This window comes from Schistocerca americana, chromosome 7 (genome assembly GCF_021461395.2).
Source record: "Schistocerca americana isolate TAMUIC-IGC-003095 chromosome 7, iqSchAmer2.1, whole genome shotgun sequence".
Classification (NCBI taxonomy): domain Eukaryota; kingdom Metazoa; phylum Arthropoda; class Insecta; order Orthoptera; family Acrididae; genus Schistocerca; species Schistocerca americana.
Window position 1 is genome coordinate 374,082,327 of NC_060125.1, and position 899,275 is coordinate 374,981,601.

General features: G+C 42.8%; 4 protein-coding genes and 1 long non-coding RNA gene across 13 annotated transcripts; 2 read left to right on the forward strand and 3 right to left on the reverse strand.

The window, feature by feature from the left end:
* The first annotated feature begins 32,041 nt into the window (after nt 1-32,041).
* Nucleotides 32,042-33,047, forward strand: LOC124622064. Its single transcript, XR_006980596.1, has 2 exons — nt 32,042-32,307; nt 32,583-33,047. It is a non-coding gene; the product is annotated as an uncharacterized LOC124622064 (long non-coding RNA).
* A 914-nt stretch (nt 33,048-33,961) lies between these two features.
* Nucleotides 33,962-39,861, reverse strand: LOC124622062 (protein cereblon). The gene is made up of 2 exons (XM_047147636.1): nt 38,223-39,861; nt 33,962-34,084 (listed from the first exon to the last, which is right to left on the reverse strand). The coding sequence occupies exons 1-2, from the start codon at nt 39,458-39,460 to the stop codon at nt 34,018-34,020; spliced, it is 1,305 nt and encodes a 434-aa protein (XP_047003592.1). The 5' UTR covers nt 39,461-39,861; the 3' UTR covers nt 33,962-34,017.
* Nucleotides 39,862-40,150: 289 nt separating this feature from the next.
* LOC124623161 (protein kinase C and casein kinase substrate in neurons protein 1-like) lies at nt 40,151-568,314 on the forward strand. Of its 9 annotated transcripts, XM_047148959.1 has the most exons (11): nt 40,151-40,366; nt 272,488-272,571; nt 524,246-524,489; nt 540,165-540,313; nt 540,400-540,588; nt 541,621-541,847; nt 542,291-542,411; nt 543,800-543,904; nt 558,569-558,717; nt 564,664-564,818; nt 567,181-568,314. In XM_047148959.1, the coding sequence occupies exons 3-11, from the start codon at nt 524,276-524,278 to the stop codon at nt 567,291-567,293; spliced, it is 1,422 nt and encodes a 473-aa protein (XP_047004915.1). In that variant the 5' UTR covers nt 40,151-40,366; nt 272,488-272,571; nt 524,246-524,275; the 3' UTR covers nt 567,294-568,314. The 9 variants fall into 9 exon arrangements, with proteins under 9 accessions (XP_047004915.1, XP_047004914.1, XP_047004908.1 ...); XM_047148958.1 differs by lacking the exon at nt 272,488-272,571; XM_047148952.1 differs by lacking the exons at nt 40,151-40,366; nt 272,488-272,571 and adding an exon at nt 276,582-276,899.
* Nucleotides 568,315-603,344: 35,030 nt separating this feature from the next.
* LOC124622165 (thioredoxin-like protein 4A) lies at nt 603,345-618,309 on the reverse strand. The gene is made up of 3 exons (XM_047147808.1): nt 617,992-618,309; nt 613,414-613,550; nt 603,345-603,757 (listed from the first exon to the last, which is right to left on the reverse strand). Exons 1-3 carry the CDS (start codon nt 618,067-618,069, stop codon nt 603,544-603,546), a joined length of 429 nt encoding a protein of 142 aa, XP_047003764.1. The 5' UTR covers nt 618,070-618,309; the 3' UTR covers nt 603,345-603,543.
* A 57,278-nt stretch (nt 618,310-675,587) lies between these two features.
* On the reverse strand, nt 675,588-860,659 carry LOC124622951 (nose resistant to fluoxetine protein 6-like). The gene is made up of 12 exons (XM_047148741.1): nt 860,594-860,659; nt 857,185-857,408; nt 848,125-848,216; nt 841,176-841,363; nt 826,805-826,974; nt 786,069-786,237; nt 768,657-768,850; nt 757,254-757,401; nt 730,375-730,564; nt 722,593-722,735; nt 692,116-692,224; nt 675,588-676,671 (listed from the first exon to the last, which is right to left on the reverse strand). Exons 1-12 carry the CDS (start codon nt 860,657-860,659, stop codon nt 676,259-676,261), a joined length of 2,106 nt encoding a protein of 701 aa, XP_047004697.1. The 3' UTR covers nt 675,588-676,258.
* Between the last annotated feature and the right edge of the window lie 38,616 nt (nt 860,660-899,275).

An 899,275-nucleotide genomic window follows, 5' to 3' on the forward strand; every position in this document is an offset into this window, starting at 1 on the left:
AGGCAAAAGTCAGAACTTCATCCATTTCTAACATAAAACTATTTTGATTCTTCCGATCCTGCTACTTTTGTCATGTTTTACAACAGAATCATGAACTACTTCCTTTCCCTCTGACTATGCCAGATTCACTTCTAGCTCAGTCATGGTACATGCTTGGTATATATAAACCAACTGCATGACTGTGCTTGTGCTTCCATAACAGCTACTTGATGGATGCATGTCATGGGAGATTGGGAGGCATATGAGGATAAAGCTCTGCAATGGGGCAAACTTCTGGCATTATGAGTCACAGATCAATTTCAGCTGACAAACAGTTTGCTGTGGGCAATGCATGACCTAATATTTCAGTAAAGCCCACTGGGATCAGTAGGAGTTGGTCATATAGTGTTGCTTTTAAGCCCAAATCATAACACAAAATTGATCCTGTTGCCTTTTTAATAGTGTGGACGTTAGCAAAATAAAATAAGAAATGAGCAATAAACAAATAATCACAAGGTAGGGTTAATATGTGGAAAGGATGCTGTAGGTTAGTGATGTTGTCTAAACCAGTTTTAGAATTTTAACAGAAGTATACATGTGAATGGTGACCTAGCATCAAGTTAGTAAATCAGCTGAACAATATTCAAAGTGGCAAAGCAAAATGTAGTTACATAGTTCAGGCAGAATGTTTACAGACACATTAGTGCATAAGTACGTGGCATCACAGTGCTCTAAGGTGCTGCAGCAACGGTCTCCTTTCCTGTGCTGCAATCTCTCATCTCTGAGTATCCTTCCTTGTCTTACTTTCTTTCTCATGGTGGCAGCCTTTGATGTCAACCTGGCTCTTCTCTAGGTTGTGGTATCCTTTCTCAGAATATTCAGTCATTTACTTTACATCATATTTTTGCTGAAGTAATTTTTGGTCCACTTCTAGGTTTGACCATCATTTTCCAATTTTTTTTCTATAGTTTGGACCAGCTGTAGAAGAACATCTTAAAATAGTACCTGCTGAGTGCAGTGTTAAACGTCATCTGCATACAATACCTGTGTAGACTCTTGCATGCACTTCAAAGTCAACGAGGTAGCCTTTCACACGTGTTGAAGTAGTTAAGTAAGCTTTCAGTTGATCTCTGTGACAACACAGGGATCACACTTCTGCACCTGAACTGCTGGGTTCCCATACATGCCAAGGAGTAGATGCCCATATTCCTGGGCGCATTGGGACTCCAGCCATGGCCTTTAATGTGGAGGGTGGCATCAGGGAGGATGTGTCACAAATATAACACATCAAATCAAACCAAAACAATGGTTGTTATGATCTGGATGTTTCATCAGACAGGTCTAGACATTTCAGTGTGGACAGTTACAAGCCTCTTTGTTTTCTTACCCTAGATACTCCAGGGGAAGAAGAAGAAGGACATCTGTGAGCAAAACAATTTCTCCAGTACTCAGCATGTACTCTAACTGATAGAGATTTTTTTAATGCTACAAAGCTGTCATTTTTTATGAAACATATTGAAGATAAATTTGTAGATGAGTCTTTGGATAACACACACAATGGATCGCTAATGATTATAGCCTCCTCTGCTGCACAGTCTACAGCTCCTCAGGCATGTTACTGTCTACGTGACATACCAGTGACCATTGCACAACACAAAAGTTTGAATATCGTCCAATGAATGGTCTTACAATCCATAAGATGAGGAAGAACAGCTAATCTTGAACAGTGAAGTGTACATTTTGTCTGAAGCATCCATAAAGGTCCAAATGATTATCAAGCACATAAGACACCTTTATCTTAACCTTTGAAGGGAATGTATCCTGTAAAAAGTTTTGTTGTTGTTGTGTTCAGTGCAGAGACTGATCTGATGCAGCTCTCCATGCTACTCTATCCTGTGCAAGCTTCTTCATCTCCGAGTAACTACTGCAACCTACAGCCTTCTGAATCTGTTTAGTGTATTCATACCTTGGTCTTCCTGTATGATTCTTACCCTCTGTTCCCTCCAATACTAAACTGATGATCCCTTGATGCCTCAGAATGTATCCTACAAACCGATCCCTTCTTCTAGTCAAGTTGTGCCACAAACTTCTCTTCTCCCCAATCCTATTCAATACCTCCTCATTAGTTATGTGATCTACCCATCTAATCTTCAGCATTCTTCTGTAGCACCACATTTCGAAAGCTTCTATTCTGTATATGTGGTACAAATCTTCAATACGGTGCCACTTGAAATCTCCAAACACTTCAACTACCTTAGTTATGCAAGCACCCTCTGTATGAGCACAAACAGTTTGTCCACATTCAAATTCACTTACCTCTGACTGTGAGACACTTGCAATGTATTGAGCACATCACACAGGTGCAATTTGCAGTCAAATACAGGGTGTTCAAAAATAAAAGTTGAATGCTTTGGGAGGTGATAGCACTCATTGAAACAAGAAAACTAAGTGCAATAAATATAGGTCCGGGAATACATACTTTCTTAGAGAAGTCCAGTAAACATGACTACAGTAAAATTGTTCATTTTATCCATTGTTGTTGTTGTGTTCAGTGCAGAGACTGATCTGATGCAGCTCTCCATGCTACTCTATCCTGTGCAAGCTTCTTCATCTCCCAGTACCTACTGCAGCCTACATCCTTCTGAATCTGCTTAGTGTATTCATCTCTTGGTCTCCCTCTACGATTTTTACCCTCCACACTGCCCTCCAATACTAAATTGGTGATCCCTTGATGTCTCAGAACATGTCCTACCAACCGATCCCTTTTTCTAGTCAAGTTGTGCCACAAATTTCTCTTCTCCCCAATTCTATTCAGTACCTCCTCATTAGTTACACGATCTGCCCATCTGATTTTCAGCATTCTTCTGTAGCACCACATTTCGAAAGCTTCTATTCTCTTCTTGTCTAAACTATTTATTGTCTGTGTCTCACTTCCATACATGGCTACACTAAATACAAATACTTAAATCTATACTCGATGTTAACAAATTTCTCTTCTTCAGAAACGCTTTCCTTGCCATTGCCAGTCTACATTTTATATCCTCTGTACTTCAACCATCAGCAGTTATTTTGCTCCCCAAATAGCAAAGCTCACCCACTACTTTAAGTGTCTCACTTCCTAATCTAATTCCCTCATCATCATCTGATTTAATTCAACTACATCCCATTATCCTTGTTTTGCTTTTGTTGGTGTTCATTTATATCCTTCTTTCAGGACACTGTCCATTCCATTCAACTGCTCTTCCAGGTCCTTTGCTGTCTCTGACAGAATTACTATGTCAGCGGCAAACCTCAAAGCTTTTATTTCTTCTCCATGGATTTTAATTCCTACATCAAATTTTTCATTTTTTTCCTTTACTGCTTGATCAATATACAGATTGAATAACATTGGAGATAGGCTACAACCCTGTCTCACTCCGTTCCTTACCACTGCTTCCCTTTCGTGCCCCTCGACTCTTATGACTTCCATGTGGTGTCTGTACATATTGTAAATAGCCTTTTGCTCCCGGTATTTGATCCCTGCCACCTTCAGAATTTGAAAGAGAGTATTCCAGTCAACATTGTCGAAAGCTTTCTCTAAGTCTACAAATGCTAGAAACATAGGTTTCCCTTTCCTTAATCTATCTTCTAAGATAAGTCGTAGGGCCAGTACTGCCTCATGTGCTCCAACATTTCTATGGAATCCAAACCGATCTTCCCCAACGTCGGTTTCTACTAGTTTTTCCATTCATCTGTAAAGAATTTGTGTTAGTATTTTGCAGCCATGACGTATTAAACTGATAGTTCGATAATTTTCAGACCTTGCTTTCTTTGGGATTGGAATTATTATGTTCTTCTTCAAGTCTGTACCACATTTGAAAACTGTTTTCCTCTAAAAGTTACTCAAATTAGACAGAAGTATATAATAAAACCGTGGATTATACAAGGAATGTATTCTGTCGACCAAGAATAGCTCCAATGCTGATGATTTAGCTAAATACAAGGAATACTGTAAAATATTAAAAAAAGTAATTCAGACATCTAAACAAATCCATTACGAGAAGAAGATAGCAATGTCAGGGAACAAAATAAAAACAATATGGGATATAGTGAAAGAGGAAAACAGAAAGGAACAGGAGCAAATAGCACTAAGGGTAGATGACACATTAGTAACCGATGGGCATAGTGTGGCAAATCTATTGAACAAGTACTTTATATCCATTACTGATAGAATGGGATTGTCACGATCAGTAAATAATGCCCTCGAATATCTGAAACTAGCCTTTACAAATAGCTTCAGGTACATGAATATATCATGCACTTCACCAAAAGAAATAATTTCCATAATAAAATCTTTAAAAACAAAGTATTCTAGTGGTTACAATGAAATATCAACAAAGTTAATTAAGGCATGTTCTTGTGAGTTTAGTACAATTCTGAGTTACTTGTGTAACCAGTCATTATAACTGGGACATTTGCTGACTGGCTAAAATACGCAGATGGTAAGCCTCCATTCAAGAAAGGGGATAAAGAGATACAGACTGATTTCATTTTTGCCAGCATTCTCAAAAACGTTAGAAAAAGTAATGTACAGGCAGCTTCTCAACCATCTAACCACAAATAACATATTATCAAGAACACAGTTTGGATTTCTGAAGGATTCTGATATCGAGAAGGCTATTTACACCTACAGTGAAAATGTACTTAATTCATTAAATAACAAGTTACAAGCAGCAGGTATTTTCTGTGATTTGTCAAAGGCATTTGATTGTGTGAACCACAACATCGTTTTAAATAAATCAGAATTCTATGGTGTCACGGGCAGTGCTGCTAAATGGTTCAAGTCATACCTCGCTAACAGGAAACAAAGGGTGTCAGTGCAAGGGACTAGTGAATTAAGTCGTAAGTCATCAGTCATCATCAGAATGGGAAGAAATTACATGTGGTGTCCCACAAGGATCCATCTTAGGGCCATTGCTTTTTCTTGTGTACATTAATGATCTCTCATCAGTTGCACTGCCAGAAGCAGAGTTCATTTTGTTTGCAGATGACACAAGTATTTCAATAAATAGTGTGTCGAGTGTAGTTCTAGAAATATCTGCTAATGATATTTTCATGGATATTAATAAATGGTTTAAAGCCAACTCACTGACATTAAACTTCGAAAAGACTCACTATATGCAATTCAGAACCTGTTAGAAGTTTCCACCCAGCATATGCATAAAGCATGAAGAAGAGCAGATAGAAGAGGTTGACAGTCTTAAATTCCTGGGATTACAACTTGATAATAAATTCAGTTGGGAGGAGCACACCACAGAACTGCAGAAACGCCTTAACAAATCTGTATTTGCAATTCGAGTGTTAACAGACGTAAGCGACATAAAAACGAAAAAGCTTGCATACTTTGCCTACTTTCATTCCATAATGTCATATGGTATAATATCTTGGGGTAACTCTTCAAGTAAAACAAAAGTTTTCAGAGTCCAAAAGCATGTAATACGTATTATTTGTGGAGTAAAATCACGGACGTCCTGTAGAAACCTCTTCAAAGAACTGGGTATACCAACTACTGCCTCTCAGTATATTTACTCCTTAATGAAATCTGTCCTAAATAATATATCTCTTTTTTCAACAAACAGCTCAGTTCATACATACCATACCAGGAACAAAAATGATCTGCACGAGGACTTAAAAGCACTTACTTTAGTTCAAAAAGGAACACTCATCTTCAATAATTTGCCAGCAAACATAAAAAATTTAAATAAAGATCAGTTTAAAAGGAGCCTGAAAGACTTACTAGTGGCCTACTCCTTCTACTCCATTGACGAATTTTTTAATAGAAACAAATGATGTATTGTATATATATTCATACTATTCTACTCCATTGACAAATTTTTTAATAGAAACAAATGATGTATATATATATTAATACTATTAGTATTGTTATTTCAGCTTTTCATAAAAGAAAAAAAAATTGACATGTTCCACATCCACGAGGATCTCCTCAGCACGGATCTATGGAACGAAAAACTAATCTAATCTAATCTTGCATGTCTCATACATTTTGCTCACCAGATAGTAGAGTTTTGTCAGGGCTGGCTCTCCCAAGTCTATTGGTAGATCTAATGGAATGTTGTCTACTGCTGGGGCCTTGTTTCTACTTAGATCTTTCAGTGCTCTGACAAACTCTTCATGCAATATCATATCCCCCATTTCATCTTCATCTACATCATCTTCCATTTCCATAATATTACCCTCAAGTACATCGCCCTCTGTATACTCCTTCTGCCTTCCCTTTGCTTACTACTGGTTTTCCATCTAGGCTCTTGATATTCATACAAGTGGTTCTCTTTTCTCCAAAAGTCTCTTTAATTTTCCTATAGGCTGTATCTATTTTACACATAGTAAGATATGCCTCTACATCCGGCATTTGCCCTGTAGCCATCCCTACTTAGCCGTCTTGCACACACTGTCGATCTCTTTTCTAAGGCGTTTGTTTCCTTTTTGCCTGCTTTCATTTACTGTATTGTTATATTTTCTCCTTTCACCAATTAAATTCAGTATCTCTTCATTACCCAAGGATTTCTAGTAGCCCTCATCTTTTTATGTATTCGATCCTCTGCTGCCTTCACTATTTCATCTCTCAAAGCTGCCCATTCTTCTTCTGCTGTATTTGTTTCCCCCGTTCTTGTCAATTGTTCCCTAATGTTCTCTCTGAAACACTCTACAACCTCTGGTTCTTTCAGTTTATCCAAGTCCCATCTCCTTAAATTACCACCTTTTCGTGTTTCTTCAGTTTTAAACTACAGTTCATAACCACTAGATTGTGATCAGAATCCACATCTGTCCCTGGAAATGTCTTAAAATTTAAAACCTGGTTCCAAAATCTCTGTCTTAACCAGTATATAATATATCTGAAACCTTCCAGTGTCTCCAGGCCTCTTCCATGTATACAACCTTCTTTCATGATTCTTAAAGCAAGCGTTGGCTATGATAAAGTTATGCTCTGTGCAAAATTCTACCAGGCGGCTTCCTCTTTCATTCCTTACCCCCAATCCATATTCACTTACAACTTTTCCTTCTCTTCCTTTTCGTACAGTCAAACTCCAGTCCCTCATGATTGTTAAATTTTCATCTGCCTTCACTATCTGAATAATGTCTTTTATCTCATCATACATTTCTTCAATCTCTTCATCATCTATGGAGCTAGTTGTCACGTAACTTGTACTGCTGTGGTAGGCATGGGCTTTGTGTCTATCTTTGCTACATTAACGCATTCACTATGCTGTCCATAGTAGCTTGCCTATGCTCCTATTTTTTTATTCATTATTAAATCTACTCCTGCATTATTCCTGTTTGATTTTGTATTTGTAACTATGTATTCACTTGACCAGAAGTCTTGTTCCTCCTGCCACCAAACTTCACTAATTCCCACTATCTGACATTCCACGCTCAGATCCCTAGAATGCCAAGATTTCTTTCTCCTGATAACGACGTCGACCTTAGTAGTCCCCGCCTGGAGATCTGAATGGGTGACTATTTTACCTCCAGAATATTTTACCCAAGAGGACGCTATCATCATTTAACCATACAGTAAAGCTGCAGCCCTCAGGGAAAATTACGGCTGTTGTTTCCCCTTGCTTTTAGCTATTTACAGTACCAGCACAACGAGGCCAATTTGGTTAATGCTACAAGACCAGATCAATCAATCATCTAGACTGTTGACATGCAACTACTGAAAAGACTGCTGCCCCTCTTCAGGAACCACACATTTGTCTGGACTCTCAACAGATACCCATCCGTTGTGGTTGTACCTACGGTACCGCTATCTGTATCATGATGCACGAAAGCCTCCCCACCAACGGCAAGGTCCATGGTTCATGCAAGGAGGGGAAAAAGTTATAACAGGTGTGATATGAAACCTTACGTCCCACCACCAGTGAGGTGATCCCAAAGCTTAAGCTTTGGTTTTATGTCCTCCCTCTGCATGGTGCACCCAAAATGTGACATTTATGCGTGATCTCTCCACAAAGGTAGTCCCTGTGAACAACCATCTTCATGTGTCAATTGCACAGAACACCATCCTCCACATTCACCGGTTTGCCTAGTCTTCAAGAAAGAAAAGAAAATACAAGAATATGTACCTATTGACTGGCTGTTTTACACTGAGGTACAATAATATATGAGTGCCTTCATCCTGTTGATAAGATGATCAACTACTGTATGTGAAAGTTATAGCTATTACCACCACTACCTCAATTTTTTCCAAAGGAGTTCTTCCACCAACCTGCTCTCTTGTTTTTGTGGCAGCATCTTGGAGAACCATTTCCCGCACCCAGCCGGAAAAGAAGTGTCCTCCTCCAGTGTCTACCAGTGACAAGGCTTGCTCGTGAGACTACTCTAGCTGAAACCTCGCAGATCAAAGGCCCAACCCCAGACAATAGTGGAATGAAACATGGTCTTTAGGTCCAGGAGTTTCCTGCTTTTCATCCATCCTCACACACTTGCAAGTATCTCAGCCACCAAAGGTTGCAAAGGGAGACAAGGCTACTCCAGTGACCGTGGAGGTGCTACATCCCTCCAAACATTCGAATTCTGAACCAATCCTCATTGCTGTGGTTTCATCCCAATTGGTGACTGGCAGTGATCCTAGTGGGTGACCAGTCCTCCTGGCCCCTTCACACCTAACACGACACCCATAACATGATTGTCCTGAAATTACTCCCTTTATCAGAAAAGTTACGGGACAATTTTTTTTTTAATTTCTGAGTTCGCAATAACAAAAAGGAACAAATTTTAGTTTTAATGTTACCTGGTATGTGTGCATCCTTGAAATGACCTTGGACATGTTTCCGCACAGACTCATTAGGTGGCAGGGCCTTGCTTAGCAACACACGCTTTGGGTTCTCGGTGCATTAGCTACAGTGAAACAGTTGCTAATTGTCAGCAAAGAGTGAAGTTCTACATAAGCTCAGGAAAACCCCTCATGAAACGTGAACTACGACTAAGCAAGCACATGTAGACGAGACACTTTCAAGAAGTCATTTTTTGAGTGGTTTGAAAGGTTTCGTGAAGGCAGAGATTCGTGCAAGATGATACCAGAGCTGGTTGCCTGTCTACAACACATTCTAATGTAAATGTGGAGTGTGTAAGGCACAGTGTGCGATTTGTGCTTTTACCAGTGTGTGTGTGTGGGGGGGGGGATGTCTTAGGGGGTTAGTATAAATACATATGTTACTAGCTTGGACCATGGCGTTACCCATGGTCAGACAGTTATTTAAAAATAGATGTTAATGCCGAAACTCACTATTCACGCGTATGCACTATCAGAAAAGCCATCCCTTGTTATATCTTTAAAAGTAAATTATAGGTAAAGCTTATTTACAAAATCATCTACGGCGGGCATTCAAAAAGTAGAGGCACATTTGTGAAAAGCTGTACTTATTCTGAAAACTGAAACATGCGTTATTTTTCTACGTAAACTCCCTGGAGTTCAATGCAGTTTTCCCGACGTTTTACGAGGTTTTTTTTTTTTTTTTTTTTTTTATTTCATCAGAAAATACGTTTTTCGGTTGCATCTGTAACCAATTTTGCACGGCAGCAATGACGTCTTCATCACTTTCAAATCTTCTTCCCTGTAGTGTTTCCGTTAAGGGTCCAAACATGTGAAAATCACTTGGAGCCAGGTCTGTACTGTATGGTGGATGTTCCAGCACCTCAAATCTCAACTCCTTTATTGCGTCGGCTGTCCGTTTGGCAGAATGTGGGCGAGCGTTATCTTGCTGCAGGATGACACTTCTTCACAGTTTTCCACGACATTTGGATCTGATTGCAGGTTTTAGTTTCGTACGCAACACGTCACATCCACCATACAATACAGACCTGGCTCTAAAGCCTCATTTGCACTGGGGCGACATCTTGCAACATTGTGGCATGCCACGGAAATGTGGCGTGCGTTGTCTTGTAGCATGCTACAAAAGGCAACATCTTGCGGTGTATGTTGCATACGGCAGGTTAATTTATACCAAAGCAACAGAATTTGTGCCACACGTGTGTCAGTCTTGCAGTATAAAGGATGATAAAGTATCGCAGCGGTGGCCTACTTGGTGCTTGCACTTGCAGCTAACAACGGAGATGAAAACCAAAGGAAAAGAAAATGATGATGGAAGAGAAGAGTATTTAAAGAAGGTCCACAAAATAGTATCCTAGGAACTGGAAGCAACGATGGTACGTTATTTAGTAATGTGTGCTTTCGTCCCAGGTGCGTCAGTCCGCACCATACCGTTGCCAAAAGGTGGCCTAACGGTAAATGTTCGCACAGGTACCTGGCCGGTCACCATCCTGTGTCAGGGCCCGGGGTGGGACTTTCAGCACCCAGCTCACCCAACTCTGCGATACGACTGCTGTGGTATGACTGCCACACAACTTGCCTCGCAAGCTCGCAAGTAAACGGATGACGCACCTTAGATGAAAGCAACAATGACAACATGAGAATGATGATTTAGTTCTAAATGTTTTGAAGTGCTTAACTACTACATAACACTTTTTCAAAATTAATAAGCAAACATATTAATAGTAAGACTGTATAAAAAACTTTCAGTGTTCGGCTCCACAAATTTAAATTATATGTAAAGTTTTACTCCAGTGCGTGGGAAATAAACATCCCAGGTTGGGATGCATAAACTAAAACCAGAGGAGGGGATGGTCTGATGCAGAGGGGGGGGAAATCCCCCCCCCCCAATCCCTCCCTGCAAATCGGACACTGGTAAGGCAGCTATTGCAAGATGACCATCATGTAACTGTGCATGCGATATCAGAAGAACTTAATTTGAATCCTGATGTGTCTCATAAGATTTTACGTGAAGATTTAGGGAAACAGAAATTTAAGGTCAAACTCTTCCCTCACACACTAACAGATGAACAGAAAAAGGAAAGACAAAGAGTTTCTGCTGAACTACTGAATGGAGCCAGACATGATCCCACATTTCTGTCAATGATTATTGCTGAGGATGAAAGTTGGTATTACCAGTATGACACGCATGTGAAGCATCAGAGTGCTGAATGACAGAGTCTTGTATCACCAGCCTTGAAAAAAGTCCAATGACAATTAGTAAAGGATTAGGTCACCATGAGTGTGTTCCTCCAGCTCAAACAGTGAACCAAACTCTATACATCAAAGAGTTGAAATGTTTGTGACAAGCAGCTTGATGCTGCAGCTCTGATTTGTGACATTCTCAGTGATTCTTAGTGCATGACAATGCAAAAACCCTCTACTGCTTTATCTGTTAGCAAGCATCTGGCCAGAAATTCTGATATTGCCATCCCACATCCGGCATATTCACCCAACCTCTCACCTTACGATTTTTTCTTGTTTCCGCAAGTGAAAAGGTGACTGAAAGGAAAGTTTTATCAAGATACCGTGGTCATACAATAGGCTGCTTACAAGCATTGCAGTTGAAAATTTCTGTGCTTGTTCTAAATTGTCATGGAACTTTTCTAACAAAGCGTTGGATATTACGTTCACCTGCTTGAGCTGCAATACCATAATTCCTCCTCGTCTGCAGTTTGTGTTGCTCTACAAGAAACGCACTTCACTGGTGATCGTTTTGCAACACTGCATGGTTGTCATGCATTCTGTTAGAACTGTGCTGGCCCCAAGAGAACATCTGGAGGTGTATGTACATTGGTTGCACAGATATTGTCAGGGAGCGGATTCCCCTTCAAAACACCTTGGAAGCAATAGCAATGCAATTGCAAACGGCCTCAGAGATCACCAATTGTAATGTTTATTTACCTCAAGGCAGACCACGTACTTACATTGCATTGACCATGGTAGTCCAACTATCCCCTCCCCCCTTTTCTCCTACTTGGGGACTAAAGTGTACACCACCCCTTGTAAGGGAGTAGCATTTCATCTGGTAGGGGCATTTTAATTGATCAGCTTCTTACCGACCATGATCTGTGTTGCCCCAGTGATGATGCTCCTACCCATTTCAATGCTATCCATGGCCCATTTTCAGCTTTCGACCTAATGATCGCTTGTCAGCTGAATATTGACTGTGTGCAAAACCTTAACACGCTCTGCTTCCTTGCCCACATGTCGGCAGGCAAATCAAGCAGCTCTCTTTCGTATGTACTAGGCTCTGGCCCATTGCCACTTCGACTGTGGTTGGCAGGATTGTGATCCATTGGAACCATCTGCTGTGGAGTGTGACTGGCCACTGGTGCCTTTCAGACTAGGCTTGTACACAGTCTCCTTGTCAAAACAGCGATCTTCCCTCCTCATTTCTGACGGTACCAACTCTTGTTCAGCTTTGCAGTTACTATTCTCAATTGCCTTCTCAATCCCAAGTCGGGATATGCGGGTGCAACTAAGGCTTCTGCTCACTCAGAGATAGAACAACATCTGATAGCTGCTGCCCCCTCTAATAAACTCTACACTCTCAGAGAGACTACTGCTGCATGACACTCTTCCTCCCAGAAGGAATCCACCATCGTATGTTGCATCTCTGTCTGTCATACTAGATTAACCCATAGTTTCATTTTATGTAATGAGCCACCCACACATTGTGGCTGTGGAGCCTTACTGAATATTGGTCATATCATAGTGGAATGTCCGCACCTCCTGGCTCACTGTGCTAAGCGTGATCTTATGTATTCTTTGCCTCTCATGTTGGTGGACGTCTCACAGACAACTGAATTGGTTTCCACGACTGGTTTTTATTCTCAGATATAACAGTATAAACTATCTTTGGTGTGGGACACATGGTTGGTGTTGGAGTTGGAGTTAGGGGAACCTAAAGCCACATGCTGGACAAAGAGACCCTCGATCCTACCTCCTTTGCTTGCTGCCTCTGTCCTCCCTCCTTCCTGTCCTCTGTTTTAATTGTGTTTAGGCAGTCTGTCTCTTTTTCAGCTGCACTCCGTTTTCAGTTTAGGAGTAGCAATCTGTTGATTAGTGGGTGCTATCCTCCTCTTCAATGCTTTGCATGTGATGGACTGGAGGTGGGACAGTGGTAGAAGAGCCTGCTCTGCTCACAAGTGGAGCCTGAGGGGATGCCCATGTGTAGCCTGAAATATTTCTCTTACCTTGTTGTAGTATTTATGGTCCAACTAAAGTCCATTACATTTTTAACCTTTTCCCATTTACTTTTATGGATCTCTTGAAGCCATTCTATACTCTGTACCTGTCTTTGCCTTTGATCAGGTTGGTCAGGGTCTGAAATGGAATTTCCATCATCACAACTGAGTCCTGGTAGATCACTTGTCTGCTTCATCCTACATATGAATCAAATTCGTATACTTTTACTTACTCATAAATCATTTGTTTAGCCCCGGTATCAGTATTGTCTTCAGTGCCTTGCTTTTACCACTCGCACATACTTCCCTCATCAGAGCACAGCTGCATGAATGAATCCTTGACCGAGGAACTGATGATCTTGCTGTTAAGTCCCTTATCCCTAATCAACCAGCCAATCAGTATAAGAGCAGAATAAGTACATGAAGCCATACAATTAATTCATGAGAAACAAGTAGCAAAATTTTAAAAGTTTACTCATGAAATCTCTCTAACATCACAGTGAAATCTAAAGTTCATTATCACGAATGTTATCAGAAGTTTCACATTGAAATCATACAATGCAGCAAAAATGCTTGAGTTCATAGCTGGACAGTTAAATAACAAAATTGGGGGGTTGCCCATAGAACAATCAGTTACAGAAAGCAGTCAGATTCAAAGTCCCAAAATATTTCCAAGTGTTTGACCACCAACATATTCCCAGTTCCCCCTAACACAGTCTGAAACCCAGTCCGCCCAAATCCCACACAGTGATGAGCACCTGACCACCACAATCCTTTCTCTGTTGTGCTTGCTTCTTTAAAAACTCAGTCACATGACCACTACACTATTCAACATGATTGCCATTCAGGAAATTTAAACGTAAATTGCACATATTAGAACATACAATCAATACTCTGGGTGAATTTGTGACCACATAGTGGAACATTTTATATAAATTTTATAATAATGAATAACTTTATGAAATTCTTGCTACATCCAATGCTACAGCCCGACCCTAGCACAAAACACAAACTAAAATACATTATAACTATGGAATTATAGTTGACAAAACATAGGAATGAGTTGGATAAGGAACTGGTGGTAGTCATGTTTCCCCACTGCCTAATTTGTTTAACTGTAATAGTAACTTGTCATAAATGCTGTCATCATCAGCTTACTCATATGACATATCATCAGCCTAAATTGCATATCTGGTTCATTTGATATAATTTCTATAAACTTTAATGATTATAATTGTTACTAACTTTTTAAATTTTATGTTTACAGACAAGTTTTAATTTGCAATGAGCTTGTCTCACTGCTGTGACTCATGAGTGTGTTTAATATCCTCGTAGTATGTCTACAAGACATTTTGTGTATTTTCAGTGATTACTATCATTTTTACTCTATTTTGTAAGTCACTGGGGCCACCACCTTAGCTCACTTAGTTAGCATGCCTCCATCTTCCTGCTCACTCAAGATTTTCCTAACTGCTGATTAATCACAACTGCTGCCACACTAATCTCCTCACCGTGGCCATGCGAGCTTTCCAAGTTGCTCGCCCACCTGGCCACTGTGGCCTGCTTCTGCATTGGGAAGCTGTGGCTGCTGCTCTTGTCAGCTGTCAGCCACCCCATCAAATGTACTCGCAACCACAATTATTTTTGCAAATTAGTCACTCGTAATGTCACAGCCAGCCTGTTATGCTACATCTGAGCTGACACTGGATGGATTACAGCTATATACACGCTTTTTCTCTTCATTCCTATAACTGAAGGTATTGATTGGAAAATGCAACAGAAAAAGTTGGCTAGTCACTGTCAGGGTCTCATTGACTAATTAGATTAGTCACCCGGGTACCATTTCAAAAATTTAATTGTAGTAACTAAGTTCGACAATTTATGAAACCCTGAAATTATAAAAATGAAAAATCACTGTTGGCAGCTTGTGCTGTTATGCTGCAGCCTGTTCTGTTATTCAAATTATTGACACAATCAATTTACACTACACATACAAATAACTCCCAGCATTGAGTTGTGATCCAAAGCTGATTTACGATGACTTTGACCCTAATTTATGGGATAGCTGACTCAACTGAAACTCTCCTCTTCTCGGGCAATCTTCTATAATACAAGTGCCTCCAAGTAAACATGCCATCTTTGGCTGAACACAAACATCACTGGCTGATTTCAGAAATTTACAGGTTTGTTGTATTTCTTATAGGGTTTAACAATAATGATCTCCAATTAGACTGTCTCCTTGGTCCTTGGAATTTATCATCATTGGGGGTTGTGTAAATGATTATTAAAAAAAAAAAAAACTAACCAAGCTGGCAGTTACATATCAAACGATCACTCTGTAACATTCTTGAAAACTGGGTTCCATCGGAACCCATTAGTCATCTGCACATCTTGGATGACAAAGTAGTGCCCACCAGTGTGACTGTGCCCAAGCTCTCTGTGCCAACACAGCTCTGCCTCCTTGCCCACAAAAAATGCTTCTGATGGTTTAATTTCTCTGTTATTTAAATTAACAGAAGCACATCTGGTGTCACTAGAAATGTCATGTTCCCATCTACTAATTTTTTCAGGTTGTAAGTTTTTAAATCAGATGTATTAACTTTGGAAAATACTTCATAGGCATGGTACCTGTGGACTTGAGGAAACCCCTTTACATTTCATTATGCAGTAAACTTTAAGTAGATTGTATTGAAAGATCACAGTTCCATGACTGCTGAATACTGCTTAGTACTCAAATATCAGTCAACATTTCTTTTACATGTTCCATTTTTCTGCATACTCTCCATCGCCTTCTGTGACCTTATGCCGGTATTGTGTAGGAGCATTTACTTCCTGTTGATAAAAGCTCTTGTCTTGTGTTTGTAGCCATTTTTTCACTTCATGAATGATGCTGTCATCATCTTCCAAGTGTGTCCCACATAGAGAACCCTTAGGTGGCCCAAACACATGGAAGTCTGAGGGTACCAGGCATGAGCTATACCATGGATTAGGCAATGATGTCCAACTCAATTTGGCAATGTATTCTTGAGTTCTGAGACTTGTGTGTGGATGTGCTCTGTGGATTCTCATCAGACTGAAGACTTCAGACACTGTCCTCAAGTTTGTTCATATTCTTTACACATCCATCTGAATCAATGGTAACACATCCATGAGAATTACATCATCACTATCCCAAAAAATGACTGTCAGAAGAGGGACTTCCTTTAATTTCATCTTTTTTACTAATTGTGGGTGGTGTCACTCACTCCTCTGAATATCTCTTTGTTTCTGGCTCAAAATGATGCATTCATGTTTTGTCACATGTAACACTCTATGACAGAAAGGCCTCTCCATTGGCCTGATGTTGCTCCAACAGCTCAGGTGAAAAGGCTTTTCTTTAAATCTATGGTCCATTGTGTGCATTTGTGGATCCCAAATCGAGCACACCTTAGAATATCCATGAGTCTCGATCATTGCATTCACTGTTCCAATGGAGCCAGTTGTCGAGTTGCAATGCGCTGATCTGCACAAATGATTCAACATGTCAGGAGCAGTGGCTGTAATAGGACATCACAGCTCTGTACTTGTTGATGCTTTAATTCTCTTTACCCTACACCCAACGGTACCATCAACTGCATCATTATCATACATGGCACACAAATATTTATCGATTTGCACCACAGTTTATTTTTCTGTCACCAAGAATTCAGTTACGTCACATTGCTTCTTACAAGTATTTTGCTTTCACACCACTCTGTGGTACATTACTGCTCTACCATCTGTCTGAATTGTTTGACACTTTTTTCCTCTTCTCTCTTCACTACTTCATCTCTCAAAGCTGTCCATTCACCCTCTGTCATATTCATTTCACCTATTTCAGTTAACTGTTGATTAAAACTCGCACTAAAACTCGACCACCTCTGATTTGTTTGACTTATCCAGGCCCCCTCCCCTAAATTTCTTACATTACTACAATTTCTTCACTTTCAATCTGCGTTTCATAACCAGCAAATTATGATCAGATTTCACATCTGGTCCTGAAAATGTTGTGCAATTTAAAATCCATTTTCGAATATCTATCTGAAACCTTTCAGTACTTCTAGGTTGCTTCCATATATGCTACCTTGTTACATGATTCTTACATGAAGGTTATGCAATAGTTAAATTGTTCTCGGCACAAAATTCTGCAAGGCAACTTCCCCTTATATTCTTGCCCCCCAGTCTATATTAGCCTGCTAGCCTGCTATTTTTACTTCTCATTTTCCTATCATCAAATTCCAGTTACCCATCACGATTACATTTTCATATCTCCCCTCCCCCCCCCCCCCCCCCACCCGCTCAACAAACTGAAGAAACTTCTTTTGCGGAGCTAGTAGGCATATATACAGGGGTTGGCCAAAAATATGGAAACACCAAAAACACAGCACTTTAAAGTGCCTAATACTTCATAGGAAACCTGTTGGCTTTCAAAACAGCTTCTAGACATCTCAGAATGTATCAATAAGGGTCCTCTTTGGTTTTCAGGGGAACCTTATACTTGTCTTCTTGCAAAATATTGGCAAGTTAAGGTAACAACAATGGAGGTGAACAGCAATCACACATCACTCTCTTCAAAGTAGACCACAAAGGCTCAATAATATTGAGACCATGTGATAGTGTTGGCCAGAGGAAGTGCAACACATGCTCACAAAACCAGTCCTGGACAATGCAAGCTGTGCGAATATGAGCTGTTGCCTCAGAATACAGAATCACCATTGGGGACAAACTTTGTACCATGCAATGTATCTAATCACCCAAAAAGGTCATGTAGTCCTTGGCAGTAATACAACCTGGGAGAATAACCATGGGGCCCATGGAATACAATGATATGGCTGGCCAAACCATCACTAAACCCCCACTCTGTTTCAGTCTTGGGACATAACCTCAGCCAGAAATTGGAAACGTTGTGAAACGAGATTCATCCTGCTAGATGACTTTCTTTCATTACTTAATAGTCCAGGTTCTGTGACTTTGCCACTACGATTTCCTATCATGGCCATTTTCATTACTGATAAGTGGTTTCAGAATTCCAACTTGTCCTTCAGTTCCCCATATGGAGCTCCCTTTGTGTTTTGGTGCTAACAGATTCACAGGTGTGATATTCAGTTCTACAGTGACTTTTGCGTCCTCTTACCATTTGTCACAGTCCTCTTCAATGACCATCTGTCATGATCACTCAACACATTCTTTTGTCCATGTTCCGACTTAGCAATGGTGTTTCTCTGTATGCTGTATAAATCTTCAACAGTATGCCTCTTGAAACACTAAACACATTGAAACTTTCTGGCAGATTAAAACCGTGTGCCGGACCGAGACTCGAACTCAGGACCTTTGCCTTTCGCAGCTCTACCAACTGAGCTACCCAAGCACGACTCACGCCCCGTCCTCACAGCTTTACTTCTGCCAGTATCTCGTCTCCTACCTTCCAAACTTTACAGAAGCTCTCCTACGAACCTTGCAGAACTAGCAATCCTGAAAGAAAGGATATTGCAGAGACATGGCTTAGCCACAGCCTGTGGGATGTTTCCAGAATGAGATTTTCACTCTGCAGCAGAGTGTGCACTGATATGAAACTTCCTGGCAGATTAAAACTGTGTGCTGGACTGAGACTCGAACTCGGGACCTTTGCCTGTTGCGAGCGAGTGCTCTACCATCTGAACTACCCAAGCGTGACTCATGCCCTATCCTCACAGCTTCACTTCTGCCAGTACCTTGTCTCCTACTTTCCAAACCTTATAGAAGCTCTCCTGCAAACCTTGCAGAACTAGCACTCCTGAAAGAAAGAATACTGCGGAGACATGGCTTAGCCACGGCCTAGGGGATGTTTCCAGATTGGCAATAGCAAAGGTCCCGAGTTCGAGACTCAGTCCCACACATAGTTTTAATCTGCCAGGAAGTTTCACATCAGCGCACACTCTGCTGCAGAGTGAAAATCTCATTCTGGAAACGTCCCACAGGCTGTGGCTGAGCCATGTCTCCGCAATATCCTTTCTTTCAGGTGTGCTAGTTCTGCAAGGTTCACAGGAGAGCTTCTGTAAAGTTTAGATGGTAGAAGACGAGATACTGGCAAAAGTAAAGCTGTGAGGACGGGGCATGAGTCGTGCTTGGGTAGCTCAGTTGGAAGAGCACTTGCCCGCGAAAGGCAAAGGTCCCGAGTTCGAGTCTCGGTCCGGCACACAGTATTAATCTGCCAGGAAGTTTCGTATCAGCGCACACTCCACTGCAGAGTGAAAATCTCATTCTATCAAACACATTGCCTCCCTCGATTACAGGAGCACTCAACATACGAGCACCAACAGTTTGACCACAACTGAATTCTTTTGGGTCTGACATAATACACTTGCAATTACACAAAAGACTTTTCCGACCACGACTGATACTTGCAACATACTGAGGACTTTGCACAGTTGCTATTGATGATCACATACAACAGCACAGCCTGCAGGCTTGGCTACATCTGTATTTATATTCAAGCATGCATTCCTTGCAGTGTTTCCTTATTTTTGTCCAACCTCTGTGCATTTATTGTAGTGATGGGTCTTGGCTTTATGTCTGTCTTGGCAACAACAACTTGTTTGATTTGCCACATTCCTGTTTTCATATTCTTTATTATACCTACTCCTGAATTACTTTTATTTGATTTTGTGTATCTGTTGGACTATAGATGTAGATGATAAGTTCACCGTATTTTAGATATTGTACTACTGCATTCTGAAATAGCCTTGATTTTACATACAGTATATATTTATAGCAGGAATGCAAGTGGCTGAATCAGGCATTAGAGTTTTATGCCTGTTTAAGGTGAATACTACATTAAATGTTTAAGGAAAGAAGTCTCCAACGAATGAACACAGGTACTACAAAAAAAAAAAAAAAAAAAAAAAAAAAAAAAAAAAAAAAAAAGTTAAGACAAGTTATTAAACATTCCAAAAGGATTCCAAAAGGATGTATAAAAACTATATTCATGTTGTAGCAAATAAAATAAAAGTTATGTGGAGCTCATCAGATAGGGAATGAGTGATAATAAAATAAGTGAAAACGGCAATAAGAAAATCTTTGGTCCAGCCAAAATTTGTACAATAATGAATAATGGAATTCCGTCCATGAAGACTGAATCAAAATGCAATCTTGCAAAACCCCAAAGTTTATTACTAATATAACCAGATAAATAGTAAAAACTATCAAGGAACTGAATGTGCATTCATCCAGCATTGATGGTATACTTTGCCGGTCATAAAGAAACGCATAAAAAATTTAGTGGCTCATCTAACACGTTTGTGTAAATTTGGTCAGAATTGCTGAAAACATCTAAGGTCATCCAGATTCACTCAATGAAAGAGAAACATAATTTGTGTACTTCCTACCCAGTTAATTTGATATCCAGTTTTTCAGAAGTGTTAGAAAGAGCAAAAAATTGGCAAAATTCATTAACAAAAGAACAAATTAATAATGAAAGAACTAAAGACAATCTTTCACTGTTTCACTGAAATATAGAGCAGTTGACAGGCACCTAGATAAGACTGTATGTATGTATGTGTGTGTGTGTGTGTGTGTGTGTGTGTGTGTGTGTGTGTGTGTGTGTGTGTGTGTTTGTTTTTCATTTATTTGTTAACGTCAGTTATTTCTTAAGGAGAATGCTGTTTGAAAGCTCAGTAGTTTTTTTTTATGCGCCTGTTGACTGCTCAGTGTGTCAGCTTCACCGTGAGTTGTTGCCTTTAGTCCTTCCATTATTCATATTTCACCCAAAGCTTTCCAGTACCATAACAAGGACGGTCTACAAATTTGCATCATGGCTGCATTCCAAGAAATCGTTACAGGATCATTTAGTAATCGTGAAAGCGTTACGGAGATGATAGATAAACTCCAGTGGAAGACTCTGCAAGAGAGACACTCAGTAGCTCGGTACGGGCTTTTGTTGAAGTTTTGAGAAAATACCTTCACCGAGGAGTCAAGCAGTATATTGCTCCCTCCTACGTATATCTCGCGAAGAGACCATGAGGATAAAATCAGAGAGATTAGAGCCCACACAGAGGGGTACCGACAATCTTTCTTTCCACGAAAAGTATGAGACTGGAATAGAAGGGAGAACCGATAGAGGTACTCAAGGTACCCTCTGTCACACACCGTCAGGTGGTGTGCGGAGTATGGATGTAGATACTGCTAAATAAGAATGTATATACAGTGTTCTTCAGTTTGTAGTAGCATGAGGCAAGTAACAGAAACATTCCTTGGCATAACAAAAGCATTTATCCAGGTGCACTTGTTGATCAAACAGTTCACGGGTGTACTCATGTTTTGTAGTGTCCGATGGGCACAATATTTCAGCAATCAGACCTGTTGCCATCATCAAGTGCACTGACAAACAGCTGAGAGTGTGTGGCTGATTTATATCCCTCCCCCCTCCTCTAGCCATTCCCTACATGGCCCATGCCCGAAGGTGTGTGTTGGTGTTTGGGGATGCAATGGTGTTGTCATCTGTGGCAGCATGGGTGTAGTTGCTCTGGACACCAGATTGGTATGTTTGCAGAGTGTCTTCTTAATTAGACCCAGTACTGGTTTCCAAGTCTTACTGAGATTATAGCCACAGTCCTAATTGATGAGATTTCCCTGGTGCGAATTTGAATGGTCTCTCTAACAATGCTGTCCTAGTACTTTGAAGTCTGTGCTGAAATCCTGGTACTTTCGTATTTCATCCCCTGATACGCAGATAAACAGTGCTCTGTGACCATCAACTTGTTTGGCTACAATAGTTGAGTGTGTCGCTGGTGTTCTCGGCATCGATTTTTGATAGCGCGCACTGTTTTTCCCATGTATGTCTTGCCACATTGGCGAGGAATCCGATATACCCCAGCCTTCCAGAAACCAAGGTCATCTTTGACACTTCCCAATAATGCCAGTGTTTTATTGAGTGGCCATATGACTGTTTTTACTCAGTATTTTTACTGTATGTTCTAATTTTTCCTGATAATGCATCAGCGTATCGTATAAAGGCAGTGGCAACCTTTTCCGTATACACAGGTAGTAGTGTTGCGGTGGGGTGGAGAGTGTGCCTAATCTGCCATTCTGAGTAACTGAATTTTCAAAACACATTTCTGGGGGTTCCTGTTCCTGGAGGCAGGCTACCTGCATCTAAGATGGTGTGCACCTTGTGTACTAGTGTTTTTAGTACTCTATTCTTCTGTGCCAGGTGTTCACAGCTGTCTGCATGCAAATACAGGCCAGTGTGCATTTTCTTGCAATACACACCATACCCCAGAGAGCCGTCAGCTCTTGTCTTGACCATGACATCTAAGACTGCTAGTCTTCCTCCTGCTTTGGTCTTCATAGCAAATATTAAGATGGAATGTATGGGGATCAGGTGTGCAAGGAGGTCAAGGAATTTGACCATTCCGTGAACCCAGATGGCGAATGTTCCATCCACATAATGGAAAATCAAGAGGGTTGGCGTTTGGATGACATCACGGCTTCTTCCTGAAGTAGTCCATATACAACCACAGGCGAGAGTGCGCTGCCTGTAGTGACTCCATCCATTTCTTCGTAGCATTCCCCACTAACCAAAAACTGATGGCAGTCAGGACATGCATGAAAAGGTCAATAATCTTCCTGTCAAATTTCTGACCAGTGAGTTCTAGTGATTCTCGTGGATGCATCCTGTTGTATAGCAAAATAACATCAAAGCTGAGTCCTTCAGTCTGAAGTTATTGAGGCATTTCATAAAATCCACGGGATGTGATGCTGGCATTTACCCACATAAGGGCTTGGTATTTCTGTCAGAAGTTTTGCCAGCAAGTATTAGAAATCCTGATATAGCTGACAATGAGCAGTCTTGGCAGCACTAGTCCTTGTGGTAACTATTTTTTGATGACCTACTCTGATAAATCTGAGTCCTTGAGGATCATCATGGTCTTGTACTCCACCCTGGTGGGATCAGTGTCGATCTTCGTGTAGAAGTTGTCATCAACTGACATGTTCTGCATCTTCTCAGTGTGGGCTTTGTGGAGGAGAACAACATTAATGTTGCATTTGTCAGCAGGGAAGACAACAATCTCAGAGCACACACTCAGGTCCTGAAAGCCTACACTCTCTTTGCTGCTAATGGTTACCTGTGTAAGCTTGGTCTTCATCAGCACATGATAAGTTTCACAACATACTTCTTCATCAGCTTCAGGCAGTAGTCACACTGCAACCTGTTCAACTGCACTGACCATGTCCTCGACCAGTGAGAACTTGGGAGTGGGAGCAAAATTAAATCCCATCTCCAGAACTGAAGCTGAATTGCCACTCAGTTGCATTTTAGTAAGATTCACAACAGCCTTGCATGGAGTCTCCAGTGATGATCTGCCAACAAAATGTAAAAATTTTGATGTTTTATGTCCTGTAGCCTTCCTATGTGCTGAATCAGCTGCCACCTGGGTAATGCCATGACCAGTCCCAGGTCCATAAGTTGCATCCCATTAAGTCAGCAATCACAGAGCACTGTGTGTCTGAGAATAAAGAGATGGAATACAAACATACCAGACTTTAGCACAAACTTGGAAATAGTAGACAGTGTCATTAGAGAGGCCATTTAAATTCATACCAAGGACAATCTCATCGGCCAGGACTGCAAGGACAATCTCATCGACCAGGATTGCAAGGACAATCTCATCAACCAGGACTGTGGCTATAAACTCAGCAAGACCTTGGAACCAGCACTGGGTCTAATTAAGAAGATATGAAGCAAATACAGTAATCTGGTGGGTGGAGTAACAACACCAGCACTACCACAGGGGTCGGCTGCATTGTCTCTGCAGCTGTCGATGCCCTCAGTTGCAGACCACACAGAAAACAGCTCACAGATGAGGAGGTATATAAAATTGGCTGCGCACTCCTCAGAGCTCAGTTTGTCAGCACACCTGACAAAGACAACATGTCTGATTGCCAGATATTGTGGCCCTTGGACACTATGAAGCTGCAGTATATCTGTGGACTGTGCCATTTAATATTGTTAACCATACCATTTTTTGGGGAAACTTGAAAATTTAAGGCAAAAGGGATGATTGAGTAAATACTGTTATTTTACAATATGCAATGCCTTTCTAGAGAAGTGCAAGTTTTGCGGAACAGTCATTTAAAGTTCAAAAACGAGCAATAGGGGTATTGAAAGGGATTACTGACAGCATATTGTGGAAGAACATTTTTAAAGAATTTAAAGTTATGACTCCCTCAAGATTAAAAAGAACGTGACAAAAAAGGTGAAGTACCAAGAAGAAGAGGAGGAAAACAAAATGAAACTTCACAGCTTGAGAGGGTATGTTATTTTATTTTTGCGATTACAAAAACGAGTCAAATTTACCAAGGAGGAGGCAGTATGCACCAACTTATTGGTATGACATTGCACACCCATCTGGCCTGATGAATGCACTGATTAATGTCATAAAGCCATTTTATCATCTCCTGAGATAAGCTGGCTCACAACTGTTGTAACTGATCCTTGATATCCTAGGCATTGGCACTGGGAAGGAGTTGATGTCCAAGCTGCTCCTACATTGTTCTATCACTGGCAGACTGTGAATCTTTCTGGCCACAGGTCTACCTAAAAATCATGCAGACAGTCCATAGAAGCAAGTGCCATGTGTGGGTGAGCATTGTCCCACTGAAAAATGTCACCATGATGCCTTTGCATGAGAAGTAACACATGAGGAGGCAGGATGTCTGCGATGTACCATTGTGCCATCAGAGAACTCTCAATCACTACCAGCATTGACCTGAAGTCATACATGATGATTCCTCACACCATGATGCCAGGATTAACAGTACCGTGCCCTCCAAAACAATGTGAGAATGGGGCCTCTGCACAAGCTGCCACCATACTTGCCGCAATGATCATCTGGCGTAGTGCAGAATTGCAGTTCATTGCTAAGTATAATGTGATGCTATTCATCAGCTGTCCATGCTTCCTAGGCACAGCACCATGCCAAATGCAGCTGTTTGTGTAGTAGTGTTAACATCAGTCTATGCATGGGACAGTAATTCTCTAGTCTGGCAGCTGTTAGTCCCGAAAAAAAAAAAAACTTGCAGCATGAAACAAAATGTCTCGGGGGGTCCATTATTAGTGAGATGGCAGGTGCAGATGTGAAGGGGTATTGTGATGTGCTTGGTACATAGTGTGGTGATCGTTCCTTATGGTGGTCAGACATAATAAACTAGAACCTCAACAACAAGTATGCCTGCCCTCACTTTTCATACAGTCCAACAGTGGGCCTCTATCACATCTGAATTATTGTGGTCTGGGGTGTCCATTTTAATAAAAATCTGAAAAAGACTAATACGAGTGTCCTGGTAGTATGGATGAGTGGGTTTTAGGGCAGCACATTCACAATTAAAGTAACGAAGGATAGCAAAATATATTATTCAGCTTTGGTAAAACTGGTTACAACAATTCTAGGATGCAGGTTTAGCCCATCTGTCCTACATTGACTACAGTTCATTGAACACAAACTCAATAATATTCTCTGAACTAAGACAAAACAAAATTAATTTTCCTTCTTGATGACCTACCAGGAGTTGCAGTGTGGTGTGGTTTATCAGCATTTGATTTGATTGGACCTTTCTTTTTAGAGCATACAGTGACTGATGAAAATTACCTGAACTTACTACAGAAATATGCCATGCCATGCAGTGAAGAGATGTTTTGAGATGGAGAAAGGTATTTCCAGCAGGATGGAACCCCTATGCCATCGCGATGTAATGGCCTATCTTGATAAACTTCTACAGGACAAATAGATAGGACATAGGGGCAGTATCAAGTACCCTCCATTCTCTCCAGATTTAATTCCTAGGGATTTCTTTTCTATTGGGACATGTGAAGCACACTGTTTATAGAAGAAGATGAGGTACAGTTAATGAGTTCAAAGTAGTCATTGAAAATGAATGTAACAAAATACCAGTTGCAACAATTAGGAACATGTTGCTTTCCATCAGTCAGCATTATCAGCTGTGTCTGGACGATAATGGCCAATAATCTGAATGGCTGATTTCTGCATTTGTTCATATTATTTTGAAATTTTTCCATGTCTTAATAAATATTAGTGTTACAGTCGTAAAAATTGTGTGTACATTTTTTTGGAACGCCCTGTATTGTGCTCACATAGATTGCCAATGAAACAGTACAGAGACCATTATATTTATAATTAATAATTATGCCAACTGGCCTTTTGTACTGAAAAGTAACACAGAATATCATTGATTATGGGTTAATAGCATTAATTACAACATTATGGTATTAGCTGGTCCAACACATGTTCTATTTGGGATAGATCTGGGAATCTTGCTGGTCGCAAGAGTACCTCAACATAATGCATACAGTTCATACACACATGTCCCATGTGTGGATGACCATTGCCCTGTTGAAAAATGATATCATAGTACTGTCACATGAAAGGTAACATATACAGATGCAAGATACCACGTATCGACACCAACCCACGGGCGTCAAAGTTGGCGAAGGAATTGCAAGTTTCCATCAGACACCAACAGCAGTCATGCGGATCCGGTGGACCCAGTGGTGCACTCTCACTGAACCCTTCCTCCAGCGGCTCCATGCCACGAGTGCCCTCTGCCATAGGACAGCCAGCAGCAGCCAAACAGCTGACTCGCACTTGGAGACTCATCACTACATGATGCTATGCAGACATCGCCTAGTTAGGCTCTGACACCATCATTCCTGATCAGAGAGCCTCATAAGTTAAGTAACTGTATAGTGTGTTAACTTGTTCACTAATAATTTCTGATCCTGTTCAGCTTTCCTGCAATGACTGTTGCTGCAACACTCTGTAACCCACCTCTCCTTAGCATTGTGTGTGAAGTCATACACAACACATGATGTATCATTGTACTGTCGGAAATCCCTGTCGCTACCACCTTGACCTGAAGTCACACCCAATGGCTCAACACATCATGATGCCAAATGTAACGATGCTGTGCCTCTCCAAAAACATTAGAAAAATGAGGCTTCTATCCAGGTCACTGCCATATGCACTGATGATGGTCATCTGGCATAGTGCAGAACTGCAGTTCATCACCAAAGACAACATGACACCAGTCTTCAACAGTCCATGCTTCCAAGTTATGACATCATTCCAAATGCAGCCATTTGTTTTGTGGGAGCTGCTAGTCTCCAAACAGTGGTTTAGGGAGTTGCAGGGAGTTCATTACTTGTTCTTGGATGGCAGGCACAGAGGTAATGGGATTACAATATGCTTGGTATACTGTACAGTGATCCTCCCTTGTAGCGACCGGAGTTGGGTATCTGGATTTCTCGATTAATGGTGGTCTTCTGGATATTCAACTGAGTTGTTGTTTCTGTTTTATGTATAGTACAATATTTTGATAACTGATCCAGTCATCAGAATATTTTGCATAAAATGCTAGTGGGAATTCAGTTGAATGCCAAGAAGACCATCATTAACTACTCACGCCAAAAAAATCTGAGAGATGATATGTTGCTTGATTCAAACGGATTCTCAGAATTTTAAGAGCAAACCTCTCTATAATTCAAATGAGTGTTATGTAGTGTCTGTCACTGGAGTTTGATACACTCTGCAATTACTGAATGAATCCATGATAAAATTTGCTGCATTTTGAATATTTTCTATCACCCGTATAAGTACCAACTGGTAAGGGTGCCAGACTAATGAGCAATGCTCAAGAATCATCTAAATGAGCGTTTTGTATGGTACCTTACTTGTGGATTAATTAAGTTTCCTAGGGACCTGCTCTTTAAATTAACCTATATCTGGTGTTTGCCTTTTCTACAACTATGTGTGTGTGATCAGTTTGCTTTAATCAGTACAGATACATACTCCTACATATTTTACAGTTATGACAGTTTCCAGAGATTGACTGCCATTTGTGTCATCAAACAACAAAACATCATTCAGCTCATTCATATATAAGATGTTACAGTGATTTATATCGAGCATGAACTGTCAATCCCTAGCTCAGTGTTGATCCTCTGCTGGTCTTCCCGATTTCACTTTCTTTTTCTGGTTTTGTGGTTTTCGTATAGACAGTAGTATCTTCTGCTAACAACTTCACATGGCTTCCAGTTTTTTCCTCAAAGATTATTTATGTATGTAATAAACAATAGTGGCTATAAGTCACCTGTGGGGTGTTCACATGTGATGATTTCTTCCAATTACAAACAGCATCCTGAGTTATATCTGTTATGAAGTGCTAAATACAATCCAAAGTTAGTCTAATATTTCATAAGTTCATATTTTGTACTGATGTCAGTGCGGATAACGTACTTTATAGCTATGAAAAATAATTTTTCTGAGTACATTTTAGAATGTAGTTAAAAGGAAGGTAGAATAGAAATTTATCAAATTTTGTTTTCATTTATTTTTAATGCATTCATGTATCATATTCTGTAGATTTTTGTGGAATTTAGATATTTAAGGGTGTGAGGCAGCTTTCTAATACATGCTATTATCTGTCTGGTTTTGTGAGACATTGCTACTAATATGGGTGGTTTTGGAAATTTCTTTCTAAATTCAGTTTAAATAATGTTGAGGACTTCACATTGGTTCCTGTGTATACTTCATGCCAATGTTGTTTCTGTTCTCTTGAAAAACTTTGCACTTTTATTTTTGATCGAAGTCCTTTGTAGGCATGTAGTTTACATATATTTTCCACACTTGATTTTACTGCTTTTATTTGGCACAAATGATTTGAGAGACTAACATTTTTTACACCTATATCACACTTTTTCTCAAATAATAATAATAATAATAATAATAATAACAATAACAATAAGTATTCAACAGCAAATAATTCAATACAATCCTTAGAAATATATAGTTTCAGGACATCATACAGCTTATTCTTCTGAATATATTAGTTCACAAATTACAGACTAAAGATTTGTGTGTCATAATAAATATACAAATAACAGTGTTACAAATATTTTTATCATCACCAGATCACCTGTGAATTACATTAATGGCCATTAAAATTGTCGGCCGGGGTGGCCGAGCAGTTCTAGGCGCTACAGTCTGGAACCGCGCGACCGCTACGGTCGCAGGTTCGAATCCTGCCTCGAGCATGGATGTGTGTGATGTCCTTAGGTTAGTTAGGTTTAAGTAGTTCTAAGTTCTAGGTGACTGATGACCTCAGATGTTAAGTCCCATAGTGCTCAGAGCCATTTTGAACCATTAAAATTGCCACACCAAGAAGAAATGCAGATGATAAATGGGTATTCATTGGACAACTATATTATACTAGAACTGACATGTGATTACATTTTCATGCAGTTTGGGTGCATGGAGCCTGAGAAATCAGTACCCGGAACAACCACCTCTGGCCTTAATAACGGCCGTGATACGCCTGGGCATTGAGTCAAACAGAGCTTGGATGACGTGTACAAGTACAGCTGCCCGTGCAGCTTCAACACGATACCACAGTTCATCAAGAGTAGTGTGACTGGCATATTGTGATGAGCCAGTTGCTCGGTCACCATTGACCAGACGTTTTCAATTGGTCAGAGATCTGGAGAATGTGCTGGCCAGGGCAGCAGTTGAACATTTTGTGTATCCAGAAAGGCCCATACAGGACCTGAAACATGCGGTCATGCATTATGCTGCTGAAATATAGGGTTTCGCATGGATCGAATGAAGGGTAGAGCCAAAGGTCGTAACATATCTGAAATGTAACGTCCACTGTTCAAAGTGCCGTCAATGCGAACAAGGGGTGACTGAGACGTGTAACCAGTGGCACTCCATACCATCATGCCAGTTGATATGCCAGTATGGTGATGACGAATATATGCTTCCAATGTGCGTTCACCACGATGTCATCAAACACGGATACGACCATCATGATGTTGTGAACAGAACCTGGATTCATCCGAAAAAAATGACGTTTTGCCATTCGTGCACCTAGGTTCATCGTTGAGTACACCATCGCAGGCGGTCCTGTGTGTGATGCAGTGTCAAGGGTAACCGCAGCCATGGTCTCCGAGCTGATAGTCCATGCTGCTGCAAACGTCGTGTAACTGTTCGTGCAGATGGTTGTTGTCTTGCAAACGTCCCCATCTGTTGACTCAGGGATCGAGACATGGCTGCATGATCCTTTACAGCCATGCGGATAAGATGCCTGTCATCTCGACTGCTAGTGATACGAGGCCGTTGGGATCCAGCACGGTGTTCCGTATCACCCTCCTGAACCCACCGATTCCATATTCTGCTAACAGTCATTGTATCTCGACCAACACGAGCAGCAGTGTCGCGATACGATAAACCACAATCGTGATAGGCTACAATCCGACCTTTATCAAAGTTGGAAACATGATGGTAAGCATTTCTCCTCCTTACACAAGGCATCACGAGGCAACGTCAGTCAACTGCTGTTTGTGTACGAGAAATCGGTTGGAAACTTTCCTCATGTAGGTGTCGCCACCGGTGCCAGCCTTGTGTGAATGCTCTGAAAAGCTAATCATTTACATATCATGGCATCTTCTTCCTGTCAGTTAAATTTTGGCACCTGTAGCACATTATCTTCGTGGTGTAGCAATTTTAATGGCCAGTAGTGTACTTAAAACTATGAGATTGACATACTCACAAAGCACTTTTCATAAAGATGGGCTCATCCAGGGAAAAAACTGATTTTGAATTAAAATTCTTTTTAGCTGGTCTTTTGATTTGCTAGTACGAAGACTGTGAGACTTTTTAGTAGGGCATTGGCTAGCTTCAACCCAGCATGAAATGCATTTTTTCCATACCAGTATAAAACTATTCTGTGGCTGTTAACATGGTAACTGATTTTTTTTGTCTTGTATCATGCTGGTGTAGGTTTGGATTAATTGTTTTCACAAGCAATATTTTTAATGTGTATACATCTATAATGGGAAGCACACCTAATTTTGGAAACAGGTTCCGTCAGGATTCTCTTGGATTGACACCAAAAATAATTCTGATAATTTTTTTTCTGTAGTGTTAATAATGTGCTTAGGTTGGTTTGTGTTGTTGCTCCCCATGTTTCTACCACATAGTTTAAATTTGATGAGAACAATGAATGAAAGAAGTTTTTAGTACACATATATCCTTACAATATAGGTTAATCCTGCTTATGGCAAGTATGTTTTTAGACAGTTTGCAGGCTAAGGAATCTATGTGCATGTCCCATTTGAGTGTGTCCTGGATCACAGTTCCTGAGAATTTTGTCCATTTTTCCTTTTTTACAATGCCATTTCCTATGGACAATTTCATACCACATTCTATTTGTTTCCTGGTGCTAAATTCCATTACTGCAGTCTTTGAAGCACTTGTATTTAGAATACACTTTTACACAGCACCTCCAGATGTCATAGGCTTTATGTTTGCACACAATTGATGTATCGTCTGCATACAATATTTTTTTGGAGAGGAGAACAGTATTGTGTATAATTAACATAAATCAAGAAAAGAAGGGGTTCAAAGAAGGAATCTTGAGACACTCCACCTCTGATATTAGTAATTTTGCATTTGAAAGACCCACTGTTTGTTTTAAGCAACATAAATTGTTTCCTGTTGCTCATATATGATTTTATTAACTCATAGGCAGTTCCTTTTATACCCAGGTTCTATAGCTTATCAAATAATACGGTGATGCTGACACAATCAAATGTTTCTTTCTAGAGCAAGGAACTCCAATAACATATTCCTTGTCCTCTATGGCAGCTATTATTTCGTCTTTTAATTGCGGCAATTGCAGTTGACTTGTTTCTCATAAAACCATTCTGATTTTCAAATATTAGACTGTGTTGACTCAGAAATGTCATTAGTCTAGTATAAATAACTTCGTCAATTTCCTCAGAAAATGCAAGTAAGACTGAGTTAGGGCAGTAGTTTTGTTTTAGATTCATTACCTTCCTTCTAAATTGGGGTTACTTGTGCTATCTTTAGATTGCCTGGGAAACTACCTGGTGCAGTTACATCATTTACTGATGTGGTCATGGCACCAGATTTGTTGTGCACGCAACTATTTAATGTGCTGATAGACAATCTATTGTAACCTGCTGACTGTGTATTTTTTAGTGACCTTACTGTGTGTTTTATTTCTTTGGTGTTTGTTGGGGTCAAGTATATTCTTTGTTTGACTGGAGTATCCTTATATCCATAAAGAAGATTGTTGAAATGGTTACTGATGGATTTTCCAACAGAAGAAAAGTACTCATTATAAACATTTGTGATCTCATATTGACATTTGATGATTTTCTTTTTGTAGTTTATGGTAAGATCACTAGTTGAAGTGTCCTTACAATCACTAAACCTATTTATAAATTTCCAAACAGCTAAGCCATCGTTAGGGTTTCTTAACATTGTGTCTACGTATTTACTTTTAGTTTCTAAGAGCAGATCTTTGTAATAATTGTGATAGTTCCTAAGTTCTGCCTTTCGTATATTATTATTTCCATTCTTAGCATTGCACATAGGAAAGAAAACTAAGTTTTTCTCTTACTGTTTCCACTTCATGATTTATCCAGTTATTTTTTGTATTTTTTGCAGTAATTTGCTGGCAAGGTCATTTCTGGGCATGAAACACTGAAGCAATAATAAAAATCAGATGCAAACTCAATGAAAGTAATGCAGTTCTTTTCACATCATTGTAAGCTTTCTAGCATACTGTTGAGATCTGTAACATTGTCATGATCGGTGTTTTTTTTGGTCATGTATTGTTTCTTTTTGCTGCTGACATGAAGATTTTCAGTTTCTGTCAGTACTGTACACCATGGTGGTCAGAAATGGCAAGCTTCAGAACTCGTGCATTGTACATAAAGTGAGACACATTAGTTATAATGTTGTCAGTGTATGATTTGACACTGTTGACCTCTCTAGAGGGCTCATTTATCAGAAAAGCTAAGTTAAATTGAGCTAGTATTAGCATTAGTTTTTTAGAGCTGGAGTCAATGAACAAGAATTCAGTGTTTATATCTCCAATTAGTGCGATATTAAAAGCCATTTTTATTGCGATGTTTACTGTCTATTTCGACAAGCAGGTGATTAAGAACATTGAAGCAAATGTCTAGGCTACCAAATGGAGGTATGCATAGGGCTCTTTCCCCCAAATGTAGTTAACTGCTGCAAGTTCTGTTAACTATCTGTGCTTAGATATATAATAGTCACTAACTCTCACCACAACGATAATTACCCCACCACCATCTTTCTCTTTTCTGCTGAAGGCAGAGCAAATGTCATAGAGTGTGGCTGACATACGCTAATCAGCTCATCTGTGTAGTGTTCACTTATAACTTTATAACTAAAACATCAGGGTTATTCCTGCAGTGGTAGCCAATTTATTGTGGTTGTTGCCAATACTTTGAAAGTTCTGTTGAATTAATTTGAATCTAAGTTTGAATTGCTGAACACTGGTTGGAAGTGTCACTCTACCAGATTTCTTGTTTTCAAGACTGTGAAAATTTTGCTGTATGATATTAGAGCCGAGTTTCTGCTGCTGGACAATATAGGATGATTTAGGGCTACCAGGCTCTCCAGCAAGCTGTAAAATTATCCCTGGCAATGTTAATTTTCATTGTGATAAGAGCATGAAAGGTTGCCAAAATAGACTATCCCATCATTCGTCAGCAATGACCTGCAGATGACAGTAAGTCGAGTTGCCAAAAATTAATGCGTACTCAGTTATTGAACATGACATAACACTTGAGTAGATTTTAAATGTCAAATTATCATATTTTTCATCCACTTTTTGCTCACTGTGTTCCTGCTATCCACTGATAAAGTTAAAGCTGTTTAATATTCATCCTGAATCCAGATATCATGATAATTTATAGAAGGGATGACTAATAAGGTACTCTTTTACTTTAGTTTTGAATATTTGTGGATTTCCAGATCTTTGCCTGATGTCTGCTGGTAATCTGTTATAGAGTTTTGCAATACAAAGTGTGCAGATTTTTGTACAGAAATTACTCACACATATATTTAATTACAGCATACTATGGCGAGTCTTTCTCTGTCCCTTTCCTCCATGAGTCAGTATTGCAGATTGCTGACTGAAAAGAAAAGATTGTGATAGTACATACAGATAAGAATATAATACAATAAAAGGCTATTGTGAGAAACTTCTGCACAAAATATGTTTCGCAAATTAAGGTTTTCAATATGTATTTTAAAATCTCACTTTTTTGCTTGACTTTTCTGGAAATGGAACATGCAGTATAGTGCTTGCATATACGTGCAATGATTATCATTCCTATGAGCATATGTTCTGTTATGTATCAAGAAGGTAACTTTTTTAGCTGATATTTATTGCTACATCATAAAAGACTACAAAACTAACACTGAATGAATGCTCAAAGACTGCAGATCACCTCCAATAAAGAACTCTTCAACTTGAAGGTGAGATTGAACAACACTATCACCATGGCTATTAACCCACTATGAGGATGCGACAAATAAAAGTTTGGAAATGAAAGCAAAGATTACGTACAAATTACATATACAGGTCTGTTTTGCCTTTATTTAAATTAAATCATACACTAATTATTCATCACAGTATTAAATAGTTTAATCTTTTCCTTCCATAGTATTCCGACCATTTACAATAGTCTGACCAACATACATAGCTTTACAGCAACTGCTAAATTACAGGTGAATAATTCTACACTGGCAGTAAAAATATTCTGTACAGTCTTCAAGCTACATCAGGATATTTATGTTGTATACTGAATAATTAGTATATTGCTCTGAAGCTTTGTGAAAGTTGACTGAATACAATTACTGGACAACAGTACTAATAAAAAAATGGTCACATATTTATCAAACATATCAGATGAATTCAGTTGCACGTAAGGTAAACACTCCCATACTTCACCACCCCCTTAGTTGTATTTGCCCAGCTCAGAAATATAAGTAGCAACATGACTGAATTTGATATAATACATATAATGCTATGACAGTCAACTGTAACTATAGTTTCATATTCATGCATTAAAACTTGTGATCAGGATAAGTATCAAATCCCTTTCAAAAGATATTACATTGGTAGCATCTATACAATATATATTTATTTCTGTTTAACAAATACTGTACATATGTGCTTTTAAAAAAGAATACAACCATTCAATCAGTCTGTTCTTTCATACTGTTAGACCTAACACTTTCTTTAAGTCTGAGAACTTTCTTCAAATGGCATATTTAAAAGAGTAAGGTAGTGATTCTTGACAGTTTTCTAAGAACAGAAAGTATAATTTTCAACCTCAAATTAGGATGCTTGTTAGTTTTTATCTCAGGATCCTTAGACAACATTTGTTTGATGATTTTTCTAACATTTTATCAGCATGACAGGCTGCCATTGTCAAAGATTCTCCCTCCAGTGCTGGTAGTGATCACCAGCAATGGAGGATGAATATATTACAATGCCAGCCACTCATGCTGTTAAAATGTTAGAAAAAACATTAAACAAATGTTGATCGAAGAATCTGAGACAAAAGCCAACAGAAATTATAAAAAAAAAGTAGTCACAAAATCTTCAACAATTTTGTGCTCTATAAGGATGTTAGTCATTTACAGCTCAAAACAGAACAAAGTTATAATCAATAGCTCTTTAACTTATTTAAACAACAGAAAATCTGGGATGGAATAATGACAATATTATGAAAAGAATAGTCGCTACTCACCACATAGCGTAGACTTTTTTGTTTTTCCTATCTGCAACTTAGCATCCCTTCTATGTGGTGAGTGGAAACTGCCCTTTTCATAATATTACCTTAATTAAGTTAGATTCACATTCTTAACAAAGAAAACACTAGTCATGGTCAGGAAGCACTCGTACGAACATTTCTTTATTGATGGACAAATAGTCTTCTTGAACAGATAAAAGTTATACCCACAACTAGTATTCAAATGTGCACAAACTACTGTCAGCTTTATGTGCCATTTTTAGTTTTAAATTTTTATTGCTATGTGATACTCTGCTTTCAATTTTGTGGTAAAAATCTTTGTAGTCTGGAACATCTGATGTGCATCAGCAAATACAGAAAGTGGTAGATCTTACAATCTTACTTTGTTCGGTCACAATGACTTGGAACTATTGGGTTGCTCACTAATTGCAGATTATTTTTATTCAACAAAGCTGACATACAGAATTACACAGTACAATGACCTGAAGCTACTGAACTTCTTGAATCAGAAAAAATATGTAAATCTAATTCACAAATCTAAGACCCTCAGTAACCCTGTCACACATTTCAAATTTTCCCAGTAACCACTTCACTGCAGGCAAAATATAACAATTTATGTATAAACTATAGAAGTCAACTCTGAATTTTCAATTTATTTACAGTATCACAGTAGTTACCAAAAATGATGCTCTATACCTAAGAAATGATAAATTAAATTGAGATTATCAAAGTTATTTTGCACAGGAAAAACTATTAATGTATGTCCAGAAGGCATTTGAAACTCTTATGTTCAAGTCACAATTTCAAACTTAAAAGGAATACCAGGATGTCACATGAGTCAAAGCACAATTTGTTGACACTATAATAGCATTCTCAGAAATATGTTTCTACGTAGCGTTACATACATATTGGAAGTATCACATCATTGTGCCCTCCGCCATTATTAAATAATTCTGAGTCACTTACTCGTATCTTCTATAAAGGGTTACACATTTTGTTTTATTGCTATTTTCATGCTGAATTTGGCTATGTTATGGCCAGTTAGCATATATGACAAGCCTTCCAAAAGTCTATAAGTCTTCATAGGTTTACAGCTTAAGACATACAGATGATTCCAACAAACATTATGTAGGAATCTTATCAGGCATCAGATATGAGAATATTTTTAAAACTTCATCACTGTTGACACCATGTCATTTTAGAGCCACTTTGTTGTGCTTTCCATATGCCTTTAAATTCGTTTGTCATATTATTCCTTTGTTTGTTTTTAGTTACTAGTAATTCAGTCACTTTTACCTTGTTATGGACTTCCAATAGTTATTTCTGCCTTTTTGCACCAAAATTTGATTTTTTTAAAAAATATTCACTTTCTTTAATGACATTCAAATAACCCCCACCCTCTCTGTTTGAAAGTGTTCCAAAAAGAACAGCAAAATTTAAAAACTTCTCATTTCATCATAATTTCTGTTAATCATTTTCAATATTTTAAATCTTTTACCTGAGTGACGACCCGTCATTTTTATAATTTGACTTTTCTTTAAAAGCTTCCCCTATCTATCACTACAATGTAATAATTTTGAAAATATGGAAATATTGTGCACAGTCTGCACAGAGCAGCTTATTTGACGTGTGTTACTGTTTTACATGAAACAGTAATACTTCACAAGACAAATAATGCTCTTCTCTCTCTCTCTGAGTAAATCAGTCAATTTTATCTGTGAAGAATGTTGGAGATTGTTGTCTTTCACCAAAATATTATGGGATTTTGCTTGCTGGTCAATTAGCAACTATCATTGTCTACAAAGCACTACTGAAATTATAGTTTTGGAGGAAGGGGGAGGGACAGGGAGAGAGAAACAAATTTCTCCAGTGGAATCAGAACTAAATATAAGGTATGCGATCACTTTTAATGTTCTGTACTTGAAAAGCATTTAAAACAAAAGCATTTTATCTTTTTAATGTGGCTCTAAAATATATTACAGTAAACCTCTGATTAAAGTCAAAGATAAATGCTACAGACAAATATGCCTTGCAGCTTCATTCATACTGAATTTTGGTCAATGTTCTTCCTGCTTTGTGATACATTGGAATGAATTTGCAAAAAAAATGTAATGATGAATATTTCCAATTCCAACATCCTTCAACTACTAATCACGTTTTCTACTTAACAACCAATAATGATCCCAATCTTCTTAGTACATAAATGAGCAGAAAGAATAAATAGCATTCTGCTAATATTGATATTCAAAATTCTGGACTACAACACACATACATACAAAAATATACTAAATGTGCTTTCTTCATTCCTTATAACAGTCTTTAGTAATCTCACTATCTTAATCAGGTCACTGTACTTCCCTTCTCACTACTTTATACAACTTTCCAAGTATTTTACATAAATATCCAAAACAAATTTATATATTTGCAGCCAGCCATAATGAGATAAATATACACAATGCAAGAGTATACATTAATACATTAAACAAGTCTAAATTAGTTTTCTGCTTACATGACAAGCATTGTTTCATCATCATCATCTTGTGGTGACAATTTTGGTGCAAGTGACCTGCGACATAAGCACCAGAATGTATCTGGTTTTAGACCTTTTTTCACTGCAGTAAATTTCCACCCCATGTGTTTATGGCATTGCCTACATTGAGCTATTGTCCACCCATAACCTGGGAACCATGAATATTCAGTATCTGGCTCCTCACTCAAAAGCTCTAACCCTTGTACTTTATACAGTGTCATAGTCTCATGTACATAGCCACCAGGATTTACATACGTACCCTGAGGGCCTTCAACAGACATGGGAAATACGTCACGTTTTCTGGCAACTATTGTGCCACAATCACTGCAACAAAATAGTTTACACCTTTCTAATATACAAAGTTCAAGTCGAAGACGTTGAACAGCTGAATTAATGCTTAGCAGCCTAAGCCTCTGTTCATCAACAATAGGCAAGTTTTGTGCCACCCAGAAAGATAATTCTACGGGATCCTTTGGAATCGCTACATTACTTCTTCCACTGCTTACATGCTGCAAGTGATGCATTATTCTTGGTATCAAATATTCTGTCTGGTACTGCATATACACCCAAATTGGCCAACGTGTTTGTACAGCATCTCGAGCATTTAAACAGGACCACTGCTGCAGATTTTTGAATTGTCTCAGGCGATTCAGTGAAAGGTGTTTAATTTCCTTCAAAGGGTCAGGCAAAATAACTTCTGGTAATATTTTAACCTTTGCTATTATATTCCCATCGACTTGTCGATTTGACTCAATCACCCGAAACCTTTGCCTCCCCTTTGCCTTGATACGGAAACCGAAGTCAGACTCCTCATCCTGGAATTCGTATATTTCCGCTGTTGTCCCAACATTCGCTATCGTCGCAGGAGATGAATTTACATACTTTATACAAATTACGCCAAATATTCGATCAGTGTTGATACTTCGCCGTAGCATACTGACTGTTGGTGGGTAAAAAACTGTAAGTGGTAGAGTCTGTCCTGGCACCAAGACAACTCCAGGCTGAGGAAGAATTGGGATTGTCTGCAACGAACCATCATCTAATACAATTCTTCCTCTCACTTCTTCGAGGTCTCCCAGATAGGTATGTTTCGCAGGCAAGGCGGTATCAAACTTCTGTTGAATGTCGTCGTCCTTAGTATCACCTTCATCTTCACTGCTTGAATCATTATTGTTTACCGGAACCATCGCACCTGACGCCTCTCCACCCCCTTCCATTGCAATCAAACACCGTAACGTCACACAAACATCAACCTTAACACAGACGCTACTATAATAAGCAAGCCGAAGATTGTATATCTATAAACATGGCCAGGATCGCCAATGCATGAAAATCATGTTTCTCGATTATAAGCGACATTGGTGACATTTATAGCGTTTTTAGTATTTTTTGCCTTTGACCATAATTAATCATTAAATATTTAGCATTTCACAAGTTGACCGCTTTTTCAAATATCATCATCATAACCATTTATTGGTCCATTCTGCCCCATTACATACTTTCCATTATGCATTTAATAACATAACCTAGTACAACGTATTTCCAAGAGGATAATAACAAAGAGCTAAATAAAAACACCAGATTTAATAACTTTCCATTCGCCACCACAGACGCAGTACTGTTCTCGCAACGATACTAAACAGAGATAACTTTGTTTACTTTAACAGAGGCAAATCTAGTAACAGTCATCGTTGCCTAGATAGCCAACTAGCTAAAATATGACTTATTATGTGTTATAAATTGATAAAAGAGCTACTGTGTTTTTGCGTAATTTTTTCTTATCTTCATCACCAAGATAACGTAGCAGAGAAATTTTTTTATGGAGGTAAATTCAGGGAGCGTCTTCGTAACGATTCGGGCGACATCGGATGTTTACGTGATTTAGCCACACCCATACAGGGATGCTTGAGCGGTATAGTTCGTGTGTTTAGCAGCGTGACGCGAGCGAAGTGTAGGACAGGCGTCAAATTATTCTGTCCAGAAGGTGTGTTTTGATATCAGGTCTTTTTTATTTTTGCGTTAAAGTGCGCGCTAGGATATTACGTACGCGAGGTTCGCGTGTGCATGTGTATATGTGTCGGAATACTTGATCTCCATTGGAATAGCAGAGCTGATATTTACAGGTAAGGTGCAAGATACTAGCAGTATCTTCGTAATTCGTGAAGTGTTATAAACTGTATCGCAGCATGGGTTAGTATTCATTGCTGCAAGCATGCAACTATGAGTATTCACCCGTGTGTCAAATAAGTTCAAGTTTTTGTTCGAAATTACAAGTATTACTGTTATTGTTTTGTGCTTTCGCTTATAGGTGCCAGTTACGGACCTGAAATTTTTGCGATATTTTATTCACTGTAGCGCAACTTTACATGCAGTATGTTTGTGATACCTTTTGGGTTACAACAACGCACCTATCTAGACTAGTAATAATGTAAAACAATAGGATAATCGTATTAGAAATTTTCATTCCGTTGTGCAAAACGTACCCGTGAGTTTGGACTAGAAGAACAAAATGATCTGACATTTTGTTTAACTGTGCCTTAAACCATCTGCTAATTGGAAATAACGTTAATCTTTCTGACATAGTGATCTGATGAGTGAAGTTTATAAACTTACCGGCACTTGCCCTTTATGGAGTATCAAGAAAGCAATCTTGGAGCACACACAGTTATTTATCGTCGGATAAAGTGTTCGGATATCACTAAGAAATATTTGCCCTAAAACATAATAGTTCACCTACGTACTTCGGTTGGTTGCATATCTGCTTAATGATCTGCCTGTCCTGTTTTGTTCTTAAACCGGCATAATTTGTTTTTAAATTGGTTTGTGGAAGTTACTGTGTGCCATTCGCCAATTTGATAAGTGCCTAACGAACTAAAACGTTTGTAGAATTCTTGTCAGATGGAAATCTGCGTGTAATTCCTCAGCTCGTAGATGACGCTGTCTGTTGCAGCGTTTCGTAGTGTCTAAACAAGACAGGCCAAAAAACAATAGGTTGCCTCTAGAATCTTTAAAGTTTCGTAGATGTCAGTTATTACTAAAATTCGCACGGACATCACATTACCCCAGAATGGTAGCACTAGAGCATGCATAAAGTAACCCGTGTTTAGTAAGTTTTTTTGTAAAGACGCGTCTACATGCTACTGGCTCCCCTATCTTCGTGCTTCACGGTTTAGAATTGCAGTGGTAGGAGCAAATACGACCTCTCGCCCAGTACAAACAAATTTGTTGCGTATGCGGGAAAATCACGTTAATTTTATTTACACACTACGTTGGGTGTCAGGTCATTAACATATGATTATTACAGTTCTTATTTATTATCCATGTGTAAGCATACAAATGCAATTGTCATTTTGTTTACATACGCCAATAAATGTACAGGTATGTACGTAATGAGGATGATACGATGTGATGCATAACATATTATCTTCCAAAACAAACATCGCAAATTCATTATATGCTGTATACAGAAACAACATAAATTAACCAACATTTTATCAAAGAGACCATTTTTGGGACCCATTTTAAATTCTTCTGTTGAATAAAGTGTCATTTGTCTCATCCGTGTTTCTGCGTGAACTGCTTGTGTCGCACCATATGCCTGTGCTGGCAACAAGTTAAAATAACTAGGTGTTATTAAGTGTCCTGGATTTTCTGAAATCGGAGGTTGGGATGTCAGTCTGCTGTTCGTTTGACTCTACTCCACAGATGTTTCCAATAGCGGGACATTTCCTGCGCGCATTGACGTGTTTTTTAATGCGTCTGATGAGGAACCGGTATATTTGAATCAGCTAAGAAGAACGGAACAGCGTAAAAATCTTATGATCTTGTGTGCCTGAATATGAATTGTTCACATCGTACATACTTACGTACATAAACATTTTGAACACCTTGTTTCCGTCCCATTTTGACTGGAGACTTCATAGATGGTGCATTCTGGTTTCTATGACTTAGTTGATATTTAAAGGTAATAAATATTGCTAATCGAACTATGGCAAGAAACTAAATCAGTTAAAGTGCCCCGCCTTCACTGCAAAAGTCGAAAGGTCTTTGTGCGATCTGCCTTCGTTTCTATGCTTCCATTAACTGCAGCCGATACGAAAGAATGCGTTGGTCAGTTTGGAGAACTGTCATGCCGCAACAACTAAATTTTGTAGGTGATAAAAAATCTTATTACGGTAAATCTCAGATAATTGCTGATTGTCCACTCGCAGAAGTGTACGAGAACCTGTGGCTTGAAGGTTTGAGGTAGAGCCCTTCATTTCTTTTCTGTAAGATACACATGAGTCGATAACGTGACAGCGGTAATTCAAAAGAAGTTTGAAACAGCGGTGTATGACCACTCTTAGAAAATGATTTTGCTGAGTGCAACAAATTTCATATGAACCACCGACCGCTGGATTTCTAGTGGCTGGGGGACTGCGAATGAACTATGATACGTTTGAATGACTTTGTTACGTAGCAGCTGCCTCACGGATTATAGCAATGGAATACAGTGAAATATAACTCAACGTAAACGTGAAACAACCAATAAAATTTCGTTTGACATGTTTTGGCGATTGTAAGTAGACAACAGTACACTGTACTGACCCATCGCGACCTTTTTTTTGCGACGGCTTCGACCATCTGATAAAACAATGTGCCATGCCCGTTTGTAGTTAATCAACATAGTTTTCTCCTGTATGTAAACAGGAAACAGTGATTTAAGTGACCTACGTGGATTTTCGTTTTTATTAGACTGTTGTATAGAAGTAATCTTTTGCTTTACTTTGTTAAACTATAATATTTCACAAGATGGATTCATTTGGAACAGGTGTGGATGGACATTCTATTTGAACAGAAGATCGTTGTACCTGTATATTGCGTTCGACGATTTTAGAGTTTCGTTGATGGCTTTGTCTGTTCCTGATTCCATTCTCTCATCTGTCCACACAAAATAGGTACTATTTGCTATTGCCTTAAATATTGAAATTCGCAAAGGCGATAATAGTTTTTAAACAGGTAGCGAAGGGAAGAATAAGTGGATTTCCATTTCCACATATTGGTTGCATTCCTACTGATCTACGTTTGTGCACAGAGACCAAGACTTGGTCAAACTGCTATGCATATTTGAGTTCATAGGTAAAGCTCAGAGACGAAAACTGTGTTAAGTACTAAGAAAAGAAAAATCCAAGAACCGTTGGGGAATCGGTCACTGGAAAGCTATTATCGTATAATGGTTCAAATGGCTCTGAGCACTATGGGACTTAACTTCTGAAGTCATCATCCCCTAGAACTTAGAACTACTTGAACCTAACTAACCTATGGACATCACACACATCCATGCCAGAGGCAGGATTCGAACCTGCGACCGTAGCGGTCGCGCGGCTCCAGACTGTAGCGCCTAGAACCGCTCGGCCACCTCGGCCGCCTATATTATAGTGACGGATAAATAAAACTTCGTTTAACATTGGATGGTGCTACAGACATTTCACGTTCGAAAAGCCGTCGTTATATCCATTTTCAGTGTTAACAAATTCTGAGGTAGGTTACTTCAATTGCTGCTTCCAAATCAGTTTTGTAATCTGGAGTGTAAGGTAGCGTGTGATTCTAAAGATAAGCGAACCTGCAGTGAGTCCGTATGTACTAAGAACATCAGTGTTAGATCGAAAATTGTTAGACATATGTAGTACAAGTGGCATTGCTTGTAAAGGAATACCAGATTTTCGGATTTTAACAAGGTTTAAATTCCAGCTGTCAATTTGATGAATGCTTCTTCATAGGAAGCGGCAAAACTGCAACTCTCTCTCTCTCTCTCTCTCTCTCTCTCTATTGCAGTAAACCTTACAAAATTTCTAACACCTTTTAGGATTTTCAGCTGATAGCTGTGTATAACGAATCGGCAGTCCCTGGTAACCTGTTTGTGTGTTTCAGTGTTGACGTGATAGGTAACTGTCAAAGTACGTATTGTCACGCAGAACAAAACAATAGATCTCAAAAACGTCAAGAGTTGCAAATCTTCTGGGGCGGAACTTGATGATAATATTCTGGCCATTAAGACTTCATTGAAAATGAAAATTAACTGTGTAGTGGCGCAGAGTGGACGGTAGAATAAGTTACAATTTATCGGGAGATAATGACTGATATTGCTGCGATTCAACTATACAAAGGAAGTTGTCAGCAGGATCTCGATAACCAAAGTTCATCATACGATCCGCATAAAATCCATAGGCATCATACACCTGCCTTGTAGACAAGCTACACATGGTAAATTCAGCATGAGTAATCATTAAAGTCGAGTGTCGTTAACTCTGCAATTTGGTAAAACACAGTAATCAAATTATCCTGTAAGGGAGTATTGTAAACGGTTACACTGAGCCAGTCTCCTCGAATTCTCTCTTAAGTATTTTGATCCATTTCTAAACTCGTGTGATGTGAGTGTATAAATCGTTTCCTGCATAAATAATTCGTAAAAGGGCTAAGAATAGTCATCACCATTAGGTTTACATCTACATCCATACTCCGCAAGCCACCTGACGGTGTGTGGCGGAGGGTACCTTGAGTACCTCTATCGGTTCTCCCTTCTATTCCAGTCTCGTATTGTTCGTGGAAAGGATTGTCGGTATGCCTCTGTGTGGGCTCTAATCTCTCTGATTTTATCCTCATGGTCTCTTCGCGAGATATACGTAGGAGGGAACAATATACTGCTTGACTCTTCGGTGAAGGTATGTTCTCGAAACTTTGACAAAAGCCCGTACCGAGCTACTGAGCGTCTCTCCTGCAGAGTCTTCCACTGTAGTTTATCTATCATCTCCGTAACGCTTTCGCGATTACTAAATGATCCTGTAACGAAGCGCGCTGCTCTCCGTTGGATCTTCTCTATATCTTCTATCAACCCTATCTGGTACGGATCCCACACTGCTGAGCAGTATTCAAGCAGTGGGCGAACAAGCGTACTGTAACCTACTTCCTTTGTTTTCGGATTGCATTTCCTTAGGATTCTCCCAATGAATCTGTCTGGCATCTGCTTTACCGACGATCAACATTATATGATCATTCCATTTTAAATCACTCCTAATGCGTACTCCCAGATAATTTATGGTATTAACTGCTTCCAGTTGCTGACCTGCTATTTTGTAGCTAAATGATAAAGGATCTATCTTTCTGTGTATTCGCAGCACATTACACTTGTCTACATTGAGATTCAATTGCCATTCCCTGCACCATGCGTCAATTCGCTGCAGATCCTCCTGCATTTCAGTACAATTTTCCATTGTTATAACCTCTCGATGCACCACAGCATCATCCGCAAAAAGCCTCAGTGAACTTCCGATGTCATCCACAAGGTCATTTATGTATATTGTGAATAGCAACGGCCCTATGACACTCCCCTGCGGCACACCTGAAATCACTCTTACTTCGGAAGACTTCTCTCCATTGAGAATGACATGCTGCGTCCTGTTATCTAGGAACTCCTCAATCCAATCACACAATTGGTCTGATAGTCCATATGCTCTTACTTTGTTCATTAAACGACTGTGGGGAACTGTATCGAACACCTTGCGGAAGTCAAGAAACACGGCATCTACCTGTGAACCCGTGTCTATGGCCCTCTGAGTCTCGTGGACGAATAGCGCGAGCTGGGTTTCACATGACCGTCTTTTTCGAAACCCATGCTGATTCCTACAGAGTAGATTTCTAGTCTCCAGAAAAGTCATTATACTCGAACACAATACGTGTTCCAAAATTCTACAACTGATCGACGTTAGAGATATAGGTCTATAGTTCTGCACATCTGCTCGACGTCCCTTCTTGAAAACGGGGATGACCTGTGCCCTTTTCCAATCCTTCGGAACGCTACGCTCTTCTAGAGACCTACGGTACACCGCTGCAAGAAGGGGGGCAAGTTCCTTCGCGTACTCTGTGTAAAATTGAACTGGTATCCCATCAGGTCCAGAGCCCTTTCCTCTTTTGAGCGATTTTAATTGTTTCTCTATCCCTCTGTCGTCTATTTCGATATCTGCCATTTTGTCATCTGTGCGACAATCTAGAGAAGGAACTACAGTGCAATCTTCCTCTGTGAAACAACTTTGGAAAAAGACATTTAGTATTTCGGCCTTTAGTCTGTCATCCTCTGTTTCAGTACCATTTTGGTCACAGAGTGTCTGGACACTTTGTTTCGATCCACCTACCGCTTTGACGCTTTACGTAGTGATATACATGAAAACAGATTCACTGCAAGCATTACCAAGCAGTTTTTCCTGTGGGCTATCGAAAGGCCTTTAAAACGCCAAATATAACCTGTATTGAGTAACAAAAGCGCCAACAAGTAAGATAAATTACTATATCTGCGTTACGTGCTATGAAACCCTCTTACTGCGTGCGTGGGCGTTTCCTTTTTTAGGGAAAAAGAAACAGCCCGTAGTATTGCCCTTAACATCGGAATGCTGAAGCTGCGCTTATAAATCAAATGCTTCCGGCGGAATTTATATTTCTGCTTTTTTTTTTGTGACATTTAGATTCACCGTGCAGATTGTTTCAGTCTGTTATCTACCTCAGTGGCGCAGCAGTAGAAACGCTGTTTATGAAGCAAGCGAATCATGAGGAGGAATTCTCGGGTGAAAAGGATGTTTCGCGACTGTGAAACTAGTCCAGTATTTAAACAGAGATGTTTAGAATCGAAAAGAATCAACAGTTCTTTACTTCACACAATACGATGCAGCTAACAGACCTCACCGGCGAAACAAATTTTATTCAGATCTTGTAAATATTTGTAGGTGGGGTGTTGGCCAAGTTATAGCGGACAAACCGACGAATTTTCTGACTTTTACATACCAACTATTTTTTTAAAATAGAACGATGTTGCATTTGAAAGAGCCTTCGAACGGAGGACGTCGACGGCATAACATGGTTTCAATTTGAATTCGTGTATAGCAGATGCTTATACACCAGTTTGAAATACTAAATGGCACAACGATTTCCTCTCTTTTTTCGAAGGGAACTCCAAACTCATAACGCCGGGCAGAGCGCTTGTATTTCACGAATGTAGGTGAAGTGAGAATTGATATACTTCAATTTCGAATAGTATGAAGGCCCGAAACTAGACTAAAATGAGTATTCAGCACATTCTTACTTCCTACTACTGTCTAATAAACATGGACTCTAAATTGCATACCTTAGGAGCTATGAGCACTTGTTCGTTTTTTCTATCGTGAAACACATCTCTTCTACTGAACAAGTACGTTTGTTGTTGTGGTCTTCAGTCCAGAGACTGGTTTGATGCAGCTCTCCATGCTACTCTATCCTGTGCTAGCTTCTACATCTCCCAGTACCTACTACACCCTACATCCTTCTGAATCTGCTTAGTGTATTCATCTCTTGGTCTCCCTCTACGATTTTTACCCTCTACGCTGCCCTCCAATACTAAATTGGTGATCCCTTGATGCCTGAGAATGTCATACCAACCGATCCCTTCTTCTAGTCAAGTTGTGCCACACATTTCTCTTCTACCCAATTCTATTCAATACCTCCTTATTGGTAATGTGATCTACCCATCTAATCTTCAGCATTCTTCTGTAGCACCACATTTCGAAAGCTTCTATTCTCTCTTTTTGTCTAAACTGTTTATTTTCCATGTTTCACGCCGGCCGAAGTGGCCGAGCGGTTCTAGGCGCTACAGTCTGGAACCGCGCGACCGCTACGGTCGCAGGTTCGAATCCTGCCTCGGGCATGGATGTGTGTGATGTCCTTAGGTTAGTTAGGTTTAAGTAGTTCTAAGTTCTAGGGGACTGATGACCACAGCAGTTAAGTCCCATAGTGCTCAGAGCCATTTGAACCATTTTTTTCCATGTTTCACTTCCATACATTGCTACACTCCATACAAATACTTTCAGGAACGACTTCCTGACACTTATATTTATGCTTGATGTTAACAAATTTCTCTTCTTCAGAAACGCTTTCCTTGCCATTGCCAGTCTACATTTTATATCCTCTGTACTTCGACCATCATCAGTTATTTTGCTCCCCAAATAGCAAAACTCATTTACTACTTTAAGCGTCTCGTTTCTTAATCTAATTCCGGCAGCATCACCCGATTTAATTCGACTAGAGTCCATTATCCTCGTTTTGCTTTTGTTGATGTTCATCTTATATTCTCCTTTCAAGATACTGTCCATTCTGTTCAGTTGCTCTTCCAGATCCTTTGCTGTCTCTGACAGAATTACAATGTCATCGGCGAACCTTAAAGTTTTTATTTCTTCTCCATGGATTTTAATTCCACCCTCGAATTTTTCTTTTGTTGCCTTTACTGCTTGATCAATATACAAATTGAATAGCATCGAGGAGAGGCTACAACCCTGTCTCACTCCCTTCCCAACCACTGCTTCCCTTTCATGTCCCTCGACTCTTATAACTGCCATCTGGTTTCTGTACAAATTGCAAGTAGCCTTTCGCTCCCTGTATTTTACCCCTGCCGCCTTCAGAACTTAAAAGAGATTATTCCAGTCAACATTGTCAAAAGCTTTCTCGAAGTCTACAAATGCTAAAAATGTAGGTTTGCCTTTCCTTAATTTATTTTTTAAGATAAGTCGTAGGGTTAGTATTGCCTTACGTGTTCCAACATTTCTACGGAATCCAAACTGATCTTCCCCAAGGTCGGCTTCTACCAGTTTTTCTAGACATTTTTTCATGTTTTAGTCCATACTGCCTTCTAATAAAACATGAAAAACAAAGAGACTGCAGTAGAAGAGATCCACTGTCCGAGGTATCAGAGCTTTTTAACTTCAGACTGGGTCATTTACGGACCACGGTCGGTTACTTCCGATTGGTACATAATCCTTCGCCATCAACCCTGAAAGTATTTTCATCATCACGGAATCACTCTGTAGATTCTGTATCCACTAAATCGTTAAAATAACGCGGATTGGCGGTATCCTCCTTCGGGACATTTCAACTGACTGCGAATTGACAATTTGAGGAAGTTTGTTTTTTTAGCTACTGCAACTTCCATTTAGCGTTGTATGATAGAAGAGACGTGGATTAATGCGCTCAAAAGGTGAGGGGACAGAGTCTGTGTCAAACTTCTACTATGATGAGATGTGTGTGGAAGCATGCTGCGGCGTGGATTGCAAATTTGTAGCCAGGACGTTATCCCAAGAGGACTCTTGGCAGAGCTCCCGAAGCTGATTTGCCATTTCCTCTTCAAGACCACAGTAACAGATCTGTGCTCACCGATCGTGCATAGTACCGCTCTCGCTATGTTGCGTCAGAAGAGCAGCTAAAGGTATTTGGAATTATGACTTACGCTGATTTAAGGGTAGTTAGAACGGAAAAAAATTTCACATTTTTGGATTTTTATCTCATTATAAAATTTGCAATTATCCAAATATAATGATTACATATATAATCACTTATAAACTCACGTGGGAAGTATTTTATTTTATTTTTTAAATATAATCTACACTGGTTGGAATCAAGATCTAATAAAATCAGTAATTTTTTATATAGAAGGCTGGAATGTGTTGATCTTGTCCAGAAGAGGCTGGGTACCAAGTTGAGGAAGTTGAAAAAAAGTCTGACAGACAAGAAACTTTCTGATGGTAAAAATATAAGAAGCAGACAAAATGACTGATGAACTACAGCAGTATTATGGGATGGCCATTAGAAACAATAACGAGGATTTGTTGAAAATGAAGCAGGCAGTATGGGCTACCTTCTTACAAAGACTGTCAACTGATGAAAAACCAGTACACTACCTTTGCCCTTCTGGACCTGATTCATGGTGCAATTACTGCAATAGCCAGTACTCAAACAGTTCATACAGCCATAAACATTCCATCCCAGCAGCAGTCATGGATATCATAAAACCTATTTACAGAGACCTAGCAAATCCTGACTTATTGAAGAAGTGTCTGCATGGTCAGATTCAAAATCCCAATGAGTCGTTCAAGAATCTTACATGGATTGACTTACCAAAAAGTGTTTTTGTTGGAATGAAGATTCTAAAGTGGGGTGAGGGGTGGGGGATCAGGATGCTGTTATTGCTTTTAATGATGGCAACATTGGTAGGGTGAAAGTGCTACAGCATATGGGAATTAATCGTGGAGCAAACTGCACCAAAGAACTTGAATGGATGGACAAGGTTCGCATTGATAGAGCAGAGTATGCAGCACAGTTGTCCTGAAAGAAGAGAAAAACTTGGAAAAAGATCAAGAGGATGATATACAATATGGTGCAGGGTGCTTCTGAGTGATTAAAAATAAAAAAATAAACATATATATTGAGTGAGTTTCAGTCTTTTGAAACTTTAGAAGCTGACCCTGAAAATTTACGTTTTCTGTTGCTTTTTTCCCTAAATCTCAGAAACCACTTCGAGTATTCAGATTTGCAAGGAGTGATAACATATATGTATCCTGAGTCTACTGAACTAAAATAACGTAACGTTATGTATAATTAAAATTATTTAGGATAACGCACAAAAAGTACACAAAATTTTAACCGTGTAATTAAAAAATTGTATTTCCGAAATCAGTGGCTGAAATGCAATTATTGTAGTTCAGTAGACTCAGAACATACAGTTTAATGTCTTGCAAAAGTTTCATGTGAATGGCTACAGTGGTTCCTGAAATAAAGTACAGGGGAGCCAAGTCACTAAATGTAACATTGTCGGGATAGGGCGTTCCAACTCCCCTTATGGGATAATTTATACATCTGACAGCTCCTTATGTAAGTTGAGACGTTTGCAGTTTCGTTTAGTTTCGCAAGATGCGCATCCAAGAAGACTGTCTTGGGAATCATGACCCCTCCAATGGATAATTTATCAAAACTATTAATATTTTTACATACTGACGTATGTTTCCAAATTTTTGACCAACTAATGGAGAATAACATAGCATGAACTTACGGTTGTCGAATATGGCAAGGAATTCTACTTTTTATCTATTTCGCTTGGTGCTAGCCCATGTGGATGGACTTTCATTGTGATCAGCTGCAGAGAACCCTCTAGCTAGCTAAAGGCGCCGGTGCGCTGCAACGAACAAATCTGACATGTTTTTGATTCCAAGGAAGTTGCCTAAGGCAAGACGGAAAGGAAAGGATCTTCCAGTACAGAAAAAAAAAAACTAGTGACCGCTGCCAAATCTTAGTGCAAGAGACGACAAAATTCTCTCTTATAGTCACTTCATCGCTTTATAGCTGGCGATTTATCTGGCAGCAGTAGGTATTTTATAGTCTGCTAGATCAAAGAAGACCAACTAATAAGAGCATTGCGCCTCTAATGTAAACACGTCCTTCTTTAACGTGATTATTCTTAGCACAGGTCAATAATGTCTCCGCTCTGTCAGGTCGGCCTCTATGGTGCAGTAGAATAGAAGCAATTGGAGGAACTTTATCACGCGCGCGTGTGTGTCCTAAAAGAAAAACCCTCATAAGTGGGTACATAAATACACGTCGCAGTCATTCAGAAGATTTGGGAACAATTTTAGATTACATTATGCAAAAGAAAAATTCTAGACGTAAGGTGAATTACTCGGGGTATCCGGAAGCCCAGAATGTGGCTCTGACCAGTTCCTTCTTGGAGCACGGATTGTCTTTTGTCATGTGCAAAAGAGTGTACTAGTCGCAGAGATGAAAGTGTTAAATTTATTTATAAACTGAGACTAGCTAGCAAGCTGCAAAATTTGGATGAAGGCGAAAATGCAGTAGAAAAATTATGGACAAATTAAAAGATGGGTTCACGGTTCAGCATATGAAGCGCTGAATCAGCAAGTGAAGAAATAAAACGAAGCCTAGAGAGGTGGACAGAAAACGTGGGGAATAGATAAAAGTGAAGAAGAAAATATAAAACAGTTGGCTGAGGACGACAGACATGGAGGATAGAAATAAGCATGTGGCAATAAACAGGGAAGTTAAAAGAGAAATTATTAATAGGAAAAATGAGATGTGGGAAAGGAAATTTGGGCATATAGAAGTATGTATGGGAGGGGGGTGGAGAGGAGGACTACTAACAGAAGCCTGGAAAATGTGTAGAATTTAAGAATAGATGTGAAGGACAAAAATAAGTTATTGGCATTAAAACAAGGGAAATCAAGACAGTGCTTATGGAAGACAGAACCGGATATACGGACATAGAACTGGATTTGAATAACGAATAATTTGTGGTGAAATGAGAACCCAGTAACAGCTACAGAAGTAGGAAGATCTGTGGCAGAAATAGAAAACTGGACCGGGAAACATTCTAATAGAATTAGTGAAGTATGTTTCGAATGTGTTATGGAAAAATTTTAGTAAATTGTTCAATGCACGCATATCAAAGAGAGGAGAAGTGCGCAAGGAATGGGATTCGGCATATCTAAATCCTGTTTGTAAGAAATGTAATAGAAGGTATTTGGAAATTATCGCAGAGTCAAGTGTTACACTCTGTTTAGATTGTGTGGCAGGGTTCTAAAAGACAGGATAGAGATGATGATGATGATGATGATGATCATGGCCGTTGAAGAGCAAAATGAATTCCAGAAGGAAAGACCTTGTAATAACATTTTTACTTTCAGACCAACGGCAAAGAGACTCTCGAGGAAGCATATGACACCGTACCGTTGAAGAAAATGAAGCCGTGAGGGGGACTGGGCTCGAAAAGACATACCATAAGTATATGTAACCTGTAAAAGTTCGCAGAGTACGTAATCAAAGTGGGAGATAAAGTTTCGTCACAGCTTTTCAAAATTAGAAAAGGAGTGAAGCACAGATTCTTATCATCTCCATCATGGATTAAAATACCCATTCAGAAAGCCTTAGGTTTGTGGAGTAGTAAATGTATAGGAATGGGTATTCCGGTTACAGTGGTTTATTGTATGTACTCGAAGCTCTTCGCAGATGATCAGGTAGGAGTGTCTAATGAAGAGGAAGATACCAACTTTACGCTAAGAAAATTATTAAAATAGTATGATACGCTGTAGTGACAGAAGTCACGATATGCATATGTACAGATGGCGGTACTATAGCGTATACAAGGTATAAAAGGGCAGTGTATTGGTGAAGCTATCATTTGTACCCGGATGATTCATGTGAAAAGTTTCCAATGGCCGCACAGACTTCGAATGCGGAGTGTAGTTGGAGCTAGACGCATGGGATGTACCATTTTGGAAATTGTTAGGGAATTCAGTATTCCAAGATGCTCAGTGTCAGGAGTGTGCCGGGAACTTCAAATTTCAGGCATTACCTCTCACCAGGGACAACACAGTGGCTGACGGTATTCACTTAATGACCGAGAACAATGATATTTGTGTAGAGTTGTTTGCGCTGACAGTAAAGCAACACTGCGCGAAATAACCACAGAAATCAATGTGGGATGTACGACGAACGTACCGTTAGGACAGCGCAGTGAAACGTGGCGTTAAAGGGTTATGGCAGCAGACAACTGACGCGAGTTCCTTTACTGAAAGCACGAGTTCGCTTGCAGCAGCTCTCCTGGACTCATGACCATATCGGTTGGACACTAGACGGTCTACAGTGTCCAACGGGCCCGTTGGACACTGCAGACCGGCTGTATACCCGTGGATATTTTGATTAGAAAATGGAAAAGAAGGCTGTAGACATGGAAGAAGCCTGGAGATACTGACAGGTTTCAGATAGATTATATAATGGTAAGACAGAGATTTAGAAACAAAGTTTTAAATTGTAAGACATTCCCAGGGGCAGATGTGGACTCTGACCACAGTCTATTGGTTATGGCCTGTACATTAAAACTGAAGAAACTGCAAAAAGGTGGGAATTTAAGGAGATGGGACCTGGATAAACTGACTAAACCAGAGGTTGTACAGAGTTTCAGGGAGAGCATAAGGGAACAATTGACAGGAATGGGGGAAAGAAATACAGTAGAAGAAGAATGGGTAGCTCTGAGGGATGAAGTAGTGAAGGCAGCAGAGGATCAAGTAGGTAAAAAGACGAGGGCTAGTAGAAATCCTTGGGTAACAGAAGAAATATTGAATTTAATTGATGAAAGGAGGAAATATAAAAATGCAGTAAGTGAAGCAGGCAAAAAGGAATACAAACGTCTCAAAAATGAGATCGACAGGAAGTGCAAAATGGCTAAGCAGGGATGGCTAGAGGACAAATGTAAGGATGTAGAGGCTTATCTCACTAGGGGTAAGATAGATACTGCCTACAGAAAAAATTAAAGAGACCCTTGGAGAAAAGAGAACCACTTGCATGAATATCAAGAGCTCAGATGGAACCCCAGTTCTAAGCAAAGAAGGGAAAGCAGAAAAGTGGAAGGAGTATATAGAGGGTCTATACAAGGGCGATGTACTTGAGGACAATATTATGGAAATGGATGAGGATGTAGATGAAGATGAAATGGGAGATGCGATACTGCGTGAAGAGTTTGACAGAGCACTGAAAGACCTGAGTCGAAACAGGGCCCCCGGAGTAGACAACATTCCATTGGAACTACTGACGGCCTTGGGAGAGCCAGTCCTGACAAAACTCTACCATCTGGTGAGCAAGATGTATGAAACAGGCGAAATACCATCAGACTTCAAGTAGAATATAATAATTCCAATCCCAAAGAAAGCAGGTGTTGACAGACGTGAAAATTACCGAACTATCAGTTTAATAAGTCACAGCTGCAAAATACTAACGCGAATTCTTTACAGACGAATGGAAAAACTAGTAGAAGCCGACCTCGGGGAAGATCGGTTTGGATTCCCTAGAAATGTTGGAACACGTGAGGCAATACTGACCCTACGACTAATCTTAGAAGCTAGATTAAGGAAGGGCAAACCTACGTTTCTAGCATTTGTAGACTTAGAGAAAGCTTTTGACAGTGTTGACTGGAATACTCTTTCAAATTCTGAAGGTGGCAGGGGTAAAATACAGGGAGCGAAATGCTATTTACAATTTGTATAGAAACCAAATGGCAGTTATGAGTCGAGGGGCATGAAAGGGAAGCAGTGGTTGGGAAGGGAGTGAGACAGGGTTGTAGCCTCTCCCCGATGTTATTCAATCTGTATATTGAGCAAGCAGTAAAGGAAACAAAAGAAAAATTCGGAGTAGGTATTAAAATCCATGGAGAAGAAATAAAAACTTTGAGGTTCGCCGATGACATTGTAATTCTGTCAGACACAGCAAAGGACTTGCAAGAGCAGTTGAACGGAATGGATAGGATCTTGAAAGGAGGATATAAGATGAACATCAACAAAAGCAAAACGACGATAATGGAATGTAGTCGAATTAAGTCGGGTGATGCTTAGGGAATTAGATTAGGAAATGAGACACTTAAAGTAGTAAAGGAGTTTTGCTATTTGGGGAGCAAAATAACTGATGATGGTCGAAGTAGAGAGGATATAAAATGTAGGCTGGCAATGGCAAGGAAAGCGTTTCTGAAGAAGAGAAATTTGTTAACATCGAGGATAGATTTAAGTGTCAGGAAGTCGTTTCTGAAAGTATTTGTATGGAGTGTAGCCATGTATGGAAGTGAAACATGGACGATAAATAGTTTGGACAAGGAGAGAATAGAAGCTTTCGAAATGTGATGCTACAGAAGAATGCTGAAGATTAGATGGGTAGATCAGATAACTAATCAGGAAGTATTGAATAGGATTTGGGAGAAGAGAAGTTTGTGGCACAACTTGACCAGAAGAAGGGACCGGTTGGTAGGACATGTTCTGAGGCATCAAGGGATCACCAATTTAGTATTGGAGGGTAGCGTGGAGGGTAAAAATCGTAGAGGGAGACCAAGAGATGAATACACTAAGCAGATTCAGAAGGATGTAGGTTGCAGTAGGTACTGGGAGATGAAGAAGCTTGCACAGGATAGGGTAGCATGGAGAGCTGCATCAAATCAGTCTCAGGACTGAAGACAACAACAACAACAACAACAAAATCAACATGTTTGGCTACTTGGAGACCATTCATGGACTTCATGTTGCCAAACATGTCACAGGGCCACAGTTGTTCGCGATTGGCTTGAAAATCATTCTGGACAATTCAAGCGAATGATTTGGCCTCTCGGATCACCTGATAGGAATCATATCGAATATTCATGGGACATAATCGGAAGGTGAGTTGGTGCACAAAATCGTGCACCAGCGACACTTTGCCGGCCGGAGTGGCCGAGCGGTTAAAGGCGCTACAGTCTGGAACCGCGCGACCGCTACGGCCGCAGGCTCGAATCCTGCCTCGGGCATGGATGTGTGTGATGATGTCCTTAGTTTAGTTAGGTTTAAGTAGTTCTAAGTTCTAGGGGACTGCTGACCACAGCTGTTAAGTCCCATCGTGCTCAGAGCCATTTGAACCATTTTTGAACCAGCGACACTTTCGCAAATATGGACAGCTGTATTTCTGCAGGGAATTTCCAAGGATTTGTTGAGTCCATGCTACGTTGAGTTGCTGCACTTATCGGGCAGGAGGAGATCAGACTTGATATTAGGAGGTATCCTGTTACCTCAGTGTAAGTGGGGGATTGAAAGCAAACTTCCAAAAGACTGAATACCTATGCAGTGGAGAAAATGCAGGAAGCACAATAGTAGATAACCAATACATAAACACACGTAAAAAATTTAAATATTTCAGTAGCATCCTTTCGGAAGAGACAAGTATTGGGGAAGCAGCAATCCAGAAGCTAAACCCTCTGTTATGGTCTTCTAAGATAAATTGGAAAGTAAGGAATATCCTCTACACCAACTTTTGGATGTGAATCCTGGGTGTTTACTGGAAAAATAAAAACAAATTGAGTTTTGTGGAAATGGACTTTCTCAAAAAATTGTGTTGAATATCTCGGCGAGACCACGCAAGAAATAAGGGAAATGACCCAGGCTCAGGAATGTATCAGAGATATAAGAATAGATATGGTGTGAACATTTAATGCGAATTACAGGTGGTAAAAGAAGTCTTGGTATATCACCCTCAGGAAAGAAATAGAAGAGGAAGATCGAAGGTGTCCTGTTTAGGTAGGGTGAAGGAAGCTATGGGGAAAGAGAAATAGAAGACAAGGAAGCGTGGGAAGACAGAAAAGATGGTGATGGATATGTGGGATGTGGCGAGAGTAGCGGGAAGACCACTGTGTGTGTGTGTGTGTGTGTGTGTGTGTGTGAGAGAGAGAGAGAGAGAGAGAGAGAGAGAGAGAGAGAGAGATATATCGATATCGATATCGATCGAAGCTCACCTGACTGCTCTTGTTACCAGATTTGCTCCATGTAATGTTATTTTTATACAATGATCAGCCAGAACATAATGACCACCCGACCTACTATCGATATAAACACGTCCGTGTGTGGAATGAGTGAGGTGCCATATCCATCCGAGTTTGACTGACAGGAGATTGTGATGGCCCAGAGGCGTGACTTGTCGGGTGTTCGAAGAGTGGTGTGATGTGTTCAAAACGTGGTGAAACCAAGGTGAAACCACATCTAGACATCGTGGGGTTGGGGGCCACCCTCATTACAGATGTCGGACGTCGTAGGCTGGACAGAATGGTAAAACAGGACAGGTGGCAAACTGTGGGGGAACTAACATCAGACTTTAATGGGGGCAAAGTATTCGTGTGCCTAAACACACAGTTCTCCAAGAGCACTTCGAACGATGGGCCTCTCAGCCAATGATTCATGCATGTGCCATTGTTAACTCCACGACATAGGCAGCTACGACCGAAGTGGGCACATGACTATCGACTCTGGATGTTGGCACAGTGGCAGAGCATTGTATGGAGTCATGAATTCCTGATACCTTTTTCTTCATGTGAATGGGAGGACACAAATCCATCGGCTTCCAGGAGAACAGCTCCTTGACACCTGTACTGCATGGCAGAGATAAACTGGCGACAGCTCCATTATGCTCTAGGGAACATTCACAAGGGCATCCATCGGTCCAGTGAAGCTTGTGCAAGGCACCATGTTGGCCAACGAGTATTGTACACTGGGTGCGGACCACGTACACCCCTTCATGACGGTCATGTTCTCGACGGAAGTCACATGTTTCAACGAGATAATGCGCCACAGAACAAAGCCAGGAGTGTGATGGAGTGGTTCAAGTAACACTGTGGCGAGTTCCTGTGGATCTGATGGATCCACCCAACTCGTCATATCTGAACCCAATCGGACACGTCTGGGATGTGATGAACGTGGTGTCACAGCTCATCGCCCCCCTACCAGAATTTTCGGGAATTAGTTGACTTGCGTGTGTAGATGTGGTGCCAACTCCTTCAGCGACCTATCAAGGCCTCACTACTTCCATGCCATGACACATCGCTGCTGTTATCCTTGCTGTTAGATAGAGGGTCATAATGTTCTGGCTGATCAGTGTAATTATCTCGATAAGTCGTTTTTCTGTGAAGTGGGACGCTTCATATAGGGGATGAAATGAAATTAATGACTGGATTGAGGATTTCTTGGTGCCCCTGGGAAGTGTGTTGGGACCCTATGTGTTGGTTGTGTACATTAATGGCTTGTCAGATAATAGTGACCTCAGACTTTTCACTGATGATGTAGATACTTGTAATGAAGTATTCTCTCAAAAATATTGTACCTAACATTGTTAGATATTTATAAGATATTTTCAAAATGATGTAACGATTTGCAACTCAATTTAAATGCACAGAAAAACAAAACTATACAATTCATGTTTGTATAAAAAAAACCTACTATTCTGTGATTATATCATCAGTGAGTCACAGTTAGACTTCAACTATTACAAATAAGTGGTTGGTTTGTATGGTCATGAAGTAAAAGATCTCACAGGCTAAGTCATAGATAAAGCAGGTTGCAGACTTTGACTCATTGCTAGGATATCGGGAAAATGCAGTCAGTTTACAAAGAGGGTTACTTACAAAACATTTGTGCAACCCATCCTAGAATGTTTCTCAAGAGACTACAAATGAACATTGGATGTATACAAACAAAGGCTATACAAATAGTTAAAGGTCTGTTTGACCCAGTGCTGCAAGAAGTTATAGACATAATGAGATTTTCACTCTGCAGCGAAGAGTGCGCTGATACGAAACTTCCTGACAGATTAAAACTGTATGCCGCGAAAGGCAAAGGTCCCGAGTTCCAGTCTCGGTCCGGCATACAGTTTTAATCTGTCAGGAAGTTTCAGTAATGGGCATATTTGTTTTTTAGTAAAAAATCTTTATTTATCAGTTTCATCTTTGCCCCGTTCAGATTAGAACTCAAGATATAATTCACTTGGCCCAGCGCATTCACCAATCGTGGAAGTACTTCTGTGACTCACTTTCCTTCAGCGATTATGTTTTCGTCTCATCAGTGTTGGCGAAACGATGTCCTTTTATGGTTTTCTTCAGCCTTGGGAATAGAAAGAAGTCTCTAGAGGGGGGGCATGGATGGCAAATACGATGGCTCCCATGTTGTAACTGTTTTGTTTTTTGCCAAAAAATCAAGAATAAGCATTGACATGTGAGTGGGAGCAGTCATAATGGAATTTCCATGAATGGTTTTGCCACAATAATGGTCGTTACCTGCGGATTGCTTCACACACAGCACATTACTCCCAGGCACTATCTCTTTTGACCGTATGACCATAAGGCAGGAACTCATGATGGATTATCCCGTTGCAATCGACGAAAACAATGAGAAGAACCTTGTCCTGTGGTCGAACGTTGACTTTTTTTTTCTTCGATCTTGGCTTTTCAGGCAGTTTACATTGGGACAACTGGACCCTGGTTTCGACGTCATATCCGTATACCCATGTTTCATCACTTGCTATAACCTTAGAAATTCTGGGTCATTGTAGATTTCTACGATAATGATAGACGCTGAAGATGCGAATTAAAATTTGTGCCATGCCTGGAACTTGAACCCGGGGCTCCGTGCTTATTAGGCAGGTGTACTAGCACCACTACAGCAGTATAGCTAACACAGCTGCAGGGACCTCCCTAGTCCAATGCCCTCCCTAACAGAAACTTCACACAGTCAGCTTATTTTCACCTTTTCAGCAGTTCATAAGTGATTTCTATGTGACGTTGTTTTTGGTCGAAATTCAAAAATTTCGGAAGAAACTTAACAGATATTTCGCGCCCAAAACATCTGAAAAAACTGCTTGGCACGAGCTAAAGGATTTGCTGACATCATTAGCAACCTCTCTGATGGTGGTTCGGCGATTTTACGGAACGATTTTATTTACTACTGCCTCTATTTCGTCAGTAATAGATGTGCTGGGGCATCTAGGGCGGTATTCATCTTCAACGTCTTTTTAAATTTCTTCGGAAAGTTTATACTACACGAAAACTCTTTTCTTACTTATAGCAGATCCGCCAAAAGCCACAGTCAACATTTCGAATGTGGTGCTGAGCTTCATTCCATTTTCAAGCAAAATTTAATGCAAATTCTTTGATCCATCTACTTCGAAAGTAAAAATTCGCCGAACACTCTAAAACAAGTATAACATTTTCGACTGTTGACAGTAAACTACACATTTAAAACGGCTGAAAATACAAACATACAAAGGAACATGTGTACCAACAAGATAAAAAGAAATTGTAAATCGAATGTATAAAGCCTACGAATTTCAAAATTTCCCCTTTCTTTTGGATCATACCTCACACTGTTTCCAAAAACAGAATTACGTGAGGAATCCACGAAAGTACTGCAATTCCTTACATATAGCCCCGTAGGGACCGCGAAGACAAGATTTATTATAGCGCACGCATATGCTTGTAAGCAGTCATTCTTCGCGCGCTCAGTCGCGAATTGAATGGAAAAATCCTAATAACTGGCGCAGTAGGAAGTGCCCTGTGCCATGCACTTCATGTAATCTGTTCTGAGAAGGCACTTGGGGGGAAAAAACTAATTATGTAATTTCCAAGGATGAAAAGTACATTGAGGATGTCATGGCGAATGATGATGATAGGAAATGAATATGACATCTTGCAAAAATTTTCTAGCGAATAATGCATCTACATCTACACGACTACTCCGCAATTCACAATTAAGGAGGCAACCGAACCACATTGACTATTTATCCACTCTCGAATAGCACTTAGGGAAAAACGAACACACACACATCTTGCCGCTGAGCTCTGTTTTCCATCTTTTCTTTTTTTCGGTTCTTTCCTTTTCTTTTCTCCAGGCGACTATTTCTCCCAACACAGGTGAGGGTCGAGACAGTTGGTGATTGAAATAACGTCGCAACGAAAAGCGCTTCTGTTTTAATAATTGCCACCTCAACGTGCCATATCAGTGGCACTTCTCACCGTATTTCGCGATAATATAGAATGAGCTGCCCTTCTTTGAACCTTTTCGATGACCGTCAATCCTATCTGGCGAGGACCCCATACTGTACAGCAGTACTCTAGCAGAAGACGGACAAACGTAGTGTATTCAGTCTCGCTAGTCGATTTGTTGCATCGTCAAGGGTGCTGGGAGAAAGAAAAAAAAACTTTGGTTCGCCTTCCCGACAACAATATCCGTGTGATAGTTCGAGTTTAAGTTGTTCATAATTGTTACCCTTGAGTATTTAATTAAAATGACAACCTTTAGCGCTGCAGTCATAGACTGTGCCGCTGATCCCGGCGGAGGTTCGAGTCCTCCCTCGGGCATGGGTGTGTGTGTTTGTCCTTAGGATAATTTAGGTTAAGTAGTGTGTAAGCTTAGGGGCTGATGGCCTCAGCAGTTAAGTCGTATAAGATTTCACACACATTTGAACATTTTTTTGCCTTTAAATTTGAGTGACCGAAATTTAATAGATTTCTATTCGCACCCATGTGGATGCCCTCAGACAGTATGGGGTCCTCACCAAATAGGATTGACGAAGGTCATCGATAAGGTTCAAAGAAGGGCAGCTCATTCTATATTATCGCGAAATACGGTGAGAAGTGTCACGGATATGACATGCTGATGTCTTGTCGGAATCGTTTTGAAATTGCTTCTGATCTTCTGGTGACTTTACTAGACGGTAAGCGATAGCATCACCTAGAAACAGTCGAAGGGGGCTGTTTAGATTATTTCGTAAGTCGTTTGGATAAACTAGGAATAGCAGAGGGCCTGTAACACTTCCTTGGGAAACGCCAGATATCACTTTTGTTTACTCGATGACTTTCCGTCTATTACTACGAACTAGTGACTTATCTGACAGGAAATCACGAATCCAGTCGCCTAACTGAGACGATACTCCATGGCATGCAATTCGATTAGAAACCACTTGCGAGCAACATTGCCAAAAGCCTTCTGAAAATGTAGATCTAGGGAGTCAATTTGAGATGCCCTGTCAACGGCACTCGCTACTTTGTGAGAATAAACTGATAGTTATTTTACAAGAACGATATTTTCTGAATTTGTGCTGGCTGTGTCAGTAGATAATTTTTTTCCACGTAGTTCACTGTGTTCGAACACAATATTTATTCTAAAATCCTACTGCAAACTGATGTCAGTGACATGGGTCAGTAGTTCATTGGACTACTTCTGTTTTCTTTCTTGTGTGTTGCGGCATGCGCAACGTTTCAGTATTTAGGTACAGCCGAGCGAGCGGTGATTGCTTAAGTGTAGAGTCAGTACATCAGCATGCTCCGAAAGGAACCTAATGGGTGTAGGTTTTGGATTTATTGACTTAAGGTATCTACTTCTAATTAACTCAAATTGGCAGCTGAACTTGATTCGAATTCTAGAATATTTTCTTTGGCGAAGGAATTTCCGTAAACGGTGTTTAGTAACTCCGGTTTAGGGGCACTATCATCGGTAACACACCATCCATCGCTATCGCGCAGTGAAGGCATTGATTGTGTCTTTCTGCTGACGTACAGGCTGTTAAGTAAGATCGTGGTCGGGTTAATCAGTAGAAAAATCTATTTGACAACAAACTAAAACGTACGTACATCATACATGGAAAAAAAGAAAAATGCAATTGCAATTAATAACACTCTATCACCCGCATCGGCGATAATTTCTTGGTGTCTCCGAGGCAGTTTTGAAACGAGGTTTCCCGCGTATGCACGTGGAAGAGACCTCTAAATGCGTCGAATTTGAGTCGCGAAGTGTAGATCCTTTTTCCTTGCAGCTTCTTTTGAATGCAATAGCATACATTTGCAATAAGACTAGCACCAGACGATTGTGAGGGCCAGTCCAGTACCTGCACATCTCTCTCTCTCTCTCTCTCTCTCTCTCTCTCTCTCTCTCTCTCTCTCTTTCTTTTTTTTTTTTTTTTTTTTTTTTTCGTTGCAAAGCGTGCTACGGTGCTTCGGATCGTTGTCCTGCTGTATCCAGTCTTCATTTATGTCAACGAACCAATGTTTGGCAATCAGCATCAAACATCTTTGATAAACCGGACTCCACTCGTTTCTCTTCGTTTGTATCTCAGCCAGGAATTCTAAGTTAACAAATGCTTTACGGACATTGCATGAAGGACAAATGTGCCCACTGTTGGCATGTGAAAAAGAACTAAGGCCATACCTTCTGCCATTTGTGTGTAAAGCCGTCAGTACTGTTACTTAACAGACTGTACGTCGCAGACGAACATAGGCGTTCGCTAGGGAGGGCAAGAGGAGGCACTTGCGCCCCCCACCTCCACCACTCTGAGTCCGAAGTACAGGATTTTTATTCGTAAATGAAGTGTATAATCATGAGTGTTCTGGGATATAATAAATTTGTCAGTCACCAATGAAATGTTGTTGTTATGGTTTAAAACGCCTCGAAATTGAACAACTCATTTATATGATAAAACATGACAATTTCAGAACCTTCTCCCCTTTACTCGAAGATCTTTTGCGAAAGTTCGTCATACGAACAAAATCTCTTTGGATTTCTACCAGATTTTGAGACAGTTTCGTTGTGGAAACTATTCATATCAACAGCATCTCGCATTGAAGTTCGCGCAAAATTTCGAACTAGTGTAAAACCCCGCGAAACTGGGAGATTTTGCGTTGCCGTAAATCTGGCACGCATGCGAATAGGGATTTGTCTGCAAGGAGATAATTTTTTTAGCTACATATTTTCCAAACTGCGGATGTAATCGTAACTCGCGGTTTATATAAATCGCGAAAACACAGTAAGGTATCATATTTCACTTACACTGTGTAAAAACTATTATGTACTTGGGGTACAACTCTCACCAGGCATGGGTGCCATCAAAGTGATATCGCCGTCTAAAACGTCTGTTTGGCCACATTCTCTTTCAAAGCACTCTGGTTGTGCTTTGAAATCCACCTGTGGTGTCGGTAAACGAGCACACAGCTACATTGCGGGTGATAATGGGAATACCCTGATATCTCTTACGTCACTAAATTCCCGAGTATTGGCTGTGTGTGTGTGTGTGTGTGTGTGTGTGTGTGTGTGTGTGTGTGTGTGTGTGTGTGTGTAGAGAGAGGAGTGGTATAATGGAAGTAATACGAGCAGGTATTTGGAACTGTAATTACACCGGATGCCTGTGGTCGGAACAAATGCGTTTGTGAGGTGACTCGTAACGGGCTCCTCGCTGTCGCGTGTTTGCAATCGAGGATTGCGTGCGTGTTTGTTCTTCATGCGACGGAGGCGTCGAGCGCGGGGGACAAAGAGAATAACGGGAGGGAAGGGAACGAAAGAAAGGTGTGTAACGTAATAACGTGCGCGTTGGGCCGACTAAAGCAATTGGGCCGGTGTTAAACAAAGCGCGCTCTGCTATCCGACGCTTATGTGGTCGCCTAACTGCATTCGCCACCCGCTAGGTGGCGACTGGCGCCACCGAATAACTTCTCTGCTGTCACCGCAGTCAGATAGCACCACGCCGAGGCGTTTGCTGTATAATGCAATCTCTCATGTAACGGAAGATTACATTTAAGAGAAAGAGCCACTGAAGATTTTTCTCACCTTTCTTCTTTCAAGCCTCTATATAATCTTTTATCTACCGAGAAGTAGGAGGAGAAGTTTTTTTCTGACAATTGACTCTGTTAATTACGTTTTGTAATATAGTGTAACTTGTTTACACTTAAAATGCATCGCCTAATGATAAAGATATGTCCAGAATGAACTTTTCACTCTGCAGCGAAGTACGCCCAGATATGGAACTTTCTGGCAGATTAAAACTCTGTGCCGGACCGAAACACGAACTCGGTATGTTCGCCTTTTGCGGATAATTGCATTATCAGTCCGTTACAGTTTCAATCCTCCATGAAGATCCAACAAAGATTTACTTCTGGTTCTGTATGTCTACTAGTCTAGATTGTCCTGTCGGGTTTCACTGGGACACACTGAATTTATTTATTTATTTACTTACATTTATTAGTTTCGCCATTGATTTTCTAGTTTGCAATAAAGTTTTAAATGTACTTGAGTTTTGTACAGGGGCCGCTTTTGCAAATCACGGCACCATGTGTCTTCTTCGGTTTGGCTATATTAAATTGTAAATCGAGGTAAAAACTTGATAGTGGAGCCCTCCTCCATCTCGAGCGTTTGAAAGAGGACGTCAAAAATTTAAAAAAAAAGATTTGTCATATATACGTCCATTTTGTAGAGCACATATTTCTGAAGTGTTCGATATATAAAAAACATCTATGTTCGAGTAAATGTAGGACATGTTATGTGGTATTAAGTGTGCCAAAGTGCAGTGCCACGCCTCTACACACAGCAGTCTTCTATCGCGCATCACTTCGCTCTGTGGAATTCAAACGTGTATATTTTGTAATAGAAGCCATCAAACTTATATTCAGGACAGTGGATATTAAAGTTTCCTGTGCTGCCTCTCCTGCTCCCAGTCGGCCGGTTTTGACATCCTACCGCCCTTCTTTTAAAAAAAGAAAAAATATTAATACTGGGTGGGATTATTTGTGACCGGGAGAATAAGAACTCTCCAGAAAATTTGCACTCTTTATTGCCTGTTAACTGATAACTTCCTCTTTTGTGTGACATAAAATTAAATGTTGGAAACATAAAACCAGTAAAGACAAGTGACAAGCAAGACGGTACACGTTTCTTCAATCCTTAGGTCCCAGCATTTTTTTTTCTCTCTAATCCTGCTACAGCTTTTTAATCGGCGTGCTTTTCTTTCTGCGAAAGAATCTATTACCCCATCAAAGTTCGTCAAACGTTTTGCGACATGAAAAATCATAATGTCGTTGTCTAATAGTGAAAAAACTGTTAATACGAATAGTACCCAGGACTGGAGTGGTTTATCGATTTGATTACGACTATTTTGTCACTGTCTGCTAAATAGAACGAAATAGGTCTTTCTAATTGCAGCAATTGTAACACACGACAAATAAAAGAGACTGTTTTGACACAAATGGTCAGTTTTATCCACCTGATTTACATAAATAACACGACAGAATATAATTTACGAAGTACCAATATCAAATGTCTATTAGGTCCGTTACAAGCAAAAAGTTTTATGTTAGGAAATAGTTTCACATTTCATTCGGAAGCTGCAGTTCCTCAAGAATGAGATCAAAAAGAAGTAGTAGTAGTAGTAGTAAGAAATTTTTATTGTTTGGAATCGTCGTATTCTTCCATATAACTTGTTCGATGTCCCCGTTTCTTCTCCTTCCTCGTTCTAATAAACAATCTTGTCGTCATTAATTCTGTAACTGTTTTTGCCATTGTCAAAACTTATTCTCCGGTTAACTTCACTAACCCTGCCTGAATCACCGGTTCATTTATCCGGCGTTTATTCTCCGCTTAGGCGTCATTACGTGTTCGTACAACACGTTTTCCGCGCCATTCCTAGAATAGAACTTCGCGGTTCCTAACCGGGAACTGTGCAACAGGCCCTTCGTAGTGTAGCGCTTTGGCAAAAATTTACTGTACCGTAACAATTTCATTTTCTTTTATACACCGAGAAGATCTAATGACTAATCGACGGACCAACGTGCGCTGGATGCAAGGCGCTATGTGAAACAAGGTTTTTTCCCTTGAAGAATATGAAATTGCCGCCCGGGGTAGATAATCCCTCTCCCTCTCCCGATCCTGACCTCGATATGTGCAAAGTCGTAGTCTTGCATCCTCGTGCTTACAAGACCAATCCTGGACATACGAGTACAGTAATTGTTAATTGAAATAATATAAAGGTCCTCAGTTTTATTTGCATTCGTCTGGATACCTTTTTCAGTTACACTGCATCATTGAATACTTTATAACACTTTCATGTCTCAGTCACAGAAAACTGAATACTAAAACATGGATCAGGGAAATTCCAAAGTAAAAATAACTGAACACAATCCAACCGCGTCGACAAAATTTAGAATACTGTTCAGGTATACTTTGAGTGTTGTGGTGCCAAGCTATCCGTGATCTCCAGTGGCCCATTACAGATTAATTGCATTTCGTTTGACTTCTTATACATACTCATCTTTGTATATGTATGCCACTGGAAACATCTAGACAACAGTGCAAATGTCGACTGCGTGCACAGTGTGCCGTTTTGTTGGGAAACAAACTTGTTTCATTCGCTTACAGGTCTAGCTGTTGCCACCATACATGTCCACTTTACTTTTCGCCCTCAAAAGCTTGTTTTCAGTACCGCTCGATTGTGTGCGTGTTTTTCCGCGGCAGTAATTCTGGAACACCTGTATTAATTTCAAGCGTAGTACTTATGTTGCTTACTGTCTGTACAGAATGTCATAGGACTAGAACAACCCTAGTACTCACAGCGTTTGGTGTAGAGGAGGGGTCAGGGTGACGTCTGAGCATTGCTCTGAAAATGCTAGAGGAATTTCCATCAGCCTTAGTGCACGGTAGTCAGAAATACTGTATTGGTGTGGTTGGGAGGGAGATCACATGTGAAAATAATCGAAAATTGCCTATATTAATGCCGAATCCGTAGGTTTAGGTGTTGCTAAGACGATTCCGTTCCTTTTATAGTAACGTCGGATAATCTTATAGCGGTGGTGATAATTTCAGCATAAGAATTTTCTTCGTTTTGCAACGTTCCATAATGGGCGAAGAAGCAGGAATCATCGGCCATTCCGTAGTGGTAGTGGTAACCACCCCGATACACCTTTAGTGATTTGGGAGGCCCAAGCTAAATCGCATATCGCTATGGTTTGATCAGGTGAACAATCCTGTGTCCTTTTTACAAGAAAATCTGTAGTGCTTCCAAGTTCCTCGTAGTCAGCTGCGACACTCTTTCAATTCGAGATTGGAAAACGTGTGTCAGAATGACATTGACTCCAACAAACTATACAATATGCATATGAAGTGCTCGGAGAGCGAAGAACGTGTCGTACGCGAAAACGTTCTACACAGATTGTATTTAGTGTCGGGGGGAAAAAAAGGCGTAAAACAGTTCTGTTCGTAGTTCCATTGTGTTTGTCACAGCTGGCTTTTTTTTTCCCCGTCTCTCTACGCTGTGGTAACAGGGAGAGCTTGGTTTATCTACAAGTGTTACTAAATTTGGGAATTACTACGAGCGTTGTCACTTCGTGAAGAGTACTATAAGGTACTACGAAGTATAGTGCTTCCAGAACGAAATTTTCATTCTGCAACAGTGTGCGCGCTGATGTGAAACTTCTTGGCAGATTAAACTGTGTGCCGCACCGAGACTCGAACTCGGGACCTTTGCTTTTCGCGTGCAAGCGCTCTACCATCTGAGCTACCGAAGCACGATTCACGCCCCCACGGCTTCAGTTCCGCCTGTACCTCGTCTCATACCTTCCAAACTTTCCCGCGAAGGACAAAGGTTCCGAGTTCGAGTCTCTGGTCCGGCACACAGTTTTATTTTACCAGGAAGTTCAGTATTGCTCTATCCGCATGTACAGTCGGCGGGATAAAAAAAGCCATTCATGATGAAAAATACCTGAATATGGAGATTACCGTGGTTTTTTTTCCGACTCTCACACCAGAGGCCGCACAGTATGTGCTTAAAGGGCAGACTCTCAATGAACCCTTGTGCAGAGATGACGCGGATTGAAGCGCATTCAACGCGTTCGGCCCGGATTGCACCGCTTGGCTTTAGCTGTTCGCTGTGTTGCCCACGACAGTCGTGTCACAGAATCTGGTTAGGACTGGAAAGCCACTGCACTTGTATCAATCCTATGCGTCCGGTTTGGAACCAGTAGAAGTATTTTCATTTCGTAAAGTGGAAATATCCACGGTGGTTGAGGTGTTGGGGGGGAAGACATGAGACTGTTCACGTTATTCAGTACATTGTGACACACAAGCTGGAGTGAATGCAGCAAAGAGGATATGTGGCCACAGCGTTCAATCATTGTAAGACACTTGCATGCCTGTCGGAATAAGGATAATACAGTGCGTTTCGAAACGATTCATCCGAATTCTCGGGCTGCATCTGTGAATTTGAACGTACATGTGGAGCTAGAAAGTTCTTGTTCTCACAAAATCCGGTTTACAGAGGCTATATCTTGTACGTGCATACACAGACAACATTTGGATACATTTTACGGGAAACCTCATTATACAAGCTACACTGTATACCAGGCCGAGGTACTACTATTGCTGTTACGTGTGTGGTGTCTGTTGTTGCGGACATGTCCGAAAGAATAGACACCAGATGTACAGTATTCCGCGGCCGTATATATACATGATGAAAGAGGAATACGGACGTCAGCCACATGAGGACACGAAAATAATTCAGTGTAGACAACCGAAAATTTCTGCCGAACCCCGATTTCTTGCTTTACGCGAGCGGTCGCCTTAAGCGTTTCAGCTATCCATGTACACTTCCCGTCCATCCCAAATTCCCAACTTGGTGCACACTACTTCCGTAGCGGACCCCAGTCCACCATCCTCACTGCTTGCAGCGTTTAGCATGATTCCTGCGAAAAGTGGGACCTAGGGTGCACCCACACTGAAGATATCGTGAAATGCCGTGAAGGCATATCCATTGCTATTGTACGACGGGGGACCCAAAAGAACCAGAATTTTTATAGAACTCTACATTCAAAGTACTTTGATGCCCTTCAAAGTACTGTTCAGGCGCATTAATGCACTTGTCCCAACGGTTTTGCTACTGCTGAAAACTGTTGTGGAACTCTCGAGGCAGAATGTTGTTCAAAGCCATTAGCGTGTTTTCTTTGACATCATCCACATTATCGAATCGCTTTCGTTTCAGACTTCGCTTCATCCGTGGAAACAAACAAACAAAATCAGATCGGATGGATGAGGCGCAAGCACCATGTTGTTTTTTGCTGTGAACTGTCGGACCGTATGAGTTGTGTGGGTTGAAGCATTGTCATGGTGGAGAAACGCGTTCCTATTTCTCCGCGGTTCTGGCCGTTTCTGTCGCACACTCCCGTAATCTTCGTAACTCGCCCATATAAAAATTTTGGTTCATTGTTCGTCCTGGAGGAACAAATTTGTACCCAAACAACGATGTCATGCTACCGGGCCGCAATTGTTCGCAAATGGTCGAAAGAACATTCTGGACAATTCGAGCTAATGATTTGGCCACCCAGATACCATCGAACGCTTATGAGACATAACTGAGAGGTCTGTACATAAAATCCTGCACCAGGAACACTTTCGAAGCCATGGTTGGTTATAGAGACAGTATGGCACAAAATTTCTGCAGGGGTCTTGCAACGACTAGTCGAGCCTATGTCACGTCGATCTGCGGCACTACGCCGGGGAGGAGGTGGTCCGACACGATATTAGAATGTATCCCGTGTGTATCAGTGTAAATGTTGATTGTTGTGTGTGAGCCATAGCAGACTGGTATGGCCCTAGCTGCTGCCTTGTAAACTGTCTGCTGCTAGTGTCATCCAGTGTCGCGTTCTCCACGTCGTTGTGAAGAGTGTTTTCCCAGAGCGCTGGCCGCCAGAGCCCGTCGGCGCGACGTTTCTGCCCCCGCCTAAAGGCGCCGCCAGCCTCGCGAGCCTCCCACGCCGCCCGCGCGGCCACAATCAATAGCCGCCGCTGCCACAGCCCGGGACGCGGCGCGACACGTGCACGCGACGCCCACGCTGTTTACTGCCCCACCTCCCAGCCCCCCTCACTGCCACTAATTGATCGCATTAAAAAATCCACCCGGTTCGCGCTCCCCCACTCGTGGCTGTCTATTTGTCTGCCAGTAATTCAGATACAGTTAGTAAATTCCAATCCCAAAGCAAGCAGTTGTTGACAGACGTGAAAATTACCGAACTATCAGTTTAATAAGCCACGGCTGCAAAATACTAACACGAATCCTTTACAGACGAATGGAAAAACTGGTAGAAGGCAACCTTGGGGGAGGTCAGTTTGGATTCCGTACAAATGTTGGAACAAGTGAGGCCATACGGAACCTACGACTTATCTCAGAAAATAGATTAAGGAAAGGCAAACCTACGTTTCTAACATTTGTAGACTTACAGAAAGCTTTTTACAATGTAGACTGGAATACTCGCTTTCAACTTCTGAAGATGGCAGGGGTAAAATACAGGAAGCGAAAGGCTGTTTACAATTTGTACAAACACCAGATGGCAGTTACAAGAGTCGAGGGGCATGAAAGGGAAGCAGTGGTTGGGAAGGGAGTGAGACAGAGTTGTAGCCTATTCCCCATGTATATTGAGCAAGCAGTAAAGGAAACAAAAGAAAAATTCGGAGTACGAATTAAAATCAATGGAGAAGAAATAAAAATTTTAAGGTTCGCCAATGGCATTGTAATTCTGTCAGAGACAGCAAAGAATCTGGAAGAGCAGCTGAACAGAATGGACAGTGTCTTGCAAGGAGGATATAAGATGAACATCAACAAAAGCAAAACGAGGATAATGGACTGTAGTCGAATTAAATCGGGTGATGCCGCTGGAATTAAGTTAGGAAATGAGACGCTTAAAGTAGTAAATGAGATTTGCTATTTGGGGAGCAAAATAACTGATGATGGTCGAAGCAGAGAGGATATAAAATGTAGACTGGCAATGGCAAGGAAAGCATTTCTGAAGAAGAGAAATTTGTTAACATCGAGTATAGATTTAAGTGTCAGGAAGTCGTTTCTGAAAGTATTTATATGGAGTGTAGCCATGTATGGATGTGCAACATGGACGATAAATAGTTTAGATGGTTGGTTGGTTTTTTTGGGGAAGGAGACCAGACAGCGTGGTCATCGGTCTCATCGGATTAGGGAAGGATGGGGTAGGAAGTCGGCCGTGCCCTTTCAGAGGAACCATCCCGGCATTTGCCTGGAGTGATTTAGGGAAATCACGGAAAACCTAAATCAGGATGGCCGGACGCGGGATTGAACCGTCGTCCTCCCGAATGCGAGTCCAGTGTCTTACCACTGCGCCACCTCGCTCGGTAATAGTTTAGACAAGAAGAGAATAGATGCGTTCGAAATGTGGTGCTACAGAAGAATGCTGAAGATCAAATGGGTAGATCACACAACTAATGAGGAGGTACTGAATAGAATTGGGTAGAAGAAAAATTTGTGGCACAACTTGACTAGAAGAAGGGATCTGTTAGTAGGACATATTCTGATGCATCAAGGGATCACCAATTTAGTATTGGGGGGCAGCGTGGAGGGTAAAAATCGTAGAGGGAGACAAAGAGATGAATACAATAAGCAGATTCAGAAGGATGTAGGTTGCAGTACGTAATGGGAGATGAAGAAGCTTGGACAGGATAGTGCAGCATGGAGAGTTGCATCAAATCAGTCTCTGGACTGAAGACGACGACAACAACAACAACAGTTAGTATCGTCACCACGTTCCTTCTTTCTATTATATATATATATATATATATATATATATATATATATATATATATAGAAAGAAGGAACGTGGTGACGATACTAACTGTTGTTGTTGTCGTATATATATGCTTGAGGGGTAGTCGTAAAGTTTATCACCTCGAAAAAAAGTTATGTAATTATTTTTTTTTCGTTTATCAAGTACTTGTCTGCACTCCAGATAACCATTGAAGCCACTGCGGCACAGTACCGTAGCACGTCGTTAGTGTGTGCGAAACAAAATGAGTCAGCCTGATGTTAAATTGTTTGTCGTCGTCTTGCGGTCTTGTCACGTCTCACAGCTAGTTTATTCTCGTCAAACCTTTCATCTCTGAATAACAACCACTAAAAAAAACATAACTGAACTCCGCCCGAACAGGCCATGAAAGCCCAGCGGTACCGACCGGCCGCCCTGTCATCCTCATCCGCCGGCGTTACTGGATTGAGGATATGGAGGGGCATGTGTTAAACACACCGCTCTCCCGGGCACATGTCAGTTTACGAGACCGGATAACAACCAATGGGGATGGGCAAAAATATCGTCACATCAAATTTCTATATTTTTCATGATAATTTAGATACATCCCACTGATAACTAAATTATCGATATTTAGATTAATAGATATTAAATGTTGGATTTCGGAAACGATATTTTTTTTTATTGTCTGTGTTTCCTTGACTCGTAGACACTATAGTTCTCATTGGCAGATTTCTTGCCCATTACAGCTACTACCAGTCTTTCCAATTAACAGTAAATGTCTTATAATGGGCTTAATTTAATTTCTTATTCAATACTACAGAGGAACACCAGATTTTAACATGATTGTATCTATACTGCATATTCATGAAAGGTTGTTGCTTCCGTATGCCATTTGTACCATTGCAAAGGATAGACACGCGGCGTACAATACGTTGCTTGAGGATGGTGGAAATCACCACTCCCTGCTCCCAACTATGAAGCAGAATGTACGCTGCTCTTACCCCGATATTTTTTTTTATTGTCTGTGTTTCCTTGACTCGTAGACACTATAGTTCTCATTGGCAGATTTCTTGCCCATTACAGCTACTACCAGTCTTTCCAATTAACAGTAAATGTCTTATAATGGGCTTAATTTAATTTCTTATTCAATACTACAGAGGAACACCAGATTTTAACATGATTGTATCTATACTGCATATTCATGAAAGGTTGTTGCTTCCGTATGCCATTTGTACCATTGCAAAGGATAGACACGCGGCGTACAATACGTTGCTTGAGGATGGTGGAAATCACCACTCCCTGCTCCCAACTATGAAGCAGAATGTACGCTGCTCTTACCCCTGAGTGCCTGGATCAAGAAAAGATACAAGCACTGTAAAAGTTACACAAGATACCGTACAAAGTCGCACATCACTGCACTCATATTTAGTGGAAAATGAACTCTTGTTTGAAATGTTTACGGTAAGTGCAATATTTCATGCGCGGAACACGTATAAGTGTTTCACTCCCGAGATTTCTGTCCCCTATGGAGGGGCCAAAAAACCGTTTTTTTTTTGTTTTTTTCCGAAAATGCCGATGGCTTTTGTGTGAACATCGATATATGTATTAAAAACTGTCCATCCCTGATTACTGCAACCTACAGCATTTGAACCTGCTTACTGCATTCGTACCTAGGTCTCCGTGTTTAATTTATAATCTAACTTCCTTCCACCTCCAGCTTAACTATTCCGTGATGCGCCAGCATACCTCCTGTCAACCTATCCATTCTTTTAGCAAAGTCGATTCTAATACCAGCATTGTACTTTCTATGTATCTTAAGCTAATTCTTTTTCTGCATTCGAAGGTGAAAGATGGTGCATCTGTTAATGCCGATTTCGTGAAATATACGGTAACAAAGCACTCTCATCACGCAGTGATAGATGCTGCAAACGCATGCAATGTGGTTAAACGAGTCTGAATGACAGAAAACCTAATAAAAGAACCAGGGATCGCAAGAGAAGATGGCAGCCTCAGTGTTTCAACATCTTTTATGACATTTGAAAAATAACAAAGTTCGCTGCCAGCTGGGTTCTGTGACTGTTCTCACTAATTTAGAAAAGCCATTGAACCGTGACAGTAGCGGAAATGTGCTCTGTGTTAGGCCAATCCAGATGACTTCTGTAGCCGCCTAATCACCATAAACGTGTGCTGTGTGTCTCACTGTCACCCGTAGGCAGAGGACCAAAACTTGACGTGAAATGTTTGAATTTGCCACAGTCGGGAAATATGAAGACCCAACCATCATCGGACAAAGTGATTCTGAGCTTTTTGGTGGCTGTCGTGGTGTGGTCCTTGCAGATTACGCCCAAAAAGGCACTCTGGTAAAAGAGTATAGTATTGCAATCTTCTAATGATGTTATGAAAGGCGTTTTGGATCAAGAATCACAGGGAACACTCGGAGACATTTGTTGCTCAGCTCAACGCCCCAGGCTATTCCGCACAGAACGTCACTCGTGCTGAGTCTTTGGACCGTCAGATTTTGTCCCACTTCCCGTATTCTCCTGACACGGTACCCAATAGCGTCTTCCTTGTTTAACAGATGAAGAAACGATGGCGTGGCAGGTATTTCCTGAAAGACGACGACGTGAAATTCGAGGTGATACGTCTTTTTAGCAGCAAAATGCAGTGCCTTGCTTAATCCTAATATTTCATGCACGGTTAGAGATCCCGAGAGCTAATCATTTCGGTAAGTAATGAAAGATATGACAAAAGTTGCTGACTCGTTTCTGGTGTTAAGAATAACTAAACGGGCCCTCATCCCAGAGTCTGGTTTGATTCCCCCAGCCTTTCGGTTGACTAACCCTGCTCAGCTTAACGTAGACTCCGAAACAATGTGCAGCAGCGTGGTGAAAAACAACCTGATAACAAGTTCAGAGCAGTTAGGAAATGTCGAATCGTGTAAAATTTTCTAGATCAGCATAGGTCTGAAATCCACCTCTGTGAAGCCGTAACCAAGAAACATCACGGAAACGTGGTGGATAGCAATTTGAGGTTCTACGTAGCAGGAACTACTACGCTCAGCTAATTTAATTAGTATCTGCCCACTTTAGTCTAACATTCTTTATTTGCTTAGTTGAAAGTAGATATAACTGAGATTATTATCCCTAATTTTTTCATTGAAATTCGACCTACAAATTGAATAAAAAAAAGTAAAACAGTAAGTTGTGTTATGTGCCATGCCCACTTTTCCATTGGCATTTGCGAAAGTATGGAGTGAGATACGTATACTAGTTAGGAGATGGAGACTCTAGTGCTTTCAAGAATGTAGTTGAAAGTCAGCCCTACGGAAAAGATTGCACTATTGAAAAACCGGAGCACGTAGGCCATATTCAGAGGAGGATGTGTGGACGACTCTGAAGACTTGATGAAGACAGTAAAGTCAAGCTACTGGAGGATGGGAAGCCACTTGGAGGTAAAAATAGACTAACAAAGAAGAGAACTGTCAGCCAGTAAGTCTGTTATGGTGCTGCAATTAGAATTAACCTCACAGATTTAGATAGTATGAGAAAGTCAGTGCGGGGCTTTCAGTTTCATTACTTGTCGACAAATTTCTGAAAAGCAAGGAAAGTGGGGAAGTTAACAGCCAAAAAATAACCTTCCTTGTGAGCTCGCAGTGACCATTAAACCAACTTTTCGATCACTGTCTTCACGAGAACTGCTATAAAAATGTCTGTACGGCAAAACGCAGAACTCAAATGAAAGTTTCTTTGCTCGTATTTGGAAGAGACGCCCAAAGACTGTGTTTGTTATGATTTGATAGTGAAGATTTCTGCTTCGGAATATGCAGCAGTGGTTTGTCGGGAATGTGGCAAGGCTTGACATCCTCAGCAAGCTGGGCTTTTCACCTGTAGTCTTCACTGAGCATATACTGCGAATCATCGATCAGCAACGAATCGCGAAAGCGGAGACTTCAGCACTGAATATAGAAAAAAAATGCTTGGCAGAAGAGATAAGAGCTGATGATGAGGAGGAGGAGGAGGAGGAGGAGGAGGAATGTTGGAACAGATATGGGGAGTTTTAACTAAGGTATGATTAAAACTTTTTAAAAAATTTCATCCAAAATTTAAAACGATTTTTCTGCAACTTAAGGTTTTCGCCTTTCAGAAACCCACACATCAGAAATTACTGGAAGGTTTTCGCTGAAATTTGGCACATACATTCTTTTATATGGAAGTAATTTTTAATGGAACAAAATTTTAATCTAGACATTATAAACAGTCTTATGGTTGATAATATATGGAAAATTTGCCATTTTAAATTTGCCATTAAAATGTTCAAATCCAAAATATCACAGAAAATAATAGAAGTAATTTACCAAAAAGTTATTGCACCTACTTGTACAAATGGCGTCCAAAAATGTTTTGCACTGTCGCCTAATTTTTTTTTTATTTTGTGAAGGAGGAGAATGAAATTCTTTGTTAACTTACTTGGAACATTTAGCTATACATTGAGCCTACTCAATGTAGCCTCAGTCAGCTGTGACGCATCTGGCCCAACGTTCTTTCCATGATGTAAATGTACTTTGGTAAAATTCTGGGGATTGACTTTTCCACCATCGCTTGACACAGTAAATAAGATCTTTCTCACTATCAAATGTTTTACCGCGCAGGGGGCCCTTCAGATGAGCAAAGAGGAGCCAAGTGCGGACTGTAGGGAGGGTGACGAACAATTTTCCAACCCATTTTCCTGATTTTTCTCCTGCGTCATTAGGGCTGTATGGGGTTTGGCATTGTCATGGTGTAGTCTGATGAGCTGATCCTGTTATCACACTACCCAATGACAAACGAGTCATTTCAGCAAGTTTTCGTGTCGTCACACATCTTGTCATTTTGGATAATTTGATCAATGGTCTCGTTATATACTCATTGCAGTCGATGGTTTACCGCATCGTGGATTGTCCAGTAGAGAGAAATCTCCTTCTATAAACCTCTGCAACCACCGCTGGATACTGCTGCGATCCACTTTGTCCTCCCCACAAACAGGGAGCAACTTCCTGTGAATCGATGTGGCAGAGTCATCGCCGGTCTTGAAGAGGAACTCTATCACCGACCGTTATCGCAACCTGACATATACTTCACGGTCCATTATGGCTCACCTGTAAATAAAAGAAAATACTTTTATATATACCAACTTACAGCTAAATGTTCAAAGCCTATGTTCACAAAAAATTCCATTTTCCTCCTGAAAAAAATAAAAATTAGAGACGACTGTGCAAAACTTTTTGAACGCTCTTTGTACATTTATTAGTGTAGACTATTTTAGCATACAAAAAAATTTGCCAAAATTGTGCGGAAAAAATGAAAAAGTGAACTTTATTCAAAATTCTCTCAGAGCATTAAAATTTTATTAAAGATTCTGTAAAAATTATTTAAAGTATATTGGATCCCTATACATAAGAGTACAAAATTTCAGTAAGGTTGAACAAAAAATGACAGAAATACGAAGTTACAGAGATATCAGTGTAAGACTGCCACCGTCTCCCCTTAAAGTCCACAAACTCAAGCGCGCTTGTCACTCATTGGCTGTCGTCTTTATACGTCGGTAGTTTCAGAATTCAGACGTGTAATATTATATCTGGAAAATTCTATTAAGTTCGACGCTCCTTACCCTTTTCTGACCTTATTATGAAGTCATTTTCCTGTATAAAGTTACTTTTCTCTCACTTCGCACGCATGTTAGTATTGGCACCAAATACTTTTCATCATTCGCTATACTGTGGTTTGCAGTGTGTAGATGTAGAAGCACTTCCTGATTATTTCCTGACGATGGCTTAGCCTCAGATTCAAGCTATGTAGCGCTTTTGAAAGCTACTTGGCTAAATAAAGATAATTTCTGTATTCTCTGTAATTATCTAGATAATCGCATTTCTGTTCAGGCTATAAAATTGTCAGATACGTTGGCGGCCTTAATGTCTACTCACTGTTGAAGGGGTCCAGCAAAGATTTTCCTTCACATACGCTAATTGTTCGATAAATCTAACACGATGCACACGTCCTTAATTTGGACTATAACCACAGAGGAATAAATTACGCGCAATACCTATATTTACATCTAAGTCTACACGCTATACTCCGCAAGCCACCTTATGGCCTGTGGCGGAGGGTACTTTGTGTACCAGTGTCAGTGTCCCTCCATCCCCCTTTCCTGTTCCAGTCGCGAATGGTTCGCGGGAAGAACCATTGCCGGTAGCCTCCGTGTGTGCTGGAATATCTCTGATTTTATCTTCACGGTCCTTTCGCGAGGTATATACACTCGTGGAAATGGAAAAAAGAACACCGGTGTGTCAGACCCACCATACTTGCTCCGGACACTGCGAGAGGGCTGTACAAGCAATGATCACACGCACGGCACAGCGGACACACCAGGAACCGCGGTGTTGGCCGTCGAATGGCGCTAGCTGCGCAGCATTTGTGCACCGCCGCCGTCAGTGTCAGCCAGTTTGCCGTGGCATACGGAGCTCCATCGCAGTCTTCAACACTGGTAGCATGCCGCGACAGCGTGAACGTGAACCGTATGTGCAGTTGACGGACTTTGAGCGAGGGCGTATAGTGGGCATGCGGGAGGCCGGGTGGACGTACCGCCGAATTGCTCAACACGTGGGGCGTCAGGTCTCAACAGTACATCGATGTTGTCGCCAGTGGTCGGCGGAAGGTGCACGTGCCCGTCGACCTGGGACCGGACCGCAGCGACGCACGGATGCACGCCAAGACCGTAGGATCCTACGCAGTGCCGTAGGGGACCGCACCGCCACTTCCCAGCAAATTAGGGACACTGTTGCTCCTGGAGTATCGGCGAGGACCATTCGCAACCGTCTCCATGAAGCTGGGCTACGGTCCCGCACACCGTTAGGCCGTCTTCCGCTCACGCCCCAACATCGTGCAGCCCGCCTCCAGTGGTGTCGCGACAGGCGTGAATGGAGGGACGAATGGAGACGTGTCGTCTTCAGCGATGAGAGTCGCTTCTGCCTTGGTGCCAATGATGGTCGTATGCGTGTTTGGCGCCGTGCAGGTGAGCGCCACAATCAGGACTGCATACGACCGAGGCACACAGGGCCAACACCCGGCATCATGGTGTGGGGAGCGATCTCCTACACTGGCCGTACACCACTGGTGATCGTCGAGGGGACACTGAATAGTGCACGGTACATCCAAACCGTCATCGAACCCATCGTTCTGCTATTCCTAGACCGGCAAAGGAACTTGCTGTTCCAACAGGACAATGCACGTCCGCATGTATCCCGTGCCACCCAACCTGCTCTAGAAGGTGTAAGTCAACTACCCTGGCCAGCAAGATCTCCGGATCTGTCCTCCGTTGAGTATGTTTGGGACTGGATGAAGCGTCGTCTCACGCGGTCTGCACGTCCAGCACGAACGCTGGTCCAACTGAGGCGCCAGGTGGAAATGGCATGGCAAGCCGTTCCACAGGACTACATCCAGCATCTCTACGATCGTCTCCATGGGAGAATAGCAGCCTGCATTGCTGCGAAAGGTGGATATACACTGTACTAGTGCCGACATTGTGCATGCTCTGTTGCCTGTGTCTATGTGCCTGTGGTTTTGTCAGTGTGATCATGTGATGTATCTGACCCCAGGAATGTGTCAATAAAGTTTCCCCTTCCTGGGACAATGAATTCACGGTGTTCTTATTTCAATTTCCAGGAGTGTATAGGAGGAAGCGATATATTAGTTGACTCTTCTAGTAACGTATCCTCTCTGAACTTTAACAATAGTCACATTGTGGTAGAGAACGCCTCTTTTGCAGCGTCTCCCACGGGAGTTGGTTGGTTTTTCCTGAATGAAATTGTAACGAAATGCGCTGCTCTTCTTTGGCTCCTTTCTATTTCCTGTCTAGTAGGAGTGCCGTGCTGACGAGCGGTAGTCAAGTGTTGCCCCAATGAAGATTTTGTAAGCTACCTCCTTTGTTGACGGACTCCCATTTCCTGAGGCTTCTTCCAATGAATCGTAGTCCGGCATCTTGTCTGTCCTACGATTAGTTTTTATGTAATCGTCCAGGTATCCGATTTCGTTTCGCAGGATTTCGTTTCGCAGTGAGATAAAGATGGAAAATGACTTTGTAACGGAGATAATTTTTGTAACATTAGTTGAGGCTCTAATCCGTGATGGTGGGAAATAATTCTTCTACGTTACAAAGCACCGACTGATTCGTATTGTCGTATAAGCTTATTTGTCAATTTCCTTATTGCTGTCAGACATTTCCATTGGTCTGCGCAGCAGGAAACAAAAGTTTGTTGCATTTAAGAAGAGATTTTTGTAATCATTATGTTGGCATCACTAGCGAAGGGCTTCTGGAGGTCACAAGAACTGCGTTGTTGCTGTCAAGGCTGTGAGTTGCACCATACTGTGAATGTATCAGTAGACTATACACAAGTAAATTACTTGCCCTTTGTCGTACAATTTTGTTTCGTCTTAGATTATTTAGCGATTTATTATGTCGTTATCGGCTGTATATAATTGTAATGGTGATGCAGCTTACGATTTAACATAACTTTGTTTAATAGGAATCAGAACCGGACATTTCGTAAGGTGCTGCGAACTTCTAGTAATTTCTATGTAGGAATCGTAGAGAAAGTTATCTTATTACGAAGATAATGTAGCTAACACAGCGGACTTAAATTTCCTGGTATCATTATAAAGATTCAATTACCGGTTTCCGTATAAAAGTGTATGAATTGGAGAAGTGCATTTTGTCTCTAAAATAACGTTCCAATTGTACGAGATAAGTTCAAAGTTATTCTGTTCGCTGGATCAGATTATGGATTTCCTCCCTGAAATGCATTTGGCGAATTTAAATAGCGTAAAATTTCAACGAAAAAAGGAATGCAAGTTTAAAGATTTCTCTTATCCTATTCCTCTTCTGCGAACACTTCGTTTTCATTTTTACTCACGGCACACCACCTCAAACCTAGTCCGCAAATATGTGCTCACCAACACGAAGTAACATCCGTTGTAATATATTTGAACGTACTAACACTTCCTACTTCGTAATTTACTGGCGCGAATTTTTGAACCATTGACGTTTAGAATCTTTGATACTAAATATTTGTTTTTGTGTTTCAACTGTTACTTCTTTTAACACAATTTTCCTCTTTGCAAGAATCAAACTTGATTTTGTACCTAGCCATGGCATCAAAATGTAAGTTTTCGACAAAATAGTAATTCAGTAATCACTTAGTAACGTTAATATATGCGGATAATTCGGAGAAAATCAGTAACAGCATTGAAGGCTGCCAGCGTCTAAGTAACACTACGGAAACTTCGTCAGTATCTTGGGGGTGCCTACTGAAAGGAGCCAAATCTGAAATAGTACTTAATGCTTTATATGAATGTCGTGTTAACATCTGCTCCCTAATGTTATTCAACAGATTTTTACGGCTGATATCCAAAGTTTAAAGTGGTTTAATGCTTGTAAAAACGGTATCTTTAAGTACTTCGTAGCACACCAAAATAACTTATCCATGTTTCCCCTCATAATTATTCAGTTGAATCACTGCTTAGTTTTAAACTTTTATGCCCTACATGTTTGTCACGATGGCTTACTTATATCCACTGAACAATTTTTAACATGCTTTCAAAGACTGCTGACGTTACAAACTTAATGTCTTTGTAGTTGGAAATCCTACGGTAATGTAGTGTAATTCGTTGTAAATCATGCAATCTGGGTACATACTCCATGCTCATTGCAAAGAATGATTGAATAAACGCTAGAAACTAACAATATTACAATTTAATTCCTAAGTTCAACTGATGAATCAAATTAAAAAAAAAAACAAATGGAGATTATGCTTCTGTAGGTGATGTAAATTTTTATTTATCTTGAGGCGCAGCCTCCGCCGTCCCCCCTCCCCCCTTCCCCCCCCCCCCCACCAGTTCGTAGGAGGGTTTTTTTTTTTTTTTTTTTTTTTTTTTTAATTGAGTGAGAGAGTAATTGAAATTTGGGAACACTGCTTGCCATATTCTCATACACATCAGCCCAAAAATACACTTCAAGTAATAACGGGTACTGCCCGTTCGTTTCCTGTGTTGCTACATACCACTAGTTTTTCCTAATCTCAGTTAACCAGAGACCTCTGAATGTTGGAAATGCTACTTCCTCGTATTCCTCAGAATCCACTGCCGGCTGCAAACCTTCGTAATTTCTCTTCTGTTTATAAGAGGAACACTTAAGGGTGAAATATTGTGTTCTCGGGATCCAGCACTCTTAAATGAATGTTTCATTCTCCATGGGAGCGAGAACTGTTTTGAAACGTTTAGACAACTTCTCACTGAACAGAGACTCGAACCAACCACGAACTTTGCTTTTTTTTCACGAGCGTTGGTCAAAAAAGATACGCAGGAGCGCATCGACTTAGTTCAGAAAGTAGGAGAGAGACCTTGAATACACAGATCCTCGTGTCTGTAAACTTGAGCAGACCTAAAATATTTTAGTATCGGCGTCATAGAGAAGCAGCATGTATCGGGGAAACTTCTCATGGTACGGAGTGCAACACAGTCACACGTCAATGAACAGTGGGTCCCACCCTTGTGCGACAAATGTGCAATGTCGTGTTTCCGTGTAAAGATAAAGTGGGGGGCCTGTTGCTGATACGTGGCGTACTATTATGCGGAATGAACCGAAGTTTTAAGTGTTTAACTAGCTTCGCACGTGTAGCACTAACCTAACAAGGGAAACTCCCCATTGCATCCCCTTAGATTGAGTGGTAAGATGGCCCCAGTGGATAGCCCGTCCAAAACTGAACACAGATCAAGCATGAAAACGGGAAGATGTACTGAACTGTGAAAAAGAAGCAAAGTAGAAACAGTGAACAGTCCAGGAATAAGAAGTGCAATAAGGAGCAGCTTCGAACAGGAACGGCATCGTGGCTAAGTGGTCATAGTGTTGGACTGCCAAGCGGGTGAGCCGTGTTCGAAACTCTCACGTGCCACTTATTTATTTAATTTCACAACATAATGAAATCTCCGAACGATCACTGAAATGTTCGCTTTCTTTCTGTAATCTTGGCAGTTGCCATACTGTATATTGGCTATAGAATGTGAGTCATGTGGTGAGAATACGTTACCGTCGCAATAAATGTGTTGAGTAGTGAGAGCAGGCCAGATCTAATATAGACGTCTCACAGAAATGAAAACAACAAATAAACGGGTGTCAACTATGTTACAACAAAGGAATTCAAGATTTAAGACTTCCAAAACCGAACGTAAGTTCGAAAACGTTAAAAACATATGATTTGACAGAGCGAAGAGAAACTGTGTTATTGTGAAACTGTTGCGTTCATTTTTGTTGCAGTTTATGTGACAAACTATTATGTTTTCATCATTTCCTTGGGAGTGATCACATTCACAGCCATACCAACACCTAAATCAGGCAAGGAGACTTATCTCATTCACTTAAGAGTCTTACAAATTAGGTGCGTCGATAAGAGATTCCTATCATATGACACACGTACTGTCACTAACGCCTTGTATGACAAACTAGACGTGTTTTCCGGTGGAGTCGGGTGACTTGTCATCAGATGTTTGGGGTTCCCATTAGAAAGGCACTCCCTTTCGGCAGCTACTGGTGTAACTGCGCAGAATCAACTGTCATTATAGGTCCCTGCCTCACACCTCGCTGTTGCAAACGCACGTTACACCAAGACACAGAATCTAATTTGAATAAAGAGAATATAAGATGGCTAGAGTTGCTGCCTCTGGATCACGAGGTCCCGGGTTAGATTCCCGGCCATGTTGGGGATTTTCTCTGTCCTGGGACTGGGCGTTTGTGTTGTCCTCATCATTATCATCATTTGTGGCAGTGGCTAGACTGGACTGTGATAAAAAAATTGGACTGTGTAATAATCGGGTCTTGTACGGGCGCTGATGACCGCGCAGTTGAGCGCCACACAAACCAAACATCAAAAACACGCGCGTGTTTGAGGTTTGAACGCGGCTCGCCCGCGTGGCAATCCAACATCGTAACCACGACGACCTAAGCTGCTCTACGTACATTGCACTTCTTGTTCTTGGACCGTTCACTGTTTTTACTTTGCTTTTTCGTCAGAGTCCAGTACACCTCCTTCCTGTTTTTGTGCTTTATCTGCCTTCAGTTTTTGACGGGCTTTCCTCTGGGCCTTCTTACTACTAAATCTGAGGGAGGGGGGAGTTTCCCTTGTAAGTATCTACTGCCCAACGACTTCTTTATAATAGGTGGTGCTAGACACAAATCTTCTCCGTTAATCGGTCTATATATTAGTGAAAACAGTATCAAAATCGCTACAGTACTGCCGGCCGTTTGTGGCCGAGCGGTTCCTGGCGCTTCAGTCTGGAACCGCGCCACCGCTACGGTCGCAGGTTCGAATCCTGCCTCGGGCATGGACGTGTGTGATGTCCTTAAGTAGTTCTAAGTTCTAGGGGACTGATGACCTCAGATGTTAAGTCCCATAGTGCTCAGAGCCATTTTTTTTAGCTACAGTAGTTCCTGAGATTAGTATTCACATGTATACAGGAAAATGCGACGGAGGGCTTCAAAATATATATAGAAGAGCACACCCAAGTATTACTTGAATAAAATAACACTACAGGAGGATCTCGAATATCAAGACTACAATGGAATGCTGTGCATTTTCATTGCTACAGCACGTAACTATGGCTAAACGTAGGCAAACCTATGACAAAAGTGAATTGGTGATCAGTTCTGTGTACACGATTGGCGCAAAGAGTTCAGCAGGTCCACTATAAGTGTACTGTGTCAAGAGGTAGTTACACTAACTGCTGATCTATTTGAAAGTTCTATAGATATAATTTTGAACATGCACGTATGTACTATGTACAGAGTAAAACGTAAAGATTTGTAACCTATCATACTCGTACTTACGTATCGCATTGTCGCACTTCACCTCCACAGAGGTGTGACCTCTCTTAGCTAGCCGATTAAGGCGGTACCTGCAGTTTAAATACATTTTATAGTGTTTAGGGTAGACAAAGCTTCTGAAGGACAAGTCATCCAAATGTCACAACAGTAACAAATTAGAGGACTTTCTGAGGATCGAACGTTAAAGATTCCGGATAACATGTAAGCAACCAAACCACCTATCGAAAACTATTTTCTTTTTGTGCAGGAAGTAAAGAATAATAATTACGAACACTTCTTTTCTACACCTTTTCTCCTTTAACGCATATGTTCGGAAGGAGCAGCTGTCTATCGTCCGTTAAGTAATACCTGTTAGTAACTGCGCGATCGCTAAGTATGGAGACTACCACAATCTTCCCCAATCGGTTTAATGTCTCATTGGCGGCAGCTACTTTCCTGCGCGGCCGATATGGATATCAGTCTGTCAAGAGCTTGGGACTTTGACACGCAAGGAGATTACTGATTGATTTCACATTTTTGAAATTCCTTGTCAAGCCGGTGCTGTTCTGACATTGTAGTTGCGCAGGAAAGTTCGTAAATAACCTCCAGTGATTATAACCCTAAGGCACCAGGAACGCCGTTCACATCTATCACATCAACGCGATTATCTTAATAAAGTATGAAATGTTGGTACCAAATGGGCTCGTAGTATTGGACGGATATATAATTCTTGAACTTGATTTTGAACGTATCATCTGGGGTCATTCAGTCGACTTCATTTGATGAAACTCTGCGGTTTAAGATGTCGGCTGACGCTGCTGTATTGTTAAAGGAAATGGTATTCACTGCCTTCTAAAAAGCTACAGGTCTTTGGTGCAGCTCACATTTGTTTCAGAGATTTACAAGACGACTTTACAGACTGACTCACTTTTTCTTTCTTTTTTACACCTAGAAGCGAAATCTGGCGCTGTGTATCGCATGGATACCATATTTTACGGACTATTAGACGCCCTTTTTGTGGTGTCACCGCCAGACACCACACTTGCTAGGTGGTAGCCTTTAAATCGGCCGTGGTCCGTTAGTATACGTCGGACCCGCGTGTCGCCACTATCGGTGATTGCAGACCGAGCGCCGCCACATGGCAGGTCTAGAGAGACTCCCTAGCACTCGCCCCAGTTGTACAGTCGACTTTGCTAACGCTGATTCACTATCTACATACGCTCTCAATTGCAGAGACGACAGTTTAGTATAGCCTTCAGCTAGTCATTTGCTACGACCTAGCAAGGCGCCATATTCAGTAACTATGAATGTATTCTGAACAGATAATACTGTGAATCATGTATCGTCAAGAGCGACGTTCATCATTAATGGATTAAAGTTAAGTATCAAACTAATTACGTCCGCTTTCTCAATTCTGATTCCTTGTCATGTTCCAGACCTCACGTCAGTATAGTTCTTCCCCCCCTCACGTAAGCTTGCGTGAGCTAAAACGCGTATATTTCGGCCTCTACTAGTAACACGGTGTTGGCTCTTCTGCCAACACAACACTTTTTTCTTCGAAAAATTGCCACCAAGATTCAAGTGCGTCTTATACTCGAAATTAATACAAAAATGTCCAGTGCATGATTTAAAATCCCCCCAGTCTTAAAAATGGCCATATATTCGATGCCACAGGAAACCTGTTTCTGTGTGACACCGATGTGACGAATGTGAGTAGCGGGGATTGACAAGTTTGCTAAAATTTTTTTCCCCCCCCGCACAGCCATCACAAACCCACAACACTATCTAGCATGCGTCATAGCAGTCTTCAGTGCCAGTCAAGTTGACTTTTAAGTGATTCATGTTGTCGGTAACAGTACAATAGTATTGTTTGTAGCTAGTTTCGTAATGTAACGACATAAAATGTATTCATATGATGCGGACTACAAATTGAAAGTGACAGCATATGCAGAAAATCAAGGAAACAGCAGTTGAGCGGTATTTCATGCCATCACCATAAAAAAAAAATAGTTCGCAATTGGTGGGCTAGTAAAGAAGAACTGAAAAATGAAGACTTTTTTTTATAAATGTTCAAATAGAGGACTGTTAGTCTTGCAGCCGGATGTAGTACCTCAGGTTGTATCAAGTTGAATGAACCGAACCGACAGTTGCCTGTGGTGGCTCGCGGCCTTGACCGCCGTTCGACATGTAACACCTGCAGGTGCTCAGGGCCGATCAAGCGAACCTGAAAATAGCGTACCGCCCACTAACGCAGCTGCATTGTCAGGGTCGGCGCCCGCTCTGGGGACTGCTCGGCCCAAACGAGTCACTGCATTACTCACTCGGGGCGCCCAGCATTGAGTCTCGATTTTTTAGTTATTTAATTTTTTTGGCATTTGGCGTACATGCTATGTAGCTGGGACCGTTTTACAGCAGTAGTACTAAATTCTTCTTTTTCTCCTCAACCCGAAAGTTGATGGGCTTGTTCACATTTCCTCCCTTCTTGACGCTAGTCTGTTGATGCTCTCGAATCTTCAGCCGCCTTTAATTTTATCCATGAGCTTGCTTCTCGGTCGTTACCTCTATCTTCTTCCCTCTACCATTCCTTCAGTCGGGAAAGCTAACGTGGATGAATTGCGAACTAGGTGGCTAACATGTTTCTCCTTCTAGTAGTGTCTGTATGGACGTTTCTTGTCCTTCCTACCCGCCTCTAAACTTCATTATGGACCGTAACAGTCCAACGGTTTTTCAACATGCTCCTCCAACAAATCACTCCCAAAGATTGCAGTTTTTCTTTTGTTTTTTGTTTTTCGCCGTACTTCGCTTCAAAGTTTCTGCATGCAAATACTATCTTCTCCTGCACTTCAGGTATTAGGCATTTGCCTATTGGGGTCCCATTTCTTCCATGGTCTTCCCAGACTTCCTCTGCCGACTAGGAGTATAATTTCTGACTTTGTAATGTAGTCTGCAGTAGTTCATTCTGTTGAGATTTTCACTCCATTTTCTTCTGTTGTCTTCAGTTTTGTTTCTAGAGTTAAACATATTTAATCTTTGTACTCTGGTACAGCTTTTCACAGACCTAACAAATATCTTTTCACCTGTCTGGATCTTCCTTCCTTATCGTTTGTAAACAGCGTTGCCAGGTGCTCGGTTTTTTACCGAACTGTTCGGTATTTCAGCCCCGTGTTCGGTACCGACGTTTGAGTGGTTCAGTGTTTTTAGATGTCTCTCCGTTTCACTAATTCATTATTGATTTGCGAAATTACCGAAAGGTAATGCAGCAACGCTTATCTTAACAGAATCTTGAGTCACATAAATCATTTATGGTCTGACGTTAGAAAAAAATTGAGTGTCGATATGTTAAAAGCAGAATTATGCATTCGTTGTAATTTGAAGTTTGCAAAATGCAAGCTTATTACCAAAAAAATAAAGGCAACAGAAATTTGTCGAAAGCTGAATCTAAGAATTATAAAAAATAATTTTAATGTGTACTGTTTTATTGTTTTCCTTTGGCTCAACAAATCCTTTCGCCAGGTAGTGATAGATAATTCTGTCAATTTAATCTGGCTACCCTATTTGTAAATGACCCACGCTTAACTTCCGTAGAGCACTGTGGGATGGCAATTATTGTTTCGGAAGCGCGTGTATATTGTTTACCATATTTTACTACCGTCTCGTCTGTATCTTCGTCGTAATCTTATATCACATTCCGATAATTAGAATGGCTGACCTGTTCTACTACTGTATGGTTCACCAGTATCTTTGTTTTTGTGGGGCCCTTTCAAATGAAAGCAGTTGTGTTTTCTTTGTGGATGTAATCGTATTGAACTTTTAACTTTTTTTGCGTAGAAGGTAAATTCCTTTTTGCATATCATTCTTTTTCTTAAAATTATGGCGTCATCTGCATGTAAAACACAATTCAGATTAGTCTCTTTGTCTATTCTGGTACCTGCAGGAAACTTAGCTTTCTATTATTAAAAAGCGCGGGTGAAATGCTGCGCCCTTTCTGACCCGTCTGATAGTGATGAAAGGTGCTGTCGCCTCTTTATAAGGTGTATTACATGGAGTGGATACCCTCTCTTCCAAATCATGCTTCACTGTTCTTCCTTTATGAATTGTACTAAAGGCTTTTTCCAATCCGAGTGTTCAAAGAGATACTATGTAATATCAGCAATGTTCTTTTCTGTATAGGTGAGTCTTTTGCCTGGGATATTCTAGCTTTAGCGTTGTGCTTCTAACATTCTTTTGTATTGCACCTTTCGAGGTACCTGAAGATTGTCACTTGCGCCATCTTTTCGCCTTCAAGATGCACGAATGGGTTGTTTCTCATCTCTTGTGCATTTCGATTTTTGTTTTGCTTCTATTAATCTCCATCTCGCACATGGCTGTTAAGATATGGGTCATCTTGTAAATAGCTTTCTGTAGCTCCTTCATTTCTGTCAAGTAAAGCAGTCTTCAAAGCGGATCGATATTCTCCATTAATTAGTATTCTGTTGCTGCTTGTTTTAGGAATTCCTTCTGGTTGCAATATCTAAAAGTTCCAGTGACTATTTTGCAAGTTTCTTCAGTTTCTGATGCGACGATAGTTATGACACTAGTAGGACGCTAGTGTTGAGTTTGTTTAGTCTCTTGCGCACAGTTACCTGCTGATTCTCGTACCGCTCATACAAAAAAAAAAATGAAAATCATATCAAATCTCTTGTTGAGTCGCACGAGCAAATTAATCTCTAACGCCCGTCCTGTGGTGTGGTGGTGGTGGTGGTGGTGGTGGTGATCCGCGACATTGGTTATCAGGGTTCTTAAGTGTCCTCGGGAGGTGACTGGGGAGGTTTCCGTTATGGAAACGCATCCTTATCAGAGTGTTTAGATATCCTCTGCCGCATGTCCAAACCAAAAACCACAATCTTCTATAGTGCGCACCTTCTGTAGTGCGCAGTATGGATGTGGTCGGCTGTTCTGAAATAAAGGATGTGTAACTGCCCGTTGTGCGCTGCATCGTTTGCAAACAGGTCGGAGCACTAGTCCTGTTGGAGGCCTTGATGTGCTGTAATCCCGTGAAAATTCGTATCGCTATAACGCATACTCTTCTGTATTGTGTTTGTAAGAACAACACTGTTGTCCCTCCGTATTGCTAAGTTGTTTGTATTGATACTACGCTTAATGAAACAAATATGATCTTCTTTAGTCCTAGCGGCGTGAACTACAGAACTTGCACGAGTACCACTGCAACTGTGCTAGACACTGGACTAATTTGAGATATTGCGTGCGTCCGTTCTGCTGAGAGATTAAACGAAACAAGACGCTACCCGCATGTGATTGACATGAAATTTTAAACCCATCATTGGAGATTTTAATTGAATTTACCCAGTGAATTTACACGATCTCATGAATTGGTGACTCAAGTTTTTAGAGTCTCCACAGCAAAAAGTTGTCTACCAGAAACTGTCCCCGAATATGAAGCGGCATTTCCACTGCTTCCAAGAGCAAAGAATTTGTTGGTGTAAAAGGCATCGCGGCTGTGGCACACGCAGCGGCACTACATTTTCTCTAATTCACTGAATCTAGAACGTTGTTCGCTTCTCTGCCCACACTGGCGGAATTCGTGTACTTAGTTACGCCATTTCACGCGTGTTGCCTTTGACACTTAAATGATCCAAATGACAAGACGACGATTAAGGCGTTGGACGCAAGCCTAATATAAAAGAGATTGCGAGAATAACTGTGCTTGCACAAATTGAATGTCTGAGACAGCGCTTGTCTTCATAACTTGACGACGGTTTCATAGTCCAGATTTTGAAATTCTGACGAATAATGAAATATCTGGGAAGGCATTTCTATTGAACTGGAATTGCTACTACTGTTCGTGTTGTGCAAACCGGAGATTCAGGTCCATGCGTATCATACTTGTCTCGTTTCACAAGTTGTTTTATTTCAGGTGCTAACAGACGCTTGTAGAGGATAGGTTGAACGACTTAAGGATTATCTAAATTTCAGCGACTAACATTCCGTCTAAAATCAGTCTTTCACAGTATCGAATACTTCTTTTCCTGTGTTATCTACCTTGCAAATACCGTTAAGGCCACAAGGAATTATTCTGCGATAAAATAGTTACTGCTGTTGTCTGTTTTTACGGTACCGAATGCAAATACAGACAAAGTTTGACTTAGTTACAGCGAAATCTGTGCCAGTAGACATTGAGAAACGAGGTGCTGACGTGACTCTAGCATACTCAGTAATAGATAGTAAAGAGCTGTAGCTTGCTTTAGACTTCACCTGAATCACGAGAAACGAAGAGTTAAGAGGAGTGACATAGATTCCATACCACCCAAACTACTTTTAGCAAGTCTTGAGGAAGTTATCAAATCCTTCAACTACATGAAACGGGTGTTAGTGTACTATATGCTTCTTGTACAAACAACTAATGGGAGAATTTAATAGACTACTTTTCTACGTAAGCCGGAAAATGAAATACAATAAGACTAAAGTTATGTGAAAGCAACATATCGAAAAGAAAAAGTAATGATTCATTGAGTCCAGTTGATAAGTAATCGTAATTATGGCAGCTGAAGACAAAAGGATGGACGGGAAAGAAAATAAGCAGAACAGCAAAAATGGTCTGGATTGTGTTCGTTAAAGTAAATAATATTCCAAACTAATCTCCTGATACGTGTGAAAAAGATTGCTATTAAATGGATTATCAATTTTGATTTCATGGCTGAGGCTTGAGGATTTTTAACGGAAAAGATTCAAAAATTGAGGGTTGCTCAGTGAGCTGTAGATGGATATGTGTTGGAAATGAGCCGGAGGGACACGAAAATGTATGGTAGTGAGCATGACAAAGGCAAGTGAATGGATGGTCAATAGAGCCAGCAAATTTGCTGGATTCCAAAAGATAAAACGGAGGAAGCTACCAAATGCAATGCGGAGAGATGATGATAGAAAACGCTGATGTGTGTACCTTAAGTTCGCATTGCTTTTAGAAGTCTGGAGGAAGTCTTTTATCCAGCAGCGGACTGCGGACTTCAAATCGCCGGGGAGGATGGGGATGTATAGTACGCTTCTTAGTTCTCTTTTTTATCTTACTTTCATTTCATGTAAGACCTCTGGAAACGAAAGCGAACCACGTCAGCATAAAAACATTCTGCGAGCACTGATACTAACGAGCATTCCGGTATCGCCTCTTCTGGTGTAAAAAAATGCCAGCAGTGTCTCGTTATACGAAGAATGACACAGTCCCGTGGTTTTCTGTATTTGACCAGTCAACATTGAATCAACAACACAACAAACAAACAAGAAATTATCTCCAAACATACACTAGCGCGGTAGCCGATTACGAGAAACGTTTACTTTGATCTGTGCCGACATGTCAAGGATAGCAGTTTGTGCGTTTACAACTGGTTGCCCGCATGTCTCGTGCATGCTAGGACACAAAACCAATGTTTGAAAATTTCTGTGATGCTTTTTCCCAGCATCACATTTAAAGTAGCCTGGAAAGCTGATTGTTGTTATACCATCGTAATGCAGTTTATTGAAGTACTGGTATTTAATGGAAATACTAGATGTATAGTGTTTCTCAGTTGAAATGGGCACGAGAATGTACACAGTTGTGCAGAATAAACATTCACTAATAACGATAGTTACATCCGTCTTCTCGTCTTTCGAATGGAAGAACTGGAAAATTTCTAATAAACATTTTGCAAATATTGTTACACGTGAAAGTCTGTGACAGGTGAAAATTGTGGACCCGATCAGTACTCGGTACGGGATCTCATTTTGCAACGCGTTTCACTATAAGTGGAGAGAGAGAGAGAGAGAGAGAGAGAGAGAGAGAGAGAGAGAGAGAGAGAGAGAGTTGTTTTGAGAAAACTAGAGCTGATTTGACTTCAAATATAAGAAACTGTCAGTTTGTCTTCGAAAGATCGAACAATATATTAATTAGTATCAGCTGTTCCAACCAAAACTGTAGATAATATTTCTGCAGTTTACACTCACAGATTCATTCTGTACTATATGTTTTCAGTCCGTCTCCCGTAATCCCCATATGTCCTCCCTGCAAGTTGAGTAATTTAGTGTGGTTTTCACCTCTCTTTGTGTGGGACAGCTATGAGATGTACACACACACACACACACACACACACACACACACACACACACACACACACACACACGCCCGAGGGAGGACTCGAACCTCCGCCGGGACCAGCCGCACAGTGCATGACTGCAGTGCCTTAGACCGCTCGGCTAATCCAATACAGAACACATTAAAGAACTGGTAATTACACAGTACATCATAAGCTATCGAAAACAGTTCAGAAACATCATAAAGAAACACAGACTTCAACAAAAACACACCGAAAAAAGAACAGGAAGTAAATATTCGGAAGAGCGCAAGAGAAACACAGCGAGCGTATGAAGAGAATTTGCGAAGAACGAAGAAAAAAAAAAATCATGACTACTCAAGTTCGCCAACGTCTACATGATTACTTTGCAATTCTCAATGAAGTGCCCGGCACAGGGTTCATCGAACCATCTGCAAGCTGTTGTTCCACTCTCGAACGACGCGCGGGTAAACTTATTTAAATCTCTGTCGGCCCCTCCCGCCGGGGGTTCGAGTCCTCCCTCGGGCATGGGGAGGGGGGGGGGTGTTGTTCTTAGCAAAAGTTACTTTAAGTGGCGTATAAGACTAGGGACCGAAGACCTAAGCAGTTTGAGCAGTTTGTCCCTTAGGAATTCACACCCATTTGAACATTTGAAATATCTGTGAGAGTTCTGACTTGTTTTGTAATGACGATCATTTTTTCGTGTGTAGGTGGGCGCCAACAGAATCACTTGCTTCAGTCATGCAGGGAAAATTATATATATACCAATAATGAGAATTTGGTGGCAAAGATACCGACGTGAGTTCCCTATCATGCTCCTCAAATCACTGTAGCGCGGTTCGACCTTCTGACAAGGACATTTCCTTTGCTGGAAGATGCAGTTGCCGTTGGCGAAGACCCCAAGCGTGAAGGAATACAGATGGCGTGGAATAATTTCACGTATAGTCCACACCTGTCATGGTGCACTCCGTTACTACCTTAGATCCTATGGAAGCCCAGGTAAAGTTCCCCGATAGTATAATACTGCTCCCATCATTGCGTCCCCAGCGTGGTGCATTTTTCGAGCAGCCGTTCGCTTGGATGACGGCTTATCCGCACTCGACTATCGGTTTAGTGAAACAAAAAACGTGATCCATCCTAGCCGACGATCCGTTTCCATTGCGCCCTGGTCCAGAGTCAATGATCCGGTGCCCAGTGCAGTCGCAATTGACAGCATCGTCGGGTCAGCTCGGGAATACGTAGCGGCCGTGTGTTGCGGAGTCCTATGTTCAACGCAGTGTGCCGAACGGCATCCTTCGTAACACTTGCGCTTGCACCAACATTGTACTCAGTCGTCAAACCTGACACAGATTGCCGCCTGCGCTGTATTACGGAGTGGGAAAGCGCCCTACGGCCAAGTCCAGCACCTTGTCTGCTATTCGTGATTTCACTGTCCTTCAACCACTTTCCATAGATGATTACGACAGGAGCACGAGAGCAGCCGGCCAGCACCGCCGTTTCTGGGATGCTCGTTCTCATGCGCCGTGCGATAACGAGCTGCCTGTTGTCGAAGTTGCTTATGAATATGTCAGTGGATTTGCGGCCCGTATCGTCGCTCGTTTCTGTTACGCTTACATTCTTCCCTTACCACTTCGCGTGCCTGCAACGCCACGAGGTGGCATTCCGTCTCGCGGTGGGCAGTGATCATAGTGATTTGGCTCATCATCGTACAGGGTGTTCTTAATTAAAGTTCCAGTTTCAAAATGCTGTAGAAAGAGAGAGAGACTGCTCAGAATGATGTGAGATTAGACAAGCGTGTTATTGACGTAGGGAGAAACGTCATGGAAAGAGAATGAAACGAACATTGTACCAACAAATGGCGCTATAAGCGTCTTAACGTAATTGGGGGACGGCTACAAATGACCGACGAATAGCAATACGACGACTGTGGTTTGAGCTGTACATTATACCATCCGTGCTGTTCAATGTGCTTGACCGCACAGGTTCCGCAGTCAATTGTGCTGAAGCGAAAAATCGTGTAACAAGCAAAGTGACATCGGTGAGACTGGCGCAAGAAATGTTCAATATGCTGTCCACAGTTTTCTGCTATAAACTGTAATCAACAAACAGCAAGTCCCAAAAGAGATCGGAATGTCTGGGGGTGGGGGGCCACGTTCAGAGTGCGTTGCACAACGCGTGCCTTGAATTCAGCAACGTTCGTCCTGAACACATCTTTCAGATAAGCCCACAGCCAGAAGTCACACGGATTAAGATCAGTTGATCTAGACGACCAGGCTGTATAGAAATGACGATTCATAATTCAGAGATTTCCGAAGTGCCTCCGCAACAGCCACTTCACTGGCTGTGCAATGTGCGGAGGAGCGCCGTCTTGCATAAAAATGATCCCACCCTACACACCCACGCTGTTGAAGGGTTCGACTGACGTTGGCGCGCAGAAGACTGTCGGAGCGTTCACCAGTGACGGTACAGGTAACAGGACCGGCAGGACTCGTTCCTCGGATAAATACGGCCCTACGATAAGCTATGCACCACGCAGGTTGATACGCGTGCGGATTTTCCGTTGCCCATATTCTGCAATTCTGCGTATTGACATGTCCTTGGAAATGTACTTCGTCTGTCCACAGAATATTCCATGGCCGTTCATAATCCACTTCGATGCGAGCAAGAAATTTCAGGGCGAAAGTTTGCCGTGCTAGCAGGTCAGCAGGAAGCAACCCCTGAACACGTATGATTTTGTACGGATATCGGTGCAGGTTGTTTCGTAGGATTTTATGCACCTTGCTCTCAGGAACGTCCAAAGTTCGGGCAATTCTCCGTACTTTGCATGTTTGCACACCACCGCTCGACCCCCGCGGCGATGCTGTGGCCACATCTTCGATATACGTCAGATCAACTGTTTTCCTCCCTCTGCCACAGTGTGCTTCAAAAGAATCTGTATTTTCCAATTTTGTAATAATTTCCTCCAAACCCTTAGCAGACATCGGACCAACGCCTTTGTGTGCGGAACTTCTACGGAGCTACTGGCGCATTGTCACCGTTATTACAAAAGAGCTTCATTTCAGCATCGCCGGCCGCGGTGGTCTAGCGGTTCTAGGCGCTTCAGTCCGGAACCGCGCGGCTGCTACGGTCGCAGGTTCGAATCCTGCCTCGGGCATGGATGTGTGTGATGTCCTTAGGTTAGTTAGGTTTAAGTAGTTCTAAGTTCTAGGGGACTGATGACCACAGATGTTAAGTCCCATAGTGCTCAGAGCCAGCCATTTCAGCATCGCGCGATCCTTCATGGAGACAATCATGTTAGGTGTCTCGGTCGCAGACTGAGGAAGAACCGTGCCGCGCGTCTGTTTGTGTGCATATTCGAACGCTCACAACACCATCCATTGGTAAAATTTTCGTTACAATTTTTTTGCTCCATGACTGTTCCCCAGCGCCAAGAATACCAATTATATGCCTTTCATATTTAACATCATTCTGAGCAGTGTTTCTCTTTCTGCAACGTTTCGAAATTGGGATCGAGCGAGGTTGCGTAGTGGTTAGCACATTCTACTCGCATTCAAGACGACGACGGTTCAAACTCGCGTCCTGCCATCCTGATGCAGGTTTTCCGTGATTTCCCTAAATCGCTTCAGGCAAATGCTGGTGTGGTTTCTTTGAAAGGGCACTGCTGCCTTCCTTCCCCATCCCTCCTAGAGTCCCCTCCCCAGAATCAACCAACCAGCCGAACTGGAACTTTAATTATGGACACCCTGTATTTAGGCCTAAGCAGCAATCCACTAGTTCCACGGCGGAAGTTAATAAATACCGAAATTAGCAACTTACTGCCCTACTTTATTTGCGCATCGATCTCTAGGGGGAAAAAATAAGTGTCCATATGTCTCAAAATGCACCGTGTCTTGTGCGTCATATTACAAATCTTATGGCGCTATATTCAATCTTAAAGCGGCCATAGAACTTTCAGTGCAATTTACTGCTTGTGTTACCTCTGCCAGTGTTTTGATGATTGTGAAATATGCAAGTAGTACCCTAGCTTGGAGTCAGTGTTGTGTAAGTCCTCCCATAACTGGCTGCGTAAGTCAGTTCAGAGGTTGCGGAATGATTTTTCACTCGTGTTGGCTGATACGAAACTTCCTGACAGATAAAAACTGTGTGTCGAATGAAATCTCGGACCCGGGACCTTTGCCTCTGGGTTCGACTCTCTGCCCGGCTCACAGTTTTAACCTGCCCGGAAGTTTAAGTTCAAAGGTTGGTAAAGACAACCTCAAAGCACTTCCAGTAGGACTATCCCTAGTAACACACTGCTTTGTTCAAACTAACTTCCATATTGAGGAGAGCTTTTCCTTCGAGGGGAAAGAGAGCAATGAAAGGTCTCTTGACAAAGCAGGCAAAGCGTTAAGCAGTACGTCACGGCGACAGCTTGCAGAATATTCGCCTTTCTTCTCAGTGCCCAATATTTCTCCATTATTTCTGATCTTCTTTTCCTCTCTTCTTCGAGATGATGATGATGATGTGTGTGGGTTTTTGTGTGGACTGGTCTTGGAACCTTATATTTTCATGTTTAGTAATTAATTTAGCTGGTCGAACGATCATGATTTTTCTGAAATGTTTAGTTCTACTAGATCTACCAGTGGGGCTTTGCTTTGCGGTTGCGGAAAAAGTGAAAGCTTTGTTTGGTTAATCTGTTAGTTTATTTTGAAAAGATGCCCATAAAAATTTCTTTCTCGCATTACATCCGAAAAATTTTCGATTTTCTTGCAGAGATTTTCTTCTCATTTGATGTATGCTATCTTATCATTTTGGAATTCTTTGTCCTATGATTTTCCTTAAAATTTTTTAAACTTTATTTCAAGTTTCTCCATTTGACCTTTGAGAGGTTTGTTTACTGTTTCTGCTGCATACGGTGCTTATTCGCCTTTGATATCTATTCAAATGCTTTTCCTCAATAAAATATTTTAACTGTAACCTCCTATGTCATTAAATTATCGTCCGGACTGTCAGATAACAAAAGTGATAAGGGACCAGTAGCACAAATACAACTACCATGGGATACCAGAAGTGTCAGCTTACAGTGATAAGGAAAACTTTGCTTTTTAATACACGTTTAACGCTGTCAGTCTTGCGTAAGAATTTTACTGTGTGAAATCACTGCGGTTTGCATATTGCGTTATGTTGCTCTATATGTGAAGGTGTTGGTAGAGAATGTGGATTATGATACAAGAATTTGGTGCATACGAAAGTTCTACAAAAACACATTTTTCGAAATTTAGTGCCAAGTATTTATTATGTGCCCGAAAATGTTTGGCACTATGGTAATACGTTTATGCAGTTGTTAAATTTATGTCTTGGTGGTATTAAGTCAACATTAATCTTAAGGTTCCCTTGTACTGGCTGTGTAAGTTATTTCAAAGGCCACAGGGATGCAAAGCCATGCCTAGTAAACCTCTGCAAGCAAACCTTCGGGTTGAGGAACGCTTTTACCTTTAGTGTGGTTACTTCATAAATATCGACGAAACAGAAACGAACTTTGTTTCCTTCCCTAGGGTACTGAAGGAAACGCTTAAAAATGTTGCAAAGCGCTTTCAGTTCCATCAAAGAACTATTTCCACAAATGATTAACAAATAAGCAGGTTGAGCCACCATATTTAAACACAGTATTGTATTTTCTTTGTTTCGAGGGAAAGTCTCAGCCTATTTTGAATAGGGAAGATCAGATGATTACCCCCACAGTTAATGACTGTCAGCTATCGTGGTCGTGGTCGAGGATGGACCGGTTCTGCATTTCCCACTGTTAACATGGATTAGTAGCCAAACATTTCAGGCAACACATTCTCTTTTGTGAATCTCGAAGAAAAACGGTTGTTCAGGCTGCGTCCGTTCAAGATAAGTGAATTTGATCCAATAAAGTTCCCCAGATCCTAGCGAAACCCTTTCCTTACCTTGGCGCTGGGAGGGCGGGAAAAAAAAGATGGCGCAGAGCCCATAGCATTAACGAAATGAGGGGCACCTATTCAGCAGTGTGTAATCAGTTCGTTGCATTAACACAATTATTATTTTTACATGCATATATTATATGAAGCTAACATCAGGTAAAACTTTGCTCTGCTAATTCAAGCAGCGACAGGTGCTACACACTGAATGAAGTTTTCTCCACAAAGTAATAAACATTGTTCCATAGCTTTTTTTAGTAAATGACCTCACGTAACACCTTATGCTGCTGTTCAGTGTACTTGTTATTGTACTACCGGTTTCCGTCAAAGACATTTATGGAACACATGTTTACGCAAATGATGGATGCAAGAAAAGTCAGATGAAAAGGATTTTCGAAAACTGTAATAAAAAAAACAAGCAAGCTTTAGTTTTTTGTTTACAGTAAGAGTTGCATACATACATCAAAAACACAACTTCAAAAGTATAATATTTATAAACAGTGTATAGTCGTGGAAAGGTAGATAAATAGTGTGTCAGTTATAATGTATGTGACTCGTGCTGTTAGCAAAAATCTGTTAGTAGTGTCTGTATTCCTACTACAGTTTCCAAACATTCTTTTCATCTGAAATTTTCCTGTACCCATAGTATGTGTACTACAGTTTCTGGATAATTGTTTTTGACAAAAGCCGGTCGCACAATAAACAATAAATTGAACAGCAGCTTATAATACATGGTCTCCTTCCTAGAATATGATAAACGTTATTCAAGGCACTAGAACTATACATCAGAATTCACTTTCATTAACTTCATTCGTTTAGCAAGGAAAAACGCTATATAGACAAGAAGGTAGTTAATTTATTAAATGACATCATGCTATAGTTAATCTGTAACTCGCATGATGAGCTATTAGTTTTGGCTTTTGTGCCATTTTCTAGCTAAGATTTGATGTCATACCATGAAAGAGAAATAAGTTAAAAATGACATTCTTGCAGGACCACGTCACTGTTGATAATAATACAGCGTGAGTCAGGTGGCGAGGTACATGCTTTGAGGGGCGATAGCATTAGTGATTCTGAACAAAAGACATATGTTCTGTTCTTCCGAGGAAACTAATGAAAAAATTGGGGAATAAGACGCGTGCTGGTGATAAGTAAATGAAACATTGTGACAAAATATTTTGTTTAACTGTGTACACTTCCTCACAAACATGTTCAAAAAGTCCACCGCCAACTGCAATGCATTTTGCACCTCTTGTAGACACCCACTTTGTTGTCGGTCAGAGCTTATTCGTACGGTCCTTTACTTTTAACACATGCATCTAAAATACGAGCAGAGGTTCCACGTAGTAAGGAATGCCTTTGCTGTTGTTTCCGTCGAAATGTCCGTAATAGAAATAGCATCAGCCCAACGGTGTAAAAGTCAACTGCTGTGGAGATACATGGGAACCCTACTGCTGGAAGCAGCAGGCACACTTAAGTCTACGTGCGTGTGTGTGTGGTTTCAGGAAAATGACCTGTGGTCCGTAAAGACAAAACTACGTAGCCTAACGTCGCTTTAGTTGTATTCCCAAGTGAGTGCTGGTGAAGGACCTGACACCCGTGATTTTTCAAGCACCTGCATGTGGATACGGTTGAAAAAGCGGATATGTTCATTTGAAGCTTTTTGATCAGGATCACCAATACTGTCGCCCCTCAAAGCTTGTACTTTTCCTCCTGACTCCCCCTGTGTAGCCAGTGGTTGTTACCAATGACATGAGTAGTCTTACCCGGATGCAGGTTAAAGTTAGTCAACGGGTGCTACTGACTTACCAACGTATTCAAGAAAAGATGGCATGGACGATATTCGTTTCAATAGACAATGCCGTTACATAGCACCAAGTCTTGTGTTTGAAAATGGACAAAAGCTGAAACTGTAGCAGCTCATTAGAACAGTTACAGTTGAAAGTGAAAGTGACGTCGTTGTAGAAATCCACTCCTGCTACTGGCGCAACAGGTTGCTGGTGGCAGCTGCAGCATTGACAGCAAATGGCGTAAACCTGGATTAGGAATACCCCATCTGAAGTGAGGCATCTTATTGACTCTCCACAGAGACCCAAGGGCTTTGATCTCCCACAGAATGAGTGCAAGACAAAAACCATCCGAGCAAGACACGGTGTGGGTGCATACTACTTGTAAAAATGGGGGTGACCAGTCCAATCTGAGCTGTCATTGTGGAGAACCGAGCAAGTCCATCCGGCATATTCTCTAGGAGTGTAAATAGAGAGCCTGCCTGGGTGATCCAAATGACTTTGTCGTGGCCACATCAATCCTTGACTGGGTAAAGGAATTGTACACTAGCATATGACAACTGTTCGATAGTTTAACGTATCATTTGTATTTGTTTTGTGTTTTATTATTTTATTTTTATTGTAGTTCATGTGTAGTGATATATAATAAACAAATAACATTTAAAAAAAATTAACGACTTACTTTAAAAGCTTCGATTTTTCCTTACAGTGAACATGTGTGACAAAAGTCATGGAATACTTCCTAATGTCGTATCAGACATGGACTGAACAAAGCGTTAGAAGTCCACTGCAGAAATATTGAGCGATGCTGCCCCAAAATCCGTCCATAATAGCGGAAGTGTTGTCAGTGCAGAATTTTGTGCACTAACTGACCTTTCGATGATGTCCCAAAAATGATCGATTCGATTCATGTCGGGCGGTCTTGGTGTCCATATCATTGCTCGAATTGTCCCGAATGTTCTTCAAACTAATCGTGAACAATTGTGGCCCGGTGACATGGCGTATTGTCATACATAAAAATTCCAACGTTGTTTGGGACCATGTAGCCGAACATAACCATTTCGCCAATGATCGATTCAGTTAGACCAGAGGACCCAGTCCATTCCGTGTAAACACAGCAATTACGGACCCATTATTACTCTCTCCTTGCACAGTGCCTTGTTGACGTGGCTCCGTGGGGTGTGCGCCACATTCGAGCCTTTACAGCAGCTCTTACCAAATGGAAAAGGGGACTCATGTGACCGGGCCAAGGTTTTTCAGTCGTCCAGGGTCGGATATGGTGACGACCCCAGGAGAGGCGCTGCAAGCGATGCTGTTAGCAAAAGCACTCGCCTCGGTCGTCAGCTGCTGTAGCCCCGTAACGCCAAATTTCGCCGCACTGTCCAACGGATAAGTTCACCCTACGACCCACATTGATACCTGCGGTTATTTCACATAGTGTCGCTTGTCTGTTACCACTGGCAACTTACGTAAACGCCGCTGCTCTCGGTCGTTAAGTGAAGGTCGTCAGCCACAGTGTTGTGTGTGGTGAGAGGTGATCCCTGAAATTTGGTATGCTTGGAATACTCTTAACACTGTGGATTTCAGAATATTGAATTCTCAAACAATTTCCGAAGTAGAATATCCCATGTATGTAGCTCCAACTACCATTCCGCGTTCATAGTCTGTTAGTCCCCGTAATTCGGTCATAATCACACAGGAAACCGTTTCCTATGAATCACTTGAGTACAGATGACAGTTCGCCAATGCGCTGCCTTTTTATACGTTGTGTACGCTTTATTACCGCCATGTGCATATCGCTATCCCATGACTTTCGTCTCCTCAGTGTTAAGTCCTCTAATACTGTAATCTTGTGTTCTGTGTCTCTTTCCATTAAGATGGTTATCAACCCGCTGAGGTGTTGACGCAGTAACGTGCGAAGTGTCCCAGATTGTGAAGGCCAGTGTTCTGTGGACTCCGTGCCAGGTCGCTTAGAGTCAGTTCTGCCGGTCAGCAGCGATGTGGTTTTAGAGTAGTTAGCCACGCTTATCTAGGCACTGTGGGCAGGATTAGCGTTTCCCACTCATTACATTTTACACAAGCAAGTAAAGTACGTTCCCTAAAATTTCGGGCGTGCAGCCGCATAAATTCAGCTTCACTTCTAATATTTCGGCTGAACAGATCTACAGAGTGAGCCGAGGTGACTGGCTTTTTCACTACTGAGTCCCAGAAAGATGAAGTCGAGGCTAAAATTTCGACGCTGTATGGTGTATGATAATGTCGAAATTTTGACCTCGACTTCATCTTTATGGGACTCAGTAGTGAAAGAAGCAAATGAAATTCGGTTTCCGACGAATGTAATTGATAGAGATAGCGGCTTCATCTTGGACAAATCATGGAATCCGGCAATTTCTGTAATTAAATCACAAAGACGTCGCGACGGTGCGGCTCTCGGTGGCAAATCTATATCACCGTGTGGAGCGACTGCGCAGCCATACATCTAATTTCCATTCATATGTTACACCTCTTTGCCGCCCTTGAATGTCTCTGGCGCCTTGTGTATCTTTGGCCGCATACGCAGTTGTTCGGTCCTCAGGTTGAAAAGGACGGAGCAAGTGCAGGAGCGTCAGTCACCTCGGCTCACTCTGAAGGTGGCTGGACGGTATTCAGCCGAAATATTAGAAGAAGAAGCTGAATTTGTGCAGTTGGACGCCCGAAATTTTATGGAACAGTCTTTGCGCCGCGAAAACACGGAAATGCACATAAAGAAAAGTACGATTGGATTTTGCCTCCAGCATGAACGAAGGATTCCCAAGTTTAGTTTCGCCGCGGTGTCTAGTAAATTGTCCTAAATAAAATACAGTGTGAGCAAGCTACAGAGAGAGAGAGAGAGAGAGAGAGAGAGAGAGAGAGAGAGAGAGAGAGAGTATTCAAACTGGAAACAGAAGTTTCTTTCTTCAGTAACGTGAAATGATGGTTCCCCCTCCTCCTGATAATCAAAATATTTCTCGAAACGTGCTATCGGAGAGTGCAAAAAGAAAATCATTGCGATCAACTCCGGAAATAAAGTTTCATTGTAACAGATCGTAAGAATAGCTTCCAAGTTTTCGGGTGTCGGTGGAGTGGGTGGAAACACGGTAACAGTGAGCAGTTTGCGTGGCGTTTTTAATTTAGGGGAAACAGTAGCGCCGCGAAGTAATCTGTGGACGACGCCGGCGGCGGCTGCCGTGGTGGTGACGGGCGGCGGGGCGGCGCTGCGTAGCGCCAGCGCATACGCCTACGCCGACCGCTGATGACGGCGGAAATTGCAGCGGCCGTGCGCGGAAATGAAGCGCAGGATTGCAGCACGGCTCACCTGAAAATCGCGTTTCTAGGTCACTCCCAGCGCCGTGCTCTGCCACCTCGCGGTAGCTTGCCGCAGGTCGCTTAGAGCTCCCATCGAATGCTATAAAATAGTGGTCAGGAAGTCTTTCCGGCAGGGTGTCGCCACTTCCGGGGCCTAAGTCTCCTAAGGAGACGCTGGCCACAGCTGCCGATTATCGGTGAGCGTCAACATACTAGTCGCGGTCCACTGTCACTTCTGTGTCGGAGTCTCGTGTTCGGAACAGTCGACGTCGGAGTTCGTGACATGGGATCTGTGTGGGACTCTAGAAAATTTGGAAATGGTGTTCATACATGCTATACCCACAATTTAAGTTTCCCAGAAATTAAAAATTTTTGATTTAGAAACGTTGCCGGTATTCTTGGGGGGGAGGGGGGAAGCGCCTTTCGTCACCCCCCCCCCTACCCCGGCAAAAAAAAACAACTTGTTAACTGGTGCATTGCCCCAGTGGTATTTTTTTCTGCATCTCTTGACGGTACATTCATCACGGAAAACACAAAGGAATAGAACGGACCAGCATACCACACGAAATTCTTACATGAAAGATCCAAAATGTTCTTCGTTAGCGCTGATATATGAAACTTCGTAGCAGAATGAGATTTTCACTCTGAAGCGGAGTGTGCGTTGATATGAAACTTCCTGGCAGATTAAATTTGTGTGCCGGACCGAGACTCGAACTCGGGACCTTTGCCTTTCGCGGGCAAATGTTCTACCATCTGAGCTACCCAAGCACGACTCGCGCACCGTCCCCACAGCTTTACTTCTGCCAGTACCTCGTCTCCTACCTTCCAAACTTTACAGAAGCTCTCCTGCGAACGTTGCAGAACTAGCACTTCCGCAAGAAAGGATATTGCGGAGACCTGGCTTAGTCACAGTCTGGAGGATGAAGGCAAAGGTCCCGAGTTCGAGTCTTGGTCCGGCGCACAGTTTTAATCTACCAGGAAGTTTCAAACTTCGTATCAGATTAAAACTGCGAGCCGGAATCTGATCTATTGGATCAGATTCAAATCTGGAACGTTTTCTTTGCGCAGCAATTGTCCTACAGACTCAGCTACCTAGCAATAGCTCACGATCCGCCCTAGCATATTTACTTCACCAGTACCACATCTCCTGCCTTCGAAACTTCACAGATATTCTCTTGCGAAATTGCGGGTTAGCACTCGAATTGGAAGAAAATATATCGCAGAGATATGGCTTTGCCACAGCCTGGGGGATATTTCCAGAATGAATCTTTCAACCTGGGGCGGAGTGTGCGCTGGTGGGAAACTTCCTGGCGGATTAAAAGTGAGTTCCAGATTGAGACTCGAACTCGGGTCCTTTGCCTTTCGCGGGCAAATGCTCTACCAACTGAGCTACCCAAGCCCGACTCACGACCCGTCCTCACACTTTTACTTCCGCCAGTACATCATCTCCTACCTTCTAAACTTCACTGAAGATCTCATGCATACATTGCGGACTCCTGGAAGAAAAGTTTGCAACTCCCGGAAGGTACGCAAGAGAACTCCAGTGATATTTGGCAGTTAGGAGATGAGGTATTGGCGATAGTAAAGCTTTGAGGGTAGGTCGTGGGTCGTGCTCGGTTAGATCAGTCGTTAGGGCACTTAACTGCAGAAAGCAAAGGTCACAGATTCAAATTCCGGTCCGGCACAAAGTTTTAATCTACAAGAAATTTCAAATTAATGCACACTCCACTGCAGAGTGAAAGGTCATTGTGAACGTGTCAACACAAGCAGTAATGTGTCTTGCATGTCAACATTATCTTCGCTGAAATGGAACAGAAAATACTGTCGTTGAAACTAAGAATTATTGCTTAACCAGACGTAACGAAGAGGACATTTTGAAGATTTCGTTTAAGAACGACTTTCATGTAGTGTAAGAGTACGTTCAGTTAGCATGTTTCTCACGATTAACGTATTATGAGCATTTTGCCCGTTATGCTTGGGTCCACAGCAAACATAGATTATAAAGAGCGAGGATTCTTCTGAATTATTATTCGAATAAGAGGCTTATTCGTCACTATTGGTGAATTTGTCTTACATTGTTTCTAAGTATACATTTACATAATTTTTTGATAATACAAATATCTTAGCAGTTCGTACATGAAGTGAAAAAGAGAGAAAAATGCAAAGGCGTACTTCACACTTCGTCGATCCAGCTGACTGTTCGAGGGCGTGGTGAAAAGTAATGCCTCAGAGTTTTTTCTTCATGGCTACATATGTATGTTAAACATATTTCTCAAAACGGGAGATCAGTTTGTTGATATCGTCGTTGCAGAATGTTTGACTTAGTTGACGGAGCCGCAGCTTCACCTCTGCCTGCAACGCTACATCACTATCAAATTGAAGCCTTCGAAAGTATTTGTTTAATTTTGGAAACAGATGAAAATCAGATGGGGCCAAGTCGGTACTGTATGGAAGATGATCGATGACAGCGAATCCAAGGCGTCAGATGTCATAGTACTCGTGTGAGGTCTAGCATTGTCATGAAGAAGAGGGGGCTCCATGTGTGGACGAGTTCTTCGAAACCGAAACTTGATTACAGCACGCGGTTTCTCGGGCACCGACGTAGTTACGTTACACACCGCCATATTACACGCTTTAACTCGGAGCCCTCCCTCGGCAGAGGGCTGCAAATGTGTAGGCATGAAGAATAAAGATGTAGAATCTTAATAACATTTAATTTTAAAAGCTTTAGGAGGTTTCACATAAAAAATTTGGGACATTACTTTTCAGCACGTCCTCGAAATTCCTGTTGCAGAACATAATTCCAGCTAACTGTACTCTCACCTGTCGCCAAACGAACTGTACAGCACAAATAAATATCTACGTGTGTTCGTTTCTAATTCTGTCACGACAGCGTCCACGTCCCATCAGTTAACTATTTTTTTGAAAAGGTAGTCTTTGTATTAATGTGCGGCATTCTGGCGAACGATCATTTTCTGAGTTGCCTGTACTGCCACGTAGCTGAGCTGCTGCTTGGAAATCTTATCGTTTACTTTGGATGACGCCGCGTTCCAGGTGTTGGTCGTAGCGGCTGAGAAGGCAGCCGCTCCTACGGGATGAGTCACACAGATCCTGTTGCGGCAACTCCCGTCTACGTGAGCTAGCAGCACGCAACGCCATAGCTCACGTTCTTGAGACCAATCTTTCCTGCTTTGTATGTCATGCCCACACATGTAAAGCAACGGACACACTTACAGAATAACAGTGCTGCTTCATTTCGCCTTGAAGTTTAGTGATGGATTCTAGTTTCTGTGTTTGAAGTTACTGTTGATTACGTTTATTAATTACTAGCTGTTCCCGGCCATGCGTTGCTGTGGCTCAGTCTAGTTTAGTGGAAAAGAAAGACAAGAGAAAGCACACATTTGTACTATGTATGGGTATACGTCCTAATCTCCTCCTGCTCCCTATCCCCCTTTCTCTGTCCATCACCTCTTCCCCCCTCTCTATCATCCCCCCCCCCTTTCCGCTGCCCATTGCCTCCCTCCCTCTTCCTATGTCCATTTCCTCCCGCACCTCTGCCCATCTCATCTTCCCCCCCCCCCCCTCTGACCTTGAACCTTGTTTATTGTTATTGCAAATCCAGGGTATGTAGTAGAATTCTAATCATAAGACGATAAGTCATAATTTACCTGTTTGCAAAGGGCGTATATATAGACAATATCACGACTGACACATCATTGCCCAACCCAAACCGCTAAGGATAGAAACTTGACATATGAAGAAGTTGTGGACCTTATGCTATAAGTGTCGTTTAAGAAGGGATTTATTCGAACCCTAAGCGGGGCAGTAGGGAATGAAGGTAATTTTTTTTTAATGCCGCTATTAAGGCAGTTTTGATACTAGACCTACGAAAATTGGTAATTGGTTTCTCGGTCAGAAGTAAAGAAATGCGGTTTTCATCATTTTTGGAAATTTAACCTTATGGGGGTGAAATGTGCATGAACGATTTTTGAAAATATGACTGTTAATGAATTACTAAAAAATTTTTGAAGTTCCATCTATGAATGTTAGTATTTGACTTCTCAGTTATAAATAAAAGAATTTGTACTGTACTTTATTTGGGAATTGAACCCCTGTCGTGGTGCAAGGGGGATGAAAGTTTTTATGGAATCATTTCATTGTGCAAGCAGTTTTGAAGCTAACTGTGAGAAAATTTGTATTTGACTTCTCTGTTAGAAATAAAGCGCACACGTCACTGTTTCTGGAAATGCAACCCCTAAGGGAACGCAGCAGGGGATGAAAATTTTTAAGATACTATTTCGCTACATTAAAAAAGCTTTAAAGCTAAATTTATGAAAATTGGTATTTAACTTCTCGTTTGGATACAAGGAAATGTTTGTTATGGGATGAAAGTTGCTATGGAAATATCTCCACAAGAACGCAGAAGGAATGATTAACAAAAACTTAAGACTCCAGCTACCAGAATCAATTTTTGGTCAGAAGCACATTCGGAAAAGACCATGCTTATATGGACTTAATTAGCGTGAAAAGCTTGGTAGATGTTACAATGTGGGGACAACATAAAATGCAATTAAATAAAAACAAAAACAAAAAATCTGTGCTGGCTATACTGTCGACGCGAGCGGAGCAGCTGGCGCTGAGCCACTAACGTCATTGAAAAGAGTCGTCAGGCGCATTTTCTCCAGTATTTCGGCAGATATTTAAAATTTTGTTTTTCGGACGTGAAGGTGGTGTCAGCCCAAACAAATACTGCTCAGCATATGTTTCATGCGATCCCCAACATCGACAGAATGCGTCTGTTTTCTGTTTGAAACAAAATGTCTTTTAAATCGGAATTTTAGATGTCCGTTATATCGCCACCAGATTAGTTTTGTTGCGATATTCGTTCTACCGATATGTATTAACATGGACAGTAAAACACGATGAGTAACCGGTACTCCAACAGCAACAGAGCAGCACGCTTGTTCGTGTCAACAGCAGTCAGCGCGGGCCAGAGCGGTGCTGTCGCTGCTAGAGTACTCGTTATTCCTCTTCTTTTACTGTGCCTTTTCATAGATATTGGTAAAAGAATATCGCACTAGATCAGTTTCAGGGTGCTCAGTGGAATGGGCCCGAAAAATAACGTGACTGGCCTAAGAAGCCGAAAGCCAGTTCTTAACGAACTATTAAATAAATATTATTGTGCAACATTAATAGTGTGTGTTCAAGTTATCAAAAATCATTTTGTTCATAACGGGAAACAAACCAATGATTTCCGTGGGCACAGGGCGTCGGATGAAAGACGCGATGAGCACTATTTGTTTCGGCTGACTCCAGCTACGCGGTGCAAGAACTAAATTGCAAATATCTGCTCAAACACAAGAGAAAACGGCGCCTGACAACTCTTAGGAGATACAACCTGTAAATATGGCACCTATGTACGTCCTAATGTTCGTTAAGAGTAGTGTGTTAAAATTTGAATCCAATCGATCAAGAACTTTGTTTGGGTTAAACTTTCCCCTTTTCTGTATTATGTATTTATATATTTATATCTTATACATATATTTAAAAGTAGGTATATAAAAAAACACGCGCGTATCAAAGTGCAACGTTGTCAAAATTTCGAAGCAGGGGGTAAAAACATTATCAAATTTAAGAATTTTTACAAACGAACACTTACATTTTTTTATTTATTTAGATAAGATGATAACACCTGTGTAGCCTCTGCATTAATAATATGCAGGATAGTCACAAAAGTTTATCCTCGTCTCGAAATAGTCTCTGTGATGGAGTTAGTCCGTCGTTAGGAGTTAGTCCGTCGTTACATGTTCACCCTTCACTGCAACACATTTCTCCCGCAAGTCTGCATTTTTGTGGTTTAGGAAAGGTTTCATCTCGATATCGGCTCGTCGGCAATCTGGAAATGCCTATCACGCAGTGGTTTCTTCATCAGGGGAAATTGAAAAAAAATACTGTGTGTATGTCGGGAGGACAAGTGGATGGGTCAAAATTTGATAGCCCAAAGAAGTGTCCGTTGAATGAGCTGGTGCTTTGTGGAGAAGCAAAAGCAGTGCCTCGAGCAGCTTCTGGCACAGCTTCTTACTGTCACCTTCCCGTAACCTCGTGAGAAGATTGCGGTAGTATGCCCCTGTGACAGTTTGGCTTCTTACGACCATAATATGATGGCATCACCCCGGGGCAGTAGGAAAAAAAGAAAAAAAACAGCATCAGCTTGCTCGATGACGGTTTCGTCCTCGCCTCTTTTACCGCGTTGTTGCCCTACACTTTCACCGCTCAAGGTTTATTAGAGCGTTCTTCCCATTCAGATGCACAACTCGAATTACCGCACGTTACACCATTTCCTGTACGAGCTGCGCCGTTTTTTTACGACCCCTGTAACGGCGTGCTACGGGACTGTGGCGCAGGGATGCTTATGTGTACTAGGACTGCATACATGTATCTGCAAACAAACAAAATATTAATTATAAAGAATGTAACAACCAATTGCGGAAACACAATTTATTTATCTTGTTGCAAATCGATTTCGAGTGATATCAGTCATCATCGGTGCTAAAACAAATACGAGAGACAGGACGTAAACAACTGCTTTAACAAACGAAGTAATTGACAATAAAACATAGTTACATCAATTGCAACATATACAGATGTCTGAAATTAAAATTCAAAGTCATGACATACAATTTTTCTAAACGATACATGGCGTGTATCGATAAATCGTAGCCCCTCCAAAATAATGAATCAGGAAGTCTCTAGCTAAGAAACTAAACAAGAATAACAATTAATTCAGTTTATTACATAGAAATCAGCATTACATCTGATTCTAATGATGACTTCTCGGTATAAAACAATAATATTCACGAAGTCATATCGCGATTGCTAAAATGTTAATTTTTAGATAGATAGCGCTATAGAAGGGTATGCGTTTGCATCTATGGCCGAAATTGAAAGGATATTGATGGTAAAAATCTGCAGGCAAGTCTTCAGACAGAAGCTTGAAAACTAGCTGAGCTACGGATATTCCGAGCGGCAAGCAGTGAGTAGATGCCTTAAAAGAAATGAGTCCCCTCTCCATTTCTGATTTCAGGCGGTTAACTAGTAAAATGTTTTCTAACATTTGGTGTTGAAAAACGGGGTTCTGCATTCTCTGTTCTCTTTCTGTGATCAATGAGATGGTTTCTCAAGAGCACAGCCGTCTCTCTATTTCCTAATTTATTTTCATTAGCTAGTCCTGGTGGCTCTTACATTGTGTTAAACGTTCGGTTTCTGCTGTGCTGAAGTTAGACTGCGTCTCCCACTCACGAAGGTGGCTTGACAGCGGGTTCTCACTCCACATTTCGATCTTTATCTCCCGGCGATGTGGTGTATTTCGAAGAAAACCCAATTTTCTTCATTTTGCTCAAAAAAAAGCGTCTTTCCGTACCTTGCGAAAAACGTCTTTTCTCCTTCTTCCACATTCGAGTTACAAGACCGTTTTTGCTGGTGTCCCAGTGGAAGATGCTATAGCTACTTCAGTGACAGATGCCCTGTGGCGTCTCCTCAAAGGAAAGATAATCAGCCAGGTGGCGTTGATCGGTATGGCTCAGTGGTCCATTTCGTGAACACACTGAGGATTGGCCACTGCCGTCGGCTTGGGTGACATAATCGTGACTGCTCGCTTGCAGCTCAACTTAATGTTTCCAGAGTGGCCTCTTATTTAGACTGAAACCTGCGGTATAGCGTAAGAACGTAAACTATCTTGATTAGCTACTTGCAATCACAAGTACTGATGCACATTGTTGGCGGGGATTAATTGTTCTGATATGATTGGTCTTTTTAACTCTCGTTTTATGTTAATTACGGGACAGTGTTGGGAAAATAGGTCGCGTAAGACGACTATGCTTTGTATTAATAAGCTTCTACGAACATTTCTGCCGCGTATCTTGTTCCGTTGTTGTCACTACCCATCATTCACCTCCATCATTCATCCTGCACAGCACTATCTAGTTCTCAGTGCACGACACTAAAAATTTCACATAGTTCCTTAACTAAAGCGCAATTTGCCCACAGGCATTGAGAAAACGTATCACTAATTGTAATTATCGCGTGGCATGACTCTATATTTTCACAATGTAACGCAACAGGGCTCTCACTCACAGAGGATTTATGTATACTGCGCTCGGAGCCACCAATGAGATTGTAAACGAAATTGCGAAGAACTTCTTGCCGATATGTGTGTGGCCAGATTCTTGAACCACAAGGAAGAAAACGTTGTGAACTGCCGGGTTCTCTGCCTAGCTAAAACTGTATATGGCAGTACATGTCGCTAAAAGCTGTTGCCATGTACTTTGCAGGAGAGGTCGCAATAAGGAAATCCTTCATATTTGGCTGAAAAGCAAGTGGAGATAAGATATCGGTTATCAGAGTTGCCAAGGGCATGCATGCATTCCTAACTACAGAAATCATGTTAATAAGGACTTACAGGAAAGTACATTGTGTCAACTTACACGTGGACAAAAGCGATATAATAAAATAAACAACTTCAACTTTGAAGAAGAAAAACTGTAAAAAATTCACTGCTGCTTGATTTTTTACGAAATAGCTGAAGTTTACTTTGCTGCTTCCAGCTCAATATCTACCTGAGTGCACTGATAAAAAATTATCTAAAAAAAGCAGAAGCCTGTTCACGATGAATATTCCTATTCGTCATGCAGCAAACAGGAGTATTTAATCCCTTAATGTTGTTTTATTCGAAAATTGTAGGGATTCACACGGGAACTACAATTAAATAAATATTTCTTACGAAAGAAACTGTCATAACTGTCGTAAATTTGAAGATCTTACTAGAGCCTCATTTAGTTAGCGAAAAACAAAATGGGCCGCGCGGTTAGAGACGCCATATCACTGATTGCGCGCCCTCTTCCGCCAGAGGTTAGAGTCCTCCCTCGGGCATGGGTGTGTGTGTTGTTCTTAGCATACGTTAGTTTAAGTAGTGTGTAAGTCTAGGGACCGATGACCTCAGCAGTTTGGTCCCATAGAAATTCACTCACATTTGAACATTTTGAAAAACAAAATGGGGAAAACATAAAAACCTAAAGATCACGACGCAAATATTTGTCGAACTTTCGTAGATGAATTGAAACGCGTTCTCTAACCTGTGACAAGACGAGAAGGAATGCAGATTTTGACGCGACAGAAAAAAGCTGAAAACGCCTGTTACACTTTGGCTGCCATTACCAACTTACGGAACGCGAAAAATTTGGTAGACTTCAGGTCTCGTCGTTTGACGGAACACTATTTCTACTGCTTTTAAACAGGACATCACGTAAATCAAAGGGCTCGATCGTTCTACATTGTTGCAATTGGCATGTAGTTGCTAAAAGGAAGGGCAAGGTTTTCAGGGCCGACAGGCAAAATACACTGTTTGGAATCCAGACGCCTTTCGGCTTTCACACATTAATATTTCCGCAAAAGATGATGTCTCATTTTATAAATTGAACCTTATGTAGTTCAGTTGCTCTTTATTGTGTAATTATCCTATATAATTTTTTGCATTGCCGTGAGATGTCCTCGTATTCCACGATTCGTTTCTGGTCTGTATTTCCAGTAATAGCAACGTTTATGAGGCTCACTTGTGTTGGAAGAGACTTCAGACTCATTCCCACTGCGCTATCTAAAACACAGTGTGAAGGCTAAAAGCTACGTAACAGAGATACGCATCTTCAGCAAAGAGGAATACCAACATAAAATATATCTACGTAACTCTGCAAGAGAATTTAAATTAATGGATTTTTAATGTGGGATTTGTCTAGAGCTTAAGACTGTGCCAGTATTCTTCGTATACAAGAGCAGCATTCTAATTGGGCGTCACGTGAAACTACTTCCACCCATCTCCCTTCTGATTCTCGGTTCTTCTGTTGGTGTAAACCTTAAACGAGAAAATTTCTGCTAAAACATGTGGTAATCAAATCAGCAATTCATAAAGGCTTTGCTTTATAATATAAATTTGCTCTTAAAACTTACTCTCGTGACTAGACAGTCGATGTGGATTGACTATCATAGTGAAAGTCAAGACTTCTACCTTCATTTTAGAGCCCTTTCGTCCATCGATTCTCAGCCAGTAATTCACTGGATCGAATGAAGAAGGAAGTGCCGTGCAGCACGCATGTTGGTATTCAGGCCTAGTTCCCGTGCTAACGGCACTGTGCTGGTTTCGCGCTAAACATCAGCTCTGTTTCAGCGAGCCTGCAGTGGACAGCCGGCCGCGGTGGTCTCGCGGTTCTAGACAGCCGGCACGGTAGCTCAGCGTGTTTGCTCAGAGGGTTACGTGCCCTCTGTAATAAAAAAACTGAGTCAATCGATCAACAACGAACATAAATGGATGTCTTACGGTGTCCGCCCCGAGCAGACACAACGAACAAAACCGAACAAAATGAGATAAAAAAAAAGGCGCGCAGTCCGGAACCGTGCGACTGCTACGGTCGCAGGTTCGAATCCTGCCTCGGGCATGGATGTGTGTGATGTCCTTAGGTTAGTTAGGTTTAAGTAGTTCTAAGTTCTAGGGGACTGATGACCACAGCAGTTGAGTCCCATAGTGCTCAGAGCCATTTGAACCATTTTGCAGTGGACAAGGATATCGGCACGAGCAGTTTGGGGCTAGCCACCCATGCATGTTGAAGACAAAGTCATCTACGTCGGTCGGGCAAGGGAAATGGTAGCAGTAGATAAGTTTTATTGAAAGATCGTAAGTGATGGAGGGAAACAAAGGACCTGAAAGAAGAAAACTGGTCAGTAAACTGACCCTCTCTCTTCTTTACAAGCGAGAAAGGCGCGGTGACTTCAACGTTGCCACCACTTCGGCGAAAGTATGGCGGTACAGCCTAGATACATAGGACTCTGTTGCGAAGAAACAGTGAGCGCTATGCTGGGTGACCATCCAGGTTCTGCAGGTTAAGGTAACAACCTGAAGTCGTTGTTGTTACCTTCAGTCCTAAGAATGGTTTGATGCGTCTCTCTATTCAACTGTATGCAATGCAAGCCTCTTCGTCTCTGAATCACTACTGCAAACTACGTCCATCTGAATCTGCGTACTGTATTCTTTTGGTCTCCCTCACCGGTTTTTACCCGTCACAAATCCCTCCAATAATAAATTGGTGATCGGTTGATGTCTCAGAATGTGTCCTATCAACCATTCCCTTCACCTAATGTGAATCGCTTGGCTAACGAAGTAATTTCAGGTGGGTGATTAACAATATAAATGAAAACGCTCTAAGTAAGGAGATCAATATAAATATGGTAGCAGTAGTATATTTTAACTAGCGGGAATACGTACGTGCTCTTGAGTTTCGATTGAAAATTCCTTCACGTTTCCAAGAAACTGAGAGGAATTTTACTAAAAGGCTTGGCTTCATAAGCGTAAATTTTGTATATGAAAAAAATCTTTCCCAAGTGGTAGAAATGCATAATCGGGTAATCAGCAATAATAAAGTATTTTCACCTAAAAAAAAGTGTTCACCTTAGACGCAAACTGGTACTGAATTGAGTGAAGCTCATGAAGGATCTGCACCAACACTACAGATAATGGATAAATTCTTCTCCGAAAAATCAGCCGAGTAATGTCTTCTGGCGAAGATCACTAGTAAGAAACGGGTGAAATGTCGCCACAAAACGAAGATATTACTAGACCGGTTTTCCGAGAAAAATTCGTCAGTGCAGTTGACTGAGCAATCGTGTTCATTCAAACGCTGCAGGTTTGCAACTTTTCAGAAGAAGATCAGTTTGTAAAGTGCATGGGATCGTGACGGAAGACAATAGCATTAAGTGTATTGACATATTTGGGATTGCAGGCGTAAGAACGAAGTTCTACTTAGTTAAAAACACAGTGTCCGATGCTACTACGTTTGTTGACTCAAGACAAACACAGTCGAACGACGTTTAAAAAAATTATTGTAGAAGTTGAAGCGTAAGTTCGAAGGTCTTGAAACAAAATGGTTTCGATGAAGATTTAGTGACCCATCTAAATTATTATTTTCTAAATAATCGCTGTTACGATAAAATCTAATATATAACAGATTATCATCACCCATTTGACATTCACTGATGGACAAAAGTCCTCTCTAGACATTACCATGCAGTGCGATCTTCAGTGATACGAAACCCTTTTCTTCCTGCGTATCACTTAGCCTCACACCTTCCATTACCATGTCTTCTCGATCTTTTGTTAATTCTTGGAACCCAGAAAAGAACTCCCTGTAGTCAGCTACCGCCCAGCTTCCTGGCTACTGTCGAACCCTCATACATGCTTTTTTTGTATCATCACTGTAATAGTTAAGCCTTCCAATCTTTTCTGTTCCGTAATTCATATATTTGTATTACTGCATCTCCCAGTGATTTGCAACTCTCGTCTCTCCATTGAGCAACGAACCACCCTCAAATACTGAATGGTCTTCATGTGAAGACCTCGTCTCGCCGTCAGAGTAAACACTGATCATCAAACTGTTTATTAGCGTTCAGTTTCATACACATTAAGAACTACGTTCTGAAAACATATTTAGGGTACCAACTGCAGTCTAGGCCATTTTTACTCTCATATTTATTTCCTTTCCTCTATATCAAACAGTAGTGGTCATCACTCGTCATCGGCGATAAATTCTAATAGAAAGTGTAGTCTTGTACCGCAAGGGAGCAAGGGAGAGGGTGTTGGTATGGGTGGCCCGTATCCTCTTTCTACAACACAAATGCACACGGGAATTAATACAGTTCTGTATTTACATGAACAGGAAGTTTTACTTAACTTGAATAGAGTCCATTTTTTGTGGTACAGGCACATCAGTAATAGTTCTAAAACTTCCTGGCAGATTAAAACTGTGTGCCCGACCGAGACTCGAACTCGGGACCTTTGCCTTTCGCGGGCAAGTGCTCTACCAGCTGAGCTATCCAAGCACGACTCACGCCCGGTAGTCACAGCTTTACTTCTGCCAGTACCTCGTCTCCTACCTTCCAAACTTTACAGAAGCTCTCCTGCGAACCATGCAGAACTAGCACTCCTGAAAGAAAGGATATTGCGGAGACATGGCTTGGCCACAGCCTGGGGGATGTTTCCAGAATGAGATTTTCACTCTGCAGCGGAGTGCTAGTTCTGCATGGTTCGCAGGAGAGCTTCTGTAAAGTTTGGAAGGTAGGAGACGAGATACTGGCAGAAGTAAAGCTGTGAGTACCGGGCGTGAGTCGTGCTTCGGTAGCTCAGATGCTAGAGCACTTGCCCGCGAAAGGCAAAGGTCCCGAGTTCGAGTCTTGGTCGGGCACACAGTTTTAATCTGCCAGGAAGTTTCATATCAGCGCACACTCCGCGGCAGAGTGAAAATCTCATTCTGGAAGTAATAGTCCTCTTGCAGACTGATGTAAAGTATTAGTTACAGTTGCTAATCTGGTCGCTATGTACTGTCATAACCTGTGATGAACAAAACCTGGTCTGCGAGTAAACTGACAGACGCCAAACTGGATGAGTGAGTGAGTGAGTGAGTGAGTGAGTCCCTTCGGTCAGCGGCGGCGGCGGCGGCCTAAATACATGCTGTCGAGAGGGCGTTGGCGGCATGTTGCATATGGGCGTGTCTCTGGCCTCTCTCGTGATAGGCACGCTTGATCCAGCGTCTACTAATCGATCTTCGCGCATCATCTTTGCCGACCGGTGTGCTGGCGACAGCCTATGCCAGAACAGAAATCCTTTTTTCGGGTTCGAAAAATTGAAAAGAATGCTAAGAACAATTACTGTGAATGAAGGAATATTTTCAGATAATAAAACTCCAGCGCAAGTAAAATTCTTACGAACTCGAGAAGGCAACACACTCTCAATCGATTTTCGCGAAAGGTAACTGGCATTGTTATAGTGAAAGGTCTGTGGTTAGTAACTGTTAGATTGGAACAACTCTCTAAGAAAGCAGATTCCGTGTACAATAATTTATTAGTATGAAAATAAACATTAGACCATGGAAGCAACTCAAACAAAAGTGGAGAGCTGAATGAAGCTGGAGCTTGACTTAACATATAGAAAAAGGACTATTACAAATAAACAAAAGTAGACATCCCGTTGAGACATTATTTATTGGTGTAGTGAAAAACATAGAAAATGCTTCAGTTTGTGTTGTTTGAACATCATCTAAGTATTATAAATGATTTGTCACTTTAAAAATAGGAGTGTTGAATTTACATTTTAGTGTTTAATTACGTCCTAAACTTTATTCAGGGTATTGAATGACATATGATCTCATTCAGAGGTAACAGTCTCAAAAAGGTTGGGAACCACTGGCCTGAAATAGGGTGGTCTGCCCCGAACTGGTAGTTTCTCAAGGCGAATGTTTCCCACAGGATAGCTCGCATTTCCTCATACACCATGCGAAACAAACTCCGAAATTATCGGCAGGCAACAGCACTACACAAGCGTTAAAGGAAAATGGCCAGTTGCAGCGCCTACTCGCTGCTCTAGAGGGTGATTGGTCCTAAGCCGTAAAGTTCAAATAATGTGGTGGTACATCTGGGGGCGGTCGAAGTAGGAATGGCGGTTATCGCTGAAACAACCGGTTTTCGGTTGTGTCGCTTTCTTTTTTTGTGTTAAAACTGCTCAAAATAACCGGTTGCTGAAATAACATATTTTCGGTTTTTAATTTCTGTTATTTTCTGTAATAAGCCTATAAATCGAACAAAAATTGAAAAATTCTGACTGTCAGTTTCGAGATACATAGAATCAAAATCTTAAATTAAATAGGCAAATACAAAAACGCAGCCTGTCCACAGTTCGCTGCTTTCCTCGAAAAGTGACAAGTGGCTGAGTACTACGAAAAATCACCAGTACTCCATTTAATTTTTTAAAATTGCGCGCAAAAATTATATTGTAATCGGCGATCACACCAATATTAGACTGTTACGATTAGTCGGTGCTAAAAAGCGAAAACTGAGCTTCTAAAACTGTGTTTTTCGTGTTAATTTGTTCGTTTTCAAGAGCTACAAGCAGATAAACGCATATTATGTAGATACAGGCAGCAGAAGAGATTTGTATTGAATACTAGGAATGAAAAGTTGTTAAATTTTTAAAAATTTATTACTGTTATCATGATTTCCTTCTTTTATTGTTTCATAGAAATGACATAAGTCTTTTCTTTTAAAGCAACTAAAGCATTGTACTTCATTGTTACGTCACTTCGTAGAAATATTTCCAGACTCGGGTTGGTACCATTCTCCAATACAACGGCTGTCCGACGAGGATAGCGAGAAACTACCGTATAAACCAGGTGGGGGCTACTCTTGCACACTGCACGTACACAAGTATCTTAATCCACGACACATGGCAACAGGTGTCTGTCTCAGTAATGCAGTACCAATTCTTGAACTATATCTTTTTGTCGGTTGTGTTACGGAGATAGCACTGACCGCTTTTCCCATTTTCTATAGTAATGGAATATTTCAAACCAATGCAAATTTTACCAATGAGAATTACTCCTTTTTTAAAAAAATCTTTTTTTTAAAAAAAAAAGAAAAATCGTAGCTGTTGCTATGGCTAATAGACATGTTTTTTTCTCGGTTTTTAGAAAAAATAAGGTAAGCTATTTATAAACGAGACCAAACAAATACCGAAAAATACCGATTGTTAAGAACTGAAAACCGGTGTCGGTTTTTCCAATCTCTAGGGCGAAGTCGGGGAGTCGGGCGGCAGCCCTGTTGGGGTGCAGCAGTAGTTGTGAGCCTCCTGGGGCGGAGATGGTGTAGTGGTGGGTGTTTCGGAATTGTGTACTCAGGGACGAGTAAAGGTTTTCTCTCTGTGTGGAAAGTTTCGAAAGTGTTCGGAAGTGCGTTCCCGTGTGCTTGCGTGGGAACCGTTTTAAGTCAGCTCTCTATTTTCAAGGCGGATATTGCTGTTTAGCGCGCTTACGCGGACTGTTCAGGGAGAGGTCGCCTAGCAGAGAGTGAAGCATCTAGCTAGCTGAAGGTGTTATCTAACGAACGATGCTGAATTGGCGACGGTTATTAGATGATGATGATGATAAATTGCCCTTGACTCCAATGGAAATTTCGACTTTAAACTGCGATCCTGTGTTGTTCACAGAGAAGATGGTAGGAACAGTTCGGTGACGGTGTAGTGAGTGATGTCAGCCTTTGTTGTCAAATCCAGTGCTGGGATCTGGGAGCTTCCATAAATTAGACCTGACTGCTACAGGACATTGATGAGTGGTGCAGAAGAAGTGACTGTTTTAACCCTATTTCAGGGGGCAAAGTGGGGCTCGCGAATCTTACTTAGATTGGTAGTATTTATGTAGCAATTAATAGAAATTATCTAGATCCGTCAAGAAGCGATTCGGAGGATGTCTACGGAGCAGCACGTCCCGCGATTTGTCTCGCGCACAGCACAGCGCGAAGTCTTCGTTGACTCTCGACGCGGCTCCGGGTGTTACTTCATCAGGCGGTACAAGAGTAACGAGACATCGGACAAGGAGGAACGTTTCCAAGTATATTGGATCGTTAAGATTGTGAGGTAAAACACAAGTAACTATGATTACTCTGCGGAAATCCACTGTTGCAACAAGACATTGGGCCTGCTCAGGCATCACTAGATGGTTTCGATAAAACTATGGAAACACCGCGAGAAATGCAAGCGTGGACACAAATGAAGTTGCTAATAAAGCCTACAGGTTGTGCTGTTGTATTTGACCACGAAGGGCACCTGTGCAATGCGTAATATGTTGCAAGTGTGAGTCGTGGCCAGACTAATGTTTAGGGTAGATGTGAATGCATTGTGCTGGAGCCAAGAGCATTCTCACGTGGGCAAGTTGTTGTGCTCGTATGGTGGATGCTTCCGTAACAAAATCAGCCGAAGTATTTGGTGTTTCAAGGGTTACCGTATCGAACATTCATACCGCTTACAGGGAAAGCGGAAAGACGTAATTCGCTAAGTTACAACGCGGATGAAAATGTGGATTGAGTGATCGTGACGGACGGTCATTGAAGAGAATTAGGACGAAAAATAAAGAGTACGGCAGTTACAAAAGTCACTGCTGAACTGAATGTTGCACTCGCGAACCATGTCAGCACCAAAACAACACGAAGGGAGCTCCATAAGCAGGAAATTACGTGGGGTGCTGGAATTCCAAAACCCCTCGTCTGTGATGCAAATGCCCGCAACAGGAAAACGTGCCGAAGCTATTGTATAAAACCTGAACTAAGGAGCTGTGGAAGAATGTCATTTGGTCGGGTGAGTCCTTGTTTCACACTGTTTGAAACTTCTGGCCGAGTTTACGCCCCATGAGTGAAACATGGCGGCGGGTTCGGCGATGATTTGGCCAGCCATATTGTGGTATCCCGTGGACGGTATAATGAAATTGCTTATTTATTTTTATTTACTAATAAAGTAGCATGAAAATGCTACTATTCACAGTGAATGAAAATTTAGTACAAAAATGCGGAAATCAAGCATAAAATCGAATAACTTTAATCCTTAGAAATATAAAAGAGTGAGATGTGTTCAGTTTAACAGTAACTCGCTTCTCATTTCTGTATCAAATTTTGTCCTACGGTCAGTAATTAAAAGTACAAAATGTTTTCTGTTAAATTATCATTCAGTATTTGTTACGTAACATTTCCGTTTGGTGACAAGTATAGGACTTAAATAATAGTAAAATCAATTGCAATCAGTGTGATTCGAACCGGCGACGTTAAGATTGACAAGACTTTTCACTCTACACACTCAGTTGCCAGTGATTACGTCAATCTTAGACAGATATTATTTTGTGTTTGACGGAGCTTGGAAATCTAATCTTAAAAGACAATTTTTGAAGGTTTTCTTAGAACTGCGTCGTAGTGCTTTAGGAAATTGGCGTCTGGGCACTTACCTCGAAATCTGCAAAGTCTTCTTGTAAGAAAAACTTGGGTTGTCCAGCAGCGACTGAACAGCGCTCGAGCGTGGCTGTAACAAACTGACGGACGCGGATCAGCACAGGCGAGGCATGGGTGGACAAGTTTTTTGCGATATGACTAGTCTTAGATGAATAATTAAATTTGAACTTCGCACTAGAATGATAAAGTTCCGCTTGGAAAAAAAAAAAAAAAAAAAAAAAACATTGTGTTTGTAGCGAAGCGTAACATGAAGCGCAGTATTTTTGTGTTGGCTGATTCAATTTACACTGATGAACCAAAACATGACTACGCTGATAACCTCGCCGTTGAGCGCCGCGCGCGCGTGCACACACACACACACACACACACACACACACACACAAAAACGCTATGACCACCTACTTATAAGCGTTTTGGTCTACCTCCACAACGCAGTTCAGCAGTGATTATGCATGGCTTCGATTCAATATGTACTTCATAGGTCTCCAGAGGTTTGTGGCACCAGATACCTTTGCGCAGGCCACACATTCGGGTAATTTACGGGCGGTTGGTTTGTGGGTTAGGAGCTGGCGCCCGATAGCGCCCCAGCTGGATTCCATCGGATTCAGATAAGCCGAATTTGGTGGCCAAGACATCAACGTGAGTTCACTGCCATGTTCTTCAGACCATTGCAGCACGATTCTGACCTTGTGACAGGGACAGTTATCCTGCTGGAAGATACCACCGCTGTTGGGGGAAGACATCAAGCATAAGTGGTTACAGGTGGTCACTAATAATATTCACGTAGGCCTCAGCTATCATCTTGCCTTCGATTAATACCCTGGAACCCACAGAGACACAGAGGTAAATGCCCCCCCCCCCCCCCCACCGCCATAACGGAATACTGCTCTCTCTCTCTCTCTCTCTCTCTCTCTCTCTCTCTCTCTCTGACCTGCGTCCGTGGAGCACTGCATGTTTCGAGCAGCCGTTCGCTTGGATGACGCAACGACCATGGATCTGATTTAACAATAAGTGGGATTCATCCGACTAGGCGACGCGATTCCATTGATCCACGGTCCAATCTGGATGATCTCGTGCCCACTTTAATGACAACTGATAATGATGCTTGGTCAACATTGGAACACGTGGGGGTCGTCTGCTGCGAAACACCCATGTTCAACACTGTGTGCTGTCCAATGTGCAAAACACTTGGGCATTCCTCTGTCGTCAGATCTGCCACAGGTCGCCGCCTATCTTGCTTTAGAGAGCGGGCAGGCCTCCGATCTTCATGTTCTGTGATGACGTATGGACGCCAAACTTCTTGTCGCCTACTCATGGGTTCAGCATTCTTCAACTACTTTCCATAGGTGCTCCCGACAGTAGCACTCAAACAATCGACTAGCTTTGTCCCAGCCGCTGGGGCCACAAAAATCTGACTTTTGTCACGGCCACTTACATCGGCAGAATTTCCGCATTTGCGCCACTTACAGTCGCTAGAATGATTCCCCATTCGTCTGTGCCCCGCTCATATACTTCTCAAACCGCGTCACGTGTCCTCAGCTTCACCAGGGAGCATACAACTTCGCGATGGGAGTGGTCATAATGTTTGGCTCATCTGTGTGCACGTAGTAAAAACAATATTGGAAATATCTACCGAATTGTCAGAGAAAATGCGTTTGACAACTCTCAGGAGAGACATGCGGTGTCTAGCAATGCGGCTTATTCATGTCTTCATGTTGAAGACATGCGTGCTGCAGGTAGGCCTCGGTGGAATTGGGAAACATAAGGCACGGAACGTATTTCCTGTTATCTTACAAATGTGCAGGAAAGCAATTGTTACATCTTCGATTTTATAATTGCCGCGGCGTTTGTATATACAGTCTTTGGAAAATGACTGTAATTTACGAGGAGTGTGACAAAAGTATTGAGACCGATAGCTGTGCAAGCTATATGGCAACACGGTGTTTATCTGCTTGTGTAGACCAGCGTGTTCATCCCTTCCAGGAGCTCGGTCAGAGTTTCAGCTCCTACAGCTGTCACATGATTTTTGAAAGCGCCATCAGTGAAGTTGCGTTTTTGTGCTGTGTGTTACGAAAGTGGAACAGCGGAATTTAGAGCAAAGTTACACCACCAAATTTTGTGTTGAACTTGGGGAATCCGTGAGTGTAACCTCTGAAAAGTTGAAACTGGTCTACGGGGAAAATTCCTTATGGAGAGCACAAGGTTTTCGCGGCACAAATAATTTTTGGAAGGCCCGAGAACACCTTGGAGTTAAACCTCGTTCAGGGAGACAAACTTCAAAACCGACGAAAACCTCGAAGGTCTGAGTGCTCTCGTGAGATCAGACGGACGTGTTAACAATTAGAATGACGGGTGACCCGTTAACTGTAAACATTTTCACAGTACATCAAATTTTGTCCCAAGTTTTGCACTTGTGAAAGGTTTGTGCCAAGATGATGCCGAAAAACCTGACAGCTGAGCAGAAGGACAACCGAAGAAACCTGCACTTTAATCTTATTGAGAGGGTTGCCAATGACGACGAGTGGTTCAGATTATGAATCCTGGATTTTTTAGTATGATCCTGAGACAAAACGGCAAAGTGAGGAGTGGTACACCGAGACATCTCCTCGACCGAGAAAACCTCGAATGAGCAGACCGAAGATCAAAACAATGTTGTTTTGCTTTTTCGGCAGTAAGGGGTATCGTACATAAAGAATTTTTTTTTCGGAACAAACTGTCAACCAAGTGTTCTACATAGATGTCCTTGAAAGGCTCATGAAAAGGGCGAATAGAGTGAGATCGGACATTGCAGATAAGTGGATGCTGCATCATGACAACGCTGAATGTGACACGGGCACTTCCATCAAGGCATTTTTTACTTTAAAAGGCGTTCCTATTGTTCCACAGCCACACTGTCCTGCTACCAAGACTGGGAACAAAGCTTACACCTGTGTGCAGCTGCTGAAGGGAGCTACTTTGAAGGGGATAATATTGTTGTTTGAAAAAAATTAAAACTTTTATCAGACACCCCGTAGCCAGTCAGGTCAGTCACAAAATGGAGCACAGTTACTCATAGAAAGAAACCGCGGCTGGACATTGCCGCGACGCCTTTGTGCTAGCGGCTTCTGTGTGGAGGGTGCGGGCCAGCAGTTACTGCTACCACCCCTGTGCGGACGCTCCAGACATCAACTGCAGGTGGCGGCCGTCACTTCCACTGCACGGCGTACAGTGGCAAGATGTATGGCGTCCTCAACGAGACCTGACAGCGAGGGAGCGACACACACACACACACACACAACCACACACACACACACACACACAGAGAGAGAGAGAGAGAGAGAGAGAGAGAGAGAGAGAGAGTGGGGGGGGGGCTGTCAAGCTTATAGTTTATGGAGAGTGCACTAGTCGCAGTTAGTGTAGTTGTATACGGCCGCTAGTGTTGGAACAGTACCACGATATTTATTTATTTATTTATTTTTTCGGTATGGAAGGTCCAGGCTTACAACGGAACTCTAGGCACTGGCCTCGTTAATATATTCTTCATATATCCAGCATTTTTGGAGGTCAGTGCCCCGAGATCCGATTCGTACAGCTGCATGGTGCAATTAAAAAGCTTCGAAAATTAAGATTTCCGAGCGCTTTCAAAGTAGAAAACATCTTTAGGTTGATAATATAATCGTAGTAGTTAAGAGCGCAGCCTAAATTGTTGCAGTTCGTATCTTACTAGCAGCAGCTTTACTTATTTTTTATTGGTTTAGTCGCGAAGTTCATACTGCTTCTACATAATTTTAATAAACACAACAGATAGACATAACAGAGACGTTAGTCGTCAGTTACATATTCTCCTTCACTGTATGCAATAGTCTGCCACCTCTGGGGTAAATTCACGATTTCGCGACTGGTTTTGAGGCGAAGAACTCGTGAGCCATATTAGGAGCGCATTTTCATCCGGAAAGTAAGTTCTCTGAAGATTTTTCGATAGAGAGCGGAAAAGGTGAAAATCCGAGGGCGCAATGTCAGGTGAGTAAGGTGGGTGCGGAATGACTTCCCAACCCAACTCCTGTACAGTGGTTTTTTTGTCAGTCTAGCAGAAAGCGGACTAGCGTTATCGTGGAGTATCATCACTTCACGCAGTCTTCCTGGTCGTTGTTCTTGGACTGCGTCTTCAAGACGTCTCAGTTGTTGACAATTTAGCTCAACAGTGATACTTACATTCCGAGGAAGCAACTGTTAGTACACCACATCGTTGCTGTTCCACCAGATGCGTAACAGTCTTTGGTGGATCGCACAGGTCTTCTTACGGGCTGTTGATGCTTTATTTGGGTTTAACCATTTCTTTGTTTTCCTTGTTTTAGCATAAAGACACCATTTCTCGTCGCCAGTAACGGTACAGAATAGGAATGGTTGGTGGTGTTCACGAGCCAGTTAATAAGGAGAAAGCGGGATGCACATGTGTCCACTTCCTTCGACATTTTGGCCTAAAGCATGCGATACCCCCACATTCGATTTTTGAACCTTCCCCATTGCATCAAAATGTCGTACGATCGTGGAGTGATCGGTTCATCACATTTGCCAGTTATCGAGTACACTGACGTGGGTCATTGCGTATTAAGACGATAATCATCCTCCTCGAAACGAGAAAACTATTTTCTTGTCTTGCTCTGTGGAGTGGCAATAAGCCCACTCACTGCGCAAATGTTTCTGGGTGCGTCCCCTCTATTTAACTCAAAACAGAAGAATACGTCGGAAATGTTCCGATTTCTCCGCTTGGCAACGTCGGAAATGTTCCGATTTCTTCACGGCTCCAGTCACTATCTCCAAATGACAGTATGTAAATTTAAATAGCAACAGTGAACTACAAATGGCTCTAAGCACTATGGGACTTAACATCTGAGGTCATCAGTCCCCTAGACTTAGAACTACTTACACCTAACTAAACTAAGGACATAATACACATCCATGCCCGAGGCAGGATTCTAACCTGCGACCGTAGCAGAAGCGCGGTTCCGAACTGAAGCGCCTAGAACCGCTCGGTCACAGTGAACTATAAATTAAAAATGACAATCGATAAATAAACACACAGCAACTGGAATACCAACAAATGGAAATTTTAAGTAGCAAATAGTGAACGATAATTTGTAATAATAAAATTTACTACCGTCGTGTCTGTCTGCTTGAACATGTTAATCTCCAAAGCTACTTGACGAATTTTCGTGAGGTTCTCACAGGTAACTTGAGCGTTGCGTAGGGCAGCGTGTAGGCGTTATTTCATCAAGATCAGAATATGGAAAAAAAGATAACGCTTTAATGTTTCATGTAAAATTGTCTGCTCAGCGTAGTAGTTTAGATGTTAAATCATCATGGCTCAGTACAATAAAGAACCAGTAGATCGTGCTGTTAGTTTTTTATATATATAAAACTCAGTGACAGATGCATTTTCTCAAGTTAACGTCAGTGGCAGAATTAATCATCACAGTCTTATCTGTATGAGTACAACGTAACAGCGAATTTACTTGGCTAGGATATACGGATTTACTGATTTCGTTTTATGTATTAAAAACTTGACGACATAGCTGTGCGTCTTCCGAGAGGTTTTATTTATATTATTTGCTAGGAATAACGAATTTGCTCAGTTCACTTTCTGATTTGGGTCCCTAATCATTAAATTTTGATTTCGTTTGGTTTTCGAAAAAATGCCTAGAAAACAGTGTAGTCTTCTTGAATAAACCAGAATGGCTCAAGACTGAGGAGTATACGGTTTCAAGAATCCAGTGAAGATCGTGAGGCGAGACTCCGTATGACTCGAGAAAATAAAGTTCTAACCAGCTCTTTGGAAACGCCTTCCGAAAGGGTGGCGTGAAGTGACTCTGATCGAAAGCGTCTTGCGTTATCTCGCTTCTCAGAACCCTTAACTCATAGAGGCTTGAAGTTACATCACTCTAACGTTATATCATAGAAATTCTGAGAGAAAGTGGTGTTTGCGAACGAGTTTTTATATCACGAATCCCACTTATCCCCTAACAATTTTCAATTTCGCTTTAAACTCTACAGTTCCCAGTGAGATTGTCATGCCACGACCATCAACAAAGCACAACGCCAGACGCTGCGTGTTGAGTGCGCGGTTGTTAGTTGCTTTTCGCACAGTCAGATCTACGTTGCTCTTTCCCTTGTTAGTAAAGCAAACAAGCAAACAGGTTATGCCCCAATCATATTACCTCAAACATTATGTACAGAAAAGCTTTGCAACTCATAAAATAAATTCCACACGTCTGAAGCCTCAGGTAGGCTATAGATAAGTACCCGTGCAACGCCTGGTTTCTCAGCTAGTTCCTAGTTCTTTAATAAAAGTGACGATTTCTCTTTTTAACTACTGATTGTGTGAAAGTAAATTGCCGTGTGATACAGATATGCGAAATGCCTTTCTATTAATATAATTTCTAGAAATTTTAAACGAAAATTTGTATTTTTTGTTCCACATTTTTGCACCAAATTTTCGCGCGAATGTTAGTTCAAAATAAAAAGAAGTCATTGTTACAAAACTTATGATTCAAATTTGTTAAGTAACACTTTAACTTATTAATGAATGTGGAATTCAAATAAAAAAAAATTTATACTCCTGGCGAGATTGGAACTAGCGGGTTTATGACTACATTTCTACTACGCAACGCATTCACCTGCCGGCCAAATTCTTTAATAAGCACTAAATATTTTGTAATTAAAAATACTGTGAAATCTTATAATTTTCAAAGACAATATTTTTTCATCATACTGATTTAGGAAATCGATGTCGGGGTAGCGACAAGTATGACGAAAATCGAATGGGACCATTTGGTAGTGTTCCCCATGCTAGATCATTCCAATATAATTTAGGGTATGTTTTGGTTGTGTCTGTGCTAGGTCGGTGTTCGCGATGGTTGCAGGTTAAGATACTGCGACAATAGTGTAATTGAGAGCTTTTGCCATGGCACGTGCTCACAGAAACTTGAGAATTAAGGCGATATCGTTTGTTACTCAGTTGCTCCGTCTAGATGATGCGCGATACGTTTAGTTCAAGGCGTCGCACTCATTGTCCGTTAGACGGCAGTTTCAATAGGGTATTCAGTCTATACGACGACACTTCTGTCAACACTGCTGTCAGAATTTTCAAACGGATACGATCTGCACATTTTGTTTTGCATTCATCTGGTCAGTGTGAAGTTTTACGTGCAAGATCGATAAAAATATGAGATAATTTAGTTGTTAATTGTATTTCGTTTGAAAAACTGAGCTGCTGCACAATTAAGCACTGATTTCGACGAAGTCGCACAGGCTTAGCAGAGACTTTGAAGATGATTTGTTTCTATAGTAAAGAGCGTAATCATATTCGTAGAAGCAGTGAAGATAAGAGAGCAGTCCTGCTGCCCAGATTGTCGGTATGCGGAAAACAGTGAAAGATTGACAGTATGTTAGCGTTATTGGTAGAGCCGATCATACCATTTAAGTAAACAGACCCGGAGTAAGCTGGGGGCGGTTCCCGCTGGAATAATTTCAAGCTATCAGTAATAAAATTATATAGGTATTTGCGTCCTTTAATGTCAGATGAAAGAAGTGCCAAAGTCATTGTTCTTGGATTTTGATGAAGTATTTCTTGCTGATCTGAAACGAAAGCCCTGGGTTTACTTTCATATCTCTTACTGTTTCTCAGCAGTGTAGTGCTGCAATTACGAAGACTGATGTAAGTCATTTCTTTCACTCATCGTCTTATTTAACTTCCGTCGGTTCCACATAGAGCTGAAAAGCTCTATAACGAACGAAGGTTCGGAAATGTCACCAGATATAGCGTTAAAAAAGTTAAAACGGACGCTGGAATGTAGAATAAATTTCGATGATTTTTTAAGTTTTGATTTGATTTTACTGATAAATTTGAAAAATACGAGGGTCATTCGGAAAGCAAAGAACTTTACTTTGTAGAGAAATTTGTATTTGATATAATTAAACGAAACTGTATTTTACATATAATTTGAAACCAAGTTACTTTTCTGCTTAGTCACAGTTCAAATTTAGGAGCGTGCCATATTGTTTCACCGGCTTTTCTATGCTTCTGCATACTCAGTTGCCACCACGTTGTTGCTCCACTGAGTAACGGCTTCTTTAAGTTCATCATCACTTCCGTAGCGCTGTCCACACAAAAATCTTTCAATTTTATGAATTAGTGAGAATCACCTGGGGCTAAGTGCGGACTATGTGACGGATGTTGAAACATTTCCCACTGAAACCACTCCTGTCTCATTACCGCTGCATACGGACGAGTATTAGCGTGATGGAGGATCACTCCACTGGTCAGCATTAAACGCCACTACCTTTTAATGGCGCGGCGAAGTCGTTGAGGCGTCTGACAAGAGGCCGCTGTTGTCCATTAATAGTGAAACGCTTATGTTCTTGGATTTTTGTTTCAATCTTTGCTTTGAGTTCGTCAGTCACTACCGATGGCTGGCCGGAGCGATCTCAGCTGTGCACATTCTTCTGTCCGCCATAGAACGTGATACACTACTTGTGAACTGAACTGACGCCTCGTTCATCACATTACCGTAAACCTTATTTATCTGTCCATAAATTTCGATAGGTCGGACTTCCCGCGCGTTTAAAAAGCGGATATAACTGCGCACCTCACACTTGGCGGGATCGTCAATTTTGTCACACATTTTAAGGTCTCACAGATAAGCAGTATTGGATAGTAGCTGCCGCCAAACAGAAGCGGATGATTACCAGTGCTAGTGGTCGATCGGCCGTGGTGGTGAGCGGACTCGGTCCCGTGTCACAATTATTTTCCGAATGTTGTTATTACCGAAGGGACTAGCAAGTTTCAGCTTGGGACGAATACCAGAATGATCAGCATAATATTTTAGTACTTAATATTGCAGGCCATTCATTATCACACTTCGCCGCTTTCGCTTCCACTCTGAATGTACTTGAGTTCACCTCATTCATGAGATCATTCATTCGAGCCACGAGTTTCTCACAACCCCTCTCCCAAAAAAACTGCCAAGGTCCATAGTAACGAACGAGTCTGATGCGTGTGCCATCTCTAATTGTAAGTATGAGTATGTAAACTGAACGCGTAGAGTTATCATACACGGATGAAACGGACGTGAAAAAGTATGCGCGCACTGGGTGCAGATATTGATAGGATCGTGGCCGTCCAAAACATAATGGTGGGTAAAAGTGTGAAATATTTTATGGTGGTCCTCTCGTTTCGAATGGCCTATTAAAGTAGCATAACGGTATGACACCTGGCTCATAGTTGTAAGACGGCATAAGTTTTCCGTGATTTCTCCCAAAATAGCTTAAGGTGAATACCGAGATGAATTTTTCGTGCTCAGTCTCTAATGACCTCGACGTCGACTAGACATTAGGGTCTCCGTTCATTTTTTTCGCTTCCAATAAACCGGTAGGCTCTGTAGACTGTTCACTGCATGCTGTTTGGTACAAGTATTCATTTTTGTGAAGTAGTAGTTACTTATAGGTCATGTAATGGTACCACGTAGGCCACTTGCTAGCAATTATCTTCCTCATAGTCTGCAGGTATCAATGTCGCGAACATTTGTGTTTCGTATGGCTCAGATCGCTCTTGAAATAACATTGAATGCAATCTGCATGATATTTTGACGACACTAATATAAGCATTAATATAAATGTCATACGGACGGGTGTACTCAGACGCGAATGATACAAATGGTTGGTCATGCGTAGTGTGGCCTCCACCCCCCCCCTCTCTCTCTCTCTCTCTCTCTCTCTCTCTCTCCCTCCCTCCCCACCCTTCCAAAGAAAAAGCACTGTACTAATCACAGAGTAAACAACTTATTATGATTACATTGAAATGTTTTGTATGTTTTGTTTTGTTATTAAAACCCTAGGCATCTGTGTCACCTTAAATGTGGAGGTGACGGCTAAATAAATTACTTTTTGCATCTGTTACGTAAAGGGTGGGGGCGGGGGAGACGGTGAAGAACTATGTCCCCCGAGATCCGAACCCTGGAGCCGCACCTGGGTTTACCAACAATTGGGAGTAGCCGTGTTTGTCTTTGGGGCAATCCACAGCCGAGCCCCTACGGGTAGGTACCAGCGGGAAGATGCAGGTGCGGTGCTGTTACGCAAAGCGTGACACAGCGAGAGGACGACTACTTACCGGTCTATTTTAGGGCATTCGGTCACACCAGTCGTGCTGTGCTGCACAACACTAATGCTGCAACTACGCGAGTTGTTTGTCGCAGCTAATGTTAATTTACAGTGAAGCTAAAAATCTCGTTTGACCAGTTTGCTCTAGCACGTAATCTGTGCGCCTCAGAAGGAACACAGTCCTCAAACCTGCAGTGCAAACTTTCTGCCAATATCCACATGTGCACGTTACGCCACAACGTGTCGTAAACGAGATAGCGTCCGATGCAATAGTTTATCAGGTGGTTAAGTGCTTTGCCAAAAAGCGAAATGGTAAAAACTCGATTGTGTCGGAATTACCGCTTAACGTCGTTACTGTGGAAACAAATCGCAAACCGTGAGTATTTGCTGCGTTCAATTGCAAACTGCTTAAATGTGTAGTAGAAACAAGCGTAAATTCATCACAAGCCTTCCAAATTAACGCTTGTTTCGTTATGAGCACAAACAAAAATTCTCGGATAGGTACATCTTACGCGTACTTCCGTGAGCGCCAACGTTCCCTCTAAGCCTAGGTTTGGCCAGTGAACACAGCATTTTGTTGACTATTAGCGAGTTTCGTTCCTTTAGGATCGCAGTTGAAAAAACAGAAAATCATAGATGTTAACTGTGCGTACGAGGGGAGTGAGTTTGGGGGATTTGATGATTGTGGCGATGGGCGATGCAACGTGAATTCCTTCGTTGTGAAATGCACGTCTTCTACTCCAGAAAGTCTTCCTTTTCCTTCGTCACGTGAAATTGAATCGTTCTTTGTCAGAGATAGCCAGACAATGAACAATACGTTGGTGACTAAACGCTGTTTTCGAATGGCCTGTCGTGACGTAGAAACAACTGTCCTCCCCGCACGTAACGAAGAAAGAATGGGCTGCGGCAAAGTGTCTCGGAAAAGTTTGATTTGCATAAAAAAATATGGCGGTGGCAGTTGTTGGTGCCTCTTAACTATGGACATTAACACTAGCTTCAAAAATTTCATATATTTGGTAGCGTTCAAGTTTTCTTTTATCTGTACATTTGCAGTGTTTAACAGTACTGTAGTTGCTGTTCACTGACACATTTTGCAGAACTTTGTTTAACAAATTTTGAACGCTTACACGGCTTCTGCATCAAACTGATACGTGGGCCCGATGATTTGGGTGATGCGTAAATAATGCAGTGTACGTATCTCCTCGATTCGTTTACATTCCCAACTGTAATTATTATCAGTGGTCGTGTACTATTTTAGCGCATTATAATTCTGGTTTTGGAACGTCTGAACTCTTGACGTCCTCGACATGTCAGTAACAGTAATGGGAACATTGAAGATAATTTATAAAATTAGCCAAAAGCACGATTCCAGTGTTGTGTTTCCAGAAACTGATTGTGTGTTAACAGTTCCCGATACCTTTTCTGTGTGTCTACCACACGATTAGCTATGCTTTCGAAGATATCTGCGATGTGTGACATCTGAACGTCAAGAATATGTGGTACTAGAAGGTTATTTACGAGTCTTGTCAGTATCAGACAGACGAGAGACTGTCACCCTGTCTAAAATAGTAAAACGTCATCGCGCACATCATGGAATTGCGGTAGACGAACAAATTGACACACTGTTGTGGGTCGTACTACGCGTATTCTACATAGACACAAAGCAAACTGGACTAATCGCGTGGCTAAGGCACTACTGTATTTGTCGTGGCGTATAAATGTGCGACTGCTCTACGGTATCAAACTAAGTCCTTATCGTCTGATGAGTTCGGTCAACATAGATCTACATATATACTCAACTAACTACTGCACAGTGCTTCGCGGAGGATGCGTAGTGCCACTAAATTTAATGCTTGGTGTCAGTGCATACAAATCACAAAAATTTTGTGCCAGGATATTAGATCCGAAACATACACCTCCCTACACAGAAGTAGAAACCGTGCTAACTGAAACTTTAGATAGTGCAGGAAAGTGTTATAAAAAGGAAGAAAGATGTTTGACCACCGCAGGAGCATATGCGTGTATATAATAAGCCACCAAAAATATTGACATGCCAGTATGCGTTTTGTCAGTGAATACACCGAATGTTTCTGTTTTGTGTAGTGAGGCATATGTTCCGTACCTAATGAAGACCCAGGCAAATAAGCAAATTACGATAACAGTATTAGTAGCGTAAATAATATTTAAATGATTTTATGGCTTCAAGCCTGACGGTGAGCACTAGCAACTCAAAACGCGTTACTAATGCTTTAATGTCAAAAGAACACAGAGAGATGGGACCTGGATTAGGCCAAAGAATCAGAGGATGTCGAGAGTTCGTTGGAGAGTATGAGGCAACAATTGACAAACAAAGGAAAGGTATAAGTCTACAATACAAAACTAATGGGTAACCTGGAGATACGAATTAGTGAAGGTAGCAGAGGATCAAATCAGCAAAAAGAGTCTAGTAGAAATCTGTGGATAAGATAAGAGATGTTGAATTTAACTGACGAAAAGTAATGTATAAAAATGTAGCAAACGAAGTAGATACAGATACTGAAAAAATTAGATTGACAGAAAATACTGAATGGCTAAGCAATGATAGCTAGAGGGCAAATACAGGATTCTAGAAGCATACACGAGCAGAGGAAAGATAAGTGTTATTTATATGAAACTTTTGGAAAAAATTGGAGTAGCTTTATGAACAATTTATACATCAGATAACAACACAGTCCTATGCAGATAAAGGAAGGCTGGTACGCAAGCTATGAGACAGGAGAAGTACGCTTGGGCGTCATGAAGAAGGTGACAAGTCCTTCCATCCGCATCAGACGGTATTAATCTGCGACTTTCGAGCAAGTCTCCTCGGCATTTTCAAGCGGTGACTGTCCTGAGGTTGCTGCTGCCGTCCTTGTATAGCGGAGCCACCGCCTGTGACATCACTGGTGATCAGCCCAGCGCCATATAAGGTAATGTTTTAATCTCGCAACCGGTGGATAAACTTAAACGTTCCAATGACTGGGTCCCAAGTAGCGTGAATTGCAGACCGCTGTCTTTATTAATTTATGGGTTTGCAGAGAATTCTATCTCGAACGCTTCTTTTCTGAAACTATCCCAGAAGCCATTCAGTTTTTTAATAATAGATGTTCCGTGGAATGCAATTAATGTCCGTTTGCAGAGCATGCTCTGCTACCGCTGATTTATCACGATACCGTAGACGGAAACACCTCTCATGTCCTGTATGCCGTTGTTCAGCAATGCGCACCGTCTGTCCACAGCCACACGGTACGCTGTAGATCCCTCTCGTTCTTTCTCGGCTTCATGTGTTGAATTTTTGCTAGGGGCCTGAAGACTGAATCGGCTTTATGCCTCTGTACGAGAAGGCTAATCTTTCGTGTTACTGTGCTACAGAACACCAAAAATGCAAACTTCTTCGTGTCGTCCTGATATTATTCTTGATATCTACATCTGCATCTATACCCTGCAAATCACTGAAGTCCGTGGCGGAGCGTACGTCCCACGGTACCAATTCATAGTGGTATTTCCCGTTCCATTCAAGTGTGGAGCACGGGAATAACGATTGTTTAAATGCCTCTGTGCGTGCTGCTGTAATTTATCTAATCTTATGCTCAATAAAACCTTGGGAGCGGTATGTAGGGGGATGTAGTATAGCTGATGTTGCGTCCCTTTCTATATTAGCGGGCCAGAGATGAACACTGCAGCTTCAGTGAATCTCCCAAAAATTACATGAAATGTGGATCACAACAAATGCATATCTGCATGGGGCGGCGGTGCGTACAGTAAGGAGGCAGACCAGATGTTTCGGAAGTCAGTTACGTCGGTGATCCAATGGCACTCATGATGGGCCATAGTTGGTGTGTCCTCCTAATGAACGTCTAGAAGAATAGAAACTTTTGAAATGTGGTGCTACAGAAGAACGCTTAAGATTAGTTGGATGTGACGCATCTGCTCACGCAAGATTACTAAAATTTGGTTTTAAGTAGAAACTGAAATTAATCACTGGAAAGAAATCTGTTAAATTAACTGGGGCAGACGATCATTGTTGATGGTGGATGCATTTTGGGTAGTGGCCAAATTGACTTCTAGAAAAATGCAGTAAAATTTAGAGAAGGTTACATCTTTTAACACGACCATCAATTTTGCGGGACCGATATCTGTTATTTACGGGCGAAATGGAATTAGCTTGGAGACTGTGGCCAGATCATTGAAAGTTTCTCGCTTGCATTCAAGTTTGCAAAACGCTTCGTGATGATGGGCAGTTAATTTCAGGAACGCTGTAGCAAGCTGCAAGTGAATAAAATGCACAAAACTAATTGTATTCGGCCATTGCGTCTGCACGCCACGATCCGTTAAGGTCGTATTGGTTGTTGGCTGTAACAACAAAACATTAAGACATTTTATGTATCTTGTATCTATTAGGAACACTGTTACAGTGAGAACTCATGAGACTTAAATAATTTACATAAATTTAATTGCAAATGGTTCTCAAGCTAATACATGACATATAATAAATCAGATTTATCTGCACAAAAGAGAGATTAGTTACTGATATGCAAGGATCGCAGCTATAGTGCGTCCTGTCAGTATAAAAGCTAACACACGAGAGATAGATAAGAGAGAGAGAGAGAGAGAGAGAGAGAGAGAGAGAGAGAGAGAGATTCTAGCAGGAATGCTCTTCACTGACTTTCTAAAACAAAAAAGTAATATAATCGATCGCAGTGAGCTGCATGCTGACTGCCGCTATGCCTTTGAAACATTATTTACGAAATAACAATTACATTTCACAAAATTGACATAAGTTATTTAGATTTGAAGTTAGTTACAGAAAATAAATGAATAGGTTCGCATTTTTGTGCTTTTTTTGCGGCATTAAATTTACTTAAAATGACCTGGGTTTGTCCATTTAATGCTTCAGATGGAACGAATAACTAATGAAGAAGAATTGAACTGAATTCGAGGAAAAAGAAATTTGTGGCACAACCTGACTGAGAGAGAGGCTGGGGTGAAAGAACTCCGCCAGAGGCATCAAGGAATCGTCAGTTTGATAATGGTGAGAATCATTGTGGGTGGGGATGTAAAATTTGTAGCTATGCAGGGATTAGGAGGCTTGCACAGGATAGACCAACCTGGAAAGCTGTATTAAACTAGTCGTCAGACTGAACAGCACAGCAACGAGATTGATTATCTATGAAGTGTGTGAGTGGTTGCGGTGCGTATATACAGGGTATTACAGATGATTGAAGCGATTTCATAAATTCACTGTAGCTCCATTCATTGACATATGGTCACGACACACTACAGATACGTAGAAAAACTCATAAAGTTTTGTTCGGCTGAAGCCGCGCTTCATGTTTCTGCCGCCAGAGCGCTCGAGAGCGCAGTGAGACAAAATGGCGACAGGAGCCGAGAAGCGTATGTCGTGCTTGAAATGCACTCACATCAGTCAGTCATAACAGTGCAACGACACTTCAGGACGAAGTTCAACAAAGATCCACCAACTGCTAACTCCATTCGGCGATGGTATGCGCAGTTTAAAGCTTCTGGATGCCTCTGTAAGAGGAAATCAACGGGTCGGCCTGCAGTGAGCGAAGAAACGGTTGAACGCGTAGCCCACGGAAGTCGACGAATAAAGCAAGCAGGGAGCTAAACGTACCACAGCCGACGGTTTGGAAAATTTTGCGGAAAAGGCTAAAGCAGAAGCCTTACCGTTTACAATTGCTACAAGCCCTGACACCCGATGACAAAGTCAAACGCTTTGAATTTTCGGCGCGGTTGCAACAGCTCACGGAAGAGGATGCGTTCAGTGCGAAACTTGTTTTCAGTGATGAAGCAACATTTTTTCTTAATGGTGAAGTGAACAGACACAATGTGCGAATCTGGGCGGTAGAGAATCCTCACGCATTCGTGCAGCAAATTCGCAATTCACCAAAAGTTAACGTGTTTTGTGCAATCTCACGGTTTAAAGTTTACGGCCCCTTTTTCTTCTGCGAAAAAAACGTTACAGGACACGTGTGTCCGGACATGCTGGAAAATTGGCTCATGCCACAACTGGAGACCGACAGCGCCAACTTCATCTTTCAACAGGATGGTGCTCCACCGCACTTCCATCATGATGTTCGGCATTTCTTAAACAGGAGATTGGAAAACCGATGGATCGGTCGTGGTGGAGATCATGACCAGCAATTCATGTCATGGCCTCCACGTTCTCCCGACTTAACCCCATGTGATTTCTTTCTGTGGGGTTATGTGAAAGATTCAGTGTTTAAACCTCCTCTACCAAGAAACGTGCCAGAACTGCGAGCTCGCATCAACGATACTTTCGAACTCATTGATGGGGACATGCTGCGCCGAGTGTGGGAGGAACTTGATTATCGGCTTGATGTCTGCCGAATCACTAAAGGGGCACATATCGAACATTTGTGAATGCCTAAAAAAACTTTTTGAGTTTTAGTATGTGTGTGCAAAGCATTGTGAAAATATCTCAAATAATAAAGTTATTGTTGAGCTGTGAAATCGCTTCAATAATTTGTAATAACCCTTTACATCTGTTAATAAACGACACATTTTAAAACGATGATAATGTCACATTTCAGTTAATGCAGTAGAGGCATCGTTGGAGAAAACTTGAACGGTGATCGTGGCAATGCTGTTCGGATTCCGACGGTAGAGGCTAGCGGCACGGGCTTTCCTGTAGGATTCGCAGCCTCTGAATGGAATGGCGCGCTTTGCTCGGACTCGCGCCGCGAGCAGATCATGGGCTGGGACGGGCAGCTGGTCGGCCTTGACCCGGCCCCGCGGCGTCCGCACGGCCAGTGGACACCGGGTGGCGCCTCGCCGCCACAGAAGGGGCCCTCAAGGTGACGTCGCGCACCACCGGACTCATTACAAGCCTCTGCATCACACCTGCGTGTCGTCTTACTTCTGCAGCGTCCACGCAAATTTAATAATTAATTTACAGCAGCATTTACCATTGCTCCAATATCCTCATGAAGTTTAACTTCACCACCACAAAGCGAGCAAGACAGTTTCAGAAAGAACTTGAGCAAAGATTTACAGATCAATAATGACATTGCCCACAATATCATTACCTCTATCATTGTCGAGCGCTTCTAATGTTACTTTTCTTTTGGATACACTAGGGCTTGTGGTCACTTCAGAAACATTCTCGTTTCCTTCACTGTTAGCACACGTGTTTCGTAATATCACAAATGGAGATTCAAATCTCACATACCTGTTACCGCAAATGTGCGTTCCTTAAACGTACTTGTACACTTAGTCATTTTATTTACGTATAAAGTAGCAATGTAAGCATACTACATGCTACCATCTCTGATTAAGCCTTTGCTCATAGCTACATTGTCACGACTGAGTAGCATAAGATACATAGCGTGTTAGTGTCTCGCAGGGCTCGAGAGTAGTTTCTTATAGTGCATGCTTCAGTCTCGTTATTTATCAGGGTTTCCTCGCCCTTTTTCAGAGTGTCACCAGAAAATATTCCAGTTTGTAATTTCAGGCACATTGAAAACGAGTTGGAAGAGCCTATTAAAAAGGTGGGAATGAATGAGCGTGAGGTCTAATCCTGATCCGCTCGCCTTCCAGCGGTCTCGCCGCCCTCTGGCGGGTTCGTACTAGGCCACCAAAGGACACCAGCCTTTGTAGCATCTTTCCTTTTCCCTTCCGTACTGCACATCTATCCTCTTGCTATTCTTTTTCCCCTCCCTTGGGGAACATGTCTTGAGTGTTTTGGGAATGTTTCGCACTGTCCATAGCTGGCATACGAACCATCTCACCACTGTTTTTCGTTCCTTTTTCCTTTCTTCTTTTACTTTCTCCTATCCTTCCTCCGCTTCTTCGTTTGAGGCTCCTCTTCTTTCTTTTTGCTCCCTGTGCGCTCCTGAAAGTTAGCCCAAGTGTCTGATACAGGGTGTTCAGAAAAGGGCTCCCTGACTTCAAAATTAAATATCTCGAAAACAAAGATCGATAGAGGAATGCAGTAAACGGTTTGTTTATTGTGAAAGCTGTAAGAAGTTTATACAGCAGTTTGAAATAATAGTTACAAAAGCTACTAAGAGATGGCGCTGTACGCTGTATAGCTCATATCAGCATACATAAGTGAAATAATCGTATGAAAACAATCTTTGCAAACAATCACATCACAATGTTTTCAAAATGTTCACCATTGGCACTACAGAGGTGGCGCAAACGAAGAATGAAATTCGCCATCACATTTCGTAGTGTCTCAACCGAAATGGATTCACATGCCACAGAGATCGCCGATTCAAGCTCGTCCAGCGTGGCGGGATGCTTCGGGTAGACCATGTCTTTCACTGTGCCCCACAAAAAAAGTCACAGGGAGTCAAATCCGTCGAATATGGAGGCCAATCCATGCCTGCACCAATAAATTTGGGATATTCCAAAGCAGTGACTCGATTCCCGAAGTATTCCTCTAGAAAGCGAAACACTTGTTCGGTCCGATGTAGTCGGGCTCCATCTTGCATAAACCATTCAGTACCTGGTCGATCCTCTAACGCTTGCTGTGTGGCGACAAATTGTTCCAAAATTGCAACGTAACGTGCACCAGTGACCGTTTCTCGAATGAAAAAAGGGCCAGTAATGCCTCTGCTGCATACTGCAGCCCACACAGTAACTTTAGAAGAATACAGGGGTTTCGCTTCACACCAATATGGCTTTTCGGAACCCCAAAATCGCCAGTTCTGCTTATTCACGTATCCATTCAGATGGAAGTGTGCTTCATCTGTAAACCAGATGCAGCCAACATCAAATTCTTCACTATCAATCATTGTGAGCATCTGATTAGCAAAGGCAACCCTTTGTTGCACAGCTCGTACGGGTATGGCCTGGTGCGTTTGAATTTTGAATGGAAACATGTGTAGGCTCTTTCTCAGTATTTTCTGCGTGCTGGAACGCTTCAAACCAGTCTCAGATGCAATTCTACGGACGGATGACATTGGATTTCGCTGAATAATTCCAGAAACTGTGGCGATATTTTCAGGCGTAACTGCGGTTTGCTTGCGGCCAACATGCCCCACTAGATCATCAGTTACGCTGCCTGTTCGTTGAAATTTTGCGAAGAGCGTACGGATGGTTTTCGCATCGGGTCCTTTTGGAACATTAAGTCGTGTTTGAAAACTTTGCCTTGTTGCCGTAGGACTCTCTTCTAACCTGTGGTACTCTAGCACCAGAAAAACGCGTTGTTCAATGGAGTACATGGTTTTAATCTCTTCCTTCGGTACGCTAACCTCCTTTCACGTTTCAATAGTGGAACTGATCGCTCTGGGCTTCGGATCACTATTTATACTAGGCACTACGTATGGCGATTACAGCGCCATCTGTTAGCAGCTTTTGTAACGATTATTTCAAACTGTTGTATAAACTTCTTACAGCTTTCACAATAAACATACCGTTTACTGCATTCCTCTATCGATCTTTGTTTTCGAGATATTTCATTTTGAAATCAGGGAGTCCTTTTCTGGACACCCTGTACGTGACAGGTGACTGGGTAACCCGTAATTCCCAGCCCCGGGCCGACTGGTAGGTTTCGCACACACCCCTGGTACAGGCCAAGACGATCAGTTCCAAGGTACTGTAAATCCGTTTATTATTCAGAAAGGTGTTGATGCAATTGCTGGCCCTGTGAAATCCTGCTCCAGTTCACGGAAAGGCACTTTGCCTTTGGAGACTACTTCTGGAAAGCATATACCGGTAAATAAAAGTTTCCGAAGATAATTAGCTTATGACCTTGTACAGCATTTTCAGATGGTTGCTTTCACATTACTCAACACGTATGTAAGACTCTATAGACATTCCGTTTAAACTGCAGCTTCAGAGTTATGAGTTGTCACTGATCTTACTGCGGTTGCTACAGTCAGTGTACTTTCAAACCAGTATTCTGAGTTACCGATTTTTTTTCACAAACACTGCGATTAAACAACGAAATTGTGTGGAAATATTTAGCAGAGTGCTGCAGCTGGTATTACCAACTACGTGGCTGGAACGTAATACGAGGGCCGTTCAGAAAGTAACCTCCGGTTGATTTAAAAAAATACACCAAGTTAAATAAAAAATATTTTAATATATACATCTTACAACTACATCTTTGCACTATTTTTCTACATAGTCTCCATAGCGATTGAGGCACTTATCGTATCTCTTCACAAGCTTTGAAATTCCTTCTGCATAAAAATCACCCGCTTGTGCCTGGAGCCAGCCTGTGACCGCATCTTTGAGCTCTTCGTCGTCATCAAACCGCTGTGACCCGAGCCATTTCTTCAAATGCATGAAGAGGTGATAATCACTTGGCGCCAGGTCTGGGCTGTAAGGTGGATGCTTGATAACGTCCCACTTGAAGGAGTCAAGAAGGGCCGTTGTTGTGCGAGCAGAGTGAGGACGGGCGTTATCGTGCAAAAAAACGATACCGGAAGTCAGCATACCACGGCGTTTGTTCTGTATAGCCCGTCGTAACTTTTTTATTGTTTCACAGTACACGTCTTGATTAATGGTCGTACCACGTTCCATGAATTCAACCAACAACACCCCTTTGGCATCCCAAAACACCGTTGCCATCAGTTTTCTGGCAGAAAAATCTTGCGAGGCTTTTCTTGGTTTGGTAGGCGAATTTGAATGTGGCCACATCCTTGATTGTTCTTTTGTCTCAGGGTTCACGTACTTAATCCAGGTTTCGTTACCGGTCACGATTCTGTTTAACAATGGTTCTCCTTCGTCCTCATAACGTGACAGAAAGTCTAATGCAGAGGCCATTCTTTGAGTTTTGTGGTGGTCGGTAAGAATTTTGGGCACCCATCGTGCACAGAACTTACGGTAACCCAATCTTCCTGTCACTATCTCGTACAAGAGAGTCTTAGAAATTTGTGGAAAACCAGTAGACAACTCCGACATTGAGAAACGTCGATTTTCACGAACTTTTGCATCAACTGCCTGAACGAGTTCGTCAGTCACCAATGATGGTCTACCACTCCTCTCTTCATCATGAACGTTTTCTCGTCCACTTTTAAATAAACGTACCCATTCACGGACAACTCCTTCACTCATGACTCTTGGTCCGTACACGGCACAAAGCTCACGATGAATAGCTGCTGCAGAATATCCTTTGGCTGTAAAAAACCTTATGACAGCACGCACTTCACATTTGGCGGGGTTTTCTATTGCAGCACACATTTCAAACTGCCGCAAAAACTAAACTAGCGCAGGTACGTCGTTCACTCGACCACGGCTTGATGCCGACTGACCTGTTGAGTGCGTGAACGCACAGATGGCGTCGCTACTCCCCCCACAACCCGCACTGTGACCAATCGGAGGTTACTTTCTGAACCGCCCTCGTATAAATGCTAGAGTAATCACACAATTTCGATTAATTCGCCGCTTCACGTATGTTAATGAATCGTCTTGTAGAAATTCTATCTTTACACAAACGAAACGATTCTGTACGCGTTGCTTATGAGCTATTTATCATGGCGTGTTGGAGGGTGAAAATTTTTTGACCTTGGTCTGCTTCATCAAGCTCCGCTGGATAACATAGTGAGTCTGCTATAGTATTTGTGGTGAACATCTTCTGCACATGACATAAGTAGTGTAATGATAGTATGGCATTGATGGCCGGGAGTCCCCACCTGCAGAGTCCAGCCGCCGAGTTGCAAGTCTTTTCAGTTGACGCCATATTGGACGAGTTCGGTGTCGATGATGATGGAAAGGTGATGAGGACAACACAACACCAACTTCCCGAGCGGAGCAAGTGTCCGACCCAGTCGGGAATCGAACCCGTGCTCACTGCATGATAGTCAGACGCGTTGACCACTCAGCTAAGTAGGTGGACGTCGGAGGCAATATTCGGAAGCGATACGAACAGGAACTATCACGTAGAAGCAGTATTACAGATAGCGAATTGAAGACTTGAATTATTTGGAAGGATTCTGGGGAAAAAGGGATATATATGTAAATATTACGGCATACAAGGGGCTGGTACGATCCATTCTAGAGTATTTTTCCAGAATTTGGGGGCCTTACCTGGCAGACATTACAGAATTCAGAGTCGCAAGACTAGGATCGTAACATGACGGTACAGCCCACGCGAAAGTTAACATAAATGCTCGGGGAATGTATGTGGCTATCTCTGGAAGAAAAACACGTAATTCTCGTGAAACTTTGTTGGGTATAATGAGGGGAAATGTATTTGAAGCAGACAGTGCGACGATTCCGCCGTCACCGTCATATATCTCGCGAAGTGATAATGGGAATAAGATAACAGCGGTTAGGGCACGTACAGCGCCATTTATATCACATGGTACGCTCTGCTTACGTTTAACAAGAAGATTGATTCAGAGGTTTAAATTGGTTAAGGCCTTTAAGCAGCCTTCTGCTACGCTCCTCCCAACTGAGTTTGTTATCTAGTGGTAATTCCCTACCTCGTCGAACTGTGCGTAAGTTACAATTCACTTGACGTCAACGACTACGTGGTCGTAATCCCTGTATTATGCTACCTAAAGAACTAAACACCGAAACCGAAGCTGATGTGGGTTGACTTGAGATTTTCAGAGTGGTCATCAGAAGTCGATTTGCAAATTACTTCAGCCAAGTCCCTTCACGGATGATCTTGCACAGTTAGCACAGGCACATACAGAGCTCCTAAGGCCGTACGTCCTCTCTCGCCCGCGAGGCTTCATTTATCACCTGCTCATCACGTGGCGGCGTGACCTCGGCAGCCGGCGCTAAAGCGTCTGCAATTGTTCTCCTGCCCGTGCGCTGTCTGCATTGAGGCGTCGTGCCGTCGCTCTTGAGACTAATACTGGATGTACCGCTACTAGCTCTTATCTCTGTCGAGTAACGTTGGATGAGCTACGAAGTCCAACATTTTCATTTATTAAAATCGTTGAGTATCGACAAAAAGTTCCACTAAAGTTGTCGCGACAAATTCGGATAAAATCCCGAACTTTCGATGAGTGCCTCAATCATCGTCTTCATAGGCCATATCTGACGACAGTGATGCAGGTAGTCATCGGAAGTCTGAGATTTTATCCAAATTTGACGTAAGTTTACCGATAATTATTTATCCAAGAATTGCGTCACGAAAGCCTTCGTAGTCATTTTTGCCTGTTCTCCATATGGATCAGACATAAAAGCTGAGATCTATAAAAGGACACACAGCGTAATACCTCCTACCTAAGCACTTGGAGTTGCATAATTACCTTAGATTTTTGCAAAAGTTTCACAGCCAACATTTGCAGTCGTTATATAACTGAACTCTTTGGAAGAAGAGGTTTCTGATGACTATAAAAAAGACAACGTTCCATTAAAAAGCATACGTGTTTAAATATCTAAGTAGATAAAAATAAGGCAAAACTGATGCTAGTTGTGTACTATCACTTTCGGAAACAAAGTTTCGATGTCTAGAACCTATTGCGTAATACTTTGACTGCCAAAGTTTCATATTTCACTTTGCATATTGCATAGACAGATGGGTAAAGCGTAACGTAAACATCTTTGGACTGTAGATACCATTTGACAAATATGAAATGGAAGAGCACGTAAGGACGGTAACAAGAAACGCGAATGATAGACTTCGGTTATTGAGACAATTTTCGGAAAGTTTGGTTAATGTGTAAAGTAGACCGCGTATAGAATACTAGTGCGATCCATTCTTGAGTACTGTTCGAATGTTTGGGATCCACACCATGTCGGATTAAAGGAAGAAATCGAAGCAGTTCAGAGGCGGACTGCCAGATTTGTTACCAGTAGGTTCGGTAACAAACGAAGATTACGGAGGTGCTTCGTGAACTCAACTGGGAATCCCTGGACGGAAGGCGATTTGTTTTTCGCGCAACACTTTTGAGAAAGTGTAGAGAATCTACAATTGAGGTTGACTGCAGAACGACTCTGCTGCCGCCAAAGTACGTTTCGTGTAAGGACCACGAAGAGAAGAGCATGGAGACACACATACATTGTTTTTCCCTCGCTGTGTTTGCGAGTGGAACAGGAAAGAAAATGATTAGTAACGGTATAAGACAGCCTCCGCCAAGTGCCATACGGTGGCTTGTGGGGTGTGTATGCAGATGTAGATACAACTTCTGCGTCCTTTAGAATTACGATTGCAGTCTGTGCAGGGTGGAAGGGCATTTCTCCACTGAAAATCAACAACGGGAGGGACAGGATTCATCTCGGTACTATCAGGGAAGTTCCCACCTTTGCACAGCTTTTTATCGTCAGGCACCTAAATAACCCAGAAATATTACGTGCGCGAATGAAACCTATTCAGCGTGAATACACAACGCCAGTCCGTACGTCCGTGAATAAGCAGCATCGAAATTAAGTTAGGTAAGCACTTAACCCGCTTTCTTTGGCTTCCTGAGCCGATTCCTCGTCGCGACATATATACCTCACTGCGGTTTCCACTTCAAGTAAACAAACAAAATGTCTTGTCTCTTCATTAAACTACGATAGCGTCAGTATAAAGACGGGCATTAGGGGTCATGATGTCTTTATAGCGACTGTGGTTCCGAGAGTTAATAAATCAGTCAAGAGGGCTAGGAGATTGTTTCTGCTAGAAAGAGCAGATAAGCAGTTGTTGGCATTTCAATTAGGCAATGAACTGCAGTCATTTAGTTCCAGAATGATGGCTATAGAAGAATTATGGACAAAGTTTAAACAGATTTTAAATCATGCTCTGGACGAGTATGTGCCTAGTAATTGGATTAAGGACGGAAAAGACCCACTGTGGTTTCATAACGAAATACGGATAATGCCGAGAAAGCAAAGGCTGTTGCACTCTCGGTTCAAAAGAGGACGCGCAAATGGCGACGGGCAAAGATTTAGAAGAGATACGTGGGTCTGTGAAAAGATGTATGCGCGAATTATACAACTACTACCACAGTCATACCTTGACTAAACATCTGGCGGAGAACCCGAAAAAATTCACGTCCTATGCATAATCGATAAGTGTGTCTAAGGCTTCCATTCAGCCACTCGTTGACCCGTCTGTTTCGGCAGTAGAAGATAGCAAAAGAAAGGCCGAAGTTATAATTCCACGTTTAAGAAATCGTTCACGCAGGATAATCGTACAAACGTACCGTCGTTTGACCACCGCACAGTGTCCTGTATGGAACAGAGTAATAATCATCCCTGGCGTAGAGAAACAACTGAAAGAGTTGCAAACAAGTAAACCGCCAGGTCCGGATCGAATCCCAATTCTGTTTTACAAAGAGTACGTCATCGACCCCTTATTTAGTTTGCATTTATTATGAATCTCTCGACCAGGGCAAAGTGCCAAGCGACTGGAAAAAAGCGCAGGAGATTCCTGTTTGTAAGGAAGTCACTATCCTGAACATTGGTTTGCTGCAGAATTGTAGAGCATATTCTAATAGCTTTAATGAATTTCCTAGCTCAAGCTCATGTCCACGAATCAGCACGGCCATACAAAGTATCGCTCGTGCGAAATCCAGCTTGCTCTTTTCTCACATGATGTACTGCGAACTATGGTAGAAGGGCAGTAGGCTGGTTCCATATCTCTGGATTTTCGAAAAGCATTTGACACGGTACCCCATTGCCGACTGTTAACGAAGGTATGTGCATACAGAATAGGCTCTCAGATACCTGACTGGCTCGAAGACTTCTTAAGTAAAAGAACCCAGTGAGTTGTCCTCGACGGCGAGTGTTCATCGGAGACAGGGTTAACATCAGGAGTGCCCCAGCGAAGTGCGAAAGGACCGCTGCAATTTTCTGCATACGTAAATGACCTGTCGGACAGAATAAGCAGCAGTCTGTGGCTGTTTGGCGATGATGCTGTGGTGTACGGAAAGGCGTTGTCATTGAGTGACTGTAGGAAGTTACAAGATGACTTAGACAAAAGTTATAGTTGATGTGATGAATGATAACTGGCTTTTAATGCAGAAAAACCTAAATTAACGCGGATGAGTAGGAAAAACAAGTACGTAATGTTCAGATACAGCATCTGTAGTGTCCTGCTTGACACAGTCACGTCGTTTAAATATCTGAACAAAACGTTGCGAAGCGATATGAAATGGAACGAGCTGTTCAGGATTGTGGTAGCGAAGGCGAATGGTCGATTTCGGTTTATTGGGAGAATTTTAGGAAAGTGTGGTTCATCTGTAAAGGAGACCGCATGTAGGACATTAGTACGGCCTATTGAGTACTGCTAGAGTGTTTGTGTTCCGCACCAGATCGGATTGAAAGAAGACATCGAAGAAATTCAGAGGCGAGCTGCTAGATTTGTTGCCGGTAGATTCGATCAGCAAGCAAGAGTTACGGATATGCCTCGGGAGCTCAAGTGTGAATCCCTGGAGGGAAGAAGACATTCATTTCGAAGGACACTATTGAGAAAGTTTGGAGAATCGGCATTTGAAGCTGACTGCAGAAAGATCTTGCTACCGCCAACATACATTTTGCTTAGGAACCACGAAGATAAGATACGAGAAATTAGGGTTAACATCCTCGCTCTATCTTCGAGTGGAACAGGAAAGGAAACAGCTAGTTGTGGTACGGGATACCGTTCGCCACGCACCGTATGGTGGCTTGCGGAGTATGTATTTAGATGTAAGAAGTGTGTGTATATAAGGGGGGCGTGGGGGACGTAACCCTAACGGTACCGCAAATCCAGCTGCAGTGTTGTGTTCGATAATAGACCCTATCATGGAAGACGGCATTTAGGGTAGTTTTATTAACCTCTTCTCACAAGGTGAGGTGGAAAGCACCCCGCCCGCCCTATTCGCCTTAGTGCGCATGTGCGATGTAGCTCAGGTCTTATCCCCATTTAGTGTTTCTTTCTAGCCCGTCACGCTCACAGTACTCGAGGATCACCTGGTCCGTGGTACGTAGTAAGCGAGTGGGATTCCACCCCCCCCCCCCTCTCTCTCTCTCTCTCTCTCTCTCTCTCTCTCTCTCTCTCTCTCTCTCTCTCTCTGTCTCTAAAAGTTTCTATGGGACCAAACTGCTGAGACCATCGGTCCCTAGGCTTACACGCTACTTAAACTAACGACCCCCGCCCCCTCGACCCCCCTCCCCCCCCCCCAAACACACACACACACACACACACACACACACACACACACACACACACACACACACACACACACGTGCGCGCGCGCACTAGTACCTCCGACGGGGGGGAGCCGCGCGAACCGTGGCAAGGCGCCTCAGGCTACGCGGCTACCCCGCGTGGCCCCGACGTTGTTGTTGGCAGGAGGTTATGTCAGCCAATTTCTGGTACTGACTTCAACAAATAAAACTGATGATACGTAATTGTAATACGTATGTTGTCAGCATTTGTAGAGCATTGCATCACTGTTTTGTGTATTTACTGTGTAAGTTAGACCGTATTTGACATTTCTTATACTTGACTTCTTGCTGAATAATATTCCTACTGAATACGCGTCTTTTATTTCGATTTTTATCTACTGCACTATAATTAGCGATTGTCCCCATTTTAAGGTACACGGATGAACCAAAACATTATGACCACCTGCTTAGTAATTTTTTTGTCCGTCTTTGGAATGCGATACAGCACTGATTCTGTATATCAGGGATCAGACAGTTCGTTGGCAGATTTGTGTGGGAATATAGTATTAGATGTCTGCGCACAGGCTATGTAATTTGCGTAAGCAATGGGCCGCTGATTTGTTTACTCGGTGATGGCCCCCGATAGCGACCTAGATGGGTTCCATAGGATTTACACCTGGCGAGTTTGGTCGCCGAGACAGCAACGTGACTTCACTAAAATGCTCGTCGGTTATGACATCAAGCACAAAGGGACGCAGGTGATTCGGAGATGTCACCGTGTCTTCGATTACTGCCACACGTCACATGCAAGCGCAGTAGAATGCCCCCAAAGCTTAATATTGCTACCACCAGCCTGCGTCCGTGACGCACTGCAAGTTTCGAACCACTGTTCACCTCAAGTCACGGCATTTGTGGAGACAAACATTGACCTACTGTTCAAAAATGTGGTTCAGCCGAAGAGCTGAAACGTTTCCATTGATCGACTGCCGAATCCCGTCGGTCCCGTGCCTACTGCCATAATAATTGACGATGTCATTTGTGTCAGTATGTGAACACGCAGGGGAGGTCTGCTGCGGAGCTCCATGTTCAAAAATGTACGATGAACGGTGAGCTCCGAAACACTTGTGCGTGCACGAGCATTGGACGTTTTCGGCAGAGATGCCACAGATTATCATATGTCCTACTTTAAAGAGTAGACAAGCCTCCGAACCCCACGCTCTATGAAGAGTTTTGTGCGGCTAGCCATTTAGTGCCTAGTGGTAGTTTCACTGTCCTACATCTTTATGTAGATGATCTCGACAATAACACGTGAACATTCGAATGTATGTTTTCAAGATACTCGTTCACAGGCTGTGCAACATAATAATCTGCCCGTTGTCAGACTCACTTAACTCGATGGATTTCCCCATTGTCCGTTAGGGTGATCCCCCGTCCGTGTCTTCCCCTCTTACATACTTCCGCTACCGCGCAACGTCACCAGGCGTCGTACGACGTCACGTGGTGCAGTGGTCATAACGTTTTGGCTGTCAGTATATATCCGTTTTGAAATATGTAGAAAATTGAACATTCAAACTGTCACTGCTTGTTCGTGTAGTGGGAAATGACTTGATTATAAAGATTTTGAAACAGAGCGTTAGTAATACACGGGATGTGCAACTTTGTTATTGTATACTCAGATAAATCAAATAAGAATTAAATGGTGTAAAGCAATGGCAGGGGGGAGGGGGGAGGGCGTTGTCTCTGACTCCTGGAAAGCCAGTTGTAATCGTAGTTTCAGAAGTCGTTTCCATTACCGTACTTGAGTTGCCACAGTAACAGACGCGATGGCGCAGCGAACGGCAAACTGCGCGAATGTTCCTGTTTGTTTCTGAAGGGTCCCATTTAGTAAGGGCTTAAAAATCTGTTGGTGGTGATCCGACCACATCTTTGTGGTAGTAAGATCAGAGAACATTATGTTTTTATTAATGAGTAAGTAAACTATCTGGGTTCTTTACTTATCCGTAAGTACTCGTTAAGGGCATCCACAATGTGAGATATGTGAATGCCAGGGGAGAGGGATGGAAAAATCTCATGGATATTACAACGGCCGCTAATGTATCGTATCACACATTCGCATTGCGGATGTATGTTTAGTTTCGGGTGACTAAACGCAATATACTAGGTTCTTATTAATCACCGTCTGTCTACTGATTAATCTTCGACCTGCCCCAGAATATTAAATACAGCAACAAAGAACTTTACTCCTTCCCCCTCTCAATAATTCTCCCTAAAAAAAGGAAGAAATAACGTACGATAAATATGGAATTCTGCATGTCGCATACTCAGTTATCGCTAAAACGAGAACGTTATGTACAAGACAGCAAACGAGATCGTAATTGCCTCGCCCAGGCGACTTCGCTTCTCATTCACTTGCCGTCTGAAACTTTCTCAATCTACCGCTCCAAGTTGAAATGAGTTTCTGCTTTGCTGACTTCACTCGTGGATCTGTAGAAGTATGTGAAGGAGATACGTGATACAAATTGAAGTAGAAACTCATTTCCAGTCTGAAAGATGAGAGATAGGAAGAAAAGTTTTCCTTACATCATTTCACACGTTCCCGCGCTAACATATATTTTAGGAGTGACGGACATACAGAAGTGCATACATGGTGAAGCAGAACACCACCGACAAACTTTCAGAGGTAGCCGTGTGGAGCAAAACAGTCTAGTAAATACGGTCTCTGAAATGCATACCTTAAGAGCTATGAGTACTTGCTCATCTTCGTTACTGGAAAACACCCTCTTCTTCTCAACAAGTGCTCATAGCTCTTAAGGCACGCGTTGTAGAGCCCATGTTTACTGGACGCTTTTTCCCTTGTTTTGGTCCATACTACGACCTCTGGGAGTGTATCAATAGAGTTCTGGCTCACACTGTATATCCTTCGAAAGAGCAAGTTACATGTAGAGCTGTTAGAGTAACTGAGTTTATGAGTTCAAAATCGTCAGGACAACTCAATTTTATTTATACTGTTTGAGACTTACCCGACGTATTAACTATCCACGAGGGTGGTTTTACTGCCCTATGTCGGTGGCTCGCCCTTAAAGTTTGGCAGGCTGCTCAAGAAACATCAAAGAAAACGTGTCTTCCGCCCTCAAGCGCGACTGAAAACTGTACTGGGTTTCGTCAAAGTCGACCTGGGTTTGAGGGGATGAGGAATGTATAAAATCCCGTGCCAATGTGAGAAATCATACTTCGACCAGATATGCCGCACTTTTAAGAATAGATCATAGACGTCACACCAGTCTGGGTCAGCCAGAAAAGTCTGCTGTGGCTGAACATCGTCTTGACACGGGACACAGCATGGACCACGGAGAGATAAAGATCCTGTCGTCAGCTTGCACGTGCTGGGACTCCCGTTATTATAATAGTAGTCGAAATACGTATACGTAACGGCCTGACTAATAGAGACACGGGATTTCAACTCAACAAGGCATGGAAACCAGCATCATCGGGCTCAGACCAAAGAATCCGAGTCAACACAGGCGGAGAATCGAAGCCCGCACACTTAAGTTTAAGGGGCCAACACTCTTCCTGCGCTTTTTCCGCTTCGCGCATGCGATGATCGTTGCCCTTTTCTCTGGCAAGGGGCACTGGATGTAGCCGTGCTCTGATTCGTTTACGACCCTGTTCGTGTGATTCACAGCTAAAAGTTAGTAAAAGATAGTGCCCTCATGCTAATTCTAAGACATTTAGAGTAAAAATTTCGGCTACATATGCCATTTTCCTACATAGTCACCACCATTCGTTGTGCAGTATCGCCAACGAGAAATAAATATTTGCATGCAGCACTCGCAAAAACATGAACAGCCTGACAGTCGTTGTGTTACAGCTTTAGCTACAACGACCGAGTTTGGAAAACGGGCGGTCACGTAATCAATCTTTCAAAGGCCCGAAGATAAGGAAGTATGACGGTGCTAAGTACGGAGTGGACGGTGGCAGCTGTACAGCCATAGTCGACAAACGACTGTGAAGTGCATGAGAGAGCGTATTTCCCATTGTATCAGTCACAAAGGCGTCTTCCTGTCCCGTTCACGTCTGGAACGCGGGTAGAATGATTGGTAGATGCCTCTTCACGCGCCGTAATTAGTGTATCCTTGATCTCGCGATTCCCACCGGAGTGATATCTAGGAAATTCGTAGATTCACCACATAAAGCCGGTTGTTGAAGCTTTGTAAGTAGGTTTTCTGGATATAGTTTACCTCTGTTTTTCTAGCGTCTGCTAGTTCAGTTCTTTCATCATAACACTCTCCCCCCTGGGTGAAACAAAACTGTAACCGTTCGCCCTACCCATCTTCATATACTTTCATTATCCCCTGATCGCCCTATTTGGCCCCACAAACTAGAGCAATATTCGAGTCTAGGTCGCACTAGTGTTTCGTAAACAATCTCATTTGCAGACTGATTATATTTCCGCTAGTATTCTCCGAATGAACAGAAAGCTGCTTTCTGCTTGGCGTATGACTGAGCCTATATGATTGTTCCGTTTCATCTCCCCACAGATTGTTACACCCAGGCCCAGGTATGAGTCGACAGAGGTTGGGTTGTTTTGGGGGAAGAGACCAAGCGGCGAGGTCATCGGTCTCATCGGTTTAGGGAAGGACGGGGAAGGAAGGGGAAAGCAGTCGGCCGTGCCCTTTCAAAGGAACCATCCCGGCATTTGCGTGGAGAGATTTAGGGAAATCACGGAAAACCTAAATCAGGATGGCTGGACGCGGGATTGAACCGTCGTCCTTTCGAATGCGATTTCAATGTGATAACCACTGCGCCACCTCACTCGGTAGTCGACAGACTCCGACTGTGATTCGTTTATATTGTAGTCGTTTGCATTCATTTTGTCAACTGGGCAATTTTTCATTTAAAGCAAGTTCCAATTTTTACGCCACTTTCGAATCTAATCAAGATCCGACCTAATATTTGTGCTATTTTCCGAAAGTTCTTCATTATAGACATTATATATGCGAAAAGTCTTAGGTTGCTATTAATATTGTCTGCAAGGTCATTTATACGTATACGACATGAATAGCAAGAGCCGCGCGGAGTGGCCGTTCGGTTTGAGGCGCCATGCACGGACTGCGCGACCCCTCCCGCCGGAGGTTAGAGTCCTCCCCCGGGCATTGGTGTGTGTGTTGTTCATAAAATAAGTTAGTTTAAGTAGTGTGTAAGTCTAGGGACCGATGGCCTCAGCAGTTTGGTCCCTTAGGAACTCACACACATTTGGACATATGAATAGCAAGAGTGCAAAAACGCTAGACTGGGGAACACATGAAACTGGTTCTAGAGAGAACTTTCTAGTCCGGAGCGCAGTGTGTGCTGATGCGAAAACTGTATGCCGTATCGGCACTCGAACCCAGTGCTTTACCGACTTAACTAGTAGCACGACCCACGGGCCAACACTCACAGCTTTACTTCCATCACCACCTCATCTCCTACTTTCCAAACTTCACAGAAGCTCTCCTACGAAACGTGCAGAATTGGTGCTCCTAGAAGCAAGTACATTGCGGAAACATGACTTAGCCACAGTGTGGGGAATGTTTCCAGAGTGAAGCAGTGAGAACGGGTCGTGAGGCGATCTTCGGTACCTCAGTCGGTAGACCACTCGCATACGAAAGGCAAAATCCTGGTCTGGCACAAAATTTTAATTTCCCGGTAAGTTTCGTATCAACGCACCCTCCGCTGTATAGTTAAAAAATTCGTTCTGGGAATTTTCCCTCGTTGTGGCTAAACCATGCCTCTGCAGTATCCTTTCTTCCAGGAGTGCTGGGTCTTGTAAGGTTCGAAGGAGTGCATTTGTGAAGTTTGGAAAGTAGGAGATAGACACTGGAGGAAGTAAACCTGTGACTACGGATCGTGAGTCGTGCTTGGGTAGCTCAGTCGTTGCAGAAATTGCCCGCGAAGGTCCCGGGTTCGAGTCTCTGTCCAGGACACAGTTTTAATTTGTCAGGAAGTTTACTTCTACTTCTATAGATGCCTCTCCATCGAAGATACGCTGCGTCCTCCCTACCAAGAAATTCCCAGTACAGTCACAAATTTTGCTTCATACCGCATACTGTCGATAATAAGCGAAGGTGTGTACGGTGCTGACTCACGATGTGTTCTCGGAAGTCAAGAAATACTGCCTCTACCTAACTGGATTGAAACATGGCATGCTAGGAAGTCCGATCACAGACACAAGAGAGCGACCGGAAATGTGTTGCCGAGCAGTGCACTAGCTTGGAAGCAGCACAGAGTGCAGTGCCGTGTCGACATACCGCGCGAGGCCTTGCGTGGGAGGCAGTCGCAGATGTTTTACCCATATAAGCCTCTCAACGAGATAGGCGCACGCCTGCGGGGCCGTCGCGACCCGTGTGTTTCTGCTACTTGGAGCGCAGTCCTGCGTTGGTGACAAAGTAGTTAAGAGACATACTGTTAGAGCTAATGGTGCAAAGCATGAAAACTCTGTATTATTGATGAAGCGGGCGATATTCGTGGTTTTTTTAAAACGTGTGTCGTAGTACCAGCTCCGGCTATTGCCCGACGTGCTAGCTACTCTTGCGAATTGTAGCACTATGCGACATTTTTTGGGAGGCAGAAAGCCTGAAGATATAGTTTTTTTTTAATATCTTTAATGTGTGGATAGATGCAGAAAAAGGTAAGCAGTAATCATTTTTGTTTAGCTATTCGCTAACGTTCAAGCGACAGCAGGCTTCTTGTAAGATTATACAGCGCTTCACTCACGACACAAGCGCTGTGCCCAGCATTCCGGCCGGCCGAGGTGGCCGAGCGGTTCTAGGCGCTACAGTCTGGAACCGCGCGACCGCTACGGCCGCAGGTTCGAATACTGCCTCGGGCATGGATGTGTGTGATGTCCTTAGGTTAGTTAGGTTTAAGTAGTTCTAAGTTCTAGGGGACTGATGACCTCAGAAGTTGAGTACCACAGTGCTCAGAGCCATTTGAACCGGCATTCCGCGTAACCAATGGCACTGCCGCACATGCTGTTCCTGCGCTTGTGGCAGAAGACGTATTGGTTTTGTGGCTATCTGCGTATCGGGAGACATGCGTAGAAAGATGTTCTTACAGTGATCAAAATGAATGTTGAATGTTGCTTTATTGTTAATACTGGGCATAATTGGAAGCAAAACTGATCTTGTTCTGTCAGGTACAGTCATAAGAAAACAAAAATAAAGATTACACATTGATAAACACAAAAAGCCTTACAAAAGATTTCCACTGCAAACACTAAAGTTTCTTATCACTGTTAACTTGCAAAACACATTGTTTATGAACCAGTTGGCCCTCCTCGTAGTTGGAGACACTTTTGAAAGCTGTTGGGCATATTGTTCACCAAATTGTCCAGATAAGCCTGTAGGATATTTCCCATTCCTGCACAGCGGCCTGTGATGCCTTTTAAAGTCTCCTATCGAACAGAACGATCGCAAGCCCCTAGCTTTAACATACTCAATGCATTCTCAGTTGAGTGAGATGTGGAGGCAGTTCCATCCGACTGAGTGTGTGCTCCATCAAGGTTTTCACGAGGTTGTGGCGATGGGAGCGTGCACTGTCGTCCATAAACGTGAATTCCGCTCCAATATATTCACCAAATGGTGCTACAATGCGTGCAGTAGTCATCCTGCCGTGTATTAGCACAAGGGGGATCCTGTGGTTATACATGATTCCACTCCAAAACATGGCTGAACCGCCTTGATAAGAGTGGCAGTCTACGATATAGTGTAAACGTTGTCCTCGTGCCTCCAAACACGAAAGTTATTATTATCAGGGCGGAGACTGATAACGGGTCTCAACAGAAAAGCGCGTTGTGTCCTATCGCTGTCTAATCCACAAAGAATGTTTCTTGCCAATGCGATACAAACCCTCTCCGAACACAATATAGAAGAGAACCATTGAGAGGTCTTCTGGTATTTAATCCCCGTGGACGTGTGACATTATGTTGACTGTTTCTGCTTGCTTTTATACGTTAATATCGGTCCTGCACGTGTTGCTTTTCTTCTGCGGCCTCTTCTTTGATAATTCTGAACTGATCCTGTCACTAGAAACTTGGTCCAGATTCTAGAGACATCGCTTTGACTCATAGGAACATTTGCTTCGAATACCTGTCTTCCTGCTGCTCCATTACAGTAACTATACCGCGCTGTTAATTGTACGTTATTACTGTCCAAGCGATATTGGAGCAACAACTCTCGTAATGATGCACGGCGCAAGTACAGCATTGTGTACAGGAGATACGGTTTCCATAGACTCCACATACTGCAGACTCGCGGTAGATACGTGAATTATTTCCGCTAGAATTACGTTACAAACAAACCTATCTACTAATATCACGAATTTCCGGATCATAACATTCAGTGTTAAAGTTTCGGCAATATGCAGCATTTATTTTGACCACTGCATATGGGTGGCCCAAACTAACACCTCTCCGATCCCTACCGTGCAAGAACTTCAGTGTACGAAACAGGTGTGGATGTTAGCAAAAAGTGCCTAATACATATCGCCAGTTGAAGCGCAAGATTCAGTTACGCCGTTGTAACTGACTAAAATTCTATCCGATTGCGAATTATGACGAATTTACGGCACTGCTTGCGAACTAACAGGTTCCTAAGAATAACTCACATTTATTCTGATTATTTCTCTACTCCGAATTAAATAAACTATTCAAAGTTAAACTCCAATAAACAATCAATGCAGAATATCATTTCAATAAATAACAGCCTACGAACCAGTCACAAATTGCTGTAATCCATGTAACGTATATTGTTCGTAAATCATGCGCGTATTGTACCCATTCATTCTTTGACTACCCTTTAGTTCAATATTAAATGCATTTCAAAGTGGCTTCAGTCAAAGATGGCCTGGCGCATTATTCTTTCCAGTATACAGTGCAGTAGTCAACAATGAACTGAAAGTACAATAGTGTGTTTTTCATAGTCGTGATTATTCGGTCATGGCGTGTCGAAACTCTCGGACGATAAGGATTTTAGCCATACCACTGCTGTTCGCGCGTCGGTACATTAGGATGCTGCCAGGCATAGATGTAACATTTTATGGCAGTATTAGCACGGGGCGTCACACTCACTTGTAGCCACCTTTCTTCACAGCAACCGTACTTACTAACGGCTCCTAATTTGACATTATATTTAAGTATCCAAATGAATAGCGATGGTCGCACTAAATGGACCGTCACAATTGTGGTAGATAGCGTGGCTTATCGTTTTCAGTTAGCAACTTTCTTGGCCTGCTTTCCAATAGTGCTCCTATGTCATTAAGCTCTTCAGACTTGTGTGCACACACCACCAACGCTTCTGTCAGTAATGCGTACTGTCCTTGAGATAAGAACTATCTTATCTTGCATCGTCCTACAACAAATAACCGTATGTCCTTTTGCTAGTTGCTAATTATCTGAAAAAGGATGCAGCATGCTATTCACACATCTATAAGAAATTACGGTTTGATGGAAAAAGATCGGTCCATTTGAGTTGCACTAATTCCACACCTCAACCAGTACTTATGAATTTTCAGAGCTCGGACATCAGTTACTGTGCGAATTCATTTACCCTGATAAAACTGCAGCTACTTTTCCTTAGAAAAGAAAAACGTCCAAGAGCTAGATGCAATACCGACATCGAGCAACAATATCCGGTTTGGCGGTTAATGTGTAAAGTTTGAATTCGTGCATTACTATGTGAGCTGTGTTAAATGGTACAACGATCGTTCTAGTGTTGGATACGTATTCTGAGAACAGTTTATTTTTGGTGTCAGATTTCTATTCTTAGTTGACAGGTATGCCACGAATGCAGGCAGTTTAACAAGGAGTGACTTGAGAGTTCAGGGTTTCGACGCGGTTACCTAAGTCTGCGTCGCCTTCGCCAGAATAGTGGAACATTGTCGTGTTAACATACCTCAGGTATACTCTGCGAAGACTCGCGACGAGATGGCTATTGGGCGTAGCTAAATAGATAAAAAACTAAATACGTTGAACGATAAGCTAGCTGACAACACAGTTCGTAATGCGTCTGACATATCATAAAATAGAATGATTATGAACTCAAATACGTGCAGCATTCCAGCGATCTCGTCTAGTTTCGTGGACGTCGTGGCTCTAAACCTAACATTGACCATTGTCTCATGTTAGTAGCGACAAAAAGTGATCAATACAGGTCGATCTCACTGTCATTAGCTACCGCGGCGCCCTGAGTTTTCACGAAGTGCACGTGTAGTATGTGTGTGCGGAGAACTACGGACTTCGACGAATCACATTTAACGTGGTTCCTGCTTAGTTCATATATAAAGGGCATTCAAATGAAAATTACACAGATGGGCAAAGTAAGTAAGCTGTTTATTATTTCAGAAGTAATTGTCACAACTGTTAATACTCTTATCCTACTGAGAGACAAGGCGGTCGATGCCTTCAACGAAAAATGTTTGCGGTTATCTACGGTATCACAATCATACCCAGGTGTGTACATCTTCGTCCAAAGCAAACTGACGGCCACAAATCGCATGGGCAGAAATGCGGCCTGGGTGGGGAACGTGTAAGCGCGTCCTAGCGAAGCTTGTACCGGTACAGCTTGTTTGGAACCACCTTGGCAACATGTGGTCGGGCATTATCCTGCAACAGAATGATGCCGTCCGGCAACTTTCCCAAATGTTTAGACTTCATGGCGCTCTTCAGTTTTTGCAAACTGTCCACGTACGGCTGTTCGTTAAATGTGTTCCAGGAAGTCAGTGAGCAGCGATCCCTTGCAGTCATAGAAAAAGGTCATCATGACTTTCCCGGAGTTTACATGTCTGCAGTTAGCGTGTTTGTTATTTCGTGTACAGTAGAGAAGTTCCTGTGGGAAGCACTTACACATCCTCCATGCAGTCCCGATCTCTTCCACCGAGCGAGGTGGCGCAGGGGTTAGCACACTGAACTCGCATTCGGGAGGTTGACGGTCCAAACACGCGTCCGACCATCCACATTTAGGTTTTCCGTGATTTCCCTAATTCGCTCCGGGAAAATTTCGGGATGGTTCCTTTGAAAGGACACGGCCAATTTCCGTCACCATTCTTGACACAATCCGAACTTTTGTCAGTCTCTAATGACCTCTATGTAGACGGAACATTAAACCTAATATTCCTTCCGATCTCGTCCCACGTGATTTCCGACCTCTGGAGCACTGAAGAAAGACGTTCGTGGCCGTCGATTTGCTTCGAACGAAGGGGTGCACACTTTGGTGCAATCATGGTTAATTAAGCGACCGCAAACATTTTTCCTTCAAGACATCGACCGCCTTTTGTCACAGTGGGATAAATGTATTAAGAGTTATGGTGATTACTTTTAGAATAATAAACAGTATACTTACTTTCTGTCCATCTGTCTCGTTTTCATTTGACTGCCCCTTATTATACACGCATACAGAGATAGTAACAATACACGTTGATGTACAAATTGATAATGTGAAACATATTTCGGATACGTGTATCACATGATGCTTTGTCGTAATTAACTGAGTGGTTAGTACTTGACTCGTTGTGGTGAGGATCGGCCACTGCAGTTTGTTGTTGTAGTTCTCCACTGTTGCTCCAAACTCTTGCTGACATGTCATTCACGAGACCGTGGCTTTTCCCGAATTCTCTTACAATTATTGTTCGTAAGAGACGAAGGCAGCCTAATAGAGACATAAAGAGCGACGGAAGCGGGATATGGTTTAAATGACAGATTGTGTATCGCCCTTTCGTTCCGTTGATAGACAACGTGAAATGTTACCGAAATCAGTTGGTTACTTTCACTTACTGAAAACTTTAAGCACTATTCTCTCATTTGAAAGTCAAATAAGCACAGTCTTATCGCATCCGCTGTCATAACGGCAAGTTTTGCATATCGCGCGTAAAGGACAAATCAGATTCTGGGCCGCAGCCTTCGGCGCCAAAGTGCAGGGCTCTGTGGGTGGTGCAGTAATTCTTTCCCTCAAATATCTGCCATCGACGTCGCTCGCATATCTCAAGCATAATGTTTACACACACACACACACACACACACACACACACACACACACACACACACACACACACACACACATTATATATAGGGTGGTCCATCTGAAGTTTCGGATGAGGTTATTTCGAAAAGTATACATCGGGTAAAAATAGTGGGTAAGACAAGTTCGTAAGCTGAAAGCCCCCGCTCGTTCGAGTGGGGCAGGGGGCAACTTGTTAAACCTTAAATGTAAACGCCCATTTTTTATTGCAGATTCGGATTCTCCATAAAAGGTAATAAAGTTTTGTCTGAAACATTTTTTGAACCATTGATAGATGGCGCTGAAATCGAGAAAAAAGTAAAATTGGGGAAGAACTCAGATTTATTTAGAATTATCCGAGAAAGACGCATCAAATCGATTCAAAATGTGCACCAAATCTTTCGTTACGCCAAATTAAGCTATTTTTGTACAAGATGTACTGTGTCCTACTTTAAGCGTTAGCCTGTGTCCGTGTGACATGATACGCATGATATTTATGTGCCTTCAAAATCCGCAAAACAGTTGATTTCGGTATTCCAGTTTGTCTCTGAATCGCACGACTACCCATTTCGGGATCCAGTTGAACACAGGCGGGATCGGTAAGGGTACGAGCGTCATTTTCATGGTATTCCTGATGACGAGGTGGATGGTGCATGTATCCATTTCGAGCTCGTTGAGTGCAATGTTTTCAATTGGATGTTGTCTGTTTGGGAAACGATCCGCATACAATTGCGCAGCTTCAGCGTAATTGTCAAGAAATTCACCTAAAATTAAAATCACATCAACAGTCTCTGTAGGAGGATAGTGAGCCATGTTTCGCTGAAGAATAATTTACTTTCGTCAGTTGATGTTTACCGTTCACAATCTGAAAGTGAAGTGACATCTGATCGCATTGCACCGACCTTTATATTGAGCCATAGTTCGCAGTTTGGTCACGGTAACGCCACAGCCCGGCGAGTAATGCAATTGTGAATAGTTCCCTAACGGGGTATTAATACCATTCCGCCTCCCTCCAACAAAAACCGTGGCGGCTAGGATACATTTTGTACAAAAAATAGCTTAATTTGGCGTAATGGAAGAATTGGTGCACATTATGTATAGATTTGATGCTTCCTTTTCGGATCATTCTCAATGAATGGGAGTTCTTCCCCAATTTTAATTTTTCTCAATTTCAGCGCCATCTGTCAATGGTTCAAAAAATGTTTCTGACAAAACTTGATTACTTTAAGGAGAGTCCGAATTTGCAATAAAAATGGGGTTTCCGTTTAAGATTTAAAAGTTGCCCCACCCAAGGGGGCGGCGGCTGGGGGTTACGTGTAGTAACATTTGATGTCCGCATTTGACCTTCCGAACTTGTCTGACCCACTATTTTTACCCGATGTATAGTTTCCGAGATAATCTCATCCGAAACTTCAGATGGACTATCCTGTATATATATACACTCTGATGTAATGGAATGTAATAAAGTAGCGATTATTGTGCGTGGCATCGAATCGACCAGGAGTCCATGGTAGGTTTCCGGCGTTACGTGGCACCAGATGTCTACGCACTGGTCATGGAACTTCCGTTAATTATGAGCCGGTGGTTTGTGGGCGCGGTACCGGCGTCCATATCGTCCCAAATGTGTAGGATCGGATTCAGGACAGCCGGCGTTGTTAGCCAAGACATCGTGAGTTCACTGTAATGTTTCTTTAACCTCTTTAGCACAATTTCGGCTTTGTGATAAGGAAAGTTGTACTTCTGGAAGATGGCACCGGTGAAGACATCATTCTAGAAGATATCCAAGTCGTCCGCAATAATGTTGACGTAGTCTATAGTTCTCATGCTGCTGTGGAAACCGAGGTGGATGTTCCCCATAGCACAGTACTGCCCTCATCGTCCACGCCCGTCCCCCAGTACATATTTCCTAAGCAACTGTTTGCCTGGATGACGGCATAGCCGGGCACGACTATAAGCCTGGTGTTGCAAGAAACATGGTTCATTAGACCAGACGATACATTTCTGTTGATCCACGGTCAACTCTCAATGAACCTGTGTAATCGTAGTTGGTGATGTTGTTGGGCCAACATAGAAAGATGAAGAGGTGCACGTCCAACAGTGTGCTGTGAATGATGTACTCCGAAATACTTGTGCCTGCACCGGCATTTTATTCTGTCGTCAGATATGTCGCTGATCGCCGCCGATCCTGCTTTACAGAGCGGCCAAGTCTCGAGCCACCACTTTCTGTGAGGAAACCCAGTCGCCCAACACCTTGTCGCCTATACTTGGTTTCACAGACCTTCAACTACTTCCCATAGATGCTCACGACAGCAGCACGTGAACAACCAAATAGCTTCGCCGTTTCAGATATGATCGTTCCCAGGCACCAGGCCATAACAATCCGCCCTTAGTCAAGTCGCTGCGTCAGTGGATTTCCCTTTTCGCGGCCGCTACCGTCGTTAGAATGATTCGCTTCTTCTCTGCTTACATACTGGGTGATCAAAAAGTCAGTATAAATTTAAAAACTGAATAAATCACCGAATAATATAGGTAGAGAGGTACAAATTGACACACATGCTTGCAATGACATGGGTTTTTATTAGAACCAAAAAATACAAACTTTCAAAAAATGTCCGACAGATGGTGCTTCATCTGATCAGAATAGGAATAATTAGCATAACAAAGTAAGACAAAGCAAAGATGATAATCTTTACAGGAAATGCTCAATATGTCCACCATCATTCCTCAACAATAGCTGTAGTCGAGAAATAATGTTGTGAACAGCACTGTAAAGAATGTCCGGAGTTCTGGTGAGGCATTGGCGTCGGATGTTGTCTTTCAGCATCCCTAGAGATGTCGATCGATCACGATACACTTGCGACTTCAGGTAACCCCAAAGCCAATAATCGCACGGACTGAGGTTTGGGGACCTGGGCGGCCAAGCATGACGAAAGTGACGGCTGATCACACGATCATCACCAAACGACGCGCGCAAGAGATCTTCCACGCGTCTAGCAATATGGGGCGGTTCTAATAAAACCCCATGTCATTCGATGCATGTGGGTCAATTTTTACCTCTCTCTCTACATTATTCCGTGGTTTATTAAGTTTTCAAATTTATACTGACTTTTTGATCACCTGGTACTTCCCTTATAGCGTCACATGCCTGTAATAACACCAGGTGGCATTCATCTCGCCAATCTCGCTGTGGGCAGTGGTCATACATACAGGGTGATACAGCTGACCCTACGCATGGGTTTTATGCAACCTGCAACACCTTCAAATACCCCACACAATATTTTCATATTATCTCGCTTACCTCGTGCAAACTATTAGTCCTATAGGAAAAATGAATGGGACATTTTTGTAAGAAATCTAATGTAGTTAAATTTGGTACTAGGATACGTAATCATTAGAGGCTGTAGTTTTCAAACTGGTTAAGAAAAACGTACGAAAGTGACCCCCAAACGCGTTTTTTTTTTTTTTTTTTTTTTTTTTTTTTTTTTTTTGAGAAATTGGAAAACCATGGGCCCTGGGGGAAAACATATCACTATACAAGATTAACTATATTAAATTTCCTACAAAATAGTTTTTCATTTTTCTGGTCGACTGATAGTTTGCAAGTAGAGAGCGAGAGAATATGATAATCTTGCGCATGGTTTTTTAAGGTATTGCGGGTTGCTTAAAATTCTCAGACAGCTGAGCCAACCTGCGTATGCATCGCACATAGAATCTTGGATATCTTGAAAGTCATAAGAGGTGCAGCGTTCTGTATTAGCGAACTTGACTTCTACGTAATTCAAAAAATGTTTCAAATGGCTGTGAGCACTATGGGACGTAACTTCTGAGGTAATCAGTCCCCTAGAACTTAGATCTACTTAAACCTAACTAACCTAAGGACATCACACACATCCATGCTCGAGCCAGAATTCGAACCTGATACCGTAGCGGTCGCGCGGTTCCAGATTGTAGCGCCTAGAACCGCTCGGCCACCCCGGCCGCCTCTACGTAGTTCACTAGCTGTATGTAGACGTTGTATCATTTTATCAAAGCATTCTAAACATGCTGAGACACTTGTATTATTTCAATTCAGCTGTGCTGTAGAGACTGGATACTAGTATGTAGACAAACTTCTTGAACTCGTTTTCGTACTTATTTAATTTAACCATGAGCCAATACTGGAATGTTTCTCCCTAGCTGTGGCATAGGCAGTAGTTATCACCCTTTATAGCATATGGTGGCAAACGTAAGTTTGTCCACCACCAGACTGTCCAACAAATTGGACCCAAAGAGACGGACTCCATTCCATGTATCCTTGAAATCATGTTATTCCATCAAATTTGTGGCAGTGATTGTAACATTGATTCATCAGGGTTCATCGTCAGAATCGATGTAGTGGGGAGTGCAAGATTCCTCTCATTGGAGGAGCCCAAATGTGACTCTGTATTTGAAATATAAATTCAGTTCTACTTAAGCAAATAAATATTTCAGGCTGAAATAAGAGGTAAAGAACGCACTAATGTTGACCACCAGGTTTCGATATTTTAAAAATTTGTGACTTAAAATAAAAGTTAAATGCTTAAGAGCTATAGATATTTGAAAGGGTTTGGTCGAGGTAAACGAAACAGTACTAGTGCTAGAAATGAATAAGGAAAAGTGGATGATGGCTTACTAATTTCGGCAGCAGCTCGACGTGTAGCTACATGGCTGCACCCCCGTCCCCCGCCTCTCTCATTTCTTGCAGCGGCGTAAGTTGCGGAGGTAATGGCTGGACATATTTTAGAAATCCCTTGTTCTTTGAGGGAATCTCCAGAGGCTATTACTAAGCACTTAATGTACAGTCATCAAGTCTGATGATGTTTCTCAATGTCTGGTAGGCTATCCAACGAATATTTCTTGTTTCTTAAGATGCTCGTGCCCGGGACTATCAGGTATTATTAGTGTGAAAACTTGGTGCACACGACTATCTAATGCGGCGTTCTGTGGCACGACGGCATAACTGATTTGAGATGTATAGGAATAATCATACTACATCTACGAAGTGTCACGCTGTTGCTTCAAAACCAGTCAGTAATTCGTACATACTACACTATCACGTCATACATTCTGAAACAACAATATTTTGTTTATATTTGACTGACATTTAGTTCATGCAAGAGAGCCTGAAATGAATAAAAACAGCTATTTAAAACGTTTGATGCTTTATATTTCTGTCATACTATATTACAGTTAAGCCGCTGTTCCTGATAACGCCTGATTGTTGACGATGTTGTCAGTGACATTTACCCTTGTCCTAATTATTTGTTTCTTCTCTTTCCAGGTATAAACGGTCTTCCTGTTGTCACGGAACGGCGCCCTTGGTTCGTAGTATATTACACGGAGAAGTTATTGATATGTTACTTACGTGTTAAATGTTTTTCATTACAGGTAGTTTAATGCAGCGTTTCTTCATCCTGTATTGTGAAATTGCTCGAATTAAACAAGTATCTGAAAAGCTGTAACGTATATCACAGAGACGAGAATAAGCTCGTAGAACGTTGTAATAGGCATATATGGTAATCTATTTATGTGCTCTTACTGTCGTGTACACCGGTGGAAACCTTCACGGGGAGGCGCTTCTCGGATACCAGGTCAAAGGGTGAACAACATGGAAACAAACTAGTTGTAGTACTGTGTGCACGTCGCGGAAACAAGTAAACTATGCACTGTAGCAGCTTCAGTTGAAGTGTTGCCTGTTGCACTATTTAACGTTCACTCGGTCAGTATGGAATCAGACCATCAGTTAACAGCGTGGAAGCCGCTTTTGTTTTGTGCACTCGTAGATATTCAGTTTTCTTTGGCAATAGCGCAATAAAATGTATACTGCAGTTAGCCATGATCGTCGAGGCGTCTCTCCATCGTGTCGAGAACACTAACACCATCCGGTTTATCATGTGGAGGGGTGAACGTCCGCGGAAATCGAAGTATCACGTAGAAACAATGCATTACCGCTGGGATGTCGTGCGTGGTCGCGGTAACGCCGTTAATTTGAAGTTCCATTGGTAGAACTCCGTGGTGTAATGGTATAGGTGATGTGCTGCATCTGTTCGCGACCATGTGCGCTCCTGTAGCGCCAGGAATGTCTTGCCTCTTCCTACGTTAGGATCACTGTTGGAATTATTTTATTAAATTGGATTCTGATTTAGAAAATTTATCAGCCGATAATATTGCTGCGCAGTGAAGCGAATGGGGTGGTGCACACACTGAAATTGTAGTCGTGCGTAGCAAGATTCACATCCCCGTCTTACCATTCTAATTCAGATTTTCCAGTTAACTTCAAGCGAATATTGTAAATTTCTCTACAACAAGAGTAAGGCATACACATTCTCTCCATTAGAACCTTCTAAACTACTTCTCTGTCGCTAATGATTTCGATGTCGACAGGTCGTTCCCTTCCTATCTATCCAGGTTTTAAATGCGTCTGTGAACTCTCATGTTCCATTCGTATTGTTAGACGTGTAGATACATTTGTGGGCGGAATGTCGAACGATACATGCTTACAGTGTCAGCGAATATTTCAATATCTTTGTATCTAACACTATTAGCCATACTCCATACAACACAAGACGAGAGTGAGTGACCAACTGGAACTACTTCACTCCTGTTACGGAAACTGCCGGCCATTTTTTTCAGATTGTAGTATTTCGGGTTAAACGAACCACTGACTGCTTTCAACCACACATCAGGCTAGCACTACGGACCAAGTTTTAACTGTTATTCTTTCAGAAAAATTAAAAAGGTATTGTTAATAACAACAAAAATTGAGAGATAAGTTACGTATCCGCTATTTCCGAATCGCCCCATAAAGTATGTACTATTCCAGAATGAGATTTTTACTCTGCAGCAGAGTGTGCGCTGATGTGAAACTTCCTGGCAGATTGGAACTGTGTGCCGGACCGAGACTCGAACTCGGGACCTTTGCCTTTCGCGGGCAAGTGCTCTACCATCTGAGCTACCGAAGCACGACTCACGCCCGGTCCTCACAGCTTTACTTCTGCCAGTATCTCGTCTCCTACCTTCGAAACTTTACAGAAGCTCTCCTGCGAACCTGCAGAACTAGCACTCCTGAAAGAAAGGATATTGCGCAGACATGGCTTAGCCACAGTCTGGGGGATGTTTCCAGAATGAGATTTTCACTCTGCAGCGGAGTGTGCGCTGATATGAAGTAAAGCTGTGAAGACCGGGCGTGAGTCGTGCTTGGGTAGCTCAGTTGGTAGAGCACTTGTCCGCGAATGGAAAAAATCTCATTCTGGAAACGAAGTAGTTGTTGACAACTTCGAACAGTCTTTTGAAAGAGTTACTTTCCTGTACAATACCAAACTACGTCAGTCAATATATTTAAATTTCATTTAATAAACTGAGGGACTAGTATCAGGAGCAGCCAAATGAGATTACGTACTTAAGTAGGTAGAAAATTGGCAGAATACTAAGGTATCTTTTCTGTTGATACGAAAACAAATCAACTGGTCGACGTTCAGAATAACAACAGTTAGGCTGAAGTTTCATACGCGGTGGATATGAGTTCCGGAGCTTTAGGAAAAATCAAGTGTTTTAAAGGGTGCATAAGGCTTCTCATTCTGACCATCCATATTAAGAGCAAGCAGTGTAGTAAAGAAAATACGTGAAGCTTAGACATTGTTTTTAGACTAACTGGGTGACAATGATACTCTCAATTTATACAATAGATTGTGAAAATAATAAAAGATTTTAATTTTAAAATTTTTGGGTCACTTTTCAGTTTTAATTGTAATGGATTAATTACAACATTTTGGTCTAATTTGTTATTATATTTTCTTGACTGTATCAAAGAACATAAAGCACACGATACTCTTTCTCTCCTAAATTTAATATTTTGATTTTTAGGTTTCCGTGGCTCAGTGGGTAAAATATTAATCCTTATAGGATCACTTTGTTGTCCGTCTGTTAAAATACTTTTTTTCTCGGGAACGGGTGGAGATACAAAGTCGCAGTTTGTGCCAAGTGTTGGGGTCTTAGGTCCCTTGGCGGTGTAAAAAAAAATTTGAGCTTTTGAGTCAATGAAATCAAAGTTACGGCAATTTATGTCATGTATTTTGATATTCGCAGACTCAGTCATCGGGACCTAGAGATGACTTATCTATATACATAATTAAGTTCGTACGGAACCCTCAGAGCGCGAGTACTACTCGCACTTCTGCGAATTTTGCCCTTTGCCCGGCATATTGCATGAACTGTTTTGAAGTTTTCAATGATAATATTGAAATTCATAAACAAACGATCAAAAATCGTGTCACTCATATTTATGTCCTACATTAACAGATAGTTTAAAATTTGGCGATGTTTTCACACTTCTGATCCAGAGGGTTTTGTCGTTGTAGTGACTGTAATTGTCAGAGGGCATTGGGATTCGAACGTGGTTGTAAATATGGGTGCGACTCCATCAGTAGCTCACTTTCTAGCTGGGCAGCACTCTCAGAGAATATGAAGACGGCTACTCGGTCCGTCGCTGAAATATTGTGCGCAGAAATGTAATTTTCGACTCTGATAAAAGGCCAACAACGTGTCACAAAGATGGATAAATATTTCTCAGATTTCTTTCCACTTCAGATTTGTTTTTGTACTCCGGCTTTCAGCGAATTCGTCTGTAATCGAGTTAACACTCGCACTAATAGGCCTTGTAGTACTTTGGTATTCAGTTGGCCTACTGGTCGAAGAGACGTCACTAAATTACGGAATCTTTATTCGTTACCAGAGATAATGTAAATGTATGTTATGGACGAATATTAATTGGTTACTGGAAGAGCCAACTACATTATTCGATGAAGGGATCTGAAATTTTCCTGTCCGATGGAGAAAATGTATTTGTAAAGGGAATAAGTAAGACGTTCCTTTTATATTGGTATGTATCATCAATAAAGCTGTGTTAGGATGTTCCGCTTTATATTTGAATGACCCATGTAGCAGTACACATTCCGTTAGGTGGTAAGTCTAAATCACTCCGCTTATTTGCCTTCAGCCTTTTTGCATGGACAAGAGCTCTCGATGCTGAGTTATCGTCTAACGGGATCAGTGTAATTGCTTCCGTATTTCCATCGCAGAGAAGCTTATAATAAGTTGTATGATTTAGTGACGTCTCTATGACAATTGCTACGACGATTAGATCCACTCATCTGTTGTGGTACAATCTGCCTAGTATACCAGAAATGAACGGATATTTGGAACGTTTGTACCAATGGCTTCAAATTAGGAGGGAGAGAAAGTGTGGGATGTGCCTTTCTCTGTCACAAATAAAAGCCTAAAAAATGTTTAAACTGCCGAAGGAAACATGGGTTTTTTCTGCGGAAGCAGGTGTACTAGAAGCCTTAAAATGTCGGCTCCCTTCAGGTTTATAAGATACTCATTTTATTCGATTCTGTTAAATTTTACGGTCCACATGGCTTAATAAGTAGAATTCAGATACCAGCAGCATCGCCTTGGCAATACAGCTAGCATGAAATCAAAGGCAGACGATAAAACTGCTGTGTATTAAATCTTACGGGTGGCATCATTAATACTGAAGAAGTCGATGTTCTTGCTAAAGAAGCGACAAAATCCCGAACTTTCATCGACCTCAAACTTTAGTCTTCTCAGTTACACCATTTGTCTACACAGAATGGCTTTCATAATCGCAGGACGACTGGAACTTGTCTCAGTTCTTCAGAAGATATTATGCCTGTGTTCAGCCTCTTTTTCCACGCCGACCCCGGTTCCGCGATAGTTGATATTCACTGTCTGACATATGCGATTCGACCACGAAAGTGTTCCGATGCGTCTCTGTCGCACTGGAACTACACCAAACCCCGTCCTGTGACTGTACTAACACTGCAAAATGTTATACAGTGAACATCCTCTTTGCTTGCCCAAAATGGGAATGGCATAGACAGTCTTTACTGCAACAATTAAGTCTGAAAGCAGTTTCCTAAGAGTGCCGCCATTCTATTATTTTTATTATTATTATTTATTTATTTAGTATTTCCGCATACTATAAAGAATATTTTAGATACTTACAAGCTGCCAAGGTATATTCGTAGCAAGAACGCAGGATTGGGAATTAGGTTAACAGTCGTTGCATGTTAATGTGTATTCTACGTGTATAGTTAATTCAGTTTAGGCTCTGAACATTTGTATTTCTATTGCTCCTAATCTTTCCATAGTAAATGCAAGATCAGTTAACGCTGTTAAACTACCGTTTTTCCTTTTTTTGCCGGAATCTCCAACACCTTTGTTAGATGTATATGCGTGTCTTCATATATATTTCTGTCACTACACCATTGATAATCGTTAATATTGTTATACGAGTATCTTCTTTTCCTTTAAATCACTAAAATCTATTGTAAAATATCTTAAACACATGTCAGTTAACAGCAGGCTTCTAAAACCCTTTGATGTACATGTATCACTATTATATCTTCAATTTATGGTGATTGTATGTCAGTTGCTTACCTTTTAGCTAGCTAAATGGCCATTTTGCTGCTGAAGGCCAAATAAATAAATGAAATATATAATTCCTTATCAAAGCTGGAATACGCCAAGGCGAAGGATTATCCCCACTATTGTTCAACCTAGTCCTGGACAAAGTAATGAGAGAATGTGAAAAAGAACTGAAATCCAAGTACACAGGGCACCAACACAAGTAGCACGATCGCGGGACAAGATATAAATCTAAAACCTAGCTTACGCACACTATCTGACCAAACTCTCGGAGCATCAGCAACCAGCCAAATAGAAATACTAAAGGAATGTGCAGAAAAAGTTGGCCTGCAAATGTCTTTTCAGAAGTCTGAATTACTCTGTTCAGAATTAAACATATAAAAATTAGACACAAAATACGATAAGGTAAACAGAGCTACACACTTAAAATATCCAGGTAAAATCCTCGAACCTGCAAGAGGAGAAAAGATAGCACAGAAGACTCGACTACAAAACATGAACAGAGGTTACGACAAAACGCAAGACATATATAAGAAATGCATGTTGATTCAAACAAAGATCACACCCTACAACACAGTTATCAAGCCTGAAATACTGTATCCAGTGAGACACTAACATTCCATACGAAAAGCGACATGGAAAGCATACTGAAAGAAGAATGCAAAATGATGAGAATATTCTCGGCCCAGAGCTAAAAGAATATGCGTACACAGATTACACTGTAGGAAGACCGTAGAGATTTTAATATTTTTTTGTGGTATTCAAAAAATTTAAAAACCTCTCTCACACCGGTATGTTAAGGGAATTTTCATTCACAAAGCAGGCTTATCACATTCACACAGTTCAGTACTGTTCTGTCCTGATTAAATTGAGCTTAACTTAAATTCCATAAGGCAGTGAAGCAATTTCGAAGTGTCGGTGCGACGAAAATTGTCAGTCGATCTCCTGAAAACATTTGTAATAATTATTAACTTTCGGTGACCACATGGGGAAGACCGGAGATCTGCTGGTAAGAGCGTGTTAGCCTATTTATTTGAAGTAACTGGATATCTTGAGCATACAAAACGCCAGGTTCGTCCAGTGTAAATCAGACGTTCCCCACTGATCCCGTGCAACACAGCGTAGTAAGCAGACACTGTCAATAATAATCAGTTAAATAATACGCGAACACACTTACTTTAGTTTAGTTCATGTATTAAATTCCTTCTCATACAGAATCTCATCAAGATGGCGACTAGCTCAACAATACATACATATACATCCTCCTCCTTTCACGGCTAATCGGCGAGCATTCTTCATTCTTTTCATAAGAGAAAACATAGATAGCAGAGAAGCTATTCCATGGAGTAAATGGACGCTCCAAGGAATAATAGGGCTTGAAATTACTTTGCATTGATAACCATCGTATATTAAAGTTTAGGAATCGGTAAGATGAGAAGAGATATTTCGAGATATGTACTGAGTTATATAATTTAAAAAATTTCTGAAAATATCGCGGAGAGACCGCTGCAAGAGACATTACAAGATGATTTCAAACATTGCAGCAGATGTAAGAAAAAGAAAGTTCTGCGGGCACATCAGCAGGCTGCCAACAACAACACTCACTAGCAGAACTGGTGCATACATACAGCTGGTCAGTTCAAGAAAACCGTGGACCGCGCGAGTCAAACTAGACGTAGAAAAAGCACAAATATATCTAGTTGAAGACAGAATCGTATACAGACACAAGGTACACAAGTGAAATGTTAGGTCAAGAAACCAGCAACAAAGTGGACTGAAGACAGACTATATGGAGAACAAATGAGAGAATCGCGGAAGATCAGAAACAGTGCTCAAATGAGTCAGAATGCTTTGCGGGGTCTCGACTCGAATAACATTATTATTAACTCCAGACGATGACAGAGGAACTCACTTAAAGCTTGAGTAACCAAAACAATGTGACACGGCAAAACATTGAGTGAGTGTCGCCGCGATAAGGGACGTTCACATATGATATAAAGATGTTCGGTCACTCGTTGCAACGCCCATCTCATTAGCAACCGGTTACGTACTCGTAGCGCAGCTGGTAAAGGCATCAAGCGGAGCTGTGCCGGTGACATCACTCTGGTTTGGGGCCAGGGCCAGCTGTGGCACCGAGAGGAGAAGCAGGGTAGCGCTGAGCGGCGCAGCGGGCGTCGGCATTTCCGACCGGTGATGCAAGCGAGGACTCTGCTCGCTCATTGTGAGTCCGCCGGCGGCTCCCAGGAGAGCTATTGGCAGGCGGCGGACGAGCAACAGGTTGGCCACCTGCCCCGGGGGAAAGTATGCACCTGCAGCCGCCTCAGCACGACGCGACCAGCGACTCTCCGCCCTCTCTGCCACGCTTGGGTGCCCGTGGCATAGCAGCAACGCACCAGTTCCGCAGACCAAGGCGGCGCGTTAAGCGAATTAGTGTCCGCTAATTTGCGTGTCCGTTCGGGAAGCGAAGAGGAAGCGTTGTAATATTCACCCTCTCTCATACTCTCACTCCCCCCCCCCCCCCCCAAGGAAATAAAACAAGGAAACAGTATAATTCTCCTTAATAGCGGCAACTATTTATTGACAGCCCGTACAAAATAGATACGTGTTTCAAAGTTTTACTGACCTTCACCAGCATTGTGTATAGCCCGTTGCCAGCGATGTGGAAGTCGTAGGATACTCTTAGCAGTGACAGTTGTGTTGACAGTTCGAGCGGAGCAGTCTATTGGCCGACGAATTTGTAGCAGATCTGAAGCGAATGCCGTGAAGTGTTTCCTTCATTTTAGAAATAGAGTTGAACTTACGAGGGCTTAAGTCAGGGGAGTGCAGTAGGTGGTACAGCACTTAGCAGCCCCATCAGTCAAACAAATCAGTAACAGCTTCGCTGTACCAGCTTGAGGATTTTCCTGCAACATGACGGTCAGATATATCAGAAAGTGTCTTCACTTCTGTCTCTATGCTGTTCATTTTTGGAACACAACCTACGACCAGCTGAGAGACAGCCTACCTTGGCCAGCGAGGTCGCCAGAATTCTCCACAATTGAGAGCATTTGGAGCTTCATAGGCACCGCCCTCCAGCCGTCTTGGGATTTTAAGGATCTAGTGCGTCAGCTGGACAGAATCAATGCCAAGCAGAACGACTAACTGCTTTCGTAAGTGCCGGAGGTGGACCTAACAAGCTCTTGGCTTGCTTAGTTTGTGAAGCTCCTTCTCTTCTATAAATCATACAATATTTCTGCAATTGTAATTATTTGTTCGTCTGTGCATGAGCATCGTATGTACTCACTCCCGTTCATTCATATACACTATGTGATCAAAAGTATGCGGACACCCCCAAAAACATAAGTTTCTCATATTAGGTTCATTGTGCTGCCACCTACTGCCAGGTACTTAATATCTGAGACTTCAGTAGTCATTAGACAGCGTGAGAGAACAGAATGGGAGGCTTCGCAGAACTCCCAGACTTCGAACGTGATCAGGTGTTTGGGTGTCACTTTTATCATACCTCTGCACGCGAGATTTCCACAATCCTAAACATCCCTAGGTCCACTGTTTCCGATGTGATACTGAAGTGGAAACATGAAGGGGCACGTACAAAATGTTTCAAATGTGTGTGAAATCTTATGGGACTTAACTGCTAAGGTCACCTGTCCCCAAGCTTCCACACTACTTAACCTAAATTATCCTAAGGACACACACACACACACACACACACACACACACACACACACACACACACACACACACACACACACACACACACCTCCGCCGGTACCAGCCGCGCAGACCATGACTGCACCGCCTCAGACCGCTCGGCTAATCCCGCGCGGCGGGCACGTACAGCACAAAACCGTACAGACCGACGTCGTCTGTTGACTGACAGAGACCGCCGGCTGTTGAAGGGGGTCGTAATGTGTAACAGGCAAACATATATCCAGACCACCACACAGGAATTCCAAACTGCATTAGGATCCACTGTAAGTACTATGACAGTTAGGCGGGAGGTGAGAAAACTTGGATTTCATGGTCGAGCGGCTGCTCATAAGCCACACATCACGTCGGTAAACGCCAAACGACGCCTCGTTTGGTGTAAGAAGCGTAAACATTGGACGATTGAACGGTGGGAAAACGTTGTCTGGAGTGACGAATCACGGTACACAATGTGGCGATCCGATGACAGGGTGTGGGTATGGCGAATGCCCAGTGAACGTCATTTGCCAGCGTGTGTAGTGGCAACAGTAAAATTGGTAGGTGGAGATGTTATGGTGTGGTCGTGTTTTTCATGGAGGGGGCTTGCACTTCATGTCGTTTCGCGTGGCACTATCACAGCACAGGCCTACATTGATGTTTTAAGCACCTTCTTGCTTCCCAATGTTGAACAGCAACTAGGGGATGGCGATTGCATCCTTCAACACTATCGAGCACCTGTTCATAATGCACGGCCTGTGACGGAGTGGTTACACGACAGTAAGATCCCTGTAATGATCTGGACTGCACAGAGTCGTGACCTGAATCCTATAGAACACCTTTCGGATCTTTTGGAACGCCGACTTCGTGCCTGGCATCACCGACCGACATCGATATCTCAGTGCAGCACTCCGTGAAGAATGGGCTGCCATCCCCCAGGAAACCTTCCAGCACCTAATTGAACGTATGTCTGTGAAAGTGGAAGCTGTCACCAAGGCTAAGGGTGGGCTAGCATCATATCGAATTTCAACATTACCGATGGAGGGCGCCACGAACTTGTAAGTCATTTTCAGTCAGGTGTCCGGATACTTTTTCTTTGACTGTATTTAAGTCGGCGTTGTTTCCAGCCAACGGTTGGCGCAGTGGAAATAACACGAAATTGAAATCGAAACCGAAACGTCGTGGCATCCAGTTCCTAAGCGGAAACTCCTTCTTTTTATCATTTTCAATTTCTACGTCAATTTGTCTGCATATAACCCGAAATAGTGTTCCGTTTATTGTATTTATTAATATTTTCATTAAGGGTATGAAAAGGAATTTTTGACCAATGTGATGAAACCCGACGTGCAAGAGAACAAATTGGTTCTGTTAATTGACTCGTGGGGAAGACAAACAAATCCATAATTATACAACGAGATCTTTCAAGGTGAAAAATATTTCCATCCTGCAATATCACAGTGATTGATCCAAACGCACTCCAGTAGTGCAACCCTGCGACGTCTGTTTTTATCGTCAGGTGAAGCCTTTGATCAAATATCTTCAAAACTGCTTTTGTCTCATCGAGAGAGAGAGAGAAGAAAATACCATTCCGAGAACACGGCATCAAAACACGTTCCATTGTACATCACGAGTTATTCTCGCCAATATTTGGCTAAATAATGCGTTACGCGTGGTTTGCTGTCACGAACCTCTTATGAATTTAAACGAAGTTTGTATTTCTATACAAACTTTAAAACAGCCACGTAACGGTAAAAAAAAGGAATCGGCGTTTATAAAAGTGTGCAACGTGCCGAGTCAGTCACAGCTTCCCTGTTTTTTACGATGGCTGTCACTCCAGTACGTGTAAATCATCTACTGTAGAATATTACAAATATCCAGTGTCAAATACGAAGTTCTCGTGTACGCCTTACAATCTCTTCCTGCAAATTTGTTTGCAATCTCAAATTTTCCTTTGCCTTTCATTTTTATGCTTTTTATGAAAATATTCATAAATGCTATATGGTGAGAACTATTTCGGTTTATTAGACGTGTAAGTAACGTACAAATTACAAAGGGCGGCCGCTGTGCTCGAGCGGTTGTAGGCGCTTCTGTCCGGAACACGGCTGTTACGGTCGCACTTTCGAATCCTGCCTGGGGCATGAATGTCTGTGATGTCCTTAGGTTAGTTAGGTTTAAGTAGTTCTAGGTCTAGGGGACTGATGACCTCAGATGTTAAGTCCGATAGTGCTTAGAGCCTTTTGAACTATTTGAACAAATTACAAAAGATGTTTCCGCATAGGTACTCGTTGCCACGACCCTCGAATTACCAGTCTGTACTCCTACCACCACGCCAACAACTGCCTGGAAACTCGTGCCTCCTCCGATCCGCTTCAAAAATGCTATTTTTTCTAAATGCTGGGCCATCTAGAGCTGTCACTTCTGTCACTTTAATTTCTGGCCAAGCCCTGGACTAAGTCAGCGATAACAGGCTAGGTCCGCTTTTTAGTTAACCCGTTCCACGGACATAACGGCTGCCGCGCTAGACTTGTTAGTTCGTGGCGTATAGTCGTTTAATACCTCGCTACGATCATTTGGCTTCCAGCAGCTGCAGTTCGAAACTGCAGTGAACTCTTAATTTAGTTCCTGTTTCAGAATACCTGAGAAGTTATTTCACGTAGATAGTACTGTAATCAGTACGCGAGATTTAGTCTCAAAAATTCTTGACAAACATTGTTACCAACCTTACAATCCAGGTGTTAGTGTAAATATACCTTAAACTTTCCCTGTTTAAGACTTTACAACACGGAAACTAATTACCGTACGGACCAAAATTGGTAGCGTTAATCTCAAAGACAGGGGAAGAGAAATAATGCAGAATCAGTCCAATTGAAACACTTTTAATGTGCTGCCACGGTACATCATACCATTAAAATCCGGACCATTACTGCTACAAATGAGGCTCAACATGGCACTCATCAGTGTCAAGAAGTCTGAAAGCTCAGGATTGCATTCTTTACCGCAGAACGAAGCATGTCCGTAGGTATGCTGGCCATCTCTCTTGATATGCTGCGCTTCAGATCAGCACATGTGTGTATGTTCCCCTGGTAAGCCCTGTCCTTCAGGCAGCCCCGTAATCAGAAATCACAGGTAGTGAGATCAGGTCATCGTGCCGGCCAATCATTTGGAAACGATCGGCTGATTATTCGATTGTTTCCAAATGTGTTTCGGAGAAGTAGGTGAACTCCACGAGTGATGTGTGGTGGGGCCCCATCTTGCATGAAAACAGTGGAGTTCAACGCGTCTCTCTCCTGTAGGGCGGGTGTGACATGCTGGTGAATCGTGTACCAGTAACGCTGGCCAGTCACACTTGGTCGTTCATCGCCAACCTGTTCAAAAAAGAATGGGCCAATGATGAACATAGCCGTGAAACCACACCATACCGTGCCAAGTTCACCAAACAGAGGAACATAATGCACATTGCCTAGGGGGTGAAGAGTTCCACACTCGACAATTGTGTGTGTTCATCTCAACCGTAGAGAAAAATGAGGATGGTCCAGGACTAGCCCTCATCAGTTTCAATCCTTGCGAGTAAGTGGCGAACGAAGTCAGCACTTCTTTGTGTGTCCTGTGGTGTAGGCTGCTATCCGATATGGATCTTGTACGGATACCATTTGAGAACGGTTCGAAGCACCTTCCGTACAGCGGATCACGGGATGTTCAACTGTCGTGACACAGCACGCGCACTGCCTGACGATCGAGAATTGCGCGCAGCATTGTCCGTCATAGCAACAGCGATTTCGTCAGTCACACCTGGGTGCAACCCGTCGTCGGCATCCTTCCAGAGCGACGCCCAGTTCTCCAGTGGATTCGAACGTCTTCATCGTGCTCCGCACAGCAGGTGGAGAAAGAGGACCCTTCCGTAATCGTTTCAGCCTGTGATATTCTCGAAGTGCAGCTGTAGCATTACTGTTGTTTCAATATGAGAGCTTCACCAATAATGCCCCGCTCGTTTTGTCCAAGCTCGTGGAAATCATGCACCCCATACTCTGGACATTAATGCAACCAAGTTTGGTACTCGTATGGTAATTAGTTTCCGTGTTTTAAGGTGTTAAATAGGGAAGTTTAATTAGAACCACCCAGTATTTTATTAATAAAACGCATCACCACTTTATCTTAACTGAATGAATCGTACTTTATCGACAGATAACTTCAGAAAGTTGGATTCTCCTCCGATGTGACTCATGAGGAAAAATGCTGCACAGGCAAAATAATGTTTCAAGACTACGCAGTTTTAACTCAGCAGTACTGCTTTAAAATCTGTATGAGTATGCTGGAATATAATGAAACAATACAAGCAAGAGGATCTTCTCACGAGACATATTTTCTTAAGTGCTACAACCATCTACTTAGCTAAACTCTGTACGTGTTCATCAAGTATTGCACTAAAAACCTTTAAAAGTGACACTTCCGCATTTGAAAGAGCTGCATATCCCGCTCTCTCCGCTTGCATATTATAAACCAAAATCCACATAACCAAGTCGTCATCAATAACTGTATCTCGGAAAATATTTGGGTATGGTATGCTTTTCACATGCGAGAGATGAACGGAATTTCCATTATCCTGAATAAATCACTTGCAATATATTTCATTTTCCCGATCTTCCCTGTTTGGTCACGCAATGACGTAAATGAGCGTATTCAAACTTACAGAATAATGTAGGAAGATGCGTAGACAGCGAGGCGACTGAGTAGGAACTGCATCTGTAAAATTACGGTGGGTGTTAAACTTCACACCTGTTACAGAGTAATAGCAGTGCCGTTTACAATGGTCAGCCAGGAATGTTTCCGCTAATGAGAGAGCGAAGGAGATCGTAACACTTGCAAATCAACGATTCCAACGTAAGTGTGTGAAGTTTAACACCCACCGTAATTCATCTTGCTTGTATTGCGCGCCTCTGCTTTATCAACTTTGTTGATGGATCCCTTGAACGAGTATGATACGTTCTTTTCATAAATTGTTCGAACTCATAGCCACTTACAGCCAATTCCGTAACAAGTACGGTGGTCCCGCCCCACCAGGCGTGGTAGGTCGGGCAACGGTAGGTGGCCGACGCCACTGTGTGGATGGGATTTACGTCAGTCCGTGCCCGAGCATTCTGCAGTGAACGTCGGTTGCGATTTAGCTGCTGTTTTAAGTTTCTGCTATTCTGTGATCAAACTTGTGCAGGTAAGTGTATTTGTTTTCAATTCATTGTTCTTTCTCTGTAAAATAATTATTTTCAACGTTAGTACACCCAAAATTTACCGTCCACGCTTGTTTTGAGACATTTCTGTAAAAATAGGCAAAATGTAGCCAAGACGGCGCCGATAGTTAGAAGACGCTACGCGTGGCGTTGGCCAGTTGTCGTTCCCCGAGCAACAACGCCTGGCGGGGCGATGGCACCGAACGTGTCAACGAACAACTTATACAGGGTGTTACAAAAAGGTGCGGCCAAACTTTCAGGAAACATTCCTCACTCAAAAAGAAAGAAAATATGTTATGTGGACATGTGTCCGGAAACGCTTACTTTCCATGTTAGAGCTCATTTTATTACTTCTCTTCAAATCACATTAATCATGGAATGGAAACACACAGCAACAGAACGTACCAGCGTGACTTCAAACACTTTGTTACAGGAAATGTTCAAAATGTCCTCCGTTAGCGAGGATACATGCATCCACCCTCCGTCGCATGGAATCCCTGATGCGCTGATGCAGCCCTGGAGAATGGCGTATTGTATCACAGCCGTCCACAATACGAGCACGAAGAGTCTCTACATTTGGTACCGGGGCTGCGTACACAAGAGCTTTCAAATGCCCCCATAAATGAAAGTCAAGAGGGTTGAGGTCAGGAGAGCGTGGAGGCCATGGAATTGGTCCCCCTCTACCAGTCGATCGGTCACCGAATCTGTTGTTGAGAAGCGTACGAACACTTCGACTGAAATGTGCAGGAGCTCCATCGTGCATGAAGCACATGTTGTGTCGTACTTGTAAAGGCACATGTTCTAGCAGCACAGGTAGAGTATCCCGTATGAAATCAGGATAACGTGCTCCATTGAGCGTAGGTGGAAGAACATGGGACCCAATCAAGACATCACCAACAATGCCTGCCCAAACGTTCACAGAAAATCTGTGTTGATGACATGATTGCGCAATTGCGTGCGGATTCTCGTTAGCCCACACATGTTGATTGTGAAAATTCACAATTTGATCACGTGAGAATGAAGCCTCATCCGTAAAGGGAACATTTGCACTGAAATGAGGATTGACACATTGTTGGATGAGCCATTCGCAGAAGTGTACCCGTGGAGGCCAGTCAGCTGCTCATAGTGCCTGCACACGCTGTACATGGTACGGAAACAATTGGTTCTCCCGTAGCACTCTCCATTCAGTGACGTGGTCAACGTTACCTTGTACAGCAGCAACTTCTCTGACGCTGACATTAGGGTTATCGTCAGCTGCACGAAGAATTGCCTCGTCCATTGCAGGTGTCCTCGTCGTTCTAGGTCTTCCCTAGTCGCGAGTCATAGGCTGGAATGTTCCGTGCTCCATAAGACGCCGATCATCAATTGCTTCGAACGTCCTCCTGTCGGGACACCTTCGTTCTGGAAATCTGTCTCGATACAAACGTACCGCGCCACGGCTATTGCCCCGTGCTAATCCATACATCAAATGGGCATCTGCCAACTCCGCATTTGTAAACATTGCACTGACTGCAAAACCACGTTCGTGATGAACACTAACCTGTTGATGCTACGTACTGATGTTCTTGATGCTAATAATGTAGAGCAATGAGTCGCATGTCAACACAAGCACCGAAGTCAACATTACCTTCCTTCAATTGGGCCAACTGGCATTGAATCGAGGAAGTACAGTACATACTGACGAAACTAAAATGAGCCCTAACATGGAAATTAAGCGTTTGCGGACACATGTCCACATAACATCTTTTCTTTATTTGTGTGTGAGGAATGTTTCCTGAAAGTTTGGCCGTACCTATTTGTAACACCCTGTATGCAGTTGTAAAGATGCGCCTGACTTCAACTACTGTTCAACAAAGCTTAAAAATGCTAACTAAAATCAACTGCCGTCGTAACATGCTGTTGAATGACGTCCAACACAGCTGTTGCGTAGTGTCGACAACAGATGGCAGTGGTGATGTCGACTGGCTGAGAGCTCAGGACGCCATGTTCTCTTTTTTGGTGTTATGTTTTAGTGTTATGTTTACTGTTGTAGTAGTGTGCGCGGTGCTATTGTTAACGGATTCGTAAGGTTCCCAATGCTTATTGTGGCGTAATTATTTACATATAGAAATACGGTTAAGTATTGGTGCACTTCTGCATCTCCTTTGTCGGTTCTTAACGTAGTTCAACATCAGAAAAAGAAATCTGGTACGTCGGATCCGTAGCGATAATTTTCGAAGTAATTTAAAGCCAGTTTTGGTGAACTAAATGTTGATGTAAGAGGAGGATTTATTGAGTGTAACTAATATGATTTACGTAATTATGAAAGACGATAAAGGGTAGTGCCGCTATGGATTGTAAAAACCGAAATGAAGATGGCTTCTTCTTGCTAATATTTAATAATAGCAATAGCTTCCTATCGTCCCTTTGTGAGAAATACTACACTTTGCTGGAATTGTGGAGCTTTACTATGGAAAATGTTGCTTCAGATGGATCGGTTAAGGCTCAACTTAATTGATATGTTAGCAAAACAACATTCATAATAGCTTTCTCTGTTTTTATCCCTCTCGATGTTCATCAGGTTTTGAGTCTAGATCTTCCAATAAAGTATAACTCAAAAGAAAGTTCGTTTTCAAGTACGTGGAGGACGGGAACTAGCTTTGTGACTTACTGAAATGTCCAGTCAAAATTACTCGTATTTGTGAAAAACAAATGCCACCTTCAGTAAGTTCCAAAGATCTTGTTTTTCACCATTATTCGAAGTTATTGCTTGATTAGCTATTGATGACATCAGTACCTGGTGTGCATTTATAGCAGTCAGAATAAAATACAGCTTCACTATTTCTGATACTTCAATTTAAAAAAAAGCAGAGTTCATGAGTAAACCAGCATAAAATTTCATAATGTTTACAGATTAACTTCTATTGGTTCAAATGACTCTGAGCACTATGGGACTTACCATCTGTGGTCATCAGTCCCCTAGAACTTAGAACTACTTAAACCTAACTAACCTAAGGACATCACACACATCCATGCCCGAGGCAGGATTCGAACCTGCGACCGTAGCGGTCACGCGGTTCCAGACTGAAGGGCCTAGAACCGCCCGGCCACACCGGCCGGCATAACTTTTATTATTTAGTGCATTAGTGACTAGTGCGTACAAATCACACACTAATTCTCGACTACATATAAGTTTGACAGAAGTACAGTGTTCCCTCTAAGAAATTCACAATCCACAATACACGTGATATTTAAAAGTAAAAAATTTCCGCTTACCCGAAATCTCTCAGGCGATGTTCCAGTTAATAAAGTTGAAACACAAATACGGACGGCAGTCATCTTAAGATGAACCTGCGCTTGAATGCGGTATGCATCATAAATAAAATATCTATTTGTGACTGCAGAGTGATATTTTTCCCTCCGTAGTTACTCTTAAGGCTATTAATGGTGCGAGCTGTAAACCGTTCCCGGCCGAAGTGGCCGTGCGGTTCTAGGCTCTGCAGTCTGGAACCGCGAGACCGCTACGGTCGCAGGTTCCAATCCTGCCTCGGGCATGGATGTGTGTGGTGTCCTTAGGTTACTTAGGTTTAACTAGTTCTAAGTTCTAGGGGACTAATTACCTCAGAAGTTGAGTCCCATAGTGCTCAGAACCATTTGAACCATTTTTTGCAAACCGTTGGAGTCAGGTAGTTCGACTCTCTTTATGTAGGGTGATGTGTAAAATGTTTTAATGACAACATCAAGCAAGACCGCTTTCGATTCATTTGTACCCCATTACTATTTAGTAGTTATACAACTTTAAACTAGACGTTTCGGCTCTGCCAAACATAATTCGGTTATACCATTAGGGGGATATTCGACCAAAGAGAGTATTGTTAAGAATTTTTTTTCCAGGTGACTTGCCTACTTCCCGCATTCTGCTCTTCTCGATATCTTCTATCACGTGTTCAGGAAAAAAAAAGAAACCGTTTCGCAATCCGCGATAACAAGATGATTGATGGATTAGCACGTGGCAACTGCGATGTCTGTCGTGCGTGTTGTCGAGGTAAAGGTGTCACTCGTCAGAGCTGTAGAGGAAGTACCAGTAGTACCGAGAAAAACCATTATTTTTCAATGCGAACGGTAGCAGATTGATGACAGATATTCTGTGGTATCGATAGCAACGATGCCACGGCATAGGTTCATAAGTTGGCACTACGAGACACCGACGACAGCGCACTCTAGCCGGAGCGGGAGAGCTCTACGAGCTCCATCCCAGATTCTGCTCATTTCATAAAGTGTAGACAGCCAGGAAACATAGCTTCAGCTTAGTTTGCTATTGAGACTTCGCATCAGTTACGATGAGTCTACGACGTCGCACCTACATGCTCATCACCGGAAGTTATGTAATATGTATGCATATGTTTATACACTAGTAAAGATGCTTTAACTGTATTTGCAGTAGCGACGTGTTGTACCTTTTCCTGCTCCTATTCACTTCCTACATTCGGCCTACCCTTCAGTTTACAGGAGCAGACCAACGCGCAGCCTTCCAGGCGGGTACAAAATATTCGTTTTGTACTCTGCAGAGACAGCGGCAAAACTTTCCGCAACTGCGTCCCTACGAAGATCAGATTTCATTGTCTATTCGCGCATATAAATTTGTGAGCCTTAATTGTAGCTGATCAGGAAAACACGAGACACCTTTAATTGACGCTTCAAAACCTTGATGTTTGCTTGTGAGCGCATATGACTTTGGGCCCCAAACCTATGATTCTTGTCCACTTTGGCTCCCTGTTTATTCTGAATGGGTTGAATATCTCATATGTTAATTGAAAAATAGTTAAATATGTTTCCAGGATAAACGTTTTACTGCTGTCTGTCGTCTTCTGTCTTCTGTCTGCTGTCTATATGTAGAAAATTTCCTACGGGGGGAGAGAAGGGTACGTGCAAGAAATTTCACTATACTGCTCAGATGACTGTAAATTGTCTTTTGTTTGTAACAAGACAGCAGTACCATTCTTCTAGGGCTGCCGGCCACATTGCGTGCAGAGTAGTGTTCAATGTCAAATTGGATATGACAGCCATAACGAATTAAAAGATATTCAGTTAGACTGTAAGTGGATCTGCTGAGCTAGGTGCCACTCAAGATTTTTACGGTCCGTGCGTGTAAAAGTCGGTGCATGTTCTTCGATCAATTAATAAAGGGGACATGACGGGGTGACCAGGCGTGGAGTCCTGAACGATGGCGTTGCAGACGGAGACGTAGTACAAGGTTATCTGATCTACCTTTTTGGGAGGACAGTGCAGAAGACGACTCGTTCATCGTCCCGCATACACTGTACTTCTCGCGTGAAAATGTTTCACGACATATAACTGTTGTCACTAGTCCGTGACATTTCGTGCACTATGACTTCGTGATAAGTGCTTCATGCAAAGACACGCAAACGGTTATCCACAGAATACCAATATTGATCAACCATCAGTGACCATTTTCATCGCGTGAAAGGAATAGATATCGTTGTTCAACGCTTGGGAGATAGGGATGGGAAAAGCCAATCGTTTAAAACCAATACCGGTATTTCGGGTCTGAATAATCGGTATTTTCCTATTTGTTGGGCTCGGTTATAGGAGGTGTTTTTCATTTTTTACAAATAACTGAGTAAAAACCGAAATGTCATAACAAAAACGCTAAAATTTTTCGTTTTTAAATAATCCTTTTTTTAAAAAAAGGAGTATTTTTTATTCGGAGAATCTGCGTTGGTTAGAAATATTGCGTTATTATAAAAATGGGAAAAGTGATCGGTGTTGTTTAAATAACAATGTCGACAGAAACGAGCAACGAACACATGGCGTAAGAATTGGTTCTGCATTGGTGAGACAGTAATATCTCTGTTGCCACGTGTCGTGCCCGAAGCTAAGCGTTAACGAGCAGGGGGCAATACTTACCTCCCCCCCCCCCCCCCACCTGGTTTGTACGGTGGTGGTCTCTCGCTGTCGTCGCTGGACATCAATTTTATTGCAGTATGGCACCAATCTTCATCTGGAAATACTTTTACGAAGTGGAGTAGCAATGAAGTAAAATGCTTCATTCCTTTTTAAAAGAGTAAAGATTTGTCTGTCATATCTGTGAAACAATTGAAAGGAATTATGGTAACAGTATTAAATTAAAAACTTAACAATTCGTGCATAGTATATAATACAAATAGGAAGTAACGTATCTGCTGCCTGTGTCTATATAATATGCCTTCAACAGCATGTAGCCAGTGAAACCGGACAAATTAACACGGAAAAACAGTTCTTCAGTCTCAGTTTTTTACTCTTGAGCACTGACTATTCGTAGTGCCCAAATAGTGGCATGATCCCCGAGCACAAAATGATTGTTGAGCAGAGTTTCAGAAAGTGAAGATCAATAAGAGAAGACTGGTGTATCCAAACACTTACCAGTTCTCGAGAAAAGCAGCGAATGGTGGAGGGATTAAGTTTTCTTTTATTTGCCTGTTTAATTTAATATTTCGATTCTGTGTCTTGAAATTGAGACAAAAGTTTTCAATCTTTGTTAGATTTCAGAAAATTGGCATGGAAAAAAACCGATATAACCGAAAACCGGTTGTTTCAACCATAAGCGCCACCCTAGTGGCAGATGCAAGCTATAATTAGAGGGTGACGTGCGAATCATTTTATTAATGAAGGACTTCTTCACGTTCGGTCAGCTGTTATCTGCAGATTGTTGGCACGCACCAGTCCTCAAACGCGTGAACAAATGCTGGTCATCCAGCGTTTGCCTGTGCTGACTCATCGGCACAGGCGCAAACTGTAACAGCTCTCGAACACACCACAAGTGTAGCGGCCTGTGAAACGAAGACACCAGCGCTCCCAGCCAGCAGGAACTCTGCTTCTGGCACTGATGCTGCCAGTAGTTACTTCATTACGCTCGAACGCTCACTACCTCATGACTTGTGCCCCCCCCCCCCCCCAACTTTGTTCTGCTACGGTTTGTCTCTCACTTCACTTGTCTAAACAGACGGGTGTTTAACTTTTATGATCACTCCCTTGAGTTCCACAATTTCCTAGAATCGTTCCAGATCAGTGTGAGGATTCAGGTCTTAGTAATTCACGGACTTTCCTGTTCCAACATCCTCATTGCACTAAAATAGTGTCGCGTGTTTACTATTCTCTGTTGTGACTGAACGTACAGTTTCATGGGTTACGTCGTATTGTAGCGTGTTCATACCAACCACGTCTCGCTGATGAGCTGCTCTAATCATTCTAAGCTATGTGTTAAAGAAATAGTACAGTGTGCCAAGTAGCTGTAAACTGCAGGAATTATCTGTATCACCTTATTCAGGAAGAAATGTTCGTTGATCTCGTGTGAGAGATATAAACGCGGATAACACCGTCGCAGTAAACGAGTTAATCTCTTCTGCTTGATTGTAACCGATGGACAGACGAAGGTGACATCAGTTCGAAACTATTTGGGCTTATCTTTTGGGCTTAGATATAGGATCTGACGTCTCATTGCACGAACTTGGTGGCGCAGTGGTTCGACTCAGTACTGGCGTTCGGAAGGATGCGGGTCGAATGACCATTTGTCCATCCAGGTGAAGGTTTCCCGATGTTCTTATGAATCGACTCGGCAAATGGCAGTCCAAATTTCCTTTCGAAATCTGAACTTTTGTCTATGTAATGCATTCGTCACCGAAGGGACGGTTAATCTTGATCTTTCTTCCTTTCACCTCCGAGAGCAGTTCTTGACAGTTAATCTATCTATACAGAGAGGAGAAGAAACTACATGGTTTTGTCAGAGTAGGGTAGACAACATGGAATAGAGTAAAATATTACAAGTAATGAGAGGTCCGAAATGCCCCGTTGTGGAGCAACGGACGTAAAGTTAAACTCTGTGGGCGACTAAAGGTGTTGGACAAAAATATGCAAACACAGTGAGAAATGCAGATGGTAACCAAGCGTCCAGCTGTTGTAGAGAATCATGAACGGCATCTGTACTATGTCCTCAGTGCGTTGCAGTTGTCAGACGTGGTCAGAACGGTGTTTTGTGTAGTTGTGAGTGCATTATATAGGAGCTGAGTGCATTCGGACATGAGAAAATGATTGGTGCTCGTATTGTGGGTGCAGGTAGTCGAGGAGTGTGGGATTTCAAGACGCACGATAATTTATAACGCACACAATAAAAACGTAAGATCATCACCAGCAAGTCACAATGCGCACGAAAGTGTGTGAGTGATCGTGACAGACTCTTATCGAAGAAGATTGTGGTAGCTGCAGAAGTCACTGTAGAACTGATTGCCGGACTCAAAAACGCCGTCAGCACCGAAGCAACACGAAGGGACCTCCTGAAGCAGGGAGCTGCATGCCGAGCTCGAATTCAAAGGTCACCCATCAGTGATGCAAATTCCCGAAACTGTAAAACTTGGCGCCGAACCCGGGCTACGGAACAGCGGAAGAAAATCGCTTGGTCGGATGCGTCTTCTTTCGCACTGTTTTCAACTTCTGGCCGATTTTACGTCTCAAGAGCGAACATGGCGGGATTTCGGTGATTAGGGCAGCCTTATCGTGGTATACAATGGACTCCATACTTACTCTGCAAGGTCATATTGCTGGCAAGGATTATGTGACCATTTTGGTTGGTCAGGTTCATACCGTGATACAGTGTTTGTCCACCAGTGATGATGCTGTGACAAAGACGAGAAAACCACTGTTCATACAGCTCGCATTGTTATTCATATTGAAGTAGCTGCCTTGTACTCACGTCTAGATTGATGTGACGTCCATATTGCGTCGTTGTAATTGTCACTGCTTTATTAAAATCGTAAAAGGTGTCAAGACGTTGAAATTAAATGTTAGTTACGACGTGACAGCAGTTCGACAGTTCCACTTTTACGATGGTATATGTTTACAAAGATAGTGCACATGAACAGCGATATTATTTTATTAACTAAAATTTGTTGCGATTATCTTTGGTTGTTGCAACTGTTACTTCCGATTCATCCATTTTCGTGTTTTAAAAGACCAATAAAGTTTTTAATGGCAGAACTTGTGTCTAAATTCTGTATGTTCGTTTAGTATTTTTGTTGGTATTTTCCCCTGTACATAAAAATTTGTAATGCTTCTAGAACGTTCACTGCAAAACCTTTTGGTATTCTGTGCAGAATCTTTAGTGCATTTTCGATCGTATCAGCAATGTGATTTAAATTTTTCAAATGTAGAAAGAAGTTCGACTGATAATATCCGCTCCCCCCCCCCCCCCCTCTCTCTCTCTCTCTCTCTCTCTCTCTCTCTCTCTGTGTCTCTAGTGTTCTTTATATCTCACGTTAAAAATTCTTCCTTTTTGGCAGCTGCAATAGCTTTTACATGGGCCAAACAGGAAGAAATTTCAAAGTGAGATATAAAGAACACACTAGAGAGAGCAAATATTATCAGTCGAGCTTCTTTCTACATTTGAAAAATCTGGATCACACTGGTGATACGATCGAAAATGCACTGCAGTTTCTGCACAGATTACCAAAAGGCTTTGCAATGAACGTTCTAGAGAAATTACAAATTTATATGTACACGAGAAAATACAAAAAATACTAAACGATCATAAAGAATTTAGACATAAGTACTGTCACTAAAAACTTTATTGAACTTCTAGGACCCGGAAATGGATAAATCGGAAGTAACGTATGCAACAACCAAAGAAAACCGTAACAAATTTTAGTTAATAGAATAATATCGCATTTCATCTGCACAATGTTTAGTGTCGTAAAAGTGGAATGTTGAACTGCTGTCACATCGTAACTAACATTTAATTTCAACCTCTTGACACTGTTTACGATCTTAATAAAACAGTGACAGTTACAAAACGGTCCACTAACGACGCAGCATGGACGTCACATCAATCTAGACAGCTACATGGCAGCCACTTTAATATGAATGACAATGGCATCCATACCTGTTCTCACCAAAATTATAATTGCAGGTACTTGAAAATGGCGATTTAGCTGAAACAGTCTGTCGTAAATAAAGGTTACGTTTTGTAAGCAGCTATTTGGTGTACCTACTGTAACAATCATGTCATTATTTGAAATTATACTTAAAGTTTGTTGGAAGTGGCTAAGTCTCTGACAGTTGCTAGCTGTAACACTTGTATCACTGTGTTAAACTTTTAACATAAAATCATGCCTCTTAATGAGAAGGTAATGACAGCATTCCAAAGAAAGCGGGTGCTGACAGGTATGTAAATTACCGAACTATCAGTTTAAAAAGTCGCGGCTGCAAAATACTAACACCAGTCCTTTACAGAAGAGTAGAAAAACTGGTAGAAGCCGATCTCGGCGAAGATCAGTTTGGATTTTGGAGAAACGTAGGAACACGCGAGGAGATTCTGATCCTACGACTTATCTTACAAGATAGGTTAAGGAAAGGCAAAGTTACATTCATAGCCTTCGTAGACAGAGAAAGCTTTTGACAATATTGACTGGAATACTCTGTCAAATTCGAAGGGTGACAGGAGTAAAATACAGGGAGCAAAAGGCTATTTACAATTTGTACAGAAACCAGATGTTGGTTACAAGAGTCGAGGGGTATGAAAGTGAAGCAGAGGTTGCGAAGGGAGTGAGACAGGGTTGCAGCCTATCCCCGATATTATTCAATCTGTATGTTGAGCAAGGAGTAAATGAAACAAAAGAAAAACGTAGTAACTTTGAGGTTTGCCGATCACCTAATTCTGTCAGACATTAAAGGGCACGGAAGAGCAGCTGAACGGAATGGACAGTGTCTTGAATGGAGGATATAATATGAACATCAACAAAAGCAAAACGAGAATAATGGAATGTAGTCGAATTAAATCAGATTATGCTGAGGGAATTAGATTAGGAGATGAGACACTTAAAGTAGTAAATGAGTTTTGTTATTTGGGAAGAAAAATAACTCATGATGGTCGAAGTAGGCAAAAAAAGCATTTCTGAAAAAAAATAACGTCGAGTATACTTTTAAGTGCCAGGAAGTTCTTTCTGAAAGTATTTGTATGGATTGTAGTCATGTATAGAAATGACATGGACGATTAACAGTTTAGACAAGAAGAGAATAGAAGCTTTTGAAATGTGGTGCTACAGAAGAATGCTGAAAATTAGGTGGGTAGATCACGTAACTAATGAGGAGGTACTAAATAGAATGGGGAAGAAGAGAAATTTGTGGTACAACTTGACAAAAAGAAGGGATCGGTTGGTAGGACACATCACCAGTTTAGTTGTGGAGGGAAGGGTGGGGAGGGGGTTAAAACTGGAGAGCGAGACGAAGATATGAATACAATAAGCAGATTCAGAGATATGTTGGTTGCAGTACTCGGAGTCGATGAAGCTTACACAGGATAGAGTAGCATGGAGAGCTGCATCAAACTAGTGTTTGGACTGAAGACCACAACAACAATGATAGCATTTTAAGGTTCTTAATTCCCTCAATAATTACGCGACATATGAAAATAAAGTTGTTGTCTTTGGAAGCCGTTAGAGAAGCAACCTGCAACTTTTACTGGATTCTGGGAGAGCAGTTTAGTAAGACCCAGTAATTGAATTTTCTCATATTGAGAATCATTCCGCTATGGCACCAGATGACTAACACGTGTGCCTTGGCTAACAGCACGAAATCGCCTGCAGCGCCTCCCCTCGGCTTGTGAGTATATCGAGTTGGACCCTAGCTGACTGGAAAACCGTGGCCTGGTCAGATGAGTCCCGATTTTAGTTGGTGAGAGATGAGGGTAGGGTTCGAAGGTGGCGCAGACCCCATGAAGACATGGAACCAATTTCTCAACAACGCACCGTGCAAGCCGGTGATGGATCCACAAAGGTATGAGCTGCGTTTACAAGAGGTGGGTTGGTTCCTTTGGTCCATCTGAACCGATCATTGACTGGAAGTGGTTATGTTCGGCTATTCAGCACCACTTGCAGCCATTCATAAACTTCATGTTCCCAAACAAAAATGCACTGTGTCACCGGGGTACAACTGTTCGCGGTTGGTTTGAAGAACATTTTGGACAGTTCGACTGAATGATTTGGCCACCCCGATAGCCCGACATGAAGCCCATCGAACATTTAAGGGGGTCAGTTCGTGCACAAAATCGTCCATCGGCTATTGACGCAGTGGTCCAATATTTCCGCAGAGGACTTCCAACGACTTGTTGAGTCACGTCGAGTTGCCGCACTGCGCCAGGCAAAAGGAGGCGCGACACGATATTTAGAGGTATTCCACGATTTTTGTCTCCTTAGTGTATAGTGTTATGTTGTTTTTCTCCACCCTGTATACCCATAATGCTATCGCAATAGCCATCTCAGAGCTGTGTACGGTCATGCTAAAATTGCTGTCCGAGATACATTGTGAAGGTATTCCAGAGCAATTGTGCAAACACTTGTATCAACGATAAGCTGCTCAGAGAATCTGAAACGCTGCATAGTGTGAAATGTAGGGTATAAGAGTATAAGGAAAAGCGGCCCGTGACAGAAAAAAACTCCTAATGTTACTCGAATCAAGTAATTATTTGTTGAAGGTACCATTACTTTTAAGACTTCGCAACCTTTGTGTGTGTGTGTGTGTGTGTGTGTGTGTGTGTGTGTGTGTGTGTGTGTTTTCGACGCTGACAGCTGCATTGGCTGTCGCAGATTGTTCAGAGACAAACGCAGAATATATTGGAGACATTTAAATCCCCCGGCTAAAAGCTCTGCCTGACTCAGGTGTTTGTCAGTGCCGTCTGAACATCAAACGCGGCGTTGGGAAGCGAGGCACATCTGCGGCTTGAAGGCCGCTCCCCTCCCGCTGTGAGATTTGCATGACAACTGTATAGCCTACTGGCGCTCGGTAAGGAAGCGAGCGGTGCGGCGTGAGACGCCTGCGGATGTTTCATCGGGCGTCGCCGACAGACAACACCTGTAGGGGGGGGAAGGGGTCTACGGAGGGGGCGTGAGCTCTGTGCTGCACATGCGTCGACAGCCTGTGTAACCTCTGTCTCGCCCGTTACGTCATCCTCCGAAGAAAATGCCACCCTTTACCGCCTCACTCTAGCTATATGACACCACGCATGCTTTTTAAGCCTTCGTGCAAGCTCAGATCTCTAACTAGAGAGGGGGATACATTTTTTAAAAGGCTCAAATAATAATAACTTTATAACTAGTCGTCAGTTAAGAGCAGAATTTTCAAACCCAGTGGTGTAAGCACTGTAGATCCTATTGATAGAGTTAAAATCCTCATAAAAAGCCATCAGTCTCCTAACTCGTTTGTTGCGGCCCGCTACGACTTCCTCTCCTGTTGTTGCTCCTCTGGTGTGTGAGTAGTCCAATGTGACTGGCGGTATGACGATCTGATGCCCATTGTCTTCACAATAAGACAGTAAGGTAACTCACCTGCTGATCTGCTGCCCCAGGACTGTAAAGGCGTCGGGCTTTTTCTCTCGGCGGGTGTTTCGTAGCCCAATTGAAAACTTCATTTAACAACAACGGGACAGGTAGGGGAGTTACAGCACAAGGTAGGCTGCAGTGAGAGAGATTAGGCATATATTTTTGCAATAAGACACACAAATGGGAGGTAGCCCTGTTACAAATTTTCTACCAAGTACTCTCTAATGTCAGAGATTTGGCACGAAGCCACCATGCTGTAGGACAAGGAATAATACATGAGACCACAGAAAATAGGCACCTTATGGTAATCGGTTATGCACCCAGTCGCAAGGGGTGGGGGGGGGGGTGGGGGGGGGGGAGAGGGGGGGGGGGGACTGGCTCAAAAAAAATTAACAAACCACAGTTATTCAAGGTGGATAAAATAGAACTGGGTGGAAAATATTTCATGATAAGCAAACCGACTTGAATAATTTGCAACGGGGGGTTGACGTAAGTTGGGTTGCCTACCTGAAGGTGGATGAAGTATTTTCCTGGGCCAGTTATATTTTATCCACCCTGTATATAACAAATTGGCAAACACAAGTGTGTCTACTTATGCATACCGTGCCCTCGCGACTGCCACTATGTCCAGATTTAAATTCCCAATTACCACCTGCAATATTAATGGGGCGGGTAGATCTAAAACAACGTTGATTAAGCCTTATAAGGTCAGATAAATGGAAATGGAAATGTCGTGTGGCTAGGGCCTCCCGTCGGGTAGATGAGAAGCTATTTCATTTAATAAGAACCGTAATTGGTACGAAGATTTTCAAAGTGGATTCATGTTCAAAAATTTGCACTACACTGGAAGCCCACCCATAATCATAGCCGAGGTCACTAATACACTCTTGCGCGGTGAAGTTTGACTGGGAAGCAGCTGATTCGAATCCCGATTGTTGACGAAGTATTTGTGTGGCAAAGGGAGTATCGATGATGGTTTAACGTTTCTGACAGCCAAACTGTAGGCTAGTGCCCTAAGTAAAATTCTGAATCTTCCTTCTGTGTCTCATGGCGAACGTGTGACACTGTGATGGGGCGTCAAGCTGGACTCAACCAGCGCTCTTCATGCTATTCGAGAACAAGAGTTTGCAGCTTTAATGTCAGTGATGAAATTCCATTATTATATGAACTGTGCAATTTCAGGTAATTATTATTTGTAGTATGAGTAGCTTAATTTCTTTTACCACTTAGTAATGCTTCCGATAGATTATCTGACGACAAACCGTTTTTGATTCGTTCAGAGAGAGAAAGATTGTAAATACATTTTGCTAGTTAGTGTGGGAATCGTAAAACATTATTTAATCAGCCGCAACGTTTGTCTGTACCTCATGGTTATAATTAATATCAGTCTTGTTTTATGATGAGTACTTGGCGCGAGTCTTGACAAGAAATCGGCAGGTGACTTCGAAACAGTTGATTCCGGTCTGGTGCCGCGCGATAAACTCTCCTCTGCTGGTCGAACTCTGCGCATGTGTATCTGCTTTCCATCTGTTGCCATATGCGTTCCATTTCATCCTGTCCTTGAAGGCTTAATGTCAGATTCTTTCAGAGGCGATACTACTCCTTTGATACGTATTATTTTGTGTGACTGAGTACGTGACTACGTGTGTCTACGTAATGTTAAATAAACAGTAATTATCTGTTATACAAGCAACAGAGGTGCGGTTTCTGCGACGGATTCTGTGCAAGACGAGACAGGATAAGGAATGAAACAATACGAAACACCCTACAGATCAAGCTCATAAAAGAAACAGTGGAGAGTATCAGGCTTAAATAATTCGGTCATTTTAAAATAATAGGACCAGAAAGACTTCAGAGAAGGAGCCGTAGTATGGGCAGAATCTGAATGATGACCAGTCGGAAGACCACGAACCAGACCGACATACCAAGTGAAGGATTATATGAACCGGAGAATACAGCAATGGGAGGATATGCTAAGTGATACACTGTGGGAGAAGAGATAAGCTTGGAAGAGACTCTGTGAACAACCTGCATAATCAGATACATTTCGAGGAGGAAGAGGAGGTGAAGGAAAAGAAATATAATATGCGAACTGTCAGATGGCATAGTATTAACGTTCGTATTTGAGAAAGATTTCCAAACTACTTTTATCACAGTACACTACTGTGCTTCTCAGATAGCGTTCTCCAGCAGTCAGTTCGTCTGCGTGATAGGCAGCCAGTGCGCTCATGTGGAGCTGCAAACTGTCATTGTACAGCGCATTTTTCATCGCCGCGTTGGAGTCCATAATTCTGGCGTGCCGGTTTATTGAGAAGAGCGCTGTTTGAAAGTCGTTCTTCCCAGAGATTGTTCCGCACTGTTTCATACTGATGTTTGATGTACTGTACAACTGCTTTCCAGATTTTCGGAATAGCTTACAAGCTTTGGGGTGTGTGTGTGTGTGTGTGGGTGTGTGTGTGTGTGTGTGTGTGTGTGTGTGTGTGTGTGTGTGACACGCTCTAACTGTCATTAGACGAACTAAATCTTATCACCGATCCTGTCAGTTCTTATCCTTGCCTTTATCCCAGTGCTGTCTCCGTGTTCATCGGCGCAAACAGGTCCGGAAACGTTGCATAACGCTATGCGTGCCTTTGGATGCTGTGTTCGCTTTACGTAAGTCTCACGGGTGACACGTCTTTCGCAGTCCTTTCTCCGCAGTCCCAACGACTCAAAAGGAGTGCGTCTTGTATTAGTACAGGAAGCTACAAGTCACATATGTACAGGCGTTCTGAAATTAAAAGCGGCGGTGAATTTCAATAAATGGCAGCAGAGCTTTGCTCAAGTGGAAGGCATGTGGTGTGCTACTGAGCAAATATAATATAATATAGGATGTAAACCGTCCGGAGTAGTCGATTCGACGCCTGATGTTCAAAAAGTTTTCGTTAGCACTATTTGCCCGACTAGGGCGTGTGATTCCTGATCGGCAGACTTTCCATCAGCGTCATGGGTTTAATTCCAGGCCTCTACTAACGGCCTCACAGACTAGGGTCCTGAGAGACTGTTCACACACACACACACACACACACACACACACACACACACACACACACACACACACACACACGCACACACACACACACGTTAACGCAACCTACACGAAACAGTTTAAGTTAAGGCATCTTGCACACAAATCGTCAACGAAAATAGCCTTGCACCGGGCCAAGAATTGCAGGATTTATGTACGTATCAGAGTGGAGCAAATCGTTTGGCCGTTGGATACCAAGCATACCACGACATGCGGATTACACAAGCAGATGTACTAGGAGAACCATGGAAGTCATAATGTACCCACTTGCTGCTGCTATTAGTATCTGTCGGATGAATGAGGAAGAAGCTGACGAGCCCTCTCTTTGATATATAAAAGGTGATCAACATGTGAAATGTCTTAACAGTACAGTGGCTGAGGAAGGAACATGGATTCCGCACCATCACGTTATTGCTAAAGTAGGTTTCCCATCCAGCGATACATGTTGGAAACATGTTGCTGGTCGGACGAGTCTCGTTTCAAATTGTATCGACCGGATGGACGTGTACAGGTATCGAGACAACCTCATGAATCCATAGACCCTGCATGTCAGCAGGGGACTATTCAAGCTAGCGGAGACTCTGTAATGGTTCGGGGCGTGTGCAGTTGGAGTGACATGGGACCCCTCATACATCTGTACACAGCTCTGACAGGTGACACGTACGTAAGCATCCTGTCTGATCAACTGCACCCATTCATGTCCATTGTGAATTCCGATGGACTTCGGCAATTCCAGGAGGACAATGCGACACCGCACAAGTCCAGAATTGCTACGCAGTGGCTCCAGGAACACTCTTCCGAGTTTAATCACTTCAGTTGCCCACCAAGCTCCCCAGACATGAACATTATTGTGCAAAGCTAGGTTGCCTTCCGACGTGCTGTTCAGAAGACATCTCCATCCCCTCGTACTCTTACGGATTTATGGACAGTCCTGCAGGATTCACTGTGTCAGTTCCCTCCAGCACTACTTCAGACATTAGTAGGTCCATGGCACGTCGTGTTGCGGGGGTCGTAACGATATTAGGCAGGTTTTTCAGTTTCTTTGGCTCTTAAGTGTAGGATGTATGTTGCCCAAATGGCTGCCAAAACTAGAATAGATAGTTGCTGCTCTACTGAGGCCTCCAGCAACCACTGCGTGACGTCATATCTGCCTACAATAGACGGCGAGCTCACTAGCATACCACAAGCAAAACTATATCCGTGTCTAACATGCTACTGGCATAAACCACTGTAGGTATTTGCTCGAAGATTCCTTGTAGCATCACAACTTCTTAGACTGTTTTATAATATTGTGATAACAAACCATCGCTTTTGCGAGAATTCTTCGTCATGAATAATGTGCAGTTAGGTTGTTGCGAGAATCTGTTTTCGTAATCCACGTGCAGACGTTACCCATATCTATGTAGTCATATGCATTATATGACAGTATTGCAGTTCGTAAATAACAAGACAGACGAAGAAGTAGGAACATTTTCATTTAAATTAGCAGCAGTCACAATTCAGTACACAATGGAGGAAATAGTTATTTGCATTTAATTCTACGTTCTTGTACACGTCGTCAGAAACTCAGCGTCACACTCCCATCTTATTCCAGTACAGACGTGTTACAATCTGTTCGTGTTCTGTTGACTCCTACGAAATTTTCTGCTTGCTCTTCTCAGACTATAAAAAAAGTTTTGCATACGATTCTGTAATATGTGATATATACGAACATCATTCTAACCTTAGATGTGCGAATTTCTCGGGGGGAGGGGGGATTCAATTTACAGTTACCTGTCTACAAAAGGCAATGTTTCGGATTAGATTACCGATCTGACACATACTTTTAACTGAACGTATGAGCGAACTTCACCATGGTAACAAAGATTTCGTGAAAGTTCCTTCATCCCTGCCTCGGATCTTCCGTGGTGCTACGTGAAGTCAGACTTGCCCAGATCCTCGTACTCTCGACGGTGTGCAGCATGAGAGAGAAATTAAGTGCCGATCGCTGTGGCCGAGCGGTTCTATTCGCTTTAGTCTGGAACCGCGTAATCACTACGGTCGCAGGTTGGAATCCTGCCTCGGGCATGGATGTGTGTGACGTCCTTAGGTTAATTAGGTTTAAGTAGTTCTAAGTTCTAGGGGACTGATGACCTCAGATGTTAAGTCCCATAGTGCTCAGAGCCATTTGCACCATTTGAACAAATTAAGTGGCGTACCTGTCAGTGGATTTGACGGGAAACGTTATTGGCGGACCTGGATTAATTCTCTGCTCTGCTACAATGTCAAATCTGTCTAAATAAAGGTTGCCAGACCAGCTTTGACGCTCGAGATTCCGCTAAAATTCTCACTTCTGCAGTGCTAAGTATTAAGAGCCCGTAGCTACAAACTACTCTCATTTCAGAAGTCCGGCCATTGGACTAGATCAGACATACCGCTAACAGTTCACGCACCGCCACTGACTAGCTCCTTGCAGCTTTTATCGATAATGTCCACCGCAACAAAACAAGAATACAGTTGAACGGCAGTAGGGAAAAAGTCACATAAGAGCGCTGCTCCCAAATTTCCTCGGAAACGAATACGTTTTAGCTCCATCGAAAACCTCGTATGTCCGTCTCATTCACTAAATAGCGCCGTCCAACTTTCTACTTCGCTCTATAACGTTTTTAGGCCTCTGCCCACTGAGCATCTGGACACACACTTAAGGAAAGTCTCCTAGACAACCGGAATGACTCTACGCGAAAGCGGTGTACGTCGACAGGAATGCACCTCAGATACTCAATTTTCCATTTTGCAGCTGATCACGAAGTGTAACCTTTTTCTGACTTCTGAAATGCACACTAGACAACAAAAAGAAAAAAAAGCGAGAGACGCATCACGAAAGAATTACCCAAATGGAACGGAAACCGGCAGAGTTGATACACACGTACAGACAAAAAAAATCACAGTTTCAGAAAAAGTGGACGATTTATTCAGGAGAGAAAGCTTTACAAATTGAGGAAGTCAATAACACATTGATCTACCTCTGTCCCTTACGCAAGCAGTTATTCGACTTTGCATTGATTGACAGTTATTGGATGTCCTCTTGCGGGATAAGTGCCAACTTCTGTCCAATTGGCGCGTTATATCGTCAAAATCTCGAGCTGCTTCTACCCAAACTTTCTCAGTTGGTTAAAGATGCGGCGACGTTTCTGGCCAAAGTAAAAACGACCAGCACCAAAATAGGCAGTAGAAACGGGCGGAACTTAAATTGGGTGAAATGTAAGACTATGATGGCTTGCCATGAAGGGCAACAAAATGTGGCGTAGAATATCTTCGACGTACCGCTGGCGTACAAATCAGGTTGGTATCCCAACGCCGTCTGGGACGTCTCCGGACAAGTCTCCGGCCAGGAATCTCATTTGCTAGAGTAAAATTCCATCATACGGCGAGAGTTTCCACTGCTTGTTTTCGTGCTTGCCAAAACCTACCTTGGCCAGCAAGGTCGCCGAATATCTCCCCGATTGAGAATGTTTGTAGTATTATGGGTAGTATCCTCTAACCGGCTGGAGATTCTGACGATCTAATTGCCAATTGGACAGGATTTGGCACTACATTCTTCAGGAGGATACCCAACAACTCCGCAATCAATGCCAAGCCTAATAACTGCTTGCATAAGGGCCAGAGGTGGACCAACGTTGTATTGACTTGCTCAGTTTCTGAAGCTCTTTCTCTAGGATAAATCATCCAGTTTTTCTAAATTGTAATCATTTGCTCGTCTGTACATGTACATCACATCTACCGATTTCCGTCGCATTTGGATAATTCCGTCGTGGTGTGTTTTTTTATTTTGAGTTATTTATTTTTTAAGTGTACGAAAAACATCACCTCCGCTCCAGAGGTAGCACGGTCTCTAAGCGAGCCCCTCCCTCCCAGATGGCTCGACAATCCGAGCTGCAGACAGCTTCACGAAACTGTTCCGTCATTCACGTCTTTCGGCCAGTCAAACTCAATAGCCCCGTTCAGTGTGTTTCATCGACTCTTCCCAGCTCGGAGTAATTACTCTCCTGCAAAATAGTCCTTGGTGCCATGGCTTTTCAAACGTTTATTTCCTAGTAGATATTAGGAAATCTGCAGTTCTTGGAACACCACTCACGCTTGAGTCAGCCTTTTAGGCCTCCATCACACTCGTGTAGGAGGATTTGATATAGAGCACTTCACTATCTCCAGGCTGGGGAATGGTCCCTGTCATCTTGGGAATACAGGGGTGGCGTTAACTCGTATATAGCGAGCGACACTAGCCGACGGATGCGCCTGGGTCTTCATTCGTTACATTCGTAATTGCCGCGCTGTCGCCACCCTCTTAGTTGATACCATTTCAAACAGCATAAATCGCAAAATACCTGTACGGCACAGTGGTGGGTAAGCAGCGTTATGAGAGCGTGTTTCATGTGTAGAAGCGAAGCGAACAGCCGGGAGATGAAAGTGTTGGGAGGCGGAAGAGGCGGGGCGTGCAGCGCACAGCTGTGCTGGGGACGCTGCCCTCAGAGGAGGTCAATTAGGAGCGGCGTCGGCGCATAATGGAGAGCCCGAGGCATCTGGCGTGCCGCCTGGCTGTCACCGTCTCGAATGATCTGCCACAGAAAGATCCCTCTCGTATCGCTTTTAAGGATGCGCCAGCCGTAGCCATTATATTTTATTTCACAGCTGACTTTAAGCGAGTAAAGTGACAACGAATTCTATAAATTGCGTTCTACATTTATCCGAGGATACTGTCCAACTGCTTTCGTGACGCCTTTTCTCCATGAATGGCCTTAAGACCTGACACGGAACATTCTAGCTACGTAAAGGCGCACATTCCCAGAGTGAATATGACGATCGTATTGCTATGTGACGTACTGATAAATAATGGTGAGTGCCCACCTCGATTTTATGCTGTATGTCGTTAAAGTTTGGAGAATGTATTGTCACTACAGTTATTAAATGAATTACGACTGATACGCTTCTCAAATTTTCTGACGAATGCTTTTCAAATGTTGTATTCCTTTGAATTGCAGTTTCTTGGATGTTCTGCAAAACCTGTATGCTAAGTACTGGCGTGAACAATTATTATTGTTATTAAAAAGTTTCATAAACATTGCACAACACAATAAAAAGTCCCTTTTTTTGAAACCCCATTATTCTCCTGTTACGACGCAAAAAAATTGAAATGTGACACGAAGGTATCTACAACCTTCCTCTGGAATGGTGCAAAAACGTGAGGCCGTGCAGTGTCATCTCGGGTTGGACAACGCGTCCACAGGCAAGGTGTCGACACATGCGAAGAAAAGGCCAGAGCTCAGATGTTTTATGTGTGGTTTCCACGCCATATATAGCACACACATAAGTACGAGACGAGTTTTGCAGTAGACTCAGGAGGAGCCGGTTTACAGGTGGGAGGCGCTGCTGGAAAAAATGTAATGTGAGAAACAAAAATAAATGACATGTTTAATAAGTAAAAGGGCTTTATTATTCAAATCTGAACATTAGCTCAATATGGCGTGTGTGAATTCAGCAACTGATGTGAGATACCTGCGAAAGGTGTTAAACAGCTGCCTATAATCAACTATCGCTAACTTTGAGATAAATCAGATAAGTGAAAATTCAATTTTACTTGTTCTCAATATTTTTAGTATGTGCAAAACACACGTTTTTTGAGATAAATTGCAGTCCGTTGTTAATTTTTCATCGATAGGTGAGAACTAGTAATGTTAAAAGGTGCAGTAAGCAAGGTAACAACGGTATTTGCCACACAGCGTGCTGACGCTTGAGCAATAAGGTACGAATTGCCCATCCATCCGCCAGGCGACATATTCATTTAAGGGCTAGTAAACAACGAGATATCGTGCTTAATGATCGATAACATCAACATATCGGAGGTGGAAGCCTTAGAAAACAACAATTGGATGGTAACACTAGCAATCCGGAGACCTACTCCCTCCCAAAACCCACCCAATAAAATGGCGGCACCTCGGCAAGAATAAGGGTTTTCAGGCGGATAGTTCTTGTTAGGAGTGCCTTCCAACATATTAAACGCTAGAAAATATGAGACTACTGTGGAAAAGTCTCTGCCTACTCTACAAATGAATGTGTCACCTCTGCCAACGTCAAAATAGTGGCTACGGTAGTCTGCCCCCGGTAGCTGAATGGTCAGCGCGACAGACTGTCAATCCTAAGGTTCGGTTCCCGGCTGGGTCAGAAATTTTCTCCGCTCAGGGACTGGGTGTTGTGTTGTCCTAATCATCATCATTTCATCCCCATCGACGCGCAAGTCGCCGAAGTGGCGTCAAACCGAAAGACTTGCACCAGACGAGCGGTCTACCCGACGGGAGGCCCTCGTCACACGCCATTATTATTATTATTAGTAGCGACGGTGACGTCAACGGCCAGAGCAGAGCTGAAGATATCCAGCACAGCTCAGGACGAAACGTTAGGAATGAAAAAGTTTCGTGCACCACGGTCATACGATCCGGAAGACATAGTAGCAGCTACGGCATCTGGCCGTGGAAGCCTGCATTGTATGAACATGAAGCAAGCCGCCATCCACTAGAATCAAAAGACAAATTGTAGATATAACAGACGAGCGACATCTTCAGATCAAACATACAATAACGTTTCAGGCCTATTTCTAATATATCACATCTCAATGAATATACCGACGGCTCGCGTCGTTCGCTAGACATTCAGTTTCCTGCAGTGAGCCAACAGAGATCTCCATGCGACGTATTCCTCTCAAGCTCTAGACCAGAGGTTCCCAAACTTTTGTTTGTCACGCCCCCCTTCTGCCGAAAAGAAAACTTCCGTGCCCCACCTAAAAAATATAGAGATTTTTATTATCAAGAAACTATTGAAAAATTTGTGATGGTGACGTCATGTAACATGGTGGGCTGTTAATGTATCTAGTTATTACGTCATCAGTCTAGTCTAGTGATTATAAGCCACTCCTAAAGTAAAGAAAGTCCTTGGTAAACAAGGAAAAATATTTGCGACCTTTGTAGATTAGTGGATGCGGGCCATTATTTTAAGTTGAGTGTAGCTTATTACTTTCACTCATTATCAAAAATAGTCACTCAGTCACGGTGTTAACGAACATCACTGATTTGTACGCCTATAGCGCTCCCCATTGTCATTGCGCATAGGTTGACATCTATGTCAACGCTGACAGTTACCGAACGGCGACAAACGCCCAGTTGAGAGAACCAGACAAAAAATAAAAAATAAGTTTTACGAAATAATTTTGCAGACTACACAGAACTTTAAAAAATATGAATAAAACAACTTCCTTACCTTGATTACATTCCCTTACTGCTCACCATTTCTTCACCAGTATACGATTTTAGATATTGAGATAGGATTGCGGGAAGTGGGACGCCAAACGATTGCATTTAGCACCATAATCTATCATTAATACCTGCACATTCATTTTTACTAAAATATCGATATTAAAAATAAATATTAGGTTTATACCGCTAACTCCACCCGCGCCCCTCTTGCAACATCATCACACACCCCCCCCCCCTCCCCCAAGGGGGCGCGCCCACCAGTTTGGGAACGTCTGCTCTAGACCCTCAAACGCTGCTGGCGGAACTCTCTCGCAGACAGATGATATCGTCACCACAATGTCATTTCCCTTATTGCTCCAGACGCGAGATAAGAGAACTTCTTTTTCTACTGAACCCCAACTACTTTTACCGTAGTGAAACAGATAGATTTAATAATGTCGACAGTAGTGGGAATAATAACGAGATTGCACACGCCGTGATGCCATGACGATGCGGATGAGAGCGCCCCATTTGTCCGGCGGCGTGTGCTGGCCGCTGGTGAACGTCGCGCCGTATGTCCGGGTCACTTGTTGCCGGAGCAAAGAAACCGGTCCCGCCAGCCGCCCAGGAGGGGACGGGACGGAGTGTTGGGTCGGCGACCCTCGCGCCGATGTATTGATCTGCGGGGTCGTGAGCCTAGATTTATCTCTGCAGATGCGCGCCCGTGCATAAGGCCCCGCTGGCCGCTCCAGCGGATCCTCTCCGCCGCCACGCGGGGGCGCGCGTCGGCGCGCAGTGCCGTAGGTTGTCTGCGATGAAAACGTCTCTACGTCAGTAAAAGGAAGCTTGGCAGCTCGAAAAGTACTGCATTAAACAGCACCACAGCAGGCTATTCGGGAGTTCTGTGCTACATGTAGGGCGGCACTTTTAGGATGGGTTTAACATGTTGTTGTTGTAGTCTTCAGTCCTAAGACTGGTTTGATGCAGCTCTCCATGCTACTCTATCCTGTGCAAGCTTCATCTCCCAGTACCTACTGCAACCTACATCCTTGTGTATCTGTTCAGTGTCTTCATCTCTTGGACTCCCTGTATGGTTTTTACCCTCCACGCTGCCCTCCAATACTAAATTGGTGATCCCTTGATGCCTCAGAATATGTCCTACCAACCGATCCCTTCTTCTAGTCAAGTTGTGCCACAAACTTCTCTTCTCCCCAATCCTATTCAATACCTTCTCATTAGTTATATGATCTACCCATGTAATCTTCAGCATTCTTCTGTAGCACCACATTTCAAAAGCTTCTATTCTCTTCTTGTCCAACCTGTGGTGTCACCGCCAGACACCACACTTGCTAGTTGGTAGTTTTAAATCGGCCGCGGTCCATTAGTACATGTCGGACCCGCGTGTCGCCACTGTGTGATCGCAGACCGAGCGCCACCACAAGGCAGGTCTCGAGATACGGACTAGCACTCGCCCCAGTTGTACGGACGACGTAGCTAGCGATGCATACTGACGAAGCCTCGCTCCTTTGCCCAGCAGATAGTTAGAATAGCCTTCAGCTAACTCCATGGCTACGACCTAGCAAGGCGCCATTAGTAACATTGCATGTATCTATGGAGTCTCACTTATATCGTCAATAGCGATGTACCAAGGATGGATTAAAGTTAAGTATTCCAGAAACTACGTACTTTTCTTTATAGCATTCATTACGTATCCTGTTACAGACCTATCTCTTGCCTGCGTGAACTAAACGCGTGCCTTTCGGCTACTTCCGTGGCGTGGCTGTCTTGCTACGCCACAACACAAACTAGTTATCGTCCATGTTTCACTTCCATACATCGCCACACTCCATACAAATACTTTCAGAAACGACTTCCTGACACTTAAATCTATACTCGATGTTAAAAAATTTCTCTTCTTCAGAAACGCTTTCCTTGCCATTGCCAGTCTACGTTTTATATTCTCTCTACTTCGACCATCATCAGTTATTTTGCTCTCCCGAATAGCAAACCTCCTTTACTACTTTAAGTGTTTCATTTCCTAATGTAATTCCCTCAGCATCACCCGACTTAATTCGACTACATTCCATTCCCCTCGTTTTGCTTTTGTTGATGTTCATCTTATATCCTCCTTTCAAGACACTGTCCATTCCGTTCAACTGCTCTTCCAAGTCCTTTGCTGTCACTGATAGAATTACAATTTCGTCGGCGAACCTCAAAGTTTTTATTTCTTCTCCACCTACTCCGAATTTTTGTTTTGTTTCCTCCACTGCTTGCTCAATATACAGATTGAATAACATAATAGACCATTTGTAAGTTTCGAACGAAATTATAGAACTGAGCAGTGAGTATCAACGGAAAATTTTCTCCTGTGTTTAATAGATTTTTTAAAAAATTACTGTATTTACCAAAATCTGTTCTGATAGTCCTGGAGAAAGAAGACATAGATTCAACCTGTTTTAGTGCGCTGAATGTGTAGTATGCACCCGAACTCCACCGAGAAAATGTCTGCATGTACATGATAACTCTGCAGTCCACTTCAGTGCTTGACAGAGACTGCATAGAATCACTTTGGAACTGTTTATCGACAATTCCACTCTCGAATAGCATGTGGAAAAATGAACGCTTAAATCTTTTCCCATGAGCTCTTATTTTACTGCGATGGCTATTTTTTCCTATGTAGGTGCGAGTCAACAAAATATTTTCGCAACCGGAGGAGAAAATTGTCAATTATTTCGTGAAAACTCGCTACAACGAAAAACGCCTGTCACCCCAGGTCGCGTGTCATATCCGAGCCCCCCCCCCCCCCCCCCCCCCAATTTCGCGGTGGTACTTCTTTGAAGCTTTTTGATGTCCTCCGTCAGTCCTGTATAGTAAGGATTCCATACCGCGCACCAATACCCCAGAAGAGGACGGACAAGCGTAGCGTAGGCAGTCTCTTTAGTGGTTTTGTGCTATGCCTATAAAACTGCAATTTTTGTTTCGTCTTCTCCACAACGTTTTCTATATTCTGATTCTAATTTACGATGTTTGTAACTGGAATCACTATATTTTTAATTAGACAACCTTAAAAGCAGAAACGCAAGACTCAGTGAAGCTGTGGGAAGTGCAACACTGACATGCCCACATTTAACGGACAACAGAAATAGACGAGCCCGGTACTTCACATTACCTACAACTACAACTGAACCACAAACGAAACACAGCCTCCCCTCATTCATGGGAGTAAACGACTGTAGCCACGAAAAATTCTGGCCAAAGCACGTTACTTGCAACACCATCAAAAAAGGCAGTGCATGATGGACACGATGGCATCACAGCCCAAATGATGCTTATTACTGACTCACTACTGCCCACTATAACAGATATCTTCAACCACTCCTTAGTCACAATCTTTTCCCTGAGGCCTGGAGCAGGGATTAGGTAAGCCATTGCCGGAAAGGGGCTCTGCCACAGCACCCTCTGATTACCGACCTATTTGCATCCTTCCTGCACTGTCCAAGGCCTTCAAATATACAGGGAAAGACAAAATATTGTGAACACCTTTACTTACTCGGGGGTGGTTTATTAATAAGGGGTTGGACCCTAATTTGTCCCGTAATACAGCTAAATATAGAGGATGTACAGGCTCCAGTGGAATGATATGCCACTTTTCGATCATAACCTCTTCTAACTCCTGCAGTGATGAGGCAGACGGAAATCTGCTCCGGAGTCTGCGCTCCAATACCGCCCACAAAGGGTCGATAATGTCCGATTCTGGGGACTGTGCTGGCCAGGGAAGATGCTGCAGATCAGTTGGATGCTCTTCATATCACGATTGTACTGTCTTGGCTGCGTGAATGGGTGCGTTATTGTCCTGAAATGTGGTATCATTGTTGGGGAACATCATGTGAATCATGGGGTACACCTGATAGCCTAAAATGTTCACATAATAGTTGGCTGTAACACGGTCTTATCGTTTTCCATCCTTGGTGATCTAAGTAATGACTGAAAGGCCTGAGAGAGGGTCTAGACCTCATTTTGTCATGTCCTGATACGAGGAATAATCTACCCATTACCCTTCTTATCCTTCCCACAGTGATATTCTGCCACCTTCTGAACCTATGCTGTAGTCATGTCCATCCCTACTCCACACCTCCTCCCAGCCCATTGCTTCATGGCTCATATCATTCCAGTAGATCCAAATGCAAGTCTTGTCCCATACATCCTCCCACCTCCAGTTCAGTTGCAGGTGTCTCTTATCCCATCAAAGGGAGGGCTACCTGTGAAAGCAGTCATGGAGCTTCTGTAAAACTCGATCCGACCACGGAACCTGACAGCAGTCTATTAATTCAAGTACTATACACGTCATTGAGACGTAACTTCACAGAAAGTTTCGAATGAAACTAGCTTCTCACGTTCGCTGCTAGCGACACGTCCTATATGGCCGTGGCAGCACCAGCTGTGCAATTCAGTACTGCATTTTTTCGTACGTTTTCCGCTAATGTGAAGCACTGAGTTTTCCTTTCGAGACCTTGAGGGCCTCATCAGTTTTCTGGTCATTTTCGCTATTAGCTGTGGACATTCTTTTGCGTATTAATAAAAAATGTAATAAAGCACACAGAAGCAAAACACATGGCGAAAATGAATCACAATAGTAGCGTTGGCGGCCGTGATTTCAGTTCGCAGAGCGATATTCCAGCGCCGAACAAAATAGAGGGCTCAACGAAACACTCTTACGTACATCCTAAAGGAATTCAATATGGGTTCGTTGCCCTTTAGCTTTGGATATAATGTGACAGTCAAACTTTGAGTAAGCAAGCACTTAAAACAGGGTGGACTCCTTTTCTACGCCTCTTCATATAAATGAACTGCAAACAAACAACTTCCACCGTGTCCACTTCTTACGATCGACCAACACTGATTGACGACCAGTAGTAACTGCGCCAATGCTCGTCATCTGAACCACTCCTGATTTCGGCCGTTGTTGCATCTGAACGTACTCTTAAAATACGAAGACACACACAAGAGTTTACACGATTCCCCTACAGATGACGCACACGACTTCGTACCTTTAGGCTGACTTCACGACTCCTGAAAAAGGCGGACCCTGGACTAGGCGGGATGAACGCTAGTGAAATGAAAGACTTTTCATTTCAAAGGCTTAGAAGCGAGGTATATATCCATCGCACGGGGGACCGTGAAAGAATACGTAATTACAAGTGTGTTTGTCTTTTATGGGACTACCTGGCAGTAGTGAAACTGATTTGTCGGATACATGCTAACAAACCATGTGGTTCGTTAGACAGTGTAGCGTGATGCGTGCACGTTAAACAGCCCCGGTGCGGTGAGACAATTTAGGTTTAAAAATTAATTATTCTTCCTTTACGCTGACTTCCGGATTTTAATGGAATGAAGCACCTCCCAACTTCCATTAGGAGGACAAGACAGCTCAGTGAAATATTAGTGTAAAGGAAAATATGAACACTGAAATTAGCAAAGGTACCGGATGCATCTGTCATCGAGGAACATGTATTTTCTGCATCTCTACGTCCATTATTCGCCAAGCAATCCTCTGTTGGTTTTTTATTTTTTTCAGACTGTATGTCATTGCTATTAGTCAAAACTGATAATACATAATCATTGTCTATTTTTCGTTTTTGACGAATTGGATGCTTAGTTTGAAAACCGCACGCCTGGCGTTCTTTCACTCTTCAGTTTATTTCTTGTACTGCCCATCCAGTCATTGTCTTCATGCACCCTAAATGTTGTAACAATTCGTTGATAATATGTACTGCTTGCTTTTAGATGAGGCGATCAAATTTTATTTCAATATTCATTAACATTGGTTTATGAGACTGCTTCCAAACTTCCACTATGTAAGTCGTGCTATCCAATTATATTTGCACTAGATGAAGCTACAAACTAACTTCAAATGTGAGAGCTCCTGTCACTGGAGAGTAATTTTTGTATTCTCGTGTAGGTATTAGTCTTTATTTTATTGGACAGTTATTACTCGCTCCCTATTAGCAGTGTCTGTCGACGTGGAGTTTAAAATACTCTTTGATTCTTTTCTGTATTTGACGCTGTCAGTGAAACTGAACCTAGGCGTTGTTTCATTTAGATTCGATTTTGGAAGGCATCCACATAATGGTGTATTCTTTTCTGTGTTTGACGCTGTCAGTGAAACTGAACTGAGGCGTTGTTTCATTTAGATTCGATTTTCGAAGGCATCCACATAATGGTGTAAAATCAGAATTTAACACAAAGACTACTTAATATTTTTTCACTTTATCTGAGCATCCGAGACAGAATAGGTGGAAGTCTTAAATCTTTGTAAGAGCACTTCGGGATTAAGAGACTTTTTCGAATAACCAATGTTGAGGTCTTTGTTTTCATGCGTAACTGTTGACTGTTCGTCGAATGAAAATTTTTTTTTTTTTTTTAATATTCTGAAATTGCAGGTTATGATATTTGCATTTGTTGTTGACCTCTCCAGGCATGACGCTTTACACGGACGATATAAATTTATTATTGTTCAAAGTATATCTACGGCAACACATTTCCGAGCCAAAAGCGTTTACAAAGGCCACATTAGCACCGCGAAAGCGAACTAGTGGAAGTGTCTGCAGCTCTTATACTTCTGCAAGCCGCGATAAGAAAGTGTAATTATTCCGGGGTTTATGCTTGCGTTATGCGAGCTGTTGGTAAACTAGTGTTCCTTGAACTCACAAGAATGTCTGAACACGATTCTGAATATCTTGCAAACGAAATTGACCGAGTAATGACTAGACCGATACCAAAGAGAGATTTTAAACTGGTTACAACTAGATTGGTGATAACCCTTAAGTTTCTCACTACCCGTGATTTATACAGACGTTTGACGTGTTTATTTTGAAGTGAACTTCTCATCAACGTGCCCGTTCGTACCAGAACTTTGCAAAACATTCGTGGAAGAAATGTAGTTATTAAGGTAAGTTGTAAATAACTTTCAAACGTATTATTTTTTTTTCATCCAAAGTCAATTTACTATCAAACCCACTTAAAGATGTCAACAGTTTCATCTGATAGCAACAGCTCGAATCATAAATACGGCAAAATTCTACATGCCTTTCCCACAAATAAAAGCTCCAGCTAGAATGTCGTCAAATGCTTTCGTTCGCTTATCAATTGATTGTTGTTCGTTATATTCGGCTGGTGATTGATCATAACTTTACATACTGTGGGACACCGTGTTAGGACAAGCAAGGCCGGTGTACGAGAGGTTAGTGCTGATGAACTCAAATCAGAACGAGTAAACGCGGTGAATCAACCCTATGGATTTTAAGGCTGGAGTATACGGATATAGTATTCACACATAACATATTTACGTAAAGAAATCAGGCCTTTTTCAATCGTGAGATAAAATTTTTTTCACTTCCACGTCCTGAGAACACAACAAACGTTTTTGAGCGGTCGGAACTTGTTAAGTCATATTGTTTCCTAAAACGATAACGACATTCAGGTAACCAATGACCTCGCATACGTTTCTCTGACCTAAATTACAGTATGCACTGAAGTTCTCAGAGCATGTATAAATAATCCAATATTAAGGAAATCCAGAGTTTACATTGCTTTTGAATTTTGATGTCTACAAAATCGTATAGAATTCTGGATAAAATGACAGTGTCCGTACACTACAGGAGTTGGATAAAAATATGGAAAACCATGCTTGGATCTAAATGCAGGTGCTAGCCAACCCTGCAGATTGCGCTGTTGTATCGGATCACGAACGGCACCTCCGCATGTCCTCAGTACGTTGGGAAGTGTCAGTCGTGGTCTGTGTACTGAGTGCATTATGTTGGGCAAATTGTTGGTGTCGTGTGGTGACTGTTTTAGTAACCAAGGGAGCCGGAGTACTTGATGTTCACAGAGGCACAGTGTCGAAGATTTATACAGCATACATGGAAAGAGGAAAATCTCCCATCCGCTAAGTCACAACGTGGAAAAAAAGTGTGTTGACTGACTGTGACAGACTGTCGTTGAAGAGGATTGTGACGAAAAATTAGGACGACGACAGCTGCAAAAGTCACTGCAGAACTGAATGTCTCACTCGCGAACCGTGTGAGCACTAAAACAACACGAACGTAGATCCATACGTAGGGAACTGCAAGGCGGGCTGGAATTCCAAAACCAGTTGTAAGTGATGCAAACGCAAGAAACTGGAAAACATGGCGCCGAAGCCACAGGAGCTGGACTATGAAGCAATGTAAAAATTCATTTGGTTGGATCACTTTCTGTCCACACTGTTTCCAACTTCTGGCCAAGTTTGCGACCCAAGAGTGAAACATGTGGGGTCAGTGATGGATATGGGCAGCCATGTTGCTGTATTCGAGGGCCCTAATGGTCACTGTAGAAGGATTATGTGACCATTTTGGCAGATCAGATACATCCCATAGTACAATATGTGTTCCTCGATGGTGATGTGTATTCGACTAGTTTTATGAGCGTGAGCATGAGGATGAACTGTCAGATCACCATGGCATCGACAGTCTTAATACCACAATATTAATGGGCCTTTCTGGTCTTCGTTGGAGAGAAGGGTGCCTGATCGCTATCCACCTCCATCATCTTTACCTGAAGTTTCCACTATTTTGCGGAAAGAATGGTGTAAGATTCTCTTGAAAACCATATAGGATCTTTATTTACCCAAAACAAGACGACGGGAAGCTGTTTCGATTTTCCTACACCGTATTAGGCGTGGTAATGTGTTTCTTGTGTTTCCATAATTTTTTCCAGTCTCTGTATTTCGCCGTCTTTCTTTAAAAGAAAGCTTTCACTCACGGAGGTGCGAACCATGAAAACGACTCTCAGAAATCACTGCCTTCTGCCTCTGGAGGTAAAAATGTCTGTAGAAGTTGTTCCACTCATCCAGATTTGACTGCATAGAGATTATATGCGTGTCTCTTACGGAACGCTCCTTAGTACGGGCGACGCGAAGATTACCGAGTACCATTTTACGAAGTGCTTCCTGACTCCTTGCAGGCTCCAACCACAGTCGTGGCTATCACATTCAAAGACACTTATGGAAAAGTTGGTCATCAGAAAAGAGTGATGCCAGCTCTGGAAGAGCGTGGTAAACAGCCGAGTTGTGATCAGCAGCTATATTCCACGGTGCTAATGAGAAAAGTTTCCCCCAGGCGCCAGGCTGCGCAGTCACGATGCAAGACGCCGGCCGGGTCCGTGCTACCAACGACGCATCTGCGTCGTACAGCCGCATCCATATACCGTAAAACACTGTAATCTGCGTCGCACAGCGTACCTCCCATAACAGGGGTTCTTCCCGCTCCATTTGCGTACGAAGCTTCTGTGCACATGGTTTGGAGCCGAGTGGAGGGTCTAAACCAGAGGCTCAGACGACTCTGCGACTATAATGGTTGCAAATTCATCGACCTCCGTTATTGGGTGGAGAACTGTAGGGCCCCCCTAGACACAGGTCAGGCGTGCACTACACACCGGAAGCAGCTACTAGGGTAGCAGAGTACGTGTGGCGTGCACACGGGGGTTTTTTAGGTTAGAGGGACCCCCCCCTTGGGCGAAACGATAAAATACCTGACGGCTTACCAGAGAGGACATTATCATCGTTGATAAAGAACGTCCGTCCTCAGAGACCAAAAACAGGAAAAGTTAACGTAATATTGGTAAACTGCAGGAGTATCCAGGGCAAGGTTCCTGAATTAGTATCTCTTATTGAAGGAAATAGTGCGCATATAGTATTAGGAACGGAAAGTTGGTTAAAACCGGAAGTGAACAGTAACGAAATCCTAGACACAGAATGGAATATATACCGCAAGGATAGGATAAACGCCAATGGTGGAGGAGTATTTATAGCAGTAAAGAATTCAATAATATCCAGTGAAGTTATTAGCGAATGCGAATGTGAAATAATCTGGGTTAAGTTAAGTATCAAAGGTGGGTCAGATATGATAGTCGGATGCTTCTATAGACCACCTGCATCAGCAACCGTAGTAGTTGAGCGCCTCAGAGAGAACCTGCAGAACGTCGTGAAGAAGTTTCGTGATCATACTATTGTAATAGGGGGAGACTTCAATCTACCAGGTATAGAATGGGATAGTCACACAATCAGAACTGGAGCCAGGGACAGAGACTCTTGTGACATTATCCTGACTGCCTTGTCCGAGAATTACTTCGAGCAGATAGTTAGAGAACCAACTCGTGAAGCTAACGTTTTAGACCTCATAGCAACAAATAGACCGGAACTTTTCGACTCCGTGAATGTAGAAGAGGGTATCAGTGATCATAAGTCAGTGGTTGCATCAATGACTACAAGTGTAATAAGAAATGCCAAGAAAGGAAGGAAAATATATTTGCTTAACAAGAGTGATAGGGCACAAATCGCAGAATATCTGAGTGACCACCATCAAACGTTCATTTCTGAGGAAGAGGATGTGGAACAAAAATGGAAAAAATTCAGAAACATCGTCCAGTACGCCTTAGATAAGTTCGTACCGACTAAGGTCCAAAGCGAGGGGAAAGATCCACCGTGGTATAACAACCATGTACGAAAGGTACTACGGAAACAAAGAAAGCTTCATCATAGGTTTAAGAGTAGTCGAATCATAGCTGATAAGGAAAAGCTGAACGAAGCGAAAAAGAGCGTAAAGAGAGCAATGAGAGAAGCATTCAACGAATTCGAACATAAAACATTGGCAAACAATCTAAACAAGAACCCTAAAAAGTTTTGGTCATACGTAAAATCGGTAAGCGGATCTAAATCCCCTATTCAGTCACTCGTTGACCACGATGGCACCGAAACAGAGGACGACCGAAGAAAGGCAGAAATACTGAATTCAGTGTTCCGAAACTGTTTCACTGCGGAAAATCGTAACACGGTCCCTGACTTCAGCCGTCGCACGGACGCCAAAATGGAAAATATTGAAATAAACGATATCGGAATTGAAAAACAACTGCTATCACTTAGTAGCGGAAAAACATCCGGACCAGACGAGATACCCTTAAGATTCTACAGTGATTATGCTAAAGAACTTGCCCCCTTTCTATCAGCAATTTATCGTAGATCGCTGGAAGAACGTAAAGTACCTAGCGACTGGAAGAAAGCGCAGGTCGTTCCCATTTTCAAGAAGGGTCATAAATCAGATGCGAATAATTATAGGCCTATTTCGCTTACGTCAATCTGTTGTAGAATAATGGAACATGTTTTGTGTTCTCGTATTATGACGTTCTTAGATAATACAAATCTCCTTCATCATAACCAACATGGATTCCGCAAACAGAGATCATGTGAAACTCAGCTCGCCCTATTTGCCCAAGAAATTCACAGTGCCGTAGACACTGGCGAGCAGATTGATGCCGTATTCCTGGACTTCAGGAAGGCATTTGATACGGTTCCGCACTTACGTTTAGTGAAAAAAATACGAGCTTACGGAATATCGGACCAGGTTTGTGATTGGATTCAGGATTTCCTAGAAGAAAGAACACAACATGTCATTCTTAACGGTTCAAAATCTGCAGATGTAGAGGTAATTTCGGGAGTACCGCAGGGAAGCGTGATAGGACCTTTATTGTTTACAATATACATAAATGACTTAGTTGACAACATCGGTAGCTCCGTGAGGCTATTTGCAGATGACACGGTTGTCTACAAGAAAGTAGCAACATCAGAAGACTCGTACGTACTCTAGGAGGACCTGCAGAGGATTAATGCATGGTGCGACAGCTGGCAGCTTTCCCTAAACGTAGATAAATGTAATATAATGCACATACATAGGAGCAGAAATCCATTCCAGTACGATTATGCCATAGGTGGTAAGTCATTGGAAGCGGTAACGACCGTAAAATACTTAGGAGTTACTATCCGGAGCGATCTGAAGTGGAATGATCACATAAAACAAATAGTGGGAAAAGCAGGCGCCAGGTTGAGATTCATAGGAAGAATTCTAAGAAAATGTGACTCATCGACGAAAGAAGTAGCTTACAAAACGCTTGTTCGTCCGATTCTTGAGTATTGCTCATCAGTATGGGACCCTTACCAGGTTGGATTAATAGAAGAGATAGACATGATCCAGCGAAAAGCAGCGCGATTCGTCATGGGGACATTTAGTCAGCGCGAGAGCGTTACGGAGATGCTGAACAAGCTCCAGTGGCGGACACTTCAAGAAAGGCGTTACGCAATACGGAGAGGTTTATTATCGAAATTACGAGAAAGCACATTCCGGGAAGTGATGGGCAACATATTACTACCGCCCACATATATCTCGCGTAATGATCACAACGAAAAGATCCGAGAAATTAGAGCAAATACGGAGACTTACAAGCAGTCGTTCTTTCCACGCACAATTCGTGAATGGAACAGGGAAGGGGGGATCAGATAGTGGTACAATAAGTACCCTCCGCCACACACCGTAAGGTGGCTCGCGGAGTATAGATGTAGATGTAGATGTAATTGATCTAAAGTTGTCTTCACGATTCCTACGTGAGCGATGCTAGAGGCTGTTATAAATTGCGAGGGTCATCTTTTAAAGTTGGTTCTTAAAACTTCCAAAAGTTTTTTACGTTATAGTTGACGCCTATCTTCAAGCGTCTGCCAGTTCAGATTTTTCAGCATTTCCGTGAGTCAAGCAATCCTATGTACTGTTAGGCCAAACCAAATTGCCGCTCGGTGCGGTGGCTGATGGGAGCGACCGTAAAGGCATTTTCCATTTACGGTCGTTAGCATCAGTCACTGCGCTGAGTATCAGCTTGCTTTGCCGTAACAGTTTATGTTCAGTATTCCCGGTTAGTCCTGTTGGGCATAGTTTCCGCACGCTGAGCAATATTCTAAGACTAAACGCGCAAATGTCTTGTAAGCTTCTCCTTCGTAGACTGCGTTTTCCCAGTATCCTACAAATCAGCAATGCCACCTGCTTTACGTACGACTGAGCATGTATGATCGTTCCAGTTTATATCCCTTCAAAGTGTTACAGCCAGGTATCTGTAAGCGTTAAGAGATTCCAATTCTAATTCTGACTGTGATATTGTAGTCAAAATTTTTGCATTTTGTGATGTGCAAAATCTTACATTTCAGGATATTTAAAGTACGTTGTCAGTCTTCGCACAAATTTGAAATCTTGTCAATATCTGACTGCTATGGTATGCTTCTGTTGCCGTTTTGCATGACGGTACACCGGAGCGACAGTCTGCAGAACCCCACCTTGGCTGTTCTGTGGCTGCATAATTCATCCAGAGCCGCATCAGAGTTGCAGTTGCGTAATAATGCGTGTCTGCCGCCGTAGCAAAAAGTTTATGCCTACAGTTTAATGTCGGCACTAGTAAAATTTGCACTTGGAAAAGGTACCTACTACCTCAGCGGTATTGTCAGGTCAGTCGGTGTATTTTATTCTGTAGAAATAAGGAGAGAGAAAGAATTACCTAGTTTTTCGTGCCAGTACTCTGTCCTCTTTTCTCAATTCCATACCTCATGTGACACCAAATTTGGTATAGGGCCGAGCAAATCACACGACGGACAGTAATATTACGGAACGGTAGACAAGAGAAATTGTGTGGTGTAGTAAGCCAACAGAGACTGTGCAGATATGAAGTCCGAAGATTGACAGGCTAAAGATGGGAAATGAAATGATTTTCACGTCGTATACAACTTCTCTACGTGTCTAGAGCATTGCAAGTCGTCTGAAAAACATCCTAGGCAACTTAGAGAGCCATTTCGTCAATTTAAAGGACCAGCGTGGATTTACGCAGAAGAGAGCGAAGAATATTCGTGAGTTTGTTTCATCTGCGTGAGAGAATTCGTATGTCTATAACAAAGGAGGAGCTACTTGCATCATATTGATATAAAGTCTACTGATGCTACAGACTCATTATAATCATTGTTACACATACACATTTGAAGCTTGGTTCCCAGAATCCAATTTAACGTACCAAAAGCATACCAGGCCATTTTCATTCTTCTGCTTATTTCTTCTCCTGTCTATAAAGTCACTGGCTTCAACTTTGCTTCAATGACATCATTGTTAGTATAATTGTAATCGATTTTCATAAATACTTCCAAATTTCCGTTGGTTTCTGAAGTCTATATCTACAATCGTGGGCATTTGCAGAATATTACCCAATAGCGGTAAAATGTAGATCTGCTATTTTTTGGTATAATCGAGTCTGTGTTTGAAAACTTATTGTGCCCCAAGAGGTAAATTTCACAGGAACTTCAAAAAAATATTGGATCTTAAGTGATTTACCTCACAATCAGAGAGAGAGAGAGAGAGAGAGAGAGAGAGAGAGAGAGAGAGAGAGAGAGAGAGAGAGAGAGAGAGGGGGGGGGGGGGGTATTGTAAATAAATTGTGACAGATAAAAGTAAATTTTTAGTTATAATCCAAATTTGTTTTCATAGCTAATACTTCTTGTGTTGTTTGCGTGACGTTCGACTAGATAAACGTAAAAAACCTCCCAAAACCACTCTTATATTGGCTGGTAGGATCGACATTTAACAGCCTGTGACCGAACCACAATAGCCTCGTGTCAGTTTATACAGGGTGCTTCAAAATGAATGTACAGGTTTTATCGCTTTGTAGCATTTATTATAACTTACAACTATAAATTGTACATCAAATGAAAGAGCAATTCAAACAGTTTTGTTTGCATACCTTTCCGCAAAGGGAAGAGTGTGGAATAACCAAGAGTAACTGAAGAACGCGTTGGGCGAGTGTGAGTCTTTCACGTGGAGACCCAAGAAAGCCCTTCGGACCCCCAGTTGCGCTCAATGCGGTGCAAACGTGTGAAGCGAGCAGGCAACCATTTCACACACGCACACACACACTCCTGCTTCTTACAGCCAACTGAGCGATTCTGAAAGGGGTCAAATTGTGGCCTTCTGAGTGGCGGGATTGTTCTTTCTGAGAATGGCCATATATTTGGGCGTGATGCGTCGGTTGTGCAACGATGCTGATATTAGTGCTCACGAGCATTTTCACACCCGTAGACGCGGCTATGGACGTCATCGCACCACATATGGCCGCCAGGATCGTTACATTGTTAGGGCAGCAGTGACAGCTCGTACAGCTATCACAGCACAGATAATAGGACTTGTGAGCCCAGACGTGTCAACACGAACTGTTGCGAACCAGTTGGTAGCAGTGGGACTACGAGCACACCCACTTCTAGCCCGTCTTTCACTTACGCCGCAGCATTGACCTGCACGGCTCGGCTAGTGCCGTCAGAGGACCACGAAGATGGAATGGCGCACCATGGTTTTCAGTGTTGAAAGATTCTGCTTGCATGCAAGTGATGGCCGGTAGCGCGTCCGACGCAGAACCAGCGCCCTGTACGTGCAGAATGTCGTTAGACCCGTTCTTTTGCCGATCTTACAACAGGAAGTTACAACAGGAAGGTGATGGGTTGTTCCAGCAGGATAGTGCTCGCACACACATTACCCGTGAGACTCAACATGCTTTGCAAAATGTGCAGCAACTTCCCTGGCCAGCACGATCTCCGCTCTTGTCTCCATCCAAGGACAGTATTCGCCATCTGTACGATCGGCTGGATGCCAGACTCAGTGCTACATTGCCGCCTGTGGAGGCTGTGCTCTTAGCAGGTTCCTGCCTAAGCTCCCTTCTCTTCCTCCTCCCCCCCCCCTCCCCCACCACGGAAAGGTTAGGAAAAAAAAGCCAAATATTTGCGACATGTAAGAACCTTTCGTGTTTTTAATCAGACTGAACTCACAAAATCGAACAAACTCACCTTGATAGAGAGCGCTCTTGTACGTAAATAACATCGAATATTGCGGAACATACTGTTGCAAACCGGTGCTGAAAAAAATATTTCAGTACAGCCGGACACGAAGCTGCTTCTTTCGATTTGTTAACTCCACTGTCTGTAACCACTACACCGCGGTGAACACACAGCTCCCAGTAGTGGCGCCTTTACTCTTAGGACCTCCTGAAGGCTTTGACCACCGATGTGTTATTAAATGACATTTAATTATAACGAATCGTACCAGGAGGGAAGTGTTAGAGATAGATCTTAAATGCGCCGTTGCGTTGAAATGACATACTTTCATAACATGGAGGCCATAATACGAAAACAACGAAATACGACTAAATTCAATGTAGCGGCTCCAACGTTCTTCAGTTGTCGACTGATAGGGAATTTCTAGGTCGCATCGACTTTCATGGACACTTGGTTTAGACGTCACTTCACCGTAAGATTAGAGTGGCACTAGTTTCTCCGACAACGCTCCTTTTCGTGTCTTAGTCACATTGTTATTTCAGGCATAGTGTTAATAACAGAAACAACAGGAACATTAATTCTTGAACGTTGTGTTTTACCTCTTTACGCTTTGCATTAGGATGGATAACTACTTTGGTTTGACTAGTGCTGAAGGATTATTCTTGGTCTTCTTTCGCAATACAATAAAACTGGAAACAGTTTTCCATAAGTTCAACCTGACCTCATTGTGGTAAGCGTCCTTAACATTTTGCGGCAATGGTTCAAGAAGTCAAGAAAGCGAGCTCGGTGGGTCTCATAAAATAAATACAATGACCTACTATTGCATTTCCTTAGTGAGGATTTTACAGTTCACTGGAAGCTATCTTTTGCAACTAATCGTGAATGTGCTTTATTGGCCTCAAGTTGTGAGCTGTCGAGCGCGCAGACGTTTAACTCCCGCACTATCTACTATCTCAGGAATACGCGTATTCCTAATGAACAGCGGCGAAAGTTAATGCCGTCTGGCGCACGCTGCATTTCCTTCCGCGCTGTCTGTAGCCACTTCTCCCACGCGGACTGCAAATAGGGCCCCCGGCCTCGGCCTGCGGTCTGATGTTGACACAGCGAGCCGAGCTTCTCTTCCGCTCGCTCCGTTGCCGTGCGCAGTGTTGTGGAGCTTTTGTTTACAGCCCGCGGGCCGCCGACGTAGACGATGTGCCGAATGGACTAAAAATGTGTGTATAGTGCAGCACTGGCGAACGAGTGGTATCAACCGCGCGGTAGGTTAATCCTCACCTCTGATAGGGGCACTACGACTTGCAGAGCCTCACGTACGCTTCTCTCGTAGATTCATTATCTCGCCCATCCGCAGACGCCAATGCGGCTCGGTAGTTTCTATGAGTAGTAGGCTAGCAGCTACAACGCGTAGTTCAGAAGATTGCGAGGGATGAGGCGGGATGTAAGGAAACAGCCTCCATCTCGCTCTTTTCTGCCGCGCAGCTACATGTAGCCAGTGGTATTAGGCGTTCGAAAAATATTTATATCCGGATCAGAGTAACAAAGAGACAGCATAGTTGTTTCCAGATCTACTGTACTAACAAACAACCAGAAAACGATAAGTTGCTCAAGTTCCTGAACTAAGGAGAACGATGCAGTGTTCCTTGGGACATGCATGCATGTCCGAAAGAACAGGTATTGCGGCGACTACAGCCATTATGAAACACATGAAATGTACTGTCAGTTGTAGCCGGCCGGTGTGGCCGTGCGGTTCTAGGCGCTTCAGTCTGGAACCGCGTGACCGCTTCGGTCGCAGGTTCGAATCCTGCCTCGGGCATGGATGTGTGTGATGTCCTTAGGTTAGTTAGGTTTAAGTAGTTCTAAGTTCTAGGGGACTGATGACCACAGATGTTAAGTCCCACAGTGCTCAGAGCCATTTGAACCATATTGTCATTTGTGAGTACGAACAACCACCAACTGTATAAGGGAATGAAAATTTGTGTCGGACTAGAACTCGAACCGGATTCTGTTTCCGCGAACGGTCGCGCCCTAACCGCTTTGGCTATCCATGCGCGAGTCACGGCCAGACACAGGCTTCCATATGTCGTCTCTCCTGGGACACAATTTGCATTCGTACACTCCTGTAATTCCCATACAGAGGAGGAGGACATTTTAATTGAATACAATATTGTAGTGCCTGTGTTGTTCAGAATTACTATGTAGTGTTCCTTCGGACATACACATTCTAATGTAAATAGATCGTCTCAGTGTCCTGCAGTCACCACTTATTAAATAGATTGATATGAATATTTTATTCAGAGCAATAAGTTTCTATGGAACTACTAAAACATTTTTTGTTACCAAGCACACTGCACCTTATTCACTTAAAACTTGTCAGGGGAGGCATTGTGTCTTCTGCTTCTCGCTCACGAACAGATATCACTTGCGTGTACTCTTGTATTTCATATGAATTTTACCCCTAACGCTGGTTTTCTTAGCCATTTTTCATTTACACAGTCAGTTGCAAAGGTAAAAATTATTGTATAACATCATATCCTCAAACGGAAGAAACTGACTACAATTCCTCCAGATACGTGAATGTAATGTAATGAGCGTGAATAGACGAAAATATTAAGCATCGTTGAACTGCAAGATCAGCAATCGTTCACCCACAACTGAGTACCTGAGTTTGTCTCCAAAGACCAACTCAGAGTGACTGTGCGCCTGACTGATCCTTTACAAAGTAATTTAACAGGAGAGATAGAGAGAGAAAGAGAGAGATCCATGCATGAATGAGAGGGATAACAACAAATTTTATCCAAACGCACGCAATTATTCATATACGCTACGAACCATTGTCACATACTACACAGGGACAGATGTCGAAACACTGTCTTGAAAACACGTAGACAGTTCTTCACTCTATCAGAGGACGTGGTGAGCCAACAATGCTGCTGCTATGTGAAGGACATTAAACCAGAAGTGCTATGTGAAGGACATTAAACCAGAAGGGACAGAAGCGCTCGGGTCTGCACGGAAGCTGTCTGGTCGCCATATGACAGCGGTTATCACGTGAGGAGGGGCGGTGGAAGAGGGGAAGGGAGGAGCGGCGGCGGTGGTAGAGGTGCAGGCAGTTCCTCCAGGACTGCAGCGGTCGGACTACTGCTTGTAGGAATCTGGTCACAAATTTCGAAGATTTTCGTATTTCAGGAGATATATTTTTATGTGACATTCCTACACCACCAGTTTTTCACAGTGTTCCTGATGTTAGTTACATCCAGTCGGCAGATATCCGCCGCAATTTTTTCCTTTGCCACATCATGCCTGGTACAGCTGTGGAACCAATTCGCCTGCAGTTTGACGTGAAAATAGAACCAACATGTGATACAGTCGGGACGTTAGTAGGACCTGAGCAACGGTTCGTGAGTCGTATATTTGATGTTTAGCTTAAAGAGGAAGGCTGGATACTGCACTATTTTCTTTATAGGATGGTAATAGAGATGATTTTCTGAAGCTTTCCTCCAACCCGTCACGATGAATCCTGTAATAGATTCTGAAGGAGGCAATGAAGGTAATGGTTTTACCTCCTCTCGACAACGTGGTAATTAGAGACGAAGCACAAGCTGGGATCGGAGAGGGATAGGGAAGGAAATCTCCACGTTCTTTTCAAAGGGACCATGCCAGCATTTGTAAAATTCCTAACTGAAATGACCGAAAACAGATACGTGTGAATGACCGGCTGGGTTTCTTGAACTGTCGTCCGGCCGTATGCAAGTCCATTGTCTTACCTCTGCACTGCTTCGCGCGGTGATTGTTGCGTTTCTGACATTCGTGATTGGCAATGAACCCGAGGAGTGGGCGCTGGAAAGTGCCCATCTACTCTCCAATACCACAAAATAATCCGCTGAGCGTCAGTTCCTTTCGTGACGATCGGATCAAGACTATCAGTGTGCCACGCCGTCACGCGATGGCCACTGCGGAGAGATTAAGGATTTCAACACGAGACAATGGCACGAAGTCTGCCGATCCTGAATTACGACTGGCCGTCCCGCCACTAGCCAATTCCTAGCATTCAAATGGTTCAAATGGCTCTAAGCACTATGGGACTTAACATCTGAGGTCATCAGTCCCCTAGACTTAAAACGATTTATACCTAACTAACCTAAGGACTTCTGTCACATCCATGTCCGAGGCAGGATTCGAACTTGCGACCGTAGCAGCAGCGCGGTTCCGGACTGAAGCGCCTAGAACCACTCGGTCACAGGTACCGGCCCTACCATTCATTAAGTGTTTCTTCGGGAGATGTAAATGTGCGTTCCACAGCACAAAGTAGAGGTACGTCGATAGGCAGCCCTTTCATGTATATAAGCTAACCGTACTGTGTGTTAGTTATCCCTTAAAAATTGGTCGCTCTGGAGCCATGTAGAAGTGGTACTCGACGGTCGAAGGCCATTACTGTGAAGTGAAGTGGTGTGTATGTGCTAGTCGATTGAAGGGGATCAGCGCAATAACATGAGTCGACGTGAAGGAATGGCTGGAAGGAGCTGTCCTGTTCGGACGTGTCTGTGACCACATGGTTGGTGTATCAGCACGCACTGTCCATTGTGTCCATAAAGTATGGTGTACTGCTCGCAGCCATGTAACGGCGCAACAACATTGGTCATAAAAAAATAATAAAAAAATTAACCGACAGGGGCTGGATACAAGTGTCACACATTGTCAGTGACATCCAGTTTCAGGCATGATTGGAATTGCTGCTGTCAGTGAATTCAGGTATTCTCAACCATTTCCGAACGAACGCTGCGAAAGGAAGTACCTGTAATGGACATTTGGAGTAGGATACCTCTCATAACGCCGTTGCTCACAGTGGCGCATCTTCAGTGAGCCAAACAACGCAGAAACTATACACTTGCTGACGGGCGGCATGTAGTGCGGTATGACGTATCGCGATTTTGGGTCTTTTCAAATGATGCGAGGCATGGAGCGCACCGACGGTCCTGTAAGGCCTGTTTATCCCTCAGTGTGTGGAGGGCGGACTTCAGACCGCAGGTGGCTCTGTGATGTTCTGGGAGTGTGTTTCGTACCACGACTTAGGTGCACTCATTCAGATCACCATCAGCATGCAGCGGGATATTCGTTTCAACATTCTCGATGCCCAAGTGTTGCCCTTCTCTGTAGATTCACGTGGTAGCTGTGTTGTCAACAATCCCGTCTTTCAGGACGACAGGAGTGTACACGGAGTAAAAGTCTTACAGAGGTTAGACAAAATGTTAAAACACTGCAAAAAATGCAAGCTTGAGCATAAATGCAGATGCTAGCGAAGTATGCAGATTGCGCTGTTGTATTTGACCACGACCAGCACCTGTCCAATATCCTAAATACGTTGCAGTTGTTAGTCGCGGTAGGAACACTATTCTGTTTAGTTGTAAGTGCATTATGTGTGAGCTAAGTGAGTTCGAACATGGACAAATTGTTGGTGCTTGTACGGTGCGTACTTCTGTAACCAAGGTACCCGAAGTTTTTGGTGTTTCTAGAGGCACTGTGTCGAAAATTCATGCCGCACACAGAGAAAGCGGAAGAACAACTTCCACTAAGTAATAATCCGGACGAAAGAGCGTTTTGGGTGAACAAGACACAAGCTCATTGAAGAGGATTGCGACGAAAAATAGGGAGATGATAGCCGGAAGGGCACCGGAGAACTGAATGTCACAATCGAAAACCCTATCATCACCAAAAAAATACGAAGGGAGCTCCATAACAAGGGAAGTATACGGCGAGCTGATAGTCGAAAATCAATCATGAGGGATGTAAATGCCCGTAACACGACATGGTGCCGAAACCATAAAGCCTGCACTATGGAGGAGTGGAAGAAAGTCATTTGCTCGTGTGAGTCTTATTGCAAACTGCTTCCTCCTCCTGGCCGAGTTTACGTCCCAAGAATGAAACGTAAGGAGGTTCGGTGATCATCTGGGCGCCATATCGTGGTATTCCATACGTTCCATGTTTACTCTGCAAGGTCGAATTACTGTCAAGGATTATGTGAACTTTTTGGCTAATCGTGTCGATCCCATAGTACAATGTTTGTTATTCAAATGGGATATATTCCAAGACGACAGGCCCCCTATTGACAAAGCTCACATCGTCCAGGACTGGTTTTTTGAGAACAAGGATGAATCATCGTATACCATGTGGCCACCACGCTCACCAGATCACAGCATTATTGTGGTTTTGTTCTCTACTTCGGAGAGAAGTAGACGATGATTATGCACATCCATCGTCGTTTCCTGCACTTGCAAACCATGTAGAACCTGTATCTATGCATTCCACGACGACTGGAAGGTGTTAAGAATACCAACGGTTTTCGTATGCCGTATTGGGCATGTTAACGTGTTAAGTTTGTCGTGTTTCCATACCTTCGTCCACCTCTCGTGTACGTCCTGGTTTGGCAAACATTCAGGCACCTCACCGCACTTCGCCTTGTCCGTTAAACAACCCGCTCTTAATCCCAAAGAAAATATGTGGAACTACGTGGAGAAATTTGTGGACTCCTTCCTTATCGAATCATGTTCATTATAGAGATTAAAAGGCGGTGTTACTCGGTATTTACGTTAGATATTCTTGAGGTGAGTGTGTACTTAATTTGGCAGTCCGCTGCAAAAAGAATGGATGACGTTCTTGTGTGAAGCATGTGAAGTAAAGTCCGCATGCGTAGTTACTCAGTACCGTCTAAATGTTCGTGTGCGACGCTTTGTGGCGCCCTGTATCCGTAAGCTCTCGGAATATTTACTCAGACATAAACGGCGTGGGCGGCGCGGCGCCTGTGACGTACATTCAGCATGGCTGCGGAAACACGGTGCGCGCAGGCGCGGCCGTCTCTCGTTACGAAACGACGCCATCCGCTTGCTCCAAAGCGTCTGACGTGCGAAACAAGGTCCATCACATTTCTTCAGCATATAACGAATGTAGATTAAGAATTCTGTTAGTGTGTAATTTCTCATTATACACTGACGGGGAAAAAATCAAAACATCAAAAAATAATTAATATAGAGTAATGAAATTGCGGGATTACATTTGTCTCGGTACCATATTTAAGTACTTGAAATTGCAATATCACAGGTTAATGGAAGCGCGAGATAGCCATTGCAGTTGTGAAATGTTGGTAGGACCTACGTTTGTAAACGGTCTAAGCGCTAGAATGTTCAGTGCAAGCATGTAAACGCGCATCCATTGTGTTGTACATGTGCTGGATGTCAGTTTGAGAGACTGAGTTCCATACCTGTTGCACTTGATCTGTCAGTACAGTGACGGTTAATGCTGTTCGTGGATGACGCTGGAGGTATCGTTCGATTATGTCCCATATGTCCTCGACTGGAAACAGATATGATGATCGGGCAGGGCAAGGCAACATATCGACAATCTGTAGAGCACGTTGGGTTACAACAGCGGTATGTGGGTGACCGTTATCCTGTTGGAAAACAACCTTGGAATGCAGTTCACGACTGACAGCACAACAGGTCGAATCACCGGACTGACGTACAGATTTGCAGTCAAGGTGCGTGGGATAACCACGAGAGTGCTCATGCTGTCATACGAAATCACACCCCAGATCACAGCTCGAGGTGTGGGTCCATTGTGTCTAGTACGCAGAAAACAGGTTGGGTGCAGGCCCTCAATTGGCCTCCTCCTCACTCACACACACACACACACACACACACACACACACACACACACACACCAATCACTGGCACCGAGGCAGAACCAGCTTCCATCAGGAAACCCAACGTACCTCCACCCTGCCCTCCAATGAGCTGTCGTTTGACAGCACTGAAGTCGTATGTGGCGGTGGTTCGGGTCAGTGGAATACTTGCTACAAGGCGCCTGGCTCGGAGCTGTTCTAGAAGTAACCGATTTGTAACAGTGCCACCTGAAGCTCAAATAGCTGCTGCAGTTGCTGTACGATGCGCCGGAGCCACACTCCGAACGCGATGTTCTTCCCTCTCAGTAGTACCACGTGGCCGTAGCCCGTACATTCTCGTGGCCCACCCTGCCAGCAATCATGTACAATGGCTGCACTCCTGCCAAGTCTTTCTGCAGTATCGCGGAAGGAACATCCAGCTTCTCGTAGCCCTATTACCTGATTTCATTCAAACTCAGTGAGTTGTTGATAATGACTTCTTTGTCGCCTTAAGGGCATTCTCGACTAACATCAGCTCGCTAGACCAATCTCAAAAGGCAACTAAGACTCAGGACCGTTACAGTGTGTATTTAAAGCAAACCTGATGTGCATCCTCTTGTGCGACTGGTTTGAAATTTGAATGGACGTCATCTTCGAGAAGTAGAATACGCCTACCAGCTTTCGTATTGTCGCACAACTCCTCCTTGGTGTTGCAGTTTTTTTGTTTTTTCGTCAGTGTAGTTCCACTGGACTGTACCAGTATCAATGTTTTATTTCCCACTTGAGAAGTAGTTCAGCGAATAATGTTTTATGATGGCGATCACGTGAGACTGAATTAGGAGAATCAATGTGATTCTGCAGAAAGCAATTTTCGCTACTGTGCCTGTTGCTTTATTGATTGAACACTTACTTTTCTGTTAGTCTTTTTACTTATTTATTTTTACCAATTCGTTTCGAATGTTGGAGCGCAATATTGGTCTGTAAGGGTACTGCTTTTTTCTGACGACCCATTAGAGTTACTGCGGGAAATCCAAAACAGTAGTGATTTTTCAACCCGACAGGCCTTCATTTATTTTGTTGAACGAAATACCGTAACTTAGACGATTATCGAGTGTCGGGATGGATCGAAATTGCTGACGCTTCAAGAGACGCTTGTGCATCACTCACTGTTGAAACTCGAGAGCGTATCGCACATTCCAAGAATCGCGCATGTTATTACTTCCTTAAACAAAAGGTCGAGACTGCCGTCAGTCTTCGGATAGAGGCCTAACACAAATTGTAACTCCGCGCATATTTTGACACTGTGTTACACCAAGAATTATCCATCGAGTACTGTCGAAACTGATTTAGCCACTGAAAGACCTTATGTGAAAGTTTATTGGGAGCAACTTTCATAATTAAGTAAATGCGCTGAAGTGAAATAAATAGCTCTTTATTTCTTATTCTTGTACCATTGATCCGCATTGGCGCAGGGCCGGCATGGTTATTAACGGATTTGACACGTTTAATTCAAGGAATGGCCAGATGTCTCTCCTTCCGCCGCTCCGTAACTCTCAGGAAAGAATAATTTATGTGCACCCCAACTGCCTGCGGGTAGTGTTATTCATGTGAAAGTGAGCGAAAGTTTTCTAAATGTTTACGAATTGTGAATCTCCAATGGATATCAGCCCGATATTAACCTAGCGGGATGACGGCGCACCTCCCCGTGCCGGAAGCAACGCTTTAACACGCATGGCTATCCGGGCGCGTCAATTGAAATGAGTAGATCGATGGAAATTAATTCGATGCAGTGAAATGGAATGATATCAGTATAAGACGGTAGATATTATGTTGAACCTGCAGAGTAATTAATATGCTGTAAAATCGAGAATTTGTACCAGACAAACTCGAACCCGACTTTTCTGCTTTTTAGAGCACTCATCCTCGCAACACACACTTATTGCCGCTGGTATTTCCACCTATGTATCCCAAACGCTAGTACCAAAGATTCTCCCACGGGGAACCACGAGGTGGATGAAGGGAGTCTGTGGAGGATCGGGGTGTACACTATCACAATGAATATGTAAGATACAAATGAATCAATAGGGATGAAATCATTGATAATGCAGTGACGTTAATTGATATCGGTACACACAGTTCAAATATGCTGAACCTTCTATATGATGATGATGTCGTGACATTGATTCCATTAATTTAATTTTATTGCTGTGTATACCTGTAGTAAGGTAACTATGGTTCTCCAACATATCCGTCCTCCCAATCGTGCTATTCCGACGTACTACGTAGGCAGTAATGTTCGTAAATGACGGGTGAAAACGTAAATACTTAAGACATCCGTGGCCGGTGTCAATGACATTACAATCTTTTCGAGATGTAGTGCCGCATCATCTTATAAAATACTAACATCACTAAAATAACTGACGTTTCGATCGTGTTAAAGCGGCGGCGTTCAGGCCAAAACTAATCACCTGCGGAGTGGGTTCTTCAATATATAGTGTCCCAGGATTGAATTGTCATCAGTATTCAGGAAATATAACAGGAACCATCATGTGAACCAAAAAAGTCTGTTAAACAGGGCTCTAAAATGTATACGTTAAGAGCAACAACAACTTGTTCATCGTCGCCAGTGTGAAACACATCTCGTCTACTGAACAAGTGCTGATAGTTCTCTAGGTATGCATCACAGAGCCTATATTTACTACACATTTTTTCTTTTGATTTCGACCTTATTACTACGTCTCAAAATAAAGAAATCAAAGCCGGCCGGAGTGGCTGTGCCGTTCTAGGCGCTACAGTCTGGAACCGAGCGACCGCTACGGTCGCAGGTTCGAATCCTGCCTCGGGCATGGATGTGTGTGATGTCCTTAGGTTAGTTAGGTTTAATTAGGTCTAAGTTCTAGGCGACTGATGACCTCAGAAGTTAAGTCGCATAGTGCTCAGAGCCATTTGAACCATTTGAAAGAAATCAAAGAGCTTGGAACTGAAGAGATTTGTTTCATAGTATCAAAGATGTACTGCCTGTAACTTTAAGGTTATACATTTAAGAGCCCATGTTCACTAGCCCATTTGGCTTCGACTGTTCATACCTATCACTGAATATTCCTTCTGCGACACACTGTATATTGCTGTATAAGACCCCCGCCTCAAATTTATTAGATTTATCCGGAGTAGACGGGGGGGGGGGGGGGGGGCGGCAAGATGGGAAACCAAGCCCCCTCCTGGATTTTTTAAATAAATATATTCAACGGATAACCATCAGTTTTCTGGGATACAATAAGTTTTTTGTGTCACAACTAAAATTTATTTCTTCTGGGATGATACATTCCGAAACTGACCATCTCGTCTGTCTGGAAAAAGCTATTTAAATTCTTACTCTCCCGGGAAAAAATTCTGCGGACGCTTCAGACGCCCCCCCCCCCCCCCCCCCACACACACACACACAGCAGTTGTTGCCTCTGTATTTGTGGTAATGTCTTCGTAATGAACGCCAACGTCGTCAAAATTTTCCTTCTGGTTACTCTTCCAATGTCCCACCGTTGAAGTTCCCGCAAAAAATTCTGCAAAAAAATTCAACAAATTTTCCTTTATTCATTCTACGCAGTGCATGTAAATTTTTGCCTTGTTTCCCTTTTATACCGTTTTACACTTGAAAGAAACTGGGCTGTAACGTACAACTTTGTGTCAACTTGTTAAATGACTTAGTGCAAGGATGCACATGCGAATGTTATAAATTTAATGACTGTCGTCGTTGATTGTTTCCACCATTAATTCCTGAATATCACACACAGTACAGCAGTGGTAGACAACCTAGTCCCCTCAGACCAATAGTGTGTGTGCCAGCTTTCACGGCGGGCGGTGGACGGTACGTTCGTAATATGCTGTAATTCTGATTCACGAATTTTGTAAAGTAAAGTCATTTCAGTGCTTTGTAAATTACCATTACCTTGAAGCCGGTGCGCGGTTAGAAAATGTCATTCAGAGTTGCTAAAGTGAGCGGTAGATAAAAAATTTTGACTTCTCCTGCCGTTAAGTGACTGCGGTGAAAATACGACCAGTGTGAGCCGGAGATTTTTATTAATGGGGACCGGATAAACGAGGTCCCACTGTAATTGGTAACCCACTACGGATCAGAGATCCCGTTATGACGGGCTGCGTTTGCCTGCAGGGCAGCGGCCTCGGCGGTCTCTGCGAGCGAAATGGACATGCTGACTAATCCCGAAGGGGTCTGTTCGGTTAATGTGGGGTCTCGGGACAGGTCAGCCCACTTCGGCAATGTTATTGTCCATAGACCATTGCCTCACAAACGCTGTTTTATGACACGGTGTACTGTCATGCTGATGAACGCAGTCGTCGCGACCGAAATGTTTCTCTATTGTATGCAGCGCACAAAAAATGGTTCAAATGGCTCTGAGCACTATGCGACTTAACGTCTGAGGTCATCAGTCCCCTAGAACTTAGAACTAATTAAACCAAACTAACCTAAGGACATCACACACATCCATGCCCGAGGCAGGATTCGAACCTGCGACCGTAGCGGTCGCTCGGTTGCAGACTGTACCGCCTAGAACGGCACGGCCACTCCGGCCGGCTTCAGCGCACATTGCTGTAAAATGTGTTCACGTCCTTCTGTGGTTAGCTGACCACACCCTAGACACGAAAAACACCCCCGTACTGTAAAATCACCTCGTCCGTATTTGACTGTTGACTCTACCTATGGTGGCAAGTAACGTTCTCCAGGTATTCGCCAAACCCAAACCTTCCTATCGGATTGCCACAGGCTATAGCATGATTCATTACAAAAAAAAAAAATGACTAGTTTTCAGTCAGCCTCCATCCAGTAGCGTCGTTCTTTATACCAGCTCAAGCACCGTTTGGCACTGAGTTCAGAAATGTGTGGCTTATGAAGAGCTGGTCGACCATTGCATCTCATTCTTTTTATTTTTTATTCAGTAGGCACAATCATTGTAATAGCTGGAATGCTGGCAGCACATTGCAACTAGAGTGAAACACTCTCCCGAATGTTTGATGGTCGCTGTCCGTCAGTACATGAGGTCTGTCTGATATTCCTGACTGTGGTTGTTCCTTCGCATTTCTGCTTCACAATAACATCAACAACAATCGGACTGGGCAGTTTTAGAAGGGTTGACATGTCAATGATGGATTTGTTACTGAGACGTCACGTTCGAAGTCACTGAGCTCTCCCGACAGTCGCAATCTAGTGTTACTGGCTTTCCACTGGCGGGTCAGCCTCTCGTGACATCTCATGGTCAGTCGCGCGTTACACGGGGGTGTTCGGATACTTTCGATCACATAGTGTTTATATCCGAAGATAGGCATTTACGTTTTAAGGTGTTTCCTAGAGCTGGGAGCGTTGTGTCACTGAACGTGGGAGCAGCAACAGCACGTGTCTGACCTTGGTGCGCTGCTGCCGCTGCCACGGACGCGAAGGAACCGGTCCCGCCGTCGCCATGGCGAGGCGCCGTGTCCAGCCGTAGCTGTAGCCGTAGCCACCCGGGGTCAAGAGCCACCGTGCAGCCATCAGTGGAGTACCGGCGAAACTGAGTAGCTGCCGCAGCGCCGCACCTCTGGCAACACAAACAGGCCGGCTCCTCCTGCCGGATGGATGGCGACCACTGTGGAATTTCTAGCGAGTAATGTACAAAATGCGACCGACAATCTGCCAGAGATTGTACGGAGTGTTTTGAGGAACACATGGGTGGTAAAGAACTCATTTCCGGAAGCAATCATATGACTCAGCCGCGAGTTTTTTGCTGGGTTTCTTTTTTCCAGATTTTTTGTAGGGTAAACTTGTCAGGTGTTCCTTCTGTTGTGTACGACTTCGTACACTACGGTATGGAGAGGTGAGCTGCAGAGTGGTGTAGCAACTGTCATCGTAGGAAAGCTGGACAGGAGTAGCAACGATTAGCGCACAAGTTAACACTGTGAACAGAAGATTTATTTTACTTGCGGTTTTCCAAGTGTACGAAGACTCATTACAGATAATGCTGCAAGAAATAGATTCCAGCTCTCAGTGTTAACGAGAAAGAGGCTTTCTGAACGAAAGTACAAACGATTATGTCGGCGCCGCGACTAGGCGGCGTTTGCGTAGCGTCACGTAGCGAAGAGGCTCAAAGTGCGAGTGGTCTCTGTGGCTGTCGCCGACCGTCCTACATAGCGGCGGCAGAGGGCGCTCGTGGTACGGAGCCACTGGAGGCGTAGCTCACCGGTCCCGCACCGTTGGGTCCATCGGATCCCGCACGATTGCGATCGGCGTCTGACGGAAACTTGCAATTCCGTTACCATCTTTGACGCCTGTGGAATGGTACTGGTACGTGATACCACACCTCCTATCTGAGGGTCAACCTTTATTTCATTGTACACGTGGCTGTCACTTCCGTGCTCCATGTTTCATTTCGTTCTATCTGTTACTTGCCGGCACTTTTTAGTACGCAGCAGGTCTGGCCACCGGGTTTTCTTGCGCCAGCGCCGAGGTGTGTGTGTGTGTGTGTGTGTGTGTGTGTGTGTGTGTGTGTTTGTTCTGGGAGCCTTCTGACTTCTCTAAAAGGGCGCGCACCATTGTGCGGAACTGCCCTCGTAAGTAAGGGAAGGCTGCGATCTGGTGAACCAGCTTCGTTTGATAGTCTTGCGGCAGATGCAGCGCCCGCTTGCGGCCCCTGTTTTGGACGCGCTGGAGCCGACCCACGTACTGTTCCGCGGCATTGCCTCAGACGACAGCTGCGTGATCAATGAGCGACGGCAGGAGCATTTCGTAAATGATGGTATCCCAAAACAAAAACACGGCAAGCTAATGTTGCCAAAGCAGAGAACAGGAAACAGGCTAAACTCGTGGTAGCTATAACAGGTCATGGGAGCTTTAAGAACTTACACACGATGGGTATAGAGACAGAAGTCCCTATATGTAAGTTATGCGGCGAGGGCCATGAGACTGCAACATACTAATCTTTCAGTAAGAAGCGTTGGAGACCAAAAGACAGAGTATTCGGGTCGTGAAGTCTTCAAGAAATGTTGTCTAATAAAGAAGTAGCAAAGGGCCTCCTACTACTTTTTGATACTCGTTGGCTTTACTAGAACCACAGGAAGTGAGACCGAGCAATAAACTCTGCTTCGGTGTGAGCGATAGTCGGCTAGCTTTGTTGTTTTCGTCTCCCTCTTCACATCACATGATGAACTAACACAAAGGCTTACCGACAATAATTCTTCCCACGTGCCATTCGCGAATGGAACAGGAAAAGGGGATGAGTCACTGATACCGTAACTACCCTCTGCCACACACCGTCAGGTGGCTTGCGGAGTGTTGATGTAGATGTATACCAACGTCTGGTGCGATTTTGATCGTGCACTGAGTACCAGGTACAGCTGGCGCAAGGGTCTCGTAGCCTCGCAGCAATCGCACCATGTCATGGTTCAAATGGCTCAGAGCACTATGGGACTTAACATCTGAGGTCATGAGTCCCCTAGAACTTAGAACTACTTAAACCTAACTAACCTAAGGACATCACACACATCCATGCCCGGGGCAGGATTCGAACCTGCGACCGTAGCGGTCGCGCGGGTCCAGACTGAAGTGCCTTTAACCGCGTGGCCACACTGGCCGGCTCGCACCATGTGAAGTCACTTTCTTACGCCCAAGTATTTCACTGTCTACAGCAACTCTGATATCACTGGGTCAAAAATGGCTCTGAGCACTATGGGACTTAACATCTCAGGTCATCAGTCCCCTACATTTAGAACTACTTAAACCTAACTAACCTAAGGACATCACACACATCCATGCCGAGGCAGGATTCGAACCTGTGACCGTAGCGGTCGCGTGGTTCCAGACTGAAGCGCCTAGAACCGCTCGACAACACCGGCCGGCGAACCTCACTGGGGGTGGGGCAACTGGGTCTGGGTACAGAGCGAAGATGATGGCACAGGTCTTCGCTCCGGATGTTTACTCGTAGTTATTGTACAGTAGTTCTGCACCAGTCGTCTGCGAATATTCTCTCATAGCCTCCCAAGATATTCACTTACCTCTTATATTAAATTTGAAATGAGCATGCCATCGATTATTATTATTATTATTATTGTTGTTGTTGTTGTTGTTTTAATTCACTCTTATTATCCATTCGCTCCAGACTGTCATTATTTTGACCTGCAGATGTAGCCTCCCGGAACTGGTAGATATGTTTCTGACTTCTGAAAAGGCTAAAGATGGCAACACAGCCTTCTTCCAGGTTTTCTGCATAAGTACACGTACGTCCTGTAAGCTGCCGCGCGGGGTAGATGCGCGGTCTTGGGCGCCTTGCCACGGTTCACGCGGCTTCCCCCGTCGGAGGTTCGAGTCCTCCCTAGGGTGTGTGTGTGTGTGTGTGTGTGGGGGGGGGGGGGTCCTTAGCGAAAGTTAGTTTAAGTTATATTAAATAGTGTGCAAGCCGGGGGATCGATGACTTAAGCAGTTTGGTACCGTAGGACCAAATTTCCAATTTACCGTAAGCTACCATAGACCATCACAGGTACTCCTGAACGGCAGTTGTTTTCCTAGTAGCTTTGGTCAGTTAAGATCGTAACTGCGTTACGTGTACTTTAGGTATGTTACATACTGTGCCTGTCAGGCATTATCTCATTGCAATCGCTTTGTTTGCGTATGCTATCAGTGTATTACTAGATTAGTTATCCTCCTGTCTCTTACTTCTGTAAGCGGCAGCTTAGTATTTCTAGCTAAATGGAAGTTGTCAATATATATTTAAGATTTTATTTGAAAGTTCTTGATTTATAAAATGAGCCAGAGATGTTGTAGCAAAAATTAAAAGTAACAATATAGATTTATCATACAGCACTAGGAAACGCTATTTCCTCAAAAAAGTAAAATTTAAAAAATGGAAAACAAAAATATATCGAACATCGCTTCAGTACTTCGTCGAGCTTATGTAAAACATGTTTCTGTTATTCTCACTTATCAGTAATAACAGGAAACTCTGGCCGATGATGATGATAGTGGTGGTAATCGTTCTGTTGAGAACAAAAACAATAATAATATAATTTTTTATGTTTGTACGTGTAAACTGTAATTGCATCAGAAGTAATTGTTTTGGTCACATAAAAGCGCAGTACTTACGCAATCACTATTTTTGTTACTTACCAGATGCAGTTTATATTTTCTCAGGCTTATGATATACAATGGACTAGCAGTAAACGATTTGCGGTTCTAATTACGAGGGTTGACTGAAAAGTGATACCTCCACCTTGGTAACTTTTCACAGTTGTCAGTATTGGAATACGGCAGGTACTGGCTTGTTTCGTAGCCTCTTCTCTACAGCTCCAGTTGGCTGGAAGCCTTAGCATTGAACGGTTGTGTTGTTACAGTGTATCTAAGCAACGTGCAGTCATTGAATTCATGACAGCAAAAGTTGTCACCGCAAAGGACATTACTCAGAGAATAAAAGTAGTTCATGGTGATTGTGTTGATGTGAGTACTGTGCGTCGTTGGGCGAGTAAGTTTAAAGATGTTGAGGCGGGAACATCTGACCTGCGTGACAAACTAAAGAGTTGGACGTCCTGTGACAGCAACCACCTAGTTTCACAAGCAAAATGTTGACAGATTGATTCAGGACGATCGTCGTATCACTCAGAAATTGCAAGCACAATCGGCATTTTACAAGAACGTGTGGGTCACATTATTGCTTTGCTTGGCTATCTGAAGATCTGTGCATGATGGGTACCCCGGATGCCTACTCCAAAAATGAGAGCGCACAGACTTGAAATTTGCCAGTAACTCCTCTCGCGTCACAAGAATGAAGACGCACAGTACTCACATTAACACAGTCACCATAAACTGCTTTCATTCTCTGATGAATCTCCTTTGGGGTGACACATTCTGCTGTCAAGAATTCAATGACTGCACGTTGCTTAAATCGCTTTGACCGACCGTCTGCGCAGAGTTCCGTACTTTACACTGCAACAATACAACCTTTCAATACTAAGACTTCCCACCAACTGGGGCTGTAGAAAAGAGGCTACTGAACAAGCTAGTACCTGCCGCATACCAATGCTGTCAACTGTTAAAGAGTTACGAAGGTGGAGGCATTACTTTTCAGTCCACCCTCGTAATTATATACAAAACAAACAAGCAAACAAAAAAGTCGTAAGCTCACAGTTTATCTCTTATACATTAATTTGTGTTTCTTCCTGTACCATCGTCACCAATACTACTGGTAATCCTACCATTTACTACGTCATTTATAAATTGTACCAAAAGACCAAAGCGTAGTTTCGGTGGAGCGCAAGTGTACTGTACATATGACATAATATTGGGTGTAAAATGTGTGAATTTATCAAAGTTTATCTTAAATATATTTATGAGTACACATTGCAACACTTAACACTCGTAGAAGGGCAACGTTTTAATATGATTTAACATTGTGGCGAAATAACATTCATCTGATAAACGAACTATATGACTAAATGACAACAACACGTAACACGACATATTTTGATGTCACGATGCTGCGGGAATGTTCTGCAGAAAATTTCATTAAATCACATTTAGTAGTTACGACAGATACTTGTAACCCACGAGAAGTGTCAGTAACGTTGAAAGGCCATGGTGAACTAAAATGTAATTCTGATTGGCCTTAGCCAGTTACGAAATTCGACTTCAGGTGGCGAAAATTTAGCCCAGGAGCAATCCCACTGTCAGGTCTGCGGCTACCGAACAGGTTAAAACGGTTTGCAAAATTTCAATATCCGCATATGCAGATTTAGTGCTTGCCGGTGCTGCACTCCTATCCGCGCGGGCTTCTGTGTGTTTATGGGAAACTGCAAACTGTATCTGCTAATACACACAGAAAATACGATTCTTAATGTTAATAATTTTGAAAGTGTTATTTCCAATACAGGTTGTTGTTGATGCTCTAAAACTACTTCATAAATGCAAGAAAATAATCATCCTGCAGTAGTTATTGCCAGTAAATAAACCTTTACGGTGCATTTTATGATAAGCGTCAAAACAATTATTTTTATAATACATACATACATTCCACATTTGGTGCATATCTCTTATCTTGGAATTGGAACTACGTTTGCAGCACCTTGAGGCATTCCTTGCCTCAACAAATTTTGGTAATTGGCCAACGTTGCAACCAATTAACGAAATCCCGTTTTACAACACAACTCTTCCTGTTGTTGGTTTTTTTTCTTTAACTGCATCTTCACTGTCAGAAATTCATTGTAGAAGTACGTCGTCCTATGATAGCTACTGTCACGACATCTTTTTATTGTTTACCAGTCAGTTTCCGTCCCAGTCAGATAATTCCGCATTACTATCATTAAGAGCAGCTTGTAATTTCTCATCAGTGGTTCGTGTATTGCTGTCTAGTAGAAATAACGGTTATTTCAAAATTCCATTATCGAAGACCAAATTAGCAAATGTGCATTATGACCTGAAGTGCTTAGGAGCACATTCAGAAAATAGATTATTTCATAGTAACGAAGAAAATTTGTGGAGATCTGAACTAATTCTCAACATCTAGAATAGTTTGCGAACGTTAGGTAAAAATACACATTATTAGTCTAATACTTCGGCATAATAATTATTTGCATTCCTTTTCATTTTGTAGAAGTAATCATTTTCTGCGTCCAACCAGGCTCTAAATTAACACACGAATCGTTCGTTGCAAGGTGCTGTGGCCTGGTTTTATAAATAAAAAGTGGAAGGTCCATACTGGCGGCCATCGCTCTATAAGTGGAAAAATACGCCTATTTACGCAGGAAAAAAAAATGGTGAACGGAGATCCACGTGTGTGTAACGAGGGAACGAAGAGGTTATGTCGCTGAAGAAATTTTCAAAGGCTTCTGGCAGTGCCACAGAAAAAGTATATAATTAAATAAAAAGTTTGGTCGGTAACATTATTATGTAGCAGTATACGTTAGAAATTACGTGCGTACGTTAGAAAATTCGCCACAGTGTTCTCTTTCACTTAGCGGAAACAGCACATCAGTATATCCAATCGCTCTTTATATCAAAGTTTGTTTTGGGTGGCCAGTCTTAACTTGGTACACCCTGTGGTGTTGAGTCGCAGGCCTAAGTGGCCTCTACTGTGACGAAAAGTATCAACGGAGCGACTCACTTTCCGCAGGAACGTGTGTTAATAACAGAATTTAGAGACGTTAGGACATAAGCACGGCGAAACCACAGAGAGCAGCATTATAATCCTGCTCAGCTCGTGTTTCACATTGATGAAGTTAAAGAAACATTATAGGGTGGTCATGTTGTTCCTCTTGCATCCTTTGAAGTACTACTTTGCGATCACCATGTTCATCTGTAGTTGCTCTGCTGTGGATGCTTTGTTTCCTACGCTTTTATCCATCTTTAATAATGACCTCGATGTCGGCACAATGTTGAACTACAGCACTCCTTTATTCCTTCCTTCGCCACGAGCACTCCGCAGTGTGTGGAGACCTGGTAAAGGCTAGTATCTGTCAGCGGTTGCGTCGCTGGCCACGTGACACTACAACGAGGAAGGCGGCGACAGTTCACTTCCGCGTGACGTGGCTGCTACCGGCTACTGGTGACAACAGCTGTACCGCCTCCAGGCCAGTGCGGAAGCGGCTGCCGTCATCGCGACAGAAGGGGCCACGTTCGTACCCGTTGTCAAGATGTATGTGCCCTGCCCAGACACCCGCAGCTGCTAGGTCTGTATCTCTACTCCGCAATCCACTGTACGGTGTGTGGCAGAGGGTACATAATTTATCCGAATCATTCCCTCCCCTTCCTGTGGTGGCACCGTACGTGCGTAGAAAATTTATCGGTACACGTCTTGAAACATTATCTGTAGTATTGTTCCTGATTATTGGATGCCATATTTAAAGTTTATAGTACCGTAAACCAGGTATACCGATTTTCAGATTGAATTGTGATTATCATGATTGTTTTTTTTTTTTATTTCTGTGATATTTATGTTGGTGAACATAGTGACCTGTATGAGAGGATTACATAGTAATTAGCATAATACATTTGTAAAATATGGAGGAAATAATGGAAATATTTGTGGATGGTCAAAGTTAGCGTGGATTTGGGAATGCATTGACCGGCCTATACTTGCACTCCAACTGTCAGCTGCCGTTTGATTTATGTTCAGTATTTCAAAAACACAACGAAACTTTATTTTTCGAAGGTCAAATATTTGATTTAAAACTTTAAGTGCTGTATTAAGCGTCATAAAAGAAAAAACCCTGGCACGATACATACATCAAACAGTATGATCTATCAACAAGATTGTAAATATAATGAAAGGTACTAGCATGGAATGCCACGCACGTAGCTCCAAAATTATTTGAGGTTAACACCTTAAAGTTCATGCATGTTAAATCTTAATCTTCGTTACAAAACATCCGCTGCAGCTACAACAACAGTTACCTGATCTTGATTTATCGAATCAATATTTGGCACTTGTGGCCACAAAAACTTCATTCCTTGTTTCTGAAGATACTTGACATTACTTGTTATACCTTAATCACTGCCTGAACCGCAACAGCTAGCAATTCAAGTAATATATACTGACAATTGTTCCTCTTTCTTGTAGGCTGCCGTACTTAATACAGGATACTTTTTTTATACCTCACTTTTTCTCGGCCTGGCTTCCAGTGCTGATGTCTGTTCTGTATTTGATGAACAGTCACAAAATACACGGGATAGCTCGTCCTGTGCCCGACATTTAAATGATATGACTTGTTTGCTTGCGTTAAAGGCCTCTTGTTCATTGCGATACATCTTAATAAAAATGTTGGACATGTTTCCGACAGAACCCCAGTTTTGAGAAAAGCTCCGAATTTCTGATTTCACAGAAATATGTGGTAAGGATCGTAAGCTGCTGCCTCTGGATCGCGGGGTCCCGGGTTCGATTCCTTGCCGGATTGGGGATTTTCTCTGCCCAGGGACTGGCTGTTTGTGTTGTCCTCATCATTTCGTCGTCGTCATCATCATCATCATTCGTGACAGTGGCTAGATTGGACTGTGTAAAAATTGGGACACACTACGGGCGCTGATGACCGCGCAGTTGAGCGCCCCACAAGCCAATCATTATTATTCGTCTATCATAAGCCTTATTTAGGCAGTTGTCCAAATAACTAGATAACATTAAAAGTAGCCTCACAATACAGTCACCCTCCTATTGTCTCTTGTAAAGAACTTGTCATACTTGGAAATAATAAACTGCGTGTTAAGAAGTCACGGTTAAGTTTGTCCCATTGTGCCTTATATGACGCCCGAATGTTGCGATTAGGTGTGACGTACGGTGCAAGTGTAGGCACGATACATGAACAGTCTGATACAGACGAGTGCGTAGTGAACGTGGAAGCATGACGCGAGTTAACCTACTTTGAACGTGAGATGATAGTCGGAACAACACACATGGAACACAGCATGTCGGGGTTTGAACAAGAATTTTGATTTCCAAACTAAATCTTGCAATACTTTGTATTATCGTGAAACAGAGAGGGAGTGCCACGGACACGATACGTGAATGGAGGTGGCAATCATTAAAACAAAGGCGTTTTTCGTTGCGGCCCGATCTTCTCACGAAATTTCAATCGCCAACTTTCTCTTCCGACTGTGAAAATATTTTATTGGCGCCCACCTGCGTAGTGAGAAATGATCATCATAAATAAATCAGAGCTCGCACAAAAAGATTTAAGTGCTAGTTTTTCCCATGCGCTTTTCGAGAGTGGAGCGATAGAGAAATAGGTGGTTCTATTGACCTCTGCCAGGCATTAATAAGTGTATTGCAGAGTAACCATGTAGATGTACCGCAGATAGTTTTTTCATATGCGTAGATAGTCACAGGAATATCACAGTTGTTAGACTACCGGACGGTACATTACCTCTTCAAAGCCATATGTGACGATTGATTGTCTGTGAGAATGACATCGCCACCGATTTGAATGTGGGGTGTCAGGAAAACATTTCCACCATAAATGTACGGAAACAAATGCACTGCAAAGGCTTCTGCAGCCAACGGCCGATATCACAAAATGGTTCAAATGGCTCTGAGCACTATGGGACTTAACATCTGAAGTCATCAGTTCTCCAGAACTTAGAACTACTTAAACCTAAGTAACCTAAGGACATCACACACATCCATGCCCGAGGCAGGATTCGAACCTGCGACCGTAGCGGTCGCGCGGTTCCAGACTGTAGCGCCTAGAACCGCTCGTCCACATCGGCCGGGCGCCGATATCACATCCACTGCCTTCCCCATGACTTCTGGCTGTTCAATGTAGTAGCATTCATAAATACAGTGTGTTCCAAGAATGTATACACTGTTTAATTGCTCATAACTTCCAGATTAATTGACGGAAACGTCTCATTTTGGATAGTTCAATAGTTTATTGTTCTGGCAGTCGCCACATAGGTGGTGGTAAGATTTGTTTCCAGTTACATGAGTAAACGTGGCTGGTGTAGGCCTGACACTCGATGAGAGGAAAGCAGATTTTAAGGGTTACATTAAGTACGAAAACATTAATGAAGTTCATCGCCAATGGCGCAATGAGTTTCAAATAGACCCACCGATATGTTTAAAAACTGCATGCATTCGAGAACAATTGAAGTCTAACGCTGTTTTACAGATGTACACAAACAACGATATGGACTACCTGTAACAGCAACAAGCCCAGCGAAGTCTCGTGCTGTGTTGCATCAGTTCGCTCGCTTATCACAGAAGTCTGTAAATCAATGTGTTCGTTAAAGCAGGGTGAGTCGCCGAAGTGTTCAAGCGCATGTTGAAGGCAGCAAAGTTTAAGAGCTACAGCCAGGGATTCCTACAGGCTATGAACGAGGACGACCCAGATTGTAGAATAGAGTACTGCGGGTGGTTTACTGACAATGAAATGCGTGCACAGATCATTGCGTGGTGTGGTGAGAAGCATTTTAAACTCAGTGATACAGTAAACTACCACAAGTGCGTCTACTGGACCACCGCAAATCCGCACACCAGCGGGGGCAAAGCCGTGAATTTACCGGGAGTGAATGTGTGATTTAGCTTATCTTACCGGGATCTCATTCGGTCTTTCTACTTTGACGACACAGTTACCGGCTAGGTGCACTTGAAGAAGCTTGAGACCTCCAGTATGGGGACGAAAGGTTTTACGTTCAACAGAATACGCCCCCCCCCCCCATAATGGTCTCAGGCGGTAGCTCAACGAAAATTACGCCCACGATCGATTTAATAGGCAGGACCGATGCTATCGAGTATCCACGAAGTTCTCCCGACTTTTATCTGTGGTAGTACAATCGACAAAAACCACATACACTGGATGGACATCAAGAATGCGTCGAACATTCCTGTGCAGATATCCAACTGGACACCTTCCAATCGGTAATTAGTGCACCATTTCTGTGGCATCGCCTCTGTGTGAATGTTAATGGTGGTCACTCGCATACCTACACTGATTTCAATAACTTAACCCCAAAGCTATATTTTCACCGAAAATGACACGTCTCCGTCATTTAATTTCGAAATTACGAGCAATTAAGCAGTATACTAGCACATTCGTTCGCAGCGACATGTACTGATAAAATACTCTCGAGCTTCCAGCCGCGTCAAGTGGTTCAAAATCCTCGAGCTTTCGGCCGAGTACTCCTCGGCCATTGTCAAGTGGTGACTGTCTTTTGGTTGTTGTTACCGTCTCTGTATAGCCGCGCTGCCTTCTGTGACGCCAGTGGTGCTTGCTCCTGCGTAATATAAGGTAATGTTTTCGTCGGGAGCAGAACCAAAAGATTGTCACCACTTGGCAGTCGCCGAGGAGCACTCGGTGAAAGCTCGACAGAGTTTTATCGTTTACCAACTTATACGTTTCTTTGGGCCACCCTGTATAACGGCCTATACTATCCATTTTGTAACCTTACTCATGTACAAATAGGAGTGAAGTCTGTCGCCGTGAGAATATTTAACAACCTCCTTCCTGAATTAAAACTTTTAGCAGACACTGAAAATGGTTTTAGAAACAGATTGAAATAATTTCTGCGTGGCAACTGCATGTACTCTGTTCATCTGTTTCTGAATCGATATGTGTGTTGTTCGCTTGCCGATATTAAACTTGATTAAGATGTTAGTGATAGTTACGTATAAGATGAGAATTTAACCATATTTTCACTGATACTGTGAACTTAGACACGCTTCCTATCATTGCGAGTATTCGCAAATGTAACCAAGGAACACGTACATAACTTATCTATTTCCAAGTGTTTGGTCATTACACGAGTTCCACTCCTGTTTTATAAGGTGGGCCTTCTAAATTTTTTAAGCGTACGCCTTTCTTGTAACGCCTCCAGCTGCAATTTTGTTGAGCACTTCTGACACACACTAATGGTCGCGAAAAGGCGACAAAAATTATTAGTTATCTGACTGGAATACGTTTGCTGTCACAATTTCACAGTGCGAGTGTTTGTAATCAGTTGAAGTAAAAAATTAGGTCGGTGTGGTGGGGAAACTAACGCTAACCTGCAGTGGAAAAGTTAGAGCAAAATAGAAGCATACTGCCCCAGTTGCATCTAGTCCCTAGACAGTGTGTGCCAGTTCCTTACAAACAATACGTCAGACGACCGCTTGATTCGATTATAAATTTTATGGCATTATTAGATATAGTGGCTTCATTTCTTGCATCTTTTAAAATTTGGGGCGCACCCGAGTTCTCGCTGTAACGATTTTATAGTGTTCACATTCTTAGCTTGTCGGCTAGATGGTGTAAAAACGAGAAGTAAATCCCATGGATTCCTTAGAGGCGCATGTTCACTAGGAGTGTGAAACTAAGCATTTAGTTTCCTGCCGATGATTGCAATCAACAGGAGAGAGGTTTTTCGAATGCAGGAGATACCAGATTTTCCTGTCTCTGGGGACGGTCGGGAAGCTTTTACCTTGTTCGTAGATCACACTGACGACAAATAGATTTTTGACATTCACTTCCTCGTGTCTTTCTTTTTTCGGCCCCTCCTACTCCGATCACCGTATCATTTGCGTTTTCAAAATATTAATGTTTCTCGCATTAATTGGCCAGTTTTTTTCGTAAGGAAATATATTTGGTAAGTAACAGAAAACAAACATTGCGCTGTACGGAAAGATAGAAGTATTTCTATTATTCATACTTGCTCCTCTTAAGTGCCAGCATTTCCCAAGCTTTCAAAAATAAAACATCAGCGAGAAAGTTAACGCCCTACAGTGCGAAAATAAACATCGAGTCACTGGCTGTTGTAGTCAAACTGAGCGCAGCAAATTCCATGACTACGAAAAGAGTCAGGGCAGTATGTCACGCAGAAGCCTAGGTTCATGTACTGCGCCGTTGGTTCAAATGGTCTGAGCACTATGGGACTCAACTTCTGAGGTCATCAGTCCCCTAGACTTAGAACTACTTAAACCTAAGGACATCACAAACAACCATGCCCGAGGCAGGATTCGAACCTGCGACCGTAGCAGCAGCGCGGTTCCGGACTGGAGCGCCTAGAACCGCTCGGCCACCACGGCCGGCACTGCGGCGTTGGAAACGTCACGTTAACAGGTGTCGTAACAGGCAGGAGATAGCGCGACCGACTTAACTTGTGTGCGTAAAGCAGTTCCTGAAACTCTGGCATATAAATCTAAAACTTCTGAATTGTGTGTTGTGTGTGTGTTGTGTGTGTGTGTGTGTGTGTGTGTGTGTGTGTGTGTGTGTGTGCACCAGAGAGAGAGCACGATAAAGCTTAACAGAGGACAGGGCGGTGTCATTTAGCGCTCAGTACGACTGTATTCCATAACAAAATTAACTTTTTCCAAAGCTTACGCTACATCAAACTTAGCAACCAGAATAGTGTCACTCTTGGGGATTGGATGGAATTGAAAAAAAAAGTCCTGTTACATCCATCTCACTGTGAAAATAATTTCGAAACATATATTATGAGTGTTAGCGGTTCCATAAGAATGCCGCACGCGACTGATTTATTTGCTCTTAGTTAGTTGTTGCATGATGTCGGGAAAATCAGGATGTAGGCCTGTGTACCCAATTTGCATGAAATAATTTAGTTAATTGAGCAGTTTTTCTGAGAAAATTTGTGGTAAGAGTCTATGGGACCAAACTGCTGAGAACATTGGTTCCTGGGCTGACACACTACTTAAGCTAAGTTAAACTAACTTACGCTGAGGACAAAAACACACACACACACACACACACACACACACACACACACACACACACACTCGAGCGCGTACGCATGCACGCACCACGCGCGTTCGAGGGCGAGCGCTCGATCCTCCGACGGGGGGGATCTGCGCGAACTGTGACAAGGCGCCTAAGACCGCGCGGCTATCCCGCGCGGCAATTTTTCCGAGAAAAGCCATGGACCTCAGCTGAAGTTGTTGCCCAGCCGAGGGTATTCCCGAATAAGTTAAAGGAGCATCTAGGGACAACGAACATTTTGCAGAAGAAACTTAAAGGTAACAAAAATTAGTGTCGCTTAAAAGGAATTATTGGGGATTTTCTCTGCCCGGGTGCTGGCTGTTTGTGTTCTTCTCATCATTCCATCATCATTCTCATTATTGGTGTCAGTGGCTAGAGTGGACTGTGGAAGAAAAAAAATTGGACTGTGAAGAAATTGGGACTTCGTACGGGCGCTGATGACCGCGCAGTTGAGCGCCCCACAAACGAAACAACATCGATGGCCCTAGTAGTCTGGTCCCTTCAGTCCCACAAACCAACCAAACATCATCATCATTAACTCGAAAGGAGACGAAGTCACAATATATTAATTTTGACCTAAATGTAAACTTCTGTGGTAGCAAACAGAAAGTTATCACTTTTGCATCCACATTCCTATTCCATAAGCAATTATACAGCGCGTGGCGGAGGACAGTTCTCACCAATATCAGCGATTTTCTGGTCTATTCCTTTCAAGGTACTGAGAGCGAAAAAATGAATGTCTGTGCGCCTCAGCGTACGCCCTAATCTCCCATATTTTATTCTCATTACCGCTAAGCAAGATACGCAATTGTGGCAACAGAACTATCGCACATTCACCCTCGATTTACTGAATTGGTGAACGTAGGTTCACAAGAAAATAGACTTTGTCGAGATGTTTCCAGTTGAATTCCTCGAGCATCATATTTTCATGTGGGCCATATCGATCTGTTGCAATCCTAGCAGTCCATCCCTGAATTCGATCTGTATCTTGTGTCATTCGTAGTTGATGAGAACTCCAAAAGCTGGAGCGGTGCTCTGGAACTGGGCAAATGAGTGTCTCAAATGCGATGTCCTTCACAGATGCACAACCCTCCCAACAAATCTGAGTCTTGCATTCACCTTTCCTAATACTGATTATCGTGGTCATCGTATTTAAGATCGCATGTTAGTACTGCCCCTAAATATTCAAGCGATCTGACATGCATCGAATGTTCGCCAGTATTGTAATGGAGGTCTTTCTGTTTATTATTGACATTACCTTGCATTTCCGCAAGTAGACGGTGACAGCCATGTGAAAGTGCTTCATATAAAAGACACAGAAGCGACCTTCTGTAAATTTCTGTTTCATGAAATGCTTTGAAATTATACAGTCCCGTGAAAGTTAGAATTTTGCTAGTAGCAGGGGAATAGGATGCATAGATCCTCCACGCCCGAGTAGTCACAATTCCTCATGTTGCTATTGCTTCTTTTTTGCATGACATAGAATTGAAATGACTGCAAAGCTAGACTATTGTGCCACGTGTGAAATTTGAATTACGGTCAACGATGAGATTTATCTGTGCAAAAGGACATAATGGGACTGATATTCGCCTTGAATTTTGCCATAGTTGGGAGTCTTCAGCACCAAATGACGATAACGACTTGTGTAGCACTTCCAGAAGATGGTTGTGTAAGTGAATAGCGGCAGGTCTATCGTTCAAGCAACAGAAGTTATCCAGCGTTTGATAAAACACTGATCTACTATGACGAGCTGAAATGCAATGCCTCCCAATTTTCGTATGTGAAAGCTCCTAAAGCTTTCTAAATAGAAAAGCTTTATTAACATTCTACATCTTTATTGTTGAAGTGTATATATTTATTTCTCAGAATAACCTCCCTCGCGATGAACACATTTCTCCCAACGAAGGACCGGTTTGTTCATACCGTCACAGTAGAAGGTTTGGTGACAGAGCCACAACCTCACCTCTGCTTGCTCCAATTCATCACCATCAAAGTGAGTCCTCGAAGGTGTTCTTCAAATTGGAAAGAGATGAAAATCGGATGGGGCCAAGTCGGGACTGTATGGAAGATGATAGATGACAATGAACCAAAGGCGTCGGATTGTTGCAGATGTCGCAGCACTCGTGTGGGATCTGGCATTGTTATGATGAAGGAAAGGGTGCCCCCATGTGTGGGCGAACTTTTCGAAGTCGAAACTCGATTACACTGCACTGTTTGTGAAGCACCGACTTACTTTCTGTCATCTTACACGCTACAATTCAGAGCCGTCTGACGGCAGAGAGCTGCAAATACGGGTATGTACACGTGAAGAATAAAGATTTTGAATGTTAATAAAGTCTGTATTATGGAAAATCTTTGACGTTTTACGTAAAAAGTTCGACAGCATTACTCAAAAGCACGCCCTGGTAGATTTTGTTCTTTCTTTAGTAAGTGACCGGGCGATATTACATGGCATTGTTATCGATGAACTAAATTACTCGAATGTATATGTACTCGTAAAATGGGTACTGAAGATATCGGCAAATCCATCGAAAAATAGAAACACTTCATCTGCGCATACGTTTTCGCCGATTCCCGAGGGAAACAGACGAATTTTATAAGCCATGGGTTTCTTACGGTCCTACAATGACGCTAATCGAAAATCTCCAAAGCCGAGAAAGTTCAAACACAGTATGTACGGCGAATCATGGTAACTGACGTGTTAAGCTTCTGGTGACGTGCATGGATATGAGAACATCACTAACATACTGGATCTGTTGTCGCTTTTCGAAAAGAATTGCCACATACGAAAGACAATGAAACTGCTGAAAGATATTGTCTTGATTCCCTGACCGACACTAGCAGCGCTGAGACGATTTGTAGCTTCATAGGAGTAATTTCATACGCCTTTCTTAACTGATTGAACTTGAGCTCAAGGACTGTCTTCTTTTCCCATACTTCGATAAATTGCATGCTTCTTCAGATATCTATGATAAGTAAACGTTGATAGCTTTAGTTTTGGATTGACTGAAATTCCGTGAAGCCGATTCTGCGGTCTCAAAAGTGCTTTATCACCGCTACACAACCTCGCGCTTTTTTATAACCGCACGTATACACGCGGAAATTCTTTAGATTCACTATGATACATCTGCAGATCTATAAATACTAGGTGGGAGGACATAGCAGTTTACTGCTCGAATGTTGTCTGCGCAAAATTTTCAGTTGCTTGTATACAGTGTACAGGCCACAAGACGCGACCGTAACAGGACGAATAATGTGCGTGTTGACGGGCCTGAAGTAGCGTCATGAAGCGGCGACAGGCTTGTTTGACTACATTGTCTGGGAAAATTTTCCGTTGGATCACTTTTTCGTTCCGCTAGCTCCGACGCTTACCCTGACAGTCTGGAAATATCTGTGATGGCAAGCGAATTTTGGAGTTTGTGTTTAGTGGCTGTCCTCGAGAAGACTCTTCTAGCAGGGTATTCCATGAAGATGACGACACAACGGAAGGTATTTTATGATTTTTGGAGAAAAGAATTGGGATGGAATTGAGGCTAAAATCCCATCCAAAGTGAGGTCGTTAGTGATAGAGCACAGACGGATTGGGCAAGAAGGGGAGAGGAAATAGATGACGTCCTTTTCAAAGAAACCGAACCATTTTTCATCATGGGAAAATCTAAATCAGTATGAACAAACGGAGATCTGAACCCCGCGTCTCCCGAATGCAGGTAAGTGTTTCAGCCACTGCGTCGCTTCTTAACTCGTGGTAATGAAGATGCCATTGGAAATGGGGGCATTCTTGGTCCAGTACTGAAGAGAATTTGCACCAGTCAGCCACTCCTTACCTCCTTAGCGAGAACAGGTATCTGCTGGTCCCTTAAACGACACAAAGTTAATAAGAGTATTTTGTGACGCCGAATGTGAAAGCTTTTTCATTTTGGTTTCGAATCGTGGCACCCAGAAAGTTGCTGAGGGTGATGATAGGTTAGGTAGAGGATAAAAGGTAGATAAGTTAATAATAATGTAATAACAATCTGAAGTGATTGATCTGACTTCATGACTGCCAACTATTACGGATTGTCCGTAATTATTACGGATTTATCACCTTAATTAAGTAGTTATGGGAAGTTACTAAAAATAACGGAAATAGACATTTTACAATTTCATGTTTCAAAACATTACATTTCGATAATTATATTCTGCTGTTTCGTAGACTGTAAGGATTTCCTTCCTAAGTACGTAGAAAACCTGTCTGCAATGGTTTCGTCACCTCGGGTCACTAAAGAAATGTTTATACAGAGTTCCAAACATGTTGTGCAACATTATTCGCTGGTAATATTGGACTGAAAATATTCGCAACAAGTTGTCAACATCTTGGCAACACAAAATCTGCGTTCCATGGCTGCGTCGCTACTGATCAAAGGAATATTGTTTCTGGCCTGTTACCAATAAATGCCGCTACGCATCGCTAATGTTTGTTTTACTCTCTGTCTGTAGTGTTGCGTGTTGTGTTTGCGTGTGTTCCTGTAAGAAGTGGAGTGAGCAAGAACAAAAATTACGAACATGTCACACGCTGTGAGGCAGAGGTGTGCGCCTCGGATGTTCGAAGTCATAGTTGTAAAAAAAAATATTAAACAGCAGCGTGACTCCATAAAAAAAAAAGATTGCGTGGCTCCGCACCAGCAGCAGTGGCGCAGATAAAAAACACGATTCATTATCTGATTGTGGAAAAATTCATAATCAGCAAGTTACGTGAACTGTCGCTATACGAAAGGCCGGCAACAACAACAGAAAGTTCGATCGTTTGTATGGAGCAGAAAAGAATATGCAAGGGACAGCAGTCAGCAGTAAACGGGGACCCACAAACGACGGAGAGGCTTCGTCCCGCCGTATCCCTCAGTGGTTTACAACCTCCACAGCAGTCCACTCACCCCACCGCCACCCCACGCCGAACCCAGAGTCATTGTGCGGTTCGGCCCCGGTGGAATCCCCCTCCCCCCGGAACGTCAAAACCGCCTTAAAAACCATCCATCCACAGGCTGGCCGGCACACCGTACCTCGACACTAAACCGCCGGGCGGGTTCGTGGGGGGGATCGGCACGCCTTCTCGCACGGGAAGCAGCGCGTTAGAGCGCGCGGCTAGCCGGGCGGGCGAGGCTGAAGTAGTTTTCGTTATAGAAGATGAAAATTTGGATTACGTTTAATATGAAAATAAAGATATGATCATTTAAATGTATCTAGTTCATTTAGGGTCGGAAAATGTCTGAAATACAGCTGTTAAAGCCAAAATGAGGCTTCTAATTTTTAAAATTTTCCCAGAGGAGGGGCACCTTTCGTATTTGCCATGTAATTACTGACAGTTTCTTCTCAAGATTGGCAGCCATGTGGCGTCATTGCTATTAACAGAAAAAAGTGGTGGAAATCAGGATTTACTATGGTGAGAAATTTCCAACTCTGAGTGCGAATTTAGGTATTTTGTGAAAGATTTATCTTAAAGAGTGTTTAGATATGTGCTCCGTGCCGCGCGGGCAACAGTAAGTCTTACAGGTGTCTAATAAATTACCTTCATTACTGTCTGCATTTGTGAGGAGGGATGGAACATTCACAGGTTTTCGATAAACATCCTCCATTTTCTGTTTTTGGCATCAAGGGTTTATCGCCGCTATTTTCAATGGACACACTTTTGTGGTTACGTGAGTGGCTAAACCAGCAGAAAGGCAGCCGAATCCCGCATAGACGACGACGGTAACATTGTTACACAATACAGAGACGTGCACCTAACTTGCGACGCACGAGAATGTCACACAATTGATAGTGTGTATAGCTGAGAACGTTTTGAACAGTTGATATACAGTAACAGTTCCACTTGACTGTAGCTGATGCTATCTGCAACAGATAACGTTGCATAAAAGAAAGAACATTAGTTATTAGGACTTTTATTTAACGTTGAATAACGAGTAAATTGTTTTTGTTCTACTGATTTTTATTTATTTCTAACTAGTTTTCTGCTTATTGGGCCATCTCCAGGAAACAAGTGACTAGCGTCCGCAAGGGACAGTAGCTCTTGGGTAATGTAAAATTATGAACAAAGATCCAATCCACCTGTACAGAATGTTTTGCACGAAACTTGTTTCTTTTTTTTCTTAATATTGCAATTTACACAAGTGTTTGAGAAACTCTGAAACTGAGCGCTTATTTACGTTGTGCACCAAACATGTTTTTTAATATTGTAAATAAAACAGTACGCAATGGATGTTATTAAACATAATAAATTACTAAAATACTCAATGTTACAGTATTACAGGTTATATTGTGTTTAGTATTACCCATTCCGTAAATTGTAAATTAAAATGTCAGAAAACATATTTGGTGCACAACATAAATGAAGAGTGCTCACTTTGACAACTAGTCAACCAATGTTACGACTTCACAAACATCAGCAATATTACACTATCACCTGTAATGCTGTAATATTGTGTAGTTCATTTATTTCGTTTAATATTGTCCGTTGCATAAAATGTTACTTACAATGTTAAAAAAACATGTTGGTGCACAATATAAATTATGAGTGCTCAGTTTGATAGTTTCTCAAACAGTTGTTCAGTTTACAATATTAAGGAAATAAACAAGTTTGGTGCAAAACATTCTGTACAGATGGATTGGATAACTGCTTACAATTTTTTGTTACTTACAACCTGGTGTCCCTTGAGGACGCTTGTCAGATGATCCCTGAGGATGGCTCAACAAGTCGAAGACTAGTCAGAAATAAAAAAAAAAAATCAATAAAACAAAAGTTATCTTGTTATCCAACCTTAAACATGGAATTGTTCTTCCAAGAAATGATGGAAGAATGCATAAATAAGGAAACTTTTATGTTTATAAAGATTTATTTATTTCTAGTTGGTGTGTATTTTCTCAGCACTATAATGAGGGTGCGCTACAGTACTAACGACGCACCATAACACCACAGCCTGTTAACAGATACGCAGCGTAGCAGCTGGTGCATCGTGCAGTCGGGCCGTGTTATCGGCTCGTGTTCCTACCAGCCCATATGCAGCCCACATTTTCGATATCGGCTACGGCAGTCACCGAGGGCGTGCGAGATTTACGAGCATCGCCCGCCCCCAGGCGACGAATCGGCACTGAGATTCGCACACGTGTACTGCAACGTCACATGCGTTTTTTCCCCTCTCGGCAGGCTCGCCACTACCCGCCGAGCCTCCGGTTTTAAAGACCGGTACATTTATTTTGTGTGAGCAAGCCAAATAATCCGCAGCAAAACAGCGGCGTGCGGCGTCCCTGTGTACGTCAGCTGCGTTTGTTTACCCGTCGCCATCCGCTCTGTGGCGCGCGCAGCCAGGCAGGCGTGTCAGAGCAAAAAGAACTCCCTTTGCCCACCAGCCAGTGTTCCCAGTTCATTCTGCCGTCAGATACGCAGTTCTGTAATCTCGCAAGCTTCTGATAAATTTATGCAATAGATGTTATTTTTTCTATGCAGGACCTCATGAACTCCGCGGCCGTCAACTCGTAGCATGAAAAACTGTAATAATCGACTCGCCCTCTTTAAAGTAGCCAGAGCTTTAAGAGATTCCCGCCCCCCTTTGAGCATAACATCCAGCATGCTATTTTTTCATTCATTTGGTCAATGGTGCTCATTTCTCTGACCCCCAAATACTTTATTATTAGCACTTTGAATCCAACAACATAAAAAAATTGATTTTAATGTAGTTTCACACAACTGGCCTTTGTTATTATAGTAAGAGAGGAGTACAAGAAGAAATTGGCAAAAAGTAAACAGTCAATTGTTTTAAAGTTGTGATTTGTCATTGGAACCATTCAGACATTCTGCTTTCAACCACCCTTCATTTCACGAGATACGTTTGAAAGCAATTTCGCATTTTCCCTAGACTCAATCCCACATCTCGAAACATTCGTGAATTGGTAATGCCTAGAACAAATTATAGTCCTAATTGACAAGCAAAATGGACCCAAAATTTAGTGAACTTATATTAAAAGTACATTGCGCTTCAGTGCCTTCATTTCGAAACAGTCATATACACACACAAACACACACACAAACACACACATTTACGCCTCAGCAACATTAGATATACTTAATTACTTACTTTCACAGTCAGTGAGCTCATTACGATAACTGCAAAGAATAACCACATGTCGAAATCTCACAATCACGTAGCACAATCTCCGCGCAGACTGTTGCTTTGAACTCTGTAAGTGACTGTTGAAATCCACTACGTTCGTAGAGATACCTCAGTGTTCCGTTACGTGTGTCTGTCTTGCAATAGCATCGTTGGTTTCATACGAAAGGCACAGGAACTTCAAAAAGAAATTAATCAAATGGTGGTTTCTCTAATACAAAATACAGAAGTTAATAAAAGGGTGCCTTGAAATTAAAAAAAAGGTTAGTCATTCATATGCAGGCTTCACCGTTGTACTTAACATGGTTATAATTACGTTATGGCTCTGGGGAGAAATACCTTGACAAGAAAATCATTGAAAAGTAGCTGTCGATAAAGATTTTTGTCGAACTGTTCTACTTATAATTCGAAGGATACAGATGGTATCACTGGAATTAAAAAATTATATTGCAACAGCTGAAGCACAAGTAAAAATTATGTAGGGGAAAAGTGAAATCGAGGCCGGGTCAGTTGGAGACGACATTCTATACTGTAGCGGTGTGTGTTTCGATACGTCTCAGGTTTACAGTAGCCCGCTGAAAGGACACCCTGTACAGAAAGCAACCTGTCTCTCCAAGGTGCGCACCGTCAGCAAGAACAATAATGCATGAAGCTCAGTATATTGTTTGTATTCGGAAGATCATTAGCTAAATTCTCGTTTGACCTAATTTTCATTGTGCTGTCACCGCGAGTCCCCTGAGATAATCTTAAGTATTTGCGTCTCAGACACTTTGTACGACAAACTTGTTCTCCTGCGTGGTGGAGGAGATATGTATCCCTTAATGCGTAAGAAAAATAAACTGTAAGACGTTCGATTATGTGTATAGTGGGAATCAAGCTGGGATTCTACTGGAACTGAAAGCTGTAAGGTGTGTTAGTTCAGCATACAAAAGGTTCTTATAAAGAGCTCACCTCGATCACTCTGCGAGCAGTTATGTCGTAAATATGAAACAATATACTAAGGCGGGCAGCTTGTGAACATTTGTTCTGGAATCTTTCGAAAAGCTTAGGAATACTCTCACACACCAAACTGCAGCAATTCACATATCTGTCTCTGTTATTGTGCCTTTGTGTACGCTTACTGCAGAAAAAAATCAACACGATTTCTATTCATTTATTTATTATAAACAGAACTATTATCCTTCTACATCTGCATCTCACGTACATACTCCGCAAGCTACCGTACGGTGCCCGGCGTAGGGTCCCCTGTACCACTACTAGCCGTTTCCTTTCCTGTTTCATTCGCAGATAGAGCGAGCGAAAAATGACTCCCTCTAGGTCTCCGTATGACTCCTAATTTCTCGTATCTAATCTTCGTGGTTCTAATGCGAAATGCATGTTGGCGGCAATAGAATCGTTCTGAGTCAACTGCAAATGCCGGTTACCTAAGTTTTCTCAATGGTGTCGCTTGAGATCGTCGTCTTCTCACCAGCGATTCCCATGTGGGTTCCCGAAGCATCTCCGTAATACTTGCGTTTTGTTCGAATCTATCGGTAACAAATCTAGCAGCCCTCCTCTGAATTGCCTGATGTCTTCTTTTAATCGGACAGGATGCGGCTCCCAAACAGTCGAGCAGCACTCAAGATTAGGTCGCACTAGCGTTTTATATGTGGTCTCATTTACAGATTAACCACGCTTCCCTAAAATACTCCCAATAAGCTGAAGTCGACCATTCGCCGTCCTTACCACAATCCTCACATGCACATGCTCGTTACATTTCACATCGCTTTGCAACGCTACGCCCAGGTATTTAAAGGACTTCATGTCAAACGGGACACTACAGATGCTGTGTCTGAACGTTAAGGGTTTGTTTTTCGTACTCATCTACTTTTAACGTACATTATTTCTGTATTTAGAGCCAGCCAGCTGCCATTCGTAGCACCAACTAGAAATTTTGTTTAAATCATCTTGTATCCAACGGTAACTCAACTTTGACACCTCCCCATATACTGTAGCTTCATCAGCAAACAAGCGCAGATTGCTGCCTACCGTGTCCGCCAGATCATTTATGTACATGGAAAACACTTCTCTGGGGCTCCTCTCATGAACACTGGCCGTCGAGGGCAACATACTGCGTTATGTTGCTTAATATGTCTTCTCTATTAAGAAGTCTTTGAACCACTCACGTACTTATGGACATATTTCGTATGTTCGTACCAGCGTTAATAGTCAGCGGTGGTGTACCATGTCATATGCTTTTAGGAAATCTAGGAATATGGAATCTGCATGTTGTCCTTCAGCCATAGTTCACAGAATAGCAAGTGAGAAAAGGGCAAGTGAATTTCACATCGTTATTATGCCATTCGTTTCATTTGGATACGATTAGTTTGTATTCCTTGGTCATGTTAGAAAGTAGTGGATTTTTTTGTTTTGCAAAGTGTTACTGCTGGTTTAGAAACTGTCTGTTTAGAGTAGGTACTGAATTACTTTTCTTTTACATCTCCTAATGACATTAGCCATTTTTTAATTCTGTGAGCAAAAGTTTGAACCAACATACGCTATTTCATTGGTGTTTGCCTCGAGGAGCTTTATTGTGATCTTTCTTTGACAACACCGGTTTATTCATAAGTGCATTTCACCAGAGTGCATTTTGTATTATCAATTTTCTCTCTAATACAATGTGATGGAGTTATTGAAATGTTTAGTACAATTAAAATCAAGAAACTGATGATACTAAAGAGAGATCCTTTGTCTGACACTGTTACTTTAGGATGCGTCAGCTATCACTATAAGAGCAGAAATAAGTTCACGCGCCACAGAAATAATACACGTAAAGACTGGTGCGCAGAGATCCTGGATTAAGTCTTAGAACAGCGGAAAGCTCTGTTTGACATGCTATAAAATACTTCATATTATTGTTAGTCTTCCTTTACGTGTCTCTAAATTTATGCAACAGTCATTGAGACTGTTGAAGTTCTGGAGTCCAGTTTGAGTGCCCTGAGTGTGTCCGTAATATTTTCTCTCTAATCACGTTGTAAACCTACCAATAATATTTATTTTTTAGTTTGTGTCTCATATTCTGTAAGTATCATAGTAAATCTCAGCATGTCATATTATCATCATCTCGTTTTCGATGCTATTGCAGTAGCAGTGTTTACAGACTAAATTATGAGGTTTAGGTTCCGCCTGATGAGGTGAAGGGTAAAATCTTCTTACTGCCCAATGTGTTTCATCACATTTGTCTCATCATCAGTGGATTATTGTTTATTCGGGTCTTTAGTCTCCAAGAGGCTAGGCTTTGTAGAGCCTTCTTCAAATGGTCGTAAAGCTTGTCATAATTTTGGGAAAACTATGAAACACAGTATGGCTATTTAAAAGGCAATTCAAGGCGGAGCCCAGCCCCGTAATGCGTCGCATTACTTACTCCTCATCTCAGGGGTTTTCCAACATTTGTTCATTTTTTAAAATCATCTCGCTAGATACTGATCATACAGCAAAAGTTCTCCATTTGTGCATTGTCAAATCTCTTGCGATATCTTTCATTGATGATGATATGTTATAGATTTTCATCTTTGTGGGACACTGTCTGAAGGTACTCTCATTGGACAGCTGCACCCGACTACTTCAGTTCGGAAAGTGACACTTGTGGAATATAGACACGCGGTGCTGTGAAATCATAAAGCACTAAATCTTCGTTGGTATTCCTGCTGAAGGCAAATTCATTATTGTTGCTTATTGCAGTGTGTATATGTCTCTGTGTGACCATCCTGTGAATATTTCTTTGCAGCCCTTGTACCGTATCTCTGAAGCTGTTCCATAGCTCCGCAGTGAGAGGCAGTTCCGCCGAGCTGCCGCTAGAGTAAAAACTTGCCTTATAAGATTCGCTGCGCCTGCGGTGTGCAAGAAACTTTGCGCAATAGCTTCGCTCATGGTCTGATTTACTGAGCGCTTTTCTATCCTTTATGTTGCAGGTGAGCGTACCATCCGCACATCCAGTGGCTAAAGCAGTTCAGCAGTGGCGTATGGGCTGCTTTCAGAAATTCAGACCTCCTGAATGCGGTAGGAAACAACACACGTTTCTAATGACGTCACTTCTGCGCTGAATAATGATACAGATTGCTCTGCAGCAAGACCTTTAAAGTTGCTGAGAAGTCATCTTTGAGGTTAGAGAACATAAGTTTTAAAATAAAGTTCAGAATTTGTAAATTCGGTTACTACTTTCCGTAAATAACGCATTAGCTTCGTTTATTCGTCTGTCTGCGGTAATAGAAATTAGACGCTTTCGGGGAAAATGAAATCCGGACGAAAAATTTTGGAAACGTAATTATTAGTCCATGAAGCACAGGTGGACGTAAACAGTGCAGACAGGAAGAGAATAGCTTTCGAATGCGATGTTACAGAACAATGATGAAAGCTAGATGAATGGATCGAGTAACTGATGTAGTGCTGAATGGAATCGCAGGGGAAAGAGCATTATGACACAGCTTGTCTAAAAGAAGGGTCAAGAAATATTTGATTAGGCAATGGAGAGAAATGTGGCAAGTTAAAATCGTAGACGGAGACCAAGACAGAAAGGAATGATATACTGGGTGCTTATATTAAAGTCCAGCTACTCACGGACGTCCAGCGTGGGTTGTAATTATCGTATGGCAGCCAAACGTGGTAGATACGCTAATGTGGGACCGATTTAAGCTGAAAAAATAGTTTTAATTTTGGCCAGCAGGTGCAAATCTGGCGCTGTCCAGCACCTCATCGACGTCTCCGATGCTCATTTCGAACAAATTGTGGAAGCTGCGATTAATGATAAAATTAACATTACGTCTCTCTCGCTTGCTTCTTCTTTTCTGCCCACGACCCGTTCCAAATTCATTGTATGTGGAAACATTTGTATACGTCTTTCTTGCGTTACAGCGCCAGATTTGCACTTGGCGCACAAAATTGGAAATAATTTTTTACAGCGTAAATTGGTTCCGCTAGAACACTAGAATATCTACAAAGTTTCATTGTCGCAGGATAATTACAGCCCACACTGGACCTCTGTGACTAGCTGCATTTTAATTATAACCACCCGGTAGGCTGCAGTAGCTGCGGCCGGCCGGAGTGGCCGAGCAGTTCTAGGCGCTACAGTCTGGAACCGCGCGACCGCTACGGTCGCAGGTTCGAATCCTGCCCCGGGCATGGATGTGTGTGATGTCCTTAGGTTAGTTAGGTTTAAGTAGTTCTAAGTTCTAGGGGACTGATGACCTCAGAAGTTAAGTCCCATAGTGCTCAGAGCTATAGTCAGTAGCTGCGCAGACATAAGACTTGGGCAAAATAGACTAGCGTGGAAAGCTGCATCAAACCGTATTCGGACTGAAGACGACGACGACGACGACAACAACAGACACACCGGTGCGTAGTTGTAAACAAAGTGCATGGTAGTTACACGGGCATTAAAGCATAAGTACAAATAGGAAGAGAGTCGAGGACGTCGGAATGCAGTTTAAATGCCTGTTACACCACACGAGATAGGCTTTATTGACAAAGCATCATGAGTATGAGTGGTGCTTTGTAATAATTGCATAGATAGTACACTGCTCTGCAAAACGTGATAACGAGGTAGGTAAAATTACATAACATACTAACAACTCAGTGGAAATGTGTGAAAATGCGTGTCAAAGCTGCCAGAGGTCTCCCAGTCGTGCACAGAAAACTGGACGTCAGATGGCGTGAGGTCAACATGATTAAACCGCCAAATAGGGTTGTCAGTGTAATACGAGGCAGTTCAGGAAACGGGAAAACACTGTGTGTCAGTCAGCGAGCGGTTACGGTGCACCATGGTGGTGGCCTTCATTACAACATGACCCAAAGACAATAGAGTATTTCGACGATATCATTCTGGAAAGAATCACTGCGAAGCTGGAAGAAAGGCTAAGTGCGACGTGTGTAGTTGGGAACTGCACACAGCATTATTTCACGTGAACGGGGAGCGTTCCCAATAACAGGCACTGCTTCCCGAAGGATAATGGGTGATCGACCACGGTCAACTGCAGCAGCAGTGACCCCTGCATTGTGCAACAGGCAAGAAGGGATCCACGTCAAACAGTGGGTTCCATTGCAGCTGCATCAACAAGACTGCAGGAGACCTATTCTCATGCTCCATAGTGGCGTGGCGAATGCATGAGGGTGGTGTCTTTACCCGACGACCTGTACATTGCGTTCCGTTGACACACGAACATTGGCGGCACGAAACTTCCTGGCAGATTAAAACTGTGTGCCGGACCAAGACTCGAACTCGGGACCTTTGCCTTTCGCGGGCATGTGCTCTGCCATCTGATCTATCCAAGCACGACTCACGCTCCGTCCTCACAGCTCTACTTCCGCCAGTGTGAGGACGGGGCGTGAGTCGTGTTTGGATAGCTCAGATGGGAGAGCACTTGACCGCGAAAGGCAAAGGTCCCGAGTTCGAGTCTTGGTCCGGCACACAGTTTTAATCTGCCAGGAAGCTTCATATCAGTGCACACTCCGCTGCAGAGCGAAAATCTCGTTATTGGCGGCACGGCTTGCGATGGTGCTGACTGGACGAATGAGGACTGAGGTCGCATGCTATTCTCGGATGAGAGCAGATTCAGTCCGAGAAGTGATTCTGGACGCACCCTCAGATGGCGAGCGTTGGGTTCGCGTAATGCACGCAGAAGCACTGTCGAATATGATCGTTTTCGTGGTCCAAGTGTTATGCTGTGGTAGGCGTAATATTGCTAGGGCAAGCTGACTTTCAGATCTTTGAATACGCTACGCTGGCCGGTCAACGTTACTGTCACATCGTACTCCTTCTCCACGTGTGTCTTCGGGGGAGCATTTGGTCATGACTACATTTTTATGGACTGTGCGCGACCGCATCTGACAGCACAGGTGGAGAAGCTCTTTGAGGTTTCGGTGAATGAATTGGCCTGTACATTCCCCCAATTTTAATCCCATCATTGAGTACGTCTGGTATACAGCACCAGCGACCATCCAGCAGTTTTCAACAGCGCTGGTAGATGAAGATAAGATCTTACCAGCTTTGTGGCTAGCAAGAGTGCACGCTGCAAAACATGTATTGTTGTTCGTGGTGATTACGTCTCCTACTGAAAAACATGTCCCGCCTTTTGCAATGTCCAAGGGACCATCATAAATCACAGTAAGTTCAAATGACATTTCTGTTGGTCTCACTGCGTGTTTCTTTCTGTTACCTTCTGTACTATGTCGCAGCAGTGTTTTCTACACTCACGTTCAGGGAAAAAAAGAAAAAAAAGAAAACCTTGAAGAACTAGAGATTGTGGACGTTCACATTCACAGGACATGTACATTTGGATGTTCTGCAGAAGTGGTTAGCATTTCAGTCACATCGGTTCAGCATGTATCCTCCTGCCTAGTAGGCACAGGGTCGCCCATGGGCTCTGATAACTTGTTCGATGCGTGATGGCATCGACGCATATAAGTCGCGAATGGCGTCGTGCAGTACAGCCATCCATGTTGCATTCACCTGGTTCCAAAGTTGATCTGTGGAGGTTGGCATTGGTTCACAGTGCTGCACCCGTCGTTTCACCATATCCCACACACTTTCGATTGGCGACACATCTGGTGACCTGGCGAGCCATGCCAGAGGTTGACATTCTCTGACATCAAGAAAGCATGTGTTCGTGCAGCAACATGTGGTCGTACATTGTCTTCCTGAGAAATTTCGATGGGGTGTTGTGCAGAAAGAATATGCCTACGGGTCGCAGGATGTCATTCAGTAGGTGACACTGGTCACAGTGCCCTGGACAAGCACCAACTGTGATTTGTGGTTGTACCGAATAGCACCCCAAACTATAAGGCGTTGAGTTCGCGCTGTATGACTTGTTCCAATGCTAACACTGTCATGCTGATCCCTGTCTGCGAGGAACCAAAATGTGGCCATCATTTTCAAACGGACAGAACTGGATTCGTTCGAAACTGTATCTGATGCCATTCCTGCCCCAAGTGACGTCGTTCCACAGATTGTTGCCGTCTAGCATCAAAGGTAGGCAGAGAAGTGGAAGATGCGCACCTAAGGCCGGTATTACACTATCAAATTTCTTTGTCCAATATCTTTGTCAAAGATATTTGATGGTGTAATAGGGACTTTGTCAAATGTCGTCCAATATTTGATCAAATCTAGGGCCTCGCTGTAGATTTGATCAAAGAAATCGCCTGTCTTCTGTTCACTGCAATGTGACATGTTATCACATGGAGCGCTAGCATCGCTGCATTCTGTCGTCTGTAGTGTTTTTATAAACATTGCCGGCAACTACAATTGGTGTGTGCCGACAACTACAAAATTAATAGAGATGTATGAAGCTGATGAAGGGCTTTACAGCGTGAGGCATCCTGAATACAAAAATAGATTAAGAAGATTGGAGACCTGACCTAACCTAACATAACCCTCTTACGTAGCAAGGAATCGGAGTGTTACAGTGAGCCTGTCTTCTGAAGATGTAGCAGTTCTTAAGTGAATATTGTGTTGTGCTTTGTGATATGAGGATACACCTCACAGAGCACATACAGAAATGTATGCTCATCCATTCTTAAGTAGTTGATGTACAACTTGACGTCTTCCACTGTAAGCTCACCTAACAAGTTTTGTTGAATGCTTTTATCGTGTCGTCGTAAAACCCACGGCTTCACCCAGATTAGATTAGTTTTTCGTTCCATAGATCCGTGCTGAGGACATCCTCGTGGATGTGGGACATGTCAATTTTTTTTAAGCTGAAATAACAATACTAATAGTATGAATAAATACATCATTTGTTTCCATTAAAAATTTCGTCAATGGAGTAGAAGGAGTTGGCCACTAGCAAGTCTTTCAGGTTTCTTTTAAACTGATCTTTATTTGTAACTAAAATTTTTATGTTTGCTGGCAAATTATTTAAGATGAGTGTTCCTGAGTAGTGGACCCTTTTTTGAACTAAAGTAGGAATGAAAGTAGGCAAAGTATGCAAGCTTCTTCATTTTTATGTTGCCTATGTCTGCTAACACTCGAATTGCAAATACAGGTTTGTTAAGGCGTTTCTGCAGTTCTGTGGTGTGCTCCTCCCAACTGAATTTGTTATCAAGTTGTAATCCCAGGAATTTAAGACTGTCAACCTTGTATGTATGGTTCCTTTTTTTCCCCCACTTCTTTTCCGCATGTGCACACGATGCAATTGCGGTACGTGCAACTGCTGCGGTTAATAACAAGTTGTTGTCAGCCATCTTGAACTTTGACGAAAAATTTGATGACAGTGTAATATCCCTTCTAGCGCTACGTCAAAGATCTTTGTCAAATATATTTGACGGAATATTTGATCACATCTTTGATCAAATCTTTGACAAAGAAATTTGATAGTGTAATACCGGCCTAACCCATGCCGTAATAATCGGCGACGGACTCTCACCCCTGATAGTGTACGATGTGTTACTCTCTCTTGCACCGTTCCACTGTTGAGCGAGAGCCAAGAGGACGCAGATCTGTCCTGCAATGCCATTCAGGTGAGGTGTCGATCTTTTCTGGGGGTGGTGTGGGTGATGCGACCTGACCAATCTCGACTTGTTGTACGGCCTTCCGTGAACCATTCTGCGCTCACCTGTTGCACTGCCAAAACACTTCGTCCCACACGAGTAGTAATTTCCCAGATGGATGCATCCATCACATTCTCTCATGCGAACAATGCGCCCTCGTTCAAACTCACTGATATGACGGTGCGGTTCGCGCATACGTCTGCGATGCATCCTGCACGTCTGCTCAAGTCACACTGATCCCTTACCTCCGGTTTATACCGACAGGGAGAGGCGAGGGCAAATTTTACCGGTAGGTGGTGTTGCGCCACAGTGTCGATGTTGCCTCGAACCCGCCAGCGGACGTGGTTCAAATGCTAATCATTTCTGCAGGACTTACTAATGTGTAAGTCCTGTGAATGTGAACTCCTATCTCTAGTCGTTCAAGGTGTTAACGAGAAAAACATAACATGAGTGTATGTATGCTCCAAGTTTCGGCGACGTATGTTACTTGGCAGTCATACATCATACGAAAGTTACCTTCGTCCACACGTTCTGAACAGAACACCAATGTACATTTTAACGTTTTGATTCTTAATGAGTCAGAGAATTTTTACTCTTGAATGGGATGTTTACGTTACTTAAGACCTTTATTAGTCCTTTTTGCATAATTTCAAGGCAACAGATGTACCAGCAGTTTTATCGTCCTCGAAACAAACTTATTATGTGAGAATAACGGTGTCTCTTTTGAGGAAAAAAGTGTTTCGGTATGCTATTGCACATAAGTGTCTTCTTCACCAAATTGTGCAAAAGAAATATTTTATAGCTGTACGAGCGCTACATCACTAAGTGGAATGCAATCAAGCTGGCTTCCGCCGCGCTAATTACGTTGCTCAAGTCTGCTGCAAAATGTCGTGACTCACTATGGCGGAGGAAAATAGCGGAGAAGTAATTGAATCGGGAGTTGGTGCGTTAAATGTGCAGAAGCAGGTTTCTCGGGCTAAACAATTAGTGCGCGGTGAGGCGAGGAGAGGCTGCGGAAGTTGGGAGAGACGGGTGGGCCGGCCGGATATTAAGTTGTCCGCCGCCTGTATTTGCCGGCGCTACGACCCACCTGTGGAAACACGCCCGGCGCAGTTGTCGTAGCAGGGCCGTTTTTACGCGATGCGGGGAGAAGGCAACGAGCGAGAACTCATAGCTGTCCTGTAAACTGGCCCATAAACAAACGACATCTACATGCGGAAGATGTCATCAAAGTTCGATGAGGCATTGCTTTTAATGGATATCGATTTCTGTTGAGCGATTGTGTATCAGGCGTGTACTAAAATGCTACGGACCAATAGCGAGATAGCTGTTAAGCAACAAACCGTTAATCAATCACTCCAAAATGTTAAGTAATTTGGAAAAGCAATGTATCTTCAGTATTCGGTCACATTCCCTTTGATAGTAACTACATTCCTCCATACAAATGAAAGGTGAGACAGTCTTTCCATTTTGGGAGCCACTAATCAACAATACCGGATTATTAGTGCAAATAATTTATGTTACACCCTTGTCCAACTGAATCAACATTATATCTTTAAAGACCTTAACCTCAGCGTGACCTGAAGTTTACTGTACCCCTGCCTTATCCACTGTAACGAATGCAGGGGGAGGCATACAGCCTTGTGCCACTGTAAGAATAAACGTGCTATATAAGTTTTGCACTTTTATCTTTATATACTTTCGCAACCATATCCAGCCGGCCGGTGTGGCCGAGCGGTTCTAGGTGCTACAGTCTGGAACCGCGCGACCGCTACGGTCGCAGGTTCGAATCCTGCCTCGGGCATGGATGTGTGTGATGTCCTTAAGTTAGTTAGGTTTAGGTAGTTCTAAATTCTAGGGGACTGATGACCTGAGAAGTTAAGTCCCATAGTGCCCAGAGCCATTTGAACCATTTTGAACCAGATCCATTGTGGACGGAAAATTACTTACAATATGGGTACCATATTTATAGGAGTGATGTTCAGACTGTCTGCTGCAGGATTTGCGTTGTTAGTAATGTTGGTGTCGTGACTTCCCGTTAGGCTTCGGTACAGGTACGATGCCGTAGGATTGAAACACAAGCATTAGCCCAATTAAATTAGACATTAAAATCGCAAAACATAATGTAGTTCAAATCCGGGAAGCAATTGTATTACTCCTTGACCGAAAGAAGTGATGGGAAAGTGAGTGCCACTTGTCTCTGAAAGTAAACGTTTCAAGCCCAAACCGAAGAGAAGCAGTAAGTCCACATACTGTCCAGCCACGTTCACATTCTTATTGGATGTGCTTTCATCGAGGGCGGTACGCATGATGTCGCCGTCGGCATCTTCTGTTGTCATCCTAGTTTCAATGTCCGCGAGGCCCTACGCAGAGCCCAACTGGTCAATTGGCGTCTCTTCTTGGAGTCGCTAGCTAACAGTTTCTCCTGGGGCATTTTGAAGAATCAAACACGATCTCGTTGCAAGAAAGGGCTGCAATCGTTTTGGAGTTTTAACTCTCCTCAAGCTGTTCATCAAATACCCCTGAAACGTTCCTGCCAAAGTTGTTTAATGTGTAGGTGATGTAAGTAGCAACGATTGCCCTAATATAATCGTTTCGGCGCCAGGTAGCCTTGTGGACTAAGTGTCCCCCATCCACCACTACAAATGTTCTGGCCTCAAGAGAGATGTTTTGGGAAAGTGGAGTAAAAGCGGCGTAGAAAATTGATTTCAACCCGTTACGCAACCCCTCTTCGTTGAACAATACAGTGGATAAGAGGCCAGTTAGAATTTAAAAATGCCCAATGACTTCACTGTCCAAGTGCTTAGTGAACAACATTCTTTCAAACAAGTTGAATGGATGCACGTCAACGCACTTTCGCTAAAGTTACCACTTTACGTTTGTTTTACAATTTATCTTCCCTATCAAGCATCCAGTTATTTTTCAGACCCTTTCAGTGGGTTTTCTGGAGACAGGTGACAATTTATTTCAGCACCTCCCACGATTCCACAGCTGAAGGATAGTATTTTGTCTGTGGATGGAAATGGAGGATGGTAATACATGTAATTCATGTAAAAATACAGTCCAATCTTTGAACATGATGCTACGCATTTTCCTTTCATTGAATCCCCAGTCAGTTATTAATAATGTTTATGATCAATTCTTCAAAAATTCAGTTTTCTAACATTTTGTGTTTATGTGATTTCAGGAGAACTGCTGCGCTTGGAAACTTTTTTTTTCTTTTTTTTCTGTAATGAAAGCCAAGAAAATTCGCTAAAATTTCAATTCTCGTGGCTTTTCTTGCAGGATGAAAGATTATGCCGATATTCAGACCAAAACATGAGCTAAACTTGAAAGTTTCATTTTCGGTAAAAAAAAAAATGAATATTTGAAATTCCGCATCTCAGAAACATTGACCGTATAGAGCTGCGGTTTGACTTAAATTTGCTGCCTATTTAAAATACCTTAAAATATTATTAAAGACAAACATCGGAAAACGCATAATTTGAATTAGAAGGCAGCAACTGAAAAACGTCCAAAAATTTACGCAGTTTTTCCACTATTATTCAGGGAGCATAGGTTTCTCGAGGCTGCAGACTTCGATTTGCCTTACCGTAATTGATCCTAATAACACATCAGGTTTTGCGATTTTAGCTTTTTTGTGTATGTTTTGAGTGGCCCAATCAGTGTGCATTAAAATTGCAGTTAGTCAACTTGGATCTGGCCAAGGCGAGCAGGGCTGTACCCGTAAAGCTGTTTTATCAAAACAGCAGCACTAGTGCTACTGCTCTCCGCGAATATCGACGCACTAAAGGAATACGGAGAGGTCCTCTTTTTCACCCTGGTTGAAGAAAATGATTCGGAAGGTCGAATTAACTGGCGATTTGGGAATTGTTCCTGGGAGTGGGCGATGGCCAGTTGTGCCACAAATTGTTGAAGAACGTACCGTTGCTATGGCTGAATTTTCCGGTCGAAATGTATTATCTTCAAGCAGTGATGGAACTGTGTCAAGACAGTTGAACATTCCATGGTCCACCGTTCGAAAAGTGCCGCAAACAGTTATGAAATGTTATCCGAACAGTTATGAAATGTCATCCGAACTAACTTCACATTACTCATCAACCTTTGTGACGTGACGTTTGTAAGTGGAACGTAAACATGCTATGCATTTAACAAATGTTAATCCTTCATGTGGAAATTAAAGTGTGTTTCTTTCATGGTTTATTCGTTGTTTCTCTTCACCGTGTCCTTAGAAATTTTTCCACATGGTTTGTGTCCTGCGATCTCTAGTTTTTCGTGAGGGTTCTCCCAATCAATAAAAGATCAATTATACCCTCCCCGCAGATTAAAAAATTAACGTTCTCTATTCGTAGTGTTAACAAAAGCAGTAATTTAATAACATGAAGTTCCAATCAGCCTGCATACCAGTACAGGTTTATGCATTTCATTAAGCTTAATTAGCTCTTTACTGGAAGTGTAGACCTTGCCGATGCATGCAACTACTAATTAATTTTCTGGCAGTCAAGTTCCATCTCGCCGTGTTTCATTCACGGTGTTCAGGTGAGGCGTGCACGGATAGCCTAACAGTAAAGGCGACCGCTCGCAATATGCGGCAAGTCCGCGTTTTTCGTCCCAGTCCGGCACAAATTTTCGCATGTCACTGGGTAGTACACCTATATCTGAAACAACTAAAGCCAAGTTATTCGCATTCACAGAATTTAAGTCGAAGTAGCTAAGGTGAATTTGAATGCCATAAGATGATGGCATGGAGTTCATCTAGACGTTGCTAGGCATCTACACTGTTCCCTCTATAAATTTTGACCAATAATAATTTTTTCCGTGATTTCAGTCTGATGTAACATTATTGGTATCCGCTGTAAAATAGGGTAGCCTGAGGTAAATGAATGCACCAGATATAAATTATATCCTTGAACGGTGGGAAAGAATAAGTTACTGCGAAATAACTCGAGTACTGTGAAAGATGAGAGAGAGAGAGAGAGAGAGAGAGAGAGAGAGAGAGAGAGAGAGAGAGAGGGGGGGGGGGGTTATGTTTCAATGGTTGCCATGTTCAGTCGCAGTCTGGAATTAAATTACAAACGATTGTAAAATTGATGCAAGTTGATAAATTGAGAAGAGGACAGTACGAACGAGGATATAATAGACCTTGCGTATCGTGAGAAATCACGTCCGTATCCAGTCGTGTAATTAAGAGAGAACACATTCCACTTTGGATTTAACAGCGACGGCGGACCGCCGCGGACGCATTGGCAACGATTTGTCCGAATTGAAAACTAAATCGATAGCGCTCTCCGTTGGGAAATAGAGGAAATGGCCTCGTTTGGTGATTGCGGAACTTGGCTAACCGGTACAGCGCCGCTGAGAGATTGACGAAACTTTGCAGCGAACTACTAACGGACGAGGCTGTTGCATACATTAACCCTGCGAGGAAACATTTCCGTCTTCGATAGCTGTAATACACTGTGTAGCGCTTTCGGTCATCGCTGTAACTTTGCCGATCGTCTCGTTCATATTGGCGTTCGTAACAAGAGGTGATGCACTGCTATTTATGCAATAATCACTTGGCTGGTATTCCGTAATGTCTGTCACCCCATCACGAACCACCCATGCCAAAGAATAACTTTTTTAAATCTTCTTATTTTGTATTTCTATTAGTGGAGTCTACATCACGCTTTTTTCGCCATCCACAACGATAATTGTCGCTAGTTGCTGTACCGTACCTACTTCAAAATGATGCATTCCCGCACAGTTACAATTCGGGATGCTGATCGCAGCTGCTACTTAGATTTATGAGCAATCCTCGCTATCCTCCTCTTACTCTCCAACCATTCCTGACCCTACTGAATCTGTGTGTTGTTATTGTTACGCGGACAGTATATCGCGGCAGTGGAGAACGACTGACGGAAGGGAGAGGAGCGGTGCGCGGTATAAGCCACGCCCCCCTCTCGAACGTCCGCGTTCTGTGCTTCCACGAAGGCAGAACTGACATAACTGTCATAAGGATCGCCGATTCCCTTCTTTGTGGTGAGAGTCGCATTCAGATACCTTTATGCACCAGGAGTAGCCTCTTAACACATTTCAAAATAATAAAAAGAAAGCAATCCACAACACAAAACAAATTGGAGTACACAAAGCATTTGGTAGTGGCTATAGCGCAATTGTTTGCTGCGGTTGGCAGTGGTGGTTCAGGCGTGACCTCTATCTTACGCAACCATAGTGTAAAACTCTCCCTACGTGAAACAGCCACGTTATAGTGTCCGCATAATATGGTCTTCAGTCGGAAGACTGGTTTGACGCAGCTCTCAACCCTGGTCTAGTCTGTGCAAGCTCTTCATATCCATCCACATGAATATCCATTTGAACCTGCTTACTATATTCATGCCTTCGTCTTCCTTTGCAGTTTTTATCCTCACAGTTCCTCTATTACCAAATTAAGGACACATCCCATCAACAGATCGCTTATTTTATTCAAATTGTGTCATAAATTTCTGTTCCCCGATTTGGATTAAGCACCTCTTTATTATTTATTCGACCTATCATCCAATTTTTAACATTTTTGTGGAGCACCATATTTTAAAAACTTCTATTATATATTGTGGGCAACGGCCTTGCCGCAGAGGATACAGCAGTTCCCGTCAGATCACCGAAGTTAAGCGCTGTCGGGTGTGGCTGGCACTTGGATGGGTGACCATCCGGACCGCCATGCGCTGTTAGTGTTTTTCGGGGTGCACTCAGCCTCGTGATGCCAATTGAGGAGCTACTTGACCGAATAGTAGCGGCTCCGGTCCCAGAAAACCATCGTAACGACCGGGAGAGCGGTATGCTTGACCACACGCCCCTCCTATCCGCATCCTCAGCTGATGATTACACGGCGGTCGAATGGTCCCGATGGGCCACTTGTGGCCTGAAGACGGAGTGCGTATTATATATTGCCCATGTTTGACTTACGTTCAAGGCTACACTCCAGGCAGATATTTCCAGAAATGGGTTTTCTTGCTATTGCCAGCATTCATTTTATATTCTGTCTAGTTTGGCCAACATTAGTTATTTTGCTGCCTAAATAGCAAAGTTCAGCTACTACTTTGAATGTGTCAATACTTAATCTAATTCCTACAGTATCGTCGGATTTAATCCTACTGTATTCCATTAACATTATTTTGTTTCTGTTGATAGCCGTCTTCCTTTACTGTTTGCTCAGTTAACGGAATAATAACGTCGGGGACAGACTACAACCCTGTCTCTCCGCCTTTTTTTGCAACATCATCCTGAGTAGGTCCACCTTGGATATTTGAATGGAGGAATATTTTATCTATGGAATATTTTACCCAAGAGGATGCTATCATCACTAAGCTATACAGTAGAGATGCATGCGAGAAAATAACGGCCTCCGTTTTTATCCTTGCTTTCAGCTGTTTGCGGTACCAACACTGCAAGATCAGGCAGTTGTCCCAGCAATTACTGAAAACGCTGCTGCCTCTCTTCAAAAACTACAGGTTAGTCTGGGCTCTCCGCCGATACAACCTCCATTGTGGTTGCACCCACGGTGCGACTACCTGTATCATGGAGACACGCAAGTCACCCTACGTCGGCAAGATCCACGGTTCATGGGAAACGTTAGGGTGGGTCGGTTGGTAATGAGAATATAGTCCCAATTGAAAATTTGTGCAAGACAGGAACTCGAACCCGGATATCGTGCTTATCTGGAAGATCCTCTTGATTATTGGGCTGTCTCATCAAGCCTTCAGGCCTGATTCAAACTTCCATTATCGCTGATACTTCCTTCTCTAAGTTCTGAACTCTACAGAGTTTGTCACACGGGATACGTGGTAATAGTAATATTGGGGGAACGGATTTGTTGGACACCTATGGCTTGCCCTCTTGTGCACATCATTAATATTAATAAAATCATTGTCACGGCATGTTCAAAGTAACTGACGGGAAGCGCTCTAATTACGGACCCTTTCCTGTTCCTAATCTGTATTAACGTTTTAGGAGACAATATGAACAACCCTTTAGACTGATTGCCGCCAAAAGTGGCAATTGACTCTAAACAGTGTCAGGCACTTCACCAAAAGGAAGCGGTTAAATATCGGTTACACGATAAAACATACAAAATTTATTGCCCATCAATTCAACTAAATTCCAAAGGATTATAATTACGAACTGCTTAAATTGGAACGATCACATAGAAAATGTCGCGGGCAACACGAACCAAAGACTGCGTTTTATTGGCAGAACACTTAAAAAATGCAACAGGTCTGATAAAGAGACTGTCTATACTACATTTGTCCGTCCTCTTCTGGAGTATCGTTGCACGGTGTGAGGTCCTTACCAGACAGGATTGACGAAGGACATCGAAATGTTTCCGAGACTGGAAGCTGTTTTGTATTATTGCAGGAAAGGAAAGAGTGTGTTACGGATATGATGCGCGAGTTGGGGTGGCATTCATTAAAACAAAGGTGTTTCTCGTTGTGGCGAGATCTTTCCACGAAATTTCAATCTCCAACTTCTTCCTCCGAATGCCAAAAATATTTTGGCAACACTCATCTACCTACGGAGAAATGGTGATCGTAATAAAATAAGAGAAATCAGACCTCGCACGGAAAGGTTTAAATGTTCCTTTTTCCACGTGCTATTTGAGAGTTAAACGCTAGAGAAGTGTTCTGAAATTGGTTTGATGAAACCTCCGGCATCACGTAAGTATGAATTGCAAAATAGTGATGTAAATGTACTATGAAGTTGTAATATGAGAGTAAAAAGTTTTCGGACCCATATCCGAATATATTTTATTTTTTTGCGTGTGAGGTATGTGTCCTGGAAGATGATCCGTACAATTTTGTACGTGCTATATATTACAGTCCTTAGAAAATTTTTCTAAAGTAAGATACCTCGTAATAAGCCAGTAGGAAGCAGACTCATTGTAGCCTAACAGATAGCCAGTCGTCAAACTGAACAATTACCACTATGTTTGACGTGGTTTGAAAATGACGTCATTAAAAGATTCACCGTGCCGAAACTGACTTTTCCATAATATTCGTTGTAAAACGATCCTTAGGTCTTGACAAGAAGTGGACGACACTGTTTTTGGTTTCAGTGGATATTTTATCAAATGTCTAACAGCGTGTTCACAGTCGCTTAGATTTTTTGCTTAAGATGCCCCAAAACGAAGTAATTGCGATGTGACACATTTGGTGATACGAAGCGCCACGAAACGTCTCCATTTCTGAAATGAGATGTTGGCAGAAAAGTTGATAACGATTTGCGGTGAAATTCATACACTGTATATGACAGTTCGGCGACCGTAAGTTGCAGCTGGTAAAACGCACGTATCCTTCCGGTTATTTGGGACATCCTTGTTGGTCAGGACGAATCTCTTTCCGGAATGCTGCCCAGCTCAGTCTTATTCGGAAGGAATGTCAGGTTTTAGATTGTTTTTCGGTTGTTTAATTCGTGACCAAAATAAATTTTTCATAAACAGCTTCTTCAGACTGGTTTCCAGTCATAAGTGGTTTGTTGTTAGGTTTAGTATTTTTGTTTTGCTGGTAGTCATTTCGAAGCCAATCTTTGCAGAGATAAGTTTTAGTTCAGGGATCATCCTCTGTAGCTTCTTTCAAATCTTGACTTACATTACACGAGTCATTGAGTTTTAATCCTCTGCTATTCCAGTCTAGTTTTTTGAATTCGTCCTGCAAAGCAAGTTGAACAGTTTCACAGAGATGGTTTCATCTTGGCGAACTCCTTTGCCAATTGGGCTCATACTGATACTGTCGTCATCCACTGTGATTGCCTTTGTTGCCGGCTCACAGAGGTATCTCAAGAGCTTTAACCTCGAATTTATTCTGGCACTTTCATGGGCTTCATGATGCCCCAAATCTCAACGGAGATGAATCCTGCTGTTATACTCAGTTGTTTCCTCAAGCGAAGGTGAATAGTCTGGATGTGATTCACACTTCCTTCCTGAAAACCCTCTTGCTGAACAGGTTAATGGAAATTCAGATCTCTTGCGAGCCGCTTTAATACAGTTTTAATTAAGAGTTTAAGATGTGATAACAAACTAAGTGGATAATATTTCTCAAACTTTTCCTTGTCTCTTTTTTTAAGAGTACCTGGTACAACGTCAGCCTTTTTCATTTTTCTGGTAATCTTCCAGAGTTAATGCACTTAATGATGAGTATCGCACACCTTCCAGCAGGTTACTTCCATCTCTTTCTAGCATTTAATTTATCATATTCTCCCCAGAGGTCTAGTTAAAACAGCTAAGAAACAGAAATGGCTCTGGAGAGGATATGATAACGAATATAATGGTAGTAGTAAAAATACATAATTTCGTGTCGAAATTTTTAAAACAATGCTGCCACAGCCTTAACTCCAAAAGCTAATAGAGCTAAGTGGTAGATTGATTAGGCAGTGCATTAATTTCAGAAAGAGATGGTTCGAATCGCGGTCTGCCAATTTCGGTTTAAGTTTTCAATTGTTTTCCTGAATTACTTGAGAGGAATAATTCCCCATTACATTACGTACTTCCACAACCGAGGTCGCTAAAGCACGGAGCATCGGTGGCAGTCGACTCGGAAGTAGCCGGTAGGAAACGTGATGACGGAAGAAATGTTCGGAGTATTCGTTAACTCCTGGTTACCAAACTTTGCGCCAATCTTGTGGATTAAATTCCAAACCTCTACATAGTGGCCCATGGAATGAGGGCACCTGATACTGTTGATAGTGATCCGTCCGTCGGATGGTGAAGTTCCCTGCGCCCACCATGTGTTGCTGTTCCAGAGGAGTAGGCTATGTGCCGGCGCTGGGTTTCACCCTCCCCTTTCTCACGTCATGATAAAACACATACGGTACATCACACTACACAGGCATTCATTACTGTTAGATGCACTCAACTGATTCACACACGACGGAGAAGGGAGCCGACGTTCTCGGAGGAAGAAAACACTTCCTAGTCAAGCGGTTGAACCAGCTTCTCGAGATCTGTCACCAGCAGTGCAGTACGACTCTTTCTTTTGCCTAAAACAAGGCCATTCATGTCCAGCGTAGACTGTACCCCATTTTAAGTGTTTCCGATATAGACACGGCTCTAAAACCGTCCTTCACAAACCGGTTTTTTTTATGGTCTGTACTCGGGAAGATCGTCTTCATACCCGTATTTTCGTGATTGGACGAGCGAAGTGGCGCTATGACTAATTCGTTCGCGGGAAGTCGTGATCCAATCCATGTGTAAAAGTCGTGATCCAATCCATGTGTAACCTCGCCACTACATACAGTTTGTTTCCCCTCCCACTTCTGATACGCCCTAGACTACCTGTACTGTGCGTGAGCGTGCGAGCTTATACGAGAAACGAGGAACCTGCACATTCCTATCATAGGCCGTGAATCGCTGCTGTGGAGATGAGGATCGCGCAGGCGCGGTGGGTCCTAGTATCTTTTCGTGGCGGTGAGCCTTGTCAGCCTGCCAACCCGGCGACCTCTGCGTGCGGTGCGGCCAGTAGCCCAGAGGGAGGCGTCACTGCTGGGTGCCGCTACTGCTCCGAGCCGCGAGTGCTGGGAAATGTGACGGACAGATCGAGCGCTTCAACGTAGGCGGCCGACGCGTATTTGTGAAGTGAAACAGGAACTCGTTTGGTGTTGGGTGCCGTTTCTGTGGATCATTGTGTTGTGTCACCTGACTTAATGGTTCGGACGGAGTGACGGGTTCCACAGAGGAGTTGGAGGGATTGTGTAAGGACGAGCCATGCCGCGATTTGGAGCCGGTGAAGCCAACCCTAGGATATCGGGCGGCGTGTCCTGCTGCTCGGTGCGTCGTTCGCAGCCATCAGTATGTACGACGCGGCGTGGTTCGTGCTGCAAGCGCCGTCCCACATCCGTAGCTAACACTGACGTAATTTTACGGCTTTGGTGATCACGTACCTGTGCTTCGCCTCGCATATGTATGCCACTAATTTCGTTTCCTGCTTTCTTTCTAAACGCTTTAAAATTCAAAGTGCTTTAAATTTCAAAGCTCTTTAAATTTCAAAGCCATAGCGAATGTTCCTCTTCCTGTATTGCACCGCTATTTAGTACACGGTGTACCGTGAGGATATACTGGGTTAGATGTCTATGTAATGTTAGTGAAGTCATCATAGACGTGTGCAAGGGTGCGGCAGTAGGGGGCACGTACCTCTTCCGGAACCTGGGGGTTTAGACTACATTACAAAATTCTCACGTGTTGCTACCGGTGATAGTCTGCGATTGAACCAGATCATGAATTTTGCATTTCCCACCGCGATGTGATATTTTGTACTTGTTTCAAGTTTGTTTACACGTTGAGGAATATTAATTTAGCAGTTTTTTTCATCCAGCAGTAGCTTCTCAATAATACTGATTTTTTTTTTTTTTTTTTCCTTAGTTCACATTTTTAATTTTCAACGAAAACCAAACATTATCGGTGTATTCATATTTTTTGTTGTTAGTAACGTGTTGAATATCGTGTATTTAATCACCGTAAAAAGTAATTTCAGATCTTTGAATCAGAATGATGATATTCATATTAATCATATAAAAGTACGTAGTCTGCATATGCCAGTGAAATATGCTTACCGTTTCAGTATTAAAGTAAGGTACCTAAGGAACTTTGAAGTACGATATGTTGTGCGCAATTCCTGTCAAATTGAATTTCTCAAACGCACCGAATCGGTGATACCAGAAACCGAAAATTTTAAAATTTTGTGTCGTCTTATATATATATTAACGCAGACGCGTAAATAAACCAAAATTTTACATTGTTAGTTGTTCAGCACAGGCTTCCAGTATGTGGAGCCAATGAGGCAAAACGAACCCGGAACGTATGCTGTAATGCCACACACGTAGGGTTTACTTCCGACAAGTACTCTCATATTGTTTACGATGACAACGGGCAACGGGAAGGCACGCATTCCGACGCTGAACCGGCAAGCAACAAAAGTGAAAGATTTTCGGCACATGTGTGTCCTCGGCGACTAGCACTCTTGTTTATTGGGTTTCTGGTGACACATTGAGCCCCCTGCATAAATAATAGGTGTGAGGGAAATGTATTAGCATGAAACAGAACAGATTAATACATAATTACGGTATTTTGGCAATTAATACAGAAATAGTAAATTTGCTTACAATCTGATAAAATCATTGCTGTGTATTTATGAATGTCTGTTATATATCTGTAGTATAAGTCGTTCTGGGTCGACGAGGAAGGAGTACAATGTGCTAAATATTAAAATACCATTTGATAAAAACAGTAGAGAGACTGAAGAGGGTAACTGATGTTTCAGATGCATTATTTGTATTGACCATAATGGAACGTCATGTGGAATATATAATGAATAATTATTGCCGTCTGCAACTGAGCGCGCGATGCCAAAGTGTTATTGGCGTCATCATGTCGTAGTGTCTGTCACTTGACGCTCTCTCTTCTAACGAGATGATTTATCTAATGCTGAGTATCTCCTCTCGTAGGTGCTTCTCTGTAGTTCTCGATATCATCTGAAATAACTTACTTCGCACAAGCGTCAGCTGTTCTGTTGTCTGTCATTCGTAAGTGCTTGTGATGAACAGATTGCTGTGTCATGTCCCCTTCTGGTCAACCGATATATATTGGTCACTATCAAGAAGACTGGATCGTTTGAGTGCCCCTTTCTCATGTTTTTAAGCGAGATGGTTGCATATTTAATAACGGACGTAATACTGATAAGTTTTTTCTGGTAATGAATGGGCATATGTTATAGCTGCCAAAAACTGCCCGCCCAACTGTACACTGTGCAGAGAACAGACGCTTGGATGTGTACGTAGTGACTGGCAGAAAAGCAGCTAGAACCACCGCTATTTCGAGTGTGTACTGGTGCCAGCAGCAGTTCACGTGGGCGGCGGTGGGTTCTGGCTTTGCACATGCGAAGACGGAACTCCAGGCGGGGCTGAATTAGTTGGGTGTTCCCCACACCGACGTGCTTGTTTCGTGGCTAAAATTTGCCGCCGCGTCATTAGAGCTAGAGGATTTCCCCGACTTAGCACATAATGCAAATGTATTCCATTCAGTCAATCGTAATGGTTACTTTTCCAACAAGGAAGGACTGTCAGACTATTAAATTTAGTAAGAGAGGTAGTCACAAAGACATTGGCTTATTGGGCAGGAATGAAGACGAGCTACAGAAGGCACTTTAGCGAATGAACCAGATTTTTGTAGAGAAGTGCGATATGACGATCAACAGAAGCTAAATAGAAATCATTAATTGCGCAAGAGGTGAAAATCGGAACGCAATGGTGCACATTGTAAGCGAAAAGGTGTCCCATACCTCGGAAGTTGTCGCACATAGGTTTCCAGAAGTACAATATATGTGAAAGCTTGAATAGCGTACGCAAAAGAGTCTCTTATCCAGAAATGAAAAATACTTTGTCTCCTTCATTGCCAGGAAACGATTCTTAACGAGCTTCGTTGGGACCATATGCTTGTATAGAACAGAAACTTGAACCCTGACCAAGACAGAAAGAAAAATAAAGCCAGACTCAGATGTGATGTTGGAAGGTAACATAATTGAAAGTTGGCAGTGTTGAATTGTTAATTTGTGTGCTGGCAATGTCTCGTTTCCCTCAAAATGTAAAAAAAAAAAAAAAAAAAAAAAAAAAAGCATGTTCAGTTGCGAGTTGCGCAATTTTTAGTTTGATAAATGCGTGCTTCCGCGAGGAAAATCACTTCATTGTCTTGGCTATGCAAATTACATACGACCTGCTTCACAATGAGTATATCATTCCTATTTTTCTTGAATTTCTATTAAGCCGTTCAGTAACAAGCTAAATTTGTTTCACGAAAAATAAGAAAACTTTCTAAATGTTCCCGTTTTCTAAAGTCATTGAAAGAAGGAAATGCCATTTGTTCTTTCACCTTAACCAGTGCCTGAATTAGATGTTTTAAAACTGAATTGTTGCCTACTTCACTTTAACGTATGAGCTGCTAGAAGATGATTTATGGATTTAACTTCCACACAGCAGACGAGACGGAATGTCTGTCATGTAGAAACCGAGCGAGGTGGAACAGCGCTTAGCGCACTGGGCTCGCAGTCTGGAGAACGGCAGTTCAAATCCCCGTCTAGCCATCCAGATATTGGTTTTTTATGGTTTCCCTAAATCGCCCTACGCAAATGCCTGAACTGAAAAGGGCACGGCCGATTTCCTTCCCCACCCTTTCGTAATCAGAACTTGTACTCCATCACTAACGACCGCACTGTCGATGAGACGTTAAACTCTACTACTCCTTCCCTTTTTGTGCTATATATAATTATGCTGATGGATGTGCCATAGTTTCACTGTAGCTTCCAGCGCCACGTGGTGCACCTTTCTATATGGAATCTGTTTAGTCCAAATTGGACATAACTGTTGCCCTCTTGAGTTCATGGAACAATTCCTAGATATTGTATACATTTCGTCCGCAACAATTATAACATAAAGCGCATCAAACGTTAAGTACCCAGGAACTAGTTTTTTCACTGCGTACTCAACAATAGAGTGCGACTGATAGCTTAATTTAGTTGCATCATGATGCCTGTGGTGAATAATAAAAGATAACTAGTTCACTGTCAAGTTGATGTGAGACTAGAATATGTGAAATAGTTTTTTAACTGAATTCTTTCGTCAGTAGCGCTTGAGAAAGAACTAGCTACTCTTGATGAATAGGCGCACTGTCAGAGGCAAACGGCGTCACGTTGGCAAAAAATATGCGCTGCCTGACAGTCATCCGCATGTCCGTGCGGAGCTATTGGATTTAACCCATCAAAAGTAACGGAGGCGATTTATCCGCCCCTACTGCTACCGCGGGTTTTTTACCGCGCCGTGTCTTTGTGTTGAAGGGGAGGGAAGAAAGATGCTCGTGGTATCATACCAACCCTCAGAACCTGCTTGCGCTGTAGACTGCAGCGACAGTTCCTTCTGCAACATGCACGTCACAAAACAGGACAGAAAATGTCAAAACTCTAGTAGAGGATGCTCTCAATTAATGGCATGGTGCATCTTTAGATGATCCTGCAGTTGTTAGAGACAGCATATTGCTTTCGTTTTGGCTATTTCGTTATCTCTCTCAGGGACATGATAAATTAAAGTCAATCTTTACGCAGCTGCTTTAGTGACTCTTTTGGCAGAAGTTGTTTTTCGACGAATGCAGCAGGGTGGGAGAGCAGTGCGTAGCCTAAATAGACGCTGTAAATATACTTTAAAAATTGCAACAAAAATGTTACAACAGTAGACTCAATTTAAGCAACTGAACCCTTTTTAGTAGAGTAACTTACTATCAAATGAGAGGAAAGCAATTTGCTGAAATTTGCTCCTGCTTTGACACCAAGTTTATGAAAAATTGCATTCTACATAGTGTAAAGTAGAACATTATACGTTGAATGTCTAATTATTATTCTTGCAGTAGTTCTTCCAAATGTCAGCTGCTGTGAACACGAAAAACTGTACAGATGGTCCATAACTGTCGATGCTTTACAATTACCAGGATACTACATTTAGTGTTAGCGTTCGAAACCAGCATGGAAATTAAATATCTTTCTAATTCTATCCCTGAACATAATAAATTCATAAACATTAAAAATTTGTATGATCTTACTTGTTAGTTGTACCCTCGCCACTATTAAATTTTATCAAAGTCGGTAACTATTCTCCTACCTAGTATGGCACGTATGATTGAATTCTTACAACCGAAAACCCAGGATACAATCTCGCTCCTATATCTTCGAATGCCATGTGGTGATGGTGCGACTAATAACCATATAAATCATCATCATCATCATCATAATCATTAATAGCATTAGCAGCAATCAAGGGTGCTATATTTCAGTGTACTCTGTTGAGAAGAAGCGGATTGACATTTTAGCTGCACTGAGAACCACATTTCCGAGCGTTGGTTGTTAACGTAAACTGTTCGTGAATAATATAGTAATCCACTACAGCGTAGAGTAAGAGATCTCTCACCTGATGGAGTGAAAGTGCACTATCCTTGGTCATATACAATAAGACAGTGAGAAAGTTGAATCACAAATTTTTCATACAAATGTAACTCCAGTTCAGACAGACACATACATGAATCAAGTCAAGACGTTGCAGGGAAAAGTGTGACAGACGCTCCCTCCAGCCACCAAGCCGGAGAACTCAACATGCCAGAGCATACAACTATAGTGAATGTAACTGCAGTGTTGGCTAAGAAGCGTCAGCGAAAGGACTCCAGATGTAATTGCTGGAAGGCTGAATGGTTACTGGGTGAGCGGCGTTGCGTGAGCGGTCACGGAGAACGGGTTATAATCGCGAACGAAGGCTTACAGAAAAAAAATTATAAGTTTTGTGCCCACTAGTTACATTTCACGCCAAGGAAATATTCCAGGTACTTTCTTAAGAAAGTATTCAAGAAAATGTCTCACAGTAGCTTTCCTCCCAACATACTGATGCGATGTCCAATGTGTACCTGGATGTTATTACGTTTATTCCTTGCAACATAGTGCTGAGATCAGATAACCGTGAATGGATATATCTAATGAAAGAGGCGAGAGCCTGCAACTCATTGCCGACGCATCGCCTGGTCTTGTGAGGCTCTGTATAGTCTAGAACTCAAACGTCCTGACCCTATTGTCGTCACATGCTTTCACTCATTGTCTGTGAGAGCTGGCGCAATAGGGCTATTCAACAGGCGTACTACATTGCCCCCAGTTACGTAATTATGATACCAAGCAGGAAGAGGTCGTCACCGTTAATAGGTTAACAAGAAGCCACATCGGACACCCAACAAAACGAAGCAAATGCTAAAGGATACCTTCTCGGGATTGAGTATGTTTCCACTCAAAGAGGACGTCTTGAATTTGTAGTGGAATGGGTAGGGTAACGACAAACAAGGAACAAAAACATAAGTCCAGAAAATTGTTATTCATTTCTCCTTCCAGGTAGCTTAAAGCTCATTGACAAATGAAGCTGGTAAATGAGTTTATAAATTCATTATTTATGTAAAAAAACAACGCCAGTGAACTAAGAAACTTAAATATTGGCCCTGATAGCCGAGCGTGTTTCCCGGACGGTGAGGTGAGCTGGCCCCGGACCGAATCCGCCCGTCTGAATTACGACGAGGCTCAGTGTGCCATCGAGCCTGGCTGTGGTTTTCAGGCGATTTCCCACAATCCCATAGATGAATACCAGGCCGGTATCCCTGTCTCGCTTAGACGATTCGCAAACATTTGGAAAACTTTCGCCCCATTTCACTTGACGCAGCCATTTGGGGGTATACACATAACGACCCGTGGAAAGGGGGAGGGGTGTAATGGGGTGCCGACAGGAAGAGCGTCCGCGGCTACCCCTTAAAGTAACCATGTCAAATCTGTTCATAAAAATGTCGATCGTGCGCCGATTTGGGACAAAGGCACAAGGAAAAGGAGAAGATACTAAGTAACTTGAATCCTACCCCACGCTGCATTAATATACTGATTGTATGTACTATTGTCTGAAGGCTTGCTTAGTGTATTATCACGGTTCAACCTTCTGTTTTAAGAAGGTAGTGTCGTGATATACCGCCAAGACGTGCTGATAAAATTTTTCTATCGAACAGGCAGTTTCGGTCCACCGACCAGCATGGGGTTCCTGTATACCAACGGAAAGAACTTACCTCTCAGTTCAGTTTTGTAACGCTCTTTTTTTTTGTTGGTATACTGGAATCCGTTGATGGTTTGCGGATCTAAACTGGTTGTTGTTGTTCAGTTAGAAAAATCAGCAGCAGCTTAAGAGGGTAAAACATGACCTCCTTCAACCGTCTGCAGTTGTTTCCTCCTCCCAGTGCCAGTAGTAAACTCTCTCTATTGGAAGGCAAAAAAACAAATTCTGGAAAACACCATTAGAGAATAATAGAGGGGCAGCTTAGTCGGTTTCCCCCATTGTGTCTTCTGACATATATCACTATTTATCCACGTTACTGGTGGGTGAACTCCGTCGCTATGGATGGAATTACTTGAAAAAAGCAGCAGCCAGTCAATTTTTATACAAGGTTGGTTATACCTACATCTAAATCTACATGTACCTGGTAGAGGGTTCGTGGAACCACCTTTAAACATCTCTACCCTTCCACTCTTCAACAGCGCACGGGAAAACGAACACACATCTTTTTTCCGTTCGAGCTCTGATTTCTCTTATTTCATTGTGATTATCATTTCTCCCTATGTAAGTGGGCGCCAACAATATATTTTTGTACTCTGAGGGGAAAGTTGATGATTGAAATTTCATGGGAAGGTCGTGTCGCAGCAGAAAATGGCTTTGTTTTAATGACTGTCACCACAATTCGTACATCGTATCTGTGGCACACTCTCCACTGTTTCGCGATAATACAAGACACGTTTCGGCCTTTCGCCCCTGTAGAGTTGGCGTGATACCATTATATGTTAATCAATAGAATTGTTTTATCAACTGCGTTATGAACCTTCGAGCTGCCTTGTGTCCTGTAGTTGGGAGCTGCTCCTTGCGCTGTACAGGCGCGGCACTCGGGTGGGTGGTGGGGGTAGGGTATTTCATGGGGAAGAGGGGGTTGGTGTGTGGTTGTCAGGATATTCAAGGCTTTCCAGTGGTTGCGTGTGGGGTTGCCAGTAATGTTTCAAGCAAGTAAATTTGCACATTCACATCTGCGGTCGATTACAAATCCGATACGGTTCGTGCGTCCACTTGCAGAACCGATAAAGCACTGGACGTTGAGTGAGGGAAGGCAAAAGGCCGTACTCTACTGAAATATAAATGAGTAACAGAATAACTGACTTCCCAAAAGTAGGCAGAAACGACTGAAAGAAACGGCGTTCACCTCATTGACGCGCTCTCGTGGGCATTTGTGGACAGACCTTTATTCATAATCGCAGTGCTTAGTGAAATACTGAGTGTACACTAAGATTGTATATTGTATAAACTATGACATTCTCAGAGTTATGGCAGATTGTTACTCTTACTGTTCTTAAGTTAATTGTGTGACACATCTGTTGTCTAGATTTTCAAATGAAATATTTTTAAGTGCAGAATTTCCGTAAATAATGATAATTTCGTGTGGCTCTATGGGCTGGAGGATATCTTTGAATTGGACGCCACTTTGGGAACTTGCGTGCCCCTAATGTAACCCAGTTATCCAACCGTGGAAAGGGGATCTGCAGTTTAACGTAGAATCCGAACCACGTTCTGTTTCTGGCGACTCCTCACGTCAAGATATGAAGGCTAGAACAAAACATAAACTGAAAAATCCGTGATCGTACGGAATTACGTAGCGCCACGTCTCTGCTTCAGGGTAAGCACTTCACTGCTAGGCCACCAAGGCCGACTTACATCCTTCTGAACTGCAATTTCTTGAACGTTATGCCAAAACTGTGTAAACAATTTCTGTTGTGTTAAAGCATTTTACATATTGGCTAGATAGCTCTGTGGCAAAGTCGCAGGCAACAAATCCAGAGGTTCTGGTTCAGTTCCCGTTCAAGCAGAAGATTCATATGTCACTTACGACTTCTTTCCCCAGTGACAGTGTATGTTGAGGGTGAGATAGTCCGGGCTGCATTGTGATTTGGAATCCACGGTGAACTGTAGATCTCCCTGTAGCTGGCGGGGTAAGTCAGTTCAGAGGTCGCAAGAAGGCAACAACTTACCACCTCCAACACGACCATGCTTAGTAAACCACTGTGATCTTCAAAACAATCTTTGGATTTTGTACTCAGCTGGCCGTAGTGCGTCGTATGTCGTATAAGGACATTATATATTATGCTGTGAGACCTAGACGCTGCTGTGTTCGATTGTATTGTTTATTAAAATAGGCGTATTTCGGCTTGATTGCCATACGGGTGGCATTGATGTCCATATGGCATCGCCGACTCAACTGTCAGTAGAGCTGTCAAGTATCGTCGTTATGAAATAAACTTTCATAATTCAACAACTTCACGAATAACTGCTCCAGCAAAAGTTTAACACCTGTTTTAGCTCCACCACTATCAAAGGAGCAAACTTACACAGTAATGTGACAGCAGAGAGACATCCATGTTAAATGGATATCAAGATCCCCTGATATAAACTGAAGATGGCAAACACGCCGAAATATGGCTATTGTAATAAAGAATACAATCGAACACAGCAGCGTCTTGGTCTCATAGCGTGATATATAATCATTCGATTGATGACTGCTTTGCTTCACTTACTATTTTTATAAAAGTGTTAGGCATCTATGGCACATTGAAAATGGGGGTGACGGCACGGTGGGGGGGGGGGGGGGGGGGGGGGAGGAGGATTGGGGGGATAGGAAGAGAGATAACTGTGCCGCCCCCCCCCCCTTCTTCAGGCAGCTTCAGCATTCAACTATGAAAACTTTTGAAGGAGTTATCAGTATTACGCCAATTGAAGGTGAGTGATAATCCGAAACATGTCTTGGTATATAAAAATCCGCTGGGTACTGTATTTCTTAAATTAATTCGAGTGAAGAAAGCCCAGCGTGCCCTAGCATTTTTACGAGTGTAATTCCCATGGGCCTGACGGGGTAATTAGCCTGCATGTGCGATGCATTTGTAGTCGAGGCTGAGAGCTGCCAATGGAAGCCTTCAGTCAGTGTGCTGCGAACGTAGCGAGCGCCACCGCCGTGCAGAGCCAGGCACTAATTCGTAGCGAACAGCGTCAGTCACAGGCAGCTAACTCCACGCCGGTTTCATAGATGGAGCGCAGAGCGTCTGTAGCCGTAGTTGCTACGCTGAGATCCCTAGGATCGCGGTGTACAACGTTCTTCCGATTCGTAAGTGGCTAACGATAAGTGGTAAATTTGTCAGCAACTCAATATCGATGGTGAAGATACCAGGTCTGTTCCTGCAGTTGTCAACAGGTGACCCCTCTCTCCCCAATGAGCAAGAGCACGTGGCACAGGTACGAGCTATAGTTTTTCCCGATTCTGTTACTGTTACGGCAATTTGAGGCTGTTCGCGAGTCGGCCGAGCTGCATTGGAATGTACTGCATCGGCCATTGTATCACGGTGCCCGTAGTGAGTGCAGGCAACCTGTTAGCTTTATTGCCTGCAGACGCCGTTCCGTATCTGATGCGGCCGGCTCAGGCTGTTAGCAGACTTGCGCTAAATGCTTAAAGGTGATGCACCAGAAGGACGCTGCGTCTCGCCGACGTGCACATTACTCCGGCTTCAACTGGAAGCACAATGATAAAAGTGAAGCGTCCATAAATTCTTAAAAGCTAGCGTAAACCTAGCTTCGCAAAAATTTTTGCTGCTCCTAAAATGAAGACAGAAATTTTGTTGTTTGGCCGTGGATGCTGTCGGTTTTATCTCCACTGGGAACGAAGTAGCCCGGAAATATTAATACATCTGAACTATTCGAGATACAGGAACGTGTCTGTCAGTAAGCAGTAATGGGGAAAGGGGCAAGTGTATTGCTACACTGCACTCGAAACTAACTTCATGTGCTGAGACAGTAAAATAACGACGGTGATCGAAATGAGACAGCGAACTTTATTAATGCAAATCGATAGGTGTTGAAAAGAAGCTAGTAACACGTAGAACTTGTTAATGTTTTCTGCCAAACATTTGCCGATAGGAGTTCGAAGTTGCTGTACTGGGGATGTGTAGTGCCGGCACAGCACAGCTTCCCATGCCCCACAAAATAAACATTACATAGCTAATTTGAACCTCGACTGTGCCGAGTGCTTAGGTTTCACAAATGGCACATACCACGACTGTGTGTAATTAATCGTGAAAAGTAAGTTTCGTATATCAAAACATGCCATTCGTTATGTATAGACTACCCTTACAGTATATTTCCCTTTTAAAGACGAAAACAATGCATCTAATCTCTCAATACATAAACCTGCCATTGTGAATCATAGAGCAAATTACTCACTTACTTTATTTAGGTCTATATGGAGCTACCAATGCCGCTTCTGATTGTTCATCTAAACAATCCAATAATGATTTTGGAAATGCGGTTCTAGCTGCAGGATTTGCTCTTCCACAGTCGACCTTCACCTCCATGTAAATGCACATCTGTGTTTGAAACGTGTTCGAGCTGTCATGTTTCGTCGAGTTCATTTATTTATTTATTTAATGACGACAAATCTGGACGGAAACACCGAAGAAATTTCGCATCTCATATTGAACTGAAGAAAAACACCCATCGGTTCTGACTAGATAGGAAATCGGAACAGCTAATTTACATAGATCATTTGTCTAAACATAACGACAATCGGAAAAGCGATCTCTCAGCGGACGGGTAAAGTCGATACAGGCCTTAACATGTGAAAACGACAGCGATTAACGTTTCCCGCAATTCAGTTTTCGTCATCCCTCACTTGTTTCGAATGTAAACAAAGCAACGGTCTCTGGTCGGAAACATTGCGGTGTTAGGTGATCGGTTTCAGAGATAGGTGGAAACCCAGGGTGGAGTGTGCTATATGGTTTGCACGACTAGTTATTCCTCGCAATACGGCAATTTAAACGTAAAGCTCTAACAGATTGCTTTCTTATGGTATCCGTCATCCCGCCGCGCGGTCTTGGGTGCCCTCTACGGTTTGCGCGGCTCCCCCCCCCCCCCCCTCCCCCCCACGAGCTTCGAGACCACCCTCGGGGGCATGGGTGTGTGGGTGTGGGTGTTATCCTTAGCTTAAGTTAGTTTAAGTAGTGTGTAAGCCTACGGACCGATGACCTCAGCAGTTTGGTTCCATAGGAACTTATCACAAATTTCCACCACCACCTGTCATCCATCTTGTACTTTGCAGCTGTAACAGAACATTTCGTGGAATATCAGCTATCCTCTGGGTTGGAATATCAAGGAATCTTCGCTTAACCACGTTTCAGATTAAAATGTCAGCAATGGTGTCTGGAGAAGCAGCCAGTGTATTGACTTAGGTTACATCATCTTGCGTTGTTTGTTTCTTATAAACGAAATTTTTGTTAGGCACTCAGTGCGATGAATAACTTTCGTACATTTTTCCGTTATCTTATTTGTATGAAGTGAGTACGTATTCAACAAAGTTAATGTCCGTCTACTTTTTGATGGATTCTGGATCTTGATGGCAAGTTAGCCATAATAGACAAAATGATAAATCATAGTCTAATGTTAATAGGGACAAGAGTTAAGTAGTTAATGTCACAGTAGGAACCTGCAAATTATCGTTTGACGTGAGGTGTGTAAGACAATGGATGTAAACTGTAAATTTCTCTCTACATTTACCAACTGTTTCGTAATACAAATTTAGCAATGGCGTAACAAAGAAATTTTTGATATTAAAAACCATTAAAAGATCACGTTGCTGAAGGGAGAACAATGCAGAATGATAAGTACAGATGTGCAACTGCTTGCATATAATGAAAACTATTTTTTATTGAGTAGAAAATAAAAAGCCTTACACCTTTTGTCAGAATTTATTATGAAAATGAAATTAAATCTCCATGGTGAATAGTTAGAAAGGATAAAATAAGCCTGTCAATAAACAAAATGGTGCCGTCCTTATTAAAGATGACAGAATAATGAGTGATACACAGGTAGCAAGCCTCCTGACTAATCCCTTCTTAAAATTGATATAACCAGCTCGATAGAGAGCTACATATGCGAAAAATGTGCTACAAGCGTTCGCTTAGTTTGTGCTACTCTGACTACAGCTGGGGGAATGAGGAAAATAATTGACTCTCCTTGCACTGAACGATGCATGTAATTCTTCACTTTTACAAGATACCTTTCCAGACAATGTATGCCATTGTTGGAGCCCTCTTTAAGATGGGTTTTCAGACTGGTATTAATAAGTAACTGTGCATTTCATTATCGACTTCTTCTTCAAAAACATATCCGCAAATGATATTCTGAGTTACTGTTTGCGTTCCAGAAAGCTATCTGGATTGAACATATTGTATACTATTTCGCCGCTATGTACTGATATATGGCTCACAAAATGTCACCAACCGTAATTCTTTTGTGGTTTGTGTAAGGCAAAATGACAGTGCGTTTCTGAGAACCGGGTGTGTGTGTTTCAAGATCCAGAGAGTGATTCACTTCATATTTCACTGAATGCAACGGTCATGTTAGACGATTTACACCCAAATAGGTGGCACTTCAGAGAGAGCGCGTGTGTGTGTGTGTGTGTGTGTGTGTGTGTGTGTGTGTGTGTGTGTGTTACTACTTGTTACAGAGGTCAGTATTGAGAGTCTTCCTTTTGTTATGTACAAATAGCTTTCCATCGTACGCTACTAAAACAAATTAGCGACCACCATAAAAAGCCCAATTGAGAAGCAACAAGTGAAACGAAGTGATCGTATGGCATTGTTGCCCGGCAGTGCTTCGGCCGCTTAGTGCAAGTTTTTCTAGTTGACGCCACGTTTGCGACTTGCGCGTCGATGATGATGATGATGATGATGATGATAATACGACAGCCATTCATCGAGTGGAGATAATCCACGGCTCGGCCAGGAATTGAAAGCGGGACTTCAGGATATGGTGTGCAACGATAACCAGCAGACCACGAGCTACGGACGCATCAGAAGGAACGATAAACGAAACGATGAGAAATATGTTAGTTTGCGGTAAACAGCCTGTTACTCAAATTAAAACCGTTCATTCTGTTCTGTACATCACATGATCTATTATCAGTAGCTACAGTGCACAGGGGACACTAGAAATGTAAAACCTCAAAATTAATTGATGTGGTTATTGAATTTGAAGTGACATAGTATAGTTATAATAAAATGTGACATTTGCTCTGCGTCTTATTGTTGATTTTGGTGATTTAAGCATAAGAAGCAACACTAGGAACAAAACTGGCTTCCACTATTAAGAATGGAAGCTTACCCTTGCCTGGAAAGGAGCAAAGTAAAAAGCCATAAAAGTACAAAATTATTGAGACTTTCGTGCCCCCCTTGTTGATATAGTGCCTGTTGGCTCCTGTCTCTGGTACTTTCCTCTGGTCACTGCCTCTGTGGTCCTGCTTTTGTTACCTGCAACGGTCATTTGCTGCAGCGCGGAAATCCAGGATCCGTTCATCTTTACGGAGTTTCTTGTTGAAGCTATTGTCGTATTTGTGGATCTGTATGGCTTCTCTGAACTAGCCGGGCGTGGTAGTTCTTCTCCACAGCAAGAAATTCCGTGTCGACGAAGTATCTTTTGTGGTCGGTTTCACACGACGCATCCTCCACCACGGTCGATTTCTTCAATTATCCCACCTTGCAGTATTGTTTATTTTCGGGGATCCTGGCCATGTTTGCGCAATATACGGCCGATTCTGTCCGTCACCGCGGGTATGTGCGCCAGGAATATCGTACCTGACATTTCTCTTCCGACGTGTCGCATCGCCTAGTGTTACATTCTGTGACACTTTTTATGCAACTGATGAAGTAGCCGCTGTTCCTCAGAACGCATTGTAGGTGTTTGCATATTGTGCTAGAAGTGCAGCGGCTCACATATTCGTCTTGCGCACGTTACGAGCGTATTAACCATCACTCTTTTTGTGGCTCGGGTGGTGGTCTGACAGTTTGTGCAGGTATCTGTCAGTGTGTGTCGATTTTCAGCACACCCTGTGTCTCAGGTTCTCATAGTTTCTTGTAACCATCACATCTAGAAACGGAAGCTGTTGGTTCTTTTCTACCTCCTTGGTAAATTTTATGTAGGCATGGAGACTGTCCGGTGGTCTAAGGAAGTCACCGAGCTGTTGCTCACCATGGCTCCATAAGACGAAGGTGTCGTCAGTGCACCCGGGACACCACCTTAGCTTTACAAGGTGCAAAGTCCATTCTAAATCCCCCCCCCCCCCCCACACACACACACAGACACAGAGAGAGAGAGAGAGAGAGAGAGAGAGAGAGAGAGAGAGAGAGAGCGCTAGCTTAGCGTGACATGGACTTGGCAGGTGCGCACCGCAGCCGTAGCCTTGACTTCCATCCGGGAAGTCTGGAGAGCTGCTCTTGCCCGTGAAGTGTTGCCGCTCTGCTGGCGCCGTCTGCTGTTCGCTTTTCGTACATATGTTGCAGGAACAAGGCACAGTTCCAGAGTGACATGCGACTTTTCCACGTACCGAAATAGACTGATTTTTACTCGTAATTTTTATACTGTGGTGGCCGCCTTCAACAACAAGCTGCTCCTTTGTTACGCGAGCGCAATCTTCTGCAGTTGCTGACTTAGGTTGCTGTATAACGAAACATTTCTTAATTAGGCCAGTGTCGGAACCCTGTCTGTATGCAGTAACGAGTATTCCCGCACACTCGAAGTACCCTTTTGTTACTGACTGGAACTTTTTTTTTGGGGGGTGGGGGGGCGCAGTTCTTACCAGACTGGGACCGAATCAGGGGTTTTGGTATTCCTCCGTTTTCGTTACTCCTAACTGTCTCGGAGTAACGGAACCGTTTCATTACTCGCCTATCTTCTTTCTGCACGTTCGTTCCGTATCGGCAGAGACTTATTTCTCCAGTTTATTATTCTCGACCGAGGAATTAGTTAGTGGCGCGGGGTACCTAATACGTTTTATCACTCGCCTTGTTTCCATTTCATCGCACGCAACTCGTGTCCGACTCTGGTGGAGTCGGCAGTATTCTTAATCCAATTCCTTCTTTCCCCACGATGAACGGGGGTTTTAACAAGGCTACTCAAAGTGGCCGAACCACTGCCGTCCATCTACCTTTCGTATCTTGCTACAGCAGAAGCCAGCCGCCGTGAGGGAGAACGCCATGTCAGCCTATGGTGGCTCCCTTACGGCAGAGGCGTGGCGATTCAGTTTAGTATTAGGTCTACTTTGTTATGACGAAGTCTTTGACTAATGCAAAAAAGGGTTTAACGTCCATTCGACATCGAGATCATTAGAAACCGAGCACAAGCTCGTCTAGAATGAGGAAGCAAAAAGACTGTGCCCTTTCACATTAACCCTCCAGACATTTGCCTGAAGTGATTTAGGGAAATCACGGAGAACCTAAATCTGGATGGCTGGACGCGGATTTTAACCGTCTTACTTCCTAATGTGAGTTCATTGTGCAAACAACTGCGGCACCTCGCTCGGTCAACTGTTGCAACTTCAGGTGTTAACATTAATGTCGTCAGAGTCATAGTGATTGCTCATAAGGATGTAAAAGAGAGAAATCCGTCGAGAGAAGACGTCTCACTCAAATGGCGCATTCATGACGACGGTCGTTCGCACAACTTGATAACTTGGAGGGGGGGGGGGATTAATACAGGGTGATTCAGTTGCCTCTACCAGGTCGTCTTATGCAGCCCATACTCTTGTATCCGGCCGTCGAAAACTACGCGCGAGGTTTTCGTATTCTCTCGCTTTCGACATACAAACTGTTCGTCCTACAGAAAAAATGAATCACCCATTTTTGCGGGAAATTTAATGTAATTAAATTGTGTATTGGGATATGTTCTCGCTTGAGCCCACTGTTTTCGAGTTATTCAAGAAAAACACGCAAAAGTGACCTTCAAACGCTTCTCCGCCACCACTCTCGTCCCTCAGCAGTAAGGTTTTCTAGTATGTTGATCGTATAACTGTACAAAAATTTCAGACTATTCGAATTGTTCCCGATATACTTTTTTTGGTCTCGTATTGATTAGCCACCAGAACGGCCGGCTGTTTCGTTAACATTATTAATTTACACGTACTCACCAGGGTAAAGGAAGGAAAAAGACTTTCGCAAACGTTACTTCAAAGCTAATTACATTGACAATTACATCCAGACTTAACCCTTCGAAGCACAGTAGTTTCGTAATCAGAAGGCTTGACGAATACAAGGATGTAATTATTTTTATGCTGTTAAAATTCACAAAATTGTTAGGTAAAATTTACACAAAAGTCAGTTTTACAATTTGTATGTGCTCGAGTGAGCCGGTGGCGTATTAAGTCCTGGCAGTGAAGGCGATAAAGATCGGACGTGGGAAATAGTTCATGCAGTCGCAAATTTTTGAACACCGGTAGGAGGGAGTGCCATAAACAACATACTATAAATCCTGACCGATGAGGCAAGCGTGGCAGTGAGGGTGCGTTTGAAATTCACTTTGTACGTTTTTCTTGAATAACTCAAAAACTACGAGCCCTGCCAAAAACGTATCCTGGTACAAAGTCTAACTACATTTAATTTCCTACAGAAAGATCATGTTCATTTTTCTATAGGACTAATAGTTAGCGCGTACCAAGCGAGGAAATATGAAAATCTCGCGCCTGGTTTATGAAGGCAAGATACAACATTGCGGGTTGCACAGAACTACATCGGTAGGGGCAGCTGATTTATTCTGTATGTGATCAGTAAAGACGTTCAGAAACGAATAACTAATATTTTGTAACGGATATGTGTGTCAGTAATACCGAATACGCACGGCACGAAATGTAATCGTTAGTTTTACAGCCCAGGTGACTAATGACTTTCCATTCCCCTCGAAATCCTTTGGTCTGTTGCCAGTGACATGGCAGCGGGAACGGAAGCAGGTGTAACGAGAAGTATCGGGCAGACCACAGTTACGAATAAATGTGGCCACATAACGAGTAGACACTGTTTCTGGACTTCATTGTCGACTAGAAATTGTCAGGATTGGCTACGCACAACGTTTCGAAGCATTCTCACTGTACCTTCATTGTAAATCAGTTTTGTCGGTTAAACTCCGGTTTTCAAGGTCCCCCATGTGCAGAAGTCTAGGGATGTCAGGTGTTAAGGAACTGTTGTCATTGTACCTATTTATGTTTTCCCGCTGGCAGCAAAACTAACCCAGCCTGACGTTGTTCCTGTGGCCCTTGTGTTTGCACAAGTCTCTGCACACTTACCTACCACGCAGGAATAGTAAGTATATTTTATTGTGTTGCAAAGATGCAAACAGTAATTGAACGTTACTTTATCCGTGTGAATGGTAATTCAGTTACGCGGCCGTAGTTCTAAAAGTACTTGAAAGAGTACGTGTAATTGCACGGACTCGCACGTATAAGAGGTGAACACCACAGCGAATTTAAACTACGGTTGCTGCTACATTTTAGCATGTATTGTTTCTTCGTTTGCACGGAGTTGACAGACTGGCGTAGCATAAAGCGGAGGGGCGAACGGTGTTCCCTTCTTGCGGCCACGGCTGACATTTTAATGGGAATATATGTCAATGAACATGTTGTAAATGTGTGTGGCGTTAAGCACCTTGTTTAATAGCTGTCGAGCCGCAATCAAACTTGCTACCCACAATCCCTTACTGTCAGGCAACAATCGCTGTGAGGGCAAGAACCGCCTACCTATCATAGTTCAGAAGATATGACGTCATAAACTGTGAGATGCGTGAAAACATGCCGCATCATGCATGGAGTTTCAATGCATTTATTCTTTAATACTTAGGCAGTCCTACAGTCGAATTACCACGAGGAAGTCTCCGACACCTTGCAAATCTTCTTACAGCTGTCAACTGCGAAGCACAAACGGCTGTAGGCGAAAAAGATAGCCACGTGTAGAGCTATGAGGAGGCATTGCCATAGACACATTTAGACTCGCGAGGCAGCTACTCCCAACGTACAAGAACTGTCAGGAATCATGTTTCTTAATTTGGATACCGTATTTCATCGTGTGACTGTTTGATAATTTCAAAGATGTAGTACCGAATACATGTAAATGAAATTTTTTAGATACTTCACTACAAGTACAGTTCATTTTTTGCTTTCGTTTCCAATAGAAAATCGACATAATGAGTACCTGGGCAATGCCGGATTTGTCAGCTACTAGCATTTAAAGTCTATATGAATTATTGTTACGTACATATTATGGTGCTCTGCAGCTCGCACAAAACTGAGGAACTAAATGATGACTCTGTGGACACTGACTGCATAGGATTATTATTATTATTATTATTATTATTATTATTAATATGCCGGGACGGTATCCAGTCACATACCTACCGTCAGCTACTTACTGGAAGCATCGTTACATAACACGAACAATCTTCGATACATGTACTACAAACAGTTGTATTTCTTTCGTAGTACATACCTCCTGTCGCTACAGACAAAAACTGGCCAAAATACACGAACATTAGAACAATAACTGAGGACAGATAGAGGTTATGGCTGAATGCTTACACCGATAGCGTAAGATTTAAAAAAATACATTTTACGCAACCACTGTCACCTAGTCATTACGAAATTCATGATGATGATAATTTGTGTTTACGGAGCTCGACTTGCTAGTAATTAGCCCTAATATGTAAAATATACTCCATAAAACAGGAAGTTAGTCAAGATACCAACTTATGCAATTTTACATTTGTAGCTTAAAGGGTAAAGCCTTGAGTCATGTTTAAATTTTAAATTCTAGAAAATTCTGAAATGACGACTCGGATAGACATGGCTGGATGAAAACTAAGAGAAACTGAATCAACCACTGTGATAATTTTACGAGGATCATGCCGAGCCATAGATTTGCACGTAAAGCCAAGTCGGGACCGAACAAAGCCCTTATAAAACAGCCGACGAGAAGGATCATACAGGTTCTTCAAACTAAGGACTACCCTTGGTTTTACTCTGCATGAAAGCGCTGCAAAAATTAATGAAATTCAGAAAGTTGTTTCAAGTCTCTTTATTAATCGTCAGTGTAATATTTCTGTTGTTTTGACCTTTTAGCTGAAGCAATGAGTCCCGCGGTTAAATATCAAGAGCTCCTGGCACCAGCGTGGTGAGTCAGACTTTACCAAGTACTGCTCTAATGTGGTTCGCCGGGTTTGTTAACTGCTTGGTTTCATACATCCGTAACCACGTAGATTTTCGTGTATAACGCAGTGCGTTTCAAAATGATTAATCCGATTACACAAGACTATATCTACTGCATGATTGAAAACAGAAATTTGTGGTAGATTTTAATTTACGCATAGGACTACAAAGTTTTTCATTTTCAAAAGAACCTATCCTGAAAGGGACAGATACCTCACATACTTTCGCGAGCATGCCGGGAGTAATTGTACTCAATGCTATTGCTACGCGGCGTCGCAGTTCTGGGGAAGGGGTATCTCGTATATGGAGTCTTTGGCAAAGCAGCAAAAAATTTGTCGCATACGGTTAGATCAGGCGACCTTGGAGCCCAGTGGTGCATTCAGAGATCTTTATGCTCCTTACGCCTGATACACCGTTAAGGCAGCTCATTGTTAAATCAGTCCGTACATTCGTAAGGGAATTGTAGCTATTCAAACGGATACAGAGCTATCTGCACCAGGGAGGCCCCTGCTGGCAGCCACATGAGCTGGCAGCTTACAGTGGTCGCCACTGTAAACTTTTAGTCTCGATGCACACACCAACTAAACGAAACTATCCGGACACACCTATACAGGGTGAACACTAACAAAATCGGCAAACTGCAGGGACGGGTTCCTGACTGGAAATGAAGGAAGAAAGGCCCTATTAACATGTTTGGAAATGCATAGTTGCCGAGGTAGATGGCGTTAACGAATGTAAGTTGGCTGTGACCACGTGCGGTGTGTTCCTTGTGTGTTGCAGGCAGTGTGATTGGTGCAGCGGACTGTAAGTAGTGGAATGGTCCGGTGTTCTTGTTCGCTTACGGCCAAGCAGGTGGAAACGGTCGAGAGGCAGCACTGCTATACCATAACAAGTATCCTCAGGCACCAACCACATCACAAAACACTTCAAGCCCCTTTTGGACGTTTGTGTGATCAGGGTCCTTTCAGATAGACGAACGTGCAGGTAGGCGGCAGACTGTGTGTACACCAGATTTGGACGACCGTACTGCCTCTCGACCGTTTCCATCTGCTTAACTGTACACAAACACCATCTCTGCTTTTTCCCGACGTGAATACCGGTCCGTTCTGCTGCTTACAGTGAGTGGCGTCAATCACGCGGCCTGCAACACACAAGGAACACTCGGCACGTGGTCAGAGGAACCTCCATTCATCAGTGCCATCTACCGCAGCAACGATGCACTTCCGGACACACGTTCATTGGACCTTTTTCCCTCCATTTCCAGTTAGGAATCCGTCGCTGCATGTTATCGGTTTTGGTAATGTCCACTCTGTATAATGTGGAATTGACCCCCGTATGCCAGGAGAGGCGGATCTACCAGTATAAAAGTAGGCGGGAGGAGTATTGTATTGTCAGTAGACAAGCGGTAACAGCAGAATGGTCGGTCACGAGAGCTCGGTGACTTCGAGCGCGGCTGGTCCCGGCGAGTCCTCCCTCGGGCGTGTGGGCGCGCGCGGCCGTGTGTGTGTGTGTGTGTGTGTGTGTGTGTGTGTGTGTGTCCTTAGGATAATTTAGGTTAAGTAGTGTGTAAGCTTAGGGACTGATGACCTTCACAGTTAAGTCCCATAAGATTTCACACACATTTGAACATGTGAACATTTGACTTCGAGCGAGGACTAGTGATTGGACGTGAAGTGAGTAACGTATCCAGGAGGGACATTTCAACCCTTCTAAAGCTGTCCAATTCAGCTATTTACGACGTGATTCGTGAAAGACGGAGGAACAACCACAGCTAAACTATGACCAGGGCAGACCTTACGTACTGACGGGTGGGGACCATGCAGCATCGTAGAGCGTGCCTGTAAAAATAAAATGAAAAACACATGAAGCCAGTGGAGGGATCAGTCGTGAGCTCCAAAATGCTACCAGCAGTCTAGCTAGCACAGTGACCGTGCGTAGGGATTTAAAAAGAATGGGATGCAGTGATCGAGCAGGTCTTCGTTAGCAACACATGCCTGTAGTCAAAGCTAAGCGACGCTTGAGGTGGAGCCACTGGACACAGGATGACTGTGAGTGATCCGCAGCGATCAGTCATGATATGGCGTTTTTAGTGGGTAGAGTTTGGTCCCATATTGCTCATAAGAAAATTCTAAATCCGGAAGGATATGAAAATATTTTACATCATTGTATACTGCGTACGGTAGAGGAACAGTTTCGAGGCGATGATTGTATCAGCGTGACAATGCCCCTGTCATAAAGCAGCATCTCTGAGGCAATGGGTTGTAGACGATAACATTACTAAAATGGACTGATCTACCTAGACGCCCAAACTGAATCCAATGCAGCGCATTTCGGACGAGTTAGAACGTAGACTTTGCTCCAGACCCCAGCGTCCAAAATCACTACCGTCCCAGCAGTCGGCTGTTGAGGAAGAATAACCTGCCATTCCTCCACACCTCATTTAAAGTGTTCCCTCATGTAGAAGAAATAGTGTAGTGAAATCGGTTAAATCTTTTGGAAACACCTCGTAGTATCGGCTGCTAGTCTTCAGCAACACATATGCCGAAAGCCCATTTTGAGCACACTTCCAGTCTGATTCCTTGTCGACACTAAATGAAACATGTTTGGAGTTAACGCACCCGTTATCTGAATGATTTCACCGTAACCTCCTCTGGTACACTACCATATTCTCGAAATGCTGTGAATATGAAATGTCTGACTTCCTCTTTCGAAAAAAAAGAAAAAAATCGACTTCCACCTCAGTAGCATGCTTCAGAAACTCTGTCAATTCTTAAAAAGCCTGATTGATCGTTACTCTCCCAAAAATTTTCTTTGCTTAAGGACACTAAAGTTTTACTAAGCTTTGGTCAATGAGACACGTTACTGTTTATGAGATTCAACGTCACACTATTAGTAGTGATGTCAGAGACACTAGATGATCCATGTACTGCCGTTTGAGGATATCTACAATTGGTTTTTCTTCATACGTATAGTGTCATTGCTTTAAATTATCTTTTTGCTCGTATGTTCTTCACCCACTCACTGTCTAGCTGTAGCAGACGATCATTAACAGATTTTGACAACTTCATGCTCCTGTAAAGTAGCCGAACTAACGTGTTCTCAGAGACAGCAGAGCGCTTTTTGTGCATCTCTACAATTCGGCTGCTTCTTGTGTCTGTCGAGCGTTATAAAATTCGTCCATTATCAGTAGTGTTGAGTAAATACTTGTAAACTGAGTTTAATAGGTGCGGAGAACATCTTTCACGTACTTCTGAGATAACGCACATGGAAAGGGGTCATATTTAGTGACGGCTGTGTTGAGAACAACATGTGTCTAATAGGGAATAGCTGTGCGGCTTCCAGCCGATGAAGTCTTCAAACAGCCACAAGAAACACAGCTTACGTGGGTGATGTGTTAATTCCGCAAACTGCCGTAAATCGGCGGAACTGATGGCCACCAGTGAAATAGGCAACTAAAAATAAAACGACGGTGGCCAAAAATAAGCGACTCGTGTTGACACACCAGAGTCGGATGCAGGGCTCCGCTACTAGATTGCTTACTCATCGGTCGCATTGTTTACGCAGCCTTTCATTACGGAACTCGGTCGCTGCTTACCCCTACGATAGAAAGCGCTAGCCTTAGTCTGGCTGGTTAATGACTTAGAATACCGTGAGGTGGTCAGAGTTGATTGCCACTAACTCCACTGCTTTGCTTGAGCTGAAAAAGAGAGGAACTGCCTATCACGTAATCGAAAATACACCACGACAAATATCTAGTAAGAGAACATTCCTCGTCCTTAGATGTGTTATGGGAACATCGTAGTTCTGTTGAGCAAGGGAGTCAGTAGCTGTTAATTGTTGGATTCGTAGAGGTGACCTAAAAACTATGATTTTGGACGGGATATTGCATCAGCTCTACAAAACCACTGACAGCTAACGCATATCTCACAAATAATTGGGTAATTATATCTCCGCGTGAATAACGGTCTCTGAAAAGTAATGACTCCAAATTTTTTGTTCTGTTGAGACATTAGTTGTCATGCAGGTTTTACTCAGTCTGCTTTCCCGTTCGCGGAAGGATGTAGCAATCCTCTGCCGCTGGAGGACCTAGAATTGTAACGTGTAACATGGCGGCGTGTAACGTAACTATGTCGGTGCATGAGAAACAGCTTGCTATAGTCTAGTTTCTGACCGAAGAGTTCGTCCACACGTGGGCCACCCTTCCTTCAGCGTCATAATGGTAGACAACACGTCAACGCTGCGACACCTGCAACAATCAGACGCCCTAAGTTCACTGTCATCGATCATGCTCCATACAGAGCCGATTTGGCACGCCGGCCGCGGTGGCCGTGCGGTTCTAGGCGCTCCAGTCCGGAGCCGCGCTGTTGCTACGGTCGCAGGTTCGAATCCTGCCTCGGGCATGGGTGTATGTGATGTCCTTAGGTTAGTTAGGTTTAAGTAGTTCTAAGTTCTAGGGGACTGATGACCACAGCAGTTGAGTCCCATAGTGCTCAGAGCCGAGCCGATTTGGCACCATCCGATTTTCACACGTTTCCAGAACTTAAAGAAACTTCGGCTCAGATAGTTAATGCGGTGCAAGCAGAGGTGAGACTGTGACTCCGTCAACGAAGTCAAGCACTCTACAGTGACAGTATCAACAAATTGGTCTCTTGTTGGAAGAAATGTGCTTGTTGCCAGGGTGACTACGTTGAGAAATAATATCTAGACATGAAGAGTAAAGATGTAGATTGTTGACAACGTTTGTTTCCACGAAATTTCGGAGGCATTACTTTTCAGCACCCTCTCGTAGCTTTATCTCCGTACAGTTCAATGTATCGTAAAGACTTTGTTCAAACCGAACAGTAATTTTCTGCATGGAAACTAAGAGGCCAAAAGCTTGTTTGGATTTCATTCAAAACCCTGATTTGGTCCGATTGTACATCTACTTCATAATTTTCTTACTATAGCTCACATCATTTCCAAAGAGGCAACATTGATACGTTACGTTGATATTACATATTGGCTGCCGTTTTGATACACGTGCTTTAAACCCTCCCCCCTTCCACCACACTGAAGGGGGAAGTATGCTTGCAAAAGTGGACGCTTTGATGAAACTAAAGTTAGCCCAATACTATACTAGAAGGCATTATAATAGGATATGAGAGCTCAAGCGAACTGATACAGGAATTGCATAAACACATCGGTATGTGCCATCATCCTTGTGTATATGTTAATTTGATTAACGTGTTTTAACACACCGATCAAATGGCATTTAGAAATGCGCAAATTCAGATAGTTTGAGCTGTTACATACGGTGTCGCAGTTGAACAATTTACCTCCCTTAGCCAGAGCTTAGGGCATACTTCGCTTGGCTATGACAACAGGAGCAGTGTGCCGCTTGGTGGCGGGTGACTACTGTGCACTGGTTTGAAAGGCACACTCTTAGTTAGGTTTAAGTAGTTCTGAGTTGTAGGGGACTTATGACCACAGCAGTTGAGTCCCATAGTGCTCAGAGCCATTTGAACCACTTTTTTTTTTTTTTTTCATCAAATAGGGCCCAATTTCGACCGAAAATTGCGGTGTGTGTGTGTGTGTGTGTGTGTGTGTGTGTGTGTGTGTGTGTGTGTGTGTATAAAGAGGAGCCGTTACCGACTTTTGGTTACTCGTACCGAATGTCCTGCTTCAGTTCCTTTCATTATTTACCACTCTTGCTTTTAATTTTGACGATTTCGTGAATAGAATGGTGAGTTTATAATGTTTTCCTAGTTCTTATATTCATTGATCTCCTTTCTTCCATATTGATGGGAAGGTACCACGGCGTCAGGTGCAAAACATTGACGTGACTTTGTTTACTTTAGAGAATAATAAGAAATTAAAGACTTCAAATCATCTTCGCGGAAACAAGTCAGTCTAACAATCTGTTAATTTTACACACCATCGACTTCGAAGCTACACAGATACATCTTCAGGCGTCTTAATGAGATGCACTTACCAACACGTACGCGTTCACTCTACTTTGTCAGATATCGGTACCGAGTCTCCAAAACGAGCAATTCTGCTCTATATCCCTCAGGCTTGACGAAGAACTGTATTGTTGCATAGGTTTGTTGTCTACATTCACAGTAGCACCTGCTTAGCTGAAAAGTACAAGAAAAGTGTACTTTGGTATGGCCCCTTCAAGATCTTCGTCGTGGTGGCGATGTTTAGCGTGGAGTAAGGTCAGCAATGCCGGCACGTGTGGCGGTAAAAAATTCCCGCGCTGTTGTCAGCCTACCTCTCCCCCGCTGTTCCTCACCCGGCTGAGCGTTGCGCTCGATACGGCGTGGGCGTCGGTCTGAGGGGATGCTCCGACAATACGCGCGCCGAGGGCTTCGTGACCCAGTTCGCTTCTGAGGAGGGGAGCGGGGAGAAGCGAGGCAAAGCGAGCAAAAAGTCGATGCGATGCTGTCCCGCCATCCCCTCTGCTCAAGTGTCAGGCTGCGAGAAGTCGCGGCAGCGAAAACACGTCGCCAGTATAAATCGTTACGACAAGTACGGCATTCAGCGGCCGAGGTATGTTTATACGTTGGCAGCGCCTGTTGTCGCCAGGTAGCAGGAGAGAATTTCGACGTGTCAACCTCCGTGTACCGTGACGCTTCAGGAACGTTGTGTTGTTCGGAAACGCGTCATGTCCCCCACCCCACCCTGCCTCTTTCCCCTTTGTTTACGTTGAAAATGTTTCTCACGAAAGCGTTTAACGAGGAAAGTTGGTTAACACGAAACAATGCTGCGGCCCGACAAAATAAAGAATTTCATACTTTTTTCCGCTTTTGACACGAAACAAAAATCTGTTAACAACTAAAAGATATCGCTTCTCGGACGAGGAAAATATTTGCTTTCTGCAGTCGCGACGTCACTCAGTTTCTCTCTTTTTTGTTAAACCGAGCAAAGTAAACAGTAGTTATGTTACCGCTTGTCCCTGTGTGTTGCCACTGTAGAAAAAATCGAAACACTTCAGTTTTCGAATCGGCTATAGGTGTGTCAGTCAGTGAACTGTGTAGGTACAGCGCCAGGTATGTCAGACGAAAACAACTTGGCGATCGTTCAGAGTTCGGAACAACACATCGAGGTAGCCTACGACGGCGAATTTGACAATTTAATCAACACTGCAGTTCCTCTCCCCGCTACATCAGCTGTGCAGGACCTCATGATAAGCACAAAAGCGATTCAGATGCGCTTTCGAGCGGTGAAATGAATATGATACACGGTACTGAACAGCTTGTTGAAGCCGTGATGCTGGAAAAGACTCCGCTAAAAAATTTTAAACCCCAGCAATATACTATTTTAAACTTTTAATATAGTTTGTACCTAAAAGAGTAATGTAACAGGAAATCGAATTACTTTGTCTTAATCTGATGATACCGAAAATGAAATACTTTCTCATATTCTGGCATGCATCAATTATCCTATTCGTATAGATAAGAAAAAATTCAATCTTTCGCAACTGAACGTTTTCATGTTAGATATCATCAGTCGTCTATAATGTAAAAAAAAAAAAATTATTTAATTACGGTAGGAGATCTGTGGTGATTCGTGACACCTCATATCTAATTGTTTAAAAATATATGGTTGTATTTTTACGCTTACATTCATTTTTATGTTCTATCCATGTGTTCTCTTGTATCTACTTGAAGCACATAGTTGCCCAGTGCACATCTTCCTGCTCACATGCTGTAGGACTGACTGAGGGACCATGGCAGCTTTAGGATGTGAAACTAGAGTGCGGTGTTTCGAGGGAGGGTGGATAGTGGGTCACTGTAGAGTTAAACATGAAATTCCTGCAGCATGAAAAAATGGTTCAGTTCCCCTCAGTTTCCTGTCGAACGGTATTCACTGTATTTAGAAAACTGGTGTGCGTAAAATGATACACTCAAACATAATGTGGGGATCTTGGGAATACTATGAGATTTAATAACGTTACGCAGAAATACAGGCAGTGATTTTTTTCACCTCGCGGCATGCCCCAACGGAAAGTGTTCCATTTTGGCACGAAGTACTGTCCACCATCCACTGCACAGTGGCTTGCTGGGTATATAAATGTAGGTCTAGAGAGGTAGTGGTTAGACTAACATTCCGTGTCTGTTACCGGGGAGCATGTGTAATTTTCTCTGAAGTTGCCTTTTGGAAACTATTTTCGCATTTCGATACTAGCCCAAGATGACCAGTGTGCTCTGTATAGTTACTGAAACAATATTGACCTAAAAGAAAAAGACAAGGAGGCGTGCGACAATCGATAGGCCTTCATACAGGAGAAAAAGCGAACCTTTTCCGCGTTTAACGTCCCAGTTCAAAATGATGCCCCCACTCACTGAAATTTCGAGGGGTGCACCGACTCACCGACCGAGAGAGGCACAGACATTAGAGGATAGGTAGGCAGAAAGCTCGTTTCTTTTAAGGAAGGGGAGGGGGCGGGGTGTTATAAATGTATTTACTTCCTTACATAGTCCTCTGTTAAGCCGATGTACTTTGAGTAACATCTTTCCAGTCACTAGATTCCGTCTCTAAAAGAGATTCTGTCAAGTCTGCGGCAGGCTCGTCTTAGGCTACTATTGAACTAAAAAATTATCCAGCCACGACTTTCTGCAAATGCGCGTACTGTATCCCAGCCTTAGTCTCGCTTCACTATGTCGATTTCCCCCCCCCCCCCCCCCGCTTTTTTTCTCCCCCTTTGGCTGTCTGTATTTGTTTCCCATAATTTTCGTAAACCGATTAAGTCGGATGCTAGGATGGTTCCTTTGATAAGGTAATGTCCACTTTCCATTCCCATCCGTTCCTAATGCAAGCTCGTGGTCCGTCTCTAATGATGTCTCCTCGACAATACCTTAAACTATAAACTTCCTTTTTTATCCTTAATTCCATTCAGTACCTCGTGGTCTACTCACCTGATTTTCATTATTATTCTATAGCACCACATTTAAAAAACTTCTATTTTAATCTTGTCCAACTGGTTTTTTCTCCACGTGCCACTTACGTACAAGGCTACAATCAGGTAAATACTTTCAGATTTACGACCCAGCTCTTGAATTTGTATTAAATATTAAAATATCTCTCTTTTGAAGAAAATGATGTCCTGCTGTTACAAGTCTGCCTTTTATATTCTGTGTATTTCAGCCATAGTAAAGTATTTTGCTCCGCAAATAGCAAAACTCGTCTACCGTTTTCAGAGTCTCATTGCCTAATATTAATTCCCGCAGCATTGTCCGATTCAGTTAAGACTACATTCCTTTACTACTGGTTTACTTTTGTTGATGTTCATCTTTAACCGCCTTTTCAAGATCCTGCCCATTCTTTTGTTAAAAGAAAATACGCACTGTCCGTGAAAAGTGTTCTTTTATGTTTTTTATATGTTATATTACACAATTACATGAGCATGTTAAATGCCGCACTGGTTTCGGTCTGCCAATGGTGATGTCCATACTGTCATTAGATAAAAAGAAAAAAAAGAGACGAATAGTTACAGAATCTAGAGAACCTGCCAAGTTACACTCCTGGAAATGGAAAAAAGAACACATTGACACCGGTGTGTCAGACCCACCATACTTGCTCCGGACACTGCGAGAGGGCTGTACAAGCAATGATCACACGCACGGCACAGCGGACACACCAGGAACCGCGGTGTTGGCCGTCGAATGGCGCTAGTTGCGCAGCATTTGTGCACCGCCGCCGTCAGTGTCAGCCAGTTTGCCGTGGCATACGGAGCTCCATCGCAGTCTTTAACACTGGTAGCATGCCGCGACAGCGTGGACGTGAACCGTATGTGCAGTTGACGGACTTTGAGCGAGGGCGTATAGTGGGCATGCGGGAGGCCGGGTGGACGTACCGCCGAATTGCTCAACACGTGGGGCGTGAGGTCTCCACAGTACATCGATGTTGTCGCCAGTGGTCGGCGGAAGGTGCACGTGCCCGTCGACCTGGGACCGGACCGCAGCGACGCACGGATGCACGCCAAGACCGTAGGATTCTACCCAGTGCCGTGGGGGACCGCACCGCCACTTCTAAGCAAATTAGGGACACTGTTGCTCCTGGGGTATCGGCGAGGACCATTCGCAACCGTCTCCATGAAGCTGGGCTACGGTCCCGCACACCGTTAGGCCGTCTTCCGCTCACGCCCCAACATCGTGCAGCCCGCCTCCAGTGGTGTCGCGACAGGCGTGAATGGAGGGACGAATGGAGACGTGTCGTCTTCAGCGATGAGAGTCGCTTCTGCCTTGGTGCCAATGATGGTCGTATGCGTGTTTAGCGCCGTGCAGGTGAGCGCCACAATCAGGACTGCATACGACCGAGGCACACAGGGCCAACACCCGGTATCATGGTGTGGGGAGCGATCTCCTACACTGGCCGTACACCACTGGTGATCGTCGAGGGGACACTGAATAGTGCACGGTACATCCAAACCGTCATCGAACCCACCGTTCTACCATTCCTAGACCGGCAAGGGAACTTGCTGTTCCAACAGGACAACGCACGTCCGCATGTATCCCGTGCCACCCAACGTGCTCTAGAAGGTGTAAGTCAACTTTCCTGGCCAGCAAGATCTCCGGATCTGTCCCCCACTGAGCATGTTTGGGACTGGATGAAGCGTCGTCTCACGCGGTCTGCACGTCCAGCACGAACGCTGGTCCAACTGAGGCGCCAGGTGGAAATGGCATGGCAAGCCGTTCCACAGGACTACATCCAGCATCTCTACGATCGTCTCCATGGGAGAATAGCAGCCTGCATTGCTGCGAAAGGTGGATATACACTGTACTAGTGCCGACATTGTGCATGCTCTGTTGCCTGTGTCTATGTGCCTGTGGTTCTGTCAGTGTGATCATGTGATGTATCTGACCCCAGGAATGTGTCAGTAAAGTTTCCCCTTCCTGGGACAATGAATTCACGGTGTTCTTATTTCAATTTCCAGGAGTGTAGTTTCCTTCATAATGATAAAAAAGCTGATGCCTAAATCTACATGTTGTAGACCGCGTTTTACTTTTTATCCGTCATGTCAATATGGCGAAGGCCATGTAATTTTTAGTTCAGGACCTCCATTTCTCTGTGGCATATTTTATAGACCTATCTCCACGTCCCTGTTTTTAGCTGTCGATCGGGATTGACGATTAACGTGTAATCGTTTTTAACTCTCTTCTTTTTCTCCGTGTTCTACAGTTCTGACGTGGGCACGTATTACCCTAATTGTTTTTGCGCCCTAAAACAAAACAAAACAATAATCCATACGCAGAAAACGGTAGTTTAACGTTTCCTTTGCATTTTCAGCAGGTGTGAAGACGACACTAGGTAAGGTGAGGTTTTATAGGCAGAGGGGAAATCCTCTGTCTGTTAGAGCACGTCTGTATTCCCCAAAGGAATAGCTGCTTCGGCAGATTTTGTAGTTACATTCATTAGATAAATTGTTGAGGCTTCGTGGCCACTTGGCGTATTGCCTATTGTCTGATGTCACGAGATAGCCGGTCGCCGTTTGTCTAATGATTTTTGCTGCCGTTTGATTCTCAGATTCACCTTCTGTGGGTAGTGATGGAAACACGTCACTTTCATTTTAAACAATTCTATCCTTTTTCTGTCATTACGTGGGTAGATTTTATAGGTTACACAATGATTCTGTATCGAAACGTTTTTTCTATTGACAGTCTGAAGGCAGCCACTGGCTGGTCGGAACCAGTTACAGCATTGTGGATGTTGTCATTGTGACGTATAAAGTGTAAAAACATAAAGGAACACTGTCCATTCCGTTCAATTGTCCTTCCATGTCCTTTGTCACATCTTACAGAATTGCATTGTCATCTGTAACCCATAAAGTTTTTCTCTCTTCTCCTTGCTCTTTAATTCCCTTGGTTTCCTTCACAGCCTGCCCACTGTACAGAGTGAATGCTGTGGTGGTCAGTTACCGCGTCCCATCATGGAAGAACCGGGTTAATGCGACTCAGTCGGGAGACAGTGGTGCTGCGAGGGTGCCGGCCTGTGGCGCGCAGTGACGTGCTAAGCAGCGGCCGGCTCACCCGTCCCGTTCACATCCGCTGGATAAGCTAGAGACTCACACACAAAGCCCCTGGCGGCGCGGCGCGCTGATGGGCGGACGGATCGAACCACAGGCACAGCAGCGTGCCGTCACCGTCAGCTATTTCGGAGGCGAGGTCGTTCAGAGACACGGCCACAGCTGGCTTTCTGGGTCGATGGGGACGCTCCCGTAATCACCGGCGCAAAATACGGCCAGCGCCGCGACTGCGTGTTGCTTATATCATCTTGGTAGGGCCTAGAGATGGGCAAACTGAAACACGTAACTGTTTCGAAACAAATGAAACAGTACTATGTAATGTTTCGATACGCTGTTTCGAAACAGTGAAACAGTTTGTATTTAGTAATCTAATAATCCTACACATTTTATCATCTTGAATGTGTAGTGTTTAAGTATGTCCGTATAAACACAAATCAGGAGCGAGAGCGCTAATCATATTGCGGAAAGTATGAAACTATCACTTAGGCGTATAGGCATTTCGTATTTCCTGCAGCAAATGCACTGGTTTCGTGTCGTGTAACTTTCATACTTTTCAGTTGGCTGAGGACAGCCATAGCTGAAGACAGAAGAACCACCACGAACGGAACTGGAGGTGGGAGCAAACTGCAGAAACTACGGATATGCTACTGGGATTCCCACATTCCGTTAGTATGGGTAATATACCCATCCTGCTAATTTCCATGCACACAAAGGAATCGTTGTGGATAATAGGCACATTGACTATAGACTCACAAATAATTCGAATAAATAATAAAATATAACAGAAAAAATTTTTGTTTTTCAAGGTGTTTCGAACCGTTACTATAAATTCACCATGCTCCCCAGCCCTTCCCGTTCACCATTACACTATAAGTGATACGTCAAACAGATTCCTTGCAATTATACCTACATCAAATTGATGTACGTGTCTAATAACTGTCACTCTACGCCTTCTTTATTCAAAATGTTGTAGGTTTACTTGTGTCTCTTAATATGATTACTGTACATGAACAGAGAAGCGTATGTTATAAAAAAAAGTGTAATTTAACTGAATGATTTTCACATATTTATTATTTTGAATGTGAATAGTATGCGTTGTTTTATTATTTGGTTAGTGTTTGTAAAGCAGATGTTACGCAATTTCGGAATAGGACAGTCAGCTAGAAACGAAGCTTTATTTTCGGATATCTTCAGCTTCACGCTATTGCCTGTCAAAAAGATTTCGACACTCTTGAAAGTGTTTCATGAAGTGGTATGTTGTTTTTCAGTACCTGTGCCGGCCCGAATCTCGTCCGACACAGAGCGGAATGAAACATCACTGTTTCGATACAATTAGTCCGTTCCAAGCACAGGTGGACTGAAACAGCCTTACTTTGAAACGATACAGTTTCTGTGTCTGGCTCGAGATCGAATCTGGTCCGGTTATCCGAGACAGGGGCGGAATGAAACACTGAAACAGTTCCACGTATCGATACACTGTATCGAAACATAGAAACAGTGGCCAAGTCTAGTAGGGCCACTTCGGTGCGCCCCAGACAGCGGAATGAAAAGCGCCTGTGTCTGCGTAACCATGACGATGAAACATCGCGTCACAGCTCATTTAATATTAAAAAATAAAGATTCCTGCGTGCGCTGTCACGCACAAGCTCGATGCGCCTATGCCATATGTAGTCACACAAAATAATCTAGAATTAATAGATGGGCATCTTGAGGTAGCAGCATGCTGCCGAAAAGTGTCTACCAAACTTGACTGAAGCAACAAAGATTATTTTATAAAATTCGTAAGGCACTCCCACACCTCTTCCACTACCATATAATCATTTCCGCTGTTGCTGCCCTGCTGTAGATCCCATACATATTACGTCAGCAATACATTAAGCCTTCGAAATAGGGAAATAACAAGTAACTATAAAGAATCAGTTTGTTTTACTACTTCCACAACTCGTAGCCGGGACGACGACGATTGAAATTCGTCTCTGACCATCTAGATTTATTCATTATATCCTTCCTAGATGACGAACTGCATCTGTGATTCAAACTGGCGGTTTATAAAGGTATAATACAAGATGTGGGTATAAAATAACGGAACTATTTCTGTATAAAAGTTATTTCAAAAACATATGTATTTAGTTATTGTCACCCTCAATATATTCCCCTCCTCAATCCCTACAACGCACCAAGCGAATTTTCCGTCGGTGGAAACACTACAGGAAGCTTTCCTCTATGAGCTTTTTGATGACGCGTGCCGCATTTTCTTTCACTGATTCAACGATCTCAAATCTTGTTCCTTTTAATGCAAATTTGACCTTGGACAATAGGTAAGTCACACAGTGCTAGGTCAGGCGAATACATTGGGTGGTCTAACACTGGGCTGATGCAATTCTCTAGAAAACCTCCTGATCGACAATGCAGTACAAGCCGGGCGTTGTCTTGATGCAGAATCCATGCCTTGTTCTTCCACAATTCGGGTCTTTTTTCCCCCCTTATTTTCTCACGGATTAGAGCAAGAACTTCAAGTTAGTAATGTTAGTTTAGGAATCAAATGAGTATGAAAAAACTATCATCGCTTCGAATATTGATTTCCTCATCCGAGCTTTTTTCGCTCACCATGGAGTTGGCACTTCCAGCAAATCATTGGCGCTTAGTTTCCGGATCATAAATGGAAAAAGCAAGATTCGTCTCACGTTATCACTTTCAAAGAAATTAAGATCTTTTAATGGTATTCAGAGTGTCAGTGCAAACATTTTCACAAGGTCATTTTTGTTCGATCTTGAGAATTTTCGCCACTCTCACTTTTCTCATGTAAAAATTGGTTATGTAGAATTTGCCGGATGCATTCTTTAATACTTCGTACAGTTTCAGCAATGGATTGAATACTCAACCGAGAGTCAGATCGAATCAGATTACCTACTTCATCGATATTTACATCCGTTTTTGATGTTGAAGGCTGTTCGAGCGCCAGTCAGCTTCAACGTCTTTTCGGCCATCCTGGAAACGCTTGAACCACTCGAAAACTGGCATATGTGATAAGTCTTCTCCATACACATTGTTTAGTAAAAAATAGGTTTCAGTATCGAAGTAGAGGGCATAAAATGTAGACTGCCAATGGCAAGGAAAGCGTTTTTGATGAAGAGAAATTCGTTAACATCGAGTTTAGATTAAAGTGTCAGAAAGTCATTTCCGAAAGTATTTGTATTTAGTGTAGCCATGTTTGGGAGTGAAACATGGATGATAAATAGTTTCGACAAGAAGAGAATAGAAACTTTCGAAATGTGTTGCTACAGAAGAATGCTGAAGATTAGATGGGTAGATCACATAACTAAAGAGGAGGTACTGAAGACAATTGGGGAGAAGAGGAGTTTGTGGCACAACTTGGCTAGAAGAAGGGATCGGTTGGTAGGACACTTTCTGAGGAATCAAGGGATCACCAATTTAGTGTTGGAGAGAAGTGTGAAGGGTAAAAATCGTAGAGGGAGAACGAGAGATGAATACAGGTTGCAGATTCTGAAGGATGTAGGCTGCAGTAGTTACTCGGAGATGATGAAGCTTGCACAGGATAGAGTAGCATGGAGAGCTGCATCAAACCAGTCTCTGGACTGAAGAAGAAGAAGAAGAAGAAGGAGACAGGTTTCAGTAGCAGTTTTTTTAAGTTTCATGTTAAACGTCTTAATAATTTATTGTTCTATTATCACACACATTATTTTTTGGCAAAACAAAATGACAACTCTTACGCAAACGAAGGCCACGGCTACACTGATATATTTACTATCAGAGATGCAGCATTCGACTCAGAAGCTTTCACGCATCACAGCTATTGGTCATTCATCTCCGGCGCATGCCTATTTACTCTGTGACAGTATCAGTCCCATTATTTTATAGCCACACCATATGTTCAACCAGTCGCTTTTCGAATTGGTTTGCTTTACTATACCATTGACACATGGCAGACAACCAAGAGTTTACTCGTGTTTCGCGCCATCCGTCACGGACGGGTCTCGAGGTATCTCGATTTGTACAAGATTTCTGTAGATTTTTTCTGCTGTGATATATTTTAACTGCTTCGTATGTTTAGGCTTTTGCACCAGTAGTCAGTGCATCAGACTTGATTGCTTTCATGTATTTTCTGATTGTATTTTGATATTTCATGTCGTTATTATTTTTGTATTGAAGAAAATGGAAGGAAACGAACGAACGTGAAGTACTTTCGGAAATTTCTGACGACGATTATTCAGATGTTGCTAGTGAGAATGAAGGTGCGGATGAATGTTTCTTATGATTCTGAGAACGATTCCAATGAGTGACGTCATTAGACTTTTACATACGATGGCAGTATTTTCAAGTGTTTTAGGCAATAATGATAAACGATGAAGATGATTCTGTTCTTGTGAATGATTCGCTGGGTCATAATGTTAAGTAGTTTTGGAACCACTGCAGTCTTATCGTCAGCTGGAGGTATTAGATGAACATTCCAGTATTTAGGTGCACTTGTTTTACACTAAAACACACGGTGTAAATTCAAAGAGTATGAGGATGATATATATTACGCTTATCCTTATCGCAATCTTTGACGTCAGATGCTTTAAATTATGGAATAAAAAAAATGGACGCGAGTGAACTTTGCAAGTATCAGGTTATCTATTCGTTGGAAAGATACATGTCACATGGATAAAAAAAGCTGCAGATAAACAAAGGCAGTGAAATATAATGAAGAGTTACTAGCGAATTAACATGCGTACACGGTGTGGCCCCAGTTCCGGTAGGACTGATTGTGTGAAATTCCAAACTGCAGTGCTGCCTTAGGGCGAGTTGCGGCATTATGATCCTTGACGTTGCAACAACAGCGTAGAAGGTCGAAGAGCTAGTGTCGCTGCAGCAGGCGTCCTGGCCGCGAATGTAATGGCAGTACGTGTGTGACACTCGTCGGCAAATGGCGGAGAAGCGAGCCATCGTAAAGTTTTTGATTTGTGGGAGAGAATTCGTCGAATTCGACCCAAATAGCGAGACAGGTTCATGGTCGCGCCTCCACGGCGACGCCCCAGTCCACAAAGCGAAGCTAGTGGGCGAGTTTTTGGTCAGCAGACGAGTAACAGCACTGGACCGCTTTGCCGTAATCGCCGGATTTGGCTTCAGCCAACTTCTAGTTGTTCCCCAAATTGAAGTTGGCAATAAAATGACACCACTACGACGCAGTCAAGGACATACATAAAGACTGCAGTGCAGTACTAAATGCGGTTCAAAAAATGGACTACATTGGCTATTCTGAAGCAGTTCTAAAACGATTTCAGCTGATTATTGATTCAGGGTAAGACTATCTTGAATAAATAGTGGTTTTGTGAACATAATTCACGACTTTTTATTTATCATTGCCACAGTCTTAACGAAACTGGGATAACCAGTAGGTTGCATGGAAAGATGCAGCTGTGTACATTGTGATCTTGCAGTTACTCGAAAAATATCTAATGGTACAATAAATCGTACCACATTCAAAAAGTGACTGGTTGCATATCGTTTTTACATAAACCATACTCTAGACTTAATTTTTCCGTGTAATGCAAATACAGGGGTGATTACTTTCAAAAGGACACGACCGATTTCAATGCCTAGTCTGTGTTTGTGATCCGTCTCAATTGACGTCATCGTCAACGGGACGTTAAACTTCATCTTCCTTGTCCCATCCTTCCTAAATCAGATTAGAAGAGTTTCAGCACTTGGTCCTTCGCAGACACCACTGCCACTGTCAATCGCGTTGGAACATTAGCTTAGCAAATGAGAAACTAAAAGTGGCATATGTGTTTTGCTCTTTGGGCAGCAAAATAACTGACAATGACCCGAGTGGAGAGTAAATAAAATGCCGACTGGCAGCCGCAAAAAGGCGGTAATAAAGAGCAAAACTTTTTTACGTCTGATATAAATTTAAGTGTTAGGACGTCTTTCCTGCAGATACTTGTATTGAGTGTAGTCTTACACGGAAGTTACATATGGATATTTCCGACAAGAACAGAGTTTAAGCTTTTGAAATGTGCTGCTGCAGAACAACGCTGAAGGTTAGATAGACTGGTGGATCGAACAACGAATGAGATGGTACTTAATCGAATTGGGGGAGAGAATTTATGGCGCGACTTAACTCAAAGAAGATTGGTGGATAGGAAAAATGCTACAGAATCGTCAATTCGGTAATGTAAGGAGGGGAGGGGGCTGGGGGGAGGGAGGAGAATCATTGCAGATCGATATCGAGCCTTGACAATCACTACTACTTCTTTATGAAAGCCACGTAGTCATTTCTCAGTGTTTTAGGAATATTTTAGTATTTTACAGGATGAGGTTACTTTATTTAAAAATTTCATATTTATATATTACATCACTGGAGAAGAGCTGCTGCATTAGTTGTTAATCAGAGCTGATTAACTGTCGTATGAAATCAGTTTGTTGGTTTGCTTACAGTTTACATTCACATTAAGGGTTATTTCGAACGTGGGAATGATAGGGGAATGAACCATCGTTGAGTCTCGTGTGAATTTCGCAAGTTATAAATGTTTGTTTGCCGTAATTGTGTAGAACCAGGGCTTCGAGGAAATGTTCGGCTGTATCTGTCCATAATATTTCCCTTCACTGTACATCATAGCCGGCCAGTGTGGCTGAGCGGTTCTAGGCGCTTCAGTCTGGAACCGCGAGACCGCTACGGTCGCAGGTTCGAATCCTGCCTCGGGCATGGATGTGTGTGATGTCCTTAGGTTAATTCGGTTTAAGTAGTTCTAAGTTCTAGGGGACTGATGACCTCAGCTGTTAAGTCCCATAGTGCTCAGAGCCATGTGTGTGAACATCATAGACCGATTTTCGCATTCCCATTGGTTTATACGTCTTCAGTATAATGTACTGTTCCTCTGTTGGCGGCAGTAGAAAGTTCTAAATACGTCGTTTTGAACAACACTCTTCGCTTATTCATCGACGATTTCATTGTATTTAATGTTAGCGTGTCCCATAATCAACATAATATTTATCGTCATCCCAAGATTTTAGTTCTCCTTGTTGGTCTTCTTGATAAACAGGAAGAGTTTTCTTGAGATGAACAGGCGTCTGCATATGTTGGAGCAAGTTTTTACAATCGGTTAAAATCAAAATGTTTTTTACTGAGATTTTCTGCAAGTAATACAGAACTACATTTATAGCTGCATCTACTCTGGAAAAACTAGAAGTCTCACTGGAAACAAAATCAGTAACTTGTAAGCACTGTTCTGACGCATGAACAAGCATTTGACTCTACCTCTGCTTTTGGAGCCATAACTACATCTCTCGAAATACTCCGGGAAGAGATAAACAATGTCAGTTTTTACCAAAAGCTCTGCTCTGAAGAACAATTTCGTTAGAAATTAGAAAACTTTGGCAGATGAAGTTATTTCTTCATCCTGGTAATCGAAATTAGGCTTTGTTCTAGTTTTTTGGAAATACGGGAGAAACTGATTTAAATGTACGCCTGTAAATAATTCTGTTTCCAGTTTTTTTCAGTATTTATTCTCTCTTCATTCATTTTCGATTATATAATCCTAGAGTTCCTATATTAGAGGGTTGCCAATTTTGCTCAGTGTCTGAGGAGGAATACGTCTATCATCAATTTCCTTCGTAAGGCCTTAGGCATTTTTGCAGCTTCCTCTGACAGTGCATTTGTTGGTGTGGAACGCGTAGCTCCTAGCCAAGCTCTGATGTAGCTAAAGATAATTTTTTCTAGTTTCGAAATTTACTAAATTTGCTACGTTCAAAAAGATGTACACACTGAGGTGACGAAAGTCATGGGATATACAGATGGCGGTAGTATCGCGTGCACAAGGTATAAAAGGACAGTGCATTGGCGAAACTGTCATTTGTACTCCCGTGATTCATATGAAAAGGTTCCCGACATGATTGTGGCCGCACGACGGGGATTAAGACTTCAGGAGCATGAGACATTCCATTTCGGAAATCGTTAGGGAATTCAATATTCCGAGACAAAGTGTCAAGAGTGTGCCGAGAATACAATATTTCGGGCATTACCTCCCACCACGACGTCGTAGTGGCCGACGGCCTTCAGTTAACGACCGAGAGCAGCGGCATTTACGTGGAGTAGCCAGTGCCAACAGACAAGCAACACTGCCTGAAACAAGTGCAGGAATCAGTTGGGAACGTACGACGAACGTATGTATTACGACAATGCGGGGAAATTTGGCATTAATGGATAATAACAGCAGACCGACGCTTGCTAAAAGCACGGCATGCTCTGCAGCGCCTCGCCTGTGCTCGTAACCTTACTGGTTGCCTCCTACACGACTGGAACACAGTGGCCTCGTGAGATAAGTCCCTATTTCAGTTGTTAAGAGCTGATGGTAGGGTTAGAGCGTGGCGCAGACCCCACGAAGCCATGTACCCAATTTGTCAACGAGGCACTGCGCAAGCTGGTGGTGGCTCCATAATGGTGTGGGCTGTTTCATATGGAATGAACTGGGGTCCTGGTTTTGTTCGGCTACTTGGAGATCATTTGCAGCCGCTGATGGACATACTGTTCCCAAACAACGATGGAATTTTTATGGATGAGAATGCGCCCTGCCACCGGGCACAGTGGTTCGCCGTTGTTTTGAAGAACATTTGAACATTCGAGCGGATGGTTTGACCACCCAAATCGCCCGACATGAATCGCATCGAATATTTATGAGACAAAATAGAGAGGTCAGTTCGTGCACACAATCCTGCACCGCAACAACGCAATTATGGACGGCTACAGAGGCAGCATGGCTAAATATTTGTGCAGAGGACTTCCAACGACTTGAGTACATGCCACGTCGAGTTGCTGCACTCCGCCGGGCAGAAGGAGGGCCGACACGATTTTAGGAGGTATGCCATGACTTTGGTCACCTCAGTGTAGGTTGCAATAGTTACGCAGAGTAAGAGGCTTGCAGGTGATAGCTTGGAGAGTTGCGTCAAACCAGCCGTCGAATTGGTGCTTGGTGACTTGGTTGACATACAGGCGCAGCGTGCGGCGATTTTATTTGCTGTTGCCGCAGCTCTGTGTGACATGGCACGGCACGCTCGGGTGCCGAGTGGCGTTGGTTCACGCTCTGACGCGTCGCGAGGACATGCACCGTTTTGTGTAGCGTGCTCTTCCGCGCCAGCTTCCGCGTGTGCAGGCGAAAATACAACTGGTATTTGTTGTGACATCGACGCGAATACACTGCTCAAAGTAGTACGTACACTGAAATTCGAACCGCTGCCTTCTGGAACACACGAGTCACTTTTTGCAAATTGGTAGTGCCCGTAATCAAATACTAACTGGTTTAGTTTCACTGTTAGCTGTTATTCTGAGAACTGGCAGTCGTCTACGAGTTAGAAGTAACAAAGGCGTGCCCGACTTCGTCGCCATATTTTCTCCGGTCATGACTTGCTATCGAATGCAAATTGACCGCTGAATAGCATCGAATAAGAAAGTAAATAATATGTTGCCTGCCACTTGTTCACTTGCTACTTTGAATTCTTGCGTGACCCCGAAGAGAGTTTCCGTGATCCGCCAGTGCATTTTCCAGGCAATTTCAGGATCGGAATATCGTGTCCCAGCAGTAATCTCATAGGTATCAGGTGCATATTGGCACGCGAAAAGCAGGCGCAATAGGATGCAGGTACGGCCCAGCAAGTATATTGCACAAAAGACGGAACACTATATTTTTACACAAACACAACGAGAGGTGAATTCTCTCACACTGTCGTATGCCATACAGATGTGTCTCGCTGTAAGTCAGAATTTTTTCGTTGTGAAAGTGTAGGAGAAAATTAATCCGCACCGCACCTTTATGTAGTATTCTCGATGTTTCTCTGCAAGTGATGCAAATGATGAAGAGGTTACATAGTAATTTTCAGCCTGCTGCCTATTTTCGTGCACGAGTATGTGGAGTGTAAACACTCGCTTGTATGTTACGTGGTGTTAGGGAGATGACATAACTATGCAAGAGTGACGGCAGCTCGTAGAGACTTATCTAAAAGTTCTTATCTTTCTGTTTTCTCGTATAGTAAACAAGCAGACAGGTAGAAAATCTGCGCTCGCAGGATACTGTTTGTGTGAGCTGAGACTTCACCTCGTTGCTTCGCGAGGCGTTCTGCAGTCTCTTCCATTCGTGTTCATTGAAAAAGTGTAGTTCTTTCTTCTAAATCGTCAATCAGCAGCTTTTGCGTAATTTTGTCCGTAGTTGAGCCGTCTTGTCTTTTTGTATCGTGTCCGAAAATATTTTTATGGTAGATCATATACAAACATCAAAAGTTTTCGTGTAGGTCTTCATATGTAACGTAGATTCGTTTCCGTAAAGAGTCTACAGATTTCCCAGAGTTTGTGGAAAAAGCGGTACAATTTTAATCGCTATTCTAAAAATGCGGTTTTAGAGGTTTTATTTATAGGCATTTAACGATAATTTTAATGCTCTTTCATGAAATGAAAAGAAATAAGTGACACTGTAGCGTATTTTAAATTTAGTGTTAGATACTGCCACCACATGATGTCATGCTACTGGAAAGCGAAAATCAAAGTGTTGGACGAAACTCCATAGAATAGCAGAGAGAGAGAGAGAGAGAGAGAGAGAGAGAGAGAGACTATTGACGTGTCCGCGCTTACACGGTGAGAACAGCTAAATTTCTACGTCGAATTTTGTCTGTGCCAAACGCGGCGCATTTTCTTTCCAGAAAAATTGCCCCTTTTATCAAACAATCTCTATCTCCAGTGAAGGATGCAAGTTCGCTGCAGTGGTGAAATCTGCTTAATGATCATGAAGACGCTGTCCAAACAGAATCATCTGCGTTAATGAGAAACTACTCGAAGTAGCGATTATCCTCACGTGTTGCAAAAATAGGTGTGACATACTGATGAAATCAGTTCTACGAATTTAACAATAGTGATTAGCGGCGCTAGACTACAGTAGACATTACGCGGCCGCATCCAGCTCCTCTAGGTGTGTGTGAACTGTAGAGATCATAAACGGAGCGAGTACGTCTAATATTCCGGTTCCATACTTCAGAAATCAAGGCGCTGCTGTTACATCGGTGTTAAATGGAAAGAAGACAAGGTTTTCTGGTCAGATTAACATAGCAGAAAATGGTATAACGGGAGTAGGATTCGTTATGAGTAGGAAGGTAGGGCAGAGAGTGAGTTACTGTGACCAGTTCAGTGACAGGGTTATTCTCATTATAATCGACAGCAAACCAGCACCGACAACGAAAGTTCAAATATGCATTCCGATGTCGCAAGCTGAAGTTCAAATACAGTACGTAAAGGGAGACGAAAATCTAATAGTCATGAGGGGTAGAATGCACTTGCAGGGGATGGAGTAGAAGAAAAGGCTACAGGAAAATATGGACTCGGTTGTGGGAATGAGAGTGGAGGAAGATTTGAGTTCTGCAGTAAATTTCAGATGGTAACAGCGAATACTCTGTTCAAGAATCACAAGAGCGGGAGGTACACTTGGAAAAGGCCGGGAGATATGGGAAGATTTAAATTAGATTACATCATGGTCAGACAGAGATTCTGAGATCAGATATTCGATTGTGAGGCGTTTCCAAGGACAGATATAGACTCAGATCACAATTTAGTAGTGATGGAGAGTAGGCTGAAGTTTAAGAGACGAGTCAGGAAGAATCAGTGCACAAAGAAATGGTATAAGGAGGGACTAAGGAATGCAGAACAAACGCTTTTAGTTCTCTGAGACTATAGACACTGCCATAATGAGTATCTCGGTAGGCAGTTCAGTTAAAGAGGAATGGACATCGCTAAAAATGGCATGATTGAAGCTGGAAAGAAAAACATTGGTACAAAGAAAATAACTGCGAAGAAACCATGGGTAACAGAAGAAATACTTCAGTTGATGGATAAAAGAAGAAAGTACAAAAATGTTCAGGGAAAATCAGGAATACAGAAGTAAAAGTCACTTGGAATGAAATAAATAGGAAGTGGAGGAAAGATAAGGCCAAATGGCTGCAGGAAAAATGTGAAGACATCGACAAAGAAATGATTATCGGATCTGACTCAGCATATAAAAAAGTCAAAACAAGCTTCGATGAAATCAAAATCAACATTAAGACTGCAATAGGAATTCCACTGTTAAATGCAGGAAGAGAGCGGATAGGTGCAAAGAGTACATTGAAGGCCTCTATGGGGGGGGGGGGGGGGAGGGAAGATTTGTCGGATTTGATAGGAGGAGAAACAAAAGAGACAGAGGATCAAGTATTAAAATCAGATTTAAAACAGTTTTGGAAGACTTAATATCAAATAAGGCAGAAGGGATAGATAACATTCCACCAGAATCTCTAAATCAACAAGTGGCAACAAAACGACTATTCACGTTGGTGTGTAGAATGTATGAGTGTGGCAATACGCCATCTGAGCTTCCGAAAAGTATCATCCACTCTGTTCCGAAGATTGCAAGAGCTGGCAAGTGCGAGAATTATGGCACATTCACAAACGCTTGTGTAAAATCTATGGAGCCTTTCCTGGCGACAGAAGTACATTTAGTCGCTGGGCACGTAGGGTGAGTCATCAGAAGGCGGTTCGGCGGAGTTCCATGATTTGCAGCGGTCGGGGAGACCATTCGCGGCTCTCACACCTGATGTGTTGCTGCTATCCCCATCGGACTTCCACTTCTTTGGGCCATTAAAGGACGCCATTCGTGGAAGACAATTTGAGGAAGATGAGAGGCAATTTACACAGTGAAGCACTGGCTGCGCCACCAGAACGAAGTTTGGTACCGTCAGGGCATACACCCTCTTGTTTGGCGCTGGAAGAAGGCCATAGAACGGGATGGAGATTCCGTTGAAAAATTGGGTGTGTAGATAAAACACCATTTTTTCGTTTGTGTGATTGTCAGTATGTTCAATAAAGAATTGTTGAAGAAAAAAAATGCGGTGCGTTACATTCTGGGCAACTCTCGTAGTTTACGGTGAACGTTTGCAAGGCTGCTGATGTAACTAAACTGGTGTGACTGGTGGTTTAATTCAGCCAATGAAACTAAAAATCTGTTGAGTGAGTAGGCGTGGGTAGTGCTGTGTAGCTTAGTGTCGTATAGTCGTATAGTCCAAAATTATAAAATTTGTGATCACCAGTGCTGCGTAGTAATAGAACAGTACCGTGTGCCTTCCAGATTCCGAATGAACCGATATCTGTGTACCAGATGGCCAAATTGTTGTATGTAGATTTTTTTATGTTTACTTTTTTAGTTGCTATTTTTCTTATGTAGAAATTCTGTTAATACTTTCCCCTTAAACAGCATAATGCTGAGTCATTATTAAAAAATTTGCGATTATGTTAAAATATTACGTACAATATTCATGCCAATTCATGTGCAACATTTGGTCTGTTCTTCTGTACAGATAACAGACTAAAAGAAAATAAATAAATAACTAGTCTTCTAATGATGCACTAGTCATTTTGACAGTAAGTCGGTGTCAATTCGATAATGTCATAAAAATATTTATTCGCTTTCACTAGGGGTAAGATAGATACCGCCTACAGGAAAATTAAAGAGACCTTTGGAGATAAGAGAACGACTTGTATGAATATCAAGAGCTCAGATGGAAACCCAGTTCTAAGCAAAGAAGGGAAAGCAGAAAGGTGGAAGGAGTATATAGAGGGTCTATACAAGGGCGATGTACTTAAGGACAATATTATGGAAATGGAAGAGGAGGTAGATGAAGATGAAATGGGAGATAAGATACTGCGTGAAGAGTTTGACAGAGCACTGAAAGACCTGAGTCGAAACAAGGCCCCCGGAGTAGACAATATTCCATTGGAACTACTGACGGCCGTGGGAGAGCCAGTCCTGACAAAACTCTATCATCTGGTGAGCAAGATGTATGAAACAGGCGAAATACCCTCAGATTTCAAGAAGAATATAATAATTCCAATCCCAAAGAAAGCAGGTGTTGACAGATGTGAAAATTACCGAACTATCAGCTTAATAAGTCACAGCTGCAAAATACTAACACGAATTCTTTACAGACGAATGGAAAAACTAGTAGAAGCCAACCTCGGGGAAGATCAGTTTGGATTCCGTAGAAACACTGGAACACGTGAGGCAATACTGACCTTACGACTTATCTTAGAAGAAAGATTAAGGAAAGGCAAATCTACGTTTCTAGCATTTGTAGACTTAGAGAAAGCTTTTGACAATGTTGACTGGAATACTCTCTTTCAAATTCTAAAGGTGGCAGGGGTAAAATACAGGGAGCGAAAGGCTATTTACAATTTGTACAGAAACCAGATGGCAGTTATAAGAGTCGAGGGACATGAAAGGGTAGCAGTGGTTGGGAAGGGAGTAAGACAGGGTTGTAGCCTCTCCCCGATGTTGTTCAATCTGTATATTGAGCAAGCAATAAAGGAAACAAAAGAAAAATTCGGAGTAGGTATTAAAATTCATGGAGAAGAAATAAAAACTTTGAGGTTCGCCGATGACATTGTAATTCTGTCGGAGACAGCAAAGGACTTGGAAGAGCAGTTGAATGGAATGGACAGTGTCTTGAAAGGAGGATATAAGATGAACATCAACAAAAACAAAACAAGGATAATGGAATGTAGTCTAATTAAGTCGGGTGATGCTGAGGGAATTAGATTAGGAAATGAGACACTTAAAGTAGTAAAGGAGTTTTGCTATTTGGGGAGCAAAATAACTGATGATGGTCGAAGTAGAGAGGATATAAAATGTAGGCTGGCAATGGCAAGGAAAGCGTTTCTGAAGAAGAGAAATTTGTTAACATCCAGTATAGATTTAAGTGTCAGGAAGTCATTTCTGAAAGTATTCGTATGGAGTGTAGCCATGTATGGAAGTGAAACATGGACGATAAATAATTTGGACAAGAAGAGAATAGAAGCTTTCGAAATGTGGTGCTACAGAAGAATGCTGAAGATTAGATGGGTAGATCACATAACTAATGAGGAAGTATTGAATAGGATTGGGGAGAAGAGAAGTTTGTGGCACAACTTGACCAGAAGAAGGGATCGGTTGGTAGGACATATTCTGAGGCATCAAGGGATCACCAATTTAGTATTGGAGGGTAGCGTGGAGGGTAAAAATCGTAGAGGGAGACCAAGAGATGAATACACTAAGCAGATTCAGAAGGATGTAGGTTGCAGTAGGTACTGGGAGATGAAAAAGCTTGCACAGGATAGAGTAGCATGGAGAGCTGCATCAAACCAGTCTCAGGACTGAAGACCACAACAACAACAATTATTCTTCATATCAGATTTCCAAATACATAGCCGATCGCTCATACTTTTGCACCTATAGAAACATCACATTTGAAAATTTCTTTCGGAAACTTCAGTGTAGTACATGGAATCCATACCAAGCTGAGTCGCTGAACGTCTTGTTTTGTCGCCTCTTTTGCTCTCCAGTCGTGAGGCATATACACAATGGCTTGACAATTCGCAGTTGTGACGCAGAGTTCTGTGACGTGTGCTGGAACATGTAGCAGTGAGTGCGCCCTCGAGAAGCGTCCATCATCTCGGCTTCCAGAGACGTGAGTCCCGCTGCCCTGGAGCACTCCTGGCTCGGTACTCAGCGCCCTCGCGTCTCCACCCTTTGTGCTACAGTCTCATTTGTCACGTCTCCGCCACCGCGCCGAGAAGACGTTTCGCCTTGTCAGCACGGCGCCTCTCCCTCGTCCAGAACGTGCTTCAGAAGCTCACACTGGCGTTATGAATACACCTTTCGTTCCACGTTGCGGGTTTGAAGGCAACGTAGCTCCTCAGGCAATTAAACATGACTGATACTTCTTAGTATGCTGTGCTTGACTTCCATGGATGTGCTACGCTAGACGACTTGGAAACGTTAATCTTGCGATTTATTGTCTGGTATACAGTAGCTTTTGCACAGCAGTCTTAAGCCATTGGAACAGAAATATACAAATGGACAAAAGTTTTGAATCACCCCAATATTTCGTGCAGGTGTGTTGCTATTGTGACTGTTCCTGTACGGATTGGAAGCTCACCTCTGACGGTGTTTGTAAACGTGCGGAGTTACCATGAACGCTACCTACAGGTAGAACGCCGTACTCGAATGGACTGCAGCATTTCAGTCGAAAGTACTCCCAGTAGGGGTGCATTAAGACACGTCTGTGGAACAGTTGAGTGAGCAGCCGTCATGCCACGAAGGACAGTCTTGGCCAATGATTGGGTTCACATCATATTAGGCGCAGAAGGCTCGTCAACGAGGAAGCTGCATGACGTGTGCACCGGAGTCAGTGATGTGGAGTGGGCGTGGAATGAGTTCCAATTGACAGGTAGTATTTAGGACTTAGTACCCCAAAATGCGACCGCTTTCGACAGGTGTACAGGATGATAGGTATCTACGATTTCTGGGGTAGAGGAACCGTGGGATGTGTGCTCCAGAACTGAATTCGGTAATTCGGCTTTCGAAGAGGCTACAGTACGTCACGTGTCTCATCAAACTATTGCATGATGCGAATCTCCATTCTCGACGACCATGGCGAACACCACGTCGTACACATCGCCATGGACTCTGTTACAGATGGGCAAGGAATAATGCAGAATGGGCACCTCAGGATTGGCGTCAGGTATTGTTTGCGGACAAAACGTGCATGTGTTTTGACCGATAAAATCAGACGCCATTTTTGTTCCTTTTGAACTTTTTATATATTGTATTTTTGAGGAAACTTAAGAAAACGATTAAAAAACTGCCAAGTTGTCTTGCAGTCCTGTGTCGATGGTCAACCAGGTGATGCACATTGTAGCAGAAAAGGGGAAGTCGCTCAAGAAAATGTAATTCTGGCTCTTCCAAGAAGTATATACAGAAAGAATTGTAAATTCATCATTTCAAACTTTGTTATGCCTTTGTCTAATGAAACGTAACCATCACATTAACGTTTAGAATTTCGCCACAAAAATTAGGTGAATTGTAGTACTCACTATCAAAATTACTGAAACGATATGCTAGGTCGAACAAAAATTCGAATTTCAGTATCTCGCGTAAGTTTTGACCGAATATAACAATTGAAAATGTTGTCGTAGTCTGTTGATGAAGAGATGTAACGTTACGTTAAACGCTTAACTCAGTAAGACAAGTATTAGTTACAAACTGCATGTATGCCTCGAGTTAGTGTAACTATTGGCGCAAATACGAGAACCGTTGTTTGAGAATGAGAGCACTTGGCAACTTCTAACTAAATTTTTCTCATAATTTCAAACCCTTACGAAACACACTGTCACAGAACCCGCCCCCCCCCCTCCCTCTTCACAAACAAACAAACGAACAAAATGATGAAAGGAGAAAAGTTTAGCGCTTACTAAATTTTCGTAGTTCATGCAGTCAAATTAAAATGCAAATTACCCAGCTTATATTCATCCATTGTCCCATAATGAGGGAAATTAGCCATTTCACACGAACTTCAAACATAATTTTTTTTCTCGTTTATATGCTTGAAGAAACAAATATTTAACACATTAAACATTAACTCATTTATAAAATAGTCAGACGTTTGAAGCTGTTTCATTCACAGGGGATCGATTGGTTAAAGAACCGTGGGTTTATTGGTGTGTGCCACTTTGATGTTGGTTTCAAAGCCCTGCACGGCAATGATAGAGGCTGTGTGTGATCTAAAGCAGGGTTCCACAAACCGTGTTCCGCGGGACACTGGCTTTCCGCGGAAAGTGAATAAGTGATCCACGAAAAAATATTACTAACATGGTTTTTTTCCGACATTTTGATGACACTAATTATTTTCTTAACTTTACTAAGGTTCCTGTGTTATTAGTTATGATCTAAAATTGAAGTAATCAATGAATAAAACAAGTTTTTCTAATTTAAAAAATATATATATTTATCTTCCGTCACGAGGACAGTTTGGGAACCCTGATTATTTCCCCCACCGATGTGATACATTTTCACAGGGTGTGTAGAACAAGATTGCGACGTCAATATTTGTAAACAGGAACAGAACTCAAAAACACGTTTTCGAGAAAATCGTGTTGAACATTCTAGGTGTGCTTTATATACTCGTACGATCGCTAGTATTCAAGTAGTCTGGAGCCGAGCGAGTAAGGGCGCGGTTTCATATCGCGAGGTCTCTTGATCGGAACTCGCTGTAGGTACCTGCTCTTTTCATTCCAACGTAATACCGAAACTGACTTATTATTTTCATAATCTTTAACCTGAAAAAAGAAAAAAATATTTGGTAAGGAGATTTGAAACAGATGATTCACAAGAACTTTCGATCAAATCACCACGCTAATTTTATTTATGTTATTGTTTCTACACTTGTGACATTATAATGTGTAACCTAGAGAGCACTGCACGAATCAGGATGATTGTAGAACCTTCGAAAATAATACTTAGTGCACGTACAGCGTATGCAATGAATGGCGAAATTTTGCATGTGCATGGTTCTTCCAGTGTGTCTATTGCAAAATAAACATTCATAAATGGGTCTGGGTCGCCACACAATTTCGTGATTTTGTGACGTACCACCAAAACCTGTTGTTAGAATTACGTGTGTAAGAAAAAAAGAAAAAGAAGAAAGTGGTGCCGATTCGATCGAAAGACCGCGCACTTACGACATACTGCGGTTACTCCTTGTGCGGTAGCTACCATTCAAGGCAAGAAACCACGCCTACATCTTTCAAACTCGATTTTCCCGAAGGAGGTTGACAGCTGCGTCTTTCGTTTACATACGTTGAAGTCCTGCCTTACACACACTGTCAGTGTGAATCAAATCGGTGGGGGAAGTTCGCACGCTCTCGTTGCGAGTCCTCGACAGTGCCTTCGTGACGTCACAGTATGCGGCCCGTGACGTCAGCGGGTAGCGGGCGGATAGCCGGCCGGCGCTGCTGCTCGTCGGCTCGCAGTCTGGGCTGGGCTGGTGTGGTGTGGTCTGCTGGGCGGCGCAATGGGCCGCTTCCTCTTTGCACAATGGCAGCCAGCCTTGGCAGCTAATAACTCCCGCGCCGCCGGCCGCAGCTTCGACAATGGCGACCGCCTCGCGGCGTCCCGTTTCTGTCTGAAAGCGTCCTTTTTATTACTGTCCGCCCCCGCCGGGAGGAGGAGAATGGAGCAGCTTGTTGTCACGCTATCGGCGTCTGCGGCGCCTCTGTGTGCTTCCAGCTGTTGGAGCTGGAATTGGCGAACTATCCTTGTGCTCCCACAGTATCTACGCCCTTGTCCGACAGGCTTGTCGAGTTAAGAACTCTGCGACGCCAGCGCTACACCGGTTTACCACGCGTGATATTTCAGCCTTGTTGTCCCGTGAACCGGCCCACTCGCCTGATTATAGAAAGAATTCACGTCAACAGTTTAAGTAGCGATCGGAAGCACAGTACAGCCTGGAATTTTCCAAGTAAACCAAATGTTACTAAAGGCAAAGACGTGTAAATGCGAGATACATCATTGGAAAGGGAACGAACTGTGTGTTACTAACCGGACAGTGTGTCTCGTTAGTGCAGTTTTATATGCATGTGTGGACACACATGACAAATGGGTGGAGGGGTCCGTTTTCAATTTTGCATTTTCTCTGTCTCTCGCCCGCACTCCCCTCGGCCTCCATCCCCACAAAAAGTCTTCAGCTCCACTTTTAAGATGTCACGGATGGCTAGGATTTTTTACATAAGTGGTTAGTACAGTGGTTCTGTTGAGGGAGGGAGGGGTAACGTCGTGACCTCATGAGACTCCCCTCTCTGATCCATCTCTCTACTAACCATATAGCAGCACACAAAGCGCCCAACATTTATATTTTATTAGTTAACGTAGCTGTGATACAACAGTTTTGAAGAAACCTCAGTTTGTACACTGCCTGTTATCTTTAATCGCTAAACTTGTACCCTAACGTCAAAAGTTGTTTTATAAAATCCTTTTTGGAATTAGTTACCATGAGTTTTTGCCACAATAACCTGTTTTTTCTGTCATTAATCACTAACCTGCATTCATTTTCAATGTTATAGTTGTCTACAGCCACACTTAACATGTTTTGGCAGGACAGTTAACGAACTTATGACTTGTATCACCTGACGAAGCAGCATAGGCTTTGAAGTATCTTGTGAAGTAAGAAATGATACAGAGCTGTGGTTATTTTTCTTCTTAATTATCAGTTCAAATCAAGTTTTGTGTAAGCAGCACTGTGTGAAATGAAGCTGCGATGCTTGCAGTGTTAACCGGGATTGTGTTCTTTCAAGAATAGGAAAAAAATTAAGGATAGGTTGGGAAACCTGAAAAATGTGAGCTTGGTGTCCTGTGCCACAGCCCACTTGTTAAAGGGGCTGATGACCTAGTAGTTTGGTCCCTTTAAACAACCAATCAATCAAGCAAGCTACCAACCATCCATCCATGTTACCATTGTTAATGTGTCACTAGAAATGAAGCATGTGGTGTCCTTTAATTAAACTTCTCATTCAACCGATCTGTATTCCCGTTGAGACAGTCCACTGATAATAGTATTTAAGGCTTAATAGAGTTTAAAAAAACGGCATCAATACAGCACATCTTTACTGACAGTGGTGTTGTTGTGTCTAGGCAAGACAGCCTAGACACAATGCGAGGAAGCCGAAAGGCACGCGCTAAGCTAAAGTAAGATGGCGTGAGGTCTGAAACAGGATACGTAATGAATACTATAAAGAAAAGTACGTAGCTGCTGGAATACTTAACTTTAATCCATCCTTGTGGTACATCTGGAGATTGTGGCGATACAAGTGAGACTCTTTAGATACATGCAATGTTACTAATGGCGCCTTGCTAGGTCGTAGCCATTGACTTAGCTGAAGGCTATTCTAACTATCTGCTCTGCAAATGAGCGAGGCTTCGTCAGTGTGCATCGCTAGCTACGTCGTCCGTACAACTGGGGCGAGTGCTAGTACGTCTTTCTAGACCTGCCGTGTGGTGGCGCTCGGTCTGCTATCACTGAAAGTGACGACACGCGGGTCCGACATGTACTAATGGACCGCGGCCGATTTAAAGCTACCACCTAGCAAGTGTGGTGTCTGGCGGTGACACCACAGGTGTACTCTAGAATCTGCCGGCCGAAAGGTTTGTAAGCTACTTCTCTGGTGGGCAAATCACATTTCCGTAAGATTCTTCCAATGAATCTCAGCCTGACATTTGACACAGTAATAAGAGTCTCAAGGCGCGTGCCTTGATTCGGCGGCCTTGATAGCGGACTAACGCGCTCACTGTGGCGGTATTTACCTCACCACAGCGTCGTGCTCTCAAGTCTTTGTACGAGCTCTCCTGGTTAAGCCGTCACATGTCATTGTGGCACACAGGAGAGAGCGGTGGCGTTAAAGTGTCAGCTGATGAGAGGCACGCGGTATCGACCGCTCCCGCTTTGCCGTGCCCTTGGGCTGCACGCTGCACCGTCTCAGGGTCTGAGGAGGGCCCCGAGTCAGCAACGTGCTGGAGAGGCCGCGCGCACAACTGGCGGGGCGATGCAAATCGCGGCGCTGAACTTTGGGCAAGGCTCCGCCCACGTTTTCGGTGGTGGCCCGCCGGCTTCCACGGGCTGCATATGTAAGTGGGGCCACAAGGTTACGCGGTCAGTTACCCAACAAAGGCGCCGTCGTGAACTCTGTACGGGACACACCGTTTGCTGTGACACGACAGTTGCACCAGTGCCAAGAACTAAAGTAGATGATTTCAGCACGTAAAGTTGCAACACGGCTAGTATGTGGAAATCATTAAAACGCTTAGCTGTGAGTTGGTTTTACCTTGGATCGACGAGTGGTTCGATTTGTAATGCAAACTATGGAATAAAGTACTCGGTGTTTTCTGTCGTCTACATATTTTCTTCGAAAACTGTCATGATGACTCCTTTAAATTGTTGCAAAATCTACTGAAAGAATTTCATCTTGACTGACTGACAAACTGCGGTAGACTAACTTCACTAACACGGACCCTTGTACAGACGTGTAACAATCTTGAATGTTACATGAATTGTTGATATAATTAAGTTTATAGTGATAATGAAAAATTAAATGTTCACAAAAGTATGTAAACAAGTTCCAAATAGGTAACACAAACATTTGACATAATGTTTTATCACATAGTAATTGCTTCTAGATACAAATTCGTGAAATTTTTCTGTGCAAACAATGACATAAGAAACAGAAATTGTAAATAAGTCAATTATTCGTTTTGTTGCTTTCCTTTACAAACGTTCCATTGTTGAAGACTTTCTCATTCATAATATACAGGGTGCATCAAAAGATGTAATAGTCACCTGGAACGGTCATCGAAAATTTATTTTCCGTTCCACAATATTAAATCTGTGAAAGTGGAGAGATTAATGTCCAGTGTGAAAAGTAAACGTTCTTTCTTTCTGTTTAATGTTCAAAAGGGTTGCCTTCAGCATCAGTACATTTCACATTCGTGCATTATATGGTAATGACAAGTTTTATTACGAACAAGACCATGTTGCTTTAAAACGGTTTCCAGATACGTCTAGGGCATAAATTTGCGTATTTTATACATAAATTACATCAACGAATTTCTGTCTTCGAGGATTTGAAACTGCTGAGTTACTCAACTGAAATACTTATACACGAATTTTCAAAATGGTTCAAATGGCTCTGAGCACTACGGGACTTAACATCTGAGGTCATCAGTCCCCTAGACTTAGAACTACTTAAACCTAACTGACGTAAGGACATCACACACATCCATGCACGAGACAGGATTCGAGCCTGCGACCGTAGCGGTCGCGCGGTTCCAGACTGAAGCGCCTAGAACCGCTCGGGCACACCGGCCGGCACGAAGCTTCACTCTGTGTAATTTTGCAATTATGCATGTGAAATGAGATGAACATTTTGCTTATGTGGATCATTAAATTACTTTAAATGATATTAAACAACGATTAATATGTGTAACGCAGAGATGCACTGTCGTAAATGTACGTCACTAAAATAAAATTACTGTGTATCTGGTACTTCACTTGAAAAGCGTACCTCCTTACTGATCTATTCAGCAATATCTTGCCATCATCAAATGCCGCTCTTTCAGTTATGCTTTATTTTGTATAACTGCTTATGCCATAAGTGCGTTGTTTTTGTTGTTTCTCTAGTGCGAGCACTTCTCGCATGTCGGTCCCGATCGTAAACAAATTAGAACCTGGCCGCCGTGGTGGGGTGAGAGGGATCAAATGGCGCCAGTCTTTCGCAGGTGTGCCAGACTGTGTCAGTGATTTTTTTATTCAACGTAAGCAGAAGTGACACACCTACATGAAGTCCGCCCATAGCTTCCGATGGTGTGGGAGTCTAACTCGAACCGCTCGATGGATCTACATTAATCTCTTCAGCTACGGTTAGGTGGCGATGTTGCTGTGTCTGGTGCTGTACATGCCAGGTGTTGAAATTGATATTCTTACCACACTACCGAAGAGACTTCGTCGCCTGATCTTACACACACACACACACACACACACACACACACACACACACACAGGCGCGACGCACCTATGTTACTCATGCAAAATAATTTAAATAATTCAGATTTAATAGATGGGCACCTAGAGGAGCAAACTTGACCCAAACAACAATGAGATTTGTTTACAAAATTCGTAATGACACTCGCACATGCCGCCCAGTACCATCTAACCATTTCCGCTACAGGTATTCTACTGTAAGTCCCATATTATGTCACCAAAATATGATACATAACGCAGTGGCTCCTTTTTATGAAAGCTGCTTTGAAAATTTCCCAAATAAGTGCAGTCCATCGCGTCGCAGGTATAAGTCTGTTTATAGTAGGATGTATTGGACATACGAGAGATGAAAAAATGTTGGTTAAATTATGTTGCGGTTACTGCAGTGTTGTGATACTTTCTCAGACTGTGCCATAACCCTCCGATGTACTGCTGGAAAGTATAACACAGTAAACAGCCTTTTAAACGAAGGTATTTGCGATTATGGTGCATCTAATGGTTACATAAATCTACACTTATCTACCAGAGGGATTTTCTGCAAACTGCTAACCACCTTCAGCGCAACTGCTCCAATAGAACTCTCTGCTGTCCTGAGATGTTCGTGACAACCGATTATCCAGGTTATAGGCCTCACATCTGTCTCTGGGAAGCCTTACTGGCACTACTAGCAGTAAGGGAACGCAGCGGCAGCATTAGCGTGCCGAAGCAAGATTTTTGCTATCAATAGAAAAGACGAATGGACGAGACTGTCGAACGTTCCTGGTCTGCCACTCGACTTTGGCAAGGAGCCAACACTGTGAAGCCTGTGCACCATCTAACTGCCAACGTCGTATGTATTCAGTTGCTTTTACGATGTGTGTTCGAAGTAGTGGTTCAACGTTCTGGAAGGGGTATGTATTCAGCATCACTTCAAGAGTTAAAAATTACATAAACAGTTGTCTCACTTAAAACGTAGTGCATTAACAAAGCCCGATTTCTCTATTTCTTGCTGATTTTCTTCTTCATGTAATAAAAAAGCATGAGAGGTGTGGCACAGAAACGTACTGCAACAAACATAGCCAGTCTGTTGATAGGACCGGATGGCTGTAATTAAAGTACAGCTAATCACAGTGTGTCCACCTCATACACAGTGTGTTCAATATGAGCACCGGAGACGCCGACGAGATGCTGTACAGCGCCAGATTTGCACCTGGTGACCAAAATCGGAACTTTCTTTTAGTGTTAATTGGTTCCACATTAACGCAGAAGCATATCTACAAGGTTTCGTTAACATATAATGAATAAAGCGCGCACTGAACCTCTGAGTGTAGCTGCACTTTAATTATTACCACCTGTATTAGTAGCATTTTCACAGACGATCCAGTTATCTAAAGGCTAACATCTATCCAATGAAGGAAGCAGTAATACAAATTATCAGCTTGTTGCAAAGACAATACTGTAAAGAGATGCAGTGCTGTCCACCCGATAAAAAGTAATTACCGTAATACCCTTCAATTTCTGGATTTATAAACCAGCCTGTCATACAGAAACTGAGCCTTAACAGTATACATAGATACGAAATGGAAGCACCACAGTTACTAACTTATTGATAAAGTAAATATTAGCCTTCGATGCTTTGATAGGATACTTGGGGTTGGCAGTTTGGTTACAGTAGAGATGGCACATATAACTTGGTACCACCCGACTTGAAAGTTGCTCGAGTGCATGGGAACCATATTAGGTGGGATTGTCTGAGAACCAGGTGCATAAACAAAGAAGGGCAATGAGGATGGCACAGACTCTCTGTAACGGAAAATATGTGAGGGGCGTTCTTTTCTCACCCGATTTGGGTTGAAGAAAAAAAAATGTAGAATATTCCCCCTTCAGCCCCTATAGTTCCATGAAGTTCCTTTAGGTGGCGTCGCTATACGTAGCGTAGAAAATGGCGTCTCTAACGGAGATGTATTCCAAGCAGAGAGCTGTTATTGAGTTTCTTTTTCGCGAAAACCAGAGCATCGCATACATTCATAGACCCTTGCTGAACATCAGCAATGAACAAAAGCACTCGGAGTCGCTGGGCTAGGCGTCTGTTATCATCGCAATAAGGTCGTGCAAAACTGTCCGATCTGCCGCGTGCTCACAGCTGTGAGTACTGCCATCTTGGATCATAGGGACATTCTCATTCGAGATGATCCACGAATCACAAACATCTCGCTGCGCAACTGGACTTGTCCGTTGGTAAAGCTGACAACTCGTCCACTACTCAAAGGTACGTGCCTGCTGGGTTCCTCGCCGGCTAACAGAACACCGTAAAGAGCTTCCATTTGATTGGTCCAATGAAGGATGCGCTCCGCGACAAGCAGTATGTGGATGAGGAGGAAGTTATTGATGCAGCAAGACGTTGGCTCCGACGCCGGCCAGTATAGTAGTACCATGCGGGCATACGGGCCCTCCCAGAAGGTGGCGTAAGGCCGTTGCATTGATCGGAGATTATGTTGAAAAACAGAGTTTTGTAGCCAAAAGAGTGATGAATAATATGGTGTTTTGGAACCGCAGTGGCCGAGCGGTTCTAGGCGCTTCAGTCCGGAACCGCGCGACTGCTACGGTCGCAGGTTCGAATCCTGCCTCGGGCATGGATGTGTGTGATGTCCTTAGGTTAGTTAGGTTTAAGTAGTTCTAAGTTCTAGGGGACTGATGACCTCAGATGTTAAGTCTCATAGTGCTCAGAGCTATTTGAACAATTTTTTGGAATCTTCAATAAAACCAACTCGCTTTCAGAAAAAGTGTTGCTACTTATTGAATGGTGTGTGTGTGTGTGTGTGTGTGTGTGTGTGTGTGTGTGTGTGTGTGTGTGTGTGTGTTTTAGTTACTCCTTCACGTACAAGCGACTGGACAGATTTGTATGAAATATGCGTTTGAGAATAAGAACACTTAGTTACTTGTAACAAACTTTATACATAATGTCAAACCTTTAGCAAACTTCTTTTCCTGACAACCCCCACAAAATGATGAAATGAAAAATTTTTATCGCTTGCTACATTTTCGATGATCCTATAATAAAACTGCCGCATGAAGTATGACGTTTTAATGTATTAGTTCTTCACTACGAACTCAATTCGCAGCACTCTTTCGCAGACAGTATCCACATATGCAGCTAAATATGCCTAGAAAAAATGTAATTGTACGACCCATAATTCAAGAGATCATACATCATAAACATTGAGCTGAGTGAAAATGAAATGTGCGTAAGCGAGCGAAGGCACGGGTAAAAGGTTTATCCTAAACCTGTGAAACGATTTCAATCAAATTAGGTACACATTTTAGTTACGATCTTTACATGGGGCGCGGGAGTATGAGAAGGGGAGGGGGGATGAGAACCACCAGTCTCCTAAAGGGGTGAGGGTGAGAACATGGAAACAGGAGGAGGGAGGTGGAGATGTATAGAGAGAGGGGGTGGGGCAAGAGGAGCTGTACAGAGACAGGAGTAAGGAGAAGATGAACTAATACAAAACTGGAATAGATACATACCTGGGTACTTTTTTTAATAGCTATTAACCACCGTTAACGGGTAGGGCGCGGCTGGTATATACAGGGTGGTCAGAAACAGTCTGAAAAGATTGCAAGGGCGTTGCAGGGTAGGTTGTGATGAGAAATAATTGTTAAGAAAAAAATTCGATAGGCTGCGCCGTTTCCGATTTATTTTGCATTGAAGTTAGCGAATCAGGTCGTCGCACGCGCAACTTCAATCAGCCTGCCAGAGATAGTGTCGCCAATCTCGGTCTTAGTTTGGTTTCCACAAACCGAACAAACATAGCTTTTGCTTACGTAGCATAAACTTACCACTTCCGGAAAAGGTATATTGTAACTGGTAATGAGCATTTGAACAAATAGTAACTCCACAGATGTCTGTGCATGGCCACGTCCAGCGCGTGCAAGTGCTTGAATTTGCGCGGCCAACTAGGTGACTAACTCCAGTGCTATATAACTGGGAAACGGCGCAACATAAAGAATATTTTCCTTAACATTTATGTCCCAGCGCAACCTCCCTTACAACACCCTTAGGGGAAGCCTTTTTTTCTTTTTTGACTCCCCCTCACACTTCGGTGAAATGTGGTGGGCCCCCGCCTTTCCCCCCCTCCCTCACCCCCCTCCCACGTGAAGTTTACCCATTAGGCTGGCAAAAATATGTAAAAATGAATTTGTTTTACACATTGGTTAAACAATATTAATGAAACCTTGTTCTGTTCAGTAAGTGCATCGGACAGTGGTTAAAGCCTGAATAGTTTTCGGATGGACGGACGAACGGACAGAGACAGACGGACAGACAGACAGAGAGATAGATGGACAAAAAGGCTAAACGAAAATAGTATTAGCTCTTTTGATGGGTCTCTAAAAATTGACCTTTTATCGGGATATTGCGTGTATTAAATGCCACATTAAACCTCTACTTACTTTCCAGATGAGAGAGAACGTTGTTTGTACCTTTCTTTGAACCGTATGATTACATAGGTTGTTAGTATCTTGATTTGTATGATCACTAAGAGAACAGTATGATTGATAGTGGAGTAGATAACGATGAGCTTCGGCTCCCTTCCATAAGTGGTTAAACTACTTGCTCGCACGTGTTTCGACTTGTCGACATTCCTCTTACCATAAGCATTTTGAAAGTTGTAATAGAGATTTATGTTGAACACAATAACATTGGCTTTGTGTTGGTTTCAAAATATCACGGCTGACTCACTGACACGCCGTGATTTGGACCGACTTGACAGAGAACTTTCCGAATGAAAACTGACATTTGTGCGGCATTTGTTTCAACTCTGGGAATCCCGGGTATGCGCAATGTAAAGCATACAGTTCTGTTCAGAGAGGGCATCAATACTGGTGGGCACTTTAAAATTGTCCATTATATAATGTGTGTATTCTGATTTTAAAAAAATGATGTGAGATCTTCATTGCCTATCCCCCTTTTAAATGAGATTTGGTGACATTCTGGCGAACCTCCCCGCCCCCTATATTGAGCTGACGTAATTAGTGGACGTCCCCATACAAGCGTTTCAAACTGTTTCTGACCAACCTGAGTATATAATGCATGAGTGGCAGACACTCGAAGGGCACCGTGTATCTCTCAACTTTCTTACAAAACTTTAAGAAACGTCCTTCAGAGCATAAACAGAGCGTGCTCTACATCTACGTATAGACGCATTACCAGCAGTCATTCATCGGAAGCCCCATTCGTGGACAGAACGGGAAGAAACCTTAATAAATGCAATAAAAGTACTCTTTTACGTACGTTTCAATTATTTGCAGAGAATAGATGCAAATCTGAAAGTGACACAGCAGTTGGACTATTTCTCCCGTTCCAACACGTGCACGCACTGCTTTTGTAGACGAACGTGCTCCATGTAGCTCTGTTGTGAACCACCATTTCCACTGAGTTCTTATGTTCTGTAGGAGAAAGCGTGGTTTGTGTCAGACATGGCCCAAGCGAGGCGCTTGAATCTTTTATAACAATCGAACGCGGGCGCGCGCTCGGGCCTACCTTCGTAGTGCCGTATCGGGCGGGGTATAGGTCCCCGGAGCAAGACGTTGCACAAGTAGGTCACCCCTCGCCGTCCCAACAGCTGTGCGTGAATAACACACTACCCCCAAGTCCCTGCTGCTTCAACTGCTGCTGCTGCTGCTGCCACCGCCGTCTACAGGGGATGGCGACAACTACTTTTTTAAGTATCAGGAGCGGCGGTGAATCGCCCTCCTTCCACATTGTGGCGCGCTCTGAAACCGCGCTTTGCTCACGCAGTATTCACGTCCAGTACCTGACTTGGCTTCTATATTGTCTTGTTCTATCATATTCATCTGGAATCAGGACACCTCTGCTATGTTCTGCCCTCAAAATTTTTAGTCAGACATACTCTTGTTCCGTTGTGGCTTACAGATCACCATTGCTTTTTGATTTTCTTCTGAGGTGAGTCATCTGTTTTTTGTTACAAGTAGAACATGCGAGCCACCATATAGTATGGCGTTAAACATCGTGTTTGGTGGGCTTTCTTTCTGTTTGAGTACGTGGTATGAATATAAGCTGAGGATCTCTGGAAAAGTAAAATAAGAATTAAGTTAGGGTATCTCCGCCAAAAGTATAAATCCGAAACACCGGTAAAGTAAATGGAAAAACTACCAACAATCGTCATTTTTTTAAATTGCTTCATTTCAGCAGTTTATTTTGTACTTAACTTAGTACGTTCCGGAAAAAGGTCTTGTGTGAAATGAAGCTGGAATAACAGTGAAAGACAAGCAAAACTTTTCGTATGGTAGCTAGTTTTAGAGGTGCACTGAATTCCCATTCCTTTCTAGGCACTGAAAGATATAGATGGGCAGCGAATTTAGAAATTAAATTAGACATTATGTCTCTCCTTATACTTGATCTCTGACTTTGTGTGAGGGGTGCAAAAATTTCAAGCGAATACTACCACGAAATCACCCTCTTTTCAGTGTGTTAATACACATGAAAAACGACGTCGTATTTTCAGCTTTAATTAACATGACAGAAATTATTGTTGTTATATGAATGTAAAATATATTACAAAAACTACCGCTCCAAAATGTGTTGTTGTCAGCGTCAGACGATCTTCAAAGCGCTCCATTTTTGCTTCTGCTATTCATGTATGTAGTTGGGGATGCCGCAAGTTTCTGCCTCAGATAGCAGTAGGTATGATCTGCATCAATATCATGAGATAGTACTTTGTAAGTCACAGTCCGGTTACGTAAAGCAACGAATCGATGGAAGGCACTCGTGTTCTCGGTATACTGTCTGCGTCAGTTCGTTAAATATGTAAGTCGTTTCCTCGAACTCGTTTCATCCGGCGCAAATCATAATTGCTACCACATTCATGGACCTACGTATCATGGATGTGATTCCACTGGTGCCTGTGTTCCCCCCCCCTTTTTTTTAATATTAACATCTATATAAGACCATCATTACTGTATAGACACCCACGACAGATCTTATCCACGTAAGAGTGTAAGCGGATGGTTCGAGGTTTCTTATCTCTGCTGAAAATATAGTAAACCGTTCTTAACACATGGATCTTAAGCCCAAACATCACGCAAGGCGCATTGCAAATAAAGTGCTTCGTGTACACAATTTCGAGAGGAAGCGAGCAACACAATTAACCACGCTCCACGCTGCTCCTGCACAGTATCTGTACTTCAACAACGCTGCACAGGTGTAGGCCGTCCTAAATAGTGTTCTTAAAATTACCGTCAAGGAGTTACACAAGTTTTCGTGGGCGACTGCGGGTCAAGGGCCGGTGGGCCGGCCGCTGCGTAACTTGCAGAACGGTCGCGCCAGGTGAGTAACCCTTCCAACACTGGGAGTCGCACCGTTAGAGCGCGTCCTACGGTCGGATGCCGGCGCCTGCCCACTCCCGGATTTGGACCGGTAGCGCAGCCACTCATTTAGTCCCGCCTGGATTCGCACACAGCGGTCAACACGTTGCCCCAGAGGGAATCTGTTGTTACAATTTCACTGTGCGTGACAAAAATATTCACACACTCTACTGTCGTAAGTATGTTCAGCACATGACCCGTCTAGTAATTAGTATTTTGTATGCCTAGTTCAGTCGCAGTAGCGTGTTTCATTCAGGCAAGTTATTCATAAATGCGATGACTGACGAGGTGACGTAGTGGTTATAAAGCCAGTGGGTTCTGGCTCGGGAAGAGTTGGGTTTAAAGCCCTTTCCAGTCTTCTAGATTTAGGTTTTCTATAGCTTATCTAGTCGATTAAGGCGAATGTTTGCATTGAAAAAGTAAGAGCTTATTCTTTTCCAGCCTTAATAATATACGGAGTGAGTAGGGAAGAAAGGAAGGAAGGAAGGAAAGGAAGGAAGGAAGGAAGGAAGGAAGGAAGCAGGAGAAGATTTTACCGTTCCGTCGGACACATTTGTCCTAATGCATTTGGGGAAACACCCAAAATCCTAAAACAGGCTGGCTGGAAACGGAACTGAAAACACCTCCTCCCGTATAAGAGTTCGGTATCCTAACCACGTGTTGTACAGTGTGCCTAATAATGGTTTGACTATTTCACATTTGAATAAAACACAAACTAATCGCAAAACAAAGAAAATTTTACACAAGATACGGAATTTCTTCAACTTTGCTTAAGAAACACTACATTCGACGAATGACAACCATTCGCTGCTACTCAATAATAGAGGTGTTTTCCCAGTTTTTGAACAAATATTCATAACAGCTAGAGGAATTCTGGAAATTTCATTGTGAATTCTATCTTATAACTGTTGATAGCTTCTCGGCCGGTGGGAGTGCACTCTCGCCCTCAAATAACCTACACGTAAAAGTTCGGCGCGGTTGAATCAGGCGAGCGAGGCGGCCAATCGACACAGGCGCGTTTGGAAACTATGCGGTTACCAGTCGGTTCACGGAGAACTTGCAAGGCCTTGTTGGATGTGTGACATGTCGCGCTGTCTTGTTACAACCTAGTTTTCGTAACGAATGACAACAGCTTGCCTGTAAACTGCTACGTACACGTTCGATGTTCTCGGGAGTTCGGATGGTTTTCCGAGGGCCGATTGACTTTCAATTCGAGCGACTAGAAGTTGCACTGAAGTTTCTTACACAGTCCACTATTGTTCCACGTGCAGGAATTGGCACAAAAAATGGCTCAAGTGGCTCTGAGCACTATGGGACTTGACCTCAGAAGTTTTCAGTCCCCTAGAACTTAGAACTACTTAAACCTAACTAAGCTAAGGACATCACACACATCCATGCCCGAGGCAGGTTTCGAACCTGCGACCGTAGCGGTCGCGCGGTTCCAGACTGTAGCGCCTAGAACTGCTCGGTCACCCCGGCCGGCCGCAGGAATTGGATATCGCGGCTATGTCTCGATATGCTAACAAAAGGCGCTGTACACGCGCACGCCAGTCCCTGTAACTCCACGGCGAACGCTCGACATCGCTTCGACCAGTGCGACATGATTACTGATGTGTGTATGGGATGAAACTTACTGTCTGCACTACTAACAGACGGCGCCACCGTCGCTGTATCTTGTTTTCAGCGCGCGTTATTGAAATTTGAAACCGTCGAAACATTGTGAAATGCCCTATATTAACCATCTGTCGGGTCTCCGCTCGAGTACAATTGATTACTCATGCTACCCACTGCGCCTGTACGGCTGTCTCAAATAGTTGCATTAAATACAGTCGCTAGATTAATGTAACACTAAGAGTCTTGTGAAAGAGAAACTGCGCACATTAATCGAAGCACACATGCTCTACACCAGAGGGCATTTATTCGGTCATGCTTGCAGGGTTGGAGAGCATATTTTTACCATGAATCGATCGCATAGCTGCGAGGGTAGCAACACACAACAGGTTATTTGCGCTGTTGACGGGAAAGAAATTATAAACGTAAGAATCCTTGTATGTAAAACTGCATATATTCTTAATTTATTTCGGTGCACGAGTTACTGTGGCGGAAATGCACAAACCTGTAATGTTCGGATATAGTATTACTGGTATCCTACTGGATACTGTAAAGTCTTTTAAATACCTGGGCGTAACGTTGCAACGTGATAAGAGATGGAACAAGCAAGTGAGAACTGTGGTAGGGAAGGCGAATGGTCGACTTCGGTTTATTGGGAGAATTTGAGGAAAGAGTGGCTCACCTTTAAAGCAGACCGCATATAGGACGCTGGTGCGACATATTCTTGAGTCGAGATACACTATTGATGAAATTCAGAGAACTGGCATTAGAAGCTGACTTCCGAACGATTCCATTGCCGTCAGCACAGCGCGTACGGACCATGAGCGTAAGATACGAGAAATTAGGGCTCATTCGGAGGAATATAGGTAATCGTTTTTCCCTCGCTGTTTGCTAGTGGAACAGGAAAGGAAATGACGAGTAGTGGTACAGGATACCCCTCCTTCACGCACCGTACGGTGACTTGTGGGGTACCCATGTAGAGATCCCGATTAGTGTGGGAGAAAGAAAAGGAGCAGTTGCGCGAGAGTTCTCGTACGCACTGAGAGCTCACCTCCATTACTGCAACATAGTTCGCTCTGGCGGCAATGACCTCAGCACGGACCCGGCGTCGGAAACAGAGGTCCTTCCTTCACGGAGACGGCTGCAGGGCGCGCCTCTTCTCTGACACACTCCGCCCACGAGTGGGCTCTTCTCCTACCCCGAGAACCTTCCTTCCGCGGTTGGCTTCAGTGTCTCTACTGCACTGGCTTCTCCGAGTTGCCAACACAATTAATGCCGTAATCACGCTCCTCCCACAGGAAAGAAAGATAAATTTGCCTTTAAATTTCCTGGCAAAGGCAGTTTCGCACGAGGCGTGAGACCTACAGTATACGTGTCTTCTCCACTGAATTTGAACTTAACCGCCCCGTTCTCACTTCCTGTCCCAAGAACTGGCCATGTTACGGCATTCGCCAAACACCCGACCGTGAGCCATGTGTCGATAATACGTACAATGCTACTACTTTGCCACGCCTCTCGCTCTCATCGGCAGTTTGAAAAAAATATATTTATAAATATAACACTGCATCAGTATTACACGTCCAGCTGTGGTGACGAATCAAATGGCAAATGGTTCAAATGACTCTGAGCACTATGGGACTTAACATCTGAGATCATCAGTCCCCTAGAAATTAGAACTACTTAAACCTAACTAACCTAAGGACATCACACACATCCATGCCCGAGACAGGATTCGAACCTGCGACCGCAGCGGTCGCGCGGTTCCAGACTGAAGGGTGACAAATCAAAATATTGATATCACTACAAACCTTGCTGGTCAAGTCACACACGAAGCCGTCTCAGTAAGACATTTAATCCTTTAAAAAGGGAGAGTCTGACATGTGCGCCACCGATTTTGATAAAGTTTTAGGAGGACGATCCATGTTGAAAATGAAGAGGGACGTGTTTCGGCTTTTTGCTAGTCACTCCCCAGTTTTTGAGAAAATAAAGATCCAAGTTGATGACGGTAAATCATATTTACACTGCTATACCTCGAAAGATCGTCTTAAAACATTTTGTTAGTATGATATGGGGTCCAAAGTTAATAATGTTAGAGTTATTAACGTTTTTGTGTTTTCATGCTGTAGCTACGGTATCCATGATTCTAAGCAAGTAGCAGAGCGAGCTCGGCGATAGAGCGGTCATATAATGTATCGATAGTTACATCGTGCTACATAGTACAAAAATACACATAAGCTACTTTATTCTGTAATCCTGACTGTCTATTCGTAAGTGTTGTCGCAGTCAGAGGGCTGAAACTTGGCACGGGAATAGGCAAAAACAAAAATATTTCTCGTACAATGCGCAAAACCGCAATCTCTCCGCATTGTTATATTCGTGGAAAACATATCTGATACACGTCGTTATAAACAAATCTATCATATATCAATTTGGATCCGTACCATGCGTATAGAAGCATATCTCGAAAGATAGACGCGGATGGCTAGTTGTGGACCAAGGCATGAATTTTGATAGGGCGGATACTACCTTGTAATTTTCTCCTCTGCTGTGATGTCGCCTTTCTGGCAGTATCGCTTTAATGGCGAGGGTTCGTTGAGCGTCATCTACGACAGTCCTCTCGTATGGCGTCATGTATCACGATGAAAATAAATATCAGTACATTATATATACTTGTGTAACTATCAGTCACACCTCCCAATGTTTTACTTAAAAAATGCAAAAAAGCTGTTCCCATTAGCAGAATATTATCAGATAGCCCGAAAAAAAAATGTATGGTAGTCTATCGCATCGACCGCTCGGTCGCCGAAGTCGCTCTGCTTAGACACTTTGAATGACAGCAACTTAGCTACAACATGAAAACAGAAAAACGTTGACAACTCGACACGTTGACTTTGCACTCGCCATGTTATATTAATAAAAATGTTTTTAGACGGTCTTTCGTTGTATAGCATTGAAAATACGATTTTCCGTCATCAACTTTGACCACGATTTTTTCACTGACTATAGAGTGTACAGCAAAAAGCCGAAACACGTATCTCTCCATTTTCAATATAGAATGTCTTTGCAAAACATGATCAAAATTCGTGACCCACATGTCAGGCCCTCCTTTAGTTCCATTCGACTAAACCACTCATTCACAGGCACAATGCCTGAGCGAGATGGCGCTGTTATGGAAACACTGAAGCCCTATATGAAATGAGCTCTATTCAAATCCATGTATGTCCACATTGTGTTATGTTTCCTGTGATTTCCTCGATTCACTTAAGCCGAAAGCCAGGGCGCTACGTTACAGCCTATTTCCTTCACTATCCAAGCTTCTGTTCTGACTTTAGTGGCTATACCGTCGACGGAATGTTAAACGCTTCCATCCTGTCATCTTTTTGTACAGGGCGAGAGAAGAGAAATGGCCCTGCCCTTTTCAGTGGAAACGAATCTGAATCCATCGCGCCACTTTGTTCGCTCAGTGCATTTAAGAATGACATAGCTGAGTGAAACACATTACTCCATTTCAGCTAGAGAAATGCGATGCTTATCAATTGAAGACAAAAAACGTTAACGAGTTCAGTTTCAACAGTAAAACAGAAGGTACAGTGAAAAGTAGAGACGTCGCTGACTCGACATCTCTGAATGTGCTGTCGACTCTCGAACTCTAAAAGTTATTGTATCAGTTAATCACTTTCCTCACACCATCTTGTTTTATTTACACATTGCACTAAATCTTACGATTTCTGTTTGACCCACAGTATCCTTGTGGAACCATTTTAATTAAGGGCCATGAACATTCAATTTTAATCTGACGAAAGTCTAATGCTAGATACTTATCTCATCACAAGCTTCCTCTACCAGCGCTGACTCGTTGTAACATTGAATAGGACGCTCTCAGACCACCGCTAGCACTTCTTCATGTACCTGCTTGTACAAAGCATCTACATGGATACTCGTATCAGAATACTCCTAATGATACGTTATTTCCGTCATCCATGTTAACCTTATAATGTACTGCTGGATTTGTCTGTAGACCTAGCCTTCAGCCATATTGTACCTATTCTGTTATACAGGCTCAGTCAAAAAGAACTTTACAAACTTAGACTGATATAGACATTTAATAAGATGACACCTCCACCTGTCTTGTAAGTCATTTTGTAGCAAACCACCTCAAGTTCGATTCAGCCACCAGGAGCACCACCTCAGTGCAAGTTAAAATGGCTCCTTTCACCGGAGTGGGGCGTGCTCTCTGTGTGTTTTGTTTACATGAAACGAACTATGCAACAACAGTTCGGCTAAGTATCGTACCGAAAACGTTCAAGAACTTCCAAGCAGACCTACAGTTTACTCTTGTCACAAGAACTTTGTTGAGACGGGTTGTTCATTGTGAGATGATAAATCACCAGGTATCCAGCGTGTTGATGATTGTCGAACAGGTTAGGAAGAGCTTTGCCCGCAACGCGATGTGCGTCTTGTGAGACTGGCTTCCACAAAAGACTGTTTGACGAGTACTGCGTAGACATTTATAATTGAAACCATACAGATTCACAGTGGCACAGCACATTAGTCATTCAGATAAGATTGCTCGTGGGGAATTCCGTGCGGAAATGTTACATCGAGTAGAAGACCACAAGACGTTACTGGTCACAGTAGTGTTCAGGGATGAGTCAACATTTCTTATCAGTGTCATGGCGAAAACCCACAACTGCAGTGTATGGGGCAGCGAAGCTTGGAAAACGTCTGTGACAGTCCCAAATTTAATGTGTTTTGTGCCCCCAGCAAATTGAAAGTCAAGGGCCCTTTCTTCTTCTTTGAGAAAACTGTCACTGGTATTGTGTATATGGATATACTTGAAAACTTTTCAATTCAACAGATAGATTAATATGATCGAGATGGTAGGGTTTTCCACCAGCAAGACGGTGCACCACCTCATTTCCTCACGAAGTTCGAGGTTTCCTTAATAATCGCCTCCGAGGACGGTGAACTGACTGTAAAGGGCAAATCGCATGGCCACCTCGCTCACCAGACTTGACACCGCTGGATTTTTTTTTTCTGAGGTTTCATTAAAAACAGTGTGTGTGTTCCTCCTGGATCAAAAAATTTAGCGGACTAGAAAAATCGAATCTACGCTGCCGTTGCAGAAGTTAAGCCCGATTTGCTACAACGAATGTGGGAAGAAATTTAATACTGGTGGGAATTTTTGTGCATCCCAAATAGTAGTCACATGAAGCAAAATGTGAGTGAACTGTGTTGTGTAAAACGTGAGGTTGTTTGCTACAAAACAATACATCTACCGATTCCGTAAGTTGTATCGATAAATTTCCGTATAATCATAAAGTGATGTGATGGTGATTGTTGCAAGCCTATCCGGTAATACTGTGAATTACATGACTGGGATAAAGACGAACAGGTAATTATAAAATAATATTGTAAATTACAAAATATAGTACTAATTGTCTGAGACAGATGTGTGTGAATATTTTCCTCGCACGCCTCCTGCTACATTTCTAGCGGCTGGGGCGTCGACGGGACGTCAAAACCTAACCATACTTTTTTCCTTCATAAAGCTGAATGGGCGACACGCAGGCTTTAAGCTCCAGTTACCTTGTTCTTACAAGTCTCTGATCATTCTGTTGTCATTTGCGATAGTAAACTTCCACATTATCGGTTTCGGTATATGTGAAAACTTCTAAACCAAAGGATGGCTGCGATCACTGCACGAAATTTGCTAGCATTTCATATCACGTAAAATACAGTGTTACATCAAACAGGATAATTTGATAGAACGATGTACCTACAATGTCTTTAGTGCGTGTTTGGTGCTAATTCACTTTCGTCAAGAAACAATTGTGCCAGATTAATCCAGTGAAACACGTTTTCTTAAAAGTTGTTACAACCAAAATCTAGCCACACTGCTAAGTAACGTAGAGAATAAGGAGGGGGGGGGGGGGGGGGGGGGAGGGAGAGAGAGAGAGAGAGAGAGAGAGAGAGAGAGAGAGAGAGAGCGCCGCTCCACACTCGCGCTTACATGGTGACAGTCACAAAACGTTGTGCCATCACCTCCTGTGTCTGCGGTGTTCTTAGGTCTGGGCGCGATCACTCATTAACCTTTTGACTACCACTTTTTTTTTTCAGAGTGAAAGACAGTAATGTATAGTAATTTTAATTAATAGCGTCGTCAGAAGTAGCAAAATGAAAAGACATACGTGCTGATGAATTAGTGAGCAAGACACAGCGGAAGGGAGTAAATCTGAAGATGTCCAGCGCAGCTCTGAACAAAACGTTAGGAATAGAGAAATTCCATCGACAACGACCATACAACATAGTTGATTAAGGAGGGTAGGACGTCAAATGGGCCGACTTGGAGCAGGAGAGGCACCACAGGACATTTTAATTTCCACTGTCTATACTTTTACAAGTAAATTCATAATACTTTGTCAGCACGACCAGGAAGGATTCAGGATTCACACTCACCTGGTCATGCTGACAAAGTATTATGAATTTACTTGTAAAAGTATAGACAGTGGAAATTAAAATGTCCTGTGGTGCCTCTCCTGCTCCAAGTCGACCCGTTTGACGTCCTGCCCCCCCCCCCCCCCTTTAAACAGCTGCTGATACATCCGGTCGTGAACTCTTTCCTTGTGTGGTCACAAAAATAATGCCCGCCATGTCGTTTACCCAAGCCGTGGGAGGGAAGGGAGAGGCAGGAGGAGAAATAGTCACTTATAGGTAGTGTCACAAGAGATGACTGCGTGCGCAAAAACTGAAAGACATACAGAAAACAGAGAAACATCAGTGGATAGAGTATCGCTCCTAGTTTGTAAATCATACTACAGGTGCGCGATATGTTCTTCGTTTGTGATGTGGCTGACGTCAATATGTGCGTGCAGTTCATTGACGCTGTTTGTACCGGAAGGCGCGACGGCAGCCCGCTTTGAAAATACGTTCATTGCTTTTGCTTCTGCAGGTGCGAAGGAGAATACGGGGGACAATACGGGGCAGAAGATTGGCAGTGAATCCTGAAGACAGCACAGCTCATAGGTACAATCTGTAATTATAAGAAATATGCAAACCAGTAGCAGGATTCCCTTTACCAGTGGAACGTTAATACATAGTAACAACATGCGGCAGTTTCCCCTCTGGTTCTCTGACAACCTATAGTGGAAATCATACGTCTTGTGGTAGTAAAAGGGTTATGCGGTGCTACGTTTTCTCAGCGTGATTGATTAGTGGTGTTTTTAGCCGAGTTGTTTCTATTTCGCACAGCCTTTTTGGTTGGAAACTAGACGTAGAGTATACACAACAGCACGACTCTAGCACCTGAAGATGACGACTGGATTGGTCGTCAAAATACTGGACATAAACGGAAACTACCCGGTCACACGCCTGGGAGTGCCCCCTCAATATGGTCCCATCTGGGATGTAGTATGCTCGAACATTTGAAGCTTATCGGTTTGGGACAGCGGGAAAATAGTACCACGACAGTCCGCGAAAACAAAATCTCTGTGACAGTTCGGATGAGTGGCAGGGCTGTTGTCGGATTTATATTAACAGCGACGTGCATGCAACGTTGCAAGGATTTTTGGTAAGAGGTCAGTTACCGTAGCTGCTGGGCACAGTCGATGTCTCCTGGGCCAAGCACCGCAGATCGAGCCTATAACATACCAACACCGTTATCAGAGTGGTCATTTTATCACAAAATCAGCCACCCAGTGTGAGATATGTTTGTGATCCGCGTTGTGAACTTCCATGTGGCAGTCGATTTTTAGCTGAGTAATTATTTCTAATAGAGCCAGTCTGACTTGCTGTGATAGAGAATACGAGATGATCTAGTGTGTCAAATACTGCAACATCTCGTTTGATTGTTCCGTGCTACATGTAGCTTGCGTAATTTTCGAACTATACTAGTTCTTAACGGATCGGCAGAAATCTCCGCACGCACAGAGGCTGAGAGGGAATTGTTTCAGATACACCAGATAAAGTGAAGAATGGGTGGTGGTGTTCTGGGAACGCGATCAAAGTACTGGGCGGAACTGGTATATTACCCTCGAGTCTCCCAGTCATTTTAGGTGGAAACTAGACATCGAGTTTACACAACAGCACGACACTAGCACCTGAAGATAACGCCTGGATCGACCGACAAAATATTGAGCATAAACGGAAACAACTCGGCCGCATGCCTGGGCGTACCTCCCTCCCAATATGGCCCCATTTGGGATGTGGTACGCTCAAACTTTTGAAGCGTATCGGTTTGGGACAGCGGGAAAATAGTCCCACGACGGTCCGCGAAAACAAAACCTCTGTGACAGTTCGGATGAGTGGCAGGGCTGTTGTCGGATTTATGTTAACAGCGACGTGCATGCAACGTTGCAAGGATTTTTGGTAAGAGGTCAGTTACCGTAGCTGCTGGGCACAGTCGATGTCTCCTGGGCCAACCGCCTCGGTATCGAGCCTGTAACATACCAAGGACGTCATCGGAGTTGTCATTTTATTACAAAATCAGCCACCCAGTGTGAGGTATGTTTGTGATTCGCGTTGTGAACTTCCCTGTGGCAGTCGATTTTTAGCTGATTAATTGTACCTAATAGAGCCAGTCTGACTTGCTGTGTTAGAGGATACGAGATGATCTAGTGTGTCAAATACTGCAACATCTGGTTTGATTGTTCCGTGCTACATGTAGCTTGCCTAATTTGCGAACTATACTAGTTCTTAACAGATCGGCAGGAATCTCCGTACGCACAGAGGCTACGAAGGAATAAATGTTTCAGATGCACCAGATAAAGTGAAGAATGCAGGTTGATTGTATTCTGGGAACGCGATCAAAGTACTGGGCGGAGCTGAGTGGCAGTGTGTTCAGGAGGCGCTGGTGTATTACCCACGAGGCGGCTCACGATCGCCATTCGCGGTAGAGCGGAGCGTGTCCGCCGGCTCCTCAATAGCCCCCAAGTGTCTTAAAAGGCGGCCGCAACAGCTCGCGGTGCGCCTCTCAACGACCTGCGGCGCGACCCAGTTGACCTTTCCACCCGGCGCGCCTCAACCGCTACACGCCGCAATATTCAGAACCAGATGGAAGACCCCTCGCGCTGCTATTACCCACAGGGCACCGTTACGATCTGAGGAGGTTGCGTATCTGACGTGTGAGCATCCTCGACAGCACAGAGCTGAGAATACAGAGTCGTTCAAAACTGAATGCTAGAAACATATGCAGGTGCAGGCAGAGGGGGGGGGGGGGGGGCTGCGTCTCTTCTAGCTCTTCACCACCACCACAGAAGAGTTATGGACGGTTCAAATTTTGAGTTCATTTTATGTAAACAATCGAGGATCTAAAGATGTTTTGTTGTGGACTTAATTTGAAAATGATAAAGATGCAATATGGTAACATACAGAGCTCTCAGTTATTGCTCGATGGAGTATGGCAGACGCCCAAATACTTAATAATCTGTGCATGTCTACTTATTTTTATTTTTATAACATTCCATTATATTCTATAGATAGTGGCAAGTCTTCGTTGCATTATACACGACCTTGACGTCGTAGCGCAAAACACTCATAAACTTTATCCATTTTGATAAAGTGGAACAGTGTAGACGATGGCATTCTGAGAACAAGCAGAGATTAATGTTAAAGCACTGCCATTGCAAATTAATTAATTCACCACACTCCATGTTTCAGAAGGCTACCTTCCATCATCATATGATGGACGATTATTTTACTCATTCAAAATCGTAACATCACCAGAGACAGTTTTTGAAAGGTATCCAGATTATGTACTAGGCTGCCCTAAGTTCTGTTCATACGCGGCCGCTGCAGGTTCCAAAAATTATCGCTGGTGACCCACGTAGATTGTGTTTATGGGAACTGGTCAGATGACGGAAGATGAGGATAGGCCGCTGAAACACTTAAGAGTGGTGAGTAAATTGATTCACAGAGGTACAGGGTGAACATTCCTTTTATCACTGCGAATTTTATTATGACCAGTCGTTGTCCGTCACAACGCTACGCTAAGCTGGTATTATTATTGTCCGTAGGCAGACAGGCTTCTGTGAGGAAAAAGTAAATCCTTTCCTTTTCCCTGGCCTCATCCTGTGTCCTGGCGGGGGAGGCATGTTAATCTCGTTTTGGCAGTTTCAGTGTGACCACGCCCCTCCCCCCTCCATCTCGGACGGAATTCGTGTGTATTCCCCATCTGTCATCGGTCTGCATCTAGCGTTATCCCATGTGAAAGTGTGAGAACATTTTCGAAATGTTGCGAATCGTGTAACTGAGATGGGACGTAGGTACCTGCTCGGAATTCACCATGTCGGATGTGACGAACCGCCTCAAAGCCACATCCAGATCAGCTGGCACATCGGCCGCGTCATAAATTCCTTGGACGGGTTCTGTCCGGGGCCGGCGCAAGTTTCAGGGCAGGTGGAGCGAAAAATAAATTCTTTTGTGTAGAATCACAGTAGCATGTGCCAGCAACTTACAGGGAGATGTCCCCAACGGTGGGGTCGACGTTTTGAAACTATCCACACAGTGATGTAGGTTAAGGACCCAGGCAGCCATTAACGCTGGTGGGACCTTATTTGCTAGTCATCGACGACACAAAATTTGGAATTTTGGGTGACTTCTATGCGGCTTTAAAAAAGAAATATTACTGACAGTGGTTGTAGCGTAATGGTTATAGGGCAAGACTGAAAAGCAAGAGGTTGTGAGTTTTAATCTATCCTGGTGCTTTGCGATATTGTAAGTTTTAAATCTTTATCGAAATGACTGATCATAATTTTTATTCAGTTAAGGGTTTAAAAGTAATATTTTAATTTCCGTTCCTTTGTCACATCATCTTAATCACCGTACTAACTTTTCCAGTCGTTCCCATTATTTCTTACTATAATTCCTTTTCCACTTGTAATCTTTGTGCATGAGACTTTAATTATTTCAGTGTATTAATATCGATTTAATTTCTTCCGTTTCATCATGAATTTCGTTTTACTTACAAACCCTTCTTTCGTTTAAATGTTCATCTACGTTATTTTGTTCATAGTGAAATAAGAATTCATGTTGCATATGTTTGTATGACGATTAGCATCCAAGAAAATGTACACTTTGGAACGAAAATTACTTTTTTGACGCTATTACACACATAAATAGATCCACTCATCATCTTAACTAGATTCACTCGTTTTTACTAGATTCACTCATTTGTTTTTTAGCTGACCTAGCAGCATTTGAAAATGTTTAAATATTATAATAGATGGATAAAAATAATTGAGCGATTAGCGATTAAATTCACATGCACGAAGATGCCAAGTGGGATGATGGGGATAAAAATTGAGAGGAATTGAAAAAGTTCGTACGTTGGTCAAAATGACATGACGGAAGGAACAGGAATTTAAAAGGCACACTTAAACACCTTCGCTAAGTAAAAGTAATATCGAAGTCATTTTGATAAAGGTGTAAAAATAAAAAAAAACTCAATCCACTAGGAGATTCGAATCCATAACGTCTTGTATATGAGCGTTGTGCTATAACGATTGCACTACCCAACCTGTCTCAATAACATTCCGTTTGTAAAGAAGTAGAGGAAACGACAAATTCAACTACTTTTTTTCCTCAATTACTCGCAAATGAGGGCCCGCCAGGCTGAATGGCTGCAAGTTGCGATACCTGGGACCTTTACGTAAAATATCGTATAGATGCAAAATGTTTGACACGTAGGACATCTGCAATTGAGAGGCATAATAATTAAGTTAAAGAGATCCGCTTTAGTTACACTAATTATTTATTCAAACCACGACCAGTTTCGGGAATTATAATCCCATTTTCAGGTGTACGAAATTATTGTAGTTGGTAACACGGGGTAGCCGGTGCAAAAGCTGCAATGACTGCATGTTGGCGGAAACTGTCTGCCGCTGGGCAGCGGTACGGTAGCAGCGCCAACCACTTCCGTTCCGACAGCACGTTACCTGTTAACAGTTACAATAATTTTGTACGCCTGAAGACTGCTTTTTAAAATCCTGAAACCGGTCGCGATCTGAATAAACAATTAGCACAGGTGAAGCGGATCGCTGTAAATTAAATACCGTATAGATGATTTCAGAAAGGCGATGCCACCGGTGGTAAAGACATCGTACAGGTGACAGTGTGTGTTCGCCGCGGGAGCATTGCCTTTTCAGAACGCTTGCCACCAACTCGTGGGGTCAGGCCAAACTCTGATAACGCTGACCTTCCGCGGTTGTTTACGTTCGGCTGCCGGCTGCGCGCGGGGTGGGTGGCGCTGTGGGTTATCTGGTAGTGTACCCATTCAGCTGGGACGGGTCGTAATTTTCCGCGAGCAGCGGCCGTAGTGGTGCGCGCTCACGTGCCCCGGCGGCTGCGTCGGCAATTAGCGTGCCAGTCAGAGGCGAGAGTCGGCGTTAGCGGCCGCTAAGTAATACGGCGAGTGGGCAGCGCGCCCCGTCCAAGGCCGCGGGCCGGACGAGCCGCGAGCGAGCCAGTGCGGGTGCGGGTTCTGCTGCGGCGAGGCTAGGCTGCGGGCCGGCCAATGGACGCCATGGGACGCTCGCTCTACAAGCTGGCGCGGCGCGCCGACACCGCGCTGCTCGACCAGGAGGACCACGACGAGGTGGGTGAGTGCGGGCTCTGGCGAGGTATGTCTGTGTGCCACAGGAACATATCGCAGCCGCTTCGGTGCGAGGTCCAAGTTAGCTCAGATGCTTAATTACTTAAAGGGGTTTTCAAACAGTGCTTTGCGGCGTTAGGGTAGTGCCGTGGCAGTAGTGTCATAAAAACAATAATTTGGCTTATTTTCTTTCTGACTAAAGGAACAACGCGTGCGCTATAGTCCGATAAAAATTACTTGATAGTTGACGACTATCACTTGCCGCTACAGTGTTGCCACATCCGCTGCCGACTACCACTCGCTCATGAGCGACACTCTCACACGCTGTTAATGTGTAACGCGAAGCAGTGTTGGAAGCGGCCGCCGCGAGGTACGACCGAAATGGGAGATGCTCTGTCGACAGGCGATTGTAAGCGACCAGTGGCTGAACTGTGACAGACGACGGGTTGTGTAGCCCAAACAACCACCTCGTGACCAGCACTATATTCGAGAAAACGACGATCAGTGACCTGCGCCAGAACCAGAATCACAATCGCTTTTTTTCGCGGAATTTAAGGCTTACTACCGTGAGCAAACTCAAGACAAAATTTCGTAATATGTCTGTCTGCCTAACTATCTTCTGCAGCAAAATTTTCAGTTTTAGCGGTAAAAGTACACGGCAATTTCTCGCTGCCATTGGTTTCCTGAGACTATCCTCATACTGGCTACATGGGATGCCGCGTTAACATCCGATGAGCAGTACTTGTTTGCACTGTGTTTCAAGTTATAGGCGACACAAGCAAATTCCAAACAAAAATTGAATGACAGGATGAAAAATAAGAGCAGTTAAAGTCAATACGATGATGAAAATGGCACAGCAAAATATTAGAAATAAAAAAAATTACGTGTTTCAGTTAACTGAATAAAAATACTAATCATAGTATTTTGATTAAATTTAGAAAAATAAAAAAAAACGCTGCATCTGTTGAAATTCCAACCCTTGATCTTCTACTCAAGTTTGTACGCTAACCACTTTCTTTCTTTACGTTATTCTTCTCTGCACTTGGTCGGGGCGGTCGTCATACGAGATCTGTTCTAGTTGATCGTTGAAAATTTCAGCCAAGGCTTTTTATATTATTGCAGAGGGCAGCCAGCCCGGCACCACCAGGCTGTGCCATTACACTGTACAACGCTAAGCTATTTATGACTCTGGTGTTCCAGTCGCTAAAAGTTAACTGCCAGTCTTCAAAAAATCCTCTTCATGCAATGTCGTGCGAAGCTCATTTAACGTAAGCCGATCTGTGTGATTGTGACAACTGTGTAAATGACGCTGTATCACGTCTTATGCGGAACGATCAAGTAGTGCTTGGTTAGTGCTGTGTGTGAACCCGCGCGCGCGTGTGCGCGTGTTTGCGTGTGCGTGTGCGCGCGTGTGCGTGTGCTTCTTTTGTTTCTTTGTTTTTTTTGTTTGTTTTTTGGTGTGGTTATCATGTGTGATGAAATAATAAATAAAATGGCCGCACCAAGGTTCGAGATCCACGCACATCAAAAAAAGAAAGCAATCTAGAAAAATAAGTTGATGTGAACTAATTATTGTGGCAATTTGGCAATGCCAGAAGTGTCAACTATCAAATAATTTCAATCAGACTATAGTAGTGATACACAGCGAGGCAGCAACTAACGGTTGTTACTGTGGCAGTGCTGTGGATGTCAGTCTAGTATTTTGGCACGAAAAGTTTGGTTGGCTTGGTTCAAATGGGTCTGAGCACTATGGGACTCAACTTCAGAGGTCATTAGTCCCCTAGAACTTAGAACTAGTTAAACCTAACTAAGCTAAGGACATCACACACATCCATGCCCGAGGCAGGATTCGAACCTGCGACCGTAGCGGTCTCGCGGTTGCAGACTGCAGCGCCTAGAACCGTACGCCACTTCGGCCGGAACCAAAAGTTTGATACTAAAGATAAAAGTTGTTTCCCTGCTCTTCATACGGTTTTAGAAGACAATGATTTCTAGGTAGTGGAGACGTCTGTTATTTGTGGATAATTTAACTGAATTCAATTATTACTTTCTGAAGTATTTTCCAGAAATAATTGAAAAACACAATTGCGTCAAAGATCCTTTGAGTAAAGAAGTTGCATCAGCACTTACCACCGAAGAACAAAACCAGTGTATTAATAATTTCTTCAGACCCCGCACTGAAATCGAAGTTAGTATCCTCGTCGTTGCATTGCATGAGTCTTGGAGCTTCGCGAAGCAGAGGTATTCGCAAGTAGGTAATAATGGCCTACGAGTTAAGATATTTTTTCTGAGCGTCCTACTTATGTGAAGTGGGCTTTTAGCATTGGCAGTCATCTACACGAAATATAGATTGCGAATGAATGTGGAGAAAGAGAAGAGTCACAATTTCCAATCTTGTGTGGACAGTTGAAGAACATGACAGTCTCATATCCTTTTAGAACACTTTATTGCGTAGATAGCAAGTTTTTTTATACAGACAACCTGTTATAGCCAGTTCATTGGCCATCTTCAGATGTGTAAAGGCTTACAACGAAATGCAGGTCAATACATCTTATCCAATCAAAAGATAGTGTAGTACAGTTACGTAGAATATATAACCTATTATTCGGTAATATCGGTGCTGTTAAGGAACTAATCGCATGTTCACGTACAGCACAAAAAATATAATAATTTACGGAACTGATCCGAAGTCGCAGTTGACCTTACGCCATTGTGCCAGATGCACTACCTACCCATAATCCCAGAACTTGCAACATATTCGACATTTTATAGAGTATTGAGAACTCTCACATAGCGCGGAAAAATTGCACAGAATCCCATGCGTTTAATCATGTTACATTTTCTGAGTAAATAACCAGTAAATTAACACGCCATCCTGCATGACATGGAAAACAATTGAAGTCGTCTCACCGACAGCAACAGGCAAAATAATTCCCGCAGATCATGTAGACCTCAAGTCATAGCTGTTGTCACCACTTACATAAAATCAATTAGTGGCCATTACACCATATGTAGTACACAAGAGTATAATAGTACTTAATGGAACTTGTTACTTACGTTTAAAGAGCACTCCGTCGTCAGGCCGCGAGTGGCCTACCGGGACCATCCGACCGCCGTGTCATCCTCATGGAGGATGCGTATAGGACGGGCGTGGGGTCAGCACACCGCTCTCCCGGTCGTTATGATGGTATTCTTGATCGAAGCCGCTACTATTCGGTCGAGTAGCTCCTCAGGTGGCATCACGAGGCTGAGTGCACCCCGAAAAATGGCAACAGCGCATGGCGGCCAGGATGGTCACCCATTCAAGTGCCGACCAAGCCTGGCAGCGCTTAACTTCGGTGATCTCACGGGAATCGGTGTATCCACTGCGGCAAGGCCGTTGCCGTTACTTACGTTTAAATACTTAAAATATAAACAGCACAGACATTTAAGGTACGAGATTCAAGCTCGTTTTAACAAATTTGTTACGTGGAAGCGTCAAGAGACAGAGCAGTAACAGTACAATAAATGTATATAAACAATCTGAGATCCTGTAATTAAATGGATAGGAACCTGTTGACAGCTACTGCATGACTCATCGACGAAAGAAGTAGCTTACAAAACGCTTGTTCGTCCGATTCTTGAGTATTGCTCATCAGTATGGGACCCTTACCAGGTTGGATTAATAGAAGAGATAGACATGATCCAGCGAAAAGCAGCGCGATTCGTCATGGGGACATTTAGTCAGCGCGAGAGCGTTACGGAGATGCTGAACAAGCTCCAGTGGCGGACACTTCAAGAAAGGCGTTACGCAATACGGAGAGGTTTATTATCGAAATTACGAGAGAGCACATTCCGGGAAGAGATGGGCAACATATTACTACCGCCCACATATATCTCGCGTAATGATCACAACGAAAAGATCCGAGAAATTAGAGCAAATACGGAGACTTACAAGCAGTCGTTCTTCCCACGCACAATTCGTGAATGGAACAGGGAAGGGGGGATCAGATAGTGGTACAATAAGTACCCTCCGCCACACACCGTAAGGTGGCTCGCGGAGTATAGATGTAGATGTAATATCCAAGAACTGACTAGATACATACGACATTTTACGAATGTAGAAATATATTTCTAAAGCACGTGATGGTACCCACAATATGCCGGAACACACTACGTCAATAAGGCAATCGATATTATTCGCATGTTCAGTACTATAATACACAACCAGAAGAAGGACGTGTTAAAGTCTTAATAAATTATAAGAAATAACTTCTTTATTAGCTTTTTTTGCAATTTAAGATTTACCCCTCATTTCGAGTAAGCTGACATTTGCGAAAAGACCTGCTGGTATTTATGTTCAGCCAAAAAGTTTGAAAAACGTTAACTTAGAACATCCACGCCTTCACATGTCATTTACAGCCGGAGTGATTTTGCAACATACAGCAAAGCCATGTCATCCACCTGATATAGAGTAGTTACTAAGTTGTACAAATGACAGATTGCGTGCCACAGGATATAGCGATACAAACTTAAGTCTCAGATGCCGATTAGTAGACACTTCAGTACAATGTTTTACATGCAATGGTTATGGTACAGTATCATCATCATTGAGTTGTCTGCCTTGCGGCAGGTTTTGACTGCATAGCCCTCCAAGCTTTTCTGTCTTCTAGGAATAGTTAGCGCCAGGATTTTACCTGGAACAATTGCAGGTGAGATCCTGGCGCTAAGGGCACGTCTGTCTTCTGCGTTCGTCTTCATTCTTTAACCTTCTGTTGCCTCTACTAGAAGGCAATATTTTCTTAGATTGTGGTCTATCCAGTATAGTTCCTTGTTCTTCACCGTCAGCAGCATCCTCCGTTCTTCTCCCACTCTCCTCAGTACTTCTTCATTCCTGACTTTATCAGTCCAGCTGATCTCCATTGTGCGCCCTATCCACATTTCACAAGCTTCAATTCTCTTCTCATCCTGCTTCCTCAAAGTCCATGTTTCTGCTCCATACAAGACCACGCTCCATATTAAGCACTTAACCAGTCGCTTCCTTAATTCCTTGTTGAAACAACTAGTTAGGAGTCTTCTCTGTTTTTGAAGTGCCTCTTTCGCCAGAACCATTCTCATTTTGATATCTTGTTGGCAATCCATGTCTTCTTTAGTCCAACTTCTCAAATAAATGCTCTTACCTGTTCTATGATTTCCGACCCCAACTTAATTTTCCTTCTCTTTAGGATTGTGACAGTGCCTATGGTTTTCTTTTTATGTATTTCATAACATATGCTGCACAGGCTTCATTCAGGTCATTTAGCATCTGAATCAGCTTCTCTTAATCTTCTGCGAGGATCGCCATGTCATCTGCAAATCTTATACATTCAGTGTTCCGCCCACCTATCCTGACGGTTCTTGTCCCATCCGAACAGCTTTCCAGTAAAGTATGGCGCCATATAAATATTTCTAAGAAGAAATTGCGAAAGATGCGTCATTGCGGCTGAATTGACGACGCCCGTCACTACACACTTCCCCAAATAAATGAATAATGTAGTTATGTGACCCTACGGTAACGTTGTCAGCTGTGTTACATACCTCTCAATTGAAGATTACGAATCGTATACTGAAATGAATTCTATGGAGATTACGCGACATCATACGACAAATTTTGGCAATATGTTAGGGGTAATGTTGCAATAAAATTGAAGATGGACATTCATTCTGCTACAAGAAATATTGAACAAAGATGAACGCCACGTACTAATTCAATTTGTATACTGGTTCGTGCAGAGGTCGTGGGAAGGCAACGGTGTACCTCATTTAACTGGACCATGTATAGGAAAACACTGTCGTCTCCAAACCGCGCAGTCTTCGTAAGTATTCTGCCTAATGTGCTTGACGAATTTAATTGCAAATATTGTCAAGTAGTAAACCTCTCAAATGTCGCTGAGATCGACTTTCCGTTGTGATCGTAAAAATTGGTGTCGATTACTATGTTCGTAATGATTGTTGATTCTTTACCATGTCGTACAACATTTCATCATTTTTTGTCATCTCGAGAGCGCCTTAATTCATCACGGACTTCCGTTTGTCAGTAAATTGGTTGCAGCTCCTTACAGGTACACCACCTCCCCATCCTCTCCCCGCCCCTATGCACAACTGCAACTTATCTACCTGAATGATACTGGTATGTGAAGAGATAGGCAAGTGCCATTCGCATCTACTGCGCCCGCGTATTACCGTCTCGTGCTCACAATACAAAGGCAACCATTGACGTACCCTGGTAGTTATCGCCCATGGATTATCCTGATGGCAACTTTTCATTGGTGCGGAAAGAAACCCGTAATGTTTGTACCACAAAAATTACCCTTCATCACACACTCCCCATATGCACAGGTTACTTGTAAATCTATTGATGCCAGACGATTTGTGGCGGGACTTCTTTCCCGTAAGAAAACAGTTACGCTTGGTAGATAGACTTGTATTTCATCAAGCGACCTATCTTTGATGCATAAGAAGTATGCACACTTCTATAGAGTATGTCGTACCCGCCATGTTCCTTCGTTCCACAGTCATAACATGTGTTCTTGGAATCTGTTGATAAAGCGTAGGCCACCCATTTAACACTTCTCATTATGCACATTTATGGAGACGCACCTATAATGATCATTATATGTTACGTTTAATAGACAGCGCGGATGTCACTATATAATTTTTACTTAACACGATGTTGGCTTGAGTGTGCTATATTCACGCTTTTACGTGTGTGTATACAAAAAGAATCTCCAACGTAAAGGTTGTAATGAAAATATGTGTATGGCATTTTTGGTCGGGGGATACCTTCTGGAGTGTTCGGCAGCTTGGTGCAAGTCTTCTTATTTGACGGCACTTACACACTCAGTCCCGAACGGAGAAAATTCCTTACCCGACAGTAAATCGAATTCGGGACCACGTGATCGAGAGCTGCAACGCTACCCACAAGACCACGATCTGCTGACAAAAGTTGTAATAATGTCTACTTGAAATCGTGTGGGTTCGAAAAGTTTAAATCTTCTTATGACACGCACAACCATCATATCAATATAATTCTTAGAATTATTACAATTTCATCTCTTTAATGACAATTGCTTCTCCTTACTTGGATTTATCTTCAAAGATATTCAGTACCTAACGTTATTAAATCTGAGGAAGAAAGCTTGTGGGTTCTGAACTATGGGTTTTTTTTTTCCTTCCTTTTTGGGCACTCGCAATCAATGCACTTTCTTACGGTGACCACAAATGGTTTTATGTATCTTTGCTCTATGAAATTCTTATTTGGTTGACAGTTATCGAGAATTCTGTTCAGTTTAGTTTTAGTATTGTAGACCGTTTAGAAATTTTCACGCCAGTACAGGTAAGATGATTGGTTGTTCACAAATGTGAGGTGTTTTAAGTGTGAAATCTGTAGTCTTACGGGGCAGGTTCACGGCTGGGATCTCTTTTATTGTACACAGTTGTCAGGTGTTTCTAAATGGGATACTGAGTCTGGTTCATGTTTTGTCAAGGAAATCACACAGAGACTCTAGTCAAAAAACATCGATAGGAAAAACATTTTTACCCCACTCAGAAAAATATTATTTGCCCCAAAGATCCGACTTGTTTGTAAATACTGTATCAGTCAGCGAATGAAATGAAATGGCTGGTGCTAGCTTGTTGAGGTCCTTGCGACGTGAATGACGAGCTGCAGTAAAATTCCTAGGAAAGACTCATTAGACTCCCGAACAAAATGAGTAAAGCAAAGACGATCGTCTTCTCAACGTGTTTCCACTTCTTGTGAGGTAACAGCATGTATGGTTGATGAGTTGCTTATATACAAGGTGTTCGAAAATTAAATGCCAAAACTTAAGAGATATGATGGTGGAGACAACAAACGTATTTCGTTTAGCAATCAGACGTCGGAAATCCATTTTGAGTGGGTATGGAGTCTCAAGGTCATTGGGTGTGATTGAGGACAATATATTATTAAATGTCGTTCATTGTTCTGCCACCGGTACAATAAGTGTTCAAAATGAGCACCATTAATTTCAATGCAGAGTCGGTACTGACGTAACAGGGTGCGTCCTGTGTTTAGCAGAAAATCTATGGCCGCTGCAAGAATTTGGCCCCCTAATGTGTCCTCAGAGTTCGAGAGGTAAAGACACTTCGGATTTAATGTAGTCCCAGAAAAAGAAGTGAAAATGTGCTCAGGGCATCTTGCAGGCAAATGTGCAAGGCTTCCCCGGCCAATCCAGTGATTGGCGATAGTACATTTTAGGCTGAATATACTGGTTCTGCAAAGTGCGCCGTGGCCCCCATGATGCATGAACCACATCCTCTTCCTGATACTTAGGGATGTGACCTGTAACCACGTTGGTAGGTGCTTTTGGAAGAACAGTTTGTACATTGGCCACCTGAATCAGGAAGACAATATGTAGGGCGCAAGCCCACTACACAGGCCCACATATTCCCTACAAAAAGTCTGTGATGACTTCACATAACTGTAGTACGTCGGTTTTCTCTACTCATGTATGCGAGTTGCGACAATTTTGCATGCCTTCCCCGAGTAAAATTAGCTTCGTCCGTAAACAGAAAAACTTCAGGAAACTAAAGGCCTTACTAGTTAACCTGTTGCAGAAATCAGCGTACGAACTGAAGCAGAGTTGGATCAGCATCTAGTCCAAGGCATTTACGCTAGTAGTACGAAAATTTCGAAGCAGCTATTCACACAACACTAAACTCTGGTGAATACCGAACGCGTTGGTAATTTCTTGTGTTCGTGCATCTGATCTGTTCTTAAAGCGTAAGGTCTTCCTGAAAGGTAAGTGTACGCACCGTCCTGGTAAACCTGCATTGGATCTGCGTACCATCAATGTGCCAGTATTGTCCAGTCGATCGTGGATTGCAGTAAATGTGCCATAACGCGGACATCTTAGTGCAGCGAAACGTTCGCGTTATATTTGCTGTCTTCGAGCATTGTCTTCATTTCACCGTAAACAAAGGGAATATGTCGCCACTTTCTCCATGTGCAGCGTCCAATATTATGTCCTGCGACCGTCAGGCGGACCCACGGTAATACATGCTGTTCATTGGCTCAAAGCAAACGTCATGACTTTCCAACACACACAGAAACGACTTTCGTCTAACGATGTGTGAGAAGGTACGCCACTGCCGTTCCCACATATTCTTTGCGCTCACTCAGTATGTTTTACAGACACCTAGTTGTTTACCGAAATGTAGTTGGTGTTGGTTCCGTTGTAGTACGTCAGTTTGGGCAGTTGCTATATTTGATTCTTCAAGTAAAGGTATGCAATGCGGGTTTCTCAAGGCACCACCACCACCTCCTCCTCCCCCTGCCCTTCCTCCTCCTCCTCCCCCACCCTCTCGTCACCGCCCTTTCGCGCCCAATTTCCCCGCCGGCCGTTATGGCCGAGCGGTTCTAGGCGCTTCAGTCTGGAACCGCGTGACCGCTACGGTCATACGTTCGAATCCTGCCTCGGCCATGGATGTGAGTGATGTCTTTAGGTTAGTTAAGTTTAAGTAGTTCTAAGTTCTAGGGGACTGATGACCTCAGATGTTAAGTCCCATAGTGCTGAGAGCCATTTGAACCATTTTTTGAACCAATTTCCCCACTCATCCCTCTGGGCCAGTCTGTCTACGTCTACGGGTAGGCATGTCAGAGGAAAGCTCACTGTCGTCTTCCGGCAACAAATCTGTCCATGTTCGTTCCCTACTGACGGCGAAGTCACGCCAGACACTCGACAGCAGATTACGTTTAGCCGAGTCGATAAGTTTTCGCTTTGACTGCGGCACAAATGCGGTAGAGACGAGGCAGCGAAGGCCTGCGTTAGGAGCGAAGGCTGTACGTGCGCCGATAAGGCCACGCGACTCGGCCGCAGTCACGCGCCGTGTTGAAGTGCGGTGTTTGCGGACGGTATTAGCACGCTGCCGAGATAAGCCAGGCCCTTCCTGCAAGGCGACTCGCTACTCTGCCGTTGCTCGGCCTGCGAATCTTCTCGTCAGCGCACTTACTTCGTATTCCAGTCGCGGCCATCCGAGCTTGTGGTGATGACGGAACAAGCGTTACTTTGACGAATTCTGGAAAAGAAAGTCATTAAGCACGAGTAATTTTCACTTACTCATTGTCCATATGAAGCTGCTGTAACGATTCTTCATTTGTTAAGAGACCCGTCTAGAATTTAGAAGAGCGTCACAGTTCTGTGGATAGTGTAAGCCCTCTAGAAGGAGAAAGACTTAAAACTTATTGTAAGTAAGAATATAAATTTTTGCCAACAGTTGCATATTGTCCGTAAAAAAAAAAGAGTACCCTTGTCGTAGCCAGTGGTGTCACTACTTGACTGCGAAGGCGGCGAATAGCAATTTACACGTAGGTCTTTGCCAGTATACGGAGTGTATCACCTAAAACTTGCACCGCAGATATTATGGAAATGAAAATTCTATTGATGTGCTGTTTTTCATAGAAAAGATTCGTAGTGAGGCCCTCGTATGTTTAGCCGATCAATAGCCATTTTTCGAACGGAAAAATGCCTATTGACATTAGTAACGTAAAAGTACGGTAAATTAGAATGTCATTGGTGTTTGTTGCAGGATTGTAGCGCGAGTAGTTTACGAGATATCGCATTCCGAAAAGTTCCTTACACACCTACACTTCTACAGTACCTGTGGAAGCACACACTAAAGCCGGCCGTTGTGGCCGAGCGGTTCTAGGCGCATAATTCCGGATCCGCGCTGCTGCTACGGTCGCAGGTTCGAATCCTGCCTCGGGCATGGATGTGTGTGATGTCCTTAGGTTAGTTAGGTTTAAGTAGTTCTAAGTCTAGGGGACTGATGACCTCAGATGTTAAGTCCCATAGTGCTTAGAGCCATTTGAGCCACACATTAAAGAACAGCACAAGTGCTTACACGAGTTATGTGGATTCTGACCGCAACGAGACAACTGACAATCATATGATGTCTTCAAAATGACAACCGGCAGCGGCAATACACGCTTCCGGTCTGGTATGGAACGACTGCTACACACGTACTAGCATTTCAGTGGAGATGTCCGAGCAGGCTGCAGTAATACGTCGTTGCGTATCATCGAGTCCTTGTGCACAGTATCTTTCAGCTTTCTCTCAGAAAGAAAGTTACCATGCGTCATATCAGGCAACGGCCGGCAAAAGTACGAATCCTGTGCGCCTAATCCAACGATTTGGAAATAATTAATGACTTCATGCTGTAGTGCCTCGTGCACTATGGGCTGGACAGCCATCATGTTGGTACCACAGGTTCCTCCTAGGCTACAGAGGAACGAACATCTTCTATGGTCTGCTAGGAGGCTGAGATACTTGTGCATGTTTAGTATTCCGTTCATGAAATATGGGCCTTTGAGCTAATGGGTCACTATGTCTCATCACACGTTTACACTCCATGGATGCTGGCGTCCCATCTGACGAAACCAACGGGGATTGTCAACAGACCAACAACGCATGTTTCGGCGGTTTACCTGCCAGTATTGGTTAAAGTGGCTTCATCACTGAACAAGATACATGACTTCTTTGATGGAGTATCCTATCTTATTGCTCATGTACCGAAGTTAACATGATTTTCACAATCGTTTCTATGCAGCTCTTGAAGAGAGATGTGATATGGATGGAACCAATGTCGGTGGAGAATGCGTAGGACACTTGCCTGACTCATGCCACTTGTGCGATTGCGCGAGCGCTCACGTGTGAATCAACCGCTACGGTAGCAAGAACATTAATTTCTCCTTCTGTCATCACTTGTTTCCTTCTATTATGTTGTCTAGATACTACACTACCACTTTCACGTAACTGGTTGAAGAGGTTTATAAATAACCATACAAGAATGAATTGCATTCTTCCTGCACTCTCCATACACCATGATCGTGTCGGCTTTTCCTGCATTGGTAAAACATATCGTCCACTCACGACCAACTGCTCGGAATGCCACACACTGACTAGAGTGTCACAGTGCACTCAAGGAATAAATAAGCACACTGTAAGCAAACATAATATCTGACCTAGCAAGTACGCAGGTTGAATGGCACAAACAAGTGTTGGTGTGGAAACTTTTCAGAATACGATATGTCTTAATCGAGCCGCACTAGAATCCTGATGCAAACACCACTGACATTCTGATCGGCCATACTGTCTCTGCTAATGTCAATATGCAATGTTACATTTAAAAAGTGTATGATTGCACAAAAAATGCACCTCCTGAGTATTGTTACAGTCTGTTGATCGGCTAACAATAAGAATCCCTGACTACCAAACCATTCCCCAAAATCAGCATCAATAGCATTTTTCATTTCCACAACATTTGCGGTCCAGGTTTTAGGTGATCCACCCTGTGTTATTTGCAGGTGTCCATCGTAGGTCCCGAGAGGCCACGCATGTTTAAAACTATCGATCTGTTTTGAACAGTATGATTTTATGGCAAGTTCTTGCTTAAGCGTCCCTTGATAACGTCTTCTTGTCAATAACTCCCGTTATGTACCCTTCCACTTAAATAATTTTTTTGATATCTTCATTTTCGGTGTAGTCCACTCGTGATACTCCAGCACTCCGTCTCCAGTAATCCATTTTCGTGGCCAGCGGTTGAACTTTTTCTCACTATTATTTCCCAAACTTGCCTCATATGTACATATGCTTTCTTCTGTTATTTCGTATGTACTCCATACTCCAAAGGGTTTTCAATCGTCGAATAACAAGTCATCCTTGTCCAATATTATTTTTAATATATTTTACAAAGTTTCCATTTACAAGTTCATTTATACTTGGTAGGTCAAAGAACAACGTTTAATACTAAAATTTCCAGCATCTAAATCATGCCGTTCGTCGCCCCTATTTGGATCACCTGGTCATCAGCGAATAAAGGGCAAAACACCATTTTATTGCTGGCCCACAACTTATTACGCCGTGTTATACACCTTTTGTAGGCGTACGCTTGTTAAATAGTGTTCACCCTTTTTATGTTTGTTGAAATGTTGTTGAACAGTCTGGAAGTTCATCTGCTTCGGCTAAATGTCAGTGTGAGCCAACATTACCCATCTCATGAAGTAGCCAGTGCTGTTTACTAAAAACCTGCACCATATTTAATTCGTTTTGGAATATCTAAGTTACTCTTCCCAGAAGTCTTCGTCGTGTCACGTAATGCACTTTAGTAGTAGTTTCAACCCACCACGGTTAAACTTTTTCTATTTATTTTCTAAAATTGCGCATCAAATTCAGGGTAGTAGTGGACCAAATTCTACGCTCAGTATAAGGAAAACGTTTAGTTACGCATAAATAAGCACACGACTATAAGTCTGGAAATATTATGAAGTCAACTAGCGAAGAGAAACTTGTTGCCGCAAAACTAAGCTGTATCAGCACATGATGGTCAAGTTCCATAGACAAGTCATTGTTGCATACAATGCTGTAGGGTCGGAGAGATGAGCGATTCATCGCAACTCATAATCAGCTGTCGAAGTTGTAGTTATTATTGAGCGGTATCGTGCGCATTGTATCTGAAGTTGCCGGTACACAACAGTCACACACATTAGGAGCGTTTTGTAAACCAGTTTATTATATAATAGAAAGCAAGTTAAAAGTAGTCTTCTCACAGGATTCGCGTTGTTCTCATGGACCTAGTCATTCGTTAGGTACACAAAAACACGGCGCTTCGCATCGACACTTCGCCACGTGTCATAAGATAAAACAGAAAACAGACATAAATCATACAAAATTCTTTCCTCCAGATCTTTCCTAACCCACTTTCTTAATTCATCAAACTAAGGTAGAGGCCTGACGGGTATAGTGGTGCTTGTGTGACAAAGTAGACACTGTAAACCAAAACGATACGCGATTTCAGTTGTCGTGGGTGTAGTCCAGTGAGTAACTGAAAGTACCTTGACACCTGTTACAGTTCTCCAGTGGTAACCTTGTACCACAGAAGCTTGCGTGCCAAGAACCACTTTTACTTTCAAACACTGTTAGACAGTGCCAGTTTCTGTTGTTGCGTTGCTTGGTATTAACTTTCCCACTGTTCGGTGCCCGCTCACTGCTAAGAATGTAAATTCTGTGTCTGCCGCTTACGCTAGGTTCATCGTTCGTTCCGTAAATTTCTCGCTGTTATACGTAGAAACGACCCATATCCGTAGCACGAGTTAACATTCCCGTTTAGCACCTTTTAAAATCTAACATACTTTCTGCTGTCGTAAAAATGTGGAGATACTATTAAAAGTCGAAGAGTGAGCAAGTGTTACCCAGTTGGAGACTGACGGCTGGGAGACGGAAAGTTATGCAATTGAGCAGAGCAGTGCAGGAACTGGTGCCGAGAGAAGTGTGCCACCGGCAGTTCGCTCAGTCCATCCCAGTGAATGCCATCGCACGCACGCTTACTTACGTGCAGCCTTTCTCCTCGGTTACTCTGCCCTCTGTTTCGCCACTGTTCCATCTTTCCAGCGCATGACATTTAAAGTGAACGCACACTGAAGTAGTTCCGCTGCATTCCCAGCTTGTATTCGGCTGCACGTGTCTGCGACTCTCATTTCTCCAGTACTCGGCCGTTGTGTACCTCCCTCGCAAAGCTCTCTTCAAACGCACGATTCAAGTAGCAAAACACAGGGAATTCGAATAAAGTCCATAATGAGTATCCTGAACACTCTGTGTCACTGATAAACATTTCACTTAATTGGACGGAGCAGGCAAATTAAGAGATTTAATTTTTGAGCAGTTGGAGACGATTTTGCCCTATATAGAGCAAAATCTGTAGGTTTTAATGGTGTACGTAAATTATAAATATGTCTTGCTGATGAAGATACACTCCTGGAAATGGAAAAAAGAACACATTGACACCGGTGTGTCAGACCCACCATACTTGCTCCGGACACTGCGAGAGGGCTGTACAAGCAATGATCACACGCACGGCACAGCGGACACACCAGGAACCGCGGTGTTGGCCGTCGAATGGCGCTAGCTGCGCAGCATTTGTGCACCGCCGCCGTCAGTGTCAGCCAGTTTGCCGTGGCATACGGAGCTCCATCGCAGTCTTTAACACTGGTAGCATGCCGCGACAGCGTGGACGTGAACCATATGTGCAGTTGAAGGACTTTGAGCGAGGGCGTATAGTGGGCATGCGGGAGGCCGGGTGGACGTACCGCCGAATTGCTCAACACGTGGGGCGTGAGGTCTCCACAGTACATCGATGTTGTCGCCAGTGGTCGGCGGAGGGTGCACGTGCCCGTCGACCTGGGACCGGACCGCAGCGACGCACGGATGCACGCCAAGACCGTAGGATCCTACGCAGTGCCGTAGGGGACCGCACCGCCACTTCCCAGCAAATTAGGGACACTGTTGCTCCTGGGGTATCGGCGAGGACCATTCGCAACCGTCTCCATGAAGCTGGGCTACGGTCCCGCACACCGTTAGGCCGTCTTCCGTTCACGCCCCAGGCGCGACAGGCGTGAATGGAGGGACGAATGGAGACGTGTCGTCTTCAGCGATGAGAGTCGCTTCTGCCTTGGTGCCAATGATGGTCGTATGCGTGTTTGGCGCCGCGCAGGTGAGCGCCACAATCAAGACTGCATACGACCGAGGCACACAGGGCCAACACCCGGCATCATGGTGTGGGGAGCGATCTCCTACACTGGCCGTACACCACTGGTGATCGTCGAGGGGACACTGAATAGTGCACGGTACATCCAAACCGTCATCGAACCCATCGTTCTACCATTCCTAGACCGGCAAGGGAACTTGCTGTTCCAACAGGACAATGCACGTCCGCATGTATCCCGTGCCACCCAACGTGCTCTAGAAGGTGTAAGTCAACTACCCTGGCCAGCAAGATCTCCGGATCTGTCCCCCATTGAGCATGTTTGGGACTGGATGAAGCGTCGTCTCACGCGGTCTGCACGTCCAGCACGAACGTTGGTCCAACTGAGGCGCCAGGTGGAAATGGCATGGCAAGCCGTTCCACAGGACTACATCCAGCATCTCTACGATCGTCTCCATGGGAGAATAGCAGCCTGCATTGCTGCGAAAGGTGGATATACACTGTACTAGTGCCGACATTGTGCATGCTCTGTTGCCTGTGTCTATGTGCCTGCGGTTCTGTCAGTGTGATCATGTGATGTATCTGACCCCAGGAATGTGTCAATAAAGTTTCCCCTTCCTGGGACAATGAATTCACGATGTTCTTATTTCAATTTCCAGGAGTGTATTTCAGAATTGGTGTGAATTGTAAGCCAAGGCACTTTCAATTATTTTCCAATTCAATTCAATTTTAAAACATTATGTACAAACCTGTAACAGTTAAGCTTTTTATTCTTGTAAATGTGCATTTCTGTATGCGTTTATTCAATTATGTGTACATTGTCACTATGTGTTGCCGATGGCTAAATTGAGTACACACTCAAAGGCAAAAAAAAAAAAAAACTTCTTGAAATCTCCTTTAGTGAAATTTTTAAGAATTTTTTAAGCAGGAAATTTTCCTTGGAGCGACAGCCGCCTTATTTACTTTAGTATGCTCGGTGTACATGTAAGGTGTGTCTCATTCAAAGTTTCGTATAAGGTTAAATAAACAGACGGAACAAGGCCTTCGGTAAGCAGTCCAACAGGGTTACCATTTTGTTATTTAATTAATGATAACTTCATCTAGCGACATAGTGAAGCAGATGCGTGAGTCGTTTATTAATATGTAGTGTCACTTCCACTGACGCATAAATATGCAAAACAGGACGGAGAAGTCGTTAAGTACGAAACTCTAGCACTGCCTTGTTTCCGAAATGTCCCCTTACCACTTCGTTTTCTTCTTCGTCTTCTCATTCTCCTCCTTCCTCTTAAAGTTTTAAAATAACATAGTTTTTACAAGAGTTCTTTGAAGGCATTACACACACACACACACACACACACACACACACACACACACACACACAGAACCTAGTTACCGTGCGTGTTTGCTGTACTGCCAGTGAAAAGTCATTTACTTGAGTTTCTTGTGTATGTTGATACATTAAGCAATGAGCGTTTCCACACACTAAATAGCTTCCTCTTTGTGTACTAAGACTTGTTAATCTTCAGTCCGCAGCAGTGTCATAAACTAAAAGTATGGCATCTAATTCTGAAAGCATGGGACAGGCAGTATGCCAACGCTACCAGTTACCACTCCAAGCAAGCTTAGGACATTAAGGATGCTGCCATATTAGCAGATGAAGAAATAGCCGCTCAACGGCCGTCACGATATACGACAGAAAGAAAGCTGTTAAAATGTTTATAAGGGACATGTATTTTTTTATTATCTAGTTATTTATTGTGTCGTTACCGTTTCTGCAAACAGCGAGTGTATTATAGACTTCCGTGTATCAGTGTCTTTGTCAGAGCGCCTCCCCATGAAGATGAGGCTTATAACTAGAGCGGACCGGGGAGAAAGGAAAGGGGGGGGGGTGCACCATACGAATGAACTAATGATTCTCCCTCTGTACTGACACTCTGTCGCCAATTTTACAGCTAAGAATCCCATTACCTTCTTTTAGAATTGTATACTGGCCAACTTGGAGGAAGCTCTGACAGACACTTCACCGTAGACGAACCATTTTTAAGATAAATGGACTGTAGTCATAAAGTTTTGCACCCTTCAAAATCAACAGTCACCATGTTCAGCATTATGAGAAAAATGTATTTTAAATCTCCCTAACGACTGGGCTTCAGTCCATCGTCATAACCCATGAAAGTAGAATAAACATAGTTTTCGGGAAAGAATAGTTGTTTACTGTTATAACCGTGGAGTGAAATTCCGGACATATCTTTTACAATAGAAGATTCACTATCTAGATGGCCGCGTGGTTTGAGGCGTCATGTCACGGACTGCGCGGCCCCTCCCGCCGCAGGTTCGAGTCCTCCCTCGGGCATGGGTGTGTGTTGTTCTTAACATAATTTAGTTTAAGTAGTGTGTATGTCTAGGGACCCATGACCGAAGCAGTTTAATCCCTTAGGAATTCACGCACATTTGAACTATCTAGATGAACTCGTGTGATAAGTTGATGTAATTTGGAAATAGATTTCGGTTTCCCACGCTTACTAATGTAGTCCACCGCCCTGCGCCTTACTTTGACGGACTGAAGCTGATCCTGATCAAAATCCGAAGTTCAAACGAAAACACAGTTTTTACGAGATTCTTTCACATATGACGAACACCACAGTCCCATTTTAATAAACTGACAACATCGTTAGCAGATCGGAATCAGGCCACAGAAATAGGAATTGCTAATTCCAGGGGGGCTGAAAGCGGACTGTGCACGTCTAAGAAGAAAAGATTAATTCAATGAATCTGTTAACAGCCTCTCTAATCAATTTGGAGCACTCGAAGATCAATAGTAGAGGCTATTAAAATGACATTCTACATTTGCTTATGTAAGTACGTATTATATATTTGTTTATGGAACACTGTGGAAAATTTCGTTTTAACATAGAGGGCTTTGTATTAATTTATTTGATTAGAAATGTGATTTGCTTATTTTCCATTTCCGCGTAAAAGTGTATATAAGAATAATGTGACAAAAACTTACATAAAGAATAAATAGCCATTGGTGCAGTGTCAACGTGTTCAAATCATGTTCCCTTTGACGCTGCAAATATACAGTAAATTATAATATCATATTGTTATTATCTGCTTCTGTTTCGTTTGTGAGATAACTGAGTGTAAGACGTTGTATTTGGTACAAGCGGTAACGGCTGCTATTGCAGACTTGCTTCCTTGCGAGGCATGTAATAATGATGAACTGGCCTCTCGTGAAGTCACTGCGAAATAGAGGCAACAAAGTTTCATGAAGTCCATTTCAAAAATACATCACGTTAGCATCCTGTCTCTTTGGATCATTTAAATGCCGATAGCGCACGGTTTCTATCGCAGAACCAGACCGTTGCCGTAAATCTTGGGACGGCGTTTCGGTGGGGCTGTACAGGTAATCAGGAAGCAGGACTGGTAAAAGGTGTTGGCTGGGTCAGAACTAACGAGGAATGAAGTATTAGAGCACGACAGACAGCTGTGACGCCGACGTAATGGTTATTAGCGATTAGCGAGCGGCCTGTAATTGGCAATCAGTCGGTATCGAAGTGTGTAATTAGCGACGTCACAGCACGGCTGGGCTCAGGCGGCAAGCATTTTGCTCGCGTCTTATCGTACCGTCGCAGTAACTGACCTGCCTAAAAGCTGAGCAATGTTCCGTAGGATTATTGGCGTCCTGTACGTGTTAAAACGGGATTTTTAGTGTGTTCATATTCAAAATAGAAAACTTCGTCTTCAGTTTAAAGAGCCCCACGTTCCGCTTTCGAGCAGTTCTATTGTTTTTGCCAGAGGCTGAGGCTATTTATTTTCTTCCTTTGTTTTACTTTTGTCCGTATTTTATGTCTACAGTCCAACTCGGAAATTCACTTAATGGTTAATGATGCCACTGTGGACATAAAAAACCTATTACTTTTGTTACTAACAGTCCTAACCAACATACCTGCTGCTCCCGCTGCTGCTAATTATCCATATCTAATGCGACAGTTATTACATCCGCTAATGTTGTCGTCGTCTCCAGTCCGAAGATTGGTTTTACACAATTCTCCACTCTAGCCTATCCCGCGCAAGCTTCATCATCTCCAAATCACTATTTGAATCTGCTTACGCTAACCCTTTCGAAATATTCGAAGTCTTTTGCGTCTCTGACATAATTACAATGTCATCATCAAATCTCAAAGATTTTATTTCTTCTTCCTCTAATTCGAGTTTCTTTACAAATTTTCCCGTAGTCTCATTTATTGCTTGTTAATTGTCCAGATTGAAAATGTTTCGAATACAACCCTGTCTTATTTCCTTCTCAACTACTGCTTCCCTTTCATGTCCTTAGATTCTTGTAATTACAGTTCAGTATCTTCATGATTTGTAGATAACCTTCGCTCTCGGCATTTTATCTCTGTTACCTTCATAATTTCAACATCGTCAAAAATTTTCTTCAAATTATGTCTCTTTTCTAAGGTAAGACTTAGAGCGAGTATTACCTCGCGTGCGTCCACATTTCTCCGAAATCGAAATTGATCTTCACCGAGGTCTGCTTCTAATGGTCTACCCATTCGTCTGTAAATAATTAGTGTCACTGTTTTGCGTCAATGACGTATTACACCCTGATGGTTTTCTAATATTCACAAACCCTTTCTGCTGTTACAATCATAGAAAAGTCTGTCCTTTCTGATAACCACTAGAGGTCAAAATTTCCAAACTAAGTAGCATCAAGGGTGTCGCGGGACTAGTAAATTCTGAATGTAAATGTCAAACAGATGGAAAAACTTCGTAATATATACGAAACATCCTCCTCTTCGTTCAGTGTAGCCATAGATTACATATTAAACGAGCGATCCTCATTTTAAATTCCATTACTTTCTGCATGTATCAATTGTGCCCTAGATGTACCTCTTCTGCTGATGTGTCCGCCTGCTTGGCTGGGTGGTAACGTGCTCGCCTCCCATGCAAGTGGGCCCGGGTTCGATTCCCGGCCGGGTTGAATATTTTCTCCGCTCGGGGACTGGGTGGTGTGTTGTCCTCATCATCATTTCATCACCACCACCCGGCGCGCAAGTCGTCCAGTGTGGCGTCGACTGAAATAAGTCTCCTGGCGAACGATGCCATACGCTCATTTCATTTCTGCTGATGTAATTAGGCGCTCGTTATCGGTCCATGCCTTAACAAGCTCTTCGGGTGGTGATAACGAGGAAATTGTACTCTTTCCCAACAGTATGTTTCATTCGTGGGACATCGTTATTTTACTTCTTTCCAAGTGATGTAAGTTACAGAAGTCATCAGAAATATATTAATTTATTGTCAGAAAGACACATTTGGCAGAGTATGAAACATCAGATGCAGACCAGCAGTCAAGCAACGAGTCCGAAGCTTCAGTACAGTAGGTACAGAACAACCGTCAAGTAGTGTGTCCCGAGCCTCCATTCCGCGCCATAACGCAGTTGCAAGAACATAAAAGTGAGGCTGTATAACGAAGAATACTCAAAACTGGGAGCTCAAGAAGCTAGTTATCTTGTTGCTGAGATTATTGCAAGAAATGAGTTACCTCATTACATTGTAAATTTGTCCTACATCCGAACTAATATGAGGCATTTGTAATGCTCGTCAAACCCACTGAATCACTGGATTCGTAATAGTATTGAAAAGTTTTATATTTATGAAGAGGTATTTAACGTATAATTCGACTGTACTTAAAATGAAAGGTAAACATAAATATTTGTTTAAAATATTTTTTACTGTAGAATATCTTTTATTGATATTAGTGGAACGGTGTCGCAATGCGGAATAGTTTGTAAAGCTCGGAAGTAGTGTTTGCATCAAAGAAGCAGATTCCTCACACTCTCCCAACGACATCCAGGTTCGTAGGTGCCCTGCGGCTCACTGGGCGTTAGGACAGAATCGGAATTAGATATCCATTTGTGTGCGGACAGCAGTCTCCTCCTGCACAAATTTCACATACGCTCCCTGATTGAAGGGGTATCCCCCCCCCCCCCTCCCAGCCCTCTAGGGTGTGTTGCTTTATCCGACGTGGATCTTCCGCGTTGCTTCCCGCGTCCAGCCCGATCTCTAGGATTCCTTTGGTGCGGAAACGTATTTCAACAGCGCTCCCGTTCTAGTAGTGACGTGGGTGCTGATTGTTTCATATGCTATGCCTTCCAAGTCTTTTTTGGTCATTGTGTCAGCAATTTTGTCTACGATCTGCTAAATTAACTCGCGGTGCAGAATATCCGTAACATATGGTGTTTCATGAATCAGTTGCGTCACCCTCTCCCCACCCCAGCAGCAGCCACGTCCACTTGCATACGAGGTCTGTGAAAAAAAATTCTAAAACACTAATCATTTCGTGCATTGGTGTCTTCGAGCGAAATGCAGTTGGCATCCCTGCACAAAATTATGTTTAATGTGTAATTGCCGGAAGTTTCATTGTTGTATATGTGTTAGTTATTGTTCAGTGCTGTACAGAGAACAACGTTGCGTAGCACAGTTTGCGAATTTCGAGGCCGCAGAGTTAGAGGAGCAACAAGTCTTCATTAAATTTTGCACGAAACTCAAGAAAGCCTTTATAAAGCATTCCGTTTCCAGACCACAAGTGGCCTATCGGGACCATCCGACCGCCGTGTCATCCTCAGGTGAGGATGCGGATAGGAGGAGCGTGTGGTCAGCACACTGCTCTCCAGGTCGTTATGATGGTTTTCTCTGACCGAGCTGCTACTATTCGGTGGAGTAGCTCCTCAATTGGTATCACGGGGTTGAGTGCACCCCGAAAAATGGCAACAGCGCATGGCGGCCCGAATGGTCACCCATCCAAGTGCCGTGCATGCCCGACAGCTGTTAACTTCGGTGATCTCACGGGACCCGGTGTATTCACTGCGGCAAGGCCGTTGCCCAAGAAACCATTTACGGACACACACCAAATGATGCAGGAAGCATACGGTGATCAGTGCTTAAGCCCCACTCGGTGTTATGAGTGGTTCACGCGGTTTAAAAATGGGCGGACGGAAAATAAAGATGACCGTCGTTGAGGACGCCCTTCAATGCTCATATCCGTTAACGAAACTGTGCGCGCCAGTCGAAGACTGGCTGTCCGAGATATTGCAGAAGAATGTAACATTTCAGTTGGATCATTTCATGAAATCCTGACACTTGGTATGCATCGTGTTGCCGCCAAGTTCGTCCCACGTCTCATGAGTCAAGACCAGAAAGAGCTTCACGTCGCAGTCTGCGAAGAACTGTTGGATCGCGCAAATGAGAAGGAGGTGTTACTTAAGTAAATCATAACTGGTGATGAGACGTGGGACTACGGTTACGATGTTGAGACTAAGGTTCAGTCTTGTCAGTGAGTTGGGAAAGGTACTCCAGGGCCGTAAAAAAAGCTCGTCCGGTCAAGTCAAATATCAAAGCTATGCTGATAGTTTTCTTTAACTTTGAAGGATTAGTTCATCACGAATTCGCGCAACGGGGACAAACTGTTAATCGATACTAACGGGACGTGTTGCGATGCTTGCGAAAAGATGTGAGAAGGAAAGGGCCTGAAATGTGGCGAGACAATTCATGGCTCTTGCATGACGATAACTCACCCGCACATTCATCCCAGTTGGTGCGTGACTATTGCACAAAAAAAACAAAATCACTGTGCTGCCTCATCTTCCGTACTCTTCAGGCGTGGCTCCTATGGACTTTTATTTCCAAAGTAGAAAACCTCGTTGAAAGGACGAAGATTTGCAATAATAGACGAGATACAAGAAAACTGGCAGACGGCGCTACGCGCGATTCAGCAAGAGGCGTACTAAGACTGCTTCCGGAAATGGAAACGGCGTTGGGAGCGATGTATCAATTGCAGAGGACAGTATTTCGAAGGAGAAGTAAAAGGTAAGCGTAGAAAAAATTTGTGGACAAAGGTCCGGAATTTTTTGAGCAGACCTCGTAAAGCATTCCAGCATAGTGTTTTCAAAAGTGCCTTCTCCAAAGACCTATTCGTTTGTGTCTTTCTTTTTCATTCGTTGTAATTTCGTGGTGTATATAACGTGACCTGTTCCGTTGTACTCTGTCGAGTAGTGGGTGCTCGTTAACGCCTTGACTATAATAAGGGGTTGGACAGTTGTGATTGGGATGGCCCCCGTCACATGTACGCCCACCTGCTGCCTTACCAATGTCTCTCATCTCGATTTTATTATTGTCGGTCCATCTAATATCCATTTAGTTTTCAGTCTTCTCACTTTCCGCTACGAATCTCCCAACTAGGGGGCAATCTTTGTTCTGTAACTGTCCCCGCCGTTAATCGGATTGCCAGGGGACCTATGTGGATGGGGTTTCTCTCGCCTTGAATGAGCCGTGGGTGGACTCCTCATCTACTCTCACCTGTGTACGGGTCCGTATATAATTCCTCAACTCCTACATCAGTATTGCCTTCAATGCCTTTATTTTGCCGCTGTTACTATCTCATCAGAATACTTTCCTTGCGGTCGCTGCCAGTCCAGATGAACTACCCCTGGACCTAGGGACTGATAACTTCGCTGTTCAGTCCATTAATCACCAACCAACCAACCGCGGTTCATTAGAAAATGGATGAGTTCTGTTAAAGAGTTCAGATACCGCAGCCCGAGTTTTGTTGTCTGTGCACTTATTTTTTGATATACATTTCGATGATTGTTACATTCTAAGTTAAGTCGGTCTATGCTTAGTCCCAGATCCCCAACATTTTGCAGACAATGTCCTTCAGATTGGGGTATCTGAGCGCATCTCACAGTCTGGACTCAAAGCTTCAATCTAAACATTCCATTCAAACTTCACACAAAGGATCTCTCGATGTTTGAGATGAGCAACTCAGAGCTAGTGAGTCGGAAGCCTTGGCTTCTCCCTGAGGTTTTTGTAACCATTAGCAAGTTAAATTGTTATTCTGTTCGGAATATGTTCTTGCACGACACTGCACAGAACTATCGTTGATCCGAATACTGCACAAGGCTACAACTGACTAAAAGCATTGAGAACTACACGCCGTGTCGTACGTGGAGTGTTTGCCAGAGGTCCAAGGGATAGAAGTATGGAGGAAGCAGTTCATACAATTCAGGATCTGAAAACACCTGTAAATGTATCATTTATCACGGCAGCGTTGGCGAACGCGTGTAACATAGTGATATCCACAGGCAGATGCTATCTTTCGTTTCTGCGTCAGACTGAAGAAAAGAAAGCTCGCACGAGGACAAGTGGCACTAATAAGGAATCTGAAGCGCAACACCTTTTGTTCAGAGGTTCATTAGCGCCGCTTACCCCGATGCGGACGGCATTTTCACGAAGTGGTGATGCTGCCAGCGATGAGAAGTGCGTCGGAATGTGCGGGAGAAAATGCGCCGCCGTCGACGCTGCTCTCGCCTCCTGGGAGAAACGCCGTTGACATGCGTCGGAGGACGCCGCGCCCGTCTCCTGGCCGACTGCGTAGAAAGCCGCCGGCGCTTTCTGCCGATTCTCGGCCAGCGCAGGCCTGCCTGTCTGACCATGCGGGGTAAATCAACTGTGTGCTGCTGCGAGTGAAGGTCGCACGACGGCTCGCCGCGCTCCAAAATGTTAACCCCTTAGCACCGGAATAACTTTCTAGGTGAAAGATAAGAATAACAAATTGTGGCGCTTTAGAGGTGCCCAAACCAATCACGAGAATGCAGCACTTACAGAAGCGTTGGTAGCTTCATGCTGAATGAGCTCCAACTAGCATTGGCGCTCAAAAACAGTTACCCTTCCAGGTATTATCAGAGCTTTCGTATGATGGGAATTCGCGGTTTTCGGCTTTAAGTGGTTAATGTAGATAAGTCACTAGATTCCGAGCGTGCAACCGCAGAAACCCTATTTCTTCACCTGATATTTCGGCCGTGCATTTTTTTTTTTTTTGCCATTTTTGAGTGTGCCTACAGACTGATGCTACAGTCCTCGCTCTATCCTTTCAAATCCGTGGCCGCACAACTGCGCATTCGGCCACAGATACACAAACGCCGCAATAGTAGTTCGGCGGCAAAGAGCGATGCATGAATTGAATCTGCAGCTAGCTGGTCGATCCGTGCAGGGATACCGATGTGTCATTATGACCTCTCGTGTAGCGACGCGTCGTCTTCACGAGCTTGCTAAAGTAAATGTCAGAACACATGCTTTGTCCCTGCTGAACTCTACATGCTGTATATTGAATAACGAATGTTTTGTACACACTCAGTCACAAAAACTGACAACTACCGGGAAAGTGGTGTGCTCACCACATCTCCCTCCATAACCGCTTTCGGTGACGCCTCTCGGCGGCCGGAGATGGCGCTCTTGTGTGCATGTGGTGTGCCTGCTCGTATATTGTTCCTTTTCTCTTTTCCTTTCTGAAGAAGGCTTTGGCCGAAAGCTCCATTTGTGAGGGAGAAAAGTGTGGGACGTAACCTAGACTCGAATATAGTTAACAGCTTTAGATGGACGCAGGCTGCAGGAATGCAGAAATGAATAGGCTTGCTGAGAAAACGAGAATAGGGAGATGCATCAAACAACCCTTTCGACCTGAAAACAACAGTACGACAGTTGCCAAACTGTCAGAACTTTAGCACAGGAAATAAATCAGTACCTCATGTGTTCCCACCATCACTCGGCACATTATTTCGTTCTGGTTCTGTAGGTCTAAAAGTCTCTTTCTCGCATCCCGGATGCGGCTGTTTAATTATAATTAACGCATGATGTTTTACCAACTGCGTAAGACCGCCACACACGTTACTGGAAGCTTGAAAGCAGTTCTCGTGCAAGCATTTTGCACAAGCCTATTTTCGCGTTCAAGTGATAAGTTTGTGCAACCATTTTAATAATTCAAACTGCTTGAGGATTTGGATTTCTTCGGTTATACAAGTTTGCACAAGTCTCTGCTTAAGTGTCTGTGCCAAATTTGTTTATGTAATAATCAGTTTCGAGTTAATTTTCATTGCTTTAGCTCGTCAGACCATCTCAAATAAGAAATAAATTGCTAGAAGATTTTATTCCAGCTTATGCAATGTTTTTGTCGAACGATTTGGATGCAGCATCTTCACCTTGACTCATAGTGCAGCATACGATTCTGGGAGGTTTTTTAGTTTCTTCCCGTCACTAGAAATCGCATAGTCACTGCCACTCTTACGTTAAGGTGTCGGAGCTTCTCTCATACCTGTATATTGCTTTCCAGTGAAGGAAATTACGAGTGACAAAGCGTTCTATCCTATCGTAGGTAGTTATGTCAGTATCGTGGATGTATCTTCTATTCACTGAATAAGTTAATTTGGAATTTAGTTCCTCGCTTCATTAGCCACTACTATCAAGTTTCAAGCTTTACCATTTTTTCTCTCTCTCTCTCTCTCTCTCTCTCTCTCTCTCTCTCTCTCTCTCTCTGTACATCTGTGTGGGAGCGAGCAAGATAGATACAAAATGTTTTCTTTTGTGTGGTTGCACTGACGTGTGTATCCTCCTTTAGATATGGGCAGACTAGTTTAGGAGTTCTCCTCTTTGCTGTAATGTCCATTAGGCTTTGCATAAGGATGCATGTTCCACCATATGCAGCTTGTTTAGAGACTTTGGAATGTGGTCCCGTAGGTTCGTATAGTAAGTTATTGTTCACGCCTCGATGGCCTCATTCTTTACGCTCGCTTCAACTGCATTAAAATATGGTACAGTTCAGTCTTTTCTGTGGTTTTGTGAAGTTACAGCAATATACCAGCAGTTAGTCCTGCACTAGTAACTCTGTGTAGCAAGCGCTATTGTCCCCGCCTTTCTTTCTCGTGTTTGCCCTTCTATCGCTCTTACCGCCTATACGGCCATGCTTTAATGAGGCCTGCTTGTTTCCATTCACAACTCTGATGGCCTACGTGTTGTACACAAAATTACTGGTTTTGCTCCACCGAGATGCGCAAGAAACACCTACGACACAAGCACTGCCACATACATGTGCAGCACTAATTGTGAATATGAAAGTTTTTTGTATTGTTTAAATTAAGTCTTGCAGTTAATGGGCTAAATTAAATATTCGGTGGTCATTAGTATTCAGTATTTCATCTTCTCTACTCGTGTCAAAAAATTTCTCAGTCTTCTATTACTTTTATGTAAGACATTAGAAACCACGTAGCATCGAGGTACTTCTACATCTACACCGATGAGCCAAAACATTATGACCACTTGCTTAATAGCTTGTTTATCCGTCTTTGGAACGAAATACACCACTGATTCTGCGTATTGGGGATCGGACAGTTTGTTTGAAGGTTTGTGGCGGTATCTGGCATTAGATGCCTACGCACAGGTCACGTAATTCGTGCAAATAACGGGCCGCTGATTTGTGTACGTGTTGATTGCGCCCGATAGGGACCTATATGGGTTCCACAGCATTTACATCAGGCGAATTTGGTCGCCGAGACATCAGCGTGAGTCCGCTATAATGCTCCTCAAATCATTGTAGCGCGGCTCTGGCTCAGAGACACGGACAGTGATAATGGTGAAAGATGATATCGCCGTCGGGGAAGACATCAAGCGTGAAGGGATGCAGGTGGTTCACAGCTGTCAGCGTATCTTAAGATTACTACCGCAGGTCCCATGCAAGCGCAGAAGAATGTCTCCCATAGCATAATACTGCTCCCAGAAGCCTGCTTCCGTGGCGCGCTGCACGTTTCATAGCCGCCGTTCACCTCGATGGCGACGTTTGTGGAGACGACCATCGACCTGGTGTAGTAAAAATGTGATTTACCCAAAGAGCCGACACGTTTAGATTGATCAACAGTAGAATCCAGGTGGTCGCGTGCCACTGCAATCGTAACTGACGATTTCGTTGGGTCAACATGTGAACATGTAGGAGTGGTCTGCTGCGGAGCTCCGTGTTCAACAATGTACAGCGGACGGTGTGCTCCGAAGCACTTGTACGTGCACCAGCATTGTCTCTTTCGGCAGAGATGACACAGATCACCGTCTATCCTACTTCACAAAGCAAACAGGCCTCCGAACCCCACGTTCTGTGAAGAGTCGTGGACGTCCAAGAATTTAGCGCCTAGTGGTAGTTTCACTGTTCTCATACTCTCTTCGTAGATGTTCACCAGTAGCACTCGAACATTAGACCAACTTCGCCGTTTTCGAGATACTCGTTCTCAGGCTCTGCGAAATAATAATGTGCCCTTTGTCAGAGTCGCTTATCTTAGTGGATTTCGCCATTTCCAGCCCATATTTTCGCTAGTGTTATTCCCCGTCCGCGTCTGCTCTGCTTACATACTTTTGTTACCGCGTCACGTGCCTGGAATGCCACCAGGCTGCATCCAAGGTCGCGGTGGGCATTAGTCATAATGTTTTGGCTTATTTGTGTACACACGTACATACTCAACAAGCCAACGTATTGTACATGATGGGGGGATACCTTATACCGATATTAGACATTTCCTTTCCCGTAGAGCGTAGGAAGAACGACTATCTTATTGGCCTCTGTAGGAGCATATGCCTCAGGACGAGCCCTGATTGCTCCTGCCTTTGTGGCCCTTCCGCGAAGTGAACGGTGGCGGCAGTGGAATCGTTCAGCAATCATCTTTCAACGCCGGTTTTTCAATTCCCGCAGGAGTTTACGGAACATTTCCTTAATATACGCGCGTTGTTCAGATCTAGCGGTAACAAATCTAGCAGCCCGCTTCTGAATTGCTTCGATTTTTTCCTTTAACCCGATCTGGTGGGGATTCCAAATACCAGCGGTACTCAAGACTGGTTCGCACTAGCGTTCTGTATGTGGTCTCCTTTAGAGGTGAACCAAGCGTTTCGAAAATTCTTCCACTAAACCGAAGTGGACCATTCACCTTCCCTACTACCGTTCTTACGTGCTCTTTCGATTTCATATCGCTTTGAAACGTTACATCTAGATATTTAATCTACGTGACCATGTCAAAGCAGCACAGCATTAATACTGTATTCGAACATTACGGGACTGTTGTTTTTTTATTATTTTTTATTTTTTTATTCACCTGCATTAACCTATATTTTCTAGATTTAGAACTACCTGTCATTCATCACACCAACTAGAAAATTTGTCCGTCGTCTTGTGTCCTATTACTTTCCCATACACGAGAGCGTCATCAGCAAACAGCCGCAGATTGTTGCCCATCCTGTCCGTCTGATCATTTATTACAGGTTGATAAATACAGCTGTGTTACTGATACGACGGCTAGTGGAAGCAGTTTTTAAACTGGGGCCCCGCGGCGCTTTCTTCCCATCACTGCGAAGACAAGACGTGTGGATGAGGTTTTCGACTCCAGAGAACATAGGACTAGTGGAAATTCAGCGTCAGCTCTGTGTAGCGTAAGGCCTGTACGTCAGGAGCGCTCAAATGTGAGCAAATTCTTTGAAGCGGTAACCATCACAATCCATAGTATACGCGTCTGCTGCTGCTGCTATGAGCGCGTGAGCGCTCTCTTAAGAAAATCTTACAGTCTGGCCCTCTTCGCCCCTTCTTCACAGTTCCTGGATTTGATGGTGACTGCCCAGACATAAATTTCTTAAAGTATTGCGACACAAATCTCAAAATAACTTGTCACGGCTCGTGAATTTTCCTGTGAACACGGCTATGCGCATTGCTTGAATGTAAAGAAAACTTGACAGGGCAAGGCTTTATTGGGATAATAGCTTTCTTTTGTTGTGCGCTAATCAGACTGGTTGCTCCATGAAGTCAGTGGATACTTTTGGTACGATTAACAGCAGTATCCGATCTTATGCCAGCAAGCAACACTCAGCAGTGCACTGCTGTCGTGAATGAATTAGGGACAGATCCAGAGGAAATATTTCGAGCACGAGGGAAAACCTAATGTGTGTCTAGCGCTGAGTGACTGTAAGGCAACCACGTTTGTTTTTCCGTAGTCACATGGGTAGGAGTGTGCTGGAGCGTCGCGCACAGGTTCACGCAGAACAGAGTTGAGTTTTCCTCAGCGCGACATGAGGCAAAGGCGAAAGTGATTTGGCGGTTTTAGTAAGTTTCATACGTAGCCCAGACGGAAAGGAGCTCAGACGTAATGAGGTATCTCGAACACAGTGTAGATTCCGAAAAAATCCTTAAATCGAAGCGCTATTTCTGATTAACTGTCAATACTTACTGGAAAGCAACCACACCTTGTACAATGTACGTATTCGTTAACTTACACAGCTGTGCAAAACTTAAGAACGATCTAGATAACATTACATAACATATTACCTTCCCGACAAAAATGAATGAAAGTGCGGGAGCATGTTGCCGGAGGTCTCCCAGTCGTGCACAGAAAGTTGAACGTCACATGGCGTGAGGTTACCGTGACGGCAGCGCCAAATGAGGCTGGTCCCGCAACACGAGACAGTTGAAGGAATGGGAAAAGACAGTCTGTGTCAATCAGCGAGCAGTTACGATGCTCTGTGGGGGTGCCTGGTTCGCTTCCCGACCGGGCTGGGGATTTTCTCTGCACAGGGCCTGGCTGTTTGTGTTGTCAACATCATTCGTGAAAGTGGCTAGATCGGACTGGGTAAAAAACTGTGTAAAAATTGGGACTTTGTATGGGCGCTGATGACGGCGAAGTTGAGCGCCCCACAAACGAAACATCATCATCTGTGGTGGTGTTCTTCATTAGAACAAGGCCTGGAGACAACATCTGAATAACTCGAGACGGGGAAGAATCAATGGGGAAGTGGTAGGAGGGCTAACTGTGACGAGTGTAGCCCATGAGTTTACTATTGCTCACAGCATTGTTTCGCGTGCATGAGAAGAGTTTCGAATCACAGACACTGCTGCCCGAAGGAAAGTAGATGGTCAACGATAGTTAACTTCAGCAGCAGATGACCGCTACATTGTGCAGCACGCAAGAATGGGCCAACGTCAGGCAGCAGATGCCATTGCGACCGCGTTTAACAAACAGGACGCAATCTCACGTTCCACAGTGGAACGGCGACTGCATGAGGTTAGTCTCCTCGCCTGACGACCAGTACGGTGCGTTCCGTTCACATTACACGTCGGTGGCACCGTTGACGACGGTGCAAAGAGTATAGGGACTGGACCGACGGGAAATGGTGTCTCATGCCCCTCTCGGATGAGAGCACATTCGATCTGAGTAGTGATTCTGGACGTACGCTCATACGGCAAGAGGTGGGAACACGTAATGCACGCAGTAACACTGTCGTTCTGGTGGTCCTGGTGTTACGTTGTGGAGAGACATAATTTTGCTTGGGTTTACTAATCTCAAATCTCTGAACAGGGTACACTGACCGATCAACGTTATTGTGAGACTGTAGGCCTTCTGCATGTGCGCCTTTTCAGGGGTGCGTACGTCTCTGACTTCATTTCTGTGGATGACAATGCGCGACCGTGTCAAAAGTGGAGCAGCTCTTGGAACGAGAGGATATTCGGCGAATGGACAGGCCACCCGTTCCCCGGACTTAAATCTCATCGATCACATATGGGAGATGCATTAGGGAGACTAACAGCAGTAGTCCACGCGCACCGACGACTGCCCAGCGGTTGTCAGTCGTGCTGGTCAAGAAATGGGACGCCTTACCACAACTATTCCTTACGTACCTTGTGGCTAGCAAGGGTACACGTTGCAGAGAATACATTTTGTCCTCCGTGATTTCACACCCTGTTAAGAACCATGTCACGCCTCCTGTTACGTCAAGGGACCATCATAAATCGCGATATCCTCAGTCCAATTATTGTCGTTGAATAGAAGTGATACGTTTGTTGTTCTCATTACGCATTTCTTACAGTTCCCTTCTGTACTGTACTGTACTGTACTATGGCAGCTCTTCCTACGCAGGTCCAAGTTTCGTAGACCTATGATACTTGGCAGTGACACATCATGCGAAAGTTCCTTTCGTCTTGCACACCAGCCAGTGTATTTCGCTCGCCCCTAGGGTTCCCTTAATGCCAGAGTGGCAAAAGCCGCTGCCATCGGCACTAAGCTGGAGCTGGCGCCAGAGGCTCCTCAGTTGTAAGATTTTTGGAGTGGACGCATGACAATTACTATCGGCCACTTGGGACGAAGGTGTACGAGGAGAAAAATGGGTGGAGAGAGCATCAAATGATAAGTCGAATGTTGGGAAAACTGTTATCGAACCAGACCTGGTCTCCCCCCCCCCCCCCCCCCCCTCCTCTGGAAGTAGTCATCCGATGTCAGAGGGGCCAGAGAGAGGGGAAGAGGAAAGTTCTCTGTGCGCATGCGCAATACGAATAACGAAGTCCTAGCTGCAAGCATCAGCCGTCTGGGTGTTAACAATAACAGCACTGAAACTTTCTGGAAGATTAAAACTGTGTGCCGAACCGAGACTCGAAGTCGGGACCTTTGCCTTTCGCGGGCAAGTCCTCTACCAACAGCACTGGTCAAATGAATCAATGATAGCGGTTCAGGCTATAGCGTAGTCACCAACTTACATGACTACAAGGCGCTGCGAGTTTGTCTTGGTGCGCGCTTACTATTTTGCATAACACAAATTTATAATCGCGGCATTCTTTATCGATGACCTTGCAACGCAGGCGCACACACGTCCGGCAGGTGGTTGGCTGTAGCTAGAGGATGCAGTGCTGCCAGACGCCAGCAAGTGCAGCAACGCGCGCCTGCAGCAGGGCAACTCGGCTCGGCTCCGCTCGGCTTTCACTGTCGTGTGAGTCAGCCGCTGTGGTATGAGGCCGGAAGCCGGGGCCAGTAATCGCCTGGGACTATCTGCGCGGCGCGCCACTGCCCGCCCAACCTAATTGCCCAGACGCTGCACCCTGGTCTATTTGGAGATCCCTCAGCTGGCATGTTTCTGCACAGAAAACGACTGCTTCTCTCTCTCTCTCTCTCTCTCTCTCTCTCTCTCTCTCTCTCTCGTTGTCACCTTTTAATTGTTTCCGAAATGGCCGAACGACTTTCACATTTTGTTGTGAGTAAAAGTCTGTCAACTGTGTTCAATATTTTTTATTTACGTACTCGTATTTCGGAGCGAATGATCAATCTTCAGAGTTTAAAGGTTTCAGTTGAGGGTTCTCGTCACGCCCTGGTGAAGCAGTCGCACCAGAGGGAAATTATACCCATACGTATTTCAAAAATATGTGTGTGTGTGTGTGTGTGTGTGTGTGTGTGTGTGTGTGTGTGTGTGTGTGTTTTCCTTCCACGTCTCCTAGTAAACCACTGGACCGGTTTCAACCAAACTTGGTACACATATACCGTACAGTCAGGTGACAATCGCTGTGGGGGTAAGAACCACCTACCTATCAAAGGTTTGGAGTTTGGGGTGAAAAAGTAGCGTAGCCCGCGACGCGTGAATTCCCAGGTTTTATTGGTCCATTATTTGAGAAAGAAAGAACTTAACTGAGTGAGGTGGCGCAGTGACTAGCACACTGGACTTGCATTTGGGAGGACGACGGTTCAATCCCGCGTCCGGCCATCCTGATTTAGGTTTTCCATGATTTCCCTCAACCGCTCCAGGCAAATACCCGGATGGTTCCTTTGAAAGGGTACGACCGACTTCCTTCCCCGTCCTTCCTTACTAACTGACATATTTTACAGACGGTATGTGTGTACTACTGAATGTAAGTGTAAAAGTACATCAGTATGACGTCATAATTAACAACGAGCTGCGTGAAAAACTGCCGCATCATGAATGATGTTTAAATTTATTATTTCTTTGCTACTAAATTTCATAGGCAGGATCAGTATCTTCCGATGAATGTACTAGTGTTTTATCATTGTAAGACGCATGGTTCAGCAGTAATGACGTCCTAAACATTAAGCACAGAGCCAGACGCTGCGTGATACGGGCGTGGACGCACAAGCTATAAACAAACACGTGGCCCGCGCCCGCTTTCTCCGCTAGTTGCTAAATAAACTAAAATTACTGTCGTTTAAGCAGCACAGGACGAACCAATCAAAGAAATTTTGCTCAAGAGTACATCTACTCCTCAAAATTGCCGGAAACGACAGCAGAGCAAATACAGACACGCTACGCAGTATTGCAATTTCATTTCATTATTCCGCTTCTGAATATTAGACCCCTGCATGGGAAAACAGCCTACATGCAACATTGATGTACGTCTGAATGAGGCTACGAGCGCTACACAGTGTATCTAGTAACAGGATGGTACAGATCATTCATGACACCTTACAGCGGATCCAACACCAGGGAAAGGAGGTGGTATTTTGCTGGGTACCAGCACACCTCTGGATTCAAGGAAACGATGCAACTGACAAAGCAGTCAAAGACGCGGGTCGGGATGGTGGTGTACTTCGATGTGCTGTCCCTGTGCACGCCGTCACCTCATTGTTTGATAGAAGAATCATACGTCGGTGGGAAACCGAATGGTTGGAAGTGACGGACAACAATGTGCGGTCAATCAAGTCGGTCAGGCAGCCTTGGCGGACTTGACGTCAACCATTCCGATACCGTTGAGCGCCCCATGTCAGGCATCATCATGAAGGTGTTATACTGGACAGAAAAGGCAAACCACTGAACGGGAGTGAATTTGATAGTGCCAGTAATGGTCCTCACAATCTCATTCAAATTATGAAGATGCTTGATGTGGGGCACTCAACGCCGCGCGGGATTAGCCGAGCGGTCGGGGCGCTACAGTCGTGACTGTGCGGCTGGTCCCAGCGGAGGTTCGAGTCCTCTCTCGGGTGTGTGTGTGTGTGTGTGTGTGTGTGTGTGTGTGTGTGTGTGTGTGTGTGTGTGTGTGTTTGTTTGTCCTTACACACTTTTATCCTTAGGGACTGATGACCTTAGCATTTAAATCCCATAAGATTTCACACACGTTTGAAGATTTTTTGCACTCAACGGCATGGTCATGAGCGCCATTAAGAGGTGTCAGCATGCCAGACTGGTGATTGCGTGTGCAACTGCTGCGAGTGGTTACGAATAGAACATTGCCCATTAACATTTTTTTTTTTATTTTTGCCGTCCAACGGGAAGATCCACCACTCTGTGTTCGTAGTGTACCACTTTCGGCCCAGCATTTTTAGCTATATGTGTTATATGCACTGTCGTAAGGAAAACTCTGAGATCTGCCCAACATCCTCGCCGACGCCGACATCATTGTACTTGGAATATTGAAATTTCGTGAAATGACGGACCTCATCTCGTAAGTGTTGGGAAAGGATTGTCAGCGTGCCCTGAATGGATAGCTCGCCCAAGCAGTTTAACATTTTTATGAACTGATTCCAAGTATCGTAGTTCATTGTATCATGAAGGCGTCTTTTACAATTGATAGGTGAATTTTAATGCGTTGTTAGCTACTCTTCCCGTGTGGACAGCAATCGATCGTAACCCCCCCCCCCCCCCATTAGCATGCTGACACCTCTTAATGACGCTCATGGCCATGCCGTTGACGTTGAGTGTCCCACATCAGGCATCGTCATAATTTGAATGAGATTGTGAGGACCATTATTGGCACTGTCAAACTTACTCTCGTTCAGCGGTTTGCCTGTTCTGTCCAGGATAACTCCTCAGAATGTCAGAAGAGAAGGTAGAAGGCTTCAAATTCTTAAGGAGACAGGGCCCCATTGGAACTCTGCTGTAAGCAGGACTTTACAGAATCCGCCAGCTGTACACCTGAAATCACGCAAGCCACTTTGGGTTGATCTCCGGTGTACAGACGTATTCGGTGTCACTGTGCCTTGGAGAGAATATTGTAATGTAGATACATCCCAGAATGCCCTCTTGTTTCAAAACCTGACGAAGAAGACCGCATAATTTGATGTTCTTCGTGGCGAGAAGTCGAGACTCGGCCGCATCCCAAAGAGGCAAGGGAGGTTTAGTCAAACCCTGACCACGTGTGATCACCGTGAAAGCACTGCGTCCATGTAACTGGTGGGTAGCAGGAACAGAGAATAAGATGTATCTCGTACATCTGCACACTCCTTGCTTTTAAAAGAGACTAACTGAAAAACAAACTAAATAGCTATAAAATATGTGGTGTCACCGCCAGACACCACACTTGCTAGGTGGTAGCCTTTAAATCGGCCGCGGTCCGTTAGTATACGTCGGACCCGCGTGTCGCCACTGTCGGTGATTGCAGACCGAGCGCCGCCACACGGCAGGTCTAGAGAGACTTCCAAGCACTCGCCCCAGTTGTACATCCGACTTTACTAGCGATGCTTCACTGACAAATTACGCTCTCATTTGCCGAGACGATAGTTAGCATAGTTTTCAGCTACGTCATTTGCTACGACCTAGAAAGACGCCATTATCATTTGCTATTCATCTTGTGATGCATGTACCGTCAGACCGATGTTCACAAATTATGGATTAAAGTTAAGTATTCCATAAGCTCCGTACTTTTTTTACTAGACTCGATTCCTTTAACTGTTGCAGACCTCACGCCAGCCTGCGTGAGCTTAAACTCGTGCCTTTCGGCTATCTCCTAGTGGCTTGGCTGTCTTGCCAAGTCACAACAAAATACCCACCAGAATTACGAAAATCTACTCTATTGTTAGTCCGTGGTGATGAATGAAGATTCCCGTAGTAATATTTTTCACGATACGCCATATGACTTTCCGGTTATTTTATAGTTCAATCTGACTAATACAGTCTCATTGTGATTGCTTCGTCAGGCCATGACGAAAAGCCTCTTAAACGTTTGAACCCTGAACATGAAACTTTCTCCCATAAACGTTCAACTGTCTGTGTGCCACATGCAACCATTATGGAGTGCAAGGTACTCATTGTGACTCCTCACGGCAAAACCGAGCAATTGAGATGAACGGAACACTTAATTATTGAGCCAGGGTGCTGTCTTTGCACTAGCGTATTTTCTCCGCAATGTACATGTCGATGCACAGCTGTGTAAACGGACTTCATCAGTAAGTCACTCATCATGGATTTAAAGAAAGAAAAGTAATCTTTAATCAGAAATTTTTCCTCCTTGTGCAGTATGCGGGCGACGCCGTACACAGTTTGTGAAATCGAAATTAATAATTCGGAAAGTATAGTCTGTAAGTGCGACGGTTTGGACAGAAGTGACTCGATTTTTATACAAAAGATAACATATTAATCTGAGTAATTACGTATTCACAGACAGGTGTCACTTTATTTAGTAGCGTCTGTAATTCTGTAGTAGACTCGAATTTGTGTGTGTGGGGGGGGGGGGGGGGGGCGGTATGCGTAACAGTTATTCTTGTTGTTTTCCAGTCCTGATGCCAGGCTTTGGGCCAACGTTCAGGATTAAATTCCAGACCTCTCCGAAGTGTCTCATAAAGTAAGGGCTTGTGGTACTGTTAATGTTGATCCTTTCATCGGATGGAGATGTTAAGAGAAGTAGGCTATGTGCTGCCGTAGTGTTTCTCCCTCTCCTTTTTCTTACAGCATACTACACACGATACACGGAACCATCACAGTCATTTTCACTCAGCTGTTAAACTTACGACATAGCTCTCACACACACATCGTGGAAGTGGGCCATTGTCCGAAAGAACAGATACCATCTTCATATAGATAAGGCTTACCGGCCAATGATCTTCAGTGCGGATGCACTCACATTGCTCGAAGTCTTACGGGAATCGGTAGACTGACTGCCGCGAGTAAAGAGTATAGTGGGCAGGGGCACTACAAATGTAATGTGTGGACAGTAAGTTGGAAATGTGGGTCTCACGGGGACCGTGCCAGAGATAAGCCCCTGCAGTCGCACTATCCTCTGTGTCCTCGGTGGCTCACTCGGATAGAACGTCTGCCATGTAAGCAGAAGATCCCGGGTTCGAGAACCGGTCGGGGCACACATTTTCAACTGTCCCCGTTGATATTTATTAACGCCTGTAAGCAGCTAATGGTCTGGACTTCATTGTAATTCACCCATTGTGGTGTCCCACCCAACAATGTTGTTAAAAGGTGCTGAACCTAATCTCGTCACAAACAAGAATCAGTAACGTTTAGAGTGCTTGTTGAGAATTTGGGTTCTGGTTATTTAAATGATAAAATACACAACAGAGGAACAGATGTAAACTACACTCTTAATCACTTCTTTGGCTTGAAAGTACGGAACGAATCCCTTCAATAGAAAAATTATGATAGATAGGAACTTGGTGACCCCATGAAGGTCGCAAAGTCGATGTTGATAAGAATTAGGAATGACAACGGAAAAAGTATTGACCAACTTGTTCCAGGCGTGAAATGAAACATGAATTTCTAAACTAACTATTAATCGCAATTACGTATATGGAATTTTTTTTTGTAGATACAGAAGAATATTGATTGTAAGCAGTTCTTGGAAGTGAACGTGGAGTGTTAGAAAGCTGGAAAACAATACAATCGCAGCGTTTGAAAACATTGGTAAGAAGAGGGAGACAGGTGTTTAAGACATCAAAAAATAGCATATGTGGAACTAGAGGAAGGAGTGGATGGTAACTGCTGTAGGGGAAACACAGACGGACATTTCGCCAACAAATAGATGAGGACGCTGGGTGCAATAGTTACTCGGAATTGAGAGGAATTCGGGAGCGCCGCATGAAACCAGTCAGAAGACTGACTGGGAGAGGGGGGGGGGGGGGGGCGTGGACGACGACGAATAATACAGGAGGCCATAACCGTATGAATTTTTTCTATCTTTTAGGGGAGGGCAGACTCCAAGCAAGGAAATACGTTAGCCGAGGAAGCCCGTTAAGCCGACAGGATGTGCCGTTCTAAGCCACTTCCTTCGAGATGGATAACTAACGGCACGTTACGAAATACGTTTCGTTAAACGTAGTAGGCTCGTGAAATTCAACAGAATTCAAGCGGAAAACTGATACAGGCATTGCATTTTTCTTCTCAGAGCTGCTCATAAAATTCATGAAGTCCGATTTCACAAATTTTCTGCCTACGAGTTCTGGACTTCCAGCAAAATCTAACAACGGACGACTTATGTTCTACTCATACACGACTTCTGCCGCACAGCCACCCTCCCCTCGCCCTTAACTGTTCAAGATAATCTATATTTATAAAAAAATACTCGCTTGTGTTTGTAAATAGAGTTGGATTAGCAAGTGCTGATAAAGTTTCAGGTAACCTTGTCGTCAATCGTCTCAAGGCTGTAAGAACGAACGACTGTGAGTGAAAAGAAAAGAGAAGAGAAAAAGAAAAGGCAAGCCTGCATCGGGCTGACACGATTGTAAATACACCGTAAGCTACATTTTAGCGTGAATATTTTCGTTAGAGAGATTTTAACGTTATTTAAGGGCGACTCAACCTACTGTTTTTTAATGTCAGTTAAGGCGTATTTTATAAAGGTATTTAATATGAATTTTATATTTAAATATTGAATTTAATATATAAATATTAATATTTGAATTTTCACTAAGTTTGATATTTAATTTGAAGCTCAGCTCCAGTGCGATTCTTAATTAAAAGTGGTTCAGTGGTAACGCTTTTAAATGCGTTTATTTTCTCGTATTTCAATATACGCGCTACTGACTGCAATCTATTTTGTGCTCAATACTTGACCATTGTTTCGTAAATCAGTATTTAATGTCCTCCAACTTGAGCTACAGCGCTCTACGCTACCTAATGTCGTTCTATTCAAAGGGTGTTAAGCATAGAATCTGGCAGCAGCTATGTACGCACTAAGGCATGAATTTCGATACTGTAGATGAGGTAGTCTCATACTCTCTCCCTCCCCCTGCCCTCTCCCAAATTAGACAGTGTGAGCCGTGTAACACCTTGTTGTTTTTATGGTCTTCAGTCCAAAGACTGGTTTGATGCAGCCCTTCATGCTACTATATCCGGTGTAAGCCTCTTCATCTTGGAATAACTACAGCAACCTACATCCTTCTGAATCTGCTTCTGCATTCATCTCTCGGCTTGACGTCTCAGAGTATTTCCTGTCAATCGACCCCTTCTTTTAGTCAAGTTGTGCCCGTTTAACCTTCACCATTCCTTTGTAGTACTACATTTCAGACCTAATACTTTGCACCACTTTTATTTCGTAGAACCTTCGTGACACCATTAAATGATGGCGTACAGAGGGCCACGTAATTTTATTGTGTGTTTAATCGTCGTAACAGTTGCATCACTCCCAAGGGTGAGGCCTGAGACACTCCCAACCGATTGGCTCATATTTGGCAAGGAGCTTGTGTATGACCTAAAATAAAAGACACCTAAGATATTTTCGCTTAACATCCCCAACCCTGGTTTTTGAGAAAACCACAGCAAATTTCAGAATCGTCGGGACCTATATATAATTGAAAATTGAGCGTTTTTCATCATTGTATATAGTGTCTGCGAAAGCGATTTTTCCTATAAATCGAGAGAGAAAACCATTACGATTGCCGCTTATGTACTTATACGGTAAACGCTATGCAACGAATACGTAGCGATCAAGGCACCTGGCTGGGGAACAGAGAACTGGTCCCATTTTCAAACGCATTCAGCAATATTTTGTTTGTATTTTTTTTTCGTATCGAAATTTGTAGGATGGGCTGGTTAATAAGGTAATCAATAAGGTGTAATAACAAGGTAGACAAAAGAATTGTCAAACGAATTCGATTAGTAAAGAATTAAAATTTTAAGCGTCGTTGTATGAAAAACAGTTCCGGGTAATAATGCTGCGAATTCGTCACGACCACAGACAACCGGCCGCACAGTGTTTATTTACATAGAGGCGTGGTACAGAAATTATTTGGAGTTTCAAATTTGCAATATGTTTAAGGAAACCCAGCGGTATTGCTCAACTACGCGGATGTAGCAGAGATTCGTACCGTAATTGTTGTTCAACTTTCAGCAACGATTTTTCAAATTGGAATTATAAACCAAGACTGTTTTCCGCCATATCTTCGAAAGGATAGGTGTATTTGCGCGATTGTTGCATTCATTCGATATTTTGATGGCGCAAGTATATTTGTTTCCGGTGTTTGTATGGCAGGTGCCTTCCATCCAAATGTTCGAAGGAAAGTGAGGACACACAAAGAGTAAAAGAGCCATTGTAAGGCAACCAGGATCACAATTTTAGTTCCTTACTAATCAAGAGTCGTTCGAGAAATCCGTTTACCTGTCTTATTATTTGTTACCGTCACATCATTAAAAGTTCTATACCTACCGATTTCGATATGCAAAGAGACACAAATAAAAAAACTGGAGACTGCATTTGTGAATCTAACAAATGTTCTCTCCTCCCCAGCAAGATGCATGTGTTGCTACACCAGCGGCGCTTCCGTTGAAGAGGCTTTTAGCGTTTGCCTTAAGGGTACGTTAGTGGCAGACGCAACAATTTATTTTCTCAATATGTAACGGACCCCACATATGGTGATGGAAAAGAGTCAGTTATTTATCGATACCGTCTATTTTGAGTCGATTATGAGTCATGAGTTTTAGGTGCGATTTTCTCAAAACCGAAGAGCGTTGAGCCAGAATTTCGTACAAGAAACCCCTTGAGTGCAAGGTTGCAACTTCAGTCTTTAGTAAGGCTGATTTGAAAGTGTTGTGTTAACTATTGTCACAGGAAAATTATTAGCTGTTAGTGACTCTCCATTGCATCAGGAGAGCGACCGAAAATCAGTGTACGGGAGTTGTAGATATCAAACTTCTGTGGGATGTACTTATTACACTTCACACAACAGAACATCGTTGACAGTCAAATGTTAAAAAGATTGACTTGTTCGGTGAATGACAGAATGGAAAAATGGCAGGCCACAGTGATCCGAAAGGTTCGTACGGTCAAGATCGAAGGCGAACACCTTTTAGTTTAACGGGGTGGTGAGAAATGATGGAATGTGATGGCATGCAACCGAATGCCAAACAGTCTGTCGTGGAGTTTATCGTGAAATTGGCTATTCTTTAAGACGTAGCTGCAGATAGCGATAATGTTTTATATTCACGAAAAAAAATCCAGAGGCTGAATTTGTCCAGTGGCTCTAGGTGGCATGAACTGCAATGTCACACACTCTGCGGGATGGGTAGTTCGCTATAGAGGAGTAAGAGTTTTATACGTAGGCCAGACTTAAGCAAAAGCATTTTATTTTGACCAGATATTGGCAAAAAGCAGTGCTCATACCATAGTTGTAATTCTCTTATGCCCATTTCCCCACTCTTGCTCGCTATGACGCGAATATTACCTGCTGCCCTTGCAAGATCATCACACGAGAAAGAATCGTACGGGGGAGAGCACCTCCAACTTCTCGCAGCACAATAAATAACTTTCCAGCTAATTTATCATCCAGTGTAACAGTCCGTATAATTGTATATGCCTGCGTTGACGCCTTGATGTTAGTTAATCTTGATACAACACTCTTGGTACCTCAAATTTCTAGGGTTCCTTTCATATTCATTTCCTCCTCAAATCCCGATTGGTCGGAGTTAAGAAACAAATTCCTTTCTAAACGATAGCCTAAGTTTGTTTACGTCATCTACAAATTTTCGGGGTGATTTCGTTGTTTGGTGTGCATCGTCAACATGACGCTTTGTTTGCAATTTCGTTAAGTCTTCCAGTTCTGTAGCATTGTTTGAGTTATGCAACCATCCACTGCTTACGTTGAAATCTCTGTAATCTTATGTCGCGCGAAATTTGATGTGCATAACGTAGTAGGTCACTATCAAACACATTCTGTAAATCGTTTCGAACATCCTTGAAATTCGCAAGCACGAGTTTCTGTAACAAGTGCGCCTTGTCCTCCCTTGAATATCCGTAGTTTCTCTTATGCACTACACGGCCATATTGCTGTGGACTTACTCAAAAACTGTTCATAATTGTTTCTTCAATCTACTGCGGATGATATTGCAGGTACGTAATTGTTTAATTCCCGCTCCTGGACAACGATTATCCTTCACACTTCGATCCGAAGACGGGATTTGTGGCGCTCTGTGCGACAAGAGGGGTGGACTACGTGACTCGATACCTATTCCAGTGTCTTTCACTTGTTAAGCACCGATCATTATTTTTATACTCCCCATGTACATTGCCCACACATTCGAGTGTATGCAAAACCACCCATTCCACTGACTCATGTTGCAGAAACGCTAATATTTGATCTGCCACTTTCTCCTCACTCTACGAAATTAATTCGGTTCCTTTCTGTCAACATCGACAACTGTTGGATGCAGAGTTCGTTTTTTTTTTAATTTTTAATTTGTTTTATCGTTGCCATTGCTCTCCTTTGTATCGACACCACTATAGCACGGTTGTGAGTTACTCGTCGATTAAGCAGTTAAAGGATGCGCCGTAGTCTCACGCTGTGCTCGCCGTTGAACGCATCTAGTCCCACCCCCCTGTTGTCATTAGCAGCCAATATTAGGTTGCATGGTAGACAATATGTAAGGCATCGAATGCCATAGACATCATTGGCCTTTTGCGACGTCGCACTCAAGAGGTTCCTTGTTACTCTTTAATTTTAGATGGTAGAAACTCGACTTGCCAAACATGAAACGAATCTGTTGGTCGTGTCTTGAGGTCTTCCCCTTCTGAGATATTGATGTAGTCATGGCTTTCTCGATGGGTATGTATACTTCTTTTAACTTTTCTAAACATTTTTGTATACGAAGATATTCCACTTCCTTTTACTCCGATTCACTTGGCTACAATTCTCCTTTTGAGTAAAATGATAGTGACTGCATTTATCATGATCGACATTAAGCGCAAACACTTTTGAAGCAAATAATTTTTCGACAAAGATTTTAAATTTTCGCAAATAACACCTTCTGTTCAGTTATTTGTCTTCTTAATACATTTTCACGTCATTAACGTAGTAACGGTAACTCTGATTGCTCGGACGTATTAGTGAAGACAATCAGGCGAGTAATTGAAATCATACGAAACGTTTTAGTTTTTATCTTTACAATACCAATCAACATCTTCTTAATAATAATCACAGGGCGCTGTCACAACGACGAGTCTTCTAGCTTGGCTTTGCCATCAGCTTGGCGCATATGGTAATAAGCTTCCAATGAGGGCGTACCTTGCTGTAGCAAATCCGCCGCCTTGACTCCAGCGCCCTCGAATCACTGTAACAGAATGAACAACAAGCACAGTAAACACTACTTTTGACGTAAACCGTATACATTCCAAATGCACTTATTTTCATTATCAAGACTAATAATTCTTAACTGTATTTTCTTTAACGTATATTACACAATTTATATATACATTATACTTAAATCGAAAGCGGCGCTGAAGGAAAGTGGTGCTGACAGTGAGGATGTTCTATAATCCCTCATGAATATCGGCGCAGTACATTGCTCCATTTAAGAAACCCACACTTGATTCGATATCTCGATTATTAGAAGAGGGCACGCTATTAAGCCTCTGCTTACCAAAATCTATGTAGCGTTGCTTACAGTGGGGCCTCTCGGGCCTGTGTTTAAATTGACACTATTTTGACCGCTTATGATATGAACGACTTTTGGGTTATAAATACTTCTGTAATAATTTTATTTATTTAAAGTTTACCGTTTAAAGATAAAGTTTTTATACTTTTACTGGAGGTTTTTAATCTGATTGCAAATTTGCGCGGGGTCTACAGACAATAGCAGAAGGTTTAGTGCACTGCTTTAGGTGTAATAAAATCGGCAGGTAGTTCACTTTTTTTTTTTTGTTTTTTTTTTTTTTTTTTTGGATAGTACCGACTAACGCCAATTTTGTGACAAAAAATAATAGGCTAAATCAAGAGATGTAAAACATCACAGGTGATATTATGTCCAGACTTTTCAAATTCGATCAGCAGCGTTTTCACAACATTCTCTTAAAGCCTTACTGCTCTAGTTTCTTCCTCCTTGCAGCAGTAGCTTGTTACACTGTCACCAATTGTCCAGAACTTTTTCCGTATCTAGGAGTTTTTCATAAGCTGTATTGTCAAAATGGGCACCTTGAAATGTGACCAGCTGTTCATCCACCGTCATGCACCATCCTGGAATGTAGGCATCCCTAAGGGTAATTTCCTATATCTCAGAAATTTTTCCGATTGTTTCAAATTTTTGACTTGACCTTTGTTCACGTCGGGCTGCTGCATTGTCACAGGGCAACACTCTCAGAATAGCACGTAAGCGATTGCGAGACACAATTTCATTGAACAGTGGTCGCCCATTATCTATACTCCAAAACTGACTAATATGTTCATTTGTTGACTTGCGAACTCCAGTCAGGATCAGAACACCAAGAAACTTTTTCATTGCATGCTTATCTACATCCACCCAATACTCGTAAACGATTCGACCTTCCTTTGTCAATGAGCATAAAACAAGTTTCTTCAGTATCACAGTTCTAATCGAATAACTTGTAGGTACCTGGTCCTTTTGCTCCGGCTACCAAAAATTCCAGCTTGAGGAGTTATAGCCATTACGAGAAAACAGGAGTCACACTCAACAGAATTTGCGCTAAATTATTGTCCTGTGTCTTCGTAAAAGGATTATTCATTATCTCATCCTCGTGTAGTTCTGGGTTTTCAGAGACATCTACTCATAATCATCATCTCTGGAAGATTCACATTAACTAGGTGGGTTTTCAGAATCAGAAGACTGCTCCAGCAATTCCCTTTTCTCCTCGTCTGATAGCCCTCTTCCTGGTTACATTTTTATTGTGTAGAACAGACAACTGTTATGAAATAAAGCACCAAAATAAACATGTGTTTAATACAAAGGAGGACTGTTGAACACTGAAAGAATAACAGCGCGAGTCAGCAGTGGAAAATGACACAACAACGCTGCGCAGACATAAATCTGGCTGTTGAAAAATTCCTGCGAGGCCCGTACGGGAGGAAACGTGCACCAACACTTTAACGCAAAGCCATAGGGAAATTTTTATAACTTTTTTCATAATTATGACTAACTTGGCAAATTAGGAGAAAATCATAAAATTTCATTAAAATAAAATATAAAGTTACTAATAGAGAAGATATTAAAAATCACAGTTGGGCCTCTGAAGCCCGATGGTAGGTTAAGTGGTAACATACAACAAAATTACGTGCCCCTGTGCCTACTATCATTTGTCGGGAATTCTGAACTGCTCACGATCAGTTTGGTAACAGTGAGCGAACCGTCAGACATTCCGCGCTTCAGATCGCGGCCACGGTGCCGGCCTTGCGGTCAAGTGCCGGCTGCGGGGTCAGCGACCCGCCCGTCGCCAAACTAGTTCTTGCCGCAGCGCCAGCGCTTACGTAATACTGGCCATGTGTTTGTCCTCAGGGCCACCAACACACAGCTTCCCCTATGAATGCGTCGCGTGGTAATTCTTCTATGGCCAGAGTTGCTGTGCTGCGATATCTCCCGATCCCGTGATCACTGGTTCGTATCACGGCGGCGGATGTGATTTGGTCGTTTTGTGGCCAGAACAGTGAACGAGACAGACGGGCGCTTGTGATGATGTCCAGATTAAACGCCAATTCCAGTAGCTGAATTCCCAACCTCCTGTCATAGATTCACGAGGGTGATCACTTCGTCGGACAGGAGCATAGATCCTGGAGGTCGTCTTAATAATTTTCACCTCTCCTTCCAATACCACCAACCGTAACACTATTCTCTACATGCACTCACGAACTGCTGTCCATGAATGGCCGGCCGGTGTGGCCGTGCGTTTCTAGGCGCTTCAGTCTGGAACCGCGTGACCGCTACGGTCGCAGGTTCGAATCCTGCCTGGGGCATGGATGTGTGTGATGTCCTTAGGTTAGTTAGGTTTAAGTAGTTCTAAGTTCTAGGGGACTGATGACCTCAGATGTTAAGTCCCATAGTGCTCAGAGCTTTTTTTTCATGAATGCAAGTAGTTCAGATCTAATGATGGAAAGGTGCTGGTGATGTGAATCGGGCTTGGGCGTTTAACTGCTGCCACAAGAACCTTCCCGCAAGCAGCGTTTCATTGACGGAGCACTTAGAATGTACAACAAATCGACTAATGAGACTACCGGCACTATGCTTGTACATCACCTTGCCTGGTATTGACAGAGTACAGCTCGTTTTGTATTATCGCGAAGTAGGAAAAAAGTTTCACGGCTAGATATGCGATTCGGTATGGCAATCATTAAAACAAAAGCGCTTTCACAAAATTTCAGTCAGCAACTTTCCCCTCCGAATACATAATATTTCGTTGAATCCAACATAAATGTAGGTAATGATCGTTGTTGTTGTTCTTGTTATTATTATTATTGTTGTTGTTGTTGTTGTTGTTGTTGTGGTCTTCAGTCCAGAGAGTGGTTTGATTCAGCTCTCCATGTTACTCTATCCTGTGCAACCTTCATCATCTCCCAGTACCTACTGCAGCCTACATCCTTCTGAGTCCGCTTAGTGTATTCATCTCTTGGTCTCCCTCTACGATTTTTACCCTCCACGCTGCCCTCTAATACTAAATTGGTGATCCCTTGATGCCTCAGAACATGACCTGCCAACCGATCCCTTCTTCTAGTTTAAAGTTGTCATACCGTAAATTTCTCTCCAATTCTATTCAATACCTCATTAGTTATGTGGTCTACCCATCTAAGATAATGCTCATAGAATTAAATAAATCAGAGCTCACACGAAAAAGATTAGGTTTTCATTTTTCCCATTTTCTATAGTGAACCTTACGTTTGTAAAGTCATCTAGGAACTGTGGATTCATTGTAGAGAAGGCCAGAAGCCATTGTCGTTCGTAACAACTTACTTTCAGGCCTGCTGATGGCCGAAGGCAAGCATGCGTTACGATAGAGTTCCAGATTAGAGTAAACACAAGTTAACAGACAGTAATGGGAAAGAATATTTCCTTTTTTCCCAATAGCCTCTCTTCTTACTTGTAAAATTTAGCGAGTGTAGGTGTCTGTAAAGAGAATAGAAGATTCAGTGGTTAAGAAAACTTTTCAACTTCGTGAAAGTCAATCGGTTATTTTCATCGGAGTAGGTGGAATGAACATAATATTAAATTAAAAACGCCTGTAATAGTCGAAAATAGAGACTACTGCATAGCTATTTTCCTTGTGTCACATCAGTTGTGTGGCTATTTTTCTTAAGAGGTACATGTTGGTGTGCTAAAAGTGTTGCAACTTTGACTAATCCACAATAACGATGAAAAGAACAACTAATTACTCCCGTCACGTTTTAAAACAATGTAAAACGCCTGAAGCTGTGTAGCTGATTTAGCGAAGGTGTAACACATGATCGAGTGTGCAAGATGGTGGCAGCGATCTAAATGTATACGAGTTATATGATAGGCGAGAAGAGGGCATACAACATTAACCTCAGATCGCTACTGTACGTGTAACTATCTATACTCCGCTGGCGATACTTCCTATACCATGTGAGCGTCCTTTTTTACCTCGTATCTCTCAAATTTTACCATCTTTTTTGCAAGATAAAGGGTGTTTCTTTGATAATACGAACTTTTCAGGTATGATGAAGAAGGATAAATGTGCCAATTTGAGGTAAGGGACAATGTCCGGAAACGAAGAAATCAAAAGTTGTAAGCGAAAACCTTTCTGATACCTCTGACGGCGGAATATATGTACCAGTATAGTTGCTACTAAGATTGTAAGGTAGGCGGCTTTCAGAGATGATAGTATGGATCAATGCTTGTAAAAGTGGGCTCTAAAATGCATATAAAGCAGTGGGCACCTGTTCAACGGAAAAGAAGATGAAAAAGTACTTCTAGCTCCTATGGTGCGTACCTCAGAGTCCGTAGACCATTTACTGGACACTTTTTTCGTATGTTAGTGCACATAAGCACTTCTGAAAGTTGCGTACCCTACAATCGTAGCAACAACAGAATCTGTACTTCTATTCCACTGTCAGAGGTGTCACAACGATTTTTCGCTTAAAAATTTCGACTTGGTCGGTTCCGAATCACGGTCCCTTACCTCAAATTGATACATTTACCCTTTTTGATCACCTTGGAATGTTTGTATCATCATCGCGTAATCGCACTGGATATGTAGGAGGAAGTGTGTTAGAAAAATGTGAAGAGTGTCAGTGGCAGCTGTAGAAATCTCTCTTTAAAACAAAATACGTCTTATCATTTTTGCCTATCCCTAAAGATTCTTAGGAGACAATGCTGTCATTAGAAATTCCTTGACAGGTATCGCAATTAATGCTTTCTTGCTCTGTGTTCGTTCAAGAGTACGGTAGAGACAGCAGCAGCGTCGAGAGGCTGCGTTCTGCCTGTAGCTAGCCGACCAGCTCGTTCCCCCTACCCCAGCTCGTTCCCCCACCCTTGACGCGCTGTGCCGTGGCTTATCTGGTGACGGCGCTGTTTGTCCCCACAGACCAGAGAATCCCATTTCCCAGATACCGCCATCCTGTCAGGGAGCGCAGGGGACGTCGACGTCGACGGAAACGGAACAAACAGCCGATCGCCCCGGAATGCGGCCGGGGGGATCGAACAGCGTGAGATACGCGCCCACAGGACCTGCCAGCGCTACGCCGCGACACTCCCCGGCCGACACGGCTACCCGTGCTTTACCTCACCAAAGGCCTCTATGGCGGAATCGGCTTCCAGGCAAGATAAACGGACATCTTCATCTTTTTTGCCTAGAGAGCCCTCATACCACCTGTGAGTCCCACTGCGGAGAGTGCTCACAAAATCTGCAACATCGTACTCAGCAAGCCCCTAATGGTTCGTGGTGAAGGATGCTTCTAGTACCATTAACTGATCCCTTCTGTCCTGTTCCACTCACTAATGACACGTGGGAAGAGTGATTGTCCGTTAGCCTCTGTATTGGCTCTAACGTCTCGAATTTTCTCATCGGAGTCGTTTCGCAAGACGTATAAGGGAGAAAGTAATGTCGTCTGACTCTTTCTAGAAGGTACTCTCTCGAAATTTCGGTAGTATGATGCACAACGCTTGTCTTGTGACGTCTCCCACTGGAGTTTGTTCAGCATTTCTGTAACTCTCTCGCGCAGAATAAACGATCCCGTGCATCGATCTTCATTAGATCTTCATTTCTATCGGGCCTACCTGGTAAGGGTCCCAGATTGATGAACAGTACTCAAGAATTAGCAGTAAATTTTCAGTGTATTCGGAATAAAGTTCCTGAATTTACTGCCCTCCAGGAAGCGTGTGACGCGCAAATTATTCTCGGGACTGGGACATGGCTGAACTCTGAGATAGGAAGTTCTGAAATATTTAGTCAGGGTTGGAACGTGTATCGGAAAGACAGATTAGACACCGTAGGAGGTGGTGTCTTCATTGCAGTTGACAAAAATATTGTGTCTACCGAGGTCGAAGTAGAGTGTGATTGTGAAGTTAAGACACGTTTGACAGGGCTAGGGGAAATAAAGTTAATTGCTGGGTGTTGTTACCGGCCACCAGGTTCCACCGTGACAGTTCTAGAATCATTCAAAGGGAGTCTACATTCTGTATCGCAGAATGTCGGAGGCGACTTCAACCTACCTAGTATAGACTCGGATGTATATGGATTCATTACAGATCAGACCTCATCGACGGTGTCAGTGTTAAGACAGGGATTAGTGATCATGATGTTGTCAAGAAGGCTAGGAGAGTATCCTTACTAGAAAGAGCAGATAAGCAGTTTTTAGCATCCCACTTAGTAAATGAATCGACTCCATTTACCTCCGGTACGATGGACGTGGAAGAATTATGGGCAAATTTTAAACACATTGTAAATCACGCATTGGAGAAGTATGTGCCGAAAAAGTGGGTTACGAACGGAAAAGACCCACCGTGGTTTAACAGCGCAATTCGGAGAATGCTCAGGAAGCAAAGACAGTTGCACTCGCGGTACAAGAAAGATCGGGAGAATGACGACAGGCAAAAGCTTGTAGAGATTCGTGCTGCTGTAAAAAGAGCGATGCGCGAAGCATTCAACTACTACCACCGCCATACCTTAGCAAAACATCTTGCTCAAAGCACAAGGAAATTCTGGTCTTACGTAAAATCGGTAAGCGGGTCGAAGGCTTCCATCCAGTCACTCACTGATCAGTCTGGCCTGACAACGGAAGACAGCGAAACGAAAGCTGAAATTTTAAATGTAGCATTTGAGAAATCTTTCACGCAGGAGGATCGTACAAACATACCGCCGTTTGAGTCTCGTACAGATTCCCGTATGGAGGACATACGATAGACATCCCTGGCGTTGTGAAGCAGCTGAATGGGTTGAAAATAAATAAATCGCCAGGTCCTGATGGGATTCCAATCCGGTTTTACAGGAGTACTCTACTGCATTGGCTCCTTACTTAGCTTGCATTTATCGCGAATCTCTTGCCCAACCTAAAGTCCCGAGCGACTGGAAAAAAGCGCGGGTGACGCCTGTATATAAGAAGGGTAAAAGGACGGATCCTCGAAATTACAGACCAATATACTTAACATCGGTTTATTGCAGGATTGTCAAACATATTCTCAGTTCGAACATAATGAATTTCCTGGAGACAGATAAGTTGCTGTCCATGCATCAGCACGGCTTTAGAAAGCATCGCTCCTGCGAAACGCAACTCGCCCTTTTTTCACATATCTTGTGAACCATGGATGAAGGGTATCAGACGGATGCCATATTCCTTGACTCCCGGAAAGTGTTTGACTCGGTGCCCCACTGCAGACTCCTGACTAAGGTACGAGCATATGGGATCGGTTCCCAAATATGTGAGTGGCTCGAAGACTTCTTAAGTAATAGAACCCAGTACGTTGTCCTCAATGGTGAGTGTTCATCGGAGGTGAGGGTATCATCTGAAGTGCCCCAGGGAAGTGTGGTAGGTCCGCGGTTGTTTTCTATCTATATAAATGATCTTTTGGATAGGGTGGATAGCTATGTGCGGCTGTTTGCTGATGATGCTGTGGTGTACAGGAAGGTGCCGTCGTTGAGTGACTGTAGGAGGGTACAAGACGACTTGGACAGGATTTGTGATTGGTGTAATGAATGGCAGCTAACTCTAAATATAGGTAAATGTAAATTAATGCAGATAAATAGGAAAAAGAATCCCGTAATGTTTGAATACTCCATTAGTAGTGTAGCGCTTGACACAGTCGCGTCGATTAAATATTTGGGCGTAACATTGCAGAGCGATATGAAGTGGGACAAGCATGTAATGGCAGTTGTGTGGAAGGCAGATAGTCGTCTTCGGTTCATTGGTAGAATTTTGGGAAGTTGTGGTTCATTTGTAAAGGAGACCACTTATAAAACACTAATACGACCTATTCTTGAGTACTGCTCGAGCGTTTGGGATCTCTATCAGGTCGGATTGAGGGAGGACATAGAAGCGGATTACATTTCCGTAAGGTTCTTCGTATTAATGTGTCTCGCATCTGCTTTTCCTACTGTTTGCTTTACGGTCATTCCACTTAAGGTTGCCCTGGACAGTTACCGATATTTTACGGTTGTTACTGCTTCCAGGAATTTGTCATAATGTCATAAATAGTGTAGTTCGTCATTTTTTCCATTTTCCGCCGTTCCTTAGTCGATTCAAAATTTGTTTTTTTGCCACATGCGTTTCGCTTCTTTTATTTGTGAAACATCTTAAGTGGCCTTGTACATATACGTATTTTCAACGCGGCATCCGTTCATGACAATGCACCCCTTGCCGTCCGGCGTAAAGAATGACGCACCGTTTGAAGAATACGCGGTGGTTGATGCACCTGCTGGCACGCATTGAAGACGCTACCCTGTAGGTTCTGCACACCGTAGATTAGCGTGGCGTGGACAAATTCCTTAAAGTGTCCCCATAACCAAAGTTCTAAGGGACTGAGGTCTGGGGGAAGAGCAGGCCTAGGTGTGAAAGCCAGCTCGCTGTGTACTTAATCGTGGTGACTTCAGCGCCTTGCGGCACACGGGAACAAGTGTAGTGGAGTACAACAATCGGAGCGAAACATGACAGCAGCTACGTCGGATTAGAACAGCTCTGCTACACACACCCAAATACGTACGTTTACTGAACAGCCTGTCACGTGCTCGTCACTGATTGGCCGTCCTTTTATGGTCTTAGCTCCCCAACGTTGAATTTCCCATTTATCGTTATTTGCAATATTTGCTCGATTCCGTATTCCATACCTTTTTGTGACGCTATTGCCAAGTTGTTGTTCAGAACCCTATACATCGTAAAAAAATTTCGCACCCCCCCCCCCCCCCCCCCAACAACCCGAACATTAATAACTATTTATATTTTTCTAATAGACAAAGGGGTTATAGAAAATTATCCTGTGAAGAGAACAAATTGTCTTTATAAAAATGTTATAAACTACACAAGATTTGTTGTGTAGGACATCAGCAACCGAGAGGTGCGATTAATTTAGAGAGATCTGCTTCAGTTGTACTAATGATTATTCAAACCGCGTCCAATTTCGGAATGTTAGAATCCCATCTTGAGGTTTATAAAATTGTTACATTTGTTAACACACATGTGATCGGGTCAGTCAGTGCAAGGGCCCCAAATCACTGCATCTTTGCGGAAACCGTCCGCCGTCGGGCAGCTTCACGGTATGAACGCAAAGATGGATTTTAACGTCCCGAAACCGGTCGTGGTTTGGATAATCATTAGGTCCAGGTGTTATAAGCTAGGTATCTACTTTATAATTTTATTAAATTTTTATCCAAAATATCTTCAGACAACACAAAAAATCATGTATCGACAGACGGTGGATTGAGAGTGGGATCAAGAAATACAGGACATTGTCCAGGAGGAACACTGATCCCTATTTGACGTCAAACTATCACCGAAAGCTGTTACATACTTCTTGCGAGCCTGGAGAATGGAGTACTGTGTGTCAATTTAAATTTAAGTCGTTTATCGTCCAACGCTCAACATTGCTATATAGTATGTTGTTTAGTTCGTAACCGGTTGTAAACTGTTGAAAACAGCTTCCTTTTGTAGACAGCGTTTCCAAGAAAGTAGTCGTGGCCTGTTTTGGCGCTTATCCAGCAGCAGACTGAAAACAACTGACTTTCACACACCTCATTTGTCTTACCGTTGCCCTAGAATTGCTTAGCGTCTTCTCTCCATACCCGTTACGAAGATCTCACTCAACTCCTGAGCAGCGTATATTTCGAAGCAGTACACATACAATAATAATTAACAGTTTAAAATAAACGGAAATTTGCATAGCCCAGGAAAGACAGAGGGGTGCATGTGGACGGTAGGGCAGGGAAGGATACATGTTAAAGAACGGTATAATACGAAACCATTATATCTCCACAGATAATGTGTAACGCGGGTGTATATGCGAGATAAGTTGATGTGTTATGCATACTCGTATAAATGGAATGTAGCGGTAATTAACTGCATTCACGTAGTTCAATTTTTGACTAAACATACTTCTTTGTTTAAGAAAGATACCAGTCATTTCTACGTTATTAGATTTATTTGTACTGTATTACAGTATTTACAGTTGCCTGTGGTTTCCAGCTTTGTTTGCTCTTCTTATAGTAGCGGTTTTTTTTACCTTATCTGTCTAGTATCCGAATCCAGGTTCCCCATCTTTCTTAACCTTTCTTGCTTGCTGGAGCCCCAAAGCTCTTGCTTTGGCTTCATGCTCAGCTGCACATCAATTCCATCGAAGTGTGATAGAAAAGTTTTACAGACGTCCTCTGGTCTTGGTCCACCTGCGCACATACCTTGGAAAAAGAAGAGACGTACTTGGGAAAAAGGGTGGGATCCATTTCCGGGTTGTGTGCCACTGTGAGCGAACTACAGATTTACACATTTGAAGTCTCAGCACATTCAGAATAACGTAATTTATCATAGGACAAGAGGATTCAAGAACATGAACGATGTTTCTCATTTGGCACAGCTGCCGCATAGCAAACCTAAAGCTGAGCCATCGCCGAAGTGAAATACGTCTAATGAGAATGTGGCGGGCCTTAAAGTTGACACGCGTCTAAAGCTGATGACTGAAAGGACCTTAAAAAAGAAAAAACACAGACGTTCGTTCTTCATTGCTCCCAAAATATTTTGGGTAGAGTTACCTGATGGACAGAATAGAAGTATCAAACGCGTAATGTTCTCAGTGGCATTATTACAAGGTTCTGCTGTACCTATTAAAGATCATCCTGAAAGGTTTAGTAGAGCGATACAGCTAACTTAAAAATGTAGAATAATTCGGTCATATCGAGAACAGTCCGAATACAGGCAACTCTCACAATCAGTCCCATAATACTCCGAATGTAACGAAACAGACAGAAGCAAACAATTAAATGTTGATGCAACAGAAATGAGAATCGTTTATGTCTACAGCTGTCACGTTAACGTACTTTCAACAGACGGATGGTCATAGTATAGGTAGGTTGAATACAATATAACGTATACCGGTATATTAATTTGCAATTCCATTATAAAGTGCACCAACAGTGATCATGTAGGTTTTGCTAAATGATCGATTGGCGTGTCAAACTAACTTCATAAAAATTCCATGACTTCAGTATTCCAAAGGAAATGCTCCAAATACAATACAGAAGCCCACATTCGTCATGATTTTTGCTGGAATGTGTAAAATGCTAATAAGGGTCCTTGTCGGAGCAAGAGAGAAATCCTCCAAAGTTTCATTTAAGCTTTGTAAAAGTAAGGTTCTAAATGACTTCCGGATGTTCCATAGGCGAGTGAATTGTGTGAGCATGCTTGTAGCAACTGGAAATTGAGAATGCTGCTTTCCAATTTCACTTCTTTGTAACTACCGTTAATGTGCCCTGTGCTCGAAGGAACAACGAACGGCATTGAAATTGTTTAGATTATGATTAATGTCGTATGCTGTCCTCAGTATCTCAAATAATTTTTATTTATCATCTTGAATTCTGTGACTGAACATGTGTAGACGCACAGTTTTTAATCTCTTCACTTTGGCACAAGACCCTACAAGAAAGCAATGCCGCGAGTTCACGGAGAAGTGCTATTTCCTCTTACAGTGGTTTTGTAATAGCAGTGGCGGATTCCAAAGCAGTCAACGCGTGAAACCCTGAAATGTTAATTGATGTATTGTGCTCAGGTATCAGCATACATTTATTTTCACAATTATCTTGCAAGATATTGCTGAACCACTGATACGTAACAGTTGGTAATAGTGTAATTGCAGTTTTCTGTAAGGTCCGTGTGAACAAGAGTTTTGAAATACTTACCGGGCGAGTTTCGTTTCATTGTCTTCCATTCATAATCTGCACCATGCAATAAATAAACGAAATTATTACTAGATTCAGACACAATTCATGAGCGGCCAGGAGGACCGCATCCGGATAAAAACTTTCTTCATTATTGTAAGATGAATGCCAGGATGATTTCTCCAACAAGGCCACAAGTTATTTCCTTCCCCGTTATTCTCCCTCCCTTCTTTAAATTTTGATGGTTTTTGCTCTTTAAAAACAAACCTAGAATAACGTACTAAAATAACAATAGTTCGAGCATAGCCCAGTGCAAGCCAATTTTAGTTTAGCATGATTACTGTGTACATTAATGTGAGTTAAGTATTAAGCCACACTGAGAACGGTTCAAAATAAATAAATCAGGTTTGGTTCATATTTGAGATACTTATGTAGGCGGAAAACATCGTTACATATCCGAAAGCCAGAATTAATATTCGGGACTCCTATGCAGGGTAACGTCAAAACTGTGTACATGAGAAACAAATTAGTATGATAGTAAAAAATGGAGGAAAGGAGAACATACACATAAGAGGAGTGGAATGGATATTATTACCAAAACCCGTAGCGTGACCGGGTGCAAGGAACATGGGTCTTAAATATGTTGTGTGCGAAAGGACAGACACCGTTTTGATCCTGCAGCCACTATGAATCAAGACACAAAGGAACTGAAGACATTCGCTGCCAATGGGCCTTGATCTGTATCAGTGGGGCAAGTTGAAAATATGTGCTGGATCGGGATTCGAAGCCGGGTCTCTTGCTTGCTTTGGAGATTCGCTGACCACTACCGGACACGGTGCTCGCCACAGCCTCATGGACTACCCTAGCACGCCTTCCACCAGACCCAAATTCTCAACTTATACCACACACTACAGATGTAGTGCCCCTGCTAATTAGCCTCATTACTCGCGGGATCTCGCTTATTCCCGTAAGAGTTTGAGCTCGTGTGTATCTGCTCTGAAGGGATCATTGGCCGTCATCGCAGTCATTAAACGTGTGGTGTATGTTCTTTCGATGTCGGCCAGTGATCCCTTCAGTGCAGATGCACACCAAGCGTCAACTCTTACGGGAATTGGCGAGATACTGCGCGTAATGAGGCTAATAAGTTTAGAAATTGGGTCTGACTGGAGGACTGCAAGGGTATTCCGTGCGGTTGTGGTGATCACTGTGTCCGGATGGCGTAGTGGTCAGAGCATCTGTCTGGTAAGCAGAAGACCTGTAAGAAATCAGTGCCCACTGGCAACTAATGTCTTTAATTCCTTTGCGTCTCGAACATGGGTGAGGATAGCGTGGATGCTTTCAAGGATTATAAATGACTGATATAAGCTATATATTAGAATGAATTATAATACAATTTACATTTACATAATAATGCGTTGTTGTAGTAACTTGAAATTGCTACCATGTTAACTCATACTTATTTTTCAGGTAAGCAATTGGCGCGTTCGCTCAGTCATGGTGCTTGGCGGGTGATGTGAAGCTGCTACTGTTGCTCCTATGCAGACAAGATCACGTGCAGACTCGACAGGTTCGGAATACGCCAGATCCTTCAGGTAACCCCAAAAGTACTAATCCACAGGATTCAGTTGCGGTGACCAAGCTGCAGTTCCTCCTCTCAATTCAGGGCTCACCAAATTCGTTTCGATGTGATGTACACCAGCAGCAGTGCGTACAGGAGCATCACCGCGCTGGACCTAGCAGTCATCGATAAAGGCACTTGTCCATATATTTACTTCCGTCTACCGTTGGTAGACAAGTACTTTTTTTTTTTTTTTTTTGAGCGGAGATTAGTCAGTAACCATACATAGCGGTTGTGGATTGTTTCCCTTGTTTATCACTATTATCAGTAAAAAGTATGAAAGATGGAAGTGAGGTATCGTCACGGTCTGTTGCAACAACTATCGCTCAAACGACAACCGAGGAGCAAAGTGATTCAGGTACAAATAAAGTACGAGCTTCTGGTTGAGTAGGTTCCTTCCTCACCTTGCTTAGCATTCTATGCTAGTCTGCGGACAAACAATTGTGCCCCTACTCGAGTACTCTTCAAAGAAACGTGGATTGTGGGGTTTGAAAGGACCAGACTACAGAGGCCATTGGTAGAAACGTGGTAACACATCATCATCGCCAACGTCAGACATCCGAGAAAGTGTGTATGGGACGCGTCTTATATTCGTTCTCTTGGCTTGCAATGAATTACGGTTGCGAATGTTGGTCCACACTAACAAAATAACACGACGTGTCATAATCCTATTCGGAAGTAGTTCTTGTTGTATTGGTCTAGCATTGCGCCCTTTGTCTTACTGCGCCGTAGGGCCATATGATTCCACAAAAATTTTTGCGCGCTTCCAGCTATGATACGGACTCCGGCCGAATCATGAACCAGTGTTGCACATCTCTTGGAGGCGATTAATCTTCTTTCCCAGTGGTGTGGGCAGAGCCGAATACCGTTAGTGAAGTGCACGACACACTTCGTTGAATCTAAGCAAAATCATACCTGTGTACGCATATGATTGTCCATAGAACGTATGATGCATGTGGCGGACGAGCTTTACTCAAATGGAGAGAGCACTTGCGGTTTAAACAACAATCTTATTCTGTCCCTTACATTTCACTTAGCCAATAATGGTAATTCTGTTCAATTTTGTATACTGTCCTTCAGTACCTCAAGTCGATGACTTTCGCACCTATGCTTCTGTCGTACTAGCCTGTCGCTTCGCTGTTTTGGCAAGACAAGCGAGAGGTATAGAAAAACGTCTGTATAGTTGGGGAAGGACCTTTTATGTTAAGCAAGGAAGGCCATAGAGTTCAAACTTTCGCGATTCTCGCACCGTGTTGAAAACTTGTTGCGGCTGCTCGGCAGAATAGCAGAAACCTGCCGTCAAATTGAGAAAGAGCGTGCAATAGCAGCGTTCGCCCGTAGCAGGCGATGTAGATAGGCGCTTCAGGCAATTTCTGTGGGGGAAAAGTCGCGACCGCAACCAGCGAAGGCAGACGCGCCCGGAGTTAAAGTAACGTACTTCGGCAGACTGCTACGGAGTGCATTACGCAGCGCTTCTTTACTGTAACCCAGTGATAAACTTGTAAGTAGATGATGTTTTTGTAATTCCTTCTAGAAGTATTCACCGATGTTAGCAAAATGCAAGTTGCCATGCCTAAATCAAAACAGTAAAGTACGAAATGTGTTAAGAATGTCAGTGTACTGTGATCATAATGGGCTCTTGTGATTGGCAACACTGATTGATTGGTAGACGGGGATCTCCTGACCAGAGTGAGCATCGGAGGAACACGTTAGCACGTAAACTCACGTTGCACGGTCCAGTTGCGTGAAAGATGGCGGTCAGAAATCCCGCCAAATGCGAGCCACGTGCGGAAGGAATAACACCTACCGAAATTTTTTCGCTAATCAAAACTGTTTACGGCGAAAGTGTGTTTGAAGTGAGTCATGGAGTTCAGTGGGGACAGAAAAAATGTTTGTGACGTACAAAGAAACGGAAGATCTTCTATTTTGACTGATGAGTTGGTGCAAAAAATCGAAGAAACTGTTCGTGAAGACCGCCGATTGACAGTGGATGAAATTTCTGCGACGTTTCCACAACTCTCCTGAACTCTCCTGAACTCTCTTATACGATACACTCACAGGAGCGCTGGGATGCTGGAAATCGTGCGCAAGATGGGTCCCAAAACAGGTGACAGAGCAGTACGAGAGAAACAGTGAGCTGCACCCGCGAGTTTCTTGAGCGGCTTTAATTGGAAGGTGAGGATTTTCTGAGCTGTTTCGTGACTGGAGATGAAACGTGGGTGGCTCATTACACGCCTGAAACGACCAGACAATCGTTACAGTGGCGTTACACCAATTCTTTATCTCCCAAAAAATTCAAAACCACATTTTCGAGCAAAAAAATCGTGACCTCAGTGTTGTGGGACCGAAAAGGAATAATTTTGGTCGAATTGCTGCCTCAGGGCGAGGGCGTCAATGCACAATAATATTGAGAGATCCCAAAAAAACTCAAAAGGAGCATTCACAACTAAAGGAGGGGAATGGTCACAAAAGGAGTGTGCTTGTTGCAAAACGTACGTCCACACACAGCCGTAGCCACCAAGGCGCTGTTGCACTCATTTGGTTGGGATGTTTCGGACCATTCCCCGTACTCCTCTGACTTGGCGCCCTCAGATTATCGTTTTTTCAGCAACTTGAAGGCACACATGAATGGAATGCAGTTTCCTATCGACGTTCAGGTGCAGAAAGAGGTTCTGAAGTGGGAGGAGGATGGGGGGGGGGGGGGGCGGGGGGCTGGCGAGAGAATTCTTTGAAGAGGACATGAAGATTCAATACACGCATTGAACGGGATGTTGATGATGCAAAAAAATAGTCAACAAGCATATCAATAATATTCTGTAATTTTTAAAATACTTTTTCTAAAAAATTTAGTACACTTACTTATTGAACGTGCCTCAAGTAGAAAGTGATTACAGACAATCTCAAATGCTCTATGCTAGCCCGGCTATATAAATGATTGATTAATGCTTCTGGTTCGGTTCCAAGTGTATCTCTACAGTGCAGAAACTAATTGGACCCTTATTTGTATGTGCCCACTGAGAGAATATGTGAGGGACACGAGTAAATTTACAGTCTGTCGTGGCATTCTGACCTTGCCTAGACTGTTCCAAGCGTCTCAAATTCAGTTACTAAATGTAAGTGCTGATCTTCAGTAAGATTGCCGATTGCAGACTCGGTACGGTTTCTCTCTAGCTATCTGTTTATCGATATGATTGGAGACAAAATTTACTCTTTCGTCCTGGCTTCTCATCCGCTTAAAAAAACTTGGAAGTTGACGCATGAAATTCATTTGGGTATCAGTTTCGTCGCAGACGTTTGCAGTTAGTGTTACAATTGTACACAGTACGACGTGACAGTCTGAACGGTCTCACTAAGGCAACTATTTGCGCAAATCTTCAGCCCTTGGAGGGAAAAGAAGTAGGTTAGAGATTGACCAGTCACGGATAATGATGAAAACTCTGGTTTTCCAACATTTCCCAATGCAATACAGACGTTGGATGAAGATCTCCATTTACCTTTTAAGTACTATTATTTCTCTATAGTCGCTTCCGTCTAGTTCAAGTTATGCATCTGACGTATTTGTCCTCTAATGCTTGCTGCTAAGTGATTGCCACTATGTATTCGATTCTTTTTCCGCAGTGTCATTGTCGCTTTCTACATCTCTAGACGCATTCTGTTTTCCAACATCGTTACGCACCACACCCAACGGAATTTTCCCTCTTTAATTCAAAATTATGAGTTGTGGTTATGAATGCATCCATTCTTCATCTTTTTATTATTCTACGCTCCGTAGTTCAGAGATATGTAAAAGGGACAAAGATGTTTGTAAAAAAAAAAAAAAAAAAAACTCTCCGAACGCAATGAAATTTTGTTCAACCGTCTTTCAGCCAGTGTTCTATAAACGCGGAGGATTATTGGTTATGCAGAAGCCTGGTACCCTTAATTTTTAAGCTTTGCGTAAGAGATTTGCTTCTCAGTATGAACGAGCTACACTAGCATCTGATTGCTTCGCCGCAACTTTATATTTTACTACTGCATTAATGCAAGATAACTCACAGTTATTGAAAGTCGCGTGTTCTCTTAAATATCATATTATTTATTATGGCTGTCACTAAATTTTTGCACATTACTTGTGTGTCCTTGTATTTGGATTTATTCTCGTTATGAGGGCAAATATATATTAACTTTGGGGCCGGTTGCCCTTCCTGTCGCTGCAGTGATGAGTTACATAACGGAGGGAAATCGTTTGCGCCACCTGTCAGAGTTGTGTAAACTTCTTCTATGTACGATCGTATTTTAACTCCTTGGAGGTATGTACCGTCTGTGCAACCAATTGAAGGCAGTTTGTTGCCATATGCGTTTCGCTTCATTTTAACTGTTTGTGGTATCGTATTTTCTTAGGCGAAAATTGAGAACCATCCCAGCATTCGCCTAAACGAGCGTGGGAAACCGCCTATAAATCACGCACAGGCTGACCGATGCATGAGCTACGGTCATTAACCGTTATATGGCTCGCTTTGGTTTGTCTTCCTGTCTCGCAAGCTAGCGCGTTGCGCTATACGATCAGGATCACTAGCGGATACTAAGCCTGTAAGAAAATTTTCATCATGAATGTAATGTAACGAACTAGCATCTCTGTGCATCCCGTCCGTATTTTCATATTTTGATAATAATTTGATTCAAGAAGGCAGTACGAAATTTGAGCTTCTCCTGGGTTTCTGAATGTTGAAGTTATTTCTGAGACAAGCAGCTGTAATTTGGACAGGTGGACAGCCTGTGAACTTCAAGAGACAAATGAAACGATGGATCGCAGCGCATGGCAGTTTTAAACATTCGGTGAAGGCGGCTGCGGCAGCCAGGAAACAGAAAGACAACGTATGAAAACTATAATTAATATGTATCTTCAGGCTGATAAGTTGTCACCATCGCCTGAGCGTGAAGAAGTAATTTGAACCTTGGTTCATAGTGCCATTGTCATCTCAGACGCTGGAAGCTCGAGAGCTAAGTTAGCCCATCTTGACGTTACCTTACGCCGGCAAGGATTTAGTGAGAGACATTTCAGAAGCGCGTCGCGGTATAAACCAACCGTGAATTGGCTGAGTGGTGAAAATACTGCGGCGTCCAAGTCTGCAACTTTTCTTGCTTTGCACGGGTAGTGTTTCCAGCTAGTATTATTTTGAGGAAACGCGGCGTGAAGTATGTTTTTTACCGCTATATAAAATCAGGGCTTTTTAAAGGTAGGTAAAGGATGATCTCGTTACTGTTGGGTTGGTTGGGGAAGGAGACCAGACAGCAAGGTCATCGGTCTCATCGGATTAGGGAAGGATGGGGAAGGAAGTCGGCCGTGCAAAGGAACCATCCCGGCATTTGCCTGGAGCCATTTAGGGAAATCACGGAAAACCTAAATCGATATGTACCGTATCCCTGTAGTTGTTGCATGTCGTACATTTGTCATACCGTTAGAGGCCGGTGTACAGAGCACAAGCATCACACGTATATACAACACCCCCCCCCCCCCCCCTCTCGGACCGACCGCTCCCTTCCTGCTGTTGATATTTCATTGCCGATAACGTCTGCGTGCGTCGACATTGGTTGGTTGGTGGCGCTAGTTTACAGTGTGTGCTGTATTTCTCAATACGCCGTCTTTTGGTCCCTAGCTGGCGGAGCCCAGTCCATCTAGTGTTCGAATTGCTATGCTTAGCGACCTGTCCATATATCGTCGGTTGTGGAGGACGTTGTGCGACTGCCGTCCGGTAAGGTATTTGACCAACAAGGCAGTACACGGTGAAACATAACCAGCTGCTTTATTTATTGATAATCGACGATCTTGATTGAGGTGTGTACTCATGTTTGTTGTTTTTTCCTCCACCTGTAGTATAATCTGCGTCTTTTAAACGTATCTCAAGCTGCCTTTGTCAAGTTAGTAAAATAAGTGATTTAGCCGAAGCAATCAAACTACGTTTAAAACTTGTTTGTCGCCTTACAAACTGATGACTGACACCGGTCTCGTGCCTGAAAACTGACGCCTTACCACTCCTATTCCGCTATCAACAATACCAAAGTTGCATTATACTGTTTGAATTGAAGTAATTGACAGTAAAATTAATATTTACAAAACTTGTTATGGAATCTAACTATACAGTTTATGAAAATGTTTTTGAAACGGTTATATCGTTTCGTTGATAATGTGGTGATCACTGGTTTGTTTCTGTTCCTAACACAAATCCTTCGTTTTTACAGTTAGCTGAATCACAATTGCTTTTTTTGCGTAGGAATTTTGTGAATGATAAAATCAGTGCAAACAGAAGTCCAGTTTATCATAATTGCTGTTCGGTTCAGTATCTTTACAGTCAATCGTAATTTGGTTGCGCTATATTAAAAGATGACCTAATTTCATCAATGCAGTAATCCAATAACGTTACAAGTTCTTTCATTAACACAACTTCACATAAACATTGCGACTTAGTATCACATACTTCGTAATTGTGGGAACTTTAGTTTTCATTGAATGCTATCCTATTCTGGTACATTACAGCTGCTACTCTTGCGGAAAAGTTCTTTTTTGTGGGCGTGGCAGCTCATGCCATTACATGTGCACGGAGGAATGAATGCTTTATTGATTAGCGAGCTGCAGTGCGCGTGCATTGGTGCGGCTTCTGCCAGCCCGTGCCGTAGTGTCAAGGCTGGAGCGCAGGCGTCCGTGGCCAGCTACTGGTCAAAGGCTTCCGGTAATGCTGTTACCAAAAGCACGCCGCTCAGCTGGGTCTCGTGTGGACTAAAGTACACAGGCGAATTACGAGCTCGGCGATGAGTGCCTGTTACTGCTGATTGTCGTGAGGGTACCCAGCCTTTCCGCGATGCATGGCTTTAATTAGAGAAGTGTTCCGTCAACTTTTTTTCCTAGTTGCCACTCCCTACGACGTTAATTTACATAGGAGTGACGCTTCTAATTAAGTCTGAGTCTCGCGTTGCAGGCCCCGCAGCTGGGCTGCACACCCAGGGAATGCCGGCGGCACTGCATAATGTCAGGCCTTGGCGGGTTGCTCGCGGACTCGACCTAGCCAGAGCTTCGCGTCTCCCTCTGGCTTGCGCCGATACCCGCTCTCGATGCGGGAAACAAACACGCGCGTAGTACACTAAAAAGCCAAAGAAACTGGTACATCAGCTTAATATCGTGTAGGGCCACCGCGAGCACGCAGAAGCAAAGCAGCACGACGTGGCATGGACTCGAATAATGTCTGAAGTGGTGCTGGAGGAAATTGACACCATGAATCCTGCAGAGCTGTCCATAAATCCGCAAGAGTACGAGAGGGTGGAGATATCGTCTGAATAGCACGTCGCAAAGCGTCCCACATGTGCTCAGTAAAGTTCGTGTCTGGGGCGTTCGGTGGCCAGCGGAAGTGTTCAAACTCAGAAGCGTGTTCCTGAAGCCACTGTAGCAATTTTGGACGTGTGGGGGTGTCAAATTGTCCTGCTGGAATTGCCCAAGTCCGTCGGAATGGACATGAATGGATGCAGGTGATCAGACAGGATGAACGAGTAGTACTTGGTGTCAGTCGTGCGACATGCCTGATGATGACATGGTTTGGAACCTCGAAACTGATTGCCTAATAAAACAATAGCAAAACAATGGCCGTCGGTTCAGTATTATTACATTTCATCGATCAGCCGCTGCACCACGTCCCTGAACGCAAGATGGAGTTCCATTTACTGAAACCTAAGGATCTCGAAAATTGCAAAGAATTCCACATTTTCGTTTCTTGCCTGAGAGGTGGGCTGTCAGATTGACCGGCTTTAGAAAACATTCCAGTGAGATAAAGGCACCCATTCGCAGGCTGACGGGACACACTGATTTTCAACAGTGCAAGGAAATGGAATTAGGCGAGGCAGAAAAGGAAAAGCCCTCCGTTAAAAAAAGGAGAACTGCAGACTGACCTTCCCAAAACGTATGTTGAAAGACTGAAACAAACGAGTTTTCCCCCCGCATACAAGCGTGGGCAGCCATAGTCGGCAGCCTTTGTGTTACATTCATAATGGTAATTGATATACTGATAATGTGCAGTGTTCTCTTGGATTTTACATAGTGTAAATTACGAAGTTGTGGAACTTCGTTGCTATAATAGTTCGAACATCAATTGCATCACAAGTGTTTCACAAATTTTGGGACGAGTACTTTTCAAATAATGTGCTTCTCTGAAATGAAATTTCGTTGATGATATTGTATACTGATGTATTAATATTGTTGTATTGCAACATTTTATATATTGTCGTCAAAATCTTGGCACGTTAAAAGTGGGGTAAGGTAGCGTTGTTTCTGTAATTTGACGGGGGGGGGGGGGGGGGAGGAGAGGTAGAGAGAGATAAATTTCTTTTTTGTAGAAAGCCGTCGGCCGCCGACGGATCCACAACCGCACACACTCTTGCATTCCTCGTCCGACTGAAAACGACTTCTACGCCTGTCTTTCTTCAGGTCGCCAAAGGTGTGGAACTCACACAGTGAAAGATCCGGGCTGTACGGAGGATGGTACGGTGTTTCCCAACCAAATCGCTGAGGCGTAGCCTTCGTTTTATTGGCAGTGTGAGGGCTGGTATTATCATACAAACAGGGTGATTCTGCCGGACAGCATTCCAACAGCCTGAGGGCAAACGGTAAAGCCAGCAGTGAAGACCTCCTTCGCCAAAGAATCCAGAGCTGTTCACTCAAGTTTCTGTAAGCCCATGTTGACCTTTTTGACTACAGAGGCCCTTTGCTCGTCGATTTCCTCGTGCCTGGAACCACAATCAGTGCACAGCGCTTTGAAGACACTGTGCAGAAACTGTGATGTGCCATAAAGTAAGAACAACCAGCAATGCTATCGGACATAATTGTCCTCTTAGCTGATGATAGCGCCCGCCTCCACATTTCCAGTCGAACGAAGGCTACGCTTCAGCGGTTTGGCAGGGAAACACTGTAGCATCCTCTTTGCAGCCCGGATCTTTCACCGTTTTCATGTCTTTGGCGTCCTGAAGTCGTCGGTTTCTGTCGGACAAGGAAGTACAAGCGTGGATGCGGTTGTGGATCCGTCAGCGGCCGACCGCGTTCTATGACACCGAAGTTGATCATGTCGTCCCCCAGTGGGATAAATGTCATAACGCCTATGGCGATTCTGAATGGAACCATTCCGTATTCTCGTTCTGGTAGGTGATTGGTTTTCATGTAGCTGCCTCTTATAAAACACACGTTGAAACTCACCCTACATGACGAACAAATTGTGACACACCCCAGAACTGAGCCTCGGATCCGCACCTAACTGTAATTCGGTGCTGACTTGCCTCGAAAACGTTGGAAAGTATGAGGAAATTGGAATGGGCTTGAAATTCAGGGAAATCTCGGATAATTCTGAGATATTGTTAGCAGACTTGCAGCGTTCCTTACATCTACCGAGTCCCATACTGAGATAATGAGTCTCGCCTCAGCTAGATCGTAAGCAAAAATTTACAATACTTTCTCACACTTGTACATGGTATTTACTCTAGACGCGCACGGATGGGGTACACACATTTCATCCCAGGGGAAGTGGTGGCGCCAGGAAGGGTAACCGGCCACCCAGTGTACTAAAATTACTTCTATCCATATAACTGTTCAGACCCCGTAGAGAAAACGGGATAAGGCGAGGAGGAGGAAGAAGAAGAAGAAATGTAGTCCAAATCTAATTAAAATGTCTTCCTTTCCCAAAAATATGGGTTTTTATTATAAAATAGTAAAAAATTGAGAATTACGCCGTAAATATAAGTTCATAAATAGAGGTATATCGTGTATTTTCCCTCTCGGTACCACCTTTTGGAAATATTGTAATCTAGTCTTGTACGTTATATTATCAAATTTTGAAAAAAAATTGCTTTTAATAATTCTTATACCAGATTCCGTAAATGTTTAAATTTTTCAGTAAAACTTTACGAAAAATTAAAGTGATAGTAGTCAATTCGACTTTTCACAACAAATGTCACATTAATATTTTCAAGTTCAGGGCCCTTCTTACTCATCTGTATTGCTTTAAGAAGTATGCTGTGCATAAAACTCAACGACAGTTACCGAACTTTGTGTTTTTAATTTTTTTGTGGTGGTTATAAAGTACCCTCCTTTCCGTGTACACACACCTGGAAAATGCATTGGTAATTGGTAAGATTGTACTGAAAGATGTTTTTCGGTTGTGAAACATACTTATACATCAGTACCTATTTAAAAATCATTCTGTTAATAAAAATTAATAACAATTAACGAAATTTGTATTTTTCAATTTTTTCGTGGTGGGCACAAAGTAACCCTCCCTCTTGGTGTTAGACGTTACGGAATATGCGTTAGTATTGCCAGAGTTAAGCATCGTCGGGTCCGCGTTAGTACTTGGATGAGGTGGTACCGTTGTCTCACGGACACGCAAGATGCTGAAGTGGCATCGAATAGAAAGAATTGCACAAGGCCGTTGAACCAAACTACTTTTATTATTATTATTATTATTTTTATTATTATATAACTGTGCGATTTCCCCTTGTGTAGCTTACTGGCAGAGATGTAGGTCGCACTTCATGAGGGGAATGCTTTTGTGGTGGTTAACAGGTCTGGAGAGGAACAGGTGACAAGATGAAGCTTTCAGTCGATACGGGGACATGGTCAGAACCCTCACTAAATATGTGTTGCGTGAGGATTACACGTATCCTGGTGAGAGTTTCCATCCAGCGCGCAAGTGTAACTTACAGTAAATCTTTCCTACATCGCTATGAGTAAACACACTTAAATTTGTGGTTTTGACATCGGTCTAACCATCTTCCCGGTGTTGTCTTAGTAAATCCCTTGCTCACATTGCTATGGTTGGTGCAGTCGCGTTTCGCCTGTTAGTGCCGTCATTACTGACTGGTTCGTCGTGGAGTCCACGGTCTCCCCCACAGACAGCAGGTGAAGTGATGTGACGTGACGTGTTGTGCGGCCGGGTTTTGGCAGAGCTGGGCTGGGGGGACGCGTGACTGGCGGCGTGAGCTCGTGACCGTGGAAAGCTGACGCCCGTCACTTTCCCCCGCAGCTGCTGCCTTCCGGGCCGGAGCGGTGCCAGCACGGCACAGACGCCGCGCCATCTCCGCCCCTGGCTGCGGCTGCAACTTCCTGCATGACGCACTCAGCCATTACCCACTGGCATCTGGTGTACACGGCGTGTAAGTGGTGCATTCGCCTTCATCCATCCCATAAAGATTGCTTTGAACACCACAGTGCTTTATTGTCCACGCTCCTGTTGGAGGTGGTATGCCCTTGCGATCTTCGTACTGACTTACCGTACACAGTTCTAAGAGGACCAGCAGTTTAACGTGGATTCCAGCTAAGGTAATAAGAGACGAAATCGTTAAATCTTCTAGAATCCTAGGATATAGTTTGATTTCAAACGTAATGCAGTATCTCAAACGCAATAGCCTGTTCCTTCCCAACCGGCGTGGGTTCGAAAACTGCAATCAAACTAAATCCAACTTCAGCTTTCTTCACGTGTTACGAAAGTCATGGATCAACGAAATTAGGTGGATGCAGTATTTCTGGACCCTGGGAAAGCATGTGACTTGGTGCAACATTAGTCTTTATTAACGAAAGTGCTGTTATACACGGTATCGAATAAAATTCGTGACTGGAATAAAGATTTTTTGGTTGGCAGGGCGCAGCATGTCATCTTGAACGGAGAGTAATCGGCAGAGGTAGTAACAGCAAGCATGCTCCAGGAAAATTTGTTGATCATGTTGCGTATTAATGACCCAGCGGAGAATATTAATAGTAACTTAAGACTTACAAGAAATGATGCATTTATCTCTAATGAAGTAATACCTAACTGTATAAATGTAAACAGTGTTTCGAGAAATTGGGCGGTAACATTTAATTTAAATCTGATTAATTACGTATTTCAAGTACATCGATTTTGATTAACTTATTTGAATGTCATTTTTTTGTAATAGTTCTACAGTAATGGCATATTTTTAAAATAGGAAATTGTCTACAAAATTTTATTCTTAAAGGTACGTCAATGAGTTGTTTATTTAACATGGTTTAGCATTCACTTATTTTCTAAGTGAGTTAACGAAACATCACTGTGAAACCTCTTAAACCTGAAAATTTAAAAAGTCCAAATTGTTTCAGTTTATGATACGAACATTTTTATTCTCAGTGTATGCAATAATGAAGTATAACAACCTCAGAAATTGACCTATGATTCAGCGCTATATAAAAGTAATGTTATTGACGTCTTACTGCAGCACGTAAACAATGTTAAGGATGGCCGTTAATATTTGTGCCATGTCACTGTTACGTAAATTCACGAAAAGAATAGTAATGAACACAACATTAAATTGCTTGCTTGCATAAAGAATTATTCACTTTTTCTAATTAGCAACAACTTTGAAACGCGTTTTCGTTCAGGAACACGTTTAGGATCTTTGGGTCGTAGTTATCCACATCACCCTCCGATTTATACAAAGCTTCGCTGAAAAGTATTTTTTTAGTATGAAACCTGCACGCGTTACTACTATTCGTAGCCATGTTCTTCGGAGTTGCCACTGTTTACATGCACACACTCTGACAAACTTGCCGTTAGTGAGAATCTCAAATTAGAGACAGAGCTACGATTTCTTAGTTTATCGTGGGCCTATCAAGTGATACAAATAAAACAAGTCAGGTACCATGTTTTACGTTTTACTTCCAGTAACTCTCTCTCATAGACTCTCCCCTACCGTTGTTAACTGTTGTGGTCTTCAAATATCCAGTCAGATCTTGATGATATTTCAAAGTGACGTAAAGATCTGCAACTTGGTTTAAATGTGCGCTTCACAAAACGAAAAAGAACGTAGTACCGTACTATCACATTATCAATGAGTCACAATTAGAATAAGCCAAGTTATACAAATATTTGTCTGCAACCATTTCTTGGAATATGAAATCGAGTTGTCACATGAGCTTAGTCATTTGTAAAGCGGGCAGCAGACTTAGATTCATCTTCAGAATATTGGAGACTCGCAATTAGTCTACAAAGGAAGAATATTGCTAAAGTTCTTGGGACCTCTACCAAACAAGACTAACAACGGATATTGAAAGTATAGAATGAAGGGTGACACAAATGATGTGAATTGGCAGACACTTGTAGATAGGAACAAACTATCACGAGAAAGCCTACGTACAAAAGTCAAGAACCAGTGTTCAGTGAATAGTCTAGAGATCCTCTTGAGCTCCCTAGATATCGTTCCTACAGAGACAATGAAGACAAGATCAGACTATTATCACGGGATGCACAGACGCTTTTAAGCATTCACTCTTCCCGTGCTCCAGAAGCGACCGAAACGGGAAGAAAACGTGACATGTGGTGCAATGCCGACTATCCTCCGGCGCATGCACTTCAGTGGTGTACGCAGTTTGTATATATGTCGGAAGCTTCCTGATGCTGTTCGCAGACGATGCTGTAGCGTTTTTGTAATTAAGTACGGGACGAGACAAGGCCGCGACCCCATCCTTTCTGCAGTTATCTGTGCTACAGCTGCAAGAAGGATGACGCAGTCTGGTACTGTTCGCGGACGGCTTGATCAAGGACGCGAGGAGAGCAGGTACCTTCGCACAGCTCATCGGTCGTCCTATGGAAGAGCGTTTTCCAATGTCCGCCCAGACTCAAATAGGGCGCAGTACCCTTCTAGCAAGGAGTCGCAGTTCATCTTGCAAAGTGACAGCCGACTTCTTATGGTTTGGCGAGGAGATGTGGTAACCTGTTTCGATGTTACATCTTTCGGTAAACACACGTGCCATTTCTCTTCGCCCTTTGCCTAAGGAATTATGTATAGGTGTCACTGCTGCTAGACCTCGCTATCCGGTTTGACCATTGTGATGAACTGTCAGAACGTAAAGAAGCAGGGCTAGGACAAAAAAAAGTCTCTCACTACGAGAAATAGTTCATAGTTATGTGAACTGTCTCGTTTCTCTTGTTAAGAAATATTGCTGAGAGGATTGTAGGCCTTAGTGGTCTAGCAGTTAGAGCGCTGGAAGTCCCGGATTCAGTCCCAGGTAGGGAGCCTTTTGCGGCTCAGAAACGGCTTCTGATTGGTCGATAATTACGTAATGCTGACGCAATGGTGCCAACTGCGCTGGTGGCGCCATCACTTCCACCGTAGCGTAAATATTGCGACGAATAGCTCTGGCTCTTCTCTGCATCGCTTCCAGGCATCGCAAAGTTTATATCCGTTGTAATGGTTGAAGATTTTCTCATTTATTCTTATTTATGCAGTGTCTTTAATTACAGAATCCTAGTATGTAGGAACCTGGGACAAAACTTTTGTTTCGTCCAACAGTATATTTTATGTTTGCGAGGCGGTGCTCGTTAGCTGTAGATATCTCCAGTTCTGGATTTTTAGTAGGCCGTTTATTTTCGGCACAGCGCTCGGAAACGGTACGAATGGACTGAGCACAAGTTATGTTGGAAATTCCAGAGATCCTGAGACAGAGTATGTCCTTAACGGGGCACAGCATCTCCTTTACCTTTTTCGGAGGTCAGAAAATAGAACAGATACTGCTTCTTAGGTCGATGCCTGAGTTGGTGGACGCAGCGCCGCAGGAGGGAAGGAATGCAATAGGTGGCTCAGCACGCGGATGTTCAGCATTTTCCCTTGTGAGTGCGGAATCAGTTACATCAGTGAGTCCACCCCCACCGTTTCCGACCATTGTGTAGAAAATCAGTGGCATATCAAAAATTGAGAACTGGAGAAATCTGCAGTTGCCGAACACAGCCTCACATAAAATTCTATTTGATGAAACGAAAGTTTTGTCCCAGGGTCCTACATGCTCGGATTCTGTAATTAAGGAGGTAGTAGGAATGGAAATGTGTGAGAATACATTGAACCGTGACAGCGGATGTAATATTTGCGTTTATGGTAGCGACCTCTCGAAGCAGTGAAGAGCCAGAGATATTTGTCACCATGTTTACGCTATGGCGGGAGCGGTGGCGCCAATAGCGTAGGCGTTTACAGCGTAACATATTTACCGACCAATCAGAAGCGTTTTTGGGCTGTATAAGGCCACCACAGCAGCAGTTTTGTCAGTCTGTTGCTCCTGACGAAGACGATGGAGGTAATAGACGAAAGCTCGAGGTTTTACCCTGAGTAGGCAAAAAGTCCGAGAAAATTTTATAGATGATTAGTTATTTCGTCCTTGGTGTGACAATAACCGGACTACTTATGAACGTAAGCTTATTGGATGTTAGTACCGCATGATTGTTAGAATCTCTCTCCCCCCCCATGTTTCGCGTTTTAGCGAAAGCAGTTTATCAGTTCAAATGAAGCGTCAGAGAGGCGGAATTACTGAACACCGGAAAGATTTTAATCGTGACGGCAGCTTTAAACAACCTACAGCATGGCTGCCTGCCTTCAGTGCTAACAAGACGCCACTAACGCCGCACCCTGCAGCAACTATAGTTGGAGTCACGAATGATGGCGGTCGAGTTTCAGTAGTGTTCTGGGCGCTCTATTCTGAATGCCGTAACTAACGCGAGCATTAAACATGATCGTAGGGAGCGAGAGACATAATTTGCAGGATATACTCTTCCTTAAAGAGGAAAGCATGCGCGTACTACAACTGTCGCTGGGAACCGTCAACATTGCCATTTCTGTCCGTGCCTCGACATGTGCGAACCGTCATCGTTCGTTGATCGGACTATTCTAGTGAACGCTACAACCTGTCGCGCAACGTCACTTAGTAGCCTGTCATAAACATCCACCGCGATAAATGCGGCAAGTACTGTCATGAAATTATCACACGTTTTGACAGTGCACCACAGTTCCTGGAAGGAGATCTCAGCAAGATGCCAGAAATACGTATTAGCCCAGAAGATTGTACAAGAAGTGTCGCGTTACCTTGACCCAAGAACTTTTTAACGTGGATCTGCGTCAATGCCAGCCGAGTACGTCACAATGTGCATGTCTTGAGGACAGGTGCACAGTCGCCATTTACCGGGCAGTGGTGATGTGGGTGCACTGCTGGCGAAGAAGTGAGTGCAGGCCGGGGAGCGCTCGCCGCCGCGTGACCTAGGCTGTCCGGTATGCGGCAGCGCCTCGGGCGCCCCCTGCTAACGTAACGGAACAGAACGGGGCGGCCCGGCCCGGCCCATCCCAGCCTGCACCTGCGACCTCACGGTTCCCTCTCCTCTCCTCTCCTCTGCTCTCTGGCGGGCTTCTGCCAAAATTTCACTCCACGCTCTCAGTTGCTCCAAGTCGCCGCGTTTACACAGGCAGCGAAAATGTGCATTTCGATCCCTACACACACACACACACACACACACACACACACACACACACACACCATCCTTTGGAGTCCAGTGTTTTCAAGAGCGCGATCTGATTCTCTGCTGGCACTGTGTTCAACACAGGCTCAACTGAAGCCTGCAGGCTTTTAGCTCAAGAGCTCACAGAAAAATTTACGAAAACAACACGCTCTCTCAAATATTACGTGCCAAAACGGACTTCTCGTCGATATCGCTTGGGGCACGTCTCAGACACGCCAGTAAAAGCGAGGATGAAGTGGCAGAAAAGTAGATGGATGAATAAAACTAATTTTCAGTTCAGATACATCCATCCATGACAATGTAGCCTGCCTTAAGTCAAAAATAAAATATGCGTGTAATCCTAGGGGACTTAACTGCTAAGGTTATCAGTCCCTAATCTTACACACTTCTTAACCTAAATTATCCTAAGGCCAAACACACCCATGCCCGAGGGAGAACTCGAACCTCCGCCAGGACCAGCCGCACAGTCCATGACTGCAGTGCCTTAGACCGCACGTAAGTCAAAAATAATACTGAGGTATCTGGCGACTGGAAACCCCTTTATTATCGCTGAACTATGGTTGCTGCATTTGTAAAAGCACAGTTTCTAAATTTTTGTGTGAACTTCTGGTTGATGTTTACAATAATACGATGCTAGATAGGAAAGTAACCGTCGATACAGCTCTGTCTCATTTTTATTTTTAGAGTTAGTCAAGGTTCTGATAGGTCACATTTGCTGTAAATATATTTCCTTCACTTAATATAACCAAACTGTGCAGAACAGTACTTATTCCTTAGTTGCGCCTGTAAGAACACACTTGTATTTCCATGGGACTTCAATTAAGTCAAGAGTAGCTGTAAACAAATTATGTATTCCCTCTTCAACGTAATACTTAACGACTAAAGCAAGGAAAAAAATCATTATACTGAAAATGAAATGCCTCTGCGATATGGCGTGGTCTGCAGTAATATGAACTTCAGCAGCTCCATACTCTAATGTATGTATGGAATATCTTGCGTTGCTTCGGATCATGCTGTCACTTCATTACTAATAAATGATTACAAGGAATTGCTGAAGACTGAAATGAGATTCCTTTCACAATGTTTAAAAACATTTTGCCTTTGTTCAGATTGTTTATATACTTACTTGAAGTCAGGGGCCATTTTTTTCTCCCATGACGCTAACTACTCATGTACGCGGAGTATTGAAGACGTGTGCTGTCGAACGAACGAAAGCAGAATGAAAGTACATTCACCTAACGTCAGTTGTTGAAGATGTTGGATGGTGACGGGGCAAGGGGCATGAGGCCAGTGACTTACATGGCTTGATTTTTCTGACAGACAGGTGGCTGACATGACAGTGAGCCATAAAGTGTTTCCAGACGCCGCTTGAGTGGGGGAGGGATGCATGTGTGTCTTCGTTGCCGTTTTGGAAACTGAGACTTCGCTCTGCTGATGGAATCTGCACCCACGCTACAATTCCACGTAATAGTCGAAGTGCACGGCAGGCTACCATACTGTAATCTGATTATTTACGAATTTTCTGAAGTTAAATGTCATGATGAGCCGGCCGCTGTGACCGAGCGGTTCTAGGCGCTTCAGTCTGGAACCGCACTGCTGCTACGGTCGCAGGTTCGAATCCTGCTTCGGGCATGGATGTGTGTAATGTCCTTAGGTTAGTTAGGTTTAAGTAGTTCTTAGTTCTAGGGGACTGATGACCTCAGACGTTAAGTCCCATAGTGCTTAGAGCCATTCGAACCATTTTTTTTGTCATGATGAATAATTTTTTTTTCACTGGACCCGAAAAGTGAAAATTTATTAGCTCTCATTTTGGAGATAGTCTTTCAGGATACAAACCACTACCATCAACACAAGCGAAATAAGGCGAGGAAACCGAAATAGAATTTCTGCTATATATGACGGGTTTATTACTGCTTGAGCACAAACGTACGGAGACATGTGAGAAGATATGAGTGCTCATTAAATCAGAGATAAAATAATGAAATTCAAGGACAGTTTAATACAGCACTGTCAGCGCATGACTGAATCGAGAATAGCTCAAACAACGTGACAAAACGAAGCAGTAGGTCGACGAAGACAAGGTCGCCTCTGGAAAACATGACACGATTCTGAAGTAGCCACAGAAGTCCTGAAGGCCTGACATCGATGATGCTGACGATTGATTATGAAGAAACTGACAATCACTACTATATTGTGATGGAGGATGAGGATATGGATGAGGATGTTGTGATGGAGCTGGCGGATGATGAGGAGGAGGATGTGGATGAGAATGTGAATGAGCATGATGATGATTTCAGTGGAGCTCAGATAAAGCTTCAGGAACTTCTTCGACTTTAGGTACAGTTTGAACTGTAGAACTTATACTGGAGTACGAAATTCTTGGTTTGTCTTTCGTGGAGGCTGCTTTGTTTATAGAGAAAATCATGCAAAACAAGTTATTAGTACGACTGATGGGATCCCTCCATATCATCGGCAATTCAGATGGCATACAGTATTCTTTCTCATTTGTGTATGCATTGAGACAGAACACACACACACACACACACACACACACACACACACACACACTGTACAGCTGACATGTAATACTCATTTTTGTAGTAGTTCCACATGTTACAGCGAAAATAAAAGGAATGTGCCGTTTATGTTGAAGGCGTACGAGAACTCTTCATGGAAGCAGGTGTCACTGAAAGTATAGCAGAAGCTATTTGCGGCATTATCCCTTGTACGAGACATTGCTGTTAGTAGCTTTCCAGGAGCGTGTCACAAGTTCCATGCGGTGGTTACATTTCCCATTAAAACAATGATATTTGCGTAGATCAGAATAGAGCTGATAAAGTTCGTGAAAATTCTTGACCAGTCGACACCTCTGATATACAGGGTGTTACAAAAAGGTACGGCCAAACTTTCAGGAAATATTCCTCACAGACAAAGAAAGAAAATATGTTATGTGGACATGTGTCCGGAAACGCTTACTTTCCATGTTAGAGCTCATTTTATTACTTCTCTTCAAATCACATTAATCATGGAATGGAAACACACAGCAACAGAGCGTACCAGCGTGACTTCAAACACTTTGTTACAGGAAATGTTCAAAATGTCCTCCGTTAGCGAGGATACATACATCCACCCTCCGTCGCATGAAATCCCTGATGCGCTGACGCAGCCCTGGAGAATGGCGTATTGTATCACAGCCGTCCACAACACGAGCACGAAGAGCCGCTACATTTGGTACCGGGGTTGCGTAGACAAGAGCTTTCAAATGCCCCCATAAATGAAAGTCAAGAGGGTTGAGGTCAGGAGAGCGTGAAGGCCATGGAATTGGTCCGCCTCTACCAATCCATCGGTCACCGAATCTGTTGTTGAGAAGCGTACGAACACTTCGACTGAAATGTGCAGGAGCTCCGTCATGCATGAACCACATGTTGTGTCGTACTTGTAAAGGCACATGTTCTAGCAGCACAGGTAGAGTATCCCGTATGAAATCAGGATAACTTGCTCCATTGAGCGTAGGTGGAAGAACATGGGACCCAATCAAGAAATCACTAACAATGCCTGCCCAAACGTTCACAGAAAATCTGTGTTGAGGACGTGATTGCACAACTGCGTGCGGAGTCTCGTCAGCCCACACATGTTGATTGTGAAAATTTACAATTTTATCACGTTGGAATGAAGCCTCACCCGTAACGAGAGCATTTGCACTGAAATGAGGAATGACACATTGTTGGATGAACCATTCACAGAAGTGTACCCGTGGAGGCCAATCAGCTGCTCATAGTGCCTGCACACGCTGTACATGGTACGGAAACAATTGGTTCTCCCGTAGCACTCTCCATACAGTGACGTGGTCAACGTTACCTTGTACAGCAGCAACTTCTCTGACGCTGACATTAGGGTTATCGTCAACTGCACGAAGAATTGCCTCGTCCATTGCAGGTGTCCTCGTCGTTCTAGGTCTTCCCCAGTCGCGAGTCATAGGCTGGAATGTTCCGTGCTCCCTAAGACGCCGATCAATTGCTTCGAACGTCTTCCTGTCGGGACACCTTCGTTCTGGAAATCTGTCTCGATACAAACGCGCCGCGCCACGGCTATTGCCCCGTGCTAATCCATACATCAAATGGGCATCTGCCAACTCCGCATTTGTAAACATTGCACTGACTGCAAAACCACGTTCGTGATGAACACTAACCTGTTGATGTTACGTGCTGATGTTCGTGATGCTAGTACTGTAGAGCAATGAGTCGCATGTCAACACAAGCACCGAAGTCAACATTACCTTCCTTCAATTGGCCCAACTAGCGGTGAATCGAGGAAGTACAGACATACTGACGAAACTAAAATGAGCTCTAATATGGAAATTAAGCGTTTCCGGACACATGTCCACATAACATCTTTTCTTTGTGTGTGAGGAACGTTTCCTGACAGTTTGGCCGTACCTTTTTGTAACACCCTGTATTTCTGGATAAGTGAATGTAAATAAGGACCACACTTTACGTCTAGTGTGTAGTTAAGCCGTCACGCTTAAGAAAAAAAGTATGTATTGAAGAACGTAAACAAGATTCACCAGATAGCTTAAAGCAGCGGCATCTAAGTAGCTCGAAACCTTGCACCAAATAAAGCAAACTCCTAGCACGATGCGTATCACATTCAGTCAGAAACACGCGACAATCGACATACCGAGATGGTTTATAGCAGGTACACGCAATACATAAGATTTTAGCAGAAAAGTTACCGTATTTAAGATTTGTGTATACGATTACGATGTGAGATCTGGTGGTGAACACATGCAGTAAAATAATGTGACGAAAGTTTTGCGAAGGCGACGAATACGTTATTGTACATTAGGAAGAGGGTAGCAGAGTCTTCAGATTAAAATCTGTCGTCAAAGGATTAAAAAAAAAAATGCAAACAGCGGCGGCCTGTTACACAACCGTCACGTCTTTGAGTGGAAAGGCATAACCGAAAGTTAAATTATCGCATAATAAGATGATATTTTTCAAGGAGAAAGTAAATGCTCACAGTTAAATTTTTGATGCAGCTTTACCTCTTGACTTGAGATCAGTTACGCGTAGTGATCATGTTCCATATTAGAACAGGTTTCCTGTCGAAACTTGTAGTACGGAGAGTAAATGTAGTCGCATGGTGTCATTTCTGGGAAGGGACAACGGTTTATTGAGAAAAACGTCAAGTCGTGGAACTCCCCGTAGCGAACAGGAAATCACATTGGGAATTATATTCTTTTGTTCCATACCGATTCTTAATTTTCATGTTTTTGTCGATCACGGTAAAACCCTTGAGAGAAACCATCTTTATTAGATCTCTGTCAGGTAAAAAACCTCGGTGTTAAGACCACTACCGACTGGACAGGACTTTTACTGTAAGCCAGCCCGACTAGACGCTAAACACTGAACAGAAAATAGCTCACCACTTTCCTGTTCGACTCGGTGCATTACTGGTTTGCTGACCTTCGCCTGCGGGACCCTCTCTTTCTAGCTGCACCGAGGCGTGTCTGTTCCACTATAGATTTACCACCACGATGTTGGCACGATTTATTGCAGTCGGTGTAATGCACCAGTCGCTGGTGACCGCTGGCAGGTGCCCACTTCCAGTTTTACCGCGGCGGGCGCTGCAGCAAGCCCCCCTGCCAGACAGCTGGGGGCAGCCGTGGCCATCCTTGCGTGCAGTGACCCGCTTTCCAGCGAACCACTCGACTGCGCAGGCAGAGGCCAGACGGAAAATCCGTTCCCTCTGTCCTTCGCAGTAGACGAAACCGTGGCGAGTCTGCAGTATTGGTTTTACTCACACGGCGGACCGTTAGAGGAGTCTCTCTCAGTATTTTGTGAAAGTAATACTAATTCGTGCTTTCGTAGAATTTCGCTTCTCATGTTATGAAAGGACTCTCTCATAAGCTGCGTCCTCGTCACTGTTCGACCATTCATTGAGCGTTCCACGGTTTGCCTCCTTGGTGAGCTTCGTATGCATACACAGGTGCCTTTTGGAACTTCGTCCGTTACTTTCCCGTTGGAAAGCGAAAGAATACCATACAAAAGGATATGGTACAGGAAGAATGTTTTCTTTTCCAAAATCTTTGCGACGAAAGGCCAGGAGTGATGGATCGCATCATGGGGAACAACTTTTGTTAGAGACAGAACGTTCGCTGATGCCGCCCTGCGGCGGTAGGTCTCGTTCAAGGCTCGTTCTCTCTCTCACAGGGCAGGCGAAGGCACTAAGCAGCGTTCGTCTGCAATGCGTTGCCTATCATGCAGCCATCTGCTATACGTGTGAGTCGGTAGTCCGATCAAAACTTAGGTTTCTGATTCCCTTTAAAATATCTTTTTGCTCGATTAGCCGAGCGGTCTAAGGCGCTGCAGTCATGCACTGTGCGGCTGGTCCCGGCGGAGGTTCGAGTCTTCCCTCGGGCATGGGTGTGGGTGTGTGTGTGTGGGGGGGGGGGGGGAGGGTGTTTGTCCTTAGGATAATGTAGTTTAAGTAGTGTGTAAGCTTAGGGACTGATGACCTTAGCAGTTATGTCCTTTAAGATTTCACACACACAAAATATCTTTTCCGCTTAGAGACTGTCACTCTTATGGTTTTCATGTTGAAAATCATTGTAGCAATTTGCTGGGATGGATAGTACGCTGCATACCTGGTTAGTGGAACTGATTTGGTGAAATCTCGTCGTCCCAGGGTCGGCTAATATTACAGGACGTATAGCGTCTTTGGGAAGCGACAGATTCAACATAAAGTACGGTGACGAAACATGTTTGTAGCGGAGAGTGTTGTATTTGGAATACTTTTCAGACTTTCGCCTCTATCTAGCCCTGTAATAAAATATTTCCCTACTCCATTTTGAAATGATAGTATTCACTTTGGGTGTTGCAATGTTTTTTTTGTTTTTGTTTTTTTTTTTTTTAATTACAATAAATATCCCGGAAAAGTAAAGTCATGCCGAACGTGAAAAACTGTTCGAAGGTACAATATGGTCATATACTTAATAACAAATGTTCTGTTCAAACTTAAGTGTTGCAATCGATAAAATCTTGTCGATGCTGTATTTAACATTTCGTGTGTTACATTATTACACTACTGCACGCCAAGAATTAGTAAGTGAAATCAGACTAAGATGTATTATCAAAAACCAATTGTAAGTTAAAAACATTTTGAAACAGAAGCTAGAGGTAATTAAAACAAACATCCGTTTTCAAAACGGGGAGAATGATTAAAATACTTACAAATATAGCGTGTCCTAAGATGAACCTTGTTTGGTTTAAAAGTCCAAGATGGTGCACGACCGATGATTTATGGCTTAACGGTCCACATGTTACGTAACTATACAGAATTTTACTCATCTTAAAACTGTCTAACTGAAAAATTAACAATTCGTTCCAAATAGTTTTATTATATTATACAACACTTAAATGTGTAGAACTATTAATATTTACAAATAGCGCACAAAACCCACTCTCATGCCTCTCAACAACAAAAGCAGTAGAAAAATGGTAGAAACGGCATATGGTGGTTTATAATGCACTTTCCTTCATGTGATTATAAAGACAGTCATTAGATTCGAACACAGACCAGGAAACGTAATGTGTTTCTGGGTGCACTGTCTTCCAGGTACAACTCTCTCATCTATTAATTTCAATCTGTGACGAAATGACAGTCGTTAGTCTACAATTTTTCCCATGATGCCCTTGCAGTTAAAAACAAGGACAGCCATGGAAGTGGGCAAAACAACATGTCTCTTGTGGAAGAAACACTCTTAGTAACACTGTAAGTCACAATGCGTCACAGTAAGCCTCCCTCGTCTTCTCCAGATAGCAGAGCAGAAGCATCACGAATGACAGGGACTTGTCCAACCATATCAGTGCGCCTGCTACATAGACGGTTTGAATGCTAGATGAATATCGTGCAGTATTTCGTTTTTGGCAGCAGCAAAAGTGTTGCAGCTGTGTCAAGCGAATGCAGATTATACATTTAGCAATCTGGAACGGCATGAACCAGCCACAAAATTTTCGCTGCTGCCTAAAACAAATTACTGCTCAGTACTCTACTTCATCAATGGGATGTTTGTTTTGGCATCTCCTGCGGTGTGTTGCGGTTACTGTGGTGTGCAGATTTCAGTGTGCATCGGGACATATACACACAGAAATCTCAGCCCCACAGTAACCGCAGCACATCGCTAAATCTACATCTACACGGATACTCTGCAAATCACTCTTAATCCCGGCAGAGGGTTTGTGGAACCGCTTTCACAGTAATTCCGTATTAATCTACTCTCGAACAGCGCGCGTAAAAAAACGAACACCTATATATTTCCGTGTGAGCTCTGATTTCCCTTATTTTTATTATGATGATTGTTTCTCTCTATGCGGGTTGGCGTCAGCAAAATATTTTCGAATTCTGGGGAGAAAATTGGTGATAAAAATTTCGTGAGAAGATCCCGCCGCAACGAGAAATACCTTTGCTTTGACGACGTCTATACCAAATCCTGTATCATGTCAATGACTCTCTCTCCCTTATTTCTCGATAATATAAAACGCGCTGCTCTTCTATGAACTTTCGTGATGTACTCCGTTAATACTGTCTAGTAAGGATCCCACGCCGTGTACAGTACTCTAAAAAGATGGTGGACAGGCGTAGTGTAGGCAGTCTGTTTAGAAGATCTGTTAAATTTTCTAAGTGATCTGCCAATAAAACGCAGTGTTTGGCTCGCCTTCCCCACAACATTTTCTGTGTGTACGTTCCAATTTAAGTTACTCGTAATTGTAATTCCTGGTATTTAGTTGAATTTACGGGATTTAAATTGGATTGATTTATCGTGCATTCGAAGGTTAATGGAGTCTTTTTAGCACTTATCTAGGTGATCTAACAGTTTCCATTACTCGGGGTGAGTTGCCAATTTTCGCACCTTACAGGTATCTTATCTGTATCGTTTTGCCGTTGGTTTTGATCTTCTGATGACTTTGCTAGACGATAAATGACAGCATCATCTGGAAGCAATCACACGGCTAAATCGTATGTATAGATAACAGCAGAGGGCCTATAAACTACCTTGGGGAACCCCAGAAACACTTCTGTTGTACTCGAAGAGTTTTCCTCAGTTACTACAAACTGTGACCTCTCTGACAGGAAATCACGAATCCAATCGCATAACTGAGACGATATTCTGTGAGCACGCAGTTAGATTCAAAGCCGCTTGTAAGGCACAGTATGAAATGCGTTCGGTAAATCTAAAAATATGTAATAAATTTGAAATCCCGTGTCAATATCACTCAGCACTTCGTGTGAGTAAAGTAAAGAGCTAGTTGTGTTTTCTAAATCCGTGTTGACTGTGTGTCAATATACCGTTCTCATCAATGTAATTCATAATGTTAGAATACAATGTGTGTTCCAAAATCCTGCTGCATATGGACGTATATGAGCCTGTAATTTAGTGGATTACTCCTGATACCTTTGAGTATAGGACTGACTTGTGCAGCTTTCCAGTCTTTGGGCGCAAATCTTCTGTCGAGTGAACGGTTGTATATGACTGATAAGTATGGAGTTGATGCATTAGCATGCTCTGAAAGGAACCTAATTGGTATACAGTCTGGACCAGCAGACTTGCTTTTATTAAGTGATTTAAGTTGATTTACTACTCCGAAGATATTTACTTCTACGTTACTCATGCTGGCAGCTGTTCTTGGTTCGAATTCTGGAATATTTACTTCGTCTTCTTTTGTGAAGGCATTTCGGAAGGCTGTTTGATTCGCTTTGCTGTAGGGCGCAAGAAACAACTGAGATCATACGCGCCCAAGTCAAAACCGTAGAATACGAACACAGAGAGGAGTTAAATGACTGCGCGCCAGACCCAAGGGACAGAATAGGAGACAGCTGAAAACCGGCACGTGGAAAACTGGAAGGCTGTGTTTAGTATCTCTGCTTTGGCAGCACTGCCTTCGATAGTATCTCCATTGCTATCACGCAGAGAAGGCATTGATTGTTTGTTCCCGCTAACATACTTCACGTACGACCAGAATCTCTTTGGATTTTCTCTCAGGTTTTGAGACTAAGTTTCGTTGTGGAAACTGTTATAAGCATCTCGCATTGAAGTCCGCGCTAAATTTCGTGCTTATGTAAAAGATCGCCGATCTTGGGATTTTGCGTCTGTTTAAATTTGGCATGTTTGTTCCGTTGTTTCTGAAACAGTATTCTAACCCGTTTTGTGCACCAAGGAGGATCAGTTCCGTCGTCTGTTAATTTATTTGGTATAAATCTCTCAATTGCTGCCGATACTATTTCTTTGAATTCATGCCACATCTGGTCTACATTTGTATTATTAATTTGGAAGGAATGGAGATTGTATCTTAGGAAGGCGTCAAGCGAATTTTAGCTGATTCTTTGAATGGTTTATTTAACTTTATTTTCGCAGGACTTGGCTAGAGGACCAAATCAAACAGCCCATTGATAAAGTGGAGTATTGTGCGGTGATTTGTTTTCGGCAGCAGCGGAAATGTTGCAGCTGTTTTATACCACTCCAGACGGCTGAAGGTATAACTAAATTTGCCCGACACATCTCCAACACTTCCACTGCTGTCGACAATGAATTACCGCATGATACTAAGCTAGAATTCAAGCCGGCTACCTGAGAGTGGGGCGCATTTGCGATTTCGCCTGAGGCGGGTAGTTGGCGCGTTGATGAGGTTGAACAAGATCCTACGTAGTCCCCTGCTATTCGATGCTTCTGCTGGATTATCCGTAAAAGCCGAGGGACGTTTATTCTGACACAAAGTGACATAATTTCTTCCATACAGCAAACGCTGTTTTGCTCACGTCTTTGGTTGTCTTTTTTAGCTGCATCGTGGAGGTAAAATTGTAGACGAATGATTGCCATTTGGTCTCCAAGTCAAATTAGTATTAGGTTGGTGCACAAATTCGTAGCGTTTTTGTTTTGAATGTTGATAAACCAGTTTCTATGGATTTATGTATCGATTTCCATTTTTTATATGTAGTTCATTGTTGCTGTTGAGTTTGCATGTTGTAATTTTGTCATTTGGAGATCATGAGTGGAGCTGTAGACGCTAGAAAATGGAGAGCCAAGTGGAGAAATCGTCTCTTTCCGGCATATTCTTCTGTTCGAGTTCAATAGAGGAGTGACAGCAGCGGAGGCAGATAGACTCATTTGCGCCGTGTATGGGGATAAGGCCATTGGACAGAACACGACAAGAAAATGGTTTTCTCTTTTTAACTAGGGTCGTTTTAACATTAGTAACTTTCCACCTTCAGGAAGACCTTCGGAGTTTGAGGAAGATGGTTTGAAAGCATTAATCCAAAATGTTCTACGCCATTGTACTCGAGAACTGGCAAATATGGTGGACTGTGATCATTCCACCATGGTGGGATATTTAGATGCACCGAGGAAGGTTCAAAAATCGGGTGTTGGTGTACCGTACGCTCTAAGCCGAAATCACAAAGATCAGTGGGTGGCCATATGCGCTTCTCGGTTTGCTCGTGATCCGTTGGCTCATGGACCCTTCCTATCCTGTATCGTTACTGATGACGATCAATGGCGTCTTCATGCTAACATAAAGAAAGGAATGGTTGAGCCTAAACAAATCAGCAACTCCCCGTACAAAGATCTGCACGCATCCACAGAAGATAATGTTGTGCATCTGGCGGAACAGCGACGGTGTGCCGTTCTGCGAATTGCTTGCCCGAGGTGTAACCATCACTGCTGACGTTTGTCAACAAATGAAATGTCTTGCAGACGCAGTCCAAGAACAACGACCAGGAAGACTGTGTGAAGTGATGGATGGGCTGCTCGACGACAACGCCCGCCCGCAATCTGCTAGACTGACAGGAAACGTTGGACAGAATTTGGGTTGGGAAGTCATTCCGCACCCACCTTATTCACCTAATCTTGCGCCCTCAGAGTTTCACCTTTTTCGCTCTGCGTCGAACAACCTTCAAGGAACTTCCTTTCCGGATGAAAATGTGCTCCGAATATTGCTCGATGAGTTCTCCGCCTCAAAACCTCGTGCTTTATATAGTCGCGGAATCTAAACGTTACCCCAGCGTTGGCAAACTGTTGTAAATAGTGAAGGATGCTACATTATTAATGACTATCTCTTAATGAACGTGTGGAAAAACGCTAGGAACTTATGCACCAACACAATAAAATTGTTTCGTCATCGTACACGATATTGGGCCTGAATTTTTGCCAAATGTAATCTGTTGATACAATGTGAAATACTAGCTCGTCTGCTTAGAAGTCAGGCTGTGTGATACCCACTAACTGTGTAAGATTTTAAGAACTACGGCCGATACAACCCATAAGTGTATGAAACAAAAACATCGCAAAAATTTCAGTTCTACACCTTTCTGCTACTCGAACGCTGCTGTTACTGTTTATTTATTAAAACAGATTGTCATTTTACAACACGAGTCATAATAGGCTATAGTTCTCCTATACTAAAAGATGAGGCACGATGGTCTAAGAATCAACTATGGGGCCTCCGTATCATTAGCCAGCAATACTGAATGCACTGAATGTACCAGAGATGTTGGGTTGCGTCTTGTACCGCTGTTCATAAGAACACGATTCGAATTTGTTCAGTAGTGGCTGTTGCTGGGTGGGTGGCCCACTTTCAGTTGACGAGAAACTGTCAGACCGAATTGGCGCAGTCACTGAGGCACTAAATCCTTATTCGGAACGAGCTCGGTTCAGATCACCGTCCGTACGTACTGGTTTAAATTTATGCGGTTTCGCTGAAGTCACTTCACTTTTGGTTCCTTCGACAAAGCGAGAGTTGGACAGTGGTCTCTAACCACTTCGACCCGCAATGGGACGTTGAACTCTGTGCGAAATTATACAGAAAGATAGTTCACGTGAAGGAAGAAAAATGAGGCAGCCCAAGGAGGATGTGGATCACCAAAATGTGCCGCGTCAAGGCCCCGATTTGCACTAAGACTCTCGTCGGGACCCGTTTTATTTCGGTGTCCGACTGGACTGTGTGCCACGACAGTGGTGTCCATGCATTCGCTTTTAATACTTGTTTATAGGAAATTCTTAAATGATTCAAAAGAAACTGCTTAAAACCCTCAAACACTGTTGTTTTAAATTATTATTTTCCGATTTGTTTCGACTGATACATATGAATAAAATGGTAGTTCACATAAGTCCAAGGATCATAGTTTGTAATATACAAGTGCCTCATATGATTTCAACAAACTGAACTACAATAATACCATTAAGCTTCATACAGTGGACTCCGGTGGTCTACCAGTACTTCTCATGTCAACGAACCGTCCTACCATGTCATGTTGATATGTGTCAATCTGATGACAATTTAAGACTGAAATTAGTTTTCAGCTATTTTAAGATGTCTATAGTAAAGAACGTGTGTTGTGGCAATTCACTATGAGCAGATGGTGATATCTTGTGTAGGCGACAGAGCATCAGAATCCAGTCGTTCACAATCTCAGGGCAAATTGGCACCAGCTGTACAGTCGAGCATTTGGTGCTCAGCTGTGAGAAATGTCGTTTTGCAAACTAACGTAGAAGGACCTCTTCAGTTGGAATTTCGGCTGAAAACTTAGAAGCCTGTTTCATTTGTAATTCTGAATGTTTCGGATGGAAGACTCGAAGAACTTGAGTGAAACCTGCTATTGAGATTCATCGATATTGGGACTGACTCTAGTCGCGAATGGACTTGTGCATTTATTTCCATAGTGTGTTGAGGTCTGTTAGACTGCCTTTAGCGTCCATCCGGTCCATTCACATGTAAAACGCAGTCTGTGGCAGGGATGTGACCTAAACTGATAGAGGATGCAGATAATTTCGACACGAGTCTTTACCGTCCATTAACCTTTCATGAAGTGCTTTGGATGCCACCTCTTTCAGCGTGCCTACGTAATTGTTGTGGTACTCGGAGGCAGTAACGTTCTTTGCTAACCTCATCATGGGCTACGCGCTATCTCGCAGGCACTTGTCTCGTGTCTAGAGAGAGGTGCTTAAAGTGAGAGGAGTAAACATTAACCACAACTCAGACAGGTATTCGTTGCAAAAGGTTGTCGGTTTACTGCTTTTATAGCGAAATGTTAAGGACTCATTTGATGTTTCATGTATTTCGTCATATCGAATAAAAGCTTTGTCATTATAACTGCTTGTAGTTGTTTTATTTCTTGTTCTGGTTTCCTTGGAATGTTTCAGGGTTCTGCGCTTAAAGGTATTATGACTATACAGCATTGATGCAGCCTATTCTTACATCATCACTGGAGGTGTTTAGGATGAACTAAACATCTTTTGTTGTGTGTCTCTGAAAGTGCAGCACCTAAATATTATATATGGATGGTAATCACCAGCTCTTCTTCGTTCGAGAAACTTCGCAAATTAGTGCAGAGCATATGTTAAATTGCCAGGTAACTGGACAATCAGAAAGATTGTCGGTAGCATTTATAGCTACAGTGATATGCGCAAAGCAGTTCCGTAAATGTACGATATTCTCGGGCTCTGATATGTTGTTCGTACTCATGTGCATTTGTGTTAAAGATATCGCAAAAATAAAAAGCAGGTTGTCTCTGTTGTAAGGTGGAGATCACTGAACTACTTGTCATAAAGTGTTAGTGATGGGCAGGTTTCGACCTTGAACTGTATTCTCAGGTAGTAATAAGTTCCAGCTAAATCGATCGCAACATAAAAGTACGAAATTCAATGAGATTGTTGGCGGACGGTGCCGCAACACAAAAAAATTGTAACGAAATGCAGGAAGACCCACAGAGAATAGTAGTTCAGGTTGGGGACATATAAATATAATGTATTGTAAATAAATAGAAAGACTCGTTATTGTGTGATAATACAGTTACCGAACAGTCACATTCATTTAATATCTGGAGCACACATGTTGAACGACCACGTAAAACTAATCCTCGAAAATCCTCTGTAAGTTCGTCTTTATACAGATGGCTGCAGGACCTCTGCTTTTCAATATAAAATGTCGAATCAAAACACCTTTCAGCCGTCTAAATTTCCAGTTATTTTATTTGAGCAACCAGTTTCGGCGTTGCATTACGCCAGCCTCAGGCCCCCTGACCGACTTGTAGGAAGATTCCCATATCTGGTCCACTCAAAATAGGGGCCGTACATTTTTGACACAGAGATCCCTTCGATCATCACTTGTGGACTGTTCACAGTTGCCTGTGGAACCGTGAACGTTCCCAGGCGCCCACTTCTACATCAGAAGCAAATCGACGGCCACAAATGTCTTTCTTAAGGGCTCCAAAAATATGGAAATCACGTGGGGAGAGATCGGATCTGGATGGAGTATGTGTGAGGGCTTTCCAGCGAAACTTCTACAGCGTAGATAAAGCTGCCGTGGTAATATGTGGGTGGGTATCATTCTCTTGCAGGATGATCCTGCTGTAGAGTCGACAAGAGCTGATCGCAGGGACAGCTGTGTCAAAAATCTACCGATACCAGTCACTGAATGCTAGCCCCCACTTTGACTGGAGCAAGGAAGGGGGTTGCCCGCATCTCGTGGTCGTGCGGTAGCGTTCTCGCTTCCCACGCACGGGTTCCCGGGTTCGATTCCCGGCGGGGTCAGGGATTTTCCCTGCCTCGTGATGGCTGGGTGTTGTGTGCTGTCCTTAGGTCACGGGATAGATAAGGATGGTTCTCTTTATTAGGAATGATAATATACAATAATGTCACCTTGGACTTTAATGTAATTTGCTAAAGTACCATCAATTTTGGCCCAAACATTGATTCTTTCATTAGCATTAACACGTCTTCTGTTCCTAGTATACAATGAAAACGGTTTATCAGTATGTACAACACCTGTTCCATAGTTCCTATCACCTTGTACACCAATTGAAAATTGTTGTTACATGCTAACCTCTAAAGAAACTTTTGGTAAAAAATATTTACATTTCTAAAATGAGCGATTATTGTCAAATATTTTACATTTGTTTGCATAAAGTACTGTGTATTGACATGTATCACTGAGTTGAAGCATTCTGTGTTATTTATTTACAATACGTCTTAAGGTTCTAGTTTTGTAGAACATTTGGGTATAAAATGGATGTATGCATTTGTTTACATACATTACATGGAGATATTGGATGTTTATGCAAGTAGCTGTAAGTCTACTATGGCAACGCACAGCTCGTCATCTGCAAACAGCCGAACATTATTTTTCTGTTCATTATGTATTTCCGACCGAGAATCACTACATATCGTGTCAGCGTGTGACTTATAGTTTTTGACGCTGTAGTGTTTTACTCTTGTTTGCGCCGAGGTAACACGCTTATTCTTTTCGCTTTTGTCGATATTTGTGCATTTCCTACAATTTGTTCCCCAAGCAGAAAGTTTTCGTCGCCGCTACGTGTTGTGGTGGCTGTGCAGTGTTAATTTGTTTTGCGGGCAGTTTGGCAGAGATGAGGCGCGCAGATTTGAAGTGTTGTTACAGGCCCGCGGTTTTTGCTCCAAGATAAAGGGAGGGAGAGGGGGGGGGGGGCAGAAGTGTGAATAGGCATGTAAAGTGAATGGTGTGCAGTATGGGGTGATATGAGTTTAATGTAGGAGGCTGATGATATGCCGTTTGGGGTGGGTGTTATTTATATACTTCTTCTGTTGTGACAATAATCGCTCATTTTACAAATGTAAATATTTTTTACCAAAAGTTTCTTTAGAGGTTAGCATGTAACAACAATTTTGCAGAAGAATAGTCAAATAAACGCACTGAAGATAGTATAAAAAGTGCAGGAAAAAATAAACACCCACTGAAGATGACGCAAGAAGTGCCGAAACGCGTCTGGGTGAAAACAAAACTACAAAGCTGTCTTGCATAAGGCGGAATTCCTCTTCAGTTTTCGTGGACAACTAGCTGTCAGTCACCTTGTTATTTTAATCCACCCATAGGTGTAGACGTGACGCTTTTACCGCTACTCGCGATGGGGGAACTAGAGCAGTGCGGGGAGGGTAGTAGGCAGGTGTCGCAACGGCACGCCACAGCGTGGCTAGCGAGCTGTGAGAGCCCACGTCCTTGGTGGCGCGTTGCTGCGTCCGGCGCGGCTGTCGGCCGGCTGGCTGGCTCAGTGGCGGCGCGCCATGGCTGCCTTCCGCTGCTGCTGTTGCTGCCGGCGCACTGCCACGGTAATACCGCTCACTGTACTGCACACTACTCTCCGCACTCACACACTCAACCTCTCTGCACCATCTCCTCTGCTCTCTGCACCATCCTCTCCGCACAAATAACTCTGTTACGCCTAAGTCTGCCAGCTGAGGACGAAAGGTTTTAATAGTTCGTGTTTTGGGCAAGGGGACGGGGGGGGGGGGGGGGGGGGGGGGTAGCGTCCAGAAATAAATTTGTAGACGACTTTGAGAGGGTAACTGTGTGAGGTCACTGTGGCTGCATCTCGATCTATGCGAGAGCGGATATACAGTATTCGGAGAAGTGGTACACATTGTGGTTGAGCGCACTTCTGGGCTCAACAACGTTCTGAGCGCCAGCGCAGGAGTAATTAAAAAGCAGAGCCTATTCATTCGGAGGGGTTGCGAACAGTTGGTCGGAGGAAACAGTCGATTAGTAGCCGAGTATTGTGTAGTGAATTTTACGGTCATGCGTCGGACGAAGTGTATTATTACACCGAAGCGCCAAAGAAACTGGTATAGACATGCATATTAAAATGTAGAGATATGTAAACAGGCAGAATACGGCGCTGTGTTCGGCAGCGCGTCTATAAAACAAGAAGTGTCCGGCGCAGTTGTGACAACGATTACTGCTGCTACAATGGTAGGTTTTCAAAAGTTGAGCGAGTCTGAAAGTGGTGCTATAGTCGGCACACGAGAGATGGGACACAGCATCTCCGAGGTAGCGATGAAGTGGGGATTTTCCCATATGACCATTTGACGAGTGTACCGCGAATATCAGGAATCCGGTAAAACATCAAATCTCGGACATCGCTGCGGCCCGAAAAAGATCCTACAAGAACTGGACCGACGAAGACTGAAGAGGATCGTTCAACGTGACAGAAGTGTAACCCTTCCGCAAATTGCTGAAGATTCCAGTGCTGGGTCATCAGCAAGTGTAAACGTACGAACCATTCAACGAAACATCATCGATGTGGGCTTTCGGAGGGCGAAGACTCATTCGTGTACCCTTGATGACTCCACGACACAAAGGTTTACGCCTCGCCTGGTTCCGTCAAGACCAACATTTGACTGTTGACGACTGGAAACAGGTTGCCTGGTCGGACGAGCCTCATTTCAAATTGTGTCGAGAGAATGACGTGTACAGGTATGGAGACAACCTCATGGACCTTGGATGTCGGAAGAGGACTGTTCAAGATGGTGGAGGCTCTATGATGGTTTGGGGCGTGTGCTGTTGGAGTGATATGGGACCACTGATACGTCTGGGTACGATTCTGACAGATGACACGTACGTAAGTATTCTGTCTGTTCGTATGCATCGATACGTCTCCATTGTGCATTCCAATGGACTGGGGCAATTCCAGCAGAACAGTGCGACACCCCACATGTCGAGAATTGCTACACTGCGGCTCCAGGAACACTCTTCTGAGTTTGAACATTTCCGCTGGCCACCAAACGCCCCAGACATTAACATTATGTAGCATGTCTGGGATGCCTTGCAATGTGCTGTTCAGAAGAGATCTCCACCCCGTCGTACTCTTACGGATTTATGGACAACCCTGCAGGATTAATGGTGTCTGTTCCATCCAGCACTACTGCAGACATTAGTCGAGTCCATGACACGTCGTGTTGCGGTACTTCTTTGTGCTCTCGGCTGTCCTACAGAATATTAGGCAGGTGTACCAGTTTCTTTGGCTCTTCAGTGTATAAGGGGCAATAAACTGAAAACGAGACAGGTGGATAAAAGTAAGTAAGCGTTTATTATTTCAAAAGTAATCGCCATTGAGAGACAAGACGGTTAGTGCCTTCACGGAGAAACGTTTGCAGTTGCTTACGGAACCACGATTGTGCCCAGGCGCCCACCTCTACATCAGAAGCAAATCGGCAGCCACGAATGTCTTTCTTCAGGGCTCCAAAAATGTGGAAATCGCATGGGGATAGGGACTGTATGGAGGATCTGTAAGGGCTTTCTAGCGAAATTTCTGCAGCGTGCTCGAAACAACTTTGACAAAATGTGGGCAGACAACATTCTGTTGTAGGATGATAGTGTTGTAGACATGAGTGTGAATAAAACAGCAACGGCTCCCTCTAAGACCCGCCACTTCGCCAACACCTTCGGCGCCACCCCCTCATCTTTGTTGAACATTTTAAAAATGTGTCTGTCATAGACTTCGACAACCATTCAGTTGAGTGGTGCCTCGCGGCTTCTCTAGTGCTCGGTGGCAAGCAGCCTCACTGAAGGGGTGTCGAAGGGGTTGCCTTGGTAATATTGCTACCCCTCCGTGAGGAGGGCGCGAAGCAAGGGGGATGAAAAAACATAAATACTCTTTGCTGCTTCGGATCACGATGAGATTTCATCACATAGTTTTGAAAGGTCCGTAGTGGTACCACCCTCTGTATACCAGAGCAAAAATTGCGTTCGAACTACACGCCATAGCGTTCAGATCACGTGGAGTGGGGCTACAGCCCCACGATGTCCCTAAACAAGGGGTGAATCGTCCGGGAGGTCGCTAACAGTGTCATAGGTTGTCGAGAACGTCGTCCTGTTTCTTATTGCACTGCGAACTATAGTTTCGACCGCTAAATGTTTGGGAACCAACACCTCTAGGACGCGCTGGTTTCACTGACGCCCTTTATATCGCGACCTGAGACGTTTTCGTGTCTGTTCTGAGCCGCGGTGTGTCTGAAATGTTTCCCTCGACCACCAATAAGAAAATAGCTTGACTTCAACTCTAGGTGTCGCAATTCTGACTTCCATGGCAGAAGCGTCAAAAGGAGGAGTAAAATGTTGGTTAAGAGGGGCGCGACGACCTTCCCATGAGGTAACACGCCCACGATGGCATTTGGGAGAGTTGATGTGTAATGTGGAGCCAGTGTCACTTTATTAGCCCGCCTTAAATCGCACTGAGCTTTTGAGAGCTGGCCTTTTATTTCGCGTGTGTCGACACCTTGCTGCTTGAAGCGTCGCCGAGCCCGAGGGTGACGTCGCAGGGCGCCACGCGTCTGCACTGTTACACAGAAACGTTGTAGGCACCTATGAGGCACAATTCAAACTTATGCTTCACAGTGGCAGATAATTACAGGGTTTCGAAAAAGTGATCAGGTTTTTTTGTGCGCAGGGTATATGATCGGACCAGATTTTCGCAAGACACACGAGTTACTAACAAATCTTGTTGTATCCTGCCTACTCATCAAATATGGGGTGCCTAGGAAACCTGCTTTCTCGGATCGCTAGACAACAATTCAAGCAGATCGTATTTGTTGTTGTTGTGGTCTTCAGTCCTGAGACTGGTTAGATGCAGCTCTCCCATGCTACTCTATCCTGTGCAAGCTTTTTCATCTCCCAGTACCTACTGCAACCTACATCCTTCTGAATCCAGATCGTATTACTGGGTTTTTATTACAATAAGATAAATCACAGTACTTAAGTTTTGAGAAATTATCAACGATGTGTCGCAAGCAAAGGGCGAAATGCAATATAATCAGTGTCTTTCAGTATAAAGAGTCCAGTACAAGTGAAGTAATACAGTGGATGCTCCTACCCAGGTCGCTGATATTCACGCTTCTGTAGAACGGGGCCGCGGCCAGTCGGCTGCAGCGCTTATGTTCTCTTCGTGTAGAGGACGCTGTCGTCGCGTTGTCGTCCTAGTGAGGGGTCGGTCCACGTGCAATTGCCTGGCGTCTTCTTCACAACCCTCTCTGGTCTAACGTTTCCCTCCGTCGTGACGGCGCTTGACTTTACGCCGTAACAAATCCACTGAAGGTGCCTTTTGAACAAAAGGCGAAACGAGCGTGGAACGTAAGTAAATATCATATTGCAGAAAGAAAAAGGTATTAGAATTTATAAAATGAATATTTATACAGGTAGTCCCAGGAGGAATGGTCAGCATTCAGGAACATGACAGGGTCGACCGTTTGAAGCAAAAAAGTCTGGTAAACATAGGTTCTAAAATGTATACCTAAAGAGCTATCAGTAGTTGTTCGTATCCGCTAATGCGAAACCCCGTCCCTTCCATTGAAGCTCTTAAGGTACGCGTTTTAGAGCCAATGTTTACTAGACCTTTTTGCTTCGAATGATGGCCCCTGTCACCTCCTAAAGACTGACCATTGCTCCTGGGACATCCTGTATACATGTTACGGTCAGTGGCAACGCCGACAGTCTTGGCGGACAATACGTTTGGCAGTCGGACAAATGAGGGTAAAGGCTGCATTGTTCCCTCCTTTGGAAAAAAAATAACATTGACGCTATGAGCACGTTGCACGTCGCGCTGTTCCAATGTGCACTGTTCGTATTTTGCTGTAGCTGTATTTTGATGAAATCATCATCACTGGGTAGAATTCTGGGTTCGTGTCGAGTCTCACAGACCAAGGTATTAAGTAGTAGTAGTTCATCTGTTAGAAAGTTATACATAATCTTAAACACTGTGGTGACACAATTTTACACATGCAAAATGAAAACCGTCAATAGTTCATGAACTGTGCAAAGCGGCGAGAAAGAGAATATAGGCTAGTGATCGTAAGCAAATGGCGAACATTTTTCCATGCGGTCAACCTGGATAACTGCAAAGAGAGAGGACCCAGTAGTATCACATTACAAATCAGTGCTGAATTTCTGGAAGCTCTTCACATCCAGCAAGCACACTGACAAAAAATGTTAATCGCCCAGAAGACGTAGTCGGATATCAGTATGACTTCGTAAACATTACCGTCGGTTATGTAAATTATTGGCATTTCTCTGTGAAGGGTAGAACGGCCAGCAGAGTGCATTAGTGTTATTTAGGTGTAGTATTGTTACGAAGCCTGGTAGGACACAAAGAGCGTGGACAGTGTCAGAGAGGAACTAATCACTGTGAGGGACGTGGAGATAAATCGTACTCGTTGGACAAAATATCATCAGTGGGTGACAGTGAAAAGAGTCTCATTGCCGCTCTCCATTTGTCGACTGATCGAATTGTGCAATGTCCAGATTTGAGGGGCATCGGATGTGACACAAGATCGATGTTGGACAGCAAGGAGACGTGAGACTAGGCATACTCGTCAAGGTTTCGGTCGACCACGTTTCAGCACCATAAGGGAGCATCGCTGTATTGTGTACCAAGGACGTCATACCCCTTCACATCTGCGTCTGCCATCTGAGAACAAATAACGAACTTCGTGGAACATCTCTGTCATCCACATCGTTGGTCGGAGACTGGCAACAGCCAATCCACGAATTAGCGTCCATTGCGTGGGCTGCTGTTTGCACTAACGGCTGCGTTTGGACTGGTTCCGTGACCGTGAAGCGTGGACTGCTGGTGAATACCGTCATATTGTGTTAAACGATGATTAGCGGTTCTGCACTGCTCTGGATGACAATCGTCGGCGACCTGTGGAGAGGTCCCCATTCTTCTAATGTTTTGGCGAGGCACATCGGTGTTGACTCATGTCGTCAGGACGCTGATGACCTTTTGTTTAGCACTCTCATCCATAAATCATTTTTATTCTGGCGTCATGGTGTACGGAGGCTAGCGGGTACGACTTTAGGTCACGGCTGCTAGTGATCCTGACGGCATAACGGCACGTCGCGGACATCTGTTACCTCTCAGGCGACAGTGTCTTTCAGCAGCATAATGCTCGTCGACACCCGTGACCAGCAAGATACCCTGATCTCTCACCAATAGAACATGGGTGCGACCAGCTCCGACGTCAACTCCGATTCACTGCCAGTATCCAGGATATCAAGGACGAATTAAAACAGTATGGGCCAATTTGTCTCGGGAGATGTTATAACTGCTTTATGACACGTTTCCCAACCGAATCATTGCATGCATTCAGGTCAGAGGGGATGCAACGTCATACGGAGAGGTGGGCTCATAGTCCCAAGTTCTTTATGTACTTGACTCGTTTTATGTCGACCGAAATTACATCACATACCCTCTCAACCCGGTGAAGTTTCGTTTTCTCCTCTCCTCCTAGATGCTCCGCTTTTTTGTTGTCAGACACTGTGTTTGTCGGTGATACCAAGAAGCTGTGTAAACGGGACGAAACTACTGATTCTGTAGTAGAGAAGGCGAGTGGAAGATCTGGTTTGTTAGGAAGGGTTTTGAAAAGTGCACTGCACGAGAAAAAGAAATCTGGTAGAAGGCGCAAGTACAGCTAATTGTAGAACATTCCTCAAGAAGTTGGATTTCTATCAGATAGGTAAGACAGCGTACGTTGAACGATTATAGAGTTGTGCTGCAGTGATTGCGACGGATCGTACAAACCCTTTTAAAGTAATACATCTGGTGGGGGTATTCGAATAAAAAATGGCTCTGAGCACTACGGGACTTAACTTCTAAGGTCATCAGTCCTCTAGAACTTAGAACTACTTAAACCTAGCCGGCCGGTGTGGCCGTGCGGTTAAAGGCGCTTCAGTCTGGAACCGCGTGACTGCTGCGGTCGCAGGTTCGAATCCTGTCTCGGGCCATTACTTAAACCTAACTAACCTAAGGACATCACACACATCCATGCCCGAGGCAGGATTCGAACCTGCGACCGTAGCAGTCGCGCAGATCCAGACTGTAGCGCTTAGAACCGCTTGGCCACCCCGGCCGGCTGTATTTGAATACCAGACCGTTAAGTCGTACTCGGAACCTTGCCTTCGTTGGTGGGCAGTCTCTGACCATCCAAGCACAACCCACGATCGGCTCTCACAGCTTCAGTTCCGCCAACCGGTCTCCACATCAACTTGAAAGATTCGTGCTGGAAGCGTGTGACTTTATCTAGAGTTGTCACATCGAACGATTGACATTTTATTGGGATGCGGTACGACGTAAAAAGAACGATACAGCGATAAATCCACGTGTCAATATTCTTAGAGAAACTCACCAGTCAAGTAGTGGAATATGTGGTAAATATCAGGTCGGAACAGTGTATTTACTCCTAAAGTGCCATGGGATGGGAACATTAAGTGATTACTGCTCTTTGCCGAGAGATGTTTACTTCTTTTGACAAAAATTTTCAGCTCCGATACTTCAACATGCGTCTTCCTGCGATTTGTCGAATGCTTCCAAAGTGCATCTGTCTTTCGTGCCTTTGCGTAACACCAGGTTTGTGTTTCGATACCCATAATGTTGGTGAAATATACTGCAAAAACAGAATGTACGTTTTAGTATCTCCTCAAAATCTCCTGTGCATACCACACGCAATACTATACCCTCCCTCCCAAACATGCCACTGTGATGCGTCGCCACTCGTGCTATGTAGGATTGCATCACATCACTGTCACTGTAATTGCGTTGTCATACGAATAATAAAATCTATTACACTGTTCTTTCACAGTCCGGTCCGTAACCCACTGTAGTGGAGTTAATAGTGTTCCTCCCCCCCCCCCCCCCCCCTCCCTTCATTTGCCGTTCAATTCGCGGATAGTACACGCCATACAAGTAAAGCCGTAATTTCTCTAATTGTATTGTAACGGTCACATACGAGTTGTTTTTGTTGTTTTCAGTTCGAAGACTGTGGTTTGATGCAGCTGTCCACACTAGTCTATCCTGTGCACACCTCTTCATCTTACAAGGGGAGGCCGCCAATTGTGAAATTCAGATTCGATTCATACTGCGCATAATAAAAGCTCATGGCCAGAGGTGTAATGTGGCAAAGCATCAAGATGCACTTCTCAGCCGTTGTCGAGAAAATCGACAGTTAAAAGAAACCGTTGCGGTGAAATACTCTCGACGATTAGTAAATTTCTACAGCGTCGTGGCGCAGCGGTAAGCGCTCGGGTTCATAATCCGAAGGTCGCCGGATCGAATCTCGCGCCATGCAATTTTTTTTATTATTAGTTTTTTGTAATTCAAATATATATATATATATATATATATATATATATATATATATATATATATATATATATATATAACTATTAATGAATTGCTTATGCATGTTGGTGAAGGCGGATCGCTCTCCAATTGTACCGCCTCCATTTTTACGTTTTTTTTTAACAGGGTGTACCAAAGCTCTCCCGTCCGCACTGATTTTCGACAATGCTATAAGTTGCGCTAGGGACCGCATCTACCTTCTTTCGAAGTAAGCAGGCAACTACGCTGTTATGCGGCGGCTCGTTTCGGCCCATTCAACATCTGTCATTCAAGTGTAACGAGCGAGTAACGGAGTTTATATTTCATACCTGCCACAGCAAATTTATGTTCGTGGGGTCTCTATTCTAATTCGAACGTTTGACTTACGCTATACGTATACGTTTCGGAATATCGTTTCTACGTCTTCCGTTAACTATGCGTGCTTAACATTATGAAGATAATTAATAACATTTGTGAAATACGACTTTGTTTGCGGAAAACATAATGATGTTCGAAGTCGCCAGTTTTTCCACGACAAACGACTTTCAACAACTTATTATATGCATAATTGTTGCAACTGATTGCCGGGAATTTTATATATATATATATATTTGAATTACAAAAAACTAATAATAAAAAAAATTGCATGGCGCGAGATTCCATCCGGCGACCTTCGGATTACGAACCCGAGCGCTTACCGCTGCGCCACGACGCTGTAGAAATTTACTAATCGTCGAGAGTATTTCACCGCAACGGTTTCTTTTAACTGTCGATTTTCTCGACAACGACTGAGAAGTGAATCTTGGTGCTTTGCCACATTACACCTCTGGCCATGAGCTTTTATTATGCGCAGTATGAATCGAATCTGAATTTCGCAATTGGCGGCCTCCCCTTGTTAGTATGATTGCTGGAAATTATATCTATTTGAACCTGCTAGTTGTGGTCTCCCTCTATAGTTTTTAACCCCACACTAACCTCCATTATCTTACTGAGAAGCGTTGTTAAAAAGCTGTTCGTACCCCTCATCACGAGCCGTGTGATGGAAGTATTTTAGGTACACAAGAATCACATAAAGACAAGCAATCATGATTAAATGTCTGGAAACCATTGAATAGACAGATCGCGCTCGCCATAAAATGTGAAGGTAGCGCAAGGGGAGTGTCAGAAGCTGGTTGTAAGTACCAATGGGCAGACAATGTGTGTCTTATCAATGAGTGGAAGCTGTTGTCAAATCGCGACGTCAAATATTAATGACGCAGTCTGTTCGAAAGGTAGCGGTGGCCATAATAGTGAAATTTAACAATGTAACTGCTATAATATTATAAACGAATTTGTGCCAAATAATACAGGGTGTTTCAAAATGAATATACGGGTTTTAAGGCTTTGTAGCATTTATTACATTTACCTTACAATTATAAATAGTTCATCAAATGAAAGAGCAACTATAACCGTTTTTCCTAAAAGTGTTCAATGTGAGCACCATCGTCACACATAGAGTCGATAGGCGAGTTTTTCCAATACCTTGACCACTTTGTCTACAGTAATTGTTGCAACAGTGTTGGTTCTGAAGTCGGATAGACCACCTGTTAGCGGAGACACATCCACATCATACTTTATAAACCCCAAAGGCAAAAATCGCATCGGTCCAGATCGTGTGTGAACATGAAGATCATATAAAACGAGCTCTCTCATCCAGCGCCTTTCGGCCAATCCAGCGGTCGGGTACAACGCCGTTTAATCAGTCGCGTGCTGGGCTATGCCAGTGATATGGCGCACCATTTTGCTGCTGAGGAACACCAGTTACAGTTGCTTCACCGAAAAAGTCGAGAGGAGTCTCGTTGCAACTGTACCATCTCGTAGGGATTTGCTTACCCCCAGATACACAAATTACGTGTGTTCACATTTCCATTTAGGTTAAATGTCGATTGACCACTGAAGACGACACGAACTGGAAAATCTTCATCTCATGCAGCAAAATTTCGTTTGCGAAGTTGGCACGTAAGCCGTAGTATGTAGGCTTTATAGCCTGTAACAACTGCGAACGACGACGACTAACTGATTTCTTGGGACTAGGCGTGATGGACTCTCACTCGTTCAAGATGTTTTTATTCGTTCTTGGTCGTTCCATACTCTTCCCTTTGCGCACGCGTATACAAACAAATCTGTTAGAGTTGCTCTTTCATTTGATGTGTTATTTATATTTATAAGTTGAATGTAATAAATGCTACAAATCCTTAAAACCAGTATATTCATTTTGAAACACCCTGTATATTGTCGAATCGACAGTGCAGCTTATTGAGAGACGTTGGCAACCTTTGATTTGTGACTGTCCTCTGAATAACTAGTTGAACTGGTCGGTAAATGTCGCCATACTTCGAATCGTAGTCATATTCGTTGGATTTGTCACGCACAATGAAACTGTCAGTTTCAACGTAAATATAGACCTAGCCTTTGCTGTAAACTGACACCATAACTTTCATTCCAAAGAATTATTAAGAATCTCGATGCTGTGACCACGGAAATTTAAGCAAACTCAGAATAACCTTCGAAAATATTGATTTCAGTTTCGCACCCATAATTGGTTCCTGAAACTATTTCCCAATAAATTTACGCGCGTCAACGTATGTGTCGCAAAGGTAAAGCTCCCTGGCTGGCACTGTTTTAGACTTTAGATACACCGAATTCAGAGGGACCTTTGTTGAAAAAGTTGTTACTCGATTAACAACTGCCGGCCGAAGTGGCCGAGCGGTTCTAGGCGCTACAGTTTGGAACCGCGCGACCGCTACGGTCGCAGGTTCGAATCCTGCCTCGTGCATGGATGTGTGTGTTGTCCTTAGGTTAGTTAGGTTTAAGTAGTTCTAAGTTCTAGGGGACTGATGACCTCAGCAGTTGAGTCCCATAGTGCTCCGAGCCATTTTTTGATTAACAACTGTAGGAAGTAATTCTGGAACCGTTCAGCGACGTAAGTGATGGAGGAAAGGTAGATGTAAGATTTACACGACATGATGGATGGAGGGGGGCACTGTGAATAAAATTAAAAACGACAAGTCGCGCTAATCCAGTGGCTCGGATTTTCAGATCGTGGCGGATAGCATTCAGCGTCACATTAACCTGCACAAGTTGTTCGGATTTGTGAAGAGGCGCTGAGATGACGACACCGTTGATAGCTAGGGAGAATTCGATGAAACAGGCAAACTGGACGAGGACCAATTTCCAATGTGGTACAAGGCAAGCAGCGGTTTCGCATGAAGCAGAATAGCACACTCGCCGGTGAACTTTCCGTCTGGTAAGCCAGATTTTACTACGCTCTCCGATCCCCCCCCCCCCCCCCCCCCCTCTCTCTCTCTCTCTCTCTCTCTCTCTCTCTCTCTCTCTCTCTCTCTCTCTCTCTCAGAGGAACCAGAAAGGTATGTAAATCTGCTGCGGTGTGCAGTATGAGAGGAAAGTAAGTAAAGAGACCATTGATTATTTTAGTGAAAAGTAGAGACGCGATCTCAAAATCATCTCCGTGGTGTTACTAGCAGCCGTAAATGGAAAGGTCAGCAGTGGTAAATGAGGCGAGTGAGTACTGAATGACCAAACGGCACTATGGAAAAATATTTACACATTAAATGATTTGTATGAACACAGCATTACAAAAAAAATCAGAACACCACTGTTTGGCAGTCTAAGGGACAAAATGTAATCACATCGCGAAATTGAATCAGAAGACGCTGGTCGGAATGTTTGTTTGGGTTAAGAAGGAAGAAAAATTGCCTTGCAAATGACACAGTGGCAGCCCATACAACTTATGAAAGAAGATCGTAAAGATTTGTATTCAGGTAGGCACAAACAAAAATATTGCTCTCCTACTAGTTAGTGCTTAAACACAATGTTCGTGTAATACTGAAAGAAGTAAGAGGTCAGTAGAAGAGAGCACATCTGTGGCGAAACATATCTACAAGAACAGTTAAAAATGTTTTCTAGATTGGGGTTGAGTTGATTTGGGGGGAAGAGACCAAACTGCGAGGTCATCGGCCTCATCAGATTAGGGAAGGATGGGGAAAGAAGTCGGCCGTGCCCTTTCAAAGGAACTATCCCGGAATTTGCCTGAAGCGATTTAGGGAAATCACGGAAAACCTAAATCAGGATGGCTGGACGCGGAATTGAACCGTCGTCCTCCCGAATGCGAGTCCAGTGTGCTAACCACTGCGCCACCTCGCTCGGTTATTTTCTAGACAAGAGTAGATTAGAACTAAGAGATTCATTAATATGATTATTAATGCGAATTACTTTGATTAACACAACGTTTTGGTAGCCTTGGTGAGAATGTTTCTAAAATTGTCGTGGCAGTGCACAGCACAATAATGCAATTACGAGAAAGATCTTAGTCACTGTCCTATTGAATTAGTTTTCCATGGAGATGAAGGATTCCTGAAACTAATACGACCGATAGAATTTCTCAATTTATCTAATCATCACGTATAAGAAGTTCCAGCTTTAAATACTGAAGTTACGGTTCACTCTCTCACTACTAAAAACAGATAGTATATTATTTCATATTTTTGCATAGCACTGTTGCGTTGTGGAAGTATTTCCATTGAAAGCCAGTACCTGTTTTTAAGTGATCTTCTGTCTGCAATTCTCTTTTCCCATCTTCCACCACCTTCTACCATGCCAGTCCGGCCTTCGTGGACTCCTCTTGTCTCGCTAACGTTTCCGTATCAGCTCCCAGCTCCCTTCCCTCTGGGGAGAGTGTACATCCTGCAAAAGATAGGGAACATGAATTTGATGTAACGCTTACTAAACTGGTTCTGTTTCAGTGCGTAAAGTGTAGAAGACAGGTATCCGCGGCGCACTAGGGCCTTTAAGCGCGGAGTTTCTGAGTTGGTTGCGCGCCTGCGGCATTGGCAGCCGCGTGCTGACTTGCAGATTCCTGATGACTGCGCCCTCCCCCGGCACACAATGCCCGCGGGGCGTTCACCTTGGCCCTGGTGGTCGTGCTGCTGGCACACGTCCGCTCCGTGGCCGGCCCGCCGGACCACCCGAGCAGTGATCCACTCGCACACCGGGCTCAAAGCAACAGGTTAATACACGTGGCACTGTTTACAAACAACTGCCACTGATTTTATTATATTTCCCTAGCGGAACACCCGTCGTCGTCGTCGTCGTCGTTGTTTGTTGTCGTTGTTGTGGTCTTCAGTCCTGAGACTGGTTTGATGCAGCTCTCCATGCTACTCTATCCTGTGCAAGCTTCTTCATCTCCCAGTACCTATTGCAACCTACATCCTTCTGAATCTGCTTGGTGTATTCATCTCTTGGTCTCCCTCTACGATTTTTACCCTCCACGCTGCCCTCCAATACTAAACTGGTAATCTCTTGATGCCTCAGGACATGTCCTACCAACCGATCCCTTCTTCTAGTCAAGTTGTGCCACAAACTCGTCTTCTCCCCAATTCTACTCAATACCTCCTGATAAGTTATGTGATCTACCCATCTAATCTTCAACATTCTTCTGTAGCACCACATTTCGAAAGCTTCTATTCTCTTCTTGTCTAAACTATTTATCGTCCATGTTTCACTTCCATACATGGCTACACTCCATACAAATACTTTCAGAAACGACTTCCTGACACCTAAATCTATACTCGATGTTAACAAATTTCTCTTCTTCAGAAACGCTTTCCTTGCCATTGCCAGTCTACGTTTTATATTCTCTCTACTTCGACCATCATCAGTTATTTTGCTCTCCCAAATAACAAAACTCCTTTACTACTTTAAGTGTTTCATTTCCTAATCTAATTCCCTCAGCATCACCCGACTTAATTCGACTACATTCCATTATCCTCGTTTTGCTTTTGTTGATGTTCATCTTATATCCTCCCTTCAAGACACTATCCATTCCGTTCAGCTGCTCTTCCAAGTCCTTTGCTGTCTCTGACAGAATTACAATGTCATCGGCGAATCTCAAAGTTTTTATTTCTTCTCCATGGATTTTAATTCCAACTCCGAATTTTTCTTTTGTTTCCTTTACTGCTTGCTCAATATACAGATTGAATAACATCGGGGAGAGACTACAACCCTGTCTCACTCCCTTCCCAACCACTGCTTGCCTTTCATACCCCTCGACTCTTATAACTGCCATCTGGTTTCTGTACAAATTGTAAATAGCCTTTCGCTGCCTGTATTTTACCCCTGCCACCTTTAGAATTTGAAAGAGAGTATTCCAGTCAAACATTCACCGGAAGAAAATATTTCACAGTATGGTTAATACTCATTGCTTCGATATCTCAATACGTAAATAAGAAACTGTGCATTTTTTACGGAGCGACGTACTTTGTCGATGATATAGAGATTTTAACAGCAGAACCATGACTATAACGTCTCCTCCCTCAGGTGTGTATCCCAGCTGAGGAAGACACTAGGCCGGCCGTTGTGGCCGAGCGGTTCTAGGCGTCACAGTCTGGAACCGCGCGACCGCTACGGTCGCAGGTTCGAATCCTGTTTCAGGCATGGATGTGTGTGATGTCCTTAGGTTAGTTAAGTTTAACTAGTTCTAAGTGCCAGGGGACTGACGACCTCAGATGTTAAGTCCCATAGTGCAGCGTAACAACAATCTCCAGAGGGTGGTCAGCGATACCCACAGTGACAGCGAAAATAGTGACCAGGAGGAGGAAGCAGAGATATGACAGTAAATAAGCATAAGGTGCTGGCAATCTAGCCAAGAAATCACCGTATGCTGTACATGGATAGGCACCTGAAGTAGTTAATACATAGGATTAGTAATAAGTAGGATAAGAAACATTACTTCTCTACTAATAACCATTGTGTGTGTGTGTGTGTGTGTGTGTGTGTGTGTGTGTGTGTGTGTGTGAGTGAGAGAGAGAGAGAGAGAGAGAGAGAGAGAGAGAGAGAGAGAGAGAGAGACTGGCGGTCAACGGCTCGAAGTATCCATTCCGAGGTATTCTCCGTCAGTCACATTCGGCGATGGGACTAACAAATCTCTCCTCTATCCTATCTTTTTTATATTCTTCTTAAAAAATAACAAAATTTTATTTATATGTCAACCTTAAATTATCGTTATTTTGAAAAGTATCATTCTTTGTAAATGTTGTAGATAAAACAAAAGAAAAGACAACTGTAAAAAGATGAAAAACGAAAATTATAATATGTACGACCTGTTTTAAACATCAGGTAACATGTCTATAATTTGGCAATAAATAAATAAATAATGCTCAGAGCCATTTAAACCATTTGTTAATTCCCGTCTTGCGGCCATAACCACATCGGAAACCTTTTCACATGAACCACCTGATACAAATGACATCCCCGCCAAAACTCGGCCCTTTTATACCTTGCATACGCGATACTACCGCCATCCGTATATGTGCATATCACTATCCTGTGACTTTAGTCGCCACTATGTAGTGTAAAATACCTAGTATAGTCCGTAGATTTGTAAATACCTTTTATTTACCTTATTTCGGCTAATGAAAGATAGGGGGAAGACCTTCTGATTCTCCCTGGTACACCCAAAAATTGCCATACCTTTACCGGTTTCAGTCGTGACTCATTGATAAATAGTAGTATTTGGATACTAGAAGTGGCTATTCTGTGGCCGTGAAAAGAGCCTACGTCGGAGGCACGTGTGTCAAAAAAACTTGCGTCTCAACAGTGACGGTGGAGCTGCGAATGTGACTGGGGGTGTCGGCAGGTAGGGAGCAGGCGGCGCGTCCCGGGTTCAAGGACGCCCGCTACGCGCCGCCTCCCGGAATGTCGGCCCGGCGCACCGCCGACACGCACGGCGGCGGCCGCGGCCGCAGCCGCCTAATGCCGCTCCCGGCCTCTTTCTTCACCTTCTCCTCCTCCTCTTCTAACGGTTCTCGTCCAATCTCGGCGCGAAGCCGACGAGTTTTTTTCCGCGCTGTCCGATGGTTCGGGTCGATGCTTCTCCACACCGAGTAAAATATCTGTACGGGTGACCGCAGCAGGCGGCGCGTTTCTTTTCGCCGCCGTTTTCTTATTCGTGGTTAATACGTGGTTACGCCTACAGCACCGTATAGTATAAACATGTACAAGGTTTCAAAAACAAAGAGGCGAAAAAACTACGAATTCTGCAAAGAGAGCTATTCATTAATACACAGTAAACTCTGATTCGGAAAACCGACCATTTGAACCGGTTTTCCTATCGTGAAGTGGAACACCATCGTTCTGTACCGGACATCATTCGCGCCAAGCTTACTGATTTTAAGGAAGAAGTAAATATCAGTGAATGTACAGGTAATACGAGTAGACTAATGTTTAAACTGTCAAACATAAGGGAAAATTCAGACACACTAACTAACTTCATTAACATTAATTCCGATTACAAAAAGGATTAACCTACTCCAAAAAAGGTGCGATAACGAGTCATGAAAACGATGTACAAAAGAATCTCAACCAAAAATAAGGTCTTTCCTTTTGGGTGCTGCAGATCATTTCGTTATAGATCCAGGTAACAAATGGTTCAAATGGCTCTGAGCACTATGGGACTTAACATCTATGGTCATCAGTCCCCTAGAACCTAGAACTACTTAAACCTAACTAACCTAAGGACATCACACACGTCCATTCCCGAGGCAGGATTCGAACCTGCGACCGTAGCGGTCGCGCCTTTCCAGACTGAAGCGCCTAGAACCGCTCGGCCATAAAGGCCGGCTATCCAGGTAACACCAGTAAATAACTGGTAAAATTCGTACCATTCTACAGTAAATATAGCATTTACTCTTCCATAATAGTACAGGCTTTAATTTTTTTGAATACGTACTGTATGTAGTGTACGTATCAAGGTTGTTTAATTTACGTTTAAGTATATATTTGAAGTTTTTTAATACAATTGTGAATTACATTAAATGTTCTGAAATTAAATATATGTGCAGTGTTTCAGAACATACACTATATGTTATATTCCTGATTATATAAGGGCGTTTTGAAAGAAACGAGCCCGAGGCATAATTACAGAAACCAGTACCTGTATGTTAGAAGTATTGACCCTGGCTGTTGAGACACTTGCCCCACTATGACACAAGACGGTGAATGGCTGTCTCAGAAAATTCCCGGGGCTGCGATGTTAACCAGTTCCGTCGTCATCCGAGGTGAATCGTTTGCCCCTCCGAGCGCTTTTAAGGGGACCAAAAATGGCGTAATCACAGGGAGGGAGGTCCGGAATGTGTGGGGGGTGGCCGAGAACCTCCCATTTGAATTTCTGCAGGAGTGCCGCGACTGTGTTGGCCGTATGAGGCTTTGCATTGTCATAGAGCAGAATGACCCCACGGGTGAGATTGCCTGGTCGTCCACTGTTCTCCCGTGCTGCAGGAAGTGAATCAGGAGGGTCCTCTTTAAAAAGGCTCTGAGGGGCAAACTATTCACCTCGGACGACGACGTCCAGCTGTACGTGCGGAACTGGTTAACATCGCAGGCCTGGGAATTTTATGAGACAGCCATTCACCACCCTGTGTCACAGAGGGACAAGTGTCTCAACAGCCAGGGTCAATACTTCTAACATACAGGTACTGGTTTCTGTAATTACGCCTCCAGCTCGTTTTCTTCTGAACGCCCCTTACATGTTCAGATAACTGTTGTAGAAAAAATTTCTGTATTTAGGACTGGGACTGGACTCTGCCCCAATTATCCCAATTTATTGAGGTTTCCTGTAGATAAGTGGTAGTTACAAATTGAACACTTTCCATATAAATTTCATGACCTTTTCTTTAAATTTCTGCTTTTATTTTTTCAGTACTTGCTTTTTTGTGGCAGTAACCTTTATTGTAGACGTAGGATTAATGTAATAAATATAGAAGATACAAAACGAAAAGATTTGTCAAGAGTTTGTTTAGTAAGCGCGAGAGCGTCACGGAAAGTCGGAAGGTAAGAAATCACACGAGAGGCGTTGTCCGTTACAGAGAGCTTTACTCTTAAAATTCTGAGAGTGTACCTTTCGGGAAGTGGCAAGCTACATACTACTACCTCTGACGCACATCTCATGATCCGAAGGTGGCGGTAAATCAAGAAAAAAGATCTCGCACGGGTGAGTACAAACAAGAAAGCGAGTTATAATCGTAACACCGATGCCCTCGGACATACACTTAAATACAGCTTGCAAAGCATAGACGTTTGTGTGTGTACGCGGGGTATATAACCAGCAAAACATTTGGAGAAATGGGCTAAGGAAATCTTTTTCCTGTATTATTTGCCATACGGGCTTCCTAGTCGTTGTCTCATTTGAAAACAGACAGGTACCAAGAATTTGATGCAAGACGCACAGATGTTTGGAGAATTCTAGAAGAGCCCTGTATCCAGTACCTGGTCGAAAGAGCTGGCTAGAGTTTGTACAACACAAATTCGTAGGAAAAACACAGGAGCCAAAAAAGATATCAAGATTTTTGCTTGCAGTTAGTTCGAGCTATAGTAACAGCACCAAACTGCGAATGGAAACGAAGGAAATTTCGCCCAAGAAAACAAGTTGCAGTAAGTCAGTTCAGGAAGTCTAAAAAAAAAAAAAAAAAATGATCTCGCAAAGCTGAAAGGAGGCCCACGACAACAACATTACTAATAATAATAATAATGATAATAATAATAATAATAATAAAAATAATAATAATCATAAACTGTAAACAGCTGTGTAACACTATTCCTACTGAGCCAGTCGACTGATTTCAACCAAACTACGTACACGTATCACTTTCTATCTCAAAACATTTGCTCTTGGTGGGGGGGGGGGGGGGGGAGGAAAGATAAGAACCACCTTCCTAGCAAGGGGGTGGGGTGGGAGGAGGGTGAAAAGAAGTGTAGCCCGCGACTTTGTCGAGTGTTTGAGAACGAGACCATTACATGACTGGCAACAAACTTTACATATAATCACAAACTTTTACGAAGCGTTTTCTCGTTGACAGCCCCTCAAATGACGCAAGGAAAAAAAGTTTATAGCTTTTTACATGTTCACTGATCCTGTAGTAAAACTGCCGCATGAGGCACGACGTTTTGAGCTATTACTTCACTATTACTAAATCTATTCGTAACATATTTTGGACATAGTTTAACACATACTAGTGAATGTGCTCGCAAAATGTATACCAGGAGATAAATCGTAAAAAACTTCGAGTCTCCTGGAAACGAAACCACGGGGCGAATTTCGCTGGAGATGCAGGTGAACGACGTGTAAAAATATGTGTGAAATATATTAAATACGAGGTGCAGTCGGTAAACAAGATCCTATAGGTCTTGAAATGGAAACCACAGTGAAAAAAGTGTTTTATTGTCAAAAGTTTGTTATCCTTCCAGCTGTTTCTCTACATAGTGGCCGCTCCGACATCCGACATAGACATTTGTCGTAGCTTTGTACCAACTTCTCAACACCTTCGTCATAGAAGGCAGCCGCCTGCGCTTTCCGCTACTTATCTAGGCTGGTCTGCTGTTCGTTGTCTGTACTAAACTGTGGTCTTACAGCCAGCGGTTCATGTGAGTAGAGGTGAACATAAAGGGGGGCCTAATCCAGGCTGTATTCTGGGTGATCAGCTTCCCATCGAAAATGTTACAGCGACGTAGTCATTTTCTCTGCCAAGGGTTGTCATGAAAAAGAAAATGCATGACAGGTACGTTACGTGAGATTGCATGGAATCAGGCGGAACCTCGCAGCGGGCATACATGCTTGATGGAAGCCATTATTGTTATAAGCGTCTTTATGTACTCACTGAGTGCTTAGAGATGATATGAGCGACATGGCGCTATCTACGGGCAAAGCTTCGTCGGATTTCCCCTGTCGTTTCCATTTCGCGACCCATCGGACCTTACTTTCCGAATAGCCCTCGTATATTTGACATGTGCGTACACAGGCACAGCTACTGGTAAAAAGCTGCCCCTAAACCCCTGGATCGATTTCAACCAGGCTTAGTACAGACAAATTACTATCTGTGGAGGTAAAATCGAGCAACGTTCTGTTGTGGTTGGGGTGAGAAACTGGAGGCAGGAGGAGATGGATAGAAATAGGGAGAGAGGAGATGGTCAGACAGAGAGGGGGGGGGGGAGATTACATACAGAGGAGGAGGAAACGGACAGCAGAGAGGGGAAGGGGCAATGGGCAGAAAGTGAAAAATGAGGTGGAAGTGGAGATGGACAGAGGGTGGGGTAGGAGGAAATAAAGAGATGGATTGATAGAAAATTGAAATAAACGATGATAATAATAATAATAATAATAATAATAATAATAGTAATAATAATACCGTACATGACTTGCAGGCCTCTAGCTGAAATGGCTTGGAAGTTACAGAAAAACTAAATGTAATCTAATGACTGAATTGTTATATGTCCAGTGAGTAACAACTGTGGTGAGATTATTTGGGCAAACACAACTATACATGTATGAAGCTGTATTTTGATAGTAGGCGGACCCTGTTAATCCTGTCGACCTGGGGTATCAGAACACACCACTGTACATGAATGACAAATTTCTTAAAAATACGGTTTGGACATTGCTGGTAATTTCCGTAGTTTCGGCATGAGCTGTTTACCTAGACCACGTCATTTCCGTCATAGATGCGCTTTCGCTGATGAGATGGCCTAGTGGGGAGATGCAGCCACCTGCTACAGCAGACATTACCGGCCGCGGGTGCGACCTTGGAGAGCAGAGAAAGCCGGGACGCTGATGTCCCTGCGAGGCCGGGTCAGCGGTGATGACCCGCGCCATGGGAAAGCCGCCCTCCTCTCTCCTTATCTCCCACTGGTCCTGTTGCAGCGAACCTGATTCACCTCTGACTCCATTTAACAACGTTAAAAGTCTGCACGTTTGCAGATTTTTGGCAGCTCCTAGAAAATAAAAATCATCGTACATGTGGACCCCCAGTAAGTGAACGAACTTGTGGTACAGCTAACCTTCACTTCAAAAGACCTGTAAGTGTTCGTCCGCCCCGTGCGTCATATATTTTCCGCCCAAAAATACGGCCAATCCTTACCAATTTTGCGAGATTTCGAGGCTAACTCCGAAAGTTTCAGATAACGATGCAAGTTTCCGCTTTTATTATTATTTATACTTGTAACTTGCAAAATATTCTAATCCGGTGCGTCTTCACACTAACTCTGGCTGGTCTAGATTCGGTGTCGTGGCGGGCAACCAACGCGTTTGCATATCAGGACAATATTCGAACCGGAAAAGTGTCACATTTGAATGTGAAACATGCCTACAATCAGATGACAGACTACTCGTGTGGGCATTCGAACCTTATGACTCTTCGGAGTTAAGTAGGCACAGCCGCTAACCTCCCGTCATCTGTTGGTACCACTGATTATAGTTTCCTTTTCATGGACGGCAGTGTTCGTTCCTATAAGGGTCACTTGATGCACGAAACGTAACAAGGAGAGTGGTTCACCAAGCGCTCTGGATTTGAATATCATGACACGTGCCTGGGTGTTGCTTGCAGTTCTACGTGGAGGCATTCGTAGCAACGTGACATATTTTTCTTGTGGATGTATCGTACTCCTCGCATATTTTACTTGAAATATTTTGTTCTTATGTTGCTAAATGTGGAAAGCAAATGAAAACTGATGTACCAAACTGAGGTGTAACAATATTAGTTTTACATAGGACATCACAAAAAGACCTTCTAAATGACATAGTGCTGATAGCTTGCAAGAAAAGCTCGTTTACTTTCGTTACAACAGCACCGCTTCAATTCTAAAGGCCGACCGTTGTGGCCGTGCGGTTCTAGGCGCTTCAGTCTGGAACTGCGTGACCGCCACGGTCGCAGCTTCGAATCCTGCCTCGGGCATGGATGTGTGTGATGTCCTTAGGTTAGTTATGTTTAAGTAGTTCTAAGTTCTAGGGGACTGATCACCTCAGATGTTAAGTCCCACAGTGCTCAGAGCCATTTGAACCTTTTTTTTTTTTTTTTTTTCAATTCTAAACCAGTTATGAGTACAGGAATGTGAAAAGATTCGTTTAGGCTGTTGAGGAAGTCTGGGGAAAAAGGAATACTATTAACAGAAGATAGCTTGACAACTCTCGTTTTACTGATGACGATTTGGTTTTCCCAGTTAATATAGATATAACACAATAACAGAGTTCAATGAGCAAGTTTGAAAGTAGGCTTGAAAATCGTTTTAGAAACACTTAAAATATTGTAAAATGAACACATGGACAAAATCGCAAATAGACAATGACGATCTAGAAGCGATTTATGGATTGGTATTTAGCGCAGCTGAACAGAATGACTGGATGTGTAGTGAAACAAATAAATAGAACTTTAAGTAAAATTTTAAAACTGTTTGCAGTTAATTACGACCGTGATGAAGACAAAATTGAGGTGGGCGCAATGCGTAGCCAGGAAGATGGATGGTAGAGGGTCCGCCGAAACTCTTTGTTGCAGAAGAAACACATGAAAAGACTGCAACGTCGGTCTGATAAATGATGTATAGGGATATTAGGACACCTGCAGGAGCAACTTGGATGCGTATGGGCTGAGGTCATAATTCATATAGAATCCTGGAAATCTTTGTGCAGTAACGGATGATGATGATGATGATGATGATGATGATGATGATACATTTGCGTGGAAGAAGACTCATGATGGTGGGGGCGATGTTCAGTATCAAGGGTCTGACTTTCCAGCCGTCATTATGTTTAATCCGTCTATAGCGTGTATTTCGGGATGCGTAAAAAAAAAAAAGTTAGGCGTTGATTTCACTTCACGTCGAGGTTTACCAGTGACAGTGTAATTCTGTCAGAGCCAGCAAAGAACTTTGAATGGCAGCTGAATGGAATGGCAAGTGCCTTGAAAAAGAGTTTATAAGATGAACATCATCAATAGTAAAGCAAGGGTAATGCAATTTAGTAGAATAATATCAGCCGACGCTAAAAGGAATTAGGTTACAAAATGAGACACACAAAGTAGTATAAGAGTTTTGCTTTTTGGGCACGAAGGTAATTGATGTTAGCCGAAGTAGACAGAGATGAAATGGAGACTGGCTACAGCACGAAAAACATTTCTGAAAAAGAGGAATTTGTTTATTTGTAATACAAATTTGTATATTAGGAAGTCATTTATATAGGTATTTGTGTGGTATTCCTCGTCTGCCTAGAACCGTGTACAAGAACGAAATGCTCGGATTAAAAAAGAGTGTAAGATAGGGATGTAGTCTTTCGCCCCTACTGGTCAGTCTATACAGCGATCACGGAAATAAAAGAGAGGTTCAAGAGTGGATTAAAATTCTGGGTGAAAGAACTTCAGTGATAACATTCGCTGATGACATTGGTATCCTCAGTGAAATTGGGGGATAATTACATGATGCGTTGAATTGAATGGATAGTATAATGAGTTCAGAATATGGATTGAGAGTAATCCGGAAAAAGGCGAAGGAAATGAGACGTAGTAGAAATGAGAACAGCGAGAAACATACCAGAATTGAGAATCGTGAGACCTAGGCATCAAAATAACCCATGATGCACGGAGCAAGGAGGACATAAAATGGAGACTAGCACTGGCAAAAACGGTTCCTAGCCAAGAGAAGTCTACTAGTGTCAAACATAGGCCGTAATTTGAGAAAGAATGTATTCTCGAAATTTCGTTGCTCTACGTTAATTATTTTTTGGTGTTGCATTTTTTAAGTTAGTGTATTATGTACAGATGATACAATGAACAGCGTATGTCTGTTTACCTGCATCTGTATCTGTTTCCCTATTAGGAATCATATTTCCTTTCCAGTTCGTATGCACCCAACTCAGACCCTGTTTTGTTTTATCACAATTCTGTTCCACAATTCAGACCGTCGTTGCTAGCTTGTAAATTCATGTACATCCTCTCCTCACACGTCTGACGGTTCCATCAACGAAGCCATTTTGAAATCTGACAGCTGTTTACTGCATCTCACGATAGTGTTGCCATCACGCCTTAAATTCTTTCGTGCGGTATAGAGGGACTTGTCTGTGTTACAAGTCCACTTTCTGCGCGAAACGAATTTTCAGCACCGGTTTAGACAGTCAACGCTTTCCATTTTAGGACCACCAGGTGTGGAATCGTGTGAAAAGAACAAACACAGTAATGGCTCATATACCCAAAAAACCCGTATTTCGTCTCAACGTCTCAGTTGCTATTGTGAGATTAAAAGGTTGGCGCAGAATGCGGGTTGGATCAAACCGGTCAGAAGACCGTTGTTGTTGTGGTCTTCAGTCCAGAGGCTGGTTTGATGCGGCTCTCCGTGCTACTCTACCCTGTGCAAGCCTGTTCGTCTCCGAATAACTACTGCAACCTACATCCTTCTTAATCTGCTTAATGTCTTCATCTCTTGGTCTCTGTACGATTTTTACCCACCACGCTTCCGTCCAATACTAAATTGGTTATCCCTTGAGGCCTCAGAACGTGTCCAATAAACCGATCCCTTCTGCTAGTCAAGTTGTGCCACAAATTCCTTTTCTCGTAAATTCTGCTTAGTACCTCCTCACTAGTTACGTGATATACCCATCTAATCTCCAGCATTCTTCTGTAGGAGCACTTTTCGCACGCTTCTATTCTCCTCTTGTCTAAACTATGTATCTTCCATGTTTCACTGCCGTATATGACTACATTCCATACAAATACTTTCAGGAAAGACTTCCTGATACTTAAATCTGTACTCGATGTTAACGAATTCCTCTTCCCCAGAAACGTCCGACCATCATCAGTTATTTTGCTTCGCAAATACCAAAACTCATCTACTATTTTGTGTCTCATTTCCTAATCTAATTCACTCAGAATAACCTGATTTAATTCGACTACATTCCATTATCCTCGTTTTGCTCTTGTTGATGTTCATCTTACAACATCCTCTCAAGACACTGTCCATTCCAGTCAGCTGTTCTTCCAGGTCCTTTGCTGTCTCTGACACAATTACAATGTCGTCGACAAACCTCAAAGTTTTTATTTCTTCTCCATGGATTATCTTTCGTACGCCAAATTTTTGTTTCTTTTACTACTTGATCAGTGTACAGATTAAATAACGTGGGAGATAGGCTACAACCGTGTCTCATTGTATTCTCAATCACTACTTCCCTTTCGTGCCCCGCGACTCTTTATAATTGCCATCTGGTTTCTGTACAAATTGTAAATAGCTTTTCGCTCTCTGTATTTTAGCCCCGCCACCTTCAGAATTTGAAAGTATCCCAGTCAGCATTGTCAAAAGCTTCCTCTAAGTCGATAAACACTAGAAACGTAGCTTTGCCTTTCCTTAAGCTATCTTCTAAGATGAGTCGTATTGTCAGTTTTGCCTCGCGTGTTCGAGCATTTGTCCGGAATCGAAACTGATCTTCCCCCGAGGTCGGCGTCCACCAGTTTTTTCATTCGTCTGTAAAGAATTCGTGTTATGACAGAAAAGTAGCTGAAACACAAATATCCTGCAGAGTATTGAAAAAGAAAGCAGATACGTGTATGGTTTTGCTTCGGCGCTCTGTTTTTCTCCACTTTACCGGACGATCAGGTTGGGGCGCTGGAGAGCCAGGCGAGGCGGTCTCGTGAAGCGCGCCCTCGTGTGTGGAGCGGCGGAATGGGAGTGGGTGGGGGAAGACAGACGGAGCGCCTGCTGGGCGCAGTATGTAGGCCGAGGATCGGAGGAGAGGCGGAGAGAGAGGAGAGGTAACTCGCTTAACGCAAACAGCATTAGCCGCCGGCGGCGGCAGTCGCTGCGCGGACATGACGGTGGCTGGTGGTGTTGCCGGTGTTGGTGCTAGCGGCGACAGCCAGGCGCCCGCCTCGTCCCGACTCATGGGCTCGCTGCGCCGCTTCTCCACCTCCTCGCGCCACTCCGTAAGTCCAGCAGCTGCCTGGCGCCTTCGCAGGCCCCGACGCAGTGTTTAGGGGATGCCTTACGTTGTTTACGTTGCGTGTGAAAAGTCCCCAAACAGGTGACGCAGGCGGGCGTACCGTCCGTTCCTGCTTGTGAGTGATGGTTGCGACAGTGATTTGTGGTGGTTTGAATGTGCGCTCACGAGCGAGGACGTCCGAGTAAGGACCGTAACTTTCGTTGCCTTCTGTGTGCCTGTAATGCGGTAAGTATTGCAGTTGTCTACGGGGAGTTCGTGCGAATATCGCACAGCTGTTATATGTGATCCCATCATATCACTCGACTCCGTCTTAAGGACCATATCGCACGCCTCGCTACAATCGAGAAGATACCTACGTCTACACTCAGGCAGAAGATACTTCTTGGTCCCAGAATGAATTTTTCACTCCGTGGAGTGTCATGGTGTTTGGAAAGTAGGACACAGGCACCGACAGAAGTGAAGCTACGGGGATAGGACGTGATTCGTGTATGGATAGTTCAGTCTGCAAAAGGCAAGGTTTTGGGTTCGAACCCTGCCGGGAATTTCTAGGTAACTTGTTTCAGTCTGCTCCATTCACAGAAGAATCGTGGGATTATTTATGAAATGCCTTCGCACCACCCCTTATTTTTCTTCTTCTACTTTTTAAAGGGTCTTGCGTAATATACAACGGGATGGTGACTCCGCTCTGATAACGAGTTCTTCGAATTTAAAAAATTACGGCTTCTCGAGGTTATTAGAAGTAGAAAGTACGTCCCGACAGTTTTCTTCCAGACCGAATTTCCTGGCTTGTCGCGAATCGTTCCAAATTATTACTGTCGCTGATGCTTCCTATTATTACTTCCGTACATTGTTGCCACATTCCCGCTGGCTGTGCGGGGCCAGCAACATCGAGAGGAAAGATTTGGAGAGGAACGTGGCTTCCCCTGCCACAATGTACCAGCTGAGTTAAATTCGCCGAAATTGAATGAAATGCCATATTGTCGATGTGATTTATGAATCTGTCTGTCAGAAGTTTGAAATTGTCACGGCATTTTCAATAAGTCGCAAGTTAAGCGTTGCTGAACGGTTTACACTATAGTTTTTTCCCAGTTCTCTGGCAGTCAAACGAAGCCCGGCACGTGTTTTCTCTTTCAGTGAGCCTGTGATCTTTCTACTTCATATCCCACATTTTTAAATTTGACACGCTTCATTAGTGATTCATTAAGCCCGAAGGCAAATCGTGTGAAGTGTCGTTTGTCGTCCCTTAAACAATTATTGTACATAGTAGGTAGTCGCTAATTCTTGAACCAGGTTACAATTTAGTTACGTTTCGCTGATAACGCTTCCTCATAGATGGAAATCATCAGTTCCGAGGAGTCTAAAATTGCTACTCATATTATTAGCCAAGTCGCTAATAAATAACATTAAGAATATTACCCGTCAGTTGGCGAAACTTCACTGCGACCAGTAACACATTTACTTGCAGCGTTACGTGCTGCCTCCTGGCTGCGAAGAAGTCTGCGAAAGCGCCAACGGTGCTATATATCACGTATCGGTGTCGGTGGAGTTCTCAGTCTGGAACTTGTAGAAAGTGTAAACATATCAAATGTAGGCTAATTCGAACTATCACGATCTGTGTTTTGTAACCCATGCTGGTTCCCATGTAGAAACTAGTTGTATTTCAGCTAGGTCAGTTCTTCGAAAAATAACGTGCTTTACTGTTGTTCTACAGTTACAATCATTCCTACTGCCATCTTTGTACTACGGCGCGACTTTATGCATCAGCGGCCATACTAGACGACGTTGTTGTTGTTGTTGGTGGTGGTGGTGGTGGTGGTGGTGGTCTTCAGTGAAGACAGGTGTGTTGCAGCTGTCTGCACGTTAGTAAATCCCCGCGAGTATCTTCATCCCCCAGATATACTGCTGCAGCCTATATCCATTTGAACTGTAGTCAAGCTTGGTCTCCTGCTGCAATTCTTACTCCCTGCCCTTCCCTTGGTAACAAAATTCCTTGCTGCCTCAGTATGCTTAATACAGTTGTCATAAGGTCTGATGTGGTTCTTGTCGCAGGTGCTACTTCCTGTAAGGCGTTGGTTTCGTCTTTACGAAAGTATTGCGGACGTGTTTTCTTTCGTCTGTTACGCATCCTTGTTCCTGCTGCAAATGTTTCAGTCTAGATTTGAACGAAAGTTCATTTTCAAATTTCGAGCTAAGAAGAATGATAAAGTGAATTTAAATGTTTGCCTGTATTTCCAGTCACAGATGGTTTCGACAGCTGCAGTTGTGGCAGCCGAGAGAAGTGGACGCAATATGTGCTTTATTCGAATGTATGATGCTCATTAACTGGTTGGCTTATTTTTTAGTGTCAGTGAAACACTCACTCTTCGGAAGGGGAAACGGTGCAGTTATGAGAAAGCAACCTACCCGCATGCTGCTGTGGTTTTAAGTTCTCTCTCGTGTAAAGGTGAATCCCGTTGACAAGGAAGCACGGTCCCAAGTGACCCATGCGACATCTCTGTAGACATATAGGGGACCTCCCGTGTGAGTTTTGGAGGGAGAGAGGGCATTTTTCTGTCGGTGAAATGCGATAGTGAAACTGGAGTAGGCTAGTTTCGCCGTATGCGGGCTTTGACCTTGAGTGTTGGATTACGCGTGTGACTCCTGTCGCATGCACGCTGGCCACTGAGTAAAGTCCCGAGTTTCGTTGCACTGTGTTAAGTGTTTAGACTACAGAATAGTTCTAGTGGTTGGTTTCAGTGCCGTATGCAGCGCTGTAAACGGGAAATCACAAAATTTCATGAATTTTATAGTTTATTCTGCCTTCGGCTTTAAAGGCTGCCATTAATTTTTGAGGCGATTATCTTAATTTATTTTTCATCGTGTTCCTTGCTCTAGTAGCCATTGACAAGAGTTAATCGCAGCTGGTTTTTAGCTGCGCGGATGAAATCTCTCTGTATTCGGATAACATCTTATCTTGTTAGTGAGAATAACTGAACTCGTTGCCTATGTTTTTCTTTACGGGATAGAAAGGGAAGAGGCCAAATGATCTAAGTAATCATAACCTGTTTTTGTCCCTAATATGCGATCATCAGTTCTTTGCCTTGGTTCGCCCTTCAACCATCGGAATATTATCATGGGAACCAAGCCCACTGTTCGGTGACAAGCTACGTAGTGCTCGAGTGAATGAGTGACGTGAAAGTCATTCAGACACTAGATCCACACTCCTGAGGACCAGGGTTACAACCCTCATTCAGTCAATAACATTTTGGTTTTGTTTGCTGTGTGGTTTGCCTAGATCTCGTAAGGTGAACACCAAGATGAAGTTCTTTAAAACAAGGTAAATTTACTTCCCCAACATGAGTTCATACATAAGTCTCTTCTGATATCATCGTTGACAGTTCATTTTTTATACGCTAATCTTCCATCCTCAGACCATCTTTCGAAATAGGAACTGCTTCGTGTCCGATATGCATGGTGTAACGGAGACAGTGAATTCCATATCCATCGGGGGATTTTACACGATTCGTAATTTTTGGTATTTTCGCAGTTTTTCTGTACATGGCCGTCTGTTATGTTTGTGTAGAGGGATGCTGTTGTTCAACAGTGGAACTTCACTGCGACCAGTAAAATACATACTGAAGACAGTTACAATATGCAACGAGGTCATTGCTAACACATCCACGTGAAAACCTTAAGATGGCTGACACCTAGGTACATGTATAATATGGAACTTCAGAGCTCTGTATCTTTTAGAATAATTATTAGCATTCACAAAATCCAGATGTGTTTGATGGAATGTAGCAGAGCAACTTAATGACCACTGCTCGATGTTATTTAGTGCGATTAAAAATTATCTGGCCTTGGGGTACTCCGAGCCCGATTGTCCGTATCGGAGTTATCAGAGCCCATCGTTGGAGAGTAGATGACTCAGTTGTGACTAAACAATGGACTTCTCCGATCCGCAGTGAGTTTGTTCAGAACCATAGTGAGAATATAAAATGAAGGTAGAGAAAAGTTGGTCTTCGCTGAATTACCGAGGGAAATTTGAGATAGCTCAGATTTTAGATTCTGGAGAGCTTAAATTATTCTCTCTCTCTCTCTCTCTCTCTCTCTCTCTCTCTCTCTCTCTCTCTCTCTCACACACACACACACACACACCGTAGAAGTTTTTCGCTGTTGTCCTAAAGTTGCTGTCTAAGTGAATGCTCTGCAACTTTAATATTGCTTCTTGATGCCCTTTGCCTAAAAAGGCAGGAACGTTACCACGATAAATGGAAAAATTGAGTTTGTTATTCGTCGTCAGTTGAGCTTTACTGGTTTTGGAGAACGTTTGACACTCAAGGGTTTGGTACTAAACGAATCCGTTACCGTAGAAACATCTGAAACACAATCCTTCTGTTAGGGCTGTGTAATTCGCTTTGTACATTTCCTGGTGCGTCGTAAAGCGACGATAAAACTGGTTTCGAAGTTGTTCTCTTAAGTGATTAACTCTGTTACCAGATTTGGTACGAGAATGGCGCTTTCCTTCCAGAGCCTGAAGAGCATCGGAGCTTCAACTGAGACGCAGTAAAACGCCGTAACGCAGTTGAGTGAAGCAGTCGCAACTGTGACAAAAGAAAAAGCTGGCGGAAGTCTCAGGAGCGGTTGTGGGGCATCCCGGAATCCTGTCCAATGCCTCTACCTGCCACTGACGTCAGTTGAGGCAACTTGCACCTCAGCAGGCGCCAGACAGCGTTTTCTACGTTAATAAGTGCTCGGAGTGTGACGACGTTCATTATCGACTTCAAAATATATGTGCCCTATCGAATTAAAACGTGCATTAACAATGTCGTTCATTTCATTTGCCTCTTATTAGCGTTATAATACGCAGACGGGAATAGAAAATGTTACACGATACTCCAGTATTTCTCTGCATGTGAAATGTTTTGATTGAAATTTCATCCATGTGCGAGCTTGAAAAAAACCGTTCCTACAGATGAAGAAAGTGTGCGCACATGACGGCTGTTGGATGCGTGTACGTTACTGGAATGTTTGAGGGTGCAAATGTCAACACAGCATGCCCAGAGGACGTCCACATGTCTTCGGACTTTGCGAAAGATCTAATCATTGGCATGAGGGACGTGGAAGCACAATTCCGACGTATCTCTGACAGCTGTAGTGCAATGACTGCAGAACGAATGGTGCTCAGGTGGACTCAGGGCAACAGTCTGGCAAAAAGACCACAAAAAGATTGCGGGATCTTCGACTGGCTCTGACAGATTGACTGATGACAACAGTTGATATCCGCGCTGTGATTAAGTGTGTCACCTCGAACCGTCCGGAACAGAGTACTGGAAGCTGGGTTGAGGTCTTAAGTTGCTGACATCATACCACAGGCAACGGAGATCTGCATGGTGTAGAGCGAGAGCCAATTGGGATATTGAATGACATTGTGGTAGTCGGCAATTAGTCTTGCTTCTGTTTGTGGCGGTCCACATCGACACCAGTGTGTCCATGGATGACCTAGTGTAAGGTCACAAAAAGCAGCGGTTCTCGAGACCCATGCATCACCAACTGCTGTGATCATGGTGTGAGGAACTGTTGAATATGGGTGCAGGATTTATTTGGTAATGCTCGCCAGTATGTGGCAAGAATGATAAACCCTGTTGTGGGGTGTTACACCCTACATGACCAGTTTACCAAATCGCATTTTCCAGCGCAAGAACAAGTACCTCACCCCCTCCCACGGACACGCACAATGTCTTTCACACCGCCGTTCATGACCAAGGTACAAAATGGCATATTCCAGCTGCATGATGCAACACCCCACACTGCAGTTCACGCTCAGACACCTTGAGGAATTGTTGGATCCTTGACTAAACTGCACTGAACCCCGATTTGTCACCAACATAGTACACTCCTGGAAATGGAAAAAAGAACACATTGACACCGGTGTGTCAGACCCACCATACTTGCTCCGGACACTGCGAGAGGGCTGTACAAGCAATGATCACACGCACGGCACAGCGGACACACCAGGAACCGCGGTGTTGGCCGTCGAATGGCGCTGGCTGCGCAGCATTTGTGCACCGCCGCCGTCAGTGTCAGCCAGTTTTCCGTGGCATACGGAGCTCCATCGCAGTCTTTAACACTGGTAGCATGCCGCGACAGCGTGGACGTGAACCGTATGTGCAGTTGACGGACTTTGAGCGAGGGCGTATAGTGGGCATGCGGGAGGCCGGGTGGACGTACCGCCGAATTGCTCAACACGTGGGGCGTGAGGTCTCCACAGTACATCGATGTTGTCGCCAGTGGTCGCCGGAAGGTGCATGTGCCCGTCGACCTGGGACCGGACCGCAGCGACGCACGGATGCACGCCAAGACCGTAGGATCCTACGCAGTGCCGTAGGGGACCGCACCGCCACTTCCCAGCAAATTAGGGACACTGTTGCTCCTGGGGTATCGGCAAGGACCATTCGCAACCGTCTCCATGAAGCTGGGCTACGGTCCCGCACACCGTTAGGCCGTCTTCCGCTCACGCCCCAACATCGTGCAGCCCGCCTCCAGTGGTGTCGCGACAGGCGTGAATGGAGGGACGAATGGAGACGTGTCGTCTTCAGCGATGAGAGTCGCTTCTGCCTTGGTGCCAATGATGGTCGTATGCGTGTTTGGCGCCGTGCAGGTGAGCGCCACAATCAGGACTGCATACGACCGAGGCACACAGGGCCAAAACCCGGCATCATGGTGTGGGGAGCGATCTCCTACACTGGCCGTACACCACTGGTGATCGTCGAGGGGACACTGAATAGTGCACGGTACATCCAAACCGTCATCGAACCCATCGTTCTACCATTCCTAGACCGGAAAGGGAACTTGCTGTTCCAACAGGACAATGCACGTCCGCATGTATCCCGTGCCACACAACGTGCTCTAGAAGGTGTAAGTCAACTACCCTGGCCAGCAAGATCTCCGGATCTGTCCCCCATTGAGCATGTTTGGGACTGGATGAAGCGTCGTCTCACGCGGTCTGCACGTCCAGCACGAACGCTGGTCCAACTGAGGCCCCAGGTGGAAATGGCATGGCACGCCGTTCCACAGGACTACATCCAGCATCTCTACGATCGTCTCCATGGGAGAATAGCAGCCTGCATTGCTGCGAAAGGTGGATATACACTGTACTAGTGCCGACATTGTGCATGCTCTGTTGCCTGTGTCTATGTGCCTGTAGTTCTGTCAGTGTGATCATGTGATGTATCTGATCCCAGGAATGTGTCAATAAAGTTTCCCCTTCCTGGGACAATGAATTCACGGTGTTCTTATTTCAATTTCCAGGAGTGTATATCGGAACTGAGGAAGGCAAACTTTCGTATCAGCCTTCAATCAGCACTCTACACGAGCTGACATTGCAGGTGTTTCAGGCATGGCAAGAAATTCAGGATGAGGATGTTTCTTAGATCACAAGGAATACAAGGGTGTATTCGTGTTCTAGGTGATCATACCTCCTACTGATTACGACTGTCATTTCTGAATGGAATGAACATTAAATTATTTGATACACATTATGTGATGAACATTTCAACAAAGTTTGATAAGTGTGATGTAACACTTTCCGTGTCCGTCAGTGTGTCTTGTCCCGTTCGTTGCAATCCCAAGTAATTACCCTGCAGAGAAGCACGAAATCCCCTGTCAAAATATTATTTATCTCGAAAACTCGTACTATAACCCGTGAAAGCGTAGTGGACGAATAAGCATGATTTTAGAACTACTCTAGCTTCAGTATATTTGCAACGTATTTGTTTATTGTTGTGTATACATTATGCATATAATGCAAGACTAAAGGCAGCAAAGTGAAACTTGTTTTAATTCTCGCCTAATTCGTGCTTTTGCTCACACTTCATGCCGGCGCGGTTCTTCTACCTGTCTGTCGACGAGACGCACTTAATTTTTTCTGAGTACACACTTCCCTTCAAATCGGACAGTGTACTCTGTTCACCACATCTTGACAATGTTGGAAGCGCCTGTTGCCGTTCCTCCGTTCTTGCGAATTAAATTCTATTTTTAAAGCTCCGCCTCGTGCAAAACTCAAGATATTTTTTCCTTTTTTTTCCCAAACATGTTTAGACACCTGTGCTTCATCTTCAATGGAACTCGTTTTATTTTTCCAAAATATTACACAAAACTTCTGCTTGATTCTCTGTTTTACATCTAGAAATAATAACACATTCATTTTAGATTGTTGTGATCGTTCACCTGTAACTGCATTGGACTGGACATGTTGGTGTTTTTATGGCTTGACAACATGTCATAAGCAAAGTTTGCTTCGCATTGAGATGCGTATTTCGCTTGGTGGCGTTGCATTTGAATTTAGCAGGCTTGCCCATTTGAACCTTTCGTATTTGTAAATCAACCATAAAGAAACTCATTAACTGATGTTTTAACTTGTGGGCGTACAGTGATTTTAATCGAGTATTATTTAATGATGAAAAAGGGTTCAGTTGTGTAGATGATATCAATACGCAATGTAGTTCCAATTCTGAAACGCATCGGATAAAAAAAAAAAATAGCGACAGGAAGTGACGGTGGTAATTTGTTGTTGTCGTTAATACTTTTCTTAAAGGATTTCAAATTAAGGTATCGCCGGCCGTGGTGGCCGTGAGGTTCTAGGCGCTTCAGTCTGGAACCGCGGGACTGCTACGGTCGCGGGTTCGAATCCTGCCTCGGGCATGGATGTGTGTGATGCCCTTACGTTAGTTAGGTTTAAGTAGTTCTAAGTTCTAGGGGACTGATGACCTAAGATGTTAAGTCCCATAGTGCTCAGAGGCATTAAGGTAGCATATGTTTTGTTAGAAAAGATATTTCGAAACATAATTGTCAGTACTGTAGATCATTGAGAGAAGCTTTGTTGTTAGTGTTGTTGTTGTTGTCGCAAGTTACCATTGAAGATTCTTTACTAGGCACAAATTTTATTGCGACTGATGTTAGAGGAAAGAAATGTGTTCTATTCTGTACTCATTGCTGGAGGAATAAGCTGAGGAAAAAAATTATGGCGAGGATAAGAATAGATTAAAAAATGACCTACTTTACGGAACCCAATGATAATGACGGCAACAGATTAACCGATATTTCATACTGTAGTAATTTTCATATCTTCTTTCCGCTTCATATATATTTTCAATTTTTTTCTTTAAAACTTACTGCCATTTACGGCTTTGAATAATGGATTATACCAAGCAAAACCTAGAAGAGTTGGAACCATTAGGAATTTGTTTGCCCCAAGTTCGAAGATATGCGTAGTGAGCTGTGTGCTGCGGAAGGCAACTTCACTACTTCAACGCGTGCTTGTGCGGCCACTGAAAGAGCTACAAGAGAACTCATCGACGCGGCCCGAAGTTGTTTGCCTCGCGAGACGCAACGTTTTCTGTCGGCAGGAACGTGCTTGGAAGTTGGTCTGGCACCGATCCCGCCAGCCACTCATATTCGGCCCGCATAAGCAGGGCTGTTCACGAACAGACTGTCGATGGAATGTCAGACAACTTTCTCGGCTTGGCGTCTCCGTAGAAAGTGAACACAACTTTCTGTAAACTGTAGGGGTGGAAGACCGCCAAAGTACCTCTCTCTCTCTCTCTCTCTCTCTCTCTCTCTCTCTCTCTCTCTCTTCTTCTTCTTCTTTTGATAGCTGCGTGCATTCGCTAAAACAAGTCTTCTACCGCAGGCCATGCGCTTCAGACACTGGGCGCACGTTACGCAATGTGCGATATGTGCGTTGTAACTTTAATACTGGCAAATTTTTATTTACAACTTATACAACGTAGATATAGGTTTCAAAGTTCTACTGTCCTTCAGAATAGTGACCAGCATAGGATACCCTTATTGTGTTGATAGTTTGAGTGGAGCGATCCATTAGCCGACTCACCTGTGTAACAGTTCTGTAGCGAATGCCATCCAATTCAGGAATCAAGTTGAAGTCACCAGAACATTAGACCGTGGAATTTGGAGGTTGAAATAGCACTCCCCCCCACCTAGCTGAAAGAAAAAAGCAGCGACACATTCTTCTCGACCTAGTTGTCAGTTTGCAGGAAAGTGCTCGGGCACATAAGGCGCAAGTTCCGACTGATTTGTTCGATTGATGCGGCTGGGAAGTGCTGTACCACCGATTAAACTCTCCGGACTTAAGCGCTCGTGCCTTCAGTTTGATCCCTAAGATGAAGGAACTACTCCTTGGCATTCGCTTCAGAACTGTTACAGATTCATCGGGCAATAGACATCTCCACTCAAATATCAACACAACTAGCACTGCTGAGCATATAATATGACTTCCACATCACTGGCAATGCGTTATACACAATGCCGGTGACTACTGTGATAGACAGTAAAACTTTGATACATGTATCCATTTTCGATAAGTTGTGAATAAGTAGTTGCCACTATTAAAGTTCCAACCCTCGTAACTGCATCGCTGTAGACGAAGAAACGCTTACTGCACAGACCTGGAGGGAGTCTGTCTCTGTGTTGTCGTCGTCGTCGTCGTCGTCTTCAGTCCAAAAATTTGTTGCTGAACGCTTGTATATCCTGTGCAAACCTCTTAATTTCTGTAACTACTGCAAACTACAGCTATTTGAACCTGCTGTCTATAAAGAAATGGTTCCAATGGCTCTGAGCACTCTGGGACTTAACTTCTGAGGTCACCAGTCCCCTAGAACTTAGAATTACTTAAATCTAACTAACCTAAGGACATCATACACATCCATGCCTGAGGTAGGATTCGAACCTGCGACCGTAGCGGTCGCGCAGTTCCAGACTGTTGCGCCTAGAACCGCTCGGCCACCCTGCTGTCTTTAGTCAAGACGTGCTCTCTAGCTGTAACACATAAAAATGTAATTAACAAATACTGAATCATATTTTAATAAAAATAACACTTTTTATATTTAGTTATAGGTCATATGAAAATAAATTAAAATTTGATAAAGGCGTGTGAAATGCCGTTTCGTTAAATGAAAAAAATGTTTCATCAGTAATACTAAAAAATCACTAGAAACAAAGTATTTTATCATTTATTTGATGTTGCACATTTCTGTATAAAATTGTAATCTACTGTGAATACTCGAACTTCCGTACCAGTTTATTAAAAATACTGTGTTTCAGTAAATGTTAATGTTTCCATTTTGTAATAAATGTGGAATTTAAATGAAAGTAGAAAGAACAGACTACTAGCGAGGTTCAAACCAGCGGCTTGACGATTACAGTCCTACTGCTTTCTGCAGTTGATAAGCTATTAGTGTTTTATGCTTGGCAGCGCTCCGAAACATTGTAGAAACTTAAGAAGAGGGCCAGTCCCTAAGTTCCCTTTGTGTGAGATTATTTTCTTCGCGTCGCGGTAACCCTTCACAGTGCGTGCGACGGTATCATAGAAGCATGCGAAGGAGAAAAGAAATCCTCACGGAGCGTACTGGAGGAAGTCATACACACAGTCAATCTTCCACACAATATGATACGATATGTTACGGAAATGAAACTTGTTTTTTAAAGACCCTGCTTTGGACCGTCACTTCAGAGAGCTAAAAGGAAGTGTGATGCGATTCCACTCGCATGGAATTTGGCAGTGATATGGTGGGAGGCTGTACGTCTGTCTCTCGATCAGCATCTCTTCCAGCAAGGATTTTGCTCCTCAACTTTAATTACAAATTCTTAGATTTCTTGGAAGCTATCAAGCTTAATATGCATAAACAAAATGTCCTTATTTTCGAGAGTTCTTACAGCTCCACCAGGTTCGAAAGATCCTGCGGTATTATCATGGACCTAGGTTTTTTAAAAAAAGAAAAAAAACAGAAATGTGATGACCGAAACTCTTACTGAAGTTAATTGCGACTGCATCTCGATTAATATGCTGAAGCTCGTCACCCGGCGAGTCGCATTTTCTGATCCCTCCTTGTAAGCTCAGATCTGGACAAAAACTAACCCCTCCGCTCTCTCCAAAATCCCAGTAAAGGGGGAGTACCCCAGAATGCGTTCGGACAGAAACGTCCTCAGAAAATCACATGGAGCCTCCTTCGACTGCGGCGACTGTGATCTACCGGACCAGATTTCATAAGGTTGTCCGGAGATAACCTCTACCTATGTACGGTAATACAGAAAAGTAGGATAAACAGTCCTGTAATGTTCGAATAGCGTATTAGCTGTTTGCTTTGAAATTGCCACGTTGTAAATCGACGTGAAGTGAAACGAGCACGTAAGCTCGGTTGTGGGGAGGATGAATGGTCTACTTTCGTTTATGGGCATTACTCTAGAAAAGCGTCCGTTATGTATGAGGCAGACTGCTTAAATAACACTGGCGCGACCCATTCGTTAATATTGCTCGATTGTTGGGGATTCCCACCAGGTCGGATTTAAGGAAGACAGCTAAGCAAACCAGAGGCCTCCCTAGATTTGTTGACAGTAGTTCCGATCAACAAGTGAATATTATCGAAATGCTTCGTAAACTCAAATGAGAATCTCTGGAGGGAATAAGATGTTCCTTTCGCGAAACGCTGTTGCGAAAGAGAATTGGCATTTGCGATTGAAAGCAGAACGATTCTACTGCTGCCAACATACATCTCACGTAAGAACCGTAAAGCCAATTTAAGAGAGATGAGAGCTCGTATGGAAGCATACAAATTCGTTATTCCTCCGCTCCATTTGGTAGTGGAGCAGGAAAGGAAATGTCTAATAGTGATACGAGGTATGCTCCGCCATGCACTGCATGGTCGCTTACGTAGTGTGTGTGTGTGTGTGTGTGTGTGTGTGTGTAGCTGTAAATATCGGCGAGCGAAAGATACTTTATAATGGTGTCGGTGGAAATAAGTTGGGGGGAGGGCGGAAATTATCGATTGGAAGTAGTGCGACCTCTTCCTTCGTAGTCTCTTCATCGCTGGAATTTACAAGTGTTGAATGTAACGCCTTTGTGCCTGCCGCACGCGTTGAGAGCTCGGGCACGTAGCGTGGTTATTAAACGCAGCAGCCTCCGGGCAGAATTGTGAGGGAAGCGCTGGGCCCGGGAAGGCATGCCAGTTATTTGGGGCAAGGCACGCAGTAGCAGCAGCTGATGCGGCGCCGCCGGAACGCGGTCGGCCGCAGCAGTTTACGAGCCAGCATTTGGCCGCCGCTGCCGCCTGCTCTCCCGTAATGAATGTCCCGCAAGCACGTGGTCGCCAGCTGTCAAACAGCTGCAGTGACGCTCAAACGTGTCAGCAGCCACATAGTTGCAAACTGACGTATGAGGCTAATTACAAGGGGTGGTCAAAGTGCTTCAATTAAAAATCGAGCTGCAACGATGGAACTTGATGTTACATTTCCTCTACAGGGTATTTCTCAGTTCACGTTACACACTTGTAGAGGTTATAGAAATGACGTAGTAGATTAAGTTTTACTTAAGAACCCATGTCCGGAAACGGTTCAGTTCCATGCTACAAGGAAAACAAGATGTGCAGATTACATGCCTATTTACTGTGATATTACTGTTCGATATAACTACCACCTAGTTGGGTGCACACAGTGCATCTGCGCAGTAATTTCGCATAAACTCTGTCCAGAAAATGCGTGTTGTATGGTTAGTCACGTCTGCTGCAGCCATAATCCGTTCAGTCACATCTTCCTCCGACTGGACAGGGATCACTTAAACGATGCTCTTCATGTAGCCCAACAAAAAAAAGTCCAAAGGGGTTAAATCTGAGGATCTTCGTGACCAAGCATGTGGTTCACCTCGACCGATCCACCTGCTTCCGTAGACTACGTTCAGATGGTTTCGGACGCGATATGCAAAATGTACTGCTGCGCCATGATCCTGGAACCACAATTCGTGCCGAATATCCACAGGTACATCTTCCAAAAACTGACAGCGCTTGTTGCAGGAGTATCAAGTACCTGGCACCCGTTAGTTGTGGAGGAAGGATGTATGGTCAAATCACATGACCATCGAGATACCTGTTTAGACTGCGTTGCTGAAGATGCGCCGAAATCTTCGTGTACACGTGACTTTTGGGTTTTCTTGATCCCAAATGTGGCTATTTCGAGCATTCAAAACACCTTTCCTGTTGAAACACCCTTGTCGGTGCACAAAATTCGCCTTAGAAGTGAGTAAAATCCACATAACAGTGTACAAACCAAATACAGATATTGACACGGGGCACAGAATACGCAGACACCATGGCTTGTACATTTTGAGGATGATATGGATGAAGTTGATTTTCATGCAAGAACACGCTAGACAGACGAGTAAGACACATGCAAGTCACGTGCAGTGGCTCGAGTACTCGTCGATTGATTCCCTTCAACTTCATGGCGCACTTAGTCTTCCAGTACAACAGAGCGCCACCTTCTTGGAGCACTACAGTTTGCCCTATCGCTTGTGAATTTACCATCTTCCCGCAGGCGTTGTTCTACTCTAGCAAACATGGTATTAGATTGAGTCACACGATTTGGAAAGTACTCGTGGTACAGCCGTTGATCTTCTCTTTCATTACGGCGAGCTTCACCGTAAATTAACAACATGTCTGTGTACTCTGTGAACGTGTACTCAGGCATCCTGTTACTGTAGTACTAGTCACCATAATGTCAGCTGACGTATCACCATGGAGCATGAAAATACGGCAGACGGAAACAGGACATCACATGACATCGAGTCATCGTACCATTCATGAATGTGGGTAGCCAACGATAACAGGCGAACAGCGGAAGAAACATCTAGCGTGCGATTAAGTAGCTCTTATTTTCCTTTTAATATGGAAACGAACCGTTTCCAGATATGGGTTTCCTATGTAAAACTTCATCCACTACATCCCCTCTACAACCTCGAGAAGTGTGTAACGTGAATTGTGAAACACGATACATGTACAGGATAGTCAGAAACAGTTTGAAAAGGTTGTAAGGGTGTTGCAGGGTAGATTGTGCTGAGAAATAATTGTGCTGAGAAATAATTGTTCAGAAAAGATTCGACACGTTGTGCCGTTTACGAGTTTGGCGTTGAAGTTAGCCAATCGGACCGTTAGGCGCTCAAATTAAAATGGTCCGCCAGAACGCTGTAGCCAAACGAGTTCTTTGTTTGGTTTCCGAAAACCTAGTATGAGAGAGATACAAAAATTGGGACTTAGTGAGGATCGAACGCGAGCCAAAGGCCGAGCGGTCTTGTACAGTGTCATTTACGCTATGAGAACGAGTGACACTAATTGTATATGGCGGGCCGCTTTATTTGGCATGCGCAACGGCCTGCTTGAATAACTTCAATGCTAATTAATTCGGAAACGGCGCAACGTAAAGAATTTTTTTCTTGACAGTTGTTTCTGAACACAACCCTTCTTGCAGCACATTTACAACATTTTCAGACTGTTACTGAACATTCTGTTTTCACCCTTTAATGCGACACATCTTTACCAACGATGGATGACTTAGTGGGGACCTCGTTTGTAGAAGTCAGCAGTTTGGCTGTTCAGGGAACGCTTCACCTCGAAAGTCACCTTGTAGTCATTGTGGAAATGCGCGCCACGAAATCTTTACTTTCGAGGGGAGGTGTAAGAAGTCAGTTGGTGCCATTTCAGGGAACACAGGTATGAGGCAAAATTTGGTAGCCCAAAGAAGCAGCTTACGCGACTGCGTCCTGTGCGGAATGAGCTGGGGCGTTGTCGGCTGGTCTCCTTACGAGCATGGGCTGTCAGCACGACAACATGACAGTCTCTATACAACTTCATCGCTTTGTCCAATGACGGTGGGGTCTCCGCTTTTTTAGGCTGTTTTCGGCATGTCCACCCTTGTTATGTAGGATAAGATGACCACAGCCGATAGGAATATTACAGTTGACGATTGCGTTGAAAACTGCAATTTTTCGCTGGGGATGAGTCCGCATGTTTCCCGCTGTTTGCTTTGCTCCTTTTTGGGATCTTATAGTGAGACACCTAGAGCTCGTCCTTGGTGATTAGGTGGGTAAAGAAGTTATCTCTCATGTTCTGACACAGCCGCAGCGTTACAGCGGCGGCCTCGATTCGGCGTCTTCTTGAAAGTGTGAGACCAGTCGCAGACCGCAGCAGACGGCGATGTTTGTCTTACTTTGCCGACCGCGGTGGTCTAGCGGTTCTAGGCGCTCAGTCCGGAGCCGCGCGACTGCTACGGTCGCAGGTTCGAATCCTGCCTCGGGCATGGATGTGTGTGATGGCCTTAGGTTAGTTAGGTTTAAGTAGTTCTAAGTTATAGGGGACTGATGACCTGAGATGTTAAGTCCCATAGTGCTCAGAGCCATTTGAACCATTTTGTCTTACTTAGAATGTTGTGCTAGATGTTGGAAACAGATTCATGACTGATTTCAACTTTGTCCGTTACCGGATCGACTTCGAAAATCATTGTCTCTACTTCCCTTTGGACTCCCAGTTTTTCACAGAGAGACGGTCTGCCACTTCGTGCTTCGTTATTGTGTTGTTTGACTATACTGGAAGCGTGCTCGCCACCTAACCGTCACAAAATATTATAGTGCATTGCTGTCGTACGCTTCAGGCAACTCTGCATGGATTGTTGCAGCGTTGGTCCCTTTGAAATGCAGGACGCTAATTATTGTAGTCGACATGGCGCAAGAACCCTGACAGTTCGCAGCACCGTTGCCAGTTTTCAACTGCGAAAAGCTAAAGGTTACGGGAGACAACAGTAGCCGTCTACAGACATGTGACAACACTGTGGCGTTGTCAGAGAGATGTTTACAAAATCGCGTTGCGTTGTTGCTGAGAGAGGTCCGAGAAGCTGCCGCGCCCAGCTCACTGTTTTTTAACTGTCAGGGATCAGCTTACGCCGGCTCATCAATACACTATACCTCATTTTATCAACGGGCTGCAAATTTTGTTTTGGCGCCTCTAGTGTCGCGGGGACTGCGACTGTGTACAAAATAGTTTGGCCCTTAGCTTCGCGAACGGCGCGTTCGGGGAGGTACAGTGGTGGTGGTGGTGGTGGTGGTGGTGGAGGAGGAGGATCCGTTGCGAACGAGCACCGAGTGGTAGGGGCAGTTAAGGGGGGAAACCACGTTAGGAGGTAAAAAAAAAATCCGTTTTTCTTATTGCACAAATCGTTAGCTTAACTATCCAAAAATACGCTATCAGAATTTCAAAGCGAAGTTCTCATTTGTTTAGATTTTATGAGCGTAGAACGGAGTGCAGATCGGGTACAGCCTCGAGATTTATCAAGGGATGAATTACTGGAGAGATGTTTAGGTGGCCACACACACAAAATGCGAATGAAAGTTGTAATTCCACTATTTGGCGATTAGCTCGTAAACAGTTGCACTTGCAGTCGTTGAATTGGCATCATATTTAGCAGCGGGCTTATTCAGTGAAGGAAATTCGTCCCTTCTGATGGTCATGAACGAGGCAGGAATTGTAGTAGGCACGCAAAGTTTCAATTATGCTGAACAAATGGATAACCAGCGCGTGAGCCGGCAGAATCGACGTAGTTCATTGGAGTCGAAGGAAGGTCGGCAAGTTCGGAAAGCACTGCTGCAAGGTTTAAACGAAGCCTATGAGGGAGAAAAAGGATTACTGTATGGTGCTTGAATCGCAGGTTAATCGGTAAGCAGTTTACATTTTATTGTTAACTTCCTTGAATTTCTAGTTCCCGAGAATTTATTTTTCAAACGCGTTTATCTCGAAATGACTCCTTTTCACATTTGCGTGCAGCCTAACTCAAAAAGTATAGAACCGATCATTATGAAAATTGATAGGATGACTCTAAAAATTAAGAATTACATGAACCAACTTGTGAGATGATATAGTGATTTTTTAAGGATATTATTCTTGCATAATTAGAGGAAAAATCGAGAAAATCGAAGTAAATTGTTCCAACGCGTGCAAAATTTTTATTATTTTCACCTGCATTTGAGGTTCATATTCTAAGAAAATAAGTTATTAATGTAAAACCAAAACCTTTTTGATTTCAGATGAAAATCTGAATGGCTACATTGCACGCAATTAGAGAACCACACTCACGACATTCAGCTGACATCACAGCGTACCTTTGTTATTTTTGGCTGAAATTATTCAAAAAATTCACAAAAACTGTTCGAAATATGAATGAAATTATGTCAAAATTTGACTAAATTCTAATTAATTCTTCCCACCCAAAAAAATCCCAAAAAATGTGTCAAACGGTCTCCTAACGTGGTATCCCCCATTAAGGGGCAACAATATTGTCTAAGAATGGGTATTGACGGATTGTGCAATATATTGAAGATTGCAGAGCTTTAAAAGTATTGACTCCCACTCAGTGTATTGTACCGTCTAATGGTAGTTTCTGCCGAGACCGAGAGAGATTCAATACACTTGGAGCGCATTCTCGCAGTGAACTGAAAAAGGAGAACGACAAAACATGGGGGACTATTTTGGAGGACGTATATTAAGGCACCACGCGGTACATTGAGAAACGAAATTCTGACTGTTTAGAAAATGCCAAATACCTCGGTGTCAGCAATAACAGAAACAAGTGAAGATCATGGTCTCATGACAGTAGGCAGAAATGTTGATTTTACTTGTAGCAGTTTTCAAAATTGTCAGATGAGGTCAGTCAGCTATCCAGTGAGCAAACGTCTTTGAAACAGTTGTCACACTGTGGACAGACCACCGTCTAAGCTGTCAATCAGCAGTCAGTAAATAATTGTTTTATTTCGTTTGCATCCGTTGTTATAGTAGAGAAATGTATAGAAAACAGCCGAAGTGCACTATTAATTGTTCTTGTTGTTGTGGTCTTCAGTCCTGAGTCTGGTTTGATGCAGCTCTCCATGCTACTTTATCCTGCGCAAGCTTCTTCATCTCCCAGTACCTACTGCAATCTACATCCTTCTGAATCTGCTTAGTGTATTCATCTCTTGGTCTCCCTCTACTATTCTTACCCTCCACGCTGCCCTCTAATGCTAAATTTGTGATCCCTTGATGCCTCAAAACATGTCCTACCAACCGATCCCTTCTTCTAGTCAAGTTCTGCCACAAACTTCTCTTCTCCCCAATCCTATTCAATACCTCCTCATTAGTTATGTGATCTACCCATCTAATCTTCAGCATTCTTCTGTAGCACCACATATCGAAAGCTTCTATTCTCTTCTTGTCCATACTAGTTATCGTCCATGTTTCACTTCCATACATGGCTACACTCCATACAAATACTTTCAGAAACGACTTCCTGACGCTTAAATCTATACTCGATGTTAACAAATTTCTCTTCTTCAGAAACGATTTCCTTGCCAATGCCAGTCTACATTTTATATCCTCTCTACTTCGACCATCATCAGTTATTTTACTCCCTAAATAGCAAAATTCCTTTACTACTTTAAGTGTCTCATTTCCTAATCTAATTTCTTCAGCATCACCCGATTTAATTTGACTACATTCCATTATCCTCGTTTTGCTTTTGTTGATGTTCATCTTATATCCTCCTTTCAAGACATTGTCCATTCCGTTCAACTGCTCTTCCAAGTCCTTTGCTGTCTCTGACAGAATTACAATGTCATCGGCGAACTTCAAAGTTTTTACTTCTTCTCCATGAATTTTAATACCTACTCCGAATTTTTCTTTTGTTTCCTTTACTGCTTGCTCAATATACAGATTGAATAACATCGGGGAGAGGCTACAACCCTGTCTCACTCCTTTCCCAACTGCTGCTTCCCTTTCATGCCCCTCGACTCTTATAACTGCCATCTGGTTTCTGTACAAATTGTAAATAGCTTTTCGCTCCCTGTATTTTACCCCTGCTACCTTTAGAATGTGAAAGAGAGTATTCCAGTCAACATTGTCAAAAGCTTTCTCTAAGTCTACAAATGCTAGAAACGTAGGTTTGGCTTTTCTTAATCTTTCTTCTAAGATAAGTCGTAAGGTTAGTATTGCCTCACGTGTTCCAACATTTCTACGGAATCCAAACTGATCTTCCCCGAGGTCCGCTTCTACCAGTTTTTCCATTCGTCTGTAAAGAATTCGCGTTAGTATTTTGCAGCTGTGACTTATTAAACTGATAGTTCAGTAATTTTCACATCTGTCAACACCTGCTTTCTTTGGGATTGGAATTATTATATTCTTCTTGAAGTCTGAGGGTATTTCGCCTGTCTCATACATCTTGCTCACCAGATGGTAGAGTTTTGTCAGGACAGGCTCTCCCAAGGCCGTCAGTAGTTCTAATGGAATGTTGTCTACTCCCGGGGCCTTGTTTCGACTCAGGTCTTTCAGTGTCGTATCTCCCATTTCATCTTCATCTACATCCTCTTCCATTTCCATAATATTGTCCTCAAGTACATCGCCCTTGTATAAACCCTCTATATACTCCTTCGACCTTTCTGCCTTCCCTTCTTTGCTTAGAACTGGGTTGCCATCTGAGCTTTTGATATTCATACAAGTGGTTCTCTTCTCTCCAAAGGTCTCTTTAATTTTCCTGTAGGCAGTATCTATCTTACCCCTAGTGAGACAAGCCTCTACATCCTTACATTTGTCCTCTAGCCATCCCTGCTTAGCCATTTTGCAATTCCTGTTGATCTCATTTTTGAGACGTTTGTATTCCTTTTTGCCTGCTTCATTTACTGCATTTTTATATTTTCTCCTTTCATCAGTTAAATTCAATATTTCTTCTGTTACCCAAGGTTTTCTATTAGCCCTCGTCTTTTTACCTACTTGATCGTCTGCTGCTTTCACTACTTCATCTCTCAGAGCTACCCATTCTTCTTCTACTGTATTTCTTTCCCTCATTCCTCTCAATTGTTCCCTTATGCTCTCCCTGAAACTCTCTACAACCTCTCGTTCTTTCAGTTTGTCCAGGTCCCATCTCCTTAAATTCCCACCTTTTTGCAGTTTCTTCAGTTTCAATCTGCAGTTCATAACTAAGAGATTGTGGTCAGAATCCATATCTGCCCCTGGAAATGTCTTACAATTTAAAACCTGGTTCCTAAATCTCTGTCTTACCATTAAATAATCTATGTGATACCTTTTAGTATCTCCAGGATTCTTCCAGGTATACAACCTTCTCTTATGATTCTTGAACCAAGTGTTAGCTATGATTAAGTTATGCTCTGTGCAAAATTCTACAATGCGGCTTCCTCTTTCATTTCTTCCCCCCAATCCATATTCACCTACTATGTTTCCTTCTCTCCCTTTTCCTACTGACGAATTCCAGTCACCCATGACTATTAAATTTTCGTCTCCCTTCTCTACCTGAGTGATTTCTTTTATCTCGTCATAAATTTCATCAATTTCTTCATCATCTGCAGAGCTAGTTGGCATATAAACTTGTACTACTGTAGTAGGCATGGGCTTTGTGTCTATCTTGGCCACAATAATGCGTTCACTATGCTGTTTGTAGTAGCTAACCCGCACTCCTATTTTTTTATTCATTATTAAACCTACTCCTGCATTACCTCTATTTGATTTTGTATTTATAACCCTGTAATCACCTGACCAAAAGTCTTGTTCCTCCTGCCACCGAACTTCACTAATTCCCACTATATCTAACTTTAACCTATCCATTTCCCTTTTTAAATTTTCTAACCTACCTGCCCGATTAAGGGATCTGACATTCCACGCTTCGATCCATAGAACGCCAGTTTTCTTTCTCCTGATAACGACGTCATCTTGAGTAGTCCCCGCCCGGAGATCCGAATGGGGGACTATTTTACCTCCGGAATATTTTACCCAAGAGGACGCCATCATCATTTAACCATACAGTAAAGCTGCATGTCCTCGGGAAAAATTACGGCTGTAGTTTCCCCTTGCTTTCAGCCGTTCGCAGTACCAGCACAGCAAGGCCGTTTTGGTTAATGTTACAAGGCCAGATCAGTCAATCATCCAGACTGTTGCCCCCTGCAACTACTGAAAAGGCTGCTGCCCCTCTTCGGGAACCACATGTTTGTCTGGCCTCTCAACAGATACCCCTCCGTTGTGGTTGCACCTACGGTACGGCCATCTGTATCGCTGAGGCACGCAAGCCTCCCCACCAACGGCAAGGTCCATGGTTCATGGGTTCGTTAATTACACAGTGAAATTGTTCAACTTGTAGTTAGTTATCGTTGTAGTGTACGAATCTGTGCTGCGGTCAAAGGGCACTTGGTCAATTCAAATGTTCACTGCAAGCTTTTAAGGCTTATTTCGTCCATTCTGCGTAATTGCTGCTCGTGGTTTGCATGGAAAGCAGTTCAGTCGCAACACATAAAGAGTTCCATATCGCCGAGCGCCGACGTGTTCGCAACGAAGGCAGAGTTCTAACTGCCGCAACCCGGGCATAAATATTGGGCAGTAATATTGTGCTGTTTTTGGTCCCGCACTTCGCCGCAGTATGTTGGTACAATGCTGTTGCGCAGTAAACACTGAGCGGAAGCTTATCCAAAACGTAGGCCTATATCCTGCATAACTTTTAAAACACAGCTAGCGACTCTGCAGAATGATCGTATTAACAGATTATGCTAGTATTAATTCGACAAATACTGTAGTTGTTTTTTTATTTATAGTTTTTCACTAGAGTAGCGGAAAAGTAGTAGTAACATAAACGAAGGATCAACGAAAGCAAAACAAGAGAAACCACATGCTGCCGAGGAAATCGCATATTAAAAAAAAAAAAGTAAAGAATGTAACGTAGCTGTAGAGTGTCGCTTTCGATGGTACTGACAAAGAAAAAACAACACGAGTCGCATGGAAATTGCCCTTTTCGGAAATATTACAGAAAAATTAAGTACTCGAATTCTTCTCCATCTTCCACGTCTTTTGGAAGTTGTGAAGCCTTGGGAAGTACTTGTAGATAGCTATGCCTTCCTCTTCGGTGTTTATTCTCCGTACTGAGCGACTGTAATAGCCAGTGGTTCCTAGAACCCTCTCAACAAGCTTTAATGAGTTTTTTTGGTTCCTCAATTGCCTCTTCTGTCAAAAATTTAGTGGCATTGCAAATAATCGTACATGCATGATGATGATGATGATGATGATGATGATGATGATGATAACTTTCTTTACACCTATGGGGCGTAGAGATAAATGAGCCATGCTATGTGGTGAGGAAAAAAATGGTTCAAATGGGTCTGAGAACTATGGGACTCAACTTCTGAGGTCATCAGGCCCCTAGAACATAGAACTACTTAAACCTAACTAACCTAAGGACATCACACACATCCATGCCCGAGGCAGGATTCGAACCTGCGACCGTAGCGGTTGCGCGGTTCCAGACTGTGACGCCTAGATCTGCTCTGTAGTGAAGAGATAGCAAGCAAAGTGTGCAGGTTGGCAGGCGATCGTCACCTGAGGTACCCCTCTCTTCGGAACAGTAGGAGTTCAGCTAAAGCTCACGAAGATAATGCGTTTCTGCGCCTGTTTCAGGGTAATTTGCTCGAGCTCTAACAGCAAATAAACAAAACATTAATTAGCCAACTTTTTTTCCGACGTGATAATTAAAACTTTGAATACTTCTTGAACGTAGATGCAACGATGGGAAGAGTAGAAAACCGCAAACGACAGCCAACCGAACGTGTTGACAATCTTGGACGAGCTACCAGCGATGCTATTGGCGAGAGTGAGGACGAGTGTGAGCTACTCAGGAACTGACAGACATTATTCTTGAAAATCCGGCGGGTCTCGGGGGCGTAACTGTGTGTGGTAACATTCCTGCCAACAGTGTACCAAGCATTTCGTGAACTGAGACCAAGATGTACGGGTGGCCACTCCATGCACTGAATTGTTTACTGTGGAAGATATTAGTATACAAGCGAAGCCCTACCTAGTCCAGCGTTGTCTTTTAGGACACAGCCACCATTTATTACTCCAGCGTAAGGCTGTACAAAATTATCGAGAAGATATTGTACAGGATGAGGTAAATAAAAGTGGCCCGGAGAACAGAGTTCCAGGGTGCAACGAAACACAGCAGAGGAAGGGAAATACACTGCTAACCTGACTGTAGCAGATGTTGAAAGATACAACCATTCATCTTCTGGCTTTTTTTTGGGCCCTGATGAGCAAGTTCCTGAAAGCGGATCGTAGCTGGACTGTTCTCATCCACCGTGTACTGCTGCAGTTCTTGAAGATACACCGTAGACTTGAGGACTCCCCACATAAAGTAATCGCACACTGACAGTTTAGGTGACCTGGCTGTCCAGCTAGGTCCGCGACCAGACTGACCTGCGGTAACAACTCTGTCAGGCGTGAAGATTGTGCAAATGTGCTTCAAGGTTCAGCAGGTTGTATGGGCAATTGCTCCGTCGTGTTGGAAGCAGATATTTTTCTCCTCCGTTCTTGTACAATACTATCCACTTGTCCGGGCCACTTTTATTTGCCCCAGCCTGTATATGAAATTTCACGCTCATAGTTCAACGTGGAAAGACGATGCAGTACAGCTACCTAGTCCAGTTTAAAGGAATATGTTTTTACGAATGTTGTAATGGAGGATAGTGATTTTTGGCTCTCATCATAGCAAAATTTGTGCGATGTTAATTGGCAATCTTCATGCATGAAAAGGAGGAGTCCTACGCTCATGTGCGTCGGTGTGCATGTAGGTGTGATCAATGCCAAGGCGCGCCTCCTTATGTTCTGTGCTCATGTCGTTGGTAGCGTGCCATGTGAACAACCCATGTGTACTTGATACAACCCTTTTAGTGTCTTTAGCAGTGGGAGACCGTAGTTATAATAGTGTGACGGACCCTTTCCTAAAAGTGCATAATAAGGACTAGGTATCGGCGCCGGTCGTTGCTTCTCGTGATCTTTGGTTCACTTCCTCTATGGAACGCAAACCGTTAACCGGGAGGCCACCTCTATTTCTTTGTCCGGATCCAATGTGCCGGTGTCCATTCATTACAGATTTTCGCGTAAATCTTGTTCTCGTGCAATTCGAAGTTGGCCATTCCTTCTTACTGTGAAATGTGGAAATATCTGTTGCGTTCAGACGAATCGAGCGATCTGCAGTGCCAGTGGTCTGTATGTAGTTTGTGCAGCGCTGTTGTATGTGAACTTACTTGATTTTAACTGATATATCTTTATAGCAATTGCTTTTTGTGTGATTATAGTCAATTTACGTAAACACTTGAGAAAAACAATTGAGCCTGCAAGAATTGGAGGCAACCCTGTAAGAGCTATTTGTTCCGTCAATGGAATAAAACTGGAAAGTGCAGTAGTTATGCTTATGTGATCTTTGGTTTTACCAGCGTCAGTGCGTACCATTTATGAAGTTAATCAGTATTTGAGAATGACAACAATTAACAACTTTCGACAAACCTTACATACAATTTCCAACCTGTTTAGAAACTTTTTATCGCTGACACCCTCACCAAAATGATGAAAAGAAAAAAAGGTTAACGCTTACTATATTTTCGCTTTTCATGCAGTAAAATTGCAAAATCAAATATGGCTTATTTATTACTACACTACTAATGTTATTCAGAGCATATTTTGCAGACAGTCGTCACATACACCACTATATGTACCTGCAAAAATTATGGCATGTTATGACACACAGATAAGGAGGTATACTGTCATAAACATTGAGATGCATAAAAAAAGAGCTTTTCTTAAAAGGGTTCGAAAACTACCGAAATCGCACTGATACATTTCATGATCTGAATCAAGTAAAACCGACATAATTAGGGCTTTTCGTCTTCAACCATATATCTTTTACATGCTTCTCGTCAAATGTGTAACACATTACCTCATTCCTAAAGTAATCAGACGTTCGGAGAGGTGTTGTGCATTGGAGTTGTATTCTTTAAAGAACCGGAATGTCGGGAGGGGAGCGGTCACAGGATTAGATAACGCTCCCATATCAAAACTGTCATATTGTAGCTTTTTGAAAAGACGACAGACATCACGATGGCGTGAGTAGTCTTTGAACACCCAGCATTTGTGTCTGTTCACCGCTGTCTTAGGAAATGGTTGATCTTCTCTGTTTACACCGTAATCGCACGAAGTGTGTCCGAAGGCACTGATGGTATGGGTGCTCCGGGCTCCTGCTATTCGCTGCGCTCGGTGAATCTACAGGTGGAAGGACTACGACGTGATATGGGCGATTCCTTTGGCTGGCCACGTGATTAGTTCTCATCTTGCGGGTCAGGGTGGATGCTTATACAGTTAGACTCCCAGGCCCTATGCCACCTTCACATTTTTGTTTTGTGTTTTTGATGATTTTGAAGTGTTTTTAAAGTTTTCTAGAGGGTATGCAGTATTTTTTTCACCCCTATCTGTTCTTTCTCCTTTGAAATTCAGAAAAAAAAGCAGAAGTACGATAAACTCACCATTTGGCCCTTCGTTTCTTCGGCCTGCTCTGCTATATTGGATAATGAAAACTGGTTACTAAATAAATGCCAGAAAGCCTCCTCTTTACACACTATGATTATTATCTTCACGAGGAGGGGTCGTATTTGAATCAAACTGTTTGTAAATTAAACTTACGAAAAGTTTGATTCAAAATAGCTGTTAGGTTACACAGTTATTAGACATCCCGGAATTCACTCTCTCTCGTTCCGTAGTTGATTATGGTCGCATCCAGCAACTGTGGACGTAAACGTCCGATGATTTTGTGTGAAGTAATTGAGAGCGTTGATCGTCCAAATATTTTCCTCGCCCTTCAGTAATAAACTAGTGTGTATCAACGTTCTTCAGATCAACGTAAAATGTGCAGGTCCCACAAATTAAAATAGAAAGCTGTGAAAATAGCGGTATTTATTTGTATGTTAGATTTGCCTACGCGTTACCATATATTTGACAGACAGACAGACAAACAAGCAAGGAAACTCAGCGCCGTGTGTCTGTACACATGTTAGCCTTTTTTTTGTTGGGGGGGGGGGGGGGGGTTCGTACACAAAGTAGCAAGTAAAATGGACGTCGCCATGTCGCAGTGAGTAAATAAGGATGGGAACTGTGCCTGCCGACAGGTTTTGAACGGAGCTTCCGAAACAGGTGATGTGGGGAAACCCAAAATAATACACAGCCGAATAATTAATTTCAAACACAGTGAGTGCCCAAAGAGAGCTCCTGGTCCACATTCGAAGTAATTACCTATAGTTTCCAGAGAAACAGTGCTCTCTGCTGCAATTTCTCTTCAAAATAACCACTGCGTCCCCCCCCCCCCCCCCCCCCCAACAAACAAACACACACACACACACACACACACACTATTGAATGGATTAGAAATGGGATAGTTTTCAACACAGCTTTCTTAATTATACACTGAAGGTACGATGCAGGACGCGTAAATAAAAAGTTCACGATAGAAGCAAAATTGCAAGAAGAAACATATCAGTATTACATTTAGCCGACAACACCACGTCACTTCGCATCACACGTTAAAGTGGAATTTAATGTAGCGGAACAAAATTAATTACGGGTGTGCGTGACAAAGGTCTTACCATATGGGCCTCGACTACACACACCTAAGAACTGGAAGAATAGGAACAGTGTGGTACAAACATTTCGAAACTTATACATTCATTGGCTCAATTAAATATTTAGAAGACAGTATAGTCCGCTTATTTGCTGAATCCTCTGCGTCTTGGTTTCTTTATAATTTGCAAGTAATTTAAAAACTGTCGCTTTCTCTCTCAACGAAGCTGACAGTTCCACTCTTCAAGAAATTCTCATAAGGAAAGGCTCGTAGGACGTCTCTGTACGTTCTTATGTACGTGTTGTGTGGCGTTGTTCTCTTTCCTGGTATTGAAAAACATAAATAATTTCTCATGTTCAGTATTGGTCTCTCAGCAACCTCCGTAATGACACTAAAATAAATTCATCAATAAGATAAAGATCAAGAAGGCGTATAAACCACAAAGTTCACTATTGTAACACGAGTTAGCGTGGCAAGAATTCGCTAATTTGGGACGTTCCCAGACGACGCCACTGTCCCGTCAACGCCAAAACTTGCTTCGTATTAAACTTCGTGTCGTTCCGTTCTGTCGCCCGTTAGTGCGCCTGCCACGACTGCAATTCACTGTGGAATATTTAGACGTGACGTTCAGTGTGATTAGACTATCATTAATGGAATGTGAGGACGGACAACTTCGAAGATACGCACACAGAAGAATCCCCAAGAAAAACAACGCGATTTTAAACATAATGTAAAACTGAAGTCCTAATTCCTAAAATTATGCTTTTGATACTCATTGCTGCATGGGAGTCAAATGAGGACTTAAGGAACTGGGAAAGTTGTGGTTACAGAGGTACGTTATAGTAAACTGCAGAGTGAAGGTATGGAACGTAGGTGTGTCAGACGTTTCAAGAGAAACAAGCCTATTAATGTCACTACTAGTGGGGGACGAGTTGGTGAGATGTGGCAATAGATACATTTACATGCAGTTTACACATCCGGATGTCGAAAACCAAACTTCGAAAACCGTTTTTCGCTGTCGTGTCGACAGATTTAAGACCTGAATCGGTTTTGCTATTCCGGTCAAATACCTAATTTCCAATCGTCAGTTGTCTTACACGAATAGCCTCTCAAAATCAGCTGTTTCGTGTCACGATATATTCAATACGTTGGCTGTTTCCCTTCATTTAAATGTATGAGATGGTTAACTTCTTGCTCAGTCCAATATTTCTACTTCTCCATTGTTGTACAAAAATTCACTCCGTCCAGACTAGTCGACTTTTGTAAAAGTAAGACGGATACTAACAACCTAAACATGTTGCAAAAATATTGGATCGTTTATATAGACTGTGGAGGCTGCTACTACCACATTTCCAGAGTCAGTATTAGAATCCAATCTGAAGCTGTATTGGGAAATGTGTTTCCGAAAAACAGATTTGCGAACCACATGTAAACACAGTAAATGAAACTTGTCCGGGAGGAAGATACTGTAATGGAAGCATCGACTACTGACGATGTTTATTGGTGGCACAAGGGTGTGGAGAATTGCAGAAGCATAATTATTGAGCACCAATTATTGTAAAAAGGTTCATATAGCAAGAGAAGGAAAAGTGGTCTTGAATTAGTTAGTTTTCCTCTCTGCTTTAACTTCTTGATCGATACAGCTTGCCTTCGCCAGTATGGAGATGTACGTGCGGGGCGGCATCTTTTGGTTGCGCAGCTAGTCTGGGAAATCCCGGGCGCTTTCTAGCGCTGGAATCCAGAGAGCAGCCAGTGTGTGGAAGGGACGGGACTCCAGGCGGTCGTTATGGGACCTCGCACGCCGCATACTAACGACGGCGCAGGGGCGGGACCTTACAGCTCCACAGCGCGTTTAACAGCCGAAGCAGCTGCTGGTTCACAATCAGTGGCCACAAGTCTCCGCGCCTTCATCCGAGCCAAGTGCCGCTTTGTTAAAGACCCACAGCGCGCATCAGGGAGCCATCCTGATAGTTTCCGTGGCGTTCCTAAATAACTTCAGGTCGTTGCCGGGGTTGTCTCTTCAATAAAACTACGACCGCTTCTATACGCGTAAGCATGACCTTGTATTTCGTCTCTGATGAGCTTTTTCTCTCAAGAACAGAACATTGTCTTCTCCCAGTTTCCCCCCCCCCCCCCCCCCCCCCCCCCCCGGGGCTACGCCAAAAACTTGTGTAACAACGACACAGAACAAAAAATTGATCACGTCCAGTAAATATCACGGTGATCGAAATTTGTTCTGCACGTTGCCTAATGGTGTGTAGTGGAGGGTGCTATGTGTACTATTGTCCCCTCCCCTTCCCTGCGCCAGTCGCGAAAGGTGTGCTCAACTACTTTAGGTAAGCCTCCGTGTGAGACCAAAGACCTTTGAATTTATTTCATAGCCTTCTCGCGCGATTTTCATAAGAGGAAGCAATATGTTGGTTGATTCATCTAGAAACGTACACTCACGGAATTTTAAAAATAAGCCACAGCATAACGCGCACGCCTCTCGTATAGCATCTGCAATTGGAGTTGACGGAGCGTCTTCGTGACCCTTTCACGAGTACTAAAAGAACGTGGGACTAAACGCGCTACTCTTCTTTGCATATTTCCTCTATCAGTCCTGTATGGTGTTCGTGCTATACTGGCTGTATCAATACAACAATGGTTTTCTAAGCTGCCACCTTCGTGAGAATTCTTTCAATATTTCTGGCCTCTGCCCTTCCTAAGATTCTTTTAAGAAATACGGCAACCAGCTATTTTTATGTAATTTTATTTGTGCCTTTACGCGGTTCGGACTCACACCCGTCTTCAATCGGCATAATACGTATCTCAAGTACAATATAGGATTGTGGGTCATCCTTGATTCAAATCACTTGCGTTCTTTATTTATTTATTCCCAAACTAGTTTAAGCGACAATATGGTCATCATCAGTCGGTTCTTTAATTCTAAAACATGCAAAACATAGCACAGTCATAAACACTACAAAACAGTATTACATGTGTACTGTTTGGTTCCAAAAATTTTCTGTGAAAAGCACATTGGCGCCTTGATCGACAGTCCAGGTGCCATGTTGACGACTCCACTCTAGACATTACCTTCTGTGAAGAAGCGTCGGAGGCACACATACAGCAGGTCTCGGACAACAAAAGCTACTCTGCCGAAGCCTTCTGTACACCGTTTGCCTCGCTATATACGTAATACATCCAGTAGATGTTGCGAGGTGAGATACCAGTTGCCGTGCAATACTAAGGCACTACCGTCGTGCCCTTACAACCTAATAACGGTCGTCTTTTTGCCGTCACACGTGTTCGGCCCTGCCCTGGTCTTCGGAATACAGTTTCAGTCTCTCGAAACTGTCGCCATGTCCGTGAAACAACAGAATATTCACATTAAGCCATCGGGCCATATCGGTTTGGGAGTGTTCTGCTTCCATTCTTCCTGTGGCCCTTCACCGCAGAGAGTCTGTTACGCGTCTTGTCTGTGCCATACTGTACTGTCTGAAACTATGTACACAGTGTTTGTAGATGCGGGACCATTCGGCAAACACAGCCCCGTCTGACAAGTGCCCTGGTTGTCCGTTGACAGGAATGCCATCTTGCGTGAAGAACACAATCGCACCGACATCTGTTGAAAATTTGTATGATTACATCATGAATTAGACACTGGACAGGGAAATAGCGGGTTGTTGCTTTAATTTTGGACACCATTGTACGTGAGCAGACTGATCTCAGAAATACAGGCGCAGTTTTGTGGGTCTGTTAGACAGCCCTTCCTGGAAACAGAAATAAATGAGCATTTGGGAAACCGGATATATTTTTGGAACTGGACTATATCGTTTGCTTATTGGGTTTGCCAAAAAGGACCTGAAGAACTTGATGGTACGTTCATTGAAGGAAGTCTTGATTAACTTCGCTGGCCAACTAAAATGCACACAATTTAAATGTCGGATCATTGATTTTATGGAAACTATTACTCGTTAACTTGAGAAATGGATAGAATAATTCCATTTTTCTGAGGACTGAATAGTCTAAGTTATAATGGTTATGGGCGCGAGAGTTAATAACTACTTTCACACTTCTTCCCAAAAGTTTCCACTGTTCTCCTTTTTATATACAGCGACTGCTACCTGTTTTCCTGTAGAAGTCACCCACTCATACAATTATAGTTGGTGGTGACTTTAGTCTACCGTCGGTATGTTGGAAAAATTATACCTTTAAACCAGGCGGTAGTAATAAAACGTCATCCGAAATTGTACTGAATGCTTTCTCAGAAAATTATTTTGGACAATTAGTTCATAAAGCGTAAATGATTGCGAAAGCATACTTGACCTCTTAGCAACAACAAAAAAAAGGCTCTGAGCACTATGCGACTTAACTTCTGAGGTCATCAGTCGCCTAGAACTTAGAACTAATTAAACCTAACTAACTTAAGGACAGCACACAGATCCATTCCCGAGACAGGATTCGAACCTGCGACCGTAGCGGTCGCTCGGCTCCAGACTCTAGCGCCTAGAACCGCACGGCCACTGCGGCCGGCTTAGCAACAACATCCTGGACAAATAGTGAGTATCGTGACGAACACAGGGATTAGCGACCACAAGGCAGTTGCTGCTAGGCGAAATACCGTAACACCTACAACCATCAAAAAGAAACGGAAAGTATATCTATTTAAAAATCTGATAAAAATGCTCTTAATGCCTTTTTAAGAGACATTCTTCACTCCTTTCGATCTGATCAAGAGACTGCATCGACTGCAGTTAAGAGATATATACTACATAAATTAATGAGTGGTGGTACTGATCCCCCATGGTTCACAAAACGGGTCAGATCGCTGTTGCAGAAGCAACGAAAAAAGCATGTCATTTAAAAGAACGTAAAATCCCCAACGAAACTGTGTCTCGAAATCTGACAGAAAACCCAAACAGATTCTGGTCATACATAAAGCATACCAGTGGCAAGACGCAATCAATGCCTTCACGCCGCGATAAAAACGGTGAAGTCACTGATGACAGTGTCACCAAAGCAGAGTTATTAAACACGGTTTTCCGAAACTCCTTCACCAAAGCAGACGAAGTAAATATTCCTGAATCTCAATCAAGAACAACTGCTAAGATGAGAAATATAGAAGTAGATATCCTCGGTGTAGCAAAGCAGCTTAAATCACGTAATAAAGCCAAGGCCTCCGGCCCAGATTGTATACCAGTCCGGTTTCTCTCACATTATGCTGATAAAATAGCTACATATTTAGCAATTATATACAACCACTCGCTCACAGAAAGATCCGTACCTAAAGACTGGAAAATTGCTCAACTCACACCAATACCCAAAAAGGGAAGAAGGAGTAATCCGCTGAATTACAGGCCTATCTCACTAACGTCGATCAGAAGTAGGGTTTTGGAACATATACTGTATTCGAACATTATGAAGTACCTCGAAGAAAACGATTTATTGACACATAGTAAGCACGGATCCAGAAAATATCGTTCTTGTGAAACACAACTAGCTCTTTATACTCATGAAGTAATGAATGCTATCGACAGAGGATGTCAAATTGATTCCATATTTTTAGGGTTCCAGAAGGCTTTCAACACAGTTCCTCACAAGCGTCTTCTAACCAAGCTACGTGTCTACTGAATATCGCCTCAGTTGTGCGACGGGATTCGTGATCTCCTGTCAGAAAGATCACAATTCGTAGTAATAGACGGAAAGACATCGAGTAAAACAGGAGTAATATCCGGCGTTCCCCAAGGAAGGGTTATAGGCCCTCTATTGTTCCTGATCTATATTAACGACGTAGGAGACGATCTGAGTAGCCATCTTAGATTTTTTTCAGATGATGCTTTTATTTACTGTCTTGTTAAGTCCTCAAATGACCAAAACTAATTGGAAAATGCTTTAGATAATATATCTGTGTGGTGCGAAAAGTGACAATTGACCATGAATAAATAAGTGTTAAGTTATTCACGTGAGTGCTGAAAGAAATCCTCTAAATTTCGATTACGCAATAATTCACACAAATCTGAAGGGTATAAATTCAATTAAATACTGAGGGATTACAATTACAAATAACTTAAATTGGAACTATCACATAGATAATGTTGTGGGTAGAGCAAACCAAAGACAAAGATTCCTTTGCAGAACACTGAGAAGGTGTAACAGGTCTACTAAAGAGACTGCGTACACCATGCTTAGCCTGCCGATGTGGCCGAGCGGCTCTAGGCGCTTCAGTCCGGAACCGCGCTGTTGCTACGGTTGCAGGTTCGAATCCTGCCTCGGGCATGGATGTGTGTGATGTCCTTAGGTTTAAGTAGTTCTAAGTTCTGGAGAACTGATGACTTCAGATGTTAAGTCCCATAGTGCTCAGAGCCATTTCAGCCATTTGAACATCATGCTTGTCCGCCCTATCCTGGAGTATTGCTGTGCGGTGTGGGATCCGCATCAGGTGAGACTGACGGATGACGTTGATGAAGTTCAGGGAAGGGCAGCTCGTTTTGTACTATCGAGAAATAGGGGAGATAGTGGCACAGACATGATACGTGAATTGGAGTGGCAGTCATTAAAACAATGACGTTTTTCGTTGACGGGATCTTCTCATGAAATTTCAGGCACCTGTTTTCTCCTCCGATTGCGAAAACATTCTGTTGGCACCCACCTACATAGGGAGAAATGATCATCACGATAAAATAAGAGAAATCAGTGCTCGCATAGAAAATTTTAAGTGCTCGTTTTTCCCGCGCGCTGTTCGAAAGTGGAACGGTAGGGAGACAGTTTGTAGGTGGTTCATTGAACCCTCTGCCAGGTACTTCATTGTGAATAGCAGAGTAATCACGTAGACGTAAAAAGAAATACACATAGTGAAGAATGAACAAATTGACTGGAGACATTTATGGCAACTGTTGTATCGGAGGATGTGCAGCAGTAATCTCGGTTACTCCAGAGTTAGCAGGAAGTATTACCAGTTCGTGATTATGCAGCTGTCTTGCGGTCAGGATTCCACGCCTGAAGACAAGAGGTGAAAGTAAATTGAGCGAAAGAACGAACCTGCGGCGAGGAGAGTGCGTTGCTCCCGTAGTTGCTTGGCAGGAACTAAATTCGCGACGGAATGGGCGCGTGCAGTTCAATCGCACTAGAATCTTTTGAAAGTTTTGCTAATGTAATGAAAAATGAGTTTAGGAGTTTTCCGTCGACTGATAACACAGCAGTGAGTTGTTACTCGGTTTATCCGAGGGAGCGTGCGTGGACTTACTCCCGAAAATCACTGATGAGTCAGTATCGTTATTGTAAGTCAGTAGCATCCGTTGGGGAAGCGTATAATTATTTGAACAGTTATAAAGGCTGCTGTGGGCTGTCGTAACCTGAAAGATTAATTTGGAAAAGCAATGGGGCAATTGCAAGCTTCAGTGTGAAAGTGTAATAAGAGCTTGATTGGGTCTACGTATTGTTAGGAAGTGTTTCTTACGGAATGAGTAAAGTAAGTAAAATTGATTGTAGTGTTATCCTTTTAAAGCAATATTTACCGAGGAAATCTGAGGAATCTAAATATTTGTAAAGAGCCACGTTATCATTTTGGTAACATGTCAAATTTCGCGACGAAACATGTTCTATCTGTCGAACATCCCTTTCCCATGTCTGATCGCCGCAAATTAAACTGTTGAAAAGAAACATGAGCAAAATTGTTGGAGGTAGGTGTGTGTGTGTGTGTGTGTGTGTGTGTGTGTGTGTGTGTGTGTGTGTGTGCGCGCACATAGAGGGAGGCTCATAGTCTGAAATATAGGAAGTGATCTCATTCCTCAACAGATTCGTGACACACCTTACTTTTAAAATAATGCTCATCGAGTGCTAGTCGCTGGTATTAAATACGTAAATCAAAAGTTTTTTCAAAGTCCTTGCAAGAACGTTGTTGTACAGCAACCGCTTCGTAAAAGTTTAATTTCTTGAATTTAATTCATGGTAAGATAACAGCAGTGACTTAACTAGGGACGAAAAGCGGCATTAACGTGGGAGAGCAGGCATTTATGAGGCGTAGTGAAAAAGTACGGAATGTTCATCATAAAAAAATTATATATATTTCTTGAACAAAGTTTTTACTAGCGCGTTTAGTTTTCCCTTCAACCTACCTCATGTATACACGTTATAGCCATTCACTTCTGAGCACTTACCTTAAGAAATAATTATCAGCCAGCGCGAGCTCGACAAGGATGTGCTGTCGAAAATATTCCAAAGGAAATCGATTTGTTTGTTTGTTGCTGCATGAACTTCATGGCTCGCTGTGTAGATACCATGACGGATCGTATATTCCATCAGTTACACAGCTAACAATCATAATTAAAATAATTCATTCACAATTTGTGTACAGTGTTACTTGATAGTTTAACAATAATAGAAAGCATGACAGTTCTGTTAGTCTTTTGTACAGTTACTGCTTAATCGGAAAGATATACACGGACCAACTGGTGTAAGTAAAAGATAGTATGAGGAAAGAGACTGGAAAATAGAAAGAGATGTTAGTAGTTTCCATCACAAAAGCTGGAGGATATGGCCTGAGAACATACATATACAGCCCGCGGCCAGTTGCCGGCATTCTATGGCTGTTCCCACTAATGTTTGGTCTTGCAGATTTGGCTCAGGCTCTGAAGATATAGAACATTTGTTCCCCTAGCTGTTTGCAGATCTAATGTTAACAGAACTTAAATGATGTAGAATGGAATACAATATGTACTGGAGTTCCTTCGACTCCACATCAGCAGACGGCTCTCTGAACTGGTGCCATTCAAGATGGCTGGATTAAGGATAGTGACCTGTCAAAAAAATGCACAGTTTCCTGACCGGGATTGACATCGGTATTGCCCCTTGACTCGGCCAGGTATCAACCCTCCAGTTCATTAACTGGGAAATGCCGTCTACAGCGTGTTTCAAAAAAGTCCGGGAACAATTTAAAAAATCAATTGTAACCGAACGAGTAGCTTTACAAAGTAAAAATATACATTATTTGAAACAGTAAACTTGAAAGTTTTTTTTTCTCATTAAAAGTGTGACGTTTAGTTCCTTGTATAGTTGCTAGACGGTATGATAATAAAGATGACGCTTTCTGGAGCTGAGAAGGCTTTCTGTGGCTAGAACTTGACAAAATAAAGAGCGCATGGGATGTCCAATAAAAATTTAGGTTGAATTACGGGAAAGCAGCACCATCCAGAAAGGCAATCTACGGTAGTCATGTGAAGTTCGTTGAAATTGTGTGTTTGTTGAAAAGAAGTGAAGAGGTTGGCCACGTGTGAATGCAAATGACATTGAAAGAGTGAGATAAGGTTTCACAAGGAGTCCGACAAAATCTGCCTAGGGGTGAGTTGGGAAATATCAGCAACGACTGTGTAGCATGTTTTGCGTAAAACATTAAACGTGAAACCTTATAGACTATAGTGAGTGCAAAAGTTATATCCTAAAGAAAAAGACCAGCGATTCGAGTTGTGCATTGCATATCGAAGATGATGGTTTCGTGAATTCGATAATTTTTTTCAGATGAAGCGACATTTCGTAAAAATGGGAAAGCAAAAACGCACAATTGTAGGACTTGGGGAACCGAATACCCGCATAACATTGTTGAACACGAGCGAGATTCTCCGAAGGTGAGTGTTTTTTGTGCCATGTCTTATAAGAAACTTTATGGGCCGTTTTTTAATTTTTTCTTTTTTCTTGAAGAACGGGTTGATACTAGAGTCATGCCTTCGGATGTTACAGGACTGTTTAATGGCATTGTTGCAAATAGAATCAGAGAACTTTGTCTCTCATTTACATGGCGCACCTTCACATTTTCATCGCGATTTTAGGGCTTATCTGAGCAGTGCTACCGTTGGATTGGTCGTGGTGGAGCAACAGACAAATGTCTGCTAAAGTGGTCTCCTAGCTGCCCGAATATTACCCCATTGTGATTTATCTTTCATGGGATTTTGTAAAGGAGACTTGAGGAAGCAACAGCCACGGTCGCGGAAGACAGGTCGCCCCGTGTGTGGCAGGATTTTGATTTTCGCGTCGACGCCAGCCGTAATTGTTTTCCCATGTTGCCTAAAATCAGCAGTTGTTGATCGTTATAGAAAACTATAATCTTCCTTTTTCAACTCGAGTAAATACAGGCAGTGACGGTTGTTTCCATTCTTCGTTTGTATAAGATATCCACGTTTAATCGCCCTAAATAAATGTCTGCATCTTGTCGGTAGAGGTCCAAAACCTTGCGGCGCATGCCCTTCTTTTTACTGGTCGGCAAGGATTCCATATATCTTCATTGCGTGTAGTTTACAATTTCGTGCTTTTCTTCAATAATAGTGTAAATAGCGGTGCGTTCATGTGAGGAAATTCATCAGCCAGAATACCAGTCACGATCAGGTCGCATGTTTTGGCCCTTAGGTTGCGTAATGGCATAGGCCTGGACAGTGGTCATGACACTGCGCTCTTGCCATGCACATTCGAATAGCCGTTTGCCTCGACATCATTTGTAGTCCTCCTTTTACTCACCACTGTAGGCACACTAGCTGCTAGGCAGAGCTGATGAATTTGAGTAACTGTAGATCCTCTTGCAGATAAAAGTAGTTACTGCATGCTCTTCTCATCTACGATTTTGCGAAGCCATTTTTTTCGCTTTCACCCCTTCTCAGACTGCTGAATGAAAAGTGACTTGCCTTAGTGAACAATCAATAGATGGTGTTGCATTCGCACAACTTTATCTGTTGCCATTATAAACAAACTGCACGTAATCTTCTAATACCCGCCACCTCGTCTCAGAAGACCGCGTTTGTATAATAAAACGGATGCGACAAATTGTGACTCGTTTGTTGTCAGGGTACATACATGCAACCTCATCGAAGATGGTACGTAGTTCAGCCCTCTGCGCATCTTCGTATTACTGCAGTTAGGGACACAGTGTAGCACAACCCTGTGCTCTTTTGAAATGACGACGTAGACAGACGGCCACTCTTAAAATTTGGCCATCTTACGTATAGTGTTTTGTTCTCAGGGAAACAGGATTAATATTTCTGATGCAATTGTTTCAATCCGGCATCTACCATCCACCGTCCTCAATTCGTATCTATATTCCACATTTCTCTTCAGTACACAGTAAATTGTAATTTTCTGTATTAGATGCTAGATGTACTACAGTGACTTTGTTGTGCTTTCTTTTCTCGCGTTTACTGCTAAAGTTTTTAAGTATCGAAGGAGTGAGTGTCCATTCCCTATGTCAGTCTGTTCCCTGACAGTCCTCCTCAACGGTCTTTTACGAGGTGTTAAGGACTCATATCTCAAACTTCTGTATCTTGTTTTGCTTCCCCTGTTGTCTTTCTTCAAGCGACAGAGGGAAAGGATCGAAACAAAATTTCTTTTAGTGCTGTTTCTTGGTATTTGCCAGTTCACGCCGGCATGTACCACAGGTGGTTTACACTAGATCCCAATCGGATGGTACGTACTACCGGTGGCTCACACTTGACTCCACAAATTGCCAGCAAAACACTAACGTATGACGTATTACCTATCAGCCAGGTGCAACGAACAGCTGTGAATACAATTTTCGTATTACCCTAGTGTAAAAATAATTTTATATTTTGTATTATTAAAAAAAAAATGGTTCAAATGGCTCTGAGCACTATGGGACTTAACATCTATGGTCTCCCCTAGAACTTAGAACTACTTAAACCTAACCAACCTAAGGACAGCACACAACACCCAGTCATCACGAGGCAGAGAAAATCCCTGACCCCGCCGGGAATCGAACCCGGGAACCCGGGCGTGGGAAGCGAGAACGCTACCGCACGACCACGAGCTGCGGACTATTTTTTTAAAGAATGAACTTACAGCACTTTTAAAATAAACGGTCAGTATATTAAAATAGTAGCCCAGGGCATTTAAATAGGAACGCCGTCCCACGGCGAATAATAGGAAAAGCAGCGTCTTCAGAAGAAAGGAAGCATAAATACGCGCTCCGCCCCACAGCGAGAAATTAATTTCTCGCGCTAGCGTGACACGTTAAAGTAATCTTGTTCTATGTTAGTACTTTTTCTATTGAGTGCTACTAAAGTTTGTGAAATTACAGTTAATATTCTGTCAGAAATTATTATGCTCTAATATTGTACTACCTATATGCTTAAAGCTGGTGACTTGTTTGATTACCGAGCGAGGACGACGGTTCAAATCGCATCCGGCCATCCTGATTTAGGTTTTCCGAGATTTCCCTAAATCACTCCAGGCAAATGCCGGGATGGTTCCTTTGAAAGGGCACGGCCGACTTCCTTCCCTGATCCAATGAGACCGTGGACCTCGCGGTCTGGTCTCCTTCCCCAAACAACCCAACCACTTGTTTGATTCTCTCCACCCGCATTTAGTAACACTTAACTGCATACTGCGTTTTCAATTTTCTTCTTCTTTGTTTTCAGATGATAAGTTCCTGGAATATCTTATCCATGTCTTCTATGGCATTTTTGAAAACTATGGTCAAATTCTGCTAATACTGTTATATCGCCTGCAAATATAAGCAAGTTAATGCTAGTAGCATGCACAGTTAGTCGCCAACATATGTATCTTTACAGACAGGCACAAGATCCTGCAAAAGTTTCATATTGTGTAGAGAATGTCAGAAGAACGAAGCTTCGCAAAAAGGATACGTCAACTGGAGAATGCAGCTCTGCCTCCCTCTCTCCCTCCCCTTTCACGTACACACTGGCGGCAAACTGTATTGTTCGTAATGCGTCGTTAGCTGAATAGCATAAAGATGGGAGTGACGCTGTGTAATTTGCATAAGTGGGGTTTCCTGCCGGATGTTTCGAGCAGACACTGAGTCGTCAAGACCCCGACTGCATACTGGTTGGGCCAAGCATACATAACGAAAACACTGACACATTGTACTGGTTAGTGACACGGCCTCCTTGAGTTCTAATGTTTGATGAAACATTGATTGACTGTGGTAACCTGATAAGGCGAATTAAAAGCAAAATTAATTGTCTCACATTCTGTACGCTGTTTTTGAAGCGGATTTGTTAATAAGGGTTTGCGTGAGAAAAAAGTAAAACCGATGCCTTGCACCGTTGTCGTTCGGACTGGCCATTGGAATTGGTGTATTGCTAACGGTTCATAATGGTACACCAGAGTCGCCAATTGGGGCAACATACACACTAGTTTGGCTTTTGCAGTGCAGCGTAGTACTCGAGCGTAGAAGCCTTTTCCTGTGCAGCTGAAACACATTTTTGAGAAAGTTTAGTATCTCCGTGTTAATAGTAGTATTGTTGTCTCCAGCTAACTTGACATCGAAGAATTGTTAAAATCTTATCTTCTTCCAAACTATCCACACACAGCTTTTCGTGTAAACCTTTCCGCTCTTCATGTAATAAAAGGTCGCGCAAGTTAATTTATTGTAGTTGGCGAGTGTGTGTGTGTGTGTGTGTGTGTGTGTGTGTGTGTGTGTGTGTGTGTGTCACTAACTGTCCGTCCTTCCAGTCCTCACCCTTGAGTGAATGGTAACACATCGAGCGACCATTTGCTCCACTCAGTTAGTGCCAAAGGTGTGGCACTATGACACATACACATTGGCTAGAATTTTAGTTTTAACCGTAAACAATGAAAATAGACAAAATTAAAAATAGACGACAATAAAACGGTTCAATGAAGAGCTGTGTAACAGTGATAAAACATTTTATTAAAATGCACAAATACAGTGGAAATGAATTCAATGTCACTAAAAGAGTTATTTCGAACAGAAAGATTATAGAAATCGTAATGTATTGATTGAAATTCAAAAGCGTGAATGAATCTGGACACACAATACCGCGGTGAAAGTTTGTTGCGGATTGAAGGAAGGAAAAATTTCACGTGCCTTGGACAAATAAGTCTTATTTGGCGCATATCGGAAAAAAGGAACATCTTTAATAAGTTTTGTTTCAGAATGTGTATACAGGCACCTTAACGTTTTTGCGGATACCATTTCCGCGTTTTCGATATGGTTTCTTTTCCGGAACATTACTGCAGCCATAATTTCTAGGAATTTCAGTCCAGTCATCTAGGTAGTAGAACATAGCGCTCCGGCAGTAGACGGAAAGACGCTTTCCAAAACGACGAGCATATCGTGAAATTGCCAGGCGGAGAAAGTTTCGCTGTAATTGTTGGTGCTTAAAAGCCGGGCGACGGTAGGATTGATATCCGGGGAGCGATGTTACAAACTTTCCTTAGTAGAATGCGGTCCGTGGTGGAAGAAAACCCATTGGTGTATCTGTTACAAATCTATACGTTGGGGGCACTCTCTTCATTTATCAGTTGCCTGACAGGTTATACGCTAGTTTCATTATTGACATTTCAGTCGTCTTACTGCCACAATGTTCCCTTTGTGCTTTTACTTTTTTAAAGTATATCGTTTCACTACAAGGGTTTGAAGTTTTCGGTCGTTTTAAATGACGGGACTGAAGAACACGTGAGTTGAACTAATTCATAGTCGAAAATAGTCCTACTAGCAAGATATAAGTGAAGAAAAAGAGGCAAAGTAGACTTAGGTTAAAGTAAACAAGCCATTTATGTGCGAAGGCAATCATCCGCACAGAGTATCGCAGTTAGACAGTGAGGACAGATTTTTGCTGTATTGGCTTTACGACAATGATCGTGGCAGCGCGTGAAATAATTTAGAAACACGAGTAGTGGTTGGTTTTCATAAGGAGAGTCCTTCTGCAGAGTTTCGAGTAAGCTGCCCATGGTTGAATATTGAACGGCAACTTTGTTTAGATACTATCCTGTCACTAAGGATTTTTTATGGGCTGAGCCCTGATCAGAAAATGGAATGCTGTCGGTAGTAATAATAATTGGCGACTTTACTATACTATATTCCGATATGAGAGAGAGAGAGAGAGAGAGAGAGAGAGAGAGAGAGAGAGAGAGACTTCAGAATCAGGATTTAGCTATCAGGAGAGTGGAGTCGTTTAGAGAGAACACAAGAGGTTTCAGTTAAAGAATAACGTGGTCGACCTGGACCTAGACAGACTTGGAAGTGTCGGAAGATAACGAGCGTTAAGAGTGAACCGACCACCACTTCGGCTACTGATAGGTGTCCAATCCCTGAACGCGTGCCCTACGCAAATGAACAGGTTTTGTGAATGACGCCAGGAATAGAACCAACCTGTTTAGAGAGTTCGCGAAATGACGGTCGTGAGTTGTACCGTGTGTAAAAATGTTTGCACATTTAATAGAATAGATGAAATACGAAAATTCATTCCTTTACGTAAGGACCGCGACCAGCTTCTGCAGTAGCGGGCCGTTCGACATCCATGTTTGATAAAGGCCTCGCCTAGACTTCTCTATGCATCCCGGTAGCAAACGACGCGTATGCATGTTTTTTTACACGTTTTCTTCATAGTCTGGGCAGCAATCCTCCTTTTGTGATTAGTTTTCGCATTTAAAGTCCATGTCTCTTTGCCAAAACTAGAAACAGGTGATACACATCGATTGTAAACTGTTCTGTTCAGATGCATCAGACTCTTGATTTTAAACCTGTATTTAGTTTAACTAAAACGCTACAGGCCATTTTTCCGACTATCTGTGTGACTGCATTGTTATTCTGTACAAGTTTTGGTTCACTTTACTGTATTGTCTTACTGTAATTGGCTTCAAGCGTACTTTCGAACTCTGTCAGGTTGTTCCATTTGTTGTTGAATTTTAACTGCGGTAGAGATGAAGGTACATTGTCATTAATAAAATGGTGGTTGTTCAGAGACGTTCCACTAATTTGTATTCCGTCTTCCCTATTCAGTTTGGAAATACGAAAACACGCTCTCGTGCTTCTGAGAATAGTTTTGATGATACAGGATTTCCTCACTAGACTCAAACTTCAGTTCTAAATTTCTCATACTCCTGATGAAGCCGCATAGAAGCTGTAGCACTAACGCCGATCTGCATTTTGGTTTTGAAACATATTGTGTGTTTGAAAATTACGATTTACCTCAAAGAAAACTATTGACGCAGAGTCAACACAGATTCAAATGGTTCAAATGGCTCTGAGCACTATGGGACTTAACATCTGTGGTCATCAGTGCCCTAGAACTTAGAACTACTTAACCTAACTAACCTAAGGACATCACACACATCCATGCCCGAGGCAGGATTCGAACCTGCGACCGTAGCAGTCGCGCGGTTCCGGACTGCGCGCCTAGAACCGCTAGACCACCGCAGCCGGCAACACAGATTCAGGAAATATCCTTCTTGTGAAACGCAGCTTGCTCTTTATTCTCATGAAGTAATGAGTGCCATTGCCTAGGGATCTCAAATCCATTCCACATTTCTATATTTCCAAAAGGCTTTCGACACCGTCCATCGCAAGCGGCTTGTAATAAAATTGCGTGCCTGTCGCAGTTGTGCGATTGGATTCTTGATTTCCTTTCAGAAAGTTCGCAGTTCGTAATTCATCGAGTAGAAGTGATGTCTGGTGTTCTCTAAGGACCTCAGCTGTTCCCTGTTTATTTAGGTGACAATCTGATCAGCCCTCTTAGATTTTTTGCTGTCTAGTTAAGTTACCAGAAGATAAAAAACAATTGCAAAATTATTTAGACAAGAGGGGACGTGTGTGTGTGTGTGTGTGTGTGTGTGTGTGTGTGTGTGTGTGTGTGTCGCGGGGCGCGCGCTCTGGGTTAGCCTTTTATTTAATACAGGTTGTTTCACAGAATGACCTGATTCAAAATTCCATATTTGTTGATAAAAACGAAACACCACAACACATGGCATGAATTGAAAAACACACACATCATCTTAAAGCTTTCGCTACGACATTACAAATGCTGTGTGTGTCCACCAGCAGCAGCACGATCGTCATCTAGACGATAGCTAAATTCGTCATAAACTTTAAACAATGTACGGGTATATGCTTTTATAGAAGTCATGGTGGTTGTTATTCTGTTCTTCACTACTTCTACGTCTCGAGGTATAGGCGAGATGAACGCACTTTCCTTCACATACCTCACAAGAAAAATCACAGAGGGTCATGTCGGGCGATCTTCGAGGCTAAGAATGCAATTTAGTGTCTTGGGGGTTCCGTGCGCCCTATGCAGCGTTGAACTGTGATCTCCAAATGTTGCAGAATTGGCTCTTTTTCACAATTTCAAGAGGACTCCGATGACTTCATTTTCCAACAGAGTAGTGTTCCACTACACTGGTGCAACAACGTACCGGTAAGTCAGTTTCTCAGTGACACACTGCCTCAACGCTGGATAGGGCGCGCGGGACCCCGAGACACTGCCCCGCATTCTTGGCGTCAGAGACCGCCAGACATGACACCATGCGATTTTTCTTGTGTGGATGTATGAAGGAAAGTGTGTTTATCTCCCCTTTACCTCGTGACACAGAAGAAGTGAGGAACACAATAACAGCCGCCATGACTTCTGTAAATGCAAATATGTTGTGTAAAGTTCGCGGTGAATTTAGTTATCGTCTAGATATTGCTCGTGCTGATGCTGGACACGTATCATTTGTGACAGCATGGCTAAAACTAAGATTTTGCGAGTATTTTGCAATTCACCCCCTGTTTGTGACATTTTTATCAATAAATATGGAGCTTTGAAACACCCTGTAATACAGATGTTATGCGTCACAAAGGGTCAATGATGTAGCATTGGCACTAAAATAGTAATGATCAACAGGTCTTAACTGTTCCTTCGCGGCTCATTTTCTTACAAGGCTGGTCGCCTTGGGCACAACTGCTATTGATTTTCTGAGCCAAGTGTTGCCAGCTGCGAAGACGCAGACTGGGCGCCCCCAGTTGCTGGCAGCGACCGCCCACCGCTATTTCGGTAACCTGCGAAATGTTATACGAGCCAGCACGGCACGTGGGAGCCACCGTTCACGTGTCGCGGTGCATGCGCCACCGCGTGCTGACTACACTCTAACAAGTCAGCCGGTCTATAACCAGATACACACACTATGCTTCCACACCTCCCCTGTGCTTCAGGTTACTACACGTCACCCAACAAACACTACTACATAGCTACACTGGGATTTTGGTGCCACAGCATATATATATTTAACACTTGTTAATCAAAGAGATACAACCTGTTTTGTTTTCAGATTTTGTAAGCGAACTCAAATGCGTATTTTGAACCAGTTCCTTGGGATCACATAGCTGCAAGATGACATAATACGAAGGGAGTTCAATAAGTAATGAAATACACTTTTTTTAAAAGTAATTTGGTTTGATTCAGGATTCCAATACGCCATATTATTCTCCACTCCTTAGGCCACACAAAACTCTATTTTTCAATATAATCTCCGTTCAATGCGACGGCCTCAACGCCCTTTACTGGGAGAGGCTGTATGTAGGGAGGCCGGTCGACGTCGGAACCAACGCCTTGCTGCATCAGCAACCTAGCCATCATCCACGTACTGCTTCCCGCGGAGTGAATCTCTCACTGGAGTCGGAAGATGCGAGATCCGGGCTCTAGGGTGGACGGGGAAGAACAATCCATTGAAGTTTCGTCTGCTCTTTCGGATGCGCAGACTTATTTCAGGCCTTGTAATGAGGAGAAGCAGTTAGTTTGCATTTCTGTGGCGACAAACACCCTGACGTCGTTTCTTCAATTTCCTGAGGGCAGCACAGATGTGTTCGGCCGGCCGGCACGCGTCAGGTCGGACAGGTTTGCGGGACTTTGTTGCCATAATGACGGAAGCCTCGCCCGACGACTCAGCGTGTTTTTGTTCACTGCCCGGTCTCCCTAGACATTCTGCAAGGGCTTATGAATATTTGCTATGCTCTGGTTTTCCGCCGAAAGGAATTCAATGACAGCTCTCTGCCTGGAACCCACCTCCGTTACAGACGTCATTTTGAAGGCCACGAACAGCGCCGCGACCTATCGAAAATCAACGAAGCTATAGGGACTGACGTGGGAATACTCCACGTTGTCGCGCAACAAATTCCGCATTTTTTCAATCGGAATTATCTGACAAAAAAGTGTTGATTTAGTTATTGAATGCCCCATGTATCTCGTGGTTTCAACCTTTTTCGCCGGACTCTCCCACTACGCACCAATCCCCTTGCAGCGAGTCCTTCAGAATGACTAGTAATTGTAACGACTGTTGATGTGGAAGAGGGTGCCACTTCGGCCCTCCCTCTAAACGTGGACTATTAGTTCTACTAGAGTATTTCTCCTTTTCTAATTTGTTACCAGATCCCGATTTAGCTATTAAAACATTAAAAAAGAGGTGTTATTAAGTTAGTGATTAATGAAAATAATAAGTTACGGTTTTGTCACATGAAGCGTACGAACAGCCTTCCGTACATGAATAAGAGAGAGAGACCAGAAAATTAGTAAAAGAGTAACTTCCTATTCGCTGACTGTCTGAAGAGCAAGGCAGTTCCTCAAAACTAGCAAAATGTTATAACAGTTCTACTTCGCATGACAAGAGCCATAGTTAAAAAGACTTTAAGAGTGGATGCAGTGCAATGGGCTAATGTGAAATCGTGTACCTAATTATGGAATTGAACGACGAATGTTAATTTATGCTCTATCTGGGATTCATAGATGAGGAACTTTTGATTATTTCAGCCAAATCCGTACTAATGGCAGTCTACGTCTCCATATGCTCGACTACTCTGCATTTCCCACTTACGTGGCACGCAGGGGGTTCATCGAACCACTTTCGCATTATTTCCCTAGCGTTCCACACACGAACACTTAAATCCTCCCGTGCGAGCTCCGATTTCTCTTATTTTATTACGATGATCATTTCCCCCTATATAAGTGGGCGTCAACAAAATATTTTCGCATTCGGAGGTGAAAGCTGGAGATTGAAATTCCGTGGAAAGGAAATCGTCGCAATGAAAAACGCCTTTGGTTTAATGATTGCCACCCCAACTCGCACACTGGACTCGCATTCGGGAGGACGACGGTTCAATCCCGTCTCCGGCCATCCTGATTTAGGTTTTCCGTGATTTCCCTAAATCGTTTCAGGCAAATGCCGGGATGGTTCCGTTGAAAGGGCACGGCCGATTTCCTTCCCCATCCTTCCCTAACCCGAGCTTACGCTCCGTCTCTAATGACCTCGTTGTCGACGGGACGTTAAACACTAACCACCACCACCACCACCACCACCACCACCACCCCAACTCGCATATCATATATGCGACACTCTCTTCCCTACATGAAATGAACTCCACTTCTTTGAACTTTTTCGGTATCCTCCGCCAAACGTATGTGGTCCGCATTCCATACCGCGCAGCAACATTCCAATAGAAGACGGCCAAGCGGTGTGTATTGCATTCTTCTTAGTAGACCTGTTGTATCTTCTCAGTATTTTGTCAATAAAACTCGCTCGTTCCGCTGTGCATGTGACCCCCAAGTTAATCGACCGGCAAGCTCGCCATTAGTAACAGTAGACATCTTTTTTTGCATATGCCATACCGACAGCTAGCATTTTGCAACCATATTTGGAATGATTCTCCTTTTGATCTGCGGACTGTACTTACCTGCAAAATTGATGGTGCTTAGACACCAGTATTTAGATGTGGTTGAAGGACCATGCGAATTTCTTTCGCCATGTCCTCTGGTCACAGTTTCTATCGTTATTGAGATTAACCAGTATATTTTAAAATTGAAGCGCACAGTAATTGTATTATTAGATTCCGATTTTGCAAGGACACAAACCAGCGTTTCGATAATATCTATTTTCACATTTGTACCAAGGCCTATACTTTCACTTACTGTATTATTCAGCGGAGGTTTCGCATTTCATTGGATATCAATGGCTTAAAGGTTTCAGCTACGATCCGCACAATACTTTCTACAGATTTCCTGTAGTGAAAGAGTGCTTCGGTACTTACCTTGGGTACACAGCCTGCTAGTCTACGTACACTGAAGCAATCCCGCTCGTTAACACCTCATTGCAGAAAGAGTTCTACACAAGTCTTAAAAATTATCTCTAATAATATGAGATTGTAATGAGTTCGTTAATTGAAGCCAAACCCCCTCAAGTGTTGTCTCATTTAATGAATTGTGAAGTGCGTTGTTGGTATAATGAACAAAAAAAACCTTGTTTCGACTGTCACCTTCGTGTTGTTTAAATTATTTTGTACCAAGATTCTTTAAAAGAAAGTAATGTTGTCACAATGGAAGTTGAGCCTTCCACATAACTGTATGCGTGTTGCTACTTTACTGTTGTTTTATGGGATAGACGCCTGGAAACAACAGGAGATTAACTTTATAGCCGGCCGAAGTGGCCGCGCGGTTCTGGCGCTGCAGTCTGGAACCGCGAGACCGCTACGGTCGCAGGTTCGAATCCTGCCTCGGGCATGGATGTGTGTGATGTCCTTAGGTTAGTTAGGTTTAACTAGTTCTAAGTTCTAGGGGACTAATGACCTCAGCAGTTGAGTCCCATAGTGCTCAGAGCCATTTGCATTAACTTTATAGTATGCCGAAGTAAACTTTTACCGTCAATATCTGTATGTATCTGGACGGGCCAACCGCTGCTTTGGTATTCGATTATGAGGAAGGCCATTGTTTTGTTACTGTCAGCGTCTCCCCCCCCCCCATACATATAACTAGCCGTTACCACTGCTGTTAATGCTCAACAGGTGCTTAGGATTTTATTAACAATAACAAACATAATTTCGATATAATAATAAATCATTGTATACTACTAGGCGCGTTCAATAAGTAATGCAACATATTTTTTTCTGTAAGCAGGTTGGTTTTAGTCAGGATTTCGATACATCATATTATTCCCCACACTTCTGGCTATAAAAGCCTGTTTTTTTTTCTCTCTCCATATAATCTCCACTCAATGCGACGGCCGCAAGACATCTTATTGGGAGAGGCTGTATGCCCGCGTATTACCTCTACTGGTCGACGTCTTGCTACATCATCCACATACTACTTCCCGCGAAATGCATCTTTCATTGGGCCAAACAAATAGAAGTCGGACAGCGCGAGACCCGGGCTGTAGGGTGGAAAAAATGGTTCAAATGGCTCTGAGCACTATGGGACTTAACATCTATGGTCATCAGTCCCCTAGAACTTAGAACAGAACTACTTAAACCTAACTAACCTAAGGACATTACACAACACCCAGTCATCACGAGGCAGAGAAAATCCCTGACCCCGCCGGGAATCGAACCCGGGCGCGGGAAGCGAGAACGCTACCGCACGACCACGAGCTGCGGACTGTAGGGTGTATGAGGAAGAACAATCCAGTAAAGTTCGGTGATCTGGTCTCGGTGCGCATACCTGTGTGAGTCTTGCGGTGTGATGTAGTTCATTTGATTTTTGTAGTGACAAACACCCTGCTGTCGTTTTCTTCTGTTTCCTGAGACTAGTACAATACAGTTCAGAGTTGACTGTTGCACCACGAGGGAGTCCCAGAAGACCGTCGCTATGACGTCATCTACTAAGGGTAGGAACTCCCTCTTCAGAGGTAGGAGTGGTGGTGTGGCGCCACTCGGTGGATTGCCTTTTTTTGTGGTTCGTAGTGATGAACCCTCCTTTCGTCTTCTGTGACGATGTTGGACAAAAAATTGTCACGATCAGCCTCGTAACGTGCAAGCAATTCCACAGAGATGGTCCTTCGTTGCTCTTTATGGTCTTCAGTTAGACAGCGAGGAACCTAGCGGGTACGCAGCACTACCAACAGTTGTACAGCGAGGTGTTTTTGATTCGTGGATCACCTCGAATGAGTGTGTCCACACGTTCCAGCATTGCAGGAGTTACAGCTGTGTGCGGCCAGCACAAAGGTTTTCGCTACCTCGTTCCGATGATAACAGACGCCTCGTCCAGCGACTCGCCGTGCTTTTGTTCACTGCCAGGTCACCGTAGACGTTCTTCAAGCGCGTATGAATGTCTGCGATGCTCCGGTCTTCTGCCAAAAGAAATTCGATGACAGCTCTGTTTGGAACGCACCTCCGTTGCAGACGCCATTTTGAAGGCCTACGTATAGCAATGCGACCTATCGGAACATAATGAAACTACGGAGGCTGAAGGGGGAATATTCCACAATCGAAATTGGTCGAGGAAAAAACCTGTTGAAATACTTATCGAACGCTCCTCGTACATCGGTTCAAAGTAGCTTCAAAGAAACTACAGTTCAGAGAAATACTACATTTCAAAAGCATTAGTCCGAAAATTTGTGAACTACATTTGTCATGAGATTGATTTAAGAACTATAATAGCAACAAATTCTTTAAACTTTTACAGTGTCATAATTTACCCGACATAAAATAGAAGTGTGCACTGAACGTCGTCAGTATCCAACTCACCTGTAAGACTGTAAGCACACGTCTGCAGGCTATGGCCATGCGAGCGTGTAAATGCCGAGAATGTTATTTCTTTGTCGTTTCCAGGAAAGTTCGGGAAGTCAATCTATTTATAATTTCGTTTTCTTTCTGGGTGTGCTTTTCTTGTTTTTCTTTCCTTTCTTGTCTCACTCAGTTTCCTGTGGTTAGAAACTTCCTGGCATATTAAAACTGTGTGCCGGACCGAGTCTCGAACTCGGGACCTTTGCCTTTCGCGGGCAAGGGCGCTATCAGCGCAGACTCCGTTGCAAAGTGAAAATTTCATTGTGCAAACATCCCCCAGGTTGTGGCTAAGCCATTTCTCAGAAATATCCTTTCGTCCAGGAGTGCTAGTGCTGCAAGGTTCGCAGGAGAGCCTCTGTGAAGTTTGGAAGGTGAGAGACGAGGTACTGGCGGAAGTAAAACTGAGAGCGGGTCGTGGGTCGTGCTCGGATAGCTGTGGTGGTAGAGTACTTGCCCGCGAAAGGCAAAGGTCTCGACTTCGAGTCTTGGTCTAGCACACAGTTTTAATCTGCCAGGAAGTTTCTATCAGCGCACACACCGCTGCAGAGTGAAATTCTCATTCTGGAACCTTCCTGTGGTTTCTCTATTCTGCCTGTGGATTCGTGAACCCTGTCGGTGATGTTGTTGTTAGCCTGTCCCAGTTTGCTAGTACTGGTTGGACTGTTCTCTGTAGGCGGTCAGGCTGCAAGCGCATCCGTATGGGCAGTGGACTCGAGCAACAACAAATTATCCTGTTACACTTGTAGTTTTCCAAGGTGTCTACAAAAAGTATCTCCGCAGTGCCATATGATTGTTAGCCGAGCATGCCGTGCGATTGGGGGTCCCATATTTGTTAACGAAACAATAAACTCACAACGATACTGCAGTGATATTCTGTACCCATTCATAGGAGAAGTTGTGTTAAGTGAAATACTGAACGGTTATTTTCTACAAGATGGTGCAACCGTGCATACAGCTCGCGTTTCAATGTCACTACTTTCTGATGTTTTTGGTGATCGCATAATTTCACAGGGACTTTGGCCTCCACGATCGCCTGAACACCACCTGACTTTTTCTTCTGGGGTGCAGCGAAAGCAGCTGTCTATAAAAACCATACAAAATGCATCGAGTAATTGAAAACTGCAATATCCACTTTAACTGCTGCCGTTATATAAGAAATGTTACAGCTTGTGTTTGGAAACATGGTTAGACGAATTGAATTGCGTATTCAACAACAGGGGGACAACTCAACATTTCATGTGAAAATTTGTAAGTAAAAATGAATATTCAACAAACTGATAACTTGTATGTCACTGAGTTTCATTTTGGTATATTCACTAAGCCATACGGCACGCGCGGCTAACAATCATACGGCACCGCGGAGAGACTTTTTGAACACCCCGTACAACACCTCGTCTTTTTCCAGACTCTCAAGTTTTAATGTTCTCCGAAAGTTAGAGGAGAAATTTGGAAACTATATTTTGTCATAAATCAAACTACGAGGTGTGGCTAGAAAAAAACCGGACTAGTACTGGTGAAACAATAAAACGAATGCAATAAGGCTGAAAGTCGCGTGGCCTGTCACGTGACTCTCGCTCCGCCTACTGCTCGAGTTTCATCTGCCTCCTGCACTCAGTCTGCCCATGGCGTCTGTTTTAAGTAGTTGACGTTTTGTCTGTGCGTCGGAAAATGTTGAGTGTACAGGAAGAACAGCGTGTTAACATCAAATTTTGTTTCAAACTAGGAAAATCTGCAAGTGAAACGTTTGTAATGTTACAACAAGTGTACGGCGATGATTGTTTATCGCGAACACAAGTGTTTGAGTGGTTTAAACGATTAAAAGATGGCCGCGAAGACACCAGTGATGACACTCGCATTGGCAGACCATTGTCAGCAAAAACTGATGGAAACATTGAAAAAATCGCTAAACTTGTTCGACAAGATCGCCGTTTAACAATCAGAGCAGTGTCTGAGTTAACAGGAGTTGACAAGGAAAGTGTTAGGCAGATTCTTCATGAAAGTTTCAACATGAACAAAGTGTGTTCAAAAATGGTTCCAAAGTGTCTCACAATTGAACAGAAGGAACGCCGAAGAATGATTTGTTCTGACATCCTGGCAAACATTGAAAGTGATCCCACCTTCTTACAAAATGTTATTACTTGCGATGAATCGTGGTTTTTTTTACTTACGATCCCGAAACTAAACGCCAATCGATGCATTGGAAAACTCCTGGTTCTCCACGACAAAAAAAAGCACGAATGTCAAAATCGAAATTCAAGGCAATGATGATTGTTTTTTTTTTTTTTGACATCAAAGGGATTGTGCACATTGATTGGGTACCAGAGGGACAAACAGTGAATCAGCATTACTACATTAGCGTCCTGGCTACCCTACGTGAGCGATTACGGAGAAAACGGAACGATTTGTGGAGAAAAAAGTCATGGATCCTTCACCAAGACAATGCCCCAGCTCACAGTGCGTTGTCAGTGAAGACGTTTTTGGCAAAACACAACATTCCCATCTTAGATCATCCACCCTACTCGCCTGATTTGGCCCCCTGTGACTTTTTTCTTTTCCCTAAAGTCAAGTCAGCTTTGAAAGGAACTAGATTTGAGACTGTTGAAGCAGTAAAAGAAAAAGCGACGGAAGTAATGTATGGACTTACCGAAAATGATCTGCAGCATTGCTATGAACAGTGGAAAATTCGTATGGAGCGGTGTAGAGACCGAGGAGGAGAGTACATTGAAGGAGATAACATGAAATTGTAAATAATTGTAAATAAATGTTTTTACCAGCATCAGTCCGGTTTTTTTCTAGCCGCACCTCGTAAGTAAAATCTGCGTCTTTGGACGGCTGCTTCGGCTCGCGCAAGAGTGGCGGAGAGACAGAAAGCTGGGCTACAGCTGGCCGTTGGCGGTGTTGCAGGGAGCGGGGCTGAGAGGCGGCGCCGGCGCCATGTCCCACCACAGCGACGACAACATGCTGATCGCGGGCAGCGACTCCTTCTGGGAGCCCGTCAACTACAAGCGCACCACCCGCCGCATCGAGGACGGCTACCGGCTGTGCACGGACCTGGTCGCGCTCGTGCAGGAGCGCGCCGACATCGAGAAGGCCTACGCCAAGAGCCTGCGCGGCTGGGCCAAGAAGTGGAACGAGCTCATCGAAAAGGGTCAGTAGCGACAACTCGAAACCATTTGTGTGACCCGACTCTAATAAAATCGTCGGAGCTTCGCCGAGATCTGTCTGACTAAATTTACTTTGCTACGAACAGTGAGACTCTGAAAGGGCCAGTACCGGTTGCACACAACAGCACATTTCTGTAGAGCTGCTAGACTTTGCATGTGTCAGAGTGCCTGCGCAGACACCCAAAGTATTAAGATTTGTCCGTAATCATCACGGTTTCTAGTTTAAATTATGGTGTAACGGGGGCCCCTGCTAAAATTACGGAATTCGCTATTTGATTTGTTTTAATAATTCGACAACAGTGTTTCTCGTTGCAGCAGTGTGTGAACCACTTTTGTTTGCCTGATACAATATTTTAACGTAGCCTGGAAACTCCTTGTCATTAGCAATACAGAATATATATTTTATTAATGCAAGAATCGTGATTAAAGTTCAGTTTTTACTTATTTCAAAATTCCTTTCAGTGTACTTACCAATTATGCAATGTTCTTGACTGTTCTGCCCTTCGAAAATTGATCTTGTTTCACACTCCACTAACAGTTTGCTTTAAGGTAACATTTGCGCTTTATATTTCGAAAAACGAAACTTTGAAACCTAGTTTTTAAATTCCCAGTACGCTTTCTTCTCTTTCTTAATAGGGCTTAAAGGTCTAAATGTTTACGGTTCAAATGTTATAGCTATGCTTCAAATCGAGAAAGTCTTTTTAAAAACAATTCCGACATCTGGTCCTCCCCTCCACACCTCTCCAATTGTTGTTGTTGTTGTTGTTGTTGTTGTTGTGGTCTTCAGTCCTGAGACTGGTTTGATGCAGCTCTCCATGCTACTCTGTCCTGCGCAAGCTTCTTCATCTACCAGTACCTACTGCAACCTACATCCTTCTGAATCTGCTTGGTGTATTCATCTCTTGGTCTCCCTCTACGATTTTTACCCTCTACGCTGCCCTCCAATACTAAATTGGTGATCCCTTGATGCCTCAAAACATGTCCTACCAACCGATCCCTTCTTCTAGTCAAGTTGTGCCACAAACTTCTCTTCTCCCCAATCCTATTCAACACCTCCTCATTAGTTACGTGATCTACCCATCTAATCTTCAGCAATCTTCTGTAGCACCACATTTCGAAAGCTTCTATTCTCTTCTTGTCTAAACTATTTATCGTCCATGTTTCACTTCCATACATGGCTACACTCCATACAAATACTTTCAGAAACTACTTCCTGACACTTAAATCTATACTCGATGTTAACAAATTTCTCTTCTTCAGAAACGCTTTCCTTGCCATTGCCAGTCTACATTTTATATCCTCTCTACTTCGACCATCATCAGTTATTTTGCTCCCCAAATAGCAAAACTCCTTTACTACTTTAAGTGTCTAATTTCCTAATCTAATACCCTCAGCATCACCCAACTTAATTCGACTACACTCCATTATCCTCGTTTTGCTTTTGTTGATGTTCATCTTATATCCTCCTTTCAAGACAATGTCCATTCCGTTCAGCTGCTCTTCCAGGTACTTTGCTGTCTCTGACAGAATTACAATGTCATCGGCGAACCTCAAAGTTTTTATTTCTTCTCCATGGAAGTTACTTCCTACTCTGAATTTTTCTTTTGTTTCCTTTACTGCTTGCTCAATATACAGATTGAATAACATGGGGGATAGGCTACAACCCTGTCTCACTTCCTTCACAACCACTGCTTCCCTTTCATGCCCCTCAACTCTTATAACTGCCATTTGGTTTCTATACAAATTGTAAATAGCCTTTCGCTCCCTGTATTTTACGCCTGCCACCTTCAGAATTTGAAAGGGAGTATTCCAGTCAACATTGTCAAAAGCTTTCTCAAAGTCTGCAAATGCTAGAAACGTAGGTTTGCCTTTCCTTAATCTAGCTTCTAAGATAAGCCGTAGGGTCATTATTGCCTCATGTGTTCCAATGTTTCTACGGAATCCAAACTGATCTTCCCCAAGGTCGGTTTCTGCTAGTTTTTCCATTTGTCTGTAAAGAATTCGCGTTAGTATTTTGCAGCCGTGACTTATTAAACTGATAGTTCGGTAATTTTCACATCTGTCAACACCTGCTTTCTTTGGGATTGGAATTATTATATTCTTCTTGAAGTCTGAGGGTATTTCGCCTGTCTCATACATCTTGCTCACCAGATGGTAGAGTTTTGTCAGGACTGGCTCTCCCAAGGCTGTCATTAGTTCTAATGGAATGTTGTCTACTCCCGGGGCCTTGTTTCGACTCAGGTCTTTCAGTGCTCTGTCAAACTCTTCACGCAGTATCATATCTCTCATTTCATCTTCATCTACATCCTCTTCCATTTCCATAATATTGTCCTCAAGTACATCACCCTTGTATAGACCCTCTATATACTCCTTCCACCGTTCTGCTTTCCCTTCTTTGCTTAGAACTGGGTTTCCATCTGAACTCTTGATATTCATACAAGTGGTTCTCTTTTCTCCAAAGGTCTCTTAAATTTTCCTCTAGGCGGTATCTATCTTACTCCTAGTGAGATAAGCCTCTACATCCTTACATTTATCCTCTAGCCATCCCTGCTTAGCCATTTTGCACTTCCTGTTGATCTCATTTTTGAGATGTTTGTATTCCTTTTTGCCTGCTTCATTTACTGCGTTTTTATATTTTCTCCTTTCATCAATTAAATTCAATATTTCTTCTGTTACCCAAGGATTTCTACTAGCCCTCATCTTTTTACCTACTTGATCTTCTGCTGCCTTCACTACTTCAGCCCTCAAAGCTACCCATTCTTCTTCTACTGTATTTCTTTCCCCCATTCCTGTCAATTGTTCCCTTATGCTCTCCCTGAAACTCTGTACCACCTCTGGTTTAGTCAGTTTATCCAGGTCCCATCTCCTTAAATTCCCACCTTTTTGCAGTTTCTTCAGTTTTAATCTACAGTTCATAACCAATAGATTGTGGTCAGAGTCCACATCTGCCCCTGGAAATGTCTTACAATTTAAAACCTGGTTCCTAAATCTCTGTCTTACCATTATATAATCTATCTGAAATCTGTCAGTATCTCCAGGCTTCTTCCATGTATACAGCCTTCTTTTATGATTCTTGAACCAAGTGTTAGCTATGATTAAGTTATGCTCTGTGCAAAATTCTACCAGGCGGCTTCCTCTTTCATTTCTTAGCCCCAATCCATATTCACCTACTACGTTTCCTTCTCTCCCTTTTCCTACTACCCCTCTCCAATTATCGTGTCTGTATGATTGGTAGCTTATCTCCAAACTTGGCATATCTTTCTGTCTGATGCTGAGATACCAGATACTCTTCCCTAGACCTCGGTAGCCCTGAACTGTCTGTTCGACGCGCCTCACTTCCACCTTACCCCACTTTCATTCGCATTCTTGGCACTTCCACACACCTAGAATCCAGAACTACAAGTACAGAGAGAGAGTAGACTGCACATTCCCATCTCAGGCAACCAAATACCAATTAGAAACACTCCACAGCAGACCTTTAGCCCACCCTCCCAGTTAGGGACTGTCATTTCACATCCTGCTTGCAGCACCCTCATTTTACGTATAATCATGTGACCGGCCTCTATCTCTGAAGTGTTTCTGTTGGTAGTTTGTGTGTTCCCCTTGAGGGTACACTAATAACCGCTACTGACCACCTCCCATCACCAGCATTCAGCCAAGATTGTGTGTAGCATCACTGGTGCACCTCGCTTAAGGGGAGTTGGAGCAGGGCCCTATCCCGACAATGTTAAATTTAGTGACTTGGCTTCCCTGTACTTCACAAAATACCGTAGCCATTGACATGAAACTTTTACAGCACATGAAACAGTGTGTTCTGAGTCTACTGAACTACAATAATTGCATTTCTGCCACTGCTTCCTGAAATACAATTTTTGAAGTACACAGTTAAAATTTTGTGTACTTTTTTGTATGTTATTCTAAATAATTTTAATTATACCTAACATTATGTTCTTCTTTTAGTTCAGTAGACTCAGGATATGTATGTTATTACTCCCTGAAAATTTGAATACTCGAAGTGGTTTCTGAGATTTAGGTAAAAATGCAAAAGAAAATGTAATTTTTGCAGAAACAGCTTCTAAAGTTTCAAAAGACTGTAACTCACTTAACTTTTTTTTTTTTAAATTATTTTTAGTCACTCAGAAGCACCCATACTATATATATATCATCCTCTTGATCTTTTTCCAAATTTTTTCTTCTTTCTGGACTCCTTAGTGGCCAACTGTGCTGCATACTCTGCTGCGTACTGTGCTTTATCAATGCAAACCATATCCAACTGTTCAAGTTCTCTGATGCAGTTTGCACCAGGATTAATTCCCATATGCTGTAGCACTTTCACCCTACCAATGTTGCCATCATTAAAAGCAATGACAGTGTCACTGATCCCCACTTTAGTGTCTTCATTCCAACAAAGTCCGCCCCAATAGCTGAATGGTCACCGTGACGGACTGCTGTCCTAAGGGCCGCGGATTAGATTCCCTGCTGGGTCGGGGACTTTTCTCTGCTCGGGGACTGTGTGTTGTGTTGTCTTCACCATCATTTCATCCCCATCCGGCACGCAGGTCGCCCAGTGTGGCGTCAAATGTAATAAGACCTGCACGAAGGCAGCCGGACCTGCCCCGTAAGGGGCCTCCCGGCCAATGACGCCAAACGCTCATTAGGTGAGTCCATTAAGATTATTGAACGACTCATTGGGATTTTGAGTCTGACCTTGCAGACACTTCTTCAGTGATTCAGGGTTTGCCGGGTCTCTGTATATAGGTTTTATGATATCCATGACTGCTGCTGGGATGGAATGTTTATGGCTGTGTGAACTGTTTGAGTACTAGGCATTGCGGTAATTGCATCATGAATGAGGTCCAGGAGGGCAAAGGTGGTGTACTGGTTTTTCATTAGTTAACAGTCTGTGGAAGAAGGTAGCCCATTCTGCCTGCTTCATTTTCAACAAATCCTCAGTATTATTTCTAATGGGCATCCCATAATACTGCTGTAGTTCATCAATCATTTTGTCTGTCAGCCTACTTCTTATGGTTTTACCATCAGAAAGTTTCTTGTCTCTCAGACTTTGTTTCAACTTTGTAAACCTGGTGCCCATCCTATTCTGGACATGACCAATACAAACACGTAATTTAACCTTTATAACACAGGAATCCACAGCCTTCTATATAAAAAAAATTACCACTTTTATTAGATCTTGAAGTAATGCACATAAAAATTTTAACATTTTCAACCGGCGTAGATAATATTTTAAAAAATTAGAGAAAATACGTCCCATGTGAGTTTATAATTGATTATAAATAATCATTTTATTCGGAAAATTGCGAATTTTATAATGAGATAAAAATCCGAAAATTTGATTTTTTTTTTCTGTTCTAAATCCCCTTAAGCACGTAAACACATCAGAGTAGCCATTGAACCTTGCTTGTATACATCAGAAAATCCACTATTCCTCGATGCATCTCCTCGTCCTGCTATCCTATGAATCTACAAACTATGCATTCCTTCCCACAGACACATCATGCCGTAAGTATCAAGCACAACTAATTGCATACCCTTCCTTAAACTCAAGATATTTTATGTTCCCACCAGACACTTTGAAAGTATTCTACACTCAGTCTGTGCCATCCTCACATTGTATTCCTATGCTTTTACTATGCAATTTTTGTCCCATTACCGCAAATATTTTTCCACTCTGTCAATCAATTTGCATACTTTCACCACAGTAGGTACAATGCAGATCTTCGTTTAATACCTGATGTATTGACCATTAACAGTTGACTCGCCATTCCTCCTCCTTCACACATTTAGAATGTTTCTCTAAACTTGGTGCTGATGTGTCCTCCCCCCCCCCTTCCTCGAACATGCACTGGGGGTTTTCCCCACCTCAATTAACAATGTTGTTTGACCACAAGGGCATACACTTAGGTGCACCATTCATCCTTCCACACAACCTAGACACTACTTTCTGCAGGTTGCGCCCAGAGGAATTTCCCTTCCTTGTGTGCCCTAGGCTGGGGCATTTCCTTTGATAACATGCCCTGGGCTGGTGCATCTCCATCAGTCAGTTATGCCCCACTCTCCTTGCCGTCCACTCTTCCACCATCAAGATATTTCATACTAACTGCCACCCCCATCCATCTTACATGACTGAAGGCATATTGCAAATCTATGAAGGGTATTCAAAAGACAAGGTATGAAACAACACTGTCATTATGACTGGAGTCTTTATTCAAGAGATCCCACTGTTACCTTGTTCCCAGAATTCCTGTGGTGTCACAGGAGCCAGTCCTCCGTGTGGCCTTCAGTTCATTATATGAGTTGCAGCACTTCCCTTTGATGTGCGTTTTTAGCACATCAAACACATGGAAGTCGCAGGGTGATATGTCCAGGATGAAGGGCAAATGCTGAAGCTGCTCCCACTTGAACTTGGCCATTACATTGTGTGTGACCTTGAAGACTTGTGGACATGCATTAGTGTGGAACAGAATCGTTCCCTCTGTGAGCAGTCCCAGCTGTATGCTCGTGATAGACTTAGTGAAGGCTACAGCGTGTCTCACAGTACATGTAACTGTTAATGATTTTCTGTGATTGAGAAATTCAATGAGTACTGGACCTTAGACGTCAAAAAAGACTGTGAGCATCAACTTGTGTGCTGAAGGCACAGCTTTTAATGAAGCTTTTTACCTTTTCGTTTGAACACTGTTTATGAACCTCCGTAGCAGTGTTCTGATACCCATATCTGATATTGTGTAAGCTCGTGTGCAAGTGCCACTAAGTAAATTCTTGCCTGATTGTGCACTCTGTATTCTTTTGGATAATTTTATTTCAGAGGACTCGCTGGATTCACCTAGTACTGATACAGGTCCTATCTCTTGTTAACCAGCATTTGTGATTATTTTATGACTATAGACTAGCTTCTAATGTGTTTTCTAAAAATGGTTAGTTTTTACATAACTACTTCCTCAAATTCACTTGAGTAGTTTACTTCAGATGAAAGACTTTGTTATACTGATGGCAGAAAATGTAGTTTTCTTCAATTGTGATTCAAGTATACTAGTCATGGAACTTCTGGAATTTCATTCCACAAAACCAAATTCCTTCACTATTTCAGAGACCAAATAGTTCTTTTCTATGATCAAGTTTGAGTTGAAATTATTCAAATGTGCTGTTGAACAGTTCATCATAGAAATTGTTTTCAATACTGTTATATACTCCACACCCGAGATTTCTGTAGTGTTCCACTTGCGGAGCTTAAGTAATGAGTGAAATTGTGGAAGCTTTTAGATCTCAACATTAGATAAAATTTTTGAGTAATGGGCAGTCCATCAAAATCAGGCCTACCCTATTTATGAATCTTTAGATTTTATTAGATTTTGATTTCCACTTTTTCTTCACATGAACATTTTCTGTATGTTACCTTGTACAACATGATCGTCCATTGTAACCTCCAGCAGTTATAGTTCAGTCTAAAGTGTAGGTGAAGCAGTTCGTGTAATGATTTACAGTCAGTTTTTCAAAACTGCAACAGTATTTGTGCTATTAATTGTTGCTATACTAATGAGGCTGCCAGCGTCATTGTTCCAATAATCCAGTACACCCGTTAAACAACTTGCAACTTGCCTGAAAGAAAATGCTGTGGAATCCCCGAAAAAGGCATTTTCTGCCATAATATCAGTTCATATCAGCTAAAGAATTTCATCTACAGTACTCTGCAAAGAACTGTACGGCATGTGGCAGGGGGTACTTTGTGTACCCCAGTCTCTTCTCCCATCCTTCCTTTCCTGTTGCATTCACGAATGATCCATGAGAAGAAAGATTGTTGGTAAAGCTTACCTAAATTGTCTTTTCATGAAACAAACACAGAGGGAGGCAGTGTTTTGGTTGACTGCTGTGGAGATTAGATTAGATTAGATTAGATTAGTTTAGATTAGATTTACGTTCATTCCAATTGATCTGTAGTGAGGAGGTCCTCCAGGATGTAGAACATGTCAGAAATACAACAATACATGACAAATATTTACAACTAAAACAAGTAAGCTGATGTACCATTCCACAGGTCCCAAGTGGAATGATGATTTTTTTAATGAACACTATATGAAACACTCATTTTACAAATACTAATGCACTGAATTTAAAATAAAAAAAGTAATTTTATGTATTTATAAGGTAATACACATGCAATACAACTACTATAATACTTCTTTACAATGAACACATTACTGCATTGAAATGGTGCAGAAGTTACATTGTACACACACACACACACACACACACACACACACACACACACACACTTACAATGATCACATTAGTGCACTGAAATTGTGCAGAAGTTCACAGATGATGTGACTTACCGAACGAAAGTGCTGGCAGGTCGATAGACGCACAAACAAACACATGAAATTCAAGCTTTCGCAACAAACTGTTGCCTCATCAGGAAAGAGAGAAGGAGAGGGAAAGACGAAAGGAAGTGGGTTTTAAGGGAGAGGGTAAGGAGTCATTCCAATCCCGGGAGCGGAAGGACTTACCTTAGGGGGAAAAAAGGACGGGTATACGCACGCGCGCACGCACACACACACACACACACACACACACACACACACATCCATCCACACATATACAGACACAAGCAGACATATTTAAAGGCAAAGAGTTTGGGCAGAGATGTCAGTCGAGGCGGAAGTGCAGAGGCAAAGATGATGTTGAATGACAGGTGAGGTATGAGTGGCGGCAACTTGAAATTAGCGGAGATTGAGGCCTGGTGGATAACGGGAAGAGAGGATATATTGAAGAGCAAGTTCCCATCTCCGGAGTTCGGATAGGTTGGTGTTGGTGGGAAGTACCCAGATAACCCGGACGGTTTAACACTGTGCCAAGATGTGCTGGCCGTGCACCAAGGCATGTTTAGCCACAGGGTGATCCTCATTACCAACAAACACTGTCTGCCTGTGTCCATTCATGCGAATGGACAGTTTGTTGCTGGTCATTCCCACATAGAATGCATCACAGTGTAGGCAGGTCAGTTGGTAAATCACGTGGGTGCTTTCACATGTGGCTCTGCCTTTGATCGTGTACACCTTCCGGGTTACAGGACTGGAGTAGGTGGTGGTGGTGGTGGGAGGGTGCATGGGACAGGTTTTACAACGGGGGCGGTTACAAGGATAGGAGCCAGAGGGTGGGGAAGGTGGTTTGGGGATTTCATAGGGATGAACTAACAGGTTACGAAGGTGATGCATTCTATGTGGGAATGACCAGCAACAAACTGTCCATTCGCATGAATGGACACAGGCAGACAGTGTTTGTTGGTAATGAGGATCACCCTGTGGCTAAACATGCCTTGGTGCACGGCCAGCACATCTTGGCACAGTGTTAAACCGTCCGGGTTATCTGGGTACTTCCCACCAACACCAACCTATCCGAACTCCGGAGATGGGAACTTGCTCTTCAATATATCCTCTCTTCCTGTTATCCACCAGGCTTCAATCTCCACTAATTTCAAGTTGCCGCCACTCGTACCTCACCTGTCATTCAACATCATCTTTGCCTCTGCACTTCCGCCTCGACTGACATCTCTGCCCAAACTCTTTGTCTTTAAATATGTCTGCTTGTGTCTGTATATGTATGTATGGATGGATGTGTGTGTGTGTGTGTGTGTGTGTGTGTGTGTGTGTGTGTGTGTGTGTGTGTGTGTGTTTACCCGTCCTTTTTTCCCCCTAAGGTAAGTCTTTCCGCTCCCGGGATTGGAATGACTCCTTACCCTCTCCCTTAAAACCCACTTCCTTTCGTCTTTCCCTCTCCTTCCCTCTTTCCTGACGAAGCAACCATTTGTTGCGAAAGCTAGAATTTCATGTGTATGTTTGTGTTTGTTTGTGTGTCTATCGACCTGCCAGCGCTTTCGTTCGGTAAGTCACATCATCATTGTTTTTAGATATATTTTTCCCACGTGGAATGTTTAGCTGTTGGTTTGAAAAAGTGATATATTTTTAATGACAAATTTCATTAAGGAGTAAATATATTGGGAAGCAGTAGTTACTATCCCTAGTTCCCTAAACAGGCTTCTGCAGGAGGTTCTTGAGTTCACACCACATATAACTCTTACTGCACATTTTTGTGCCCGGAAAACTTTAGCTTGTCTTGATGAATTGCCCCAAAAAAATAATCCCATATGACATTATGGAATGAAAGTAAGCATAGTATGCCAGCTTTTTCATTTTTATATCCCCTATGTCTGACACAATTCGCATTGCAAATAGGGATTTGTTAAGATGCTTCAGAAGTTCTGTGGTGTGCTCCTCCCAGTTGAATTTATTATCAAGCTGTAATCCCAAGAATTTAACACTGTCCACTTCTTCTATCTTCTTGTCATTGTATGTTAGACATATACTTGTGGGACACCCCTTACAAGCAATGTATGCTTACAGAAAAGTAACAGTAAACCACACCATGACGTACAATGCCCTCTTTTACCGCTTGTCATTTGATTTCACTGAGGATCTCTGTGATGCTTACATGTTTATTAAATGAATCTGTAGTGAAACACACTGCTTTTCTTTGGTTGTATTTCCTCTGTCAATCCTATCTGATACGGATCTCAGAGTGCCAAACAATATTAAAGTACTGGTCAAACAAGGGTTTTGTAAATTGCATCCTTCATGGGTGGGCTACACTTCCTGAGGGTTCTTCCAATGAATGTGTCACATTTTTTTCCTTGGATTAGAGTGACATGGTCATTCCGCTATAATTGCTACTTACATATGCTCAAATATTCATGTGTGTGATTATTTCCAGTGATTCCTTGGCAATTATGTAGTGATACAACAATGGGTCTCTCCATTTATTTGTGCACAATAGGCTACATTTGTTTATGTTGACTGTTGAGGGTCAACTGTTAATCCCTGCATCAAATGTCAATCCTTGACAGGTTTTCCTGCTCTGTGCTAAAATTTTCTAGAATTAAGACTTCTCAGAATAAAACAGCACCATCTGAGAAACGTCACATAGAACATGCGACACTATCCACTAATTGATGTTGTAAAAAGTGATTGTCCTATAAAACACCTTGGGGTATGTCCAAAGTTACTTTTATGTCTGAAGACCTCTCTCCGTTAGAATGAAATGCCGTATTCTGTTTTCTAGGAACTCGTAACTGTGTATGCTCCTATTTTGTTAGTTGGGCAACAGTGTGGAACTGTCTTCAACAACTTCTGGAAGCCAGGAATGTAGCATCAACTTGGGTGCTGATACTGCATACTGGTAAAAATGATAGCCAATCAGTTGACTTTTCCATGAAGTGGGGAAGGGTAGAAACAAGGATGGTGATGTAATTCTCCATTGGTAATGAGGCCATTACAGGAAGAGAAAAAGTGAAGATTGGACAAGGGTGGGGAAGAAAGTTGACAATGGCTTTTCCTTTAAATGAGTTTCTTAAACCACATTAAACCTAAGTCAGGGTGGTGGTGGTGATGCCACAGATTTGAAGCTAGCATGTTGCAACTGAAAGTACAGTGCTCTAATCTCTGCACCACCTCATTCAGTTCTTGTTGTGAAGTTGTAAATTGTTTGGTACCAGTGCTCATAATAAGTGATAGGTTATGTTCCAGGCACCCATAAAAATGCTCAACAGAGGAACTTGTTCTGGTCACCATTCCAAAGACTTGTTTTGCTGGAGCTCTCCATGACCAGCCTATCCCTTCCAGATCTCTTCATTTGCCTGTGATTGTTGCAACCACATTCTCTTTGCTGTAGTGAAGCATTAGTCTTTCTGTTAATGTGTACAATGCCCCACCACCACTACTTTGTTACCCAAGTAACAGTGCCTTGATGCCTCAACAAGTCAGTACATCTCTTAGCAACATATCTTTTCCTTTACTTAAGTAGTGGCATAAAGTTCTTTTCTTTCCATTTTGATTCAATACCCTCATAATTAGCTACCTGATCTACCATCTCATCTCCAATATTCTTCTGTAGCACCACATTACAAAAACCTTATTCTCATCTGGTCTGTACTATTTATTGTCCATGTTTTGCTTCCATCTGAGGACACACACTCACAAATACTTCAGAGAAAATGATGAACACTTATGTTTATGTTGGAAGTTAACATATATCTCTTTTTAAAAATCACTCTTCTTGCTGTTGCCAATGTACATTTTATATCCTCTTTTTCTGCCATCATAAGTTATTTTGTTGCTCTAATAACAGAAACATGTCTACTAGTTTTAGTGGGTTAATTCATATTCTAATGCTCTCACCTTCATCTGATGTAATTTGGTTAAGTTTCATTACCCTGGTTTTGCTTTTGTTGTTCATTTTAAAATCTTCAGAGACAAGGACATCGTCAGAATTTTCCCTGGGAAGTGTGATAAAATGGTTTTGTAATTAACCTGTCAGCACCTTGCTTCTTTAGTATTGGGATTATTAAATTCTTTTTCAAGTCTTAACATACACATGCGTCTTATACCATGCTTACTAGGTTGAACAGTTTTGTCATGATTGGTTCTCCTTTGCTTTTTTTTATAATTCTGAGGAGATGTTGTGTATCCTAAGAGTCTTGTTTTTACTTAGATCTTTCGTTACTCGTTGGATTTTTCTTGCAGTCTTCTGCCCCATATGTTTTTTGTCTCCTCCATGCCCTGTTTCCATAATATTGTTGTAAATTTCATTTCTATTATGTAAACTTTCTCTATATTACTCCAGTCTTACAGCTTTCAATGCTTTGCTTTGGTTTGCATAATAGATTTATGCCAGAACTACAGTAGCCAAATAATCAATGATTATTTGTCAGCAATATTGCAGTGTAGTCTCTTGTCAACATTGAAGGCTCTGCCCAGTCCCATGTGTTCCCCACTTCCCTGTGCAAGACATACCCAACTAATATTGTTCAAACCACCAATTCATTATTTGATGAAGGAAGCAGTTACATACTGTGAGAACCTAACAAATTAGAAATGTATTATTATGGTAGGCAAGGTATTCCTTATAACTTTTCTCTCCTCGTAAGTTTCTCTCAACAGTTAATATGATGCTGATTCATTCCCCTCCCATTCTTGTTGTATCTGAACTATTACTCTACTAATAATGATGTCAATATCAGTAGATATAAAATTCTGATTTCTTTACCAAAATATTTAGGAGTAACTTCAGATGACTTCTGACATGTGAAAAACACAGAGTAATCGTCATACAAAGTGTTACATGAAATTAATTAGACACATGGAACTTAGGGCATAACATTATGTTGCTCTGCTACAAAATAAGCATGCCCTGTTCGTTGTGGTTATATCATGTTAAACAAGTAGATATCACCTTATTAGTTATTCAAGATCTTGTGATTAAGCCTACTACCTAGCATTCTTGGCACCCACAGACATTAGGCAACATAATCAACCCAGGTTATGAGATAGGCGTAGTAGCAGCGGATGTTCCCATCTCACTGAATGGGTGTGCCTAAGTTCATAAGAATGTGTTGTGTCAACACACAAATAAGAGTGGACAGCATGGAAGTCATCAAATAGTTGGATCAGTGTCAGATACCAGGAAATACAAGTCATCTTGTGAGATGACTCCTCAGGATTGCAAAGACCAACAAATGGGGACTCACTTGCTGAACAGCAAATTTTGTTTATATGACAGATCATGAAAGATGGAATTGACTCTACCTTACACAGTTGTGACCATTCCAGGTGTGGGCCTGATATACTCTAACAGATGCACACTTAAGTTTCTGAGACAAGACGTTGTTATTCTTCATCCTCTTTTTACCAGGTACCTTTCCTTGAGAAATATTTTGCAGCAGTTTATGTGTGTTCCCATTCCTCATTACATGGCTGAGATATTTTTCTGCATTTTGCTGTGTTTAGGACTTCATTCTCTGTCTTCATTTTCTGGACAATGTCATTAATAATTTTATCTTTCTGCGACACTCTTTAACATTCTTCTGTATGGCCACATCTCAAATGCCTCAAGTCTTTGTCAGAGTCCACGTAGCAGTTCCATAAAAAAGGATGGGAAATACGAAGCGCTACAGAAATCGTAATTTTGTTTCGTGTAAGAAGTGGTTGAACGTATTAATCATTTTACAAAATGTTGCTTTGGCTTTGTTGACAAGGACTTCTAATTTCTTTGGAGTTACCCCTTTAATTGGTTCCCAGATGAATGTGTTTGTTTACTTGTTCAGCAAGTTTTCCTTTACTGTTATGATCACAGGTTCAGTAGGTCTTCCTTGATTATGAGTGTTAATTGTGTTTTCCTTACAATGATTTATAAGCCATAATGCTCACTACTTTCCATTGATTTGGGATACAATATGTTGAAGACTACTTAGGCTGTTGGCAAATATTACAGTATCATTAACATAGTGGATATTTTTCAGCTTCTCATAATTGAAGTTGATACCTTCTTCGATATTTTCAAGGGCGTGTTTGAAGACATTTTCTGAATAGAGCTTAAATATTAGTGGCAACAAAATACAACCTTGTCTCAGCCCTTGGCATAACTTCAATGTGTCACTTTCTCATTTTCTACTCACACAGCATATGGATTCCAATATAGATTAATTTTGAGCCAGAGGTTTTTGTCATCCATTCCACTATTTTTTAACAACTCGGCCATCTTACATTGTATTCTACCAAACCTTTTGATAATCAGTAAAACAGGTATAGACTTCACAGTTCATTCACCTGCCTCGAGATGACTGGGTGTTTGTGTTGTCCTCATTATTTCATCATCATTCATCCATGTGGCGAGATTGGACTGAGCAAAGGTTGGGAATTTGTATGGGTGCTGTTGAGTGCCCCACAAACCAACCATCATCATCATCATCATCATCATCATCACAGTTCATGTCTCAACACCTCTGGAATAAGATCTGAATGCTGAAAAGAGCCTGTGGAGTACTGACAGCATTTCTGGAGCCAAATTGTGGAAGTGCCATTTGTTCTTCACAAAAAAAATTATTCACAAAATAATCTAAAATTACTTTCAGGAGATGGCTCAGTGACATCACTGTTCTGGAATCACAATGCGTAAAAATAAGCCAAGCTCTGATTGAAGCCAGTTTTGAGGAATGATTACACAAGTTATACGTTTTATTGAATAGTGTTGTCAACCATTCTATTGGTTCTTCCTCAAACATCTAAAGGAATTCAGGAGGCATCCCATCTGGTACTGCTGTTTTCCCATCTTTCATTGCCATTACTAGCAATCACCCTTCTTCCACGATAATATGTGGTCCTGTTTTTCCTGTGACTTGAGGTGAATCTGGTCTATTATCATGGAAAAGTTCTTCCACGGAGTTTCTCTAAATATGTATTTATTAATTTTTGTCAATGATCAGCTTATTATCATTAACTACACATGTAGATGAGGTTGCATTCTTGCATGGAGGTTCCCAGTCTTTTTTACTGTCATACAATCATTAAAGTTGTATTTACTTTGTAAAGTCTCAATACATGAGTGTTTTTGTTTCAATCTTCTTTTGCTTCCCTGATTTTCCCCTTCATAATTTTGTTTGGTCTTACACATTCACCTGGGGTTGATTTTCAGCTTTTACCTATTTTTGCCGTTACTGTTTTGTACTAACACTATATGATTATACAGTTTGATTTTTGGTGTTTAATTATATAGCTACTGACATGAGCAGATGAAAAAATTCATTGTTTCAGGCCCAGAGTATGGAACAACAGAGGCTGCGTGGAAGGGTGTCTTGGTTGAAGCAGAGAGACTGTGTGATTTGCATCTAAAGGTTAAGGACAATCTATGTAATGACGTTATGAATCAAGTGAAAACGTGGCAGAAAGATACCTACCACAAAGTAAGCATGATTCAAATAAATGTAACAAATCTCTTCATCATACAGCTAATGGAAATTTAATGATTTTTGTATTTTTTTTATTGCAGTCAATGATGCAGATAAAAGAAAAGAAGGAAATGGAGGATGCATTTAAGAAAGCTCAGAAACCATGGGCAAAATTGTTAGCTAAAGTAAACAGAGCCAAAAGCGACTACCATGTGGCATGCAAAACAGAGCGCTCTGCTTGTAACCAAGAAAGAAATGCTAATGCTGACAGCTCTTTGTCTCCTGATCAGGTCAGTGAGTTCATGTTGTTTAAAGTCAGCATGCATGCATGTGCGCAGGCACACGCACACACACCGCTAATTATGGATGGAGTAGTGGTGAAGAGCAATTCCGACCCTGTACTTTGTTTCACATCAAATTTGAGTGCTTATGATAAGTTGCTTTTGATGTTCGGGTGCCCAGTTCATAGGACATGCCATGTCCGATTTTGTGCAGGCCTGGGTTTTTCAGATGTCACAGTTTTAATTGTTTGTTGGAAGTACCTTGATTCAGGGGACAACCACCTAGTCAACAAAACTATGCCATTGGTTACTGTACATTGTAACAGAGGATAGATGGGGCACACTGTGAGAAACCATTCACCAATTTAGTGCTGGAAAATAACCACCAACCAGAACAACTTGTTCCCTTTATGGTATGGAAACTACTAGATAACACATTGCACAGAGATGAGCGTGCTCACTTGACTTGACTGGGCACTCAATGCATGAAAGCACCTAACTTGAATTGATTAGTCATGGTACAAACTGACAGCTGGACACAAATACATCAAAACCCACATAAAGTGATTCAGCTCATTATTTTTGTGTGGAGGATTTTCCATGGCATCAGACTGGGCACTTAGTGTCAGATATCGCCTCTCACTGGTGAACAATATAAGAGCCTAATTTCTGATTATTTGTAACATATTATTCGACTGCATGACCCAGAAGTATACTGAGTATTCATAGCCTAAGATGAAATAGTACATATTTAGTGAAGCGCCCTGAAAATGTTGGTGATGCTGTATATACTGCTCTTTTATGTACTTTTCCACCTGCAGATAGTGATGTAATGAAATAGAGTATCCAAACTATATGCTTGTCTTTATATAAGAAACTGCAAACTTGGTTAAGATGGATACTGTTCATTGTGATAGTGGAGTGTTGTCACTTTCCTTTTACATTAGATCTGATTTGCATTTATAGACCACAGTTTCTTAATATTATATACTTTGTTTTTTTGCCTATTATAAAATATCTTTAAACTGATTGTATTTACAGGTTAAAAAGATGCAGGACCGTGTGCAGAAGTCAAAAGAAGATGTACAAAAAGCAAAAGAGAAATACGAAGCAGCCCTTGATGAGATAAATTCTTACAATCCCAAATACATGGAGGACATGACTGTAGTCTTTGACAAATGTCAAGAAATGGAGGCTCAGCGATTGCAGTTCTTTAAACAAACGATGTTTTGTATTCATAAGTGTCTGAATGTTTCTCAGGATCCAGTGTAAGTAGCAAATATTCATGGGCTGTATTAGAATTCATGGAATTTGTATTGTTAGTAAATGTGTGGGTTTGGGGGGGGGGGGGGGTGTAGTGAATTAAATACGGGTAAGTTCACATTGCAAACAGGCAAACTCATCATTAATAATGGAGGAGTAAAGGTAACAACTTACTATAAGATTGAGGCATCAGTGCTCAATAGCCCCATAAATGAGTCTGAAATCCACTCAGGTATATGGTAAATTACTACCTTTGCTCCTTCCTTTATTTATATTCCACCAAGAACTTTCCGTTATCATATTTTCAAACTTGCATTAAGAATGATGAAGAAAGTTGGTTAGCTCTGATGCTGTTGTTGCTTTTGCGTACAAAGTTACTATACATTTTCTTGTTTCACAAATGGTATCTGTAGGTGGTAATGTTTTAACTACTATCACTTTTTTTCAGTTTGCCTCAAATATATGAAGAGTTTTACCACACAGTTAATAATGCAGATCATGAAAAGGACTTGAAGTGGTGGTCAAATACACATGGTGTGAATATGGCTATGAACTGGCCATATTTCGAGGTAGAACCTGCATGATAGTTACAATTATACGTACTGTATGAAAATATTACTGCTTCTTTCTTTTTCTGTTCATTGCTAGAATGTAGTGTGTAGTGCATTTTTACTTTACTCTGCCACTACAGCGAGGTTATTGACAGATTCTTCTCTTTCGTAGAAGAGAGAAAGGGTAATGTTATGTATTCAGATGAAAATGATTATTACTTTTCCACAATTCTTCAGTAACACTGCAAATCAGGAATTAATTCTTACATGCTGTTTGTATAAAATATTACATCAGGATGTTTTAATAATCAGCTGTGAGGACATGTCACGTGTCCTGGTTGGATAGCTCAGTTGTAGAGTACTTGCCCTCTAAATGCAAAGATCCCAAGTTTTATATTGCAAACTGTAGGAAAAGTCATAGCTGCATCTACTTTAAATATTTTTGTAGGTATCAATAATAAAACTTGTCATTACAGAACGACAGTTCGCAACAATATTATGCAAAGGATAGTTGCTACTCATCATATAACAGAGATGCTGAGTCACAGATAGGCACAACAAAAAGACTGTCACAAAATGAGCTTTCAGGCAAGGCCCTTGTCTAAAATACACAACAGACACACATACACACACTCATGCAGACACAACTTGCACATTTCTAATTTTACATATGATTGAGCATCCTAGAAACATAGCACATCTGTAATGTCCCTTAGAATTTACTGTATGTGGCACTCACCACCTATTTTTAGCCAGGCTTAATGATATTACGAGGCAAAAGAAATGGAGACTATTATTTAAAATGGAATCATTATGCTTGAGGGTAAAATTTTGCTATTAGTTTGGAAGCAAGGGGGTGGGTTCGAGTCAGTACATCTGCCTGTGATGGAAGTCTAATCTAGGCCACATTCTTTCTGGCCCATACCAAAGTTTTTGGTCATAGTTCGGTGGTAGATGGAGAAGGCAGGGAGGGAGCAGTTTATTCACGTGATATAATATACAAATTCATGACATTTAGCTTATGCAAGCAGCAAAAGCTGTAAAAGAATGCTGATGAATTAACTAATGCTTTTGGCAGTTTTCACAAATTTAAATTAATTTCTTTTATTTTGAGCTTTTCTGTCTGTATGTTTTTATAAATAACTCTATGTATATAAATGTGTACCAGAACTGATTCTGCAGTGATGTGATGTGTGTTGTTTTGCATGTAATCATAAAATGTTCAGTGCTTTCATTTGTGTGTTGCTGTATCAACAAACTGCTAAATGTTAAAAGTTTGTGTAGTTTCTTTACACACTATAAGTTAGTTGTTTATTTATTCAAACATTTTAGAGCATGCATTGCAATGGCATGCCATTAGTTTGTGTGTTTTGAAGCATGTTAGTGACCCTGCACGTGTTTCGCAGGAGTACACGGAGGAGTTCAGGGACATTGCAAAAGGCAAATCAAAGGCGGAGATCCCGATGGGAATCACACTCATCAACCAGAGGCCTGTTGGAGAAGACTTGCATGTAATAATTACGTTTTTTAGTTGTACAGAATGCTATAATTTGTAGCTTTGTTCTCTTAGTAATAATAGCAAAGAAAATTCCAGCAGAGGAAGCAAGTGTAGGTCTGTTCAAAACCTTCTTAACGGATTAGTAAGTATAGACCATGCAAGAGCTCTTTCTGTCATGTGTGTTCATTTTATGTTTGTTATCGCTATTATGAAGAAATTGTAATTTTCTGTAAATAACGTACACTTTGACGCAACAAGATGTGGTCTTTCATAGGAGCACAAAGATACACAAATTAAAAGATCTATCACTTCGACTGAAAGTTACCTACACCTAAAATTTTAAGTACCATAGTGTACCACTTGATGATGTGCAGTAGAGGGCGGATTTGAGCTCAGAAATATTGATGTGTGTTCCATTCAACATGCTAGTCAGACCTAGTGGTCTGCTGGTAAAGTTTGTCCCTGGAAACTGAAAGTTTACAGGATTGAACCTCAGTCAGACACCAGAATATTTTAGTCTGCTTTTAGTGTAAACGTCATCTCCGTCAGCGATGTGCGCATGCTTGAAACAATCCAGTAGTGCTTAATGAAATACTCATTTAAACTAATAGCTTGGTGGAAATGATGTCATTCTTTGAATTTATTGACACAGTGGTGTCAACAATCAAACTGTTTGAAGATGAATGATGTAAAGATCTGGACTAGAAATTCAGAAATGATCCCATTATAAAAGCAACCAAGCAGCTGATATTCCGGACTGCAAAAGAGTAAAACAATTTATCTGAAATGGGTTGGGAAGACAGTTCTATTTCAAGGTGAATCTATACTGTAGTGCTACTTATAAAAGATTAAAGTAAACTGTTAAAGATCAGTAAGTGACAGACACCCAGATATTACCATGACAGGGCATGCTAAAAGAAAAAAGAGGACAGTGTTGATTGCTTCTGAAGAAATATTGTGTCAAAAGTGATGCAGTTGCATTGAGATGGCATAGGAATCATTGGCTGAGCCTCCCCCATTCACTGTTCAAATTACTCACATAATATGTAGTATTATATCAAAACAGTGTGTTCAAAGTGCGATGTGTGACATGAAATTTTCTAAAACTGATTCTTCAACAGACAGTTTAAGTTACGAAATGTACACTGATGAGTCAAAACATTATGACCACTGCCCACCACAACACTGAATGCTGCATGGTGGTGCTGTGCGCGTGCGACGAGGTAAGGAAAGTATACACTGAAGCGCCAAAGAAACTGGTATAGGCATGCGTATTCAAATACAGATATACGTGAAAAGTCAGAATAGGGTGCTGCAATCAGCAGCGCCTATATAAAACGCTGTCTGACGCAGTTGCTGCTGTTACAATGGCAGGTTATCAAGATTGTTTGATCCCCCTGCGGGTCCGGGGTAAGAATAGGCGCGAGGTATTCCTGCTTGTCGTAAGAAGCGACTAAAAGGAGTTTCAACCGTTTCGGTCTTCCATGTGATGGTCCCCCTTGGGGTTTGACCTCCATTTTTCAAAATTCTACAGAAGTACGAGCCTTTTGGGGAAGGACACCTTACGTGGTGTACCACTGGTCCTAAGTGCACTAAGACCTTGGCACTCAGTATTGTATCGGCGTTGTAACCATACCCACTATTCCTCAAATTGGGCCTAAACGCCTGATGGGTTGTCCAAGTTACGCCCATAGTGCGTCTTCATCTGCACCAGCAATCATGATGGACTTTCCATGGCACCAGAAATCCAGCACGGTAGCCAGCCCGTTGTGGTGGGGTCGTCATGTACCCTCTAGGTTGTAGCCCCCTGACAACACAGGGATCGTACTGCCGATCCCTGAGCTGCACCCTCCCCACGTCGGCCAAGGAGTAGATGCCCGTCTCCTTGGGGCATCAGGACTCCCGGCAACGGTCATCCTGCCAGGTGGCCCTTGCTGAGGCTGTGTGGCGCCCGTGGGGAGAGCCCCTGGTCGGAGTGGGTGGTATCGGGGCGGACGTTTCGCAGATGAAACGTCAACACGTATCAGGTCGCTCTGCGGCCGAGTCTTTCAAATGAAAAGGTACCGTTTCTAGTTCTAGTTCTGGTTCTCCTGCCCTTTCCCCCTTGGCCACTCCATGGGAGGAGGGACAGGCCCGCCGGCTTGGGGCGAAGTACTTCCCCCGCTATTTGATCTGTTCTCGAACCGATGGGGGAACGTACGCCACCTCCAAGCCCATGTTCTTTGTTCAGCACATTGACATCCCAGTATCCATTGTCCCGCATCTGGCACTAAATAGGACGCAGGGGGTTATTTTTCATCGTGACCTCCTGCTACAATCTGATGAGGAGCTCAGGGCCAACCTGGAGCGCCGAGGCGTGCATTTCGTCCGGCGAGTCCAGCGCGGCCCCAAAGACCGTCGCATCGACACCGGGGCCTTTATCCTCGCCTTCGAGGGGGACGTTCTCCCGGAGAAGGTAAAGGTGATGTGCTACCGGTGCGACGTGCCACCTTACATCCCACCTCCTATGCGCTGTTTTCGGTGTTGGCGCTTTGGGCACATGTCGTCACAGTGTGAGGCTGAGCCCCTTTGTGGTGATTGTGGACGTCCTCTTCATGAGGAACATACATGTACCCCACCACCTCGGTGCATTAATTGTCCTAGCGTCCACTCGCCTAGATCCTCAGACTGCCCCGCATATCAGAAGGAGAAGAAGCTACAAGAACTCAAAACTTTGGATCGGCTCTCTTATTCTGAGGCCAGGAAGAAATATGACCGCCTCCATCCCGTGCCGTTGACCACTTCGTTTGCCTCAGTTGTGTCCACTCCTTCCGCGGTATCCTCACCCCTATCCTGTCCCCCCTCTGCCTCCTCCGCCCATCAGGGGGCTCTGCCTCCGCCTCCCAAATCCCCCCCTTCCAAATCCTCCTCCCCCGTGGCCCCCGCCACCTCTGCTCCAGGGGCCACCCTTCCTCCTCCTCCTCCTCTCCCCCCGCCACCTGAGAAGCAATCCTCTTCTCAGGCGTCCATCGGGGAAACGTTCCGGACCCCAGTTTCCGAGGTCCGGCGTTCCAAAACGGACCCCGCGCGTGGCACGTGAGGACCTTCTTCGGGTCCAGCCCACCATCCCTGTGCCTCCTCGGCCTTCCAAGAAGGCCTTCAAGAAGAAGTATCTCTCCCCCTCTCCACCCCGGCGCGTTTCGTCTGACGCTCCATCCGTGAGTCGCTGCTCCTGGCCGTCCTCAGTTTCGCCGGGACGCTCTGCTGCCAGGCGCTCAGCTGGCCTCTCGTCGGCAAATGATGCTGCCCCTCTTACACAACCAGGGACAGTGGCCACAGCTGGCGACGACTCGATGGAACCGGATCCGCCTCCTGCCGGTTGTAGCGTTGTTCCCTCGCAACCTGGCCCTCCGCGGCCGTCGAGGTGGCCAGCTCTTCCCCCGTCTCGTTCCCCCAACTTTTTGACTAGCGATGGCGTTGTTTCATTGGAACATAAGAGGTATTCGATCTAATCGGGAGGAATTACAACTGCTCCTCCGCCTGCACTGTCCGCTCGTCCTTGGTCTCCAGGAAACCAAGTTGCGCCCGACTGACCGTATTGCCTTTACTCACTATACCTCGGAGCGGTATGACCTCACCCCTGTGGACGGTATCCCAGCTCATGGTGGGGTCATGTTGCTCGTTCGGGATGACGTCTATTACCATCCCATCCCATTGACCACCCCACTCCAGGCAATAGCTGTCCGTATTAATCTCTCTGCTTTTACTTTTTCAGTTTGTACCATCTACACTCCACCGTCATCTGCTGTTAGTCGGGCTGACATGATGCACCTGATCGTTCAGCTTCCCCCACCGTTTTTATTCTTTGGCGACTTCAATGCCCATCATCCCCTTTGGGGCTCTCCTGCATCCTGTCAAAGAGGCTCACTCTTGGCGGATGTCTTCAACCATCTCAATCTTGTCTGCCTCAGTACCGGTGCCCCCACTTTCCTCTCGGACTCTACTCATACCTACTCCCACTTGGACCTCTCGATCTGTTCTACCACTCTTGCCCGTCGGTTCGAGTGGTATGTCCTTTCTGACACCTATTCGAGCGACCACTTCCCCTGTGTCATTCGTCTCCTGGATCACAACCCATCCCCACGTCCTTCGCGCTGGAACATACTGAAAGCTGACTGGGGACTTTACTCCTCCCTGGCGACCTTTCCGGACCACGATTTTCTCAGTTGTGACAGTCAGGTCGAATACCTCATGGCTGTTATCATCAATGCTGCCGAACGTTCCATTCCTCGTACTACCTCTTCTTCACGTCGCGTTTCCATCCCCTGGTGGAACGAGGCTTCTAGGGACGCTATCCGTGCTCGACGACGTGCTTTACGCACCTTTTGCCGCCATCCTACGTTGGCGAATTGTATTGAATACAAACGACTCCGAGCGCAATGCTGTAGAGTCATCAAAGACAGCAAAAAAGCTTGTTGGGCCTCTTTCACCAGCTCCTTTAACAGTTTTACTCCCTCTTCCGTTGTTTGGGGTGACCTGCGCCGGCTGTCGGGCATTAAGGCCAACTCCTCGGTACCTGGCCTGACCTCAGGTAATGAGGTCCTTGTTGATCCTGTGGCTGTCTCCAACGCCTTTGGCCGCTTTTTCGCAGAGGTTTCAAGCTCCGCCCATTACCACCCTGCCTTCCTTCCCAGGAAAGAGGCAAAAGAGGCTCGGCGACCTTCCTTCCACTCGCTGAATTTGGAAACTTATAATGCCCCCTTTACTATGCGGGAACTCGAACGTGCGCTTGCATTGTCCCGATCCTCTGCTCCGGGGCCAGATGCCATTCACGTTCAGATGCTGGCACACCTTTCTCCAGCGGGCAAAAGCTTCCTTCTTCGTACCTACAATCGCGTCTGGACCGAAGGTCAGGTCCCCATGCGTTGGCGTGACGCCGTCGTTGTTCCTATACCCAAACCCGGGAAGGATAGACACCTTCCTTCTAGTTACCGCCCCATTTCTCTTACAAGCTTTGTCTGTAAGGTGATGGAGCGCATGGTTAATGCTCGGTTAGTCTGGATTCTTGAATCTCGATGACTACTTACTAATGTCCAATGCGGCTTTCGTCGCCGCCGCTCCGCTGTTGACCATCCCATTGCGATCAATCCAATTATGGATTGTATTCCACCTAATGTCTCAGGCTCTCTCTTTGTCGATGACTTCACGATCTACTGCAGTGCCCAGAGAACTTGCCTCCTGGAGCGCTGCCTTCAGCATTGTCTAGACAGCCTCTACTCATGGAGCGTGGCAAATGGCTTCCGGTTCTCTGAAGAGAAGACGGTTTGTATCAACTTTTGGCGATATAAAGCGTTTCTTCTGCCATCCTTACATTTCGGTCCCGTTGTTCTCCCATTCGTCGAAACAACTAAGTTTCTAGGGCTCACGTTGGACAGGAAACTGTGTTGGTCTCCACATGTCTCTTATTTGGCGGCCTGTTGTACACGTTCCCTTAATGTCCTCAGAGTTCTTAGCGGTTCATCTTGGGGAGCGGATCGCACTGTCCTGCTTCGCTTGTATCGGTCCATTGTCCGATCGAAGCTGGATTATGAGAGCTTCGTCTACTCGTCCACTCGGCCATCCCTCTTACGCCGGCTCAACTCCATCCACCATCGGGGGATACGTCTTGCGACCGGAGCCTTCTACACTAGTCCTGTGGAGAGTCTTTATGCTGAAGCTGCCGAATTACCATTGACCTACCGGCGCGACGTACTGCTGTGTCGGTATGCCTGCCGGCTGTTGTCTATGCCCGACCACCCCTCTTACCAGTCCTTCTTTCTGCCCTGCTGCCCCCCGGAGTCCGCTTCCGTCACCTGCTTCGACAATTGGATTTTGCCCTCCCTACCACCTTCAGAGAGGGTGAGAGCCCGACACCACCTTGGCTCCAGGCTCCGGTTCATATTTATCTCGACCTCAGCTTACTCCCGAAGGAGGGTACTCCGGCTGCAGTGTATTGCTCACGGTTTGTCGAACTTTGTGCTCGACTTGCCGGTCACACCTTTATTTACACCGATGGCTCCAAAACTGACGATGGTGTCTGCTGTGCCTTTGTTGTCGGGGCCGCCACCTTTAAATACCGGCTCCTCGACCAATGTTTGAACTTTACGGCCGAGCTTTTTGCTCTCCATCAGGCCATTCAGTATGCCCGCCGCCACCGCCATTCTTCGTATGTACTTTGCTCTGACTCACTCAGTGCTCTTCAGAGCCTTGGAGCTCCCTATCCGGTCCATCCCCTGATTCAACGGATACAGCAGTCCCTCCATTCTTTCGCTGATAATGGTGGTTCTGTCAGCTTTCTGTGGGTTCCCGGACATGTAGGAGTGCCTGGGAATGAGGCTGCGGATGCTGCAGCCAAGGCTGCAGTCCTCCTGCCTCGGCCAGCCTCCCATTGTGTCCCGTCATCTGACGTTCGTGGCGGGTGTATGTAAGAGGCTTGTGTCGTTGTGGTGAGATGCTTGGTCATCCCTCCAAGGAAACAAGCTCCGGGCAGTAAAACCGCTCCCAACTGCTTGGACAACCTCCTGCCGACCATCTCGGCGAGAGGAGGTCCTTCTGACCAGGTTGCGGATTGGGCATTGCCGGTTTAGCCACCGCTACCTGCTCTCCGGTGACCCAGCCCCGCAGTGCCCTTGTGGTCAGGCATTAACAGTGCGCCATGTTTTATTGTCGTGTCCCCGTTTTAGTCAATTTCGTGTTGTCCTGTCCCTGCCGTCTACTTTACCAGATGTTTTAGCTGATGACGCTCGAGCAGCTGCTCGTATTCTGCGTTTTATAACTTTAACTGGCTTGTCCAAAGACATCTAACCTTTTTACTTATTTTATCTGCATCTTTGTCAGGTCCTTCTGGTGTCCCCCCCCCCCCCCCCCCCCATCCCCTTGAGTTTTACCGGATTCCATGTGCTCTAACAACAATGACTGGGCGCTAATGACCTCAGCAGTTGAGCGCCCTTAAACCCCACCAAAAAAAAGAAAAAAAAAGATTGTTTGAATGTGGTGTTATAGTTGGTGCAAGAGCAATGGGGCAAAGCATCTCGGAGGTAATGATGAAATGGGGATTTTCCCGTACAACCATTTCATGAGTGTACTGTGAATGTCAGGAATCAGGTAAAACATAAAATCTCTGACATTGATGCAGCTGGAAAAAGATCCTGCAAGAACTGGACCTACGACGACTGAAGAGAATCGTTCAGTGTGACAGAAGTGCAACCCTTCTGCAAATTGCTGCAGTCAGTGGTGGGCCATCAACAAGTGTCAGCGTTTGAACCATTCAATGAAACATCGTTGATATGGGCTTTCAGAGACGAAGGCCCACTTGTGTACCCTTGATGATTAGATGACGCAAAGCTTTACGTCTCGCTTGGGCCCATCAACACCATCATTGGACTGTTGATGACTGGAAGTATGTTGCCTGGTAGGACAAGCATCATTTCAAATTGTATCAGGCAGATGTACATGTACTGGCATGGAGACACCCTCATGAATTCATGGACCCCACATGTAAGCAGGGGGTGACATTTACGTAAATATCCTGTCTGGTCACCAGCATCCATTCATGTCCATTGTGCATCCTGACAGACTTAGGAAGTTCCGGCAGGACAATGCGACACCCCACAAGTCCAGAATTGCTACAGAGTGGCTCCAGGAACACTCTTCTGAGTTTAAGCACTTCCGCTGGCCACCAAACTCCCCATGCATGAACATTATTGAGCATATCTGGGATGCCTTGAAGTGTGCTGTTCAGAAGAGATCTCCACCCTCTTGTGCTCTTACAGACTTACGGACAGCTCTGCAGGATTCATGGTGTCAGTTCCCTCCAGCACTACTTCAGACACAAGTTGAGCCCATGCTATGTTTGTGTTCTAGCACTTCTGCATGGTTGCAGGGGTCCTTCATGGTATGCCGCGGGTGTACCAGTTTCTTTGGCTCTTCAGTGTATAAGTGGAGGAGAAATGAATGGAGAAGCACTTAAGTGATGATGTTCCTGCAAATGGGGAAATTCACTGAAACACTTTGGCATATTTCTATGGCCCAGTGGCTGCAAACTTGCTTCTCGGAATGTGCAAAGCTAGTCAGCTGCTCAAGAAATACTGTCATGAGCAAATTATGGAAACTGGCTGAAGGAGGGTGAAACCACAAGTAGGTGACAAGGCGAACATCGGTGCCCTATCACAGAATGTGGATGTTAGAAGCTTTGTCACTCTGTAAAGTGGGATAAAAGTCGATCTGTGACAAATCTGGTGACACACTACAGTGCTAGTGTATGCACAAGTATTTCAGAGCACACTGTTCAGCATGAATTTCTGCAGCAGATGACCCCTATGTGTTGCCATGTTGACCTGGTGATATTGTCAGTTAAAATTGCAATAGCTACAGGATCATTGAGATTGGAGGAGGAGGAGGAGGAGGAAGTTAGTGTTTAACGTCCCGTCGACAACGAGGTCATTAGAGACGGAGCACAAGCTCGAATTAGGGAAGGATGGGGAAGGAAATCGGCCGTGCCCTTTCAAAGGAACCATCCCAGCATTTGCCTGAAGTGATCTAGGGAAATCACGGAAAACCTAAATCAGGATGGCCGGACGCGGGATTGAACCGTCGTCCTCCCGAATGCGAGTCCAGTGTGCTAACCACTGCGCCACCTCGCTCGGTTCATTGAGATTGGACCGTGGATCAATAGGAACATATCATTTGTTTGGATGAATTATTTTTCTTGTTACATCAGGTCAGTGGTCATGTCTGGATACACCTTCATACAGGCTAATGTCAACTCTAAATCTGAGCGCACCAATGATGCAGGCTGGTGGCTAGGGGAGACATTCACCAGGGCTTCCATGGGACCTGTGGAAGTAATCAAAGGCACCATGACAGCTATGGCCTATGTGAACATTTTTGCAGAACACCTGCATCCATTGCTGTGTCTTCCCTGACAGTGATGGCATCTTCCATCAGGTTAAGTGTCCATGTAACAAGGCCAAAATTGTGTTGCAGTGGTTTGAGGAGCACCATGGGGAACTTGTGTTGATGTTGTGGCTACCAAATTTGCCCAGTAAGAACCCAGTGGAACACTTCTTCAGACTGTTGGGCACCAGCTTTGTGTCCCTACCAAGGACTTGTCGAATCCATGCCGCACAGAACTGCTGTATTGTATTCCAAAGGTGGACTTACATGCTGTTAAGTGGGGGTCGTATCATTTTGGCTCATCAGGGTATGTTTGTTTAAAAAACCAAATTATCCCTTTGTGTTTGCATCAAAAATTTCTGCTTCTGTAGTTATCTTACAAATTGCACATCATTCAAATTTTAAAATTTCATTAAAATGCTTTGATTAGATTTACAGTTTTAGAACTTGCATAATAGCTCTAAGCACAATGATGTATGTAAAACAAACTGGAGTGTTTCCAGTGAGCAGGAAATTGGGTACATGTTTTTCTCATACCTCACAAATTTAGAAAAGTGAAGAATGGAGTTCCACATCTAAACCCCTATAATGGTCCCTCGCAGTGCAGAGAGAGAGAGAGAGAGAGTGTGTGTGTGTGTGTGTGTGTGTGTGTGTGTGGGGGGGGGGGGGGGGGGGTTGTCTTTGTGTTGGACCTCATTGTCTTTGAAATGAATGACTGTTGGAGTAAATTTCTTTCACCTTGCATTTTTAGTTGTTGTTACTACTAAATTACACAAGTTTTGCTCTTATAGTAGTTTAGTTCAAAGATTAAGAACAACTATTTGGTATATTCAGTCCATTTTTAATAATGTAGATGAATCGAATATTTAATGGTTGCATGTATGTGGCAAAACTGTAGGCTGAAACATTTAATTTGGCTTTTTTGCTGTGATCACCATTTCAAGCATGCCACTCATTTTTCAGACTGCATGGTTATTACTTTGGGTTGTTCAAATAATTTATTGGCAAATAAGAAGCGGCACACTATGATAACTGCAATGTGCAAGGGTAGTATTTCAATTATGTGCTTTTTCTGGGTCCACAAAAATTTATCACAGAATTAAATTTTGGCAACAGGCAGTTTTGTTACATAGTTGACTGATTTGTAGGAATTATAATACAGAGGTCCAGAAACAGATCTTGGTGCGTGTTTATCCGCAAACGACAGTGCGGTGATAAATGAAGTAAGATTGTCATTTGAGTAATGCAAGGCCATATTGAAGTGGTTCTGGAAGTGTGAAAACATGACGGAGGTACAACGGCAATGTGTACAGAACTTTGCCATCATTTCAATTTTGCTCGGTAGTGTAGTCCATTGTTTTCTCAACAGATCTCGGTGCGTGTTTATCCGCAAACGACAGTGCAGTGATAAATGAAGTAAGATTGTCATTTGAGTAATGCAAGGCCATATTGAAGTGGTACTGGAAGTGTGAAAACATGACGGAGGTACAACGGCAATGTGTACAGAACTTTGCCACCAACACGTAAATGTCTCTGCTAAATTTGAAGCAGATGGTACTGTTCAGGACGTGCATAAGGAAAGGTATGGCCGATCAAAACATCACCAAGTCCAGCCTTCCAGTGCTGCTGTGTTGCAACATTTTGCTAGGTCACCTGAAAAATCTGTGAAGCAGGCTGCACGTAAAAGCGGAGTGAGCCGATCAAGTGTATGATGCATTCTGAAGGCTGCAAAGTGGAAAGTGTACCTTCCAAGATCACTGTAAGCTATGAATGAGGACGAGCTGGATGAAAGCTGGAGTACTGTGAATTGTTCGAAGTCATGTTTCGTGAGAATGAACAGTTTGCAGGGATGGTTATCTGGTCTGACGAGACATAATTCAAACTGAACAGTACTGTAAACCACCACAACTGCTTTTACTGGGCTCCTGAAAATCCTCGTGTTCACGTGGACAAACATGTTAATCTACTGTGTGCGATGTGGTCTGACATCACACAGTTTGATTGGCTTATTCTTCTTTGATGGTACTATAACAGGTGATGTTCATCTTCATATACGGCAAACATTGATTTTACCCGTCATCTGAGAGATGTTTGGAAATGAAAGATTTGACTTACAAAAAGATAGCACTCCGCCTCACTACCATAGAGATGTCGGAGCCTACTTGGATGAAAATGTAAAGTACCTGGATGCCGGATTGGTTGAAGAGGAGCTGTTGAGTACCCACCACAGTCTCCAGACCTTACACTTCTGGACATGTACCTTTGGGGACCCTGAAAAATAAAGTTCATCAACAGAAACCAGCAACACTGAATGAGCTATAAGAGACCATCAAGGTGCCCTATGCAGCTATCACACTGGCAACACTGACAGCCATAGTTCAGTCAATAGTTCAGTGGCATCGAAGTTGTTTGGCTGCTAATGGGGGCACTTAAACACACAAAATAACCTTCTCCCCATGCAAGAATTGTAACAGTGTATGATTTTTATTCCGTTAATATTGACTATCAAAGAGTGTGTACATTTTTCTGGGCCACTCTGTATTTGCTCAAATGCAGTAGTGTGTTTAGAACTGTGAAATGACAGAGGACTACCTACCTTCACTTACAGGCGATGGTGTAGAAAGAAAAATAAAGACACAATGCATGGAAACAGCATTCTGCAGCACACTTAGAGACAGCCTTAGTCAATAGGTACTGGAGGGGAGAGAAAATGGAGTGAGCAGTAGAGGTTTAAATTATGCCAGGGAACAGTTGCACTTTGATATACAGAAGAATAAATACAAAATTTACAGGAGCAGCTGAAAACTTGGTAGATAAACTCCAGCAGGTATACATGCCCCTTAGCCTGTAGCTGCTGTGAAACTGTCTTGTTATGGAACTGTTTTGCTTACCACAGCCTGTTAGACTATTACAGTGGGATTTCCTGTGTCTTGTCATTGACGCTAATTCCTGTGTATCTTGTAGTGTCTAAAAGCATGTTTAATAAGCAGGATTGGAAGCAAATCATCCACACCTAATCATACTATCACTTCTGTCAATCTCCAAGATAGAGGTACAATTAAATGTATCTGAAAGATACCCATTTGACACACATAAAGAGTTAATTCTTAACAACTAGACACAGACTTGGAATGACTGCTTTTCACTGGCAGCACTCTCTCAGTAGAGCCACTAAAGTGTGCCAGGTGGACCAGTTCAAAACTTCAACTTCACTACAGCCCCAGGATCGTGACTAAGGTATTAGAAGAGTGCTGCTTTTTCAAAGGCTGGTAGGCAACATTCTATGGCTCCAGGATATAGGTTTATCTTTTTGCAAAATATCAACACTTAATATAATTCACCAACAGTGAAGGAACTTTATTCTCAGTTAAAGTAGCTGCTTGTTATTGGAATTTTGTATTAATTCCCTTGTAATGGATTTTGGTGATCCAGTACATTCTGTACAGGGTCAAGGGTCCTGAAATAGAACATGAAACTGTGGTATTCGTTGGATTTTTGCTTACCAAATTCACCAAATGAGCTGCAGATCAGTTAACAAGTAGAAATTGCCCCGTGTGCAGCACAAGTAGTTGTAAGAAAATTTTCTCATATGATACACGATGACCATGTGTAATGACTTTTTCATTAATGAAGCAACAAACTCAAATCTTCCTTCCTTACAAGTTGATGAGTAAGCCATGAAACGGCTTTGGAGGTTTCTTGGTTGTAATTATTGTAAAATGCTTGTGTTACTGTTGAACTTAAAACAACTTAGCTTTGCTTGATTAACATTTTATTGTAAATAACCACTCTAAAACTGCTTTCATTAAAGTGTAATGCAGCATACCTGTGCTATCTTAATTTCCATAAAGTGACAGATAAAATGCTGCCTTAGAGCTAATACATAACATTTTGACAGACCATCTGTAAAATACAATCTGCTCTTTCCGTCTCACCTACCAGTAATTTATTATAATTGACCTAATGCTGCTAGTTTTAGTTATATGATGCCAATATGCTAATGGCTTATCTACAATCCCTTGATGCTAATAATAATAATAATAATAATAATAATAATAAAGCTACTACCTACACTAACAACTAACTGTAAGAGTTGAGCTGTAAATTAAACATAAGGAATGGAAAAGAATAAAAAGTACTATTAACATTTGTACAACACTAAACGTATAATAATGGTATTTTCAATTGTTCTGTTGAAAAAATCCTTCAAGCTGACTAGGAACATTTACAGTTAAATGAAACTCATTAATTTCAGTCACCTTGTGACACATTTCTTGATTCTTCATAAAAAGAGCTTTAGTGAAAAACAGTCAGGAGGTAGGGAATAAACCAGAATTGGTCATAATTCCATCTGTCGCTCTATGGATCCAGAACATTTTTATTAATTTTAATGCTGTAAATTTTCTATTAGCATTTGCAACTGTTATAGGTGCTGTTAAAAAAATAAGTAGGAGTATAAAAAATTTACCAAGTTGTTTGGGAAGGTACAGGACAAAACATTGTCTGAAGATTCATTTATTGGTACATGGTGTCTCTTGAACTCCTTAGTGTGAGGAACACAAGGTCATACACTGTCATAGCAGTGTTCTAACAGACATCAAACAATGGAAACTCCAGGTAGGAATATCAACAATGTAAGAAAAGACAGATTGCTACTAACCATAAAGAAAACATGTCAAGTTGCTGACACACAGTTAAGACACTTGCATAGGCACAATTAAGACTGTCACATAAAATTTCACTTTCAGCCACGGCCTTCATCAGTAAAAGAAAGTGTGTCTCTCTCTCTTACTGATGAAGGCTGGGACCGAAAGCTTTATGCGAGTGTCTTAATTGTGTCTGTCTGCACCTTGAAGTCTCTTCTTTACGGTAAGTAGCAATGTGCCTTTTCCTACATTAGTGCGCCAAGAGAGATGTTCATAATGTTACAAGGGCACTGTCGAGAGGCATGCCTCACTCTAGGGCATGGGTGTTGCTCCTATGGCCACAGAAGTAAAGCCTTTGTATTGTGCTGACCAGAAAGCAAAAACTAACAAATTAGGTTCTCTATCTGTGAACATTATTGGCAAAGTGGCTCCTTAGTTTGTCGGTTCAGTAGAGATGACTGGGGGGGGGGGGGGGGGGGTTACATGTGAAGGGTGTTAGGAAGCTCCAGATGACAATCAACAGGTGATTCTGTGCATGCATACACTGGCCTGTGCGTAAACAGTATCATGAACTTTGAATGGTGTTTGAGTCTTGTTGCAGCTATTACTCAGTTTATAGAAAGATATGTCGCAATGAAAGAAATAATAATTTTAGCAGCTTTGTGCTGTTTTTCTTTATAATTTTTAATGTATTACTTAGATTGAATTTGAGTAATGGCATTTTATGTCAAAAACTTTCTGCATTGGCATAGAGCACAAACAATATCATTTTATTTCTTGCTAGTGTTTAAATTTTTAGAATGTAAATGAATTTATGAAATGTAAATGAATATTCTAGTGTGAGAGGGAAAGAGCTTTCAAAAATTCGGTATCAGCCAAATGGCATAATGTAGAAAAAATACTTTGCAGTGTTAAGGCACATAGGTGTCATAATTTTTAAATAGCATCCTCAGTATAGGAATTGATTAAATTTGTTAATTATGTCTTGTCATCATATAGGAAAAGAAATAACAAACTCATTCTTAAATAATGGGGTACACAGTTTAACATGATAGTGTTTGGTGATTTGTTTAAATATGTGTAGGGATGTCTGTCATTGTCCTTTTTCTTTTGTTCAGGATTTCCCACCAGCTAATAACAAAGCTGCAAAGAAAGCAACAGGACGTGTGATTTCAACAGATGTTACAGCTGACAGTAAAGTGGAGAGTATAAGTACCTCAAAAGCCAAGGAGAAAGCTGATACTGCTAATAGGACGTCTTCTATTACGTAAGTAGCATAGAGAAACAAAAAAGCTGTGTCAGCTGTTCTTTGGCACTTTACTCCTATGTATATGTCTTTAATGTATGGGCAAATCCGTAAGGCACTAAAAGTGTTCCATGAAAACTTGTCAATGTTTAGAAGTACACGTTTATGTGGTCAGTAATTTATGTGCTTAGCTTCACGTTACAGTCTACGTCGGACCATATTATGGATGATTGGGCTGCCTTTCCTTTGACCCATTGCCTCCCCCCCCCCCCCCCCCCCTCCACCTGTCCCAGGGAGCTCGCATTACTTTCGTGACTACATGCTTGGCCAAAACAGGGCCCAGCCTTTGCAGTGCTGCTTCCTTTTCTGTGCTGTAAGTCCATCTGTTTGCTATACCTGCCTTACCATTGGATGGTGTCCTTGATGCTGAGCCTGCTTGGATTTGGTTTTTGGTTTTGGACACTCAGGTTTCCTACCTCTAGGGAACCTGCTGCACCTCAGTTGTATAAGGCTTACCCAAGCAAGTGGGGCTATGTTTGGGTGGATGTTTCATCCTCAGCTGCTCGTGGGAACACCCCGAACTGACTCAGAATTCCTACCACTGGTGACCGTAATGTTCCAGCAGTATCTTCAGATGGAAAAAATTATTACAATGCAGAGAGATAATGAACCCACAATGTTTCCTTCCTTGGCTATGCCATGGGAAGAGGGAGAATCCAGACATCTGGAAGCCCACACTTCACTGAATTCTTAGATTGAAGGGGAATGCTTTTACTGCTATGAAACCTTTATTTTTTGTCGAAAACATTGAAGGTAAATTTGGGTAAGTTGTCTCTAGGAAAAATGCTAAATGGTTTGTGATTAATTAAAACTTCCTCTGCCGCCCAATCTGCAGCTCTTTAGGGCATGTGATCGTCCAGGTGACACGTGTGTGATCACCGTTCCACACAAAACATTGAACATGGTCCAAGGAATCATCTCCCACGGAGAACTTACACTCCAAGCAGATGCAGAACTCTGAACTTGTCTCCAGCAGTGAGATGTAATTTTTTTCAGATACATACAGAAAGGCCCCAAGGATGATCATATGGATACAGGTGCCTTTGTCTTGGCCTTTGGAGGTCATGGTGTATTGGTGTGATGTGCAATTGTATATCCCACTGCCCATGAGGAGCTTCAGATGTTAATGCTTTGGGCATATGTCATCCTGCGGCAAATGTGGACAATCACTCCATGAAGGTAGTCTTTGTGAACGTCCACCTTTGTGAGTCCATTATGTGAACATCACCCTTCATATTCGCCAGTTTGCCTAGTTTACAGGAAAGAACAGAAGATCCAGGAATACCACATTTACTCGAATCTAAGCCGCACCTAAAAAATGAGACTCGAAATCAAGGAAAAAACATTTCCCGAATCTAAGCCGCACCTGAAATTTGAGACTTGAAATTCAAGGGGAGAGAAAAGTTTTAGGCCGCACCTCCAAATTGAAACAATGTTGGTCCATTGTAATATGAGACACAATTTAGGTCGAATGAATGACGATACAGCTACAGTAGTTTGGTTAGAGTCATAAGCTTAGCAGTTAAGCTTTACCAGGTAGCCATTGCTATGCGTCAGATGCTCCGTCTGTATTTATACGGGTACCCTTCCTTTTTCAAGTGCTCCGTCTGGTTTGAATCGATTGCTTATTTCTCTTTGATCTGATAAGTTCCATTCTCTTTGTTATAGGTGTTTACGTCACTGTAAGCTGAAAATGCGTTATTGTACTGTCTCGTGCATTGTTTGTCGCATTCTGATAATGTGTGTTTACGACCTGTCGCTTGCTTTTGTGTGCGCTACCGCCGCTTACAATAAAAAAAGAGAGGAATTGTCCCGTTAGCGAAACAATGGCAAGAGACTGCTATTTGTTGTTACTGACACTGCTGCTTTCTTTGATAATGATCAACAAGAACCAAATAATAGACTGCATATGATAGAAGATGTTCTGAATGAGAGTTTAGCTAAAATTTTTCTCCGTTTGAAAATCTTTGCAGACGCCTCTTTTGTACATTACATTCTGCACAGAAATTAGAGTCATCTTAGATTTAAAAATCTAGTCAATTGCTGTGCTTCATTTCTGACTGTATCGCTATTAGGCATAAGAATAATACGAATATAAACATGACATGATATGTATATTCTTCTGTGTTTGCTGTTGTCTCACACTAGTTTCGTAGTTTATTACGCTGACAGGATTTAAATGAGATAGCAGCAAACATGAAAGAATACATGGCAAAATGTTTATATTCGTATTATTCTTATGGTGAAGAGAATACTGCATGTGATTAGAGTTCATAAAAGTTTCTATTAGCAACCACCTCTTCTCACAGGTAGGAAAAAATTCAGAACGTAGAGTTGGCCGTATTGACAAACATCCCAAACAGTCTTGCCAGTCGGACCATAGAAATGCTGCTACATTCGAAGATGAACAATACGGAATTTGTATTTACTTCGTTGGATAATGTATGAAAATACAGTGGTCGAAACTCGGGGTGGAGAAAAAAAGCTCGTCTTCCACCTATTTTTAAATTTATTTACTGACGCAGGTTTTGGCCCCAGTATTTATCTTTGTGCCTGCGAAGCATGCCTGTGTAGCGCTACATATATTCAACGGCTGAAGTTGGTTATGGCGGCACCTACCAACATTTTTCAGAATTTCCACTTACTTTGCACTCGATTCTAAGCTGCAGGCGGTTTTTTGGATTACAAAAACCAGAAAAAAGTGCGGCTTAGATTCGAGTAAATACGGTACAAACACATCGACCACCTGTCAGGTACCAAAGCATGGAAAAAATAGGAAAGTGTACATCCTGTGGATACGATAATCACACTGACATCATGACCGTCACCTCATACCTCAACTTTTCCGAACAAGATCTCCCATCACACTCCTCTCATTTGGTTCCCAATAGGGAACCATTTCCTACACCCGGCCAGAGAAGAGTTCTCCTTCTTCAGCGTCTATCAGTAACAGGGTTCTCTTTCAGGACCCCTTCTCCTGACAAATACCAAACCAGAAGCCTGATGTCAAACAATGGCTGAAGGAGCCATCCACTCTTCATCTGCCCCATGCTCACTGTGAATAGCCCCTTAAACCAACCTTGCCCACCAAAGGTTATGGAGGAGGAGGAGGAGGAGGAGGAGAAGAAGAACTGGGACAAGGCTCCTCCTGTGCCTCCAGAGGCACCATATCTCCCCCCACCCCATACATTTGGCTTCTGAGCCAATGTTTGTGGTTGTGGTTCCATCCCCACTGGAGACTGGCAGTGATCCTGTGACTTGACCAGTCCTCCCCGCCCTTTCACACCTAACTTGGCCATCAGTCACTTGATCATTAAGGGCTTTTCTTTGCCTCAGCCATTACATTTGCCGCCCCTCTGTCGAATTTTATCGATGAGTTTGTGCAAGGCATCTCGGATATGATCATAGACACCACTGGAAATGCTATTCCACTTTCTACAGCTTAATGCTCTCTGCTTCCTTGCCCATACATCTTGGGTGCAGATCATGCTACTCTTACCTGTAAGTACTGAGCCACAGTTTCATCTTGACTGTACTGTGGTTGCCAGGTTTATGGCTCAGCAGCTCCTTCAACTTCAAACCGTTGGACCTAGCCCACCATCATAGTATACATCTGGCTACTGGTGCCTTTTGGGCTAGTCCTGTAGACAGTCTCCTTGCCACACATAAGATTTGTCAAGTGCCAGCTCATTATCTCCTATGCAGTCACTTCTGCCAAGATTTTTCCTCCCTGGACTGTACTGTACGTGTTTTCTTGTGCCTTCCTCCTTGGATGGTGCTCAGGTCTTGTATTAGGTCCAATCTCTTTCTAGGTCCTAAAGTCTTACTGCCATTCTCCCTCCCCTTCCTACCCCCACCCCCATGGCCTTTCAGCATCTGTTATGTCCAGTTTTTCAATTGTTCCCAATTTTACACTGACAGCTTTAAAACTGTGGATCAGGCAGGATATGCTTTTACATCTCCTTCCAGTGTGGAACTCCTGTCACTGCCGGGAATTTGTTGTGTATTTATGGCAGAGCTTACAGGTGTTAGCAGAGACCTCCGTTTTATTAAATGGGCCTCCCTTGACTGTTCTTTAACATTTACTGACTCGGTGAGCGGTCTCCAGGCTATCGAGCGATGCTATTCTTGCCACCCTATGGTCTCCGCTATTCATGCCATTCTCGCTGACCTTTGATGTGCTGCTTGTTCAGTTGTTTTACTCTACATACGGAGTATTGTGGGTTTCTGGAAGAATGAATTGGCTGACCATTTGGCTAGAGAATGACTTAATTTCTACTGATTCACTTTGCTGATCCGAGGTGCAGATTTGAGGGTGTGCATGAGATTTGTGCTTGCTCAGAAATGCAATGACATATGGTGGGCTACTGCCACATCTAATAAACTCCACACGGTCAAGGAGACTACAGCAGGATGGCACTCTTCCTCCCATTTCTGCTGGTGGAATGAATCCACAGTCATGTATCATCTCCACATTGGTCATACCAGGTTAACTCAAACTGCAACCAGTTGCTTTTTTGGAAACTTATGTATTCAATCTGTGAACCAGTTTTTGAACTTCTTCAGGCTCATCTTCAGATGGTTTTCCAGAAGTTACATGGCTATTTCAGGCATAATCCTGGGTGCTGGCTCTGAGACAAGATGATGAAACATGCTTTAATGCATCCCCATGAATATTGTTTATCTGTCGATTTGTATCCAACATTTAGTTTCATACTTCTGTCTACTTGTCACAGAGCCAGCACCCAACATTATGCTTGAAATAACTACGTAACTTCTGGAAAATAATCTGAAGATGAGGCTGAAAAGGTTCAGAAACTGGTTCATAGAATGAATAGATAACTATTTCAAAAAGTGACTGGTTGCAATTTTATGAATTTCCATTTAATAAACAGTCATGGGTTCTAAAACAACCATAATGCCTCTAATATGTGGGTGTTTAAACTGGTTCTGTTTTCTCCATGAAAGTGGTTTTTATTGTCAGTTATAAGATTTTAATCTACATCTGGAGCAGGGGCAGAGTGGTTGGGGATGGAACATATCCCGCTGTATGCTAGGTCTGGAGGATTTCAGACCCTCCCTCCTTGACTAGACTGCTCTTTTCATCCCTCTTTTACTCTGCTTTAATCACTTTTAGAATTGGTTTGCCTCTTTTTGCCACACCAATTGTCTGTTCTAGGTGCTTCATTCTGTTGAATAATGGGCGCTCTTGACAGTACTGGATTGCGGGTGGGGCAGCTGTGGATGGGACGTTTCCTGTCACATGCAGAGCCCCGGGGACAGCCACCTGCTGACTACCCTATCTCCTTCATCTTGCTTTTAGTATTGGCGGTACAAAAGATGTCCATTATGTTTTTAGTCTTCTCCCTTTTAATGTTATGAATCTACCAACTTGATCCGAAAACGTTCCTGGTGGATGTCTTTTCTTTTGGGTGCACCACTCTTGGGCCAACAGTTTTTTTGGTCCCTTGTCCCAACAATCAACTAACCATCAATCTATCCAGGAATTTCCATTGTTGACATTATATCATATCATTTAAAATCCTACTTGAATTCAGGTTGATGGATGAAAGTGCTGTTTCCTTTCATATTTCGGACTCTGTAAACATATTTTACTATTTGTATTCCGTATTCTGATGTAATAATTTTTGGAATGTGCTGAGTGATTCAAAAGAAGTGAAATTCCTAGCAGCATGATGTATTTTTACAGTTATACACAAGAAATATGGGATTTTTTAAAATAAGAAAAGGTATTAAAATTTCAGTTAGGAAATTTGTTGAGGAAATTTTACTGTAATGTAGTCTTGTACAGTGTTTAGTTATACCCAATTTGAACAGTGACAGTCAGCAGCTTTTTAATACACATCATTGAGAAGCAAGCAAATAGTATCTTTCTCCATATTACAGGAATGGCACAAGACAAGAAGCTAATCCATTTGAAGAAGATGAATGGGACGAAGATGCAGGGGAAGCCTTAGTTGACCATGGTGAACCTGGTGTTCCCGTGAGAGCGCTTTATGACTATGAAGGGGCAGAGTCAGATGAACTCAGCTTCAAACAAGGTAAAATAATGTTTCTTGAAATTTGCTGCTTCAGTTGATCATTAAGCCCATTTTTCATGAGAGACTATCTGGTCCAAATAGACTAATCAAAGTACGTGCACCTTTCATGCCTGCTGTGTGTGTGTGATATATTCTTCCCACGTGGAGTGTTTCCCTCTCTCTCTCTCTCTCTATATATATATATATATATATATATACATATATACAAAGATGATGTGACTTACCGAACGAAAGCACTGGCAAGTCGATAGACACACAAACATACACATGAAATTCAAGCTTTCGCAACAAACTGTTGCCTCATCAGGAAAGAGAGGAGGAGTGGGTTTTAAGGGAGAGGGTAAGGAGTCATTCCAATCCCGGGAGCGGAAGGACTTACCTTAGGGGGAAAAAAGGACGGGTATACACGCGCGCGCGCGCGCGCGCACACACACACACACACACACACACACACACACACACACACACACACACACGCACACGCGCGCACACACACACATATCCATCCACACATATACAGACACAAGCAGGAGTTTGGGCAGAGATGTCAGTCGAGGCGGAAGTGCAGAGGCAAAGATGATGTTGAATGACAGGTGAGGTATGAGTGGCGGCAACTTGAAATTAGCGGAGATTGAGGCCTGGTGGATAACGGGAAGAGAGGATATATTGAAGAGCAAGTTCCCATCTCCGGAGTTCGGATAGGTTGGTGTTGGTGGGAAGTACCCAGATAACCCGGACGGTTTAACACTGTGCCAAGATGTGCTGGCCGTGCACCAAGGCATGTTTAGCCACAGGGTGATCCTCATTACCAACAAACACTGTCTGCCTGTGTCCATTCATGCGAATGGACAGTTTGTTGCTGGTCATTCCCACATAGAATGCATCACAGTGTAGGCAGGTCAGTTGGTAAATCACGTGGGTGGTTTCACATGTGGCTCTGCCTTTGATCGTGTACACCTTCCGGGTTACAGGACTGGAGTAGGTGGTGGTGGTGGTGGGAGGGTGCATGGGACAGGTTTTACAACTGGGGCGGTTACAAGGATAGGAGCCAGAGGGTGGGGAAGGTGGTTTGGGGATTTCCATAGGGATGAACTAACAGGTTACGAAGGTGCTGTAAATCAGCAACCAACCACTTCGCGTATGTGTCTGTGACGTCATTATTCTCCTCAAGCTCGCTTCTGTTATAGAAACTAATTTTGTGCTTTCGTGTCTTCTTAATCATTATGTTGTTTGCTTTGTTTTCATAACAATTGCGAAGTTTCATAAGATGTCCATGATAGGATATCATCTGAGTAATAATTCAATGGTTAGTCCAAGTTTGAAGTCACAGAGCTGGCCTGATAAGATAGTGCATATGAAACTGATTGGTTAGCTCTGTGGCTAAGTGTAAGGGCATGAATACAAAGGTTTAAAGTTTGATAATCAGTCAGTAATATGACTTTTTATATAATTTTTTGCTTCTTCCATCTCTGTAAACATTTACAAAATACGTATTTTACTCTTTGCTGGAAAAGGGGGTTGGGGCAGCATGTTTAGACAGAAAGAGTGAAAGTGAGACCTCCATCCAGCATACCTAATTAAATTTGCTGACACTGAAAAATCCAGGATGTAATAACTATAATATTTTGAAGAGGATAGATAGTTACTCACCATATAGAGCAGTTATTGAATCACCCATAGGCACAACAGAATGACTGCATATATGAGAGCTTTTGGTCAAAAGGTTTTCTTTTAATGTAGAAAACACACAGACATTTACACAAGGAAAATGCACGCGCGATCACGTTCTCTGGCTGCTGAGACCAGACTCTGATTTTCTGTGGATTTCCTAATTCACCTGATGCAAATGTCTAGGAGCTTCCTTCAAAACAGCCATGTCCAATTTGTTTTATCAGTCTTGGCCGTAGAAGTCTACTTTCCACCTCTAATGGCCGTACCAATGTCAGGATGTTAAACTTGTGCCATTCTTCATTACATTCAGTACTTCTACCATGGATAAATGCAGAGTCTTGTTAAAAAGGCCATAAAAATATGTTTGGGGGAAGTTTGCATTATATGTTAGGAAAACTTCGAGGTTTTCCTGGTGGATACTGGAGGTAGGCTGTTACACCATTAAAAGCCACATTTTTCAATAAGTGACAGCCATACGTGTACAACAGCTACCTATAAAAATGTTATTATGCATTTATTTTATAGCTCTAAGAGTGTCTTTGTGATCTGAATACCTCAGCATATGTCTGTGTTTAGATTTGAGACATGGATCTGGGGAAATTTGGTCTGTAATTCATGTCCTTACTTCATGTGTCACGGTAAGATTCCGATTTTAATTCATAGTCTGTACTAAACTGTATTTTTTGCACAGGTGACGTGTTTGAAAAGCTCGAAGACGAAGATGAACAAGGATGGTGCAAAGGCCGTAAGGATGGCCGTGTAGGGCTGTACCCTGCTAACTACGTGGAACCTGTGGCGCAGTAGTGGCCAATACAGGATCTGCTGATGTGTAAGCTACTTGGCGATGTCTTCCTGCTGCTTGTCTGTCTCGGGCAGGTTGCATTTTCCCTCGCCACACTTCACAGCAAACTCTTACAACACAGACAGGATGTCAAGGTGCCACACGTTTAGGAAATGTGTTTGGTGCTGTTACTAGTGAAATGGCTTTGTGCCCGTAAATTTCTCAGCTCTTAAAAGAAATGGAGTGACCCCTTTCCCCTTCCCCAGAGATCCTGGCTTGTACAGTAAACATTAATGTGTCGTTATCAGTTAAAGGAGACATGATGTGAGTTTTACTGCACTACTGTGCATTCTAAACTGTGGACCAAAGTCTATGCTTTTCTGTGTATAAAACATACTAAGATGTATTTTATTGCAGTTTCATGATGATGTTTGTCTCAAATTTTTGATGATGTATAACACTAAATGATTATTTAAATTATCAGAATATTGTTTTTCTTTTAAAAACACAAGGCTTTTTGTGAGCATGAACTATTCCTTGGTTACTGGTGGTAAGCTGAAGTTACAGTATTTTGTGGTAATTTTTTTTTTTTTTTTTTTTTTTTTCCAGACTGTATTTGCGTTTTTATTATGCAACTTGTTTGTGTTCACACAAAGTTGTATAACATTTGCTCCTCCCTCCTCTCTTTCCCAAACCATTGTTCAATCTGTGAGTGACCCAAGTGCCAGCCACATACTATATAGTACATGCTACACTGCCTGGTGCAGAGAAAAAAATTAATCAAAATAATTTTAAGCAGCCATAATGGACATTTCTGTAAATATGTAACCAGTTACACCTTGGTAATGCCATTTGTAAAATAATGCATTCACAGATAAGGCTGTGCATCTTCAGCAGGTGTCAATCAAAGCGAGAACACTCATTCCTTCATTATATTCAGTGATTCTGTTATAGGCCTAAGACATTGTAGATTAACGAGTACAAGACTTGGTGTAAATAATGTAGACATGAATGTCATTAAACTGGATTCGTATGATAAAAGTATGTTTATTGTAATAAATTATATATAAATCATGTAAAAGATACGCTTTGTCTTGGGACACAAAATAGCTAAGGAAAAAACCTGTGGTTTGTAAATAATTTGCAACAGACTGCATCCACTTTACTTGCAATGAATACATTTTGTCAGTGGTTTTTTTTTTTTTTGTGTGTGTGTGTGTGTGTGTGTGTGTGTGTGTGTGTGTGTGTGTGTGTGTGAGAGAGAGAGAGAACACACACACACACACACACACACACACACACACACACACACACACACACACTTGCACCGTATTCATAATGGCAATGCACACGTCTTGAAGATAATCAATAAGAATTCTCGAAGTCATCCGGCACCCAGAACTCTGTAGAATTAAACAACAGGACAACAAATGGAGAAACCCAAGGCACGTTAAGACTTCCCTGTGAAAAACACAATATCAAAGTGAAGTGAGGGTGCTTCAGTCAGATAGAATGCCAAAATAAAACTGGCAGATCCTTAATTAATTAGAAGTAGGACAAGGCTGTTGACACCATAATTTAAGCAACTGTAACTGTTATATTGTTTTTGTATAACAGTAACCTTTAGATTAATATAAAGTGTTACCTTTATAAAGTAAAGCGATGTGCACTACACTGCTTTTGAACTTACACATGTTTTCATAAAGTGATTTTTAAAAAAATACCATTTCTGAAAACGGAAACCAATTTGATTATTTTACACAAAAATATTTAGCAATGAAGCTTATCTTATGTTCAGTAATCATATTTCTGTCCCTTTTGTGATACAAGTATTTATTTTGTATTGCATGTTTTCAAGCACAGTATGAGTTTGCACTTGCTACACCTTTAGCTTGTATCCTTGAAATTCTTGCCCAGTCGATTTCTTGCCTCTCTAAAAGCACATTTCACACTATTTGTTTCCACAAAAACGAATTCAGTTGACAGACTGAGTCTGACTGATCACAAAATTGTTAGTTATTTACTGATTTTGAGAATAGTGGCACTGATTTTTCTGAACATGACACTCTTGAAAATAATGCAACATGTGACTGATAATCGGAAGTCATTGAGGCCTTCCTCAGAACCCATATAGCAAGAAATTCTCGCGCTAACCCTTGGTCATCCATCCTCTGCAGGTGTGATATCTGGAGGAATACCACCCCTGTTTCTTCCTGAAATGATTTGACAACTACTCTTCTCTTATATAATCAGTATGACTATTGTCAAAATCATGAGAAGTCTGAACAATTTTGTTTGTGGTCAAACCAAGTCTTGGTATCTTGACAACTAAGCAAGCAAGGGGTGAAACATGACGGCGAATGTACATGCTCTTCTAGCAAGTCCGCACTGTCTAGTGACCAATACTTCAACTTCAGTTTCTGCTGAGAATCGAAACAAAGCTTTTGATGCTTGCATATTAATGTTAACAGAAAATAAAGATGAATTTTGTCAAGAAGTACAAACTGGTATGAACAAAATTATTATTATTTGTAAACTCCCAAGCAAGAGCTGAAAACTTTTTTAAAATAAAGGAATGAGACAATTTCTTTCAGTATTTTATCATCAATTACATGATTTTGCACATCATCTGAATTTTGTTAGTGTCAAGACCTGTTAAATGCAAACAAAATACATTGGCATTATGTGATCATGCAAGCTTTCTTGGCAAATTTCATTCAAAAAATCTTCGCAAGTTAGGAAGATTGTCTCAAAGAAAAATTTCAAGTTTCCTCTTCATCTTCAGGGGGAATAGGTGTGAATATGACGCCTAAAGAACTTGTCAAAATGTTACTTGATCCCTTAATATAAAACTTGAGTTATCTCAATATTATTCTAACAGAAAATTAAAACCCTGACTATACTAGGGCAACTGAATAAGAGACCTTAAAAAAAATAAAACCCCCACTTGTGCCTGTTTGAGCACTGAAGATAGTTAATTGTTTGGCCGCTAGAGAGCATATGGCCCTACATTTAGCCTGGCTGTTATGTTTCGTTTGAGGTGGTTTGCCACTAAATATTGTCTTTACTGGGTGGAGCTTTGAATACTTGACAAAAGAAGTGCACTTTTAGCCTCTCTTCTGTATGCTTCCAATAAAGGATGGCTGTAGTGGTCCCGAGTTTGATGACAGTTCATCAGTTGAGCAACAAGTGCTCACCAGCAGTATGAAATAAAAAAAACCAACTGTGCTCCAGCCAGCTCCACCAAGATTTATGTTCAAAGGAAACTGTTTTGAAATACTTGGTTAGACTTCATGGCTACATAGAAACTAAAAAAGTGAGTGCAAGTTTCTTGATATTTCAGCCAAAGTCCAGTGCACAAATATACTTGGGATTTTATTATTGGTGATCATCAAAATTTGGTCTTATGATTTTGAGCTTTAAAAGCTATCTTTACATGTCTATATGTAATATCATCCACTAATAAAAAATATTTTTTGGAACATAGTTTGAAAAAAAAATCAATACGTTAAAGGGTTAAAGACAATGTAACTTGATAAAATGGGAAGGATGTTTTAACAGCAAGTTATGGTATTATAGGAGTAATTAAAATGGAGATATTGGATGAGAACCTGAAATGTATATTACCTTCTTCGTGTAGGAACTAGAAAACAAAATTTATTCCTGAAATCATATGAAACTGAGTAGTGAATTCTGTACAATAACTGGGCTGAAATGATGTACTGTCGTACTTCTTCATCCTTGAAGAGTTCTGTAAAAAGTTGGGAAGTGCAAAGGGGTAACACCTGCACTTGCATTACGTGTGTTCGTCAGAATACAGACCTTACAGGTGTGGAAATGTTAAATGGTAGAACCCCATGCATATAGTTTTTAAAAATAACTGATTTACTCTTCTGACCTGGGCAGTATTAGCAAAGGAGCTATGATTCAAATGCTACAATAGATTATGTTTTACTGGAAGAAACTGTAGTGAATATGTGTTTTGCTGTGTTTGAGACTCCTGAAAATTCTAACTAAAAGAAAAGATCAAATAAAGGTAGAACGATATTCAGGGACTTAACTGATGAAGACAGGTAATAAAATTTTTGCATATTTACATGCTACTTGCTGGAGAAAAAAGTAAAGGAAAATGTGGTGCGGCAATATTTAAGGTATCCCATACAATCATTATTCTGCTTTCATTATATAATAATCTGCTGTAAAAATTTAATGGGCAAGCTGAAAGAGACTTCATGGGATAAAGAGATGTGTATGGATGGTCCTGCCTCACAATGGGTCTACAGAAAGAAGTGTGTAAGTGTGTCTAATCTTATGTGATCTAGATGGTGCTGCTGTACAATGCATAATGGCTTGCAAAGAAATATGAAGTGTGTGTATAATGAGTTAATGTAGATTAAGTCCATAAATCACAGCAGTCACCGTTCTTCATAACTGAGTCCACCAACTTTCACTAGAAAGTGTTTCAACACATTATAATCTGTTGGAGTAGAAGGAACACCGCCACAGGGAGCACCTCTCAAAGTGACTAATATAGAAATGCAGGAGTTTTTATTGTACCCATCACTGACTCTGCTCCCTATTTCTGTTTAATTGACTTTGTGACTGGTGAACTTGCATTATTTTTAATTGAGGACTTGAAATTCTCACAGTGAAAAATTCTTGGATTTACTGTTAAATCCAGTATTTCAAGGTACTGTTTGAAATACAAATAATGGAACGTAGGGATAGGAAACAAGAGTGCTTGTCTTGAGACACTAGAGACCTTCTCAATGAATTTCTCTGAAAGTCTGCATTGTGAGGCTCTCAGGAATATAAGCATGCTTTTGATGTCAGGACTCTATAGCACTCAGAGTTTTAATAAGAGTAGGTTTGGATTCTTAGGGATTGGTCCAATAGGCAGAATCAGGTGGTGCTGTGGCTTTCTATTCACAGGGAAAAGTGTATGTGGAATCTGGTAGTCGTGCAATATCACACGCACACCTGTCATTTAATTTGAGCCGTATCAATCATTTGGTGCGAGTAAGAAAAAAGCTGCACTAAATGCAATACATGTGGTGCTTATTAATAGTAATATGAAGGAAATGTTGGCCTGAGAAAATTTGGCAGATGTCCCAAAAATAGAAGAAAAAAAAGAATGTATTTTTCCTCGTAATATTAATTTCAAAAGTCGAAGTGCAATGGGAACCATTTGAAGAAGCAAAAAATGCTTCAAGAAAGGCATGCGTCATCTAGTGGCTATTGTATGTGATTACTTTTCCTGATCTATTGTTGTGATCACTGTTTTAATGTATTTGGAGATGTAGGTATTTCAGCTTGTTTAAGAGTCATGTAACTGTATTAACAAGAATGTGCACTTCAGATTGGACAGGCTGTAGTATTTTACTTTATATTGGCAAATGAAAAGCACAAACTGCGATAATAATGCAAACTGTGGTAGTATTACAGTAGCAATTTATTTGGCGAACTGTTTTTTGGCTCAAAAGATGGTCTTCAGCAATAACTCACCAAGGTCATCACAGGAAAAAATGCTTGTGAACAACATTTATTTCCAATGTGAAGTATGAAAAATTAATACAAATGAAAGATTGTCACAAATGAAATAAAACTTTAAACAGTTGCTCATTTTAGGAAAGCAATAAGCCTTCAGACCTTTATTATATCCTTTTAATTCCTATGGTCAAATTTTTGTGCTATCATTGTTCAACAGTAATGGTATCTGGTAACTTAATGTTCCAGCACTAAACCAATTTGCTGTAGCAGGTTGTGTGGAAATGTATTACTGTGATGGTGTTAATATACAAAGGAGGCTGAAAATTCATTGTGATTTGTGTCAGGAAAAATTGGCATAGAAACTGGAAAGCCCGCATAATGTCTCTTGTATCAGTGTCACAGATATAGGTACATATTTTCTCTGAAAAATGCCAGTGTAATCACATTAATATCAAGCAACTAATAACAGATAAACAGCAGCTACATAGTATAAATTAGGAGACAGTAGCATCTTTCTTCCTAATTTACCCATTTAATAGTAAATGTTACCATTGTTAATAGCATTAAGCAGTGTATTGGTAGCGTATTTGTAATACAACAGTATGCAGATTGTTCCTACGGTTTAATTATCTCTTAATGCATACCTTCTCAAACCACATCTATGAGAAGCATTTTTAACAGATTCAATCAAATCTGGTGTCTCTATTGCCAATATTTTGCCCAATAGTTCTGAAAGTGCATTCGTAATATTACTTTTGTTAGCAATATGACTGGTTTTAATGCAGGATTCTAAGGTGTTCCAAACATTTTGGCTTATGTTTATCAGAAGACTGTGTTGTTTTGGGATGTTGTATATGAAACACATTGTATTATTTGTGACACTATGCTTTTTATTACTGTTCTGCTGGAAGATAAAAATTGTTTCCATCTATAGTCCATACATGTGTAACAAAGGGTATTTCATGTGTCAGTTTTAAATCCAGTCTCCCCCTCCCCCCCTTCCCCTCTCCAGTACATGTCTGCCTTCAGTATATCAATATAGCATATTGCCAATGATTCTTTCAGTGGGATGCAACTTCCCAATTCTAGCTCAGTGTTCAATTCACTCACATACAAACAGTGACTCTCCTCTGTAGTTTATGGTATGGATTACTATGTATGTTTGTGGTTGCATCTCTGTATTTGCTAACACCCAAACCCATGGATGTCAGACACTCAGATTGGTACCAAACATTGTACGTCGATAGAGTATCAACCAAAACTCTGATTTAGTTTGTAATATGTGCTGCCATCCAGCAGAACGGGTGTAAACATTAATTAAAAACAATAGCAAAACTACCAGAGCACACAAAAAGCATATCTGTGAATAATTAATATGTGTAGCTTCCGTAAATGAGTTGGCAGAGCATTAGATCATCATACTAAGGGTCTCAGGTTCAAACCCCACTGATGGTAAATTCTTTTTTTTAACCGTTTCTGCTTGAACAGACTTTTTGGAGTTCGTAGAAATGTTCTTTGGGCAGTGCTTCGTTAGTTGAAAGTAACATACAGTTAGAGTACATATATATAGATAGGTGTGGTGTTCAGTCGGGCATGTGCAACAGAACTGACACCACTCATGATGAAGCAGCTAGTGCATTTGTAGTTCCACTGAATAAACAATGGGACAATAGTAGTAATAATAGTAATAGTAATAATAGACTGCAGGTGGCAGCCCTGTGTACTTTAGATGTGGGTGCTGTGACTAGAGTCTCATGTTTGTAGACACAGACAAATAGGTCTACAGTTGTTATCCAGTCTGCAAGCCACAAATACTGCTGTTGTGCGACTTGAATCCGTGGGACGTTATTAACATTCTCGATGAAGCGTTGCATACTGACTGTTGTGTGCTCACAACAACAGAAATAACTGAAGCGGAGAGAAAATATACAGCATTCCTACTGGCCATAATTGATGAATGGAGTGCATCAAATGTCACAGAAGAGGAAAAGATGAGCGCACACCATGTGGAGCAGAATTGTTTGTTTGTGAACTAGAGTCGATGTCTTTGATATCGTTGTTTGAAGGGTCCTCAAGAGATGGAAATGATGAAATACCACAGGAGGAGAAAAGGGTAATGTTTTACTCAAGAAACGAGAAAACTGAAATGCTCAAATATTGGCTTAATGTCAAAAAGCTGCTGAAGCCAACCCAAACATTTGTGCACACCGCACGATGTCTGCAATGAAAAACAGATTTTGCAGTGGATGTCCATGGCGCACATTGTTTGAATGGAAACAGCAGTGAGAGAGTGGAGAATTAAAGTTTGTGAAGGAGAAGTAAATACATATTACAATGCATGTGCTGGAGACCTTCAAACACTACCACCAAATTGTGGGAAAAAACAAAAGCAAGAGAGTTAAATTTCCCAAGGTTTGAAGCCAGTGACAATTCGGTCTGGTGCTGGAGGTGTAAAAACAATATTGTAAGCCTTAAAGTCAAATCTTTTGTTATAGTGAAAATTGACCACAACAGAAATGACATCCAGAAAACGGTGGAGGATTGGCAAAAAGCAACTCGTGCAGTCATGACAGCCTACACAGAGGCAAATATCTGCAACACTGACAAAAATGGATTCAACAAGGAGATGCCAGTGGGCCGCACTCTCGCAACTAGAGGTTTCTAAAGATATTTTAGGGGTTGTATAGTCTGTTCAAGCAACAACCCATACACAGTCATTCTATTGCTTCTACAAATAGGCAAACTTGCTCCAAAGCTGTTTGTTGTCCTCCAAGAGCCTCATTTTTGAGCACTGTACACGTCAGTCCATGTTCCCAGCACTAACTTTAATTGTCCACTCTCACTCATTTGGCAAAATGACCAAAGAACTGTTCAGGACGTTTCTACAAGAAGTGGTATTGGAACAAATCAATATAGAGAAACTTCTTCTAATACTGGATTCTTACGGGGCCCCACAGAGACGCTAGTGTTCTTTGTGACCTGCACGTGCAAAATAACCTATCAGAAGACAAGACCATTTCACATAATACTAGCAAACACAATCTCCCTTTGTCAACATCTTGATCTTCATTTCTTCAGAATGTACGAGCATATGATTCGTAATATATCTGATGCTGCTCGAGATTCTTCAGAAGAGATTAGTCTGCAACAATGGAATAATCTTCTTAAGCTGCAAACCCTCACCTACAATCAGTTGTGTTCGCCATATTTCTATAATTCCCACTGTTGTGGGTGGATAATGGCTGAACTCATTGATGAAACCAGACCCTTTGAAACTTCGACAAAGTTCTCAGACAAGTTTCCATTGTGCAACCTACAGGGTGGATGTGCAAATGTGGGATTCATCAAATGTGGTTTGTGTGCAAAAGTAATTTGCCTCAAACACTTGTTTGTATGCAGCCATTATTGTGAAGCCTTTCCAACTGGATGAAAGAGAGTGAGTGTGAGTGTAGGGGGTCATGTTTGCATTGATTTTTGAATGTTATGTATATTTTATTAAACCTATTATTTTGTTTATTATTACTACTATTGGTTTTATTGCTACTACTATGTCCACATGTGTGATGCAGTTGTTTCTTCATTTTTCTGTTCTGATTTTATATTCTGTGAAACTACAAATGTAATCTCTAGATTTATTACTTTCAAAGAAACAAAGCGAAACCAGTGCCAAAAGAAAATTTCTACAAACTACAAAAAGTCTTTTTACATGTCTAGAAAATATTCTCCAGTATAACAGTTTCATGCTTAAGCCATCAGTGCAGTTTAAACGCGAAATCTTTGGTATGCCAACTTAATGCTCTACCTTCTCACCCACGGAAGCTACAAGTGTTAATAATTCATAGATATGCTTTTCCTGTGCTCTGGTGGTTCTGGACAACACTGTCTGTGTCGGTTAGCTCGGAGGTAAGATACTGTTCAGAAATAGTAATGATTTCAATATTATTTGTGTACAAGTCAGTGCTGCAACTATACAGTGAGTAAATCTGTAGTCATTTTTGGCTGAACCCAACTTCAATGAAATGCTTCTGGATTGTAGATCAAATTGCGTTGCAAAATGTTGTACCAAGTTTTTGACTTTTGTATATTGCCTGGTGCCTGGGAGAGCAGAGTGTAGTGTAGTGTAGTAAAGTGAACTACCCAGAAGACAGGGTTGGTTTCTGTGTGACAGGTAGAATGGCCACCAGAGTGCATTGGTGTTGTTACCAAGCCTTGTAGGGTAAGAGTGTGAATAGCATCAGATGTTGAGTGATTGCTATAAAGGATCTGGAGATGCCTTAAACTCAGGTCAGATGGCATTAAGAGTTTGAAAGGCATGTCTTTGTTGTTGCCGTGGTCTTCAGTCCAGAGACTGGTTTGATGCAGCTCTCCATGCTACTCTATCCTGTGCGAGCTTCTTCATCTCCCCGTACCTACAGCAACCTACATCCTTCTGAATCTGCTTAGTGTATTCATCTCTTGGTCTCCATCTACGACTTTTACCCTCCATGCTTCCCTCCAACACTAAATTGGTGATCCCTTGATGCCTCAGAACATGTACTGTCAATTGATGCCTCCTCCTAGTCAAGTTGTGGAACAAATTTCTCTTCGCCCCCGTTCTATCAGTACCTCCGCATTAGTTATGTGATCTATCCATCTAATCTGCAGCATTCATCTGTAGCACCACATTTCAAAAGCTTCTATTCTCTTTTTGTCCAAACTATTTATCATCCATGTTTCACTTCCATACATGGCTACACTCCATACAAATACTTTCAGAAACGACTTCCTGACACTTAAATCAATATTCGTTGTTAACAAATTTCTCTTCTTCAGAAATGCTTTCCTTGCCATTGCCAGTCTACATTTTATATCCTGTCTACTTCAACCATCATCAGTTATTTTGCTCCCCAAATAGCAAAACTCCTTTACTACTTTAAGTGTCTCATTTCCTAATCTAATTCCCTCAGCATCACCCGATTTAATTCGATTGCATTCCATTATCCTCCTTTCAAGACACTGTCCATTCCGTTCAACTGCTCTTCCAAGTCCTTTGCTGTCTCTGACAGAATTACAATGTCATCAGCAAGCCTCAGTTTTTATTTCTTCTCCTTTAACTTTAATTCCTGGTCTGAATTTTTCTTTTGTTTCCTTTACTGCTTGCTCACTGGACAGATTGAATAACATCGGGGATAGGCTACAACCCTGTCTCACTCCCTTTCCAACCACTGCTCCCCTTTAATGCCCCTCGCCCTAGACTCTTATAATTGCCATTTGGTTTCTGTACAACTTGTATATATCCTTTCGCTCCCTGTATTTCACCCTTGCCTCCTTCAGAATTTGAAAGAGTGTATTCTAGTCAACATTGTCAAAAGCTTTCTCTATCTTCTAAGATAAGTTGTAGGGTCAGTATTGTGCCTCACATGTTCCAACATTTCTACGGAAACCAAACTGATCTTCCCCGAGGTCGGCTTCTACTAGTTTTTCCATTTGTCTGTAAAGAGTTCGTGTTAGTACTTTGCAGCTGTGACTTATTAAGCTGGCAGTTTGGTAATTTTCACATCTCTCAACACCTTCTTTCTTTGTGACTGGAATTATTATGTTCTTCTTCAAGTTGGAAGGTATTTTGCCTCCTGTCTCATACATCTTGCTCACCAGATGGTAGAGTTTTGCTTATTCGCTCATGGCACATATGTATGAACTGTGTGTGGATATTGAGGTACTCCCATGGTGAACAAAATCCCAGATTTGTTCTCAATACAACACAGGGATCAGCTTGCAGCCTACCTGTTTTACTTGTTTCAGTGTCCTATGGTAGCCAGTGCCTCTGTCAAAAATTGGCTGAAATTTTGATTGTCGTTGGATACTTTCAATGATACAGCCCACACAGAATTTTGAAGTTCAAACACTTTATTAACTCTTTAGTGTTGTCTGAGCCACTGTTTATGGTCAATTCAGGTCTTGTACACCTCAGTTTGGTGCAGATACATAGTTACACACTACTTCTGGCAATAGTTATATAGTTGCAGTCAGAGCACAGTAACCTGCGCCCCAGTATGACGGTTCATCTTTTTCAAGTGTGGTAACCAGTTGATCAACAAAAGACAACATAAATCATAATGAAGAAGTTCATACAAATTGAGGTGATGTAATAACCATAATTAACCATATGTGCACAGCAATACTTTGTTTTCATCAGTCAACACATTCATTGCAAGTTATTGTTAAAGTTTGGCACAGTCACTGACCTCAGACATAAATTCACCACAAAATGTTAATTAACTTCTGTCATTAAACAATTGTTGGAGGAAGTCTTGGATGCAAAATTCGAACCAAATGTGGTACATCTTTCAACTTGTAATCTGTACTACACCAAATGTGGCACATTTGTCCATATCAGCAAACTTCTCTGTTGGTAACTCACTGCAGACTGACTTCTTGTAGTGTTGTTAAGAGTGGCTTAAGAATAAACTTACTTTGAAAACTACATAATGCTTTAAAAAGTGGCTAGGTTGGAATTTACTGTTGATGAAATACAAGAACCAATACAATTTAAAAAATGTTTGCCAATTACAAATGTGTAGAAATACTTTGACATTATCTTTCTTCTTCAATGCCAGTCCCTTATTTCTATGAATATAATTCATATTGAAAATTAATGTAATTTGTAAGTAAGATATTTCAGTAAAATTCAGGCAACTGAAGTGTGTAATTAAAATCCAGAATCTCGCAGTAGTTACGGCAGAATTTATGGTGAAAGGTGGCAGCCTCTCTGAACATCAACTTCAACTAAAATGGAAGATAATTAATTTCAGGGATAATAAAATGCATTAGTTGGCTGGTCAATTTGAGGGAGGGGACGAAATAGCGAGGTCATTGAGATCATCGGTCCCATCGGATTAGGGAAGGAAGTTGGCCGTTACCTGAAGTGATTTAGGGAAGTCACAGAAAACCTAAACCGGGATGGCCAGATGTGGGTATGGACAGACCGTTGTCCTCCAGAATGCGAGTGAAATGTGCTAACCACTGCGTCACCTTGCTCGGTGCATTTGTTGAAAGTTGTAATACTTTACTTTAGAGTGGTATAGGTTATTATATTGAATGTGCATATTAGCTCATACAAAATCTGTGGAGTTCCGCTGTATGAATATTTTCAATTGACCATAATATCCTATTAATATGCTCTATAGCCAAACTAATTATGCTAATGGGTTCATAATACTCAAAAGATTGTTCCGAGTATAAAAGTTACACTAAACTACTGAACCTGAAAATAATTTGGTGCATGTCCTGATTTCCTCCTCCTCCCAGTCTGTTTTAGCAAAAAATGTATACTTTGTTTTAAAAATAGACTATATAGCCAGTGTCAGTCTGATTATTAGAGTAAGGTGTAAAAGTCTGAAGTAATTTAGTTAAGAACTTTGATCTTGTCTTTTCTACAGTAGTTGTATAGCTTATAGCTCAGGCTTATTTATGGATTCAGTTTTTTTTTTTTTTTGTTTTTTTGTTTTTTTTTTACTAGATATATCATACATGACTACTTCTTGGAAATTTAATGAATTTGAAAAAAAAAAATATTCAACTTACTGGATTAGAGAAACAGAACACATGGGGTACCCAACTTCCTAAGTTTCAGCTCTTACACTAACTCCGTCTCTAAACCAGCATGCAGGATATCAAGGTCCAGTTACCACAGTTATTGGCCAGCTTTTCCCAAGAGAGGTTGCAGTGGGTTTATGACACCCTTCCCAGCCAAATAAGTGCTCGCATCCAGGGTGCAATGTGATATGGACCAGTGGGCTCATACTGCCAGGTTATTTGTTTATATGATCACTGAAATAACTCCACATGCCCTTTCAGCCCTGGGTGCTAGAGAGGCTAGTGGGTGGGAGCTGTGTGTGTTTGTGTGACACGACAAAAAAAAAAAAAAAAAAAAGTTGTGACAAAGGGACAAGTTCACTGCAGCTTCAAGCATAATTTTAGGGTAAATATTAAGGAAGTACATTTGTTTTAATAATAAATTATGAAGTTAACAAGTGAACCACTGGTGTAGTATAATCATACAAAGTTTAAAATGAAAGCTGGTGACTTCAGTAACAACCCAACAAGCTGCTATTCCAATTAGAGGAGTCTAATAAACATTTATATCCAAATATGCCAGTACTATAAATCCCCCAGTTACATTTAGTGCAAAGGCAGTGAGATTTTCCTGGTATCTTTCCCTATCTGTAGTGGATGAGTACCCACTATTTACTACTTGTTACATTTATATTGATTAGTTACGTTAATGGCCATTAATAAAAATTGTATAAATCCATCGTGCAGCCACAAATATTACTCACTAAAACATGAAAATAAGGCATTCCTATGAAGGGACAGAAGGCCAATTATTCTTCAATGTAATTCTACAGATGGAAAATCCAGTATTGGCCAAACAGATTTTCATCAAAATACACAAGCACACCAACCAAACACTGGCTGTAAAAGGCCTTGACAGTCAGGAACTGAGGTCATGTATATGGTATTTCAGAAGTGTTGGTTAGTATTCAGGGATATGACGGGAATTATCATTTGAAACAAAAGAGTCAAGTAAACAAGTTCTCCAAAATGCATACCTTAAAAGTTATGAGCACTTCTTCATTACAAGAGTTGTGTTTCAAAGTAGTTAAGATGAACAAGTGGTCATAGCTCTTAAGGTATGCATTTTAGAGCACATATTTACTGGACTTTTTTCCTTGTTTTGGTACATACTACCACTTCCCAAAATATGGAAAGCAAATAGCTTGCAGTAAGAGATTTGTTTTACAGTACTGAAGAATAAGAACTGCTCATAGTGCTTAAGGTACGCATTTTAGAGCCCATGTTTACCTTTTTTCTGTGGAAGGTGTTCCAGCTCTCACTGGTGGCTATGGAGACCTAAAGTTGAGGGTCACCTCAGTGCTTCAGCTCCCAGTGTTGGGCATGCCACTGCTCAATGCCAAACTTGTTTTTTGGGTGGACTATCAGAGCCAGCAATGCCCACTTCTCAGGGAAGAACAGAAGTCGAACTGACAGTTGTGGGAAATTTGGAGAGATATCATGGCTGTGAGAAACTCAAAGCTGCATTATCTCACCAACATGAATCATCCTATAGGGTTTCAAAAAGTCAAAAGGCAGCCCCCTGCAATAGCCATCCACACCCTAGCCAAGTACTTCATGTCAGCAATGCAGAGGAGTGCTGTCTCCATCATCAACATCCTGACGCACCACCCAGTGTAAGCCTTGCAGATGTCACAAGCAATGCTAAAGGATGTGCCACACCAACCTATGGAGGAAGCAGGAAGCGCGCGCGCGCGCCCCCACCACACTCACACTCACTCTCACTCTCACTCTCACTCTCACTCTCACACTCTCTCTCTCTCTCTCTGCTGGCGCTGATCGACACCCTGCATGAGCTGGAGATGTGGTGCCTTACTCAAGCAGCAATGGTGGCAGAGCAGGAGCCTCAGGGAACAAGATACCACTTATGTTACAGCTGTGTGATATGGCAGCATCCCCAACTTGATCACACTGCTCCTGGTTGGAAACCTATTGCAGCTGATGTCTGTGATAAGGACTGAAGCACTGACGTGGAAGAAGCCAACTTGCCATCTGTCAACGGCTGTTGGATGAACTTACCCACATGCACAGTAACCTGGCTGACAAAAAAAAAAAACCATACCCCGTCTCAGATGTCACCCGTCACTCTTAAGCTCCACCTGCCTTTTTGTTCAATTGCAGTTCCTGTCAGTCATGTAAAGCCATTTTTGGACAGACTTCCTGTAACTCCCAAAGATGATGAGGATCGACCAAGGGCAGACCAGCTCTTCCTAAATTCAGGAGCAGATATCATGAGGCTGCAGTCTAGACTTAGAGGTCAAGGTGTCACCACCAACCAACCAAACAAACAAACCAGCCCTAGACACACCTACAATCTCAATAGACTTGTGTAATGTTAGCGAGTGCAAAGCCTGTGTTTATTTTCAGCTATGTGCCAATGTGCTGTGTAAGTGTAGCCATTACGTAGAGTGTGCAATTAACTGAACTTTGTTTCCATAAGACACACATCAGTACTACGAGGGGAGCAGTCAATAAGTAAGGCTACAAATAATTTTTCTTGGCCAATCCCAGTTGACAAACATGTGGAAATTATTGTGGGACATCGTGGAATATTCCTGCTTCAACGCCCACAGTTTAAGTTCTGTGGCATGATGCACAGCCTTCAAAATGTATGTAACAGATGCATTCCCAGCAGAGAGCTGTCATTGAGTTTCTTTTGGCAAAAAAAAAACCGTAGGTGCTTGCAGAATGTCTACGGAGACCTGGCAATGAACAAAACCTTGGTGAGTCATTGATTGAGGTGTCTGTTATCACAATAAGGTTGCAAAAACCTTTGTGCTGGCCACTCACAGCTGTGACTCCTGCAATGCTGGAATGTGTGGACACACTCATTCAAGGTGATCCACAAATCACAAACATCTTGCCGCACAACTGGACATCTCTGTTGTAGTGCTGACACCCTGATCCATTAGTTGTACTCAAAGCTGTGTGCCTTGCTGGTTTCCTCACCATCTAACAGGAGACAGTAAAGAACAGTGAAGGACCACCTGAATGCAATTGCTTCATGTTATGACGATTCTCTGTGAATATAGTCACAGTGGTTGAGACATGGACATCATCACTATGAACTACAAACAAAATGGCAATACATTGAGTTGCACCACACCACCTCTCCTTAGAAGAAAAAGTCCAAAGCCACACCCTTAGCCTGTAAAGTCATGGAGACTGTCTTCTGGGACTCTGAAGGGGTTATTCTGCTTGATGTCCTCCCTCACAGTGCAACAATCAACGCTGAAGTGTATTGTGTTACCCTCAGGTAAATGAAGGAATGACAACAGCGTGCTCATTGTCGTAAAAATGCAAAATGAATTACTTCTCCATGACAAAACATGGCTGGTCTCCTCCATCCTACAGCTTGGATCTCACATCTTCCATCTGTTTGGCCCCAATGAAGGGCGCACACTGGGCAAAGCAGTACGTGGATGACAGGGAGGTTATTGATGCAGCAACATGTGGCTTTGACATCTACGCATAGAGTAGGTACTGTGGGGCCATACATGCTCTCCCATCGAAAAGATTTTCTGTTGAAAAATAGGGTTTTGTAGTCAAAAAGAGTATTGAATAATATGGTGTATTGGAATCTTCAACACAACAAACCTGCTTTCCGAAAAACTGTGTTGCATTACTTGTCAAATACCCCTTGCATGTTCACTGTTTAACCTTAGTGGTTTGAAATACTTAACCATGTTCACCGTAATTCTAATTTTTGCTATGATAGTATATAACATCAACACTGTAGAAATAGTACTGCAGAAAAGAGGAGTGTTGTTTGAATCACAAGTATACATGGTAGTTTCAGCAAATAATGCTAAACTTGTTTAAGAACAATTTAAGTGAAATTCATTTCTGTTAGGAAGCAAATTGATGTATTGTTCAGTTAAGAATGACAGTAATTTGGAACTGGGAATGTCTTGATATACAGACCGGCTCTTCACCAACAAAATGCAGTCAGTCTACATTTGCTAATTATAAACAAAAGATCAACTGCGTCTGAAACATTTGTCACACACAACCTCAATCTAGCACAAATGCGCCTAGTCTGTTTGAGGGAGCATTATTTGTGCTGTATTTTGTACTTTAACCAGCAGAGGTCTATTGGACATTAATAACAACATATTACCTATTTAATACTAGTCCGGTAAGAATTTATCTTCTCTAATCAAATAAATAATTAAAAATGCAGAGAATTATTACTAATCACACAGTTCCTACTGAACAAATTTTAAAGGAATTTGTTGCATGTTTCCATGTAATTCATGGTGAGGTAAATGTTCCACAGCTTGCATTTTGTGACTGCTTACTAATATTTAAACAACTTATTGATAAGATTCACTGACATGCTAGAATTGATGCTTTTAAATTAAGAAAAGCCCTAGAAAATAATTCAAATGACTGAGCAGTGCGCTATTGCATCCAGACGTTCTAGCAGATCCCACTATTAAATAAATGTAAGCTAGATGCAACATATACTATTACACACACACACACACACACACACACACTAATGATTGAGGATATACTGTCACATAGAAGAAGGTGTAATTAGATGAATGACGAACACTAACTTCACTTAACGAAGGTTTACTCAGCACTTGCACATACAAGAGTGCGGAGTGAACTGCCTCTGGCCAGAGCACATACAGTATATATACAGCGACAGAACATTCCAGTACAACGATTCTTGACATTTGTGGATACTTCTAGAATGTACTCAAACTGAATATAGAAATTAAAATGTTTCAGTTCATGTGAGTTTTGAACTCACGAGCTTCCATGCAACAGTTTAGTATCATAACCACTACACCACAGTACTACTCATCTTCTTCTGGGATATTGCTCCCTCCTTAAGAGAATAGCGTCTGAGGGTTACATCATCCTAGTCTGGGAACAAGTTATTGGTCCTGCATACTCCGGCTCCAGATGACTGATTCTCGCCCTGGCGGTGATGATCTTAGAACTGCTTTTGCCGCTATGCTCTTCATCACCTTTCCGCTTGTTGCCTATCGCTGGAGCTTTGAATTTACCCTGGGTTGAAAGATCCTTATAGGATTTCATTCCAAGGACGTGGACCATATTTCTTTGTCTTGTCTTGGGGTTTGAAATCTTCAACTTCATAAGTAACATCAGACAACTGTCTTACAACCTTATAAGGTGCAAAGTAGTGCCTGAAGAGTTTCTCAGAGAGACCAACCTTCCGAACAGGAGTGAAGATCCAGACGAGGTCATCAGGCTGGTAGACAACAGGACAGTGGCTCGCGTCATACCTTCGGTAATCGTTTTCTTGAGCATGCAGCATGTGGAGTCGAGCTAACTGCCGAGCTTCCTCAGCTCTGGTTAACACTTGGCTATGATGTAGTCATCCACATCATCAGGATGTAACAGGAACACAGTGTCCATCATTGTCATTGCATCACGCCCATGCAGCAGGAAAAATTGCGTAAATCCTGTGGTGTCTTGTTTGGCAGTGTTGTAGCAAACGTCACAAAAGGTAGCACTTCATTCCAGTTGCTCTGCTCAACATTGACAAACATTGATAGCATGTCGGCCAAGGTCTTACTAAGGTGCTCAGTAAGCCCTTTAGCTTGCGGATGGTAAGCAGTCATCATGTGATGAGTAATGTTGCACTGACAGTTTCTCTCTGTAACAAGATTCGATTGACAAAGTTTCCCTCAATCTGTAATTAACGACCTCGGGGCACTGCGTTTTCCACGATGAATCTGGCTACCATGGATGCTTTGGCTGTTTTCATGGCTTTTGTAATGGCATAGCGTGTCATAATCAGTGCAAACAATAATCCATCTATTGCCACTATCAGATGTGGGAAATCATCTGAGGTCAATCCCAACACGCTGGAAAGGTGTTTTGGCTGGTGGAATTGGTATGAGTCGGCCAGGTGGTTTCTGAGGAACTGCCTTTCTCCTCTGGCACTCTCGACAGTGCGACACTTATTGCAGATCCTATCGTATGTCTTAATAAATCTTTAATGACTGGCCTCAGGTGTGTCATGGAATTTCTGTAGAACATCTAAGCACATGTGTTTAGGAATCACTGGTAGCCACCTCTTTCCAAACAAATCAAAGTTTTTCTTGCAAAGTAATCCATTAACTACCTTAAATTGTCCTTTCACATCCTCTGACCAATTTAAGGCAAGCATAATTTGAGATATCTTGATGTCCTTCTTCTGCTCAGCAGAGAGATCCTGGAGTGCAGCGAGACAGTCACTATCTTCATCTAAGTTTTGACGGTCTTGCACAGGTTTTCTTGAGCAACAGTCAGCATCTTGGTGTTTTCTTCCATTTTTGCACACTATGGTAGTACCATACTCTTGAAGACGTAGTGCCCACCTGGTGAGTCTTCGTGTTGGATCCTTAAGACTTGTCAGCCAACGAAGTGAATGATGGTCTGTAACAACTGTGAATGACCTTCCACTGAGATACTGTCGAAATTTGCACACGGCCCAGATCACATCCAGACATTCTTTCCGTAGTTGAGCAGTTTGTCTCCTCTTTTGTAAGTGTCCTAGAAGCAAAGGCTATAACCTCCTCTTTTCCATCTGAAATCTGCACCAGAACAGTGAAGTGGCCAGGCTTTGATACAAAAGTCTTTGATAAAACGACGGTAATAAGAACGTAATCCGAGGAAGCTTCTCACATCTCTAATACTTTTAGGAATAGGAAATTCCATCATAGATCTCCCCTTTTCTGGGTCTGGCTGCACACCTTTGTTTGATACAAGGTGTCCAAGTATTTTGATTTCTTTTGCTCCAAAGACACACTTTCTTGGATAAGGTTTTAGTCAGCCTTGCTGCAGACACTTAAGAATGGCCCTCAGTCTTTTTACGTGTTCATCAGACGTGTCTGAAAACTCTATAATGTCATCTAAATAACAAAGACACATCATCCACCATCTGTTCAAAAGTTGCTGGTGCATTACACACACCAAAAGGCATTACCTTACACTCATACAGGACCTCAGGGGTGATGAATGCAGTCTTCTCACAATCAGCCTCACCTACTTCAATTTGCCAGTATCCTGAGTACATATCCATGGCTGAGAAAAACTTAGCCCCCTTCAGACAATCTAGTGTATTGTCAGTTTGTGGAAGAGGGTAACCGTCCTTTTTAGTTACCTTATTAAGCTTCCTGTAATAACACAAAAGTGCCAACTGCCACCCTTCCTGATGAGGACCATTGGTGATGACCATGAGCTCTGCGAAGGCTGAATGATGTCATTCTTCATCATTTTCACTACCTTGTCACGAATTATTCGACGCTCTGTTGCTGACACACGGTATGCTCTCTGGCTTATTAGTTGGTCTCCAAGGCTAATACGATGCTTCATCATCGATTTGTCTAATTTGCTCTTCACCTCTCTGAGAATGGCAAGTAGCTTCTCCTGTTGTTCCTTAGTGAGATCTTGTCTCTTAGTGGTAGCGCTAATTTTGCCCACAGACTCTGCATAAGAGGTTTCTATCACACTCAGCGTTTGCTGCGCACATGTGTCTTGGAAGGATCTGCGGTTCTCGGCAATAGTTAACTATCCATAATTCACCGAATCCGTTCTTAAATGAGACGATAGAGGCTGGGATGACCAAGTTATTGTTCAGTGGTACGCTTTTACATTCCACTACAAGATCCATGGGTTGATGCATGGCATGACACATGACAGTTACCTTTCTAGTGCTGACTGCAGGAATGACCACTTCATCCGGATGCGTATCTTCCTGTCCACAGTATCTCATCTTGTCTACCATAATCTTCGAGCGACCACAATCTATAATTGCCTGAGAAGCTTTCAAAAAGTCCCATCCGAGAATGGCATGACCACATTCTTTTGACAATGAATTCTAAGGGCTGTGTATGGCCACTTATACCACACGAATGACCCGCCTTCCAGTAGGTTTTACATATTTCCCATTAGCCACCTTCAGCAGAGATGTTTTATTGTCGACGAATATGGTTTTCTGCAACTGGAGATGGTACTTCTCCGAAATGACTGAATACAATGCACCAGTGTCTACAAGAGCTTGGGCTGGTCGCCCATCCATCAGGATATCAACATAATTTCGTATCATTTTTGTAGTGATCGGCGGCAAAGGATTTTTCTCTTCAGCGGCCTCACCTCCAAGGAAGGTTGCACCCTTTGGTTTTCCAGGTTGTGGCAGTTATGTGATCGGCTGGATATTGTTAACGGCGATGGTGACCTACGTCATCCTGCACCCACAGCTTCTTGCTCATCTTCGTCATCCCAGAGTTGGCGTCGGCTAAGATCGGCCTGCTGTCTTCTGCCGTGGGCGTCACCAAATATCCGCCACCTTTCTTGACAACAGTGCACCATATTCCCAGTTGTCCGCAGTGGAAACACACTGGTTGGTTATCCTGGGTCCTCCAGACATCAGTCTTCCTTGGTGCCCAAACAGGAACGTAACTTCGCCTCTGTCTACATTTTCACCATTTTAAAGGGAAATGAAGGACGAGAGATTAGGTTCAATGTCTGTTCCACTTCCTCCCTTATGACCTCTTTAAGCGCCTATGTTTTTTTGCTCGCCATGCATTCCAAGCGCCTTTTGAACTTCCTCTCACTATCTGACGAACACTTGTTAAATCAGTTCCTTCCCCCATCACAGACATTGATACAACGTTTGGAAGCTGTTCAAACTTCGTGTGTAATTCTTTTTTGATGCATTGTCTCAATATAATAGCACGATTATGAAGTCTTCTGTCGAAACCACCTTCAGGAGTAGGGCTTGATACATTTCCTCAGCAACACCCTTCATGATATGTGCAACCTTATCTTTCTCCTCCATTCTAGGATCCACTATTTTACATGGCTCCGAGACATCTGGAATGTAGGATGCTGTCGTTTCTCCTGGGTGCTGTGTCCTGCACTTTATCTTCAGTCTTGCACTTCAGTATTCGCCGAAATACTTACGCATTTCCGCCTGGAATACTTCCCAGCTTGTGAACTTCTCCTCATTATCATACCATTGCTTGGCAGTGCCCTCCGAGTAGCAAAATATGTTAGCGAAACACACTGAGTGATCCTATTTGTTAAATTTGGCTATACACTCATACCACTTGTTTGGATCTTGACTGTTGTCGCCAGAGAACTTGGAAGAGTGTCTCACGTGGTGGCACACAGATGCTGTCATCGTAACATCATCATCTTTTGTCTCTAATAGACTGTGATCTGTTAAATATGACTTGAACTCTGGTTTCTCTCCATGTAAATGGTGGCTCTGTCGTAGCCTGAGGGGGGCCACTGTGTCGTCGATAATGTGCGCTATCCGAACCAGAACACGTACAGTATATATACAGCTACAGAACATTCCAGTACAATAATTCTTGACATTTGTGGATACTTCTAGAATGTACTCAGATTGAATATAGAAATTAAAATTGTACAGTCCAGGTGAGATCTGAACTCATGACCCTCCATTCAACAATTTAGTTTCTTAACCCCTACACCACAGTGCTACTCAGCTTCTTCTGCGACGATGTTAACTTATTTCTCAACACATTGCCAGATGGAATCAGTTTTGAAATGTGCAAGATGCATACTTATCCTGTGATACAGGAACTCCGGGATTATAGACTTATCAGTAAGCATTGAAGGTAGTTTGTGCCTCTGAATGAGCATGATCTGCCTATGCGTAACTGTCACAATAGTAATTATTTTTGAATAATCTTGAGAGATGACTGCCTAGAACTATAATCCATCTTTATCAGCAATTTCTTCAACAATATACCAACAGTGTAATTTACTCTTTCAATCCAACCCTCTATGTGACATTTGCACGCAAAAATTTCAATAATAAGAACAGGATTAATTTTAAATGCTACCCACTGTGATTTATCATGTGATCTGTTTTGTATGCCTTCTGTGACGTCAATGACTTTTCATGCAGCAAGTCACACATACTAACATATTCAATCCCTTCTCCATCTTGTTTCTTTGCGGATAATGACCATTATGGATTCAGGAAAAATGACTTAGCAGTGAGATTGTATTCAAGCAATGATGTTAAGTATTAATTATCATTATGGTGTTCTTAATACTCCTATTGATTTGTCTTGTGTCCATACAATCTGTTTTACACGAAGTCATTTTTAAAGCTTGCTTGCCAGTAACATCTGTTACTGTGTCTGCAAATGAAACAAACATTGCTATGTCTTCTGATGCCACAACTAGTACTACATATTTGTGACACTTAGATGGTCATCATGAACCATCTTTGGAAGCTCCTCTGCTCTGGGGGGGGGGGGGGGGGGGGGGGGGGGGGGGGGGGGAGGGGAGGGGGGAGGTGAGAGATTTGATTGTTACGTCCTAAAGGAATGCACGCAGCAACTCATACGTACACATGTACATAGCTGCCACCATCTGTGAACCACTGAGCAGGTACTTGCATCAGTAAAGGTGGATGCCCATCACAAAATGCCTAAACATCTGGGTCACTGGTTGCCTGCACATGGTAAACTGTTAGCGAAACAGCTATTTTATATCTGAATTAGCTGACGGATTGGACAAAATCTTATCCTTTCTTGACTTGTCATGATGAATGTGTAAATAATCAGGCTAGAGCAGCAGACGGCGATGGTGGGTTGGCACAGTGCACATTGTAACCTGTATTTGGAAATAAATAATTGAAAATCAATCAGTATTCACGTATTTCTGTTGTCCATAGACCCATGGGAAATCTGTTTGCGGACCAGGTCTGGAGGATAATGCCTGTCTGTGAAGGCCCTTAGACCTTCAGCATACTGGGTAAGGGAGTTGTTGTCACTGATGATATGCCATCCCCAGGCAGCCAGGCTATATGGGAGGGATTTTTTGTGCAGGAGAGATGGCAGCTGTTGATATGCATTAACTGTTGGTGGGTTTAACGTTGACAGAGGTGTTGGATGGAGCCATCAGAGAGGTGGTGGTAAACCTCCAAGAAGGTGGCAAGCAAAGTTAAGGAGGACCATGTGAAATGGATGAGAAAAGGTGTTGAGACTGTGGAGGAATGTGGTAGGGTGTGTTGGCCCCAAGTCCATATCATGAAAATTTGTCAATGAATCTGATTCAGACAAGGGGTTTTGGGAGAATAGATAGGTTTCCTCTATATTGTCCATGAACAGGTTGACATACGACGTTTCACAATCCGAACCGTCTGGATCCTCCTGTCCACCCCAGCTTTTCTGAACTGTGCAGATGGGAGCTATCCTTACAATACAGTCTCTGCTCCAAAACTCATCCTGGCCTGAACCTACAGTAACACTCTCTCCACACCCTCCATCGAAATGTTTCTGCTCTGCCCCCTGGGCGACTTAACAAGCTGCCACACAATGGAAGTTCACTAGCTGGAAATGGGTGATGTTTCCTCGATTATAACCAGGCATATTCTTCCAGACTCAGTGTTTGAATTTAACAGGTTGACAATTGATGTAACTGAATTCAGTACATCAGAAATATATGTAAAAAGATGAGACTGTGTTTTAAGTGGCACAAGGAAAGGTGGTGGCTGGGTGCCCCTTCATCATGTTTTGGCTCATTCTGTAGCACTTTTCACTGTCTTGGTCTTCCATTACCACTGAAACCTAGCAGTAGCTATCATAATTGTGCCGTGAAGCTAAATGTTGTAAGTTGTGGATTACATCAGCTCTCTCTCCCCCTCTCCTCTCCTCTCCTCTCCACAGCAGCCATGATGTGAACCACCTGTCTTTTGTGCCACTTTTAACTTGTTCAGTCACATCAAATGTCAATAGGAAGAAAACTGGATCATGTCAAGAACTGAGAATTGAGGTAAACTTTACTATGAAGAAATCCATTGGTCTTACAAGTTTTGATAGGGGCTACAAATTTACGGTGTAGAATCATGGAAAATGTAAAATTGGAGAATATAAAATCGAAGTTCTGCTGTATACATTGCTTCAACCTATCCCTTTCCCTTCTAACTTGTCTGACCCATAGACTGTCAGTCTCTTTTTTCCTGATGACATCCTCCTGAATAGTCCCCATTCAGAGATCCAAATGGGGGACTATTTTACCCAAGAGGATGTTATCCTTTAACCATACACTAGAGAAGAATGCCCTTTGGATAAATAACAGGTATAATTTCCTCTTACTTTTAGTTGTCTGAAGTACCAGCACAGCAGCGCCATGTTGGCTGACATTGCAAGGTCAGTTCAGTCAATCATCCAGACAGGAAGATAGGTAGGTATTTAAGTTACACAGTTAAAATTATTCTCAACCACTAACAGTTCATCTGCATTCACTATAGAGAATCCAACAATTCTGCTTTTTTGTTCAATGCCTTCAGTAGCTAGAATTACGTCCTGCGATGGGGCCATGCTGTTAGCTCTGTAAACCTTGGTTGTGATGTAGAATTGCTGATGTAATATTTTTCTTTTGGCCTTCTTGCTACTGAAACAAGATTGTCCATCCGTTAAGTCCATTTTTGCGATGTCTTCCAGTTATTATTGAGGGCAAAAGACTCATTAAGAAAGGTAATCACTACCATCACAGACTATCACTGTTTCAAAGGGCTCTTCTAGAAGCTGTACTTTTTGTTCTTCCAGCTTCAATGCTTTGTGCTCTAACACTGTTTTTGCTTTTTACTGTTTCATGTGAAATTTATACTTCTCTTATTTGATCACTGGAACTTCACTCGTGTACAAATGCTATCTTGTATCTTCTATTGGTCTCGTCTTGGGTCTACCGGGGAGGGGAGGGGGCAGGGGGGAGAGAGAGGGAGAGGGAGGGAGGGGGAGAGAGAGAGAGAGAGAGAGAGAGAGAGAGAGAGAGAGAGAGAGACTGATTACCAGAGGCATTACCAGACTATCACAAAGGTTTATGGAAGACATAGAAGCAGATCATCCTGGGATCTAAGTTTCCTGAAGCCTGTCTACTGATCAGAATGTGTGTCAAGAACTCGGCATCTTTTCAGAATATTTACTCATTTCGAATCTTTGTTTGCATTCCCCATTTCATTCTTTCACTTGCTTTAGTTTCCTTGTCTATAAACAGAACACACAACTGTAAATAATTTTCATAGACACAGCAGCATAAAACAAATTCATCTGTTTCAATGTTAATTGGAATGAGACTTATTTTTAAATTTTCCTCCATCCCAGATATTTAGCAACTTGTCTATTACTTTTCTCAGTTGAACAACATAAGAGTGCAAGACAACTGTAGAAAAAATACTTTGCTTGTTACTGATGTCATTTAGGCGAAGGTTTCTGCTGAACAATTGACAACAGCAGATGATAAAAATGGAGAGTGCAAATGGCTACAAAAACATGGAAATTTAGGAAAGATGTGAACACTATATATGTAAGCAATTTAGGTTTAAGCATCTTACTAAAAAGTGGCATTATTTTGCAGCTTATCACAGATCATGAACTACAGTTCGATTTACTTTCATTGAAGTTGGCAGATGTGGGGGGAAAAATGACAGAGGTACTTTTTCTGGAATAATGGAGGCTCTTGGACCCCAGAAGAGACCCATCCAAGTCTGTGGCCGAAGAACTACCCAAGGGGGATGGGTGTGTGTGTGTTGAGAGAGAATGCTGCCAAGAGGACATGGAGGGGAGATGGAAGTCACAGTGGAGAGAAGTGAGGCAGAGCCCAACCAGTAAACGCACTTGAAGGCGGGCAGGAGACAACACAAAGCCACAAAAAGAATAGAGTAGGAGGGGCGAGCAGGTGAGGAGTGGATAGTGATGGCACAGGAAACCAGGAGCTAGGACCGCCAAATCTAAAGGAGAGGGATCCCAGCATCAACCAGGAGACTATCAACAAGGGTACTGTTAAAGGCACCAGTGGCTAAAGGGACTACAATGGTGACCTGGGTCCAAGAGGAGCAGCATGGAAGGGACAGCTGGTCATGAACTTAACAACTATAGTCCGGTTGAGACAGAACTGATGCCCAGTAAAAGCGGAGAAGGGTCAAACGATCCATGCCACGAGAGGTGTGGGCAAGGAGGTGAACAACAAGGTGTCTGACATTGAGGCAGGGCTCTGGCTCAGGATGGACAGTAGCTTGGTGACAGAAATGCACTTGAGGGCAAAGAACAGAAAATTGTACAGGAGTGTATGTGGATGCGTGCTGTGTGGCTCCGTGGAGCTGTCGTTCCACAGAGGTCATGGTGTGGGAGCTAATCAAAAATTAGAAAGCATCCATATACAGAACAGGGATGACGGATGGTCCACTGGAGGCCCATTAGGAGCAATTAGAGAAAGGGCACTTAATACAGAGCCCCATGAAATGACTTTCTCCTAGGTCTGGTGAGAGCTGAAAACTGTGCCAACCCAGACAGTGAGCGACTGGTGGGACAGGAAACGGCGAATAAAAATTGGGAGGCAGCCCCTGAAGACCTCACTAATGGTATGTATGGAGGATGTGATGATGCCAAGATGTGTTGTAGGCCTTTTGAAGATAGAAGAATATTATGACAAGACAGTGGCATTGAAAAATGGCCTGCCAAACAGTGGTTTCCAATTGAAGCAGCACTGGTAATAAGATAAAAGGTTCCGAGATTCAAGGACCCAACTGAACTGACAAGCTACCATCCATTCTAGTAACTTGCAGGGACCAGTTGTCAGGCTGACTGGCCAGTAACTATCAAGGAACGATGGAACCTTGCCAGACATACTGTCTCTCCATTGAGAGGGCAAAATTGTCTTGGAGCCAAATATGATTAAACACCTGGAGGAGATACAATCATTGTGGAGAAGTGAGGTGTTGAAACAACTAGTTATGGGTGGAATCAGGGCCAGGGGTTGAATCGTGGGAAGAAGAGAGGGCCAGAAGAAGCTTCCATTCAGTACAAGGTTCATTGTAGGATTCCACCTGACAAGGGGTAAAACATAAGTGGGAAGTTTCAGCCCACTGTTTCCAGAGAAGGAAGGCAGCTGGATAGGAAGCTGATAGTGATGCCATCACAAAATGGGTTGCGAGGTGTTCCATGAGAACTGATGGATCTGTACAAAGGCCACCAGCAAGGGTAAGGCCATGAATGGAAGACCACCACTGACAACCTGGGAGGGTGAGGAGTAGCCCACACGTGACAGAGGGACAGAAGAATCTATAGAGGAGACTAAGTGTTCCCAACACACTCATTTACTCTGTCTGATTTAGTTACTGGCTTTGGAACATAGACGTTTAAGGGTAATAAGACTGGCAGACGACATGTGCCACTTCAGATTTTGCAAGGCGTGACAACAATTGTTGATAGCAGAGGCAATGGCCATGTTCCCCCACCGGGCTGTCTGACTGCGAATGGGTCCCATCAAGTGGGCAGCAGTGCAAATTACCATATTGGGCACATCACATATGACTTCATCAATACAACCTGACAGGTGGAAACAACTTGAGAGGTATATAGAGACCAATCAGCATGAAGGGAAGCCCAGAGGGATAACCTGGTCACCAGGAGACAGGAAGGGTACAAGAGAATCAACAGGAAGTGGTGACTATCACAGGTCATCATGTGGCAACCAGTGTAAGGAAGGAGAGGGGAAGAGAGTGAAAGAGCAATGGCAGAAAAACTGCCATATGCAGCACTAAAATGAGTAGGGAAAATGTCATTATGAAGGCACAGGCCATGGTCTGCAAGAAACTGGTCAATGAGGAGCCTCCAACAAGATGAAAAACACTCACTGCCTCACAGAGGATGATGGGCATTAAAATCTTGAAGGGCGAGAAAGTGTGGAGTGATTAAGCACCAGTAAAATGGATTCTGGTAGACAGACAAGCTGCCAAGAAACGGCAATAAGGGATTGCAACACTAGGAATTGATGGTAGTATCCATTACAGTTCCACTGGAGAATCACTGAGCAGGTATCCAAATGGGAGGTGAATCGGCTAGAGACAATCATGCCAGTGGGTCACCATCCTTTACCAATGATTACAGTGTGACATCTTTAAGAAAGATGTCAGACTCAAGTTGTGAGGCGGGGGTGGCACATCTGAGTGCACTACTACTTCTCCTCCTCCTCCTCCTCCTCCTCTTTCATAGGTTGAGGAAAGCAGGATGCAAAGGGAGAGCAGGCTTCTGTTGGATCTGGAACCAAAAGAACGGGCGGCCTTGAGGTGCACAGACTGTGTCCTGCGGTTGAGTAGTTGTAGCAAGCATCCAGCCAGAGAGCTGCAAGGGGGGGGGGGGGGGGGGGAAGGGGGGGGGGGAAGGAAGGAGGGTTGTCAGGTGTCCTGAGAAGGAGCTCAATCACCGACAGGCACTGAAGGAGTGCAGTTCTATGGCCGGGGAGGGGGAGAGGCGAGGGGGATGGGAGTGGTTGGTTGGTTGGTTGTTTGAGGTTAAAGGGACCAAACAGCAAGGTCATCAGTCCCTAGTTTCAAATAGACTCCATTCTGCTAACGGGACATCTCAGTATAGTCAGAAAAATAAAACGGATAAAGGGGAAACGTAAAAGGGCAGTCACGTTGTCATTAGTAAAAACAAATGAGGGAAGTTGGCAAGAGAACGAACCCAACACTATGCTGAAACAGCATAGGCAAGACCACCTGTGACTTAAAAGGTACAACTGCTATAATGCAGAAAGTACGTATGGGAATAGAAAAACTAACCAAGCCTTAAAAAGAAGGGGTAAAAACAGAGTAAAAGGGAAAGAAAAGAGGATTCCGGTCAGGGAGGTGAATCGGGAATCTCTGAACACTGCCTACAGTGGGAGACACCCAAACACTCACCGCCCTGCCCCAACACCAGAGGGAGATTAAAAACTTTAAAACTGAGAATAAAAACCACTCTCCCGGAGGAAACCTAGAACCAGAGAGACCATTCGGGAATTGTCAGCCAACATCAAAGGTAAAGTGTGGAGGAGTCTGTACTTAGCACGCAGAGCCAAAAGAAGGGGGCATTCAACCAAAATGTGGGCCACTGACTGGAAGGCTCCACAACCACATAGCGGGGGTGGCTCATCACGCAAAAGGAAACCATGGGTCAGCCTGGTATGGCCAATGCGGAGACGACACAGTGTGGTCGAGTCCTTGCGGGAGAGGCTAAAGGAAGAACGCCATGGGCCTGTATTCACCTTAATGGCACGAAGTTTATTAGACAGTGGAGTAGCCTCCCAAGAATTGGCCCATGACTGTGCAAAGTGGGATTTGATGTGAAGCCGTAAATCCGCTGCAGGAGGGGTTACAGAAAACGGGGGGTAAGTAACTGCTCCCCCAGCCAAACGATCAGCGAGCTCATTACCCGGGATACCCACATGGCCCGGGACCCATAAGAAGTCAATGGAACAAGCAGCACGGTGAAGATCAGCGAGATGGTCATGGATGGCAGAGACCAAGGGATGGCGCGAAAAACACCGGTCAATAGCAAGAAGGCCACTCATCGAGTCCGTACATAACAAAACGCGGTTGTGTTGGGATTGTTTAATAAAGGTAAGGGCCCGGGAAATTGCCATCAATTCCGCAGTAAACACCCCACATGTAGGTGGCAGCAGATGATTTTCCGTTCCAACAGAGGACGTGAAGGCATACCCAACATGATCAGCAGATTTAGAGCCATCAGTGTAAAAAATAACAGCATCCCGAAACTCCCATAAAATTTGGCGGAAAAAGGTACGGAACACCACCGGGGGGATGGAATCTTTCGGTCCGCGGCGGAGATCCATCCGAAGTCGAGGCCGAGGAACTAACCAAGGAGGGGTGGAGGGGAGGGAGCGAGGAAGACAGGACAAAGAAGGAAGCCGAAAATCACGGGTAAGAGACGCAAGGCGCAGCCCAACCGGTAAACCCGCCCGAGGGCGGGAGTCAGGCGGGCGACGTCCATGGTCTGGGAATAGGATAGAATAGGAAGGATGAGCGGGAGAAGAACGGGTAGTAAGGGCATAAGACACCAGAAGCTGGGACCGCCGAACAGAAAGGGGGGGGATCCCAGCTTCAACCAGGAGACTATCAACAGGGCTAGTAGGGAAGGCACCGGTGGCCAAACGGATACCACGATGGTGGACTGGATCCAGCACGTGCAGCGTGGAAGGAGCAGCTGAACCATAAACTTGACAACCATAGTCCAAACGTGACAGAACTAGAGCACGAGGGAACGGTCCGCACCCCAGGAGGAGTGGGCAAGGAAGCGAAGGACATTGAGTTTACGGAAACATCCTACCTTCAGGAGTCTGATATGGGGCAGCCAAGTGAGCTTGTTGTCGAAAAGAAGACCTAGGAAACGAAACTGTGGAACCACAGGCAATCTTTGTGCAGCGAGATAGAGCTCTGGATCAGGGTGGACCGTAGGACGGCGACAGAAGTGGACCACCCGCGATTTTAAAGGAGAGAATTGAAACCCGTGGGAGAGGGTCCATGCAGAGGCACGCCGTATAGCCACCTGGAGCTGCCGTTCTGCAGATGGCATCGAGGAGGAACTAACCCAAACGCAGAAATCATCCACATACAGGGCAGGGGCGACCAAGGGACCGACAGAGGCCACAAGTCCATCGATAGCAATGAGGAACAGGACACTCAAGACAGAACCCTGTGGGATGCCCGTCTCCTGGGTCCGTGGAGAACTAAAAGCAGTACGGATGGGAGTGGGGTAAGGCAGAGGGAGGAGGTGAAAGCATGAAACACAGGCGAAAGTAGAAGTCATCAACACAGCATTAGGTCTGTCAAATTTCTAACGAGCCTCAGTGTAAGAAATGCTCGTGGGACTTGTCTGTTGTACATCAGGAAGACACAAGAACCAGAAGCACCTCATGGGTGGTGGGACGTACAGCTTCACACCACACTAGTAACACCTAAGGTGCTGTTATTGTGGTTTTCCTTACGACCTTTCTGCACACACCAAGCAAAATGAACACCCCATCATTTCAGGTTTGCCCAGAGTTCATCAGTTCAAAGCATGAGGCCCCTATGAACAATAACTCCATGTACCATATTCAAAGACTGGTGAGGTGTAATGGTCACCAAGACATGGCCAAGATGATCACAAGCACAAAGAGCTGCAGACTGGGCAGCAGAAGAAATTTTAATCAACAGGGAACCCGATCACATCTTACCAAGAGACTGCACTTCACCAAACTTGTCTTTGATATTTTCCACAAAAAATAACAGTTTTCTGGCAGTGAATGTGCCCTCATCCATCCTAGTACAGACCAGTGAGCGGGGAAAGTGTTTCACCCCAAGCCAGTGAGCCTGGCCCTCCTCCTAGGGTCTAGCCAGGGAAAGGAAGGCCAAAAGGTCATAAGAAGCAGTGTTCATGACCCATTACCAATTGAGATGACAGTAGGACATGCATGAAGTTCAAAGCATCCACCCTGTTACCACTCACTCTGATCAGATGCTCTCCCCAAGGGCACCACCCAGCCACAGCAAGAGCCATCTGACATGGCAGCTGTTCCTGTGAGGTCTGATGCTCCGGAATGATAAGCAACCATTCATAGGCATAAATGAGGTGGTGACAGCTCAGGTAACAGAAATGTGATCCATGTGTTGTCAGGGGGCCCATCCAGATGGGTACAAACAGTTCCACCACATGCACTGGCTACACACGCTAGTGACCTAGCGGGGTTGAGGGGACTATGGCATAGAAGAAAAAGTGGTAGGAAGGGGTGAGATGAATCCACACTGTGGACACTAGGGAGGGAGTTCTTTCCCAAACAGCTCATACTAGGGAGAGTTTAGAAGTGAAGGTCAAACCATGAGAGGAAACAAACATGCCAAAAAGGCAAGGGGAACAAAGCTGCAAGGAATACAGGAAACCCAGTGGATAACCAGTTCGATGTAAGTAAGAATACCGAGACAGGGGAAGGAGTAAGGACAGGGAGGGAGAGGCACAAGGAAGGGAATGCAGCCCAGGAAGAATTGGCTGCAATAGTTCAGGGCCCTATATGCGCCATGCAGGAACTCTTCAAAGAACTGTGAGCCCTACGAGGGTAGCAGATACCCACAGCATGGTTGGACTGAACCTGTTAGTGTCTTCTACAATGTAAGTGCCCCAGGATGCACCCTGGGTGTTTGCCTCCTGACAGTTGACCTTTGTTTGAACGGTCAAGTCATGTCAGGTTGGATCCTGCATCTAGATTAAATGTAGCCTTACAATAAAACTGCACACCTTCACCAAAAGTAAAGGGCTGGTGTTGCCCCTTGCTTTCAGCTGCTTGCAATACCAACAGAGCAAGATCACATTCACTATTGTTACGAAGTCAGAACAGTCAATCATCCAGACTGCTTCCCTCTTCAGGAACCACAAGTTCAGTCTGATTCTTCACAGATACCCATCTTACCTTAAGGTACATCCACCTGTAAAATAGCAGACATCAGTATACAGGCATGCAGAGTTTTAGAAAAATTAACACTGTCAGTTGGAACAGTTGCGCACAGTGTATATGCAATAGTATGAGATTCAGTATCCTGACAAATGCAGTCAAATGTTATGGCATTTGAAGTCAGTAGTACAGTACACAACATGACCTCAGGTGGTAGAGAATGGGCTTTGTATAAGGCAGTCAGCTGTGTGATGCTAGTATGCCTGTACATATCTTTCCTGCTAATAGAAACCAGACAGCATTAGTGACAATGCGTATATGATAGGGACAGAATAAAAAAATCTGGGGGAAGAAGGAAATTATCTGAGGCATCAAAACAGATACTTTCAGGCACAGCAAGGAGGAACACAAACCATTACTTTTCTCAATTTGTTGCTAAATTATAGTCGCCAGTATCTGCCAGATGTGTATGACAAATCTTATGCAAGAAATGACTGTAGAAACCACCTCTAACACCCAAACACTTTGGACTTTGTTGAAAAACATGTTTCATGGACTTGAGAAGGATAAAGTGATGAGTAGTTTACTTTAGATGGTGTGGTTTGATTTCAGTATTACTGTCATGATCTGAGAACAGAGCAGCAGGGAGAATGAGCAGAAATTTAGGTGGTGGAAGTGTTATGATTTGGGCACTGTTCTGCTAAGAGTAAATGACCCATTGCTTGAGTGAATACTACAATAAACTCCAGCATGTATACTAAGTTGCTAGAGGCAGAATAGATTACAAATTATGATGTCCGTGTTGGCTGAAGTCTAATGTTGCAAGGAGATAATGGATTTGTGCTGGTTTCTGCACAACAGAAAAGTGCTTTGAAGAGAAAAATGTTGATATTGATGTCTTGCATGGCCTACACATGGCTGGGATCTGAACCATGTGGAAAACTTTTGGAGAATATGCACAAGGTCCGTTTCACAATGGAAGGCAATGTGAGGCCATATGCGAGTTGAAAAGAGCAATAAAAGAGCACGAAATTCACTGCAACAACTACAAACCCTAGCTAAATCAATTCTGAAGTTTTGAGGTAATTAGGAAGAACAGAGGTTGGACAACGTACTATCAATGCAATAACACAGCAGAGCAGTGAGTGCTTTTATACCAATTTCCATCCAGGAAATCTAACACCTTATTTTATTATTCATGGTATGAAAGAAACGAATTCCAACATGACTTTTGTGTCTTACCTGTATCTACTACTTTCATAATAAATTCAATACACCTATGCTTCTCAGGTATATTACTTTCGTAGGAACCCTGCCTTTACACAAATTTCTGCAACTATGAGGCACACAAGCAACCCCACCACAGCAAAGTCCATAGTTCACGGGGAATCTCATGTCAGTAGGACATAATGTAGTAGTTATGTGAAGGGTCCCACTTTTTGTTTAACATTCTGTTAAGAAAAGAATCACTAAGGTGACTACCAAGTTTCCAAAAATACATTTGCATCTTGTAACATATATTTTTGCATGCATTTTCAGTATTTTCCTCTAAATGACATGGTTTTCAGTAGGCACTAAGAGTTTTAAAAAGTAAATCCATTGCAAGGATGAGTACAGAATGCTGTTAACAACTGGTATCAAATGTATCTACTTTGCTCTTTAAAATTTGATGCAAACAGCACTCTGCAGAGAATTACAAGGATTTCCCATCTATGTCCCAATCGCATCTCCAGTAACTTGCAAATTAAAGCAATTTCAACTTTAATCGCAGATTTACTAGTGATTAAACTATGGCAAATGTAATGCACCTGAACTTGGCACTATATGTCTCTCTGAACAATGCCTGTTTACGTGAGGCTTGAGCAAATGGGATTGCATTACTACCTGCTAAATCTCATGTTAGTGTGAGTGGACAACATCCATTGTGTTTTACAGAAACTGCCTCCCCTGGCACCAACAGTGATTGTCACTGTTATGATGAGGGGAAAAATGTCAGCCTTTGAGGCATCAGAGTGGGTCAGCAATTGCACAAGCTTACTCCACAGGCTTCCCTATCACAATGCCTGGTGTTAAAGCAACTGAAACAGCCTCAAAACATGGTAACCCCACGTCTGAGAAGGTGGACACCTAGCTGGCTTTCTTGATGGGGCTGATACCTGAAAGAAGACTTATTACAATTTATCTAAATAGTACTGACTAATTGAGTCAATAGCCAATAGTCAACCCACTGCAGAATTGTTTCCGTTGTAATAAGTTTCTTTATCAATGCTTCGTCTACCATGATAAGTTGTATGTTCATGCGTCCTTTAACTTTGGAGTAGCAATTGATGAAACAAATATTTATTTTTGGAAGTTATTTATTCAAATGACAAAAAGGACTTATTACTGGCCACAAAGAATGCAAATTACTTCTGATATGATTGAACCCCTTCATATTCTACCAAACAATTACTAAACACATGATGATGGATGAAACGAAATATCTGATTTTTGCTTGCAAGGACACACATTGGAAGACAGGTGGGTTACTGAATAATATTGCCTTTACAAATGAACACTGATCTGATGAACTGGTACCAGTCTCCCAAGTTACAGTGATACAAAAAAGACATGTATTCCTTAATTTAAAAGCTTTTACCTCACGAACAGTTCATTCTCTCCTTGCCATGCTACTGCTGAACAGACTGTCTGCCTGAAGTTTAAGCACCCATGGTCAGGAGGGGGACACAAATTGGAAATTCCAAAATTATATATAATACTTACATAGATTTTATTGAACACAACAAATACACCTTTAAAACAAAGTGTGTAAGTAGAAATATAATGGTTTCCATTATAGTAAATAAAAAATACTTGCAGACACTGCAAGGCATCATCATCTCTATCACACACACTGAGAGTCAGCTGGTGTCATGTTCCACAGATCTTCTATACCACAGCACAAAGCAAAATTTAGTAACGGTATTTCGTTGAATAGTCTTTTGGTGACACTACAAGACCTCTCCCTTTCCTTGCACCACGATACACTGTTTCTATTATATCAATCATCTCCTGCTTATCTTCCAGTGGCCAATTTATTTTATTGTTGTTACCAGTGCCCAGATCAATCATTATATGTTTGTTCCGGAAGAAGAACATTACTGTACATGGATCATACAGTTCATACCTGCAAAAAAGAACAGGAGATCTCAGTTTGTCCATATCCTTTTACTTTTATCATGGAAATCAAGTTATCAGATGTACTATAAAATGTAGTGGTTATTATTAAATTAACCATTTGTAGTAATGTAATTCCACAGTCCTGATAAGTAACAATGCCTGTTATAAGGTCAGCAAATAAAAATCTATTTAAAATGTGAATCGTGGAAGGTGCTGAAACTTAAGCTCTCTGTGAATCACCATGTTGATAGAAAATGCCTTTGAGTACCTTATGACTTGTTTCATTTCCAAATAAGGCTGACATTCTATTTTTCTTTGTTTTTCACTACTAAATTGTGTGTGAATAATAATAATAATAATAATAATAAAGTTGTGGCCGCCACTGCACAAGGAAGGGTCTGCATTGTGCTACCACTGTGTTCAAATCTGTACTCCACAACGGCACTTTGTATGTTGCTGCACTCCACTGAGTCCCGTACTGCTTTAGTCTGCTATCTATGTCTTTGCTGGGCCACTACTTGCATAATGAACAGTTTTCAGATAGCAAAGTATACGACAGTTGATGTAAGAATGTGTGGTTTGAGGGTGAATACCTTTTGCCTCTTTACATAAAAAGCAAACCAGATAAGTATGGCATCAATTTGTGTGTGATGCTTCAACCAGATATGTACTAGAGGAGGAAGAGAATGCTGAAAGAAGCGGCACAGGAGTTAGGTGTTACGGTACTTCAGAGCAGACTACTGGTGAACTATTATACATCACCTGCAGGGTTTGAGTATCAGAGCACAAAACATAGGCACTTGCTTCCCAAACAGAAAAGCTCTTTCTATGTACAGTTGTAAAGCCAAGAATAAAAAAGACAGTTTTCAGATGGGAACATCTGCCCTGTTTAAAACAGAGAGTAACAAAGGATGTTTTATATTTTCAACATGCCACACTGCTTGCAGAACAGGGGGAACTATCAACTCACAAGGAGACGGGGGAAGGGCATGCGGCACTGACTAAATCAAAGCCAGGCGTGGTTCTGAATTAACGAAGTCACAAAACGTGAGTGTATAAATGAGACCAAATGACTGCTTATTATCCTTTCATAAGGATGCAGTTCAAACAATGGAAAATATTGATCTTTTACTTGTTTACAGTGAGCATAAAAAATGTGTTTGTATCTTGAATGGAATATTATCAAAAGAAAATTGTACCTCTCCTGTCTGACTCACTTAGATAATTCTTTTGCATAAAGAGAGAATATATGTGCAGAAATTCTATCCCAGGTCTTGGATCAAGCAAATTTAATGACTGACATTTTTCTGAGAAGATTCCACCAACAGAGAAACAAAACTGCACACAGCATGTGTTTGCAAAGTGTGTTGACGCCAGTACGAACCAGAAGATGGAAAAAATATTTTGGTGGTACCCAAATTGTGATGTTGCTCTTAGTATGCCCGAGTTTAATAGATGTCAATGTTCCAAATGAAACATCAAACAATTGTGGTATTGTAGTGGGACGAAACTGAAAAGCGTCACCCATCTACCAGTGTCAGCCCAGTTTGCAGGTGAATATAAGTTTAATTTAGTTTTGTTTATGTATTTGTCTTAATATTTGTAATAGCTGTGAATTATCTAAAAGTTTTGTATTTTTTTTTTTATGTTTCATGTACGGAGAGGGCGGCGCAACGAACGGAGACAGCATCTTCACTGCCGCGACCAGAGAGGAAATTGCTGGCCACTATACTTCGCGGGTCGACAGCCAAAGAGCAACAGAAGATCCTGGAACCGAGCTGTTGCATCGTGCTTCTAAAAATTAAAAATGAATTTTTTTGTACTCTTTTTGTACAACAATGACGTCGTAGAGAGCTTAATCTTATTGAAAAGTCAGTCCTAGTTTGTCAATGGTCAAGTTCACATCTGTATGTGTGGAAGCTAATAAAATAGTGGATGCTACTAAAGTTGAAACACGTGTTCTGAGGATTTATTTATGAAGAATTATGTGAACGGATTAATAATATATTTGACAATATTATTGAATTCTGACAGCGTTCATCAAAACTTTGAATCTCAAAGGTTTATTCAATGTGTGATTCTGACATCGATTAAATCAAGATAACGTGTGTCAATATAATTTCTGAGGAGAAACAAACGAAATTTAAATCGAAAAAGTTTACGAAAACCAATTGGCTCAAGTGATGTAATTCTTTGCATACGACTCAACTGATGTTTTACAGTTTCGTTCAAGAACCATTCTAGACAATTTAAAAAGAATATAAATCATTTTGAAGTGGGTTGTAACTGACGTAGGTGACGAAGTCTGCACATGGTCACATATCAAACGAAAATCGATTATAAAAAACTTACGTCGTTACACTACAGTATTCACAGTTAAAAAGCTTGGGAAAAAAAAAGAAAGGCAGTCAAGCTGCCCCATCCAGGATGACTGAGGCCAGTCTCAAATGCGTAACCATCATTTATCGTAGCACAAAACAAAGTATGATATAAAATGTTACTCATATGCTGACCTTTTTTCTTTCTGTGACTATGTAAAAAAATCATGTTTACTGTACCTCTCTCAAGTCTACCTGGGCTGCAGTGCTACGGCAATGTAACCTCTGAGGAAAGACTTGAGAAATACAATTTTGTTTATGGGCTCAATGTCTCAGTTACAAGGTGAACAATTTACCTTTGTTTCATTCCACTAAATATAATGCAGAAGTTTCGATACAGGAAGTTCCCAATTATCTGGGTTAATGGGGACCCAAGGCAGCTTGGATAACTGAAAACACGAATAACCAAAACTATTCATTTTTACCGGAAACTGATTTTAACTATATTTATAAAACATGGCTACATGTCACATCTGGAAGCCCACTGGAATTAGGTATGCATTACTTGCTTGTCATTATGCAACTGATCAATTCTTTCCAGTATCTCAGTGTGCATGATAATGAGTTCCTCAATCACCTTGTTTATATTCTCCTCTATCTAACCCACTTCATCACTTACCTACTTAAATTCTGGTTTGTAGGCATCACTATTTAAGTACTCAGATACATTTCTCATCTACATGTTCACACCCAGAAATTTGTTTCACAATATCAGTCAGAGGAGCAACATCAGACTCCTCACTACAACCTTAACATTGAATTTCAAGAACAACTATTCACAATTTTAAGAACTGCTGTACCATCTGTTTACTCCCTGTTATCTACAGTTTTAACTGAAGTCGCGACAAATTGCATCTATGCTCTTTTAAAAGATGCACAACCCATTTAACAAGCCGGATTCCCCTGTGTATCACAATTAACCCTAGTGTAAAGTAATTAGAAGAGCCAGTTAACATGAAATGCCACTATCCACAGCATTTACAGATTTTGAAAGACTTGATTTGAACTGTGAGTTATTCGTATCATGACATATTGCTGTGAAACTGATTTTGAATGAGTTTTTCAAAAGAAAATTACGAACGGATCTGAGATACAGAAAGGCCAATCAGTTTCACTAAGGTAAGAAAAATGCGAAGACATAACAGCAATAACAAGAATTCTGGAAGTTGTGGAAAGGACAAAGGCTCTGAAAAGGAAACTGGCATGACATATTGCACAAAGAAATGACAGAAGATGGCGAAAGATAGTACTATAATGGAGTCTCAGAGGAAAGACCCAGAATACAAGGCAGCCCATCAGACTGTTGGGTAAACTACTAAAGAAAGTCACAGTAGTCAACTGGCAGATGAAGGAGACAGAAACATCACGGAAAAAGCCACTCAATCTGTTAGCTTAAGTATAATGGGGACACCCCTGAATTAGTTTTAAGGCAGGCAAATTTACCTGAAGAACCTTAAGGAAGTCTAATGAACCCAGGAAGCTGCCCATCACACAAGAAATACTTGAGTTTTTCACTGGTCTGCAATCTTAACAAGTATGAATACTAGAAGGAGACCATGCTTTACAACTGATTTATTTAATCAATACACAAACATTACACAAAGCCCTAACAAACTCCATTCAGGGACACAATTGTGTTGAGTCTCTCTCCCAAAAATCACAAAACCTTAATTTTTCAGTACAGGACACACATTCCTTCATTAATGGACACAAGGAAAAAGTGGTGAAATTCAAGCACATAAATCTTTCTTGCCATGGATCACTTGCTAATTGAGTCTGATGCAGGATGTCTTCTCCAACACACTGTTCATGGTGGGTTGTTGAGTGCAGGTCTCCCAATGATTCAGAAAAGCATCATCTCCAAGATAAGATAAATAGTGTAAAAATGATTTATTTTGTGATTTGTGTGAGGAGCTATAACATAGTTTAACATGTATTATTGTAGCTCTGCCACAAGCCACACAGAATGCTGAAACTATCTCCAACAGAAACAAAGCTGCTGTGAAAGTTGATCTTTAAACAAATATCCCAACTACCCCTCAGCTGGAACTGTGTGGCAGTGAAACAAATGCAAATTGTTGCACTACTGTCTATGCTGCTATATATTTCTGTTATTCACTATAACTTTTTGCATCCTTAATGTTAAATATGACAAACTAGGCACCTGTAATAACGACCGAAAACATTTAAGCTTTTCTAGTAGTGTCATTATCTATAGTATCAAATACTTTGGATGCACTGCAAAATACAGGGTGTATGTAAAGTCCGGGAACACTTTCCATTATTTATTGCACAAGAACTACACATTGTACAGATGTCATATACTGCATTTTGAAGAGAAACTCTGAAAGCTTTTTTCTTTTTTTACAAACATTGGATACGTGAACTATGAGTGACCCAGCAGACTTCAATAAGGTAATCTAATTCTTGCCATACCTGTCCCAGCATGCAGTGTCGACTATGACAGTCGCTTCCCGTATCCTCTCCTGGAGCTCTGCTACATCACATGGTAGAGGCGGTAGATACACCAGATCTTTAAAGTGTCCCCACAGAAAAAAGTAACACAAGAGTGAGATCCGGTGATCGGGGAGGCCATTTCATGAACTCCCACACACAAAGCTCGCACCGCACCTGAATTCACCATGTTTGTGACTAGTGCTGACTATTGGAAAATTACCAAACTACGCTGTGGCAGTATATATGAAAAAACTTTCAGGGTTTTTCTTCATAATGACTTATGTATGATATCCGTACAATGTTTGGTTCTTGTGCAATAAATACACTCCTGGAAATTGAAATAAGAACACCGTGAATTCATTGTCCCAGGAAGGGGAAACTTTATTGACACATTCCTGGGGTCAGATACATCACATGATCACACTGACAGACCCACAGGCACATAGACACAGGCAACAGAGCATGCACAATGTCGGCACTAGTACAGTGTATATCCACCTTTCGCAGCAATGCAGGCTGCTATTCTCCCATGGAGACGATCGTACAGATGCTGGATGTAGTCCTGTGGAACGGCTTGCCATGCCATTTCCACCTAGCGCCTCAGTTGGACCAGCGTTCGTGCTGGACGTGCAGACCGCGTGAGACGACGCTTCATCCAGTCCCAAACATGCTCAATGGGGGACAGATCCGGAGATCTTGCTGGCCAGGGTAGTTGACTTACACCTTCTAGAGCACGTTGGGTGGCACGGGATACATGCGGACGTGCATTGTCCTGTTGGAACAGCAAGTTCCCTTGCCGATCTCGGAATGGTAGAACGATGGGTTCGATGACGGTTTGGATGTACTGTGCACTATTCAGTGTCCCCTCGACGATCACCAGTGGTGTACGGACAGTGTAGGAGATCGCTCCCCACACCATGATGCCGGGTGTTGGCCCTGTGTGCCTCGGTCGTATGCAGTCCTGATTGTGGCGCTCACCTGCACGGCGCCAAACACGCATACGACCATCATTGGCACCAAGGCAGAAGCGACTCTCATCGCTGAAGACGACACGTCTCCATTCGTCCCTCCATTCACGCCTGTCGCGACACCACTGGAGGCGGGCTGCACGATGTTGGGGCGTGAGCGGAAGACGGCCTAACGGTGTGCGGGACCGTAGCCCAGCTTCATGGAGACGGTTGCGAATGGTCCTCGCCGATACCCCAGGAGCAACAGTGTCCCTAATTTGCTGGGAAGTGGCGGTGCGGTCCCCTACGGCACTGCGTAGGATCCTACGGTCTTGGCGTGCATCCGTGCGTCGCTGCGGTCCGGTCCCAGGTCGACGGGCACGTGCACCTTCCGCCGACCACTGGCGACAACATCGATGTACTGTGGAGACCTCACGCCCCACGTGTTGAGCAATTCGGCGGTACGTCCACCCGGCCTCCCGCATGCCCACTATACGCCCTCGCTCAAAGTCCGTCAACTGCACATACGGTTCACGTCCACGCTGTCGCGGCATGCTACCAGTGTTAAAGACTGCGATGGAGCTCCGTATGCCACGGCAAACTGGCTGACACTGACGGCGGTGGTGCACAAATGCTGCGCAGCTAGCGCCATTCGACGGCCAACACCGCGGTTCCTGGTGTGTCCGCTGTGCCGTGCGTGTGATCATTGCTTGTACAGCCCTCTCGCAGTGTCCGGAGCAAGTATGGTGGGTCTGACACACCGGTGTCAATGTGTTCTTTTTTCCATTTGCAGGAGTGTAATTGGAAGTGTTCCCGGACTTTACATACACCCTGTATATCAGCTGGTGAGCTGCTTAAACGCGTAAATGGGATTTTCAGTCAAGCAATCCTGAAACTAAGTATGATGCACTGATTAAAAGTGACACTGCTATTTTGGTTATTACTTTCTTGAATATTTTGGAAAACCACCAATGCTGGAGTTCCTTGCTTTTTCTAGTCCTCTTTTAAATCAATAAAAGATATGATTACTTTCAGCAGTGGAATTCAATTTTCTTTACGGAAAGCTAGGCATTATACCTACCACACATTTTGATGAATAAAGTGTGGAGGTTAAGGCATAGTTTTCTCAATATATTTTCATGATATTCTGGACACTTCAAATACTTTGTGGGCTAAATTCTAGAAAACAAGCAATGCCAGTCATGGCAGTTTTCCTCTGCACTACAAAAGGTAGCACTGTGTCAGTTTCACATAGCTAATGGATGTTATTTGATGACGTTCACAGAATATTCATTATTGTGTTGGCTCATGAGAGGTTGCCTTAAATTGCTACCACCGTAATTTTCAAAATTCCTTTCACAAGGTTTTGAATAATGCAGAGTTTATTTTGAGAAAGCAGTGTAGAAGACAGAAGAAGACTACTGCTAATACGTATATTGATTTATTCATTTGCATTCAAACCAATGTCTTCCAACTAGTATTAATGGTCTGGTAACTAATTCTTTCCTAATTCTTTAACAGTGCCAATGCAAGAAAGGAAGACCACTATAGGGGCACACAATGAAATTCAATGTGTGTCTGTAACAAGTGTACTGTTGAAAATGTTCTGAAATTCAGAGGATTTCATCTGGAATTTACATTCAATTTCATCATAAGTGCTCTCTAATGACCCTCCCTTTGCTCTCCCTTGAATAATTTCTTACTATGTAACCCTAAATTCTGTGTCTTGTCTAAAATTACTTGTCTGAGAGCTGGGCTACTGTCTAGATCAGAGCCAGCATCAGGTCTTATTTACTGCTGATAGGTTGACAATGTGTCAGTTCTGCATAGCCAATGGGACATTTCTTTAACGTAACCACGGAGAGGTGAGAACAATGGCAATGTGTTTCTAGTGTCGAAATTGAAATCATTGTGTTGTTTTCTGGTTTTTTTATTTTTTTTATTTTTTGGTGTATTAATTTTGAAAGAACCTTTTTCTGATGACAGTGAGTGCTACACACTAGGCTGATTTCAGTGATTTGGTTCTGCATGGCTATGTCACAGTACATGTCAAAGGTTTAATTGCAGAGATACAAAAATGTATCAAATGTGGTGGTGAAACGACAGAGTCAATGATCTGCATGGGTGGAATCATCTGGAAGTGCAGCAAAAGCCACCACTTTGGCTTAAAAAGTTTTTATTCACTTAATCATGGGAGAATGTAGGTGAATCAATGTTTATTATTAATAATTAAAAACCATTGATCCATCTACCACCTAAATGATTAAATTAAAAAAAAAAAAAAAAACTATTGATCCACTTAGTGTGCTTGCTCAAGTCAATTGTGTAGTAACACAAAATATTTCACTGCTTTTTTGTGTATATCATGGGTTGAGACACTGTCTTTGGTTTGCAGATACAAACACAGTTTAGGTAACTGTTGACTCAAACAAAGAGTAAATACATTTATGATTCTTATTTACATCAATGTTTCATGCTTTTGTCCAAATGTATTACTTTGGAACAATTTGTCTACCTGCTGTTCTCTCACTGGCTGAGTAAGACGAACAGCTGACACACCTTTGTTTGCACCCATCGTATCACACAGCAAGTGCTGACAATATTCTTGCATGAAACACAAAAGTATGCCTCTGGCCCCATTCCAGATTTTTGCCGAGTGTTGGATGTAATTGTAATATTAATTTGTCTTGATGCTGACATCACATTAATTTGGATGATTCGGCTCACTTTAGAGTGAGAAAGTGTTGAGCTTTCCTTGTCACTTTCACCACACCTCTTGGGTTCAACTGCTAGGTTTGCAATTTGTCAGGTCTACCTGTCCAATTTATCTAGCAGTATGGGAATTACCTGGTTATTTCCTTTCTTGTGCTTCTTTCCTCTTTTGTTCATAGAGTAAATAATGAATAGCCACAACAGAGAGCTGGTGCACTGAATGCCAAGTTGGTAGCTAGCTGTGTTTTAGCATGCCACCCAGTACAAGCTTACATTACAACCGATACAAAAGAGTTACATGTTTGCACCTGTTACTGTCCTTCAAAGCAGTCACCAGCGTTGTGTAGAACCCGTTGCCAGCAATGTGGAAGGCGTAGTATACTGTTTGCAGAGCCCGTTTTCTTGATGGTGCTAATGGAGTGGTCTAAAGTTATGGTGATTCTTGTGTATGACTGTGATGGCGTTATCCTAATGCATTACATTCCTCCGTGGCATCACCTGCGACCAGCTTTGCAAAAGCTGGCAGCATCACATTCTGCATAACAATGCACAGGTGCATACAGGGCAAGCTATGGCCGCTCTGTTTGGTCGACTGGGCTGAAGTACTGTACCATCCAATTCACTCCCTGGACGTAAGTCCTTGTGACCGATTTGATTCTGAAGATGAAGGAACCACTTCGTGGCATTCGCTTCAGAACTGTTTCAGAGATCTGACAGGCAGCAGACCGCTCCATTCGCACCATCAACAGAACAGGCTCTGTTAACGGGATACTACGCCTTCTACATTGCTGGCAACAGGTTCTGCGCAATGCTGATGACTACTTTGAAGGACAGGAACAGGTGCAAACAAGTAACTCTTGTATCGGTTGTGAGTAAATAGTTGCCACTATTTTACATTCCAACCCTCATATTTGAAGTATCATTGCAATAAAGGAGGCATTCAATACAAGATTTTAATGGAGTTAAGCAATGGAAGGAGACAAAGTTCCTTAGTTCCAACCACTCAGTTCTGAATACATTACTGTAGAAACCAGAAGCCTAAAGGAGTATGATAAAGACATCGCTATTTTTGAAACAGATTTTGTTACATTGTTTCACAACACTATTCACACAAAATTACTAAAAACTGCCAACACTTTACTTATATTGATTCTTTTTGTTGAACTTACATTTTATTGAAGTCAGGAACCTTTGTTATATCTACCAGGTATATAACTGCAAAGTTTTTCACTTTTTCTGCTATACTGTACAATACTTCATCCATTTTCATACAAGATGGATCCCAGTCATGGCCGAAACGTATTACCTGTTGAAATAATTACATTACACATTTGGAAAGTAAAAAGCAACTGTTCTACGAATCATAATGCAGCTTTAGATATCAGTAATTATGTACATACCCAAGTTTTCAACATGGCTACATACTCTAGGAGAGCTTTCTAATTTTGTAATAAATGGATTTACTATTATTTTCTTACTCCAAGGTGCACCAAGCAAAACATACATTTAACAAATACTGATACACTGATGACTGCATTAAGAACAAACTGGTAAGCTTAACAAAGAATGAAGCTAAAAAAAAAAATCACACAAGATTCCATCTGCATAAAGCTAGTCTCGGTATTATACATCCACATAGAGAATTCCAGATATAGTATAACATTAACATATGAAGCTTGTACATCAGATATTTCACCTGTGTAACTTTTTGTAAATTTTTATCTCTAATCCAGCTCTCCCCTAAGTAAACTAAATGCTTTAAAATGACCCCCTCAAATCACAACCAAATAACTTCACAGAAATATCACATTTCAGAATTACAATGGAACTGCACAAGTCTTACAAACTAGGCCTACTGCTAGCCGTCACTCACTTTTGGACATTGAAACTAGTGAAAGAATTATTAAGTTGTCACACTGACAGTTATGGAGGATGTTACTTTTCAGATTAATTATTTCAATAATACATTGCTGACACAGTATGAAAATATGGAATTTACTCATTTGATAACACTGCAACCTCCACAAACTTCAAACTGAAGATTTAAAAGGACTTCCTTCTTAAAACATCAAGTTTCAATTACTCTCATAAAGCAATGTACCAAATTTTTTGAACTATAAGTAATTCCTGACTTTTTATAACTGTTGAATTATGACACAAACTTCATTTTTTAAATTTAACTATATACTTATTGTATTTCTGTGCCACTGACAATAACCTTCAAAGAGGCCTTCAACGACAATGTGTAAAACTTGTTTGAACAGTAACAAGATATCAATGTCGCATATCACTATCCCACATTTGGGTGAAGAAATCTCACGAACGTTTACCACCTATTGTGATTATCCCAGTCTATAGATGCTTTCTCTAACTGTGTAAATTCCCTCAGTTTCTTGATGCGATAATCTTTTTAGTTAGATAAGATGAAAACAATTTACTTGCAAGCCCTCTGATGCCTTAATATCTGAGCTTCACTATGAGAATATGTGAACTGCACTTTCAAATGCTTTTGATAAGACACTGAAAATACCAGTTGGCAATATTTAATCATTTAAATTTTGTATAATCTGATACGTAAACTGGAAAGCCATGTGTTCTGTGAAGACCCCCTTTTTATATTCAAACTGAACTTGTCTAAGAAACTTATTTTGTGAGACTGATTATGGCTCTCATGTACCCATCTTTTCTATTACCTTCAAGGTACAAGATAGACTTGTCAATAGTTATTAATATGTGTCTTACATTACAAATCTCAGGCTGGAATAACAGCAATATTATGGAAAGGATAGGCTGCTACTTATCACATAGAGAAGGCAATCCCCAAGGCACAGAGTCGCAGACAAGCCCAATGAGAAGACTACAAACCATTCATGCTTTCAGCCAAAAGGCATCCTTGAGAAACAGCGGGTCTTTTGTGTGTGTGTGTGTGTGTGTGTGTGTGTGTGTGTGTGTGTGTGTGTGTGTGTGTGTGCGCGCGCGCGCGCGCGCGCGCGCGCTGATTTGTCTGTATGTATGGTATTTTGGAGGGTCGACAGAAGCGTCCGATCCCAAGCGTCGGCTTTGAGCCGTGACGTAAGGATGCTGTCGTGTGTGACGTCATGACGGCGCGGAGTTTGGTTTGAGTTCTATTTTATCTTATTTACTTTTCTGATTTTTTTAAAATTTAAAAACACTTATTACTTATTTTAATTATCTGTTTCCTCGAATTCCTGTTTTAGTTTATTATATTTATCTTTCTGATCTGTTCGTTCTATCCCGTGAGATTTTTTTTTAAAAAAGACAAAAAACACTAATCAGCTTCTGAAGCATCTTTATCTTCTATGGGTTGCAGGGGTTACGACCCCTGGGGAGGTGGGTGGGTATTCATGCATGGCTGTCTTCACTTACACGTTTTAGCTACGCAAGGCGTCTAAATTTGTTTATATTTAGTTTGCCCCCCACCCAAAACACCCCATTTCCCGCGCTTGTCCCGTTAGTGTCAATAGGTTTCTTGTGGAAAGTGTGTGCGTGTGTTTTTGTTTCCGCCAAATTTGTGACGTCATGGGTCAAAGCAGACGGGCGGGATCGGACGCTTCCGTATTGAAAACAAACTCCTCCAGGACACACAGCATAGTTTTTGCAAGGGAAAGTCAACAGTTACAGTGGTATTGGTCTTAATCACGAAGATAAGGAAGGTGTTTGAAGATAAAGAGTGTGGCATTGACACTCTGCGATTTGAGAAAGGTGTTAGTTTGCATCTCACATAAGACACTGATTAACACGCTCAAGTGTTATGGCATTGAAGGTGTGGCCAAGCTACTCTTCAATCCTATCTTGAAAACTGAAGACAAATAGTATCAGTCCATGGAGCAACCCCCCCCAAGAGCAAAAATTGGAGTAGGGTGCACCCCAGGGATCCATCATAGGACCTCTACTGTTCCTTATCTATGTCAATAATATAGGTTGTACCTACAACATTCTTCAGATTTCTGATGATACCACTCTTTGCCAAGGAGTAAACAGCTGAACAAGCTCTGTTGGCAGCAGATGTTCTCTTGGAAAGCATTAAAGAGTGTTTCATCGAAAATAAAATGAATTGAGAAAAAACACATGATATGCAGTCTCAGCAACGTTGGCTGCCAGGATAACATGGAGGCTGTCTAAATACTAGGTTTCATGATAGACAGCAAACTGACAATGAACAAGCACACAGATTATGTGTGTTCCAAGCTCTCTCGTGTTTTATACCTGCTACGAAAACTAAAAGGCACAGTAACTGACCAATACCTATTAACGGTTTGTTATGCACTCTTTCATAGCCATAATAATTACAGTCTGCTGTTATGGGGACACTCTGCAGGTTATAAGGTGTTAATGCTAAAAAAAATGTCAGGATCATTACATCAAGTAAAACACAGGAGTACTGCAAACCTATATTTACCAGGTTAGGGATAATGACAGTACTCAGCCAATATGTGTTTCTATGCATCAGCAGTGTAGCCTAAAGGAAAACCAAGGTGATTTCAGCATGAGGCAAGACATTCATAATCATGACACCCACAACATAAAGAACATTGAAGTATCAAGTTGTTGACTGACTGGAACCCAAGACAGTTTTCCAGTGGTTGCCCTAAAAATATTCAATACATAATACACTGGATCGAGAAGTGCAGTCTCTGCCACTAGGGCTGTTCAAAAGGACAACTGCACAGGACTTGAAAGAACACCCATTATATTCTACTGGAGAATTTTTCAATATTGACCGAAGTGAATGGACAAAATAATATTGTCTTAATGTGTTATATCTGAACTTACTGTGAATACACAATGAACATTGTAACCAAATCTTATATATGTAACCCTAACAGGTCTGTCCAATCACGACTGGTAAATGACACAGACCTAGTAATAACACTAGTCGCTAATAAATAGCTGTTGGACTATCCGGATAACATGAAAAACAGAAAATTATAGCATTCAAAGGAATTCCTGCTGGTGAGTTCCAGCGTGCATTAAAATAAACATCGGTCTCTGTATGTAATTTGCCGTCAGGTTACAGGTAAAAGAAATGGAACCACAGTGCTTCATGGGGTCACGGAGAAATTCAAGAAGGTTAAGTAACTACTGAAGGGCACCGGAATAGTTTTTAGTTTGTGAACTTCACGTAATCAATGCATGTAATTATCTTATGATCCAGTAGTGACAACTACAAAATGGTACTGTTATGGTTGACGGATGGTCGCAATTAACATCGGGAGTTGTTTGCGTATGTCTGTCCCATAGTTTTTGACGTTGCGCATAAAATATTAATCAGAAACGTAAACGTGGGATGGTCGGGAATGAAAGCACCACACGAGATACTGGAGGGAACACTCCCACAGCGTCAAACATGGGATGCCAAATTGCCTTGCAACGACTAAGTTACGCTTAATTGCACTTAAGTAAGATCTCCGTACAGTTTGCAGACAGTTGTAACTGCCAGAAGCATGCAACAATTCTTCTTATAGCTACCAAACAAGGTGACAAACTACACACACAATAAGCACGTTTTCGACAGCACGAAAATCTACAGAAATCTATCGTTTACAGTTTTAACAAAAAATTAATAAACAAGTTTATAAACACCGCGGTTAAAGTCTCCGAAGAAACTCTCATTCCTAGCCTGCATGATATTTTCACGGCTGAGTACTATAAAGATGTAGCGTACTGCACAGATCAATTCAAACATTTCTATTTTACACACTTGTGTAACAACTATACGTACGTACCACAACTCTATCTTCCTCTGATAAGATGGCCTGGTCTACCTGCCATCCATTATGAAGATGTCCTAACATATAAGACATTTTCCTTTTGTGATTATGTTACCGCAAATAAGAATAAAAATATCTTACACACGCTCGCACTTATTGAAAACTGAAGCAAAGTTTCAAACGACACAACAGCACTAGGTACCCAGAAACCTTTCAGTAAGATATTAGATATATTTGTTCACCTCTCCACGCTCTCTCGCGAATTCTCTAGAACATCGTACATGTACAAAGTTGATACTAAACACACACAAATATCGTTGACATTTGACAACGCTTTCGTCACAGATATCAGGCGCTCTTAGCACCCAGAGATCATTGTTAGCACCATAGAGTAGAAATATAACACCAAAGATCAAGCACGTAACATACTTTTCAAAGACGAGACCAATTCAGACGTACGTTATGCCATTCGCTTTGCCTAGTACTTAACAGTGATAGTGTAGTTATTGCTTACCATCCGCGATATAAAAAGTCAATGTATGCATATCAGAAATGAGGAACTAAAAACGATAAAGTTTATTAATGGCCAAACAAACTTTATAGCGTATGTTCAGTTTTGTGTGGTAAAGTGGGGAGAAGAGAAACAAAATTTCAAAACTACGACATTTATTTTCCATCGAAAATATATAAATAATTGCCCCCCCCCCCCCACACCCCAATCCCAACCAAGATGCAATGGAATGTTAAAATAGTATCAATGTAGAAGACTTAGGATACGAGAAAAACGAATAGTGACGTTCGTGATATCTTTAGTGTTTATAGTCAGTCTGTCTATTTTTAGACATCCACTCATCGATGTGCTCTATACTAGTGCGTAATTCCATTGTAGCCTGAATATACACTGAAGAGCTAAAGTAATTGATAATACACCTGCCTAATATCGTGTAGGGCCTCTGCGAACAAGTACAAGTGTTGCAACATGACGTGACATGGATTCAACTAGTGTCTGAAGTAATGCTGGAGGTAACTGACACCATAAATCCTTCAGGATTGTCCATAAATCCGAAATAATATCAGGAGGTCGAGATCTTCTCTGAACAGCATGTTGTAAGGCATCCCAGATATGCTCTGTGATGTTCATGTCTGGAGGGGGGGGGGGGGGGGGGTTGGTGGCCAGTGGAAGTATTTCAACTCAGGAGAGTGTTCCATGAGCCACGCTGTAGCAATTCGTGTTGTCCTGCTGGAATTGCTCACATCTGTCGGAATGCACAATGGACATGAATGGATGGACGTGACAGATGGGATGCTTACATACATGTCACCTTTCAAGGTCGTATCTAGACGTATAAGGGGTCCCTTATCATTCCAACTGCACATGCCCCATGCCAATATAGAGCTTTCACCAGCTTGAACAGTCCCCTGCTGACATTCAGGGTCCGTGGATTCATGAGTTTGCCTCCATACCCTTACATGTCCATCCGCTCGATACAATTTGAAACGAGACTCATCCAACCAGGCAACATGTTTCCAGTCATCAACAGACCAATGTCGGCACTGAAGAGCCCAGGCGAGGTGTAAAACTTTGTGTCATGCAGTCATCAAGGGTACACGAGTAGGCCTTCGGCTCCAAAAGCCCATATCGATGATGTTTCATTGAATGGTTTGCATGTGACACTTGCTGATGGGTCAGCGTTGAAAACTGTAGCAGTTTGTGAAGGGTTGCACTTCTGCCATGTTGAACGATTCTCTTCAATCGTCGTTGGTCCCATTCTTGCAGGATCTTTTTCCAATCATAGCAACGTAAGAGATATGATATATTACCGGATTCCTGATATTTGTGGTACACTCATGAAATGGCCATACAGGAAAATGCCCACTTCATCATTACCTCAGAGATGCTGTGTCCCATCGCGTGTGCGCCGACTATAACACCACATTCAAAGTCACTTAAATCTTGATAACCTCCCATTGTAGCAGCAGTTAGAGATGTAACAACTGAGCCAGACACTTGTTGTTTTATATGGGCGTTGCCGACCGTAGAGCCACATTCTGCCTGTTTACATATCTCTGTATTTGAATAAGCATGCCTATACCAGTTTCTTTGGCACTTCAGTGTAGTATGTGTGGGGACTATTGTTCGCTAAGTGCAAGAATAGTACCAGACAGGTACTCAATTCCAAATATTCTGGATTTTTCTCTTGCCTTGGCAAGGGCATCTTCATTGTAATCGACTGGAAGTAGGCATAACTCTAGGTTCCCATCACTCTGTATGACGTGCCAAAGGCAGCTGTTATTACACTGTCTGGGTTGTAGGAATACTTTTTCAAGCTTTGCGGACTAAGAAATGGCTCACAGTTGTGATAGTGATTTATTAATAAGACTTTAAGACATTTTCCTTTTGCTATTCATTCATCATCATGGCACTGAGATAAACACGAAAAAGTGCCGACTTTGCCAGGAGGAAGTCACGTTTCTAGGGCACAAGGTTAATGCATTAGGATTTAGACACACTAGAGGAAAAAAAAGAAACAGCACTCCTTCAAGTTCTTCCTTGGCTGCAAACTGACGAATAATTAAGGTGATTTTTGGGAATCGAACGAACATGTCATGAAAACACATGACATGTGTCATATATTCGAGGAGTGGACAATATGGTGGTAGACTTCTTCCCAAGAATCAATGCTCTTTCAGTGTGTATTAATCATGATGAGCTTGCTTCAGTGCAGGAGACAGATTCACAAAACAAAGAACTTTAGCAGAACAACTTTATCTACCTTTGGTTTGCGTGCTGCTGCCTCCCTGGAGTGAACAGACAGGTCTGCTGCGAGATATCTAGAAGGAAGTTTAGACTGTTGGTGCTGTCGCAAATGAGAAGATTTGAGTTTGATAATCTCCACAATTTGCCTCACCTGGGGATCTGCCCTGTACCCAAACTTGCAGTGAGCTGTATCTGTTTGGCTGGATGTAAAACGTGATTGAAGCAAGTGGACTCACACCTGCATTGTGTAACAGCACTGCAAAATAGGGAGGCATGCTAGCCTGGAACTCAGCCAATACCTCACTCCAGCAAGTAAGTTACAGCACATACACTTGGGCTTGGTCAGTCTGCTGCCCAATACTAGTGGATACAAGTATATTCGGTCAATCATCAATCAAATCATATGGTGGATCAAGGCAGTTCTGATACCAGAAATCAAAGACGAGATTATGGCTAAGGCTTTTGTATATCTATGGATCTCTCAGTTTGGTTCAAATGGCTCTGAGCACTATGGGACTTTTAGCATCTGAGGTCATCAGTGCCCTAGACTAACTAACCTAATGACATCACACACATCCATGCCCAAGGCAGGATTCGAACCTGCGATCGTAGCAGCAGTATGGGCTCAGACTGAAGCGCCTAGAACTGCTTGGCCACAATGGCCGGCTCTCATTTCAGTTGTCAATAACGACAGACTAGGGTAGGCAGTTCTAGTTGGCACTCTTCAAAGAACTGTGTAGTCCCTGTGGAGTGCAACAGTTTTGCACGACTGTGCTGCACCATGTATAAGTATAGGCGCGGATTTGCAGAATTCTTATAAATCTCATGCAGTTACTGCTGGAAGGCAGTAGTTAAGGGACCAATTGCCACATCAGATGGCAGGTGTGGGCGATGTTCATATTTTGAAAATTATTCTGTGAGGCGGGCTTACAACACCGCTCACAGGTTAGAAGGCACTGCCTGGCGAGTTACTGTATACAAATGTGAAGTAATCAGGGCAGCACAGGGCACTGACGTACTGTGAAGAACCCATATGTTGCACTTACAACAGCGCCTAGTGACCTGTGTGCAGGGGCCAAAACAAGCAGAGGAAAGCTGACATAATTATCAAAGAGCACTCTACTTGTCCCCTCTAGAGGAACTACGTCAGAGGCGTAGGGAAAAGAAGTATAAGTAAGTGAGCCTGGAGGCTCAAAGGAGGCAGTTGTGTCACCATTCTGTCTGTGTCCGGAACTGGAGAGAATGATGATTGTTTAAGTTGCAGGTCAACCACGACGACGTTTTGGTGATGGATATCAGTGGCCAACTGGCCCCCTGAAGCTACCTCTAATCTCCACTGCACGGATGCGTCTTTGCTGTGGCATAGTGCAGAACAGCTTCGAGCTGCACTGGCGCAAGGAGCGAGAGGGCTGCTAGCCTCCACTCACTGGGTGGCATCGTCTGGTGGACTGCAAGCTGCCATCCACAGGTGCGGGGCTGGGTTGTGAACTTGCAGCCTTCCGGGTGCAGAGCTGTCTGTGGGCACTGAATGAGCTGCGCTAGGTGGACGGCCACAACTGATAAGGCTCACTACGACGGCGGTGATTGGCTGCTTCCCATTGGCGTTCTACAACGGCTCACGAGTTGCGATTGAAGGAGCAGTCAGCCATGTTCTGGGCCACGGAATGCAGCTAACACACACAGCGGCCACTTAGCTGTAGCGTGAATAGGAGTGAATTGGCTGCAAGGCTGGCGAAAGGATGCCAACACTGCAGTTTCTGAGATTGGCGCTGGAGTTGACCCAACCACGCACTTATGGTGCATGGCACCACCCTTGAGTTCAAAATGCCTGCTGTGAAACTTTGATGAAATAAAGTCAATGACACACATGCCTGTGTCTCTCTGCACACTTTGGCGTGAGTCATCCCTCTCTTCCAAACCTTACCTCTCGCTTGTTGTGATATATTACATCCCCTGAGCTCAGCAGGTTGTAATAATTGGTTACTGCCCACAGAGCAATGGGTTACTGGAGCGGTGGCGCCACACACTCGAACTGTATCTGATATGCCACGATGGACAATGGTCAGAGGCCCTCCTTGGGTGCTTCTCAGTATTCACAGTGCTTTCAAGGAGTACGTTCAGGCTTTGCTGATAGATATCTTGTATGGTGAAAAACAGAACATCCCAGCAGAGTTTGTCATACCTATGGAACAGTCTGCAATGGTCCACGAATCAGACAGCATGTCTCCAACATGAGAACATCTCCTCTGCAGTGTGATAGAATTCCCAAGCTTTTTGTGCACAAGGACTTGGCGACGTGCAAGCATGTAATGTTACATGGTGACAATATAAGAGCATTACTTCAGCACACATACTTTAGTACTTACAAGGTATTATGGAGGGGTGAACATACATTGGATATCCTTCTCCATGACAAGCGCACTAAAATTTCAATACATAGAATCAAATCTGCGTGGGTTCTGAACTCAGGGCCCAGCTAACAGCAGTGTTACCTGCTTTGCAGTGCCACAGATCCACTGCAGAACCTAAACTATGGATTACACATCATTCACTGACATCTGAGGCAGTGCCTCCAACCTCATCCCCACCAGACTCTCTACCTACACCCCAACTGTCAAACGCTTCAGCCGCCCATTCCACCCACCTCCGCACCTCTAAGATTTCGTCACAGATTAGGAAGTGTTTATGACAAGAAAGGAGCACTGATAATAGTTTAAACAGTCATTGCAAAATAGCATTGTTAATTGCAATATATTTGGTGCTGAGTAATTGACATTTTGTTAATTTTTGAACACCATTTATAACATTCAAAATTTTGTTAATCATCATGTAGTATTAATTTTATGCAAGGAAACATTACCGAGAGAGGCGACACAGTGGTTAGCACAATGGACTCAAATTTGGGAGAACAACGGTTCGAAACTGCTTCCTGCCATGCTGATTTAGGTTTTCTGTGATTTCTGTAAATGTTTCAGGCAAATGTCAGGACGGTTTCTTTGAAAGGGCACAGCCGACTTCCTTTCCCATCCTCCACTAATCATTGTTACGTCCTCTCCCCAACCAACCAACCAGGAAAAAATTGGCCAGGTGTGAGTAGGACTCGTACATTGATGGTTATGTACAAACTTAATTATACACACAGGCAGCTAATCCATGCCACGAATCGAGGATATCGGCGATTTTTTCCTGTTATTGACATTGATGCTTTAAAGAAATTGGTCCCAGGGGATCGGCAACTTTCGAGAATGTTTTAATTTTATGTTTGTGGTCAGATAACAAATGACAAAAGAAATAAATTTTCGTGTTATATAATTGCAAGGTCCGCTGCTCGTGGTCTCGCGGTAGCGTTCTCGCTTCCCGAGCACGGGGTCCCGGGTTCGATTCCCGGTGGGGTCAGAGATTTTTCCTGCCTCGAGATGACTGGGTGTTGTAGTGTCGTCTTCATCATCATCATTCATTCCCATTACGGGAAGGAAATCGGCCGTGACCTTTCAAAGGAACCATCCCGGCATTTGCCTGAAGCGATTTAGGGAAATCACGGAAAACCTAAATCAGGATGGCCGGAGATGGGATTGAACCATCGTCCTCCACCTCCACTAGGACCTTGCCTAGTACGGTGGTGCGGGTCTCCCGCAAGACGAAACTTAATGAGGAAATAATATCGATATAGACAACAAAGAATACAAAAACAAAGAATAATGAAGTATATGATATCTTTGGTGTTTCGTCAGTCTTGTTTTGTACACCTTTGCAGGCAGACACTTGTTTGAATGTTGGTTCGATTTAAGAGTGACAAAAACATTAGTCACAGTTTATATCAGTTATTCTTTCCATATGAGTCCTACATTGCACAAAATAGAGCCTATTTACTTAATCCATTATGTTTTTCCCTTACGTAACTAATAATGTCCCTCACTAGACCCGACTTTTTCACTTAAAATGTTAATTAATAAAAATTGCTTCATTAATTTATGTTCTTATTTATGAACACTGTGGGACTCAGATTTGTTACTTCATTATAAATCCTAAGTAATTTTTCGCTTTCAGACATCGGATACCACTTGTGGAAGACACTCAGTGGAAAAAAATGTCAAAGTCCCCAGGGAACATTTGCAATTTGCCACGAAAACAAAGCAGAATCACACACTGAAGAACCAAAGAAACTGGTACACCTGCCTAATATCTTGTAGCGCCCCCGTGAGCATGCAGAAGTGCTGCAGTACGACATGGCATGGACTCTACTAATTCTGAAGTAGTGCTGGTGCGAACTGACACCATGAATCCTGCAGTGCTGTCCATAAATCCTTAAGAGTAAGAGGGGGGGGGGGTGGAGATGTGTTCTGAACAGCACGTTGAATGCCCTCCCAGATATGCTCTATAATGTACATTTCTGGGGAGTTTGGTAAACAGCAGAAGTATTTAAACTCAGAAGAGTGTTCCTGGAGCTACTCTGTAGCAATTGTGGACGTGTGTGGAGTGGCATTGTCCTACTGAAATTGCCCAATGGACATGCATGGATGCAAGAGATCAGAGAGGATGCTTACATACGTGTCAGCTGTATGCATGTATCAGGGTTCCCATATCACTCCAACTTCACACGCCCACACCACTACAGAGCCTCCACCAACTTGAACAGTACCCTGCTGACATGCAGGGTCCATGGATTCATGTGGTTGTCTTCGTGTGTCGATAGAATTTGAAACGAGTCTCGTGCAAACACGCAACATGTTTCCAGTCATCAACAGTCCAGTGTCAGTGTCGATGGGCCTAGGCGACGCGTAAAGCTTTGTGTCATGCAGTCATCAAGAGTACACAAATGGGCCTTCACACTGAAAGCCCATATTGATGTTGTTTCATTGAATGGTCCGCACTCTGACATTTTTGATGGCCCAGCATTGAAATCTGTAGAAATTTACGGAAGTGTTGCACTTCTGTCACGTTGAATGATTCTCTTCAGTCATCGTTGGTCCTGTTCTTACAGGATTTATTTCTGGCCACAGGGATGTTGGAGATGTTTTACCAGATTCCTGATATTCACAGTACACTTGTGAAACGGTTGTATAGGAAAATTCTCACTTCATCGCTACCTTCGAGATTCTGAGTCCCATCGTTCGTGTGCTGACTGTGACACCACATGCAAAGTCACTTAAATCTTGATAACCTGCAGTTACATATCTCTGTATTTGAATACCACTTTCTTTGGCACTTGAGTGTAAAATAAAAATTTATAAGACAATAAAGCACAAAATATGGTATTCTATTATAACATCATAGAGACCAGCGATAATAGGATAACTTATGATATTAGCGGATGATGTCACTATCATAACTTACTTCCCAAGAGACCTTGACGTATACTGACATTCCATCGATGGCTTGTGTGAATGCCGACATTTGAAATGCTTTGAGGTATGTTTTGAAGTGACATGCCATGACAGCTAGTGTGAATTGGCCTTAAGCGGCTCTCACACGTTCAGTAATATTTTCACACCGTTTGTCAACATACAGACCGTCTGAGGGTGTATATTGTCGTATTATCGGTACAGATAGCTCTCAATATTTTCTCACTACTTTCAAGAAATACTGCATGTGTGAGGTAAAGTATTGATGGTTTGACAATATTCTTCATTCAGATACTGACAGAGCTTTGTGAACCAGCCACATAATATTAGTATGCAATGTTTAAGTTTCAGTTCGTCTTTATGCGTAACATGTCTCAGATTCAGTTTCTCAAGCAGTCTTTTAACACAAAACAATTTTAATAGATCTATCCAAGGGTAGTCATTTTACACATCACCTTAGGCTGGTTAACAGAGGATTCTCTAAGACACTGGTTACTTTATTGATCTGAAAATATAGTGCAGGTTGGTGAATTACATAGCGGTTTGGGAAACCGCCTCCACTTTGAAAAACACACCATACATCTACAATGGCTTGTAAGAGGTCTGTTAAATGCTCGTCAGTTTCACCAAATCACCACAAAACGTAAAAAAAATGTTTTGTGTTAATTACCTGAACATATCCTTGCCAGGCAGATAGGTTTCCATACTGTTTTACTAATTGTGTTTGTTGATATTACGGAACTAAACGTCAAGCATTCGAACGACCTGCATGTTGCCAGAAAACTCAAAATTATTCCTAATCTCTCGTCAACAGCCACCGGTCCTTCATTAACGTTCTTTCTTCTCTACTTTGCTACATATCGACATTAATAATCTGTCATATGATGCAGGACTGATCCGAAAATAGTTTGTGAAATCTTTCAGGAAAGTGATACTGATTGTGGGGAATAAATTAACATGCAACAAGTTGATCTTCTTTTTCAAGCAGCTTCCAACCATTTTCTATTTTTCGTTGTTTTCTATCGTTATAGCTAATATAATGTTGCATGTGCTTTCCAGTGGATGTTCGACACCTTTTTTGCAAAATGGGGTTGCCAGCTGACAGTGTTGAACACAATATTGACAGCATGGAGTTGTTTTAATATACTGAAGATTTAACATCTCGTATTATCAATAAATATAGAATGGCGAGGGGCCCCTTGAATATCGAATACTCGGAAACCCTTTCTTAACCCTTCTTTACACCACAGTGAACAAAAACACACGTGCAGCAGCAAACAATAATTCTCGCTGGTGTAAATGCCAGGCGCACATCTGCAAATGGCATATTTTCATGAATAGGTCGCATTTGCAGGTGTCTGCCTGTGATCTGCTGGTTGTTGCATTTTCCCGCAAACTATCAAAGGAAGTTCACATCCTGTTTGCTTCAGGACTAGTAGTACAGAAAGTTTTCATCTGCCATGTTGTCTACTGTTGTTGGTATTGACGTGAGCTGCGTGAGTGATGGAGTAGTCTAAAGAGAATGTAATGTTGCTCATAGAAGAATATAGATATCGTACATGCTTCTGAGAATGAAGTGATCACATCACAAATGACAAAGTAAAAAAAATGCGATGAATAGAAAACTGCCAAAGCAGTGAATCGCCAAACTGGGGGCATGAGAAAGACGATAAGCGCATTTAATGCTAGCATCAGCTGGGAAAAGAGTGAACAACCATAAGCTTCATAATCCTTTCCATTAAAAAGTTCCTTGAAAGTAAAGAATTGCGAATATGCATCTATCACAGACATTAAAATTAAAAATGTACAAAAGCCTTAATCATTATTGTTGCATACTTTCACGGTATTTGTAATTATATCGCTGAAGTATCACACTTCTTTTAGAGATTTTTGATGAGAAATAAAAATATTTTACTCTAGGGCATGTTATCTTTCTTCTAACGTTCATGGTTCTGAAGAAACACTGTACCAAACTATGCAAACACTGTTAAATACAGACTCTGCCCTTCTGTATTTCATCCCAAAGCATGGCAATCTGATGAGTAAAACAATGTCTCTCCCTAATATGGTTTGTATGTAAGCACTATGGGACATAGGCACTATGACATATGGAAGCTTGGGTCGATCCTGGAGGCAAGCTCGGATGGCTGTGGCAGTTAAGGCGACCACTTGCGTAAAACGGGAAATCTGGGTACTATTACTGATCCAGAAACAATTTTCATGTATTATTAGTAATTTGTATAGCCATTTTACAATCATATTCGCTATAACCGAACGAATTTCATAATTTAATATGACTGTCAATCGTCAGCAGCATGTGCGCTGCAATGAACTACACAGACACTCTAAAATACAGACACGACACTGACCTACTGATTTTCCATTGTTTTTCTGAAGACTGAATTATTTATTAGTCTATAAAAATATTTTTCAAAGTTGCAATTGTAAATTAGTTTATGAAATACTTTTTCACGGTCACACATCGCTAGAGCCCTCTGTTCAGTGTTTACAAGAATGTACTCATTCTGTTCTAGGCGCTTCAGTTTGGAACCGCGCTGTTGCTAAGGTATCAGGTTCGAATCCTGCCTCGGGCATGGATGTGTGTGATGTCTTTAGGTTAGTTAGACTTAAGTAGTTCTAAGTCTAGAGGACTGATGACTCAGATGTTAAATCCCATTGTGCCTAGAGCCATATGAACCATTTGTATTCCTTCAGTAAGCAACACTTCTTGAAGGAGATGTTGTGGGTGAGTTTATCAAGTTTCACCCCAACCTAGGACATTGCTGGAAGTTTCTGTAGTGTAGAATATGTCGCTGTTCGCTCTCCAGCATTGTAAAATGCTTCAGGGTGGAACTGTTCCGTGGGACTAGGCGCCCCGGACACAGTAGCAAGTCACTATGCCCATCAAGCAAAGGGGTAGGGTATGCTGTTCTACCTCCTTAACATAGCCCTCACCAGCATCGACAGTTACATCTTGGATCTTTTCCTTCAGTCTGCCAATTTTCTCTTTGGAGATACTTCGAAACTCTCCTATGGTAGGGCTTGCCTGTAGAGGTTGTTTATACCCTTGCGAAGAACGCAACTTAAATCGTCAGATGGCATGTACTCCTCCTCACTCCTTCGCAGGTTATTCGCCTTAATGTACTTGTGCATGCACTGATAAAACCCCTGGAAAATCCGTGTTCAGAGAAGAACAGCATTTCAATATAGGGCAACAGCACGATGTTAACACTGCATCCCATGGAAGACCTGGCATGGTGTAGTAGAAAGCAGGAGCCTGAGAATATGTGCCCAGGCATACACCACATAACTTCTTAAAAATATTTGCGGACTGGTGTACATTGCTATTATGTATAAACTAGCATATTCCCCTAAATCAAGGATGATGGCTCAAATGGTTCAAATGGCTCTGAGCACTATGGGACTCAACTGCTGAGGTCATTAGTCCCCTAAAACTTAGAACTAGTTAAACCTAACTAACCTAAGGACATCACAAACATCCATGCCCGAGGCAGGACTCGAACCTGCGACCGTAGCAGTCGTGCAGTTGCAGACTGCAGCGCCTTTAACCACACGGCCACTTCGGCCAGCCAAGGATGATGAACTCCTGCCAAAGATTCACCACTTGCTCAGACTCTGTATGTTAGGCCAGAGTCTGTTGGCTTGTTGGAGAATGCTGTTATCTCTGGCAATGTTTTTTTTTTTTTTTCTTTTTGTAGTCTCTCCATCGAATCCAGGTCTTTGCATGGAAATACCGCCTTAGCCATCAGAAGCTGAAACTTTGCATCATGGGGATATGTGGCACTGGTGATATGTGTGGGTCCTGCTGATGCATTGTCCTAGCAAGTTTCTGAAGAGACATGTGACATGAAGCGAAGTGCATCCAAGAAGTGGAGCAATATTTTTGGTGGGATACGTTAGGGCAAAGAAATGCACGTTTCAATGATCTCAGGAATGACAGTGAGCTTATCTTCTTTCAGCCTAAAATTACTCAAATGCTGAAGTGGGCATGATACTCGATTCAGAATGTGAAACAAGAGTGGAATGTTCCGTGCCAGATGGTACTTCAATTTGCATATATTATCAGCTGCATCATTAGATGACAATGTTCTCAACATGGAGTTTTCGCTTTTCCATCCAATGGCAGCCGTCAAATGTGACACTCGACTGCCTGCTTGTACAATGCATCGTTCTCCTGTGAGTCAGTCATGAAACAGCGTTGCGTTAAATCTCATCAACTTCCCATAAAAGTTTTTCGAGCTCAGTGAGCAACCATTTCGCAGGATTATGCCTGACATATGATTCGAATATGTTGTGACAGAAGGTATACTACCTTACAACTTCCTACACTGCAAGATACAGTACATGCCGTTCTGTGGAAATAGTGTGAGAGGCAGTGGGATCGCCTTCACAACATTCCACAAGAGCGTTGATACCCTGCTGCATACAATACATGCCTGTGTAGGTAGGGTGATGCCACAAGAGGTAGAAGGTACTCGAGTTGCCTTGTACGATGAAGGGACATTGCTCCAGGTGGTGGGCGTTTTGAAATATTAAGAACTTTTTATCCTTGGCAAGCATTTCCACATTTACGGATTTCTGGTTGAAGCACTCATTGATGTGTCTTTCAAGATACTCCCTCTTGGTAAAAGAGTTGAGGCATCTGCAACAAACATGTCATTTATGTCTCTGGTCCACACACGGTGTTGCTTCTTGACCTGAGGGAACAGTAAAAAATCTATATGTTTTGGGTGCTGATCAGCTAACATTGAAAAGTGCAGGGGTCCATCTACTTTAAGCTGACTTCTTTGTTGTGCACAGTGTGCTCATGGTCATCTTCTTCTGGCTCGCTGTCATCGTAATACAGGTTGTATACGAGAATTGAATAATCATAGTTCTGCTCCTGGAACTTTGGAAGGTTCTCGAGTATTACATGGAATGATATGCCTTGTTAATTGTAATGCCCACGGACATTACATACATTGTAAGTACTTGGAAGCATTGCAACATAGGGTAATTACTATCACTAGCCACAAGTAACCATGCAAAGCAATATTAATTCCTTTCATCTGTGTTCTAGAAAGCTATGTATTCTTTTTTAGCAGTAATATCTTCCAGAAGAGGGATGAAACTGGACCCTCCATTAAGTGGACCAATGACATATGAGTGTACATCAGAGTGGGGTGTGTGACTGAGTTCTTTACCCAACCCTCTTTCCTGCATTTCGAAAAAAAATGGCCGAGTACGACACTCTTGACAAAAGTTCCAAGCCACTCTGTGATAGAACCGACCTGTGATATGACGCCAGTTCTCTCGCAAATTTGGACGATGCTCTTTTCCTCACCAGCATCACTGCCCGCTTTGGGCGGGTAAGTGAGCTCATAGTATAGAGCTGTGTTACAATTAATGGCGCGATACTGTGGGACACTGACGATTTCAGGGAGCATCCTCTCAAAAACGGCATCACTCGTATTGAGGAAAGTGTCAGGATCTCGGTAGCCTAATTTCATGCCGTCAGGGCTGTGGGATCCTGTCCCCAAAAGCCCACCAATCTCAGAGTAGTCCAGTGCGGCTGCAGGACTTACTTGTTGATCTGCAACAGAGTGGGCAGGGGTACTGCTGCTGTTAGTTCCAGAGTGACGTCATAGGGATGTCCGATTCAGTGAAGATTCATAGCAGGTTTATAGTAGTTCTACTTACGTTCAAAATTAGCAGCGTCTGAACAAGTCTGTGAGCCTCTCAGCACATAATTATTTGCAGCAATGTAATATCGTATCCTGCCGATCCATCGTGATATTATCATCAAGCGCTCCTAGAAACGGAGGCCCGCAAAGACTACAGAATGCCTCTTGGCATGGCTGGATTGGCAAATGAGCTGGTATTATCAACTCGTGCCACAGTGATGATGATAGGCTGGGTTGTGGTGATGTTTGCAGTTGTGGCAAAAATATCATCGACGAACTAGGCTGTGGTGACAAACACATCATCAACTTGTCAGGTCGTACAGTAGTTGTTGCAGGCACAACCATGAGTCTACATGTGCCCATCACATCCTTAACAGAAGAAGAAGAAGAAATTAATCATCAGATTACAGCTATAACGAACACACAGAAACATGGAAAAAACGAAGAAGATCATCTTAAATACATACCTGTAGGATCACTAGATTAAATTTTTGTTGCTTATTAGCCACTAAAGGACCATAGTTTACATTATGTCGCTTCATCTCTGTTAATTCTGTCGGCGCTATTGATTTGTGGTGCTAGCAAGGCTTAGACTGGAATGACTTCTAACACCAAAACGAACCGTGTTTATAAGCGTAAAACAACATTCCTCTGCTTGTTTCAGCCAATAGGAATCGATTATTCTTATCTTTAGTTGGGTAGTTTTAGGGAGGACAGCCCCAGCTCACGGCCATCCATATGCGACGCTATCTTACACTGCTTTTGCAATTGTTCTTAAATACAGAATTATATTTCGGTGCAGGCACACATGTGCGCAGAGCATCCTCTGTTGAAAGAGAAGAATAATTTTCCGATGTTTTAAGACTTGCTGTACGCCACGTCTAGTGTCTGCAGAGTGCTACCCGTGTATCAGATCCCAGTGTCAGCTCTGTTCAAAGAATACCATACATATTTTAGTAACTTGTCTTTTTCAGGTGCTCACTAATGCAGAAGCCATTGATGTAAGCAGCAGGCGTCGCTCTGAGTCCTGTAACTATCATAGTATTTACCACTTCCGCAATAATAATAGTAGTAACAGAAGTCAGCGAAAATAATTCTTTACTCCACCGGCGAGACAACACCTTAGAGCTTCACGATGTCAGGTAGCAGTGGACGCTCGCTACTGTGCTGCGGTCGCCATCTTTTGAGGCAGCCACACGTCTGTATCAAGATGTTAATAACCTCTGGCGTGAGTTTAAAAAATGTGATAAAAACTCGAATGTTTTTACGAATAGCTCTCTACAATGTGTGTTTATAAATCGTTGTATTGTAGTGTAGATGGATACACCAACAGCTCTAGCTTGTAAATCGATTTCCTTGTTAAATAATTAAAATTATAGACAGACAGAAAATATTTTGCACTACATCCCCACTGTCAAACATAATTTAGTCGATAACCTGTATCAGTAGCGAAGAGTAAAGACCCAAGAAGCCAGTACTTTCGGTCATATTTTCGTATGGATGTGTGTTGTGATGTGAATACTCCAGGGCCCGGGGTAAGGTTGACGCGATTTTTTTGTCTGCATAGTGTTACTCAATAGACCAAAACACATATTAATGGGGGAAAATAATTTTTAATATCACCCCAGACCACTTTATAAGAATAGCGTAATTGTTTATTTTTAAAAATAATAGTAGTTGACAGTAAAATGTTAAACATAAAAATGCATGGGACGAAAACAGACATCCACAGCCTAGCAGATAATGGAACTGGGCGACACTGACAGATCAGCAGAAGCAGACCTAACCTTCCTCACCATAGCGATCAGAGATATGAACAGAAATCTAGCTGACAGCATCTCCAGTCTCCTCTCTCTCTCCCCAGTGTACGTTAATTCTCCCCCCAATACTGTCAACTGCATATGTGCTAAGAGCCGTATACTTCCCTTAACTGACACTGCTGTAAAGAATAATCGAAATAAAATGATTAAGAGCAATATAAATGGTTTAAAAATTTAGACAAACACTGAGCAATAGTATTAGGTGCTAATCTATGTCATGGAGATATCACGTATGTCTCCTGTGATCAGCGAATTTCTCGCGATTTCATCTGTAGTAGCAGTAATACCTGTGATGTTTAAAGCTTTCCCGGGGTACTGATTGTTCCATAAAAACACGGGAGAACTGCCGGATATCAGTAACTTCCTGCCACGACATTTCGGCGCAGAGTCTTCTGGCCATCTTCAAGTAGAGTACTACTACAGTGGCATTCACCTGAAGATGGCCGGAAGACTCTGCGCCGAAATGTCGTGGCAGGAAGTTACTGATATCCGGCAGTTCTCCCGTGTTTTTATGGAACAACAGTAATACCTGATCCACGTGTATCGCTTTTCGTTTATGGATTCATATCACTTTAAATTGCATCCAGATATTTTTATGATTCCAAATACATATGACTTGCAACTCGCTTGTATTGAGAGAGATTACCACAGCATCCATAATCCAAATAGAAAACATTACTATATCCTCATGTTCACAGAACCAGTGGGAGTATGACATCTTCGTTTTATTAACATGCCTCTCTAGAGTGCATCAGCTTTCCACTAGCAAAGCATATGTGGTGTCAATTCCCCGCTTATATCTAGTCATTCTAGTCATTACATTAACCCATTATATTCCAAAATATTTTTTTTTAGATTTTGATAAAACTTCATATACACCATCTATATGGGTTGATAATTATATTCTGAATGTTACTTTGTTATTGTGGCCTGAAATTCATACTTTTTTTAACATTTGATATATCATACAGTGGGCAGTAAGGGATAGAATTCTTTCCAGATTTTTATCACACTTAAAATGTGGAATTTTTCATGATTGTCATTCAATAACTGCATAAATAAAGAAAGAGTAATGCCCAGATTACTTAAACTTCATTATTATTATTATTTATATTTTAAATATACATTATTTATTCATATGTTAAAGATACATGGTAAAAACAAATTGTTGAACAAACAAGTAACTTTAATGTATTACATGAATAAAAAGACATTGCTTTAATAGGAATGCATGACAAAAATGATGGTTTATCAGGAAACTGTCTTCTTAGCATTGGTGATACAAAATGAAACACCGCTTTGGATGGAGTCCTACACTGCATTTTACACAATGGAATTTTGTGCATTTACCATACTGTCCACATCTTCTGTGTGTGCTCTGCTCGTCAATCATATGTCTAGTATTATCAAATCAGATGTCTTCTTGCACCTGGGATAGAAATCGTGGTCTCGCACATCTTGGCTTTTCAGTGTTGGGCGAGGTCAGGATTGAAAGTACTATACGGCTAGTAAATTCCAATAGGCTCATACTGTTATTTAGTTGCCTGTATAGGATCCACATATTCACAACAGCCCCATTCAGGCAGAACCAGATCAACAGCCAGTACGATTTCTTTGATCTTATTCGAATGCGGTATAAACTTTGTAGATAGTCAAAAAAGGTCTACACTTCCCATGTGGCGATTATATTCCTGCACAAGGGAAGGCTGTGATATGGAAACCTTCTTTCTTGATTCTATATTCCACCTCAAGCATGTATTCTCACCTAATACACCTACACCCTTTACATTTGTCCCCAAAGTCACTTGACTATTGTCATTCCATCTTACCAGTGTGACAGAATTTTCTGTATCACCTAACACACGAGTAGTACCTCTGGGTATCTTCTTTATATCTGGCATAGGTACCTTCTCCAAGCAGTCATTTCTCAGGGTTCCTATGCATTTGATTCCATCTGAAGAAAGAGATTCAAGTAGGGGCAAAGAGTTAAAGTGATTATCAATGTATAGTCTGCTGTTCTGAGGGACATAGCCCACACGAACCTTTTCAACAACAGACTGCCCCAGTGTCTTCTGGGGATCTCTTTGACTTGCCCCAACATGTGGCTCAAATTAGATGAGATATCCAGTAGATGTAGCTAAACACCACCATTTGAAACCATTGCGAATTGGCTTGCCCCTTATAAACAGTTTCCATGGCCTCATCCAAGGAGAAATTTGATCCTAGAGGCTCTATGAGTTCTTGAAATTTCTTATTTAGATGTGAAATTAGGCTACGAACTTTATAAACTTTATCTTCTTCTTCTTCAATGCTGCCATTATCATTGACATGGAAGAATCTGTGAATTTTGTCAAAAGAATTTCTGGAGATAGAATTAGAAACAAGGGCATTGTTTGTGTCAGGTCGGGTCTCCCAGTACAAACGCCTATGCATGACCTTACGATACCCAGATAAAAGCAAAATAGCAATGTATTTGTAAATGTCATTATGAATTATTTGTGTGTTGTGTCCCTTTTAAGCAGCATATTTTACTGTCTCTCTCATCAGAATCTCAACCAAATCATCATCAAAAACTGTACGAAAAACGTCAACTGGAGTCGAATTTGATGTGCAGAGATGTTCTATTTATCAGGTGTAGGACACAAGGTAACTCAAATTTTTGTGAAGATTCTAATTTTTTTCTATCCTGTGTCTTTTTTTCCCAACTTGGGATCGTGATTGTGATTTGGAACAGCAAGGATTTTGCTGCTGAGTGGATAAACATGTAGCATCTTCAATAAGGCTGTCACCCCAGATCACGTAAGAAACAGATTGCCCGATCGCTTGGTCTAGCAGGCAACCCTTGTCAGGGAACGGCCACCAGGCGGCAACAGCGTCACACCCTTACTTGTGGAATCAACCACTAGATGGCACTCCGTTCTGTGAAATATGTGGCAACATCGGCAGAGCGCGTGCAGCTTTCCACTATTTGGCGTCTGTAAAGTACAGCTGTTTCTGACATACCGGTGGTAGTGGATCGAATCGTCATACCGAGGGCCTGTGAGTATATCAACTGTGGAAAGAGTAGACGAACAAATCCTGAACTAAAAATGTTCAGATTTCCCGTCAAAGATAAAGAAAGGTTACGCGAGTGGATTTTAAATTCAGGTAAATCAATAAATTAGTTACGAGTAAGAATTAATAAAGAGCCCTAAGCATTCGATCCTATCTAAATTTTGTAGATCTTATGTTCTGATACAACGTGGCAGCCCTTCCTGTACAATAATCATATCATATAATTTTTAAATGGAATCTTTGCTGCGATTTGGACTTTTTAAAACTGTTTATTCACTTCACTATCTTAATTTTGACTGTATAGGCATTTTTGTGTGCAACGTGAAAATGAAACCAATATAAGATATGGATAACAAAATGCAAAGCATAGTTTGGTAACATTTGGTAAACAATTTAAGAAGCATTACCTTACAAGACCTTTCCCTTGGTACTTGAAAATGGCTTAGAGCTGAAATCGCAACAGTGAAATAAATGAAAATAGTCGTCATCTAACTGCTAGGTCATCGATCCCTCTAAATCCTGGTATATACTAGAGCAAACGAAGTGCACGAGTGTAAAACCTCGTTTACACTGCTGCAAATGAGTATTCATAGATAATTCGCCAATGTTTATACTGGAATGAAGGGAGGAGAATAGAAGAGAACGAGCATAGCATGCAAACTATAGACACTGTCTATTTTATTTATTTTTTTATGTCTGCGCTAATAATCCTCACACAGCTTTCACTCGAAAACAACACCACTTACAGTAACAGGTCTGCGCGAGTGCGGATATCCCCAGTAATAACTTGTGTTGCAGATAAAAGTGTACGTCTGTTGCGAATATCTGCGGGTTATCTTTAAACTGTACAAAGTAAATTTTTAACATAATTATGGTTTCCCGTCTGTGGCTCTTCAAAGTTGACACCGCCAAAATATGCTCGAAAAACACGCTTTCACTTGTATATTACCGCGTTTGCAGCCCCCTTTCAACAACAATCCAAAATTCATCGTTTTGTGCCACTCTTATATCATTTACGATAAGTTACAAGCAAAGTAAAAGAATTTAACTTTGAAATGACTCTCACTGAAATATGTCAAGCCTTAATTCGCATCATAACCGAGTGCGGGCATCAGCAGACAGAAATTCAGACCAGGCACAAGTCTCTTTTCAGAGCAGTGGTGGGTTAAACTGCTTTACAAAACGTTAATATCTCAGAATGCGCATAAGCAACTTGGCAGATGTGGATAATCATCTTGTGGATGCGGTGCACATACGGACGGTGGCATTTTTCCTGTCCACGTAGACTTCTAGTTACCGCTACGATGTAAATCTTTGATATTGAGATAAGATTATTTTGCCCGCTGGTTTTGAAAAAGCAAACAGAGTGGCGTTGGAAAATAAATATGTTGATGGCTTAATTTGTTACGTAGATGTGAAACGCTTGGAAGTAGTGCCAATGCACTTAACACTGAATTGCAGCTCCAGCCTTCTTTAGATTTATTCCAGAATTTTGCACATACGTCGGTTGACCTTTCGCTGGCTCCTCATTACACCTGACGAGGAAATTTACTAGCAGCAACATAAAGCAAGTTCGCAAGAAGACGAGTACTCTCCGTGCCAAAGGGGAGACGAGGCAAACTTCTTATGATGCTTTGCTCAAAAACCGACAGCCAGCTGAACACTAACGAACACTACCGAATGCGTACCGATAAAGACTGAATGTTATTGTCTCGCAGTGGTGAATGGAATTGAACACTACAGAATCAGCATTTCATCACGCAAACACTTGCAAACATTGATGTTATGCTTTCGTTACTTAATTGTTTCTCACTGTGAAAAGCTAAGCACTAAAGGGGAAACAACATTACAGGCAATGTTTGTTTTAATTACGAAGCAAGTAATGTCATGCAGAAGAGATTAGAAATCACGTGTTTCTTAACTTTTGCAGGAACTTCAGAGGCACTGTGGGCACCGAGTAAAGTTTACGAACCAAACCCAACTGAATGTCGTTTCCTCAAATTCGTCTACACATATGAGAATGCAGTTTTTCCTGTTTTAGTTCGCTCAGTGCTGACCAGGCTTAAAACGCCATAGGACCACATTCCCAGAATTAATCATAATATTTAAAGTCCAAAAAAGTTGCACACAAAGATCTCTCTTAGCAAATACTTAATGAAAGATTCCTTTCTATCACGCTAATGTAGACTGAGCTACTAAATGTGTAAATGGTATATACATATATCGTATTTTTCTGATAGATAGTTATTGTTACAGGCAATGTCAAACTGCTGGATATGGACCCAGAAAAATTGCACAATAGACTGCTGTGTGATGTCCATTTTGATGAAAAGTCATTCATGAACAGTACGAGACAACGGCGTATACAAACAGCAGTTCCTGTAAAATTTATATCTGCCACTGGTTCTTCAGCAGTATGTGAGGGAACTAGTGATAAGAATACTTTGTCATCACCCGAGCTGAAAGTGAACAATCCAAGGAGAACATAAAGTGCAGCTAGTCACCTTATGGTAGAAACAAATGCAGCACCACAAAAATGCGAACCATTTCCAGACCTGAAAGAAATCATGGAAATGCCTGCGAGACAAGTTAAAAGAAAACTCTGTATGCTACGTCATGATGTTGAGGGTACTCCTAGAAAGCAAAAACTGAAACAGAAAATACATAATGAACAGATCACTGAAAAACAAAACTTCCTACTTGTCAAAAGTTAAGAGTAGATTATTGCATTGTAGGAGCTCAAATAATATTGACCATGTGTTAAGCAGTTTCTGTTTCCCATCTGATTTCTCCAGGGCAGAGGCTGCAATGTAGTGCAAGAGCAAAAAACGTCCGTGGTCTTCTATCGAGAAAAATCTCTCTCTGATGTTTTACAAATCTCCTACAGCATATAAATTTTTGCGAAAATTGGGTGTCGTATTACCTGGACTGTCTACAATTAGACGCTGGATTGGCGTCACAAAATTTCTACCAGAGTTTAACAAAAACCTTTTTAGTCAACTTAGCAAGAAATTTGAGGCACAAACTTATTTAGAAAAGGCATGTGTACTATCTTTTGATGAGATGTCGATATGCTCCATCTGGAATACGCAAAAGATCTCGATTTAGTAGAAGGTCTAGAAGATTTGGGTGATAGGGGAAGGAAACCACTTCCTGCAAATTATGCACTTGCTTTTATGATTAGAGACATCTACAGTAACTGGAAATTGCCTGTTTCATATTTTTTGTCTAATTCAGGAGTAAAACACGCAGATTTATTGGGATTCTTACAGGAACTAATTATTTTATTGCAAAATGCAAACCTAGAGCCAAAATTATTCGTTTATGATCACGGAGCTAGTTATCGAAGTGTAGTGAAGCATTTACATGTTACGCCTGAGAAACGTTATTTTATTGTAAATGGACAGAAATTGTTTTATATTTATGATGTCCCACATTTATTCAAAAGCATACGAAACAATCTGCTTAGTGGCGACTTTATTTTCAACAATCCTGTTGTTTTATTCGAAGATGTCAGGAAAACATATGACATTGATAAGATGAACAAAAATGCAGAATATTGGTAAAACTCACTGACAGTCATTTTCAATCTGATTCATTCCAGAAAATGAATGTAAAAATGGCAGTCCAGGTCCTCAGCCACTCTGTTGCTGCAGCTATCAGAACTTATGTAGCGACTAATGAATTGCAGAGTGATAAAGCAGAGAGCACAGCTACTTTTATAGAATTTATGAACAATTTGTTTGACGTTTTGAACAGCAGGACAGCATTTGCCTCTAACCCATATAGGTGTGCATTATCAGAACAATGCCCAGTAGTAATGGAAACGCTACAGAATGCAAAGGATGTCTTAAGTATCGTAAATAAAACTGAAAAAAAGACAGGTAAAATAACGACACCACCATGCATTACGGGTTTAATCCAGACTGTGAATGCTATAGCTTAGTTTTTTCTTGAGGAACAAACTGTCGGTATTAAATTTTTACTGCCCAGCAGATTGAATCAAGATGCTCTTGAGAATTTATTTTCTGTGTACCGTCAGAAAGGAGGCTACAACCGTAATCGAACAGTTAGAACATTAAGGTGCTTGTTCCGAACAAACACTATTAACTCGCTGATGAAGCCTTCTGACGCTTCAAATTGGTAGAAGGATACTGACAAGATGCTGTTACTGAACAACTGTGGGTTGCAAAAAGAAGGTGATGAATCTCAACTGTTGGAGAGCTCTGGAAACGTCGGAATTCCGAACACCCCTGGTTCCTCTACGGATGAAGAAGGGAGTACCACCGAGGCCGACGAGTATTTGTCTTCCTCACAGCAAGACCTTTCCTCTAAACAGTGTTCAGTAGCATATTTTGCTGGCTACTTAGCACACATATGCATCGAAAGGTATGGTTGTTTGAGATGTAAGGAGACACTTACATGTAGCAGTGAGCTTCAAGAGAAGAGGGAATTAGTTATTCTCCATAAAAAATAAGCAACTGGCTATTTGTGTCATTCTTCAGTGTGACTCAACGCTCCAAATGTTGAGTTAGCAACGTTATTGAAATGTCTTTACAGGCATATGAGTCCTGTTTTTTACAGTTTAATTATAAGAGAAATATAAAGTTTAGGATTGTTAGTTACATCAAATCAACACTTTTCATTTTGAATCATCTTGTGAAATACAAATTGTATTACAGTTGCAGAACAATGTTCAAAGACAAGTGTAGTAGAACACTCTCAAAACTGAAAATTATAAAAAAATATGTAGTTTATTCATATTGTATTTAAGTACCAAATAAAGATTCTCCGTTAGGCTGCACAAATAAGTTTCGTTGCCTTGATCACTCTACCACGTTTAACTAGAAAGAAGTAATGTGTTAAATCTGAGCAAAACGGTACTGCTTGTGACAGTAAATGTGCTGACCGCAAAGTTTAGACGTTTACCATCAATTTTTTTTTTACTCACGATATTTAAAGTTTCACAACATTTATTTTTTTCGAAGATATCGTTGTTAAATGCGTACATGAAATTATATTCGTTTGCAACTAACAGTAATCAAATGCAAAATGTGGTTATACTTAAGAACGCTTACAGAAATACGAAGAAAGGAAGCAAAATCTGTTTCTTAAACTTATTTACAGTCTCAACGTGAAAAATATATTGTCGTTATTACTCACCTAATCCCTATACATACTCTATACAAAATAAATAATTATGTCGGTAATGTCGGACGCGAAACCCACTGCTCAGTGCAATATTTAACGGATTATATTTCAAAGACGTTGAGAAGATTTTGAAAACTTTCTAGTGTTAACCTGCACGTGGAGATCTTTTTTACCACCATAATCCGTATCAGAAGAGCTGTATAACAAAGAGGAAATAGACGGCATGGAAGGCGAGTGAAAAACCTATGCGACTGCATTACAGTCTTCATTTAAACAGTAACTCACGAGAAATGTTTGTGTGTTACTTTTCATTTATTTCATTTCGCATATGATTGTGAGAAGTATCCCTACAGTAGAAATAAACTTGATTTGTAGAATTACAGGAGCGAATCTACATTCTTCGATTGAAAACTCGGGAAAAACCATTGCCGATCATGGTCTACAATCAGCTATGTGACGAATGCATTTCGCGCGCAGCGCTCTAGCCGAACACAAATCAGCATCATTCACGTCACCGAAGATACAGCGTTGCCAATTCCGCGACATGGACAGGTCAGTTAGCATTGTAGCGTCGCCTGCGACATCTGTTGACCGACGGGAAAACTATTTTTATGGTTGCCTGTTCCGCCGTAAGGACGGTCAATCTGTTTCTTACGTGATCTGGCCTGTCACTTTTTACTACTCTTACCTCTGCAGTTTGTCCCAGAACCTTTTTCCCTAAATCAGCAACAGTGGCGGGTTGTCTTTCTGAATCACTAGCTGCGTCATATTTATCACTGTCCTCACCATCATTTGATGGAACAAGCACATATTCAAGTTCCTGGCATTCATCAAATTCATCAATGGCAGTTTCATCATGATCCTCTGTGGAGAATAGTATATTTAGAACCTCTTCTAAGCCTCTCTCCTTTTCCAAATTTTATCTCAGATAAATCGTACAAATTGATAGAAAATTATCCCTTACTGCCCACCGTATGATATTTCATACGTCAAAATATAAGCCAATACCACAGCAAAGCTAATAAAGTAAGCTTTTTAAATTTGTGCAAATATAGTGATCTGGAGTATTCAAATTAGTAATCCATAGTAATATGTGCCAAATTATAACAATATACATCATAACTGCATCACTACTTACTGCTTATCTATGTCGAAAAGCAGCAGAATGAATAGCACCAGAATAAATGCCTTCTGCCATGAAATAAACGATCCTGTTCTTCACTGATATTGTTGTTTCCAACAATGGACTTCTAAACTAACAATAAAAGGTATAAAAAGGTTTCGATTGTTGAGCATGAACTTCTGGAAACTACAGTGCCTAAGAAGGGCATGCGTATGATAAATCATACGATGGGATATAATGGGTTAAGGACCTACAGTACCTCTCTGCCGCATGTTCCAATTACTCCATCTATATAATGCTCCTTTTATTTTTAAGCGTATGTCTGACTTCATGCACTCCCACCCTCCGTTTAAGTAACAAACGCCGCATATATCGAGCCCTCTCAACCTTTAGTGCATACCTCTTAGTCACTTGGGGAACAGATGATACTGTGATTCTAACAGTGCTCTTCTTCGATACAAACCTGTAGCCTTCTATCAAAGTACACTGGTGTCTAAAATTAAAGCAACAAATAGCAATTTACCCATCCTGTGTCTAATTCACAATATGATCAAACAAACTATCAACAGATGTTTGTACGATCGCATTCCGAACAGAAGATGGTATTCCTGTCAACGGACAACCATGCCAACAATGATGTTGGGGTACCTATCAAATGGGGTAGTGTTTGCCAGGTAGTCTCACATCCATGGTCGCTGTGTATAGTCACAGATGGTGCAGTATGACACAGAGAAGATGCTTACCAGACTCTCTGAAGTGGAGTGCTATAGAAAAAATGGAAGCAGGACAGTTGCAAACTGATGTGGCTCGTTGGCTTAATGTGAAACGTTCTGTTGTTTCTTGGATGTGGCGACAGGTTATAGAAACTGAAAATGTATCCCAAAGGTCAGGGCAAGGCCGGCCACGTGTGGCATCATACAGAGGACCGTTATTTGGGTGTAAGGGCACAACAGTACCGCCTCAGTACTGTACAGCAACTGGCATCTGACCTCACAGCATCTGCTGGATGTGTTGTATTGAGGCAAAAGGTGTGCAGAAGGCTTAGAGAGAGTACCCTTTATTGTTAGAGACCTACTATGTGCATGCCTGTGACACGTCTTCACAGAAGGGAACCTCTAGAGTGGAGTCGTCAGCATGCCACCCAGACACTCAAATAGTGGCCCAATATTCTTTTCACAGATGAGCCCCGATTTGGTCTGCAGAGTGATTCTCGATGGATTCCCATCAGGAGGTAACGTGGAACACGATTTCTGGACCCAGCATTGTGGAAAGAGACTGATATCGAGGACGATCCCCAACAGCCTGGGAAGTAATTATGTTGACCACTCGAACACCTATTTATGAAATTGTATGGGTGTATTGGCAAGGTTTAACTGCCGTCAGGTGTCGTGACGAGATCTTAAGGACCTTATGTGCGGTTGTTGCGAGATGCTGTGGGCGCTGACGTTGTATTGATGGACGATAATGCTCGACCTGATAGTGCATGGGTGGCTGACATATTCTTGGAAATGGAAGATATTACATGTATAGCGTGGCCTGCTCACTCTCCTGATTTGAATCCCATAGAACGTGTCTGGGATGCACTAGGAAGAAACATTGTGTCACGTCAGCACCCAAAATTCACTCTCCAACACCTGCGAGCAACTCTGTTTGAAGAAATGGCGCTACTGCCTCAACATGAGGTTGATGACAATATTCATAGCATGTTCTGTCATCGTTAGGTGTGTACCGCTTCCAGAGGTGGTCACACCCCTTACTGAGCACATTAACCAGTAATCGGAATATGGATGTAAATCCACTAAGGTGGAAAAAACGAGCAACATTTTTTTCTATCGTTTGGTAAGTTGCATTCATTTAAGTTCTGTATTCTTTACATTTTTCAACTTTACTATCAACTGTGTATACTGTTTTGTGGCAAAATAAAAGCAACCTCAAACAATTTCCGTTTATTGCTTTAATTTTGGACACTAGCGTATACAAGATATCTCCACCCACTTTAATATAGTGCTTATATCACAAAATTTCGACTACTTCCTATGTATAAATATAGATGTCCTGCATGACTATGATGTATCAGGATTTTACTGTCACTGCGTGAAGGAGTACTGTAAAACCGAATGGAGGGCTCTCATGATGTGTGACTTTGAAAAACATTTTCACGAATTAATTAACAATCCATTTTCTGAGAAACAATGGAAAGTATTGGATGTGTTTACAGAATAGCTAGATGAAACACTTGTCATACTTGTATGTGTCTGAGTATGCACACCTCATTGCACGCTGTGCGTGTGTGTGTGTGTGTGCATAATATTGTTATGCACGTTGTGTGTGCATGTGTGTGAAGATGTGCTATGTATGTGTGTGTTCACGTGCATGTATGAGTGTGTGTGTGGTTTCTCTTCACCTGCTACTGTTGTCCTTGTTTCTCTTACATACTGTGCATAGAAAATATGAACACAAATATATTGATTAAAATGTAAACATTGTAAGCAGAATGATCAGAACGAAAATGTAAATATTATAAACAGAATAATCAGAAGAAAAAATGTAAATATCGTATATAGAATGAGCAGAAAAAATGTAATTATTGTACATAGAATGAAAAACATAAATTACAATGGGAATCGTAGTATTTAGGTTTTTAGTGCACCTGTAGTATTAGTAATGTATATAAACCTTGAGAAAAAATAATAACTTTGTAAATAAAACGAATGCATTTATGTAAGAAAAAATGTATGCATAATTATACCAACAAAAAACTGTAAAGGATTAGGTCTGCATATTATTACATATAAGAAAAAAATAGCTTTGTAAAGAAAACACTGTATATGTGCCATTATAAATAAACAGATTTGTAAATAAAACCATGAAAGACAAATTGTTAATGAAGCAAAAAATTGTTAATAATAAACCATCAGTTAACTTATTACATCATTTTTTTTCAATTCATGGTGGGATAATACAACAATAAGTGGCAAACATTTTGAAGAGATAACAGTGTTGGCTGCAAAAGAGGCTGAAATATTCTATATTTTGCCAATAATCCATGTGTTTAAGGCATCTTAAAATTGGCTTGCACAACAGGTGTTAAGCACAGAGGCTGCTATCCACGCAAATGTTTTAGCAGGTAGACGCTATTGTCAAAATTTTAAGAATATTGGATAGTGCTCTGTTATAAAAATATGTTAAGTACAAGGGAAGTCATAATTAAAATACATTGAAGACCTCTGTAGGTAGTTACCCTACTCGATTTTTAGAGACTTCGTGCAGTGCATTGTAGAATGTATGGTGTAGTCCAAAAGATACCAGAAACAGCATTTCTTACATGTTTCTATTATATGATGCATTTCTATAGACCTGATCCAATTTTTGTTTTGTTTTGGACTGTGCTATACACTCTACAAGGTCATTGCATGAAGTCTCTAAAAACTCAACAATGACAACTATCTACTTAAATTAGATTAGTTTAGATTCAGGTTTCATTCCATAGGTCCAAAAATGAGATGAGTCTTGTGGTTGTAGATCATGTCAGAAAGTATAACACAAGAAACATGAAACTTCTGAACATAATACTCATTATCCTAATCATTTGTCAGAAGATTATGAAAATAGGTGAATACGTTAGTGTAAACTAGACCTGCTAATATTTACAGAATTAATACTATGTCACAATGAAACATAGTTATACACTTTTAATAAATTTATCATACACAAAATACTGATCTTGTCTGTTGCGGCGAAGTGCTGTCAAAACTGAAATCTAAAAGACTTTATTACTTAAGCTGGTCTATCAGTGCCTGTTAAGATATTCATCTATATCATAGAAGGAGTTGCCCATCAAAAACTCTTTCAAACTCTGTAATTTATCTGAAACCAAGTTTTTTATGTTTACTGGCAATTTATTGAAAATGTGTGTTCTTGAATACTGGACTCTTTTCTGGAGCAAGGTAAGTGAGTTTAGGTCTTTATGTAGATTGTTCTTATTCCTAGTATTGATGCTTTGTATTGAGCTATTGATTGGAAACAGAGATATATTAGTTGCAACAAATTTCATTAAGGAATAAATATACAGAGAAGCAGTGGTTAGAATACAGAGTTCCTTGAACAGGTTTCTAAATGAAGTTCTTGAATTTACACCACAAATGACTCTTATTACACGCTTTTCACACTAAACGCTTTTGCTCAGTTTGACAAGTTACCCCAAATATGATACCGTATGATGTAATAGAATGAAAGTAAGCAAATATGCAAGTTTTTTATGTTTATATCTCCTACATCTCACACCATCCTCACTTCATATACAGAGATGTTTAGGCGCTTCAGCAGTTCTGTGGTATAGAATTTATCATCGAGTTGTGATCCCAGAAATTTAACACTGTCAACCTCTTCAATCTGCAGGTCTTCATATGTTATGCACACACTGGAAGGAATTCTCTTACAGGTTCTGAACTACATATAGTAGGTATTTCCAAAGTTTAATTACTGTGAATTTGCTTTAAACCATTTATTAATGTTGGTGAAAATTTGATTATCAACCATTTCTAAATCTGTACTTGATTTTCTACTTATTGCAATGTTTCTATCACCTGCAAACAAAAGAAACTTAGCACCTGACAAACTAATCGACGAGAAGTCATAAATGTATACAAGAAAAAGCAACAGACTTAAGATGGAACGTTGAGGAGCACCACATGCAATTAATTCTCAATCACATGAAGACTGACTACTCACTGAAGAGGTATTTCACAACGACACCCTTTGTTTCTTGTTAGTTAGATAAGACTCAAACCATTTAGCAGCACGTCCTCTGATACCATATTATTCTAATTTACTTAAAAGAACACTGTGATTCGCACAGCCAAAGGCTCTGACAGTTCATAGAAAATGCCAGTAGCCTCTCAGATGTTATCTAATGAATTAAGTACATTCACACTGTACATGTAAATAGCTTTCCCCACATCAGAACCCTTAAGAAACCCAGACTGTGACTTCGACAATATATTATTTGCAGTTAGATGCTTAAGGAGATGCTTGAATACAACCTTTTCAAATATTTTTGAAAAAGCTGGCAAAAGTGAAATTGTTCGATAGTTTGATGGTATCTTTTCGTCCACCTTCTTGTAAAGAAGCCTAACTTCAACATATTTTAGCCAATCTGGAAATGTTCCACTGATAAGAGATTGATTACACAAATAAGATAGAACTTAACTCATATGAGCTCTCTTTGATTGACTTTGTTCATATATTATCATAGCGACTAGAATACTTAGATTTTAAAGATTTTATGATGAATATTACTTCTTTGGAAGATGAGAGTATCATTTCCGTTTTACTGAAGTTATTTGTAAATACTGGTCTCAGATACTCCATTGCACTGTTTACTGATCCTTATAATCCCAAGCTGTCAATAACAGAAACAAAGTACTTGTTTAAGAGGTTTGCAACACTATGTGCACTTGTTACCAATGTCTCATTTATTTTTAGAGTTATCTGTTCCTCATCCTTTTTGGCCCCTCCTGTCACTATCTTCACTACATCACATACAGTTTTTATTTTGTTACTTGATGTAACTATCTTTTTCACATAGTAAAGCTGCTTAATTTCTGCATTATGTGCTTCAATATTTTGAGCATTCTTTGTAATGCATTACAATACTAACATCAGAGCTATTCCTAGATGGTAGATAAAGTCTCCTTTTTGCCCCACATGATATTTTTATTCCCTGAGTAATCCATGGTTTATTTTTAGACTTCCGTTTGATTTGAGTTACCTTTACGAGAAAACAATTTTCAAAAGACGACTTAACTTTATTAATGAATGCTTTGTATTTTCCATTTGAGTCAGAGGTGCTGTATACATCTATCCAGTTCACGTCTTCAAGCGATCTTCTAAACTTCTCAATTTTTGACTGATATATTACCCTCCTGTACTCAGATTTATTAGATTTCTTATCCTGACAATTTCCAACAGTTAGCACAAGATGCTGCATGTCTTATCAGACAGACCATTTACTATTGGTTTTGTGATATGACTTTTTTCCCCTAGATCTATCTACAAAGATCTTATCAATAGCAGTCTCAGAGCATTTACATACCCTAGTTGAAAATTTCACAGTAGGAATTAAATTAAATATCGGTGTTACTGACTGCAATAATTGTTCACTGAGAGAGATTTTCAATAAATCCACATTAAAATCAGCAGCAACCACTATTTCTCTGTTTTTTTTTTTTTTTTTTTTTTTTTTTTTTTTACTGTGAGATGGGACAACAGAGCTTCGAGATTTTTTATGAAAAGATTGAAGTTTCCTGAAGGTGTTCTGTATGTGCTTACTATTATCAAGGACTTATTATGAAATAGTTCTTCTGTTGCACAAACTTCTAAGTGCTACACTGAGCAATATTCATTAATATTCTTGAAATCAAAACAGTTCCTGACAAATGTGGCAACTCCTCCTTTCTCCATATTTTCTCTACAGAAGTAAGAAGCTAACTTGAATGCCATAACAGTTAGCAAATCTATACCATGGTCGCATGATGCTCAGAGAGGCAGATTATATCAACTGGTTTGCTCGACTCTAATTCTTCAACACAAATAAGCAACTCATTAAGTTTACCTCTTCATCCTCAGATATTCTCATGCAATAAGGATAACTGATTTTGTGCACTAGCTGAATTACAACAGCATGAACCTAACTTTTATGTAAATTTTTTATGTATTTTAAACATAGAAATTTCTTACATCTTTACATTTTGTAATTCATTTCTGTAGCCCTGATCCCATTTTTGGCGTCTTTTGGACTGCGCTATATACTCTACAAGGATACTGCACGAAGTCTCTAAAAAATCGACAAGGCCAACTACCTACTGAGAGTTTTCTGCATTTTGAACATGACTTCCCATGTACTCAACACTATTTTATATAAGGGCACCACACAATGTTCTTAAATATTGGCAATGGCGTCTGGCTGCTAGAACATTTGAATGGATAACTGCCTATGTGTTTTACACCTGTTCTGGTAGCCAATCTGAAGATGCCTTAAACAATGCAAAACACGTTATTGAAAAAAAAAAAAAATAAAGTCTGTTTTGAAACCAATACTGTTTATCTCTTCAAGAAAATCTTTATATCATTCAGGTTTATTTATAATAAACCTGAACCTCTCCCTATGATGCACAAATCTTGAATGAAGAGTTCTACACAACTGAAATAGTTATAATGGATGGTAGGGGATGAGGGAGCTTGAACCTTATTGGACAAGGGGAGGGGGACGGGTTTCCCACCATTTGAATGTGTTCCCTTTGGTCCAGGGGTTTTCTGTCAGTTTTATATCTCATGTCTGGTTTGAGTTACATAATGACCTAGTACACTTGTCCAAGAGTGAAGGTAGGATAGGAATTCCTCTGGCTGACGTTGATCAATTGCCAGTGACTCCCCAGAAGAGGGGAATGAAGCATGTTCTAGAATATAAATAGCATGAGTGTTTTTTGTGACACTGGAAGCCCTTATTAGTGACATTTTAATAATGTCCTCATACTAGTACTGCTTATCTACTGTCCCTTTAAATCATGATATCCGTCTTTTTAAATTGTGTCCCTTTAAATCTAGAAATCATACTGCTACCTTACTTAAAATGTTGTAATTATCAGATGGCTTTAAATTTAAAAATACTGGACTTTACCTAACAATCAAGACCCCAAATGCATAGTTCAACCTTGAAGTGTCATATTCTCATAAAAAAGACCTAACTGATGCACGTAAATAGTTCTCATTCTGTCTTGATCAGTCACCGACGATAGTACAGCAAAAAGTAAATTGAAGTATTTACTAATAAAATGTATTATATTTTAAATAGCAGTAACCAGTATTGGTCTCATTGTTAAAAATAGATATCATTACACAAAATATCGTTAATTGTAAAACATATAAAAAGCAAATATTGTCTTTGTCAGATTAATTTTCCTTTTTTAAACTTTTTTATTTTGCAAAACTCCTTTGAAAACAATGTTAGCAATTATCATGTGATCATTGTGTACTTTTGGCTGCTAGTGTCTTTAACATAAACACAAATATCATGGAATGTGCAAACTCATGAAAAAGCCATAGATAACTGTCCATGTAAAATAAGAGATTCTGGGAAATACAATAATGACCTCTGAAGTGTCTGACCTTGTGCTTTACTAATGATTATAGCGAAGGCTACTTTTATTGGGTTCAGATGGCTCTGAGCACTATGGGACTTAACTTCTGAGGTCATCCGTTCCCTAGAACTTAGAATTACTTAAACCTAACTAACCTAAGGACAACACACACAGCCATGCCCTAGGCAGGATTCGAACCTGCGACCATAGCAGTCACGCAGCTCCAGACTGTAGCGCCTAGAACTGCTTGACCACTTCAGCCGGCTTTTATTGGGTATAGTTTTCTTATCATTTGGAAATGCATGATTGCATCAGAAGGTGTGAGGTTAACGTGATTTAATGAAAGTCATCAAAGTGAGTTTCCACTAATCTTGCACCATTAATTACTCCCTGATTAGGTTAAGATTTCTAATGAAAATAATACTAGCATATTTCTTTAATAGCAATTGATGAGTTGCTTAACAGGATGGATTAAAAGAGTTCGAGAATTGATTGTTGTATATTCCTTCAGGTTGGACAGAATTGGGGGTGAGGTAAAACTTTGTCTCTCCAGGTAACAAATTGCAAATGGCATGTTTATTAACTGCTTTACAGGCATCATTTTTTGAATGTAGAATTGCCACTGAGTATAATTGCAAAACATTTTGATCATTGATTTCTGTGGAATCGAATTTGGTGGTAATGAGCTATGTTTAGGAATTTTGATCGCTTTACTGAAGTAATCTACTTGATTTTCTAAATCATTGTTACCCAATGTAAGTAACCATTTAATGGAAACCCGATCACGATTTACTCTCACATTTTGAGTCAACTTTTGAATTTTAACATGAGACCGTAGGGGGGATCGTTTACCCGTAGTTTAGACAGTGGCTACTCTACTGTCATATTTAACGATGGGCAATACTTGCTGAGAGTATCATCGCTGGCGTCTCTATCTCCACAGAAGTGGCGCATTTCATCGCCAGTTTCGATTTGAAGGGTATTTGCCACGTACATTAATGCAGTATGGCCTACACTGAATAGACAAGCGGCCAAATTTGAAGCAGTTTTGACAATTTAGCTTCGGCTGGATGTTATTTTTGGAGCGTACCTCCGAATGAAACTAATAAAACTTTCGTTCACATTTTGAGTAAACCGCTCAAACAACGCTCAAGCAAATCGGGTTTACTCAGATCAGTATAAATAGGGGAGACGGCAGCTATAACGATTTCGGGCAATGGCTTCCTAATGCCGAGGAGTGCCGTACACGCTCGGCTTCAAACGCTTACAGAATCGTTGCTTTTTGGAGTTCGCGCGTAATATTTTGGGCAATCGTTTTTCAATTTATATACATTCGAATTCCGCAATAAAAAAATTCGAGTTTTTTTCGACCGCCGCCTTGCCCTTCCCCCTTAAAGAAAGTAAACAACTCTAACTACTGTAGTACGTAACAGTAAAATTAGATTCTCAATAGATGGTGCATTCTACATTCCTTACTTCGACATGCACGTCCGAAATCGCATGATAAACTACGCTTGCGTGAAGAATTTAAACAAGTGCAAAAGCTGCCGTGCGTGTTAGTTAAGCAATTATCAATACACGGCACGTCTACACTGTTTTTACAAAAATGCTTTCAAAATAAAGTTTTTTGTATGAAAACAAGAATTTTAAACTACTTGTGTATTTTTCGTCATTATTAGTAAACGAAATCTTGAAAATAATGTCCCAATCATTGTATACCGGTAAAAACGCTTTTGAGAAGTAATATATACGATGATGATCTTTTCTTAGAAGAGTTCTGGGTGTGGGAGGACGTGTGCAATGACTGCGTTTCATAGATGGAGAGGTTCACTGGAATGAAAATAAATAAATAAAAGCATTAATCTCATAAAATATTATTATGCACTCAATTTTAATTAAAAGAATCATTTTGGGTTACGAAACTGCTGTTCAGTAAAAGTAGCCGTTATTTTTTACAAAATAGGACCATCAAAACAATGATGATTAGATCGTAGGATGCTAGAAAACTTTGAATGAGTGGCAGTGTTCAACAGCATTGTAACAAAACAACAAAAGAAGAAAAAACAGTTGATTGAGTACAGCCTATGTACTCAGCACCGTACACACACTATTAAAAATGTTTTGGCTATTTGAGATCTGTCTTTCCTCCAAGTTCTGAAGTCTTTAATATCTAAAACATCGATTTCTTCCAAACTAAAAAATATGACCTACAGTTTTACAGGATTATTATTATTCTTGTCACTGGTAATTCAGAACAGCTCTGTAAAAGGGAACCAAATGCCAGACGGTGAGAGACATGTGTGAACCTCTTCTTGTGTGATGAAACTCTGCGCAGTGACAGCTGGTAGATGTTTGTACAGCTGTCAGCTGTTTTTAGCGAACTCCACTCGGGTGGGCAGAAGACGCTCTGTGACAGAGAAACGCAAACTTGGAATCCCGCTCTGCCCTTACAGTGTTTTGCTTAAGTATCATAAAGTGCACGTAAACCCACAACTGTACAAAGAATCGAAGTTCCATGTACGAAACAGCCTCAAACTTCTAGTTACTTTACAAATGAATTAATGTGTCAAATATTTGACGCTAAGAATGAAAGGGAGAAAAAATTTAGAAGCGTTTGAAGTTACGTTTAAAGTTTGTTCGAAGTCACTAAGTGCTCTTATTATTAAAAAATGGATGAGTATAGCCTGGGAAATATCTACTGCAGTTTAAGAAAAAAAACCTAGTTTTTCACGCATCTCAATGTTTATGACGTCATAACTCCTGAACTGTGTGTCGTATCATGACATAATTTCGCAGACGTATTCATTGATGGATATCGTCTGCAAAATGTGTTGCGGATAGAGTTAGTAATAAAGATGTAATAAACAAAATCGTCATACTTGATGTGGCAATTTTAGTGTGTGAACAGTGAAAACGTAGTAGGCTGTAAGCCGTTTTAGTTTCATAATTTTGTGGGGGTGTCAGCGAGAGAAAGTTCCTTGATGGTTTGAAACTATTTGTAAAGTCTGTTGCAAAGCCTATAAGCCCTCTCATTCTCAAATCCTGTAAGAATATGATCTGGGTATTTGCTCGCAGTGAGTTACGCTGACTCAATGTGTATGCACAGTTTCTAATTGTAACGCACTGAAGAAAAAGAATAACGACACCAAAAAATAATGTAGAGTAACGAAATTTCGGGAATGCATTTGTCTAGCTAACATATTTAAGTGATGAACATTGCAAGGTCACAAGTTAATGAAAGCGCGAGATAAGCAATTCCGATTTGAAATGCTGGTACGTTAATAACCGGTGTAGCCGCCAGAATGTTGAATGCAAAAGTGCATGAATTGTGTCGTACAGGTGCGGAATGTCAATTTGTAGTATGGCGTTCCATGTCTGTTGCACTTAGTCGGTCGATACAGGACGATGAATGCTGGTTGTGGATGAAACTGGAGTTGTCTTCCAATGGTGCCTCAGAGACAGATTTGGTGATCAAGCAGGCCAAGGCAACATGTCACCCTCTGTAGAGAACGTTGGTTTGCAACAGCGGTATGTGGCCGTGCGTTATCCTGTTGGAAAACACTCCCCGCTATTCATGAATGTTTGCACAACAGGTCGAACCATCAAATTGACGTACAGATTTGCAGTCAGGGTGAGTGGGATAACCAAGAGAGGGCTCCTGGTGTCATATGAAATCGTCTCTCGGATCATAACTCAGGTGTGGGTCCAATGTGTCTAGCATGCAGATATGTTGGATGCAGGCCCTCAACTTGCCTCCTTCTAACCAAAACACGACTACCACTGGTACGAAGGCAGAACCAGCTTTCATCAGGAAATCCAAAAGACCTCCACTATGCCCTCCAGTGAGCTCTTGCTTGACACGACTGAAATCGCAAATGAGCGTGATTTGGGGTCACTGGCATGCACGCTACAGGGCGTCTGGCTCGGAGCTGTTCTTAAAGTACATTTCGTTGTGTCACTGTGGTGTCAACTACTGCTCAAATTGCTGCTAACGATGCAGTTCGATGCGCCAGAGACATATGACGAACTCGATAGTCTTCCCTCTCGGTAGTGCCACGTGGCCGTCCGGAGCCCGGTCTTCTTGCGACTGTACATTCCCGTGACCACCGCTAGCAGCAATCATGTACGATGGCTACATTGCTGCCATATCGCAGAAGGAACATTCGACTTCTCGTAGCCCTGTTACACGACCTCGTTCAAACTCAGTGAGGTGTTGATCATGGCGTCTTTCTCGCTTTAAAGACATTCTTGACTAACATCATCTCACCACGTCCAAAACCAAAGGTAACTACCGCTCACGACCGTTAGAGCGTGCCGTCCGCGGTGGCCGAGCGGTTCTAGGCTCTTCAGTCCGGAACCGCGCGACTGCTACGGTCGCAGGTTTGAATCCTGCCTCGGGCATGGATGTGTGTGTTGTCCTTAGGTTAGTTAAGTTTAAGTAGTTCTAAGTTCTAGGGACCTGATGACCTCAGATGTTCAGTCCCATTGTGCTCAGAGCCACTTGAACCATTCGTTACAGCGCATATTTAAAGCAAACCTGATTTGCATCCTCATGCGACTGCCGCGAAATTTGAATAGACATCATCTTTCAGATGTAGAAACACGCTTACGTACTTTCGTTTATGTCGCACAACTCCTTCTTGTTACTGGGATTTTTTATATCAGCCCATTTGTCTCAGTGTCTTAATGAGTAGATTATGACAACATTTTAATTTTTAAATTCGGTCACTAATTACGCAAGTACTGAAAATCAAATATTTGTTGTCCCTGGAGGCTGTTAGCTAGGCAATTTGAAACTGGGACAATGAACCATCAACAATGAACCGGACATAACGTCTCTGGTTAACAATGACAATAGTAATGGTTAAACGAGCGCTCAGAAATATTTTGCATAAATTCAAGATACCTGGCACTGTTTCTGAGTGCGCTTCAATTTAATGGTTTTCCTTTTAGTTCGTGAATTGTGGTTTTATGTTTGGTTCGGTTATAACTGTCTATGTAATCTGAATTTCCTCTCGTACGAGACTAGCTCCACCATACATGGTGGGGTGTATAGTGGACCAAATGGCGAAGGAGGTGGCGGTTTCGACGCCCCTGCTGGGCAACATCGACATCAACCAGCTGCACAGCGGTTACATGAAGATTCTGTTCCCTTTCAAGCATCTCCAGGAACTATGTTGGATTCCCCGATGGATGGTATCAGCCCGTCGTTAGCGGTCGTTAGGGGTGAGTCTGGAATACATCCTGAAGAGGAGCAGAAGGAGATGTCAGAACACGAGCCCTCCAGCTTTTTCCAGCACGGCAGATAAGCGGCGAAGTGAGGTTAGTCTGAAATTCAGAAATTCAGAAACGTTCATTGCATGCATCTGGCCCCCATGTAAAAGCAGTTTTGACTTCTGATCCTTCTCAACAAAATGTTCGAAACTTTTTTTCTGTAGAGTCTGTAACGACCCAGAGGTCTTCTAACTTCTACAGATGTACAGATTATGGTTTGTATGTAGCTTACACGGAAAGTCTGGATAAAAACATAGGCAGCCTGCACCTAAGGCTCTAGGGATGTGATGTCCTTAGGTTAATTAGGTTTAAGTAGTTCTAAGTCTAGGGGACTGATGAACTCAGATGTTAAGTCCCACAGTGCTTAGAGCCATTTGAACCATAGACGGCGAAGAGCTCAGTCATTAGTTACGTTTGATAAATAGACTTCAGGGATGCGCTGAACATTACTCGTTTGCCAGCGTTCGCTTCCGTCACTGGGGGACAACATATTTTCTATCCTGGGTCAATAGTTTCTGTTCAAACGAACAACAGCACTCCAGATTACGAAAACACAGAACTTTTCCCGCCGCTGCCCACGACAAGTTTACTCGTTGTCAGTGCGCAAATGCGATTGGTGCTAAACGTGTGGATGGGCCTCTTCAGATAAGCATTACTTGCCGAGCGGAAGTACGCGACACCGTAATGTACATGAGTGGCCTCAGTACCAAAACCTGCTGTATCCCACGTAACATGCAATCACTGCTATGAGTCGGAATCCCAACGTGTCTGGTGCTCATGGGATAACAACTTCTCAAGTTCTAAATAAACGACAGCCTCTTGTTTGCAATGAACTAATCGGTAAGATAATAAATGTTATAGACATTGTCATTCGAAATACGCGACGAAACAATGCTATGGACGATAATAGTATCAGGCTTCTACTAGCAGGCATCTTTGGTTCTCTCCCGGTCTAAATAATGAAGTCTACAAAAGTACTGCAGTGGAACGCAAGATCAGCTAACTCCAATCGAGAAAGCTCACAAAGAGAATTATGCATTGCACAGCCTGATATAGTCCTGTTACGCGAAACATGATCTAAGTCTTAGCAGACTGTTCGCTTTAAAAATTATTTCGTGACAAGGGAGGACCTTCACGATGGAAAAGGTGGCGTCGCTATATTAGTAAAAACTGCGATGCCGCTTAAAAAATTCCCGCTCAATGCAGGAAACAATCAAATCAAATTACATCTACATCTACATGGTTACTCTGCGATTCACACTTACGTGCCTGGCAGAGGGTTCATCGAACCATTTTCGTACTACTTCTCTACCATTCCACTCTCGAATGGCACGTGGGAAAAAGGAACACCTAAATCTTTCCGTTCGAGCTCTGATTTCTCTTATTTTATAGTGATGATCATTTCTCCCTACGTAGGTGGGTGTCAACAAAATATTAACGCATTCGGAAGAGAAAGTTGGTGATTGAAATTTCGTAAATAGATCTCGCCGCAAAGAAAACCGCCTTTGTTTCAATGACTGACACCCCAACTCGCTTATCATATCAGTGACAATCTCACCTCTATTGCGCGATAACGCGAAAAGATCTGCCCTTCTTTGCACTTTTTCGATGTCCTCCGTCAATCCTACCCGGTAAGGATCCCACACGGCGCAGCAATATTCCAGCAGAGGACGGACAAGTGTAATGTAGGCTGTCTCGTTAGTGAGTTTGTCGCATCTTCTAAGTGTTCTGCCAACAAAGGGCAGTCTTTGTTTCGCCTTCCCCACAATATTATCTATGTAATCTGTCCAATTTAAGTTGCTCGTAACTGTAATTCTTAGGTATTTAGTCTAATTGACAGCCCTTAGGTTTGTGCGATTTATCGTATACCCAAAATTTATCGGGTTTCTTTTAGTACCCATATGAATGACCTCGCACTTTTCTTTGTTTAGTGCCAATTGCCACCTTCCGCACCATACAGAAATTCTCTCTAGATCATTTTCTAATTGGAATTGATCGTCTGATGATTTTACTAGACGCTAAATTACAGCGCCATCATCAAAAAATCTAAGGGGACTGCTCAGATTATCATCCAGATCATTTACGTAAATCAGGAACAGCAGAGGGCCTATGACACTACCTTGCGGAACGCCAGATATCACTTCTGTTCTACTCGATGATTTACCGTCTATCACTACGAACTGCGACCTCTCTGAGAGGAAATCACGAATCGAGTCACACAACTGAGACGATACTCCATATGCACGCAATTTTATTAATAGTCGCTTGCACGAAGAACTAGAAGATGCTAACGGCAGTGACCGTGCAATAACAAGGACGAATCACGAGTCGGCACACACAGCCAACCCATAAGCGATCGCCGGCCAACATACACGGTGTCCGAGCAGACGACCGACCGATGATCATCCAAAGTCGTCCCCACTCAAATCATGTGTGTCGGCAATCATCGGCGAGTGATGGCTATCCGTAATTGAAATTAACATAACAAGGTTGTAGTTCGGTTAAAACAGGATGTTAAATAAGAGATGGCGCGAACACTAGCCACGCACGGCTCAATTATTTAATAAGTTATTTGTAAAAAAAATTATTGTATACCAGGAGTAAATCTAATGATTGTCGCTGACTAGAAGTCTCTAAATGTAAGTGTACACGAATTAGCTTATTTTAAATTGGTCTAAACTTGCAAATACTTTGACATGTGTTATATCCTTGTAAAAAGAGATCTACTGATGAATAAAGCTACTACTACTACTACTACTAATAGCTAAATCTCATTTACCTTCCGTCAGTTAAAAAAATATTGTCAAATAAAATTCTTTTTCATTTTAAAATTTAGTTAGACAGGGAGGGGTAGGGGTAATAGCTAATATCTTATTGTACTCGGGAATGATGGTCTTAGAAAAATTGGGGACCAAAGTACTAAAAGAACCCTTAAAGAAACACGCTATTTACCTTTCTATCATCTCCGTCATTAGTGTACATCTACATCTACATTCATACTCCGGAAGCCACCCGGCGATGTATGGCGGAGGGTACCTTGAGTACCTCTATCGGTTCTCCCTCATATTCCAGTCTCGTACTGTTCGTGGAAAGAAGGATTGTCGGTATGCTTCTGCGTGGGCTCTAATCTCTCTGATTTTATCCTCATGGTCTCTTCGCGAGATATACGTAGGAGGGAGCAATGTACTGCTTGACTCTTCGGTGAAGGTATGTTCTCGAAACTTTAACAAAAGCCGGTACCGAGCTACTGAGCGTCTCTCCTGCAGAGTCTTCCACTGGAGTTTATCTATCATCTCCGTAACGCTTTCACGATTACTAAATGATCCTGTAACGAAGCGCGCTGCTCTCCGTTGGATCTTCTCTATCTCTTCTATCAAACCTATCTGGTACGGATCCCACACTGCTGAGCAGTATCCAAGCAGTGGGCCAACAAGCGTACTGTAACCTACTTCCTTTGTTTTCGGATTGCATTTCCTTAGGATTCTTCCGATGAATCTCAGTCTGGCATCTGCTTTACCAACGATCAACTTTATATGATCATTCCATTTTAAATCACTCCTAATGCGTAATCCCAGATAATTTATGGAATTAACTGCTTCCAGTTCCTGACCTGCTATTTTGTAGCTAAATGATAAGGGATCTTTCTTTCTGTGTATTCGCAGCACATTACATTTGTCTACATTGAGATTCAATTGCCATTCCCTGCACCATGCATCAATTCGCTGCAGATCCTCCTGCATTTCAGTACAATTTTCCATTGTTACAACCTCTCGATACACCACAGCATCATCTGCAAAAAGCCTCAGTGAACTTCCGATGTCATCCACAAGGTCATTTATGTATATTGTGAATAGCAACGGTCCTATGACACTCCCCTGCGCCACACCTGAAATTACTCTTACTTCGGAAGACTTCTCTCCATTGAGAATGACATGCTGCGTTCTGTTATCTAGGAACTCTTCAATCCAATCACACAATTGGTCTGATAGTCCATACGCTGTTACTTTGTTCATTAAATGACTGTGGGGGACTGTATTGAACGCCTTGCGGAAGTCAAGAAACACGGCATCTACCTGTGAACCCGTGTCTATGGCCCTCTGGGTCTCGTGGACGAATAGCGCGAGCTGGGTTTCACACGACCGGCGTTTTCGAAACCCATGCTGATTCCTACAGAGTAGATTTCTAGTCTCCAGAAAAGTCATTATACTCGAACATAAGACGTGTTCCAAAATTCTACAACTGATCGACGTTAGAGATATAGGTCTATAGTTTTGCGCATCTGTTCGACGTCCCTTCTTGAAAACGGGGATGATCTGTGCCCTTTTCCAATCCTTTGGAACGCTACGCTCTTCTAGAGACTTACGGTACACCGCTGCAAGAAGGGGGGCAAGTTCCTTCGCGTACTCTGTGTAAAATCGAACTGGTATCCCATCAGGTCCAGCGGCCTTTCCTCTTTTGAGTGATTTTAATTGTTTCATTATCCCTCTGTCGTCTATTTCGATATCTACCATTTTGTCATCTGTACGACAATCTAGAGAAGGAACTACAGTGCAGTCTTCCTCTGTGAAACAGCTTTGGAAAAAGATATTTAGTATTTCGGCCTTTAGTCTGTCATCCTCAGTTTCAGTACCATTTTGGTCACAGAGTGTCTGGACATTTTGTTTTGTGTACTTGGGAAGGATTCCAGACAGACAAGTAATACCCAAGGATCGTTCGAATGAGGGTGCTGTAAGCTACCTCCTTCTTGGGTCGATTACATTTTCTTAAGGTACTTCTATAGAATGCGACTCTAGCACCTGACTTTCCTACAACTAGTTTTGTGTTGTGGTTACACTCTGAATCTCTCCCGATGCATATTTCTAGATATTTAACAATATTACCTCCAGAGATTGATTTCCATTCGCATAATCGAGCAGTAACTGCTCCTCGCGCTTATTTGTGCACAATAGGTTGTATTCATTTGCTTACACAGCAGTCTCTGTACCTACCGCTAAAGTCGGAATACAGTACAGAAAAGTCTAGACGCAGTCTATGTTATTAAACCACTATCCCGGTTCATTTGTCGTTTGCTTGTATGTTTTGTTTTATTTGGCTCCAGAGTTTGACTCTATTTAGCCATCGAGAACATACGTTTACGTAGAACACGTAACTGTACAAAGAAAATACCAAAATGGATATTTACAGAACAGAAAACTCAAGCCGTAACTTTTACTACAAAAAATATTTAAGAAATAGAATGATAAGCAAACTAGACATATTTATGTAATCAATTCACACTATTTCTTAAATTTAATTATAACTGATACAGATAAATGCAGATATTAGTCCCAGACATTTTTTCCTATGCTGACTAAGGGACAAGGTAACCCATACTTATCCAAGTCCTCAGAAATTTCGATCGTTCATTGTCAAATCTGTATCACGAAAATAGACGTGACTCGGGATTACACTCACATGCAGGGGAATCGTAAATGTTGATTCTATGCAGATATAGTGGAAACAAGGCGTGGTTAAAGCGGAGTCTAATGATGGTGGAAATCGTAGATCTGTCCAAATGCGTCCTCGTAAACCACGGCCTTGTAGTGGTTTAAGGTTGTAATGCCGCATAATATCCATCTTTCATTTGTTGGAACACATTCCACATTTCTTGCCATTGCTGACTTCCGTGGCTCTTGACTTCACGTCAGTAGTCTGTATACGGTAACATCACATCGAGAACAGTTCCTGTAGATGCAGCTTGCTTCCCTAAGAACTTCCTTACTATAGTGGACGCCAGCTGGGACTGCACGCAGAGGAAAATGATTGTCTCCCCTCCCTCTGTACAGCGAATATATTCCAGTACCACACCCAAAATATGACGGTTAGTAGTTTTATTCCATTTCCGGAGTTGAATATTTTTAAAAACACTCTGGGAATCGTACACGATTAATATCTTTAAGAAGGAAGTTGAAGATACAAACTTAATAGCTTCCAAAATTGCCGCAGTCTCTGCCTCAAAAATTGAAGCACTTTTAGGCAAACTGCATATTGGCTTCTGTCTCGGGTTCTTCGGCCGACGTTCATCTAATGATTTTTCTGACGTTTCGCCAGCACGAGTGGCTGGCATTGTCAAAGCTTCACCTTCCATTGCCGGTGGTGAACTGGAGCCGAGCTCGCGGCCGCAGATTATACACTCCTGGAAATGGAAAAAAGAACACATTGACACCGGTGTGTCAGACCCACCATACTTGCTCCGGACACTGCGAGAGGGCTGTACAAGCAATGATCACACGCACGGCACAGCGGACACACCAGGAACCGCGGTGTTGGCCGTCGAATGGCGCTAGCTGCGCAGCATTTGTGCACCGCCGCCGTCAGTGTCAGCCAGTTTGCCGTGGCATACGGAGCTCCATCGCAGTCTTTAACACTGACAGCATGCCGCGACAGCGTGGACGTGAACCGTATGTGCAGTTGACGGACTTTGAGCGAGGGCGTATAGTGGGCATGCGGGAGGCCGGGTGGACGTACCGCCGAATTGCTCAACACGTGGGGCGTGAGGTCTCCACAGTACATCGATGTTGTCGCCAGTGGTCGGCGGAAGGTGCACGTGCCCGTCGACCTGGGACCGGACCGCAGCGACGCACGGATGCACGCCAAGACCGTAGGATCCTACGCAGTGCCGTAGGGGACCGCACCGCCACTCCCCAGCAAATTAGGGACACTGTTGCTCCTGGGGTATCGGCGAGGACCATTCGCAACCGTCTCCATGAAGCTGGGCTACGGTCCCGCACACCGTTAGGCCGTCTTCCACTCACGCCCCAACATCGTGCAGCCCGCCTCCAGTGGTGTCGCGACAGGCGTGAATGGAGGGACGAATGGAGACGTGTCGTCTTCAGCGATGAGAGTCGCTTCTGCCTTGGTGCCAATGATGGTCGTATGCGTGTTTGGCGCCGTGCAGGTGAGCGCCACAATCAGGACTGCATACGACCGAGGCACACAGGGCCAACACCCGGCATCATGGTGTGGGGAGCGATCTCCTACACTGGCCGTACACCACTGGTGATCGTCGAGGGGACACTGAATAGTGCACGGTACATCCAAACCGTCATCGAACCCATCGTTCTACCATTCCTAGACCGGCAGGGGAACTTGCTGTTCCAACAGGACAATGCACGTCCGCATGTATCCCGTGCCATCCAACGTGCTCTAGAAGGTGTAAGTCAACTACCCTGGCCAGCAAGATCTCCGGATCTGTCCCCCATTGAGCATGTTTGGGACTGGATGAAGCGTCGTCTCACGCGGTCTGCACGTCCAGCACGAACCCTGGTCCAACTGAGGCGCCAGGTGGAAATGGCATGGCAAGCCGTTCCACAGGACTACATCCAGCATCTCTACGATCGTCTCCATGGGAGAATAGCAGCCTGCATTGCTGCGAAAGGTGGATATACACTGTACTAGTGCCGACATTGTGCATGCTCTGTTGCCTGTGTCTATGTGCCTGTGGTTCTGTCAGTGTGATCATGTGATGTATCTGACCCCTGGAATGTGTCAATAAAGTTTCCCCTTCCTGGGACAATGAATTCACGGTGTTCTTATTTCAATTTCCAGGAGTGTATGTACCTGGCGCGCCAACGTCCGAGGGCTTCTCCGCGGTCATTTCCGGTGCGGTTCTCCTCTTGCTACCTGCGACGGTCGTTCGCTGCAGTACGGGAAGCCAGGATCCGTTTACCTTAAGGCTTTCCTCTTTCTTGTTCAAATTGTTCGCGTGTTTTTCTATTTTTACAGCTTCTCTGAACAAAAGTGCCACTCAGTGACGCTCTGGAGCACATCGGTTCCATGTTCCCGCGAGACATCAAAAAGCTCTTCCATGCATGTCTCACCACGAGCTATTTCACGTGGAATGGCGATTTCTACGAACAGCTGGAAGGCGTCGCCATGGGTAGTCCTCTCAGTTCAGTGGTTGTCAACTGCTTCATGGAACAATTCGAAGCACAGGCACTGGACTCTGCGACTTGCAAACCTAAGGTGTGGTACAGGTACGTCGACGATGCTTTCGTGGTGTGGAGCCATGGTGAAGAACAGCTCGGTGACTTCCTAAGACACTTGAACAGCCTCCATGCCAACATAACATTTACCATGGAAGTAGAAAAGGACAAGACACTGCCATTTCTAGATGTGCTGGTCACAAGGGACGGGGAAAACCTGGGACACAGCGTGTATCGAAAACCAACACACACGGACCGATACCTGCACCAACTGTCAAACCACCACCCAAGCCAGAAAAGAGACATGATTAGTACGCTCGTAACGAGAGCAGGACGAATATGTGAGCCGCAACACCTCAAACGAGAAATGCAACACCTGGAAACTGTTCTGAGGAGCAATGGGTACTCAACAAATTACATTAAGACGATTTTCAAACTGACTAGGAAGATCAAAGAGTGTCTTAGATCGGCGAAGGAGAAAAGAGACCCACTTGCAATGTCGGGAATATACCGTATACAACGCACATGCGGAAAAGTTTATGTCGGAATGACTGGACATTCAATTAACACCAGGATCAAAGAGCATAAGCGACATTGCAGGTTGGGGCAAGAGGAGAAATCGGCCGTGGCAGAGCACGCACTGAATGAGACCGACCACGTAATAAAATTCGCCGACACGGAAGTTCTGGCTGTAGAGAAGCACTATCACACGCGCTTGTTCAGAGAAGCTGTAGAAATAGAAAAACACGCGAACAGTTTGAACAAGAAAGAGGAAAGCCTTAAGGTAAACGGATTCTGGCTTCCCGTACTGCAGCGAACGACCGTCGCAGGTAGCAAGAGGAGAACCGCACCGGAAATGACCGCGGAGAAGCCCTCGGACGTTGGCGCGCCAGGTACATACAGTCTGCAGCCGCGAGCTCGGCTCCAGTTCACCACCGGCAATGGAGGGTGAAGCTTTGACAATGCCAGCCACTCGTGCTGGCGAAACGTCAGAAAAATCATTAGATGAACGTCGGCCGAAGAACCCGAGACAGAAGCCAATAGGCAGTTTGTCAACAAGTGGCCACCAAAGCCTTAACAATTTTGTACTTTTAGGCAGTTTGTAGGCCTTACTGACTGGGATCTGAGGGCATAGAAAAGTATATCCAGTATACTCCTCTTGTGGAATTTTGGTTCCATCAGTATACAGATATAACCAGCCCACTGAGATTCAGTGAGAGAATTAAATCAGCAATTTACTTTCACACTCGGTGAGCTTGTCATATTGTAATAATAGACTGGAATGCGGCAGCAGAGTGTGTCAAGACCATATTCAAATAAAGGCAAATGTGAAGAACGGCGCATAGAATGTATGACAGGGTACCATGTGTCAAAGCTTGTGCAGACGGCAGGAATTTTATTTCTTCTCTTAGGGGCATAAAGGCAAATGTGAAGAACAGCGCATAGAATGTATGACAGGGTACCATGTGTCAAAGCTTGTGCAGACGGCAGGAATTTTGTTTCTTCTCTTAGGGGCATAAAGGCAAATGTGAAGAACAGCGCATAGAATGTATGACAGAGTACCATGTGTCAAAGCTTGTGCAGACGGCAGGAATTTTATTTCTTCTCTTAAGGGCATTCCATAATTAATAAATGCAGTCTCCACTGTTACAGACAGCACTTTCCATGAAGGCCATTCCTTGAATGAAAAATTTATTTGACAGCATTTGACGTCTAATGCTTAAGGAAAGCTCTCCTGCCTCCACCAAAACAGCATTTGTAGGTGTCGAACGCATGGCTCCAAGGCAGTTATGAATGGCTCTGAACTGAACAGCATACAACCATAGTCCAGTGTGTATCAAATAATCCCTCTGTACATCGTGAGTAAAGTACTTTGATGCGCTCCCCACCACACACGAGTGAGAGAGCGAATTCCACTTAATCCTCTCTCGCATTTATCAGCACTAGATTGTATGTAAGGCGCCAAGCTGAGCCGAGAGTCACATATTCCTCATACCGAGGAATCGAGAGTGAGATTGTATCGGGAAAGTATACATTTCGCATGTTGAGTGATAAACAACGCGAGCAGTATTCGATTCATCAAAAGGTACAATCACCGATTTCCCAGCCGAGATCTCCAAACTATTGTTGGACAGTCATTCATCCATGTGTTCTACACATTGAGCAATTCGGTTTTAGACTGAATATATGGGTCTGCAGTTAAATGAACACAAACATCATCTGCATATTGTAAAATTTTTGTCGGAGGAGTGATTACTCGCTCTAAATCGTAAGTATATAGAGTAGCATCGAGAGCTGCATCAAACCAGTCTCAGGACTGAAGGCTACAACAACAACAGCATAGAGTATACAAAAATTGCATCCTGGGCCAGGACCTAAGAGACAAGTTACAGACCGAGTATGTTTCCTTTAAATATGACATAGATTGTTGTTTGAGCGACCAGACAACTGATACTATCTATCATCCTTGAAGGAATACCAAGATCCATCAGCATGTGATCATGTGATCATAATCTCCCCTGAAGTCAAGAAAAAACGACGACTACGGTTTTTTCCTTACGAAAGGCTGAAATGATGTCCGTAGCAAGCGAATACAGGTTGTAAATAGTCCCTTTACCTTTTCTAAATCCGTATCGACTCCGAGGCATTAAATTACACTTTCCAAGCTACCATTCCAATCTCATTTTGACCATTCGTTCCAGCGTTTTTGCTACACAAAACGACAACGCGATCGGTTAATAGAGGAGATATTTCGATCTTTCGAGGTTTTCAGAAATAGGTGATCTGCGTCTTCCAAGTTTCCAATAGGTCCTGTTTCATCCAACACTGATTAAAAATCAACACTAGCAAATCTTTTGCTTCCACGGGCGGATTATCAAGCATAGAATAAAGTATGAACTCAGTACCAGGACAGCTGTCACACAATGTTTTAATAGCATCGTTTAGTTCTTCTTTAGAGCATGGAGAAGCAAGATATTATGATAGTTTTCTTCAACTGGAGAAGCATAATGTTGGAATGGGACCGTTGAAGGAGCGAGCGTATCAATAAATCCCTATACCCAGGCAGTTATAGTAAGATTGAATGGCAGATGGCTGTTTCTAAAGCCCTTTGTTTTATACCAAATTTTGGACATAATGGTTGCTTTTTATTGAATGAAGAACAAGACTTAATCCACTTTTCTTTTTATCAGGAATTTGTTTATACACGCGTTTTTTTCTCATTTCCAAGTATTATCCAAGATAGGAGTAAGTTGGCGTTTCGCAACTTTTCTACGGCAGTCGGGATTCCACCATGGAGGGGAATGTTGCTTCGCAACAGTACATGCTTTTTTTTTATATTAGGAATGCTGATATTCGCTGCGGCTTCTATATCATGGTATGTTTATTTTTCCTGTAAGTTGCTCTCTGTAGTTTCGAGGTTTCTTCGAACTGTGACGCTATATTTGTCCCAGTTAGCCTCTGAAATTTTCCACTTACTACTAACATAAAACATTCGTTTCATATCAACGCTTATGTTATTAAAGAATTCTGTTGGGAGATGATCTGATCTCATTGAGTCAGTCTTAACGAGCCAATTAGAAAGTTCAGTAAAACGAAGGGTACAAAGCGATATATCTAATGCAGAACTTGAACGGGAGGGAGCAGACGCCGTAGTGGGAACTCCATCGTTGACCATCACTAGGTTATTGTCTTCGATAACATCGATCAAAGCCCTGCCGTTCCTGACAGTCATGTCACATCCCCAAGTAAAATGATGGAAATTCAGGTCACCACCAGTTACAAAAGGAGGCCTAAGCTGGCTTATTAGGAGTCTCAAGTCATCTTCCACGAGTCTATAGTGGGAAGCATTATACACAGAAGCTACTGTAAAAGGTTTTGAGTAGTTTGTATTTGCACAGTATATACTATACTCGAACATTATGAATCACCTTGAAGAAAATGACTTATTGATACATAGCCAACACGGATTCAGAAAATACCGTTCTTGTGCAGCGCGGCTAGCTATTTATTCCCATGAAGTAATGAGTGCTGTCGACAAGGGATCTCAGATCGATTCCATATTCCTAGATTTCCAGAAGGCTTTTGATACCGTTCCTCACAAGCGACTATTAATAAAATTGCGTGCATATGGAGTATCGTCTCAGCTGTGTGACTCGATTCGTGATTTCCTCTCAGAGAGGTCACAGTTCGTAAGAGATAGACGGTAAATCATCTAGTGGAACAGAAGTCATATCTTTCCTTCTGCAAGGTAGTGTCATAGGCCCTCTGCTGTTCCCGATTTACATAAATGATCTGGATGATAATCTGAGCAGCCCCCTTAGATTGTTTGCAGATGACGCTGTAATTTACCGTCTAGTAAAATCATCAGCCGATCAGTCCCAATTACAAAATGCTCTAGAGAGAATTTCTGTATGGTGCGAAAGGTGGCAATTGGCACTAAACAAAGAAAAGTGCGAGGTCATCCACATGGGTACTAAGAGAAACCCGATAAATTTTGGGTATACGATAAATCGCACAAATCTAAGGGCTGTCAATTCGACTATATACCCAGGAATTACGGCCTATCCATCTTCCTAGTAGATTTTCGTCGAGATACGCCCTAACACGATTTTGGTAGTGGGCTGGGGCACCATCTTGTTGAAAGTAAACTCTTTCGTCTCCATACAAGTCTGGGATGGCAGGTAAAATGGATGCCTGAAGCTTCTGAAGGTACACGTCACCGGTAACTGTGCCGGTGGAAGATGGATAGGCCGTAGAGGTGCTGTGGAGTATCCATCACGTTCCCCATACCTAACTCCTCTGGACTTTTACCTGTGGGGAACACTGAAGGACTTCGTTTATTGACAAAAGCCACGCACGTTGGATGGACTTCGAGAATCCATCATATATTCATGTGCAAATATCCAACTGAACACGTTGCAGTCAGTAGTTCGTGCTGCAGTTCGGCGGCATCGTTTGTGTGTGGATGTTAATTGTGACCATTTCGAACACCTACAGCGATATCTTTAAGTTGGACTTTAAGCTACACTTTCACCAAAAATGAGACAACTCCGTCAATTAGTTTGCCAGTTATGGACTTTTAAACAGTGGATACATTTTTTGTACCCCTCTGTATAAAACCGAAGTCACAAGATAAAAAGTTTTGCGGCCAAAAATATAGGGCGACAGCTGTAAAAATCGCTGCACAACTGAATGACGCACTGGTGAGTCCTGCCCGCAGTCGCATAGCAAACTGGAATTAGAAAACTTCTCATCAGTGATACGAGTGCCCGTGACAGGAGCGCTTGGAACCGAAATCTTAAAACCTGGGCTGTGAGACAATGGGAAAACGGCAATTGGTCGGAACAGGCTTATTCCACATTGTTTCCAACATAGTTTACGTCGCAAGAGTGAAAGACTGCAGGTATTCGGTGATGATTTGGGTAGCCATATTTATTGCAAGTTCGCGTTGCTGCCAAGGATAATGTGACTATTTTGGGTGATAAGGTACATCCAATGGCAAAATATCTTTACCCCAGTGGTGATGCTGTGTTCGAACACGACAGGGCTCTGCTCACACAGCTCACATCGCTCAGGACTATTTTGGTGAGCACAAGGATGAATAGTCGCGTCTCCTCTGGTCACCACGGTTACCAGACCTCAGTATTATGTTAAGCGTTTGTGGTATACTTTGGAGACTCGAGTCTGTGTGATCGCTATACACCTCCATCATCGTTACCTGGACTTGGCACTATTTTGCAGGAAGAATGACATAAGATTTCCTTGAAAACCATACAGGACCTGTGCTTACCCATTCCAAGACGATTGGAAGCTGTTTTGAATGCTAACGAGTTACCCACATCGTATTAGGCAAGGTAATATGTTTTTTTCTGTATTTTTTTTTGTCCACTCCCTCCCTTCTTGAAGTCTCTAGTTGCTGAAATACCATGCTACAAAAATTGTGGCTCATACTTAAAACCTGGTAATTTCTTAGAATGATTGCCTATCGATGTTGGAGCGGTCCAAACGATACATAACAGAGTTGCGATAGTAAATCGATTATGGAGGTCTCGTGTCGCGTGTTATGAAAAATTACTTGTGATCATCATTTGCATCAGTTTTGCGTTGTTTATTCAGTTTCAATAAATTACGTTCCGGCCATAATTGTTTGTGACGTTTTCCCTTGATAGCGAGTGTAATGAGTGGTGCTTCTCAAGTTTTGTTTGAGAATTGCCTCACATGGAGAACTCTCATCCCATGCATAAGCGGTGTAGACAAATGTTTGACTTTTTCCCGGAAATATGGACTTCTGCCCGACGAAGACACGAGAGACTGTATTGACTGTGGTGCTGCCAAGTCTGTGAAACTGCGTAAGAGGAGTGCGGACACAGAGATTCCATTGCAATTTCATTGCGGGCTTTGTGGAAAGCGAAACAGCATCAGAAAAAATACGTGGTTCGAGTCCTCTAAATTATCGATTGAGACGAGCATAATTCTTGTGTCGTGCTGGATTCGTGATTACACTCTGCAAGCCACAGCATCAGAAAGTGGGCTATCGGCGAATACCGTCTGTGATTACTTCGGATTTTGTCGAGAAGTGTGCTACGTGGTAGTGACAAACGACAGTGAGCCAATTGGTGGACCGCATAAAATAGTGGAAGTAGACGAGTCTCACATTGCTAGGCGAAAGAATCAGAGAGGGCGGCCTACTAAAACTGAAGTAGATCATATTTGGGTTTTTGGTGGCATAGAAAGGGAGTCACGCAAGTGTTTCGTTGTCGGGGTATTGTCGCGAGACAAGGTGACTCTAGTGAGTCTTATAAAGCATTTCATACTGCCAGGAACAAAAGTCATCACCGACGGATTTCAGTCATACCAGAGTCTCAAAGCTGAAGGGTTCGAACACGAATTTGTGAACCACTCTGTCGAGTTTGTCTCTTCAGATGACGCCAGTGTCCACACCCAGAACATAGAACGCCTGTGGAAGTCTGTCAAGTCAACCATAAAAAGAGAAGGCCGTCCAGGACAGAGGGACGAACTCTAGGCACTTATGCACTTTTGGCAGGTACGGAAAAAATTTTTCATTCCAAATGTATCTGGCTTGGAGAGCTTTGTGGGTGAATATGTAAAGTTTGTTGGTGATTGTACTTTGTATTTTCATAAATAAAGTGATCTGTAGCGTAGCCCACTTGAGGTTAGGTTGGGAGTTTTTTTTTTGGAATGCGGCCGCGGCAGCGGCCGCCTATGATTTGAAAATACTGATTAGTTAGTGTATTACGCAATGTTGCGTCATCGGCAGCGCCGCGCTTATCGGGCAGAAGATATCGCCGACGGTCAAGGGAAAATGAAAATGGATGTTATATTCGAAATCAGCGCATCAGAATTCACTATATCGACAAAATATTGAAAAATTAAAAAATTAAAAAAAAAATTTAAAACAATTTTTTTGATGTAAATAATTGACTGGGGCGAAAATAAATATCGTATTCGTAATCAGCGTATCAAATTTGACTATAATCGATCAAATTTTGAAAAAAATTGATAAATTTTTTCCGTACCTGCTAAACTGCATAAGTGCCGAACTCTATTTATTCCAGTACCTATACTTTCACAACTTGCGTCTCCAGGGGAAAGTCGACGCATGCGACACACTGCCGATATTCCTACGCGATATTGGCAGAGTATAAACCGGGTATGGCAAAAAAGGACTTGTCCTTGCAGCTTATACATCGAGCGGACTCTCACAAGACGATAACACCGACGGCGACTAACAAGTAAGGTAAGTCGTCTCCTTTCAATTTACCAGTGCTTCTCTAACGCTTTTCTTTTGTCGTTCTCTAGTGACACCTTCAAACATACTCGTAACGCGCGCCACGAGACCTCCATAATCGTTTTACTATCGCAACTTCGATATGTATCGTTTGGAGTGCTCCAACTTCGATAGGCAATCATTCTTGGAAATTACCTAAAACCTTTGGAACTCTATTATCAATAACCAGTGGAGATGCGACCATCTGAGGCACTTACGAAATGAGATGGTATTTTTCAGTCATATTCTGCATGGAATATTGTCATAGAAAAACTTCGTGCTCTGCGATTTTACTGTGTGAAGACGATCGATCCGATATCGATGAGGCGAGCTTTCAGCACGGAGGACGTCACAGCCCACAAGAGTTGCAGCAGAAGCGCACTCGATCAATCAACGCATGAGAACTGACAAATGGGTAGAGCATGCTTGTCCCGGAGGGGTCTTAAATAGGGGAACTCAGTGCACTATTGCCAGTATACGACTAGGGGCTGGAATTCGTATAAAGGGACTTCTGGTAACACACCCTTAGTTCGCTGCCACGCCACTTGAAGCACTGCAAGTTTATTAACTCATCATCTCTCTTTCTTGTAGGCTGACCTCTAGTCTTCGATATTTATTTTCGTTTCACAGATAACAGAAGTTGATTTCATCGCAGTGAGCTTCTGATTAAGATTTCTCGTGTATAATGCAATCTTGAAATTGCGTTATAAATGTGTTACTCGTATCCTGATTGCGTTCTTCTCGCATCTGTAATACTGGGTTGGGGTAAATGATTCCAAATTTGTTTTCGTTTCATATAAAACAGAAGCTGCTTTCGTTGCACAGTGTTTTGCGGACATAATGTGTATCTCTTATTGCTTACAAATCTTGAGTGTGAACTACTCCATTCCCATGCATTGTAAGAATATTGCTCGTACTGTACGTTATATTTTTGTTTGCACCTGTTTTCCGTACTTTCTCGCATTTAATGGAGGACTCCATGTCAGCAGGTTTTGACAGTATTGGTATTCAGTTTTAGTAAATATTGCCTTGGAATGAGTAAGTACGTAGTTCTGCTTTGAATGGTGTTGCTTCTTGCCAATGATTGTGTGTGCTATTCGTTTCACAGTATGGATGTAGATGTAAAAGCAGTTAAGTAAGTCCAGTGCTTTCTTGCTAGTCTTGGCGACCAGAGCATTCTTCCTTGACAATAATAAAAATGCGGCGGAAGTTGCACAAACGTTTTCACACGTTATTAACAAGAACTACGTCTGCCCCCGGTAGCTGAGTGGTCAGTGCGACAGAAGGTCAATCCTAAGGGCCCGGGTTCGATTTCCGGCTGGGTCGGAGATTTTTCTCCGCTCAGGGACTGAGTGTCGTGTTGTGTTGTCCTAATCATCATCATTTCAACCCCATAGACACACAAGTCGCCGAAGTGGCATCAAATCTAAAGATTTGCACCCGGCGAACGGTCTACCTGACGAGAGGCTCTAGTCACACGACATTTTCATTTTTTAACAGGTACTAGAAATAGTTCACTTTAGTAGATGTCAAAAAAAATTTCGGGCAACGGCCTTGACACAGTGGATACACCGGTTCCCGTCAGATCACCGAAGTTAAGCGCTGTCGGGCGTGGCCGGCAGTTGGATGGCTGACCATCCTGTCCGCTGTGCGCTGTTGCCATTTTTTGGGGTGCACTCAGCCTCGTGATGCCAATTGGAGCTACTCGACCGAATAGTAGCGGCTCCGGTCACAGAAAACCATCATAACGACGGGGAGAGCGGTATGCTGACGACACGCCCCTCCTATCCGCATCCTCACATGAGGATGACACGGCGGTCGGATGGTCCCGATGGGCCACTTGTGGTCTGACGACGGATTGCTGCTGCTGCTGCAATAAAAATTTCGGTGGTCTCTATTAAACGTGAGAGTACGAAAAACGGAATGTAACGAAAATAGCGTAGAATACGAGCGACATATTTACAACGCATTTAAATCGAGCAGTTCACACACGGATTCGTGAGCAGTAAGGATTATAATGAGTCCACAGAATTTACTGTGACGAAACCAGCTTCTGTTTCATGTGAACAAAAATAAATACGGCATTATCGCCGTTTACAATTATGCTTGTACTTTGTTAAAAGTAGCTTAGTGCTCTCATTATGAAACACTGGATGAATATAGTGTGGTTAATCTGAGCTCCATTTTAAGCAAAAGCTAGTTTTCACGAGTCTCAGTGTTTGTTTTGGTCGTCATATCTCATGAACTATGTGTCGTACAGTGATGTAACTCTGTAGGAACAATGAGTGATGTACGTAGATATGTATGCAAAGTGTTTTGCGAATGAAGTTATTGGTAAAGCCGTAATAAATTAAATGCCGTGCCTCATGCTGAAGTTTGACTTCGTGAACAGCGAAAATATTTTAAGAGATAAACTATTTCCTTTCATCATTCTGTGGGAGATGTCAGCGAGATAAAGTTTCGTAAGGGTTTGAAATTTTGTGTGAACTTTGTTGGAAGCCATTAAATGTTCTCTTTCTCAAATACTGGACGAATGAAGTTCGCGTATTCGTGCGCCGTCAGTAACGCTGACTCAAGAAAAACACACGGTTTCTAATTGTAATACTTGTCTTATTTTGTTAAGCTTTTAACATAAGGTCATACATCTTAATGAGTAGATTATGACAATTCAAATTTTAATAATAATAATAACGGCGTGTGACGAGGGCCTCCCGCCGGGTAGACCGCTCGCCTGGTGCAAGTCTTTCGATTTGACGTCACTTCGGCGACTTGCGCGTCGATGGGGATGAAATGATGATGATGATTAGGACAACACAACACCCACTCCCTGAACGGAGAAAAGCTCCGGCCCAGCCGGGAATCGAACCAGGGCCCTTAGGATTGACAGTCTGCCGCGCTGACCACTCAGCTACCGGGAGCGGACATTCAAATTTTTTAATTCGGTCAATAATGACGCGAAATATTGAAAATCATATTTCTGTTGCTGTATGTTGCAGCTACTACCGGGTAACAGAATAGCGTTCAATATAGATACAAGACCACATCTCTACATACATCATCCATTCACTACCTCCAACCCTACTCCTCGTCCCCCAACTCGGTACCTATCCACAACCACCATGTCCTCCCAGTTCCTCCTTCTGGCTCTAACCACTGTTGAATTATGGTACATCATTGTTTCATGGACTGTGAAGTAGCTTTGCCAGGAATTAAAATTTGTAGTAGTAACTATAGGAAATCGTATAGGGTGTTATATATATTACTGGCACCTTTTGAGCAAACAGCAGTAGGTATATTCATACTTTGGACACACAATGTCTTTTGAATTATGGTGAGAAGAACAGTAAGTTACAATTTCACATGCAAATTACTAAGATGTATGAAGAAATGAGAATGCCCCATGGTGGAAAGGCTGCACAGTAATTTAATTGTACAAAGTGAAATTATTTTTGGTAAAAATTCACCATTTATTCTGATAAATACTTCGTGTATGTACAATATTTTTAGTCGTATTATTAAAATAATGCCTTATTCGTAACAGATCTGTTAAATAAGACCGACATATGAACTACATGTAACGTAGACGTGACTAGGTAAGAATATGTATGTTATACTCGTACATGAGCGATTTTTGGTTAAAAAAAGTGTTTCAGTAACATCATGTAGCATACAGATATGTACGACAATCTATTGGTTAATAGAACTAACCGGAGGAAACTTGATCGTTCTCGGCACATTCGTTCGAATATACAACACACGCACCCATTGTGAAGCAAAACGGAATTCATATGATACCTTACTCTATTACACAGTAGTTTTTTGTTTGTTTGCATCAAGTTAGGATGCTTATGATCCGTTACGAACGTCTATGACGGCTTTCCATTGTCCTCCTGTTCTGTCATTCAGAATGGAATACTTACATCGACTCTGCCTACAGGCTCATGAGCTGCTAAAGAATAATATTATTGACAGTCGTCTGTATGTCGGCACTATCACATGCGACTACTTTTACCACGCATTATCTTTGGGAGTTAACGCTGATGTAACACTACAGCGTATACCAGCGCAATGCTGACACAGTGACTTGTTTCCCACCGTATCTGTGTACTGTCAACTGTTGAGAAACTGGTCCGCATCGTCTACTGCCTCCCAAGGGGCCGACAGACTTACGGAGACGGGTCGCCACTAAAGATGACACGTTTCGATGGCAGTTGCGGGGACGTCCGGCGCCGTGACCCGCCACACAGCTGCTCCGTAGATCTCGCTGGTTGGTGTAGTAACGAGCTCGCTGACCTCTGCGGGCGATCCGCTGGTGCTGTCCACAGACTGCATGGCTGCCGATCCATTCATTGTGGTGGGTGGTGCGCGGTGCGATCCGTTGACGACTGTAGACAGTTTGCCCGCTGGAGCCCTGCCATCCATCGACAAAGTGGTCACTGACCCGTTGGTGCTGGCGGAAGCGGTCGTTGCACACATGTTTACGTCGACTGACGGCGCGAGCGATATCCCACTGCCAACAACTGCGTTCTTAGACACTTCCACTCTATTGATGGCGTCGCCCTTCCATGAGGGAGCTTCTTGACCCTCTTTTCTTGCGCCTGCGAAAATGAAAAGAAAAGGAAACTTGTAAGACAGCATTATTTTATGGCAGTAATCGGAATAATTACATGAAACTTCCTGGTTGATCAAACTTTTGTGTCAGGCTAGGACTCGAATTTAGAACTTTGTATATAAGAAGGGTAGAAGGACGGATCCTCAAAATTACAGACCAATATCCTTATCATCGGTTTGTTGCAGGATTCTCGAACATATTCTTAGTTCGAATATAATGAATTTCCTTGAGACAGAGAAGTTGCTGTCCATGCATCAGCACGGCCTTAGAAAGCATCGCTCCTGCGAAACGCAACTCGCCCTTTTTTCACATGATATCTTGCGAACCATGGATGAAGGGTATACGACGGATGCCATATTCCTTGACTCCCCGAAAGCATTTGACTCGGTGCCCCACTGCAGACTCCTAACTAAGGTACGAGCATATGGGATTGGTTCCCAAATATGTGAGTAGCTCGAAGACTTCTTAAGTAATAGAACCCGATACGGTGTCCTCGTTGGTGAGTGTTCATCGGAGGTGATGGTATCAACTGGAGTGCCCCAGGGAAGTGGGGTAGGACCGCTGTTGTTTTCTATCTACATAAATGATCTTTTGGATAGGGTGGATAGCTATGTGCGGCTGTTTGCTGATGCTGTTGTGGTGAACGGGAAGGTGTTGTCGTTGAGTGACTCTAGGAGGATACAAGATGACTTGGACAGGATTTGTGATTAGTGTAAAGAATGACAGCTAACTCTAAATATAGATAAATGTAAATTAATGCAGGTGAATAGGAAAAAGAATCCCGTAATGTTCGAATACTCCATTAGTAGTGTAGCGCTTGACACAGTCACGTCGATTAAATATTTGGGCGTAACACTGTAGAGCGATATGAAGTGGGACAAGCATGTAATGGCAGTTGTGGGGAAGGCGGATAGTCGTCTTCGGTTCATTGGTAGAATTTTGGGAAGATGTGGTTCATCTGTAAAGGAGACCGCTTATAAAACACTAATACGACCTATTCTTGAGTACCGCTCGAGCGTTTGGGATCCCTATCAGATCGGATTCAGGGATGACATAGAAGCAATTCAGAGGCGGGCTGTTGGATTTGTTACTGGTAGGTTTGATCATCACGCGAGTGTTACGGAAATGCTTCAGGAACTCGTGTGGGAGGCTCTAGAGGAAAGGAGGCGTTCTTTTCGAGAATCGCTACTGAGGAAATTTAGAGAACCAGCATTTGAGGCTGACTGCAGTACAATTTTACTGCCGCCAACTTATATTTCGCGGATAGACCACAAAAATAAGATAAGACAGATTAGGGATCGTACAGAAGCATATAGGCAGTCATTTTCCCTCGTTCTGTTTGGGAGTGGAATATGGAGAGAAGACGCTAGTTGTGGTACGAGGAACCCTCCGCCACGCACCGTATGGTGGATTGCAGAGTATGTATGTAGATGTAGATGTATTTTGTAGGTAATGCACTATCTTTTTCAATGTTTTTTACCCTTTTTTTTAAAAAAATATTCCAAGATAACAAACAACAGATACGGTACAAGGGGCTAAAGGACGTCTAGAGATATCTATCGGAAAGAAGCAGTATATGAGGATTAGATTACAAGGAGGAAAAATTTAGAAAGTGTAGAGATTTAAATAATTGGAAAAAAATGGCTCTGAGCACTATGGGACTTAACTTCTGAGGTCATCAGTCCCTTAGAACTTAGAACTACTTAAACCTAACTAACCTAAGGACATCACATACACCCATGCCCGAGGCAGGATTCGAACCTGCGACCGTAGCGGTCGCGCGGTTCCAGGTTGTAGCGCCTAGAGCCGCTCGGCCTCCCCGGCCGGATAGCTGGAAAAAACTCACCTGACAGAAAAGGAAGCAATGATGCAGGAACAAACGAACTGAATTTAGCATACAAACTAAAGAAGAATCAGTCGTTGCACAATTGAAACATTGTCAGGCAACGATCCACCTGAAGTCTTATACACAGCAGAAAGTCTGAAGCTTGCAAGTGTAGGATTAGTCGCACAGCTAGAACCTACGCAACCAAGGATTCTCAGTATGGTACTGGTATATGGAAGGAAAGGAGATAGTCAACCAAGAACTGCATACCCATTTAGTCTCCCCCACGGCGTACATCAAGATGGATGCAGATGAGTTGGTACAGTTATCACAGCAGAATACATTGATAGGCCTTATAACCACTGCCTTCAGCGACGTTGGATGCCGCCTGCTGGCGTTGCAGGCAAGTGACGTGGTAACAAAAGTATGTAAGCGGAGCAGTCACGGACGGGGGGTCACCCTAGCGAAGAAAGGGCTGCAAATGGGCAAATCCATTGAGATAAGAGACTTTGACAACTGGCAGATTATTATTACCCAGAGCCTGTGAACGAGTGTCTCGAAAACGACGAAGCTGGTCGAATATTCACGTTCTACTGTCGTGAGCGTCCACGGAAAGAGGCAGGACAGTGAAACTGCACTAGACACTAAACGATTGGACGCCCATGACTCTTCACAGAACATGGGGTTCGGAGGCCAGTCTGCTCTGCAAAGTAGGATAGATGGTGATCTGTGGCATCTCTGCCGAAAGAACACAACGCTGGTGCACGCACAACACGCCGATCATCGTATGTTGTTGAACATTGAGTTCCGCAGCAGGTCACCCCCACATGTTCAGATGTTGACCCACCCGACGACATCGTTCAGTTACGATTGCAGTGGGTACGGGACCATTGGTATTCGACCGTCGATCAATGGAAACGTGTCGGATTTTTAGGTGAAGTAAGTTATTGCTACAATTGGTCTCTGGTCGTCTTCACAAACCTCGTCATTGCCGTGAGCGGCGGCTCGAAACGTGCAGCGCACCACATACGCAGCCTGACGGGAGCAGTACTACGCTTTGGGAGACTTCTACATCTACTTCTACATCCATACTCCTCAAGCCACCTGATGGTGTGTGGCGGAGGGTACCTTGAGTACAATATCGGTTCTCCCTTCTATTCCAGTCTCGTATTGTTCGTGGAAAGAAGGATTGTCGGTATGTCTCTGTGTGGGCTCTAAACTCTCTAATTTTATCCTCATAGTCTCTTTGCGAGATATACATAGGAGGGAGCAATATGCTGCTTGACTCCTCGGTGAAAGTATGTTCTCGAAACTTGCAACAAAAGCCCGTACCGAGCGTCTCTCCTGCAGAGTCTTCCACTGGAGTTTATCTATCATCTCCGTAACGCTTTCGCGATTACTAAATGATCCTGTAACGAAGCGCGCTGCTCTCCGTTGGATCTTCTCTATCTCTTCTATAACCCTATCTGGTACGGATCCCACACTGGTGAGCAGTATTCAAGCAGTGGGCCAACAAGCGTACTGTAACCTACTTCCTTTGTTTTCGGATTGCATTTCCTTAGGATTCTTCCAATGAATCTCAGTCTGGCATCTGCTTTACCGACGATCAACTTTATATGATCATTCCATTTTAAATCACTCCTAATGCATACTCACAGATAATTTATGGAATAAACTGCTTCCAGTTGCTGACCTGCTATATTGTAGCTAAATGATAAGGGATCTTTCTTTCTATGTATTCGCAGCACATTACACTTGTCTACATTGAGATTCAATTGCCATTCCCTGCACCATGCGTCAATTCGCTGCAGATCCTCCTACATTTCAGTACAATTTTCCATTGTTATAACCTCTCGATATACTACAGCATCATCCGCAAAACGGCCTCAGTGAACTTCCAATGTCATCCACAAGGTCATTTATGTATATTGTGAATAGCAACGGTCCTACGACACTCCCCTGTGGCACACCTGAAATCACTCTTACTTCGGAAGACTTCTCTCCATTGAGAATGACATGCTGCGTTCTGTTATCTAGGAACTCTTCAATCCAATCACACAGTTGGTCTGATAGTCCATATGCTGTTACTTTGTTCATTAAACGACTGTGGGGAACTGTATCGAACGCCTTGCGGAAGTCAAGAAACACAGCATCTACCTGGGAACCCGTGTCTATGGCCCACTGAGTCTCGTGGACGAATAGCGCGAGCTGTGTTTCACACGATCGTCTTTTTCGAAACCCATGCTGATTCCTACAGAGTAGATTCTCCTGCGCTTGCATGGGACTTGTGGTAGCAATCGAAGACGCGCTGACAACTGCGAACCACCTGCATCCCATCATGCGTGGTGTGCTCCCCGACGGCGACATCGTATTTTAGTAGAATAATTGTCCGTGTCTCGGAACCAGAACTGTGCTACAGTAGTTCAATGAGCATTGTAGTGAACACACGTTGATGTCTCGGTGACTAAATTCCCCTGATGCAAATCCTATGGAACTCATCTGGGTCGCTATCGGGCGCCATCACTGTTAAAGCAAATCAGCGACTCGTTATTTACGCAAATTACATGACCTGTGCGTAGACATCTAAGCCACTTACCTCCACAAACCTACCGACTAACTGTCGGATCCCTGATACGCAGAATCAGCGATGCATTTCATTCCAAAGCCGGACAAACAAGCTGTTAAGCAGTTGATCGGTGTAGTTCTGCCACAGAGGGCGCATGCGAAACGTGTTATTGGCAGAGCCACTGATCCAGGCGTTAACTTGCCTGGCCTCACATTTCGAACTCGGAAATCAACTACCTGACACCTGGCATTTACTTTGCGCTGCTCTGTGTTTTCATTTCTACGCTGTTTCCAGTCTCTGCTCATCCGTAGATTGACTCGCACTTCGAGTTTCGTACCTTGTTCCCAGGTTGAGCTTCCCGGGCTTTTAGTCGCCCATGGACCCGGCAGTTCGCCTCCAGGAGCAGCAAGAAAATCTGGAACTGCTCAAACAGGATGCAGAATTGCTTCTTAGTTACGCCGTGCTGGTGTCGGGACAGGTGCCCACACTGAACCAACACTGTTCGCTGGCTTCGACGAGTCTACGGAAAGATGAGAGAATTACCTGTACCGTTTCTTTTCACACTGCCAGGTAAAACATCGAAATACATTTGTTAAGGTGGCCTTGTGAGCAGTGTGAGATTGTACAGAATCGATCCGGATTTGAAACCCTCAATCGAGCCTGAAAAACGTAACTCTGAGAAACAGTGTCAGTTTCTCATGCAGTATTTTGGTCACCAAACCCCATGAGATGACAAGAGGGTAACAATTTAATCAGCACCTAAGTGTCCCGGGCAGTCATATGCAGCGTGGATCGCCAGCCTGCAAGGTCTATCGCACATCTGTTGCTTGAGTGCCCCCCACTGTGCTTCCCCGTATGTGGACTTGCTAATTAGGGATGGAAATGTCTGCTAAACAGCCAACCCCAAGGTCCAAACTAGGGCGTTGACTTTGTCTGACCCTTCTTTAGCTGAAGTTGCTAAGATTGTGGAATCACATGAACTCACGGCAGCAATACACCGCGTACTGGTTCGCCAACAGTTCCTCCGGCCGCGGAATTGGATAAGAGTCTGCAACACATTGCATGCTGATAATCGGCATAAAACTGATTTGACAAAATAGGAGAAACAAAGACTATATCATGCAAATGCAACAACTCGGTCTTGGCATTGTTGTGAATGGCGAAGGGATTGGGGTGGATGTGACGAAATTTGGGTATTGATAACGCTTAAGGGAGATGCGTGCCTCGAAATCCCAAGGTATTCTCTAACAGCTGATCGTAAAACCTCAGTAAGGAGACCAAATCTTCAAAGAGGACCGATTGAGACGCTAAATATACATCGTCATTTATCCGGAAGCCAAAAACAGAAAAGGTGTCGAATCCAACAAGTTTGCACCACTAACATCAGCAGCCGTCCCACATTTTGCCGTCCTAGATTTTTATAATGTGCAGAGATGGAGAGTTGCTCTCTCAAAGAAATGCTCTGTTTATTGTAAGGTCAAATTTCACGTAGTGGCCGTCGCAAAGCAGGGCAGCCCAAGAACTTGTATGTACACTCCTGGAAATGGAAAAAAGAACGCATTGACACCGGTGTGTCAGACCCACCATACTTGCTCCGGACACTGCGAGAGGGCTGTACAAGCAATGATCACACGCACGGCACAGCGGACACACCAGGAACCGCGGTGTTGGCCGTCGAATGGCGCTAGCTGCGCAGCATTTGTGCACCGCCGCCTTCAGTGTCAGCCAGTTTGCCGTGGCATACGGAGCTCCATCGCAGTCTTTAACACTGGTAGCATGCCGCGACAGCGTGGACGTGAACCGTATGTGCAGTTGACGGACTTTGAGCGAGGGCGTATAGTGAGCATGCGGGAGGCCGGGTGGACGTACCGCCGAATTGCTCAACACGTGGGGCGTGAGGTCTCCACAGTACATCGATGTTGTCGCCAGTGGTCGGCGGAAGGTGCACGTGCCCGTCGACCTGGGACCGGACCGCAGCGACGCACGGATGCACGCCAAGACCGTAGGATCCTACGCAGTGCCGTAGGGGACCGCACCGCCACTTCCCAGCAAATTAGGGACACTGTTGCTCCTGGGGTATCGGCGAGGACCATTCGCAACCGTCTCCATGAAGCTGGGCTACGGTCCCGCACACCGTTAGGCCGTCTTCCGCTCACGCCCCAACATCGTGCAGCCCGCCTCCAGTGGTGTCGCGACAGGCGTGAATGGAGGGACGAATGAAGACGTGTCGTCTTCAGCGATGAGAGTCGCTTCTGCCTTGGTGCCAATGATGGTCGTATGCGTGTTTGGCGCCGTGCAGGTGAGCGCCACAATCAGGACTGCATACGACCGAGGCACACAGGGCCAACACCCGGCATCATGGTGTGGGGAGCGATCTCCTACACTGGCCGTACACCACTGGTGATCGTCGAGGGGACACTGAATAGTGCACGGTACATCCAAACCGTCATCGAACCCATCGTTCTACCATTCCTAGACCGGCAAGGGAACTTGCTGTTCCAACAGGACAATGCACGTCCGCATGTATCCCGTGCCACCCAACGTGCTCTAGAAGGTGTAAGTCAACTACCCTGGCCAGCAAGATCTCCGGATCTGTCCGCCATTGAGCATGTTTGGGACTGGATGAAGCGTCGTCTCACGCGGTCTGCACGTCCAGCACGAACGCTGGTCCAACTGAGGCGCCAGGTGGAAATGGCATGGCAAGCCGTTCCACAGGACTACATCCAGCATCTCTACGATCGCCTCCATGGGAGAATAGCAGCCTGCATTGCTGCGAAAGGTGGATATACACTGTACTAGTGCCGACATTGTGCATGCTCTGTTGCCTGTGTCTATGTGCCTGTGGTTCTGTCAGTGTGATCATGTGATGTATCTGACCCCAGGAATGTGTCAATAAAGTTTCCCCTTCCTGGGACAATGAATTCACGGTGTTCTTATTTCAATTTCCAGGAGTGTATCTACGAGTAAGTTAATTAAGCTGATTGTTGCTCCCGTGTCTACCTAAAACTCAGTCCATCACCCATTCACTGCCAACTTTAGCAGAATGTGTTGCAGTCTCTTATCCAATTCCGCGGCCAGAGGAACTGTTGGCGAACCAGTATGTGGTTGGCTGCTGCCGTGAGTTCATGTGACTCCACAGTCTTAGCAACTTCAGCTAAAGAAGGGTCAGACAAAGTCAACGTCCTAGTTTGGACCTTGGGATTGTGTGTTTACCAGACATTTCCATCGCTGATTAGCAAGTCCACATATGGGGGAGCACATTGGGGGGCACTCAAGCAACAGATGTGCGACAGACCTTGCAGGCTGGCGATCCACGCTGCATATGACTGCCCGGGACGATTAGGTGCTGATTGAATTGTTACCATCTTGTCATCACATGGGTTTTGATGACCTAAATACTGCATGAGAAACTGACACTGTAATATATTTCACGCATCACTTGTGCGACTCATACCTTCAGCTGCTGTTTGGCATCACTTCTCAGTTTATCGTTGTTATCACAGAAGAGTAGTGCAGAATGCTGTCACAGAGGGCACTTTGTATGGGCAGAGCCACTGACCCAGGCCAGCAGCAACTTGCCGGGTCTGGGAGCTCTTACTCGGACATTAACAATATCAGACGTGGCCTTCACCTCACGCTGTTTTCTGTGTGCTTAGTTTATTCAGTCGCTTAATCTATTCAAAGAAGGTAGCTGCGAAGAAACCATTGGTAACAGAAGAAATACTTCAGTTGATTGATGAAAGGAGGAAGTACAAACATGTTCCGGGAAAATCAGGAATACAGAAATACAAGTCGCTGAGGAATGAAATAAATAGGAAGTGCAGGGAAGCTAAGACGAAATGGCTGCAGGAAAAATGTGAAGACATCGAAAAAGATATGATTGTCGGAAGGACAGACTCAGCATACAGGAAAGTCTAAACAACCTTTGGTGACATTAAAAGCAACGGTGGTAACATTAAGAGTGCAACGGGAATTCCACTGTTAATTGCAGAAGAGATAGCAGATAGGTGGAAAGAATACATTGAAAGCCTCTATGAGGGTGAAGATTTGTCTGATGTGATAGAAGGACAAACAGGAGTCGATTTAGAAGAGATAGGAGATCCTGTATTAGAATCGGAATTTAAAAGAGCTTTGGAGGACTTACGGTCAAATAAGGCAGAAGGGATAGATAACATTCCATCAGAATTTCTAAAATCATTAGGGGAAGTGGCAACAAAACGACTATTCACGTTGGTGTGTAGAATATATGAGTCTGGCGATATACCATCTGACTTTCGGAAAAGGATCATCCACACAATTCCGAAGACGGCAAGAGCTGACAAGTGCGAGAATTATCGCACAATCAGCTTAACAGCTCATGCATCGAACCTGCTTACAAGAATAATATACAGAAGAATGGAAAAGAAAATTGAGAATGCGCTAGGTGACGATCAGTTTGGCTTTAGGAAAAATAAAGGGACGAGAGAGGCAATTCTGACGTTACGGCTAATAATGGAAGCAAGGCTAAAGAAAAATCAAGACACTTTCATAGGATTTGTCGACCTGGAAAAAGCGTTCGACAATATAAAATGGTGCAAGCTGTTCGAGATTCTGAAAAAAGTAGGGGTAAGCTATAGGGAGAGACGGGTCATATACAATATGTACAACAACCAAGAGGGAACAATAAGAGTGGACGATCAAGAACGAAGTGCTCGTATTAAGAAGGGTGTAAGACAAGGCTGTAGCCTTTCGCCCCTACTCTTGAATCTGTACATCGAGGAAGCAATGATGGAAATAAAAGAAAGGCTCAGGAGTGGAATTGAAATACAACGTGAAAGGATATCAATGATACGATTCGCTGATGACATTGCTATCCTGAGTGAAAGTGAAGAAGAATTAAATGATCTGCTGAACGGAATGAACAGTCTAATGAGTACACAGTATGGTTTGAGAGTAAATCGGAGAAAGACGAAGGTAATGAGAAGTAGCAGAAATGAGAACAGCGAGAAACTTAAAATCAGGATTGATGGTCACGAAGTCAATGAAGTTAAGGAATTCTGCTACCTAGGCAGTAAAATAACCAATGACGGACGGAGCAAGGAGGACATCAAAAGCAGACTCGCTATGGCAAAAAAGGCATTTCTGGCCAAGAGAAGTCTACTAATATCAAATACCGGCCTTAATTTGAGGAAGAAATTTTTGAGGATGTACGTCTGGAGTACAGCATTGTATGGTAGTGAAACATAGACTGTGGGAAAACCGGAACAGAAGAGAATCGAAGCATTTGAGATGTGGTGCTATAGACGAATGTTGAATATTAGGTGGACTGATAAGGTAAGGAATGAGGAGGTTCTACGCAGAATCGGAGAGGAAAGGAATATGTGGAAAACACTGATAAGGAGAAGGGACGGGATGATAGGACATCTGCTAAGACATGAGGGAATGACTTCCATGGTACTAGAGGGAGCTGTAGAGGGCAAAAGCTGTAGAGGAAGACAGAGATTGGAATACGTCAAGCAAATAATTGAGGACGTAGGTTGCAAGTGCTACTCTGAGATGAAGAGGTTAACACAGGAAAGGAATCCGTGGCGGGCCGCATCAAACCAGTCAGTAGACTGATGACAAAAAAAAAAAAAAACTACTCGCATTGTATTTAGCTCTGTGCTTGTCTCTATGTGACGTTTGGACTCTCTGCTCCCCCGTAGATGGACTTTCATGTCGAGTTTCATTCCTTCTTCGTGGATTCAGCTCCACAGCCATCGTCAGCTAGAGTACTTACTGCGTGATTTAGGAGGAATGTCACATAATTTGTGAGTTGCCTCTACATGTGAAAATAAACCGAAAAATGTCCTATAAACATGTGTCCAATTTTCGGTCGTTAGGAACTGGAGCAGAATGAAGATTACACACATCCATGAATGACATATGTGAATATTATTTACCGAAATGCTGTGTAGGCGTTGTGGTGGACAGAATAATTATGGGACAGATGACTGATCCATCCTAAAAGAGGTATGGCGGTTCTCCAATAGATGGCAGCACTGTGACGTCGCACTGAGGCAACAGCTGCAGGGATACCCAGTGTGCAATAGTGGGTTGGATCAATAAGCAGTCGTGAGACCATGTGTGTGTTGAGCTTGACTGTTGTTTAATTGAGCAAGTCCACTGTATCCGTGAATATCAACATGTCGCATACGTTCACCCATGCAGAATACACAAACATGTTATTTGTGTATGGGTACTGTAATGATACCGCCCATCCAGCTGTGACAGAATACCAGAGACGTTGCCCTGATCAACGGACTCCCTGTGTGTATTTCACAGCGTTTTTCAAACATTACGTGCATCTGGAACACTACTCAGTGTGCATGTAAGATCAGAACGTGAGGCCATACAGTCATTTCAGGAAGGGAGTCAAACCACCAGTACACGATGCATTAGCCATCAGCTCCATATTCCATAAACGTGAGTGTGGTGTTCACTACATTCTGAAGGCTTGTACACATTTCATGTACAGCCTGTGCGACATCTGCATCCAGATGACTCAGTAATCAGACAACAATTTTGTGAATGGTTGGCTGGCTGTACACAGATACATCGCACAGTACACTTTATTTAGAGATGAGGCTACATTTCCATGCAATGGTATCATGATCCCCTGCAGTTCTCATACATGGGAGATGGATAATCTACATAATACTAGGGAAACAAGATTCCAAGTTACGTTCTCCGTGAACGTCTGGTGTGGTATGATTGATGGCCTGGTGATAGGGCCTGTGTTCCTGCCAGATCGCATGACAGTCGCAGCACATGTCCATTTCCTAATTGAAGAACTTGTGTACATTTAGAAGATGTGGCGATTGCTACGGCCACAGGTTCGAATCCTGCCTCGGGCATGGATGTGTGTGTTGTCCTTAGGTTAGTTAGGTTTAAGTAGTAAGTTCTAGGGGACTGATGACCTCAGATGTTAAGTCCCATAGTGCTCAGAGCCAATTTGAACCATTTTTTGAGGACGTGACATTGGAGCAATGACGGCAAACGCACCTGCACAGGAATGATCACCAATTCACTGTACCAGACTATTATCCCAGTGTCTGAATAGCATATTTCCTCAACGATGGATTGGTTATGGCAGAACCATTAACTGGCCTGCCAGATCAACCGACCTAACTCCGTTAGACTTCTAGTTATGGGGCTGGTTAAAGGGGGTTGTGTACGCTATGAAGGTGAATACACGTGAAGAATTTGTCGCTTGCATCACTGACGCTGCTGCCCGCATTAAATCCTTCTGAGTTGATGTTCGATGTACAACACAATACACCCTCCAACGCGTTGGCAAATGCATTGAGATGGGTAGGGGACTTTTTGAACACCTCTTATTAGACGGCTCAGTCATCTGTTTCACCATTACTATATCCACCACAGCGCCTCCACAGCGTTTTGGTAAGTAATATTCATACCTGCCTTCATATTCATTAGCGATGTATGTAGTCTTCAACCCTCTCCTGTTCCATAACGATCGAAAATCGGACACATGTCATAGGATTTTTTCGTTTTAATTTCACATGTGGAATCACCTTACAAATTTTGTAACATTCTCCTCAATCACCCTGTATACTGTGTACCGACGACGACACTTTGTCAGCACTGTTAGGCCTGTGCAGTTACAAAAACCCAGATAGAGAGGCTTAGAATGGACCAGGTGAAGTTGACAGATCAACATCGATTGCACCCGTACCATATTTCAATGCACCAGGAATTGCATGGCGACTACTTTGAACGTCGTGTACAGTTCTGCCACTGGTCACAAGAGAAATTACGGGACGATGACAGATTTTTGCACGCGTTCTATTTAGTGACCAAGCGTCATTCACCAACAGCGGTAACGTAAACCGGCATAATATGTACTACTGGGCAACGGAAAATCGACGATGGATGCGACAAGTGGAACATCAGCGACCTTGGCGGGTTAATATATGGTACGGCATTATGGGATGAAGGATAATTGGCCCCCATTTTATCGACGGCATTGTAAATGGTGCAATATATGCTGATTTCCTACGTAGTGTTTTACCGATGTTACTACAAGATTTTTCACTGCATTACAGAATAGCGATGTACTTCCAACATGATGGATGTCCGGCACATAGCTCGCGTGCCGTTGAAGCGGTATTGAATAGCATATTTCATGGCAGGTGGATTGGTCGTCGAAGCACAATACCATGGCCCGCACGTTCACCGGATCTGACGTCCCCGGATTTCTTTCTGTGAGGAAAGTTGAAGGATATTTGCTATCGTGATCTACCGACAACGCCTGGCAACATGCGTCAGCGCATTCTCAGTGCATGTGCGAACATTAGAGGAATGACGTTGCACGTATTGCCAAATGCATTGAGGTTGACGGACATCATTTTGAGCATTTTTTGCACTAATGTGGTATTTACAGGTAATCACGCTGTAACAGCATGCGTTCTCAGAAATGATAGGTTCACAAAGGTACATGTATCACATTGGAACAACCGAAATAAATTGTTCAAACGTATCTGTATTTTAATTTAAAAAACCTACCTGTTACCAACTGTTCGCCTGAGCCATATGTTTGTGACTATTACAACGCCATCTATCACAAAGCGAAAAAGTGGTCCAACTAAAACATTCATATTTCTTTACGTACTACACGAATATGTAATAAAAATGGGGGTTCCTATTTTAAAAAACGCAGTTGATATCCGTCTGACCTATGGCAGCGCCATCTAGCGGGCCAACCATAGCGCCATCTGGTTTCCCTCTTCAAGCTAGACGAGTTTCGTTCTTTGTAGTTTTTTCGTGTGACGCTTATTTCGTGAGATATTTGGCCCGGTCACAATCAATGGACCACCCTGTATAGCCCTAGCTTTGTTTCACACCTGTTAAGCAGTAATCTCTGTTTCTTACACGTTCCTTTACAGTGACTGTACACCATGGAGGTTCCCTCCCATTACGAACTGTTCTACTGGGTACAAATCTCTCCAGTGCAAGCTCAACTGACATACCTTTCTGTTTCTTTACAAGCTTCACTGGAGTTCTTCATCAGACCTCAATAGGAGCTAACACTAATGGAGGGAAGGATATGGCTGAGAAACAGCCTAGGGAATTGTTTCGAGAGTGAAACTTTCGGGTCGGGTCGTGAGAGCAGTCACTAAGAGTACTGCACGCAAAAGGAAAGGTTTCTAGTTCGAGTCTTGATCCGGCATACTGTTTTAATCTGCCAGGAAGGTTCGAAACAGTGCACATTCCCCTGCAGAGTCAAAATTTTTCGGGCATATCGGACATTTAGACCCGCTCGTATAGCTTAGAGGGTATCGAGCTAGCTTGCAAGACAGGGTGGCGACACAGATCCGAATGGAAACCGTGCGGTGGATCCTGGTACACCTGTCATTCTGCGTGTGGTTTTTAAGCGGTTTTCCAAGCTCTGTTAGACAAATTTTGGGCATGTCCCCAGTCTCCACCTCAGAAAAACACAAGACAGTTAAACTACGATAGCACACAGAGTATAGTTTACACGATTCCCACACAGATGGCGCACGCGCCTTCCCGTCTTAGGTTGACTGAGAACTCTTGGCGGTAGGTATGGTATCCGACCACATAATTAAACTAAAATTAATTTTTTAGTTTTGAAAACATTGGATCCCTACGACTGGATAAATTATTTTTTATTTATTTTGGTAGGTACTACAGGATTCGGCAGGGTGTTGGAAGTTCCATGCGGCTTTTCGCGGATGATGCTGTAGTATACAGAGAAGTTGCAGCATTAGGAAATTGCAGCGAAATGCAGGAAGATCTGCAGCGGATAGGCACTTGGTGCAGGGAGAGGCAACTGAACCTTAACGTAGACAAATGTAATGTATTGCGAATAGATAGAAAGAAGGATCCTTTATTGTATGATTATATGATAGTGGAACAAACACTGGTAGCAGTTACTTCTGTAAAATATCTAGGAGTACGCGCACGGAACGATTTGAAGTGGAATGATCATATAAAATTAATTATTGGTAAGGCGGGTGCCAGGTTGAGCTTCACTGGGAGAGTCATTAGAAAATGTAGTCCATCAACAAAGGAGGTGGCTTACAAAACACTCGTTCGATCTATACTTGAGTATTGCACATCAGCGTGGGATCCGTACCAGGTCGGACTGACAGAGGAGATAGAGAAGATCCAAAGGAGAGCGGCGCGTTTCGTCACAGGGTTACTTGTTAAACGTGATAGCGTTACGGAGATGTTTAGCAAACCCATGTGGCAGACTCTGCAAGAGAGGCGCTCTGCATCGCGGTGTAGCTTGCTGTCCAGGTTTCGAGAGGGTGCGTTTCTGGATGAGGTATCTAATATATTTCTTCCCCCTACTTATACCTCCCGAGGAGATCACGAATGTAAAATTAAAGAGATTCGAGCGCGCGCACGGAGGCTTTCCGGCAGTTGTTCTTCGCGCGAACCTTACGCGACTGAAACGGGAAAGGGAGGTAATGACAGTGGCACGTGAAGTGCCCTCCGCCACACACCGTTGGGTCGCTTGCGGAGTATAAATGTAGATGTAGATGCAGAGGATAAGAACTGCGTGGCGACAAAAATAGAAAAAAAGCATTTACTCAATATTATTGAAAGCAACAGTTGCCACTGCTAAGGAAAGATAATGTCTCTGGAAATGACCGAACTGAATGAAGGAATTCATCACTGTTTTTAAAAGACACGTGGAAAAAAGAGAAAGAAACAACAGCGTAGACAAAAGATATTTATTAAAACTGTGTGCCGGACCAAGGTTCGAACTCGGGACCTTTGCCTTTCGCGGGCAAGTTCTCTTTCATCTGAGCTACCCAAGCACGATTCAAGGCTCGCCCTCACAGCCTTACTTCCGCCAGTACTTCGTCTCCTACCCTCCAAACTTCACAGAAGATCTCCTGCAAAACTTACAGAACTTGCGAAAGGCAAAGGTCTCGAGAACGAGTCTCGGTCCAGTTTTAATCTGCCAGGAATTTTCATATCAGCGCACAGTCCGCTGTAAATTTCATTGTGGAAGAGATACTTACCCTGGGGCAGGAGCACGTTGCACAGTGCTGAGGTTGGCAGCTCCACCATGAGACAGAGCACCAGAGCACAGAAGTAGGCCTCCATTATGTCAGAGAACCAGTGCGATATCTGCAAAACAAAGCACGGCATTAAAATCTCTGCTCTACAGTTCCACAACTTCACTAAGCACCTGTCTAATTCAGCGTCACTGAAGCATTTCGGCTTACTATTAATGTGGCACATTGTAAGCAGGCTGTTTAGGTTTTTATGTTGGTAACGCCACGTAGCGCTCTGTATGAAAATCACGTGTTTCTGCCAGAAAAAGGATATATATATATATATATATATATATATATATATATATATATATATATATATATATATATATATATAAAATCAGGAAACATTCCTCACACACAAAGAAAGAAAATATGTTATGTGGACACGTGTCCGGAAACGCTTGCTTTCCATGTTAGAGCTCATTTTATTACTTCTCTTCAAATCACATTAATCATGGAATTGAAACACAGCAGCAGCACTAAATGTAAATTGGCAATGTAATTGAAACACACAGCAACAGAACGTACCAGCGTGACTTCAAACACTTTGTTACAGGAAATGTTGAAAAAGTCCTCTGTTAGCGAGGATATATGCATCCACCATCCGTCTCATGGAATCCCTGATGCAGCCCTGGAGAATGGCGTATTGTATCACAGCTGTCCACAATACGAGCACGAAGAGTCTCTACATTTGGTAACGGGGTTGCGTAGACAAGAGCTTTCAAATGCCCCCATAAATGAAAGTCAAGAGGGTTGAGGTTAGGAGAGCGTGGAGGCCATGGAATTGGTCTGCCTCTACCAATCCATCAACCGAATCTGTTGTTGAGAAGCGTACGAACACTTCGACTGAAATATGCAGGAGCTCCATCGTGCATGAACCACATGTTGTATCGTACTTGTAAAGGCACATGTTCTAACAGCACAGGTAGGGTATCCCGTATGAAATCACGATAACGTGCTCCATTGAGCGTACGTGGAAGAAAAAACTAAAATGAGCTCTAACATGGAAATTAAGCGTGTCCGGACACATGTCCACATCACATCTTTTCTTTATTTGTGTGTGAGGAATGTTTCCTGAAAGTTTGGCCGTACCTTTTTGTAACACCCTGTATATATTTGAACATTATTAAGGTAAACACATTGTTTGTTCTCTATTAAAATTTTTCATTTTGCCTGTCAGTAGTTAGTGCTTTCAGTAGTTAGAATCTTTTATTTAGATGGCAGTATTGGCGCTCACTGTATTGCAGTAGTTCAAGTAACGAAGGTTTTTTTGAGGTAAGTGATTCACGAAAGGCATATGTTATTGTTAGTCAGGGCCATTCTTTTGTAGGGATTATTGAAACTCAGACTGCGTTGCGCTAAAAAAAATATTGTGTGTCAGTTTAGTGACGATCAGAATAAGCAAAGAGAGAACTGTCTGAGTACGTTCAGTTTTGCTCTGCTGTTTGAAAATCAAATAACGTAAGAGGTTTTCCAGCACTGTCATTTTTAATTTTTTCTATGGGGACATTTCAACATTTTACACGCATCTTCCATGTGTTGATGTAACTACAAGAATAATTCTTATAATCACAGCAGCGCCTTAAGGGAAAATTCAAATGAAATAATAATTTAACGGCTTCGAATGGTGTATGACTAAAAGCAAACATGATGAATAGTTATTTTTATATCTAGATAATTCAAAATACACTTGTTGCTGTCATATAAAACATTTATTTCCGTAACTTAATTTCTGGTTGTTTGTCGTTTTGAAAGCCCCCTCTGTAATTTTTGTACTCATGTGACCAGAATAAACATACAAACATTCACTCCCCACTAGCACCGCCTTTTAACTGACTAGCAATTTTTAAAAAAATCCTCAAGCGATTTGCTGTTGTCGTTGTCGTTGCTGTTACCGTGGTCTTCAATCCGAAAGTTGGTTTGATGCAGGTCTCCACGCTGCTGTATACTTTGAAGGCTCTTGATAGCTGCAGCAGCCGTATTAATCCTTTGGTCTACAACCAAAATGTTTACAAGCATACTTCCATCTGTTACCAAACTGATGATTCCTTCCTGTCTCGGGATGAGCCCTACCAACTGATATCTTCTTTTAGTCAAATTACGACATAAATTTAATTTTTCTCCATTTCGGTTCAGTATTTCCTCGTTAATTACACGATCTACCCATCTAATATTTAGGATTTTTCTATAGCGTCACATTTTAAAAGTTTCTATTCTCTACTTGTCTGAATCGTCAGTGTTTCAGTTCCATACAAGGATACCATCCAGAGGAAATACCTTCAGAAAACATTTCCAAGAGCTTAAGTTCAGTCTGAGGTGACAAAGTCATTGAATACCTCCTAATATCGCTTCGGATCTCCTTTTCCCCAGTGTCGTGCGGCAACTCGACGTGGTATGGACTAAAAAAATCGTTGGACATCCCTTGCAAAAATATTGAGCTACGTCGTCTTTATAAGCGTCCATAATTGCGAAGGTGTTGTCGGTGCAGGATTTTATGCACAAACTCTCCTCTCGATTATGTTCCATAAATAACTGACGAGATTCTTGTCGGACTATCATGGTGGCCAAATCATTCGCTAGATTTGTCCAGAATGTTCTTCGAACTATTCGCGAACAATTTTGGCCCCGTGGCATGACATCGGTGTTCAGGAACATGAAGTCCATGAATGGTTGTCGCCGCGCGGGATTAGCCGAGCGGTCTGAGGCGCTGCAGTCGTGGACTGTGCGGCTGGTCCCGGCGGAGGTTCGAGTCCTCCTCGGGAATGAGTGTGGGTGTTTGTCCTTAGGATAATTTAGGTTAAGTAGTGTGTAAGCTTAGGGACTTATGACCTTAGCAGTTAAGTCCCATAAGATTTCACACACATTCGAACATTTGAATGGTTGAAAATTGCCTCCAAGCAGCCGAACATAACCATTTCCATTCAATAACAGGCTCAATTCGACCAGAGGTGCCAGTCCATTCTATGTAAACACAGCCCGCACCATAATAGGGCCACCACCAGCTTGAACAGTGGCTTGTTAACAGCTTGGATCCATGGCTTCGTGGGCTCTTGTTTCGCTCTCGAACCCTACCATCAGCTCTTACCAACAGAAATCGGGTCTCTTGTGACCAGGACACGGTTTTCCAGTCGTCTAGGGTCCAGCCGACATGGTCACGAGCCCAGGTCACGAGCGGGTCGTCTGCTACCATAGCCCATTAACGCCGCATTCTCCTAACGGATACGTTCGTCGTACGCCCCACATTGATTTCTGCGGTTATTTCACCCATTGATGCTTGTCTGTTAGCACTGACAACTGTATAAAAACGCCGCTAGTCTTGGTCGTTAAGTGCAAGCCGTCGTCCACTGCGTTGTTCGCGGTGAGAGCTAATGCCTGAAATGTGGTACTCTCGGCACGCTCTGGACACCGTGAAACTCTGAATATTGAATTCTCTCTAATGATGTCAGAGGAGATAGAGGGCAGTCTAGTATCATGTCGCCGAAATCAGTGCTACAGAGACATCGTAAGTAAGTGAAATTTCCGAACAATAGAACTGTAACCAGTATCATTTCAATCAACAGAGTTATCAACCTCAATTTCCTCTTTTTAAAGATAAAAAGTTTTATTTGACAAAAATCTTTTAATAGTCAAGATCGCAATTACATAAATTTTAATGATTACTAATTCTAGCTGATTATCTAACCGCATTGAGTTCTGAAATGTCAACAGAACATTTCATTAAGAAGGAACACTAGGTGTGTTACATATGTTGTTGTTGTTGTGGTCTTCAGTCCTGAGACTGGTTTGATGCAGCTCTCCACGCTACTCTATCCTGTGCAAGCTTCTTCATCTCCCAGTACCTACTGCAGCCTACATCCTTCTGAATCTGCTTAGTGTATTCATCTCTTGGTCTCCCTCTACGATTTTTACCCTACACGCTGCCCTCCAGTACTAAATTGGTGATCTCTTGACGCCTCAGAACATGTCCTACCAACCGATCCCTTCTTCTGGTCAAGTTGTGCCACAAACTCCTCTTCTCCTCAATTCTATTCAATACCTCCTCATTAGTTATTTGATCTACCCATCTAATCTTCAACATTCTTCTGTAGCACCACATTTCGAAAGCTTCTATTCTCTTCTTGTCTAAACTATTTATCGTCCATGTTTCACTTTGATACATGGCTACACTCCATACAAATACTTTCAGAAACGACTTCCTGACACTTAAATCTATACTCGATGTTAACAAATTTCTCTTCTTCAGAAACGCTTTCCTTGCCATTGCCAGTCTACATTTTATATCCTCTCTACTTCGACCATCTTCAGTTATTTTGCTCCCCAAGTAGCAAAACTCCTTTACTACTTTAAGTGTCTCATTTCCTAATCTAATTCCCTCAGCACCACCCGACTTAATTCGACTACATTCCATTATCCTTGTTTGCTTTTGTTGGTGTTCATCTTATACCCTCCTTTCAAGACATTGTCCATTCCGTTCAACTGCTCTTCCAAGTCCTTTGCTGTCTCTGACAGAATTACAATGTCATCGGCGAACCTCAAAGTTTTTATTTCTTTTCCATGGATTTTAATACCTACTCCGAACTTTTCTTTTGTTTCCTTTACTGCTTGCTCAATATACAGATTGAATAGCATCGGGGAGAGGCTATAACCCTGTCTCACTCCCTTCCCAACCACTGCTTCCCTTTCGTGTCCCTCGACTTTTATAACTGCCATCTGGTTTCTGTACAAATTGTAAATAGCCTTTCGCTCCCTATATTTTACCCCTGCCACCTTCAGAATTTGAAAGATAGTATTCCAGTCAACGTTGTCAAAAGCTTTCTATAAGTCTACAAATACTAGAAACGTAGGTTTGCCTTTTCCTAATCTTTCCTCTAAGATAAGTCGTAGGGTCAGTATTGCCTCACGTGTTCCAACATTTCTACGGAATCCAAACTGATCATCCCCGAGGTCGGCTTGTACCAGGTTTTCCATTCGTGTGTAAAGAATTCGCGTTAGTATTTTGCAGCCGAGACTTATTAAACTGATAGTTCGGTAATTTTCACATCTGTCAACACCTGCTTTCTTTGGGATTGGAATTATTATATTCTTCTTGAAGTCTGAGGGAATTTCGCCTGTCTCATACATCTTGCTCACGAGATGGTTACATATATGTTATTTAATTAATCCTTTTACATTTTCTCCACTTACTGTATTTTACTGTTTATATTATATGATGGTATTTTTGTTATTATTATTTTGTTATTATTATTTTTGTTGTACTCGCGCGCCACCCATCAGCATCCTGCCTTTCCTTGTGCCTGAGCCAAGCCGCCTGTTTGTTTGCTTACCTCACCGAATGGGCCAAAGCTATCTGTTCAGATTAATGCAGGAGGTAGGGAACATCAAAACAAACATATTTCGACAGTTGACATATGGTCTCTGAAGTCAGCTTGTAATGTTAAGGAACATTTTGTTAATGGTGCTGACGTAAGTTATTGTGTAGGTGTCACTGACTGGGAATGCGTACTGCCGTTCAAAACTGCTCTGTACGGATGGTTGGCTCTGAGGTCTGGTTGGAAACACACCGATTCATTCGCAAGCATCATCGCCTTTTGACAAAAAAGGTAATTTCCTTGTAAACACACCAACTCACCTTGTGACAACAACAGTGAACATGAAGCAGATTACTTTTGCTGAAATGGCCTACTTGCATCTGATATACGCGTCTGTGAATGGAAATGGACAAGCTGCAGTAAGAGAGTATCGACAGCACTTTCCCAACCGACAGCTTCCACAACACCAAACATTCGGACGTCTGCATCGCCTACTATGTGAAACAGGCGCTTTCCGTGCAAATATGCGTGATGCAGGTCAGAATCGAACAGTGCAAATTCCCGAAACGGAAGACGACGTGTCGAGGACACTCCATCTACATGTACCGACGTATTGCACACATCCTTGGCGTCAGACATACAGGGTGGCAATTATTGAACTATATGAAAAAAAACGTAAATTAGTTTCAAACTACGGCATGCACACGCTTTATTCAACATTTAAACGTCACTACAGATATTCGGATTTAGGTTGTGACATGTTCGATATGTCTGCCATCTTTGGCGATGATGTGGCGCAGACGAAAAGCGAAATTTTGCATGACCCGCTGAAGTATCGGAATACCGATGCTGTCGATGACCTGAATGGCTGTTTCCAGCTCAGCAATGGTTTTGGGGTTATTGATGTACTGTACACGTTGTCTTTAACGTAGCCCCACAAAAAGGAGTCGCATGTATTCAGATCCGGAGAATATGGTGGGCAATCAAGGTCCGTGCCAGTGGCCTCTGGTCCTCAAAGTGCTCCTCCAACGCAAGAAACACTCTGCTGCTTCGATGGTGTCGAGCTCCATCTTGCATGAACCACGTCTTGTCGAAATCAGGGTTACTTTGGATAATGAAGATGCACTCGTCTTCCAAAATCTTCACGTACCGTTCGGTAGTCACCATGCCATCAAGGAATTTCGCACCGATTATTCCGTCACTGGACGTTGCACACCTCATAGTCACCCTTGAGGGTGAAGAGACTTCTCGGTCGTGAAATGCGGATTGTGAGTCCCCCAAATGCGCCAGTTTTGCTTTTTCACGAACACATAAAAATGAAAGTGGGATTCGTCGCTAAACCGAACCATGCATGAGCATACTAATTTCTATCAGCCTCGCGGCCAGCCTTGCAGTTTTAACGTCGAAACGCAAACCCTTCTGAAGTTATGACGATTTTATTTCATACAGTTGAATAATTATCACCCTGTAGGCTTGTGTGGAATGTGTTACATGACCAGTAGCTTCATCCTTTCCGCCTTCAGCATGTGGCACCAATGGCACCCGTAAAATTTTCGCCAAGGCGTGCTGTTCGAATAATGGTTTTTACAACAGACTGCCGTGCACTTCTTGTTTCTGGCCGTAGTCCTCTGCACAGACGAGGCGTTGTTTACTCGTGAAGGCTGATTAAATATCCACAATTCGCATGTTTGGGCACATATGAATCCACGAGGTACTCGACCTCGTGCTCATCAGTGATTTGATGTTAATGCATGAGCCGGAATACTCGGTAACAGGTTGATTGGACCATACATTCTCCCATTCCGCCTCAACGCACGTTGACATATGTTGCCAGAACTGCTGGAGGATGTACCTCTAAATGTTAGGCGAAATGTGTACTTTTAGCACGATATGGCGGCAGCCCGTTTCAGCATTGCTGTCTCAAGAATCATCTGAGAGCCGCCTTTGGGAACCGAGAGATCGGCCGAGGTGGCCCTGTGTCCTGGCCAGCCAGGTCACCTGTCCTCTTGTGTCTGGATTTCTTCCTCTGGGGGCATATGGAACACCTGGTGTATGAAACAGTTGTGGAAACAGAAGATGACCTCGTCGCTAACCGTCGCTGTCGGTACCATTGCGGACATGCCAGGAGTCTTCGAACGGACATTACGTTCAATGGTCTGAGAATGTACTGCGTGTGTACAGACCAAGGGTCGCACATTCGAGTCGTTCTTGTGAGTGCCAGTGCTGTAATTAGCATGCTAGACCAGAATGAGATTTTCACTCTGCAGCGGAGTGTGCGCTGATATGAAACTTCCTGGCAGATTAAAACTGTGTACCGGACCGAGACTCGAACTCGGGACCTTTGCCTTTCGCGGACAAGTACTCTACCATCTGAGCTACCCAAGCACGACTCACGCCCCGTCCTCACAGCTTTACTTCTGCCAGTACCTCGTCTCCTACCCTCCAAACTTAACAGAAGCTCTCCTGCGAACCTTTGCAGAACTAGCACTCCTGAAAGGAAGGATATTGCGGAGACATGGCTTAGCCACAGCTTGGGGGATGTTTCCAGAATGAGATTTTCACTCTGCAACGGAGTGTGCGCTGATATGAAACTTCCTGGCAGATTAAAACTGTGAGGGTGGGGCGTGAGTCGTGCTTGGGTAGCTCGGATGGTAGAACGCTTGCCCACGAAAGACAAAGGTCCCGAGTTCGAGTCTCGGTCCGGCACACAGTTTTAATCTGCCTGGAAGTTTCAGCATGCTAGACTTCTACTATTTAAATCGTCCTAGCATCAGAAATTGCCGTCAGGGACCATCGTACAGCAACTACATATACTTGTTTTTTGATGTTTTATATTTCCTGTATTAATTTGACCGGATAGTTTCGGGACGCCGTGTATGTCATAGACGGGTAACTGCTGTAACGAGATTGTACACACAATATTGTATATCAATGATGGCTTGCAAGATGGGTTTGTTCTTAAGTATTCTTGCTTGGATAATTCCATTTTGTACTCTACCTTGTACTGACATCACTGTTTGTACTTTGCAGGTCTTGCATAGCTACCGTTTTAGTCACATGGTATAAACCATTATTTTATTGTGTTCCGTCTCTTACATGAGATATGACTGTGATGCAGACATGACGACTTTGTCTTACTTTCGGAACATACATTACGCACCTCGATATGTAATTGACCTTCGTTTATTGTATCTATATTTTAATTAATTGCTTTTAGTGCCTCTTCTTAGTGCAGTTTTTTGCTGTCATTTCGCATCTGAAGATAACTGGATAATCAGAGGAGACTGGTAATCATTTATGTAATTTCGATCTTGCCTTTCAAACGATTTTTAGATCGCGTGTCTCTTTCCCTTGTTATGTCAATAATAAAGAATCAATTTCCTTTTACTTGTGAAACACGTATGTAACATAGCAGCGATGGCGAGGCATTGTAGCATCTGTGACCAGAGAGTATGCGCTTGACCGCGCGAGTGTTGCGAGCGGTTCTCAGTCTGTCTGTCAGTCGTTGCGAGTCTGTCAGTAGTCGTTGCAAGTCTGTAGCTCTGTCTAGTTGAGAGCAGTACTCTGTCAGTAGTCGTCGCGTGCAGTACGCTAATAGTCGTCATGCAGAGCGGTCGGTCAGTAGTAGCAGCCCAGTGCGGTTGTGTGATGTAGGCGGTCGGCAACACTGGTCAAGATGGTGAATAAGGTATACCAATTAATTAATATAATCATTAGATAATGTAAAAGTTTATTTATTGTAATTATTCTCCAACAAGTCCCCCAATAATAATTTTTATTTCAAAAGCATTTTTTCAAAAATTTAATTTTTTATTGAAGTAAAGATTTCGTTGCACTTCCCATTTCATTCCACTTCTTTTGAAGAAAAATTTCACTAAAATCACAAAAAAAGAGAATATTATTATTTGCAATGCAGTTCCTCCAAGCGGTGCGCAACAACAAGAGCAGAAATGTGACATCCATTTATTCTGAGGTAAGACTATAATTCTGATTGTTTTACACAGGGCCAAAGACCGATATTTCGGTTTAATTGAATTTTCTTGTCACTGAATGGACTTTAAATTTTCATGAGGAATTTATATTTGAGTCAGATTGCGAATTTCACATTTTTTGTTGCCATTGTCAGTACATTTCATTGTGGGCAGGTTACGCATAGAGCAGTGTGCATTAGCATACCTAAATAATATTGTCTTTACTTTAAAATTTCGGTGGCAAGGTTATACTCGGCTCCCATTTCTATTAAGTATTATCATTCTTTCTTTTAAAATTACGGTGGGGAGGTTACACTTGGCGACACCCAGTCCAGGATCGTATTTCGTTGAGAGTCTTTTGAGCGACAGTCAGATATCTGCTCTTATTTGCTTAGATATAATTAGGATTTAGCGCAACGCTTTTAATAATATTGTGACTTTCTTTCTACAGGTCAACGGCAATTCGTTGCTCTATTGTATTTGTGTGTTGCTTTTGCATTTGTGCTTATTGTTTTGTGAATATTTGTGACTGTTGCAAAAATGCCGCGAAAGACTGTGAATAGTGTATCGCGAGGTATTACGAACGAAATTACCGGCTCAAACGACTCTACCGATAGGACATGTGACACGCAGTGTAATGATGACAATCCTGCGTTCACTAACAATCTGTGCATTACATCCACTAGTGATGACTTTTATATTAATGGTGAACAAACGAACTCAATTGTCTCGTCTGTTAATTTGACGACAATTGATGACGCGGGACGCTCTATTGTAATGAGCGCTGCCGAGCTTAACACACCCGATTTGGAAAATTCATGTAACATACAAACAAATTTTTCGAATGAAAATGGTCAGTGTAGTGAAAGTACGACGGAGTTAATTAATTCCGAAATAGGGACTGACAGTGTATGTTTAACTGGCAAACCTTTTTGTAAATTACAGAATGACCAAATGGTCACGCAAAACGAGACAATTCCAGATCGACCATTGAATAGCACAGAGAATAGAAATGCTGACCTTGAGTCGAATCCAATTATGGCTTTGTTGCGACAAATGAGCAAACAACTTAGTGAACAGGACGAAAAATTTAATAAAATTAATGAAAAACTTGACAATAATGACGTAAATATCAAACAACAGAGTGAGAAAACAGACAACAATTTCAGACAACAGAGTGAAGATTTTAAACAACTTAGGGAACAGAACAAACAAGATAATGAAAATCTCAAACAACACTTAAATGAAAAATTAGACGACAATTCCAGACAGCTTAGTGAACAAATTAGAGCCGTTGCCGCGCAGTGCCATGACACTAAGGAACAGTTGCGCACGGAAATTGAGGCTTGTTCACGAAAAAATAGCGAAGAAATTAAGTCTGTTGCGCAAGAATTAAGGGAAATGCAGACAGCCGCAACAGAAACACTCAGAGACGAAATTAGCGGAGTCGCTAAACAATGCTCTGAAAAAGCTACACAATTACGGGACGAGTTTAAAGCAATGACGGTAGAACTTTCGCGCACAGTGGACGCAAAGATAGACGCGAAATTCGAACAGCAGAACACTCAGATTAACGAGCGCTTTAATCAGCACATACAGAACAGTGATACGCGTTTCCGCAGATTTATTCAGGATCAAAACAAAGTAAAACGACAAGTCATGGAAACAATCACTGCACAAATACAAGAGGACAAACGTAAAATATTCGCGAAAGCGAAGACGTATGTAGACAATAATATTACTACAGTGTCCGACAAAATTAATACCATAAAACAATTGAACGCGGAATTACGGGATGAAATTTCTGACCTTAAATCAAAAACAGATACACACACAGTAAATATTCAAACAGTGACAGATAGATTCGAACAATTAGATCTAACACAGGATTGTGATGTTATCAAAGCTGATGTTAAAAAACTGAGCGAAACTACGCGCAAGTTGCAAAAACAGATTAATGCGTCTGATTCTAAAACCGACGATCAGGTTAAAATACTGACTGAAAAATGTGATGAATTGGCCAGTCGTATTGATGTTATCGAAAATACTAATGACAATAAATCAGACGATACTGCACCGGTTTCATTTATCCAAACACCTGAATTTCAAAATTTACAGCAGACGATTAATGAGATCGATTCATCTAACAACACGTTACGTAGGAAGTTATCAAATTTACAACAAGAAGTAACAGAGATGAAAAACATTTCAGTTAATAACATACCACAACAGACGCCACTTAGCGAACATTTGTCAGACTTACGCAGCGCGTATAATGTGAGCAATTTACAGAGACTACGAGACGTAAAATCCGAAAAGCCACGCGACTTAAAATATGAAAAGCTACGCAACTTGAAGTACGAAACGACACAGACGAACAGATTCACACACAAACCTGAACGTGTTCTCAAACTGAGTGACGAGAACGTAGATTTCGAGCAATTTGCATTTGTAAGAAAATGTAAGGAATTTAATAATGACAGCGTACAGGTACACGCTTTGCACTGTATACGACAATTTGTTTTTGTACTTTCACCGCTATTATCTGTAATGGAGAAACTAGCTTTGAACCAGAGGCGACAATTTGCTATTGTATTTTCATCAGCATTACGTATTATGCAGAAACTGGAATTAGCAAGAATACAGCGTTTTACTTCTGGAATTTTACTGCTATTGCTTGCAACGCAAAAGCTAAAATTTATTTGCAGTTCGTAATAGACCTCAGGGGATTCATTACGCTTTAATGAATATGTGCCGTAGCGAGCATAGGGCCCCGAGCTGTAGTAGTGCTGTTTCATCTTTAGTTTTCTGCACTGCTGCCTTTTCTTCTACTATCCTTTATATCTATCAAAACTGCTCTTTAACTATTGCTCTACGTAGTATTAAGAAACGAGTAATGAAAACCGGATATGACAAATCTTTACCGAAAGTGACAATTTTCAGTAGGCACTCCCGTAATGACAACTACCGCCGTAACTTTATTGACAGATAAAATCATAATCATCAGTATGTACAAAATTTTCGGCAGTCGCAAACGCATTTTTTGTAACAATAGACGTTTTTCACCGCAACAGCATGAAAGTCAGCCGCTTAGCATACCTAACCAACAATGCAGTCTACAAGGTCAACCAGGCTTTAATGTTTCGCCGCGTGGACGTATAGCGCCTGGTCCAACAAATAGTAACGCACGGGAGCAGAGAAACAACTATGTACAAAGAAGACAGTATTTCAATTCCCATCGCAATACACCGTATAGGAATGACTATTACGACAGACGTAAAAACGATGAGCACAATTACCAGCGTACATATAATAACAGTCGGTCTCACCAACAGCAAAACCATACGCAAGAACATATTGTCATGAATGAACCCGACAGTAGGTATCATCCAGAGCGTAATACGTCTGGAAGAAGTAATAGGACAGTTCAAATAGTAGAAATGCCACAGAACCCTCCTAATAATAATAACACATCAGATAGAATCTGACTAGATACTGCACAGGACGCATCTTCTAATAACACAAGCACTACCTTTGACACGCAAAATGTTGTTCACGAAAATGTAATTACTTTTGACGATATCAGAGACACTCTCTTGCAGGAAAGACCAGTTATTCAGAAAACTATTTCACATCCTGTTATTGAAATTAAAATTGGTTCTTCGAAATTCTCAGCAGTAATTGATTCCGGATCACCAATATCAGTAATAAATGAAGAGACTTTTAATGAGTGCAACAAAGAGAATACGTATCCGACATTACCATTAGGCAAAACAAAAGTGAAAGGAGCAGTACCGAGTAAAGGAGTAGACGTTAAACTACAGACGCATTTATCATTTTGTATTGGAGGTCATACTTTCCACTCTAATTTTTGGATTGTTCCTTTATTGACAACAGACATTATTTTAGGCACGAATTTTCTGGTACAACACGACGCGGTTATCGACTTTCAGAATTCTTATTTAATGTTAAAGGATGAAAATGTACAATTGGCTTTAGAATTTCAGCACTCTTTATCTGCGGAAGAACAAACAATTAACCGCACAGAGGTCATTTCCGCAACACGTAACATAGACTGTAATCCCACATTGTTCACGGATACGTACGTACATAAACTATAATACTCCAGACGAAGCTGACTACGACGTTATGCAGTTAATTTCTGATAAGGTTAAAGAGAGCAGTGCAACTACAGACGACGAACGAACGCAATTACACAAAATTCTTTTACAGCAAGCTCCAGTTTTTGACAACATTCCTGGTACTATGTCCGGCTTTATGTATGAATTTCAAGTCAAACTGCACGACACATTTAAAGCAAAGCATTATCCCATTCCATATATTCACAGAGAACAGGTTAAAAAAGAGCTGCAAGATATGCTTGATCAAGGAATTATAGAACCAGCAGTTAGTCCGTACATAAACCCGCTACATATTGTTAAGAAGAAAGATGGCTCACTTCGCCTTGTACTTGATTCACGTCACATTAATGACATTATTATTAATGAAACAGATCGACCACAGACATTAGAGGAACTTTTACAGAAATTTCACGGTACAGCTATTTATTCTACACTAGATTTGAAATCGGGATTTTGGCAAATTCAACTTCATCCAAATTGCAGAAAATATACAGCATTTCTTTGTTTCGGCGACTGTTATCAATTTTGCAAATTACCGTTCGGCTTAACTATTTCTTCTGCAGCTTTTATTCGCGGTTTGAACACAATACTTCCGACAGAACTTAAAGACAGAATTACGACGTATGTAGACGACATTCTTATCGCAGAAGCTAACTGGTCTGAACACAATCTGATTCTTGAACAACTGTTACAAACTTTTCATGCACAAGGACTTACAGTTAATCTTAGTAAATCGCACTTTGGCAAAACTTCCATAAAATTTCTTGGACACGTAATTTCAGCAGAAGGCATTGCACCTGATCCGGAAAAACTTCAAGCTCTACGTGACATTACCGTTCCTACGACGAAGAAGCAATTACGCAGTTTTTTGGGCTTAATTAACTTTTTTCGTAAATTTATTCACCATTCTGCTTTAGACACGCCTAGACTATGCCAATTAACAGGTAAAAACAGTATTTGGTCTTGGGATAAGCAAGCACATTCTGAATTTGTGAACCTGAAACATGCTTTGTTGAATGCTCCACTTTTATCGCACCCAGATCTTACCAGAAATTTTTCCATTGCCACCGACAGTTCCAACACCGCTTTAGGCGTACACATTTTTCAGGAAATAGAAGAAGATGGCTCTACAGTAATTAAAAACATCGCATTTGCAAGCCGCATTCTGTCACCTGCTGAACGAAATTACTCCGTTACAGAACTTGAAACATTATGTGTTGTATGGGCTTTCACGAGATTTAGGCACTTTCTTTATGGCAGACATACCACTGTTTACACTGACCACAGAGCGATACAATTTTTACTTTCGGCCAAATTCACTCACGATAGATTAAGTAGATGGAAACTGTATTTACAGGAATTTAATTTTACGATTGTTCACATTCCCGGCACACAAAATGTTATAGCAGACGCACTATCGCGTTCTCTCGGCAACAATCAGCAAGACGTAGCAACCAACTTCTGCAAAGCAAATTTCAGTGTCATGTACATTCAACAAGTAGCATTTGAAAATTTTATTTCGTCGTCATTACAGGACATAGCAAAAGAGCAAAATAAAGACAACGTGTGGAAAGAAATTAAACACCTTTGGCAAGATAGGAATAATGTTACGATTAGAAACCATTACACTGTACGCAATGACATTCTGTTTCGCCGCTCTCATCCTGACAGCAACAGCTGGTTATTATGCATTCCTGACGAACTGGTTAACAAATTAATCTGGTACACTCATTTAAGTTACGCACATTACGGAGCACGAAAATGTTTTCTTATACTGAGACAGAACTGTTATTTTACCAACATGGAGAAACGTATACGACGAGTTTTAGCGTCTTGTAAAATTTGCCAGAAAGCTAAATCAGACACCACTTCACATATTCCTCCATTATATCCCATTATACCTGTTAAATTAAGACACATGGCCGCAGTAGATATTTTTGGTCCGATTCCCAGAACTAACAGAGGTTTTTGCTACATATTTGTCGCTGTTGAGCTTACTTCAAAATTTGTTACTTTCACTCCATTACGCAAAGCTACTGCTAAAACTGTTTCGAAAGCATTTGTAAAACATTTTCTATCTCATGTAGGGCATGTAATGAAAGTAATTTCTGACAATGGATCTCAATTTCGTAGTAGCGTATGGACACGCATGTTACGAGCTAGAAACATTTCTCCGATCTATATATCCAAGTACCACGCTTCTTCGAACCCTTGTGAAAGATTAATGAAAGAAATTGGTAAACTGTGCCGAATATACTGCCACAAAAGACATATTGATTGGGACACACACATATTCTCATTCCAAGACGTAATTAATTCCATTCCAAATGAATCCACTATGCTATCTCCGTCTGTTATACTGAAAAATGCTGAACCACCTAACAAAATTAAAGAATTAATAACATTTCCTACATCTCGTCGATTACGACACCACGAAATAATTGACATTGCGCTGAACAACATCAAACGTGCCGCAGAGCGCCGGAGAAGACAGCAAAAACAGGTTTGTACACGCCGCGTCTTTCACGTTGGACAGAAGATACTAGTACGTACACACTATTTATCCAGCAAATTAAAAGGTAAGTGCAGTAAATTTGAACTTCTATACGCAGGTCCATATCGGATTCGCAGCATCCCTCACCCCAATGTTGTACACGTCGAAACTTTGAGAACTAGAAAATCGAAAGGCAATCACCATATCTCAAACATTAAACCGTTTATTGAGTGAAACCACTGTATGATTCAACACACTATGATGCCATTTACTAATGCAATTATTTCACGTGACTAATTACTGATGATTATCGTATTTTTTCTTGGCAAGTGCCCGGCAAGGTAAGGTTAGCAGGTCGCTTTTCTTGTCGTTACACATCAGACCGTGCACATTTTCCACTTTTTTTGTGTATATGATTGTACTCCAGTTTTGTTTGTATGTATTGTGAAATAGTTAAGATATAACACACAACAGTCGACTTTGACATTTTTTTTGCCCTATGACATCTCAACATCGTGACTGTTTTACATTTTTTTTTTTTTTTGCTACTTCATTGTATTATTCTGTGTACATTTTTGCATCTGAACACTGTCAACGTCTTTAACATATTACGTTTTCTGTCATGTTATGCTGTATGGTTAATTGTGTCACCATAAACCAGTCATTATTTAGTGGGTATATGATTTAAATGCAGGACATTAATCTTTGTTCATCAATTTCAGAAAGGAATGATGATTCTAAGAAATAAATTTAACATAAATGGGAATTTCACCTACGGAATAAACGAAAGGAGATGCAATAACTTTATGAGGAAGAGTAAATGGATCAGGATTAACAAGCATTAACAAGACTATACTATACTCATCACAGAATAGCAGTCTTAACTAATTTTTCTTTCAGAATACAAGGTGATTGATGCAGGCTGTCAGAGAGAACTACACATCTTCGTTTTAGTGATGAAATATGCTAGAGATAAGGAATAGTTATGTAATGAGTAATGAAGTGATTTTTTGCAGATGATAATGAATAATGATGAAGGATATGGTATTATGAATAATGAAGTTTTTCTTTACAGGTGATGATAATGGTGAGGTTATGATGATATGGATAATGAAGTTTTTTTCTTTACAGATGAGGATAATGTTGAAGTTATGTATTTATGCTACGTAGTTATTTAAGTATTTGTTGCAGTTTGCTTTGACAGCAGGTGTTACATTGCATAGTAGGATGACTGAAAGTTTTGGAAAGGACAGCTATGGAACACATTTTTTATACACACTTCACTGCCTGTTAATTCGAAGTTCACTACTTTTCAGCATAGTGTGCGTTTCTTCTTTCAGGTCAATAATCCATTTTGTATTTTTTCCAGGAGAAGTTTTTCATGATACTTACTAAACCTGTTACTTATTATACCTGTTCTAGTACTTGCATTTTTATATTTTTACCCATTTGTGTCTATCGTTTATAAATGTGATCACATGTACTGCCTTGTTACATAATCTTGCTACAGCTGACTCATGACGAATGACGTTACCTATCCTCATTTGCTGCAATAGGTCAAAAGCAAATAGTGTTATGTTTCAGCAATTAATTATCGATCCCAACGCAATGCATTGCTACCAAAAAAAAAAAAAAAAAAAAAAATGTATTACCAGTCCCACATAAGGTCACTAGTTTATGATAATTCTGAATAATACTGATCAACTCTGAATAGCATGTCACTTGAGTAATGACCTCTTAATGAGACTATATTCAAAATAATGCTTTGTCACTAGCTAATAACTGCCACTGTTTATTGTAATGATACTACTTATAATGCCTGTGATTACTAATGATTTGACTGTAATTAACTGATTTTAATAATGACTTTGTAATGATCTGAATACTACTGAAGGAGGAACACTGTTTATTGTAATGATACTACTTATAATGCCTGTGATTATTAATGATTTGACTGTAATTAACTGATTTTAATAATGACTTTGTAATGATCTGAATACTACTGAAGGAGGAACACTGTTTATTGTAATGATACTACTTATAATGCCTGTGATTATTAATGATTTGACTGTAATTAACTGATTTTAATAATGACTTTGTAATGATCTGAATACTACTGAAGGAGGAACACTGTTTATTGTAATGATACTACTTATAATGCCTGTGATTATTAATGATTTGACTGTAATTAACTGATTTTTAATAATGACTTCGTAATAATCTGAATAATACTGAATGATGATTTTATTCAATACTTGCTGGCCACTGAGTGCCAATAATTAATGTCACTTGAAGAATTGTTATTAATTATGCCATTAATTAGCCCTTTTTTTCCCATGTTGAGTTTTCATGTTTTGGTTAATGGCCAATGAGTGCCAATAATTTGTATCACTCAATGTATTATGTTAATGCTAGGCCAATAATTGACTCTCCTTTTCAATTAAGGCTTCTGATGAACATTATTCTGTCTTACTAAAAATACTTTGTAACTGGCCAAGGACCGCCACTGTTTATTGTAATACGATTACCCATGATGCCAGCTAGTGATTCTTAATAGATTGTAATGACACATAATTAATTATGGTACTGTTTAATAATGCTTTGTAATTAACTATGGTACTGTTTAATAATGCTTTGTAATTAATTAAGGCTAATAATTCTTACTATATTGGAATGACAAATGATTAATTAATTAACTGTAATTAGACAAATGATTAGTTAACGACAGATGATTAATTAACTGTAATTAGACAAATGATTAATTAATGACAAATGATTAATTAACTGTAATTAGGAGAAGGTTAATGATTCTTAATTATACTCTGTGACAAAAAAGAATGCGATTATTTCATAATGCTTTGTAACCAGGAAAAGAAGGCTACTGATTCTATGTAAAACAATTAATGAACATTTTTCTGTAATACTATATACTTGGTACAGAAATGTTCAATAACTGGGCTATGAATGCCACAAACTGCTAATTAAGTCTGTAATTGTCAATATTATGTGACTTGATGTCCTTCACCTCATAAGCTGACTACCCTAAATTACTGCAATGTCCATTGGTCCTGTTTATCCTAGTGATCATGGAGCACTATATTTGGTTTTTGCACTAATTCTACGTTGGTGTGCCTTGTAAGAGTGTGGTGTTGACACGACATGCTGTCCACCACCATGAGCGATGAAGACATTATTATGGTCCCACTGTTTGGTGTACCTAATGTACTGCCAAAATGAAAACATGGAACATTACTACGACAGTTCAGTGTCTTGGCTACACTGATAAATTCTGATGGGAAAAGAACTTCAAGTTGTGTCACTTGGTGTTGTACTACTGTGGAAAGATATGGACTTTCAGAACAGCTGTGTGCAATCTAAAGTGCTACAACCATGATGCAATCCTTCCCTTTCCTATCCTGATTCTTGTCACATAAAGAAAAAATTTTTTGGTAACATCATTTATGTTCATAGGTTATACATTTTTCGATTCGCTGAACTCCAGTGCGAGTACACTTATGTCACTGGTCGACATGATGTTTGCCATTATGTTTATTTGTTGTGAAAATGCTAAAGACATTTTTCAGTGCATGTGCACTTTGGACATGATTTTGTTTGCCATTATGTTTATTTGTTGTGAAAATGCTAAAGACATTTTTCAGTGCATGTGCACTTTGGACATGATTTTTTTTGCCATTATGTTTATTTGTTGTGAAAATGCTAAAGACATTTTTCAGTGCATGTGCACTTTGGACATGATTTTTTTTTGCCATTATGTTTATTTATTGCGAAAATGCTAAAGACATTTTTTGATTTGTTCTGAAGTACAGTATATGTGCACTTTTGTCTTTTATATTGTATATACATTTTTTATTTTCTGAACTACAGTGCATGAGCACTTCTGTTAGGTGTTAATATGTTTTTTACTGAACTTCAGTGCCTGTGCATTTTTCTCATTTTTCAATATGATTTGTATAACTTTTATGATTTCCTGATATGTTCATTAAGTACACTCATGTCACTTGTCAACATAATATTTTTTGCCAGTCTGTTTATTTGTTCTGAATATGCTAAAGAATTTTTTCAGTGCCTGTGCACTTTATCTGTCAAATAATTTGTATATACATTTTTCTGATTTGCTACTATGTTTAGTATTCACATTTTGTCTTTGTCTGATATATTTTGTACTTAGTGCGTGTGCACAACATTTAAATATTCTGTAAATTGTAGAATTTTGTTAATTAAAGAAAAATTTTGCCGCGCTTGGCAAGTCCAAATGACTCACCATCGCTGCCAAATTTTTGCCCCCCCAGTGGAGGGTTATGAAACACGTATGTAACATAGCAGCGATGGCGAGGCATTGTAGCATCTGTGACCAGAGAGTATGCGCTTGACCGCGCGAGTGTTGCGAGCGGTTCTCAGTCTGTCTGTCAGTCGTTGCGAGTCTGTCAGTAGTCGTTGCAAGTCTGTAGCTCTGTCTAGTTGAGAGCAGTACTCTGTCAGTAGTCGTCGCGTGCAGTACGCTAATAGTCGTCATGCAGAGCGGTCGGTCAGTAGTAGCAGCCCAGTGCGGTTGTGTGATGTAGGCGGTCGGCAACACTGGTCAAGATGGTGAATAAGGTATACCAATTAATTAATATAATCATTAGATAATGTAAAAGTTTATTTATTGTAATTATTCTCCAACAAGTCCCCCAATAATAATTTTTATTTCAAAAGCATTTTTTCAAAAATTTAATTTTTTATTGAAGTAAAGATTTCGTTGCACTTCCCATTTCATTCCACTTCTTTTGAAGAAAAATTTCACTAAAATCACAAAAAAAGAGAATATTATTATTTGCAATGCAGTTCCTCCAAGCGGTGCGCAACAACAAGAGCAGAAATGTGACATCCATTTATTCTGAGGTAAGACTATAATTCTGATTGTTTTACACAGGGCCAAAGACCGATATTTCGGTTTAATTGAATTTTCTTGTCACTGAATGGACTTTAAATTTTCATGAGGAATTTATATTTGAGTCAGATTGCGAATTTCACATTTTTTGTTGCCATTGTCAGTACATTTCATTGTGGGCAGGTTACGCATAGCGCAATGTCCATTAGTATTCTTAAATAATATTGTCATTCATTTAAATTTTTGTAGGGAGGTTAACTCGGCTCCCATTTGTATTAAGTATCGTCTTTTATTATCGTCATTTTTCTTTTAAATTACGGTGGGGAGGTTACACTTGATTAATTGTCACAATTGTCCTTACTGCTTGAAGGTTAGTCTCTAATTTCTTTCAGTAACATCTCAGCAGTAAAATTAATTAATTCATCTCATTCGTGTAAATATGGACTCGGTTTCTTCCCTCAAGTCAGGAGTCTCCTTTCCACATGGTTGACCAAAGCGTTATGTTCAGAGTCCATCTGAAGGTGAGGTAGAGATTCGAATGTGGCAAATTTTTCTGTGCGACAAGTAAGTTTCATCGGCTACGACCACATGTGAGGAAGAGAGGGGAGAGGCTGAAGGGAGTGGAAGTGGAGGATGATGCGTCCTGGCCTACTGCCAGGGGCCCAGAGTTTTTTGTACGCCTTTTGCAACCCAGCGTAGTGGGAACAGAGAGTACCAGCTGTGTACGTGAAACGCACTTTTCTGTTGTCAGTAGCTTTTGCTTTGACCATGCAGCTGAATCTCACTCAACACTGTAACTTAAGCAATACCTGATAGCCGAAAAAATTGTTTCGACTTATCTTGTATGTCCGAGCTGGTACCAGATTGGACCCAAGTCTCTATCGGCGGATCGGAGTGAGAAAGGGACGTTTGCAGATGTAAAAGTGCTTTCTGAGGATAGAGGTGACAAATGAACATGTCTGCAGGACACATGACGTCAACATCTGGCGTGTGAGACACAACCTGCCAAGTGAGAAAATGCCTTCTAGTTATAACTTTCTTGGCGTTCATGTGTGCCTTCCTACCTTGGAAACTATGGGCAGTACGCAACAATTAAAAAAAGTTGTTGCAAAATACACTCCTGGAAATGGAAAAAAGAACACATTGACACCGATGTGTCAGACCCACCACACTTGCTCCGGACACTGCGAGAGGGCTGTACAAGCAATGATCACACGCACGGCACAGCGGACACACCAGGAACCGCGGTGTTGGCCGTCGAATGGCGCTAGCTGCGCAGCATTTGTGCACCGCCGCCGTCAGTGTCAGCCAGTTTGCCGTGGCATACGGAGCTCCATCGCAGTCTTTAACACTGGTAGCATGCCGCGACAGCGTGGACGTGAACCGTATGTGCAGTTGACGGACTTTGAGCGAGGGCGTATAGTGGGCATGCGGGAGGCCGGGTGGACGTACCGCCGAATTGCTCAACACGTGGGGCGTGAGGTCTCTACAGTACATCGATGTTGTCGCCAGTGGTCGGCGGAAGGTACACGTGCCAGTCGACCTGGGACCGGACCGCAGCGACGCACGGATGCACGCCAAGACCGTAGGATCCTACGCAGTGCCGTAGGGGACCGCACCGCCACTTCCCAGCAAATTAGGGACACTGTTGCTCCTGGGGTATCGGCGAGGACCATTCGCAACCGTCTCCATGAAGCTGGGCTACGGTCCCGCACACCGTTAGGCCGTCTTCCGCTCACGCCCCAACATCGTGCAGCCCGCCTCCAGTGGTGTCGCGACAGGCGTGAATGGAGGGACGAATGGAGACGTGTCGTCTTCAGCGATGAGAGTCGCTTCTGCCTTGGTGCCAATGATGGTCGTATGCGTGTTTGGCGCCGTGCAGGTGAGCGCCACAATCAGGACTGCATACGACCGAGGCACACAGGGCCAACACCCGGCACCATGGTGTGGAGAGCGATCTCCTACACTGGCCGTACACCACTGGTGATCGTCGAGGGGACACTGAATAGTGCACGGTACATCCAAACCGTCATCGAACCCATCGTTCTACCATTCCTAGACCGGCAAGGGAACTTGCTGTTCCAACAGGACAATGCACGTCCGCATGTGCCACCCAACGTGCTCTAGAAGGTGTAAGTCAACTACCCTGGCCAGCAAGATCTCCGGATCTGTCCCCCATTGAGCATGTTTGGGACTGGATGAAGCGTCGTCTCACGCGGTCTGCACGTCCAGCTCGAACGCTGGTCCAACTGAGGCGCCAGGTGGAAATGGCATGGCAAGCCGTTCCACAGGACTACATCCAGCATCTCTACGATCGTCTCCATGGGAGAATAGCAGCCTGCATTGCTGCGAAAGGTGGATATACACTGTACTAGTGCCGACATTGTGCATGCTCTGTTGCCTGTGTCTATGTGCCTGTGGTTCTGTCAGTGTGATCATGTGATGTATCTGACCCAAGGAATGTGTCAATGAAGTTTCCCCTTCCTGGGACAATGAATTCACGGTGTTCTTATTTCAATTTCCAGGAGTGTAATTTGATAATTTGGATGGCCAGAAGAAGAACGTAAGCTGGTCATTTGCGTGCATGCTCACGCTCGGGGAGAGATAACTTCAGGACGCTGGGGGAGAGGTCGTCCTGATGTGGAAGTGTTGACTTACAAGCACCTCCTTGAGTGCGAGGTCCGAAGTTCAAACTTTAGTAAGGGTCATTTGAAAGTGTTGTGTTAAGAATTACGACGAGGAAAGTATTAGGTGCTAATGACTCACCACTTGCTTCAGGAGGACGACAGAAAATGAATGTCTGGGAGTTACAGAGATCAATCTTCTGTGGGATTGTTGTGTTACACTAAATGGACACAAACCATTAACTTGCAACATGAACACCGAATGAAAAATGGCGTGCCACAGTGATCAAGAAGGTTCGCTCGATCGAGATCGGAGGTGAACTTCTTGGGAATTCGTACAGGACGTCCAGCTAGATATCAACGCTTAAGGAATGCAAATAGAATCATTGATGTCTACATCTACATCTACATCTGCATCTACATGGATACTCTGGAAATCACATTTAAGTGCCCGGCAGAGGGTTAATCGAACCACCTCCACAATTCTCTATTATTCCAATTTCTTACAGCGCGCGGAAAGAATGAACACCTATATCTTTCGGTACGAGCTTTGATTTCCCTTATTTTATCTTGGTGATCGTTCCTCCCTATGTAAGTCGGTGTCAACAAAATATTTTCGCATTCGGAGGAGAAAGTTGGTGATTGGAATTTCGTGAGAAGATTCCGTCGCAACGAAAAACGCCTTTCTTTTAATGATTTCCAGCCCAAATCCTGTATAATTTCTGTGACACTCTCTCCATATTTCGCAATAATACAAAACGTGGTCCCTTTCTTTGAACTTTTTTGATGTACTCCGTCCCACCTGGTAAGGATCCCACAACGCGCAGCAGTATTCTAAAAGAGGACGGACAAGCGTAGTGTAGGCAGTCTCCTTAGTAGGTGTGTTACATTTTCTTAGTGTCCCACCAATAAAACGCAGCCTTTGGTTAGCCTTCCCCACAACATTTTCTGTGTCTTCTTTCCAATTTAAGTTGATCTTAATTGTAATACCTAGGTATTTAGTTGAATTTATGGCTTTTAGATTAGACTGATTTATCATGTAACCGAAGTTTAACGCGTTCCTTTTCGCACTCATGTGGATGACCTCACACTTTTCGTTATTTAGGGTTAACCGCCATTTTTCGCACCATGCAGATATTTTTTCTAAATCTTTTGCAGTTTGTTTTGATCTTCTGATGACTTTAGTAATCGATAAACGACAGCGTCATCTGCAAACAACCGAAGACGGCTGCTCAGATTGTCTCCCAAATCGTTTATATAGATAAGGAACCGCAAAGGGCCTATAACACTACCTTGGGGAACGCCTGAAATCACTTCTGTTTTACCCGATGACTTTCCGTCAATTACTACGAACTGTGACCTCTCTGACAGGAAATCGCAAATCCAGTCACATAACTGAGACGATATTCCATAAGCACGCATTTTTACTACGAGCCACTTGTGTGGTACAGTGTCAAAACCCTTCCGGAAATCCGGGAATACAGAATCGATCTGAAATCCCTTGTCAATAGCACTCAGCACTTCATGTGAATAAAGAGCTAGTTGTGTTTCACAGGAACGATGTTTTGTAAACCCATGTTGACTGTGTTAATAGACCGTTTCCTTCGAGGTAATTCATAATGTTGAACACAATATATGTTCTAAAATCCTGCTGCATATCGACGTTAACGATGTTGTTGTTGTTGTGGTCTTCAGTCCTGGGACTGGTTTGATGCAGCTCTCCATGCTACTCTATCCTGTGCAAGCTCCTTCATCTCCCAGTACCTACTGCAACCTACATCCTTCTGAATCTGCTTAGTGTATTCATCTCTTGGTCTCCCTCTACGATTTTTACCCTCCACGCTGCCCTCCAATGCTAAATTTGTGATCCCTTGATGCCTCAAAACATGTCCTACCAACCGATCCCTTCTTCTAGTCAAGTTGTGCCACAAACTTCTCTTCTCCCCAATCCTATTCAATACCTCCTCGTTAGTTACGTGATCTACCCACCTTATCTTCAGCATTCTTCTGTAGCACCAAATCTCGAAAGCTTCTATTCTCTTCTTGTCCAAACTAGTTATAGCCCATGTTTCACTTCCATACATGGCTACACTCCATACAAATACTTTCAGAAACGACTTCCTGACACTTAAATCTATACTCGATGTTAACAAATTTCTCTTCTTCAGAAACGATTTCCTTGCCATTGCCAGTCTACATTTTATATGCTCTCTACTTCGACCATCATCAGTTATTTTCCTCCCCAAATAGCAAAACTCCTTTACTACTTTAAGTGTCTCATTTCCTAATCTAATTCCCTCAGCATCACCCGATTTAATTTGACTACATTCCATTATCCTCGTTTTGCTTTTGTTGATGTTCATCTTATATCCTCCTTTCAAGACACTGTCCATTCCGTTCAACTGCTCTTCCAAGTCCTTTGCTGTTTCCGACAGAATTACAATGTCATCGGCGAACCTCAAAGTTTTTACTTCTTCTCCATGGATTTTAATACCTACTCCGAACTTTTCTTTTGTTTCCTTTACTGCTTGCTCAATATGCAGACTGAATAACATCGGGGAGAGGCTACAACCCTGTCTCACTCCTTTCCCAACCACTGCTTCCCTTTCATGCCCCTTGACTCTTATAACTGCCATCTGGTTTCTGTACAAATTGTAAATAGCCTTTCGCTCCCTGTATTTTACCCCTGCCACCTTCAGAATTTGAAAGAGAATATTCCAGTTAACATTGTCAAAAGCTTTCTATAAGTCTACAAATGCTAGAAACGTAGGTTTGCCTTTTCTTAATCTTTCTTCTAAGATAAGTCGTAAGGTTAGAATTGCCTCACGTGTTCCAACATTTCTACGGAATCCAAACTGATCTTCCCCGAGGTCCGCTTCTACCAGTTTTTCCATTCGTCTGTAAAGAATTCGCGTTAGTACTTTGCAGCTGTGACTTATTAAACTGATAGTTCGGTAATTTTCACATCTGTCAACACCTACTTTCTTTGGGATTGGAATTATTATATTCTTCTTGAAGTCTGAGGGCATTTCGCCTGTCTCATACATCTTGCTCACCAGATGGTAGAGTTTTGTCATGACTGGCTCTCCCAAGGCTGTCAGTAGTTCTAATGGAATGCTGTCTATTCCTGGGGCCTTGTTTCGACTCAGGTCTTTCAGTGCTCTGTCAAACTCTTCACGCAGTATGTTATCTCCCATTTCTTCATCTACATCCTCTTCCATTTCCATAATATTGTCCTCAAGTACATCGCCCTTGTATAAACCCTCTATATACTCCTTCCACCTTTCTGCCTTCCCTTCTTTGCTTAGAACTGGGTTGCCATCTGAGGTCTTGATATTCATACAAGTCGTTCTCTTCTCTCCAAAGGTCTCTTTAATTTTCCTGTAGGCAGCATCTATCTTACCCCTAGTGAGACAAGCCTCTACATCCTTACATTTGTCCTCTAGCCATCCCTGCTTAGCCATTTTGCACTTCCTGTCGATCTCATTTTTGAGACGTTTGTATTCCTTTTTGCCTGCTTCATTTACTGCATTTTTATATTTTCTCCTTTCATCAATTAAATTCAATATTTCTTCTGTTAACGATATGGGCCTGTAATTTAGTGGATTACTCCTTCTACCTTTCTTGAATATTGGTGTGACCTGTGCAACTTTCCAGTCTTTGGGTACGGATCTTTCGTCGAGCGAACGGTTGTATATGATTGTTAAGTATGGAGGTAATGCATCAGCATACTCCGAAAGAAACCTAATTGGTATACAGGTGATGAGAACTGATGGAATGTGAAAGCATGCAAATGAATGTGAAACAGTTTATCATGAAGCTTATCGTGGAACTGGCTATCCTTTACGGTGTAGCTGCAGATAATGCGATGATATGTTTTATAGGCACGGAAAAAACAAACATCCTGCCACTGAATTTCTCCAGTGGTTCCAGGTTGTATGAACTGCAATGTTACACACTTATCAGGAGGGGTAGTTTGCCCTAAAGGAGCATGATTTTTATACGCAGACCAGGTATCAAGCAAAAGCGAGTTATTTTGATGTGCCGTTGGCTGAAGTGGTTTAGAGATAACGTCTCTGATTAGTAATCAAAACGTTCTCGGTCCCAGGTTCGAAATCCGCCACCACTTATATTCTGATTAATAATCAGCATTGGCGGTCGAAGACTTCCGGCATCAGAAGTCACCCTCATTCTGCCAACGGCCTTGTCAAAGAGGGCGGAGGAGCGGGCAGAGATTCAGGGCACTCTCTTGGCCTTGGGGTGGGAAAGTTACCCTAAAGGCGGAAGAATCAGCAATGATCAGCAGCATGAGGATGCACGAGGCAATGGAAATCACTGCATTAAAACACATAACGTGTATCCACAGTACACGTAGCCTGTTATTGAAAAAGTGTCATGATGATTTCTCCATCGGCAAAAGATTCCGGAATAGTCCCCATTTCGGCTCTCTCGGAGGCGACTGCCAAGGTGGAGGTGACCACGAGAAAAAGATTGAATAACCAACGAACATAGTAAGGAAGCTAGAAAATCTGAAAAGTGAAATGTAAAGGCTCAGTCTAGATGTAATAGGGGTCAGTGGCGTGAAGTGGAAAGAAGACAAGGATTTCTGGTTAGATGAGTATAGGATAATATCAACAGCAGCAGAAAATGGTATAGCGGGTGTAGTTTTCGTTATGAATAGGAAGGTAGGGCAGACAGTCTGTTACCGTGAACAGTTCAGTGATAGGATGGCTCTTATCGGGATATACAAGAAACCAACACCGTCGACGATGACTCAGGTATACATGCCAACGTCGCAAGATGAAGAAGTAGAGAAAGTATATGAGTATATTGAAAGGATAATACAGTATGTAAAGCGATACGAAAATCTAATAGTCATGGGGGACTGGAATGCAGTTGTAGGGGAACGAATAGAAGAGAAGATTACAGAAGAATGTGGGCTAGGGACAAGGAATGAGAGAGAAGAAAGACTAATTAATTCCATAATAAATTTCTGCTTGTAATAGCGAGTACTCTATTCGAGAATCAGAACAGGAGGAAATAATCTTGGAAAAGGCCAGGTGATACAGAAAGATTTCAGTTAGATTACAGTATGGTCAGACAGAGATTCCGAAATCAGATACTGCATTGTAAGGCGTACCCTGGAGTAGACATAGACCGATATCACAATGTAGCAGTGATGAAGAGTACGCTGAAGTTTAAGAGGTTAGTCAGGAAGAATCCATATGCAAAGAAGTAGGATAAGCTTGAAGTTCTCTAAGGCTATAGATACAGCAATAAGGAATAGCTCAGTAGGCAGTGCAGTTGAAGAGGAATGGACATGCCAAAAACAGCAACCACAGATATTGGAAACAAAAACTGAGCTACAAAGAAGGTAACTGCGAAGAAACCATGGGTAACACAAGAAATTTTGCAGCTGATCCATGAAAGAAGGAAGTACAATAATGTTCACGGAAATTCAGAAATACAGAAATACAAGAAGCTGAGGGATGAAATAATAGCAAATGCAGGGAAGCTAAGACGAAATGGCTGCATGGAAGATGTTAAGTAATCGAAAAAGAAATGATTGTCGGAAGGACTGACTTAGCATATAGCAAGGTCAAAACAACCTTCGGTGAAATTAAAAGCTAGGGTAGCAACATTAAGAATGCAACGTGAATTCCACTGTCAAATGCTGACAAGGGAGCAGGGAGGTGGGAAGAGTACAGTGAACGCATCTATGAGGGAGAGGACTTGTCTGATAACGTTATAGAAGAAGAAACAGGAATCGATATAGAAGAGGCAGGGGATCAAGTATTAGAATTTAAAAAAAACTTTGGAAGACTTAACATGAAACTAGGCAAAAGGGATGGAAACATTCCATCAGAATTCCTAAAATCATTGGGGGAAGTGGCAACAAAACCACTATTCGCGTTGGCTCGTAGCATACAGAACACTTCCGATATACCATCAGACTTTTGGAAAAATACCATCTACACAATTCCGAAGACTGCAAGAGCTGAAGCCGGCCGGAGTGGCCGAGCGGTTCTAGGCGCTACAGTCTGGAACCGCGCGACCGCTACTGTCGCAGGTTCCCTCTCGGTAGTGCCACGTGGCTAACGGAAAGCCAGTCTCCTTGCGACCGTACATTCCCGTGAGCATCGCTGGCAGCAATCATGTACAGTGGCTACATTCCTGTTTAGATTTTTTGCAAAATATCGCAGAAGAAACATCCAGCTTCTCGTAGCCGTATTACACGAGCTCATTCAAACTCAGTGAAGTGTTGATAATGCCGTCTTTGTAGCCTTAAATACATTCTTGACTAACATCATCTCTCCACGTCCAGTCTCCTAGGTAATAAACGTTACAGCCTGCATTTGAAGCAAGCCTGATTTGCATCCTCATAATTGTGCTAGTAGCGCCATTCTCATACGACTGACTCGAAATTTGAATAGACGTCGTCTTTCAGATGTAGAAACACGCCTACGTTTACATCACACAACTCCTTCTTGGTGTTGCTCAGTGGGTGATCGAAAACTTTTGACCGATACTGTACTTTCTGAACTTTATATTTTCGAATAGGGAAGAACTTTGTTAAAACGCAGGGAAGTACATATTTTGATTATTGGTACGCTAATGACAGACGTTTCATCTTGAATGGCACTGGATTATCCTTCAATGTCCAGGAGTGGGAGCGTGGAAAAGATGGCCGTTAGCTATATTATTCCACTCCTAAGTAGCGAAAACACGACACAATCTAATTACGTTCTAGCAGCTACCGCTCCCAAATCCTCTATTTACTACACAAATTTCCCATTTAAGTGCAAATTGAATATGATAATTAATAAACGTCAAAACAATAAAAACGCAGTCACCTGGATACTTGGTAAAGCAATAAAAATCAAAGTAGTCGATATGGGATATGGACTACCCTTAGTTAACAGATACTCGACGTTACCGTAAACAAGCGTCAGTGTTACGAACGAATAGGGCTTCCTTTTCCAGATGGTCTCCCAGACTGTACTCACCACGCGCGACTCAGCTACATACTCCTCGTGGAACTGGAGGCCGAACTTGCACTTCTGCATCGTGTAGTGTACCAGGTAGGCGCTGTACGTGAGCCTGCCCAGCGGCTGGAAGGGCCGCCAAGACAGCACCGACGACGCGAACCCTGCAACACGGCTCCGTGTCAGGGACAGCACCTCTGCGCGAGATGGAGCTGCGTTTCAGATGTTACATAGCTGCGTCCTCATAGCGTGTTATCGCAGCTGGAAGCGGCAAGGTGATGTGCTCGACATACAGAAAAATGCCTTCTTGCGTCATAATAAACTATAGAAGAGATCATCTAAAAATAAGCTTCTAACTTATAGAATTACATTCCCCTTGAAATATATTGAGTCTCGCCTTTATCTTAGATACTATCTGTGATGAAATGAGTTAAAATTTGTACCACGGTCGGGGCTTGAATCCAGGTCTCCTGCTTACAAGGCAGATGTGGCTTACAAAACACTCGTTCGACCTATACTTGAGTGTTGCTCATCAGTGTGGGATCCGTACCATGTCGGGTTGACTGAGGAGATAGAGAAGATCCAAAGAAGAGCGGCGCGTTTCGTCACACGGTTATTTGGTAAGCGTGATAGCGTTACGGAGATGTTTAGCAAACTCAAAAATGGTTCAAATGGCTCTGAGCACTATGGGACTTAACATCTTAGGTCATCAGTCCCCTAGAACTTAGAACTACTTAAACCTAACTAACCTAAGGACATCAGACACATCCATGCCCGAGGCAGGATTCGAACCTGCGACCGTAGCAGTCCCGCGGTTCCGGACTGCAGCGCCTAGAACCGCACGAACAAACTCAAGTAGCAGACTCTGCAAGAGAGGCGCTCTGCATCGCGGTCTAGCTTGCTGTCCAGGTTTAGAGAGGGTGCGTTTCTGGATGAGGTATCTAATATATTGCTTCCGCCTACTTATACCTACCGAGGAGATCACGAATGTAAAATTAGAGAGATTCGAGCGCGTACGGAGGCTTTCCGGCAGTCGTTCTTCCCGCGAACCATACGCGACTGGAACAGGAAAGGGAGGTAATGACAGTGGCACGTAAAGTGCTCTCCGCCACACACCGTTGGGTGGCTTGTGGAGTATAAATGTAGATGTAGAAATGTAGTAGATGTAGATGTGTTAGCCCCTACACCACCTGGCTGTGTGGCTAACACAGGTGCACAGACTACCCTATTCCAGTGGCCACTCTAACACATACTTAAAACACGCCAGAAACAAGGTAGCTAGACTACAGCATCAAAATACCGCCGATGTAAAAGCGAAAGGAAAATTGGAAATTGGTGGTAAGTTCCTATGGGACCAGACTGCTGAGGTCATCGGTCCCTAGGCCTACACACTACTTAATCTAACTTTAACTTACACTAAGGACAACACACACATCCATGCCCAAGGGAGGATTCGAACCTCAGAGAATCTGAGTTCGAGCCCCCAGCCTTGGCACAAATTTTAATTCATTTCTTCAGCTTCTGTGCTTCTAACTCATGTTTGAACGTGAAGATTCTTAACTTCACACCTCATATCAATAGGCGAACGACTTATGATTACTCTCCACGTTAAACTGTCGTCCCTCCTCCTCTCTATGATTCACTCTATTTGCATCTCCCCCTCCCTACCCGCTCTCTGTCTCACGCACCAGCAAAACAATTACAATGTCAGCAACACTTTGAAATCTCGTGGTGTTCCTCAAGCAAAATGCAACGAAACAAACATCACATATCTATAATACCATGTGAAATGGCCGCAGAAACGTCGTATTTTGCAGATGAAATACATCAAATTCGAGTGTAAGCGGTACAAACGGCAGCAACAAAAGGGACAAATATTATAACAAGCCAAAACAAGGTAACTAGACAACAGCATCAAAAACCGTAACTAACATCCCAAATAACGCGATGTAATGGAGAGATTTTAAATCTGAAATGGAGGAAATCAGAAAAATTGAAAAGGTTTCGTTGTTTGCAGATGACAAGCCACATGATTACCAATACGCGAATACATATCTGACAGCATCGTGTGAGGTGTGTGAACAACTGTGTAACTATGTTACTTCCGAATTGGTTTCCTAGTCTTAATTTTCAGCACAGGGACATTTACGGCCTCAAATCTGTGACGTGTGTCTTTAGCTGTATATGTAAACTAACGTAAAATTCGACGCTTAGTTATTGCTCCTTTAAGCCAAAATTCATATAACTTCAAGGTATGTTAACATTAATGATAATTATCAGAAATAAAATAAATAAAACCCGTTGGAGATAGTACAGAAAGCACTGAAACATGTTTGCCTGAAACAAAACCTAATCAAACGGTGTCTTGCGTAGCCTGCTCAGTTTTTAATTGTATGTAGCATATAAGCTAGATTCCAATTTCTAGATTAGGGAATAAACCCCCTGTCGTGATTGTATCATATATCTTAGACCAGGGCTTCCCAACGTGTGATCCGCAGACCCCTTACGGGTCCGCCGGCTCTTTCTAGGGGGTCCGCGTCCACCTTTCACCAAATCGTGTAAAATAATGAGTAAAATTATTGAATAAAAATGTGAAAATCAAATTCACCACTATTTCTTTTCGTGTGAAAAATATTTGTACTTTTACTTCAGGTCGTATTCCCAAGCAGCCTTTGCGGTTCCTAAGTGAGAACGCATACACAGTTTAGTGCCGGAGAATGCAGCTTCTCTGATCGACCGTTTCGCAACAATACGGGGGTCGTATGTGCGCCGGCTCACGGCACTAGATGCGCTGAAACCTTTTACGCATGGACGGAGCGAGCTTTGTCGACCAATCACAGCACTCGCTGCCACGTATGCTGCACCAGGCATCATTAAATGTTAAACTTGCTTTTTCAGTGCACTACCTATTTCATAAGTCGATTTTTGACCCGTTTATTACTTCTAACATGGATCGGTGGCTGAAGTCAGGATCATTGAAGAAGGGTGCAGTTTCTCCATCGCCTTCACAACAAGCGCAGTTTCCGGTTGAAATGAATGAGGAGGGAGGACGACCAAAGGAAGAACAGTCACAAGAAGCTCCACAGACGGATTTATTATGTGAAAACGCTGCAAGTACTCCATGGGTTGCAATTTCCTCTGGAAGTGGAATAACCAAGAGGCGTAAGTGCAACGAAAGAAATGGGCTTTATGGAGACAAAGGAGGGTAAAGCTCAGTGTGTAATTTGTGCGCAAGTCCTTCCGAACAGTTCAATGGTTCCAGTTAAATTGCGCCATCATTTTGAAGATACTCACCCGGATTTCCAGGCTAAAGACATCGATTTTTTCAAAAGGAAGGGTGCTGAACTAGCTGCCTCTCAGCATTGCATGAAAACTCAAGCAAAAACAATTAATGAAAATTCATTAAAAGCTTCTTTCTTGGTTAGTTATCAAGTGGCAAAAACAGGCAAAACTCATACCATTGCAGAAAATCTCATAAAGCGTGTGTTAATGATACTGTTTCTTGCATGCTAGACGAAGAGGCAGTAAAGCTTGTATCTTCAGTGCCATTGTCAAACAATACTGTGAAGAGACGCATTGTTGACATGTCATATGATGTGAAAGACACTCTTGTTTCTCGCATCCAACACAATTCATTTTCTCTGCAGGCAGATGAATCCACCGATGTTGCAGGATGAGCGATTTCATTGGCTTTTGTCTGTTATGAATATTCTGGATGTTTTGAGGAGGACCTCTTCTTGCGCAGACAACTACCTGCCAACACAACAGGTGGTAAAATTTTACGTCTATTGGATGATTTTTTAAGGACTAACGAAGTTTCATGGTCTAATTGCATAGATGTGTGCACAGATGGTGCAAAAGCTATGACGGGTCCTACAGTCGGAGCAATAACGAAAATCAAAGAAAACGCCAAGAATTGCAGCAGTAGTCATTGTGCTCTCCACAGATACGCTTTAGCTACGAAACAAATGCCTGTTTCGTTCAAGAAAGTTTTAGACGAATTCTTTCAAATCATTAACTACATAAAATCAATGCCGTTGAAGTCAAGACTTTTCACAATACTGTGTGAAGATATGAGAAGCCTTCATCGTTCCCTGCTTCTCCACACAGAAGTGAGGTGCCTCTCACGTGGGATGGCATTCTCTCGGTTGTACGAATTAAGATTAAACGTCTTAGCTTTCCTTTTGGAGCATAACACGAAATTAGCAGACCATATTAATAACGAAAATTGGCAGTGTATACTTGCCTATTTGTCAGATATTTTCTCCAAAATGAACGAAATGAATACTTCACTCCAAGGGCAAAGTGAAATAAAGGTCACTGCTATCGACAAAGTCCGAGCATTCAAGAGGAAAATCAATTTTTGGGCAGAGAGTGTCGAGGAGGGGGAGGTCGAGTGTTTTCCTCTTCTCAAGGAGTTTTGAAAAACAAAACATTGGCGCTTGGGAAGAATTTGTTTCATCAAATCCTGGAACATCTCCGAAGCTTGATGTCATTGTTGGAGCATTATTTCGCAACAGCTGAAGATGAGAAGTTGCAGAAATACGAATGGGTGGTCAACCCATTCACTGTATCCAAAAAGCCGAACATTCTATCCTTAAATGAATATGAGTTGTTGATAGAAATTGCCACAGACCCTATCTTGAAATCAAGTTTTGACATTGACAGTTACTCATACTTTTGGATCCGTTTGGATTGCAAAAAATACTACCCCGTTGTTGAAAAGGCAAAACGTGTACTTCTTCCGTTTGCCACAACATACATGCGTGAATCTGAATTCTCGATCTACGCTGCCCACAAAACTAAGTACCGAAGCTGTCTAGATGCGGAACCAGACATCCGTCTCCAGTGGTCAAGAACTGAACCCAATCTTTCAAAATTGTGTCAGCAGAAGCACCCTCAACCATCACATTAGGATTCCATTATTATTCCTACAAACTCATCTATAGTAAAGAAGAAAACATTTTTCTTTGTAGATGCTCTGTGAACGTACCTGAACTATAACTCTGTAGGAATTTTGTTTCTGTCTTCTATCATTTGCAAAATAATTATTAATTGAATTCTGTTGGCATTGATATTTTTGTTACGAAAATTAAAATGATCTCTAAAGCTAATTTCTTTTCTTTATAATATATTCCGTCCTTTCACTTAAAAATATGGCCTGCCTATACTTCAATTACAATTACTTGATGACACTATATTGTGGCAACTGGCTGCGAGCGTAAACAAATGAGGACTTTCCACGTGCCACATTGTAAAAGGTAAACCTCCTCTGCCAGATTTGTTTTCTTTGAGAAAAAAGTCTTACGTTCTGTGAAATGCTTTGTCTTCTTATATAGAAATAAGAGAGTCTGTTTGTTTTCCTAATTTGTTTACAGTCGAGGCTGAGTGCCTCGATATAATGTCCAAGTAGTAGTTGAAGCTGTTTGCTGTGGCTAAACTGTTGTCATGCCGCCTGCCGCTTGCCGCTCAATAGCTACGAAAAGACGTAAAAATAACTAGACTTTCCGACCTGTTTACATGGGCACGAAAATCGATAGTGGAACTGGAAAATGGCTTTATAAAAGCAGATTTTAAAGTGTTTACCTGACCAACCAAAAGCGGAACTGGGACATCGGCTTACGAAATCTGAGTTTGGAAACGCATGTAAACGGGGCGAATGGTTTACACGTTTACACACAACCACACACACACACACACACACACACACACACACACACACGACTGTTACGAAATATGCATGCTCCTTACATAACAGTAGCCAAACAGTGGAAGTGAACAGACCACAAGCAGCAGCTTGTCAACAGCGAACAGTTTGGACGTGACGTTGATTGCTCTTGGAGGAAGGCAGCTCCAACGTGTGAAATGTCAATTACCAAGTAATTTTAATCAGGCTATAGTGTGTTGAACAAAGGGAGTAAATCCACTAGTAAGTGTCTGGATACACTGGGAATTCAAATTGGATCGTTAATTTCAAGTTGTTTTTATTCATCTCTAAATGAAAGACTATTGATACTTCGGGGGGAGGGGGGGGGGGAGGGGGGTCATTGGGAATATGGCACTTGCATTAAGATTAAGAAGCTTTCAGTTCCCATGGGTTTCACTCTGAAATTTAAAGTTCCTGTGCTCTGGACTGACTAGGGGTCCGCCATGGATTTTCGACTGAAGAAGGGGTCCGCCAGCTGAAGAGGTTGGGAAGCCCTGCCTAGACCATGTGCGTTTCTGCATGTTTCCAGTAGCTGGAAGCATGTGCTTTGAAAAAGGTGTTTATCGCTGTGTCAGCACGTCTTCGAGAAATAAAGATAATTTCCATTTGTTTTTAATAATTTTGAATTAAATTGTGTTTAGAACATGCTGTATTATACCAACATATCCTACAGTCTGGAATATGTGGGATAAGTGGAATAATATGAGAGTAAATCACAACATTGCAGCGATATATTTCTTCGATGTAGCACTGGAACTAGCTTCAGCAACGATCTAACTTTCACATTTCAGAGGTATTGTTTTCATAATTTTTAGGTATTTAATAGTGAGTTTTCAGAATATTGCACATATTTTAATTAATTTCTAACATAAATAATATTCTCTTTGAAAAAGTTGTAAAATTTTGATGAATCACACCAGTTTTTTAAATTTAGTATTTTAATCTTATTTTTTCCCAGAACACTGCATTGACAAGTACTACACACTTATGATTCAAAAAAATCTTTCAAATCTCCAGTTTACGAGCAACTTATTGAAGCGTGTGTGGGCTTCGATTCAGGGAGGGGGAGGGGGGATAGGTTATCAAAGAATAAGCCTTGTGAAACTAAAAAAACTAACTTTACTGTGAAATAAAAAACATCAATAGCCAAAATACAGGCGGTCCGTTCTGAAACCAACAAATATGAAGTCCAAATTTGATGCTTGCTAACATTCAGTGTTGTGTTGCTCTACTCCATGCGTTCACTGATTTATTTTGCTTTGTCTGATAAAAATTTTGTAGTTCCACACTTCTGCGAGAGATGGTAAATTTAATCGGGATGTAAATAACAGTGTGTATGTGTGTGTAACGGTAACAGGTATTCAGCTTTTTAGTGCCATTTTTCAAGAGCTCGTTTTTGAAATGTTTACATGACACAGTTTGATTCTGTAGAGCTTAAATGACTTTCGATTGGGACTACACGTTCCTGTTCATTAAACTGGTGGTACGATTTAAAGAACTTCAAAAAATGGATCAAATGGCTCTGAGCACTATGGGACTTAACATCTGAGTTCATCAGTCCCCTAGAACCTCTTAAACCAAACTAACCTAAGGACATCAAACACATCCATGCCCGAGGCAGGATTCGAACCGTAGCAGTCGCGTGGTTCCAGACTGAAGCGCCTAGAACCACTCGGCCACACCGGCCGGCTGAAGAACTTCGTTGTGAAACAGTATTTAAAGAACTCTTCAAAATAGGCAGCGAAAATCAGGTTTAATAGTTTCAGTACCTCATGAAGCAGAACCATGGTAAAATAACATCACATCGAATTTGTATGTCATATCCTTTGACAGTATTTATTAACGAAATGCGCTGAATACTTCGAAGTCAAGAGCCCAGTTAGACAGCGCTGTATTTGTAATAACATAATAATTCGTTTCCAGGTTAGCAGTCACAGATATTTCAATAACTGTAACATTTTCGTCCGTGAAAGTTAACATTTTGTGTCACAACTATTTTGTGATATACTCGAACAATCTTATTCTTAGAAGAAAACAAATGAGATTTGCACATTTGCTCTGTGAATGAATCTAAATGTAAGAGAAAGAGTTCTTACAGCCGACGCCCGACGCAGAGGCGAAGATGACGAGGGCGATGCCGACGCCGTAGGTGAGCCGGAAGAAGGCCTGGTAGACAGCGGCGATCGTGGGGCTGTCCAGCCAGTCGTCCTGGTAGAAGGGGTACGGCGACACCAGCGTCGCCATCGGCAGAGTCAGCATCACCACCCAGCACAGCGCCACAGCCCACTGCGGAACACAAGCAGGCGCTGCTCACTCACCTCACACACCAGCATCACACGACGGCTGACATCTCCCACAAAAATCATTCATCCCTCAGTCAGACATCTCCCTCAAAACATCCTTCATGACCTAATTCAGGATCACTGCTCAGCATAGAACACACATAAACGCTAAACAATGTCATGTTACACAACACTATCACATGCAGCCCAACATCTACTACAACAGATCATATACCACATAGAAAGGGCAACCACTCACTGCAGAACATACGCAAACTCTGAAAATTCTCGTGTTACACAGTAATACTACATACAGTTCAATATCTTCCATCCTTCATCAGCCAACTCAGAAACAAACTGACTGTGGAACACATACAACCTCTAGGCTCTCTCACGTCACACGCCCATGCCACACTCTGCCCAATACCTCATACAATTGCACATGTGCCACTCAGCTGAGAACCACTGCCCACTGCATAACACATAAATTTTCGTCGCCAATCTTATACACCAATAACAAATGCATCCCACAACGCATCCTTCATCATTTAGCCCAACATCTCACTCATTAGGTCCTTCATGATCTAGCTCAGGACCACTGTGTACGGTAGGCAAACACTGAACAATCTCATTTTCCGTACCAACATCACTTACAGCCCAAATCTCCTACACTAGTTCATTAGTGCATATAAATCTCAGCTGAGGACCAACACTGTCTGCAAGACACACACAAATGTTGGTCACTGATCTGATACACCAGTACCAAAAGCACCCAACTTCTCCCACAATACATCATTCTTCACTCAGCCCAACCTAACCCTCAAAACACCCTTTATAACCCACCACAGGACCACTGCGTACAGTAGAGTACACAAATACACTGAAAAATACCATATGCAACCCAGTATCTGCTACACCAGATCATTTACCACACAGCTGAGGGCCACCATTTACTGGAGAACATACAAAAACTCTCAACAATCTCGTTTTACTCAGTAGTACCACATACAGCCCAATATCTTCCATCCCTCATCAGCCAGCTCAGAACCACCATGGCTGCAGGACACACACAAATGTTGGTCACTGATCTGATGCACCAGTACCAAATGCACCCAGCATCTCCCACAATACATCACTCTTCACTCAGCCCACTGGGCTGTCTCATGTCACCCACCAATATCACATGCTGCCTGACACCTCCTACAATGACTCATTTGCCACCCATTTGATGACCACCACCAACTGCAGAACACATAAATGTTCGTCACTGAAGGAATATATCAGTAACAAAAACATCCCAACGTTTCCCACAATACATCTTTTGTCACCGAGCCCAATATCTCTCTCATTACATCCTTCATAACCCAGATCACCACTGTGCACTGAAGACAATCGTTGAACAATCTCATGTTACACAACAGTATCACACGCAGCCCAAATCTTCTACTCTGGTTCATATTAGGACTGTTGATATTTTTTAAAAGTATCGGGAATCCGATATATCGATATTTAGAAAATATAATTTTCAGCGCTCGATATATTGAAAAAGTACCAATAAATCGACGGCAAAATATCGACATACCTGCCAATAAAAATATCGGTTGCACTGCCGGTTTTATGGCTGTATACTTAAGTATTGATTTATTATTAGATATTCTGTACATCAGCAAGCTAGCAGCCCGTCTATCCCTTTTAGAGCAGGAATGGAAAGGAAAACGATGCACACTCACGCTTGGTGATAACCACTTTGCTAACTATGGTAACTGCATGTAAGAGGCACAATAAAAGGCGTCCAGTTGGTCCGGCGTTCGGTTTCGTCAATAACGGATTTGTCCGGAACACCTCATGGCGACATCCCTGGTTTTTCATGTCTGCCTACGCCAGCGACCTAGCAGTTCTAGCGTCGAAATTGCGTGGCGAAGTCAAACGTTGCATTTCCTGTTGGTAGCGCCGAGCGCCGATTTACGTTAACATTTCCCCTCACACGTCTCCATCCACCACAAAAATCAATCTTGTCATTTAGATTTTTGTTCATCATGTTCGGCAACTGTTTTTGAAGAAGGCCGATGTGGACAAATAGCACACTAGTTGCGTTAAAAATTGTTTTTTCGGACTGGTGTGCTATTTCTTCGCAATGGAAATCTTGCTATTCCATTAACACACCGCCACTCCCTAGCGCAATCGGACTACTACTTTTGTGCCACATGTACTTGCTTCACACAGTCAAAGAGAAAGATTGGACGTGCTGGAAGCTCAAAACGTAGTAAGACTCCTCCATACAGTGAAAGTAAAATTATGTTCTACTACAATTTCAAAAGAACAGCTTCAAATATTTACCGAAAAATTATGAAAAAGTATAATATACACTAAAATTATCGTCACTCGATATTTCCATTTTGATATCGATACATCGAGATATCGCAGGAGAAATTTCGCCATTAAACACCAATATTTTTCGAGACATCGTACACCTGTACCAAATGCGTCCCAACATCTCCCACAATACATCATTCATCATTCAGCCCAAATTCACCCTCAATACATCTTTCATGATCCAACTCGGGACCACCGCCCACACTAGAATATACTCAGACATTGAACATTTTCGTTACACATCAGTACCATTTTCAGCCCAACATCTACTGCAATAGATCATTTACCACCCCCATGAGAGCCACTGCTCATTGTCAATATACAAAAACGCTGAACATTCTCATGTGACAGATTAGTACCACATACAGTCCAAATCTCCCATCATTCACCAGCCAGCTCACAACCATCAAAGACTGTGGAACACATATATGCAGCCTGACACCTACAACATATCATTTACCGCTGAGCTAAGAATCACCACCCAGTGCAGAACACACATAAATGTTGGTCACTGATCTCATCAGTGCCACCTGGAGCCCAATATTTCCCACAATACATCCTTCATCACCCAGCCCAACATCTCCCTCAATACATCCTTCATGACCCGACTCAGGACCTCTGTGCACTGGTTCAAATGGCTCTGAGCACTATGGGACTTAACATCTATGGTCATCAGTCCCCTAGAACTTAGAACTACTTAAACCTAACTAACCTAAGGACAGCACACAGCACCCAGTAATCACGAGGCAGAGAAAATCCCTGACCCCGCCGGGAATCGAACCCGGGAACCCGGGCGTGGGAAGCGAGAACGCTACCGCACCTCTGTGCACTGCAGAACACACACAAACGCTAAACATTCTCATGTCACATACTAGTACAACGTACAGCATTAAAGAATGTCACCTGATACACTGGTATTACATGCTGACAAACATATTCCCAATAGATCCTTCATGACCACGTATCAGGGCCACCACTGACTGCAGAACACACACAAAATCTGGTTCAAAAATGGTTCAAATGGCTCTGAGCACTATGGGACTTAACTTCTGAGGTCATCAGTCCCCTAGAACTTAGAACTACTTAAACCTAACTAACCTAAGGACATCACACACATCCATACCCGAGGCAGGATTCGAACCTACGACCGTAGCGATCGCGCAGTTCCAGACTGTAGCGCCTAGAACCGCTCGGCCACCCCGGCCAGCACACACAAAATCTGGTCCTTCCAGTATCATCCATCATTCTTCAACACACTCTTTTGGCTGGTCTCATCCTGAAATAAAATTCCTTATCCTTAAGATCATATCCCTCCAAATTAGAAAAGTTCCCCTCCATTCTGAACATTAGCAAGACGCTGTGGTCATAAAATCAGCAAACTCATATTCCACTCCCATTTGCTACGCAAACTCTCTATCACAGCCTTTAGTCACCATGGCTCCTTGCTCCCTTTCGCTCGACTCGATCTTGTCCCAGACAATTAACCCCCCCTCCCCCCCCCCCCTACTCTATGCTGCTGTAGGCCCCAGATATCATGAGTGACAGAGAAGATTCAGTAGGAGGTGAATTCAAATCCACACACTCCATTGACAAAAATTCTCCTCATCTACAGCAATTTCAGCTTTGCGTTTCTTGTCCACATTTTCTCGAAAACCTCATCATCCATCGATCACATTATCACACACGGAACACTCATTGTCGATAGCATACGTTGAGTAGAACCTTCCTCCTCCCATACCAGTGGTGTTACAATTACCTCAAAAAATGGTTCAAATGGCTCTGAGCACTATGAGACTTAACATCTGAGGTCATCAGTCCCCTAGAACTTAGAACTACTTAAACCTAACTAACCTAAGGACATCATACACATCCATGCCCGAGGCAGGATTCACACCTGCAGCCGTAGCAGTCGCGCGGCTCCGGACTGAAGCGCCTAGAACCGCTCGGCCACCGCGGACAGCTACAATTACCTCACTTAAAATGATCACTTAACGTAATATTGTAAAAACCAATCCACTTGCCCCCGCTAAGAATCCCACTACCGCCTAAAACAATGCCCTAACATACAATCTCCTATATTCAGTACCTGTAACTAATACTATCCAATACATTCCTGTAAACATAAGGCTAAACCTCTCCCACGATCCTGAATTTACCGCCCCTGTTCACCCTATTAACACTCACACCACTCGGACAAAGCCTTGTGATCCTCACCAATAGCTGAAGACATCGCCCACTTAGTCACAGCAGTTCTACAAAACATCCACTCCTTTGAACATCGTCTAACAAAACCAATGGCTACTCCTCCCAGCTTCCATCTCAATTGTATTGTAAACTCTTCCTAAAATCAATTTGTTTTCACATACCTAAATTCACTTGTGTAACCTCTCTCCACTTGTCCATTCACAGTGCGTCAGATTCCTCTGCAGACAATCCCTTTTATAGAATCAATAGTTCTCGGGTTTCCAGCCACTTCAAGTGATTAAAACTACTCGAGCTTTCGCCCGAGCACTGCTTGGCGATTGTCAAGTGGTATGACTGGCAGTGGGCTGATGGTACGCCAGATGCTTTGAGACCTGCTGCGTCTTTAACCAGTCTCAGTAACTGACGGATTTTTCTTAGAGGCCTGAAGATCGATTTGATCTTGTGTTTTTCAGCTGTCGGCTTATCTTGCATCATGCAAGAATGATATCAGACTTTGGTAAACAACCCCATAAGCTGAAGCACCTATGCAAGATCCTCAGGAAAACCGGCTATAGCGCTCATCTAATAAACGAAGTGATTTCAAGTCAGAATCACAATAACACCACCGACGAGGAGCAGTAAAGAAACTTGCTTTCTTGTCGTTCTGTGGTTCCGAGTCATCTGCTGAAAAAAAGATCAAATTGATCTCCAGGCCTCCGACAAAAATCCGACAGTTACTGAGAACAGTTAAAAACGCAGAAGGTCGCAGAACACATGAGGCCTACGGGACACCTTGCGAGTGCGGCCAGTCTTATGTCGGACAAACAGTACACTCTGTGGAACAACGCAGGAAGGAGCATGAGAGGTTTTATCGCCCACGCTATACCGAGAAATCTGCTTTGGCTAAGCGTTCTTTAGAGAACAGACACCGGGCATAATTTACGAAATATCTGTGATGGCTCGCACTAACGGGTTCTGGGATCGAGTAGTTAAAGAAGCCATTGAAACAGAGACGGCAGACTGCAGCTCAGCACGGCATCGCGTGGTAGAAGTGGCCACGTCGAACGCCGAGTCAATGTATGCCCAATTATGGACCAGCGACGTCAGAGCTGGCAGCTAATGAATGTAAGGGGCAAGGGGCGTACCAGCAGCCCAATGGTAGTCGTTCCACTTGACAGTGGCCAAGGAGTTCTCGGCCGAAAGCTTGTGTAATTATAATCAGCTGAAGCAGCTGGAAACCCGAGAACTTTTTATTCAATGTTGTCGCTGCAAGGCTCTGCTTTCTGACAATTTTCTCCATAGCACAACAACTCCTGTCTTTTAATTTTATCCTCACATCCCTAGCTATATGTTTACTACACCACCCAATACGAGTGAAAGCAGCTCTTTACCTGATACAGTTCTATTTGTCCATGCATAATCCTTTTCTAAGCTACTCTGTTACTTGGAAATGGTCGTCAGACCCTGAAGAAAATCCACAAACAACTCAAGAGCACCAATCATCATTAGCAGCAACAAAACAACAATGTCACATCAGACACCAACGAAGTTGCTATCACCACGTCAACATCGCCAGTTTCTAATCTCATCACCTGCTTTCACCACTCATTTTTAATTTTTGAAATCTCCATCGTATAATTTTAAATCTCAACAGCTTCCCTCAAATGCAGGAAACGAAATTACTATAAAAATATAAAAATGTAGGACTTGATGTATGATTATAAAGAAGAATGCCCCTTGCTGTATATATTTAAGCTCTGCATTGACTTTTGTTTTTTCAGTCGTCCATCTTCTGATGTAGTTTGCCACTAGTTCCTCTCCTCTGCTGACTTCTTCATCCCAGAGTAGTTACTTGCACTCAACGTTCTCAATGAACTTTTGGATATGTTCCAATCTCTGTCTTTACTTACACCTCTTATCCTCTACTGCTCTCTCTTGCGCCGTGGAAGTTGATAGTTGGTTTCTTAACACATGTCCTACCCTGCTAACCCTTATTCTCGTTAGTGTTTTCCATGCATTCCTATCCTCACAGATTCTGCAGAAAACATCCTCGTTTCTTGTCTTATCAGCCCACCTAACTTTCATTACTCTTCTATGCATCTTAAATGTTTCCGTTATCTTCTTGTTCTCTTTTTCCCACAGTCCACGATTCATTTCCTCACAATGTCGTGTTTCAAACAAACACCCTCAAAAATTTCTTCCGGAAATTGAAGCCAATGTTTGCTACTAGTAGACTACTTTTGAAGAGGAACGCCTTCTTTGTCTGCATTAGTCTCCTTTTTATATCCGTATTTCTCCACTTCTAAGGTGTTTTTTGCTTCCAAAGTAGCAGAATTTCTTTACTTCTTCTTCTTCTTCTTCTTCTTCTTCAGTTTTGATGTTAAGTTTATCGCTAACCTCATTTCTGCTACTCCTCATTATTTCCATCTTTGTTTGCTTTGCCCTCCATTCATTGCGTGTGCTCATTATTTGATCTCACGTATCAATAACACACTACTGGCAATGGAATGGCAAGCTTGCATTAGACGCCAATAGAAGTCATGTGTTGGCAGACACAGTGATACAGTTCCGTAGTACCTCTGCTACCACAATGCAGGGCGACTGGCGGCAGCAACTCACTCCCACTTGCACTTGGAGTCACTTTGCTGCAACGCCATCATTCGTGCTTAGTACACCGCGGAGGTGGCATCAATAGTGACGATTCCACCTCGATGTACACTAATATTCATAATACCTATGGCCTTACCGTGACTGAACACTTCCTTTCCCAACGCCCAATGGTTTCCAAACCAACAACCTCCTTCCTAGTCGCCATGACCAACTACATCCTCACCCACAATTACTTCTCCTTTGAAAGCATTACCTACAAACAAATCTGGGGTATGGCTATGGGCACCTGCATGGCGCCATCCTATGCCAACCTATTCATGGGCCATCTAGAGGAATCCTTCCTAAAATCCCAGAATCCTTAACCCCTCACCTAGGTCAGATTCATTGATGACATCTTAGCTATATGGATCGAAGGTGAGGACACCCTATGCACATTCCTGCAGAACCTCAACAACTTCTCGTCCATTTGCTTCACCTGGTCCTACTCAACCCAACAAGCCACTTTCCTAGATGTTGACCTCCACCTTCAAGATGGCTACATCAGTACCTCTGTCCATATCAAACCTACTGACCACCAGCAATACCTCTACTTCGACAGCTGCCACCTCTTCCATACCAAGAAGTCCTTTCTGTACAGCCCAGCCACCTGTGGTGGTCACATCTGCAGTGGTGAGCGGTCCCTCTCGAAATATACCAAGGTTCTCACTGAAGCCTTCACTGACCGTAATTATCCTCCCAACCTTGTACAAAAACAAATCTCCCGTGCCCTATCTTTCCAGTCTCCCACCACCTTCCAAAGTCCCACTGTCCAGCCACAGAGGAGCACTCAGTACCACCCAGGACTGGAGCAACTGAATTATATTCTCTGACAGGGTTTCGATTACCTCTTGTCGTATCCTTCCCACCCCTCCCACAGTGGTATTCCCCTATCCACTCAACCTACACAATATACTTGTGCATTCTGACACAACCCCCGCTCACAATCCCTTACCTCATGGCTTATACCCCTGTAACAGACCTAGATGCAAGTCCTGTCCCATACATTCCCCCACCACCACCTACTCCAGCCACTAACATTACTTATCCCATTAAAGGCAGGGATACCTATGAAACCAGTCATGTGGTCTACAAGCTAAGCTGCAGCCATTGTGCTGCATTCTATGTAAGCATGACAATCAACAAGCCGTCTGTCCACATGAATGGCCACTGACAAACTGTGGCCAAGAAACAAGTGGACCACCCTGTTACTGAACATGCTGCCAAACGTGATATCCTTCATTTCAATGACTGCTTCACAGCCTGTGCCATATGGATCCTTCCCACCAACACCAGCTTTTCTGAGTTGCGCAGGTGGGAACTTTCCCTGCAATTCATCCTAAGTTCCGATAACCCCCCTGGCCTCAACCTTCGTTAGTCACTGACCTCACCCATCCAGCCCCTTCCCTGTTCCCATTACAGCACTACACAGCCATCATTCCACCACCACATCCAGTCTTTTTATTTCTCTCCTTTTCTGCTACTCTTGCCCCCCTCCCTACTTTTCCTCGGCCGTCCACCTAACTTGCAGCACTTCACTGTCCACCACCCCCACCATACTATCCCTGCCCCTCCCCAATCCGTCCTCCTCCTTACCCCCATCCAGTCGCCACTCTCATTATGCACTGGTGCTGTTGCTCGCAGTGTGGTTTCAGTTGCCTGAGACTGCAGTCGTGTGTATGAGTTGCGTTTGTGTGAGTGTGTGTGTGTGTGTGTGTGTGTATTTATTGTTGACAAAGGCCAATGGCCGAAAGCATTATTTGTGAAAGCTTTTTTGTTGTATGTATCTGTGACTCAGCATCTCCGCTATATGGTGAGTAGCAACTTTCCTTCTCATAATATTGTTACATTCCATCCTGGATTTTTCATTGTTTGATAATTACTAACAGTACCATATGAGCTAAGCAAATAAACATACACCATTGGAAAGAGAATTTTCGGCAGTAACTTCTGGCGTAAGATGGTCGGTTCTAATATAATGGCTTTGGGTGATATTCCCGTTATAAATTCAGCATTAGGTACTAGGAAATTAATATCGCCCAGACAAAACGCTGATGCAGTGACCAAACGGTGTAATGGATTACGCTCCCAAGCTCTATCGTTTGATGTAGAGATATCTGCAATACACTATCTTGAATAGCCGTGTGATGCAGTACACGAGTACTGTATAATTAATTATAAAGTAATTAAGAATATACACACAAATATACGTAGTAGTATACGTTAGCATTGGCACATCGTAGTAATAATACAGCTTTACATTTATAAATTTAAGTGGTTTTGATAGAATTATTTACTCTGGAAAGTTCGTGTGCTAATAATCATAATTATGGGTAAATCATGTGAGTTAGTCAAATTCTGAGCTCTTCCCGAGAAGTATCAATGCTTTCTGGACATAATATTGTTAGCCCGTCTATTGTTAAACTTAAACAACTTTCTTTTATTGCACAACAAATTCTACCAAATGGGAACTCATAGTGAAGGATCTATTAGAATACTTTGAATGATAAAAATTATATTCAAGGTACCTGTTTGATTTACACCTACATCTATACTCCGCAAGTCACATTAGGGTGTGCGGCGGAGGGTACCTTGTGTACCACTGTCATTTCCCCTTTTTCCTGTATGGTTCACGGCGAGAACGATTGGCGATAAGCATCTGTGTGCGCTCGAACCTCTCTAATGTTATCTTCACGGTCTTTTCGCGAGATACACGCAGCAGAAGCAGTACATTCGTAGACTCTTCTAGGAGATTACACTCTCGGAAGTTAAGCGGTAGAACTTACAGTATTGCAGAACGCCTCCCATGCAGTGTCTGCTACTGTAGCTGACTGAGCATTTCCGTGATGCTTTCGTGCTTGCTAAACGAACCTGAAACGAAATGTGCTTCTTTTCTTTGGATCTTCTCTATTTTTTCTATTAATCCTGTCTGATTCTGACACTAGAATGCCGAACAATATTCAAGTATCGGTCGAAAGAGTGCTTTGTAAGCTCCTTCCTTTATCGATGGACTACATTTGCTGAGGATTCTTCCAATAACTATCAGTCTGGGATCTGCCTTGCCCGCTATTAAATTCTACACTGAAGAGTCAAAGCAACTGATAGACCTGCCTAATATCTTATAGGGCCTCCCTGAGCACGCAGAAGTGCCGCAACACGACATGGCATGGACTCGACTAATATCTGAAATAGTGTTAGAGGGAATTGACACCATGAATCCTGCTGGGCTGTCCATAAATCTGTAAGAGTAGGAGGGGCGGAGATCTCTTCTGAACAGCACGTTGCAAGCCATTCCAGATATGCTCTATAATGTTCATCTCTGGGGAGTTTGGTGGCCAGCGGGAGTGTTTAAACTGTTCCTGGAGCCACTCTGTACCTACTCTGGATGTGTGGGGTGTTGCATTGTCCTGCTGGAATTGCCCAAGTCGTCGGAATGCACAATGGACATGAATGGATGCAATAGATCAGACAGTATGCTTATTTTCGTGTCACCTGTCATAGTTGCATCTAGACGTATCAGTCGCCCCATATCACTCTAACTGCACACGCCCCACACCATTACAGAGCCTCCACCACCTTGAACAGTCGTCTGCAGACATGCAGGGTCCATGGATTCCGGCGATTGTCTCCAGACCCGTACACGTCCATCCGCTCGATACAATTTGAAACGAGACTCGTCCGACCAGGCAACATGTTTCCAGTCATCAACAGTCCAATGTTGGTGTTGACGGTCCCAGGCGAGATGTACAGCTTTGTGTTGTGCAGTCGTCAAGGATACACGAGTGGGCCTTCGGCTCCGAAAGCCCATATCATGATGTTTCGTTGAATGGTTCGCACGCTGACACTTGTTGATGGCCCAGCATCGAAATGTGCAGCAATTCGCGGAAGAGCTGCAGTTCTGTCACGTTGAACGATTCTCTTTAGTTCTCGTTGGTCTCGTTCTTGCAGGATCTTTTTCCGGCCAGAACTATGTCTGAGATTTGATGTCTTACCGGATTTCTGATATTCACGGTACACTCGTGAAATGGTCGTACGGGAAAATCCCCACTTCATCGCTACCTTGGAGATGCCGTGCCCCATCGTTCGTGCGACGACTATAATACACGTTGAAACTCACTTAAATCTTGATAACCTGCCATTGCATTAGCAGTAACCGACCTAACAACTGCGCCAGACACTTTTTGTCTTATATAGGAGTTGCCGACCGCAGCGCTGTATTCTGCCTGTTTACTCATGCCTATATCGGTTTCTTTGGCGCTTCAGTGTATATGGTCGTCCAACTTAAAATCGCTCCGTATGCATTTTCCTGCATTTTAAGAAGTAACTGCTTACCGTGATTGCTCTATAATCGTGTAATCATACAATAAAGCGTCTTCCTGTGTATACGTGTTTATTTCAAAAGCATATAAATTTATAAATCTAATATTGAGTTATTATTAAAATGCTCTAAGTGTAATGAAACTGTTACGTATATGTGTAACTATTCCTGATTATTTGGGAATTAATGACTGAAGTTCAGTAGGGGTGTACTGCATTCCATGGCTGATATCACTACGCCACTCCTTAGAGTTCAAGGAGTGTAGTCCATTACACCTTGTGGTCAAGGTACCATGTCACATTTGTTTATGTTGAGGGTCAGTTCCCACTCCCTGCACCAATCGTCGATACTCTGCAGCGCTTCCTGCATTTCGGTACAATTTTCTAGCGTTGTGGATTTTCTGTACACAACAGCACCACCTGCGAAAAGCCTTATGGAATTTCCGACGCTGCCTAGGCCTGCTAGGTCATTTACAAATATTGTGAAAAGTAATGGTCCTGTAAGACTACCCTAGAACACACCCGAAGTTATTTTTGCGTCTGAAGATTTCTGTGCGTTCAGAATGACATGCTGTGTACTGTATGCTAGGAACTTTTGGTCTGATATTCCCTCCGCTCGTATTTTGTCTATTGGGCGGCAGTGCGCAACTGTGTCAAGCTCATTGCGAAAGCCAAGCAACACGGCTTTTATGGTTTCTAGGTCTCGTGAACGAACAGAGCGAGACTGGTTTCACACGAACGGTGTTTTCGGAACCCACGTTGATGCCTATGGAGGAGCTTCATTGTTACGTCCTTAAGGAGGGTAGGACGTCAAACGGGCCGACTTCGAGAAGGAGAGGCACCACAGGACATTTTAATTTGCACTGTCTATACTTTTACAAATCAATTCATAAAACTTTGTCAGCATGACCAGGAAGGATTCAGGATTCACACTCATAGCAGTGGAAGTTCAAAAACATTAAAATAATTTTTTACATGTGAAATTTCATCATTTTTTTCACTTACTGTTGGCTGCATTTGTTGCTATAGGTACATTTTTCTTCATAAGTAAGAGACATTCTTCGATGAATTTTGCACAGCTTACAAACCATACTTACAGGTGTATGAACCTCTAGAATTTATTTAATCTACGGAAAAATGAATGGGCTGTTACGTTTTAAACTTCGTGTTTAGAGAAAATTCGAATTTTATAGTTAATTATCTTAATTTTTACCATAGTTTTTAACAGATTTGGAAAATTCTAAAGTTTCATACACCTGTAAGTATGATTTGTATGCTGTGCAAAATTCATCGAAGAATCTCTCTTACTTACGAAGAAAAGTGTACCTACAGTAACAAATGCAGCCAATACCAAGTGAAAAAATGATGAAATTTCACATGTAAAAAAAATTTGTTTTGTTATGTTTTTGAACTTCCTCTGCTATGAGTGTGAATCCTGAATCCTTCCGGATCGTGCTGACAAAGTTTTATGAACTTATTTGTAAAAGTATAGACAGTGCAAATTAAAATGTTCTGTGGTGCCTGTCCTGCTCCAAGTCGGCCCGTTTCAAGTCCTACCCCCCCTTAAGCAAGTTTGGCGTATTTAGATTTTATGAACGTTGTGTTGGTTAAACCGTAAAACAATCTTCTGGCTCGTATAGTCAGAGGGTTGAGATGTAGTAGTTGGTGTAGCTTCTGCAATGCCGCGGGTAATACGAGAGGCAAGGTGTATCTCTCCAGGCTTCAGTGAAACCGCACATATTTGCTGAACTTACCGTGGATACTGGTTGTGGATTGAGAGAACAGAACTTTTAGAGAAATTTAGCTTATTTACTTAAAAGTTTCATGGACTTAGAATTCACAACCATGTGGACTACTGTGTTAAGAATCTGAATTACTTTTGCAGGCCCAGAGTTTTAACATTTTTGTAGTATTTTGAGTTTAGAATTAGGATCTAGTGAAGTTACTTAAGACTTAACGATATTTTAGCGAATCGCTTTTTGGTTTATTAGCTCTGAACGTTGCGGAAATCTGATCTAGTTGAACTTGTGAAATATTAATCCAATTTAGGGACATTTCTCTTGCGCTTCCACACAATCGAACTGTTAATTGGTCGCTGTGCCTACAATTAAACACTGACCAATAGCAGATTACGATTTCATTTTGTTCAAATGGTTCAAATGGCTCTGAGCACTATGGGACTAAACTTCTGAGGTCATCAGTCCCCTAGAACTTAGAACTACTTAAACTTAACTAACCTAAGGACATCACACACATCCATGCCCGGGGTAGGATTCGAACCTGCGACCGTAACGGTCGCGCGGTTCCTGACTGTAGCGCCTAGAACCGCTCGGTCACCCAGGCCGGCATTTCATTTTGTATTTTGAACATTAATTTGTCGTGTGTCATCTAAAGGCAATTCGGGAATGATCCGAAATAACTGTAATTTTAATTACAATTTGGCTACGCGGAGATGAACAGTTTCAGGAACATGCTACGCCAGTTTGTGGTTGCCCATTGGCAATAACATACATTGTTCTATCGACATCTTTACAATTCCCTAGGGACTTCATTTTTTTTTTTTTTTTTTTTTTTTTTTTTTTTTGTCATCAGTCTACTGACTGGTTTGATGGGGTCCGCCACGAATTCCTTTCCTGTGCTAACCTCTTTATCTCAGAGTAGCACTTGCAACGTACGTCCTCAATTATTTGCTTGACGTATTCCAATCTCTGTCTTCCTCTACAGTTTTTGCCCTCTACAGCTCCCTCTAGTACCATGGAAGTCATTCCCTCATGTCTTACCACGTCTTAGCAGATGTCCTATCATCCTGTCCCTTCTCCTTATCAGTGTTTTCCACATATTCCTTTCCTCTCCGATTCTTCGCAGAACCTCCTCATTCCTTACCTTATCAGTCCACCTAATTTTCAACATTCGTCTATAGCACCACATCTCAAATGCTTCGATTCTCTTCTGTTCCGGTTTTCCCACAGTCCATGTTTCACTACCATACAATGCTGTACTCCAGACGTACATCCTCAGAAATTTCTTCCTCAAATTAAGGCCGGTATTTGATATTAGTAGACTTCTCTTGGCCAGAAATACCTTTTTTGCCATAGCTAGTCTGCTTTTGATGTCCTCCTTGCTCCGTCCGTTATTGGTTATTTTACTGCCTAGGTAGCAGAATTCCTTAACTTCATTGACTTCGTGACCATCAATCCTGATGTTAAGTTTCTCGCTGTTCTCATTTCTACTACTTCTCATTACCTTCGTCTTTCTCCGATTTACTCTCAAACCATACTGTGTACTCATTAGACTGTTACTTCCGTTCAGCAGATCATTTAATTCTTCTTCACTTTCACTCAGGATAGCAATGTCATCAGCGAATCGTATCACTGATATCCTTTCACCTTGTATTTTAATTCCACTCCTGAACCTTTCTTTTATTTCCATCATTGCTTCCTCCGTATACAGATTGAAGAGTAGGGGCGAAAAGCTACAGCTTTGTCTTACACCCTTCTTAATACAAGCACTTCGTTCTTGATCGTCCATTCTTATTATTCCCTCTTGGTTGTTGTACATATTGTATATGACCCCTCTCCCTATAGCTTACCCCTACTTTTTTCAGAATCTCGAACTGCTTGCACCATTTTATATTGTCGAATGCTTTTTCCAGGTCGACAAATCCTATGAAAGTGTCTTCATTTTTCTTTAGCCTTGCTTCCATTATTAGCCGTAACGTCAGAATTGCCTCTCTCGTCCCTTTACTTTTCCTAAAGCCAAACTGATCGTCACCTAGCGCATTCTCAATTTTCCTTTCCATTCTTCTGTATATTATTCTTGTAAGCAGGTTCGATTCATGAGCTGTTAGGCTGATTGTGCGATAATTCTCGCACTTGTCAGCTCTTGCCGTCTTCGGAATTGTGTGGATGATGCTTTTCCGAAAGTCAGATGGTATACCGCCAGACTCATATATTCTACACACCAACGTGAATAGTCGTTTTGTTGCCACTTCCCCTAATGATTTTAGAAATTCTGATGGAATGTTATCTATCCCTTCTGCCTTATATGACCGTAAGTCCTCCGAAGCTCTTTTGAATTCCGATTCTAATGCTGGATCCCCTATCTCTTCTAATTCGACTCCTGTTTCTTCTTCTATCACATCAGACAAATCTTCATCCACATAGAGGCTTGCAATGTATTCTTTCCATCTATCTGCTCTCTCCTCTGCATTTAACAGTGGAATTCCCGTTGCACTCTTAATGTTACCACCGTTGCTTTTAATGTCACCAAAGATTGTTTTGACTTTTCTGTATGCTGAGTCTGTCCTTCCGGCAATCATATCTTTTTCGATGTCTTCACATTTTTCCTGCAGCCATTTCGTCTTAGCTTCCCTGCACTTCCTATTTATTTCATTCCTCAGCGACTTGTATTTCTGTATTGCGGATTTTCCCGGAACATGTTTGTACTTCCTCCTTTCATCAATCAACTGAAGTATTTCTTCTGTTACCGATGGTTTCTTCGCAGCTACCTTCTTTGTACCTATGTTTTCCTTCCCAACTTCTGTGATGGCCCTTTTTAGAGATGTCCATTCCTCTTCAACTTTATTGCCTACTGCGCTATTCCTTATTGCTGTTTCTATAGCGTTAGAGAACTTCAAACGTATCTCGTCATTCCTTAGTATTTCCGTATCCCAATTCTTTGCGTATTGATTCTTCCTGACTAATGTCTTGAACTTCAGCCTACTCTTCATCACTACTATATTGTGATCTGAGTCTATATCTGCTCCTGGGTACGCCTTACAATCCAGTATCTGATTTCGGAATCTCTGTCTGACCATGATGTAATCTAATTGAAATCTTCCCGTACCTCCCGGCCTTTTCCAAGTATACCTCCTCCTCTTGTGATTCTTAAACAGGGTATTCGCTATTACTAGCTGAAACTTGTTACAGAACTCAATTAGTATTTCTCCTCTTTCATTCCTTGTCCCAAGCCCATATTCTCCTGTAACCTTTTCTTCTACTCCTTCCCCTACAACCGCATTCCAGTCGCCCATTACTATTAGATTTTCGTCCCCCTTTACATACTGCATTACCCTTTCAATATCCTCATACACTTTCTCTATCTGTTCATCTTCAGCTTGCGACGTCGGGATGTATACCTGAACTATCGTTGTCGGTGTTGGTCTGCTGTCGATTCTGATTAGAACAACCCGGTCACTGAACTGTTCACAGTAACACACCCTCTGCCATACCTTCCTATTCGTAACGAATCCTACACCTGTTATACCATTTTCTGCTGCTGTTGATATTACCCGATACTCATCTGACCAGAAATCCTTGTCTTCCTTCCACTTCACTTCACTGACCCCTACTATATCTAGATTGAGCCTTTGCATTTCCCTTTTCAGATTTTCTAGTTTCCCTACCACGTTCAAGCTTCTGACATTCCACGCCCCGACTCGTAGAACGTTATCCTTTCGTTGATTATTCAATCTTTCTCTCATGGTAACCTCCCCCTTGGCAGTCCCCTCCCGGAGATCCGAATGGGGGACTATTCCGGAATCTTTTGCCAATGGACAGATCATCATGACACTTCTTCAATTACAGGCCACATGTCCTGTGGATACACGTTACGTGTCTTTAATGCAGTGGTTTCCATTGCCTTCTGCATCCTCATGTCGTTGATCATTGCTGATTCTTCCGCCTTTAGGGGCAATTTCCCACCCCTAGGACAAGAGAATGCCCTGAACCTCTATCCGCTCCTCCGCCCTCTTTGACAAGGCCGTTGGCAGAACGAGGCTGACTTCTTATGCCGGAAGTCTTAGGCCGCCAATGCTGATTATTTATCAAAATTTAGGCAGTGGCGGGGATCGAACCCGGGACCGAAGACGTTTTTGATTATGAATCAAAGACGCTACCCCTAGGCAATTTATAACAAGGTGTAAAATAAAAAACTACAGAATGGGCCGGCAAGCCGCACAGTTTCGACAACGCTTGTGTCTCACTAATACTTCTTGGAGGTTTGGAAACCGCCACTCGGTCACGGATGTTAAGTCTGAGCAGGATGCGTAAGCCAGCGCATGCGCTGAAAGCCACCTTGACTGATTTTGACATTACTTGTCTCAAAATACCCTTACGATACTCTATGAGACTCTTCTTTAATATTCAGGCTCACGACGACTGAAGATATTTGCCCAATATGTGTACTCTACAAATGTCGTATAAAACTGCTAACAGACTCTTCCCTTTGCTTGTTGCTCACTGTCAGCATTTAGTTTCCACTCAGAGCCTTGTTTCAGGTACTGTTCAAACGTCTTACTTTAATTCAGAGCACTGTTTGTCATTAGTCGACATATCTCGTTGAAAGAAAACTTTTTTGTGCAGAACGCTGCTGTCACGTAGGATAACAATTAGGGTAACTAAATTGGAAATTGGTGGTAAGGACTATGGGACCAAACTGCTGCGGTCGTCGGTCCCTAGGCTTACACATTAAGTAAACTAACTAATTCTAAGGACAACACACACACCCATGCTCGAGGGAGGACTCGAACCTCCGACCCTCCGACGGGGCGGGGGGGGGGGGGGGGGGGGGGGGGGGGAGCAGCGCAATTGGGACAACTCAAGCTCGTGTACTTGTTCGGCACTGCAATGAAAACACTGATTACCTAGCGCTCAGTTTGGACCTACATGTACGTCTATACCACGTAAACCACAGTAAACCCATCTGTGATGAACGGCTCCTCTCTTGGAATGTCCGCCACTGGAATTTGTTGAGGATCTCCGTAACGCTCTCACGCTTGCTATACAAGTCCATAACGAAGTGCGCCGCTCTTCTTTGTATCTTCTCTGTTTCTTCTGTTAATCCATCCTGTTGAAGGTACCATAACGACCATCAGTACTCAAAAATCGATGGAACAATTGTTTTAGGTCCCTTCTTTAGTAAATGAATTGCATTTCCTTAAAATTCATCTATATCTACAGGCCTACTCTGCAAGCCACTGTGGAGTGCATGGCAGAGGTACGTTTCACTGTGCCTGTTATTATGGTTTATTCCCGTTCCATTCATAAGAAAGATTGTTCAAATGCCTCCATGCGTGCTGTAATTAATCTGGCCGCCGGAGTGGCCGCGCGGGTCTAGGCGCTACAGTCTGGAACCGCGCGACCGCTACGGTCGCAGGTTCGAATCCTGCCTCGGGCATGGATGTGTGTGATGTCCTTAGGTTAGTTAGGCTTAAGTAGTTCTAAGTTCGAGGGGACTGATGACCTCAGAAGTTAAATCCCATAGTGCTCAGAGCAATTTGAACCATTTTTTGTAATTAATCTAATCTTGTCCCCACGATCTCTATGAGAGCGTTATGTAGGAGGTTGTAGTATATTCCTAGAGTAATCATTCAAAGCCGGACCTTTAAACTTTATGTTTCTCGGAATAGCTTTCGCCCATCTTCACGTCTCTGCCAGTTCAGTTCTTTCCACATCTCTTTAGCACTGTTCCGCTCGTCAGACAAACCTTTGATCATATGTGCTGCCCTTCTCTGTATACGATCGATGTCCCCAGTTAGTCCTATTTGGTACGGGCCCCACACATTTGAGCAATATTCTAGATTGGGTCGCACGACTGTTTACCACGCAGTCTCCTTTGTAGACTTGTTGCATTTCCCCAGTATTCTGCCACTTGCTTTACGCTCGACTGAGCCTATGGTATCGTTGCTTTTCATATCCCTACAAAGTGTTACACTTAGGTAATTGTATGAATTAACCGATTAACTGTGTGTCATTGCTGTTGTATATTACGAAATTTGATTCGCAAATTGCGAATCTATATTGACTTCTGCTGTGTTATTTATCGGTGGCATATGGTATTTTTTGCCGTACCGGTACTCGAAGCTGGCTTTCCCGCTTAGCGCGAGCTATCCGAACGAGCCGCCAGGACCGAGTCAAACCTTTATACCTCACATATGTCGGCACAGACATTGTACAATAACGTAAGTGATTTTATAGTCCTTGCAACCACGTTTTTTCGGTTTGTGAAGTGCCTCAGTTTACACTTCTGAACATTTGAAGCAAGGTGCCAATCTTTGTACCACTTTGAAATTTTAACAAGATCTCACTGAATATTTGTACAGATTCCTTCCGACAATTCTTCATTATTGATGACTACATCATCTGCGAATAGTCTGAGTTTAGAAGCAAAATATTTGATGATAGTTGAAGCACGGAAGATATAAAATGTAGACTAGCAATGGCAAGAAAAGCGTTTCTGAAGAAGAGAAATTTGTTAACATCGATTATAGATTTAAGTGTCAGAAAGTCCTTGTGAAAGTATTTGTATGGAGTGTAGCCACGTATGGAAAAGAAACATGGACGATAAACAATTTAGACAGGAAGAGAATATAAGATTTTGTAATGTGGTGCTTCAGAAGAACGTTGAAGATTAGATGGTCAGATCACGTAACTAATGAGGAGGTACTGAATAGAATTGAGGAGGAGAGAAATTTGTGGTACAACCTCACTAAAAGAAGAGTTTGGTTGGTAGAACACATTCTGAGGCATCAAGGGATTACCAGTTTAGTACTGCAGGTAAGCGTGGCGGGTAAAAATCGTAGAGGAGACTAAGAGGTGAATACAGTAAGCAGATTCCGGGGGATGTATGTTGCAGTAGTTATTCGAGGATGAAGAGGCTTGCGCATTTAAAGTAGGCTGGAGAGCTGCATAAAACCAGTTTTGGACTGAAGACTACAATGCCAACAACTATTAACATTGTCTACAAGGCCATTAACATACAGCAGACATCCCCGGGGCCCTCACGAAGTTACTTAACATCTGCCGATGACTCTCCATCCAAGACAGCACACTGTGTCCTCTCTATCAAGAAATCTTCAACCTAGTCACAAATTTCGCTTGGCACCTCATACGATCGTACTTTTGATAATATGGGTAGATGTGGTACTGAGTTAAATACTGTTCCGAAATCGATAAATTTACCTGACTGGTTTGGTCCATGGCTTTCAGCGTGTCATGTGAGAAAAATGCGAGCTGGTTTTCCATGATCATCGAGGAGGTCATTCTGTTCGAGGTACCTCCTCACGTTTGAACTTTGAACGTTGAATCTGTTCTAAGATTCTACAACAAATGGATGTCATTGATGTTGGACGGTAGCTTTTAAGTCGCTTTTGCTAGCGTTCTTGTAGAGAGTGACCTTTGCTTTCTTCCGACTACACGGCACTTTTTTTTCTAAGGATCTATGATAGATTGTGATTAGAAGAAGTCCTAACTCTGACGCAAGTTCAGTATAGGATCTGATAGGGATTCCATCGGGCTCTGGCGCAGTACCTAACATTTATTTACTTTCGGTGTCAACTGCCGGTCCCTGCAACATCACCGATCTTCCGCGGGAATTTCTCTACAGTCTTCTGGCGTTCCATCATTCCTATTGACAACAGCATTGTCCGCGAACAGCAACAAGCAGCTTTCGAAATTATACTCTAGATCATTTTTATATACTCTAAACGGCCTTAAAACACACCTTGCATACTCCGGAGATTATCTCAACATCTGTCGAGTTCGACCCGTTAAGAACGACGAGTTTAGGTCTGTGTGCATGGAAGTTCTGAATCCAGTTACAAATCTGATTCGATACGCCGTAAACTCGCTTTTTTCCCACTAAAGAACAGAGTTACACGAGCAACTTGACAACAATAAATTTTGTAGGAACTGAGCGTAGAATTCATTACTAGAGTCAAACAAACGGGCGTCTGTTTGCAACAATTTTCGTATGGTGTCCAAATATCGCGCCCATTGTCTCGTTCTCCTTTTCTCGCAGAATTAGCATTCGCTGTAGGGTTGCCCGTATTTGATTTCAGCTCTCTCGCAGGTTCCACCTGTTGCACTACCCCTGAATTTGACATTTGGCCCACTGACGTCAGAGCTCCAGCCTGGACTATCGATCCCCTCATCGTAAATAGAAAGTGGCCAGGTCACATGGACCCAGCTCCTCTGACGCTACCGTAGAGGGATTTTCTGTTTCTCCCCCTTCCGATCCATCCAATAGAGTACGGCTCCTTTCAATTTCACTGAGTATTCAACTCTGGAATTCACATCACCTCGTCATCACACCTGGTAGCTCTCACTTGTTATAGTACTCTGTTCGTTTAACACCACACAATACGGAGTTACTTATTGTCAATACGCGTCCCAGCGCTATCAAATGGTCTTCTTTACGGCTGCTACGTCACTTATTTCACTAACAGAAGCTGTCTGCACAAGTTTGTCAGCTGTACTGACTGCACCACGAGTGAGTTCCATTAAAATTTCTGAGACAGGATTGTGTTACAGATCCTGTTGATCATTAGGGTTTTAAGTTAAAACTGACATGAAGTTACTAGACACAGAGCAGTACTTCAGTTGCACAAATACTGATAGGTGAAGGGACGTGAGGTCGTTGTAGGAAGACAGACTGAGGGTATTTGAGAAATTCACGGAAAACCTGAATAAGAAAACGTTGGCTGTGATTTATGTCTCCATTTCTTTCGAGTGCTAGTGTCTTTTTTAATAAGAACGCTAGCAAAGTTCTACAAGTATCACTCCCGAACGTAAGACAGAAAAAAGTGCTCATTCTCACTTTTGTTACTGTACGAAATGTCGCTCATTCACTTTACAACACCAGTTTCAAGGTTTCCAGATCCAGAGTACATTGTAGGCTTTTTATTCTCCTCATTATTTCGACGCTGTGGATGGATAACACAGTCACTGCAAAAGCTTCGGTGATCCGTTATGCCACACCGAAACATTGTAGTACAATCTGTGTTTTCTATGTTCAAAACCTCTTAGAACCGTAACAATTTCGCTTCGAATAGACTTTAATTTCCTACCTGTACCTTTTATCAGTCATAATTATAGAAGAAAGCATTGTACAAATTCTTGTCAGTAAGAACCGCAATTCCTCTGTAAGCCTGGCCCGCGGCGCACCTAAGAGAAAATTGGCAGATAACTTTAGTTCTGCAGTATCAAATCGGTGAATGGGTATTCCTATTTCTTGGCAAATTTTTATTGTTGTACAACGTTCGTTTTACGAATAAAACATGGGCTGACAGGGTACTAATCTATAGAGGACACAGTCGAAATGCATTATGAGTAGCACAACTGTTACCAACGTATCAGTGGATACTGCAGCTCTTCCAGATGCTGTGGTGTACCAAAGACCTATACGAGAGCTCTGCATATTTTCCATATACATCACTATTTCCGTCTTTCACTACATACACAATAACACGGCTATTATTTTCGTCAACCCCGGGAGTACTATCAGTCACTTCTCCGGGAAGGCCACTGTCCATCAGTCAATTCCTCTGAAAGGCATCTTTTGACTTGGTTTGACAATGCCATGAAAATTTATGTCCTCAGCTCCCTAGCCAATTTTAAATGTATTTTTACTCTTTAATATTTGTCAGACCTTAGACATAGCAGTGTCATTACCTTGCGCACATAGCAGAACTTAAATAACGTGGCAGATTATCGTATGTGTCCCTTTACCTCAAGGGCAGTTTTTAAGCATAATTTGTCTATAGCTAAAAGTGGCTTTGGTATTTCAGCAGTTCGTTTTGTTTCCGTCCCCTGTCTAAGTTGCATAGATGTCTGAAGGAACAGGCACTGCGGAGACTACAGCCGTTACGAAAGGCACGAAATGTTTTTGCAATTGCGAATATGGACTGCCATCAACTTTATGACGGAATGACGACAGTGAAAATTTGTGCCGGACAGGGACTCGAACCCTTCGGACATGCATGCATGTCCGAAGGAACTTAGCATCGTATTTTGCAATAACACACGAACTGCAATACAGGGCAAGCGACTTCCAAGTAAAATATCTCTCCTGTACGTGAATATACAGGGTGTTACAAAAAGGTACGGTCAAACTTTCAGGAAACATTCCTCACACACAAAGAAAAAAAATATGTTATGTGGACATGTGTCCGGAAACGTTTACTTTCCATGTTAGAGCTCATTTTATTACATCTCTTCAAATCACATTAATCATGGAATGGAAACACACAGCAACAGAACGTACCAGCGTGACTTCAAACACTAGAGGAATTGTTCAAAATGTCTTCCGTTAGCGAGGATACATGCATCCACCCTCCGTCGCATGGATGCGCTGATGCAGCCCTGGAGAATGGCGTATTGTATCACAGCCGTCCACAATACGAGCACGAAGAGTCTCTACATTTGGTACATTTGGTACCGGGGTTGCGTAGACAAGAGCTTTCAAATGCCCCCATAAATGAAAGTCAAGAGGGTTGAGGTCAGGAGAGCGTGGAGGCCATAGAATTGGTCCGCCTCTATCAATCCATCGGTCACCGAATCTGTGGTTGAGAAGCGTACGAACACTTCGACTGAAATGTGCAGGAGCTCCATCGTGGATGAACCACTTGTTGTGTCGTACTTGTAAAGGCACATGTTCTAGCAGCACAGGTAGAGTATCCCGTACGAAAACATGATAAAGTGCTCCATTGAGCGTAGGTGGAAGAACATGGGGCCCAATCAAGACATCATTAACAATGCCTGCCCAAACGTTCACAGAAAATCTGTGTTGATGACGTGATTGCACGATTACGTGCGGATTCTCGTCAGCCCACATATGTTGATTGTGAAAATTTACAATTTGATCATGTTGGAATGAAGCCTCATCCGTAAAGAGAACATTTGCACTGAAATGAGGATTGACACATTGTTGGATGAACCATTCGCAGAAGTGTACCCGTGGAGGCCAATCAGCTGCTGATAGTGCCTGCACACGCTGTACATGGTACGGAAACAACTGGTTCTCCCGTAGCCCTCTCCATACAGTGACGTGGTCAACGTTACCTTGTAAAGCAGCAACGTCTCTGACGCTGACATTAGGGTTATCGTCAGCTGCACGAAGAATTGCCTCGTCCATTGCAGCTTCGTCGATCTAGGTCTTCCCCAGTCGCGAGTCATAGGCTGGAATTTTCCGTGCTCCATAAGACGCCGATCAATTGCTTCGAACGTCTTCCTGTCGAGACACCTTCGTTCTGGAAATATGTCTCGATACAAACGTACCGCGCCACGGCTATTGCCCCGTTCTAATCCATACATCAAATGGGCATCTGCCAACTCCGCATTTGTAAACATTGCACTCACTGCAAAACCACGTTCGTGATGAACACTAACCTGTTGATGCTACGTACTGATGTGCTTGATGCTAGTACTGTAGAGCAATGAGTCGCATGTCAACACAAGCACCGAAGTCAACATTACCTTCCTTCAATTGGGCCAACTGGCGGTGAATCGTGGAAGTACAGTACATAATGACGAAACTAAAATGAGCTCCAACATGGAAATTAAGCGTTTCTGGACACATATTCACATAACATATTTTCTTTATTTATGTGTGAGGAATGTTTCCTGAAAATTTGGCCGTACCTTTTTGTAACAGCCTGTATATAATGGATGTACGAGTGCAGGTTGTGGACACATGGTTGCATGGAGTCGTCCTCGGATAGCCAAATGATAAGGCGACCGCTCGCGATAAGCGAGAAACTCGGGTTCGACTCCCGATCCGGCACAAATTTTCACTGTCGTCATTCTACACACATCAAAACAAGTTTTGCGTCACCCCGGTTCCCAGAACGGACAACCGATCAGTTTGTCATTTCACCAGGAAGGAGGAACGCGGCTCGTGTTGTCTGTTGTTCAACCGTGCCTAGACACTCAATACCGCCTTTCGATTGCGTCCGCATTGTTACTTTGTGTCAGGAAGGGCTCTCAACAAGGGAAGTGTCCAGGTGTCTCGGAGTGAACCAAAGCGATGTTGTTCGGATATGGAGAAGATACAGAGGGACAGGAACTCGCTCCGGCCGCCCAAGGCTTACTACTGCAGTGGATGGCCGCTACCTACGGATTATGGCTCGGAGGAACCCTGACAGCAACGCCACAACGGTGAATAATGCTTTTCGTGCCGCTACAGGACGTCGTGTTACGACTCAAACTGTGCGCAGTAGGCTGCATGATGCGCAACTTGACTCCATGGCGAGGTCCATCTTTGCAACTACGACACCATGCAGCGTGGTACAGATGGGCCCAACGACATGCCGAATGGACCGCTCAGCATTGGAATCACGTTCTCTTCAGCGGTGAGTGTCGCATATGCCTTCAACCAGACAATCGTCGGAGACCTGTTTGAGGGCAACCCGGTCAGGCTGAACGCCTTAGACACACTGTCCAGCGAGTGCAACAAGGTGGAGGTTCCCTGCTGTTTTGGGGTGGCATTATGTGGGGCCGACGTACGCCACTGGTGGTCATGGAAGGCGCCGTAACAGCTGTACGATACATGCCATCCTCCGACCGATAGTGCAACCATATCGGCAGCATATTGGCGAGGCATTCGTATTCATGGACGACAGTTCGCGCCCCATCGTGCAGATCTTGTAAATGACTTCCTTCAGGATAAGGATATCGCTCGCCTAGAGTGGCCATTTGTTCTCCCGACAAGAAACCCTATCGAACCTGTCTGGAATAGATTGGAAAGGGCTGTTTATGGACGAGGTGTCCCACCAACCAGTGTGAGGGATCTACGCCAAATCGCCGTTGAGGAGTGGGACAATCTGGACCAACAGTGCCTTGATGAACTTGTGGATAGTATGGCACGACGAATACAGGGATGCATCGATGCAAGAGGACGTTCTGAAGGATATTAGAGCTTCCGGTGTGTACAGCAATGTGGACGTCTGATGGTCTCGCTGTATGGTGGTACAACATGCAATGTGTGGGTTTCATGAGCAATAAAAAGGGCGGAAATGATGTTTATGTTGATCTCTATTCCAGATATCTGTACAGGTTCCGGAACTCTCGGAACCGAGGTGATGCAATACTTTTTTTGGTGTGTATATTATACAATTGATGGTAGTCCACATTCGCAATTGCGAATACATTTCATGTCACTGCTGCTAAGTCAATGTGATGTAATTTCAGTGTTCCTGTGATACTGGGAGAGAGACAATGTCCTGTTGAATGTAAACATGGTCTCAGTGTCGTAGCCGTGTGCATAGAGCTCGGTTTTAATGCTTGTCTAATGTCTCAACTGGGCTGTGCTGGAGACTTTGGTTGGACGTAGAGTACACTTTACATTTTGATGTTAGACAAAATAGCCCGAGAACAGAGCCTCGCTGCTGTACTGACCTTCGGCAGACGCTTGCCAGGTGCTTGGGACTGCCGGCGATGCAGCACGTAGCCAGCAATGACGCCCGCGACGTATGGCGATGCGCTCATGTGCGCCGGAACGTAGGACTGCAGGAATGTCTCGTCGTAGCTCAGCCTGCGCAGTGTCCTGTTGGCACAACAAATCACAGCTCACAGTTATCAGCGCACAGGCAACCAAGTCGCACAGCTACCATTCGTTTCAAGTACTGTTTCTCTTAGGAGTAAATGATCCCACATATTATTTTGGTAAAACACTCATTTGCAAATTTACCAAATTTTAAAACAAAGTTCTCAAGACAGAATTTCTGATCCAATATGTTATGTGCTGCATATCAGGATCCGATAATTATATCAGGATTTCGACAAGTTGTGCATTTTCATAGAGATATGTGCCTTAAATGGGAGTGGCATATTATGCTTTTTCGCTAGCACAATAGGTTAGCAATATCATCTTTACTAATTTTGAAGAAAGAAGTAATAATAACATGTGCTGGACTTTCCAACATTTGCAGATTAAAAAAAAAAAAAAAAAAAAAAAACGCAGCTTCAGTTAAAAGATATACAGGGTGTTGCATTTATCTTGACCATCGTAAATAATTGTTTGTCCAGATGCAAATTACAAAATGTTTCAAGCAAGTGTTCTTTAGCAATCAGGGGGATATCAATCAGCATGATTGCCTTCGTTGTAGCTTTGTTTTTTCAAAGATGTGAACTACAGTATGACTTTTTTAAATTGCGCCGTGCATTTTTTATTCGGTAATTCATTTCCTCTCCTAAAGACCTATTCAAAAATGTAACACATTGTACCATTCACTGAAACTCGACGTTATTAATTACATAACACAACATTGACTTTGAGCCCGAGATCACAGACTCGTCCACTTGCTGGAGTTGTCAGAAAACAAATGAAAACCAAGTAAAAACATAACACAAAATTGACTTTGACCCTCCGGTACCATTGCCCAGGAGCAGAACTTTCAAAGGTGCTCAAAGTGGTGACGCTGGACATCGATACACTGCTGCACTCGTTGAATGAAAGAATTATTTACTGCTTCCAGTGTTGCCTGCTGAAGAGAATTACAAGCAAGCACGCTACGTTCCTGCATGTCCTCTGGAGTTGTTGGAATATCGCGATAGAAAACGTCTTTAATGTATTCCCAAAGAAAAAAGTCCAGAGGATTTAAATCAGGCGACCTAGCAGGCCAAGTAACTGTTCCTCCTCGACGAATCCATCTGGCAGGATACCTTCGGTTCAGAACACGACATGCAAGGAAGGCATTATGTGCTGGACATCCATCGTGTTGACACCACATAAGCATTCTGATTCTTAGCATAACTTCATTCAGAAGAGGAGAAAGAATTCGTCTGAGGAAGTTGGCATACGCTCGTTTGGACTACCATTGATGAAATAAGGCCAATAATTGTAGTACCAAGCATCCCACACAGACGTTAACTCTCCATTGACGCTGATGTTCCACCTGTCTAAGCCATCGTGGGTTGTAGCTGGACCAATATGCATGTTCCTTGTATTTACCTGTCCTTTGTTTGAGAAGGAACATTCATCGGTAAATAGAACATTGGAGAAGAGGTTCGGGTTGGCGAGGATTTACTGCTGTGCCCACTGCCAGAACTGTACACGATTCTGGAAATCATTCCCATGGAATTCTTGACGTAGGTGTACATGGTAAGGATAGAACCGGAAACGTGTAAGAATACGATGTACACTGGTTTTAGGAATGCCAATTTTGTGCTCAAGCTGTCGTGTGCTCACATGTGGATTCATAGCAACGGAAGCGAGAACAGTAACTTCGGCAGCTTCGTCTGTGCGAGTGCTACGACGATTGCGTTGTCGTGGGTTGGAACTTCCCGGTTCCTGAAGCGTCGCGATAAGACGAGAAAACATCCGTCGGGAAGGTGGGTTCTTCCAGGATATCGCTATCTGTGTAGTTCCGCTGCCTGCGTAGCATTTCGCCTACCTACAACAACAATAAAAGAAACGTAAAGTCGATGCAGTTTGTAGGAAGGACAGCCTTTACTGTATGCCTACTCTACACAACGGTATTTAAAAGGACTAAACTACTGTACTAGATGTAAGCGTACATAAGAAAACAGTATTGCAATTACTGTTCTGCTAATTTACATTCCCCATAGATGAGTAGCATTTCTACCTTCTCTTTGTTGGTGTACACTCTACTCACACAACTGTTCAACTGACGTTGGTTGACAGAATGACGGGCGTGCATTCTACTTATGTTTACATTTTCCCTTCACTGAAACACAGCGTTATTAATTACGTAACACAACATTGACGTTGACGCTCCCAGTGCTTAGCGCAGGTACTCGGAGTAATGGAACACATCCACGTGCTGACGTTGACAGAGGAAAAATGTAAACATAAGCAGAATGCACACCCGTCGTTCTGTCAACCATCGTCAGTTGAAGAGTTGTGGGAGTAGAGTGTACACCAACGATACATTTTTGAATAGGTCTTTAGGAGCGGAGACGAATTACCGAATCAAAAATACACGGTGCAATTTAAAAAAGTCATACCGCAGTTCACATCTTTGAGAAAACAAAGTTACAACGAAGGCAGCCATGCTGATTGATATCCCCCTGACGGCTAAAGAACATTTCCTTAACACATTTTGTAATTTGCATCTGGACAAACAGTTATTTAGAGTGGTCAGGATAAAAGGGACACCCTGTATACAAATACTGATCAATCGAACCTAACTTATATCTTCCTTATATTGTACAGGTAATTTATGAAAAATCCGTCAGTATTACATTTAAATAAATATAAAGAGCGATCAAAATGTTTCATTTGAGGGTGTTGTTGCAGTATATATGCAACTTATTGCCGGTACGGTTATACACTGAAGAACCAAAGAAACTGATACACCTGCCTAATGTCGTGTAGGGCCTCCGGCAGCACGCAGAAGTGCCGCAACACGACGTGGCATGGACTCGTTTAACGTCCGAAGTAGTGCTTGAGGGAACTGACACCATGCAGAGCTATCCATAAATCTGTATAACAGTACGAAGGGATGGAGGTCTCTTCTGAACAGAACGTTGCAAGGCATCCCAGATATGCTCAACAATGTTCATGTCTCGGGAGTTTGGTGGGCAGCGGAAGCGTTTAAATTCAGAGTGTTCCTGGAGCCATTCTGTACCAATTCCGGACGTGTGAGGTGTGGCAGAATCCTGTTGGAATTGCACACGTCCATCGGAATGCACAGTCGTGACATGAAAGGATAAAGGTGATCAGACAGGATGCTTACGTACGTTCACCTGTCAGAGTCGTATCTAGAAGTATCTCGGGTCCCATATCACTCCAAATGCACACATCCCACAACATTATAGAGCCTTTGGATTCATAAGATTATCTCCATACACATCCAAACGCTCGATCCAATTTGAAACGAAACTCGTCCGACCAGGCAACATGGTTCCATTCATCAACAGTCCAATGTCGATGTTGACGGGGCCAGGTGAGGCGTAAAGCTTTCTGTCGCGCAGTCATCAAGGGTACAAAAGTAGGCCTTCGGCTCCGAAAGCCCATATCAACGATGTTTCGTTGAATGGTTCGCACGCTGACACTTGTTGATGGCCCAGCATTGAAATCTGCAGCAATTTGTGGTAGGGTTGCCCTTCTGTCACGTTGAACGATTCTCTTCAGTTGTCGTTGATCCCGCTTGCAGTGTCTTTTTCCGACCGCAGCGATGTCGTAGATTTGATGTTTCACGGGATTCCTGATATTCACGGCACACTCGTGAAATGGTCGCACAGAAAAATCCCCACCACATCGCTACCTCGGAGATGCTGTGCCCCGTCGCTCGTGCGCCGACTATAACGCCACGTTCAAACTCACTTAAATCTTGATAACGTGCCATTTTAGAAGCAGTAACCGATCTAACAACTGCGCCAGACACTTGGTGTCTTATATAGGCGTTGCCTACCGCATCGCGGTATTCTTCTTGTTTACACATCTCTGTAACTGAATACGCACGGCTGTATCAGTTTCTTTGGCTTTTCATTGTATAAGCACTGACGTGTAGGAGAGGGGTTAATGTGGCATTCGGGCCTTTCCGACGTGTGTAAGGTAAATATGGACACCAGAACTTTGGCGATGATATTACTAAATGCGTCCAGACAGGACCCACATGCTGCTATTCTTTTTTGGCTACCGAAGGAAAAACACTGATAGACGTCCATCGGGAAATGAAGAAAGTGTGTGGGGTAACATGTCTGTTGAAAACCACCTTTGTGGAAACGTGCGTCATGTTCCATGCTGGTCGCGATTCGACACAAGACGCACATCCCCATATCACAAATCTCGTAACGCAGAAGTTACAACTCAAGTGGGAGACGCACCCTATAGTTCTGATCTCTCCTCATGCGATTATCACGTTCTCGGTCCCTAAAAAAAGGCCTTGAAGGGCCGTCAATTCCTGTCGAATAAGGATGTACAGCAGACAGTTACGGACTTCTTCATGCAGCAGGAACTCCCTGTTTTACCAAACGGATATTTTCAACCCGGTGCGTTGGTGGGATGATTGCCTCACTGTTCACGGTGGTTTTGCCTTATGGGAATACCGGTTCTAGATTAACGGTATTCTAAAGGAAACTTTTGATCTCCCTTTAGCCATAGGTTATTATATAATAATCAATTTCTTAAATACAATTTTGTACTGGATTTTTCTACATTACCAACGTGATTCAAATATAAGATTGTGAGACTTTGGATCTGAAGATAAAGGAATAAGCCCGATCTGCAGTCGGAAAAAATCGGAGGAATTAAACTACCTGGCCTTTGCGGATGATTTTGCGATACACTTGGAAAGCCTGAAAGAATCGACCATCCAGACCAACCACCTAGAAAGGATCGCCAGCAGCATGGGCTGAGGATCTCGATAGAAGAGACCAATTTCATGATGAATGACAATTACGATCCGAAACTCCTTCAGAGACAGGCGAGATTACGGGGATAAGCGAATTCGAGAACTCGGGTATACAAGAAAACGGACTTGAAAAAGCTGTGATATGCCGTCGGGCCTCAAAAAATGAGAGAGTATATAGGCCGACTAAAAGCTTTCACAACAAAAAGTGCACCTCCTGGAATGCTAAATTACATCACTGTCGTGCTGTTCTCAAAGCTGAATGCATATACACCAATGAATGCCTCCCGATGAGCTTACAAGATGAGAATCATGGAAAGCAGAATGCTACGAAAAACTATGGATGCGGTCCAGCTCGAGTCCAGCTGGAAACTTCTCAACAGCAAAGAAATCTACCAGAATGTGGAGAAGACCTCAGAGTTCACGAGGAAAAGGTATCTGATATTTTTTGGACATTCTTCTAGGATTGTTTGCACTGCAAGCTACACATAAGAACTTTTGTGGAATTTGGAAGGTACGAGATGAGGTACTGGTGGAGCTGCAACTTTGAGGACGAGCCATGGGTAGTTCTCGAGTAACATGGTTGATAAAGCACTTGCCCGCGAATGCCGAAGATCCAGATTGGTTGGTTTAAAAGGTTAGGGGGGGAGGGGGTAAAGGGACCAAACTGCTTCGTCATCGATCCCTTGTTCCTGTTAATACAATCATACAAGAGAAAGAATAAAACAAACGAGACGTGGAGCACAAAAACGAAAGGAAGGAAAAACGACAATAACGCCAGAAAGGCAACAAACACTACAAGGAACAAAAGAGGACAAGAAAAACACAGAGAGACGCAAGAAACAGGTTGTTGTTGTTGTTGTTGTTGTTGTTGTGCTCTTGCGTCCCGTGACTGGTTTGATCAGCTCTCCATGCTACTCTATCCTCTGCAAGCTGCTTCATATCCCAGTACGTACTGCAGCCTACGTCCTTCTGAATCTGCTTAGTGTATTCATCTCTTGGTCTCCCTCTACGATTTTTACCCTCCACGCTGCCCTCCAATACTAAATTGGTGATCCCTTGATGCCTCAGAACATGTCCTACCAACCGATCGCTTCTTCTAGTCAAGTTGTACCACAAACTCCTCTTCTCTCCAATTCTATTCAATACCTCCTCATTAGTTATGTGATCTACCCTTCTAATCTTCAGGATTCTTCTGTAGCACCACGTTTCGAAAGCTTCTATTCTCTTCTTGTCCGAACTATTTATCGTCTATGTTTCACTTCCACACATGGCTACACTCCATACAAATACTTTCAGAAACGACTTCCTGACTCGATGTTAATAAATTTCTCTTCTTCAGAAACGCTTTCTTTGCCATTGCCAGTCTACATTTTATATCCTCTTTACTTCGACCATCATCAGTTATTTTGCTCCTTATTTTGCTCCCCAAATAGCAAAACTCCTTTACTACTTTAAGTGTCTCATTTCCTAATCTGATTCCCTCAGCATCACCCGAGTTAACTCGACTACATTCCAAGATCAGTGACCGAATATGTGCCATGTGCCACACTGAAATGTGTGGGGGCACCAGTATTTAAGAGGCAGGAATCGAGTTGAGACAGTAAAATTTCGACATCTCTACCCCAACCAGCAAGCACATTGCCACCCCACATGGGGTTATTGCCATTAAAATGTCCCAAGAGTAGGACAGATTTAGGGAGTTGATCAATCAGTGCAGCCAATACGTTCAGGGGTACTGCACCATCTGGAGGGAGATACACGTATCAGACAGTTATTTCCTGCATCGTCCGTATCCTGACAGCCACAACTTGAAGAAGAGATGGAAGGAGCACAGGTTCGCTACATACTGAGTCCAGGACATAAAAGCAAACTCCACCTGACGCTCTATTATATCCTCTACGGTTCTTGTAATATCCACTGTAGCTAAGACGGGCAGGTGTCCATATTGCCAGGAACCAGGTTTCCTGGAGGGTAATGCAGGAAGCAGGTGTAAAGCTTAACAGTTGCCGTAGCTCAGCCAGGTGGTGGAAAAAACCGCTGCAATTCCACTGGAGGATGACGTGATCGTGAGACTGGGAAGGCATGAAACACTCAATGAGGCGGTCTGCCACCGCATGAGTACCTGTGCGATCAACATCCATTGTGTCTGAGGGCCCAGCGAGATCTAAGTCGTCAGCAGACGGCAGAATCTCCACTTCATCCGTGCCTTGGTTCTTGGGGGTCTTTTTCTGTTTTGGTTTCTCCTGCTGCTCCTTAGGTTTGTCTGGCTGGGACGGTTTCACTGATTCAGTCTCAGAGACTGAGGAGGACCATGAAGCCCTAAAACCAGCTATGTGTGGGTGTTTCAGCCACGGCTCTGAGAGCTAACTGTACACAGCGGAATGGAAGGTGCTACAACCACTGATGTAGCGACGGCGTAAGTTGATGTCATACACACAGGAGGTTGCCTCTCATATTTTCTCTTAGCCTCAGTGTAGATCAGTCGGTCCAGGGTCTTGTATTACATTATTTTCCTTCTGTAGAATCCTACAGTCCAGTGAGCAGTTGACACAGATGGGAGGCGGGGGACATAGAGTATTGGGATGTGATGGACGTCCGCAATCTCGACATGCCATGCTGGAAGTACAGCAGGAAGATATATGGCCGATCTTCCAGCACTTAAAACATTGCATCAGGGGGAGGGATATATTGTTTCACATCACAGTGGTAGACCGTCACCTTGACCTTCTTGGGTAATGTTTCATCCTCGAAGGCGAAGATGAAGGCACTGGTGGCAACCTGATTATCCCTCAGACCCCAATGGACACGCCGGACGAATGGACACCTCGTCTCTCTAAGTTGGCCTGCAGCTCGTCATCAGGCTGTAAAAGAAAGTACCTGTGGAATAAAATATCCTGGACCATATTTAAGCTCTTATGGGGTGTGATGGAAACAGAAACATCCCCCAGCTTGTCACAAACAAGTAATGCCTATGACTGGGCAGAGGTTGCTCTTCTTATCAAGACTGACCCTGACCGGATTTTGGACAAGCCGTCCACCTTTCCAAACTTGTCTTCTAAATACTCCACAAAAAATTGAGGCTTCAGTGACAGGAAAGATTCCCCGTCAACTCTCGTACATATGAGGTACCGGAGTGAACAAAGGTCACTGCCATCCTTAGGCTGGCATTCCTCCCATGGTGTGGACAGGGAGTGGAACGATTTTGGGCAGTATTTCTTAGCATTGAAGTTAGACCTTGACCACTTAGAGACTGCTGGTGGTTGACCACCAGCAAGAGATGACATACTACGCTTCATGGTTCAAATTGGCTCTGAGCACTGTGGGACTTAACATCTGAGGTCATCAGTCACCTAGAACTTAGAACTACTTAAACCTAACTAACCTAAGGACATCACACACATCCATGTTCGAGGCAGGATTCGAACCTGCGACCGTAGCAGTCGCGCGGTTCCAGACTGTAGCGCCTAGAACCGCTAGGCCACTCCGGCCGGCTGAATCAAGGAAGTCGAGTGAATGTCATAAAATCGAAGAAAAAGAATTTAGTGTGGTGATTAAACATTACCTTATGAAAGGCAAAACGCCTCAAGAGACTAAAGAGGAGCTTGATAAACATTACGGTGACTCTGCACCTTCGATTAGAACAGTTTATAAGTGGTTTCAAAATTTTAGGAGTGGCCATATCGGCACTAGTGTTGCTGAACGTTTTGGACGCCTGATAAAATGCGTGATATGGTGATGGATGACAGAAGAGTTAAGGTGCGTGGGATTGCTAGTGCTGTGGGCATCACGAATGAAAGGGTACATAATATTTTGCATAAACATTTGGACATAAGAAAGCTATCTGCAAGAAGGGTTCCGCGATTGCTCACGCTTGACCAAAAACGGAATCGTGTGAAGTGTTGCAAGGATGGTTTGCAGCTGTTCAGGAAGAAACCTGCAGGACTTTAAGCGTCGTTTCGTCACTGTGGATGAAACATGGATTCATTACTATACTCCTGAGACCAAACAACAATCTAAACAATGGATTACCAAGGGAGAACCTGCACCAAAAAGGCGAAGACCATTCCTTCGGCCGGAAATGTTATGGCGACTGTTATTTGGGATTCGCGAGGGATAATACTCATCGACTATCTGGAAAAGTGTAAAGCTATTACAGGTGCATATTATTCATCGTTATTGGACAGTTTGAAAACCGACCTGCAAGAAAAACGTCGGCGATTGGACCGCAAAAAAGTCCTCTTCCATCACGACAATGAACCAGCACACACCTCAGTAGTTGTGGTCGCAAAATTATTGGAAATAGAATTCCAACTCGTTTCACATACCCTCTATTCTCCAGACTTGGCTCCCTCGGATCACTGTTTGTTCCTCAATTTGAAGAAATGGCTGGCGGGACAAAGATTTTATTCAAACGAAGAGGTGATTGCAGCAAAGGATCGCTATTTTGCAGACTTGGACAATTCTTATCATTCGGAAGGGGTCAACAAATTAGAACAGCGTTGGACGAAGTGTCTAAAAGGAGACGATGTCGAAAAATAAAATGGTTTACCCCAAACACGTAAGTAGTTTTTGTTTTTGCACGTATATTTTAACAAGGGTTAGACTTGATAGGAGCAGTCTGGCGATGTAAGAGGAAGGAATTTTGAGCAGTGGGAGAAGAAGAGTTGACTCATATTTATTATTAATTAAAATATTATGGCATCACTGGTAGTGCTGCAAAGTGTTTTCAGTGGTGGTGGTGGTGGTTAGTGTATAACGTCCAGTCGACAACGAGGTCATTAGAGACGGAGCGCAAGCTCGGGTTAGGGAAGAATTGGGAAGGAAATCGGCCGTGCCCTTTCAAAGGAACCATCCCGGCATTTGCCTGAAACGATTTAGGGAAATCACAGAAAACCTAAATCAGGATGGCTGGAGACGGGATTGAACCGTCGTCCTCCCGAATGCGAGTCCAGTTGTTTCAGTCATATCTTACTAACAGAAAACAAAGGGTGTCATTACGTAACACTTCAACAGTAGGCAATCAGACATCATCTGACTGGGAAGAAATTACATGTGGTGTTCCCCAAGGTTCCATACTAGGTCCACTACTGTTTCTTGTGTACATTAATAACCTGTCATCTGTTACATTACCAGATGCCAAATTTGTCTTATTTGCAGATGATACAAACATTGCAATAAATAGTAAATCAAATATAAATTTAGAAAGGGCAGCTAAACAAATTTTTGCTGACATTAATAAGTGGTTCATAGCCAATTCAGTGTCATTAAACTTTGAAAAGACCCACTACATGCAGTTCAGAACTTCCAAGAGATTTCCTTCTGATGTGTGTATAAAATATGATAACATGGAAATAGGAGAAGTTGAGAATGTAAAATTCTTGGGATTACAACTTGATAATAAATTCAGCTGTGAGCAACATACTAACGAACTGCTAAAGCGCCTTAACAAGTCTGTGTTTGCAATGCGAATGATGTCAGACATAGGAGATATAAATATAAAAAAAACTGGCATAATTTACTTTTTTTCACTCCATTATGTCATATGGTATCATATTTTGGGGTAACTCCACAAACTGAGATAAAAATTTTAGAGTACTGAAGCGTATAATAAGAGTAATGAGTAGTATAAATCCAAGAACATCATGTCAATGCCTATTAAAAGAATTGGGCATATTAACCACAGCATCTCAGTATATTTATTCCTTAATGAAGTTTGTTGTAAATAATACATCCTTTTTTCCAACTAACTGCTTAGTACACAGTATCAATGCTAGGAATAAGAACAATATATATAAAGATTTAAAATCACTTACTCTTGTCCAGAAAGAAGTCCAGTATTCAGCAACGCATATTTTCAATAAGTTACCAGCAACCATTAAGAGTTTAGTTTCAGACAAGGCACAATTTAAACATAATTTAAAAGAATTTTTGGTGGCCAATTCCCTGTATTCTATCCATGAGTTTCTCAACAGGTGCAGTAGACCATTTTAATGAAAATTTATTATACTTTTAATTTTTGACAATACTTGGTTTAACAGCCAAGTAACTACCGACTGTGTGAATGATGGATTTATGGAAAGCAGATGTAAGTCTAAAGTCTGTAAATATTGTAAGTTTAATTTTAAATATTGTACATAATCTGACTGTTCTTAACTGAGGATCACTGAAATCAATAATTTTCTTTAATTTTGACAATACTGGGTGTAATAGCCAAGAAACTAGCAAGTGTATGAATGATGGATTTAATGAAAGCAGATGTAAATATTAAACCTGTAAATATTAGAAGTTTAAATTTAATTCCTGTACATAATTTTACTGTTTATTGACTGAGGATCATTAAAATTAATGAAACTGAAGTTTTTCTAATTTCATGTTTGTAATGTGTTTATCTGACATGTTCCACACAAGGATGATTCCCTCTTTTATGGTTCTATGGAATAAGTAATTGATCTAATCTAATCTAGTCAATCTAAAAACTCACTCTGGCAGACTGAGCAGCGTGGGGTCTAGCTGGAGGAAGTAGGCAGCGAGCGCCGGCACGAGGCAGGAGAGGGCAGCACAGGCGGCCAGCAGGTGGGGGGCGGCCCGCGGCCAGCGCCACACCGCCGCCAGCACCACCAGGAACACCGCGAACAGCTGCGTGTCCGTCGCCAGGTACCACGTGTGCAGCAGGCACTGGAAACAACATTGCGTTACGTTAATACTTGTTCCACAGATCATGAATACTACATTTCGTAATGATGTGCAATGTGTCAATTCAACAAAAAAAATTTTACACGATATATTCCTTTTTCTTATAATTATTAGTTCATGTCTAAAAATTCATCTGTTGACTAGAAGGAGCTGTCACTCGGAAATTCTTTTAATTTGTTTTTAAATGCTGGTTGGTTATCTGTCAGACTCTTAATGCTATTTGGTAAATGACCAACGAATTTTGTGGCCGCATAATTCACCCCTTTCTGTGCCAATGTCAGGTTTAGCCCAGAATAGTGAAGATCATCTTTTCTTCTAGTCTCGTAGGAATCCACTTTGCTGTTATTTTTGAATTGGGGTGGGTTATTAATAACAAATTTCATACTCGCCAGGGTAGCCGAGAGTGCTAATGCGGTGCTTCCTGGACCCGGATAGGCGCGCTGGCCCTGGGTCGAATCTGCCCGGCAGCTTAACGAGGACGGCCGGTGTGCCGGCCAGCCTGGATGTGGTTTTTAGGCGGTTTTCCACAGCCTACTAGGTGAATACCGGGCTGGTCCCCACGTCCCACCTCAGTTACACGACTCGCAGACATTTGAAACACATTCACACTATTTCACGATTTACACTTGATGCAGACTGCTGGGGTACATTAATTCCGTCCCAGGGGGTATGGGGTGGCGGCAGGAAGGGCATCAGGCCACCCCTTACAATTAACCATGCCAAATCCGTACTTAACCCTTATGGTATTGAATGAAATACCATAGACACTGGCCTTCAGAGTTGAAAGCCCACTCGTGTACCCTTGATGACTGCACGCCACAAAGATTTACGACTCGTCTGGGCCAGTCAACACCAACATTGGATTCTTGGTGACTGGAAACATGTTGCCAAGTTGGACGAGTCTCGTTTCAAATTGTATCGAGCGGATGGACATGTACAGGTATGGAGACAACCTCATGAATCCATGGACCCTGCATGTCAGCAGGGGACTGCTCAAACAGTTGGAGGCACTCTAATGGTGTGGGATGTGTGCAGTTGGAGTGATGTGGGACCCCTGATTCGTCTAGATACGACTCTGACAGGTGGCACGTAGGTAAGCATCATGTCTGATCACCTGCATCCATTCATGTCCATTGTACATTCCGACGGACTTGGGCAATTCCAACAGGACAATGCGACACTCCACACGGCCAGAATTGTTAGAGTCGCTTCAGGAACACTCTTCTGAGTTTAAACACTTCCGCTGGCCACCAAACTCCACAGACATGTACATTATTGAGCATATTTGGCATGCCTTGCAACATGATGTTCAGAAGAGATCTCCATTCCCTCGAACTCTTACGAATTTATGGACAGCCCTGCAGGATTCATGGTGTCAGTTCCCTCCAGCACTACTTCAGACATTAGTTGAGTACCTGCCACGTCACATTCAGGTACTTCTACGTGCTCGGTGGGCCCTACACGATATTAGGTGGAGTACCAGTTTCTTTGGCTCTTCAGCGTAATAAACCTCATCTACACCGTTTACCTGGGCTGTGTTCTCTTGGTGCATCAACTGGTGCAGTATACGACAAGTGGCGACGAAATAATTTTCTGTGATCTGAGTGTTGCACATATACCATGTAGGCTATGTTTGTGTGCGTGTGACTCATACCACAGGGCATGCACGCAATGGTAGAGAAGATGGCTGCCATTACCACATCCAGTCCAGAACATTCCAACTAGTTGTCCCGCATTGATGCGCTGGTGAAAGGTTTCCAGATGGCGCCTCTGCAATTCCAACACAGGTGATGCTCAGCAGCGCGCGGTAAGTTTTTTAGCCTTCGTCCTCTCAACGGTTACAGGTTTGTCCGGAGACTGCCGCTTCCAATATAGCAGTTCTAAACGTAAACAATCTTACGCAACTTCCCTATCCGCGACGTGATCCTCTTCCAGTCGCTAAATGAACTTCTCAGTTACTGCCCACGCTGCAGATTTGCCTCCTTATTACTATGGCTTTTGAACAATCTCTTAGATCGTCTGTGACATTGCAGGATCCTTCACTAGTGTTTGTTGCCTGCCCAACTCGCGGGTCCCAGCCGCAACCATGGCCTTCACACCAAACTGAGTCGCAAACTTCCTGCAGGTGTGTGACAGCCATGGCAGTTATTCTCACGTAGCAATTGCTTTATAATGCACCCAAGGCAACTGTGCTATTACTACCGTAGCAAATTCTACTCCTGTGGCAGAATGGGACACACAGTGAAAGTCTGTCAATCGCCCTCAAGATGAATGTGGAGCCCCTGAATCCAGGATTTGATGAACTGCCCGAATTTCTCGAATCCAGAGGTGTTGCACGTGCAAGTTGTAGTCCCTGTTTTGACTGACTCTTAATTCTCACATTGGAAGTCAATGTCAGTCCTGAGCTTTTCCAAATTTATCTGGGTTCTTCCATGACTATCATAGTTTGGGAAACTTATCAGTGTCTAGGCTCGTCTCTGCTTCAGAAATTCTCCAAACAACTCTGCAGTAATGACGCATCTGTGGTTAACTCGGAGGGGCCATAAATTTCCTTCGTTTGGACATTTTTAACGCCTTGGGCCTGGATGCCGATGGATTAGCTAACAGCATCCAGCCATCAACAGCTATCTGCTGTATCTGTGACTTATGCACCAAACAGGAGTCAGATTCTTCTCAACCTTCTACCAACACCACAAGGTTTGAGACTGATGTCACCCTACGCCCAACAGCCACGTCCTATTTCTTCAAGACACGAAACGTTCTTTTTGCACTCCAGGAAGAGCTAGATTCCGAGCAACAACGCCTGCAACAGGAAAGCATCTTGACGACAGTACCTAACAGAAAGTGTGCCACCTCCATCATTGTTATTAAGAATGCAAATGGGTCACTTAGGATTTGCAGAGATTTCACGGTCACCATTAAATCCCAGCCTGTCATCAGTGCCTAACCCATCTCAACAGTCCAAAACTTTTTATTAAGCCTTACAGGAGACAAGATTTTCGGGAAGATGGACTTGCGAGATGCTTACCTTCAACTGCTGCTGGAACAGGAATTGCAATGCATTTTGGTGATCAAGACCCCAACTGGCCTCTTCTGCTGTAACGGTCTCCCATTTGACATTGCCAGACCCTCAGCTATATTTCAAAGGCATTAGAAAATCCCAAAATAGCGAACTATCTGGACGATATTATTGTCACAAGGAAAAATGCACAGGCTTTAACAACTCACTTAGATGCCCTTTTTGTTGTGCTCCAGTAAGCCAGTTTCAAATGTTACAAAGGCAGAAACTATTGTTTGGTGTCTCAAGTGGAACATCTAGGTCATGTCTTAAGTGCCTTGGGAATAGAGCCCACATTACACTACATCCAAGCTGTCCAGAAACTTCTGGTCCCTAAGGACACTAAACAGCTTCAATTCGTTTTGGACCAACTAAATTACTAGATTCAATTCATTCCTCATCCAGCAGACATAGCGGAACCGCTGCATAATTTGTAACGAAAACAAGTAAAATAGAACTGCATTACCACATGCGACAAAGCCTTCAGCGATCTAAAATAAGCTCTTCTTCAGCCAACATACATTATGGTCTACAACCTGTCCATGTCATTAACTGGAGCAGCTGATGCATCCGTCTGTGGTTTCAGCGAGGTGCTGTCACACGAAGTCGGTGGTGTGGGGCACCCTACTGCATTTATTTCGAAAACCTTAACACTGGCCCAACGCAGCTATAGCCCAGATATAAAAAAAAGAGAGTCTAACTAATGTTTTGGGTATTAATAATCACTATAGCTGTATTTTGGTCCTTTATTACTGTACCACTACCGGTTTCCTGGCGTTAAAGCCACATCTTCAAGTGACATATGTTTAAAACATTAGAGAGGAAAATTTTTTTTCCAACATTCATTGTCTGTCAAACACAAAACATTGCTAAAAGACGGTATGTCATGGATTAAAAACTGCCAAATTCCAATATAGTGGATGGATCCAAAACAAATCTTGTCATAGTGATAGGTCCTCCAGTCTACATGGAACCGCGTACAGGGAATGCGGCCGCGTGCTCTGTCATACATTCATGTTTTAATCGTATGTCTCCCGAAGATGCTTTAACGCCACGAAACATGTAGTGGTACAGAAATAAAGGACCAAAATACAACTGAAGCGATTATTAATACCCAAGATGAATACTCATAGCTGTGGTTGCTCCACTGCAAGGTTGTCTGCAGTCGAGGTAATGTGTTTGCCCTCAAAAAATTTCGGACTGTTTGTATGGTCGACTAGTCACACCATTGTCAAATCATAAAGTCTCTCACCTTTGTTCAAAGCCAATGCAAATATTTCGGTCACGATGGCGCATCATTTTCAGCGGTGGGTATTGTTTTGTCTGGCTACACCTACGACATTAGGTATTGTTCCATGCTCAATACATCAATGCTGACGTCGCCTTCAGACTGCGGTGGGTCAGGATCTATAATTTGCTGCAGCATGAGAGGTCTGTTTCCACATGGATGCAGAGGGAGAAGAAGCAGTAGCAACCTTTCCCTTAGACATGAAAATTATCACCCACCATTCATCTGAGGATGTGGTCATTCGAGAAGTGTTCTGTCTCATGAACCACGGTTGGCTGGCGAATTGCAAACACCTGAACCACTCAGAAGCCCAAACAATTTGGTACAGGCGCGACCAGTTATTAACCCTTAAAAACATCCTCTTACTGGAGGGGATATTGGTAGCCCCCGCACCGTGGTTCCACACGCCCTTCGACACTGCATATTGTCACTCATCCACGAGGGACACGGGGATCGTCCTAACAAAGTTGTTGGCTCAGCGAACTGTATATTGGCGTGGGGTTGACACTGACATTGCCAACATGGTGGCAACGTTGGTACTAGCCAGAGTAAACAGGCAGCAAAGGCTCAACGATATTTCAGCTGGCCAGATATGTTCTCACCTTGGTCACAAATCCATTAGGACTTTTGAACCTCATTTTAGGCTATTCCTGGTTTAGAGTTGTCGGTTTAGGCTCAGGCACCGGCAAGAATATTTTCTATAGAAGGTCTCCCAAGAACGAGTCACCGACAATGGCCCCATTTCACGTCTCCTCAGTTTTAAACTTTATGTCTCATCAACGGTATCTCCTTAGTGCAGTGTCCAATGCACTGGCTGAAATATTTGTCTGCACTGTCAAGTCACAAGTGGCAAAACTGTACTACCACAATGATTTAGACGAAGCCCTAATCTCTTTTCTTGCATCACATCGCTCCATCGATCAAGGCAGTGCCAGCCCAGCCAAGAAGCTCCTCAGATGACCCCACCATTCGCAACTCTCCATACTTTATCCAAACAGAGCTGCACCTCCACCTTGGCAGTCACACACTTCATGTACGCAATCATGGATAAGGTCTGGGCGCCGGTTTTTTCCAAAAACCATCGATACTGGGCAACGGAACTAGTCAGGCCATGTTGGAAGTGCAATTAGACACCGGCTCCATACGCTGCAAACGTATCAAGCAGGTGCAACCCCAGAAAACGCCAACGCGTCCTACAGCTGCTCTTTCACAGCCCCCTTTTCTTTCCAGAGCAGGTCTACCGCCTCCCAGGGCTGTTGAAATCACCGACCAGCTGCCGCCTCAACAGGTTTTGCATGCTTCCACTTTCAGCGAGGTCAGCTCTTACCAGGCACAGGCACTCACACCTGTAGATATCGACCCCATTCCACCTAGTTCACCAGTTCTACCAGCGACCGGCAGGGAAGCAAGCACATTCTGGGGCCGCGCGGACTGGACGCTCGTTTGGAGGCGCCATGTCACTCCCGCCGGAGGTTCGAGTCCTCCCTCGGGCATGGGTGTGTGTGCTGTTCTTAGCATAAGTTAGTGTAAGTAGTGTGTAAGTCTAGGGACCGATGACCTCTGCAGTTTGGTCCCTTAAGAACTCACACACATTTGAACATTTTGAACATTCTGGGACTTTGAGACAGGGGGAATGTGCTGCGTATGGATCTTTCGCCCTATCAACCAGCACTTCTTCTCACTCCTTTAGTATGCAAGTAGCCCTTCCCAGCAGGGTCCAGACGAGGAGTGGGGTCCACACCGCAGAAGATAAGTCAACGATCATGGACCTCACTAAGCTGACAGGAGGCAGTTGAGCGCCACCAGCCTACTTTCAAAGTGAATGTAAGTCTGTTGACTTTGCCTGTCATTGGGATCATCTGCCTACTTACGAACTTGTTTAAATTCAGTGTTTATCACGAACTATTCCAAACAGTTCTTGTAGTTGTCTGTCTTCAAAGAGGAACTTCATTTTACGTACTTTATAATAAATCTGTTCTACATTGTTTACCAGGGCTGTGCGCTCACTGCGCCTTAAACGGCGCAGAATATAAAAGTTAGCAAGGTCTTTGTACCGCAAGATTTACGCAAGATTGATGAGCCAGCTAGAGCTATGAACTCATCCCATGTATTTCCAGTGCACACTACAGACTTCTTTGATTTTAAAGACGCTGCTGAAACGTTGGTCTCAATGCAGGCGTGTAAGATCTCCAGATGACCATCAAATTGTCTCATGCTTATCCATCTGAAATACCGGTTACTTACTCTGAAACAGAACAATTACAAACTGTCAATGTATTCAAAAGACGAGAGACCATGGCTAATGTACCTCGTGCCATGTTTCATCTGAAAGACCAGCCATGTTTATCGGTAGCAAAACAGAAAGACCTGTTGACAGTGTTGCCATTTCTCTCTCAGTATCACAGAGAGTTCTAAAGTAAACTTTGAAATACCTGACCCCAAGAACGGAGGTGTGTAAGAAACAGAAATGAATACTTTGAGAATTTTTAAATATAATTTTCTTATTCTCTTGTAAAATATTTGAAAGAAATGTGAGATAGTTTTTGTTCCACTAGTTGAAACTTTACTGCTGCTATTTCTGTACTTGTATTATCATCATAGAACATAGTGTCTCTGTAGTAACAGCACTTGACAGACACGCTTTCTTGTTATAACTTAGAACCAGGCCGCTTCGTGGTATGATACTCAGGAAGTTCTTAATAAGTTGTGTATTTTCTCAATTGTCTCGTTATGGTTAGCAGTGATGAGGCGAGTAGCATTATTACGTTGCATTTTGTGTGAAACACAAATATCCTGCCGGAAAAAATTAGTATACCTGAAAAGACAACATCGATTTTTATCCGATGACATCATATGACATATGATGGGGGACCTAAAATGTATTGATAATGTTTTCAACGTCGTCCGCCAACAGATAGAGCAGTGGTATAGGTTGTTGGGTTGTTTGGGGGAAGAGACCAAACAGCGAGGTCATCGGTCTCACCGTACGAAGGAAGGAAGTCGGCCGTGCCCTTTCAAAGGAACCATCCCGGCATCTGCCTGGAGCGATTTAGGGAAATCACGGAAAACCTAAATCAGGATGGCTGGACGCGGGATTGAACCGTCGCCCTCCCGAATGCGGGTCCAGTGTGCTAACCACTGCGCCACCTCGCTCGGTGGCAGTGGTATACCTGGTAGAGCACCATCTCTGTCTACCCTTTAATCGGAAATGATCACAGCCATAAGGCTCAGTGTGGTGCAAACGTGTGAAGCAAGCAGGCAACCATGCCATACAGTTACTCTCATGCTTCCTACCGCCAACTGAGCGAGTTTGAAAGGGGTCAAATTGTGGCCGTCCTAGTGGTGGGATGGTCCTTTCGGAGAATTGCCGCACTAATTGGGCGTGCTGCGTCAGTTGCGGAACGATGCTGGTTTCATTGGCCGTATGAACATTCTCACATCCGAAGATGAGTTGCCTGACTTCCACACATGACAGACGCTCGCCAGGATCGTGGTATTGCAAGGGCAGCAGTGGCAGATCGTACAGCTGCCACAGCACAGATAAGAGTCATTGTGAGCCCAGACGTGTCAACACGAACCGTCACGAAGCGGCTATTAGCAGTGGACCAACGGGCAGGCACACCTCCGGCCCACCTTGTACTCATGACACAGCATCGACGTGCACTGCTCGAGTGGTGACGTCAGAGGATCAGTTGGAAGATGGACGGTTGTCTACACACGGGATGTAGATGTCCTGAGCGCTCTCTCTTAGAGTGCATTCGTCCAACACACAATGGTGCCTCCCCAGGCCTTATGCTCTGCAAGATGCGCAGCAACTTCCCTGGCCAACATGATTCTGCACTTGTCTCCAATCGAGCAAGTGTGTGATACGATGGGATGAGAAGTGAATCACGCAACTCGTCAACCACCAAGTCTTACAGAATTACGTGAAGTTGTCGAGCAGGCGTGGCATAACGTATCCCAGAACAGTGGGTTCGCCACCTGTACGATCAGCGCCTGCATCGCTGCCCGTCGAGGTTACACCACATAGCAATATGGGTGTTTCAGCATGGGTCATTAACTGGTACCGCTTGTGCTATTGATCTGTAAATGTAATCATTGAATGTACTCTATATGCACTGTTGCAATAATAAATCTTGAGTGAATTGGAAACCACTAAGAGGGTGAACCAATTTTTTTCCCGGCAATATAAGTAGTATACAAAAACAGATACATTATGTGAGACCTGAGTTTCTCCTGGCGTATACAACATTCAAATAACTTCCGGGAATCCAGCCAGGTAACACTTTCAGTGACCGCCGATATTTCGGCGGGAGAACACCCCGCCATTTTCAAGGCAAACTGCAACGGACAGGCGGCGTACATGCAAATTTAATACCTCGGTTCTCCGACAGAAGCAGGAAAGATAACACACACACACACACACTGAACACTAGTGCCACCAAAGATGACCAAAGTCAGAGCTATCGATAGTGAGACTATGAAGTCGCAGGTGAGGCAGCATTGACTCTGTTCCTCTGTTTTTTGACAAGGGAGAGAGCCGGATTCCAAACAGAGTTTAAACAGAAACCTCCATCCCTGTTAACGAGGTTGCTCGCTAATTTAATCTCAACTGCCTCCCTAATGACACTGTCCCAATAGCTGGACGTGCATGCCAATATCTCGGTGTTATTATATAACATGGGGTGACCAGTATCCAAGCAATGTTCGGCAATAGCAGATCTATTTGGCTGCTGTAATCGTGTGTGCCGTTTATGCTCAGTACATCTGTCCTCCACGGTCCTGATAGTTTGAGCAATATATGCCATGCCGCAGCTACAAGGAATACGATATACACCCGCCTTACGCAGTCCAAGATCATCCTTAACGGAACTCAAAAGTGCTCTAAGTTTAGATGGAGGTCGGAAAACACATTTCACATCGTATTTCCGTAAAATACGACCGATCTTATTGGACGTGTTTCCTACGTAAGGCAAAAAGGCAGTAGACTTAGGTGTTGACTCAGAATTATCATCAATCTCCCGATGTACAGTTGGTCGATAGCGCAACGCACGTTCAATCTGTCTATCACTATAACCATTTTGACGAAATGTAACTTCAAGATGGGACAGCTCAGCTGGCAAAGTCTCAGCGTCGGAAACGACATGTGCCCTGTGTACCAAGGTACGAAGTACCCCTTCACGCTTAGCCGAATGGTGACAACTATTAGCTTGTAAGTACAAGTCGGTGTGAGTACGTTTCCTGTAGACTGCATGTCCCAATGATCCATCAGCGTGAAGGGGTACTTCGTACCTTGGTACACAGGGCACATGTCGTTTCCGACGCTGAGACTTTGCCAGCTGAGCTGTCCCATCTTGAAGTTACATTTCGTCAAAATGGTTATAGTGATAGACAGATTGAACGTGCGTTGCGCTATCGACCAACTGTACATCGGGAGATTGATGATAATTCTGAGTCAACACCTAAGTCTACTGCCTTTTTGCCTTACGTAGGAAACACGTCCAATAAGATCGGTCGTATTTTACGGAAATACGATGTGAAATGTGTTTTCCGACCTCCATCTAAACTTAGAGCACTTTTGAGTTCCGTTAAGGATGATCTTGGACTGCGTAAGGCGGGTGTATATCGTATTCCTTGTAGCTGCGGCATGGCATATATTGCTCAAACTATCAGGACCGTGGAGGACAGATGTACTGAGCATAAACGGCACACACGATTACAGCAGCCAAATAGATCTGCTATTGCCGAACATTGCTTGGATACTGGTCACCCCATGTTATATAATAACACCGAGATATTGGCATGCACGTCCAGCTATTGGGACAGTGTCATTAGGGAGGCAGTTGAGATTAAATTAGCGAGCAACCTCGTTAACAGGGATGGAGGTTTCTGTTTAAACTCTGTTTGGAATCCGGCTCTCTCCCTTGTCAAAAAACAGAGGAACAGAGTCAATGCTGCCTCACCTGCGACTTCATAGTCTCACTATCGATAGCTCTGACTTTGGTCATCTTTGGTGGCACTAGTGTTCAGTGTGTGTGTGTGTGTGTGTTATCTTTCCTGCTTCTGTCGGAGAACCGAGGTATTAAATTTGCATGTACGCCGCCTGTCCGTTGCAGTTTGCCTTGAAAATGGCGGGGTGTTCTCCCGCCGAAATATCGGCGGTCGCTGAAAGTGTTATCTGGCTGGATTCCCGGAAGTTATTTGAATGTTGTATGCGCCAGGAGAAACTCAGGTCTCACATAATGTATCTGTTTTTGTATACGACTTATATTGCCGGGAAAAAAATTAGTTCACCCTCTTAGTGGTTTCCAATTCACTCAAGATTTACACTCCTGGAAATTGAAATAAGAACACCGTGAATTCATTGTCCCAGGAAGGGGAAACTTTATTCACACATTCCTGGGGTCAGATACATCACATGATCACACTGACAGACCCACAGGCACATAGTAACAGGCAACAGAGCATGCACAATGTCGGCACTAGTACAGTGTACATCCACCTTTCGCAGCAATGCAGGCTGCTATTCTCCCATGGAGACGATCGTAGAGATGCTGGATGTAGTCCTGTGGAACGGCTTGCCATGCCATTTCCACCTGGCGCCTCAGTTGGACCAGCGTTCGTGCTGGACGTGCAGACCGCGTGAGACGACGCTTCATCCAGTCCCAAACATGCTCAATGGGGGACAGATCCGGAGATCTTGCTGGCCAGGGTAGTTGACTTACACCTTCTAGAGCACGTTGGGTGGCACGGGATACATGCGGACGTGCATTGTCCTGTTGGAACAGCAAGTTCCCTTGCCGGTCTAGGAATGGTAGAACGATGGGTTCGATGACGGTTTGGATGTACCGTGCACTATTCAGTGTCCCCTCGACGATCACCAGTGGTGTACGGCCAGTGTAGGAGATCGCTCCCCACACCATGATGCCGGGTGTTGGCCCTGTGTGCCTCGGTCGTATGCAGTCCTGATTGTGGCGCTCACCTGCACGGCGCCAAACACGCATACGACCATCATTGGCACCAAGGAAGAAGCGACTCTCATCGCTGAAGACGACACGTCTCCATTCGTCCCTCCATTCACGCCTGTCGCGACACCACTGGAGGCGGGCTGCACGATGTTGGGGCGTGAGCGGAAGACGGCCTAACGGTGTGCGGGACCGTAGCCCAGCTTCATGGAGACGGTTGCGAATGGTCCTCGCCGATACCCCATCAGCAACAGTGTCCCTAATTTGCTGGGAAGTGGCGGTGCGGTCCCCTACGGCACTGCGTAGGATCCTACGGTCTTGGCGTGCATCCGTGCGTCGCTGCGGTCCGGTCCCAGGTCGACGGGCACGTGCACCTTCCGCCGACCACTGGCGACAACATCGATGTACTGTGGAGACCTCACGCCCCACGTGTTGAGCAATTCGGCGGTACGTCCACCCGGCCTCCCGCATGCCCACTATACGCCCTCGCTCAAAGTCCGTCAACTGCACATACGGTTCACGTCCACGCTGTCGCGGCATGCTACCAGTGTTAAAGACTGCGATGGAGCTCCGTATGCCACGGCAAACTGGCTGACACTGACGGCGGCGGTGCACAAATGCTGCGCAGCTAGCGCCATTCGACGGCCAGCACCGCGGTTCCTGGTGTGTCCGCTGTGCCGTGCGTGTGATCATTGCTTGTACAGCCCTCTCGCAGTGTCCGGAGCAAGTATGGTGGGTCTGACACACCGGTGTCAATGTGTTCTTTTTTCCATTTCCAGGAGTGTATTATTGCAACAGTGCATATAGAGTACATTCAATGATTACATTTACAGATCAATAGCACAAGCGGTACCAGTTAATGACCAATGCTGAAACACCCATATTGCTATGTGGTGTAAACTCGACGGGCAGCGATGCAGGCGCTGATCGTACAGGTGGCGAACCCACTGTTCTGGAATACGTTATGCCACGCCTGCTCGACAACTTCACGTAATACATTATGGTTTGATTCCTTTAACAAATGTAAGATTTGGTGCGATTTTGTCATATGATGACATGGTTGGAGAACGTGCCTGTTATTTGAAGACAAATGCTTATGTTGTTGAGACAGCAACCAGCCACAAATTTATGTTAACTTCCTTTATTCGAAAGGTACCGTTTCCGGTTTCGTATCATTACGATTCATTGTCAGACGGCTTTACAATATGTGCTGCGTGTTTTACTGATTAGTTATCCTAAAATATAAATAATACATAATTATAAGTACGTCGCCAGATGGTTGAGTGACAGATTTGCATTCTGATGTAAACCACGTGAAATGTCGGTTTGCAGTACTTGTTTTCATATTTTTCGTCCAGCAGACAACGTTTGTAGTTTTCGCCGCATTCAGTCATTGCACACGTCAACTTGCAGAATTGAGCGCTTCAGATTTGTCACTGATAGCATTTCCACCATATTTCTATCGCTAAACACGTAAATATGCGGTGCATGTTAGAAGTCTGTCCTGTGACAAAGCTGAAGTGCTCAGTGATACAAATTTACGTGTTGCATTTCCACCATATTTCTATCATTAAACACGTAGACATGCGGTGCATGTTAGAAGTCTGTCCTGTGACAAAGCTGAAGTGCTCAGTGATACAAATTTACGTGTTGCATTTCCACCATATTTCTATCGTTAAACACGTAAACATGCGGTGCATGTTAGAAGTCTGTCCTGTGACAAAGCTGAAGTGCTCAGTGATACAAATTTACGTGTTGCATTTCCACCATATTTCTATCGTTAAACACGTAAACATGCGGTGCATGTTAGAAGTCTGTCCTGTGACAAAGCTGAAGTGCTCAGTGATACAAATTTACGTGTTGCATTTCCACCATATTTCTATCGTTAAACACGTAAACATGCGGTGCATGTTAGAAGTCTGTCCTGTGACAAAGCTGAAGTGCTCAGTGATACAAATTTACGTGTTGCATTTCCACCATATTTCTATCGTTAAACACGTAAACATGCGGTGCATGTTAGAAGTCTGTTCTGTGACAAAGCTGAAGTGCTCAGTGATACAAATTTACGTGTTGCATTTCCACCATATTTCTATCGTTAAACACGTAAACATGCGGTGCATGTTAGAAGTCTGTCCTGTGACAAAGCTGAAGTGCTCAGTGATACAAATTTACGTGTTGCATTTCCACCATATTTCTATCGTTAAACACGTAAACATGCGGTGCATGTTAGAAGTCTGTCCTGTGACAAAGCTGAAGTGCTCAGTGATACAAATTTACGTGTTGCATTTCCACCATATTTCTATCGTTAAACACGTAAACATGGGGTGCATGTTAGAAGTCTGTCCTGTGACAAAGCTGAAGTGCTCAGTGATACAAATTTACGTGTTGCATTTCCACCATATTTCTGTCGTTAAACACGTAAACATGCGGTGCATGTTAGAAGTCTGTTCTGTGACAAATCTGAAGTGCTCAGTGATACAAATTTGCGTGTTTAACGATAGAAATATGGTGGAAATGCAATCAGTGACAAATCTGAAGCGCTCAATTATGCAAGTTTATGTGTGCAATGACGTGCATGCGGTGAGAACTACATACGTTGTCTACTGGACGAAAACTATGAAAACGAGTACTGCAAATCGACATTTCACGTGGGTCACATCCCAATGCAAATTTGTCACTCAACCATCTTTGTGACGTGCTCATAATTACGTATTATTTATATTTTAGGATGAATAATCAGTAAAACACGCAGCACATATTGTAATGAAAGCATGAAAGCCATCTGACGATGAATCGTAATGATTCGAAACCGGTAACGGCACCTTTTGAATAAAGGAACTTAAATTTGTGGCTGGTTGCTGTCTCAACAACATCAACATTAGTAAGAGTGATTTCAAGTGTGTAGCAGGGGAGTGTCGTAGGACCGTTGCTATTCACAATATACATAAATGACCGTGTGGATGATATCAGAAGTTCACTGAGGCTTTTTGCGGATGATGCTGTGGTATATCGATAGGTTGTAACAATGGAAAATTGTACTGAAATGCAGGAGGATCTGCAGCGAATTGACGCATGGTGCAGGGAATGGCAATTGAATCTCAATGTAGACAAGTTGAGTGGTCTGCCAAGCGAGTGGATTCATTCTTATTTGTCGAGTAACATGAATTCTAGTACTCACACTTAAGTTACAAGTTATCCTCCTATATGATTAATACGCAACGGAAACACGCATCTGACTTTCAGTAATTTACAGAACTATGGCTGCACACTACGCACTGGCAATACCACATTTTCTTTATGTCTTTTATTTAACGACTTTTATGAACACGTGGCCACCGCACTGAATATGACTGGCGCACACATTATAAATTCGGGATATCGTGGAAACTTACAATTCGAAGAAAAACGCCACCAATCTTTTTCTTTTCTCTATCTTATTTATTCCAATAAATTCTCTAACCTAAACACACAAATTCTATAACCTACAACAATGACACGTAAGAAATTCCGCCCAGTGGGCATGGCTTTACAATGGTGAATCTCTATATTATGGTCTCGTAATTACTTTTAACGCTACAGTGCACTTTCTGGATAGGATGGTGGATCTTTTATTATACCTCACACTTCGACTCTCATAATCATCATCACGAAACTTTCCTCCAGACCGAGCGGTACCGAAGGAACAAGCATAACCCACTAATCTTTTGAAACTACCTCGCTACTCTCCCATGCAAACCACACATACCCAAATTACATGACATACACCACACTACAATATGAAATACTACACAAAGAATGGTTACAACATTTTCACTTTCAGCTTTCCCACTTCAATTAATATTTATCCCAGTTTCACACGACACTGCCCCACTTTGTAATTCTACTTTCCTACTGTGAACTCTGGAGATATATGCACGTCTTCCTGTGCAATGCAAGCCAAGTGGCGTTGCTGGATAGACGGCCGACTCACCTTGATTCTCTCTCAGAGTTTAAATCTAGCGTCACACGGAATCATATCACACAATTTAACATTAAGAACATCACACACGCGAGTCCTCAACTGATACCATGGACGAGTACTTCTCTTTATCCTTTGCCTCATACACAGATTGAGACTCACACAGTACTCACCACGTGGAAGTACTCGTCTCTAATTTCAAGTCCTGCACACGCCATTTCTTAAATATTTCAACTTATGGTACACACGCTATTTCTTAAATATTTCAACTTATTGTACACACGCTAGTAATTCAGCTTAACTTAAGCACACGGAAGTATTTAAACTTAATGCTACACGTGGTTTCATTGTGACCGTTGGTCACTTCCGAAGATTCCTACAATCCCTTTAATATTACCTGCCTGACATTTAATTCTCCCCACAAAAGTTCCTGAAATAGAGAAATTAATATTTCAAACTACTCTTAAATATTCCACATGCATACCATGTCTCCACTCTTTCGTCATTACGCAGCACAACTAAAACAGGTCTTAACAGCACAAGATCCAGCGGCAGAGTGCTGAAACATGGCCGTTCCTGAGGTTCTCTCCCATCTCTGTCGAGGTGGGGGAAGCACCTTGCTATCGTATTGGTCAGCCACATTTCAGGCGCTCAAAGCTCTGGTAATTTTCATCTCTTTGGTCCCACCAAAGGTGGCCAAAGAATCGACTCAAAGATGATCATATATTCACATTCACTATCTGCGGTCAGCAGACGACCATACATTCATTCATTTCACAGATCTCACCAAACTGGATGTAGGGATTTACTTTGTGGGAGTGCACATGTGATCAATTAAATAAATAAATTGTCATTCTTTCCCACACTGGTATCCGGCTTCGCTCTATTAATTGAAATTGAGTTATTTTACAAAAAAAAAATGTGTTGTTCTGACAAAAATAATGAAGTATGTTGTACCTATTTTCAATGTCGGGTGGTACTGTACCATTTCAAAGTTTAATGTGCTGCGAATACATAGAAAGAAAGATCCCTTATCATTTAGCTACAAAATAGCAGGTCAGCAACTGGAAGCAGTTAATTCCATAAATTATCTGGGAGTACGCATTAGGAGTGATTTAAAACGGAATGATCATATAAAGTTGATCGTCGGTAAATCAGATGCCAGACTGAGATTCATTGGAAGAATCCTAAGAAAATGCAATCCGAAAACAAAGGAAGTACGTTACAGTACGCTTGCTCGCCCACTGCTTGAATACTGCTCAGCAGTGTGGGATCCGTACCAGATAGGGTTGATAGATGAGGTAGAGAAGATCCAACGGAGAGCAGCGCGCTTCGTTACAGGATCATTTAGTAATCGCGAAAGCGTTACGGAGATGATAAACTCCAGTGGAAGACTCTGCAGGAGAGACGCTCAGTAGCTCGGTACGGGCTTTTGTTGAAGTTTCGAGAACATACCTTCACCGAGGAGTCAAGCAGTATATTGCTCCCTCCTACGTACATCTCGCGAAGAGACCATTAGGATGAAATCAGAGAGATTAGAGCCCACACAGAGGCATACCGACATTCTTTCTTTCCGCGAACAATACGAGACTGGAATAGAAGGGAGAACCGATATTGTACTCAAGGTACCCTCCGCCACACACCGTCAGGTGGCTTGCGGAGTATGGATGTCGATGTAGTGTTGTAAGATTTGGCACTTAGAATGTTTTTCATTTCTGCTCTTCAGTCATGCGAAGATGACCAAAACCGGTGAACCGTGGGGCGTTTACTACTGTTGTTGGTGGAGAGTTGAAGGAGTCATCAAAAGAGAGAAATTCCAGGTGCAGAGCAAAACCACAGAGATGATACACATGCGAGGGACGACGTCGAATGAGAGGAAAAGTCGGAGAGATGGACAGGGCAGAGAAGAGGTGTTCTGCTGGAGGACTCACCGTGTCGTCGGCGTGCACGTAGTTGTTGACGTAGAGCATGTTGGCCCACCAGTGGCTGCGGCAGGCGCGCCGGTCCCAGCCCAGCAGCCGAGACCACAGCGGGCCGCGGCCGGCGTGCGGGGCCAGCGTCGACGCCACCGCCACAGTCGCCGCGTACGACGGCGTCAGCCTGCCGGCAGACAAAACACCGAGCGGCTGAGAGCCGCGCCTCGCTGCTGAGGACGCTCTCTCGTCCCGTCCCACTACAGTCCTCAGGGTGGTACCTAGCTGTCGACTCACAATGAACCCCTTGAGCTTGAGGTCGCAAGTATAGTCTATAGTAAAGCTCATTTCAAAGTGTTGTGTTAACAGTTATGACAGGAAAAATGTTACCTGCTAATGACTCACCATGTGCATCAGAGGGCGACAGAAAATGAGTGTCCGGGACGTGCAGAGTTCAACCTGCTATGTTACACTACTGGCCATTAAAATCACTACACCACGAAGATGACTTGCTACAGACCCGAAATTTAACCGACAGGAATAAGATGCTGCGATATGCAAATTATAAGCTTTTCAGAGCATTCACACAAGGTTGGCGCCGGGACGACATCTACAACGTGCTGAAATGAGTAAAGTTTCCAACCGATTTCTCATACACAAACAGCAGTTGACCGGCGTTGCCTGGTGAAACGTTGTTGTGATGCCTTGTGTAAGGAGGAGAAATGCCTACCATCACGTTTCCGACTTCGATAAAGGTCGGATTGTAGTCTATCGCGATTGCGGTTTATCGTATCGCGACATTGCTGCTCGCGTTGGTCGAGATCCAATGACCGTTAGCAGAATATGGAATCGGTGGGTTCAGGCGGGTAATACGGAACGCCGTGCTGGATCCCAACGGCCTCGTATCACTAGCAGTCGAGATGACAGCCATCTTATCCGCATGACTGTAACGGATCGTGCAGCCACGTCTCGATCTGTGAGTCAACAGATGGGGACGTTTGCAAGACAACAACCATCTGCAAGAACAGTTCGATGACGTTTCCAGCAGCATTGACTATCAGCTCGGAGACCGTGGCTGCGGTTACTCTTGACGCTGCATCACAGACAGGAGTGCCTGCGATGGTGTAATCAACGACGAACGTGGGTGCACGAATGGCAAAACGTCATTTTTTCGGACGAATCCAGGTTCTGTTTACAGCATCATAATGGTCGCATCCGTGTTTGGCGACATCGCGGTGAACGCACATTGGAAGCGTGCATTGGTCATCGCCATACTGGCGTCCCGGCGTGATGGTATGGGGTGCCATTGGTTACACGTCTCGGTCATCTCTTGTTCGCATTGACGGCACTCTGAACAGTGGACGTTACATTTCAGATGTGTTACGACCCGTGCTTGTAACCCTTCATTCGATCCCTGCGAAACCCTACATTTCAGCAGGATAATGCACTACCGCAGGTCCTGTACGGGCCTTTCTGGGACAGAAAATGTCCAACTACTGCCCTGACTAGCACATTCTCCAGATCTCTCACCAACTGAAAACGTCTGGTCAATGGTGGCCAAGAAACTGGCTCGTCACAATACGCCAGTCACAACTCTTGATGAACTGTGGTATCGTGTTGAAGCTGCACGGGCAGCTGTACCTGTACACGCCATCCAAGCTCTGTTTGAGTCAATGCCCAGGCGTATCAAGGCCGTTATTACGGCCAGAAGTGGTTGTTCTGGGTAATGATCCTCAGGATCTATGCACCCAAATTGCGTGAAAATGTAGTCACATGTCAGTTCTAGTATAATATATTTGTCCAATGAACACCCGTTTATCATCTGCATTTCTTCTTGGTGTAGCAATTTTAATGGCCAGTAGTGTAGTTGTCGAGCCACAAAGAGCCCCTAGAGTGCGAGGTCACAAGTTGAGTGTTTAGTAAGGCTCATTTCAAAGTGCTGTGTTAACAGTTATGACAGGAAAAATGTTACCTGCTAATGACTCACCATGTGCATCAGAGCGCGACAGAAAATGAGTGTCCGGGACGTGCAGAGTTCAACCTGCTATGGTACGAGGGTCACTCCAAAACAAATGCGCACTATTTTTTTAAATCTATCTTTTATTTTATATGTTTCAAAGCTTTATAGGTGTGTAGATACATCCTTTACGAACAATATTTTCATTTCTCCACATAATTTCCATTCCTCTCAACTGCCTTACGCCACCTTGGAACCAGCCCCTGTATACCCGCATGGTAAAATTCTGGGCTAACCTGTTGGAGCCACTGTTTGGCAGGGTGCACGAGGGAGTCATCATCTTCAAACATTGTTCCACGAAGAGAGTCTTTCAGTTTCCCAAAGAGATGATAGTCACATGGATTCAGGTCAGGACTGTAATGCGGGTGTTTCAGTGTTGTCCATCCGAGTTTTGTGATCGCTTCCATGGTTTTTTGACTGACATGTGACCGTGCATTGTTGTGCAACAGCAAAACATCCTGCTTTTGCCGATGTGGTCGAACACGACTCAGTCGAGCTTGAAGTTTCTTCAGTGTCGTCACATATGCAACAGAATTTATAGTGGTTCCACTTGGCATGATGCCCACAAGCAAGAGTCCTTCGGAATAGAAAAACACCGTAGCCATAACTTTTCCAGCAGAAGGTGTGGTTTTAAATTATTTTTTCCTTGAGTGAATTTGCATGATGCCACTCCATTGATTGCCTCTTCGTCTCTGGTGAAAAATGATGGAGCCATGTTTCATCACCTGTCACAATTATTCCAAGAAATTCATCTCCACCATTCTCGTACTGTTCCAAAAGTTCGCTGTATACCGTTTTTCTTGTTTCTTTGTGAGACACTGTGAACATCATGGGAACCCACCTAGCACAAACCTTTTTTAACGCCAACACTTTCAGTATTCTGCAAACACTTCCTTCCCCTATCCCAACGTAGCGTGATAATTCGTTCACTGTGATGCGTCTGTCAATTCGTTAACTCTCTGCACGTTGTCTGGAGTGTGTGCAGTACGAGGCCTGCCGCTGCGATGACAATCCTCAATATCGCCGTGCCCGCTTTCATCACGTAACCTGCTTGCCCACCAACTATCTGTACCGCGATCGACAGCAGCATCTCCATACACCTTTTTCAACCTCTTGTGGATGTTTCCCACTGTCTCGTTTTCGAAGTACAGGAATTCTATGACAGCACGTTCCTTCTGACGAACGTCAAGTGTAGCAGCCATTTTGAAGACATGCTGTGACGGTACCACTCACGGGAACAGGTTGAACTAAGTTTGAAAACACGCGGGAAGGATGTATCTACACACTGTAAAACTTTCACACATGCAGAATGAACACTGTATTTTTACAAAAACAGTGTGCATTTCTTTTGGAGTGAACCTCGTATGTATGTATTACACTTCAGAGGGAAAATGGACATCATGGACACTCAAGAAATGTTCAGATCAAACCATAAACTTGCGCCATAAACACCAATGAAAAATGGCGCGCCACAGCGATCATAAAGGTTCACACCATCAAGATCGGAGCGAACTCCTGGGGGTTATTAACCGTGCAGAACGTTCAGCTAGGTATCTAGTCTTGAAGAATGCATATAGATTCATATTGCTGTAACGAGGCGATGAGAACTGATGGAACGTGATGGCGTGCAATCGAAAGCGAAAAAATCCGTACTGGAGCTTACCACAAAACTGGCTATCCTTTAAGGCATAGCTGCAGATACTGCGATGTTGTCTTTTATAGGCACGGAAAAAACAGAAATTTAGAGAATGAATTTGTCCAGTGGTTCCAGGTGGTATAATCGGCAATGGCACAAGCTTTACAGGAGGGATAGTTTGCTCTACAGGAGTATGATTTTCATATGCAGACCAGGTATAAAGAAAAAGCAAGTTATTATGACCAACTAATGGTCAGAAGCACTGCTCATACCTCGGTTGTAGTTCTCTTACGCCCTTTTCCTCACTATTGCTTGCTATGACCTAAATATTCCCTCCTGTACTTGCAAGATCACGCACACGGGAAAGATTCGTAGGGGACAGAGCACCTCCAACTTCTCGCAGCACGATAAGTAACTTTCCAGCAATTCATCATCCACTTTAACAGTCGGCATAATTGTACACGAATGCGTTAAGGCATTGATCTTGATACATGTGTCTTCGTATCCGTAATTCCAGGGTTTCTTCCATATGTGTTTCCCCTTCAAATCCTTATTGGTCGGAGCTGAAAACAAATTCATTATTAAATGGTGGGATAAGTTTGTTTATCTCAACTACAAATTTTCGGGACGATTCTACTGTGCATCGTCAAGCTGACGCTTAGCTTGAAATTTAGTTATCTTAGATCTTCCAATTCTGTAGCACTGTTTGAAGGTTATCCAACCATTTGCTGCTTCTCTTAAAAACACTGTAATCTATGCAGTTTGATGTGCATAAGGTAGTAAGTTACTGTCATGCACATTCTGTAAATTGTATCGAGCGTGCTTGAAACGCGCAAACACTAGCTTTTGTAACAAGTGCGCCTCCAAATAGTTCAAATGGCTCTGAGCATTATGGGACTTAACATCTGAGGTCATCAGTGCCCTAGAACTTAGAACTACTTAAACGTAACTAGCCTAAGGACATCACCCACATTCATGCCCGAGGCAGGATTCGAACCTGCGACCGTAGCGATCGCGCGGTTCCAGACTGAAGCGCCTAGAACCGCTCGGCCACAGCGGCCGGCAAGCGCGCCTTCTCCTCCCTTGAATATCCGTAGATTTTCTTTTGCACTATGTGGTCATACTGCTGTGGACTTACTGGAAATCTGCTCATAATTGTTTTTTTACTACGCTGCTGCGCTGCTGATGATCTTCCACATACGTATTATGTTTAGTGCCCGTTCCTTGGTCAACAATTGTCCTTTATTACGTTTCACCGCAGATGGGATTTGTGGCTCCCTATCCGACAGGGATGATCAACTACATGGCCCGACAGTTGTTTCAGCAGCACTTTCACTTGCTAAGCACGTATCATCATTGTATTCCTGATGTACATTGTCCACCCTCTCGAGCGTATACGACACCACTTACAACACTGACTCACTTTGCAGAAACTCTACTATTTCGTCTGCCGCTTCTTTCTCAGTGTGCGAAATTGCTTGTGTTCCTTTCTGACGAAATGTCAACTTCGGCAACTGTTACTATAGATGTAACGTAATGTTTGCTTCCTTTAATGTTGCCATTGCTTTGCTTTGTATGAACACCACTATCGCTGTAGCACTGTTGCGAATTACTAGTCAACTAAAAAGTTCAACTAAGCTCTGCAGCCTCATGCTGGTCTCACCATTGGCTACCTCGAGTCGCGCTCCCTGTTGCAGTCAATATTGTGGTTGGATGGTAGACAACATGCAGGGCACTGAATGGTGTAAACATCATTGCCCTTTTGCGACCTTGCACTCAAGGGGTTCCTTGTCAGACATTTCGACCAACCTTCTATTCAAGATGCTAGGAAGTTTGACATGGTTTTACCGTCAAACTTCAACATTGGACTACAAACCCAGATTGTTACGTAAAACTGACTGCGATATTCCTTCACCGACGTCAAATTCTGGTGAAGACAGAGGGACAGAGGTCTGCATTGAAGATGTCATCTACAGGCATAACCGAGGGATCAGTCTTATCCTCTGCAGTCTATAACTTCTAATCTGTCTGACAAAAAATGTGAAGCACCTAGAAGGAAGGAAGGTGCTTAGGTAAAACCTCATGAGACGAGAGGGGGTCTGATGTTATTTCAGTGAATACAAAATCGAATCAAACCTACAAATAACTCAGCACCCCACATATCGGAACGACGATGCACCATTTCTGACGTGAATGCATGCACTCATTCCTTTGGGAAGAATGTCACGAAGCCGTTACATCCTCTCTTGAGGCAAGTTGACCCACAATTGTTGTAACTGGCCCTTGATATCCTGGATACTGCCACATCCGAGCTGATGCCACACATATTCTATCAGGGACAGGTCCGTAGATCTTACTGGCCACATTAGTACCACAATATCACACAGACACTTCATGGAGACACGTGCCATGTGTGGGCGAGCATTGTCGTATTGAAAAATGGCACGACGGTACTGTCACGTGGAAGCCAACACATGAGGGTGCAGGATGTCCGTGACGTACCGCTGTCCCGTCAGAGTTGCTTGAATAAGTACCACACCTGACCTAGAGCAATACCCTGTGGCTCGCCACACCATGATGACATGAGTAACACCATAATGCCTCTCCACAACATTGAAAGAACGGGATATCTCTGTATGTCGTTGCTATACTTGCGAACGGTGGGAGTCCGGGGTAGCGCAGAACCGCGATCCACCACTGAACACCTGTTACGCCAGTCATCAGTGCTCCTTGCTTACCGGTCACAGCAGCACTCCAAACGAAACCAATTGCGGCATTGACGGCAGCCCACACATGAGACGGTAATTCCATAGTCCAGCTGCTGTTAGCCTATGAACATTGGTGCGGGACGACTCAGAATGTTGCAGGGATTCCATTGCAGATGTGAAGCTGTTACGATCTGCTTTGTGCAGAATACGGCGCTCCTCTCTTGTCGGGCGCTAAAGACTACACTGTTGAGCGCCCATAACACCGTATCCATCCATCCATCCATCCATCCATCCATCCGTCCCTCTCTTGTGGCAGTCAAACGTATTAGATCTTAAGTTTGACGACGAGTATGGCTGCCATCACGTTCCCACGCAGTGCCACATTGGGGCACTGTCACATCCGAATGCCTCACATATCGACATAATGTGCGATTAGGTGAGCTGGCCAAATGGAGATCTACAATGAGGGTCTTTCCAAACTCTGTTACTTGCTGATAATACTGTCTCACACACTCACAGTGATCTGACACTGATCATGCCGCTTATATACATTACCAGACCTGGCAATAGCAGTAAACACGAACTACACTAATGCAGTCTGTGGCCGTTCCAGCTGTCACAAAGAACTGACACTATGATCATTTACACACCTGCCGAAGGCATGTACATGTCAAAGTTAGATTGGCATCCGATGATTTCTTCTGCTTGCTCGACTTTTGTATCAGGGATTGTACGTGAATGACATTCCGACCCTGGAAAATGTGATGATTGCACAATTTGGATGAATTAGCCATAACATTCTACGGCAACAAAATAAATTATTCAAAATGGTTCAAATGGCTCTGAGCACTATGGGGCTCAACTGCTGTGGTCATAAGTCCCCTAGAACTTAGAACTACTTAAACCTAACTAACCTAAGGACAGCACACAACACCCAGCCATCACGAGGCAGAGAAAATCCCTGACCCCGCCGGGAATCGAACCCGGGAACCCGGGAACCCGGGCGTGGGAAGCGAGAACGCTACCGCACGACCACGAGATGCGGGCAATAAATTATTCAGCTGCTGTAATTGTACTTGAAGAACTCTGGTATTATAAGCCAAATCTTGATGATTTAATACGACAATTCAGGGAAGCATATAGAGAGTTTGTGTTTATGCCTAATGGAATAAGATGTGCACATAGGTACTACGATTTTAGGCAGGGACGTTATAGGCTTTGTGGTATAACTACTAGAGCCTCAATATACAAAACCTCAAAAGTCATACCTCAGACCAATGGCTGTTCCCACACCGCGAATAACGTTCAAAGCCTTCAAGCTCAGATTGTGGCAATAGAAGGATGGTGTAGGAAGAACAAAATGCAACTAAAATCCCAGGAGTGCACTGCTGGTTTATTTTAGCTCAAAGAGACGCATGAACGGCAGTCACATGACCAAAACCTATGAAATATCTGATAAGGACGTATGACACAACATTTACCTTTAACGATCATGTCCAGTACAAAACACGACGTATCATTCGCATGACGAAGATGCTACTGCCCTTATTCCTAGGTAACGAAGTGGGAACGAGCGCGAAAGTACTACTGTATAAGGCCACAGTCCTAACAGTAATTCTCTGTCGTAGCTCCTCTTGGAACCTCGCCAGCGAGTACCAACTGCGGAAGATACACGTCGTCCCAAACGAAGTCGGGTGGTACTGTACCCTTTCAAAGTTTAATGTGCTGCGAATACATAGAAAGAAAGATCCCTTATCATTTAGCTACAAAATTACTCAGGCTATATTAATCAGTATTTGCGAATGAGAGCACTTAGCGACTTCCAACAAACTGTACACATAATTTCAACTTTCACGAAACTTTTTCTTTTTTTTATGTATATAAAGTGCATCATACAGTCTTCGCTGCTGCATGATTACAAGTAGCCAGCACTAGAACGTAATGGGGCGGATTTTTCAACGTAAGTAACCAAAACATCTTCACTTTAATACTTTGTTTCCATCATTTAAAATCAGCGTGAGGCATAATTACAGTTAAGAAAGACATTGTCTCACTTCTTGTTTTGGCTGCAGGGCACCACCACACCAAGGAAATTTCATCATTTGAGAAAAAAAGTGAAAACTAATGTAAAATGTATATTAACGCGACCCAGCCGACTGAAGATGAACTTGCAATGTCCGGAAACGGTAACGACGCTATTTAAATAAATAAACAGCATTGTAAAAAGTGGCTGGATGCTGTCATCTTCTATGTAAGAGTCAGCATCAGTAATATTTCTTTCCAAAGCATAACTGCATATTAGAAAAATGTACTTCACACTACAGAGTTCACCCCGCAGCAAATAAGGCTCTCAGTGATCTCTGCCAAATCTTCAAAATGAAACTGATGTTTTATGGCAGTGCCAAGCGGCAGGGATTGCTATTAAAAAATCCGTTCCACTACAGGGTATCCCAGGAGGAATGGTCAATATTCAGAGATGTGACAGGAACACTCACTGGAAGCAAAAATCTTGAGCGGACATATGACATATTCCGAATAGTGTCCGAAATAGAACGCATTTAATATACATATGTTTTTGGGCTAGTTGCGTCCAGGTACGTATCTTACAGATCCAGCCTCTTTTAAGTTTCATTCTAGCCCAACGTACCTCGTTGCTTTCAGCGTCTGCGCGACATATCTTTCTGCCATTAGACTAGCCCGCTGAGCGCGCATTTAGCCATGGTGCGTTGTGAGTGAAGCAGGGCGAAGGACTGAGAGTGTATCGGAGAGAAGCGCTGGTTAACTGTGTTTGTACAGGGTGTTTCAAAAATGACCGGTATATTTGAAACGGCAATAAAAACTAAACGAGCAGCGATAGAAATACACCGTTTGTTGCAATATGCTTGGGACAACAGTACATTTTCAGGCAGACAAACTTTCGAAATTACAGTAGTTACAATTTTCAACAACAGATGGCGCTGCGGTCTGGGAAACTCTATAGTACGATATTTTCTACATATCCACCATGCGTAGCAATAATATGGCGTAGTCTCTGAATGCAATTACCCGAAACCTTTGACAACGTGTCTGGCGGAATGGCTTCACATGCAGATGAGATGTACTGCGTCAGCTGTTCAATTGTTTCTGGATTCTGGCGGTACACCTGGTCTTTCAAGTGTCCCCACAGAAAGAAGTCACAGGGGTTCATGTCTGGCGAATAGGGAGGCCAATCCACGCCGCCGCCTGTATGTTTCGGATAGCCCAAAGCAATCACACGATCATCGAAATATTCATTCAGGAAATTAAAGACGTCGGCCGTGCGATGTGGCCGGGCACCATCTTGCATAAACCACGAGGTGTTCGCAGTGTCGTCTAAGGCAGTTTGTACCGCCACAAATTCACGAAGAATGTCCAGATAGAGTGATGCAGTAATCGTTTCGGATCTGAAAAATGGGCCAATGATTCCTTTGGAAGAAATGGCGGCCCAGACCAGTACTTTTTGAGGATGCAGGGACGATGGGACTGCAACATGGGGCTTTTGGGTTCCCCATATGCGCCAGTTCTGTTTATTGACGAAGCCGTCCAGGTAAAAATAAGCTTCGTCAGTAAACCAAATGCTGCCCACATGCATATCGCCGTCATCAATCCTGTGCAATATATCGTTAGCGAATGTCTCTCATGCAGCAATGGTAGCGGCGCTGAGGGGTTGCCGCGTTTGAATTTTGTATGGATAGAGGTGTAAACTCTGGCGCATGAGACGATACGTGGACGTTGGCGTCATTTGGACCGCAGCTGCAACACGGCGAACGGAAACCAGAGGCCGCTGTTGGATCACCTGCTGCACTAGCTGCGCATTGCTCTCTGTGGTTGCCGTACGCGGTCGCCCTACTTTTCCAGCACGTTCATCCGTCAGGTTCCCAGTCCGTTGAAAATTTTCAAACAGATCCTTTATTGTATCGCTTTTCGGTCCTTTGGCTACATTTAACCTCCGTTGAAAACTTCGTCTTGTTGCAACAACACTGTGTTCTAGGCGGTGGAATTCCAACACCAGAAAAATCCTCTGTTCTAAGGAATAAACCATGTTGTCTACAGCACACTTGCACGTTGTGAACGGCACACGCTTACAGCAGAAAGACGACGTACAGAATGGCGCACCCACAGACTGTGTTGTCTTCTATATCTTTCACATCACTTGCAGCGCCATCTGTTGTTGAAAATTGTAACTACTGTAATTTCGAAAGTTTGTCCGCCTGAAAATGTACTGTTGTCCCAAGCATATTGCAACAAACGGTGTATTTCTATCGCTGCTCGTTTAGTTTTTATTGCCGTTTCAAATATACCGGTCATTTTTGAAACACCCTGTACAAGCACTAGCTAAAATGCCACTCGTCTACACTAATGAAGAATACGCAGATACCATGTATGTTTATGGCTTCTGCGATGTGGTGCTCCTGCTGCTGCAGCCGAACAACATCATCAGCGCTGTCCGACACGTCGAATTCCTGTTCGTAGTGTTTTACCAGACCTTTCAACACAATGGGTAAAAGAGATATTCTTCCACGTTCCCATTTTTCTTCTGAACGTGTAGTTCAACAACCTGTGCAGGAACAGCAGTGATGCAGCGTAATCCTACTGTCGGCACATGGCGACTTTCCGCACGTATCAGAGTCCCAAGAGCAAGTGTATGGCGAACATTACATGCGGAAAACATGCACTCATTTCGCATACAGTGTGTCCACAATTTTCACATAGGCGACAATGCCACACGATTTGAATTTAGTCTCTGGTTAAACGACAATCGTCATTTGCTTCCAGCCGGCCGGGGTGGCCGAGCGGTTCCAGACGCTACAGTCTGGAACCGCGCGACCGCTACGGTCGCAGGCTCGAATCCTGCCTCGGGCACGGATGTGTATGATGTCCTTAGGTTAGTTAGGTTTAAGTAGTTCTAAGTTCCAGGGGACCGATGAGCTCAGAAGTTAAGTCCCATAGTGCTCAGAGCCATTTGAACCATTTTGAACCATTTGCTTCCATTAATAGTATTCCTTTATCAAGCCACGTTTACACGGAATGGAATGAAAAACAGAAGTACTAATCATCGACGGTCCCAGAAAAATCCACACACTACTCCAAGTTCGTTTTTCGATCAATGTTTGGCGCGGCATGATCGGTAACGTGTTGATAGGTTCATCATTTCAGAAGGGCGATTGACGGGACAGAATTATTTGCATTTTTTGAAAAATTCATCTATTGAACATCTTAAGTAGGTTCGTTTGTCCACGCGGAGTGCAATATGCTGCCAGCAAGACGCAGTTCCTTCATATTTCAGCAAACGCGGAGGAAATATCTCAACAGCGCTTACCCTAAGCGTGTTAGGACCATTAATCGGCCACCAAGATCGCAGCTGCATTAGATTTCTGTTTGTGGGATTGGATGAAGTGTGAGCTGTACAAACGAAAGGTCAATATGCGAACTGAACTGCGTTTTCGCGTCATGGACGCTGCTCTCCTCATTAGGGAACGTGCACAGGCATTCAGAGGAACAACACAACATGTTCTCTCAAGAGTGCACAAATGCAATGAAGTTGACGGTGGGAGATCCGAGCATTTACCGTGAATTGTATTATAGCGGTAAAGTGACGTGTACGATATTGCTTGGAGGTGAATATGTTACAAGTACATATTTTTGAATTGATTTTTTGTAAAATGCATGCTGTAATAATGTTTCTTGTGTAGGTGTGTACACCTGACAACGTACTGAAAATACAGAAAATAAATAACAATCAACATTAAATGTATTCCTCATGGGACACTCTGTATAACAATGAAAACTGTGATATTCTCAGTACGCTATTAATACTGCATGTAATGTCCAGATGAGAACGTCACCTTCCCTATTGCCTTTGAACAAGAAACACATGAAATTTATTTCTAGTTATAACTCATAAAATGCAAGTGGAATGGTTAAGGAACCTCAGTGACCTCTAAAGCGAATAATGTATCAGGCCCTCTCCATTATTCCGAATCAGTAGTAGTCGATATTATTATGAAGCAAGGCGAACGGGTAAACTGCGAAAGAGGCCAGGTTCAAGTGAGGGCGCTTTCACGAATACAAAATGTTTGTTTTAGTATTCAGCTGTCTCCAAGACAAACTAGCGTTCGTACAATTTCTCGTTAGTTATGAATGGAACAAACAGAACGAGTGATTTTACGATACTTCTGTTTTGCCTGCACACTGGCTCCAGTAATAGGTATTACAAAGTAAAGAAAAATTCAAAAATAAACATAGTGTAACAAAGAAAAAATAAATTGACGGTACCCAAATATGGGGCCAAAGGCCTTAGCTTTATGCGCCTGTGCACAATCCGATAAGTTCTGAATAGAACTGAGAATCAAATCTTTTTAGACGTATTTCAGTAACTGTCAATAAATTCTACAATCTAAACAGACGCACTAAGTCCGCCTTAAGTTTCGTATCATTAAACTGAAAAAAAGTATTTAACAGCTTGCTTTTGTATATGCTCTTTTTTAAAACAGACTTTTTAATGTATAGGCAGACATAAAAGAACTGAACTCCTCCCGAACAGGCCTAGAAGTCTCGAAGGCACCGACCGACCGCCACGTCATCCGTACCCCATAAGCGTCACTGGATGCGGATACAGAGGGGCAAGTGGCCAGCACACCGCTCTCCCGCCGTATGTCAGTTTACGATATCGGAGCCGCTATTTCTCAGTCAAGTAGCTTCTCAGTTTGCCTCATAAGAGCTTAGTGCACCGCGCTTGCTAACAGCTCTCGGCAGACATAAAGCACACCAGTGGCAAGACGCAATCAATACCTTCACTGCGCAATAACAATGGTGAAGTCACTGATGACAGTGCGACTAAAGCGGAGTTATTAAACGCGGGTTTCCGAAACTCCTTCATCAAAGAAGACGAAGTAAATCTTCCTGAATTCCAATCAAGAACAACTGCCAAGATGAGAAACATAGAGGTAGATATCCTCGGTGTAATGAAGCAGCTTAAATCACTTAATAAAGGCAAGGCCTCCGGTCCAGATTGTATACCAGTCACGTTCATCTCAGAGTATGCTGATAAAATAGCTCCATATTTAGCAATTATATACAACCACTCGCTCACAGAAATACGCCTACCTAAAGACTGGAAAATTGCTCAAGTCACACCAATACCCAAAAAGAGAAGTAGGAGTAATCCGCTGAATTACAGGCCTATATCACAAACGTCGATTTGCAGTAGGGGTTTGGAACATATATTGTATTTGAACATTATGAAGTACAACTAGCTCTTTATTCTCATGAAGTAATAAGTGCTATCGACAGAGGATGTCAAATTGATTCCATGTTTTTAGATTTCCAGAAGGCTTTCGACACCGTTCCTCATAAGCGTCTTCTAACCAAACTGCGTGCCTACGGAGTATCGCGTCAGTTGTGCGACTGGATTCGTGATTTCCTGTCAGAAAGGTCACAGTTCGTAGTAATAGACGGAAAGTCATCGAGTAAAATAGAAGTAATATCCGGCGTTCCCCAAGGAAGCGTTATAGGCCCTCTATTGTTCCTGATCTACATTAACGACATAGGAGACAATCTGAGTAGCCATCTTAGATTGTTTGCAGATGATGCTGTCATTTACGGTCTTGTAAAGTCATCAGATGATCAAAACGACTTGCAAAATGATTTAGATAAGATATCTGTATGGTTCTAAAAGTGGCAATTGACCCCGAATAAGGAAAAGTGTGAAGTTATTCACATGAGTACTAAAAGAAATCCGCTAAATTTCGATTACGCGATAAGTCACACAAATCTGAAGGCTGTAAATTCAACTAAATACTTAGGGATTACATTTACAAATAACCTTTAATTGGAACGATCACACAGATAATATTGTAGGTAGAGGAAACCAAAGACTGCGATTCATTGGCAGAACACTTAGAAGGTGCAACCGGTCTACTAAAGAGACTGCTTACACCACGCTTGTCCGCCCTATTCTGGAGTATTGCTGTGCGATGTGGGATCCGCATCAGGTAGGACTGACGGATGACATCGAAGAAGTACAAAGAAGGGCAGCTCATTTTGTACTGTCACGAAATAGGGGAGATAGTGTTACAGACATGATACGTGAACTGGAGTGGCAATCATTAAAACAAAGGAATTTTTCGTTGCGACAGGATCTTCTCATGAAATTTCAATTACCAGTTTTCTCCTCCGATTGCGAAAACATTCTGTTGGCACCCACCTACATAGGGAGAAACGATCATCACGATAAAATAAGAGGAATCAGGGCTCGCACAGAAAAATTTAAGCGCTCGTTTTTCCCGCGTGCCGTTCGAGAGTCGAACGGTAGACAGACAGCATGAAGGTGGTTCACTGAACCCTCTGCCAGGCACTTTATTGTGAATAGCAGAGTAATGACGTAGACCAGATGGACACCCAGCCAACTGCGAGACCAGCCCGACAGCGCTTAACTTCGGTGATCTGACGGGAACCGGTGTTACCACTGCGGCAAGGCCGTTCGTCAAAGGTAGATGTAACGTAGATTAATTCGAAACACTATGAAGACTGTTAAAATTGCACAATCATGAAGGCGACATCGAACAAACGTCAAATTGACATGACGTGTGCGAAATGGTTGGTTAAGCAAATGATTAGGGCAACAGTACAAAATAGGTTTGGGCTTCTCATTCAGAAGTCGCATTTAAATGCTGATTGATTTCGACACTGTGGTTTATCATTCCGCAATATTGCTACTCTCGTTGTTCGACGCCATGCCGGATCGCAACACTCCCACACGACTGGCGCGTGAGAAGATGGACATACGAGGGACATTCAATAAGTAATGCTACACAATTTTTGTTTCGGCCATTGAAAAAAGGCAGAATTTGTTGTGGAACATCGCGGAATATTCTTGCTTCAGCCCCTATATTTTCATGAAGTTCCAATAGATGGCGGGTGTAGGTGGCCTTCAAAATGGGGTCTGTAACAGGGGTGCGTTCCAAACAGAGAGATGTCACTGAGTTTCTTTTGCTGAAAAACTAGAGCATCGCAGATATTTAATGCGCTTGTATGATGCCTACGGAGACCAGGCAGTGAACAAAAGCACCGTAAGCCGTTGGCCGAGGCGTCTCTCATCATCGCAACAAGGTCGCGCAAACCCGTCCGAATCCGCGCGTTCCGGCCAGCCGCACACAGCTGCGACTCCTGCAGGGTTCGAACCCGTAGTCACTGTCATAACAGGTTACTGACGGATCACAATCAAACTTCTTGCTGCACAACTGGACGTCTCTGTTGGTAGTACTGACACAATCGTTCACAAATTGTGGATTAAAAGTGTGTATCCTCTGGAATCCTCGCCGCCTAAAAGAAGAGCATATAAAGCAACCAAGGATCATCTGTGCGGAATTGCTAGCGTGTTACGAGGCTGATAGCGACAATTTTTGTCGAACATCGTCACAGGCGGTGAAATATGGTTTAGTCACTTCGAATAGGAAACTCATGGAGTGGCGCTACACAACCTCTCCTCCGAAGAAAAAGTTCAAAGACGCACCCTCAGCCGGTCTTCTGGGGCTGTAAAGTGGTAATTCTGCTTGATGTCCTCTCTCATGGTGCAACGATCTGTTCTGAAGTGTTTTGTGCTACCATTAAGAAACTGAAGAACCGATTTTAGTGCGTTCATCGCCACAAAAATGCAAACGCAACGCGTCACACAAATCTGCCAGCCGAGAAGATCTCACCACTTCATTGGACTTTTGTTCAAATGGTTCAAATGGCTCTAAGCACTATGGAATTTAACATCTGAGGTCATCAGTCACCTAGACTTGCCGTGCGGTTCTAGGCGCTACAGTCTGGAACCGCGAGACCGCTACGGTCGCAGGTTCGAATCCTGTCTCGGGCATGGATGTGTTAGGTTTAAGTAGTTCTAAGTTCTAGGGGACTGATGACCTCAGAAGTTAAGTACCATAGTGCTCAGAGCCATTTGAACCATTTGAACCCCTAGACTTGTTGTTGTTGTTGTTGTTGTGCTCTTCAGTCCAGAGACTGGTTTGATGCAGCTCTCCATGCTACTCTATCCTGTGCAAGCTTCTTCATCTCCCAGTACCTATTTCAACCTACATCCTTCTGAATCTGCTTAGTGTATTCATCTCTTGGTCTCCCTCTACGATTTTTACCCTCCACGCTGCCCCCCAATACTTAATTGTTGATCCATTGATGCCTCAGAACATGTCCTACCAACCCATCCCTTCTTCTAGTCAAGTTGTGCCACAAACTCCTCTTTTCAACGCCTCCTCATTAGTTATGTGATCTATCCATCTAATATTCAACATTCTTCTATAGCACGACATTTCGAAAGCTTCTATTCTCTTCTTGTCCAAACTATTTATCGTCCATGTTTCACTTCCATACATGGCTACACTCCATACAAATACTTTCGGAAACGACTTCCTGACACTTGAATCTATACTCGAAGCTAACACATTTATCTTCTTCAGAAACGCTTTCCTTGCCATTGCCAGTCTACATTTTATATCCTCTCTACTGTAGTAGACTTAGAACTACTTAAACCTAACTGACCTACGGACATCACAGACATCCATGCCCGAGGCAGGATTCGAACCTGCGACCGTAGCAGCAGCGCGGTTCCGGACTGAAGCGCCTAGAACCGCTCGGCCACAGCGGCTGGCGACTTTTCCTCATCACCAACCCTACAGTCCGGATCTCGCACCTTCCGACTTCCATCGCTTTGGCCGAAACAAGGATGCACTCCGCAGGAAGCACTACATGGATGATGGGGAGTTTATTGATGTAGCAGGACATTGGTTTCGACGTCGACCAGTAAGGTAACGTGAGGATGTAGCACTGAACGGAGATTACGCTAAAAACAGAGTTTTGTAGCCAAAATAATAGGAAATAAGATGGTGTATTGGAATCATGAATAAAACCAACCTGCATTGCGGAAAAAAATATGTTGCATTATTTATTGATAATCCCTTGCATTTTTCTATTGGCTGCGCAAGTTCGTGTAACCACGTCACGTACCTTCAGTTAAATGTTTGTACGCCCCCGATAGCTGAATAGTCTGCGTGACCGATTGTCAATCCTGTGGGCCCGGGTTCGATTCCCGGCTGGGTCGGGGAATTTTCTCCGTCCAGGGACTGGGTGTTGTGCTGTCCTCATCATCATCCTATCATCCTCATCGATTGCAGGTCGCCGAAGCGGCGTCACATTGAAAGATCGGCACCATGCGAACGGTCTGCCCGACGGGGGTCCTAGCCATGTGATTAAATAAATAAAGTCATATATTGGGTTTGTTCGCAACGAGGCAGGTACCCACACGGAGAGTACGACGCTGCCTGCAGCACCAGCGACTGTCATCAAGGTGATCATTTTTGTGTTTTCTCTTCACGTGACAACAGAAACACGCAGACAGTAGTAGTCAAGCGACAACCCTACACATGAGTCCACAACTTTGCCTTTTCAGATAAGTCTCTCTTCTGAGTATAGCATCAGGTTAGGGGTATCAGTACGTGGAACCTCCGAGGAGAACGAGTGTTGCGAGATTGTATTCGTCATCTTCACACTGGCCCAGTACTTACGTGATGACATTGTGCGCCACTGGGTACACAACACGATGATTTCTGATTAACATAGCCGATAATTTTTACAGCAGCCGTTACATTTCTGACAGGATGAGGCCGCTGACCATGCTCTATTTTCAAGGTTAGTGCTGCGTTACATTTCAACAAGATAATGCAGTACTGCTCGTACTGACCTGACGACCCCCGACGAGGAGGGAGTTCGACTTTTATAATGGCTAACGCGTTCTCTGGATTTCTTATCTACTGAAAATATGTTTTCACAGGGTGCCGAGATACCAGACCGCTTTCCCCTGGCAGCTCCTACAAGTGATGCCGGCTGGGTTAGAGCCATTGTTTTAGCCAGAGGTGTTAGCTCTGTTATTGATAGCCTTGCTGGTATTGTTATTTCAGTTACCACTAGTGTTTCCAGAATGAGATTTTCACTCTGCAGCGGAGTGTGCGCCGGTATGAAACTTTCTTGACAGATTAAAACTGTGTGCCGGACCGAAACTCGAACTCGGGACCTTTGACTTTCGCGGGCAAGTGCTCTACCAGCTGAGGTTCGCAGAAGAGCTTCTGTGAAGTCTGGAAGGTAGGAGACGAGGTACTGGCAGAATTGAAGCTGTGAGTGCGGGTCGTGAGTCTAGCTTGGGTAGCTCAGATGGTAGAGCACTTGCCCGCGAAAGGCAAAGGTCCCGAGTCCGAGTCTCGGTCCGGCACACAGTTTTAATCTCTCATGAAACTTACATACCACTAGTGTGATTACGGTGAGCCGGTAAGCCCCAAATAAACTTTATTTACGAATGGATGAGCGACAAAGGTAGGTAACATTGTCCAATACATCCGACACCAGCAGCTGTTGGCAACCACCCAGAAGTATCGCTTTATGTGGAGCAGATATGGATGTGCTGCTCAGATATCTGCACTGCAACAGCTCGATTGAGCCATCGTCTGCTTTCTTATTAACCTGAACACACAGCAATATACGCATAGTACACAGGGTGACTAATACACTCTGAGATAAAAAAAGAAAACGACGCACTACGAAGGAATTGTCCGAATGGGACAGAAATCGATTGATGTGATGTACAGACAAAATTCTGATTACAAATTCAGAAAAATGATTTACTGAAGGGAAAGAGCTTCACAAATTGAGAAAGTCAATATCACGTTGGTCCACCTCTGGCCCTTATGCAAGCAGTTATTCGGCTTGGCATTGATTGACAGAGTTATTGGATGTTCTCCTGAATGATATCGAGCCAAATTCTGTCTAATTGGCGTTAGGTCGTCAAAATCCATAGCTATTTAGATGCTCCAAATGATCTCGGCTGAGGAGAGATCCGGCAATCTTCCTGGCGAAGGTAGCGTTAGGAAAACACGAAGACAAGCAGTAGAAACTCTCGCAGCGTGCGGGCGAGCATTATCTTGCCGGAATATAAGGCCAGGATGGTTTGGCATGAAGGGCAACAAAACGTGGCGTAGAATATCGGCGACGTACCGCTCTGCAGTAAAGTGTCGCGGACAACGACCAAAGGTGTCCTGCTATGAAAAGAAATGGCACCCCGGACCATCGCTCCTGGTTGTCGAATCGTATAGTGGGCGACATTCAGGTTGGTATCCCACTGTTGTCCTGGACGTCTCCACGCACGTCTCCCGCCTGGAGTCTCATTGATTGGAGTAGAATTGCCTTCAGTAATGAGTCCTGCTTTGAACTGAGCCCCGATGACCAGCGATGACTTGTCTGGAACCGCTCCGGCTGGCAGTGGTATACCAACCTGACTGTAACTCCCCGTAGAGCCTGAGAGTCAGGAGTGATAGCAGGACCCCTTTGGTTGTCATACACGGCACCGTTACTGTCGAGCTGTAAGTCAAAGATATTCTACACTCCATTTTGGTGCCCATCAGGGTAGGCCATCCTGGGCTTACGCTCCAGCAAGATAATGCCAGTTCTCACATGGCGAGACTTTCTGCTGCATGTCCTCGTGCTTGCCGAACCCTATGTTGCCCAGCAAGGTCGCTGCAACTCTCCACAATTGAGAACATTTGAAGCATTATAGGCAGGACCCTAAAATCTGCTCAGGAATTTGACGATCTAACGCCAATTTGACAGAATTTGGCACGATATCCCTCAGGCAAACAGCCAACAATATCAATCAATGGCAAACAGAGCAACTGCTTGCTTAAGGGGAGGTTTACTATCTTTGGCCCGAAAAAAAGCATGTTTTTTGAGAATTTTTTTCTCGGGATATGTTATAGATATCAATGTCAAATTTGGTCAAAATGTTTATTGATATTTCCTCTACAAATTTTTTTGATCGGAAATATCGAAGAGCAAAGGCGGAAGTGCCGTCGGAACGAAACAAAATTTCGATGTAGACCTCCACAGGTCATCCGGCTCGTCTGAAATCAAAATTGAGTTGACGTTAGCGAAGTATATAAGATTCTTTAGGAGTTGTACCTCGCTTAAGTTATTTGGACCATAGGGAACAAAATGCCGGCCATTTGAAAAATATAGGGTTTTTCCATCGATTTTTCGACTTCGTCGGCCAAGTAAAACTATTTATAGTTGATGGGTCGGAATAAAAGTGGTATAGCTCCTAGAAAATTTAGTTATCTTCGTTGGAAACAAAGAAACATGCCAATCGGTTCAGTAGATTTGAAGTTACCACACAGCGCGGTAAAAAAACGTCATTTCGAGAAAAACGAGTTTGAAGTTTTGATTACATATCAATGCAATATTATGCAACGTACGTTCAATCTGCTATTGCGGGTCCATAAACTAGTCCTTCCTCTTCCTCATAGAGGGCGTTCTGCTCGATCTGGACTATCCTGCGCTGCTTCAGAGCCGCTCGTACGGCCGGTGACAAGTGGTTTTCGGCCACTTGAATCCGGTGGTCTGCCGAATGCTTGGCGAACTGCGTCGAATAGAGTCCCAGGGTGACGTCCATCGCTGTCATGGTCTTCAGAATTGCTGAATACCCTTCGTTGAAGCTGCTCACTGCCAGGAAAGTCGCAATCTCCACAGTCTTCGCACCAGAATGCAAATGCTTGGGGGCTAACTTCCAAACACACGGGTTCAAACTTTCATTTGAATTTTGTGTGTTTCCTCCCAAACACTGGTACAATAGCTCGTCCTCAAAAGAAAAGGACGATTTCAGGCAGGTGCATTTTTTTGTTCAACCGCGAATAACAAACATTTCCGTTCCGTATTCGGAAAAACCGTTTCAGGGGTGGATTCTAAACACTTTTATTGATCCAAAAATTCAATTAAAAAAAATCGATTTTTTGAACCAAAAGATAGTAAACCTCCTCTTAAGGGCCATAGGTGACCCAATCAATGCGTTAGTTACTTGCTCAGTTTCTCATCAAAATATCATCCAGTTTTTCTGAAATTGTATTTATACATGTACATCACATCTACCGATATCTTTCCAATTTGCGTAATTCCTTCGTGTTTATTTTTATTTTTTAAATGTAATTGTATGACTCGAGAGTTACGCTCTCACGTCACAGCCATACGAACATGCCATGGTAATTCCCAGATGTGAGACTTAAAAGACCTTAGGCCCGGACTGAGACTGCTTTACTGAGGTTTAACGCTGTTCACATGTCTTGCTAAACTCCGAGGACCCTGGAAACATAGTGTGTCATGGTTATGGTTATGGTTTTTGGAGACCCTACTGCCTTGGGCGAGTCCATGGATGGTCACCATTCTGTAACATGTTGGAGAACACTGAAAGTAGTGGACTGACGGAACCCAGGGAACATTTTCATGCCATTAGTCACTCCAAGCTAATTCTGCATCCGCACCTTGCTAGTCGAAAGTGGGGTTCACACACAATAACATGGACTTTAGAAAGCCAACTACTAATTGCAATTTTTATTTAGACTAAATTAAACTACTTTAGCAAACGAAGATAGGTTTATGGACTTGGAAGAAGGGTTAAACAAGGTAAAATGGGTTATAACGCAATTATCAGAAGTAAACCGAAAATTAAAATCACTAAAAACATTTCTTTTATTACCAAAGAATGATAGAAATTTGGGTGTAGGTCTTATTGTAAACAAGGAGGATAAAAGCAATATTACAAATATTGGATGAGCCTCAGGCGGAGTAGTAAGGCTTGTTTGAAAAATTAGAGAGATTTATGCCATAGAAATAACCCAAGCCTAAGCCTCGAAGGATAACAGAAACTCACACGTGAAGGCAAGACCATAACGGAAACCAGCACTGAAATTGAAAAACAATATTCTTCAACGGAAAACTATGTATGTGATACCAGAAATTAGAAAAGTCGTACATCATTACAATTCGTCGAGAAGTACATGTTTGTCCTGGACGCTTTTTTCGAGAAGAAAATACATGCGAGTAGAAAATAGTTGTACCATGCACAAAATGGAATTGAAAATGAAGTTGGTTGTATTTTTTCAGACAACAACGAAATTTAATGAACATAAATGGGACTCAGTGCCAGATTTAATACGTATCGTGAGCAGCCACCGCAACAATTTTTTTCTCCATCCACTCTCTTTCGCCTATCCCTACGCTCATCATAATCGTCTTCGTCGGTGTTGCCCCCATGGTCATAAATTTCGTCTTCTGTATCCAAAAGTAAAGCTTTCAGCTTCACCTAATGATTTTTGAAAAACTGAATATTGGAAAGAAAGGGAGACTCGAAGACTTAGTCCTTCTTAATTTGGCATGCTTTCCAGGGAAAAATAAATAAAGTAATTTTTAAAAAATCTTTACCTTCACAAAAAAAGTACAGTCTTGGAAAGAAGGATTTACAAATTTTTAAAATTTATTTTCGTAAACCTATCTTCTGCTTTGAAAACTGAAATGATGCTACAAGTGTTCCGGCTAACAAGCTATCTTCCTTAGCTAAGAGCCACTGGATTATCCACTAAGTTTCTCATTTGATAATGCCACGAGCAGGAAATTTTGATTTCTTTTGTAATTTCGATGCCTTTAATTTTGGAAATGATAGTTTCAGACCTCCAAGATCTCTAGGATGGAATTCTTGTAGTTGGGAGCATAGTACGCAAAATACTTTGAAAGCCATGAATGGGCACTATATTTGAAATTTCTGTTGACTGGTTGTGCAGGCATCGGCCGTTCCATTGATGTGGGCCATCTTCCTCCTAGTCTCTCCCCAAGCCATATGCTGTTCCTTACAGCCGCTGTTATCAACTGAAGTGTCTAAGGCGTTGCAGTGTGTGCAGAAAGTTGTCAGACGTAAGCCAGTTTCGTAGAGATTCTCTCCGCTTGGAACCTTCTGATCGTGGATCTGGCCCGACCGTTGAGGAGTGGATTTTGTATATGTTTTTCCGAATGTTCCCCCTAATTTTCAATGGATGTTTAGATTCTATTGAGGATCACGGAATACTTTACTTTCAGCTGGTCTAGGGTAAGGATTTGCTAGTCTTTAAGATGACAAGTTATCTTGGATACGACCGTATACCACATAATAGTTTCTAACAAACTATAGATTGACGTTTATATGTGCGACATTGACAGAACGTCTGTCTTTCGATGCCATGGAGGTGATTATATTCTTGCTTAGCATTTGCCGATTATTTTTAAAATTCTTATGAGTCTGTTAACAAAAATCCCCATACATTGGTGGTATGGGGTCTTGATATTCTAATCGCGGTTCTGCAGGGTAAGCGTTGTAATTTGAAAGGGGGTATTACCTTTCCATATGATAACATGCGGCCGCAAGTACTCCAGTAGCGATGTCTTGGGATTGATAGAACTTCTACTATGTTGTATGCTTGAATAAGCACATAGCTATTAATGTATGGGGGCTTCTGTACCCGTTTTAGATGCCTCATGAGCTGGGCTTTGGTTGTCGCACAAGTATTTAGCTTTTACTTCCAGTTAAGTTTAGGCTTGATAGCTGGGTTGACAGTGGTAATCAGGCCTAGCTGAGTTCTTGTTTCTGTCATTTGGGACCAGAAGATTTGCATGTTGTTGTTTCTGGTTCCGAGCGGTACTATTTTCAGTCTGATTTCATTAAACCTGGCGCCGCTAACGGTGAAAAAATTGGGAATTATTCTTCTGCCGATTCTCAGATCCTCTTGACTGACTGATTAACTTGTATCATACGTGTGTGCATGACGCGTCTTTTTGTTATTGAGGACTTATAAACCATTCAAGTTAGCATGGAGTATTCGTATTAAGGGCTCCACGGCAAGCGCATACAACATCTTGGACAAAGGACATCCCTCTGAACAGACAACTGTTTGGAATTGTTTATTAGTCTTTAGATGAGAAAGGGTTCCTGTGATATAGGCCGGCCGGAGTGGCCGTGCGGTTCTAGGCGCTACAGTCTGGAACCGAGCGACCGCTACGGTCGCAGGTTCGAATCCTGTCTCGGGCATGGATGTGTGTGATGTCCTTGGGTTAGTTAGGTTTAATTAGTTCTAAGTTCTAGGCGACTGATGACCTCAGAAGTTAAGTCGCATTGTGCTCAGAGCCATTTGAACCATTTGAACCTGTGATATAGCCACGCACGTTACTGATAAATCCAGTTTCCACCATTACTCTCATTAGAATTACATGGTTAATTCGGTCGCAGTTCTTACCGAAGTCTGGCAATGCCAAGGCTAAATTGTGTTTAAAATCCAAGGTAGGTAGGCAATGTCTCTGCATTGTGGCATTATTTTTTTTTAAATAGCCTCCTGTAACCTCAGCTAGGTAAGGCCTGATGATTTTATAATCTGCGTTAAGGATGACAGTTTTGGATCTTATTTCTGGCTGTTTTTGGAATGAAGACAATCATTCCGCGGAAAAGGATGGAAGCCAGTTGGATGAAGTACCTCATTGTACGCTAACTCTGTACCAGTAAAGGTCGCAAAATAAGCGTGTAGTTCGACTGATAGTGCAGCTGTGCTTGCTGTTTTGTTAGGGGAATCAGAGTGGTGGCTTCATATCTCGTCGTTATCCCCCGCAGTTATGAACGTTTCTATTTGATACAAACAGGTGCCTTGAGTACTTACTCTGATTCTCGTTTCTGAGCTTTCCGCCAGATTTCTATTTGTGCAATGTGTATGGTTCCGCTCTGTGCGTATCAGTTTTCGCTATGCACATTTCATTTCTCCAGAGATGTTAGCATCTGACGCTGTTTCATGGTCAATGTCTGTATCGTTCACGGCACGAATTTGACTGTCTTCCAAGATTCTTCACGTTGCGGCAGTTATGTGGGCCAGGACCTGCATAGCTTTGAGAATGTTATTCATAAAATCTGAAGGTTCCTTACACAAGTCTTTTAATTAGGAGAAGTAATATTCCTGTGTCCGTTTCTCATAGGGGGCTTTGCTTTCCGCATAGTGGATAATGCAGTTTTAGTGCGTGGTTTTGTGTATTCGGCTCACAGTAGATCCAGGGCTGGGATTGTAGTTTTCTTCTGGAGACATAGTTCGGGTGTTTTCTGCTTAGAGCCCGAGTATAGAGCCACTAAGGTGGTAGATACTAAACTGCTCCACAGCACGACGTAAAACGGTTTCATGCTGGAGGAATTTGATTGTGATGTGGCGGGCATTGGGTTCATACAGACGTGCAGTTGTGATGAGACCTACTTACTGAGGTACATTCCGTGTATTCTGCTGCCCGAAACTCTTGGAACATACGTCAATCACAGAACATGTGGTCGTATATGTAGCCATGATTCGGGTCCAACTTTTTTTTAAGACAAGAAATTTGTCGCAGTGACTGTATTTCGTTGCTTGGTCTTCACCATCTAACAGTGTGTTAAAATTTCCACCAATCACTGTCGTATGTATGCGTGAGGAGTGAGACCATAGTTTCTTCAAAGGAAATATTTCTTTTCCGTCGCCCGCAGCTCGCAAGAGGAGCGTAAATGTTGACTAGAAGTGTGTTAAATGTTTGTACAGAGATTCCTCTTCTGTTTTCCAGGAGAGCTTTGTTTTATGTGTTATCGACCTGTCACTTTCACCATCAGTATTAAGAACAGTCTTACAACCAGTATTAAAGGTTTTGTTGGACGTTAGTAATTATTGTAGAAAAACTATATCCACATCGGCAGCGTAAATGTAACCTTTTAAAAATAGCACTTTTACCTCTGTTTTTACACTGTTGATATTTATGATGGATATTTTGAGGTCCTACATAATTAAGCTAATTTAATCTCCAGTGCTTTCTGATAATACTGGCTTGTGATCCACGAACTTTGGGGAGTGCCTAGAGCATTTCTATATCCACTACTTCTATCAAATGCTCTGATATTTCGATTTCACTCAGTGACTTTCCTTCTAAACCAATGTTTCAACTATTAACTGCCGACGCTTTCTAGTACATTGTTTTCTTGTTCCAAGGTCCTGTGTCTCTACTTCCGTTTGCTTCAATATTATCTTTTTTAAATTTTTGATGCTTCTGTTTGATCACATTGGTCTCGATTTACACTCCAATATGTGGCTAGTCTTTGTCCTTTTAAGTTTCGTTAAGATCTGTGATTGTTCGATCGATTAAGACACTGTCGATAGCTTTGCGACACTGATCAGGACCTGTCTTTGAAGTTAGCTTGAATCCTGTTTCGCTTTCCTTGTTAAGGTGCGTTTACACAGCGATTTGTATCGGCACATGTATGACATACATGTATATGCGACTTAGCGACATGTATCGCGACTTGTATGAGTTGACAAGTATCAACCTCATACATGTATGAGCGTGCGTTTACACTGGTTGATATGTATCACTGTGCGATAGCTTCCGACGACGATTTGGAAGATTTCACATTTTTATGTGCTGATACACTTGCTCTTTTGGAAGATGATAGGAAGAAAAGGCGGAGGAAGCGTAGATGGTGGCACAGAGAGTTTCTCGCGAATTAACGCTAGAGGATGGCGCATATTTTAGAAATTATGTTAGGATGAGTATGGAGGATTTCCGCGGTTTGTTATCACTTGTGGCTCCTCTTGTGTCCAAAACCAACACAAACTTTCGGGAAGCGATTCCATCAGAGGATCAGTTGGCAGTAACACTTCGTTTTTTAGCCACTGGGGATTCCTCGTAAAACGATGATTTCATGACAAAACATTTGCATTGTCGCGCGATTGCTAATGCCAACGTCTCACACACGATTGTCGGCATTAGCATCCGTTGTCAACATTATCACGCGAGGCCGCCGGAATAATAGCAAAACATTGATATACGTTCGAGATGCACGAAAAAATTATATAATGTATTACATACTCTGATATATATAAAACTTTTACCTTCACTTCTTGGGATAAAACTTGCACAATGGCCTCGCAAACATGAAGAATAATGTTGCATATGGCAGTTTTTGATATTCTATGCAGATACATTAACGTCGAAACGACAGTCGGCACCTTCAAAACTCAAACAGCCTGGTACTACGCATGTGCTAATCGTCGAAACAAGCGGCAGTCGATAAGACGACAGGAAATGATAGTACTGCGCATGCGCGAGTTCTTCAAATGTCGCTCATACATGTCGCGTATATGGCCAAAAAGCGATATACAAAATGTATACGCGACATGTATGAGCTGGAGGGTCCGCATACAAGTTCCGTGAATTTTTGTATGAGGTGATGTATCGCGACATGTCAAATTGACATGTCGCTCATACATGTCGCGATACATGTATCCCAGTGTAAACGTACCTTTACGTGATCTATTGGAATACCTGCAATAGCGTATTCTAGTTGGGTGAGTAACTGGCGCGTTCTTTCCTTGGTCTTGTTCAGACAGCAGGGCCAGTTCGTGCTGCACTGCCGGTTTGTTTGCTTGATATCGGAATTTTCCCTCCGCTCTAGACTCTATTAGCTTATATAGTTTCAGTTACATAAAGACGACGGAAATACAAACGAGATGAACACTATGTTGCCGTAACTGAAAGGTTGATATTCAGATATCAAATTCACAATAGAACTAGAGCAGTGGTCCAGGATTAAATTCCTAAATATGGAAGTCACTAACGGTAATGGTATCCGCCATTTCATTGTTTATCGGAAGCCTATAGCGCAGACGCGGTTGTCCACAATTCATGTCGCCCAGAAATAGGTCTACATCAGAAGTCTTGTTTTAAATCGATGATTGCGAGGATTCCAAAAATTCCGTTAAGGAAAGAAAACATTACATATGGGTTTTCGGTATTTGCAGAAGCTGCTGATGCGAATGTCTACGACAAGGAAATTTTAAAAACAAAAAATATATTTTTTTTCATAAAGAATGATTTGTATTCGGAACTTACCCTTTGCAGGGAATCAGAGAACGAAGAAAAACTAAGATATGCTGTACTCCTCTACTATGACAGAATACCAGCGTTTGCTTCTCATTACAGAAGTGCGCATTAGTTTTAGTAACAATCTACATCTACATCTACATGGATACTATGCAAATCACATTTAAGTGCCTGGCAGAGGGTTCGTCGAACCACCTTCGCAATTCTCTGTTATTCCAATCTCGTATAGCGCGCGTACGAGCTCTGACTTCCCTTATTTTATCGTGGCGATGCTGAGGCAATTAGATCAGGAAATGAGACACTTAAAGTAGTAAAGGAATTTTGCTATTTGGGGAGCAAAATAACTGATGATGGTCGAAGTAGAGAGGATATAAAATGTAGACTGGCAATGGCAAGGAAAGCGTTTCTGAAGAAGAGAAATTTTTTAACATCGACTATAGATTTAAGTGTCAGGAAGTCGTTTTTGAAAGTATTTGTATGGAGTGTAGCCATGTATGGAAGTGAAACATGGACAATAAATAGTTTAGACAAGAAGAGAATAGAAGCTTTTGAAATGTGGTGCTACAGAAGAATGCTGAAGATTAGATGGGTAGATCACGTAACTAATGAGGAGGTATTGAATAGGATTGGGGAGAAGAGAAGTTTGTGGCACAACTTGACTAGAGGAAGGGATCGGTTGGTAGGACATGTCCTGAGGCATCAAGGGATCACCAATTTAGTATTGGAGGACAGCGTGGAGGGTAAAAATCGTAGAGGGAGACCAAGAGATGAATACACTAAGCAGGATGTAGGTTGCAGTAGGTACTGGGAGATGAAGAAGCTTGCACAGGATAGATTAGCATGGAGAGCTGCATCAAACCAGTCTCAGGACTGAAGACCACAACAACATTGTTCCTGCATATGTGGGTCGGTGTCATCTAAATATTTTCGCATTCGAAGGGGAAAGTTGGTGATTGGAATTTCGTGAGAAGATTCCGCCGCAACGAAAAACGAGTTTCTTTCAACGATTTCCAGCCCAAATCCTGTATCATTTCTGTGACACTCTCCCATATTTCGTGATAATACAAAACGTGCTGCCTTTCATTGAACTTTTTCGATGTACTCAGTCAGTCCTATCTGATAAGGATCCCACACCGCGCAGCAGTATTCTAAAAGAGGACGGACAAGCGTAGTGTAGGCAGTCTCCTTAGTAGGTCTGTTACATCTTCTAAATGTCCTGCCAATAAAACTCAGTCTTTGGTTAGCCTTCCCCACAACATTTCCTATGAGTTCCTTCCAATTTAAGTTATTCGTAATTGTAATACCTAGGTATTTAGTTGAATTTACGGCTTTTAAATTAGACTGATTTATCGTGTAACCGAAGTTTAACGAGTTCCTTTTAGCACTCATGTGGATGACCTCACACTTTTCGTTATTCAGGGTCAACTGCCACTTTTCGCACCATTCAGATACTTTTTCTAAATCTTTTGCAGTTTGTTTTGATCTTCTGATGACTTTATTAGTCGATAAACGACAGCGTCATCTGCAAACAACCGAAGACGCCTGCTCAGATTGTCTCCCAAATCGTTTATATAGATAAGGAGCAGCAAAGGGCCTATAACACTACCTTGAGGAACGCCAGAAATCACTTCTGTTTTACTCGGTGACTTTCTGTCACGAACTGTGACCTCTCTGACAGGAAATCACAAATCCAGTCACATATCTGAGACGATATTCCATAAGCACGCAATTTCAATACGAGCCGCTTGTGTGGTACAGTGTCAAAAGCTTTCCGGAAATTCAGAGATACGGAATCGATCTGAAATCCCTTGTCAATAGGACTCAACACTTCATGTGAATAAAGAGCCAACTGTTTCACAGGAACGATGTTTTCTAAACCCATGTTGACTGTGTCAATAGACAATTTTCTTCGAGGTAATTCATAACGATCGAACACGATATATGTTCCAAAATCCTGCTACATATCGACGTTAACGATATGGGCCTGTAATTTAGTGGATTACTCATACTACCTTTCTTGAATATTGGTGTGACCTGTGCAACTTTCCAGTCTTTGGGTATGGATCTTTTGTCGAGCGATGGGTTGTATATGATTGTTAAGTATGGAGCTAATGTATCAGCGTACTCCGAAAGGAACCTAATTGGTATACAGCCTGGACCAGAAGACTTGCTTTTATTAAATGATTTAAGTTGCTTCACTACTCCAAGGATATTTACTTCTACGTTACTCATGTTGGCAGCTGTTCTTGATTCGAATTCTGGAATATTTAGTTCATCTTCTTTTCTGAAGGCATTTCGGAGGACTGTGTTTAGTAACTCTGCTTTGGCAGCACTGTCTTCGATAGTATCTGCATTGCTATCGCGCAGAGAAGGCATTGATTGTTTCTTGCCGCTAACATACTTCACATACGACCAGGATCTCTTTGGATTTTCTGCCAGGTTTCGAGGCAGCGTTTCGTTGTGGAAACTGTTAGAGGCATCTCGCATTGAAGTCCGCGCTAAATTTCGAGCTTCTGTGAAAATCGCCAATCTTGGGGATTTTGCGTCTGTTTAAATTTGGCATGTTTGTTTCGTTGTTTCTGCAACAGTGTTCCACCCAGTTTTGTGTACCAAGGAGGATCGGCTTCGTCGTTTGTTAATACATTTGGTATAAATCTCTCAATTTCTGCCGATACTATTTCTTTGAATTTAAGTCACATCTGGTCTACACTCATATTATTAATTTGGAATGCGTGGAGATTGCCTCTCAGGAAGGCGTCAAGTGAATTTTTATCGGATTTTTTGAATAGGTATATTTCTCGATTATTTTTCGGGGTTTGGGGAGTACAACAACTCATTAGGTAAGGTAACCCAGTATACTATGCACAAATATAGCCCGTTTAACCAGACGGGGATTTATAAAATCAGTTAGGGCACGTATGACGATTTTCACATTAGACTGACGGGCAGATTATTTATCAGCATGTTCAGAGCCAAACGTCATCATTTAACCCTTGAACTAACAAAAAGTTGTTAGTACAAAAATGAAAGACATGTCAGTATGTACTCTCTGGGAATAGCGATGAATAAAACTGCTCAATTTATTATTTATTTCTAAGTCTGCCAAGAGGAAGGTGTGATAAAAATTCATATCAGTGAACAAGGAGAAAAAATTACACATGGTAAATATATGGTAGTCCCAGTGGTATATGCAAGGTCTCCAAGGAGGAATAGTCAATATTGAGGGATATGACGCGAACGGTCATTCGAACAAAGAAGTGTAGTAAGCACGGCCTCTAAAATGCATAGCTTAAAAACTATGTTCATCTTCGCTACCGTGAAACACATCTCTTCTACTGAGAAAGTGCCCATAGCTCTTAAAATATACAGTCCAGAAGCCGTCTTTACTTAATTTTTTTGATTCGAATGATCGTTCATATCATATCCCCGAATATTGACATTTCGTCCTGGTCACTCTCTATGTTTATCAGTGTCTCACGTGTATAGCGAGAGCTATGTCGTTGAAGATATTGATGAAGCATTGCACCTAGTACACAAAGTTAACAAGAGATATATCCTGGATTGTTTGGAAGGTACTGAAATTTATAAGCATTTAAATAAAGCGCCAGAAAAGATATTAAACGAACAATTGGAGCTGTATAATAGACGGTTTCAGACAAATTTCATATAACACCTAAACAATTATTGTAACCTTTAATATGGTTCTTCCTTTGTTGTCGGAGAGGATCTACCTGCCACAAAGACGGGATGCTTATAAAATAACTTTCACTACTTAAGCCATTGTAGATGAAAAACTATTTACCGTATGGGCATTCAACTTCATAGGAATTACGTTCAGACTGTATGCTGCAGGATTTGCGTTGTCAGTATCGTAGTGATAGCGTCATGACTTGCCGTTAGGAGCTGGTACCGGTATGGCAACGTAGGAGGAACTCTGACCACAAGGACCAACGATATGCAAAGTGAACGGCACATGTTACTGTGATCTATTTTCGCCAACATATGATCCCTGTTCTGCGCGGGAGAGGCGCTTTGGACTCAATTGTTTTTCATGCACGATGGAGTTCCAATGACATTGCTCGTGAGGTCACTCGGTTACTCCGTAACATATTTGGACAAAACCGAATCATTGGCGGATCGTTCCAGACTGCGTGGTCACCAAGATCACCAGTTTTGAACGCGTGTGCAGGTCGTAGGATTATCCGAAGGTTAGGGTTTCCCAACACTAACTCACGATGTAGACTGAAGATGAGCACAGCCTACCTGGGATGTTTCGGGCAACAGTAGAGATATCTCTAGTGCGGTTCCAGTAGGGATGGGCAAACGATACTCACGTTCGAACGGGCTCGAGATTTCCCGATACGCCGCAGCGATCGATGCAGTATCGGGCTTGTTCGAACAGTCACTTAACGTTTGAATCGCGCAGCGCTAGTGCAATGGAAACCCCAGAAGCTACGAACTAGCCGCATTAATGGGCTATGGCTCTGCCTCAAATTTGAAAATTTCAAAAAAAACACTGTACAAACGCCTATTGTGTTTAAACAAATTTACGGGTTCTCATACAGCACCGTTATGTATAGATACACAGTCTTTTAAATAAAGGCAAAAAAGACGAAAATGTTGTCCTCCAAAAAATATTACTTGACTGAAACCAGTAGTATATTTTCGTTGTTTTTGAGAGGTGGTAATGGTTTACCAAGTAGGTTGCAAATGAGCAATTCAATCTCTGTTCACATATTAGAATAGCAGAGAAAGACGTTAACAGATTTTAATCAGTTTGAAAACAAGACGGTAAAACTCAGATGAAACAATCAAAACAATTAATCAAGAATTAAAAGCCAAACAAAAAACGTGTGTCATAATAAAGTGACTGTAATTTTTATCACGGGAAAGAATTACAGGGCAAGACCCGTCTTGAAAATAGTACTATCAGATGTCACTAAATTGGGGGACGGGCGAAAGATAGCTCGAGAATTGGAGTGAAACGTGATTGCAGTCTTTTATTTATTAATTAGAACCGTTGTTACGCATGGTCTCTATCCTAGAAGATATTACAGTCCATGGTTTACAGCTATTTTTATTACTGAAGTCCACATTGGATTGAAAACGCTAAGACAGGTCGTTGTGATAGTACCAACAAAAGTCACTAGATCGCAGGTCGATCTAAAGATCGAACAGAGGCCGAGAATTCTCGAACTGTGAAGTAAACTGTTCGAACAGTTCGAGTTGTGTTCAGACACAGCCCTGGGTTCTAGGGTGTTGTGGATGCAATATTTGTAACCTGTAACGTAATCATGGTACGCAATTAACAAATGTTACCCTCTCACGTAAAAATTAAAATGTCTTAGTTTCAATGGTTTATTAGTTATTTCTCTTCCGAATTTCCTTACAGAAGTTTCCACAAAGTTTCATAGTCCCATGAACACTCCTGTTTCATGGGGGCCCTCTCAACTGGATAATGTTTAATTATAACCACCCTGTAGACCAGGATCTCACGTACAGCAATCTTCCTTGTAATTTTGCTGCCTTCCCACATACGTAATAAAAATGTTGCACATCTACCACATTTTTTGAGGCTTCGCATCCTGTTGCTATAATTCCGTTTTCGCTTACAGGACTTTCTGTTCAACTTTTAGATTACAGTTGGTATATTTATACAGTTTTGACCAAGCTTGCGTCTGTGTTTCCATAGCTGTTCATATCTTCAACGATATGCTTTGTTGAGACGTATTCAGTTTGATTTAAGACGTTGACCGTGGCCCGTTTTTCCACATCCACAATTACATTGGCGTGTTTTTATGTATTCTGTGTGTCGGAACAGCGACAAAACCCGCATAAAGGTTACACGTTTTCCATTTTATAACTGAACCGGGTTACACGTTTTCCATTTTATAACTGAACTTCAAATCATTCTGTGATAGTATGTTTTACGACTTTCTACAGTAATGCCGTGTGACATTTATATTTTTTGTGTTTTTTGTGCGAATTATGTTAAATGTTGCGGTACATAGTTTTTCCCTTATCTACTATGACCTTGCGAAACTTTCGTTAGGGACGTCATAATATGTCGCAGTTTCTGACAAAGATGTGTGGAGTGTAATATTGCGCCGATAGAGGAAAAAATGTTGGGGTATAAATAAAATAAGATGGCTCTCGTTGTCTTCATGGGGATGATAAACTCGGCTTTCCTTTCCCGTGCGCGTGATTAATTGAAATAATGAACAAAGTTGCACCAGATGCTGATAACCAGTAAGACAATTCATCACTTCCTCTTATCCAGCTGCAAATTACGTCAAATGACGACCCGCGACTGCAATATTTCAATTTTCACTAATAAAAGTCTACTGTCTTTAAAAAGATCACAAAAACTCAAATCAGACGAAACCAGCTGTTTCAGTTAGTGTTTAAAAGCGATTCGAGCCCCAATATAGCGACAGATAAGAGCGCTGTATATAATTTAATAAACTGAAAACTGCTAGAAAACATTAACTATATTCACTGTTAATCATTAAAGGAGAATAACCTGCAGACTAAATCGCACCTAATTGGAGTCAAACCGACACACAATGCTAAATTCTAAGCGCTAACTCGTAGTAAAAATCATGTGTCCCTCGGGGGTAAAACTGAGGCAAAGTCCAACTTTAGCGTTGAGAAGCACATCACACGAGAATCACAAGTCCAGACGATCATCAGCCACCCTGACTAGGCCCTGAGTTCTCTAAGTGCAGTTACTGGATTACCAGTAAAATTGTACCTTCCTAAAGTGTGTGAGACTGGAACCACTGCTCAGCCTGACGTAGATATTACTTCAACTAGCTCGCTCGGAACATACTCCAACCAGCACACGTCCTGCCCCTACGAGAACACACCGAACTCCTGTAGTTACATCATGATGGCCGTCGACCTTATATAGCCTCGGTCCATCCCATCCGCAAAATTCCCGTGTGCGTAACTTAACGAGGTTCGCAGTTTCACCAGCACCAGTTACATATTTTGATACAATACTTACGAATGAATTGACCGCGCCATTAGCAGAATGCTGAAATCCTGATCTGAAACGATATATTATATTAAATTTTACGCGTAATATTTCGTCCAATAATTAAAGTTGAATAATTGTGAACGTCTTTGCAATACTTAAAAGAGTTCTTCCTCTATGTGTCGTTAAATATTATTACAATTATTAATTTTGCACCACTTTCATATCGGATTTTTAGTGCTCTTTCCGTTGCAATACTCAGACTTTACGTATCTTTAATAATTCGTTAGTTACAGACAAAAATTGGCAAAATTATAAATGAACAAAAGAAACATACAATAAAGTATTTAAATCTTAAGAACTAAAGATTGTAAATTGTTTGTCATGACCTCCGCCAACGCATACTACGTTGCTGTATGTGTACTTGTTTTGCGGTAGATTTTATGTCAATTTTCTATGAAAACCAATTAAAATGTGTCTCACTGCTGAATTAATTACGCTATAAACCGTGTGTATGTACTAGTGGAAGCGCTCCGCAGAGAGCTACAGTTTGAGAGTCCGATCTTCATTGTACATTAATCAATAAAGAAATTATTATACTTTTGCCGACTGGCGCTTACAGGAAAACTTCTCGATGCTGTATGTGTCTGCTTAAGCCACGATCAAACTGAGTTTATATCCGAAAGAAATGCTACTCCTTTCCTGATTCGATTTTCTTGATTGAAATTTTCTCCCCCCCATTTCTATTGGAACCAGGGCAGTTCGAGACACTAAGCCTCCATACAGTGTGTGGAATGGCCTTCTAAAAGTAGTACCCCATACTTTCCTCGATATTTTTGGTGTGGAAAGAAAATATAACCCAAAGAAAATAATAAATAGTGATTAATTTCTGTTAGGTAGTGACTTAATCTTACTTTTTCTTCATCATTGAATCTGTATGTGACCTCAGTTTTGTCACAGTTTGGCTGCAATAACTAGTAAATTGATAAAAGACGTGTGATTAGAATGAAAAATGATCTTAATTTTCAATACCAACAAATGTTTTATTAAAGTATAAACAGGAAAATGATAATAAAATCGCTAAACATGCGTAATTACACACACCGATTTAGCTGTAAAAATGGTGGTTGATCCGACTTCTTTGTTATCAGGGCTAACAATAACCCACTTGCATTGAAAACGTTTGTGAATGGTTGACTTCTGCAGTTATATGGCTGAATCAATGCCATGCCGATTAGAACGCAAATAGTCTAGATACAGTTCGAAAAATATGGACTTAGTGCCTTTTGCTTCCCAGAGCGCACATGCTGGCTGCAAACTGGAGAAGACACTTTATCGACATTGTTGTACAGCAGGGGTTTGACCTTTAAGCTTATGGTTCCTGTATCGTAGCTCGTCTAACACACTAGTCAAGCTACATACGAGGGTTGCCAGAAAGTAATGCACCGCATTTTTTTTCTTCAACAATTCTTCATTGAACATGATGAGAATTACATACACGAAAGAATGGTGCTTTACCTACACATCTCCATCCCGTTCCACGGCCTTCCTCCAGCGAGAAAAAAGGGCGTGTATGCCCTGGCGGTATCAGTTCTTTTCCTGATGGCGGTGCCAGTGCTACACTGTATGAATCAGCTCCGCATCGTCCTCAAAATGTCTTCCACGAATGGCATCCTTTAATGGACCAAACAAGTGGAAGTCCGAGGGGGCTAGATCAAGTCTGTCAGGTGTGACAGCCATGGATGGTCTCCCGACCGCCACAAATCGTGGAGCTGCGCCGAACCGCCTTCTGATGACCTCACCCTCCGTGCCCAGCGACTAACTGTACTTCTGTCGACAAAAGATGTTCCATGGACTTTGCACAAGCGTTTGTGAATATCCCCCACAGATTTTTCCTCTGCAGTGAGAATTTCAATGACGGCACGTTGCTTGTAACGTACATCACCTAGTGGCGCCATTTGGAAACTGTCCTACAGCTACGCTATCTGTCGGAAGTGACGGAAACTCGGCGCCCTCATTCAGGAAACTTCAAATAATACGTGCATAACGTTTCGCATTCATAGCATTGTTTTCGGCTGAGAAAAAAAATGCGGTGCATTACTTTCTGGGCAGCCCTCGTACGTCTAATCAGAAGTATCTGGGCACTTCCATGGAATACAGTGTTGGCCAAAAGGTGTCACAAGAGGCGGACCCGCCAGTGTAACAGCGGGTCGAGAACGTTGTGCTGTCAGTTCAGAAGCAGTAACAGCAGAATGGGTCATTCAGGACTGCTCTATGACTTCAAACGAGGACTAGTTATTGGGTTCCTGAGTAACAAATCCATTAGGGACATTTCAAATCTTCTAAAACTGCCCAAGTCGGCTGTTGGTGATGTGATGTGATGTGCAAAAGCACAGGAAAAATCAAAGTTAAGCCAAGAACAGGTAGACTACATGTACTGATCGACATGGACCGTCGAGCGCTGTGGTGGGTGATAGTAAAAGATCAGGCTTGGGGAAGAAAGCACTCGTGAGTTCCAAAGAGCTACAAGCAGTTCAGCTAGTACAGTGGTCGTGTGTAGGGAGTTACAAAGAATGAGGTACAGTGTTCGAGCAGCTCCTCGTAAGCCACAATTCCTGTAGTCATTGCTAAGCGACGGCTAAGCTTGTGGAAAGAGCGACACCATTGGACAGTTTATGACCGGAAAAGACCGATTTCGAGTGATGAAATACGCTGTACCCTACAGTAATCCGATGGAAGGGTTTGGGTTTGGCGAATGGCTGGAAAACGTTACCCACCATCTTGTATAGAGCCAACATTGAAGTACAGAGGAGGTAGTGTTACGGAATGGGGTTGTTTCTCAGGCTTAAGGTGCTTTCCCCTTATTGCGCTTAAGAAAACGCTAAATGCGGAAGGATATGAGCACATTTTACACCATTATGTTCTGCGCACGGTAGGAGAACAGTTCGGAGACGATAGCTGAGTGGTCAGCGGGACGGAATGCCATGCTAAGGGGTTCTGGTTCGATTCCCGGCTGGGGCGGAGATTTTTTCCGCTCAGTGACTTGGTGTTGTGTTGTCTTCTTCTTCATCATCATCATCTCATCCCCATCGACGTGCAAGTCGCCGAAGTGGCTCAACTCAAGAGACTTGCACGAGGCGACCAGCCTACCCGATGGGAGGTCCTTGCCATATTTCAGCGTGACAATGCACCATGTCATGAAGCAGAACCTGTGACACGGTGGTTTGTGGACAATAACATTCCCAATATGGGCTAGTCTGCACAGAGTCCTGACTGAAACCAAATGGAACACGTTTGTGATGAATTAAACGTTGACTGCGCTTCAGGCCCCAGCGTCCAACATCACTAACTTCTCTGGTTTCCGTTACTGAGGAAGAATGGCCAGCTCTTCCTCCACATACGTTCAGATATCGCATTGAAAGTGTCCCCGGAAGAGTTCAAAATGGCTCTGAGCACTATGGGACTTACTTCTGAGGTCATCAGTCCCCTAGAACTTAGAGCTACTTAAACCTAACTAACCTACGGACATCACACACATCCATGCCCGAGGCAGGATTCGAATCTGCGACCGTAGCGGTCGCGCGGTTTCAGACTGTAATGTAGCGCCTAGAACCGCTCGGCCACTCTGGCCGGCCCAGCAGAGTTCAAACCGTTATAAAGGCGAAGGGTCGCTCACTGTATAGTAATGTCCACTAATAGGTGTCGGTACATTTGATCACGTAGTGTACGTATAGACAACACTGAATATGTGGTGTTCCTTAATAAGACTTCCAAAGGGTTGCTCAATTTATTGGTATCGTACTTACGAGAGACTAGTGCCATGATTGCCCTATACCTCACGGAATTCCGTTATGAGTGTAGATAAACAATTACGTAGTCATTCATTCGAATGTATCAGATGAACAAGTGTGAGCAGCTAATAGTTAAATTTTGCGATGTGGGCGAGAAGTCGTTTGGGAACTTAATCGCAGTCATACGAAATCAACTGCTTGGACAATATTCGAAGCTGTTTAATACCTATATACACCAAATTAACGTGTATCGGATCATCCTGAGTCTAGCCGTCGAGCAACGGTTCTGTTCAGATTATTATTGCTTGCTGGTGAACCTGAGTCGCAGAGTTTATGGCTCTGCGCTACTTTTACACATTCTCCAGAGAAGAGTGTACAGACATCGAACCATAAAACGTTCTCCTCTAGGTACTTGGGTGTCCAGATCGTCGAATCTGGTTGCAGCCCTCGTTTTCAACTAGACAATTTGCAGAATTTAACTAGCTTAAAGTCACTCCGAAAATAACTGACTCACTTTGTGTTGGGCAATTATGAAAAGGAAAATCTGTTACTGTCTCCGCTGCTGAAGATGTGATCTTGCTTACGACACGACAGTGGCAATTACAGCGTTACGATTATTGAACTACATGAAAAAAAAACTAAATTAGTCACAAACGGCGTGCACACACTTTATTCAACAGGTTAACGTCACTACAGATATTCGGATTTAGGTTACGACATGTTCGGTATGCTTGCCATCATTGGAGATAATGTGGTGCAGACGAATAGCGAAATTGTGCAGGATGCGCTGAAGTGTCGGAACATCAATGCTGTCGATGACCTCCTGAACGGCTGTTTTCAGCTCAGCAATGGTTTTGGGGTTATTGCTGTACACCTTGTCTTCAACATGGCACCACATAAAGGAGTCGCATGTGTTCAGATCCAGAGGATATGGCGGCTAATCGAGGCTCATGCTAGCGGCCTCTCGGTACCACAGATGTAGAATGCGGTCCCCCGATTATTCCGTGACTGGACACGGCACACCACACGGTCACTCGTTGAGTGTGAAGAGACTTCTCGATCGCGAAATGCGGATTCTCAGTCCCCCAAAATACGCCAGCTTTGTTTATGACGAACCCATCCAAATGAAAGTGGGCTTCGTCGCTAAACCAAACCATATTCACATCAAAGTCCTGTACGTTAGTTCTGTGGACAATAGTGTTGGCGAAACACAACCGCATTTCCGTGGCCCTGGGGCTTAATGGCTGATTGGTTTGAATTTTGTGTGGGAAGAGATGCAGATCTTCAACAACGATTTGTCGCAGTGTCTCCCGGTTGATTCGCCCCTGTTGTACAGCTCGACTGATCGGTTTCCTGGGACTGGTTTGAAACAAGCGCGGCTCTTCTCGATATTCTCGGGCGTTTTCACCCGTTTTGGAAGACCGACGATGCCACCACTGTCATCACGAACACGACCCATTCTCCCAAACTTGCGAATCAAATTCTCGATGGTTATCACACTTGTACCGGTTGCCTTCAGCTTGAACTCGGTCTCAAACTTCCCTCGAGCCGCAGTTAGGTTGTTATTGTTCGCATAGTAGGCCTTCACAAGCGCTATACGCTCAGGCACGCTGTACCGTGATATTTTCAAGTGCAAACGGCCGACAACAACATGCGCATGAGCACACTAATTCTCATCATGCCCCGTGGCCAACCGTGCAGTTTGAACGTTATGGCGATTTTGTTTCACATACTTCAATAATTGTGACCCTTTATACATACATATTAGAGGGCCTCCTGTGCTGGTGTGTATTCAGCCCTGTAACAACAATAAGTTGTCAAAAAGTGGACGTACCTGAGGTATCGGTAGAGACAGGCCCACCAGATGTAGGAGACGCGGAACTTCCGCTTGCTGGCCACCTCCTGGAGGAACAAGTAGCTGAGCAGGAATCCGCTGATGACGAAGTACGTGTTCACCACCAGGTGCCCGTTGAAGATCGTCGTCCAGTCTATCCGGCCGTAAGACTGTCGGCACAAGAAAGGTTACTAGTCCCCGTCCTACAAGATAAACTAAAGGTATTGTTCGTCAAGATATGAGAAAACGTACAATGAGTTGAACCGGAGTGAACTACAGACTGGCAACGTCTAAAAATGGATTTGGTCTACGGAGTTTGTCTTCTTTGCGAGATCTCTTTAACTGGTTGCATTAACAATTGATTATGCCGTCAATTTAAGGTAATTCTACAAAGACAATTAATGTATAACATTGACTGTATTCACTGACAAATAATTGCAAAATACTTTAGAGCAAGACGAGATATGAATACATTATTAAACCTATCCCTTATCCGTTATCACACTGTTTCTCTCATTCTTGTTATCCTTTTTCATTCTCCCTAATGAAGTTTCATTTTGTCTATTACTTTGACTCTCTCCCTATATGTCATTCTAATTTATTCATTTTCTCATTGTTCCTTCTTTCCCCCTTTCTCTCTTAATCTCAGTGTCTCTCCTTGCTGTCCTTTTGTTATTGACTAATAGGAGTACAATCCTATGTCCCACTATTTCCGCCTTGCTTTACCTCACTCTAGTTACTTCTCTCTCTCATAATTATTTTCTCATTGCTTCCTGAACTCACGCTTTCTTTCCTCTCTCATACTCATTTCTTTCTTCTCTCACACACACTTCTCTTTCACTACATCTCACCCAAATCATTCTTGCTGTTTATTTTGGTTTGGAGAGGTCTTTGATTAGAATATTTTATAACTATGTAAATCACTGCTATCTAAATGAATGTCAGTTTCAATATATAAAATTAATCACTTTTCCTTTTAATACTTTACTAATGAACGTAACTGTTGATTCAAACTAGGCATGCATAATTCGTAATAAATTCTGTCAGAGAACAGTGTACCACAAAGCTACTGTTAGTACATTACCTACTGTAGTCATAGTTGTGATAATAAAATTGTATATTCTTGGGGAAAACAACAGTAACGCTCCACACTTACAGAAACTGTGCAGTTGGTGATTATCATTTTCTGTTGCACCCTTCTAAAAATATTTTCTTTTGCAAAATTTAATCGAACAGTTATGTTTTGCTCCGTCTTCACTCATACTGTTCCGTGTATTATGAAATATTGCGAGGCAGAGACACAATACTACATAAATAATATACGACCTGATTTTTAACACATTGATTTTACTCTCCGCAAACTCATACTTCTTTGCAGTTTAAACAGGACCCTTGCAATACTATATACGCACTTTTTAGAGCACAGGAATTGGTCGAAGCCGATGACTTCGGGCCGGTGGGGATTGTATTTACCCCTTACCAGCCTTAGCTAGGAAACACAGTGTGGTATAAGACATAGCATTGCGGTAGGCATTGTGATTGCAATGTAGATTCAATTTGCTGCCGGCCCTGCATAAGGGGGTGGGGCTTGACACCCCTTCATCTCTCCTCCCCCTCGCAACAACCCATGCGCAAGGCTGCGATCACGTGGTTATGCTCCCAGCATCCCCAGCAATAAATGCTAAGTTATATACTGTGTTTAGTAGATTAGAAAGAAGCAATGACCTAAAATAGGTAGCAGTGGTTAGCAGTGTCCTTTACAAAGAAAACTTCAACTACTACTACATCTGCGTACTTCAATAGATTTCTTGCATATAATCCTTCTGTCGTGTGAAAACGTGTCCCGATAAGGCTGAATACTCACAAAAAATTTTCATCGAACATTGTTGGTAGTAAAGACATTATTCTTATTGTGACGATTACTATAAACATCCCATTTTCAAATATGTTCAGCTTATTAGTTCTAGTTTGAGATCTAATCATTATCAGTCTGCAAATGTTTTACTGATTTCCAGTTGACATTTATCACATCTACATCAACATATACATGGCTACTCTGGGAGCTGATGATTTTCATAATTATAGAAGAATGGACGAAATATGAAATTCGGAGCTGTTGAACATCATGAAACCATTCTTGAGGAAAAAGAACACAGTCATGAGAGAGGATGTAAGCTGCGAGGAGAAGCTATAAGCTACATTACGGTTTATAGCCACGGTAAAAGTTAAGAGGACCTCAGATTCAGTGCTGTTGTATCACAATAATTATTACCTAAGTAAATCCTGAAACCCGCAACGTGATTTGCAGTTGCCTGAGGAAATAAGTCATGCTAAAACAACATAAATAACACGAAAGATATTCATGTAAATTTTATTAACTTATGTATGTAGCATAAAAGATGGACCTGTAAGTTCAAGAAAATCATTTCAAATGAGAGGAAGAAAGACTACAAATGGCAGTGGTGCTCATCATCTAATAAATACAACAGATGTATAGGCAATGAAATGAAGCATTTAACAAATGTAAAATAAATCCCACACTTCGCTCTTCATAGCAGAACTCTAGGATATAAGCTGGACGTTCTTAACACTTATAATAGTGAAGCTAGTATATTTTATGAATAAACTCCACTCACTGTCTATATTTCACTTTTACTTCCGGTAAGTATTCGATGTGAAATTTAAGATCTAATCTGTCTGTATATCGGTTTTTAGACTTTATTTCCAATAAGCGTCGAAAATAAAAGCTAACAGCTGGAGTACAGAAGATCGATAGACTTTAATTCATAAAATACACAGGGTGTTTCCGTAGGAGCGTGCAAAAATGTAACAGGGCGTAGAGAGTGTTCAAAAAAAAGGTTCAAATGGCTCTGAGCACTATGGGACTTAACATCTATGGTCATCAGTCCCCTAGAACTTAGAACTACTTAAACCTAACTAACCTAAGGACGTCACACAACATCCAGTCATCACGAGGCAGAGAAAATCCCTGACCCCGCTGGGAATCGAACCCGGGAACCCGGGCGCGGGAATAGAGAGTGTTCCACTGAATGATTTGAGGTAGGGAACATCGCGCTGGTGAAGCCAGCTTAAAGAGATATGGAAGTAAACTTGTCTACCGCTTTGTCTAGCATTACTGTTTCCAGTTTATTTACAATTAACATGCTACAAGTTTACATGTACTGTGCTGTTTATTTACATGTAAATCCTTTATTTCCCGCAAGGAAATAAGGAGGCCTATCCTGATTACTAGAAATTCATGATGCAAGTTCTGTTTACTTCACTTGTCCATAAGATAGCTCTGTTGGATTGTATTTACATTCAAAAAATGGCTCTGAGAACTATGGGACTCAACTGCTGAGGTCATTAGTCCCCTACAACTTAGAACTAGTTAAACCTAACTAACCTAAGGACATCACAAACATCCATGCCCGAGGCAGGATTCGAACCTGCGACCGGAGCGGTCTTGCGGTTCCAGACTGCAGCGCCTTTAACCGCACGGCCACTTCGGCCGGCCGTATTTACATTGTCCCATGACAGAACGTGCTTTAAATCAACGACAGACCCATTCATTACTCGGTGCTATTCAGAGACAGCTGTACAATGGGGCAGTACAGGTACAGTTTCACAGAACTCACTGACATGCACCTAGTGTATCGGGAAGTACGAAAAAAAAATGGTTCAAATGGCTCTGAGCACTATGGGAAACATCTGAGGTCATCAGTCCTCTAGAACTTAGAACTACTTCAACCTAACTAACCTAAGGACATCACATACATCCATGCCCGAGGCAGGATTCGAACCTGCGACCGTAGCAGGCACGCGGTTCCGGACTTAAGTGTCTAGAACCGCACGGCCACCAAGACCGGCCGGGAATTACGTAGCAATGCTCTCGCTGCTGAAAGGCTAGCCTGAATCCCTTTGGTTATTTCATGTTTATGAGACCCCAGTGAATATGGAGATGGAATTAGTTGCCAGAATAATTTTAGCTGCCTATGATGTGATTCGAAACACACCAGGGGTATTTGTCAGGATGTGCAAGATCTTGCTCGCCATTGTCATGTTTGCACTGAAGTTGATGGGCATCATTTTTAGCACTTTTTGTAAGATACAATACAAATGGTTGTTTCATTGTGTCAGTGATGGTATTTGCAGAGCATATCTTTTGCTCTAAGTGCCGCATAAACCATTACGGATTTGTTAAAAAGCTAAACAAATGCTGCATCTCTATTGCTGTACCCCTCGCATGACGGATCGACACACATCTCCAGCCTACAAATTTCTTCAGAAACTCTGTCACAGTTTCGTCCACTTCACATTCACAGCATTGAACCACGCGTGTATAGCGACAAAAGACGTACTTTTGTCGACAGGGGGGGGGGGGGGGGTGGTCGGCTGTCGTGTGATCCTGCCCGCCCGACATCCCAACAAGGAAAGTTCGTCAGTCGGTTGGTCAAAACCCCTACACATGTCCAATTTTTCGATCGGTTGGTCGGTCAGTTGATGCGTGTGTAGGGCCCTTTATGTATCCACCAACAAGGGAACCAGCCAATAAGAAAGTTGTTATCCACACGACCTGGATTTAAGACCGACCTCTGCCTGCAACCAGCCCACCCTTTCTCCATCTCCACACCCTCCGCCTCCTTTCCCAACGCAACTTCCACCATCTACCCCTCCCAGATGATGAGCTTCGCCCTGTCACCTACCCTTCCTACCAACTCTAACCCCATCTTCCTGCCTCCTCCTCAGGGCTCCCTCTCCTCCCCCTCCCTCCTCCTGAGCGGCTTCCCCCTCCTACTCCCCCTCCATCTCTTGTGCCTCCTGCCCTGTCTTCCCTCTTCATCTCCTGCCCCACCAGTCTCCTGCCTCTTCGTGTACCTGCTGACGCCCCTACTCTCTTCATCCCGCCGCCTCCCCTGCTGCCCCTTGCTCTCCCCTCCTTTTCCATCCTCGCCGACCTCTCCCTCGGCAGGTCCCACCTGGCAGTTTTTATACTTCACCATGTGTGCTCCAAGTGGGTTTTAAGTGTGTTGTTCTGGAGTGCTTGTAATACTGTGGCCAACTTTTAATTTGTGCATGTGCATTCAGTGTCTTCTTTGTGTTTTAAGAATCACCAACTGTGTTTTTAACTTTATGGTGACCTTTTTAATTGTCCCCCCATGAACGTCTCCCTGTCAGTGTATTTTTACCTCCATTATCTCCCCTTACTCTGTTTTATGTTCTCCCTTTTTATCGCCTTATGTATGTAGCATTTTATTCTTGTTTTAGTTGTCACGTAACTCGGCTGAAGAGCAGCGGATTGTGCCACTGACAGCCCTCCCCTGCCCATATGGGCAGGGGAATGAAATCACAATAAAGAAAAAAAAACTGCAACCAGCAGTTCATCCACCCGTTGAAGGCATGTTCAATTCCGAAGTCACCGTTGCTGCTGCTGCTGTCCTGGGTGCCTATTCTGTATCCTTCCGCCATTGTGCCGATCGTTTCGGTACTCAATAGCACCGAATGGTCTAGTACTCGAATTAGAGTCCCTGCGTTATTTAGCATGCATTTCAATAGCGATACCGTTCGGGTCTAGAGAACCAAAGCACTGTTGTCAGTTCGTGTCGCGCAAGCCAATCAAAAGCAAACGGCTTCAGATCCGCCCATGCGCACTGCATAGCGCACAGCGCCTCGAACACAAAGCGACTAGCAGACAACACAGGCGCGCTGTTCTTCCAAGTACCGAAAATTGCGTTTACGTTGCCATAACGCATGACGCCGAATTCCATCGAGCTGACGTGTCCGCCTTCATTGCCCTTGCCTCCTCCTTAACTGTATCAGGCGCAGTATATCAATTTCCATTATTCTCAGCTGAAATGCATAAAATTTTTTACAGTTTCTCTGACCGTATGTTTCCATGCATGCATAATAACGATACCGTATTTGACTGTATTCTGCAGATTGTCGTAAATGCCGCATTATGTCATCTTATTCTCATTCACACTGGCATCGTGTTTTGGATTTTACGTTTCGGAAAATGAGTTAGGAATAGTGTGTAGTACCACATTGTACTAATACATCTATAAAAACACCCGAAAAATTGATTCTGAGAGTTTCAAAGAATAAGAAGATAAACAGAATGTGGTTATAACACGCTCCTAGAGATCCAAATGATTAAGTAGCCCACTTCCCTATATGATGCGTCAAGATTTGGTCTTAAAAACAAAACTGAAGAAAAAAAACTCAATTTCGAGAGCTCTTGCAGTTCGTTGAAGTTTATAACACGCATCTCATGAACGAAAATGTTTCGTACATGGTGCTACAGTCTAAAAATATTATGGCAGAGATCTTCCATCTCTATCTACGGTGGTTGAGGATTCGATCGCAGATAAATACTTGTGACAAGCAAGATTGGTTCAAAGGGCTCTGAGCACTATGGGACTCAACTGCTGAGGTCATTAGTCCCCTAGAACTTAGAACTAGTTAAACCTAACTAACCTAAGGACATCACAAACATCCATGCCCAAGGCAGGATTTGAACCTGCGACCGTAGCGGTCTTGCGGTTCCAGACTGCAGCGCCTTTAACCGCACAGCCACTTCGGCCGGCGACAAGCAAGATTATGAAGATGACTGGTGCTAGCTGCAATCCCAGTAATTTAAGTTGTGCACTTAGATTCCTGTCTAACCGCATACTCGGAAATCGCTACATATTCGGAAAAAATGGTGAATTATTTCTGACAAGAAAAAATATAAAGGTCACTGTCGGTTGTCTTACTCACTGCAATTTCATCTCCAACAATTTCATATTTCATACTTTAAACACACAGAAATCACGAAATCATTACTGAGGAAGTGCGCTCTTACATGTAAGTAATAACGAATATTACAGAAAAAACTTACACGAATAACAATGTCTCAGAACGTGTTGCATATATGAAGAGTTAAAAAAAAATTTTGCATCCACCCATGCGCGATCCCGTGACCTTTCGTATCGTATTCCAGCGTGCTAACCACTTGGCCACGCCAAACAAAAGACACGCAATCCGCATTTGTTGTAGTACTGTGTAGAGGAACGTAGGCTGACTTCGTTGCCAAACCGTGCTGCATAAGTCATAAACGCGTGATAGTTTGGAAGGTTTCCAATATCAGGCTTCACATAATTGCTTTCCATTGTTACTTGAAAGTTGTAAACACGTTTCGATAATTACTAACTAACTCATTTGTGGGAAAAAGTACACAAAGGCACTAGTAACGTCAGTTCACACTCATGTAATATACGTAAGCAGAGCCGATATCTAGATATTTAATGATCTTTAAACTGTTATTTGCATAAAAATAACACGTATTTTGAGAGAATATTGACCGAAAACTTTGTTTGATGTTATCATTCACAGTAACAACCTAACCTAACCATATTTCTAACAAAGGGAAATAGTCTATTACGAACTCACTTTCCAACGGAATGCGTCCTCTGGTGATTCCTTAGTAACACAATCACTAAAACCAAAGCTAAAACCGCTAAATATGTTTAAAATGGCAAATTATACGTGTACATAAACCACAGCTCACCGACCAGACCGAAATCCAAAACCTCTCGGTATAATTGTCGTAAAATCAGTCTAAGGACCGTTCGGTAACAAGTCTCAGAAGCTTACTGAATAGGATATTTCGATAAAGAACCGAAAATGACGTCACTACCGAGACTTACCTACTACACCAATAGGTATGAACGATACAGTATAAGGTCTCTGTCCGCCACTAGCCGCCGTCGCGGGCCGTATCCGACGCCGCACTTCCGGTGACGGGTCATGCTGAACAACACACTTTCGGACTTGGAGTAGTTTTCAGAGGTGGCTATTGAACTAAGACAAATTTTCATAACCCGTGCTGGTCAGACTTTCGCTCAGAACCAAGGCAGGACATATTACGCGCCATGGTAGTGACTTTGCCTGTGTTTTTTGTTCCAAGTGTTGTCTCTGTTTCCTGTTCGAAACTGACAAATTTTGTCCTTTGGACCAGGACACTTCAAGAAGAAGTTAACCTTTGTTCTTCGATTCAAGCTACAAATCAATTTTGTTCAAAGTCGTATCAAATGTGTGTCAACAAACGTGTTAAGGGAAGTTGGAACGCCTTACCCAACAATGTTAAATTTATTGACTTCGCTTCCCTGTATTTCAGGAACCGCTGTAGCCTTGTAGTGTTGGCAGAAGAGCCAACGCTGTTTTTCTAGAGGAGGCCGAAATGCACGCGTTTAATTACACGCTGACTGGCGCGAGGTCTGGAACAGTTAAAGGAATTAATAGTAGCAAATAAAGTAAGCAGTTGATATAATACTTAACTTTAATCCACAATTGTTGAACATCTGTCTCGATGATACATGCTTCATATAATAAATATCGTAGTAAATGTAGCTGAAGGCTATGCTAACTATCGTCCCGGCAAATGAGAGCGTATTTTTCAGTGAACCATTGCTATGAACGTCGGCTGTACAACTGGGGCGAGTGCCAGGACGTCTCTCTAGACCTGCCGTGTGGTGGCGCTCGGTCTGCTATCACTGACAGTGGCGACACGCGGGTCCGGCGTATACTAATGGACCGCGGCCGATTTAAAGGCTACCACCTAGCAAGTGTGGTGTCTGGCGGTGACACCACAAGCCATTGACATGAAACTTTTACAGGACATTAAAATTTATGTTCTGAGGCTACTGAACTACACTAATTGAATTTCAGCCACTGCTTTTGGAAATACAGTTTTTTAATTACACAGTTAAAATTTTGTGTACCTTTTTTGTGCGTTATCCTAAATAATTTTAATTATACATAACATTATGTCCTTCTTTTAGTTCAGTAGACTCAGGATATGTATGTTATTACTCCCTGAATATTTGAATACTCTACTTGAAGTGGTTTCTGAGATTTAGGGAAAAATGCAACAGAAAGTGCAAATTTTCAGGAACGGATTCTAAAGTTTCAAAAGACTGTAACTCACTTAATATACGCTTAATTTTTTTTGTTTTTAGTCACGAAAAAGCACCCTGCACCATACTGTATATCATCCTCTCGATCTTTTTCCAAGTTTTTTCTTCTTTCTGGACTCCTTAGTGGCCAACTGTGCTGCATACTCTGCTTTATCAATGCGAACCTTGTCCATCCGTTCAAGTTCTCTGACGCAGTTTGCTCCAGGATTAATTCCCATATGCTGTAGCACTTTCACCCTACCAATGTTGACATCATTAAAAGCAATAACAGCATCACTGAACACTCACTTTAGTGTCTTCATTAAAAAAAAAAAAAAAAAAAAAAACATTTTCTCGTAAGCGAGTCCATATAAGATTATTGAACGACTCATTGGGATTTTGAGTCTGACCATGCAGACACCTCTTCAGTGATTCAGGATTTGACGTTTTATGATATCCATGACTGCTGCTGCGATGGAATGTTTATGTCTGTGTGAACTGTTTGAGTACTGGGCATTGCGGTAATTGCCCCATGAATCAGGTCCAGGAGGGCAAAGGTGGTGTACTGGTTTTTCATCAGTTAACAGTCTGTGGAAGAAGGTAGCCCATACTGCCTGTTTCATTTTCAACAAATCCTCAGTATTATTTCTAATGGCCATCCCATAATACTGCTGTAGTTCATCAGTCATTTTGTCTGTCAGCCTGCCTCATATAGTTTTACCATCAGAAAGTTTCCTGTGTCTCAACCTTCGTTTCAATTTCCTCAACCTGCTGCCCATCCTCTTCTGGACATGATCAACATATATATAAAAAATATATATAATCTATCTATAATAATATCTGTATAAAAAATTACCGATTTTCATAGATCTTGAAGTAATGAATGTAAACATTTTGACATTTTCAATCGGCGTAGATTATATTTAAAAAATAAAAAAATAAAATAAAATGCTTCCCATGTGAGTTTATAAGTGATACATACATCACTTTATTCGCATAAATTGTAAATTTTATAATGTGATAAAAATTCTAAAATTTGAAATTTTTTACGTTCTAACTCCCCTTAAGCGACAGTACTTCCTGTTCCTAATTTTTGGAAAACTTTCCAGATGACGTCGCTCCAAACTGAAAATTGGTATCGCACTTGTGACAAAAGTCTGTGGCTTTTGCAAAAACATGGCTCTAAGCACTATGGGACTTAACATCTGAGATCATCAGTCCCCTAGACTTAGAACTACTTAAACCTAACTTAACCTAAGGACATCACACACATCCATGGCCGAGGCAGGATTCGAACCTGCGACCGTAGCAGTCGTGTGGTTCCGGACTGAAGCGCCTAGAACCGCTCGTGTGACTTTTGCGTGGATCTTTCAGTTGTGCTGCAAGCAGCCTACGATGTACGCCTTGCAGTATAAACTGTCATTCGAAATTTAAATATCTACCTGCACGAGCAGTATACACTGTCTGATCTAAAGTATCCACGCCCCCATTAGTGAATGTTAATATAGGGCGCGTCACCGTTCGCCTTTTGACGGACTGAACTCTTTTGGGGTCAATTTCAGCGATGCGTCTAAATGCCTGCAGAGGAATGGCGGCAAATTCTTCCTGAAGAGCCGAAACCAGAGAAGGTAGTGATGTTGGACGCTGAAATCTGGAGGGAAGTCGACGTTCTAACTCATCCCAAAGGCATTCTATTGGGTTCAGATGGGTACTCTAGGCAGGACGGTCCATCTCTTATTGTGTACAATCCATTGCCCCTTAGACGCTGCCTTATGACACACTGCGTTGCCCCGCTGATATGAAGACTCATCGTCTCCGAACAGTTCATCAACTGTCGCAGTACACAATGCTGTAAAATGTGTTCATACCCTTCCGGATTTAGCGTTTTCTTAATCGGAATAAGAGAACGGCGCTCTAACCACGAGAAACAGGTAACGTTCTCCTGCCATCTGACAAACCTAAATCGTTCCATCGGATTGCCACAGGGTTTAGCGTGATTCATCATTCCAAATCACTCGTTTCCAGTTAGTCACTGTCTAGTGCCGTCGCTGTTTCCACCAGCAGAGTCATCGCTTAGCACTGACTAAAGAAATGTGAGGCTTATGAGGGGCTGCCCTACCGCTGTACTCCACCCTTTTTAACTCGCTAAGCATAGCCGTTGTCCTAGCTGGACTGATGATAGCACTTTGGAGCGTACTACTGATTTCTTTTGATGATTTCATGCGATTTTACAGTCATCCTCTACAACGCATGGTCGCTGTTATAACATATTTTTCGATAAAACCACAAAGATGTACTCTCGTGCCTGATTGAATAGTCTTTAAGTGAGATGATGATGATACCGAAAGTTAATTGTCTGCGGAATTATCGAAATAGCATTGAATGAACAGTAAAAAAACTATTTGTTTTAACAGTACTTATAAAAAAAACAAAGCGTTCGGAAAATTAACATCTGTAAACCAGCTAAGTGATACTAATCTTTGTTTCACGAAGCTGTAATTATTTTATCTACCGGTACGAAAAAACCGACATTACAATATCTCCTCCTTCCCATTCTCGTAGCGGCGCGATACGTATGTAAGTATTTCCATTATATCATTTCTGCCAATAATAATTGTACCATTATGTTTCAAATTAAGTTTAATTTTCCAAAATGACCAGCCTCTCCGTTCTCCTGTTTTGATTATATAATGAAAGTAGTTCAAATGGTTCAAATGGCTCTGAGCACTATGGGACTTAACTTCTGAGGTCATCAGTCCCCTAGAAATTAGAACTACTTAAACCTAACTAACCTAAGGACATCACAAACATCCAATCCCGAGGCAGGATTCGAACCTGCGACCGTAGCAGTCTTTTGGTTCCAGACTGGAGCGCCTTTAACCGCACGGCCACTTCGGCCGGCTAGTTACGTTATTTAAGGAAACAGGAAGCGTTCAGTCACATGTGACACGTCAACCATGACCTGCAACAAATGATGATGCCCAAGTAGGTGTTGTAGCTGCTGTCGCAGCTAATCCGCGCATTAGTAACAGACAAATTGCGCGAGAATCGGGAATCTCAAAAACGTCGGTGTTGAGAATGCTACATCAACATCGATTGCACCCGTACCATATTTCTGTGCACCAGGAATTGCATGGCGACGACTCTGAACGTCGTGTACAGTTCTGCCACAGTTCTGGCACAAGAGAAATTACGGGACGATGACAGATTTTTTGCACGCGTTCTATTTAGCGACGAAGCGTCATTCACCAACAGCGGTAACGTAAACCGGCATAATATGCACTATTGGGCAACGGAAAATCCACAATGGCTGCGACAAGTGGAACATCAGCGACCTTGGTGGGTTAATGTATGGTGCGGCATTATGGGAGGAAGGATAATTGGCCTCCATTTTGTCGATGGCAGTCTAAATGGTGCAAGGTATGCTGATTTTTTACGTAAGGTTCTGGCGATTTTACTACAAGATGTTTCACTGCATGACAGAATGGCGATGTACTTCCAACATGACGGATGTCCGGCACATAGCTCGCGTGCGGTTGAAGTGGTATTGAATAGCATATTTCATGACAGGTGATTTGGTCGTCGAAGCTCCATATCATGGCACGCACGTTCACCGTATCTGACGTCCCCGGATTTCTTTCTGTGGGGAGAGTAAGGATGTTTGCTATCGTGATCCACCGACAACGCCAGACAACATGCGTCAGCGCATTGTGAATGCATGTGCGACCATACGGAAGGCGAACTACTCGCTGTTGAGAGGAATGTCGTTACACGTATTGCCAAATGCACTGAAGTTGACGGACATCATTTTGAGCATTTATTGCACTAATATGGTATTTACAAGTAATCACGCTGTAACAGCATGCGTTCTCAGAAATCATAAGTTCACAAAGGTACATGTATAACATTGGAAGAACCGAAATAAAATGTTCAAACGTACCTACGTTCTGTATTTTAATTTAAAAAACCTACCTGTTACCAACTGTTCGTCTAAAATTGTGAGCCATATGTTTGTGACTATTACAGCGCCATCTATTACAAAGCGAAAAAAATGGTCCAACTAAAACATTCATATTTCTTTACGTACTACACGAATATGTAATAAAAATGGGGGTTCCTATTTTAAAAAAACGCAGTTGGTATCCATTTGACCTATGGCAGCGACATCTAGCGGGCCGACCATAGCGCCATCTGGTTTCCCCCTTCAAGCTAGACAAGTTTCGTCCTTTGTAGTTTTTTTGTTTGACACTCATTTCGTGAGATATTTGGCCCGGTCACGATCAATGGACCACCCTGTATATTCGTAGGGTGCAACATATAACATAAAACACACCGAATATGTGCTACTGCTAAACACGATAAATATAGTATGGTGTCTTGCTTTTGCTTGTGACACAGAGAGCGTTCTCGCTTGCTATTAGTTTACTTAACGTGGCGCGTTGCCGAAATATCGCAGAATTTATTTTCTATTTCACGTGAGGAAATAGTTCCTAACGTGAAATAGCAGGAAGTGACGTCACAAAACTCGTAGATTCCCACGTCAACTTTAGCTGAGTACCAGCAGTTCCATCCGACAACATCAGTGGTTCAGTTCCAGGGCTACCTTTAAGCGTTCCACGCCGGCAGCCACCGCCCAGTTTGTCCAGGTCTTCAGCAGCGGCACTCCAGCCGTCACACGCCGACTGCAGCGGCCCAGTAACCTCCCAAAAAAATGGCTCTGAGCACTATGGGACTTAACATCGCCGGCCGGAGTGGCCGAGCGGTTAAAGGCACTACAGTCTGGAACCGCACGACCGCTACGGTCGCAGGTTCGAATCCTGCCTCGGGCATGGATGTGTGTGATGTCCTTAGGTTAGTTAGGTTTAAGTAGTTCTAAGTTCTAGGGGACTTATGACCACAGCAGTTGAGTCCCATAGTGCTCCGAGCCATTTGAACCATTTTTTTTTGACTTAACATCTGAGGTCATCAGTCCCCTAGAACTTAGAACTACTTAAACCTAACTAACCTAAGGACATCACACACATCCATGCCCGAGGCAGGATTCGAACCTGCGGCCGTAGCGATCTCGCGGTTCCAGTCTGAGCCGCCTAGAACCGCTCGGCCACACCGGCCGGCGGTAACCTCCCGGATCTTCACGCCGCCACCTACCACGACTCTGGGGTTCGTCATGTAGGCACATCACAGACAACGGCACAGGAGAGATACTTCTGTTGTATATAGTTGTATGCATATTCATCCAAGGACGTTATAAATGAGTTTCGCGTTGTCAATAAAGTTATTCTTTTAAATTTCTTTCGATCATTCTTCAGTGTGAGGATACTTAAGTTTTAACATGTTGAAGTTTGACCTACAATTTCATTGGTAAATGATGTTTGATACAGCTCTGTTCGCTTTTGAGGCAGAAGAAAGTGTGTCGGACACGAGATGAGGCGTACCTTTTCGATGAGCTCCGGGTTGAGGATGGGCGCGGCCTCTAGCAGTACGATGCGGTGTCCCAGGATGATGATGGTCATGGTGAGGAAGCGAGTGCCCTGCACGTAGCGCAGGTTGAGGCGTTTGCGCGGGGGCTGCGACAGCCGCCGCCAGTTGGAGATCAGCGAGAAGCACAGCAGCGCACGCAGGCCTGCAGCACGAACAAAAAACTCGCCGTAGTCCAATGGTGGTCTGCTGGGTGTTTCGACAAAGCACTCAGAACTGTGGCCACCAAGCTGAACTTTCTGGAGTAAGGTTATGTGCTTTGCGAGAGCCTGAAAGGGGGTATTGAGATAACCATATAGGCGACGCTTAGGGCGTTAATAGCTCACCGACTATCCGGAAGGGAGCTGCCTTGTAGCAGCACCATACGTGCATGTGAGAAATGACAAGTAATTCTGTGCATTCTTGTAAGATTTGTCTAGTGTACCGGGTGATCAGAAAGTCAATATAAATGTGAAAACTTAATAAACCACGGAATAATGTAGATAGAGAGGTAAAAATTGACACGCATGCTTGTAGTGACATGGGGTTTTATTAGAAGAAAAAAAAAACAAAGTTCACAAAATGTCCGACAGATGGCGCTAGACAGCAAAACGTCAGTGACTGCGCAATCGTGTATAAAAGGAGCTGTAATGAGAGAGAGAATCAGCTGCGCCAGCAGTCGCAGCATGTTGACGTTACCTGAAAAGGCGCTTTTAGTGAAGCTGTATTATCAGAATGGGGAATGTGCTAGTTCAGCGTTACGATCCTATCCCCATAGGAAGGCGATTCGAACGGGTAAAGGTCCCTTAACAAATGCAGCTGTGGCGAGAATGATTTCGAAGTTCGAAGCCACGGGTTGTTTACACGATTAGTGGCCGACCGAGCACAAGGCGTAATGCTGCTGAGACATTTCAGGAAGAAATGGAGACTGTAGCGGGTTCGTCTATGTACGGGGAAGTCAGCGCTCGTGCAGTCGCACGTCGCACCGGCATTCCATGCACTACTGTTTGGTTGGCACTGAGGCGTACCCTCCGATGCTATCCGTACAAAATCCATCGTCATCGTGAACTGTTACCTGGCGATTTAGTGAAGCGGAGGTCATTTGCGGTGTGGGCGTTTCAAGAGATGGCGGAAGATGACGATTGGTTGAGTAACGTGTTGCGGACCGACGAAGCTCATTTCACGCTCCGACGGTCTGTCAACGCCCACAACTGCAGAATATGGGCTACCTAAAATCCTAGAACTGTCGTGGAAACTCCATTGCACGACGAGAAAGTCACGGTATGGGTTGGATTTACCACATCTACCGTTATTGGGCCTTTTTTTTTCGAGGAAATGCGTGATTCTCGTTTTGTAACTGCTACCGTGACGGGTGAGAGGTACGCCGATATGTTACAGAATCGCATCATCCCCAGCCTGGCTGATAAACAGCTTCTGGAACTTACGATGTTTATGCAGGATGGCGCTCCACCCCATATTGCTAGACACGTGAAAGATCTCTTGCGCGCGTCGTTTGGTGATGATCGTGTGCTCAGCCGCCACTTTCGTCATGCTTGGCCTCCCAGGTCCCCAGATCTTAGTCCGTGCGATTATTGGCTTTGGGGTTACCTGAAGTCTCAAATGTATCGTGATCGACCCACATCTCTAGGGATGCTGAAAGACAACATCCGACGCCAATGCCTCACCATAACTCCGGGCATGCTTTACAGTGCTGTTCACAACATTATTCTTCGACTAAAGTTATTGTTGAGGAATGATGGTGGGCATATTGAGCATTTCCTGTAAAGAAAATCATCTTTGCTTTGTCTGTTATGCCAATTATTGCTATTCTGATCAGATGAAGCGCCATCTTTCGGACATTTTTTGAACTTTTGTATTGTTTTGGTTCTAATAAAACCCCATGTCATTCCAACCATGTGTGTCAATTTGTACCTCTCTATCTACATTATTCCGTGATTTATTCAATTTTCAAATTTATACTGACTTTTTGATCACCGGGTACTTACAGGGTGACACTTATTAAACAACATGAAAAAAACATAAAGTAGTTGCAAATTAAAGCGTGAACACACTTCTTTCAACATGTTAAAGTCGCTACAGATATTCAGATTTAGGTTATGACATGTTCGATATGCCTACCACCCTTGGCGATGATGTGACGCAAGCGAATAGCGAAATTCTGCATGATCCGCTGAAGTGTCTGAACATCAGTGCTGCCGATGACCTCCCGAATGGCTGGTTTTGGGGTTAATGCTGTACACCTTGTCTTTAATATAGCCCTACAAAAAGAAGCCGCATGCGTTCAAATCCGGAGAATATGGCGGCCAATCGAGGCCCATGTCAGTGGCCTCTGGGTACCCCAGAGTCAGAATGCGGTCCCCAAAGTGCTCCTTCAGGACATCAAACACTCTCCTGCTTCTATGGGATCGAGTTCCGTTTTGCATGAACCATATTTTGTCGAAATCATGGTCACTTTGGATAATGGGGATAAAATCATCTTCCAAAACCTTCACGTACCGTTTGGTAGTCACCGCGCCATCGAGTAATATCGTACCGATTATTCCGTGTCTGGACATTGCGCACCAAACAGTTACCCGTTGAAGGTGAAGAGACGTCTCGGTCGCGAAACGCGGATTCTCAGTCCCCCAGATGCGCCAATTTCGCTTATTGACGAAACCATCCAAATGAAAGTGGGCTTCGTTGCTAAACCAAACCATATTCACATATTAATTCCCATCATGGCCCGCAGCCAACCGTGCAGTTTGAACGTCCTAACGCAAACCGTTCAGAAGCTATGATAATTTTATTTCAAGTAGTTCAATAATTGTCACTCTGTATTTGCGTGCAGTCAGATTTTCTGCAAAATAACATCCACACAATCCTAAAAATCGCAAAGGCCAAACAATTGCGAGAACCAGCCTAAGAGCTCAATAAGTAATGCAACACATTTTTCTCGGCCAATTTCTGTTGAAAAAATTACGTATTTCTTGAGGGAAATCGTGGAATATTTCCACTTAAGCCCCTACAGTTTCATGAAGTTCCGATATGTGGCGTCGCTATACGTAACATTCAGAATGGCGTCAGTAACGAAGCTGCTTTTCAAGCAGAGTACTGTCATTGAGTTTCTTTTTGGCAGAAAACCATAGGACTGAAGATGTTCATAGGCGCCTGCAGAATGTCTACGAACATCAAGCAGTGAACAAAAGCACGGTGAGTCGTTGGGTGAGAAGTCTGTCATTATCGTAATCAGATCGCGCAGACTTCTCTTGTTTCCCGCGTGCCGGCCGGCCTCACGCACCTGCGACTCCTGCAGTGCTGGAACGCGTGGACGCTCTCACTCGAGATGAGAGACGAACCACAATCAACTGGACGTCTCTATTTGTAGTGCTGAAACACTCGTCCACCAGTAGGGCTATTCAAATGTGTGTACCCGCTACGTTCCTCGCTGCCTCACAGAAGACCATAACAACTAACGAAGGACGACGTGTGTGGAATTGCTTCCGCGTTACGAGGCCGATCGTCACAGTTTTTTGTCACAGGCGATGAAACATGGGTTCATCACTTCGAACCGGAAATAAAACGGCAATCCGTGGAGCGGCGCCACACAATCTCTTCTACATCTATATCTACATCTACATCCATACTCCGCAAGCCACCTGACGGTGTGTGGCGGAGGGTACCTTGAGTACCTCTATCGGTTCTCCCTTCTATTGCAGTCCCGTATTGTTCGTGGAAAGAAAGATTGTCGGTATGCCTCTCTGTGGGCTCTAATCTCTCTGATTTTATCCTCATAGTCTCTTCGCGAGATGTACGTAGGAGGGAGCAATATACTGCTTGACTCCTCGGTGAAGGTATGTTCTCGAAACTTCAACAAAAGCCCGTACCGAGCTACTGAGCGTCTCTCCTGCAGAGTCTTCCACTGGAGTTTACCTATCATCTCCGTAACGCTTTCGCGATTACTAAATGATCCAGTAACGAAGCGCGCTGCTCTCCGTTGGATCTTCTCTATCTCATCTATCAACCCTATCTGGTACGCATCCCACACTGGTGAGCAATATTCAAACAGTGGCCGAACAAGTGTACTGTAACCTACTTTCTTTGTTTTCGGATTACATTTCCTTAGGATTCTTCCAATGAATCTCAGTCTGGCATCTGCTTTACCGACGATCAACTTTATATGATCATTCCATTTTAAATCACTCCTAATGCGTACTCCCAGACAATTTATGGAATTAACTGCTTCCAGTTGCTGACCTGCTATATTGTAGCTAAATGATAAAGGATGTTTCTTTCTATGTATTCGCAGCACATTACACTTATCTACATTGAGATTCAATTGCCATTCCCTGCACCATGCGTCAATTCGTTGCAGATCCTCCTGCATTTCAATACATTTTTCCATTGTTACAACCTCTCGATCACTCCTAATGCCTACTCCCAGATAATTTATGGAATTAACTGCTTCCAGTTGCTGACCTGCTATATTGTAGCTAAATGATAAAGGATGTTTCTTTCTATGTATTCGCAGCACATTACACTCGTCTACATTGAGATTCAATTGCCATTCCCTGCACCATGCGTCAATTCGTTGCAGATCCTCCTGCATTTCAATACAATTTTCCATTGTTACAACCTCTCGATATACCACAGCATCATCCGCAAAAAGCCTCAGTGAACTTCCGATGTTATCCTCAAGGTCATTTATGTATATTGTGAATAGCATCGGTCCTACGACACTCCCCTGCGGCACACCTGAAATCACTCTTATTTCGGAAGACTTCTCTCCATTGAGAATGACGTGCTGCGTTCTGTTATCTAGGAACTCTTCAATCCAATCTTCTTCTCCGAAGAAAAAATTCAAAGCTGCAACGTCAGTCGGTAAAGTTATGGCGATGGTTTTCTAGGACTCTGAAAAGGTCATTTTGTTTTATGTCCCCTCTCTTGGTGCAACGATCAACTCTGAAGTGTTATTAGCCTGCCCTCAGGAAGAAATGACTTCAACGTAATCGTCCCCACAAAAATTCAAACGAACTTCCCCTTCTTCGTTATTACGGAAGATCTCACATAAGTCTGTCCACACGTGATAAATTCACACAACTTGATTGGACTTCTTTTCCTCATCCACTCTACTGTCCAGGTCTCGTCCCTTCCTACTTCCATCTGTTTGGCCCAATGAAAGATTCATCCCGCGGGAAGCAGTACATGGATGACAGTGAGGTTATTGATTCAGCGAGATGTGGGCTCCGACATCGAACAATAGCGCTATATCATGCGGACATACAGGGCGTTCCAGTAAGGTGGTGTAAGACCGTGGCAGTGAACGGAGATTACGTCAAAAATAGGGTTTTATAGCCAAGAGAATGGCAAATAATATGGTGTATTGGTATCCTGAAAAAAGCCAACCTACTTTCAGAAAAAAATGTGTTGCATTACTAACTGAACACCCCTCGTACAAACGTCATGAAACCAATAAGAATAATCTAAGCTCATAAGAATAATATACAAAAGAACGTAAAAGAAAATTGAGGACCTGCTAGATGACGGTAAACTTGCCATTAGGGTAGGAAGATGACCGGAGAAGTTGTTATAACGTTGTGCTTACTCATGAAGAGAACGATAATGGAAGCAAGCCTAAATATAAATCAAGACTCCTTGATAGAGTTTGTCGACCTGGAAAAAGCGTTGGACAATCAAAAATGGTGCAAGATGTTCGAAATGCTGAGAAAAATAGGAGTAAGCTATAGGGGTAAACGGGTAATATACGATATCTACAAGGACCAAGAGGGGACGATAAGAGTGGACGACCAAAAACGAAGTATACGGATGAAAAAGGCAAGGATGTAGTCTTTCGCCCCTACTATTCAATCTGTGCATTGAAGAAGCAATAACACAAATAAAAGGTTCAGAAGTGGAATTAAAATTCAAGGTGAAAGGATATTAACGATACGATTCGCTGACGACATTGATGATATCCTGAGTGAAAATGAAGAAGAATTTCAGGATCTCCTAAATGGAACGAACAGACTTAAGAGCACAGAATATGGATTGAAAGTAAATCGAAGAAAGACGAAAGTAATGACAAGAACCACAAATGAGAACACCGAGAAACTTAACATCAGGATTGACGGTCACGAAATAGATAAAGTTAAGAAATTCTACTACCTAGGCATGAAAATAACCCATGACGGACGGAGCAAGTACGACATCAAAAGCAGACTAGCACTGGCAAAAAGGCCATTCCTGGCCAAGAGAAGTCTACTGGTATCAAACATATGCCTTAATTTGAGAAAGATATTTCTGACAATGTACGTTTAGAGCACAGCGTTGTGTGGTAGTGAAACACAGTGTGTGGGAAAACCGGAACAGTGAATCGAAGCATTTGAGATGTGGTGCTTCAGACGAATGTTGAAAATTAGGTAGACTGATAAGTTAATGCATGAGGAGGTTCTGCGCAGATTCGAAGAGGATAGGAATATGTGGATAACACTGACAATGAGAAGGGACAGGGTGATAGGACATTTGCTAAGATATCAGGGAATGAAGGGTGTGAAGGGGAGCTGTAGAGGGCGAAAACTGTAGCGGAAAACAGAGACTGGAATACATCCAGCAAATAATTGAGGACGTAGGTTGCAAGTATTACTCTGAGATGAAGAGATTTGCACAGGAGAGGAAATCGTAGCGGGCTGCAACAAACCAGTCTGAAGACTGATGACTTAAAACAAATGAAGAGAAGAGTTAAGAAAAATCCAGATACTTTCATATGACTTATCGACCGAGAAAAAACGTTCGACACTGCAAAATGGTCCAGGATATACGAAATTCTATGACAAATAGATGTAGGCTGTAGGGGAAGACGGATAAAATACAGTATGTACAAGAAACAAGAGGGAACGATAAAAACGGAAAACTAAGAACGAAATACAGTACCTTTAGATTTGGCAGTGCTGTTCTTCAGACGGAGCATTCCCTCTGTCGTCGTCGCCACCACCACTAGAACCAGCAGGAAGACTGCGACGCCCCTATAAGGGAAGACACAATTTCTGTTCACTTTTTGGGAAATTTGATGGAAATCTTCCACGACAGAAAAAAAAAAAAAAATAAAATAAAAAAATAAAAACGTACTGGCGTTCTGCATTGACGAACTAATGAAGATAAGAATGCATAAAGACAATTAGAATTACATCGATTACTTACAAATGAATGAACACTACGGATACCCAACACAGTTCGAGAAATGAAAATAATGCATTAATTTTAAAGAGATGAAATGTTTAACAACAATATCTCTCGAAGCGATAGAAAGTTACAGACAAGATTTGAAGATTATCTGAATATTCTGAGCCTCAAAATGGCGACACGTCGAAACTTATTTGCTCGAACCTGAATCCTGCATTTAAGAGAATGCTTATAAAAGTTGGATGCCAATCTGAAGCCACGCGGGGTAGACGCGCGGTCTGAGGCGCCTTGCCGCGGTTGACGCGGCTCCCCCCGTCGGAGGTTCGAGTCCTCCCAAGGACACAGGTATGTGTGTTGTCCTTAGCGTAAGTTATTTTAAGTTAGATTTAGTGTGTTAGCCTAGGGACCAATGACCTAAGCAGTTCGGTCCCATAGGAATTTATCACAAATTTACAAATTTTCCCTAATCTGATATTAACTAGCCGTCTTGCAAATACACTGATTATTTCTTGATAAAACTTAACTCTAGGTTTAATATGCCTTGAAACTGAGTCCTTTTACGTCTGACCTGTATTTGTGCGCAACGGATATTCTGTGCACCTGTCCTGCAGGTCGTGGACTCTCGCAGCAGTGAACTCACCTCATACTCTGCAATAAAATTGTATTCGTATTCGCTGCTTGCGGAATGTGTAGCATTATCTCTTGCAGATGTGTGTAATTACAAGCTTCGTGCATCATGGAAGGAAAAATATGGAAAATTATCGGTTTGGGTTCAGTAATTGCTAAATTATCTTGTGTAGATGACTGCAATGCAAGCGAAGTTGTGAAAATCAATGGGGCACAAATCAATGTATATTAATGTAAATATACATGCCCAATAACTGAAGGCACACAATGTGTGACCACGTGTTGCTGAGGTACAAGTCACTCAAAGGTACAATCTTTAGCGACTTAGCGTTCGTATCACAAGAAAATGTAGCATTTACATACTCGTCCTCATATTAAACAAGAATCCACCTCCGCAGCTGCGATCGCTAACGGATGCCTCTGCGGTAACGCTCGTCTCGGAGGTAAACCGGTTCGAATCCAGATGGTGGAAAATTTTCACTGCCATTATTTCGCTGGTTAGATAAGGAGAGCCGGTGCCGTAAAGTTCTTGATCAGTAGTCTTTGCCCCAATATCACGGATTAAATTCCATGCCTCTCTGCAGTATCTCGTGAAGCGAGCACATGTGACATTATAGTGGTGATCCATCCGTCGGGTGTGGACATGAAGCTCGGCGGTCTTGTTGGCGCTATTCGAGAGGAACGGCACCTGGATTCACATTCATCCTTCCGTTCATCCATAACAGCACAAACCCAGCACTACACTGTACAACCATGCAGCACATTCATTAACAGGAATTAGAATTGTAGTCTTTAATAGAAACAATTTGGAAGACAGAAACCATACCTGCAGATAGGAGAACCGCAATTATATGCCACATATTTAAGAAGAATGATCCCCCAATGTGCGATAACTACAGAGGAATTACTTTACTGGACGTCGCTTCTACGCCCCATATTTTTTTCTCAGAACATATTTATTGTTAAGTCAAAATTTGGTGACAATATACATCAACATGTCTTCTGTCCATGTCCTTTTTGTACGTAGATTCCATTACGTTCTATGGCCGTACCCGAACGTTGTGGAAGAGGATGTATTGCCTGCTGGTAAAAGCTCTTGTCCTGTAGGCGTCGCCATCTTTTCACTGCATGGCTCACAATCGCGTCATCTTCAAAGTGTGTTCTCATCTTTAAGCGGCCCAAAGAGATGGAAGTCCGAGGGTGCCAGGTCTGGACTGTAGGATGGATGAGACAGTGATGTCCAACCCAATTTGGCGATGTGTTCCCGCCTTCTCAGACTTGTGTGTGGCGTGACAAACATTCAGCAAACACTCCTCACATAGAGAGGAATAAAATGTTTGGTATGGACATGGGTCGCGCAACATTTCATTTCCATGCGAGAGCTCATTCTCTTCATTATCACATTAATCATAGGAAACACGAAGGAACAGAACGTACCAGCATTACATGAAACGTTTTCTTAGATGAAATGTTCAAAATACCCTGCTGGTTAGATTTGGTTAGAATGTAGAGTAAGCTGTAATTCTTAGGCTCTCCGCCAGTGTTTGTAGTTCCGCTTGAACGAAGGTAATGTTGACATATAATTCACGTAATTGCCAATGTTGACACGCGACTATTGCTCTATTAGCACCAGTCAAGTATCATCATCTGTTCATCACGAACCTTGTTTCCGGTGCAGTGCAGTGGGTTAGCAGACGGAAGTGGCCGTGCCGCCTAACGTTTGTGTTGGGAGAGAGGTCGAGAATGTAGTGTCACCGCCAGACACCACACTTGCTAGGTGGTAGCCTCTAAATCGGCCGCGGTCCGTTAATATACGTCGGACCCGCGTGTCGCCACTATCAGTGATTGCTGACCGAGCGCCGCCACACGGCAGGTCTAGAGACACTTCCTAGCACTCGCCCCAGTTGTACAGCCGACTTTGCTAGCGATGGTTCACTGAAAAATTACGCTCTCATTTGCCGAGACGATAGTTAGCATAGCCTTCAGCTACGTCATTTGCTACGTACAATTTTTGCTACTATAAAGACCTTGTCCTGTTCCAGACCTCACGCCATCCTGCGTGAGCTTAAACGCGTGCCGTTCGGCTACCTGTCATAGTGGATTGGCTGTCTTGCCAGTCCACAACAGAGAGCGACAGTGCCCCGGCAGGAGAACGTTTGAAATAGTTGAGCGTCGCCTACTGCTCGCGACGGGCGGACTGGGGGTTGGGGGGGGGGGGGGGGGGGAGGGACCTAGAAGGAGGAGGAAACCTTAACTGGGGGAGCGAGAAGAACTTCTTGCAGCTGACGACAACCCTAGCGTCAGCCTAAGGCAATAGCTTCAGCAAGTAATGTTCACCACATGACTGTCTCGTGAGTGGTACCTGAGAACATGATGTATCCGTACCTTGTACAGCGTGTACAGGCACTATCAGCAGCTGATTTTCCTGCACAGGAACACACTTGCGGTCGGTTCACTCAATAATATGTCAACCCTCACTGTAGTGCAGACGTGTTGTTCACGGTTGAGGATTTGTTTCAAAGTAGATTATTAATGCGTAGAGGAGTTTTAGAAACTGAGCTCTTGCATGAATACAAAGCGTTTCCGGGCCCATGTCGTATAACATATTTTCTACCTCTACATATTGAGGAATGTTTCCAGAAAGTTTGACCACACCATTTTGTTACACCCTGTAGATTTCAAAATCCCTGTCGTGGATGAGAAAGCTGTGTCCACTCACCAAAAGCTTTTGTGTTCTTATCAGACCATCCCAGGCTAAGTGGAGGTATTCGAAAGACCGCCTATCTGTCTTCATGCGGACCCGTGTGTGGCGCACCCCTAAGCCTCGACTATCGTCCTCTGCGAGAGGCTTTCTGGCAGACCTAGGATAAGAGAGGATATTCTCTTGCATTCCGCGTAGCAGGGATGCACTATTTTAACATATTTTAACCTATTTTAACCTTAGTTATGCATCCTTTGTGGGTTCACATTTTAATATGCACATGAAGATGGGACACATCTCCTCAACTTAGGTGTGCTTTTCTTTTTAGAAGTAAATATTTTTTACAACTGTGGAGGATTTTATCACTCACAATGAATAACACTTGTGAATGTCCCGTCACAGCAAACTTGGGGTAAACGAAGGAGACCTTGCCACAAGCCCATTCGAACTCTGGAGCTCATTGTCTGGCATCACCTGCAGGAAAGGCCAGAAGTCACGATTACAGAATTTTTAATGTTATTGTATTGAAACAAGTAGCAACGTGAAAGGAAAACTGGAACACGAAACGACTCCGAGGCTCTAGTAGAAATTTTTTTTAACAGAAATAGGGCATGGAAGAATGGAATAACAAAGAAACTAATATTCTTACATACTTCTTGCATATTACAAACACTTTCTGTATACTGACCATTATTCTCGGGGCACGAATCACGTCACGTAGTCATAGCATGATCACTTAATTCATTGATGCTGCCTTGTCGAAATGAGCGATAACCTTCTTTCTTCATCCATCGGCGCACGGATATTTTGGGAATGTTTATCTGCGCCGACCGCTTCCTTGTCGATATTGCTGGTGGACGAAGCAATGCTGCCTTCAAGCGTTCAGTACTTCATTGTCTCAGTCATATGTATTGGGTCTTTCGCTGCGTGATGCATCTGTCACATACCCATTTTCAAAGGCCTTTGCTTCCAGTTTCCGAAGATTTGGAGGTTTTTTCTAGAAGCGATTGAAAAGTTTTCCCTAATTTCATCATATGTATCATCCGTCCAATTGCTTTTTATGTACCGTACGCTAAGAGGAAGACGTTCTTCAATTGTGAATGTGCTTGCATTTGCCATTATAAGACAAATGTTTAGAACTGTATTACCTTGGTAGTGAAAGAGAACACGATCACATACCGTAGCATTCGCCAGAACCCCAAGCAAACCAACACGATCATATGCCTTATTTTCATGGAATTGTTGTAATCTGAGTGATCTTTATCAGAAGACAGACGCAGTACGGGCTGAGAACATTGTTTTCAACCTAGAATACATTTCCAAATCCCTGTAACTATATGTTCAGTTACTTGAATACTTTCCGATCGTGACTTTTGGCCATCCTGCAGAAATGATTGAAACAATTTTTCCATGAAAGTTTTTTTAAATAAATGCAGTCTAAGATCGCATGTAAGTTGTTAAAATCTAAAATTTATTAATCAGGTGGGCGGTTTCGATTGTGGTAGATGATCTTCAGACCATTAAAACTCCACGATACCAGCTGGAGAGAGTGTGGGGAGGAGCAGTCCATTACGTAGCGTCCATAAACACTGAAATGAAATGATCGTATGGCATTGTTGGCCGGGAGGCCCTATGCGAGGAAGTTCGGCCGCCGTATTGCAAGTCCTTTCGAGTTAATGCCACTTCGGTGACTTGCGAGTCAATGATGACGAAATGATGATGAAGAACACACAACACCCAGTTATCTCAAAGCAGAGAAAATCTCTGACCCCGCCGGGAATCGAACCCGGGACCCCGTGAGCGGGAAGCGAGAACGCCACCGCAAGACCACGAGCTGCGGACGTCCATAAACACTGTTCCAGCGGTACATAGCGGGGGTGCTTCTCGCCACGCTCTTTCCAGCTGTCATTATGGACTTATAATGACCTAAAGGTGATCGTACCACGATCGAAAGTGGTCACCTGATTAATAAATTTTAAATGCGATCTTATTTTAAAAAAACTTTTAAGTTTGAGCGCTGTTTTCCTATGAACAAAAAATGGCTCTGAGCACTATGCGACTTAACTTCTGAGGTCATCAGTCGCCTTGAACTTAGAACTAATTAAACCTAACTAAGCTAAGGACAGCACGCACATCCATGCCCGAGGCAGGATTCGAACCTGCAACCGTAGCGGTCGCTCGGCTCCAGACTGTAGCGCCTAGAACCTATGAACATCGTTCACAAAGAGTTTCTCTTATGATTTGACACTTGGGACATGCCTAGGGACATACAACAGGGAAGCGAGGACACAACAGCACTGAAAACGCGTTTTGCGAAAAAATAGCGCTTAGAGCGTTAGACACTTCCACTCTTTATGTGTATAATATTTTACCCTAAAAGTCGGGATACCGCATGTTCTTTATGGGATATCTTCTTGACTGCCATGAGGCGGTACCCAAGGCAAACCGAACTAATTTTGTGGTCGGCAGAGCTTTTGTAGTACCCCGTCTTGCCGCTAGGACCGCATAGAGCGAACATTCCAGAGTCAGTAAGTCCAGAGGCGTCGCTGAAGGAGGTCAGGACTAGTTTCGGTAGAGTTTATAGTGACGACTGTTTTATGTGATTGTCGTTGCTGCAATGGCTGATTTTCGTCGACAGAGTGCGGCGATGAAATTCTGATTTTTGCTCGGAAAAGCGGAACACAAGCTTCTGAAATGTACTACAATGACGGTGCTAGGCGAAAAACTCAAGTGTTTGAGTGGTTTCTCCATTTCAAAAATGGAGAAATGTCAAGTGATGACGAACCTCGTTCTGATCGTCCTTCCACGACCCAAACACATGAAAATGTCGAAAAAATGCCTGCAGTGTTCAACGAAGATCGACGACGGACCACTGAAGAAATTGTAGAGCTATCGGGAGTGACTTGGAGTTCAGTGCAGAGAATTGTGACAGAAGATTTGGGAATGAAAAGGATGGCTGTCAAATTCATGCCACTACTGCTGACTGCCGAACAAAAACAAGGTCGCGTGGAAGCGTGCTGTGGTTTGAAAGAAGAGTCCTGCAATGATCCAAACCTTTTTTCAAAAAGTATCACAGGTGAAAAACTTAGTGCTACGCTTATGATCCAGAATCAAAGTAACAAACAAGCCACTGGAAGACTTAATCTTCGGCTCGTTCCAAGAAAGTCCGTCCGGCGAAATCAAACAAAACAACAATGCTGATTTTTTTTTTCGATGTGAGAGGAGTCGTCCATTCAGGGTTTGTTCCTCAGAGTGAGACAGTTAAGCAGACTTTCTACTTGAAAGCTTTGAACAGTTTATGCAACGGTGTGCGGTAGAAGTGGCCTCATTTGTGGCAGTCAGTAGACTGGTTTTTCCATCGTGACAATGCCCCTGCTCACAAATGGTATGACGCCTGTTCCTCACCTCCACACACTCATCCGACCTTGTCCTGTGCGACTTTGTTTGTTTCTTAGAATGAAGCACAGCGCTGTATGGTAGTGAAACATGAACCGTGGGAAAACCTGAAAAGAAAAGAATCGAAGCATTTGAGACGTGGTGCTACAGAAGAATGTTGTAAATAGATGGACTGATAAGATTGGGAATGAGGAGGTTCTGCGCAGAATCAGAGAGGAAAGGCATATGTGGAAAACACTGGCTCGGAGAAGGGACAGGATGATAGGACATCTGTTAAGACACGAGGGAATAACTTCCATGATACTGTAGAGGGTGAAAATTATAGAGCGAAACAATGATTGGGATACATCCAGGAAATACACTATCGGCCATTAAAATTGCTACACCAAGAAGAAATGAAGATGATAAACGGGTATCCATTGGACAAACATATTATACTAGAACTGACATGTGATTATATTTTCACGCATTTCGGTGCATAGATCCCGAGAAATCAGTACCCAGAACAACCACCTCTGGCCGTAATAACGGCCTTGATACGTCTGGGCATTGAGTCAGAGCTTGGATGGCGTGTACAGGTACAGCTGCCCATGCAGCTTCAACACGATACCACAGTTCATCAAGAGTAGTGACTGGTATGTTGTGACGAGCCAGTTGCTCGGCCACCATTGACCAGACGTTTTCAATTGGTGAGAGATCTAGAGAATGTGCTGGCCAGGGCAGCAGTCGAACATTTTCTTTATCCAAAAAGGCCCACACAGGACCTGCAAAATGCGGTCGTGCATTATTCTGCTGAAATGTAGGGTTTCGCAGGGATCGAATGAAGGGTAGCGCCACGGGTCGTAACATCTGCAATGTAACGTACACTGTTCAAAGTGCCGTCAATGCGAACAAGAGGTGACCGAGACGTGTAACTAATGGCACCCCATACCATCACGCTGGGTGATACGCCAGTATGGCGATGACGAATACACGTTTCCAAGATGCGTTCACAGCGATGTTGCCAAACACGGATGCGATCATCATGATGCTGTAAACAGAACCTGGATTCATCCGAAAAAATGACGTTTTGCCATTCGTGCACCCAGGTTCGTCGTTGAGTACACCATCGCAGGCGCTCCTGTCTGTGACGCAGCGTCAAGGGTAACCGCAGCCATGGTCTCCGAGCTGATAGTCCATGCTGCTGCAAACGTCATCGAACTATTCGTGCAGATTGTTGTTGTCTTGCAAACGTCCCCATCTGTTGACTCAGGGATCGAGACGCGGCTGCACGATCCGTTACAGCCGTGCGGATAAGATGCCTGTCATCTCGATTGATAGTGATACGAGGCCGTTGGGATCCAGCACGGCGTTCCGTATTACCCTCCTGAACCCACCGATTGCATATTCTGCTAATAGTCATTGGATCTCGACCAACGCGATGCAGCAATGTCGCGATACGATAAACCGCAATCGCGATAGGCTACAATCCGACCTTTATCAAAGTCGGAAACGTGATGGTACGCATTTCTCCTCCTTACACGAGGCATCAAGACAACGTTTCACGACGCAACGCCGGTCAACTGCTGTTTGTGTATGAGAAATCGGTTGGAAACTTTCCTCATGTCAGCACGTTGTAGGTGTCGCCATCGGCGCCAACCTTGTGTGAATGCTCTGAAAAGCTAATCATTTGCATATCACAGCATCTTCTTCCCGTCGGTTAAATTTCGCGTCTGTAGCAAGTCATCTTCGTGGTGTAGCAGTTGTAATGGCCAGTAATGTAATTGGGTAATTGGGGACAGGGGGGAGGGGGGAGGGTTGCACCAAACCAGTCAGAAGACTGATGACTCAAAAAAACGAATGAAGAGACATACGAAAGGAAAGCGTTTTGCTGATGTGAAGGAAAAATCGACAGAGGCGCTGCCAACCATCACAAAAGATGAATTTAAACAATGTTTTGAAAAAAAGAATAAAAAATTAGACACGTGTGTTAGTGCAAGTGGAAAGAACGTTGAAGCGGATTGAGGATTGTTCTTAAAATGTCAAGAAAAAACGAGTTCGGTTTCTTTCGGGTATCCCTTGCGGAGAAGCACTCGGCCGACACTCACCCGACGGCGACGTCCGCGGTGTCCCACTGGAAGGCGTCGACGCCGGCCGTCTGGCAGGCGCCCTCCGCGGCATCCACGGAGGCGGTGACGCCCTCGGCGCTGGCCGCATCCGACAGCGCGCTCTGCACGCCCTCCGCCACCCGCTGCGCCGCCACCCCCGCAGGCACGCACAGGCCGCGCTCCAGCAGGTCCCGCCGGAAGCGCGTCCGCAGCGCCGCCGCCTCCTGCGACACGCCCACGCCACAACTTCACTGGCATCCCGACCACTCAAAAGCGTCCACACATTGGATATGAAAAAGTACGTGGAAGAGGAGCTGGTGACGTCCCTACTACGCGAAGCGTGAATTGAGGAATCTGGCATGTCAGATTCTTGCCTCCCGGAGACGCCGTACTGTATGCAGCTTGGCTCACGAGAAATGTGGGCCCCACAGCGAAGTTATGACGTCTCACTAGTTGCCTTGCACGACACACATAGCGATTGCTCGGCTACGTCTGGGATCACACGGGAAATTAGGGTAACTTACAGTTTTCAAGACTTTGAGCTAACGTGGTGTCATTTTGACGTCATCGCTGTTATATTAGGCCGCCGGAACCGCTATCCGACTTTCGTTAACGTTCAGTGTTGGGTGCTTGGGAAACACCAATTGGATTCTGCAGTTTCGCATCGTAGCTCGCGTGTTATTAAAGTATCCCGTTGCAAGGAAATGGCACTTGGAAGATTTATAAAAACAAGTCATTCTTGTTACGATTTGCTATACTTAAACGTCACACCATAATGTATCGGCTATTAAAACCTTCGTGATGGGTAAGTTACAATACAAAGGGTAGCATTCCGCTAGTTTATCATGATATAGTGGTAAAGTGCATCGAGTTGGGAAATGTAGGATAGCACCGAAGGTGGTTCGCATCCTGCCACATCCTAATTTTTCTTTTTTTCTCTTTCGATTTTCTTAAAGGTTATGGGACTTCTTCATTAAGGTAATAGAAGTATGTTCCTACTCTAATATTTGATGATGTGTATAGAGTGCTCTCTCTCTCTCTCTCTCTCTCTTTCTCTCTCTCTCTCTCTCTCTCTCTCTCTCAGGTGTGAGCTGTCATTGTCAATACTTTACAAATTAAACGTGAAACACGCAAATGCCAATAAATATTTAAAACACGTTGAACATCTGTTAAAACATATTACCACTCAAAATAAATAGCATAGAGAAGACCGACACACTTGCAAAAGAATTAAAAGGCAACATAGTCTAAGCCATCTACACTCTGTGATCAAAAGTATCCGGACACCTGGCTGAAAATGACTTACAATTTCGTAGCGTCCTCCATCGGTAATGCTGGAATTCAGTATGGTGTTTGCCTACCCTTAGCCTTAATGACAGCTTCCACTCTCGCAGGCATACGTTCAATCAGGTGCTGGAAGGTTTCTTGGGGAATGGCAGCCCATTCTATACGGAGTGTTGCACTGAAGAGAGGTGTCGATGTCGGTCGGTGAAACCTGGCACGAAGTCGGCGTTCCAAAGCACCCCAAAGATGTTCTATAGGATTCAAGTCAGGACTCTGAGCAGGCCAGTTCGTTACAGGGATGTTATTGTAAAGTAACCACTCAGCCACAGGCCGTGCATTATAAACAAGTGCTCCATCGTGCTGAAAGATGCAATCGCCATCCCCGAATCGCTCTTCAACAGTGGGAAGCAAGAAGGTGCTTGAAACAATGTAGACCTGTGCTGTGATAATGCTACGCAAAACAACGAGGGGTGCAGGCCCCCTCCATGAAAAACACGACCACACCATAACGTCACCGCCTCCGAATTGTACTGTTGGCACTACACACGCTGGCAGATGACGTTCACCGAGCATTCGCCATACCCACATCCTGCCCTCGGATCGCCACATTGTGTACCGTGATCCGTCACTCCACACGTTTTTCCACTGTTCAATCGTCCAATGTATACGCTCCTTACACCAAGAGAGGCGTCGTTTGGCAATTAGGGGCGTGGTTCAAAAATGGTTCAAATGGCTCTGAGCACTATGGGACTTAACATCTATGGTCATCAGTCCCCTAGAACTTAGAACTACTTAAACCTAACTAACCGAAGGACATCACAACACCCAGTCATCACGAGGCAGAGAAAAATTACGGGCGTGATGTGTGGCTTATGAGCAGCCGCTCGACCAGGAAATCCAAGTTTTTTTCACATCCCGCTTAACTGTCATAGTACTTGCAATGGATCCTGATAGAGTTTGTAATTCCTGTGTGATGGTCTGGATAGATGTCTGCCTATTACATATTAATGACTCTCTTCTACTGTCGGCGATCTCTGTCAGTCAACAGACGACGTCGGCCTGTACGCTTTTGTACTGTACTTGACCCATCATCCTTCCACTTCACTATCACATCGGAAACAGTGGACCTAGGGATGTTTAGGAGTGTGGAAATCTAACATACAGACGTATGACACAAGTGACGCCCAATCACTTGACCACATTGGAAGTCCGTGAGTTCTGCGGAGCGCCTCCTTCTGCTCTCTCACTATGTCTAATGACTATAGAGGTCTCTGATATGCAGTTCCTGGAAGCAGGTGGCAGCACAATGCACCTAACACGAAAAACGTCTGTTTTTTGGGGTGTACGGATACTGTTGATAGAGTATAAAAGAAATTTTAAGAGCCAGTTTTCTTAGGACACTTCCTTGGCAAACCAAAATGTCTTCAATTGAAGTACATCTTTAACCAGCAATATGACGTTTTTCATATTTTGTTACAACAAATTTTACCAATATCAACGCCTTCTCGAGAGCCCCTCGCTGTTTTGAAAGAGCATTTATTCATTGGACGTAAGACAAATATGCTGCTGCTGGAATGGCTGCCAATCCTTTCTAATTACACACCAACTCCTGAAACTAGTTCTCAAAGTTTGTATAAAAAAAAAAAAAAAAAAAGCTTATCTTGTTGAGACACTTTAATGAACACTTCAATTTCTTAAGCCCAGTCCACATCAATGCAGCACTTTACATATTGACGAACGACGTAACTTCCGGAGTTTAACGTACCCTACAGTAAAGGAAAAGCGTAACCTCCAGTTCCCTCTATTTGAGGTGGGTGTTATTGTTTTTATTCGCCTGGCGGGTTGTGAATAGACAGTTGTTTTCATCTTCGATACAGCATGTGGCGTCAAAATAATGTCACGTTTGCAGAAATTCTTGTGAACAGTAAGTTACCCAGGAAATCACAACGTCAATAAATAGGTACCCATCAAAGTCCTGACCTTTGTCATCTGTTATCGAGAGGAGGACTGTATTAGGACGGGCAGCTACTTAATGTTAAACTGGTTTTGAACCGTAACTCGCTCCCCGCCTGAGACGGTCTCTTGTGCTTGCAGGACCGGTAACGTCACGTGCTGTGATGCACACCAGAGGGCCCGCATGTCTGGTTGGCCCCAGTATACAGTTGAACTCTGTATTTGGTGGCCTTCTCATTTCAAACCATCAGCACATCGATCTTACGAAAACGGGTAATTTTAGGTACGAATTATTATAATAAAATGACAGAAAACTGATAGTGTCGTGCACTACACAGAAAACGGTAGCAGGTTTGCGTCTAGCTACTTCCAATTTTTCTTCACGTTTTGTCTTCTAAAAGATACTGCATCGTTCTTATTAATTTAATAAAAGTTTATCTTCAATAGTCGATGATATTTATTATACATAATATGTCTGCTGCAGTCTTGTTATGTAGACCAACAAGTGGAATGTTCTCCAGTCGCCAGAAATCTTGAAGTGACTGCCAGTCAACGTCACTAAGTAAACATAAGCTACACTCATGATGGTACTCACTAATACCCCGTACTGGCACTTCTGACGAAAAAACAATCAGAATCGCAGATTTTGAGATGTGGTACAATAGACCGTCATTTTTTACCAATACAAATACTGGACTCACACTTTTAAAATACTCAGAAAAGCGTCAAAATATTGTTTTAAGAAGTCTAAATTTCAAAAACACTCCCCCTCCCCCCCCGGGAAGGTCACAGTACTGGAACCTCTTCTTTTTATACATCAAGCATTTTATAAACCCATCTCTTAGTTTTATGGGCTGCTACATGTTTGTGTCTTGCCGATAAATACATTTTTTTCGAAAAAATCTCGTCTTCCATTCGAATGAAACTATAAAACGAATCGCCGTCTTCAAACATATGGGAAATCGTTACTTCAGAGGCTACGGTAGTCAATACGACACCAAGAATGTCGGTATTATGCATGAGCAAACTGGCATTAGAAACTGTTCTTTTCACTATATTCGATTTAAGATCGAAAATTAGAAAATGACATGGAGATTCAATTGAGTTAACGAATAACTTATACTAGTACTTGTATCGGATCATTGCACATTATATAGTGTTCTTCTATCAGCAATTCGCAGTTCAAGCCGTTGACCAGAATGTTCTTCGCGACTGTCTCCGCTCTTCTTCGACAATCGCTAACAGAATTCACGAACTTGTTTTACGCGCGTTTACATTTATAAAGAAACTGTCTGGTTTGCTCGCCAAATGCAGCCGAGAACTACCCCTGATGTCGTAAATCACGATGTGGAGCACGTTCCGTGAAATGTAGCGGGTCGTCTCAGAGTGTGGAGCAACTCGGCGGACGCCGCGACCTGCGTGCTTCTCGATGAGAAACAAGTCACAAGTGAGGACCCCTTAATGATCCGCCTATATCCGCCGTTCATACGCCTATTTTATATTCTCTGTTAAACAATACAGTTAGGAAGATGTGAAGAGAAAGTAATGCTGAACCGCAGGATTTAGTTTTTAAAACTGTTGTTTCAAGGTCACTTATAACTCGAAAACCGCGGCCTCTGGAGAAGATGATGCCCTGTGCAAAAACAACCTTCTTTAAATTTCGTACAGAAAAGGCGCTATTCATTTTTTTTTCCTCCAGGACTAATACGAGGGTGTGCTGAAAAGTAATGCCTCCGAATTTTTGATGTGAAAACTCTTACAATTTGTTAAATAAAACAAACTTGGTTAACCTTCTACATCTTTATTCTTCACGTCTACATACTTATTTCTCAACATAGTCACCGTGGTGACGAACACATTTTTCCTGACGAGAGACCGCTTTGATAACGTCACTGCCGAATGACTTTTCTGACAGAGCCACAAGCTCTCCTCTATTCGCACCGCTTCATCACTACCAAAGTGAAGTCCTTCAAGATGTTGGATTGGATTTGATTGGATTGGATTGTTTGGGAGAAGAGACCAACCAGCGAGGTCATCGGTCTCATCGGATTAGGGAAGGACAGGGAAGGAAGTCGGCCGTGCCCTTTCAAAGGAACCATCCCGGCATTTGCCTGGAGCGATTTAGGGAAATCACGGAAAATCTAAATCAGGATGGCCGGACGCGGGATTGAACCGTCGTCCTCCCGAATGCGAGTCCAGTGTTCTTCAAGGTGTTGTTTAAGTTTTTGAAACAGATGAAAATTGTATGGGGCCAAGTAGGGGCTGTATGGGGGATGATCGATGACAGTGAACCCAAGGCGTCGGAATGTCGCCGATGACGCAGCCCTTATGTGTGGTCTGGTATAATCATGCTGAAGGTGAGCTCCATCCGTGGACAGCCTCTTCGAATTGGAAATTCGATTACAGCATGCTGTTTCTCAAGCACCGACACAGTTACATTACACACTGCCATATTACATGCTACAATTCGTTGCTGTCTAGCGACAGAGGGCTGAAAATACTTGGAGATGAAAAATAAAGACGTAGAATCTTAATAACGTTGTTTTATTTATAAAGCTTTAAAAACTTTCACATAAATTCGGAGGCGTTACTTTCCAGCACGCTGTCGTAGTTTACGCGATACAGGAATTTTAAAAATTGCAGATTATTAAAAACTTGTAACTCCCCCAACCACCTGTTCTTTCAAGAGCAGAACTTCCACGTATAACACAACTTCAGACGTCGCATTCCCTTACAAATGAGTTAATAAATAATTGGTGTTAAGCATGTAAAACCTTTATCGTTGAAGACACAAAACCCTATTTATGTTTGCTTTTGTTACTTTTGGATTATTCACCCACAGACTAATGAAAAAATATCTCAATGTTTATAACATCATATCTCCTGAGCAACGTGTCGTATAATGATATATTTTCGCAGGTACATTCATTGGTATATAAGGACGTTGTCTGCAAAATGAGTTGCGAATGGAGATGGCAGTAAAGAAGTAATAAATTAATACGTCATGCCTCATTCTGAAGTTTTACTACATGAACAGCTAATATGTTGTAAGCGGTAAAGCTTTTTCATTTCGCTATTTTGTGGATGATAACAGCAAGAAAAAGTTTCGAAAGGGTTTGAAGTTATGTGTCAAGTTTGTCGGAGCTCATGAAGTGTTCTCTTTCTCACGTACTGAGTGAATATACAGAGGGTGCACAAAAAAAATTTAAAAGCTGTATATTTTCAAACTGTTTACAAAAGAACCTTATCCCCTTCAACAAACCCTCCATTACAACTAATACCTTTGTCCCAACTGTGCTTCCACATTTCGAAACATTTTTTACAGTCATCCTCAGAAATAGCTGGTAGCTCCTCCCTCGTTTTTAAATTGGCTTCTTCGATGTTGTTAAATTAGCGTCCTTTCAAGTTCCTTTTCATACGTGGACGGAAGTAGGTCAGGTGAGTGAAGTGCGTGCGGCAGCGGAACCATTCTATTTTTAGCCAAAAACTATTTAACAGAGATGGCTGTGTTTGCAGGTACGTTTCTTTATGAAAAAATCAGTCTCCTGTTTACCACAAACAGGGTCTGTTTTGACGAACACAGTTTTTAGCTCATCTCGGACAGTTCGTCAATTGTCTGTCGACGGTCTGCGAGCACAAGATCTCGAATTTTGTCAGTATTTTCGTCGATTCGAGTAGCTGACTGACGTGCAGAACGAGGTTTCACATCAATCGACATGTCGCTATTTTTAAATTGAGCAAACCACTCGTACACTTGAGTTTTTCCCATAGCTTCATTTTGGTAAGCTATTTTCAACAGTAAAACAGTTTCAGCAGCATTTTTACCTAGCAGAAAATAAAATTTCACAGCTACACGTTGCTCACTTAAACGTGGCGTCTTAAAAAACGAAACTAAAGCAAAGCAACCCCAGAAAAAACGTTCACTACGGACGAACGGAACAAGCCTGGTCGACAACAAGGGCGGTACTACATGAACTCTGCCCGTGACTATATTATTCCGTTTTTTTTCCGCCTCGTAGTCTGGGTAATTTACGCGCCATGAGTTACACTACCTTAAGACTTTCTAACTTTAGTACTTGACGTACTGTGTCAAACCTTAACGTAAGATTATACGTGTTGAAGAGTAGTTCATGACAACATTTTAAATTTTTAAGTCAATAATTATGTGAAAAAGTGAAAAATAGCGAAAGTCAAATTTATGTTGATTCTGGAAGTCATTGGACTGGCATCTTGCAACTGGGACTGACTGTTTGAAGCTGTTAGCTAATATAGATATCGTAATGTATGTACTCCATGTAAGTACAGCAGAGCCGTAGTAAGGGATACATTTTCTGCGTTTGTGACGAATAGAGGGGGAGTGGGGTTGAGAGTGGAGGGAAGAATTGTGAGATAAGACCGGTCGCCAGTATGTGGTTATTCTCGTCCCTCTTCTCTGCGTCCGTGAGCAGAAGAACCGGTAAGCGAGGCCGCACTCTGCTACAGTACATCATAAGAATCAACTGCAAGCTGTTACGCAATTATACCGACCTTTCTCAAGCGCGCCTTGCAAATCAGTAGCGACTCAGTGCGCAGACACGACTGTGAAGTGTATATTTTCCACAAAATGCGTTAACGCTTGTTGTGTACATAGTTCCGCGTAGTCAGCGCGTACACAACTTTCCCACTAGAGCGCGCCCCGCTAAGCACAACAGCGCAGGCGCAGCGCTCGTCCGTCTCCGCACTACGAGATGGTGCTGCCTTAGAGACGGACCAAATTCTGCTTCCGCCGATCCGCGTATTAATATGTAACGCAGCCAATGAGATTGCTGCTAACGTAGAACTTCTCCTCGTGGATCACACTCGCACAATGATACATGAACGTACGAGGTATTAAAACGAGTGCACAGACCTCCGATTAGTCAGTCTGCATTAGTCTGTACCAGTCTATAGTCAAGTTTCAGTCTGCGCCTAATAAGATTACCATATTCCTGTACATAGCCATGAAGATAAATGTACAGACACTTTTGTCAAGTATCAGAGATATATGTGAGAATAAGATTAACGTACCAATACCAAAGGAACTTCAGATTGTCAATTGTAAGTAGCATCCAGAACCAAGTTAAGTAATTTTTATGCTTGTTATTATCTTAATAAATGTGTGTGAAAATTAATCAAGTTCTGTTTAAAATTGGTCACCGTCAATCTGCTGCTCTAAGCGTGCAAGTGGCATTTCTATCGTCTGACCTAACGGCAGAAGGTAAACACGCCACGATAAGACCACGAGACATATTGCTGACACTCGCCTACTTCGTTAGAGCGACAAGTCAAATAATCTGATGGTGTGTGTACCGAAGGTCTTACAGTATGCACACCACAACGCTGTACGGAATTCAGATGTAAGGTTCTAATAAAACCAACGCAAGAAACGCACAGGGACAGAATCTACGTATACCCCTGCGCATTGCTCTGCACTGCTACGCAGGAAACTGATTCTTAGTCATCCTGTGGATATTTCAGTTGTGACGTTCTCCACGGAAATGCGACTTCTCGCGTCATTAACGCTGTTCGCTCTTCAGTTTACAGTCACACTGCCTAGTCTTGAATTGAAGTAAGTGGCCTCTCCTGTCGTACAGGATGGCTAACAAGGGACACTTTCGACCTTGAACGCTCGGAACCTCACGATACCATGCTTATAATAAGACTCAGTCTTAAAAAGCAGTTGTCTGTGTTATCTCCATGCAAAATGTTGTATTCTATCACAAGAGACATTTTAACAGAGAGGAACAAAGAAAGAAGGCATCAATTCCATAGGGAAATTCTACGTAATTCAGTGACTTCAGTGTATCATTAGATTTTCAATCAGCAATGCAAAAACCCTCTGCTTAAAGTGATTATAATGGCACAAAATACATATGTGTTCTTTATTTTTCTACTTTTGCTTGCCTGTACATAAATGTTTCGTGGGCAAGTTGTTGCAAGTTTCTTTGAAAGATTTGGGCCGAAAGTGCCTTGTGCCTCTTGAAAACAGATGTAACAGCTTTTTTGCTAGTCTTCCTGTCTCTGATAAAGCGACATCAATTGTGTAGCCGTGAGTAGAGCTTTACGCAAACTGTAACACAGTAGCTGTAGTTTTCTCTCCTCTGTGAGATGGTGTTGATGATGTAGACATTTCCTTCTGGAATTGACTGTGATCCCTGTTCCAAACAAGCCGGCTGGTGTGGCCGAGCGGTTCTAGGCGCTTCAGTCTGGAACCGCGCGACCGCTACGGTCGCAGATTCGAATCCTGCCTCGGGCATGGATGTGTGTGATGTCCTTAGGTTAGTTAGGTTTAAGTAGTTCTAAGTTCTAGGGGACCGATGACCTCAGATGTTAAGTCCCATAGTGCTCAGAGCTATTTGAACCATTTGAACTGTTCCAAACATTTCCTTTCTCCACACCATAAACATGTTAACTTCCTCCAAAAACTGTTGTTCGTTTTGACATATACTATTATCGTCTTCTGTGTCCTTATGTGTGGCAAGTGTGGTAATATGCCTGGATGAAAAGCCATATGCAGCCTTAAGATTGTCGATAAAGGAAATCGAAGCTTTGAAATTGTTCAAGCCAACTATTTTAGACACTTCCAAGGCACACATTTGCAGAAGCCAATGGTGAACTGTAGATCCATAGGACCTTGTTCCATCAGACTGCGATACTACATGTTCTTTTATAGTTTTCTATTGCGATAGTCTGTTTCCTCTGAAACGAGCTCCTGTATGCCTTTTGTAAGACAGATAATTTAGAATTAATCTGCAACTTGATTTACTTTTAATGCACTTACAGTGCCTAGTTATTTTACTATAGGAATTGGAGCCACAATTGTAATAGTCTTCATAAATATTCTCTAGTATGCTGTCATCAATATCTTCCAACACAATGGGCCTCTACCTTTTGGGTGGAGATAGTTCGTACTCATTTGGACTGAAGCATTCCTGTTGCTCTGGAGATGAATGTCGTGTACTGTTTCAACAGCCACCTTCAGGTTCAGGTTCTTCCTGTCCTTCAATATCAGTATATCTATCCAGCATAAAATCATGAATTTCTTTGTCATCCCCAGTATAATTCTGAATTGTTGTTTATATAATATCTCTGTGAACTCTCTGTCCTTGACCCCGATTTCATTTCCATATTCAGCATGTGGCAACTTTGTCCCTAATATTTGGACCATATTTGTAGGATTAATTGTCTTCATGTTATCACTGTACACAGTTTATGCAGTAATCCACATGCCAACTCGCCAAGAGACACATTCGTACTGCAGCTATAGCATTCACTCAACTCGAGCACTTGCTAGTGCAGGTACAGCATGCCTATGGCTGATGGCGCCAGCAGACAAAGGCTGAGTTTTGCATGGAAATGACACAGAACACTGTTTTTTTATGGTAGAGTGTTAGTCTAAACATGGTTTCGTGTGGTTCTGAGCGTTAGAGGTCAAAGTAGTCTCTTGTAAGAAGCATTCTCTCATCTAGTAGTGCAGTGCAGCATCTGGTGATTTATGTAGATCCTGTATGTGTACGTTTCTTGCTTTAGCTATATCTTCTTTCTTTTTCTTTTTCACGTGCCTTTGTCCCACATCAGTGTACATTCGGCATGGCATTAATGGATGTGGCATGATCAATTTAAGGGGTGGCCCGTTGCCCTTCCTCCCTTTGTCCCATGCCAGTGCACATTCAGCATGGCGTTAACAGATGTGGCATGGTTAATTTAAGGGGTGGCCCGATGCCCTTCCTCTCTTTGTCCCATGTCAGTGCACGTTCAGCATGGCATTAACGGATGGGGCATGGTTAATTGAAGGGGTGGCCAGATGCCTTTCCTAACTTTGTCCCATATGAGAACACGTTTGCCATGGCATTAATGGATGTGGCATGGTTAATTTAAGGGGTGGCTGGATGCCCTTCCTCCCTTCGTCCCACATCAGTGCACATTTTGCATCGCATTAACCAATGTGGCATGGTTAAGTTAAGGGGTGGCCGGGTGGCCTTCCTGCTATTGGCCCCCTTCCCTCCCCACCCCTCCTCTTATTGCCAAGGAAGGGATATGTGTACCCCACTGTCTGCTTGTAGTGCTTTTCATGTGAAAGTAAGCGAAAGTTTTTGTTAGCGAATTGTGTAATTGAGGCAGCACTTGTGTACCAGCCCTGAATTCACATAGTGGGAAGTGGGAAGCCGCCTAAAAACCATGTCCTGGCTGATCGACACTTCGACTCTCGTCATTAACCTGCCAGGCTTCGATCCAGGGCTGGTGCGACTCCCTGTAACAGAAGCGGCGTCTTAACGTGCATGGCTATCTCGGCAGTTTTCTTGTGTTAGTTATATAAGTTGCTAATTAATGTATTCTGTAAACTGTAAACACATTTCATGTAAAATAAGCAGGCATGTCTGAGTACTGCGTTGCCACTCAATTACAAGGCCAACTACAGAAGGATACAACAGTCTGTAGGTAGTCATCGTGACTTAGTTGGCTAAACAGAGTTTGTACTCAGCTGCTCGCTCTTCACACTATACCTCTCCAGCATTTCCCGTCCAATTCTGTTTTGTGAGTAGATGGAAAACTTTATTGTGCTCATGTTGTGGAGTTATTGTTGTTACTATTATTATTATTCACATATGGGCTCAATAGGACCACGTGAGGTACAATCGATCAATGTCGCTTTTGATAATTGGCTTTCGTTTGCGTCCAAATTTGTTTCATCCTTTCAGAATGAAGTCCCTTTCTTCCCTCAGACCATGGTGTTACAGTCCATTTTCTAATTCCCCCTGACCAACTTTCCAAAACAAATATCTTTTATCTTAATGTTTTTCTATTTGCAATGTTTGTCTGAGTTATACCGGCTACTTTGAGATCCTCCTGAATCGCAGCAATCCCTTTCATTGGCTCAGTTTTGGCCTTATTTCTGTTTCTGCAGAATTCTACTATTTTGGTTGTCAACCTTGTGGGTGCCACTCTTTTAATGTGCCCATAAAATTTAAGACTTGGTTTTCTCATGTCACCATGCATTTCTGTGTATTCCTCTATTTCCTTATTACTTCTCAGCCTAGAAGTTTCTCCATCAGTAATTTTGCGGCCTAATATTTTCCTAACAGTCTTTCTTTCTTTTGAATTTCTTCAATATCCCTCTTTCCATTTCAAATTAAAATTTTTTCTCCACAAAAACATTCAGATTAGAGTGCTGCAATGCGTAACTCTACTGAATTTAGAAAGTGATTTTTATTATAAATATTTTGTGGTAATCTGAATGCAGCTGCCATTTTTTTGACAGCGAACTTCGTTTGCAGCTTTTTCCAGACCGTTTTCTTGTATGAATTCCCCCAAGTATTTAAACTGAGGAATCCTTTTTGTATTTCCATATTTCGTATTCAAAAACTTTGGTGCTTTTTTGTTACATATCATTCGAAAGAACGGACTATATGACATTTGTAGTTCTAATTTTTCCGCAACTTCTTTAGGAATTTCAGTTTGTTTCTGAGGTGTAGTAATATCCCCAGTTAAAACCGCCAGATAATCTGCAAAGGCGAGACAATCTACTCTAATTTTACTTCTACCTAACTTGATTGATTGATCTATATTTTGACTCGACGTTTGCTCTCGCCATTCTGTAATTACCTTTTCTAAAACACTGTTAAACAGTAATGGGGAGAGTCCATCTCCCTGTCTGACACTAGTCTTTATATAAAATGGTTCAGAAATTTCTCAAATGAATTTAACTTTAGAGCTAATGTCGGTTAACGTTTCCTTAATCAGTGTTAGAGTTTTATTATATAGCCGTTGTTCTTTAAAATCTGGAAAAGAGATTCATGATCAGCTGAGTCGTAGGCCTTTTTAAAATCCACAAAATCCAAAAAAAGTACAGACTTTCTGGGAAGAACTAGAAGGCACGATTCAGAATATTCCAGAGGAAAATTCTATCATTCTGCTCGGGGATTTTAATGCACAACTCGGTAAGGAGAAGAAATACAAAAAAAAAAAAAAAACCATTGTAGAATACCCAGCGCATAAGAGGACAAACAACAATGGAATACGACTTGTGGAACTCTGTCAAATCTTCAACCTCAAAGTTATGACTACACACCTCAAGAAACATCCAAAGAAGATGAAGACTTGGAAAGCACCAAATCAGCTCCTTGGAGAGTTCCAAATTGACCACATAGCCATTTCTAGAAGAGAATTTAAGACAATTCAAAATATTAAGGTACAGAAAGGAGCCAAAATAGATACGAATCACTATCTTGTTAAGTCTAAAATTAAATTCATCCCAAATTCAGGAAGAAATAATAATAAACCTATGAGAAAGTATTTTGAAACCAGGAATATTGAGGCAGATACTCAAAATTATTTCAAATCAAAATTGCAAGGTGAGACGTGGGACGAAATGAAGTTTCAAATAATGAAAGCTGCAGAAGAATCTCTTCCAACGAAAACTAAACACAAGAATATCTGGTGAAATGAAAAGTGCAATGAAGCTTTGGAAAACAGACAAAAGCTATCGCAAAAATTTAAAGCGAATCCGACACAAAATAACCTGGAAAGGTTCAGAGAAGGTAGAAAAATACCCTCCTACACAATCAGAAACGAAAAGAGACTGTATGAAAGACTATCCCTCCAACTAATACGAGTGTACTTCACTCAAAACAAATCCAGAGACTATTACCAATCTTTCAAAAGACACCTGAAAGGTTACGAATCACCCAGTTTAAATTTTCGTGACAAATCAGGGAAATTAGGTACAAATGACATGAAAACCGCAACATTTTAGCAGACTATTTCGAAGACCTTCTCAATTGTAAAGCGCCTCCAGAGAAACCGGAATTCAAAACCCCAGAAGAAATCTCTGCAGAATCACACCCACCAATTCTAAATGAAGTCAGGCAAGCTATAAAATCCCCCAAGAACAACAAAGCTTCTGGTGAAGATGGAATCACAGCTGAACTTTCTGAAACTAGGTGAGGCAAAAGTAGCACTACACCTCGGTACAATTATCAAGGAAATTTGGAGAACGGAGAAGATCCCAGAAGATTCGAGGACGGCACTTATACATCCACTTCAAAAAAAGGGTGACAGATCAGATATGAACAGTTACAGGGGTATTTCCCTTCTATCCGTTCCATGCAAGGTCCTTTCCAAGATATTACTAAAGATATCCTCTTGCAAGATGGCCGCCGAGTAAGTGACGCCAGAAACCATTTCCAGAAAGTTAAGTGATTTAGACAGGAATATAATTTAGTTTAACGCCGACAACAAATTAAATACGTGCATTAGTGTATCGTTTAGTCTTGCCGTTAAAGGTTTGACTTTTCTTTGCGTATTTTTTCAGAAAACACGAAAAGATCGTTAACTTCGCGAAGTCGCGCTTAGGCTTAAATTTTGTAAACGTGTTTGTTTCTTGTTTCACGGCAATTTAACTAGTTTCTCGGTAACAAATAAGTAAACTACCGTAAATAGCGTATAACTTCATCGTTTTAATACAGATTTCAGAAAAACAGCGTAACTTTATATCAGAAACTTGCCTATATACATTTGTTTATAGGCCTAATTCTCGTAACGTTTTTGGAGAATCAAAGTTAAAGTATCTCGTTTAATTGTCCTTTTTTTCATTCCATCGAGTGAAATATATAATAAATAGCGTATACCTTCATTGTTTTAATACAGATCTCAGAAAAACAGCGGAATTTTAAATCAGAAACTTGCTTATATACATTTGTGAATAGGCTTAATTCTTGTAACGTCTTTTTTGATTTTCGGTAATTTAATTGATTTATTCTAGCTAAAGTATTATTTTTGCCATGAGTGAGAAGTGCCTGACTTGCCGTAGAATTGTTAGTTCCGGGGTTTGGTGTGATGGATGCAGTAGTTTTTTTCACAGGGGGGACTGCAGTAGCGTGGGTATTGGGAAAGTGGATCAGGCTCATCAGGGGTTATGTAGGATTTGCAGCAGAGATAGGAAGATAGTGGAACAGGAGGGGAAAATTGCTGCCCTTCAGGCTGAGCTAGATCAGGCTAGGGAAGATCTGGACAGGTTAAGGAGGGAGAAGGGCAAAGAGAGGTGGGAAGTGGCAACAGGTAGCAGAAGGAATAGGCCTAGAACTAAGTCTGACAGTTTTGTGGTGAATGTCAAAAATAAGTTTGACCTGTTGCTTCAGTTAGAAACTGATGAGCCTCAAGCAGAGGTAGGTGTAGACAGGACACAACAAACTTTCAATAGGAAATTGAAAAAGAATGTAGGAAAGTCATCGAAAAGGAAGAAAGTTTTGTTGTTAGGCAGTTCTCATGCCAGAGGTGTAGGCCAACTTCTGCAGGAGGAATTAGGACCAGAATACCAGGTCACAAATTTTTTCAAACCAAGTGCTAGTCTGGATCAGGTGACAGAGGATTTAGGTTCACTCTGTAAAGGATTTACCGGGGAAGACACCGTGGTTATTGTGGGAGGGCCAGGGAACAGCATCGACAGAGATCCTGGGTACAGTATAGAGTGTGACCTGGTAAATATTGCGTCAGCATCGAGACACGCCAATGTTGAATTTGTATCTGTCCTGAGACGCCATGACCGGCCTCATTTGAACTCTTCTGTTGGGAGAGTTAATTTGGAGTTGGAACGGCTGCTTGGATCGGGTGCGGGGGCTCATATTGGTGTGGTTCCTGTTGATTATCTCAGTAGGTGGGACTATACCAGGCACGGCCTACATCTCAACAGGAAAGGGAAGGGGAAACTGGCTGGGGTAATAGCAGGAAATTTAAGGGGGGGAGGCACTGCCATGAATGGTAAAATGCCAGTGGTTACAGGTGTTGGAGCAGCACCTTTTTTAGGATAGGTAAGACAGAAAGATGTCAAGTTCTACGAGAGGTCAGGATTGAAACAAATCTTCAGTTTAGGAAAGAAATTAAACAGCACAATTCTAGCACATTGGATCACCAATCACAGCTATCAATTATAAATTTTCACCAATCACCAGAAATTTTATCTCCACCAAGTTGTATCTCAGTCCTAGGTAATTCCATTGATGAATTAGTCACCCAACCCAGTTGACATAATCTCCCTCTCTGAACACCATGTGACCACTGGTATAGGAACTAGGCCTAAGCACAATGAGAAACTCAGACAGGAGAGTACTGCAAATGTTAGAATAAGGAAAGGTTCTCATAAAAGTATAATTAAAAATAATGTAAGTATACTTCATCAAAATATTGGGAGTTTAAAGAATAAAGTAGATGAGCTTCTGGTTTGTTTAGGAGATTTAGAAGCTGAGAATGAAATAGATATACTATGCCTGTCTGAGCATCACATTGTTACTGATATGGATAAGGTAAACGTAAGTGGTTATAAGCTCTCTGCACATGTAATGAGAGAAAATATGGAGAAAGGAGGAGTTGCCATATATGTCAAAAGTTATCATTGTGCAAAAAGTATAGAAACAAAAAAGTTTTGTGTAGAGAAACATATAGAAGCATGTGCCTGTGAGCTTAAATTAAATAAAGGCACATTTATAATTGTAACTGTATATAGGTCCCCATCAGGAAATTTTCATCTATTTCTGAAAAATTTGGACTCCTTGTTGTGCTATCTGTCAGACAGGGGGAAGCAAACTATTATTTGTGGGGACTTCAATGTAGATTCTCTGAAAGAGGGTAATAGGAAAAATGACCTTGAAGTATTACTCGGTTCTTTCAATTTGACACCCGTTATTGATTTTCCTACTCGGGTGGTAAAGGATAGCAGCTCACTGATAGATAACTTCTTTATAGACCAAGATAAGTTTAACCAGATAAATGCTCAGCCTGTTGAGAATGGTCTTTCTGATCATGGTGCACAGCTAGTTACAATATATGACATAGCTCCATTCAGCAATACTAAACAGTCCTCCAAAGTAGTACGTTCAGTCAACGATTTAACAATTGCAAATTTCAGGGAAAGCCTACAGCAGTTAGACTGGGATGAGGTGTACCATGAACCTGATGCCAATTTAAAATATAATTTATTTCATGACACTTTTGTAAATGCATTTGAAAGCTGCTTCCCCAAGAAAATAGTTAAATAGACTCGTAAGAAACCTTGTAACAAACCATGGCTTACTAAGGGTATAAAAATATCTTGTAACCGGAAAAGGGAAATGTATCTGACAGCAAGAAAGAGTAGTGACCCAGAAACTAACAAAAATTATAAAAACTACTGTGTTATATTAAGAAAAGTTATTCAAAAATCCAGGAGTATGTGTATCATGTCTGAAATCAGCAACTCTGATAATAAAATTAAAACAATTTGGAATATTATTAAAAGAGAAACAGGTCAACCAAGAGTAGAGGAAGACAGTATTACCATCAAATTGAATGAAAACTTTACGAACAAAAAGTCAGAAGTTGAAAATATTTTTAATAATCATTTTCTAAATGTTGTGGATATAGTAGGATCCAGGTGTTCATTAGAAGATGCTAGGCTGTTAATGGAAGAGGCCATACCTATGCAATTTGATACAATTGAAATCTCACCCACTTCTCCCTCTGAAATTAGGAAAATAATAAACTTGCTTAAAAGCAAAAACTCACATGGAATTGATGGCATTTCCAGCAAAATACTAAAAGCTTGTTCTCAACAGATAAGTAAGATTCTCAGCCACCTGTGTAATAGCTCTCTAGAACAGGGCATTTTCCCTGATAGACTGAAATATGCTATTGTTATACCTTTGCATAAAAAGGGGGATAGATCTGATGTCAACAATTACCGTCCAATCTCCCTTCTAACAGCTTTATCCAAAATTTTTGAGAAAGTAATGTATTCAAGAGTAGCTTCACATATCTGTAAAAATGAAGTACTAACAAAATTTCAGTTTGGTTTCCAGAAAGGTTTTTCAACAGAAAATGTCATATATGCTTTCACCAGTCAAATTTTGAATGATCTGAATAACCGAACACCTCCCATTGGGATTTTTTGTGATCTCTCAAAGGCTTTTGATTGTGTAAATCATGAAATTCTGCTAGACAAGCTCAAGTATTGTGGTATGAGTGGGACAGTGCACAAATGGTTTAATTCGTACCTAACTGGAAGAGTGCAGAAAGTTGAAATAAGTAGTTCTCGTAACATGCAAAGATCAGCACATTCCTCAAACTGGGGAACTATCAAGAATGGGGTTCCACAAGGGTCGGTCTTGGGTCCTTTGTTGTTTTTATTATATATTAATGACTTGCCATTCTATATTCATGAAGAGGCAAAGTTAGTTCTCTTTGCTGATGATACAAGTATAGTAATCACACCTGAGAAACAAGAATTAACTGATGAAATTGTCAATACTGTCTTTCAGAAAATTACTAAGTGGTTCCTTGTAAACAGACTCTCACTGAATTTTGATAAGACACAGTACATACAGTTCCGTACAGTGAATGGTATGACGCCATTAATAAATATAGACCTTAATCAGAAGCATATAGCTAAGGCAGAATATTCCAAATTTTTAGGTATGTCCATTGATGAGAGATTAAATTGGAAGAAACACATTGATGATCTGCTGAAACGTTTGAGTTCAGCTACTTATGCAATAAGTGTCATTGCAAATTTTGGTGATAAACATCTTAGTAAATTAGCTTACTACGCCTATTTTCACTCATTGCTTTCATATGGCATCATATTTTGGGGTAATTCATCACTGAGGAATAAAGTATTTATTGCACAGAAGCGTGTAATCAGAATAATAGCTGGAGTCCACCCAAGATCATCCTGCAGACATTTATTTAAGGATCTAGGGATATTCACAGTAGCTTTTCAGTATATATACTCTCTTATGAAATTTGTTATTAACAAACAAACCCAATTCAAAAGTAATAGCAGTGTGCATAACTACAATACTAGGAGAAAGGATGATCTTCACTATTCAAGACTAAATCTAACTTTGGCACAGAAAGGGGTGAATTATACTGGCACTAAAGTCTTTGGTCACTTACCAAATAGTATCAAAAGTCTGACAGATAACCAACAAGTATTTAAGAAGAAATTAAAAGAATTTCTGAATGACAACTCCTTCTACTCCATAGATGAATTTTTAGATATAAATTAAGAAAAAAAATATAAAAGAATAAAAATAAAAAAACACAAAAAAAGTAGTTATATTAACTTAAGTATGTTGTTAAATTAACCTAATTATGTCATGTATTGGAAAATTCGACTCGTTCCACATCATTACGAAATATCGTATTCATGATCCATGGAACTAGTATTAATCTAATCTAATCTAATCTAATCTAGGATTGAACCAGTTCTCGATGCACAGATAGGAGAATACCAAGATGGATTTAGAAAATGGAGGAGCTGTTCGGAGCAAATTATTAACCTTAAAAACGTAATTAGAACACGTGCTGGTCAACCACATGTTACGACGTTTACTGATTTTAGAAAAACGTATCACTCCATAGACAGAAAAGCCTGATTAGAACTCTGGAGGAATGTGGACCTAGAGAGATAGTAAAGCAAACACTGACAGATACCAAGTCCAAAGTCAAATTTCGAGGCAAGGTTTCTGATCCTTTTAAAATCCAAACGGGTTTGAGACAAGGAGATGGACTCTCCCCAATTCTATTCTACGTCACTTTGGAAAAGATTATGAGGAAGACATTGGAGGAATATACACAACAAAAAGTAAAGGGAATTACTTTCGGAGACTTAGTTAGAGACCTTACGAATCATGCACTAGCTTTTGCAGATGATGTTGCTCTCCTATCCACAAATATAGCAGATATACAAATAGAAATCTTAGCAAAGCACACAGCTAAATTTGGTTTACAGATATCACAAGAAAAAACTAAATTCATGTCTAACAAGTATAAGGAAATCAAAGAATTGCACACAATTATTGAATGTATCGAAAGGGTCAATTACTTCAAATATTTGGGAGAAACAATAACGGTTATTGGCATAGAAAAAGTATCTGTCGAACTTCGAGTAGCTACACCTAGGAGGGCACACATTTTAACACAGAAGCTGTACAACGAAAAATGCTTATCTCGAAATGTAAAGTTATTACAATACAATACAGTGACGAGAACAGAAGTTCAATATACAGCAGAAACACTCTCCCTCAAGAACAAAGGACTAATAAGTGAGCTCGAGAAGAAGGAAAGAGTAATTCTGAGGAAGATTCTTGGCGGACACAAAAAGTTATGAAAAATGGTTAAAGACGAGCAATGAGAAGATCTACCAATTTATTAAACCAGTCACAACGGAAATGAGAAAGAGAAGGCTGATGTTCGTTGGTCACCTGGTGGGAATGGATGATGGCAGATTAACGAAGAAAATCTTCAGTATAATTCAACAGAGGAAAACGCCCAACTCTTGGTTGCAAGGAAAAAAGAACGACCTCGGTGAACTTGGACTTACAGAAATGGACGCAATGAACAGGGACGAGTACAGAAAGGGAATAACTGAATTCGAGGTTTTTCAGGAGGCTCTAAAACCGAAGACCAACAGGAAACTAACAGATGAACATCTGGCAAAAATGGCAGCAGGAGAAGAGCAGCCCGAGAGAAGAGAAAGAAAAAAGTGAACATGAAATAGAAATTGTAACGCGGTCCTTAGTTGGCCAATTCGTGTAAATAAATAATAAAACGAATGCTCTTAAAATAGTTGGGATGAATTTTGTTTAAAATTTGTTAGCTCTTTCCATTACAGTTCACTTAAAGACTACAAATACACGGTCCAGTTACATAAACGTGACCACAGCCTATTTCGATGTCAGAGGTCAGTGTGCAATAAACACTGACAGACGGACGGTAGGTGACAGCACTAGCAATGGAGGATATATAAAGCGTGTCGGGAACAGGGGAAGGGGAGAGGGGAAGCGGACAACAGTGCAGTCGTTGTCGTAATGCGGAAAGGGAGCGATTTATCTGACGTTCAAATGGGCCTCATCATTGGCGTTCCGGCCGAGGTCGGAAGCATTTCCAAAACGGCTAGGTCTGTAAACTGTTCGTGTGTCCTCGTGGTTAACTGTGCCGTGCAAGGCAAAATGGCGCTATCCGAAACCGGAGGCGAGGCAACAGTGGACGACACCATGGGCCATAAATGACAGGGATGTGTACCGTTCAGCGAACGTCGCTGCGTATGGGCTTCCGCTGCAGGTGCCTGTTCGACGCATCAACGCTGACTGCTGTTCATTGGCGACAATTAGCACACCAGTACACCAACTAGACATCCACTGAGTGGCGACGGGAGGCCTCTCCAGATGAATCACGTTTTGTGATCAAGCGTACAGATGGCCGTTGACGTGTACGGCGTGAAACGTCGGAAAGCAACAATCGTTGGAAGGAGAGTGTTTTCGTGGCATTCCCAGGGTGATCTCGTCATTGCGGATGGCAAAATGGATCAACAAACAGGTACGCATCTGTTCTTGGGGACCATGTTCACCCCTAAATGTAGCTTGCTTTTCCTGGCTACGATGTCATCTACCAGCGTGACAATGCAATCTGTCACTCAGCTCGCAGTGGACGTGCGTGGTTCGAAGAGCTACAGGATGGGCTCACCGTATTATTCTGGACGTCAAACTCTTCGGATTTAAACCCAATCGAGAATCTGTGGGACCACCTCCATTGGGCTGTTTGCGTAATGGATCCTCAATGGAGAACCAAGCGCAGCTGGCCACGTCACTGGAGTCGGCAGGATTCCTCAACCCTTGCAGAATCTCTCTTCTTGCACGTCTCGCGCTACAAAAGGTGGTTGTTCAGATATTTGACAGGTGGTCGCAATAATGTGACTGGACAACGTAATATGCATCACTGTTATACTCATCAGTACAAGAGAAGCGGTCACAGAAAGGCCGTTGGCACCTATCACGACGAACTCTGATTCAGCGAATGACGACCTGGCATTTTGATCCTGAGCTAGTTGTACAGCGACGCCTCCACCTCCCTCAGACAGCGGCAAGCGCTGCTGGTCAAATCACTACATATTTCGCAATCGTTGCCGACATAGTATATTTCCATGTATAATATTAAATTGGTATTAATTTCCAATGTTATGTGTAGTACGTCTCCTGGTATGATTACATGTTGCCACTATAACCCAACGTTGGCATTAAGGGGGCTAAAGGTTGCCACAATTTGTGTCATTGCTGTACACGCCAGAAATGCCCGATGTGGAACTTAGTGACTTTCCATGCGAACAATTCGGTTTTGTCAACTGTACATTATACAGTAGTATGATAGTTTCATGACTAGCAGAAGCAAACGGCACCCATGGCCAATTGTAACACAGAAAACAGCACAGGTGTCCACTATACGCAGGAGGCGGCTACACGGGTAGCACGGGCTGTGTGCCGTGGACTGGGCGGTTTTTTAGCTTAGAGGATCTCGGGAAAATCAAAGAAGGGCTTCAGTCACAAAGGGTGCAGGCTGAACACGGGAAGAACGTAGATACACGAACCATTGGTATAACAGTTGTAAACTGTCGTAGCTATGTTAGGAAAGTACCAGAGCTCCAAGCGCTATTAGAAAGCACTGATGCTCAAAACGTTATAGGCACTGAAAGCTGGCTAAAGCCGGATATAAGCTCAGCCGAAATATTTGCGAAGAACCAAACGGTGTTCCGAGAAGATAGGCTAAACTCGGTTGGCGGTGGCGTGTTCGTTGCTGTCAGAAGTAGTTTAACTTGTCGCGAAATTGAAGTAGATACTTCCTGTGAGTTAGTATGGGCAGAGGTCATTGTTGCAATCGGAATAAAATAATAATTGGATCCTTTTACCGACCTCCCAATTCAGATGATATAGTTGCTGAAAGGCTCAAAGAAAACTTGAGTTTCATTTCAAACACGTACTCGACTCATACAATAATAGTTGGTGGTGACTTTAATTTACTCTCAATATGTTGGCGAAAATACATGTTTAATTGCGGAGGTACGCATAAAATATCACCCGAAATTGTGCTAAACGCGTTCTCTGAAAATTTTTTCGAGCAGTTAGTTCATGAGCCCACGCGAATAGTAAACGGTTGTGAAAACACGCTTGACCTCTTAGCAACAGATAATCCTGAGTTAATAACGTGCATCAAACCGATATAGGGATTAGTGAACTCAGGGTTGTCGAAGCGAGATTGAATATTGTAATCCCCAAATCCTCGAAAAATAAGCGAAAAATATACCTAATAAAAGAAAACAGATAAAAATTCACTTGACGCCTTCCTGAGAGACAATCTCCACTCGTTCCAAATTAATAATTAGACCAGATGTGGCTTAAATTCAAAGAAATTGTATCGGCAGCAATGGGGAGATTTATACCAAATAAACTAACAAACGACGGAGGTGATTCTCCTTGGTACACAAAACGGGCTAGAACACTGTTGCAGAAACAACGAAACAAACATGCCAAATTTAAACAGACGCAAAATCCCCAAGATTGGCGATGCTTTACAGAAGCTCGAAATTTAGCGCGAAGTTCAATGCGAGACGCCTATAACAGTTTGGACAACGAAACTTTGTCTCGAAACCTGTTAGAAAATCCAAAGAGATTCTGATCGTATGTGAAGTATGTTAGCGGCAAGAAACAATCCATGCCTTCTCTACGCGATAACGATGGAGATACTATCGAAGACAGTGCTGCCAAAGCAGAGCTACTAAACACAGCCTTCCGAAATGCCTTCACAAAAGTTCGAATCGAGAACACCTGCCAACATGAGTAACGTAGAAGTAAATATCCTCGGAGTAGTGAAGCAACTCAAATCACTTAATAAAAGCAAGTCTTCTGGTCCAGACTGTATACCAATTAGGTTCCTTTCGGAGTATGCTGATGCATTAGCTCCATACTTAACAATCATATACAACCGTTCGCTCGACGAAATATCCGTACCCAAAGACTGTAAAGTTGCACAGGTCACACCAATATTCAAGAAAGGTAGTAGGAGTAATCCACTAAATTACAGGCCCATATCGTTCACGTCATTATGCAGCAGGATTTTAGAACATACACTCCTGGAAATGGAAAAAAGAACACATTGACACCGGTGTGTCAGACCCACCATACTTGCTCCGGACACTGCGAGAGGGCTGTACAAGCAATGATCACACGCACGGCACAGCGGACACACCAGGAACCGCGGTGTTGGCGGTCGAATGGCGCTAGCTGCGCAGCATTTGTGCACCGCCGCCGTCAGTGTCAGCCAGTTTGCCGTGGCATACGGAGCTCCATCGCAGTATTTAACACTGGTAGCATGCCGCGACAGCGTGGACGTGAACCGTATGTGCAGCTGACGGACTTTGAGCGAGGGCGTATAGTGGGCATGCGGGAGGCCGGGTGGACGTACCGCCGAATTTCTCAACACGTGGGGCGTGAGGTCTCCACAGTACGTCGATGTTGTCGCCAGTGGTCGGCGGAAGGTGCACGTGCCCGTCGACCTGGGACCGGACCGCAGCGACGCACGGATGCACGCCAAGACCGTAGGATCCTACGCAGTGCCGTAGGGGACCGCACCGCCACTTCCCAGCAAATTATGGACACTGTTGCTCCTGGGGTATCGGCGAGGACCATTCGCAACCGTCTCCATGAAGCTGGGCTACGGTCCCGCACACCGTTAGGCCGTCTTCCGCTCACGCCCCAACATCGTGCAGCCCGCCTCCAGTGGTGTCGCGACAGGCGTGAATGGAGGGACGAATGGAAACGTGTCGTCTTCAGCGATGAGAGTCGCTTCTGCCTTGGTGCCAATGATGGTCGTATGCGTGTTTGGCGCCGTGCAGGTGAGCGCCACAATCAGGACTGCATACGACCGAGGCACACAGGGCCAACACCGGGCATCATGGTGTGGGGAGCGATCTCCTACACTGGTCGTACACCACTGGTGATCGTCGAGGGGACACTGAATAGTGCACGGTACATCCAAACCGTCATCGAACCCATCGTTCTACCATTCCTAGACCAGCAAGGGAAGTTGCTGTTTCAACAGGACAATGCACGTCCGCATGTATCCCGTGCCACCCAACGTGCTCTAGAAGGTGTAAGGCAACTACCCTGGCCAGCAAGATCTCCGGATCTGTCCCCCATTGACCATGTTTGGGACTGGATGAAGCGTCGTCTCACGCGGTCTGCACGTTCAGCACGAACGCTGGTCCAACTGAGGCGCCAGGTGGAAATGGCATGGCAAGCCGTTCCACAGGACTACATCCAGCATCTCTACGATCGTCTCCATGGGAGAATAGCAGCCTGCATTGCTGCGAAAGGTGGATATACACTGTACTAGTGCCGATATTGTGCATGCTCTGTTGCCTGTGTCTATGTGCCTGTGGTTCTGCCAGTGTGATCATGTGATGTATCTGACCCCAGGAATGTGTCAATAAAGTTTCCCCTTCCTGGGACAATGAATTCACGGTGTTCTTATTTCAATTTCCAGGAGTGTATTTTGTGTTCGAACATTATGAATTACCTCGAAGGAAACGGTATATTGACACACAGTCAACATGGGTTTAGAAAACATCGTTCTTGTGAAACTCAACTAGCCGTTTATTCACATGAAGTGCTGAGTCCTGTTGACAAGGGATTTCAGATCAATTCCGTAATCCTGGATTTCCGGAAGGCTTTTGACACTGTATCACACAAGCGGCTCGTTGTGAAATTGCGTGCTTATGGAATATCATCTCAGTTATGTGACTGCATCTGTGATTTCCTGTCAGAGAGGTCACGGTTCGTAGTAATTGATGGAAAGTCATCAAGTAAAATAGAAGTGATTCCTGGCGTTCCCCAAGGTAGTGTTATACGCCCATTGCTGTTCCTTATCTATACAAACGATCTTGGAGACAATCTGAGCAGCCGTCTTCGGTTATTTGCAGATGACGCTGTCGTTTATCGACTAATAAAGTCATCAGAAGATCAAAACAAATTGCAATACGATTTAGAAAAAAATATCTGAATGGTGCGAAAGGTGGCAGTTGACCCTAAATAACGAAAAGTGTGAAGTCATCTACATGAGTGCTAAAAGGAACTTATTAAACTTCGCTTACACGATAAATCAGTCTAATCTAAAAGCCGTAAATTCAACTAAATACCTAGGTGTTACAATTCCGAACAACTTAAATTGGAAAGAACACATATAAAATGTTGTGGGGAAGGCTAACCAAAGGCTGCGTTTTATTGGCAGGACACTTAGAAGATGTAACAGACCTACTAAGGAGACTGCCTACACTACGCTTGTCCGTCCTCTTTTAGAATACTGCTGCGCACTGTGGGATCCTTACCACATAGGACTGACGGAGTACATCGAGGAAGTTCAAAGAAGGGCAGCACATTTTGTGTTTTCGCGAAATATGGAAGAGAGTGTCACAGAAATGATACAGGATTTGGGCTGGAAATCATTAAAAGAAAGGCGTTTTTCGTTGCGGCGGAATCTTCTCATGAAGTTCCAATCACCAACTTTGTCCTCCGAATACGAAAATATTTTGTTGACACCGACCTACATAAGAAGGAAGATCACCACGAGAAAATAAGGGAAATCAGAGCTGGTTCGGAAAGATATAGGTGTTCATTCTTCACTCGCGCTGTACGAGATTGGAATAATAGAGAATTGTGAAGGTGGTTCGATGAACCCTCTGCCAGGCACTTACATGTGATTTGCAGAGTATCCATGTAGATGTAGATGCTGCAGTAATGACTCAGACAATGTAAACCTACACTATCATGATCGTAATAGTATAGCACATTAACAAGGTTTAGTAATTGCTACGCATTAGATACTAGAAGCATTAACCACACTGCAGTAGCTGTAGCGCATTAGGATCTAGAATAGGCATACAGAGCGTCATCTGTAATCGAGCAGTCGAAAGCTCTCTCTTCAGGTTGTTGTTCACTTATGGCCCGTAGAGGTCCCACCCAGGAGTGAGCGGCGCAGTGTCACAGAGTCTCTCGTCCCTGGACAGCCTAGGTCGTGACCGTCTTTCCTGTCAGTTTTTATTTTTCTCTCGGTAAATACAACTATTGTAAATTTTAAGAACTTCTATTTCCCTATTTCTTAATTTCCAGGCAGCAGCCTCCCGGCCAGCTTCAGATTACTGAGGCACTTACTTTTCTTTACTTTAGTGGGTGTTTCCCCTTCTCAGTAGCTACCTGTTCTCCGATGCCACAAACTTCTGTCCAGCCAATCTTCTGCCGATAGACCTCTTTGGCTATAATTCCCTCCAGACTGCTCTTGACCTCCCTCGACTCCTTCTCCCTGTCGGATACTAGTTGAGCAACTACTGTGGCAATCGTTATTGCTCCATCTGTCGGACATGTCCGTACCCTCTCATTGCTCGAGCATCAAACCAATATGTGACTGGTTCCACCTCATCCATCTCCATTCTTACGTATCCATTCCTCAGTCGATCCAAGCAGGCCGCTCTCATGCTCCACAGTAACCCATCAATTTCGCTCGCCTCAGTTTTCCGCCTTTGATCCTGTTCAGTGTCCAACAATACGAGCCATACGTCAGAATGTTTTCAGCCACAGCAGGTGACACTACTACTTTTGTTCACACGAATACTTGTATGTACTGACTCCAAAAGATACCAATTAATGAGTTAATGGCAACCCTTGCTTGACGTATCCTGTTGGATATATCCACTTCATACTGACCAGTGTTATCGACTAGTGAAGCCATATACGTCAACACTTTCACATTTCTTTCTTGGCCAAATTCAAAATGTAAATCCTCACCTTGCCCACTTTCAACGACATGATATTCTGTTTTATCCGTACTGACTGTTAGCTCCCACCGCTTGCAAACATCCATTAACTTTCTCATTTGATACTGAGTTAGCTGGCCACAAAATTGTGCAGCAGTGAGAAAAAAAGAAGTTTCCTGCAAGCTTAAAGCGTTGGCTCTGCATAAAATGGCGGCGACGAGTCTTCCACCTACCTACAGGTGGCTGCTGGGAAGTGAGAGACTAGGTAAAAAAAGTTATCAGTTGAGCTGCCGCATAAAACTGTGATAAAATCGCAAGCTTTCGAAGACTACCATCATCGTCGTCGTTAGGTGCTAAGTCTGACTATCTCGAAATTGGAGAGGTTTCCACAGCTACGCCCAGATGATGGTATCTTATTAGTTACATTGCGTTATGATGACATCATAGAGATGGCGAGTGTTGGTAGGTGGTACCCTCTGCGTCCATACATGACTTTTGTGTTCGCTGACTAGAAAGAACTTTTAGTGTAAGGACTCCATCATGAAAGACATCGTAGTCGATGATGGGTTTGTTCACTGGAGGGGCGGTAGGAGGGGGGGAGGGGAAGGGGGACGTATAGCACAAAGCCGACTGCAGAAAAATTTACATACTTGCATAGCGTTTGTGGGCCTTGAAGTGAGCTTGGTTCCGCAGCATCTCGATTCATTGATAAGTAAACATCACATTATTCCTTCTTATACAGAAGAGGTACCATACCCACGCTAACATACTGTCACTGATGGTGCACTGCCTAGTGTAGCTTTCTGGCGTCTGCGGAAGCATGAATTGTCTTGAGAGAAAACTGGTTTGCAGCAACTAAAAAGGACAGATTGTCGGGAGAATTAATGGGCTCCCAAGGTTTTTTTTTGTGACTTACTTCTACTTTGTATTATGGCTCGGCGATGCGCACATCATGTAGCTAAAAATCCACTGGTGAGATTTCTAAAAGCTGTTGGTTTAATCATCACATTAGATTTGTATCGGGTGCACTCATGTAGAAGAGTTTGCTTTCCGATGTCACGGTTAGGTAGAGGAAATCTCTTGTCATTTCTTAGCTTTTCGGTTTAAAAATGCTACTTAATTTCATTGTGTATGGGTTGAGTCGCATGCCCACCTGCAGGTCCATACGTGCTGTTACCATCAGTGGTCACGTTAGCTTCTAAAATTGGCTCCCATTCAGTAGCAGTTCCGTTCGACTCTTTGATACCACTGTTTTTATATACTGCAAAGTAATTTATCCCTTTTGTACTCAGTCTGAATTTCGATGTTGAGAGGAAAGGGTCAACGTATGTCAGCATTTTCTGAAAAAGAGTGATTTTCTGATGAAGCAAGTTATTAACAAGACTGGTATCACTGTACTAGCTTCTTTAAAAATCTTAGTTCCTCCCTTTTCAACCATATTGCTATCTAAGCTCACATTTACAACCAGGCGTATAATGACTGCATCCTATTTTTAAATGCACGAAGACTCATAAATATCTGGCAAATTTCACTCCGCCACAAGTATTATTTGGTATCATGTGAGTTATCAGCATTTCTGGGTAACATTCGAACATCAGACTGATGATGAGAAATGCAGCAGCTCCACCACAGCACGCTGCGTATCCGAATGCTCAGAGAAAAGCTGTGTTTTGTGTGTTCAGAGGCCAGGATTTTTGTTTCGGACTAAAAAAACTGCTAAAGATGTGATTGCACGGGTGATCGTCTATAAGGTGAATTGCATCACACTCAGAATTTCATAATCTTTGCCCCCCTCAGTTCCACTTACTCTCCTTGCAGTACGTAATAGTTATTACCAGCCAGATAACGAAGCGCGTTAACGCGCCGCTTCCGGGATTCGGAGAAGCGAGCCTGCCCAGCAGTCAATCCGCCTTGCAGTTTAAATGGCGAGGACCTCTGAGCCGGACAACCGGAATGTGGCTTTTGCGTATACTCCAACATCCACTTAGGTAAATACTGGGCTTACACCCACGACTCTATTCACATACATGCAACGCATACATTTAGAAAATGTTCTCAGACACGAAAATGAGGTTTACTCTAGACATAGCTCGATGGGGTACACAGATTCCGTCCCAGGGGCAGTGCCGGTGTCAGGAAGCTAATCGGCCATCAGCTGTCACTAACATCGCCAAAATACGAATAACAATGCCTGCCCCGTAGAGGAATGAGAAAAGTTAAGTAAGAAGAGGAAGAGTACTGAACAATTATTGGTTTCTGAGACAAATGAGTTTTTTTCCGCTACGCTTGCGAAGGTTAACTGTTATTTACACATAATTTGCAGTCAGATACGTTTCATTAGGATTTTCCAGGTGAACGGCTGTAATCAGTTACATGTAATTTAGATTATTTTTGGTTGAATAGTAATTTTAAAAAGATGACAGTTAGTTTTCAAGCTATAGAAAGCATTCGGCAATGTAACTTGAAGTAAGATGATCACATTCCTTGGAAAATTGCGGCTAAAGTACAGATGAAAAATCTAAAGTGTCTAGATGAATAATTTACAGTATTTACAATAAAAACGGATGGCAGAATTACGTAGAGATTGAAATATGATCACAAAACAGGTAGCTGGAGGACAGTAGAAAGAATGCTAACTTAGAAAGTAAAAAAAAAGGAAGTCATGCAGAGCTGTTTTGGGCATTGGGCAACTCATTTGCTGTCACTTCGCGCTGAGCCGTCAGTACGCCAAGCGCAGAGGAATACCTCACTAAGATGAGATCCGCTACTCTTGCCTTTCTACTGCTTCTTTGAGCACGCACTCCCAAAATGAAGATTGTCGTAGGACTCTTGTCTTTTCACAGTCTATGGTTTAGCTAGTTTTTAAGAAATGATCCGCAACGGCCGGCTTCGTGGACTGCCGCTGTGTGACCTTTACGCTATTGGTACCTCTGTCCAGTAGTGTCCCGTGAACGTACGCTTTGGCCTATTCGCAAGGGATGGAGTAGACTACTGACTTGGGAGGCCGAGATTATCTTTCATAGATCACAATAAAGGCGAGGTCTTGGGACGTGTGGAGACCGCACACTTGATGTCATGGCGTCTGAGGACCCTGTCGTTCTCGTTCGTTCCTTCGTCCAACTGTCCCCATACTGAACGTACATTGTCAGCTTGAAGGTCTCCTGGTCGTCCCGTTTTTGTGTTGGTGCTGGATGACGAAAAGGGGTCTGATTTGCTGGATTTTACAAGCATTTATTCTGAAATTGATTGTTAACGTGCTGGTGATATTTTGCTTGTGATCTGGCGGACGTGCCTGACTACCATTTTCGTGCTAGTTCCCAGACACTGCTTATATTTTGAATAAAAATCATCAGCGATGGCGGACGAAGACCTCTGATTCAAGGAGTCAGCCGTGTTCTGACAATGGCCGTGTGAACAGAGGGCAGAGAAACAGATGAAGGTTCGGGACTCCCACTTGTCCTTGGAATGGCAAAATACCCCTTAACTTGGAAGAATTAGCAATCATCAACGCTGTAAGGCTGCAGAAGGAAATCGAAACCACTGCATTAAAGAAACATTTAGATTACTTGCATGATATGCGGTCTTTCAAAATATTCATGATGACGACTACCTTCACAAAGATTTACGGTCAACCTGTCCCCGTTCGGATCCTCCGGTACGTATTACCCAGCAGAGGTCATCAAGAGACAGACAAATGAAGCTAACGTTTTACGAATCGGGGCATGGACTGCAGGAAATTAATACTGTAAGAATGTGTAAAGGAAAATGAGCAGGGTAGACTTGGCAAAGATTAGCGAATAGGAATTGGAAAACGATAAAGTTTTCTAGTTAAAAGGTTATCGTCGACGGCTGATACTTATATGCGAGTTTTCATTTTTCTCTTGGTTTTCCATTATTGCATGGCAGTTCAGGTATGGAGATGCCTATGATGGCTTATCAGACGAATCCTGGCGAGAAACATGTGGTGACATACACTACATGTAATAGAGGATGGAGGGCTTGGCTGGGTCTGGCGAAGTTTGCATCTCTGACATTTGTCATTTTCCTGCTCAAAATGTGGCAGTAGCTGAAGTAGTTGTGCGCGAGCGATTACGATCTTATACAGTGGGCACCAATTACTCGAGTCAGCGTTTAGACTCTTTAGATTCTTCTTTCATTGGTCATTATAGCGCTTCAGAGGAGCACCACTACGCCTTCTACCAGTGTTCACTTCACCATACAACATTTGTCGAAGAAGTCTGTTGTTTATCATCCGTTGGACATGCCCAATCCATCTGAGTTGATAACGAATAAAGACGGCTTCTATACTATACATCTTCGACTCCTCAAGAACCGTAGTGTTTGATACAAAGTCACCCCATTTGATGTTCATAATGTATCTAAGCTTCTGTTAGTTGAAGCGTTCTAGTTTCTTAAGATTACAGCGATTTAGTGTCCAGGTTTCATAACTATAGAGCAGGCTGGAAGCAACAACTGGTCGATAGGCTATCAGTTTGGTGCATAGTGTCAGACCTTTATTCAGAAAGGCTCGATGTAGGACACGTCTAAAAGCAACTTGTGCGGCATGCATCCTGTCTTTTCTGACGAGCAGTTAGTTGACAATATCTCGTACTACCTAGCTACGGGAAGTGATCTACTTGTTCCAAAGGTGTGCTGAAACACAGAAGTTGAGATCCAGAAAGGCAGTTGCAGGAGCTGGCTGTGCTAGTACCTTCGCTTCTTCGATGTTATTGGTCAGGCCCAACCATTTATACGCAGCATTGAAAGAATTTACAGACAGTTGCAGCTCTGAGGGTGTGAGAGCTGGAGAAGCTTTGTCGTCCGCATATTGTAGTTCACTTACCTGAGTGAGACTTGTGAACTTTTGAGTGCAGCCTAGACTGATTAAACAGCCCTCCGTCAAATCTTTATTTGTTTTCAACTCTTGCATTGTTTACAGACTATGTTCCATAAAGTATGGCTGCTAGGTATAGAGCAAGCAACGTTGCCGCGAGGACCCATCCTTATTAGTAATAGGGAATTTGTCGGATGTTTCATTCTGTCGTAGCACTTGACCAGGCATGTCATCATGGAAAGCTTGAAACAGTTTAACAAAGTGTTCAGCGCAGCCAAAACGGTTAAAGATCTTCCACATAGCTTCTCTCGGCACTGTATCAAAGGTCTTTCCTAAGTCACAGAACACAAATAGTTAAAGCTTATGTTGTTCTCTGCACTTCTCCTGCAGATGTCGTGCACAGATCATATCAGTAGTTCCTCTGGAGGAGCGAAATCCGCGCTGAGATTCAGGAAGTTCAGTCTGGAGGCGATTCGATAGAGTTCTAGCAAAAATTTTACTAACCACGGAGAGCAAGGATATGCCACGGTAGTTACCGCATATACTTCAGTCGCTTTTTTTATATTTTTTTAGATGTTGACGTTTGTGGAGTTCTCCATGTCAACTGGCACCTTACAGGTTTCCCAAAGTAGAAGAAACAGGGAGAAGAGCCTGGTTTTTAGATCTCGTGGGGGATGCTGTTAGGTTCAGGTGCCTTTCTTAGTCTCATGCTAGCTAGAGCATTGCTGAATTTATGTAATGTCGGTGAGCCTGCTATACTAGATTGTATTGGATGATGTGGGACGTGTTCGAGAAAGTCGTCAGCAGCGAGGAACTACGGTTTAAGAGTAAGTTGAAATGCTCTTTCCATAGATTCAAGATATCCTGACTGTCAGAATGATCGTGCTGTCGGCGACTTTCAGACTTCCTGTTCTTTCATTCCAGCTTAAAAACTCCGCAAGTCCCTGACATCTAAATGTTCAAATGTGTGTGAAATCTTATGGGACTTAACTGCTAAGGTCATCAGTCCCAACGCTTACACACTACTTAACCTAAATTATCCTAGGGACAAACACACACACTCATGCCCGAGGGAGGACGCGAACCTCCGCCGGGATCAGCCGCACAGTCCATGACTGCAGCGCCTGAGACTGCTCGGCTAATCCCGCGCGGCCCCTGACGTCTGACAGACTTTGGAGTTCCTTGGCTTCTTGTTGCCACCAATTGTTCTTGATTGTTCTTGTTTCGATTTTACATTTCTGCTTGCGGTCTTTAAAGTGTGCTCTCGTTTCCACGGAGGATTGATCTTGTGCAAGAGATAGGTAAGCAGCCCGCTTGACAGTTATGAGGTTCTTACACTACTGGCCATTAAAATTGTTACACCAAGAAGAAATGCAGGTGATAAACGGGTATTCATTGGACAAATATATTATACTAGAACTGACATGTGATTACATTTTCACGCAATTTGGGTGCATAGATCCTGAGAAATCGGTACCCAGGACAACCACCTCTGGCCGTAATAACGGCCTTGATACGCCTGGGCATTGAGTCAAACAGAGATTGGATGGCGTGTAAAGGTACAGCTGCCCATGCAGCTCCAACACGGTACCACAGTTCATCAAGAGTAGTGACTGGCGTATTGTTACGCGTCAGTTGCTCGGCCACCATTGACCAGACGTTTTCAATTGGTGAGAGATGTGGAGAATGTGCTAGCCAGGGCAGCAGTTGAACATTTTCTGTCCCAGAAAGGCCCGTACAGGGCCTGCAACATGCGGTAGTGCATTATCCTGCTGAAATGTAGGGTTTCGCAGGGATCGAATGAAGGGTACAAGCACGGGTCGTAACACATCTGAAAATTAGCGTCCACTGTTCAGAGTGCCGTCAATGCGAACAAGAGGTGACCGAGACGTGTAGCCAATGACACCTCATACCATCACGCCGGGTAATACGCCAGTATGGCGATGACGAATACACGCTTCCAATGTGCGTTCACCGCGATGTCGCCAAACACGGATACGACCATCGTGATGCTGTGAACAGAACCTGGATTCATCCGAAAAAATGACGTTTTGCCATTCGTGCAACCAGGTTCGTCGTTGAGTACATCATCGCAGGCGCTCCTGTCTGTGATGCAGCGTCAAGGGTAACCTCAGCCATGGTCTCCGAGCTGATTGCCCATGCTGCTGCAAACGTCGTCGAACTGTTCGTGCAGATGGGTGTTGTCTTGCAACCGTCCCCATCTGTTGACTCAGGGATCGAGACGTAGCTGCACGATCCGCTACAGCCGTGCGGATAAGATGACAGATCTCGATTGCTAGTGATACGAGGCCGTACCGTATTACCCTCCTGATCCCACCGATTCCGTATTCTGCTAACAGTCATTGGATCTCGACCAATGCGAGCAGCAATGTCGCGATACGATAAACCGCAATCGCGATAGGCTACAATCCGACCTTTATCAAAGTCGGAAACGTGATGGTACGCATTTCTCCTCTTTGCACGATGCATCACAACAACGTTTCACCAGGCAACGCCGGTCAATTGCTGTTTATGTATGAGAAATTGGTTGGAAACTTTCCTCATGTCAGCACGTTGTAGGTGTCGCCACCGGCGCCAACCTTGTGTGAATGCTCTGAAAAGCTAATCATTTGCACATCATAGCATCTTCTCCCTGTCGGTTAAATTTCGCGTCTGTAGCACGTCATCTTCGTGGTGTAGCAATTCTAATGGCCAGTAGTGCGATTACGTCATTATTATCATCAGACCAATCACTTTTCGTCTTTGTATCAAAACCAATGACTTCTGAAATCTTCTTGATGATGTTTTTTGAAAGGCACCTGTTGTGTTAACTGGGGCATTGGTGATAAGTCAATCCAAAAATGTATCTTGCAATAGAGAGCGAACAATCTCGTTCTGCGCGCCGTTGATGTTGAATTTTCTCCTGGAAGGATTTGAGAAGTAGGATCGTGGTTTACGATGGACGAGGAGCCTCAGATGGATAATCATCAGTTCGTGGTCAGTCTAGCAATCATCAATGTTTCGTCTTTCTTGTCACGCTACCGGATGATGACATAGTGAGATGGGAATGTTTGGAGCGTGCAGGCATCCATGTGGTCTTATAACGATTAGGTAAGCGGAATTATGTGTTTGTGATAAAAATCTCCTGCTCAGCGCGAAGACCCAGAAGAAGCAGCCCATGTTCGGTGCAATTTACAACACCTTCATTACCCATGATGTTTCCCCCCTTCCATCTCTAGCACTGAAGTCACCTAGTAACAAGAGTTTATCTTCACTTGGTATCTTGATGAGAACATTGCTCAGTTAATGGTAGAACTGATTCTTTGTATCCTCTTCGCTGCCTAAAGTGGGAGCATAGGCAGAGACACAGGTGACAAAGCTATCTCCAGTGGGGGGAATTCGAAGAGTCGTGATTCTGTCATTGACAGCAATAGGGGTTAATCTACGCTGTTTCATTATTTTCGTTTTCACTGCAACTCCTACACCATGGGCGCGTGTTCCTCCTGCATCCTTTCCTTTCCAAAAGGTGGTGCACCCTAAGCTACCCTCAGTGATGTGCTCTTCGCCTGATAGTCTGGTTTCACTTAAAGGCAGCAACATCTATATTTAATCTAGCTAGCTCCAATGGCGATGAGAGCTGTTCTTCTTGCTGGTCTATCACCACGTAAGCCCAGGATAGTCCTGACATTCCAATCATATTATTCTTTCTTGGTTTTCGTCCGCAAATTGGGAGTGACCTCCTGGGTGCGTGTTCCCAGCCAGGGGCAAGTGTGATTACCGACGTTTAGCCCATTTTTTCTAGGGCCTTCGTCATTTGGGGTGTCCGCAGCCCGTGGTCTTGCGGTAGGGTTCTTGCTTCCTGCGCATGGGGTCCCGGGTTCGATTCCCGGCAGCGTCAGGGATTATCCCTGCCTCGAGATGACTGGGTGTTGTGTCGTCTTCATCATCATCATTAATTCCCGTTACGGTCAGAGGAAGGCAATGGCAAACCACCTCCGCTAGGACCTTGCCTAGTCAGCGGTGCGGGTCTCTCGCATTGTCCCCTACGCTCCTCGGAGTATGGGACCTCATCATCATCATCATCATCATCATCATCATCATCATTTAGGATGGGCATCGGTCATCGTAGCCGCAGATGGAGGGCACGGCCCCTGAGTACTCAGCTGACCTCTCAGGAAGGTGACCTTCACACACCTGCCGCCAGCGTGCAGGTCCAGACTAGTAGCTTCCAGTCTCATTCAAGCCTGCTACCACCGTCCATATCCCATCACCACTGGACGTTACGGAAAATGGAAGGAGAAATTGCCTTTCACGTGACTTTAATGTGGATGTCAACTTGCGAGGAAGTAACACACTCACTATGATTCCGGAACCATTCATCACGGAACATGACTGTGGGACATTTAATTTCAGACTCGAGTATGAGACATTTAATTTCAGGCACCAGAAGTGTAAGGAACTGCCGCGAGCTCAATGACAGTAGAGCAGCGCCTTTACAATCAGTTCGTCTGGCGTGACCTGCCTACGCGACCGTTGGGAGCCTCAGGCGTGAGGTGTTCTTCTTCTGTCCGCCTCGCCTTTGGGTCCCAGGATGTTGCGGAAAGGATTATAGGATGAGATGCAGAAAAGGATGAGGCGTTGTGGGACACATTCTGGTTGTACGGTTTGTGTAACAGGTGCTGTCAACGTTATGAACAGGACGGTAGGTACATTACAAATTAGTGCTAGCAATGCGGCGACCAAACTGCTATTCTGAGTGCTGAAAAAAACCCAACACCAACCACCATTGTACAGATTTAAGTGTCCACATCACAAGCTGGTCATGAAGAACTAGACCGGACACTCGAGGGGACAGAGAGATTATTAAAATAGATAAATTGTAATAAAAGTTGTTAATTGTAAGTGGTACGATACTATAACGGAGGGAAAAGCAAATAAAGTCACTGGAGAACACAGACTAGGGAGAGGGGGAGGGGGAGGGGGAGAGGAATAAGAGGAGAGAGAGGCTTCTAGAGTTCTGCCGATGATTCCGTAGAGTTTGTATACGGTGGAAAAAATCACCCTGTTGATGTTGATGAAACTAAGTACGGATAATTTTGGGCAGAATAGAATGGAGTGGAAATTCCCTAAGACAGTGTTTAATGATCTAAATAAAAGTGTCAAGAACAGTTCCATTGAAGAAGAATAGAATATACTGAAAGAAACAATTAAGAGTATAGAACACCTAGGTATGGTGGAAATAGAGCCTAAGAAACCATATATGACTCAGAAAAAACAATATTTGAAAGAAGCCAATACAAAAATGTCATGAATGAGACAGGAAGGCAGCAGTACAAGTTGCTAAGGAATGAAATTTTAAGGAACTGCTAACAGGCTACATTTGAGTTGATGGACAAACATGCAGATACATTCATGCTCATACACTCCTGGAAATTGAAATAAGAACACCGTGAATTCATTGTCCCAGGAAGGGGAAACTTTATTGACACATTCCTGGGGTCAGATACATCACATGATCACACTGACAGAACCACAGGCACATAGACACAGGCAACAGAGCATGCACAATGTCGGCACTAGTACAGTGTATATCCACCTTTCGCAGCAATGCAGGCTGCTATTCTCCCATGGAGACGATCGTAGAGATGCTGGATGTAGTCCTGTGGAACGGCTTGCCATGCCATTTCCACCTGGCGCCTCAGTTGGACCAGCGTTCGTGCTGGGCGTGCAGACCGCGTGAGACGACGCTTCATCCAGTCCCAAACATGCTCAATGGGGGACAGATCCGGAGATCTTGCTGGCCAGGGTAGTTGACTTACACCTTCTAGAGCACGTTGGGTGGCACGGGATACATGCGGACGTGCATTGTTCCGTTGGAACAGCAAGTTCCCTTGCCGGTCTAGGAATGGTAGAACGATGGGTTCGATGACGGTTTGGATGTACCGTGCACTATTCAGTGTCCCCTCGACGATCACCAGTGGTGTACGGCCAGTGTAGGAGATCGCTCCCCACACCATGATGCCGGGTGTTGGCCCTGTGTGCCTCGGTCGTATGCAGTCATGATTGTGGCGCTCACCTGCACGGCGCCAAACACGCATACGACCATCATTGGCACCAAGGCAGAAGCGACTCTCATCGCTGAAGACGACACGTCTCCATTCGTCCCTCCATTCACGCCTGTCGCGACACCACTGGAGGCGGGCTGCACGATGTTGGGGCGTGAGCGGAAGACGGCCTAACGGTGTGCGGGACCGTAGCCCAGCTTCATGGAGACGGTTGCGAATGGTCCTCGCCGATACCCCAGGAGCAACAGTGTCCCTAATTTGCTGGGAAGTGGCGGTGCGGTCCCCTACGGCACTGCGTAGGATCCTACGGTCTTGGCGTGCATCCGTGCGTCGCTGCGGTCCGGTCCCAGGTCGACGGGCACGTGCACCTTCCGCCGACCACTGGCGACAACATCGATGTACTGTGGAGACCTCACGCCCCACGTGTTGAGCAATTCGGCGGTACGTCCACCCGGCCTCCCGCATGCCCACTATACGCCCTCGCTCAGAGTCCGTCAACTGCACATACGGTTCACGTCCACGCTGTCGCGGCATGCTACCAGTGTTAAAGACTGCGATGATGCTCCGTATGCCACGGCAAACTGGCTGACACTGACGGCGGCGGTGCACAAATGCTGCGCAGCTAGCGCCATTCGACGGCCAACACCGCGGTTCCTGGTGTGTCCGCTGTGCCGTGCGTGTGATCATTGCTTGTACAGCCCTCTCGCAGTGTCCGGAGCAAGTATGGTGGGTCTGACACACCGGTGTCAATGCGTTCTTTTTTCCATTTCCAGGAGTGTAAATTAGGGATAATGCTGACACATGGTGAAACAACGCTCTGGTACGTGGTTTGCGGTTTTAAATCACCTCGGGGAATGACCATGCGGTGCATTTGACCTGCGGTCGTCGCACGGTGGCGCTGGCAGCAGTCCACATATGCAGAGGTGTGTTGGTGCGTGTCAGAGCACGGTGCAGCGAGTAAGTGTACTGACGTTTTCAGATGTGCTAATGGTGACTGTGTGTTGAAAATGTCACAAACAACACATATTGATGACGTTATGAGGGGTCGAATACTAGGGCGACTGGAGGCTGGTCAAACACAGCAGGTCGTAGCACGGGCTCTCCGTGTGCCACAAAGTGTGATCTCAAGATTATGGCAACGATTCCAGCAGACAGGAAACATGTCCAGGCGCTACAGTACGGGACGTCCACAGAGTACAACACCACAAGAATACCGATAGCTCACCATCAGTGTCCGCAGACGGCCACAGAGTACTGCAGGCAGCCTTGCTCGGGACCTTACCGTAGCCACTGGAACAGTTGGCTCCAGACACACAGTCTGCAGACGATTGAACAGACATGGTTTATTCGCCCGGAGACCTGCAAGGTGCATTCCACTGACCCCTGGTCACAGGAAAGCCCGTAAAACCTGGTATCAAGAACACAGTACATGGTCATTGGAACAGTGGTCTCAGGTTATGTTCACGGACGATTCCACGTATAGTCTGAACAGTGATTCCCGCCGGGTTTTCATCTGGCGTGAACCAGGTAGATGCCGTGTTTCTTGACTTCCGCAAGGCGTTCGATACAGTTCCCCACAGTCGTTTAATGAACAAAATAAGAGCATATGGACTATCAGACAAATTGTGTGATTGGATAACAGAACGCAGCATGTGATTCTCAATGGAGAGAAGTCTTCCGAAGTAAGAATGATTTCAGGTGTGCCGCAGGGGAGTGTCGTGGGACCGTTGCTGTTCACAATATACATAAATGATCTCGTGGATAACATCGGAAGTTCATTGAGGATTTTTGCGGATGATGCTGTGGTGTATCGAGAGGTTGTAACGATGGAAAATCGTATTGAAATGCGGGAGGATCTGCAACGAATTGAGGCATGGTGCAGGGAATGGCAATTGAATCTCAATGTAGACAAGTGTAATGTGCTGCGAATACACAGAAAGAAAGATCCCTTATCATTTAGCTACAATATAGCAGGTCAGCAAATGGAAACAGTTAATTTCATAAACTATCCGGGAGTACGCATTAGGAGTGATTTAAAATGGAATGATCATATAAAGTTGATCGTCGGTAAAGCAAATTCCAGACAGAGATTCATTGGAAGAATCCTAAGGAAATGTAATCCGAAAACAAAGGAAGTAGGTTACGGTACACTTGTTCGTCCACTGCTTGAATATTGCTCACCAGTGTGGGATCCGTATCAGATAGGGTTGATAGAAGAGATAGAGAAGATCCAACGGAGAGCAGCGCGCTTCGTTACAGGATCATTTAGTAATCGCGAAAGCGTTACGGAGATGATAGATAAACTCCAGTGGAAGACTTTGCAGGTGAGTCGCTCAGGAACTCGGTACGGTCTTTTGTTGAAGTTTCGGGAACATACCTTCACCGAGGAGTCAAGCAGTATATTGCTCCCTCCTACGTATATCTCGCTAAGAGACCATGAGGATAAAATCAGAGAGATTAGAGCCCACACAGAGGCATACCGACAATCTTTCCCTCCACGAACAATACGAGACTGGAATAGAAGGGAGAACCGATAGAGGTACTCAAAGTACCCTCCGCCACACAGCGTCAGGTGGCTTGCGGAGTATGGATGTAGATGTAGATACCAACCCCTTAATGTCCTTGAAAGGGACCTGTATGGAGGTCGTGGTTTGATGGTATGGGGTGGGATTATGATTAGTGCACGTACACCCCTGCATGTCTTTGACAGAGGAACTGCAACAGGTCAGGTGTATCGGGACGTCATTTTGTACCAGTATGTCCGCCTTTTCAGGGCTGCAGTGCGTCCCACCTCCCTCCTGATGGATGGTAACGCACGGCCCCACCGAGCTGCTATTGTGGAGGAGTACCTTGAAACAGAAGATATCAGGCGAATGGAGTGGCCTGCCTGTTCTTCAGACCTAAAGCCCATCGAGCACGTCTGGGATGCTCTCGGTCGACGTATCGCTGCACGTCTTCAAACCCCTAGGACACTTCAGGAGCTCCGACCGGCACTGGTGCAAGAATGAGAGGCTATACTCCAGCAGCTGTTCGACCACCTGATCCAGAGTATACCAACCCGATGTGCGGCCTGTGTACATGTGCATGGTGATCGTATCCCATATTGATATCGGGGTACATGCGCAGGAAACAGTGGCGTTTTGTAGCACATGTGTTTCGGGACGGTTTTCTCAACTTATCACCAATACCGTGGACTTACAGATCTGTGTCGTGTGTGTTCCCTATGTGCCTATGCTATTAGCTCCAGTTTTGTGTAGCGCCACGTTGTGTGCCACCACATTCTGCATTTATCTTTAATTTATGAGCATGAGTGTAAATACGAAAATTTGA

What these genes read in the sequence shown, in the direction of transcription:
- LOC124622062 (XM_047147636.1), bottom strand. Translation starts at nt 39,460, where the DNA reads ATGGAAGGGGGTGGAGAGGCGTCAGGTGCGATGGTTCCGGTAAACAAT. An exon ending in GATGAAACAATGCTTGTCAT is followed by an intron (nt 34,085 to 38,222) that starts GTAAGCAGAAAA and finishes TTTTCTTTTCAG; the next exon opens with TCAGCAATCTGCAATACTGA.
- LOC124623161 (XM_047148951.1), top strand. Translation starts at nt 470,672, where the DNA reads ATGACGGTGGCTGGTGGTGTTGCCGGTGTTGGTGCTAGCGGCGACAGC. An exon ending in TGAACTGGCCATATTTCGAG is followed by an intron (nt 542,412 to 543,799) that starts GTAGAACCTGCA and finishes CGTGTTTCGCAG; the next exon opens with GAGTACACGGAGGAGTTCAG. An exon ending in AATAGGACGTCTTCTATTAC is followed by an intron (nt 558,718 to 564,663) that starts GTAAGTAGCATA and finishes TCCATATTACAG; the next exon opens with GAATGGCACAAGACAAGAAG.
- LOC124622165 (XM_047147808.1), bottom strand. Translation starts at nt 618,069, where the DNA reads ATGTCTTATATGTTAGGACATCTTCATAATGGATGGCAGGTAGACCAG. An exon ending in CAGAGGAAGATAGAGTTGTG is followed by an intron (nt 613,551 to 617,991) that starts GTACGTACGTAT and finishes TTATTTCAACAG; the next exon opens with GTAATACGTTTCGGCCATGA. An exon ending in GTTCCTGACTTCAATAAAAT is followed by an intron (nt 603,758 to 613,413) that starts GTAAGTTCAACA and finishes TCTTTTTTGCAG; the next exon opens with GTATGAACTGTATGATCCAT.
- LOC124622951 (XM_047148741.1), bottom strand. Translation starts at nt 860,659, where the DNA reads ATGAGAAGGCCACCAAATACAGAGTTCAACTGTATACTGGGGCCAACC. An exon ending in CAGCACTGCCAAATCTAAAG is followed by an intron (nt 841,364 to 848,124) that starts GTACTGTATTTC and finishes TTCGTGCTGCAG; the next exon opens with GCCTGCGTGCGCTGCTGTGC. An exon ending in TGTCTCTACCGATACCTCAG is followed by an intron (nt 786,238 to 826,804) that starts GTACGTCCACTT and finishes GTCTGCCGGCAG; the next exon opens with GCTGACGCCGTCGTACGCGG.